General features: G+C 39.1%; 1 protein-coding gene and 1 pseudogene across 1 annotated transcript; both read left to right on the forward strand.

The window, feature by feature from the left end:
• Window positions 1–220,491: 220,491 nt before the first annotated feature.
• On the forward strand, window positions 220,492–745,293 carry Large1 (LARGE xylosyl- and glucuronyltransferase 1). Its single transcript, XM_057753624.1, has 15 exons — window positions 220,492–221,532; window positions 372,189–372,373; window positions 472,719–473,020; window positions 486,978–487,060; window positions 503,053–503,176; window positions 537,310–537,481; window positions 630,672–630,776; window positions 665,472–665,584; window positions 668,191–668,316; window positions 682,657–682,812; window positions 697,466–697,629; window positions 717,655–717,933; window positions 729,430–729,576; window positions 741,384–741,579; window positions 743,054–745,293. The coding sequence occupies exons 2-15, from the start codon at window positions 372,268–372,270 to the stop codon at window positions 743,249–743,251; spliced, it is 2,271 nt and encodes a 756-aa protein (XP_057609607.1). The 5' UTR covers window positions 220,492–221,532; window positions 372,189–372,267; the 3' UTR covers window positions 743,252–745,293.
• Window positions 658,441–658,831, forward strand: LOC130863921 (mitochondrial pyruvate carrier 2-like; annotated as a pseudogene).
• Window positions 745,294–1,153,433: the final 408,140 nt, after the last annotated feature.

The following is a 1,153,433-nucleotide window of genomic DNA, read 5'->3' on the forward strand; positions in this document are numbered from 1 at the left end:
ACTGATGAATATCTTAAATATCACCACAGAACCTTCATCTAGCAACTGATGGAAACAGAGGAAGAGACCCACAATGGAGCACTGGACTGAGCTCCCAAAGTCCAGTTAAAGAGTGAGAGGAATGAGCGTATGAGCAGAGAGGTCAAGACCATGATAGGTACACCCACTGAAACAGTCTACCTGGGTTAATGGGAGCTCACCAACACCAATCGGACTGGGAAGGAACAAGCATAGGACCAAACTAGTCTCTCTAAATGTGGTTGACAGTTGCAAGGCTGGGGCAGACTGAGCGGCCACTGGCAATGGCACCAGGATTTATCTCTACTGCTTGTACTGGATTTTTGGGAACCTATTTTCTTTGGATGGATACCTTGCTTAGCCTAGATATAGAAGGGAGGGCCTTAGACCTTCCTCAAAGCAATGTGCCTTACCCTCTCTGAGGAGTGGATAGGGGTGGGAGTTGGGTAAAGGGAATGAGAGGAGGGGAATAAGTGGGAAATGGGATTGGTATGTTAAATGAAAAGAGATAGTGTGTTTTCTTTTTTAAATAAAATAAAATAAAATAAATGTTTTTAAAAAGAAAGAAGATCTCTGAGCTGGAGAAGGGTTGGAAGCTCCACATAGAGTCATTGGTGACAGATAGAAAGTAGACATAAAAGGTGCTAATGTGGTGAAAACTACAATATATAATCTTGTGACTGGTTGGATGTAGAAAGAAGGAACTCAGGAAATAAAGGGAAAGATGAAGAGGTAGATGGATAGATACTTGAGTTTGAATAAATGGGTTTATGAATGGGTATATGGGTGGATGGACTGATGAATAGCTTGATATTTGAACGGGTAAATGCATGGATACAATGATGGATGGTAAAAACAATCTTAGATATAAAGCTCTTGTAGGCATGTACAATGCATGCTCTCTCCTCAGATTCCGTGATACAACAGCTTATCAATACTCTTCCTAGTTGATGATTCCAACTTTATATACAAAAGACTTTAGTAGTAAATATTTCAAAATAAATGAAACCTCATAAATATGTTTATATTATTGTCTTTCTGGTCTTTGGAAACCCTTGTAAGCTGCCACTGTTGTCTTTTGTTTTTGTTTTTAAATTTTTGAAATTGGATAATTTAGATAGATGCTCAGAGAATTTCTATATAACTCTACCCTTTTGTGGAATGTCTTCATGATATAGTTGAAAACAAAAGAAAGGATGCTGTGTTAATTTACAGTAAAAAATATGTTGACCATTAACAAATATTTTTTACTTATTTGAATAACTATCCTTCTAAGCGCAATGCCTGAATTAAATTATAAGGTTGCCTAGAATTGAGTCTAACCCTGCTATTAAAAGTTGTGGAGGTCTGGACCCATATAACATAGATTAATTTTATGATTCTATTATTTGATGATGAAACAGGGAAGCTATTGGGTTGACCTTCACTTTCAACGTTTTTTACGTTTCTATAAAGATAGCTGGCAAAATAAAAGGACTGCCCTCTCTTACCTAACAGTGTCTCTCCATCTGGGAACCTTGGATCACATAATTGCTCTCTCAACTGCATGTCACCCATGGCTGGATTGCAGTTAGAGCTATAACCTACCATAGCCTGCATGCCGTTTGTCATTGCTTGTTTTACAAACAGCCTAATTATGTCTCAAGTTTGAGTCACTATGATAACTTTCAGTCACTGCAGGTGGCAAAATTTTAATATTTTCTAAACAAGTTGACCAATTATAGTATCTTATTCCTGCTATACCATAAGTCTCCTGTAATCACCCATCCTAAGCCTTGCAGTGAAGTTAAATACAAAGTGTTTTGCTAGCTATTGCTCTATCACTTTCTGGGTTAGAAAGAATGGGCACAAAAGTGAACTTGAGTACAAATAGATCAAGTACAGGAAGAAAATTCAATGAAGAATTATTTCTCCTGTGCTACAGTTCCCCCTGGGTTCAGGTATGGCTTAGAAATCAGAAAATTATGTGCTTAGCCTTGAACATCTGTCTTGGAATTCTGCTCTTCAGAACTTATATGACTGTAGAAATACAATGTCAAATAGACACAACAATCAATGCATTCATAGAAGAATGTGACACCAACCATGTGAATAGAAGTCCTTTTTAGTGTGTTTCCTTAGAGTTTCCAATTACTGTGGCAATGTGGTTATCAAAATATCACCTCCAATATAGTGTGAAGCAGATATCAGATATTTACATTGGATGCAGAAAAAAAAGCAGTATCTAGAAATGTTTCTTCATCACCTCCTCCACCAAACTGAAGAAGAAAGAGAAATTTTTTATATAAACACAATGTGGACTGTGGCCTTCAGATTCTGAAAGATAAAGATAAACTCAACAGTCTTTCCATGCATGAGAAGGGTAAGCCAGCTAAACATCAGCTTGGCTAGAGATAATTCCGAACATTGTAAATAATATTTTTCTCCCAATGTGGAGCAAATTAAAATTGAAATGTGTTTGGGAACATTCTTTCTTCAAAAAGTCCCACATGTATACTTCCTTCACAAAGTAATATTCTGTCTCATGCCTTGAAGAACACTGAGGTTCATTTGAATAGTTAATTACTTTGGAGTTAGAAGGATAGAAAGAGTTTGGATATTACAAGATGCTTGTTGATTAGAATTTGATTCTGTCTGTGTGAGTTGGCAACAGACAAGATAATTTCTGAGTTTCTTCCCTGCTGCAGACACCTCCTCAGCTTCACACTTTCCTCCTACACCTGGGTTTATGAGAAACCCAAAAATAAATCCACTTGGAGCTGGTGCTAGCAAATGTGCTGCAAAAGTTTATTGTGGGAGGGAAAGCCATGTGGTCATTAAAAATTTCTGAGTTGAGAATCCCATGAACTTGACCAAATTATTTGACATTTCAGAGACTCGTTTTCCTCTCTTATGGAACAGAAAGCAGAGAACTGGTTCATACTGGCAAACAAATTTCCCCATGCCATGATGCTTCAAAAGCACTGACATGGGACCTGGCATATGTAAGGTAAAACATCAGGGCAAGAAATGAACACAAGCAAAGTGCAAGGCAAATAAACAGGATAAAGAAATACTTAGATAAAGGGGGTAGAGAGTGTTGCTCAGTGGCAGAGCATCTACCTAGTACGCCCATGTTCCTAAGCCCCATCACCAGAATGAGACACACATGAAAGACGGGGAGGGGAGAAGAAAAGAGGAAAGAAAAGAAGACAAAATTAACCTCTGGAATTCCTATGGTGGAAAGAGAGAAACAATGCCTGCACACTATTCTCCACATGTGCACTGTGAGATGCATTATGCCCCCTCTCACCACACACACATACACACACACACTAAATTCGAAACAATATTAAAGCAAAGAAAATAAATGGTGCCAGAAGTTTTGGGACTGGAGAGAATCCTCAAGGGTAACATAAGTAATTGTTGACAGAGAAATACTGGAATCCCCATCTCCACTTATGCTGCAAACAAAAAATGAAGTATGCTTCAGAAAGGCCCTCTAGTATATAAATGTTGGAGAGGTGGGTGCTATGCAAATAGCCCATAAAAGGTCAGGGCTGTCTGATCAGGTATCTTTTGGGCTTTCTTCCACTTAGCTTCCCTGTCCAATCCCATTCTTTCCCTTTCTTAATAAACTGTCTCTGTTTCTATTTCTAAATATGTGTCCCCCTGTCAGGGTTTTGACCTAGGACACAAGGGCCTAAAAACTACAAGTGATCACTGAAATCAGATCCATGTCAACAACAGAAGAGACCAAAGAGGAGGGGAGGGGAGGTGATGGGAGGAGAAAGGAGAGGAGAGAGATTGTGTACACCCTACCTAAAACATACACACACACACACACACACACAAACCAAAATATAAGGGAGCATTTGTATGCAGATGCACAACATATAGACATTAATAATGATAAATAAATAAATAAATAAATAAATAAATAAATAAATAAATAAAAAGATGAAAGACTTGATATTTTCTGAAGTAGTTCATATTGACCTGGAGGAAGCTATAATGTACATAATGTTCAATTTTGGATTTGCTTTTTTTTCTTTACTCATTTAAGGAAGTATTACCATGGCTTTCATACAAATTTATGATTACATAATTAACTCAGCTGTAAATCCATTTAAAGAGATCACTTAACAAAGAAGATAAAAATATTCATGTATTTCTTGCTATAATATGCTCAATCCAGAAACTGGGGTCTTTTCAGCTTGTTATCTTGGACATTGAAAGAGGTTTGCTCCTAGAATTTGAGATTAAAATTTGGCAAATGATATCTAACTTGTACCTACATCTGGGTTTTATATGCTCAAATGATGGAGGAAGGTCATTGGTTAATAAAGAAACTGCCTTGGCCCATTTGATAGGTCAGCCCTTAGGTGGATGGAGTAGACAGAACAGATGGGAAGAAAGGAAGTGAAGCAGATGCCATGCCTCTCCTCTACAAGTCAGACATGATGAAGCTCCAGCCCAAGATGGACGTACACTAGAATCCTTTTTGGTAAGCCACCACTTTGTGGTGCTACACAGATTATTATAAATGGGTTAGCCAAGATGTGAGAGTTAGCCAAGAAGAGGCTGAAACTAATGGACCAGGCAGTGTTTAAATGAATACACTTTGTGTGTTATTTCGGGGCATAAGCTAGTCAAGCAGCTGGATACAGCAGATAGTGACTGAACTGTCTTTGAAATTTCCTGTTTCATGGAAATGTCTCTGGATACTATGGGCCTGTAGGCTAAAGATGGATGCCCCAGTGGTACAAAAGAACTTTGGGTGACTGTCCAGGCAGCAAGATGTCTCTGTCATTTCTAGAATTTTGGACTTCTTGTTTGCTTAGGTAATATTATATCCTTCTGGAGTCTTTGATGGAGTTGAAGAATGGATAGATAGTTATAGTTTTCCTTAGTTATGATAAAAGATAAAGTAGATATAAATATTGTAACTGTAATTATTGCTTGATAACTGTTTTGTTATATGTAATTTTACTATGATAAAGTGAAAGCCTTTCTTTTTTATTTAAACAGAAAAAGGGGAAATGATGGAGGAAGGTCATGTGTCTATCTGTTGCTTTCATTGGTTAAATAATAAAAAAACTATCTGTTGAAGTTTTCTTTGTTACCAAGTATGTGGTCACCTTTTGAGACGGTTTCATGAGGTGCTGAGAAGAATGTATATTCTTTTATGTTTGGATGGAAAGTTCTATAGATGCCTGTTAAGTCCATTTGTGTTATAACATATCTGTTAGTTCCCTTATTTCTCTGTTAACTTTCTGTCTGACAGACCTGTCCAGTGGTGAGATTGGGGTGCTGAAGTCTCGTACTCTTAGTGTGTGGAGTTTAATGTATGATTAAGCTTTAGTAGTGTTTCTTTTATATGTGAGGGTATCCTTGTATTTGGGGCATAGATATTCAGTATTGAGATTTCTTCTTGATGGATTTTTCCTGTTACAAATATGAAATGTCCTTTTTTGTCTCTTTTGATTGATTTATTCTGAAGTCAATTTTGTTAGATATTAGGATGGCTACACCAGCTTATTTTTTAGGTCCATGTGATTGGAGAATTTTACCTTTATTTTGACCTATGTTTGTCTTTGAGTTTAAAGTGTGCTTCTTGTATGTAGCAAAAGGATGAATTCTGCTTTCATATCTAATCTGTTAACCTGTGTCTTTTTATAGGTGAGTTGAGCCCACTGATATTAAAGGATATTAATAACCAATGATTGCTAGCCCCTGTTATTTTAGTTTTCATTGTTGGTGATGTGTTTTGTTTTGCTTTGTTTTGCGGAGCATGGGAGGTTTGAGACAGGGTTTCTCTGTAGCTTTGGAGCCTGTCCTGGAACTAGCTCTTGTAGAGCAGGCTGGCCTCAAACTCACAGAGATCCGGCTGCTTCTGTCTCCCAAGGGCTGGGATTAAAGTTGTGTGCCACCACTGTCCAGCCTGGTGATGATATTTTGTCTGTTTTCCCCTTCTTTGTGATTTACTACTGTGAGATCATCTACTATCTGTGTTTTCATGGATGTAACTAATCTACTTAGGTTGGAGTTTTCCTTCTAGTACTTTGTGTAGGGCTGGGTTTGTGGCTAGGTATTGGTTCTGTCATGGAATATTTTCATGACAATGAGACACATCTCCTCATTGTCATTATTTGTCTGATGTGGGAGTGATTGTTTTTAGTCTGTTGCTTTTATTGGTTAATAAAGAAACTGCCTAGGCCCATTTGATAGGCCAACCCTTAGGTTGGTGGAGTAAACAGAGCAGAATGCTGGGAGAAGAAATCTGAGTGAGTCGCCATGATTCTCCCACTCCAGACAGATGCAGGTTAAGATCTTTCCTGATAAGCCAGCTCGTGGTGCTACACAGAATATTAGAAATGGGTTAGATCAATATGTAAGAGCTAGCCAATAAGAGGCTGGAGCTAATGGGCCAAGCAGTGTTTAAAAGAATACAGTTTCCATGTAATTATTTCAGGTAAAGCCATGTGGGCGGCCAGGTGCCAGGGACGCAGCCCCGCTGCTCCATATTACTACAGAGTGGCGCTCCAATGTGGTGGACTAAATCCACTTAAAAACCTGAGAGGGCTTTTAAAAAAAGGGAGAGAGAGTTTTAAAAAGCCGAGTGAGTGAGTCACCATGATTCTCCCACTCCAGACAGACACAGGTTAAGATCTTTCCTGGTAAGCCAGCTCGTGGTGCTACACAGAATATTAGAAATGGGTTAGATCAATATGTAAGAGCTAGCCAATAAGAGGCTGGAGCTAATGGGCCAAGCAGTGTTTAAAAGAATACAGTTTCCCTGTAATTACTTTGGGTAAAGCCATGCGGGCAGCCGGGTGTCGGGGACGCAGCCCTGCTGCTCCATATTACTACATTTGTCTTATTGATTCTTTGTATTGTTGTATTTGTATTGGTTTTAATTTTATGTGAAGACAACCATAAATTTGGTTCTGTCATGAAATATTTTGTTTTGTCCATCTATGGAGATTGAAAGTTTTGCTAGATATAGCTATCTGGACTGAAATCTTCAAGGTGTTTTTCCTGTATACAGAAGAAGAATGAATCCAATTTTCTCATCTTTTCTCTTAGCCTGTGTCCTTTTATTGGCAAATTGAGTCCATTGGTATTATAAAGATATTAATGACAGGTAATTGTTCATTCCTCTTATTTTTTTGTTTTGGTGGTGCTGGTGATAGTGTCTCTGTGTGTCTATGTGTCTTTGTTTGTCTCTGTCTGTGTGTGTTTCCCTTCTTTGGATTTTGATAATGTGAGAATGTCTATTATCTGTGTTTTTGTGGGTACAGCTAACTTTCTCAGGTTAGAGTTTTCCTACTACTACTTTCTGTAGGTCTGTGTGGTGGATTGGTATTGTTTCAATCTGTCTAGGCTATAGCTGTGAAGAGAAAGGTATCCTAACTGCTGCCAGCCAAGCTGTACCTACAGCTGTCTTCCCATGGGGCATGGTTTCCCAAAGGATTGTAGCAATCTTGCTCCTGTCCAAGAAAACTGTGGAGCAGCTCTTCTCCACTCTGCTAAGAGTTTCCCAGCAGTGAAGTTTGTTATTTCTCTGATACACCCCACTAATTGAGTTTCCCAACAGAGGTGCCCATTGCTTCTCCGCTCCACTGTGCAAAAAGAATTTCCTAGCAGAGATTCTGCTCTGCTCCACTCCAGTAAAAGGTCTTCATCAAAAACTTATTCAAGAGATTTATTTGGAGGGAGGAATCCAGGAGAGTGGCTGTCTCTGCCAAGGTGAAAAAAGGCAGCATCCAACTAAACAGGCACAGGGCCTATATGGGGCTTGGGGGGGTAGTTTTTACAGGATGGAGATTTTCAGATTGCGAATTGGTCCATTTTCAATTCCTAAGCTTGTATGAGCTCAGAGATTGCTCAGAGTTCTTGCTCAGGGATTTGTTGGTTTTCCTGTTTAGGGACTGGTTCGGTTTGTGCTGAGTTGGCCAAAGACAGAGTGGGTTTCTTTAGTTCTGGTGGCAGGGCCAATGCATGTTTCTTTCACTGGCCTTTTTTAATCTTTCAGCTCTTCTTTCAGAGCCAGAGTGTGCTTTTTTCATTGGTTCTGTTTTCAGGATCAGGGTGTGTTTCTTTAGCTGACTTTGGTTCTAGGTTCAGGGTACATTTCTTTGGCTAACTATTTTACCTTGCAATGATGATTAAAAGTATTGCTGGGTTGAGTAGTCTGGGCTGGCATCTGTGGTCTCTTACTGTCTGAAACATGTCTGTCCAAGAGCTTCTGGCTTTTAGAGTCTCCATTGAGAAGTCGGGTGTTATTCTGATCAGTCTGCCTTTATATGTTGCTTGTTTTCTTTTTCTTTTCAAGCCTTAATAGTCTTTATTTATTCTCGATGTTTGGTTTCTGATTATCATGTGGTGAGGGGTCTTTGTTTTTTGGTCCATTCTATTTGGTGTTCTGTAAACTTCTTGTGTCTTCATAGGTATGTTCTTCTTTAGGTTAGAAAGTTTTCTTCTATAATTTTGTTGAAAATATTTTCTGTGTTCTTGGGTTGAAAACCCTTATTCTTAACATCACTTAATCAAATAATATATGGGCCAAAAGAATGGCACCAAGTGGAACTGACTGATAGTGTCTCCTGGGTAATTTGACTTAAAGACCAATTCCCAAGGCTGTAGAGGTTAGCACATGCTTCTCTTGCAGTGAACACAAACTGGTTCCCAGCACCCATGTGGCAGTCTATGGCCATTTGTAACTCCAGTTCCAAGGGATCAGATGCCCATTTATGGCGTCTGCAGGAGGAAAACATGCATGTGGTGTACATTTATACATGAAAACAAACACTCATACACATAAAATAAAATAAGAAGATATAAAGCTATTTAAGTTTCTATGACTTATTCTGTCATGGATTTTTTTTTTTTTTTTTGGTTTTAGTGGTGGATAAATGCAATACTAAAAGGACAAAATTTAATGTGAAACTCCACAGCTTCCATTTTAAATGCCAAACTATATAAGTTCATTGTATGATTTTGGGTATGTTTAACTTTTGTGTGTGATGTTTTTAATTATTTGAAAGCTTTTAGAATAATGTTTCGGGGATTTGTTGTTGTTGTTCATTTGTTTTTCAAAGCAAAGTTTACCTGTGTTAACCCTGGTTATCTTAGAATTTTCTCTATAGATCAGACTGGCCTCAAACTCAGAAATCCACCTGCCTCTGTTTGCAAAGAACTGGAATTAAAATCATGTGCCACCACGGTGTGGCATAAAAATTCTTAAAATAAGTAAATATACCTTAAATACAAATTCCTGAACTTTCTCCAATACAGCTGGATTGAACTATCTGGGTTGAAAATACTATTTTTAAGGCTTTCCCTTTAGATGCTTTATAGACTTTTAGTAAGAATATATATTATTAAATATGCTATGGAAATCCATGGAGAACTTTCTTAAATGAAAAATATAACTAACATGGGATTCAGCTGTTCCACTTATGAACATATCTAAGGGAATCAAAGTCAGCTACAATATGGATACTTGCCTACCTGGTGTGAGAAGACCTTCTGTATATGTGTTGCTTTTATTGGTAAATGAATAAAGAAGTTGTTTTGGCCAGTGGCTTAGCACAATAGAGCTAGGCAGGGAAAACTAAACTGAATGCTGGGAGAAAGAAGGCAGAGTTAGGGAGAGGCCATGTAGCCTCCACCAGGGACAGATGAGCTGGAATCTTACAAGTAAGCCACAGCCACATGGCTATATATAAATTAATAAAAATGGGTTAAATTAAGATGTAAGAACTAGCTAATTAGAAGCTAGAGCTAATAGGCCAAGCAATGATTTAATTTATACAGTTTCTGTGTGGTTATTTCTAGACTGGGCAGCTGGGAATGAACAAGTTGCTTCCTCCAACACCTACCCATGTTAATTGCAAGACTATTCACAACATCAAAGTTATACAGTAAGCCTAGCTACCCTCCAAAATGTATAGATAAAGAAAGTATGGTACTTTATGTAAATGAATATCACTGAGATGAATAAAGATATCATTTGTAAAAAAAAATTGCATCGAGTCACAATTGTGTTAAACAAAACAAACCAGGAAAAAATATTGTGTATGTTTCTCATATTTGAAATCTAGAAGAAAAAAACACACAAAAGTAAAAGGGGACTAACATGATGAAGTGCGATGGAAAAGGGAGGGATGAAAAGAGATAGTAGGAAGAGTAATTTAATAAAACTATTTCAAATACTTGCATGAAAATGTCTCAGTAAGACTAACCCCACCCCACCCCAAAACTTGATTTGAGAAATGTCAGTATTATTTTGCCTTTGAAATTCTTGTAGAATTCTGACCTGAAACAATCTGGCCCTGGGTTATGGTTTTTTATTTGTTTTTGTCGTTGTTGGGAGATTTTTGATGACTACTTCAATTGTTTTTGGCTATAGGTCTATTTAATTTGCTTGTCTGGGTTTGATTTAATTTTGTTATGTGGTACTTATCCAGAAAACAGTTCATTTCCTTTACTTTTTCCAATTTTGTGGATACAGGTTTTTGCAATATGGTATGATGATTCTCTAGATTTCCTCCATGTTTGTTGTTATGATTCTCTTTTCATTTCTTATTTTGTTAATTTGCATATTCTCTCTCTGACTTTTGGTTGTTTAGATAAATATTTGTCTATCTTGTTTATTTTCTCAAAGAACCAATTATGTGTCTATTGATTCTTTGTATTGTATATTTGGTTTTAATTTTAAGTGAAGATAACCATAGTATGTTTGGAGTTTAATGGAGGAAGCTGATAGACAACCATAAGAAAGAAGAAAACACAGTCTTCTGAAGGGACGTTGAACACAAGACATGAGGGGTGGTTTGTTTTCTAATAGAGAAGAAACTGCTTCTTTCTCTCATGCAAAAAGGAAAATGTGGCCAAATGATCATATTCTTTTAAAAAAATACTAATTGAAATTCTCACTTCCTCCCCTCCTCCCACACCCTCCACATATCTTTCCTCTTACCCCCTCCAATCTTGAGAGAGGGCAAGGCACCCTGCCCTGTGGAAAGTCCAAAGCCCTCCTTACTACATTTAGGTTGAGCAAGGTATATATCCAAAAAGAATAGGATCCCAAAATGCCAGTACATGCAGTAGAGACAGATTCCAATGCTATTTGGCCCCTCAGTCTGCCCCAGCTGTCACCCACATTTAGCAAGAAAGACTAGTTTAATCCCAGTCCAGTTGGAGTTGGTGAGCTCCCATTAGCTCAGGTAAACTGTCTCAGTGGGTGAACTTCTCATGGTCTTGACTTCCTTGCTCATACTCTCCCTCCTTCCACTCTTCAACTAGACCTTGGGAGCTCAGTCCAATACTCTGATGTGGGTCTCTGTCTCTGTTTCCATCTGTTGTTGAATGAAGGTTCTATGGTGATATTTAAGATAATCACTAGTCTGACTACAAGGCAAGGCCACTTCAAGCACTCTCTTCTCTATTGCTTAGGGTCTTAGTTGGGGTCATCCTTGTGGATTCCTAAGAATTTTTCTAGAGCCATGTTTCTTGCTAACCCCCAAAATGTCTCCCTCAATCATGATATCTCTTTCCTTGCTCTCATCTCTGTCCTTCCTCCATCTTGACTATACTGTTCCCTTGAGCTCTCCCCAACCCTCCTCTTCTGCCCTCCTCTTCCCTTTCTCCCCTTCCTTCTACCCAAATGGTCACATTCTTAAAGCAAATATCTGAACACAAAGCAGTTGGTACCATGGGGTTTAAAAGTTCAGTGAGATTTGTTATATTAAAAGATACATTTCTAGGAATTTTTGCCTCTCTCTCTCTTCCTCTCTCTGTCTCTGTCTCTGTTTGTGTCTGTCTGTCTCTCTATATGTGTGTGTGTCTCTGTGTATATATTAATGTTCATGATGATGTGTAATAATAAAGTGTTGGAACAGTTTAACTGATTCATCATTTTTTCACTCTCTATCTTATCCCTTGAGACAGGGCTTCTGGCAGCCAGAAAGCCCCAATGATCCTCTAGTACCCATAGCAATAGAATTGGGGTTACAGGTGTACATAGCCATGCTGGAATTTTTGTGTTGGTACTAACAATTTAAATACAGATAGTCATGCTTGTACAGCAAATGTTCTCACCTATTGCTCGTCAACTCATCTCTTTCCAGAGAGTCCCAAGGAGAGTTATAGACATATCTACCGGCAACCTGGGACAGACTTATTAAGACTGGGAATTTCCAAAAGAATTTTGCCATGGCCTCATTTACTCATGGGGTCAGAAAAAAGATCTCTCTGAGACAAAGCAGGATTGGACAAGGGTAGAGCAGTAGGGAAAGAAGCAATGACTGGCAAAGGCACTAACCAGCAATCAGATTTCATATTATTCGGACCTACCACTGAGGGATGTCTTCAAAGGGAAATGCTTGAGAGGTCATGCTGGTTTATAGGAAGCTTAATTAGGAAAGTTAATTAGATACACAATTATTCCAATGAATTCCATACATTCCCAGACTGACATGTTACAATTGGAGGATTTCCTACTGCTGTGGGTTTGTGGGTTGCCAAGTCTTCTCTATTACCACAGATAACTATGTAGGATCCATAGAGTATCTCTATAAATAAATGTGCAGGATGTGTCATACTTTTTCAGGGTCCCACTTGTTTCTGGGCCAGGCTTTTAAAACAGTGATTGTTCTTGAGGTTGTACTGAAAAAGGACAGTTATATCAGACAGGAAGCCAACTTAATTTCTGACACTGAATGAATAACAAATTGTGCCACCCTCATTTCTGAAAGAAAAAAAGAGGTACTTTCCATCACCTGAATATCCACACTGAGTGAATCTTGTTAACATCCCCTCTTCCTTTTCTAGGAGTATAAATGGATAAGTTGTTAACTGAGAGAGTTGACACTTTCCTATTTTTCTTTCTTAAAAGTGAAATTTTAAATAACTGCACTGAAAAAGAATTGAGACCACATTTAATCATAGTCTTGTAGTTTTGTGAAAATTCAGGTCATACTTGGAAGTGAGACAGTTCTAGACATAGAAAATTAGAACTGTTATCTGGGGTCTAATAACTTCTCTGAGTTTTAGTTTGTCATTAACTGAGTTAATGACATGTGTGTGTGTGTGTGTGTGTGCGCGCACGCACGCGTGTGTGCGTGCATGTCAATGAAAAATACAAAGAGAAATGACTGATAAAGACATATTGCCAGAAAGATGAGTAATAAAAGTGATGATGACAATGATGAAGGTAGATGGATGTGTGCATGGAAATGAATGGATAAATACATAAAGTAGTAGAAAAGAAGAAAGGGCAAAGTAGAGGAAGGGGGAGGAGGGATATCAGAAAGAAATAAAAAAGCACATGTCATTCAACAACTACTAATTAAGACCATATACTCAAGAATGAGGTTATGTACATGACATCTAAGGTGTTTCCATCACTAGCTGTGTGAGTGGGCAAAACTTGACTCAAAAGATGGATGTGAAAATCAAGTTCAATAATATTATTAAAATCCCTGGCATGCAACTAATTTAACAGCCAATAGTTACTACATATCTGACTTATGTCAGCTACCAAACAAAGCAATTTATGTGTGTTACCTGATCTAACTCTCCTAGTATAGCCACAAGGAAGATACTGTCCTGTTTTTAAGAAGATAAAGCTGTAAGCAAGCATCTGCAGCAGGAGGTCCATGTGTTTCCTGGACAAAGCTGGGGCTTTATGAAAATTCACTTGCCTTAGATTGCACAGGAAGTAAAGAGCAAATAAATCTCTTAAATCCAGGTATGTCTGACACCTGACTGTGCTTTTAACTTTTAAACACATTTTACTGTGGTGCTTATTATTTTATTAGCCAAGTGAGGCTAACTGAAAACTCAGTTTACTTCTCAGATAGGTAAAGAAGTAAACAGATTACCTTGGCATGCTCCAATTTCATCTCTATCTCCTCTGTCTGGGGAGTTGTACAGGCTCCTTTAGCAAGCCTGCAAAGACAGCTTACACAGGATTTAAAATTCTTTTGCACTTAAACTCCAGATATCCCCTCATCCTGGGTGTGGTTTGTCCTTTACTAACACACCAGCAAATGACCCTTAGAACCTATTTGTTGTATTGCTGCTACCCTTAACCTTCTGACCATGACTGTTTGTTGAGAAAATAAATGTCAGTTTTAATATTAGCCCTAGGATCTGTTCATTTGGAAGCAATCATGCTGTTCTTTTCCTCTCTGCTCTGATGAATTTGACTGCTGAATGCATAGTCTCAGCACAGCAAAGCATCAAATTAGATAGTACTTTCCGGATGTGACACTGAGAACACAGGTGCTGGGTCAAACTCACCAGAAACTTTCAGCATCTCACCCAAGACTGCTCTCCCATCAATGACTTTACTCAGTTTCCCTATTTTCACACTGCTTATAGATTGGGCTCAAATCTAGCATTAACAGTTTCCAAAGGGCCACTGTGTCCATGGTTAGGAAAAGTTACAGTCTTTGATGCATCTTTCTTTCCTTAGCAAAAATGGTTCCTGCCTGGCCTTGCAGGGAATGCACCATCAAATGAAAACAGAAATGACTAGATAGAGGAAGGGAATGGCATAGATACAAAGAAACTGAGTGGCAGAGAAAGAAGTGATAAAAGGAACAAGATCACAGCACTAAAGATGAACTGTCTGGGGGAAAAAGACCACTCACATCATTTAAAAATAATTCTGTGTACTGGGTGGTTTTGTGTGTCAGCTTGATACAAGCTAGAGTCATCAGAACAAGATGCCTTTGCTAAGGAAATGACTCCTTGAGATCCAGCTAAGTGATCTAAGTCTTAGTGATCAATGGAGAAGGGCCCAGCCCATGGTGGGTGGTGACTTCCCTGGGCTGCTGGTACTGTATTCTACAAGGTAGGCTGAGAAAAACCATGTAAAGCAAGCCAGTGAGCTGCTTCACTCTATGGCTTTTTCATCAACTTCAGGAATCTGCCATGTTTTGAGTTCCTGTCCCGACTTTCTTCAGTGATAAACATCAATGCTGCAGTGTAAGCTGAAAAAAGCTTTCCTCCCCAACTGCTCTTTGCTCATGGTGTTTTGTTGCAACAGTAGAAACCCTAAGACATTTTGTTCATCAGGTATGGCTTCTAGCCTCAGAACATATGGTTTATAAATGCCCAACGTACAAGCACACAGAGACACAGTGTAAACCATCCTTCTCACTACAGTGAATGAGCAATGAGTCCTTTGTTACCAACTGAAGCTATCATAGGTTATAAATACTGCAGCTGGAATCTTAAAACAGCCTCCAAACAGCTCAAAGTCCAAGGATTAGCTTCAGCCATTTATTAGCACAGCCATAGCATGGGCCATGTCCTAAGTTTCTGTAATTGAGTTTCTTCTTTATTCTTTTCAAATCATCTAAACATATTATAAACTAAATATATCTGTGGCAGATAAATAAATGAAAATAAAATCTGGTAAATAAATTATTACAAAACAAAACAAAAAATGACCGCTTTAGTCGGTCTACAAGACAGAGTATCCTGGAGCCACAAGAACAATCTTCTTAGGAACCAATGGGGCAGTTGTAACCAACAAGGGCATGCTTAGGCAGATTTTTGAGGAGAGAGGAGGTTAGGGTGACTAAGGGTAGCAGGTACTCCTGGAGCAATGTGGAAAGGTATGGCTTTTGGGGAAAGATAAGCAGACAGAATACTGGTAAGGAGTTCATTTGAAGGAAAGAATCGGGGTCATATTGGCAGAAGCATCTCAAGGACTCTTATTCTCACACATGAATGCTTAAACGCTTGGCTATGTGGACATAGAACTCAGTAGTTCCAACCTAAAGACACAGACTTGAGATACAGGCCACGAGAGAGTTCATCAAAGGAAATTATATTTTAAGAATAGATTCCTCTGTATAAATCAAGGCATTCTTCAGGACTGCCTCATGTGATTCAGCTAATGGACATAATGTGGGAACTGTTTTGTATATGTGTTGCTTTTATTTGTTAAGGAATAAAGAAACTGCCTTGGCCTGTTGATAGAGCAGTAGAACTAGGCAGGGAAAACTAAACTGAATGCTGGGAGAAAGAAGGTGGTCTCAGTAAGAGATGCCACGTAGCTGCCAGAGGAGAAAGATGTGAGCTACCAGCTAGAACCTTACTGGTAGGCCATGAGCCTCATGGTAAAATATAAAAATTGGGTTAATTCTAGATGTAGGAGCTAGCTGGGAATATGCTTAAGTGATTAACTAAGCAGTGATTTAAATGATATAGTTTCTGTGTCATTATTTCAGTTCAGGGCAGCCTCCATACAATAAATTGGCATGCCAACTTGGTCAGTTAAACCCACATAAAACCTGAGAGGGCTAGAAAAGGAATTCTAGGCACTAAAACAAAGTTTAGCCACCGTTTTTTACAGATAGGCTCTGCTTGCTGGCTGCATGCTGCAACTCCTTTAACAGTGATCTTCCTAATTAAGCAGTAGCAAAACACACACACACACACACACACACGGTTTCAAAACGGTGGTTTGCTGGTTCACCAGCACAAATGGCTCTGACTCTTTTGGGAGGTCTGGCTATGAAGCATTTAAATGGGATTTGTGAGCAGAGTGCTGCAACTTATTTAATGGCAACATAAACTCACTGTGTGCCTGAAAATGGGGCTGTGAGCATGACTCATGCTAAACAGACCTCCATCCTGCCATGTTGGAATAGGCAGAGCCAAAAGGCAAAGCAGCCATAGTCTTAGTTAGGATGTTTAGCTGCTTACCATTTTAAAAGCTCTCTAGGACAGAAAAGGATTACAGATATAGCACAGGACAGATTCAGATAGAAAAGAACTCTAAATGAGTCACAGTATATTTAAAAAATGTACATAGGCTTGGGAGAGAGAAGGAAAAGAATAAATAGACAGTAAATGTAATATAAAAGTGTACAGGCAATCATAGATTAAAGAGTAAAGATAAGCCGGGTGGTGGTCACGCAAGCCTTTAATCCCAACACTTGGGAGGCAGAGGCAGGCAGATCTCTGTGAGTTTGAGACCAGCCTGGTCTACAAGAGCTAGTTCCAGGACAGGCTCCAAAACCACAGAGAAACCCTGTCTCGAAAAACCAAAAAAAAAAGTAAAGATAATAAAATAAATATTAAACTTGTAGAGAAAATAATAGAGTAAGAAAAATAAGTCACGTAAAAATGGAAAATACACAGAGAGTGTGGATTATGTATATTATTTGGTTTTCTTTGAAATCTTTGACTGAAGAGAGACATTTGATTCTGGGGACTGCTAAGATAAAACAAATCTGTTTTAAAGGTATCATGACTTTAGAATTTGGGTCTAAGGATATGTTGCTTTGGAAAAGAAGTTCTTCTTTTGTTTCAACAGAAGATGAAAACCTCTAGACTGCTTCCTGGCTAATGTGCTTTGATGGACAAAGACCCCCTAAAAGGTCACCATGAATGACCCCAAAAAATTACTTCACCCAGCAAAAAATAGAAAGCAGTTTGCAGAGAACAACACCCAAATTCTCTAAATGATTGTTTATAAATGTTTGTTTATATTTAAAGGGGGATATGATATAGATATTAATAATTTGCATTGGTATGGATCTTGGTCTATTGATGTATACTTTTGCTCTTGATAAAGGTATTGTGACTATAATTCTTACTAGATACCTGTTTTGTTATATGTAATTTTACTATGTTAAAGTTAAAGCCTTCCTTTTTATTTAAACAGAAAATGTGAAATATTGTGGGAAGTCCTTTGTATATGTCTTGCTTTTATTGGTTAGGAATAAAGAAATTGGCTTGGCCTGTTGATAGGGCAGAGTAGAACTAGATGAGAAAAACTAAACTGAATGCTGGAATGTAGTGGGAGTTGTAGGCTGTGTTCCTGCCACCCCAGCTCCTGGTCGCCTGGCTAGCTCATGCCCCAAAATAACAACACACAAACTGTATTCTTTTAAACACTGCTTGGCCCATTATGTCTAGCCTCTTCTCAGCTAACTCTCGCACCTGGTCTAGCCCATTTCTAATAATATGTGTAGCACCCCAAGGTGCGCTTACCAGGAAGATTCTAGCCTACGTCCATCCTGGGTCAGAGCTTCATCGCATCTGCCCTGCAGAGCAGCTGCATTGGCATCTCAGCTCACTTCCCTTCTTCCCAGCATTCTGTTCTGTCTACTCTACCCACCTAAGGGATGGCCTATCAAATGGGCCAAGGCAGTTTGTTTATTGACAAATGACCTTACTCCATCACTGGAACATTCCACATCAACAATGCATGCATTTTCAGTCTGTTAGATGCAGGAAATGCCAAATTTCATCTTCTTCTAAAATTTTATAATGCCATTCATACCTTCTGGATGAGCCATTTTGAAGGAAAATAAAGGGGAAATGTACAAAATATTTTAATGCTTTTATTTCAGAAGACCTCACATTTAGATAATAAGAATTAGCAATGAAATGACATATTCAACAACAACAAAGGCCTGATAAATCAAAGGGAAAGGTTAAAAGTACATCAAGACATCAAGACAAACTGGAAGGGAGCCACATCTAGCCCCATAATTTGAAAAAAAAACAGAGGGAAATTTATAGTAATAAACATCTACAGTAATGAAGACAGATCTCACACAGACTATCATTGCGCCTTGAGGAGTTAGAAAAAAGACAGATACAACCAATATTAGTAGAATGAAGAAAACAATAAGATTGGAAAGGAAAAGCATCAACTAGATAACAGAAAAACTATATTAAAAATCAACAAAGTGAAGTAAGTCAGTTTTTTGAAACTTGAAATAAAACAGCTTTAGTCAGACTAACACAGAGAAAGAAATATTCATGTAAATAAAATCTGAAATGAAACTGAATGTGTTATAACAGAGGCAGCAGAAGTCACTAGAGGATTATGAAGAACTGCAATGAACAACAATATGCCTTCACAGTGTATAAAACAGAAACATATATTTAAATCCTTAGAAATACACAACCTATGAATATTGAATCAAGAAGATTCAATAGTGCTGTACCAGAAGATCCATTGGAGAGTTGAGTGTGTTCCCGACCCGCTGATGGACGCTCTAGAAATGAAACACAGACACTCTGAAACCCCCTAAACTATATGGGTATTCAGCAGGGGCTTCTCTCCCCAGCTATTGCCTCTCTCTTCCTATCCCATCCCAGCTTGTTCCCAGGCACCCTTTCCCTTCTATGGGGTCATAGGATCCCCCAACGCAGCCTGCTTTGGAGCTGAGGGTCTGGGGGAAAAGTGGGGAGTGCAAGGGCACGGGAGTTCCTTTGTATCACTGAGCTTGCACACAGCAAGCCCACCCTTTTGTCTGCAAGGTTCCAAGCCAGTAAGTGACCCTGATCCTTTATGAGAAGATCCATTGGAGAGCATTTGAAGGAAGAGATGGGCAGGCACCAATGCAAGAATTCCTCCAACAATGTGAAAAACAACATGATAACATCAGAACACAGTGAACATACAACAGGAAGACTTGAACACCCTAATCCAGAAGAAGTAGGAGAAATAGACATTATAAAAGTGATAGAGTTCCTTAAACAGGATGTGAAAAATTCCGTTAAAGAAGTGGATGAGAAGAATAACAAAAACTTTGAAGAAATGAATAAATCCCTAAATGATACCCTAGAAAACCAAGAAAAAACAATCAAACAGATAATGGAAACAGTTCAAGATTTGAAAACTGAAATGGAGGCAATGAAAAAAACAATAACTGAGGGATAGTTGTATATGGAAAATCTGGATAAACAAACAGGGACTACAGAGACAGGCATAATCAACAGAATACAAGAGATAGAAGAAAGAATCTCAGATGCTGAAGATATCATAGAGAAAATGAATGCTCTGATCAAAGAAAACAGCAAATCCAACAAATTCTCATCACAAAACATCCAGGAAATCTGGGACACCATAAAAAGACCAAACCTAAGAATAATAGGGGTAGAACAAGGAGAAAAATTACAGCTCAAAGGCCCAGAAAATATAGTCAACAAAATTATAGAAGAAAACTTTCCCAACCTAAAGAAGGATATTCCTATGAAGGTACAAGAAGCATACAGAATACTGAATAGATTGGGTCAAAAAAAAAAAAAGACATCCCATTGCCATATAATAATCAAGACACAAAACATAGAGAATAAAGAAAGAATATTAAGAGCTGCAAAGGAAAAAGGGCAAGTAATTTATAAAGGTAAACCTGTTAGAATTACACCTGACTTCTCTATGGAAAACATGATAGCCGGAAAGACTAGGATAGATGTACTGCAGAAACTAAGAGACCATGGATGCAAGCCCAGACAACTATACCCAGCCAAGCTTTCATTCACCATTAATGGAGAAAACAAAATATTCCAGAATAAAAACAAATTTAAACAATACATAGCCACAAATCCAGCCTTACAGAAAGAAATAGAAGGAAAATCACAACCCAAGAATCCCAAAAATGCCCAACATGTAAGAACCCTTCACCAGCACAACTAAAAGAAGGGAAACACATAAACTCTACCACCAAATAAATAAATAAATAACCAGAGTTAACAACCAATGGTCATTAATATCACTTAATATCAATGGACTCAATTCACCTATAAAAAGGCACAGGTTAAGAGATTGGATGTGAAAACAGGATCCAACATTCTGCTGTTTACAAGAAACACACCTCAACCACAAAGACAGACATCTACTCAATCAAATGGACCTAAGAAACAAGCAGGTGTGGCTATACTAATATCTAACAAAATTGACTTCAAACTAAAATCAATCAGAAGAGATGGAGATGGACACTTTATACTCATAACAGGAACAATTCATCAGGATGAAGTCTCAATCCTGAATATCTATACCCCTAATATAAAAGCACCCACTTATGTAAAAGAAACATTGCTAAAACTCAAGGCAGTCATCAAACCACACACACTAATAGTAGGAGACTTCAACACTCCTCTCTCACCAGTGGACAGGTCAATCAGACAGAAACATAACAGAGAAATAAGAGAACTAACAGAGGTAATGAATCAAACAGACTTAACAGACATTTATAGAACATTCCACCCAAATAGGAAAGAATATACCTTCTTCTCTGCATCTCATGGGACCTTCTCGAAAATTGATCACATATTCTGTAACAAAGCAAATTTCCACAGATACAAAAAATATAAGTAACCACCTGTGTCTTATCGGATCACCATGAAATAAAGTTAGAATTTAACAATAATTTTACCCCCAGAAAGCCTACAAACTCATGAAAACTTAACAGTCAACTACTGAACCACCCATGGGTAAAGGAAGAAGTAAAGAAATTACAGTCTTCCTTGAATTCAATGAAAATAAAGGCACAACATACCCAAACCTATGGGACACTATGAAAGCAGTGCTAATAGGAAAGTTCATAGCTCTAAGCACCCACATTAAAAAAACGGAGAAAGCTCATGTTAGAGACTTAACAGCACAGCTGAAAGCTCCAGAAAAAAAAAAAAAAAAAAAAAAGAAGCAGACTCACCCAGGAGGAGGAGAAGACTGGAAATAATCAAACTGAGGGCTGAAATCAACAAAATAGGAACACAGAAAAATAAAATCAAAGAATCAATGAAACAAAGAGCTGGTTCTTGGAGAAAGTAAACAAGATTGACAAACGTTTATCCAAACTAATCAAAAGGCAGAGAGAGAACATGCAAATTAACAAGATAGGATATGAAAAGGGGGATATAACAACAGACACTGAGGAAATTCAGAGTATCATTAGGTCTTACTACAAAAGCTTATATGCCACAAAGTTGGAAAATGTAAAAGAAATGGACTTGTTTTTAGATAAGGACCATATACCAAAATTAAATCTAGACCAGATGAACAATTCAAATAAACCAGTAAGTCGTGAGGAAATAGAAGCTGTCATAAAAAAAACCTCCCAACCAAAAAAAGACCAAGACCAGATGGTTTTAATGCAGAATTTTATCAGAACTTTCAAGAAGAGCTGATACCTATACTCCTTAACGTGTTTCACATAAAAGAATAAGAAGAGTCATTGCCAAACTCTTTTTATGAAGCTACATTCACCCGGGTTCCAAAACCACACAAAGACCCAACCAAGAAAGAGAATTACAGACCAATCTCACTCATGAACATCAATGCAAAAATTCTCAATAAAATTCTGGCAAACAAAATCCAAGAACACATCAAAAAATTATCCATTACGATCAAGTAGGCTTCATCCCAAAGATTCAGGGCTGGTTCAACATAAGAAAATCCATCAATGTAATCCATCATATAAATAAACTGAAAGAAAAAAAACATATGATCATTTCATTAGGTGTTGAAAAAGCATTTGACAAAATTCAACATCCCTTTATGATAAAGGACTTGGAGAGGTTAGGGATACAAGGACCATACCTAAATATAATAAAAGCAATATATAGCAAGCCAACAGCTAATATCAAATAAAATGGAGTAAAACTCAAAGCCATCCCATAAGATGCCTCTTTGATGCCCATCTTCTTATTGGAGTAGATTGGTGCAGAGGGTCTTATTGTCATGAACAATCCTAAGTCATTAAAACTTTTAAAATGCCATATTTTATACTCATTGGAAGATATGAAGAATGCCTATCTAAAATATATCGATGTACATCTAGAAAATCTAACTAACATGAATACAAACTTGACTATTATTAATGATTATCTATTAACAAACTATATACATTACATTTTTAAACGAACACAATCACAATATCTTAATCAAGATTAGAAATACATAGACATATAACAAAATTGACCTTAAATCTCTATCAATAGAGCAAAATCTATACTAATGCAAATTACTCATACCTATATCATATCTCCCTTTAAATGTAAGAGAACATTTATAAACAATATTTGGGACTATGGGAGCAGTTATTTTATTCCAAACTGCTTTTTGTTGAATGGGGGCTCTGTTATTTAGGTCTTTTATGGTGTAACCTGTGTGTCAGGTTTATCTCAGTCAGCAGTTGAGTGAAGTAATTCTTTTTCTCTTTATTAACTTATTTATTAAAGATTTCTGCCTCCTCCCCACCACCTCCTCCCATTTCCCTCCCCCTCCCCCGATCAAGTCCCCCTCCCTCATCATCCCTAAGAGCAATCAGGGTTCCCTGCCCTGTGGGAAGTCCAAGGACCACCCACCTCCATCAAGGTCTACTAAGGTGAGCATCCAAACTGCCTAGGGTCCCACAAAGCCAATATGTGCAGTAGGATCAAAAACTCATTGCCATTGTTCTTGAGTTCTCAGTAGTCCTCATTGTCCACTATGTTCAGTGAGTCCAGTTTTATCCCATGCTTTTTCAGACCCAGGCCAGCTTGCCTTGGTGAGTTCCCAATAGAACATCCCCATTGTCTCAGTGTGTGGGTGCACCCCTTGCGGTCCTGAGTTCCTTGCTCGTGCTCTCTCTCCTTCTGCTCCTGATTTGGACCTTGAGATTTCAGTCCGGTGCTCCAATGTGGGTCTCTGTCTCTGTCTCCTTTCATCGCCTGATGAGGTTTAATATTCAGGAGGATGCCTATATGTTTTTCTTTGGGTTTATCTTCTTATTTAGCTTCTCTAGGATCACGAATTATAGGCTCAATGTCCTTTATTTATGGCTAGAAACCAAATATGAGTGAGTACATCCAATGTTCCTCCTTTTGGGTCTGGCTTACATCACTCAGGATAGTGTTTTCTATTTCCGTCCATTTGCATGCAAAATTCAAGAAGTCATTGTTTTTTACTGCTGAGTAGTACTCTAATATGTATATATTCCATACTTCCTTCATCCATTCTTCCATTGAAGGGTATCTAGGTTGTTTCCAGGTTCTGGCTATTACAAACAATGCTGCTATGAACATAGTTGAGCATATACTTTTGTTGTATGATAAGGCATCTCTTGGGTATATTCCCAAGAGTGGTATTGCTGGGTCCAGAGGTAGGTTGATCCCCAATTTCCTGAGAAATCAGTACACTGATTTCCAAAGTGGTTGCACAAGTTTGCATTCCCACCAGCAATAGATGAGTGTACCACTTTCTCCAAGCTCTCCAGCAGAGGTTATGGTTGGTGTTTTTTATTTTAGCCATTCTGACAGGTGTAAGATGGTATCTTAAAGTTGTCTTGATTTGCATTTCCCTGATAGCTAAGGAAGTTGAGCATGACCTTAAATGTCTTTTGTCCATTCGAACTTCTTCTGTTGAGAATTCTCTGTTCAGCTCAGTACCCCATTTTTTAATTGGGTTGATTAGCCCTTTACAGTCTAGTTTCTTGAGTTCTTTATATATTTTGGAGATCAGACCTTTGTCAGTTGCAGGGTTGGCAAAGATCTTCTCCCAGTCAGTGGGTTCCCTTTTTGTCTTAGTGACAGTGTCTTTTGCTTTACAGAAGCTTCTCAGTCTCAGGAGGTCCCATTTATTCAATGATGCCCTTAATGTCTGTGCTGCTGGGGTTATACGTAGGAAGTGTTCTCCTGTGCCCATGTGTTGTAGAGTACTTCCCACTTTCTCTTCTATCAGATTCAGTGTGTTTGGACTGATATTGAGGTCTTTAATCCATTTGGACTTGAGTTTCGAGCATGGTGATAAATATGGATCTATTTTCATTCTTCTACAGATTGACATCCAGTTATGCCAGCACCATTTGTTGAAGATGCTCTCTTTCTTCCATTGTATACTTTTAGCTCCTTTATCAAAAATCAGGTGTTCATAGGTTTGTGGGTTAAAGCCAGGGTCTTCTATTCGATTCCATTGGTCGACTTCTCTGTTTCTATGCCAATACCAAGCTGTTTTCAATACTGTAGCTCTGTAATAGAGTTTGAAGTCAGGGATGGTATTGCCTCCAGAAAATCCTTTATTGTATAAGATTGTTTTGGCTATCCTGGGTTTTTTGTTTTTCCATATAAAGTTGATTATTTTCTTTTCCAGATCTGTGAAGAATTTTGGTGGGATTTTGATGGGGATTGCATTGAATCTATAGATTGCTTTTGGTAAAATTGCCATTTTTACTATGTTGATCCTCCCAATCCAAGAGCAAGGGAGATCCCTCCATTTTCTGGTGTCCTCATTGATTTCTTTTTTCAAAGACTTAAAGTTCGTGTTAAATAGATCTTTCACTTTCTTGGTCAGAGTTACCCCAAGATATTTTATGCTATTTGCGGCTATCGTGAAAGGTGATGTTTCTCTGATTTCCCTCTCTGCTTCCTTATACTTAGTGTATAGGAAGGCAACTGATTTTTTGGAGTTGATCTTGTATCCTGCCACATTCCCAAAGGTGTTTATCAGCTGTAGGAGTTCTTTGGTAGAGTTTTGGGGGTTGCTTATGTATACTATCATATCATCAGCAAATAACGAAAGCTTAACTTCTTCCTTTCCAATACGAATACCCTTGATCCCCTTATGTTGTCTTATTGTTATTGTTAGAACTTCAAGCACTATATTGAAAAGGTATGGAGAGAGTGGACATCCTTGTTGTGTTCCTGATTTTAGTGGGATGGCTTTGAGTTTTTCTCCATTTAATTTAATGTTGGCTGTCAGCTTGCTGTAAATAGCTTTTATTATATTTAGGTATGATCCTTTTATCCCTAATCTCTCCAAGACCTTCATCATAAAGGGGTGTTGAATTTTGCCGAATGCTTTTTCAGCATCTAATGAAATGATCATAAGGTTTTTTTTTTCTTTCAGTTTATTTATACGGTGGGTTACATTGATAGATTTGCATATGTTGAATCAGCCCTGCATCTCTGGGATGAAGCCTACTTGGTCATAATGGATAATTTTTCTCATGTGTTCTTGGATTCGGTTTGCCAGTATTTTATTGAGGATTTTTGTGTCGATGTTCATGAGTGAGATAGGCCTGTAATTCTCTTTTTTGGGTTTTTGTGTGGTTTTGGTATCCGGGTAACTGTAGCTTCATAAAAGGAATTTGGCAATGAATCTTCTGTTTCTATATTGTGAAATACATTAAGAAGTATAGGTATTAGCTCTTCTTGGAAGTTCTGGTAGAATTCTGCATTGAAACCATCTGGTCCTGGGCTTTTCTCGGAAGGGAGATTTTTGATAACCATTTCTAATTCTTCACGACTAACCGATCTATTTAGATCATTCACCTAATCTTGATTTAGCTTTGGTATATGGTACTTATCCAAAAAAAAATGTCCATTTCTTTTGCATTTTCCAGTTTTGTGGTATACAGGCTTTTGTAGTAAGATCTAATGATTCTCTGAATTTTTTCTGTGTCTGTGGTTATGTACCCCTTTTCATTTCTGATCTTATTTATTTGCGTGTTCTCTCTCTGTCATTTAATTAGTTTGGATAGGGGTTTGTCGATCTTGTTGATTTTCTCTAAGAACCAACTTTTTGTTTCATTGATTCTTTGGACTGTTTTCTGTGTTTCTATTTTGTTGATTTCTGCCCTCAGTTTGATTATTTCCAGTCTTCTACTCCTCCTGGGTGCTTCTGCTTCTTTTTTTTTAGAGTTTTCAGGTGTGCTGCTAAGTCCCCAATGTATGCTTTCTCCGTTTTCTTTAAGTGGGCACTTAGTGTTATGAACTTTCCTCTCAGCACTGCTTTCATCGTGTCCCATAGGTTTTAGTATGTTTTCTCTTTATTTTCATTAAATTCAAGGAAGACTTTAATTTCTTTCTTAATTTCTTCCTTGACCCAGGTGTGGTTCAGTAGTTGACTGTTCAGTTTCCATGAGTTTGTCAGATTTCTGGGGGTAGCATTGTTGTTGCCTTCTAACTTTAATCCGTGGTAATCTGATAAGACACAGGTGGACACTGATATTTTTTTGTATCGGTGGAGGTTTCCTTTGTTTCCAAGTATGTGGTCAATTTTCGAGAAGGTTCCATGAGCTGCAGAGAAGAAGGTATAGTCTTTCTTATTTGGGTTGAGTGTTCTATAGATGTCTATTAAGTCCATTTGCTTCATTACCTCCAACAATTCTCTTAATTCTCTATTAGTTTTCTGTCTGATTGACCTGTCCATTGGTGAGAGAGGTGTGTTGAAGTCTCCAACTACTAGTGTGTGTGGTTTGATGTCTGCCTTGAGTTTTAGTAATATTTCCTTTACATAAGTGGGTGCTTTTATATTAGGGGCGTAGATATTCAGGATTGAGACTTCGAACTGGTGAATTGTTCCTGTTATGAGTATAAAGTGTCCATCTCGATCTCTTCTGATTGATTTTAGTTTGAAGTCCGTTTTGTTAGAAATTAGTATGGCCACACCTGCTTTTTTCTTAGGACCATTTGCTTGAAAAACCTTTTCCCAACCCTTTACTCTGAGTAGATGCCTGTCTTTGTGGTTGAGATGTGTTTCTTGCAAACAGCAGAATTTTGGATCCTGTTTTCATATCCAATCTTTTAGTCTGTGCCTTTTTATAGGTGAATTGAGACCATTAATATTAAGTGATATTAATGACCAGTGGTTGTTTACTCCAGTTATTCCTATTGTTTTTGGTAGTAGTGTTTGTGTGTCTCCATTCTTTGAGTCATGCTGGTGAAGGGTCACTACATTCCTGAGTTATTGTAGGCAGTGTTGGCTATGTTGGATTCCTTGGGTTGTGATTTTCCTTCTATTACTTTCTGTAGGGCTTGATTTCTGGCTACTTATTGTTTAAATTTGTTCTTATCCTGGAATGTTTTGTTTTCTCCATTGATAGTGAACGAGAGCTTGGCTGGGTATAGTAGTTTGGGTTTGCATCCGTGGTCTCTGAGTTTCTGCAGTACCTCTATCCAGGACCTTCTGGCTTTCATGTTTTCCATAGAGAAGTCAGGTGTAAGTCTGATCGGCTTACCTTTATAAGTTCCTTGCCCTTTTTCCTTTGCAGCTCTTAAAATTCTTTCTTTAATCTGTATATTTTGTGTTTTGATTATAATATGGTGAGGAGATTTTTTTTGATCCAGTCTGTTTGGCGTTCTGTATGCTTCTTGAATATTCAAAGGAATATCTTTCTTTAGGTTGGGAAAGTTTTCTTCTATAATTTTGTTAAAAATATTTTCTGGGCCTTTGAGTTGTGACTCTTCTCCTTCTTCTATCCCTACTATTCTTAGGTTTGGTCTTTTTATTGTGTCCCATATTTCCTGAATGTTTTATGATGAAAATTTGTTGGCTTTGCTGTTTTCTTTGATCAGTGCATTTATTTTCTCTATGTTGTCTTCAGAATCTGAGATTCTTTCTTCTATCTCTTGTAGTCTATTGATTATGCTTGTTTCTGTTGCCTCTGTTCATTGACCTAGATTTTCCATATCCAGCTGGTCTTCATTTTGTGTTTTCTTCCTTGCTTCGATTTCCATTTTCAATTCTTGAACTGTTTCTAACATGTTTGATCGTTTTTTCTTGGTTTCCCAGGGTATCATTACGTATTTACTCATTTCATCAAACTTTTTGTTATACTTCTCATCCATTTCTATAAGGGTGTTTTTTACATGTTGATTAAGGGACTCTATTGCTTTCATAAAGTCAAGTTTTTCCACTTCTTTTGTGTTAGGGTGTTCAAGTCCTTCTGTTGTAAGATCATTAGTTTCTGGTGTTTTCATGTTTTTTTCAGATTGTTGGGTGAATTTTTGCCTTGTTGCCTGCCCATCTCCTCCTATCAATGCTATCTAATGGGTCTTTTAAGTCAGGAACAGATTTCACTGCTGGCCAAGGGCCCCACTTACAAAGTGCCCTAGCTCCATTTCCTGGCTCCCACCATGGGCCAAGATCTCTCTCACCACTCAGAAGGATCTTTAGGACCAGGACCAGGCTCCCCGTTTGCCAGGGACCTCATCCACCAAAGGCCTACCTCTCTGTAGGCCAGCCACCAAAACAGAGAAACTCCCGCTGCCCTCTGCCACAAGCTCCCGACCCAGTGCCCAAACAGGCTATACTGGGTCATCCTGCGGCCCCGCAGAAGGGGGGGAGTGCAGGAGGGCCCTGGGCACAAGCTGGGATGTGCCAGAAAGAGAGAGGTCACAGCAGAGGAGGTGCAGCCCTAGCAGAGGGTATCAGCCCTCGCAGGCTAACCAGGGGGTGAAGGGGGTCTGAGAATGCTCCCGCTTCCTTTCCTGTGTCCCAGCGCAGGCCCAGAACACTCTCCCCTGTTGCGGGAGGTCCTTCCGCTCCTCCAGCCAATAGCCGCCAAGATACCAGCCCATTGGGGCGTGGTATCTTTCCCTTTAAAAAAAGCGGCCACTTCCCTCCTCTCTCTCTTTACTTCCTGCTCCGGTTCCGGCGACTAGACTTCTTCCCAATTGCGTGCGCAGAGGGCTGTTGTCTGGGACCGTGATCTGTAAGTTTATTCCCCTTTAAATAAATACCACCCTATTAATCACAATTCCAAACTGGTGTGGGATTGTTTATGACTTGCGCCTTCATCTGGCACCCAACGTTTGGTTTTAGGACCCCTTCTTCCCCCGCTCGGCTGCCGGCCGCCAGTTCGGCCGCGGCCTGTGCCTTGCGGCCTGTGCCTTGCGGCCTGTGCCTTGTGCGTGGAGCCAGCAGTTTAACATAAATCATCACGCAGTGGCTTTTCTTGTTGCAGTTCTTTATATTTTCCCTTTAGACACTTCAGATTGACTTCAAGTCCCCACGCAGCCTATCGTTTGCCTCGCTACGTGGATTTAAATTCCACAGGACCGCGTAGTCTCTGCCCACGTGGTTTGCTCTTTTCTGAATCGTTTTCAAATCTCCCTTGCAAGCACAGCTCTTAAGCGGAGCGAACCAGAGCACGCGGTTACCGGTTGCGGAAAGCTGCAACCCCTTGGGACGACTCTGTCACGTGGAGGCATACACAGCTTCCGGGTTACTCTTCTCTACCCCTGGATTCTGGGTTTATGGTTCCGTGTACGGAATTGATTTAATTACATTTACTTTGTTGAGCAACTTGCATTTCCCAGTTTTTAACAAATACTAGGCGGACACTGAAACAGGACCCCGTTTTCGTCGCGACTTGGGAACAGCGCCACCTGCTGGATAATAGGTAATATGGCAGTTTTTGTTTCCAACATGAATTTTACTATTTTAACTACCAAAACAATGGGTTTTTTCATGCAAGGTTTATACGACTATGGAGATAACTTAATTTACTGGTTACTAGGTTTCAGTATTCTTTTGAATATTCTATTATTTAGGAAAAATATGGTCCTAAGAACCATACAATCTTTACCAGAAACTAATACAGGTCAGGAGATTCAGGATTCAAAAGCTTTGAAATCACAGGTGCAGAATGGGGACCAAAAAATTGATACCTCAGTAAAATCACTAGAAACACATGTAGCTCAGGAGATTCAGGATTTAAGAGAGACAATGATAAAAAGACTTGAAATGATTGAAGAAATTATTGGAGCTGGTGAACAGAGTAAGAAGGCACAAGGACAGGATACAATGCCACCACCAGCTATTAGATCTGGCTTACCCAGGGTTTTAGCGACATACCCTGTAATTCATTCTGACAAAGCGTCAACTTCTAAAGGCTCAAAGGGAGTCAGAGAAGCTAGATGGATGCCAATAGCAATGAATGATCTAAAAGAAATTAAGCAAGCTATAGTTACCTTTGGCTTGCACTCTGCATATGTTAAGGAAATGATAAGGACTTGGGCTTCTAATGCTAGAGCTACCCCCCACGATTTCCATCAGTTAGTGTCTGCAGTTTTAGATAATGGACCTTCCTTGATGTTTGGAATCTATTTCAGAGAAGAATCCAAACATATGGAACAGCAAGGAAGAGCAAAAGGTGTGGAGGTTTCCCAAGATCAAATTCTTGGTGTAGGAGAATATGCTGACCCACAGGTCCAAGCTCTTTATGATGATGAAGTACTGTGTTTATGTCACCAAGCAGCTTTAAATGCTTGGAATAGGCTACAAGATCCAGCAAAAAGGGTTGAATCATATACCAGAATTAGGCAGGGACAGAGAGAACCCTTTATTGACTTTTTGCAAAGATTAATTAAGGCTCTGGACATAGGGGTAACAGACCCAGAAGCTAGACGACTACTTCTTGAATCTCTAGCTTTTGAGAATGCAAACATAGAATGCAAAAAGATAATTGGGCCTTTAAAGTTTAGATCAGCACCTATGGATGAATGGATTCAGCATACAATGAATGTCGAGACGTTTAGCTATAATGATGAATCTTGGGTAGGAGAAGCGATTTCCAAAGCAATGAGGAGACATCAAACTGCCAGGTGTTTTAATTGTGGTAAATTAGGACATCTGAAAAGGGATTGCAGGCAAAGGATTTCTAGGAATAATATCCCGTCTGGGAATGACAAAAATAGGAGACCTCGGCCTTCAGGTATATGTAGGAGATGCGGTAAAGGCCGACACTGGTCCAACGAATGCAGGTCAACAACAGACAGACAAGGCAACCCGATACAATCGGGAAACTCCTTGAGGGGCCTCTCGCAGGCCCCCAAGCCAACAGTGGCCCAGTCATTCCCAGTCACAGTAGAGAACGTGCCTCACCAAGAAAATTAAAAGCTCCAATTTCTGCTGTAAAAAATATTACTGGTCTAAATGATGAATTACGCATGGAGGATGAGTCAAAAAACCCAGTAGGACAGAGTAAACGTATATTTTGGCAGACTTCTATTAATGATCAAAGACCAAAGCTAAGAGTCTGTATAAATGGCACTTTTATTGAAGGCTTATTGGACACAGGTGCGGATGTAAGTATTATTACTCCAGAATCTTGGCATCCGAATTGGCCTCTTCAAGAGGTAGATGTTCAGTTCCTGGGAATTGGAACCCTATCTCGTGTAAAACAAAGCACAAGATGGGTTGAATGCATAGGGCCTGAAGGGCAAATAGGAAGACTAAGGCCATATATTGCCAATATCGCAATAAATTTATGGGGCCGCGACCTGCTACAGCAATGGAATACCCAGATTAACATTCCTGTAGTTCCAGGAACTCATAATTCTGGGAAGGACATGATGAGATATTATGGGAAAAGGTCACCAGCCATTCAGGCTGTACAAGAACATACAGCAAATACCAAACCTTTAGAGGTACCAACAGCCCTACCTTTAAAATGGCTAACTGAGAAGCCAATATGGATCAAACAGTGGCCTCTAGCTGAAGATAAATTACAGGCATTGGAACAGCTGGTGCAAGAGCAACTAGATGCTCACCATATTGAAGAATCAACCAGCCCTTGGAATTCTCCTGTGTTTGTTGTAAAAAAGAAATCCGGTAAATGGAGAATGGTGACAGATTTAAGAGCTGTCAACAAGGTAATTCAACCTATGGGCCCACTACAATCTGGAATTCCTTTGCCTTCTCTATTACCAAAAGGATGGCCTCTTATAGTTATTGATTTGAAAGATTGTTTTTTCACCATACCGTTACAAGAAAAGGATAGAGAAAAATTTGCCTTCACAGTGCCTACTTATAATAATTCTCAGCCTAATAGGAGATATCAATGGACTGTCCTCCCACAGGGTATGCTCAATAGTCCTACATTGTGCCAATATTTTGTAAGTAAGCCATTGGAAATAATTCGTAAACAATTCCCCAAGTCCATAATTTACCATTACATGGATGACATCTTGTTATCTGATTCAAATAAAGATACTTTAGAAAGGATGTTTGAAGAAGTAAAGAAAGTCTTGCCTAGGTGGGGATTACAAATTGCCCCTGAAAAGATTCAAAGAGGAAATTCTATTAATTACCTAGGTTACAGAATAGGGTTAGAGAAAATTAAAACGCAAAAGGCACAAATTAGGAGAGACCGGTTAAAGACTCTTAATGATTTCCAAAGATTGTTAGGAGACATTTCCAGTCTATGACCAGCTGTTGGGATAACACCTGATCTAATAGTTCATTTAAACAAAACCTTAGATGGTGATAAAGATTTGAATAGTCCAAGAAAACTGACAGCTGAAGCAGAAAAGGAACTGACAATGATTGAGGAAAAATTACAGGAGGCACATGTGGATAGGGTGAACCCAAATCTTAGCTGCATCCTAGTCATATTGCCTTCCAGAATTTCTCCTACAGGGATTCTAATGCAGAGGGAAGATATTATTTTAGAGTGGATATTTATACCTAATAAACCAAGTAAAAAATTAAAAACTTATGTGGAAAAAGTCTCTGAATTAATTATAAAGGGTAAACTGAGACTTCGTCAACTAGCAGGTATAGACCCAGCAGAAATTATAGTGCCTTTTACTACTGAAGAAATAAAAAAGTTATGGGAAGACAATGAACCATGGCAAAGAGCTTGTGCTAATTTTTTGGGAGAAATTAATAGCAACTATCCCAAAAGTGGTAGACTTAACCTCATAAAGAGAACTTCTTGGATTCTTCCTAGAATTGTACGTGATGCTCCAATAACTGGAGCCCGTACGTTCTATACTGATGCAAATAAATCAGGGAAAGCAGGTTATAAGTCAGATGAATTGAGTAAGGTGGAACAAAGCCCTTATAATTCTGTCCAGAAGGCAGAATTATATGCCATTCTTATGGTGCTAAGGGATTTTAAAGAACCTCTTAATATAGTTACAGATTCACAATATGCAGAAAGAGTTATCTTGCATATTGAAACCGCTGAATTTATACCAGATGACACAGAGTTGACTTCATTATTTATCCAGGTACAAGACATAATCAGGAACAGGCTTTGTCCGATGTACATAACACACATCCGGTCCCATACAGGTCTGCCTGGTCCCCTAGCACAAGGCAACGCTGAGATTGATCAATTATTGATTGGAAGCGTGTTGCAGGCCTCAGAATTTCATAAGAAGCATCATGTCAATAGTAAAGGCCTAAAGAAAGAATTTTCCATTACATGGCAACAAGCTAAGGACATCATAAAGAGATGTCCTACTTGTTCCTTCTATAATCAAACACCGTTGCCTGCAGGGAGTAACCCAAAGGGTACTAAGAGAAATGAAATCTGGCAGATGGATGTGTTCCACTTTATGGAATTTGGTAAATTAAAATATGTACACCACACCATAGACACGTATTCAGGTTTTCAATGGGCTACTGCCCTGAGCTCAGAAAAGGCTGATTCAGTAATCACACATCTATTGGAAGTTATGGCCATCATGGGAATACCTGCACAAATAAAGACAGACAATGGTCCAGCATATGTATCTAAGAAAATGAAACGCTTTTTTGCTTATTATAATATAAAACACATTACAGGTATACCACATAATCCCACAGGTCAGGCAGTTATAGAAAGATCAAATCGTACTATAAAGGATATGCTGAACAAACAGAAAGGGACCGAAAATACCCCCAGAAATAGATTACATAATGCTTTATTGACCCTGAATTTTCTTAACGCTAATGAGAAAGGAACGACAGCAGCAGAAAGACATTGGATAATGGAAAAGTCTGCTGAACTAAATCAACCAATTTATTTCAAAGATGTGCTGACCTCTCAATGGAAGCCAGGAGATGTGCTACGTTGGGGAAGGGGTTTTGCTCTTGTTTCCACAGGAGAAGAAAAATTGTGGATACCATCAAAATTAATAAAGGTTCGATTTGAAGAGGAGAAACCTCTTGGAAAGGAGAAATGACAACTCATCCACAATGATGATATTCCTACAGGTGGTAAGAAAAACATATAGAATGGGGGCAGGGTTCTGTTCTTATCTCCACAGGAAAACACTCATCTTTGAAAAATTCAAGGGATCCTGGAGGTTTGAATACTGACAGATGGAAAAATACCTGCCCAATAGGAACTATCAAGAAAACTGAATAAGTTGTGTAAGTAAAATATACTAAACCATATTTCTAAATTTATAGAGCTGGTTTTGAAGTTGGACTCTGGCTCAGTCCCTCTCCAATTCCAAGCCTGTTGGTAAGAGAAAAACCCAGAGTTTCTGGAGTTTCTGTCTCATGTCAAGAGCCATGATAGGGGACAGAAAGAAATATGAGTTTAGAAAACATCTTTGCTTTTCTTCATATCTATCATACCTTTCATTGAATATATCTATCATTCCTTTCATTGAATATACATATATGTGTGTGTGTGTGTATGTCTATATGATTAATGTTTAAGTTTTTCACAATGAACAATGAGTTTTTTCCTGAAGTGACATTTAAAGTTTCCAGGAAGAAGATGGGGCCCCATAACAACGACTCCACCTGGTTGATATGACGTCATGATACTGATAGCGCTACTACAAGACCTGTTTTGGGTACCAGCTGCACAAGACGATCCCAACTTGGTTAGCTGAAATGGTGCACCTCTTATACAACATTCTGGCCAGACCTGCACAAAATACTCAGAGACTATTTGCAATTTTAAAAGACATCGATCTTGAAATTTAACCATCATTTTACTTTCACAGGATCCCCCAGAAAGAACGTCGCCCCCATGACAGCTGGAAGTAACTCTAGAGGACGACGTCCCCTCTCCCAGTAAAGTTTGCCCTTGGGTTTAGGGACATCATTTAGGGGTTGATTATAAATTGGTATATGGTTGAGGGTTGGGGAAGGAATTTTATAATAAGCTCAGGGATCATTTGGAAAAAAAAAAAAGAGGGATAATAGATTGGTACTTGTTGGTACTTGTGAGTTATTGTTTTGAGACAAATGTATTGGTATCGATTCTTATATATTGATACAAAGTGAAATTATATTGACTATTGTATGCATGCATGTTTCTACCTCTGTTTAAAAACATTTTTATGTATTGACATATATTGTATTGATATATATTGTATATATTTACCATATTGCAGTGTACATTTCTACCTCTGATTAAGATACTTACATATTGCTTGTGTATTGATATACATTTACCATACTGCAATGTATATTTGTACATTGTTTATATTTGGAGGTCATTGTCCTCATTTGTTTCACAGTTGTTTATTGTCTTAGTCTTTAAGTTAGATAGGTATTGAGAATTATATAGATCAATAGTATTCTAAGTTTGTCATTTATAATTAGACTAATCAGGTTCTTTAGACACATAGAGATTATACTCAGTATAGATAGATAATCTTCAACCTCTTCAAAGAGCTGTAGAAAATGGCCTTTAATCTAACTCAGAGTTTTGTGGTAGTGAGACACAATTGCTCCTGGCAACACCGCTCTATTCCCGAGAGAATGTTGAGCACCAAAGACACTCCACCTGGAGCCTTTCTTCTTGGCTGAACTGGCCTTTGGGTAAAGAAATGCCCATACCTCAACCACTGACAGAAATACAGAGTATCTGTGAATGGAAAAAACAGGACTGTCATATCCTGCCAAGACAGGGTAAGATAGTTTTGACAAGTTTCTTGCCTTTGAAAATGGTGTGTCAGTTATGTTAGGCCTTAGCCAAAGTTGGTTGCTTCAACGCTGCAAACGTGACCTTGGGTGATTGCCCAGGTAGCTAGTTGTCTCTGTGATTTGTTGCATGTTTTAGAAGTTGTTTGATTGCACTTCCTAATTACTCAGGTAACATTATTTCCCTTCTCAGATCTTCGATGGGGTTGAAGACTATATAAATGTAGTTACTTTCGACTCATAACTTAGCCAAGCTATTTATTATATAAGACCTAAGCTAGTTAGAATAGGATATTTGTACTTATTGTATATAATTTCATAGTAGGTTTAGAACTCTCTTACTTAAATAAAAGGGGGAGGTGTTGCGGGAGGTCCTTCCGCTCCTCCAGCCAATAGCCGCCAAGATACCAGCCCATTGGGGCGTGGTATCTTTCCCTTTAAAAAAAGCGGCCACTTCCCTCCTCTCTCTCTTTACTTCCTGCTCCGGTTCCGGCGACTAGACTTCTTCCCAATTGCGTGCGCAGAGGGCTGTTGTCTGGGACCGTGATCTGTAAGTTTATTCCCCTTTAAATAAATACCACCCTATTAATCACAATTCCAAACTGGTGTGGGATTGTTTATGACTTGCGCCTTCACTCCCCCACTCAGGAGGGTCTTCAGGGACAGGACCAGGCTTCCCGTTCACCCGTGGACCTCACCAATAAAAGGCCTCCCTCTCTGCAGGCCAGGCGCCCGAAAACCTACTTGATTTAATCGTAGTGGGGCAATCTGCTCTCAGTGTGGGGTTCACTATTTCATGCCTGGACTATCCCCCATCTGCTGCTTCCGTCTGTGCGTGCCGAGGGTCCGCCAATTCCGTCTGCGTGGGCCCGGGGTCCGCTGCTTTCGTCTGCGTGGGCCGGGGGTCTGCTGCTTCCGTCTGCCTGAAGTAATTTTTTGAAGGTGTTTACAGCAACCTTTTAGGAGGGCGTGGTTTATTATACCATATTGGGATAGAAGCAATCCACAGTGTCTCATCGTCTGTGAAAACAAAAGAAGAATCTCTTTTTTAAAGTATGGTATCCTTAGATCCAAATTTTGAAGTCAAGGTATTTTTAAAATATCTATGTTGGATTAGTTTAGCAGCATTTATAAACAAGTATCTTTTAGCAGCTGATTTTTTTCAGCATTTAAACAATTTAAAGAAAGCATAATAGCATACAGTATCAAGATTTTCTGTGTATTTTTTATCTTTGTGTGGCTTTATTTTAACCTTTATTTCGTTTATTTTTATTTTTAACTTTTTGTTTTTTGAGACAAGTTCTCTGCATATCTTTGACCTGGAATAACTCTGTAGAAAAGGCTGTCCTTGAACTCTCAGAGATCTGTCTGTCTCTGCCTCCCAGGCATAGGGATTAAAGGTGTATGCTACCACACCTTGAAGTCACAGAGTTTAACTCCGAGGTCAATCTACCTCTGTCTCCCAAGTGTTGGGATTAAAGGTGTGTACTACCATACTCAACTACTTTCTTTTTTCCTTTTTTTTTTTTACTTTTAAGAACTTTAACTTAAGGTCCAAATGAGGAGCAGAAGGAGGGAGAACATGAGCAAAAAATCAGGACCACGAGGGATGCACCCACCCACTGTGACAGTGGAACTGATTTATTGGGAGCCCACCAAGGCCAGCTGGTCTGGGACTGAATAAGCATGGGTTGATTCCGGACTCTCTGAGCATGGCGGTCAATGAAGACTGATGAGAAGCCAAGGACAATGGCACTAGGTTTCGATCCTAATACATGAACTGGCTTTGTGGGAGCTTAGCCTGTTTGGACGCTCACCTTTCTGGACGTAGATAGAAGGACCTTGGTCTTCCCGCAGGGCAGGGAATTTGGACTGCTCTTCAGTAACGAGAGGGAGGGGGAATGGAGCGGGGGGAGGAGAAGAGGAGTGGGGATAGGGGGAGGGAAGTGGGGGGAGGGCAATATTTGGGAGGAGGGGAGGGAAATGGGAAATGGGGAGCAGGTGGAAATTTTAATTAAAAAAAAAAAAAGAACTTTAACTTTTAGCTTGTATATATTTTTAAACACATTGTAAATTATTTAGAAATTGTCTTTGTCTTTGAATCTCTCTTTATTGTATATCTCTCTTTTTTTGACCGTACGAGCCTTTAAATTACTGAGCAATATGGGTAGAATTAAAGCCGTGGCTTTGGCAGCTGGATTTAGCCCATTTTTTAGCTTTTCAGCCTCATGGCTGAGGTACTGTTGGAGCCATTTTTTTTGCCATAACTCTGTGGCATTTTAAGGTCCTTGCCGGCAAGCAAGCTGTAGCATTTTGCTCATTTAGACTGCCTGCCTGAGTCAGAGTTTGCCCTGGCAGGACGGCCCAGAAAGTCAGCATTTTAAAACAGCACAACTTTTTTTTCTGCTACAGCTGAAAACAAACAAGCATGCAGTCAGCTTTTTATCAACACCGTTCAAGTATTTATGGCAGGACCTCTTAAATGAGCTGCAAGGTTTTACAGCTGAAGCTGAGTCAGGAAGCCTCTCTTAGATGAGAGCACTTGCTTGCCTCTAGCAAGCAGAACAGACCCAAAAAATTGTTGCCACCACGTCGGGTGCCATTCTGTAGTGGGAGCTGCAGGCTGGCATTCCTGCCACGCAGCTCCCAGCTCCAGGCCACCAGGCTAGCTCATGCCCCAAAATAATGACACACAAACTGTATTCTTTTAAACACTGCCCGGCCCATTTCTATTCATGTATGTAGCACCTTGAGGTGCGCTTACCAGGAAGATTCTAGCCTATGTCCATCCTGGGTCAGAGATTCATCGTGTCTGCTCTGGAGCACAGTGGCATGGCATCTGCCCCAGAGAGGAGAGGAAATGGCATCTTATCTCACTTTCTCTTTCTCACAGCATTCTGTTCTGTTTGCTCCACCCACCTATGTTCTAACCTATGAGGGCCAAGCAGTTTCTTTATTTTTTAACCAATGACCTTCCTCCATCAATAGCCTTTGCTGGAGAGGATGTGAAGTAGGGGGAACACTCATCCATTGCTGGTGGGAATGCAAACTTGTGCATCTACTTTGGAAATCACTGTGGTGGTTTCTCAGGAAATTTGGAATCAGTCTACCTCAGGATCCAGCAATACCACTCTTGGGAATATACTTAAGAGATGCCCAATCATACTACAAAAGCATTTGTTCAACTATGTTCATAGCAGCATTATTTGTAATAGCCTGAACCTGGAAACAACCTAGATGCCCCTCAATGGAAGAATGGATAAAGAAAGTGTGGAATATATATGCATTAGAGTATTACTCAGTGGTAACAAACAATGACATCTTGAATTTTGCATGCAAATGGATGAAAATAGCAAACACTATCCTGAGTGAGATAACCCAGACCCAAAAAGATGAGTATGGTATGTACTCACTCATTTGTGGACTCTAGCCATAAACCAAGGTCATTAAGCCTATATAGTTCACAGGCTCAGAGAAGCCAAATAACAAGGTGATCCCAAAGAAAAACATTTATAGATCCTCCTGGAAATTGGAAGCAAACAAGATTGCAGGGCAAAAGTTGTGAGCATGGGGGTAGGGGCAGGGGTGGTGGTGAGGTTGGGGGAGAGGGGGAGAGGGAAGGGAAAAGGGAAGGACTGGCAACAGCTTGGGAGAGTGGGAGGGTGGAGATGGAGGAAGGGCGGATATAGGAGCAGGGAAGAAGATACCTACATTAAGGGATCCATTTTAGGGTTGGCAAGAGACTTGGCTTTAGAGGGGATCCCAGGTGTCCACGGGGATGTCCCCAGCTAGGTCCTTGGACAGCAGAGGAGAGGGTACCTGAACGGTCCTTGCCCCACTATAACGCAGATGCTTATCTTGAATATCACCATAGAGTCTTCGTTCAGCAGCGGATGGAGATAGAGACAGAGACCCTCATCAGAGGAATGGACTGAGCTCCCAAGGTCCAGTTGAAAGGCAGAAGGACCGCGAGGAGTTGATCCACCAACTGAGGCAGTGTGCCTTTTCTAATGGGAGCTCACCAAATCCAGCTGGACTGGGTCTGAATGAGCATGTGATCAAACAGGTCTCTCTGATTGGGGCTGAAAATGGGGACTGACTGAGAAGCCATAGATAAAGGTTGGCACTTGTTTGTATGGCATGTTCTGGCTTTTTGGGACCCTAGCCTATATGGATGCACAGCTCCCTAGGCCGGGATGTAGACTTCCCTCAGGGCAGACTCCTGGCCCTCTCTCAAGCAGGGCAGGAGAGGGAGGAGGAGGTGTGGGGGAGTGGGAGGGAATTGAGAGGAGGGAAGGAAGTGTAAATAATTGAATGGAAAGATAAACATTAAAAAAAAGAAGATTAAATAGCCTGAAGAGACCAATGGCCAATATAATAATTAAATAGTATGTCTCTTCTGTAAATACTCTCTATATAATAGCATGTTGTTTGTATCATTAGAGAAGATCCTTTCAGTTGAGATGACTTAAAAAAACACCATGACAAGTAAAATAAGACAATACAGAAAGTAAAATGCTCCATGAGTAAAGCATCTCAAACACATTAAAATCAAGAGTAAAATGGTAGTTATGAGAGACGGATACAAAAGATATGGAATAAGGCAATGCAGGTTAACAGAGAAACATTTTGCAGTAATGGAGACTGAATACATTTAGAGATAAATTACTCATCTGTAATAATCATCTTACTGTGTTGATGCATATCAAAGCAGCATGTGGTATTCTTTAGATAGTAAAAACTTAACGTTTTAAAATTACAGATATCTTCAAGGTCACACAAAGTCATGATTATATTACATGTTTCTCCATTTGGCAAACACTAAAAAATTTTCAAGTTCTTGGAACAAATGAACAAAGACAATTAATGGAAGACATAAAAATAAATCAAGATTATGCAAGTAGAGTCTCATTTGAAAATTTCAATAATACCAAAAGCAATGAACAAAAATGAACTGAAGCCAAGTAACATTCAGAACACTAAGGATGCAGACTTCTAACTCCTGAGATAAGGAAGGAAAGGGGGCATTCACACAGAAAGTAGTCAAAACTGTTCCAGATTTATTAATAGCAATATGAGAAGACAGCGAGAAGGGGATATCTTTGAAACAGAAAGAATTTCATTTCCAAACTACTGTTCTATGCCTAGCTAAAGAATCAATCAACAATCTATATATTTAATATTTTTCAGGGATGCAAAGACCTTTTAGAAATATTTTCTGACTTCTTTCTTAAGAAGAAATGAGAGACTATAGACAACAATCTGAAAATTATAACCAGTGAAAAAGAGATGGAACATTAGACATGGGAGCAACAGGTGCAAATAAACCCAGAATAACTGTTAAAGATTATGCTTCTAGCATAAAGGGGATTTTAATCCAAAATGGATCTCACCTAACAGTTCAGAGGATTTTTCAAACTATCAATTAAATAGAAAACACATGATCTGCTTAAAAATTAAACCAAAAAAAAAGATATTTAGAAAAATGGAAAAGGCTTTGGGTTGATTTTCTGATTAAAAAAAAACATAGCAATCTAAGCATAAGGAAAAATAAGTAATAGCCTCAGGGAGAACATAGTTGTACACAAAGGGAAAAGTAATTATAAAGTATAAATTATTATGTTGCTCAATCATGAATAACATTTGCATAGTCATGAAAATGTAGATACAGTTATTGATCAAATTAAAATTGTTATGGTTAGGAAAATTTGAAAAATGAGAAAATGGCACAGGTATGAACACTAACTAATTCTTAGATAATGTCTGAAGCTGAAAACAAAGCAAGTAGCAATGTATTCTGTTTATTTCAATATTGATAAGTAGATACTGAAATGGTCACTAAAAAGACATTAAAGGTTTATAAATGTAGCTTAATTGGCAGAGTAGTTGCCTAATATGCATGAGTCCCTGTGTTCAACTCCCCAACACAACATAAACCAGGTGTAATCATGCACAGTGAATTTCCAGCACTTGGGTGGTTGTGGAAGTAGGAGGATCAGAAGCTCAATGTCATCATTGGCTATCTGAAATGAAATATTTGAGATTCCATCACTCTTGTTGTCTGTGCATATTTTTATTGCCTATGCTCCTGCTGTTCAGAGCATTCACTTCTTGTCCACTCTGGGTTTTTAGCCCACTCCTACTTGAGCAAATCTGAAATAAAAAAAAAAGAAGGAGATTGGTTAAAATTATTGCTTTGGTATAAAAGTTGAGTAAAATGTGACTATTTCTTACTTTTCTGTCACTATGATCACAATGCCTGGCATGACTTCAAATGGTTTCAGTCAGTCATTGTGAGGATGGCATTGACAAAGTAACTCAGTTTATTGCAGAGGGGTTATGTACTGGAGACTATTCACATCAGAGTACCCAGTGAAGCAGAGTGAGGCAGAAACCAGTGATGGGGTATAACCTTCAGAGGCCTATCTCTAATGAATTTCTTCTTACCTTCTAAAAGTTCCCAGTATCCCAAGATAAAATCACCAGTTGAGGAATGAGCCTTCAAGACAAAAGCCCATGGAGAACTTCTAGTGACCACAGTGACTCTCTGAGCCCATGTCAACTTCTCTTGGTGATATTTTGCAAGTTTGAAGCAACACAATTAGATAAGTAAAGCTCACAATTCAGCTTCCAGTTCTCTCAGCTAGTACCCAACAGTCAACAGACAATTCGAGGAACTTTCCCCTTGAGACCTTTAGAAAATGCTGAAGTATTCAGATTGTTCTTTGGTTTTCTCTATCAAGATCAGAAACCTATAGCTATTCAGTACCAAATGGAAGAGAGGTATATTCTCTTCTAAAGGAAGACCTTAGTGATGGCAAAAAGTCCATGTCTGTTTTCATTATAAGAATTTCTCTCATATCTATGTCAACCATATTTAATACTTCTCTTTAAGAAAAACAATTAAAAATTCAATATGAGCAAGCCAAGATGCTGGGCTGAGAAAAATTACACAGGCAAGGAGGTTATTACTTATAGATAAGGAGGTTATAGTAATAACCTCTACAGATGAAAATATTAGACACCAGAGTTCATTTGCAAAATAAGTCTATTAGCTAATGGTCAGGAATGTAGCATTGTTTATTCTAACCTTCTCTGGTGCTCCAATGGCTCTTTACTGCCTACCAGCATGTTTAGGTGAATACTGAAGATGCTTGGGCCTAGCTTCCTCCTACTTTTCTAATGCAATATCTCAAAACTTCTCTTTGTATGGTCTGTGCTTTCACCAAATCAATGTACATATCACCATGCATTGCATTGTTTCAATCACACACCTGGCTTAGTTATTCAGATCCTATCATTCCATCAAAACCAAGATAAAATATCACTTCATTTTGTCTATTCAGCAGTATTGAAGGACTCCTCATTTTAAGATACTCTATACTGAGAGAGATTTTATTTAACTTTCACAGGAGTTCTTTGAAGCTCAAGTAGGAGTGGGCTAAAAACCAAGAGTGGACAAGAAGAGAATGTGCTGAGCAGTGGCAATAAAAATATATACAGACAAAAGGAATGATGGACTCCTATCCCACCCAGCTTGCATCCAGAACCCTTCTTCCTTCTGCCCCCTTCCTTCTTTGGGCACATAACACCACCTAGCTCAGCCTGTCTGGGCGCTGGGGGCGAATCCTCAGGGCAAACAGGCGGGCGGGAGTTCCTTTGTTTCACTGGCCTGCCTGCACCAAGCAAGGTAGGCGCTTTGTTTACAAACTACCCAACCAGCACGGAGATCTGAGCTCGGTACCAGGACAGACATCATTGGGGTGAGTTTGTGATGTGGCAGCAGCCCCGGACAGGGAACTCAGAAGTTCCTCACCCACCCCCATCCCTCCTGGGCTCCCTGCAGAGACTCTACTCCCTGCAGAATGCCTCTCTGTTCCTATCCCACCCAGCTTGCATCCAGAACCCTTCTTCCTTCTGCCCCCTTCCTTCTTTGGGCACATAACACCACCTAGCTCAGCCTGTCTGGGCGCTGGGGGTGAATCCTCAGGGCAAACAGGCATTCGGGAGTTCCTCTGTTTCACTGGCCTGTCTGGGCACTAAGGGCGAATCCTCAGGGCAAACAGGCATTCAGGAGTTCCTTTGTTTCACTAGCCTGCCTGCACCAAGCAAGGTAGGCGCTTTGTTTACAAACTACCCAACCAGCAAGGAGAGCGGATCTTGGCACCAGGAGAGCCATCATTGGGCACGGAGATCTGATATTGTCACCAGGAGAGACATCACTGGAGCACCAGGAGAACCATCACTGGGGAGTACCATCACTGGGAAGGTACAACAGTAGGCAAGGAGACCTGATCCTGTAAAAGAAGATCCATAGGAGAGCATTCGGAGGAAGAGATGGGCAGGCACCAATGCAAGAATTCACCCAACAATCTGAAAAATAATATGAAACCACCAGAACCCAGCGACCTCACATCAGGAGGACATGAACACCTTAATCATGAAGAAGTAGAAAAAATTGACTTTATGAAAGTGATTGATGCCCTTAAACAGCATGTAAAAAATGCCCGTATAGAAATGGATGAGAAGTATAACAGAAAGTTTGAAGAACTGAGTAAATCAGTGAATGATACCCTAGGAAACCAAGGAAAAACAATCAAACAGATAATGGAAACAGTTCAAGTCTTGAAAACTGAATTGGAGGCAAAGAAGAAAACACAAACAGAAGGCTGGCTGGATATGGAAAATCTAGGTAAACAAATAGAGTCTACAGAAACAAGCATAACCAACAGAATACAAGAGATAGAAGAAAGAATCTCAGATTCTGAAGATACCATAGAGAAAATAAACACGCTGATCAAAGAAAACAGCAAGGCCAACAAACTCTCATCACAAAACATTCAGGAAATATGGGACACAATAAAAAGACCAAACATAAGAATAATAGGAGTAGAAGAAGGGGAAGAAGCGCATCTCAACGGTCCAGAAAATATATTTAATAAAATTATAGAAGAAAACTTTCCCAACCTAAAGAAAGATATACCTACGAAGGTTCAAGAAGCATACAGAACACCGAATAGGCTGGATCAAAAAAAAAAAAAAATCCCCTCGCCATATAATAATCAAAACACAAAGCATACAGAATAAAGAAAGAATATTAAGAGCTGCAAAGGAAAAAGGCCAAGTTACTTATAAAGGTAAACCTATCAGACTTATACCTGACTTCTCTATGGAAACAATGAAAGCCAGAAGGTCCTGGATAGATGTACTGCAGAAACGAAGAGACTGTGGATGCAAGCCCAGACTACTATACCCAGCCAAACTTTCGTTCACTATAAATGGAAAAAACAAAATTTTCTAGGATAAAAACAAATTTAAACAATACGTAGCCACAAATACAGCCTTACAGAAAGTAATAGAAGGAAAATCACTAACCAAGGAGTCCAACAATGACCACAATATCTCAGACAACTAGAGACACTTCACCAGCACAACACAAAGAAGGGAAACACACAAAATTTACTACTAAAAAAATGACCGGAGTTAACAACCACTGGTCATTAATATCACTTAATGTCAATGGACTCAACTCACCTATAAAAAGGCACAGACTAAGAGATTGGATACGAAAACAGGATCCAACATTCTGCTGTTTACAAGAAACAAACCTCAACTACAAAGACAGACACCTACTCAGAGTAAAGGGTTGGGATAAGGCTTATCAAGTAAATGGACCTAAGAAACAAGCAGGTGTGGCCATACTAATTTCTAACAAAGTTGACTTCAAACTTAAATCAATCAGAAGAGATGGAGAGGGACATTTTCTACTCATAACAGGAACAATTCATTAGGATGAAGTCTCAATCCTGAATATCTATGCCCCTAATACAAAAGCACCCACGTACGTAAAGAAACATTGCTAAAACTCAAGGCAGCAATCAAACCACACACATTAATAGTAGGAGACTTTAACACTCCTCTCTCACCAATGGACAGGTCAATTAGACAGAAACCTAACAGAGAAATAAGAGAATTATTGGAGGTAATGAATCAAATGGACTTAACAGACATCTATAGAATATTCCACCCAAATAGGAAAGAATATACCTTCTTCTCTGCAGCTCATGGAACCTTCTCGAAAATTGACCACATACTCGGTAACAAAGCAAACATCCACAGTTACAAAAAAAATATCTGTAACCACCTGTATCTTATCAGATCACCATGGATTAAAGCTAGAATTCAACAACAGTGCTACCCCCAGAAAGCCTACAAACTCATGGAAACTGAACAGTCAACTACTGAACCATACCTGGATTAAGGACGAAATAAAGAAAGAAATTAAAGTCTTCCTTGAATTCAATGAAAATAAAGAAACAACATACTCAAACCTATGGGACACTATGAAAGCAGTCCTGAGAGGAAAGTTCATAGCACTAAGTGCCCACTTAAAGAAAACAGAGAAAGCACACATTGGAGACTTAACAGCCCACCTGAAAGCTCTAGAAAAAAAAGAAGCAGACTCACCTAGAAGGAGTAGAAGACTGGAAATAATCAAACTAAGGGCTGAAATCAACAAAATAGAAACACAGAAAACAATTGAAAGAATCAATGAAACAAAAAGCTGGTTCCTGGAGAAAATCAACAAGATTGATAAACCCCTGTCCAAACTAATCAAACGGCAGAGAGAGAATTTGCAAATTAATAAAATCAGAAATGAAAAGGGAGACATAACCACAGACACAAAGGAAATTCAGACAATCATTAGATCTTACTACAAAAGCCTGTATGCCACAAAACTGGAAAATGTTAAAGAAATGGACACTTTTTTAGATGAATACCATATACCAAAGTTAAACCAGGACCAGGTAAACAACCTAAATAGACCTGTGAGTCATGAAGAATTAGAAGCTGTTATCAAAAACCTCCCTTCCAAAAAAAGTTCAGGACCAGATGGTTTCAATGCGGAATTCTACCAGAACTTCCAAGAAGACCTAATACCTATACTCCTAAATGTATTTCACAATATAGAAACAGAAGAGTCATTGCCAAATTCCTTCTATGAAGCTACAGTAACTCTGATACCAAAACCACACAAAGACTCAACCAAGAAAGAGAATTACAGGCCAATCTCACTCATGAAGATCGACGCAAAAATCCTCAACAAAATACTGGCAAACCGAATCCAAGAACACATTAGAAAAATTATCCATTATGATCAAGTAGGCTTCATCCCAGAGATGCAGGGCTGGTTTAACATACGCAAATCTATCAATGTAATCCATCATATAAATAAATGGAAAGAAAAAAACCATATGATAGTTTCATTAGATGCTGAAAAAGCATTTGACAAAATTCAACATCCCTTTATGATAAAAGTCTTGGAGAGATTAGGGATACAAGGGCCATACCTAAATATAATCAAAGCTATTTACAGCAAGCCAACAGCTAACATCAAATTAAATGGAGAGAAACGTAAAGCCATCCCACTAAAATCAGGAACACGCCAAGGCTGTCCACTCTCCCCATACCTCTTCAATATAGTTCTTGAAGTCTTAGCAATAGCAATAAGACAACATAAGGGGATCAAGGGGATTCGAATTGGAAAGGAAGAAGTTAAACTTGCATTATTTACAGATGATATGATAGTGTACTTAAGCGACCCCAAAAACTCCACCAAAGAACTTCTACAGCTGATAAACGCCTTTAGTAATGTGGCAGGATACAAGATCAACTCCAAAAAATCAGTCGCCCTCTTATACACAAAGGATATGGAAGCAGAGAGGGAAATAAGAGAATCATCACCTTTCACGATAGCCACAAACAGCATAAAATATCTTGCGGTAACTCTAACCAAGGAAGTAAAAGATCTATTTGACAAGAACTTTAAGTCTTTGAAGACAGAAATTGAAGAGGATACCAGAAAATGGAAGGATCTCCCTTGCTCTTGGATTGGGAGATTCAACATAGTAAAAATGGCACTTCTACCAAAGGCAATCTATAGATTCAATGCAATCCCCATCAAGGTCCCATCAAAATTCTTCACAGATCTTGAGAGGACAATAATCAACTTTATATGGAAAAACAAAAAACCCAGGATAGCGAAAACAATTTTATACAATAAAGGAACTTCTGGAGGTATTACCATCCCTGACTTCAAACTCTATTACAGAGCTACAGTAATGAAAACAGCATGGTACTGGCATAAAAACAGAGAAGTCGACGAATGGAATCGTATAGAAGACCTGGATTTTAACCCACAAACCTATGAACACCTCATTTTCGATAAAGGAGCTAAAAGTGTACAATGGAAGAAAGAAAGCATCTTCAACAAATGGTGCTGGCACAACTGGATGTCAACCTGTAGAAGAATGAAAATAGACCTATATCTATCACCATGCACAAAACTCAAGTCCAAATGGATCAAAGACCTCAATATCAATCTGAACACACTCAACCTGATAGAGGAGAAAATGGGAAGTACCCTACAAGATATGGGCACAGGAGATCGCTTCCTATGTATAACCCCAGCAGCACAGACATTAAGGGCAACATTGAATAAATGGGACCTCCTGAAACTGAGAAGCTTCTGTAAAGCAAAGGACACTGTCACTAAAACAAAAAGGCAGCCTACTGACTGGGCGAAGATCTTCACCAACCCCACAACAGACAAAGGTCTGATCTCCAAAATATATAAAGAACTCAAGAAACTAGACGTTAAAATGATAATTAACCCAATTAAAAAATGGGGCACTGAACTGAACAGAGAATTCTCAACAGAAGAAGTTCAAATGGCCAAAAGATACTTAAGGTCATGCTCAACCTCCTTAGCGATCAGAGAAATGCAAATCAAAACAACTTTGAGATATCATCTTACACCTGTCAGAATGGCTAAAATCAAAAACACCAAAGATAGCCTTTGCTGGAGAGGTTGTGGAGAAAGGGGTACCCTCATCCATTGCTGGTGGGACTGCAAACTTGTGCAACCACTTTGGAAATCAGTGTGGCGGTTTCTCAGAAAACTTGGGATCAACCTACCCCTGGACCCAGCAATATCACTCCTGGGAATATACCCAAGAGATTCCTTATCATATGACAAAAGCATTTGTTCAACTATGTTCATAGCAGCATTATTTGTAATAGCCAGAACCTGGAAGCATCCTAGGTGTCCTTCAATGGATTAATGGATGAAGAAAGTGTGGAATATATACACATTAGAGTACTACTCTGCAGTAAAAAACAATGACTTCTCGAATTTTGCATGCAAATGGATGGAAATAGAAAATACTATCCTGAGTGAGGTAACCCAGACCCAAAAAGAAGATCATGGGATGTACTCACTCATAATTGGTTTCTAGCTATGGATAGGGGGCCTCTGAGTCTATAATATGTGGTCCTAAAGAAGCTAAACAAGAGGGCAAACCCAAGGAAAAACATATAGTTATCCTCCTTGCTGTGGGAAGTAGACAAGAGTGCCGGGCAAAAAAATGGAATCTTGGGGGTAGGGTGGGATAGGGGTAAGGGGAGATGGAGAAAGAAAAGTGTGAAGGAGAGGATGAGGGGAACTTGGGGAAACAGGATGATTGGGGATATAGGAAGGTTGGATAGGGGAGCAGGGAAACTCATATCTTAGTTAAGGGAACCACCTAAGGGTTGGCAAGAGACTTGAACTTGGTGTGGCTACCAGATGCCCCGGCAATGTCCCCAGTTAGTTCCTTGGGCACCTGAGGATAGGGAACCTGAAATGATCCTATCCTATAGCCATACTGATGAATATCTTGCATAGCACCATAGAACCTTCATTTAGCGATGGATGGAGATAGAGACAGAGACCCACACTGGAGCACCGGACTGAGCTCCCAAGGTCCTAATGAGGAGCAGAAGGAGGGAGAACGTGTACAACGAAGTCAGGACCACGAGGGGTGCACCCACCCACTGAGACAGTCGGACCGATCTATGGGGAGCTCACCAAGGCCAGCTGGACTGTGACTGAAAAAGCATGGGATAAAACCGGACTCTCTGAACATGGCGGACAATGAGAGCTGACAAGAGGCCAAGGACAATGGCACGGGGTGTTGATCCTACTTCAGGTTCTGGCTTTGTGGGAGCCTAGACAGTTTGGATGTTCAACTTCCTAGATCTGGATGGAGGGGGGAGGACCTTGGACTTTCCACAGGGCAGGGAACCCTGACTGCTCCTGGGACTGGAGAGGGAGGAGAAGAGGAGTGGGGGGAAGGGGAAGAGGGGCGGGAGGAGGGGGAGGGAAATGGGAGGCGGGGAGGAGGCGGAAAATTTTTTTTTCTCAATAAAAAAAAAGAAAAAAAAAAGGAATGATGGAATCTCAAAGAGTGCTCTTGGGACTGTGAGTTGTTCTGTGTCATCAGAGAGATGCACAGTTCCATCTTCTGACATCCTCATTATTGTTTCCTTCCTGTGTTTTTATTCACTCTATCCAACGGGAGATGAAGCAAGTTAGTTGCTTCTAAAATTTGGAAAGAATAAAACAGACTTCCTTTCATTTCCTTGGGAGAAAATCACACACAAGGAGTCAAGATTATATAAATGTACATTACACACTTGCTGATTTAAGATTCCTGGCCCAGGACTGACTGTGGCTGTTTAGGCATCTGGCCCAATTTAAGGGCTTCAGCTACTAGCCCCATGGTACTCAAAAAAACTTTGTTAACTAAACTGAACTTTTACATCCTGATCGTTTCATATTCTGATTGCATTGAGCTAGCTCCCTTAGGTTACAGAAAAAAAAGGAAAAGAAAAAAAGAAGGATAATACTATTTGGTCTTCTCAGAGATGGCAGATGGCAAATATGGATCTCACATAGAAAGTAGAAAACAAAGACAGATATAAAACTGGGATGGGAAATTGAGGAATTAGAATAGAAGTACTATGATCTCTGCTATATGGTGCTTTCTCCTGAAACAAGAGAAGCCACTTGAAGACTTTAAGAACGGAAGCAACATAGCTAGACTAGCATTATAGAAGAAGAGCTTTACATAGGAAGATGCACCAAAGTGTAAAGTGGGAAAGAAGGGCTGGACTAGGAAAGGGAAGTGTGTTAGATGTTAATAGATATATATTCTCAACTGTCTAGTAGCCAGGCAGAAAAAAAGGAGAAAGAAACATAATGTTATCAAAGGAAGCAGCCCAAAAGTAATGCAGATCCTGAAATTATGAATCCCAGTGCCCAATAAGGTGATATTATAAGATGGTGTCTTTGGAAGGTAGCTCAGTACTGACAGTCTTTAAAAACTATCATACTGGAGCGGGGCGGTGGTGGCCCACGTCTTTAATCCCAGCACTCGGGAGGCAGAGGCAGGCAGATCTCTGTGAGTTTGAGACCAGCCTGGTCTACAAGAGCTAGTTCCAGGACAGGCTTCAAAAAAACCACAGAGAAACCCTGTCTTGAAAAACCAAAAATTAAGGCCGGGCGATGGTGGCGCACGCCTTTAATCCCAGCACTCGGGAGGCCGAGGCAGGCGGATCTCTGTGAGTTCGAGACCAGCCTGGTCTACGGAGCTAGTTCCAGGACAGGCTCCAAAGCCACAGAGAAACCCTGTCTCAAAAAAAAAAAAAAAACAAAAAAAAAAAGAAAAACCAAAAATTATCATACTGGGAGTTTAGCTCTTATGTATCAGTTTAGAAAAACATAAAGACCACAGGATTTATGGAGTCTAGAAATACTAGAGGAGTTTCTTTAGGTGATTCTATCACCCCTCCTATATCCATCCCAACTCCAACATAGCAACCACATTTTCATCCCAGATTGCTATCTCCTCTTAAACCTTACTATCTCCCATAGTCTTTACCATATTTTGCAGTCTTGGATAACTATCTGCCACATTTCACCTACCCTGCTTCTTAGTTAATTAAGGAAATATTTTAATCAAGGTCATCTTATATGTAAGACAAAAAACAAAGCAAAACAAAACAAAAACACAAGCACACACACACACTGAAATGCTGGACAAGATGTCTTGAAATCCTGTTGCTGATAAAATTTTCTCAAAGTTTCCTTAATTTGCAGGGAACTGCCAAAAAAATCTTTTTTATCTTTTCTCCTTTTATTTTTATTCCCATTGAATCATCTGTCTCTTTTTATCCCTCTTAATTATCCCTTTCCCTGTGAAGTCAGTTTTTCAGATTTAGTCTGTATTGGTTTATAATAAGATACTTCCCCCCCCCCTTCTTTATAGAGACATGGAGAGGATTAACAGTTAATTTAATGTTTTCAAAATGCCTTAAGCACTTTGGAATTAAATAGGCTGTGTGCAAATAAATAAATAAAGGCTTTTGAGCACAGAAGCATCAGTCTTCTCTAAATCACATGCTCAGAGCATCTAAATGCATGCATACACACAGACAGTTGAAAATCTATGGATCCCATCAGGCAGTCACCAAGCAACCCTGGAATTTGCACTTTCATGCGTTATATTAGAAATAAAAGATGAAAGGCAAAATTCCATCACCCACCACATTTTCTATCTACGTGTATATACATATGCATGTATATATGAAATATATATATATATGAGATAATGCAATATAAATGCCTTCTTTATGAACAGCAAAATCTTCTCTATCCACAGCACACACACAAACACCCTTCCTGTACTTTCCTCATTGCAGAAGTCACAAATTAATGCTATACCAGTTCAGAATTATGAATAATAAAGGGTTATTCATTTAAGGGAAAACTTACAGATCACTGTCCTAGATAACAATCCACTGCACAAATAGGAACAGAGTCTAGCAGTTGGGAGTGGGAACCAGAACCAAGAGAGAGGGCACATGATTTACAGTTGCTTTTACAGTATAGGAGACCATGCACAAGTAGGCTGGTATCTTAAAAGTGCTCCCACAGCACATCCCCCTTTTGTTTAAATATGAGAGTTCCAAACACAATACAAACCTATATACACTAGTAATAGATATCAAATATAGTTAGAATTACAGCCAGCATAAAATATATTAAGCAAGGAACATATGCAAAATGTTTTAATAAACATCCTATCCTAAGGTGTCTAAGAAGTCTTGTATAGGAAATGACTTGGCTAGACCATAAGAGGACAGTTAACTATAACTATATAATCTTCAATCCCATTGAAGGCCTGAGAAGAAAAATAATATTACTTGAGCAGGCAGGAAGTACAATCAAGCAGCTTCCAAGGCCAGCAATATATGAGACAATTAGCTACCTGAGCAATCTCCCAAAGTCTCATTTGAAACATTGAAGCAAGCTATTCAAAGGCCTTGCATAACTGGCAGGCCATTTTCAGAAGCAGGGAATTTTTCAGAACCATCTTACCCTGTCTTGGCAAGATGTAACAGTCTTTTTCCTTGTGTCCTGCTTATCCATTTCTGGATACCATGTACTTTGCCAGTTGTTGAGGTATGGGCAGTTCCTTGCCCATAGGCCAAAGGTGCCAAGAAGAATACAAAATCCAAGTGGAGTGACTTCGGTGTTCAACATTCTTTTGGGAATAGATTGGTTCTGTCGAGAGCAATCATGTCAACATAATCTTAGCTATTTAAATGCCATGTTTTACAGATCCTTGAAGTGCCTGAAAACTACTTATCTAGACAGAATACAGTCTCTATGTACCTATAAAGAACCTAATTGATCTGACAGTATGTACAACAAACATGAACAACTATTGATCTATATTTAGTACCTCTATAATTTAAAGACTAAAACTTCATGTCAAAATATTAAATAATCTGTAAAAAAATGTACAACAAATGAGGACAATGACCTAAAAATGTAAACAGTCTATAAGTATCTTGATCAGAGTTAGGAGTAATATATAAGGCAATATGAAAATATATACTAAAAGTTGTATCAATATATAAAATGTCCTAAGCAGAGGTATAAACATGCATATATACAGTCTGACAGAATAAATTTGCATAGGTGTAACATAAATAACAAATATACTTTGAACTTGTATCAATATACAAAAAATATACCAATGTAAATTATCCATAAATAATAGCTCACAAGTATTCACTCTATTACCCACTATTATTACCCTATTTTTTCTTTAGAATGAACATAATTTTCACCCCAACCCTCTATCTAGTACAAGTAAAACTCAACAACTTCGAAACGATGTTCTCAACCCTAAGGACAAATTTTTTGGGGTCGGGGCATTGTCCTCTAGAATTACTCCCCACTGTCATAGGGGCAATGTTTTCTTAATGGGATCCTGCAAAAGTAAAGTGATGGTTATGTTTCAAAATTACTGTCTAGTATAGTTGAAAACAATTTCTGAGGAGTTGATAGGTTTTTTTTTCAAAGTTCTTTTTTGGAGTTCTGGAAAGAACATCATGAGAAGGTACACCATTTCAGCAGCTCGTACCCAAAAATCTGGTCTTATAGTAGCAATATCAGCATCACGATGTCATCTCAACCAGGTGGACTTGGTGCTGTGGGGCCCCAATTTCTTCCTGGAAAGTTCAAAGATTACTGCAGGAAAGGGATCTGTAGGAAAATCTATTGTTCATCATGGAAAATATAAACACCATTTATATAAACATACATTCAATGAAGAATACAATATAGACAAAATAGAGATGGAGAAAGTAAAATTTTTCCTAAAGTCGTCCTTCTGTCCCATACCAGATAGCTCCAAATATGAGAAAGAAACTCTGAATGTACTTTTGAACAACAAGTTTGGATTTAGAGGAGTACAGAGTCATTTTCCAACTCTAAAACCATCTGAATATATTAATAAATGTATATGTGTGTATGTGTGTAAATGTATGCATATCCAGTACCTGGCCTCACAATCCATATTCCGTTTTCTAGATGATCCTTAGTGGATAGTTATGTTTCCTTCTGTCAACATTCAAACATCCAGGACCTCTTGAATTTCTGAGGATGTGTATTTTCCTATAAAGACAAAAGCAGAACCCTGCCCCAGCCCTAAATGTTTTAATTACCACCTGTATGGTTGTCACCATTGCAAATGAGCTGTCATTTCTCTTTTTCAATTTATTAATTTTGATGGTATCCATAATTTTTCTTCTCCTCCACTTCCTACGTATAACCCCAGCAGCACAGAAATTAAGGGCATCATTGAATAAATGGGACCTCCTGAGACTGAGAAGCTTCTGTAAAGCAAAGGACACTGTCACTAAGACAAAAAGGGAACCCACTGACTGGGAAAAGATCTTCACCAACCCCGCAACAGACAAAGGTCTGATCTCCAAAATATATAAAGAACTCAAGAAACTAGATCGTAAAAGGCTAATCAACCCAATTATAAAATGGGGCACTGAGATGAACAGAGAATTCTCAATAGAAGAAGTTCAAATGGCCAAAAGACACTTAAGGGAAATGCAAATCAAGACAACTTTAAGATACCATCTTACACCTGTCAGAATGGCTAAAATAAAAAACACCAAAGATAGCCTTTGCTGGAGAGGTTGTGCAGAAAGGGGCACACTCATCCATTGCTGGTGGGAATGCAAACTTGTGCAACCACTTTGGAAAGCAGTGTGGCGGTTTCTCAGAAAATTCGGGATCAACCTACCTCTGGACCCAGCAATACCACTCTTGGGAATATACTCAAGAGACGCCTTATCATACAACAAAAGTATATGCTCAACTATGTTCATAGCAGCATTGTTTGTAATAGCCAGAACCTGGAAACAACCTAGATGCCCTTCAATGGAAGAATGGATGAATAAAGTATGGAATATATACATATTAGAGTACTACTCAGCAGTAAAAAACAATGACTTCTTGAATTTTGCATGCAAATGGACGGAAATAGAAAACACTATCCTGAGTGAGGTAAGCCAGACCCAAAAGGAGGAACATTGGATGTACTCACTCATATTTGGTTTCTAGCCATAAATAAAGGACATTGAGCCTATAATTCGTGATCCTAGAGAAACTAAATAAGAAGGTGAACCCAAAGAAAAACATATAGGCATCCTCCTGAACAGTAAGCTTCATCAGGTGATGAAAGGAGACAGAGACAGAGACCCACATTGGAGCACCGGACTGAAATCTCAAGGTCCAAATCAGGAGCAGAAGGAGAGAGAGCACGAGCAAGGAACTCAGGACCACAAGGGGTGCACCCACACACTGAGACAATGGGGATGTTCTATTGGGAACTCACCAAGGCAAGCTGGCCTGGGTCTGAAAAAGCATGGGATAAAACCGGACTCGCTGAACATAGTGGACAATGAGGACTACTGAGAACTCAAAAACAATGGCAATGGGTTTTTGATCCTACTGCACGTACTGGCTTTGTGGGAGCCTATGCAGTGTGGATGCTCACCTTACTTGACCTGGAAGGAGGTGGGTGGTCCTTGGACTTCCCACAGGGCAGGGAACCCTGATTGCTCTTCGGGCTGACGAGGGAGGGGAACTTGATTGGGGGAGGGAGAGGGAAATGGGAGGAGGTGGTGGGGAGGAGGCAGAAATCTTTAATAAATAAATAAAAAAAAATCTTCTCCTGTGGAAACAAGAGTGAAACCCCTTCCCCAACATAGTACATCTCCTGGTTTCCATTGTGAGGTCAACACATCTTTGAAATATACTTATTGATTCAATTCAGAAATTTTTTCTGTTATCCATTGTCTGTCTTTATTTTGCAGGAATGCCCATGATGGCTATAACTTCTAATAAATGTGTGATTACCGAATCAGCCTTTTTCTGAGCTCAAGGTAGTTGCCCATTGAAAGCCTAAGTATATGTCTATGGTGTGGTATAGATATTTTAATTTACCAAATTATGCAAAGTGGAACATATCTATCTGCCAGATTTTATTCCTTTGATTATCCTTAGGGTTATTCCCTGCAGGCAACAATGTTTGACTATAGACGAGCAGGTAGGACATCTCCTTAGTTTGTTGCCATTTAATAGAAAACTTTTTTTAGTCTTTGCTTTGACATGATGTTTCTTATGAAATTCTGAGGCTTTCATCAGACTTCCAATCAATAAGTGCTCAATTTTTGCATTACCTTGTGCTAGAGGACCTGACAAAACCACATGGGATTGGATATTTGTTATATATATATATAGGACAATGCCTATTCCTTATTATGTCTTGCAACTGGATGAAAAGTGAAGTCAATTCTGTATCATCAAGTTTAAATTCAGCAGTTTCAATAGCAAGACAACTCTTTTGCATATTGTGAATCAGTAACTATATTAAGAGGTTCTTTAAAATCCGTTAGTACCATAAGAATAGCATATAATTCTGGCTTCTGGACATAATTATAAGAGCTTTGTTCCACCTTACTCAATTCTTCTGATTTGTAACCTGCCCTCCCTGATTTGTTTGCAACAGTATAAAATATATGGGCTCCAGTTATTGGTGCATCACCTACAATTTGGGGAAGAATCCAAGAACTTCTCTTTATAAGATTAAGTCTATCACTATGGGGATAATTGATACTAATTTCTCCAAAAAAAAAAATTATCACAAGCCCTTTGCCAGGCTTCATTGTCTTCCCATAACTTTCTTCTTCAACAATAAAAGGCACTATAATCTCTTCTGGGCCTATACCTTTAGTTGACAAAGTCTCAATTTACCATTGGCAATTAATTCAGAGACCTTTTCCACATAAATTTTTATTTTTTTACTTGGTTTATGTGGTAAAAAAAAAACTCCATTCTAAGATAATATCATCCCTCAGCATTAAATTCCTATGGGAAAAATTCTGGAAGGCAATAAGACTAGAATATAATTAAGATTTGGATCCATCCTATCCACATATACCTCTTGTAATTTCTTCTCAACAATTGACAATTCCTTTTCTGCTTCAGCTGTTAATTCTCTGGGACTATTCAAAACTTTATCACCATCTAACATTATGTTTAAATGAATTACTAGATCAGGTGTTATGGGATCAGTTGGGACAGCTGGTCATAGACTGGAAATGTCTACTAATAATCTTTGGAAGTCATTAAGACTCCACGAACAGTCTCTCCTAATTTGTGCTTTTTGTGTTCTAATTTTCTGTAAAACTATTCTGTAACCTAGATAATAAACACAATTTCCTGTCTGAATCTTTTCATGAGCAATTTGTAATCCCTATTTAGGCAAAACTTTCTTTACTTCTTCAAACATCCTTTCTAAAGTATCTTTATTTGAATCAGATAACAAATGGCATCTGTGTAATGGTAGGAAATTGCTTACCAATTATTTCCAATGGCTAACTGACAAAGTATTGGCACAGGATGAGGCTACTGAGCATTCCCTGTGGGAGAATGGTCCATTGATATCTCCTAGTAGGCTGAGAATTATTATAAATAGGCACTGTGAAGGCAAACTTTTCTCTATCCTTTTCTTTTTTTAGTTTTTTTTATTTTTCCATTCAAAAAATGTATACTTCCTCCCCTCCTCCCACTCCCCTCCCACTCCCCTATTCACCCTCCTCTCTCCCCCTCCCTCCTTAAGAGAGGGCAGGGAACCCTGCCTTGTGGGAAGTCCAAGCCCTCCCCACATCCAGTCCTAGGAAGCTTTGTATCCAAATAGACAAATAGACTAGAATTCCAAAAAGCCAGTACATGCAGTAGAAACAATCTCCCAGGGCCTTTATCAATGGCTTCTCAGTCAGCCCCCATTTTCAGCCACATTCAGAGAGTCTAGTTTGATAGCATGCTCATTCAGTCCTGGTCCAGCTGGATTTGGTGAGCTCCCATTAGAACAGTCACACTGTCTCAATGGGTGGACCAACCCCTCGCAGTCCTGACTTCCTTGCTCATCTTCTCCCTCCTTCTGTTCTTCAACTGGACCTTGGGATCTCAGTCCTTTGCTCTGATGAGGGACTTTGTCTCTATCTCCATCCATTGCTGGATGAAGACTCTATGGTGATATTCGAGATATCATCAGTGTGATAGTGGGGCAAGGTCAGTTCAGGTACCCTCTACTCTGCTGCCCAAGCTGGGGATATCCCTGTGGACACCTGGGATCCCCTCTAGAGCCAAGACTCTTGCCAACCCTAAAATGGCTCCCTTAATGAGATATCTTCTTCCCTGCTCCCATATCTGTTCTTCCTCATCTCAACCCTCCCACTCCCCCAAGCACTCTCCAGTCTTTCCCTTTTCCCTTCTCTCTCCCCCTCTCCCCTTCCCCCAACCCCACTCCTACCCTCACCTTCATACTCCCAACTTTTGCCCAGCGATCTTGTTTGCTTCCAATTTCCAAGAGGATCTATATATGTTTTTCTTTGGGTTGACCTTCTTATTTGGCTTCTCTAGGCTTGTTAACTATAGGCTTAATGTTCTTGGTTTATGGCTAGAGTTCACTAATGAGTGAGTACATTTCATATTCATCTTTCTGGGTCTGAGTTACCTCACTCAGGATAGTGTTTGCTATTTCCGTCCATTTGCATGCAAAATTCAAGATTTCATTGTTTTTTACCACTGAGTAGTACTCTAATGCGAATACATTCTACACTTTCTTCATCCATTCTTCCATTGAGTGGCATCTAGGTTGTTTCCAGGTTCTGGCTATTACAAATAATGCTGCTATGAACATAGTTGAACAAATGCTTTTGTAGTATGATTGGGCATCTCTTGAGTATATTCCCAAGAGTGGTATTGATGGATCCTGAGGTAGATTGATTTCAAATTTTCTGAGAAACCGCCACACTGATTTCCAAAGTTGTTGTACAAGTTTGCATTCCTACCAGCAATGGATGAGTGTTCCCATTGCTCCACATCCTCTCCAGCAAAGGCTATCATTGGTGTTTTTGATTTTAGCCATTCTGACATGTGTAAGATGGTATCTCAAAGTTGTTTTGATTTGCTTTTCCCTGATCACTAAGGAGGTTGAACATGACCTTAAGTGTTTTATGGCCATTCGAACTTTGTCTGCTGAGAATTCTCTTTTCAGTTCTGTACCCCATTTTTTTAATTGGGTTAGTTAGAATTTTCATGTCCAGTTTCTTTATAGAAATCAGAGCTGGTTGAGATAGTATGGATGGAATGCAATTAGAGAAATAGATTTACATCAAGCAAAAGAACCAATAAATTAGCTTGAATGTGATCTTTTGAAGGCAACATTCTATTTGACTCCTGTTCTCTTGCTCTGAATTGTCACTCATTGATTGGTAGTTTGCTCTCTAGTCCAGCTGCCTGTTTCTGACACTGGGTAATGTATTATGAGATAATCTACTTTCTGTGACTCCACACAGTTTTCATGGCAACCATCAATTCCATTTCCCTGTAGAATGGCTGCTTCATTTATTCCAAACGTGTTACAGAAATGTAAATATCCTCGATAAAAATATCCAACAAAATGACAGTCCAAGCAGTGGATGACATTTATATAATTACAACAAGAAAGTGATCTATAATTACTTCAGCCTCTCTCCTGAGAATAAAATCGGAAAGGTGTAGGGGATTTTGTGTTTTGAGATTTTTTTTAACTTTTTTAGTTTAGGTAAATAAAATGAAGGAAAGGTTTTCTTAACAAGGCATAATTCAAGATACATAGCACTCCTTTGAAAAGATATCATTCATTGAAACTATAGTTCATTAGCATCAAAGCAACCACACTCCTGGAAGAGAACAACCATACTCATCAGTTCAGTAACCATATAGACACAAGGCAGGTGCTCCCTGTAACACCACCTCAGGTGATCAAGCCATCCTGACATTCAAAACTAAATTCAGGATTCTCTTAGTTGAGGGAAAGATTTTTTTTTCTTTTTCATCTTGTTGACTTTACTCTGTCCCCTCCAAGTGAGCTTCCAGGAGATTATTCATCTGATGGTGCAAGCTCCAAGTACAAGACATGGATCCTTTCTACAGCTTTATTGAGATATCATAAACACAAAACCCCTGAATATGCAAAGTGAGTTGTTGAGTTTAGGCAAAACATGTAGGTCTTGAAAGTGTTTATACCTCATTATTCCTTACTTCTTTGTACCATTTTTCCTTCTACATGCCACAGAATTCTCACGTTCTGTGTCAGTCCATTATACTTCTCCTTTGCAACCAAGTTTGAGTATCATACCCTTTATCCAACTGGCTAGGTAAAATTTTATAATGACCCCAAGGTTCCTGATACCTGGGGCTTAAGCCTTGCACAGTTTACACCTGTTACAGTTGTGATGAAATTGTGAGTGCAGTAGTCCTATCATGTACTGAAGACACTGTTTCTCTTAGGTCCTATCCAACCTTTGACTCTTACAATCTCTGCACCCCACTTTCCATGCACAGCATGCTATTTAATACAAAGGACATGTGTTTCTATTGATTCTGGAATCTGCAGCCTACTTCCCATGGATACGAAGGGACTGCCTTTCTCCTGTGATGTTGTTTTCATGGTTTTGTTTTTCCTTTTAGTCTAACCTCTAGAGTTCCCCATTTCCTTAGATCCCTGACTCATAAGGATTACTTTCTTTCCCTTCAATGAGACAGGTTGTAACCTATAACTATATGATCCACACAAGTAAACTGGGCTTGCTTGTTAGCATACAAGCATACAGAGGTTTATTTGCCCCTACTCCTACCATCTAAGTCAATACTGTTTTTCACCTTCATGAAAAAGAAAGATAACCCAATGACAATACAGAAAAGATGTGAGGGAAGGAAACAATCTACAGAATCACAATGAAAGATGATTCAAGTGTCAGACTTAACTGATGGAGTATTTAAAATATATTAAGTGATATGATGAAAGAAGTAGAAGACATTCATGTGGGAAATTTAAGCAAGAGTTCAAGACACGATCAAATAAAAGCTAAAACTGAAAACATCACCTCAAGGGTTCAGCAAACACAACAAACCTACAGAAAGTATCAGCAAGCTTGAACACATGTCAATAAAAATCCCCTAAAGTGAAGTTCAAAGAAAAAAAAGACAAATCAAAACAAAATTTCTCATTGAGAACCATGGGGCAACATCAAATGGTGCAACACATGGGTGAATGTGTTGGTACACACAAAAAAAAATCAGAAGAAACAGGTAAAATAAAGCTGATGAAAATTTCTAGATTTGATAACACAAAGCCACAGGCAAGTCTAAATGAAGCAAAACAAGACATCTAGAAATAATATATTTCAAGTATAAAAATGACAAGGGAAAATTTCTGTAGTCACTAAAAGAAAAATATACTTCATATATGGAAGAGCAATGGTGGGAAGTATTGAGGTGAGGAAAAATGTTGTTTATATCAGAAATCATGAACACAGAAGAGGGTGACTAGAAATGTATAAAAAGTAAAAAGAATAACATTTAAACAATATAGAAATTTATATCAAGAAACTGGAAATGACTGAGCAGCAAAGAGTACTTGTATAAACAAAGATTGGAATTCAAACTCCAGTACCCACATGATAAGTCACATGCTTCACGGGAACACCTCTGAGGAAGGATACAGACAGGAGGATTCCCAATGCTTTCTGGCTAATACCCTAGCCGAAAAGGCACAAGCTCTGGGTTCAGAAAGAGACAGTACCTCAAAGGAAGAAGCAAGAAAGACATAATAGAAGAGAAAACCTGGAATGCTCTTTCTGGCCTCTGTACTGTACACAAGCACATGCACTTACACACACACACACACACACAAGTGCATACATCACAAGATACATATAGTCCAGTGAGATAGCACAGTAGGTAGAACTTGCCACCAAGTCAAAATATTTAAGTTTTAACCTTGGGATACACATGATAGGAAAGAATCAACTATCACACACTGTTCTCTGACCTCCACATGTACTCACACATAATATATATGTATATAATTTAAAAATATTTAAAGACACATGTACAAATACATGTTTCTTATATTAGTTTGAATTTAACAAAAAATTCAGAAATTAATATCCAGCAGAAATATCCTTCCAAGTGAAGAACTAAACACTCTCAAACAAAACTAGAGGGGATTAGTCACCAAGAGACCTTCCCTATAATAAATGTTACAAGAACCTTCAGGCACAGGAAAAACTAAAAAGAAACATTGGATGCACAAAAAAGCAGAATTATATGGTAATTTGGTGGGTGACTAAGACATATAATGGGTAAGATGAAAAATAATATCAGATGGGCTAGGAGAAAGAACTTGGGAAGACAGCTCAGAGACATCTCAGAACCTATGAAGTGGTATATTTTGGAAGGAAATTACCTATAAATGCATATTTCAACTAATTCAGGTGACATTCTGTATAAGAAGCTGAAAGAGGTGAAGCTATTTTTAAAAAAAGAAAACACAATTTCCTTTTCATCAGAGATCAGAATTGTATATATAGAATTTAGATACTATTTTATTGATATTAGTTTATGATTGGGATTAATGCAGTACATTATGTTAGTTGGCGTTCTCTGGCTCTAACAAAATACCTGAGATAAACAACTTAGTAAAAGAATGATTAATTTTTTGACTTGTGGTTTCAGTTTATGGTCAGCTGGCTCCATTGTCTTCAAGCCTGTACTAGAGTAGAGAATCATGTCAGAAAGACATGGAAGTGGAAAGTTGCTCACTTCATTATTCATTGCAGCCAAAAACGACATGAAGGGAGAACAAAGTATATCCTTTTTACTCACAATGACCTACTTCTTTCAAGAATGACTCACCTCGAAGTAGTCCATTCAGCTTGGAATTCATCAATGGATCTATTAGTGGAGGTTATCACTCTCATAATACCCATAATGTTATTATCTCTTACTAGCACCACTATGTGGGAACTAAGTCTTCAAACACATGAGCCTGGGGGAGATGTTATATCCAAGCAAAAATGGACCAGTGTAAATGTGAATGTGAAGGAGAATGTGGAAAAACTTAAGTGGCAACACACACACATACAGGCATGCATGTGCATACACACACACACACACAGGAGACCCCTCTGTGTTGTTTCATAACTTTCTCATGAATTTAAAATTGCACTTAAAAATAAATAAATAATAAAATAAATTTAAAAATAAAAAATTAAAACATACTCAGAGATCATCTTTCCAGTCTCAATAGAAGAAGCCAATAGCCACATCTTGAGCTACCTGTTGAGATGAGCAGTCATTGGGTGATGAGAGTCACCTTCCACCATAGAAAACTGAATTCTTCCAAGAACCAAAATGAGCTTAGAAGTGAACTCCAAGCTCCAGAAGAACCATAACATGGCCAAATCCTCCACCATGCTTTCCTGCATCATGTTTCCACCATGATGATAATAAACTGAACTTCTGAACCTTTAAGCCAGCCCCAATTAAGTGGTTTCCTTTATGATAGTTGTCATGTTCATGATATCTCTTCACAGCAATAGAAACTCTACACACCACCACAAAATTGGTATGTGTTTAAGAAGACAGATATGTTAATTACCATGATTTGATTAATCACAACACTATGTTCTACCTCATAAATAGGTACAATTATGATGTGTCAATCAAAGCAAAAAAGGAAAAAAGAAAATTTATACGGAAAAAATTTCAGGGGGAAAGGGACCTACTATTATCCATCCACAGTGACAGACACCAAGCTTAGAATGAGTAGTAAAATCAAGTTCTTGCTTTCTTGGAGCTCAGAGTGCAGTGAGAGGCAGAAAATACAGATTTTAGTTTACAAAATATGACTAGTTCTATAAAGACAAAAATGGGGTGTATTAAGAGGAAAAAAATCTTTAAGTACTGAAAGATCAGGAAAACTCAATAGGGAAATAATAATAAAATGAGTAAATTGTGTGGATTGGCTAAACAGCATATCTGAGGTTTCTCAGAAGGGATGAGCAGCAAAGTATTTGGATCTTGACACATTGCATATGATGGAAGCCTGAACACAAAGAGAGCATCTAAGAAGAAGCCAGGAAAAACTACCAGCCAGGTTCTGAAAACCATGGCCCAGTGGTCGGAGATGATATGGAGAACTAGAGGGAGATGCTAAAGGGCTTAGTAGGAGAATCCTCATATTACTTGTATAGAAGTTAGCTCTGGGTGGTGAACATGGGTCAGAGAGAGGCAAGTAGGAATTAGAACAAGATACTTAAAATACAACTCAAAAATAGTATTACTGGTTCCAAGGGTCTAGTCAAGGTTTTCTTCAATAAACAGAAGAAAGGATGTACACATATTTAAAAAGGTATCAGGGACTCATTTAGAATAAAGTAAAAGCACATATCAGAGAGAAATATATTTTCAAGAGTAACAGCAAGTCGCATGAGTGACAGTACTCACATACTGCAGGCCTGGCCTGGAGCTACTGTTATGGAGTTTACAGAAGGAGGAGTTTGGTTACTTAGCTATGTAGTTTCAGTGGTTCTGTACTTTTTACATTAGCATATCCACTGAGATTTTAATATGAAGTATTTAAAATGTAACAATATATTTAATATTAAATACATTATTTATTTAAATTATTTTTTAAACAATCTTTTTGCTTTACATACCAATCCTGGTTCCCCTCCCTTCCCTCCTCCCACTTCCCCCACCTTCTCCCCACCCCCACTTCTCAAATGCCTCCCATGGGGAGTCAACAAAGTCTGTCACATCATATTGAGGCAGGACCAAGGCCCTCACCCTGTATCTAGGTAGAGCAAGATATTCCTCAATAGGAATGGGCTCTAAAAAGCCAGTTCACGCATTAGAGATAAATAGTAATCCAACTGCCAGTGATCCCACAAACTGCCAGAGCCACACAACTGTCATCCACATCCAGAGAGCCTAGTTTGGTCCTATGCAGGTTCCCCAGCTGTCATTCTGGAGTCACTGAGCTTCCACAAGCTCAGGTCAGCTGTTTCTGTTGGTGTCCCCATTGTCTAGATTCCTTTGCTCATGTTCTCATTCTTCCCTCACTTTGGCTGGACTCTAGGAGTGCGGCATCTGCTTCCATCAGTTACTAGATGAAGGTTCTATGATGACAATTAAGGTAAGTCATCAGTCTTATTACAGGGGAAGGCCAGTTCAGGCACCCTCTCTAATATTGCTTAGAGTCTTATCTAGGGTTATCCTTGTGAATTCCTGGGGATTTCCCTAGTGCCAGGTTTCTCTCTAACCCCATAATGCCTCCCTTTATCAAGATGCCTCTTTCCTTATTCTCCCTCTCTGTCCTTCCACCAACTCAACTACCATTTTCCCTCATGTTTTCCTCCCCTTCCCCTTCCACCCTTCCCCTACCCTCCACACTCTCAATTCACTCAGGAGATCTTGTCTAGTTTCCATACCCAGGAAGATTCACTTATGTCTGTCTAGAGTCTTCCTTGTTACCTAGCTTCTCTGGGAGTTGTAGACTATAGGTTGGAAAACTTTGCTTTATGTCTAATATCCACTTTTGAGTGAGTACATACTGTTTTTGTATTTCTGGGGCTAGATTAGCTCATTTAGGTTAGTTTTTTTTAGTTCCATCCATTTGGCTGAAAATTTCAAGATGTCATTGTCTTTTACCACTGAGTAGTACTCCATTGTGTAAATGTACCAGATTTTCTTTATGTATTCTTCAGTTGAAGGGCATCTAGGTTTTGGTTATTATGAATAATACTACCATGAACAGAGTTGAGCTGATGTCCCTGTGGTGTGAATGTGTATACTTTGTATATATGGCTAAGCGTGGTAATACTGAATCTTGAGGTAGATTGCTTTCCAGTTTTCAGAGAAACTGCCATACTGATTTTTAAAACAGCTGTACAAGTTTGTATTCCCACCAGCAATAAAGGGAGTGTTACCCTTACTCCACATCTTCTCCAGCATAATCTATCATCAGTGTTTTCAATCTTAGCCATTCTGGCTGGGGTAAGATTATATCTCATAGTTGTTTTGATTTGTATTTCCCTGATGGCTAAGGAATTTGAGCATTTCCTTAACTGTCTTTCGGCCATTTGATTTTCCTCTGTTGAGAATTCTCTACTTAGATCTGTATGTAACCCATTTTTATTAGGATTATTTGGTATTTTGATATCTAGTTTCTTGAGTTCTTTGTTTATTTGAAGATAAGCCCTCTGTCAGATGTGGGGTTGGTGAAAATCTTCTCCCATTCTTTAGGATGCTGTTTTGTCTTATTGACCATGTCCTTTGCTTTACAGAAGCTTTTCAGTTTCAGGAGGTCCCATTTATTAATTGTTGCTCTCAGTATTTGTCCTACTGGAGGTATATTTAGAAAGTGGTGTCCTGTGTCAGTGCATTCAAGGCTACTTCCCATTTTCTCATCTACAAACTTCATTGTGGTTGGATCTGTGATGAGGTCTTTGATCTATTTGAGCTTGAGTTTTGTGCATAGCAATAGATATGGATCTATTCTCATTATTCTACACATTGACATCCAGTTAGGCCAGCACCATTTGTTGAAGATGCTTTCTCTTTTACATTTTATAATTTTAACTTCTTTGTCAAAAAATCTGGTGTCCATAGGAGTGTGGGTTAATATGTGAGTTTTTAAATCAATTCCATTGGTTTTAAGGCCAAGAGCAAGCTGCTTTTATTACTATTGATCTATAGTAGAGTCAGGGATGGTGATGCCTCTAGGAGTTCCTTCATTGTACAGGATACTTTTGGCTATCTGGGTTTTTTGTTGTTGTTGTTTGTTTGTTTGTTTTTCCAAATGAAGTTGAGTACTTTTCTTTTGAGGTCTGTGAAAAAGTGTGCTGGGATTTTGATGAAGATTGCATTAAATCTGCAGATTATTTTGGTAAGATTGCAATTTTTAATTTGTTGATCCTTCCTATACAAACGCATGAGAGATCTTTCTATTTTCTGATATTTTCTTTCGTCTCTCTTGTCAAAGACTTAAAGTTCTTGTCATACAGGTACTTCACTTGTATGGTTAGAGTTACCCCAAGATATTTTATGTTGTTTATGGCTATAGTGAATGATGATATTTCTCTGATTTCTTTCTCAGCTCATGTATCATCTGTATATAGGAAGCTACTGATTTGGGGGGGGGGTCATATCCTGTCACATTACTGAAGGTGTTTCTCAGATGTAGGAGTTCCCTGGTAGAAATTTTAGGGTCACTTATGTATACTATCATACCATGTACAAATAGTGAAAGTTGACTTCTTCCTTTTAAAACTATATCCCCATGATCTCATTTTGTTGTCTTATTGCTCTAGCTAGAACTTCAAGCATTATATTGAGTAGATATGGAGAAAGTGAACAGTCTTGTTCTGCTCCTGATTTTAGTGGAATCACTTTGAGTTTCTCTCCATTTAGTTTGATGTTGGCTATTGGCTTGCTGTATATTGCCTTTATTATGAATAGCTTTATTCCTTGTATCCCTGATCACTCCAAGACCTTTCTCATGAAGGGGTCTTGGCTTATATCGAAGGTTCTTTCAGCATCTAATGAGATGATCGTGTGATTTCTTTCTTTCACTTTGTTTACATGGTGGATTACATGGACAGATTTTCATATGTTGAGCTATCCCTGCACCTCTGGGATGAAGGCTACTTGATCATAGTGGATGATTTTTTTCTGATGTGTTCTTGGATTAGGTTTACCAGTATTTTATTGAGTATTTTTTCATCAATATTTATGAGGGAGATTGGTCTGTAATTTCCTTTCTTAATTGCATTTTTATGTGATTTGAGTATCAGGGTAACTGCACTCTTGTAAAAAGAGTTTAGCAATGTTCATTCTGTTTTTCTTGTATGTTATCATTTGAGAAATATTGAAACCATCTGATCTTGGCTTTTTTGTTTGGGACACTTTTAATGACTGCTTTTATTTCCTTAGGCGTTATAGCTATTTTTAAATTGTTTATCTGATCTTGATTTAGTTTTGGTATGTGGTACCTATCTAGAAAATTGTCCATTTCCTTTACATTTTCTAATTTTTAAAGTACAGGTTTTTGAAGTATTACCTGATGATTCTCTGGATTTTCTCCATATCTGTTTGTATGCTCTCCTTTTTATTTCTAATTTTGTTAATTTGGACATTTTCTCTCTGCCTTTTGGTTAGTTTGGATAAAGGTTTGTTTATGTTGGTGATTTTCTCAAGGAACTAGCTATTTGTCTCATTGGTTCTTTCTATTGTTTTCTTTGTTTCTATTTTACTGATTTCAGCCCTCAATTTGATTATTTCCTGGCACCTACTCCTCCTCAGTGACTTTGTTTCTTTTTGTTCTAGAGCTTTCAGATGTGCTGTTAAGTCACTAGTGTGAGATTCTCCAGGTTCTTTGTGTAGGCACTTAGTGCTGCAAACTTTCCTCTTTGCACTACTTTCATAGTGTCCCATAAGTTAGATATGTTGTGCATTCATCTTCATTTAAATTCTAGGAAGTCTTTAATTTCTTTCTTGAGTTTTTTCTTGACTCAGTGGTCATTCATTTGAGTATTGTTTAATTTCCTTGAGTTTGTGGACTTTCTGCAATTAGTGTTGTTGAATTCTAACTTTAAGCCATGCTAGTTCAATAAGATACCATGGGTTATTTCAATTTTTTTTTTATCTGCTGAGCTTTGCTTTTTTACTGAGTATGTGGTTGATTTTAGAGATGGTTCCATGAGGTGCTGAGAAGAAGGTATATTTTTTGTGTTTGGGCAGAATGCTCTATAGATGTGTGTTAAGCCCATTTGAGTCATAGCATCTGTTAGTTCCTTTATTTCTCTTTTAAGTTTCTGTCTGACAATACTCTCTGTTGGTGAGAGTGTGGTGTTGAACTCTCTCACTATTAGTGTGTGGGGTTTGATGTGTGATTTAAGCTTTAGTAGTATTTCTTTTACATATGAGGGTGCCCTTGTATTTGGGCATAGAAGTTCAGTATTGAAATTTGATGGATTTTTTCCTGTGACTAATATGAGATATCCTTCTTTGTCGCTTTTGATTGATTTTAGTTTGAAGTCTATTTTGTTAGATATTAAGATAGCTACACCAGCTTGTTTCTTAAGCCCATTTGATTGGAAAATTTTTTCTCAACTCTTTACTCTGAGGTAATGTCTGTCTTTGAAGTTGAGGTGTGTTTCTTGTTGACAGCATAAGGATGGACCCTGTTTTGTAACCATTCTGTTAGCCTATGCGTTTTTATAGGTGAATTGAGACCATTGATATTAAGAGGTATTAATGACCAGTGATTGTTAGTTCCTGTTATTTTTCGGGTTTGGTGGTGGTGGTATTGTGTGTGTTTTCCTTCTTTGAGATTTGTGAATGTGGGATTATCTATTAACTGTATTTCCTGTATTTTTGTGGGTATAGCTAACTTCCTTGGGTGGGAGTTTTCTTTCTAGTACTTTCTGTAGGGCTAGATTTGTGGATAGGTATTGGTTAAATCTGGTTCTGTCATGGAATATCTAGTTTTGTTTGTCTATGGGTGATTGAAAGTTTTGCTGGGTATACTAGTCTGTGTTGGCAACTGTGGTCTCTTAGTGTCTGCAATACCTCTATACAGATCTTCTGGTTTTCAGAGTTTCCATTGAGAAGTCAGGTGTAATTCTCATAGGTCTGCCTTTATATCTTACTCGGTCACTTAGTCTTTCTTCTTTGCAGCTCTTAATATTCTTTTTTTATTCTGTATGCTCAGTGTTTTGATTATTATGTGCAAGAGGACTTTTTTGTTGCTCTTTAAGCTTCTTGTACTTTCATAGGCTTGTCCTTCTTTAGGTTGGGAAAATTTTCTTCTATAATTTTGTTGAATATATTTTCTGTGCTTTTGAGCCAGACTTTTTCTTCTATCCCTATTATTCTTAGGTTTGGTCTCCTCATGGTGCCCCAGATATCCTGAATATTTTGTGTTAAGAAGCTATTGGATTTAACATTTTCTTTGACAATTAATCTACTTTCTCTATCATATCTTCAATGCCTGAGATTTTCTCTTCCATCTCTTATATTCTGTTGGTTATGCTTACATCTGTAGTTCCTAATCATTTACCCAGATTTTCCATTTCCAGAATACCCTCTGTGTTTTCTTTATTGCCTATATTTCAGTTTTCAAGTCTTGAACTGTTTCCTTCACCTATTTGATTTTTTTCTGTGGTTTCTTGAAGAAATTTATTGATTTCTTCCAATTTTTGTTTGTCTTTTCCTCCACTTCTTTAAGGTAATTTTCCATTTTCTTTTTAAAGGCCTCTATCATCTTCATAAAGTTATTTTTAAAATCATTTTCCTCTGCTTAATCTGCATTGGTATGTTCAGGTCTTGTTGTAGAATCATTTGTTTCTAGTTGTGCCATATTGCTCTCTATGTTGTTCAATGTATTTTTACAATGTTGTCTACCCATCTCTTTCTCCAGTTGGTGCAGGGGGGGGGGTCCTGTGGCTTAGGTGGTCATTCTTTCTACAGGTACAGTTGGGATCTGTGACTCTGCTGATTATTCCTTTGTGGTTGCTCCTCCAGGTGCAAAAAAGGGTTATAGTGGATGCCCTTCCAGGTGCAGGCAGGGTCTTGAATTATCTTTCATAGGTGGGCATATTAATAAGTTTAAATAAACTTTTAGTTTAAAACAGCCATTTTTTCATCTTTTTATTCCTCCTGTTTCTTCTTCTTTTTTGTTCTTTGTGAATGCACTCCAATCCCAATCATCTCCTGTCCCTTTGTATCTGCCCTTTGTCCTTAAAACCCCCACAAAATAAAATAAAAAATTTAAAAAATCTCATCAAAGCTGTAGTGTGTCACAGTGAGTCCCATAGTATACCCTTTAGTGCATACATCTTGTAAATGTTCATTATTGCAAAGTGTCGTTGGTCTGATTCAAGGCGTCTGCTTTCTTCTATACTATCAATACTGGATTCTCACTGGGACTCCTCTTAAATATCCTGCTGTTGCCTTGTGTCATGGAGAATCTTTAGCTTTGGATCTGCTGGACCTGTTCCTTCACTTGTTCCAGCAGCTTATAGATGTGGTTGAGGTTGGGGTGGGCCATCTCATAGCCCTAGATCTGAACCTACATGGTAGCTGAGTTGGTTAGCTTGCCAATTCTCCAGCATCCTCACCACCAGAGCAATTTCTCCAGCACTGCCCCAGCTACCTCACCAAATGCAGCAGGCAGCAAGGGGAGGGACCAGTTCTCTAGCTCTCATGCCCTCCAGGCCAGCTCATCCATACTCACACTATGAAGGCCAACTCTGCTGTCTCCTGCCAGGTGAACTGCAGGACCACTCTCCCAAGTGCTGCAGCTAGTAAAGGGCAGAAACAACTCTCCCATTCTTGTGGGCCTGAGGTCGGCTCTCCCACCTGCTGCAGGTGGCAAGGGGCAAAGGGGGCAGCGAAAGCATCTCTCCCTCACTCATGCCAACACATCAGGCCAGATCCCACACTCGTGTTCTCACTGGCTCACATGCTCTCCCACCAACAGTGTCAGCTTTACTGTTCTGCCCAGGTGGTTCTGTAATTTTATTGACACATTAGGATTACTTGTAAAGAATAAAAAGTCAGCTCACTTCTGGGTTTTGAAAACACACCAAGCTCTGAGTCCCAAATCCCATCAATCCCTGAATTTGCCCCAAGATCAGGACTTGAAATGTCACTAGTCATTACCCTGGAAATCTCTACCCTGAAAAAATTCACCCCCAAGAATGTCCCTGCTCAGTTATTTGCTGTTTCTCTCCTGAGCAGAGGCAGTCACTCTCTTGTATCTTTCTCAATGAATCTCTTGTGTGAGGTTTGGTGTGCAGTGTGACTTTGTGTATTCATTGGGTCCCGACTGCCAGGATACCTTTCCCTTCAGAGCTGCACCACTTACATTGGGGAAACTTTTCTCCTCAGAGCTGTAACACTTAGAACATGAATTTACAGTATGTGTCTGTTCCCATCTAATTTAAATCATATTCATGCCTCATATTCAGGCTCATGGTAGTAAGTGAGGCATTCTCCCTAAAAGTTCATGTGAAGGGCACAGTTTGCCTTATCAGGCATGTTCCAGAACCAGTCCAAACTATACCAGCACACCCTACCCCCTGAAATCTGCCACCACTACCCTTGTACTCGGATACAACTGGAGTATGATTGAACAGAATCCATCTATACTTGGTGGTCATTACATGAGAAGGAACTTATTCTGCAGTTCATAGAGGTGCACTGAGCTGCATGCACACTCCTCTATGAATTTCTTAGAGAGTGGTATGATAAGCAAGTGCTGTGTGATAATTTTTCCCAATATTAAATCTTTTCATCTTGGAAGCAAACTGATTAAGACATAGATGTTGAAGGAAAAGTGACATGACATATTTTAAGACATCATGTCTCCAGGGAGGTGAAACAATAGGATATCCTAAGGCAGTGGTTCTCAGCCTTCCTAATGCTGTGACACATCAAAACAATTCCTCATGTTGTAGTGATTCCCAGCCATAAAATTATTTTGCTGTTATTTTATAACTGTAATTTTGCTTCTGCTATGAATCATAATGTAAATATCTGATATTCAGGCTATCTAATATGTGACCCCTATGAAATGGTTCTTTGACCCCAAAGGAGTTACCAACCCACAGATAGAGAACCACTGTTTTAAGGCGATATGTAACATTCCATCCTGCATGGAAACCCCTTAAGCTCAGGAAGTGAACAACTCAAAGTAGCTTTAGGAAGTACCTGAAACTGACAAGATTCTTTATGTCTTTTTTTCTCTGAAAATAGCAGTTATCAACTGCTAAGAGAAACTCTCAAACCTGCTGAGTTGCCTGAAAGAGGTTCGGACCAAATTAGCTACCTGGAAAGAGTACTTACTCATAAATCAGCTTAGCTGCCTGAAGGTTGCATAGGATGATTCAGATTCCCAGCTTCTTTGACCTTCTAGCATCCAAATAAATAATATACTATGTGTTAAGTTTATGAGTGACAACACATGCTAGAGTGGACTTTAGTGATGCAACTATCTTTAGCATAATTTCTGCTCCATTAAATAAAATCTGGCCCATATTTTTGAAAGTAGCCCCAATAAAACCCATTGGCTCACCAACTTTTATTTTAGTAGTACCCATATTTTGATCTGTTATGAGATTCCTTAACTGGGATTTTCTTCACATCTCTCAAGGAATAGTGTCCCACAACAGCATAGATAATATACAAATAATGGTCTCAGGCTGCCAAGAGCATTATTAGAAAAGTGTTTGTACAGTCTAAGACAAGTAGAGCCCCAGGTTATTAAACTATTCTTGTGCTTGCAGGAGAGCAGCTAGGTAAGAATTATTGCTGTAGATATGAAAGAGGGAAATCCTGAGAGCTTCTGGAGAGAGAGGATTAATGTAAAATGAGCTGAGAAAGATGATATAGGAAGCCTCAATACAAAGAAAGTGGGTAAGACTTAGGGAAGTGCCCACTGTCATCCTGCATGTGTACAACTTTGTGTTGATATTCCCTCAACAACTCGTATCCCTCCTGGCCATCTTATCCTGCCCAGTACATATGGTGCCTTCAGAACCTCACTCACATTTACTTAGACCATGAATCAGTCACTGACCACTCACATCTTCTATTGTTTCTGAGCATCTGATCCTTCTTCATGAAAGAACGCTCTGTAGGAGAATTGTTCTTGTACTGTCAGGCCCCACACAGTGAGAAGTTGCTACAAGAAAGCATTGCCCTTCAAAACTCCATTCTCAGCAAAAACATACTCATTATAAAACAAGGGTGTGTTTCATGATTAGTGTAACAATAGAAGAAATAACCCATTATGGGAACCCCTACCCCTCCTGTCAGCAAATGCCTCTAAGTGTGCTGGTACAGTTGGCAGTCTGTCCACGAAAACAAGCACAATGATTTCTAGTAAATATCACACACAAAAAAACTCTGACTTACCTAGTTTGCTAATCCATAATGGAGGAGAACCTTCTAACAGCAAAGGCTTCTTCCCAGACCCTGGATTAGGAACAAATCACACCTAAACATCTGTTTCCACAGAGAGATCCTTTATTAAGCTGGGAATATAAGTCAAAGTGACTTCTTTTCTAGCAGAAAATTGCAGCAAATGACCTTTCGGGCATAATTTTCAAGAGATGAAAAAGGGAGATCTGTGTTAGGATAGACTAGGATGCAGTGATAAAGGATGTAGGGGGTAGGGAGTAGAGGAAAAAGACAAAGAAACGGGAAGAGGTATTTATCCATGCAGAACAAAGGACTGCTTCTGGATTGAGAGGAGTGAGTGGCACACAGGCAAAAGGTAGTTTGTAAAGGAAAAAGGCTAAACCTCTTGTTAGGAGGAGGTGTTTAACTTTAATGGAGTATGTTAATTATGTGAACCAAAGGGAGTTTTAGTTGTTGGATTTTGATACTCATTCTCGGGAATGAGTCTGACATAGAAAAGTAAACAAATATGGGAAAAGACCTTGCTTTGGGAATGCAAACTAATGGATTTTTTTACCAAAGCAAAGAGAATGGGGGAGGGGAAAGAAGGTCAAGGCCTGCCAGAGTAGGTTGGGGTCCCTTCAATAACAAATTAGGTGAAATTTAAAGGACTCATCACCCTAACAATGAGACACAAAGCAGGAAAAGAGAATGCATTTGACTGGCAGCATTGGGGTGTATAGCCGGTAAAAAACAAAACAAACAAACAAAAAAGCAGCAAATGAGCTTAAGATCTACAGTCTGTAATGACATACTTATCTGCATACTTATTGCAAAAGGAAATTACAGTCGTGGCCATCTGCATGACCCTGTCCACATACAAGCTTCGTTCATCTTCTCAACTAATGTGTGAGAAAGTAGAGGAGTTAAGAAACTGACTTAAAAAGAATAAATCAAAATTTAGAAGACTGGCATAAGGAGAGTGAAGCATGAACTTCATGAAAAGTACACCTGATGTCTTTAGGTAAACTGGCTGCTGAAGGGATGGGGGAGGTAGTGCCCAGATCATTGTTCTTCCCACATCAAAACTATATTCTGTATATTCATTGTTATGTATGTCTGTATAATATTAAAATTTTGATTTTGTTATTTTGTTTTATATATATATATATATATACACATATACGTGTGTGTGTGTGTCTGTCTGTCTGTCTGTCTGTGTGTTATAGAAGTAAATCTGCTGACCTGGCCTATCACCTGGGTACCCTGTTCCTTTAAGAGACAAGCCCCATCCACTCTCAATCTCCCCCTTCTTGACTAAGCCAGAAGATCTCCTGCCTCCTCTCCCATCTGTCCATCCTTCTTCTAGAGAGGCAGCTTCTGTCTCTCTCACCCCCCATTAAATAAACCCTGTACCCAAGCCCTCTCTGCATGGTGCATTTGTTTGTCTCCCACCCACCAGGGCACCCAGGTGGCCTCAGGTCACCCTCTATCGCCCCTCATGGGACCAGCCTCAGGTCACCTGCTTCATGAATGATAGCATTGGTGCGTGACTCAGCCAGACTCTTTGCCTTCCCTCCTGCCTACAGGTGGAAAGCCTGAGGCATGCAGTGACTCTGGACTCTGACCACTTTCCAACAACCTGTGCCTGCTCCATCCATGGCTACACGACTAAATGGTAAGGTCCAAGTCAGTTTTCGCTGATATTCATCTCTGGTGACAACTGAGATCTCATTTCTCATCTGGGACTGTTGTCCTCATCTCGGGACACTCAGAGTGGTTCTGCCTGGTCCTCAATCACTGTGCCAACAGGCCTCAAATGGACCTGACAATTCTTTTTCTGTTTCAGAGACATCTACAGACAGCCTTTGTGTCTCACCTCTCTCACATTCTTGGCCATGGGGAATAAAGCTCCTAAAACTATCAGCCCAACCTCCTCCCCCCCCCGCCCCGGGATGCTTTTACAGACCCTAAAACATCTGAACTTAATGCCTTACTTACAAATTCCTACCCTTACTCAACTTTGCACTATCAAGTGGCCTACTGGCAGACCCCAACATGAGAGCTTTCTAATTTCTATCAGCAAACAGGCAGATTAAAATGTTCCTATCCAGCAAAGCTTAACTCTGTCCAGCCTGCATCTCATGCCTGTCTGATTTTCCATTCTTTGGGCAGTCCCGCCTCCCACCCCCTGTCTCTGCCACCACTATCACTGGTCCTGCAGGAACTGGAAAAACTGGCCAGGTCCACAAGGTTCTACTCCCAGCCCTTGCTCTCCACAGCAGCTGGCAGCATGGCACCTGGTGGCAAGGCAGCTGGCAGTGCAGCAGCTGATGGCACTGAGTAATTTTCCTGTCTATATATGAAAGAATGTGTGAATGTTGTGACCACACAGAGGTGAGTCTTTTAAATGTATATCTATGATCCGATGACCTCACCACTATCTTGACTAAGGGCAGGTCAGGTAACCAAGTTGCCATCTTTACTGAGGCACTTCTTGGCTGGTCTTGCTGCTTACTTACGTTTTTGTAAATTCCTCTTACTGACTCTGTTACCTGTGTGTTTTACACAGTGACATGCTTTCCATAGGGCTCACTAAAACATCTACTTCACCTAACTCCTGCTAAATATATGTGTGTATGCATGAATGTGACTTTTGAATTAACTTTATATATAAACATAAGTTAGCTTTAACTCTAAATATATGTATATATGTATAAAAATTGAATTCAACTATGTATGTCTGTACATGTACTTACACTTAAAAACCATTTTAAAAGCTAACCTACAGCCTTTCCTATAAGGTGTTCTCCACGATTGTCAATTCTACAATTAAGCTTCTATTGCAAATAGTTTTTTCTTCTTTGTCTTTCATAAGTACAAATCTTACCTTTTAAATTAAAAACTTGGACTCAGTTCTCCAGGCAGATCCTCTGCTGTAGTTACAACTTATCAATACCTGATAAAGATCCCTCAACTAATTAGAGATCTGGGGAATATGGAATTTAAGTGCTTAATTATTAAAAGACTTTTCATAACGGAGAGACAGATTGACTCCTAGCAACAACAACCCATTTTCTCCAAAAAAGACAGAGGACAGATGGGCACAAGCAATTTTCTTCAAGCACTAACACTGAAAAGAACTGCCTTTCATCCATACTGCTGAAGATCTCCAGACAGTGGACAAAGGAGAAGTGGAATCAACCATCTAGCTGAAGACAGGTAGGCTTGTCTTCCTACATATTTTCTGACCCTCAGGATCTTCTAAAACCTTAATAAGCCCTGCTTCAAACAGCAGAAGGCAAATACAGCCCTAAAAGCCTTGACAACCATGAAGGACCCTGAAAAATGATTCTAGGTAGCCAATCAAGTAAGTTCTCTGTCATTTTATAAAATCAATAACTCAAGTAAAATTTTATCCTTCTAAAAAATCTCTGATACAGTTGATAGCTGTATCAGTTTAAAAGGACAACCTCACCAAATTAAAGTACAACCTCTTAACATGTTCTAAATAGAAGGTGTTTTAAAATATACAAATGCAAGTTATTAAGGTGTGTAGCTGCAAAATGCAAATTATCAAATTTCTCTCACACTGTCTTTCACAGTCTTAACATTATCAATAAAATGCTGATAAGCTATGCATCGAAATCTGACAGAGGACTACCACTACCACTACTGCAAGATCAAGATTTTAAATTCTCTTTGGTCATTTGTTTAAAGATACTTTTTATTGTGCAAAAACATCTGTCATAGTCATTATGGTATAAATATGATGCTGTTTATACAATGCACGTCTCCAAAACTTATTGTTAGGGATATTTCCTAACATGAGCTCCCTACCGACACAAAATTCCCAATCAAGCCTAATCAAAACAAGCCAAATTAAAAAATATCCAGGTTTAATGGGAGTTTTGCCCTCTTGGGTTGCCCTGAGGGGGAACCCAGAAACCACACAAACACGACCCCCCAGGAGGAAGAAGAAGGAACCACGTGTTCGTCTTTGGGGGGCTCATTTAAAAACCCTGGGGAGTGGTCCTGACCGTGGGGTCAGGACCTGGCCTGCTGGGATTTGGAGTCCAGACCAGGCCTGGGGCTGGGATGGATTTGAGTGGCTGGGGCCTATGCTCCCACTTAAATTCCAGACTCTTTGGATATAGGGGTGACAGAAAATTGAAGTGGTAATTATGACAAACATTTAGTCTCTCTTTGGACAAAAAGGCATAGACTCAAATCTGGCTACTTCCTATGGTCACAGAGTGACATGGGGAAGGGGAGAGCTAGGTGTGCACATTCAGCGAGAGGTATGGCTGGAGAGGCATCCCATGAACTGTCATTCTGAAGATGGCAGGCATCTGTTTCTTGGGGGAGGTAAGAAGGCAGGTGTCTAGGGAAAAAAAAACTGTTATCGCCAAAGATGAGTGTTCCAGAATGAGGAGCAGGTAGGCCCTTCATTGTGGCATCCTGGAAAACTGGAGGGTGGAAGGTCCTGTCTGCTGGACAGATCAAGTATCTGGAGTAGGTGCCCACTTGAGCCTGGAGAGATGATACCAGCATGGGTGTCCCAAGAGTCAAGGGGGTGGTGAGGATTACCGTGTGAGGTCATGTCCACTGAGGTTTGAGAGACCTAGGAATTAACTGTTTGAGGAGTAGTCAATCCCCTGGGGAGAACAGGGCAGGTTAGGGGCATTAGGGTTCACTGGTGCCGTGGCAGGAAGACAACTGTCAGTGTGTGGATGGAGAAGGGACCTTAAAAGGGAGAGGTAGGGTAGGACCCCCAGTGGAGGAGTTTGAACTGGGAGGTGATGGTTAAGGAGAAAGGGCCTGCCATAAAGCAGCTCAAAAGAGCTCAGGCCTATGGGCGAACATGGGGTGGCCCTGAGGTGAGGGCCAAAATAACCTGAGTTCAATGGAGAGCTTGGTTAGTTGTTGTTTGATGAGTCCCATTGTCCAGGAGATATTGAGAGCTTCTGACACGAACTCCATAACCCTGAACCATCACATCCGCTGTTTCCCTGGAGACCGGAAACACTTGTATCCATCCTGTAAAAGTGTCCACAAGTGTTAAGAGATAATGGAGTTTTTTATGAGTAGGCATATGGGTGAAATTAACCTGCCAATCTTTGCCTGGTTGGTGTCCACAAAGCTGGTGTATGTGGAGAGCTCCTGTGGGTTGGCTTGGGCATACATCTGGTAGGAGGAGTGAATCTGTAAAATAGAATCTTGGAGATGGGTGGGGTTAAAAGGGGCTCCAAGAAGCGGAACAAAGCTTTGGGGAAGTGGCTAAGGATATCTTGACCCAGTGAAGGTGCTGGGCAAACAGGTATCACTAAGAAAGGATGAGAGAAAAATTGTCCTGTAAGAATGCAGGGCAGTGGCAAAGTTTTAAGTGCGGAGGAACTGGTCCTGTCTACCACCATAGCTGAAATTGGTGAGGGAAACTTAAGGCCCAAGTGAGAATACTTACCTGCTACCTGCAGCTTCACCTTAGGCTTGGATAGGGTTACGGGATAACCAAGTCTGGGCAGCATCAATCCTCTGCAAGGCTGAGATGTTTGAAGGCTGGCACAGTTTCACTTGCCGATGGTGATGGAGCTGGACCTCCGTGGCTTGGTTAGAGGACAAGCCCTCATGGGGGCATTGTGATTCCAGGTTGTTGGCAGATAGGGCACAACCTCGGATCAGGTATAGTGCAATATCATGCCATGTGACCATTTAAGCCACACTTGATGGAGCCCTATGGTTGGCTTTCTTTGTCCCCCTTCTTGTGACCTTAGGGCAGTTGCTAAGGCCTGGGCCTGTAGATCGTTGTAGCTTTGTCTGTTGGGAAGACTCAAGTGATTTCTCTTGGACACTAAAAACTTTAAAGGCCATCTTCACCAATTTTTGTATAGGAGTTTGGGGGCCCTCCTCAACCTTTCTTAACTCTTTCCTAATATCTGGTACTGACTAAGAGATAAAATGGGTAAGCAGAAAAATTAGTATAAAAGGAGCCTAGCTGCTTTTCTAACTGAGAGAGATTTGGAAGAGAAAAGGGAGCATGGGAGGGGCTAGCCCAGTGTGCAGAGGGGGTCCAAGAGTGGAGCAGTGAGGTAGGAGGGGGAGAGGAAGATGGAAATTGACTTTGAACCTCCAAATTGGGAAGGGAAAGAATGTTGCTCCACAGGAAGAGGTTGGGAAGTGTGGGCTTGAGGGAGTGGGGGAGGGGCCAGTGCCTCTGGCAGCATGGTGCTGTGAGAAACTGGCTACTGGAAGGGGGGCGGTAGCACAGAGACCAAAAATCATGGACATATGTAAGCTCTGTTCATTTGTATCAGACAGGCTCAATTTAAAAAGATTTTTGTAAGAGACATTACAGGGGCAACAGTGGACGTGGCTTTGAACTGTAACTGCCCATTTTAGAGTCTATGCTCAACCACATGGCCTAAGTCCACTTCAGAGTGTCCTCCAAAGTGGCTCTTAGATTCAAAAGGGGCCACGGAGATTGGATGCCCAGCGTCCCAGGACAAACAGATCTCCTCCTCAGCCAAGCCCAGTCCTGCAGATTTGACCACCACTGGGAATCGAATTCCTGGCGTGAACTCACAACTTCAGCAGGAATCTGAAAATGACAAAAATAAGTACAAATGGGTCCCCCCAAAACCCTATAGCATAGACAAGAAAAGGGACTCACAAAGATGCAGCCACTGTAGCCCAGAAGCTGGTTTTAAGCGTGGCATAAAGACCTCAAACTATAGACTGAGGGAGCTTTCAACATGCAGCCAGCCACGTGGAAAGGCCTTCCCTATCTCGGTGGGACCTCCAAAATGTTAGAAATATTTCCTAATGGGAGTTCCCTGCTGAAGCAAAATTCCCAATCAAGCCAAATTAAGAAATATCCGGGTTTAATGGGAGTTCTGCACTCTTGGGTGGCCCCAAGGGGGGAACTGGGAAGCCACGCAAATGCAGTCATGGGAAGATAGGAAAAGGAACCATGTGTTCCTCTTTTGGGGGCTCATTTAAATACCCTGAGGAGTGGTCCTGACCCCTCCGTGGGGTCAGGACCTGACCTGCTCGGATTTGGAGTCCAGACCAGGCCTGGGGGCTGGGATAGATGCAAGGGGCTGGGACTTATGCTCCCAACTTGACATTTATGTTTACACAAACTCAAAGAATTCTTGTGAGTTCCAGGGAGCCTAATTGAAGGATTCACCTTAAACAGGTCAGATACACCTCTATCAATCCCTGGTTCTGAAATTTTTTTTCTTCTTAAACTTTATTTTGTCCTCTGCTCTGCCAGTACTTTGACAGGTCCAAGAAACACCAAACAGTTCCCAAACACCAATCCTGGACAGTAGTAAAGCTAACTAGCTCCCACAGGATGTGGCCAGCACCCAGCTTTCTCAGGCCACCCAAGAAAGACTTCAATGCCCACAAATAAGCAGAAAGCAGTCTTTAGAACCCAAAATCCCAATCCCATCAACTATAAAATGTTTGTTATAAAAGTAAATCTGCTGGCTTGGCTGGTCACCTGGGTACCCTGTCCCTTTAAGAGACAAGACCTGCCCACTCCCAATCTCCCTCTTCCAGATGAGGCAAGTGGATCTCCTGCCTCTTACCCTGTCTACTCTCTCTGTGTCCATTCTTCTTCTAGCAAGGTAGCTTCTGCCTCTCTCTCTCTTCTCCCCTTCTTTCCTTCCCCTACCCTGACTAAATAAACTCTATCCCTAAGCTCTCTCTGCATGGTGTATCTATCTGTCCCATTCACCAAGGGACCGTCCCACCACAGGTCACCCTGTGCCATCCCTCGTGGGACTGGCCTCTGGTCACCCAGGATATGAATGATAACATTGTTTGCCTAGGATTACAAAATTAATTTGTGGGAGAGTTGTCTGGCACTTCAATTCAGATTTGGTAATTCTAAATCTAGTGTGCCTCTCACTGTTCTTTGTTGTCCTCATTGCAAAACAGAGTTATGTCATGATTCAGTCAAACTAGTATCTGTGTCTCACAGGGTGGCCAGCAGGAACACGAGTATCTTCACTGATCCATATTCCCAAGTTAAAAACTGATGACTCCATTTATTATTACTGTTGCTATAACAGCCCTTGTAATCTATCAATTGTACATAGTTATGTCTGAATTTTCATATATAAAATTGTTCAATCACATTGCAGATGTCTTGAAAGACAAGTTCTATTTTTTTACCATGCAGAAGGAAAGATTAAGATGTGGCAGCTCACCAACTATATGGGATCAAACTTATTTCTATCTGATTCCATGATTTCATTCTACTCACTAGCTTCTTCTTGTAGGAGTCCCATCTGTCAATCATGTGCTCTAATTATAAATATAAAAATGTGCAGGATTTTTGAAGTCCTGGCTAAGTGACTACCTCCACTGGTTACACAAGAAGAACAAATGCATAAGGTTGTCAAAGTTGCCTTGCATTTTAGTTTGCTTTCTTGTTGCTGTTACAGACATTGTGACCAAAAACAACTTGAGAAAGAAATGGTTTATTTTATCTTACACATCAGTTTATCGCTCAAGGAAGCCACAAATGAACTTGGAGACAGGAATTGAAGCAGAAACCATGGAGAACCACTGCTTAATGGCTGGTTCCCAGGCTTATATTCAACCACCTTTCTCATACAGCACTGGCCCTCCTGCCTAGGGATGGTACTACCCACAGTTGACTAAAGCCTCCTCTATCAATTAGTGTAATAAGGGGCAAGTAGGCCTGCTTTTCATCCTGCCCGGTTCCCTCATGGTTAGCTTTACACCCGAAATAACAACACATAAACTGTATTCTTTTAAACACTGCCTGGCCCATTAGTTCTAGCCTCTTATTGGCTAACTCTCACATCTTGATTAACCCTTTTCAAATAATCTGTGTAGCACCACAAGGTGGTGGCTTACCGGGAAAGATTCAGCATGTCTGACCTGGTGGCTGGCTGCGTAGCATCTGACCAACTATGCTTTCTTTCTCCCAGCTTTCTGTTCTGTCTACTCCACCTATCTAAATCCTGCCCTATCAAAAAAGCCAAGGCAGCTTCTTTATTAACCAATGAGAGTAACACATAGACAGATGACCCTTCTCCATCATTTAACAATCAAGAAAATGACCCACAGATATCCCCAAAAGGCAATCAATAATGACTATTATTCAACTGAAGTTCCTTTTTTCCAAGTGTGTCAATGATGACCAAATTCATAGCTTCATCAAATTCACACATCATCATATGTGCTGGATGTATCACACTGCAGAGTTCACAAGAGATGCAAAGCATGAGTGCCTATGTATTCTGTTGTCTTCTGATTATTATAATGGACATACTTGGACAAGAATGCAACAAAAATGATGAGCAGAATGGGAAAGGAAAATTCATCACAAAGGAACCTGGTCCTCACCAGTCCACATAGCCATCTGGATAGGGTAGGATGAGATTTTCCTCCAAAGGTCTACTGCTAAATGATTAATCATAAATGTGGAAGCATTGAGAAGCAGTGAAAACTTTCAACCTCTAAATTTTTGCCTAGCCTCAAATTTTTTATTATAGTAAAAATAAATAAGACCAAGATAGTGGGCATGTTAGGGTTTGTTCCCTTGTTGTCATAGTAGCTGGATGGCCTGAACCTCAAGCAATCAGATCAGTAATTCCATGCCACATTTCCTGAGGTGATGCAGGGGCTTAATCTCCCTGCTGGGAAAAGAGATGGTGCTTTTTGTTTGTAGATCCACCTACCTTTGCATCCTGATTGGTGGGATTAAAGGCATACACCATCAGGCCTGGCTGCGAGAGTGCTTGTTTATACAGGAACTAGTTGACCCTCCCTAGTGCATTAGGAATATTGTAGACTATTATTTACTTGAGTCTCACATCAAACTGTCCTCCTGTAACAGTTCTTGGGGAACTAAGAGTGCAGTTTCTGGCTGGCAAATACATTGAAGACACATATACACACACCACATGACATGGGACCACCATACTCATCTGCTCTCTGTGGCCCACAATGCTTCTCTTAGCCATATCATTAAATACAAAAGCTTAAAGTAATTTGTATCCTCAAAAGTGGAACTCATAAACGCAATTATGCAGAGTGCAGAAAAGCCCAAGAGCCCTAGCAAATTCTACACCGACTGCAACGTTTCTCCTTCCTTTTATGAACAATAATCTGGTTTTCAGTCTATAAAATGCCCCCTCTCATTCACTCCATGCCATGAACAAATTTTACAGTGTTTACTTCAGCATGAAATAGATGCTGACATTCATTCACAGCCGTGCTCTGCTTTTAACACATTCTGTCATCTACTAGTTAGTGTCGCTAAATCTCTTGCCTAACACCACTCTAATACATACTCTGTAAGACTTGCTTTTGTTTGTCATATAAATGCCATCTTTTATGTTTCAGGGACTCACATAATTAGTTCTTAGCAAACATTTGCTACTTGATGGGAGAAATGAATGTGCTGGGCAGTAGTAGTACACACTTTTAATCCCAGCACTCAGGAGGCAGACAGGCAGATATCTGTGAACTTGAGGCCAGCCTGGTCTACAGAGCAAGTTCCAGGACAGGCTCCAGTGCTACAGAGAAACTCTGTCTTGGAAAAAAAGAAGAAGGAAGGAAGGAAGGAAGGAAGGAAGGAAGGAAGGAAGGAAGGAAGGAAGGAAGGGAGAAAAAGAGAGAGAGAGCATCTTAAAAACAGTCAACTTACACATAATTCCTTATCAAATTCCCAGATGAGGTTGTTCTGTTTCCAAGGCTATTACTTCATCGTAGCTAAGTTTAGATACCATAATGAAGACATACCAGAAGCTAAATTACACCTGAATTTTCATTTTGGCCAAAGTTAGACAGAGTTCAGCTTTCATTATTTGTGACCAAGATTGATGACTCATATCACAGGGTTTTGAAGGTGGAGAGCCACTGATTTTATTTAATAAAATCCCCCTTGTGAAAGACTGTTTTTAAAGATGTTAAATAATCTCTATACCATTCTGTTATATTTCAATAGTGCTGTTCACAGGCCTTTCATACCTATGAATTGCACATCTGCAGAGTCTCCAGTCCAGATAAGAAATACTCAGAAAAACAATGTTTCTGTAACATTTATATGTTGTAAGTATTATTAAAAAAATCTATAGGTAATTTAAAATTTAAAGCATATAGGAAGATAGATACATATAATAGCATATAGATGTTAGGCCATTCTTTATAAGGAACTTGAGCATCTGTAAATTTTGGTACCTTAGAGAGTCTTGGAATCAATAGCACTGAAGATGGCTGTATATGAACTCACAAATTTTTACAATGACTTTGTAGGTAAAGACTATTGCTATGCTTGTTTCATAAATGAGGAAATCAAAGCAGAGAAAATTACTGAACCATATAAAGCACACAGCAGGTAAGTAGTAGAACTTAGAACCCCAAACACATCTGACTTCAGTAGCCATGTTATGCTTCTCTGTATTCAACCATGTAAAGTATTTGTGTAAAAATCAGAGTATTACAAGAAAAACGATGAAAAGATGCTGAATTTGCCATTTTCCATGCCCTATGGGATATCTGGAGATACAATAATGATACTGTATGTAACAGGCCAGTGGAAAATTACCCTGCTCTTGTCCTGCTACTTGGAAATCCCCACCTCCATGACTCAACATTATCAATGCTCCACAACAATAAAGCATACCAATGCTTCAAAGTTGGCTACAGGCAATACTTCCTGCTGTAATGTACTTTTCCACCAGCTCACAGGGCATGCTCTAAAGACCCCAATAAAAGCCTACTCCTTCACTGAGCCCTCTGCTGTCCCAGCCATCACTTTGTTCTCTCCAATAAATCTCTTGTAAGAGGTTTATTTCTTGGTGTGACATTGTAGGATTCTTTGACTTGAAAACTACAGATGTGATTTTATGAGTGCAGCATCTCAGTGTGTAGAGAAGACTGTTTCCATAGCAATCTTTCCCATCCTCACAATCTTAATTACCCATCTTCAGCAGGACTCAAGGAGTGTTGCTAAAGACTGGGTCTGAGCACTTCATAGAACTTTGACATGTTGTGAGTCTATATTAACCACTACATACTGCACAAAGAAGCTTTTATGATAAGGACTGGGAGCTTTCCAATTTTTGAATATGAAGATAAAAATTTAGAAGGTAGTTTAACTATGTCTATTTAGCAAAATAAAAGGTTCTTCCCTCGGGCCTATGAGCTTCTAGCCAAGGATTCTGGGATAGATTAGCAGTTCAGGTGAGAAGTTTCTTCTTATAGAGTGGGCTACCAGTCCAGTCTCCTGAAACCCCAACCCTTGTTTCTCTGCCTCAGCAATACTACCATGCAGCTCATCCAGAACAGTGTCTCTATGAGAGAAGCCCAGACCATCACTCACCTCCTTTGAAAAATGATAGTTCTGTCTGCTGCCCAATGTCTGCAAACACTTCATAGATATTATCTTGTTTTGTGACTTACACTTAAACAGGAACTACAACCTCCATTATTTATAACCATTTTGAAACTATTTTTAGCGCAAAATTCTTTTTTTGAATTAAATTTGTCACAGGGACACAATACACGAGAAGGACAAATATGAGAATTTCAGGATTTTGCTACATTTAAACTCATGATACTGGACACAATTCTTTCATTATTTGTGACATCTTTATGGCTCCTCTTCAGACATCAAGTTTAAAATCACTATCTGAATCATTCTCTACATCTCTATACCAGAAAAGGAGTAAAATATCCTTAGGGGTATTTTTTTAAAACTACTTGATTTGCATTTTTTTCTATTTACTTTGCAAGTTTCTATGTTGACAAATGGTTTAACATAGAAAAATATATTAGAACTTTAGTATGTTTAAATATTTGAGGGATCTGGAGAGAAGGTACAGCAGTCAAGAGCACTTGTCTCTTTTGAAGAAGACAAAAGTTCAATTTCTATAACCCATAAACAGGCTTACAACTATCTATAACTATAGTAACAGAGGACTGGTTAGCTATGGGCACAGCATGGACATGGTGTACAGACATACATAAAAGCAAAATGTCCATATATAAAATAAGAAAAATAAATCTTTAAAAATTAAACATTTGCAATTGAGTAAAACACATACATGTAGGTTAAAGTATGTGTTTTGTTATTATCTCCAACAAAAGAACATGCCATCATAGCTTGATGACCCCCACATTAGCAAACATATCCTTAAAAGTAACAACCCTTTCTCTCTCTCTCTCTCTCTCTCTCTCTCTCTCTCTCTCTCTCTCTCTTTCTCTCTCTCTTTACCAGTCACCATGAATGTAAACTTGCTCTGCTGTATGTTCCCTGCCATGATGATCTGTCTTGTCTTGGGCCCATAATCAATGGATGGCACAAAGTAAGGAGTGTCTGAAAGCTGTAACTGCTAAAAAGAAAATGTTTAATTTCCCACAGAGAATAAGAGGAAAATCTGTTGACAGTGAAGGGGGGATGTGGTGATTTGAATGTAATTGCCCCCCATAATTTCATAGGAAGTGGCACTATTAGGAGGTATGGCTTTGTTGGAATAGGTATAGCCTTGTGGAGGAAGTGTGTCATTGTGGGGGTGGGCTTTGAGTTTTCCTATGTTCAGTACACTACCTGATGTCTCAGTCAACTTCCTATTGCCTGCAAGATGTAGATCTCTCAGATACTTCTCCAGTACCATGTACTTCTACCTGGACTCTGTCATGCTCCCCACTCTGATGATAATGGACTGGACCTCTGAAACTGTAAGGGAGCCACCCCAATTAAATGGTTTCCTTACTAGAGTTGCAATTGTCACGGTGTCTCTTCACAGCAGTAAAAACTCAACTAAGACAGAGAACTTGTCAAAGATGTCTATATGCAGATCACCATGGAGGTTTTGAATTATTTAATACTAATAAATTAATTGTTCTTTAAGATATTAATGTGGAAAAAATATACAATGAACAGAAAACAGAACAATTCAAAAGAAATCATTCTTACTCTTCTACTTGATACAAAAACTAAAAATCTCATAGCAATGTTCAAAACTAAATTGATAAGAGATGTGTAAATTATGGTGGAGAAAAATCTATGAATGAAATGAGAAAGTCAATATAGTCAAATTTCAAGCCTTACTATGCTCAAGAGAAGTACTGAAAGAAAATATTATGGAATTCATGAATATAGAAAAGCCTTTGTGTTTCATTATTTCCTTAAGAATACATTAAACTACATATTGTAAGTAAACCATATCAATATAATGAATGTAGGAAACATTTCCACTTTCTGACCCTATGGAAAATCCCACTGAAGAGAAGCTCTATAAAGGCAGGCATGTTTCAAACCCTTCAGTGATTCTTTATTGGGGGGGCATATATGAATATTTACAATGGAAAAGCAAACTAGGAATGTTCTGCAATATGGTAAAGGCTTTGATAGTTCTTAATACCATGAGGAATATGAAGGCATAAAAATAGTAAAAATTAGATTTATGAAGTATGGAATGTGGGAAGGCCTTAACTTTCTTCCTATGACTTCAAAATAGATGAGCATTCACACTATAGAGGCACCATATGATTGTGTAACATGTGGGAAGGCCTTCATTGTACCCTTCAAACTCATTCTAATGTGTGTGAAAACATATTGACTGGAAATCCTATAAAGGTAAAGACTCCAGAAAAGCTATCAGTTGTCTGTCTTCCTTAAATATTTTTGAGAAAACACTGAAGAGACGCCCTATAAATGCTTGCTACATGTAAAAACTCTACAGCACCTTCCCTGAATATACATATGAAAAAATCAAAGTGTAGAGAAAAACTATGGTATAAGGAATTTGGGGAATACTGCATATGTCCCTAATCCTTTAATACACTGTGAAGGAGCATGCTGAAAAAATACTATGAATGCAGTATTGGAGGGTGGCTTCCAGCTCTTCAACACCTTTCATGGCAAAAATAGGAACTCATAGAGTAGGTATCTCAGAGATAGTATGCTTGTTTAGTATGTATGGGTTCCTAGGCTCAGTCCACAATACAAAAACACAACAAACAGTGGTGATATTTTTTGTGCTGTAACAAATAAAGCTTACCTGAAGATCAGAAGATCAAAGTGCAGAGCTAGCCACACTAGCTAGCCATAGAGGCGAGGTAGTGGTGGCATGCACCTTTAATCCGAGCACCTGGGAGACAGAGGCAGATGGATCTCTATAATTTCAAGGTTACCCTGGGCTAAAAGAGATTGAATCAGTCTAAAAGAAAAATAGAGCTCACACAAAGGTGGTCCCAGCACTGGGGGTCACACACCTTTAATCCTAGCACTAAGGTGGTAGAGATAAAATTGATATGGCTAGGCAGAGAGAGGAATATAAGGCAGGAAGAGAGGGGAGCTTGGAGCATTCAGTCTGGGGTTTTGAAGAGACAGGATTGCCTTTTTGGTCTGAGGTAAAGTTAAGAACTAGTAGTTGGCTTCTCTGCTTCTCTGATTTTTCAGCTTTTACCCCTGAAAGCTGACTCTGAGTTTTTATTATTAAAACCAATTAGAATTCATGCTATAGCAAACAAACAAGCAAAAGAAGGAAAAGGAGGAGGAAGAGGAGAAGAATCAATTCTAATAAGGGGGAAAAAACCCTATGACTGGAAGATATGTGGGCAACTTTTTATTATTCTTGAACCTCTGAATCCACATACCCTGTAATTGTGGTAGGGTAGGATATTGGCACTTACTCATTTAACGACATATGGAAACCTAATTGAAACTATGTGCATGTAAAGAAAGTCCATGATGGTGGACCATAACCTGAAATTAGAAGGCAAATAAACCTTTCCTCTCCTCAATTACTTTTTGTAAGGAAACTTTTATCACATTATCAGAAAGGAAACTAGGACAGGGTTCATATAATTTGTGCTTCTTAATTCTAATCTTCCTCCCGTACATATATATCTCTTATTTAATGGAAATCAAATACACAGTATAAATCAATAAATAAAGTGCCTATTTAAAACTTAGAGTGTTGAAAAATTCAAACACGGCAATAAAATAGTTACAAAACTTAATTTCACAGTGAAGAGGCAGAGTCTGTTTTATTATTTCTCGGATCCTCCATATCTATCAAGCAAAGACTCTAATAGCTATTTAGCTTCAAACTTGATGCATGGTGTGTGCTTTGTAAATATTGAATCATTATTAAAATCATCTCTCTGGACTCTTTTGTTTTTCAAAGCAAAAACTAAAAGAACAGGAAAAATAAAATAAAAATGTGACTGCGTAAATGAATGCAGACATATTATAAAAATATATACAGCTTTAATAAGGAAATAGACTTACAGGACCACAGGTTCCCGCGGAGAACAGGAAAAGCAGAGAAAAGGGCCTGCTGGGATCACGCCCGGCAGATTTATCAGTAAACATTAACCCGAGGCGAACACGCCCCCAATTGGTGGGGCTATATCCCTACATCTCCCCCTTTTGGCTAAATAAGATAGAACTAAACCAAATACAACTATATACAATAATAACAAATAATAAATATAACAGACAATATTGAGAACAAAAGTTTTGCTAAACATTCTATCTCAAGGAGTCTAAATAACATAGAGAGTAACTACAATTATATAATCTTCAACTCCGTCAAAGATCTGAGAAGGGAATAAACATTACTTAACAAACGAGAGATATCCAAAATGTGCAACAATTGACAGAGACAACTGACTACCTGGGCAATCACCCAAAGTCTCGTTTGCAATGTTGAGTCAACCAACTTTGGCTAAGGCCTAACATAACTGACATACCATTCTTAGAACTATCCTACCCTGTCCTGGCAGGATAAGACAATCCTGTTTCATCCACTTAGGGATATTCTGTATCTTTGTCAGAAGTTAAAGTCTGTGCTTTTCTTAACCCAAAGGCCAGTTCTGCCAAGAAGACAAGCTCCCAGTGGAGTGTCTTTGGTGCTCAACGTTCTCTCGGGAGTAGAGTGGCGTTGCCAGGAGTAATTGTGTCTCGTTGGCACAGAGATTTTAGGTTAGATTAAAGGCCATTTTCTACAGCTCTTCGAAGAGGCTGAAGATCATACTATCTATACTAAATATAATCTCTATGTAACTAAAAGACCTGATTAACTTAAAAATAAATATGACAAATATATAATTCTCAATACCTATCTAACTTGAAGACTAAAAGAATAAACAACTGAGCAATATATGAAGACAATGATCTCCAACTGTAAACAATGTCATAGTATCAGAGGTAGAAATGTACATTGTAATATGGTAGATGTATCAATACAATATAGACAAAGTTATAAGCATACTCATACAAAAATAGAGGTAGGAACACTCACATTCAATATTCAATATATCAATATACAAGAAACCGTACCAATAGAATTTTCTATAAACAGCAATTCACAAATACCAATCATCCCATAAAACCAGTTAATACCCCTTCTTCTTCCTCTTCTTCTTTTTTTGTTTATTTATTTATTTTTTTTAAATATACCCCTAAGTCCATAAAAATATCACTCCATCCCCTCAACCCTAAACCAACCACTAAAAGATGTCCCTAACCCTAAGGGCAAGCTCTGTTGGGAGAGGGGATGTCGTCCTCTAAGATTGCTTCTAGCTAACATGGGGGCGACATTCTTCTTAGGGGGTCCTGTGAAAGCAAATGATGGTAAAATTTCCAAATTAAACTTTGACCTAAGAAAATTGTAACTAGTCTCAGAGCGTTTTGAGAAGGTCCGGCCAGAGTGTTGTCAAAAATGTGCACTATTTGAAATTGTCTCATGTAGTTGGTACCAAAAAACAAGTCTAATATTAGCGCTTTAAAAAAACAAAAATTCATGACGTCATAAAAACCAAATTGACTTGATGTCGTGGGGCCCCATCTTCATCCTGGAAACTTCAAAGATTACTGTAGGAAAATTTGTTGCTTGTTATGGGAAATTTAAACATTAACAACAAGGACATATACTGACATATAAAGAAAGACACAGATATGAGGAAGGGCAAAGAAAGTTTAAGATATATAAACATATATATATATAATTTAATACTTACAGAACATGTCCCTCCATCAGTAATTAAATATTCAGGGTCCCTTAAATTCTTTGAAGATGAGTATTTTCCTGTGGAGATAAGAAGAGAACGCTGCCCCCAACCTATATGTATTATATACCATCAGTATGATTGCCATCCATGTGATTGAATTGTTATTTATCTTTCCCAACTGGCTTCTTTTCATCAAAACGAACCTTTATCAATTTTGACGGTATCCACAATTTTTCCTCACCTGTGGAGACAAGAGCAAATCCCCTTCCCCAATGCAGCACAACTCCTGGCTTTCATTGTGAGGTCAGCACATCCTTGAAATAAACTGGTTGATTTAGTTCAGTAGACTTTTCCATTATCCAATGTCTTTCTGCAGCCGATGTTCCCTTCTCATTAGCGTTGAGAAAATTCAAGGTTAACAAAGCATTATGTAACCTATTTCTGGGGGTGTTTTCTACCCCTTTCTGTTTGTTCAACATATCCTTTATAGTTCGGTTTGATCTTTCTATGACTGCTTGACCTGTAGGATTATATGGTGTACCTGTAACATGCTTGATATTGTAATAATCAAAAAACCGTTTCATTTTCCTAGAGACATAAGCAGGACCATTATCTGTCTTTATTTATGTATGTATACCCATGATAGCCATGACTTCTAATAAATGAGTGATTACTGAATCAGCTTTTTCTGAACTTAAAGCCGTTGCCCACTGAAAGTCTGAATACGTGTCAATGGTGTGATGAACATATTTTAATTTGCCAAATTCTACAAAGTGGAACACATCCATCTACCAGATTTCATTTCTTTGGGTGCCCTTTGGATTAGCCCCTGCAGGCAGTGGTGTTTGGTTATAGAAAGAGCAAGTAGGGCATTTCTTTACAATCTCCTTAGCTTGTTGCCATGTAATAGAAAACTCTTTCTTCAAACCTTTGCTATTAATATGATGTTTTTTATGAAATTCAGAGGCTTGTAGCACACTACCAATCAATAATTGATCAATTTCTGCATTACCTTGTGCTAGAGGACCTGGCAGACCCGTATGGGATCAGATGTGTGTTATATACATAGGGCAAAGCCTGTTCCTAATCAAATCTTGCACCTGGATAAACAAAGAGGTTAGTTCTGTATCATCAGGTATAAATTCAGCAGTTTCAATATGTAAAATAACTCTTTCTGCATACTGTGAATCAGTAACTATATTAATAGGTTCTTTAAAATCCCTTAGCACCATAAGAATGGCATATAATTCTGCCTTCTGGACAGAATCATAAGGACTTTGTTCCACCTTACCCAAGTCTTCTGATTTGTAACCTGCCTTCCCTGATTTATTGGCATCAGTATAGAATGTATGGGCTCCAGTTATTAGAGTATCACGGACGATTCGAGGAAGGATCCAAGAAGTTCTCTTTATGAAGTTAAGCCTCTTGCTTTTTGGATAGTTGTTATTAATGTCTCCCAAAAAATTAGCACAAGCTCTTTGCCATGATTCATTATCTTCCCATAATTTCTTTAGTTCATCAGCAGTGAAAGGCACTATAATTTCTGCTGGGTCTATGCCTGCTAGTTGACGAAGTCTCAACTTACCTTTTATAATTAACTCAGAGACTTTTTCCACATAAGTTTTCAGTTTCTTACTTGGTTTATGTGGTAAAAAGATCCATTCCAAGATAATATCATCTCTCTGCATTAAAATTCCTGTAAGGGGAAATTTTTGATGGTAGTATGACGAGAATACAATCGAGCTCTGGATTTACCCTGTCCACATGTGCCTGTTGTAATCTTTCCTCAATCATCATTAGTTTCTTTTCTGCTTCAGCTGTTAATTCTCTGGGACTGTTTAAATCTTTGTCAACTTCCAAGGTTTTGTTCAAATGAATTATTAGATCAGGTGTTATCCCAATAGCTGGCCGTAAACTGGAAATGTCCCCTAACAGTCTTTGAAAGTCATTAAGAGTTCGTAGGTGATCTCTCCGAATTTGTGCCTTTTGTGTCTTAATTTTTTGCAAACCTATTTTATAACCTAAATAATTAACAGAATCTCCCTTCTGAATCTTTTCAGGAGCAATTTGTAATCCCCATTTAGGTAAAAGTATTTTTATTTCTTCAAACAGTCTGTTCAAGGTATCCATGTTTGAATCGGATAACAAAATGTCGTACATATAATAATATACTATCGATTTTGGAAATTTCTTGCGTATTATTTGCAATGGTTGATTCACAAAATATTGGCACAGGGAGGGGCTATTTAACATACCCTGGGGGAGGACTGCCCAGTGGTACCTCCTCGAAGGTTGAGAATTATTATAAGTAGGCACTGTGAAGGCAAATTTTTCTCTATCTTCTTTTTGTAAAGGTATAGTGAAAAAACAATCCTTTAAATCAATAACTATGAGAGGCCATCCTTTTGGTAATAAAGAGGGAAAAGGAATTCCAGATTGCAGAGGGCCCATAGGTTGAATAACCTTGTTGATAGCCCTGAGATCTGTCACCATTCTCCATTTACCTGATTTTTTCTTAACCACAAATACAGGAGAATTCCAAGGGCTGGTAGATTCTTCTATATGTCTAGCATCTAATTGCTCTTGTACCAACTGTTCTAAAGCCTGTAACTTTTCCTCAGCTAAAGGCCATTGCTTTGTCCATATTGGTTTCTCAGGCAACCATTTTAAAGGCAAGGCTGTTGGTATCTCTAAAGGGACATCAATTGCTTGTTCTTGTACAGCCCGAATGGCCGGTTTTCTCCATTTGTAATATCTTTTAATATTATTCTCAGAAATATAGGCTCTAGAAGTAGCAGGAATATTAATTTGGGTATTCCATTGTTGTAATAAGTCATGACCCCATAAATTCATTGCAATATTGGCTACATATGGCCTTAATTTTCCTATTTGTCCCTCTGGTCTTATACATTCAACCCATCTCATGCTCTGCCTTACTCGAGATAGGGTTCCAATTCCCAGGAGCTGAACATTTACATTCTGAAGAGGCCAATACGGATGCCAAGATTCTGGGGTAATGATACTTACATCCGCACCTGTGTCCAGCAGGTCAGTAATAAAAATGCCATTTACACACACTCTCAGCTTTGGTCTTTGATCATTTATAGAAGTTTACCAAAACACACGGAACTCATCTTTCTGATCATTATTGCTTGTAACAGTAGGCATGGGGCTTCCTAATTGTCCTGACGAGTCACGTTCTCTGTAGTAACTGGAAATGACTGAACCATGTTTGCCATTGGGGCCTGTGAGGACCCCGTCTCACGTTTCCCATCTGTATCAGGTTGCCTTGTCTCTTGTAGACCTGCACTCATTCGTCCAATGTCTGCCCTTTCCACATCTTCTACATAAACCTGAAGGCTGAGTCCTCCTATTTCTGTTATTTCTAGAAGATGCATTATTAATATTCTGAAAATCCGTTGTCTACAATTCCTTTTCATATGACCCATTTTGCCACAATTAAAACATTTGGTATTCTGATGTCTCCTTTTACCATTGGAAATTGCTTCTTCTACCCATGCTTCAGTGCCATAGTCAAATGTATCAACATTCAGTGTATGCAAGACCCATTCTTCTAATGGCGCTGATCTGAGCTTTAAAGGTCCCCAAATCCTTTTGCATTCCACATTTGAATTTTCATAAGCCAAAGTCTCGATCATTATACGTCTTGCTTCTGGGTCAGATATCCCTATTTGTACAGCTTTAGTTATTCTTTGTAAAAAGTCAGTAAAGGGTTCTCTCTGACCCTGTTTAACTCTGACAAATGATTCCATCCTCTGTCCTGGGTCTTGCACCCTGTCCCAAGCCCTTAAGGCTGCTGTAGTACACATGGAGAGTGTGTTTTCATCCAAATTATCTTGTTCCTGAGGGTCAGAAAATAGCCCCTCTCCTAGAATTTGATCTAGGGAAATCTCAATTCCCTTTGCTCTTTCCTGCTGTTCTAAAAGTCTAGCCTCTTGCCTGAATAAGCATTTCCATTTCAATTGCGGTCCACTCTCAAGGACAGCAGAGCTCAGTTGAAACCAGTCAGAGGGCGTGACTTTATTTGTCGTGGCCCAAGATCAGTAAACATTAACCCGAGGTGAACATGCCCCCAATTGGTGGGGCTATATCCCTACATAAAAATAATAAAGAGGTTATGGAAAAAAGAGGGAGAAGTTGGAAGGAAAAGAATAAGAGAGAGGAGGATACAGTGTGTGTGTGTGTGTGTGTGTGTGTGTGTGTGTGTGTGTAGTAGAGCTGAGGACATGAAGCTGAAACAATGATAATATGATATTTAAGAACTACCTGCAGACATATTATCACCTGTGCCAGCTTGGAAGAAGGAAGATGTCACAATAGAAAGGCCATAAATTAACTTTTAGATAGGAGCATTGAGACAGGAACAGTTAGATTTCTTCTAAATATACTCTGCAAGTCAATGGAACTCACTGAAGACTTGAAAAGTATACATAGCCAGCCCCTATCCAACTTCTGCTTAAGGAGCTTGGTCCGTCTGGAATGAGAATTGCGTCAACATGCTACATCAAATTGCATGCAGTTTCCACAGTATAGATTGTGCCTTGCTTTGTTGTAGGAGTGGTAATAAAATGTACAATTGATGTGAGATTTACCTCTGGATCCTATATGGTGTCTTGTTAAACTTTTAATTTTTTAAATGCTAATGTACAATAAACAATAGCTGTTGAGAGATATTTGATTATGAAAATTGCTAAATTAAACCAACCTTTATAGATGTTTTAACTTAAAAATGGAAGTCAGACAATGTGTGGTGCTGAGGGAGAGATTAAGCTGTTGTTTCCAACCAAAAAAAAGGCTGTGGATTCCTTCCAGATAAATAGAGATCAGATTTGACTGGTGGAGACTTGATTAACTTGTGTACAATGTACATTCCATATTTATGTTAATGCAGATATGTATGTTTATATGTTTGAAAGTTTTTGTGTTTTCAGAGCAAGGGGACAAGACACCAATGAAAATGGATGACCCAGGTGATTCAGTTTTTCAGAATGCCTCTGTTACAGTTTCTTCAGAGTTCCACTTGCAGAACAACTTAAAGGCTGCTTAATGAGACAGTCTAGTCTCATAGACTACTCCAGCCAGGACGTCAGGTAAGCTTTGCCCTTTCCCATTGCACAGAGACTTAACAACAAATAATGCAGCTAACTATTCCAAGACTTGATTATTATCCCAATTTTCCCAGGTTCTCCTAAAGATGCCAGTGCCCCAAGACAACAGGAAGCAGTTTAGAGAACATGATGTACATATATCCAAGAAATAGGATAGAAGGTTTATGGTATTCTATAGGTTATAGATGTTTGTCATAGTTAAGTTTAGAGGGGTTGGTTACAGGTTGTTATTGTAAAATAGAAAAAAATAGCTAAAGAAAAGAGATTATATTCAGGGATCTTCTAAAAATAGGGGAATATAGAAATAATATGATATAAAGGTAGATTATTGAATTTACTTTTAAACTAAAAAGGCAACTATAAGTCTTAAATATTTTACATTGGTATGAATTTTGTATATTGATAGAAATTTAAGATTATCTTTGTTATTTAAAAAAGCAACTACAAGGACGCGCAGCGGCGCAGGGGGAAACGAGCGCAGACGCGCGGCAGGGCAGGGAGATGTGTGCAGATGCGATGGAGACTGGTGCAGATGCAGCAAATACGGGATGGTTCAAGCATGAAACACTGATTCCCACACTGAGAGCAGATCACCCACCTACAATTAAATCAAGTAGGTTATTTGGGGGCTGGCCTAAAGAGTGGTACGCCTTTTATTGGCGAGGTTCCCTGGTGAACGGGGAGTCTGGTCCTGTCCCTGAAGACCCTCCTGAGTGGGGAGAGTGTTCTTGGTATGTGGTGGGACCCAGGAAATGGAGTGGAGGGCATTCCCCGACCCCCTTGACTCCCCGGTCAGTCTGCGAGGGTTGCTACCCTATACTGGGGCTGCGCCTCCTCTGCTGCGACCTATCTGTCCCTGACCCATCCCAGCTTGTGCCCAGGGGCGTCCTTCCTTCTCCCTCCCCTCCGCGGGGCCCCGGGATCACCCAGGTCATCCTGTTTTAGTGCTGGGTCAGGTGTTCTGGGCAGAGGACAGCAGGAGTTTCTTTGTTTTGGTAGCTGGCCTGCAGAGTGGTAGGCCTTTTGTTAACAAGGTCCCTGGCAAACGGGGAGCCTGGTCCTGTTCCTGAAGACCCTTCTGAGTGGTGAAAGTGAACTTGACCCACGGTGGGAGCCAGGAAATGGACCGAGGGCATTTTGTAAGCGGGGTCCCTTGGCCAGCAGGGAAACCTGATCCTGTTTTAAAAGACCCATTAGATAGCATTGATAGGAGGAGATGGGCAGGCGCAAAGGCAATAATTCACCCAACAATCTGAAAAACAATATGAAAACACCAGAACCCAATGATCTTACAACAGAAGGACTTGAACACCCTAATACAGAAGGAGTGGAAAAAAATTGACTTTATGAAAGCAATAGAGTCCCTTAAACAACATGTAAAAAATGCCCTCATAGAAATGGATGAGAAGTATAACAAAAAGTTTGAAGAAATGAGTAAAAACAAAAATGATACCCTGGGAAACCAAGAAAAAATGATCAAACAGGTAATAGAAACAGTTCAAGAATTGAAAAATGAAATGGAAACAAGGAAGAAAACACAAACTGAGGAACAACTGGATATAAAAAATCTAGGACAACAAGCAGAGACTACAGAAACAAGCATAAACAATAGAATACAAGAGATAGAAGAAAGAATCTCAGATTCTGTTGACACCATAGAAAAAATAAACGCACTGATCAAAGAAAACACCAAAACCAACAAACTCTCATCACAATACATTCAGGAAATATGGGACACAATAAAAAGTCCAAACCTAAGGATAATAGGGATAGAAGAAGGAGAAGAGTCACAGCTCAAAGGCCCAGAAAATATTTTTAACAAAATTATAGAAGAAAACTTTCCCAACATAAAGAAAGATATTCCTTTGAATATTCAAGAAGCATACAGAACACCAAATGGACTGGATCAAAAAAAAATCCCCTTGCCATATAATAATCAAAACACAAAATATACAGATTAAAGAAAGAATATTAAGAGCTGAAAAGCAAAAAGGTCAAGTAACTTATAAAGGTAAACTGATCAGACTTACACCTGACTTCTCTGTGGAAACCATGAAAGCCAGGAGGTCCTGGATAGAGGTACTGCAGAAACTAAGAGACCATGGATGCAAGCCCAAACTTCTATACCCAGCCAAGCAATCATTCACTATCAATGGCGAAAACAAGACATTCCAGGATGAGAACAAATTTAAACAATACGTAGCCACAAATCCAGCCCTACAGAAAGTAATAGAAGGAAAATCACGACACAAGGAATGCAAAATAGCCAACACTGATTACATTAACACAGGCATCTAGCGACCCTTCACCAGCACAACTCAAAGAAGGGAGATACACAATTTCTACTACCAAAAACAAAGAATAACCAGAGTAAACAACCACTGGTCATTAATATCACTTAATATTAATGGTCTCAATTCACCTATAAAAAGGCACAGGCTAAGAGATTGGATACAAAAACAGATCCAACATTCTGCTGTGTACAAGAAACATATCTCAACCACAAAGACAGGCATCTACTCAGAGTAAAGGGTTGGGAAAAGGTTTTTCAAGCAAATGGTCCTAAGAAAAAAGCAGTTGTGGCCATACTAATTTCTAACAAAATTGACTTCAAACTAAAATCAATCAGAAGAGATCGAGAAGGACACTTTATACTCATAACAGGAACAATTCATCAGGATGAAGTCTCAATCCTGAATATCTATTCCCCTAATATAAAAGCACCCACTTACGTAAAAGAAATATTACTAGAACTTAAGGCAGACATCAAACCACACACACTAGTGGTAGGAGACTTCAACACACCTCTCTCACCAATGGACAGGTCGATCAGGTGGAAACCTAATAGAGAAATAAGAGAATTAATGGAGGTAATGAAGCAAATGGACTTAACAGACTTCTATAGGACATTCCACCCAAATAGTAAAGAATATACCTTCTTCTCTGCAGCTCATGGAACCTTTTTGAAAATTGACCACATACTCGGAAACAAAGGAAACCTCCAGAGATACAAAAAAAGATCAGTGTCCACCTGTGTCTTATCAGATCACCACGGATTAAAGTTAGAAGGCAACAACAATGCTACCCCCCAGAAAACCGACAAACTCATAGAAACTGAACAGTCAACTACTGAACCACACCTGGGTCAAGGAAGAAATGAAGAAAGAAATTAAAGTCTTCCCTGAATTTAATAAAAATAAAGAGAAAACATACTCAAACTTATGGGACACTATGAAAGCAGTGCTAAGAGGAAAGTTCATAGCATTAAGTGCCCACTTAAAAAAATGGAGAAAGCATACATTGGGGAATTAACCTGAAAGCTCTAGAAAAAAAAAGAATCAGACTCACCCAGGAGGAGTAGAAGACTGGAAATAATCAAAATAAGGATGGAAATCAACAAAATAGAAACACAGGAAACAGTAAAAAAAATCAATGAAACAAAAAGTTGGTTCTTAGAGAAAATCAACAAGATCGACAAACCCCTATCCAAACTAATTTAACTACAGAGAGAGAACACACAAATAAATAAGATCAGAAATGAAAAGGGGGACATAACCACAGACACAGAGGAAATTCAGAGAATCATTAGATCTTATGACAAAAGCCTGTATACCACAAAACTGGAAAATGCAAAGGAAATGGATATTTTTTAGATAAGTACCATATACCAAAGTCAAACCAAGATCAGATGAACGATGTAAATAGACCTGTTAGTTGCAAAGAATTAGAAACCATTATCAAAAACCTTCATTCCAAAAAAAGCCCAGGACCAGATGGTTTCAATGCAGAATTCTACCAGAACTTCCAAGAAGAGCTAATACCTATACTTCTTAATGTATTTCACAATATAGAAACAGAAGAGTCATTGCCAAATTCCTTTTATGAAGCTACAGTTACCCTGATACCAAAACCACACAAAGACCCAACCAAGAACAAGAATTACAGGGCCTATCTCACTCATGAACATTGACGCAAAAATTCTCAATAAAATACTGACAAACTGAATCCAAGAACACATAAGAAAAATTATCCGTTATGATCAAGTAGGCTTCATTCCACAGATGCAGGGTTGGTTCAACATACACAAATCTATCAATGTAATACACCATATAAATAAACTGAAAGAAAAAAACCATATGATCAGTTCATTAGATGCTGAAAAAGCATTCGACAAAATTCAACACCCCTTTATGATAAAGGTCTTGGAGAGATTAGGGATACAAGGGTCATACCTAAATATAATAAAAGCTACTTATAGCAAGCCGACAACTAACATTAAGTTAAACGAAGAAAAACTCAAAGGCATCCCAATAAAATCGGGAACACAAGGATGTCCACTCTCTCCATACCTCTTCAATATAGTTTTTGAAGTTCTATCAATAGCAATAAGACAACATAAGGGGATCAAGGGGATTCGTATTGGAAAGGAAGAAGTTAAGCTTTCGTTATTTGCAGATGATATGGTAGTATACATAAGCAACCCCAAAAACTCTACCAAAGAACTCCTACAGCTGATAAACACCTTTACTAAAGTGGCAGGATACAAGATCAACTCCAAAAAATCAGTTGCCTTCCTATACCCTAAGGATAAGGAAACAGAGAGGTAATTCAGAGAAGCATCACCTTTCACGACAGCCACAAATAGCATAAAATATCTTGGGGTAACTCTGACCAAGGAAGTGAAAGATCTGTTTGACAAGAACTTTAAGTCTTTGAAGAAAGAAATTGTAGAGGACACCAGAAAATGGAAGAATCTCCCTTACTCTTAGATTGGGAGGATCAACATAGTAAAAATGGCAATTCTACCAAAAGCAATCTATAGATTCAATGCAATCCCCATTAAAATCCCATCAAAATTCTTCACAGATATGGAGAAGACAATAATCAACATTATATAGAAAAACAAAAAACCTAGGATAGCCAAAACAATCTTATACAATAGAGGATCATCTGGAGGCATTACCATCCCTGACTTCAAACTCTATTACAGAGCTACAGTATTGAAAACAGCTTGGTATTGGCATAAAAACAGAGAAGTAGACCAATGGAATTGAATAGAAGACACGGATTTTAACCCTCAATCCTATGAACACCTGATTTTCGATAAAGGAGCTAAAAGTATACAATGGAAAAAAGAGAGCATCTTCAACAAATGGTGCTGGCATAACTGGATGTCAATCTGTAGAAGAATGAATAGATCCATATCTATCACCATGCACAAAACTCAAGTCCAAATGGATTAAAGACCTCAATATTAGTCTGAACACACTGAACCTGACAGAAGAGAAAGTGAGAAGTACTCTACAATACATGGGCACAGGAGAGTACTTCCTACCTATAACCCTAGCAGCACAGACATTAAGGGCAACATTGAATAAATGGAACCTCCTGAAACTGAGAAGCTTCTGTAAAGCAAAGAACACTATCACTAAGACAAAAAGGCAACCCATTGACTGGGAGAAGATCTTCACCAACCCAGCAACTGACAAAGGTGTGATCTCCAAAATATATAAAGAACTCAAGAAACTAGACTGTAAAAAAAAACTTATCAACCCAATTATAAAATGGGGCACTGAGCTGAACAGAGAATTCTCAACAGAAGAAGTTCAAATGGCCAAAAGACACTTAAGGTCATGCTCAACTTCCTTAGTGATCAGGGAAATGCAAATTAAGACAACTTTAAGATACCATCTTACACCTGTCAGAATGGCTAAAATCAAAAACAGCAATGATAGCGTTTGCTGGAGAGGTTGTGGAGTTAGGGGTACACTCATCCATTGCTGGTGGGAATGCAAACTTGTGAAACCACTTTGGAAAGCTGTGTGGTGGTTTCTCAGGAAATTCAGGATCATCCTACTCCTGGACCCAGCAATACCACTCTTGGGAATATACCCAAGAGATGCCCTATCATACAACAAAAGTATATGCTCAACTATGTTCATAGCAGCATTGTTTGTAAGAGCCAGAACCTGGAAACAACCTAGATGCCCTTCAATGGAAGAATGAATGAAGAAAGTATGGAATATATGCATATTAGAGTACTACTCAGCAGAAAAAAAAATGACTTCTTGAATTTTGCATGCAAATGGACAGAAATTGAAAACACTATCCTTAGTGAGGTAAGCCAGACCTAAAAAGAGGAACAGGGAATGTACTCACTCATATTTGGTTTCTAGCCATAAATAAAGGACATTGAGCTTATAATACATGATCCTAGAGAAGCTAAATAAGAAGGTGAACCCAAAGAAAAACATATAGTCATCCTCCTGGATATTAACCTTCATCAGGTGATGAAAGGAGACAGAGACAGAGACCCACATTGGAGCACCGTACTGAAATCCCAAGGTCCAAATCAGGAGAGAGAGCACGAGCAAGGAACCCAGGACCACGAGGGGTGCACGCACACACTGAGACAATGGGGATGTTCTATCGGGAACCTCCATATGGATTCTGATTTCTTTATGTCGAAAACAAACCATTTCGACAAGAAATTGCCCTTGCCCCAACTGCTGACAGTATGCTTTCTAAACTTGAGCAGCAGGACACAAAGAAAAGTGACTGCCAAACTTTTCCAAGACAGGGTAAGTCAGTCCTTCAAAAATTTCTACTTCCCAGAAAAATCTGTCAGATATTCTAGGCCTGTAGGCCAAAGATGGATGCCCCCATACTGCAAAGAAATCTTGTCTAATCAGCCAGCTGTTTCTGTTGTTTCTTTTAGTTTTGGAAGTTGCTTATTCTGTACTTTTAATTATTAAAGTAATATTATATCCTTCCAAGATCTTTGATAAATTTGAAGACTAGATAAAGTCATAGTTATAGTTTTCCTTAGTTATGATAAAAGATAAATTAGATACAGAACTTTGAACTTACTATGATAACATAAATAGTATCTTCTCCAAAATTGCCAAATGCAAATGGACTACACATTGCAAATGTAATTATTACCTGATAATTATTATTATATAAAGTTTTCCTGTGTTAGAATTCAACCCTTTCCTTTTTAGACAAAAATAAAGAAATGTAGAATAATCTTTTAGTAAACTGTGAAGATATGTTGTTCTGATTTGTTTAATAAAAAGCTGAATGCTCTAATAAAAAGCAAGGCAGGATTTTCAGGCACGCAGTAAACTGGAAAAAAAGGAGGGCTGTGAGCCAGACAGCGAGGGAGCAAGACTTGCAGAACATGGCAACTCATAGATAAATAGAAATTGGTTAATTTGAATTATAAGAGCTAGTAGGGCAAGCCTAAGCTATCTGTCAAGCTTTCATAATTAGCAATAAATCTTCAAGTCATGATTTAGGTGCTGGCTAGAAAAATCTGCCTACATGCTACTGTGTTCTAAACTGTTTATAATTAACATGTTATTATGTTTGGTATGAGAACTGACCTAGTTTTTTATTGCTTATTCTGCGTTTATTTACCACATGAATCCAAGTACACAATTACTTTTACCAATTGGTGAAATGGGTGTAACAATTATTGTCAAGGGGCGTGAAAACAGTCCCCATTAAGTATATGACACAATATAGTTACATAAACTGGTACCTAAAGTTTCCTTTCCTCACTTTTCTTCTCTGTCCATTGAAAAGATATCAGTAGTGTGTGTCACAAATCACTAAACCTGTAGTGCACACTAAAGTCTAGAGGTACTCTGCCTCAAGTAAGGTTTTGGATAACAGCACTAGCATCCTCTAGGAATTGGTGAAGTGCCTAACCTCCTCAAGATCCATGATAGGGGATTATGGGTAAGATCTGCTGGTGAATCTTACGAAGCTGGGAGCTGGAGAACAATCTGCAGAGCAGGGGTTACTAAGGGAAGGAAAACTGTGTTCTAACTGGAACAAGAAAACGTTAGACCTTTCACTTATATTTATGTTTAAGACTCATTTTGAATGTTTGATATTTATGCATGTTTTATTAGAGTTAATTGGTATCTAGTACACACATATGCACATGCACACACACACACACAGATACACACACAAAATCAAGCACAATTGTAAATAATACCCTGAATAAGAAACGGTATCAGAGTCACAAATATCCAGCTAGGAGTCCCTTTCTGCTCTGCAAGACGCTGAAAACAAACTTCCAAAGCTCTGATGGTGAAGTAAATGAATGTACCTTCCCTGGTACAGTATCCTCTGACAATTCTCCATGTTCATAGTGCATCTATCATTTGCCCTCTTTGGGAGAGAACAATGACTTCAGCAAGTAGGAAATTAGTAAACCAACCTTGTTTCATTCTGTATCTCACTGTGTACCCCTCTACCAGTGTGTTTCAACTCTTAAGAATTCCGAGTTGTTTCTTTGCATATTTTATCCCCTGGCCTACCTCTCCTCTCTTATTTTCACTCTATTCCTCTTACAAAACAGAAATCCTGGCCCACTGCAAATGAACTCATCCAGTGCCTACCTCAGGAAGTTGAATCCCACTGGAAAACACAAAAACAAGATGATGGTGGGAAGTAAGGGCAAAGATATTGTTCAGTGGTTAAGAGCATTTGTTGCTCTAGCAAAGGACCCAGGCTCAATTCCCAGTGCGTATACAATAACTCACAACTGTCTGTAACTCCAGGTCCAGGGAATCTGATGCCTGCGTGTGATACACTTAAATGCATGCTTGCCTATATGCAAAACATTCATACTCATAAAAATAAATAATTAACCAAAAATTTAAAGATGATATAAATGAATGCTCATTTACAAACCTCATTCAAATGGACCTGGATGTTTTATTATCATCTCTTCCAATCCTCCTCTTTATTCCTCAAACCTCCAAAGTGCCCCCTTTCTTCTCAGTTCTCAGTTCAAAAAATATTTTGGTTTCTGCAAAGATGTCTGATACTTCAGTACTTGGAATGGAATCAGATCATCTCTTATTCTAAGCTCCTTCCAGCACATAGGACTGCTGGTTTTCTGTCAATTTTAAATCCAAACACAGCCCTTATTAATCTTCAAAGCATTTGTGAGCTTTAAACATGTTTAGACATGTTTAAAATGTTGCTAGTGACATAGAACATGTGAGACTAGCTGTGGCTCCCATTTTTCAGACAGGGAAAATTGGGACACTCTCAAGTTCCTGGCCTACTGTCAGTCTAGTCAGAGATCAAAGGGTTACTCCCTCCCTAAAGTACACTGTGTCTTTGGAGCTGTATACTAGCAATATGGGGGAAACAAAAGGTGTAACACAAAGTCTTCTCCTTAGTTCCTGAATGATCTGAATACTGCAACTTGTGGTCTGCATGGCCTGTAATCCAGAATTGGAGCTGGGAATTTGGGTAGAAGTTAGTGGTTTTCCTTAGTAAGATGTTAAGAAAGTACAAAAATCCCCTAGATGTTGTCTTCCAGTATCTCAGAGGCTCTAGAACATCAGCCTTATGGATTCAGGGTGACTACAGTTACCAAAACATAGAGCACCCAAACCATTCAATCTTCAGCTACAGGGCTGGACACAAAATACATTCTAATGCTGCTTCTAAGCTTGGTCAGTCTTAGGAACCCTAGAATCCTTTTCATTATAAATTTATTAAAGTCCTCAAATGACAATTCTGACAGAAGTTTAGGGATAATTTAGTTCATTCTATCATTTTAACTTTTTCTTCTTTTCAGAGCTGAGAGCCAAACTCATGGCCGTGCACTTCCTAGGCAATCACTCTATGACTGTGCTACATCCCCAAACCCATCTCATCATGTAAAAATAGAAAGCAGATATCAACTGTCCGTGTTCTTGGACCCAAGAAGAGTTAACTGTGGTCCATATCAAGTGGAGTTACAGTTGCAAGTCTCTCAGGATCAAATATGCCCAGTTGAAATTCACTTATTAATTACTGAATATTAGAGCCAGGTTTCTCATTCAAATTTTTCTCTCCCATAAAATAAGTAATCTAAGTCCACCCTGCCCTAGGTGAGAAAGTGAAAGCCACACCACAACGTCTGTCACAGAGGCATCATTCATCTCATTTGACCCTACCTCTCCTTCAGGTCGGTGTCAGCCTTTCTCCCCTGTGTGAAGACAGCAAGCCTGACACAGGATAAATGGTCTGGTCATGCCAATGTATGATCAAGACAGAGCAACCATCTGGTTTTTCCAAAGCCCAGTCCTAACCCTTCCTTGCCTCTGACCCTAAACCCAGAAGGAAACCTCTGTCCTCAGAATTTCTTGTCAAGCATAAAACAAAGGATGAGTTACTAAGCTGGTATTTAAATTTTTCTACAACTTGCAGAGCTTTGCAGACCAACCTCTTTTCTTGACTTTTACTTTATTTGCTTTTGGGTAGATACTGTGTTGTAGATGCCTAATGGTATTTTCATTTTATACATCCTTATGCATGCAAGGGAAAGTTTCTTATCACCCCTGACCTCTGACCTGGAGCACCTCCTCCACTTCACCCATCATCCCCAATTCATCTCCCCATACCAGCTCTGAAGTTTCAAAAGCCTCTCAAACAAGGTGGAAGAATAGCTTCTTTCTACTTTTGGACAGGGTGAAATTCTATATTAAAAATAAGAGCAAATTAAACAAGTTAGTGTTGAACTCAAGTATGACATCTGTCACTTCTCGACTGACTTTTTCAATCTACTGAAGGATGTGGCCACTCCTACTTTACTATATATTCAGTGCTTTCTGTATAGAGCCCTGAAGCTGTCCTATGTTTATACCCTCAAAGACAGTCTCAATCTATGCTTATAGAGCTTAGGAAAAAATATGGGATTTAAAAAAGTCCTTAAACAAATACTTCATGTCATCCAAAGTCTAGTTTTCCATCCTAAAATGAAATAATGATGTCTACCTAGTAAGAATGAAGTCACTGAATGACATAAGCATGTGCCCAGCAGAAAGGATCTTGAAGAACTGTTATTTTCTTTGATGCTAAAGGAACAATGGAATTTTTTTTTTCGGGACATGGTTTCTCTGTGGCTTTGGAGCCTGTCCTGGAACTAGCTCTTGTAGACCAGGCTGGTCTCGAACTCACAGAGATCCGCCTGCCTCTGCCTCCACAATAGACAGTTTTAAAAATTAGTTCATTCATCTGATTTTTTTTCAGAAGGCATTTTATACTGGTTTTACTTTAATCTATAAGATTCTGTTTATGTAGCACAACCTATTGCTGGGAGTGGAGAAAGAGAAGGCTGCAGATAGAAAAGAAAGCTGTTAAAAAATGACTCATTCTGAGGCACTGTGGAGCACTGCATTCCTGGGTTTGATTCCTAACCCCCAACATCTCAGAATGTGACTGCATTTGGCAGTGGAGCATTTGTAGAGGTAATTAAAAAAAAAATCAGGTCAAGCAGGTAAGCCCTACTCCAATACAGCTTACAAGAAGAGGAGATTAGGAAGAATGCATCAACAGAGAGAAACCAGGCAAAGCCACTTGCAAACCAGGAAGAGAAGCCTTAACAACTGAGATCATGACCTTCAAGCTTCCAGAACAATGGGAGACAATTTTTTCATTGTTGTTTAGACCATTCAATCTGTGGTCTGTTGTTATGGCAGCCATCATCCTTGATGCTTTATATAATCATTGATTTATCAAATATTTTCAGTATGGCTACAGTGTGTCTGGTGACCCCCACCTTAATAGAAATTCCCACGGAATATATATATATATATATATATATATATATATATATATATATATATAAATATATATATGAGTGTGTGTGTATGTGTGTGTGTTTCACTTAGACTTCACAACAGCTTCATATGATATCATGGCTTGAATGTGAAATCTCCCCTGCAGATTCAGGTGTGGATCCCCAGATAGGAGCACTGCTTTAAAAGATAGTGTAAACTTTAAGATATTGGGCCTAGCAAGAAGTTGATCTTGGGGCCATGTCTTTTGTCTTTAAATATTTTATCTGGTTTCTGGCCCCATTCTTGCTCTCTGCTTTCTCTTCACTTCAAACAAAACAGCCCGCTGTGACTACATGCTCATAACATCATAATATCCTGTTGTATTGTGAGCTCAGAGTCAGTGGAACCAAGAACTGTAGACGGGAATCTCTGAAAGCATAAACCAACATAAGTCCTTTCTCTCAAAGGTGTTTCTATCAGGTATATATGTTCATAAAAGCAATAAAAATCACTCGTGAGATGTGGGATGTCGTTTTGTATGCTGCGAATATGTGTTGCTTATATTTCTTGATAAATAAAGCCATTTGACCTTTGGCAGGGCAAAATATAGCTACACAGGAAATCCAGGCAGAGATACAAAGAGAAAGAATGCCAAGTCAAGGAGATATCAGCAGTTGCCAGAGAAGTAAGATGCCAGAGCATCACCAGTAAACCATGGGACATGTTACAATACACAGATTATTAGAAAAGGGTTAATTTATATGTAAGAGTTAGACAATAATAGCCTGAGCCATCAGTCAAGCAATTATAACTACTATTAAGCCTCTGAATGATTATTTTATAAGCAGCTGCAGGGACTGGCAGGTTGGAGAGAAACCAGTCCAGGGACACAGAAAAGTTTTCAGGTATGTTCATATGACTGAAAGATACTTGATGAAACTCTCAACATCCTTAGTCATCAGAGAAATGCAAATCAAAACAACTCTGAGATTCCATCTTAAACCTGTAAGAATGGCCAAGATAAAAAACACTGATGACAACTTATACTGGAGAGGTTGTGGACTAAAGGGAACACTCCTGCATTGCTGGTGGGAATGGAAACTGGCACAGCTCCTTTGGATGCCAATGTGGCCACTTTTCAGAAAATTAGAAATCAACCTTTCTCAAGACCCAGTAATACCACTTTTGGGTATATATCTAAAGGATGCTCAATTGTGCCACAAGGACATGTGCTCAACTATGTTCATAGCAGTGTTTTTGTCATAGCCAGAACCTGGAAACAACCTAAATGCCCCTAAACCAAGAAATGGATAAGGAAAACGTGGTACATTTACACAATGGAGTACTACATAGCAGAAAAATATCAACATCTTGAATTTTGCAGACAAACTGATGGAGCTAGAAAACATCATTTTGAGTGAGGTATACTCAGACCCAGAAAAAAATTATTACATGTACTCACTTATAGGTGGTTTTTAAACATAAAGCAAATAAATCCATCCCACAAATCACAATCGCAGAGAACCTGGACAACAATGAGGACTCTAAAAGAGACATACATAGATCTAATCTACATGAGTAGGAGGAAAAGACAAGATCTCCTGAGTAAATTGGGAGCCTGGTAACCTTGGGAGAGGGTTGAAGAGGGATGGGAGAGGCAGGGAGGGGAGCAGATAAAAAATGTAGAGCTCAATAAAAATCAATTTAAAAAATCATCACCATCTTCATTGTACACATAGAGAAACAGAATCTAACAAGCCAGCTAGACAGTATGAAGCTGGAATGTTCCCAGGACATCAGTCTCAGTATTTGAAATGCTTCAGTCAGTGAGTAGAAGATGGCAGTGGGAATTCAGAACTAGTAAAATGACCAGCTTTTCAGGACTGAAAAATTATACCCACGATGTAATTTAATTTGCTATGGAAGCCAGTGAAGGGTCCACCTTCATAGAAGGGTTAAATCAAAGTCAGTCCCTTCAGCTGAAAGAGCAGCTAGTATTTGACTCATAAGATGCCTAGTTACAGTTTCCTTTGATCAAATACCCATGTGAGAAAGAGAGAACTGCGTGAATCATCTCATCTAACAGTTACAATATTCCAGGAGGCAAGAACTAGCATTCTCTTCATTTTGTTTAAGGAAATGTATGCAGGGTGAGTTTTTAAGGTGTTCAGAATTCTACAGTCAATACCAAGCAAGACATGATTAGAAATCGGCTGTGTACAGCTCAACATTCTTGTATTCAACTGCTATGCTCTAAAAGTTCCCAGATTAAGGGATCAGGCACATCCTGGAGAGGTGAGAGTTCAAAAAAAACTGAGTCTGACAAAGAATCTTTTGGGTTTTTTTTTTTATTTCCCATTACCCTTTCTTCCAACTCAGCAGATGACTTTCATTTTAGATAATGTTTTATAAAAATTGGAACAAGAGCAAAGATCAACTGCACAACCCTGTATACTCCTCTAACCCTCAGTCCTGTAACTGTGAAACAGAGGTGAAAGAGATTACATATGTAGCAAGAATAAAAATCAACAAATAACAACTGGATCAGAGGAATCTGAGACAAAGAAACAAATGGGAACAGAATGATCAATAAAAACATGGACTAAAAATAACTGCAGTATTTTAGAGTGTCTGGAAGTATCCAAGATTATAAGTGATATACATAAGACACCGGAAAGGGCTCTTAAACAAATATCAAGGTATCCTCAAAAAAAAACATCAAAGTGATTGGTTGGAAAATCCTATAATTTAAGTATCAAAAAAAAAAAAACAACTCTATCTAGTCTATATTCTCTTGGGTGTGTAGGGCAGGGGACATCCCTTCTCACCTCTACTTAAGCAAGAATTATGTGTCATTTGGTCAAACTTGTTTTGACTGAAGGCCCAGAATCAAGGTAATACCAAGGAAGAAAAACATCTCTGGACTAACCATTCCCTATTCCTCCCCAACTGCTAGAGACTAATGAAAACAAATAGAAAGTAAGGACATATTTTCCATATCTCCTTGATGATTTCAGTTCCTTTCCAGCTGAATATTAACATAAAACATCATGTGGTCCTAACTTCTGATATCTGTGACTGTGAACTTATTTGGAAATAGAGTCTTGGCAGACATGATCAAGATTAAATCAGATAGGAATAGGGTAGACCCAAGTGTATCACTGGGGTTCTAATATAAAGAGAAATATGAAATGTGGACACAGAGACATTGTCACTCATGGGGAAAAAGAATGCTTGGTGAGGTAATCAGGAATTAGGAGACATTCAAAGTCAAGCCAAAGAACTTCAACTACCACTAACAACTAGGAGAAGATAGAAAAAGTAAGAGTCTTTCTTGCATAAGCAATAGGAACATACTTAGCAAAGAAGTTAAAGATGAATACATTGCAAACTACAAAATATTGTTGAAGAAGTTAAAATACAAATGAGTACAATATAAGTATATATCATGTTTGAGATGATCTGAAAATACTCATTTTGTTCTCAGTGATTTCTGGACCTTCTGCTGCTCCCATCAAAATCTCAGGTACTTTTTCCACATAGGTGGGGGATCCAAAAATTTAGAACTATAAAAGGCCCCAAATAACCAATACTATCTTAAGAAAGAACAAAGTTGGAAACCCCATACTATCCAACTTCTTAGCATATTTCAAAGACAACATATACCTACTAGGTGAGAGAAAAATGTTTGCAAACAATTTGTCTCATAAAGAGTTAATATCCAAAATATATAAAGAAGTTCCTTGATAGCAAAATACATAAATAAATAACATGATTATTAATGGGTAAAGGATTGGAATAGACATTTCTTCAAAGAAGGTATGCAAATAACGGAATTGAATAGAGTTCTTCAAGGAAGATATGCAAATGGACATGAATTTAAAAGGATGCTCAACATCATTAATCATCAGGGAAAAAAATACCAAAGGCATAATGAGATACTATCTTACATCTACTAGGTTGGCAATTATTAGGTACAAAACAGACAACACTGAGTGATGGATATGTTCACTGGTGCACTTGTGTGATATCGGCAGGGAAGTAAAATGGTGTACCACTACAAAAATAATATGTGGTTTTTCTTAGAAAATTAAAGACTGAACCACAATCCCAATTCTGGGTATTTATTCTGGTTATTGATTTCAGATGTCAACGAGATAGTTACTCTTCCATGTTCACCAAGAGATGGAAAGAAACTTGGATGTCAATCAAAAGACGAGATAAAGTAAGTATGCTACAGGCATACCATGAAATCCTAGCGTTATAAAAGGAAACTCTGCCCTATATTGCAGTGCTGAAGAAATTTGAGAACTTTATGCTAAATGACATGAGCAGTCCACTGATAAAATTATTTCCCTGGAGGAGAAGTGAAGAGGTAGGTCTACTCATTTCTCCTAAGATTCTAACAACAAATAAAAATACAGTTCCATCACAATTCACCCTGAAGAAGCAATGAATTCATTGGGCTTATTTACACAACTTGAGTGAGGGGTTATTAATAGAAAAAGTATGGTGACCCAAGGCATCATGCTGGAAAGAATTCACTCAGAATGGATGATGGAGTTCCCAGAGCCACACAGACTGAGCTCCCCTCCTTTCAACTATATACCCGAGACCTCCCGGAGACCTGACCCAATGTGAAACTAGGGCATAACTACATATAAATGGCTGACCAGACAATCATGTGATGGTTCAATGACTGAGCACCGCCTCTTTCTAGGAGGAAATGTCAATAGTTAACAGACTCAGTTCTGATAGATTCCCATGAATGAACACAGTTGATATTATGACACTGGTAGCAGTTTGGCTTGGAGGATAACATCTACTACACAGTCACAAGAGGACAAATATTATATGCCTCTACTTATATTAAGTATAAGTAGTCAACATAATAGAAGCAACAAATAAAGTAATCATTTTCAGAATTAGGGAGTAGGGAAGGGGACATAAGAAGTTGATGGGTTTATACAGACTTTTAATTTCACAAGATGAAAAAGTTTGACAGGTGGTGGTGGTACACACCTTTAATTCCAGCACTTGGGAGACAGAGATAGGCATATCTCTATGAGTTGGAGGCCAGCCTGGTCTATAAAGTGAGTTCCAGGATGGCCAGGGGTATACAGAAAGACAGTCTCAAAACACATACACAAACAATAAGGAATAACCAAAATTCTTTCTTGCTGTCCAGCAACATTTATTTAGTTGGCCCTTAAAATATGGTATATTCCACATTCAGTGCTTTTTATTATATATAATACAAAAAAAAGGAAGAAAGGAAAATTTCCCTGGGGCTTTAAACAGGAACATAGCTCGATTGACACCTTGATTTCAGACATCCAGAGATGTAACAGAATAAATTTCTGCTGGTTTACAACTCAGGTTGTAATTATGTGTTACAACCTTCCTTCCATGGTTTTCCAACCTAGGAAAGCATGTATAAAGATATATACTAAGATTGACAAATGAGATAATAAGTCCCCAGAGAAGTACAAGGAAGAAAAACAAAATTCAAAAAGACTTTCAAATAAAGGAAAAAAGTATTTTCTTATGCCCAAACATGCCCATGATCTAACAAACTCCTAAGACAGAAGGGCAACAAGATTTGTGGAGAATGTAATCCTAAAATTCAAGACAGCAAGTGGTTTGAGGAACATAGAAAATAAAGTAAGAAACTGGTAGGGCCTAGGAATCCTCCTAAAATACTGTACAAAGATAAAAAAATATGGAATTTAAAAAAAGCCTAAGTTCTTTCAAATAGAAACTCTAGAAGAGAAAATATATGGAAAATAATAACTAAATGAGTAAGAAATTTGCCAGAACTAATGAAGGATGTGGGCTTCAGATTCAAAATACACATGCATGCTAAGCAATTGGGATAATGTGGGCAATATTTAGTTCTTATGAATTTGGGTACCTTATGTATGAGCTACTTGAGATAAACAGACTTTCATTTCTTACCTGAATGCTTGATATGAGATATATCACTATGTTGAGGGAACCTTCCATGAAACATAAAAGCATCAGTTCAGAATCCATCACTGTTTCATAGCTAATGTCTGTGGCATATGGACGTGGAAATGGCCATTTCAGAAGCATGTGGTATAATTGGAATTTATTAGTGACAATGGTGTGTGTTTCTGCAAAGTTCATCATAGTCTTAGCCTGGAACAAGCTAAAGTTGGATTTCCTGCCAAATTAGAGGGGAAATCCAATAAGAAAACATCTTGAAATCTTTATTTTTAATTGCACATGAAACGCATGAAATGCTTTTGAAAATATCATGTAGCAATCTGCTTGGATAAATATTATTAGAATTGTTGACATTTATGTGAGAAAGTTATTGTTTATAAAATGAAGTGGAACAAGGATTAGAAAAAAAATCTCTGACCAGATAGCAAAACAACTACAGAGAGCAGTCAGTTTCTAAAACTAAAACAGTATTAATCTGAGATGGGAAATATCAGTCTTGTAGGAGTGATTCAAGGCTGGCACTTGGTGATGTATAGTATCTCTTGGGAAGTAAGTATTTCCTAGGATTATTTTATTAATCAACGCTTAGGAGAGGGATTAGACAAAAGTCATTTTACTTAGTAAATGAAACATATTTAATTTTGTGTTCAATTGCATGCCAGTTTGTTGTTAGAGCAGCTCATATCAAGACTTAGAAAAACAGCGTTCCATCAATAATGGTTTGACAGTTACGATTCCACTGGGTATGCCTTTCAATTTTATAATTAGGGAAACTCGGCAGATGAGACATATGGATCAATAGCATAGTCAATTTTCTATTATGGAAATAAATTGATATTTCCATTATAAAAACATTTATTTTGATATTTCAGAACAACACTATTTCCAGAAAAAAAAGACAACTAAGAACAGGTTTAAACATTAGACAAATTACAGTAGTAAAAATTACAGTTTCTTCAGTTCTCTAGGTAAAGTGAGACTTGCTTAGCAGCTCTCTCAAAGGAGGTATTGTCTTAGACATCTGCATTGGTTTAGAAGTGGGTCCAATTCCTTTCATTTTTGCCACTAAGTTCAACACTGCTAACAATGGCATTAGGATAACACAAAAGAAAGAGCAGAGATTTAGAAACCAGACAGAAGTGTATATGAATCTTGATTTTGAAATTGTAGGCATTCTTAACTAATCCTGAACTTTAGTCCCCTCCCCTACAAGTTAGACTCATCTCAATATAGGGTCAAATTCTTGTACCTTGTAGTGGCTTGAATTAGAAATATCACCGATAGTCACAGGCATCAGAACACTTGCTCCCTACTGACTAGCACTATTTGAGCACTTTTGCATGATGCAGTCTCACTGCCGGAAGTATGATTCTAATGGTGGGCATTGTGTCATTTCTTCCACTCTGCTTTGTGCTTGCAGTTCAACATGTAAGCTCTCAGCCATCCTGGCACCATCAATACCATTTACTTCTATACCTCCATTCCCCCATCATGGATGTGTACACTAAAAAAATTCTTCCCTCAGCAAGTTGATTTTGTCAAGGTATTAATCACAGCAACAGAAAGGTAGCTAATACACCCTCCTACATACTTATTAGGTTTTCGTTGACCACTTCTCATTTCATAGCTGTTTTCTTCGGTGAGCTACCATTTGAGTACAAAGATTTGATGCATGCTTTGTGAGCTACCATGCAAGTGCAATTATTTGATGCATGTAAATTCTAGCATTAAAGACATGCTTAACAATTTTCAATTGTTTTCCTTTTCCTCTTACCTTCCCCATGATACATTTCACAGGGAATGTAGAAACAAACTGAAGAAAGTTACAATACAATTGTGAAATAATCAATTCTTTTTTATTTTGATCAATTTATAATAAGGTAATTGTAACACAATACCAGTTTCACATCATCCATGCTTATAGAATTTATGATTAAATCAATTTCATGTTTTTTGAAATGAGTTTTATCCAAATCATGAGAGTAAATGATAGTAGTTGTTTCAACTGCTTGCTTCCAGAAGTTTACATACAGTTGGGTTGTTTCTACTCAAGTCACAAATATAAGCCTGGTCATGACCTAGATGTTACTGTCTCCCAAAGAGCCCAAGCCTTCATGATCTCAGAAATTTTCTATTATTCCTAACCTCTACTGAAATATCCCAGAGAACACTGTATCTGAATAGGGTTTTAGCATGACAAAACCAGGGAGTGGTTCAGTCCTGTTTTGTTTATTGAAAGGCTTGCCATTTCCACATGAACATATTAACTTTAGATGTTGTCTGCTTCATTTAAAATAGCTATTTGATTTTTGAAAAGTACATAGAAGCACAGTAAAATTTGGCCATCTGCTTAGCACCAAGGCCTTGGGAACTATCTCAAGATAATGGAGACAAATGGTAAGACTGGATAACAGAAACAGTGATTGAAAGCTTGGGTAAAGTTGTAAACATTACCTACCTATGTGACTAGATCAAATTTAACAAAGATAATATATAAAAATTTCTGTTCCTTGTCTCCAGTGTAATATCAGCATTCCTCCACCTAGTCAAGCAACATTTTTATAGCCCATACTGACTTCAACATCATGATCTTCCTGCCTCACCCTCCAAGTGCTAAGATTTCCTGCATATGCTACAATACCAGGCTATAGGGTAGATCTAAATATCTTCCTTCAACAGGGTGCAACAAGATCAACTGTAACTTGCAACACTAGTTTATCAAAGGTCAAACATTCATACCTGCCTGGCCTGGAATGTTTATGTGGGGCACTTTCTTAAATGGGAATCATACTGTAAGGTCCTACCATAGGGAAGGTTGTTAGTATTTAGCATTATCTGACACAATTCCAGGTCCTATATTTTTTAGTCTTAGTAGTCTCTTTGAGTATCCTCAAGGAAAGTCCTAGATATTATAAAACAAAGACCCTCCTGATGTGGGATTCCCCTCTGTATACTGTGAATATGTTTTATTACCAATTGGTTAATAAAGAAACTGCTTCATTCTCCAGCAGAACAGAATATAGCAAGTCAGGAAATCCAGGCAGAGATAGAGGAGGAAAGAAGGTAGAGTCAGGGAGATGACAAAACCTTAGCAGTAAGCCACAGCCTCATGGTGATACACAGAATAATAGAAATAGGTTAGATTAAGATATAAGAACTAGCTAGGAATATGCAACAGTCATTGACCAAACAGTGTTACAGTTAGTATAGTTTCTGTGAGATTATTCAGGCCTGGGCAGTCCTGAAATGAATGTGTGGTCTCCATTTACACACACACACACACACACACACACACCAATTCCCTGCCTGAATTTTTGGCCCACACGCTGTAAGCTGTGAGCATAACAAAGGATTGTTTATTTTATACTACTCATTGTGGTGGAGTTTTAGATAGTGGTTGGGACATGTACTGCAGGTCTGACACATTAGCGTATTAATATACACAGGTACAACATTTACATTCATACACACACACACACGTGTGTGTGTGTGTGTTCAACCAACCTCACTTGTGGGAGAAAGTGAGGGAAAGATTGAAAAAGAAGGATAGATCTAATCTACATGGGAAGTAGAAAAAGACAAGATCTCCCAAGTAAATTGGGAGCATGGGGATCATGGGAGAGGGTATAAAGGGAGGAGGGAGGAAAGGAGGGGAGTGAAGAAAAATATATAGCTCAATAAAAACAATTAAAAAAGAAAAACCCTTAACTTTCAAAAAAAGAGAGAAAAAGGAAGGAACAAAGGAACGAAGGAAGGAAGGGGGAAGGGAGGGAGGGAGGGGAGGAGGGAGTAGGAGGGAAGTTTCCACTCCCTCCTCTCCTCCCATTCCCTCTACGTACCCATCCAATCCTCAGAGAGGATAAGGTACATTGCTTTGGGGAAGGTCCAAGGCCCTCCCCACTATATCTAGGCTAAGCAAGGTGAGAGAGAGAGAGAGAGAGAGAGAGAGAGAGAGAGAGAGAGAGAGAGAGAGAGCTCCTCACAGAATGATATATTACCAAAGGTTCCCCCAGCTCTGACATTCTGTTCTCCCTGTTCTCAAGGTAAAGTTGAGGCTGAGAGTTTTCATTTTCTCTGAGGTGATATTATATCACTGATGACTTCCCAATACTGCTTAGACATAAGCCAAGTTTAAAGAAAAGGGAACAAAGCTATGATGCAGAATTTCAGAGTCAATGAATTGCTTGTCTTTCTTTCTCTCTTCCTTCCTTCCTTTCTTTTTTCTTTTTTCTTTTTTCTTTCTTTCTTTCTTTCTTTCTTTCTTTCTCCCTTCTTCCTTTTTCTCAGGGAAGGGGAGAGAGTTGTTATCTTAAAAGTCTTGAAGTTATTTTTCTTATTTATTTTTATTTTTTTAAAGTAATGAAGTTAAAAGTTTCAGTATATCCTAATTATAAAAATGAATTCTGCTGCATACAGTAATAGTTGTTTTCATGGAACAAGGCTATTTAATGATGCTCAGTTTGAGCTAGGTAGTCTTCCAGGCATTTTTATACATTGTTCTGTTTGACCTTCACATAAAGAAATCTCCATCAATGCTGGGCGGTGGTGGCGCACACCTTTAATCCCAGGACTTGGGAGGCAGAGGCAGGCAGATCTCTGTGAGTTCGAGACCAGCCTGGTCTACAAGAGCTAGTTCCAGGACAGGCTCCAAAACCACAGAGAAACCCTGTCTCAAAAAACAAAAACAAACAAAAAAACTGAATATTATTTTATTTTTTTTAATTTTCAAGGAAACTATGTTAACACAGAGGATTTTCAGTTTTGTTCCAAAATTTGTCTTCAAAATTATTGATGTTTGTTACTGTGTGATGGCTAAGAAGGTCGGCATTGGAAAATTTCATACAATCATAGCTGGTACAAAGGTGAACAAAACAATTTGTCATTCACAGACCAGCGACCATGGGGGAGTCACCTAACTCTTCTAACCTGTCCTCTGAGATATGAAGAAAACTATGGATTTTCGTGGGTGGTTTCTTTAGCATTAAAAAGGTATTATATACTTGGCACAATTTACAAATGGGTAAATCATTGATAAAAGTTCTTTGCTTTTATCAATAATCTATTTTGATATAATTGTAGGCAAGCTCAAGACAGATTGCAGTTTTCCAAGTGGTCCTAATGTACTAGCAAAAGTTCTGGAAGAAAAGGAAAGTTGTTTGATCTCAGCACTCGGGAGGCAGAGGCAGGCAGATCTCTATGAGTTTGAGGTCAGTCTGGTCTACAAGAGTGAATTCCAGGACAGACTTCAAAGCCACAGAGAAACCCTTTCTTGAAAAACCAAAAGAAAAAAGAAAAGGAAAGTTGTGTGTCTGCATGTATAGATATCTGAGGTTTGCAGATAAGGTAATATATCACAATAACATTTCCAGATTAACTGTTAAACTTTTCCTTCCTTTCTTTCTTTTCTTTCTTTCTTTCTTTCTTTCTCTTGTTATTTATTTATTTATTTATTTATTTTAAAAAAGAAAACAAACTACCTTTTTTCATTATACATACCGATCCAAGTTTCCACTCCCTCCTCTCCTCCCATTCCCTCTACGTACCCATCTACCCCTCAGAGAGGGTAAGACACATTGCTTTGGGGAAGGTCCAAGCCCCCCCCCCACTAAATCTAGGTTAAGCATGGTATCCATCCAAAGAAAATAGGTTGCCAAACAGCCAGTACATGCAGTAGGGATAAATCCTGGTGCCACTGCCAGTGGCCCCTCAGTCTGCCCCAGTCATGCAACTGTCAACCACATTCAGAGAGCATAGTTTGGTCCTATGCTTGTTCCCTCCTAGTCCGGCTGGAGTTGGCAAGCTCCCATTAGCTCAGGTAAACTGTTTCAGTGGGTGTACCCACAATGATCTTCACCTCCTTGTTCACACTCTCTTTCTTCGCACTCTTCAACCAGACTTTGGGAGTTCAATCGAGTGCTCTGATGTGGGTCTCTGCCTCTGTTTCTATCAGTTGTTGGATGAAGGTTCTATGGTGTTATTTAGGATATTCATCAGTCTTAAATCAAGTCAAGATCTGGCCCCCTCTCCTCTCTTGCTTAGGGTCTTAGTTGGGTTCATCCTTGTGGATTCCTGGGAATTTCTCTAGAGCCAGGTTTCTTGATAACCCTATAATGGCTCCCACAATCAAAATATCTCTTTCCTTGCTCTCATTTTTGTCCTTCCTCCATCTCAACTATCCCATTCCCTCAAGTTCTCCTCACCCTTCCCCTTTTCCCTTCCTCTTCCCCTTCTACTCTCAATTATCCCCCACCCCCATGCTCCCAGTTTTGTGAGGCAATCTTGTCTGTTTCCACTTTCCAGGTGGATCTATAAATGTTTTTCTTAGGGTTCACCTTATTACTTAGCTTTTCAGGATCATGAACTATAGGCTCCCTATCCTTTGTTTATAGCTAGTATCCATGGTGATCCAATAAGACACAGGGGGTTATTCTAATTTTTTTGTATCTGTGGAGGCTTACTTTGTTACTGAATGTGTGATTAATTTTAGAGACGATTCCATGAGGTGCTGAGAAGAAGGTATATTCTTTTATGTTTGGGTGGAATGTTCTATAGATGTCTGTTAAGTCCATTTGATTCATAACATCTGTTAGTTCTCTTATTCCTCTGTTAAGATTCTATCTGGTTTACCTGTTCATTGGTGAGAGTGGAGTGTTGGAGTCTCCTACTATCAGTGTGTGGGGTTTGATGTGCGATTTAAGTTTTAGTAATGTTTCTTTTACATATATGGGTGCTCTTGTATTAGGGGCATAGATATTCAAGATTGAGACTACATCTTGATGGATTGTTCCTGTTATGAGTATAAAGTGTCCTTCTCCATCTCTTCTGATTGATTTTAGTTTTAAATCTATTTTTTCCGAGATATTAGGATAGCTACCGCTACTTGGTTCTTAGGTCCATTTTGATTGGAAAACCTTTTCCCAATCCTTTACTCTGAGGTAGTACCTGTCTTTGAGGTCAGGGTGTGTTCTTGTATACAGCAGAAGGCTGTATCCTATTTTCATATCCATTCTCTTAGCTTGGTCTTTTTATAGGTAAATTTAGTCCATTGATATTAAGATATATTAATGACCAGTGGTTGTTAGTTCCAGTTATTTTTGGGTAGTAGTGTTTGTGTGTTTCCCTTCTTTGGGTTATACTGGTGGAGGGTATCTGTTGCCTGTGTTTTTGTGGGTGCAATTCGCTTCCTTGGGTTGGAGTTTTCCTTTTAGTACTTTCTATAGGGCTGGCTTTGTGAATATTTATTGTTTAAATCTGTTTTTGTCATGGAATGTCTTGTTTTTTCCATTGATGGTGATTGAAAGCTTTGCTGGGTATTGTAATCTGGGCTTGCATCTGTGGTCTCTTAGTGACTGCAGCACATCTGCACAGGACCTTCTGGCTTTCATGGTTTCCATTGAAAAGTCAGGCATAATTCTGATAGGTTTACTTTTACCTTTATATGTAACTTGACCATTTTTTGTAGCTCAAATATTCTTTCTTTATTCTGTATGTGTTGCATTTTGATTATTATATGGTGAAGAGACTTTTTTTTGATCCAGTCTATTTGGTATTCTGTAAGCTTCTTGTACCTTCATAGGAATATTCTTCTTTAGGTTGAGAAAGTTTTCTTCTATGATTTTGTTAAATATATTTTCTGTGTCTTGAGCTGGAGTTCTTATCCTTCCTCAACACCTATTATTCTTAGGTTTGGTGTTTTCATCATGGTGTCCCAGATTTTCTGGATGTTTTGTGTTACAATTTTGTTCAATGTAATGTTTTCTTTGATCAATGAGTGTATTTCCTCTGTAGATTCTTTCTTCTATATTTTCTTCTTATATTCTGTTGGTTATACTTGTCTTTGTAGTTCCTGTTTGTTTATCCTGATTTTCCATGCCCAGAATTCCCTCAGTTTGCGTTTTCTTTATTGCCTCTATTTCAGTCTTCAAGTTTTGAATTGTTTGCTTCACCTGGTTCATTGCGTTTTCTTTGTTTTCTTGGGGGTTTTTGAGGGATTTATTAATTTCTTCAATTTTTTTGTCTTTTCCTCAATTTCTTTAAGGGAGTATTTCATTTCCTCTTTAAAGGTCTCTGTCATGAAAAGCATTCTTTATGATGAAAGTGAGAAATATACTTTCTTAACCTTTAACTTAAAAAGTAGCTAAATTTGCTTTTTTTTTGATCACATACACACATACATGTCCATACACACACATACACACATCACAAATACATATACCCAGACATGCATACAAAAATACACATACCTATACACCATACACTCACACACCACATACACAAACACAAAATGTATATACAGCAGCAATGAAGAGTTAAATGCTCCTAAACTGAATTGAGGGCACTAGCTCAGGTATATCAGTGTCAATGAGACACTGCAAGAGCAAGTTGGAAAGCTGGTAACAGTTTGGGAAGGCTCTAGAAGATAGAAAAAAACCTCAGAAAAGTGACAATGCAGCAATAGAGGTCATCAGTGATGCTACTATAAACATGACCTCCTGACTTCCAACTGGCTACCTTCTGAGCACAAGAGTCTTGTGTAGTTGGGCCACTAGTGTAGAGTCTGTTGTGCTTTCCTGTCCCTTTAAGGGACAAGCCACACCCACTCCCATTACCTCTGACCTGCCCGCCTCCATCTTGCCCCTTCCCTTTTTCTGCTTCTTGGCGTGTGCACGCGTTCTCTCTGTCTCTTTCTCTCTTCTCTCTCTATCTCTTCTCTCTCTCTCTCTCTCTCTCTCTCTCTCTCTCTCTCTCCCTCTCTCATTCAATAAAATGTTTTATGCCTATCTTTTGTGTTTATGTGTCTGTTACCCGCTGCCCCCGGCCGCGCGACACATGCCCTCCCGCTGGTGGGAAACTGTAGCCTCTTGTCGCTTGGCGGGCCCGCCAGTCTGCCTTGGGGAATGTTTTAAGAATAACAGAGTCAAAGTCCTTGAATGTGACTGTTATGTCTTTTGTGAGCAGCTGCTGGTTATAACAGGATTAAAAACAAAATAAGACCTCCAAGCCATGATCATGGATGTGCTGTGATTACCACATGCGTGAGTAACGGGACTGGGAATGTGTCAGAGAACAAACTTGGCTTTAGTAAGAACCTAGTACAACCTCCAATACTACATAATATAATAATAATAATAACAATAAAAATAATAATATTTTTTTCTCGACAGGATAATTGGATAACAACAGCTTGTTCTGACAGCAAAAATGAGAACAAAGAACAAAATTCCTCAAAATGTAAATTTCAATACCTAGCAAGTTGCTGGCACTCAAAACTAGAAGCTCTTAGTATGTGTTGTTCAAAATATTACTTCTGGAACCAAACAAACTTCCTTTGACCACTGTTCCATTCCTGGCCCTATGCTAAGCTGAGGAAAAACTAATGATGTTGTAGTCTAATGTGCTATTACATCTGCTCATAGCAATATTACAGTGTAATGGAGAAGGCAGAGAAGAGAAGAATGATAATAATTTGAAATAGCTGAAAAAAAGGATCTTATGGTCTTCCCCTCCTTAGACCTGGAGGGGAAGGAGCTATTTATTGCCTCTTAGGTGGCTGGGAGAAAGAAAAAGAAAGAGAATTCCTTAATGAAAGGGTAGCATCCTCTGTCTATTCTGATTCATTCATTCTTCAAGCTGCAGATTGCTTCCTGTTTTACAATGCAGATGATGGCATTTGAAGAGAAAAGAATGAAACCCTGCAGGTGGGCAAGAGGTTGCCAAGGAAAACAACTCTTGTTCATTTATTTATTCATGTTGCCTCCTCCCATTTCCATCCCTTTCTTGGGCACAAAAAAGTACTTTCTAGGCACAATTAATGATCTCCCACAAAGGAAAGTTATTGCTTTCACTTACAGACTTCTTGTTTCAATAGATGACCAGTGTTTATTGAGGAGGTAACTTGTATGGAACTTCTCAGGAGTTAAACAGATCAGAAGGATGTCTCACCGGGTTGGTCTCAGGGAACTCTTAAAAGCTGTTAAACCCCATGGGAACTAGGGATGAGCCTAGTAAGCATGACCACATGTTTCTTTCTGTGATTACTTCAAGCTAACATTGTTATCCAGGACATTGTTATCCAGGCCCAAGCAGGTTGAAAGGCTAAACAAAGGTGAGAGGGTACATTAGGCAATGGGGCACTCATCAAATTTTGTTGAAGAAACAGGGAGTGTTCATATCAGCTGGACTGGTCCATATCAGCTTTCAGGAAGTCCAGAGCTCACCACCATTTAGAGCAGGTTGTAGTTAACAACTGACACTTAGATGCATCTGCCAGCCAAGTGGGAGCCTATTGCAATCAGTTTAAACTAGAAACAGAAGTTAAAATTTATTTATTAAAAAAAAAGCCCACATTGTAGAAAAAGAGAAGATAGTGGGTATCTGTAAACATAACGAATAGACTCATACCTTTGAGGCCTAGCAAAAACTACAGATTTTGGTTAGAAGCATGTATATTTTTCTGCTGTCCAGAGAACCATGTATGGTTTGGACAGAGATGTCTTTGGCCCAATGAGAAACACTTTTAAGTTCATATTTAAATAGCAACCAGAAGAGATCTAAAATCTTGAGCTTATTAGACTACCATGGTAGGATGTGGGGAGTAATCAGAAAAACTTTTTATATCTTAAGTCATTTATTAGACCCTCAAAGCTTATAAAGTTTTATATCCTCAGACCTTAATATATTTTTTAATGAACTAACAAGCTGGCTATACCTTTGTGGAAGAATCTGAATACATTTTACTATTAAACTGACATTATAACTGCCCCAGTCATTAATACTATCAGAGATCTCAGAAGGATAAATAAAGTATACCTGAGTACAGACCAAATAGTTTTCAAACTTATTAAAAATGACAGGGGCCGGTAGTGGTGGCGCACGCCAGTAGGATTTGCTGAAGGAGGCAGAGGCAGGAGGATCACGAGTTCGAGGCCAGCCTGGGCTACACATTTTTTGCCGGGCGGTGGTGGCGCACGCCTTTAATCCCAGCACTCGGGAGGCAGAGGCAGGTGGATCTCTGTGAGTTCGAGGCCAACCTGGTCTAGAAGAGCTAGTTCCAGGACAGGAACCAAAAAAAGCTACGGAGAAACCCTGTCTCGAAAAATAAAAAAAAAAATAAATAAATAAAAAAATAAAATAAAAATGACAGGGACCAGAGTCCATATACAGTTAGTCATACCCAGGTCTCCATAGAATTGAAGGCAGAAATATGTAGAACAGCAGTCTTACTCTCTAAGCAGGCACATGAGGTGTTTTTTTTTTTTCTTTTTCTGTGGAATAGGGACAGGGAAAAGACTGATCTTATTTTGTCTAGGCAAATGTGGTGCAATAAATTCTCCAAGGTCCTGAAGTTTATCCACAATCTGGACCAGGTCCTGACAGCAGGTGTTGCACTGGGACATCTCGTCCAGTGGTCAGTGTCATTGTAATCCAGGTGGAGACATCATGGTGTCTCATAATCTTCGGAGACCTTGGGTTGCTGCTAGGATCTCGGAGTCTTTGTCTAAAATGATAGCTTTTTAACCATTATTTTAAATGCCATATTTTGCAGATCTCTGAAGTATGAAGGCTGCCTAGGTATGTTTATTAGACAAACTTAGTTTTTAATTATTTGTTTGAAATTTGACTTTGAAAACATATACAGGGAGTGAGACTAAATAAGAATTATTTCTGTAACTAATTATATCAGTACTCTAAAGATGACTAACTTGTACTTCCTAACAGTCTATAATAAGTTAGCAGCTTTCACAAGACTAGAACTCCATACTCTGAAATGATTTTGAATTAAAGCTAATAAAGATAATGAATTAGTCATTTTGAGGGTAAACACAGAACAAGTTTATGTCTAGCTGTTAATGCTGTCTCCTACAAAGACAAGGAACAGGTCCCAAGGTAAAATGGGAACAGGAGAGAGTTTAAGAGCTAGCATTGCCCTGGGGTAAACTGAGCTGATCTATAGAACCCATCTTGGCAGTTGTGTACTATGTTGACCTGGGAAAGCTGCCCTGGGCTCTACTTTTTTCCCCTTTACAAGTACCAATTGCAGGCCTCAATCATGGGTCCTAGATGTCCAGGGGCTCAAGACATTGATAATGGAACCATAATATCATCAGTTGAACAGTATTGACCCATCTCAAACAAAAGTCATTAATCTGTTGATAAAAAGCAAGATCCTCTTTTTGGGTCTGGCTTACCTCACTGAAGATAGTGTTTTCTATTTCCATCCATTTGCAAGCAAAATTCAAGAAGTCATTGTTTTTTACTGCTGAGTAGTACTCTAATATGTATATATTCCACACTTTCTTCATCCATTCTTCCATTGAAGGGCATCTAGGTTGTTTCCAGGTTCTGGCTATTACAAACAATGCTGCTATGAACATAGTTGAGCATATACTTTTGTTGTATGATAGGGCATCTCTTGGGTATATTCCCAAGAATGGTATTGCTGGGTCCAGAGGTAGGTGGATCCCGAAATTCCTGAGAAACCACCACACTGCTTTCCAAAGTGGTTGCACAAGTTTGCATTCCCACAGGCAATGGATGAGTGAACCTCTTTCTCCACAACCTCTCCAGCAAAGGCTATCATTGGTGTATTTTACTTTAGCCATTCTGACAGGTGTAAGATGGTATCTTAAAGTTGTCTTGATTTGCATTTCCCTGATCACTAAGGAAGTTGAGCATGACCTTAAGCGTCTTTTGGCCATTTGAACTTCTGCTGTTGAGAATTCTCTGTTCATCTCAGTGCCCCATTTTATAATTGGATTGATTAGCCTTTACGGTCTAGTTTCTTGAGTTCTTTATATATTTTGGAGATCAGACCTTTGTCTGTTTCGGGGTTGGTGAAGATCTTCTCCCAGTCAGTACTCACTCATATTTGGTTTCTAGCCATAAATAAAGGACATTGAGCCTATAATTCGTGATCCTAGAGAAGCTAAATAAGAAGTTGAACCCAAAGAAAAACACATAGGCATCCTCCTGAATATTAAACTTCATCAGGTGATGAAAGGAGACAGAGACAGAGACCCACATTGGAGCACTGTACTGAAATCTCAAGGTCCAAATCAGGAGCATAAGGAGAGAGAGCACGAGCAAGAAACTCAGGACCACGAGGGGTGCACCCACACACTGAGACAATGGGGATGCTCTATCGGGAACTCACCAAGGCCAGCTGGACTGGGTCTGAAAAAGCATGGGATAAAACTGCACTCACTTAAAAGCCGGGCGGTGGTGGCGCACCCCTTTAATCCCAGCACTCGGGAGGCAGAGGCAGGCGGATCTCTGTGAGTTCGAGACCAGCCTGGTCTACAAGAGCTAGTTCCAGGACAGGCTCCAAAACCGCAGAGAAACCCTGTCTCGAAAAACCAAAAAAAAAAAAAAAAAAAAAAACTGCACTCACCGAACATAATGCACAATGAGGACTACTGAGAACTCAAGAACAATGGCAATGGGTTTTTGATCCTACTGCACGTACTGGCTTTGTGGGAGCCTAGGCAGTTTGGATGCTCACCTTACTAGACCGGGATGGAGGTGGGTGGTCCTTGGACTTCCCACAGAGCAGGTAACCCTCATTGCCCTTCGGGCTGACAAGGGAGGGGGACTTGATTGGGGGAGGGGGAGGGAAATGGGAGGTGGTGGTGGGGAGGAGGCAGAAATCTTTAATAACTAAATTAATTAATTAAAAAAATGAAGAAGAAGCAAGATCGCCTGACAAAATTTGGGAGCATTTGGGCAGCGGGTAATCAGAAGAGGAGACGGGGAGGGTTGAGGACACCTTGAGGTAACGGGATAGTCGAGATTGAGTGTAACATGAGGGTCAGGCTTGTTGGGGTTTCTGCCCTGCCCTGTTCCCACAGCCAGCAAGGTCCCAAAGAAAATCACACAAAGGTCTATATTAATGATGAACTGATTGACCCATTAGCTCAGACTTCTTATTAGCTCTTATAACTTATGTTAACCCATTATTTTTATCTATGTTAGCCACACAACTTGATACTTTTTTTTCAGCAGATTTGGTCACATCTTGCTTCTTCCATGGTCTGCGCAGGACTGCCAGAAGAGCTTCTTTTTCCCAGAATACTCCTGTTCTCATTGCACCACCTCTACTTCCTGTCTGGTTGTCCCACCTATACTTCCTGCCTGGCTAACTGACCAATCAGCATTTATTTAAAACATAATTGACAGAATACAGAATTGTCCCACACCACTCCCCCCCCTTTTATTAAACAAAGGAAAATATCCATAGCCCATTGTTTGGAAATGTGGGCATGGTGTTCCAGGCTACTTCCTGCTGGTTGGGGGGGCTGATAATCTTATGGGGACATAAAGAAAATTTAGAATTATGATCAAGTCCTGAGTGGAGTATCCTGTGAGGCTTGATCATCTCAGGCAGCAGTCTTGAATCTGTTCTGGATGTAGATCTCCAGGTCATCTGTTCCTACTGGAGATTTTTCAGGTGGTCTTCATTGATCAAACCTGATTTTTTTTCTTAACTCAGAATGAATTCACAGCCTCTCATTTCCTGTGGAAACAAAAGCAAAAAACTCTTCTCCAAAGTAACATACCTTTTGACTTCAGTTTTGAAGTCAACGTATTTTCAAAATAACTATCTTGGAAAAGTTGAGCAGCACTTACAAGAAAATATCTTTTAGCAGCTGTTGCTCCTTCCTCAGTATTCAAACAATTCAAAGAGAACATAATGACATACAGTATCCAGATTTTCTGTGTGTTTTCCATCTTTATGCGGCTTTATTTTAAACTCATTTCTTTTATTTTAATTTTTGGCTTTTTGGAACAGGGTTTCTATATATCTTTGTCCTGGAACTCACCCTTTAGACAAGCCTGTCCTTGAACTCACAGGGATTTGTTTGTCTCTGCTTCCCCAGTGCTAAAAATAAAGGTGTGTGCCACCACACCTTGAACTCACAGAGATCTGTCTGCCTCTGCCTCCTAAGTGTTGGGATTAAAGGTGTGTACCACGACACCCAACTACTCTCTTTCTTTTTTTTTTATTTTAAGGAATTTAACCTTTTTCTTTTCTCTCCCAAGCCAGCATATATTTTTAATACACAGTAAACCATTTAGAGGTTTTTTTCTTTGAATCTCTCTTTACTGTATATCTCTCTTTTTTTGACTACATGAGTCTTTAATTTACCAAGCAATAGGGTAGGATTAAAGCTGTGGCTTGACAGCTGGATCCAGCCCATTTCTTAGCTTTCTGAAATTTCAGCCTCATAGCTGAGGTACCAGCTGGAGCCATGTTTATTGCCACAACGTTATGGCATTTCAAGGTCCCTGCCAGCAAGTAAGCTGCAGCAATGTGTTCACAAACCACACTCAAATGCTCCATCGTTGGACCGCCTGCCTGAAAGAACCAGAGTTTGCCCTAGCAGGACAGACCAGAAAGCCAGCATTTTAAAACAGTGTAGCTTTATTCCTGCTACAGATGAAAACCAAAATGCATGTGGTCAGCTTTTAATCAACACTATTTAAGTGTTTCTTGGCAGGACATCTTAAGGAGAAAACCCGAGAAATTGCTGCTACCAAGAAACCATGTTCAATGCTGTCATTTTGTTCTAGAATTACTTCCCAAGCTATCTCAGGCTTTATGTGGATGCAGTTGTCCACATGGGCACTATTTAATTGACAGAATACAGAATTGTCCCATACCAATGGAGGAAGGACAGATATGAGAGCAAGGAAAGAAGTATCTTGATTATGGGAGCCATTATGGGGTTAGCAAAAAACATGGCTCTAGAAAAATTCCCAGGAATCCACAAGGATGATCCCAACTAAGACCCTAAACAATAGAGGAGAGGGTGTCTGAACTAGCCTTGCCCTGTAGTCAGACTGATGATTATCTTAAATATCAACATAGAACTTTCATCCAACAACAGATGAAAACAGAGCTACAACCCACATCAGAGCACTGCACTGAGCTCCCAAGATCCAGTTGAAGAGTGGAAAGAGGGAGAGTATAAGCAAGGAAGTCAAGACCATGAGGGGTTCATCCACTAAGACAGTTTGCCTGAGATAATGGGAGTTCACCAACTCTAACTTGACTGGAAGTGAATGAGCATGGGATCAAACAAGTCCCTCTGAATATGGATGGCAGTTTGGGCAGACTAAGGAGCCACTGACAGTAGCACTGGGATTTGTTTATACTGCATATACTGGCTCTTCAGGATCCTATTCTCTTTAGATGTATACCTTGCTCAATCTAGATGTAGTAGGGAGGGCCTTGGACTTTCCCCAGGGTGGGGTGCATTGCCATCTCTTAGGATTGAAAGGGAATGGGGTGGTAGGGTGTATGGCATGAGTGGGAGGGGAGTGTAAGGAGGGGAAGGGATGCGAATTTGGATTGTTATTTTTTAAAGTAATAAAATAAAATAATAACAAAAATAAATAAACATAAAATGTATTAACTTGAAAAAAATAAGAAGCGAGATCATTCTGTCCTATAAGAGCTATAAGAGCTGAAAGTAAGGTTGTTAACCAAGGAGCAAGATTTTATCCAGCTTCCCTGTGACTGTTCTGTTCTCTACCATTTACAAGGCCATTGAATATATAATTACCCTGAAGTGATTAACATAGAAACAACATTCTTTCCCCAAAAGAAAAGGTCCAAACCTCTTAGTTTAATACAAAACTTTATGACTCAGTCTATCCAAATAGCTTAAGCCCAACAAAGTTGGCAAAGATAAGGAGGCTAAACATTTATTTTTAAGCTTGAATAGACCTTAAACAAGGAAATATATTTTTAAACCATTAGTTAATATTTTTTAATGATTTTGACTTTTAATATAGTTTTTTAGGTTATTGTGATCCTCCCATCACAGAATTTTTGCATTGTTATTTTACAACTGCAGTTTGACTATATTGTGAATCTCAATTCAAACATCACATGTCTCTAAGAACGTTACCCCTGTGTCTCTCCACAGAACTGAGAACGCTACCCGCAAGTCTTTGAGACCTTTACCAGCATTCTCAACAGAGGGAATCACCCTGTTGTAGAAGGGCCATGGGAACATCTCCTTCAGGTGTCTAGCCTGTGATCTTTTTGTATGTTCACAGATAATCTTCAGGCACTTAACGATTCCTGGGCCTGCTCACAGAAAGACATGAGACACAGACAGGAGACATGAAACAAAACACAGAAAACTTACCAGATGGTTGAAGGCTCAACAGTAGTAGTCCCATTGGGCTTGGGGGATCTCAAACAAGTCCCCAAATGTTATGCCCAAATCTGCAATGTCCCCCAAAAGCCAACAAGGAGACTGTGTCCTGTATGCAAAAGCAAAGAGCCTTTATTTTATGCAAGTTTGCAAACTCGGTCTCTCCATATGTCTAATGTATTGGAATAAACAGAGAGCCCCGAGCTCAGTTAGAATACAATTTTATAGTAGTAAAGGTGAGGGTGAGGAGTTTATATAGGTTAAAGACCCCTGATTAGCTGACATTTGTCTAGGGGTGTCCTGGTGAGTGTGTGCTGGCAGGTGGTCCTATCTACAGAGGTTAGAATGTTAGGCATTTCCTTTGGATGGTCTGTTTTTTGGATGGTTCTCAGGTAATCTCAGTTTGTAGTTCTTCCTGCAGCTAGGTATTGCTTCAGGGTGAACTACTGAAACTCAGGCCTCTTATTAAATTTGTCAATGGCTGAATCCTACTCTGTCAGATGATAATGGTTTGGAGTAATGAATTTCCTTTGAGTAATCTTTTCATATTTAGGTTACAATGGCTGACTCCTACAGAAGGGAGAAGGATCTGGAGTTCAAGGTCATCTGCAGCTACAAAGAAAGTTCAGACTATAGATCAAATGTATTTGATAGCTTGATTTTGCAAATGAAGTTTTATTGAAATATGGCTTCTTTCATCCCTTTATGCATTGTCTATGGCTATTTTTATACTACATCAGTGTACTGAGTAGCTACAACAAAGAGCTTATGACCTACAAAACCTGGAATATTCTAGCTTTATAGAAAAAGATTATTGTCTGTGGCCCACTTACCTATTACATATATTACATTCAATGTTTATGGCAGTGAAGACTTACTAATTTTCCCAAGTCTCTTCCCCATATTAAGATTTTATGTTCTTTGTAGTTGCACCCCCTTGTGTAGTAGTTTTTCTCTAATAATACTGTTTCATACTCTCTTCCTGCTTTCCAAAGAACTTTGATATTCCATCATTTCCTAGATTCCAGTGTAAGGTTGAACAAACAGAAGATACTCAAAGACAATTGATTCATTAATTGCATTTGTCTAATTTTCTTTAAGCTCTAAGCAACTGGGTTGTCATGGTCCCCCTCGGCCAGCAAGAAGGATGCAACACCGGAGCTCTTCTTGCTAAGCAGTTTATTTCAGGACTTTATTCACAGCAATATCTCTCTCTCTCTCTCTCTCTCTCTCTCTCTCTCTCTCTCTCTCCCTCTCTCCTCTCTCCTCGGGCAAAACCTCCCAGCCCTTAAGTAGGCATGGGCAACCAACCCCGGATTGCCAGGTGGGCACTGCCCATAGGTCCATGCATATGCAAGCAGTTGACAATCATTGAGTGATCACAGCATAAGTCAGGCCTAGTTGATATTAGGAGTTGATTTTCACAGAGAGCACTCGCTTTTGGGATCGCAGAGGGCGGGAGCCAGTACCATCAGGTGCGGCTCCATGCAGCTCTCCACACATAGCCATCAGGTGTGACTCCACGCGGCTCTCTACACTTGGTCAGTGGTTATTTTTGTAGCTAGGTGAGGGTCATGGAGACCATTACAAATCCTTGTATCAAATGGGAACAGAATGTTTCTTTTTTTTAATTTTGTTGATTTTAATTGAGCAATATATTTTTCTCCACTGTCCTCCCTGCCTCTCCCCTCCCCTTTAACTCTTTCCCAAGGTCCTCATGCTCCAAATTCACTCAGGAGATCTTGTCTTTTTCTACTTCCCATATCTATATATGTCTCTCTTAGGGACCTCATTGTTGTCTGGGTTCTCTGGGATTGTGATTTGTAGGCTGGTTTTCTTTGCTTTATGTTTAAAAACAACTTATGAATGAGTACATGTGATAATTGTCTTTCTGGGTCTGGGTTACTTCACTCAAAATGATTTTTTCTAGCTCCATCCATTGACCTGCAAAGTTCAAGATGTCATTATTTTTTTCTGCTGTGTAGTACTCCATTGTGTAAATGTACTATATTTTCCTTATCCATTCTTTGGGCAAGGGGAATTTAGGTTGTTTCCAAATTGTGGTTATGACAAACAATGTTTGAACATAGTTGAGTGCGTGTTTTTATGGCACAATTGAGCACCCTTTGGATATATAACCAAAAGTGGTATCACTGTGTCTTGAGAAAGGTTGTTTCCTTATTTTCTAAGAAATCACCACACTGACATCCAAAAAGGGCTCTAAGAGCTTTTATTCCCACCAGCAATGCAGGAGTGATCCCTTTACCCCTTAACCTCTCTAGCATAAGTTGTCATCAGTGTTTTTTAGCTTGGACTTTCTTACAGGTGTAAGATGGAATCTCAGAGTTGTTTTGATTTGCATTCCTCTGATGACTAAGGATGTTGAGCATTTCCTTAGGTGTCTTTCAGCCATTTTAGATTCCTCTGTTGAGAGTTCTCTGTTTAGGTCTGTACTCTATTTTTTTTAGTTGGATTATTTGTTCTTTTGATGACCAATTTTTTTAGTTCTTTGTATATTTTGAAGGTCAGACCTCTGTCTGATGTGGGGTTGGTGAAGATCTTTTCGCATCCTGTAGGCTGTTGTTTTGTCTTGTTGATTGTGTTGTTTGCTTTACAGATGTTGTTCAGTTTCAGGAGGTCCCATTTATTAATTATTTCTCTCTGTGTCTGTGCTACTGGGATTATATTTAGGAAGTGGTCTTCTGTACCAATTTTTTCTAGTGTACTTCCCACTTTCTCTTCTATGAGGTTCAGTGTGACTGGTTTTATGTTGAAATCTTTGATTAATTTGGACTTGAGTTTTGTGCATGGTGCTAAATATCTATTTTCATTCTTCTACATGTTGATATCCAGTTATGCCTGCACCATTTGTTAAATATGCTTTCTTTTTTCTATTTGATATTTTTTGTTCCTTTGTCAAAAATCAGGTATTCGAAGATGTGTGGATTAATATCCGTGTCTTCAATTTGGTTCCATTGGTCTTCCTGTCTGTTCTTATGCCAATACCAGGCTGTTTTAAGTACTGTAGCTCTGTAGTAGGGTTTGAAGTCAGGGCTTGTGAGGCCTCCAGAAGTTCTTCTATTATTATTTAGTACAGGATTGTTTTGGCTCTCCGGGGTTTTTTGCTTTTTCATATGAAGTTGAGTACTGTTTTTGCGAGGTCTGTGAAGAATCATGCTGGGATTTTGATGGGTATTCCATTCAATTTGCAGATTGCTTTTGGCAAGATTACCATTTTCACTATCTTAATTCTACCTACCCAAGAGCATGGGAGATCTTTCCACTTTCTGGTGTCTTCATCAATTTCTTTCTTCAAAGATTTAAATTTTTTCTCATACAACACTTCCACTTGTTTGATTAGAGTTACTCTGAGATATTTTATACTGTTTGTGGCTATTGTGAAGGGTGATGTTTCTCTGATTTCTTTCTTGGTTCATTTATCATCTGTGTACAGGAGTGCTACTGATTTGTATTTTAGGTAATCCTGTGTCCTGCTACATTACTGAAAGAGTTTATAATTTGTAGAAGTTCCTTGGTAGAATTTTTGGAATCGCCTATGTAAACTATCATATCATCAGAAAACAGTGAGAGTTTCACTTCTTCTTTTCCAAATTGTATCCTGTTGATCTCCTTCCGTTTTCTTATTTCTCTTGCTTAGAACCTCAAGAACTATATTATATAGATATGGAGAAAGAGATAGACAACTTTGTCTTGTTCCTGATTTCAGTGGGATAGCTGGGAGTTTCTCCCATTTAGTTTGGTGTTGGCTGTTGGCTTGTGTATATTGCCTTTATTTTGTTTAAGTATGTTCCTTGTATCCCTGCTCTCTCCAAGACCTTTATCATGAAGATATGTTGTATTCTGTCAAAAGCTTGTTCAGCACCTAATGAGATGATCATGTGGTTTTTATTTTCTAAGTTTGTTTATATGGTAGATTATGTTTTTATAATTAGATTTTCATATGTTGAACCATCTCTGCCTGTCTGGGAGGAAGTCAACGTGATCATGGTGGATGATGGATCTGATGTGTTCTTGAATTTGATTTTCCAGTATTTTAAAAATACTAAAGTATTTTTGCATCAATGTTCATGAGTGAGATTGATTTGTAATTCTCTTTCTTTTTTTCTTTTCTTTACTTTTTTTAATTAAAAATTTCAACCTCCTCTCGTTTCCCTCCCCCTCTCTCTTCCCCTCCCCCTCCCTCCCCAGTCCAAAGAGCAGTCAGGGTTCCCTGCACTGTAGGAAGTCCAAGGTCCTCCCCCACTCCATCCAGGTCTAGGAAGGTGAGCATCCAAACAGACTAGGCTCCCACAAAGCCAGTACATGCAGTAGAATCAAAATCCAGTGCCATTGTCCTTGGCTTCTCAGTCAACTCTCATTGTCAGCCATGTTCAGAGAGTCCAGTTTGATCACATGCTCCATCAGTCCCAGTCCAGCTGGCCTTGGTGAGCTCCCAATAGATCAGCCCTGCTGTCTCAGTGGGTGGGCGCACCCCTCACTGTCCTGACTTCCTTGCTCATGTTCTCCCTCCTTCTGCTCCTCATTTTGACCTTGGGAGCTCAGTCCATTGCTCCAATGTGGGTCTCTGTCTCTATCTCCATCTGTCACCAGACGAAGGTTCTATGGTGATATACAAGATATTCATCACTGTGGCTATAGGATAGGGCCAGTTCAGGCGCCCTCTCATCAGCTGCTCAAGGAACAAGCTAGGGACATCTCCTTGGACACCTGGGAACCCCTCTAGAGTCAAGTCTCTTGACAACCCTAACATGGCTCCCTTAATTAAGATATCTACTTTCCTGCTCCCATATCCACCCTTCCCAGCAGTCCCATTACCCCAAGCTCTCCCCATCCTCCCCTTCTCACTTCTCTCTCCCCATCTCCCCTTTCTTAGTAATATCTTCCTCTGGTTTAGGTTTCAGAGTAATTGTAGCCTCATAAAAAGAGTTTGACAATGTTCCTTCTGTTTCTATTATATGAAACAATTTGAGCTCTTCTTTCAAAGTCTGGTAGAATTCTGAGCTGAAACTTTCTGGTCCTGGGGTATTTTTGTTGGAAGACTTTTGATGACTGTTTCTCTTTCTTCACTAGTTATAAGTCTACTTAATTTGCTTATCTCATCTTGATTTAATTTTGGTAAGTGATATTTATTCAGAAAGTTGTTTGTTTCCTTTAAGTTTTCGAATTTTGTGGAGTACAGGCTTTATAAATATGACCTGATGATTCTCTGTATTTCCTCTGCATCTGTTGTTATGTCCTGTTTTTCTTTTTTTTTAATATTTATTTATTTATTTTTGGTTTTTTCAAGGCAAGGTTTCTCTGTAGCTTTGATACCTGTCCTGGAACTAGCTCTCTTGTAGACCAGGCTGGCCTTAGACTCTCAAAGATCTGTCTGCCTTTGCCTCCCGAGTGCTGAGATTAAATGTGTGCACCACCACTGCACAGTTTATGTCCCCCTTTTCATCTCTGACTTTGTTAATTTTGATATTCCCCCTCTGCTTTTTGGTTAGTTTGGATAAAGGTTTTTCTTTTCTTTCTTTCTTTTTTTTTTTTTGATTTTCTCAAAGAACCACTTCTTTGTCTCATTGATTCTTTTTATTGTTTTCTTTGTTTCTCTTTTATTGATTTCAGCTCTTAATTTGATTATTTCCTGTCATCTAGTTCTCTTGGTTGAGTTTGTTTCTTTTTGGGAACAGACTATTTCAAACCACAGTACAAAATGGCATTTTTTTTATTATTATTTCTGGTGATCACTGGTTTCCATCTAGATTCTTTATATGAGCATTATGTGAGTTTTCCCACAAGAAACAGTGTGATTGTTGAAAAGGACAATGTCTAGAGTCAGTTCTGAGTTAAAACCCAAGCTTGCCCACATCCTAGCTTTGAGGTTTGGTTACATGGTTGATATTCAGAATCCATTAGAAGCTAGACAAGTTGAAAATGTATTCTTTCCCTTAAATATATACCTAAATCTTACTTTTCTACCTATCAGCAGCATAGAAACAATTGCTTGTAGTGTATACATTCTTGAAAATGACATTGTGTGAATTTCCTCTTAGTGTGGTAGAAGAGCTTTGAGTCGCCTACAGCCAGGTAAGTTTGCTAAGAAAAACACAATTTCACAGAGGGAATGTTGAAGACAGAAGATTAGAACAACTGTGGAGACACATGGGAGTGATGTGCTATTTCTTGTCATTGATCTGACCTCCTTAGAGCTCTTACATGTAAAGAATAAATGACAATGTTCTCAATCCTGATAAGAAGGAAGGCTATGTTCAAGTTCACACAGTGGCTCATACTCAGCAACTCTTTCTTATACAACCAGGTCCACCATCCCAGGGATGGTGTTACCCACATGGACTGGTCCCTGCTTCATAAATCATCAATCAAGACAATATATAAACTTAATATAAGGTCAATCTGATCTGGGAAATCCCTCAATTGAGACTTGCTTAGATGACTCTGGGCTATGACAAGTTGACAGTTGAAGCTTACCAAGAAAAAGACATGCCTAGTTATAACATTTTTCTCTGTTCTCCTTTACTTACATATTAAAAAGTCTATCCAGATTCTGACTTTTCCCTTAGTATTAACTCCTAACTCAAATATGCCTTGGCCATATCTCCTAGCCTTTGGCAACCAATACAAAATTTAACTTTCTTCTTTGTCCTGGCTCCTTCATCAAGGCTTATATTTATGCCTATATAATTGTATGCCTAGACCCCAGCCAATTCCTCTATACCATTGGTAGATGCTGCTCATTCTAATAGTATATTTTCCCTGGAATCCAATCTATGCATTTTATTCGCTTAGTAAGCTTCTAGTTAGTTAGAGTAATCTTCTAGTTAGAGCCCAGCTAGAGTCTAGAGTTTTTACCTGAGGCATGGGACAGGAGAGAAAGTAAAGACTATAAAGAAGAATCTGTGTATCTAATTGGTTATGGGAATTAGTGTGAGTATCAATGACTAGAAGACTATGGAAACGAGAGTGATAAATTTATTTTTAAATCATCAGAAACATTTTGAGACAAAGAGAAATCAAAGTTTCTTTATTGCATGGCACAAACATTTATTCAGCAAACATATTAAATGAAAAATGACAGTGGCGAATACTGGTAATAGACATTGAAGAGTCATCAGTAAGTGAAACATAACAAATTCCTTACCCCAAACAGCTTACACTCAAGTGAGAGATGCACATGATAAATTATGCATAAATATAAAGATAGATAGATGATAGATAGATAGATAGATAGATAGATAGATAGATAGATAGATAATGTTCAACTAATGACCACCACTTGCTTGTAGTTTATATTTATACATAGCTGGTTATTTTATATTAGTAATGTTTTAAGAACTTCAGTGTACATACTTTGACTTTGATTAAATTTAGTGGTATTTTAAAAGATACTAATAAAATTTCTTTTTCCAACTATTTGCTAATATTTGCCATATTGACCTCAAACTTTGCACTCTTATTAAACTTATTGACTAGCTCTTTTATTCCTAATTTTTATTGAGCTCTACATTTTTCTCTGCTCCCCTCCCTGCCTCTCCCCTCCACTTCAACTGTCTTCCAAGGTCCCCATGCTCCCAATTTATTCAGGAAATCTTGTCTTTTTCTTCTATCCATATAGATTAGACCTATGTATGTCTCTCTTAGGGTCCTCATTGTTGTCTAAGTTCTCTAGAATTGTGATTCATGGGCTGTTTTTCTTTGCTTTTTGCTAAAAATAAAACACCTATGAGTGAGTACATGTGATAATTGTCTTTCTGGGTCTGGGTTACCTCACTCAAAATGATGTTTTCTAGCTTTATCCATTTGCCTGAAAAATTCAAGATGTTGTCTTTTTTTCTGCTGTGTAGTACTCCATTTTGTAAACGTGCTGTATTTTCCTTATCCATTCTTTTGTCGAGGGGCATTTAGGTTGTTTCCAGGTTCTGGTTATGACAAGCAATGCTGCTATGAACATAGTTGAACATATGTCCTTATGGCATGATTGAGCATCTTTTGTCATCAGAGAAATGCAAATCAAAACAGCTCTGAGATTCCATCTTACATCTGTAAGAATGGCCAAGATCAAAAACACTGATGACAACTTATGCTGGAGAGGTTGTGAGGTAAAGGGAACACTCCTGCATTGCTGGTTGGAATGCAAGCTGGTACAGCCCCTTTGGATGTCACTGTGGCAATTTCTCAGAAAATTAGGTAATATCCTTCCTTGAGACCCAATAATACCACTTTTGGGTATATATCCAAAGAATGCTCAATTGTAGTTTTGGTATCTTAATGACATATCTTTAATATGAGCCATACTTTCATACTGCTGGAAATGTATATGTGGACATAGAAGAAGAAATATTTTTGCCCTTTGCCTGCTTGCCTTCATCTTGCTAACACATTCATTCCCTCGCTGGCATTGAAACCTAATTTTTTGATGTTTCAAAATATTCAGAAAACCAGCAGAGACATTCAGCCATATGAGACTTAGCAACTACTAGATTCTTGGACTTTCTGGACACAGCTAGCTATTGTTGGGTTCACTACAGCATGTAGGTCATTTCAATAAATTTCCTTCAGATTAGATTAATGATAGATAGATAGATAGATAGATAGATAGATAGATAGATAGATAGATAAGACAGATAGATAGATAGATAGATAGATAGATAGATAGATAGATAGATAGATAGATAGATACGTGATAGATAGGTGATGGATGGATAGATAGATAGATAGATAGATAGATAGATAGATAGATAGATAGATACGTGATAGATAGGTGATGGATGGATAGATAGATAGATAGATAGATAGATAAGATAGATAGATAGATGATAGATAGGTGATAGATAGGTAGATATTCATTTCATAAGTTCTGTGATTCCAGAAAACCTTGACTAAGACAAGTACCCTTCTCTTATTTAAAATTTTGAGAAAAAGGCATTCAAATGTTACTATTAATTATAATGTGAAGAATAGATTCCTTTTAACAGTTTAAATGAGTGACTCTTCCTAGTTTTCAAAAAATTCATAAATAGGCAACAAAGTACGTTTTGTCTAGATATTTTGTCTATCAAAGAATCTATGCATTCTGTTTATTTCCCCAAATGTATTTAGTTAGCTTTGAAATGATCACGTACCCAGATTTATATTCCTGCAACCCCTGGAACTCATAATTCTGGGAAAGATATAATAAGGTACTACGAATAAAAGTCACCGGCCATTCAGGCTGTAGAAGAACATAAAACAACTAGCAAATGTTTAGAGGTACCAATAGTCCTAACTTAAAATGGTTAACTGAGAAGCAAATATGGGTTAAGCAGTAGCTTCTAGCTGAAGATAAGTTGCAGGCTTTAGAACAACTGGGACAAGAGCAACTAGATGCTCACCATATTGAACAATCAACCAGTCTTTGGAATTGTCTTGTATTTGTTGTTAAAAAGAAATCTGGTAAATGGAGAATGGTGACAGATCTAAGAGCTATCAATAAGGTTATTCAGCCTATGGGCCGACTACAATATGGAATTCCTCTGCCTTCCCTATTAGCAGAAGAATGGCCTCTTATAGTTATTAATTTGAATGATTGATTCTTCATTATATCTTTTTTTAAGATTTATTTATTATATATACACTGTTCTGCCTGCATGCCAGAGGAGAACACCAGATTTCATTACGAATGGTTGTGAGCCATCATGTGGTTGCTGGGAATTGAACTCGTGACCTCTGGAAGAGCAGCCAGTGCTCTTAAACTCTGAGCCATCTCACCAGCCCCTCTTCATTATATCTTTACAAGAAAAGGACAGAGAAAAATTTGCCTTCACAATTCCTACTTATAATAATTAACAGCCTACTAGGAGATATCAGTTGACTATCCTCCCACAAGAAATGCTCAATAACCCCACATTGTGCCAATCTTTTGTAAGTAAACCATTTAAAATAATACATAAGCAATTTCCTAAATTATAATTTACCATTATTTGGATGACATTTTGCTATCTGATTCAAACATGGGTACTTTAGAGAGAAAGGTTGAAGAAGTAAAGAAAGTTTTTCCAAAATGGGGATTACAAATCATTCCTGAAAAAGTAGAGAGAGGAGATTCTGTCAATTACCTAGGTTGTATAATAGGTATGCAGAAAATTAAGACACAAAAGTCACAAGTTAGGAAAGACCAGTTATAGACTCTTAATGACATTCAAAGGCTGTTAGGAGACATTTCCAGTCTACAACTGGCTGTTGTGGTAACACCTGATCTAATAATTCATTAAAACAAATCTTTAGATGGTGATAAAGATTTTGATACTCCCAGAGAATTAACAGCTGAAGCAGAAAAGGAATTGACAATTGTTGAGAAAAAATTACAGGAGGCACATGTGGATAGATAGGGTGAATCCAAATCTTAGTTGTATTCTAGTCATATTGCCTTCCAGAGTTTTTCCTATGGGAATTTTAATGCAGAAGGATGATATTATTTTAGAATCAATATTTTTACCACATAAACCAAATAAAAAAATTAAAAACTTATGTGGAAAAAGTCTCTGAATTAATTATAAAAGGTTAATTGAGACTTCATCAATTAGCAGGTATAGACCTGACAGAGATTATAGTGCCTTTCACTATTGATGAAATAAAAAAGTTTTGGGAAGACAATTAACCATGGCCAAGAGCTTCTGCTAATATTTTTGGAAGAAATTAATAGCAAATATCCCAAAAGTGATAGGCTTACCTTATGAAGAGAACTTCTTGGATTCTTCCCTGAATTGTACATGATACTCCAATAATTGGATCCTGTACATTTTATACTGATGCAAATAAATCAGGGAGGGCAGGTTACAAATCAAAAGAATTAGGTAAGGTGGAACAAAGCCCTAATAATTATGTCCAGAAGGCAGAATTACATGCTATTCTCATGGTGGTAAGGGATTTTAAAGAGCCTCTTATCGTTTCTGATTCACAATATGCACTAAGAATTATCTTGTATATTGAAACCACTGACTTTATACCAGATGATACAGAAATTACTTAATTACTTATCCAGCTACAAGATATAATCAGAAATAGGCTTTGTCCTATATACATAACACACATCAGATACAATAGGGGTATGCCAGGTACTCTAGCACAAGATAATGAAGAAATTGATGAATTATTGATTGGAAGCATGTTGCAGGCCACAGAATTTCATCAAAAACATTACATCAATAGCAAAGGTTTAAAGAAAGAGTTTTCAATTACATGGCAACAAGCTAAGGAGATTATAAAGAGATGCCCTACTTGCTCTTTCTATAACCAAACACCACTACCTACAGGGACTAACCCAAAGGGTACTTAAAGGAGTGAAATCTGTCAGATGGATGTGTTCCACTTTGCAGAATTTGGAAAATTAAAATATGTACACTACATCATTGACACTTATTCAGGCTTTCAGTGGGCAACTGTTTTAAGCTCAGAAAAGGCTGATTCAGAAATCACACATTTATTAGAAGTTATGGCCATCATGGGTATTTCTGCACAAATAAAGATAGATAATGGTCCAGCATATGTCTCTAGGAAAATGAAACAATTTTTTGCTTATTATAATATTAAGCATATTACAGGTATATTAAGTATACCACACAATCCTACAATTCAGGCAGTTATAGAAAGATCAACTTGACTTACAAGGATATGTTAAAAAAATCAGAAAGGGGTGGAAAATGCCTCCAGAAATAGATTACATAATGTTTTATTAACATTGAATTTTCTTAACACTAATGAGAAAGAGACAACAGCAGCAGAAAGACATTGGATAATAGATAGGTATTCTGAATTAAATCAACTGGTTTATTTCAATGATGTGCTGACTTCACAATAGAAGTCAGGAGATATGCCACATTGTGGGAAGGAGTTTTGCTGTTGTTTCCACAACAAAAAATAACAATGGATACTGTAGATGGAGCTGTGGGCCAGCCTGCTTTTCATCCCATCTGGCTCCCACATGGCTAGCTTAGCCCCAGAAATAACGACACACAAACTGTATTATTTTAAGTACTACTTGGCCCATTAGTTTCAGCCTCTTGTTGGGTAACTCTCACATCTTGATTAACCCATTTCTAATAATCTGTGTAGCACCAGATTATTACTGGGAAAGATTCAGAATGTCTGACTTGGCGGCTGACTCCATGGCGGCTGCCTGACTCTGTTTCTTTCTCCCAGCATTCTGTTCTGTCTACTCTACCCACATAAGGGCTGGCCTATCAAAAGGCCAAGGCAGTTTCTTTATTAACCAATGAAAGTAACATAGACAGATGATCCTCCTACATTATTTTCCCTTTTTCTGTTTAAACAAAAAAAAAAGGTTTTAACTTTAACATAGTAAAATTACCTATAACAAAATAGTTATTGGCGGCTAGATAGATGGCTCAGAGGTTAAGAGCATTGCCTGCTCTTTCAAACGTCCTGAGTTCAATTCCTAGCAACCACATGGTGGCTCACAACCATCTGTAATGGGGTCTGGTGCTCTCTTCTGGCCTGCAGGCATACACACAGACAGAATATTGTATACATATTAAATAAATAAATAAAAATATTTAGAAAACAGTTATCAAGCAAGAATTACAGTTACAATATCTATATCTACTTTATCTTTTATAATAACTAAGGAAAACTATAACTATCTATTCATTCTTCAACTCCATCAAAGACTCGAGAAGGATATAATATTACCTATTTAAACAAGAAATAAGGAACTTCTAAACTCTAGAAATGACAGGGACATCTCGCTGCCTGGACAGTCACCCAAAGTTCTTTTGTATCATTGGGGCATCCATCTTTGGCCTTCAGGCCAATAGTATCCAGCAGACATTTCCATGAAGCAGGAAAATTCCAAAGACAGTTCAGTCACTATCTGCTGTGTCATGCAGAATGTCTCGCAGACTCTTTCATGAATCAGGAACCCCAAAAGACCATCTCACCTTTAGGCAAGTTCAGCAGTCCTCTCTCTGTGGGTTCTCTGTGTCCAGTTTAAGCAACAGTCCAGGCAAGTGCAGTTTCTTGCCCAAATGGCTATCAAACTCCATAAGGAGCCTCTTCAATGCCCATCTTCCTCTTGAAGTAGCTGGTGCTGCCAGGAGCAAATGTGTCTCATTTTCATGAAAAGCCCTAAGTTATTAAAACATTTAAAGTGCCATGTTCTGTATTCTTTGAAAGACATAAAGAATGCCTATCTAACTGAAATATATCTCTATATATCTAGAAAATCTAACTAACATGACTACAAGCTTTACTATTATCGATGATTATCCATTAGCAATCTATATTTCGTAATTATACATTACATTTTTAAAGGAACTACACAATCAAAATACCTTAATCAAGATCAGAAGTACATATACATATTAACAAAATTTAACTTAAATTTATATCAACAAAGCAAAATTTATATCAATGTAAATTATTCACATCTATATCATATCCCCCTTTAAATGTAAAAGAACATTTATAAACAATATTTGGGAATATGAGCTCAGCTTTTTCTTTCCAAACTGCTTCATGCTGAATGGGGGCTTTGTTATTCAGGTCTTTCATGGTGTAACCTGTGTGCTAGATTCATCTCAGTCAACAGTTGAGTGAAGTAATTTTTTTGAAGTTGTTTACAGCAACCTTTCAGAAGGGCATGGTCTATCATACCATATTGGGATAGAAGCAATCCACAGGGTCTCATCCTCTGTGAAAACAAAAGAACTTTTCCAAAGCATCATAACCTTAGATCCAAATTTTAAAGTCAAGGTATTTTCAAAATATTGATGTTGGATTAGTTCAGCAGCATTATAAACAAATATCTTTTAGCAGCTGTTGCTCCTTCCTCAGCATTCACACAATTCAAAGAGAGCATAATAGTATACAGTATCAAGATTCTCTGTGTATTTTCCATCTTTGTGCAGCTTTGTTTTAACCTCTATTTTGTTTATTTTTACTTTTATTTTTTGAGACAGGTTCTCTGTATATCTTGGTCCTGGAATAACTCTGAAGACCAGGCTGTCCTTGAACTCACAGAGACCCAGCTGTCTCCAACTCCCAGACATTGGGATCAAAGATATATCCTGCCACACCTTGAAGTCACAGAGGTCAATCTACCTCTGCCCCTTGAAGTCTCAGAGGGCAATCTACCTCTGCCTCCCAAGTGTTGGGAATAAAGTTGTGTACCACCACACCCAAATACTCTCTTTCTTTCTTTTTTATTTTTAAGAACTTTAACCTTTAGCCTGCATATATTTTTAACACACTGTAAATCATTTAGAGGTTTTATTTGGTTTTGAATCTCTCTTTACTGTATCGCTATCTCTTTTTCTGACCACATGAGCCTTTAAATTACTGAGCAATATGGGTAGGATTAAAGCCGTGGTTTTGATGGCTGGATCCAGCCAATTGCTTAGCTTTCCAGCCTCATGGTGGAGGTACCAGCTGTAGCCATTTTTATTGCGACAACTCTATGGCATTTCAAGGTCCCTGACAGTAAGCAAGCTGCAGCATTTTGCTCACAGACCACAGTCAGTCAGACCGCCTGCCTGAAAGAGTCAGAGTTTGCCCTGGCAGGACAGCACAGAAAGTCAGCATTTTACAGCAGTGCAGCTTTTTTCCTGCTACAAATGAAAACTGAGAAGCATGCATTCAGGTTTTCATCAATACTGTTTAAGTGTTTCGTGGCAGGACCTTTTAAAAGAGCTGCAGGGTTTTGCAGCTAAAGCTGACTCAGGAAGCTTCTCTTAGATGAGAGCCCTTGCTTGCCTCTAGCAAGCAGAGTAGACCAGAGAAATTGCTGCTACCAAGAAAACATGCTTTATTCTTTCCCAAGCTTTTTCAGGCTTTCTGAGGACTCAGTTGTCTGCATCTAGGCACCATTTATAGATGGAGCTAAGGAATGGCTTGCTTTTCATCTGATCTGGCTCCCACACAGCTAGCTTAGCCCCAGAAATAACAACACACAAACTGTATTCATTTAAACACTGCCTGACTCATTAGTTTCAGCCTATTGTTGGCTAACTCTCACATCTTGATTAACTCATTTCTAATGATCTGTGTAACACCACAAGGTGGTGGCTTACCAGGAAAGATTTAGCATATCTGACCTGGTGGCTGGCTTTATGGCGGCTGCCTGACTCTGTTTCTTTCTCCCAGCATTCTGATCTGTCTATTCCACCCACCTAAGGGCTGGCCTATCAAAAGGCCAAGGCAGTTTCTTTATTAACCAATGAAAGTAACATAGACAGATGGCCCTCCTACATCAGGATACCATAGAAATTAATAAAGGTTTGGTTTGAAAAGGAGAAACCTCTTGAAAAAGAGAAATGGCAGCTCCTCCACAATGGTGACAACCATACAGATGGTAAGGAAACCATCTTAGGTTGGGGCAGGGTTCTGTTCTTGTCTTTGTAGGAAAATACTCATCTTCAAAAATTCAAGAGACCCTGAATGTTTGAATACTGACAGATGGGAAAACAACTACCCTATAGGGATCATCAAGAAAATTGAATGTGATTTGTAAGCACAATTGTTAAAAAATACACATTTATATATATGAATATATAGAGCTGGTTTTGGAGTTGGATGACAGCTCTCTCCTTTAAAAACAAGAATGTTGTTAAAAGAAAAATCCAAAGTTTCTCTCTCATGTCAAGAGCCATCTGATATGGGACAGAAAAAAAAAGAATTTACATTTCTTCATATCTATTTTTGTCTTTAGCATACCTTTCATGGAATATATGTCTGTATGTGTCTATATAAATAATTTTTAAGTTTTGCAAATGAGTAATGAATTTTCCTGCAGTAATCTTTGAAGTTTCCAGGAAGAAGATGGGGCAACACAACAACAACCCCACCTGGTTTATATGATATCATGATGCTGATAGAGCTACTACAAGACCTGTTTGGGGGTACAAGGTATGCTAGATGGTTCCAGTTTCATTAAATGAAATGGTGCCAGACCCTCACCAAATACTCAGAGACTATTTGCAATTATACCAGACACGAATCTTGGAACTTAGCCATCATTTTGCTTTCAAAGGATCCCGTAGAAAGAACGTCACCCCCATAACAGCTAGAAGTAATTCTAGAAGACGACTTCCCCTCTCCCAACAAAGTGTGTCCTCAAGGCTAGGGATATCACATAGGGATTGGTTATAATTGGTATAAGATTGGGGGCTGGGGAGAATTTTATAGGCTCAGGGATCTTTTTGGGAAAAAGGGGGGGAATTGAATGGGATAATAGATTGGTATGAGCTTACTCAAACTAATAATAATAGTGAGTAATACAGTGAATACTTGTGAGTTATTATTTATAGGCAACTACATTGGTATAGATTCTTGGATATTGATACAAAATTAAGCTATATTGAATATTGTATGCATGCTTGCTTCTACCTCTGTTTAAAATATTTTTATATATTGATATATATTTATTATATTGAAACGCACATTTCTACCTCTGATCAAGATACTTATACATTTATTTTTTACATTTGGAGGTCATTGTCTTCATTTATTGCACAGTTGTTTATTGTTTTAGTCTTTAAGTTAAATAGGTATTAAGAATTATAGATCAGATGGACATTCCTCGACTCCCTTCACTCCCCGGTCATTCGACAGGGGCTGCTTCCCTCTGTTGGAAACTCTCTCTCCCTAACCCATCCCAGTTTGCACCCAGGAACCTACTCCCTTCTTTCTCCCTTCTGCGGGGCCATGGGATCTGCCAGCTCAGCCTGTTTGGGTACTGGGTGAGGGTGCTGAGGGCAACGGGGTGGGCAGGAATTGCTTTCCTTCAATAGCCTGCCTGCAGCAAGGTAGGCCCTTGGTCAGCAAGGTCCCTGGCCTGCAAGGGAACCTGATCCTGTTCCATAAGATCTATCGGATAGCATTTGAAGGAAGAGATGGGCAGGCGCTAAGGCCACAATTCCACCACCAATCTGAAAAACAACATGAAAACACCAGAACCCAGTGATCTTACAACAGAAGGTCTTGAGTATCCTAATCCAGAAGAAGGGGAAAAATTGACATTATGAAAGTGATAGAGTCCCTTAAACAGCATTTAAAAACGCGCTTATAGAAATAGATGAGACGTATAACAAAAAGTTTGAAGAAATGAATAAATACATAAATGATCCCTGAGAAACCAAGAAAAAACAATCAAACTGGTAATGGAAACAGTTCAATATTTGAAAAATGAAATGGAGGCAAGGAAGAAAACAAAAATCGAGGACCGACTGGATATGGAAAATCTAGGTCAATGAACAGAGAATACAGAAGCAAGCATAACTAATAGAATATAAGAGATAGGAGAAAGAATCTCAGACTCTAAAGACACCATAGAGAAAATAAAAGCACTGATCAAAGAAAACAGCAAATCCAAGAAAGTCTCATCACACAGCATTCAGGAAATATGAGACACAATAAAAAGACCAAACCTAAGAATAATAGGGATAGAAGAAAGAGAAGAATTACAGCTCAAAGGCCGAGAAAATATATTTAGCAAAATTATGGAAGAAAAGTTTCCCAATATAAAGAAAGATATTCCTATGAATATTCAAGAAGCATAGAGAACACCAAATGGACTGGATCAAAAAAAAAACCCTCGCCATATAATAATTAAAACACAAAACAGACAGATTAAAGAAAGAATATTAAGAGCTGAAAAGGAAAAAGGCCAAGTAACTTATAAAGGTAAACCTATCAGACTTACACCGGAATTCTCTATGGAAACCATGAAAGACAGAAGGTCCTGGATAGAGATACTACAGAAACTAAGAGACCATGGATGCAAGCCCAGACTACTATACCCAGCCAACCTATCATTCACTATCAATAGCAAAAACAAAATATTCAGGATAAGAAAAAATTTAAACAATATGTAGCCACAAATCCAGCCTTACAGAAAGTAATAGAAGGAATCACAACGCAAGGAATCCAACATTGCCAACACTGCATATAATAACTCAGACAACTAGCGACCCTTTACCAGCACAACCCAAAGAAGGGAAACACAAAAACTCTACTACCAAAAAAATAATAACAACCACTGGTCATTAATATCAATTAATATCAGTGGACTCAGTTCACATATAAAAAGGCACAGGCTAAGAGATTGGATACGAAAACAGGATCCAACACTCTGGTGTTTACAGGAAACACAACTCAACCACAAAGACAGACATCTACTCAGAGTAAAGGGTTGGGAAAAGGTTTTTCAAGCAAATGGTCCTAAGAAAAAAGTGGGTGTGGCCATACTAATTTCTAACAAATCTGACTTCAAACTAAAATCAATGAGAAGAGATAGAGATGGTCATTTTATACTCATAACAGGAACAACTCATCAAGATGAAGTCTCAATCCTGAATATCTATGCCCCTAATATAAAAGCACCCCCTTATGTAAAAGAAACATTACTAGAACTCAAGGCAGACATCAAACCACACACACTAATAGTAGGAGACTTCAACACTCCTCTCTCACCAATGGACAGGTCAATCAGACAGAAACCTAACAGAGAAATAAGAGAATTAATGGAGGTAATGAAGCAAATGGACTTAACAGACATCTATAGGACATTCCACCCAAATAAGAAAGAATATACCTTCTTTTCTGCAGCTCATGGAACCTTCTCAAAAACTGACCACATACTCAGTAACAAAGCAAACCTCCACAGATTCAAAAAAATTTGAGTGATCACCTGTGTCTTATCAGAACACCAAGGATTAAAGTTAGAATTCAACAATGAGACTACCCCCAGAAAGCCGACAAACTCATAGAAACTGAACAGTTAACACCTGGATCAAGGAAGAAATTAAGAAGAAATTAAAGTCTTCCTTGAATTTAATGAAAATAAAGACACAACATACCCAAACCTATGGGACACTATGAAATCAGTGCTAAGAGGAAAGTTCATAGCACTAAGTGCCCACATAAAGAAAACAGAGAAAGCATACATTGGAGACTTAACAGCCCACCTGAAAACTCTAGAAAAAAAGAAGCAGACTCACCCAGAAGGAGTGGAAGACTGGAAATAATCAAACTGAGGGCTGGAATCAACAAAATAGAAACACAGAAACAAACCAAAGAATCAATAAAACAAAAAGTTGGTTCTTGGAGAAAATCAACCAGATCGACCTACCCCTATCCAAATTAATCAAATGACAGAGAGAGAACACGCAAATTAATAAGATCAGAAATGAAAAGGGGGACATAACCACAGACACAGAGGAAATTCAGAGAATCATTAGATCTTACTACAAAAGCTTGTATGCCACAAAACTGAAAAATGCAAAAGAAATGGATGATTTTTAGATAAGTACCACATACCAAAGTTAAACCAAGACCAGGTGAACGATCTAAATAGACCTGTTAGTCGCGAAGAATTAGAAACTGATATCAAAAACCTCCCTTTCAAAAAAAAGCCCAGGACCAGATGATTTCAATGTAGAATTCTATCAGAACTTCCAAGAAGACCTGATACCTATACTCCTTAATGTATTTCACACTATAGAAACAGAAGAGTCATTTCCAAATCCATTTTATGAAGCTACAGTTACCCTGATACCAAAACCACACAAAGACCCAACCAAGAAAGAGAATTACAGGCCTATCTCACTCATAAACATCGACGCAAAAATTCTCAATAAAATACTGGCAAACAGAATCCAAGAACACATTAGAAAAATTATCCTTTATGATCAAGTAGGCTTCATCCCACAGAAGCAGGGCTGGTTCAACATATGCAAATCTATCAATGTAATCCATCATATAAATAAACTAAAAGAAAAAAACATTTAATCATTTCATTAGATGCGGAAAAAGCATTTGACAAAATTCAGCATCCCTTTATGATAAAAGTCATGGAGAGATTAGGGATACAAGGACCATACCTAAATATAGTAAAAGCTATTTACAGCAAGCTGACAGCTATCATCACATTAAATGGAGAGAAACTCAAAGCCATTCCACTAAAATCAGGAACATGACAACGCTGTCCACTCTCTCCATACCTCTTCAATATAGTGCTTAAAGTTCTAGCAATAGCAATAAGACAACATAAGGGGATCAAGGGGATTCAAATTTGAAAGGAAGACATTAAACTTTTCATTATTTGAAGATGATATGATAATATACATGAGTGACCCCAAAATCTCTACCAAAGAACTCCTACAGTTGAAAAACACCTTTAGTAATCTGGCAGGATACAAGATCGACAACAAAAAATCAGTTGCCCTCCTATACACCAAGCATAAGGATGCAGAGAGGAAAATCAGAGAAGCATCACCTTTCACGATAGCCACAAATAGCATAAAATATCTTGGGGTAACTCTGACCAAGGAAGTGAAAGATCTATTTGACAAGAACATTAAGACATTGAAGAAAGAAATTGAAGAGGATACCAGAAAATGGAAGGATCTTTCTTGCTTTTGGATTGGGAGGATGAACATAGTAAACAATCTTATACAATAAAGGAATGTCTGGAGGCATTACCATCCCTGACTTCAAACTCTATAACAGAGCTACAGTATTGAAAACAGCTTGGTATTAGCATAAAAACAGAGACGTTGATCAATGGAATCAAGTAGAAGACCCGAATTTTAACCCACAAACCTATGAACACCTGATTTTTGATAAAGGAGTTAAAAGTATACAATGGAAGAAAGAGAGCATCTTCAACAAATGATGCTGGCAGAACTGGTTGTCAACCTGTAGAAGAATGAAAATAGATCCATATCTATCGCCATGCACAAAACTCAAGTCCAAATGGATTAAAGACCTCAATATCAGTCTGAACACACTGAACCTGATAGAAAGGAAAGTGGGAAGTACTCTACAACAAATGGGCACAGGAGACCACTTCCTACATATAACCCCAGCAGTACAGACATTAAGGGCAACACTGAATGAATGAGACCTCCTGAAACTGAGAAGCTTCTTAAAGCAAAGGACACTGTCACTAAGACAAAAAGGCAACCTACTGACTGGGAGAAGATCTTCACCAACCCCGCAACAGACAAAGGTCTGATCTCCAAAATACATAAAGAACTCAAGAAACTAGACTTTAAAATGCTAATTAACCCTATTAAAAAATGGGCAACCAAACTGAACAGAGAATTCTCAACAGAAGAAGTTCAAATGGCCAAAAGACACTTAAGGTCATGCTCAACCTCCTTAGCGATCAGGGAAATGCAAATCAAAACAACTTTGAGATATCATCTTACACCTGTCAGAATGGCTAAAATAAAAAACACCAATGATAGCCTTTGCTGGAGAGGATGTGGAGAAAGGGGTACACTCATTCATTGCTGTTGGAAATTCAAACTTGTGCAACCACTTTGGAAAGCAGTGTGGCTGTTTCTCAGGAAATTTGGGATCAACCTACCCCAGGACCCAGCAATACCACTCTTGGGAATATACCCAGAGATGCCCTATCATACTACAAAAGTATTTGTTCAACTATGTTCATAGTAGCATTATTTGTAATAGCCAGAACCTGGAAACAACTTAGATCCCCTTCAATGGAAGAATGGATGAAGAAAGTATGGAATATATACATATTAGAGTACTACTCAGCGGTAAAAAACAATGACATCTTGAATTTTGCATGCAAAAGGATGGAAATAGAAAACACTATCCTGAGTGTGGTAACCCAAACCCAAAAAGGTGAACATGGTATGTCCTCACTCATAATTGGTTTTTAGCCATAAATATAGGACATTGAGTCTATAATTCGCGATCCTAGAGAAACTAAATAAGAAGGTGACCCCAAAGAAAAACATATAGTTATCCTGCTGGATATTGGAAGTAGACACTGGGCAAAAATTGGGAACTGGGGGGTAGGGTGGGATGGGGGAAAGGGGAGATGAGGAGAGACAAGTGAGAAGGGGAGGATGGGGAGAGCTTGGGGGAATGGGATGGGTGGGATAATGAAAGGATGGATATGGGAGCAGGAAAGTATATATCTTAATTAAGGGAGCCATTTTAAGATTGGCAAGAGACTTGATTTTAGAGGGGTTCCCAGGGGTCCAGAGAGATGTCCCCAACTAGGTCCTTGGGCAGCTGAGGAGAGAGAGCCTGAAATGGCCCAATCCTATAGCCATACTAATGAATATCTTGAATATCACCATAGAACCTTCATCTGGCAATGGATGGAGATAGAGACAGAGACCCCCATTGGATCAATGAACTGAGCTCCCAAGGTCCAAATGAGGAACAGAAGGAGGGAGAACATGAGCAAGGAAGTCAAGACCACGAGGGGAGCACCCACCCACTGAGACGGTGGGGCTGATCTATTGGGAGTTCTCCAAGGCCAGCTGGACTGGGACTGAAAAAGCAGGTGATAAAACCGGACTCTCTGAATAAGATGGACAATGAGGGCTGCTGAGAAGCCAAGGACAATGGCACTGGGTTTTGATCCTACTGCATGTACTGGCTTTGTGGGAGCCTAGCCGGTTTGGATGCTCACCTTCCTAGACCTGGATGGAGTGGGGAGGACCTTGGACTGCCCACAGGGCAGGGAACCCTGATTGCTCTTTGGACTGGAGAGGGAGGGGGAGGGGAGTGGGGCGTGGGGAGCGGGGGCAGGGGGAGGAAAAAAGGAGGCAGAGAGGAGGCGGAAATTTTTAATAAAAAAAATTAAATTAAATTTAAAAAATTTTAAAAAGAATTATAGATCAATAGTCATCTATGTTTGTCATATTTAATCAGGTTCTTTAGATACATAGAGATTATATTCTGCATAATAGATAATCTTCAACCACTTCAAAGAGCTATGGAAAATGGCATTTAAATAACTTTGGATTCTGTTAAAGTAAGACACAATTGCTCCTGTCAGCACCAATTTATTCCCAAGAGAATGTTGAGCACGGAAGACACTCAACTTGGAGCTTCTTTTCTTCTTGGAAAACTAACCTTTGGGCAAAGCAATACCCATGCCTCAACCACTGACAACACGCCTTTAATCCCAGCACTCGGGAGGCAGAGGCAGGCGGATCTCTGTGAGTTCGAGCCCAGCCTGGTCTACAAGAGCTAGTTCCAGAACAGGCTCCAAAGCTACAGAGAAACCCTGTCTCGAAAAACCAAAAAAAAAAAAAAAAAGATACATAGTATCCAGAAATGGATAAGCAGGACTGTCAAATCTTGCCAAAAAGAGCAAAATGGTTTTCAAAAATTTCCGGCCTTTGAAAATGGTCTGTCAGTTATTCTAGGCCTTAGCCAAAGCTGATTGCTCCAATGTTGCATATTAGACTTTGGGTGATTGCCCAGGTAGCCAGTTGTCTCTGTCATTTATTGCACATTTTGGAAGTTATTTCTTTGTACTTCCTGCTTACTCAAGTAATTATTTCCCTTCTCAGATCTTCGATGCGGTTGAAGACTAGATAATTGTAGTTACTTTCCTCTCATGACCTGTATTTATTATACAAGACTTAAACTAGTTAGGATAGGATATTTGTTCTTATTGTATATAATTTTGTATTAGAGTTAGAACTCTCTTATTTAAACAAAACGGGGTGCTATAAGAAGTATTATAGCTTATAGTTACCAGTCTACTAGGGCCTGGCCTCTTAGACAATATATGCTGATGCAGAGCCTGCATCCACTCCTTCTTTCTTTTCCCTGGCTGCTCTTTCTGATAGCTGGATTGCTGGATTCGATCTCTGTTCACTGTTCAAGCAGAGAATTTTGATTTGTGAGTTTACCCCTAAATAAATAACCATCTATTTCTCAATTCTGAGCTAGTGTGGGATTTCTTTTAAACATCCATTCCACAGAAGAAGCATAAAAGCATGAAGAAATTGCTGTCTGAACAACACATGGGAAAAGATAGATTGGAAGACATGACTATGGGATGGTCACATAAGCTACTGGGAGCCTTGTTTAGGGGGTTATGAGTTTAGAACTGTAGAAGTTCATCAGCAGATTTTAAGAGAAAGCACACCATATACTGATTCATGACTTTAAAAGATCACTCTGCTGTTGTAGAGAGTTGAATGCAAGTGATAAGAATTGAATGAAAAGACTAGTTGATTGTGCCACAGGAATGCTGGAAGAGAATGATAATAGATGATGTGGTTAAAAACATGACCCACTTAGAGTTAGTTTTGAAAGTTTGATTACTATCAGTTTAAGGAGAAGTTAGGATACAGAAAGTAGCCCTGAATTTTATACCCTGAGCAACTCTGTACTTGAGGGTACTGAGGATGCTGAAAAGAAGCAGAAGAGAGAACAAAACTTTACCACTTTAGATAGGCCTAGTAATGTTGTTCTAAAAGAGATGATTGGATATACAATTCTGAATCTGTGGAAAGAGATGAGATTAAAGACAAAAATGGGGCTTACAAATTTAATCTTACATGTCTAGGTAAGTTCACAGAGGAAATAAGGATAAATAGAAGTGCTTACTGGATATGCTGGCTAGTTTGTCAAGTACCAACTTGACACAAACTCGGGCCAACTTGAAAGAAGAAACCTTAATTGAGAAAATGCCTCTACCAGATTGTTCTGTAGTCAACTCTGTGGGGGGATTTTCTTGATTAATCACTGATGTGAGGGTTCCCAGCTCGAGGGTGAGGTCACTACTGGGTAGGTGTCCTGGCATTTATGCAAAAGTAAACTGAACACACCAGAGGAGCAAGCCAGTAAGCAGCATTCCTCCATGGCTTCTTCTGTTCCTGGACTGATATCTCTCCATGATGGACTATAAACTCTAAAAGGAAATAATTCCTTTCCTTTTTCTTTAGGTCATTGTCTTTGTCACAGCAATAGAAAGACTAACGCACTGGAAAATTCCAACACATGTGGCATCAGGATGAGAAAATAAAGCTAGAAGACAACAAAAGTATAGAAGCTTGGAAGCCACATGACACAATGGTTTGGAAAAGGAGTCATTTTGTCCAATGTTTCTGAGAGGCCAAGGGAGAAGAAGGTGAAAGTTGAACACACAGCCAATGCAGTCGTGATCTCAGAGCAACTGTCTGCTTGCAGTGGGCCTAGAGCAGACTAAATAATGGAAGACTCAACTTTTCCCTGCTGAACTCTTGGCTAACTGAAGGATTCTTGGGGAGGGGTGGATGTTTTCAGTTGCATAACCACTGAGGAGTCTACCAGAGGACAGATAGTTTACAGTGGTATATTATTTGTGCTTTAATAAATAAACTTTGCCTGTATATCAGAAGGCAAAGAAGTCACACTATTCAGTCTTACAGGCCAGGCAGTGGTAGCATATGCTTTTAATCATAGCACTAAGGAGGAAGAGGCAATCAGCTCTCTGCAGCTACTGTAAAACCCTATCTGGAAAAACAAAACAAAAAAAGACTGTTTCATCACATGACAACAAGCCAAGAAAATTATAAGGAAGTGTCCTACTTCTTCTTTAAACAAGACTCTACTACCTGCACGAAGTAACCTAAAGGGTATTCAAAGGAATAATATCTGGTAAGTGGATTTGTTTCATTTTTCATTATTTAGAAAAGTAAAATATGTACAGGACACCATTGATACCTGTATACTTTAGCTTCCTGGCCACCCAGACCAGAATAATCACACAAAAAGTATATAAATTACAACATTGATTGGTCAACAGCTCAGGCATATTCCTAGCTAGTACTTACATCTTAAATTAACCTTTTTCTATTATTTTATATTTTATCACAAGGCTCATGGTTTATTGCTTCACATCTTCCTTCTTAGGGGGTTTCATTTCTCTCTTCATTCAGGAGTTTAGTTTTCCTGTCTAGCTATATTCTACCCTGTCATATGACAAAGCAGCTTCTTTATTAACCCATGGGAATAAAACATATTCACAGCATACATAGGGGAATACCACATCATCTCCCCTTTTCTGTCTAAATAAAAGAGTAGGCTTTAGCTTTAACATAGCAAAATTACATATAACAAAACAGGTATCAAGCAAGAATTACAGTTATAATATTTAGTCTCTCTGTATCTGACAAAAAGAAAATATTCCATCATCTCTTTTATCTTTTTAATCTAAATTTTATATCTAATTTATATTTTATCATAATTAAGGAAAACTATAACTATCTGTCTTCAACTCCATCAAAAATCCCAGAAGGATATAATATTAACTAAGTAAACAGGAAGTACATTGTAGACAACTTCCAAAACTCTAGAATTGGCAAAGACATCTCACTGTCTGTACAGTCACCTAAAGTTCTTCTGTAAAATTGAGGCATCTTCAACATACAGGCCAGTAGGGATAAGTCCCACCCTTTAGGGGGCGTGTTCACCTCGGGCTAATGTTTACCTATAAATCTGGTGACTGTGCTCGCCCGGACTTGCTTCTGCTTTCCTGGTCTCTGCGGGAACGATCATTCTGTAAGTCTATTTCCCCATTAAAGCTGTATATATTTTTACAATCTGTCTGCATTCATTTACGTCAATACATTTTGGCGTCGCTTATGTACACTATCATATCATCTCCAAATAACGAAAGTTTAACTTCTTCCTTTCCAATTCGCATCCCCTTGATTCATTTATGTTGTCTTATTGCTATTGCTAGAAATTCAAGCACTATATTGAAGAGGTATTGAGAGAGTGGACAGCCTTGTCATGTACCTGATTTTAGTGGGATGGCTTTGAGTTTTTCTCCATTTAATTTAATGCTAGTTGTCGGCTTGCTGTAAATAGCTTTTATTATATTTAGGTATGATCCTTTTATCCCTAATCTCTCCATGACTTTTATCATAAAGCGATGCTGAATTTTGTCAAATACTTTTTCAGTATCTAATAAAATGATCATATGGTTTTTTTTCTTTCAGTTTATTTATATGATGGATTACATTGATAGATTTGCATATGCTGAACCAGCCCTGCATCTCTGGGATGATGCCTACTTGATCATAATGGATAATTTTTCTAATGTGTTCTTGGATTCTGTTTGCCAGTATTTTATTGAGGATTTTTGCGTCGATGTTCATGAGTGAGATAGGCCTGTAATTCTCTTTCTTGGTTGAGTCTTTGTGTCGTTTTGGTATCAGAGTAACTGTAGCTTCATAAAAGGAATTTGGCAATGACTCTTCTGTTTCTATACTGTGAAATACATTAAAGAGTATAGGTATTAGGTCTTCTTGGAAGTTCTGGTAGAATTCCACATTGAAACCATCTGGTCCTGAGCTTTTTTTGGAAGGGAGGTTTTTTATAACAGCTTCTAATTCTTTGCGACTAACAGGTCTATTTAGATTGTTCACCCGTCCTGGTTTAACTTTGGTATATGGTATTTATCTAAAAAAGTGTCCATTTCTTTTACATTTTCCAGTTTTGTGGCATACAGGCTTTTGTAGTAAGATCTAATGATTGTCTGAATTTCCTCTGAGTCTGTGGTTATGTCCCCCTTTTCATTTCTGATCTTACTAATTTGCATATTCTCTCGCTGTCTGTTTGATTACTTTGGATAGGGGTTTATCAATCTTGTTGATTTTCTCCAGGAACCAGCTTTTTCTTTTATTGATTCTTTGGATAGTTTTCTGTGTTTCTATTTTGTTAATTCCAGCCCTCAGTTTGATTATTTCCAGTCTTCTACTCCTCCTAGGTGAGTCTGCTTCTTTTTTTTCTAGAGCTTTCAGGTGGTCTGTTAAGACTCCAACGTGTGCTTTCTCTGTTTCCTTTAAGTGGGCACTTAGTACTATGAATTTTCATCTTAGGACTGCTCTCATAGTGTCCCATGAGTTTGAGTATGTTGTTTCTTCATTTTCATTGTCTTCAAGGAAGACTTTAATTTCTTTCTTTATTTCTTCCTTGATCCAGGTGTAGTTCAGTAGTTGACTGTTCAGTTTCCATGAGTTTGTTGGCTTTCTGGGGGTAGCATTGTTGTTGAATTCTAACTTTATTCCATGATGATACGATAAGACACAGGTGGTTACTAATATTTTTTTGTAACTGTGAAAGTTTGCTTTGTTACCGAGTATGTGGTCAATTTTCGAGAAGGTTCCATGAGCTGCAGAAAAGAAGGTATATTCTTTCCTATTTGGGTGGAATGTTCTATAGATGTCTGTTAAGTCCGTTTGATTCATTACCTCCCTTAATCCTCTTATTTCTCTGTTATGTTTCTGTCTGATTGACCTGTCCATTGGTGAGAGAGGAGTGTTGAAGTCTCCTACTATTAGTGTGTGCGGTTTGATGTCTGGTTTGAGTTTTAGTAATGTTTCTTTTAAGTAAGTGTGTGCTTTTATATTAGGGGCATAGATATTCAAGATTGAGACGTCATCCTAATGAATTGTTCCTGTTATGAGCTTAAAATGTCCCTCTTCATCTCTTCTGTTTAAGTTTGAAGTCAACTTTGTTAGAAATTAGTATGGCCACACCTGCTTGTTTCTTAGGTCCATTTGCTTGATAAGCCTTTTCCCAGCTTTTACTCTGAGTAGGTGCCTGTCTTTGTGGTTGAGGTATGTTTCTTGTAAACAGCAGAATGTTGAATCCTGTTTTTGTATCCAATATCTTATCCTGTGCCTTTTTATAGGTAAGTTGAGTCCATTGACATTAAGTGATATTAATGACCAGTGGTTGTTAACTCCGGTCACTTTCTTGGTAGTAGAGTTTGTGTGTTTCCCTTCTTTGGGTTGTGCTGGTGAAGGGTCTCTAGATGTCTGAGTTATTGTGGGCATTGTTGGACTCCTTGGTTTGTGATTTTCCTTCTATTACTTTCTGTAAGGCTGGATTTGTGGCTATGTATTGTTTAAATTTGTTTTTATCCTAGAAAATTTTGTTTTCTCCATTTATAGTGAACGAAATCTTGGCTGGGTATAGTAGTCTGGGCTTGCATCCATGGTCTCTTAGTTTCTGCAGTACCTCTATCCAGGACCTTCTGGCTTTCATGGTTTCCATAGAGAAGTCAGGTATAAGTCTGATAGGTTTACCTTTATAAGTAACTTGGCCTTTTTCCTTTGCAGCTCTTAATGTTCTTTCTTTATTCTGTATGCTTTGTGTTTTGATTATTATATGGCGAGGGGATTTTTTTTTTTGATCCAGTCCATTTGGTGTTCTGTATGCTTCTTGAACCTTCATAGGTATATCTTTCTTTAGGTTGGGAAAGTTTTCTTCTATAATTTTATTAAATATATTTTCTGGACCCTTCTTCTACTCCTATTATTCTTATGTTTGGTCTTTTTATTGTGTCCCAGATTTCCTGAATGTTTTGTGATGAGAGTTTGTTGGATTTGTTGTTTTCTTTGATAAGTGCGTTTATTTTCTCTATGGTATCTTCAGAATCTGAGACTCTTTCTTCTATCTCTTGTATTCGGTTGGTTATGCTTGTTTCTGTATTCTCTATTCATTTACCTAGATTTTCCATGTCCAGCCAGCCCTCTGTTTGTGTTTTCTTCCTTCCCTTCATTTCAGTTTTCAAGTCTTGAACTCTTTCCATTATCTATTTGATTGTTTTTCCTTGGTTTCCTAGGGTATCATTCACTGATTTACCCAATTCTTCAAACTTTCTGTTATACTTCTAATCCATTTCTATAAGGGCGTTTTTTACATGCTGTTTAAGGGCCTCTATCACTTTCATAAAGTCAATTTTTTCTACTTCTTCTTGATTAATGTGTTCATGTCCTCCTGTTGTAAGATCGCTGGGTTCTGGTGGTTTCATGTTGTTTTTCAGCTTGTTGGGTGAATTCTTGCATTGGCGCCTGCCCATCTCTTCTTCTGAATGCTCCCCTATGGATCTTCTTTTACAAGATCAGGTTTCCTTGCCCATTGATGTACCTTCCCAGTGATGGCACTCCCCAGTGATGGCTCTCCTGGTGCCAAGATCAGATCTCCATGCTGGTTGGGTAGCTCGTAAACAAAGGGCCTACCTTGCTTATTGCAGGCAGGCTATTGAGACAAAAGAACTACTGCCCACCCACTTGCCCTCACGATTTGGTCCCAACACCCAAACAGGCTGAGCTGGGTGATGTCATGTGCCCGAAGAGGGAAGGGAGGCAGAAGGGGGGTTCTGTCCTCTCAGGTTTTTAAGTGGATTTAGTCCATCATGTTGGAGCACCACTCTGTAGTAATAGGAGTGGCGGGCTGTGTTCCTGCTGCCCCAGCACCCGGCCGCCCACATGGCTAGCTTATGCCCCGAAATAATTACATGGAAATTGTATTCTTTTAAACAATGCCTGGCCCATTAGTTCTAGCCTCTTATTGGCTAATTCTCACATCTTTGATTAACTCATTTTGAATATTTTGTGTAGCACCACAAGCTGGCTTACCGGGAAAGATCTTAACCTGCATCTGTCTGGAGTGAGAGAATCATGGCGACTGCCTGACTCAGTTTCTTTCTCCCAGCATTCTGTTCTGTCTACTCCGCCTACCTAATTTTTTGTCCTATCAAAGGCCAAGCAGTTTCTTTATTAATTAACCAATGAAAGCAACAGATAGATACAAGACTTACCTCCATCATATATTATATATAATTATTGTACTTATATAGTTTTTCTTATATCATTTATAGCTTTCTTTCTTATTTTAGACATAAGGGGGATTGTAGTTGGTATATTATTTGTGTTTTAATAAATAAAGCTTGCCTGAAGATCAGAAAGCAAAGAAGTCACACTAGTCAGTTATACAGGCCAGGCAGTGATGGCACACACCTTTAATCCCAGTAGCCACACTAGTTAGTCATAGAGGGTGGGTGATGGTGATGTATGCTTCTAATTCCAGCACTGGAGAGGAATATAGGATGGGAGGAGTCTTACAACCAATCTCTGTTTGAAGATTCATGAAGGAGGGATTGCCCATTTTGGTCTGAGGTAAAAGTAAGAGCTAGTGGCTGGCTGCTTTGCTGTTCTGATCTTCAGTTTGAACCACAATATTTGTCACTAGGCTTTTATTATTCATGCAACAGTAGTTCTAAACACAGGTCATATAAATGATCCTGGTTAAACTCAATGATTCTCAAAATAAGATTAATTGATAGAATAAAATTTAATGTAACAATAACTAAGATATGTTAAAATATGCCTTCATGAAAATTATATAAAATTTCAATATACTTCTTACATATGTACATGACAAATACATATCCACATGCATAATATTTTTATAAGTACCTATATTGTTCTGTATCAAAATAAATTGGTTTATGAATTTGTTATATCAATAAAAGTATTTGTAGGAGGGAAATGTTAGCTATAATGTTCTTTTATGTCATCTGGAATTCATTTTGCCAGTCTATCAAGAATTTTAGCATCTGTGTTCATCAGGGAGATCAGTCTATAATTTAGTGTTCTTTTTGTTGTGTCCGTACCATGTTTGAGTATCAGAATAAGACTTGTTTTATGAAAAGAGTTTAGAAGCATTTTTTCTTTCACATTTCATGCAATAATTTGAGAAGTATTGGTTTTAGTTCTTCTTTGATGATTTGGTATAGAATTCTGCCATGAATCCATCTGGTCCTGGACTTCTTTAGGGAAGTGATTTTTTTTAATTGTGTTTCAATCTCATTCCGGGTTATAGATCTGTTAAAATTATGTATTCTATTTTTTTTAATTTTAGTAGCTCATATACATCTAGACATTCATCCATTTCTTTTAGATTCTTTTCAGTTTAGTGGGAGACGGGTTTTTAAGGTATATCCTCAGGAATTTCTGCTTTTTTGTTATTGTTTCAAAGGTAGTGAAGAAATCACATAGACCTGGGATAAGAAATAAAGTCTAACTACAATTGATTTAATTTTGTGTCACTATCACAGTGAAATATGTAGACAGGTAGAAATGACTCATTAAAAGAGTGACTAATGAAGACATAGACATGGTAAATGAAGGAACAGCAATCTTCCCTGTGGGGCAGAAAGAGATGCAGGGCCCAGCAACTGAATATTTAGCTGGCCCAGCATTCCATTGTCTCAGCACAGGAGTCGAGAAAGACTTAAAGGTTGACAGAAAGATCAGACAAAAGCAAGATGAGGCTGTCCCTTTTTACCATGACTTTGGAGGGATCTGGAGTTGTAGCTCAGTTGGTAAAGTGCTTGCCTAGCATGCATGAAACTCTGGGTTCAATTACCAGAACCAAATTATCCAAGCATGGTGGTATATGTATGTAATCACAGGGACGAGATCAGAGCAAAAAGTCATTTTTAGCTACGTAGGGAGGCCAGCTTAAGTGATGTGACACCCTATCTCAAACAACAACAATAACAAAATAACAGAAGGTAGTAGTGTTGGTTCTCTAAGAGTCAATGAGAAGCTGTGAGAAAACACATTTGTTTTCTTAATAGATAACTATTTGGGGGAAGACTTACAAGGAGGAGTTCTAGTAGGGGACTATATTAGTGAAGAAAGAGGAATACAAAAAAAAGTGTTACAGATGTAGGATCTGGATGGGAGACAGAAGATGGTGTAGGAGGTCCTTCTGTATTTGTGTTGCTTTCATTGGTTGAATAAAGAAACTGCCTTGGCCTTTGATAGGGCAGAAATCAGGTAGGCAGGGAAGACAGAACAGAATGCTGGGAGAAAGAAGCAGGGGGAGAGCTGCCATGGAGCCTCAAGGTCAGACATGCTGAAACTTTCCTGGTAAGCCACGACCTCATGGTGAGCACAGCTTAATAGAAATGGGTTAGATCAAGATGTGAGAGTTGGCTAAGAAGAGGCTAGATATAATGGCCCAGGCAGTAATTTAATTAATACAATTTCTATGTAGTTATTTTGAGGGTTAAGCTAGCCAGGTGGCAGAACATGGCCCGCTTATTCCTACTACAAGAAGGCAAAATGAAAAGGACTCAGGTAAGACATAATATTGTGAAATAATAATTTAAGATGTTTTACATTAATTTATACTATGGGATAATTATTTAATAAAGTAAAGATATGTTGTGTTCTTTTATGTTACATCTGTAAAGCTTTGCTACTTTGTTTACCTAAAACACCTGATAGGTCTAATAAAGAGTTGAATGGGCAGTAGCTAGGCAGGAGAAAGGAGAGGTGGTATTGGCTTGCAGAGACAATAAATAGAAGAAATCTAGAGAAGAGGGAGGAGTGAAAAAAGAAGGAGAGGAGATCACCTGGGGCAAGCCACACAGCCACAAAGCTACAGAGTAAGAAGGAAATAAAGATATATAGAATAAAGAGTAAAAGTCCAGATCAAAACCTAGTTAAGTTAGAAAACCTGGCTAGAAACAAGTCAAGCTAAGGCTGGGCATTCATAATTTAGAATAAGTCTCTGTGTATTGGTTTGGGAACTAAGTTGCAATTCCCCAAAGAGTTAAAAAAAAATAAGAATCAACTACAGCAATATAAAACTTTACCAAGTTAGAGGATACATGTGATCATTTTGGGATGGGTCAAGGAGCCATAGCTGTTCAGAGGGCTTGAGAATATGTTAGTGATTAACATACCAGAGGTGGGAGGCATTTTGGAATCAACTTTAGAATCTTGTCAGGAAAGTTGATTTTGAGGTTTTCATTGTGGCCTTTTTTCAGGAAGTCAGTTGGTAAATAGTCTACAGTTGTGAGTTGGATTCAAGAGTTTTACTGGAAGCTCAACTTTTTCTCAGACCTCCTTAAATATGGTTGTAGGTTTATCAAGGAGTATCCCCACATTTGATAAGAATCCCTCCCCCAAGAAACAGTCAGTTTGTAATGGCTAGGTAATTGAATCCCCCCATGAGTCTAGTCATTAAGGTTAGAGCATTGAGCGATGCTGAGTCCCTTTTAGCAGATTCCAAGTGATTAAGAATATGAAGAAAGCAGAGGCAGAAGAAATAATATCCCTTTATGGATCTACCCTAAGTTTACCTAATTCCTGCATGAAAAGATGGATATGAAGAATCTATCATTTGAGCTTGGGTCACAAGTACAAAGTGATCCCCTCCTATTATTGGAGAATAAGGCCAGAAGGATTAGAAGATACAGGCAACAACTGGAACAAAATCTCTCTATACAACAATTGTCTCTACAAATCTCTTCTATCTCCCTCTCCTGAGGGCACTGAGATGCCAAAGGCTATTTCAATTTACAGAATTGTTCTGAGCTGAGATATCACCAAGCCAAGTTAGAAACTGAGGAGATTTGGGCTTTCCCAAGGAGTTGTGCAAAGCCAATGACATACCAACCAAGGGTGATTGTCCTTTATGAATCTGAGAGAATATCATGTGTACCATGTCCATCTTATGTCAAGTTTGAAAGTAAAATCAGAACAACTGTTTAAGAAGCACCAAAGTTTCCCACCATTATTATGAAGTGGGAAGATATGCAGCTCATTTGTGAGATAAGAGATGCAGATTCAATAAGGAAAAAGAGATCCATTATCTGATTCTAAAGGGGTCTTAGGGAACAGCCTTTTCAGGATGTCTTTCAAAGAAATACAATTGGGATGTTTTCTTTTCAGTCTTGCCTGGGGTAAGTAGAGGATCTCTCAGCTTCTTCTAGTCTGGCTATTATATTGACTTGTGACTTCCTTCCTGTTCAAGAGTCAGAATCATAGTCTTACAGACCATGACTTGCCCAAGAGTGGATACTTTGAAAATGTCCATGGGACTAAATTCTACTAAATACTTCCTTCAATTAGCTCTAAGACAGTTTTGACTTTACAATTTTACTACTGCAAAGTCATAAAAGGTACCAAATATAAAGAATCATTATGGAGAATTGTATGAAGTATATTATTTTGTATAAAATATATTTTTAAATTCTTATGGATTACTTCATGAAGTAGATACTGGTGTTACCTTCTTATACAAATACCAACAATAGTAACATATAGTGTTTGGTATATTCTGTAGGTGAGCTAAACAGTTCTAGTCATATTAATTAATTTAATATCCTAACAACCTTTTGTTGTATATACTTGTGTTTATGTCCCATGGACCTGATAGTAAAAATAGAGTTATAACTAGCACATTAATTAAGAACTAAAGGTTATAATTTGGCTGGCTTCAGCACCCATAGGCTTAACCAATAAATATTATTGCCTGCCCAAATTCTCTGGACAAAACAATGAACATATCCATGTATAAAATGGTCTATATTGATCTTGCCTAAAGATCAATCATTGATTTTAGTACATGTTGTTCTGAACTTTCAACTCAAAAGATATTCCACTATGAATAGAGGGTAGAGTGAAAATAAATAGGAAAGTGAGCCTATTAATGAATTGGATACAAATGAAAACTTGATAGGAAAAAAATCCCTCAAGAGTTTCAACGTATTATTTCAAGGCCTGGCTGCATTCCTGTGGGATCCAATTCCCCAGGCTCCCCTCCCAGCAAGTGGCTCAAGTATAGATTTCCCATTTGGTAATTAACATGCATCATCTCATTCCCCCTCCAAGACCAGCCAAATTTACTTTTAGCTGCAGGGAGACAAGGGGTGACAGGACAATGAGTCTCAACAATAATTATTGTAAGTGAGAACAGATAAACTACACCTGTCAAAATAAATAATCCATGTCCTAAATTGCTGATCACACTATTTACTGTTTTGTAAACTTGAGTTATTCAGCCTTCTTACTAATTTCTCCCACTGCTGTTCCCAGAGACATTTGTATTTTTATTCCTCTATTCTCCCTCCCTGCTACTCCTCTCCACCCTAACTGTGCTCCTATAATTAACTCAGAAGGTACCTGTCTCCTCCAAATTCTTCAGAGAATAAAAGGAAAAGCTAGAAGCAAAATTATACCCACAGGAAATGGATTACTAAATCAGCAGGCATTCCTGAAAGATGTCAGACATAGGCTGGCTCATTGTGGCTCAGTCTATCAATGTTCAGCCTTTCTATAATATCTCCCTCCCCTTTTTTTGTTCTTTTGTCAGCTAGCACCAGCTGACAAAGAGACAATGGCATCACAGCATAGAAGTCAAACTAATTAGGAATATAACTGAGTCTAAGGAGTGTTCAGCTGACAGTATTTTAGATGCAGGAATACTATGTCCGTAGTCTCTGAAGTTTAGGTCCAACAAACCATGCTTCTGAGTCTGTATCCAAGTAAAGGTATGGTATGTGGGATTTTTAACAATGGCACATGGTTTAAAAAATATTTCTTATAGCCATAACATGACCATTCCATTTTTAAATCAGAGAAACTGTGATTATCAATATGAGACACAGCACTGGGTCCATTAGAGGGAAATGAGCCTTCTTCCCTTCCTGATAACATATAAAACATTAGCATCTTCTATAAGAGAAACTCTCTTCTTCAGTGTTATTCCCAGCTACAAATTGACCACACTCCTGTAAATAATCCTAATCAAACCAATTGATTCACTAAGCTCACCTTGGCTGAGTTATTTCTTTGGTCTGTTGTCAGAAATCTATATTGATTGAATATATGTTTGTTGGTGTCTTTCCAAGATAAGTTAATAAAACTCTTATTGCCCAAATAAGACTGTGGAAAAACAGAAGATGAGTTTGGGAGGAACAATTTTATTGTTCCCACTGTGAATGGTAAGACATCCATCCAAGGTTACTGTGTCTGAAGATGGAGAATCCTTTTGCTACTGAGGAAAGTGAGGTTCCTTTTTGGAGTCCTGGTTTTACTAATAAGAAAATATAGATATCATGGCAAAAATCAGTTCAAAGACAACTTCATTAGAGTTAAATAGCAAAAAGTATAGAGGTTAGGTGAAAATCCCAGTAACTACTAGGAAGAAATAGTGAAAAATGCTATGCCTTCAAAGTTAGGCATGGAATTAAGCAGACACATATTAAGAAGGGAAAAAATAGCCCTTCTGAGATATGACTCAGTGCTTAAAAGTGTGTATATTGATCTTGCAGGGGACCAGAGTTTAGTTACTAGGATATATGTTATAGGAAAGGGGCTCACAACCACCTGTAATTCTAGCTCCAGTTGATCCAATACCCTCTTTTGGCCTCCAGGCACCTGTACTCAAATGTGTGTGTGTGTGTGTGTGTGTGTGTGTGTGTGTGTGTGTGTGTGTGTTAAAAGAAAATACAGAAACTAAACCAATGTGGAGACCCAAAGAGGCCAAAGGTCAGAGAGTTTAGGACTTGTTTCCAGTTCATTCAAGATTTTTGTGCTTTTAACAAAGGTCCCACCTAGTTGTAACTCAAAGTTGTAAATCAACAGGTGTGACTAGTTGTCAGGCCTCCTGCTCCTATAATAGGGAAGTAGTTAGTTCCTACCTAAAAAAAAGAGTCTAAGGACCCAACTAAGTTCCAGTTTCCTTTATGGAAATAACTTGGGATTCTACCTAGGGAGTGGCTTGCCTACAGAGTGTTTGGTCTAGGGCGTGAATCAAGGACATTAGAAATGAATGTACCCCATGACTTTCAATTTGTATGTTAATGCAGTCTTTTGTTTTGCTTCCACATTTTGAGGTCAGGGGTATATTAACCAGTTGAGTGAATTTTCAGAACTCACTGAACAATTCCTTCCCAGCAATGTCCTATATGTTTCTGTGTTTTATTATTTTCATTTGTGTCTTTGTATTCTTTTCTATATTTCTAAATTCCTATGCCACCACACTGAAGAAAGGTATTTTTGTCGAGGTTGGTCCCCAACAAACCAAAAAAGACAAAACATCAGCTCATGTCTTTTCTGGCCTCCAGATTCTATTATCAATTTTCTACTTGAAGTTTTTTAGTGAGGTATCAAATTTGTCTATGGCCATACCACTCTAAGTTAAGCAGGGTCTGTCCTTATTAGTACTTGCATAGGAAGAAAGGAAAAAAATCTTTGGCCTAGTGAGCATCTGTCCACATAGTAGACAATCTTTTATAGCTCCCCTCTTGCATGGGTTTCTTAGGCTTTATTTCATAATGTTCTGTTTCTTAGATGATGCAAGGAAAGGAAGGGCTTCCAGAACTCTGTAAACAGACTTCTTTCCATTGTTTTAAAGGACTTATCTTTAGTTTATATTTCCCTATTATACCAGGGAGGCTGCCTTCTTTGGTATGCATGGTGTAATGGAAAAATTAAAAATGTTGCAGATCTCTGGTGGTGGCAGGCAGCAGAAATGCTCCAGGTCCCCAAGCGGTGGCAGTGGGCCATGTGGCTGTAGACAGTGGGCCCTCAGAGCAGCCAGTGCAAGGCAGGAATAGCTGTAGGGCCCTGAGTGGTGGCTGGTCCCAGGCAAAGAGACATGCAGCAGCAGGAAAGAGACAGAGACATGGATAGGCATGCCATGCACAGTAAGGTTGGATATTTATTCAGTGGGTTATGGAGGAGGAAGAAAGAAGGTGAGAAGAGGAGGGCAGAGAGATGGGAGAGACAAAGGGGGGAAAGGGAGAAGTGGGGAGAGGCTCAAGAGGGAGATGAAAAAGAGAGAGAATGCAGGAGGACTCTGAAAACCAGCCTGTCACAGTGAGTGGGCGTAGCTTATCTCTTAAAGAAACAGAACAGATTATTACATTCCCATCTCATTTATTATAATAAAAAGGCAAGAGGATAGACATAACAGGTTAAAGAAGTTGGGGCAGTGGATTCTTAAGACTACTTCCTGCTTATGTGTGGGTGTCATCTTTGGGGGCAACCTGAGAAGGCTGGGTGCTGGTCACATCCTGGAATAGCTGGTGTCTTTGCTCCTGACCAGTGTTTGTGGTATGGAAATGTCTAGTGTCTCTTACACATGTTTAAGGTATTGGCAGAACGGAGGACAAAGTTAAAGTAAGGGAAAAAATTAGGACCAGAGAATTGAAGGGAATGTATCTGACCTGTTTAAGGTGAATCCTTCAATTTGAATCCCTGGAACTCACAAGAATTATTTGGGTTAGTGAAAACGGAAGTTTTAGACATATATATTGTATAAATAGTAGCATATTTTTGTCAGAATTACTGTGACAGATATCTTTGCACAATGAAAAGTATTTTTAAGACTATGTAAGGCAACATGAAAGTGAAATTTGATAACTTATATTTATAATTTGCTGAAATTTGTTTGATGAAGTTGTTCTTTTAAACTGACAAAAACCTCTCAGCTGTTAAACTGCATTCAGAGATCTTTGAGAATGATAAAATTTTACTTGAGCTACTGATTAAAAAATGACAGACAACATACTTTGTTGGCACCTAGAGCTACTCTTCAGGGTCCTCCATGGTTGCTCAAGGTTGTATTTGCCTTCTGTTGTTTAGCACAGGGCCTGCCAGGCTCCAGAAGATCCTGGGGGCTAAGAAATCTGTAGGAAGAGAAGCCTACCTTGACCTGAGCAACTAGGCTGTCAATTCCAGTGATTCTATCCATGTCAGGTGATCCTCAGTTTATATGAAAGGCAGTTTTTCCCAGTGGTCAATGTTTGGCAGTTGAAGTGAATTGCAGATGGATGTTGTTCTGTGCCTATTTGTCTTCTGTCTTCTTTGGAGGAAATAAAGTGCTGCTGTTAGGAGTCAACCTGTCTCTTTTTGTTATGAAAAGTTTTCTTAATAATCAAATATTTAAATTCTATATTCTCCAGATCTCTAAGCAGTTGAGGACTTTTTATCAGGTGTAACTACAGTACAGAATTTGCCTGAAGAGCTGGGTCTGAGCTTGACTGTACTGGCTCTCAAATTAACAGGTAAGATTTACACTCATAAAAAGATAGAAAAAAAAACTGCTTGCAATCGAAGGTTAACAGCAGAACTGACAATAGTAGAGAACAGCTTAATATATTTTAAATGAGGGTTGGATTAAATATGAAGTATTTTTGTAAGAGACTTAAAAGTACATACCAGTTTAAAACATGAGACTTATTTTTTTGTAGTCTGAAATAAGATGCAATGAACAGACAATTATAACATTAAGCATAGGTGCATTTAAGTTACATGTATAAACACAAATACAGAGAGTGAACAAAAATTGGGTGAAGTGGATGCTCTTGGTGGGCCCTACCAAAGGCATACCACTGTGAAAAGCACACATGCGACAGAGTTAGCAAAAGGAATTTAGAGAAAAAAAAAACATAAGTAAACCAGGGGAGACAAGGCAGGGTATACTTCAGTAAAGATGGGAGAAGTTGGTCACCTGACCTGGCTCTCAGTTAAGATGGTGGTAAGGTCACCCATGAAACAGAGTTAACATTGGGGAACCAGGCAGAAAGTACCTCAGTAAGGATGGCAGATCCTGGTCACCTGACCTGGCTCTCAGCCAAGATGGTGATAAAGTCACCTGACCCCACTCAAAATGACATCAATCATATGCTATATGGAAAAGCCACTCATTTAAGATAGCGGTGAAGTCATCTGACCTTAGCCAAAATAGCAGCAGTCACATGTTGTATGGAAAAGCCACAATTTTTGAGCTGCAGGGATTTTTTTAAATATTTATTTATTATGTACACAGTGTTAGTTTCCATGTCTGTCTACATGCCAGAAGAGGACATCAGACCTCATTATAGATGGCTGTAAGCTACCATGTGGTTGCTGGGAATTGAACTCAGTACTTCTGGAAGAACAGTTGGTGTTCTTAACCTCTGAGCCATATCTCCAGACAAAGCTGCAGGGATTTTAAGCTTAATAAGAGAGACCTAGCGGTGTGATCTTCCCTGTGGCTGAGCCACCATGCCACAAGCCACAGAGAAGAGCAAAGGGCTAGAATTTAAAAAAAAAAAAAAAAAACACCTCATTGATTCAACCAATCTTGTTGGCAGTAGTGGCAGGGACAGTTTGAGAAAACTCCTTCCATGTGCCTGTGCACTGACAGTAGTTTAAAAGCTCCCACTGACAGTAGTTAGAAAGCTCCCATAAAAGTGGATCTGGCGGGACACCAGCAAGGGGAGGATAAGAGCTGAAGAAGTAGGGCATTAAGGCTTGTGGTTTTAGGACTGCTAAATGCATCCATCCCAGGGGGAGGAGGGATGGACATGGATGACTTGCTACCCACAGTTGAAACCATGAAAAACCCTGAAACAGCAACAACATAAGGCACACAGTAAGATGCCTCTTGACTATGGGCAGGGTGTAAATCAGCATATGATCTTCACAAGACCCGTGGGAAGGCATCTCCCCCAGGCCACGAGTGGGAAGGTAAGGCCTGGCTAGATCTGATCGGGGTGACTCGGAACCCAGAGAGGCCAGAGGCCACTATAAGCAGCCTTTCATGGTGAGGGAAAAAAAAGAAAAGGAAAGGAAAGAAAAAAAGAAAAAGAATAATCTGAGGGACCTGGCCCCCCCCAGTTACGGATGGAATGACACCAGGCCTTTCCAAACACAACTTCAACTAAGGGAAGCAATCCAGAGATGAATGCCAGTGAAAGGCACAACTGTAGCCTTGAAGACCATGGTTGGGGGAAGGCCCCCATTTCTAGGAACACCAGAGGACTTCTAGAGCTCAATGATCAATTTCTCAGGTTCAGAGAAATGGTTAAGCTGACCAGAATGGGGAAAAATCACCAATTGAAGCCGGTGGTGTGAGTAGAAATCACACTGTAGAATCTTGCTCAGGCATATGGAACATGTGGTTGTTGTGGACAAAAGTCTGGTTCAGGATCCCAGGAGAGGAGCTCAGGGTGGGAGAGCCTTCTGAGTCATGGCAACAGTGTAATGAAAAAATTAAAAATGCTGTGGATCCCCAGCAGTGGCAGGCAGAAGAAATGCTTCAGGTCCCGCAGAGGTAGCAGCGGGCCATGTGACTACAGCCAGTGGGCCCTCAGAGCAGCCAGTCCCAGGCAGGGATGGCTGCAGGTCCCCAAGCGGTGGCTGGTCCCGGGCACGGAGACACGTGGCAGCGGACAAGAGACAGAGACATGGATAGGCACACCATGTAGAGTAAGGTTAGATGTTTATTCAGTGGCTTATGGGGGGAAGGGAGAAGAGGAAAAGGGCAGAGAGAGAGGGGGAGAAAGAGAGAAGGGGGAGAGAGTAGAGACAGAAGGGGGAAGGGGAAAAGTGAGGAGATATAGAAGCTGCCTCTTTGAGAGGCAGATGGAAAAGAGAGAGAACTCGGGCTGGAAGCTGAAGATCAACCTATCTCAGCAGATGGGGGAGGGAGTGGGCGTGGCTTGTCCCTTAAAGAGATAGAACAGATCATTACATAGGAGTGGTATGCCTACTTAATGAATGGAATCCATTATATGAATATATGACAAATTAGAAAATAGGGTTTCAAACCCTAAAACAAGATTGTAAACAGGATCTGTTGTGTGACCCCTGCTCTCAGTCATTAGACCCACAATGGAAACTCAGTTCTTTGCCTAGAAAGAACATGCCCACAAAAGAGGGAAATTATAGGGAAAAAAAGATAAGTGGATGTTAACCTCTACCCTAGGCTCTGGACTGGCCAAGGAAAAATGAAGAAGAATTAGATAGAAACATCAGATTGTCATTTTTCTGTAAAGGGTTAGTGAGTAAGGTAAAGAATACAAATTAGGTCTGTGCCTAATAGCCCATCTGTGTCCAAAAAACACAGAACCTAGAGGAACCAGACACCAAAGAAGAGGGAGGAAGCAAGGTAGAAGTGAAAGAACTATTTCCCAGGCCCAGCTTCTAATATAGAGGAAGGGGAAATCTGTGATTTGGTATGCAGACAGGAGCCTTTGTGGTAGATCACTATGAGACATGATGTTTACTAGAGAATACTTAGCATCTGAATGCTTGAATGGAGACTTTTAAACAAGTCATGAAAAAGTACCCAACACACTGGCATGTGGTGTTGTGGGATGTGAAGGCAGATCAGTCAGAGTATGGAGAAAGCAGAGAAACTTAATAATAAAACTACCCATCTCTCTTAGAGACAAAGACTGTGTATGTAATCTGAGGGCAATTAGTCTTGATGGACAGGGTCATATGAGCCATTAGTGACACTTGGTTATCACTGTTTGAGGTCCCCATGAATATCAGGGATTGGAAGATAGAAGAGGGACAGATGCTATGGAAGGAACTGTGCATGTATGTGGCAGTGTTTAATAGCTCTTTGACTGGGCTCATGAGGAATTAACGGGAAATTGAAGGAAAAATTAATTCAGCAGTGACCTTGGGACTGTTAAAGCCCTTCAATGGCTTTGCTGAACCCCATGGTAAGACATAGTAGGAAGATATTTAGGAAGTAGGAAAAACATTGGTAGAATTTAGACAACTGACACCAGCATGTAAGGCAGATTTAAAAATAATGCTAAATAAGTCAAGAATGGGTGATAGAGAAAGAAAGGAAAGCAGTTTATCCAGGTCACTCTAGCAGCTATGGCAAAGGGTATTTAAACAGAGGTCCTAAGGAAAAGGAATTGGCTGGAAGCTAAAGTCAATGCTTTTGAGAATCTGAAAATTTTAAAATCTGAACAACAGTTTAATAAAGGTAGAAATAATAGTGCAAAGGGACTGAGAAAGATTAGGCCTACCTAAGGGATAGGCAGATATTGTCCACCCAGGTGACATGGTGTGCATTTCTCTTCTGCAAGAAAGTTTTCTAAGGATGGAGATTTCACAGCACAATAGTCTTTCAGCAACTAGGTGTGACTAATGGAAGGGCAACAGATGTCTACATTGCTGTCTTTAGGCCTCATGAGACTGAAGTACCTGCCTATTGCAGAAGAACATGGCTGAGCTATTACAGCTCCATTCTTGCTTGGCCTCAGGTTAAGCAAAACAAAGCAGTATAAGCTAGCCCTACCTAGCCCCTCAAAGGATGTGTACAGCATCCCTGCATTAGCACCCCTAATGAGAAAGAAATGATAGTGTATTACAGGGTGCTAAAGCATATTCTTCTATCCACACTACCACCCAGCATCACTTTTCTGAGGAAACAACAGGGACAGGTAAGAGATTGTAGGAGATCTTTCCATATGTTATAGAAACCTTACTAATGTGTGTGGAGGAGTGTGTGGTAATTACCTATTACTGAACTCTGAGACCAATTCATCTGGAACGGACAACAGTTCACTTGCAGAGTACCCTCTCAAGGTTACCTTTACCATCCCACTCTTAGTCATGGAAGAGTAGCCCAGGACTTTGTTATGTTATCCTTCCCACCTTCTGTGAAAAGCTTTCATTACATAGATGATATAACGCTAACCTCTAAGTGTCTTATGGACTCAAAAAAGCACCTGAAAGGGCAACCAAAAGAGTGCATGTGTAACAAGGAACATGAACAGCAGCTGTAAAATACTTTGATGTGTTATGGTTTGGGAAGAGCCATATGATACTAGACAACATTATTAAGCAAAGCCTATAATTGTCTGTATACATATGAAAATAAACTTAAAGAAAGAAAGAAGTAAGGAAGAACGAAAGAAAGGGAAAGAATCCACATAGGATTGGTACCAAGCAGAATCCAGAAGCAAATGCAGTCCTGGAAGTCAACCAAGTTTCAGGACACTGGCTAACCAGGTCTGAACCAGTGAACTGACCCAAAGTCAGCAATCTCCACTAGAACTGGAGTGGGACTGAACCAGCTACCTAGAACAGAGAGGGAACAAGTTTCACCAGGAACAGAAGCCAGGAGCAAATCCAGTCCCAGGAGCCAACTGAATCCCAGGATACTGGTGGATCAGGATTGAGCCAGTGACCAGATCCAGAGTCAGCAATCTCCACCAAAACAGGTACAGGGGAGTAAGTGCTAGGCGAGAAAGCCAGACCCAGAGACCACTGAGTGTCCAGACATGAATCTGGGGCCTTCAAGGGGGGCAGACCTAAGCCAGGACACCGATGAGTCTGGCATGAGTTTAGGGCCTCCAAGGAAATAGGCCTAAAACAGGACCTCTGCCAGTCTGAGCATGAGTGAACCTGAGACTTCTGAGGGAATAGACAGGAACCAGAGATCTTGGTGGGGCCAGGCATGAGTCTGGGTCCTCAGAGGAAATAGGCCTGAACCAGGACCTCTATGGATCCGAGAATTAGTCTGGGACATCAAAGGGAATAGGCAGAAACCTAGAACCTCTGCAGTTCCAAGCATGAGTCTGGGACCTCTGAGGGTGTAAGCAGGTCCTCTGCAGGTTCTGGCCCACCTGAGCCTGGGAAATTTGAGGTGGTAGACCAGAGCCAGAAACCTTTCCAGGTCCAATTCCAAACCAGGGACTTGTGAAGGATGGGTTCCAAACCAAGATTTACAGAAATAGGGCAAAGCCAGCAATTTAGGCCAAAGTAGGCCTGAAACAGCAAACTCCAAGGGAGCAGAGCAAAACACAGGGACACTGAGCTATCTCCAGAAACACAGAGAAACCAATGGGTTAACGAGAATTGTGAAACCTACTGTACCACAGGGAACAACCTCTGAGCTTTGGATTTACTAGCACCTGGAAGATAATTCAGCAGAACCTCAGAAAAACCGAACCACACCTATTAGAGGAAAAGACGAATAGGAAAGGTAAGAACACATGCAACATCGCAAAGAGCAGCAAAATACCAGTAAAACCTAAAGACCCTACAGCAGCAAGACCTGAACAAGCAAATATGTGATGGAGGAAGGTCATTGGTTAAAAAATAAAGAAACTGCTTGGCCCTCATAGGTTAGAACATAGGTGGGTGGAGTAAACAGAACAGAATGCTGGGAGGAAGAGGAAGTGAGCTCAGACTCGATAGCTCTCCTCTCTGGGGCAGATGCGATGAAGCTCCGACCCAGGATGGACATAGGCTAGAATCTTCCCGGTAAGCGCATCTTTGGGTGCTACACACATTATTAGAAATGGGCTAGTCCGGGTGCTAGAGTTAGCTGAGAAGAGGCTAGATATAATGGGCCAAGCAGCGTTTAAAAGAATACAGTTTGTATGTTGTTATTTCGGAGCATAAGCTAGCCAGGCAACCAGGAGCTGGGGTGGCAGGAACACAGCCCACAGCTCCTACTACAAATATGAATGAAGCAGAAGAAAATGACCTAAAAAATAACTTCAAGAGAATGTTTGAAACTTTAAAAGAGAAAATGAGAAATTCCCTAAAAAAATGGAGGAAAAAACAAAAAAAAATGGAAGACATCAGCAAATCACTTAAAGAAAACCAACAAATTGAGCCTATAATCCGTGATCCTAGAGAAGCTAAATAAGAAGGTGAACCCAAAGAAAAACATATGGTTATCATCCTGGATATTGGAAGGAGACAAGATTGCCAGGCAAAAATTGGAAACTTGGGGGTGGGGTGGGGGTAAGGGGAAATGGGGAAAAAAAGTGAGAAGGGGGGATGGGGAAGCTTGGGGGAATGGGACGGTTGGGATGGAGGAAGGGTGAATGTGGGATCAGGGAAGTATATATCTTAATTAAGGGAGCCATTTTAGGTTTGGCAAGAGACTTGACTCTAGAGGGGTTCCCCAGTGTCCAAGAAGATGTCCCCAGCTAGATTCTTGGGCAGCTGAGGAGAGGGAGCCTTAAATGTCCCTATCCTATAACCATACTGTTGAATATCTTGCATATCACCATAGAGCCTTCATCTGGCGATGGATGAAACTAGAGACAGAGACCCACATTGGAACACTGGACTGAGCTCCCAAGGTCCAAATGAGGAGCAGAAGGAGGGAGAACATGAGCGAGGAAGTCAGGACCATGAGGGGTGTGCCCACCCACTGAGACGGTGGGGCTGATCTAATGGGAGCTCACCAAAGCAAGCTGGACTGGGACTGATGCAGCATGTGATCAAACCGGAGAATCTCAAGCACTGAAGATACTATAGAGGAAATAGACTTATCAGTTAAAGAAAATATTAAATCTTACAAAAGCTTAACCCAAAATATCCAAGAAATATGGGACACCATAAAGAGGCCAAATCTAATAATAGGAACAGAAGAAAGAGAAGTTCAACTCAAAAGCACAGAAAATATATTTAACAAAATCATAGAAGAAAACTTTCCAAACCTAGTGAAAGATATGCCTATGAAGATAAAAGAAGCTTACAGAACACCAAATAAATTGGATCCAAATAAAAAGTCCTCTCACCACATAATAATCAAAACACTAAACATACAGAATAAAGAAAGAATATTAAGAGCTACAAAAGAAAAAGGCCAAGTAACATGTAAAGGTAGAGCTATCAGAATTACACCTTACTTCTCATTGGAGACAATGAAAGCCATAAGGTCATGGTCAAGCACTATGCAGATATTAAGAAAACATGGATGCCAGTCCAGACTACTATACCCAGCAAAACTGTCAATCACCATAGAAAGACAAAACAAAATATTCCATGACAAATCAGGATTCTACCAACCTAGCCTCAAACCCAACCCTACACAAAATACTAGGAGGCAAACTCCAACCCAAGGAATTTGGCTACACCAACAAAAACACAAACAATTGATGGTCTCATAGCAGCAAATCCCAAAGAAGAGGAAAACGCACAAATTAAAATCAATAACAATGAAAACTAAATTAAGAAGAGATAGCAATCACTAGTCATTAATATCCCTTAATGTAAATGGATTCAACTCACCTATAAAAAGGCAAAGACCGGATACAAAAACTGAATCCATCCTTCTGCATACAAAAAACACATCTCAACCTCAAAAACAGACATTGTCTCACAGTAAAGGGTTAGGAAAAAAAACATACCAATTGAATGAACTTAATAAACAAGCAAGTGTAGCTATCCTAATAGCTAACAAAATAAACTTCAAGCTAAAATCAGTCAAAAGAAACAAGGTCATTTCATATTAGTCACAGGAAAAATCCATCAAAAATTATCAATAGTGAATATCTATGTACCAAATACAAGGGTGCCCTCATATGTGAAACAAACACTTCTAAAGCTTAAATCATATATTAAAACCAACATACTAATAGTGGGAGACTTCAACACTCCCCTTTCATCACTGGACAGGGAAATCAAACAAAAAATGAATGGATAAATAAGAGAACTAACAGTTATGACTCAAATGGTCTTAACAGACATCTATTGAATGTTCCATCCAAATATAAAAGAAGATACCTTCTCTTAGCACCTCTTATAACCTTTGCAAAAATTGACCATATACTGGGTAACAAAATAAACCTCAACAAATACAATAAAATTGGAATAACCCAATGTAGCTTATCAGATCAGCATGGTATAAACCTAGAAGTCAATATCAATACTAATTCCAGAAAACCCACAAACACATGGAAATTAAACAATGCTCACCTGAATCATCAATGGGTCAAGGAAGAAATTAAAGACTTCCTAAAATTCAATAAAAATGACCACACAACATATCCAAATTTATAGGACATAATGAAAGCAGTGTTAAGAGGAAAGTTCATAGCACTAAATGCCTACATAAATAAACTGGAAAAATCCCACACTAATGAATTAACAGAACATTTGAAAACTTTAGAACAAAAAGAATCAAACTCACCTAAAGAGAACTAGATGGCAGGAAATAATAAAACTGAGAGCTGAAATCAACAAAATAGAAACAAAGAAAACAATACAAAGAATCAATGAGGCAAAGAGTTGGTTCTTCAAGAAAATCAACAAAATAAACAAAGCTTTGTACAAACTAACCAAAAGGCAAAAAGTAAATACCCAAATCAACAAAATCAGAAATGAGAAAGGGACAGAACAGACATGGAGGAAATACAGAGAATCATCAGGTCATATTTTGAAGACCTGTATTCCAAAAAATTTAAAAACTTAAAGGAAATGGATAGATTTCTGAATAAATCTCACTTACCAAAATTAAATCAAGATGAGATAAGCAAATTAAACAGACCTATAACTGCTAAAGAAATAGAAACAGTCATAGAAAGTCTCCCAACCAAAAACATCCTGGGACCAGAAGTTTTCAGCTCAGAATTCTACAAGACTTTCAAAGAAGAACTAATACGAATATTCCTCAAATTGCTCCACACAATAGAAACAGAAGGAACTCTGTTTATGAGGCTACAATTACCCTGATACCTAAACCAGATAAAGAAATTACTAACAAAGAGGATTACAAACCAATCTCACTCATGAACATTGATGCAAAAATACTAAATAAAATACTGGAAAATCAAATTCAAGAACACATCAGAACCATCGTCCACCATTGACTTCAACCTAGACAGGTAGCGATGGTTCAACATATGAAAATCTAATTATGAACATGTAATCCACCATATAAACAAACTAAAAAGTAAAAACCACATATCATCTCTTTAGGTGCTGAGAAAGGTTTTGACAAAATATAACGTACCTCCATGATAAAGGTCTTGGAAAGAGCAGGGATACAAGGAACATACTTAAATGAAATAAAGGCAATATACACAAGCCAACAGCCAACATCAAACTACATGGAGAGAAACTCCCAGCAATCCCACTGTAATCAGGAACAAGACAAACTTGTCTAACCACTCTTTCCATATCTACTCAATTTTCACTGTTGATGATATGATAGTTTACATAAGCGATCCCAAAAATTCTACCAAGGAACTTCTACAACTCGTAAACACTTTCAGTAATGTAGCAAGATACAAGATTAACTCAAAAAAAAAATCAGTAGCACTCCTGTACACAGATGATAAAAGGGCTGGGGAAAAAAATCAAAGAATCAACACACTTCACAATAGCCACAAATAGCATAAAATATCTCGGAGTAACTCTAACCGAACAAGTGGAAGAGTTGTATGAGAAGAACTTTAAATCTTTGAAGAAAGAAATTGAAGAAGACACCAAAAAGTGGAAAGATCGCCCATGCTCTTGGGTAGGTAGAATTAATATAGTAAAAATGGCAATCTTACCAAAAGCAATCTACAGATTCAACGCAATGCCCATCAAAATCCCAGAAAATTTCTTCAAAGGTCCTGAAAGAACTCAACTTCATATGAAAAAGCAAAAAACCCAGAATAGCCAAAACAATCCTGTACAATGAAAGAACTTCTGGAGGCATCACAATCCCTGTCTTCAAACTCTACCACAAAGCCATAGTACTGAAAACAGCCTGATATTGGCATAAGAATAGACAGGAGGACCAATGGACCTGAATAGAAGACCCGAATATCAATTCACACATCTTCGAACACCTGATTTTTGATGAATGAGCAAAAAATATCAAATGGAAAAAAGAAAGCATATTTAACAAGTGTTGCTGGCATAACTGGATATCAACATGCAGAAGAATGAAAATAGACCCATATCTATCACCATGCACAAAACTCAAATCCAAATGGACCAAAGACCTCAACATAAAGCCGGCCACACTGAACCTCATAGAAGAGAAAGTGGGAAATACACTTGAATGCATTGGCACTGAAGAACACTTCCTAAATATAACCACAGCAGCACAAACACTGAGAAAAACCAATTAATAAATCAGACCTCCTGAAACTGCAAAGCAAAGGACACAGTCAACATGACAAAACAATAGCCTACAGATTGGGAAAAGATCTTCACTAACCCCACATCAGACAGAGGTCTGATCTCCAAAATATACAAAGAACTCAAGAAATTGAGTTCAAAAGAACAGGAAAGTCTCAACAGAGAAATCTAAAATGGCTGAAAGACACTTAAGGAAATGTTCAACATCCTTAGTCATCAGAGAAATGCAAATCAAAACAATTTTCTCTACCATTCACTCATGGATCTTTTCATAATCACTTCACGAGGATTCTTAAAATGAATCTCACACAATCCCTAACCTTGGAAAACTAAAATCCTTCTACTTGCAGCCCATCTTGTTTCAGGGGTAATAACATGCTAATGATCCTTTTTCAAAGCAATATTCTGTTTGTATATATAGGTGTTGCTGTGTACAAAGTTCTTGAAAGTACAGGGAACATCAGAAAAGAGAGAGCAGAAAGATTATAGAAGCCAAATATCAAGGAGGAGTGCTGTACAATGCTGACTTATGGAAAGGATGGGGCTGTTGCACTCATGAGCTCACTGCGACTGGGGCGTCCTGCACAAGACCTACACAAGATTAAGCCAGTAAATGTTCTAGCAAGAATAGAAAAGTGACTCTTGTCCCATTAGGCAAACAGCTGAGAATTACTGACCATTGATGGCTTTGGGGGAGGGAGATTTAGTTTTATTCAGGGATGTAGCCTTCCTTAGGTTGCCCATGTTCAGGTGGACAGCCCCATACTCATGCATATATAGGATGTTCTACTTGGATAAGTGCCTCATAAAATAAAATTTTAAAAAAAAGAAATGGAATTGGGAAGGAGATATAGGAGATGACTGGGAGAAACTGATAAATTAGGCAGGTGGGTAGATATGATCAAAATATATTTTATACATATAAGAAATTATCAAAAAATATATAAATAAAAATCTTAATGAAAAACTCCTGGAGTTGACTTTAACCTGTTTGCTGGAGAATCTGAGTCGTGGGGTTGTCAGAGTCGAACATGTGAATGTTTCCCTGTCATACTGAACTATGCTTCATTCCTCCAAATAGGATTATTCTAACCCTCACATTCACCCCCACTTTCCCTGTTCTTGCTAAATAACCAGGTCCATCTTCCAGGTCTTCACCACAGCATTCTTACTCTCCTCCTAAATTCCTGGTCCATCATCATCATGGGGTCCCTGGGTGTTCTCCTTTCTTTGGGAATGTCAAAGCAAAGGAATATATAACTGTATTCAGTATAAATATTCAACTTCTCCGCAAGGTCTCTGTTCTAAAGAAAACTTAAGACACTTGCTTTAAAAAGTCACCACAAATATACCCTCACCAAAAAGAGTTTACTCATGGATGCAAGGCTTGATTTTGAGGTGTGTTACTTTGTCTATGTTTAGTTACTATGTAACTACCACAGCGTTTTCTTTCTGAACTATAGGAAATTAATGAATTGGTAAAAACACACTTGAGAGTAACTTAGCATTAAAAGAGAAAAATGACCTCCTACACAGGTCCATTCAGCATATTTCATTACAACCTGATCCCTGTTCCTCTAGCTTGCAACTCCATCATCTTTTTCCCAGTTAGTGATTTTGATTCATTCTAAAGATATCTTCCTCCTAATTCAATCCCTTCTTTGTAGTTTGATGTGAAATGTCCCCTGTGCTGGCTAGTTTTATGTCAATTTGGCACAACTTAAAATCATTTGGGAAAAGAGAACCTCAATTGAGAATATGTCCTCTCCTCACCATCCTGTCCTGTCCTGTGGGAGTATCCAGGTTACTGTGAGTGATTTTGTTCTTAGGTTGGTCATCCTGGGGTTTATAAGAAGCAAGCTGAGCAAGCTGTAAGAAACAATCCAGTAAGCAGAGTTATTCCGTGGCTTCTGGTTCCAGATTCCTGCCTTGAGTCCCTGCTCTGTCTTCCTTGATCTTACAACTGTGGTATGAAATAAACTCTTTCCTCTTCAGGTTGCTTTTGGTCGTTGTGTTTATTAAAGCAATAGAAACCCTAAAACATGTTATAATCTCACGTGTTTTAACCAGTGGTCCCCAGCTGGCAGCGCTGTTTGGGAAGATTGTGGAAGATTCAGGAAGCAAAGCCTCACTGGAGGAAGTAAATAACTGGAGGTGGGCTTTAAGGTTTTATAGCTCTGTGAACTTTCTATTTACATTCTCTACTTCCTAAGCACTGATGCCATGTGACAAAAACCAGCTCACCTTTCTGGACTGTGATGGTCTGCATTTCCTTGAACTGTAAGCCCAAATTTTCCTCCCTTAAGTTGCTTTTTGTTAGATATCTAAATACATCAATAAAATACATTCTCTTCACAAGTTATGACATTGACTGACATTCAGAAGCCCTCTCTTTGGCTGCTTTTGGTAAATAGCTTTTCCAGTTACATATGAAAACATGATACTAGAATGATGCACCCATACAGTAAAAGATAAAACAGATAGTCAAACATTAAATGTCCTAAATAAGCTAACATTTATTTTTCTCTAAAGGTTAGCAATGACAATGATCAGTGTGGTCTACTGACTTCGCTTCTACCTGGGATCTTATGGAATTTACCAAAAGGGGAAAAAAAGAACCAGAGAAAGAGAAATAGGATTTTCTGCCTAAGTGATTAATTTGGAAGCTACATGGACTTTGTGACTTCTCTTTAGTTTGAACAGCAGGACCTCCCAGCTGACTCTTCTTGGCCCAGCTCTCAGTTGTTGTTGTTTCTGCAAAGGACATAACTTTTGGCTACTTGCTATGATGTAATAATTACCTGACAATTAATGTAATAGATACATAAGCTTTGAAAGACATTCATTTTCCTCACTCTCTCTCTTGTTAAATATTTCAGTCTCAACTACTCTTTTAGTAAATGAAGGGAGTGATGAAGGAGGGTAAAGAAATCAAGGAAAGGTAAGGTCAATGGAAAGATTTAATGAAAAAGGTTGCACTGTGTACCTGATATTGGACAAGGAAATGTGTTGAGAATGTTGTTTTAAAAGAGGCGACTCTGAAGTAGGCTCGGCAACAACATTGGTGTTTAAAACAAAAGCATTTTTGTTGTTGATTTGTTTGTTAGAAAATGTAACAATATATAATTTAGTCTTACTGTACAAATTATGATTTAATATATATTCATGCCTTTGAATTCTACACTTGATCGTATCCTAAAGATTCCATGTGATATAGACTACATATTCATTCATTTATTCATTCATAAATATTTTTGAGTATTGTATACATATTATTATATTCAAGGACCTAGATGTGGCACCAAGAATATGTAAGAAGGTAAATTAGACATTGCTCCTGCTGTTGAGAGGTCCTGTAAAATGAGAGTGCACCCAGCAAGATGGAGGTCATTGTTGACCTTAGCAAGAACTGTTTTCCAGGAAGCAATGACATCAGAAGGTTTACTCAAGTGGGTTGAAGAGTGACTAGCAGGAAAAAAATTTGAGATAACAAGGACCCATGAGTGTTGCTAAATTTCTCAGGAAAGGCAACAGATCTGGATTGCTCACTCAATGAAGTGCTAGATTTTCTGTCGAAGAGTTGAAGTGGTCTAAAGGACAAGCCTTCCTTCTCAGATACAATGAACAGATAGAGCTCCTTTTAATCAATTGAATAGTTGAAGGAGATTTCTCCCAGTGAAGTTTATATCCCACAGGTACATTGTACTACTGGGACAGAATGGTGGCCATCTTGGTAAGTCTTACTGAAGAATTTCTCTTCTGGTCTACAAGAGCTAGTTCCAGGACAGGCTCCAAAAACCACAGAGAAACCCTGTCTTGAAAAAAAAACCAAAAAAATAAATAAATAAATAAATAAAACTAATTAGGATAAACTCTGGAGCAGAAGGCCTTGCTAGTCAGACTGAAAAGAGAACAACTGCTGGTGCATACCTTGGCTATACACTGCATTCCTGGGGTGTAAAAAGCTGCAGACCAGTTGTTATGCTTTAGGGAACAGAGAGCAATCAGATTCTTGCATCTCTTTCAGTGGAAGGGTACATAGACCAGGGTAGGAGTGTTTTAAAAAATCACAAAAACCTGGTGTTCTTGACTAGGAGTGTAAGAAAATATTACTGAGGTTATTTCCTGTTGAGCACACTTTTATGGAAACTGATGAAAATCTTTCCATGCACTGCAGACTTTACTAATTCATCTTAAGACCTTTTTGCCAAAAGGGCCAATTGCATTGCAACTTCTTAAGGTATATTGAAAACATTCAAAAATAAACCACCAATAGATGAAATGACAACAGTAGGAATCCCTAAGAAATTGGCTAGGAAGAGGGTAAGTGGAAAAGGAGAGGGGAGAGATAGTTAAGACATTCATAATGCAAGAAAGGATAGAAAAAAAAAATTTATCAGTACAAGTCTTAGCTAAATATCTGGTGTAGGAGGTCCTTCAGTCTATGTGTTGTTTCATTAATGAATAAAGAAACTGCCTTGGCCTATTGATAGGGCAGAACTTAGGTAGGCAGGGAAGACGGAACTGAATTCTGGAAAGAAGAAAGCAGAGTCAGGAGACACCATGGAGCCGCCAGAGTCAGACATGCCGAATCTTTGCCAGTAAGCCACAGCCACATGGTGATATACAGATTAATAGAAATGGGTTAAATTAAGGTGTAAGAGTTAGCCAATAGGAAGCTAGAGCTGATGGACCAAGCAGTGATTTAATTAATACAGTTTCTGTGTGGTTATTTTTGGGCTAAGCTAGCTGAGTGGCCGGGATGCAGGCCCTCCTCCCACAAAAATCTGTACCTTGCCCTTTAAAACCCAAGAGAGAAAGCTTTCCCTCTTTATGAGACTTTTGGTGCTAGGCAATTATGGCATATCTTTGCAACGAAACTGTAGTGTTTTTAGGGGGGATCAGAGAAAAAGAGAAACTTCTGTAGGAGGCACCTGGCTTAGCAGAAGTGGTCATTTACCTTCCATTTTTACTGATGCTGTTTTTTTCTTTTCTTCCCTTCTAAACGACACATAATAATTTATTTATGAGTTACAGTATGGGAATCCAATACAATATACAATGTGTCACAATTAAAGCAGGATAATTAGCATTACATTTTCTTAAACATTTATCTTTTCTTTGTGTTTGGAGCCATTGAGTATCCCCTCCTCCAGATCTTTATAAAATGTATAATAAAATATTATAAATTTGAGTTACCCTATTGTGCTGTAGACAGTAGAATGTGCTTTTTCTACCTGACACTATCTTGGCACTCATCATCCAACCCCCTTCTGTTCCTACTACCCTCTAACTTTTCCTAAGCACTAATAATCATATTCTACTTCCTCTTTCTATGTGCTTGACAATTTGCACTTCCACAAATGAATTAAATGTGTGTTTTTTCTCTTCCACACTTTTTGTCACACAATGTCCTCCAGCTCTATCCAAGTAGCTCTAAATCCCAGAACTTAATTGTTTTTATGGCTGACTTATACACTATTTTGCCAGTTGTCCTTTTGACATTGTGATAAAATTCCCAACCCCCTCCCCTCCAAAAATTCAAGGGAGAAAGGATTTGTTCTGCTGTGCTTCAGAGGTTTCAGTTCTTTGTGGTTGAAAAAGTGTGGTGGAGATTGACCTTCCAAGTTGTGTCAGCCAAAATGCTGAGAAATGACAAAAAACAGGCCAAGATATTCCCTTTGTACATACCCATTCAATGATGGACATAACTCTTCTCCACAGACCTCACCTTCCACAACTCCACCATTTCCAAAGGGTCTATTCACCATTGCTCCATGGATGGAGATGGAGTAAACCATTAAATAGATCTGAGCACTCATAATTCTATCTGTCTATAAATGAAAGACACGTGTAGAGGTGTGGCTTACTAATTTTAAGTCAGATTTCAGATATTAAGTCAAGAGCCTATCATTTTATACCATCTAGTCAAGCAAAATATGAAAAAATTTCTAGTTATTTCTGGTTATTTTTAAAACCTCCAATTTTGTTAGCATCACAAACTGACAAAGAACAAGAGACCTGCTTTAGAGGGACATCTAGGATGATTAAGTAGTTAGAGTAGTTAGAGAAATCATTCCAGAACAGGTTAAAAACTACTATAGTTGATAGAACGGGACTTAGATTAATAAGCAATAAAAATTAGCACTCAGTACTGTAAATTTGTTGCAGACCAACAAAGCTTTCTGCTGACACAATAATCCAAATCAACAAATCAAATAGAATTAGAAAAAGCCAAGGTTTAATCAATGCCAGCACTCCCAGGTGGCCCGCCAGGGAACCATGGAGAGAGGAAATGAGAACTGGAAAGACCACATGTTTTTTCTCTGCAGGACAGTTTAAATAGCCTGTGGGAGTGGTCTTGACTCTCTATGGGGAGGGTTTACTGTTTGGTGGGCTTTCTTGGAGGTGGAGTCTAGACAGCAGCAACTCCCAGGGAGGGGGCTTGGGATGGATGCCAGGGGCTGGAATGACCCTTCCAACCAAACATCCCAGACTCTATGGATATAGGAGTGTCAAGGGGCTGGGGTCTCATTTCCAAGCAAACATCCCAGACTCCTTGGATACAGTGATTGCTGGCTCAAGTGTAACTACTTTCTATGGGCATAGGGTGATGTGGGAGAGGAGAGAGTTGGGAGCTGGTGGGCTCACACCATTTTCAAGTACATTTTACAGGTCACTCCTGCTGTCTGGGCCAAGACCAACTTACAAAGACTCTTGGCATAGGAGGTCCTTCTGTATTTGTGTTGTTTTCATTGGTTAATAAAGAAACTGCCTTGGCCTAGGGCAAAACTTAGATAGGCATGGAAAAGAGAACAGGATGCTGGAAAGAAGGACAGTGGAGAAGATGCCGTGATTCTCCTGGCCTGAGACTGACACTGGTTAGAATCTTTCCCGGTAAGCCACGACCTCGTGGTGAACACAAGTTATTAGAACTGGGTTAGATCAAGATGTAAGAGTTGGCCAATAAAAAATTAGAGCTAATGGCCAGACAGTAATTTAATTAATACAGTTTTCTGTGTGGTGATTTCAGGTATAAGCTAGCCGGGTGGCCAGGACGACAAGCAGCCCGCCGGTCTGGGTGTAAGCTGGGACTGGACGCAGCCCATTCCTTCCTACTACAGACTCTCTCCAGTTAATGCCAACACATGCACCAGCTCCTGGGACTTCACCATTAGTACCGATCCTCCTGGCTCAAAAGGACACCTACCAACTAAAATCTGGTTTTAAAGGCCATATCTGCTCTGGTGTCTCACTTATTCACCTGAGCCTCACCTGTATGACCAAAGAGGGCACCTCTTTGTCCCACTCTTTCTGGCAGTTAATGACCCTTCCCGTGGCTAGCCTCATTCATAGGGCCAATAATAACAATATATTTTTTCTCCTAGCCCCTGCCTTCTCATCTCCCTTAAGGAACAGATGCCTGAGGTCTCCAGGATGGCAGTAAACCAAATGTCTCTCCAGCCAGACTTGAGCTGGTGCCCCACTTTATACAAAGAGTCTGGAATATTTGATTGGAAGTGTAACCCCAGCCCCCTGGCATCTATATATACAAGGAGTCTGGAATGTTTGGTGGAAAGTTCCAAGTCCCCTTCCCTGAGAGTTGGTGCAGTTCAGACTCCACCTCCAAGAAAGCCAGGGAGGGTCAAGACCACTCCCACAGGCTATTTAAACTGACACCCCAGAAAACAAACACGTGGTCTTCACAGTTTTCCTTGCCCCTTTCAATGTTTTCCTGGAGGGCCACCCAGGAGCACTGGCATCTATTAAACCTGGGCTTTTTCTAATTTGGTTTGATTTGATCTAATTTTGCTTATTGCATTGGCAGAGAGGTTTGTTGGGCCAAAAAACTTAACATTATGGTGGAGAAGAAAGTTTATTGTAGATAAAAGGGAGAGCAAAGACAGTGACAGGGACATCTGGGAGAGTCTAGAGTGAACATGATTAATCTGGGCTATGTAGGGAGATAGATAGAAGCAGTGAGAGGAAAAAAGGGGGAACCAGGTGCAGCAGCCAGGAGGCCAAAGGTACAAAAATGGATGGGAAACCAAAACTTCTACATCATATAGGGAAAAGCCTCTGTGTATTGCCAGCTATACTCTGTAACAGGTAGAGACTGAATGATACTAGGGAAACCTGAAGGCCAGGACTGCCTTGATATGTTAAAGAGGTTCCTCAGCCATTTGTCCTGGGTTTGAAACTAAACGTTATTGTTTTCATGCCATTCTCTTCCTTGTGAGGTAGTGTTAATCCCATTGATTAAGTCAAAATCAAGTCAAAATCTTTGATTGGGACATTTGACTAACTTGGCCTAAGTCACATGATCATTCTCTATCAGTTATATATACATAGAGAGGGAATATCTACCCTGTAGTAGATACTTTTTATATTAGCCATGTATTCCTGGCTTTCCCTTTTGAACACCTTGCAATAACTAAGTAATCTGCTTCCCTGCCATGCAAGCACATCTTTCTAGACCCATTTTGCTCACAGCTAAGTGGCTTATGTCATATGGAATTGACTTATGGACTCTACCATAAACGTGAACTACTTTGGGAACAGCAAGTCTTCAACCTGGTGCCAATCAACTGAGGACTACATCTACTGCCCTTTTGGGAATATTTGGCCCTGGTTCCTAATCTCTTGAGTTTATTTCTTCAGCCATCCCAATGATTTTATAAATTAGTTCTCTTTTGCTTAGTGATCTACAGTCAATTTGTGCAGATCACAATCAAGACCCATGGGCTAATCATGTCTGTTTTCCTTCAATTTCCACATCAAAGGACGAAATTCTACCTCCCACTAAAATTGTAATCCCAATGATTCTCTTCCACCAGATAGGTATTTAAAAAACATGAATAAATGAATAAGACAATACTGAAATAGTACTTTCCCATACATTAGGTCCAACACTCACAGTGATCATTACATTTGCTGTTACTACCTCCATTTTAAAAGTTATAAAAAAAATCAAAGAGACAGAAAAATGTGTGAGGCCTGAGAAAGCATGTGTTAGAACTGGTTAATCCCCTTGAGGGCTGTTGCTCAGACAGCACTTCAAGCAAGATTTTCTAATTCTCAATTCCTGCCAATTGATCTTTACCATAACACATCTTCTCATTAACTGAAAGGAGAAAACATAACACAAACAAAATATCCAATAGTAACAAAAACGCTTACAGGAACATTTACAGGGCAACAAACAATGCCCTCACCAAGAATTGCTCAATGCCAGGCAATGTTGCATGATCTCAGAGCATGGAGTCTAAAGTCTCTGGCACTGAAGCTTATGAGGTCTAGGCAGAATCACTTGAACAGTCAGCACAATAATCAAGAGTTAAAAGATAAAGTACATAGAAGTCATGCAGAAGCCCAGTGTCTCAATTTATTAAATGCTGAAGAATGGGTGGTTATTATTATCCTTGGGTGACCTTGGGCAAAAGACTATATATTGGATAAAGATCAAATCAGCTCAGCATTCTAAGGGAGACTTATTCATGTGGGTGAAGTCTCACAAAGCTCTAGTAGGATCCCAAACCTTTATAGGATTAAATCAAGCCCAAGTTTTATTTTTTTCTCCTGATAAAATATAATATCCACCTTTCTTAATTTGGAGTCATTAAGTGAACAAAATGAGATGATGTATTTGCAAAAAAAAAACAGCAATGCAGAGAAATGCTAAGTGCTAAAATGTTGCAAGATATTACTGTCTTTGAGGATTTTAGTGTATTAAGAAAGATTTTACCCTGGTAAACAATAAGATTCACCCTTGCAATTTCTTTAAGTATATAGGACTGTAACACCCAATTCTGTGTTACCCCCTCGGTACAGTTTGCGCGCCACTGTACTGTACACGAGTCGGGCAAGGGCCTGGAGATTGAAAGAGCACACAAAGAGACTTGGGTCATTCAAAAGAAGATCAGCCAAATGCCATTTATTCAACCTTGTAGAAACCCTTATATACCTCACTGCTGCACAAGGTTTCCGTCCAGGCAGGTGGGAAATTACCACACCAAAGATGGAGTCAACAATGCCCTACAGCTAATCACCAGGAAGGGCAGAGGGAGCACAGGAACAAACAGAATGTTTTAGCTGGCTGACCAGAAACTGTCCTCAGGATGAACCCCAAGAACAAGGGTAGACCTGGGCCGTACAGGTCCCCCTTTTATATAAATTATATGACTAGGCCTGTCTTGGGTGGCATTGGATGTCAGGCAATACCCCTTACCCATCATGGGAAAGCATTCAGGTCAAAACACATTTCCTGTCTTAGGTTGGGGCAGCCCCCCCAAAACCTTTCCCGTCATTGGCTCACTAGTCACCCATCACCGAGTTCAGCCAGATTTGTGCTGAAAGATTCTCTGGGGCAATAGCTAAGAGGACTCACCACGTGGCAACATTGACCTGAGCTTGCCTTTGCCTCTGGCACCATGAAACCATGAAGATGATGCACCAGCACATGTAAGCACTCCTTAAGAAGACTGTGCCTGCTCAATCCTTAATAAGTCATAAGTCTGCCCAAATTGGAGCCCTTTAAGTAAGGTCTCAGCACTGGTGGGAGGAACCCTGGTATAGCTAACTAGAATAATCTCAAGAGCCAATTTGTAAATTGTGCACTCCAGGGTCCATGAATAACAGCAATAAGCCTTTTACTGTAACCTAGCAGTGGTTTTTAACCACAACCAATAGCAAAATTAACTGTGATATTCATTTGTAAATTTAGCTCAATTTGAATGGCCAAGGCATTTGCAACCTGTCCTGAGAGAGTATCCATTGTGCTAGCAGAAGCAACTGACTGACTAATGAGAAATCCAGCAGCTCTAGCCACTCTGGCAGCCACTGCAATGGCTGCAAATATCATGGGATGGGTAAATAGGTAGAGGAATCCTTAGCACTCGGACCACCACAGCCAGCTCCTCAGGAATCCAGCAACTCTTCAATTGTCAAGTCAGTGTCTATTTGATCTCTAGGCTCTGTCCTTTCTTCAGGCTTCTGGACAGGAAAATCCACAACATGCACCAGATGCTCAGGTACCCATATTGGATTGTCAGCATCCAAGGGGAAAACACAAACAACCCCTCTTCCCCATACCAGTACAGGATCTGGACCATACCAAGTGCCATCTGCTAGATTCTTCCATTTGACATGAGGCATCAACAGTCAAAAAATTTAAAATGTATAAAATAAAAGACAAATGGTCTCTGGGGGTGAAAACATATTCACTCTGTTTTGTTTTACGCAAATAGGCTTTGAGTGTATGATGTGGTAGCTCCACTATAGCTTGTCCTTGAGGATTATAGGATATTCCTGTTTTATGAGAAATAGAGAACTCAGAGCAAAATTTAGCAAAGCCAGTGCTGGTGTAGGCTGGCCCAATATCAGTTTTTACAGTTTTTGGAACTCTTGTGTAGGCAAAAGCCTGGAGACAGTGACTTCTAACATCCTGTAATTTTTCTCATGTATGAGCTGAGGCAAAACTAAGATGAGAATATGTATCCACGGTTACACATATTGCATGTGCCCAAAAGAAGGAACATGGGTGACATCCATTTGCCATAAATGATTAGGAGCAAGCCCATGAGGATGAACTCCCAAATGTGGAACAGTTAAAAGTTCTGTACACAGAGAGCATTTTTTAAGAATATCAGTGGCTTGTTCTCAAGATATCTTAAAATGAAATCTTAAAGATCCAGCATTGAGATAAAAACAATTATGAACTTCTCCTGCAGCTTCATAAGATTCTTGTCTAACTGCACAAATTTGAAGGGTAAGCTGATCAGCCAATGCATTCCCCTTGCTCAAGGGAACAGGAAGGTCAGTATGAGCCTACAAATGCCCTATGTAAATGGGAACAGATCAGGCCCAAAGCAAAGCTTGAATAGCCAATAACTGCACCTGGACTTGTGATACAGAAGCAATATAAGCTGCAGTTTCCAAAGGTGTAAGAATTTTGCTTATATATTGACTGTCAGTAAAAAGGTTAAATGGAATATCAGCATATTTCTCTAAGGCCATTTGTATAGCAATCAATTCCGCCACCTGAGCAGATTTAGTATTAACAGGCTGAATATCAAAATCAGGAGGGGAGGCTACCACAGCTCTCCCAGTGGAAGACCCTTCAGTAAGCATACCGGATGATTTTTTGAAAAAGATGACCAACTTATCAGAAGGATAATGATTATCAAACCTGTAGGAATTAGTGCATAAAAAAGGTCCAATCTTTAGCAAATTTTTTCAGCCAAGTTATTTCTGCCTGGATATATGGTGTAATAACCTTATCAGGAAACATTCCAAAGGTTTGTAATGAATATGAGCAGAGGCGAGCTTTTCTTACAGCAACCTCCATATATCAGATGTAGGGATGTAGCCCCACCCATTGGGGGCGAGTTCGCCTTGGGCTAATGTTTACTGATAAATCTGCTGGGGTGATCCCAGCAGCCCCTTTTTTTGCTCTGCCTTTCCTGTTCTCCGCGGGAACCTGTGGTCCTGTAAGTCTATTTCCTTATTAAAGCTGTATATATTTTTATAATCTTTCTGCATTCATTTACACGCCACATTTTGGCATCCAACGTCGGGCTATTTTGCCCCCGCCCCGGCACAGGGGGTCGCAAGCTCCATCTTTCCCAGCCTTTGTGAGCAAGTTAGTTACCAGAGCTCAGGAAGTGTAAAAGCCTGTTAGCTTTTACAGCGCGCTCCCTGCTAGTTTTCCCTTACCCCACTCCAGGCCATGATACAGTCGCAGAGCAGCGACCCCCACGGAGCAGTTAATAGCTCCCTGCCCATCTTCCACTTGTCTTCCAAAGCCTCACTGCTGGATTTAACGGAAGCACTTGCGGTTTGAAGCAAAAGCCGCCAACCCCTTCCCATATCAGGCAGTACAATAATTTTTGTTTTGAGTTAATTGTTTCAGACCAGCTCTGGTTTAGACCACGTGGACTCAGGTGGATTTCTTTCACCACCACTGGCAGGAAAACGTCATTGCAGGTACATAATTTTCTTTTATAAATAAGAAAAATGTCTGAAAACATTACCATTCAAGACTTTAACAGCCTTTTCAGTTGTACCATGTGGGAGATTTTACAAGAAGTGTCTGTCAGCCCACAGATATGGATCTTTGTGGGATTCGTAGTTTTCCTTGGTACTGTATGGTTTGATAATAGAAATATGATAAAGTCTTTATGAGACGAGGTTGAACGCTTAAAAACAATTGAGAATGACAACATTCTTCTCAAAAATCAGTTTGAAGTTCTCCAGGCAGAGAACAGATCTTTGTTTAACACAACTCGACAAACTGAACAAAATTTAGAAGAGGTACAGGCTGATGTTAAGGAGAAATTCATTACTATGGAAGAGGGAACAGCTGATTTGGATCGTAAGCTTCAGTCCCTTTCAGTAGGAACTGAAACATTAACTGAGAGAATCAAAACTGCTGAATGTGACAATCGGATTTTGTCTAAAGCTTATGACAGATTGGTGGAAAGATTGTCAATACAAGAAGGCACGGTTTATGCTATAAAAATTATGTCCAAAGATGAGATGTTATCTCTAATGGACAAACTTCATAATTTAGAATCCTCAATGAAGGCTTTAGAACATAATTCTGGACAGGAGATTCAGACATTAAAGAAGGCAATGGTGAATAGAATTGAAAAGATTGAGGAATTTCTAAATTCTGAGGAAGAAGAGCAAGAGGTAGAAAGGCAAATTTTAACTAAATCCATGGGTAAGTCTCTCCGGGACAATTCCCACAAAGCTCTACCTACAGTTCTATCTGCCTTTCCAGTTGTAACAACAGAAAAAGTAGTTGGTTCCAGAAACCCTAGGGTCATCAAGGAAGATACATGGGAACCTGTCCGTATGAATGATCTCAAAGAAATTAAACAGGCTGTAATGACTTTTGGAATGAATGCCTCTTTTGTTAAAGAGATGCTAAGATCTTGGGCCACGACAAATAAAGTCACGCCCTCTGACTGGTTTCAACTGAGCTCTGCTGTCCTTGAGAGTGGACCGCAAATGAAATGGAAATGCTTATTCAGGCAAGAGGCTAGACTTTTAGAACAGCAGGAAAGAGCAAAGGGAATTGAGATTTCCCTAGATCAAATTCTAGGAGAGGGGCTATTTTCTGACCCTCAGGAATAAGATAATTTGGATGAAAACACACTCTCCATGTGTACTACAGCAGCCTTAAGGGCTTGGGACAGGGTGCAAGACCCAGGACAGAGGATGGAATCATTTGTCAGAGTTAAACAGGGTCAGAGAGAACCCTTTACTGACTTTTTACAAAGAATAACTAAAGCTGTACAAATAGGGATATCTGACCCAGAAGCAAGACGTATAATGATCGAGACTTTGGCTTATGAAAATTCAAATGTGGAATGCAAAAGGATTTGGGGACCTTTAAAGCTCAGATCAGCGCCATTAGAAGAATGGATCTTGCATACACTGAATGTTGATACATTTGACTATGGCACTGAAGCATGGGTAGAAGAAGCAATTTCCAATGGTAAAAGGAGACATCAGAATACCAAATGTTTTAATTGTGGCAAAATGGGTCCTATGAAAAGGAATTCTAGACAACGGATTTTCAGAAATAATAATCATGCATCTTCTAGAAATAACAGAAATAGGAGGACTCAGCCTTCAGGTTCATGTAGAAGATGTGGAAAGGGCAGACATTGGACGAATGAGTGCAGGTCTACAAGAGATAGACAAGGCAACCTGATACAGACGGGAAACGTGAGGGGGGGCCTCATAGGCCCCCATGGCAAACATGGTTCAGTCATTTCCAGTTACTACAGAGAACGTGACTCGTCAGGACAATTAGGAAGCCCCATGCCTACTGTTACAAGCAATAATGATCAGAAAGATGAGTTCCGTGTGCTTTGGCAAACTTCTATAAATGATCAAAGACCAAAGCTGAGAGTGTATGTAAATGGCATTTTTATTACTGGCCTGCTGGACACAGGTGTGGATGTAAGTATCATTACCCCAGAATCTTGGCATCCATATTGGCCTCTTCAGTATGTAAATGTTCAGCTCCTGGGAATTGGAACCCTATCTCGGGTAAGGCAGAGCACGAGATGGTTGAATGTATAGGACAAATAGGAAAATTAAGGCCATATGTAGCCAATATTGCAATGAATTTATGGGGTTGTGACCTATTACAACAATGGAATACCCAAATTAATATTCGTGCTACTTCTAGAGCCTATATTTCTGGGGATAATATTAAAAGATATTCCAAACGGAGAAAACCGGCCATTCAAGCTGTACAAGAACAAGCAATTGATGTCCCTTTAGAGATACCAACAGCCTTGCCTTTAAAATGGTTGACTGAGAAACCAATATGGACAAAGCAATAGCCTTTAGCTGAGGAAAAGTTACAGGCATTAGAACAGTTGGTACAAGAGCAATTAGATGCTGGACATATAGAAGAATCTACCAGCCCTTGGAATTCTCCTGTATTTGTGGTTAAGAAAAAATCAGGTAAATGGAGAATGGTGACAGATCTCAGGGCTATCAACAAGGTTATTCAACCTATGGGCCCTCTGCAATCTGGAATTCCTTTGCCCTCTTTATTACCAAAAGGATGGCCTCTCATAGTTATTGATTTAAAGGATTGTTTTTTCACTATACCTTTACAAAAAGAAGATAGAGAAAAATTTGCCTTCACAGTGCCTACTTATAATAATTCTCAACCTTCGAGGAGGTACCACTGGGCTGTCCTCCCCCAGGGTATTTTAAATAGCCCCTCCCTGTGCCAATGTTTTGTGAACCAACCATTGCAAATAATATGCAAGAAATTTCCCTAATCGATAACATATCATTACATGGACGACATTTTGTTATCCTATTCAAACATGGATACCTTGAACAGACTGAATAAAAATACTTTTACCTAAATGGGGATTGCAAATTGCTCCTGAAAAGATTCAGAAGGGAGATTCTGTTAATTATTTCGGTTATAAAATAGGTTTGCAAAAAATTAAGACACAAAAGGCACAAATTCGGAGAGATCACCTACGGACTCTCGATGACTTTCAAAGACTATTAGGGGACATTTCCAGTCTACGGCCAGCTATTGGGATAACACCTGATCTAATAATTCATTTGAACAAAACCTTGGAAGGTGACAAAGATTTAAACAGTCCCAGAGAATTAACAGCTGAAGCAGAAAAGGAACTGACGATGATTGAGGAAAAATTACAACAGGCATATGTGGACAGGGTAAATCCAGAGCTCGATGGTATTCTCGTCATATCAAAAATTTCCCCTACAGGAATTTTAATGCAGAGAGGTGATATTATCTTGGAATACCTCATAAACCACATAAACCAAGTAAGAAACTGAAAACTTACGTGGAAAAAGTCTCTGAGTTAATTATAAAAGGCAAGTTGAGACTTCGTCAACTAGCAGGCATAGACCCAGCAGAAATTATAGTGCCTTTCACTGCTGATGAACTAAAGAAATTATGGGAAGATAATGAACCATGGCAAAGAGCTTGTGCTAATTTTTTGGGAGACATTAATAACAACTATCCAAAAAGCAAGAGGCTTAACTTCATAAAGAGAACTTCTTGGATCCTTCCTCAAATCGTCTGTGATGCTTCAATAACTGGAGCCCGTACTGTCGATATTGATGCCAATAAATCAGGGAAGGCAGGTTACAAATCAGAAGACTTGGGTAAGGTGGAACAAAGTCCTTATGATTCTGTCCAGAAGGCAGAATTATATGCCATTCTTATGGTGCTAAGGGATTTTAAAGAACCTATTAATATAGTTACTGATTCACAATATGCAGAAAGAGTTATTTTACATATTGAAACTGCTGAATTTATACCTGATGATACAGAACTAACCTCTTTGTTTATCCAGGTGCAAGATTTGATTAGGAACAGGCTTTGCCCTATGTACATAACACACATCCGATCCCATACAGGTCTGCCAGGTCCTCTAGCACAAGGTAATGCAGAAATTGATCAATTATTGATTGGTAGTGTGCTACAAGCCTCTGAATTTCATAAAAAACATCATGTTAATAGCAAAGGTTTGAAGAAAGAGTTTTCTATTACATGGCAAGAAGCTAGGGAGATTGTAAAGAAAAGCCCTACTTGCCCTTTCTATAACCAAATGCCACTGGCTGCAGGAGCTAATCCAAAGGGCACCCAAAGGAATGAAATCTGGCAGATGGATGTGTTCCACTTTGCAGAATTTGACAAATTAAAATATGTTCATCACACCATTGACACGTATTCAGGCTTTCAGTGGGCAATGGCTTTAAGTTCAGAAAAAGCTGATTCATTTATCATTCATTTATTAGAAGTCATGGCTATCATGGGTATACCTACACAAATAAAGACAGATAATGGTCCTGCTTATGTCTCTAGGAAAATGAAACGGTTTCTTGATTATTACAATATCAAGCATATTACAGGTATACCATACAATCCTACAGGTCAAGCAGTCACAGAAAGATCAAACCGAACTATAAAGGATATGTTGAACAAGAAGAAAGGGGTGGAAAACACCCCCAGAAATAGGTTACATAATGCTTTGTTAACCTTGAATTTTCTCAATGCTAATGAGAAGGGAACATAAGCTGCAGAAAGACATTGGATAATGGAAAAGAAGTCTACTGAACTAAATCAACCAGTTTATTTCAAGGATGTGCTGACCTCACAATGGAAGCCAGGAGATGTGCTGCGTTGGGGAAGGGGATTTGCTCTTGTCTCCACAGGTGAGGAAAAATTGTGGATACCGTCAAAATTGATAAAGGTGCATTTTGATGAAGAGAAGCCAGTTGGGAAAGATAAATAACAATTCAGTCACATGGATGGCAATCATACTGATGGTAAGTAATACAGATAGGTTGGGGGCAGGGTTCGCTTCTTATCTCCACAGGAAAATACCCATCTTCAAAGAATTTAAGGGACCCCAAATATTTAATTACTGATGGAGGGACATGTTCTGTAATGTAAGTATTAAATTTTATATGTCTTAAACTTTCTTTGCTTTTCCTCATATCTGTATCTTTCTTTATATGTCAGTATATGTCCTTGTTGTTAATGTTTAAATTTCCCATAACAAGCAACAAATTTTCCTACAGTAATCTTTGAAGTTTCCAGGATGAAGATGGGGCCCCACGACATCAACTCAATCTGGTTTTTATGACGTCATGAATTTTTTTTTAAAGCGCTAATATTAGACCTATTTTTTTGGTACCAACTACATGAGACAATTTCGAATGGTGCACATTTTTCACAACACTCTGGCTTGACCTTCTCAAAATGCTTTGAGACTAGCTACAATTTTCTTAGGTCAAAGGTTAATTTGGGAATTTTACCATCATTTGCTTTCACAGGACCCCCCTAAGAAGAATGTCGCCCCCATGTCAGCTAGAAGCAATCTTAGAGGATGACATCCCCTCTCCCAATAGAGTTTGCCCTCAGGGTTAGGGACATCTTTTAGTGGTTGGTTTAGGGTTGAGGGGATGGGGTGATATTTTTATGGAAAAAAAAAAGAAGAAAAGGAGGAAGAAGGGGGATTAACTGGTTTTATGGGATGATTGGTTTTTGTGAATTACTGTTTATAGAAAATTGTATTGGTACTGTTTCTTGTATATTGATATATTGAATATTGAATGTGAGTGTTACCACCTCTATTTTTGTATGAGTATGCTTATAACTTTGTCTATATTGTATTGATACATCTACCATATTACAATGTACATTTCTACCTCTGATACTTTGACATTGTTTACAATTGAAGATCATTGTCTTCATATATTGCACAGTTGTTTATTCTTTTAGTCTTCAAGTTAGATAGGTATTGAGAATTATATGTTTGTCATATTTATTTTTAAGTTAATCAGGTCTTTTAGTTACATAGAGATTATATTTAGTATAGATAGTATGATCTTCAGCCTCTTCGAAGAGTTGTAGAAAATGGCCTTTAATCTAACCTAAAATCTCTGTGCCAAGGAGACACAATTACTCCTGGCAACGCCACTCTACTCCCTGCAGGGCAATTCCTTTTAATGTGTCCTGATCATTTGCATTGAAAACAATTCCTTGATCTCATTCCACCTTGACCCTCCCTAAGGGCAGAAACAATTACCTGACCCATCTTGTGAGTACCATCAATGTCTCTACATAACTGGATAAAGTCATTTAAATTCCCATTTCTGTGGAGGCATATAGCTTCTTGACAGTATGTTACCATTTTCCTAGGCCAATTACTTTAAGACCGGCATAGCTGAGTCCACCTCCCAAAAATGTGACTTCCCACCTGTAGCAGGCAGTCAAAAAACTCAGAATAAGGTTCTGAAGGTCCTTGAAGGGTCTTAGAAAGATGTTTGCCTGCTCCTTTGTTAGGTAAAGTTTTCCAAGCTTTAACAGCTGTGGCAGCTATCTGAGCATAAACCGCAGGATCATAAGCAATCTGTGCTGCTAAGCCAGCATACTGTCCTTCACCAGTTAACATGCCAAGGCCACTCTGGGGGAAATCCATTACAATCCTCCTGTATTTTACCTCTCCATAACAATCTCCTCCAAAAAGACAGGCTCTGCAAAGCTGCCTTCCTTTGTTTACTAACTTTTTTATCAGTGCAATCTCCTTTTCCAAAGTTTCTCCTTCCTCTTCTATATTCCTTTTAGTACTCTCAGATTTTACATCCTGAATCTCCTCGAAGGTTTTATTCAAATTCTCTAATTGCTCTTTTACTTTTGCATCATCACTGAGAAGGGTACCTCTGACTAAGTGCAATAGTAAAAATATCGCCATGGGAAATTCTTCTGGCTCTCATTCTTTCAGTGCTTTTACCTTTACCTGCTACCAATCAGTAATATTAAAGCCCCCTGCATGTAGAAACCACAGACTAAACTCTCTCAAAAATTTAGGCAATTTTAAAAAAATAAATAAATAAAAATAAATAAATAAATAAATTAGGCAATTAACTACCTTACACAAAAGAAAACTGTCTTAAGGAACAGTGCTGTCTACTTTTAATACCGGTGCCTTCCTTGCCTTGCTACTCTAAAAGCACTATCAACTGGCCTTTTATCGGCCATCAACAATGAAACAGAATTACTTGCACCCATTACCAATACACCCTCACCATTCAATTTCTTACGTGCTGGCCAGCCTTCTGAGGGTGACCTCTCAGGGATCCCTACTTCCCGATCTTTCAGATGGGTCTCCGACTGTAGTTGCTGAATATCCCAGCGGGGCCTCCAATTGTAACATGGATTCTGTGTTACTCCTCGGTATATTTCATACACCACTGTACTGTACGAGAGTTGGGCAAGGGCCTGGAGATTGAAAGAACACACAAAGAGACCTGGGTCATTTGAAAGAAGATCAGCCAAATGCCATTTATTCAACCTTGGGGAAATCCTTATATACCTTGCTGCTGCACAAGGATTTCCGCCCAGGCAGGTGGGAAATTACCACACCAAAAATGGAGTCAACAATGCCCTACAGCTAATCACCAGGAAGGGCAGAGGGAGCACAGGAGCAAACAGAATGTTTTAGCTGGCTGACCAGAAACTGTCCTCAGGATGAACCCCAAGAACAAGGGTAGACCCGGGTCCTACATAGGACTTAAATATGTGACCTACCAAAAAGAAGCGTTTTATGGGTTTAAATTAACCTGACTAAAGGAAGACTGAGCAGAATGATTTAATTTTTATATGCATGAGTGATATGAACATTGCCTCTGTGGGGAGGTTACGGTTTTGTTTTTTTTTTTGTTTGTTTGTTTGTTTTTTTGGTTTTTCGAGACAGGGTTTCTTTGTGGCTTTGGAGCCTGTCCTGGAACTAGCTCTGTAGACCAGGCTGGCCTCGAACTCACAGAGATTCACCTGCCTCTGCCTCCCAAGTGCTGGGATTAAAGGCATGTACCACCACCGCCTGGCTTGGCTTTTTTTTTTAAATCAAGATCTAAATCCAGGGAAATAAGAGATTACATGGATCCTATGAAATACCTCTAGTCACTCCACTGGTAGGATTAAAGTTGTCCTATATGGATCCTATCCATTCTGTAATTAATGACTTCCAGAATGAGAACATCTTATGGATGTTTTGGATAAAATAAGGGCACATGGTTTAGAAATTAGACTATGGATTTTATTCTAAATCAGTGGTACTTAACCTGTGAAGTCATGACCTCTTCAGGGGTCCCATATCAGATATCCAGCATAACAGATATATTTACATTATGATTCATAACAGTAGAAAAGCTATAGTTTCAAAGTAGTAACACAATAATTTTATGGTTGGGGTTCACCACAACATGAGGAACTGTATTAAAATGTTGAAATATTAGCAAGGATGAGAACTACTATTCTAAATGGAAGCTGGGATTTGCCATGGGTTCCCCAAGAGGAAGGTTATTTGGTTGGAAGTTGTTGCAGCAAGTTCATACTTATTGAAAGGACATTCCACACACACCCCACTGGGAGGGAGATGGGAAAGAGAAATAACATAGAATGACGATTTTCATATCACTCCCCTGTGTAAGGCAGAAGAACCAAGGCTATAGCTCAAGATCAGCAGCCTATTTGGGAGGTAAAGCAGCCTTCAGAACCTGGTTTTGAGAAGGGTAGAGTGAAGAGTACTAGCTGGACCATCATAAAAGGTTCAGTTGGGTTTCTTGAGGACCAACTGAAGACAAGCAGAATGTGCAAATGCTGCTGGAGGAAGTCCCAGAACTGTACTGCCTTGGGTCAGCATTAATTTGTGCTAAATTCAATGAGACCACACTGCTACTTGGCAATCCATTTGTTTATCTCTTGTTGATTTCCCTAAATATCCCAAACAGCTGTTCATATCCCATTCTTTTCTTCAAGAGTCTCCCTCCTAGTCAATAAGCTCCAGATACACTGGCCTTCATTCAGTCACTCAATCACGCTGCATTCTCCTGCTTCATTGCTTTGTACATGCTGTTCCCTCCATCTGGAATGCTCAGTTTTCACAAATTGCTTCTACAGAACTTAGGTAGGTGGGGAAAACTCAACTGAATGATGAATACTGAGAGAAAGGAGGCAGAAAAGAGAGAAGACATGTAGCCCCACTGGAGATAGACACAGGAAATTTTCCTGGTAAGTCACAGCCTTACCAGGCAATACACAGATGAAGAGAAATGGATTAAATTAATATATAAAAGTTAACCAATAAGAAGCTGGAGCTAATAGGCCAAGCAGTGATTTAATTAATACAGTATCTGTGTGATTATTTCAGGACTAAGTGGCTGAGAACCAACATGCAGCTCTCTCCTCCAACAAATTGGCACCCACATGGCCAACGAAAATCCACTTAAAAACCCGAGAATACAGCTTCTGGTTGTTAGCTGGTGGCATGCCACAGTTCCTTTAAAAGAGAGTTTTCTTACTCAGTGATAGCAAAAAAAAGCTGCACCATTTTGAATTTCCGGTTTTCTGGGCCGTGCTGCCAGTGTGACCTCTGGCTTTTTCAGGAAACCGAGCTTTTGAATGGCGTTTGTGAGCAACATTGCTTGGTGGCAGGCAACATGGACCAGATATGTACCTAGAAATGGGGCATTGTGCATGGCTCTCGAGCAGCTTCACCATGCTGGGCTGGGTAGGGCAAGCAGGCAGTGCTTTATTTCTTTCCCCTAGCAATGACACAACTTAAGTTCATAAGAAGGGCTTAGCATTTTAAGAAGCACTTCTGGTAAGAAAATAATTACTGATATGCGATAAAGACAAATTCAGATGGAAAAGACCTTTAAATGGTCACATTGTTGGACAAATATATGTAGGCTTGGGAGAGAGAAGAAAAAGAATATGGACAGTTATAAAAATAGTAAATGGTTTTAAAAAGTAAAGTCTTTAAAGAGACAGAATACAGATAGTCATAGACTAAAAAAGTAAAGAAAAGAAAATAAATATTAAAAAGTAATAGAGTAAAAGCAAATAAGCCATGTAAAGATAGAAAATACACAGAGAATCTGGATTATGTATATTATTGTGTTTGCTTTGAATTTTTTGACTGTGAAGGAGCTAATAAAGAGAGACATTTCATTGTATGGGCTGCTAAGCTAAACCAGCATGTATATTACAAAGTTATCTTGATTCTAAAATTTGGGTCTAAGGATATTTTGCTTTGGAAAAGAAGTTCTTTTGTTTCCACAGAGGATGGGACCCTGTGGATTCATTCCAGACTAATATGGTTTTATGCACCAAGATCCTCTGAAAGGTCACTATGAACATCCCCCCCAAATTACTTTACCCAACTGCTAACTGAGATTAACCTAGCACATAGGATACACCATGAAAGACTTGATTAACGGTGCCCAATCAGCAGGAAGTATTCTAGAGAACTATGCCCATATTCTCAAATATTGTTTATAAATGTTTGCTTACACTTAAATGAGAATATGCTATAGAGATTTTCATTGGTATGGATCTTGGTTTATTGATACAAATTTAAGGTCAGTTTTGTTATTTTGTTTTGTTTTGTTTTGGATTTTTTGAGACAGGGTTTCTCCGTAGCTTTTTGGTTCCTATCCTGGAACTAGCTCTTGTAGACCAGGCTGGCCTCGAACTCACAGAGATCCGCCTGCCTCTGCCTCCCGAGTGCTGGCATTAAAGGCATGCGCCACCGCCACCCAGCAGAGGTCAATTTTGCTATATGTATATCTCTACTCTTGATTAAGCTATTGTGTTTGTCCAGCTCATTTAAAATATAATGTATAATTAAGAAATAGAGGTTAATAGATAATCATCTATAATAGTCAAACTTCTAGTCATGTTAGTTAGGTTTTCTAGATATGTAGAGATATATTTCAATTAGATAGGTATTCTTCAAATCTTTTAGAGACCTTCAGAATATGGTATTTAAAATGTTTCAAGAATTTAGGACTTTTCATGACAGTGAGACACATCTGCTCCTGGCAGCACCAATCTACTTCAAGAGAAAGATGGGCATCGAAGAGACTCCATGTGGAGTTGGTTAGCGATTTGGGCAAGAAATTGCTCTTGCCTGAACTTCTTGATGAACTGGACATGCAGGATCCACAGAGAAAGGAAAGAGTCTGCCAGATATTCTGCATAATACAGAAAAAAAGTGAATGACAAACTACTAATATAGGTGGAACTGTCTTTGAATTTTCCTGCTTCATGGAAAAGTCTGTCAGATATTATGGACCTGTAGGCTGAAGATGGATGCCCCAATGTTACAGAAGAACTTTGGCTGACTTTCCATGCAATGAGATGTCTCTGTCAATTCTAGAGTTTTGGAAGTTTTTTACAATGTACTTCCAGTTTACTTAGGTAATATTATATCCTTCTGGAGTTTTTGATGGAGTTGAAGAATTTATAGTTATAGTTTTCCTTAGTTATGATAAAAGATAAAGTAGATATAAATATTGTAACTATAATTCTTCTTTGGTACCTGTTTGGTTATATGTAATTTTACCATGTTAAAGTTAAAACCTTCCTTTTTATTTAAACAGAAAAGGGGAGATAATGTGGGATTCATCTTTGTATACTATGAATACCAATGGTGAATAAAAAACCTGCCTTGCCCTGTTGATAGGGCAGAACTTAGGTAGGCATGGAAAACTAAACTTAATGCTGGGAGAACGGAGGCAGAGGAGAGAGAAGACATGTAGCCCCGCCAAAAACAGATGCTGGAATTTTCCTGGTAAGCCACAGCCTTGTGGCAATACACAGATTAATAGAAATGGGTTAAATTAGTATGTAAGAGTTAGCCAATATGAAGCTGGAGCTAATGAATAAAGTAGTGATTTAATTAATAAAGTATCTGTGTTATTATGTTGGGGCTAAGTGGCTGGGAACCAACAAGTGGCTCTCTCCTCCAACATACTCTTCATTATTGGCACAATGTTGTAAGAGTAGGCTTGATTCTAGTTTAAAGGAATAAGATTAGACTATGCTCCGGTGTCTCCATTAGAGATGTTTTCCATAAGTTTCCAGCATGGATGTAGTAGAAAGGAAGAATGGTTCAGTCATTACCACATTAGTCTCAGTGGGGGTATGAATCTGTAGCAATCATTCATTTGGGTTATCTACTGGCTTTGATGGTATCCCAAGTCTATATCTGTCTTCCTAAGGTCTCTTGAAGTTAGTAGTTTCTTCCAAGAGAAGAAACAATATTTGAATTCCCACATCCTGCCAAGCCTTAGCCTATTTGTACTGGGGAGATGGGAAGAGGCAGGGACTTTTCATTAAAACTAGATTGAGCATTGGACCGTTAGTCCATTACTTATTAAAAAAGATCCCAGAGCCATGGCACAAGAGGGAAATAGGATGGAACCTTCTCTTTCAAGTACATGAAACAGCTTTGTGCCAATTTCATGTAGTCTTTCATTGTTTCCTGCTAAAATACTCATGTGATCCCAAAAAAAGGAGCTATATAATACAACCCCACCAAGTAGACTTCACATTGAGTCATTATTTTTACCAAATATACAGCTGCTTGTGTGAAAGGGAAAACTCAGAGTCACAGGCCATTCATACTGGCCAGTAGAAGTCACCTGTCGACCGCCTCGACGGGTTACTCTGTCTAGGGTTTGTAACCCACCTGGCTGGTCAGTTATTCCAGGGTCATGGAGAGGTACCACCTGAAAGACATAGGCTGATTAAGAGGAAGGAGGCCAAGCATATTTGTCGAAGCCTCCGTTTATTAGAGTCATGGTTACAGCTTACATAGCCCCTGGATGAGGAGCTTGGGGGGCTGGGGCACGGGACCTTGCCACATGGTCCATGCCGGTCACGTAGTCCAAGAGGTTACGATCGGTCAGGTTACGATTCCTTGGTCAGGAAGTCACAAGTTGACCCACCTAGTTCTCTAGATAGTCTAAAATGTGAGGCAGGTTCCGCTAACAGATAGCTCTCTATTAACAGTTAATTTGGGTGTGGGATAGGCTTTGTCAATAAGACTATTCTCAATACAATTGGGAAGTGAAGCCCTCTGCAAAAACTCCTCACGGCGGTGTTTCCTGTAATAATTTGGGGGGGGACATGGCTCCTGACAGTCACCTACTTTCTGTTTGAGATACTCAATGTCTTGACCTAGCAGAACCTTCATGGTTCATTGCTCAGCAGCAAAGCAGAAGAGAAGAACACAGAAAGAGGAAGAAGAGCAAGCTATAATCTCACATACCTTATGTGTTCTGAATAGCAGAAACCCAGGTGATTAGGAAAGTGAAGTTTGATATTAATTCAGAAAGCCACACAGAGAGCAAGTTACCTAGGCAGGGAGTTTTGGGTCAGGAGCTATTTGTACATATCAACCTTCTGGCCAGCTGTCAATCTGAAATACAGTTGCCATTTTGAGAAATGGGATAAGGGAAAGCCATCAACATAGAAAACTGATAAAACCTAGACATAGATGACATGTTCTTTTTGTGAGAATACATGAGAAGGAAACAATAACTATACAAAGCTAGGAGAAACTACTACAGAATAAGAGAAAGGAAAGAATATTGTAAAGAATCAATGATAGGAATTGAGGAATTAAGGAATTCCTTCTAAGTGATTTGCTGTGGGAAATAAAGTAATATTTTACATTCTGCTTGATAGCAATAAACTGAAATTAAAAGGCCAGGCTGTCAAGACAAAGAAAATGAGATTTAGAGGGAGCAGATGGCATAAATAAGGACTAAGAGAAAGAGAAGAAAAACTGAACTGGAAATCGAAAAATGAATGTGTACAATGAGCCAGTGAGGGGTAGAAGTGAGCATATGGAAAGTTGGGTCAGTGGCATGAGGAGAAATAAGAAGAGGCTTCTAAAAAGGCATACCCTCATCAGTAGTGGTTAAATGATGTGTTGGAGTTGAGGATGTTGCTAATATAAAGAGTAATTGCCTCCCATTCACAAGGCCTCTAGTTTGATCTCCAGCATCAAATAAACTATTCATGGGGGAAGGTTGATACAGGGGGATGAGAAGTGTAAGGTCATCCTTGCCTATGTGGATGCAAGTTCAAGGTCATAGTAAACTACATGAGACTCTCAAAAAATATAAGCTGGTGACCAAAATTTTATTAATATTAGATACACAGAAACCAAAATGTAAGGGATAATCTTGAATCTTTATCCAGCCACTGGTGTGACTCTGTGTAAAGGTTATGTGGTACGGCAGTGAAGAGGTCATTCCAGTTACACCATGACTTTAATCCTAGCACTCGGGAGACAGAGGCAGGTGGATCTCTGTGAGTTCCAGCCTGGTGTCTAAAAAAGCTAGTTTCAGGGCAGGCTCCAAAGTTACAGAGAAACCTTGTCTCAAAGAAAAAAAAAACAGAATAAGAAAAAAAAAAGAAAGGAAAGAAGAGGGTATCTAAAAAAGCTATGGATGATGGTTTACTATATTCCTGAGTGAGAGTGAAGGGTCCAAGAATAAGAATATTAAAGTGTAGATTTTAGAAATAAGAATGTAGAAATAAAGAAATATAAAGTTGTAAGCCCAGGAGAATGAGAGCAGGCTGTCAGCAGCTTTCTCAGCAGCTTAAGGACCAACTACTAATAGTGGATTATTCTGCTTTACAACCCATAGCTTTGTTTGCAAGGCCGCAACATCTCTCTGCAAACTGAGAGCTAGTATAAGAAAACACCCTGGCCACCTGTGATTAGCAATGACTATGAGCTGAGTTAACTTTTGGGTTGTGCATTATCCCTGCTACATAAAACTAGCAGCATCAAAGGGGAGAGCACAGAGCTGTGGTCAACACTGCCTAAAAGTACCAGGGAAGACCATAGATTAATTACAAGCACTAGTTTAACTAAAAAACTCTGTTAATAAAGATTGTAAAGTAAAGCCATCTATATCTGAGTTTTACCTTAATATTGTAAAAATTCCTTTGTGCAGACCTAATGCTTGTTTGTCCAGAAACCAACCTTTGCCACAGCTTTACAAATCCATCTCTGGCTGTGGTCTCAGCTAGTCAATAAGCTTTTTGTGCCCCGTGAAGATTTTTTTTTAATTTTGATTTTTTTCTGTTTCTGGTACTTTTCCTCTGCATTAAAGTTTGCTTCTGGTTTACGAGACTTTGGTGGTCTGTCCCTGTCTTTGCACGACTCCTATAGACCCAACAGAGAGATGAGGGTTTGAACTAAGATGAGGCTTTTGTACAAACAAAAGCAATGAATTTGTGAGTATTTTGATAACAATGGAATACTTGGAGCAGTCTTCCATCAGAGACAAGAACCCTGGGCCACCTCAACTGCACCATCCTCAGTCCTGACCAATGCTGAACCTTCAAACTAAAACCATGATTTTATTATCAATTGCTTTTATCATTTTAATGCACTGTCTTATGCATTCTTGTGAAAGACCCAGATAAATCCAGACCCCTCAAGTAGAAAGAATAGAGACAAAAATCTAGCAGGAAAAATAGAGCCAAAAATCTAGCAGGGAGAGAAGAACCAAAAATCTAGGTTAGCCAGTTCAGTGAGTCTGTTCCAGGAACTAACTGACCATAAAGTTAGATTATAATCTTGAGAAACGGGGAGTTATCCCCTTGTGATTACCACTGGCATTTTCAGAATTTTCCAATGATCACTGGTATTTTCAGAATTTTCCAGTGATGCCCTCCCTACCCCCTTTGGGTTGTGGTTTCTTCCCCTAAATACCCCCTTTCCCAGCTACTCAGGGTCAAACTACTCTACCCCTGATTGGGAAATGAGATTTGGCTCCAGCATGCTGGTTCCTGTCCTGTCAATAAACCTCATGTGATTGCAGCAAGGATGGTCTCTCATGAGTTCCTGGGGTGTCGTGTTATCCTGAGACTTGAGTGAGAGTCTCCCCACTCCGGGGTCTTTCATTTGGGGGCTCGTCTGGAATTGGCAACCACTCTCATCTGTGGAGACCCACTTGGAGGTGAGACATTGTCTGTGTCTTTGTTCTGTTTCTTTGTGTTTTCATGCTGGCTAACTTCAGGTTCTATACAGGTTCTGTACTTTCAGTTTCGGTTTTTCAGTCACTCGTGTCTCAGGAAGAGACGGAGGGAGTGATCAGCAGACATGCTAGGAGATCACCGACTGCCACCCTGGGAGATGTCCCAGGAGGAGAGGAGGGAACCCAGGAATGCCTGAGGGATTCCCATCTGGGTGCTGGTGAGAATATGGATGTTCTCCTGAATTGGAGGAAGTATATGCCCTCCCGGCCATCTGTATTTCTGGAGTGGTTTTGTCTGTCTACATTTTGTTAGCATTTGTTTGTGTGTCTTCTGTCTTTGTTTTGTCTTACTTGTGACCTTGATGATGGGGAGACTGTGGCGACCCTTCTGAGTTTGACTCTGGATCTGGGAGCAACTGAAAGAAGTAAATAAGGCTGAAGATTCATGCATGCTACATCAGTTCCAAGTAGGGGATGCCATTTTTGTCTGGCGGCATCTAGCTGGGAATACACTTGACGAATTGAAGTATTCAGGGCTTTTAACAACATCACCAGTCAGGAGGCTTGTGTTTGAGGGACTAATCATAGGCTGACTCTGAGGTTACATGCCTGGGAAATCCACATGCTGCCTACAAACATTTATGAGACCCTTAAGAGCCCTAAGACTCCTGACACTAGATACTTGGTTCCCAGTTTAGATAAATGGTGGGCTTGTAGTACAGGCCTGACACCTTGCATGTCAACATTGGTTATTTAATGACACCAAAGATTACTGTGGGATTGTACAACTGGTACCTAGGGGGCTTTTATCATCCAGCGAGCACGCTTGAAGATGAGTTTGACAAGCACCCAACTTGCTTTCGACAAGAACCTATTTCTCTGACACTAGCAGTAATCCTGTGCCTTGGGGTAGCTGCCAGTGTTGGAACAGGTACTGCTGCCCTAATACAGGCCCCTCAGTACGTTAATGAATTAAGAATAGCCATGGATGAAGATTTGAGGGCTCTAGAACAATCTATTTCCAAATTTGAAGAGTCATTGACTTCTCTTTCAGAAGTGGTCTTACAGAATAGAAGGGGCTTAGATTTGTTATTCTTAAAAGATGGAGGATTATGCGCTGCTCTCAGAGAAGAATGTTGTTTCTATGTGCACCATTCAGGAGTAAAGACTCCATGATTAAATTCAGAGAAAGGTTAGACAAAAGACAAAGAGAAAGAGAAGGATATCAGGGATAGTTTGAGAGCTGGTTTAATAAATCTCCTTGGATGACTACTCTGATATCTTCCCTTATGGACCATTCCTAATTTTGATTCTGCTACTGATTATAGGTCCATGTATATTAAATAAACTAATCACCTTCATTAGAGAAAGAATAAGTGCTGTTCAGATTTTTATGTTATGCCACCAATTTAGCACTTTATAAGGTCAAGAAGATATTGAAATCTAGTTCTATGACTAGAACTAGGTACTAGAAGAAGTAGGGAGATGAAAGGCCCAGATAAATCCAAACCCCTCTAGCAGAAAGAATAGAGACAAAATCTAGCAGGAAAAATAGAGCCAAAAATCTAGCAGCGAGAGAAGAACCAAAAATCTAGGTTAGCCAGTTCAGTGACTCTGTTCCAGGAACTGATTCCTAAAAAAGTTAGATTATAACCTTGAGAAATAGGGAGTTACCCCCTTGTGATTATCATTGGTATTTTCAGAATTTTCCAATGATCATTGGTATTTTCAGAATTTTCCAATGATGCCCTCTCTACCCCCTTTGGGTTGTGGTTTCTTCCCCTAAATACCCCCTCTCCCAGCTTCTCAGGGTCGAACTCCTCTACCCCTGAGTGGGAAATGAGTTTCGGCCCCAGCGTGCTGGTTCCTGTCCTTCAATAAACCTTGTGTGATTGCAGAAAGGATGGTCTCTTGTGAGTTTCTGGGAGGTTGTGTTATACCAAGACTTGAGGGGGAGTCTCCCCACTCAGGGGTCTTTCATTTGGTGAACCTGAATCTGGCTGAGGCCTAGCATGAGCTTTAAGTCCTGTTTTTCCAACTTCTAGTTCTGGAGTGGCTGGAATGGCAGGATTGTGTGCCTCCCTTACATAGGTTGGCCCTCTTCTAAGTTACATCCATAGCACTTCTTATGGCAAATGATGTCATTGTCTTTTGCACTCCCTGAGGTTCACCTTGGTGATCACGTCTAACCATGGTGGGCAGTTTTCATATACCCTGAAACATTCTCACCTTAAGCACTGGGAACTCTTCTGAGGTGATTCTCTGGCTCTAAGAACACAGGAGAAAAGCTGTGAGTTAGTCAGTTGCCAGGGCAACCATTAACCCATGAAAGGACTTGATGGATAAATTGCTGCTCTAGCTTTTCAGATTAGTGGGATACTTCTGAGCTGTGTTCCATGTCTGCAGTGTCCAGCACAGTAGCCACTAAATCTTGTATAACTTCTTTAATTTAAATCAATTAACTGAATAAAAGATCACAGGAGCTTCTTTTCAAATATTCAATAGTCACATAGGTTAGTGACTACCATGTTAAAGAGTGCAGGTATATACCATTCCCTTTGCATCGAAATTTCTGCATGCCACTCTTCTGTACCATCTCTTTCAGCATCCTCTCAGGGCTGACTCAGGCTGAGCACTTCTTCACTCATCCCTTATTAGTCTTTTTTCCTTCTCTATTTCACTTCCTTACACCCTTCCTCCATGCCTTGGTTCACTAACACTGTTATAACCAAATATCTGAGATGGGGTACTTTATAAACAATACAAATGTATTTCTTATATTTCTGGAGGCTGGGAACTCCAAGTTCAAGGCAGTATCCATTTCTCTCTCTGCTGAGGGTCTTCTTTATAGAGTTAGGAGTTGTGTCTTTTCATAGGGTGGAGGTGGAAGGGAAAAGAAAGGGTCGCTGGGAACAGTGAGGGCCAGCCATAATAAGCTTAAATATGGACAGGTCAACCAAGTAAGTTCTTTGCCAGAGTAGAACTTGGCCATTGATAAATTTGATAAGAGGCTGGAGTCTCAGTAGTTTGCCCTGAGGCAATGCCTGGCTGCAGGAGGAACCACAAACTGAGATTACCCCCACCCTAGAACAGGCCTTTCATGCCCGGCGGTGGTGGCGCACGCCTTTAATCCCAGCACTTGGGAGGCAGAGGCAGGCGGATCTCTGTGAGTTCAAGACCAGCCTGGAGCTAGTTCCAGGACAGGCTCCAAAACCACAGAGAAACCCTGTCTCAAAAAACCAAAAAAAAAAAAAAACAAACAAACAAAAAAAAAAAAACAAAAAAAAACAGGCCTTTCAAAGGAATGCCTGGCATTCCAACCATTGTACATAGGATCACCTACCAGCTCACATTCACCAGGAAACCCCTAGACAGAGGTCAGTCAATCAGAGGTCCTGAACCTCAGAAACCCCTTACCCCCACCTTTACTACTATAAAAACCCAATTCTAATTGAGCTCAAGGCTCTCCAGATATTCCAATATGTTGGACATGCGGGGAGACCGAGTTTGCAAACTTGATTAAAATAAGGGCTCTTTGCTTTTGCATATGGGACTCCATCTCCGTTGTTGGCTTTTGTGGGAACCCCACGAATTTGGGCATAACAGGAACTATTTGCGGCTCTACCCCTCCAGAGCTGCCCTTTTGAGGCTCTCCCCATCCAGAGCGCCTATGCAACTTCACAGCTATAACACATTCCCCTACATTTTGGTGTCTTCACATGACAGAAGGGCAGAGGAGAGTGAATTCATGCATTCCTATAAAACTGCCAATTACCCCATATGTGAGGGCAGCTTTTCCATGATTTACTTTGCTCCTAAAGGCTCATCTATGTATACTATCACATTGGGCATCCAACACATGGCCGCTGTGGACACCGAAACCACCCCATTATTTTATATTTTTTCTTTTTTTGGTGTTACTTTCCAATTTCATATCCTTTCCTCTGGGTTTACCTTTTGAGGTATCCTAACCCAGCAAAACAGGAAAAGGAGGATAGATACTGTTAATGGATGGTGTGGTCTGTGGACAGCTCTGCTTATTAAGCAGCACCCCAGGCTCCAGCACATGCCTACTAAACCAGCAGGTGTTCTCACTCTGTAGGTTTTTGTTTCTTTTGAAACAAATAGAGGCGGGCAGGTAGCAGGGACTGTAAACATGCCCACCCAGTCATTTCTACCCTTTTAACTCATTTACTAATTCCAAAAACTATGCATCCCTATCTATTATTTCCAGAACATGTTTATAATTTATATTTCTGTTTAAGGGCCTTATGCCACACAAGCTTGACGTCCCACTTTGCTAGGACCTGAGAAGAGAATTTTGCTTTGCCTTTTCTTTTGACCTCTCTAGCACCAATGTATCCTTTCAGACAGGGCTTTGACATTCCTGTTTTTCTTTTTCTTTTTCTTAAGGTGTCCAGGGAGCTATCTACCTGACAAGGTTGGACTCTGATGGCCTCTCACAGCCAATGAGTGAATACACCCTCACCCCTACAGACAATTGCATCTTCCATCTAGAGCCAAATCCATTCTAATTATAAGGCTCTGAAGTTTGAGGTAGGAAGTCTCCCAGAAGTTAATAATGCTATTTTGGGATCACCTGTATTCAACCTACTTAATGAACATGATGCAGAGAACATAAAATATTTTTTTCATTTCACACAGAAAGACTTTATTCTCATTTTCTGTTTCACGTCTCCCTTTTGGACTTCCTTGGTTTTCAGTTAAATTATGTTCAAATTACACTTCCATTAGTGTTAACTTGATGACTTATATTAACATTCTTTAATTCTTTACCAAGTAAGTGGCTTCTTCCCTGTGTCTTCCTGATGGCTGCATTTTGCTTTGCCTAGGAATGTCTTTTTATTATTGGCCAGAATGACAGGAATATTTCATGCCTGGTGAGTAAATTTTCATTGGAAACATTTCTACACAGAATATTGTTTACAGATATTTTATTTCTCTAGCACTGGTTGGAGCTTCTCTAACCTGAGCTACATGGGTACTCTTCGATTCTCAACTCTCATAAAGGACATCTTAACCTTACTGAGTGGTAAGGATGGGGGACAGAGATTATGTGATTGCTAAGGTTACCTGATATTTGTTTTTGGCAAATGCAACATTATTAAGATATTGCAACCTTTCCCTCTTGACTGGTCAGTGTCCTCTGCTGCAGTATCCAACTTGAATCATTCCCACTGTACTCAAGTATCAGTTGTCTTCGTTCTTCCTATAGCACCAACACCCCACTAATGCCATCATTAACTCACTGGCACCCAGTCTTCAAGGTGGGGCTGGAGAAATGGCTCATTGTGGTAAATGGCTTGCTCTGCAAATATGAGGACTGGAGTTAGGATTCCTAGAACCCACATAAAAAGTTGGCATGGTAGTGTGTGTCTGTCATCCTAAGGTTGAGAAGGTAGAGAGAGGAAGCTCTCTGTGGCTTTCTGGCCAGTTTAACATGGACATCTGCTCTCTACACACCACACACACACACACACACAGACACACACACCACACACAGTTTGAAGTTGGCTTAACTTCTATAGGTTGCTACATTGGTATTCAAGTTGTTAGGTATTCTCTCTGCAAAGATTCAGTCTCACTACTCAGCTTTTGAGGAATAATCAGATAGTCAGAAAAATGTACCAAATCAGAGACTGAGTCTAGTCTGGAAAGGTAGACATTGTTGCTTTGACTTTGACATGCTGCCATCAATGGATGCAAAATTCCTTTTGTGGAATAATGAGGGCTTTAGATATCAGAAAATGCAGAAACAAAATTCTTGACTCCTAAGTCAAAGGCCTAATTTGTCTCCACACCATGCTCATTCTTTACTTCTCTTTAGATCCCAGTTGCAATAAGTACTCAGGAAAGCAGGTCAGAAACCAGGGAGATGAGAGATGTCTTTAGGGGCCCCTAGTGGCTGTTTTAAGACCTCCAGTTTCTTAAGATGAGTTCTGTATGACCCTATTGAAGAGGAGAAAAGATAACCAAGAGAGAGATTTGCGGGTTATGTTGGGGGGTTCAGACTTTTCAGTAACAGGTGCAATGCTGGTGCAAGGATAGATAGCAGTTGGTTTAGAGGGTACTGTACTTTCCATTTCTCAGTTGAACCTAGGCTGATTTTTTAGAAATAACAGATATATTTCCTTACATATTTTATCCTGCATTTTTCGTACTATATTATTTCAAAGTCAAAATCATTTTTTGACATTTATATCTTGGTTTTGTGTCTAAGACCTATAACTTCTAGGCAATCACTTCCAACTTCAGGACACACACACACACATACAAACACACACACACTTAGACTGGGAGGTATAAGAGCTTAACAGTTTTCCAAAAAGGAAAAACTACAATGTGGAGTTTCCTATGACAGGAATTAACCATTGCTGTCTGTGGGATATAACAGTCTCAACACATTCCCCCTTTAGCCTATTACATACACTGCTGCTGTACAACTGGAACCTTGAGTTGATAGAAGCTTTTCAGCAACTAAGGAGTTTAATGGCCCATGATAGCCAACTTCATGAAACCCCTAGTAACTATGGTACCTCACTGATCCCAGTGACTAATGCTCCTTCCCAGCACCCTATTCATATCTTTCAAAGATCTTGACAAGGTACCACTCTTGTGTTATTACAATGAAGATGTTTCGTGTTATTACAGTGGAGAGGTTTCTTTCCACATTATCTTTTTTTTTTTTTTTTTTTTTTTTTTTGGTTTTTCGAGACAGGGTTTCTCTGTGGCTTTGGAGCCTGTCCTGGAACTAGCTCTGTAGACCAGGCTGGTCTCGAACTCACAGAGATCCACCTGCCTCTGCCTCCCAAGTGCTGGGATTAAAGGCGTGCGCCACCACCGCCCGGCACTCCACATTATCTTTTGAGTTTCTGATGTGAATTAGATTTTCTCCTTTGCTTGTAAATTCCAAGACTCTCTTCCCTTCCCCTTATTAACATGCTAATGTATTGTAATAATGCACTTTTACACCATTAATATGAAATGAAGCGAGGCGATAAATAAAAAGTTTATCTTTTATTTAACTCTATCAAGTTCCAGGGCGAGAGCTGGTGTGTGGGTGGAGGAACAAAGTAGGAAAGTCTTTCTCTCCCCATAATAAATAAATAAATAAACAAACAAACAAATAAATAAATAATCTTGTTTACTGGGCGTTCTAGAACAAAGCTGTACGTCAGAGGAAGTACTGAGGTGCCTCTGAGCTCAAGGCAGCTAAAGGCTTGACATTAAACTTTGACACTTTAATGGCTTCTAGGATAATAGATAATAATTTATCATATAATGTTCTTCTCCGGCACAATAATGGCATCAACACCAGATACGATCTGCTTTCTTTCACGTTGAAAGTCATCCCGGCAGAGTTAAGATATCAGGACCCCAGCATCGCGGTTAACTATCCCGAAGCTCGGAAGCAAACGTTTTTTAATTCTTTGCCAGGGACTTTGCTGTGCAATCGCTACCTTCCTTTCGCCTTCTCCTCCACTGGGGCTACCACTGATTAGGTAAATATTACCGGGAACTAGGGGAGAGACCCTGATGGTGGTGGAAGGGGTCTTGGTTTCTAGAGGCTGGAGGGCAACTTGGATTGAGCAGAAGAGTGTTGGACTAGTCAAAAAACCGCCCAAGGGGTTTAAGTACCAAGGCCAGAGCTAGCGGTGTGTGTGTGTGTGTGTGTGTGTGTGTGTGTGTGTGTGTGTGAGAGAGAGAGAGAGAGAGAGAGGGAGAGAGAGAGAGAGAGAGAGGAGCCGACTCCCATGGAAGAGTGGAAGAGGGGTTCCCCACCTCTGGAGGAAACGCTAGGAGGCCTTTTTTGCTCACCCCTCCACTCTCCATCCTTCCCAGCCTTTAAAAGAAAGCGAGTGGGTTCCCTGTAGAGAGAGGTACGGGGAAAGCAGAGACTCAACGGCTTGTAGTGAGGTGGAGAGGTGAAGACTCAGGGGTGGGGGGTGGGGTAAAGAAGGGGTAAAGAAGGGGACCCCAGAAACACTGGGACCGAGTTGAGGAAAAAACCTGGGAGCTGGATTACGCTCTCGGAGCACGGTTTTCCAGTCGGAGTTGTCCATCCGCCGGTATCTTCTTTCTCTTCTTTCTCTTCCCAGACTCTGCTTCAGCCTCAGGTCCGCCCCCCCCCCCCCCCCCCACGGAGGGACAGTTCGTCCCCTTTACCGTGACAAAATTCCTGCGCTCCTCCGCTGCATGGGCGGACTCTCGGCATCTCCTCAACCACACCATTAACACCAGGAGGCTGGAAGTCCCTCCAGTGGGATGTTGCACGCGGGGATTTGATCAAGAATAAAATTAGAAAGGGGCCCATCTGTGTGTATTGGGGAGGGCACAAAAATGTAAATACCCATGAAAAAAATTGTCTTGCAGAGGATTCTTGGATCCAGAATCCTAACAGATGCAGTCAAAACCTTCTGGAGGTACTTTTTACAGCTCCAGCTGCCCCATACCCTGTCCCCAGCAGAAGAAAGGGCAGGAGAAACTTCCTACTTCCTAAAGACCGCTATTATGTAAAATCGTGGGTGGCACGGTGACCCCCCACGGCAGGCAGTCCTACAGCAGCAGCTGCGTATCCCGTCTGCCTCCCTTCCCCCTCTTTCCTCCAATCCCGGAGCGGACGGGAGCGGCCCAAGTGGGGGAAGAAGGGTGGGGAGCTCCTGCCAGCTCTCTTTCCCCACGACCCGGCCCGGGATCCCTACTCCGGGTGTTGCTTCTTCCTGCTATCCGGAGAGTCAAGGAGTGGAGGGAGGCGCCTGGCCGTGGGCGGAGCCTAGGTAGGGCGGGCACTTGAGACGCTCATTCCTGGCTCTGTCCATTGGTCGTCCGTGAGGTCACGGGGGTGGGGGCGGGGCCTGAGGCAGGCTCCGGTCCCTCCCCAGCTCGGAACCCAGTCCCGATTGCTTCCCCCACCCCCAGCTGCACAGACGTGATACTGACACACAGTCACTGCAGCTGCTGAGCGAGCCGGACGCTTTAAGCACGCGGCGGCCGCCGGACTAGCCCGGAGCTTGAATCCCAGCGCCCGCCAGCGCGCTCCCACGCGGGTCCCCGTACAGAGGTTCCCGCTCGGCCGCGCGCGGGAAGCGGGGATCGCGCGCCCTCCGCTCGCGGCTCAAGGCTGCCCACGGCGGCTGCAGCCGACGCGCGGTTCCAAACCCGAGCGCTCCGGGAAGCCGGCGCGTCTCGGAGGCGTCGGCGGCGGTGGGGGCCTCCCGTCCGGGTTCCCCGCACCCACAGTGCTGCGTCCCGCTTGCCGCGCCCCGGCGACTCTGACCTTCCAAGGGTCGCCTACCTCGGCCCCAAGTCCCCGGTCCCGCGCCCCACTCCAGGGCGAGGCCCGCTCCAGCTCCCGCTTCTCGTGCACTCGCGGGCGGGCGCGCAGGCCCGGGTGGGGGGAGGGTCACTGGGACCAGCTACCGCCGGTCCCTGTGCACGCTCGCTGCTCTCGCCACCAGGGCCCGCTGAGCAGCTCCCGGCCTGGTCGCTGTTCCCGAGCCCGGGCGCTGGTGCCGGGGCGCGGCCGCACTCACTCGCCTCGCCGGAGGGTTGTGGGCAGGCCCTGCCCTGAAGGGGCTAAGCGGCTAGGTGGAGCCGGTAGGGTGTCCACTCCGCGTTTCTTCCTGGCGCTGGGTCCCGCGGGACCCAACCCTGGGCCGCCCCAGGCCCCTGCCCACGCGAGACGCTCCCGGCTTGGAAGAGTCTTTTTGGCGAGATACAGCTCCCGGCAGCAGCCCAGGAGGAGGAGAAAGAAGGGACAGTGCTCTGTCGCGGCTACCCGGACCTTTCCTGTGGTATTTGGAGCATAAGGCTGTCCCGAAGTCTACACTTGGCACCGACCGCCGGTTAAAACAGCACCTGCTGGGATACCGACCCGGACCCCCTACATTTCTTAGGCGTCAGTGTCACCACGCTTTCCAGTGTCAGCTCTTCCGGAGTGTTCTTTTTCCTGGGTAGTCAAGGCCAAGGTAAGAGCCCTAGGTTGCGAGAGAACCTCTTTGTGAGGCGATTTGGTGAGAAGTGCCCTAAGAAACTACCCAAAACCTGTGGCTGATACCCGGTGTGCTTAGGTTACAGTGGAAGACGGAGGACACACCGTTTTTGACTTGGCTTTGAGTTCTGGAAAAGCAGGAGGTTGAAGACCCTAAATCTCTGGTGTTCTCAGGACCTGTCTCAGGGTATGACAGGCTCATAGGCGGACAGATGTAGGTAGACAATGGTGGGGTGGGATGTGTATGTGTGGGAGTTCTCTAACATCTGGAGGTGCTGTATTCCCACTACCCTGGGACCCTTCCCGCCATTCTGCCCTGCTCACCTACCCGCCTTTCATGATGGGTTGCCCCTAGAACTTGCTTTGCAATTAATTGAAGAGAGGACGGTTTGGGGGTGTGCATCCACATTTTGCAAGAAGCTTTTTAGGTTAGAGTGGATGGTTTGCGTCAATACCCACGAGAGGAAAAACAGCCAACACACCTGATCCTTCCTTTTAGACTAAACTTCTTGTAGTGATCAAGTTTATTCTTGATCCATTCTGTTCTAGACAGAATTTCTTGTGAATGCCATTGCTTCTGGACGTTGGGATGGTGACTAAAGTTTGAGCATCATGAAGTTATGCTGTTCATCGCTTTGAAACGCTCCCACTATGTAACCACAGTTCTTTCTACAAGCCATGTCTTTGCCAGAGTGAGATTTTTTTTTTCAACTTATGAGCTTCCTCGAAACAATCTGCTTTTAAATGGGTCACGCCAAAGGGAACAGATTGTCTTTTGCACATTCAGTCCATCCCCTGGGTGACCCTGTTTAATAGGGATGCGTTTTTTTCCTGTTCCTGTGCTGATGCACCTGGGTTGAGTAGGTTTCTGCTCAATTCTGAATCTGTGAATTTTGTCACTCAGTCCTTTAAAATGATTTCCCGAGGGAGCAAAATAGCAGCTTACATTTTCTGTGAATGTCACAGGAAGTTTTACAGGGTCTTATGTAAGTCTCCCAAGAAAGAACTCAGACTCTCCCTTCAAGGGGACAAGAGGAGTAGAGAGGGGTGGGGGTGCACATCACCTAAATGCAGATGCCTGTATTGACATAGGTGGGGACCCAAAGTGCTTATTCTGTGGTGGATTCAGTAACCTGAGACTAATGTTCCTCCTTGCCTCTCCTGCCTTCCCACCTCAGGAACCCTTTGATAGACTCGAGATAGGGCAAGGTTCTAAATTCGGAAAAGGACAAATGATGGTTTCTTTTCTCATCTCATCATTACAAATGGATGACATGAATGAATTACTCACCTAGACTGGGGCCTCACTAGGAGAGAAAAAAGACTAAAGGAAAACTTGCGTGACCATGTCACACATCTCTTGTGTACCTTTACTTTTGAAGTGTGCCTTTTACCTTAGTGAAAATTGCTTGAGGAGAGCACTCATTTTGTCTAGCTGGGGCCTGTTAATTCCATTCAGAGGGGCAGTAGCTATCAGAATTTGCCCGTGTCAAAGAAAGTCAGCAAACTCCTTTAGTAGGACAGAGAGGCTTCTAAAGCAGAGATTCCCTCTGACCTGGGTCAGCACAGACAGCCTGTGAGTGGTCTGATTGTGGACTGATATTTTTGATGTGAAAGGATATGGATTCCTTTGACTTTTAAGTTGAAACTGGAAGAACCTTAGAAATAAAATCAAAGGTTTAATCCTCTAATAGGTCATGAGAATTCTTCTCTAGGTTTCCAACGTTTTCCAAGATTCTCCTGTTTTTTAGTCAATGCTTGACGGAGGAGGCTGCTTTTCACAATGTCTCAGCCCTCTAGCCACCTACAGGACACTAGGGCGGACTGGTTTTCTGTTCCACCACCAAAGCACAAAGACCAAGAACAGATGCTAGAAACAGCCATGGCTTTTTGTTAAAGCTCATAATTGTAACTTTTTGGTACCCAACTTGTGCTTGCACTAGTGAATGGATTCCAATATTTGTGTGGTGGGCCTGGTTTTATCTACAGTGTCATGTGGATAACTTGGTTGTTAACTACAAAGCTGGTCAGATTCAGTTATAGTATTTTAAGCATATAAAGACTATACATTTTGGGAAGATAGTCTCCTGTAAACTCCTGCCTTTTTCCATGGGGTCATGCTAATTTTAAATTACCTAATATTACTTGTAACTATCCCTCCATCCCCTTTGTAGTTCTGAAGTTCAAACTCATGGCTTGATACTACTACTGAGTGACATACCCAGCCCCTCCTTCTTGGGAGATGAGGGGGACTTTTGGACTATATAACCCAGATTTCAAAAATAACACTTCTTCAAAACATATCTGAGATTAATTCCATCAAGTTTTTTGCTGTCATCTTCTTAAAACTACATTCCTTACACAGATGGTAACATATCATTTGACAGCATGGTTGGGCTTAGATGCTCTCTGAAATTTTAACAGTGTTAAATCATTAGTGTCTGGGATTCTTTTAACAGAATTAGAAGATAATTGTATTTCCCTGAAGAACAAAGGCCTTTGGCCCAAGTCTGTGCATAGCAGCTAATTCTTATGAAAGACACACAAGGTAAAAAGGAAGAGTCTTAAGAGATTGCTCATTCCAAAATATTGGCACTCAAAGGACAAATTACATCAAGATCTAGGTACTACTGGAGTCTTAAGAAGCCTGATTCAGCATGTGGAATTAAATTTTGTTTGGAACTTGCAAAATTCTACAAGTCATTTCATTGCCTGGGACTCTGGGGTCTGTTAGATTGCATCTGCGACCTTTTACTCAAAAGTATAATGCATATGTAGGTAGTTTAAGGAGTACTGCTATTGTGGTCTAGGAAAAAATGATAAACATAGAGTCTTACCTTCTATTAAGGCTTTACAGATTGATTCTCATAGGTGTACTATAACCAAGAGGTAAGAGATTGGAAAAGGGGAATGCGGTTAGACTTGTCATTGAGTAACAGCCTGTGAAAGCCTGGGAGCATCTGGTCTGTGGTTCTAAGCCATGACGGGAGTCTTACGAATTTGAGGGAAGCCCTTTGGCCGAGGTTGAGGAGGTACCTGAGGCAGAATAACGGCCTTCTGTAGGGTTGGTGAACAAGGTGGATGTGTCTTGTGGCTAGAGATTCTCAGAGAGGTGGCTTGGGTTATGTGGCTTCACTGCTGTATACTTACTTCTCTATTGGAAAGTAGTGATTTTGTACTTCTGTATTAGAAAGTAGTGATTGCTTCTGAATGTTGGTACAAGTGCCTTACCCTGTGTGCAGGTCCTGGAGGATCTTCATTTGGCTCATAGTTGGTCATGGGTAGCAGACAGACATCCACTCCTGCAAGCTGAGTACTACTGTGCAGGTGTGTTCAAAGGACGACTTTTAGTTTCCCAGGTTAGTGGGAATAAGGGAGACAGCAGCATGTACCTCATTGTCCATCAATCATGTGAAATGACAGCTGGAAAAGGAGAATTTCTAGGAAAGGAAAACTTGGAGTTTGGAGGTTAGTAACTTAACAGGGCCCCATGCTAGAGATTGTATCTTATCCTCATTCTCTGTATAATCAAAAGAGGGCAAAAATGGTTGTCAGGCAAGTTCCAAGAATATTAGTTGATTACCCCATATTGTTATTAAACATAGACAAATATTTTGGTGTCTGTTGTTCTCCATGTAGAATTTTTCATGTCCTTTCAAAAGCTGTTAGCATGCAAATAAAGGGTCCCTTTTCAAACCTATATCTGCCTTCTGTGTACATGAATGACATCTGGGGTTTGATTGTGTTTTTACACAGCAGTGTGATAAAGAACTCAGTTACTTAACACATAATACAGTATGGTGAGGACAAAACTGCCTCCTATTAGACTAAATTCATTTTGTTAGCTTTAGATCCAGATAGAGTTATGGCTGTGTTTCACACCTTAACAGCGTTTCAGTATCATAATCATTTCCATTCTAGTCTCAACTTTCTTTGTTGTTAGAAGAGTTTTATACTGTTGAGAATGGGAGTATGCATGTACATGTCTGTCAACCTTTGTGTGTTGCAGTGGTAAACTTTAGTTTTTTCCTTGGTCTTGGTTTCTGTAGGTGATTGATTCTTAGGTTCCTCTCCCTTAATACCAATTTTCACAGATGTTTAAGCTCCTTTTCTAAGATGGTCTAGTGTTTGCACATAAACTCTGTACACCTCCTATGTAGTTTTATAACATCTATATTGCTTATAATACCTACCCCAATGTAAATGATACATGAATTACAGTGTGATGTTTAGAAAGTAAATGACAGAGCAAAAATGTCTACATGTTTAATATAGTCACAATTTTTATTTTTAATTTTATTTAAAGATTTATTTTTACTTTACGTGTATGAGTGTCTTGCCTGGTTGTAAAATACTGTATACATGCCTGTGCCCCCAGGTTCCAGAAGAGGACTGTAAATAGAGACTGTACTTTAATTTCAGACCAGAATAATCACACAGAAACTATATCAATTACAACATTGTTTTGCTGACAGTTTAGTTATATTCCTAGCTAGCTCTTACATCTTAAATTAACCTATTCCTATTAATCTGTATATCGCCACGAGGCTGTAGCTTACTTGGTAAGGTTCTGTTGTCTTTCTCCTTCGGCAGCTACATGGTGTCTCTGTGACTCTGCCTTCTTTCCTTCTCTATCTCTGCTTGGATATTCTGCCTTGCTATGTTCTGCCCTGCCATAGGCCAAAGGAGCTTCTTTATTAACTGATGCTAATAAAATGTACTCACAGCATACAGAGGACACTGAATTCCCTGGAGTTAGAGTTATAGACTTATAAGCTGTCTCTGGATATTGGAAACTGAACCTAGGTCCTCTGCAAGGACAGCAGGTACTCCTAACTGCCATGCTATCTCTCCAGCTCTGGACACAATTTTAATGCTTTCTCTCTGCTGCTGGTTGCATACGTAATGGCAAATCCTCTTAGTCTAGACTCTCTAGGACTGCCTGCATGTGGTAAGGAAGAGAATCAATAGTGGAGCTATGCTCTCTGAGGGGTATTAGAAAGAACAGAAACTCAAAGTTGCAATTGTAATTTCCAGGACCATGTATATTTAATTAAGATCAGGAGCCAGGACAGAGGTAATAAAAGGTGTATGTGTATGCGTGTCTACATGTATTTTTAGTACTTGCTCCTTTGCTTTGCGTCTTCTATGCCTGTATGGGATGGGTTGCTTTAAGTCAACCCAATATCTTCTAGATTCTGGGTGGCATCTGTCCAAAAGGCATTGCTTACTTTATATCTAGCAGTTTAGACTCCTGAATAGGGAGAGACCCAACCTAAGCTAGTTAACAGCGAGATTTAGATCAACAAGTAGGGCTTTAGTTCTCTGCTCTGAATTGGAAGAGACCTGACCAGTACAAAGGTGTGTTTAAGAAGAATGCCAACCTTTGCTCTTTGTTGCAAACTTCATAGAACCCCTTGTACATGAGGCCATGAACATATGAAAAAGCTTGCTTGCTTGCAGATAGATTGACCCTGGAATGTTACACTAGTCCTTAGGTGTAGTAAGGAGGATCGGGCTGTGTCCTGCCACTCGGCCAGCTTAACCCCGGCTTGAGTCTAAACAGTGTCCTTTTTGGGCAGGAGAACCATGGTGTCTGATACAGAAGGACCTCCTATACCACTTAGGTACTACTTGAGAAAGAAGAGCTTTGTGATCAAAAGAAAACAAAGCTAAAACAATGATCATTTTAACTGTTTCAAAATGAAGTAGATAAAAACAAGAATTGACCCTTCTATAGTCTTCTGCCGGATACCTTCAGAAGGAAGTCCTTCCATTTGACCTTGTAGGGGAGAGGTTGGATAAAGATGAAAGTGTGGAAGTCAAGTCAGGAAGAGTGCACCACAACTTGTTTTTGAGTTGGTTCTGGTCTCCGTTGGGCAGAGTGCACTGCTTATTGGAAAGTAGAAATTTCAAGTGCAATGTGAATCTGTGCTATTATGTTAATATTGAAGCTAAATTGGGGAGTCCTGTATTTGAGAACTTGGCGTATAAAATCTTTTGTCAAGACCAAGTAATTTAATATAATTAATTGTTTGAGCTATGAAAGGATTTTTATTTTACAGAAGTGATTTATTGTGGGCCTCCATTTAATAGCTGCTTTTTTATTGTATTTGAAATTATTTTATGAATACAGTCCTAATGGACACTTTGAGGAGATTCACCTATTAGGTAATATCAAGACTTTTGAATCTTAAACTAGAATGTTTTACTGGATAGCCAACTTGGCTTACCTGTCATGAAGCCCAATATCAGATGTGTTACAGAACAGGAGTTATTTAAATGGTCAAGCTCACTAACTGGCCACCCGAGCAAGTAACTAAGTTAGCTAAGTATTCCCAGGATTCTGACTTTCATAGTTCCAGTTTTGACTCTTCTTTTTGTCTTTTTCTTAAATCGGGTGTGTATTCATTTGTACTTGTGCCAGGGCACATTTGTTGAAGTTAGAAAACAACTCCTGGGAATTTTCTTGCAGTGTTTGGGTCCCAGGGATGTAACTCAGTCATCAGGCTTGACAGCGTACTCTTAGCCACTGAGCCATTTTCTTTGTTCACTTCTCACAGTTTAAAAAAAAAAAATGAAAGTGTGTATATGTGTGTTGTCACTTCTGTCATTGCTACAGTCCTATAGGGGGTTTTGTGGTTGTATTGTCTCTGACCCCCAAGTAGCTATATCTTTTATCAAATCCTCAGAAGAGAGTTTGTTCTAGGGATGAAGTGAAATAGAGGTAATTTTGGAGTTGCAGGTAATCACAGGCTGAGGTAGAATGGAAAGTACAGTCTCATCCATAATTGGAGCTGCTCTTATCACATTATGGGGCTTTGCTTTGGACAGGTAGCAGATGCCAAAGGAAACGGAGCCCTGACTACTGGGAGAGCTTTGCTTTTAACTGGGTCCTTTTCTGAATTACCAAGGCAAATTGGAAAGAAATAGCTTGGCTGATCTCTCCAGCCCTCCATGGTAGTAGCATTAGCATTAGGAAGATTTGCTGAAGCATAAGGCCTTGTCTGCATTTCTTAGGTTTTTAAAATTATTTATAAAGGTATTGAGTCTTGAGTGTTATTTTATTGTTAGTGATGACTACTGCTTCAGACATATAGATGCATATTTTTTCTTTTGAATAAGGTTGACATGTGTGACCCCCTACATTAGTTTCCAGAACAGTTGTATGGATCCTTAATAAGCCAACAGTGTGTTCCAGCTTTGCTGACAGATACTGGCTCTTATCTGGGAGAGGCATTTACTATTCTCCTTGGAAGACACAGCAGAAGGATGGGGTGGGTTTTTTCCTACCTCTAGTACGATGACTGGTGCTTTACTAAGCACTGAAGTAAGTAGTTACAGTATCAGCCCCACATGGTCAATTTAGGGAATGAAAAGGTAGCCCTGTTTTCACTGTTGAGGTGCAGTGATCAGGGAGGGGGACATTTCAGCAGATCCCAGTGTACTTGGGATGAACTTGGACTACCTGTAGCCACTTTACAGAGCTTTTCTTTTCAATTTGTCATTGGCATTTCAGATCAACAAAATAAATTCTCTGAAGGCTTATCTCTGTGTTGTAAGTGCCATAATGGAATGGGCCCTATGCTCTTTCCTCTGGATATTTAGGGATTTTAACTTATTTGGAATGAGAAGAATAGGTGTACTCTCAAGCTGGTTCACATTCAGATACAAGATGTGTTGAACATGTCTTAAAGCATTTTCAATACAAGCCTTAGAGTGATTGGGGATGTTGGCATCTCTAGTGCTAATGACAGTGGCTATGGCACGACTGTGAATGGGGCCATGGCTTTTGTGTTAGGAGGGTGAAGTGGATTTCCAGGATTGAAGGGAGAGACACTGCCTCAGGGAGAAAAGGTCAGGGAAGAGGCCTCTGCCCAGTAGATCTCTTTGCCCATCTGTGTTAACTTGAGTTGCTTCATCTGAACTCCTCATGATCATGACTTAGCATGGACAGCTTCTCCCTGTGATCAGAGCAGCTGTGCTGGGACACTGTTCAGTCTGAAGGAGCTAGCTGAGTCCCCAGGTCAGTTCCTTCATTCATTCAGCCTGAGGGAGGCAGTTGAAGCCTGAGATCAGCTCCTTCCTTGGCCTTGGGTACTGAGGCCAATGAGGTAAGGAGGATTCTTCACTGGGAAGGTGGGACTAGAGTCCAGGCTTCCTGTCCTCCATCTCTATCAGCCTTTGGTTCCAGTCTCATACACCCTATTTCTAGGCTCTGTCCTCTGTTCCCTTCCTGTCTTTCCATACTCTCTACTTCAGTGTGTTTCATATCTACTCAGTGTACCTTAGTTCAGACAAGCCTCCATTAGAGCCCTTTTAGTGACTTTATTTTCACAGCCTGCATAAAATGTGGGGGGTCATTCTTGACTAGGTCCCCAGGACTCAGCTCTTAGTGGCTATGTTTCTTCAGTCTGGTTATCTGATGGCTGACCTTGCTCTGGCTTTCCTGCATTCAGCCTGTGTGACTCCCAAGTTCTACTTGCCCTCTTAGATGACTTTGATACACTTACTTCCTTTGCTAATTAGACCCTTACTGTTCTGCTGTCTGGTTACAGTCTTTCTTTCCTGACTGCAGACTCTGTGACACTTCATGTCTTTATGGTGTTCCCTTGGCTCATGGAGCCAACATCCACCGGATTCTTCCATGTGCAGGAATAGAGGTGCAGTGATCATTCACTCATGTCCTTGATCAGGGTAGGGAAGTAAATGCTAAAAAGGTAGGAACAAAAAGAGATGCACACTGGCACACTCCTTGGTAGCCTGAAGGGATCAAAGAAGATGATGATATTCCATTTGAATCCTTGCTGAGATGAGATGATAGAGTGACAGGGGCCATGCCAAATCCAGAGTTGTCATCCCTTACTGTTCTCTTACTCTGTGCTGAGGCCACACCCATCTTAAAATTCATGGGAGCATTCCATAAATTTCTAGCACTTAGAGATCCTTTACAGACACGTGTTGAATTAAGACTAGAGACTTCTGTTATTGATGTTAAGAAACAGAGTTGGAGAGTTTGGGGAAAATGTGTCTGAGTGAAGCACAACATAAGATACAGATGAGTTGCGGGGCCCGAATAGAAAGCAGGGGATGATGTTGGGGAGTGTTTAGCTGAAGGTGTTCATGGGAACCAGAACTTGAGGTTTGAGAAGAAACCAGCTAGAGTCTTTTAGCAAAATCATTGCAGACACAATGAAGAAAGTAATTAATACACGCTGCTTAACCCAAATACCTCACAGGAGGTAGGCTCCATTGTCTGACAAAGGCACATTGGGAAATTCTGGAGGACCCTCTCAAGTGTAGCAGTATGCATTGTCTAAAAATCCCTGGATGGAATTGTTGCTACAGGACAGAGGCCAACAGATGTTTCTGAAAACTTTTCCAGTCTTCATCATTGGCTCAACTTAAGCTTGACATTGATGTTGGAGATGATTATCATTACTCATCCTAAAGGCAGCCTCATTGGAATAAAGTCAACTCATGACCCAGCCATAATCTAAAAATAGTTTCTCCTTAGGCTGTGATGGGGATGGGACTTTGGTGATGTCGTCTTGAGCCTCTCTCATTAGAGGTTTGTTTAAACGAGCCCAGAGTCATAGAACAATCTTTTTCTGGGTTTTGTCTGATACTCAAGGGACATAATAGAGAAATTTCTTTTCTTCACAAGTTCCTTCTATGGTACCTGCAGGGGCTGAGAGCAGATGCTAAGAATTCTTCCATCTGGATTGTGCTTCACATTAGAAGCCTGGTCAGGGCTCTGCCCTCTACCCTCATGTCTGCTATGTTGTTTTCTGCTGGACTGTGGGGACATTCTTTGTATAATGGTAGAATAAGCCGTTCTAGACAGCCACTTTTTTTTTTTTTTTTTTTTTTTTTTTTTTTTTTTTTAAGTAGGGCATTCTACTTACCTTTGGGGAGTAAGAACTTTTCTGGAGTAGGCTGTGGATTTGCCCTCACAGCCAGTGACTAGAAAGCATCTACCTTTCTAATGGGACACACAAAGCTTGTTGTGAACCATCTCCAGCACAGCTGCTTCATCTCCTTCCCTCCACTCCCCACTTAGGGACCTCCAATCCTTAACTTCATAGTTTCCCTATTTATTAGTTATTTTGCCCAAACTTGACAAGGTCTGTACTTACTTTCTTTGCCTCTTCAACTTTTTCCTTCTTTTATGCATGGAACATTTCTAGTTCCTACTTGAAACTAGCCTAAGAAGCCCTTCCTAGCTTTCCTGGTTCTGGGTGCTGAATGACATTGGTACTGTCTATTCTGCTGAGTGCTGCCCCTGCCTCTCTCACTAGCCTGCGGTTTACCTGTCTTCAGCTCCCACTGTACCTAAGGCTCTTTATCTTTAGGGCTTTATCCTAAACCCAGAAATACTGTTTGACCAATAAATGATGATACTGCTATTTTAGTGTGGTGTGGACTGGGCTGGTGTAAGTAATGTGGTATTTTCCTACTAGACCTGGAGAGCCTTCCTTTCCTGCAGGGGTAGCTAGCATGATGTGAATTTGTTTCTTAAAGCATTCTCAACTGCACTGACTGCATGTCCTTAGCAATAAATAGAAGGGGTATACTGATGCCCCGAGGTCATGGTGGAGGGTGAATGAAAAAAGAAATAAAAGGAGGACATGACTTTTCCTAGGTGTGGGAGAGGAGAAGATTTATTGTAGATATGAAGGAGAGTGTAGCTAGAGGCAGAGACATCTGAAGAATCCACAGTGAACATAACCCTAAGCCAGGCCATGTGAGGACAACAGGGAGGTGAGAGCCAGGAGACCAAGAGGCTAGGAGGGTGAAGGGTGAAAAAGGATAAAAGAGGACAGGTGTAGCCAAAATGGCAGGGTTATATAGGGAGGGCAGAAGGGGGAAGGGAAGGGCAGTCCTGTCCCTGGACTGGTGAGTTCAGGGTAGGTGGCAGGGTATGCCAGCCAGGTTCTTAAGTGTCCTTGTACACCAGCTGATCCTTTCTTCTGCTTTCTCCTCATGTTGTCTTCATTCTCAGGAAAGTTCTCCCTATTGGGTGACTGTGAGGGTTCCTGGAGCCTGTGTTCCATCTTACCCAACTCACCATCTCAGCTGAAGGGGAGTGTCTTTTTCCAGTCTTATCTGGTAAAGTAATAGTCCTATTCTGGTTAGAATAGTCACATCTCAGGAGCAGCTTGGGAGAGGGCATGAGTCATGTTTGCATGACTTTCCATAGTTCTGTAGCAGACCTGAAGTTTAGATGCCACTATTCTTATTCTCTTGTGTGTGCTTCCTCTACTGCCCCAGCTACCAGCTTCTCCTCTTGGAATGTCCACGTAGCCACTGACAGGATGGCCTGGGAGTTGCCTTCCGTTCCCTACATTTGTCATGTCAAAACCTTAGTCGAAAGGACAAGGAATCCTCAACACAGTACATTTTGTGACTTTTTCCCCCCTTAACATGGTTTTATTCTTCAAACATCTTAAAAAGGTAACTTAAAAATAGTAGGCCCCATGTAGATTAGTTTGCCAGGAATGACATCACAATACTGTATGTGGGTGTGTGGGAAGACCTCAACAACTGTTGTAGAAACTGGTGATTATCCTTTGAATCCAAGCAGTGTGATGTTCAATGAGACCCTCACAAAACTGGGCCTGTGAACATTGCTTCTGTGATTCTAGTCTCTCCCTCCCACCCAATTCCTTCTCTAGTTGTACATGGTCTTGGGAGATGCTCCAGCATATAGTAGCAGGTTATTAGGATGGGAATTCCAGTGACACAGTTTTCCTGAGGTCATTACCTATCTTGGGTGGGACGTTTTTGGTGGCGCTCTGGTTTTTACTGTTGTAAACAACTTCACCCATGCTCCTATTATAAGTGAGCCAAATAAACTTGGGTTTATGAAACTAAGCTGGGATGGGGTAATTTCTTTGGTCTGTTATTAGTATCCTATCTGGGTGAATAGACCTCTCTCCAGGAAAAGTGTTATCACCACTGCAGAAATTTATTTTCTAGTAGTTTTGAGGCAACACTATGGCGGGACTGTGTCTTCCAAGGCCTGCCTCCTTTGTTAGTCTTTACTTGATCTTTATTTATTTTTGTCTATGGATCTCTAATCTGCCCTTCTTTTATGGATGAAACCACACTGGGTGAGGATAATGACTGTATTTTACCCTTGTAGCCTCCATGAGACCCCCCTCTCTCCAAACACAATCACATCCTGATTTGCTGACTTCATTTACAGACGTCATTCAGTATTTGAGCTTGGCGAGGAGCCATAATCCTACCCTTAGCAGGGGTGTGTTTTAATGCTGTTCAGTGGGTAGTATTTGACCAGTTTTGTGCAAACTTTGAAACACAAATTTGTAGCACATTCTAGTCTGTAAATGTAGATAAAGCAATCCAGGGATGGTGTCTTTGCAGGCTGCTGTTTGGGGACTCTTTTTCCTTTTGAGGGAATAGAGGGGACAGGTGTACAGAAGGACAACTGGCTTGCTTAAAATGCTTGGAATGAGGTGGTAAGGATCAAGACAATTATCTGCTTAGGCTCAGTGCTGTCTCGTTGGACTTGTAGCATTGCCATTATCATTAAAAAACAAATCCCAAGGGTTGTTTTTGTTTGTAAAATGAGCTTACAGAGGCCCTAAAGTACAACTTTGTAGTAGCGAGAACTGTCCTTTCTACTCTTTGCATAGGGTAGCAGATTCTCTGTGGTCAAAAACTTTACTGAAGTCTTCAGGTGTTAGAGCTAGTGTGTCTACGTGTGACAGTTCTGTTATCTTGTTTTCTGTGTCTTAGGGATCACATTTTGCAAAGGTAGGGCTTCCTAAATGAGTTGACCAAATCACAAAAGGGCTACTTTTGTTTTGATGTTCATGTATTTCTGAGCTCATCATCTTTAACATTAAACAGATGACAGACCTGCCCGTTTATCTGCTTTGTCAAGACATTGTCACTCTTCTTGGTAGTGTGTTAACTGTTGTTTTAAATTGCCGTGTACTCATTGTCTGGGTTGATAATGGATCATCAGATGAGAGATGTGGCGGTCATCTAAAAAAAAATTCTAAGCTTAATGCTCTAGAAAGATCATTGCTACAAGATCACCTCTTGCTTACAGGCTATCTGGGTGGAAAGCAATTCAGTCCCTGAGAGAATCAGACTGAGTATCAAGGGGCATATGTGTGTTCAAGCACATGTGTGCATGTAGGTTCAGAGGTTGTTGTGCAGTGTCTTTCTCTATTGCTCTCCACATTGTATATAATGTGGAACCCAGAGCTCATGGGCTGGCTAACCAGCTTGCTCTGGTAATTCCTTGCTTCCACAGTGCTTTGATTACAAGTGGGGCTACCACACCTGCCTACATTTATGTTGGTACTGGGGCTCTGAATTCTGCTCCTTATGCTTGTGAACCATCTCTCAGCCTCAAAATTCTTCTTTCTGTGCTGGTACCAGCTGTTTGGTTAGGGCTTACACTAATACTCATCTTAATGTGATCACTTCCATGAAAACCTTACTCTTAAGAATTCTTCATGAGATATTGGGGGTTATCTTTTGGAAGCAGAAAGTGTGACAATAAAACCCGTGTCCTCTCAGCTTCATAGTCTCTTATCTGTGAAACAGGGACCATCATCCTTTCCCACCTTCAGCTCAGAGACCAAGCACAATCTTGTGAGAAGGTATCCTAGAACACAGATGGCTTCTGACTTGCTATAAGGTTTAGTTTAGAATCTTTTGACTTTGATATGATGTGGATGTGATATACCTTTGGGTTTTAAACTGTGATCTTTTCCTGGGTTATACAGAGTCGAGTCTCCTCAGGATGGTGTAAAGCAGCATGGAGCTGTAGCTGTCTGTCACCCAGTATACCAGAGTGGTAAACTACCTGTGCTCTGAAGTGTAGCACACTGCTGAGTTTGTTAGGTTAGGTGTATGGCATACATCATTTTCCTTTTACAATAGCTTTATTGCGACATAAGCCTAGTGTGGGTAATAATCATCTGTATGTATTCGCAGGGTGATGGCACAGGGCCCCATATGAAGTCTATGATATCAAACCAGGTTCTGGGTCTTACCCATGATAGGCTCTGTGAGTTTTTTAAATGAAAAGTTCTTTGAGAAGTAAAATATGAATTTTGACTGAAGTTGCGTGCTAGGTGGGACTCAGAGAATTCTGGTCCTGGGTTGAGAGGGACACATCACTGTGGTGGGGTCTACACCCTTAGTCTTATGGATTGGTTGCCTTCTCTGACTGAATTGATGGGCACTGACTGCTGCCATTGGTGTAAATTGGTATGGATCCTTGGGTATGCATTCCAGCTTTTGAATCTTTTTTGGGGAGCATAACATGTGGGTACATTCTGCATTTATTAATTTATTTTTGTGATTTAGGTTTTGGAATTCAAAAGAGCTTCATTGAGGACAGAGGCTAAGAAAAAAGTTTCTTTCTTGAATCTTCTGATCACTTGCAATGGTGAGGGACGAAAGCCATAAACAAACCTTGGAAACCCTGGAAACCTTCACACTGACAGTTCAAGGAGTGGGGGGTATGTTCCTTTGACTTCTTTTAGCTTCAGTTGTAACACAAATGTCAAAGGTAGGCATGTCTTGAATTTGTGTTTTGTTTGTTTTGTAGTTTTTTTTTTTTTTTTGAGACAGTGTCTTGTGTAGCCCAGGCTAGCCTTGAACTCGTTGTCTTTTTACTTCTCCAACCAAATGCCTGTATTTCAGGCATGTGCTATTACATCTAGCTCTTCATTTTTTAAAAAGATGCTTAAACTGCTGCAGAAATCTCACTTCTTTGTTAAATATATGCTAGCCTAATTTTCATCATCAGATTAGCATTTCTGAAGGCCACAGTAGTTAATGTCACTTTGCCCAGACTCCTTCAGTGGCCTGCAATTGCTGACCATCTGCAATGTGCCAGCATTGTACACCAACCCCCCTGGGGTGAGGAGGATGATAAAATAAAGTCTCTACATGGAACACTTTTACTCAGCGAGGCAGGGTTCATCATGACCAGGTTAGGCTGTTCCTAACCCTTTTGTTTCTAGGCAAAGCCACTTCTTTTTTTACTTGTCACCTACAGTTCTGGGCTAAAAACTACCATATATCTAACTCCACTTGGTATTTATTGGGCTGTTACATCAAATTTTGCAAAACCAGAGGCATCGCTTGGCTAGACAGAATCTTTATTCCTCTCTCAAGAGGCTGCTCAACAAGCTTTGATGATCCGTAAAACCCAGCTCTATTTCTAACACAGGAAAGCTTGTAACTTTTTTCTTTCCTTTTCTGAATTTGAGTCCTTTATGGAGTATTTTGATAGTTGGGTACTGTCAGCTGGCAGATTTTATGTCACTGCCTCTCAGATGGGTGATGAAGTTCTCGGATCAATTTGGTTATATGCTGGCCTCATACAGAGCCACACTTGGAAGTGTTACATTGCAAGAAGTGTTCTTTTTCGTGGGGAGATTTAGATACAGTAATTGAAATGGGGATACCTGGAAGGAATATTGATGTCTCTTCACTACATGCAGTAGTTGGCAGGCATCTTGCAGAAGAGTTGAAGGAATTTGCTGTGTTGTTCACTTCCAGTGGGGAAAGAATCTAATGGCCTCCGCTGTGGTGATCTGACCCAGTACAGCCTCTCCTTAAGCACTTGTCCTTCTGCTTACTTCCTGATGGATAATATCAGAAGAGGACTTGATATGCAGTGAGGTGTCCTAAAAAATATGCAGATTGAGAAGGCAGGGAGAAGAAGGAACCAGTGGCACAAGATTTGGGCCATTACATAATTTTTCTCTTCAGAGGTATTCTTTGGTGGGGAGAAAGGAGGAAATAGAAGTGTTGTTATCAAAGTGTTTCATACGTTCTCTGTGTCTCATTGAAAGAAGTTTCTAGGGTTTTAAAGAGGCATGTGGATTAGCTGGATCATTGTATAGACAATAAGATGAACCATAAAATTTATGGTTTCATACCTTTTAGTTATAGGTCCAGAAAAATCAAGGGACTTGTCCAAGGTCACACCAATGGAGTAGTAAAACCTCCATTCTGGCATTCCAGCTGCTTGCTGGCTCTCCCCAGCCCAGGCTACCTTTGTCATGATTCAGTAACTCTTTGAAACAAGACTTACATTTTTTCAGATGATGCCCCCCCCCCAAAGAAATTACAGAGTCCTCCTATTGGGTGCCTTTGAGCTGCTACAGCTGTGATCATATCACTGGACCGCAATGGGAGGAATGGCACGATCAGGTCTTGTTTTTTAAATCAGGGTCTTGTTCCCATGATTATTGAATGCATCCTTTAAAGATGAGGGGGGAAAAAAACCCAGCCACCCTCCTCAGCAAATCATAAAACAAATTATGCCCTTGCTACCCAGAAGTGCAGAGAAACAGCAGGCTCTTCATGGTGCAGAGAGTAATGGATGCAATATTAAAACAATGAGGAATAAACCAGGATCCAATAGCTGAAAGCCCAGAGGAAAACAGCCTAGTAATGCCCCAGGGATAATAGGTCTCAACGACAGGTCCCTGTGATTTATTGTGCTTAATGTACTTATTTTTATTTGTCCCCTTCCACATGGAGCTTTGTCACCAGAGAGATTTGATAATGGCCTGTTTGCAGTCACTTAGGCTCCGTAATAAAGCACCACCATTCATCTATCTGTTCATTGGTTGGCATTCACCCTGAGCTTTCACCTTCTCTGGCAAGGAGAGAATGGAGCCAGAAAGGGGCTTCTCTGCCTCCTTGCATGTTTTCATCATGCCTCTCTGTTCTGACTCACTGTGGTTTCCAACTTTGTGCTCCTTTGGAACAGCAGCAGAAGACAGAGTTTCAGCGGGTGGATATCAAGTTGTGAGATGGATGGTTATGTAAGAGCAGAGTACACTCAGTCTTACTAAGATGCATCCATTAATGGCGAAAGAAGAGCCCCATCCCACATGGCATGACAGGTCTGTGGGATTTCATCCTCATATATCACCAGTGAGAGTTTTTACTAATTTCAGCTTTTGAGGGTAGGCAAAATAAAGCAGAGAAGTGGGCATGTAAAGCTTCCCAGAAGAATGGGCTTGATCTAACGGCTGTAACATGTTCGCTTCCTGGCAGCAGATGCTTTGCCAGTATGGGTGTGTCCAGTCAAAATTTCTTTGCTCTTATTTCTGTACTTTTGGTGAAGAGGTAGCGGCCTTTCAGGCGGGTCCTGCCTTTAACCTGTGTAGGTCCTGATGGAGACTTAGGGTGAAGACTGGGAAAGCACAGCACTAAATCCAGATTTCTTCTCTTTGGGGAACTCTGCCTAGTCTATCATCAGGGCTGGCTGGCAGGAAGGCATTTTGGCTCTGTTGCTTCTCATACTTAAGCTCCTTTGCTCAATTTTCATTCGAAAACCAAGAGAATAAATATCTAATTGCAGAAATTTCAAACAGTGCAGCAGAGCCAGATTGTAATAGCAGGAGATGGATACTCTGGGGGCCTTCTAGATAAACCCACCTGTGTACAAGAGACTTGGCCTATTTATAATCAGTAGTCAGTGGCTGAGGGACTGGAAGGGCACTTTTGGGATTCCATTCTGTTACTCTTGCATGAGACTATTGTTGCCTTGATGAAGTTGCCACACATTGGAATACACACAGCAAGGAACTTCAGTTGGTTCAGGGCCTGAAAGTGACCCTAGGTATCAGTCAGCAAGCAGAAAGGTCCCTCAGGTATAAGGAAATGACGGACATTCAAATGAGCTTTTGGATAGATTTTTACCAGGGCTCCATGCACAAGAATACTACCTGGTGACACTGACTGCAGCCTTGCAAGTTGATGCCCTGAGTATCTATTATGGCATGGTCAGATTCATGCCAGAGCTGCAAAAGCTGAGCTCACACAGGTCTGCTGCTCTGGGCTGCTGGTTGATGATAGCTTGCTGTACAGCAGCAGCTCACCAGAGCCTGACTTCACTCCATCTTGGCTTTTTTCACTGGTTACCTCAGCCTGCATCTTCTCTTGTTCAGATGCTGGCAACAGAGGAAACATATGAATCTTCTGCTTTTCCATTTTCTTTGTAGACTTAGATACCTTCATGGTTAGAGTAAATCTTTCCTCCTACTTCCTTCCTGTCCTCTTCTCCTTTCTGACTTGTGTGCCCCACCCAGAGATACAGATACTCAGTTTTGCCTGCTCACCTCTGGCAGGTGAACTTACTTCCCTATTCTTCCTTTGTTGACGGGCATAACCCCATGTCTTACATTTCTCTTGTGTTATAACACAAAATAAGAGTGATCATATTTGCTGGGGTAACTTTAATTTAAAATATTGTCCTATTTGCTGATAATTATCAACTGCTGAAGCCTCCTACAAAATCAAGCTCAGTGTATAAGTTTTCATTGAACTGACTCCCATGCAGTGAATTAAAAAGACGCTATTATTTTTGGAGCACTGGCAATATGTCAACCACTTGATTAATGATTCTCATTGTGTCTTCGCTGCAACCTGATGAGTGGGTGTCACACTACCTGATACACAGAGGAGCACACCGAGATATACTGGGGTTTGTTTTCTTGTCACACAGTGCATTTATGTGGCTGGGATTGGAACTCCCAGCCATGTTCTCACTTGGCTGGGCTTAGGCCAAAAGGAGTAGAGAGGTATTGCTTCCAAGTCTTCTGACTCAGCTTTATTTGGAAGGTGGAACTGTTGTTCTTGGAGGCTGCTTGGGGTTTCTAAAAATCCATTCCACAATGGAACCCCATGGGCTGTAAAAATCCAACACTGAATAATGCAAGGGGACCAGGGAATTAGGAGAAGCGGCTTCCCTGGTGCTGAATTTTAAGGATTACAGTGACTTTTGTCCTGGCTGTGTGCTGGAAAAGTCAGGAAGCTAGAATGTCTGCTGTTCCTTGTTCTGTCCTACCAGTCAAGGTTTATTTGGACCGTGTGTATGTATCTTAGCTACTGGGGTCCCACACACCCTAGGTATGGAGGTGTGTAGCTTAATTCAGAATACTGGGAAGACGGGCTTCTATATATGGGAGGTTGAGGATAAAACAAAGAAGATATAGCTTTGGTTGAGGGTGTGGTCTGACAATCACAGCTCCTTTAGTCTTAGAGTGGCATAGTCCAGGCCCACAGTGATAGCTTCCTGGGTTTGGATCTGGAAACAGAGATGGGTAGGCTTTTACTTTCCCTATGAACTCAGTAGACCCTTGAACCTTTACTGTGGTCACTCCACTTCCTGCTCAACACACCTGTGAAGGGGACAGAGGTATTTGTGGGGCAGAGATGTGTATCCAACATGCCTTCACAGGAAAGTTTGATGCTTGAGTTGCACAAAATGCCTTTAGCCATTGCTTCTAGTTCATGGTTAATCTGTGACTTTTGGGCTTTTTAGAGAAGATACCAAACTATAGATGCCTCATGTTGTATAGATGTATCATTTTGTGTCTACTAGAGTGTGTCGTGTGTTTGGTGCTCTGTATATTTTAATTTAGTGATCTACTAGAGCATTCTTTGAAAGTGGAAAGCGCAGAGAATCCAAAGTGCCTTGGGCATGTGAAGCCTTCGGCGATTATTACCTGTTTAAAAGGATACTTGTCTTAGCTGCACTCTCGCCACTTTTAGCTTACATATTTTTTTTTTCCCTGCTTGTGGCAACACTTTTAATGTGCTGTGTCATTTCTGTGAAGATAAGCTGATGATGGCAGGCTTCTGTTTCCCTCTGTCTTGTGTCTCAGTACATATTTGAGGTGGCATGTCTCTGGCTTCAGCAGAATTCAGAGTGGGAAATGGAATAAGTTAAGATTCAACTTTGGTTGAGTTCCAGAAAGAACTGCAAGCATTCTTAGGGTCTGCAGTATGGCATAATGTGATTTTACTGCCCTTTCATTTGGAGCAGGTGTCTTCATATTTAATTACAATGCATTCCTTTCTCCTTTCTTTCTTCTTCTTCTTTTTTTTTTTAAGCCTTTACCTTGTAATGAAAAATGATGCTTTTCTGCAGACTTTAGTTTTTGTGTGTTCTAAACTGAGCCCTTTTCCCTGTTGGGGCTTCAATAATGCATCATCTCATAAGTTCATGGACTTTAATGTGCTGCTGCTGATACCTCTAGTCTCTGCTAGGTAGTTAAAGGGAAATTAACCACTGTAGATTGGATGCAAATTCACTTCTTTACCTTTCCCCCCTCTGATCCTTTCCCTTCCCCTCTCCCTCTTATGCAAATCACTGCCCCATTTTTTTTTTTTTTTGGTGACAGAGGTGATGGTATGTGTGTAAAGAGCTCCTAGCATGAATGAGAATATTGATTTATTTCATAATCAGATTCATGAAAAAATAACGATATGAGTGTACAAGGGTTTGAATGGCCTCCTCTCCAGTTAAAGTACCATGGAACCCAGGGACTTAGCAAACTAATATTTAACAAGAGTGCTTCTGGCATACTGCACCTAGGATTCACAGTGGCTGCTGGTGAAATTGGCATGTGTCCTGACATGGCTCTGAAGAGTACTCAGTCTTCATTCTTTCCTTTATTTGTTCATTTATCCAAGACCTAATGATCATTTTGTATGTATGAGGCACTCAGGAGGTACATGGCATAAACAGTTAGCATGAATGGCCTCAATCCTCTATGCTCTGAATTCCTGCCCAGGTTCCTTGACGTTTGAATTTGGCCTTTACTGTGGTCCTCGGTTTTGACCCATAGGTGGGAGTGGAGGTTCTAGGTCTAAGTTTGTGTTTTGCAAGATCCGAATGTTTCTATTTTCTAGTAAGTATTTGTGTTTACTATTAAAAGAATGTGCTCTGCTAGCCTTCTGGTCTGAGGAATGAGAGGCATAGAGCCACCTTAGGCTGCACCACTTGGAAGTCAGATCTGCCCATCAGCTGAGTTCTGTTCCAGCCATGATTGTGTGTGAGTGAAGAGATGTTTAGTCAACATTTGCTGCAGTGGGTATTAATAGGATATATGTGATAAGATGGGCCTGCTTGGAGCAAGTCTTGGAGTTTAGTGGTGTTGAGTCAAGACCAAAGGGAACTCCTGCACAGCAGGGGCTTTCTCCTGGACCCTGGATTAGGCACAGACCACACCCAAATATCTGTTTTCACAGAGAAATCTTTTATTAAGTAGGGAAGAAAAGTTAAAGAGACTGCTTTCTGACTCAGGCTAATTGATCTTGCAGGTGTAATTTTTAAGAGGAGGGCAAGGGGAGGTCTGTGTTAGAATAGATTAGGATGCGGTTATAAAGGAGATGGGGGTGAGAACGGGAAGGGGACAAGGCAAAGGGGCAGGGCTATTTGTCCTAGAGGGATGAAGGTCTGTCTCTGGATAGAGAGGAGACAGACATGGAGCACATAGGCAAATGGCAGTTTATAAAGGTAAAGGAGGAAACCCCACGTTATGATGTGTGTTTAATTTTAATTTGGAATGTTAATTAGGTAAACCAAAGGGTGCTTTTGATTGTGCAACTTTGGTAGTAGCCTCAGGAGGAGGAAGTGGCCAAATAGGGAATAGAACTTGGTGGCTAGCTCTAGGCATGTAATCTTTTGCTTTTTAGCAAGGCATTAGGAATGGGGGAGAGGGACGAGGCCTGCCAGAGCCACAAGCTCCAGAGGGCTAGTGTCCCTTCAAGGATGATATCATTAACTGTCATATAGTGTAGAGAAGGTGCTGAGTACCCTCTAAAATGACTCAGTAAAGAGTTTTAGGAGGGAAGCTGCAGGGAATGAACAGAGAAGACTTCATGGTCCAGATGGCCTTTGGAGAAGCTGCATTCAGATTGTGCTATCAAAGTCCAGAACAGGTGAGTATTGATGAGGATTCCCAGTAAAATGAACCATTTCAAGGTAGATTTTGCATCAAAGCCAGAGCATCAGTGCCAATTTCCCATTAAGTATCTAAAGACTTTTCTTTCACCGGACCAAAGAAAGACTCTTAGTTAGCAAATTAAAACTGGTGTTAGAGAGCAACAACCCCCGCCCCCCAACAGCTTCTCACAAAGAAGAACCTGATGTATATTTTTGCAAGATATATGTTTGCTGTGCATTTTATAGGTATGATCTCATAAAAGCCTCATCATGGTATGAGCTGCCAGTACTAATGTTGATTGTGTTTTGCAGAAATTAAGTAATCTAGAGCGGGCCAGCTACTTGCTAAAGTTATTTATTATAGTTATAAAAGTTTCATTCTTTTCCCTACACTTTCCCTTCTTGTTGTTGACATCCTCACAATTTGTTCTCATGATGCTGGCATAGAATATGGTACCTAGCACACAATTAGATACTCAAAGAATGGAAAAGAAGAACACATCTATTAAGCGGGGGGATTCTATCAGCTGGGTTTGGCAGAGCTCCAGCTTGGTGAAAAATCTGGGTCCTCTATATTAGTATTGATGTGGCTAGTCATGTACATTCGCATTTCTGTTTCTCATCCCTCTGTACTGAAGGTATGCAGTTCATAGGGACAAGGAGCCTTCAGCCTTCCTGAACCACACTGCATTTACTGGGCCAAGCTTTGAAGCATCAAGGAAACAACAAATAAATGTCCTGCCAGGCCCCCTACCCCCCCACTGTCATTTTCTTTCAAGTCCTCATCCAAAAGCCCCATCCCTTTGTAGCAAACATAGTTGATTGCATCTGCCTGTAGCAATGCTATAAGATAAAAGCAAAATTGAGGCCGGAGAGATTGCTTAGTAGGTAAGGGTGCTTGGTCTACAAATATGAAGACCCAAGTTGAAATCCCCAGCACCCGTTTGACAGATGGTCATTGTTGTATGTACCTATAACCCCAATATTGAGGGACATAGTCATGTCAATCTCCAGAGCTAACTGTCTAGCCAGCCTACTGCTACTGGTAAGCTTCTAGTTCAGCAAGAGAATCTTTTCCAAGACAGTAAAGTGCAGAGTGATAGAGGAAGACACCAAACTTCTTCCTCTGGACTCTTCATGTATGCACTTCGGTATGTATACCTGCACATCTACATACAACCCACCATACACAAGCATACACAACTACATTCAGGTCTCCTTTCCTCCTGGTCCATGAGCACTGTAAGATCCCTTGGTGACTCCAGATTCATGGCTTGCCTCCCATGTTCTCTGCTCTTATTTAGTGGTCTGAATGTTAGTGGACTGAATGAGGACCCCTCCGAGAAGCCTGATTTACCCTGTGTTGGAGCTTCAGAAGGCAAGAAAAAAGAAAAAGAGTGGGGTTGTTTAAGGACACCATCATGCATGGTTTTACAGCACAAGTTAAGCCAGCTCCCCATCTCAAACTTATGAATGAGTGGACTGAAGAAGATGTGCTTTTTCTCTCAGTGAAAAAGATGTCACAAGTGGAGCTGAGGAATGCTGTTGGTGCAAGAAGTCTGCCTAACCCAGGAGGGAGCTGGATTCCTGGAACTTTGCCACAAAAATTGTCAAGACAGCTGCACTTGCCAGTGTGACAATAAAATCTAAGACAAAACAGCTGAATGTGAACGCTTTTCTTTATATTGAATGAGGGGGCTTGGGAGCAGCTCTTGTAATTAAAAGCAGAGCAGTGGTGCTTCTGAAGGGAGCGTGTTGAGAATTTGCAAAGTAGGTGTCACCTGTTGATTATCATGGTTCTCAGTATATGTTCATTGTGTGATGTTTCCTTGGGGGTGATCGAGGGTAACAGCAGACCACAGAAACCTTTTTACCAATATCTAGTCTGGTGAGCTGTGAGTCTCACTGGAGTTGGGGATACCTTCTGAGGCACAGTCAGCTTATGGGTAGCTGTACCACCAACAGAGAATCCCTTTCAGCAGTCTTTAGTGGATTGTGAATATACTGGGAGGGAAGAGGCCTTGTGTACCTTGTGAGTACTAGCTTCCTATTCCATAAGGAAATGCTGCTGGGCCCAATCTTGTGAGGGTCTTATTACAAGAAATCACAGCTGTGGAGATTTAAACAAGGCAATGGTGCTGTCATGCAGGACAGATCTGCAACAAAGTTTCCTTGTGGGTAAGTAAGGTGTAGGACCAAGCAGATCTGGTCAGGCACTTGTGACTTTGGGAACAACCTTAAGCTACTGGACAGATGATAGGCATCTCCTTATCTGTAAAGTAGATGATGTTATTTTAGACTCTGGGGAGTACTGTGTGAGGATTCATTTGAAGGTTGTTTGTAGGTGTTTAGGGCTCTAAATACTAACGTATCCTCACCACTGTCTGTGATGTGGACACTGCATGTGATCACAAGCTTGTTAAGCACTTACCCACCATGCACATGCCATCGCTTACAATGGAAGAGAAATGGAGGCAGTTGGTAAAGCCACAGGGAGGGATTTTTGAAGATGTTGAATATTTTGACTCAAAACATTGTTTATTTTTGGGATTTTACATGTTCTCTAATACTTTTAGATTATGTTTTCATTTAACTTTTAAAAGCTGTCATTTGGATCTTATCTAAAATTAATGCAATTTCTTAGGCATTCGTGTGAATGGTAATACTGGGTGCACCAGTGAGTCATTGCCTTGGTGTCTAATGTTCCTTCTTGGACTGAAGGATATTCATGATAGAGGGCAGAGGATGACTGTAGCAAGGGGCCACAGGTGCTAGTATACTGGGTCTGTTGATGGATGATCTTAGGACCCAGGCTGGGGACTCAGTACAGAAGAACCTGGTTGGCTTGAATAATTGCATCAGACTCCCTTTGGGAGGTAGGGTAGGCTTGAGAGGAATAGAACCAAGCATCAGCCACTGAAACAGTCTAGGTGCTGGTGATTTGATATCTCATTAGGGCTGCTTCTTGGTTCACAGGTGCTGGCCCCTCTCAGCATCCTATTTTTGTAGAAGGAACAAGGGAGCTCTCTGTGACTTATTTATTAATTTGTGTACTTTTTTATTTTAAATAAAGTTTTGGCTAGCATACAAGGAAATACCAGCTGACAGTTTCATACATTTATATCATTATTCTTTATTCTTATTGCTCCTCACATCCTTCATCTCTGTGCAACCCTGACCCCATGGGCTTTGAAAAGAGAGGCCTAGCTCTCAAGGGGGAGCTTGCTACTTTGGACTAACCTTCTAGGTTTTAATTTCTTTACGTTGTTAGGAGGCCAGAGAGCCCTGCAGTACAATGCAGGAGTTACTAGGGTGCTAGTATTGACCTTCTGGAGGCAGCTGAGCTACTCCTAATCCTCCTTAGCCTCCACGAGAACCTGACTTTTCTCCTGACTTTTTTCATATCCAGCTTTTTCTAGGTTGCAAAGTATATCAGTGAACCTGGTGTCTCTTTGTTAAGGTTGCAAAGTCTGTATGGCAACCTGCGATGCCTCTGTGGAATAAACATTTTTACAGATGGACAGACTCAGTTTTTTTCGACCTCACTTTGTCATCTGGCTGACTTAAGCAAGGTTGTCCACTATGCTCCTGTGCTGAAGTCTGACAGCCTGGTGTGGCCTGTGAAAGACCCTTTGAGCCAGGCAACCCTGAGTTTGAAAGCATGTGTGACTTACTTCCTGGGACTTGAGTGGGTTACATTGATGGAGGAATTACTTTCATTTAATAAAGAAACTGCCTTGGCCCATTTATAGGCCAGCCCTTAGGTGGGTGGAGTAAACAGAGAGAATGCTGGGAGAAAGAAGCCGAGTCAGGAGTCGCCATGATTCTCTCTCTCCAGACAGACGCAGGTTAAGATCTTTCCTGGTAAGGCAGCTCGTGGGCTACACAGAATATTAGAAATGGGTTAGATCAATATGTAAGAGCTAGCCAATAAGAGACTGGAACTAAGGGGCCAGGCAGTGATTAAAAGAATACAGTTTCCGTGTAATTATTTCGGGGCATAAGCTAAGCCATGCGGGCGGCCGGGTGCCGGGGACGCAACCCCGCCGCTCTTATTTCAACATTACATATCATCTCAGCCTTAGTATCTCCGTGGAGTATTAGAATAACATGAACTGTGAGTTAAACAATTGCCCTGGGGTCCTTTCTTGCTTTCTTTGTAGAAGAAGGGAAAGCCCAACAGCTACATGGTATCCCTCTCTGTCTTCTTCCTTTTTGCCTTTACATGTATAGAGTGAGCACAGGAAGCCCGGGTGAAGTTTCCTGCTCTCCCCAAGTGTCCTCCTAGTTTCTTATAGGTGGATGACAATCTGCTTCCCTTTTCTTCCTACAATATTTTATAGGGTGATCAAGCAATGAATTATATATAGCACAGGGCTTCAAACTCAGAGTGATGAAGACCCTATGGGGGAGAAGTTGGAAGAAAGCATAGTGCTTAAACACCCACTAGGTCACTTTGGAATTTAGTTTCCTTGTAAAATTGGGAATATTATTAGTATGATCTTGAGAGGGTTTTATAGGTATGGAGTGGAAATTTGTGGGAAGATCTTAGAAAGGGATGAGAACTATTGTCACTCTAAGTGACCCTTAGAAAGGAAATTATAGAGCTCAGTGGTAGGGAGAGTGATTGTTTGACTTGTGCATGACCCCGGGTTTGATCCTTCACACTGCCTACAGCAGCACCAACAAGAACAAAACCCAAACCCAAACCAAACCTGCTGAGTTCAGGGCTCATACATCACAGCTCTCATTTGTATTCCTCAAAAGGTGTTACCTGTGCTTTTATTTTTTGAAAAAAAAAATGTTTTTCCCCATGCAGAAAACTTCACAGTCCATGTACTACTTGTGCTATGGAGGTTCAGGTGACACCCCCTTTGTGCTTGGGAAGAGGGCAATTCGAACATTGTAAGCCTTCATTACAATTGTTCTAGGAAAGTTGACTTTGGAGTCAGTGAAGACAGTGATTTGAAGGAGGTGTGGACCTCTCTTCTTGGGCTAGTAGATGAAAGGCTATGTTGTCAGCCTGCAGTGTAAGCCATGACCCTGAGACTCTGCTAGCTCTGCATGATGGTGGTATGTAACCTTCATGGTCTCCCAGTCTGAATTTACCTGGTATCCTACTGATTTCCTGCATAGTTCTGACGTTCTAGCCAAATGCACAGGGCTTGGTGGTGGTACAGGCCTCCTCCTGGGTAGCCCTTTGCTAGAGTTGGCATGATGCATGGCCCTCAGAAGTCATGTGGAGCTTGATAAGTGGGCAGCTCCTTTAGGCTGACTCATTCCTAGGGTTAGCCCTGTGCAAAGTGCACTTTCTTTAATGCTACCAGGGAAAAATTGTGACATACAGCAATTCAAGGAAACCTTTGAAATACACAATTACTTCCAAATCTTGTGTTTCTAGCAACCTGGAGAGAAAGAGGGTACAGTTCAGCTATGAAGAATTAGTGGGGGAGTTCACTGAATGGCATTGGATGACACTTTGATGTTGTATGACCATCTGACACCAACCTGTGGTAGACTTAGATCTTCTTTTCCTTTTCATTCTTTTGTTTAATTATTTTCCAGCTATTTGTTGAGCACCAGTTGATGTGAGACTTGTCCTAAGCACTGTGGGTTCATTAGTGGATGAAGTTATTGTTGGCTTTGTCCTTGTGAAGCTCACAATCAATTTGCACAAAAACAAGGAGAACATGCCTTCTTTGGAGTGAAATACCACAAAGAAAGGTAATGTATTAACATATAAATAGATGATAGGGAAATCTGCGTATGCAGGGGGTAGAACATACATTTAAAACTAGCTTTTAAAATTGTGTGTGTGTATGTGTGTGTGGTGTGTATGTGCGCATATGCATATGTGCGTGGAGGTCAGAGAACAACCTTTGAGAGTCTATTTTCTTCTTCCACCGTGTTGAGTCTGAGGCCCTCTTGTTTCTGCCATGCCTTGTATTCCAGGATAGCTGATCCATGAGCTCTTGTGTCTGCCTCCCACCTTGCCGTAGGAGTGCTGGGATTACAGATGTGTGCCACCTCATCTGACTTGAATGCATGGGTTCTGGGTATCTAAGTCTGCCAGTCTTAGGCAGCAAGCGTTTTTACCTGCTGAGCTTGCTTTTTGAAGCAGGAGTTTGTGGAGATGACTTTGAACACTTGAAGAAGGTGGAAGAATGAGTCATAAGGAAAAAGCAGAGGCCCCTAAGCTCTTCTTCAGTTGTTGAGTGAGAGACTATGTGGGGGTCCTGTGTCTGGAAGGAATGCCTAGAAAAGTAGTGAGAGGTATTAGAGGCCCATTCACTCTAGGTCTCATGGGCACTGGGAAACTGGTATGAGTCACCTCATCTCTATCAGGATTGTGCAGGCTAACTCCTATGCTGTTGACTGTCTCAAAGACAGACCACATAACTGGCGGTAGTGGGACATGTCTGTTATCTCAGTACTAGGGACAGTGAGGTAGGAGGGGGTTGAGAACAACCTGAATTATTGGGCAACATAGCAAGATCTTGCTACATCAAAATAGAAATGAAAAGCAAAAAAGGAGGCGCTTAACTCTAACTACAGTTGGAGACAGTATGTCAGGGTGTGTTGGAATACTTCAACCTGTCTCTCTTGCTTTAATTCCCTCCAGTCCTGTGATGGTTTACTCACTTAATTCTTATTAAGTGAGTAAATTTCTCAGCTCTCAGATGAAGTGAAATTTCCCAGGATGGTGGCAGAGTGGCAGCCACTGAATGGCACTTGTCTCATCTTTGCATGTTGAAAATGTGTGTGCTGTCCCACTGTCACACCCTTGAAGGGTCTGCATTTAAGCAGACTGAGACATAAAGATCTAGTTGCTGATTTTTGCTAGCCAGGCAACTCCAGTGCTGGGGCCAGGCAGATTTGTAGGAATGTTCTAACTCAATCCTAATGAAATCTGCATCCCAATATGACTAGTTTTCTCATTTCCAATATATTTCATCTAGCTGTGTGTTGTGTCTCACAGCCCTCTTGGATCTGAGGAGCATTGGGGAGATTTGAGGTTCTGTGTGAGGAAAATTGGGTTACGGAGGGATAAGTTATAAGAGTACCCAATTCATCTACTAAAATGCCAATATTTTGAAGTTTTCAGAGTTCAAGGTGGTCACAGAATGTCAGGGGCAGGTGCAAAGACTTACCCTGTTATTTTAGCAACTGATGCCCGGTGTGCAGCAGTAGTTTCAGTCCTGAAACTAGCCGTGTGTTGTATGAGGCCACTTGTTTGTTCCTGGCTGCTCAGCCTGAAAAGAATCACACAGATACTATATCACTTAAATCATTGCTTGGCATGTTAGCTCTAGTTTCTTACTTGCTAACTCTTACATCTTAATTCAGCCTATTTCTATTAATCTGTGTATTGCTACATGGCTGTGGCTTACTGGCCAAGTTCTGTCTCATGTCTCTCTCGTGGGGCTACATGGCTTCTCTTGACTCCCCCTTCTTTCTCCTAGCATTCAGTTTAGTTTCTCCACCTGCCTCTGTTCTGCTCTGCTATAGGCTCAAACCAGCCTTTACTCGTTAATGGTAATCACAGTTTACAGAGGGGAATCCCACATCAGCCATGTCTGCTGCTCCATGGAAGTGTGACACTTTCATAACAATGGATTTTAGCCTTAGCCATCGTCATCCTAGTTGTGAAGGCCAATGCTGCTGTTTTGGTTTACTGATATAAAACAGCTTTTAGTTTTAGGCCCGAAGTTCATCTTGGTGGTTTTCCTAGGCCAAGTTCCCTGGATGCCTGGGCTGTCTTTTACCCATTCCTTTGAGACTGCAAGAGGCAGAAGTGGGAGCCATTTGGAAGAATTTGGATCTAGCCTAGACTGACTTTCAGCATGGACAGAATTGATGGGAAACCCTTGTTTTGGTGAAGAAGCTGTTTGGTACCTGCTTTTCTCATGCACTGGATGTCATGCATGTGAATACCATACCATTTATACATCCTGGGTACAGCACTGCCCTTGAGTTCTTTGCTGTCAGCCTATTTTCTGGACGTCAAACCCAGAGTGCCATCTTTGGCATGTTCATACCATGGAAGTGTCACCTCTTCTTAGGACTCCTGTTTCATTAACTGTTGCTTTAACCTCTTGTCATTGTTTATTACCGCTTGCTTGCCTAACTCGCTCACATGGTTGAAATGTATACTGTATGTGGGTCTTTTTTCAAAGCATAGTCTCTATCAAAGTGGGTGTCTTTATTCAGCATTTCTAGGGAAAAGGGTCAATTCAAGAGAACCATACAAACTTGGTGCTTATATTTTGATAGCACTTAACAAACCAAATCGCCATGATTCCGTACAGTTATCACTTGGAATTAAACTGTATTTTTGTAAACTAACACTCAGACTTTTTAATCAGTTTTTGATCAGTTTTTAATCATGCATGATAAAATTTGTTATGAATCTAATTCTTTGACCTCTGTTTCTCAGAATTCCTTGATAGTGAGGTTTAGACCAGCCTTCTGTATATATGTTCATTCCCCCTTTGAGTTCTCCACCTGCTCACTCAGAGCTGTATGTGACTTGACCTGGCTGCTTAACACAAGACCTCAGGGGTACAGAGCCTGCTGCAGGCTTGGAGCAGTTTACTCGTTAAGCTGGACAGAAAGCCATGCAACTTGTCTTGTGCTGGTCCTGGGTTCTATATGAAGGTGGGTTTTGCAAGTCAGTAACAGCTCCCCTTCATGGCCTCTGCATCATCTGGTGCCTCTGGGATCTTGGCCTGTTTGAGTTTCTGTCTTGACTTCCTTTAGTGATGAACAGCAATGCTGAAGTGTAAGCCAAATAAACACTTTCCTCCCCATCTTGCTTTTTGGTTATGGTGTTTTGTTACAGAAAATAGAAAACCTAACTAAGACATTGCCTTTATTTAATACCGTGTTTTGGACTCCTGGTGTGTTTTAATTTGTGACACAGCTTGGTTCACTCTGGTTACACTCTGAACATATTTGTGGTTCATGGTGCAGTGTTAACAGTGTGGTTGGTAGGAACCAAGGCAAAGATGGAGTGATTCTCTAGGGAATTGAGTTTTCTTCCTTCTGCCTCCCCATCTTTCCAGTCTCCTCTCTTTTCTTGTATTGCTTTGATACTTTTCTTATCACTCTGAGCAAATTCCCCAGAATGAGCATTTTAAGTGAGAAGTTCATTTTGGCTCACAGTTTAAGGGATACAATCTACTGAAGATGGAGACCTTGGTGACTGGGTTTTCATCCATGGTAACAAAAGGTTGTAGCATGGCTTGTTCACATCTCACTGGGTGAAAAAGAATGTTCAGACTGGAAGCAGAGCTGTCCAGTATCCCTCAAGGCACATCCCGCGCGCAACTATCTGCTTCCTGTTTCTAGTCCTCATTGCCATGGGGCCATAGCGGTTCCATGAATAACACCACCAGCTGGATACTCAGTGATCAAACACTTGAACTTGTAAGGGATGTTTCATATTCAAACCATAGCATCACCTGTCTCTTCATCTGCTTCTCTTCTTGAGAGGGATGTGGCATTGAAGGACCCATGCGACCACTATGAATACTTTTTGTCATTGAATTTGGGTGGTGCGTGAAGCCTAGGGAATCTTTCATGGGAGGACATTGAGAGAGACAGCCCACTAGGAATTCATAGAAATTGTGAAAACAGTACTAGCTAGCATGTAAGAAGTGTTATATGTAATAACTGTTATTAATTGTTTGATGTTTCCAGAACACTACTAATAATTATTTCGTCTACTTTGAAGATGTAAATCCTGGTGTACAAGGAGGTTTAGAAACTTACCCAGGGACACACAGTGGAGGCTTGAACCTGAACAATCTTATCTCCAAGAGCCTTTTGTAGTGATGGCCTCAAAAAACAACAACATAAAAAGAAAACTTGGAAAAGACTTTGAGCTTCCATTTGGTCTGTATTACAGGGTTTAGAGTGGGAAGGCTCAGGGATTATCTGCAGTAGGCAGATCCTTGCTGCATTCTTCCCTGTCTCTCTGTTTTCTGCGATAGGGTTTCTCTGTCTATCCCTGGCTGTCCTGGAACTTGATTTTTATACCTGTTTGAGTTGCACTCTAACTGCCTCTGCTTCCCAAGTGGTGGGGTTCCAGGTGTGTGCTATCACTGCCTGTAGCATTCTTAGGGTTCATTTTGCTACAGCTCCACCTTCTGGGTACCTGTCACACAAAACAGGGCCTCATGGTTCATAGCCCTGTCTGTTTGGGACCATAAAATAAACTTTTTAAAAGAAATGACTTTTTTGATTGTTGTCCATCTTGAGATCTGTGCCTGGCACATAATGGGTACTCAGAATGTCTTTGTAGAATTAGTGAACATACTCTGAGTCCCCAAATTTAGGCACCAGTAGGATGTCTACAGGTGCTGTTGTACCAGTGGATGGAAGCCTTATGGATATAACTTTGGGTAAACAAGAATAATACTGGGCATGTTCATATCTACAGTGGTTTTTTGTTTTGATTGCTCAATTTTTTTTTTTTTTTAGATTGGATTTCACTGTGTAACTGAGGCTGACCTTGACTTCTGATCCTCTGCCTGTATTTCCTTTGTGCTGGGATTATGTATCACCTTGCCCAGCTTAAACTTAGAATTCTTCCTCCAAATTGTGAACTGTCACAAAGGCTGGTTCATGTGAGTGTCATTTGAACTTTCTGTAGTGATGACAGGTACCTGAGAGAAACAGTTTAAAGTGGCAAGCATGTATTTTGAACTAGAGTTTCAGAGGTCTCAGTATACAGTGAGATGGCTCTATTGCTTTTAATTTGTGACAAGACACTATGGAGGAAGAGCATGCATGGCTCAGGGAAGCTAGGCACACTGCATGACAGCCAGGAAGCAGAAAAACGAGCAGGAAGAGATCAGGGCCAAAATTACCCTTCAGAGGCACTCCACTCCGCAACAGTCCACTTCTTTCTGCCAGGCCCCACCACTGAGCTTTCTACCACCTCCTGACAGTCTAGGGGGAATTTGAGCCTGCCAGTGGATGTCGTCATTGCCTGGATCAGAGCCCTTGTGATCTATCTCGGGAAATTCCTCCACAAATGCAGCCAGAGGTGTACTTCACTAATCTCTGAGGCACTTCTCAACCAATTGAGTTGATAATTAAGCTTATCAGCTGTGCAGCTTGGTGCACTTTCCCAAAAGCCGTGTTCCTGCGTGATCATCTCTGCGACCAAGAAATAGAACATTACCGAAACCACAGGCAGCCCTGGCCTCCACCACTGCTCCACGTTCCTCCCAGGGGTGTGTGCTTCTTGATTTTAGATTGACATTATTGTTGAATGATGTTTGGGAGAGACTGCTGTACATCTGTAAGGACCCAACCATTGCTTCTGCAACTCGGGCAGGCATGTTCCTGGCCCAGAACTGATGGCTACATTCCACCTGCCAGAGTTTCCTGTAGAGCCTGTCTTGGGTAAGGGGCCACAGGAGGCTTCAGATCAGGAGGTAGAATGGTCCTTCATTGCAGGGATTTTCCTTCTGATTGCTGATGGCAAATGCTGTGAGCCACTGGCAAGGGATGTCTTCATTTTTTTTTAATTTAAATTTTTATTCTTTATATACATTACATCCCAGCCAGTTTCTCTTCTCTCCACTCTTCCCAGTCCTCCTTCTCTTTTCCTCTCCACCCCCAGATCTACTAGTCCTCTGCTTCCCTTCAAAGAAAAAAAGAGCAGTCCTCCCAAAGATATCAACTTAACATGACATAACAAATTACAATAAGATGTCTTCAATTTGGCCAGCTCAACATCTCCCTCCCATCAAAGTGCTGTGTTCACTGTGCGAGCTTCAGTCCCTGGTCGCCTGCCTGCTGCAGGTCAGACTGAGACTGAGTCTGTTGCTGCAGCATTTGAGTTTAATGCTCAGGGGATGGATCAGGCATGGTCACTAAGGAGGCAGCCTCCCTCACCTCTGGAGTCCCCTTGGATGGTTGAGGTGACACATGTATTCAGGCTGAGGAGCTTTGCTCTCTGTGATGTGGCTCTCTGCCCCATAATTCCCCAGTCAAGGACAGGTGGCTGTCACTCAGCTTTGGCTACAGGCCACAGAGTGCTTTGCCAACAGTTTTGGGATGGAGATCTTCCTGGCCTCTTTGGCCCAGAGACTGCAGTTTGTCTCACAGAGCTTGGAGCAGCTCCCTCAGCCCTGCTCTTTCATCACAGTGGTGGGGGTGGGAAGTGGGCAGAAGCACAAGCATACAGAAGGCTTCATGCTCCTGGAGCTGGAATTTAACTACCCAAATGCCAAATAAGATCTCCTGTCTAAAGTCAAGGTGTAGTGGGAGCTGCGGGCTGTGTTCCTGCCACCCCAGCTCCTGGTCTCCTGGCTAGCTTATGCCCTGAAATAACAACACACAAACTGTATTCTTTTAAACACTGCTTGGCCCATTATATCTAGCCTCTTCTCGGCTAACTCTCACAACCGGACTAGCCCATTTCTAATAATGTGTGTAGCACCCCAAGGTGCGCTTATCGGGAAGATTCTAGCCTACGTCCATCCTGGGTCGCAACTTCATTGCATCTGCCCTGGCCATGAGCTGCACTGCGTCTGTCTCTGAGAGGAGCTGCCCTGCATCTGAGCTCACTTCCTCTTCCTCCCAGCATTCTGTTCTGTTTACTCCACCCACCTATGTTCTAACCTATGAGGGCCAAGCAGTTTCTTTTTTAATTAACCAATGACCTTCCTCCATCATTTCCCCTTTTTCTGTTTAAACAAAAAAAAGGATGCTTTAACTTCAACATAGCAAAATTACATATAACAAAACAGTTATCAAGTAAGAATTACAGTTACAATATTTACATCTATTTTATCTTTATCATAACTAAGGAGAACTATAACTATCTATCTACAACTCCATCAATGAATCCAGAAGGATATAATATTACCTAAGTAAATGAGAAGTAAGCAACTTACAAAACTCTAGAAATCACAGAGACATCTCACTGCCTGGACAGTCACCCAAAGTTCCTCTGTACCATTGGGGCATCCATCTTTGGCCTACCGGTCCATAGTATCCAAAGACATTTCCATGAAGCAGGAAATTTCAAAGGCAGTCAGTCACTATCTGCTGTGTCCTGCAGAATGTCTCGCAGACTCTTTCATGAATCAGGAACCCTGAAAGATCATCTCACCTTTAGGCAAGTTCAGTAGTCCTCTCTCTGTGGGTTCTCTGTGTCCATTTTATACAGTAGTCCAGGCAAGAGCAGTTTCTTGCCCAAATGGCTATCAAACTCCATAAGGTGCCTCTTCGATGCCCTTCTTCTTTCTTCTTGAAGTAGATTGGTGCTGCCAGGAGCAGATGTGTCTCATTGTCAGAAAAACCCTAAGTTATTAAAACACTTAAAATGCCATATTCTCTAGCCTTTGAAAGATATGAAGAATGTCTATCTAAAATATATCTATGTGCATCTAGAAAATCTTAACTATCATGACTACAAACTTGACTATTATGATTATCCATTAACAACCTATATACATTACATTTTCACATGAACTACACAATCACAATACCTTAATCAATATCAGAAATACATATACATATAACAAAACTGACCTTAAATTAATATCAGTAAACCAAGATTCATATCAATGCAAATTATTCACATCTATATCATCTCCCCCTTTAAATGTAAAAGAACATTTATAAACAATATATGGAAACATGGGCGCAGTTATTGCTCTCCAAACTGCTTCCTGCTGAATGGGGGCGCTGTTAATCAGGTCTTTCATGGTATAACCTGTGTGCTAGGTTCCTCTCAGTCAGCAGTTGAGCAAAGTAATTTTTTGAAGGTGTTCACTGCAACCTTTCAAGAGGGCATGGTCTATCATACCACATTGGGATGGAAGCAATACATAGGGTCTCATCGTCTGTGAAAACAAAAGAAGAAACTCTTTTCCAAAGTATCATATCCTTAGATCCAAATTATGAAGTCAAGGTATTTTCAAAATATCTATGTTGGATTAGTTCAGCAGCATTTATAAACAAATATCTTTTAGCATCTGTTGCTCCTTCCTCAGCATTCAAACAATTCAAACAGAGCATAATAGCATATAGTATCAAGATTCTCATTGTATTTTCCATCTTTGTGTGGCTTTATTTTAATCTGTATTTTGTTTATTTTTACTTTAATTTTATATTCTCTGTGTATCTTTGTCCTGGAATAACTCTGTAGATCAGGCGTCCTTGAACTCTCAGAGATCCGTCTGTCTGGGATTAAAGGTGTGTACTGCCACACCTTGAAGTCACAGAGGTCAATCTCCCTCTGCCTCCCAAGTGTTGGGATTAAAGGTGTGTACTACCACATCCAAGTACTTCCTTAATTTTGTTTTTTTTTACTTTTAAGAACTTTAACTTTTAGCCTGCATATATTTTTAAACACACTGTAAATCATTTAAAGTTTTCTTTGTCTTTGAATCTCTCTTTACTGTATATCTCTCTTTTTCTGACCACATGAGTCTTTAATTTACCAAACAATATCACTAGGATGAAAGCCGTGGCTTTGACGGCTGGATCCAACCCATTCCTTAGCTTTCCAGCCTCATGGCTGAGGTACTACTGGAGCCATTTTTATTGCCACAACTCTGTGGCATTTCAAAGTCCCTGCCAGCAAGTAAGCTGCAGTATTCTGCTCACAGACCACATTCGTTCAGACTGCCTGCCTGAGTCAGAGTTTGCCCTGGCAGGACGGCCCAGAAAGCCAGCATTTTAAAACAGCACAACTTTTTTCCTGCTAGGGCTGAAAACCGAAAAGCATGCCTTCAGCTTTTCACCAACACCGTTTAAGTGTTTTGTGGCAGGACCTCTTAAGAGAGCTGCAAGTTTTTGCAGCTAAAGTTGAGTCAGGAAGCCTCTCTTAGATGAGAGTGCTTGCTTGCCTCTAGCAAGCAGAGCAGACCCAAGAAATTGCTGCTACCACATCGGGCGCCATTCTGTAGTGGGAGCTGCGGGCTGTGTTCCTGCCACCCCAGCTCCTGGTCTCCTGGCTAGCTTATGCCCCGAAATAACAACACACAAACTGTATTCTTTTAAACACTGCTTCGCCCATTATATCTAGCCTCTTCTCGGCTAACTCTCACAACCGGACTAGCCCATTTCTAATAATGTGTGTAGCACCCCAAGGTGCGCTTATCGGGAAGATTCTAGCCTACGTCCATCCTGGGTCGCAACTTCATTGCATCTGCCCTGGCCATGAGCTGCACTGCGTCTGTCTCTGAGAGGAGCTGCCCTGCATCTGAGCTCACTTCCTCTTCCTCCCAGCATTCTGTTCTGTTTACTCCACCCACCTATGTTCTAACCTATGAGGGCCAAGCAGTTTCTTTTTTAATTAACCAATGACCTTCCTCCATCATCAAAGATTCTTAGAAATGAAGCCAGTGTGGTTTATAGCTATGATCCCAGTTACAGAATGAACAACTTATGCCTTGCTGTCCTCAGGGAATGGCATCTTAGCATTGTAGCAGAGACTGCTTGGCATCACTCTGGAACTGCAGGGGAAGAAAGTCCTGCACCCTCTACCTAGCTGTGTGAGTTTGGGTAAGTTTCTTGACTTCTCTAATCCTGAACAGAATGGGGATCACTATAGCCTGAATCTGTTCGGGTTGTGCTCACTATTCAGAGTAAAGCACTTAGAATAGCCCATTGAAGGGTTTATACACGTTAAGCATTCCTAAAACTGCAACATAGCTGCCTGTAGATTCTGGATCATTCAGGTGCAGAAGGTAGTTTATTATTCATGGTTTTCAGACAGGGAGATTGAGGCACAGACTGGCCAAGTTCCTGCTCCAGACTTCACAGCCGAGGTAGGGTTTGAACCAGAGGCTTCCCATTTTCCTGTGAATAGTTCCAGAAACGTTTGTGCTTTGCCCATTATTATCAACTGAAGAGCATGTTTCTTTGAGGAAAACTCCACATGGTAGTTAGTATTGATTGTCAGCTTGGTGGGATTTTGAATTACCCAGGAGACAAAGCCCTGAGCATGCCTGTAAGGAGTTATTTTTGTTAGCGTCATTGCACTGGAAAGACCCACCTGAATACAGGCAGCATCACTCCATGAGTTGTCATACTAGACTAAAAGGTGGAATGTTTATCTCACTGTGCTTTCTGACTATATGTGGTGTACCCACCTCCACCTCATGTTCTTGCCACCACATTTTGTTTATCATGATGCACAATACCCCTCTATTCCAGAAGTGTTTTTTGTCAGTTATTTTGTCAGAGCAATGAGAAGTGTAACCAACATATTCCCCTCACCCCTAAATAATTCTGGGGAAAACGGGGCCAATGCCATTCACTTTATGGTCCACTCAAAATACTAAGCATAGCTAGAACATGAAGATAGGAAGTTTCTTTTGTCACATTTGCTTGACCTGTTTATTTGGATCAGATTCTGTAGATACAGGTTTCTGTCCTGCCTTGTCCCAAAACCTTTCAGTCCCAAAGAAATACCCAGAGGCACCATTTGTAAACAGAGACTGCACTTTTGTTTCTCAGCTACCCAGACCTGAATAATTATACAAAAACTATAATAATTACAACAATGTTTGGCCAATGGCTCAGGCATATTTCTAGCTAGTTTTTACATCTTAAATTCACACATTTCAATTAATCTATGTATTGCCGCAGGCTGTGGCTTACTGGCATCTCTCTCCTACAAATACGTGGTGTCTCTATGACTTTGCCTACTCTTTCTATATATCTTTGCTTGGATTTCCTACCTGGCTTTACTCTGCTAAGCCACTGGCCAAAACAACTTCATTCATCAACCAATAAAAACAGCATATTTACAGAAGGACATCCCACATCACCTCTTCTTTTCCTTCTAAATAAAAAGGAAGGTTTTAACTTTAACATAGGAAAATTACATATACAAAACAGTTATCAAACAAGAATTATAGTTACAATACTTAGTTTGTTTACTTTTGGCAAATTAAGGAAAATATCTATCTTATCTTTGTGAGTCTAAAGTTTTATATCTAATTTATCTTTTATCATAACTAAGGAAAACTATAATTGTAACCATCTAATCTTCAATCCATCAAAGATCCAGAATGCTATAATATTACTTACATAAACAGGAAATGCATTCTAAGCAGCTTCCAAAGTTCTAGAAATGACAGAGACATCTCACTGCTTGGAAAGTCACCCAAAGTTCTTTTGTAACATTGGAATATCCATCTTCATCCTACAGGCCTATAATACCTGGCAGACTTTTCAGTAACACAGGAAATTTGAAGATCTGTTCTGCCTTGTACTGGCAAAGTTTGTCAGTTGCTTTCTTCTGTTTTCTGCAGAATGTCTGGCTGTTTCTTCTGTGAAGCAGGAACCCTGAAGGACCATCCTGACTTTTGGAAAGTTCAGCAGTCCCTTTTCTGGGGGTCCTGTATGTCCAGTTCTTACAGCATACCATCAAGCAGTCCAGGCAAGAGCAATTTCTTACCCATGTAACTAGCCTTGTCACATTGAAGGCAAATTTCATAATGAGTTTCTTTAATGCCCATCAATCCTCTTTGAAGTAATTGGTACTGCCAGAAGCAGACATGTCTCACTGTTGAAAAAAGTCTTAAGTTTTTAAAACATTTTAAATGCCATATTCTGTAGGTCTGCAGAAGGTTCGAAGAATACCTATCCATCTTAAATATCTCTATACATCTAGAAAAGCTAACTAACATGACTACAAGTTTGACTGTTATAGATGACTGTCTATTAATTCATAATTTTTAATTATATATTCCATTTTAAAATGATCTGTATAAACATTATGCCTTAAGCAGTAGAAATATACATATAACAAAATTGACTTGAAATTTGTATTAGTAAACCAAAGTCCATACCAATGTAGTATTCATTTCTATGTCATATCCTCCTATTTTTTTCTTTAGAAATCCTTGACTATGACCATTATCTATTAACCATTTATAATCAGCCCCTTTAAATGAAAACAAATATTTATAAACATTATTTGAGGGAAAAGTTATGAGGTCGGGTCATCCTACAAAGCATCTTTCCTCAACACAGGTACCCTGAATAGGAGAGGATTAAAGAAAGGAAAACTGTCTCCCTAGTCTGTTCAGACTAGGTCTCGGCTGACAGGCATGTCCTGATGAGTGCTATACTGTCTTAAACTCAGGGGTACAGGAGCTTAAGAATGCAACAGATCAGCCAAGAAAAACAAGGCCTGTGGGGAGCAAGGAAAACAGAGAACCAGAAGAGTGGTGGTGGAGGTGGGAAAGGAAGAGAAATGTCAGGGTCAAAGGTGAGATGGGAGAGGATGAATCCAGCCAGCAGAGGAGGAGAAACCAGTGATCTCGGGCCTGCTTGGCGAGTGTGATGGGAGGGCAGAGGGCAGGGTGCAGTGGGAATGTAGAGGAGGACTATCAAAGCTAGTTTCAGTTTCAGTGCCACAGTTCTGTGGAGACTGGATCCGAGGAACACAGAGAACTAACTCTGAGCCCAGCATACTAGCTCTGTATTCCCTGGAAGACTGTGTGGAAGACCCTTAGCCCAGACCTAGATTTTACTACTATCTGCATCCCAGCTTCCCAGCAAGGTCTCCATGAACGGATGTATCCGTGAGTTTGTTTCCAGCCCTGTGTTCCCTTTTACACTATTCAGAAAAGTTGACACAAATAAACTCTACCATGTGTCTCTCATCCAGGAAGAGCACATGCTTGCTTTTCTAGGCGTGCTTCTATGGAGTGTTGGAGGCACTAAAAAAAGAAGTACTCAGGCTGATCCAAGGGCTTTTTGTGGACAGGGCAGAATAACACCAAACATGTAGTCAGACCTGCAGGAGTGCTTCAATTGTGTGGATTCTCTCTGCTTAGGAGCTTGTCATCTTAGCTGAGAGAGGTGTCTAAGTCTCTGTCCTTAAGGATTGTCAGGACTCTATGAGGAGCTGGGGCAGAGGTGAGTTGACCAGCTTTTGTGTGTGGGTGTGTGTGGTAATATATATATATTGGCTTCAATGAAAGAGGCTTGTTTTCTTAGGTTATGTAAAGTTCTTGATGCTACCTCTCACTCTGCTCCGACTCTTCCTCCAGTTCCCAGCAGGAGGTGGGTGAGGCCTTTGGATGCCCTCTGTTGAACATCTAGTTTTTACTTTGTAGGGTGCTTTCATGTGGAAACTCAGGTTCAAGAACATAAGTAATACAGTTTGAGGTGGTGGCCATGGTGGTGCTGAAGGAGAAGGGCAACTGCCTTTAGTTTTTCCAGACTGTATGTTGAACTCTTATTTGGAGACTGAGTACATCAATCACATGTCTGCCCTGTGCTGGGCAAGACTCTAAGCCCTCTGCTCATATGTTCTAAGAGAGACTCTGTAGGGCATAGATGCTCAAATGCCTACTTAATGAGGTCACTGCCAAGTCTAAGGGTGTGTTGGTTATTTTTGCTGTGCCACATAGCTCTCATGATGGTCACACCAGCTCTCTGCATAGGTAATAATAATGGCTGTCTGATTTGATACTTTCTCTTCCAGATACTTCTAGATCTTCCCCACCTTTCCCTGTGCTATTTGCTTTGTATTGAAGAATTTAACTGCCACAGCACCATTGCTGGTGGGCTGTAAACTTACCTAGCTCTGCTCTTAAGTATTTTCTAAAGTTGATAAACTAAACTCTATGTCCTTCATTATATAGCAATAATCTCGAGTCTAATGTTGAGTTTCTTCACCTCTTTACTGTGATTCGTTCAGTGAAAAAAAAAAAAGCTCATTGTTTTGGGAAAAAGTTTCAGAGAGGGTGGAAGAGGGGAGATGCATTCTGTATGGGAATACCTGCATCATGGCAGTCTTGGAAAAGAAAAGTTGAGGTTCCCATGCCCTGCCCTGAAGCCCTTCCCTCTGTGCTGATCTCAGTTCAACCACACTGTGCTGCAACTGTACCTGGGTTCAAACATCAATTCTGACTCTTAACCAAAATTTCTGGTGAGTGAGCAGGGGCTGTCACTTGTGTACTTTCCTGACACAGGGCTGGCACATCACAGGTATACCTTAAATGTTAATTGAATTTCAGATACAGAAAAACATTGTGAGAGATGGGCTGTTTTCCTCTGCCTCTTTGGAGATGCTTAAGTTCTTTTCCTAATCCCTGTTGCCATATAGACTGGTGCTGAAATTATGGGATGTGTGGAAGCCACTGCAGTTTAATTCAGTTTTTTTTGTGTGTGTGTTTATGTGTGTGTGTGTGTGTGTGGTTACTAGTGCAAAGCATTCTGTGCAGGCAGAATAAATACAAAATAGAAAGAGTCCGACCACCAGTGTAAGTCTCCATCAATCACTTGCTTCTTGATTTAGGCAGTTATGGCTGGGTAAGAACATCCTGGGTCTGGACTTTAATTCAGAATTCATCACATGCAACCTTGTGATACTGAGTAAGGTACTTAACTTCTCTGTTATATAGAAGTTCCCTCTTCTATAACATGCCCCAGACGCAGCAGGTTGTTGAGTGTTAAATGAGTTACTATGTATAAAGCATTCAGGATCACTGCTGGTATTCACTGCTGGTGTTATTTGTTGTTAAAGGAAGCTTTACTGTCCTCATGGAAAACCCAGCTGGTCAGAGCCTAGGTCACATGACATTGTAACAAGGACAGAGAGTCTCCTGGAATTTGACTTAATAAAGTGCTTCAAAGTGGTGGCTCAGACTCATAGACATTTATTGTCTCACAAGCAAAGGGGCCAAAAGTCTTAAGTTCAGATAATTGTCAGGACCACCTAGGTCCTGTGTCTTGCTAGCCTCTTGTGACTTACTGCTGCCTTTTGTGCTCCTTGACTGGTGAAGGCATCAATGGCTTCACTAGGCCTTATCCCCATGTTTCCCTCTGTAACTGCTTATACCATCAGCCATGTGGTCTAAGGGTCTGTCCTATCCCTGTATCCCTCACCTAAATTTTATTTACAGTAACCTTGTTCCCAAATAAGGTCACATTCTGAAGTGCTAATGGTTTGGCTCTAACATACCTACTTTGGGGATACACATCTATATCCCTAGCTTGGGTGCAGATATGTGCTGAAACTGAGCACAGAGCCTAGAAGGAAGGAGGTGATCAGTGCTAGGTAGGTCTGGTGTCACTCCATCTTCATCTTTGGCTGCACAGTCCTGGGATGTTTCTCTGAACAAGTTGAAGAGTTTCTTAACTCTTGATTTTGAGTGATATGATGGCTTGCAGGGGAGTGGATTCTTTAGTCTCTGTTTTTCTGGAATGGGGTGGAAAGAAATTCCTTTCCTCTAGCATGAGGAAGGAAAACTTAGGTCCTGGTGGCACATGTTAGCCCAGGAATGTCCCAAGTTGCTGTATTCCTCCTTGCCTTACCTATGTGATGTTTTGTGTACCAACGGGTTTGGAATGCTCGGAAGTGCTGGCACACATGAAGTGGTTTGAGTTTCCCAGATCCCAGAGTTACTTTGCAGTCAGAATGGAAACCTGACTTTCATTCCACTTAAGAGCTAAACAACTTTGCTCCATAGAAGTGTAGATATCTATGGAAACAGCCCTAATTTTAGCCCTGCCATACTTAATACAGACGTAGAGAGTGCTGTTTTGGGTCAGTGCCCAGGGAATTGGGAACATAAACAGACTGAAGGGTCAGATCAAGCACAGAGCTGCCCAGGGACTGAGAAACTTGGGAGGGCACTGCAGGGATCTTTAGTGGATCTAAAAAAGGTCAGCTACAGCTGAGCATCATGCATCTCACAACTCAATAGAAAGAGGCAGGGGGATTGCTGTGGTTGAGTTCTAGTTCACAATGAGTTCCAGACCAGTCTGAACTACAAAGGAAGATATCTGAATAGATGGGCTGGACAGAGAAGCCCTGATCAGAAATATGGGATTCTTTGTAAGCCAGTTCTTGACCCTGTTTCTCTTGTCTCTATCTCCATAATTCTTACTCCTGTCCTGAATTACTGGCATTTTTCATAATCATGTTCATGTCCTATGGCAGCATCTTTAATTCTGAGATAGATTCACATGCCTTGAAGACCCAGAAATCATTTTTATACCTTGAAGAGTCAGCCAGGGTTATTATAGTCATGTCTGTATCTACTGAGCTGGCTATCTAGTAGACATGCAGAAAATACACAGCCCAAGGGATTTGAAAAGATTGTTGATTTCTGCTTTACCCAACCAAGGGCTTGGGGCAGCCAGAATATAATAAAATATATATTGTTTATTAAATGGAAAGACTTGGTTTATATGAGAGACAGAAATGACCTGTGGTTCTAGTAAGGACGATCTATGAAGGGTTACTACGGGTGGAGACCATAGCATGGAAGACGTTGGGTGTAAGGTGAGATCTGTGAGGAGATGATTTTAGGACACTTGGGAAATAACCCTGTCCTTCTAGCTTAGCAAGAAGCCCTGTAGACTATCAGAGAAAGAACTTTAAACATCATCTAATTTTGTGTCTTTGAAGCATAGTTAGCACTAATATTTTTACCTTAATCTTAAAATAAATAAATGGTTATTTATTTTGGTAAGATGGGTTCCCTGCTCAGTTTCTAGGACTACATGGTAATGTTTCTACCTGCTGTAAACGCTTGAAATCTGTGAATGACTGTCCTGTGTAACTGTTTGGAATCTAGATTTTGAGCATTAAAGATGTGACTGATTCTTGTACTGTCTTTTCATACACATGCTGGTGTCATGCTATTGAACTTGCCAAACTATGATCTAATAAGCTTATCTTCCTTATAAAGTACCCAGCCTCAAGTGGTTTTCTGTTGCAACAAAAATGGACTAGTAGGTCTCTTTTACTTGATGCCATTTAATCTTGCTGATAATATTGTGAAGTTAATGTGGCCTTTCCTTATCAAATGAAAGGAGACTCTAAGATTAGAGGACTAGTGATCATGTGGGGAAGCTATCCATCGGTAAGAACAGATCCAGAGTGTCAGCATGGACCCAGCCCTACTTTGTTATATCAGGCAGCTACAAATCAAATGATAGGAGCTATAGATTTTGGAAGGAAGGAATGTGACTGAGGCACTTGCTTCCTGGCAGAGAGCTTCCTAATCTACTGCTCAAGTCACAGGAGAACCCAGGTCTCGGTAGGATTTCCTGGGCTATGAGTAAAATCTGTTTGTCCAGGGCTAGTATAAGGGAGTTTTGTTCCTTAGCTTAGGGAGCAGCCCCAGCTGACAGGTTGAGTTAGAGAAGATCCCAGAATAAAAGCCAAAGGGCATGGGTATGAAGGGCATGTGTATCCCAGTCATTTGGATTGTAAGATTTCTGCTCTCAGTGAGGAAGCATTTATATGTGATACTGTTTGCAGACTGCTTTATTATTTATTAGTGTTGCTTGGCAAGAGTGACCCAGTTTATCCATATCCACTTACCAGTGGATACTTAGTCCTGGATCCCAGGAGTTTAGGTCACTGCTTCAGCTATTTTCAGCTCTACTCCCATCTTGTCTGTCTGTTCCTCTATACATTTGTCCACCCACCCACCCATTGCTGTGGGACAATGGTTTTCTACTCTGTAAACATTTGTCAGTTGTATTGCTTTAATAAAATGCTGATTGGCCAATAACCAGGCAGGGATTATACGTGGAGCAACCAGGAGAATTATGGGAAGAGGAAAGGCTCAGTCTGCAGTCATCACCCAGACACAGAGGAAGCAAGATGAGAATGCCTTGCTGATAAAAGGTACCAAGCCATGTGGTTAACACAGACAAGAATTATGGGTTAATGTAGGATGTAAGAGTTAATATGAAGCCTGAGCTAATAGGAAAAACAGTTTATAGTTAATATAGACCTCTGTGTATTTCTTTGGAACTGAACGGTTGCGGGACCAGGTTGGACAGAAACCTCTGTCAGCAACCCGTGATAGTGCCCTTTTGTCAGGTACTCCATCTTAGGTAACTTTATTTCTTATCTTCATGTTCTGTTGGTGGAGGCCTTAGTGGGTGGGAGAATGGGTGTGTTGCTGATATAGTTGTATAAGCAAGGGCAACATCTTTATTAAGACCACTAAGTTCACAACGACACAGTTCTTCTTTACATCCCCCTGCTGCCTAGAAGAGTGACCAGTGCATTGTTGATGCCCTGATCATGTGTTGAAGAGTTAACCAGCTGCAAGTTGCGTGCTTGACCCCATGGGAAGTACGTTCCATAATCTTCTTGTTTGTCTTTCTTGTACTTCTCTATATATCTGTCCCTGTTCTAGGGTACCATCTGCTGCATGTGTACAATACTTGTGCATCAGATATACTCAATAGCATCTAATAATTTGGTTACAATTATTCCTTTTTACAGATGAGGAAATTGGGATAGAAGTCACACAAATCTCTAGCTCATGCTATTTCTTTATTTCTGAACCATTGTTTCTGAGCAGAACATGTGTGTTCTAGAAAGGCTCTTTCTGTGCACTCTCTGCTGTAGCTAATTACTACATCTTTGCAAGGCAGCTTGTGTGAGGAGGAACTAAGTTTTACACTGCATTTAAATTAAATCTCAAAAGTCACACCTGAGTCGTGCTACCATATAGGACAGTACCAATCCCTACAAGGCTATCCTTAAATAGTAATAACTGCCAAAATTGAGTGTTTACTATGTATCAAGCTCTGGGTCCACCCAGAGACATGGATTAAATGTTTTAAATCTCAAAGCCCTGGGTGAATTCACAAGGGCCAGGCTACCTCATCCACTCTGTAGATTATCTATCCTATATTTTATACAACAAGGAAGTATTTTGACTCAGTTCTTGTCCAGAGTGAACTAATCTCAGAGGTTTTAACCAGTTCCTTGTTTCTCTTTGTTTTCTGTGTTTACAGCATTAGATCTTGCTGCAGAAATGAAGTTCTCATTCTTCTGTTTGTCAACTATCAACAGAATGGCTCTTTTTCCCCTTCTCCAGTTCTTCCTAAAGGGGTCAAATCATATCCGGATTTTCAAACTCACTGTCTCCACCACATGACTCATTTAGATTGAAGACATTTCTTTCCATTAGGTGAAGTTATGCCAATGTCACTTTGAAAAAAAAACCAATATTCTCCACAGCAAGGTCTATTATGTTTCCTGACAAATGAAACAAAATCTACTTTGCATGATGGTTAAAATATTTCAAGGTTAAGATGGGAAGAAGAGAAGGTTAAGTTGAGTTGGGCTGCAATTTCATTGGGTGGAAAAAACTTGGATCTTGTGAGTTTAATGACATTTACAGTTCCTTGCTGAGCCTTCCTTTCCAGAGGTAGGTTCGGAGGAGTTTCACACTAGGCCTGGTTACGAGTAGAGAGCAGAGAAATCGTGCTTCTGGATGGAAGTGAAAGCTACTGCAGTCTGTTTACACCAGATGTCAGTAGTACTTTAGCGTACAGACTTGCCTCAGTGTGTTCAGTATAGTGGTGAGAACTGTGAATGAAACATGGCTTATTTGGAAGCCATGAAGTGACATGAGGCAGGGCCAGGAATTCAGGTTAGGAGTATTATTGCATGAAAGTAATCAAGAGAAATACATGGAAGGAAAGCCAGAGAGATGAACCCAAAGGGTGAGACCACAGATAAGCACAGCCCTGTGGCTTGGCAAGTGTAGGGTAAGAATGTTTTAGCTTCTGAGAATAAATATGGGGGTGATGTGGCCAAGGACCTCTGGGAAAAGGCTTGATATGTGGACTTTGATTGACTAGTTAAGTCCAGATGTCTCTCTTCCCTCTGCTAATTCAAGGCAATTATTTAGCTTTCATCCATCCATCCATCCGTCCGTCCGTCCGTCCGTCCGTCCGTCCGTCCGTCCATCCATCCATCAGCTCACCTTCCTGCACACATCATCCACTTGCCTACCCATTCACTCACCGAATATCCACACATCTGTGAATATAGCATTTTAGTTTCTTATCTGTGTATGGCATAGGGGATATGGTGATGTACAGGCACTGGCCTTATTCTCAGGGAATTCCCAGGCCTGCATTTTTGAAATAGTCAAGGGGATTTTGGCATGTTCTGGACTTTAAGGCCAATGATATTGTACCCATGCTGCTAGTGAACTAGCAATATGCAGTCAGCGCTGACTTTTCCACTTCCACTCTTGTCTGTATCTATATTGTGCTTAGACTCATTGTAATCATTATACTCATTGAATCTTTATTTATCCTGATAATAGGGTTCTCCATGTCCTCCTTGAGACATTGTAGACATTTGACAGAGTTTAGGATACTGATCTAAAAGGGATCTGTTTACATGCAGGAAGCACAAAACTTGAAACGGTCATCATTGATCTGAAGGAACTCCCTGACCTTTCTAAGGTCCCACCTTTCTTCTCTCTGCATCTGTTACTCTGTGGGCTATTGTCACGCAGTGTAAGAATCAAGGGAACCTGCAGTCCTCACTGAAGCTGAGGCTCAACAGTGTCCATTACCTGTACACATACTGTATTACCTGGTGACAGGAGGTATTCATCTTGTTGGACTGGCTATCAGACAAGTCTTCAAGACAATCTGCTGTCAGGTATGAACGAGGTAGAGAATTTCTTGGTACCTCAGAACACCAGGGTGCTTTTGGTGTCTTCAATTTTAAGGCCTATGATTTTCAATGTTTTGAAAGCTGTTAATTCACTGGGTTCTCAGGTTTTTTAGAAAAGGATATTGCATCATCCAGGTATGACCAGGGTGCTGTTTGGAGGCAAATGCTGGTGGCTGGGCTCAGCAGGCACTGAAAGTGGAACACTAGCATAGCTTACTCTGCACCATGTTTCTTCCCATCATTCTCTTAGTTAACATAGGGAGGCTATGTTAATTTTACTTGAGAAAGGAGTGGGGAGAGGCTGACACTGGGGCTCAGCTTTAGATCAAACAGCATTTGGATGCAAGAGTGGTACTTGATCTCTAATATGTCTATGACAATGTTCTTGTTGCAGCTTTGCCTTATGGAGAGCCTGGGGCAATAAATTTACTACTGATGTATATATATATATATATATATATATATATATATATATATATATATATATATATATATGTATGTGTGTGTATATATATATACATATATATATAATATATATATGTATATATATATATAGTAGGGTACCTGCTTTTATGAAACATGCTTGGGCAAACTTATTTATTGACTGATATGTCTCACTTTTGTCTTTTATAAAATAACAATAATAATGAGATGATGGTGATGATGATTATATCTTGCTGAGTATGATGATGCTCATCTGTAATCTCAGAATGAGAGGGATAGGAAAGAGGATGATGAGTTCAAGGCCAACCTAGGCTACATCGCAAAAAAAAGATGGGAATGGAGCTCAGTGGGGGGCGCTTGACTAGTATACATAAGATCCTGTGTTCAGACTTTAACACACACACACACACACACACACACACACACACACCCTCTCCTCTCTCCCTCCCCTATCTCTTTCTCTTGTGTTAGAATAAGGATTAAAAAAAAAGTTCATTAGCAAATGCCTGGCACATTGACCAGTAATACATATTTTGCTGTAAGAGGAGCATTACTCATCATTAACATTGTGGGTATGTTTACTTCTGCTAATTTTGACCATGTGCTGGCCTTTATTTATTAATAGACTTACTACATTAATGAAAAAGAGCTTTTGCTTTGTAACATGAAGTATAGGCATAACACCATGTGGCCACTGAAAATGTAAAACAGAGCTGAAATTTGGCCTCTGACCTGACACCGCCTTTCCTGGGATTTAGCTTTGTCTCTCATGGCTCTGGTGGCAGTTGCTGTGTCAGGGAGGAGGATCCCCATTTCAATCCTAGAAAAGGAAGGAGAAAACATAAAACTGTATTGCTCAAGGCTAGAGCTGTCTCAGGCCACTGCTCAGGAGATATTGTAGACCCCTTCCCTGGGATGTCCTGTGGGTTGTGCTTGATGGGCTTAGAGGCTGTTTCCTCAGTGATGACGTGCATCTTCCCAGCATGCTTCTAGGGATAGTGGGGAGAGTCTTCCTTTGTTCTGTTTGATGTTACACATTCTCTTCTGTGGCCTTTCTGTGATGTTGTCTCAGGTGTGTGGCTCTTTGTCAACTCAAATTGAATTCACGGAAACCAGAAGACTTGACTGTGTGTGGAAATCCCCTAGATATTGTCTTCTCTGTCTTAGGGTTATTATAGGAATATATATATTTTATAGGAGATGTTTAGATTGACTGGGCATGCTGGTATGGCATTCTGCAGGTAAGAAGAGGTCTGAGGTTGTACAGATGATCCAAGTCCAGATTGGACTTATTTTGTAACAATATGTTCTCATTCATTTAGCTAATTACTTGTGCTTTTGCAGTTAAGTTGTAGGCTAAGTGTGTGTGTGTGTGTGTGTGTGTAGAGGTGTGAGTAGGGTAGGCATAGGAGAATGAGAACAACTTGCAGAGTTGCAGTCTTTGGTTCTTTTGGCAGTTAGGATGATGGGAAAGGTTGGCATCCTAAGCCCAGGTAGTGGCTTGGGGTAGAGTTGGCTGTTCTCTCATTGCATGTTTAAGCACCAATAATACCAAGAAGAGTCTGTGCTTCATGACCTTTTCTCAACTGTGCTGAGGGGAATGAGGGATGTGGGAGGAAAGGAAACAAAGTGTCTCACTCAGGTCATCACTACTGGGGAGATATTGGATATTGTTTGGAGACTTGGAAGCCTCATCTACGGCTTCTGAGATGAAGGCTCAAGAGAGCATCTGAAAGCATGGACCTTATACTCCAGAGTCCTTGCAGAGTGTGTGTGGGTGTGGACTGTGTCCATGGGTTCGATGCAGCAGACCTGGGAGAACTGTTCCAGCCATTTGAAGGCAGCTGGAGCAGTGAATTGGTTGGTTATCTAGATGTTCACTGATCTTCACTTGCATACCACTGTCTTGAGAATGTTGTCCCCTCTGATGTTTCTGCTTCTGCTGTCCACTGAGCAGCTCGGGACGCTGAACACCAGAGAAGTCAGTGGCCCTTACTGATTACTATATCAGCAGGTTTTGGATCAGGACTCCAGAGTTCATGGCTTACAGAATTGTGCCATCGGGGCAGCATGTATCTGGATGCCAGCATACCAACCTCCTCTTTCTCCTTTTTTTTTAACATTTAAATAATTTATTTCTTTTTATTTTATGTGTGTGTATTCTGTCTGCATATATGTGTACCACCTGTATTCCTGGTGCTAGTAGAGGCCAGAAGAGGGAGTCAGATCCCCTGGAACTGGACGTACACATAGCCATGGGCTACCATGTGGATGTAGGGGCAACCAGCGCTCTTCAACACTGAAACATTTCTCCAGCCCTCTCCCCAGCCTTACTTCTTATCTTGAAAATGGAGACAGTGAGAGAAGCAAGTTTTATCTGAGTCATGTACATTATCATAACAATCTTTTTTTAAACTCTGAGGTTACTTGTCATTTTGTTGGTTTAAAATGTTTTCTAGCCGGGCGGTGGTGGCGCACGCCTTTAATCCCAGCACTTGGGAGGCAGAGGCAGGCGGATCTCTGTGAGTTCGAGACCAGCCTGGTCTACAAGAGCTAGTTCCAGGAGAGGCTCCAAAACCACAGAGAAACCCTGTCTTGAAAAACCAAAAAAAAAAAAGAAAAAAAAATGTTTTCTAAAATTTATAAAAAATTTACACTTAATAAAGAATGTACCATCTTAACCATTCTTAATTGTACAATTAGAAGTGATAAGTAATTTACACTGCTGTGTACCCAGTTTCAAGAAATCTTTTGATAGTGTGGTATTGAAATGCCATGCCCATTAAACATTCTGCCCTTTCTCCAGCCTCTGGAAATTACCATTCCCTGTGATTTGACTACTGGAAGTGTCTCATATGAGTGAGGTCAGTTAATATGTGTCCTTTGGTAATTGCCTGATTTAATTTAGTATAATGTCCTGTATATTAATTCATATGGTATTGTATGACAGGATTTCCATCCTTTTAAACCTTGAATAAATTCTGTTATAAGCATAATACAGGTAGTATATTTACTTTCTATTCATTGATGTATCTTTGAGGATGCACCTTGCATGGTGGTTTCTCTCTTCTGTCTGTATTTTGTATATTTTGCAAATGAGTATAAACCAAGTCGCTGTGAAATACCAGTCTATTTGACATTTGACTTATTTTATTTTGAAAGTTCTTCTAGCTCTAAGAGTCAAGAACAAATTTGATATGCAAGGAATGTTACTTTTGTGTATGTGTGTGTGCCTAAGTGTATAAATGTGCATTACATACATGTAAGAGTCTGCAGAGACCAGAAGAGGCATCAGATCCCTTAGAGCTGGAGTTATAGGTGGTTGTGAGCAGTTTGTTGTGGGTGCTGAGAATTGAACCTGACTTCTCTGTAAAAGTAGCAGGAGCTCTTAACCGCTGAGCCAACTGTCCAGCCCCAGGGAGGAAACTTTGTAAAGAGTACACTGAAGAAACTTTTAGAAATGTTGGTTGAGGATCTTACAGAATCTTCTTGATATTTGACTCTCAGTATCTTTTCTCTTGGTTTCTCCTGGGCTTTGCTGTTGGGTCTGTGAGTCCCCTGGACTTGCCAGTGTGTGTGTATGTGTTAGGGCTTAAAGCACTTGATCTTCCTGATTCTTAGCTTTCCTTCACTGCAACAAAATATGTAAGACAATCACCTTATGGTGAAGAAAAACCCGTGGTTGTTTAACATGGTGCTTCTTGTCTCTGTGTTCATGTAGCACATTACAATAGGAATACAGGGTGGAATAACCGTTAACCTCATGACAACTAGAAATCAAAAGTGAGAGCTACAAGGGGCTGGGGCCAGGGCCAGAACCCGGGCCACTGTTTCAACACCCCAACTTCAGTGTTAACTTTATTATATTAGGTCATAATTCCTAAATGTTCCACTCTCTTTTGTCAGCACCCATAAACTGAAGGCCATAGCTTTAACACATGGGTCATTGGTTGATTCCATATCTAATCTATGGTATGAAATCCAGTACATTCCTTCACTGCCCTGAAGTCAGTTTGTCACCTGCAGAATAAAGGTCTGGACACCTTTTGGTTCCCAAACCCAGAGGTTTCCGATGTCTGGTCTTGCATGAGCTGTCCCGCGTTAAGGATACGAATGTGGCGCCTTTGAAGCCTGAAGTGGCTATGAACCTTTAAGCAAGGCAATTTCTTGGAGTCCCACTAACACAACTTCCAGATGTCTTCTGGGGATTCCCTTTGTACTACTTGAGGCCACAGTAGGAGGTGAAGGCTTTAGCTTATATTGTGATTTATGCCCACTGTTTTCTAGCCAAAGGCTCCCGAGGCACTGTTCTCAAAACAACAAGCACAATTATCCAGCATCAGTATTGTGGCCCCAATCTAGGTCTCTGGAGCCGGCATGCTTCATCAAGCCCAGGACCTGACAATAGATGCTGCCTTATGACCAAGGCAAGATCTGCTGTGTGATTGGCCAGGGTTCCCTTCCTACCCGATTGATCATCAATTTCTATTTAAAATAAGAGCTTTGTTTGTCTGGGAGAGCTCTAAGTCCTAATGGCTGACACTTCTAAATCACTCTGCGAAAGATTTAAGTAAGCATTTCTTTCACTTCTTTTCCCTGATGTGCATTCAACTTCCCATGCTTCTGACCACATGATTTCTTGCAACTGTGTATCCAGTGGGGATATTTATTGCTTGCATCTTTTGAATTCCAGTCTTTTGGGGTCTCCTTACTATCTGGGTATCAAAAGCTCATAATCGATTTTCTCCTGTCCTTGAGTAACATTGCTTCTTTTGGTAGCACAGCCAGATTGGAAAAAAGGACATATGTGACCCATGCAAGGAGCTTCCACTGGTCTCTGTACTCTTTTTGCCCTCTGAACCTGACTTTATGTGACTTTAACTTTTTTTTTTTTTCTGCATGCTTTTGGCAAAACAAAAATTGGAGGATGCAAACAAAACAGAAAGTGGCATATGGGCTTATTGGACAGCTGGTCTTAAAGGGACCTTGTCCCATTCTCCCCCCCCCCCCCCAATCTGCATTAAGGAAACACATTTAGGGGCTGTGGGGATGGCTCAGTCAGTACAGTACTTGCCCTTGTACAAGCTTGAGGATCAGGATCAGCAGCACTCACATAGAAGATGGGATGGTGATGTGTGTATATGACTGTTGTGCAGGGTGTGTGTGTGTGTGCAGAGACATGGCGATTTCTAGAGGTTCCTGGATAGCCAGTTAGTGATATCTGGACTCACTGAAAGATCTTTTCCCAAAATATATGTTGGAGAAAGATCGAAGATGACACTGAGCATCCAAATCTGGCCTCCACATTCATGTACCCACATAAAAGAAATGCAGCTCTGAAAAGAACACTTGGTTAGCATCCACAAGACCCTGGGTTTGATCCTTAACATTACAAAAGCAAGCAAAACACCAAAAGCAAATTGAAACACATAAGTACTTTGTGCAGCCTATATTGTGCCAGGTAAAGTGTGAAGTGTTTTCAAAACTATTTTCTAAAATCCACACAGAAACCTTTGCAAGTCACCATTGTTCAGCTATGTGAGAGCTTTCCTGCTTTCACTGGACTAAAAGTAGAAACACTAGCCTGCTCCAAGCTCACAGCTCTGTTCAGTTCCTTCCATGAGTGGCTTCTTTACAGAACCTGGAAATGGGTCCACTGTGCAGTTATGATGGGTTTTCTCTCTGTGCCTCGTATTGTTTGCTGACATCTAGTAGATTGATTATTCTATTAGTTACTTCTCAGAGCTGGGGAGATCACCAAGTTTCTTCTCATCCTCTCAATTTGAACCCACTAAGTCCCCGAGAGGGAAGTGACTCCTTAGATTTGTCTCCCAACTCATTCAATTGGAAACAGTTCTTTCTTTTTTTTCTGGAGGGATATGTAGCTATCTGAGATGTAAATATTTCCGGAAGTGCTTGTACCCCCGATAGGTGCATCCACTTCTACTCTTTAGTCAGTCTTGTGTTTGGAACCCTCTGAGATGTTTTCTATGTGAGCCTGGCTCTATTCTATTGCTAATGCCTTCACCCCTTCCTAAAGGTGGAGGCCATTCTTGATACATCCTTCTCCATTGGTGCTAGTACAGGCTGATGCCCTGCCTTGGCAAGCAGTGCTGATGTGATAGTGTGGGGCTACTTCTCAGCATGCTGATGCTCACCTCTGACTTGTTGTGTGTGTCTCTTAATCTTTTATGTACTGCAAGTTCCTGTCAGCAAGGAGAGAGGGCTATAATGCTTAATGGTATTAGTTATCACACAGACTCAATGAGTAAAAATATGCAGTGAGGTCATGTGTTTTTGCTTTATTCACAGTTGTATTCCAAGATGGGTCTGCAACAAATAGTCATTGTCTGACTAAGTAAGGAATCTCCTCTTGTCCCACTGTGAAAAGTGACATGCTCATGCAAATCTGGTTCTCAGGAACTGTCTATAATAGATGTCCTGGTTCTCAGGATCATGGTTCTCCAGAGAATGTAATTAGTGTAGTGTTTATCTGTAAGAGGGAACTTACTGGGCAGCTTGCTTTCATTCTCACAGAGGGTGCAAGATACCACAGTCGTTGTCTTGTGCAAACAATCAAGAGAGCCTGGGAAGCTGGTAGCTGACACAGTCCAGTAACTGGGAGACTCAGGGTTCCAGGTCAAGGTGTAAGTTCCAGAGTTTAGGGGTATCAAACCTGGAGCCTGATGTCCAAGGGCTACATCAAAATGTATCCAGAAAGATGGTTCAGAAGCCAATCACCCGGGTTTCCTCCACTTACTTGCTACATCTAGCTTGACATGACTGACCAGTGCTGTCCACCCTGAGGGTAGGTCTTCTCCTTTACTTTACTGACCCACATACTAGTCTTCTAGAATCATCAAAGGTAATACTTTGCTAGTTCCTTTGCCATTCTCCAGTGCAGTCAAGTTGACACCACCATTGATAACATAGAATTCTTCCCCACCCAAGACTGGATTTAATACTGACTCTTAGCTGGGTCTTAACACATGTGTTCTGAAATGGTGTGAACTTGGCAGTAGTCTGGGTGAAGAGCAATGGGCTCTCCAGACTTTAAAGTCTCTTGTCCAATAAGGGAACCAGAGAATGGTATGGCCAGGAAACAGGATTCTATCAGTGTACTGCTCTACCCACCCTCCCAGGCCAGTTTCAGTGCTTCCTTGTCTAGAAAGACCTCTGAGGCTCTTTGGCTAGAAATCATCCTCTTCCCAGAATGTCTCCTATATTCCAGCCGTTTAGCTTTTATAATCCCAGGACCAGTCAGGTCAGCCAGATCAGCTGGACCAGCATAAACTTGCAGAGGGGTAGAGTGCTACCTGATTCAATGTGGTGCCCCATAGTACCTTCTCCAGAGTCTTAGATCTAGTTGACTCATCATATTATTTTTAGATATATCACCAGTTAATTTATGAATGACTTTCTAAAGTCTTTGGTTTTATAAGTACCACTGTCTCTCCCAAGATACTTCTTTCCTATTCAGACTAGAACTATAGCTCATTTTTATTAGATTGCTTTTTTTAAAGTTTTTTTTTTTTTTTTTTTTTTTTTTTAAACCTACATGCTTGAGGGAGAAAAGCTCTTTACTTTTCCTTTGTAATTAGCCTTGATGATGAGACTATGTTTTTCATTATGTTTTATTTTTGCTTTCCTGGAATTTATCAAGTGACCTCTTTTCTGTAAAGGTTGTCCTTCAAGAGAGCAAGAGAATTTGATTAGAACACTGTGGGGATTTACTTTGCATTTTTTAAGGAATAGGGATCATGATGGAAGGGGCTGATGAGAGAGGATAGAGAAATTTCAGTCTGGAGCCATAACAAGGGCTGGGTAGTAGAAGCTCTCAGGACAAGATTTATTTATTTATCTTTTGCAATCAACCGCTAAAGTAATTAATAGTCACTTTTATTTTAGAGATTGTTTTATACTTAACAAGGCATCCTGACTTGTTAAGACACTGTGGCTGTGTCTTTTGTGTCCAGGGCAAGGTCTGTCTTTAAAAACCATATTAATAATTACATTCATTCACTGCTTTGTAGAATTTTTAGATGCTTAAATATGATATTTTATTTTACTTACTTAGTTTGATATAGATGGATGGTTTTGTTGTAATAAGAGCGGCAGGGCTGTGTCTCCGGCACCCGGCCGCCCGCAATGGCTAGCTTATGCCCCAAAATAATTACACGGAAACTGTATTCTTTTAATCACTGTCTGGCCCATTAGTTTCGGCCTCTTATTGGCTAGCTCTTACATATTGATCTAACCCATTTTTAATATTTTGTGTAGCCCCACAAGCTGGCTTACCAGGGAGATCTTAACCTGCGTCTGTCTGGAATGAGAGAATCATGGCGACTCCTGACTCGGCTTCTTTTTCCCAGCATTCTATCTGTTTACTCCACCCACCTAATTTTCTGTCCTATTAAAGGGGCCAAGGCAGTTTCTTTATTACTTAACCAATGAAACAACAGATAGAAAGATGACCCACCTCCATCATGGTTTTGGTAAATTCCAGAGTACCTTGGTAGTCTGCTGAATCCCCAAGAGTCTGCATTATGGTCTTGGGTCTCTTTTAGCATGTAAGAGAAGTATCCAGGTACAAAGTCAATCTGGGTCATGATGGTGGGGGTGGGGGCAGGGATGGGTATGGGTAGATGGGTCTTTGTTCTCTGTGGGGAGCTTGCTGGGATGGAACCTGTTAAGGCCAGTTCTACTTTCAAGCATTTCTTCATGTCCATGGCTGAATTGAGAGATTTTGTTGATGGTCCCAGAGTCTCTGGAACAAACAAAAGAAGGAAAGGCTCAAATTATTCATCCATCCATCCATCCATCCATCCATCCACCATCCATCCATCCATCTGTCAGTCCATCTACCATCCATCTCTCCATCTCCCCACCATTCTTCATCCATCTATCCGTCCATCCATCCTTCTACCCCCCATATATATACATACAGCCACATCCAGTCAATTTTTAATGCCGGCCACAAGGCTGATATTGAGGATACAAAGTCCCTGTCTATGTGTGTATACTTCAAATAATAAGTTCTTTCCAATTCAGCATGGTGGGAAAGGCACTAATTTTAATTGTTCTTGGGCATATGTAGGCATGCTTATTTCAGTTTCACAATTCTGTGATAAAAATGTTTTCAAAGTTTTTTTTTTGTTTGTTTGTTTTTCCCCACATACCCCTACACCTGTTGAGTATCATAGTGGTACATGGTGTTTTGTATAATAGTTAGAGATATGTAATTCTATCACCTGGGTTTGGAAATAACTTTACTCTGTGTGATATTTTATGAAGCTCTTAAATACCTAGAGCAGTGGTTCTCAACCTTCCTAATGTTACACCCCTTTAAAATAGTTCCTCCAACCATAAAATTACCTTTGTTCCTACTTCAAAACTGTTATTTTCTACTGTTATGAATTATAATGTAAATATTTGTGTTTTCTGATGGTCTTAGGTGACCCAAGTGAAAGCGTCTTTTGACTCCCAAAGGTGATGCAACCCATAGTTTGAGGACATCTGAATTAGAGCCTTATGCTCGTCTTTCACTCAGGGTAAAGGCTTAACCTCTTCATAACAGTCAGTTGAAATCAGGAATGCTTTGTGGATTTGACAATAAGGGAAAAGGAATGGAAAGCATAGAAGTCTTCAGTTTCAGAATGTATATTTCTAACCCTGAGACTGGGAGTTTCTCTGCATCGGTCCTGCCGAAGCTTGACCTTGAGTACTGTTCAAGGAAAAGCAGCTTGTGGCAGGAAATCTAGAGAGCCTGGGAGGGTCCCCCCACTGTTTCCATTGGATCATATGGTCAAGGTTTACTTTTCCAGGCCGCAGTTTTCTCTGTTTATATTGAGGTAGATACCTACTAATGGAATTCTGGATTCCTGACAGCATTCACTCAAGAGCATTGTACATTGAATATCCTCTCCCTGGTACATACCTTCAATTCTCTGGGGTGTGGAGTCTTCCTGTTTGCACTGAGACACTAAATCAAATTTTGATGGAGCATATATGTATTCCTAGTAGACCTTGAATTCTGGGGCACAGTCCTGTGGTGATAAAACATCCATTACTGTAGGCATGGGTAGTTTTCCACTCTGCACTGAATGATACTGATGAACTATGTTTGGACAAGGTGTAAGGGGTTGACCAGATTTTTCAGTAGATCTCATATTCAGCTTTTCCTGAAATTTTCTAGGTACTTCCTATGTGTTATACCTAGGGAGGGCTACAAGAGAAAATGAGGTATTATCTTTGAATTCCTTCTGACTAATGCTACAGTGCTTGTATTTGATTTGACATAAGTCTAAGATCCTGAACCTTGAGTTTAAGTTTTATTAACTGTGAAATTATAATGATGATGACTAATAATATTGATATATAATAATTAATGATGAAAATAACAGAGTTTCTAAGAGATGAGTGTTTTATCACTTAAGGTTTGATTAATTCCCTCTTTAGTCCTGTAAGTGCTGTTATTTCATTAAATACAGAAAGAAATGAAGACACAGAGGGTAAAGAACCTTATTAGAATCACACAGATAAGAAGTAACAAAACAGGGATTCAAGCCTATTTCTCTGTTTTTACAGCTTAAACTAATCTCTCTCTCTCTCCCCCTCCCCCCTCTGTTCTTGTCTTTCTTTCTTTCTCATATATGTGATATGTATGTTTGTACAGAGGTCAACTTGTGGGATATTCTTTTAAGATATGTTACATTTGTTTATGTGGTGTAGGAGGTCCTTCTGTATTTGTGTTGCTTTCATTGGTTATTAAAGAAACTGCCTTAGCCTAGTTGATAGGGTGGAACTTAGGTAGTTGGAGTAAACAGAACTGAATGCTGGGAAGAAGGGCAGCTTGGCAGATGCCGTGAAGCTTCTGCCTGAGACTGACGCTGGTTAGAATCTTTCCTGGTAAGCCATGATCTTGTGGTGACATACAGATTATTAGAAATGAGTTAAATCAAGATGTAAGAGTTAGCCAATAATGAGCCAGGCAATGATTTAATTAATATAATTTCTGTGTGATTATTTTGGGTGTAAGCTAGCCGGGCAGGACCAAAAACAGGCCCTCCTGTTATATTTATGCTGTGGAACATTTATTTTAATGATGCAATGATGTGTTGCATTCTTTTATATTACATTTGTTTAGTTCTGTTTCCTGTGTAAAACACCCAATGGTCTAATAAAGAGCTGAGTGGCCAATAACAAGGCAAGAGAAAGGATAGGTGGGGCTGGCAGGTAGAGAGAATAAATAGGAGAAGAAATCTGGGGAAAGATGATCTCGGAGCAAGAGAAAAGAAGGGGCCAGCCACCCAGCTAGCCATGGAGTAAAAGTGAAAGTAAGATTACAGAAGTGAGAAAAGGGAAAAAAATCTCAGAGGCAAAAGATAGATGGGGTAATTTAAGTTAAGAAAAGCTGACTAGAAACAAGCCTAGCTAAGGCTGGACATTCATAACTAAGAATAACTGTGTGTGTGATTTATTTGGAGCTGGGTGCCCCATTTCTCCAAAGGCCAAGAGTAAAATGAGTAAAATCAATAGTCTACTTCAGGTATCATTCCACAGATACTGTCTGTCTTGAGGCAGAGTGCTTCATGAGTTTGGAACTTGCTAATTGGAGTAGGCATGTTGACCACCAAGCAAGCCCTCGATCACATTCAGGACTAAGGTCAAAGCCCATGCCACCACAAATGGTTTATGACTTAGCTTGTGGGGATTGAACTGAGGAAGGCACTTTTCCAGCTGAACTGTCTCCCTAGTCTAAACTTCATATTCTAAATCTTATCACTTTAGTAAAGTAATATTATTATCACTTAGCAGGTGGCCCAAAGATTTACTAAAATCTCTACCCTGTTTTGTATTTTAAAGAGTGCACAGTTCAATTGGAGAGCCAAGTCAAACATTTAATGCTTGTTGAAACAAACCAAGATGTGTTAGAAGCTGAAAAGGTAAGAGTCAAGGTTGTATGTGCTTCAGTGTGAGCAAGAATAGGGAAAGAATAGGGAAAGAGGTAGATTGGAGTGACAGAGACTAGAAGCACTGTTGCAGGATGTGGTGGCAGTCTTGAAGAGACCAAATTTTATCCTGGTTGTTTGAATGTAAACTTTTAATGCCACTCACTGATTTTAAATTTGTTGAAAACAGAGTCAACAATCTCTCTCATAATATAATAATTGACTGGTATGTGAACATCCTAATGTGGGCATGCACTGTAGAAGGATTAGGACTTGCTGTAACAGTGAAAAGAAATAAATCATGTACAATTTCAAGACATTTTACCATTAGCCAGGTGTCTACTGATCCTTCTATGTCTTCAACCCAAATCCAGAATCCAGGGTTGCTGTAGGAACCTTGTCATTATCATTCATCAGAAGTAGACTTGCTCAGGTGTTGGAATTTTAAAAGCTCCTTTATAATTTGTGTAGTTTCTTGGAACTAGGAGTGTGGTGGCAAGGCACACCCAGGCAGGGGTGGGCTTGTCATGAGGATAGAGACTGCTAGATCCCCTACTCATCAGGAAAAGAGCTCAGGAGTCAACTTTTCACTGATGCTGCCTATTTTGGCTCTCTCACTTTGACACAGACTTAGGTATTCAAGGATCTAACAAAGAGTGTATTGACCATACTGTCCTTCCAAATAGAGTTCTGGAGGTTGCTTGCACTGTCAGAAAAGTCTTCCTGTGGGACTGTACAGTTTGATAACGAACATTTTGATGATGTACAGTGGTGTATTGTTGGAGGCTGTTTGTTCCTTCTCAGCCACTCAGACCTGAAATAACCACAGAGAAACTGTATTATTTGGCCAGGCAGTGATGATGCACACCTTTAATCCCAGCACTCAGGAGGCAGAGGCAGGCGGATCTGTGTGAGTTCGAGGCCAGCCTGGTCTACGAGAGCTAGTTCCAGGACAGGCTCCAAAGCTACAGAAAAACCCTGTCTTGAAAAACCAAAAAAAAAAAAAAAAAAAAAAAAAGAAACCAATAGCTTAAGTGTATTTCTAGGTAGCTCTTCTCTCCTAAACTAACCCATCTCCATTATTAATCTGTGCATCACCACAAGGTCGTGGCCTACCAGCAAAGATTTGGCGTTCTCTGCAGAGGTGTCTATCTCCTGTGGCAGCTACATGGCTTCTCCCTGACTCTGCCTATTTCTCTTCTATCTCTGCTTGGAATTCCCACATGGCTTTACTCTGTTATGCCATTTGCTTAAAGCAGCTTCTTTATAAACCAATGCCTCTGAAAATGGTCTGTTAGTTATTCTATGCCTTAGCCAAAGTTGTTTGCTCCAACATTGAAAATGAGCCTTTGGGTGATTGCCCAGGCAACCAGTTGACGCTATCATTTATTGCACATTTTGGAAGTTGCTTGATGGCACTTCCTATCTACTCAAGTAATATTATTTCCCTTTTCAGGTCTTCAATGGGTTTGTAGACTAGATAGTTGTAGGTACTTTCCTCTCATGACTTGGCCAAGCTATTTCTAATACAAGACTTAGACTCCTTAGGATAATTATTGAAACATTTAGCATATATTTCTTGTTTGGTATTGTTTATCATGGTTGTAATTCTAATTTTTATACTTGATATTTGTTCTTATTGTGTATAGTTTTGTATTAGACATAGAACTCTTTTATTTAAACAAAACGGGGAGGTGCTATGGAAGTCCTTCAGCTAGTAGCCTTTAAGATACCAGCCCACTTGAGCATGGCCTCTTATACTATAAAGGCCAGCGTAAAGTGTGTGTTTGCTCTCTCTCCCAGCTTCTGGATTTGGTCCCTGTTCCCGGTTTGAGAAGAGGGCTGTGATCTGTAAGTCTACTTCTAAATAAATAACCCTTTATTATACTCAATTCTGAGCTAGTGTGGGATTAATTTATAGTGTCCATTATCAGTGGTGATGATAGTAACAGTACAACCATACATTTGTTGGGCTCTTTCAAGTATCAGGCACTGTATTTGACTTTCATATGTAGTGTCTTTGGTAACTTTATCCTTATTTCCTTTACCGGGGGGCGCTGGGATACAGGTAGGATTTTGTACCCATCCTCTCCTCTGTCATAATCAGGAACTTTCCCAGAATAGATTGGTACAAGGTCTTCTTGCCTCAGAGGGGGTGGAGTAGGTGAGTATCCATAGACTATGGAAGGAAGAGTTAAGATGGGCAGGGTGTCAGAGAAAGGACTTTAATGTTTATTATTCAGTTAGTCTCTCACCTTTGAGAATTCTAGGAGGCAGTGGAAATGACCTTCCCATTTTGAGAATAGACCACATTCCCAGAAAATTCCTTGCTTAGTTAGGGGTTAACCATGGACTTGAATCCAGGTCCCCTGTTCTTCCGATACTCTGGGGTTTGTAACTTGAGTAATTAAGAACATACTAGTGTTTTCAGAATGAGGGACCCTTAGTTGGAAGATAGGCACACAGTGTAATTTATGTGCCCCTTGCACACTGAAAGTTGTCATTTTTAACATGTGACTCTAGGAATAGCTCCCCATTTTTCATTGGGATAGGCGGAGCCATGCCAGTTAGGGCTGACCTTGTGCTGAACAGGCTTAGGCGGGCCTCTTCCTGCTTCTCATTGATGGTAGAGAAAAATTACTTTATTCTTTCTTCTTCTTTAAGTAATTGTTTAGGAATGTGATGGGTGAAGTCACCATTCCCCACCCCATTTCCAATTTTGTTTTCTCCAGGGTGTACCTACAATCTAAATATGGTAAATGACTAGAAAAAAAAATGGTAAAGAAAAAAGTACCCAGGGTCTGTAATAAACTAGGTAGAGATTTCCAAATAGATGCTCCACTTAAATGCCTATGTGCTAATATTGTGAGCTCTCGGTGTAGAGGACCACATCATTCTATCAAAAGAGAGCCACAGATGAATTTGAATAACAAGTTGTTGCTTGAATTCATGTTGTCCACTTATGTTTCTGGCTTTTCTCACAGAAATGTTAATTGGCCAGATGACATCTTTGCTTTTCATGGAGTAAGTGCTTGGTCATGAAGCAGAACAGAGACTAAGATGCTTGTGTGTAGGAGTGAGAGGGGTGTGACAGAATGGTTTTCTGTGCTCTGGCTTCATTCAAGAATATTGTTGGTTGTAAATATTGGTTAGCATCTGCAGGGGTGGCAGGAGTGATTTGATGAAGACTTGAATATTGACCAAGGGTTATGACTTAAATAAGTGGTTTAGACAGAGGTGGGGAAGAAGCTGATGAGAGAATGAATTAAGATGAAAAAATGGTTCATGCTGGGTTTATGTGGGAGTGTCTTTATCTATCTGTTGTTTCATTGGTTGATTAATAAAGAAAACTGCTTGGCCTGATAGGTCAGAACATAGGTAGGCGGAGAAGACAGAATAGAATGCTGGGAAGAAGAAGGCAGTGAGACACACACCATAGCTCTCCTCTTCAAGATGGACGCAGGTTAAGATCCTTCCCGGTAAGCCACTACCTCGTGGTGCTACACTTATTAATAGAAATGGGTTAATCAAGATGTGAGAGTTAGCCAGTAATAGGGTAGAGCTAATGGGCCAAGCAGTGTTTAAAAGAATACAATTTGTGTGTTGTTATTTTGGGGCATAAGCTAGCCAGGTGGCTGGGAGCTGGGCAGCAGGAACGCAGCCCACAGCTCCTCTCTACACTGGATCTTTCAGCTTTTTTTTTCTTTTAAATAAAACATGGGGCTGAGAAGTTGGTTTAGTGTATATAAGTTCCTGCTTGTACAAGCCTGAGGACCTAAATTCAAATCCCAAGAACCCACGTAAAAGCTGGGCATGGATGGAGTATCTGTAACCCCAGCACTAGTTGGGGAGGTGGCAGAGATAAAATAGGTAGATCCCAAGACCTCTCACCAGCCAGCATAGTGTAAACAGTGAACTTTAGGTTCAGTGAGAGACCCTGTCTCAGGGGAGTGAGATACAGAATGATAGAGACTAGATTCTACAATGTATACACGCATCTGGAATCCTCCTGTATGTCACAAGGCATCTGGCTTAATCTTCCTGGTTGTTTAATTAGCAGTTACTTGTGTTCTCCACTCCACTGCTCCTGGCACATGTTTGCTAAGTTTTCTAACTCAAAGCTGATCAAAACACCTGCCCTGCCCCATTCTGGGGTTTAGGTAGTCCTAACCATTCTTTACTTGTACAGTAAGAGCTCTTACCCACTGAACTTTCTCCTCAGCTCCACATTTTGTTTAAAAAGCAACAGAGCCTAAAGGCCCAGCATGAATCGTTTTCCGCTTGATGTTGATTTGTGAAATCTGCTTTCTCTAGAATTACGGTTTCTTTAAATAGTAGACTTGCATTGTTAAACAAGTTTCTGAATGAGTTTGACTTAATGTGGCTAAAAATAGGAACATATAACTGTATAGATATGAGATACTTTGGAAGAGGGTAAGAATGTTAAAAATAGGCTAATAAAGACAGACTAATCGTTGGTTGCCAGATGCTATGTCTCTTGAGGAGACTTGAATCTGATAAAGATTTTAGATGTAGCTTCCAGATCACAGGAACCAGAGAGGTGGTGATTACATTTCACATGACAGCAATGCAGAGGGTAGGAAGCTCTAGAAGGTAAGTTTTATCACATCCATTGTAAGAGAGGGGAACTGATTGACTTGGTGCAGTGTCAGAGGGTGAGATTGATGCTTCTTTCTCTTTGTGAGCTTTTGAAAATGATGTTGAGCTTTTGACTGAAAGAAAAAGATTTTTAAGTACTCATTTCCAAGATTATAGTGCATTAGGGAACTGTTCCAAAATAATCTTGAGAAGGGTATAAGACTGAGTAGGGCAAAGATGGAATGAAATTGGTCTTTGTTTGCTCGCTGCTGTCTGACTAAGGATACATAGCAATTTTATTCTGAATACCTTTGACCTATTCCCCTTCCACGCTTTCCCTCCGGTTTTGCTGCCTTTTTCCTTTTCTTCTATTTTTATTTATTTTTCTAAACTTTGCGTATATGGATGATTTGCCTGCATATATGTGTGTGCGCCAAGGTGCATGTCTGGTATCTATGGAATGTGGAAGGTGGCATTGGATACCCTGGAACTGAAGCTACAGAAGGTTGCGAGCCACCATTTAGGTGTTGGGAATTGAACCTAGACCTCTGAAATAGCAGCAAGTGCTCTTAATTACTGAGCCATTGTTATTTCTCCAGTCCCTAATTGACACTTTTGTAATAAAATTTTCTAATGCAGTAGTGTAGCCCCATCGTGGCTAATCTTGGTTGTAAACTTGGCAGACCCAGGGAGACAGGAGGAAAGAACCACAGTTTAGCAATCATCTGGGAGCATGTCTATAGGGGCATTTTCTTGATAATGATTCTGGGAGAGCCTAACCCACTGTGAATAGTACGTCCCTTGGCAGGTGTTCTGGGTTGTATAAGACACAGCTGAACAGAAAAAGGAAAGCAAGTCAGTAAAGCAGCATTCCTCCTTTGGTCTCTGCCTTAGTACCTGCCTTGAAATCCTACCCTGGCTTCCCTTGATGATGGACTATATAAGATGAATAAACTTTTTCCTTCCCAAGTTGGTTTTGGCTATGACATTCGTCATGGCAACAGGGTATTTATTGTGGTAGAGCTGACCATGTAATTTTTGGTGAGAATTGTGACAGCATCTGCAACTCTGTCTGGAAAAGCCATTGAGTACTCAGAGCTTAATGAGCCTTTGTGGGAATTTGGAAGATAATGCTGAGGGAAAGACAATGAGGCCTGGCCTGTGAGGTTTCAAAGGGAAGCAAAGGCTCTATCAAGATTGTTTGTGTGATATTTTCAATTAAGAATCTGTGAATGTGAAATCTTTTGTGTTTTGCTGGGAAAATGGAAGCGGGTTAGTTGAAAAATGAGCTGTGATTAGTAAGGGACCTACATTATTGAGGTGAAATCTTCTGGGAAGTCTTTCCTTAGGATCACACAAGCTGTAGTCCAGTAGGGAGTGTGGCAGCTGGGCTTGGCATCTCCCATGTGGTACTGGTTTTGCAGGCATGATGAGCTCATGAAGAGCAGCTGAGTTGCACTGCATGCCAGGGTCGGCATCCACTGGAAGAGAGGCTTAGCAAACTGCAATAAGTTTATTTCTTGGCTACTGCTAGTGAACAAACAAGATGTGGTTTGTTACAGGTAACATTCTGAAATGTTTAAGGTTGATGTGATTGATATTAAGTAGATAATCTAACTCCTTAATGTTGTACCTTGCACCTCATGGATTCTGGGACTGGGGCCAGGGCTGAGGGTGAGGACTAAGATCAGTAGGACCCAGAATTTCCAAACTATGTTCTATTCTCAGCTCTTTACCTCTTGTGTTTTCTGCATTAGAACTTTCTCCTAGGATAGTGTTTAAGCAAAAAAGAAGTTTCTGCTTTTTTTTTTTTGAGTTTTTCTTTTTTCCTTTTTGCTTTTTCCATTCAATTATTTACACTTCCTTCCCTCCTCCCAGTCCACCCCCCCCCCGCTCCCCCACACCCCCTCCTCCCTCTCCCACCCTGCTTGAGAGAGGGCAGGGAATCCTGCCCTGTGGGAAGTCCAAGGGCCCACCCCCCTACATCCAGGCCTATGGAGCTGTGCATCCATATAGACTAGGGTTCCAAAAAGCCAGAACATGCTGTAAAAACCAGTCCCAGTGCCTTTATCAATGGCTTTTCAGTCAGCCCCCATTGTCAGCCTCAATCAGAGAGACCGGTTTGATCACATGCTCATTCAGACCCGGTCCTGCTGGATTTGGTGAGCTCCCATTAAAACAGGCACACTGCCTCAGTTGGTGGACCAACTCCTCGCAGTCCTGACTTCTTTGCTTCCCCTTCCTTCTGCCTTTCAACTGGACCTTGGGAGCTCAGTTTGTTCCTCTGATGAGGGTCTCTGTCTCCATCCGTCGCCGGACGAAGATTCTATGGTGATATTCGAGATAATCATCAGCGTGATAGTGGGGCAAGGACCATTCAGGTACTGTCTCCTCTGCTGTTCAAGGACCTAGCTGGGGACATCCCTGTGGACACCTGGGATCCCCTCTAGAGCCAAGTCTCTTGCCAACCCTAAAATGGATCCCTTAATGTAGGTATCTTCTTCCCTGCTCCTATATCCACCCTTCCTCCATCTCCACCCTCCCACTCTCCCAAGCTGTTGCCAGTCCTTCCCTTTTCCCTTCCCCCTCCCCCTCTCCCCTTTCCCCCAACCTCACCCTCACTCCTGCCCCACCCCCATGGTCACAACTTTTGCCCTGCAATCTTGTTTGCTTCCAATTTCCAGGAGGATCTATAAATGTTTTTCTTTGGGATCACCTTGTTATTTGGCTTCTCTGGGCTTGTGAACTATATAGGCTTAATGACCTTGGTTTATGGCTAGAGTCCACAAATGAGTGAGTACATACCATATTCATCTTTTTGGGTCTGGGTTACCTTACTCAGGATAGTGCTTTCTATTTCCATCCATTTGCATGCAAAATTCAAGATGTCATTGTTTTTTACCACTGAGTAGTACTCTAATGCGTATATATTCCACACTTTCTTTATCCATTCTTTCATTGAGGGGCATCTAGGTTGTTTCCAGGTTCTGGCTATTGCAAATAATGCTGCTATGAACATAGTTGAACAAATGCTTTTGTAGTATGATTGTGCATCTCTTGGGTATATTCCAAGAGTGGTATTGCTGGATCCTGCGGTAGGTTGATCACGAATTTTTTGAGGAACCGCCACACTGATTTCCAAAGTGGTTGCACAAGTTTGCATTTCCACCAGCAATGGATGAGTGTTCCCCTTACTCCACATCCTCTCCAGCAAAGGCTATCATTGGTGTTTTTGATTTTAGCCATTCTGACAGGTGTAAGATGGTATCTCAAAGTTGTTTTGATTTGCATTTCCCTGATTGCTAAGGAAGTTGAATATGACCTTAAGTGTCTCTAGGCCATTTGAACTTCTTCTGTTGAGAATTCTCTGTTCAGTTCAGTGCCCCATTTTTTAATTGGGTTAATTAGAATTTTAAAGTCTAGTTTCTTGAGTTCTTTATATATTTTGGAGATCAGACCTTTGTCTGATGCCGGGTTGGTGAAGATCTTCTCCTATTCAGTAGGATGCCTTTTTGTCTTAATGACAGTGTCCGTTGCTTTACAGAAGCTTCTTAGTTTTAGGAGATCTCATTTATTCAATGTTGCCCTTATTGTCTGTGCTGCTGGGGTTATATGTAGGAAGGGGTGTCCTGTGTTGCAGTCTACTTCCCACTTCCCACTTTCTCTTCTATCAGGTTCAATGGGGTCGCATTTATATTGAGGTCTTTAATCCATTTGGACTTGAGTTTTGTGCATGGTGATAGATGTGAATCTATTTTCATTCTTCTACAGGTTGACATCCAGTTATGCCAGCACTATTTGTTGAAGATGCTTTCTTTCTTCCATTGTATACTTTTAGCTACTTTGTCGAAAATCAGGTGTTGATAGGTTTGTGGGTTAATATCTGGGTCTTCTATTCGATTTCATTGGTTGACTTCTCTGTTTTTATGCCAATACCAAGCTGTTTTCATTACTGTAGCTCTGTAATAGAGTTTGAATGGTAATGCCTCCAGAAGTTTCTTTATTGTATAAGATTGTTTTGGCTATCCTGGGATTTTTTTAAAAAAAAAAAGAAAAAGAAAAAGCAATAGGCAGAAACTGCCATCTGCTTTTATAAAGGAGGAAATGGAAGCCCAGAGAGAGAAGAGAACCAGGAGGCAACTGTCTATCTCAGCCTTCTGGCTGCTGTTCCTGATCTGTTCTCAGTCATGCTCTCCACCAAATCTGTAGGCTTTTTAGCTTCCTGCATAGGCTCTCTGCACTATGTACTCCAGGGCTGCCTTCCCCCTTTATCCATAACTGCTGAACTACTTCTCTGCCTGAGCAGTGCTTGCTGTGTTCTCAGAGCCCCCACCTTGCTCCTTTCAGCTCCTGGCCCTTCAGCTATCACTTCCACCAGAAGACAGGCAAAGATGGAAAATTTGGAAAATGAACAGTCTCCTTGGGAGTCCTCATGGGCTCGAAGGCTCTATATTGAACACTGAATCACTTTTAGTGCTTGCTTCACCTGCTGCTTATTCATATTTGCTTTCAATAAAACCAAGCAGCCTAGAAGAGCCTGAGGAGAGCCCATCTTTCAGGACCAGGGACATCTACGGGGCACAGTTGGAATCCAGGGTTATAGGAATGTTCTAGTAAGTTAGAATGTTTCCCCCAGAACCAGTAGCTATCTGGGAAAGGATGGGATGGAGTAATCGCGAAGGATAAGGAAAGGTGTCTTTCCTTATGTTAGACTAGTGGTAGACCTTAAATTTACTTTATTGCATCCTAATCGGCATGATAAGGCTTGTTTCCAGTCATAACATTTTTTGCTACAAATTTGGCCTGTTTAGAGTGAGAGGGTCTGGGGTAGTGGTAGGAGAGGCAGTGAAGATGGCCAGCCACTTTGTGTGCAGATTGAATTAGTTGTGCATAAATTTTGTTGGCTTTGTGACCTCACCTCACCTACCCTGCCCACTTCTGATGAAAGCTGTATATAACTTTAGAGCACTACCTTCAGAATAAGGTTGCTCAACATTAGAATCCTTAGAACTGAGCTCAGGCCTGGCATCTATCTACTGGAGGCATTGTTAATAATTTTAATCTTTAATGAGTACTTGCTGTATGTTAGGAGTGTTGCGTTAGGTTCCAGGGATGGCAGAGATCTACGCCATACTTACACAGTCTAATAATGTAATGAAAAATAAGACTGAGTGATCAATTTTATTGAGTCTTTGCTCCTTGCCAGGCACTCTGCTAATGATTTGCCAATGTCTTGTCATTTCTGTACTCTTTAAACAGGCAGAAAGTAAAGTTTCCATTAATAGCCCATTTTCCAGATGGAGCATTAGGGTTTGTAAAGAGCATATAACTTAAATGATGTCAGAGATGATGGAGGAAGGTTATTGGTTAAATAATAAAGAAACTGCTTGGCCCTCATAGGTTAGAACATAGGTGGGTGGAGTAAACATAACGGAATGCTGGGAGGAAGAGGAAGTGAGCTCAGATGCAGGGCAGCTCCTCTCAGAGACAGACGCAATGCAGCTCATCGCCAGGGCAGACGCGATGGCAATGAAGCTCTGACCCAGGATGGACGTAGGCTAGAATCTTCCCGGTAAGCACACCTTGGGATGCTACACACATTATTAGAAATGGGCTAGTCCGGTTGTGAGAGTTAGCTGAGAAGAGGCTAGATATAATGGGCCAAGCAGTGTTTAAAAGAATACAGTTTGTGTGTTGTTATTTCGGGGCATAAGCTAGCCAGGCGACCAGGAGCTGGGGTGGCAGAAAGCAGCCCGCAGCGCCCACTACACAGAGAGATGATAGTGAGTTTATGCCAAAGACAGGATTTATGCTGGGCAACTGCCTGCAGAATACATGCATAATCACAATAGTCTACTGCCTTTCATGGTGAGAGGGACTTGCTGTGACCCATAAGGCAGTGGGGAAGGAGAGAAAAGTTGCCTTCTTGAGTGGAGAGTTTATAGGGAAAAAGTAGAGGAGGCTTCCCAGGAGAGGTGACTGCATGGGTTCAGAGCATGAGACCAGGAGTATGGCTGTAAGGGGCCAGCTAGAGTCCAGAGTAGCAAGCACAGGCCTATATGGAGAAATGTGTGTGGCAGTCTCTGCTGGGATAGAAAATAGGAAGCAAGAGATCCACCATGCTGTAGAACTCTCAAGGCCAGCCTCCAAACTGTCTTCCAATTCAGTAGTCACTAATCACATGTGACTGGCTACTTTAACTAAATTAAAATTAATTAATATTAAAAATATACTTCCTTGGTCTCTGTGGCCACATACAATGAATTGCTAATGCAGTGGAGGGCACATGTGTTGAATTTTGTATATCATTCCCAAAAGTTCTGTTGGACAGTACAGGGCTGACTCATTTCCATACTTGGCACATGTCTGGCGGCTTCAGCTGCTATTCCCTGGCTCTCAAGACTGCAGAATTCCAGGGGATTTGTTCTGGTAGAAGCCTGTGTGCTGACTGCCTATCCCTAAAGTGGGTGATTGGAGATGGGGTACTTGTGTGTGTGTGTGTGTGTGTGTAATGTGCAGTTGCTCTTGAAGTGAATATTGTGACATTTTAATACAGCACATCAAAGAAAATAATTCTCCCAAATATATTATTTTTCCTGTAAGCCAGGAGAACTGCTAGTTTCATTAAAAAGGCTGTGGCAAATCTATTTTTAATTTTATTTTTATTAAAAATGCCTTACTGCTCAAGATCATAATCTCTAACTGAATAATAGGTGTCATTTTAGAGTTGTGAATAGCCAGCAAAATAGCATGTACTGGAGGTTCTTAAGAAATAGGATTTGGTGCCTTACATTATTGTAGGGACAAAAATAGGTCAAAAAGCTTTTTCTTTCTGCTTCAAGTACAATGTTCTGATTTTCCAGATGGAGAGAAGCCATTAGTGTGAAAAGGATTTTTATTTAGATAATGGTAACCTTGTTTAATTTTATAAACGTCGTTTTGTAAAAAGAGCCTGGCTTTCTTTGAAGAGCTATAGACAGTTGTTAAATATTTCAGACTTTATTTGTGGCCAAGAAATTCTGTTGGTAAGACTTCTGACTCATTCCTGCATTTTCAAATGATTTGACACTAGTTTGGAATGTGTGGTTTGTGCTGGAGTCCTAATTCGTCCCTTAGTATCCATGGTGTAGGCAAGTCCCTCCTCTTCTTCTGGGTATCTCTTGGTTTTCTGCCTTAGCATTCATCCTGCTTTGGTTTGCTCTGGAGGAACCATAGTCACACCCATCCATGATGCCTTCAGGGAGGATGATACAGGGCTCTAGGTAAGAGATTGGGTAAAGATGATTGTTCTAGTGTTTGGTTAAAGGATAACCCATGACCTGGTCAGAATCATAAGATGGTAAGCCTTTGGCAGGAACTGTTGAACTACATTTTTAGAGGAGGAAGGTTTTCTTTTTGGCTCACACAGTCCAGCAGTGGGAAAGGCATGTGGGATGGACCAGTTGCTTTCCAGATTGGTGGGAGTATGTAGCCAGGCTTGTTCCTAACTCGACCAGGAAGAAGAGAGCTCCAGCAAGAATCAGGGCTGTGCTATAACCTTTATGGTCCACACCAGCAAACTGTTTCCCTTGTTCCCACCTCTCAAAGGTTACACAGCCTCTACAAACAGTGCCATCATCTGGGGAGGGGCCAGATATTTAACATATGATTTCTGAATCATAACAGACTGAAATGACCAAGAGCAAAAGTTGTAGACCATGTCATACCCTGTCTGACAGGGATAGACAGATCATAAGTCATTAGATGTATTTTTAAAGGCTAATTTAGTTGAATTTCTGTAGCTTTGAGGGAAAGAGCCCCTCTTAGAATTGCCTCAAAACGGATGTCTGTGTATCTGCCAGACAGAGGCATTAGGAGGGATAGGAACTTAGAGATGGGAACTCACCTATCGCTGCTGTAAGGATAGGAGGGCAAATATCCAAAAGCTATTAGAAACACTATATTGTTAGGTGCATTTAGAGAATATGCTGAAATCTCTTAGATCACATTTGACTTCCCTTGTCATAGAGGTCTTAACATTTTTTTGTTCATAGGTCAAAATTGATGTGAGAGACTGAATTACATCACTCAGTATTTGAGGAGATAGGCTTCAAAATCAGTTTTAAATTAATATATATATGAGATGGTCCTAAAGACTGTAAAACTATCATAGACTGTTAATTTTTAGGACCAGTTTTGCTTTCTGGAACTAAATACTATCTTGTGGGACTTCTCTTTATTTGTCTAGACTTTAAGGTGTTGGATGTCCACCTGGTAGATTTGGGTGCCAGTTTGGTGAAATTATTAAGTCGGGTAACTGTGAAGTTGGATAGAATGCTAAGGCCAGTCTTTATGAACACATGCTTTCCCTATTTTGTTTAACATTGTTTCTACCTTCTTCCCTGTGGAGTCTGTTTCTCTAATGATCTGACCTATGGATTGGTCCATAATAATTTCATAATACATGAGTTAGTGGAGTGAACAGGTTTTTATATTCTATGCAATAGTAAGTACTTGGATTTTGTATGAACACAGGCCTCCTGCCCACTTTGGCAGGTGATTACCATGGGTCACTGAGGGGCATGGTTCTTTACAGTGAGTGATGTATGTGACAGGGCTTCATACCTGGCAGCCAGGCAGTAATCACTTTTTTCTTTAAAAAAAAATCATGTAAATGGGTTATTTTAAGGCAAGCCATTCTGGCTGTAGGGAAATTAAGAATTTTATTAAGGAGTCAATGGACCCCTCCAGCATTCGTCTTTTAATTCTTGGGTGAGTAAGTCTTGTTTTCAATAGATTCTCTCCTTTTGTGATTTGTGAGAGTCTTAGTATGAGGGCAGTATTCTCTGCCAATATGCTAAGATGAAGGCATCTCTGAGCTCTTTAATTTTTCTGCTTAGCATGGGCAGTGTGGGAGAGAACCAACCCTCCCAGGTGCACAGATCACCCCTTTCCTCTGCCACAGTGTACTGCTTTCTTAGTAGGGCTGTTGTCAGGGCTATTTCTGAAGCTGCTGCTGAGGTACTGGATATCTGTGTTTTCTTTCCTGACCTGACATGGATTTTTCTATTCTGGTAGTAATTCATTCCTTTCATTTTCCCCTCTCCCTTGATGCAAATAGAAACCATGGGGAGCTGTCATGGGAGGATGAATGAAATTAATTCTGGAATACCATCAGTGACATCTAGAAGCCCTCAAGGGAGTGATAAGGGAAGAGACAGCAACTCAGAACTGGCAACTGGATCCCACCCCTAGTGGGATGGGCTATTTTAGAATGTTTCTGAGTTATGCTGCCAAAGGTGTTTGTTAAAAATCAGAAAGCAGTCTGTCTGCCTGCCTGCCTGCCTGTCTGTCTGTCTGTCTGTCTGAAAAAAGGGTCTTATGTAGCTCAGACTGACTAAAAAACTTATGTACCTGAGAAAGATCTTGAGCTCCTGAGCGTCTTTCCTCATCCTTTCTAGTCCTGGGACTTTTATGCAGGGCTGAGGGTCAAACCAAAGGCTTCTTGTGTGATACACAAGCATTCTACCAACTGAGCCACATCCCTAACTCAAGGAAACATCATCATCAGTTATTTTACCCCAGTGTTCTACAAGTGACTGCAAATTGAGTAGAGGAGAGAGTGTGTCAGCCACAGTAGCAGGATAGAATGTAAGGAAACCCTTACATTCAAACTAGGTGGTAAGATACTGGGTAGTGGTCAAGAGTAGGAGTCTGCCAACTGGGCCAGTCTGTCTTCATGAGGTAAGAATAGCTTTTATATTTTAAATGGTCTCTCAAGGCATTAAAATAATACTCTTTTCTGTCACAAGGAAATGACTCGATTTTAATTTCTCTGTCCACCAGTAAAGCCTTGCTGGCCCGTAACCACACATTTTCTATCTTTTTTTCCAACTTGCCTACTGTCACAGCCGACTCGCATAGCTGCAACTGGGATCCTGTGCCAGGCAGAGCTTTACGGATTTAAAATCTGACCTTTTCCATAAAAAAGTTTGCAGACTTCTGCATGACTATGCAATTTGTAGAAACTTCCTGCCCACAGGCAGTATGGAAAATGGTAGAGTTTATGCAGTGTCCCAGGGAGGTGGAAGGTGCCCTGCTGGTCAGGGAGGGTGTCCATGGTGCTCTTCAGTTCTCCTTACAGACACTGTGCTGCCACGCATGACTGCTGGAGGTGGCCACTCTCACCTGTGTCTAGTTTTCTGAGGTGGGAGTGGGGGTAGCTTCTTTTTTTTTGAGTTTTTAAATTTTTTTTTTGTTTTTTTTTGAGCTATATATTTTTCTCCACTCCCCTCCCTTTCTCTTTCCTCCCCGTCTACTCTTTCCCATGGTCCTCATGTTCTCAATTTACTCAGGAGATCTTGTCCTTTTCTGCTTCCCATGTAGATTAGATCCATGTATGTCTCTCTTAGGGTCCTCTTTGTTGTCTAGGTTCTCTGTGCTTATCAAATGTAGGCTGTTTTTTCTTTCCTTTATGGCTAAAAGCCACTTGTGAGTTAGTAATATGATATTTGTCTTTCTGGGTCTGGGTTATCTCACTCAATATGATGTTTTCTAGATCCATTCATTTGACCACAAATTTCAAGATGTCATTATTATTATTATCATTTTGTTCTGTAGTACTCCATTGTGTAAATGTACCACATTTTCCTGATCCATTCTTTGGTTGAGGGGCATTTAGGTTGTTTCCAGGTTCTGGCTATGATGAACATAGTTGATCACATGTCATTTGAGTACCCAAAAGTGGTATTGCTGGGTCTGGAGGTAAGTTGTTTCCTAATTTTCAGAGAAATCGCCATACTGATATTCAAAGGAGCTGTGCCAGTGTGCACTCCCAGCAGCAATGCAGAAGTGTTCCCTTTACTCCACAGCCTCTCCAGCATAAGTTGTCATCTGTGTTTTTGATCTTGGCCATTCTTACAGGTGTAAGATAGATTTTTTCCCCCACTTTGTTTGTTTTTGTATGTTGAACAATCCCTGTATCTGGGATGAAGCTGACTTGATCATGGTGGATGATTTTTCTGATGTGTTTTTGGATTTGGTTTGTGAGTGTTTTATTGAGTATTTTTGCATCAATGTTCATGAGTGAGATTAGTCTGTAATTTTAGCTTAGTAATGTTTGGATATCAGGGTAATTGTAGCCTCATAAAAAGTTTGGCAATGTTCCTTCCTTTTCTATTGTGTGGAACAATTTGAGGAATATTGGTATTAGCTCTTCTTTGCAAATCTTGCAGAATTCTGTGCTGAAACTGTCTGGCCCTGTTTTTTTTTTTTTTTTTTTTTTTTTTTTTTTAGTTTTTGTTTTTTTCTTTTTTGGTAGGGAGACTTTTGATAACTCTGTTTCTTTAGCAGTTATAGATCTGTTTGATTTGCTTATATGGTCTTTATTTAATTTTGGTAAGTGACATTTATTCAGAAAATTCTTCATTTCTTTTAAGTTTTCCAATTTTGTGGAATACAGGTCTTCAAAATTTGACCTAATGATTCTCTGAGTTTCTCTGAATTTCTGTGTCTGTTGTTATGTCCCCCTTTTTATTTCTGATTTTGTTAATTTGGATATTCTCTCTGTGTGTTTTGGTTAGTTTGGATAAAGTTAGATTGTCTATTTTGTAGATTTTTTTGGAGTAACTACCTCTATGTCTCATTGATTCTTTGTATTGTTTTCCTTGTTTCTGTTTTGTTGATTTCAGCTCTCTATTTGATTATTTCCTGCCATTTAGCCCTCCTGGGTGAGTTTGCTTCTTTTTATTCTAGAGTTTTCAGGTGTTCTGTTAACTCACTAGTGTATTTTTCCAGTTTCTTTATGTAGGCATTTAGTGCTATCAACTTTCCTCTTAACACTGCTTTCATTGTGTCCCATAAATTTGAGTATGTTGTGTGGTCATTTTCAGTGAATTTAGGAAGTGTTTAATTTCTTCCTTTATTTCTTCTGTGACCTATTGATGATTCAAGTGAGCATTGTTTAATTTCCATGTGTTTGTGGGTTTTCTAAAGTTAGTGTTGCTGTTGAATTCTAACTTTAAGCCATGGTGATCCAATAAGGTACATGGGCTTATTCCAGTTTTTTCTTATCTTTTTTGTTACATATGTTTTGTTAAATAGTATGTGGTCAGTTTTTGAGAATGTTCCATGAGGTTCTAAGAAAGTTCATAAGGTATATTCTTTTATGTTTGGATGCAATGTTCTCTAGATGTCTGTTAGGTCCGAGTAATAACATCTGTTAGTTCCCTTATTTCTCTTTTAATTTTCTGTCTGACCTGTCTAGTGGTGAGACTGGGATGTTGAAGTCTCCTACTATTATTGTGTGGTGTTTAATGTGTGATTTAAGCTTTAGTAGTATTTCTTTTACATATGAAAGTGCCCTTGTATTTGGGGCATAGATTCATAGTTCAGTATTGTGATTTCCTCTTGATGGATTTTTTCTTGTAACTGATATGAAATGTTCTTCTTTGTCTCTTTGGATTGATTTTAGTCTATTTTGTTAGATATTATAATAGCTACACCAGCTTGTTCCTTAGGTCCATTTAATTGGAAAATTTTATCCCAACCTTTTACTCTGAGGCAATGTCTGTCTTTGAGGTTGAGGTGAGTTTCTTGTATGCAGCAGAAGGATGGATTCTTTTTTTTTTTTGTATCTAGTCTGTTAGCCTGGATTTTTTTTTTAATAGGTGAGTTGAATCCATTTATATTAAGGGACATTAATGACCAATGATTGCTAGTTCCTTTTAATTTAGTTTTCGTTGTTGGTGATGTTATTGTGTATGTTTTCCCCTTCTTTGGGATTTGCTGATGTGAGATCATCTATTTTCTGTGTTTTTGTGGCTGTAGCTAACTTCCTTGGTTTGGAGGTTTCCTTCCAGTACTTTGTGCAGGGCTGGGTTTATGCTAGGTATTGGTTAAATCTAGTTCTGTTATGGAATATCTTGTTTTGTACGTCTTTGGTGATTGAAAGTTTTATTGGGTATAGTAGTCTGGGCTGGCATCGTGGTCTCTTAATGTCTGCATAACGCTTTACCAGGACCTTCTGGCTTTTATTGTTTCAGTTGAGAAGTCAGACATAATTCTGATAGGTCTGTCTTTATATGTTACTTGGCCTTTTTTCTTTATAGCTCTTAAATATTCTTTTTTTATTTGCATGTTTAGTGTTTTGATTATTATTTGGTGAGGGAACTTTTTTTTGGTTCAGTCTATTTAGTGTTCTGTGTTTTGTATTTTCATATGCATATCCTTCTTTAGGTCAAAAAATTTTCTTCTGTGATTTTGTTGGCTATGTTTTCTGTGCTTTTGAATTGGACTTCTTCCCTATTATTCTGAGGTTTGGTCTTTCTCGGTCCCATATTTCCTATATTTTGTGTTAAGCTTTTGTTAGATTTAATGTTTTCTTTGATTAATGAGTCTATTTCCTGTAATGTATCTTCTGCGTTTGAGATTCTCTCTTCCATCTCTTGTATTCTGCTCTTTATGCTTGCATTTGTGGTTCCTGATCTTTTTCTTATAATTTCCATTTCTATAGTTCCCTCAATTTGTATTTTCTTTATTGTCTCTGTTTTGGTTTTCAAGTCTTGAATCGTTTCTTTCATTTATTTGATTGCTTTTTTTCTTGATTTTCTTTAAGGGATTTATTGATTTCTTCCAATTTTTTGTTTGTCTTTTTCTCCATTTCTTTGAGGGAATTTTTTATTTCCTGTTTAGGAACCTCAAACTTTCTCCTAAAGTTATTTTTTAGGTCGTTTTCTTCTGATTTATCTATATTGGGGTGTTCAAGTCTTGCTATTATAGGGCCACTAGTTTTTGTGGTGTTGCATTGCTCTTTGTGATGTTGAGTGTGTTTATTACCTTGTCTACCTGTCTTTTCATCTGATTGGTTTTGTTGGTGCTGTGTCTCTCGTGATCAATCTTCCCGGTGCCAGTGCATCCAAGGCTCAGATGGTTTCTCCTCATGATGCAGTCAGGGCCAAGGTTCCAGTCACCCTGGAGTTCAGTCGGTGTTCCTGGAGGTTGTTCAGTGCTCCTAGAGGTCGCTCTGCAATCCTGGACGTTTTCTGGGCCTGCTCCCTTGAAGGTTTCTTGCTTGCGGCTACTCCTGCTGGGGTCGCTGTCTTGGGCCTGCTCAGGCAGAGGTCACTGGCTCAGGCCGGCTCTGGCAGAGGCCACTGGCTGGCGCTTGCTTCCTTGGAGGCTGACTAGTGCCTAGGTTATACAGGGTCTCTGGCTCCGGTTGGAGTTACTTCTTAATGTCTCAGCTGTTGTTAGTTGCCTTCACTTTCTCATGCCGCTAAAAGACTTTTCACGTCTGTGTCTGCCTTTGTTCACAGATTCACAGTCTTGTTTTCTCTCTGTGTCTCTGTCTCTCTCTCTCTCTCCCACTCTCCTCTGTGTGTGTTACAGAAGAGAAGACCCTGTGTTTTTGACATGACCACCAAAGGAATTGCACATATCAACCAGTGTTGATGGGGCCAGGGTAAGAATTTGTACTTTTTGGTTTAAGGGAGGAAAGCACCTGACATGTGTCCATTTTAGACTCTGGGAACTGTCCTTTGCAGTGGACTAACACAAGAGTTTGAATCCCACTGTTACTTTACTGAATCGTTAGGATATTGGCAAACAATATACAGATAGCTAGCCATTCAGCAGCTGGCAAAACTCAGACAATTAAGTTCATTCAGTTATCAAATACTTTTGTTCCCGTTATGGATGAGGCACTGTTTTAGAGAAATGGAATTCCTTGGATACTATATCTCAGAGTGAGAGTACACACACACACACACACACACACACACACACACACACACACTGAAGATCCAAGGCCTTGCATGTAATAGGCACTTACTCTATCTCTGAATCTTAGAAAAATGCATTTAAAAACAGATTAATGTATTGGTGCAAATATTCCAGATTGGTGTACTTTAGTAGGTGGGTATAGCAGGAACTGCTAGGTTATCTAGGAAGGTCTGTTAAGTGGAATTGGGGTTGGGAGGATACTCAGAGCCTCTGATGAAGCCATCATTGCCAAGGCAGGACAGGAAAGAATTTTAGGCAGCGTACACAGCAAATATAAAGGTCTTGAGGGTGGGAACTGACTTAAGCAGCAAGAAGGTATTGTGGCTGGGCTGTGAGATGTCACAGTGGGGCTTGCAGGTGAAGACAAGTGAAATCCAACTTAATAATGGAACAACCACCATTCAGTGGGGCAGAGCCCACACTCTTTGTCAAGACCCCTTGTACTGTCTGGATGTAAGTTTAGGCCTTATAGGCCCTAACTGGCTTGGTTCTTACTACCTCTAGTGTCCTGGGGTTAAGCATACTCACCCAAGACCTTTGTTTATTCACAGTAAACTGTGTACCCAAGCCAGGATCCCCAAGCCTCTCTTTCTGACCCTCAGTTCATAGTGACCAGCAGTGCTATTCTCAGGCCTCATCTTTACACTGCAGATAGATTAATTCTTTGTTATCCAGTGAGGTAGATATTTGTGATTGTCCCAAATTTGAACCATGTCCTCTGAGGTTTTAGACCATCTCTGCAGGGAGAGCTAACCTAGTTGGTGTACTCCAGTTGCTGACAGCCATGAATGGTTGTAGTTGCCTTTCGCAGGCTGTTGTTATGGCTTCTTTCCCACAAGAATTTTTTTTTTGCACACATGTATGAACATACAACAGTCTTGCCTGAAAAACTGCATATATGGGTCCAGAGCTTTGCTTTTGACCTTACGAACTCGTGCTCGGTCAGGACAGGTGGTGCTGCACAGAAGAGGAATGGAATGATTCTGCCTGCTACTCTCATCAGATCCTCATCACACAGAGGAGTGATTATTATCCAGAAGTGAACCTGAGTGTCTACTGTATATCAGCTGCAGGCCAGGTGGCCGGGTGGTGGCGGCGCACGCCTTTAATCCCAGCACTTGGGAGGCAGAGGCAGGCGGATCTCTGTGAGTTCGAGACCAGCCTGGTCTACAGAGCTAGTTCCAGGACAGGCTCCAAAACCACAGAGAAACCCTGTCTCGAAAAAAACTAACCCCCCCCCCCCCAAAAAAAAAAAACAAACAAACAGGTGCAGGCCAGGAGCTCATTCATCTCAGAACTCCTGTTTCCCTGGGCCAAGGATACTAGTGTATCTCTTCTTACTTGAAAGATAGCAGGCTGAAGTTTCTTCATGTTCAGTGCTCTGACAGCTGAGCTTCTAACTCAGCTCTTAGTTACCATGACTCTCGAAGCTATTGAGTTGTAGTAGTGCCAGCATGTTTTTTAATGTAAATAACACATATGGCAAATACTGCCAAGCCCTCAAATTTCATTTCTCATCTGCCTTTGTTAGGCAGCCCAGAACCCCAGGGCTGGGGACTGTAGACTTTCTGGTTTTATCCTGAATGCTGTCACGCACATCAATTACTGTGGCTGTGAATGCAACTTGAATTTGAGAGATTGTGAAATTGTGACATCTTCTCAGGCTCCATTATAGGTAAACAGTACAGTTGATCTCTGCTGAGATAGTGTTAATCCCAATGGTGGGGTGAGAAAGAACACAGACCCAAATCATGAAGGTCAAATTGACTAAAGCAAGCAATTAGTTAAAGCATTGCAAACTTTTCCTGTATAAGGGCTATTCCCCTCAAAGCAGGGCTTAAGAGGTCAGCACTGGATGTGAGGAAGACAAGACTTTTATAGCCCAGGGCTAGGGAATTTCTAAATGGGAGGTTTGGTGAATAAAATAGGCATTTTTATAAGTTAGTCCCTCCTGAAACAAAGACATGTTTTGCATTGATAAAACAGCGTAGTCATAACAACCAGTAGTCATATAACCTTTTGAAACAAAGGTAGGGTTTCAAGATGTTTATAAAACTTTTGAAACAAAGACATGATGCCGTTCCTGAAACAGGCAGCACAGAACCATTCGTAGTGAAAGCAGAGGTTTAATCATAAGCAGGAATGAAGGTAATGTTTGTCTTTACTTTAAGATAGTTTTTAAGCCTAAGATGGAGGCAGGTTGGTTATTCAGTTAGCTACACATGAGGGTAAAAATTATAGGTTTGTCAATGTTTACCTTCTATCATGGATCCCCCTAGCTACAAAGTACAATAGATTGCCAGAGAGAAGCCATGTAGCCACACCAGAGACCAGATGACAGAACTTTAGTGGGTAAGCCACAGCCATGTGGTGATACACAGATTAATAGAAATGGGTTAAATGTAAGTTAGCCAACAAGAAGCTAGAGCTAATGGGCCAAGCAGTAATTTGGTTAATACAGTTTCTATGTAATTATTTCGGTTCTGGGCAGCTGGGACGAACAAGTGGCTGCTTTTCCACAAAAGAAATATCACAGTCATATATAGCCTTAATAAACACATCATAATGACATGTGTAAACATCTGTTATGATATGAATGTCTGCTCCATCTGGTTCCATGAGAATTATCCTTTGTAGCTCACCTCATGTGTGTTCACCATGATGAAGAAAATACAATCCATGTTTCTGATGACTGTGACCCTAAGCATAACCCCAAACCTAACCCTGCCTAGGAATGCTAATAGCATTATTTCATTCATTTCTTTCTTGCTGAGGAATTTTGACATAGTAGAAATTCCTAGCAAAGATTATACTTTCCTGTGCTTGATTTTAGTGAAGAGGGAAATGAATGAGTGATGTTTTTCCACAATAGTTTTCTCTAATATGTTCACTTTTATGGTTTAACTGTATTATTGTTATTAATTTCTAAAGAAAGCATGGTTTGTACTCTATTTATAGTAGAAGCTGAATGAGGAAGTATGTCTCTCATAGTCCCAACCTTTTCCAGCTATTTCTGATGGTAAATTTCTTACTTGATGGTGGGGCTTTTCTTCCGCATTTGTCTTAAAGTTCTACTTTGAAGGAGACTTGTCTCTTAGGCCCTTGTTTTGTTCTTAGCACCTTGAAAGAATGTTGGCCTACAGTAGATATTGAGTACAAGCCAGGTGTTAGGGCTTAGTGAGAGATGTTTCATTTTCTGGGATCCATTCCTAGTAGTGCAGAAGCCTGGGAGAATCATCCAGCCTCTTGCAATCATAGTATTTTTGTAGTAAAATGACAGCAGTTAAACACCAGGACTTACTACACCTCTTATGGCTGGCTCTTTGCTAGACCCACTATGGCAAAGGATTACAAACCCAGTGGCTTAAACCACAGACATTAATTTTTTTTTTTTTTAATTCTGTGGCCAGAAGAACAAGATCAAGGTATCAACAGGTAGGATTAGTTTCTTCTGAGGCCTCACCCTTTGACTTGAAAAGAACACTTTCTCTCTCTTTATATTGCATCCCTGTGTACCTGTGTGCTGAATTCTTTTCACGGGATTCAATTAATTCCACTCTAACAATCCATTTCTACATCCCTCATCTCTTTAGAGACCCTGTCTCCAAATTCAGTGTCAGTTTTAGGGATTAGAGATTATACACTGACGCATGACGTCCAGAGTGTCACAAATGACTTCTGGGGAGGGGGGTGGTGTCACAGTTTGGCCCATAATACAGAGTTGCTGATTTGAATATATTCTGTAACTGATAAAATATATTCCCAATACTGAGATATTTAATCGATGGCAGTATATAATTAAAGGTTAACATTAAAGTCGGTTAGTTCTCCAGTTTGACCTGTTTCGCGGCTTTTTGAGCTAACCTCATCATTCCTCTAGAGTAGGGCACAGTAGGGCATATTGTCTGCAATGTTTTGTGGTTAGAGTAACATAGGCTGTGGAGCTTTCTAAATCAAGAACCCATGTCTACCTATCTCTAAACCAGGTCCATGTCTGGGGTATACCATAGTACTGGAAAAATGTCTGCTGAGATCAGCATAAACAGTCTATTAGTATGTAGCACTTACTGAGTTCTTTCTTAGCCAGGCATGGTTCCATAGGAACTTGTGATTGGAAGATCAGTTGGCCATCCCAAATTACCCAGGGAGCCTGTAGTTTTTGCCTATAGATCAGGACCTTTGCCTCAGGTTCTGCTCTTAACTCTGTAGTTACATTGGGTCCCAGAGAAGGTGTCATGTTGACTGCCAGAAGCCCCAGATATGAATAGGTGTGGAGTATAGCTTCCCTGGCTTTCCCTTATGACCCTTCCTGATTTATTCTGTTGAGTTCTGCAACTAAATTGCAGAGCCACCACTCCGAATCCAGGAGACTAATCCTATGTTGGTTAAGACTTGACCTTGTCATGGTCTCTGTATTTGAATTTATGACCTGGGTCTCCAGGCTCCCTCATGCCCATTTCTGACCAATCTTGTCCTATGGGTAGGATGTATCTGTCTCTTCAGGCTTGGAATTGCTGACTGTACTCTTTATTTTCCTTATACATGCAAGGAAAAGCTGCCTGGGTACTTTCTGATGATTCCAGAGCCACAGCTGAATGAGAAGCATGTGGAGAGGTAGCATAGAGTATTGTCAGTGTGGTGGTTGCTGGCATTAGTGGCACAAAAAACGCTCTATCAGGAAGAGCTGTGATCCAGAATACTGAAACCTGAATGGCAATTAGGTGAAAGCAAGAAAGCCACAAACAGTGGGAACTACAAGAATAGGGGAAAATTTGCGGAGGTGTGTGATGGGATTGAAACTAGTCACTCAGTACCCTGGGGCCTGATATTTCTAAATGACATGCTTGGCTGAGGATCAGGTCTGGGCCATGCAAGGATGAGCTCATGAGCAAAGCTGAGAAGCTCTTTTTGAGAGCTCAGACCTGTTGTATGCATGTGTCTTTTACAAGGGTCTTACCCCATACCACATACTGTCCCCTTGTTGTGTGCTTGTGCCTGGGGTTATGATGGCCTCACCACTAGGTGAAAAGCTTGGACGAGACCGAAACCATCTTATTTGCATGTTCATGGTGTTATTTTTACTTAAAATTTAAAACTAGTACTTTATCAGCTGGAGTAAAGAAGTTGCTGTCAACCTTGAGAGAACTTCTGTGGGCCCCATAAGCCTTCTGGGACTTGTGTCTTGGTGGACATTAGGTCCTAGCACAGCAAAGAAAAAAAAAAGCATCACCATGATGAGCTTGCTGTTCACCCTCCCAGTATCTCTCTGCTACTCTTCCACGATTTCTCCAGCTCTTCAAGCCTGTACTCCTCAGCTTTAGTATGTGGCTGGAGGACCAGAAAAAAGTGGACAGAGAGGTATAAACAGAGACCCAAAAGTAGAACTTTTCTCATGATGTCTTTGTCTCTTATTGACTGTGTACACTCATAATCTCTTCTAAATAGGAACATCAATGTAGTTATTGTCATCTTTATTGACATTAACATATCTTCCTGTGGCCGTATTGTATATCTTCAGATCATACATTGAAACCCTCATCCCAGTTGTGATGTTATAATGAGGTTTTGAAACAGGCTTGGTTCATGATTAGGAATGGGATTAACACCCTTAGAAAAGGCCCCAGAGACCTACCTTCCCCTTTCTGCATGCTTGAAGGTGCTAATCTGCTAGGCCAGTCTTGTTTTCCTCAGCCTAGAGAACTGTGGGGAGTAAGCTTCTCTTGTTTGCAGGGCACCCTGTTGCTCTGATGTGCTCCTCTGTCCTGCCACAGTTCCCCTTGGGTTGGGGGTGAGTAGGCGAGAGGTCAACCTCTCAGACTCCTGGAGACAAGCTGGATATAGCAACCTCAGGTTTTTTAAGGGTCAGATGGAGTATCCATCAAAGATGAAGTTGGCTGTGGGTTATTTCTTGGAAACTATAGTGCAGTCACACCCATCACTGTAATAAATGAGCCAAAAGTGCAATTAGTTCTTCTTATTTGGTTGACTGATATGCACACAGTATATTACATCTGCCACTCTTATGGACCATCTTCAGCACCTCCTCACACCATTATGTAGCCAAAGCATCTTTGCTGGGAGTTTCTCCACCTCTTCCTTCCCTTAGCCAAATCATCTGTAGTTCCTGAAACAGGGTCTTGCCCCTCTGAGGTCCCTCCACCCCACCACAGGGCAGGGTGGATATTTCTTCCTGCTGAATAAAGTCTTAAGTCCAGGCATCTCTCTGGATCCCTGTTGGTTTTAGTCTTCATTATCTTGAATGGCAAAGCTGTCAGCACCCAGGAGGGGTGCTCGAACAGCCAGATGGTGGCTGGAGTTTTCTGCCAGTCATCAGTTTCCATTTGATTGCTGAGCAGGTGTGAGAGGGAGAGACTCTGTGTTCTGGCTGGGAGAGTTGCAGAGACTTAAGATAATGCAGCCATTCACTCAGTAAACATGTAATACCTACTGGGTATCAGGAGCTGTAGCAGGCTCCAGGTATGCAGAAAACAGACAAGCAGCATCCCATTCTCAGTGAACTGCATATTCTAGAAAACAGACGAATAGGAAAGAGCACAGTGCATTACACAACATGATGAGAAAGGAAAAGGGCAGTAGAGGCTGACTGGGTGTATGTGCAGGGTAGAACTCATGATTTTATAAAGGGAATTTAAGTCTCTGTTGGTAGGGTGTGTAGATTACTGGTAGAGGACTTGCTTAGTGTGTCCAAAGCTCTGGGCCTATCCTCAGCGCTAGTTAGAAAACTCTCTTTGAGAAGGTCGTGTTTGATCTATGACTGAGTGAAGCCAGTCCCTTTAAATAAGTGCGGAAGAACATTGCAGAGAGAGAGAGAGAGAGAGGGGGAGAGAGAGAGAGAGAGAGAGAGAGAGAGAGAGAGAGAGAGAGAGAGAGTGTATATGCAAGGGTGATGAGTCAGGGGAGCCAAATGAGTGATAATCAGGTCATTGAGTGAAGGCAAGGAACCACACTGATTTTATGTCTTGTCATCCATCCATCCATCCATCCATCCATCCATCCATCCATCCATCCATCCATCCATCCATTAATGTATTTCAGTAGGGATGCCCTTGGCATCAAGAACTACTTTCAGGGCTTTTTGAGGAAAATGTGCTGGAACTTGGAGTAGCCCAGAGTTGTCTTCTGAACCCTACTTTTTTCTGCTTTATCCTCTACTACCAAGCTTCACAGAGGAGTTTCCAACAAGAACATTAGCTTTTTTTGGCACATGGTTTTGTTCCCCTGGTTGTTGTGTGCGTTCAGAGGGTAATTGTTATGCCCAAATCCACGAAGTCCCACAAAGCCAACAAGGAGACCGAGTCCCGTATGTAAAAGCAAACAGCCTTATTTTATGCAAGTTTGCAAACTCGGTCTCTTCGCATGTCCAACATATTGGAATAAATAGAGAGCCCTGAACTCAGTTAGAGTTGGGTTTTTATAGTAGTAAAGGTGGGGGTGAGGGGTTTCTGAAGTTTAGGAACTCTGATTGGCTGACATTTGTCTAGGGGTGTACTGGTGAGTGTGTGCTGGCAGGTGATCCTATCTACAGTGGTTGGAATGTTAGGCATTTCCTTTGGATGGTCTGTTTTTGGGTGGTGCTCAGGTAATCTCAGTTCTTCCTACAACCAGGTATTGCTTCAGGGTAAACTGCTGAGACTCAGGCCTCCATTTAAACTTATCTATGGCTGAGTCCTACTCTGGCAGGTGATAATGGTTGGAAGTAAAGATCTTCCTTTGGGAGCTCTGTTTCTATTTAGCTTCTCATGGCTGGCTCCTACAGTAACCTCAGTGTGGGTTTTAAAGGCCCTTTCCCATTTACTCTTCTCTGAACTCTGCTGTAGTCTTAACATGCTCTTGGCTATCTCTGTCCTCAGAGACTTCCCAGTTGAAATAAGAGGGGAAAACCTTTCCATCCAATCACAGTCACTGTCAGTGAGCACTTCAAGTAACTTCCAGGTTCTGTGGTTTACCATAGATGGAGATGCTGACTTGGTTATGAGTATCTTCTCCCACCTCTTTTGCTAGTACCCTCTAATTGACCTTGTCACAGCCAGAACTCACTACTCTCTGTCTTCTGATGTCCTCTTTACCTTCCATCTCTTTTGCATGTGTCTTCTTTTTCTGCCCCCCCCCCCCCCCCCCCCCCCCCGCTGTCTTTTTCTTTTTGCCCAAATTGCTTGAGTACTTCAGTGCTTATCTCTGATTCCTATCCTCTGTTCTATTCTCTGGTTCTCCCTGCAGGGCCCATCCAGAGCAGTGACTTTTTAGGTTTTGTTTTCAGAGCAGTAATGTTCCATCATTTGGGAACCATGTTCTCAGTGTCCTCTCATGAGCTGCATCCAGATTCACAGAACCAGAAGTTGGGGTGGGCTAGACAATCTGCCAGCACCTGCTCATGTGATTGCTTTGCTCTTATAGTGAGAACCTCTGAGCCTGGCAGTTCATCTAGCGTCATCTTAATTTGTCTGTAATGCTCTCTGCTCTGTGTCAGCTGCATATTTTAAAAGAATATTCTCTGCACAAGACTGTTTTCTTCCCACAACTGTGGCTCCTTCACAGGCTACGGTGCGACAGTCCTGAGTTCAAGCTGTATATTAGTGAATGAGTGCAATCTTGAGTTTCTCCTGCTCTACTAGGATAACTTAGACATTGTTGTTTTGTTTTTCTTCTTTGTTTTAAATCATATCCTTTTGTATAGATGTTCATTTTTACTGTCACTGCTAATAATTTGTATATGGTAGGTTTATTTTTGCCTGTTTTTTTGGTGGGGAGGGAACAGTATTCTTTAAAACAAACTCTCCACTGTCTGGGAGAAGTTGTGGTTTTCATTTTTTTTTTTTTTTTTTTTTTTTGGCTAGGGTGGCTCTTCTGGGTTATCCTGCTGGGCAAGTCTCTTGTCCCTGGCTAAATGAACTGATTTCCAAGGCTATTTCCAGCTTGCAATTCTAGATCTTCCATTTAACTGTGTGGAAAGGCTATTATTTTAGTAGCCCCAAAATACCAGGCCCTGGTTCCTAGTGTAATGGATTAAGTGAAATGCTACAGGTTCCCGAGTGTCTACTGTGGGCAATGGGCTAAGAGATCATGCCACAGGTCCCTGAGTCAGTGCAGGCAGTAGGCCGTGGTTCCTGAGTGCAGCCAGTCCCAGGCAGGGATGGTACAGTGTGCCATAAGGGGCAATGAGTCCCAGGCAGGGAGCCATGTGGTGGGTGAGAGACCTTGGTGGGGCAGCCAGTCCCATGAAGAGAGACAGATGGATGGGCATGACATGAGACCATGCTGCAGATCTCTGAAGTTGGCTGGTCCTGGGCAGGGAGCCACACAGCTGGCAAAAGACAGATACATAGATAGGCACGCCATGCAGAATAAGGTTGGATATTTGTTTAGTGGGTTATAGAAGGGAAGGGGAGAGGGGATAAGGAAAGAAGGGGGAAGAGCAGAGAGAAACAGAGATAGAGAGACAGAGAGGGGAGGAAGGGGAGAAGTGAGGGGAATGGAGCGAGGCAGAAGCTGCCTCTTTGGGGGAGAGACGGAAAAGAGAAGGAACTCAGACTGGAAGCTGAAGATCAGCTTACTTCGGCAGATTGGGGAGGGAGTGGGCATGGCTTGTTTCTTAAGGGACAGAGCAGACCATTACATTTCCATCTCATTTTTATAACAAAAAGGTAGGAGTTTAGGCATAGCAGGTTAAAGGAATTGGGGTGGCAGATTCTCAAGACTGCTTCCTGCTTATTTGTGGGCATCATCTTGGGGGGGGGACCTGAGAAAGCTGGGAGCTGGTCACATCCTAGTGTAGCTGGTCTCTTTGTTCCTGTTCGGTGTTTGTAGTATGGAGTATCTGGTCTCTCTTACATTTGTTTAAGATATTGGCAGAACAGAGGACAAAGTTAAGTTTAGGGAAAAAAATTTTAGGACTAGGGAATTGAGAAGGGTGTATCTGATCTGTTTAAGGTGGATCCTTCAATTTGGCTCCCTGGAACTCACAAGAATTCTTTGGATATGTGAAAACAGAAGTTTTAGATATATATTTTCTATAAACAGTAGCATATTTATGTCAGAATGACTGTGACAGATATTTTTGCATAATGAAAAATATCTTTAAGATGAAAGGCAGCATGAGAGAGAAAAAAATGATAGCTTGCATTTGTCCTCACACCTTTATAACTTGCAGGTCTTGTATTAGTATTTGTATTTTACTGAAATTTGTTTGGTGAGGTTGTCCTTTTAAACTTACAAAAACCTCTCAACTGTCAAACTGCATCATAGATATATGAGAAGGATGAAATTTTACTTGAGTTACTGATTAAAAAGGCAGAGAACTTATTTGGTTGGCACTAGAGTTACTCCTCAGGGTCCTCCATGGTCCCTGAAGGTCATAGTTGCCTTTTGCTGTTTAGTGCAGGGCCTGCCAGGCTCCACAAGATCCTGTTGGCTAAGAAATCTCTAGGAAGACAATCCTACCTTGATCTGAGCAGCTAGGCTGTCAATTTCATCAATTTTTTCCATAGTATGGTGCTCTTTAGTTAAGATGAAAGGCAGTTTTTCCCAATAGTCAGTGCTTGGCAGTTGAAGCGAATTGCGGGTGGATGTTTTTCTGTGCCCGTTTGTCTTCTGTCTTCTTTGGAGGAAGTATGTGCTGCTGCCTGTCTAGGAGCCAACCTGTCTCATTTTGTTATGAAAGCTCTTTTAATAATTAAATATTTAAATGCCATCTTCCCCAGATCTCTGAGCAGTTGAGGGCTGTTTATCAGGTATAACTTCAGTATAGAATCTGCCTGGAGAGCTGGGTCTGAGCTTGACTGTACTGACTCTTAACTTAATAGGTAAGATTTATACTCATAAAAAGACAGAATGGCAGAATTCACAATAGTGCGCTCTGGAGGCAGAGGCAGGTGAATCTTTGTGAGTTTGAGGCCAACCTGATCTACAAGAGCTAGTTCCAGGATGAGCTCCAAAGCTACAGAGAAACCCTGTCTTGAAAAACAAAAACAAAATATAGTAGAGAACGTTTGTGTAAGAGACTTAAAAGTACATACCAGTTTAAAATATGAGACTTATTGTTTTTGTAGTCTGAAATGGGATGCAATGAACAGACAGTTATAATATTTAACAGTAAACATAGGTGCATTTAAGTTACATGTATGAACACACACACACAGTGAATAGGAATTGGGTGAAGTGATTGCTCTTGGTGGGCCCTACCAAAGGCATGCCACTGCACATGCAACAGAGTCAACAAGAGGAGTTTAGAGACAAAAATGTAAGTAAACTGGGGACCAGGCAGGGTGTACTTTAGTAAGGATGTTGGGACTTGGTCACCTGACCTGGCTCAATTAAGATGGTGGCAAAGTCACCTGACCTCAGTTAAGATGGTGGTAAAGTCACCTGATCTGAGTTAAGATGGTGGTAAGGTCACCCATGTAACAGAATCAACACTGGAGAACCAGGCAGGGAATACCTCAGTAAAGATGGCGGAACTTGGCCACCTGACTTGACTCTAAGTTAAGTTAAGATGGCGGCGATGTCACCTGACCTCAGTTAAGATGGTGGTAAGGTCACTTGGCCTCAGTCAAAATGGTAGCAGTCTCATGTTGTATGGAAAAATCACGATTTTTGAGCTGCAGGGATTTTAACATTTTTTAAACAAAGATGGACAAATGTGGGAATCTGTAAGTAGGGCATGAAGGCTTGGGGTTTAGGGCCTCTAAAAGGCATCCCAGGGGAGAGCTTGAATTGATGGGCTTGGATGGCTTGCTACCCATAGCTGAAACTGTGAAAACCCATGAAACAGCGACACCACAAGGCCTATAATGGGACCTCTCCCCTTATATTCAGGGTGTAAATGGGCATCGAACTCTGCAGGATACAGATCTGCAGGAGAGCGTCCTTTGCCTATGGGTGGGGTTCTACAGCCTGATTGGATTCAGTTGGGGTGACTTGGAAGTCAGAGGGGCCAGAGGCCGCTCCGCGTGGCCTTTCATGGTGGTGGCGGGGAGGGGGGAGAAAAGAAAAAAAAAAGAAGAAAAGAGAAAGAAGAATCTGAAGGACCTTGGGCCTTCAGTCACGGGAGGACCAACCCCGTATCATCCACTTATCCACTCATGATTTTAGCTAAGGGAAGTAATTCAGAGATGAATGTCAGTGAAGGGCTCAACTGTAGCCATAAAGACCATGGTTGGGGGCTGTCCTTCCCATTTCTAGGAACACCAGAAGATTTCTTGGAGCTCAATGGTCTATTTCTTAGATTTGGAGAAGTGGTTAAGCTGACCAAAATGGGGGAAATTCACCAATTGGAGCCGGCATTGTGTGGAGAAATTGTGCTCAGGCATATGGAATACATGGTTGTTGTGGAAGAAATACCTGATTCTGGATCCTGACCCCAGGAGAGGGGCTCATGGCAGGAGAGCCTCCCAAGTCTCATGGCACCAATGAAATTACCTGGCATGAGTGAGAAGGAAACACGGAACACGCAACAGACCTGCTTAGGAGTTTATTAGAGTGGGATGTGTACAGGCCTGGGAAGTCAGTGTGCGGAGAGAGAGAGAGGGAGATGGTGCATCCAGCTTGATAAAAGCTGCCTAGTGCATGCGCACAGGGGTTTGATGTGGCTATGTCCTATGCAAATGACAGGGCTTATCATGCGTGCAAAGGCTTAACTGAGTCGTATGTGGATGATGCAATCACACATGTGCACAAGGGCTTAGCTGAATCATACGTGGATAATGTCATCCACACATGTGTGTGGATCACTTGGGTCCTTTAACATCTCTGGGGGCCATTAGGCACTTCTGCCTGAGGGCTTGTCTGCACCTGTATGATCCTTAGAACTGGGAAGTATCAGCGTTATGTGGCTGAAATCATTACATCTAGATCTTATAAATGTTACCTTATTTGGAAGTTTGCAAAGACCTTTGCATCAAGTTAATGATTTTTGAGATAAGGAAATAGTTGTTATGAACCAGGTCAGTCTTAAAGGTCTTCTCATGGACCTTCTAAGAGAAAAGTCACAGGAGATTGAACACTTAGGAGGAGAAAGGCCTTTATGACTCCTTGATAAGAAGGGATACTTCTGCATTCAGTATCCTAGGTGGTGTGTCTGTCTACCCTGGCACCGGAGTTCCTGAACTCCACCTCTCCCATCCAAGGCTCTAATCAGTCACTCAGTGTCCCCATCTTCTTCTTACCAAGGGGTAGCATTTCTGTTCACTGTTCCATCTGTTCTCCCATCATGATGCTTGCATGCTCACATTTTATTCTTGCCAATTGCAGCTGGGAATTTTAGTTGCTTCCAGTATGATGGAGTCTGGATTGATAGGTGATGAGTGGAAACATGGTGAGCTTTATGCCTCTATTTCTGTCACCACTTCATATTTGGGGATTTGACGGCCACTCACATCCTGAAATGAATAAAATGTTCTCTGTAATATGTCCTTTGGGAAGTTTGTTCTTCATGGTGGCATGGTCATTTGGGGTCTCTTTGTGGTTTTCTGTAGCAAAATCCACTATTCTCTGCAGGTAGACTTGAGGATTATCTGGGAGGCTTAGTCATAGTATTGCTCACTTAAATCATCAACCGCTAAAATCACAAATGGTAAAATTTGAAAACTCATTCCTGGAGATGACTGTATCTGTTTTCTTCCCTTTGTATATAGGAAAATAAAGGCCAAGCATGTTGTGTCTGGGATGATCTCTAGTAATATATGACATTAGTCTTTACCTTCAATGCCACTCACTTCGTTTCTCTGTCCTTCAAAACCCTGCCATGCTGTGTTGGTGGACCACAGCCATCATTCCAGTTTTATAAACAAACATTTATTGTGGTTATACTGTGTGCCCAGGTCCTGCTAGCAGCACATCTGCTAAATTCCACACTTGCTTCTTGTAACATCCTGGTGCTATTATTAGTAGACAGTGTTTAGATTTTGTAATTGGCTAGACATTTAAATTCTACAGCTTGTTAAATTAATCCCTATGTGTGAAATGGGAATAATGTCACCTTAGCACAAGTCCTCAGTGGATGCTTATCAGTGAAAGGAAGACAAAAATAAATGGATGGAGAAGTCAGGGACCTAAGGAAGTACATGTATTTAAAAAAATATCGGTCAATAAAATGTTAGATAAGCCCAAGGGCCTGACTGTATGTGGCTGATACCTTTTATTTGTTCATCTGCAAAATGAAGTTAGTTATAATTGCCTTCAAGTTCTGTTGTCAGGGTTAAATGGAATAATGATATAAGTGAGATTTATCTGTGATTCAGGTGGGATTTCTGACTGCCATGGGGATCATGGATTGACAACTTAATCCCCAATGCTATGCAGTGGTGGGATCTGTAAGAGGTGCGTTCTAGAGAGAGCTCTTTAGGTCACTGAGAGGGATTGTCCTTGGGAGGGTTTCATGTACCTTTGTGGGACTCCTGAGTTACATGCCCTCCTGTTTGACCCCATGATCTGTCTTCACTCTGTCGATGCCATTTATCTATAGGAAATCTGTTGCACCAGACCTGTAAATCTCTAGAACTGCAAATCAAGCAAACCTGTTTTTGTTTGTTTTGTTTTAAAACTTACCTGTCCCAGGTCTTCTGTTTCAGTGATGAAACTCTAAGTACCTGCCGTAGTATCCAGAACAATGTATTGATATTTATACTACAATAAATAGTAGTAGTTATTAGTAGCTGCTACCAAGACAAGTGGGGAACATATCATCACTGATTGTGTGGATCTCTGGAGTAACTGTAAAGGACTTACTATGAAAACATCAACACAGAGGCATAGAATGCATATGACTCAGAAGATAGAAGAGAGAACTCTGTCCACAGTCTGCCTGGAAAATTCCTTGCTATCTAAGGGGAGAGTCTAAGGGGCAGAAGGAGCAGAGGGCTGCATGTACATGGAATTATGCACAGTTACACCATGTATAGGTTGCATCATTCGTTCAGTCCTTAGAGGACAAAGACTAGGAACACATTATGTATGACATGGGGCATGTCTGATGGAATGGGTGAGCCTTTGTTTTGGGATGATAGATTGTTTAATTTCTAATCCCAGTTATGTGTACTGTTGTGAACTTTGGCCTGCTGTTGTAATTTTTTTCTTACTCTATGTAATGAGACTATTAACTTAGATGCATAATTATTTTAGCTTATTCTATGTACTTGGCATTGTATTCTGTTCTAGGCAGACACAAAGAAAACATGTGGTTTAGGTCTTTAGATTGCACACAGTTTCAGTAGACATAGGCATGGAAGCCAGTAGTAAAAGGTACTGTGAACATGTTTGTACATACATAAACTCATTCCCTTGTACACGCACATTTTTTTTGATAATCAAAGTGTATGATCTGGTCTGGGTGCAAGCTTTTGACCCTTTTTTAATTGGAAAGCCTCTTGGCAGAAGTCATAAATGTGCCTGTGCATTTGTATGTGCCTGTGTGTATATGACTACATGCATATGGGACTAGAAGCCAAGCATGTGCCATGAGTATTCTTTCCTGCTATTCTTTTTAGTACAACATTTTTATTTGTCAGGCAGGGTTGTAGGGACAACCCCATTATCTGTGTGTCTTAGACAGTAAAGGGACACTTCTTAGATATGCAAAACATTCACCTGCAAATGGTATGTCTGTCTCATTCCACACATACTTTGAGACATAGCAGGATCCTACTAAGTGTAGTGTTCTAGATCCCCGTGACCAGAGAATATTGAAAATTAAAATTTTTTCTTCTGTGTCTTACAGGCTCATTTAGTTCATTGATCAAAGCTTGTAACATGGCCACTGTTTCTTTCTAGTTGCTAAAGTCGACCAATTTTAACCTGTGACTGGAAAGCTAGGAGTGTGCAGATTCATATCTTACTGAATTTCACATCCTGGTGAGCTTTGTATTCAAATTCCTAAGTTGTAGATATAGATATATAAAATAATGTATTTTCAAGGAAGAACAGCTTCTAAACATGGCACGGTGTCTCATGCCTACAGTTCCAGCCATTGGGAGGCTGAAAGAGGTGGGTCACATAGTGAGTTCCATGGGCTTCAGTGTGACAGTGTGTCTCAAAACAAAACAAAAATAAAACCACTGCTGTAAATAATAAATCTGAAGCCACCTCCAAAGTTGGCAAGAAGCACAGAAGAGACATGCAGTGAGACTGGTAAGTATATGAAAGTCAAGTTTACCTGCAGGTGTAATTCCATAGACTGTGAAGATAAAGCACAGATACCTTTGTGCTTTCCAAGGACATGTGTAATCCTGTGGCAATGTAGTAGGCACCATGCCAGAATGGCAACATATAGTTACGTAGAATCATTAACAGAACATAGCCTATATTTATTATATTCAGTACTTGATCATGGGAGTTTCTTTTCACTTTGTTAAAAATAAATGTTTTAGTAAGCAAAACAGCAAGCTTTTTGTAACCTAAAAAGTGACTTAAATGCACTGTGGGTAATTGATGCCTTGCTGTTTATACTTTCCCTTTTCTTTCACAATGCCATTTTAAAGTACTTAGACTTACTGCAGGCTTTATAATTCAATTCCTCCTGTTTTCTTCTTTGTTTGCTCATTGTATTCATGGTTGTCTAGAATTTCCAGTACTGTGTTGAAAATTAAGCTCCTTTAATATAAGCATATATACATACACACCCATCCCATCTTTGTGTTGTGATTAACATGGCCCCCTGGAGCAGCAAACAGACCATGGGTATATGGATAGAACAAGGTGGCATTTGAAGTATCCTTGCCTGGCATCTCACTCTCCTTCTCCATAGGCTCTAAGGCGTGTTTTCTGCAGCTGCTTAGAAAGAAAAGTTTTAAAGTTCCTTTGTTTCTTTTCTTGGATCCTTTATTACTTTGTCACTTAAGCAAGTGTTCGTTAGTCATAGTTTTACTCACCCAGGCATTGTGGGTCAGAAAAAAAATGATGATATACGGCCCCCATGATACTGGAGGTTTAAGAAATTCTTTTGTGGTCAGAAGATGCTACTAGATAAACTGGGAAACCCTTTTGGGATTCTTAGTCTCATTAAGATAGATATGTGTATCTATGAATGTATGTATATATGCATGTGTATATATACACATATACACATATATCTTAAATTATTTTATTAATATACACTCAATATATAAAACATACATGATATGTAATATATACACTATATATGCTCAAATATAAGTTTAAGGAAATTTTTTAGCATTTAAAAGAAAATCACCCCAGGGCAGGAAAATTGTAAATCTTAGCAGCTGCTGAAAGAATAAGAATGAAGACAAGAAGGAAAATAAAATAAAAGCACAAACCAGCCGTGCTATTTAAGCTGACATGGAGTTGAGACATGGTGGATAAGCAGATATATGGTGAGTAGGAGAGCTTTATAGAAAAGGTAAGGAGACCTAAAATTTTTGGAAGTTCAGCATTACAGAAAACATGCTTAGAATATAGATTAAAAGAAGAAAAGAAAAAGTTTTCTTTCTTAGTATTTTAGAAAATTGGGCATTGATTGTACTCTGAAGGAGATTGCTCAGAGTAAGACTTCTGGGAAGGAAAAGTATTGTATTTCATTAAAGGGATAATCCGCTCATCTCTTTTGCATGAATTAAGATGAACCCACCTTCCTAGAGCCATCCATGGCTGCATGGTTGACCCAGTTGGAATACTAGGTCTCTCCCCAGAGATTCTACTCTCTTGACCAGAATGATTTTTCCTGAATAGGTCTTTCTTTATTGCTACTTTTTAGGTGTTCACAGTTTTGGTATTGGAAGACAGTATCACTGTTCCTCTGTATCTTTGCCTGGATTCCAAGCGCCTAGCATTTACCAACATCCCTGCACACCAGAGTCCTTTATATGAAGCAGCATAGTATTTTGTAGCTAGATGATCCTTTCTAGTTTACTTCATATACTTCATTCAATGTAACTGTTGTACAAATAGTAGCTTTATTATATTTAGGAAATAACGATAAGAAAATCTGCATGTACTCAGTGCAGATGCAATTTTCTTTCTTTGGGGGATATTTTAAACTTATTTTAGTTGAGTTCATAGATGCTGAATTCGGGCTGTCTGTAATTACCTTCTCAATGCCAAGCTCTGCTCTCATATTTACTTGTTAACTCAGCCCTATAGTAGCCCTCATATAGTAACTAGCATTTTTCTTCTGTTTTATAACGTCAATGAAAACTGGAAAAGATGGCCAACTTTATCACTCTTCCCTAATGAAAAGTAGCATTTGTGTAAGATGCCAGGGCTTTCTTAATTTGACCTCGTCTCTTACTATTGTTTAATAGGAAGAATTACATTAGTCAGCCTGAGTTGTCCCAAGAATGCATAGACTAGGGTAGTTTATTTACTTTACAGTTGCACAGTTGGTGTGTTGGGAACATGCATACTTGTCTCTGCTTTGCAGTGTCCTAGTGACCCAGACTGATGGAGACCTCCCTTATCACATTGGCCTTCAGTTATCCAAAGCCTGAGTAGGCAAGTGAGTGCACATTATTGTGGTTCACATGATAGTGGTTAGAGCATAGTCACATAGACAGCCCAACTTCAGAGTCTATGAAATATTTCATTTCCTACACAGAGGATGGGAACAGCTCTCTGTTCTCCATAGAAGGCCTTTTTTTTTTTTTTTTTTTTTTTTTTGGATTTAAGCTTTTATTTTTGTATCTCACTGTAGTGCCGTGACAACAAAACAATACCTGTGTACCAGAGCATACGCACATCAACAGTAAGATGTAACTTCACATTACACCACTGCTGGGGGATTAGCATTTTATATGAGACATAAGCATGTAAGATGGCCACACCAAATAATTTTATGTTTTTTTCATTAGATAATCTTATTTTTTAAATCAGTAATACTTTATCAATCTCACTGTTTATAGACCTATAAATGATCAGGATGATAGGATGTGTGGGATCATTCAACTGTGTTACACTGTAAGAGCTGTTAAGAGTAATTGCACACACATTAATAAGGAACTGTCACCATAATTAAGGGCTAGTTATTGTTAGTTGCACAATGATAAAGTTCTTTTGGAAACAATAACCCACTTATATGTGAAAAATGCCCTTTCCACTTGTACAGAAGAAAAAGTACTCAGAAAGTTATTTTTGGCCTTGCTATGTCAAAAAGTCAACTGTACAAAGACCTACGTGTTAAACCTAAAATTATAATTTTAAAAATATATCAAAAACAAAAATGTCATGCATTTTATTATCAATTATGCAGAGGCTTTAAATCTGTTGCAAGACAATAGGCTTCTTAGATCACAGAAATTATCAATAATGAGATTTGCATTTGGATTGTTTTTCTAGCCCCAAGGAAACTGTGGAAGAGTGGTAATGGAGGTGTGGATTTAAAACAAGTAGATTTAGTGGGATGAACTAATAGAGGTAATTAGTAATGACAGGGAATTTGAAAGCAAGATAATTGACTCTAAGTCCTAGGTGATATCAAGGACTGGCACTAGTCCTCAGGAGGACTGGAGGTGATGGTCATTGGTACCATCAAAATCAAGGGTTTGAAACAGCATCAGTGTGGATGGAAGCCCCAGATTATATTCAACTGGAAGAGAGGGAATTCTGTAATGCATGTTAGGGACAACAAAGGATAAAGAACTTATAGCTAAGGTCTGAACTTATGTTCAGAACATTTACAGCTTCCTTTACAATCTGCCTTAAGCTTTGTAGAGTGCTTGCCATAGAAAAGAAAGTGAGGTGTGATACAGCTGGCTGGCAGAAATTGACTGTTGTGACCAATACCTTCGGATACAAAGATCATGGAATCATTGTAAAGTCTGATGTTTAATGTCTGAAATCCTGCCGCTGGTGAAATTACTCAGCCCATTATCCCCAGTCTTCCATGTTGTTTTGGAGTGTGGGGACAATCATCCAATGAAAGTATTGGTTAAGCATCACATCCCAGAGAATCAGGGAAGCCTTTATGTGTGTGTGTGTGTGTGTGTGTAGATATGAAACAGAAATAGTAATGAGGGACAGTCTGAAGCCTTAGTCACACTAGTTGTGGAGGCATTAAAATGCAGATCACGCATTCAGTTCTTAAAGGGTGGGACGTGACTGAGCCTGTCATTGCGCTGTGTCCTTGGGTACCTTGGACCAGTTTCTGGGCTTTCTGGTCCTAGACATCTTATCAGATTAAACATCAACACAAAGGATTAGGGAAGGCAGCTTTGCTTTCCTTATTCTGCATGCGTTTGCTATCTATCTGTTTGGGTCTGTGGGGCATAGGTTGGTAGGTACCAGTACTACTCTCCTTAAGTCACACAGGAATTTGATTAACACTGAAAGAAAATGAAAAGAGAAAGGAAAGCCAGCTTTCTTTCTTAGACTCCAGCAACTTTGATGACTGTTGTCATTCCTCTTGAATAAGGCAGGAGGTAGTCTGCAGTCCTCTCCCAAGCTACGAACCATCTAGTACACCTGACAGTATGTCCTTTTCCTTTATCCACTTATAAAAGACTTATGACCTGTTATGACCTGAAGCTGAATTATCACCTATCATTTGTGTTTTGGATGCTCAGTCCCTGGCTTGAGATATTATTTTGAGGCTTTGATGCCTTTAGAGGTGGAATATGGATGGTGGAAGTGGTTCACAAGGGGCAGACCTTTGAACTTTATAGCCTTCCGTGCTTCCAACTTGAACTCTGCTCCCATTTGTGGCACCATATGATGAGTGTCCACCACGTGCTCCCATTACCATGAGTAATGCAATGGCTTCCCACCTGATAGAGTAAAATCCCTCTGAAACCAGGAACCAAGCTTCTGTAAGTTGCTTCTCTCAGAGATTTTAGTCCTAAAGATGCAGAAATAACTGGTACTCTGTAGAAAAGGTGAGAAATGAGTTACAGAGTCCATTTATATTCCCCTTAGAACAACAGACTGTAAACAAATAAACAGATAAGTTGAGTTCAGGTCTTTATATGTACACTGAACAAATGCAGGAGAGTAGCTTCCCATGGTACCAGCAGTATAGGGAGCATCTAAGTCCTGTGGAGCGAACTGTAAGGAGAAGCACCTAATAACTCAGGGACAGTGACATGAGCAGTCTTGGCAGAGGCTTCCAGAACTAGAGCCTGACCTAAAGCCCTTTACTGGAAAGGTTCCTCTTCCGTGGAATGAAGCTGCCTTCACTGTCCTGTCATCCTCCCCCACTTCCCCAAGCTTCTCCAACTGTCATAAGTGGACAATGATCTTGTCCTACCTTTCTACTGACCCCCCCTTGATAATACTGACCTAGTGAGGAAGTGGTAAGGCATAACTAATAAAAATGACAATGAAGTATTTGCAACCAGAAGGCGAGCTGCTGCGTGCAAACACAGGGAGAATCCTTTTGCCATGAGAGGGCAGATTCATTAGGCAGCTGTTCAGCCAGCATGATTCTTCTGTCCCCAACTTGACAAGGCAGATGAATACAGTTCCAGCTGGACTTCTGCTCTGTTATCTTTCTTGGACTCTGCTTATGTGTTCCTGAGCCGATTTGAAAGTCCTGTTGCATTGTGAATTGTTCCATAGCCACAGAAATGGTGGGTCTGTACTCAGGGTCTTCTGGTTTAGAAAGGAGAGACAGATAGTGACTAAGTGCTGCTGGGGGTGATAACACCCAAGACAGATACCCAAACGTGAGGTTTGTAGGAGATCTTTAGCTCAGGTGGAAAAGAGAGGGAGACAGCTCAAGGAAGTGTCCATAGCAACACCAGACAGGGTTCTAAACAGTTCAGAGCAAGGCCTTGTACTCTGGGACCACTTTCTGGTTGGTGGATTTTGAACTGATCATTTCTTTTTTTTTTTTTTTTCTGTGATTTTACAGTGGAGGGGCTTCACTGCCTACTTTTGGGGGGCTGTTGAGACCATAAAATGAATTAATATATGCAAAGGCTTGGGACAGAATCAGCTTTATGAGTGTAGGTGTGAGTACATGCCTGTACCCAGCCTTTCAACAAGGCTGAGGGTAAGTGCCACTTTATGAAGAAACTTGTTTAACTAACAAAGGAGTCCATCTGAGAAGGCTACCGAGCTTCCAGTGTACATATTTGACTACATGGCCACACTTGCATGGGCATATATACATAAACATATGTATGCCTCTATATGTGTGAGCTCTATTTATTTATACACACAGACCGCCAGGGAAAGGTTATACTGAAGGGAGAGATCGGATTGAAGAGAAAATAGCTTGACTTTTTTTTTTTTTTTTTTTTTTGATATGGGTACATAGAGAGGTTTGACAGTCAGTTTAGAAGTTATTCAAGAATTTAAGCTAACTTATATGAAAGTAATTGGAGGCTATACATGTTTGGCTTAGAATCAATAACATGTTCATTGTCTCTTGTTGTCTATCTGTCCATATATCTCAGACTGTCTATTGACATTTCAAAATTTATTGCTCACCTACCTTCTCAGTTCTGAAACTCTAACCTCTAGTGTGACCATGGTGTTGAGAAATGGAGCCTTTTTGAGGCAGGTGTGAATAAGAGCTGTTAGAAGGCAGACACTGGAGAGCTCTTGCACTCCTTTAACTGTTTGAAGACACAGTGAAAAGATGCTGTCTGTAACCTGATAGACAGACCTTCATCAGATATTAGTACCTTGATCTTAGACTGTTCAGTCTTCACAACCGGGAGCAGTGGATACCCATTTTCTAGTGGCCCAGGCTATGATGCTTTGATACAGCAAGCAGCTTGAGTAGTCTAAGGCACTATCTGTGTCTTTGGTAAATCTGAGGTAACTGTTTAGGATGAAACTAATCATGAAAATCTAGACACTGCCCTGCATTACTCAAAGGTTGTTTTTCCCACCTCCTTCTCATTTCTTTTCTCACAGGCCACAGGGATGCTCACTCAGCCTCTCCATGAGCTTCCATTACTTGGGCATGTTCTGTTTGTGAAACAGTGCAGACAACTGAGCACCAGGCCACGTCTTTATGTGCTCCTTTAATGAGAAAATTGAATGCAAAAGAGGAAAAGTTTGAAGATAATTGGCCTCAGGAGAGGGTTGCCTGATTTTGGAGTTGATGTGCAGTTGATAGTCTCATAAGAAGTACTTAGTTGTTGAATCCCTGACTTCCCAAGTTCCTCTCAGAGGACTTCCCTGTTCAGCAAACATTCCTGGGTCTTTGCAGAAGCAAGAGGCTGAACATCCCCAGGATACTGCTTAGGCATCGCATGGCTGGAAGCACATGCAGCCCTTTCTTTGTTGTCTGTGAGATTTCACAAAAAACGGAGGGCTCAGGTCCTTGTTGCAGTCTGTGTGAAGATTCTCCCACCTGCCCTTTTGATTAGCCAATGTTTCCTGAAGTTGTGAGCTTGTGTCTGGGGACCAGAGATTCAGTGACAGTCAGGTGCCTACCTTTTAAACACCATGAAACTCCCAAGAATGGAGATTTGATAAAAGAATCTTTTTGCATTGTGGGAGCCATTGTCAAAAACAAGGCATGTACTCACTTGTCATAAAATGGACCAATGCAACATGGCACATTTCCACTGACAGCATTCTCCTGACACAAGGAAAGGAATATAATTGGAAAATGGGCAATATTCACAGAACAGTTACTAAGCCTGTTAATGAGGTTTACATGAAGGTTTCCAGGGAGTTAATGAAGAACAATGATTTTGGCATTTCTGTTGAACAGCTGGACAGTTTGATAAGGGTGTAGATGAGAGTGCCCTTGGCATAGACAAGGTGATGAGAAATATCCTAGCATCTCCTAGCCCATTCTTCAGTCTGTAAGTTTGCATCTTCTTTTGGTCTTATCTCAAAGTGTAGCTGGCAGCAAATTCTTTCCTCTTCTTCTCTGGTGTTCCCATTAGGGGTATAGTTTCTTTAGGCAGCAGTGAATACAGAGGTCAGAGTTTAAAATCACAGCCCAGACTTGATGTCTGTGTGCCTCTTGGATATGTAAGGGGGCCACCAGGATTGGCAGTTGCTTCTAGCCGTGAGCTCTTGTGAGGATCAAATAGAATAGTTTACATGAAATTTTATTATGTAAATATTAACTCTACCAGGCAGAGTCCTCCAGAAACACAGAACTAGTAAGATGTTGCACATTGCACAGGCACACATGCATGTTGTTAGAAGCTGTGCTGTAAAGAATTACCCTGTGAGTACAGTAGACTGACATGTATGAAGGCAGTGGATCGAGCTACAACTGAGAGAGGTTTTCAGAAATCTCCAGTTTTGCTCTTAAAGGCTTTAGTTGACTGGATGATACTCATTGGTATAGTTTTAGGGAACTTTTTTATAAAGCTAACTCTGTGTTAATGATACCCACAAAACAATCACTCTTGACTTGTGTTTAATCACTGAACACAAGCCACTGAAGTTTCTAGCTTAGACAGGTTGACCCATGAAACTAGATGCCATAGTCATCACAATAGATACCAATATATTAAGAGTTAAGACATGTTTAGCCTCAATGGGTGCCATTGGAAATATATTGCTAGTCTGAAAGGCACCCAGTGTCTTTGCTCTAGGGGCTGATTGTGTAGAGGAGTGTCAGAGTCCAGTCTTGGGTCAAATTCAAGCCCTGAGGCAGGGAAGAAGCATCAGTACAAAAAAAACCCCTTCTGTCTACCAAGTGGATTGCACTCAAGTGGTCCCACATAACTCAGGCCATCCTTATGTATACTTAGTTTTTCTTACCAGGGTTGCATGAATAGCTTTGTCATTGACTTCTAATTTTGACTTTAAGAAATGCATCATAATTTAAGGAATACATTGTGATCATTATGAAAGTCCCATTGTTCCCCTTTATGCGTCTTCAAATACACCTTTGTACCCCCCTATATCACCTTATTCTAGACATAGAGTTCAGCATTTTTGCAGATTTAACTAAATATAAAGTCAGACATACCCTGCTCTCGCAGTACTTATGTCAGTTGGCAGCTGCCTGAGGTTACAAAGTTAAAAAATAATATACATGGGTGTTGTAGGAGACCACTTGTGTGTATTCTGGCTGCCCAGACTCCTGAAATAGTCACACAGGAATTATATTATTTAAATCACTGTTCTGACTTACTCTTATATCTTAAATTAACCCTTTTCTAGTATTTTATATTTTACCACAAGGCTCATGGCCTACCAGCAAGATTCCAGCTGGCAGCTCACATCTTTCCCCTCTGGCAGCTACATGGTGTTCTTGACTCTGCCTTCTTTCTCCCAACATTCGGTTTGGTTTTGCCTGCCTAGCTCTACTCTGCCTTATTACAGGCTTAGCCAGCTTCTTTATTCAGTATAAAAAAAAGCAACACATATACAGTAGGACTTCCCACACCACATTGGCACAATGCTTTAAGGACAATAATATTCAAACCCAGACAATTCTTTCTGTATGCAAGATACACTTTTATACAGTTCCCTTTTCTACAAGAGAGTCCCATGCCTCAGTCTCTCTGGGAAAGGCAGACTTTGACAAAGTATACTTTTTCCATGTCATTATGCCATACTTCTTCCACCAATAGAAGTATGACAAAGATGGATCTATCTATATCCCACATTTTGCGTTGAGTTTTTTCCTCTTGGAGCATACCAGATTCTACCACTGATTCTATGATTGGTATCCAGAGAACTTACTCTCAACAGTTGACTCTATGTGTGTTCCTGATGCCTTTTCCCTATTCTGTGGATGCAGCCTTACTCTGCTTTCCAGAACCGTGAGACATGGTTAATGTTTCAAGTGTTTTTTTCTCATATGTACACAACTATTTCTGTTGAGTCAGAGAAGTTTTCAGGATTGGGAGTTATAGTTAATAATTCCAGATAAGAGATTTGAGAAGCATTAGCCTTCTATTGAATCTTGGGGGAAATATTTGAGAAAGGGCAGAATTTCCAGGGAAAATTACAGCGATTGCATGTGAGACTGACAAAGTAAAACTAAAATCCTCCCAAAGAATCACCAATGTAATGAGAGAGAAAAGAGCCTGCAAGCTGAACGAATTTTGCAAATTCCAATGCTGTCCCATGAACTACTGTCTTTGCCAAGTGATTGTCCATTTCCACATTTGTCTTGCTTTGAGGAAACCCATTGGACAGGTAGTCATATGCTGATCCAAGACTAGGCTACACAGCTCCCAACAGAGGAGGTCAGGTTGAGGGATGACTTAATTGTTAGAGGCTCTCTGAACAGTTGGAGAGGCCATCAGTCTAGCCTTCTTTGAATACAATACTGAACTTGAAATAGTAGCATGAGAGTCCTATGAAGATTATTGGTTTCAGAAGTCAGACCTAACTTGGAATGGTGGCCTTAGTTTATCTTATTCTTTACATTCCAGATTTAATCTTAATAGCTAGACATCAAGTTTGGAAAATAATGTACAGCTTTGGGGATTGTTACAAGAGTGGGTCATTTAAATAGTCAGTAATTGTTTCCACCACACTGTATATTGATTGCTTGTTCATTGGATTGTTAAATTGTGACATTTGTTTTAATGTAGAGGTTTTCCCATGAGGTAGAGGTAGGATATAATGCAAAATGCAAAAGTTTGGAAATGCTGGCATTATTAGTCAAGATGAAAAAGCATATAAGTTCTTGGGTATCTGAGACTCTGGTGTTCACACACATAAAGAATGCGTTTGTGCATTTATTGTGACCTTCACATAACACCTTGAAATGCTGCCATGGAGAACAGAGTTAGAGCAAATCTATTTGTTATTTCCCAGTCTTGTGTCTAGGTGGGTTTTTCAACATATCTCCATATTTTCAGGTTGGTTGCCAATGAAATTACTGGCACAAGTGAGAAGGAATCACAAAACATGCAACTAACCCACTTAGGAGTTTATTGAAGGGGTTGTGTATAGGCCTGGGGAATCGGTGTGCAGAGAGAGAGAGAGAGAGAGAGAGAGAGAGAGAGAGAGAGAGCACATCCAGCTTTTAAAACCTGTCTAGCACATGCACAAGGGGTTGACATGGCTATGTCATACACAGATGACACAGATGATGGGGTTCATGCATGCGCACAAGGACTAAGCTGAGTCATGCGCATGTGTGTTATGCAGCCCTTTAACATTCAAGCACTTCTGTCTGAGGACTTGTCTGCACGTACATGGCTCTAGAACCTGGAAGTGCAGCCTTATTTATGGCTGGATAATTACATTCCATCCTTTTGTTTATTATAAAAATTTGGGAGTTTGGGGGTCTCTAATGGGTGGGAATGGGGCAAAAGTTGGCAAAACTTTGGGAGTTTGGGGCTTTTAATGGGTGGGAATGGGGCATCATAAGGTTCCTCTTGACTGCTTCATGCTCATTTTGTGGACACCATCAGGCCTCTAGAGATTGCTTTTTGCAAATGCTTGACCATGTCCTGGGGTGGCTGATTATTGTTGTGTTTTTCTGGGCTCTATGGAACTGGCTGGCTGGCAGCTTGGACCTCGCAAGATGCTGGAAAGGCAGAAAATTATTCTGGAAAAAAATTTATATCCCAGTGATTAAGGGAAGAGAGTCCCAAGATGGAAGATAGAGGGTTTTTTTTGGGGGAGGGGGGGTGGAGGAGGAAATTTCCCAGGAGTTCCCGAGACCAGGAATGATAAGGGAAGAATTAAATGACACTTATTCTAGGCAAGTCTGGTCCGTTTAGATACTACCAATTGGCTTTCTGGATCTTATGAAAAAATGTTTGTAAAGAAATAAATTTTAGACATATTAAAAGCTTATGATTACGATGATATAGTGTTGGAATGGAAGACAGTGGGGAGGAGGGAGGAAAAAAAAGGGGAATTATTGAAAAGGGGATTACACCCCTTAATGTAAATCTTAAGGCACTTGTTTTCCTTTAGCATCATGGTATTACCTGAACATCCAGGAGACACTGCTGCAGTCAGTGATAAACCTGTTATGTTAAAGTCTGTTTTGTGAGTTTTTGGAGTTTGGGGCTGCAAACTCATTATTGTTTCTTACCACCTGGTATTTTGACAGTCCTTGTACCTCTGGCTCTATATTTAATAATGGTTCCTGTAATAACAGCTGGGTGGTTAAGTGGAAATTTAAGCATGACATTGGAGATATGGAGGAGTTGGTAAAGCATATAGGAGAAAGAGGAAGAGGGAGAGTATATGGAATTTTTGGCGTAGGAGAGATGAGTATGGTGATGAGACTTATTTTTCTGGAACTGGAGAAAGAGTGGCTGATCTTTGTGTCCTCTGGAACTTAAGAGAACAGAGCTCTGTTTTAGTTACCGTATATGAGGGAGTACCTTGAGCTGGAAGAGTAAAAGGAAGTCCCTCCATCTTGGCAGCGGTGGGAGTTACAAGAATTATTTTAAAGGGGCCGTGGCATTTAGGGGAAAGAGGTGAGAAGCTTTGGTCTGGGGGAGAGAATAGTACCTGATCCCCTCTTTTAATTGGCAGTGGGCATGATTTGGCACATGTTGAGAAGTCAGTAAAATCTCATAATAGGGAGTGAAGATGGGATACCAGCAGAGTAAGCAGGTGATCAGGAAGGGGAGAGGTTTTAGGTGAGAGGCCGGTGGTTAAAACCAGCTGCCCATACATGAGTTCAAAGGGCAAGATGAAAAGGGGGCTTTGGGGGAGAGCCCTAAGCCTAAGAAGGGCCAGAAGCAAAAGTCGAGGTGAAGCTCCTGTGATATCTTAACAAGAACATTTTTAAAGGAAAAGTTAGTTCGCTCTACCTTCCCTGAAGACTGAGGGTGTATGAGATATGAAAATGCCAGGGAATGTTAAGAGCCTTAGACAAACTTTGAGAAATCTGGGAAGTAAACTAGGTGTATTATCCGACTGAAGAGAGGTTGGGATTCCAAATCAGGGGATAATTTCTTGGAGAAATTGGGAACTGTTTGGGCCCTCTTGTTAGTGATGGGAAACACTTCAATCCACCCAGACATGGTGTCTACCAAAACCAGGAGATATTCAACTCTTCTAACTGTGGCCCTATGAGTAAAATCCAGGTGCCAGTCAGTTCCTGGAAGGGAGTCCTGGCCTGTGGGTGGGAAAAGGGAAGCTACGATATTTGGTCTTGGGATCTGACTTTCGACAGATTTTACAAGAGGGTTGGAGGTGAGCCTTGACAAAATGAAACAGAGCTTTGCTATTAGGATGAAAGAGCTGATGCAGGTAGGACAGAATTTGTTGGGTGTCAGGAGGTGACTGTGAGAATGTGGGCTGTACTGTATGAACTCCCTGAGGTGATTGAGGTAGCTTCGGGCTCTGGAATGCTGTTGTTTGAGCTCCTTGGTCAGCCTGGTTATTTCGCTTGGAAATAATGGAACTTTCCATCTAACCAGACTGGCAGTGAATAATTCCTATAGCTTTGGGGAGATAGGAGGCTTTTATCAGGTCCATAATGTAACCTGAGTTAGTTATGGATCCTCCTTTCATCGTAAGACGCCCACAATCCTTCCAGATAGCTGTGTGGGACAGGAGGGTATAAAAGGCATATTTAGAGTCTGTGTAAGCATTTAAAGATTGTCCTTTTGCTAATTGGAAGGCATGGGTTAGGGCTATTAGGTCAGCCTGCCCATTAGTGGTATGGGCAGGGAGTCCCTGTGCCTCCACTACCACAGTATCTGACACTATGGCTTAGCCTGCTCTATGGGTCCCTTCACATAAAAAGGAGCTGCCATCTGTGTAACAGTATAACTGGTCTGGGACAGTTTGCCTTCCTATATATGTGAGGGGTGAGGTAGTAGATCCTCTAAGGTTTTTATACAGGAATGATAGGGGAATAATTGTTAGGTTGAGAGGTAGGAGATTTGAGATATTAAGGGGTGGGCAGCATTGGAAAGTGACTGTGGCATCTATTACTAGTGCCACCTGGAGGGAAAGAACTCGGGAAGGGGGTCAGGTTTGTAAGCCTTTGTAAGTTAAGAGGTAGGACAGATTGTGGTGGGAGAAGACAGTGGTAAGTGACCCAAAGGTTAGTTTCTTTGACTCATGAATCAGAAGCTCCATATCCACTAAAGCATGTGTGCAGGGTGTCCAGCCCTGATTGGTGAGGTCCAGCTTCTTTGACAGGTACGCTACAGGTACAAAGGAAGGTTCCAGCTGATATCCTAGGACCCCAAGGGATTATCCCTTAGGATGAGTTAAATCTGGGTAATGAAGAACTGGCCCTGGATAAGGGCTTGTTGGAGTCTCTGAAAGAGTTTAGTAATTGGATGGAGAAGGGACTCATGCAGAGAGCCAAGAGCTGCCTCATATAATGGGCAGGGTAGGAGAGAAAGAGGGGATCCAGGAATGCAGGAAGCCAGCTATTCCTAGGAACAATAAAACCTCTTCTTTTGTAGAAGAAACTGCAAGGGACGGAATTAGGTTTTTTTTTTTTTTGTTTTTTTTTTTGTTTTTTTTGTTTTTGTTTTTTTTTTGTCTAGGGTAATAGCTTTTTGGGTTGGAGTAATAGTTAATCCTAAGTAAATGACTTGAGAGGTAGACAGTTGGGCCTTAGAAGGTGAAATTCTATAGCCCCTTTTTGGACAGGAAATTTAAAAGAGCAGAGGTATCAGTTTTGCTGATCTCCAGGGATGGAGTGCAAAGTAAAGTATTATATACATACTCTATGAGTTTAGATTTAGGGAGAGACAGTGAGAGAAGATCAGAAGCTAAAGCCTGACCAAACAGGTGTGGACTATCCCAGAATCCGTGGGGAAGGACGGTCCAGGTGGTGTGTGGAGAGGTGAGTGCCAGGGTCTGTCCAGGTGAAGGCAAAGATGTTTTGAGATTGAGAGCTGAGAAGAATAGAGAAAAAAGCACCTTGAGATCTAGAACTGAGAAGTGGGAGGTTCCTGGAGGAATGGTGGAGAGAAGTGTGTAAGGGTCAGGCACTACAGGATGAAGGGGAACCACTGAGGAGTTAATGAGCCACTGAGGAGTTAATGAGCCAGAAGTCTTGAACCAGGCAATAGGTTCCATTAGGTTTTTTAACAGCAAGAATAGGGGTGTTAAAGGGAGAAGAGGTGGAATGAAGTAGCTTTTTTCTCAAAAGGTGAGAGATAATAGGCTTAAGTCCCCTAAGGCTCTGGAGAGAGAGGGGTTACTGAGCTTGGGAAATGTACTTAGTAGGATCTTGTAATTGGATAACAATTGGGGAATGGTGTTTAGCAACAGAGGGGTTTAAGGTGTCCCAGACTTGGGGTTTTACCTGAGAGGCTTGTAGAGGAAAAGACACATTGGGGCTGGGAGGTTAGGAGGTTAGGAGAAGGAGGATTGGAGCTTCTGGAGAGTCTGGAGTAAGGTGAATGGAAGGAGCAAATGAAGTGGAAGCTCCTACTGTTCCTAAAAAAAAAACCTCTTCTCGTAAGAGGTACTGGGCAGGTTGGAATGACTAAAAATGAATGAGTGAAATAAATAACCCTAAAACCACAGTTAAGTGGTGGGGTCTGCTGAGATAGATAATGCTGTCTCCCTACCCCGACAAAAGGGAAACTAGAAGGAGAGGTAGACCCCCAGAATTCCCCAGTACCGAGTATGTGGCTCCAGTGTCCAAGAGAAAGGAGATTTGCCGTCCTGATACCGTGATGTTTATCCATGCCTCCCAGTTATAGATGACGGTTGTGGCTGGGTCGTAGGAGCCTGGGCAGCCTCACTCGGCCATAGCCAGACCTAGAAGGTCAACTTGGGAATTTTCTAGGTTTAATCTCTCCATGCCACTATGTGCACGAGGACAATTGACTGCTTAATGTCCTCCCCTATGACATCTCAGACAAAGTCTCACGGGACCAAGATGAGGATTAGGGCATGCTCATACCCAGTTACCAGTTCTACCTTGAAACACTAGCAGTTCTCGAGCCCCAGGGATCAAGGGAGCAGCATGGAGAGTATGAATCCAGCAGTCTGTCACCTCAGCTGTTTGGAGGGCCATGAATAGCACATGACAGTTATTGCAGGCCTTGTCATTCCTCTCATGGTACACCTAAAAAGCCAACTCTAAGACTTCTGCCTGAAGCATCAAGGGGCAGACTTTCTCCAGATGTCTAAGTTTAGCCTTTAATGTCAGGGTAGCACTGAGAAAAAAAAAATGAGTCATGAGTAACTGCCTTTTGTGGTTTCTGGATCTAAGTTGTAACAGAGCTTTAGTGAGGTGTTCCAAAAATATAGAAGGCTTTTTCTTCATATCTTGAATGGCCTCTGAGAACTTATTATAGTTTACTGACTTGAGGGCAGCCTTGTGGAGTCCTGCCAGAGGCAAGTCAAGAACAGTCCCTAGCTAAAATTCCCGCTACGACCGCCTGTGCCCCGGATGGTGTGTTGCATGATTTTGGTGAGTCTCATCTCCATGTAGTCTGGCCTGCTCCCAAATTCACCTTCACTCTTCAGGGAGTAGGTTATTAGATAGGATCATATAGCTATCATGAAGGTGAGATTATTGTTAGCAATTTTCCTAATGCAAGCTCTCTGCTGATGCAGAAATCCCAATCAAGCCAAATCACAACAAGCCAAATTAAAAATATTTAATGGGATTCCTCGGGTGTCCCTGAGGGGGAACCTGGAAGCTGCGAACGCGACCACTGGTGGCGAGGAAGGAGACCACGTGGAGACTTTTGGGAGGAGCAGTTTAAATAGACTGGGCACGTGGTCATGATTTTGGCGGGCTGTCTTGACCCTCCTCCGGGGCACAAAGATGGAGACCAGAGACCGGGACTTACAATTACAAGACTGGGTAATATATTGGGATTCTTTTATAAAAGTGGTAGAATTAGACATATAGGACCCCAGTTTTTGCTCTGTATGGGAGAGTTCTGAGACAGAGAAAGGAACGTGTACCCTAATCAACCTATCTACCTATGCCACCTCTCGCAATGGGAGAACTGCAGCCAGCTTGGCTTAGTCAGGGTTGGGTTCCATAGCAGCACGTGAGCATGTGAGAGGAGGGGTAAAGGTGGGTGCCAGAGCTGGGTGACTACTGTGGTCAGGGAGAGGAAGAATGACTCATTCGGGCTGATGGAGTAATTAGTTGGTGGGGAGGGGAGCTTAAGAGTGAGTGGAGGGAGGTGGCAAGGCAGCGGGAAGTAAAGGAGCAGAAGTATCTGTCTGTTGGGGTCGGGAAGGTGTGGATTTTTTAGTGGGGTTCAGAGCAGGAGTTGAAGGAACAGGGATGGGAGCTGAAGCTTTTACCTACTGGGGAAAAGTCAGAGCGTAAGCAGAACTAGTGAAATCAAACAGCTTTGCATTTTGTCTTTTTACATTTTTGTCCCTGAGGAAGCTGTGCCTTTTTGAAGGACAGATGGTTTCTTCTCATCTCTACTTCATTGCCCAGCACAGGGCAATGTGTTGGTGTGTTTTCGGGGTTCAATACTTGTTTGTTGGATAGTGAATAAACTGTGAAGAAATGTCTTGTTCCATGTTGTTCTCTGGCCTGAATGAACAGCTGTGGAGGCTTGACTCTGTTTATGGAATGGCATACTACTCACAAACAAGTAATGGGCCAGTATTCCTGGGGGTGTCCTCAAGGATCTGATAGATGGCCCAGTGACTCACAAGCTCTGTGCCATCTGTATCTACTAGTGCATAAGTTATGGAATGAGCCTTCTCCAGTGATAGTGCAGCCTGGATAGAGACTGCACATTAGGTATTGTTTAGAGATAGGGTTTCACTGGACATGTGAATGGAAGGAAAAGATGCCACTCTATACAGAGACAAAGGCATGGCTTCTATGTGGATCTGGGATATAATGAATAAAGATATGACATCCCGAAAGGAGCCTTGTCAAAACAAAACCAAAAGATCGTCATGAATTATGGGCAGGCGAAATGCCACATCAAAAGCACAAAGAAGCAGAGGAGACTTTGAAAGTGTGCTAGTGCTTAGCACAGGCTGTCCCCTCCAGTGAACCATCTGTGGCATGTGCCTAGGATTTAGGTATTAAGTGTTCTTGGATTGTAAGGAAAACTGAGCTTTAACTATCCACAAGCATATATTGTTAAAGGGTCTGTGTATTTGCCTGCCCGGATTAAATCTATCAGAATAGTTGACAAAAGTTATTTTAAATGATATATGTCCTTTTATACCTAGGTTAAAATCTCTAAGTCATCTTCTCTTTGTTCTTTTTCTACCTTGCCATTTAATTGGTGGGGCCTTTTCTATCTGACATCTCCTGTGACCTTTTCCTTCTCTGTCAGTCATCAGCTTTGGTATATGGGATATTGAATTAGCCTGTGACATGATCTCCTTTGTTTTCTCAACCATCATTCATTCATTGCTGTGCTTTTGTAAAGCTCAATGCAGCTGCTGGTATCATTATGTAAGCCTGATGGAACCCCCTTCCCTACTACAAAGGACCCAAATAACTTAACATGACACCCTGGCCCTACTTGCTACCACTATTGTCAAACCTTGGTTCTTTCCCTGTGTCACTCCTGTATATTCTTTCATGTTGTCAAGATGTAGTAGTCCTTTTATTCCATGTAAGGCCTAGGAACTTCTAATCATCAAATACCTATTAATCCTTCAAGATTCAGGCTTAGTTAAAACTAAATTACCTGGCAAGTGTCAGCCCCAGAGCTGTTGGGATGGGTGCACTCCACTGTAATCTTAGCTAGCACACGGCAGAGATTCTTTCCAGCTGGAGCCATGAGTCCCCACAAGGGAGCCTGTCCATGCATGTCTTTACTTGCTCTGCTAAATTGTGCTTTATTAATGTGTATGATTGATGCTTAGGTTACTGTGCTAATACTGATAATTGCCTTAATGAGCTATTTGTAAGAAATATAGTAATACTGGTCATAATGAAAGCAGACCTTGCCACAGCTCGTATGGTAATAGCCCTTTGACTGCTTTTAGGAAGCAGCATAGAGGATTCCTTCCACAAAGAGAATGGCTCAGAGGTATGCATGAACTTTTGGATTTAAGTTTACCCATCTTCCGTTTGCATGGGAACCATGTGTGGATCAGCATGAGGCTAGCTCATGGTGCAGTGACAGTTACGGCTACTATATAAGCCTTGTTCATGTCATCTCAGGTTACCTGTAGCTCTACTCCATGTTGCTTTTTTGGATGCAGCATAAGTTAGGCTCTTGCTATCAGGAACACTATGGCAGAGAGAGACACACTGGTTCACAGAACTTCTTATGTTATTGTGAATAAAGGGGAACCACCATTCTCTTGCTTGCTAGTGCAAGTTTCTGCCCTTAAAATCTGGTTCTTCACATTCCATAGGGAGATTTTATCTGAGGTTCAGAAAGTATTATTACATTGTCTTGTATTCACTATGTCCTGGTAAATTACCATCACATACCAGCTGTGTAACTTTGGTCAAGTTAAATTGTTCCCGCCCCAGTCTCTCAACTTGCAACATAAGAACAGCAATGCTGGGCTGGAGAGATGGCTCAGAGATTAAGAGCATTGCCTGCTCTTCCACAACCATCTGTAATGGGGTCTGGTGCCCTCTTCTGGCCTGCAGGCATACACACAGACAGAATATTGTATACATAATAAATAAATTTTTTTTTAAAAAAGAACAGCAATGCTTAGCATATAGAACTGGGGAGGAGTCAGTAACATACACACATTGAAAAGCATTGTGATTCTGTTGCAAACTGTGTTGGATTTTGATCTCTTTTTCCAGTGCAAATTTCATTTAGAATGAAAGGTCTTCTTTTGTTGTACAGTAGCCATACCATTATGAAACTAATTTTCATTACTTTTTTTTATTTTTTACTTTCTTCTATATACCTCTCCTTGCATTCTTTCAAAAGTTTTGGGCTCTTTTTACATTAATTATTATTGCATGCATATATGTATGTGTGTATACATGCATATGTATATTTGAAAATATAACCTGCTCAGTGCATATAATATTCATTGTATGTATTAAGGCTAATTTTTGGTATTGAATAATTGGTGTGCCTATTCTTCTCTGGTGAAGATTGTTTTCTTCATGAGACTACTGAGTGAAATGGAACAGAGTCACTTATCTTGGGATTTTATTTATTCTTTAATTTTCATGTGTTTTAGAAAATTTATTTTTTAGATTGACAGCTAAGTCATGTGTCCCCATTAGCATGTTTTGAGGTATATATGTATTATAGGTTGCTTCAGTGCAATCCTTAACAAATATATTACTGTACATTATTATCAATATTTATGGTGAGAATAAATAACATTCATTCTGTTGAAATCCTTTTAACAATACAGTGGTGTATCATCAACAATTGTTGTGCTTTGCAGAAAATCTTTTAAAATACATTTTTCTTCTTTCACTTGCCCTGCATTGCCCAATTCTTTTCATCCTAGCCTCCCTTAGCTGACCATCTTCTTGTTACTTTACTGGATGAACCTCATCAGATTCCACACTTGGGAAGAGCCACGATGTCCTTCAGAGGATGTGTGTACAAATAGCCTGACACATGTAGATAATAGAAGAAGTAAATAATCAGTCAGGCCATGTAATACAGGGAAGGGACATCCAGATCGATTACCAAGTGACAGATGCCAAACTCAGCTACTGAAAACTGCATCTTAACTGATACCCTGGGAAAGGCAAATGTGGCTACAATAAAAAGATATTGTTTGTCAGAGGTTAAAGAGGAGAAAAAGATGAATTAGCTGACAGGATTTTTAGGACAGTGAAACAGTTCTCTGGCATAATGGTAGCCACATTGCACTACGCATTTGTTAAAACTAAATCAAGGGTGAGCAAGTTCATGCACTGTGGACTTGGAAGTGGTGCTGTGAATTTGGATTTGCAATATATGACACATTGGGTGGGATATGTTAAAAATGGGACAAGCTGTTTTCAAAGACTGTATATATAGTTGGGAGATGTTGCAGTGCTGGCAATTTTGTTATAATATTCCAATCATATTCCTGGATTGTGTTCAAAGAGCTATTTGTCTTCTTGCTATAGATGACTGTTTGAAGAGGTTGCTGCTGAAGCTTCTGCAAGTGTAGCTTTTGAAATATGCAGGTTGTAAAATGCAGTCTACTCTGGTGACACTGGACTAGCATGGTTCTATAGTATAGCTTATCTTAGGCACTTCTGCTTTTGGTATTTCTGTCTGGTTATCTCAACTCCCCAAATGGACCTTATATAAGTCCTCTTTGGGCTCTCATTTTTCTTTTTTCCTTCTGAGTAATGTATTGCTTGTATACATTCATCAATTCATACAACAATCATTGTTCGTTCTACTCATTCATCTGTCCAAACATACATCCACCTGTTTATCCACCTATGTACCCACTCATACACCCATCCGTAACATGGAGGGCCTGCTTGTTGGCATTTCTGTCCTGCCCAGTTCCCACAGCTGGTAAATCCCCAAAGAATCACAACAGAAGTCTACATTAGTTATAAATTGATTGGTCCATTAGCTCAGGCTTCTTAATTCTTATAACTTATATTAACCCATTATTCTTATCTATGTTAGCCACATAGCTTGGTACCTTTTTCAGCGAGGCAGGTCACATCCTGCTTCTTCGGTGTCTGAACAGGACTGCAGAGAGAAGTTCCTTCTTCCAGAATACTTCTGTTCTCCTTGCCCCACCTCTACTTTCTCTCTGGTTGTCCTGCCTATACTTCCTGCCTGGCTACTGGCCAAACAGCCGTTTATTTAAAACATAATTGACAGAATGAAGAATTGTCCTATACCAGCCATCCACACAACCAGTGTTCATTTTGGTCAGCATTGTTCTTAGACACTGGATTTGCAGCGATGAGTGAAGACAGACTACTGTCATGATCTAAATCTAGGAAGGGACCGGGAAATAAAGCAGAAACAAAGGACTGTGTATTGTCTGATCTCATTTGTAAAATACAGAATAAGTGAATCTACAGAAGCTGATTTGTCTTTACTGGAGCCTGTATGTGAGAGAGAGAATGGATAGCATCAAATTGGGGGTTTTATTTGGGGGCAGTAGAAAAATTTGGAATTGAATGGTTGTGGCTTCCCAGCACTGTGAGTATACTATATATCTCTGTTCTGTTTTAAAGAGTTTATTTTCTGGGAATTTCACATTAATTTATTTTTAAAATAGCAAAACATCACAGAGAAGGGACATAGACAGGAGCTGAAGTTGACATTGACAGTGGTGCAGGGATTGCATCATGCTATGCACAATATTGGACTTTGGGTTTTTTTCCAGGTGCTTTTACATGCGAGGCAAGCTCTTTACCACTAAGCTGTATCTCCAAACCAATTGTTTTGCTGTTATTCTGAGATGGAGTTAATTGCCCTTACTAGCCTTGAACCTGCTCTGTCATCCAGGCAGATCTTGAAGATCTGATCCTCCTGCCTAAACTGAGGTTTCAATCCTGTATCATTAGGCAAAATGGTGGATTGTCATTTATATGAGAACACTTGAGACCCAAAAGTGGTGACTGTGTGAGTAGGGTGTGTCCTGTCAGTTTGCAGGTGAGTGGGGATAAAAGAGACATTGTTACTCCCAGCCCTAAGGTGCCTTTGTCTAAATACTGGAAAGAAACCTCAGCAAGGTACATTTGTTTGATTGCAGAGCTGTAGGAAAGGGTGTGGTCACTGGGTTTCAACTACTCCTACAGGAAAGAATGTACATCCCCCAAATAGTCTTGCTGCTAAGAACATAAGGAAGAGAAAATTCTGAATGAGATTACTAAATGACTTGGGAGAGCCATTGGAAGCTGTGTGGAGGACAAGCAGAGGAGAGGAATGTTGCCTGCTTTTCAAAACAATCTTTTTGGTTATTAATTTGAAAAGGCATTGTAGAATATGTGACTTCCATTAGGAATCAAAGATGAGAGATAGTAACTCAGACAGGATATGCTGGTGCTTTGGATCAAAAGAACACTGGCAAAATGAATGAATGGATGAAAGAAAACAATGGGAAGTCATCTGAGCACCAGCTTGTTTTCAGGTAAATTCAGCTGGGTTTCTTGATATTGGAATGTGGAGACTAGTGAGAAAGGAGTCAAAAAGGAAGGTTTGTTGTTTGAGATGCTAGAAGTAGGTGTGGGTGTGGTGTTTGGGGGACATCAACATCGCATTTATGCTAATATGGAAGATTGCTGATGTTCTTCTAATGTCTTTCTTTCAGAGTAAACGGCTTGCAAAAAGACATTAGGAGTTTAGTTTGACTCTTATTGAGTTGTTGGTGGTTTTGAGACATGTTCGAATACATGTATTGGGTGGGTTAGGAAGCTATACATAAGCCAGCAGCTTAGAGAAAGATGAGGCTGGAAGATATAGATTGTGGGGTAGCCAACATTTAAATGATACCAGTGATCATGATCCTGATGAAATCAGGTGAGGAAACTGTACAGGTGGAAGGGAATATTCTGAATTTTATTGGATTCTGTGTCTGGAGAAATGAAACCCAAGTGATGTGTAGAACAATGGGGTTAGTTTAATTACTTTTAAAAATTGTGTGTTCATGTATGTTTGTGTGTGTGTGCGCACGCGCGTGCACACATATACTTCAGTTCAGAGACTGACCTTAAGAATCTTTCTCCATTATTTTCTACCTTAACTTTTTGAGATGCAGTCTCTCCTTGAACCAGAACTTCCTGATTCAGTTAGACTTGATGGCTAGGAAATCCATGAGATCTACCTACCTCTGTCCTCCAGCCAGTACGAGAGTTACAGATATATGCTGCTGTGCCTATCTTTTACATGGTGCTTGGAATACAAATTCAAGTCCTTATGCTTGTGCAGCAGAGACTTAACTCTGAGTCAGTCCATTAAACTGAGATTTGAAAAATTTAAGCATAAATATTCAGTCTTGCACCTTAGTGAAAATAAAGGTAGTTTTTCTCAAATATTCATACATATGACTTGCTTCATGGGAGGTGTTACTTGGTGTGTGTGTGTGTGTGTGTGTGTGTTTGTGTTCTTGTAAAGTTTGTTTTTTATTTATTTTTATTTTTTTATTTTTTTGGATTTTTCGAGACAGGGTTTCTCCATAGCTTTTGGTTCCTGTCCTGGAACTACCTCTTGAAGACCAGGCTGACCTCGAACTCACAGAGATCCGCCTGCCTCTGCTTCCTGAGTGCTGGGATTAAAGGCGTGTGCCACCAACGCCCGGCTTTCTTGTTAAGTTTTTGCTATATAAAGCAGCAGTGAACTAGGCCCTGAGATCTGCTAGTTACACTCTTCTTATTTGTATCTCAAGTGCTATGGTTTGGATAAATGACAATCAGAGGTCCATGTGGCAAGTGACCTTTAGCCCATGACTGAGAGATGATGGAGACTTCAGGCGAAGGGACCTAGTGGAAATAAGTTGGGTTATTGGGCGTTTGCTCTTGAAGGGGACTTTTGGGACTCTGGCCCCTTTCTCTTTTGTTTTGAGGAATTCATGAGGTAAATAGCTTCTTCCTTGACATGCTTTCCAACATAAGCAGGAGAGCAACACATCATCTGGTATTCAGGAGATGACAAATGCACATTTGTGAAATGATAGGCTATATAGTCCTTACCCTCTGAGCCTGGAGACTAATGTGGAAAAAGGTGATTCATTATTTTATTATTAACTCATAGGTTGAACCAAAGATGCTTATATATTATATAGTTTGTTTGTAGAGATAGGCTCTGCCTTCAGAGTTACCACATTTAGATAGATAAGCATCCATGGCAGTTCACACAGAGAAACCTAAAACTGCTGTGAACCAAGACAACATTATTGTAATGGCAAAAGAATACCAACAGGAATGCTCTGTCCTAAATCCTGTTGGACCTGAGACATAGCATAATGTCCTAACTTCTGTCTTCAGGAAGAGGTGTGAACAAGATTGAGATCATCTTCTGGAAATTTGAACTGTTCTCCCAGCTCATATGACTGGTTTATTGTGCCTATGTTGTTCACTTCTGGAGTCTGCAAATCTGCCACTTGTCAGGTAAAGGAGGTCTACCTGTCCAGTCCTCTGTCTCCCCCATGAGTGTCAGTGATACACATGTCTTCACATGTGTCATCATTGACTTCTGGAGGAATTCAGTGCATCTTGTGTGACTCTGCTGGGGAGGGCTCTTGGCTGAACCCCCTTTCCTCTTTTTCTTCTTAACCTAACCTTACATTGTTTCCCTTTGCAGATACCACTCGTCATTTGTCATGTTTAGTCATTGCCATGAGTAGCTATATGCTATGTATCTTAGATTTTTTTGTGGTTAACAAGCCTGAGGCTGGTCTTGAAACTTCTGACATCTTCCCTCTATTTTAGCTGTTTACTTTGTTAAACAGTCAGTCATAGCACTTTGCAGACTTTTGAATTCCATTAACATTTACTGAATTTCAACAATGTACATTACACTGGTAAAGCAGCCAAAACTCTTAAGAGAGTTTGCTGCATATTCCATGTTACACCACCAGATGCTTCTAGGTGTAACTGGAAGACACTTCCAAATATGTGATGCTATGGAAACTTTGGAGATGATTGACACCTAGACTAATAAGAATCCTAATATGAAAGAGAAGATGTAAGGTGAAGACAGCAGATTTCCTAGAATGTTCAGAAGAGTGAAGTTCTGTAGTTCTGTGATATAGCAGTATTGTTGAGCAGGATGAATTTATGTTGCCTACTTGGATTTGTAGAAGTAGCTTTAAGGCATTAGTATATATTTCTCTTTCCTGGCATTGTTATTTTTAGTTTTCATCATGTTGTAAATCTCTCCCTATATTCCCGTCCACATAGCTGTTTACCAACTCACCCATCCAACTTCCCATTCATCCAACTGTCGGCCACTGTACTCATTTATCCACCCAAGTTCCCATCTATTTAGCTGCCAACCTGTCTACCTGTTTTGCTAACAATTTTCCATCCATTGATCTATCTGCTTAGACACCCAGCTTTTGATCCATCCGACTGTCTTTCTACTTACTTGTCATTTTCCCATTTGTTTAGTTGTTTTCTGTCTACCCACATCCCCACCCATGTTTTCAGTTACTACATTGTGAATTTATCTACATGCTCACTGATCCATCTTCATATCCTTCCATTTATCCATAGGTCTGCTTATCTCTCTCCTAGCTGTCTATCTATTCATCCCTAAATCATATCTTATCCCATTCACATTCGTTCATTTTTTCTTCTGTGAACCCACTTATCTACCCATCTTCCCTTCTGTTCAGTTATCCATCATTCCATAGTTTTACTCATCTTCATATTATTCCAGTTGTCCATCTGTCTTCTGATTCATTTTCCTATCTATCCAGTCACCCATCCATCAGTCTGCCCTTTCATCCATTCTTTCTCCAAGTCCAGTCATCTATCTACTTACTCACTCATCCTTCCATATTCTCATCTTTTCAATTGTCCATCTGTATATCCACTGTTAAATCGGGAGCATAGGCCCAGCCCCTGGCCTGGGAGTTGCATTGCTCTGGACTCCAAATCCCAGCATGCCAGGCCCTGAACCCTCTCTGTGGGGGGGTTAGGACCACAGGGTATTTAAGGCCCTACGCACTCCGTATGACAAGAATAGAGCAGCTCCGCTGGCACAAGAAATCCAATTAGGTCAAATCAAACCAAATCTAAATACCCATCATTTTATTAAGAATGACATTCTTGGGTGGCCGAGCTCATGGCGGAGAGACAGGATAGCAGGGAGACCGTACACACTTGAAAACCATGTGTTTCTTCTCTAGGAGGCCCTTTAAATACCCCGTGGGAGTGGTCCTGACCCCAGTTTAACACCCATCTTACTGTATACTCATTTTTCTATTTTCCAGTTGTCCAATAGTCTAGCTTTTTACCTGTCCATTCACTTAACTTTGCTAGAGAGTTGGTTAGATTGCTGAACTTTGATTATATTTAGGAAATTCTAGATGCCAGGGTTAATTTGCTAAGAGTTCCTCTTAAGTTCTGTAGAGAAGTAGATAGTCCAAAGAGATTATTCCCACAAACAGAACAGAGCAGGAGATGCCTCATGTCCATTTAAGTAAAGGATAGTACAGAGATCCTTTATTATAGTAGTTTTCCAGGGTTAACAAAATAATCCTTTTATTTGGCTTCAGGATAGCTCCTTCTATACAGTTAGATTCTAACCATGCTTAAGGCAAATGGCAATCGCTTTCATTCACATGCAAGTGCTAATGAGAAGAAGACAACTCCTGTGAGAGGTCAGGAATGTTCATTGGTTGCTAATCCATGCCTCTCCCCACATAGGATAATGGAACTTGAGTCTTCCCTGGAGCATAGCTTGCTGTCATGAGGCACTGACTTTGCAGTATGTGTAAGTGTGTATGATTGGGAGGTACAGAAATCAGATTAGTCCCTTCAGATTTGGCTTTAATGTAAGGTCAAAATGCCTTTTGCTGTTGACTTGTTTGAGAATATTGGCCTGACTCCTGTGTCTAGAGGATCCATTAATCATCCCCTCTACCAAGTCATTCATTATTTCCAAAGTTAATTAAATATCAGGGGTTTTCTCTTGGGATTCTCCTCAGGTAATTTGAGCAACAAAAGACATTACTTTCACAAGTGAGTAAAATGATAACAGCAGGGAACCGTGTATGTCCAAAATTGCTTTGAGTGTTGTACCCGGTATTTGGTTTAACTCTTAATTTTTCCAGTAGCACATAGGTAATGTTGTCATTCCCCCATTTAAAACTGTGAGAAATGGGGTATGTGTGAAGTTAGTTCCCCATGAATCTTTACTAATTCTTTATTTTTTAAAGAAGGGTAATGAAAGTACAATTTATAAACAAAACAAAAATGGACAGACTGAACTTAAAAATAGTTTATTACATTGCTTTGATTCTTTTAAGATGGGGAAAAAATAAACTACAACTAGCTAGATGTGATATAAGTCCAGGGCTCTGTCTTCCATCTCTTCTGATCTTTCTGGATCCATGCCCTTCAACCCTTTAGTCATCACTGAAGTGAATCTTAGTGAATCTCAGTGAATGGCAAATAGTTCATTCTTGTACATGTGTATACAAATGAATTCCTTTTTCAACTTGAACAGAATATATTCTCATAAATATGTATTAACTTACTAAATTCACAGAATCTTTTTGAGGAGTATATATAGTTATTGTCTTATTTTATACAGGAAGAAATCAAGGCCTAGCGATGACAACAGACTGACACAATCACACAGCCAGGAAAGAGCAGAAACACACACTTTCTGTTTTATAAAACTCATCCACATAAAAACACAGTTCTCTCTTCAGAGGGGATAAAAGAGGGTTTATTCTAGAGTCACTGGAACATAGCTTCGGTTAACTCTGTTATGCCCAGGTCCCAAAATCAACAAGGACCGAGTCCCATATGTAAAAGCAAAGAGCCTTTGTTTTTATGCACGTTTGCAAACTTGATCTCTCCGCATGTCCAAGGTATTGGAATCTCAGTTAGAATTTGTTTTTTTTTTTAGTAGTAAAGGTTGGGCTGAGGGGTTTCTAAGGTTCAGGACCTCTGATTGACTGACATTTGTCAAGGGATGTCCTGTTGACTTTGCTGGCAGGTGATTCTTTCCTCTGGATGGTCTGTTCTTGGGGGTTGCTCAGGTATTCTTTGTTGATCCTTCCTGCAACCAGGTATTGATTCAGGGTAAACTACTGAGACTCAGACCTCCATTAAATTTATGGATGGCTGAGTCCTACTCTGGCAGGTGATAATGTTTGGAAGTAAATAACTGCCTTTTTAGCTTATCATGGCTGGCTCCTACAAAATCCAAAACCTGTTTTCAGCATGCCCACAATTTTATTAATTTTTTTATTAATAAAAAAGCAAGTAATAAGTCAAGGCACTTTTAGTGCATTGACAGAAATATCAGGTAGGTAGGTTACAGCAATAGGGAATTCCCACTGTAGGCCTCAGATGTTGTCTGGTAGCATTGTTACCTTTTGCCAGAAGGAAACTGGTTGTCCATTACTACACCAAAAGGTTTTACCTGTTAGTACAAGGATGTTAGAGTAAAGACACAGAGGTGGGCAAGGACTGTCTGTTAAAAGATATAAAGATAGCCCAGATAATTGTAATTAGGCTCTGGATGTGCAACATCACAGTCATTGACATTCTTTTCACTTAATCAGCCTTGCAAAATGTTCCCTGTAAGGTGAGTTTTTTATTTCTTTTTTCCTTGAAACTGTTCTTCAAAAACTTCATATAGTCTTGTTTCAGCTACCTATGCTAGTCCATCCATAGCTATGTAGTCCATTCCCCCCCTAGGTAGATCCCTCCCTTCTAGTCTTTTAAACCAGGAGATGGAATTAAGAAGGGAGTGGGAGAGGAAATATGTAGGGAGGAACAGCTTAAATTAAGGGTCATTTTAGGGGTTGTGTAGAAACCTAATACAGGCAGGGTATCCAAGGGAAGCTTCAATGAGGGTCCAGTGCTGATGGTATGTCAGAGGCCTTGAACAAGACCAGTGGCTCATTGCAGTGAACATTTTGTGGATGGGGCTGATGGGAAAAAGGCTGTAATACTGTGTGACACCCCACAGCACCCAATGTCATTAGGATGAATGCAGTGGCGTTGGAAAGACAGAGGAGTGAGTTGATTTTTTTTTTTTTGTGCTGTTTTATTTTTACTGGAGTTTTTTTGAGGGGTGGATACTATAGGGGTCAGAGGGGGATATAGAGGGACTGAGAGGGCAGTGGAATTGGGGTACATGGTGTGAAATTACCAAGGATCAATAAAGAATTATGTTATACATATAAAAAGAAACCTATCACAGTAGAAGCTTCATAAAATATACATGTATGAAGGATATCTAAGTGGAATTGACAAATTACAGGGAAGAAGGAGACATCTCTCATCCCCAAATGAAGTTTCCAGTTCTAGGAATGAATTATATCAAATTGAGTTGTTGGCCAAAGGGACCTCATGGGAACCCTCAAAAGCCAAGGCTATTGGTTATTGTCCACAAACTGATGGTAAGGCCCTATTGCTGAAGCCAATACCTACTTAACTCAATGGACAAGAAGTTGAGTTGGTGCTTACCTAGTGCTTTCACCCCTATTGACTAGTGTTCATGGTGCTGTGTAGTATTCTACACAATACCAAAGGAGAAAGTGCAACTACAAATACTTTGAGCTACAAAGATGACGTATTTGCATAGTGCAATCATTACTCAAATCTTGTGAGAAGTAACCAACCAGTGTCTGACTGGGTTTAAGGACCACTTTATGATAGGGAATCCTACCCCAGCACTGCTCTGGTAGCCACGAACCTGAGATTAGATAGATCAGGGACCAAATACTGTTATACTAACGGAGCATCATAAATCAGTGCCTTGCTCAGCCTTCATCAAATAAACTTCCTCTTGCAGAAGATGGGAACACATACAGAGACTCACAGCCAGATGATGTGCAGACAATGAGATATCATGGTACATTCAACCTTAAATGAGCTATTTCCATCAAATTGTCCACTGTTTCCCAGAGTTCTGAGAACCTTGTAAAAAGGGAGGCAGGAAGAGAATACCTGAGGGGAGATGGAGAATACCAAGGACACAAAGACCTTCTAAATACAGTAGGTACTGATGCACATATGAACTCACCAAGAATGTGACCCAGATGGAGTTCCAGTGCTGAGAGGCGAAGTAGACATAAGCTGCATCCCTAACCCGGAAGCAATCTCCAATTGATAACTTACTGAAAATAAAAATTTAGCTTTTCCAATGGTGTCTCACTGGGCATATGAAACACTCTTAGGGTCTGGCCCCATGTCCATCAGTAGATGGCCAATGCTAAACAAACTCAGTGCCATTTTGGAGGTTCTTTGTCTCATAAATCTTTGTCAAGGCATTTATTTGTATTTATTTATGCATGCCTTATAGGTCCTTTGTGTATATGTTATATTTTCTGGTTTTGTGTTTTTATGGAATTTCTGTGTGTGTGAATGTAACTCTTTCTCCACTTGTGCTTTTTCTGTTCTTTTTCTTCTGTTTGTTTTGTCCTATTCTAGTTTTTTTTTTTTTTTTTTTATGTCTCATTGTTTTTTAGATGCCTCTCTTCTAAGGGGAGAGGAAGAAAGGGTGTAGATTTGGGTCAGAGGGGAGTTGGGGAAGGTATCAGGAGGAAATGGGAGAGGAAACCATAACCAGAGTATATTATATGAAAGAAAACCTGTTTCTAATAAAAGCAAAATGGAAAAAAAAACTCCATAAAAGTATGTCATTTAATGCATGTGTAGCTGTGGTTACTGTGGTGATCAAACTGGTTAACTCTGTGTCAAAGTAAATGTAGCATGTAGTCTTGATGGTTGTGACTGATGAGTAAGGGGGTGAAGTACTGATGGTACACCATTCACTGAATTCCATGCTAAGTGCTGAAGTCATTTTGTGGGGCTTGTTAGGATCTTCTCTGCTCCATAAGTCTCCCAGACATTGGGCTTCTCTGAAGACCATCTCATTACCTACCAAACCTGACTTTTCTAATTTAAAATCTTTTTATTTTTTAATTTTTTTTTTATGTTTGGTGACCCATTAGATTAAAAATTAAAAATAGTAAAGCAGATTTTAGACTTGGTTTTTAGGCACTGTATTATTGCCTGTAGCTTCAAAATGGGCATATTTTAAACAATTTGCAAAGTCTCTTCAGTGTTTAACTTCCTTCTTCACCTGGACTGGTTATGAGACTTTCGACACCTTGTCTTTAGCTATTTACTTTTTGTTTGCCTGGATCTAGCACACAAATTAGATTAACATTTATTATTTCCTTTTTTTTGACAACTGGCATTTTTTCTTTTAAAGTGCTTTGACAGGAGCTGCTAATGAACTTGGAAAATTGAGATGTCATCTGGCAGACAAACTCGCTTTGTTTGACAAAGGGCCTAAAAGTATTTGTAGACAGGGACAGATTGTCATCCCTCCCAGTTCCGTTGTCCCTGCCATCAGTGAACATGTTGTTGTAGATGTTCATTTCTGTTGCTTTGATTTACAGGAGCTTAAGGAGCTGGTTTCTTCAGATCCGAGCACCCATTGTCTAGGTTGTCAGCGTTCCTTCCAGGACATGATTTAGATGCTGGTAGAGAATTTAAAGTGCTGGCTTCATTGGAGACAAACTTAATCTTCATATAAAGAGCTACCAATCACAAAATTTCCCTTATCTGAAGGGCTTGGAACCAGATTTTAGAATGGAATGTTTGCATATAAATAATGAAGTCTCCCTTGTGAGGCTGGAGTCTAAGGACGAAGTGCATTTATGTTTGAGTTTTTTGAACATACTATATACACATAGCCTAAAGGCAACTTTTTATATTTCTCTTCATGAAACAAAGGTTTCATGGTGTGCTTTGCAAGTCCCTTTATAGTCTGATGCTGTGCGTACATCAGGTTTTTAATTCCTGAAAGAAATGGGTAAAGTGATTTGAATATATGTTATTTTTATGCAAACACATACTGTATATATTTTGTATAGTATATACTGTGTAATATATGGGTATATAAAGTATATTGCATACATGTAAATATTAATTCTGCATGCATATATCAAATGATCTAAAGAGTCATTTAGTGCTTATTAGTAACAATTATGTTTTGAAGCAGAAGAACAGATTTCCTAATGGGTAGACTGGCAGGCACCTGCAGTTTCGCCCTTCATTGAACTGTTGAGTCATGAACTGGGGTACCTAAACACTGAAGTGGATTTTAAAAAGCAGATTACTGTGTTGGAGATCTTTGTCTTCAACATTTACTCACTCAAACTAGAACAAGAATATGGCAGATCTTTAGCTGACTGCCACTTCTCACTATTAACTAACCTTTGTGTAATTAATGGTTCAGAAGTTGTATCCCAAATTTACATTCTTATTCCCTTTGTTCTAGTTTTATGGTTTCTTTTTATTTTCTCTACTTTATGTGTGTGTGTGTGTTTGTACATGTGTTTATGTGTGCAGGTGTTCATGTGTATGTGTTTGGAGGTCAGAAGTCAGTCTCACGTTATTCCTTGAGAGCCATCACTGTATTATTTCTCTGTTATTTATTTATTTATTTTAAAATATTTATTTATTATGTATACAATATTCTGTCTGTGTGCATGTCTGCAGGCCAGAAGAGGGCACCAGACCTCTTCACAGATGGTTGTGAGCCACCATGTGGTTGCTGGGAATTGAACTCAGGACCTTTGGAAGAGCAGGCAAGCTCTTAACCACTGAGCCATCTCTCCAGCCCCCTATTTGGGTTTCTCATTGGGTTCTGGGGCTTAGCAATCCAGCTATGGTGATTGTCTAATGATCCATAGGGATGTCTCTGCTTCCCCACCATTGGTATCTCAAAGATGCACTACTATGCTGGACATTTCTCCATGGTTCTTGGGAGCAAACTCAGGCCCTCATACTTGGCACGGCAAGCTCTCTTCTGACTGAGCCATGTCCCTAGTAAAGTCTGTGGTTTCTGAGTATGCTATTAAAAATTATACTCTTTATATAGTGTTCTTTAATATTCCATTAGCTTATATTGATTATTCAAAACAATGTGTTTCACTATGCTATTTTCTTTCGTATATATGGATATGCCTTAATCACACCCTCTTCAATCCTTCTCATCTTCTCTTTCCCTGGCTTCTTCCTTTTCTCCAAAATAGACTAACAGATTCTTGAAGGATTTTCTTCTTTTGATCTTGAATGAATGCTCTCAGATATAATGAATGAAATTCTCAAAGAATCAATAAAATATACATTAAAAAGATATATTCATTCCATTTTTTTTATAAATAGGAATTAATTTGCTGATGAAACAGAAATAGCAGCAGAAGTAAGCAAGTACTTAGATTCTAAGTTCATTCCACATTTGTGCCCTGGATAACCTACTGGTCAGAACATTTCTTTGTGAGTCTCTTTTCCTATCTACATAAGTGATTTAGATAGGAGGATGTACCCTAGCTCACTTCTAGACCTTGCACAGTGGTCTTGCAGTCTTTAGTCTGTTCATATGTCCAGTTGTTTTCAGTGGTTATTTACATTACTTGTTTGTTTGCTCTCATCTTCACAGCTGGCATTGCTTTCTATATTTAGTTTCAATGTTCTATATGATTATGCCAATAAATAATGACTATACTACATAGAATCACTTCTATGGGTGTGCTCTGTGTTTGTACAAAACAGTGGGACAGTTTCAGGCAGAAAACAGGTTTTGCAAATCTCTTTAATGCTAATCATTTGACCCAGTGTTTGGCACATGGGAAGGACTTGGATGCCTTTGGTCTGTTAGGCGAATTATGGCTCCTTGGCTGACTCCGACATTTGCTCATATAAATTTGTTCAGTGACTTGTCCCATGTGATGACAGCTAGAAACACCATTGATATTTGAACCTGTGTCTCTGATTCCTCATTGTCTTTCCTGATTTGCCTTTGCCAGTTTCTAGAACATACCAGTGTAAAATTATAGATTTGAAAAGTGAATGCTGCAAAAGAAACATTTTACCTTATCTTGCTCTTTTCAAGTGACCAGGGGACTGAAACAACATCTAGAGGAAGGCAGATTTATTAAAAAGTAAATCATGTATTGATTCTTAAAGCCAGACAGCAAGATTATAAATTGAGTAATAAGAGTGAAGAGTGTTTAACTGGACTTCTGATGGAAACAGCTTTGTGTCTTACCAAAGCTCTTGGGTTCTCCTGAAAGCCCTACAACCAATGAACTAGCAACTTTTAAATATTCTTTGGACTGTGCCTCATCTATCTGTGTCATGAGTGAGATATCACTGAACAATTTGATCTTTTTATGGAAACCAGGGTTATTGAAGCTTCATCTCTGATTTTGAAAGTAGTAGGAGAGTTTGGCAGCTAGCTCTTGCTTAGAGGTGAGAAAAGTCTGGAATTGCTCTAGATCCTGAATGGGTCTGCAGAGGAGTAGTTTATATCTCTGGATAATTCTGGCAGGGAAAACAGGTGCTCTGATTGAGGTGCTGGAGATGAGTTCTTTGAGTTCCCTGTTGAATTTGGAGGGCAAAGCCTAAAGAAGATGAGTACCTAGCTAGGTTATAGAATGATTTGGTGTTGAGTGCTCCAGAAGACTTTGTTTCTTCTTCCTTTGGAATATTAGAGGGAATTTGGGTAACCTTTCTGACCCTCCTGTGTACTTTCCAGCTGTCCATGTCAGTTGTGCCCTGTATCAGCAGATGACCCCATGGAATTTAAATCTTCATCTCCCTGTTTTCCTACCTCTAGCACCCCCTTCTCTCCTCTCTCCCATTGTGGTTTTCTTTTGTGTCATTTGCATGATGGTGCCAATAAAGGTCCCCCCTCCATATGACTAATAATGGTATTTTATTCAGAAATAGGACTGTATTTATTGGATTTAGTAATTCATATTATTTTTGATTTGTAATTGAATACAATCTTCTTATTGTATATATGAAGATATAATTATTTAAGATGAGGTGGTACTGGATTAGACTGAACTTTTGGCTTATTGTGGAAGAGATACAGACATATACACAACGTGAATGCCAGGAAAGTACTAGCAACTGGAGAGAGGCCTGGAGCCGGGCTTCCCCTAGCACGTGCAGAGGGGAATGCCTTACTTACACCATGATCTTGATCTTCTGTTGTTCAAGCTCCTCACTTTGTGGCACTTTTTAATAGCAATGCTGACTAACTAATACAACAATCCCCCAAATGTTTTGTGTTACAGATTCTCAGATGGAGGGTTGTGACTCCATATGTGACCCAGTGTGGAGGTTATGAAAAAATTGGAAACAGCGAAGTTTCTAAATGCTGAACAAACAAAAATGAATTCAGTTGTGTGACATACCTGAGGTATTTGTCAGTGTCCTTCCATGTCATGCTGCATGATTTCAGTGCAGACTCTGAACACAACATGCAGTTTTTACTGAGTATACTGTCACATCATGTGGCACTAGTGGATGCTGCCTGAAACACCACAGCACAGATTGACTGTAGACTGTTGTCTGCTATAAATTAGTGCTTTATTGTACACAAGTTTTCTGTTAAAAACACATGCAGACATAGAAATACAATGGGTTACTAATAGAAAACAAAGACTTGGGGTCTAGGGAGACAGCTCAGTTGGTCAAGTCCGTGCTGTACAAGTATGAGGACGTGAGTTTAGCACCCAGAATCTATGGAAAAATGCTGGTGTGGTCCACATATGTCTATAATCTTCACACTGAGGAGAAATGGATAGCAGTTCTCTAGGGCTTGGCCTACTCAGTGAGTTCCAGGCTACCGAGAAACCCTGTCTGAATAGTCAACATGGACAGCTTCTGAGAAATTTTTTTGAGGTTAACCTCAGATATGCACACACATGCGTCCCACAACACATACACACAGCAGATACATACACAGAAACAGAAAAAAAGAAACCCCAAAAAGGAAACAAAGACTTTAATATGTTCCTACTTTTATTTTCTCTGCATGTAAATATCAAATTATTTTATCTTTACATTACATTATATTATATTAGAATGTTTGATTTTTAAAATGGCTCTTTGAATTATGGACTGGAGTTTCATTAAAAGTCATTTAAGTGGGGTGGAGAGAGATGGCTCAGCAGTTAAGAGCATTTGCTTCTCTTGAAGTGGTCTCAGGTTCAGTACCTGAAGAAGAATGCTTAAAAGAAATTCCACAGTGGCTCAGAATTGAGAATAATAGAGGGTTATTTATTTAGGGATAGACTCACAAATCACAGTCCTCTGATGGAACGGAGAACAGCACAACCGAATCCTGTAGCCAGGTTAACCTCAAAAAAATTTCTCAGAAGCTGTCCACATTGGCTATTCAGAAAAGAGTGGATGTGTGATTTACATCGGCATAAATAGTAATAAGAGGCCACGTCCAAAGTGGGTGGGTAACTTAAGGGCTACTGGTGGTAGAAATTCCTACAGCACCTCCCCTTTGGTTTAAATAAGAGAATTCTAAGCATAATACAAAATTATATACAATAAAAACAAATATAGCAAGCAAGAAACATGTGATAAATGTTTCAATAATTATCCTATTCTAGTGAGTTTAAGTCTTGTATAATAAGTTGGCCAAGTCATGAGAGGAAAGTAACTACGACTATGTAGTCTTCAACCCCACCAGAGATCTGAGAAGGGAAATAGTATTACTTGAGTAGGCAGAAAGTGCAATCAAGCAACTTCCAAAAATGTGCAACAAATGACAGAAACAGCTGGCTACCTGGGCAATCACCCAAAGTCTCATTTGCAATATTGGAAGAACCAACTTTGGCTAAGGCCTAGAATAACTGACAGACCATTTTCAGAGGGAAGAAAATTTTCAAAACTGTCTTACCCTGTCTTGGCATGATTTGACAGTCTTTGTTGTATTCTGCATGTCCTGTCCAGACATTGTGCATTTTGTCAGTGGTTGATGAATGGGCAGTTCCTTGCCCAAAGGCCAGTGTTGCCAAGACTCCAAGTGGAGTGTCTTTGGTGTTCAACCTTCTTTCTGGCATAGACTGGTGCTGCCAGGAGCAGTAGTGTCTCAAGTCAACAGAACTATAAGCTATTTAAATTCTTTATTCTTCAGGTCTTTGAAGTGGTTGAAGATTACCTGCCTATGCAGAATACAATCTCTATGTATATAAAGAACCTGATTAGTTCTTAAGTCTAACTATAAGTATGACAAACATAGATGACTACTGATCTATAATTCTTAATACCTATATAACTTCATATTAGAAAATTAGACAATAAACAACTGTGCAATGAATGAGGACAATGACTTCAAAATGTAAACAGTGTATAAGTGTCTTGATCAGAGGTAGAAATGTACATTGCATTATGATAAATATATCCTAAAATTGTATCAATATATAAAAATGTTTAAAACAGAGGTAGAAGCATGCATGCATACAATATGACAAAATAACTTTGCCTAAACATACAAATACTATAGATGAAAATAGGAACATATTCAATATAGTTTAAGTATACATGAATTATATAGCTCACTCTTACTTATTATCCCACCCAATTCTCCCCTTTTTTCAAAGAGATACCTGAGCCTATATAACTTTCTCCCAACCCCCAACCCTATACCCATTATAATCAACCCCTAAATGATGTTCCTAACCATGGGGACAAACTTTGTTGGGAGAGGGCACGTCTTCTAGAATTACTTCCAGCTATCATGGGGGTGATGTTCTTTCTATGGGATCCTATAAAAGTAAAATGATGGTTAAGTTCCAAGATTACTGTCTGGTATAATTAATTGCATATAGTCTCTGAGTATGAAGTAGGGTTTTCCTGAGGTTTCTATTTGAGTTCTGGCAGAACATTGTAAAACACTGCACCATTTTAGCTAACCAAGTTGGAACCATCTTGAGCAGCTGGTACCAAAAACAGGTTTTATAGTAGTGCTATCAGCATAATGATGCCATATCAACCAGGTGGAATTGTTGTTATGGGGCCCCATCTTCCTCCTGGACTCTTCAAAGATTACTGGAGGAAAATTCATTGTTTATTGGGGTAAACTTAAGCATTATTTATATAGACATATACAGACATTACATTCAATGAACGGTATGATAGAGACAAAAATAGGTATGAAGAAAAATAAAATTTTGATGTGGGAGTCCCCTCTGTGTGCTGTGATTACCATTAATGAATAAAGAAACTACCTTGGCCTGTTGATAGGGCAGAACTTAGGTAGGTGGAAAAGACAGAACTGAATTCTGGGAGGACGAAGGCAGAGTCAGAGAGATGCCATGGATGCCATGGAGCCACTGCCACTGGAGAAAGATGTTCTGAAGCATTGCTGGTAGGCCAAGACCTCATGGTGATACACAGATTAATATAAATGGGTTAATTAAGATGTAAGAGTTAGCCAATAAGAAGCTAAAGCTAATGGACCAAGCAGTGATTTAATTAATACAGTTTCTGTGTGGTTATTTTGGGGCTAATATAGCTGGGTGACCGGGAAGAATATGCAGATCCTCCTTCAACATTTTTTCTAAATTCTTCTTTCTGTCCCATACCAGACAGCTCTTGACATGAGACAGGAACTCTGAAGTTTTCTTTTAACAATATGTTTGGATTTAGAGAAGGATAGAACCATTGTCCAACTTTAAAGCCAGCTCTATATATTCATATATGTGCATGTATATATACATATACATATATATATTTATTTAAATGTATATGGTTTGATCACCTGTCCTTGTAAGTCATATTCCTTTTGCTTGATGATCCCTGTTGGATAGTTATTTTTTCTTCTGTCAGCATCCAAATATCCAGGATCTCTTGAATTTTTAAGATGAGTTTTTTTCTGCAGAGATAAGAACAGAACCCTGCCCCAACCCTTATGAGGTTTTCTTACCACCTGTATGGTTGTCACCATTGTGTATGAGCTGTCATTTCTCTTTCTCAAGAGGTTTCTCCTTTAGAAAGTGAATCTTCATTAATTTCAATTGTATCCATAGTTTTTCTTCTCCTGTGAAAACAAGAGCAAAACCCCGTCCGCAACATAGCAAGTCTCCTGGTTTCCATTGTGAGGTCACCACATCCCTGAAATAAACCATCTGATTTAATTCTGAATAATTTTCTATTATCCAATGTCTCTCGGCTTCTGTTATCCCTTTCTCATTAGTGTTAAGACAATTCAAGGTTAATAAAGCATGTAATCTATTTCTGGAGATATTTTCCATCCCTTTCTGTTTGTTTAACATATCCTTTATAGTTCGAGTTGATCTTTCTATAATTGCCTGACCTGCAGGATTGTGTGGGATACTTGTAATATGCTTAATATTATAATAAGTAAAAAAACAAACTTTCATTTTGCTAGAGACATATGCTGGACCATTATCTGTCTTTATTTGTGCAGGTATTCCCGTAATGGGCATAACTTCTAATAAATATGTGATTACTGAGTCAGCCTTTTCTGAACTTTAAGCAGTTGCCCACCAAAAACCTGAGTAAGTGTCAATGGTGTGGTGTACATATTTTAATTTTCCAAATTCTGCAATGTGGAACACATCCATCTGCCAGATTTCATTCCTTTGAGTATCCTTTGGGTTAGTCCCTGCAGGTAGCAGTGTTTGGTTATAGAAAGAACAAGTAGACACCTCTTATAGTCTCCTTAGCTTGTTGCCATGTAATAAAAAATGCTTTCTTTAAACTTTTGCTATTGACATGATTTTTTTTTTGTGAAATTCTGAGGCCTGCAACATGCTTCCAATAAATAGTTGATCAATTTCTGCATTACCTTGTGCTAGAGGACCTGGCAGACCTGCATGGGATCATATGTGTGCCATCTATTTAGGAAAAAGCTCATTCCTGATTATGTCTTGCACCTGGATAAATAATGAAATCAATTCTATATTATCTGTTATAAATTCAGCAGTTTCAATATTCAAGACAACATATTGTGCATATTGTGAATCAGTAATGATATTAAGAGGCTCTTTAAAATCACTTTGCACCATGAGAATAGCATATAATTCTAACTTCTGGACAGAATTATAAGTGCTTTGCTTCAGCTGGGCGATGGTGGCGCACGCCTTTAATCCCAGCACTTGGGAGGCAGAGGGAGGCGGATCTCTGTGAGTTCGAGACCAGCCTGGTCTACAGAGCTAGTTCCCGGACAGGCTCCAAAACCACAGAGAAACCCTGTCTCGAAAAACCAAAAAAAAAAAAAAAAAAAAAAAAAAGTGCTTTGCTTCACCTTATTTAATTCTTCTGATTTGTAACCTGCCTTCCCTGATTTATTTGCATTAGTATAAAATGTACAAGCTCCAGTGATTGGAGCATTAAGTACAGTTTGTGGAAGAATCCAAGAAGTTCTCTTTATAAGGTTAAATCTATCACTTTTGGAATAGTTGCTATTAATTTCTCAACAAAAGTTAGCCACAAACTCTTTGCCATGGTTCATTGTCTTCCCATAACTTTTTTATTTCATCAGTAGTGAAAGGCACTATAATCTCTGCTGGGTCTATATCTGCTAATTGACAAAGTCTCAATTTACCTTTTATAAATAATTCAGAGACTTTGTCCACTAAGTTTTTAATTTTTTATTTGGTTTATGTGGTTTAAAAGATCTAAGATAATATCATTGTCTGCATTAAAATTCACGTAGGAGAAATTCTGGAAGGCAATATGACTAGAATACAACTAAGATTTGGATTCACCCTATCCACATGTGCCTCCTGTAATTTCTCCTCAACAATTGTCATTTTTTTTTCTGCTACAGTTGTTAATTCTCTGGGACTATTCAAGACTTTATCACCATCTAAGGTTTTGTTTAAATGAATTATTAGATCAGGTGTTATCCCAACAGCCAGTTGTAGACTGGAAATGTTTCCTAACAATCATTGAAGTAATTAAGAGTCCGCAATCAGTCTCTCCTAATTTGTGCATTTTGTGATTTAATTTTCTGTAAACCTATTTTATAACCTAGGTAATTGACAGAATCTCCTCTCTGTATTTTTTCAGGAGCAATTTGTAATCCCCATTTAGGCAAAACTTTCTTTACTACTTCAAACATTCTTTCTAAAGTATCAATGTTTGAATCAGCAAAATGCCATTCATGTAATGGTAAATTATAGACTTAGGAAATTGCTTATGTATTATTTCCAAAAGTTGACTTATAAAGTATTGCCACAGAGTAGGGCTATTGAACATTCCCTATGGGAGGATAGTTCATTGATATCTCCTAGTAGGCTGAGAATGATTTGTAAGTAGGCACTGTGAAGGCAGTTTTTTCCTCTATCCCTTTCTTGTAAAAGTATAGTGAAAAAACAGTCTTTCAAGTCAGTAACTGTAAGAGCTCATCCTTTTGGTAATAGAGAAGGCAGAGAAATTCCAGATTGTAGAGCACCCATAGGCTGAATTACCTTGTTGACAGCTTTTAGATCTGTCACCATTCTCCACTTACCAGATTTCATTTTAACAGTAAATACAGGAGAATTCCAAGGGCTTGTTGTTTCTTCAATATGGTGAGCATCTAGTTGCTCTTGTACTAGCTATTCTAAAGTCTGCAGCTTTTCTTCAGCTGGAGGACATTTTTTAACCCATATTGGTTTTTCAGTTAACCACCTTAAAGATAGGGCTCTTGGTTCCTCTAAAAATTTGCTTGTTACTTTGTGTTCTTGTATGGCCTGAATGGCTGGTGACCTTATAATAGCCTTCTCAGAATTATGTGTTCCTGGGACTGCAGGAATGGTAACGTGGGTATTCCATTGCTGTAATAGGTCAGACCCCATAAATTTACTTCAATATTAGTCACATATGGCCTCAGCTTCCCTCTCTGACCTTCTGGCTTTATGAAGTCAACCCGTCTCATGCTTTGTTTAGCTTCAGGATTCCAGTTTTTAGTACTTGAATATTCTCTTCTTGAAGAGGCCAATTTGGATGCCAAGATTCTGGAGTAAGGATACTCATATCTGCACCTTTGTTAATCAAACTAGCAATTACAATACTATTTATATGCACTCTCAACTTTGGTTTTTGATTAGTTATAAAAGTCTGTCAGAATATATGTTTCCCATTTCCTAACAGAATTTTTGATTTATCCTCCATGGTTTTTTTTTTCTACTATCCAGAACAGTATGGTCTTTTATAGAAGGCTCTGGATTTTTAAATTTCCTGGTGAGACATGTCCTCCACGGTGACTGGCAATAACTGGGCCACTTTTGTCTTGGGGGCCTGCGAGAGGATCCTCAATGAGTTTCCCAATGGTATCGGGTTACCTTGTCTGTCTTTTGTTGATCTGCATTCATTGATCCAATGTTGGCCTTTGCTACACCTTCTACATATACCTGAAGGCTGAGTCCTCCTATTTTTTCCATTCCTTGGAAATCCTTGTCTACAATCCCTTCTCAGATGTCCTATTCTACCACAATTAAAACATTTGGCATTTTGTTGTCTCCTCATTTTTTTAGAAATTGCTTCTCCTACCCAAGATTCAGTATTAAAGTCAAATGTCTCAATGTTCATTGTATGCAGGATGCATTCATCCATAGGTGCTGATCTAATCTTTAAAGGCCCAAGTATCTTTTTGCATTCTAAGTTTGTATTTTCAAAAGGTAGAGATTCAAGAAGTACTCATCTAGCATTTAGGTCTGTTACTCCTGTTTGTACAGCTTTAGTTAATCTTTGTAAAAAGTCACTAATGGTTTTCTCTGGCCCTGTTTAACCCTGGTATATGATTCATTTAGTATTCCTAGTTCTTGAATCCTGTCCCAAGTATTTAAGGCTGCTTTGTCATATAGGGAGAAGATTTGTTAATCCTAAAGAGCTTGAACCTGGGGTCAGCATAAGTGCCCTCACCAAGAATTTGATCTTGGCATTTCTCAAGCCCTTCTGCCTTTCCCTGTTGTTCTAAATTTTTGCCTCATCTCTGAAATAACATTTGAATATCAGCTGGTGAAAATAACTGAATCTAGTCATTTGATGTTGCCTTAATGCCAGAAAACCATGTCTTTATCATCTCCCTAAAAAATGTGTAATGCAAGCGATAATTAGGCTTGCTCAATTTCTTTTATATCATTCATTCCTATAGGTATCTATCTACCTTCTTTGTATCCTTTTGGACCTTTAGAACTTCATGCTTTGTCAGAGTAGATTACAGAGTAGGAAGCTAAAACCGTAGGTAAGCCATGTATGACAGCTACTAGCAATGTTGAATCCTGTCCTTGTGCCTTCTTTCCCTGTTCATCAGCTCCAATAATTTCCTCAATCTTTTCAAATCTGTTTACTATTGTGTTTTGTAAAGCCTGAATCTCCTGGCCTGTATATATTTCTAGTGATTTAATTGAGGCATCTAGTCTGTAGTCCTCATTCTGCACATGTGATTCTAAAGTCTGAAGTTTCTCCTTTTCAGATAACACCTCATGTTGGACATTATTTGGATAACGTGCAGATTGCCATCCTGGAGAGATACTCTGTCTGCTAACCTATCATAACTTTTTAACAAATTTTGATTATCAAGTTCAACAGTATGAATTATTTCAGAAGATTTATCAGTACCCTTATACATGGATTCAATTTTGTCTGTGAAATTAATGTCACCCTTTTCAATAGTATTAATTTTTTCAAGTAACTTTTGATTTTCGATGGTATTAATTCTGTCAACTAGCTGTTCATTATTAAAGATTGTATCATTTCTAAAAGTGCCACATTCTTTCTTATGGATATAATATGAAAAAAAATGAGCCCCAGTATCCAATAAATGGATGTATCACCATAACTATATAAGCCTTGCAGAATACAGTCCATAATATTAGCAAAAATGTTACTAATATTTCAATGTTAATGTAGTCTGCAATATTGATGTATTAATTACATGTTATGAGAGCTGGTAAATTGTTTTAGGTGTAGTAATCTTTATTGTCCAGCAGGTGTCGTGGTTGCAGCTTCACAACTATTAGGGATGCAACCAGTGGCGATAGGAATGGTCCTGAGCCACTTTAGTTTCCTGCCTTGGTACTGGTTAAATACTGAGAAATATGCTTTGCTTGACAAATTTACAGCAACTAAATCAATTCCATACACAAGCAAGAAGCCCAGAACTCACGGACAGAGAGCATAAACTGGAAGCTGTACCAGAGATGCCAAGTGGCAAGGATCCTGGCAGTAGGGGAGGGGATGTTTGCTAGCTTGGGAAATTTTCAAGTCAGGCAGTTAACTCCGCTGTGGTGGGGGCTTTACGAAAAACCACTTAGGTGAAAGCAAGCCAAGTGGGAAGGGTTGGGAGACATTTTTGGCTGTGGACCAGTTAGGCCCTCAGGCCATCCACCTGGTAGGTGTGGAGTCTCAATGTACGTGGGGCACCAGATGAAGAAAGATGCTTAAAAAAAATTCCACACTAGCTCAGAATTGAGAAGAATACAACATTATTTATTTAGGGGTAGACTCACAAGTCACAATCCTCTGCTGGACGAGAGAATAGCAACCGAATCCCACAGCCAGAAAAGTGGACGCATGCTTTACATCAGCATAAGTAGTATATGAGGCCTCACCTACGTGGGCGGGTAACCTAAAGGCTACTGGCAGTAGGAATTCCTACAGCAAGTTCCCAGTACCCACACACAGAACTCAGATCCTTTGTAACTCCAGTTCCAGGAGATCCTACACACTATTATAACCTCTGCAGGTACTGTACCCACACCATACACATGTATACCTGCAGGGAAAACAACTGTATACGTAAAAAGGTCATTTAAGGAATTTTGATTTGAGAGTATCATGGTTTGCATGACTGATGCTTTGAGACTTTTTCCCCAGCTGGTGGTACTCCTTTGGAAGTCTGTGTAATCTGTAGGAGATCAGGCTTGGCTGACTGAAGATCAGGAGAAGCCAGCCTTGGAAGATGATGTCTGATCCCAGATTCTGGCTCCTAGGTGCTTTCTGGTTCAGTGTAATGAGAAGAGCCTTTGCTTGATGCCCATAATGTTGTAAATTTTTTTCATGTCTGTGTTGGGGTCTACCATTTCAAACTCTGAGCCTAAATAAATTTTTCCTCCCTTCAGTTGTTTTTGTTACAGTGACACAGAAGTAACAGATATGTCACTGTTACTCAAGAGTTTTTTAGCTGCCCAGGGTCTGAAGAACTAAATTGAGTTTTTTCACGTTGCATCCAGAGTTCCTGTGGTTTCCCCCATCTGTCATGTTTGTTTTCTGAAGATCCTCTTTGCCCTTTATCTGGGACAGAGTGGCCCGATCCTGTCCTCAGATCCCAGCATTTCCTTATACCTTTCCTAGTAGTTTTCTTTACCATAAGGACTCCGTCAGTCAAACACCAGGAAGTCCTTCAGGAATGCTGAAGTGTCTCTAGGGCAACCCTTGTTCAAAGCTTCTAGGTGTTGCTTAGGAAGAATGAAAATGTAAAGCCTGCCTGTTTAAATCACATCTTTTCAGAATGAAAAAAAAAATCACAAGAATCAAGATCAAAACACTTCAAAGGTTGGTTTCCTGGGTCTGTGAATGTGGTTAAGGACTGATAAACATGGACATGGAGAAAAACCCGAAGCTCCACTTTTTTTTTTTTTTTTCTTTTTTGGATTTTTTGAGACAGGGTTTCTCCGTAGCTTTTGGTTCCTGTCCTGGAACTAGCTCTTGTAGACCAGGCTGACCTCGAACTCACAGAGATCCTCCTGCCTCTGCCTCCCGAGTGCTGGAATTAAAGGCGTGCGCCACCACCGCCCTGCTGAAGCTCCACTTTCTTGAAGTTGCAGTCTGATGTTTGGATAAGGGTCTCGGCTTAGAGGGTCTAATTACTTTAAGGTCTTTTTGGTGGTAGACTTTTGAGAGGTCAACATTTCTTCTACATTCTTTCTATGCTTTGGGCCTCTCTCACCTGTGTTGTCACAGTAAGAATTCTGTGTCAGGAATAATATTTATACTTTCTGCCTCTGACAGCTATTAAGCTAGAGTTCCTGCCTCTATGAAACAAAACCCAGACTGTACAAAGTGAGAAAGTTATGGAAATTGGTTGGCTGCCAATAGATGTATATTTTACCTCCCTACCCATGGGGAGACCACTTTAGAGGAAATTCACAAAGCTTCCTGTTCATGTGCTCGTCTGCAGCATCCTTTGACTCTGCCTACAAGGGAAGGGTCTTCCTGAAGGAGTGACACCTTGGGCTAGGCCTGTCCATCTCAGCCCTGTCTCCATTTTTATGAAATCTTTCCTTATAGGTCTGTCTCATCTGTGCCTTGTAATATGTTTATTAGCATCTCTGATCTCCAATCATTAGGTTCTCTTTCCAGGTGTGACCATCAAAATTGTCTCTGGATCATGCCTGATGCCTTTCAGGGGGCGGAATCAGAATCACCTCCCAGTTATTTGGATGAAATACAGCTTGGGGAAGCCTAGCAGGTAGAGCAGGCAGCAGATGGGAAGGCATGAAGAGGGAAGCAGTGCATCCTTCATATAACTCAGCATTAACCTCCTTGAGTCCCAGTGCCATCCTGTGTAAGTAGAGTCTCATAGGTGGGCCATAATGCCTCTGTGAATTAGGGCCTTGAGGAACTGTCAACAGCTATCTATATATTATAGTTGCCTAGTGATTTTTTTTCCTAAGCTCAGAGATAGCTGCTGCTGCTGCTGCTTCCTCTTCTTCTTCTTCTTCTTCTTCTTCTTCTTCTTCTTCTTCTTCTTCTTCTTCTTCTTCTTCTTCTTCTTCTTTCTCTCTCTCTCTCTCTCTCTCTCTCTCTCTCTCTCTCTCTCTCTCTCTCTCTCTCTTGGCTAATACTACTTATATTTATTCATCTAGATTACCGCACAGCCTTCTGGGTCCTCTGCTTCAACGGGATTCTGTGGTCTGTACTTATACTTATCTCCTGTAACACTCCACTGTGAAGGCTTAGGGCATCTTAAAAACTGTACTATGGAGCATTCTGACTGTGAACCTTGGCTACTGAACTATGGAAATGTGCCTCTGATGTAAGCGAAGAGCAGATATAAAGAAACGGATGTAAAACAATGTGTAAAATGATTCATATTTATTTTATATTAAAATGCTAAATTTTGACTATACCTGGTGAGGTAAAAATAATACAATTATAGTTTTCTCCTTTTCATTTTTACCCCTATGCTTTTAATGGGACTGTAGGAAAGAGAGTGGGTTTTACAAGAGAAGTTGTTGTTCTCAGGAAGAATCATTTCCTGGTCTTAAGTATTGAGATGTGGTTGTCCTTGTTCCCAGTTTTCCATAGACTTTATATTCTGAGACAGAAATACATGCCTTAGAGCATGAACAGTACTGAGTCCTACATTTATTATCCTTGTTACACATTTAACTATGATGATTTGTAATTTTTAAATGTATTCTAAAAGAATAACAATAATAACTGAGAATGATAAACATAATAATCTATTATAATAAAAGTGTTGTGGGTATGGCCTCTCTCATTTTTCCAGAATCTTTTGGTTCTGCATTCATCTGATGCATTCTTCTGATGTGAGATGATCAGTCCTTATGTAATGAGATGAAGTGAGGTGGGTGACAGCATTGTGACAGAGTAATAGGCTACCATTTAAGGATTGTTTGAACCAAGCACTATGTTGCCAGAGAAATTGGGGTTCTGTCTTTAAATTTTGTCTTCTTAATAAGAAAATTTAAAAATGGACTCAGTAGGAAGGTAGAGGACCGTTTTATTAGAATTTGCAAGAACACAACATGGCAGGCAAGCTGTAAATTTCAGCAGCCTGCAGGATGAGGTTATGGAGAGGAGGACGTGACAAGGTCATGTCTTTGGGGTTAAATAGAGGTCAGCATTTCAGCTGTGTGATGAAAGGCAGGCAGCTTCAAAGAGAGGGTGAAAAAGCCCAAATTGTTAGGGAAAACATGTTTAGTAAAGAGATACAAAAAAGGAAAATAAAAAGGAAAGGAGATTTTTCTGAGTTATAGTTCAGAAAGCAGGTTAACTTAACAGAGCTACATGGCCTACACCAAGGCTAAGATTTCTGGGAAGGAAAACCACATTCTCATTAAAGGGTGGTTATTACTCTCATTTCCTTAGTATCCCCATCTTTCTGAGGGATAATCCCTTGGCTAGATGATTAACAGCACATCTGGATTAACTTCTATAGAATATTTATTTCAAAACTTTTTATTTTGTGTTTGTGCCTGTGCACTAGCACATATGCATATAAGTTTGTGCAGGCATGCGTGTGTGTGTGTATGTGTGTGTTTGTGCATATGAGTGTAAGTCCCCATGGAATCCACAAAAGGTTGTTGGATTTCCTGGAGCTCAAGTTATAGCTGGATATTTGTATTGAATATGGATGCTTACAACTGAACGTAGGTTCTCTGTAAGAGTAGTACACAACAGTTTAGCCATTTGTCCAGCTTCTAACTGGACTGACAACTCTAGGGATTACATTGGTAGTGTGTATTATTCTAATCTTGGGGCAGATCTGAGAGTCATGGCTAAAACCAGAGGTAGATTGTATTCTTGGAAAAGCTCTTTTAAAATATAGCTTCTTCTTAATGAGCCTAAAGAGAGTCTTGATATTCCCGGTGGCTTTCAATAATAACGGTAATGTTATCAGATCAAAATTGGAGATGCAAACATCATTTAGGAGATGGGTTGACATTGGGAAATAGACACAATCCATTTCCGCCATGAATATCTAGATATCCAATTCCAAAGCTGTTTTTCAGAAGGAATTAATGTCTGGTACAGAATTTCATTATTTTTGTCACAAGTTCATTTTCCAGACAAGGACATTTCTGAGCCTGTTGCTTTGAGGTTTCCTGTCTAAGCTGCCTAACTAGTTTTCATCTGCTGCCCTCATTGCTAAGATTTTTCTCTTAGTTGATCTCATAACTGAGACAATTGTTAAATGATTAGCAGAGACATTTGGTAGTTGACTAACAGGCAGGTAGCATATACTGCTTGGATATTCAGGATACTATTATCATTCATATACATTCACACAGATATATCACGCTATGAACTAATTTGTAGAATTTTCTATTTGATATTTTAAGCCACGGTTTAGTCACTTGTGGGAAGTATGTGGGCCTAAGTACTACTGTTTAAGTTTTCTCACAGGGTCATCTCTTTTTAAACAATGAACGTGGTTGGTTTATAGGGAGTAGTAACATACTGAATGATGAGTTCAGAGTGTTTTCCACATCCCTTTATCCAGATAAAAGAACATTCTTTTCATTTCTGTAATTCTCCCTTTACAAAGAAGTGGCCTGGAGGCAACCACACAGCACAGGCGCACATTGTTAGTTCCTCCTTCCTTCCCGATTCACAGATAGAAATCAAGAAGTCATTTGTGTCTTCCCTAGCCCTAGAATTTGATTGGACAAGTGTTTTATAAATGCAATTTTAATTTTAATCAATTTTAATCTTAATTTCATAGCATCTTACATGGATCTCCCTTTGGTGTATTTTTTATTTTATTGTCTCTCTTTGGCTCCTTTCACCTGCATTTGATGTAGCCATGGATTGTCATATCAAAGTGCTGAAGGCACAGTTATGAAATGGCTTTTTAGGGTGACCAACAGGTGACAGTTGACAATTTAACCATGTTTCCAGATTCCTGTGTTTTGTGAATGACACATGTGGCTCTTGCCACATGCAGATCACATTTTCTTTTCATATGAAAGGGGCAGGATGAGTGGAATTCTCTGTTGACAGTAAATATGTCTGAGGGATAGAGCTGAAGGAAGTAGGTGAAAGGAAACTGAGTGGGAAGCTCTGGGTAGACCACTGCTGTTGATCTGTGACAGCACAGTGGTTCTGAAGCAAACAAAACAAAATAAAGCCTTATGCTTTTCTACAGTCAGAGAACTGGATCTCACGCGGGATCAGGACAAATTGGAATGGTGGGAAATGACCCTGAATGACCTTTACAATACAAGGAACAGCTGGGTTTCAGTGTTTATTCTAGGCATACTGTATGTGCTTTTAGTTTGAAGACTATCTTCAGCAGGAGATGCTATAGCTGTAATATGCAGAACATGTGCACATGATTTAAGACCTAGTGTGAAGTAGTCTTTCTTGCAGGCAGAGAAGGAGAGACAATTACCAAAACAAACTTGGCCGCTGACCTGCCCTGCACCCAACAGTGTCTGCAGGATATATCATTGCTGGAGGACTTGTTTCAGGAACTGTGTGCAGATTTTGTTTCCTATATTACAAACTGGCTGCCAGACTACTATTTAAAAACATACACATTTAAAGAATCCTAGACTAACTACAGAATATGTATCTAATAGCACATTTTGTTACGTGTTCAGCAAGCATTAGACATTGCTGCCTGAGTCCACGAGTGTTGTACTGATGATAACTTTTATGTCAGTTTGACAGAAGATAAAGTCATCTCAGGAGGAAACAACAACTGAGAAAATGCACTCATAGATTGTAGGTAAACCTGTATGGCATTTTCTTAGTATTTGATGCCGGAGGGCCACAATGGATTGGGCCACATCTTGGCTGGTGGTGCTGGGCTCTATAAGAAAGTAGGCTGATCAAACTATAACAGTTCTGTAAGCAGCAGTCTTTCATGGCTTCTGCATCTGCTCCTGCCTACAGATTCCCAGCCTGTTTGAGTTCCTGTCCTGACTGTCTTCAATGATGAACAGTGTAAACAGAATAAACCCTTTCCTCTTCAACTTGCTTTTGTTTGTGGTCTTTTATCACAGCAATAGAAACTCTTACCTAGGACAAGTATATACCAATGATGAAGCTGTTAGAATTTATGCTCAAGTGGAAATTAAAATTTACTGGGTATGATGGTGGATAGAAAAACAATTTTTCAGAGAATTTTGTCACTTTGGAATTTGATGAGAACTATGAAGGAAATGACCAGGGCATGGTGATAAACAAATTGGGGAGGGCTCCCTAGGTATAGAATTATTAGCAAAGAGTTCTCTGATCTCAGCATCCAAGCTCTAGATTGCATGGACGAGAGCAAGACAGTGGAGCAGAGGTCACAATGATTCAGATTTGTGGTATCAAGAACAGAGTGGCGGAATTGATGAGGTGAGGTCCAGAGGTGAAAAGGGAGACATGTGGAGCAGAAGAGAATAGAAATGTCAGAGGTTAGAGAAGTTTTTAGATGATCATGGACATGGCCAAGCATTTGGGATTCATTTTAAGAGCTGTTGAGAAACACTGAATAATTTTAGATGAAATTTGAATTAGGTGACTGATACAATAGGACTAAGTATATGGTGGCAGTGATCATACCTCATGTGGTGGCAGGAGAAAGTGGTAAAATCGGGATATATTTGAAGTATGTGTTGAAAGTGAAAATGACAGGACTTAAGGATTATAGGGATTGGACAAGATGAGAAAGGCGAACATAGAATTAAGAATGATCACTTAAGTAAATGGTGCTGACATTTGTGAGGAGGGGAAAGGTCCAGGCAGCAGCAGGTGATGGGAAAGGAAGGTTTGGGTCCTAGACACAGGTGTATCTATCCATTGTATATATGAATTTGAGGCTCAGTAGAGTGGCCAGGGCCAGAGAGACTGGTGTTCAGAAGTAGAAGGCAAAACCCTGCAGATCAGCCTTACTTAGTAGAATATTTTCACAGAGGCACCAAGGACTCAAAAGTCATTATCAGATTCTAGAAAGGATGAAAAACACTCCAGGACAGCATCTGATGCAGGGATTGCATGGTATAAGAGACAGGCAAGACTTAGCCAGTCATTAGGACATTGAACAGTGGTACTGATCCTCTAATCATGGCAGGCACTTAGAATATCAGTTGGGGTCCATATTCTTAAGGTTTGGGGCCATTTTTTTTCTCCTTAGATACTCTTTCTTTTTTTACTTTCAGAGATGTTACCATGTCTTCCTATTAAGCAATTCTATACAATCCACATATCTTGAACATATGATGCGTCATTTCTTCCATGCTTCTTATGAAAAGCTGACCTCTATTAGTGATGAGAGCTAACTGTAGTAGAGAATGTAGACTTTTAAATAGACTCCCTGTGATGGTCAATGATCATCATTTGTACCTTACAATCAGGGTACAACAAAAATCAACTTCCTGTATCTAGCCTATAAATACTAGCAGTGCTGTGGTATTTTGAATGACAAACAATATAATGTAACATTATAATAGATTTTTAAATATTTTTTAAACTATAAAAGGAATATGTGCTACTTGTATAGCATTTGGAAGAATACATAATGATATATAGTGAAATTATCATGTCCTGTGCCCAGCAATTACTTTTACTATGAAAATTATTTTTCATGTGTATAAAACATACATGTTTCATTATTTATTATAGATATCTTCATTATATATTTATTATACTCATAGAATATATTCTTGTACTTCAGATGGCTGCCTGGATAGATATTTGCCTTACTGTATCAAGTTTATTCCTTTGGAAGTATACACATGATTGTGTTATCCTTGAAATTTGAATCCAGTTTTGTGATGTAAAATACGATGACAATTACTTTCTTCTCAATCTTCATGTAAATGTAAATCTTAATTGAGTAAGATTCTCGACAGAAGTCCCATGGGATAGATGTATAGAGGAGTAACTGGCCATCTTGGCCAAGGAATTGGATGTTTGGAGTTGAGGTTGGAGCTTTTAATGATGACTCGGAGTTCTAGGTGGACAGATAGGGAGATTTCTCTTCACCAGTCAGCAGTGGAGGGGGAATTGGTTAGGGATGGATTTTCTATTTCATATATATACTGACATGTTTGGGAAGTAATTTTTCAGACCATTTTCTGGGTCTTCTGTTTTACTTGTGTTGACTTCCTACAGTATCTCCTAATAAAAATTGAAGTTTTTCCTTTAAAATTACGTTCTTTTGTACATCAACGTACCATTTAAACGTGAAACTCATGAAGGGATTTTCTACCAGCAGAGCTTAAATTCTGATGAAAGTGCTATATAAGGCCTGCCTTTATACAAAGCATGTATATTGAAATTACCTTTGCTAGATGGTGAGAAGAAAGGAGGAAAATAGGTGTTACTTTAAATGTTAATGTCAGTTGAGTTTGTGTCAAGTTTTCCTAACTCTTACTGATGTCTAAATCTACAATAATTGTATCAGTTTATAGAGGGATAAAGTTGAATGTATCATATAGATCTGAACTCATATTTGCCTGATAGCATAACCTCCCCATCAACTTTCTGTCTCCTTTGAGATGCTTGTGTTTTAGTGGTTCTCATTCCCATGGCTAGTAGAGTTTATGTTCAGCATCTGTCTCCCAGCTTTCAGCATGACAAAACCTCAGGGGAGCCCTTTGTCAAATCAACATTCATTGTTCAAAAGTATTGTACTTTTCAGTATTGTTTCAACAATACCCTCCATCCCCATGGTCTTACATCTTTTTCAAGTAGTCCCTTTAGAAAATTTCTGGACTGGTCGTACATACAAGTGGATGGACTCCGTTGGGTGGTGATCACTGGAAACAGGTCTGAAGCCTTACCAATTGTCTCAGTTAGACTCTGAGTCAGTTTTTTTCTTTAATAGACAGTTTTAGGTTTCTGTAAATATCTCGCAGAATTGTAAAGAAGGGAATTCCAGGAGGACATATTGGGATGGGGAAATCTGAGCTTGAATTATAGAGACACCACAACTGGTGGGAAAACAGGTTTAAATAGACCTCCATCACAGAAAATGAAGGGTGTAACAGACAGGCTGCATGGGAATGTACCAGGGGACACCCAGACTGGCCATTTCATGGACAGCTGTTCTTTGAGAATCTGAACCCTTTTATAGCTAACTAGTGTGGGTGGTTCTTCTACCTGGATTAACTTTTTCAATATGTTACCAGCTGACATTTATGCCAGATAACTCTAGTGCATGTGTCTTAGGGTTTTATTGCTAGGAAGAACCACCATGACTACAGCAGCTCTCATAAAGGAAAACATTCAATTAGGGCTGCTTTAGTCCATTATTGTCATGACGGGAAGCTTGAAAGCATGCAGACAGACGTGGTGCTGTAGAGGTAACTGAGAGTTCTATACCTGGATCCACAGACAACAGGATGTGTAAGCAATAATGGGCCCATTTTGAGCATTTGAAACCTCAAAGCCCACTCCCAATGACCTTATTCCTCCAACAAGGTCTCACCTACACCAACAAGGCCATACTTCCTAATAGCGTCATTTCCTATGGGGATCACGTTCTTTAGTTGGTCACTTTATTCTTTGATATCAGCTTAAGTCCTAGTTTTGATAGCATATCTGTTTAGTATTTTGTTTATAATATATGCTATCTAAATGCATGAGAGAGAGAGAAAGGGGAGGGAGAGAGGGATTCCTTGAAGACCTCATTATTTAGGTGTCTCTGTTTTGAAAGGCAATCTATAGCATCATTTATCATCTCTTGAGATAGAAAGGTGAGCAGGAAGCTATGGCCCTGGGAATCTATTTTTAGGATCTATGGGATATTTTTTTTTCTTTCATTTTGCCTGCGTCTGCTCATCATAATGGGATTCAGCTCTTCCTCTTCTATTTTTCCTTCCAGAAAGTATTAGGAATACTGAGGACTTCATGCTTTGGACAGAGACAAGGTGCTGAAATTAGAAATTGCCACTTCTGAGAGGATGCTGGGAATTTGCAGAGGGAGACGGAAATTTTTGGCTGCCTCTTTGACTCTGCTCTGCGTCCCAGCCATCACCTGGATTTACTTATTTGCTGGGAGCTTTGAAGGTAAGAACAAAAGCCAAGTGAAAGGGAAGGTGGGGCAGGGGGGAAACAGTCTGTTAGAGGCCTAGAAAGGTCCTGGAAGTCCTAGTGTTCTTTGGGTAAAATATTGAGTTAATATTGCCTGTCTTGAGAAATGACATCTGACATCCCACAGGTAGTTGGAGCAAATCAGTAAGGCAAGAAGTTAAAGAAAAAACTAGACTAAAACTAAAATATAAGTTTTTGTAGCGGCAGGAAGTGGGAAGACAGATGTCCAAAGCCTGTTTGGTCACATGGTCCCTGTGTAAACACAGGGGAGAAAGTTGAACCTTGGTGAATGGCTTGGCTTTCCTGAAACCAGATACTTCATTCATTTGTTTGTTTACACCTTCAACATTTTCTTGCTTGTTGACATCCTCAGTAAACCTAATGCTGAAAATACAAATATAATAGCTCTAGACTTACACTGTTTCATGGGAGAGACAGACAGGTGTGTGTGTGTTATGGTGGAAAAGGCAGGGTCCCGGGGGAGAGTCTTGTAGGAACTGTCAGGCTGAGGCTGGGGATGAAAGATGATCCTTCACACTGACAAGAGAGTTTGGGGATGAGGCAAAGGAATTGCCTTCCCTGAACAAATAAACATGAATGGCTATTGCTGCCACTCTCCAGAAATGAACAGGAAATACAAACCTCACCATTTCTCCAGCCAGCAACTTTGAATGTGTCTTGATTGTTGGTGATTGTGTCACTGCTTCAGGGAGGGAGGGAGGCAAGGGTGGTGTAGATGTGGAGACTTCCTTTTATAATTTGTCCCACACTTGAATTTGAAAAAGCATCTTACATGACAGACTGTCTCAACAAAATTATACTATGTGTATGAATATTTCCTTTGTATGTTATTTTATTGACAGCTTAAGGCTACCTTTTAATTAGGTACTCGGCTCCCACATTTGGAGTTTGAGTTAGCAAAGCTGAATATAAACATGACGGAGCTATACATTTGCTGAACAGAGGTGATTGTTTTTTATTTAAAGTTTTATTGTTATTGTTTTTAATTATGTGTAGTTGTGTGTATGTCTGCAAAAGTAGAGCAGAAATGTTAGATCTGATGGAGTTGGAGTTACAGTCTGAGCTGGCTGATATGGCTGCTGGGAACTGATCTTGGGTCCTCTGAAGAGGTATCATTTGTCTTTCACGGTGGAGCCGTATGTGTCCATCCCAGAAGGTGACAGGAACCCAGGGTCACACCCCTGTCATTGTTCCCTTCCTTTTAGTCACATCCCTTGCCTCGTGAGAGATTTTATGTCAACAGTTTAATAGATTAAATTGTGCTCTGGCAGCGAGGGACTCCTTTCTGCAGATGGGTCAGAGGGAAATTGGGGAGTTGATGGCAAAGCTAGCAGGAAAGTTTTTCAACTGAGTCAATGTGAGAGGTGCCCTGTGAAAGAGGCAGAGGCCCCCAGGGCTAACTCAGTTCCAGATGTGGAAATATGACTTGGCATGGTGACTGTGCCTAGAGCCTAAGGCAGAATGAGTTTTGCTTTTCAGCCTAGTGTTGCTTAACATAATTACACCTTTATAAAATCAGACCTTACCACAAACCACAGCAGAGCAGAACACAGCCCATCACAGTATACCACATAGTAAAGCATAGCATAGCAAACCAAATGGAAGAAAAATAATAATCAAAGGGAAAGGAGGCTTTTGGCGCTATAGGAAAACAGCTAGTAATATTAGCATAATAATCTAGAAGGAATGGAAGGGAGAGTTCGGATGCAGATGATCACGATAAGGTGTGTGTGTGTGTGTGTGTGTGTGTGTGTGCATATATACACATATGCATGAAATTTTCAAAAGAATTAGTAAAAGCATTTTTACAGTTAGCATAACAATTTAAGAAGGCAGTGGTGATATTGACAGTATAAACACCTGGCATTGTTACCATTTCTGTGTGTCAGACATTGCACAGAATCTTATTTTTTAAACGGTGATTATAGCACAGTGAATGGCCCTGTTGTAAAGATGGGAAGCACACAGGATAAAAGTTTTGTTCACCTGCCCTAGTCCTCTAAGCCAGTCAGGATAGAGACCAGCTTAGATTTAAAAGCTTAAGATTTTTTTCCTGATACCATGGGGGGGATATTGGATTTTGGCAAGGAATTATACTAAATGCCACATAATCTTTATTTAGTAATGTTGTAGAATTAATTTTGTTTCAATTTTTAAAAAATAATTTATTTTTGTTGGTTTTATACATTTATATTATTCATCATAGATACATTCATCCCTCCACCCTTCCTGACTGTCACTCATGCCCACCAACCCCCATATGCTCTTTCCAAGTCTCCATCCAACTTTAGTGTCTTTTGTTTTTGCTAAAATAATGTATTGAGTTTAACTAGGGCTATCTTGAATATGGGTGCATTGCTCTCCATTGAGCATGAGTAACTCAGTGGAGGGAGCATCAGTGCCAACAATGAGTTTTCTACTTCTCTAGTAGCTTTCATCTGCCGCTACTGGCAGTCTGTAATTACCCATGAACCCCTCCCTCATCTATGAATGAATTTACTGAGTCAGTCTTGTGTGGACTCTCTATAAGCAATTGTAGCTGTTATGAGTTCATAAGTGTCATGGGCATGTCATGCCTGTAAGACTGTTGTTCATGGCCCTTCTCTTTATTCTTTAGTTGTTATATTCTTTGCAATCCCTCCTCCATCACGTTCCCTGTGCCATGTGTATGTGTGGGTGGTGGGTGATAGTGGGGTGATGATATGTGTGTCCTATGTAATGCTGTCCACTCAATAGTCATTTTTTCTCAGTACCTTTTCTATTCATTAGTCTGGGCTTTAACTGCCATTCAGTTGTGTTCTTGTATCCCTTTCTGACCAAGTTGATACTGTGGCTTGCAAGGTCTAACACTGGGGAAACATTGTGATTCTTGTTCAGTAGTAAAAATTAGTCTGAACAGATTTGGGGGCATATTTATTAATTAAATGGTTTAATGCTTACCAAGTTGATCAGTTCAAGGGGAGAAACTTCTCCAAAAGCCTCTGGTCTGTAAGGAAGTTCCTACACTGGTTTAATTTTGGTTGGAAGACCCACTCTTAATGTGGGTGGCACCATTCTAAGACTTGGGATCCTGGAATGGATAAAAAGGAGAAAGCAAGCTGAGCATGAGTGTTCATATTTTTCTGCTTGCTGCTATGTAATGTGGTGGGCTGCCTTAAACTCCTGCCATCATGACTTTCCTGCTATAATGAATCTAGTAAACTGAGCCAAGTTAAGCTCTTCGTTCCTTAGGTTGTTTTTGTCAAGTGGCCACAGCAACAATAAAAGTAAGTAATACAAGTGTTTAATACAAGAAAGTTAAAGCCAGTCTAGGCTGAAGGAAGGGTTGGGTCAGGTTGCTCAGATGATGTTTGTGTTCTTAGATCTTCCTCCATTTCCTTGGTTGTCTTTTCTGTATTGGCTTCTCTCTAGATAGTGTTTCCTACATGAAAGGTATTTGCAGCTTGCATCTCATTCCTCTCTTCCTAATTCTAGAGCATTGCCTCTGAATAGATTATGTGTGGTTACTTGTTTGGAAATTGCAAAATAAGACACAGTCACTGTAGTCAGAGGCTAGGGAGTAATTTGGCACTTTATAGTTGTTGCCCTCGATCCCTGTTATCTATCTATCTATCTATCTATCTATCTATCTATCTATCTATCTATCTATCTATCTATCATCTATCTATCTATCTATCTATCTATCTATCTATCTAATCTCTATATCTATATCTATCTATCTATCTATCTATCTATCTATCTATCTATTTATCTATCTATATTTTTTTTTCTGGGTGCAATCTGGTAAGGAAAACATTTCCTAATGACAAAAAGGAGATCTAGTTTGTGGGGAGCTTGTAGCTGTGTTTATGATTTGGTATGAAGCATCAGAATACCTGGTTCAACCACACAGCTGAAGGAATGCCTGGAGTCATCAATGTAATGATCTTACCAAACTGTTGAGAAAATTATGAGAAATGTGAGAATAAAGGCAATATTTAAAACAACATCCCTAGATTGAAGTGTAAGTGCTATCCCTGTCAGCATAGTATGTAAGAATAAACTTAAGTCTCTGAGTCACAAACTGCATTGTTGACAAACTGCAAGGTGACATGAGCACAGGAACAAAAATGTGTAGGCAGAATGGCAAAGACTATGGATCCTCACTTCCCAAGCACTAGTTGGCCTATAGCATTTATTTATAGGCTGTATACTATAAGAATGATCTAGAGACGAGTCAGCATGCTTAGCAAGACATCGGTGAACATCATTGCCAGCTCAAGTTGGTTACATAAGAAGTAGTAGAAGGAATTGGGATATTTACCCTGGAGACACAGATGCTCAGCATGCACAAGATCAGCTTCAGCAGACAGTCAGGGGTGTCACTGGGACATGAAATAAAAACAGCTTCAGTGGCCCCTGGCTTTGGCCAGGGATATGGCCAGAAGTTAGATGTTGAGTCCCTCATAATGAAGGTTGCTCTATGCCTGGCTGAAATGAGCTGTCCAGAAAGGGTATGAAATGCCCCTAGGAGAGATGTGGAAGCAGAAGTTTATTGTCCTGAGATATAGTGGTAATCATCTAGGATGACCTGCATGCCCTGACTCCGAGATCTATAGACTGCAGAGGAGGCTGTGTGACCACCAGCAGTCAAAAGTCATCTCTTTGTCATGTACACTATACGTTGCTGCAGATATGGTCCTCTCTCAATTGTTAATCATCACAGTGCTCCATACACTCCACTGATTGACAGCTTTAAGGTTTTGACTTCGTCGTATGTGGTACCATAAATAACAGAGCATCGCTGCTTGAATTTGTGGAAGTAAGATTCATGTTTTCAGTGGACTTTCTTATTTTTTAGCTCTTGTTAATTTCAGTGGGTCTGCTGAGAGCAAACCCAGAATCTCCTGAGCTGCTGATACTCTGGATGCTAAGGTTTGGCAGTCTGATTAGTTAGTTGATTACCTGTAGTGCCAACTATGAGACAACTAGAGCAGTGAGCAGAATCAGGCATTCCAGACTGTGAAGTCAGCCTAGGCAGCCATAGCTGACTACTTGGAATGTGGTATTTCCCTTCTCTTAGCTTTAGTCTACTTAACATGAAATAAAATTGTTAAAAGGAAGCCCAGTGGTTGGCATACTAAACTTCTACATACAACATAATACAAGCATATGATATTGAAAATCTGACATAACTGAATTGGAAGCAACTAGAGTCTTCCCTAATTAGAAAGAGCTATAAATGGAAAGGGAGCTGCTTTTACAATCATATGCTTCTAAGGATGGAAACAGGATCAGTACATAAACTTTATGGAATCAAGATCTGACTCATAACAGTAAGAATGCCAGTTCTAAACATTAGGTCACCAGGCATGGATTTCTTCATTGCTAGAGCCCTTTGAAGAGGGCCAAGGGAGCTCATTAGGAAGATGGTACCTGGGGGCGTTTTCTTTGATTATTTAAACCTTGAGTTCTTAATTCAACTTATTATTTCACACTGCTAATCATCATTTCATTCTCTACCCTGTGAGGGAGCATCTCCAACCCTTGCCTGTTTTGTCTTGTTCTTTGGCCTAGTCACTCTTCCCTTCCCACTAATTCCCTTAGAAGATGTCACACCCTGACCTTGGCCCCTTGTTTTATGTTACCCCTTGTGTTTCTTTTTTCCTTCCCAAGAGTACTCAGAGCTACCCCAGCCCACCGCTCTACCCTTATCTCCCTGGACTGCCTCCTGGTATCTTCCCATCTCTGTATGGCCACCCTGGACTCTCTTAGAACCTGGCCTGTGGTGTCATCTGTGGGTTCTTCTCCTTCCTTAGAGACACTTTTGGTCCTGCCATCCTCTCTTTGCCTTCTCAGTCCAGCCGACTAAGATCCTTAGATCTCAGACTCAGTACTCATGACCATCCATTACTGACTCTGCTTCCCCTTCTTAGTCATAGCTCCTTGTTTTTTTGTTTTTTCTTTTTTTCTCATCATGTGTTGTTATTTCTGACTTCTAGCACCTGTGATGGTATCAGGAGAAGAATTGGTATTCTTGTTCAATATTGGTGTTCTAATGTCTGCTAAGTGAAGGCATGAATGGATACATGTGCCCCCTCTCCTTCCCCATTCCCTGAGTGTGGCAGATCTCACCACTATCTTTACTGTCTCCTGGGTGAACTTCTGAGCCCTCACTGTGATTATGGTGCTTCTGCTGTCCCTTCTCTTCCTCTGAAATGTACCATGTTTGTGTTCCCTTGGATTCACTTGGGAGGCCTCATTGACCTCCCTGGGAAAACTACTTTGTTTCTTTTCTCCTTTTTTTCCCAGTTTTTTTGAGACAGGGTTTCTCTTTGGAGCCTATCCTGGAATTCGCTTTTGTAGATCAGGCTGGCCTCCAAATCAGAGAACTCCGGAGTGCTGGGATTAAAGGTGTATACTACTACCGCCCGGCACTACTTTGTTTCTTAAATTTCACTTTGTTCTTTCTGCCTCGTATATAGTCCTTTGCCCATAGATTTCTTCTAATACACCACCTTTTGTGCCCGTGCTTGCTGCCATTTCTCCCTGATCCTATGTGGAGATGCTGTGACAAGCATATAGCAAGTGACATTTGCTGCCCTTATATCTCTGCAATTGTGTGCCTGAGTTTCTTGTAGGAAAGGCCAACCCAATGTTAACTCTTTGAGTCTTTAATAATTGTTTTTTAATGAGAAGGGTTCTTCCTTCCACACATTTAATACAGGGTTTTTGTTTGTTTGTTTGTTTGTTTGTTTGAGGCAAGGTCTCATGAGCCTGAGGCCAACTAACAGCTTGCCATGTAGTTAGTGATGCCACTGAACTCCCCACCTTCCTCCCTGAATTAGTATGGATTTTGTGCAGAGTTCTTTGCCTGATGAGAGGGATAGAAGCTCTCCTAGTTATTGGTGCTCTGAGCTTCTATGATGCTGAGACTCCCCGGCCACAACTCTACAACCTCTATTTCATTGTGGTGGTGATATTGACTCTTCGTCTTGAGCACTTGTGCATAGGTAACTTTCATTTGAATTTAGATCTGTTACTTCTGCCCAGACCCATGTTTTCTTGTTGACCTGGTTGATTTTATTTGCAGTTGTAGTTTTGGTTGTTGAGAGATTGGACGCTCAAAAAAGGAATCCCAAACTAGCTCAGAACTAAGAAATAGACAGTCATTTATTAAGGGGTAAAACTTACAAAATCAGGATTCTCTGCTTGAATGACGGATGAAAATGAGATCCAAAACAAACTGAACCAACAAAATGGGGAACAGGGGGAGGAGAGAAGGGCTGGATGCACTTCGTCCAGGCAAATAGTCTATGAGGCCACTACCCAGTAGGCAGATAATTACTAGCTGTAAACCTTCCTGCAGCATAGTTTTTCTTTTCTGCACCCCAGGGGCAGGTATTCAGCTCTTGGTGAGTTGCCAAGATGTGGAGGAAATATACTTTAAGTCATTTATCATGATGTTCACATCTGCTGCCTATGATAACCTGTAACCAGCTCAGTGCATATGCTTCCCTTGGCCATAGACGCAAGACAAGGGAGGATTGTGGGTATTGCTTGAAGGCGTATGTCTCTATGTAACATGAGGGCCTGCTTGTCGGGGTTTCTGTCCTGTCTAGTTCCCACAGCCTGTAAGTCCCAAAGAAAATCACACAGAGGACTATATTAATGATAAACTGATTGGCCCATTCTCTCAGGCTTCTTATTAGCTCTTGTAGCTCATTTTAACCCATTATTCATATCTATGTTAGTCACATGGCTCAGTACCTTTTTCAGTGGGGCAGGTCACATCCTGCTTCTTTGGTGGTTTGGGCAGGACTGGAGGAATGGGCTTCCTCCTTTCTCGAATTCTCCTGTTCTCATTGCCCCACCTCTACTTCCTGTCTGGTTGACCCACCTATACTTCCTGCTTGGCCAATCAGCGTTTATTTAAAACATGATTGACAGAATACAGACAATTCTCCCACACCATCTTTAGAGCATGTAAAGTTCAGGTCTTTTATTACCAGTATCATGAGCAAGTAGGGGATATTAATCTGAGCTGATTTCAACCTGCACTCATACTTTGCATTCCTCAAGCCTCTGTTGGGTGCTTCTTTTATTCCTATTGAAGCAAATATCTCCCAACTGATTGTGTTTGACAGCCATCTCATTGAATCTCAACAGAAAGGCAAAGGGTCCTGACATCTGATCATGTTGAAGAGTTAGAATGAGAACTAGAGTTTTTAAGTTACAAAACATAGGCTGTGGGGCAGGGCAGTGTAGATGAGAGCTTGCTAAAATGTGACTGATTACCCAGACAGGTTGAGTTAAGATGGTGTCTGTCCTGACACTTGCTCTTGTAGACCAGACTGGTCTCAAACTCACAGAGATCTGCCTACATCTGCCTCCCAAGTGCTGAGATTAAAGTGTGTGCCACCATCGCCTGACTTACTCTATATAATTCTTCTTCTTCTTCTTTTTTTTTTTTAACTATGTATATTCTGTCTGTGTGTATGCCTGCAGACCAGAAGAGGGCCCAGACCCCATTACAGATGGTTGTGAGCTACCATGTGGTTTCCGGGAATTGAACTCAGGACCTTTGGTAGAGGAGGCAATGTCCTTAACCTCTGAGCCATCTCTCCAGCCCACTCTATATAATTCTTAAGGGCTCTCTTCAGAGCCCTTGAAAGACTCAGTTGACATGTTTTACTTAGTTTGAGTCATGACTGTTACTTACTCTTGAGTCCATATATTCAGGCCGTGACCACCACTGTGAGGGGATTGCTGAGTTAAGATGAAAAACATCACCAAATTAGTATATGCATGTATAGGAAAAACATTATAACTTCAAGATTTACTGTGTACAGTTCCAGGCATGCCTGGGAGGTCTTAGGACATATCTCCACTTGTGAGAAGGGAGCCACCAGTTTGGTTCTTATGGCTGCCATAACAAATCACCACGGTCTTGGTGGAATAATAAAATCACCTTTCTAGATGTCTAAAAGCATTCTTAATAGACTGAAGGCAAGGTGTGGGCATGGCTTGTTCCCAGTGTAGGCCCCAGGAAGAACCCTCTCCTAAGGTGTTTAGCTTTAAGGAGCTACATACTGTCATTGTTTTAGCTCCTTTCACATCTCCCAGTCATAAAATTTATGTCTTCAGGCCACCCTCCCTCATCTCTCAGAACTCTGCTCTGTCTACCTCTTTTCTGTGCCTGTGACCCACCCCTCCACACACACCCGGCTTTTCTTGTTCTGAGGATCGTTACCTCTGCACTTGACCACCCAAGCAGCCCATGATAATTAGCTCATCTCAACATCCACTGGCCCTGCAATGGATGCACGGGTTGTGGTTGTTAGATATTAGGTACGGTTGGGAGGAGGTAGCTCTGTTCTTTCCATTCCTTATCTTCTTTTAAGACAATGTGAAGGAATGTTCTGTCATCTAGTTCCTTATAAAGATATCTTAGTGTCCCTGAATAGTTTGATTAAAAAGTATATGCATACATACCTATATACATACATACATATACACAAGCATACATACACATATACATGTATGTATGTATGTACACACATATGTGTGTGTATATATATATATATATATATGGACATACAGACACACACACACATAAACATGTATATAAGTTCAGTTAATCTGAATTGTCCAGCATGTCACCATAAAATTTGACCTGAGATGCATCAAGGTTTTTCTGGCAAGAAAGATCAAGAAATTCTGAAATTTGTTGCTACTGGTTTTACAGGCATTTTAACTTATTTAATAATTTCAGATCCCAATTTGTCAAAAAGAGTTGATGGTTTTAGCAAGAAACCTACTGATGGTTGAATAGCTCTGATAATTATAAGCAAAATGCAGCCATTGATGTAATTACTTTGGAACAGTTGCTTTTGTCAATCAAAGCCAAGCATACCCATAACCCATCATATCTATCTCTTCATTCCCTTTAGTATTCTCAATATTCATGTATGCATAAACCTTATCTGAGATGCTGATATGAGTGTTGTTCATGGAAGTACCAAGTAGGAAATTGTAAGATGTCTGTAAATAGGCATTTATGGCAATGCAGTAGTAAAATGGACAAATAGCAACATGTTTATATATGGAAGCCCATAAAGCAATGGAAGACTATTGGTGTTGACTAGAAGAAGGCCATTGCTTGCTGTGAATATTGTGTAATTCCAACGGTGCAGAGTTTAAATCCAAACAAGGCTTAATCTGTACCCTTGCCAACCAGTTGTGGTGGTTAAGTGTTGTGGGGACAGGTTAGCCTAACATTGGGGCATGGAACAAAGAAGATGTCGGATTTTTCACTCGTGTAACAATTATACAGGTGCATCTATTTATGATAATTTATTAAGTATTTGCACTTAATGTAGTCACTTTGCCATGTATATAATTTGTTTATTTTAAAAACCTATGCAAATCAAGCACTCATTAAAGCACTTGTCTGGCAAGTGTGTGAGGATCTGACTTTGGATCTCCAGAATTTAAAAAAACTGTTGGCAGTGCAAACTTTTAATCCCAGAGATGCTGAGAAGGGAGTCAGACTGGCAGCGCTCCCTAGACAGGGACTTGACTAAGTTCCTGACCAGTGAAATACCTGTCTCAAAAGGTGGAAGAAAAATGAAGAAAGAACAAGGAGGTTGCTTTCTGACTTCCACACAGATAGGTGCATACCTCCAACCCCTTCTCTCTCTCTCTCTCTCTCTCTCTCTCTCTCTCTCTCTCTCTCTCTCTTTTTCTCTCATTGTCTCTGTCTCTGTCTCTCTCTGTCTCTCTCTCTCCCTCTCTCACATACACACACACCACAGACCCTCATATAAATCTAGATAGTTAATTACATAGTTGAATTTAAAGTGCTTTTATACGATTTTTATCCTTCAAGTTGAGAGAGATTTTATTAACCTTTGGGATTTATGAATCTGTGTCACTGTTTAACTTTGAAATTCAAAAGCTTTGTAAGTGGGGAACTTTTCTGTGAGGACTGATGTTTAACACTACTGCTTTAACCATGCACACTCTGAGGATTTGATCACAGGGTTGACTTCCAGATCTGAAATTTGTTCCTAAAATTTTGCTACTGAATGAGTGCTCTCATCAATTTGAAATGAGACCAGTTTTCCTACCAGCATTGAGATTCCTTCCGTTACTATTAGAGCAATACTATGAAACTGTATTTGTTAATGTATGCTACCATCTGCAAAAGTCAGTAAACATGTATCTGCCTGGGAAAGAAAGAAAATTCTTACTGAGGAAGATATGAAAACTAGAGAAGAAAGTGCACTGTGCTGCAACATTATCAGAATGACAGCACCCTTTTCCATCTCTGGTTCGTGAAACATAGTATGCCTGAATGTGGTCAATAGTAGTTTGACCTGTCCACTGTTTTTTATCATTTTTTAAAAAAACCCTTGCTAATGGTTAATTGTTGATAAATTGCTAATAAAACCATGATGTGTGGCATTCCTTTTATCCCAACAGGAACAACAACAAAAATGGAAATAGCTAGCAAACCTGTACCCTGATGATGTGATTGCAGCCGTCAGCTGGGGTTGAGTGGTACCTGTCTATTGGAGGGTGTTTGAAAGTTCTCGCTTGTGAACATCTCTTTCCTTCTCATTTTCTGTATTACCCCTAACTCTTATTTTATGTAAGACATAATGGGGGTAAAAGAGCTTTTGGTATCTGGTTATGCCTCTTGTTGACTTTGCCTGCCCCAGTTAGGTTCTGACTTTTGACTTACTCTGTATCTGGTACTAGATGATAGGCATTCCATGAAATATCTTATTTATTCTGCAACCATCTTCATACTTTGTAGAGGAAGATAATGAGGCCCAGGACTGGTTGAACTGTTGTCCAAGGCTACTCCCAAGTGTGTAGAGAGTACTTTGACCTTGTCTGAAAAGATTCTCTATGCTCCAGTTTCTCAAGAACTTAAAACATAGAAGCAACCGGGAGATGTCATTTCAAAGTCATCATTGTTGAGTTTTAGACAAAGACCAGACAGACAGAACATACGATAAAGGGCTGTTTATGTAAAAGGCAAACTTAATTCTGTGACTAGCAGGATTATTATAAGGCAACAGAAGCAGAAAATTCAATTATTCCTTTAATGAACTTTGTATTTTATTTCTTCCATGGATTCATACAATTAAAAGCAGAGAAAGATATCAGGAACCACCCAGGCTGGCCTGCACCCTGAACAGATGAGACCTTTGAAAACCATACAAGAACTTTTACATGGTTGAGGTAAATGTGCCCCAGTTGGGCAACCATATCTGAGTTTGGATTAGTGATACTTTTTCCAGGGTGACAATGCACAAAGTGCTCATATTTTTAGGTGGGTTCTTCTCCACTGAAAGAAAATAAACTCTGTGGCCATACTGTTGTTATAAAACCTACATAACCAATCAGCCATGCACCAGTGGGTGTTTGACAAGCCTGTGTTTGGTTTTTGCTTCTTGGGCTTTTGTGGAAGGTAAGAAAGTCTTCAGGGAAGAATGCAAAGTTTAGTACCATGGAGTCTACTGTCATGGTATTGGGGAAGAGATTGACAGATTGGGAATGAGTTTACTTTGTATACTAGAATAGGAAAAATAGCTTGAGTACACTGCAAAGAATAGCAAGGTGGACGGTAACTAGAGATGGGCTGCAAGGAAGGCTGCCTCTGTGTTTGTGTGTGTGTAGTATTTTTCAATTAGAGTGAATTTCTATGTGTGCAATTTCCTGTATGTAATTTGTTTTGTATTCAGGAATGCAGACCAGATTGGCCAGTGCACAGTTCAGGGAGGTTACCATAAATTATACCGTTTCCAGTATGCCAATATGGTCTGTGCAAATCAGGATCATGTAAATCAGTTTAGGTCATTAGGTACTATGCTATCAGTTTCCAGCATTCCAGTGCCAAGAGTTAGGGATGATTTCTGGGCTATGCTTGTTAGGATTCTCTAGTTGGTACCAGCTTCCTTTTCTGTTTAATAATGGTGTTCTCACCACACAATGTTTAACTCACTGTGAGTAAATAGAACCCTCTGTGCTGCGTCCTCATCACCGTTCTTGTGACCTAATTACAGCCACCTCCAAGGCAGCCTGTGTCATCATTTTTTCACCATATTTCTGCCAGCACCTTATGCTTTAATAATAACAGAGGCAGAACTACACTGGCTTTCTCTTTCATTCACTCCTGTTCATGTATAGTTTTAGACCCTGTTAGCACAATGTTGGAGAGGGTTAGGGAGGCCTGAGACACTGTAACTGCAGTTGTCACTGTCCCTTCAGCAGTTGTATGTAGCCATGTTTGGAGAAAATTAAATTACTGCACTTAAAGGACCAACTGTGTGAGAAATTTAGAGATGACAAAAAGTTTGATGTTGCTGTGACTGGGTTGACATACTTGGTTATAGTCCCTATGTTTCACTTGAAATAGTATACATCCTCAGCTGATGCTTCACCTATCTTAGATATAATTTCGACCTACAGAATCAGGAGTGCTGATCACTGCTTGATGGGAAACAAGAGCCCCCCTTCATGCTTCACAGAGAGTTGGCCCAGCATCATTTCAGGTTCAGTGGGTCCTTTGGATATTCTGTCCATGCTCTCAAGCAACACTGCCTCAAGAAATCAATGGAATATAAGGAAAGCCACTCTGGAGGTAAGAATCCTAGGGATGCCCAATGCCTCTTTTCAGACTTTTCAGTCATGCCTTTAGAGCATGACTGCTTTCTGTTTGGTTCCAGCAGAGGGCACTGAAAGCCTCATTTCACAAGAATCTGGATTACCTGAGTGGAGCACAGCCAGTAGAACTTGAGATGATGTCCTGCTTGGAAGCTTCCTGTTGGCTCTGTTGATACCATAGTGTTCATATAGTGATGCACCATTGAGTATGGGCTTCCCTGTCCATAAGAAAGGACACTCCTTGCCACCCATTAGTGATGGAGCATATCCATTTCTAATGTAGCCACTAAGTTTCAGAGCTAGGAGTTGGATCTTCTAAGATTCTTCATTTGTTTAACAAGAACAACCAGACATTACTGTAGGACTGGAGCTCTCATACCCAAGAATGTCCCCATTTCTCATGAAATTTAACTCCCAACAGATAGGAGAGAAGTCATGAACATATCCATACTGTGCTGAGTGGTGACAACAATGATAACTAAAGCATGGTATCAAGATGGTGGGCTACGTGACAGGATGAAAGACCTAGTTAGGTGAGGGAGTGGGAAATACTGCTTTAATGAGATGGACTGAGCATGCCTTTCTGGTGGCATGTCAGAAGATCCAGATAGAAATGGAAGGCCAGCCATTCAGGTGGAAGGAAGAGTAGAGTGTTTGGTCTCCTGTAGGAAGGCTGGTAGTTAAAAAGAAGAGATTAAGTAGTTGTGTGAGCTCAGGCAGCTGGACAGACCATATGCAAGCTGGTCTGAGATCTTGTGTCTGGCTTTTTTTCTCCTTTCCCTTACTCTTCTATTCAAGGCTTCTTCCTTTGTACCCTGCTTTTGGCTTTTGCTGCTGTGCATGGGTAAGAGGAGCCTGAGCCAGCATTTCCTCCCCTATTGTGTAGAGGTCATTTAGATCTTTGCCTCCTGAATTTGCTAGATGAGAATGTCCTGGGACATTTGCATAGTGTATTGACTCCCATTCATCCTGGGCACTGGGGAGAAATATTGATATAGGGCCCTGTATGTCCCAGACCAAGTGCCTCACTTTAAGAATTCCCTGTTTTCTGAACAATTGATGAAGTTTGACTTGGGTAAAGATTCTGAATGGCTTATTGTGGTTCCCCTCCCTATCCAGCCTCCTGGTTTTACATGTCATTCTGCTTATCCCAGAGATATCAGCACTGATAAAGTACCTGTTTGCCTCAGCCTTTTTACCTCACTGCTGCCTGTAAAACTGTGATCTTTACATAGACTTCTCAGCCTATAAATTGGTTGTACTTTTCTATTAATGGCTTACTCTATATAATTCCTTTTTTTCTCTTTCTTTTCTTTTCTTTTCTTTTCTTTTCTTTTCTTTTCTTTTCTTTTCTTTTCTTTCTTGACAAGGTTTCCCCATGTTGCTTTGGTGCCTGTCCTGGAACTCACTCTTGTAAACCATACTGGCCTCAAATTCATAGAGATCCAACTACCTCTTCCTCCCAAGTGCTGAGATTAAAGGTGTGTGCCACTATCGCCTGGCTTACTCCATATAATTCTTAAGGGCTTTCTCCAGAGCCCTTGAAAAACTCAGTTGACATGTTTTACTTAGTGTGAGTCATGGCTGTTACTTACTCTTGAGTAGGCCGTGACCACCACTGTCAGTTCTCAGGGGATTGATTCCACAGTGGCTCTTCCTCTTGTGCTGATGTTCCATTTCTTATGTGAAATGACATAGTACCTGTCCAAGTGATTTATAATAAATAGTATCTAATATAAGGTAAATGCTATGTTAATGATTTTTAGGGAAGAATGATGAGAAAATCAAGTGCGTATTTTGGTACATAGCAATTTTCAGTATTTTTTTTTTAATCTTTGATTAAATTTGTAGACAAGGAAGTCACAGCTGTGCAAGACCAACTCTACTTACTTTCCTCAGTCATTTTGGGGTCCTTTTTCTGGACTAGTGTTCAGAATTGAAACTCAGTAGCTATCAAAGTGCCAGAAATTAAAATGGGAGTTGGGTGGTAGTGACACATGCCTTTAATCCTGGCACTTGGGAGGCAGAGGCAGGCAGATCTCTGTGAGTTCAAGGCCAGTGTGGCCTATAAGAACTAATTCCAGGACAGCTAGCATTGTTACACAGAGAAACTCTGTCTCGAAAAACCAAAGAAAGAGAGAGAGAAGGAGAGAGAGAGAGAGAGAGAGAGAGAGAGAGAGAGAGAGAGAGAGAGAGAGAGAGAGAGAAAAGAAAAAAAGAAAGAAAGAAAAGAAAAAAGAGGTGCCTTAGTTGGTACAGAACTTGCTATGGGGACATGAGGACCCATGTTTGAATCTGCAGCATCCAACCCATGTAAAAGGCCAGGTTCACTCTTCCTCCATTTCCTTTAAAAAATAAAGTAGGTCTCCAATGGAAATCAACTAAGCATGGCATAATGCATTATAATAAGACTAGGTACAAACCCTCATTATCAAGGCAGGACAAGGCAACCCAGTAGGAAGAATAGGGTCCCAAGTGCAGGCAAGAGTCACCCGCTGTTACCACTGTTAGGAGTCTCACAAGGAGACCAAGCTATACAAGCATGATGTATATCCAGAGAACCTAGCCTAGACCCATACAGGGTCCATGATTGTCAGTTCAGTCTCTGTGAGCCCTTATAAGCCCTGCTTAGTTGATTCTGTGGCTCATGTGTTCTCACGATATTCTGACCCACCTGGCTCCTAGAATTTTTCCTCCCCTTCCTCTTTGGGCATTCTTGCTTTACCTAGTGTTTAATTGTGACTCTGCATCTGATTCTGTCAGTTGCTGGACATTGACTCTCTGATGACAATTGGGTTAGACATAGATCTGTGAGTATAACAGAATATCATTTCACTGACTTTTTTTCTTTCAGTCATACTTGATACTATTCTGTGTCTCTGGGCTGACCAGATTCTGATTTCTGGCTATCCAAGTAGTGTTAGGCATGGCCTCCCTCTCCATGGTATTGGCCTAAAGTTGAACCACATATTGGTTGGCCACTCCCACAAGTTCTGCACCAGTATTACCCTAGCACATCTTGCAGGCCGGACATAGTGTAGGTGAAAGGTTTTGTGACTGGGATGATGTCCAAGTTTCACTGCTGGGAATCCTTAATTGACTATAGAAGATTGATTCAGACTCAGTATCTTTCCTTACTAGAGGACTTCACTAGGGTCACTCATGTAGATTCTACTGTTTTAGGTTTCTACTGTTTTAATTTTCTACATTGCCTGCTGCCCCAGATGCCCACCAATTTCAGTTGTCTCTCCTAGTACTCTATTCTTCTATCTTCCCCACCCATTGCCTGAACTTTCTTGCTCCCATTCCCACCTGCCTCCACTTCACCTGCCAAAATCTATTTTGTTTTCTGTTCCCAGGGAGCTCCATTCTAGTATAAGATCTCTCTAATTTTTTTTAGGTGCTTAGTGCTATAAATTTCTCTTAGTAATGCTTTCATTGTTTCTTATAAGCTCAGGTATGTTGTGCATTCATTTTTATTGAATTTGGGGAAGTCTTTCCTTCCTTCTCTCCCTCCTTCTTCTCTCCTTCCCTCTCTCTCTCCCTCCTTTCCCTTCCCCTTCCTTCCCTCCCTCCCTCCCTCCCTCCCTCCCTCCCTCCCTCCCTCCCTCCCTCCCTCCCTCCCTCCTTCCTTCCTTCCTTCCTTTCTTCCTTCCTTTCTTCCTTCCATTTTCTTCTATTTATTGAGACTATCTCTGTGACTGAATATGTGTTCAATTTTGGAGGATGTTCTGTGCTGTGCTGAGAAGATTCTTCTGTGTTTGGGTGAAATGTTTTGTAGATATCTTTTAGGTCCATTTTGTCTATAATCTCTGTTAACTCCTGTATTTCTCTGTTTAGTTTTTATCTGGATTACCTGTACATTGGTGAGAGTGATGTATTAAAGTCTCCTACTATCAATGTATGAGGTTTGATACATGATTTAAAATTCAGTAGTGTTTTCTTTGCAAACGTGGATGCCCTTGTTCTTGGAGCATAGATGTTAAAATTGGGAAATCATCTTGGTAGATATTTTCCTTTGATGAATATGAAGTGTCCATCCTTATCTCTTTTGATTAACTTTGGTTTTTAGTCTATTTTGATAGATATGGCTATACCAGCTTGTTTCTTAGATTCATCTGCTTAGAAAATCTGTTCCCACCCCTTACTCTGAGGTAATGTGTCTCCTTGATGGTGAGGTGTGTTTCTTGTATGCTATAGAAGGATGGATCCGGTTTTCATATCCTGTTAGCCTGTGTCTTTTTATTGGGGCATTAAGTTCATTAATATTGAGAGATATTGGTGACCAATGATTGTTTATTCCTGTTATTTTGTTGTTGTTGTTGTTGTGTGTGCTATGTGTGTGTATATTGTGTGTGTTTCCCTTCTTTTGGTTTTGCTGATATGATATGAGATGATTTATTGTCTTTCTTTTTGTGTGTGTAGTTAACCTTGGGTTGAAATTTTCCTCCTACTATGTTCTATAGGTCTATGTCTGTAGATAGATTTTGTTTAAATTTGACTTTATCATGGAATGTCTTCTTTTCTCCTTGTATAGTGTTTGAAAGTTTTGCTGGGTTTGAAAGTAGCCTGGGTTGGAAACTTAGAATTTGCTGGGTTGGTATCCTAGAAGTTTGTAGGCCATCTCTCCAGGCTCTTTTGACTTTTAGGGTCTCCATTGAGAAGTTGAGTATCATTCTGATAGGTATGCCTTTATGTGTTACTTACTTTTTTTTTCTTGCAGCTTTTAGTATTTTTGTATTATTATGTGAAAAGGGGACTCTTTTATGGTTCAATCTATTTGGTGTTCTATAACATGAAGGCCTGCTTGTTAGGTGTTTCTGTCCTTGGACCAGGTCCCACGGCTGTTTAGCCCCAAAGAAAATCACACAGAGGTCTCCATATACATTATAAACTGATTGGCACATTAGCTCAGGCTTCATATCAGCTCTTATAATTTATATTAACCCATTATTCTTATCTATTTTAGCCACATGGCTCAGTACCTTCTTCAGTGGGGCAGGACACATCCTGCTTCTTAGGTGTCTGGACAGGACTGTGGAGGAATGGCTTCCTCCTTCCCAGAATTCTCCTGTTCTCATTGCCCCACCTCTACTTCCTGTCTGGTTGCCCCACTTATATTTCCTGCCTGGCTGCTGGCCAATCAACATTTATTTAAAACATGATTGACTAAATATAAACAATTGTCTTGCACTATTTCCCCCTCTTTGAAAAAAAAGGAAAATATCCATAGTCCATTTTCGGGGAATGTGGGCGTAGTATTCCAGGCTACTTCCAGCTGGTTGGGGGTGCTAATAATCTTATGTGGACCTAAAGAAAATTTAGAATTATAATCAAGTCCTGGCTGGAGTATCCTGTGAGTCTTGATCATCTTAGGCAGCAGTCTTGACTCTGTTCTGGATGTAGAACTCAGACATCTGGGCCATCTGTTCCTACCGGAGATTTTTCAGGTGGTCTCCCTAGATCAAACCTGGTTTTTCTTAACTCAGAATGAATTCACAGCCTCGCATTTCCTGTGGAAACAAAAGCAAAATCTCTTCTCTAAAGTAACATACCTTTTGACTTCAATTTTGAAGTCAAGGTATTTTCAAAATACCTATCTTGGATTAATTTACCAGCATTTGTAGACTAATATACTTTAGCAGCTGTTGCTCCTTTCTTAGCATTCAAGCAATTCAAAGAGAGCATAATAACATACAGTATCAAGATTCTCTGTGTGTTTTCCTCCTTTATGTGGCTTTATTTTTAAACTCTATTTCTTTTATTTTTAATTTTTGGCTTTTTGAGGCAGGATTTCTGTACATCTTTGTCCTGGAACTGACTCTGTTGACCAGGCTGTCCTTGAACTCACAGAGATCCACCTGCTTCTGCCTCCCCAGTACTGGTATTAAAGATGTGTGCTACCACACCTTGACCTCACAGAGATCTGTCTGCCTCTGCCTCACAAGCATTGGGATTAAAGGTGTGTACCACCACACCCAACTACTCTCTTTCTTTTTTATTTTAAGGACTTTAACCTTTTTTTTTCAAGCCTACATATATTTTTAACACACTGTAAACCTTTAAATGGTTTCCTTTGTCTTTGTATATCTCTTTTTCTAACCGCATGAGTATTTAATTTGCTAAACAATATTGGTAGGAATATAGCCATGGCTTTGACAGCTAGATCTAGCCCATTTCTTAGCTTTCTGAAATTTTAGGCTCATGGTGGAGGTACCTGCTGTAGCCACGTTTATTGCCACAACTCTATGGCATTTTGAGGTCCTTGCCAACAACCAAGCTGCAGCAGTGTGCTCACAAACCATACTCAAATGCTCCATAGTCAGACCACCTGCCGGAAAGAGTCAGAGTTTGCACTGACAGGATGACCCAGAAAGCTGGCATTTTAAAATGGGGCAGCTTTTTTCCTGCTACAGCTGAAAACAGAAAAGCATGTGGTCAGCTTTTTATCGACACTATTTAAGTGTTTCTTGCCAGGACCTCTTAAGGAGTTGCAGGGTTTTGCAGCTAAAGCTGAGTCAGGAAGCCTCTCTTAAATGAGAGTGCTTGCTTGCCCCTAGCAATTAGAGCCCATCTGAGAAAATGCTGCTATCAATAAGCCATGCTTAACGCTATTTTTTTTTCTGTCTAGAATTAATTGCCAAGATTTCTCAGGTTTTGTGTGGATGCAGTTGTCCATGTGGGTGCCATCCTGTAACATGAGGGCCACACCAGTATTCTGTAAACTTCTTGTATTTTATAGACTAGGAAATTTTCCACTATGATTTTGTTGAAAATATTTTCTGGGCCTTTGATCTGGGAATCTTCGCTTTCTGTTTCTATTATTCTTAGATTTGGTCTTTACATAGTGTTCTAGATTTTTTAGATGTATGGTGTCAGGAACTTTTTAGATTTGATATTTTTTTTTGACTGATGTATTCATTTCTTCTAGCCTATCTTCAATGCCTGACATGCTCTCTTTTGTCTCTAGTATTCTGTTGGTGATGTAATGCTTGTGCCCATGGTTCCTGTTCCTTTACCTAGATTTTTCATTCCCAGAATCCCCTTAGTTTGTGTTTTTTTAATTGCTTTTATTTCCATTTTCATCCCTTAAACAGTTTTATTTGTTTCCTTCAATTGCTTGTTTTCCTTTGCATTTTCAATAAAGTTATTAATTTTTACCTATTATTTATTTGTGTTTTTCTGAATTTCTTTAAGGAATTTCTTATTTCCACTTTAAAGACCTCAATCGGGGCTGGAGAGATGGCTCAGTGGTTAAGAGCACTGACTGCTCTTCCAGAGGTCCTGAGTTCAATTCCCAGCAACCACATGGTGGCTCATAACCATCTGTAAGATCTGGTGCCCTCTTCTGGCATGCGGGTGAACATGGAGGCAGAATGTTGTATACATAATAAATAAATCTTTAAAAAAAAAAAAAGACCTCAATCATCTTCATAAAGTTGTTTTTAAGGTCTTTTATTTTTGTTATTTCTGCTGTGTTGGAATATTCATGGGTTGCTGTGGTAGGATAGCTAAATTCTGGTAGTGATACATTGCCCTTGGCTGTTGTTGGTTGTTTTGATTGTGCCTAGGCATCTAGGTTTAGGGTGATTATCGGTCTAGGTGCCGATTTCTCAGTTTGTCTTTGTTGGATGGGTGTTTTGTTCCTTGGTTTCTGTTTTCATCTCTCGTCTTCTGGTAGGTGTGACTTGGACTTCTAACAGTCTGTGTGGTCTCTGATACGGTGATAATCTGCACCCAATTGAAGGCTGGAACAAGGCAACTAGGAGGTCATGGAACTGGGGATAGGGTGGGAGGATGCAGAATTAGAGAGAGAGTGGGGCAGTTTGCCTGGCAGGTAGCCTACCAGGACTTTCCCTAGTTTGTGTGGTCTCTGGCAGACTGAAGAGTCTGCTTTGGCATTTTTGAACTGCAGATTTTTGTGCTTACATCTTGGAATTGTATGCCATTTGACATTCTTCTCTTGATGACTAGGTTCAGTCCTTGGAGAGAAACAGGGGCTTTGAACAATGGAGATGACCTTTCATTTTCTCTACCTTCCTAGGAGTCAGGCTGTGATGGATGTTTCCTAGAAGACTGTGTGTGACCTACACAAAGCATTGTGGGGCAGTTGGATTCCTGAATTGTTTAGATTTTCCAGTTCAGAAATGACTGTGTGCATGTGTGGACAGTGTGATTTTTCAGCATGCACATGGGATCCCATTCAGAGGAAGCTGATAGCGATCAGTCTCAAGACACAGCATCTCACTCAGCTTAATTTCACATATTTGATAAATACTCAGAGGTGAATGGCATGAAGAGGAGGATAAGTAAGTGTCTCAGGGAGTATTTCCATGCTGTGCTTCACTTCCTGGACTCTCCTCATAGATACCTGCTCCAAGGACTCTGATGAATAAGAAGGAATCTTTTTCTTTCTTTTTCCCTCTTGTCCAGCCTTTGCCCTAGACAGTCCATATTCTTATCTGTGTGCTTCTCTGGTAGGTGAGAATCAGAAGGAGATGCTTACATTGTGTAGTTGCCTTTTTTTTTTTTTTTTTTTTTTTTTTTTAAATGTGATTCCTTAGAGGTGAAATGTCTGGGGGCCGGTAGGTTTTGGGGCTGTGCTTTCTTCCTGTCCTTAGTGTAAGTTCACAAAAGTTGACACATTGTGATTCTTCATCACGTGTACCTTTCTGAGTGCTTGGATTGTGTTTCATTAGACATTGTTTAGGCAGGCACTAGCATCACTCTCCCTAAACTCCTACTCCTATTGTAAATGACATACTGGGTATTGGTTGTGCTTGACCTAGGTTGAAGCAAGTGGGCATCTAGCTCAGAGTCTGAACTCTTCCTCATCATGGGGTCTGCTTCTTCCTGCCCTGCCTGTGTACTGCTCTTGTGCCCCTTCCCATAAAACGAGTAGCCTGTGTGTGGTCATTCCCATGTGTTGAGCATTGTGTGTGTCAGCAGTTAGATGAACAAGATATGGTTCTAGGACTGCATATGGTGGCATTGAGATCCAGTAGTGACAGTGAACTGCTTCTGCCATGAAAACACAAGATGGAGTGGTAGAATTTTGCTGGCTGGAAGATAGAAAGGGGCTACACAAAGAAGTTAATTATCTTCCTTAGTCTTTTTTTAAAAATATTTATTTATTTATTTATTTATTTATCTATTTATTTATTATGTATACAGTATTCTGTCTGTGTGTCTGCCTGCAGGCCAGAAGAGGGCACCAGACCCCATTATAGATGGTTGTGAGCCACCATGTGGTTGCTGGGAATTGAACTCAGGACCTTTGGAAGAGCAGGCAATGCTCTTAACCTCTGAGCCATCTCTCCAGCCCTCTTGCTTAGTCTTAAAAGGCCAGTTGGAGTGTCAGGGGAAGCAATGGTTACTTTAGATGACAAGAGCAAAGCATCCCTTGCAGGATTAAAAAGTGATGTGTGGACAAAGGGAATGGAAACATACATAAGGATGTTTATCCACGCCACTGTGATGATGGCTATTTTCTTGTATGAACCCCAAACGGCTTGATCATCTTAATCTTTAAACTTTTCCTACATGTTCATTCTATGTAACAAGGGAGCAACCTAAAACCAGGTGTTAGGGGGGTGGCATCTGGGGAGTTAGAACCCTGAGTATATTCCAGATGAAGATTTATACAGAAATTGAATCAATGAGAATATTGGTATGATATGGGAGGCAAACATAAATTTTTTATAAATTATTTTATGTGTATGAATGTATTACCATCATGTGATACAAATGTGTATATGGTGCTCCCAGACATAACAAAAGGGGTCAGGTTTCTTGGAACTGGAATGACAGACACTTATAAATCATTATGTGGGCACTGTGAATTGAACCTAAGTCCTCTGGAAAAGCAGCAAGTGCTCTTTACCTTGAACTATTGCTTTAACTCTGAGCTCACGCTAGCTTTGATATCACTAACACCTATCAGTTGGGCCTAAAAAGTTTGTGCATTCTTTAATGATGTGCTTCCCTTTGGGTGTCTCTAACCCCATTTTAAACCCCTCCATTATCATAATTGTGAATTAAGCACAATATATGCTTGATAGAGTATGAGAAGTAGGGTAAGATTAAATCTTGGTTCTTGACCTCAAATAAACTCTTGTCTTTAGAATTGTGAGTGGTAATAGCTGCCCTCCACTTGATCATTCTGAGTGTAGTGGGTCTGTGCAGGAACCCAGATGAGGATCTGAAGGCTGACAAATGCTAACGGAATCAAGGGATGGCAGAATTAAGGCTGAGAGCAGCAGTCTCCACAAGAGACTCAGAATTGCAATCTAAAATTCCTCCTTTGATGAATGTGTGTATGCTTGTATTTGGGGACCAGGAAGAAGAACACATAACCATCTGGAGACATCAAAGGAAGGGGGAGGAAGTTATGTCATGGGTAGAGTCTTCACATGTGGTAAAGAATAATGTAGGCAGAGGAGTCATCCCTGAACCTTCGCCATTGGTACTTAAGAGGAAGGGGTGGCAGGAGGGCTCTGTTTGCTGAGGTCATTGAGTTACAGCAGGTTGGTCTTAGAGACCAGCATGCTTCATTAACCAAGCTGAGATGATCTTGCTGGAAAGTAGGTTCAGCTTAGGGCTTCAACAAGCAGGCTCCTGCATTGACTTCTGAGCCTGCCAGAAATCTATGTCTTCAGTATTTCTTTGGTGTATCTTTCTGTTTTTGTAGACTTTGGAGGTCTCTCCCCATCCCCTGCCTCTGTGCAAGTCTCCATCTTTGGCTTTCAGTGATTCTGTATTAATTGCAGTAATTAAGCCACCTCAAGTCACTGGGGAGGATACGTTCCACTTCATCAGGCTCAGAGAGGAGCTAATTAGTTTCTGCTCACCCCTCCCCCTGCTGCCTTTGTGGAGTTTGGCACTGTCCCTTGCACCCATGTTTGTGGGAAGGTTAGGAATCTGTTTCTGTGGATAACTTTACGTCTCTGCCTTCCTGAGAATGTTTCCTTCTGTCATTCAAGACCAGAGAGAGTCAAGAGGGGCAAGGGAGAGGACAAAGCTCTTTAACAAAAATTTCTGCTTTCTTTGTCTTGTCACCATGTGTTTTAGACAGGGCAGGACTATGGGTGGAGACAGAAGCCATCTTGCTGCATGAAATCCTGCTTAGCCTTTGGAGAAGCCCACAGACTCTTGGGGCCCTTTGCACACACTGTTCACAACTGTCAGCACACTGAGCATGTTGGATGCAGGGCAGCAGGAGGCAGGGAGGCTTGGAGGTTAGTTAGAAAATTAGAATAGAAAGAGATAGCCTAGAGCATGCTCTATATTCCTCGCTAGTCCTGCTTGTTTGAATCAACTGTCAGCAGCAGTTTATCATCAGTAGAGTTTGGACAGATGTTAGACTTGATCCTGCACAGCACATTAGACATGCTGTTCTATTTCATTCTCACAGAAAGTTGCCAGAGACATTCCCCTGTCCCATTTGTTTGATGCAAAAGCTGGAGTCTGAGGTGTCTAAGAATTTCTGCTGAGGTTACATAGCTTTCTAGGTTAGGAACCTCAATTCTTTCTTCACTTTCCTGACCTGTTTGTTACATTCCACTCTTGGTACCTAGGATGTCTTGGATAATTTGTTAGTAAAACTGGATTCTTTTCAGATTGCAAGATGATCTAGATGAGTGTGTCCCATGTCGCAGCAGGAGTAAGTCAGATGTACACCAGGACAGGATAGTATTGCCAAGTACCTCCTTCAAGGTGAACCTGCTCCTCTACCTTCCATCCCGCCTTTCAGCTTCTGAACACACCTGGCTTGGAGAAAAGACTCTTTCTCTCTAAATTGGCTCAGTTTGCATTCCACTAGCAATTTCCTTACTCTAGAGATCCATGGGACATTAAATTAGTAGAAAATGACATTAGTGCTAAGAACCCAATTCTATTATCTGAAATACAAGTTTTATTGTAAGGAACCACACAGCCTCTTCTTAGTTTGGAGGCACTTTATGTTTATGGCAAACACCCTTACATTATAATTCTCTGTGTTGTAGCAAGGCACATTTGTATGTGGTTTTCTCCTTTGTCATTGGCTAGCTTTTCTAGCTGTGGGGTATAGATGTGAGTTCTTACAGAGACTGGAAGATGAATTCAGCCAGTTCCTTGTTTACCTTTGTCCTTAACTCTGCAACTCTGCAGATATTCTTTTTTTTTTTTTTTTTTGGTTTTTCGAGACAGGGTTTCTCTGTGGTTTTGGAGCCTGTCCTGGAACTAGCTCTGTAGACCAGGCTGGTCTCGAACTCACAGAGATCCACCTGCCTCTGCCTCCCAAGTGCTGGGATTAAAGGCGTGCACCACCACCGCCCGGCTACTCTGCAGATATTCTATGCCCTTAATGCTGTCTAGCTCTTTGCTTTATTCCCTGAGGAATAGACTGTCAGGAATGCTCTATCCTTGAACTTGAACCTTTTCTCTCTGTGTCCCAGCTGGTGTTCAGTATGTTCCAAATAATGGGACAGTAATCTCTCTGTCGTATACAGCTGGGCTGGGCATGGGTAATATCCTTTTAGAATAAACACCGAGCAAGGCGTGTGTCAATCCCTATTTGCAGTTCCTTTTCTTATTGCTCTATCTTGGAAAGGTGGTATAATGCCAGTGTTTGGTTTGTGTCTTCCCTGTTCAGCCCTGCTCCTCTCTGCAGGCTTGTGTGATTTCATTCAGTTCTCTATCACCACAGTAAAACTCAAAGAACTTGGTAAGTGTTGACTGAATTTAACTGAGTGAACTAGATAACATGAAAACCCACTTGGAGAAGAGAGGTTTGAGCAAGACTCTGGACTCCTCCAGATGCCTGGGTGCTTTTGAGGTAAAATGTTAGGTCCTAATGTTAACTAGTAACAAATCTAGGCAGCTGGCATGTGACATTGCAAACTGCTGCCTATCTCAATATGTTTATTTACTCTGGGTATAATATGTAAGGAGGGAGGAAAGAGGAAGAGCCTCTCTGACCTATGCATATTCAGCTGGATTACTTCTGGGGAGTTTGGACACACAATTATGGACTAATCTGCAAACTAAGGTAGGTTGGAGCAGTTGAACCAATTCTATATGGATTGTTATCCACTATGAAAAATGAAATGAAAAGCAACTTGCAGTAGATCAGAAGTCTAAATATCAAAGCTAAAACTGTAAGACTTATGAAAAGACAAGCAAGCTGGACAATGGTGATCTCAGCACTGGGGAGGCAGAGGCAGGAAGATCTCTGTGAGTTCGATGCCAGACTGGTCTACAGAGCTACTGCCAGGACAGACTCCAAAGCTACACAGAGAAACCCTGTCTTGAAAAACCAAATGAAACCAAAACAACAACAACAAAATAAAAAAATGAAGAAGAAAAGTCCTTGAGACTAAAGATTTGGTTATAATTTCATAGACATGATACTGTAATCTTCTTTTTCTTTTGTAACAAGACATTCACTTCTTCATGTGTGGCCAGTACACCTTTATCATTTGTTTACCATAGTGAATATATTACAATGTGTTAACTTCTGTTTTTCTCTGTTAATATAGTCTGAGATGGTAAAACTTACTAATATATAGTTCTAAGGTTTAATGATGGGTCTGCCATTTAGGAAAAAAGAAGTAAAGAAGATGCAGGGAGGAAGGTAAGAAAGCATGGAAGAAAGGAGATAGATAGATAGCTTGGATGGATAGGTAGTTAAATGGGTGAATGAGTGGATGTATGAATGTGATGAATAGTTAAATAAAAATAGATGCATGCTGTATGAATGAGTGAATGAGTAGGTACATGAGTGGATAGATTATGGACAAGTGGATAAGTGATTAGATGATGAGATGAACAGTAGATAAAGGGATAGATTAAACAGTAGATAAAGGTGGATAGATAGATGGATAGATACTTGGGCATATGAATAGATGGATGGATGATCAAAAACAAGTCAGTCTCTCTTGTTTTCTCAATTCTCAGAGAGAAAAAGCAATTTCCACCAAAGCTCAAAGTTTGAAAAGCAAACTAACATTTGAAAGATATGTGTCATCTCTGTTTGAGTCCATCTTTGGCAAGCAACCACAGGCATGCGTTTCCCTGTGTAAATAACTGTGAACATGTAAAAAGTTCACCAGTGTTTAAATTCATTAAATTAACATTGTCATTTTGAGCTGCTGAGTATAATTTGGGTTGCAAGCTACTCATCCCATCTTTAATTCCATAGTAGTATTTTGTTCAGAAATGTGAGGTATATTAAAAATAGAAGTCTTCCTTTATAATCAAAGAGTCTGGGACCAGGAATTAAATTACTGTAGTCTTCCACCTACTGCTGTGTGACTTTTATTGATTTATCCCTGCAGGCAGTTAAGTAAGATCTGAGTGCCAGCAATGTTCTTTGACTGGTGAGAATAAGGGGTGCACAAGCAAAAGCAATCAGTTCTGCCCTTAAGGAGCTACAAATCTTGAGGAATGGTGGGAGAACTATGAGTAAGACAAAATTCAGGCGTCGAATTGTCAGCGGTGTGATGGAGACTGGCAAAGAGTGCCATGCACAGACTAGGATATGCATGCTCCAAAGATAGTTATCAGAAATGATGTAGAGAGGAGTTGGTATCAGCACAAGAAGCAAGTTTGATTCTTCAGTGGTAAGGGTGTGGATGGTATTCCACACACAGAAAAGTGTGTGCAAAGGCTCTGAGGTATATACAAGGCTTGTCAGAAAGCTCAATGAGCGGCAAGGCTGAGATTGATGGCAGCAGGGGCAGCTAAGAGAGAGCAGGTGAGTGACCCGCTCTGATGGTGGGAGATTTACAAGTGGCTACAGTTATCTGAATACAGAGGTTCTAGGATATTTCTTGAAAATGTTTCTCCCTTCCCCTTTCACATTCCCATTTTATCTTCCTCTTTCTCTTTCCTTCCCTCCCTCCCTTCCTCCTGCTCTCTTTAAAACTCTCTCTCTCCTTTGTGAAAGGCTGTCTAAGTCTCGTCTGACTCTGCTTTGCATGTGCCTGTGTCTCGCACCAGGCTGAGCACAGTTATGGGACAGCTGCATTGGGGGATTCAGATAATCCCGAGGCTTTGGTAAGGTGAAGACACTTCATATTCTTTGCCAGTGGAGCAAATCCCTCACTTTACTACCCGTGCAGCATATGCCTGCCCTGGGGCCTTTACACCTGATTTGTTCTTTTCCTTTCAAGATTTAAATACCATTCTCCACCCTGTTCTATGCCCTCAGCCTGACATGAATGGAGGATGTCCACCAGCTGCCTGGTCCCCAGCTTCCTGTTGGTAGGATCCTGGCAGGAGATGAATGAGAGGGAAGGGAGGCTGGGCATTTCTTCCATTGTTCTTGACTGTGGGCAGAAGGAATGGAGCATGAAGAACGCAGGGCCTGCAGGTGGCACTGTCTGATCTTCCTAAACAATCTCAGGACTCCAGGGAGCATCATTCAGTTTCTCCAAACTCCACTTTATTGTTAATGAATTTATTGGTAGATAGATAAGGTAATTTCAGAAGGCACAGTGTAATGGGGCAGAAGCCAAGTATTTGACTGCTTTGTCATTTTCACGTAGGCAGATATATCACCCTTACACAAAACATTAAGTAGATTAATTATTGATTTCCTAACTATAGTCGATGATGCCTCATTTCTTTGTTTTTCTAAATACTTTATTGAGTTATGATTGGGATAGAAAAAAGTGATTTGCAGATACATATAACCATGAAATGAAATCATTATTATAATCTGTGATTCATCACCTAAAATGGTTTTCTTTTGCCTTCCTTGTTTATAATCATTATTGTTTTGAGATAAATGCAGTTAGCACAAACCCACAGTTCTGCTTGTGGGACAAAGTGTTGCTGACTTTAGTCAGTGTGCTGTGCTGCAGCTTTCCATGCTCCTTGGTGCTTAGCTGCAACCCTGCATGGTGCTGACTGCCTCCCTGATTCAAAGCTCCCAGCCTCTGGCTACTCCATTCCACTGGACACTCTCTTCAGGCTCCTCAATCGTAGTATGCTGTTTTCCTGTCAGAATTCCTGCAGGTACCCCCTAGGCATTCTCATTCTCTTGTTTTGTCTCTTAGTTCTCCAAATTTTGCTTAATATTATTGTTTCCCCCAGTCTCCTCCAATCACTGTGTCTAAAAATTCAAAGCCATCCCTAGTTTTTATCACTCTCCCTACTTTGTGATGATTTAGCTTGTTGAAACAGAGTGGCATGTGACCTTGAACTGCTGATTACCCTGTTTTTTCCTCCCAAGTGCTGGATTTATGGGCACGAGCTCACACATCCAGCTCCGCAGTTGTCTATTTGTATTTTTGTTCTTACTTATTTCTACTTTTTGATTTTGTCATTGTTCCTTTTTAATTTTTTTTGGGGGGGGCAGTGTCTTATGTTTAGCTCGTGCTAGCCTAGAACCTTTCTTTCTTTCTTTCTTTCTTTCTTTCTTTCTTTCTTTCTTTCTTTCTTTCTTTCTTTCTTTCTTTCCTTCCTTCCTTCCTTCCTTCCTTCCTTCCTTCCTTCCTTCCTTCCTTCCTTTTTTCTTTCTTTCTTTCTTTCAGATTTCAGCCTCCTCCCCGCCACTGCCTCCCATTTTCCTCCCCCTCCCCCAATCACGTCCCCCTCCTTAATCAGCTTGATGAGCAGTTAGGGTTCCCTGCCCTGTGGGAAGTCCAAGGACCTCTCACCTACTTCCAGGTCTAGTAAGGTGAGCATCCAAACTGCCTAGGCTCCCACAACGCCAGTACGTGCAATAGGATCAAAAACCCATTGCCATTGTTCATGAGTTCTCAGTAGTCCTCATTGTCCGCTATGTTCTGTGAGTCCGGTTTTATCCCATGCTTTTTCAGACCCCGGCCAGCTGGCCTTGGTGAGTTCCCGATAGAACATCCCCTTTGTCTCAATGTGTGGGTGCACCCCTTGTGGTCCTGAGTTCCTTGCTCGTGCTCTCTCTCCTTCTGCTCCTCATTTGGACCTTGGGATTTCAGTCTGGTGCTCCAATGTAGGTCTTTTTATGTAACCAAGGTTTGCCTCAAACTCACTGTTTTCCTTCCTGAGTGCTAGGCACTATCATGCCTGGCTCTTGATACTTTTAAATATGTTGTGTTATGGTTGCCTGGATCTCTCATCTCTCCTTTCTCTCTGTCTCTTTCTCGCTCCATCCATAGATAGATTGATAGATAGATGGATGGATGGATGGATGGATGGATGGATAGACAGACAGACAGACAGACAGACAGACAGATGTAGTCTCAATGTCTGTCTGTTAGTCTCTCTCTGTCTCACATACATTTATGTCTATCTTACACACACACACATCTCTGACTGTCTCTCACATGTACACATATATACAGGCACACATATTCTTTTTAATATCAAGGAACTTGCTCATGACGTCACCCACCACAAGAGTGTTATCTCCATGAATACTCTTTAAACCGGTACCAGAGTGATATTTAAACTTCCACATTCCTTTAGGGACCTGTATACCACAGCTTGTTTGCTTCCTGTGACATTCCTACTTAGTGGACAGAGATAGTGGGATTTATAAACTTAGAGGAACCTAGGATCATAGTAAGGGAGCGTTTTGTGCCCACCGTATCCTGAGTTCCTGTTGTGGATTATCCTAGTTTTCGTCATCCTCTGTTGCTTGGGGATGGGCTTTGAAGGATACAGAATACTTCCTCTTTGGAGTATCAGAGGCATTTTGAGTTAGACTCAATGCAAACCACCTGTGCAACTGTGCAGGCACGTATTACTATGTTGAGACAGGCTGGAGAGATCCACTCCACTTCATCATCTGAGCAGTCCATTTCTCTCATAGGATAATGCACCTGAAAACGTATTGTGTGGGTTGTGTTGGTGATACTTTACATCCCCAGAAAGGCTAGTGCTTACTCCAGTTGTTCATGGCATTGTTCCATGTCCCCTCTGTCACAGAGAGTGACCATATTCTGTTTATCTCTCCTCTTTGATGCTGGAGAAGCCTGTGTGCTCTGATTGTAGTCAGTATTCTCTGCCAAACCTCTGTTAATCATTTCCTTCATCGCCCCACTGCACTGCAAATTGTTGCTTGCTTACTCTGCATTTTGGTATTGCATACACATACATTTTAATTGTAATTCACATCACTTTTGGGAAAGCAGGAATTAAAGTGTATTATGAACGAAGTGTGCATTCTTTCTACTGTGCTATACTCAGTTTGCCATTGTTATGTGCCCTTTTATAGCAACACTATTTAGGATCCTTTTCTGAAATAAACACTCACTCCAAATATTACTTTTCCTCCTATGATAATACTCTTGATCTTGCTGGATCTTGTTGCTTTTATTTTTATGAGTATGACCAAACATGAAACATGGGTAGTATCCTTTAGGCCAGTAGTTCTCAACCTTCCTAATGTTGCAATCTTCCTTTCTTTCTTAATTTTTAATTAATTTTATTGAGCTCTACATTTTTCTCTGCTCCCCTCCTTTTCTCTCCCCTCCCCTTCAACCTTTTCCCATGGCCCCTATGCTCCCAATTTACTCAGGAGATCTTGTCTTTCTCTACTTCCCATGTAGATTAGATCCATGTATGTCTCTCTTAGGGTACTCATTGTTGTCTAGGTTCTCAGGGATTGTGAATTGTAGGCTAGTTTTCTTTGCTCTATGTCTAAAAGCCACTTATGAGTGAGTACATATGGGTTTGGGTTACCTCACTTAGTATAATATAGTTTCTCGTCTTGTGGTGACCCCGAACAACAAAATAATTTCTTTTTTTAAATCCTATATATAAAATTGATTTTTATTGAGCTCTACATTTTTCTCTGCTCTTTTCCCTGCCTCTCCCCTCCCCTTTTAACCCTCCCCCAAGGTCCCCATGCTCCCAGTTTACTCAGGAGATCTTGTCTTTTTCTACTTCCCATGTAGATTAGATCTATGTAAGTCTCTCTTAGTGTCCTCATTGTCTGAGTTCTCTGGGATTGTGGTTTGTTGACTGGTTTTCTTTGTTTTATGTTTAAAAACCACCTATGAATGAGTACATGTGATAATTGTCTTTCTGTGTCTGGGTTACCTCACTCAAAATAGTGTTTTCTAGCTCCATCCATTTTCCTGCAAAATTCAAGATGTTGTTCTTCTTTTTCTGCTATGTAGTACTCCACTGTGTAAATGGACCACATTTTCCTTCTCCAGTCTTCGGTGGAGGGGCATTTAGGTTGTTTCCAGGTTCTGGTTTATGACAAACAATGCTGCTATGAACACAGTTGAACACATGTCCTTGTGGCACGATTGAGCATCCTTTGGATATATACCCAAATGTAGTATAACTGGGTCTTGAGGAAGGTTGTTTCCTAATTTTCTGAGAAATCACATTGACACCCAAAGGGTTTGTACCAGCTTGCATTCCTACCAGCAATGGAGGAGTGTTCCCTTTTCCCCACAACCTCTCCAGCATAAGTTGTCATCAGTGTTTTTGATCTTGGCCATTCTTACAGGTGTAAGATGGAATCTCAGAGTTGCATTTCTCTGATGACTAAGGATGTTGAATATTTCCTTAACTGTCTTTCATCCATTTTAGATTCCTCTACAACAAAATTATTTCAGCCGGGCGATGGTGGCGCACGCCTTTAATCCCAGCACTCGGGAGGCAGAGGCAGGCGGATCTCTGTGAGTTCGAGATCAACCTGGTCTACAGAGCTAGTTCCAGGACAGGCTCCAAAGCCACAGAGAAACCCTGTCTCAAAAAAAAAAAAAAAAAAAAAAAAAAAAAACCCAAAATTATTTCATTGCTAATACATAACTGTGTACATAATACATAATACATTGCTAATACATACATATGCTATGAATCATAATGTAAACATATGCTATGTGACTCCCCCAAAGGGTCATGGCCCACATGTTGAGAACTCTGCTTTAGGCGAAGTTTAGGAAGCAGGGCAACTTACACAAGGAAATCGTCACATTAAGGGTCTGTTTACCAGTGTCCTTATTGCTGATTCTTTTTGGAGACCAGTGGTACATTGTGAACCTAAATGTGTACATCTGTGGATCATGCTCTGGAGTTCCAGAAGAGGAAGTTGTAGAGCAGGCAAGGCTAGTAGAGTGTCCCACCTGTTCAGGTGGAGCGAGGCCCACCAGCATGTGGTACTTACATCTCAAAACTAACCTCCTTCCCTCACCCATATTACCTTATTTTCTCATTTCTTCGCCATTAAGGAGACATTGATATGTATCTATTAAGATGAACTTCAGGTGTGGCGGTTTCTCAGGAAAGTCGGGATCAACCTACCCCTGGACCCAGCAATACCGCTCTTAGGAATATACCCAAGAGATGCCCTATCATACAACAAAAGTATATGCTCAACTATGTTCATAGCAGCATTGTTTGTAATAGCCAGAACCTGGAAACAACCTAGATGCCCTTCAATGGAAGAATGGATGAAGAAAGTATGGAATATATACATATTAGAGTACTACTCAGCAGTAAAAAACAATGACTTCTTGAATTTTGCATACAAATGGACGGAAATTGAAAACACTATTCTGAGTGAGTTAAGCCAGACCCAAAAAGAGGAACATGGGATGTACTCACTCATATTTGGATTCTAGCCATAAATAAAGGACATTGAGACTATAATTCATGATCCTAAAGAAGCTAAATAAGAAGGTGAACCCAAAGAAAAACATATAAGCATCCTCCTGAATATTAACCTTCATCAGGCGATGAAAGAAGACAGAGATAGAGACCCACATTGGAGCACCAGACTGAAGTCTCACGATCCAAAGGCGTTGTGGGAGCCTAGGTAGTTTGGATGCTCACCTTACTAGACCTGGATAGAGGTGGGTGGTCCTTGGACCTCCCACAGGGCAGGGAACCTTGATTGCTCTTTGGGCTGATGAGGGAGGAAGACTTGATTGGGGGAGGGGAAGGGAAATGGGAGGCGGTGGCAGGGAAGAGGCAGAAATCTTTAAGAAATAAATAAATTAATTAATTAATTAAAAAAAAAAAAAGATGAACATCAGAGTTTTACCAGAGAGGTGAATATTGATGGAGGCAAGGTGGCATGACCTGAATGGAAAGGAACTTCTGTTTGCTTGCTGCCCCTTTACTCTGTTGCTTAACAGAGTTGAGGGGGAGGAGTGTCCCAGTGTGAGCAGGAGGGAACCAGTTACCCTGGTTCTGGGTAAGTAGTTTAACCTCACAAATGCCTGGGTGAGAGGCCCATGAAACTTGCTATCAGAATATTAGCAGTATTTGCCAGGAGGCGAGTCCCAGCATCTTTTCAGAAGGAAGGAAAGCAAGGAGGGGACAAATTATAGTAAAGCATCTGACACTTGCTCAGCCTCCTGAGTGAGGCAGAGAAAACTGAGTAACATAGTGCAATGCCTCAAGCTCAATAGCAGTTACATGAAGCTGATGTTTCATTTGTAGTAAAAAGCTAGCTCTAAAAATGGTGTGCCTGTGATCCAGTGATTTTCTATACCCTTGACCTTTTATAGTTGGAGGCACTGAGGTAGAGTTGGGAGAGATAGCCCAGAGACTTCTGTCAGCTTTTCGTGGGCTTTGCTTGTTTGACTTTAGTCTAATTCCTGTTTAATTGCATATTTTTAGTTTTCCTATTTTTGACTTAGCCTGTCTGCCTTTCTGCTACCCCTGTTTAATTGTTGACCTTTCTGTACCTGCCTACTTGTCTGTCAACTATCTACCCATTTGTCTACTTGCTTTGTTTGTATAACTGTCTTCATGCCTATCCATCTATTGTTTTCCATCAGTCTATGTGTCTGTTTGCCTGCCTGCCTACCTATTTGCCCCCTCACTTACCTACCTATTTAGCCGTTTATATACATATCTGTCTACCATATATGAGCAGGTATTTACCTACCTTAAAACTTGTCTATCTACCTGTCTCATCTCTCCACTCAACTGCCTAGGTTGTTACTATGAACACTCCACTAAGTTAATATCATAGGGACTATTTCTCTCATCCTGGAAAGGTAGTATATTATAATGACCACACAAGTTGGATTCCTATGCTTAGCATTGGATATTTAGGTCTTTGCAATTCTTTGGAGGACGGTGGTGTCCTGTGCATTGCATGCTGTTTAACTGCTTCTGTGACCTACTGGAGTCCACCTTTCTCCCCCCTTCCAAGTTGAGACACTAAAAATGTCTCTCGACATTGTCAGATTGTCATGACTGAGATTGCTGGCACATAGCAAGCAGGTACTAGGTATTACTAAACACAGTATTGTCATCCTGTAGTTTTTAACCTACAGGCAGTTCTTCATACTTCCTTGCACAGTACTATCGTGAGAGATAGTGGAGCTCTGGGATTACTTGGCTGATTCTCATGAGCCTAGGCAGTCATCCACCTCTGTCTGGGCTTCTGACGCAGCCCTAGATGTTTTATTCTGTTCTAAATATAGTGAAGTGACAAAACTAGACAGACTTGTGAGGGGTGTTTACTCCCAGACCTTGTTCCTAGGTTGACAGTCCCATCCTTGCGTTATTTAAAATCAGCAGGGGAGAGAGGTCACATTGTGAATTGGACTTTGTTTCTGATAAACCCTTGCCTGGGAAAGGCAGACCCAGGGTAACAGTAGCAGGCTCCTTGAGTCGGCACTGTCACACTCTTGCTGCTGCTGTCCTGAGCCTTCTGAATCTCTCTAAGAATCCATCAACCAGATCATCAGCCTTTCCTATACTTGTGCCTTCAGAACCACAATCCTGCTTCTCAACACATGCTGGGCTATGTCATATGTACCTGTCAGATGTGAACTTGGCCTGCTAGGAGTCTTCAGACCTCCACTCTTCTTTTCCATCCCTTGGTCCAATAACTGTCATTCTTCTTCTTGTAATCATTATTTAATCTCCTTCTAGGAATGACCTGGGGGGTATAGTTTTGTGGAGGAGGTTCTCGGTGATACCATCCTTTCCCTCCTGCCTTGTGCGAGATCTATCAATGACCATAAGCCCATCTGAGGATAGTACAAGGGCCTAAGGGTTGACCCACTTAACATTCTTTGGTGGAAAGCCAGTAATTCATGCTTCTACCTCTGACTACATAGTGTTAACAATCTTGCCTAAAAAGATATATCAGTGTCTTTATGTTCTAGGCATTTGATAATGGAGTTTTCCACACTTCTGTGCTTACTTCCCTCCCAGCCTCTCTGTTCTTTCCATTTTCATCCTAGGAACTCTTAATTGTTAGAAAGGGAGACATAATTAGGCTACATTATTGGTGACCCTGCGACTGGTGGTTGTCTTTGTTTCATTCTCCATATTCATTTGTTTTTGGGAAACCATTGGCTGGGAGAGAGAGACTCTGAAGGAGTCTGGGACTTGAGGAAGATTTTTTTCCTAATTTTCTGAGAAATCGCCATACTGATATGCAAAGGGACTGTACCAATTTTCACTCTCACCAGCAATGCAGAACTGTTCCCATTTTTCCACAACCTCTCCAGCATAAGTTGTCATCAGTGTTTTTGATCTTGGCCATTTCTTACAGGTGTAAGATAGAATTCAGAGTTGTTTTGACTTGCATTTCTCATGGGTAAGGATGTTGAGCATTTCCTTATATGTTTTTCAGGCATTTTAGATTCCCCTGTTGAGAGTTCTCTGTTTAGGTCTGTACTGCACTTTTTTATTGTATTATTTGTTCTTTTGATGATCAATTACTTGAATTCTTTGTATATTATGGAGATCAGCCCTCTGTTTGATATGGGGTTGATGAAGATCGTTTTCCATTCTGTGGCTGCCATTTTGTCTTATTGACTGTGTTCTTTGCTTTACAGGAGCTTTTCAGTTTCAGGAGGTCCCATTTATTAATTGTTTCTCTCAGTGTCTGTACTACTGAGTTCCTATTTAGGAAGTGGTCTCCTGTGCCAATGTGTTCAAGTGTACTTCCCACTTTCTCTTCTGTGAGGTTCAATGTGGCTGGCTTTATGTTGAAGTCTTTGATCCATTTGGACTTGAGTTTTGTGCATGGTGATCTCCAGTTATGCCAGTACTATTTGTTAAATATACTTTCTTTATTCCATTTGATATTTTTTCCTTCTTTGACAAAAAATAGGTATTCATGTGATTTAATATCTGGGTATTCCTTTTGGTTCCATTGGTCTTCCTGTCTGTTTTTATGCCAATATCAGGCTGTTTTTAGTACTGTAGCTCTGTAGTAGAGTTTGAAGTTAGGGATTGTGATACTTCCCAAAGTTCCTTTCTTGTACAGGATTGTTTTGGCTATCCTCGGTTTTGTGCTTTTCCACATGGAGTTGAGTACCATTCTTTTGAGGTCTGTGAAGAATTTTGCAGGGCATTGCATTGAATTTGTAGATTACTTTTGGTAAAATTGACATTTTTACTATATTAATTCTCCCTACCCAAGCGCATAGGAGATCTTTCCACTTTCTGGTGTCTTCTTCAATTTTTTTTCTTCAAAGATTTAAAGTTCTTGTCATACAGGTTAGAGTTTGGTTAGAGTTACTTTGTGATATTTTATGCTATTGTGTTTCTCTGATTTCTTTCTTAACCAATTTATTATCTGTGTAAAGGAGGGCTACTGATTTATTTTTCTGAGTGAATCTTGTATCCTGCTATATTACTAAAAGTGGTTATGAGTTGTAGAAATTCCTTATAGAACTTTTGGGGTGACTTATTTAAACTATCATATCAGCAAATAGTCAGAGTTTGATTTCTTCTTTTTTCGATTTGTATTCCCTTGATCTCCTTTTGGTGTCTTGTTGATGTAGCTTGGATCTCAAGAACTGCATTGAATATATATGGAGAGAGTGCACAACCTTGTCTTGTTCCTGATTTCAGTTTGATCGCTGTGAGATTCTCTTCATTTAGTTTGATGTTGGCGGTTGACTTGCTGTATATTGCCTTTCTTTTTTTTTTTCTCTTTTTCTTTTTTTTTTTATTGAAAAAAAAATTTCCGCCTCCTCCCCGCCTCCCATTTCCCTCCCCATCCTCCCGCTCCTCTCCCCCTCTCCCGATTCCTCTTCTCCTCCCTCTCCAGTCCCAGGAGCAGTCAGAGTTCTCTGCCCTGTGGAAAGTCCAAGGTCCTCCCCCCTCCATCCAGATCTAGGAAGGTGAACATCCAAACTGTCTAGGCTCCCACAAAGCCAGAACCTGAAGTAGCCTTTATTATGTTTAGGTATGTTTCTTGTATCCCTGCTCTCTCTGAGACCTTTATCATGAAGGGATGATGTATTTTCTCAAATGCTTTTTCATCATCTAATGGGATGATTTTTCAGTTTGTTTCTATGGTGGATTACATTGACAGATTTTCATTTGTTGTATCATCCCTGCATTTCTGGGATGAAGCCAACTTGATCATAGAGGATGATGGTTCTGATGTGTTCTTGCATTCAATTTGCCAGTATTTTATTGATTATTTTTGCATTAATGTTTATGAATGAGATAGATATGTAATTCTCTTTCTTAGTAATGTCTTTCTGTTGTTTGGGTATCAGGGTAATTGTAGCCTCATAAAAAGAGTTTTGCAATGTTCCTTCTGTTTCTATTGTGTGGAACAATTTAAGAAGTATTTGTTCTTCTTTGAAAATCTTGTAGAATTCTGAGCTGAAACCATCTGCTCTTGGGCATTTTTTTTTTTTTTTTGGTTGGGAGACTTTTGGTGACTTTCTATTTCTTCAGCAGTTATAGGTCTATTTAATTTGTTTATCTGGTTTTGATTTAATTTTGGTAAGTGATATTGATTCAGAAAGTTGTCCTTTTCCTTTAAGTTTTCCAATTTTGTGGAGTACAGGGTTTCAAAATATGATTTCCTCCATGTCTGTTGTTATGCCCCCTTTTTCATTTCTGATTCTGTTAATTTTGATATTTTGTCTCTGCCTTTTGGTTAGTTTGGATAACAGTTTGTCTATTTTGTTGATTTTCTTGAAGAACAAATTCTTTGTCTCATTGATTCTTTGTATTGTTTTCTTTGTTTCTGTTTTGTTGATTTCAGCTCTTAATTTGATTATTTCCTGCAGTGAAGTTCTCTTGTGTGAGTTTGCTTCTTTTTGTTCTAAAGTTTTCTAATGTTCTCTTAATTCACTAGTGTCTGATTTTTCCAGCTTCTTTATGTAGGTGTTTAGTGCTACGAACTTTCTTCTTAATACTGCTTTCATTGTGTCCCATAAATTTGTGTATGTTGTGTGATCATTTTCATTGTATTTTAGTGTTTAATTTCTTCCTTCATTTTTTCTTTGGCCCATTGATATTTCAGGTGAGCATTGTTTAATTTACATGTGTTTTGGGGCTTTCTGGAGTTAGTTATGCTGTTGAATTCTAATTTTAAACCATGGTGATCTGATAAGATAAATGGGGTTATTCTATTTTTTTTTTTTTTTTTTTTTTTTTGCATCTGAAGTTTGTTTTGTTACCTAGTACGTGGTCAGTTTTTGAGAAGGTTCCATGAGGTGCTAAGAAGAAGGTACATTCTTTTATGTTTTGATGGAATATTCCATAGATGCCTGTTAAGTCCATTTGAGTCATACATCTGTTAGTTCCCTTATTACTCTGTTAATTTTTTGTCTAACAGACCTGTCTATTGGTCTGAGTGGAGTGTTGAAGTCTCCCACTACTAGTGTGTGGTATTTAATGTGTAATTTAAGCTTTAGAAGTGTTTCTTTTACATCTGAGGTACCCTTGTTTTCAGGGCGTATATGATCAGTATTGAGCTCTCCTCTTGATGCATTTTTTGTGACTAATATGAAATGTCCTTCTTTGTCTCCTGATTGATTTTAGTTTGAAGTCTATTTTGTTAGATATTAGGATAGCTACACTAGCTTGTTTCTTAGGTTCATTTGATTGGAAAAGTTTTTTTCCCATCCCTTTACTCTGAGGTGATGTCTGTTTTTGAGGTGGAGGTGTGTTTTTTTTGTATGCAGCAGAAGGATAGATTCTGTTTTTACATCCAATCTGTTAGCCTGTGTCTTATTTTAGGTGAGTTGAGTCCATCTATATTAAGGACTATTAATGACTAGTGATTGCTCTTTTCTGTTTGCTTGAGTTAAAATTATGTCTCCATGGAGCTAGAGTTCATAGGTTTCTTCCCACTTTATAGAGCCAGGGCTATGTGTTTTGATAATGTGTAAGCATGTGAGTGAGTACACATTTCAATATGGATTGTGAAAAAAACTGGAATAATTTATTTAGCAGGGAATATGAAATTGAACTTAGTAGTTAGTAATGGAGAATCAAATTAAATAAACTTGCAATGGTTTGTAGGTTGCTTGGAGATTTCTTAGTGTTGGTTTCAGAACAATAACAGGAAATCCCATTCTAAAGTTAGGGAGGATCCAAACATGTTAGCATGGGGTGTTGTCCAATGACATTTGAAACTTATCTGCATGAGTGACAACTTTAACTTAGTGTTAAGGGGGTGACAGTGTGCTAAGTGGGAACCTGTTTGGAATTCTATACTCCAGCCCCCTTTATAACTACTTAGGCAGATACTCTGGGACAGTGGCCCTACTATGATGCTGGTACTCACTAGGGTCTGGGAACCACTGCTGTATATACTGGGGGAAATCCGGAAGTGTGATATGTGTGTGTATGTATATGTATGTGTGTATATGTAGTATATATGTACATATATACATATACACATTTGTATTTATTTTGTGAATGCATGTCCATATATGTGTATATAAAGGTACTGATGTATGTATATGTAAGCATATAAAGACCCAAAACTGATATCACTTGTCTTTCTCACTCTCTTTCTACCCTGTATAATTAAGAAATGGTCTCTAGCTAAACTTCGAGCTCACTGAATCTTGTCTAGTCAGGTTAGCCAGCTTGTTCCAGGGATTCCTTGTCTCTGTTTCTCATGTGCTGAGGTCGTAGGTGGGACACAGTGCCCACTTAGCTTTTACATGGGTGTTGGGAATCTGAACTGCGGTCCTTGTGCTTGCATGGCAAACCCTGTACTTACCTGACTATCTTCCCAGCTACTATAACACATTTTCCTTATGCAGTCTTCTCTCACCAGGCATCCATTCCACATGTTGGCTTCTGTGAGTAATACTATAATAGTTCTACATCTGACAACCTGAGTTTCATCACCAGCACCAAGATGGGGAAACCAGCTCTCCCAAATTGTTCTCTGGCCTCTGCCATTGCACACACATACCCACATGCATATTTACACAGACACACACACACAGACACACACACACACACAGAGTTTCTGCATGGTAGCACATGCCTTTAATGTGAGCATTGCACTTATTCCTCTGACATACTGATTTCAGTTCAGGTCATATGGCAGTTTTGTTCCTAGTATTTTAAAAGGTTTTTATACTGGTTTCCATAGTGTGTAGGCCACTTTGTATTCCCAGCAACAGTAGAAAGGAGGTGAATTTTCAGCTCTATATACCAATGAGAAAGAGCAAGCAAATATGTGGATTTACTCTTTCTGGGTAAGAAATGATAACTAGGAAGACAAAACAAATTCCTGAACTCAAATCTTCAAGTAGAGAATTCAGGGTATCCATCCGATTTGCATTTTTCATCAGTGTGTGCTGATTTTACAGTTTTCATAATTAACCACCAGTAATTGTGGGATGAGTGAATCCCAGAGTATAATTGAGGTTCTTCTTAGGAGCAAAAAAATGAACCTGCATTTGTCTTCTGAATAAATTGCATAGCGTAGGGCATTGCTGGCCAAAGGTTCATGTGGTTCCAGGCTGGAGTAGAAATAACCTCATTGCTTTTCTCTATCCAGTTTAGGGTAAACTGCAACTATTTCTTGAAACACGATACATCCATTTCTTTTATGAGCATCTAAACTGTCAAACCTTCTGGGACTGTTTTGTGTAACCATTCCCTGAGATCTCTATTTTCTATCTTCTCTAGCTATATAAGTCCCCACACTCCTTTTATAATAAAACTGTTTAGTTATAAGAAACTAGTTATGAAATGAAACGTGGAGCTTCATTGGGAATTCAGCCTTCCAATGGTATGATTTGCTTACATGATTCAGGGGTTCCACAAAGGGAAGATTTGGAGGCTAAACAATTTAGTCACAGGGAAAGACAGTTGTGCTGCATTTAAATGCTTTGCTGCCATTGTAACTGTTCAGAAATGTTTATTAGACTGCTTTCTTCAAGAACAGCAGTGGCACATTCTTAGAGACAGTAGATTGTGTGCCATAGAAAACTCTATTAAATGTCATTTCATTTGAGACCACAGAAAGGTGCAGGGGCCAAGTGAGATCATTGGCCCCTCTTCTTTCTACGTTCTAATGCCTTTGTTGATGTTTGTTTGTCCCAGTGCCGGAGACTGAACCCAGTACCTTAGGCTTTCTAGGTAAGCTGTCTGTACTGAGCAACACCTCAAGCCTCTGCCCTTTCTGAGAGACTGGCCTTTGCTTGTTGGCCTTGATAGGGTGTTTCCCATCCCCATATCCCTATGCACATATCTACTCTCATCTTCCTTTCTTGCCCTCTGCCTCTCTCAGTTGCTGTGTCTGTAACTACTGTTGTTGTCCTCTGTGTATCCACCTGTTTCTTTCTGGTTTGGACCTTGTTTGGAGTTAAATTAGGGTTTGCTGATGATGCACCATGGCTTATAGATGGAGGGTGTCACTCCTCTAGTTGCTTAGTAGCAGACTGCCATTCTGCCCTTCCTTACTGCCAGTGGGACTGCCACACCCGTGTATACTGTCCTCTTGGGTGCTTCTCTTGCAGGGCATTACTCCTGTAATGGGTCTGTTTCCACTTGCTTGGGGTTCTTAGAGAGGGCCGTTGTTTCAGCTGAAGCTGACTTTTTGACCAATTCAAGGGCATCATCAAGGGAGCCACCAGGTTATATAATCTTTCCAGATGCAATTTCCTAACATTGAATCTTGAAGCAGTCTCTTCTGGTTTGGTGATGATGCCACTTCAATCCCTGGGCTTCACTTTCCTTAAGTATAAAGTGTTCACCATTCAATTTGAAACAGACGTTAGCCCCAAATTTTATTTTCAGACAGCTGGAGCTTCTATTCAAAACCCATATTTCGAGCTGGTGAGTAAAGTGCTTTTGGAGAAGCATAAAGATCATGAGCTACAGCCCAAATGAAGCCAGCAGAACAGGACCCAGCACTTACACCACTGTGTCTTCACCTAACTTGGGAGGATAGGACAGAAAGTGAGCAGCTTCTCAAAAGTCAAAACGCTGCCTTTTAGAAGAGCTGAACCCCAAATCCTTGAAAAAACATTCTTCCATTCCATGCAGCCACCCTGGACCTGTAAAGTAGGTAGTCTCAGGGCCTGTTCTGTGGACAAGGGAGCCAAACTCAGGGAGTTAAGTGACCAGAGGGTTTCAGAACTAAACAAGGTGAAGCTCAGACTCACATGCAAGGTGAATCTAGGTAGTAATTTGAGTCTAGATCTGAGTGTGTGTGCATGTGTGTGTTATGCCAAGGTCACCCTCATGTATCAACAACTCTCTGTAAAGACAGACACAACTTAATACTGGACTTGATCCTGCTTTGTCCAGATGCCACTGCTATCTAAAGCTCTCTGTCTCTCTCTCTCTAATTATTACATGCTTTTTAAACTCTGTTTCTTAGAGTCACTTAATTTTAGAAAGGTATTAAAAGCTATTGTTGTTGGAACTGGAGAGGTAGCTCAGCTGTTAAGAACACCACTGACTGCTCTTTAAGAGGACCTCTAGTACAAAGGGATTTGATACCCTCTTCTGACCTCCATGATTACTGAGTGCACATGGTGCACAAACCTACAAGCAGACAATAACACACATAAAATAAAAATAAAACTTAATTTTTAATAAAGCCTGCCATTCTTGTGTTTTATCGGGCATTCAGCCATGAACTCACCACCTTCAGTGAAACATGATTTGATCGATGACTGTTCTCTACATTATATTTCAAACTGCTTTAGTGCTTCTTGGGGTGCTCAGTATACAAACATTACTTCCTGGTAAATTATTGCTGAATGCCTAAATACGTGAGTGGATAAATAGAAAGGCAGGTGAATGCGTAAAGAGGTGGATGAAGGGATGGGTGAATGGATAGGTGAGTGGAAAGGCTAGAAGGTTGGATGGATACATAGTTGATATGTGGGTAGGTTAAAAGATGAATCAATTAGCCTTGCTAACCTCTAAACATCTTTCCCAGCTTTAAGTTGCTGTAAGAGGTGACAAGACCACTTACTGCTCCATGGTTGAGCACAGCATCAGTCCTGAGCCAGGACCTTCTATCCATCTATCTTCCTCCTATCCAGACTGTATCAGAGAAGTATCACCAACAGATAAAATGCAATAAGAAGCTGCTTGTGAGTTTGGCTTTCTGGCCATTACAGAATAAGGCAAAGTCCCTGAAGTCTATTAAACCCTCCCCTTACTTAAAAAGAATGCAAGACAGTTGTTATGTATGCTCTCCTACTGTCAAACCTTTGGAAGGTGTGGGGAAATCCTTTACACCTTATATTTACATTTCCACTTGCAAAATAACATTTCCATTCGACAAACCAGTTATTTAAAAAGCTGTATAAATAAAGCACTATTGGGCATTTTCCAAAGGCTCCAAAGACAATAGCTCATGAGAGCCAAGTGTTTCCAAGCAATTCAAGAAGATTAAAAAAATTATATAATAATGGAGAATAATGTGGTACAAATTTTATTAGTGATTGTTGAGCCTTTAAGGAATAGTCAGCAATCAGTCTAGGCATGGGATCTAAAAGGTGGGCTTTGATCGAACATGACTATCCATGTAAGAAGAGGAGATCAGGATACTCACAGGTTCAGAAGGAAGGCAGTGTGAGACAAGAGGGAGAAAGCAGCCATCTACAAACCATGGGCAGAGACCTCAAAGTAAACTAGCTCCTTGAAAACCTTATCTAGGACTCCCAGTCTCTGGAACTATGAGTCAATGCTGTTCTGTCTGCATTAGTTATTTTTGTTATGTTGCTGCTGTTATTAAGAGGTATCTTCAGGAAGAAAGCATTTATTTTTGGCTCCCAGTTGGAGGGTTCAGTATGTTTTGGTGGCGAAGTCAAAGAGGCAAGAGATTAAGGCAACTGGTCATTTTGCATCCACAATCAATAAGCACAAATGAATGCTAGTACTCAGCTCAGTTTCTCCTTTTTATTAAGTCCATGACCCCAGCCCAGAAGATGGCGCTGTCCACAATTAGTGCGGGTCTTCCAACTCTGATAACATAATCTAGATAAGTTCTTGGACATGTGTAGCGTTTTATTTCCTCAGTGATTCTAAATCCCATCAAGTTGTCTTTCATAATTAACCTTCATCATACCTTATATTCTTTAGACTTGGGTATTTCTTTGAAGATTCACTTACTTTTATGTATATGAGTATTTTGCCTGCGTGAATATATGTGCACCATGGTGTACAGAGCCTGGGGAGATAAGAAGTGAGTGTTGAATCTCCCAGAACTGGAGTTGCAGGTTGTGAGTTGCCATGTAGGTGCTGGGAATTGAACTCTAGTCCTCTGCTAGATCAGCAAGTGCTTTGTAAAAAGTGAAAATAGATTTTTTTTTTAGAATGTATTCTGATAGTACTCCCCCCGAAACTTCTCCCAGATCATCCTCAGTTCCCCTCCAACCCAAATCCACACTTTTCTTTCATTAAGATACAGGCATCTAAAAAATTAGTAAAAATAAAATAAAATAAAACAAAACATACCAGAATAGTATAAAACGGAGAAAGAGAAGGAAAAGAGCCAAAGAAATACATATAGACAGAGACACACATATTTGCATATACAGATATCCTATAAAAACATAAAATCAGAAGCCATAATATATATGCAAAGAATCTATAAGGAATAAAGAAGCCCCAACAAATCACTGTGAGAGAAAGAACATCCATAAATAATTTTATTTTGTTTGTGGATTTTTTTTTCTTGATGTGCTCACGTGTGCATCTATACCTGTATATGTGGTGTGTGTGTGTGTGCGCGCGCGCGCGCCATCTGCTTCTGGACATGGATCTTGGCCTTAAAAGCAGTCTGTATACCCAGTACTTTAAACCTGAGCTCTTTTTCCAGTCAGCCCGGACTGGGATATTTTGGAGTCACTACCTTTGACACCTTGTATGTCACTTTTTCTCCAAAAGCCACCATGCCTGATACACTATCATAATTACTCTGCCTTGTTCTTATCCTTTCTCTCCCTCTCATCTCTCTCTTTTGTTTTCCCTTTCTTTTCTTTTCCAGTTTCTCTTCCTTCTCTTCCTCATCTACTGGCTTCCTTGTTCTCTCTTCACTGTCAGTAGGTTCTGTTCTATCCTGAGTGACAAGATCATCACAGTGGAAAACGTAGGATTGTGTTTCATTCCTTCATTGCATAAGACAGTGAGGGGAATTTTTCCTAAAGGTCCTACTAGTTGCTCTTTGGAGCTGCATCATTCCCTGTACTTCAGACTTCAGCAGCTTACTCAAGTATCACTGTCTCACTATAAGCCTGGTTCTATCAAAGTGGCACAAAAAACCACTTGAAGGGCCCCTGCCTGGTGACTCTTCTTGAGATATTTCCTGAGTTAAATGTACTGTGATTCCCTAGTTTCTTTCTCCCCAACTTTCTCAGCTGTGTTCATTGTTTTGATCTCTATGGGGATACTCACCCCCACACCCACACAGTACTACTAAAATCCCAGTAGTGACATCAGTTCTTGGGTATGTGGGTTGCCTGTGGGAGGCAGCTCCATCTGGAAGCTAAATGGAGCAACATAATCATGTTCTTTTCCTTCCCCCAAACCTGTCTGTATTCCTTCAGATTGAGACTGCCAATCAGGATACTTCCAAATTGACACTTTTCTAAACTATCTTGATATTTTAAAAGATTCTTATGATTTCAAAGAGCTGGGAGCTGGGTGTGAAATTGGCTAGGAACTGGAGGCAGGAAGCAGGAGAAAACATATGTGCCCGAATTCCTGTGTCTGAAAAGTCCTACAGATGTAGTTTTGGGCTCTCCAGCTGTTAACACTTGGAGCCATTCTCAGTCCCAAAGACCATACATGGCAAGATTGATTTTTTACAAATTTGATTATATGGCACCTGAGTGCTTCTCTTACCCACCTCATATTCTTTGGGTTTTCCCATTGAATGACACAGTATGGTAATCGGGGCCACAGGACAAATGTGGTCCTGAGAGACATCCCTGAGAGGCAGTGCAGGATGGATGCCCAGGTGCTTTTGCCTCTTCTCCCCCTTTTTCTCTGCCGGCCATGGCATCATTCAGCCATCATTGCTCTTGTGTATCTGTGTTGGATCAACTGTAGGTGATAGACTTTATACTGGGTGGTGGGGGGTACTCATGGTGATTTGGATTGCTTTCATTTTGCAGTGAGTCCAGAATGTGTGTCAGAATCAGGAAGAATCAGTGCTGGTGACTGCTCTTGAGTAGAAAAAGGTACATTTTTAGGGTCTTGCTCATGTGTTTTGAGAAATATAACCTTTCTGTAGACCACTTAGACCCCTGTATATCTCCACCCCTGAAGAGCTAGATCATTCTCCCAAAGTCATAGGCTGTGTTTGCTAGAGTCCACTTAGTGCTAGCAAAGGAATTTTGCAAAGATGTGAAGTCACTTACTTAGGAATGTTCTTAGTTTACATAAGGCCAAGGCTAACTTGCTCTGAGTCACACAGTAGTGGGGAAGAGTGGACACTTGAACCTGTGGCCTCTTTTCCTTGCCTAGGATGCTTTCCTTGCAAAGATTCACTTTTCCCAGTCATCACCTTGGGGCTGCCTACCCCACATCTCAGGTGGTGCCCTTCTAGGGAGCTCCCTACTCCTCAGGCTGGTGAGAAGGCTCCATTTAGCCATGAAGGCAGTGTTCTTATGGCTTGTCCTAGGTGAGAGTCTGAGCTTTATGAACCATGCTGGCTATAATAGGAAAAGCTCCCAGAGGAGAACTGCAGGCATTTGTATGCAGCCGGTATGATGGGATTAAATAAACACAGTCCCGATCAAACTGCACACAGCCATCATGTGTCTGGGAAGACAGAGCTAAGCAGAATGCTGATCTTTGGAAAGCTGCTTTCTTACTGTTGCCCACAAGGTGGTGTTAACTGTGAGGGGCAGCCCTGTGTTTCAGTCTATTTATTGATGGAAGCAGTTTTCAGTAATAATCTATGGGACTCTTGGAACATGCTCCTTTTCTGAGCTCTAGTTATTTCATCTATAAACGGAGCCTATTGATATGTGCATATAGATTTTTAGAGTTAAAATAAAGGAATATAAAATATATCTCACAGAATCCTGCATCTGTCAAGCCTACATCATTGGGCAGACACCCTGCTTATCCAGCTGCGGTGCTTTGATGATTGTTGTCTCTTCGTCATGGATGGCAATGATAGTGTGTATAATGAAGTATAAGGTCTAGAACCTGGCCTGTGACTGTTTGCAATGATTGAAAGACACTCTAATCATAATAGAATGACAAGAAATTCTGAGGAATTGAGCAGAAAAATATGTTACCCTGGTAAGTCATTGTATTCTTTGGGGACTAAGTCACATAAGGCTTAGGGGATGTTGTAGGATAGTGAAGAAAGGTATCAGAAGACAAATAGCAGGGCATTCATTGGAGATATAAAGTAGGGGTATAGCAGGTGGCTACTAGGTTGTAATTTACTAGTGGTATTTTGTCACCTGCTTGTTCATCACAGTCTTCATGAACTGCATAACTCTTTATACCTACTGAATTGGAGGTGTTTTTCTGATGCTGGGTCTTAATGTCTTTCTGCGGGGGGGGGGGTGTGAAAAGGCACATCATCAACAAACACAGATGCTAGGAGTCAGGTAGAAGGCTTACAGCAGACTCGGTTATTTAACAGCATGGGGGCTTATATAATATCCTCCCAGCACCCAGGTGGTTTGATCCATTGACAGTTGATATGCTCTTATCTCGTTGGCTAGGCACATTCAGGACCTCTGACAGCGCCTGTTGCTAGGCACTCAGGAAACACCACTTGGTAGCTAGGCACAGATAAGACCTTTGACAGCTCCAGGCAGACCCCAGGTTGGCTCCTTTTGTTCTTGTAGGCCTTATCTTCCTATATTTATCTTCAAAAATAAGTCTTGCCACCATTACAGCTTCTAAAATGAGAAATGGACAGAATAGACCCGTGGGCATGGTCAAATACAATATTCTTTAAACAGCTCAGACTGAGCACTGAGCCTTGCAGTGCACTCTTAGCTGTGCTTGATGTTTTACCAACACACAGTCCTTTGTGGTTGGGAAGTCTGATGCTCAGAAAGCGTCCTCACTTTTCAGTTGTGTCAGATATTATTGTTCCAAAACTCTAAAAGCAGTGATCCATCTTTTGTTTGAGATCAAGTGACTGCCCAATGTCAAGACATTGGATCAGAGCTCAACTCGGATCTCCCTTTGGTCGGGAAATCCACTGCCTTCAGGCGCTTTCTCTTGGTGACAGAAAGGCACTGGCTTGGAACCTCTGTGTGTCTAGCCTGTTCTCTCAGTGCCAGAGCAGATGCAGTTTCATCACATCCAGGGTTGTTTGGTACTTCCTTAGTGATTATTTAGCTGCAAGCAACATTCATACTAAGAAGCAGCAGACAGTAGTAGACTGCAGAGGTGTGTACATGGGAAGGGTGCTGGAAAACCTTTTGTGAATGTAGACTAGGACTGGGTTGGAGGTTGGAGTGTGTGTGAGCTACTGGAATATCTCTGGTCTCTCTGATGGGTATTGTGTCTCATACTATATGTGCTCAAGGAATCAGACTCAGTCATATAAAGCTTAGATTTCTTGATAGCTGAGAGAACTTTGAGAAAGAATGACCATCAAAAAGTCTATAGGAGAATGACCATGGAAGTCTAGGTGCAAGGTGAGTACTTAGTAAGTGTTGTTTACCATTACCCTTCCTGGAGTCAGAGCTGAGTGAGATTCTGGGGTCTTTTTCTCATCCAACAGTGCTCTGGCTAGTGTTTCGGGGGGGGGGGGGTGATTTTTCTGGTATAGTTCCGAGTGTGCACACACATGCTCACCCAGATCACATCTCTGCCATGCATGACTGCATCTTTGGAAACATTAGGATAGAATTGGGAGGGATGAGATCATCACCTATTACACCAACTTTTCCCTCTTTCCATAAAATTTATTATAGTCTACAATAAAAGAAAGGAAAGTCAGTAAAATGAAGAATTAGACACATTGTGATTCCTAAGATTTAAGAAGTTCAAATGAATAGATACAGTACTTTCCATGGGCAATCTTGTTATGGTATCTCTCAGCTGATGCTTTTCCTGTCCCTGCTCAGGATCCATGAATATAGCCCAATGCACAAACCTTTCCATCATGGATTTGGTTTGCTTGATCATTTTCATTATCTCTCAGTAGTTCTGAAGATATACTCCTTTGCAGCTATCACACATTACCAAATGCTTCCTTGCTGAAAATAATCCATGTTTGATGACCATTTTGGAGGTTTGAAGTTTAAAAATCATTCTTAGAGGCAGTGTGTCAGGTCCAGGATATAGGGATAGTCCTTATCCTTACTGCTCTCAGCTTCTATAACCTACATTACCTGCTTTGTGATCCTTTCTTCTTTTCTTCTTTCTACAAAGCACATCTCTCCGATCTCCTATCTTCTGTCACAATGCTGTGTACTCTGACTTGAACCTTCTCCATATACTTCTCTTACATGGACATTTGCAGTGACATGAAGTCTATTTAGGGATAATATCCCCATCTTGGGCACTCATCGTATTTTCACAGCTCCTTTTACCATGGAATATAGCATTCACATTGTAGGAATTATCATGCAGATCTCCTTTGCTGGAAGGCATATTACTAGCAAAACATAATGTGTACATCAGTCTTTATGCCCATTATTCTTACTGCTTGTCTGCAATTTAGCATCCTCTCTGTGAGGTTCTGTTTCCCTGATCTAGCGCTGTCCTGCACCATTAACCCAGTGATACCTTAAAATATACTTTAAAAAATTATTTATTTATTCATTCATTTATTTAGAGACAGTTTTTTTTTTTTGTTTTGTTTTTTTTTTTTTTTTTTTTTTTGAGTAGCCCTGGTTGTCCTGGAACTCACTCTGTAGAATTGTCTGGACCTGAATTTAGAAATCCACCAGTCTCTATCTCCCAAGTTCTGAGATGAAGAGTGTGTTCTAACACTACCAGGCAGTGATGATCTTTTCTTCCTTGTTCATGTAACATCTGGAGTCTGCCCCTTAGGAATATGTACCACATACTGTCTTGTCAATACTGGTTTATTTATCTGCCTGTCTGGACAGAAGCTCATGGAAACTACTTCTTATCTTTGCCACACATCATAACAAAACATGGCAGGCACTATTTCATGCCTTCCCAGAGCAAGAACACTGCCTTCCTTCATGGAAAAGCCCCAAGAAGCTCCGTGTTCTGTTTTCCATGGAAGCTCGTTAACCTGAAAATCGGATATCCTCCCGAATCTCCCCAGTCCTCTGAGATTCTGCATTTTTGGGTCCCCATTTTCCTGACCCTTCAGCTGTCTAATTCCTTCTTTGTTGAGCTTCAGTAGATTAGGCTAAGTAAAAGTGAGTAGACAAGTTCCTATTAACATTTATATTGCTATTTCTTGGCAAGGTTCTGCAAACTATGACTGCAGAAAATGTTCTTTCATCTAAATAATGTCCCTGTTGGTGGCTGGAATCTGGCTTTTTGCTGGGCTTTCGGAAAGAAGAGGTGTAGGGATTTCCCAAACCCAGAATGGAAAAGAGGTATGAAGGTGAGACCAGAAACTGCATGTCAGATGCATTCCACTCATGAAGAGTACACACTGAATTGTCTTCTCTGTGCTAGGCTGTGGTGTCGAGAATTAACATCCAGTACTTAGTGAGTGGATATGAAGGTCCTCATTTTCCATTGACTACAGTGTTTCTTCTCTCTCTATCTCTCTTCTTTGTTTTTGAGACAAGGTCTTATGTAGTTCAGGCTTACCTTGAACTTTCCTGCCCCGTACTTACCGGCTGCCTCCATCTCTAGAGTTCTAGGATTACAGACTTGCATCAGTAAGCCTGGTTTATGCAGTATTGGGGACCAAACCCAGGGTCTCGTGCATGCTAGACAAGCATACTATCAATTAGACTACTTTCTCAGCCTATATTTCTTTCATTTCATAAAATAATCCTTTTTATATGCATATCAGTTCATTTATATTTTTGTAAGTTTATTTTTTAAAAAATTATATATTTGGTCCTGTTATTTCTCCATCCCTAGTGCCCCCCAGATTTCTGTCCCTATAGACCCCATTTCCCAGTCTTTCTCTCCTTTCAAAGCCACCAAAATCAAAAAAAAGTGCACACACATGCACATGTGCACACACAGAAGATAAGGAAAAACAATTTCTTTTAAAAAAAATGGAGTCTGTGTTGGCCAACTTTTGGAAGAGGGGGTCGAGAGAGTTGATCTAACATGTTTTTCAGGAAGTAGCAGATAAATAATTTGAAGACCTGCAGGTGAACTGAGGACAGACAGTAAGGATTCCCAGGGCAGAAAGGATAATGAAAACAAAATCAGGGAACTCTAAAGGTAATTACCTCGTTCAAGGCAGATACTTTAAAATTATAAGCTGGTATAGATCTCCCATAAAGTACTAGGAGAAGCTGACAAGGAGTATGATGCGTGGAAGGACAGAAGGTTATAGCTTGAGAATGCATTTCTGCCTTAGTCTAGAGCTAAGCATATGGAGTCTGGGAGGAAGACTTGAATGATCATCAGGGTTTCCTAAGTTAGGAAGTGCATTGATATAGACTTGGCTATTAAAATACAGAATGATTACTAAGAGATCTCTTTTTCTGGCTAGTTCTGAGTATACTGATGCTCTTGATGTATGAGTCATACCTGGTATCATGAGGGAGTAGATGGAGGGCAGGTGCTGTGCAAAAATGGTACACTCATCTTGCTATATGGTTAAATTGTTCGGTGGGTATGCAGTCGCATTATGGAGAACGGCATAAGTGGAAGACAGAAAGCAAAATTGGTGTAAAATCTGTTTGGGGAAATGGAAGAAAAACTTGATTCTTTATGTGGAAAGAGTTGGACATATAGTAGTCTCTCTACAGCAAGATACATTAGCATATAACAATGATTATCCAAAAGCCCTGAACTATAGGAGTATTTATCTCCTGTTTATCAGGAGGTTGACCATGTAGGTGGTGTGCTGGTTTAATGGTGTCAGAGGTTCCCAGAATCTCGTCTTTGTTTCATAACGCTTGGTAGTGTCCAATGTGGTCCTCATGTTCCAAACACACTATACCTCTTCTTCATGTGTTTGATCCCTGAAGTGCCTGGTACTATATGTAGTACCAGCACATGCTATACTAGTTGAACCTCAGTGTATATTCTATAAAGTTTGCTGGCAGGGTAGAGCATGGTTTAGGGGTTTATACTAGAGTAGTACTCCCCAGCCTCTGATCACTGGCCCATCTATGACAATAGCATCTTTATCCACAGCGTTTCAATTATCTGGTCTTGGATAAACCTAAGAGTGTGCATGTATCATAAGCTTCAGGAATTTCTAGTTTCCCAAGACAACCCTTAGTGATGATGATCTTCTATCCCTCAGGGGACCATGTGCTGTGATGGAAATAGACCTGGGAATTAAATACAGAGGGATAAATTAAAAATTGAACAACAGAGAAATATTTGTGGTCAAAGTGATTGAAGTCTTATTTTAAGTTTCTTTTTTTTACAAAACAATCCCTATTTCTCTTCATTTTCGATGCCACTGACTGTATGATACACTGTCATTCATATTTAGCTAAGACAAAAAAAAAGGTTTTTCAGAACCTGGAAACAACCTAGATGCCCTTCAATGGAAGAATGGATGAAAAAAGTATGGAGTATATACATATTAGAGTATTACTCAGCAGTAAAAAACAATGACTTCTTGAATTTTGCATACAAATGGACGGAAATAGAAAACACTATTCTGAGTGAGGTAAGCCAGACCCAAAAAGAGGAACATGGGATGTACTTACTCATATTTGGTTTCTCGCCATAAATAAAGGACATTGAACCTATGATTCGTGATCCTAGAGAAGCTAAATAAAAAGGTGAAGCCAAAGAAAAACATATAAGCATCCTTCTGAATATTAACCTTCATCATGCGATGAAAGGAGACAGAGACCCACATTGGAGCACCAGACTGAAATCTCAAGGTCCAGATCAGGAGCAGAAGGAGAGAGAGCACGAGCAAGAAACTCAGGACCGCGAGGGGGGCACCCACACACTGAGACAATGGGGATGTTCTATCGGGAACTCACCAAGGCCAGCTGGCCTGGGTATGAAAAAGCATGGGATAAAACCGGACTCGCAGAACATAACGGACAATGAGGACTACTGAGAACTCAAGAACAATGGCAATGGGTTTTTGATCCTACTGCACGTACTGTCTTTGTGGGAGCCTAGGCAGTTTGGATGCTCACCTTACTAGACCTGGATGGAGGTGGGTGGTCCTTGGACCTCCCACAGGGCAGGGAACCCTGATTGCTCTTTGGGCTAACGAGGGAGGGGGACTTGATTGGGGGAGGGGGAGGGAAAAGGGAGGCAGTGGTGGGGAGGAGGCAGAAATCTTTAATAAATAAATAAATTTAAAAAAAGGCTTTTCAATAAACTATGTAACAGTGTTATCTCATCCCCTCAAATCTTTCTTTTTGCTTGTAAAAGAGTCTCTTCAAAGTTATATAGTTGCCTTTTTTTAGAATCATGTTCACATGAAAGGGGAAATAAAAGCAAATGTGCAGATTTGCAAATTCCTAAAACTTCTCTCCTCACTTAGTCTCACTCTTTGACATTCATTGATGAGTGTTGACTTGTCTGTGCTTCTTTGTTTCCACTGTGTGTGGATATCTGTGTCAGCAGAATGGCACCATAGCATTTGGAAATGGAGAAGTTTGATGCAGGCTAAATGTAACGCCACCTTCTTCAGAAAGATGACCTGAGCCTTCTGTGCTTTCACAGCCGTGGTCAATGTGGAATTGGGCTCTACTACCTGATGTTGACATTTGTATTGGGATCGTGGCAACTAAGTATAACATAGGAGCCCAATACATAAAGGAGTTTGGAATGGCATATGGCTTTCTCAAGTATGTGCAGAATTGTTTGAGGTAGTCCTATTTAAAGGAGAAAGTGTTGTCGTGTTGTGGAAGTTTCACATACAGTGATGTTTGTGAAATTGTTCATTTGTGATAAAAAGATTAAGAGCAATGACTCAGAAAGGTGTACAGTGAAATGCAGTAAACAACAAAAGACAAGATTAGTGGAGGTGGAATTCTAAAAACCATGTTCAGATGTACCAACAGAAATCAGGAAATATGATAAGATGCCACTACAAAGCCACCAAAATATGTACATTAATGAAAAATATCAAGCAAACAAATGTCAGCAAATATGTAGAGTGCCTGAGAGGTTACTGTATAATTGGTGGTTTCTCTGGCAGTAGACATGGAGTGTTCTGGGCCATCTTCTTCAAGGGGTTCCTGGGGATGTGGATCCTGACTAGACTTGGTAGGTAGACTACGCCGTGATGGTGACTGATATCTTCGTTGCCCTCAGCATCTCTAAACTTACTGATAAATTTTCAGTCTGTGAGCTGGGGCTCCAGCATACTTGTTGTTTCCTTGACACCTTTCCAGGGTGACTCGCAGACAGACACATCCAGCATGTTGTGAATTATTTTCCCCAGTATTTACTGAGCATCATGTGTGAAAGTTCTGAAATGTGCAATGCAATGGATATACATTGTAAGGGCTTAAAACTCCAAACATTCTTTCATTTATCTGCCATCTCATTATTCTTCTCTGGTGGTTTGAATGAGAATTGCCCCCAAATGCTCATATGTTTGAATTCTTGGTCCCAGTTGAGTGGTACTATATTAGAATGATTAGGAGATGTGATCTTATTGGAGGAGGTGTGTTATTGGGGTGGGGATTGGGCTTTCAAAGACTGGTACCATTCTCACTCTTTTCTCTGCCTCCTGCTCTTTGCTTTCTCAGCAACTTTCATCTCTTACTCATCTCGGCCACTTGATGCCATGCCTTTGTTTTGCTATTATAGACTCTCATTCTCTGGAACCATAAGCTTGAGTAAATTCTTCTAAGTTTCCTGGATCATTGTTCCTTATTACAACAATAAAAACCCTAAGACAATTTCTATTCATTCCTCCTTTGGAAGATTTCACACAGTTCCCATTCTTTTCCCTTTTTTGCCTTTCTCTATTTTTTTTGTCCCCAATATATTAAGATATCTCCTCTCTTTGGGATCTAATTCCTTTTTTTTATCTTACTTTTTCATCCCTAACAAATCTCCCTTTACTCTGTGCCCTACCTGGTACCTCCTTTTCTCTTTTTCCTCCTCTGCCTTTCCTTTCCTTCATTTTTTTCTTTTTCCTCATTCCTAACACATCTCCCTTCATCTGTGCCATACCTGGTACCTCCTTTTCTCTTTCTCCTCCTCTGCGTCTCCTCTTCTTTCATTTTTTCTTTTTATTCTTTTTTTTTTTTTTTTTTTTCGAGACAGGGTTTCTCTGTAGCTTTGGTTCCTGTCCTGGAACTAGCTCTTGTAGACCAGGCTGGCCTCGAACTCACAGAGATCCACCTGCCTCTGCCTCCCGAGTGCTGGGATTAAAGGCGTGCGCCACCACCACCCGGCTCTTTTTATTCTTATGCTTCTCTCTTGTCCTCCACTTCTTCCTCCTCCCTTCGCTCTTTGTCTCATTTCTCTTTGATTTGTCTTTGTACTCTGTAAAGTCTATTGATCTCTCTCTGTGAGGAACACAACCTTCATCCATTGTCAGAGGGCCTCCAGTACCCTGTTTGAACAGAGCCAGTGAGCTGCATTCCTCTGCACCCCTTAGTGTGTGATCTGAAGTTCTGCCTCCTGCAGCACATGCGCCCTCAATGGATAAAACAAGTGGCACATGTCTAGTGCTGAGAGCGTAGCCATTTCAAATTCTGGAAAGTTCCAAAGCTACATTTCTGCACCCTGAATAACTTATCTGGACATGTACATGCAGTCACATGTGCTCTCTCACACTGAGCAATGGAGACACATTAGGTCAGTGAAACTGCTAGCCCATAGTATGATATACAGTTCTAAATATGGGCTTGTTTAGAAAAGAGACTATCCCTTCACTGTGGAAGCCATAATTTTTAATTTACTGGCTCAAAACTCTAAACTAGGCTTTGTGTTTAATTTAGTGTTCTTTTTGTTTGATATAACTTTTCATGCTTAGACAGGAAGTTTAGGGGAAGTCAACAAAGGGGCGACAGTAGATGGTTAATGGATTAATTAATTGATTGTTAATTAGTGTACCAAACAATATTTACCATGAAGAGGAGGACTCGTTTAAAAGAAGGAAAATAGTATTATTAGAATAATTTTACTTTTTTAGTGGATGGAACTCATTAATGAGACCTAGGGGTCCCAGCCAATCTACTCTTTATATCAGAAGTAGAAAAATTGGACTGGTGCTGGCCAGGATGATGGGACTTGCCAGGAAGTTAGATGGTAGTTCGGGTGCATTGGAATCCCTTTGGTCTTTGCAGAGCTGAGGTGATAATAATGATGGACACTCTGCCCCAGTGCTGAACACAGTTTGCTACAGACAGGTGCTCTCCTATTCATATTGCAACTCCAAGAGACAGACGGGCACTAAGATACACTACACAGGGTCTTAAGACCTAGATGTTTTCCCTAATAGGCTAGCTCTGGATTTAAAGCTATGTGTCAGTGTTTGTGTGTTTGTGTATTTGAGTGTGTGTGCATGCATGCTTGCTTGTTTGCTGTTTCAGGGATAGAACCCTAGGCCTTTCGCACGCTAGGTAGATGATTCACCCCAGTCCTGACTTAGCAATGTTGTGTTAGGTAATTTCTTAACTCTTGTGAGTTTCAACTTCCTCCTCAGAAAGATGAGAAGAGGTAATGCTCCTGGTTGTGAGGGATCTTGGGTGAGAATAAGCATATGGTATTTCTCAGTGTGTATGCCATACAATGTTTACCATGAAGAGAAAGAAGGACTCTTTTAAGAGAAGGAAAATAAATTAGTATTAGAATAATTTTACTTTTTTACTGGGTGGAACTCAGTGTTGGCGGTGGTCCTACCTGACAAATGACAGATTCTCTTCCTCCCCCTCCTCTGTCATTCACAAGAGAGGGCACATTGATTTTTTAGTTTTCTCTCCTCATCTCAGCACACCACACTTTGCCCAGCACAAGATGTAACTGTGAAGTCAACAACACCTGCTGGGTGTGTTGTGCTGGCATAGCTTCTGTCATGACTCTGTTGAGAGGAAAGGAGCATAGTTTTTCCATGAGCATCCATCCTTTCTTTAGGGAATTTCCCCCTTATACTTTCTGTGTGCTACCCAGTGTTCTCAGCTCATGGGAATTCATCGATCGCTTCAACACAGAGTTTGGACTTTACAGGATTTCCTTTTCAGTGAGGGAAGTAGATAATAAATCAATTCTATCTACCAGTGAGAAAGGTCTTTAAAAATAATAAGGGAGAAAGCCAACTAGTTATAATAGGGCATAACTTTAATCTCAGAACTCACGTGGCAGAGGCAGGCAGATCACTGTGAATTTGAGGTCAGCCTGGTCTACATAGTGAGTTGCAGTCCAGCCAGAGTTAGATAATGAGACCCTGACTAAAACAAAGCAAACAAATAATAAATAGGTAGGGGCTAAGGAGTTAGCTTGAGTGATAAAAGTGTTAAATGAGTTAAGTTTCTAAAACCCACATATTGAAAATTTGGGTGTGGCGAATGTGAGAGACCCGGCATCAAAGGAAAAAAAATAAGCAAAATCTGAGGAATGACAGGTAAGGTTGTCTTCTAGCGTATGCATGTTCTCTCTCTCTCTCTCTCTCTCTCTCTCTCTCTCTCTCTCTCTCTCTCACACACACACACACACACACACACAAAAGGGACAGTGGATGGGTACAATGTAGAGCTTTTGCAGAGGAGGGAAGATTTCCTTGAAGAAGTCATTTGGAAAAAGGAATGTCCATGAAGCCGGAAGAGAGGCAAAACAATGACCTAAATGAAGACATTCCAGAGTAGTCAATACCAAATGCTGATATCCTAAGATCAGACATGGCCTTGCTTAAAGGGCAGCTTTGATAAGAAGAGAGGCGTACAGGGAGGGTTAGGCTGTTGCTAGTGATTTAGATCTTCACTCATAAAGAAACAGTTTTGTTCCAGGTGGCCAATAGCAAGCCACTGGGTGGCAATGGAAAGCCATCAACATAGGGTTGCCACACAAAGTCCAAGATAGCAAGTTGAACTTGAATTGTAGATAACAATGAATAGTTGCTTAGGTTCTATGCAACTTGGAATCTTATCTTATGTTTCTTATTAATTCTGGCAATATGTATTCATAAGCTCAGGAGTAAGTGTCTGGTGGGGAAAGTGAAAGGGACAGAGAAAGAAGAAGAGAACATTCTAAGTAATGAGGCAGGAAAGCTTTTTGTTCCCCAGAACAGAGATCCAGACCAAATCAACCCCATGGTAGTCCCAGCAGAGGTGGGAGAAGTGTTTGTATTTGGGATATATTGTGATGCCTCTTGGTGCTAATGGCTTTGCCATGGCAGAGAAGGGGGCGGGGGTTAGGGCTGAGCTTAAGCTCTAGTTTACTGGTAGTAAGCAGTCAGTCTAGAGTCTGGAGGCTACTCAGTGTGTTAGCAATTGGGTATGTGAGTGCCTCTGATAGTTAAAGATTTGGATACCCCCAGACAGACAAAATGAGCTGATTTAATTTGTCATGTTTTATCACATTCTTTTGCTCTCAGTAGATTTATATGCTCCCCATGTGACTAGATGAGGCAATAAGTATCATCATTGGCATATCCACCATCTTTTGAGGACTAACTTGTGCCAGGTCCCCTGCTGATTGCATTACATGTCTGTGGCTCACCTAAACTGATGGGGTCATGCTGTAATCAGCTTCTTGTTAGAACTGAGAAGATCGAGACTCACATAGAAGGCAGTACACATACTGTTCTCTTTTGTGAAATTGATTATTTTATTGTTGTTTCCTGGAGAGATGATTCAGTGGTAAAGAACACTTAGTGATCTTATAGAAGAACAGGATCCACCCGTATAATGGCTTCCAACCATCCGTAATTCCAATTCCAGGGGGTCCAGCACCCACTTATGGCATCCATGGATGCTAGGCATGCCCAGGCACTTGAGTATACTCAGCCCTTAACAGGGGCACTGTTTAGTTGAGATTATGACCTATAAAGGTGCTTGTATTCTAAATACCACAAGAACCCTCAGCTCTGTCTGATTCCTGGGTTTTATATACAGCATCATTCTCAGATGATAGTGGGAATAGCCAGCCAAGGGAGTTTCTTCACAATGAATAATCTTGAACTGCTGTGGGACTTAGCTTAGTGGCAAAATAATTGATCTGTATGTATGAGGTTGTAACTTCAATTTCCTGTAGTAATAGCAGCAAAATCAAACAAACACTGAGAAATCCTTGGCTACATGACAAAAATTCTGCTTTGTTTAGATGTGGATGAAGCACACGGTGGTATGGTCTCGATATGCTTTATCCAAACAGGTTGAAGAACTGGAAGTTGGGTCTCTACTGCCATGTAGTAAAAGGTGGCCAGACTGTTAAGAGATGTCATGACTGCTCTAACAAAAGGATTCACACTGGTCTTGCATTGAATTGAGTAGCTCACAAAAGAACATAGTTATAAAAGAGGAACCTGATCCCGACCCCCCTTTTCTCTATTACTCTCTTTCTTATGTATCACTGTGTTGTCATAGCATGCTGTGGGACTGCCTGAAGACCCACAACAGAGGCTAATGAATAGGGTTTCATTGACCTTCTAAGTAGTAATGCTAGTTTAAAAGAGGATAACCCATTCAGTGGGTGCCAGCTCACCAGGATCTCTGTGGAATAATGTTGGTTCCTCAGTACTGGATCTGAGGAGGAATCTCTTGACCTTTTAGCTTCCCCAAGCTGTGACTACGAAGACCTCCTGTCTAGAAAAGGTGCCGTCCTCAGATATTTGGGTATAGCAATGGCAGAACAGACCAAAGCATTCAAAACATCTCAGTTTAATCAAACTCATAGTTGATCTAGGTGTCATTATTCTACCTTGTGCTTTGGGAAATGCTTCCTGACTTTACATTATTATATAGAAATCCCTTGAGTTCCTCACATCCCTAGTGTACATGCCTGGATTCCATAACAGAGATGACAGGGATGGGAGTTTCAATGCAGTCTGATAATATGTGATACTCAGATTTGGGTTTCAGGGAATTTCTACAGGCTTATTAGATGTCTCTAAAAGCAGCTTTCTGGCAAAACCACCTTGGAATTCTTTTACATATTAATACCCGGTACCCAGGTTTCATGTCCCTTTCATGGCTCTCATTACTGGAAGCTGTGATGATTGCCACTGCTGCTGCTTTAACCACTTTCTGTGTGTAAAGTTCAGGATGGTTTCTGATTAGCTGGGCTTCCCTCCCACCTCTCCCTAAGCACAGTTCAGGATGGGTTCTGAATGGTTAGGCTTCTCTTCTTGATCTGTACTTGGCTAGATGCTAGGCAGTCCTCAAAATAAGGATGCCATGAGCATCAACAGGTATCACCCAGAACCTTGAAGAAGTGAAGCAAGAAGTTCAGGGCCTTTTATGGGAAAGTGTGTATTTAGGACATTGCTTTGCAAGGCACATGGGATTAGGGTTGCGTTCTTGGTGCAGAAGTAAGGGGTCCTGAAAAAGGGCGTTACACACTGCAGTGTTGTTCCTTGCTTCTTACTTTTATCTGACTCAGCCATGCTTTTCTTCCTCCTCAGATCCAGTACTGAGGAAGCAACATTATTTACACAGAAATCGCTGGTGAGCTTGTGCCTGAACCTCAAAAGTTCCTCCTGGAGTTGTAGACGCCCACTGAGTGGGTTATCTTCTTGTAAACCAGCACTACGACTTAGAAGGTCAATGAAACCCTAGCTTCATTCTTATAGAAGAGGTCCACAGGATGTCTCTGTAGAATTTTGTAAGGAGTCTTTTTCTTTCCTGCCAGTAAGCTCTAAAATAATGATGTGGAGACTTCCTATTAATTATGAAAGCTAGGACTTAGCTTAGGATTGTCCCATTAACTCTTTTTTTTTTTGTTTTGTTTTGTTTTTTGTTTTTTGTTTTTTTGTTTTTCGAGACAGGGTTTCTCTGTGGCTTTGGAGCCTGTCCTGGAACTAGCTCTGTAGACCAGGCTGGTCTCGAACTCACAGAGATCCGCCTGCCTCTGCCTCCCGAGTTCTGGGATTAAAGGCGTGCGCCACCATCGCCCGGCCCCCATTAACTCTTTTTTTTTTTTTTATTCTTTTTTACTTAAAATTTCCAACTGCTCCCCGTTTCCCATTTCCCTCCCCCTCCTCCCACATATTGCCCCCTCCCCCCGCTCCCCTCCCCCTATCCCCACTCCACTTCTCCTCCCCCTAGTCCACTCCCCCTCCCTCTCGATACTGAAGAGCAGTCCAAATTCCCTGCTCTACAGGAAGACCAAGGTCCTCCCACTTCTATCTAGGTCCAGGAAGGTGAGCATCCAAACAGGCTACGCTCCCACAAAGGCAGTTCATGTAATAGGATCGAAACCTAGTGCCATTGTCCTTGGCTTCTCATCAGCCTTCATTGTCCGCCTTGTTCAGAGAGTCCAGTTTCAACCCATGCTTATTCAGTCCCAGTCCAGCTGGCCTTGGAGAGCTCCCAATAAATCAGTTCCACTGTCACAGTGGGTGGGTGCACGCCTCGTGGTCCTGATTTCCTTGCTCATGTTCTCCCTCCTTCTGCTCCTCATTTGGACCTTAAGAGCTCAGACGGATGATCCAAATTGGGTCTCTGTCTCTCTCTCGATCCATCGCCAGATGAAAGTTCCTGTGCCATTCTCCTTGGCTTCTCGTCAGCTCTCATTGTCCACCACATTCAGAGAGTCCGGTTTTATCCCATGTTTTTTCAGTAGCAGTCCAGCTGGCCTTGGTGAGCTCCCAATAGATCGGCCCCCCTGTCTCAGTGGTTGGGTGCACCCCTCATGGTCCTGACTTCCTTGTTCATGTTCTCTCTCCTTCTGCTCCTCATTATAACCTTGGGAGCTCAGTCCGGTGCTCCAGTGTGGGTCTCTGTCTCTATCTCCATCCATCGCTAGATGAAGGTTCTATGGCGATATGCAAGATATTCATCAGTATGATTATAGGATAGGTTCATTTCAGGTTCCCTATCCTCAGGTGCCCCAATGAACTAACTGGGGACATTGCCCTGGGCTTCTGGTAGCCATTCCAGGTTCAAGTCTCTTGCCAACCCTTAGGTGGCTCCCTTAACTAAGGTATGAGTTTCCCTGCTCCCCCATCCAACCTTCCTTTACCCCCAATCACCCCGATTCCCCCAGTTCCCCTCATCCTTTCCTTCACACTTTTCTCTCCCCATCTCCCCTCATCCCCATCCCACCCCACCCCCCAAGATTCCCATTTTTTGCCCATCAATCTTGTCTATTTCCCATAGCTGGGAGGATATCTATATGTTTTTCCTTGGGTTTACCCTCTTGTTTAGCTTCTTTAGGATCACAAATTATAGACTCAGTGGCCCCTATCCATGGCTAGAAACCAATTATGAGTGAGTACATCCCATGATCTTCTTTTTGGGTCTGGGTTACCTCACTCAGGATCGTATTTTCTATTTCCATCCATTTGCATGCAAAATTCGAGAAGTCATTGTTTTTTACCGCAGAGTAGTACACTAATGTATATATATTCCACACTTTCTTCATCCATTCTTCTATTGAAGGGCATCTAGTTTGCTTCCAGGTTCTGGCTATTACAAATAATGCTGCTATGAACATAGTTGGACAAATGCTTTTGTCATATGATCGGGCATCTCTTGGGTATATTCCCAAGAGTGCTATTGCTGGGTCCAGGGGTAGGTTGATCCCAATTTTTCTGAGAAACTGCCACACTGATTTCCAAAGTGGTTGCACAAGTTTGCAGTCCCACCAGCAATGGATGAGGGTACCCCTTTCTCCACAACCTCTCCAGCAAAGGCTATCCTTGGTGTTTTTGATTTTAGCCATTCTGACAGGTGTAAGATGATATCTCAAAGTTGTTTTGATTTGCATTTCTCTGATCGCTAAGGAGGTTGAGCATGACCTTAAGTATCTTTTGGCCATTTTAACTTCTTCTCATGAGAATTCTCTGTTCAGTTCAGTGCCCCGTTTTTTAATTGGGTTAATTATCCTTTTAAAGTCTAGTTTCTTGAGTTCTTTATATATTTTGGAGATCAGACCTTTGTCTGTAGCGGGGTTGGTGAAGATCTTCTCCCAGTCAGTAGGCTGCCTTTTTGTCTTAATGACAGTGTCCTTTGCTTTACAGAAGCTTCTCAGTTTCAGGAGGTCCCATTTATTCAATGTTGCCCTTAATGTCTGTGCTGCTGGGGTTATACATCCTGTGCCCATATGTTGTAGGGTACTTCCCATTTTCTCTTCTATCAGGTTCAGTGTGTTCAGATTGATATTGAGGTCTTTGATCCATTTGGACTTGAGTTTTGTGCATGGTGATAGATATGGGTCTATTTTCATTCTTCTACAGGTTGACATCCAATTGTGCCAGCACCATTTGTTGAAGATGCTTTCTTTCTTCCATTGTATACTTTTAGCTCCTTTATCGAAAATTAGTTGTTCATAGGTTTGTGGGTTAAAATCCGGGTCTTCTATACGATTCCATTGGTCGACTCCCCATTAACTCTTATAACATAAATTAATCCTTATATATTAATTTATATTTTGCCTCATGACTATTTCCTTTCTTTGATCTTGCACCTCCTGTTTCCTCTCTGTCTGGTGATAACTTCCCCCTTCTCCCCAGAGTTTTCTCTCTCTCTTCCTGTGCCTCCTGTACCTCCTACATAACTATTGACTCTTTAGCTTTTAATTATACAAATCATGGCAATACATTTTCACACAATTTACAAATATCCCACATTTCCCCATTTGTCTAAATAAAAAGAAAAGGTTTTAACTTTAATGTAGTAAAACTATATACAGTAAGGACAATTATCAAGTAAGAAATACATTCATAATATCCAGTCCATTAGGATTGGCAAATTCAAAGAAAGTATTCCACTATCTATTCTATCCTGGTGAGTCTAAAGTTTTTTTTTTTTAATTTTGCTCATTTTCTTAATATTTATGTTTTTATTGAAAAGAATTTCCACCTCTTCCCCTCCTCCTTTTTCTCCCCCTCACCTCCCATTTCCCTCCCCCTCGCCCAATCAGGTCCCCCTCCCTCATCAGCCCAAAGAGCAGTCCGGATTCCCTGCCCTTTGGGAAGTCCAAGGTCCTCCCCCCTCCATCCAGGTCCAGGAAGGTGAGCATCCAAACAGGCTAAGCTCCCACAAAGCCAGTTCATAAAGTTTTATACCTAAACCACCGTCTATCAAATCTTGTATTACCATTATTAACAATATATTTTTAGACATTAAAAGATCTTCTTTTTTCTCTTTTTCTAGTATATTAAACAAACATTTAAATATACACCTTTTATAGTTTTGAAAGATGGCATCTTTGATTCAGGCAAACTTCATATTGACCTTACATGTCTTTCCCATGAAATCCCAGCTGGTAACCACTATTCAATATTTAGGTAAAAAATTTTTTTCTGGAATTTTCCAATGTGTTATGATCGGCATTTTTTTTTTTTGAGTCTAAATGTTTTCATTCTAATTTCCAGCAATTTAACAACTTTAAAGGGGAAGAAAAACTATACTGAAACACTACCACATGAACATAATCATACATGAAGACTGCCAAATTTCAGTCATTAAAACGTTTTAAGTGTTTGTCATGTATTTACATGAGCTAAACCGTCTAATTCATATTCTTCCATGTGCACTACAGTTTCAAAGACAGAATTAAGCAACACAGCACACATACTCAGGCCTCATGCTTTAGGGATGTTTCCAGGCACAGCCCTTGTCAGAGGCCTCTAGACACCAAGAATCTCATTTTGTGGAGATATTTTTTTCTAGAATTTTGCTTGGTTTCCTGTGGTGCTGGGGGCTGAGTCCAATGCCTTGTTACTGAGAAGCAAATACTCCCTCTCAGATCCATATCCTCAGCAAACAAGAAAATTAACTGAAGCCTTTCTATTAGAATATTCTGTTTTATGCTTTCCACAATCACTAACATCTTTCATAAGACTCACTTGATGGTTCTCCAGGCTTTTCAACCCAAAAGAAGTATATAATTTTAGTTGACAGTTCCACCAATTTCACATAAAAGATCTTAGATTAACAACTTAAACTTTTATGTTTTTCTCCCTTTTAAACTTAATCTCTTATGTAAATTTCTTTCCTGAATTTGGTAATAAGGAAAACTATATCAGTCTCATCTTCAACTCCATCAGAGTCCTGAGGATGATATAAGCTTACCTGAGTAAGCAGGAATTGTAGAATAAACATCTTCTAAAACTATAGAAATAACAGAAGCAGTTGGCCGCATGAAATGTCATCCAAAGTTCCTCTATAACATTGGGACATCCGTCTTCAGCCTCCAGGCCTAGAATATCTAACAGACTTTGTGAAGCAGGAATTTTTGAAGGACTCGAATACCTTATTTTGGCAATGTTTAGCAGTCACCTCTTTTGTGTGTGTCCTCCTCATCCAGTTTGGACAGAATAGTGTCAGCAGTTGAGGCAAGAACAGTTTCTTGCCCAATGACAAAAAAGCAAATCTCCATATGAAGGGTCTCTGGTGCCCATTATCTTTTTTTTTTTTATTGAAAAAAAAATTTTCCCACTTCCTCCTTGCCTCCCATTTCCCTCCCCCTCCTCCTGCCCCTCTCCCCCTCCTCCCTCTCCAGTTCCAAAAGCAGTCAGGGTTCCCTGCCCTGTGGAAAGTCCAAGGTCCACCCCCCTCCATCCAGGTCTAGGAAGGTGACCATCCAAACTGTCTAGGCTCCCACAAAGCCAGAACATGAAGTAGGATCAAAACCCTGTGCCATTCTCCTTGGCCTCTTGTCAGCTCTCATTGTCCGCCATGTTCAGAGAGTCCGGTTTTATCCCATGCTTTTCAGTCGCAGTCCAGCTGGCCTTGGTGAGCTCCCAATAGATCGGCCCCACTGTCTCAGTGGGTGGGTGCACCCCTCATGGTCCTGACTTCCTTGTTCATGTTCTCCCTCCTTCTGCTCCTCATTAGAACCTTGGGAGCTCAGTCCAGTGCTCCAGTGTGGGTCTCTGTCTCTATCTCCATCCATCGCTAGATGAAGGTTCTATGGTGATATGCAAGATATTCATCAGTATGGTTATGGGATAGGTTCATTTCAGGTTCCCTATCCTCAGGTGCCCCAAGGAACTAACTGGGGACATTGCCCTGGGCACCTGGTAGCCATTGCCAAAATAAGGTATGCTGAATCAAAACAAGCTGAATTACAGGATATCCAGGTTTAATAGGACTCCTGCTCTCTCTGGTGGCTCTAAGGGGAACCAGGATGCTGCCAAGGTGACAGTGGGGGGGGGTGGATAGACAATGACCACGTGTTGACTTTCTGGGGAGCTGTTTAAATAGACTGGGGGAGTGGTCCTGACCTCCTCTGGGGAGGGGGTCAAGGTGCAGGGGGCACAGGATTTACAAGAGATATTTGTCTAAATGGAAGGTCAGCAGACCCCGTCAGGCACATAGGTATTCTTTGCATGTAGAGGTCAGGGAGACTTCACAGCAAAGAAGAGTTTATTGTGGGAACTTAAGAGCTGAGCAAGAAAGCCTGGGTGGTAGGCAGGAACACACATTATTAGAGAGAAAAGGGGAACAGACCACAGGCAGTTCAGTAATTTCCTTTTTCAAAGTACATAATTATCATGAAATCTGTGATGACTGAAGTAGTTGCACTGTAGTATTGTTTAAACATGCAGTTTGATGCAGCCTCTTGAATAAGCTGTAAGAGTAAATGATACAAAAGAGATACCCATATCCTCCTGTTTATGATGGCACTGTTTAATGTGGCTTGGATATAGACTCAGTCAAGGTAGCTATTAGAAGAAGGGTGGATAAAAAATACAGAATTATGTTGTTTTATGTATATAATGCATCATTATTGATCTGTCAAGGAAGATGAGCTCTTGTTATCTGCAGGAAAATGGGTGGAACCAGAGTCAACATGTTAAGTGAAATAAGGCAGACAACAGAAAAATGAGTATGGTTGCATTCATATGAAGAAAATAAATTATGACATTAGTAAATAAATAAGAAATTTCTGAAGTAGAGTGGTATTGTTAGGGATTGGGTGGGAAATGAAGGGAAGGTAGAATAAGGGTAAATTGTTTTTATTAACACATGGACTACGCATATAGAACACGCACTGTGAATATCGTTGGTTCAGTTATGTGGTAATAATGATAAAATGTTTAAAAATAAAATTTACAGCGAATATAACTGGTTCAGTATATGAATTTTAACAAAGACCTCACAAATTTGAAATCATGACTATTTTACGAGGTCTAGTAATGATATATAAGCCTCCCAGCATGGGCATAAGATGCATCAGTGTGCCCTAGGGTTTAGACTGCTCACCCACTGTGGTATAGTTTACCTTCCCTACTTCCTCACATCTAAGAAGGCAGTACCCAGTCTCTCCGTAGTTACTTCCAGATGCTTAGCCTTGGCCTGGTTCTACAGAGTTATATACTAATTTAGCCTTGCTCTGATCTCTTTTTATTAGCCTGAGATACTTAAGGTCATGGGCAGCATGTCGATCAAAATAGGTTCAAAATAGATTATGTGGCATTGGACTGCACTAAAAGACCGTGGTGCAGAGTACCTGAATATGTTTGAGAGATGGGAGCAAAATGACATGTACATATCAATGAAAATGTCACAGTGAAATCCCACTATACAATTAATATACACTAAATAAAAGTGCACTGGAAAATATTAATGCTAAAGTGGAAACTTCAAATTAGCAAGCACAGGAACCCCAAAGGCATTTACATTGGAGAGGTTACAATGTCAAACAAATTTGGGGTGATTTGGTTAGCTAAATTATGCTATTACAGAATAAAGTACAGATAGTTGTTATTGTACAAATAGTGGTAATTATTATCAATGTTGGAAATTCTTATATAATTAAACAAGTGTTTAATTATTCAGACAGTATTCTAGAAGCTTTTTACATGCTGTCTGGATTCGTTATTGCCATCACTCCTATAAAAATGTATCGTTTTTATTCCCATTTATCAGGAGGGTGGTAAACCTAAAATGTTTGTCAAGACTGGAAACACAAGGCTGACAAACAGCAGCTGTAGCATTCAGAATCTCCTAATGTGGCCTTGGACCTCTGACTCCTGAGAACTGAGAGTGTGAATTAAAATTTCAACTTCTGCTCTAATGGCTTCCCACAGAAATAACTGAAAACCCATTCACTTTATTCCTTACAAGGATATATTTTGGGGTGGGGTGTGGTGCGGTGTTGACAGCTTGTTAAAGTTAATATTCAAAGAGGAGCTGCTTACCACAGCTCTTTGACAGTTTTAGATACAAATATACCTTAAAGGTATATGAGAACAAATTATGCCATTTGAGTTTTAAGTACATTTTCAGCAATATTAATAATGAAGTGTGTTGGATCTAGCAAGTATACTATATTAAATTGAGTATAATTAAAACCTTGTGATATTTTTAAATTAGGCAGGAAAAAAGTGGCAAAATTAAGAAATCTTCATGTATCTTCACACCTTCCTCCAGCTCATAACTGGATGGGTGGTTGCTGAGGGTATTGGTAACATTTATGCTTTGTTTTAAGTGGCATGATTGTCACACATACCAAGACTGCTTTGATGTCATTTCTGCAAAACAGACAGATGACATTTCTAACAACTAAGCCCCAATCCCTGTTTCTCAGATGACAGACGGTATTTTGAGACATCATCTGAGTTGAAATAATGACTCACCTACTGAGTAGTGTGTCAAAGAGATGGTGAGAGTCAGGAATCCTGTTAACCCAGGGACAAGCTGTGTTCTTTTACACTCACAGACACAGTTCACTCTTTTCAAAAGCCAGCAATCTCTTAGTGGGAATCCCAGAGTTCATTACTATGGTTAAAATCATTTTTCAAAACGTGTCTAAAAGCTTTATATGGATGGAGTTGATGTCTTATCCAGTCCCTGAAAGTGAAGATAAGGACTGATGTAGTAGGGAGCTGCGGGGGTTTTATGTGGAGTTCATTAGCACGTTGGGTGCCACTCTGTTGTAATAAGAGTGGCGGGACTGCATCCCCGGCACCCGGCCGCCCGCATGGCTAGCTTATGCCCCGAAATAATTACACGGAAACTATTCTTTTGATCACTGCCTGGCCCATTAGTTCCAGCCTCTTATTGGCTAGCTCTTACATATTGATCTAACCCATTTCTAATATTCTGCGTAGTACCACGAGCTGGCTTACCAGGAAAGATCTTAACCTGCGTCTGTCTGGAGTGGGAGAATCATGGCTTCTTTCTCCCAGCATTCTGTTCTGTCTACTCCGCCTACCAAATTTTCTGTCCTATTAAAGGGCTAAGGCAGTTTCTTTTTTTAACCAATGAAATTAACTCTTCCATCAGACTGAGATATATAGATCTGTACACCAAAGGTCTCCTTGAGTGACTATGTAGACTTGCGTTGGAAGTGTCAACGTAAGTTTGGTTCCTAGCACCCATGTAAAACAGCTCATAGCCATCTGTAACTCTAGCTCCAGCAGATCCAATTTTCTTTTCTGGCCTCTATGGATACCTACACTCATGTATACAGTTCCCACATAGAGACACAGATACATACTTACACCTGATTAAAAATAATTTTTTAAAAAAAATCTCAAAAGTATGTGTGTGTGTGTGTGCGTGCGCGCGCGCGTGCGAGTGCACTAAAACCCTATCCTGGTTGAAGACCCAAAGAAAATGTTCCTGATTAGTTTTTATAAGTACACCTGCTTTTACATTTTTATCCAAATGATAACCCTGGAACTCAGTCATCTCACTTACCTGTCTACTCACCCTTTTATTTTTTTCATCTTCATAGATTATGAACTCACTGGAAATACAAGACATATATGGTAGTTATTTTGAGAATTTTGTATGTTTTGATCATATTCATCCCTCAACTCTCTGCAGACCCACACATCCATTTCCTGCACACTCAACTTTTAAAAAGAATATCTGTGAAGACCAATCTGTGTTTCCCAAATACTCTCAAATGTATTACGTCACACTGGAGCATGGCTGGCTTACCAGGGGACAATGGTAAGGGGTCAGTTTTCTTAGGTAACCTATAACTCTGCAGATAGGGGTGAGATTTTGTGCCTGGATCTTCCCTCTTCAAGCTAGGATTGGTCTGACTTGGGCTTACAGAGATCTTGTGCATGTTATCACAACTTTGGTGAATTCATATGTGCTACTGCCCTGCTGTGTCCAGAAGACACAGTTTCCCTGTCATCCTCTGCTTTGGTTCCTATACTCTTTCTAGTCCATCTTTGTAATGATCCTAATCCTTTGGGGGAAGGAACTCCTACCATGTGATTACCTCAGTTTGAACCTCCTGTATGTTGGTTTGCTGCCACAACCAAGGACCAAAAACTGAGTGGTGTAAACGATACTACCTTACTGTCTTCTGCTGCTGGAGTCCAGAAGTCTGGAAGTCTAGGTTTTGAACAAGCTGTGGTGCCTATTTAGGCTTTAGCAAAGGGCTACTACTCTAAGTATCTCTTCTGACCTCCCCTAGTTCCTCCTGTTCCAAATGTCTGCCTTTTAAAAGTATTGTATTATATCAAACATTTATAAAATGTATATTGATCATATGCATCTACCACTACCTTCCTTCAACTTTCCCTAGTGCCTCCACCAAGTCTGCTTGCCAACTTTATTGCTCCTTTTGATGCCACTATTGTTAATAACCCTTGAGTCCAATTAATGCTGTTCATGTGTACACACATAGGTGGCTGACTATGCGAGAGGGAAGGGTACAGATTTCTTGTTATGAAAATATCAGATTTATTAGATTTTTGAGTCCTTTTTACTGGGCACTTTATAGACAGTAGAGACAAAGCAGTGATGCAAACATTGAGATCTCAGGTATCTTGTATTTTTAATGTCAAGTACTGGATTATGCTCTGGAGAAAAATGGGTAGTCATGTGGGGATGTTGATTGGTGCCAAGTGGTTCAGGATGTGTCCACTTTCTATCCACACAAAATGTGAGTGAGTGTTTCAGACAGCTGGATGGTTTCATACTAGTTAAATAATGTGTGAATGCAGGTTAAGTTTTAGTAAGAATGTTAATTAGAGCAGCGTCGGATTTTAAATGCCTTGGGAGTATCTGGGGAGTGAATACTGATAACTAAGAAAGGGGGGAGGTAGCTCAGGCCTATTCTTTTGGGTCATTTGCATAACAGAACTTTTGGAAGGTTCTGTCACTTTCAAAGTGAACATTGGCCTAAAAGTCCCTTCTGAAAAGGTTTAAAGGGGTTCACCATTTAGAACCCCATACCTTTCTATCCGTGTTTCTGTTTTAGAGTCCTGAAGTGCCATGCCTCTCCTCTGAAATTCAGCTCCTTCTGGACCCTTTGTGGGGCTATGAGTCTGCTATCCTGTATCCAGGAGCCCAAATCATTACTATACATGTGGTTTAAACTATGCTCCTGGCCCACGGAGAGTGCTGCTGTTCTTACATAGGTGCTACATATCTGTGTTAGGAGCCAAGTCCTAAACTACTTGTTCTGGGTGCTGATTATGCAAAGAGCCATATGGAAAGTTCTGCAGATGGCAGATATGGGGATCACAATCTGAATCTGCTGAATCAGAATTTGGGGGATAGTGGACTGGCATATATTTATAGCATACTTTAAACATGATGCTGCTATACACTCAGGGGTAAAATTTCCTGCCCTAACACACTGGTGTAGTTCTCCTTAGATTCAGTTCTGTCAAAAGAATGAGAGGAAGGAAAAAAATCGGGGTAGATGGTGTCACCTGTGCCCCCACAAGGACACCTTGACCATGTGGTGCTGCTGCCAAAGGTGTTCCTCTTGCCCAATGCAATTTGGAAGGATTTTGTTCAGATTTGGGAGCCTGTCATCGATAACTATAGCACCCTTGATTGTGGTATGTCATTAAGAAACTCAGGGAGATTTGGATCAGCCAAAAGCAGCAGCAGAGGGAGAATTAGCCGGCTCGACCACAACTGCTAAAAATAGAACTGAAGCTTAGAATTTTCTTCTTAACTCTCATGGATCATTTGGTCATCTCCATTTGTAACATGTCTTTCATGTACACACTAGGGACATAATGCTTTCTGTGTCCAGTGTACCCATGAACAGCTGCTTTCAGAATTGGTGATCCCCTTCTTCAGATCACAGGTTCTTTGCCATTGTTCTTTGCCATTGTTCTTTGCCACGCTGTCTTTAGGGGAAATACAAAGCAGTTTTTGACAGCTGTCAAAATAGTATCTCCTCACAGAGTGTCCCACTGTATATTTATAGTTTTGCAAATTGGATTCCTTATCTGTGTGGTTATTTTTATCATGCTCCTTTCGGCTGTCTCTTGGTCCTTCTGATTCTTGCTGAGCTGCACAAATATATCTTCCTTAGGTGCCTTTTTGGTCAATGCATTCTGTATTCAATTTGACCTCCTGCACGTTGGATTTGCCTACCCTTTTCCCCAGAGTTACAGATCTGGGCATGTGTTTGTCTTTGCTTGAATATCCTAAGTTGTATGTACATCACTCAGTGTACTGGCCAATATTCATAGTCCTGCAATCTTATATATATTTGTTACCCTAGGGCTGCTCCATTCTTGCTTATGATTAGATGGACAGTATACCTAAGACCTGTGCCTGGCAGTTATCCAAGGTGGCTGAGGATTGGTGGCCTCCTCATCTCAGAAATTTGGAGAAGCAACATAGAGCTGAGCTGCGTTCAGGGCAGTGGTCCTGCTGTGACAGGTGTCATCTGGAGATGTGATGCTGTAGGTAGTATTTGTGATTAAGGAGGCAGTAAAGGGAAGCTGATAAGAGAGAAACTTAGATTTTTTTTTTTTTTTTGGTTTTTCGAGACAGGGTTTCTCTGTGGTTTTGGAGCCTGTCCTGGAACTAGCTCTTGTAGACCAGGCTGGTCTCGAACTCACAGAGATCCGCCTGCCTCTGCCTCCCAAGTGCTGGGATTAAAGGCGTGCGCCACCACCGCCCGGCTTAGGCTGGAGAGATGGCTCAGCCGTTAAAGGCTAGGCTCACAACCAAAAATATAAAGAGAAACTTATATCTTTGAGGTGAGAGGACAGAGAAGGGAATGGGAGTTGTATTGCCTTTGACTAATAGTCCCTTTATTTACCTTGGCCTTATCTTCTATTATTATATAATTTGCTAGTGCTCATGGTCAACTTCCCTTTTGCCTTGAGCTGGTTTCTGTTCTTATACCTATAGATATAGACCAATGCATATTTCAAGCTTTTCAACTCAAATATCATTTATCTTGACTCTTTGTTCAAATTACAAAACGATTGTTTCTCCATCCTTCACTACTGACCCCCACATATGGGAAAAATCATCCAAGCAGGAATATTCTGTTTTTCTCTGGATTCATATTCTATTGCTGACACAGCTTGACACCCCTGTGTGATTGTATAAAATCTTAGTGTTGCAGTTTCTTTTGTTAAATGAGAATAAGTGAGATTCATTTGATAGAATAAGAATTTGTAAAAATTAAGTCCAGACTATTTAGTATTTGATCCTTTATAGGAAAGAAAATCTGATGATTGTACTCTGAATGGGTAAAAATATCATTCTTAAATGCACTACATAATAATATGTACATAATCTGTTATTATAGACTACATTTTATTATTTTGAGCATTTTCTTGGTCTTTGTTATATATATATGATTTCTCCTATAACCTTCTGATATGTTTTGTGAATTCTCAGCACAAATACAGCATTTCAAAGGAAAAAAATACTTATATATAAATGGATCTAAGATTCTTTTTTCAATTTATTATTAAATATCACAGATGTAGACAGTGTTATTACATTTTTAAGTGACATTGTAGATTTGAGGCCCCGGGGCCTCATATCAGAGATGCTGCATATCAGATATTTACATTACAATTCAAAATGGTAGCAAAATTACAGATATGAAGTAGTAATGAAGTAATTTTATGGTTGGGGAATCACCAAAATATGAGGAACTGTGTTAATGGATTGAAGCAGTAAGAGGAATGAGAACCAGTGCTTTAAGAAAAGACAGCATTGTTTGCAGGCTGAACAAGCCATGACAGTATGAAATGGCACAGCTTGGACTTCACCATCTATTTTTTTTTCTTCTCAGACACTAAAGTCAGTTTAGCAATTAGAGAATGATGGCGTCTGACTATCCTGAATCTAGACATTGGATTTTACATAGTATCAAGAAAATAGACCCAATAGTCTAGCACAAAAGGAGTTAGATCAGGGGTTAACTTCTGGCAATTTTACCTAAATTTTGGAATCCAGATTGCTTATGTATAAATGTGGGATCATAATAGCTTCATAAAACATGTTGAAGTTTACATAGAGTTTTTAATTCAGTTGAGTGGTTTAGGTACAGTTGAAGGCCATTACCTGGAAACTGCACTGCATTTTTACTCCATGTTAATGTGTGTATCTTAGTTAGGGCTTCAATTGCTGTGAGAAAACACCATGACCCAAAGAGAGGAAAGAGGAACCTAGGGACAGAAAATGAAGCAGAGGTCATAGAGGAAGTGCTTACTGTCTAGCTCCTCATGACTTTCTCAGCCTGCTTTCTTATATAACGCAAGATGACCTGCCCATGGGTGACACCCACACTGTGCTGGGCCCTTTCACATCTATCACTAACCAAGAAAAATATCCAGCAGGGTATTGTATAGGCCAGTCTTATGGATAGTCTCTTCCAAATGAATTTAGCATCTGTCAAGTTGTCAAAAAAATCAATAAGGACAACATAACACATGTCACTGTGACAAGTTAAGAGATGCAGCCACTTTTAAAGGAAAGTCTAGCAAATCTCAGGTGATATTATATTTCTTGTAACAAGGCAGTCTAGACCCTCCTGTGGCTCCTTCTGACCTCAAGATGAAGGTTATTTTTGTTCATTCCTTTGTAGACCCTCTGTGATCTTTCTTACTTCTATATCTGTACTTCAGTCATGTCAGTGTGTGTTCCATGGAAACTCTACCTCCTGGTTTTCAGTCATTGAGTTGCATGTTTTGTTCTTGTTGTGTTCTAGATACATTTGGTATCCTAGCAATTATTTTTCATAGTAGTCCAAATAAATGTTCAACTTCTCCTTTCATCAAATGTTTATGTCATAACAGCTACTGGAAAGGAAGAGTATGAAACAATTGAAGGGAGATGCTGTTACTTCTCTCTTACAGGACCATGGTTATTTGATGAATGATGGATATGGCTGTTGCGAACTGCACAGTTTTTTGAAGCTGGGTCATATGGGACAGTGATTTCCATGCAGCTACCGAGTTTTCTGCTAGCAAGCGCTGCAAGTCCAGCTTCATAAAAATGTGGCCTTGGAAGCAATCAGTGCAGTAACATATTGTAACCACGGTTATCCTTGGGCTAATTTTTGGGACAGTGTTCAACTGATCCTGAGGTTTTCTGAATGTGCTTGAAATTTTTTATTTCTGGAAATTGAAGATGATCCTGTGATACCCCTGTGGGTTCTCTTTGGCATCCTGGGGCAACTTCATCCCATCTCAGCATTTGGATTCTTCTAATGCAATACCTCTCTCCAGTTTCTGATCTTAGTAAGAACATTATGTGCCCTAGATTTTTGCCTTTCCTTCACCTTTAAGACCAAACTGACTGGATGCTTCGGCATGATTTGTTAGCATATGGTTTTCTGTTCTGTTACTTTATCTCATTGTACATTGTGACTCTCCTTTCTCCCACTGAGTTTTAAGTTCTTTTAGGGAAAGGTACAGAATACTGACTATATTGTATGCCTCAAGAATTTATGGAATGAATGAATGTACTGGGTCCTGGATATTTAGATTGAGATTAACTGAGAAAATCAAAATAATAGTACTTGACAGACAGGTAGCAATCAGTAGACATCTCTGGTTATATTCATACAGCCTCACAAATTATCAAACTATTAACATAGTTTTTTAATAATAGCTCATTTTGCCTCTTGCATTTATTCATGATATAAGTTTCTGACCCATGTACATAATGTTTTGAGTCAGAAACCATGGGTGTCCTTTGTTTAAAATGTGTTTGTTCTTTCCTTTAGAGGAAAACATATTCAGTTTCCTAATGGCTCAGATTTCCAGTATACCGAAGCATGTAGGAAATATTGTTATGCTATAGTCATTTAATCTAGAGGTGACGGAGGCCCAGGGATGTGGTGTGGTTTTTATCAGAGGGTCTAGCTTGGATTTTATACACAAAAATGAAAAGCGTCTCTCTAGAACTTGGTGAGTAGGTGGTGGTCCTACAGAGGCCCCCGTATTAGTTCTCTGTATCTCTTGTTTTGCCGCCCAGATCTGGTACAGCATCACAAGCTTTCTGGTATAATAAATACAAGGAGAGGTTATTTCCTCAACCAGGCTACAATAACTCAAATGGCTTTTCTGAGTTCTGTAAACATTGCTGTGCTTTGGGATTACTTTGTCTTTATAATCTGAAAATGTTAATGCTGTAATCTAGCCCAGATGGCTGTTTCTATTGCTATAATAAATAACTAGATACATGATCTTTGACTAATAATAACAGTAATAGCAATAGAATCTCAACAAAATCCTGTCTCTTCATTTAAGAATATTGCAGCTATTCCCATAAGATTTCCTTTTTACCTTGGCAGGAATTTACTCTAAAGAGCATTTTCAAAAAAGCTTTCTAAAATCCTTCTAAGGATTGAGATTCTCAGGTTGAGACTCACAAGTATTGAATAAGTTTCCAAATGTTGGTTCAGCTGATCACCTTGCTCTGGCCTCCTCTGTTTTGGTCCTGTTTTCTCCAGCACTAGACCTATCTAGCCTTGTTTCCATCAGAATAGTCTGTGACTCAGCAGCACTCAAGGTCAGCGAAAATCTCTAGTGGCAAAACAGAGGTCTGCTGAAGGATTTTCACGTGGACTTAAAACCATTTAGAGAAATGTGAGCCTATGATTCTTTAATGCCATTAAATACTTGGGCTACTCTGGTTTTCAATATTATAAGATATATACAGGGAACAATTTTAGGGTTTAGAAACTAGCACAGTCTAGGATTTGATTGTTCCAGGTTCTATTCCCTATATTCCTAGAGACATTCTGCAATAACCTGTGGTCCTCTAGGTCTCTATTACATCATGTAGAGTGTAGGCACAGTAGCAATCCCCCATGTTTCCATCATCTTAAGTAAGAGACAGATTTATGGACATAAGATGCTGTGAGCTTGGTCTCGTGGTTTTCTGTCATGTAGAGTATCAAAACCCCTTTTCTGTTGCTGTGATAAAATACCCTGACAAATGCAGCATAAGGAAGTAAGAGTTTATCTGGGCCCATCAAAGAGAGAAAAATAATTATGGCATGCTGTAGTCAGCCCACTTTTTCTGCTTTGTACAGTCCATGATGCTCTATCTAGAGAATCAGAATTTCACATCAGTTAACGTAATCAAGACAATTCCTCACAAGCAAGACCAGAGACCTGTCCTCCACGTGATTATAGATTCTGTCGAGCAGACGTGAGCCATCACATGAGACAGTTATTCTATCAGAAGCACATAGGTGGCTATTTCTGATCCAACATCTGCAGTTTACAGGAAACAGTACCTTGACTAGTGTAGCAGAGAACTGTGAACCCCTTTGCTCTTACTGAGTACCCAGTCTGGGAAGCAAAAGACATCAAGCTGTGTGCCCCCATGTTCACTTTCCCCTACAGGACCTCTGGGAAATTCTCAGCAGGAGATTCTTAAGACATCTTCACGTAAAAACAAATACAGTAGCAGTTTTTCTGTCCGAATACCCTCCAGTGTCCAATATGAATGGAATATCTCTGCCAGAAGCCCCCTTTCCAAAGCCATCAACATAGCTAATGATACCAGCTAAATTGTGTAAGGAGCAAGAGTCATGTTAATACATTATCATACCTGTATGGTAGTTCTTTATTATATTATTAAATAATAGGATTTCATTATTACTTCTAGCCTTGGCATATAAGTATAGGAAGTGTCTATAGAAACACTAAGTTACTGGTCTGTGGTGGCGCACGCCTTCAATCCCAGCACTCGGGAGGCAGAGGCAGGCAGATCTTTGTGAGTTCAAGGCCAGCCTGGTCCACAAGAGCTAGTTCCAGGACAGGCTCCAAAGCTACAGAGAAACCCTGTCTCAAAAACAAACAAACAAAAAAAAACCATGACAACAAAACAAGAACAGCAACAATAAAAACCCCACTAAGTTGTGTACTTTAAAACCATGGCCAATTGTATTTTTAAAAAGAAAATCCAAACTGGATGTGTTTGGTAGTGTGTTCTATATATATATATATATATATATATATATATATATATATATAAAGGACAATGTGGGATTTTGGACTTCTGTTCCATAGCAGAAGATTATTGGATTGATCAATCATTATATGTTTAAATGCTATAAATTGAAGTCATGCTGCATAGATAAGGACTTCTAAAGAATTCTTTCCTTCATTTTTCCCAGAAAGGGTGGCAGGGCACCAGGAGGGTCACAAGCTCAATCATGAATAAAGAAAACCATAGTTAATACTTTTGCTATTACTTTGTCCTACTTTTCTGTTTCTTTAGAATATTATAAGTATGATTTTAGGCACCTGTTCTTGGTTCCTTTGGCTTTCTTATTACTCCCAGGCACTAGACCTTTCAACAGCCACTGGTATTTTGAAATCCCTGATTTTTCAGTGCATGTTAAGGACAGTGTTCTCTTTATCCTTCTGGGCATGTTGACATCCTCTGCTATAGCATACTTAACTAGAGAAAGAGAGGCATGCTCTTTAGAGACGTTCCCTCTCATAAGCCAAGATAAATATAACAGAATTAAGTCATCAGATGAGGTGAAAGGGACATTGCTGGCATTTCCATCTCTCTTGTTCCTCAGTGCTGAAGCATCTCCATGGGTAGGTGCAGCGATTCAGAGCTTTGGGAGTTGGTGACAGTGATGGAAGCTTTCTAGGAAGTCAGCCCTGTTCCTTGATGCAGTGAGTCAGCCCAGGTGTGTGAGTGGGCAGAGTGTGCACCCAGCCTGGAGCTATACTCTTTGTGAAATGCATCCTCCTCAAATTTCCAGAGAGAACTCTCTTATGTGAGCTCTGGATTTTGACAAGTGGAATACTTTAGGATATGGGATTTATTTCTGCTGAATATCTGACTTGATTAGCATGGAGCAACACATGGAGAACAGGCTAGGTCCCCACCCTACCTCATCCTTCTCATGCTGTACAATCAGGAAGCACATTCTCCCTCCCATTGTGGCTTCCGAAGGAAGTGTGCTTTACATATGCAAATGTAAGCCTCAAGTTTCACTTAATAATTATCAGCTGGAGATTCTATTGATGAGCAGCTGAAGCTACTCATCAGGGAAGAATCTGTAAGTTAACCATTTGTGGGTTCCCCTGGAGCCTGCTGCCTCAAATCGGCATCTGAATACTCTGGTGATTGCAGATCCTAGATGCTGATTTTCCCTATTCACTTATCCTGCCTGGCCTGAGTCTGGCAGCTCTTTAGTATCCTACCCCTGACCATCTTCCTTCTGCCTTAGAGGCTCAAGGGGCAGTGGAGATTCAGGTCTATTTGCAGGAGCAGCATTGCTTACAGCTCTAGAAGTAATGGCCTCCTCCTCACCCTGCAGCTGCTTTGCCCCGACTCCCACAGCTTTCTATTAAAAGTTCACAGGGTGCCCTGGATGGTGTGTTCAGGATGTCAGGCCCATGCATCCTTTTGCCTTCATTTTCCAGTCTTCTGCAGCTATGCTATCCATCTGGAGTATCTCATAGCATAGTGGGCTATCTCTGTCCACTATGTTGCTGTTGATGAACCTGGGTGGAGTTCAGTGGACTTTAGAAAGGTGCTCATTTAAAGCTCTTAGTGTTCATTATTTTATAGGAATTTCTTCACTTTTCTGATTCTTAGTGAAACTATCCTTTTTCAAATCTTTCTTGTATGTGTAGTGAGATGTTCCCACCTTGTTACTGGAAAATGCAACTTTTATTTTCTGCTAAATGCTGTTTAGAGGCAGAATGTGAAATGAACTATAGAAAGAGCTTACACATGGCAAGTTACTCAAGTTCAGAAGGCTTCTGTTTCTTTCTCTTTAATATATGGACACTAAAACCTGCCTCAGAACTGCAATGAGTTGGGCTATGTTAGATTCATCCAGGCAAAGTGGATGGGAGGTAAGAGAAGTGGAACACCCATCCTCACTTCAGCCTGGTTCTAGTAAGTGTCAGGTTCAGTAATTACTTCTATACATTCCTGATTGTGATATTCGGGTCTATCTGGTTGTCTCTAAGCCCTGGCGATAGCATAATGGATTAATCAGGTCTACAGAAACCCTATCGCTGTTGAATTTGTGCTTGAGAGGTAGAGACAGACTAAGAGAAAGGGAACATAAATGTTTGTAGTGCAATCCTAATTAGTCTGTTATTAAAAACCTGAAGTCAGATATTAAGGGATGAAAGCTGAAAGATCAGAGAAGCAGAGCAGCCAGCCACTAGAGCTCTTACCGCCACGAAATCCTCAGACCAAATGGTGTTTCCTGTTTCTACAAGTTCCCAGACTTAATAATATGAGCTCGTATCTCCTCCTGCCTTATATTCCTGTATCCACCTCCCTACTTCTGTTATTAAAGGTCTCTACCTCCTGGTTTTGTTTTTTCTTTTAGACTGATTCAATCTGGTGTAGGCCAGGGTTGCATCAAACTCCTGATCTTTTGGCTTCATCCTCCCAAATGTTGGGATTATAGGTGTGTACCACCCCTGCCTGGTCTCTATGGTTAACTGGTGGGTAGGTCCACCCTCTGATCTCCAGGCATGCTTTATTTGTCAGAAACAAACAAAATATCACCACAAGCATTAATTTTGGAGAGAGCCTTGTGATGTTTTGCAGTAGAAGATGTGCCAGAGTTGGAGGGAGAGACCCAAGACTTCAGAGTGCTTCTCTAAGGAGTGACATTGAAACAGATTCTTTTCGAAAGGATCAGAGCCATCACTCTCAGGGAAATACTGCTAGGAAACACCCAGAAAGCCAGTGTGGCAGGCAGAGAGGCCACAATGGACAGCATTGAAGTTGGATAGATAGCTTAGGACAGGTAACTGTTTGTGAGACACTGTAAAGTCCTTGGGTCTGGCTTTATATTTGATGGGAACTGTGGGAAAACGATTGAGTTAGGTAGGTGAGTGGTTTGGTGGCCATTGCAAACATCTAGGCAAGAGTGATGTGGTCAGAACTGAAGTTATAGCAGCAATTTAGGTGTCATCTAGAGAATTTAGGTGTAATCTAGAGAAAGAACTAATATTTTAATATATTCCTGATAGGTATGAAGAGAGGAAATCAGTGCAGTGTTGCAACAAGTATCATAGTGATGTCATCATCAGAAAATACTTTTTACCAGTACAGTGAACACCCTAACAGGAATTCAGCTGACCTTTATTGAGTCACAATGTGAAGAAGGTTGCACATACAGCCTTGGTGTGTAAAAGAAGAGAGTCATTTCTAGGCAAAGGGCTGACCAGGCAGGCATTTCCCCCTTCCATTGCCTGTATAGCACAAGGCAGTGGACATCTAGGGACATGAGAGGAATGTAAGACCAGCTCTACTTAGGCAGGTTAAGTGTCTTAGGCAGGATTCTTGAGCTGGTGTTGAAAGGTCACTGTTAATTCACCAAGTTAAAAGGAAAAAAAAAAAGCTTGTAAATGGCATAGATCTATTTCCCCACATCCATTCCATTTTCCGGAACGTAACTCACACCTTGCATATATGGGGACCCCCAAAACAATGTCTTTCTGAAGATGGGATTTTTGGTGTGCAGCGGATTCCGTAGCAATTCCTGAAGGTCCAGAAACTCTTGAGCCATAACCTATCCTGCTGTGTATACCTTTATGATCCTGGCACAGGTTCTGAGCCATTGGGCACCTGCTCTGCCATGACTCTTCTTTTTGGGTCCGTGAATTAGGATCTAGCATTGCAGGCTCTACTACCAAAGGCTTCACTTTGGTCCTGGGTATCTTTCAAGGTTTCTACTTCCCCCCAAAACAATCCTAGTTTTGCTTCACAGTGAAGTCAAACCAAGAGTTTTAGGGGTGGGTGGTGCTTCAGTGGTTAGCATCCACTGCTCTTGCATGGATCACAACCAACTGTAACGTCAGCACCATGGGATCTAGAACTATCTTGTGAACTGCAATAATGTATACATACAACCGCACAGACACACATAACTAACAATAATAAAATAATAGAACCTTTTTTAAAAACAATTTCTTAGTGAAATTACCTGGCATGAGTGAAAAGGAAACACAGAACACAAAACAAATCCACTTAGGAGTTTATTAGAGGGGGCATTACAGGCCTGGGGAATCGGTGTGCAGAGAGAGAGAGGAAGATGGCGCATCCAGCTTTTTAAAAGCTGCCTAGTGCATGTACACAGAGCGTTTGCGTGACTACATCATATGCAGTTGACAGGCTCACGCATGCCAGCAAGGGTTTAGCTGAATCATACGTGGATGGAACCATGCATGCACTGAGGTGAGTCACACGGGGCTCTTTTAACATTCATGCACCTCCACGCCCCAGGGCCTTCTGCACAACATGGCTCTAGACCCGGAAGTGCAGCCTTATTTGTGGCTGAATAATTACATTCCACCCTTTTGTTTATTATAAAAATTTGGGGGTTTATGGGTCTTAATGGTTGGGAATGGGGCGTCATAAGGTCTGTCATGACTGCTTCACGCTTGCTTTGTGGGCATAGTTGCTGATTTTTTGGGCGTTGGGGAGTTGCGATGCTTGACCACGTCTTGGGGTAGCTGATTATTGTTGTTATTCTCAGCTCTGTGGAACTGACTAGCTGGCAGCTTGTACCTGACAAGGTGCTGGAAAGGCTGGAAAAAAAATTAGATCCTGGTGATTAAGGGAGGAGAGTACCAAGATGGAAGATAGAGGGGGTTCTTTGGGAGGGAGGGAGGAAGGAATTTCCCAGGGGTTCCTGAGACCAGGAATGATAAAGGAAGAATTAAATGATACTTATTCTGGGTGGGTCTGGTCCGTTTAGGTAGGTCCAATTGTGGTGTGGGAGAATTGTCTCTATTCTGTCAATCATGTTTTAAATAAATGCTGATTGGCCAAGCAGGAAGTATATGCGGGAAAACCAAACAGGAAGTAGAAATGATGCAAGGAGAACAGGAGAATTCTGGGAAGGAAGACGCTGATTCCTCCCACTCCTGCCCAGATCACTGAAGCAGCAGGATGTGATCTGCCCCACTGAAAAAGGTACTGAGCCACATGGCTATCATAGATCAGAATAATGGATTAATATAAGCCACAAGAGCTAATAAGTAGCCTGACCTAATAGGCCAATCAGTTTTATAACTCATAGAGATCTCCATGTGATTTTCTTTGGGTCTAAACAGCTGGGGGTACCAGGCAGAACAGAAACCCCCAACAAGCAGGCCCCCTTCATGTTACACAATTGACTCCCTGGAACTTAGGAAAAAGTGTTTGAAAATAATTAAATTTTAGACATATAAAAAGCTTATGATTACGATGATATAGTGTTGGAATGGAAGATGGGTGGAAGAAGGGGGAAATTATTGAAAAGGATAATTATTAGACCCTTTAATGTTTTATCTGAAGTCAATCTTGAGGCACTTGTTTTCCTTTAGCATCATGGTATTATCTTAACATCCAGGAGATACTGCTGCAGTCAGTGATAAACTTGTTATGTTAAAGTCTATTTTGTGAGTTTTTTGGAATTTGGGGCTGCAAATTTGTTATTGTTTTTTTTTTTTTCCCACCTTGGCTTTTCACAGTCCTTTTACCTCTGGTTCTTTGTTTAATGATGGTCCCTGTAATAACAGCTGAGTGGTTAACTGGAAATTTAGTCATGACATTGGAGATATGGAGAAGTTGGTAAAGCATATAGGAGAAAAAGGAAGAGGGGAGAGTATATGGAGTTTAGAGTTGAGTAAGGATGAGACTTTTATTTTTCTGGATCTGGAGAAAGAGTGGCTGATCTTGGTGCCCTCTAGAATTTAAGGGAACAGGGTCCTGTTTGAGTTACCGTATATGAGGGAGTACCTTGAGCTAGAAAAGTAAAAGGTTTAAGATGGGACAGGTGACTCCAATTGAGCTTGGTAGCTGTGGGAGTTACAAGAATTACTTTAAAGGGCCCTTGCCATTTAGGGGAAAAGGGTGAGGGTGTTGGTCTGGGGAAGAGAAGAATACCTGATCCCGTATTTTAATCGGCGGTGGGCTTGAATTAGCACCTGGTTGAGGTAATGAGTAGTCGGTAAAATCCCATAATAGGGAGTGAAGATGGGATATCAGCAGAGTAAGCAGATGATCAGGAAGGGGAGAGGATTTAGGTGAGAGGCCAAGGGTTAAAACTGGCTGCCCATACATGAGTTCTAAGGGCGAGATGAAATGGGGGCTTTGGAGAGAGCCCTAAGCCTTAGAAGGGCCAGAGGCAAAGTTTTACCCAGTTAGGTGAAGCTCCTGTGACATCTTAACAAGAACATTTTTAAAGGAACAGTTGGTTTGTTCTTTCTTCCCTGAAGACTGAGGGTGGTATGGGATATGAAAATGCCAAGGAATGTTAAGAGTCTTAGACAAAGTTTGAGAAATCTGGGAAGTAAACTCTGGGCCATTATCTAACTGAAGAAAGATTGGGATTCCAAACCGGGGTATGATTTCTCAGAGAAGAACATCGGAAACTGTCTGGGCCCTCTTATTACTGGTGGGAAACACTTCAATTCACCCAGACATGGTGTCCACCAAAACCAGGAGATATTTAACTCTTCTGACCATGGGCATATGAGTAATATCCAGCTGCCAGTCAGTTCCTGGAAGGGAGCCCCTGGCCTGGTGGGTGGGAAAAAAGAAGCTACAGTATTTGGTCTTGGGATCTGACTTTTGACAGATTTTACAAGAGGCAGTAATAGCTTTTAAGAACTCTAAGTCCTCAGGGCTGGGTTGGAGGTGAGCCTTGACAAAATGAAACAGAGCTTTGCTATTAGGATGAAAGAGCTGATGTAGGTAGCACAGAATTTATTGGGTGTCAGGAGGTGTCTGTGAGAATGTAGGCTGTACTGTATGAATCCCCTGAGGTGACTGAGGTAGGTTTGGGCTCTGGAATGCTGCTGTTCTAGCTGCTTGGTCAACTCGGTTATTTTCCTGGGAAATAATGGAGCTGTCAGTCTGATGAGACCAACCGTGAATAATTCCTATAGCTTAGAGGAGATGGGAGGATTTTTAACAGGTGCATAATGTAACCTGATTTAGTTATGGGTTCTCCTTTCATCGTAAAAAGCCCACACTCCTTCCAGATAGCTGCATTGGACAGGAGGATATGAAAGGCATATTTGGAATCTATGTAAACATTTAAAGATTGTCCATTTGCTAACTGTAAGGCATGGGTAAGGGCTGTTAACTCAGCCTGCTTATTAGTGATATGGGCAGGGAGTGCCTATGCTTCCACTATGCCAGTATCTGATACTATGGCTTAGCCTGTTCTATGGGTTCGTTCCTTCACATGAAGGGAGCTGCCATCTGTGTACTAGGTATAATTTGGCCTGGGACAGTTTGCCCTACTGTATATGTAAGTGGTAGGGCAATAGATCCTCTAAGTTCTCTATGTAGGAGTGAGATGGGGAATAATTAATGTTAGTTTGAGTGGTAGGAGATTTGAGATACTAAGGGGTGGGCAGCATTGGAAAGTGACTGTGGCATCTTCTACTCATGCCACCTGGAGGGAAAGAACTTGGGAAGGGGTCAGGTTTGTAAGCCTTTGTAAGTTAAGAGGTGGGACAGATTGTGGTGAGAGAAGACATTGGTGGGTAACCCAAAAGTTAGTTTCTTTGACTCACAAATCAGAAGCTCAGCACCACTAAAGCATGTATGCAGGGCGCCCAGCCCTGAGTGGTGAGGTCCATCTTCTTTGACAGGTAAACTACAGGTGCACAAGAAGGTCCCAGCTGATGTCCTAGGACCCCAAGGGCATATCTCTCCTCTGTTACATAGAGGGAGAAAGGACGAGTTAAATCTGGGAAATGAAGAACTGGGGCCTGGATAAGGGCTTGTTGGAGTCTCTGGAAGGGTTTAGTAATGGGATGAAGCAGGGGGCTCATGTAGAGAGCCTAGAGCTGCCTCGTATAAGGGGCGGGCAAGGAGACAAAAAGAGGGGATCCAGGAATGCAAGAAGCCAGCTATTCCTAAGAACAATGAAACCTCTTCTTTTGTGGATGGAACTGCAAGGGACTGAATTAGCTTTTTTTCTGTCTAGGGTACTTTTTTGGGGGGGTAATAGTTAATCCTGAGTAAATGACCTGAGAGGTAGACATTTAGGCCTTAGAATGTGAGATTCTATAGCCCCTTTTGGATAGGAAATTTAAAAGAGCGGAGCTATCAGTTTTGATGATATCCAATGATGGACTGCAAGGTAAAATATCATTCACATACTGTATGAATTTAGACTTATGGAGAGAGAGTGAGAGAAGATCAGAAGTTAAAGCCTGACCAAACAGGTGTGGGCTGTCCTGGAATCCCTGGGAAGGACAGTGTAGGTGAGCTGTGTGGAGAGGTGAGTGTCAGGATTAGTCCAGGTAAAGGCAAAGATGTTTTGAGATGGAGAGCTGAGAGGAACGGAGAGAAAAGCACCTTGAGCCCCTGTGCAATATGTTGGAGTGCTCTTCTGAAACAATAATGTTTTGTTAAGCTGCACTCCTGATAAATATCTCCTGCTGCCTTCTTTCCTAGTCTACCCTAGTAAAAACCTATCCTTCATTTCTGATTTCCTTGAAATTACTCATGTGGATTTGTGGAGAAAGTAACTGATAGAGGTCCCCTTCCTGTATTTCTCTAACAATGTAACTTTCACTAATTGCATTCTAGCACTGATGTTAGTTAAGGTGACTGACAGTGGGGAAAGAGGGCACAAGAAAAGTGAGCTGTTATTTCTAGGCAAGGGCTGTCCAGGCAAGCTTTATTTTGTTTTTAATTTATAACGAAACTGAGCATGATAACATTCTTTTACGTCATATGGCAATTTATAGCAGCTGGATAGTATGAAAAAAATTGTCTACATTCACAAAAAAGAATTACTTCGGTTTTTGTTTGAAATGTAGAAAAGCACCGTGTGTGTGGCAGTCTCCCACGGTGCCTTGGGGTAACTCTGCAGTCGTCACTAACATTAATCAAATACAAATGGATCCCTATCTGTCTTTGATATCAAGGTCTTCCTGATAATCCAAGCCCTTCTTTTCAGTGGCTTTACTGAGTTTAGCTCCCTGATGAACACTGAATGGTGAAGGTGGCCTACATGCAAGTTGATATCCTCAGATTAAGTGAAGTACTTGTTGTGATCTGTGTCAAAATCAGTTGAGTGGAGAAGAGGTAAGAACTATCAGAGGGCCTTGAGAATATGGTTCAAGTCATCCCTCAGCAATACTATAAGGTTTGCTGATGGGGTCTGATCACCCATGTGATTGCTCATTTACAGGAAGTAAGTGGAAATAGGTTAGGGAGATGGCTCAGTGCAGGAAACTCTTACAGCACAAGTGTGAGTACTTGAGGTTAGATCCCCAGCATCCACATAACTAAATACAGCTTAAATATGGCAGCCTGCTTGTAATCCCAGCTTTGTGGGGGAGCATGGAATCCTTGAACATGTTGGCTAGCTACGTTAGCTCACCAGTGAGCTTTGGGTTCAGCAAAAAGATGCTGCCTCTGTATATATGACAGAGCACAATCGGTGTAGATGCTCAGAGTAAACTCACATTTGCACACTCAAATGTACATAGGTGCTTATGCATGCACATACCATACAAACATACATGAATACACAAAGGAGAAGAAAAGAAAACTTCCTGTGCATAATTTCTAATGATCAGTATGGAAACTGACTCTCACTGACATAAATTGGAATGAACACTAATGCCTCTTGATCCTTTCTTTCTTCAGATTGAGTCTTTCAGTCCCAAGCCATCCATGGCATTTGTGATCTTCATCTGAGAGAAGGATACCAAAGTCTGAGTGGGCTGTTTTCTCATTCCCATCACATGGAGAGAAAACATAGTAGTTTAGTCCTCATATGGCACCACTGAATAGCAACTGAAATCTTCCCAAATCTCACTGGATAGCCAGGGATGGCATGTCTTTACCACCAAAGTGGTAGAATTAAAAGTGTGTACCACAAAACCCAGATTGTATGGTACTGAGAATAGAACCCAGGCTTCTGGCATTCGTCAATCCATCTATCAACTGAGCTATATCCTTAGCCTACCATTGAACCCTTTTAAAATATAAATCTTATTTAAATTATATGTATGTGACTGTATCTGTATGTACAAGTGAGTACAGGAGCTCAAAAGGTCAGAAGGGAGTATTAGGTCATCTGCAGCTAGAATTATAGGTGTTTATGGGCCCCCGGACATGAGTACTGGGAATCAAGCTTGTCATCTGCAAGAGCAGTGAGTGCCCTTAGTCTATAGTTATAACCCTTTTGGACTCTTCTTTGTAGTAGTTCTTATCTCTTCACTGAAAGTCTGAATTTGGACAGTCACACTTTAGAAATAGGGGTGGATGGTGTCAGAGCTTTGTCTGTCTGTTACTTGCCATTCAGTTCTTTATCTATGATGTGAATTGGATGTTGCTGCCCACACTCTCCCTTAAAAGAAATCATTCCAATAATTTTTGAGTACTGAATATATCCACCAAGGATGGCAATTTAAAGTTCATGTCAAGCAGAGCTTCATAAACTGGATACAGCATATTGTTCCACACCCTGAGTTTAATTATTGAAAGAAAAATTTAAAACCTTGTTCAAGAATCATCCCATGTGGCCAACTGAATTGGTTTTATATTTAAGCTACAAAGAAACGTGTACACACAAACATAGATACACTCATAATACCACCTCATCAGAACATTTTACATAACATTTTACTGTAAAATATTATGCTTCTAGCACATGTGACTTGTGACTCTTAGAAACAGTATTAGATTATATAAGGACTGAATATTTCATAGAAAATTATACATTTATCGCATAGATTTTTTTAAAAGTTAGATCAATGGGGAAACACTTATAAAGCCTTTCACCTTGAATATTTCTCAACAAAAAGGGCAGCAACAGTTTGGGGGGTGGAGAAACTAGAAACCCTAGAATATTTTTGCATGTCTTTTTATGATCAAGAGTCACAGTGATGACTTGGTGAGCCTTGGATCTCACTTTGCAGAGATAGCAAAGCATGTTGTGTTTCTCATGATCTAACAACACAGAAGACTGTGTCCAGTTGCTACACTAGTATAGACGATGACCCAATAAACTGGGCATAATGAAAAGCTGCTTCCTTACCTGCAATTAGTATATCCTCTGCTAAGATAAGTGATGTCCTTGAAGCTGTGCTAAAAGGAATTGGTATTAATTAATGAGTAAGTAGAATCAGAGAGAAAACAAAAGGAGTGGAGTATTAATTTGTTGTGGGTTTTACTGGTCAGTTCTCAGAATTTCAGGTGAATGTGTAGTTGTGGTTTCTGGAATACCATCTTCTCTTTCCCCACCAATGCTATTTGCTAAACTGTCTTGTGGTTACATTGGAGACAAGACTCAACTGCCAAGGAGATGAATTGACTGTAGACAGAGGTCTTTTGCCTTGTTTGGTAGCAATTTGATTGCCCCTCATACATCTCTTCGGTTAATTCTTATTTTCTTAGCCATCAAAAGAATTGTCTGTAGTTAGAAGCAGGTTTATCTGCCCTGCTATAAACACAGTAGATGGAAGAACAACTGCTTCCACCATACTGAGCTTTGGGATATTTGGCCAAAAAATTACAAGGTTTTATATCACTAAATTAGAAAGAGAAACAAAACATAACAACAACAACAAAAAAAAAAACCCTGTTATCATTGATCATAAGGACATAGTTCAAGCCAAAACCCTAGGTATAGATCTAGCAGATTGCTACTAAAAATGTCTATTATCTCCCTTTAATGAAGTCCTTTAAGAGAAAGGTCTTGAGAATAGTTCCACGGCGGAGAGAATAGAGATCATGCTGTAGACCAAGGAGAGTGGAGTCCAGACCTCCTTCCCTCTGGCATAGTGGTGGTGGATTCTTTTTCAAAGCTTACAAAGTCTTTTCTTATAGCCATTCTTCCTTTGCCAGAAGATCACGGAGGCCTTTGTTGGAACTCATGCTTGTTTTTTTTTTTTTTTTTCCCCTCCCTTCCCTTTGCCAAAGATACAAAATTCCAGAAAATCACTTCAGGAAAATCTTTGGGTGAAGCATTCTCTGTTTACCCACAACAGTCAAGCAGACCTTGCCTGCTTTTGTTTCCCTTTGCTTTCTCAGTGCAAATGTGGTGCTGTGCTTCTGGAAGCTTCTATGATTTCAGACCATGGTGTAGCTAAAAGTGTACCTGTAACTCGCACTGGTGCACACACTGCCTACAAGTACAAAAACTGATGACATATTAATATACTCAGCTTTCATAGAGTGTTTGGGGAGCATGCTGCTTTTTAAGTGAAGCTTTCAAGATCAGCTTCAGCTTTTTAAACTTTTCTAAAATGATTTTGTCTTCAACGTTTTGTCTGTTTTGCATTTTGAAGTGATAATGAAGGAGTGTGTGAAATTTCTATATTTCAAGGAGGGCATTTTGTGTGTGTGTGTGTGTGTGTGTGTTTTAATGACAAGATGCTTCATGAACATTGCCTGTGTTATGTGGAAGTAGAAACATGCAGAAATTCAGTGTAACTTAGGCCAGTGAACATCACAGAGGGAAGGGGAGCAGCCTGGCCACTGGACCTACTTCATAGACAACCCTATTTGAGATAGGAGGAACATTAGGGAAACCAAATGGCCCATAAACTTTGAGGAGCTAAAACAGTATTATCTTAGCTACTCTTCTGTTGCTATGATAAAACACCATGACCAAAGCATCCTGTATAGGAAAGAGTTTATTTGGGTTTGTGATTCCAGGGTTATTGATGGTGTAGGGAAGGCCTGGTTGCAGGTACAAGAAGCTGGTGCTCAACACAAACCACAAGCAGAGAATGAAAACTGAGAATGCCATGACTTTAAAACTGTTGTGCCCAGATTATGACCCCTCTGAGAGAGACCACCAGAGAGGTCCAGACTGTAATAAGCAAGGTTTAATCAGCATAATACAAACATGTTTGGAACTCATCTCCATCCCCATTGTAGTGAGGTAGAGAGGAGTTGTTGTACATCCTCTGTGGGGTAAGCTTTTAAAGGCTATAAAGAGACTCTTTGAAGCTGCTTTAGTACAGGTGCAAGGACTTTTGCTCCTTCCCATCCTTCTAAGTCAACTTTCTCCTTGTTCTTAGAGCAAGGCCACTGTTCCTGAGTTAGGTCATCTTTATCAGCCTGTTCCAGGTGGCTGGCTGGCTAAGCTAAGCGACCTTGTGCTCGGAATCTCCTGGGTGGGAGAGGGGAAGGCCACTATCTTCTGGGAAAACATTCTGCTAGGAAATTTCTTCTCGACCCTTTGAGAATAAGAGGTGAGGATCCTACAAAAACCTCAAAGATTGCCCCCAGTGATATACTTCTTCCACCAAGGCTATGCTACCTAAAGAGTGCCATCAACTGGAAACCAAGTATTCAAACACCTGAGCCTGTGGAGGGCATTCTCATTCAATACCGCAATCCGGAAGTGGGCATTGCTGCTCATGTGACACAAGTTGCTTTAAGAGGGTAGTAGAAGTGAAGGCAGGGGACAGGACCCTGGTGAGAGCCACACTGCTCTGAAGGGGATAACGCTTTCTTTGTACCTGAGCCAGAGGGTCTGGCATGATGCACAGGACAGTCTTTCTCCTCTTTGGTTACATGTGAGAATCTCATGCAGGGCTGCTTTCTGTGCTGAGAACTAGAGGCCTTGACTCAAGAGGCTTTTAGCTTACTCATCTGATTAAGGCCTGTGTATACACCAGGTAGTTGGGTAGCTACACTTTGTGATATATGAATGTGTATAATATGTATATTTGTGTGTCTGTGTGTGCATATGAGTAAGCCAGAAGAGGATATTAGGCATCCTGCTTTATCATTCTTTACCTATTCCTTTCAGATAGAATCTCTTTTCGTTCAACCTGGAACTCACCATTTTTCTGCTATGCCGATTGTCCAGCAAGCCGCAGTGGTCTTCCTGTCTGGCTATAGGTGACTTCTGTGTGGCTATTGAGGAGCCTCATGCTTGCAGGAGAATCATTCTTGACTTTGACGTAATGGACTTCTGCACATTTTCTAACTACCAATATGATAGAAATGAGGTTGAAGGACATTAATTCATAAAATCTATATGGGAAGTTGTGAGAATAATGAGAATGAGAATATGCTGGAGGCAGGGAATTAACCAAGAAGCCCAGTGATGTTTTAGTACAAAGACTTAAGGGACCTTGCACACAAAAGATCTCCAAATCTGAATTCCTTCTTATTGTTTCTAAATCAGATTCTCCTAGGACATAGCCACATCCATTTGACATCTTGACTTATGAAGGTTAGAGCCATGCCAGGAGTGCAGCTTCCTTTAAGTATGGCTCTGAGTGCAGGATTTTGGACCTATATTTAAGGTCTGACTAGAAGAGCCAAAGGCACAACCAAGTCTGGCTCAATCTGGAAACGAATATTGCAGCTGTATCCATTTATAAGTGAGTGACTGATCCTATACCAAGTGACATGAAAGCCATCTATCGAGATTGCAGGATAGTCAACACATACAAATTGATTATCATATAGGACATTATGGACAACAGGTTTCTAATCCTTGTCATAACACCACACAAAGATTGCTTTGTTCTGAATCTTAGATGTTTTACTTCTTTATTCAGAGCATTCATCTCGAGTGGATTCAAAGATTCAAATCCAGTAATGAAGTTCTTGCTTGTTTAGAATTTATGGAGGGAGGAGAAAGCAGTTATCAACTGAGGTTTTGAATAATGTCTTGGTTGACATTTCTATCTCAAAGTGGGCTGAACTAGATTAACACATGTGCATATACTTTATCATAGAAAGAAGCACTGGGTTCATAAATAGACTGTAACAGAGAACAAAGTTAGAGTTAGGGATGGGGCTGGAGGAAGAATGAAGAAAAACATTACATAATCTCAGCCGAGTCTCAGTGCTGGTTAATAAGTACATATAACCACAGTTCTGTCTCAGCATTTACATATGGACACATTGAGTTACAGAAAAATGCAGTACTTTGCTTAAGTCTGTTCAGTAGTAAATAGAAGGTCATAGTTTAAGCTTAGTTATTCTTAATTCCCATTGTTCTCTACTTCCTTTGATTTTTTTCTAGTGGCCTTGGTTCTCTCTCCCTCTTTAACATGAACTATTATAGTCTCTCATTAAGTAATTGGTTGTTTGAGATTTATTAGGTTTGTATTTTTCATAGCTTTTTAAATATTTTATCTCTAGTGGTTACAAACTCTTCCCTTTATCTCTTCTTTACATCCCTGTTAAGTGCAGCTAAGGAAACTGGTATCAGACAGTGTCCTCCATGGTTGGACTGTAGATCATTATGGTCGTTTTATCAGTCAAGGGCCTCCAGAGGAGCATAACCATGTATGGGTATTTTCACTGACACACTTACGTGAGAGTGCCTACATGCGCATGCGCGCACACACACACACACACAGAGAGAGAGAGAGAGAGAGAGAGAGAGAGAGAGAGAGAGAGAATAAGAGAATGAGTTTTTGATTGACTAGACTGAATAAACCCCTTGCAGATCAGCAGGTAAGGCAGCAAACTGGAAGCTCAAGGTGAGCCAGCACATAGCGGCCATTGCAGTCTGGAGGCCTGTGGTCAAGTAGAGGCAGCGATCAGTCTAGCCCACATGCCAGCAGCCTAGAGACCTGACAGTGCAAGTGCTTTAGTTCCTTCTGTTGAGTGTGTAAGCAGGAGAAATCTGAAGTCCAGGTACAATAGTGGTCAGGCAAGAAGGACTTCTGTTCCTCAGAGAAATAGTTGACTTTTCTGCTCCATCCAGTCTCCACACTCTTTTACTGTTAGGTGCTCATGCACCCTAGAGAAGGAGTTCTTCTTTACTCATTAGACTGATACAAATGCACATGCCATCTTAAAAAAAAATGCAACCATTGAAACACCAAATGTCTAGGAACCTCATGACCCAGTTAATTTGACATGTAAAACTGACCATCATAGTACACAGGCAGGTATTAGTTTACTACAAATATATGTGAACAAACTTGAGACTAAGAAATTAGAAACTTGCAAAAAAAAAAAAGTTAGACTTCATGGCCACAGCAAGTCTGTGATCTGTAGACTCATCCTGTCGAGCATGGTGTACACTGACTTCTTTAGGTAGAGAAGGAGTTGCTTATGTGGCAGCTGTATACCAGCCAAAGGTGTTAGGGACAAATCATTGTACTTGTGGGATGGCAGGGGTAATTGCTGGGTCTTTACAACTGATAGCTTAAGAAAACATGGAGTGGTCGCAGTTGTTTAGTTAGACCATGGAATCTAATCTTGGGAGGGTTAATTATAGAATCTGACCCATACATAAGACATACTGCAAGAGGCTATGACTACAAGGCTACAACTTGCTCTTTACTCTTATTACCTCCCACTAAAGGTTTTTGGTGAAGCCCACTGAACAAAGTTAGGAACCAGCACATCAGGAACAAATAAAATAATCCAAATAAAAGGGAACAGACTGCCAACATGGCAAAGCAATGGTGCCTCCTAGCCCTCACATCTAGTTGCTCAGTGATGGGATTACACAGCCAGGTTACTGCACAGGAAGCCAGAGCTTAGAGGGAGTCTGCATTTCCCTCCTTTGTCTTTTCCTCCTTTTCCTCCCTCCCTCCCTCCCTCCCTCCCTCCCTCCCTCCCTCCCTCCCTCCCTCCCTCCCTCCCTCCCTCCTTCCCTCCCTCCCTCCCTCCCTCCCTCCTCCCTCCCTCCCTCCTTCCCTCCCTCCCTCCCTCCTTCCCTCCCTCCCTCCCTCCCTCCCTCCCTCCCTCCCTCCCTCCTTCCCTCCCTCCCTCCTTGTCTCCCTTACTTTTTTGTTGTTTTTTGCTTGTTTCTTAGTATGTATCTTTGGCCATTCTATAACTCACTATGTAGACCAGGCTGGTCTCAAACTATTGGAGATCTGCCATATATGTGCTGGAATTAAAGGTGTGAGACCCCACACCCTGCTTCCCCCTTTTTCAAAAGAAGAAACTTGTTGGAAATGTCAGGGTCTTGGGCAATGTGACGTGGCTTCAAAACAGACTAGAAAGGACACTTAGCCCACTGTTGGCACATTTCTGTTCCAGGCTCTGGCACAGTGTGATTTTTGTCCTTTTCGGTGTCATTTCTTCTCACAAAGGATTGCATTTTTTTCTATGTATTTATAGGTGACAAATTTGTAGAGTCCTGAAAAGCAAGAAAACTTCTGCAAATGCTTGAGAACTAATTAAAACCAAATATGGCCCAGAACAGACTGGAAACGGATTCAACAGGAATGTGATTTTCTATAAGCATGTCATTAAAGCTTGCAATTTTCATAAACAGGCTTGTGGGCTGTGAGGAAAGGAACAAGAGGATAGGAAAGGAACCTGGTACTGGACCTGCCTTCTGCGTTTTCCTATGAGTGAACCTTGGCATAGTAAAGGCCAGGTGCAAAATGATGGGAGATGTCCTGTGTGAAAATCATGTCAGAGGAAGCCAAAGCTTGTGGCCACCTGCTTATACATTGCAGTCCTGTGCTCAGAACATCTGATGTTATTAACAGGTCAAACTCTGTCTGCAGCTCTATATTACCCTCTTTGAGATGGGGGTTATAGGAATCCCTATAGGTGGGAGGAGGCACAGCCCTTTTTTGTTGTTGTTTAGACCTCAAGCCTCCAACCTTGTTGCTATGTCACCATTTATGTTTCTGTTTCACAGAAGGGATTAGAAGATAGAGCACTGAAGTAAACTGCTAGGTCCTGTTGCTAAGTTTCTAGAGTTCCTCAGGATCTTGGGTCCTCAAAGCTTCCTGCGTTCTTAATTCTTTCATGAAAGAAATAGTCCTTTCATTTCCAGAGACCTTTAACTCAGCCCCTTATGTGGGGTCATAGCCAGGTGTGGCATCAAGGAGAGTTCATTTCCTTCCTGCTATGAAGTTTAATAGTGTCAGTCTCCATGTGTATACAGGCATAGTGACTACCTTGTCCTTTGATAATTAAGGCACTGTGTGTGTAGGATAGAGTGTGCAAGAAACCCCTGTTATTATTTTCTGCATACCTTGGGAGTCTGCCTTCTCTTACCAACAAGATGTTCATCTTTATCTACCCTTCTCCAAGGTCCACATTCACTTCTACCTACCCCCCCCCTTTAAAGATGGGAGCTCAAACTCTGTGTATCTGAGGATGACCTTGAACTTTTGATCCTCCTAAGTGCTGGGAATACAGGTATTCACCAAGGTCATGTGCATCTAAGGAGGCTAAGTCCTCACACTTGTCAGGCAAGCATTCTCTTCATTGAGCATAGTCCTGTCCTGTCCTGTTTAATTCTCTTGGTGCAACCAAACATGGAGGCTGATTTCAAAAGCTGGGGAGGGGCCTTGTAATTAACTAGCCCAGTTACAGTGCACTCCTCATCCATCTGTGATTTTATGTCCTCTGCAGATTCTGCCTCAACCTTTGATTTGTATTTCATGGCAGTGGAATTCTGTTTTTTTTTTTTGTTTGTTTTTTTTTTTCGAGACAGGGTTTCTCTGTGGTTTTTGGAGCCTGTCCTGGAACTAGCATTTGTAGACCAGGCTGGTCTCGAACTCACAGAGATCCGCCTGCCTCTGCCTCCCAAGTGCTGGGATTAAAGGCGTGCGCCACCACCGCCTGGCTGGCAGTGGAATTCTGTAAGCCTTACTTCTTGCACTGATAGGCTCAGGAACGTATACAGCTAACCCTAAAGTGACTTTGGGTTAAATAAAATAGCAGTTATCTGTAAGGACATCAAATGTCCTTGGCAGAGACAGATGCCCATGGGGCATGGGCAGCTCAGGTGAAACACATAGTGTGTGTGATTCATACTTTGATGGTACAGTTTGGAATCTCAGCCTGGACTGGGCTGCAAGCAAGACAACTTGGGTTGTGGACAAACAGAAGTGCATTTTAGCCAGTTAGGGAGATGGAAGCCTCCGAGACACCTGCACTCAGGCTGGATCAAACAAAAAGGAGTGGCAGCCTTGTGTCTTTGGAATTCTTAATAGTCAGCATGCATTGGGTACTGATATATATATATATATATATATATATATATATATATATATATATATATATATATATATTTGTGTGTGTATAATATATGTATATGTATATATGTATATCAGTATATATGTATATCAGTATATATATATATATATCAGTACACACACATATATATATATACCAGTACACACACACACATATATGGATATATGCTAATTGCCTTTTCAATGTGGTGTTTTTTTTTTAATTTTAAAAATTAAAAAAGAAACCCAATTAGTCATCCTTGAGATCATATGCTTATAAGTAGCATTATACAGGCAGAGGAGGCTTTCCTTGGGAAGTAATGCTTTCAAAACAGGGTTTGGAAGATGACTTTAGGTGTTCACTTAAGAACTTCACTTTATTCCCCCTTTTTCCTTTTGAGCTCTTCTACATTCTCAAGCTCCCACATCTCAGATTTTCCATTTCTCCTTATTCATACATGTTGTGTGACTTCTTGTTAAGAATGTTCATTTTCAAATATGTGATATGGAGAAGAAGGCATTGTGTTTAATTAGGAACAGTATTAAGAGTGTCTTCCTCTAAACAGTCTTATTTATTTATTAAAGATTTCTGCCTCCTCCCCGCCATTGCCTCCCATTACCCTCCCCCTCTCCCAATCAGGTCCCCCTCCCTCATCAGCCCGAAGAGCAGTCAGGGTTCCCTGCCCTGTGGGAAGTCCAAGGACCTCCCACCTCCTTCCAGGTCTAGTAAGGTGAGCATCCAAACTGCCTAGGCTCCCACAAAGCCAGGATGTGCAGTAGGATCAAAACCCAGTGCCATTGTTCTTGAGTTCTCAGTAGTCCTCATTGTCCGCTATGTTCAGCAAGTCCGGTTTTATCCGATGCTTTTTCAGACCCAGTCCAGCTGGCCTTGGTGAGTTCCCAATAGATCATCCCCATTGTCTCAGTATGTGGGTGCTTGCTCGTGCTCTCTCTCCTTCTGCTCCTGATTTGGACCTTGGGATTTCAGTCGGTGCCCCAATGTGGGTCTCTGTCTCTGTCTCCTTTCATCGCCTGATGAAGGTTAATATCCAGGAGGATGAACAGTCTTATTTTTATTACCACAATAAACCATCCTGTTCTCACTTTTTTCCCATTTTAATATGTATATTCTGAATTATCATTCACAGTCCATCCGCTTTCCTGCTAAGCAGTGGAATTGTGTCAAGAGCCTGGGGAGGTAATGCTGGGGTTCCTGGAGGTAAGTTTGCTAAGCTGATGCTTCCTTGGTCTCTACTCCTCTAGATGGGAAGCCCGTGTCTCTGTCTCCCCTGGAGTCTCAAGCCCACAGTCCCAGGTACACTGCCTCAAGCCAGCGGGAGCGTGAGAGCCTGGAGGTTCGTGTCCGAGAGGTGGAGGAGGAAAACCGTTCACTGCGCAGGCAGCTCAGCCTGGCCCAGGGTCAGGGCCCTGCTCAACGCCGTGGGAACCACTCCAAGACCTACTCCATGGAAGAGGGAACAGGTGACAGTGAGAACCTGCGGGCTGGCATCGTGGCAGGCAACAGCTCTGAGTGTGGACAGCAGCCAGTTGTGGAGAAGTGTGAGGTGAGAAGCACAGGCGTTGGGAGAAGTGGCTACTCAGAGCCTCTGTTACTGCTTATCCCTGCAAATGCCTCCTGGACACATTACCAGGGCCCTGCAAAGAGGTGGATTTCTTAATTCAGAGCAAAACCAGATTGATCATAAAACTTTACTGAATGGTCACAAAGACTCTTAATCTCATTGTGTCTCAGTTTCTCCATCTGGTAAACAGGGATAAGAAGGCCTACTCCACAGAAGCCTAATGGATGCAACCTGTCTCTGGTTTCTTTGTGTCTCAGAAGGAAATGCTCAGGTTTTCACACCCTGTCTTCATCCTGGAAACACAGTTCTTTAGAGTGTAGAATGGCTCACCCGGAGATATAGTTGCATTATGTAGTTAGTTACTTTGGCCCCATTCTCTTTTCTGTGTATGAACAATCTCTGCAATTCAGAACTAGAGTGCTATTGCCTATCAAAAGCCACTCTTTGAGGTTTCATATTTCCGTACTGTTTTCTTCCTGGAATGTACTTCCTTTCTTAGTTAACCTATGGAATCTTGCAATTCTTATCCATCTTTCTGTAATGTGCCTGTCAAACTCAGCCTCCCTTTTACCATGTGTATATTTGCATGCGCACACGCACACACACACACACACACACACACACACACACACATTTCCTGCTTCTTCTGGTTCTTACTGTTTAGGTGAGTTAGACAAGTGCTTGCTAACAGCAAGGGTGAATAAGAACTCAGCCGTGGTAGTTTCTGCTTTGAGTACTTGAGCACTTTGCCTAACTTCTTGGAACTCATGGGTGCCTCAGCAGTGAACATCTAAGGCTGATTTTTATGGAATTTTGGAGGCTATTAAAGTGATGGCTAATGCCAAAGACACTTAGTATGCTTTTAGTTAAAGTAATTAGTATTCTTTTTAGCTAAGTACAGATGATACTGGCTGAGTTTTCTTTTGCTGTTTCCTAGAATAAATAACATTAAGCTTTATCCACACTGACGTCATAGCTCTTCATTTTAAGTTTAAGCTATAGCATCTGCCCCATGAATGGATTTATTAATGATATTGGCAGTACCATCTGTATGTCACATGGAAGGAGGGCTTATTAAGTGATGAAGATGAAGATGGACTTGTATAGAAATCTAATATCAAGAGAGGAGAACTTAAACAAGAAATGAAAATGAGAGGATTACAAGTCTAATTGAAGCATGCCCTCATGGAAGGTATTTAGAAGTTGGCTATTCTGTTTTGTTTCTGTTGCTGTGATTTAAAAAAAAAAAAATTACCCTGACAAAAGCAACTATAAGAGAGAGTATTTCTTTGGCTCACAGATCACAGTCTATAAATGGAGAAAACAAGGTGCCAGGAACTTGATACAGTTAGATATATCCACATTCAAAAGCAGAGGGAATGTATGGTTCTTGTGTTCTTTCTCCTTTTCACCCAGTACATGAAATAGGGTCTCCTGCATTCAAGATGGGTCTTTCCATCTCAATTAAGAAAACCCCTTAGGAATTCATATAGGCCAATATAATCCAGACAGTTCTTCATTGAGACACCTCAATTCCTTTTAGATCTTTTTGACAGAACTTAGCCTCAAGGCTTCCTTAGCTATAAACTGCAAGGGAGCCCGAAATACAAGGGAAATGAATTAACACTCTGAAGCTATGTTACTGCTGTTACTTAAGAACATTCTCTCTGCCCTGTGTATTATTCACAAATTTGATTGGGCATAAGATTACTGTATACCAAAATGCCTATCCAGACACCTTATCCAGTGTGTGAGGAGTTTGTGGGAATAAACCCATGAATGTGGGTATTTAAAAAAAAAATATGCAAAATTCGAGAAATCATTGTTTTTTACCGCTGACTAGTACTCTAATATGTATATATTCCACACTTTCTTCATCCATTCCTCCATTGAAGGGCATCTAGGTTGTTTCCAGGTTTTGGCTATTACAAACAATGCTGCTATGAACATAGTTGAACAGATACTTTTGTCATTTGATGGGGCATCTCTTGGGTATATTCCCAATAGTGGTATTACTGGATCTTGGGGTAGGTCGATCCCAAATTTCCTGAGAAATCGCCACACTGATTTCCAAAGTGGTTGCACAAGTTTGCATTCCCACCAGCAATGAATGAGTGTGCCCCTTTCTCCACAACCTCTCCAGCAAAGGCTATCATTGGTGTTTTTGATTTTAGCCATTCTGACAGGTGTAAGATGGTATCTCAAAGTTGTTTTAATTTGCATTTCCCTTATCGCTAAGAAGGTTGAGCATGACCTTAAGTGTCTTTTGGCCATTGTCTGGGACTGAATAAGCATGGGTTGAAACTGGACTCTCTGAGCATGGCGGACAATGAAGCTGATGAGAAGCCAAGGACAATGGCACTAGGTTTCGATCCTAATACATGAACTGGCTTTGTGGGTGCTTAGCCTGTTTAGACGCTCACCTTCCTGAACATAGATAGAAGACCTTCGTCTTCCCGCAGGCAGAGAATTTGGACTGCTCTCCAGTATCGAGAGGGAGGGGGAATGGTGTGGGGGGAGGAGAAGAGGAGTGGGGATAGGGGGAGGGGAGTGGGGGGAGGGGGCAATATTTGGGAGGAGGGGAGGGAAATGGGAAACGGGGAGCAGGTGGAAATTTTAATTAAAAAAGAATAAAAAATAAATAAAATTAAATTAAAAAAAATATGTCCAGGTGATTGCGAGAAATGAGGAACTATTTGGAAATCATTTCTGAAGACATGCCATCACTGTTTGGAACACAAAGTAGTATACTGATTTCTCTCTTTAGTATGCTGACCCTTACTTTCCAGTATTTTGATTTGCTCCTGAGAAGTAGTTTGATTCATTTGCTTTTCTAATAGGTAGATTAATGAAATGGAATCAAAGATCCAGACTTAAATCCACACACCTGTGGACACCCGATTTTCAACAAAGAAGTCAAAATTAGACAATGCAAAAAAGAAAGAATCATTAACAAATGGTGGTGGTATAATGGGCTGTTGGCATGTAGAATCATGCAAATAGATATTAATCTATCATCTTGCACAAAACTCGAGTCCAAGTGGTTCATAGACTTGAATATAAATCCAGAGACACTGAACCTGATAGAAGAGAAGGTGGGGAATAGCCTTGAACACACATTAGAACAGGAGGTAATGTTTGAATAGGGAAGACATTAAGATCAACAATAAATGGGAGTGACCTGATAAAACTGGAAAGTTTCTATAAGGCAAAGCATACTCACTGTCAGTAGATCAAAATGGCAACCCGTAGAATAGGAAAAGATCTTCACCATCTCTTCATCCCAATGAAGGCTATTTTCCAGAATATATAAAGAACTCAGGAAACTAGACATCAACAAAGCCAAATAATCCAATAAAAATGGGGTATAGATCTGAACAAAGATTTCTCAACAGAAGAAGCTCAAATGGCTGAGAAACAAGGAAACATTCAACATCTTTAGCCATCAGGTTAATGCAAATCAAAAGGACTCTGAGATTCCACCTTACATATTTCAGAATGCTGAGATCAAAAACACAAGTGACAGCTCATGCTGGAGAGGATGTGAAGCAAGGGGAATATTCTTCATTGCTGGTAAAAGTACAAACTTGTACATCTGCTTTGGAAATCAATATGGCACTTCTCAGAAAATTGGGGATTGATCTACCACAGTGTCCAGTTGTGCTATTCTTGGGCATATACCCCAGTGATCCTCAATCATGCCATAAGAGCACTGGCTCAACTATGTTCATAGTGGTTTTATTTGTAGTACCCTGAACCTGGAAAAAAACCTAGATTTCCCTCAACTGAAAAATGGGTAAAGAAAATGTGGTACATTTCCACAATGGAGTATTACTCATGTTAAAAACAATGACATCATGAAATTTGAAGACAGATGGCTGAAACTAGAATAAATCATCCTGAATGTGGTGATCCAGAAAGACAAATATGGTATGTAGTCACTTTTAAGTGTATATTAGCTGTAAAGTAAAGAATAACCATGTCACAACCTACAGAGAGACTAGGTAACAAGGGATGCTCAAGGGAATACCTGGATCTCCCTAGGAAGAGGAAATAGAAGAGATTTTGTAGGTGGACAGGGGGTATGGGTGGGGATGGGAACATGAGAGAATAGGTATAATGAGGTGGGGACTGGAAATCCAGTCATTTCAGGGTCAGGTAGAAACTTCATTCAAGTGAAACTCCCAGGAATCTACAAAACATAGCCTGAACTGGCCATCTCCTGTGATCATAGTTTACACCAGTGGACGGATTGGGACACCCAACCACATAACCTTCCACTTACACTCTGTCTGAACTATGGGATGTTTTTGGGTAAAGGTGACACAGAAATTTCGGGAGTGGCTGACTATTGACTGGTCCAGCCAGAGACATATGCCAGAAGAATGAGCCCACTCCTTGACCTCAGTGCTTGGCCAATCACTTGAGCGTATTGCTAGCTAGCTTTTATATCTTAAATTAATTTATCTCTATTAATCTGTGCATCAACACGAGGTTGTGGTCTACCAGCAAGGTTCCAGCATCTGTCTCCTCCAGTGGCAGCTACATGGTGTCTTGGACTTTTCCTTTCCTCCTCTGTGTACTTGGATTTCCCACACTGTTCTATTCTGCTAAGCCACTGGCCGAAACAGCTTTCTTCATTAACCAATAGAAGCAACACATATACAGAAGGACTTCCCACACCATTACCCCTTTTCTATTTAAATAAAAAGGAAGGTTTTAACTTTAACATAGTAAAATTACATATAACAAAACAGTTATCAAGCAGGAATTATAGTTACAATATTTATATCTATCTTTATTATAACTAAGGACAACTATAATTATTCTTCAACCCCATCAAAGACTTCAGAAGCTTATACTATTGTAGAAGGGAGCAGGCTGTGTCCCACTACCCAGCTAGCTTATATCCAAAATAAATACACAGAAATTGTATTAATTAAATTGCTGCCTGGCCCATTGTATCTAGCCTCTTCTTGGCCAACTCTCACATCCTGATCTAATCCATTTCTATCAATCTGTGTAACACCACGAGGTCATGGCTTACCAGGGAAGATTCTAACCAGCATCAGTATCAGGCAGGAGTTTCATGGCATCTGCCACACTGCCTTCTTCTCCCAGAATTTGGTTCTGTCCTCCCCGCCTATCTACATTCTGCCTTATCAAAAGGTCAAGGCAGTTTCTTTATTTTACCAATGAAATCAACACAAATACAGAAGGACCTCCTACACCATACTATTACCTAAGTAAACAGGAAGTGCATTGTAAGCAACTTAAGAAACTCTAGAATTGACAGACAGTGATGTATGTCACAGGTGACATATAGCTTTGGTCTGACGATTGTAGTCTTCTCCCTCTAGATACTTCTCCCTGCATATTTCTTAGGTGTGGGTTGTCCTGGAATGTAGACACTAGCTGCTGCTATCAGAGCTCCCTGGCCAACCTGGTCTTTTTTTTTTCCTTTTATATTCATTGAGCTCATCACAGTTTTGGCATATCAGGAAAGGCAATAGCTTTCTAGTTCTGAATCCATCTTACCGATTCTATACTGAAGGTCACCCATTCACTGCTTACTTGTCAGGAATGAACCCCCATTCACATCTCTGATATTAGATTACCTGTAGATCCAGGCTGCAGAGATTGAAGATGTACTAAGCAATGTATTTTGTATGAAAGATGGAGGTACAAGGTTTCTTTAGAAAGTATTTTCCTAATGCTTATAAATATCAACATTCTTGACTTTTTTCCTTTAATGTCCTTTCCTTTCCTTTGAAGATCAAATACTTATATAGACTGAAAAGTATGCCATACTTTTTAGTTGCCATACTAATGCAGTGCTCAAGAAGGGTCCCTGTGAGGTTATGTATTCACAGATATACTACATGGTATACTAAAGAGTGGCAAGAGCTTAAGGAGAACCAAAGCAGAAGATAGAATTAGGGAAATTGTGCAGAGGAGGTTACAGGCCCATTGAATGGGTGCTGCAGTACCAGCACATGAAGGAAGCAATCACACTCTAAGCCATAGCAGGGATACTGGTTCTGAGATCCTATTGGTGCTTCTTATTTTGCACACTTAACCAGAAGTGGAAAGCAAAGAAACCGGGTTCATTTGCTCTAGGAGGTCAGGTCTTAAGGGCACATAACAAGTTGAGGCTGGGTAGTCAATGAGTGCAGAGGGGCAAAGAGGAACACCATCCTACCCTCCTGCCAGACTTAGTGACAAAAAAAGTCTTAAAACACCAGTAACCACACAAACACAGGTTTAGGGTGAGGACCTGTGGCTACAGAACCTGATATTCTGTCACAGTCTTTGACATTGGTTTCTCTTAGTCATCGAGGGGGTGTTTAATCCACCATATTGAGAAACTTGAAAAACTGTTACTTCTCACCATGAAAACCTAGTTATGATGTTAGTAATCCTGGTTCCTGTCCCCTCCTCTCTCTATTCTACTGCGGCCCCTGAGCCCTTTGTTTTTTCTGGGGCTAAAAAATGTGGAGCATGCAGAACCCTTTCAAGAGCATATATTATGATGCAGATTTTCTCCTTATGTAGCTGCTCCCTCCTGCTCTGGCTCCAGATGATAAATTTATTCATAGTAGGAGGTGTATTGGCTAAAACTGAAGAGATTGGAAAATTATGCAAAATATTTGATACTGTGTGTGCTTTGCTTATATTTAATGGGTCCATTTAGAAAAGTCTCTGAACCTTGAAGGCAAGGCAAAGTTTGTTATTTCAAAGCCACATGTTCAATTATTTGAGATTTAGAAGAGCCCAGTTCTAGTGTTTTCTGCCTCCTTTTCCCCTTCTGGGATACATGTCCCCACATGCCAAGTGTTTTCTTTTCATAAATAAAATGGTCGCTATCACATACACCCTGGCATCTTTCATTCTGAATCTTTTGGGCAAAATATTACAAAGAGGTAAGAGATGATGCTTTCCTTTTACAGGTGCAGAAATTAAGAAATGTATAAAATACTGAGCCAGAGTAGCTGAAAGATGTGGAAGGACCTAAACACATCTATTTCCACCCCACCCCAATTCCTACACACACACACACACACACACACACACACACACTCACAGACCTTTCTTATAGATGAAATTTTCTAACAGAAGTATCTTTTCTTTTTTTTTATGAAAAAAAATCTCTCTTTCTTTCTCTTTCTCTCCCCCCCTCTCTCCCTCTCTCTCTGAGTGTGTGTTAGTGTGTGTGTGTGTGTGTGTCTTTGTGTCTTTCTGTTGCTTTCATAAAACACCATGACTGAAATCAACCTGGGAAGGAAAGGATTTATTTTATCCTTCAGTTTTACATCACAGTCCATCAGGGAAGCAGCCAGGGTTGGAACCCAAGCAGGGCAGGGAACCTGGAGACAGAAAAGAAGATGCTGTGGAGGAGTTGTCTTACTGGCTTACTAGCCCGTGGCTTACTCAACTTGTGTTATTATTATACTGTCTAAGACCACAGGCCTGGGGATAGCACCACACTGACATTAATCATTAATCAGGAAAACGGCTCAAGGTTTGCTTGCAGATGAATCTGATGGGAACATTTTCTTATTTGATGTTCCCTCTTCCAAGGATTCCAGCTTGTGTTAAGTTGACATATCTGTGTGTGTGTGTGTGTGTGTGTGTGTGGTGTATATGCTTATACACATGTTGTGCTATCAAACACCAGGAGCTAAAACAGATTTGCATTGAAAAATTTGTTAATGACTGGGCCATATTTTCAGTCTCTTCTAGTAGAATGCAACAGAAATCAACCAAGTAAAGGAACCTCAAAGCAATCAAGCAAGTGATTGAAAGTGGAATTTTGCAGTTGTTGTTTCTTCCAGCCTGACAAACCTCTCTGCCAATTCAGTAATCCAAATCAGACCAAATCAAACCGAATTAGAAAAAGCCCAGATTTAATGGTGTCAGAGCTCCTGGGTGGCCCTCCAGAAAACATGGAGAGGGAAAAGGCAAAGCAGGGAAACCATGCCATGTGTTCATTCTCTGGAGGGGAGAGTTTAAATAATCTATGGGAGTGATCTTGACCCTCCCTGGGGAGGGTTCGGTGTTTGGCAAGCTTTCTTGGAGGTGGATTCTTGACTGCAGCAACTCCCAGGGAAGGGGGTTTGGAACTTTGCCACCAAACATTCCAGACTCTTTGTATATATGGATGCCAGGGGGCTGGGATAACTCTTCCAACCAATCAGTTATTTTTATGACCATGGCACAGGTACATGTTATGGGGTTATGGTGAGACAGTTAATATACTGGGAATTGACGAAGATTCTGAGATCTTTATAATGCCTAGCAAGTGCTTTAACTACTGAGCTGTTTCCTAGCCCCTTAGCAAAAGTATGGTTTACCCTGGAGTAAGAACAATCCTTAATTCGTAGGCAGGGTGAAGATTTGTGTGTGTGTGTGAGTGTGTGTACTTTGCAATGTTTGTCTGCATTCCTAGCTCTACCTACTGGATATCAGTAACATTCCTATCCCAAATAATTACATTTTATATCTCTTGAATCTTGGAATTGGGTTAAGTGCTCCGCGTAGAGAGCATGACCTTCTTACAGAATGTTTGAAGATCCTGGGCATCAGAGACTATATTTTAATTCATTAAGAGATATTGCTAAGGCACGCTGTATATATTTTTAGAAGCTCTTCCACAATTTAAATGCTAACTTATATATTATTTACTTCTACAAAAGCCATTTGAGAGAAGAAAGCTTTATTTTATTTCAGGTCACTTGGGGATATAGTCCATCATGTTAGGGGACACATATTTGTGAGAAAGGCTCATAACTGGGCTAATGGGAATATGAGGCAATTCCCCACACCTTATAGGTATCCAGGAAACAGAACCCAGGTCATAACTGTCAACCTTCCACCCTTCTGCTTACTTCTGTTGGGTCCTGGAGGTTCATGCAAATGGTGAAGGGACAGTCCACCAAGTCAATTAAACCAGAAACAAACTTTATTTCAGAAAAAAAAGAAAGAAAAAGCAATCTCCATGGGCACACAAAGCTTATTAGCTATTGCTGTGACTACAGCCAGAGACTGAACTTCTGTAGCTGTGGCAGTGGGTGCTGGTTTTGGGCCTCTTTTTATAGTAAAATCAACACCAGGTTCAAAGAGCTTTTGCAACCTTGAGGTCAGGCTTAACATCACAATACATCTTAAATTTTACAACTTTTGGTTATAAGATATCAACTTAAGATGTTTGTCAAAGTCTGAGGCTAAGATAGCCACTTTTCATTGTCCCTGAAAGAATGCAAGACAGAGAAGAGTCAAATAGGAGGGCAGTTAAAAATTAAGGGAATACAATCAGAGGGTCCCATAGAGGCAATAGTTAGAAGCTAACCTTTGTCCTTAATGCCTGCATAGCTGGGAAGCTGAGAGGCAGGGGACAAAAGTTTACCTCTATACACAGTGGCTTCCAGAATGTCTGTTCTAAAGGCAGAAAGTGTTTGTTAAAGGTTAACAGTTACTACCAGCTTTATTTATTTATTTTTCCCAAAATATGTTTGGGCTCACAACTTTATGTATTTATATTTCTATATTCCTTTTTCTAGAATCTACATTTCTATATTCTTATTCTTGTACTCTTTATTTCCTCGATTTGAACTCTGCTCTCTGAAGCTTACAGAGCCTTCTTTAACAGTGCCGCCATCTTGGAATCAGCTACTCAAACAATGGAACTTGGTGCAGGATAGGGACGAGTCAGTTCACATTCAAACCATAATATTCTCCAGGCCCACGTTTCCTATCTGTGATAGAAAAATGAAATACTGTACTTGATTCACACAGCTGTGAGGTTTAAATGTACTGAAGCTCATATGGTGTGAAGCATAAAACCTGGGTTGTAGTCATTTTTGGATAGATGCCACCTCTCATTGTGCTTGCTATTAATGTCTTGTCTTTTCCTTCATCTTTCTTGGCACTTAGGTACAAGAGCAGAACATGAGACTTGCAACAGATACCTGGAATTAGTGACTTGTGTCTTTGGTAGAAATCATGTTGAGAAAGAGCTTGGGAACAGAATGAGAGGGCAGTTTAGATGAGCAACAATGGAGGCCAGATGTGGCAGGGCTGGGTAGCTTATATTAGGGTGTTTGGAAAGTAGGGCATCCATAGCAGAGGAATCTGCTATAGTGGCTCTCAGAATCCTATAGATTCCCCCCTCTGCCTCTATTGCCTCCAGCTGGCTATGGAGTTGACCCTCCCCTTTATAAGCTGCAACATTCAGGAAAGAAGGCCGTGTACCTCATCTGGGCAATGTAGTGGAGCTGACCATGTTGATGGAGACTGCAGGTGTGCCACCCTCAGAATGTGAGCATGAGAGATCTGGCTTCACCCCTCATCTACCACATGGTGGCCTGGGCGGGAGAGATATGCCTTCCCCTCTCCCCCTCACAGCTGAGGTGAGTAGGAGAGCTGGCCCTGAGTTCATAAGACCTGGAAAGCTGCCCCTGCCCCTCATCTGCTGAAGCACCCAGGAGAGCAGGCCCTGCACCTTATCCGGGCAATACAGTAGAGTGGACCCTGATGGTGCATGAAAGCAGGAGGATTAACCCCGGCACTTGCTCATGCTGCAAGTGGTGAACTAATTGGGGCAATGCGGGAGACCTCACCCTGTTAATGAAAACAAGGGAGAGATGGTGGATTGACCAACCCTGCAACTACCCACGCCCAGAACCGGAGTTATGAGTTGACCCACCCCAACATCCACACCATCTGATCTGTTGAAGCATGAGAAAGGGGCTGGTCCTGCAGGCTTAAAGATGCAGGCTCTTTATGACACAGGGCCATAACATGATATCCAAGAAGAGTCCCAGTGAGTGCCCACCATCCACAGCATAGCAGAAACCAAAGACCTTGAGCCAGACCAATTGAAAGACCCCCGGAGTGGGGAGACTCTCACTCAAGTCTCAGGATAACACAACCCCCCCACCCCCCCACCCCCCGCCAAAACTCATGAGAGACTGTCCTTGCTGCAATCACACAAGGTTTATTGACAGGAACCAGTGTGCTGGGGCTGAGACTCATATCCCACTCAGGGGTAGAGGAGTTCGACCCCAAGTAGCTGGGAGAAGGAGTATTTAAGAGAAGAAACCATAACCCAAGGGGGGTAGGGAGGGCATCATTGGAAAATTCCAAAATTACTAGTGATAACCACAAGGGGGTACCTCCCCGTTTCTCAAGATTGTTCTCAAGATTATAATCTAACTTTATGGTCAGCTAGTTCCTGGAACAGAGTCACTGAACCAGCTAACCTAGATTTTTGGCTCTACTCTTCCTGGTCCTTCACAATAACTCCTTACAATGAACAAGATAATATGAGTAAAAAGGTTTACCGCCAGACTCACTGTCACACTACAGCTTCTATGAAAAGATTTTGTTTTGTTTTTCTTTTTCCTCTTTAATTTTATTTTGGTGGGGAGGTGGCAAGGGCAGAGGGTGGATATAAAGGGATGAGGAAATGAATGGGATCTAGATGCTTGATGTGAAATACACAAAGAATAAATAAAATAAAGTTAAAAAAAGAATCCTGTAGATGTGGCAACCACATAACATAGTGATGTTCTGGTGAAGTGAAGTCCTCCTAGGACTGGGGTGATGGGAGTGGTCAGAGTAAGTGAAAGTAATTGGCATCAGAGAGGTTATGGGGGTAGATTGAGGTTGATGAACAGTTTATGGTTTCTGTCTGATGTCATGTGGTTCCCAAGGTATACTAAATGTGGTGAAGAATTCCTGTAGCCAGAAGTCATTGCACAAAGCATCTAGTGGTGTGATCAGCATAGAAGAAGGACATCTAGAAGGGGCTTCCCAGGAGAGTGGGAAGTCAGGAGTTGTGATGTGACTGCATGGGCAGTCAGAAGACCCATTGTTATGGTTGGTTTTAATCCTGAGAAAAGTCTCTATGTACATCTGTGAGGGATTGTATTGAATGTTGTGGTTGGTGTAAGGAGGCCTGCCTACTGTTGGCAGCACCATTTCCTTCACTTGCTATTCTGGGCATTATGAATATACACAGGGTCAAGGAACTAGAATACATGTATTAATACATTCCTCTGTGCTCTCGAATTTAGATAAATTGTGACTAGTTATATTGAGCTCCTGCAGTCTTGACTTCCCTATGGTGATGAATTTTAACCTCGAATTTTGAGCCAAATAAACTCATTCTTCTTTAATTGTATTTATTAGGTTATGTAATCATAGCAGCAGTGAAAGAGACTAATACTTCATCTGTCAAGCACCCATTCTTCAATTTATTTATTAGGTGTTAGAAGGATCATCCTTCTGCAAGGCTTGTAGTACAGAATATCTTGATATGTTTTGACTCCAAGAATGTTGTGCTTCAAGAAGAGGGACTGTGCATTCTTTGACAGATCATAACATTTTAATAAATTCATCCTAAACTAGAGAATTTATTCCCAGTCTTGGTTAAAATGTGCCAGAAATAGAAGATAATGTTTGAAGAGTGCAGTGTATAAAAAGAAAGTTAATGACAAGGTGGATACATGGGAATCAGTCAAAAGCAGGGTTCTAGCTAGAATGAATTCTCAAGTGTTCAGCTTCATCTTTCCGTTTCTTCTTTTCTCTCTTCCCCTCCTCTCTCCTCATACCCACCCCCATTTAAAATTAATTTAGAAAACAAAACAAAACTTATAAACTGTAGGGAAGAGCCAACCTAAATGTGCCAGCCTGACTGGCAACTTTAGAGTATGAAGAGAGAGAGGCTGGAGAGATGGCTCAGTGGTTAAGAGCATTGCCTGGTCTTCCAAAGGTCCTGAGTTCAATTCCTGGCAACCACATGGTGGCTCACAACCATCTGTAATGAGGTCTGGTGCCCTCCTCTGGCCTGCAGACATACATGCAGACAGAATATTGTATACATAATAAATAAATAAATAAATATTTTTTTTAAAAAAAAGAGTATGAAGAGATATTTCTATCACTTGTAATTCAATTACAGAACACCACTGTACCTGCAAAATTCAAGAATGAGTCATAAGGACTTGAATAAATGCTCTACAAACCACTTCTTTGAGGTAATGTGGTCCTGAGTTAGATTTTTATGTGGTCCGCCCATACCCATATGTGGAATGGGTATGAATCTGTGAAGTTCAAACTGTTTTGCTGCACAGACCCTAGCAATGCTATCAACCAGAGATATACCCCCAAGAAAAACTACAGGTATGAAATAGAAGTAGTTTAAAGGGGAAACCACAGTTGCCACAAGGAATTCTAATGGAAGGATGTGTCCTTCTGAACATATTGTACCTAAGTAGTGTCATCATGAGGCATAGTTGCTGGACAAGTAGCTTTAGCCGTTATTGTTTGCCCCGCTTGGTTTCATTCTTGCTGATGTCTAGTTTGCCCTTTGATTTCTTTCATTACTCCATTTTCAAATGAGAGTATTTATTTATATTAGAAATGTCTGATTCATTTTCTGATTTCATAAATACAGTTATGAAATTGGCTTGCTTCTCAAAAGAGGCTTTGCTCTGAACTTTTGAACAATGGTGAAGATGTTAAGAATTACACGTGTATTTTGTAAGTTTGCACTTTGAATAATAACTTCTCAGTTTGAAAGCTCTGACTTTTGGTCCATCAGGGCACATTTCTTCTCTTTTGCCCATTGCCATTATCTCCCAGCTTGAGGGTTAGGGAATCACTCATTTGAGCCAATAACTATTGCAACCATCTCCAAAATGTAATTGAAAAGAGTCTTGATGTCCTCTCAATGATGATAGCTCCATAAACCGATTAAAAAGACTTTAATAAAACTGTCTCAAGTTATTCTCCATAGCTGCTTGCGGTGCCCTTTGTTTCCTATGATCCCCAAAAGAAATTAGGACGATTTTTCTCTCCTGTGGTCCTACAAGGCAGGAAGGCCTGCTTCTATCTGTATGATGATAGTTCATCTTCTCTTTTCCTTTCCTTTCAGACTATCCATGTGGCTATTGTCTGTGCAGGATACAACGCGAGCAGGGATGTTGTCACCCTGGTCAAGTCTGTTCTCTTTCACAGGTAAGAATAGTCTTTGCTTGTTCTCCTGTGGATTTGTGTATCCATGACCACCTGCATGATGCCTTGGAGAATGTTATAGAAGAGTGTGCTTTTTGACCTTTTTATATTGCCCTGAAAATGTATTTTTTCTCCAAAATATGAGGAAGGATGTTGCATTAAGAATGCTTAAAGCCGGGCGGTGGTGGCTCACGCCTTTAATCCCAGCACTTGGGAGGCAGAGGCAGGCGGATCTCTGTGAGTTCGAGACCAGCCTGGTCTACAAGAGCTAGTTCCAGGACAGGCTCCAAAGCCACAGAGAAACCCTGTCTCGAAAAACCAAAAAAAAAAAAAAAAAAAAAAAAGAATGCTTAATAGACGTTATGTGGTTGCCAGGAATCGAACTTCTAACCTTTGGAAGGGCAGCCAATGCTCTTAACCACTGAGTTATCTCTGAGACCTCAATATCAGTCCGAACACACTGAACCTGATAGAAGAGAAAGTGGGAAGTACTCTACAACACATGGACACAGGAGACCACTTCCTACGTATAACCCCAGCAGCACAAACACTAAGGACATCATTGAATAAATGGGACCTCATGAGACTGAGAAGCTTCTGTAAAGCAAAGGACACTGTCACTAAGATAGAAAGGCAACCCATTGACTGGGAGAAGATCTTCACCAACCCTGCAACTGACAAAGGTCTGATCTCCAAAATATATAAAGAACTCAAGAAACTAGACCATAAAAGGTTAATCAATCCAATTATAAAATGGGGCACTGAGCTGAACAGAATTCTCAACAGAAGAAGTTCAAATGGTCAAAAGACACTTAAGATCATGCTCAACTTCCTTAGCGATCAGGGAAATGCAAATCAAGACAACATTAAGATACCATCTTACACCTGTCAGAATGGCTAAAATCAAAAACACCAATGATAGCCTCTGCTGGAGAGGTTGTGGAGAAAGGGGCACACTCATTCATTGCTGGTGGGAATGCAAACTTGTGCAACCACTTTGGAAAGTAGTGTGGCGGTTTCTCAGGAAATTCGGGATCAACCTACCCCTGGACCCAGCAATACCACTCTTGGGAATATACCCAAGAGATGCCCTAACATACAACAAAAGTATATGCTCAACTATGTTCATAGCAGCATTGTTTGTAATAGCCAGAACCTGGAAACAACCTAGATGCTCTTCAATGGAAGAATGGATGAAGAAAGTATGGATTATATACATATTAGAGTACTACTCAGCAGTAAAAAACAATGACTTCTTGAATTTTGCATACAAATGGACGGAAATTGAAAACACTATCCTGAGTGAGGTGAGCCAGACCCAAAAAGAGGAACATGGGATGTACTCACTCATATTTGGTTTCTAGCCATAAATAAAGGACATTGAGACTATAATTTGTGATCCTAGAGAAGCTAAATAAGAAGGTGAACCCAAAGAAAAACATATAAGCATCCTCCTGAATATTAACCTTCATCAGGCGATGAAAGAAGACAGAGATGGAGACCCACATTGGAGCACCGGACTGAACTCTCACCATCCAAAGGAGGAGCAGAAGGAGAGCACAAGCAAGGAACTCAGGACCGCGAGGGGTGCACCCCCACACTGAGACAATGGGGATGTTCTATCGGGAACTCACCAAGGCCAGCTGGCCGGGGTGTGAAAAAGCATGGGACTAAACCGGACTCGCTGAACATAGCGGACAATGAAGACTACTGAGAACTCATGTACAATGGCAATGGGTTTTTGATCCTATTGCACGTACTGGCGTTGTGGGAGCCTAGGTAGTTTGGATGCTCACCTTACTAGACCTGGATGGAGGTGGGTGGTTCTTGGACCTCCCACAGGGCAGGGAACCCTGATTGCTCTTTGGGCTGAGGAGGGAGGAAGACTTGATTGGGGGAGGGGGAGGGAAATGGGAGGCTGTGGCGGGGAAGAGGCAGAAATCTTTAAGAAATAAATAAATAAATAAATAAATAAACAAACAAACAAATAAATAAATAAAAAGTACGCTTAATAGCAGGCGTTTAGTGTTGCCCAGCCATGCTTAGATTTGTAATTTTCAGAACTTCGGGAGCCTCCAAGGACATCCCAACTTAGATGCTTCAGTTTCTGCTACATCACGGTTATTTTTCTATATTCCTGTTGGCGGATTATGTTATGATCTGCACCACGTCCCATCTAAAATTCATATTAAAGTTTTAACCTTTAGTACTTTGAAGTAAAAATGTTTGTAGATAATTTTTTTTTTAAAGATGGGATTAAATTAAAGTAGGCACACTATGGTGGACCCTAATCGAATATGACTAGTGTTCAAAATATAAGATTAGTACAGACACATTCAGAAGGAAGACTGTGAAAGTACCTAGGCAAGGAACTTGACTTCACAGGCTTCAGGCTTCCATCTCCTAGAACTGTAGCAAAATGAGTTTCTGTTTCCAGCTAGTCAGTTGTTTTAATTTGCTATTGTACTTGGTTATTATGAAATAATAACCAAGGTTGACTTGCCCATTTTTCTGGGTACTTCTGGCTGTCAGAAGTCCTTCTTTATGTTAGGTTAGAGGTAATATCTGGTAGACCTTTTGGATCTCCATTAGACAAGTTAGAAGTTTGATTTTCTTTTTCCACTTGGAAGTAGAGATACCTCCGAGGTGTCATCTTTTCTCTATGCTTCTGCTTTTTTTATGGACCTTTCTTCCTCCCCTTTGATATTCAGATTTATTACCTGGAAATACTTGAGGTCACATCTAGAACTGAGTCTGCAGTTCCAGGCAATGCCCTGTTCTGACTTCTCATCAGGGATTTGGATAAAGTTCATCTGTAGTTACAACCTATAATATAGACAGATACCTATGAGATGATTAAGTCAGGATCCTGAACATTCTATGTAGAAGGAACCTGTTAAGAATAATTCTCAGTTCACCTGAGTAAATAACATAGCATAGCCAGTCAAATTCACCACCTAGATCTATCAACACTGCAAGAATGTGGGTTTATCTTTTTTCCCACCTTCCATCTCAGTTTCCCAACCATTCCTTCTTTCTGTGGTACGATGCAGCGCTCCCTCTTGGAGATATGTCAGGTTCTGTCTCTGCTCTCCATTAAGCTCTGGCCCACTAGTTGGTAACCTGCATATACCATTCCTGGTTCCCAGCTTTCTGTTCTTTATATCCATCCTCTCTTACTCAAGAATGGTGTTTCAGAAAGGAATGTCTGATCTTGCTGGATCTATTCATGACATTCAATGTTAAAGAGGCTAGAACTTTATTATCCCAGTAGTCAGACAGTCAGGCACCAATACATTCTTCATAGTGTTTTCTTGCTTGTGTCTGTGGTGCTATTATGCTTTGCCACTCTGGCCTGGTTTTAGCTCCCTACTTTCTCTGTCATATGTCCTGTCAACCCATTCCTTCCCGAATCCCAAGCCATCACTTGTCTTCTTACCTTATAAGATTTCACACAGGCACTAACTAGAACACAATGCCTCCTTGCAACTCAGTGTGTGTTTAATCACCTAGTTTATAGCCCACAATACCCTGCCTACATTTTTTATCATACTTATTATGGTAATCTCTATGTATCTATCCATAATTCCTTCTGTAGCAGAATACAAGACATTTGGAGACAGAAACCATGACTTATTTCTATTTCTCTCAGATACTTAGAAAACTGCTAACTAGTAAGTGTTCATTTGTTTAGCAAGTGCTTTTGGGGAAGTCCTTTAATAAGAAATCTGAAGATACATATTTTTACCTAAGATACAAATCTACATTCAGTTCACATTCATGCCACTGTTGCACCAAGAGGCCTTCAGCAAATTACTTTAACCCATTGTTAGTCTGTTAACTTTTGCTGTAGATCAGGTTACTCCCAAGCTGACTTTTACTGTATTGATGTTTATTCATTACTGAACTCGGTGGCATGTCTCTTGTACTGGTAACATTGTGCAGCTGGAATCAACTGGCTTGTTGACAAAAGATCACATTTCTTACCTTCCAGCATCGAGTATAGGGTGGAAAAATGTAGTAACAAAGCAAAATATAACAGTTAACAACAGTGGCTGGCAACTCTTCCTGACACTGCTGACACTCTGAAGCTATGATTTCTGTTGTATAGTATAAGAGTTCATAGGAATGTCAGGGGCAAATTGACTGAGTCTTCCCATGTGAAGCCAAGTGTGTGAAGAACATGACTGTATTCACTGTGCAGATTCTCACATTTGTGATTCCCATACCCTCATTGCTGAATACAATCAGGCACTATGAGGACTGATCATGAGTCAGATGGGAGATTCTTAGCCATGATGCCATTATTCCTTGTCTGTGGTACAATAGAATGTCCCTCTCTGATGAAATCCAAAAGCCTGTTCTTTATGGAACGAGTGTGTGTATGATTAAAGATATTTATTTTTTCTATGTCTCAATCATGATAAAATTTTAAATCTGTGGTATTGTTTTTCAGCAAAAGTTTCCTTCCTGTTGTTTTAGTTACACATCACATAAGCTGGTAGTTGTTGAAACTGTAAGAATTCGATCAAGAATAAACTTTTACTTCAACAATCTATGCAGCACAAAGATGTTTAATTTTAGAATAGCAGTTTTATTGGCAGCTGTGAAGGCATATCATTTTTACCATCCTTCCATGGAGCTGTGCATATCCAAGAAGAGATCTTGTTATTCGTGTGTGTAATGAACATGAAGACTGCACCATGGCAATGAGTGCTTGGCTGTTCTGTGCCAGGTGACCCCTGGAGTTCCTCCCTCACATTGAAGTGATACAAATAAGAATAATTGTGATTTGATTTGCTGCTGGTCATGATTTGAATATTAAAGCTGAGACTCTCCAGCTATAAATAGCTTTATTGCCATGAAGCACGTTATGGGGATTAACTAAGTCATGATTATAAAATATTTTGACAATTGAATTATCTTCCTAATGTTAATAATAATAGAATAATAGTGGTATAGAATGTTCCTTTTGGTTGTCACTGTTAATTACAGTAATTAGATTTATTTTCCAGACAAGATTTTTATTTAGGTCTTCCTTTGTTATGTCAAATCAATTTTACTTCTATAAGATGCTTGGTGACAGTACAGTGGACCTGCTCTATTTTAAAAGATAGTAAGAGACTGACATGAATAGTTACATACCAGTGTGACACTGAGCATTTTCCAACCTTCTAGAAAGAAATTTCAGATTATCTGCCAAGGACCTTAATCCCACATGACTAATGAAGGGTCTGTGTCTTTAAAGGATATCCTAAAGTTCTTTTATTCTTTTATTTTTGTGATTATAATATAATCTTCCTTTCTACCCTATAATCCCTTCCATATACTCCTTCTTTCTGTCTTTGAAATTGATGACCTCTTTTTTAATAAAGTGTTTATATGTATATGTCCATCTGTGTAACCATGTAGTTGGACTTTTCATTAGACTACCAACTCACAAATAATGACAACCCCTTCCCAACCATAGTGCCCTGTTTAGAACATACAGAGATACTCTTCTGTTTACCTATTCAACAAACACTGCTGTCATTATCTCCCTACACTAATTTCTGTTCTAAATGTTGTCAGGATACTGATGTGCCCAGTTCTGTGCCTGCTGAAGGAAGGTACTGTTGCAAATCCCTCTTTTACAGACAAGGACCAAGATGGTTAAGCCATTCCTCAAGATCACATGTCCAGAAAATAGACAGAGACAAGTTTAATGTCAATCTTTTGGCCCACCACAAGTAGCAAGGAGTTTCCTGCTTTTAATATCATTACCATTATTTTACTTTTCATCATCATTTTTGTTAGAGGTGTAGATATCATTGTTGAAATGTCTTCATTATCTTTCTCGTCATAAGATTTGTACTTGTGAGGTGCCAAACGTTGCATACACAAAGAATTTAAAAGCCTGGGCATCCAAGTTTCTAGTAAAATTTAAGGCAGTATGGACAGATGATGCCTTCGAGTATATAGGAGCCAGTAGGGTAACTAGGAGAAGTAATTATTTTCCTCAAATGTTAACTTCAAGTGATATCTTGTATATGAATTCTGTTCCTGCTCAATAGACTTTACCATCCCTGTAACTCTCTAGAAAAACTCAAGCTTAAAGAGGTTAAGTAGCTCATTTAGTGTCACCATTGAGTAGATGTTTGTCCATCAGTTCTAGTCTTGGCTCTGCCAGTATCTAGAATCCATGATGTTTTTGCTATTCCATGTGGTCTTTTGATTTTTCTAGAGAGTTCTTCTTTTATCCTTTATCTAGTAAAGTGCTTTATTAAACTATCTATGAATCTCCCCATATTATTGAAGCCAATTTGCCTCCTCCAATTAAAGAATGCTCTGACCCCATATCCCAACTTCTGGAATTCTCTGAAATAGTTATGTGTCAATGATTCACAAAGGACTGCCAGTGCCATCACTGGCTCTTTTCTTTGCCTAAAGTTGATGCTGTGTTGTAAACCTAATAAATAAAGATTATCTCTGCTCCAGGGGCATTTTGTGTTTTTAATGAAAACAATCTTTTGATTGATTGCCTTGTGGGATTTTTGGCACTTTCCTTGCAAGATAAGGAAGTGAGGCAGGAGGGAAAGCAATGGTTTACTTATCTGTAATTTCTACAATGCTGTATTTATTATACCCCGACCTTGAACACGGGAACAGTTAGGAAACAAGAGGCAACAGAAGTGCTGCTCAGTAAAAGTGTAGTCTGCAGGATCTTCTGGAGAAAGGTGCATTTCCTTGCCTACATGAGAATACTCATTCTCACACACATGAGGCTACTGGGTATTAGGATATGGACCAAACCATCTATCAAGGAAGAGATCTTTTTCTATGGGCCTAAGACTGTACTTTTGAAAACATATTTATAGTGATTGGTATAAAAAAAAAACAAAAAAAAAAACAGAAACCATCTAACTTAGATATGATGCCATCATAAAACTAAAGAGCCTTACTTTATATATTGGTTATTCTTCATGAGTTTTTATTAACTTCAGTTTGTGAATTTTCCTTTGCTATAAATGTGTTCTTAACATCTATCTAAATGACGCTCACATTCCCTTTACACAAAAGAGAAAACAGAATCTACAGTCTCTTGTAGATTGTGGTATTTGCAAGATTCTATCATTAAAGTCAATTCTTCCTGAATTAAAGTCAAAGGTAAAAGGAGACTCAGAAACCACCTGTGTAGAAGATAAAAACATTCCCTTTATTAGTTATTCTTGAGTTATAGATATTCACTAACCATGGGTGTCATCAGGCTGTTTTCTGTAACCTCCAGAACTGGATATACCTTCTGGTCACAGCCCAGCCTGGAAATATGCAGGCTCTCCCACCTAGTCATCTGTGTGCCATGCGGGCCAGGGTTTCTAGAATGAAGTGTAATGAAGGATCTAGAGCAGCCGAGCAAAGCAGACTAACCCATTCACACACTCAGAGACTAGACTGTCATTCCATTCTCAGACAACAAACCATTTGTATAAGAATATTCCTATAATGCAACTGTACATTGAAAGAGAAACATTCAGTATTCCCAATAAATTTATCATTATTCAACTATCATAACCCTTGACTCTTAGACCCTTTTCATTGACAAGATCAAAAAAGATGCCCCATATCTATATAATTACTCAAATCACCACCCCTTTGTCTCCTCTCTGTCTGTAAACTTTCCTAGTCTGGACATTTTATTGCCATGTACATCATTTAGTATTTAGTCTTTCTTCAATGGCTTCTCTCCCTTCAAATGAGATTTCATGATTCTCCCATGACATGAAACTTAGAAATTATGCCCTGGGAATGCTGAAGCATGCATGCTTAGCCCATATATGGCAGTTCTGTTGAACTTGTCCATATTGGGTTTCATGGTCTAATTTGATGAGAATGACTGACCAGATCTCTTCAAGAGGGCACCAGATCTTTTACATATATATATATAGCGCATGTGCTAATACTTCATTCTATTTTCTTGTGCACTAATGTCCTTTTGTATGATTATATTATTCTGAGGTGATCATCAGTTGGCAGCTACGTTGATATTTACTTGTTGGCTAGTAGGAATGTCTCTGCTACAAGTAATTGTGTATAAACTTTTTGATATAGACCTGTTTTCATTTTATTTATAGTTTGTTCTGTGCTAAGGGGGAAACCCCTGCAGAAATGTAGCAATCTGCTCTGGTTCGAGAGAAAAGTTGTCACTTCTGTTCTCTCCCAAGGGAGTTTCCTAGTAGAGGGATCAGTTGCTTCCTCTGTTCTGCTCCCCTAAGGGAGATACTGCTCTATGCCAGTGAAAGAACGTCTTCACCCAAAACTCTTTCAAGAGATGTATTTGGGAAAGAGGAATTCAGGAGAGAAGCTGCCTCTGCCAGTTTGGAGAAGGGCAGCAGCCATCTGAACAGGCAGAGTGGCTTATCTTCTTAGGGGCTCAGTTTTTGCAGGGATATTTTCAGGGCGGGAATTGTTCAGATTTTGATCCCCTTGACCTTGACCCAGCTCAGATTGGCTAGATTAGGTGCTCAGGGATTGGTTGGTTTTCTGCTCAGGAGTGCCTGATTTTCCTGTTGATTGGTTTTGTATTCAGTTGGTCATGGGGAGTTTTGACTCTGGTTCTAGGGCCAAAGTGTTTCTTTGGCTCTGGTTTCAGGATCAGGATGTGTTTCTTTGGTTCTGGTTTCAGAGCCAAAGTGTTTCTGGCTCAGGGTTCAGGTCCAGGATGGGTTTCTTTCACTGGTTCTGGTTTCAGGGTCAGGGTGGGTTTCTTTCACTGGTTCTGGTTTCAGGGTCAGGGTGGGTTTCTTTCACTGTCCCTGGTTTCAGGGCCAGGGTGGGTTTCTTTCACTGGTTCTGGTTTCAGGGTCAGGGTGGGTTTCTTTCACTGGTTCTGGTTTCAGGGTCAGGGTGGGTTTCTTTCACTGGTTCTGGTTTCAGGGTCAGGGTGGGTTTCTTTCACTGTCCCTGGTTTCAGGGTCAGGGTGGGTTTCTTTCACTGGTTCTGGTTTCAGGGTCAGGATGGGTTTCTTTCACTGGTTCTGGTTTCAGGGTCAGGGTGGGTTTCTTTCACTGGCTCTGGTTTCAGGGTCAGGGTGGGTTTCTTTCACTGGTTCTGGTTTCAGGACCAGGGTTGATTTCTTTTACTGGCTCTGGTTCATGTTTTCTTTGGCTGACTCTTTTACTCTATACTAGTAGTGCAGGCATCAGGGTCATTTTCTCTGCTGATTAGAGAAGCAAAATGTCAGGAAAAATAGTATCTTAGAAATAGTAGAGAGTCCCAGCAAAGCCATCATGTGATACATGGAAAATTGGAGTCCTCTTTTCACAGTGAGATTTTTCTTTTGGGCTGCCAGTTCATATATGACAACACGGAGACTTATTAGTTGTGAAAGCTTGGCCATTAGGTTAGAATTGTCCTACTGACTCTTATAACTTAAATTTACCCATATTTTTATTAATCTACATTCTACCATGTGGCTTTTACCTCTCTCATTCTGTGTGTCTGACTTGTTCTACGCCTCAATGATTTCTGTGTGCCTCAATTATCTCCTCTTTCTGTGCCCCATGTCGCACCTATCTCTCTTGTCTAGTTATGGGCCACTCAGTTTTTTATTACCTAACTACACCACGTCTTCAGGCAGTATACCAATATTCTGCAACACCTCTTGGTGTTCTTAGTCTCATTTATAAGAGGATTTAAGAAAAGAATAAATGGAAACTCAAGGACAAACCCTGAACTAAAGTGGAAACTTAAAGACAATTTATTAGTGTTTAAAGGAAAACCCCAGGGCATATAAGCTGTAAGTCTTGCAGCTGCCTGAAGTAGAAAGCTGGTTAAGATAAACTGGCTTCAGGAATCCAGGTGGCAGTAGTGGAGCTTTAGAAAAAGCACAAGGAAGTTCAAAGCATTAGAGAGTTTAAAAGCACAGCTTGCACCAGCACTAGCTAGCCATCCCCTGAAAGAAAATGACAGGAAAAAAAAAAAAAGGAAAAGAAATCAGGATTCAGACAGGAAGATAGACCAGCCAAATTGAACCTTATGGCCAATCTTAGGGACTACACGTGGAGGCATGAATTCTGGGAAGGAAAATAGCATTACCTTAAGGTGAACCCACCCTCATGGGCCAGCTACCCTTGTCAGGTTTCAGACTTCTTTAACCGGATTAAATATTGAGGAAAGAGATAAGGGCATGCGTCCATCTACGGGTGGGGTCTGTTCATTACCCTAGTGCCCTGAATTCATCTCAACAAGATTTGGAAAAGCTCCATTGCTTAAAAACAAAAAATACCAGCAGCGAAAACAAAATCCAAACTCATCATTTCTCCCTACCCCTCAACCCACTGAGTTTAATTAGGGTTGCTTGCTTGCTTATCAGTGGAGAGTTATTTTCTAGAGCAAGGCAACTACATTTTCATATGCATTTATATGATATATATATATACATTTTTTAAATATTTATTTATTATGTATACAATATTCTGTCTGTGTGTATGCCTGCAGGCCAGAAGAGGGCACCAGACCCCATTACAGGTGGTTGTGAGCCACCATGTTGTTGCTGGGAATTGAACTCAGGACCTTTGGAAGAGCAGGCAATGCTCTTAACCTCTGAGCCATCTCTCCAGCCCCATATGTACACACATTTTTGTATGTAACTAGTAGAGAAAATTGATGAGTGCCTCGGAAATGGTATGTCTGTGCTAATTTTCATTTTATTTTCTATTTTTGAGAAATTTTCCAACTCCTCCCCCAAATAAACTACCTTTTGGCAATTCTGTCAGTAATGATTATTGGCTCAGAGTCCTCCCCAGCCACATTATTGTCATGTTTTTATTTTAAGCATATTAGTGGTGTGCAGAGCCATCTTCTTGTGGTTTTACACATCCCTGGGGATTAATGAGATTGAATCTTTTCATATGCTTATTGACAGTTTGTAAATCTGTCTTGAGAAATAGCTATTTAGATAGAACCTTTAGACCTTTTCAGGATTTTAATTGGCTTGATTGTCTTTTTTTTTCTTTCTTGGAGTTGTAGAAGATCTTTGTCACCCTAAAGATCCCTCATCAGTTACTCACTTGCAGATATTTCTTTCCTACTCTGAGTAATATTTTTCACTTTATTGATGTTCTTCCAACCATAAAAGTTCTATTTCTTTTCCTTTCTTTTTTTGGCTTCAGCAATTATTACATGTGGTCTTCTCTTTGGGGTGCTGAGTAGAGGGTGCTGGAGTCATTAAACTCCTGACAGAATCTCCTCTGGATCTGCAAGTAGCCATACCGCTGTACCTTACATGTTATGGTGAGCAGGAAGAGATAATGCAGTGAAGTAGAGTTCACCCCCCCTTCTCTCTCTCTGCTCTAGTGATGCGTCTTTTTTAAGTGACATGTCAATTTTAAGAACAGCATAGTCTTTCTTCACTGTTAGAACGTTTACCCTGGTGAACTAAGATGTCTAAAGATTAGTCAGTGGCCAGCAAAGTTACCTCAAACCAATGTTGTTAGAGTCTATTGTCTCATGCCTAAGAAAAACAATGAAATATAAGAAGCAAGGACAAGGCTGAGCAGAAAAAATAAAGGCTTGTAAAAGAAAAGTAAGAAATCCTGAGATGTAGGGGACCAAAACCTTGCTGCTACCTTGTCCCATGGATATACTGTAGGAACTAGATGAAGATTGAAGTAATCTTTATTGAGGCTGGACATTTTTAACACATGAAGGCCTCAGTCCGTAAGGATTTCACATATCCTATACAAATTCTGTCCATGGAAGCAGAGCTGCTCTTTCTTGTGTAAGAAATAAGTTTGGAGTAAGAGCGAAAGAGAACACCACTCCAGCTGAAGTATCTGGACAGGGCGAAATATCATACTGTTGATCCAGAGGGTGCTCCAAGGAGGAAAAACATCAACAAGAAGTACAGCTTCTATTTAACTCTTTTTTCCCCATTGGCTGGCGTTGTACCTTACAGTCTTATTTACCTGTCCAGTCTTAAAGAATTGCTACACAGAAAATGAAGGAGGAAAGGGAAGGAGTCATTGCTTCAGGGGAAAGGGTCACTCTTCCAGGCTATGAAATTCCTAGAATATAAACCTGGACATTGGTGTAAGCAAAGATTGTGCTTTTTTGTTTGTTTGTTTGTTGTTGTTGTTGTTTGTTTTTTTGGTGGGGGTGTTAAAATATTTGAAAAAACAAATTATTATAAGTTGTGATATTTAAAATGATTCTAATTCCTTGTCTTAAGTACAAGTTTCAAGTATTTTTAATATTTCTTATAAATGCAGGGGAAGCTTGAATGTGTTCTGTGATTAACATGTGATCCACCATGGTGCTTGCCCTTTGACTGCCTAAACAGAGCAATTCAACTTTAGTTTCATAAAGTAGTTACACAACCCAGTGCTGAAGAAGTTCCTCCTCTCTTTTCTTCAACATGCTTCTCAATAGTGAAGTTCCTGTTAACTCTGTCAAACTGTGATGGAATTTGGATCATCTTGGTCTTTGTTGATTCACTTATTTTTTCATTAAACAAGACAAAAGGAATTATTTCTGTAAGGGGGAAAGTATGAACAATTCTGGAGGTTATTAACAAAATGGAGTTTTCAAAGTCCAGTCTCAATTCAGTATGGTATAGGGGGTTTCCTGTATTTATGAGTAGTTAACTTTGGAGCAGAGGTCAGAAGGTAGTGATTCCGAGGTGCCAGCAGGCTCACAAACTTGCAGAAGTGCATGATGCGTTTCTTGAACTGCAGTAGGCCATGTACTTTGCAAGTCCCATTATGCCAATGAAAGTAAATAAAGACAGTTACTTATGAAATCGTAAGAACCTTGCCACAGACAGCTCACATTATTCCAGAGGGAGAATGTCATCTGCATTGCTGACTAGTGTGAGGTTGAAACCAAGTAGGGACCTGTGGCAGAGCATGAAGAGAAGAGGTGGGCTGCTATGGGTAGGATCGCTGAAGAGAGTTGCCCTGAGTTTAGGACTCTGGAGCTCATTTTATAGAAAGAACAGGAGAGGGTCACAAGTGGATATGGAACAGAAAATATCCAGAGGAGGAGGAGGAAGGACTTCAAAGACCTGAGAATGAAGTGGAGGACGAGGTGAAATCTTCAAAATCCCTGTTAGTGAGACCCACATCAGAAGCACTGGTCCAGTTGAAGAGCAGAAGGAGGAAGAATATGAGCAAGGAAGTCAGGACCACGAGGGCTTGGTCCAACCACTGAGACAGTGTGCCTGAGCTAATGGGAGCTCACCAACTCCAGCTAGACTGGGATTGAACAAGCATGGGATCAAACTGAACCCGCTGAATGTGGCTGACAATTGGGGCAGACTGAGAAGCCAATGATAATGGCACTGGGATTTGTCTCTACTGCATGTACTGGCTTTTTGGGATCCTATTTTATTTGACTGCATACCTTCCTAAGCCTGGATGTAGGGGGAGAGCCTTGGACTTCCCACAGGGCAGGGTATCTTGCCCTCTCTCAGGACTGGAGGGGGAGTGGGAGGGGTGTATAGGGGAGCGGGAGGGAAGTGAGAGGAGGGGAGGAAGTGGGAATTTTGAGTGGTATTATTTATAAAGTAATAAAAATTAAAAATAAAAATAATCCCTGTTAGCTCAGCGTGGGAGGGTATATTAAAATATCACACAGTAGAGAATTATGGGATTGTTTTAGAGAGAACAGGATTTATAGAGTGAAATATATGTTGGAGGAAGCAATAGTCATGAAGAAAGAAAGAAAATATTCGTGAGATGTCAGTGAAGGTTGGGTGTAATAGTGACAGCCATCATCAGCCAAGTCCTTGTCCTTCTGATCTCTATTTTATTTGCTTCATGTTACTTAAGACCAGTTCATGTAGATAGATAGATAGATAGATAGATAGATAGATAGATAGATAGATAGATAGATAGATACATACATAGATACATACATAGATACATAGATACATAGATACGTAGATAGATGCATAGATAGATACATAGATACATAGATAGATGCATAGATAGATGCATAGATACATAGATACATAGATGATAAATGATAGATAGATAGATGCATGCATATATATGTTCATATATACATACATAGAGCTATTATTGATCAAGCCCATTTTTACAGATTTTAAAGCTGAATTTTAGAGATGAAACCATTCATTTTTACAGAACCTTGATAAATGAAAGCTAGTAGATTTATCTCCTGAGATTCAACATGGAACCCTATGTGGAGTGGCCTCTAAAGTTTTATCATTGATTAGGTATTGAAATCATGGGTTGTATGAGATGGATGAGACTCTGTTGCTAGAGAGGGTAAGTGCTATTTATTGTTAATTCCAGAGATGCAAGGAAAAGACCACTGACCTTAGTCATCATGGCCAAATTAATTAAAGCAAATGATTGATTAATGCAAGCATTTTTATTTATGTACACAGGCTGTCTCTTCCTATAAACGAGATTCAAGAGGTAAGCATTAGACATGAGGAAGACATAGTTTTATAGCTTAGGGGTGGGAGGTTTTTAAATGGGAGACTTGACAGGCAAAATAAGCTAGGTTAGCTAGGCAGTGGTGGCACACACGTTTAATTCCAGCACTCAGGAGACAGAGGCAGGCAGATTTCTGTGAGTTTTAGGCCAGCCTCAAATAGGTCTACAGAGTGAGTTCCAGGACAGGCTCCAAAGCAACAGAGAAACCCTGTCTTGAAAGACCCCCTCCCCCAAAAAAGGGCAGGTTATAGTAGCAGAACATAATCATAACAAGTTAATTATAACAACATCCTGAAACAATGATGTAGTTGCAAGGTGGTTATAACAAGGTAGTAATAGCAACAAGAAGTCATAGCAAGGTAGTCATTGATAGTCTAGTAATTTTTTTTTTAAACAAAAGCATGGTTGATGTTTCCTGGAATAGGCTTACAAAACCATTTGTAGTTAAGGTTGCTGGTGGGTCATAGCCTAATCCTTGAGAAATAGAGGTTTAATTATAAACAGGAATGAACCTATTTTGTTTTTTATTATAGGATGGCTTTTAAGCCTAAGATGGAGGCAGGGTGGTTCACCATTTATCAGACTCAAGAAAGAAATGCTGTAGGAAGATTTAGGACTCATTTCCACTTTTCCTTGTGTTGATACTTTTCATATTACAACAAAAGACTTGAAATAGATCAGTTTAACGAAGGAAGGATTTATTCTGTATTATTTTCAAAAGCATACTCTTCTTCTCATACCGGTTTCTGGCACTTTTTACTCATCTCATTGTTGCAAGAAAATACCCTAACAACATCTGCCTAAGAAATGAATAGTTTATTATGGCTTGAAGTTGCCGAAAAAATCCTAGGTGATCTCTTTCATCATGAAGGGGAAGGCAGGAGCACAAAGCCAGCTGTTCATCCCTGCAGTCAGGAAGCAAAACATGAACAGCAAGTGAGCTTAGTTATAAAAACTTGTATTTACGTGTAGTCACTTACTTCAGCAAAACGCTATCCCTAAAGGTCCCATTACCTACCACAACAGTGCCTCCAATTGGGGCCCAAATATGTAAGCACATAGGGGACATTTTGTATTCAAGCCACTGAAGCCCCCAGAATCTTTGCCTTTGTGTCATACTTGTGTCTTTGGTTACTGGGGAAGTATGTTGACAGCCATCCACACCTGTTTAAGACATAGCCTGATGTCATTGTATTTCTGCATTAATGCTGGTATGTCAAGTTGGCAGATGCACTGATTGATGCAATTATTAAATATGTCCTACTTTAGATTCTTAGAATCCAGTTTTCCTCATAACGGATGTGAGAATTGGGTCTTGCCTTCTGTGGTGCTTGGTTGTTTACACTCTGAAATGCAGAGATTGAGAGAGATGTCTTCTCTCTCTTGCATCTCTAAAATCCTCATCAAAAAGCACTATGGAGCTATATGCCTGATTTATTTCCAAAGTGGCTTTTGACACTGCCCCACATCATCAGCTTGGAAAGGGGTGATTTTGCAACAAGATTCAAATCCCTTAATGCTTTTTTGGAATTCTCCTTTTTACTCCACAGGCGGAACCCTTTGCACTTCCACCTCATTGCTGACTCCATTGCGGAGCAGATCCTGGCCACACTTTTCCAAACCTGGATGGTACCTGCAGTGCGTGTGGACTTCTATAATGCTGATGAGCTCAAGGTATGGAAAAGAAGAAGGGAGAAAGGGAAAAGAGTTCTCTTATCTGCTGCAACTGGGAACCTCGGATGTGCATAATTAATTGACTATAATAAGAACAGGGACCTCACCTCCTAGTAGGACATGTTCAGGTTATAACTGTTCTTATCTAAATTTATCATTAAGCAACATATTAGCAAAACTGACCTTCTAACAGATAATCTACTTTGGTCTGGTCAATTCTAGATACCAAGGAACTCCATAGAAGCTGAAGTCTACTGACCTTCGTTTGTATCTAAACATGATCTGTGGTACAATAGTAGATAATCATTTGGTTGTTCACTGAGGTGAACATTGACCTTAGAGTGACAGATCTTACCTTAACTCTATGTACTGTAACCTACTGATCACAAGATACACATCAACCACCTGCCCATGGTGGCCTGGTTCTTTAGGGACAGAAAGGTTATAATCCTAAATTTTGGGGTGGGAGTTTCTGATGAAAGAATATATGCTGATGCCTCAAGATGAATTGCTGAATAAAAACTGCATTAGGAACTTTTTAACTAATAAAATTCATGTGGACATCTAATTCCTTTGCTTCCGATTCTTCTATAGTGCCACCTTGCTTGCATGATATTTGGGATTGTGGTCTAAAGACTTGGGTTCCCAAGTCCACTTCTTATCTGTCTCTACTTGAAGCCACAAAACAATCCCACATCAGTTAAGAATTAGGGATAATATTTGGCCACAAAACAATCCCACACCAGTTAAGAATTAGGGTTATTTATTTGAGGGGAAAAACTTACAGATCACCGTCCCAAACAACAGTCCTCTCATTGCAAATAAGAAACAGAGAGTCTGGTTGCCAGAAAGGGAGCCAGAACCAAGATAGAGATTGCCGGGTTCCCACTGCTTTTTAAAGTAAAAGAGACCACGCCCAAGTGGGCTGGTATCTTAAAGGCTATTGGCTGAAGGAGCAGAAGGAGCGCTAGTGGCATCTACTCATTGCAATAAACTCCCTACACTTAACCATAACTACTAGAAGATACCTAATATGTAGCTTCTCTCCAATGTTGCACTCCTTTGCTTATTCTGTTCCCTCTATCAAACTTTCTCTCCTAATATCTTGTCACAATCTCACCCATCCTTTTATACTCAGTGGCACTGTTTTCCTTTCCCTTTTCCAAGAAAGCAAGAAACTTTCTATCCACTTGTCTGTCAGCGTTTTATCTAGTCTGTGTTTCTTAGACCTCATGCAGCCAAAGGTAGCTAGCTATGAATGCATCATGACACAAAATGTAAACTTACTTAGAACATGGTAAGTTGTGTTTGTGTGTGTTCCCATTTTTTTAAATTTTCTTATTTTTTTATAAAACACTTGCATAAATCTTGAGCATGTAATATGCAAATGACCATATTATGTCACAGTGTTAAAATGATGAGCTGGCATTGGAGTCTCGTAGTACCTCTTTAATGAAGTAAGAAGATAAAAACATCCCTTCTTTTTTTATTTTTCTGATGCTTAGTAGGTGGGGCATGGTAGGTTTCCCAGATACTAGGAGGTTTAGCCTACTGCTATTGTTAGAGGAACTAGTAGCTTTGAAGGAAAAAACTGACTTTCTGTACTAAGCACTTTGGGAAGAAACAGATAGATACCTAGGTATGGGACTGATTCTGGCAAATAGATTCTTTTCAGAGCCACAAAGTCATTATAATTTTATTTCAGAGTAATAATATTTAAAATAGATTGAGCATGTTGATGCAGGCTAGAATTTCTGATTTTCACATATTTTAGGCTCCGAGGTTGATCGAGATGTTCAGAATTTTGCATTTGGGGATTCTCGTAATTTGTGTGCCATTCCAATCTATTCTGAGATAAAATTGATTAACACTCTTATAAAGGCAAAAACAAAATTTAGCAAATTGCTGTACTAATTAAGGTGAAAAGCACATCACTCTGTCTCCCAGGTTCTAGTAGAAGCACCAAGGACAAATAAAAAGAGAGAGGAGATACAAAGCCTCTGCCTCCACAATTATTACTCCATTTTCCCCTGCCCTGTCTCAGTTATGAAGCCACCCACGGTTTGTTTAAAACATAAAAGAAGTCAGGTTGGGTGGCATGGGCCTGTGGTCCCAGAAAATGAGGAAGCTGGGACAGAAGAATAATTATCTCCAAGCCTATCTGAATGATTTAGTGAAAGTCTATCTCAAAAATTATAATAAAAAATGGGACAGCAATTTCTAAGTTTTAATTTCGAATATTTGTTTTCTACAGAAAAACTACATGCTTGGATCTGAGCCATGGCTAACTTACTTGTCAAATGGGCTTAGATAATGCCAGACACTGAAGGAGGATATAGTATCTGTAGCATATCAGTTTCTTAAAAATGATTGGTCTTTTCAGACATAGTAGCTGGAACCTATAGTCCCACACTAGGAGGAATGAAGAGGGAGGATTGTTACAACCCAGAAATTAGAGACCAGCAGGCAATATAGTGAGACCCTGTTGTTGTTTTTAAAGAATATTTTAAAACTTGAAGTATCCTACTCCCTTTTGAATCTCAAGGTCATGTGGTTCCTAAGTTGTTGTGGATCCTATTGATAACATAGCTTGCCATGTAAACCATAATGGTGATCCATGATTGGAATGTAGCCCCAGGGCTTCCTGCCCCAGCCTTAGAAGAGAGGAGAGAATATTCATGGTAATCCAGATAAACTATTATTTTACATACTGATTTTGTTATGGTTACTTTCTTGTCAACTTGACACAAGTTATGGGTATGTGGGAAGGGGAACCTCAACTGGGAAAATATGTCTGTTGATTGGTCTGTAGGACATATTCTTGATTAAGAGTTGATGTGGGAGGGCCCACTACACTGGGGTCGTGTCCTCTCTAAATAGGTGGTCCTGGGTTGTTTAAGAACATAGAGTAAGCAAGTCATGGAAAGCAAGTCAGGAAGCAGTGTTTCTCCATGGCCTCTTGTTTAGTTTTTGCCTTAAATTTCTTTCATGTTTTTCTTTAATGGTGGATTATGATCAGAATATATCATCAGAAATGAACTCTTTTCTCCTAAGTTACCTTTGGTCTTGGTCTTTACCATAGCAATAAAAACCATACTAGTACGATTATTAACTGAGTTAAAGCTTTAATTGTTTAAAAAGTGTAATCATTTTAAAAATTTGATCTGGCATATTAAAATGTGTACTATCTTCTAGAATCTTGTCCTCCAGAGAAGATTCCTAACATCTCTATATCTCTATGTACCATCTCCCTCCTGTATCTAAGGATTTCTTTTCCCAGAACTTTGTAGAATATGAATATTGATACATTATTATATAGAACGTACTGTCACAAAGGAAGATATTAATTTGGTCATTCCAGCTAACATTCCTGACTCATGGCACTGTCATCTGCATAGCAGCTCATTATTCCTTTGTCCTTCCTCCCCCTATGTGTTATCCCACATCCTAGCTGAGTCCTATATTCCTAGCCAGTATTCTCAACCAAGCTTCACAATCTTTCCCAACACACTGGCATCTCTTGCCTTCTATTCTGCTCACATTTTCTCTCCTAGGTCTATTCTTGCACAAAGCAAGGATCAGTTTTTATAAAAAAGCAAGCCCATGCATGGTATCCCATCCTCTTTTAAAAATCATCTGTGGCCAACTATTGCTTTTTTTTTTTTTTTTTTTTTTCCATTTTGGTTTTCTGAGACAGGACTTCTCTGTGTAGCAATGGCTATTGTAGAATTTGCTTTGAAGACCAAGATGGCTTCAAACTCACTGAGATCTGTCTACCTCTGCCTCCCAAGTGCTGGGATTAAAGACATGTGCCACCACCACCTTTAATTCCATTTGATATTACAAATGAGTTCTTTGATTTAACAAATTTAGATTTTGATACAGCTAAAAACTATTAAAAAAAAACACCCTAGACAAATTCAAGAGGGTATTCACACCCCTGATGATCCTCCAATCTTTAATTAGAAGATACTGTAGCCATAGGAGCATATACTGCAAGCATTATCTGCTTGCACGTGATTATTTTGTTGTTGGTAAAGTCTTTTGACAAAAAGTTGGCTCAAAGTTGCAGAGTGACTAGAGAGGCTTTCTCCCTTAACCCTTTGCTAACAGAGGTCAGCAGTCAGAGATGGGTATGATTCTTTTCCACCCAGGTACCTAAGACATGGACATATATGGTTAGAATGTATGTACCAAAGACGGGAAAATCTAAGAAACAAAGAAATGTTCACCTAAGGTAGACACGATCATCTGTTTTTAGCAGAAGCTAAGGCTTTGTTAAAATGAATAAAAAGGGAGGAATTTGTGAAGCCCATTTCTACCTTGTCTGAAGGTCAGAGGGTTTAAGGTTGCTCAAAATTGTTGACAACAACTAGGGCCACACATCCTGACCCACAGTGTGGTTGCTTGGTCCCTTTGATGTTAAGATGGCCAAAGCTCAGAAAATTCAAGCATACTTATGCTTCTTCTTTTGAATTATGAGTTTGACCTAGGAATTGACTGCCTTCAGGACACTTGGTCTAGTGTGGGTTCACTGCCTAAACAATAAAACGGTTTTCTCATAGATTCATGGCTTGATGGCTCAAAGTATTGAAACAAGTAACTGTTCTAGTTGTCCTTTGTATCATGTTAAAGCAGTCTTTTGTCTTCTTCCCCCTGTTGTATTGGGGTATAAAAGTGTATGGAAAATTAAACACAGGTGAAATTCAGTATTCACTGAAACTCCCTTCCAGTACTATCTTACGTTTTTTCTTTTTATTATTTTTACTTGTATTTCATACTTTTTTTTTTTTTTTTTTTCTTTTTCGAGACAGGGTTTCTCTGTGGTTTTGGAGCCTGTCCTGGAACTAGCTCCTGTAGACCAGGCTGGTCTCGAACTCACAGAAATCCGCCTGCCTCTGCCTCCCAAGTGCTGGGATTAAAGGCGTGCACCACCACCGCCCGGCTTTTACTTACTTTTTCTAATGCGCATGTCCCTAACCTTGTAAGTGGTATACTTGTCAAAGCTGGTTTCTTTTGCTGAGGCTATGCTATTGGGGGAAACTGCCTGCGTCATCCTTACCTTGGAGATTCTTTGTTCTGTGCATTTGTTGGATTACATGTTTTTCCATGAAACTTGCCACAGACCATATTTTCATGCCATCCTCCGATAAGTTGCTTGTTTTAGTTTGAGAATGATTCCCATAGACTCATTTGTCTGAATATTTGGCCAACAGTTGGTGGAACTGTTTGGGGTGAATTTGGCTGTATGTCCTTGTTGGAGGAGATGTGCTACTGAAGAATGCTTTTGTTGTGCCCAAGTTACTGATCCCCCCAAAAAGAAAATCCATGGAATGGGATTCTGATGTGAAACACGAGTGTTTCTAATATATAAATTCTAGTTTGAACAATACCTGCAGCACACCAACCCAGTGGATGAGAGAAGTGCATTGCCGAGCCTGGGGAAGGGAGAACTTTTAAAGGGGAAATGCCATAATCAGGAGAGCTCTTGTCCTGTCATCTTGGGACTGGGTAAGGAGGGCACAGGATAAGGTAGTTTCTGAAACCATTGGTCAGGTTTTGGGCACAAAAAAACTCTAGCAAAGAGCCATTAATAACCGACAAGGTATCTTCAAGGGCAGGATGCCTCCTAGGAGTATCTGGACCTCGTTAAATTTTATGACCCTGCTCTTAGGTCCTTAATTGTTAATTTTCAGGATATTCGTTCAAATTTGTACAAGTTGCAGAACATTTCTGGAACCGAGATCTCCCCTCCCCCCACTCATTATATGGCTTAAAACGAATTCCCTAATAGAGTTTACAAAGTCAGGGTTTCACACTCTGAAGTTTCAAATGCCCACAGCTTTAACTCCCTATACCTTGTAAGTTTTTTCTTAAGATTTGAGCTCTCAGTTACTGCTCCAGTGCCAGGAATACCTGTCTGTGGCCCTCCTCCCTGACATGATCTCAAGAAATGCTAACACTCTGAAACTGTAAACTTCAAATAAACTTTTGGTCATGATGTTTTATCACAATATTTGAAATGTAGCTAAAAAACATTTAATATCTGTTTGTTCCCTGGATTTTGTCCCTGTTGTGTGCCTAATTGGGTACCTGGTTAAGAAAATATTTGCTATATAACGGATACATAGTACATTCAGTGCTCTTGTGTTATTTTGGTTTTAGTCTGGGGATTTAACATAGGGCCCTCCCAAATGCTAGACATGCGTGTACTACTGAGCTACATTCCCTCTCCTTCATTTACATTTTGTTTTCAGAGTACCTCACTAAGTTTCTCGGGCTAGTCTGGAACCTCTGATTATCTTGCCCCTGCCTCCTAGGAATTGTGATTATGGGTCTGGGTCACCATGTACAGCTCTAACACTGGGTTATTTAAAACAAAAAGGCAATATTTATCTTTGATCTCAAAAGAGGGTCACTACATTTCTGAATATGATTTGGGGTCTGTGTGGGCAGTCAGATGTCTGCCTGCCTGTGACTTTGTAATAGTGATTCTGTGTGTACCAGCCTATCTACCAGCCCATATTCCAGTAGTAGCCCTGAGACATATACCTATAAGTAAGGATTTATTTCTTTCTTCTCTCTCTCTCTCTCTCTCTCTCTCTCTCTCTCTCTCTCTCTCTCTCTCTCTCCCTCCCTCCCTCCCTCCCTCCCTCCTTCCCTCCCTCTCTCTCTCCTCCCCCCTCTCCCTTTCCCTCTCCTCCTTATACCTTTCCTCCCTCCCTCCTTTCCTCCCTTCCTCCTTTCCTCCCTTCCTTTTTCCTTTCTTTTTTCATTTTTTTTTGTTGAGACAGGGTTTCTCTGTGGCTTTGGAGTTTGTCCTGGAACTACCTCTTGTAGATCAAACTGGCCTTGAACTCACAGAGATGTGCCTGCCTCTGCCTCCTGCATGCTGAGATTAAAGGCGTGTGCCCCTACCACCTGGTGTTTTCTCTCTTGACTATTCCACTTTTCTTTTTCAGACAGTGTCTCATATGTAGTCAGCATTGGCCTTCGAACTTATCATGTAAGCCCATGCTAGTTTCAAACTCATTATGAAACCAGGATATTTATTTTTCTATGACAAGTACCAGGAACCAACACATTCATATGTTACACTTTAGATGCTATCTGGGAAGGAGGAAGAACAGGAGGGAAGCAGATATGAGATGTGCTTTGTAGTTTTGTTCAACAAGTATGTCATTATGGCACATCTGTAGACACAAGGAAGCATCTTCTTTTATAGCTGGCTCTTAAGAAATTACTTTGTACAGCTCTTGGAAGTGGCATTTCCCAGAAACACTCCTGTGGGTCCCTCATTATGTCTGTTAGTGTGGAAGACAGAATATGAGGGAATAGGAAATTGAGGGGTGGGTACATGATTAAAAACAAACTGTAGGAAACCCAGCATGGACTGGTATCGTTCTTTCCATAATTTGTGTGGATTTGCAAGTAGGACGGACTCTCAGGTTTACCTATCTCTGAGACCTGTAGAATGCTCTCTCTCTTCTTGGTACTTGATTGATCCATTTACTTGTGTTCTCCACATCCCTGTTTTAATAGGCTACCAGGACTGTACTTTCTGTGCCCTGAGCTATGCTCAAAGCTTATAGCTCTGAGCCTCTGGAGAATGGGATTTATTTTGATATAGAGCTTTGTAGATGACTGCACACTGTCACTCACTTCTCATGACAACCCTCTGGGCTTCAGAGTGAAGTTTGATTACTTCCATCTCACAAATAATTCATAAACCTACAACCCCACCCTGAAGATTATTTGCCTAAGATCAGGCAACTAATAAATGCAAAAGCTGATATTTGACTTTTACCTTTTGAATGAGATAATATGAAATAGGAAGTTGCATAATTTACTAGACACAGACTGAGTGAGTTTTAATCTGAAGGAAAAGTCTGTAGCCATTAGAAAATGAGGGTACCCTTGCTCATTGCACTTGAATTGCTCTCATTTGGGGTCCCTGGCCTCATGAACTGCATCTATGGTCTATTCCCTTTATAGTGAATGTGTTGTTTCTAGTGTTCTCCCTACTTCTCCTCTGCTCCCACAATTCTATAGGCTCAGTTCTAGTATCCCTCTTATATGGATAAACACTGATGACAACTTATGCTGGAAAGGTTGTGGACTAAAGGGAACACTCCTGCATTGCTGATGGGAATGGAAACTGGCACAACCTCTTTGGATGCCAGTGTGGCAACTACTCAGAAAATTAGGAAACAACCTTCCTCATGACCCAGTAATGCCACTTTGGGGTATATATCCAAAGGATGCTCAATCGTGCCACAAGGACATGTGCTAAACTATGTTCATAGCAGCATTGTCTGTCATAGCCAGAACCTGGAAACAACGTAAATGCTCCTCCACCAAAGAATGGATAAGGAAAATGTGGTACATTTACACAATGAAGTACTACTACACAGCAGAAAAAATAACAACATCTTGATTTTTCAGGAAACTGGATGGAGCTAGAAAACATTATTTTGAGTGAGGTAACCCAGACACAGAAAGACAATTATCACATGTACTCACTCATAGGTGGTTTTTAAACATAAAGCAAGAAAACCAGCCTACAAACCACAATCCCAGAGAATTTAGACAATTAGCACACTAAGAGAGATTTACATAGATCTAATCTACATGGGAAGTAGAAAAAGACAAGATCTCCTGAGTAAATTGGGTGCTTGGGGACCTTGGGGGTAGGGTTGAAAGGGGGAGGGGAGAGGCAGCGAGGGTAACAGAGAAAAATGTAGAGCTCAATAAAAATAATTAAAAAAAAAAAAACTCCAAATCTTAGCTGAACACTTTGGAGTCATGTAATAGTGGTTCTAATCCCAAAACTGTATTAACTACACTTCGTTGAATCAGTTTGTGTTCTTCTCATTTCTTGTGTAGCCTAAGATATAAGTCTGCTTAGACAAAGGTCCCCAAAACTTTTGAAGCTGTTCCTATTCAGACTATCCCTAAAGAACAAATGAATTAAGCATGAAGCCTCCATTTAAAGGCCTGCTGAGAACAGACCTTCCTGCTAGGGATAAAAGTGACCTACTCCAGTGATGCTGCTGAGGTTTGCGATGGCCCAGGGCTCTCATCTAAGGAAACTAAATGATCATCACAGTAGACAGTTTGCTTTGAACAAAACAGTTCTTGCTAGCTTTCAGACAAGGCCCTGTGTGTCTGCTAGCCTTTTTTCTTGGCCCATCTGGCACAGAAAGTCACTCTCTTGCCACCTCTTAGGTACCTCTGATGCTGAGTTCATAAAGGGAAGTGGCCGAGGCAATGGCTGTTTCATGACTCACCTGTTTGGTGGGGAGTCTTAATTTATCTCCTTTTCTCTTAGCGGTGATGCCTGCTCATTACCCATGTTACAAAGGTTATGAAGTCCGATTCCAGACAGTGGCTACAGAAAATGTTGACAGTTGACTCTGCAGATTGAGACTCCACTCATCTCTAATTGTCTTTGTGCTGCTTTCTGTGTAAGGAGAGGAAGTTCTCCTTAGATAGCTATAATCTCTCAGACCCCTGTGGGTCTTCAGGAAGAACACTTCTATTGTTCCTCTCCATGGAACCATTAAGTGAAAGTCTGCCTACCCTCTCTATCCTATGAAGATAAACTTCCAAGTATTGAACTTTCAATTGCAATGAAAGAAGCAAACATAGATTTTATATGTTGACGGAGGCCTGATACTTATACCTTTTATAAAAAATGAGGCCTAGAAAGGCAAGCAAGGTATCCAAGATCTCCTCAATGATTATATCTAACATAGACCTTTTTCCCCCCAAATTGGATATAATATAGAGGTTCCACACTGGCAGTGATTTGCTTTAGTTAATGTGACTAGATATCCCTGATTGCCTGGGCAGTTCCATATCCTTTGGAGGCTCTGATCTGTGAGATGCCCAACAGAGGTCCCAGAGGAGAAATATGACTTGTGGTTTCTTGATACATGCTAAAGTAATCAGAGTGATACACAACACTTAAGTCTTTCCAGATACAGCTGTAGCTCCCTTTTGGGGTAATGACTCAGTGCATTTAAATCATACCATATACTAGGCAGCAGTGCTTGGAACACAGTGGGCACTTACCTTTTCCTCACATGGCTGTCGTTCACATGCAGATAGACCCTCATCAGGACAGTTCAGCTTATAATATTTCACCTTTACAGTAATGCAAAAGCATTGTGCATAAATTAAAGTGTACCTAAGATTTAGAATTGGTCTTTCACTGACTAATGTCATGTAACAGATTCCTCCTATAATGCTGGATAGCAACAGAGAGCTGCAGTACTCAGTTAGCCCTGTTCTAGTAGAAGGAACAGCCACAGCTCTATGTTAAGATATATTGCTCTATGCTAAGTTATATTGCTCAGCTGTAATTTCTGGGTCCAATGCATTAAATCATTTTCTGTTTTGCAACATTTTTGATTTAAAATAGCATAATCAAGACAAAACCTCACTGAAAGCCAATAAACATCTGTTTTTGAATATAGTTATTATTTTTTCATCACTTCTACTTCCAGGGTGATTTCTGACCTCTCAAAAGAGGCTTGGTTTTCAGAATAGTTCATAGGATTTAATTTCTTCCGCTCCTTCTTTGTCTTATTCTTTCCAGAAGGGTTAAATTCTTTCAGGACTAGGAAAGGTGCCATTAACTCATGCTCAGTAATATGTTTCTGGTTCCTGGATTAATGGTCCAGTTTTTGAAAAAACAGTCTGATTCCCATACCAACAGTATGTCTCTGACCTTTGTCAAGGAGACATAGGGCAAGGTCACAGGCTATACAGGCTATACAAGAGCCATACTCAAAAGCATATGTACTTTATGTGTAGAAGATCAGTCACTGGATGCTGTATTCTTCATGTGTATAATTATGTAGCTAGACAGCATAAATGTCATCTGCCTTAAAAAGCAATCTTTTTTTGTCAGGACTTCCCTTCAATCTAGACTTGGGAAATTTTATTCTTCTATTTCACACTTTTTTTCTTTCCTTTGTTTTGTTTTGTTTTTTTTATTCTTTTTTAATTAAAATTTCCAACTGCTCCCCGTTTCCCATTTCCCTCCCCCTCCTCCCACATATTGCCCCCTCCCCCCACTCCCCTCCCCCATCCCCACTCCTCTTCTCCTCCCCCCAGTCCATTCCCCCTCCCTCTCGATACTGAAGAGCAGTCCAAATTCCCTGCCCTACAGGAAGACCAAGGTCCTCCCACTTCCATCCAGGCCCAGGAAGGTAAGCATCCAATCAGGCTAAGCTCCCACAAAGCCAGTTCATGTATTAGGATCGAAACCTAGTGCCATTGTCCTTGGCTTCTCATCAGCCTTCATTGTCCGCCATGTTCAGAGAGTCCAGTTTCAACCCATGCTTATTCAGTCCCAGTCCAGCTGGCCTTGGAGAGCTCCCAATAGATCAGTTCCACTGTCACAGTGGGTGGGTGCACACCTCGTGGTCCTGATTTCCTTGCTCATGTTCTCCCTCCTTCTGCTCCTCATTTGGACCTTAAGAGCTCAGACCGTTGCTCCAAATTGGGTCTCTGTCTCTCTCTCGATCTATCGCCAGATGAAAATTCCTGTGCCATTCTCCTTGGCCTCTCGTCAGCTCTCATTGTCCGCCACATTCAGAGAGTCCGGTTTTATCCCATGTTTTTTCAGTAGCAGTCCAGCTGGCCTTGGTGAGCTCCCAATAGATCGGCCCCACTGTCTCAGTGGTTGGGTGCACCCCTCATGGTCCTGACTTCCTTGTTCATGTTCTCTCTCCTTCTGCTCCTCATTATAACCTTGGGAGCTCAGTCCGGTGCTCCAGTGTGGGTCTCTGTCTCTATCTCTATCCATCGCTAGATGCATCTTCAACAAATGGTGCTGGCACAATTGGATGTCAACCTGTAGAAGAATGAAAATAGACCCATATCTGTCACCATGCAAAAAACTCAAGTCCAAATGGATCAAAGACCTCAATATCAATCTGAATACACTCAACCTGATAGAAGAGAAAATGGGAAGTACCCTACAACATATGGGCACAGGAGATCGCTTCCTATGTATAACCCCAGCAGCACAGACATTAAGGGCAACATTGAATAAATGGGACCTCCTGAAACTGAGAAGCTTCTGTAAAGCAAAGGACACTGTCATTAAGACAAAAAGGCAGCCTACTGACTGGGAGAAGATCTTCACCAACCCCGCAACAGACAAAGGTCTGATCTCCAAAATATATAAAGAACTCAAGAAACTAGACTTTAAAAGGATAATTAACCCAATTAAAAAATGGGGCACTGAACTGAACAGAGAATTCTCAACAGAAGAAGTTAAAATGGCCAAAAGATACTTAAGGTCATGCTCAACCTCCTTAGCGATCAGAGAAATGCAAATCAAAACAACTTTGAGATATCATCTTATACCTGTCAGAATGGCTAAAATCAAAAACACCAAGGATAGCCTTTGCTGGAGAGGTTGTGGAGAAAGGGGTACCCTCATCCATTGCTGGTGGGACTGCAAACTTGTGCAACCACTTTGGAAATCAGTGTGGCGGTTTCTCAAAAAAATTGGGATCAACCTACCCCTGGACCCAGCAATACCACTCTTGGGAATATACCCAAGAGATGCCCTATCATATGACAAAAGCATTTGTCCAACTATGTTCATAGCAGCATTATTTGTAATAGCCAGAACCTGGAAGCAACCTAGATGCCCTTCAATGGAAGAATGGATGAAGAAAGTGTGGAATATATACACATTAGAGTACTACTCTGCGGTAAAAAACAATGACTTCTCGAATTTTGCATGCAAATGGATGGAAATAGAAAATATGATCCTGAGTGAGGTAACCCAGACCCAAAAAGAAGATCATGGGATGTAGTCACTCATAATTGGTTTCTAGCCATGGATAGGGGCCACTGAGTCTATAATTTGTGATCCTAAAGAAGCTAAACAAGAGGGTAAACCCAAGGAAAAACATATAGATATCCTCCCAGCTATGGGAAATAGACATGATTGATGGGCAAAAAATTGGAATCTTGGGGGTGGGGTGGGATGGGGATGAGGGGTGATGGGGAGAGAAAAGTGTGAAGGAGATGAGGGGAACTGGGGGAATCGGGGTGATTGGGGATAAAGGAAGGTTGGATAGGGGAGCAGGGAAACTCATACCTTAGGTAAGGGAGCCACCTAAGGGTTGGCAAGAGACTTGAACTTGGAATGGCTACCAGATGCCCAGGGCAATGTCCCCAGTTAGTTCATTGGGGCACCTGAGGATAGGGAACCTGAAATGAACCTATCCTATAATCATACTGATGAATATCTTGCATATCGCCATAGAACTTTCCTTTGTTTTGAAACAGTGTCTTGCTTTTAGCCCTGCCTGGCCTTAAACTGCCTATGCAAACCAATTGGGCATCAAACACACAGACATCCACCTGCCTCTGTGCTTCTGAACCCCAAGTGCTACAATTGAGGGCATATTCCACTAAATTCAGATATATCAAACCATCTTAATGAGTGGGTCTTAATGAATCATAGACTCTTCATTAGGGTCCTGTTATAGCCTCATATTTTCAAATATTTCATCTTTGATTAGCTCATCTTTGAATGCTTCGAGAAATTTGAGATAATTCTCTTCCAAAGTATCTTTGTCATATTTAGAAATTCTCACAGACTTGTTTGCCTTGGGCTTCATCGTTCTGATTGTGTGTTTTCCTGAATGAGGTTACACAGACTCAGAAAGCTGAGCATGGGTGTACTCACTTATAAGCCTAGGACCAAACTAGACCATCTGAATGTGGGTAACAGTTTTATGGCTAGAATAGACTGTGGGGCCACTGACAGTGCTACCAGTATATCTCCCTGCTGCTTGTACTGATTTTTGGAACCCGTTGTCTTTGGATGGATACCTTGCTCAGTCTGGATATAGTGGGGAGGGCCTTGGTCCTTCCTTGGAGTAATGTGCCTTGCCTTCTCCGGGGAGTGGATGAGAGGTGGGGTGGGGTGAGGGGGTATAAGCAGTGGGAAGAGGCAAGGAAGTGAGAACTTGGATTGGTAAGTATAATTTAAAAAGATAGTTTGTTTTCTTTTTTTAAAAAAATAAAATAAAAAATGAAAATAGAAAATAAAAAGGAAACTGAAAAAATTAGATATGTACATGAAAATCCATAGCTAAATATTGTACTTGTCCTTATGTCTTAGCTTCTATATTAAGCACAGGTTCATGGAAGCACAGCTTATGTGGTGGCAGTTTTCACCACCAATATGGTTATAGCAAAGAACTAAAACCAAGGAGAGGTTTAAAAATATAATCAAGGTCAGCAGCTATCAATCTCCATATCCACTATGCAGAGGATGAATGGATTTTCAAATGTTTATGACGAATTTATATTGCTGATATGTCCCAGGACACACAAAAAGCCTCATTAAATTTCTGGCCAACAGTTCTGCTAGTGTCCTGGACCTGACTCTAGTGAAGGAAAATGACCCAATCGAAACTTATTTTTGAGCGAGAAAGTTCAGGATACTTGAAAGTCAGCGAAAGTAACAGTATTTTCATAAACTTTTATTTAATTCAGAAGGAAAAAAATGAAAATAGTGGCTATGTTGCAACCAGTACGTGGTTTAAGTTTCTAGAATTCGCCAAGAACTACCAATGGAGATGTGTTAACAACCTTTGATGCTCATTATTCAGAACCAAAGATAATGATCAATGAAACTAGCTTTCAAGTCAGTAATTGAAACATGAGAGCAATGGTGTGACCCAAGGAAAGTAGGAGGGAAATAAAGTCAACAGCAAATGTCTATGAAGTAAGAAAAATAAAGGCATAACAAGTAAAGGAATTAATTTAAAAGCAGGTTCAATGGATGGGAAATGCCCAATCTTGTTGTAATTGAATAATAATGGAGAAAGTGCTAATAAAGAAAACAAGTTCTGAGATGGAGGATGTCTCTCTCTCCATACATACACACACACACACACCACAGACATATGCACAAATAAGATTAATTAATAGTTGGCATTTATTAGTCAGTCACGTACTTCATTATGTAGCACTAAGTAGACTAACTTGTTTATCTTGGCAGTGAGTTTTGGGAATGAGTACCATTAGGATTCTATTTTTCAAATGAAAATCCTGGGCCCAGAGTTTTCTTGATCAAGGCTTCATAACCATGAAGTGCTGGAAAGGGACCTCATTCTTCCCTGTAAAGTCTGTGCTGATTTGTGAAAGTAAAATTGTATTTGCCTAAAAGAATGTTTGCATCCTCTCAGTCCTTATCAAGAAAGCTGGTCCATTTTCTCAATGGACAGTATTCAGCAGAGAACTTCACTACTGGTCACAGTATAGAGAGTACATGATGGCTGAGAGCTCAATCTTACTGCAGTGTGACACCTATAGCACACCATCTGAGAATCTTGCAAAAAAGAGCATGGAAGGAAAAAAAGCCAAAGGTTGGAAAGGAGTCCTGCAAAAGTGTCTTCTAGACATGACATGGTCATTGTATATGAACTCACACAGCAGTGATTGCTTGGTTAAGACCTGCACATGATCAAGCCAGCCAATATTCCAGTTAGGGACAAGGGAGGAAATCACAAGGGCCACTCCTCCTTGAGAGCTATTGGTAGATAATGACTGCTGTGAGATGGTCAGCTCTAGGCATCCAGTGAAGGGGTGGGTCTTAGTGGATAAGCCAAGAGTGAAAGAACTGATTTTCTTCACGTTCTCTAAACTTACTGTTTTGTTCTAAATGGTTCCTTAAGAGAAGGTACTGAACCACCTCAGTTAGAAGCTCCCTCTGGAGATGTCTCTCTTGTCAGGAGACACCTGATAGGTGATAGGCTAACAGCTGCCGTGACAGGGTATGAACCCAATAAGCAGAAAACAGATATGGGATGTAAGAGCGGGATCAGATCTCACTCCCTCACTGTGAGTTCTAGTACAAGCAGGTGGGCACACTGGTAGAAAAGTAGGGGAAACTGAGACAGAAAAAGTTTTCTTAGGAAGACAATAGTTAATGTTTGTTTACATTTCCACTCAGAGGTGTTTAGTAGTATAAGTGTGAGTAACATACTACCCAATGTAGAGTAAAATGCTCATGTGTTATGTATTTTGTTACCCCTGAAGTAATGGTGTATACCTAATGAACAGAGATACAGTGCCCCAGAGGAACAGGTGAGGGAGACTTGGGGAAGGGTAGTCAATGAAATGCTTGTCTTGAGAGCCTGACTTGGGTTACTGGGATGAATAATGCATGCAGTAAACCAGGTCTGGTGTCACATACTTATAATCCCAGCACTAGGAAGACAGAAATCGGAATATCCCTGTGACAACCATCTATGTATGTGCGCTTGTGCGTGCACACAATCACACACACACACACACAAATTGTGACAACGGAGAACATTTCTATGTTTTGCCAACAGTACCTAGTCATTCCCAAATTGGAATCATAAAACATTGAGGTGACCCTGTTGCCCACCAAATGCTCACTACTGTGACTTCAGAGCAGACGGAATGACAAACTCAAAACACTGAACTCAGAAAGCAGAAAGCAGAAAGCAGATTATGTCCTTTGATAAACCCAGTTACATGAAACACAGTGTTGCTTGCAATTGGGTGCATCCCCACTGTACTCCAGAATGATTTCTGTTCATGCCCTTTAGCCCAGCTGGCTACCCCAGGGCCAGATTCCCTTTGTTTTCTAATTGAAGTGTGGGAAGTAAGCCAAGAGTTCCCAAAGACAGCTTTAGATAGGAGACTTGGGAAACACTCCAGGCTTTTTAGCCCTTATTCCATGTCACCAGTTTGATTCTGGAAGACCTGCCTGGGTGTCAAAATGTACTTCTTTGATGAAAAACAAAAGGCAGTGCCTCAAAGCCAATTTATTCTGTTTCCCTCATTTCCCCCAGAGTTTTCAGGGACAGTGTTATCAGAAAAGTTCTCCACCTTTATAACAGTGATTTTATGGAAGATCAGAAGAGTTTTATTCTGCCACTTACTGGCTGTGCAAATTGGTTCTATAGTGTTTTAAAACACATTGTCCTCCATGACAGAGGGAGATGTGAACACCTTGCTTGCCCTTTCCTCACAATTATTTTAAGAAGAATTTGCCAACCCCAATTATGACACATGTGTTATGAGTATTTATTATTTTTAAAGATGGACACCTTCACAATCTGACCTGTTAAATCTGCAGTACTTCCTTGGCTAAAAACTCATTTGAGATATTTTCATTGGATTTAACCACTCACCAAAGTTGAATTCAAGAACCCCAGTGGATTTTAAATCTGTTCACTACTGGATAAATAATGTGTTTGAAGAGAAAATAGCAAGCAATGATTAACATCTTATTCTCAGGCATAATAGCCCTGCCGAAACTCCCCTTTTTCATCCCCTATTATTATTAATACAGTGTTATTACTTAATGTGTTCCAGAGGGTACTCATTGCATTTACATTACATATGCATAATACATAAGCCCTACCCTTAAAAACCAGCCATTATAACCAAGGACAGGAAATCACAGTAGCTAACAGATACTGCAAGTGACATACATTCTGTGCTTGTTCATTGTAATCAGGCCTTTTATTCCACTTGTCACCTACTGAAATAGCCGTTCTTGATGCAGAATTAATTATCAATGACTGTGTGTGTGTGTGTGTGTGTGTGTGTGTGTGTGTGTGTACGTGTGTACGTGTGTACACACTGTTTTTGGCACTCTGCTCAATACTTCCCTACATAGCATCCTAGTTGTAGATCTCATGGAACAAACTGGTGACTTTGTTTATCTCAGATGTAGTAACTGAGAGTCACTGCTCCAGAAATATGTTTTCAAACTCTGAAGTCAGAGTTTGAAACTCTCATTTCATTATTCCATGTGCTTCCACATAAAGATTGCTTGAATATTCCAGAGAATTTAAAAATACAAACTATATAGCAACTTGACAATATTTGTGAGAAAATAAAACAGCAGCAAAGCCCAACCATCTACAGTTTATAAAGCTACATCATTAATTTGTTCTTTCTTTCCCAAGTTGGAAGTTAGGACTGATCTGTCTATTCGTTTACCCAGTTATGACCTTCAAGCATGGTTGAATAGAAGAAGAATCACTTAGTAAGTTTTAATAGCTCAAAACAGTGCACCTCAAGGTGCTTCTGGGAGCTGCCTCTAATTTGCTAATTTGCTCTTCCCTCTGTTTTTTGTTTTTTGTTTTTTTTTTTTTTGTTTGTTTGTTTTTTGTTTTTTGTTTTTTGAGACAGGGTTTCTCTGTAGCGTTGGAGCCTGTCCTGGAACCCCCTTTGTAGACCAGGCTGGCCTTGAACTCACAGAGATCCACCTGCCTCTGCCTCCTGAGTGCTGGGATTAAAGGCGTGCGCCACCACAGCCCGGCTTGAAGTTACAATACCAGACACCACTTCTAGATACTCAAATTCAGTTTTTTTCTTTGGCTCACATGGTTCCAGGGCAGAGCTGGCTAGTGCTGGGTTTTGGTTCTAACTAATTTTCAACCTTACCTACAGAAGAATCTTCAAACTTCATTTCCCATGTGCTCCAGGCCATCAGTGACACTGTTCAAATGCATAAACTGGGTAAGTCTACGTAGCAAAGGTCACCTTGGCATACTGGCTAGGTAGTGAAGAACAGACTTTAGAACCATTTATAATTTGGATTTGGTTGCTTTCTTGATGCTTTGGTTTTTATAGTTTCCTTAATAGAATTTTACTAGCTGCTTTATAATCCTATATTTTGAAGACATGACTGTATTTAGAAAAAAATAGTGACTATTAGTAATATTTGCTATTACCTTGAGAACAGTGTTCATTTATGCCAAAATACAAGCTCTGTTGAGTTTCACATTTACTGATTTGACTTTCCATCTCCAATCTCATGCTCCATCCCAAGAATTGGAATTGTACTAATAACTTATTTATTGCGTTTACTTCTCAGTGCTCTTTTGAACATGTTATTTGAATCAGTTTCCTCAAGAATTAAGAGCTTCACAGTATTACACACATGACTTTTCCAACCCAGCTCCAATAATTCTTTATAATTCTGTAATTTCCTTGGCATATGCTTCAGGATTATCAGGTAGAAGGGAAGATAATATGTGTAAATTGCTTCATAATAGCATAGCGTACATGGCATTATACAAATGTGAGCTTACTGTTCACATAAATACCTTCTTGTTGTTAGTTGGTTTCCTGAAATCTAGGAATACTCTACCTTTACTAATCTTCCTTGTCATACAAGATTGGGCAGCACAATGAATAGATAGATAGATAGATAGATAGATAGATAGATAGATAGATAGATAGATAGGCAGGCAGGCAGGCAGGCAGGCAGGCAGGCAGGCAGGCAGGCAGGCAGGCAGGCAGGCAGGCAGGCAGGCAGGCAGGCAGTAAGTGAACTCTTTTTACATCTTTATTTATTTATTTGTCTGCCAGTGTCTGTGTGGACAGGTACACCCTTGTCATGGTACAGATATGGAAGTCAGAGGACAAACTGGGAATTGAATTGGTTCTCTCCTTTTAATTATGTAAGTGTAGAGAATGAATTTAGGTCTTCAGCCTTGGCAGCAAGCACCTTTATCCATAAGGCCATCTCCTGGCCCAAAGAACTAGGTCATTAGGAATTCAATTTCATTATTTGTATTTGATCAAATATACGAGCTAAGTGAAGGAACAATGAATGGAATTATTTTATTCTATGTATTATGTCTATTCTTTTTCCCCCTTTTATTGTGCTAGGTATGGGATTGAGAACTTATGTTTTAGCTAAGTGCTCCAGCCCCTAGCTATACCCCTAGCTATGTTTTATTATTGTGTTCTCTAAGGATGTTATTATTTACCTGTCTGCACTCTCATGGATGGTAAATTCTCCACCTAGGCAGCTAGCTATCCTCAATTTCTAGTTTCTTTGACAACCATCATATAAATGGTAAGGACCTTTTAAGGAGGGTGAGTGTCAATATCATAACAGTAGCCTGGAGCAAAATTTCAATGAAATTGTAAACTAATTGAAATTATAATAAGTTTTTTTGGTAAATGTTAGTTGGGTGTCTTACATAAGCAAAGTGAAGATATCTTCTTTCCATGAGTGACCAGTGAAGAGGATCATTTCCACAGTTAGCCAGAAGAAATTCAGCCTGTCCAATCTTTTTACCATATGAGAGAAGTTTGTTTTCCATGTCTTTAGGAAGAAAACAATATTAAAACAACCATAAATTATCCAAGTTGCTCTTTGGGTTCTTATCCCTTAATCTTCTCACGTGTCTGGAATTCACCTACCTGACTGCCCTTTAGATAGGATTCTTGTGAAGTGAGCTGAGGGACAACAAAGGAGGAGTCCAGAGAGAGTCCTAGCCAGCCTCCTCTGATGAAGCTCAGGACAGAGAAAGGTGCTTTCTTATGAACCTACTTGGTGATTAAATCCAGAATGGCAAGCCTCAATGTGTAGTCTTGTGCTGTGACTTTGATGTGTTTACTTCCCCTCCTCTTCCTGTCTGAGGCTAAGGCTGGTGTGTCATCTAACACACATCAGCCCTCAGCTTCTTTTTGACTTGATTTATCCTCTCATAAAGAGTTAGTTTTCCCATTAATTCAATCACTGCTTTCTGCCATAAGATTTTAATATCAAACCATGGGAACGACTGATCTTTTTTCTACCTCCATACAAAACATAGTGTGCTCTTGTTAAGAATGTGTGTGATAGGGTACATTGATAGTAACAGAAAGACAGGCCTTATATTCCTTTCTTGTTGTAATATGAGCGGTGGGGCTGCGTCCCAGGCACCCTGCCACCGGCATGGCTTTACCCGGAATAATTACACGGAAACTGTATTCTTTTGAACACTGCCTAGCCCATTAGTTCCAGCCTCTTATTGGCTAGCTCATACATATTGATCTAACCCATTTCTAATATTCTGTGTAGCACCATGAGCTGGCTTACCAGGAAAGATCTTAACCTGCGTCTGTCTGGAGTGGGAGAATCATGGCGACTCACTGACTTGGCTTCTTTCTCCCAGCATTCTGTTCTGTTTACTCCATCCACCTAAGGGTTGGCCTATCAAATGGGCCTAGGCAGTTTCTTTATTAATTAACCAATGAAAACAACAGATTAATACAAGACCCACCTCCATCACTTTCTCATTACATTTAATACAGGTTAATTGTCTTCGTTCATTTTAAGAGTTAAATATAATTTTAAAAGTGTGTGTATGCATGTGTACCATAATCACACACATATTAATACACAACCTATTTGTTCAGTAGGTAACTATCTCTCAGAAAATTAAATATGAGTACAAGATAAAGTTCACAATTGGGCAGGCAATTTGATCTGTATGTTTTCTTTGTTGGCTACACTCTTATCACCTGATCACATGTCTGGTCTTTCCTCGCAGGCTTATACATACTCATGATTAAACTTAGCTCTGCTGTAGACTAGTCAAAGTCTGTGTGACTGTCTTAGAACTAGAACCATCTCTTAGAAGTTATATATCACTCCAGGCAAGACGACATTCCCAGTGTTAAAGGCCTTACAAAATACTTGTAGGTCTCCTGAAACTATCAGTTTTCTCTTAAAGTAGAATCCCAGAACCTCAGACTTAAAAGTCACTTGATGAAAACAAGTCATTAGTTGAAAACATGAGTGTATCTAGTTTGACGATTCATAACTCATGGTAGGAAAGTTACTCAGTAAATGGTGGATTTATTTCTTTGGACATTATTTTGTTTTTGAGGCAAGATCTCTTGTAGCCCGTGTTGGCCTCAAGCTCATTGTATAACTGAGGATTTCCTCAAATTTTCGGTTTTCTGTCTCCAATTCTCCAATACTGGGATTGCAGGAATGCTTCTGGTATAGGTATGGTGCTGTGTAGAAAGAGTGGTGGTGGGCTGTGTTCCTGCTGTCTGGCTCCTGGCCGCCTGGCTAGCTTACACCTGAAATAATTACACAAAAACTGTATTCTTTTAAACACTGCCTGGCCCATTAGTTTCATCCTCTTACTGGCTAACTCTCACATCTTGATTAACCCATTTCTATTAATATGTGTAGCACCATGAGGTGTGGCTTACTGGGAAGATTCTAGCCTACATGTGTTGTAAGAGCGGCGGGGCTGCTTCCCGCCATCTGGCTAGCTTTACCTGAAATAATTACATGGAAACTGTATTCATTCACTTAAACACTGCTTGGCCCATTAGTCTAGCCTCTTATTAGCTAATTCTTACATATTGATCTAACCCATTTCTAATATTCTGTGTAGCACCACGAGCTGGCTTGCCAGGAAAGATCTTAACCTGCATCTGTCTGGAGTGGGAGAATCATGGCGACTGCCTGACTCGGCTTCTTTCTCCAGCATTCTGTTCTGTCTACTCTGTCTACCTAAATTTCTGTCCTATCAGGACCAAGCAGTTTTCTTTATTAATTAACCAATGAAAGCAACAGATAAATACAAGACCCACCTCCATCATACGTCCATCTTGAGCTGGAACTTCATCATGTCTGACCTCACTTTCTTCCACCCAGCATTCTGTTCTGTCTACTCCACCCACCTAATTTTCTGCCCTATCAAAAGCCAAAGCAGTTTCTTTATTAACCAATGAAATTAACACATAGACCAAAGACCCACCTACATCATTTCTCCTTTTTCTGTTTAAACATCAAGTCTAGAGCTTCCTACATGCTAGGCAGCTACTCTGCCAACTGAACTGAGTCCTTGTCATTTTAGCCAGCACTGTTTGTGTAGTTGCATTTTTTTTAAATTTTTAATTTAATTTTTTTCCATTCAAAAATTTACACTTCCTCTCCTCCTCCCACTCCCCTTCTGCTCTCTCACTCCCCCTCTTCTCTCCCCCTCCCTCCTTAAGAGAGGGTAGGGAACCCTGCCCTGTGGGAAGTCCAAGCCCCTCTCCCCTACATCTAGGCCTAGGAAGCTTTGCATCCAAATAGACTAGGGTCCCAAAAAGCCAGTAAATGCAGTAGAAAGAAGTCCCAGTGCCTTTATCAGTGGCCCCCATTGTCAACCACATTCAGAGGGTCCAGTTTGATCACATGTTCATTCAGTCCCGGTCCACCTGGATTTGATGAGCTCCTGTTAGAACAGACACACTGTCTCAGTGGGTGGATCAACCCCTTGTAGTCCAGACTTCCTTGCTCATCTTCTCCCTCCTTCTGCTCTTCAACTGGACCTTGGGGGCTCAGTCCGTTGCTTTGATGAGGGTCTCTGTCTCTATCTCCATCCATCGCCAGACTTTGAGATACCATATTACACCTGTCAGAATGGCTAAAATCAAAAACACCAATGATAGCCTGTGCTGGAGAGGATGTGGAGTAATGGGAACACTCATCCATTGCTGGTGGGAATGCAAACTTGTGCAACCACTTTGGAAATCAGTGTGGCAGTTTCTCAGGAAATTGGGAATCAGTCTACCTCTGGTTCCAGCAATACCACTCTTGGGAATAAACCCAAGAGAGGCCCAATCATACTACAAAAGCATTTGTTCAACTATGTTCATAGCAGCATTATTTGTAATAGCCAGAACCTGGAAACAACCTAGATACCCCTCAATGGAAGAATGGATAAAGAAAGTTATATTATATATATTCCACACTTTCTTATATATACATTAGAATACTACTCAGTAGTAAAAAATAATGACATTTTGAATTTTGCATGCAAATGGATGGAAATAGAAAACACTATCCTGAGTGAGATAACCCAGACCCAAAAAGATGAATATGGTATGTACTCACTCATAAGTGAACTCTAGCCATAAACAAAGGATATTACGCTTGTAGTTGCATTGTTTCACTTTGAAACTATTTGCAGAGTGCTCACCCTGTACACAGCCCTGTTTTAAGTATACACATATAAATGGATACTTCTAAAAAAAATTAGGTTAACATGATGCAGGAGCTAATGGAATTTTTTTTCTCAGTGCAATGAGAAAACTTCTCTACTAGTTGAGAAGGCAGCAATATTTTAAGAAATTAAATGGCTGTAACAGTCCAATTCACAAATCAGAACTCCAGGTGCTGAGCTGAGCTGCATTTTAGAATGTGAAGTGCTGAAGAGTGTGCAAGCAGTCAATGAATGCCCCAGTGTCCAGTCCCCCTCAAACTCCCCAGATCTAAACATAAGATGCTTCTGACACTGTGATGAAAGGAAGGGACTCCACGCAGAAAGGAGGGGGTCTCCCCCTTATAGGTATGTCTGGGATCCTGTTCCTCTATGCTTACTGGGCCTCACTCCATCCAGGCTGACTTGTATTCACAGGAGGTGGTTTCCGAGTTAGTAGGTTTCTATGACTTTTTAAGTGGAATCCAGAAAATCTGATGTTAGGCTTCGATCACACATTAAATAAGTTTCCCATGATGCTTTATTACCTATAAAGACCAGCTTTGAGGTTCTGCAAAGTTTCTTTCAAACAGTCTGATGGTGGAACATTCAATTCAATTCAACTTTGCAGTTGATGTTGGTTTTTAAGAACCTCACCAAAACTTTGGCTACTTAACAGGATTTCTAAATTTCAAATCACAGAGATGTGGAAGCAACTCCCAAGCTTGTCTCAACACAGTCTTTTACTAATCTCTAGAAAGATCTTCTCACCCTAAAAAATGTGGAGCTACTGAGTACCAGCCTCAGCTCTCTCCCAGGGCTCACAGCAGGACTTCTACAGCAAAGGAAAACTGGCTGGGGAAAGGGATCTGGAGGAATAGAATAATCTGACTGACTCAAGCATGTTCCTCCTGCAAGTTTCTTTATTCCTTGGGTGAAGAAGAAGAAAAGGGCCATTCTCCACAAAGCTTTCAGTTTATACAGGCATACAAACAAGTTAGCAATTTCATAGGCGGCAATATAGTATCAAACATGCATTTTGTAGAATCACAAATCCAGTGGATCTGTGATGTCTTATGTCTCAGATGGGGTGTCTCTTTGAAGTTCCCTGGCAGACATCGGGAGGATTAATTAACAATGGGACTTTAAATCAATCACTGCAGCAGAATTCTAAGAAGTTTTCATGCACTAACAACATTTCTTAAGTGTAACTAGAAGTTTATGATTAACAGCAGCACTGTTGTGTTCGCGGAGCAATTCAGCTTTCTTACCTGGTGTCTGGGCTTGGGAGGAATGCAAAGTGCTTGATTTGCATTACTGTCTAACTGCCTGAATTAAAAAGGAGCCTCTTTGGAGGCTTTGCTTTTGACTCCAGGAGGATGTCCAAATGAGAATTTTTCTCTCTGAGGCTGGTTTTAGCAACTTAGGCCCTCTTCCTGTATAAACATTTAATTTCTGAGCTACCATCTTATGTTAATTGAAACCAATGTGAAGGGTAAATACAGAATATTAGCAGTTTGTTAGGTTAGAACAGAAGACCAGACACCTTCCTGAGTCTGCTGTTAGAGCAGACATTCTGTCCCTCTATTCAATGCCTCCTGTTTGGGGCTCCTTTCTTCTCAATGAGTCCTGTCAAGGCTGGACAAGGTAACCCAACAGGAGGAAAAGGGTCCCATGAGCAGGCAAAAGAGTCAGAGACACCCCCACCCCCACTGTCCAATAAAAACCCCAAGCTAAACAACAACAGCATGTATTCAGAGGGCCTAGTACAGACCCACACAGGCTCTGTGGTTACTTCAGTCTCTGCTGTGAGCCCCTATGAGCCTTACTAGTTGATTCTATAGGTTGTGTTTTCTTGGTGTCCTTGACGCTTCTGTCTTCTACAATCCTTCCTCCCACTCCTCTGCTGGTTGGGGGGCATGTTTCCGTGCTCTGGCTGATATTTGGCTGTAGGTGTCTATATCTGCTCCCATCAGGCACTGGAGGAAGCCACTCTGGTGGTGATTCAGCTAGGCACTGATCTATGAGTATAACAGAATATTGTTAGGAATCATTTCATTGACTTTTTTTTCTTTTTCTTTTCTTTCTCTTTTTTCTTTTTCTTTTTCTTTTTGTCAGTTATGTTTGGTACTACCCTAGGTCTCTCAACCATCTATTTTCTTGAGTTGGCCATCAGGGAGTGTAGAGCATCTGTTCTGTCTAGTGGCTTAGGCTTCAAGTTAGGCCAGTCATTGATTAGCCACTCCCACAAGCTCTGAACCACCCATTGTCTCAGTGCATCCTGCAGACAGGACAGGTTATGAGTATAAGTTTCTTTTTGGTCAGGTTGGTGTCCCAGTCCCACCACTGGAGACAGCCTGGCTACAGAAGATGGCCAGTACCAGGAGTCTACACTAGGCTCACCCTCATAGGTCAGAAAGTGTCTGCTACACTGGCTTTTCACATTCTCTCTGAAATATCCACCTATTCCAGTGTCTCTCACTGTACTGTTTTCCCTCCTGTTCCCATCCCCACCACTCTCAAACCATCTACAAAATCTATATTTCTCCTTCCCAGAGATATCCATGTGTCCACCCCACACACCCCTCCTCTTTATCTCACCTCTCTGGTTCTGTGGATTGTATCATGGTTATGGTTATCTGTTACTCAACAGCTAATAGTCAGTTATATGTGACTACATATCATGTTTGTCTCTTTGGGGACTGGGTTGCCTTGCTTGGGATTTTTTGTTTGTTTGTTTGTTTCTAGTTTCATCTACTTGCCTGAAAATTTCATGATGTCATTTTTTTTTCCTAATAAGTGAGTAATACTCCATTGTGTAAATTTACCCCATTTTTAATTCTTTTTTGGAGGTCAGTGTGGTGCAAAAAGCTTACAGACTATAAATAAATAGTTATTCGCTATGAATAAGGAAGTAATTTTATATTATAGATGAGAAAATTAAGAACCAGAGAGATTTAAAAACCAGCAATGATTAACTTTACAGCCTTGGTACCTAATTGCCCTTAAAAAAATAAAGAAATAGTAAAAAGCAAAATAGAGAGGTTTCCTGGGCCAACTAAAGTCTCAGCAGGTTAAAGCATTTGCCACATAATCCTAATGGCTTTAGTTTGATCCCTGAGATCGACATTGTAGAATGAGAGAAAAGATTCCCACAAGTATCCTCTCATTTCCACATGTATACTATTGTATAGATACATATATACACACACTAAATAAATTAATGTAATTGTGAAAATGAATGTCTTCCTGGCTTGGGAGAATGGTTCTGTATATGAAGTACTTGGCTTTTAAGTAGAAGGATCTGATTTGATTTTCACAACTATTATAGAAACACCGGGCATGTTGATATGTTGAAAAGAGAATTAGTCTGACCTTATAGGAACCCAGAAATGTAGGAGGATTGCAGAGACAAGGAATAAGAAAGATCTTAATTCTGACTTTGTGTACTGTGGTTAATTTCAACCAGATGAAAGGCTTCTAGGAGGGGTTTAATAAATTAACAAGCTCTCCTCTAATGCCTGACTCTCAGTGAATGATAATACATTTTTTCCTATAGTCATTACTGCAGTATTGTATGGACTACTGAGATTCATCATTTCCAGATGAAAAGTGGGCACCTTTTCCTGACCAAACCAGCCTCCTCACCTGCCTCTGTACTGTCTAGCAAAGTTCAGAACCTTGGCATCATGTCTCGCACACCACTCCCCTGCATTTCTTAGGTTGGAATTAGTGTCTTTTGGAGATCAGTCAGCACTGTCCCCATGCTCACATCATTGCACTGGTCAAATTTTCTAGGTAGCTTTTACAGGGTTACTGAATGTTCAGTATTCTCAAGAGTCACCTATAGAGCTTTGTGAAAACTCTCATTTAGTTCCCAATGAATAATATAATGTCAGAGCTTTAGCAAGTTGAGTTTTAAACTGCCAGTATCCTCCATCCCCCACTTGAGAAGGAACTTGTAAGCTTTGGTCATTTCTACTCCCTTATGCATGTACAGCATATTGTAATCTTGGGTGCAATTGCATTATTGCTAATTTAAGCCTCAGCCATGCTGCTTAGAATTGTTAACAGTCACCACAGGCCTACTATCCTGTCCCTTACAATGAGGCTAATTTCATCTTTACTATATTTTTAATTATGTGGACCCTTTGGCATATGAGCTGCTGTGGGGATAACTCCAAGGGGTGCTCTGTTTCTGTTGGATGTTTTGGGACGAGTGGTTATCCAGAATGCTCTTTTTGCCATGGACTCCATGACTTAATGGCCTTTGTTATATTGGAGCTTGTTGCTGGGTAGGAGGAAAACCAACCTTTGGGAATGTCTGAAGACACCGCCCAGAAAAGTCAAATGGGTGACCCTTACACATAATCTCCTCCACCTAGTAGTGCCATTGTATTTGGCACTCTACCCTAGAGGACTTGTATTTTCCAGTTATTGACATCTCTGCTTAAAGTGAAACAGGGTGTTGAAGGTAGGGTTCAATCCCAGACACAAGCAAAACTAAGGTTTTGTACATTCGTCAATTTATCTTGAGCATTGACAATGTGGATTACTACCAGAATGAAAAGTACATTTCCCAAGCCTCAAGGAGTTTCAGTCAAATGCAAGAGACAGGCATGACGTGGGAGTCTTCTGTTTTGTGTTGATTTCATTGGTTAAGTAAAGAAACTTCCTTAGCCCTTTAATAGGACAGAAAATTAGGTAGGTGGAGTAAACAGAACAGAATGCTGGGAGAAAGAAGCTAAGTCAGGCAGTCGCCATGATTCCCCTCTCCAAGGCAGACACAGGTTAGGATCTTACCGGTGAGCTACCACCTTGTGGTGGTACACAGAATATTAGAAATGGGTTAATCTAGATGTGAGAGCTAGCCAGTAAGAGGCTAGAGTTATTTAAAAGAATACAGTTTCTGTGTAATTATTTTGGGGCATAAGCTAGCTGGCGGCCAGGAGCCGGGCAGCAGGAACGTGGCCCGCAGCTCCTTCAACAGGGTGGCGCCCAGACATGGTAACTAACTCCACGTAAAACCTGAGAAAGCTTAATTTTAAACACAGAAAAAAGAGTTTACCACAGCTTTTTGTTGTTTGCTAGAATGTGCTACAGAGAAATTTTCCTGACTCAGCCTCAGCAGGTAAAAAGCTGCGTGATTTTAAAACGCGGCTTCCTGGGACTGTGCTGCCAGTACAAACTCTGGCTTTAAAGCATTTCAATGGCTTTTATGGGACTGGATGTTTGTGTTCCCGCTTGGGATTGGAAAGAGAGTGCTCTGAGACCGTGCTGATGGCTCAGCGCTCCCCACCTGCACCTGGGCGGACTGCAGAATCAGGCTTAGGCAGGCAGAAGAGCATGGCGGATTCCTGCCGCCATACAGAGACCTGTTTTCAGGCTGCGCAATGCTCTGCTTGTCAGATTTGGCTGTAACTTGGATGAAAAGAGTTTCTGTGCCGCACACTCAGTCTCAGAGTTAAACTGCTGAGTGTGGCTCCTACCTGGCGGCCCCAGAGCTAGTAGAAAATGGTACATCCTCCATTTTGATATTGGAAGAGGTGGAGCTGACATTCAGAGCAGCCGCCGCTCTGCAGCTCAGAGGTAACTGATTCAGTCACAAGTGGCTCAGGCTCTGCTCCGCTGTGCTGAACTGTGCTGACCTCAGGTGGAAACTATCGTAATTACCATAATAACAGCACAGTTAAGGTTTAGACTGGGTAGTAAACAGGTGGTACGTATTACCCTACATGGTGCAACTTAAGTTTTTAAGAAATGCTTAGCATTTTAAGAACTGCTCCTGGATAGTAAAAAAAAATTACAGATTCACAATGGGACAGATTCAGACCACTAAATGGATCACAATGTTGGATGAGTGTACGTAGGCTTGAGAGAGAGTCTGGATTATATACATTGTGTTTCCTTTAAAATTTTTGACTGTGAAGGAGCTAAGTACAGAGAGACATTTCATTATATAGGCTGCCAAATGGAACCAAAATGGATATAAGGGTATTATGACTTCAGAATTTGGGTCTAAGGATATGATGCTTTGGAGAGGGTCTTCTTTTGTTTTCACAGAGGATGAGACCCTGTGGATTGCTTCTATCCCAATATGGTATGATAGACCACGCCCTCCCGAAAGGTTGCTATGAACACCCTCAAAAAATTACTTTGCTTAACTGCCAACTGAGATGAACCTGGCACGCAGGTTACACCATGAAAAATCTGATTAGCAGCTCCCCCATTCAGCAGGAAGCAGTTTGGAGAGAGATAACTACATCCATATTCCCAAATATTGTTTATAAATGTTCTTTTACATTTAAAGGGGGATATAATATAGATTTGAATAATTTGCATTGGTATGAATCTTGGTTTATTGATACAAGTTTAAGGTTAATTTTGTTATATGTATACATATTTCTGATTCTGATAAAGGTATTGTGATTGTGTAGTGCATTTTAAAAATGTAATGTATAATTAGGAAATATAGGTTGTTGATGGATAATCATCAATAATAGTCAAGCTTGTAGTCATGTTAGTTAGATATTCTAGATATGCATAGATATATTTCTAAGGCTACAGAATATGGCATTTAAAATATTTTAAAAACTTAGAATTTTTCATGACAATGAGACACGTCTGCTCCTGGCAGCACCAATCTACTTCAAGAGGAAGATGGGCATCGAAGAGGCTCCTTATGGAGTTTGATAGTCATTTGGACAAGAAACTGCACTTGCCTGGACTGTTGCATAAACTGGACACAGAGAACCCACAGAGAGAGGACTACTGAACTTGCCTAAAGATGAGATGGTTTTTTGGGGTTCCTGACTCAATGAAAGAGTCTGCGAGACATTCTGCAGGACACAGCAGAAAGTGACTGAACTGTCTTTGGAATTTTCTGCTTGATGAAAATGTCTGCTGAATACTATGAGCCTGAAGTCTGAAGATGGATGCCCCAACAGTACAAAAGAACTGTGGGTGACTGTTCAGGCAGTGAGATGTCTCTGTCATTTCTAGAGTTTGAAGTTTCTTATTTCTTGTTTACTTAGGTAATATTATATCCTTCTGGAGTCTTTGATGGAGTTGAAGAATGGATAGATAATTATAGTTTTCCTTAGTTATGATAAAAGAAAAAATAGATATAAATACTGTAACTGTAATTCATGCTTGATAACTGTTTTGTTATATGTAATTTTACTATGTTAAAGTTAAAGCCTTCTCTTTTTTATTTAAACATAAAAAGGGGAAATGATGTGGGAGTCTTCTGTTTTGTGTTGATTTCATTGGTTAAATAAAGAAACTGCCTTAGCCCTTTAATAGGACAGAAAATTAGGTAGGCAGAGTAAACAAAATAGAATGCTGGGAGGAAGAAGCCGAGTCAGGCAGTCGCCATGATTCTCCTCTCCAAGGCAGATGCAGGTTAGGATCTTACCGGTAAGCTACCACCTTGTGGTGGTACACAGAATATTAGAAATGGGTTAATCTAGATGTGAGAGCTAGCCAGTAAGAGGCTAGAGCTAATGGGCCAAGCAGTATTTAAAAGAGTACAGTTTCCGTGTAATTATTTTGGGGCATAAGCTAGCTGGCGGCCAGGAGCCAGGTGGCAGGAACGTGGCCTACAGCTCCTTCAACACAGGCATGGAAAATTAAAAGTAGTGCATTACTGTGTTCTGCATGAGTGAATGAGATAGCTCACTTCAGGAGTTCCAGTCTAGCTTGAGGCAGAGAGGAGGTGCCTCCTTATGTGACAGTGGCTTTCAAGGGAGGAGAAGTACAAAGAAAGGGAGCATGAGGTGAGCAGTAGAAGTCATGCAGATCCTGGGATGAGCTGATGATAATACATGTATTTCCTTCCCATTCTTTACATTCTTTACCTCTAATGTTCCTTCATTTTCTATCCTTTTTGTAAATTCAAACTCATTCACATGCCTTTTTTACAATTAATTGAAGATTTGAACTTAATTGATTATGAATTAAGTTGGGGACTTGGGGTGGCATTCAGGACTGAGCCCCTGTGGAGATTAATTTATTCCTGTAGTTTCATTGTTTTGCAGTGCATCCAAGTGTCTCACATCTGTGTTAAAAATAAAACTCAGAGTCAGGGCAATCTAATTAGATGGCTTAACCCAACACTGTGGCTCTCAGTGTTCACCAAGCTCTGCTGCTTTGATGGTTATCAAAATAGATGGATAAGTTAATCAAAGGTCTGATTAAATAGCACAGCTCTGCGGCATGAAGTTGTGATTTCCAGGCTTCAGTCCAGGCAGAATCTCTGGGGAAGAAAGAAATGGAGCTGAGTTCCAAAGGCCAGGCCTTATGTGAGGAAGAGTTTTATAAAGCACTTTGGAAGGAATTGCTTGCTGAGGTCTTAAATCTTAAGGTGATGGCTACCAGGGAAGCTAACTCGCAGAGAAGGGTGGGGTAGGTTATGATGACCCAGACTCACATCCAAATTCAGAAAAAGAACTAGAACCTTTCTTAGGCAGATTCTTGGTTTGGCTGTGTGGTGGTGTGCATGTATGTGCATGCATTTGGAAGCCAGAAGTTGATGTGAGGTGTCTTCCTCATTTGTTCTCCACCTTACTTTTTGAAGAATGTTCTATTTGAACTGGGAACTCACCAATTCAGTTAGACTAACTGGTCAGTGAGGTCTACTGATCCATTTATCTCTGTGCTTCCTTCTTTTCAGCACTGGAATTACAGAGGTATGCCTTCTCTGTGGGTTATTAGGATCCAAATTCAGGTCCTCCTGACATCTTCCCAGCTCCTCCTTCAGCAGGTTCTAACTATAGGTTTACATCATGCCTGCTGTAGAGTGGGTTGGGGGTTGGATGGTTACTCTACTCCTTTATTGCCCTCCATTCATCTATCCTAACTTTGCATTTTGCCCCTATGATCTTTAAATTATTATGTTTTACTCTGACCAGGTTTTAATTTCTTTTCTCGCTCAACACTATGGCTATGCCTTGGTACTCCCCTCTCTTGCTTTCCACACACTTGGCCCTTTTTACTTAACCTGGTTTCTGTAGTTGCTTCAGGTTATATAGTCACCTCTGAAGTCCTGCAACTAGGAACCTCAGATGTCAAAAACCTTGCGGTATTTTTTTTTCTTAGTTTGGGTTACTTGCTTAGTATATATTTTCCTAGTTCCATACATTTTCCTTCAAATTTTGTAATTTTATTTTCTTTATTTTTACCACATTTTCAATGTCAGCTGAAAGGCATTTAGGTTGTTTCAGTTCCTCAGCTATTGTGAATAGAGCAGCAGTAAGATTGGGCTCTCACTTTGTAGCTCAGACTAGCTTTGATCTGTCACCAGTCCTCAGGCCTTTGCCTCATAGGTTCTATGAATATAGGTGAGAGTCACGCACACCCAACTCCTACTTATTTCCTTAAAGTGTCTTGTAAAGGCAGTTACTAGGATAAAAGAGGTGGGTGTTGTTTGGAATTCTGAGGTGGATCATTTGAAAGTGTATGTTAATCTGTTAAATTAAAATGTGGGCCTTGAGTTCCATGGAATTCCTCCACATACATGCCCCATGCCAGTCTTCCCAAAATGGTTTTCACATAAATAAGGATTTTTCCCCCCACTGAATGGACCTCAGCGTTTTTTATAGCAAGTATCATGAAAGTGTGTGCGTATAGCTGACACCACTTACTTTGGGGACAGTGGTTGTTCCTGTCATATGAGCCCTGCATTCTTGAGGTTTTTCATCTAATTCTACCCTCCCTTACTATCAAATGACCAGCATTATACAGATTCTGACTGGGTCCTTATTTCAATGAGAATGAAGAGGAGGCCCAGGTACCAACTGAACCCATTATAACTTTAAAGTAGACATAAGTATAGGCATTAAAAATGCAACAATCTCTAATGGCACATAAGTTTAATGAATTAAGAAGATAATTCTACCTATGAACAATGAGGTGCTATTTTTGGGGGGTGGTTGGTTTTCTGTTTTTGTTTTGTTTCTGCATATTTTTCTTCAATGGAACCATGTAATATCTCTAACAATTAAAAAGTCTATTTTCAAAATCTCAGCATAGAATTTAAATTTAAAAAGTACTTTACAGCTATTATTTTATCCCTGTCTTGAGTCAAATACATTACCAGATAAACGATGTGGCAAAATGAAATAGACAAATCTTTAAAGAAAAGTCATTTATTTATTTAACAAGTTTGTAAATTTGGATTTTATTTCTGTCTCTGCATGGTTTATAATGTTTAAGCAAAGAATTCATGTGGTGATTTTTTTTTCTTTTTCTTATTTTACCAATTCTTTCTCTCTCTTTTCTTCTCTCTCTCCCCCTCCCTCTCTCTTTTTCCCTCTATTTTGTCCTGTCCAGTCTGAAGTGTCCTGGATCCCCAACAAACATTACTCTGGGATTTATGGCCTGATGAAGCTGGTTCTGACCAAGACTCTACCTGCCAACCTGGAGAGAGTCATTGTCCTAGACACTGACATTACCTTTGCAACTGACATTGCAGAGCTATGGGCCGTGTTCCATAAGTTCAAAGGTAGGAGTTAAACAAGACAACCATGCTGATGTTTTTAAAGATATTTTATTATTTTGTGTGTGTGTGTGTGTGTGTGTGTGTGTGTGTGTGTGTACACGTCCACAGTTGCATATGCCATCTGGAGGTCAATACAAATTTTGAGAGTCAGTTCTCTCCTTCCTCTCTTAATGGCAGGGTTTGAATTCAGGTGGCCAGACTTGCAAATCTAGCAGTTTAACTCGTGGAGCTATCTTCTGAGGCAGTGTTTGTTTGTTTGTTTTTAATGTGGTCCTGGGGATTGAATTTCGGGCCTTATATGTAGCAGGGAAGCATGCTACCACTGAGCCATAGCCTGGATATGAGCTTAACAATAGCATCAATAAGAAATCACACACATAAAAGTCAACTCTACTCTAATTTCAAACTACTTAAAGTAACACTGAATTTTGCATTTATTCGGGGATTGAAGAGATTGGATGCATTTTCATTGAAAATCACAGTTTAGGAGATTTCGTAGTCAACAAATAATTAGCTAGGGATATTTTTATGCACGTGATCAAATGTTGATATACCTTTTTGTAAGTGTGTTTTTAAATTTTTTCCTTTTATTGAAAAAATATTGTTAATTTTTAATTTTTTCTTATATAATATATTCATATTACACTTTCCTTTATGTCTACTCCTACCAATTCCTTCCCATGTTTCATCCAGATTTACCCCCCTTTTCCATCTCTATTAGAAAGCAAATAGGCTTCAAAGAGATAACAATATAATAAAATCTAATACAGTAAGATCAAACAAAAACTAAGACATTTGAGTAGGACAATACAAACATGCAGAAAGAAAAGGCTCAAAAAATGCAGAGACCCAATTGATCATACACTCAGGAATTCTATAAAAACAAAAAGCTAGAAGGGATGATAAATAAAATTAAAAATAAAAATATAAAAACAAGCAAAAATAACAGTTTTGATGCAGCATTATAAGAAAAGAAACATCCTTTGAGTTTGTTTTCTGTTGGCCATCTAGTACTTGGCATATCGCCTACCTTTAAATGTAGTTTGCTTCCCCAGTGAGACTCCTTTAGATAAAACAAAATTTTGATTTTCAAGTGGTTATCAACTGGGGATGGAGACTGGGTTAGGCCTGGGATGGGGCAGGTGTCCACTTCACCTTTCAGCTTGAAGACTCCGTTGCAGACACTGCGGTCTGTTTACATGCTGCTTCAATCTCTGAGTTCATATGCAAGTTCATCCAGTTGATTTAGAGAACCTTCTTTTTTTTCTTGCTTTCCTCTTTCCCTCTTCTTTGGCTCTTACATTCTTTCCCCCACCTCTTCCACAGAATTCTCTGAGCCCTAAGGGGAAGGATTTGATAGTGATATTCTATTTAGGACTGAGTGTTCCAAGGTCTCTATTTTTTCCCCATCTGCTGCAGGAGGAAGTTTCTTTGATGATAGCTGAGCTCACTGATCTGTGAGTATAGCAAAATGTCTTCAGGACTCATTTTGTTATTTTGTTCTTTTGGTATAACAATAATATTTGATTTTACTCTCAGTCGCTGTGCTTATCTAATGTTAGGTTCTTGGTCACCAAAACAGCATCCGATATGGATTCCATCTCGTGGAGTGAACCCAAGTCAAATAAGATACAGATTAGATTTATTCCCACAAGATTTGTTCTTTCAAGTCACTAGCATTTGAAGGCAGGACACTAGGATGAAAGGGTTTGAAAGTGGATAGGTATTTACATTTGTCATTGGGTAGTGTGCCTTCCTGCACCAAAGACACTAGCCCATTGGGGTGAAGGTTCTGTGTGACACTTGCTCTGTTTCTCCATGTCCATGTTCAGTGAGTTCAGTGGGTTCTAGGTGTCAGTTTGAGAAGAATACCTATAGTCTTGACCACAGTCTGGGTTGTCTGGGGGTTCCCATGGGGCCCCTTTTGCCAACAGCACAGTTAGATTTAACCCATTTCTGGTGCTGGATGCTTCATTTGGTGAGAAAATATGGCCAGTTGTAGCTCTATCTTCCCCATTCCTTGGCTTCAGGTATTTCAGGAAGCTTTTTTTGTTTTGGATTTCCATTCTAACCTTGAAATGACCTTTGAATATTTTTTTACTGTGTCTTTCTATATTCTCTCCCTCATCCCCTTTTCCCTTCCCACTTGATCCTCCCATTCCGATTCTGATATATGCATTTAATATTCTTCCTCTTTGTTTCTTTATTTCCTTCTTTTTCCTCATTTCTCTCTCTCTCTCTCCAAATAAATAAATAAATAATGCCTTTTTGCTGAGAAAACCTGGGAGGCTATAGTAAAGGCTATTAATTTTGTGGTGTTTGAAATGTTATAGAACAGCTTTTGCTGTCTCTAGTACTGTGGACTATTATTTTAAGAGTGTATGCAAGGCTGGATTTGTAGCATTTCTCTTCTGGCCAGGTTATTTTCTTATTGCTTTCATAAATGTGTGAGGTACATACACATGAGTGTTCAGATAGACACACCTGTACTTGCACATGGGGAGTTCACAGTAGGACATCAGGTGTTTTCTATCATTTTCCACTTTATTACCATGAGGAAGGGTCCTTTTTAAATATGAAACGTGCTTTTCTGTTAGGATATCTGACCAGTGAGTTTTCAGCATCTGTCTCTACCCCTGAATTTTTTTTTCTTTTTTTTTTTTTGGTTTTTCGAGACAGGGTTTCTCTGTGGTTTTGGAGCCTTTCCTGGAACTAGCTCTTGTAGACCAGGCTGGTCTTGAACTCACAGAGATCCGCCTGCCTCTGCCTCCCAAGTGCTGGGATTAAAGGCGTGCGCCACCACCGCCCGGCTTATGCCTAGTTTTTAAGTGGGTGCTGAGGATTCAAATTTAAGTCCTCTTCTGTAGAGAACATGTGCTCTTACCCACTTTGCCATTTTCCCAGACCCTTTTCTTAAATGTTTGAGCTGTCATTATTACTTCAGAGAATATCAGATGGTCTAAAGTCGAGTCATGAGCCTGATATGTGTATCTGAGTTTGCACACATGAGAGAAATATCACATTAGCACTATTCTAATAGCATCTGCCCAAGGGTCTTCCTTACTGTTATCTAGTTTTTAACGTTCTTTTACACCATGGCCAAATTCAGTGGGAGAGAAGCTTGGTAGTGAGGCTGATATACTTTACTTCTTTGTTATATTTCTTTTTTGAGTTACACTTTGTTTAACATCTCTCTGCCTCTTCTCTTGGCTGTTTGGAGGGTGAAATAACTTTCAATCACAGTATTCTCATTAATTATGGGGTATTCCTATTGGTTTCTCCTTCTTCTCATGACAGAGAGTAAATTCCTTCTCTACTCTGTTTATTGCCTACTCTTTCTGGGGCTTCGTAGTTCTCTGTTATTTGAACTAAGTACTTGGCAAAACATTCAGATGACATAGTGACCCCTGGGTTCTCCAAGATATATTTATCAAGATGAAAATATATTTATATGGGTCAATAGGACAGCCCATAGGAAGAGATCATTTGACAGAACTAGGAAAGCAGAAAACAAGTGTGTCTTTTCCTTCTACTTCCCAAATAAGCTTGTATGGGTACAGGGTTTTACTCAAGAGCAAAATCAGAAAAGGAATGCACCTTGGCTCCTGCCTGCTATTCTTTTCAAATTCCAGTCATTTTTGTTTGTTCCTTCTTTCAAAGCCACATTGAGCTCATCTGGGGACAGTTTCTTTTTAATTGTGTGGGATTTGATCTGTGCTTTTATGCTAATGTTCTGTGTTTAATGGTACTTTATTCTGAAGGCATTATTGCATCTTTACTGGGTGCCAAGCAGTGTGCCCAACTCTAGAAATAAAATAGTGAATAATAAAGGGACAATGAGAGTTGTCTTCTATCCTGTTGGAAAGAAAAGAAGTCGGCTAGCGAGTCTTGCAGAGATGATAGCTGTGCTGCACTATTGGATAGGGGGATGCTTGTGGGCTGCACTAGCCCACCACTCCTCTTTTGGAAAACTTAGGGCTTCTACATGTTTGTCTCTGTCTATATAGAGAGCCAGGCATCAGCTATCTCTGAGGACAGCCTGAAATGAAGAGACTCATGTTGCCTATGACCAAATGCCATTGCTGGGTTGTACTTGTCCTAAATTAACCGATTAAAATCATATAGTCATCCGCATGGAGAGGGGAAGTAGACAAGATTGCAGGGCAAAAATTAACCGATTAAAAGTGGGATCCATTGGAGTACTCCTTGGAGACTGCCTCAGGCCTGGTCTTCAGTCTTACTTTTTGTGCCTCTCTTTCACTTGCCTCACTGACAAACCCCTGCTGTGCTAACTTCCTTATCATCCTCTCAACAACATAATGCACCCACATCAGGAGCTCTGAGTTTCCTTTAGAGAAGTGAAACTCAGCAGATACAGTGGAGCAGGAGTCCTCCAACGGCCAAGCTATAGCTGAGGGCTCACAATTACTGTGTTCCAGGTACTGTGTTGCTTACTCAAAGCACTGAAACCAAGAATGCTAAAAGGGAAGAAAGGTAGTGGGACTCTGTACCTCACAGTAATAGATGGAGATCTTAGAACTGGAGAGTACTGGGCCTGAACACAGAGTACTTAGTCAAGCTCAGGACAGAGACAGGGACTGAGGAATACCCTTGAATCTAGCTGAGTTAGTGGGCTGTGTTTATTTATTCTTTTATTAGTTTATTTCCAGTATTACTTGGCCCTCTGTTGTATAAAGGAGTAATTAGATCCAACTGTTCCCTAAAAGAGTGCTTCTATAACCCTTTAGTACAGTCCTTCATGTTATAGTGACTCCCAATATAAAATTATTTTCTTCGCTACTTCACAACTGTAGTTTTACTACTGTTATGAATCACAAGCATCAGACATGCGGGATATCTGGTATATGACCCTGTGAAAGGGTCGTATGACTTAGAGGGGCCTTGGCCACAGGTTGAGAACCACTATCCTAAGCAACCCAAAACAAGGCGCCTGCCTTCAGAGAGTTCACAGATAGGCCAGATTGTACTACATCTATGCCTATCAATTGCTAGGAGTATAAAATGTGAGATTTTCCCCACAACCCCATCCCATTTTCTTCTGAGGAAATAAAGAGGTTAAAAATAAAATTGATAAGATCCTCTTCTCTTCATATATCAATGTTTTTAATATATCTTTTGTCTTCTAAGCTAGAACAAAGGAAGGTTCTAAGTGTGAAGAAGAAATCTTCATAGGGCACACCTAAGAATATAGAATGTTCTGGTTCAAAGTGGAGAATTTCCATCTCATTAAGGCAATGGTGTTGATTTCATTCACTGTTAAAATTTTGAGTGGCCTTGTTCATCCTTGTCTTCTGAAGAACTCCAGGTACTAGTGACTCTTAATGCCCATCAATGTTGCTGATACTATAGAATCTCCCTCTATTTAACTTTATTCCGTGGAAAATCAACTATAGACTCAAGTCTCTCTTCGGCTTCTGCCTTTGGGATATGCTCCATATCCCTTGGCATCGGATTCTCCTCAGCATCAGGTCCTTCCTGATACGCAGGCTGCACTTTACCCAGACCTGTGCTGGCCATTGAAGGGTTTCAGGAGCTATTAATGCTTAGCAACAGAAATGACATTTTCCTAAGTCTATATTGTCTCCCACAGGCATATGTCTTGAAGTCCTCCTCAGCTGTAGTACTGTTTGGGGAGGTGCTGGAGTTATTGGGAGCAGGGTTTGAAATATTCACCCCTTCCCATTCTCCTTCCTAGCTGCCTACTTCTGGCCATCATGAAATGCGTTCTGCCTTGCTCTGCCCTCTGTACCATGGTTTTCTGCCTTACCCTAGCGTAACAGAAAGAGGACTAAATGATCACAAACCAAAGCCTTTGAGAATAAACCAGTGTAAATCTTTACTTCTTTAAGTTATATATGTCAAATATTTGTAATGCAAAACTAAGTAGCAAACAGATGATGAATAAAATCTTGAGCTTCGCATTCAATAATACATTCTTCTAGTTGTCAAATAGACTTTTGACAGTTGCGAATGTTGTGAGAGTTTAAGGACCATAGGTGCAAAGTTAGGCAATAAATAAGTCAAACATGTTGTGTATTAAATGGTGGTTAGTGCTATAGGCACTAAAGAGAAAAGGGGAAGTGATTCCAATGTGATTGGATGATTAATATGCAGGCAGAGTGGTAATGAGGGTTCTCACAGAAAAGCTGATGTTTAAGCAAATACCTGAAGAAGTAGGCAGAGTTAGTGAGCAAGTAAGTGTGTGTGAGAAGAGTAGGCTGCTGTCCTGAGCACAAGGAACATCAGGCACAAACTGCTATGAGTAGATAAGGAACAGGGCAGACCGCAAAATGAATGAATGAGCCCAGGAAAGGGCTAGAGGCTTTGCAATGTCACACCATGGGACCTTTGTAGAACAATGAGATGTTGCCTTTGCTTTTAGTACTTTGGGGATCTGTCAGCACACTGGCAGAGATGTGACTTAATCTGCATTCTATTTGTAATGGAACATCCTTGTTGTCCTTAGGTGAATAGAAGGAAGCAAGAAAAACATTTAGGAGACTTCTGGTCTCTATACTGATTTATGATGTGAGCTTCTACCAGGTATAGCTTATGAAAAGTTAGAAGTTTACACTTTAGGGTACATTTGGGGCATATTCTGGAATCATCGGTAAATTTCAGGGAGCCAGAAAATAAGGTCGAAGATGGTCCAAGGTGTCTGAGCCAGTGCTGTGGCGTTGGTCATACTGGGGTGTGTCAGAGGTCAAAGAGAAAGCCAGGACTTGGTTGTAAGTCCTAATAAACTTGAGTGGCCAACTGGACATCAGCATGGAGAGGTAAGGAGGTGGGCAGAGAGATGAGTGTTTATAAAAGCAAAGAGAAGCCGGGTGGTGGTGGCGCGGCTTTAATCCCAGCACTCGAGAGGCAGAGGCAGGCGGATCTCTGTGAGTTCGAGGCCATCTTGGTCTACAAGAGCTAGTTCCAGGACAGGCTCCAAAGCTACAGAAAAACCCTGTCTCGAAAAACCAAAAAAACAAACAAATAAATAAATAAATAAAATAAAAAATATAAAAGCAAAGAGAAGTTGGCTATTGTTTATTAAGTACTTCTGTTCTAGAAACCAAGCTAGAAGCTTTATGCATTTCAAAGTTCAGTAAACTGGGCCTGAAAGCAATTAAATTACTGTTCTTGTTCAGAAAGTCATTACAGATTCCAGTCTCTTCAGCTTTAGAGCCTGGGTTCTGTTACTTTGTATCACATCTCTGGGATTGCCCGTGGGGTACAGAATGGGGCACCTACCAATTTGTGGGTGGGGTCTATACTTAGATCAAGTACACCTGGCAATCTGAGTTCCTGGGATAATTGCATGTAGAGATTTATGCATTTTATGTAGGATCTGACCGCAGCAGTTACAGGAAGGTTTCTGAGGGCTTAAATAATAGCTAAGTGCTCATAATTTGAAGTTTTTAGAAGAAAGCCTTGCTGAATAATCAATATGGTATTCAGACCCACAAGGACAATTCCTCTTCTTGTAGATGAGCATGTTGCCACAGAGTACAAAGTGACCTTTAAACAAATATGTACAGTCTCAAGCATATATTGTTACTACTCGGTCTATCGTTCTGGGATACTTGTTTTTCAGGTCACTGGTGTCTTTTCAGTGGCCTTACTGACTTACTGGAGTGGATCATTCCTAAATTCCCGTATTTGCTTTGTATAAGCACTCAGGCAAGCACTCCATGGATAAGCTCATTTCTCACAGTCTAGCATGAAGCGCTTACTGATATAGTTCCTGTCTCAACTATTTGGGAGAGGGTACTCACTAAGGTACAATGTCTAACCCAGGGACTGAGTTTTCAAGGGGTAGAACTGAGATTCTAACTCATACAGTCTACCTTAATTCCTCTGCACACCTGAGATGAAGAGTATGAAACAACATTGTGAAGCTGTCTCTGGAGATGCCGAAGAACAGAACTCCAATGAACATGTAAGCCAGTTTGTTCAGGTCAGAGCCATGACAATGCAGGCATCCTGATCCTGCATAAAGAGGTGCAGAACAGACCCCAAGGCACAGACTACATGAACAGTTTCACCAGAATTCAAGTAGAACCTGGGACTGTAAACCCTGTCTGTCATCTGAGTGCTGGAAGTAGCTCTGGACCCAAGAGCTCTATGCTTGTACTTATCATGGAAAGATAAGTTAAGCCTGTGTTGAGATATACCAGTAACTTGCCTTTTTTTTTTTTTTAAATATTTACATGTTGAATTTTAGTCCCCCTTGCCTTACTAGTAAGAGGCAAAAGAGAACAGTAACAAGGTTACTAGCATGAGCTTAGTGCCCTTGTGGAAGGGGCCTGTGTGAGTTTGTCCACCTCTTTTATTACACAAGGACACAATTAGAAGGCAGTAACCTTAAAGCAGAGAGCTAGTCTTCCCTAGATATTGTATCTGATGAGGTCTTAGTCTTGGGACTTTTCAAGCTTTGGGAAGAATACTAAACCTGTTGTCTATAAATGATGCGACCTAAGGTGCTTTGTTACAGGGGAGACTACCTTACTTCTGAGCCTAAGTGAAGTAGGAAGGATGCTAATGGGGTCCTTGTGAGACCTGCACAAGATGATGTGTGTTATTTTCTTTGGATCCTCAACTCATTTTCTAGCCACATGTCCCAGATATCAGTGCAGTTTCACCCTAATTGCATATGGCCTCTGTGTGTTGGTTTGAATGAAAATGTCCCCACTAGGTTCATAGGGAATGAAACTTTGAGGAGGTATTTCCTTGTTGGAGTAGGTGTGACCATGTCAGAGAAAGTGTGTCCAAAGAAATGTGCTTTGAGGTATTAAATGCTCAAACCATGCCCAGTGTCTCTTCCTGCTGCCTGTTGATCCTGATTTAGAACTCTTGGCTCTGCTAGCACCATGTCTCCCTATGTGCCACTGTGCCTCTGACCATGTTTAATCCTCTGAAACATAAGCCAAACCAAATTAAATGCTTTTCTTTATAAAAGTTGCTGTGCCCATGGCATATCTTCCCAGCAACAGTACATTGACTAAGATGGGAAACTAAATTAGGGAGGATTTAGCTCTGCTCATGTGGAGAGGTTGTCATCCATGCTGGGTGAAGATGTTCCCATGTGGCTATTGGAAGCCTCTGCAGTACTGGCCAAGGAATAAGGTTAACTCCTGCCCCAGTGCCCACTAAGGAAGGAACAGGTAATAAAATCTTGAACCAAGAGTAGAGAACCTGGTTATGGCCTTTCTAATGGTCTTTTAGGGGAGAACTTAAGGCCTCACAGAAAAACTATCATCCAAGGGCATGCTCCTAATGACCTAAAGCCAGGTTCAACATCTTAAAGATTCCAATACCTCCTAATATTGCCTCTCTAGAACTAACATTTTATGAATGGCAAACACAGTGCATCCATGTCATAACAAGCTTTAACTGAGTGGATCTGCTTCATTTTCTTAGTGGGACGTACTTGGAGTAGAGTTGGCACCTGCCAGAGTTAGCTACTATTGTCACCAGATTAGAGTCACTTTGTGGTCATCACAGGAATACAGTCAGTTTACAAAGATTTCAGAATAGCACAGTCCCTTTGGTACTAGAGGAGGCGTTCCCTGCCCTCCTTGAGTAAAGAAAAGTCCCGACTTACCCCAACTGAGATGGAGGAGAAAAGCTTGGGAACATGGGTACATAGGAAGAAGAGCTGGTAATTTTTTTTTCCCTTTGGAAATAGCTAAGAGCTGCCTTAGAAGCCTGGCTCTTCTTGCATGTAATACTTCAGCTTCTCATTCTCGATGGGAATAGTACTTCAATGAGCAAAATATGTAATTCTCCTAGTACTTTGCAGGCATTTGTGATATTATCTCAGTTCAATGATGCTGGGTTTTCACCTCTTAAGGTTTCAAGATTGAGATGTGGATCACAAAAGAAGGTGACAAATAGTCAGCTTCTCCTGGAAAATGTTCTGATAGCTTCTACAATCAGTGGCCTCTTAGAATCCTGAAGAAAAGAAAAAGTATTATTATCTTTATCAGTATATTTCTCTAGCTTCTTCTTTAAGTCTTGAATGATAGTGGAGAAGGGAAAGTGGGAAGATGTTTAATCATTTAATTATTTATTTAATTAATTAAAAAATAAATTATTAATTTAATTATTGGTTTAATAATGCCCCCAAGCTCATATTTTTGCAATCTTAGTTCCCTGTTGGTGAATTGTTTAGGAAGTATTAGGAGATATATATTTGTTGGAGGGGATATGTCTGGGGGACAGTATGCTTTAAGGTTTCAAAAGCCCACACCAGGCCCAGTGTCTGTCTGTGTTTCTGTCTCTATCTCTTTCTCTCCCTCTCTGTCTCTGCCTGTGTAATTCAGGATGTAAGTGCTTAGCACTATGCCTACCTGCCTTCATTCCCCCTTCCATGATGCTAATGATCTAACCTTCTAAATCTGTAAGCAAGCCCTAATTAAATGCTTTCTTTTATAAGAATTGCCTTTGTCATGGTATCTCCTCATAGCAGTAGAACACTAAGACTGATAGTCTTTGAACTCCTCCTCCTCTTCCCCCTCCTCCTCCTCCTTCATTATTATTATTATTTTATTTCATATGTTACATCCTGACTACAATCTCCCCTCTACCGCTTCCCATCTACCCCAGATCTCCTCCTCCGTCATTTCACTAAAAAAAAAAGAAAGAAAGAAAGAAAGCCTGCATCCCAGGGGTATCACCCAAACATGGCATAAGTTATAAGCTAGGCACAAAACCTTATATCAAGGCTGGACCAGGCTACCCAGTAGAAGGAGAAGGGTTCGAGAGAAGTGTGAAGAATCAGAGTTACCCCCGACTCCCACTGTTAAGACTTCCATAAGAGCACCCAGCTGCACAACCATAGGACCTAGCTCAGAACAGAACAGGGTCCATGATTGTCGCTTCAGTCTCTTCAATTTTCTATTAACCCTGCTTACCTGATTCTATAGGCTGTGCTCTCCACTCCTCTGGCTCCTACAATCCTTCCTACTCCTCTTTTGCATGGTTCCCCTGAATCCGTCTAGTGTTTGTCTCTGGGTCTCTGCATCTGCTCCTACCGATCATTAGATGATGCCTCTCTGATGACAATTGGGGTAGTTACGAATCTGTGAGTATTAGTAATCATTTCATTGATTTTTTTTCAATCATACAGTCCTCTTGAGTTTTATCCTGGAATGTTCAGCTTCTGGTCACAGGACATCCAGGCAGTGTCATCGTGGGCTTCCTCTTATGAAATGGGCCTCATGTTGCACCATTTGTTGGTTGGCCACTTCCATGAGTTCTGGGTCACCATTACCCCATCACATCTTTAGGCAAGACAGATTGTAGGTCATAGAGATTGTAGATCATAGAGTTTGTCACATCTCAACTACTGGAAGCCTTGCCTGATTATAGAACATGGCCAGTTCAGGCCCTGTATCTCTTATTACTAGGAGTCTTTTTTAGGTTCTACTATCGTAGATTCCAGGAAGTTTTCACTGCAGTAACTTCCACATAACCCCCCATAAAGAAGTGTTTGGAGTCTTGGCAGGATATCCCTTGATTAACTGTTATTGTTTGATCATGGGTATGGGATAACCAGTTCCATTACAATTTGGGGGAAAGGCTTCACTTATATCTCATCAGTTGGAATGGTTACCTCTGATATCTCAAATTGTGGAGACTGCCTGCTTGTCTCCTGGAAACAACTGTGCACAAAGTTATGGACTGTAAGAGCAGAAATGGGCATGAAGTCCCAGGAAAGAAACTTTGGAGCAGCAGTAAGAGATTTTGAAAAGCTGGACAGCATTAACTCAGAAACTCAGGGAGATTATTCCACCCAGAAGTTTCCTCTCACTTTCTTTTTTTTTTTGGACTTGGAACTATCTCTGTAGGAGATTCTCCTGCCTCTGCCTCCCAAGTGCTGGCATTAAAGGTGCCTGTTACCACTGCCTGGCCCTTTTTACACATTTAGTAAATATTTATTGAACACCTACTTGGTGCCAAATGCACAAGTTATGCTCAAAAACTCATCTTCCTTCAACAACATCTGTTGCTTCTGGGAATACTATAGGATTAGGTACCATACCTGTGAATTATTCTGCTGGCTGGCTGGCTGACTTGTCTGACATTCTGCTGAAATCTGATGCTTTGATTTAAGGATCTACTGTTGGTACATAGAGATTCCCCCATTGAGATATCCTCGGTCTTGGTGGAGGAAAGTCATGCGAGGGAAATCAGACCCTTTAATAAAATTATTAAACAAGAAGCAAATACATGGAGGGAAGAAACAAATCCTTGCAGAATGAACTCATAGAAACAAAGCACAAGTCTGCATTTAGGATCCTGAAAGAGGACAATTTTTTTTCTTTTTCTTTCTTTTTTGTTTTTTGCTGCAAGTATCTTGGCCTAAGGGACATTACATGAAGGTTCATTCTGTATTAGCCCTGTACCAGATTGACTTACTATCCATAGGAAATGGACAGGAAAGCTGAGTAGTGAGCAGTCGGTACCGAATGATCATTACAGTTTTGTCCATTGAACACTTGGTCTGAGCTACAAGGTGGAAGGTGATGTTGATGTTAGAATTACCTGTATGGTTACTGCCTACTGCCAGGTTCCACAATGACCTAACTGCACTGGTAACTTGAGAATCATTTCTCTGGTATGGTGACTGCCCACCTTGACTCAGTTGACCTGTGCGAGGTGTTTATGTATGCATGGTAGGGTATTGTGCAGTGTCCTTGGTGTCTACCCATGAGGTAGCAGAAACATCCTCATTGCAGCACAGGTTAGGCTCTCATGTTGAAAACTTGGTCTCCAGCTGGTGGCACCATTTGAGAGGTTGTAGAAACTTAAAATGTTAGAGTTCAGTTGGAGAATGGGGAGCAGGCATTGTCTAGCCTAGTCCCTTGTCTCTTGTATTTTTGCTTTCCAGTTCATGAGGCAAAGACTCTTTTGAGTTCTGTACAAGTACATGGGCCAAGGCCTAAGTCCTCGGAATCTGTAAGCCAAGATACTCCCTTCGTTCCTTAAGTTGTTTTGTCCAGTATTTGCACATATATACATAAGTAAAATGCGCAGACACTCTCCCAGATCCCTTCTGTCATCTGTGGCAGCCAGAAGTATCTGTAAGCACCACCAAAAATTTGGCAGTTTTTCTTGCTGGGAACTACTTCTTGGTGAACTGGTGTGGCTGATGGATATGTATAGAATTCAATTAGGAGGTTACAGTGGTGGTCATGGTGGTATGCAGTGTGAATAAGGCCAAATAGAGGAAAGTAATTTTCTCTACATCCTTTTACAGCTCAATTAGCTGTTTCCAATTATCCACAATGCATGAACGTTCAGTTAACTTTCTGAATAAGCTCTATGGTACAAACTCCTATTGAATACTCTTCATACTTTCATCTCTATGTTCGTATTCAACACTAGCCTTTAAAAAGCAAATCAATTTTAACTCTGAATTTTCTCATAGTCTATAAATGAGAGACAGTTGTATTAACTAGACACACCAAAGGCCACAAATTTGGCAAGAGTTTCTGATCTGCCTTGGAAATGGCAAGAGGGAACAGCTTGCTCCTCATCTGTATACTCACGAAAAGAAAAACTCAGTGCATGTCACATTTTTTTAGTGTTAAGTGTCATACATAATTAGCAAAAGCTATTATTTGACAAGGATAGACGTGTGCTATATCAAAGAAGACAAATGCTTTTAGCTATTCTTTGCAGAGCATGCAGGCTTGCTCATCTGGAAGAATAAAGTGACCCAGAGCACTGAGATGGATGGAGGGCCTTTTCCAGGAACATGAACATCCTTGCCAGACCACAGTGTTCCCCTAGATGAAAGGGAGATAAAGATACATATGCACACAAAACATACATGCACAAAGTATATAACACATGTATGCATATATGTGTATTACATTACTCAAAAAGAAAACAATATTTTGTTATTGTTTATTTGATGTTTTTTTCCCCCTTTTTTGTCTTGTTGATCAAGTTTTGCCTATTTTCTTTTAACAGCCCCAAGGACCATAAAATAATGGCACTTTAGGGATTTGCTTGTTTACTGCTTAAAAGTTTAAAAAAAATAGGTATTTGTGAAAGCAAAATTCCTATAAAAAGCAGAGAATAAGTGTACCTAGCCAATAATCCTATTTAGAAATATTTTTAAATACTTTGAGAGTTTTAAATTTTTCCTGTGTATAAGTATTTTTTGCATGTATGTATGTATGCCCCATGCATACAGTTTCTTTGGAAACCAGAAAAGCATGTCAGATCCATTGGAACTGGAGTTAAAGATGGATTACCATTTGGGGGCCAGGAGTCAAACTTGGGTCCTCTATAAGAATAGTAGCTTTGTAAACCTCTGAGCCATCTGTCCTGAACTTTGAGTATTATTTTGAGGTGAAGCCCTACTGGGATATAAAAAAAAAGCCAGCCCTGTAGTATGCATGCGAATGGCAGAAGGGAGGATTGTTCCTCAGTGTAGGAATTTTAATTTTTAAATAGAATTTATTTTGAAACAATTTTAGATTTATGGGAAATGTGTGAACAGAATATAGAGTTTCAGTATACCGTGTTCTAACTTCTGTCTTATCCTGCTTTAATCTAGCAATTCTGTAGGATACTGCATAAACTATGACATAGTTGAGACTGTGATATATAACTTAGAGTTTGAAATATATATTAACTCCTTCCATCATTTCACCAATTATAACACACATATATCCAAGTCTCCATTTTAGAAAAGGGAAAGCCCTGTGCTTACTGAGATTAAGGATTACATTCAAACTTTTCAGCTGGTCAGTAGCAGAGCCAAGAGTGTGCATGCTTGTGTATGTGTCTACTGTCCTTCACTAATTCATTCCATAGGTTGTAGACAGGCCTCCATGATGGTCTGCATCAGGAGCAGTTTCACAGGTGGGATAAGAGATCTCCCTACCTTAGTGTGGATCCAGTTCTAACGTAGGATCTAGAAGCTCAAGTGATTGGTGACAGATGGGGAGCAAACCAAGCGTGGTGAGCTATGATGGGGGGAGCATATTAGTGACTTTGCAGACAAGGAACAATGCTAACCACAAACCAGCTGGAGGTCTCTAGTGGCCAAAGAAAACTCATAGCTATTCCACGAGGAGGACAGAGACAAAAGTATGGAAACATGAAATAGCATGAGTTGATGCTTCCTGGATATCTGGGATTCTCTGTGGTAGAAATGTGGAGGACAAAGAAACAGGTAATGTTAGGAGGGTAATTGGAAGGGTGGTGGAGGATTTAAGCATAAACAGGAGCCCGATCCTGGAAGAGATGGCATTTCTGGTTGCCTTGATAGTTTCAGCGAAAATATGGACCTCGTCAAATTTTAGCCCTCAGTACTAAAAGGCAATGTTACTGCTGTCATGAAAGGCATGGGCAGTTTCCATATACTGAAAAGTATAGAACAAAAAGCAGAGTCCTGGTTGGGAGCCCCTTAAGACAAAGCTAAACTCAGGTGGAGAGCTCTACACAAACTTTAGGCTATTTAAAGATTAGCCTTGAATGTCTCGGTAAGGCATGATACAAATGAGAACACACTTGTAATTGACTTTAGTTTCTCAGGTTAACAGCAGGTGGATAATATAATAAAGCAACATAGGTGTAAAGCCATTCTCAGTGACAAGTCTCACATTTGAATGGCATCCTTCAGGCTGCACTTCATGTTCAGGCCCTTCCTTTCTGTTCTCAGAATAAGACAACAGCTGTAACTCTCTTTAGATGGTTGCTTTACTGCTGTTCATTTGATCTGATTTGTTTTTCCAAACAGAATGGCCCAAATTATTTTGGTTTTCCATATATTGATCAGAGAACAGCTTTATGATAGCAGACAATTTAACTTACACATTATTTTTAAGTGATCCATACATCATTTTTGTTTCATTTGAATTATAAAACATGGCATCTGGAATACATGGCTTATCTCTGAACCTGCTCTAATCCCAGCAGTATTGCAGGTAGGGAATAGAAGAAGATACATGTCAAACAGTTTAGAGAGAATGAGAACAAAAGAAGCAACCACAGCAGTCAGGAGAAAAAAAGCAGATCTGGGGAACATGAGTATAGATGGGGGAAAAGCGGGAGGACCACAAACCAGTGCCCTATTAGCACTCAAGGCATGATCTGGACTACCTAGCTTTGCTGAAGTCAGACATGGTTCAACAGTGAGGTGCTGCAGACACCATTACATGTGATAGGCATCCCTATGAGGGGTTAATACCTCTCCCCCTGCTCATGAATCCTGGCCGAAGATTCTCTTCATGCATGCTATTTGAAGCTTTCTATGATCACACGATTTGCAGGTCCTACAGTGTAAAGGGGCCACCTTTAATGACCAACATGAAAGCTGCACCCCCAGGCAGCAGAAGACCTTCCTTGGTGCAGAAGTCAGAAGGTTCCAGTGCAGTTTTTCCTTTGAAAACTGAGGGACCAATGGAGTCCAAGATTTTGAGGTTGATCCTCAGGGTGTAATATACCTCCACCCCACCCCACCCCACCCACCTAAGGGCAGGTTGAATCCCATTCTTCCAGCTTCTGCTCTGAGCTACTAAATCTGAGAACACAGCTTTCTTAGCAGTTCATGTGAGTTTCTCTAAGATCAGCACTATGCAGAGATTGAGGCTGCAGACAGAAGGGATGTGCTCCTGGTGGCTATTGCCTGCCTCTGTCAACTTCATTCCAGCCCAGTCTCCTTGCTGAGCATTGTGGAGCTATAGTGGACCTGACTTCCTACAAGCTTAGTGCATGTCTTAGTGAGCCATTCCCTCAGAGGTGTAGGGTGAAGCTTTGTGTGGTGCTCTTTCTTGACTCCTGAGTTAGCATGTTGACTCCATCCCTTTGTTGTGTAAACTCTGAAAGTACCAATGGTTCCTTATAATCATTGTGAAGGTAAGGCTTTAGAATCTGCATACCTGCAAGCTCTTTCAGAAGAATCCTGATTTGTGGCTGATTGAGGGACCAGTGAAGATTCAGCATTTACTTCATCAGCATATAGTGGCAGCTACTGATCACAAGCCACCTGCTCTAGTGCTACATATGTGTATTGTGAAGAGTCAATAGGCGGTATAGGAAAAGTCTGATTCACTAACAGGGAGTCAGAAGCTCTCCGTTGTACAAAGAAGCAGTTAAGAAAGAACTGCTTTCTTAATCTAATCATCTTGATTTTAATAATCCTGGAGCTGAAACAAAAAATTCATTCATAAAACAGAAGCTTTAGCATTAAAAAACAAGAAATAAAAAAGCACTTGAAAAATGAGCAAGAATTTTTGGACCTCAATTTTTTTTTGTCTATGGTGTGTGTGTGTGTACATGCACAGTTGTATGCACGTGTGTGTACATTTGCACATGCATAAGGTATATGTGCACACACGAGGAGATCAGATGATAACGTCAAGTATCACTTTTCATCTTGGCCTAAAATTTGCCAAATAGGCAAGGCTGGCTAGCCAACAAGTCCCAGAGATTTGCCTGTCTCTCCCTCCTCCATGCTGAGATTACCAGTGAGCCCATTCCACACAGTTTTCTAAATGTAGGTTAAGTATATACATCATATTTTCCTGCTTTAGAAGCAAACACTCTCCTGGCTGAGCCATCTTCCCAACTACAACGTTAAGAAATTAAACATGAAATTTGGCACTTAAAATGGCCCAAACCCAGAGTTAGATAGCTTACTATCTAGTTTCTTGAAAATAAGCATAGGCTCATGATAAATAAACACAGCTAAACATAAAGCCAGAGCATCAGGTTAGTAAGATGGTTCTGGGGAAAAGGCTCTTGCCACTCAGCCTGATAGCCTAAGTTTGATCTTCAGGACCCACATGATAGAAGGAGAGAACTAACTCTTGCAAATTGTCCTCTGTTCTCTACATATGTGCAAATACCCACACACCCCTCACTATCATACACATACACACAAAAATACATGTAAAATATTTAAAATTTTAAAGGAGCATTTGCAGCTATTGCATTGATCTCTGGGCTCAAAAGAGCTGCTAATTTCAAAGCCTCTATGGGCCTCCACCTCTGAGAAAGGGACCCACACATGTGGTAAGGTGGCTAACCACTGGCTTCTATGGAACTGATGGGAGGCAACCTCCTACATGACCTGTTTATTGAAAAAAGGATGGTGTCACATATAGAACTCATTGTTATAAAGAAAATCATTTTTTCAGGCATGAACCGGGCCACCCAACAGATAACAATGTGCTAATAAGAATATTGTCAGGCAGATATTAGAATAACAGAATTATCTAAATTTGTATAGGTACCTACAAAGGCTGAATAACTCTTGTCTTTACTCATCAAATGAACATCTGTTCAATGCTGGAAGTCCAGTACTGTTGTTAATGGTTGGCTGACCCCCACCATCACCGGTGTCTTTCCATTTCTTATTATGACCTAGCCATTTTACTTTTTCGTGTGTGCATACATGCATGCGAGATCATGCCTGAAGTTGTCAGATCTTTCCCACTATTGCACTCACTTTCTCTCATGAGACAGATTCTCTACTGAACTGAGTTCATAGATTGGCTAGAATAACTAATCAGTTCTCTAGGGATCTAGCTGAATCCACCTTTCCAGCACTGGAGTTACTGACATGTATGACTGCACTAACTTTCTTAAGTAGGTGCAGGGATCTGTATTCAGCAGCTTCGTGTTATCTCCTTGACTCTGCCTACTCTCTCTATATATCTCTGTTCAGATTTCCTGCCTGGCTTTACTCTGCTAAGCCATTGACCAAAACAGCTTTATTCATCAACCAATAAAAGCAGCACATATACAGAAGGACATCCCACATCAACTCTTCATTCCCAACATTCCCCTTGGTGTGTATGCCACGGTTTTAACTTGATGATAGATTGGTGGAATCATTGCATAATTGATTAATTTGTGTACAAAAAGAAGAGAGTAAAGGAAATCAGAATAAATCAGTGTTACTCTGAAAGATCTAGATGGCTTTTGCAGTTTATCAACTCCTGCTCTGCTGTCTTCCAGATCTCCCCAAGACTCACCTAGCACAGGGTTCCGTGAAGTCAGTCAAGATTATGTTCTAGATGCTGCACAGCGGTGGGATTTTTATCTTTGTTGGAGACCCTGATATGTGAACCAATGAGATCCTAGGTATACCCATCAGATAAACTCTAAAAATCCCATGTCTATAGTGAGTTCTACCTTTTCTGTAGATTTAATTCTCCCTTCTAAAAGCCTAGCAGCATCCAGCTCTTCCTTACCTGTCAGCTGTTGCTAAAATAGGCCTCTTAATTATTTCATAAAATGAGCCTCTTTATTATTTCATTTTTGAGATAATGCCTTGTTTTGTTGCCCACTGTGGCCAAACTTGTAATCGTCCTTCCTCAGCCTCCCACTTGCTGAGAAAACAGGAAGAAGCCACTAGACTACACTGCCCTAATATTTCTTGCTCTGTTATTTGAATTCTTCCGTGTTTCAGGATAAATGCATGAAGGAAAAGGGATGTACTCAGCACACAGTGGGTCAGCAAGAACTCTTTATGGAATACATTACTCATATAATGATTGTACTGATGTTTTTCTCTTGTTCCTAGAATCTATTTCATTTAATCTTCTTTTATTTGATTTTCTGGAATATCAGAAAAAGAAATGATTAAGCAGGAGAACCTGGTGTGACTCAGAAATGCTTAACAGAGGATGCGTGATGATGGTACATGTGTTTCAGACCAGCACTCCTGAGGCAGAGGCAGGTGGATCTCTGTGACTTCAAGGCCACAGAGAAACCCTGTCTTGAAAAGCAAACATTTAACAGAGGCACAGAGGAAGATACTGTCTACGGTGTAAAGCTATTAAAAATTAGTTAACGTTGTTTTGACTCTACCCTCATTCTAGTTAATTTTTCAAATGATGTACATTTTACTAAATCTTCAAGTGTTTTTTTTTAAAGATTTATTTTATGTATATAACTGCTCTATCTGCATGCACGACAGCACACCAGAAGAGGGCATTGCATACAACTATAGATTGAGTTATATTTCAATGAATTTTTTAGTGTGTTCAGATACCCACTTGTGCAAGTGACAATATCACCAAAGGTAGAACATTTTAATCATCCCCAAATAGACACCCCATACATGTTAGCAGACTTCTCTTTCTTTCTCTCTCCCCCTCTCTCCCCTCTCCTGTAGACCACCTTGGCGGGTTACTTAATCTAGGGGTGTAACCCGCCTGGCAGGTCCAATAATTCCAGGGTCCCGGAGAGGCGCTACCTGAAAAGACATGGGCAGGAGAGAGGAAGGAGGCCAAACAGGGTTCTTGTCAAAGCCTCCATTTATTAGAGTCATTGTTACAGCTTATATATCCTCTGAATGAGGAATTTGGGGGGCTGGGGCACTGGATCTTGCCGCGTGGTCCACGTCGGTCACGTAGGCCAAGAGGTTACGGTCAGTCAGGTGACGATTCCTCTGCCAGGAGTTCACGAGTTGACACACCTAGTTCTCTATATAGTTTGGAATGTGAGGCAGGTTCTGCTAACAGATAGCTCTCTATTGACAGTTAATTGGGTGTGGGATAGGCTTTGTCAATAAAACAATTCTCAATACAATTGGGAAGTGGAGCCCTCTGCAAATTCCTCAGGGCGATGATCCCTATAATAATTTTTTGGGGGGGGAAATGGCTCCTGACACTCTCCCTCCTTCCCTCCCTTCCTCCACATGTGTAGACACAAACACACACACATACACACACCTTGTCTGTATGATTTTGAGGTACAAGATATTTCGTATAAAAAGATCTCCTTGCTTTGTGATCTTTAGTGACTGCTTGTACCCAGCCTAATATTCTCAGTGTTCATGTGTATAGCATCAGTTTGTGCTTCATTCTTTTCATGGTCAACTGGTATTCTACTTTGTGCACAAGGCACCATTTTTAATGCTTTTATCAACCAGTTGGGCAATTTGCAGGCCCTGGCCATTGTGAATAATGTTGCATGAATATGTACATAGCTATTGTGTGGGCATACATTTCAATTCTCAAAGAGTTAAATTACTGCGTCATATGAAGACTCTAAGTTTCTGAATGTCTACCACACTTGTAGTTCTGTATCTGAGGCATCTCTGTTCATGCACAAGGAATAACAATACGTAAGATACCAGTACTTACTGAATCTTCACCTATAGGGGCTACCGGACAGATGGGCACAGGGAGGAATGAAGAGAATGCTCTAATGCTCTTTCCTTCTTTGTAGCCACTCTGAACAACAATTATTCATAATTAACTAGGGGGCCAGTGTGCTAGGGATTCAGGTTGTAGGAGTCTGCTACAAACAGATAGTGTTAGTTAGTCATTAACTAAGGCAGTAGGGACATTCAAGGATTCTTACATGTTCTAATCACACATTAGTAGCCCTCACTTTAATTTGTTTAGCATTGCAGGGCAGCATTATTAGGTAGATGTTTCCCACAGCTTCTTGGTTGTTTCTGTCTCTTTCTATCTTGCACTGCTGCAAGAGTTTTGATCCTTCTCATTTCCTGTTGGACTTCTGTCGTCAGTTTTCCTGAGACCATATCCCAGTGGCATGTGAACCCTTATGGGATCAATCAGCGTACAGAGAATATGGTTGGAAAGTCAAGGGACTCCTTCCTATTTTCCCTACTTATACTGTTCTCTACTGACAGAGGAATTCCATCCTGATAATACCAACATGTGGCATAACAGAAGAATTCCAAACAAAATATTAACATCTAAACCTTGCTAAGCAAGAAAACCTGTGCACCAAATTAATAAGTGTCAAAGTCTCAGTTGTTGAATCCCCAGTGGCATTTTAGAAAGAACTTCCCAGGGTCCCTCTTGTCTGATTTGTTCTACAACAAAGTCTTCACCAACAAGAGATGCATTTTGTAGGAAACATGGTAGGCCCTTTTGCAGAGCCTCCAGGGCCTGAACTTGGCTTTTGCTTTCTTTAAGCTTTTCTAGATGTGTGATACCAACAAGTAGGAGAACAAAACAGCTTCCTTAGTCCTCCCAGAAGTTGGGGGTGTTCTACTTCTCCCCAGTGTTGCAATGAAATGAGAAACCTTCAGGCTGCAAGCCCCCTGGGCTAGAAGATTGTCCTAGAGAGAGGCAGAATGGTAGAGTGAGTGAAGTAGCCTTCCTGTAACCTGAAGATTGACAAAGAGCTGCTTCTACTCCAGAAAAGGGAGTTTTGTAGCTGGCCCAATACTGTGAAAGCGGTGAGATTTCATATGATGATTGAGCTGGGAAAATGCCTCTCTAAATAAGGTGCATGCTGCATAATCATCAGGGATTGAGTTCAAATTGGCTGCATACCCATAAACAGCTGAGCGCAGTGGCTCAGGTAGGTCAGGACAGGTGGATCCCTGAAGCTTTTCAGCCAACAAGGCTAGCCAAGTTTGTGAGCTCCATGTTCTATGAAAGAACTTGTCCAAAAAGTAAGGTGGAGAGCAGCCACATATCAGTCAAAGAAGACAGGGAAACAGACATACACACACACATAACACATACACACTTGCGCACATGCACACATATGTTCACTGTGAACTCATATACATGTGCATACACGTACAGGCACAAACACATGCACATACAAAAGTAAATTGCATTTATTTCATTCTTGATCTTCACTTTTAAAATATGAAATATATATTGTTTGGTTAAAGGACTATAGTGAATTAGTAGCAGATGTAAAAATAACAGTAAGTTAGAATAAATCTGGAAGAGAATCAACTTATTTGCTGTTTTTATTTTATTTATTTATTTATTTATTTATTTTATTATTATTATTTTTTTTTTTTTTTTTTGGTTTTTCGAGACAGGGTTTCTCTGTGGTTTTGGAGCCTGTCCTGAAACTAGCTCTTGTAGACCAGGCTGGTCTCGAACTCACAGAGATCCGCCTGCCTTTGCCTCCCGAGTGCTGGGATTAAAGGCGTGTGCCACCACCACCTGGCTATGTGCTGTTTTTAATATTAGAAGTGAACACATACAAGTATGGGTGCTGTAGCCTGGAGTTTCTGGGGAACCCAGGCCTGTGTGGGAGGCAGGACAGGGGCATGTGTTTTGTTGGGTTATTTTATTTTTTATTTATTTTTTTCATTTTAATGGCACTTATTTAAAACTTCAGACAAGTCAAAATATAGATTAAATAATGAATGCTTGTTTGCACTTAGACTGTATCCCTGAACTGCGGCAGAAATGTCAGGATTTGCACAGTAATAACAATAATATCATGGCAAAGGGGTTTTAAAAAAAAGCAGAACAAATTAGCAGAGGAAATTATGTAGGATTATGGAGTTCAAAATCCATTCATGCTTTTATGGCTAAGAAAGCAAATATGAAGAACCAAGTTCTTCCCTTCTCTTGATCACTAAGATGGCTTTAGTATCTCTGATGCCCTCGGTATTCTGACAAACAGACACGTCAACACAGTAAAGCCTGGCAGGAACCAGGACCAAGTCTAAGCATCCTCACCTCGTCATTATGAATATTACTGTGAAACTGTTGAATGACTTTTTTTTCAAATTCCTCTTGTTATTCCACATCATCAATTACACATTTACTTTAACGACATGGGTATAGCTTGTAAATCTCAATGAGGAAGAATGTTCATCCTTCTCCAACATTTGTACACAGATTCCAAGCGGCATCGTTGGTGATTTTATATAAAGAAGAGCTGTGGACACATCCTGAATACTTCTCTCTCTGAACAGGCCTCTTGTTGATGGGAGACATTTTATTCATTCTTGCTTCCCTATATCCTGTTTGAATTCTTGTAATGGGAAAATAAGAACTCACTGAGAGATCACACTAACTTTAATATTGAGATACCCCAATGCCATGATCTTGAAGATTTAATATGAAAATTTCCTCTCTAAGGAAGAGTTGGTGACACAACCTCAGATGTAAGATAAGTATATAGAAGGCTATAGAATTTGTTGGGTTATTTTAGATAACTGGCTCTTGATTGTGGCTTGAGTTTTAAGGGTGACATTGCCCCCTTCTGGTACAAATGAGTAAAAAAAGTGAATGAGTAAAAAAAAAAAAGGAAAAAAAAGCCTGAGGACCTCTCTCCAAAACAGAACTTGGAATATCTCTGAAACAAAAACCTTACCTATTGGGCCCTTTTTTCCAGTGTGATCTTGAGCTTCCTATATGGGCTCAGCTCAGGGACCTCCACATTGGCCAGAACCCGGATTTCTCAGTTTTGACCTAGATTCATATTTTATTAATCTGCATGCAGCCAGCATATCTATAAGAGGCATGCTCAAATTATTTGTCTTAGTCACAGATGACTGAACTTTTTTGCGGATCAGTTGACTCAGGTAAAATGGAGGAGCTTGTTCCCTTTGAACTTGATGTCTGTCTGGGACATAGCTCAGCAGGAAGCACATCACACTAACACCAACAAAGTGCCAGCTGTTATTCCTGTGTCTTAGCTGAAAGCTGAAAGTTGTCCTTAGATTGTCTTCCCCAGTGAATGTCCCCAGATCACATCTTGAGCCTCACTGATTTGGGAATAAAGATCCTTATAGAGGCTCAAGAACTCATTCTGCATGGAAGCAGTGTAAATACAGCAAGGAAGCTGAACTTTCACCCTATTTAGTTCTGATTTTGGTCTGTAGCCATGATGCTGGGTTCCAGTTTGGAAGCCTCATGTACCCAGTCAAGCAACTTCAGAATGAATGTAGCTTTTATTTCTTGGAGTGTTATGGGGGCCTTGAGTACCAGCCTCAATACCCCCTCGGGGCCCAGAATTGGTTGTCTATGGCAGGCGAGGATCTGAGGGTAAAAAAATTAACTTAAGCACTTTACCTCTGCATATTCTTTATTTTTCATGTGTGGAGAGAATGTAAAAGAAGAAGAGAAGGAGGAGGAGGAGTAAGGGGAAGAATAAGGAGAAGAAAGAAGGGGAGTAAGGGGAAGAAGTAGCAAGGAGAAAGAGTAAGAGTAAGGGGTGTTCTCTATGAGGTTTCTAGTTTTTACAGACTAGTTGGAAAACTCCATAGCAAGGACAGTGATACTTGACATATCAAAATCACAAAAAAGGGCAGGTAGAATCTGACAAAGCTGTACTCCAGAACAGGTGACACCACCCAGGAAAGAGCCAGCATTCAAGGGGAAATACCTGACATCCCAAACCATTAGATAAAGTTACTAATCAGCCGTGGGTTCATCCAGTCTCCTCACATAATCTCTGTGGTGATAACCAGCTCTGGGGATGCTTAGCTTTGTTTATTTGTAAAAGTAGGGCTTGCTGCCTTCCTGTTCAGTGCCTATCTACTATAGAAATTTATATGTAGTCTGTTAGCAGGTAATTTTGTGGGATTAACTCTATGTAAATTTGATTGTTAGAACAAAGAGTGAATGTCCTTGCTCCAAGGCCTCATTGTGTGTGTGTGTGTGGGGGGGGGGGGATGAAGCAAGGTCATTCCATTGCCTGTGCAGAGGTTATACTGCTGAGGTGTTCTGAGAATGAATCCCATTTTGAAGGGAAGAATCATAGCTTTATAAGGTTTCCTCAGATGTGGCAGTGACTTTTCTAAAAGACAAGTGTTCATGCAGCTCTGCAAAATGGGTTATTCTATGTGGATCTGCCTATTGATCTGTCAGCTGTGCATTCACTGTATAGCCTTGTGGGCTCCAATAGAGTATGTAGTATTGGGTTACACACACTGAAAGCCCAGCTAGGTCCCTCGCCTTATACTCTGGTTCAGTGTATGCTTTTAAAGCATATACTTCTTTTGCAGAGGACCTGAATCATAGCCAACATCCAGAGGATCCAACTCCATCTTCTGGACATACATATGAAAGACCTGGGTAAATCCAGACCCCCCCTAGCAGGAAAAAAATAGAGCCAAAAATCTAAGCAGGGCTGGGCGGTGGTGGCGCACGCCTTTAATCCCAGCACTTTGGAGGCAGAGGCAGGTGGATCTCTGTGAGTTCGAGACCAGCCTGGTCTACAAGAGCTAGTTCCAGGACAGGCTCCAAAACCACAGAGAAACCCTGTCTCGAAAAACTTAAAAAAAAAAAAAAAAAAAAAATCTAAGCAGGGAGAAAAGAATCAGAAATCTAGGATTAGCCAGTTCAGTGATTGTGTTTCAGGAACTAGGTGAAGATAAAGTTAGACTGTAACCTTAAGAATAATCTTGAGAAACAGGAAGTTTCCCCCTTGTGATCATCACTGGTATTTTCGGAATTTTCTGTGACATCCTCCCTGCCCCTTTCGGATTACTGGGTTTCTTCCTATAAAAACTCCTTCTCCCAGTCACTAGGGGTCCAACTCCTCCCATGCTTGGGTTATGAATCTCGGCCCCAGTGCACTGGTTCCTGTCTTGTCCTTGTCGAATAAACTTCGTGTGATTGCAGCAAGGACAGTCTCGTGAGTTACTGGGGGGGTTATGTTATCCCGAGACTTGAGTGAGAGTCTCCCCACATCTGGGGTCTTTCACATATACACATAACTTTAAAATAAATTTTTAAATATTAAAAGAGAAATTATTTGAATTTCAGGCCAGAGACATAGCTTGTAGGTAGAGCTCTTGCCTAACATGTGGAAGGCCCTCAGTTTGATCTTCAGCAGAACAAATAATTGTTTTTATTAACTTATTATATTACACTTAAAAAATACTAATCCAATTTTCTACTCCCTCCCCTCCTCCCTCCTCCCACTCCCCTCCCTCTCCCTCCACAGACCCTCCCACTCCACAGCCTCCAATGCTAAGAGAGGGTCATGTACTACACCCTGTATAAAGTCCAAGGCACTCCCTACTATATCCAAGTTGAATAAGGTTTACATCCAAAGGGAATAGGATCCCAAGAAGCCGGTTCATGCAGTAGAGACAAATCCCAGTGTCACTATCAGTGGCCCCTCAGTCTGCCCCAACTGTCAAGCCCCTTCCAAGTGGCTTGGTTGTTCCCTTGCTGTTTCATTCCCAGTCCAGTTGGAGTTGGTGAGCTACCTTTTGTTCAAGCAAACTGTCTCAGTGGATGAACCCCTCATGGTCTTGAATTCCTTGCTAATACTCTCAGTCCTTCCACTCTTCAACTGGATGTTGGGAGCTCAGTCCAGTGCTCCAATGTGTGTCATTGCCTCTGTTCCCATCTGTTGTTGGATGAAGGTTCTATGGTGATATTTAAGATAATCACCAGTCTGACTAAAGGGCAAGACCAGTTCAGACACCCTCTCCTCTATTGCTTAGGGTCTCAGCTGGGGTCATCCCTGTGGGTTCTTGGGCTTTTCTCTACAACCAGGATTCTTGCTAACTCCATAATGGCTTCTTCAATCAAGGTATCTCTTTCCTTGCTCTCATATCTGTCCTTCCTCCATCTCAACTACCCCAGTCCTTCAAGATCTCCTCAACCCTCCTTTCTCCCATTCTTTCCACTCCCCTGCCCTCCTGCTCCCAAATTTTTATCTGATTTCCATGTTTTTCTTTGAGTTCACCTTATTACTTAGTTTCTCTAGGATCATGAATTATAGACTCGATAGGCCAGCCAGCCCTACAAGAGCTAGTTCCAGGACAGCCTCGAAGGCTACAGAGAAACTGCCTCGAAAAAACAAAAACATAATAGTCAAAACACAAAACATACAGAACATAGAAAGAATATTAAGAGCTGCAAAGGAAAAAGGTCAAGTAACATATAAAGGTAAACCTGTCAGAATTAACCTGCTGCCCTCTGCTGCTGCTTGAGGACCTGCGGCATTTCTGCTCCTGAAGCCACTCAGGGATCCATAGCATTTTACTTAATCCATTACAGACACCATCAGGAGTTTTGCAGAGTATGTCAATACATACCCTTCTGTGAGTGTAGGAGGGTGCTGAGGGCCAGTGTGCTAAAGGGAAGTTGGGTTAAGTTCATAGAGACATATGGGTCCAGGGGGTTCATGCAATGATGGAGACAGATCACCAAAGTCTAATAAACCAGAAGCAAACTTTATTCTAGAAACCAGAATCCAGGGATAAAAATTAAAAAATAAAATAAAAATTCTTCATGGGGCACACAAAGCTTATCAGCTAGCTGAGACCACACCCAGAGATGGATTTTAAGACTGTGGCCAAGTCTGGTTTCTGAACCAATCTTTTTATAGTAAGGGTACCAAGCATTAGGACTGAACAAAGAAATTTGTACAATCTCAAGGTAAAACTCAGATATAGATTGCCTTACTTTATAATCTCTATTAACAGAGTTTTTCAGTTAAACTAATGTTGGTACCTAATCTGTAGTCTTTCTTGGTACTTCCAGGTGGTGTTTACTGAAGCCCTTTGATGCTGCCAGTTATAGCAGGGATAATATGTAACCCAGAGGTCATATATTTATTTCCTAAAAGTTGACTTGGCTCATATACATAGGCTAGCTCTCAGTTTGCAGAGAGATGCTTTGGCCTCGAGAATAGAGCTATGGGTTGTAATGTGGAGTAACCCACTGTTAATAGTTAATTCTCGGGTTGTTGAGAAAGCTGCTGACAGTCTGTTCTCATTCTCCTAGACTTATAACTTTATATTTCTTTGTTTCTGCATTTTTATTTTGCAATCTACAATTTTATTTTATTTATTTATTTATTTTTTATTTTTTATTTTTTTTTTTGGTTTTTCGAGACAAGGTTTCTCTGTAGCTTTGGTGCCTGTCCCAGAACTAGCTCTTGTAGACCAGGCTGGCCTCCAACTCCCAGAGATCCGCCTCTGCTTCCCAAGTGCTGGGATTAAAGGCGTGCCCCACCACCGCCCGGCTCAATTTTATATTCTTATTCTCAGACCTTTTAATATGTGTTCACTTTTATAGAACAAATTTCTAAAGTCTATTATAATGGAATTGTATGGTAGGTTTGCTTGGACATTATAAGAAATGACAAAACTTACCGATCAATTATATCATTTTCAATTTCCTCCAATATTGTATGGCAGTTTTTTGCCATTACTTAAAATGACAGTCTTTTTGTATTTAACTGTATTAAGCTGTAGTACTTCTGATTTATATTTAAATGCCCAAACACCTAATGAGGTCATGTGAGAATCTCTTCATGTAGTTACTTCTTACCTGTGTACCTAATACAATAGGATGTCTATTAAAAGATTCTGACCCCTAAGAATATGTTGCTTAGCCAGACATAAGTGGCTTATTCCTGCAGTCACAGTACTTGACACATACAGACAAGAAGTTCACAAGTTCAAGGCTAGCCTCAACTATATAGCAATTGGACATTATTTTCAGCTGTAGAAGACCCTGTTGCAAAATTTTTTAAAAAAAGTCTTTGTCTTTATTATTGAGTTGTAAGAATTCTTTATGTATTTTCGCCACTGTCAAATAAATGTGTTACAATATTTCCCAAAAGACAATCAGTTTCCTGATTTTTTTTAATAGCTCTTTCTGGGCTAGTACTCAGTGAATGTCAACTCAGTGAATGTCACCTTGAATGTCAGCAAGGCACCAAGTCTTTGCTTGCCTAGCATACTCCTCTGTGGAATTCTTATCATTCATGGAATTGTGAAAAAGGCCAAGCTCTGCCCGAAGGGTCAACATTACCTTTGGAGGAAATGCACTGTGGACCTCCAACTGATTCTTCTTTTTTTTCTTTGTTTATTTTTTAATTTTTTCCCATGATATTTATTGAGCTCTACATTTTTCTCTGCTCCCCTCCCTGCCTCTTCCCTCCCGCAAGGTCCTCATGTTCCCAATTTACTCAGGAGATCTTGTCTTTTTATACTTTCTACTCCCCATGTAGATTATATCTATGTAAGTATCTCCGTATTGTTGTCTAAGTTCTCTGGCATTGTGGTTTGTAGGCTGGCTTTCTTTGCTTTATGTTTAAAACCACCTATGTGTGAGTACATGTGATAATTGTCTTTTTGTGTGTGGGTTACCTCACTCAAAATAATGTTTTCTAGTTCCATCCTTTTTCCTTCAAAATTCAAGCTGTCATTATTTTTTTTCTGCTGTGTATTACTCCATTGTGTAAATGTACCACATTTTTTTTATACATTCTTAGATCAAGGGGCATTTAGGTTGTTTCCAGGTTCTGGCTATGACAAACAAAGCTGCTATGAGCATAGTTGAGCATCTGTCCTTGTGGCACGATTGAGCATCCTTTGGATATGTACCCAAAAGTGGTATTATTCGGTCTTGAGGAAGGTTGTTTCCTAATTTTCTGAGAAATCGCCACACTGACATCCAAAGGGGTTGTACCAGCTTGCATTCCCACCAGCAATGGAGGAGTGCTCCCTTTTCCCCACAACCTCTCCAGCCTAAGTTGTCAACAGTGTTTTTGATCTTGGCCATTCTTACAGGTGTAAGATGGAATCTCAGAGTTGTTTTGATTTGCATTTCTCTGATGACTAAGGATCCAACTGAATCTTCTGTAGACCATAAAGGGGGCAGTTTCTCACCTGTCACCATTTGTCATTGACTGTGGTCAGAATAAGCCCAGAGCTACTATTACATGCTGAAAATGACTCCCACTACCACCGCCAGTTTTCTGTTTCCTTACAGTATTAATCTACTAAATAAACATGTATGGAGTTTCCATCATATACCAAGTATTTGTCTAAAATGCAGGATTCACTGAATCTAATAGCATACCACCTGGCCCTCTACCTTTCCAGGATTGGCCTTCGCTAGGAGGTATGGGAGGATGAACCTAGTGTGTAAGGACTTGTGATCTATCTATGATGATCTTTGCAATTATAATGATGAAAAATCAGCATATGGAATAAAAGTCTAGAGTTCTTAAAAGCCAGACCCAGCTACCTTTGGAGCCAGGAGCTTGTGATCTGAAGTCACAGTCTGGAGTCCCATCTTGGCTCAGATACTGAATCTAGCCTGGTTCAAGTCTAAACTCTACCCAGGGATCACCTCACAGAAGTATACTTTCCTGTAAGGACATAGCACCTAAAGCACTCAGAGCAGTTGGTATGTGCATTGTCACTGTTATAGAACTTAGCAAACCACTTTTCCTGGCCGTTCACTGCCCTCCTCTATAAGTAATCTACTGGTATCGGATCTTCCTAGTTCTGTGTTTCTGATTCAGTTAGTGTTGTAGCTAGGCTTATTATGTTTCCTCTTTGTATAGTTTGCCCCCTGAAACAAGGCTATGTATGCTTAAGTATGTGTGTCTATGCATGTATATTACTATTAGAAAGCACAAATCACAGAAATTGAAACGAGGTCATCATCAGCTTTTAAGTCTCTTGATCTTCTTCATGTGTCACTGTCATCTCTCAACCAGAGTTCCAGCCCCAAGTCATCCTACATTTTCACATATGTGAAAGTCTTCCCTACTAAGAAAATTTAGTTCCTGTCCTTCGAGCTCCCAGCTTCTGCTGGTCCTGTTATTACCTGGGAGGCGGCACACAATTTCTTGTTCTGGGTGTGTCATGCTCTTGCTTGTTCTCCTTTCATTTCAGTGATAATAAAATACCCTGAAAATAGTACCTTTGGGGAGAACTGGTTCATTTTATCTCACAGTTATGGGTTACAGGCCCATCATGTACAGGAGTTCAAGGAAACAGGAGCTTAAAACAGCTAGTTACACCATGTCCACACTCAGGAGAAGAGAGACATAAGCATGCATGCTTAGTGCTCAGCTTCCTATTTCTGCTCTTGTTTGTACAGGTCCCCCAAACCAGGGGATGTTGCTGTCCACCTTCAAGCTGTCTTCTTCTGCCTGTTAAGGCACTTCAGGCACTGCCCCACAGATGTGCCTACAGGCCAACATGTTCTAGACAGCCCCCAATAAGATGAAACTTTCTCTTCTTCTAGTGTACCATATTCATGGTTTGATCATCATACTGTTAGTTCAGGAGGAAGGAAGGCATCTCTCTTCTTCCTGCATCACTTACCCACTGGATCATCGCTGCTTTTGGTGCATATGAGTTGAGCTGTTTCTACAGCTATTTTTCAGCCTCCTGGTAAGGTTCATGTCATTAAGAAGGTTCAAGAACCCATACAGTGAACCGGAGTGAGTTTCTGCATTCGGTCCTGCACTAGTTTCTCAAGGTTCAGCCCATTTCATGCACAATGGAATCTAAACCGAAATTTAGACATGGTAGCTTTTTTTATTACCTTGAAATTAGTCTTGAGTACCCTTAAATTACTTGAAAATTGACCACCATTCAAAGTGGTTTTCCCTTGCATTAATCTCACTAACTGGCTGTATTTGTTATAAATCTTTTCTCCTAGCCAGTACAAGATATTTTTTTTCCTTGTAAGAAGGCCTCTCCTAAGTCACCCTCTCTCATATGCCTATGTCCAATGAATGGCCACACTGGAAAACATCCCCAAGGCCATGCTTTCTCTTGTGTTTCCCAAGCAAAGCAGGGACCCGTGGCATTAGGCTCCTCCTTTTGAAAAGCATTAGTCAAGGTGACACAGCATATGAGTCACCATAAAATAACACCAGATTTTTTCCTCTTAAGAAAAGTCATGTGTGTCATAGAATGTTAGGGATTGGAGAAAATTAAGGGAAATGTGAAATAAAGCAAGCATTCTTCACTCTTCGGGGGTTAGTGCTCACTTCCAGTCTTCCTTCTGTGTATTTCTAGCGACATTTTTTTCTTCTGTGTGTAGCTCTGGTTCCTCACTCTTCATTTCCATTTAGCATTATTGATTTTTCTAATGGCCACTGGCTGGGGACGTTTCTGTCTACCACTAAATCATTATCCTTCAAAGACCTCTTGTTTCTGTCCACCGAAAATGTCTGATTTTTCTTTCTTTCTTTCTTTATTTGAAAATGTTATCAAAACTTTATACCTGAGAGTGGTGATTCCTGCCTGTAAGCCCATTGCTGAAGATGCTATGAATTGAAGGCCAGGCTGGGTTATCTAGCAGATTCTAGACCACTTTGTGCTATACAGTGATCTGAGGGCCAGCCTGAAGTTCTGCAAAGTGAGACCCTCTGACCTCAAAAGGAAAAAAAGAAATTCTTGGGCTTTTGCTGTAGCTTATCAAATCAGATCTCTCTCTCTCTCTCTCTCTCTCTCTCTCTCTCTCTCTCTCTCTCTCTCTCTCTCTTCTTCTTCTGCTTCTGCTTTTGCTGCTGCTTCTGTTGCTTCTGCTTCTTCTCCTCCTCCTCCTATTCCTCTTCTGTTTTTCTAGACAGATTTTTTCTGTGTTGCCATGACTGTCCTTGGTTTTCCTAGAACTCCCTCTTTAGACCAGGCTGTCCTCAAACTCACAGAGATCTGCCTGCCTTTTGCCTCCCCAGTGATGGGATTAAAGTGATACATCACCACAGCTAGGGTTAGTTTTGTTTGTTTCTTTGTTTTTGTTTTTAACAGTTTATAATGAACTATCAGTATGCCTAAGAAAAGCTGTGGCTGCATGTAAAGGACCAAAGGCTTGAGTGGGAGCTCAGACTTCTCTGTGTTTGACATCATTATGAAGTTCTGCACATAACTTTGATTTTCTTAAGGTACTTTTTTCACTAACTAATAATAATAATGGTTCTGGAAGGTCATTTGTATTACTAATTCACAGGGACATCATTTGCTTTCCTAAACTTCAGTCTTCCCGTGTGTAAAATCAGGAGTCCCGAGGGGCTTTTCTAGTTACATTGTGGAATGGCTATGGTTTCAAAAACAGTTTGACAAATACCTGCACGTGTGTGTGTGTGTGTGTGTGTGTGTGTGCGCGTGCGCGCGCCCTCCTATGGGCAATACACATACATGTGTAAGAGCCAGAGGTCCATACTGAATATCTACTTTAATTCCAAATACTTTATTACCTTATGTTTTGAACGTAGATCTCACTGATTGGCTAGACTGACTGATGTGGAATTCCCCTCTGTATGCTGTGATTACCATTGATTAATAAAGAACTGCTTTGAACCTATGGCAGGCCAGAACAGAACTATTCAGGGAAAGCTAGACTGTATGCTGGAAGAAAGAGGGCAGAGTCAGAGAGAAGCATGGAGCTGCCAATGGAGACAGACATGCCACAACCTTGGTGGTAGATCACGAGCCTTATGGTAAAATATAAAATAATAAAAATGGGTTAAATTAAGATGTAAAAACTAGCCAATAAGAAGTAAGAGATAATAGACCAAACAGTGATTTAATTAATACAATTTTTGTGAGGTGATTTTGGGAGTCTGGGTGGCCGGGAAATGAACAAACAAACTCCTACTACAACTGACTGTCCAGGAAATCCCAGCAATCCTCCTGTCTCAGCATTCCCTTTGTATTCTGAAAAATGTTATACATTCACACCCCTTCCCCAACTTTTTCATGGGTGCTAGAGATCTGACTTCAGGTTGGCCCTCTGCTGGTGCAGCCAACACTTTATCCATAGCACCAAAGCCTACTCCTTATTGTTTTAAGACTTTTATTATTTGTTAAAGTTGTGTGTGTGTGTGTATGTGTGTGTATCCACCTCCCCATAAATAAACTCTGTCCACCATCTGCTTCCGGTGGGGCACTTTCTGTTCTTGCCGTGACTGCTGTGCATATCCCTGCTTTGGGGGCTTTCATTCTCTGAACCTTAGTCATCCTGTCTTTATGGGATTAATGGTAGCTGTGGCAATGCTTAGGACACCTAAATCCTCGGAATGTTTGGGAGTTGTGATAACAATCTGAAGTGCTCTGGTGTTTACCATGCAAAGCCGAGCCATACTGTGCACTCCACAGTAGCAACATGGATAACATGGAGAAAACCTAAGTGGTAAGAAAATAACTCCTGAGTGCGTCAGGTCTCCCCTTTCCTTCAGTGTTTAAATAAGACCCCTTCACATCCTAGCAATGCACACACATGTACAGCTTATATGTATGGCATTACAATATGGAGAAATAACAGCCATGAAAGCTTTACGTGAAAGTGTCTGAGTACAGGTGCCACATGTGGAAACATCTGTTCAAATAGGATAAAATATGGTTGTCACAGCTTGTTCACAATAGTTATTTAATAGCTGATTCAGAAAACAGAGAGAGTTGCTGTGTGTGTGTGTGTGTGTGTGTGTGTATGTGTGTGTGTGTGTGTCAGATTGCCTGACATCTTAACACTGTCCTAGCACCCTGTGTCATGCATCTCTCATCCAAAGGTCATGGAGCAATTAGAGGAGATTGGCAAGTACCACCGACTTCAGTTTCAATGGAAAGTCAGTTTTTAACCTCTGAAGGCTTGGATTTTCTTCTCCAACCCTTAAAAACAACCTAAGTAAAACAAACAAAAATCCCCAAAATGGTACCTGGGTTAAATGCCATTTACTAGCTGATGCAGTAGAATCTAGCATAATTGCTTACACATCTTAAAGAATGGAGCAGAAGTTTTAACTTCACCTTTTAATGGAAAATGATATTGACCAAGTTTTAACCAGTCTTCCTTATCTGTGAAGTCCTGATAGAGTTGCGGTAAGCAATAGAAGTTGCACAAATGCCCATCCCCCTGACATTCTACCACCCTTGTACAAAGTGGCTGTGGGTATTAGGGTGCCTTTATATTACATTGAGCATGAATGGTTTGTGGATTTTTTGTTTTTTTGGTTTTTTTTTGTTGTTGTTGTTTTGTTTTTTTGAGACAAGAGTTTCTCTGTAGCTTTGGAGCCTATCCTAGAACTAACTTTCGTAGACCAGGCTGGCCTCAAATTCACAGAGATGATTGGGGCTTAAGAGAGGGAAGTACTGTGATTCACTGTCACTGCAGATACACTAACTGCCTAGGGTAGTTTGTTACTTAGGCTTATTCTCTAATCAATCAGGTATGCTCTGACTTATTTTGTTACTTTGTTCAAGCATTCTAGATCTTTATATCTCAAATATGGATCAAATGCAAGGTCACAGATGATGTCCAGAGTATAGCCTGGGGCTCTGTTCTAATTATCTAGACATCTTAGCTAAGTGAAGCCCAGGTAAATATGCATTATTGACTTTTTTATTATTATTAATTAATTATAATTAATTTCTGGTCAGTTGAGAAAGAGATTAAAGAGACTGCAGAATACTTGGGTTTGGGGAAAACATGCACTCTTCTAAAACCCGTCTTTGACCATATACTACTGTCTTCAACATGGAACCCTGTAATCTTCAGTGTGGTACATGCATGCAGGTGCAGCCACTGAAGTGGTAAAAGGCACCTTGTCGTGGCTCAGTCCTGATTGGGAGAGTGGCTCTCACCAAGTGCCTCTGGGTTGGCAGCATGAGTTCCTCTCAGGGACGTATTAAATTAAATTAAAGTTAGGGCAGGTAAGAATGCAGTCTGCACCTCTGTGAACCTTATGAGTGATTATGATGCCCAAGCAATTTGAAATATGTACCATCAACTCACCCTGGGTTAGGCTGAACACTTCCAGCAGGTGTATGTTTTCTAAGGACAGTCTTAAACCATATCTGCCTGCACACCCCCATCCCTTCTCAAGCAAATACGTGCCTGTAACCAAACAATCAGAGGAGTAAATTGAAGCCAATTAGCAGCTAGTCACTGCCAACTCTTGTCACTAGGTTGGTTGTTAGTAATTAGCGCTCATCACTGTGGAGAGAAAAATAGTCGTGGTTCAAAGACATCACTACCATCTGAACCCACTGTGCGTTTTTCTGTTTCATTCAGAGTTTTTCTTTTTTTTTTTCTTTTAAATTTATCTATTTATTTATTTAGTAAAGATTTCTGCCTCCTCCCTGCCACCGCCTCCCATTTCCCTCACCCTCCTCCAATCAAGTCCCCTTCCCTAGCCCTAAGAGCAATCAGGGTCCCCTGCCCTGTGGGAAGTCCAAGGACCACCCACCTCCATCCAGGTCTAGTAAGGTGAGCATCCAAACTGCCTAGGCTCCCACAAAGCCAGTATGTGCAGTAGGATCAAAAAACCATTGTCATTGTTCTTGAGTTCTCAGTAGTCCTCGGTGTCTGCTATGTTCAGCGAGTCCAGTTTTATCCCATGCTCTTTTAGACCCAGGCCAGGTAGCCTTGGTTGATTTCCCATAGAACATCCCCGTTGTCTCAGTGTGTGGGTGCACCCCTCCCAGTCCTGAGTTCCTTGCTCATGCTCTTTCTCCTGCTTTTGATTTGGACCTTGAGATTTCAGTCGGTGCTCCAATGTGGGTCTCTGTCTCTGTCTCCTTTCATCGCCTGATGAAGGTTAATATTCAGGAGGATGCCTATATGTTTTTCTTTGAGTTCATCTTCTTATTTAGCTTCTCTAGGATCACGAATTATAGGCTCAATGTCCTTTATTTTTGGCTAGAAACCAAATATGAGTGAGTACATCCCATGTTCCTCTTTTTGGGTCTGGCTTACCTCACTCAGGATAGTGTTTTCTATTTCCGCCCATTTGCATGCAAAATTCAAGATGTCATTGTTTTTTATTGCTGAGTAGTACTCTAATATGTATATATTCCATACTTTCTTCATCCATTCTTCCATTGAAGGGCATCTAGGTTGTTTCCAGGTTCTGGCTATTACAAACAATGCTGCTATGAACATAGCTGAGCATATACTTTTGTTGTATGATAGGGCCATCTCTTGGGTATATTCCCAAGAGTGGTATTGCTGGGTCCAGGGGTAGGTTGATCCCGAATTTCCTGAGAAACCACCACACTGCTTTCCAAAGTGGTTGCACAAGTTTGCAATCCCACTAGCAATGGATGAGTGTACCCCTTTCTCCATAACCTCTCCAGCAAAGGCTATCATTCGTGTTTTTTTTTTTTAATTTTAGCCATTCTGACAGGTATAAGATGGTATCTTAAAGTTGTCTTGATTTGCATTTCCCTGATCGCTAAGGAAGTTGAGCATGATCTTAAGTGTCTTTTGGCCATTTGAACTTCTTCTATTGAGAATTATCTTCTAATTGGGTTGATTAGCCTTTTACGGTCTAGTTTCTTGAGTTCTTTATATATTTTGGAGATCAGACCTTTGTCAGTTGCGGGGTTGGTGAAGATCTTCTCCCAGTCAGTGGGTTGCCTTTTTGTCTTAGTGACAGTGTCCTTTGCTTTACAGAAGCTTCTCAGTCTCAGGAGGTCCCATTTATTCAATGATGCCCTTAATGTCTGTGCTGCTGGGGTTATACGTAGGAAGTGGTCTCCTGTGCCCATGTGTTGTAGAGTACTTCCCACTTTCTCTTCTATTAGGTTCAGTGTGTTCGAACTGATATTGAGGTCTTTAATCCATTTGGACTTGAGTTTTGTGCATGGTGATAGATATGGATCTATTTTCATTCTTCTACAGATTGACATCCAGTTTTGCCAGCACCATTTGTTGAAGATGCTCTCTTTTTTCCATTGTATACTTTTAGCTCCTTTATCGAAAATCAGGTGTTCATAGGTTTGTGGGTTAGAGTCTGGGTCTTCTATTCGTTTCCATTGGTCGACTTCTCTGTTTTTATGCCAATACCAAGCTGTTTTCAATACTGTAGCTTTGTAATAGAGTTTGAAGTCAGGGATGGTAATGCCTCCAGATGATCCTTTATTGTATAAGATTGTTTTGGCTATCCTGGGTTTTTTTGTTTTTCCATATAAAGTTGATTATTGTCTTCTCCCGATCTGTGAAAAATTTTGATGGGATTTTGATGGGGATTGTATTGAATCTATAACAGATCTATGAAAAATTTTGATGGGATTTTAATGGGGATTGTATTGAATCTATAAATTACCTTTGGTAGAATTGCCATTTTTACTATATTGACCCTCCCACTCCATGAGCAAGGGAGATCCTTCCATTTTCTGTTGTTCTCTTCAGTTTCTTTCTTCAAAGACTTAAAGTTTGTCAAATAGATCTTTCACTTCTTTGGTCAGAATTACCCCAAGATATTTTATGCTATTTGTGGCTATCGTGAAAGGTGATGCTTCTCTGATTTCCCTCTCTGCTTCCTTATCCTTAGTGTATAGCAGGGCAACTGATTTTTTGGAGTTGATCTTGTATCCTGTCCCATTACTAAAGGTGTTTATCAGCTGTAGGAGTTCTTTGGTAGAGTTTTTGGGGTCGCTTATGTATACTATCATATCATCTACAAATAATGAAAGCTTAACTTCTTCCTTTCCAATATGAATCTAGCTATTGCTAGAACTTCAAACACTATATTGAAGAGGTATGGAGAGAGTGGACAGCCTTGTCGTGTTCCTGATCTAGTGGGATGGCTAATTTCTTTCTTAATTTTTTTCTTTGACCCAAGTGTGGTTCCGTAGTTGACTGTTCAGTTTCCATGAGTTTTTCAGCTTTCTGGGGGTAGCATTGTTGTTGCCTTCTAACTTTAATCCATGGTGATCTGATAAGACACAGGTGGACACTGATTTTTTTTGTATCTGTGGAGGTTTCCTTTGTTTCCGAGTATGTGGTCAATTTTCGAGAAGGTTCCATGAGCTGCAGAGAAGAAGGTATATTCTTTCCTATTTGGGTGGAGTGTTCTATAGATGTCTGTAAAGTCTTTTTGCTTTATTACCTCCAACTATTCTCTTAATTCTCTATTAGGTTTCTGTCTGATTGACCTGTCCATTGGTGAGAGAGGTGTGTTGAAGTCTCCTACTACTAGTGTGTGTGGTTTGATGTCTACCTTGAGTTCTAGTAATATTTCTTTTACATAAGTGGGTGCTTTTATATTAGGGCCGTACATATTCAGGATTGAGACTTCATCCTGATGAATTGTTCCTGTTATGAGTATAAAGTGTCCATCTCGATCTCTTCTGATTGATTTTAGTTTGAAGTCAGTTTTTTTAGAAATTAGCATGGCCACACCTGCTTTTTTCTTAGGACCATTTGCTTGAAAAACCTTTTCCCAACCCTTTACTCTGAGTAGATGCCTGTCTTTGTGGTTTAGATATGTTTCTTCAAAGAGCAGAATGTTGGATCCTGTTTTTGTATCTAATCTCTTAGCCTGTGCCTTTATATAGGTGAATTGAGACCATTAATATTAAGTGATATTAATGACCAGTGGTTGTTCACTCCAGTTATTCTTATTGTTTTTGGTCGTAGAGTTTGTGTGTCTCCCTTCTTTGAGTTGTGCTGGTGAAGGGTCGCTAGTTGCCTGAGTTATTGTAGGCAGTTTTGGCAATGTTGGATTCCTTGGGTTGTGATTTTCCTTCTATTACTTTCTGTAGGGCTAGATTTGTGGCTACGTATTGTTTAAATTTGTTCTTATCCTGGAATGTCTTGTTTTCTCCATTGATAGTGAACGATAGCTTGGCTGGGTATATAGTTTGGACTTGCATCCATGGTCTCTTAGTTTCTGCAGTACCTCTATCCAAGACCTTCTGGCTTTCATGGTTTCCATAGAGAAGTCAGGTGTAAGTCTGATCAGTTTACCTTTATAAGTTACTTGCCCTTTTTCCTTTGCAGCTCTTAATATTCTTTCTTTAATCTGTATTTTTTGTGTTTTGATTATTATATGGTGAGGGGATGTTTTTTTTTTTTTTCTTTTTTGATCCAGTCTGTTTGGTGTTCTGTATGCTTCTTGAATATTCAAAGGAATATCTTTCTTTATGTTGGGAAAGTTTTCTTCCATAATTTTGTTAAAAATATTTTCTGGGCCTTTGAGCTGTGACTCTTCTCCTTCTTCTATCCCTATTATTCTTAGGTTTGGTCTTTTTATTGTGTCCCTTATTTCCTGAATGTTTTGTGGTGAGAATTTGTTGGCTTTGCTGCTTTCTTTGATCAGTGCATTTATTTTCTCTATTTTCTGAGATTCTTTCTTCTCTCTCTTGTATTCTATTGATTATGCTTGTTTCTGTAGTCTCTACTCGTTGACCTAGATTTTCCATATCCAGCTGGTCCTCAGTTTGTGTTTTCTCCCTTGCTTCCATTTCAGTTTTCAATTCTTGAACTGTTTGATCGTTTTTTCTTGGTTTCCCAGGGTATCATTTACGTATTTACTCATTTCTTCAAACTTCTTGTTATACTTCTCATCCATTTCTATAAGGGCATTTTTTACATGTTGTTTAAGGGACTCTATTGCTTTCATAAAGACAATTTTTTTCCACTTCTTCTGTGTTAGGGTGTTCAAGTCCTTCTGTTGTAAGATCATTGGGTTCTGGTGTTTTCATGTTGTTTTTCAGATTGTTGGGTAAATTCTTGCCTTGCTGCCTGCCCATTTCCTCCTATCAATGCTATCTAATGGGTCTTTTAAAACAGGATCAGGTTTCCCTGCTGGCCTGTGGCCCCACTTACAAAATGCCCTCGCTCCGTTTCCTGGCTCCTGCCGCTGGCCAAGATCCTTCTAACCACTCAGAAGGGTCTTCAGGAAAAGTACCAGGCTCCCCCTTTGCCAGGGACCTCGCCAACAAAAGGCCTACCACTCTGCAGGCCAGCCACCAAAACAGAGAAACTCCCGCTGCCCTCTGCCCCGAGCTCCCGACCTAGAGCCCTATCAGGCTAAATTGGGTGATCCCGCGGCCCCGCATAAGGGAGGAGGTTCCTGGGCGCAAGCTGGGATGGGCCAGGGAGAGAGAGGTCGCAGCAGAGGAGGTGCAGCCCCAGCAGAGGGGACCAGCTCTCGCAGACTATCAAGGGTGTCAAGGGGTCGGGGAATGCCCCTGCTCCGTTTCCTGTGTCCCGCAGTGGGCCAGGAACACTCTTCCTACCCAGGAGGCTCTTCAGGGACAGGACCAGGCTCCCTGTTCGCCAGTGGACCTCATCAATAAAAGGCCCACCATTCTGCAGGCCAGGCCCCTAAAAAACCTACTCGATTTAATTATAGTGGGGCAATTCAGTGTGGTCTTCACTGTTTCATGCTTGGACTAGCCCGTCTCCACTGCGTCTGCGCGCCGGCCCCCGCCGCGTCTACGCACCCTCCTTCAGCGTTTTTCTGCCATAGTTTTCTTTTACATGCAAACATTGTCACAATTGGATAGAAACATTGCATGGAGACATAATTTGAGGTCATGTTTTTCATGTTTGCCAGGAAGAACTTCTCCCACTAGAGAACCTGAAAGTCATGATTCATCCCCTTCTCAGTGCACCTGAATCTTTCCTGTAGCAATATCAAGATAGGTGTTTTCAATTTCTCCAGGAAGCTTAAAGTGATTTATAGGCAGGGCTAAAATTGTTGGATGAAGTAATCATGATTGTTCTCTCTGCATTCAATGAGAAAGGAAACAGAGAAAAGGAATGGAAATTTACGAGAATATTTTCAAAAAGAAAATAAAATTTATTAACTTCAGTGTTCATTTGCCAAATGGAAATCCTTACTAAAAAAATGTCTTTGGATAGCAGGGTCAGACATCTGACTCTGATCACTTGTGAATATATTGTTCATTGGAAGGAGAGAAAGGCTGGCTGGTGATCCATGAGTGTCCCACTTGCTCACTGATGTCTATAGTTGCTCCACGTCATGCCCAGAGTAACACTCTCCTAGAATACTAGGTTGAGAGGTATACCACTGGATCTATGACTGTCTAATTTAGGCTGCATAAAGTTGTTTTCATTCTGGACACTGCAGTATACAGTGATCAAAGCTCCCTTCTACAGAAGCATTTGAAGCTGGAAACTGTTTAGTAGTGCGGGGTCCTGTTAATTAAGAGAAGGATTGAGTAGGTTATCAAAGGAAAATGTGGCTATCTTTATTCTCCCCCTTTCTGCCCTCTGCTCAGAGGCATAAAAATAAGACATTTGTAAGAAATTGGAAGAAAAGGTAGAAATCATGAATTAAAAGTCCCCTCATTCTGGAAGTGACAGCCTTTTTGGTTTGCTGTATCATTTGTATGGAGTGTGTTCATTAGTTCCCATCGTAGAGTGCTGGCAGTACAGAGCAGCCTGTAGTTCCTCAACTGAATGATTGGAGAACATACCTTCCCAAGATGTACCTTCAGGCTGAACCATCAGTCTATGTTTTCCTTTCTACACCTCTTCTAGGCCAGCCTTCTGTTTTGTTTCTACATGCTTTTCTCTCTTAGGCCCATATAAATGGAATTTCAGGGTGTTTCTTATTTCCCTGTATTATATCTCTTAGCCAAGTATTTTCAGTAGATCCACATTGTAGCAGACATCAGATTTCAGTCTGTTGAGCATATTCTAGAACTGTCAGCATCTTTAGCCATGAGCTCAGAGCCCCTTGCAGGGTTCACATCCATCATCACGTGCTGTGCGGAGAACTTTGTTTTATTTGCAACTTTCTGAACCAAGCAGCTCACTTACCCTGAGTTTTTTGCTAATCCTGATTCTAGATAGAAATTTGGCCCTCCCTGTTCCCACAGCCATTCCCAAAGAAATACATAGAGATTTATAAAAATTATAAACTGTTTGACCTATTAGCATAGGCTTATTATTAACTAGCTCTTACAATTTACATTAACCAATAATTCTTGTCTATGTTTAGCCATGTGGTTTGGTACCTTTTATCAGTAAGGCATTCTCATCTTGGTTCCTCTACATCTGGGTAGCAAATGCAAACTGATCCCTTCCATTTCCCAGAATTCTCTTAGTCTGATCACCCCACCTACACTTCCTACCTGACTACTGGCCAGTCAGCATTTTATTAAGCCAATATGAGTGGCAAATCTTTACAGGATACAAAAGCATTATCCCACACCATGTCCCCTTTTTCTTTTCAAAACAAGGATTCTGAATCTAATCTCTTTTGTTTAGCTTTTTTTTTCCTGAGCAGTATCTATATCAGCTTGTAAACAACAAAGACAAACATTCATAATCCATTTTGGGTGGAACAAGAATGTAGTTTTCCAGGCTACTTCCTGCTGATTGGGGTCACTGATAATCTTATAGGGACACAAAGACAATTTAGAATTATGGTTAAGTCCTGACTGGAGTATTCTGTGAGCCTGGATCATCTCCGCCAGCAATCTTCACATTGTTCTGAATGTAGAACTCAGAGGAAACTGCAACAGAGGTTCTCAGAAACATTGCGTCATCTGGGCCATGTGTTCCATTGGAGATTTTTTAGGGGGTCTTCCTCAATCAAACCTTATTTTTCTTTTTTTTAACATTTATTTATTATGTATACAATATTCTGTCTGTGTATATGTCTGCAGGCCAGAAAAGGGCACCAGATCTCATTACAGGTGGTTGTGAGCCATCATGTGGTTGCTGGGAATTGAACTCAGGACCTTTGGAAGAGCAGGCAATCCTCTTATCACTGAACCATCTCTCCAGCCCCCAAACCTTATTTTTCTTAACACGGAATGGATCCACAGCCTCTGATTCCTATGGGAACAAAAGCAAAACCTCTCTCTAAAGTAACATATCTTTTGATTTAAATTTTGAAGTCAAGGCATTATCAAAATATATGTTAGTTTAATCCAGCTGCATTTATAGTCAAATGTCTTTTAGCAGATGTTGCTCCTTCAGCAGTTAAACAATTCAAAGACAACACAATAACATACAGTATCCTGATTCTCTGTATTTTCCATCTTTACGTGGCTTTTTTTTTTTTTTACTCTATTTCTTTTATTTTTATTTTTAAGTTTTGGTTTATTGAGACAGGGTTTCTCTGTATCTTTGGCTGTCTTGAATCTCACTCTGTAGACCAGGCTGGCCTGAAACTCACAGAGATCCACCTGCCTCTGCCTCCCAAGTGCTGGGATTAAAGGTGTGTGCCACCACACCAGACTATATTTCTTTTTCTAAAAGACTTTTTTCTATCCTTTTTCTTTTCTCTCCCAAACCTACTTATATTTTTTGAACACAGTACAAACTGTTTATAGGGATTTGTTTCATCTGAATCTTTCTTTATTGTATATCTTTTTCTGATCATATGAGTTTTCAATATACTAAGTGATGTAGCTAAGATTATAGCTGCAGCTTTGTTGTCTGGATCCATTCTACTCCTTGACATTCTGAGAGATTAACTCCATAGTGGAGGTACTGGTGGGAACTATGGTTTTTATCACAACTCTGTGGAGTTTCTAGGTCCATGCTGCCACCAAGAAGTATGCAACCGGCTGCTCATAAACAACATTTAGGTATTTTGTGGCAGGGCCTCTTAAAAGAGCTGTAAGGTTTTTGCTCCTGATTCTGAGTCAAGAAGCCTCTATTAAAGGAGCTGTAGGCATGTGAGGGGCGGGATATGTCATAGGACCACAGGAGTCACAGGAAGCTGGTGGGGCATGGGAAGCCCAGTGGGTACCCTGCTTGGTACCATGGTAGCAAGGACAGTCATGGTAGGAAAGGAAGCTAAGCCTGGACAAATAGGAGCAGGGAAAACTAGTGCTTCTTCCAAACTCAGGTGACTAAGTTTGTATTCTAATTCCTGGAGTTGGAATTCCATTCCCAGCTCTGGACTGGGCTGATGGCTTAAAAGTCTCAGGCAAATGGCTTTTTTTTTTTCTTTTGTAAATACATGCCCCAAAAGTTGGGTGCCAAATTAAGCATGGTTAATAAAAACTCAGAGAAATTGGGGTTTAAACTGAAGATCTGTAAAACAAAGCAGCCAGCCACTGGCTCTTACCTCAAGCTCAGTCTTAAATGGCGATCCTGCCTCCAGGAATCTCAGAATGAGACGGTGTTTGAGAGCCATCTCCTCCCATTTTATAATTCTCCCTAGGAGTGGAATTAAAACCATGTACTGGTTTCTATGGTAACTAGTGTGACTACTGGAATTAAAGGTGTGTATTACCGCTGCCTAATGTATAAGACTGACCAGTGGGGCTGTTTTACTCTCTGATCTTCAGCCAAACTTTATTTATTAAAACACAAATGAAATGTCACTACACCTGATCCTTTTTTTGGGCAGCAGCTCATCAACCGGCTCAGCTGCATCTCATTTCAACTGTTAACCTTGATAGAGAGACACATTTATTTAGATCATGACATGTGCCTCTATCATGATTCTTTCATCTCTGTGCATGACTACCCATCCCATGTTCCAGCTGTGTCTGTAAACAGCTTCTTTCTTACTTCTGAGTCTCCTCACTGCTTAAGACTCTTTCCTGTCCAAGTAATTCTCATAGTTTGTAAGGCGAAATAGTCAACTTTCTAAATAGCGGTCAGACGGAGAAAGGACATCATAAGGATTTTATCTAAAGGAATTAAAAGTGTTTGCACCATATACATTCTTCATCTAGCTCCCATCTCCTCCTCAAATTTAACAACTTACTTCCAATTTAGACATAGAAGTAAGGTCCTTTGTAGGTTACAGCAGCAGACAGATATCCCTAATGCCCTAATTTCTGGGCCACACTGTCTCTGATTCCAGGGTATATGTAATTTCTGGACCTTTCCCAGAGTTGTCCTTTATTGCCAGGCGTAAGTGGAAAAATTGTTCCAGAGCACCAGGTAAAAATGTAGGCCAAGTAAGAATGTAGCTTTTTTTATTCAGAAAAATACACACACACACACACACACCCTCGTGCTCACACTCACACTCGCTCATGGTTACACTCACACTTGCACACTTTTAACACACATTTAGTAGGGAAGGTTTGAAATAAGACTCTGTTCTTTCAGTCAAGGAAGACCTCATTTCAAAGGTGAGCCTCTGGATGAGTGTCAAGAGGAATTTGTCTCTAATCTTTTGGCAACTGGAATGCTGGGATGCTGCCACCTTGCTTGGCAAGTTTAGCATCTGCTATGATTCTGGGATCTTGAACATAATCTTAATTATATTTGAAAATCAATTTGAGTGTGAAACAGGGTGTTGTGATAAGGAATTTTCCACTTTGGACTCCAAAAGTTTAAGATTATAGTCCATTTTTTATTCTGGCATTGATTTTTTTGAATCTGGAATGTTCAGCCTTTGATTACATTCAACATAGCCCACCCTGAGTTTAATGGAGTAGTGCCCGCCCAGGACACTTTGAGCAGTGTTACTGTCAGTTCTGTCATTCATTAAGCATCAGTAAATAAGGGGTGAGAAAGAAAATTGATTCCAAATGACAGGAGCCAAAACATGACTTCTGAAAGGACTCAGTCTCAGATGACAAGGAGTTCCCAAAGCCTGGCTGACCTCACTCAAGTCATCGAGCAGCCAGTGATGGACCCACAGTAGTACTGCAGAACCTCCATCTCTCAGGACAGCCTGCTGTGCGGCCAAAGAGTTCTATCTATCTTTTGAACATTCTCTGTATTCAACCTCCAACTTCCTCCTGTCATGCCCCTTTTTGTTCCAGTTTTTACTCCTCACCATGCTATACAAATCCTACTCTCCAGCATTACCATTCAGATGCTGGAAGCATCTCTAATGAACCTTTTCTTCTTTGGAAGCTACAGCAGTGCCTTGAAGGGTGGAGATGGCATGCAGGCTACACAGGAGCCTGTTTAGGCTTTCTCATCTCTGTTGTGATAATGGCAGATCAACTGTTCAAGGCAGATGTCTGTCTGCCTGTGCACACCTAGCTGTCCAAAGCCTCCATTCAGCTCAGCTCCATGTCCAGATGACCCACAGGGAGGATGCACTGCTCCAGCAGGGCCTTTGTTCCAGCGATTGGACAGAAAAGACGGGGATGGAATGGGCAGGCTGGTTAAGTTGCATGATCATTCAGTCCCAATGAGGTTGACAAATGCCGTCTCTTTAAAACAAAACAACAACAACAAAAAAAAAATATGTGTCTCTTTCTCTTTGTGTGTACCTGTATGTGGAAGCCAGAGATTAATGGCTGCCGTCTTCCTCAGTTACTCTCCAGTTTATAATACAATCCAGATTTCTCGCTTGAATCTAGAGGTTACCATTTCAACTAACTTAGCTAACCAGCTTGCTGTAGGGATCCTCCGTCTCTGCCTCCCGAGTACTGGGATCACAGGAGGCTGTCATGCCCACACAACATTTAGGTGAGTGATGGGGATCTAAATGCATCCTCATGTTTACATGGCAGTCAGTTCATGCACTGAGTCAACCCCAAATGCAGGCTTTTTAGTTATTGTTCTATGTTTTATTTTCTTTTCAGTATGAGCAGCTGAAAAAGCAATTGCTTCCTGTAGCTAACACCATTGACCATGGGCTGCCTTCTTCAGGGATTTCTGCCTTTGCTATGTCTTATGCAGGAGCTCTAAAGGTGTGAGCTCTGCAGGTCTCCTGTCAGTGTGCCAATGTGATTCATTGTGCGTTTGCTGCCATTTGCTGAGTCAGAAATCACTATGTCTACTTAAGGTATTATATTTGGCTCTATGTCTTTTTAAAAATGTCAGCAGCTTGCAGCAAATGTGATGCTAATACTTCATGTGAAATACTACATTGTAGTCATAGCAGCCTAGGAGCTGGTGTTAAGTATCCTGCACAGATGTGGAAATTCAAACTCATGAGATAGTGGGAGGACACCTGATCTATTTCATATGACATTGCAATCATAAGAGCTAGAAACCAAAGCCTCATCTGTAAAATTCTAATGTGTAAATTTTAATACCACTTTTAGGATGTATTTCTTAAGCCATAAAATTCACTGGTTTGCAATGTACATTTCAAGGGTTTGTAGTTGCCTTACAGAGTTCTTATGACCACACAACATTAAAATATTTAATATTTTATTCAAAATACCTGTGCCCATTAGTATTTATCCTCTACCCTCACCTCCTAAACCCTGGATAACCCCTAATCTACCTCTATGGAATTTTTTTTATTCTAGATGTATCATATGACTAGCATTATTTGATACACAGTGTTTCCTGTTTGGCCACCTTAACTCAGCATTGTATTTCTACACTTCATCCTCATTGTGCTATATGTTACTGTGGTGTTCATTTTATGACTGAACAATATTCTGTAGCATAGCTGTATCTAATTTCTTTATCCACATGTCACTTGAGCAGTGAAGTCATCCTCAGTTTCTGATTACTTTACTTGTCCTGGTTTGAATCTAAACCATCCCTCACAGTTTGAACACTTGAGGCCTGGCTGATGGCATTCTTTTTGAAGGTTATGAAACTTTTGGATGAAGGAACTGTCTAGCAGACATAGGTGAATAGAGAGTAAGTGTTATACCCCGACCCTGCCTCCTGCCTTGTTCCATGTAACAGTTCCTATACTTTGCACCTACCACGACAGATGCACTCCAGCTGCCATACTTTCCCTCCATGTTAACTAACATAGATCCATCTTCCCTTACGTTGCTCTGGCAGGTATTTCTCACGGAGAACACACTGACTAATATAGAATGTGAACATTCTTCGCAATCTTTAATTCCTTTGTCTATTTTACACATTTTTCTTGTGGTATATCTGTGTACCACATGTGTGCCTGAGGAGGTCAAAAGAGGGTATTGGACCCCCTTTAACTGGAGTTACAGATAGTGCAAGCCACCATATGGGTGTTGGGAATTGACTCTAAGTCCTTCAGAAAAGTACTGAGCTATTTCTCCAGCCCTTCATTACACAGTTTTGAATGGACATATGTTCCTGTTTGTCAGTGGAATGGGTGTGTCATTTATGCAGTACTGTTGTTTGAATTTGAAGGCCTGCCAAACCATTTTCCAGAAGTACTTCAACATGTATTAATGATTGTCTTGACTGATTTCAATACAGTAACCATGTTGTTGGGGTTCTGGGTAACCCTTTGATTTCTAAATTGTCCTTCTGCAGCAACCCAGGTGGTACTTTGGGATGCTACTGCACCATCGGAGGCCTTGCAGCAAGCACTTGATAGCATTTCAGTCCATTAGCTCTCTACCACCTTACCCTTGAGCTTGTCAGCTGCTCTCTATCAGAAAAAGAAATGGATAGAAAAGGTGAAAAGATCCTAGAAACCCATACAAAGCACAGAGCATAGTGGCTTGCCTTTTGCTCACTCTGTACTTGGACTTGAATTCCTACTGTAATGTGCTGTATAAAAGCACATAGTGAGAGATGAAAATGTGGATGATACCTACTAAAGCTTGTCTACAGAGGACAAACAATATTTTTCTTGTCTTATTTCCTGTTCTGCTTAATGTTTCTGGCTCACTGTGTAAGACCTTGATACTCCAAGTTCCTGGAATGAACTACTCTTTCTCCACCTCAGGGCCTTGACCTCTACTCTTCCCTCAGACTGGCACTTTCTTTCTTGTATTCCTCAGTCAGGCAACAGAATTTAGTTGACAGAGGTGTTCTATGTGTTCTTTCAATTTCACCTCTTTTATCATTATCTCAGGAGAGCTACCTACTAAAGTAACTTCCTTCATAGCACATTCATGAGTGTCATCTCCATGGTTGACATCCACATTTACCACTGTACTGTACACCACAAAAATCAATTTCTTTGTTGTCACAAGACCTTCTTCTTGAGTTACAAAAGAGTCCTACTCCAAGGCCTGCCAAGGCCTTTGGACTACCAGGCCTGGTGATTGAGTCAGAATGTAGACTCTGGGGAAACAAAGCGTTGAGTAGGTTGAAACAAAAAATGCTTGGGCCACTCTCTACCAGTTTCAGGAAATAAACCATGAGAGTGTGAGTGCCCTGAATTTTGCTGCCAGCAATGATGACAAAGTTCCAGCCCAGGTGCTTTCTATCAGTGTTGATTAGTCCCCCATCACCTCCCTTCTGCTCCTACCCTATGATCCCCACCAGCCACAGTAATCATATGTAGGCATTCAAGAGAATGTCTCAAGCATTTGGCCATTTCTCAGCAGGGCTGGGTGTCTTCTAGTCCCTGCTCTCTCTTATGAGGAATAGCACCTCCCATTAGCCCTTCCCTGCTCTCTGCCTTTGAAGTATCAGTAATAAACTTTTACTGATGGTGAAAAGAAAAGCCTCATTAGCTTCGACCCTCACTCAGAGAGTAGAGCTAATCCACTTGCCTTTTGAATTCCACCTTTAAATATATCATTTTCAATACTGAACCTCTCCAATAACACTGGAACTGCTTTGAAGTGTCACAGCCTCCCTTCTCCTTCCCCTTTGTGTTCTAGGTTCACCCATAAAGGATTCTGGGCTAGGTCAGGAGGTGTTCCCCCACCGCCCGAAGCTTTCTTAAATGTCTTATCTTGTTCAGTAATGAGGTGTGTCTTTGTTCCTGTGCTTTCACCTGTGCTGCAAACAGACCTGTTGGTCTTGGGAGGTGTCATTCAATCTTAGTTAATGTTCTGTTGCTGTGAAGAGATGCCATGACCACAACATCTTTTTATCTCTTATAAAGGAAAGCACTTAATTTGGGGCTTGCTTTCCTTCAGAGGTTTAGTCCTTTATTAGTGTGGCTGGAAGCATGGTGGCATGCAGGCAGACATAAGTCTGGAGAGGTAACTAAGAGTTCTGTATCCAGATCAGCAAGCAACAGCAAGAGAGCCACATTGATCCTGGCTTGAGCATTGAAACCCCAAAGCCTTTCCCCAGTGAGATACTTCCTCCAACAAGGACACCAAAACAATGACACACCTCTAAAGAGTGCCTCTTCCTAATGACAGTTGCATTCCAATATAAGGGGGCTATTCCTACTCAAACCACGGCATAATTCTTCTGACTTTCAGCTGTGAAGTTTTATTAAGCCACACTTGACTTGCATGTCAGCCAGGGTTAAAGTCATAACAACATGAACTGGCAGCTCCACTCATTAGGTAAATGGTATCATAGATATTGCTTTCATAATCTACTAACAGTCGTGCAAACAAAGGCATTTTGATCATCCTCATTTCCTTATGTGTGTGTGTGTGTATGTGTGTGTTTCCATATGTGAGGGCAGGTGCATCTTCCACAGAGGTAAGAGGATAACCTCAGGTATCTATCTTCATTCCCCATCTTGTCTGAAACAGGGTCTCACTGTTTACCACTAGGTAACAAAGCAAATTGGCTATCAAAGATTAAACCAAATCTTTTCCCATGCGAGAATATGCACTTTAATGATGCTTCTCCCTTGCTCTCCTTGACATCATCATGGCCCCTAAGGAGTGATTCCACCTGTAATTGGACAGGGAAGATAAGGGGTTTGGGAAGACTGAGATGAAATAAATAAGTGCTTTGCTCATTTCCCTGCTTTCTAAAGATATTCCAGAGATATGTTTTATAGTACATATCACTTAGTTAACATTTCTTATTGGTAAAATGGCAAACCAGGCAAGGCAGTATCCAGTGTGAATGGGACCAAAGCTGTGTCTAGTCTAGTGTGAGTGTGGATGGGACCAAGGCAGTGTCCAGTGTGATCACATCCCATTTCTACTTCCAGAATTCTCTGTGTAGGAGAGAGAAATGACTAAGCAAAATTGTGTACTGCCTGAATATGTATGGTACATGGTGTAATACAGTTTATAAATGTTTACATTTATTGTATAAAATTAAATATTGTATGCCTGATAGCTGTTATAGCACATTTCATAACATATATTCATAACTTCTCATATTTATAAGTAAAAAACATTACTAACAAACTGGTCTGGATATTAAGGCGGTAGATTGCTTCAGGTGACTTAGAAGGCAGAAGCAAAGAAACATTTCAGGTGGCCACTGGCTCATATCTTCAAGTTGACTCAGAAGACAGAAAGACAAAGGGGAAATAGGTGTGAAAGGTTTTGGGTTGTTTTGGGAGATGCAGTGGTTATTTATTAGCTTTGTAGGACTCAAATGTGGATCAAGGGCTGTCTGGGATCATTGTGGAGATCTTGGGGTTATTAGGTCCAATTTTATGGATAGGAACTTTAGCCTCAAAGACTCAACTGTGATAGGTGCTGAGAAGTCCCATCTGGATGGGTGAGTGTGTGCTATCCTGGGGCGCACTGTCCCGGTAGAGAGCACAAACGCCCCCCCCCCCCCCCCAGCTCCTGCTGCAAGGCTTTCTTTCCTACACACCCGCCCCCCACCCCCACCCCCAAGCCTGCCTTGTCTGCAAGGTCCTTAGCTGTGGAACAGTTTCCTGCCCTTTCACTAAGGCTACCAACCCAGAGCAGTGAGGGCCTGACTAGAGGGCAGGCCTCAAGGTCCCCGCCAGGGAAAGCGGGCCCCCGCTGCTGGGGCTGCAGTCTCTGCTGTGATCTCCTGGACCTGCTCTGCCTGCGCCCTACTTCCCTTTGTCCCTGGCTCATTGGGGCATCCAGGAGTTCCTGTGTAGGTGCCGAGAAGTTTCATCAGGACGGGTGAGTGTGTGCTATCCTGGGGTGGACGGTCCCGGTAGAGAGCACAAACGCCCCTCCCCCAGCTCCTGCTGCAGGGCTTTCTCTCCTACACACCCGCCCCCACCCCCACCCCCAAGCCTGCCTTGTCTGCAAGGTCCTTAGCTGTGGAACAGTTTCCTGCCCTTTCACTAAGGCTACCAGCCCAGACCAGTGAGTGCCTGACTAGAGGGCAGGCCTCAAGGTCCCCACCAGGGGAAGCAGGCCCCTGCTGCTGGGGTTGCAGTCTCTGCTTGTGATCTCCTGGACCTGCTCTCCCTGCCCCCTATTTCCCTTGGTCCCGGGCTCATTGGGGCCACCAGGAATCCCTGCATAGGTGCTGAGAAGTCCCATCTGGATGGGTGAGTGTGTGCTATCCTGGGGCGCACTGTCCCGGTAGAGAGCACAAACGCCCCCCCCCCCAGCTCCTGCTGCAAGGCTTTCTTTCCTACACACCCGCCCCCCACCCCCACCCCCAAGCCTGCCTTGTCTGCAAGGTCCTTAGCTGTGGAACAGTTTCCTGCCCTTTCACTAAGGCTACCAGCCCAGAGCAGTGAGTGCCTGACTAGAGGGCAGGCCTCAAGGTCCCCGCCAGGGAAAGCGGGCCCCTGCTGCTGGGGCTGCAGTCTCTGCTGTGATCTCCTGGACCTGCTCTGCCTGCACCCTACTTCCCTTTGTCCCTGGCTCATTGTGGCATCCAGGAGTTCCTGTGTAGGTGCCGAGAAGTTTCATCGGGACGGGTGAGTGTGTACTATCCTGGGGCGGACGGTCCCGGTAGAGAGCACAAACGCCCCTACACTAAGGCTACCCAACCAGAGCAGTGAGTGCCTGCCTAGCGGGCAGGCCTCAGCAACCCCCGAAAGGGAGTGCAGGCACCTCCAGCTTGTACTGCAGTGTCGCCTGTGTTCTACTCGACCCCGCCCGACCCCTTGCATTCGGCCTTCTTTACGCGGGTCATTGGAATACCACGCATCCATGTTTTGGTGTTGAGGAGTTCATCTGGAAGGGAACGGTTCCTGCCCCTACACTGAGGAGATACACCTAGAGAGTTAGTCACAGCAAAGACTGGTCCAAGACATCAGGCCTCTCCTGGCTCCATTTGAAGGAAAAGATGGGCAGGCGCCAATGCAAGAATTCCCCCAACAACTTGAAAGGCAACGTGACATCACCAGGATCCAGGAATACCGAAATGAGAAGTGTACACCCTAATCCAGAAGAATTAGAAGAATTCGACTCAAAAGTGAATTTTATGAAAATAATAGAGGACCTTAAACAGGAGGTGAAAAACTGCCACAACCAATTAGAGATTACAAACAAAAAGGTAGAGGAAATGAATAAATCTCTCAAAGATACCCAAGAAAACCAAGAGAAACAAGAAAAAGTAATCAAACAGGTAAGGGAAACGGTTCAAGACTTGAAGAATGAAGTGGAAGTAATAAAGAAAACACAAACCGAGGGAAGGATGGAGATGGAAAATTTGAATAAACGAACAGGAACTACAGAGACAAGTACCACCAACAGATTACAAGAGATAGAAGAAAGAATCTCAGACACTGAAGATACCATAGAGAAAATAAACACTCTCATCAAAGAAAACAGCATAACCAACAAATTCTCATCACAAAACATTCAGGAAATCTGGGACACAATAAAAAGACCAAACCTAAGAATAATAGGGATAGAAGAAGGAGAAGAAGTACAGCTCAATGGTCCAGAAAATATATTTAATAAAATTATAGAAGAAAACTTTCCCAACCTTAAGAAAGATATTCCTTTGAAGGTCCAAGAAGCATACAGAACACCAAATCGACTGGATCAAAAAAAAACATCTCCTCGTCATATAATAATCAAAACACAAAACATACAGAATAAAGAAAGAATATTAAGAGCTGCAAAGGAAAAAGGTCAAGTTACCTATAAAGGTAAACCTATCAGACTTACACCTGATTTCTCTATGGAAACCATGAAAGCCAGAAGGTCCTGGATAGATATACTGCAGAAACTACGAGACCATGGATGCAAGCCCAGACTACTATACCCAGCCAAGCTTTCATTCACTATAAATGGAGAAAACAAAATTTTCCAGGATAAAAACAAATTTAAACAATACGTAGCCACAAATCCAGCCCTTCAGAAAGTAATTGAAGGAAAATCACAAACCAAGGAGTCCAACAATGCCCACAATAACTCAGACATCTAATGACCCTTCACCAGCACAACTTGAAGAAGGGAAACACACAAACTCTACTACCAAAAGAAGGAAAGAAAGAAAGAAAGGAAAAATGACCGGAGTTAACAACCACTGGTCATTAATATCACTTAATATCAATGGACTCAACTCACCTATAAAGAGGCACAGGCTAAGAGATTGGATACGAAAACAGGATCCAACATTCTGTTGCTTACAAGAAACACACCTCAACCACAAAGACAGACATCTACTCAAAGTAAAGGGCTGGGAAAAGGTTTATCAAGCAAATGGACCTAAGAAACAAGCAGGTGTGGCCATACTAATTTCTAAGAAAGTTGACTTCAAACTAAAATCAATCAAAAGAGATGGAGATGGACATTTTTTACTCATAACAGGAACAATTCACCAGGATGAAGTCTCAATCCTGAATATCTATGCCCCTAATATAAAAGCACCCACTTATGTAAAAGAAACGTTACTAAAACTCAAGGCAGTCATCAAACCACACACACTAATAGTAGGAGATTTCAACACTCCTCTCTCACCAATGGACAGGTCAATCAGACAGAAACCTAACAGAGAAATAAGAGGATTAAGGGAGGTAATGAATCAAATGGACTTAACAGACATCTATAGAACATTCCACTCAAATAAGAAAGAATATACCTTCTTCTCTGCAGCTCATGGAACCTTCTCGAAAATAGACCACATACTCGGTAACAAAGCAAACTTACACAGTTACAAAAAAATATCGGTAACCACCTGTGTCTTATCAGATCACCATGGATTAAAGTTAGAATTCAACAACAATGCTATCCCCAGAAAGCCTATGAACTCATGGAAATTGGACAGTCAACTACTGAACCACACCTGGATCAAGGAAGAAATAAAGAAAGAAATTAAAGTCTTTCTTGAATTCAATGAAAACGAAGACTCAACATACTCAAACCTATGGGACACTATGAAAGCAGTGCTAAGAGGAAAGTTCATAGCATTAAGTGCCCACATAAAGAAAACGGAGAAAGCACACATTGGAGACCTAATAGCCCACCTTAAAGCTTTAGAAAGAAAAGAAGCAGACTCACCTAGGAGAAGTAGAAGACTGGAAATAATCAAATTGAGGGCTGAAATCAACAAAATAGAAACACAGAAAACAATCCAAAGAATCAATGAAACAAAAAGCTGGTTCTTGGAGAAAATCAATAAGATTGATAAACCCCTATCCAAACTAATCAAACGGCGGAGAGAGAATACGCAAATTAACAAAATCAGAAACGAAAAGGGAGACATAACCACAGACACAGACGAAATTCAGAGAATCATTAGATCTTACTACAAAAACCTGTATGCCACAAAATTGGAAAATGTAAAAGAAATGGACACTTTTTTAGATAAATACCATATACCAAAGTTAAACCAGGACCAGGTGAACAATCTAAATAGACCTGTTAGTCGCGAAGAATTAGAAGTTGTTATAAAAAACCTTCCCACCAAAAAAAGCCCAGGTCCAGACGGCTTTAATGCAGAATTCTACCAGAACTTCCAAGAAGACCTAATACCTATACTCCTTAATGTATTTCACAATATTGAAACAGAGAAGTCATTGCCAAATTCCTTTTATGAAGCTGAAGTTACTCTGATACCAAAACCACACAAAGACACAACCAAGAAAGAGAACTACAGGCCAATCTCACTCATGAACATCGACGCAAAAATACTCAATAAAATACTGGCAAACCGAATCCAAGAACACATTAGAAAAATTATCCATTATGATCAAGTAGGCTTCATCCCAGAGATGCAGGGCTGGTTCAACATACGAAAATCTATCAATGTAATCCATCATATAAATAATCTGAAAGAAAAAAACCATATGATCATTTCATTAGATGCGGAAAAAGCATTTGACAAAATTCAACATCCCTTTATGATAAAGGTCTTAGAGAGATTAGGAATACAAGGGTCGTTCCTAAATATAATAAAAGCAATTTATAGCAAGCCGTCAGCTAACATCAAATTAAATGGAGAGAAACTCAAAGCTACTCCACTAAAATCAGGAACACGACAAGGTTGTCCACTCTCTCCATACCTCTTTAATATAGTGCTTGAAATTCTAGCAATAGCAATAAGACAACATAAGAGGATCAAAGGGATTCAAATCGGAAAGGAAGAAGTTAAACTTTCATTATTTGCAGACGATATGATAGTGTACATAAGCGACCCCAAAAACTCCAGCAAAGAACTCCTTCAGCTGATAAACACCTTTAGTAGCGTTGCAGGATACAAGATCAATTCCAAAAAATCAGTTGCCCTCCTATACACAAAGGATAAGGAAGCAGAGATGGAAATCAGAGAAGCATCACCCTTCACGATAGCCACAAATAGCATAAAATATCTTGGGGTAACCCTAACCAAGGAAGTAAAGGATCTATTTGACAAGAACTTTAAGCCAATGAAGAAAGAAATTGAGGAGGATACCAGAAAATGGAAGGATCTCCCTTGCTCTTGGATAGGGAGGATCAACATAGTAAAAATGGCAATTCTACCAAGGGCAATTTATAGATTCAATGCAATCCCCATTAAAATCCCATCAAAATTCTTCACAGATCTTGAGAGGACAATAATCAACTTTATATGGAGAAACAAAAAACCCAGGATAGCCAAAACAATCTTATATAATAAAGGATCGTCTGGAGGCATTACCATCCCTGACCTCAAACTCTATTACAGAGCCTCAGTATTGAAAACAGCTTGGTATTGGTATAAAAACAGAGAAGTTGATCAATGGAACCGAGTAGAAGACCCTGATTTCAACCCACAAACTTATGAACACCTAATTTTTGATAAAGGAGCTAAAAGTATTCAATGGAAAAAAGAGAGCATCTTCAACAAATGGTGCTGGCAGAACTGGTTGTCAACGTGTAGAAGAATGAAAATAGATCCATATCTATCACCATGCACAAAACTCAAGTCCAAATGGATTAAAGACCTCAATATTAGTCTGAACACACTGAACCTGATAGAAGAAAAAGTTGGAAGTACTCTACAACATATGGGTACAGGAGATCACTTCCTACGTTTATCCCCAGCAGCACAGACATTAAGGGCAACATTGAATAAATGGGACCTCCTGAAACTGAGTAGCTTCTGTAAAGCAAAGGACACTGTCACTAAGACAAAAAGGCAACCCACTGACTGGGAGAAGATCTTCACCAACCCTGCAACAGACAAAGGTCTGATCACCAAAATATATAAAGAACTCAAGAAACTAAACTTTAAAATGCTAATGAACCCAATAAAAAAATGGGGCACTGATCTGAACAGAGAATTCTCAACAGAAGAAATTCAAATGGCCAAAAGACACCTAAGGTCATGCTCAACCTCCTTAGCGATAAGGGAAATGCAAATTAAAACAACTTTGAGATACCATCTTACACCTGTCAGAATGGCTAAAATCAAGAACACCAATGATAGCCTTTGCTGGAGAGGTTGTGGAGAACGAGGCACACTCATTCATTGCTGGTGGGAATGCAAACTTGTGCAACCACTTTGGAAATCAGTGTGGCGATTTCTCAGGAAATTTGGGATCAACCTACCCCAAGATCCAGTAATACCACTATTGGGAATATACCCAAGAGATGCCACATCAAATGACAAAAGTATCTGTTCAACTATGTTCATAGCAGCATTGTTTGTAATAGCCAAAACCTGGAAACAACCTAGATGCCCTTCAATGGAGGAATGGATAAAGAAAGTGTGGAATATATACATATTAGAGTACTACTCAGCAGTAAAAAACAATGACTTCTCGAATTTTGCGTGCAAATGGATGGAAATAGAAAACACTATCCTGAGTGAGGTATCCCAGACCCAAAAAGAGGAACATGGGATGTACTCACTCATAATCGGTTTCTAGCCATAAATAAAAGACATTAAGCATATAATGTGTGATCCTATAGAAGTTAAATAAGAAAGTGAACCCAAAGAAAATCATATAGTCATCCGCATGGAGAGGGGGAAGTAGACAAGATTGCAGGGCAAAAACTGGGAACTTGCGGGTGAGGTGGCATGGGGCAAAGGGGAAATGGGATGAGAAATATGAGAAGGGGAGGATGGGAGGAGCTCGGGGGATTGGGATGGTTGGGATATAGGAAGGATGGATACGGGAGCAGCGAAGTATATATCCTATCTAAGGGAGCCATCTTAGGGCTGGCAAGAGACTTGACTCTAGAGGGGTTTGCAGGTGTCCAGGAATATGTCCCCAGCTGGTACCTTGGGCAACTAAGGAGAGGGAACCTGTAATGACCCTATCCTATACTGATGAATTTCTTGCATATCACCTTAGAACCTTCATCTGGCGATGGATCGAGGTAGAGACAGATTCTCAATTTGGAGCAACGGTCTGAGCTCTTAAGGTCCAAATGAGGAGCAGAAGGAGGGAGAACAAGAGCAAAAAATCAGGACCACGAGGGATGCACCCACCCACTGTGACAGTGGAACTGATTTATTAGGAGCCCACCAAGGCCAGCTGGTCTGGGACTGAATAAGCATGGGTTGATTCCGGACTCTCTGAGCATGGCGGTCAATGAAGACTGATGAGAAGCCAAGGACAATGGCACTAGGTTTCAATCCTAATACATGAACTGGCTTTGTGGGAGCTTAGCCTGTTTAGAAGCTCACCTTCCTGGACGTAGATAGAAGACCTTCGTCTTCCCGCAGGGCAGAGAATTTGGACTGCTCTTCAGTATCGAGAGGGAGGGGGAATGGTGTGGGGGGAGGAGAAGAGGAGTGGGGATAGGGGGAGGGGAGTGGGGGGAGGGGGCAATATTTGGGAGGAGGGGAGGGAAATGGGAAACGGGGAGCAGGTGGAAATTTTAATTAAAAAAGAATAAAAAAATAAATAAAAGAAAAAAAAAAAAAATAAAAAAAAAAAAAAAAATATGCAATAAATAAAGGAAAATTAAAAAAAAAAAAAAAAAAAAAGACTCAACTGTGCCATCTACAACAAGTGATTCAGATTTTCTATCTTCCATTTCTTTCTTTGAAAAGGGAATGATAATACTACCCCTGAGGTACTTGAGAATGGCCAGTGGGATGATCCATATGAATCAACTCTGGGCCAAATTATCTTGTCACCTCCACAGAGGACATTGATGAGCTTACAAAAATTATCCAGTTCAAAGTGTTCTTTAGGCATGAATCTGTTTTTGCTGGAAAGTGGCACCAATATATTCCTTCTTGGTTGAAGAAAATACACTTAAGTTATGTTTAAAATGTTAATCCTCTCCTCTCTTTACCCAGCCATTAAGCAAATTTCTGCCTTTATGGGGGTACTCTCATCATTTCCTCCTTGTCCTGAAAAGGGCTAGAGAATGCAACATAGTAGGCAATGATGGCTTTTATGACACTGGCCTCCTCCCCCCATCAAATCGCATTATGTCAGTCGCTCCGTAAAGCCCCTGAACAGAGTCTCCTTAGGTAATATAAAACATTGTTTTTCCTTAAAACACAATACTTACATTACGATGCAAAATATATAAAAATGATTACAGTCAAAATTGATGTTTCCAAGAACTTACAGTCTGAGTTGGTAATTTGGAGTTTTTGAGGCTTCTGAATGTAACCTACAAAATGGCAAGAACTGGCTGAGTAACAGACTGGACTCAGCTGCATGGGAACACTACCACTTTAACCTCCCAAATCCTGGGATTACACAAATACACCACCATGCTCAGCTGTTTATTTCTTCTTGCGGGTTCTTAGACATACTGTTAGTGAAAGAATTTACAGTGTTCTGAATGTGCAGCTTGTGCCTTTAGAAAGAACAGCCTGACCCTCTTGTTTCCAGTCTCCTAAGTGCAGTTCTTGCTTTGAAGCTGTTTCTACTTCAGAGAGATTGGGGAACAGCTAATGCAAGTAGCATATGAAAAAGGAAAAGTCATAGCCCAACAAATATTTTTGACCTAGTGTGATATTCCTTCTTCTTGAAATCACTTGACCTGAGAGAACTCGGGAGGAAGAGTGTTCTATATCCTTAGTCCTATACCCAGAACCCTAGCTCCTGACCCTGGTTCTCTGGCTGTTGGGGGTTATCTGAGAGCTTGGAGCATCCAAATACCTCCCGGACACCCTCCTTAGATAAGTATTGGATCATCTGTCATCTTCTGATGACTGGCCAGGCCTCATCAGTCTTGTTATTACCTGTATATCCACACATTCTTTCTCTTTTCCTCCATTCAGCACTTCTTGAACTCTTTGCAGAATGCAGTCAGGGACAATTTTGTATCTTTTCTGGGGTTGAGCTATTCCATGAAACAACTCTGAACACTTATTTATAGAGCCCCATCGGTGAGTCAGCCTCCATGTTTGCAGAAACATTGCCTAATCACTGGCTCAGGGAGGCTCTTTTCTCACCTTAACCTTGTTTGTGTTTCACAGTAATTTAGCTATGTCTGGAATCCCTGTTCTTTTCTATCATAGTTTGACAGTTTGGCTTAGTTTCATCTGTGTATCCCCCAGCTCTTGGGGGAGGCTGTGTGTTTGTTCCCGGCTGCCTTGGCCCAAGATAATCACACAGAAGCTATAATATTTGCAATACCATTTGGCCAATAGCTTAAAAGTATTTATGGCTTAATCTTATATCTTAAATTAACCCATTTCTATTAATCTATGTATTGCCATGAGGTTGTGGCCTACTGGCAAAGTTTTTGTGGGTTCTAGCACAGGCATCCATCACTGCAACAGCTACATGTCTTCTCTCCTACTCCACCTGTTTTCTCCCAGCATTCAGTTTAATTTTCCCACCTAACTATACTCTGTCCTATCACAGGCCAAAGCAGTTTTTTCATTCATTAACCAATAAAAGCAATACCCATACAGAACAACTTCCCACATCATCTCCCCTTTTCTTTTTAAATAAAAAGGAATACTTGAATTTTAACATAGCAAAATTACATATACCAAAACAGGTATCAAGAAAGAATTAGTTATAGTATTTATATCTACTCTATTTTTATTATAGCTCAGGATAACTGTAATTATACGTATCTAGTCTTCATTTCCACCAAGACTCCAGAAGGATAAAATATTACCTGAGTTAACATGAAGTGCATTTAAGCAACTTCTAAAACTCTGGAAGTGACAGAGACATCTTGCTGCCTGGATAGTCACCCAAAATTCTTCTGTAGTATTGGAGCATTTATCTTCGGCCTATACACCTATAGTATCTGGCAGGAATTTTCTTTTTTTTTTTTTCTTTTTTTTTATTCTTTTTTAATTAAAATTTCCACCTGCTCCCCCTTTCCCATTTCCCTCCCCTCCTCCCAAATATTGCCCCCTCCCCCCACTCCCCTCCCCCTATCCCCACTCCTCTTCTCCTCCCCCCACACCATTCCCCCTCCCTCTCGATACTGAAGAGCAGTCCAAATTCTCTGCCCTGCGGGAAGACGAAGGTCTTCTATCTACGTCCAGGAAGGTGAGCATCTAAACAGGCTAAGCTCCCACAAAGCCAGTTCATGTATTAGGATCGAAACCTAGTGCCATTGTCCTTGGCTTCTCATCAGCCTTCATTGTCCGCCATGCTCAGAGAGTCCAGTTTCAACCCATGCTTATTCAGTCCCAGACCAGCTGGCCTTGGTGGGCTCCCAATAAATCAGTTCCACTGTCACAGTGGGTGGGTGCATCCCTCGTGGTCCTGATTTCCTTGCTCATGTTCTCCCTCCTTCTGCTCCTCATTTGGGCCTTAAGAGCTCAGACCGTTGCTCCAAATTTGCTGGAGAGGTTGTGGAGAAAGGGGCACACTCATTCATTGCTGGTGGGAATGCAAACTTGTGCAACCACTTTGGAAATCAGTGTGGCGATTTCTCAGGAAATTTGGGATCAACCTACCCCAAGATCCAGTATTACCACTATTGGGAATATACCCAAGAGATGCCCCATCAAATGACAAAAGTATCTGTTCAACTATGTTCATAGCAGCATTGTTTGTAATAGCCAAAACCTGGAAACAACCTAGATGCCCTTCAATGGAGGAATGGATGAAGAAAGTGTGGAATATATACATATTAGAGTACTACTCAGCGGTAAAAAACAATGACTTCTCGAATTTTGCATGCAAATGGATGGAAATAGAAAACACTATATGAGTGAGGTATCCCAGACCAAAAAAGAGGAACATGGGATGTACTCAATCATAATCGGTTTCTAGCCATAAATAAAGGACATTGAGCATATAATTTGTGATCCTAGAGAAGCTAAATAAGAAAGTGAACCCAAAGAAAATCGTATAGTCATCCGCCTGGAGAGGGGAAGTAGACAAGATTGCAGGGCAAAAACTGGGAACTTGCGGGTGAGGTGGCATGGGGCAAAGGGGAAATGGGATGAGAAACATGAGTAGGGGAGGATGGGAGGAGCTTGGGGGATTGGGATGGTTGGGATATAGGAAGGGTGGATACGGGAGCAGCGAAGTATATATCCTAACTAAGGGAGCCATCTTAGGGTTGGCAAGAGACTTGACTCTAGAGGGGTTCGCAGGTGTCCAGGGAGATGTCCCCAGCTGGTACCTTGGGCAACTGAGGAGAGGGAACCTGAAATGACCCTATCCTATACTGATGAATATCTTACATATCACCTTAGAACCTTCATCTGGCGATGGATCGAACTAGCAGGAATTTTCAAAGCAGGAATTTTCCCATGAAGCAAGGAATTCAAAGACAGTTCCGTCTATATTGGCAGTTTGTCAGTCACTTTTTTCTGTGGCCTGCAGAATGTCTTGCAGAATCTTCCACAAAGCAGGAACCCCAAAGGACTCTCATTTTCTTTAGGCAACTTCAGCAGTCATTTTTCTTTGGGTCCTGCAAATCCAGTCAGGCAGCTCAGGCAAGAGCAGTTTCTTGCCCAAATGGCTAACTACTTCGTGAGGAGCCTCTTCAATGTCTATCATCCTCTAAGTAGATTGGTGTTGCCAGGAGCAGATATGTCTCATTATCATGAAAAATCCTGAGTTCTTAAAACACTTTAAATGACTTATTCTGAAGGTCTCTGAAAGATTTGAAGAATTCCTATCTAACTGAAATATATCTAATATATCTCTGTATAACTAGAAAACCTTATTAACATGTCTACAGGCTTGACTACTATAGATGATTATCTATTAACCTATATTTCTTTACATTACATTTTTAATAAGGTGCACAAACACAGTGCCTTAATCAAGAGCAGAAAAAATATATATATACAAAATTGACCTTAAATTTGTATCAATAAACAAGATCCATAAGTCTCTATAGCATATCCCCCTTTAAATATAAACAAATTTATGAACAATTTTTGGGAACTTAGGCATCGTTCTCTCCAAACTGTTTCCTGCTTTTTGTTGGGCAGAGTAATTTTGGGGGTGTTCACAGTGACCCTTCGGGGCAGTCGTGGTTCATTAAATCACATTAGTCTGGAAGAAATCCACAAATTCTCATCCTCTGTGGAAACAAATGAAGAACCTCTTTTCCAAAGTAACATATCCTTAGACTCAAATTTAAAACATATGTTAATTTAACTTAGCAGTTCCCGGAAACAAATGTCTCTCTGCAATCAAAAAAAAAAAAAAAAAGTTAAAGAAAACACAATAGTACACATAATCCAGACTCTCTGCGTATACTCCATCTTTACGTGGCTTATTTTATTTTTTACTTCTTTTAATCTCTGACTATACTCTGTCTCTTTAAAGACTTTGTTTTATTTTTCTTAAAATGATTTTCTTCTTTTTATAACTCTCTGTACTCTTTTTCTTCTCTCTTCCAAGCCTACGTACATTTATCCAACACTATGACCCATTTAGAGGTCTTTTTTTAAAATCTGAATCTGTCTTTATTGTGTATATGTAATTATTTTTTTATCAGGACCACTTCTTAAAATGCAAAGCAGCATGACTAGGACTAAGGCTACTTTGCCTTTTGGCTCTGCTCAGTCCAACATGGCAGAGGTCCATTCACTGCCTCTGTGACTGTCAGGTGGGAGCCACGCTCACCACCTCAACTCTGGTAACCAGTTGGCCCTTGCTACCACCAAGTAACTTGAAGTACGCTGCCTTCAAACCCCATTCAAGTGCTTAAGTTCTGAAAGCACTGGAGTTTGTATTGGCAGCACAGTCCAGGAAACTGCTTTTCTAAAACTGCATGGTATTTTTTTCCCTGCTACTGCTGAATTGGGAAGACCTATTTTAAGGAAGCTGTGGCATGCCACCAGCTGGAAAAAAAAAAAAAAGATGGTAAACTTTGTTTTTTTATGTGTCTAGAATTTTGTTCCATGCTTTCTCAGGTTTTACATGGATATGGTCAGCCCCACCTTTGCACGCAAATTTGTTGACAAAAGCTGCTAGTTTGTTTCCAGCTACCCAGACCCAAAATAATTAAACAGAAAAGGGGAAATGGTGTGGGAAGTCCTTCTGTATATGCATTGCTTTTATTGGTTAATAAAGAAGCTACTTTCGGTCAGTGACTTAACAGAATTTAGCCAGGCTGGAAAATTATATATATACCATAGAGCTGCCAGAGGAGAAAGATGTGGGTTGCCAGCTGGAATCTAGTTGGTAGGCCACAAGACTCGTGGTAAAATATAAAATAATAGAAATGGGTTAATTTAAGATATGAGTAAGCCAAAATACACTTAAGCTCTTGGCTAAACAGTACTGCAAATAATATAGTTTTCTGAGTGATTATTTCATGGTCTGGGCAGCCAGGAATAAACAAGCGGCCTCTGCCTACACTCTGCCAACAAGATGGATGAATTCATGCTATTCAAAATCCTCCAGCACCTACCCGATGCCAGGCACTAAAGAGACTGTAAAGTTTGATAGAGTTCCAATTTCAAATAAAGTAGCTTATTGTATAGGCAAAGCTCCCCAACCCCCATGAGTTCCCTTTGGTAGACAAAGCACTAAGTCTACTTTAATTAAAAGGAAGTTTCCAGAACATTCTTTTATTTTCAGACTTTTCCCTCAATTTCATATCAGCATGAACTCTGAGCATTGTCTTTTAAATGGCTGAGTTCTGGCTTGCTGGGATAGCTCAGGTGAGAATGATAATATAGACCCATCTTTGTGTGTCTGTGTGTGTGTACCCACACAGAGAGAATGTGTCTATATGTGTATGTGCACACATGTGTGAAGGCCAGAGGTCTACATCATCTGTCTATTTTAATTCCTCTCCATTTTTTTTTATTATTTTCTTTCAATGAACCTGTAACTCCCTGATTTTATAGCGTAGCTGGCCAAGGAGTCCCAGATACCCTCCCGTCACAGTGTCACAGTACTGGGATTACAGGTGTGCGTAGATACAACTAGCTTTTCATGTGGATGTTGGGGATCCAAACTCGAGTCCATGCTTACATAGGAAGCACTTTATCCACTCAATTATTTTCCCAGTCCCTTAAACTGTCTTAATCAGAGGTTCTGTGTGGCTCTCTATGAATGAAGATACAGTGACCACAAACTCTTCCTGCCCACATGCAGCCATATTAAAAAACAAAGCTTCATTTTTTTTTGTTCTTAAATAATATATTTTAAATAAATGCATGTCACACATGGACAACCATCTAGACAATATAACCTTAGTTCCCTCAGCCTTTCATAATCTTCCTAAACTTGAAAATAAGGTAGAGCAACAGTAGTAATAATGTGTTTACAGCATGTCATCATAAGAAAATGCTCTGTGTGCTGCTTTGCAGATGGGGCCTGTCGTCTCTGCTTTTCAAAAAGAGTTTATGGCGTTCAAATTACACTCTGTCCAAGGAGGATTGTACCAGGCTTTTTCTTTTGAATCACCAACCACCTCCCAAATCATGATACAGAAACTTATTAGTTTTGAGTGCTCAGGCTTAGCTTATGCTCATTTCTGGTTAGCTTTTTTTATTTAACTTAAATTAACCTGTTTCTCCTCATCTACTTTTTTGCCTCAGGGATTTTTACCTTTTTTTTTTTTTTTCTGTATGTCCTTCTCTATGTAGCTGACTGGGCACTGCCTGGCTGCCTGGCCCTGGGTGTTTCCCTTTCTTTTTCTCTTGTTATCTCTTTCTCTTCTCCTCTCCCCTTCAAGAATTCTCCTATTTATTTTCTCTGGTTTCCAGCTGCACCTGTTCTTTCTCTGCCTAGTTATTGGCCATTCAGCTTTTATTAGACCAATCAGATGCTTTTGGAAGACAAGAGAAAACAAATGCAACACATCTTTACAAAAATTAAACAAATGTACCACAAAGAAAACTAATATGAGCCGGGCGATGGTGGTGCACGCCTTTAATCCCAGCACTCGGGAGGCAGAGGCAGGCGGATCTCTGTGAGTTCAAGACCAGCCTGGTCTACAGAGCTAGTTCCAGGACAGGCTCCAAAGCCACAGAGAAACCCTGTCTCAAAAAAAAAAAAAAAAAGGAAAGAAAACTAATATGCCTTTATACAGTTAAAGTAATATTTCTAATCATAAACAAATGTAATACATCTTTATTTAGTTAAAATAATATACCACAGAGGACTTAAGGGGCTCAGGTGGGACTTCTAGTGTACACTAAGTTTTGCCTGGATGATACTCTGTCTTTTTTAAGTCTCTTGGGAAATATGTAGGTAACATAAAAGAGAAGAGAGAAATGGAGATAAGAATTAAACACATCTGGCTATAGACAACAAAAGAGCCCTAAATGGAATAGTACTCCTGTTCAAGGAAGCATATCTGGAGACAGAGAGATCATCTGGGAATTGCCTCTGAGATGGCAGGCCTTTGGGCTCTCAAGTCAAAGAGTATCTTCATCATATTCTCAGAGAGTGATGGAGATAATAGGAAGGACAAGTAACCATCTCTTAATTCAGCAGTGTCTTCAAATGAGATCTGCCCTTTGGGTAAGCAGATACATTGTGCAGGAACCCACATACTTCAGTACCCAGTCTCTTGATTCTTAGCTAAGGGAGTGGTTCATCATGCTGTGGTCAGGTGAAAAGCAGAAGCGTTTCAGAAGTGCACTAGGAAATCTGCAAAATCATATAATTAAGAATACATAAAATTGATTTTGACAGTAATAGTCACCTACTGACAGCAATATCCACATTCTTGGTGTTGTTCTGAACAGATACAAAGCATGATGAGATCTAAATGGCACATTTGGCCTATAGAGAAATAGCAACTCTTTGTAAAGTTAGTACAGAATGACAGGGTCATTTGTTGATACTCTATGTTGGGGAAGCTGGGGGGAGATTTGTGAGTGGTAGCTCCTGCATCTTCTAGAATATATAAATAGAGATGAATGCAGTATTATTTATATAATTGCTGTGACTAAATACCCGAGAGGAAGCAAATTAATGCTGGAAGGGTTTCTTTGGGCTCACAATTGGGAGTGTATAGTCCATGGTTGCAGGAAGGGTGTGGCAGCAGGAACGTGAGACAGTTGATCCTATTGCGTCTACTGTCAGGAAACAGAGAGAGGTGAATGCTATTGTTTAGCTTGCTTTTTGCCTTATATTTAGGCCAGTACCAGAATCCATGGGTTGGAGTTATGATGTTCAGGTTATGCCTACCCTGTCCACTTAACCCTTTTTGGAGACAGTCTTACAGAAATAAAGTTACATTTCCATGTGCTTCCAAGTGAAGATTAATCATCTCTATGGAAAAGAAGCACTACTGACCAATTAAAAGAGTTGACCCGTAGGACTATCATACCTGGCATCTTAGTTAGGGTTTTTATTGCTGTGAAGAGACACCCTGACCAACAAGCAGTTAATTGTGGTAGTTGCTTTCAGTTTCAGAGGTTCAGTCTGTTATCATCATGATGGGGAGCTGCAGGCAGACATGCTATTGGAGTAGTAGCTGAGAGTCCTATATCTTTCAGGCAACAGGAATTAGACTTAGATATTTGGCTGTATCCTGAGCATAGGAAATTTCAAAGCGTGCCCCCACAGTGACACACTTCCTCCAACAAGGCCATACCCACCCCAACAAAGCACACCTCCTAATAGTGCCAAGCCTATGAAATTATAGGGTCCAATTTCATTCAGACTACCACAGCCAGATACATAATTGCAAGGCTTTATGTCATGATACAGAATTAGCTGAGATATTTGCAATGCACAGAGAGGACTCTAGTTGAGGGAGCAACTAAATTTGCCCGAGAGGACCAGTTTAAGTTATGGAAAGGAGAAACTATGATACTTAGGGCACAGAAGAGGAAAACAAGAAAGGATACTGAGTGTCAGGGTGTGCAGGGTGAGGACAATGAGCTGGCCAGTCCAAAGATATTCACATAAACTCACTCGATAGCACTGACTGTGACACCTGCTTTCTGTTCAGGAGGAGCAGTCCTTCCCTGTACTGGAGTCACCCCTATTTTCCTTGGAGTGGTCTAGCACCTTGTTGGCTGTTGTTTCTCTGGTACTAGAATATAAGTTGGCTTGATGTGTTTCTACTCTGATTATTGCCCGCTAGCTCTTTGTATACTGTCCATATAAATGTTCAATAAAACACATTTAACTGAATATTTTCAAAGACAAATAATACAGGAATTGGAATGCTGGCTCAGCAGTCAAGAGTGAGTACTGTTCTTGAAAAGGACCCAGGTTCAGTTCCCAGCACCTATAACGCCGGTTCCAGGACATCTGGTAACCTCTTCTGCCCTATGAGGCTTCTGCACACATGTTGTACACAAAAATCCACACAGGTCATACGTGTGCAAATAATAAAAAATATCTTTTTTTAAAAGATAACCAATATAATAATATTTAGATAGAAAGAAAGTCATGCTGTTCCCCGATTACATTCCAGGTTTTGATTTCTGTATCCACATTCATCATTTGATACTCGGTATATCAAAAACACTTTTGTTTTCTGTCTTTCCTTATGACAGTGTAACCCATGAGGATAGAGATTGGACCTTACTTTCTTTTGTTCTTTCTACTTTACTACCATCACCTAGTGTGACGTTTGACACCTATAAGTGTGCCATAAAAATTTAGTGAATGAGGGCTGGATGGTTTAATCCTAACTTTAATCCTAACACTCAGGAGGCAGAGGCAGGCAGATCTCTGTGAGTTCAAAACCAGCCTGTTCTACAGAACAAGTTCCAGAACAGGCTCCAAAGCTACCAGGAAACTCTGTCTCAAAATAACCCCCAAAAATTATTGAATGAATGAGAGTAGTATCTGCAGGGAGATCAGTTAGGGCTGCAAGGTTCTGTCCCAATCCAAGAATGTTGATAGACACCACAGAGGGTAGTTAAGCATGCTGTGAAGACTTTTTAGTCCAATATCATGACGATATCTGCACCTTATAAGGATATGGGCACCTTATGAAGACATGTAATACAGTCCAGTGGAGTTAAGAGCAGGCAAAAACTTTAACAGGTAAGTTCTACCTGCACAGATGTTACCAAGCACCTCAGAATATTGAAGAGAAACTTCCCAGGTTCTGATGTAAAGAACTCAGTTGAGTTTGTGTAAAGTTACTTTAGTGCTATGTTCAGAGTTACCTTTAAAAGACAAACAACAGAGAACAATTTGGGTTATAGGAACAGATACTTCATGATATTTTGTAAATGTGTTTTTATTCAATTAGTAAATGCTATAAGCAGTCAACACTTTAAGCTGTTACTAGACAATTAATGACTGTACGTGTCACAACCATCCCATTAAGCCATCCATAGAACCTGATAGGTGCCTGCTCAGTATAGCCCCAGAATGAGAATAGCCCCACTCCCTTAGCTCTGAGGGGTGTGTGTGTGTGTGTGTGTGTGTGTGTGTGCTTTAGCAGCTTGTTTCAGTTTCATGAACCTCCATGGAATTAATACTCCTTCCTGTTGATTATTCTCATTTCTTCCTTCATGCCCTGTCTACTTGAACTTTCTGTGATCTAGCAGTTATTTTTTATATGGGAACTTTTAGCCTTATGTGGCCATTGATCACTTGAAAAGTTGCTAAAATGACTAAAGGAATAAAATTTATTTTATTCTAATTTTGATTTGTTTACGGTTAAATGTCCATATCATGACTCAAACACGCAGGCTAGCTTTATCTAAAATGTCAGTGATCCCTTTGTGCCCCCAACGAAGCCTAATTGGTCAAGAAACCCACGTAAATAGCAAACAGAGATTACAGAATCCTTTACTAGTGCCCTATTCTGAGTCTCACACTTGAATTAACTATGATTCAGTGTCACATTCAAGGACTTCACATACTACCTGACTTGTAGTAAATGCTAAGTGAAAGGTTAACTTCAGCTTTGGCCCTCATGCCAAATCTCAGAGCTAGATAGAATCTCCAGCTTACAGACTGAGACCCTGAAAGTCAAAGTTTTCACTTTTAATCAGTTGCCTCAGATCTCCCTAAAACCAGTGTAGCAGAACCTGGGTTCTGTAGTCTATCAGGTCTGCTTCCTGGGATACCAGACCAAGAATTATACTTACTTTCCAGACTGCAGCAAGTTCTGTCCTTTCAGATGAAATAAGCTGTCAGTAGTAGCCAACACCCCCATTCTTTACAACTTTGCTTGAGTTTTCCATGCTTCCTACACATAGGCACTCTCTGTGATAACCAAGATTGGTGGCTGGAGGAAAAGGCAATGAAAACCAAAATGCTCTCCACATTCCTGAGCTGAGTAACTCATAGACCATAAAAAAAGTCGGGTGTATGTGTGCTCATGAGGAAAAGCCCATGCTATAGAACAGAAACCCAACAAGCTGACAGGGGTTTGAGTGAGAGGAATTGGAAGTCTACAGTGGCAGTAGGGGCCAAGGACTGCTGCAGACCTGTGCTAAGGATGGAGGTAGCTTCCTCTTCCTTTTCAATGAAATTGCTTTTACCCCCTTTGCTTCAATAAGTGTCTTGTTGGAAGGACAGCCTCTGCAATTGTACTCAGATGGGTAAGCAGGTGAGTAAGTGAAGAATTTGATAAGCACAAGTTCGCAGTTGCCCTCAAGCACTCCTCCTTTAAAAGAGAGAGGAAAAAAATAAATGACAGTATTTGTTCCTGCAAGCTGTAGTAATCTGTAATGTGTGAACAATATACTCAGGCTACAACCATTCAACCAGAGAGAATGTGAAAAGGCAATATTTGTGTCTGTAATTCAGATGTAGCCTTTTGATAAAAGTCATGGAATTACAATCAGAGGATGGTTATAAAACTGAGGAAACACATTAGATAGGATACTGTAGGTATCCTTCTGAAGAAACCCTGAAGTTTCAGTTCCTTTCTGCTGAAGATTTTGCATATTGACTCCAGCAAATTTGGGGATGAGGATCTGGAAAAACTGATTTCTCTTTGGTTCACTGTGCGCATCAGAACTATAAAGTTGAAATACCAAGAGTAAATAAGGATGCATAATTGCCCCAGGTGTGCAATCCTCTCTGCATCCATGGCATGTGATCAGTCATGGCTGAGGGATGGTTAAATAAAATGTGGGTATCTTAGCTGAGTGGTGGTGGTGCATACCTTTAATCCCAGCACTTGGGAAGCAGAGGCAGGTGGATTTCTGTGAGTTTGAGGCCAGCCTGGTCTACAAGAGCTAGTTTCAGGACAGGCTCCAAAGCCACAGAGAAACCCTGTCTTGAGAAACAACAACAAAAAAAAAGTAGATAGCATGCGTAGAAATAAACCCCTATGTTTGATATTCTTTCTTACCCTATTTTAAAAGTTTTATTGATTGGATTTGACCCAATTTCCAGTGTTTCTCTGGCCATCTTTCCCTGTTTCCTCTGTTTAATCAGGCTGGCTCTGTCCCTTGTGTCTAAATTTTAGGAGTACTGTGTGTTTAATTTTGATGTTGTGCTTCAGATTCTCAGGCTGATTAGCCAGTAAATAAAATTAACATAATCCAATGGAAATTACCTTATAAACTACCAAAAGTAGTGACTGGGGAAGTGGGAAAGGGTAGGGGATAAGTGGCCAGCTTTTTTCTTCTGCTGCATAAGATCCCTAGAAACTCTTTCTGTATTCTGATGCCATAGAGCAAATGGATGGGAGAACTTTTCAAATATATAGATATAGATACGTCTAGTTTTACAGATGAGAAAGCTGATCTGAGGCTCAGAGTACAAAAGTAGACATCCGAAGATCAATAATCTGGCCACAGTGACAAACCAGTTTCATTTTCTCATCCTGCCTACCTTCTCTTTGTTGACAGAAATGCAGTGTAACTGGTATGGAAGACATCATTCCCAATCATGGTCCTGTTTCTAGTATGGATTGAGTATCCCTTATCTGAAATGCTTGGTGCAAAATATATTGCAGAGTTTTGAATTATTGATACCTGAAGCATTTTTCAACTAAAAGAAAATGTTTGTTCTTTTTATGACAAAGAGTATTCATTTCTCTAGTGGTTCTTTATCTGTGGACACAGCAGGCAGAAAGTCCAGGCCTTGTGGAACTTTCAGTCTCCTCTGAGGAAACACAGAGAAGTGTAAGTGTGTGTAGGAGGTGTGAGTTTGTTCATACACAGGCACACGTTTGTGCATGTGTAGAATATATACTAGATTATGGCATATGCTTGTAGGAAAAATAAGACAAGAAGGAAAGTTGAAGGTGTTAGGGTTCCAGAAGGTGTTAGGGCATGCTCTGTAAAGTGGGAGTATGGGTCCAAGAGCCCTTGCTGATAATGGATTTGAATCTGAGTGGTGATCTGAGTTAAAACCCAGTGCAATGTCTTAATGGGTAAACAACAGAACATCTAACCACAGTGCTATTGACTACCTGTGAAATTAATGCTTCTAATATCTAATTAACAGATTCACAATTTTCTTTAGTTCTTATGCTTTTATTTCCTGAAAAGTTATACAAAGCATATATATTAATTTTATACTGAAACAAGAACAGACAGTAGGTTCCTTTAGATGGCAGAACTTCAGTATTAAGGTGTGATAAGAAGTCATGGTGGACGAATGTGAAGTGAGAGGGAGTGTAGGGGAGGAAAATGTTTGAAGCAGGATAACAGAGAGTAATGACTTCGGTCCTGGCAACTTAGCTACTGTCAGAATGAGATGAAGAACTTGGAGGAAAGAGCTAAGAAGGGATGGATATTTGACTCATAGTCTAAAAGGACCAGGGTGTTTTATCAAGCAATAGAAAACCTAACTAAGGGTAGTTCAGTCCACTGAGCATAGCTCTACCAACAACCAAGAGATATAGAAACTGAGAAAAGAGGAAAGCCATCATCCTTCAATAATTGTCTTCTAGAAGCATTATTTTTTTGCATATATAATGATTAGTTGAATAAATCCTCCATCTGCATTTAAATCAAACTGACATTGGCTGTAGAAAAGGATTCTTAGGTAATTATTAAGTGGAAACTCTTCAAGGTGAGGAACCATAGCTCATTTTTCTCTGCATCACCCATAGCAATGAGCTCTGTGAATATTTGTTGTATTATCAGTGAAATTTATGTAGTGAAGTTTGACCAGTATCAGAAAAGTAGCTCGCTAATTTCTTAAGAGAGACATCAGAATGTTCCCAGGATGCTCCTAATTCTGACTTCTTTGTGTACTTGACACGGAGCATTTTTTGAAAAAAGTCACTTAGACAGTTAAGAGAAATGCAAGGATGAGGCCACCAGTCCATACCATGATGTTCTCTGTTTCTAATCTACATGCTCATCCCAACCCAGCTACATTTGAAGTCCCCGCAAAGACCACCTCTTTTTGTAAGCTGTGCCAAACAGGAGACTGAATTACCCAGGAACAGGTACATACGATGGCCAATTTTCTCCCCTAGCATGCCCCCCTTTCCACATCTGCAGCTCTTCTATGTGTCATCCCCCTCTGACGATGACTTCAAAAATCAGTGGTCCACAATACCACCTCCATCAGTTTAATAGAGTGAAGATAATTCAATTACCCTTTAACAAGGTGGTATCTTGAATACCCAGCAGTTATAATTAAGAGAATGCTTGTGATCATTATCAGAATCCATTCTCACTGCCTGGCAGCTCCTCTTTATTTACCCTTGGCTACTTTTCTAGCTGCTGTCACCTGTTCCGGGCTTTCATTGAATATCTGGGGATACTGTCCCACATTTCCTAGCCTCCCTTTTCATGTCCCTCAACTTCCATCATTCCTTTACCTCCCACTTTCCTGGTCCCCATCTATTCCCAGCTTACTTCATCCTCTATACATGGTAACTCAGTGTCCAGCTTTGCCTGGGACTCCAGGACCTGGGTATCATTAGATATTCCAACTCTAGACCCTGGGTTATGATTGAATCATCTCCAATTATATAATGCAATCTTTGGTCTCCATGGTGCAACTTGGTATAAATACACTTTTTTTTCCTCTGAGGAGAAAGAACTGTATAAAAGGCCTGGCACGTATGTGTTTGACTTTCCCCTCTGAGGATTTCTCTTTGTCCCCTATTGCTTGCCTTCCTGCTATCCTTGAAATGTTACCACTGAACCCTAAATGTTCTGGATCTAGTGAGTTGTGAAGTAAGCATACCAAGACCTCCAGATAGATTGAATGGTGACTAGCAGAGAGAGACAAGGAAGAAAACACTATCAACAAATTGACCTCACTGAATGTTGTGGTACCATGAAGGACTTTTATGATGGACTTTTCTAGAATTGCTTACTTGAAGGTCTTATGAGTTATGGCCTGTCTTGCACGAAGGCTATGATATCCTGTCTTCCCAGCACTGTGTGAACAGGCAGTGTGTCCCCTCCACTATCAGAACTGCCCCAGTACTCAGTTCCCTGGCATAATCATTGCCACCATCAAGGCAGTCAGTGCTCCACTTGACTTTCCCACCAGTCCATTAATAATACTGCAATTTCTAATTAATGAAGTATAGGTCCTAGGACATGGTATTGGTGGAAAATTTATCACGTAGTAGTCCAAGTTGGAGAAAGAATGTAAGGCAGAGTCAGGCACTTAAGGAGACCCATGCATCACCTGTGAAAGAGAATTTCTGAGACTTTTTAAGGGACATAGAAGTGGGGCAGGGGAGAGAAGGGAACCAACTACATAAGTGAAAGCTTGGTTTAAGTCCCAGCTCTGCTTTTTTGTAGCTACATGCCCTTGGACCAGCATCTTATGCTTTTAACTTCAATTTCCTCAGCTGTACAGTGGAGGCTAAGCTACAAATCTCAGACTTGTTTTGAAAAAAATAACAAAATTATGCATCCTTTTCCAGGAAACAATCAATTAACATGATGGCTTTAGAGCTTTTGCTTTTTCTGTTGTAGAATATTAGTTTACGATGTGGTACCTTCATTTAGGCTGTAGAATATTTGTCTAATCATGCAAAATTGTGTGGCATTCTTTTTGTTGCGTTTTGTTTAACTTTGTAAAACTCTGCTACGTTGCCTAACACACCAGTCAGTCTAATAAAGAACTGAATGACCAATTACTAGGCAAGAGAGAGAAATAGGCAGGGCTGCCAGGGCGTAGAGAATAAATAGAAAAACATGAAGAGGAGGAAAGGAAGACAACAGCCACACAGACAACCACAGGAAAAGAAGGAGAGCAAGATATATAGAAAACAGGTAAAAGGTCCAGAGATGAAAGGTTGACAAGATAAATTTACGTTAGAAAAGCTGGATAGAAGCAAAACAAGCTAAGTCCTGGCATTAATAAGTAAGAATAAGTTTCTTTGTATTTATTTGAGAGCTGGGTGGCCAGCCCCTCAAAGAGTTTTTTTTTTTTTTTTAATAAGCTACACTTTTCCAAAATAAGTATTGATTAGGTTTTAACTCTGTGGAATTCAAGGCTAGAGAATATACTACCTGAAAATGTCGTGCTTGTTAAGAAACTGTGGTGTTTGTTGTTTTGACTTTTTGAGTTTCACTGACAGCCTGGTTGAAATTTTGGACATATAGGAGGTGAAAGGGGACTGAAGTTCAGATATGGTTTCCTTGGAATTAATGGGACTGGAGACATTGATTCTGGAGTCTTCAATACAGATGTATACATTTGATAAAACGTAAAAAAGATTTTTTTTTTTTTTTAAAAAGTAGAGATTGGAATTTTGATGTTAGGGCACAAACATCACATTTCATGAAAGTATCCATTCAATAGTATTGCTTCAAACATTGCCTCCAAGATACATGCCTTTTTTAGGTTTCTTCTAAAATATCTAGCAAGACTACCTATCCATGTAGGTTCACATGTGGATGACCCTTCAAAAACTCTTGATAACAAGAAAAATTAGAATTAGGTGACTCTTTCTTATCCAAAGAAGTTTTAGCTGTGCCAATATTCATAGAAAGGTGGATTTGAAGAGTAAGCCTCTATTAACTTTAATATTAAATGCATACATATCTTGCAGATGTTAGAACCAAGCGTACCCTGCACCCCTCTACCCTTCTACCCATATAGCATTAAAATTAGCCAGAGAGCAAATGCCAAGTAATGAAGTCTGGGTTACTCACCATCTGTCTCACTAAATGCCACTTGGAACCAGCAACTTTTAATTTGACAATAAAATCAATGAATGAAATATTGCAAGGTTGAATGCAGTGCTGTGCAGAATTCATTAAAGGTGATGGTATGTTCCAAAGGACACAAAGACCTGGCCCTTTGTACTTTACTTTCCCATAATATCAGTACATCTACTTAATGAAACTTGAACTTCACCTATTTGCTTTTAAACTGGACTCTCTTGAACAAAACCAGGAAGCCATCTCTTTGGATCCTGCTTCTTTCAAAAAGAGCTGTAATAAAATTCTGAGACTATAGAGCAAATGAAGGTGAAGAAGAGGTGTCTTGAGGCTTTGGTTTCTTTTTGGGAGTCAATACCTACCCCACGGCTGGTGTAAAATATATTTGAAGCAACAATAGCACTATTTACAAATTATGAAAAGAGCTTAGGAAAGGGCTCTTTTAGTAAAGTACATGGCATGCAAGGGTGTCTGAATTTAATGACCTGAATCCACAAGCTTGGAATCTCAGCACTCGGGGACATAGAGACAGGCAGGTCCACGAAGCTTGCTTGATTGGCTAGCTAGCCTGGACTACTTGGAAAACTCCAGGCCATTAAGAGACCTTGTCTCAAAAGTATGGTGGACAACTCATGTAGAACTACACCAGGCATTGCCTTCTGGCCTGCATATATACATACACGTATGTGCATGTGGATGTGGACGTGCACATGCACCTACATACCCACAAGTAATCAAGTAATGGGAAGAAATGCTTTTAATAAGTAGTATAAGTAGGAAAGAACTAAGTCTTCGGTAGGGGCAGGTAGAGGAAATAAGAGTAAAATGAGCTGGGACTGGAAAAACTGAATCTGTTTCTGTTAGAAGCTGTTCTTTCCTAGAGAGCGGGTTATTTGTTGCATGTCAAGCAAGCAGTCAGAAAAAGAAAGACCTGGGATTACAGGTTAACTTTGTAGTCCATCTAAATGTCTGCTGACAACCAAGTTCCCCCAGCAGATATTTGCAGTGCAATTCTGTATTCTAGGCATTACTCATCTGAGGAAACACAGTAATCATTGACTCACAGGCCTCCATCAGGAACTTGTGTTCTATTATGAAAAAAAAAAGCAAGAAAACAGGATTACAAATATATACACATGCACACACACATACAAAAATACATATGTGACTAACATTGTAAATGTAGAGGATTAGGGAATGAGGCATGGCAAGGGGTGCTATATGCTTTTCATTATTGTAATCAAATATTTGAATCAAGTCACTTCTAAAAAAGAGACCTATTTTGCTTTGGAGGCTCATGAGCATGATGTCTGTGTGAACTTAGCTCTGTGAGGGCTCTTACAGCTGAATCCATCATTGTGCGAAACATGGCAGGAATGTGTCTGAGTGCAGGGATCCATAACTCAGTAGAGGCCAGTGAACTGTCTCTAGCCAGACTGTGGCTTTTGTAAAACCTAACGCATTCATTGGCATTAACTAGTTGGTAATTAAAATTAACAATCACAGCCATTGTTTTCTTTATTGATTTTGAGCCGTTCTTTATTTGTTCTAAATACTAGGCTTTTATAACTGTCTCTGTTGCAATTTATCCATTTATGTTTACCCCATGCCTTTCCCATGCACTGAAATTCAAACAGTTATACTTCAAGTTATCAATTGTTTTTTCATGCCTTGTATGTTTTCATATTTGATATTAGAAAACAACCATGGTGTGCAAATAAAATGCTTGCCATAATTCATTCTAAACATTAATAGCCTCTGGCTTTTTTATTTAACTCTTCCTTAATACTTAATGGACTCACTGGTTTGTTGTGAATAATATATATATTTGCTTCTTATATGGTAATTAGTTTTCACAACATAATCTTTCAAATCCCGTTCTCTCCAACTGTTTGTCAAACAGTAAGTAGAGAAAGAAGTTCCCTCAATTAGTTTTTGCATTCCTATGTGAGAACTACTATACCTTTGGCTTAGTAGACTTTATAGCAGGTATGGGTGCCTAGCAGTGTTGTTCTCTCTCTCTCTCTCTCTCTCTCTCTCTCTCTCTCTCTCTCTCTCTCTGTTTTTGATCTCCTTTGTTTAAAATTTAAAAGTTGAAGTATAAAAAGCTATAAAAGCTCAATTATCACAATTTTATTTTTTCTATGCTTTATCTTGGCCCAGTTTCATCTTGTGCATGTACATACACTATGATCTTGACATTTTATTGCCTGCCTATGGGCAGTTTGACAAGATCTGTGATCATTATAGTAGTCTATCTATGATTTGCTCTTTTCATTTGTTCCTCGGTACTATCTTCCAGTAGATTTTACCATACTGTCTCTCAAATGTTAACATAGGTGCATTCCTGGGTAACTAATGCATTTTGATGTCACTGCAGATGTTTTTGTTTGTACTTGAAACAAAGTCTCACTCTACAGTCCTGGCTGCCTTGAAACTCTCTGTGTAAACCAGGCTGACCTTTAGCTTATACAGATCACCCTACCTCTGTTTCCAGAGTACTGGAATTGAAGATGTGTGCCACCACCTGAAGCTAGTATATTTAACCTGTATGTAATTCTAATAACGTATATATAGATTTCAGTTTCTAGCATGGCTAAACTGTTTCTAGTGATGTGCTTTATCATGAAGTCTCATGTCTGTGACCAGTTCAGCACTCATTCTTTTGATATATATTTGCCTTTTCTGTCTTCCCCCCATCTTTTTTGTTCAACATATTTTAAGTTAATCATTGGTAACTTTTAATTTTTTTCTTATGAAAAAGTCTGTGTTTTCTTCCTGAAAGTATAGTCATAGTCAGTCTCTAAGATTGTTGTGGCCAGTGTGGTTGGGGTTATTTCTCCCCTCTGGTAGGTCACCTCCTATTTATACTACTTGAGGATATATATATATATATATATATATATATATATATATATATATATATATATATCTTCTATTACCATCTTTGGATTGATTACAGTGTTTTCTTTCTCATTCATTTCAATTTTAACCCCTCATTGATTAGATGTTTTATATAATCACTCTTAATAAGTAATCTCCCCTGAGTTATTTGCTCACTATTTAAAGTTTGCTTTTCTTGAATTTGATGAATTATCATTATTTATTTTCATGTCTGTCTTTTAAATTTTATATCTGAATTTGCTGTATTCTGTTCTCTTTTGTCTTTCTCACCCCCAGACACTCTGTTTGAGGTCCTTTCCCTACTTCCTGAAGAAGTGTTTAAGTGTTCGCTACTGGTGAAAATCCGCTTTGATTCTCTGACCAATGACTTTGTTTTGCCTTCTGGTGGTACATGTTCAGTGGACCCACAATTGTGAGTGACGTCCTTTTCTCCCAGAATGCTGTTGGTGTTATTCTACTCTCTGAAAGGCTTGCATTGTTTCTGTTAATAAGTCGCCTGATCATCATTCTTTATTTGTGCAGCTTTCCTATTTGAGTTTTTCTCTAATGTATCTAGTCATTTTTGACAATCTTCTTTTGGGAGGCTTTCATATACTCTCTCAAGCTACTATTCATGCACAGTAAATTACAGTGAAGCCTAATGGTTTAAAACAAGTCATTTATGATGTCTCCTGGTTTCTATAGACAGAAATTCCAAAGGTACTCAGCCAGACAACTCTCATTCAGATTCTTCTGCGCCTTCAGTCATGTTTTGGCTTGGGGATGCAGAATTAAACTGGCAAGGTACCTAGCCAGCTTGACTAGATATTTTTTGATCTGCTACACCTTCACTTCTCCCCAATGAGGCTCTGTATATACTGGCTTGATGCATCCTTACAGTACAGAAACTAGCTTTACTAAACGTGAACAAACATGAAAAGAGAAAGAAAAGGGAGAGCCAGGCTGATGTTATATATCCTTTTAATCACTTGAATTCAGATGTTATCTGATATAAATCCTGTTCTATTCTATTGATTAGAAATGAGTCACTCAAAGAAGTTGTTCAGTGTAAGAGGAACTGTGCCTTTTAAAGGGATCAGAGTGAGAAAAGCTAGAGATTTATTTTAAAATCATCCCTACTTAATACTTTCTAAAAATTTTTTCATGTGTATGTATATATTTCTCTGTGTAGTTTATGTGTACCACATATGTGTGGGAATACACAGAGACTATAAGAGGTTGTCAGGTCTCCTGAACCTGTTGTCATAAATTATGAGCATCACATGTTAGGAATCAAATCCATGTCCTCTGCAAGTGCAGGAAGAGCTCCTATCCACCAAACCATCTCCCCAGCCCCACTTTTAAAAACACATTGAATAAATATAGGTTCTGCATATGCTGATTCCTGTTCACAGACTTTTGGAGACTAGGTTATTGTTAGTTTTGCAAATATATTTTCTGATAGGTTTGAGGGGGTAAAGGTGGTAGCAAACCCATATTCCTTGGAAACTTGAGAGAATTCTGTAAGGGTCGGTTTCAAAATACAGTTCTCTAGATATGATCTAGAGATGAGAGAATTCTGTAAGGGTCGGTTTCCAAATACACTTCTCTAGATAGGCTCTAGAGATGAGAGAATTCTGTAAGGGTCGGTTTCCAAATACACTTCTCTAGATAGGATCTAGAGATGAGAGAATTCTGTAAGGGTCGGTTTCCAAATACACTTCTCTAGATAGGATCTAGAGATGCAGGGTTTATGGTAGACTTCAGACTAACAGTGTAGCTCTGAACTCCAACCCCCATGCTGTATGGGTGGATAAAACTGTTTTTCTTATATGTAACAACAAGACAGATTAGGTTCCCAGATTCTTCTGTAGAATTCTCCCCCACCACCACCCCAAGTAAGGAAATGACCTTGTTGGGTAGAAGAGGGAGTTTGTCTTTATTTTTGCTCTCCATGATAGTCTTGCACAACCTACTCTGGTCTTCTTACATTTGCACCATTAAAAGTAATACTAATGCTATTTATAAACTGTTGGCTCTGCAACCAAGGTACTTGAGTGGCTTCTACTCCTTCCCTTTCAGAATGTACCTTCTCACAAATTTTCTTTATTGATTATTTTTCCACACTTACCAGTTTTTTCCCTACACACACACACACAGTGTGTGTATACATATATTTCCTGAGCCAATATTATTTGGTTATTCCTGGCAGAATTTTGTGTTTCAAGATTTGTTTCCCACATTCCATGATACTGATGTATTCAGGGAACTCTTTAAAAAGACAAATGCCCTAGTCTAAAGTAAACGTTAAAAATTAGTAAATTAAAAAAATTAGTAAATTAAAGCCCTGTTATGCTGGACCAGGTACATGTATATCTTTTAAGCTTTCCTAGATATTCCCCAATGCCCACCACTGCTAAAAGTTCATTATTGTAGTGAAGACATTTTCAGAAGCAATGAAAACCTAGCAGGAGTGTTAAATGTGTCTGCCATAGTTGGGGAAGGCTGGCTAGAGGAGGAAATTGAATTTTGTTACTTTTAAACACTCCCCTCATTCTCTGACTGCTGTACTTATCTTTGTGTGGTGAAAGCGCTTCACTATCATCCTTGCACCCTACATGTGAAGGCCCCTGAGGGATGTTCATAAGCACCTTTCTCACTGACAGAGTGCCGAGTTCCTGGCTTAGATTGCTTTGCATGTATGGTTCTAGAGTCCTCTGCTTTGCCCATTGCAGAGGCACAAACCTCTTATGCCATAGTTTTGTTTTCTGATACTATTGTGGTGTGTGGAGGTTGTTGTCTGCATTAGTAGGTTGTCAGAGAAATCTTGCATGGAATTTCTTGCTAGACACAATCCAGACTATAGAACTCTATCCTTGTAACATTCTAAGCTTCACTAGATGCTATGATGTAATAGAAACTTTGACTTCAGTCGTCACTTGCTCAGAGGACTTTCACTGCAGATCGCACACATCTGTAGACTCATAAAAGGAAGCTTGGTGTGAATGTTCAAAGTCAAGTGGGCCTAGCTTTATACTGTATTTTAAGTTCTCTTCCCAGTACCCAGCATCTACTGACATCTCTACTCATTATTTTCTTTGTTCCTGCTATAGTTCTTAAAGACACTAAGGTATAAATGAATGGGGCTGGATGTTTTGTGGTTTTCTCCTATCTGGTGAATTTGTTACCCCCTCCCACACCTTTACTAGCAAATCAAGAAGAGATTTTTGTATCTAAATGTTGAGCCTTTCAGGTTAAATCCTAATAATAACAATAATAATTTACAGTTCACTTATTGGACAATTCTCAAGTGTCAGACGGCAAGCTAGGTATTTCACAGATACATCCATCTTCCTTACAAGTTTGTAACTAGGTTTTAAGAGTTTAGTTTGAACCCCTCAAGAGTCAAGTCTCTTGCCAACCCTAAGATGGCTCCTTTAGATAGGATATATACTTCGCTGCTCCCGTATCCTCCCTTCCTATATCCCAACCTTCCCAATCCCCCGAGCTCCTCCCATCCTCCCCTTCTCATGTTTCTCATCCCATTTCCCCTTTGCCCCATGCCACCTCACCCGCAAGTTCCCAGTTTTTGCCCTGCAATCTTGTCTACTTCCCCTCTCCATGCAGATGACTATATGATTTTCTTTGGGTTCACTTTCTTATTTAACTTCTCTAGGATCACAAATTATATGCTTAATGTCTTTTATTTATGGCTAGAAACCGATTATGAGTGAGTACATCCCATGTTCCTCTTTTTGGGTCTGGGATACCTCACTCAGGATAGTGTTTTCTATTTCCATCCATTTGCACGTAAAATTCGAGAAGTCATTGTTTTTTACTGCTGAGTAGTACTCTAATATGTATATATTCCACATTTTCTTCATCCATTCCTCCATTGAAGGGCATCTAGGTTGTTTCCAGGTTTTGGCTATTACAAACAATGCTGCTATGAACATAGTTGAACAGATACTTTTGTCATTTGATGGGGCATCTCTTGGATATATTCCCAATAGTGGTAATACTGGATCTTGGGGTAGGTTGATCCCAAATTTCCTGAGAAATCGCCACACTGATTTCCAAAGTGGTTGCACAAGTTTGCATTCCCACCAGCAATGAATGAGTGTGCCTCTTTCTCCACAACCTCGCCAGCAAAGGCTATCATTGGTGTTTTTGATTTTAGCCATTCTGACAGGTGTAAGATGGTATCTCAAAGTTGTTTTAATTTGCATTGGTGCTGGTACCTTGGGCAACTAAGGAGAGGGAACCTGAAATGACCCTATCCTATACTGAGGAATATCTTGCATATCACCTTAGAACCTTCATCTGGCGATGGATCGAGGTAGAGACAGAGTCTCAATTTGGAGCAACAGTCTGAGCTCTTAAAGTCCAAATGAGGAGCAGAAGGAGGGAGAACATGAGCAAGGAAATCAGGACCACGAGGGATGCACCCACCCACTGTGACAGTGGAACTGATTTATTGGGAGCCCACCAAGGCCAGCTGGTCTGGGACTGAATAAGCATGGGTTGATTCTGGACTCTCTGAACATGGCGGACAATGAAGGCAGATGAGAAGCCAAGGACAATGGCACTAGGTTTCGATCCTAATACATGAACTGGCTTTGTGGGAGCTTAGCATGTTTAGACGCTCACCTTCCTGGACGTAGATAGAGGACCTTCGTCTTCCCGCAGGGCAGAGAATTTGGACTGCTCTTCAGTATCGAGAGGGAGGGGGAATGGTGTGGGGGGAGGAGAAGAGGAGTGGGGATAGGGGGAGGGGAGTGGGGGGAGGGGGCAATATTTGGGAGGAGGGGAGGGAAATGGGAAACGGGGAGCAGGTGGAAATTTTAATTAAAAAAGAATAAAAAATAAAAAAAAAACAAAAAAAAAGAGTTTAGTTTGACAAACAGCAGACCAAAGCTCAGAGAGTAGAGGACCATATTTTATTTTTTCATCCGTGTCTTGATGATTATACCAGCTGGTATAGTAATACAGTTATTGTGAATAGTGCTGAAAACATGGATTTGCAGGTATTTCTTTGGTCTGCTGACCGTCTTCCTTAAATGTGGAATCTTGGATGAATTGATGGATAGAATAGAAGGAAAGATAGATGATAGATTAGATATACAGATGATAGACAAATCATAGATAGATAGATAGATAGATAGATAGATAGATAGATAGATAGATAGTATGAATGAGATAGATACTGAAAATAGAAGTCCTTTGGAAAGAAGAAATGAACTAACAGATTAACTGGGGCAGGAAAGGGCAATTGAAGGTGAATATGGTTAACAAACATCATATACTTTAATGAAAATATTTTTATGAAATCTTTTACACTCTACAATAAATATATTCTAATAACATTAATTAGTACATATGTCCCTTCATCTTTGTTGTGGTCATGTTTGCTTCCTTACTTACAGCAATGAACAATTGTTTATCCTCACATTCCCATGTGTTTAAGTAGCAGAATACCTCTCCAATTCTCCCTCCTTGTTCCCCTCCTACCCTCTAGCCTAGTAGCTGAAACCTTGCCTGGAGCCAGCAGGTTCAGAAAGAAGGAGATTGGGAGTTCAGAGCCTGGAACCATTCATCTGATGGCTGGTGACACCAGCAGCAGAGGCCCAACATATAGTTTGCTCGTTTGTTCTTGTCTGGTTGTTACTGTTGATATATGACAGCTTCATTTTCATAAGTTAGCATGTGCCTAGAGTAGGGAAGACTGAGAACAGCACAGTTAATTCATAACCACAGGGCCAAAAACAATGACAAAGCATTTGCTTTCAGTCAGTGTTTTCTTATGTTTCGATCCTAATACATGAACTGGCTTTGTGGGAGCTTAGCCTGTTTGGATGCTCACCTTCCTGGGCCTGGATGGAAGTGGGAGGACCTTGGTCTTCCTGTAGGGCAGGGAATTTGGACTGCTCTTCAGTATCGAGAGGGAGGGGGAATGGACTGGGGGGAGGAGAAGAGGAGTGGGGATGGGGGAGGGGAATGGGGGGAGGGGGCAATGTGTGGGAGGAGGGGGAGGGAAATGGGAAACGGGGAGCAGTTGGAAATTTTAATTAAAAAAGAATAAAAAAAAGAATAAAAAAAATAAAAAATAAATAAAAAAAATAACTCCTTTGGAGATGAGGGAGGCATTGCAGAATGCTGTCTTAGGATCCTGTGGAAGCCTGTGTCATTCCCCACAGGATTTGCCAGGGAATTCACTTCTTAATGGTATGGTAGGCCATTAAGTTGTTTGTATAATCAAGGTTAAGTGTTTAGACTGAAGCCTCTGGAGACAAGGATGTTGTTGCCTTGAGTTGGCAACAACCCCCACCTGACATCAGGCAGCAGAAGGAACTTCTGTCCTAGATGGATAATGCTGAACAGTAAGTAGCAAGAGAGCTGGGAAGGAAGCTGGGCACCCTGAGGTCTGCTTGTGGGAGTGTGGGGGGGACTGCCTGCTGTGCAAGACAGGACATTGATAGACAGAGCCAGGGCAGACATCAAGTGTCGGGCAAACTTCCCTCGCATTCTACACAGAATCAATTATTCTCTGCTTGCTTATCAGATCTCCAACCTACCAGATCTTCTGTCACCCAGGTATCATGGTGCTTCAAAACTGTTTCTTTCTCCTCATCTAACTGCCTTTGGGTCAGGACTACATTTTATTTGTATTTAATTCCTTCATATTTTGTTTAGTGTCTGACCAAGCAAATCCTCAGTAGAACGCAGGATGTACCAAAGTGTCAACAAAGCAAGGGCAACAGCAGCTGTGAAGGGAGCAAATGGAGGAAGTATGCAGTCTGGACACACAGGGCAGCACACGCTAGCAGGGAACTTCTTTAATGGTACCAGCAGATGTCAAAGGGACATTATGCTATATTTATGTGTATGAATGGTTGCTTTTATGTATGTTTATGCACTGTAAGCAGGCAATGCTTACAGAGTCAAGAAACAAGCATTAGAACCCCTGTAACTGGGATTATAGATGGTTGTGATCCACCATGTGGGTGCTGGAAATCAGATTGCATCCTTTGTAAGAACAGCAAGATCTATTTACCACCAACCATCTCCCTGGCCTCTCTTTTGAGATATTTCTCAGTGGTGTGATTTGAGTAAACATGAATTACCTTAGGCCTACAGGGGAGTAAAATCTAGTTCTCATATATCTACTTCTTGATATATGTTCCTCGAAGATGTCTGAATTATATTACCTGGGGCTAGAGAGATGATTCGGTGACTAAGAGCACTGACTATTCTTCTAGATGACCTGTATTTGATTCCCAGCACTCACACAGTAGCTCACAACCATCTAACTCCAGTTTCAGGAAATCTAACACTGTCTTACGGCCTCCATGGCACCAGGCATGCATTTAGAACAGACATGCATGTAGACAAAACCATATGCATTAAAATAAAGTGAAGTAAATGTAGCACTGGACAATTCTGGTTTGTGTGTTGAATGTAGATACCACCACATAAGCTAATTATATGTCAGACCCTGCAGAAGAACCTCACACTTAACTAAGGCTGAAAGTAATCTTTCAGACACATCAATAGTTTGTTTCAGTGCATATATGAAGTATTGATAATTCAGATTTCAAGGCACTAGGGTCAGAATTGATGCTCCAGTGTGTTGATATCTAATAGAGTAACAGCATTCAAGAGATTAACCACACATCTACACACTAACTTCCTCAGATGTAAAGGAGTAAAAAAAAAAAGTGTCACCTTGTGTTGTTGATAAAAGTGGTGCTAAGTAGTATCTATGTTATGTCTCCTTAACATTTGAGAACATAGTTATAATTCCCAACCTGTTGTGCTTTCTGAATAGTGATGTCCTTATCAGGATGGGGCTGCCCTAGGAAACCTAGAGCATGGAAGAGCACATTGAGTGCACATATTGACATGCATAGGAAGAAGGAATAGATAATAAGGAATAAAGAGAAAGAAGGGATAGAAGGAAGCTAAAGTGGTAAACGTAGTTTTCTCAAACTCACCAGTTAGTTAATTCCCACTGTAGTAGGAGACCGCTTGTTTGTTCCTGGCCACCCAAGAACCAAAATAATCCTATAGAAACTATATTATTTATATCACTACTTGGCGTATTGCTAGCTAGCTCATATTTTTGGTTAATCCATTTTTATTACTGTGGTATAACCCTTTTACCACCAGGCCTGTGGCCTACTGGCAAAGTTCTAGCTGACAGCTTGTGTTCTTCCCCCCTGGTGCTTCATAGCATCTCACAGACTCTGCCTCCTCTCTCTATGTATATCTCTTCCAGCCCGGCAATATTCTGTTAAGCCACTGGCCAAAAATGACTTCTTTTTTAACCAATAAAAGCAACACATATACAGTAGGACTTCCCACACCACCCTCCCATTGGAGAGAAAACATTACCCAAAACAAGGCAGGAAGTTTCTTCTCTTGGGACTGGAACAGCAGAATGACATAACCTTCTACTAGCTCTTGACTTTTATTTTGTAGCTCAAGGGTCTATTCACAGGTGTGGTGGGGGCATGATGTGTCTGAAATGATGACCCCTTGATCATACCCAGAAAAGAAAACTTATAAAATACCCTAAGCATTGTGCAAGGAGACATCCAATTTGTACAATTTGACGCATATAACATGATTTTAATGTATGTATTCATACGAAACAAGAGAGATGCCAAGGGAATGAGAAGTTGAAAAGTTTTCTAGAAGCTTCACAGCAAGAACACAGCAGGGCAAGAGTCCACATTTTATACCCCTGCCTCCAACAGTGTTAATGCTTACAGCTCCCTGTCCCTAGCTGCAGACCTCAGTGGGCTTGGGAGACACACCAAGCAGACAACTCAGGAAATTCACAAGCCTACAGGCAGAACCCAAGGCTGCTGAACAACCAATAAGGAAAAATCACTTCTGCTCACTACTGTTTCAATAAATGATATAACTGCTACTGAATCCACTTAAAGCAAAATGAAATCATCTGTTGATTATTTTGCTCTTTTCAGCCAATGGATATGAACATTACAATCATGCTGATAGTTATTTTTTGTACAACATCGAGTGAAGCTGACAGCACAAAATATATCAAAAAGATATCCCAGGCTTGAGAGAAAAAGAATTTGAATGTTATCTCCAGAGACAACTTAAAGTTATTCCTGAAGGTTCTTAAGTTTAAGCTTTTTATGAGCAATTTGCTGCTGCTGTTTTCTATCTTTGCAGTTCTCCGTGTGAGGGACACTGACACCTGAGCTCAACAACTTTATAAATGTTGCATTGATATTGGGAATAGGAGAGAGTGAGATGACATGCATTTTCAAAATTACAGGGACAAGGGCTGGGGCTGTTGACACCACCAACTGGTAACATAGTATTCCAATTCCTAGGCTTATGTGAGGATATTTGACATTGGTAGAATACTTGCCTACCATACATCGAACCCTATGTCCAATCCCTAGTACAGCCAAAAATAAAGGAAAGTAAAAGAAAGCATTGACTTGAGGAGGATATATTGGTTGCATTGACAGTACTTTATTGGGACAAGTCAGTCAGTAAAGTAATAAGGTCAATCATGGGAATCTGACTCAAAAGCCTAAGACTGGCAGAACACATCTGCAGCATGTCAAAAAGACAGGGATAGGAATGTCCCTTGGGCTTGTGAGCCTGCCCAGCTGGAGCAGCAAACTCTAGATACATTGAGAGACTTAATTTGAAAGTTTAAGGTAGAAAACAATACAGGAATACATCTGATGTCAACCTCGACCATACACACACTTACACATGCATACCTGTTTATACACATGCATACACCACCCACAAACACACACACACACACACACAAAGACATGAAAGAACACTAATATTTATGTGTGTGTATGCCAAAAAAGTCATTTATATAGCCATCATTTGTTAAAAACTTACTGTATGTGAAACATTGAAATATTACCCAGATCTTGCCCATTTGCTGATGTAGGAATATGGGGCACGTACACATGAGGGGCATGTATGCTTACTACTACTCAGTTGGTAATTTAAGGGATGTAAATCAGCTGAAGGCACAAATACTGATAGAAACTACCAAATAAAAAAATATATGCCATGATGCCATAAATACAAAATATATCTCAGACTTGGAGTTATATGTTAAGTGTCAAGCTCAATATAGGCTTTGAGAGGACTGTGGGTAAGGACTAGCAAGGGCAAGTATGATCCCTGCTGAGGGAGTGCTTGGTGAACGAGAAAGGCAAGAACACAAGTAACACCCTACAATTTTGTTGGGTAGGAAGGAAGCATTAGCTAGGAGAATAATTGTTTGAAGCAATAGGTTGAGACAAATAAAATGTGGATGGTGCCAAAATACAGAATTTGGATTTCAAATACTGAAAGTCCATATTTCCTGAGATGCATTAAAACTTCATTATTCCCTGCTTGTCAGCTCTGAGTATATGGTACGTGTAATAGTTATTCTTCTGTTGCTGTGATAAAATACCATGATCAAAAAATCATTTACAGAACAGATTATTTTTGTTTATGGTTCCAGGGGGCTAAGAGTAAATCATGGCAGGAAGGTGTGATAGCAAGCAACAGGGATGGGATCAGGGATGGGATGAACTATGAGATTTCACCTTCAACCACAAACATAAAGCAGAGAGAGAAGCAGAAGTAGGGCAAGTCTTAAATTTCTCAAAACCCACCCTTGGTGATACATTTCCCTCAGCAAGGCTGCACCACCTCTCCAAACAGCATTACCAACTCTTCACCAAAATTTCAAGTGCCTGAGCCTATGGTAGGGCATTCCTCATTCAAACTACCACATCTTTGCCAGGTCTGAGTTTGTGATGTCCTTTATCAATTCAAAAGCATTGGTGATACTAACTCAGACTCCTTAATTAGTGTATGCTGTTACCCCCAAGGACTATTTTAGCTTTGTCCAATCCTCTATGTAGAAATATCAAATTGTTCTATAGTGCAAGGATTCTGATTAGAGCTTCTCAGCTAAGGGGCCAAGTCTTTTTGAGCTGGTTGTTTTGCAGTAAACCTCAAGGTTATTGCATGAGGCATTTATTGGCTCTTCCACTCACTAAATTGAACATACACTTTATGAAGGGATTCTACAAGTTTGGGTTGCAATCACCTACATTGACAAAGTGGGCGGTAGTATTTTTCCTGTGCCTTTAATTTATATGTTTGTGCAGGGATGATGATTTAGATAGCAGCTTAATAAATTGATCAAATAAATTGCAGCAAACTTTTGCACCATCATTTCAGAGAGCTGTCATCAAACCAAGGTCCTATATCACCCAGCGTGATGTTCCAACAGTACTGCTGTGTTTTCTTAGCATGCAGCTGGGTTTTCATTTGGTTAGAAAGTTCTTTATTTCTAAGATTGGTCAACAGCATGAGAAGTTTCACTTCAGAAGGTTAGCTGTGAATGCCATCAGTGGCTAGTTGTATGACTGTTAGCAAATCATTTAAAGTTCCTAAACCTCAGTTTCTCATTCTGTGAAATGTGGATCACTAATGCTCTTAAGAAAAGAATGTGGGTGTCAGACAAATGCAGATTCACATACTAGCTTCATCAGTAATTGTTTGTAATTGTATTAATCACTGGTTGTATGAAAGTCTCATTCCCCAGTCAATAAAATGTCAGGAGTAATTCTAAGATAACTTTTTCTGATTACTTATATTAGAATGTCTAAATGAAACTAGGAAGGTTTGATAACATGCCTGAAAGACTCAGAGATTCAGTCCTACCTACATTCCAGACACACAGCCCTTAGTGATGGACTACACTCACTAGACACAGCCAAATACCCTAGAAACACAGCCCTAAATGATAGACTACAAGCCTAACCCATCTGAAATGTTATGGTTCATTAGAGACAAGGCTGACTATGGTGGCAGAAAGGTACTTATCCATCCAGATGACATCATTGCATTGACATGATATTGACATGGTGCTTAGTAACATAGATGATGTGGGATTCCCCTCTATATGGCTATGTTTTACTGCCATTGGTTAATAAAAAAGTTGCTTTCGGCCAATGGCTTAACAGAATATAAATAGGCTGGAAAAGATATATAGAGAGGGTAAGTAGAGGCAGGGAGACGCCATATAGCCACCACAGGAGAAAGATGCTGGACACCAGACGGAAACTTACCAGTAGACCACAACCAGATGGCAATACAAAGATTAATAGAAATGGGTTAATTTAAGATATAAGAGCTAACAAATAAGAAATGTGAGCTAATAGGCCAAGCAATGTTGTAATAATACAGTTTTTGTGTAATTATTTGGGTCTAGGCAGCTAGGAAACAAACAAACAGCCTCTGACAGCACATAGATGGATGTATTTTGGAAGTAGTAACAACAGAAGCACTGTGACAAGCTGGCTCTTGACTATGGACTCTCCTCTCATGAAACAAGAATAATTCCTTATTTAATTTAAAAAAAACATGCAGAAATCCAATAAATTAATATATAAAAGAAAACATCATATTGGAATGCTTGAAGATTAGTATGTCAGGTCATAAAGATGTAACTCATGTCCCATGATTTAGGGAATGAAACACATCTTTGCATGCATGGATAGATGGACAGATGTTTGGGTGGATGGATGGATGGATGGATGGTTGGAGACTATGGTATTATCAAAAACAGATGACCTTGGACAAGATAATTAACCATTTTGGAAGCTGTGTCTTCTCTGTAAAATGGAGATAATAAAAGCAGCTGCCTAATATTAAGAATGAAATATGTTTATGCAAGTTAAACACTTGGGTCAGGACCTAGCTCTTAATGAAAGCCCCCAGTGAATGTGAGCTGTTATTATGAAAATGTGGGTCTGCATAATTATTCATTGTGTTTGGTACTCTCCAGACCTAGATGCCTGTGCTGCTGCTTCTAACACATCTGTATTCTCTGTGTTTTACAGGCCAACAGGTCCTGGGCTTGGTAGAGAACCAGAGTGACTGGTATCTTGGAAATCTCTGGAAAAATCACCGTCCATGGCCAGCCCTTGGAAGGGGCTACAACACAGGTAAATCATAAGGGCAATGTAAACGGGGGACAACAGAGAGTGATGTTTAGACTCATTGTCCCTTCCTAAAAGAGAGGGGATGTGTAGCAATGTGGAGGAGGACATGCAGTTTCCTGTTTCATCAGAGCATAGGACATGCACAGGTGACAGCTTCAGTTGTTACTCTATGTCATGCTGCAAGCAATAAGCAATTGAGCTGTGGAAGTATGGTGCGGTCTTTCTAGAAAGCCTCTCTGCTGGCTTTAATGCTGATCTCTCATTGAATTCTTTATCAGTTTGACATGTAATGTCTTTAACTATTGATATAAATTAGAGATCAGTCTCTAGCAATAAATTCAATATTTAGTTTCTTAATTGAACAGATATTGTCTTGTATATTATATGTGCAGCTTGGATATTCAGGAGTCTGCACTTGCAATATGTATCAATATTTATCTTACTGCAGTCTTCCATGTATAGGCTAGGAAAACAGCAGGGGCTCATATTTTCTCTGATTATTCTTATCTCTAAAAGGTGCATATATAGCCTAGCGAGTGTCAGAAGAAAAGGCAGACATATTTGAAAATTGTTAGTTCTGGGTACTGCATTGCTCAAATATCATGTCTAAAGTCACATATTTTTTTTTAATTTTGTTACTACCACCAGTCTTGGAATTTCTTTTTGTTTCTTGTTTCTCTGTTATTAATAGTTACTTGTGCAGCCATTCTTTATTCAACATATATCTGAATTATAAGTACCATAGATGCAGTCCATGGCTTCAGGGAATGGATAAATATACTGCTACATAGTAGAGGAATCTGAGGACTCTCTGAGAAGGTCTGGAATGGGAAACTGAAGATATGATGACCAGAATAGTATGAATGGAAGTACTTCTGAATTCCAATAATGGCAAGACAGGACTTCTTCCTACCGGGTAGTTGTTAGTCTGACATTGAAGTAGATGCTAGCTTGGATTAGCATCATAGGATCCTGATGCTATATTTTTCTGTACTAGAGAAAATTGATGCTTAGAGATTTCAAGAGTGCAACCCTAATTAAGGAAGCCTGCAAGGTTAGCTACTGACCTTGCTAGCTCAAACTTGAAACACTTTATGATCAAATACTTTTTGTTTGTATTTGGTTTTAAATTTTGTGACAGAGCCCAGGCCAGCATAGAATTTACTATGTATCCCAGACTGTCCTTAATGTCCTGACATTGCATACATATGTGATACCAATACTCTTAAGTAAAGTATACTGGGCTCTGTTCTTAAGGAGTCTAGTGGGTCTGTGAAGGGGTCAATATTGCACTGTAAGGAGCCTTTGGGATGTTTCTGAAGCAGAATATCCAAAACCCTTCTATAATGAAATAGGATATATTGTTTCTCTTCCAGCAAGAACAATGAGACACCTCCCTGTATGTGTGTGTGTGTGCGTGCACATACATGCTCCCAGATTCATATGTATAGAGGCCAAAAAGCAATCTCCTGTGCCTTTCACCTTGTTTTTTGAGGCAGGGTTTCTTATCATGACCTAGGACTCAATGATTAGGTTTGACTGCCTGGTCTGCAAGCCCTAAGAATCTGCCTGTCTGCCTCCACAGAGTTTAGAATACAAGTATGTGCACGCACGTGCAAATACACACATACAAACACCCACACACATGGCTTTTTTACATAAATACAGTGTGCCTAACTCAGATCCTCAAAGTTGCATGGCAAGCACTTTGTTGATTGAGCCATGTCCCCCGGATCCATGAACACTGTTTTCTTAACGCATTTGAGATTGGACTGTGTATGATTTCACAGTAGGCCAATGAGAAGGCATCATGTATCTAGATGAAGCAAAAACAGCCATCTTTTCATTAATGTCTAGGCTTTCAAAGAGACATAGATACCTCTGTATTTTTGAATGAAAAAGGGAGGTTTCAGGTGATGCCTGTCATGCAGACTTCCTGTTCCTCAAGACCTATGCTAATAAAAATTCTTATGTAGAGATAAACTACAGCACATTGAGGATGCAGTATCAAGTCATGGTTATCTTCATTAAACTAAAGCACTTATCACCAATCTAGGTTTGCAAGGAGAAGAAAAGTCTAGAACCATGGAAAATTGCTATGGCAAGGATGGCAAGTTCCTCCTTCTCTTATATATATATATATATATATATATATATATATATATATATATATATATATTTCCTCATAGCATGATAATAGACAAGTGTCTTAACCACCTTCAATTTGTATTAGTATGTTGAGACAGTGAGTTTTCCCTTGAAAGGTCATGAAAGGATATGGCATGTAGGGAAAAGCCCTGTGATATGTGACAAGTCTCTTTCAATAAGCAAATGACACCAAGTAATCATTATAAAAGAATTTATTTATCATCAACATGACATGACTTTCCCAATGAGGGCTTTTTTTTATGACCAGTGAGTGTGCCACACATCAGCAGATGAGTTATCCAACTCTTAGGGAATTTGAAAACTCTACTGGAGGTAACTAATCACTCTAAATCCCAGCCATCTCCAGTCTCTCATGAAGCTCCTCTAGTAAAGTATCCTGTGGATGCTATTGGTAAGCTCCAACACATTTGGGTTGGAACCACAGCTTGACCACTGAGTCTTAACTATAGGCGTGGTCACTCAACTTGATCAGCTTAGTTTTCTGCCTTGTCAGGTCAGTACCCTCATCTTGTGAAGATCACTTGCTTTGGAAGAAACTTGAATTAAGAACCCAGCCTGATGTCAGTCATAGAGTAGGTACTCAGTTCATTCTAGTCTCCGTCCTGTTGTGCATTTCATCACTTATTAAATCAGGAAATTGTGGGTACATAACTAATAAGCTGTTTATCAAAGTCTCATAAGCACCAAAGTCAGGGAAAAATAATTAGTCATTCTATTTTTATACAAGTATGCCCCTTTTCTCACTGTCTGGTAAAACTTAGCATTTAGTGCTATAATTAAAAGGAAATAACACCTATTTTAGTAACTATACCAATTTCCCAAGTTTATTTGACTCTTTTTTTTTGACATTTTATTTTATTTTTTTATCACTTTTTTTTATTTATTTATTAAAGATTTCTGCCTTCTCCTAAAATCCCCAAAAACAGAGCATGACATGTTTGAGCTGCAAGATCTGCCTCTTAGGCCTGACTTGTATTTTTAAACTCTGAATTTTACAAAGCATACTCAACATTGTGAGCTCATAGTCTTTAGACCCAGAAGCTTGATAATCTTTGGTCAGAATCTGGGCAACTTTGTGAGGGTGTCACTGTAAGTACCTGTAAGCCAAAACATCTTGGGGGCTTGCTTTGGCTCCATTTCTCTGTCAGAACCAGTCTAACTAACTGTCAAGGTAGTACTTGTAATGGTAAAATGAAATACTGCAGGATCCCAAGTGGCTACAGTGGGAAGCAGACCATGAGACCATGCTGCAGGTCCCCGAGTCAGAGCAGGCAGCAGGCAGGATTCCTGAGAGCAGCCAGTCCTAGGCAGGGATGACACACAAGACCATGCTGCAGGTCTCCGAAGTTGGCTGATCCTGGGCAGGGAGCCACGTGGCAGGTAAGAGACAAAGACTTGGATAGGCATGCCATGCAAGGTGGGGTTGGATATTTATTTATTTAGTGGGTTATGGAGGGGAAAGGGAGAAGGGGAGAAGAGCAGAGAGGTAGAGAGAGGAGGGAGGCAGGGAGGAAGGGAAAGGGTAGAAGTAGGGAGAGAATGGAGCGAGGCAGAAGCTGCCTCTTTGGGGAACTGAAGATCAGCTTGCCTCGGTGGACTGGGGAGGGAGTGGGCATGGCTTGTCTCTTAAAAAGACAGGACACATCATTACAGTACTATTTAGCTACACTCCTCAGATGCCCCTGCTTCCCACCAGACCCATTCCCATGCAGCTCAGCTGTGTTTTCTCAATTGTTGGTTGATTCCTAGGGTTATCTTCTAATGGAAACCTTCCCCTTGAAAGGTCCAGCTAGGCTTCCACTTCATCTCTGTTTGTGTTTCTTTCCAGTCAACTTTCACAAGGCACAGAGGTCCTTAAGAGATTTAGGGAAATATCCCTTCCACCTCCTCTTTCTTCATCTTGAAGATGTTTGAGGCAGAGTCTCAGCACGGTAGCCTGACTGGCCCAGAACTCCCTGTGTAGCTGAGGATGACCTCAAACTTGGCAGCAATGCCCTTGCCTCAGCATGACTGTCCCGAGTGCTATAGTATCTGGTGTCGGCACCACACCTGACTCTTAGTGGCGATTGTTATAACTCATTCTCCTGCTCATGTATCATGGAGCTGGAACAACTGTAGATGAGATGACTAGGCAATCCCAGAACAGAACTTTTGCCAGTGAGTGTTCAGGTGGATTTAAGGACACCTTCCATATCCTTGGCACAGAAAAAGAACATTCTCAACAACTCTGTCCATGTATCACCTCCTGGGTTCAAGAAGATGCCATTCACTCAGCATTCATAAAACAGGTTTGACAGGCTCATTAAAATTCATCTCACTTCTGTTCATATGGTGATGGATGGCTGACTCTATTAAAAAGCAAACAACAGCAAAGGAGGGGGATGCAAACACTTGGATGAGAATTTGGGAAAGGCAAGGCAGACTGAGAGGACATTAAGGAGCATATTCAAGCTCAACAGAGATTTATTTGTGCAACGTCACAAAGGATCCAAGGGGAAGTTTTGTTGTCCCTAGATGAAGGACATGTTAGCTGGAGAATGTCTGAGATTTGCAGGCAAATGGATGGATCTAGAAAACATCATATTGAGTGAGGTAACTCAGACCCAGAAAGATAAATATCATATGTACTCACTCATAAGTGGCTTTTAGACATAAAACAAAGAAAACCAGTCTACAATTCACAGGGCGGGAGAGAAACCTCTGTCAATACTGACCTTCAGTGCAACCCACCCTCAGCCCTAATTCTTATCTCCTGAACTATTTTTACTTATGCATGTGGTACAGGAGAATTGTCTGTATTCTGTCAGTCATATTTTAAATAAATGCTGATTGGCCAGGCAGCAAATGTAGGTGGGAAAACCAGACAGGAAGTAGAAATGATGTAATGAGAACAGGAAAATTCTGGGAAGAAGGAAGTTGATTTCTCCCACTCCTGCCCAGACCACCCAAGCAGCAGGATGTGATCTGCCCCACTGAAAAAAAGGTACTGAGCCACATGGCTAACATAGATCAGAAAAATGAGTTAATCAAGATGTGAGAGTTAGCCACTGAGAGGCTAGAGCTAATGGGCTAATCAGCTTATAATTTATGGAGACCTATGTGTGATTTTCTTTGGGGCTAAACAGTTGTGGGGTATCAGGCGGGAGAGAAACCCCAACAAACAGGAACTGTTCATGTTACATGCATGATCTCATATTCTGAAAAATTTTGGTCTCAGAGTCTGATGTTTTCCTCATTTGGCTAAGTAGATCACAAGAATACTGTAATCAGAAACCTGTTTCTTTCCCCAGTCACCCAGACCTGAACAATCACACAAAAACTATATTGATTACAACACTGGCCAATGGTTCAAGCATATTAGCTAGTTCTTGTGTCATAAATTAATCCATTTCTATTAGTCTGTGTATTATCATGAGGCAGTGGCTTGCCAGTAAGGTTCTGGCATCTTTCTCCTTTGGCAGCTACATGGTGTCTGCCTTGCTCCACCTTTTTTCTCCTTGCATTCAGTTTACTTTTCCTGCTTACCTATATTCTATCCTGCCATAGGCCTGACAGCTTTTTTATTAACCAATGGTAATAAAACATAGTATACAGAGAGGAATCCCACATCAGGCTGCCACCTGCTGAACAGAAAGTTGAAGCCAGAAGAAACAAAATGCAAAAGAAAGATTCCTCCATCTGAGCTGGGCCTCCTGTCTCAGGTACAGCGGCATGATAGCATTTGTGGGCCTACAGTACACAGGTACTATCCCATCCTCCAGGCTTCTTCTGCCTTTATCGTTGTACAACCTGACAGAAAGTAACCAGACCACTTCTTTATACCCTGTTCTCCACTGTGAGTTAAGAATACTAATGTTGCCCTGGTGCATTCACACTGTTGTAGTAATACCATGAACAATAAGGATGTATTTCACTTCATTCAGAGACCAGGATGTCACATTCAGGCAGATTCAATGCCTAGCCAGGGGCTGCTGTCTGATTCTTGTCTTGGCATCTTCTGGCTGTTTCCTTCCTTTTTTTTTTAAGTGGGGGGGTGAAGGAATTTTTCTATATCTTGTTTACACCCTGACCACCTCCCAAAGACCTCAATGACCATTTTGGTGATTAGAATTTCAATTTTCGAGTTTGGAGATAAACACATTCAGACTGTAGTCAGTACCTCCCTGATAGAGAAACAATATTCCTCTTGAAAATGCTGAGGAACAAAAGTGAGAGGATAAAGTTGCCATGAAGCTGCATGACATAAGCAGCACCCTGTTTTCTTTTTCTTTTTTTTAAAGCCAGCTTAATTTTCACTTAGACCAATGGTTCTTAACCTTCTTTTATTTTTTTTAAATTTATTTATTTATTAAAGATTTCTGCTTCCTCCCCACCACCACCTCCCATTTTCCTCCCCCTCCCCCAACCAAGTCCCCCTCCCTCGTCAGCCCAAAGAGCAATCAGGGTTCCCTGCCCTGTGGGAAGTCCAAGGACCACCCACCTCCATCCTAGTCTAGTAAGGTGAGCATCCAAACTGCCTAGGCTCCCACAAAGTCAGTACGTGCAGTAGGATCAAAAACCCATTGCCATTGTTCTTGAGTTCTCAGTAGTCCTCATTGTCCACTATGTTCAGCGAGTCCGGTTTTATCCCATGCTTTTTCAGACCCAGGCCAGCTGGCCTTGGTGAGTTCCCAATAGAACATCCCCATTGTCTCAGTGTGTGGGTGCCCCCCTCGCGGTCCTGAGTTTCTTGCTCGTGCTCTCTCTCCTTCTGCTCCTGATTTGGACCTTGAGATTTCAGTCCAGTGCTCCAATGTGGGTCTCTGTCTCTGTCTCCTTTCATCACCTGATGAAGTTTAATATTCAGGAAGCACCCTGTTTTCTATATCTGCAAGAGAGTCATGAGTCCTCAAATCCTTGATTAGCAACAGGTTACCCATATACTTGCAATTGCATAGCAGCAGCATTCCCGAGCTACATTTTATTACAACCAAATGGCACACTTTGTTTTGTGCTGGTGGGTTATTAACCACAAGCAGTATGTTGTAGAGCAGACTCCTAGAATGTATTCATCTTTGGTCACATTGTATTGGTATCTCAGAATCTATGGAGGTGGGAATAGTCACACCATGGGAATCAATTAACACCACAAGTCATACTTTGTCCCTTTCTGGAATCCTGTTGGTAAACACTGAACTGTGGAATCCTTCTGGCCCTCACATGCCTCACAAAACTCCTACAGTTTCTGGTCATTCGACTTTTGATTTTCCCATGTAGGGAATCGTCTCCTCCATCAGTGTCTGTGTCTTCTTCTAATATGCTCTATTTATTTAAAAATAAAATAGTATATATCTTTCTACATTTATTTAGATAACATGAAGCATTATCTTTCTAATATTGCATTGTTTTTCCATTTGATGACGATAATTTATTTTTTCCCTAGCTGGTATTAATTGAGAAGTGGTATAAAATTTTATCAAATATAATGAAAAAATTTAATTCTATACCACTTCTCAATTAAATGGATATATTATATGTAAATATAATATTTTTGTTTGCTGTCTATGTTGGGCATATGGTCTCTTTATTGAAGAAGAAGAAGTATTTTTTTTTTTTGCAGAGAAACTATTAATAGAAAGACAGCTTCAACTTCTTTAGCTCAGAGAGATGTTCTCTGACAATAAAGTCTAAGCCTCTGAAGTTAAGGGTCATGAATCTAAGGCCAGGGAAAACAGAACCTATGCTAGCCATGAGTAGCTATATCTGGCTCAGCATTTCAATTGACCTACAGGAGCAGAAACAAGAGCATGACCTTTCCTGAAAACATTGCTGCCTTACCCTACTGACCCATGCAAAGTCAGGAAAGCTCCTTGATGCCAGCATTATCAAGAACAAGAGCTGTGACTGAGCACCCAGACACAGGGCAATGGGCATAAGAAAAAATGATGTGATCCAGAGGCTCCCTTCCATGAAGAATATCTGTCAGCATTCATTTGATGTCTGTTTTTCATAGATCAGAGAGATGAATTTATGATGGGATGAGGCATCTGATTTCTTTGGGGCCTTCCAAGTTCATGGCACTAATCTCAGACTTGATGCGTGTTTTCATGTGCATTAGCTTACTCAATCCCCATTTTACAGAGTAATTTATGAAGGCTCCATGAGGTTAATTGGTTTCACAGGTTAGCAGAGCAGGTAAATGATGGGACCAAGGGCTTAAGCTTTCCTTATAAGCTCTTAGGCTGTCAGTTCATAGCAATAGTTGGTAGAGCGATTATGTAGCTCTGGGAATTTGTCCAACCCCATTCCTTAGTAAACTGGGTTAGATAACTATGGATTCTTTTGTTGTTGATGTTGTTGTTTGAGACAGGGTTTCTCTGTGTCGTAACCCTTGGCTATCCTGGAACTTGCCCACCATAGGCTTTGGTGTTTGAATATTTGGTCCCCTGCTAGTGGTGCTGTTTGAGCAGGTTTAAGAGGTGTGGCCTTGCTGTAGGAAGTGTGTCACTAAGGGACCAGCTTTGGGCTGGTGGAGGAGGTTTGGAGGAGGGCTGTGGGGGAGAACTGTGGATGGAATGTAAAATGAAATTTAAAAAATTAAATTAATATTTAAAAAAACTTGAGCCATCCCTAGTTCTTTCTTTCTGTTTTAGGATTGTGGGTCAAGATTTGAGCTCAGCATATAGTTACTGCCTCCATGCCTGTGGCTTCCTGCCATGTTTCCCTACCTGGACAGACTCTTAACCCCTCTGAAACCCTAAGCCAAATAAACCTCTTCATCTATAAGTTTCCTTGGTCAGTTGCATTTTAACACAGTGGTAGAAAGTAACTAACACAGCTCTCTTTTGCTGTAACTGGGCTCTTGGGCTACATAGCTGCTTGAATTTGTGAATACTCATTCATCAGAGATGTATTGATAATTAGCAGTACACAGTATCCTCACCTTGCAGTGCTCAGGGGACACTTAAGTGAAAAGAAAAACTATGCCACAGATTGCCAAGACTGTCAAGAAAGATGTGGAATTACAAGCAGTTATAATTTCTAAGTGGGAAAACCCTATAGATTATATAGGAAGGAACCAGCAGAAGGCATTTCTGTCTATGCTGTTGTACTCAGGCCATTTTTCTGTGCTTTGTATGGCTCACAGAACCCAACTTAAAATACCTGTGACTTCATAAAGTGAGGAAGATCTTGTTCTATCAGTCACACTCTGAGCTATTCCCTGTCATCTACCATTATACTTAAATAGTAGTCCTTGTCGCCCTGATCCCTCCCTCCACGTCTGCATCTCACCACAGTGGGTCAGATATATTTGAATCAAAATGGGTTGGCAGACACTGAGTTGGTTTTTGGGGTCCTGAGAGATTGCTTCAAGTAAAGGGAATCTCAGCAAAGACTGAGAGGAATATTCAAGAGGAATATTCCATCATTTATCCCGCATGACTGTTCTACCAAGGAAGGCTGTGCTTATTGAACCCGTGTTTATTAAACCCAACTGGTTGAGATTGACTCTACTATTTCCTGGTCCTGATGCAAAAGAAATAGGAAACAGAACCCATCTTTATGAATCCCAGAATTAAGCTGAGATGTTCAGGAAAGCACACCGTAAAAACATGTACCACTATGCTCCAAGTCAATTTCCAATTTCCTGTCTCTGCCTGCCTGCAACAGGGGTTGGCCAAAATTGCACAGTTTTGTGTCCTAAAACCTAGACAGGCTTTGCATTTTTAGAATGCTATGTGTGACACATGGATGTTGTACGAAACTCAGATGTCAGTGTCCATTAATACAACTTCTGCCACATCATTGATTTGATTATTTCCTGTCTTCAACTCCTCCTGGGTGAGTCTGCTGCTTTTTGCGCTAGAGCTTTCAGGTGTGCTGTTAAGTCTCTAATATGAGCTTTCTCCATTTTATTTATGTGGGTACTTATTGCTGTGAACTTTCCTCTTAGCACTGCTTTCATAGGTTTGGATATGTTGTGCCATCATTTTTGTTGAATTCAGGGAAGTCTTTAATTTCTTTCTTTATTTCTTCCTTGACTCAGGGGTGGTTCAGTAGTTCAATGTTCAGTTTCCATGAATTTGTAGCCTTTCTGAGAGTAGTATTGTTATTAAATTTTAACCTTAATCCATAGTGATCTGATAACATGCAGGGGGTTACGCCAATTTTTTTGTATTTGTAGAGGTTTGCTTTGTTGCCGAGAATGTGATCAATTTTAGAGAAGGTTCCATGAGGTGCTGAGAAGAAGGTATATTTTTTGTGTCTGGGTGGTTGTTTTGTCTGTTAAGTCCGTTTGATTCATGACATGTATTATTTCTCTATTAAATTTCTGTCTGGTTGACCTGCCCATTGGTGAGACTGGAGTGTTGAAGTCTCCTACTATCAGTGTTGTGGGCTTTGATGTGCGATTTAAGTTTTAGTAATGTTTCTTTTACATGTATGGGTGCTCTTGTATTAGGGGCATGGATGTTCAGAATTGAGACTATATCTTTTTTTTTCATTTTTTTATTCTTTTTTAATTAAAATTTCCAACTGCTCCCCGTTTCCCATTTCCCTCCCCCTCCTCCCACACATTGCCCCCTCCCCCCGCTCCCCTCCCCCTATACCCACTCCTCTTCTCCTCCCCCCGGTCCATTCCCCCTCCCTCTTGATACTGAAGAGCAGTCCAAATTCCCTGCCCTACAGGAAGACCAAGGTCCTCCCACTTCTATCTAGGTCCAGGAAGGTGAGCATCCAAACAGGCTAAGCTCCCACAAAGCCAGTTCATGTATTAGGATCGAAACCTAGTGCCATTGTCCTTGGCTTCTCATCAGCTTTCATTGTCCGCCATGTTCAGAGAGTCCAGTTTCAACCCATGCTTATTCAGTCCCAGTCCAGCTGGCCTTGGAGAGCTCCCAATAGATCGGTTCCACTGTCACAGTGGGTGGGTGCACGCCTCGTGGTCCTGATTTCCTTGCTCATGTTCTCCCTCCTTCTGCTCCTCATTTGGACCTTAAGAGCTCAAACCATTGAGACTATATCTTGATGGATTATTCCTGTTATGAGAATAAAGTGTCCTCTATCTCTTCTGAATGATTTAGTTTGAAATTTTGTTAGATATTAGGATAGCTACACCCACTTGTTTCTTAGATCCTTTTGATTAGAAAACCTTTTCCTAATCCTTTACTCTAAGGTAGTGTCTGTCTTGAGGTTGAGGTGTATTTCTTGTATACATCAGAAGGCTGGATCTTGTTTTCATATCCATTCTCTTAGCCTGTGTCTTTTTATAGGTGAACTGAGTCCATTGATATTAAGTGATATTAATGACCAGTGGTTGTTAACTCCGGTTATTTTTCAATAGTAGTGTTTGTGTGTTTCCTTCTTTGGATTATGCTGGTGTGTGTGTGGGGGGGTGTAATCAGATGCCTGTGTTTTTGTGTGTGCAGTTAGCTTCCTTGGGTTGGGGTTTTCCTTCTGGTACTTTCTGTAAGACTGATTTTGTGGATATGTATTGTTTAAATCTGTTTTTGTCATGGAATATCCTGTTTTCTTTATCAATGGTGAATGAAAGCTTTGCTGGATATAGTAGTCTTGGCTTGCATCCATTGTCTCTTAGTGTCTGCAGCACATCTATCCAGAACCTTCTGGCTTTCATGGTTTCCATTTTTAATTTGAGTGTAATTCTGATAGGTTTAATATGTTACTTGACCTTTTCTCTTTATAGCTCTTAATATTCTTTCTTTATTCTGTATGTTTTGTGTTTTGATTATTATATGTTGAGGGAATTTTTCCCCTCAGGCAGCAGCAATTTATTGAAGCATTTCTGGGAAAATGATTGATGTAATTTTAAGGAATAGTTATGGAAAATATGCATACAATGCAAAGACTATTTTCTGCTAATGTCTAAATCTCTAATACATGTCTGTCAAAAGTAAAAGCAAAATTTTAGGTTATATAAATACAGTCCCTTCTAATTAACCTATATCTAGGTGTTGAATACTGATGATTTGCTGAGCCTGAACACAAACCCACCCATACACACTGAGTGGATGTATTATGAAATATAATTGTACTATATATATATATATATAACAATTTCAGAAGTATTTTGTCAGTTAATGTTTAGACTTAATATAGAATAGATTTAAACTTTATCATGCATTTTTGTTCTAACAACATATAGATTTATCCTCCCCCTACACTGTATGGTTATGTATATACAATAGAAATGTGAACATTATAAATAAAATTTTTCATTTTTCCAATGAAACATTAAATTTCTAGAAACATTGTCAAAATAAGTGTCCATTTAACAGTCAAGGATGGGCGACAGCTCTGCTGGTAGAGCAGTGTAACGGTTATCAGGACCTGTGTCTGGATCCCCAGAATCCTTAAAAGTATGTGCCAGGTGTGGCAGCCTTCCTGTGATCCCAGCGCATAGAAGGCAGAGATAGCCAGTACAAGATAACAAGCTAGACTATACAGAACAGTGTGCTCAGATTCAAGTGAGAGAGCCTGCTTCAATATGCAAGATGAAGACTTATCAAAAAGGTCCTTAGATGTGAACCTTGGTTCTTGATGTGCATTGCACACATGTAAGCATGCATCTGCACACATGTATATATGGATGCAAGAAGAATTTTAAAAGAAGTATAGGAGATAAAACACTTAGAAGTACAACAGAGAAAATTCTACATGTACAAACACACAAATAACTTTTACATCAATGTAAAATTAAGTTTTTGAGATCATAAGATAAATTTTGATGTGGTGCATGGATTGAGGGATTCCATATAGTAATGGGATGTGATTTCAGTTGTTATTTTGAGATGCTATATATTTGGTGTTAATAGTGGGCTGAGAAAGCTCTAGGCAACTGCGGTGAACTCCCTGACCAGCAGGAAAAGACGACCACCAGACGAGGATTCTTCCCAAATCACGCTTTATTGGAGCCTCTTGGTTGAAGGGAGAGCGGAAGCGAGGGTCCCCGAGTGCCAAGCGGCGGCTGCTTATATAGGGGGTAAGGGAACGAGTCGTGCCTGGATTGGCCGATGCTCCTGGCCACGGGATTGGCCCTAAGCACATCATCGTCACTGCACATGCGAGAGGCACGGTTCCACTGCATTGCCTAATATGGAGTTGTTCACAAGCGAGGCTGGGACCAAGCGCCATCTTGTAATGGCGGCCACTCGAATCGGCTCCCAGCAGCTCCCCCTTTTTGTTTTTCTCTGTAGGCCAGTGAGGTCTTACTCCCGTTCAGGTCCTCACCTCATGATGCGAGGACCGATCAAAGGAGGCCCAAAACTCCTGGTACTCCTTCTCCCGTGCAATGGAATAAACTCCTGGGAGGTGCAAAGGCAGTACTCAGAGTAAAAATGCATACCTTCCTCAGTGCAATGGAGAATTTCTCCCTGAGAGTGCAAAGGCTATGCAAGAAACAAACCTACTGGCCTTTTAACCATACTTGGGGTGAATCGCCATTCTCCAAAGCGGCTAAGGCTTGTAGAACCGCAACCTTATCTCGAGATGTTTGAGCTCGGAGGCGGCATATTAGCCAAAGGCAGACTATACATTCTCCTATGCAGCATGCAAAAAACATTCCTGATATCTGAAAATCTTTTGTTGCAGCCTCTAGTGAAATTAGCGGGGGCCCATTGAGGCCCAGAATAGCCTGTACCATTACTCACTTTGCACTTATTAGTGGTATTGGTAGCACAACTAAAGTTGCTCTGTCCAGCCTGCCCTCCCTGAAGTAACACAAAAAGGGGAGAGATCAGAGCAACTGCCATTAACCCTGCAGAGGAGCCATTTATTATAGGGTGTTAGCAGATTTTAAGAAGGTTCCATTGAACCAAAAAGCCTGTAACATGGGGAGGCCCAAATCCTTGTTGGTAATAAAAAAGCAGGGGAAAACCACGGCATTGTGGCGAACAGGAATCAGCTTAGGGAAGGCAGACAGTATTCCCCATCTCTGCTCCGCCCGAATCCGGATTGTCATCGCCACCATCATCAGGAACAGCAGCGGCGTCATCTTTCACCAGATCATGGCCTTCCTCCATTGGCTGGGGAGCAATTGAATCATCCTTAATGGTTCTTGTCAATCGGCACGGAACCCAGTGAGGCACCTCTTGACCCTGCGGGAAAACACAAATAGCTCCCCTGGATCTTCTGATGACAGGATCCGGGCCATACCATTTGTTATCCAACACATCCTTCCACATGACGGCCTCCCCTTTATCTTCAAGGGTCATTGCAGCATGCCGATCAGCAGCTGTCCTGCCCCCGGCCGTCAGCTATCAAAAAGTTAAAAGTAAAGAGTGCCAGTGCAACTCTGTTCCTGGGGGAAGCTATCTCCGCTATTCCCCCTTTCTGTTTCTGTAGGAGTTCTTTAAGGCTTCTATTTGCCCTCTCCACAATCCCCTAACCTTGGGGATTGTAGGGTATGCCAGTGGAATGTTCCACCTGAAGCTGTGCACAGAAGGCGTGGAAACCTTTTGAGGAATAAGCAGGGCCATTATCAGTTTTAAGGCGGGTGGGTTTGCCCCAAGCCGCCCAGGCCTCTAGGCAGTGGGTCTTGACATGGGTGATCTTTTCTCCTGCCAATGGAGTGGCAAATATGATACCCGAATAGGTAGCAACAGAAACATGAAGATATTTAAGTTTTCCAAACTCAGGAACATGGGTTACATCCATTTGCCACAACGCATTTGGACGCAAGCCTCGGGGATTAACTCCTATGTGAGGAGGATGAAAGAAGGTGACACAAGAGGAACAGGCTTTTACAATGTTTCTTGCATTACTCCGAGACAGGGAAAATTTTCTGCAAAGGGTATCAGCAGGTACATGATAAAGATTATGAATCTCCTGAGCGAGCTGCAATGGGTCAGCTGCAACCAGAGCCATGGCTCTAGTAGCTTGATCAGCTTTGGCATTATTCTCTGACATAAAGCCAGGTAATAAGGTATGTGCCCTAATATGACCAATATAAAACGGATCATTCCTCTGTAAGATGTAATGTTGAATTTGCAGCAAAATATTAGATACTGGGCTCGCTTGGCGAACCGAGGCAACTATCTCAAGCAAAGAGACAGCATTAACCACATATTGAGAATCTGAGAACAAATTAAAAGGCTCCTGGAATCTCTTAAAAACTTCTAACACCACCAGACATTCTGTGGCCTGGGGGGTGCTGGGCTGGTAGCTGAAAACCTCCGGTGGTCGATTACCCACCACCATAGCACATTTCCCTGATTTGGACCCATCAGTAAATATAGTCAAGGCTCCCGCTATTGGTCTTAGGGAGGTCACTCGGGGGAAATAGATCAAGTTATTTTCTACAAAACTTAGGATGGGATGTTTAGGGAGATGATTATCTATGATATTTGGAAAAGTGCAGACCAAAAGGGCCCAATCGTCCACGGTGGCAGCCAAAGTCTCCACCTGATCCTTGGTATAGGGTATAATTAATTTGTCAGGCATTTTTGCAAAGGAGGACAAGCAAAACCTTATGCCACTTAGAGCCTGAACAGCCACCAAGTTGGGGTAATACCTAAGTGTTTTTGTCCCAATGGAATTGCCATGCAACCACCATAAGGGCCCCGTTTGCCACAGGACCCCTGTGGGTGAATGTCTCGTCTTTAAGATGCACAAGAGAATAGGCAAAGAGGGATCATATCGATGTAATTGAGCCTGGGATAGGGCTTTCTCAACCTCTTGCAAGGAGTGCATGGCTGCAGGTGTCAAGGTGCGAGGGGAAGTTACTTCAGGATTACCCTGCAGGATGGAAAACAAAGGCAACAGCTCGGACCGAGGTATGTGAAGATACCCCCGGATCCAGTTAATATCCCCAAGCAATTGCTGAAAATCATTAAGAGTTTTTAAATGCTGAGTCCGTATAAGAACTTTCTGGGGACGAATGGCATCCGGAGAAATAATAGATCCCAAGAATTTCGCTGTCGTAGAACTTTGTACCTTGTCAGGGGCTATGGTTAACCCATATGCCTCCAAGGTTTGAACTGTCTTTTGAAAAGCATTTTCAAGCGTCCGTTGGGACGCTGCTGCCAATAAGATATCATCCATGTAATGAATAATTCTAACAGAAGGGTATTGTTGCCTCACAGCCATCAAGGCAGAATCCACAAATAGCTGACACATAGTGGGACTATTGGCCATTCCCTGTGGGAGAACTCGCCATTGAAAACGGGCATCTGGTTGCTCATGATTGACAGAAGGTACAGTGAAAGCAAATCTCTCCCTATCTCGTGGGCATAGAGGAATGGAGAAAAAACAATCTTTAATATCCAGGACCATGATAGGCCAACCCCTTGGCAATGCTGATAGCAACGGGAGGCCTCTCTGGGTTGAGCCCATAACTTGCATCTGACTGTTAACAGCCCTCAAATCATGAAGTAATCTCCATTTTCCCGATGTCTTTTTTACAACAAAAATCGGGGTGTTCCATGGAGACACGGATGGTTCAATATGACCTAGTAATAACTGTTCTTGAATCAATTGTCTAGCGGCTTCCAGTTTTTCCTGGGAAAGGGGCCACTGGGGTACCCATACTGCCTTGTTTGTTACCCATGGTATGGGCAAGGATCTTATAATAGAAGCCGACATGTCAGTGGCCCCTAGGAAAAACCCAGTCCCCTTCGATCGGTTTTGCTGGCTGGCGGAGTCAGTTGGGGTATACCTTGAAGGCACCTCCCCAAACCTTGTGAGGGAACAAACCCCTGCTGCCGCATCATATCCTTGCTTTTTTCTGAAAACTCATTGGTTAATCTGAGCTTGAGCTGCTGTTGGATGTCCCTCCCCCATAAGCTGATCGGGAGATCTACCACAAAAGGCTGGACCTTTCCTTGTTGGTCCTCCATCCTCCAGGTTAGTTCTCTGGAGCTTATGCATGGAGTCCATGCATATCCCAGCCCCTGTAAGGACTGGGAGGATTGTTGCAAGGGCCATTATTTCGGCCAGTCCTGGTTTCTGATAATGTTTCGGTCTGCCCCTGTATCCACCAGGCCTGAGAAAGTCCTTCCTTCAATTATCAACTGTAAAACAGGCCTATTGTCCAAGGCCATTGATAAACAGGCTAGATCAACTCCAGTAGAGCCTAGACCAGCACTCACCCTTGATGCACCCGTGAAGGGAAACTTCTCATGCTGAGAAGGCAAAATAAACAGTTATGCAAGCCGATCGCCCAGGGGTGATAGAGATGACACCATTGAGAGAATAACAAGGGAGCTTGATCTGCCCCGTATAATCAGGGTCAATAACTCCTGGAAGGACAATCAAACCTTTCATTGTGGATGAGGAACGCCCCAGGACAATCCCCACATGGCCCCGTGGCAAGGGGCCGGACATGTCAGTCCCCAGTATCTGGATGCCTACCTCCGGGGTCATTACCATTCCGGAGGTGGCACAGAGGTCCATCTCTGCGGAACCAATGGTTGCCCTCCGGACTGGTGGGTTGATCCTACTGGGTTCTGGGCTGGAACTGAAGTCTGAAATGCCCCAAATATTTTTGGGCCCCGGGGTTGAGGGCCCCTCATCCCATTTTTTGACTCAAGATTAGAAGTTTGTGGGATGGGATGGCCGTTAATGTCCTTAACTGAACGACATTCATTAGCCCAATGCTTTCCCTTTTTACAGCAGGGACAAGTACCAGGCATACGTGGGCCCAGTTTCACGGCTGTTCCTGGTGGCCCACTGCCATTGGGGCAGTTTCATTTAAGGTGCCCCAACTGGCCACAGCGAAAACACCCTTTTCCTTTATTATCACGGGCTGACTTTGTGGCTGAAAGCATAGCGGCTGCAAGTCCTGCATTAGTCAAGGGACCCCCGATCTCTCTACAAGCCTTTATCCAGGCATCCAGTCCCTTGTGCCTGACCGGTGCTATGGCTCTCTGACATTCCTTGATACTTTGTTCAAAAATAATCTGCTGCACAAAGGGCAAGGTGTATTCAGAGCTGCCAAACGTTTTATCTGCAACCTCCATCATCCTAGCCACAAAGTCTGAAAATGGCTCCACAGGCCCCTGAATAACTTTGGTTAGATTTCCATCTACCTCCCCCTTATTGGGGAGCGCCTTCCAGGCCTTGTAGTGAATATCACTTATCTGCTGATAGACCTCTAGAGGGAATTCAACCTGGTTGCCAGCGAACTGTCCTTGTCCTAGAAGCATATCAGCTGTCCAATCATGATGACCATTTTGAGCATTAACTCTAGCCTGGGTATGGGCTCTATCGGCAACCAGAGACTTGAAATCCAGAAACTGTCCCTGAGTCAAGCAGGCCCTAGCCATCTCTGTCCAATCTGTAGGCGTCAGCACTGAGGTGCAAAGTCTGCACAGGAGGGCGATTGGATAATCTGCAGTAGCCCCCAAATCCTTAACTGCTGTTACCAGATCTTTTAGTTGTTCATATGGCGCTGGCTCATACCACCTATGATGGGTGACGGGATCCTCCATCACCGGGTATGCTGAGGCTAAGCGTGCCCAAGTGCTCTGACTAATATAATGGCAAACCCTTCCTGGTTCAGCCGCTTGTGCACCTAATGGCGGTGCCGAGGGGCGAGACACACCCTCCATTGGTGCGCGAGCACCGGGTGGGTTATAGGCTGGGGGACGGTGATAGTCCCGCTCATACCTTTCTTCCTCATACTTAGCAGCCTCCTCCTCTAGCTCCCCCTCTTCCTGTGAGCTGAGTTCATCGTCCGACAAATCTAAGTCAGTGAACTCTGTGAGGAGTAGGTAAATCCGGTTTTTCTGCTTTTCATCCCCTTCCTCCCGTTGAGGGTCCTCTTGAGTTTCTTCTCTAGGTATACCCTTTATCTTGTTATCCTTTTCCTTTTTACTATCCTTTTTTATCTTTATTCTTTTCTGTCTAGACCTGCCTAAGTCCCCCCCTTTTGAATCCGACTCTAATAGGCTGTCCTGGTGTGCTTGCAGTGCCCTCCTCCCTTCCCTGTGCAACCAAAAGCAGCACAGAAAAACAACAATCATAAGGGCCACAAAGATCAAGCAAAACACCTCAGGTGCAACCCCAGCAATCATCATACCTGGGAGACTCACTCACCGATGTCGCCGCTCCGCGTGTCGAGTTCTGAATCCTCTTTGGCCCCTCACTCGGTACCAAAGCTTGTCCCAGCGTCCCGGGTTTCTGGCATCAGTTGCGGCGAACTCCCTGACCAGCAGGAAAAGACAACCACCAGACGAGGATTCTTCCCAAATCACACTTTATTGGAGCCTCTTGGTTGAAGGGAGAGCGGAAGCGAGGGGCCCCGAGTGCCAAGCAGCAGCTGCTTATATAGGGGGTAAGGGAATGAGTCGTGCCTGGATTGGCCGATGCGTGCCTGCCGATGCTCCTGGCCACGGGATTGGCCCTAAGCACATCATCGTCACTGCACATGCGAGAGGCACGGTTCCACTGCATTGCCTAATATGGAGTTGTTCACAAGCGAGGCCGGGGCCAAGTGCCATCTTGTAATGGCGGCCTCTCGAATCGGGTCCCAGCAGGCAACCATTCCCAGAGATCAAGGAATGGAATGATCACATCCCATGCTGTTAAAGCAACTGAGCGTCATTCTCTCTCTCTCTCTCTCTCTCTCTCTCTCTCTCTCTCTCTCTCTCTCTCTCTCTCTCTCTCTATCTCTCTCCTTCTTTCCTTGTTTGTTTCTCTTTTTTTCTTTCTTACCCTCACTGGCTACTTCCCTTCTTCCTTTTTCTTCTACTTGTGTTATATCAAATAATTTTATCTTACAGTTTTTTTCCTATAGAAAAGTATGGAAAGTTGCTTTGTACCTGTGGTAGTTTGAATGTGATTGTCCCCCAAATCTCATAGGGAATGGCACTGTTAGGAGGTACGGCCTTATTATTGGAGAAAATGTGTCACTGTGGTGGGGGGAGGCAGACTATGCTCAGGATACCACCTACTGTCTGAGACCACTTCCTGTTGCCTGCAAGATGTAGGATCTCAGTTACTACCCCAGCACTACATCTGCCTGCATGATGCTGTATCTCCTGTCAAAATGATAATGGCCTAAATCTCTGAAACTCTATGTTAGCCACCCAAATTTAGTGTTTTCTCTATAAGAATTTCTGTTATTGTGTCTCTTCACAGAAAGAAAACCTCTAAGAGGGAACTGTTTTTGACCCAGTCTATTTGGTGTTCTGTAAGCTTTTTGTACCTTCTTTTAGGGATATCCTTCTTTAGGTTGGGAAAGTTTTCTTCTATGATTTTGTTGAATATATTTTCTGTGCCTTTGAGCTAGCGTTATTCTCCCCCTTCTACACCTATTATTCTTAGGTTTAGTCTGTTCATGGTGTCCCAGATTTCCTGCATGTTTTGTGTGAAGAATTTGTTGGATTTAATATTTTCTTTGACCAATGAGTCTATTTTCTCTATAGTATCTTCAACTTCTGAGATTCTTTCTTCTATCTCTTGTATTCTGTTGGTTAACTTGTCTCTATAGTTCCTGTTCATTTACCCAGATTTTCCATACCCAGAATTCCCTCAGGTTGTGCTTTTTTATTATATCTATTTCAGTCTTCAAGTCTTGAACTGTTTCCTTCACCTGTTTGTTTTTTCCTTGGGTCTCTTGTGTTTCATTGAGGGACTTAATAATTTCATGAATTTTTTTTCTTTTTTTTGTTGTTTTGTTGTTGTTTTTGTTTTTTTCGAGACAGGGTTTCTCTGTGGTTTTGGAGCCTGTCCTGGAACTAGCTCTTGTAGACCAGGCTGGTCTCGAATTCACAGAGATCCGCCTGCCTCTGCCTCCCAAGTGCTGGGATTAAAGGCATGCGCCACCACCGCCCGGCTCCTCCATTTCTTTTAAGGGAGTTTTTTATTTCCTCTTTAAAGGTCTCCATCATTTTCATTAAGTTACATTTAAAGTCCCTTTCTTCTGCTTCTTATGGGTTAGGATGATCAAGTCTTTCTGTTGTGTGACCGCTTAGTTCCTGTGTTACCATGTTGCTTTTTAGGTTGTTGGAGAAATTCTTGCATTGGCAATTACCCATCTCTTTCTTCAGATGAGGTCATCATTGTCTTTGCATCTTGGTCTAATCCTTGCAGTGGCTGTCTTGAGTGTTTGGGGGTTTTTCTTGGTCTGCTCTGTACTGTCAATGTCTGTCTCAGAAAGCCTCTCAGAAAGTCTGCTCTCTTGGTCTTCTCTCCTGGTTTGCTCTTACAGTGCTCTCTTTTAATCTTCTCAGTGTTGTAGCAAGCTCTTGGTCCCCTCAGTATTATTGCAAGCTCCCAGCTTTTAGGTGGGGTGTGGCTAGTAGCTTGGGTGGTCCAGTGGATGGGTGTGGGTCTTGGAGGAGCCTAGCTGCAGGAAACTCCCTGCTGGCTGGCTTGAAAAGCCAAGGGAGTTGGGGGAAGTGCCCATAGTTTTTTCCCACTATGGAGGTCCTAGAGAGTGGGGGGTCTCACCATGTAGCTGTTCATTCGCCCCATAAGTCTCCTCAATATTGGAGCAAGCGGTGTTTCAGGGTTCCACCAAGGTTGCAGGAGCAACTGTAGAACTTCTTAAAGCTATACTCAGTGTTCTCTAAATATATTTTCTTCTTTCATAAAATGTTGGTTGAGCAAAATAAAAAAAGTAAAAGTAGTTTGCAGATCTTAATGCTTTATATTTGTAGCCCTGTCATAGTCTTTCTTTTTTTAGATTTATTTATTTTATGTGTATGAGGCACATGTGTGCCTGGTGCCCACAGATGTCAGAAGAAGGAATTGAATCCCTTTGAACTTGGATTGCGTATGGTTGTGGACTATCATGTGGGTGCTAGGAACTGAAATTATGGAGTCAAGATCACAAAACACCCTTTAATACTGTACCCCCAGTAACATTAATGACTTCCTAATAGGCCCTTCCTCATCTACCTCATTTACTGTCTATGATTAGTGCCAAGATCAAGACTATTATTGAATCTGGGCCTTTGAGGGACGTTCAGACCCAGCCCTTGCTTAGTGCTCTCTATCTGAGTACTCTTTATCTCTGAATACCCAATAGCTGATGTGTATAAGCCACCCAGTGAGCTTTTATTGAATGGATAAATAAGTAAGTGGAGACAATCAGCTTTTTTTTCTCTATTGTGTTTTTCTTTTTTTTTTTTATTGAAAGAAAAATTCCGCCTCCTCCCAGCCTCCCATTTCCCTCCCCCTCCTCTCTCTCTCCCCCCAACCCTCTCCCCCTCCCTCTCCAGTCCAAAGAGCAGTCAGGGTACCCTGCCCTGTGGAAAGTCCAAGGTCCTCCCCCCTCCATCCAGGTCTAGGAAGGTGAGCATCCAAACTGTCTAGGCTCCCACAAAGCCAGAACATGAAGTAGGATCAAAACCCAGTGCCATTGTCCTTGGCTTCTCATCAGCCCTCATTGTCCGCCGTGTTCAGAGAGTCCAGTTTCATCCCATTCTTTTTAGTCACAATCCAGCTGGTCTTGGTGAGCTCCCAATAGATCAGTTCCAGTGTCTCGTTGGGTGGGTGCGCCCCTCACTGTCCTGACTTCCTTGCTCATGGTCTCCTTCCTTCTTCTCCTCATTGGGACCTTGGGAGCTCATTCTGGTGCTGTGGTGCTCCATCCATCGCCAGATGAAGGTTCTATGGTGATATGCAAGATATTCATCAGTATGGCTATAAGATAGGGCCATTTCAGGTTCCCTATCCTCAGCTGCCCAAGGAACTAACTGGGGACAATGCCCTGGGCACCTGGGAGCCTCTCTAGGTTCAAGTCTCTTGCCAACCCTAAGATGGCTCCCTTAATTAAGATATGTGCTTCCCTGCTCCCTTATCCACCCTTCCTTTATGCTAATCATCCCATTTCCCCAAGTTCCCCCATCCTCCACTTCTCACTTTTCACTCCCCATCTCCCCCTACCCCCATCCCACCCCACCCCCAAGATCCCAATGTTTTGCCCGGCAATCTTGTCTACTTACCATATCCAGGAGGATAACTAAATGTTTTTCTTTGGGTTCACCTTCTCATTTAGCTTCTTTAGGATCACAAATTATAGACTCAATGACCTTTATTTATGGCTAGAAACCAATTATGACTGAATACATCCCATGTTCCTCTTTTTGGGTCTGGGTTACGTCACTCAGGATAGTGTTTTCTATTTCCATCCATTTGCATGCAAAATTCAAGAAGTCATTGTTTTTTACCGCTGAGTAGTACTCTAATGTGTATATATTCCACACTTTCTTCATCCATTCTTCCATTACAGGACATCTAGGTTGTTTCCAGGTTCCGGCTATTACAAATAACGCTGCTATGAACATAGTTGAACAAATGCTTTTGTAATATGATAGGGCATCTCTTGGGTATATTCCCAAGAGTGGTATTGCTGGGTCCTGGGGTAGGTGGATCCTGAATTTCCTGAGAAACCACAACACTGATTTCCAAAGTGGTTGTACAAGTTTGCATTCCCACCAGCAATGGATGAGGGTACCCCTTCCTCCACAACCTCTCCAGCAAAGACTATCATTGGTGTTTTTGATTTTAGCCATTCTGACAGATGTAAGGTGATATCTCAAGTTGTTTTGATTTGCATTTCCCTGATTGCTAAGGAGGTTGAGCATGACCTTAAGTGTCTTTTGGCCATTTGAACTTCTTCTGTTGAGAATTCTCTGTTCAGTTTAGAGCCCCATTTTTTAATTGGGTTAATTAGCATTTTAGAGTCTAGTCTTTTGAGTTCTTTATATATTTTGGTGATCAGACCTTTGTCTGTTGCAGGGTTGGTGAAGATCTTCTCCCAGTCAGTAGTTTGCCTTTTTGTCTTAGTGACAGTGTCCTTTGCTTTACAGAAGCTTCTCAGTTTCAGTAGGTCCCATTTATTCAATGTTGCCCTTAATATCTGTGCTGCTGGGGTTATACATAGGAAGCGATCTCCTGTGCCCATATGTTGTAGGGTACTTCCCACTTTCTCTTCTATCAGGTTCAGTGTGTTCAGATTGATATTGAGGTCTTTGATCCATTTGGACTTGAGTTCTGTGCATGGTGATAGATATGGGTCTATTTTCATTCTTCTACATGTTGACATCCAGTTTTGCCAGCACCATTTGTTGAAGATGCTTTCTTTCTTCCATTGTATAGTTTTAGCTCCTTTATAGAAAATGAGGTGTTCATAGGTTTGTGGGTTAAAATCTGGGTCTTCTATACAATTCCATTGGTCGACTTCTCTGTTTTTATGCCAATACCACGCTGTTTTCATTACTGTAGCTCTGTAGTAGAGTTTGAAGTCAGGGATGGTAATGCCTCCAGAAGTTCCTTTATTGTATAAGATTGTTTTGGCTATCCTGGGTTTTTTGTTTTTCCATATAAAGTTGATTATTGTCCTCTCAAGATCTGTGAAGAATTTTGATGGGACCTTGATGGGGATTGCATTGAATCTATAAATTGCCTTTGGTAGAATTGCCATTTTTACTATGTTGATCCTTCCAATCCAAGAGCAAGGGAGATCCTTCCATTTTCTGGTATCCCCTTCAATTTCTTTCTTCAATGCCTTAAAATCTTGTCAAATAGATCTTTCACTTCCTTGGTTAGAGTTACCCCAAGATATTTTATGCTGTTTCTGGCTATCGTGAATGGTGATGCTTCTCTGATTTCCCTCTCTGCTTCCATATCCTTTGTGTATAGGAGGGCAACTGATTTTTTGGAGTTGATCTTATATCCTGCCACATTACTAAAGGTGTTTATCAGCTGTAGGAGTTCTTTGGTGGAGTTTTTGGGGTCGCTTATGTACACTATCATATCATCTGCAAATAATGAAAGTTTAACTTCTTCCTTTCCAATTCGAATCCCCTTGATCCCCTTATGTTGTCTTATTGTTATTGCTAGAACTTCAAGCACTATATGGAAGAGGTATGGAGAGAGTGGACAGCCTCACCGTGTTCCTGATTTTAGTGGGATGGCATTGAGTTTCTCTCCATTTAATTTGTTGTTAGCTGTCGGCTTGCTGTAAATAGCTTTTATTATATTTAGGTATGACCCTTGTATCCCTAATCTCTCCAAGACTTTTATCATAAAGGGATGTTGAATTTTGTCAAATGCTTTTTCAGCATCTAATGAAATGATCATATGGTTTTTTTCTTTCAGTTTATTTGTATAATGGATTACATTGATAAATTTGCGAATGTTGAACCATCCCTGCATCTCTGGGATGAAGTCTACTTGATCATAATGGATAATTTTTCTCATGTGTTCTTGGATTCGGTTTGCCAGTATTTTATTGAGGATTTTTGCATCGATGTTCATGAGTGAGATTGGCCTGTATTTCTCTTTCTTGGTTGAGTCTCTGTGTGTTCTTTTTGTTCTGCTGTTTACAAGAAACACACCTCAACCACAAAGACAGGCACCTACTCAGAGTAAAGGGCTGGCAAAAGGCTTATCAAGCACATGGACCTAAGAAACAAGCAGGAGTGGCCATACTAATTTCCAACAAAGTTGATTTCAAACTTAAATCAATCAGAAGAGATGGAGAGGGACATTTTATACTTATAACAGGAACAATTCATCAGGATGAAGTCTCAGTCTTGAATATCTATGCCCCTAATATAAAAGCACCAACGTACATAAAAGAAACATTACTAAAACTCAAGGCAGCCATCAAACCGCACACACTAATAGTAGGAGACTTCAACACTCCTCTCTCACCAATGGACAGTTCAGTCAGACAGAAACCTAACAGAAAAATAAGAGAATTAATGGAGGTAATGAATCAAATGGACTTAACAGACATCTATAGAACATTCCACCCAAATAGGAAAGAATATACCTTCTATGCAGCTCAGAACCTTCTTGAAAATTGACCACATACTCGGTAACAAAGCAAATTTTCACAGTTACAAAAAAATATTAGTAACCACCTGTGTCTTATCAGATCACCATGGACTAAAATTAGAATTCAACAACAATGCTACCCCCAGAAAGCCTACAAACTCATGGAAACTGAACAGTCAACTACTGAACCACACCTGGGTCAAGGAAGAAATAAAGAAAGAAATTAAAGTCTTCCTTGAATTCAATGAAAATAAAGAAACAACATATTCAAACTTATGGGACACTATGAAAGCAGTCCTAAGAGGATTTTGAGCTGTGACTCTTCTCCTTCTTCTATCCCTATTATTCTTAGGTTTGGTCTTTTTATTGTGTGCCATATTTCCTGAATGTTATGTGATGAGAGTTTGTTGGCTTTGCTGTTTTCTTTGGTCAGTGTGTTTATTTTCTATGGTGTCCTCAGAATCTGAGATTCTTTCTTCTATCTCTTGTATTCTATTGATTATGCTTGTTTCTGTAGTTTGCTCGGTGACCCAGATTTTCCATATCCAGCGGGTCCTCAGTTTGTGTTTTCTTCCTTGCTTCCATTTCAGTTTTCAATTCTTGAATTGTTTCCATTACCTGTTTAATCGTTTCTTCTTGGTTTCCCAGGGTATTATTTACTTATTTACTCATTTCTTCAAAGTTTTTGTTATACTTCTCATCCATTTTTATAAGGGCATTTTTTACATGTTGTTTAAGGGACTCTATTGCTTTCATAAAGTCAATTTTTTTTCCATTTCTGCTGTGTTAGGGTGTTCAAGTCCTTCTGTTGTAAGATCATTGGGTTCTGGTGTTTACATGTTGTTTTTCAGATTGTTGGGTGAATTCTTGCCTTGGTGCCTGCCCATCTCCTCCTATCGATGCTATCTAATGGGTCTTGTAAAACAGGATCAGGTTTCCCTGCTGGCCAGGGGCCCTACTTACAAAATGCCCTCTCTCCGCTCCGTCTCCTGGTTCCCGCTGCGGGTCAAGATCCCTCTCACCACTCAGAAGGGTCTTTAGGAACAGGACCAGGCTCCCCATTCGCCAGGGACCTCACCAATAAAAGGCCTACCATTCTGCAGGGCAGCCACCAAAACACAGAAACTCCCGCTGCCCACTGCCCCAGGCACCCGACCCAAATAGGCTGAACTGGGTGAAGGTGGAAAGGAGGGAGAAGGAAGGAGGCCCTTGGGCGCAAGCTGGGATGGGCCAGGGAGAGAGGTCGTAGCAGAAGAGGAGCAGCCCCAGCAGAGGAGAGCAGCCCTCGCAGACTGACCGGAGAGTCAAGGTGATCGGGGAATGCCCCCGCTCGGTTTCCTGGGTTCCGCCGAGGGCCAAGAACACTCTCCCCACTCAGGAGGGTCTTCAGGAACAGGACCAGGCTCCCCGTTTGCCAGGGTACCTCGCCAATAAAAGGCCTACCACTCTGCAGACCAGCCCCCCAAAAACCTACTTGATTTAATTGTAGTGGGGCGATCTGCTCTCATTTTGGGCTTCACTATTTCATGCTTGGACCATCCCACATCCGCCGCATCTTCCGACCATCAGCTTTTTGTAAGGTTTGAGCATCATTATAACTTATCCCACCAATACTTAAAAAAGAAACCAACTCCTTCACTTTCTCTCCACAGTACTAAGCGTGCTCCTCTGCCCTAAGGCACCTTTCCCCAAGTGCCCTTCCTTGTCAGCCAGGAATGAGGACACAGTGGCTCTCCCACATAACTACTCTTGATCCCTATGCCACTGTGCCCAAGGCCTGCAGGTCTTCTACCACCAGTTCATGGATAAAGTATAATTGTTGATGCCAGAGAAATTGAGGCCACTATACAACCACATGGCAGGGCCCTAAACAGTTTATGTTTTTCTGGGCTCCAAGAATGAAATGGGGATTGGTGTGTGCAGGTTAGCTGACAATGGCCAGAAACTCAGAGAAACTGCAGAGAAACTCAGCACAGCTCAGTTCCCTGTGTTGATAGTTATAGGGCTTATTTAGTCAAGTTACTCACTTTAATTATACTAAAAATTGGAGCGTTTTGCTGTTAATTTCTTTGTGGGGGTCAGCAGGAGCCTATCAGTTGTTTTGTATTTGGAGATATAGTCAAGAACTCAAAGGTAAAGGAATCAAGAGTTCCTGATCAACTGAACAATCCAGATGTGGATAGAAACATAGGAGCCTAGTTTATTTAATTATTGATAAGGTTATTCTAACTGTTCTGAAAGCATTTGAAAAAAATGGAAAAGAAATTTGTCATTAATAGCTAGCACTTGGCTCCCCAGAAAAATAAAGCAAACTTTTAATAAAAAAAAGAAAAAAGAAACTAGCAAATATAAGTGGAAGTTGTTAGATAAGATTCTGTCTCTCACACTTTCAAGCATCCTTTCTTACAAATGTTCCCTCTCTCTGATTCTCTCTCTGCTGCCCCTCCCCCCACTTTCAGGAAAGAAAAAAAAAACTCAAAGAAACAAAAAGTAGTCTGCAGAATTCTTTAGTTTTTATAATCAAAGGTGATGCCAAGGAAAAATCAGCACAGTTCTTAAATTGAATAACTTTTAATAAACTCACCTTCATTATTGGTTCAAACTTGTAATGAAACAAGTGCTTCAAAGCAGAGGGAGGAAAGCCATGACTGTGAGGGTCACATTCATAAATGGTTCAAGTAAGAGAGCCCATGTGCCCTCAGAGCTTTCCATGAAGCATCTGCTTGGTGTCCACCAGAACTTTCATTGGTCTGATCAGCAAAGCCACAAGAACCACCAGAGGACTAAGGAACAAGTCATCTTCAAATGGTGAGGGGGAGCTGAAGAAGTGTAGACAGAACCTAGGCAGGACTAAGCAAAGGGAGACACAATAAATTATACCCAAAATTCTGGTAAATAAACACCTTTACAACTCACTATGCATAAGTTATGTTAAATACTTTGTTTCTTCTACCACCTTCTCAACTTGTTTAACTATTTCCTGCACATCTTTCACTGAATTAAGGAATAGGTTTTTCCACAGTCTGCTGTGAACTGGTCTTGTCTATTGGAATTATGTAGCCACTTGGGAACTCCTATTTCCCCCCTGAATAGAGGAAGTTTGTGGTCTGAATTAACCAAGCCTGTCCTAAGCTGATTCTTTCATTTAGCTCAATCATTGATGCTGAGATGCAAAGAAAGAAACTAAGAGGAGAAGGGAGGGAAGGGAGAGCTTCCCTTAAGAAAGGTCTTGGTCACGCAGACCTCAGGTGTTTGCCTGATTTGGTGGTTGGTTTTGATTGTCAATGTGACTGGATTAAGAAACACTTGGGCATTAGTTGGGCATGCCTTTGGATGTGCCTTTGAGGGCATTTCCAAGGAAGAGTAGCAGTAACATCCCCATAAGCTAGGATTCCATTTTGAATTGGGGGGGAGTGAAAAACACCTGCATATCAGCATTCTCATTTTTCTGCTTCCCAGTATTCTGAAATGTGAGCAGGCAGCCTCACACCCCTATTGCCATGGAGGTTCAGGGGCCACAACTTCTCACCATTATGACCTAACCATGTCCCCTCAAACTATGAGCTAAAATACTTCTTCCCTTAAGTCACCTTCATCATGTATTTGGTCATAGCAACAAGGAAACAACTACTGTACTGAGGAAGTTTTCTTTTAGCTCCCCTTGCTAGTAAGAGCTAGTCCTATACTTGCTGAGAGATCTGTTGGGTGTGCTCACATGCAGGAAGAAGACAGTTGCTCTGGCTTTCAGCAAGTCCTGATACCAGTCTTTCTGGTCTCCAGCCAGTAACCATGATCACTTACACAGGATCATGCCTGCCATCATCATCACACAGGACAGTCTTCAGGAAGCTCTGATGTTTCTGTCCTGCCAGATCTGTACAGTGGCTACCTGCAGATGCCCTAAGGTCTCCTTCCTTCTCCTTCCAGGAGGAACTACTTTGTATTGGATTGAGAACTCTGGTAGAACTGGGCCTCCCCTGTTTACATATGAGCAAGTTTGAACACGCACACACACACACACACACACACATACATGGAGCAACATGACATCCAATATGATTAATTTTGCAACTGATAGTCATATGTGAGCCTTAGTCTTCATCTCTAAAATGAGGAGCATTTCATCTCCCTCGTAAGAATCATAGGTCACATAAATAAAGAATCCAAACTCTTGTGAACAGTTACCAGGTAGATGCTAGCTAAGCGTCGCTGTCTTCAGCTTTATCTCCCTTTAATAGTGCAACAAAACCCAATATTTAACCCAAAACAAAGCAGTGTTTTAAAGGGTACTTCTCTTTCTCTTCTCTCATAGATACTGTCTTGTTCTCCTTGCCATTTCGGGTGTGAGCTTCGCTCCATCCTCAGTTGGTACAGAGGATAACAGCCCTGCCTTCTAATCCATAGATAAAATATAGTCTACCACTAGACCACATGTACACAGGAGAAGCACTTGATTATTTGTTTATTTATATCATGTTGGTCTCTTATGCTTCTGGCATGACAGCTGTCAATAAAACCCTGCTTGGCCCCACACATCCCAGCCAATTGCAGTGGAAGGTCCTGCCAAATTTAAGGCCGCAACCTCTGTGCATAACACCCTAAGGCAAAGGGCAGGCTCCACACTCCTGAACACCAACAGCAATTCTGGAAATGGGCAGATAAAACAGCAGCAAATGCAAACAAAGGCCAAAGTCAAGGTTTTTGGCACCACCTTCTGCCCGACTGCCAAAGAATAAGCACAGCATTTATTTAAGTATGATGTTGTAAAGGTTCTATTTCCTATGGTACCAATTCTGTAATTTGAATCAGAGTTCACTTTAAAGGCTTGTCCCAATTTTGCAGTTATGTGCATTAATTTTTATAAATTCCAGCGGGAATTATGCACATTCAACAAGTTATAATTAGACACCTTAATGAGGAAATGTATATTTTTCAGAACTTAGTTATCAAGTGGTTATGTGCCATTCATGATTTGGAGGACTGTTGTGGTCAATTAGTGTGTCTCCCTATAGCGTGGGGCTAATGACAATAAATAGCAGAGGTTTCTCTCATTCTTAGAAACAAGTATGTTGACTATTTTTTTTAGTTGTTTGGAATTCTGTTCTTGAATATGCCACTCTCAATTCTCCTACCTACTTATCACAAACTCCTAGCCCTGGAAGAAAGTAGTATCTGTTAGACGCTTTTGTCATTGTGATTCTGTTTGACATCTTAAGCTGGCTGTTTTTACTGCTCAATACATTAATTTATGCACGTAATTTTCGATGTGGTGGATCTTCTTTCCTTTACTATTTTGCTTTTTCTTGATTGTGCCCTTTAACTATCACTTTCAATAACCCCGAGGGGTTTTCTAATAACCACAGATTGCTTTTACACCCTAAGTTGAATATTGCCAAAAGAGTAGAGAGATATGGCCCTGAAAATATGTCAGTATTTCAAGTGTCCAGTTCATTACACAGAGAGAGGATGTTTTTGAAGATATTTAGGGTGGTATGTGAATACAGGCTAGAAAATGAATTCCTAGCTATAGACATCAATTATCATATTATATTTTCCATGAGTATCATGCCTATTCAATCTTGCCTCTGTTGTGAGATAGTCTCTAGGTTACAAATAAGAAACTGGGGTTCAGACACCCAGTGACTTTTTCAGGGGTCCTTAGCAGTGTGTAATGTTCTCAGACCAAGTTGCTGCAATGTTCTGTCCTTGCATTAAGCATCCCCATTGGTGGCAGTTCCATGTTCCAGAAGGCTCCTTCTGGGCATCAGTCTGAGTGTGTGAAGATATGTATTATATAAATAATTTGTGACTAATTATAGATTTGTGAGCAAAGACAAATGTTCTTTTCAGCATCTTTTTAATCTTTCTATTAAGCTCTGCTCTTGAGATATGGTAGGAAATACTTATAACCTGATAGATGTTGCATGTCCTTCTCTAGAGACATGCCCTTCAGGGAAGAGCATCTGCCTTGACATGCCACGCTTCCTTCCCCTGCCTAAATATTATTCCTATTCTTTTTTATCTAGATAGCTTTTGTTTAGAAATTTCAACTAACTTCTTCTCCCAGCCCAGTTTCAAAAAATAAATAAGTAAATAATTAAACAAGTTAGACAGTACCCAGTAAGAAAAAATACCTTAGATTATCTTCTGACATCCTTATACATACAAACACATGTACACATGTACTTGCCCACATGCCTACACCCAAACACACGTGAACATGCTCACTCACATAAAATATTTTAAATATTTTTAAGTAAACAGTAAATATACAGGCAAGTTAGAATAGAACATGTGTGATATGAAACACATACACCAGAAAACCCACCAAGTATTGTTTATTATCATATGGATAGAGATAAAAAATGTGAGGACATACAAAGACATAAAACAACCACCTCAGGAGATTGATTGTGTCTAAAGAAAGGAGCAGGTACAAGGACATGATGGATCTTTTGGTTCATCGATCATGTTTTATTTTGGGCATTTATGGTGCCTGGGTATAGGGTAATTCATACATTAATTTCCATGGGTTTTGTTGACTTGAAATATAATCATTATAGAATTAAGTTACATCTCATAATACTCTGAAACTGGGATAGAAGTCTTGAGTTTCTGCAGTTGGTTCTCAATTCTTGACTTCACATCCTCTCCAAAGAGCCTAGCTGTTGGTGCTGAACCAAGTCTGTCACCCTATCCACCAAGACATAGTACCATTTAAAAGTGCTGATGCTAAGCTCAGACTCCATAGTTTCACATAGACCTCGACTTTTAAGAATGTTCCTTAAAATTTTTTATCACTACCTACAGCTTGCCCAGCCTCTCTTTATATATTAAAGCATTGACTTTATCTAGTTTAAATTAGCTTTTTCAATAAGAGTTGATGAAGTCTCTCACACACTTAAGACTGGGTTCTGCTTTTGTCTTCCTTGTCTTATATCACTATATTTTTCTATTTTGTATCTCCCCCAAAATTACTTTATTGTCCTCCCAAAATAAATAAGACTCTTTAACTAAGCATTTTTAGCATGGAAGTAAGAGATTTTGTTGTGACATTTTCATACATCTGTATCATTGGCTTTGGAGTAAGGCACACCCATATTGGTGTGCCTGTTTTTCAACTCTAAATTAGACATGTGCCTAAGTTAGCCTCTCAGTTTCCCCTCCAGCAAAATAAGGATGACAGTTGTTTTCAAAGGATCTTGGAACATTAAAGAAGATGGAATTCAAGAAAAGCCAATATGCATGAAGGAGATAGGCAGTCAGTGTACTGCACCTTGTGACTCATAAATACACATCTCTGTATTACTCTACTCTTCCAAATGTGTCAAACTTTCTCTGCCTAAAGCCTTCTGTAAATGATGAATATACTTTTCCTACAAACATGTACCACTAGAATAAGTAAAAAATGTCTGACTGGAAGGAGGAAGTCAGTTATATCTAGGTGTCAACTAATTTTTTACCTGCCTAGACAGTGGCCCATCTGCTCAATTGATCATAATGAATTGGATTGCTTTGAGGACCCAAATGTGTAGCAAGTCCCTTCACTACCTTGGCCATGTGGCCTCTTCTGATTATGGCTTTTTCTGCCCACGTGGACTGAGTTGTTAGTAGGTAGCTGTCTCCAATTCACTCAGCTAAGCCAAATTACATGTTCTTTGTTAGAACTATTTTGAATTTTTGGCCTTAGTACTATATTTAATTTTTTTCCCTTTTTCCAAACGTAAGAATGGATTCAATGGAAAACTACCCTACATCCTGCCCCACTTGCTCACATTCATCCCTATAAAATCACACCATGAAAAAAAGATGAGAAGGAAGTAATAGGCTCTTGTTAATAGTTTCTTATGAACACAAAACTTTGACATTTGCATTAAAAACCCAACATGAGCACTGCCTTTCCAATAATTGACACGCATATTAATTATCATTGACCCAAGGAAAGCAGTTCTTAAGTCAGGAACACTAAGGCAAGGAGGTGTGACTGGTCAGTTCTGTCAAATAATGTACTTAGAAGGGGTTAAAATGACGGCTCATAGGTTAATAGCACTTGCTCTTGAACATTACTTGAGTTCTATTCCCAGCACCCACACAGCAGCTCACAGCCTTCTGTAATTCAAATTGCAGAAAATCAGGGACCCTTTTCTGGTCTCTGTGAATACCAAATGCACATATGCATACATGAAGGCAAACTCTCAAACAAAAAGAAATGTTTAGTAAGTGAAACAAAAACATGTAATTGGAGTAAAGTAAAGTTGTAGAAAAGTTGTTGTATTTTTCCTGAAAAAAGCAAATGGTGTGTGTTGTGCAAGTGCCACTTATCAGCCATACTAAGGGTGCCTTGTCTCCAGGAAAAACATAGAAAAGAAGCTACTATTTGTGAGAAATGTAATGCACATCAAGTTGACAGCAGGATCTCTTATTATTACTGTGATATAATCTGTAAATAGTGAATAAATAATAGAAACTTATTATTTTAATTCAATAGTGCAACTATCATCACAAAATATCTCCAGAAAGTACTAAGCATTACTTATTCACCTTAATACTCTTTCCTATGTAGTGGGGATGTTTCAGAGATGTGATTTTGTTTTACACTTGATCAGTATCTGGCAGAGCCTGGTGCTGAGGCCAAGACTCATCTTCAAGCCATACACCCTGTATGGTGAAGGCTCATTGCCTGAGATCTGGAGGGAAAGCTTGTCCTTTTAGGTGATCAGGCTGTCCCAGAGTGGCTAGTGTCTCTAGTTACATCTCATTGCTGCTCTTGTTCTTCTATCCTATACTGTTGCCCAGGAGTCATACTATTGCTTCTGGATAAGCTGCGCAAGATGAAATGGGAACAGATGTGGAGGCTGACAGCAGAGAGGGAACTCATGGGCATGCTGTCTACCTCTTTGGCTGACCAGGTGAGTGGCTAGTGACAGGAATCCTTACACCTGAGTACCTTCCTCTTAGTGCTTGTTGTATTGTTACTACAGTAAACACTGAGAAAGGGTTTTTTGTTACCGTTTTGTTTAGTTCATTGTTTTCTTTCTCAAACAGATTCCCAGGGTATACTTCTTGCTATTTTGAACTAGCAATTCTTCTGCCTCTGTTTACCAAGCTCTAAGATGGGCGTGTATATGCCACTATGCCTAGATTATGCGGTTCATTTTGGATCACAGTTAAGTAAGTTTAACCCATAGTTGGTTGACCATATTGCTCTTGGTCTAAAACCATAACACTGGTGAGCACATGGAGGATCTTATCTATCTGCTCCCCTTACAATAAGGACATCAAAGAAGACACTAAGGTTCCACAGTCCCCCTCACATGTGTTCTCCCAGTGGCCTTAAAACTTTCCACTATATCCTACCTATCAAAGGTTTAAGCACCTCCAGTGGTAATTCAGCATTTAGGACTAGTAGTTTAGCATGTGGATCTTTGATACAATATTCCAGATGCCAAAGCACAGCAGAACTGGTCTGTTTCTCAAAGACTTCTGGTTTTTTGTTTGTTTGTTTTTTATTATGTACACAATATTCTGTCTGTATGTATGCCTGCAGACCAGAAGAGGGCACCAGACCTCATTACAGATGGTTGTGAGCCACCATATGGTTGCTGGGAATTGAACTGAGGACCTTTGGAAGAGCAGGGAATGCTCTTAACCGTTGAGCCATCTCTCCAGCCCCCCAAAGACTTCTGTTAATAATTGAATGGTCTCAATTCATTGTTTCTTTCATACACTCCGTCAAAAGACATTCAGTGAACATTGTATACTAAGACGTGTAGGAAGATAACAGTAAAGGACCCAATATTTTTTCTTTATTTACTTTATGTGTAAACTTATTTTGCCCACATGTATGTCTCTGGACTTCATTTGTACCTGGTGTCCATGGAGGCCAGAAGAGGTTGTCAGATCCTCTACAACTGAAGTTTACATATGCCTGTAAACCTCCATGTGGGTGCTGGGAATCAAACCTGGCTCTTCTGGAAGAGCAGCCAGTGCTTTAAACCACTAGCCCGTGTTTCAGTGTTAAAGTCCAGGCTCTTTACTCAGAAACTTCATTGTTTATGGAATCAGAGTCACAAGTGGATGATAGTCTGTTATGTGAAAAGGCATCAATACCATCTTTACCACCAGTGTGGAATGCACATGCTGCCTATGACCAGAAAATGCCATGGTGTATTTTCCAGATATTTCACATGCATCTGAAAAGCAGCATGTAATGTGTAGGATAAAACCATTATTGTGATCCTCATCCTGGTAGCCCTAAACTCAAGGGAATATCATTTAAGCAGGGAAAAAAGAGAAATTAAGCAGACAGTCTGAGAATGTCCTTCAACTCCAACAAATGATTAACTAATTTTATAAAAACACGTGTCTCATTTTGATTGGGAAAGGCATGAATCTATTTGACCTCAGAACTCAAGACCTCTCACTTATATTTTACCTTCTTGTGATGTTTCTGATCATCTTAAGATGTGAAGATGCTCTCTCTGGGTTTTCATTTCTTCCTTTCTGAAATTAGTTCATGCCTCAGGACTCCTTTGTCAGAGTCCCACAAAGTTTCCAAATACAAAGAGGAAACAAGAAAATATGCAAGGTTATATAACTTTTTATTTCTTTTTTTAAAAGCATTATTATTCAGTATTTCCCTAGGAGACAAAAACTGACCTCCTTTCCCAAGCAATGAGATACAGCATGAGTGAGTGAAAAACTAAAATAACTCAGATGCTGTCTAGGACCTGAGGCAAAAGTTGTGCGCTGTCCTTATATTTCAAATTAGGTAGCAGTGACCTGAGTGTATGCCCCCAAAGTTAGCAATTGTGTGTGTGTGTAAAATATGTCCAATGAGGATAGTTTCTTTACCTATCTTGTGCCATGAAGGCCCGTAATTCACCTCCCAGAACCACCTGTCAAGTAGCTGGTTAATAAGTGGGGTTACATATTAGGCTTTAAGGGAGCTCAAAAATGCTTTAAAACATTTCTTTCTAGAAAACTTGGAATAGGAGTTTGAAATAGGGAGTTGCATTCTAGGTACTGTGGCCATCAGAAATTCAAGGAGCATCCATCACTAAGCCAACCAAAAGCCCTGAGAAAGAGCTACTTGAAATAAGCATTTATCATTTGTCTCAACCCTCGGGATGAGTTGAGCCACTTGGCATCACACTGTTTCCTCTCATGAAGGCTCAGGATATGACAGGGCTCCTACCTATAGTAGGATAAGGGGAAGATAAGAGACTTGATTTATTTCATGATAGTCAACACGGGAAAGTCACTACCTATCGGCCCAGTGTGACCTCACTGGATTATGACCATCTGGACCCCCAAGCATCAAGTGAGCTTGTTTGGCCTATGACATTCCTCTGCTCCTACCCAGACGTTAACCATTGGTTCCTGAAGAAAGCAGTAGGGAAAACTGTCCACAATGGGAGCAATCCTATTTCCAGAGCATGGTGTTTGAGAGATGTCCTCCTGTAAGTTAAACCTGCCCACTCACTTGACTGTGTCCTTGGCTTTTATTCCACAGGATATTTTCAATGCTGTCATCAAACAAAACCCCTTCCTGGTGTATCAGCTCCCCTGCTTCTGGAATGTACAGCTGTCAGACCACACTCGCTCTGAGCAGTGCTACAGAGATGTGTCTGATCTAAAGGTGGGTCAAGAAGTGTCATGGTGGGACGTGGTTCATATCTTCAGTTTACTGTAGTGATATTTCATTTGTATTTCAATAAATGAAGGTTACCTGCAGATAAGAGACTAAAACAACCCCACTGGTCAGCCTTATAGATCAGGCAGTAATAACACATACCTTTAAACACAGTAACCACACTAGTTTGTCATAGTAAGTAGAGAGTAGTGAGTGGTGCATGCCTTTGAGCCCAGCTCTAGAGAGGAATATAAAATGAGAAGAGACAGCTTTCAGTCTCATTCTGAGATTCCTGGAGGTAGAATCACCATTTCAGACTGAGGTAGAGGTAAGAGTCAGTGACTGACTGTTTTGCTTTTTACACCTTCAGACTAAATCCCAATATTTGTCTCTGGGTTTTTATTAATTGTGCTACATACTCCTGTGCTGAGCATAGAGAAGCTGGGTATGGGGACTGGCAGGGAACAGTTTTCTGTAAGCCTGTGGACATGTGGTGGAAGATGTATGGTCCCGGGAGAACAGAAAGAAAATGATTTTCCTCTCTGCTGGTTCTTTTCTTACACACTCTTATTTGGGATTCCTGGAAAGTATAAAGCCCCTTGAATAAAGAACCAGCTTGTGTGGACTTCTCTTCCCATATGCTGCCAGCTCTTCTGGTTCATTCCACATTCCCAAATCCATTGATTTAACTCAAGTGAAAACATTTGTGGAGAGGTCCACTATGTGCCAAGAGCTATATGTGTGATGTTAATTACTTCCTGCTTCCAAGTCACATTTTTAGAAGGGCAGAGAATCGTGGAAGGAAATAAATAATGCAGGAGCTGTGACAGATCTAGAAGGGTCGGGGTGAAGAAAGCAAGCACAAATGTCTCATTCTCCTGGAGGAGATGAGACTGGTTAGAGAAGCTCAGTACCAACTACTAAAGAAGGCCCAACTTTAAGATGACAGCAGGGCAGGGCATATTGGCTAGTGCTGTACATAATGTCACAAGACAAAAAATTCTAACTGTGACTGTACTCAGCACCTATGTATTTAGCCTATGAGTTTATACGTTGAATGGAGGTTCACTCATTTTCCCTGACTGAACTAAGTACTGTGATTGCCTTCAGTTCAGAAAGTGATACCTAGGATACCTCAGATGTCCTCGAGTGTATGATATCATCAAGTAAAACTGTTTTTAGAGCAAGGTGGAGGTAGAAGGAGAAGCCTTAGTGTACAGATGGAAACCCTGACTTGTTCCTAATGACTCACTGCCCCACTGCCAAAAGAAAAAGAATCTTAAACCTTGTTTTCCTTGATCATTTTCTACCTTCGTTGTTGAGGCAGGGCACATGCTGAACCTGTAACTCTCATTAATTGCCAGGATGATTGGCCAGTGAGTTCCCAGGAATGTTTTTGTCCTCCCTGTACTGGAATTATAGACATATATCACCATGCCTGTGTTCTTTTTCATATAAATGCGTGTACACACACACACACACACACACACATACACACACAATAACCAAGTAATTTGAATTCTTTAAGGATAGGGCAGGCTCAATAATATCTAGTTGCCTATATTATTAAATTATTATATTCTGACCCCTTTTAGATTAACCAATGCCACCATTGTTTTAATTTTTTTAAAAAAATCTTTAAATTTTATACTAAGTATTAGAAATCATTATGGTATTTTCAAACTTATGTTTATTGGCTTCCCTTCCCCCCAACCGTACCCACCCTCTGCTGCCTTCAATTCCTTATTCCCTTTTGTAAGCTCCTTTCCCGGTCTGTTTTTCTTTTTTATAGCCCATTTGTCTGCTTGCCTACCCCAGTACCTATTTTACCCTTTCTTTGTCTCCTTTCTACTTTTGAGATTTTACCCATGATTACACACACAGACACACATACATGTATGCCATGCATATGTTCATATCTATAAGTTGAAGGCTAGGAAGTTTGTATGAAAGAGAATGTGAAGTTTATGCCTTCCTAGGTTTGAGCCACTTAACTTAATATACTTTCCAAATCCATCCATTAGAACTTCTTTTGAGATACTGTCTCACCCAATCAGAGCAGTATCATCAAGAAATGTCACAACAGATGCTGCTGAGGACACGGGGAGGAGAAGCCCTAATTCAGTACTGAAATTTGCAGGAAAGTGGATGAGCTTACAAAGGATAATATTAAACGGAATAGTTTCTTTTGTATCTATCTTTATGCTCTTTTTTGCCAAGACAGGAAAATCAAGTGTTTTCCTTGCTGAATTCCATCATCATTCATTTTGGTAAAGGTATCTTCAAAGAGACTTCTAAGATCTTTCCATGGAGTTCAGAGAAACTTTATTAAGCCTTGCTATCACAAGGGTTTGAACAACAATAAAAATAAATACCCCATTTTGGGGCACTGTATCCATGTCCCAAGTGAATTGTTTTGAAATGACTTGGTAATTCCTAGTACCTAACAGTTAGTACTACTCAAAGCATAAAGCCTGGGCAGTATGAACTTCTTATTTCTCTGCAGTGGTAGTTATTTCATTTTTAAACATAACAAGAATTCATTTTTTTGTGAATGCTCAGTTATAGTAAATCACCTATTTCCAGGTTTTCTAATGGAGTAGACGATGATCTCATATTGGGAGCAGAAATGTAGCTCAGCTGTGTTTCTATCCATTTGAGCTTGTCTTCATAGGTGTCCTCAGCTATTTTTCTTTATAGATTTTTTTTTTAAATATAAACTTTCTGAAAGAATCTAAGACTGTAGACGTAGTGCAGAGCCCCACTCTCCCATCTGGTTCCATCCTGCCTCCTGCGACAACTTTCCTTCAGTGGCACACTGGTCAAAACTAGTCAACCAGTCTTCATACACTTCTGGGAACTAACTAATCCTTGGGCTAGAAAGAGCCTGGGATTTGTGCAGTTGCCTAATGTCTGTATATATTCCGTCCATTTTTCCCTAGGCACCTTTTTTCCTTGGTCGCATTGGCTCTCAGTGGCCCAGTCTTACCTGGTTTCTTGTTACTGACACAGTGGTTTTGTGGAGTGCTGCTTAAGGCTTTACTGTCTCAGGAGGAGACATTGAAGTAAAGTGCCCTCCTCAGCTCATCCCATCAGAAGGAATTTGACTTCCATTGAGGATATGGCTAGGGACACTAACTATTCTTACACAGTGAAGGCCAGTACTATGAAACTGCTGTTTTTCTCTTCTATACTTTATTATAACTGAGTGACTAATCCACCCTACATCAGAATTGGGGGATGAAAAAGAAAGGGTATTGTCTATTTATATTAATTAAGATTGCTCTACAAAAAAGATTCATCAGTCATTTATTTGCATTCACATGGACTAGGGCATATTCATTTTATACTTTGGACTGTAATATAAAACCTTTTAAGGTATGCACTTTTGAGAATTATCTTAATTTGATATTATCAAATAATATAATTTGATATATTAAAAATATATATAGCAGTATGAGTAGGTGAATACTTCCCTGGCACATCAAACTCCACTATACTTCACTAAGTTAAAGGCACCATTCACTACTGTCTACATGGACAAGATTAAATTTGAGGGTTCAAATACCGTAGGCAATAAGATTCTCTCTCCCTTCTCTACTTCCTTCTGTCCTTCTTTCCTTCTCCCTTTCTTCACTTCCTTTGTGTTCTCTGTTATGGATGGCAAAGTGGCTTCAGGGAGCCTCTAGCCAGCATGCTATTCAACAAATATTCACTGCATCTTGTTAACCATTGGTTGTGCAGTGGTTAAGGAATAATGCAGACTTTTCCTCTCCATGAATTTATGTTCTCAGGAATACAGTCCCCCAAGAAGAAAACAAATTGTGGCTTTGGTCACTGTAAGTAGTACAATGGATTATGCAGAAATCAAAGCAGCGTAGAACCAATGGTTCTGAATGGCAGAGAGAAACCATTTTTCTTTTGATGACTGTACAGAAAGACCCTGTTAACCTTTCATGAGATGTGAGTGGCAATATGACCATTTCAGTGTTTTTATGAATGGTTAGGACTGGCTGGTTGGTCAGTGAATCATATATCATGAATATGATAAGTTGAGTGTGACCACAGGACCCAGTTCTAAAATGAATGCCATGCTGGGCAAGCAGGAGAGCAGTGGGGAACCATTGCAGAAGATGCCTACTGAGAGCAGCTGCTGCTCATAGACTCCAAGCAGTGAATCATATGTTGTGTACAGTAAAATTGACAGCATTCCTCTGGACTCTTGTCCCAGATGTCTTTCAACCAACCTAGTGAATCCCTCTGCTGGAACTTCCATGCCTTGCTCTAGTGGTGTCTGGGCCTCGCTCTTTCCTGTCCACATCAGCATACAATACTGAGAAACACACTGGGGATTCTGCAAATGTGACTACAGTTTTAATAATTAATTCCACAGAGACAGGAAGAGCACAAAGCTGATTTGCACTCACAGATCTTGCGATGGTAGTTGGCAAAGAAGCAATGTGAAGGAATTAGTACAGCTCATGTTTCTTTTCTGCCATCTGTGTTCCAACAGGAATTCTTCACACATAACAAGTCCAGTTCAGATTGACTTTTATCTCAGAAGAAAAATAAAAGTAACAGGAAGAAAGTGGGGGAAGTGAGAGGAAGGGAAACATTGACCATATGAACACTGTGGAATCTATCTGGATCTGAGGACTCCTCATGTCTCCAACCCTGAATCTTAGCAAAGCTATCCATTTTCTTAGTCTTAGTTTTTTTTTCCTTCTGTCCAAACTCTACCTCCTTAAACAGGATAGCAGCATGAGCTACAGAATAAAGAGCACCTGGGATTTATGCACCATCCTAACATCTAGGTTTTTCAGACAAGTTGGCTAAATAACTGGAGATCTGGATTGCTCTATCCTCCTCATGGGTTATGGTTTATTTTTTTTTCTGGGAAGTACTTTTTTAACCCCCCCCCCTTTTTTTTTTGGACTGGGACTTGAAAAAAATAAGAAGGAGCAGGTGGATCTCTGAGTTTGAGGCCAGCCTGGTCTATAAGACCTATTTTTTAGGACAGGCTCCAAAGTTACAGAGAAATCCTGTCTCAAAAAAAAAACAAGAGAAGAAGAAGAAGAAGAAGAAGAAGAAGAAGAAGAAGAAGAAGAAGAAGAAGAAGAAGAAGAAGAAGAAGAAGAAGAAGAAGAAGGAAAGAAAAATCTAAGAGTCAAAAACATTATATTTATTTCATAGCAATATCCCAAGTAATAATTACTTGTCTATTATCTTTTCTATTATCATAATAAAACACCATGGCTAAGGCAACTTAAAAAGGAAAGCATTTAATTTGTCTTATAGTTTCAGAGGGCTGGAGTCCATGATGATAAAACAAAGGTATGGCCACAGGAAAAGCTAAACATTCACATCTTTATCTGCAAGTAGGAAGCAGAGAGAGGAGAGAGGGAGAGAGAGAGGGGAAAACTGAGAGAGAGACTGAGAGTACCTCTCCCAGTGACATACCTTTTCCAGAAAGGCTACACCTCCTAATCCTTCCCAAACAGTTCCATCGGGTGGGGACAAAGTTTTTAAATATATAAGCCTGTGGGGCCATCTCATTTAAACCATCATACCTAGTGATTGTTAAGATTGAAAAGAAAAAAAAAAAGAGTGATGAAGAGATTAAAGCACTGGAACAAACTCACAAATGTTGACCAGGCCTCGTTTTGTGCTTAATGTTGGACTCAATGCGAGTCTTGTATTCAAAGATTCAAAAGTCCAGGCTGTCTCACAGTATCATTTTAGCTCATATAGAATTTCCCTTATAGAAACAGCATTGTGGAGTATACAGCCAATGTAAGCAAGAAACATCTCCCCCTTGTTCCATGATGGAGACCAATAAATACAGGTATGGACTGAAAATATCAGATGAAAAATCTCAGAAATAAGTTTTATGTTTTATGTTATAAACAGTTCCAAGTAGCATAATGTGATCTCAGGCTTTGCCACATGGTCTCCCACTAAGGCCTTCTTTGTCTGAGTAGCCACACTTTATATACTACCTGCGTAGTGGTTCTTTAGACTCAACCCAGTCATCAGCTCTATTTTTTGTATTTGTATCCACATGACCCTTGTTTTGCTTTACTATATCCCTAAACCATGAGAGCAATGAGTGTTTCAGAGATGAGTTTAATGCATAAAACACAGAATAATAGATTTTGGGTGTAGCTGAGTTGAGAGAGTGCTTGCCTAGCATGCAAAAAGCTCCGGGTTCAATTCATAGCACCACATTACAAGAAAAAAGCAAACAAAAGTTGTGATGTTGCATGCATGTATATATTACCAGCATTCAGGCAGTAGAAGTAGAAGAATAAAAAAGTTAAAGCCATCTTTGGCTACTTAGGTAGTTCAAGGCAAGACTGTGCTGCAATGAGATCCTCTCTCAGAATAGAAAATTAAATGTATAAAGACAAACTAAGTACCATGTTACAATATTACAAAGCATTTAAGAAAAGATAAGATGTTTGTGTGTAATATCTTTACATAATAAGGGCAAATTCTCTAGAAAAACAAAGCCAGTAGATATGTCTTTACTTATCTTTACTACTTTACTTTATCTACCTCAGCCTTTTCTTACAGAGAATCAGTCTCTGTGATTACAGAAGCTCTGAAGACCCAGATTCCATAAGTTGGAGAGACAGGGAGGCTGCTGAGGAATTTCAGCCCAAATCCCAAGGCTCAGTACCAAGGAAGATGATTGCATAACCCTCGGTCTGCAAGCAGAAGGGTGCACCAGTCTAAGCAAGCAGAAAAAGAGAGGCAAAATTTTCCTGCCTCTCTGCCTTCTGTTCTGTCCATGCCCTCAGTGGATTAGAAGATGGTACTCATATAGGAGAGGGACATCCATTGATGAGGTCCACTGACTCAGATGAAGAGGTCGTCCGGAAACATTCACATATCCACAAGTAATACTTAGTTAAATACCTGGGAACCCTGTGACCCAATCATGAAATCATTAAATTGCTGTTAACACCTTTTGTCTAATCCATTACCTGCAGCCAATATCCTTCCTTTCAATATATTTGTAAATAAAAGTTTAAGTATATTGAGTCAAAAAGAAGTAGAGAAAAATCTGAACCCACACCTTCCTTACTCAAGGACTCAGTCTTCTGCTTATTAGTGCTCTTGCTCAGTGCCCCCACCACACACATACTTTTTCTGTCGATTGAAAGCTACTTTTTAATTTTTTTTGCTATACTACAAAATAATGGGTTTTGTTGTAACATTTTAACATAGATAGATAGATAAATAGGTAGATAGATAGATAGATAGATAGATAGATAGATAGATAGATAGATAGATAGATAGATAGATCTCAACACAAAGGAAATTTGTTCCATTCAGAGAAACAAGAGGAGGGGACAAAGACAGGAAATAATGACAAGTGAGTACAGAAGGGAACAAAGGAGAGGGGAAAGGAGTATTTGTTTGGAGGTGGGGGTGGACCAGAAGACTGCATCTAGATAGAGAGGAAACAGATGTAGCCCCTATGAAAGTGGCAGTTTATAAAGGTAAAAGGGGAAATGGCTTATGAGGGCGAGGTGTTTAATTTTAATTGTGCATGTTAACTAGGTGAGGCAAAGTGGTTTATGATTGCTGGTCTTCAATATTTCAACAGCTGAACCTTGGCAGTCAGCCTCAGGAAGAAGTGGCCACATAAGGGAATATACTAGGTGGGTGTGCTTTAGCAAGTCACAGGGAATGAGAGAGAAGGGCAAGGACTTCCAAAGCCATGTATGGGCTGGCTAGAGTCCTTTCATATGTCAATGTGCTTTGCTCATATTATCTACCCATTACCCTCTCTTATCCTTTATCAAGTCTGTCCAAAGGCATACATACTCTTTTTTCTAAATACAAATATAGATTCTGCATTTTAGAAAAAACAGTGGTATTTTTCAAAGTTTGGCTTATTTCATTTATTATGTTAATCTTCAGCTTCACGCATTTTTCTGAAAGTGACATAATTTCATTCTTCATTATAGCAGATTAATACTCGTGTGTGTGTGTGCGTGTGCGTGTGTGTGTGTCTTATTTTCATTTCCCTTTCATCTGCTGATGAGCATCTGGGCTCTTGCCCATTATTTTAGTCTTTATCAGACATGTCTGTCATCCTGAGCATGGCTCATGGTAGCCCTGGCTTGGCTTCATTGCGCTGTATGGTCTTTACCTGCCCTTCCTGTGTTCTGTGACCACTGGATTCCTCCTTCCCCCATAGAGTCTGTTCTCAGTAGGCCATCATAACTTGGAAGTCTCCACCAGATTTATTTTGTAACTTGCACGCATGTGGTGTGTCTTTGTGTGAGTCCTTCAAAAACACAAAACCAAAAGGAAGAAAGAATTGGGGAATTGGCTTACAAGCATTATGGTGGCTGAGAATGACAATAGACTACTTGTAAACTTGTCTACCTGGGATGCTGGTGGCATGACTCAGGTCAAGTTTGATGTCCTCAGCACAAATAAGCTGATATTGTAGCTCTCAGAGACCAGTGATCCAAGAACATCGGTTCCCTGGCAAAAGTCCTAGCATCTCAAGGTCAAGGAGTCTGGAGTTCTGAAGGTGAAGAGAAAGAAAAGGAAACTGTATCACAATACCAGGAGAGGGGTGGTTCTCTTTGTTATTCACCTAGGCCCAGTGCTCACTGGATGGTGTCATCCATACTGAGGGTGTCTTTTAACCACCCAGTCTGCCAGCTCATATGCCATTCTCCTCTAGAAACACACTGGAAATAAACACTTGCATATCTCCAGGTAATTCTTCATATTATCGTGTTATCATCTAAAATATATCATCACCATATCCATCATTGCAGCACTCCTGACCTGTACTACAGATCTGCAAGGGAGTTTAAATTAGTCCCAGTTGCAGATGAATGACATTTGACATGTTGGTGCAGATGAGGGTGAATTGTGTCTGGTTTGTAGGCCAATTCACTCCTGCTTTTCTGCCATGAATCTTAATTCTGAAGGTGACAAGGAGAAAAGACTTGTGAAAATATTGCCCTTCTCTTTCAAATGCCAGCAAGTAGATAACAGGGAATTTAAACTCTTTTACAGAAAAAAAAAAAAAAAAAAGATGACAAGCTATTTGGCCCTCAGACAATGAAAGGAGGGCTGTGTTTCTGTATTACAAAGCCCATGATGATGGGGCTTTTATAACTGATTTACTGTAGACATACGGCATGTGAAGATTATTGAGAATGTCACCACTGTGATTTCCATCCTCAAACCAAAGGCCAGCTATTGAATACTAACTATCCCAGGGTCTGTGTCACTTGGGAAGAATAATAAGTCATGTTTCCTGCCAGCCTAGATATCCACTTTTCATTACTGCCAGGGGCAGGCATGTAAATAAATAATTATAGGAATGTGCAAAATTTTCTCGAATTAAGTAAACCACAAATCTATGGAACACTAAGAAAGGGCTAGTATCCTTCTCCCCTGTTGCTTAGGAAGGCTTACAATAATAATCAGAAAACCCAATTTGCAGTGGCTTAAAATGAAGAATTTGAGTTTTTTTCCCTTTATAGGGCATGAGGTTGTAGACACTGTTCAAAGGTCAGTCTTACGTTGACCTGTGCATCATGGTTCCATGATAACTACCATAGTCCAAGTTATTATATTTGTGATTCTGACAGAAAGGTGGGTAGAGTGGGAAGATAGCACCACTTTAATCATAACCTTTAGGGGAAGAAATGCTTCTACTTATAACATTGTAGGGGAATGGTGGGTCTTATAGACATGCACTGCTGCAAGACTGTCTGGGATCGTTCATGGTATCTTGAATCGTAAATGGCTCAGGATCTTTTCACAGCATTTAGAGCATTGCATACTATAAAGAACAGAGAATGGAGTAGAGAGGGAGTCATGCTATGCAGCAACCCTCTGCCAGGAATGCTCACATAAAGTCATACAGAAGAGGTGCATCTAGGTTAATGCTTGAAAAATAACAGACAGGCAGATAATACAGAAAAATTAGGATATTCTTGGGAGAGGCAATTATTTGAAAATTCACAAAGTCATGAAAATAAGGCGAAAAAACACCAGGAATGTTTATCAGTTGAAGACCAGGTGAGAATTTTAAGTGTGAGCTAGTGGCAACAAGCTTAACTGACTGGTAAGGAGTATAGCTGTTACTCCATGAGCCACACAAAAGCTCTAGGAGTCTTCATTCAGACACCCATTTTCCAGCACTGCTTGTCTCTGTAGCTTGAAGCTGATGTTCTTCTTCATCTGCTGTCTGTACACAGTCTCCGATTTCCCAGCTCTTGTGCAGCAGGAATGAACTTATGAGCCCTCTTATGTATAAGAACTTCAGAGGCCAAAATGTGGGCTTGATTCTTTCCATAGACTCACCCTCACACTGAGGTCTTTTTATACCTTTGAACTTCTTTTTTTGTACCCTTGATGGTTGTGGAGTTCTCATCTCCCCTTTGATCACCTTAACTTTTCTCTTCCCAAATGCTGTTGAAGTTTTCTGAATGGTAATTAGTTGCAACCAGTTCTTCTGGCTCACTAGAGTCTGACTACAAATCTGCACACATCCTTAGCCTTTATAAGTTTCAGATCCAGTGATATCACATGCCCAAACCCCCATGCTGACAGCCTCAGCAGCCTATATGATAATCCCCTTCTCCCTTTCTGATGAATACTGCACAGAAGACTCACCTAGTAAGTGTATCCAGAAGTCCTCAGTTATCTGTAAGTTCAGGTCTATCCCAAGGTAGGAAAGGAAAGTTTCACCTCTAGTTCTCCAATCTTCTGTAAATATTATGTTCATTTCTAGGAAGAGAATCATTTCATAGTTTCAGGTAAAGGAGAATAATGAATAGGCATTTCTATTTCTAGTTTCTCTCTCTACTTGAATCCTATCTTATCTATCCTGATTTCTAACCAGATAGGGAAGAACAAATATCTAAATTTCTATACCTGAATGGGGTCTATGTTAGTTACTTTGCTCGTTACTGTGACAAAAATATCTAACAAGTTACTTGAAGGAGGGATTTATTTTGGTATGGCAGACAAGGCATGGTAGCAGGAGTGAATTGAGGTTGGCCGCTCAATTCTCCATTTTGTTCAGTCCTGGACTCCGAACTCATGGAGTGATGCTGCCCACCTTTAGGGTGGGTCTTCCCACTTCAGTTTATTCTCACTGATATGTACAGAGAAACTTTTCTCCTATATTGATTCTAGACCCTCACAGAGCATAATGAGAATGTCAGTTGTCTTTTCCAGGTATGGTAAGAACAAATGAGTTGTGGCAAGTAAAGTATTCAGAGCAGTGTTTGGCATACAGCAAGTATCAAACCATTGTTTGTGAAGAGCAAACTATTATAATCACCACCATTATCAATATTATTCTTTTGGCTGCAGTGCTAATGGACACTGAAGTATGTGCCCGTCTCAGGTGCTGCTGCCTTCAAGCCAGCAGTGATTACTGGTTCTGTCCTTCAAGAGGCCAAGAAATGGCATTCCTCACCAAGCACAGAGCAATGAGTCAGTGTTTCAGAATCATGAATGTGGCTTAGTACAGGAATACGATCTGTTTTGTACACCCTACCCCCTGCTGTGTGACACTGGGCAGCTTACTGTGTCACTCTGGACCCTAGTTTCTTGTAAAAGTGTCTCTGCTGGGGGAGGGATCATGACTAGTTACCCCTCTCTGACTCTTATTTATAGGAGTTTAGAGAGTCAATTGTCCTATTTGTTTAATGCTAATATAACAGTGTACCGGAGACTGGGGGCTTTATTGGAGATCCATTTCCTACTATGCAAATACCTTGGTAGCTCAGGGCAGAGGCAGGAATGTATTAGGGGGAAAGAGGGAGGAAGGAAGCAAGCTCCTTCTATCAGATGCCCACCCCCTCCAAAAAGGCATTTGCTCTCCTATTTAAATTCCCTCTTGGAGAGCTTAAGCTGTTAATGCATAAATTTAGGGGAATGCTTTCAAATGCAGCAAATGCAGACTTCTTGGTGAGCCCTTGAGAGACAACTCCTGTTCAGGGACACGTGGTACCCTCCTCCCCTCCTTAGAGGTATCCCACAGAGGCTTCTGTGGGTCTAGTTATTCTTACTCCATGCTGAGGTTTGGTCTTGCTTGACTTCTTCTGTAGACACTGGGAATGTGACCAGTTATGAGGACTACCATCATGGAGCAGCCTCCTTGGAGCCAGCCCTTCCCTGGTTCTACTGTCTTTTAGCTTTATTAATTCATCCCATGCCCATCTTCCCTATCTGCTTCAGCCCCACTGTTGATATCTGCTAATACCTTCGTCCATCCGTAACTCCATCTTCATAGGAACTCTACAGCCATTCCTGACTTTGCTGGGCTCCACATCCAGCTCAGAGAAAGTGCAGTGGTTAGCCAAGTAGCCTCTGAGGTGCGTAACAAGGTGCCAAGCACAATTTTGTGAGACCATGGGAAAACAGAATCCTCTGGAGCCTCCCTTCCCTTCCAAGACACAGTACTATTCACAGTGATACCCCATGGATTTTCTTCATTAAAATTTAATTCAAATTATTCATTGTTAATAGTCATGATATAATAGTAAGAACTACTTGTAAGAATAAGTACCAATAAATATTAATAATGTGGCACTTAGAATAATTTTGGTGCTTATTATACTCTAAATATTCACTTACTTTTTTCAATTTTTCTCTTTCATATTTTCTCTTTACAATCAAGTCAAAAAAATGTGTACCCAATGCCTCATTTTCTTACCAGGGCATCACAACAGTGTCCCCAGCTTTTATTTTGGTCTGTTTACCTTACCAGGTACATCTTTACACACAGTGAAGGCCTGAAAACCTAGTCTGTCATTTTGCTCTCTCTCTCTCTCTCTCTCTCTCTCTCTCTCTCTCTCTCTCGAATCTATAGTGGTCAGGTCTATCTGAGTTCCAGATGTTGACTCCTCAGGTATAGGAGGTCAGCCCAGCTATGGTGTTGGAAGTCCTTCTATCCATGTGTTGCTTTTATTGGTTAATGAATAAACAAAACTGTCTTGGCCTATAGCAAGGCAGAACTTAGATGGGCAGGGAAAACTAAACTGAATGCTGGGAAAAAGGAGGCAGAGTCAGGGAGAAGCCATGTAGCCCTGCCAGAGACACATGCTGGAACTTTACCCAGTAAGTCACAGCTTCATGGCGATATACAGATTAATGGAGATGGATTAATTTGAGTTAAGAGTTAACCAGAAATACACTTAAGCTTTTGGCCAAACAGTATTGCAAATAATATGGTTTCTGTGTGTTTATTGCGGGACCAGGTGGGACAGAAACCTCCTACTACAAAACTGGATCTTCTATGCCCCACACTATGCTTCAGTGTGATCTTCCTCACATGTCTCACTTTAGCTCATGTCTCCTGGGAACCATGTTTCTCTCCTCTGAGCTCCAAAACAGGCATCTTCTATCATGCTTCTATGGAGTATTTCAGAGCTATCTCCAATGCTTTTTCCTGCACTGTGCCTTCTACCTACCTATTGGGGGGCTATGCATAGTCTATGGACAGCTCCCAGGGTCATGTTCCTTAGGACATCTCTCAATCTGCAGACTACAGATGCTAAGGGAACCAACATCTTTGTGAGTGCTTACCCAATGCCAGATTTGCATGCTAATGTGTTTACTTTTCATGGTAGTTCTATGAGGTTGTCACTCAGTCTTGGCTGAAGACTGAGATCTCAACAATTATTTAAACAGGGAATTCAATGTTTAGAACTAGTAAGCAGACATAAAGTTTAGACTTGGCCCCGAAGTGAAACATAAATCAGAAATTGTAGGGGGCAATTAACAGTGTGGTGCTTAAAGAACAGAGAGAGAAAAGATATGGAGAGAATTCAAACTCACACTCTTGAGGTCAACAATATCAGGCAGCTGTTCTGGACAGAGAAGCAGGGAACATGGAACTTATTCTAAGTGCTTGGAAATATGTGACTTGGATTTCTGAAAGGAAGAAAATACCAATGGTGATGGAAGAGCTACATGATGTTCTCAGTACCAGGAACCTCCAGGGAAGAGCTATGCCTTCCCCTCCTCAGGTATCAGGTGTCCTGAACTGTCTACATCACCCAACAGTTTTTGGTTGAAGAGTCTCAGTCTCTACACACAGGAACCGTGTATGCTCCTGTGATACAGAAAATAAGGGAACTTTCCCATGATTAAACAACAGCTTAGAACACAGGCAAGATTTGATCCTTCACCAGCACTGGTTCCCTACCACTCCTCTCAACATTTAGAACCAATAGGCGAGTGAATGACCTGCAGATCTACAGATCACAGCTCTTCTAGTCCAAAGCCATAGAGAGCTGTGTTGTGTGGTCCTCTCAATCTGACAGCCTCTTTGCTGCCCTTCAGGTCATCCACTGGAACTCCCCCAAGAAGCTCCGTGTGAAGAACAAACATGTGGAATTCTTCCGCAACCTCTACCTGACCTTTCTTGAGTATGATGGCAACCTGCTACGGAGGGAACTGTTTGGCTGCCCCAGCGAAACTGATGTCAACAGTGAAAATGTGAGTATTCAACAGATAATGGGAGAGATTGACCACATTCTCCATTGTCTGTTTTGGGTCCTTATTTAGTTTTGGATCAGCTCAGGACTATACACTGAGGAGCAAGACCCTTTACCTGCCATAGAATCCATGGCTCAATGGAGCAATGGTCAGATCATCTGGTCACTTCCTGTGGATCAATTTGGACTTGGCAGGAGACATTAGCTCAGTTGAATGGGTCAGAATGAGTTTTCAGGCAGATCAAGCTATCAGATTTTCATTGTCTGCTTCATGGCCAGGAAAATTCCCAAGCTTGTGGTGGTGAAGGCACAGAATTCATTGGCTGGGGCCTAGGGTAACACAGAGGGAGACATCAACAGGTACTGACTTCTTTCCAGTTGGTTTGGGCAAGGAAAGTGTTGAGTGAAGAGTTACAGGAATAGCTGAAGATGTTGGGTGCTTTTGTTGTAATTGTTATTTCCTATTCTTTCAGATGTAGTAACTCATTTTTCTTCGTTGAGTTCTTCTTTTACTATTGAAAAAGTTCAAGTAGAGAAATTAAACAAATTGTCCATGGTAATAGCAAGCAATGATGCCAGCTGTGACTAACACTGAACTCTTAAGGATATAGAAAAAGAGCATGGTAGCCAAAGGCAACAGAAACATAGAATCAAGATGAATTGAATTCAACTCTAACCATTACCTTTGTTGACACAAAAAACACAGGTCTCATCTTAAAGAGAAAAAAAAGTTTCTTGAGCCAATTTTAGTTCCATAGTCACCCCAAATTCCGTGTTCCAATGTGGAAGCAGTTTTATGAAGTTTTATAAATTCACAAGACAAAAATAATCATAAATCAAGACAAGTTTAAAATACATCAGTGGGTACATCAGGGAAGCAGGTACAGCAAGATGGGGGAAGCTTTTCTATAGGAAGATGCTCTCTAATCTTTTGGGATAGTGGAAGCTAATAGACTGCTAAGTTAATAGATTGTAAAAGGTTTTAATCTATTAGTCACAAGATGTTAGTTCACAGAGGTAGACAAGGAATGGCTGTCCTGGAGAGTTAGAACTAGCCCAAAGTAATTATCCTCAAAGGCATACAACATTCCAGGCTCTCCAGAGTCCTAAAACTCTCCTGAGTCAATCGGTCTGCAAGTACAGCTTGTTCAGACTTTTCATTTCTACCTATGTGACCTCAAACAAGATACCCTGTGTCTCTGTATCTCTAATACTTCCGTTGCAAAATGGGCAAGAAATGACATATATGCTCATCATCTGCGGTGTCTTAGATTCTAACAAAATACACGGTACTTTTTCTCTCTTTCCCAAGATCCTCAGTATCAGACACAGAAGAAATTGTTTCAGTCATTCAGTATAGAAACACGTATAGAGGGTGTTCTTCTCATTCTGAGTACTGAGACAGATGAAAGGGGGACTAGGGATATGGCCCGTGGTAAAGTATAGTGACTGCACCAGGAAAGGATGCCATTCCAGCACTCACACGGCAGCTCATCATCATCTATAACTCCAATTTCAAGGGATCTGATGCTCCCTTATGGCTTCTATGCCACTATAGGCATGTGGCATACATACATATATGCAGGCAAATACTTAAAAACTTAAAATGAAAATAAATGAATGAATCTGTGAATACAGACAGTGGAAGGGAAGAAGGAAGGGACAGTAGTGCTTCCCTCAGAGTTTGTGTCTCATAGCAGGAAAACACAGCGAGCTCATTGATAACCAACCACACAACCACCCAAGCTGTGAGGAAAATTTATTAGCTAATAACCAATGCTACATAGCAATGACTAGTGAAAAGCCAGGCGGATTCTTTCTTTGGGGAGCAGCAAATTGGAGATGAGGAGGTAAAATTGACACTGAAACCTAACTGACAAGAAACTCAGCTGCAGTCAAATAAGGGAGATACAGATACATTCCAGGCAGATGATGTGTCTGGTGCCACAGACACGGGACTGGTTTGGAGAACAGGGTAGGGACTAGTGGGTGGGACAAAGAAGAAGACATAGCAGCTAATGACCAGATAGATGGACATGTGAGCTGACAAAGGTTTTTTTTAAATAATAATAATAAATTAAGTGAGAGTAACTCAAACTAGAATTTTCCTCTGAGACTGGCAAGGCTTTTATAGCTGCCTTAGGTGTCCTGGGAAGTCTTTTAGACTCCCTGTGGAAGGTAGAAAGACCTTCCTGGCCTTTTATGGAGTAAGTGATCACATGCTTATACTACCTTCTGAACCCCAGGGAAGTTGCTACTTACTCCTGCTTTTCCCTGTATCCTCCTAGACTCCTCAGTATCTACAGTTCTCTGCTGGCAACAGAGAAGGGAAGCCAGAAAGCACTCAAATCTCTTGGGCTCTGAGAAGCACTGTTTCTATTCACCCCATTTTCCTCAGCTTTTCCCTTTGCTCAAATCAGAGTTTATTCTCAGCAATGATGGTTGAGTGCCTGCTTGGAGTTTTCTCCCAAATGCCCAGTGTAAACTCTGTTTTCCATCATTTCCCCTCTGTGCCTGTCTACCCATCATCTGCACCCCTGTGTTCTCAGGCTTAAGCGTCGGTGCTTCAAAGACTGTCTGCCCTCTTTTCCTATATCCAGAGGATGAAGCAGTTACTTTCTGCCTTTCTCCAAATTTAGAACTGTGCTTGATTGTTCATTATGTATATGTAAATGCAAGACAGAGTCCAAGAGCTTAGCAGGGCCCATTAGACACTGAGCCATATGCAAGCTGCCATTTAACAAACCCTGGTAAAGCAGAGAATCCAGGCTTTCCAGGTCTAAGCACTCAGCACCCCAGTCTCTCCCAAGTACCATGTACCAGCCGCACTTTCCCATTGGTCCTCTATCTGTGTGCTTTCCCACCACCTAGAATACCTTGTCTCTGCCTGGCATGTGTAAATGTTCTCATTTAACGGTGTCCCAGAGTAACACCTTAAGTAAAATTCTGTGATCTATCTTAATTTCTTTCCATCATAGCATGTGTTACTATATTCAATTACATAGACTGTTTCTTTTCTGGTTTTTTTTTTCCTCCTCAAATATAGGCTTCTAGGTTGGAGACTTTGAACCATTCTCCTCTCAAATCCACTCCTATAACGGAACTAGGCACATGAAAGATACAGAATGAATGTAGTAAAGAATTATAGCGAGAATAAAGCATCAGGTAAAAGATGAGGCAGAAGCAGAGGCAGAAAGCAGTATGATGGTGGCCTCTGTTTGACAGTATTGCATGCTGTGAGCATAGCACAAAGGCTTTGGCTGGGTTGGGAGTTTGGGCTAAAGCCTGTTGATTTTATAGGCATTCTCATATTTACATTTGAGAGAAGTCAATGCAGAGAACAGAATAAAAAAGAAAAGACTGACACAGCAAAGTCACTCAGAGACTGTGTTCCAGTCCAGGTAAAGAAGTAATAATGGTATTGAACTTCATCAGGAGCAGCAGGAGTGGAGAGCTCAGGTGAGATGACAGGTGAGAAAGCACCCACAAAGGCAGCAGGTCCCTGTAAACTGTCTACCTAACTCTAAAGCCCCAGAGCAGAATGGTGATATCCCAGTGCAGCTGCAGGTTTAGACATGACATGACGATGATAAAAAGCCCCTCTTGTTTCTCATAATATTTCTTACTTTGCAAACCCTATAAGGTATTTGTTACTGGTTGCATTTTTAGAGAAGGAAATGGAGGCTTAGAGAATTAAAATCACAGAACAGGGTCACGGCAGACCGAGAGCTGATATCAAGCTCTCATTTGTATCAGTCACTATTCCTTCAACTGTTAAAAGTGCCCCTCAATCACCACTCTTCCTTAGCATGACCCCTCTTCCATTTCTTCATAGCACTTGTACTGATTGATATAATCATGACATCTGTGTGTGTGTCTATCTGTGTGTCTGTGTGTATTTGTGTATGTGCACAATGTTGACACCACGTGTCAACATTGGTGTGTCCTCCACTGTTACTCCCAATTTATCTTTTGAGACAGGCTGTCATTGAGCCTGGTGCTCACCAATTGATGTCAATGCCTGGCCAGTAAGCTTCAGGGATCCACCTGCCTCTACCTTCTTATACTAGAGTTAAAGACGTATGTAATCATGCCTGACCCTTTTTATGTAGAACTGAAGATTTGAATTTAGGTCCTCAGTCTTACATTGTGTGGGAAGAAATAATTTTAGGATACACAAAGAGAACACAAAGCAAAATAAATTTGGCAAGGCATTTTCTTTTGGCAATATGAGAGGTGCATCATGATCAAAACCACGCTAACAAGCACACCAAAGCAGGAAGTTCACCAAGTTTTAGTTATAGCAAAGGTAGTGTCTGGGTCTCATCGCATTAGTGGCTGCTCAGCCTTACAGTCTGACTCAGTTGTCTAATTGATGGGAAAGTGCATGAGAGAGTCAAATATCAGGAATATCTTTATGTTGAGCAAACAAATACAAGATAGAGCAAGATTATGGTGTACTGAGCCTTGGAGGGTGAGCTCCCTTTAGTAGAAAAAAAATGCTACTTTCTCAAAGTAGCAAGCACATTCCCAACTCCATTTTCCCAGCCTCAATTCATGATGTCAGCTTTCCTCTTTCTCTATCAGAATATCTGCATACACGAACAGACTGCCTGCCATCCGTTTCTTAATTGTTCTTATTAACTGTAAGAACTATAACAGTTGTTTGCCTAAAACGTACATTTGCTAGATGAAGAAATCTAACCCTGGACAAGACCTGTGACTTTGAGTGTAGTCCAGTTTTCCGTTTTCTCACCTATAAAACAGTCACCCAGTTTAATCCACGAAGGCCATGTTTAGAAAGTTAAAAGTTAAGGTGTCCAGTATACCAACCACTCTGGGAAGTTCTTATGTGTGTTGGGAAAGAAATGCTTATGTGAGACACCTTTCCTTCCAACCTCTCTGAGGTCTCACATCACATCAGCTCTGAAATGAAGAAGGCTTACAAGTTCAGGTCCCTTATGCCATGAAGGTGATAGACTGGCCATCTCTGAAGCTGTGTTCCCTGATACTAAGCTCACTAGGAGGAAGAGACAGTAGCATCACCACGGCTCACTTAGAAGTTAAAACTAAGACACATATAAAAAATTCTATAAAAACTTTATTACATTGTTCTGTTGAGCACTGCCAAGAGCAGATGGCTTGTGTGAAAGCATCTGTACTCCCAGAGAGACCTCAGAGGGAAATCAGAATGTATTACTTTACTCATGGGTCAGCAGCATGCCACCAGCTTTTCAGCACACAGCTACAACTAGCCCAACATGGACAGTTCTGGGGCCCAAGAGATTGCCTGAGCAAGGCCATCTGTGACCCTCTGTGAACATGTTAATCTCCAAATCCTTAAAAATCACTGTGTGGATAGGTAGATCAGGGGAGGAGATGAAAAGAAGAGGAGCCTAGGATCAGGAGTTTCTGTGTGCAGATACCTAGATACAGGATTGACCTTTGTAGCTGGCTTTTTAGTTCTGGGTCGGCTCCACCTTGTACAGAGTCTACTTCCCCTGACACTCTGACTTCTGTTGTCATGCCTATATACCCATGTAATTCTCTATCTTCTTATAAGATTACCTCATGAAAAATATGTGGGATTTAACATGACTTGTATAAATTTTCTGTAACTCCCTGTACAATTGAATCAAGGATATGAACTTGATAGACTTCAAAAGACCAAATAAGTCCAGGAAGTACAATGGTCAGTATTGTCAACTTGACAAAATCAAGAGTCACTTGGGAGATAGATGGACCTTTCAACATGCCAAGGGGGATTATCTTGCTCTGATATAAGAAAACTCACCCTCTCTGGGTGGTGCTATTCCCACGATAGAGGATCTTGAACTGTGTGCTTCATGGATTCATTGCTTTCTTTTGACTATGTACATATGAACAGCTGCTTCAAGCTCCTGGTAACTTGATTTCCTCACCATGATAAATTGTAACTTGGAAGTGTAAACTAAAGTCAACCTTTTATCCCTTAAGTGGCTTTTTATCAGAGCATTTTAGAATAAAACAGCAAAGAAACTAAGAGAGGCATTTTGGTAGCTTATAATAATGTTGCACCAGCAGCTGTTCCCCCAAATCAAGTTGTACTCATGATCACACTACTTTCAAGCTAGGAAGCAGAGTGACAGAATCCTTCCTATCACCTAGGAGATTCTGGATTCCAATCCTAGCACCACAACCAAAATAGAAATTGCTGGCTTGCTTTTTTGCGTCTCCTTCTAGACATGGTCCATTGAAATACAGAAACAAAGGCCTTAGGTTCATCTCCAGAGTAGATATTGATATGAAATAAGAGACTATTAATTGTGTGTGATAGAGAAGCTAATGCTAGTATCTGGGAAAGAGGAGACCATGTCTTTCTTTTTCTGTCTTCTCCAAGTCTAATCAGGGCCTGCAGATAGAACCCTTCTGAACCTTCACTGAACACACTTGAATGTGGCCTCTTCCATGGAAGACTGAAAGTGGTTTCCAGTTTGGTCTTCTGTGTAAAAATGTTCAGGGTACCTGAAACTTATTGACTAATACACACAGCAGATAATAGTGAGCTAGTGATATTTCTCTCCCTGTCTCTGTGGTCCAATAAAACTTGACTTCTTTTTAGAAGCCATAAGGAAGAAGAGCCTTGGATGAGATTTCAGGAGATGAGTATGGTACCCCAAGCCATATGAGAAAATCTCTGGGGCAACACCCCCCACTATGTGTGTGTGCGTGTGTTTGTGAGTGTGTGTGTGTCCTTGTGTAGGCCAGTTATACACTCTGGATATCTGGATATCCTTCTCTGTTATTTGCCACCTTCATTTTTTGGAACAGAACCTCTCACAGGGCCCGGAGTAGGAGGGAGCAACCTCTCTTGTCCCTCAGCACTGAGGTTACAGATGGGCACCATCATTTCTAGCTTTGATGGAGGACTCAGGCCCATGTGCTTGTGTGGGAAATAAATGCTTTACTCACTGAGCTATCCACTAAGCCCTCCTCATTTCCTCATCTTTAATCTGAGAGCATCAGGACATATCCTTACCACCTCATACAAGTATTAAGAGAAAACAAATAGTGGATATGAATTCCATTTAAAGACAAAGTAATTTGGAAGCATGAGTAATATTCTTGTTAGCTTACCCATCAACATTTTATCTGTTGTTCTAAGATATCAGAATGAAAGAATTCTCAAGTGGCCTCTGAGATTCCCTCTTTGTCCATTGAACTTTTTCTTGATTATTTTCTTGTTAGGCAGTGTGTGTCTTGTAAGGCAATACCAACTACTACAGCATGCTTCAACATCCTGCACTGAAAAATCCAAGTGAGTTTTCGTAATTGGCATGTGACTCTTCTCCAGGTTCAGGAGCAAACCACTTCCTGTCTTGTCTCTGCCTTCCATGAAGCCCTGGATTTCTCTGGGGAACTCTTTGATTCTGGATTTCAGCCAAGAAAAGAACATGATATTTGTGTCTAAGTGAGACTCAAAAGTGGTAGCCCTACAAGCCTATCTGCCCAAATGTCAGAAGCTGGAAATACAGCCCAGCTGTGTGCCCAGAAATAAACAATGTGGGGACTGGTGAGCAAAGAATGTCCCTGCTATTTTAAATAGTTTATGCACTAAGTCTTCCACAGCTGTCTACTAGATCTAAGTCCATCTGCTCACCACTTAAAAGCCAATACTCAGGAGATAGGAGTGGGTGGAGATGAAATCTAGTTATTTCAGGGCTGACCCTGGGAAAATAAAGGAAGATACCGCCTCAAAATTCTACCTGAGGAACTTTCCAACACATAAGGGCTTTTTATAGAGAGCAGATAGTCTTCATTCAGGGCATGTGTCTGTGTCCCTTGACCCTGACCTCCTAGAAGTAGTTACAAATATATTGCTTCTTCTAACTTATTCTGGGGTTTGTTGATATTGTATACATATAATCTTAAACAAGGGTACAGTATGTAAGTGTTACAGCTCTTAGGGAAAAGCTTCGCCGATGCAAATGTTACAGCTCTGCTCTGGTGGCAGGGTCAGCGCATTCTCCAGTGCAAGTGTTAAGCTCTAAAGTGCATGTGTCAGGATCCAAGTAATGCCACAAAGTCATACCACACGACAAACTTTACACAAGAGATTATTGGGAGGGAAAAACCCAGGAGGCTGGCTGCTTCTGCTTGGGTGAGAATCAGCAGAGAACTTAGCAGAAGACAGAGTATATATAGAGTTTCTTGAGGATTGAAGGATTATATATATCCTTATCTTGGGACAAGCTTGGGGATTGGTGGCATTTTGTGGCCTGATCTTGAAGCTTAGGGATTGGTGGTTTTACTTTTTTTTTTTTCCTTAGTTTCTTACTTGGGTTCAAGCTAGGGGCAGTGTGTTCTTCCCTGGGCCCTAGTCTTGCATCATGTCAGGGTCAGGGTGTTCTTTCCTTCGCCCTTTTACCCTACACAGTATAATTATCATTTCCATTCTTATTCCCCTCCTACTCCTCCCTTTCCCCTGTCCTTCTCATTCTCAGTTTCATGACCTCTTCTGTAATTTTAATAGTTTATGTGTGTGTTGTGTACACAACATTCTGAGTCCACATTTATTTTAGCGTTGCTCATGTGCGTGTATTTAGAGGAGATGGCCACATAGATATGCTGTCATTATGCAAATCTGTTTAGTCAACCATATTGTTGAGATTTCATTGTTACATACTTGCTGCAGTTTAAACACCATAACAATCCATATCTTTTGTATAAGATATTGCACAGAGTTAAAAAGTAAGGCTATTTTAGTGTTAGCTGAAAGCACCAGATCTTCTGATGTGTGAACTTAAGGAAAGCATTTCTTAGCAGTTAACAGCTTCATTATTTAAGCCTGCTTTTACTTTTTCCCCCTTGCAACATTGTCTCACTATATAGCCCAGGCTTGCCTCAAACTTGAAGTCCTCTCCCTTACCCATTGTACCTTCAAGCCCAGCCCTTGATGTGACTTCTCCTTAGAATTTAGAATGCTCGAAATAGGAAGCCAAATTAACTCTGCCGAGGCAGCTACCAGAACCATCTAAATGAATAATTAGAGCTAGAAAAAAACAAAAAAACCTCTTTACATGGTGACTACAAAAGCTCAGTGAAAAGTCCTTAGGTTCAGTACCTGCTGCTGTGTTCACTGATCATACAACCTTGAACGCTTGGCTGAACCTTCCAGATTGTAAAGCCTTCATCAAAAATGCAGGACTGAGAGGCACCCTAACATGTGGGACTGGTTTGAGGATTAAATGGGAGAACCTGCCAGACCTACTCCAAGTAACCTACTGATTTTCCAAAGATGCTTTGTGAATCCCAAACTCTTTGTTCTATTGTTGAAATGCAGCTTGTTTAAGATCACATAGAAAATGTCACTGTTTCTTCACCCTGCTCTAAACAAAAGTCCCTTTTTCCAGAGCTGGGAACACACTTCCGCTGAATCCTCAGGCATGTCCACCCATCATTTCAGGCAGCTCAAAGCCAGTCTAGACCATTGTCTTTCGGGATAGAAAGGCAGAACAGAAGTGCAAACTGCTTAAAGGACCATTTTCTTGAGTCAAATTTTGCCTGTGCCTCAGTTGGTTGCCCAAAGAAACAATTTAGGAAATGTATTTTATCTTAGAAGAAATACATCTTTTGTTTCTTTTACTCATTTGGTGGAAGTCCTATTTTCTTCTGTGGCTAGAAAACAGGGTGCAGTAGCCTTCAGGGCTGTTAATGAAAGCACTCCCTTCAGCCCAGTGTCTCCCTGGGGACATTGCCCAGTCACTGAGTGAAGAAAACAGTGCATTGAAGCAACTGGTATTTTCCTCTTAAGACAACATCAGCCACACATACAGCAATAAGCCACCCAACATTAGAATTTGAAAAAGTAAGTAATGCAATCACATTCATTGTTTAAGTCCATGCAACACTTTTCAACTTACAAAGCAGTCCTGCATGCATTAGCTCATTTGGGAGAATTGCAGAGAATTTGCTAACTACAGGAAGATATATAAAAGCAATAAAATTTATCTTTGAATCCATCACTCACAGAAAAATTCTTGTTAACCTTATAATGTTTTCCTCAACTGATTTTTAGTGGATTTCTTTTGTTTTTGCTGGGACCATATATATACATTTTTTTCTTTTTTTAATGGCATACTTTGTTCAAGGCATATTATGTTTTCTGCCATTCCATTTGAAGCTCTGTCCATTCTGTGGAAGAAGTAATTGTGTAATGTGAAGTGTTCCTGCTGGACGTTCGAAGGGGGAGGGCCTAGGTTTTCTCCTTTGAAAAAGAGATGTGTGCTAAGGGATTTAAAATGTGAGGTAGTGCACCCCGAAACATTAACTTGGCACCCAACACCCAGAACTGAGCAGGCACTCTATTCATAGCCGTGTTAGGTGCATCCCATGGTGGTGGTAGTAAAGGTTCTACGAACATGTAGCTGGCATCTGGGTACCCTGAAGTCTCACAGGCAGATCTGTCTTAGCATATCTGTGTGGTATCCAGACAATAACACCTCCTAGGTGACCATCACACTGATGGTCATATGTGAACTTGGGTTTGTATGAATCATACACCACTGATACCATGAATTTCATAAAAGAGAACATAGGTGCTCTAGAACTGCATCCCAGCCCTCTCAGCTAGAGCAAGCTACACCTTGGTAGTTCTGGAGTCATTTTCCTTGATGGTCACTCTTGTTCTTAGCATGAAGTAATTGATACCAACAAAGGCTTATATAGCTTTTAAGGTGCTTGGGGTATCCTGGGTTCAGGGGTTCTAATTTGAATGGGGTATAGCTCTTGCCTTTAGAATACATTCTATGGGTGATTTAGAAAGTATTTCCTAGAGCCATTAACTTGATAAGTTCTTTTCCATTGGTCCATGTAAAGAGAAGTAAACCTCCCATACATATCATTGTGTTGTCAGTAATAATCTTGCCACATAAATTAAGATATTTGATTGAAAACTCATCAGAGGAAGATATGACTCTCGAAAGCTCACATACAAACATCCATACATACTTTTCCCTTCCCTCCACAAAAGCAGAAACCATGTACCTTTTTCAGTATATTAAAGCCACAAAGCAAAACCAAGGGGAGACAAAGCCAAACATATTCCTTCAAGGAGTTTGCAAATGTTTCTTTTCTGAACTGGAAACTGTTCAACTACAGTGTGGAAGAGAGAGAGAATGTAGGAGATAATCAAGGCACAGAGAAGACACCATTGAGACATGGAGGAGCTGTACATATAGAATGGAATAAAGGTAAAAAGCCACATGGTACAACATAGATTAATAAAAGCAGGTTAATTTAAATTATAAGAGCTAGACGGACAAGCCTAAGCTAAGTCCACACTTTCATAATTAATAATTAGTCTCTGTCATTATTTGGGAGCAGGTGGGACAGAAAGAGCTGTTACATTATTTAGCCCTTAGGGTGCTTGCAATACAAGCATGATGAGTTTGACTCAGTAGCCATGTAAAAAGCCAGGTATGTGACATACACTTTTAGTGCCGGTGCTAAAGAGTCAGAAACAGGCCAATAGCTTACTTGTGACCTGCCTAGCAAAATCAGCAAACATCACATCCCAATGAGAGACCCGACCTCAAGAATCCAGGTTAATTGCTCCTGAGGATGTCTTCCACATGTGCACACACACACGCACACACACACACACACACATAAAATCAGGAGGGCAGACACACTGGCTCATCTAACCCCTGAACCTTCTCCCTAACCTAAGCTCTTGCCCAAAGTTGTCTCCAGGGGCTTACCTTCTTTCCTAATGGTGTTAACAGGTGATGTTGAATGAATCACCCCTCACTCCAAGCCCTCACTCCAAGGGCTTGATGCATGTGCAGCATCTCTCATCACCCCTTGTGTGGATGTAGGGATCTATACTGTTTCCCCTTATACTTGAGGAAATCAGACTTCAGAAAAGTTAAAAAGAAGCCACCCACTCACCTGAGGGGTAGGGGAGGAGGGATCCAACCTGCGACCTTAGACTCTGCACTCTATCAGAATCTTTACCTGAGACCAAATTAGCATCTTCCCTAGAGAGTGATGGGTACAAATGGACCCAGGTGTGACCTGTCTAAGGGCCCTTCGGAATTTGAAGCTACTTTCTCAGCTATTAGGTGAGGTTTACAAGGATCTCCCTCAGAGTGTTCAGATAAGCACCTGTGCAGATAAACGCATGCTATGCATCTGCTTGCTCCCTAAAACTTTGTCTGCCATCAAAGACCCTTGAATGGAAATAGTGAAAATAATAGACTTAACTATTTATTGCTTTATATGAATAAAATTAGAGGAAGCAAAGGAAAATTGGAGGGCAGGCCAGCACAGTGATGGTGTTCATTTTGTGCTCACCAAATCTTTTTCATTCTTGCAACATATAGCTTTTGGGCATTCTGTTATGCACTAGGCATACAGTGGGGGACCATCTTGTAAGAGATGTCTTTAAATAATTGCAGTTCAAATTGACAAGTGCCTAATGGAGTTTACACTCTTCAAGTGTAAAGAAGAAATGGAAAAGCTGTCTTGGAAGGGCCTGTAGTGATCTCACAGAAAATGAATATCTAAGCCATCTTGAAAGTAAGATAGAGGGGCGTGGAAAAAGAGTACAGTGAGGGAGGGCTTTGCCAAAAATATGATGCCCAAGGAAGTCACAGAAAGGCAGAGAGAAAGCCAAGTCTGAGAAGCACTAATCGAGAGCCTGCAGAGAGGGTTGAAATGATGTGTAGGACAGGTTTCTTTGCTTGTGACCAGAGATCTTCAGGTCTAATTGTGTATATCAGAAGGGGTCCTGTGGTACACAGAATCATTGATGGAGTGAGGATTCTATTCTTCCTCCTGGTATTATATTAGTTAGGTGGCCAAAAGTGCCTCAGACCACTAGATCTCAGCTAATCATCTGAGCATTTGGAAAGGTGTGGCTACATCTGGGCTATATCAAACCATCTGGTGAACTATGAGCAATTACCAAACAGGGCTGAGGAGCTGAAACTTTCCTTAGATTTATCAGGCCCCATAATGAAACATGCCTCACATTAAGTGCTAATACCATATTATCTGTTACCTATTGTTCATAACCTGTAGCTCAGTGTTATACAAGAAGTGTTCGTTAGAACAACTTGCCAAATTTAGCTGGGTTTGCTCACATTTTCAGGGCAACTAAGGAAAGTATACTGGCCATAGGTGTCTGTCCTCTCCTATCAGGCTAGCCTGAGCATTGTCTCCTGGCTGTGGTAGAGAACCACACGTTGTTGCATCTTGGAGTCTAGCCTCAGCAGAGGAGGATATGACCTCCCCTGAATTCTAGCACCAAAAGACTATTACAAGTTCAGCCTAGATTTCAAGGACAGAGAAACAGACTCACAGCTTTATTACACTGTACAGAGTGAGGCCGTGATGCAGAGAGGAAGGAGCAGAGGAGTAATGATATCTTTTACTTTACAGGGGTATGTGTGCCACAGCTCCTCTCTTGAGAAATAATACAGAGGCACAGTGGTCTTCAGTGGTGGAGGGGAACTGAGAGAAGCAGGTTAATGTGCTTTCTTGTAAATTATGCGATCAATTTTGAGATTTAAAAAGGACACATTTTTTTGAAAACCAGTCTATTGCTTTCAGACAGGCTAGTAAGTCCAGCCATGTAAACTTTAATCTATATTCAAATATCTGATCTTATGTGATAGAGAAGGCTGAGGTAACAGGACAAAAATCAGAATCATTTGTGCGATCCTTGGGAAATTATTACTTTTTAAGTTTAATTTTATTGAAATACAAACTGCATGTACTGAGTCTTCTCTGCCCAAAGCTTGCAGAGCATCACAAATGTGTGCACTCAGGTAAACATCACACATCTCAGTGATATGTAGGTCTGCCAAGCCCACTTACCCCACTCTGCCCACATATCCTAATCCCTTTCTGTTGCCATAGTTAGTGTGTTGCCAGGACATAAATACTTTTTGTCAGGTACTCTGAGATTTCAGCTGTTCAATCTGTTAAGCAGACATCATCATTTGCATGGTAGTGGTACTGTGGGGTTTACCAGAAAGGGGATATAGTAGGTTGGGCATCTGTAGCCATGCAAAGTCTGAGTTCCTTGTTAGCGTGTTAGGTGAGCTAGGAGAAAGGAGTAGAACTAAAGATAATATTCTACTAATAAAGACAGACTTTCATTAGAAAAAGTAAAAGAGAAAGAGGTTGTCCTGATTAAATTAAATTTAAAATAATAAATGGACAGAGTTTTGTGTCATTAATGCATTTGCTTGATTGTTCTCTCATATACCTGACCCAAAGATTGAAGTATGTAGTTCCAGGAAGACAAAAGCATCAGGTCACTCAGAAACTTTCACATTTGGGATTTCCTCATCTAGAAGTATCTTCTTTGGGTTAGTTGAAACTAGATCACTGTTTGACTGACTTGCCCCAGAAAATCCTCTGTTTTTTTTGTATGGGCTCTATTTGTCAGTGAGCATCACTGTCTCTCTTGGCCACAAGGGGGCTCATTTCTCATATGGAAAAGGTGCCTGCCTTTCTGATCACCCTTTGAAGATAAAATAGGAGATAAAATAGGAGTCCTTTCTGTTAAACTACCAACACAGGAAGGACAGACAACTGCAGGCAGGCTCCTGGGTCACTTGGTGCCTTTCCTTCTTTCTCCAAACCTTTTTCTTCCTTTGCAGCTTCAGAAGCAGCTGTCAGAGCTGGATGAGGATGACTTGTGTTATGAATTCCGGCGAGAACGCTTCACTGTTCACCGAACCCACCTGTACTTCCTGCACTATGAGTTCGAGCCTGCTGCTGACAACACAGACGTTACCCTGGTTGCTCAGCTCTCCATGGACAGGTACGATCAATGATGTCACCCACCACACAGTCCCCATAACTGATGTTCTTTACCCCATGGAACAATGGAAGATGAGCGATGGTCTCCTAGGCTTGGAATATCAAGTTGTGTTAAATCTAAATCATCTTCCTCGTGCTGCACAACAGGGGTTTCCTCTTTTTGTTATCAGTATTGCTTGAGGATAATAATAAGAATTCGTTCATTAGGAGTAAAGACCTGCTGAAGAGGCTACACACTAGAGCTTAGTTACTGCTCTATTGCTGCTGTGAAGAGACACCATTATTTAAAAAACTACTTCAAAAGAAGTATTTAATTGAGGGCTTACTTACAGTTTCAGACGATTAATCTATGAATATCACGGTGGCAGGAATGTAGGCATGGGACTGAGAACTTGCATCCTGATCTGCTGGAAAGAAGACAGAGTGAGAGAAATAATGGGCTTGGCATGAACTTTTTAAACCTCAAAGCCCTTACCCAGCAACACACTTCCTTCACCAAGGACATACCTCCTAGTCTTTCCAACACAAGTGCCACTCCCTGGTGACTAATCATTAAAATATATGAGAATGTGGGCACTTATTCAAAATGTCAATGTGGACCCAGCAAAGCATGGCTCATTTCTCTTCCTCACTTGTGTCCTGATGTAACAGTCCTTCACTGGGCATTTCCCAGTGGCACTGCTGTTATGGTGGCCCTTTCTCAATTACAGTCTGATAGGCAAGTTCTTAACCATGACAAGGGATAACTGAGTCATAATGAGAGCTTTTGAGACAAATTCATACCCAGGATCCATAGCAAACCAATTAAGACAGAATCTTTGTTGTCGTGTTGTTTTAAGTTTGGAATGTGTGAACCAGGATCAGGAGTATAGATATCCATAAATAATTTAGTAATATTATAGTGGCAATAAGGTCTCTGAAGGGACTGGGATAGATAGTGTCAGTCTGTTTGGGGATCTTCTTTAGATTATGCCATTAGGCAAAATCTTCCTAAGAGACATATCTGTAGAGATGTAGAAGGTAATGAGGAAAGCTAGACACACGAGTTTCCCTGAAAAGTTTTCCAGACAGATGAACTAGCAAGTCCAAAGGGCCTATGGTTAGAAGGGTGATTGTTTGCACAACAATTGGACAGAAGAAAAGCATAGCTATACAAATAATTTTAGCTGTGTACAGTGTTCATGGAGTCCAGGGAGGGTGTTGTATCACCTTTAGCTGAGTTACAGATGGTTGTGAACTGCCTGATGTGGCCAATGGGAAACAAACTCAGGTCCTTGCAAAAGTAATTCATACTCTTAATTGCTAAGTCATTAATCTCTGCAGGCAGCTGTTATTTATATTTTTACAAACCTCACTGACTATAGGAGATGAATGGATTTTAAGCCCTGAGGTCACTGTCCTAGAAATAAGCAGATTTCCTCTCCAAGCCATTTGACATAGCTGACTCTCATACTGGCTGAGCAGCTTCCTCTTTAAGTCACACATGCCTCAGTGGCTGTCCTTATCTGGTACACTTTGTGCCAAACTGAGATGTTAATATAATTAATGTTAATCAATACAAAATCAGGAGTCAAATATTGGGGTAAGAACCTGAAAGATCAGAGAATCAGTAGCAGCTACCAGTAGCTTCCTACCTCTTTGTTCCTCTGTCCAAAAAGGACAAGGGCTCCTCTCTCAGCCTTGCCTTGCCATGTCCTGTCTTCTCTCTCTCAGTCCTCCAAACCTAGCTAGCTCTGCCCTCTGACTCCAAGCAAACTTTATTTGCTAGCACACAATCAAATTATCACTCATTTCCCCCTTTTTATATAAATAAAAAACAAACGTTTTAACTAATGGAAAAACAATATACAATATGTACAATAACTATATACAAATATATATAGGCAATAATTACATTAACAGTGTCTAATCCAAAGTATGTGACAAATTCAGAGAAAATACTCCATTTTATCTTGGTGAGGCCAAACTGTTGCACTTAATTCACTTTCTATTCTAACTTGTAGTACCAACCCAAAAGTATCTTTTTATGTCTCTCAACCTTTTTTTTACACTTTACGCTTTTTTTGTGAGTTTCTTTTCTGAACTGACAAGGAAAATAACCATAGCTATCTGTTCTTAACTCCATCAGAGACCTGAGAAGGATATGATATTACCTGGGTAAACAGGAAGTGCAAAGCAAACTAAGAAAGGGCAGAAACAGCTGACTGCCTGGACATTCACCGAAGGTTCTTCTGCAACCTTGGGGCATCCATACCTGGCCTACAGGTATATGACAGAAATTTCTGTGAAGCAGAATTTTTGAAGGACTTTCCCACCTTTTCTTGGCAGAGTTCGGCAGTCACTTTCTTTTGTTCCCTGATTGTCCAATTTGGACAGCATACTGTCAGCAGTTGAGGCAAGGGCAGTTTCTTGCCCAGTGGCTAACTTTTACCACATAGAAAGCAAACTCCATTTGGATTTTCTTTGATGCCTATCATCTTCTCTGAAGTAGATTGGTGCTCCCAGGAACAGACATGTCTTATTGTCTTAAAAAAAAAAAACCTTGTTATTAAAATATGTTAAGTGTCATATTTTGTATATTTCCAAGGTTTGGAAGACCACCTGTTTATATAAAATATCTCTATTTGACATCAAAAATATACCTAACCTGAGTACAAGCTTGATCATAATAGGTGACTAACTACTAACCTGCATTTCTTTATTATCCTAAATACTTTGTAATAATAAATTTTGAGGATCAGAAATTTAATTGCATAGTTTGATGAGCTGTATAGGTACAATACACTGAACAAGAGTAGAAATCTATGTACAATATTTTCTAAACAAGACAACCTTAAGTTTCTATCAATATATAAACATGTCTTTAATAAGAGTATAAACTTATATATCGTATAACAAAGATAGCTTCAGATTTGTATTATTGTACAAAAACCTATCCTATACCATTGTAAAATATGTAAGAGTAGTGTGTTTTTTTGGATTTTAGATTCAATAATCTGTATTTTATTTTATAATATCTATAGCCCTCCTTTTCTTTTTTAGAATGAGATCCATGAATCTAATATCTTTTGTTCAACTTTTTCCTGATAGTTACCAATAAAAACTTGTAACCAAACCACCTAATTGATGGCAAATATTCATAACCCACCAAATGACCAAAACCTGCCCACCCCACCTATGGGGGATGTGAGTGTCGTGTTCTTAAAATTACTTCCTGCTGTCTGGAAATGGCAGCATCTTTATGGAACTTGAAAAATAGTAGAATAATTGTCAAGTCCTGGGAGAGCTAGCTGTATAATTTGTTTTCCAGTCTCCTGCGTAATGGGAAAGTGCAGGGCTTCTCTCAAGTCCTGGCTAAAGTAGTCTGTGAGGCTGAACCATCTCAGCTAGCCACCTTGAAATTATCCTGAGCATTTTGTAGTCCAAAGCTGATCTTTGGGTGGTGTTTGTCAGCTTAGTGGTGTTACCACAATCCAGGTGGAATCATCATTGGAAGGCCTCATACTCCTTTGGAGACTTCAAAGGTCTGTATTAGGTAAACATGGTCATCGCTCACTTAAAGATTATATGCAGCATATCTGAAAGAGATTAAATGACTAAAATTTGTTATGTACATCCGGAGTGAAAAACTTAATTCCTAGTTTCCTGGTAGAGATTTAAATCAGAAATTATGAGCAGGATGCTAGATGAAGCCTTTTTCTAAAATCAGGTTGTACTCTATATGACCATTAATATCATGACAAAAAGTTTAAAATATAAATAAAACAAAAGTACTATGAAATTAGTGACAATAGAATGCTTGCTTAATTTCGGTTTTTCTTCTGTCCCATATCTGGTGGCTTTTCTGACATGAGACAGATTTTAGATTTTCCTTTTAACAAACATGCTAGGGTTTAGAGGAGAGAGCCGTGCTCCAACTCCAAAATCAGTTTTAATTTTTAATTGATCTGTGACTTCAAAATGATCATTTGCATTATATGTATGTAGAGCGCACCAGAAACAAACATTTGGGAAGATTTATGAAATTCTATTCTATTGGAATTATGATACACCAAAAGGCCAATTTTCTCTGGATGATCCGTCCTTTTTCTCCAGATGTCTCATTTATCCAGTGGTCTTCAGGTTCCTTCATTCTCCTAGAAAGGCAAAAACAAAACCCTGCCCCAACCTTACCTTTGGGGAGTTTCCCTTTTGGCAAATTATATCTGATAAAATGAAAAACATTTGTTAGTGTTATAAGTTACTTTAGATTGAATGGTCATGCTGTTTAATAAACTATCACCTCTTCTAACCAAGAGGCCTTTCTTCTAATCTAATCTTTATCAGTGTTGATGGTATCCATAGCTTTTTTTTTTTAACTTACAATGTCATTTATTTGTATTTTTATCTTTAGTCTTTGATAATTTATAGAACTTTGCCAAAACATTTCCTTTATGGTATCTCTGGAAATTTTTGATTTATCTTCAAAACTTGTTCTTTTATCCAGAGCAATATGTTTTTGTTTTGTTTTGTTTTGTTTTTACAATAGTCATTAGGTCCTTTAAGTAATCTGGAGAGGAGTTTCCCCTATGATGACAGGGAATGACTGAACTAAGTTTGACATGGGGGCCTGAGAGAGGCCCTCTAAGTCATTTCCTGATGACAAAAGGTTACCTTGCCTGTCCCTTGTTGATCTGCATTCATTGATCCAATATTGGCCTTTGTTGTACCTTCTGCATACTCCAGAAGGCACAGGCCTTCTGTTTGGATTATTCTTAGAAAAAATATTGTTTCTGGGAACACCCTGCCTACAATCCCTTTTTAAGTAACTTGGTTTACCACAATGAAAACATATGACATTTTGATTTTTCTTCAAGCCTCAGGAAATCACCTCTCCTATCCAAGTATCATCATGGTTATGAGATTCCATATGAGATTCTTGAATCCATTCATCTATGGTTGTTGATCTTGCCTTTAAAGGTCTAATTACCCCTTTTCGTTGTGAATTAGCATTTCAAAAGATGAAGATTCAATTATTATTTGTCTGGATTCTAGATTTGGTATCATTGGTATCATTCTATTTGCAACTGAAGTCAATCTTTGTAAAAAAAATCAACGAAGGTTTCTTTTGGATACTGTATAATTTTAGAAAATGGCTCAATTCTCTTTCCGACCTCTTTAACTCTGTCCCAAGCATTTAAAGTTGCTGCATGGCTTAGAGCCAAGGTGTGATAATCATATATAGACTGTCTTTGAACATCAGAATAATTGCCCTCTCCATGAAATTGGCCAGGGGAAATTTTCATACCTCTAGCCCTACTTCATTATTCAATGGTTTCATCTTTCTACCTGGTCCTCCACTGTAATTGAGGACCATGTTCCAATACTGCTCTAATCATGTCTTTCCAGATGGACAATTCTGTTATTAGTTGACCATAAATTTGACATCTTCATCACAAAAAGTGAATGCATACCTTACAAACCTATTGCCTCCTTAAATCTCCTCAAATCTAACATTTCCACAGGAATCCAATCAGCTCTTACATAGCCTTGGGGATACCTGTTACTTGGCAGTTGTTCCTGTAGGGTGACTAGATAAATTAAAGTTGGTTTTTTGATAATTTTGGGCTGTTTCCAATATCATGGTGAGGTTGGTTCTCCTTTCAATTCTTCTGCCTTTGTCTCAATATCTCTATCTGTTTGAGGAAGTTTTTCTAAAGCTTGTAATGTATCAGTCAAAATTGCATTATTTTCCTCAGTAATTTTTCTAAGGCCTGTTCCTTGGTGCTCATATAAACCAACTTTTTTATGGATAAAACAAGAATTATCAAACAGATAATGTTTATAATTGACATTATGTAGATTCCAGCAAAGTTAATTATCCCCTGATTCGGTTCCATTTTTTAAACCATTTATTGTGCAATCCTACAGAGACCTAACTTCCTCCAATATAATAGTGTTTCCCATTTTTTAATGGTGGAAAAACTCTTATCTTTTTAAAACTAATTTTCCCTTTTAAGAATTCCAAATTGTTTAACCAAATTTGCTTATGATGACAGTGAAGTGTAAGGCTCTCTATTGCTGCATAGTACGTCTAGGTGGAGAACACAAATAGTGCACAGCCTGGCTGAGAACAGCTGCACTGATCATGTATCAACAGCCTGAGACGGGCGTCCAGGGAAAGTCCACAATACGAAGGGAAGGGGCCAAAGATCTAGCCATCTGAATGGTGGACATGGAGGGAATGTGTGAAAGCATGTGTGACTGGGAGGAAGTGAAAGCAAAGTGCTGTTCGAAGGCAAAGCTGCCCAGTGGTGAGGGCCTAACCATAGTAACATTTGAATGCCAAGGACTGTGGAGTTTGGGGCTTGTGGAGGTTGCTCTAGAGAGGCTGCAATAGGAAAATTCCATACTCAGAGGGCCTGAGGGGTGGGAAGGAGCATGGTGACTCCAGCACGTGGAGCTCCTATGTGCAGCTGCAGTGGGTGCTGGTGGCTTCAAAGCCATGGGCAACTATTTTGTGAATTTGTGCTCCAAAAGTTGGGCAACAAATGATGTGTTTATCTAAATATTCTTAATCAGTAAAAACTAAGGAATCAAATATTGTGATAAGAACCTGAAAGATTAGGGAACTAGGAGCTTCCTACCTTTTCTGTTCTTCCATCCAAAAGGGCCAAGCTCTTCTTTCAGCACTGCCTTACCACTTCCTGTATCCTCTACTACAGTCCTCCAAACCTCTATGTTCAACTAGTGGCTAGCTCCACCCTCTGACCCCAAACAAGCTTTATTTGTCAGAACACAATCAAAATATCACACAACACCTTAACTGCCTCATTTCAAAAGCACTGTCTGTTGGGCTACCTGACTTTCCCATCTGGAAATGAAGATGCCTTGGGATTGATCAGGAATGATGTGAGTCACTGTTCCAGGCATGCAATGAATGTTCCTTAAAGACTGTTATTAATCATGAGTGGATGCAAAATGTGCAAACATGAAGGAGCAGGAAACTCGACATGCAGAGGCCCACAGAACACCATCTGGGAAGCATGGAATGAGTGGAAACGTCCATGTCATGGCTGTCTGGGAATGACACTGAGTGTAATTAATGGAAATGGGCACCTTTCTCAAAAAATGAGGTGAGAGAAATGTGGAGGAAGACGCTAAACAATGACCTCTGGCTTACACACACATTTGTGGTGTAGCTATGCACAACACCTGGTCCTAGGAGGCAGACACTGCGTGTTATCAGTAGCTCAGACCTTCAACTTAACTTTCTGCAGAAGCCATCTTGCCTTTCTAAACCTCAGTTTCCTTATCTGTTACCTGGGAATGATGATATTATTAAGGTTATAATGCCCATGAGAATATGTAGGCCCAGTTCTTTGTACTGATGTATATTCAAAAGCTTTTGAACTAAATGCAGCATGAGTGATCAGAATTTATTAAAACATTAGTGTGTTCTGTGTAGAAGACACTAAGCTTCAGATCAAAGAGCTCTATCTCAAGTCTCATCTCCTCCCTCAATCCTCTGCTGATAGTTTTAGCATTTCACTCAATATCTTAGAATTCTGGGTTTTATTTTTTTCCTGTGAAATAGGGTTAAAGTTCTTCCCATGCAGAGTTCTGATTAGTGTTGAATGAATCCGTGGAAACCCTTGTAACATTTGTCAACCAGGAACCATTGTCTAGATCTGAATGCCCTCTGGAAAATTCTGTCTGTGTTTGATTTTCTGTTGCTGTGATATAATAGTCTTATCAGCAGTAACTTAGGAAGGGAAAAGATTTATTTGGTTTATGTTTCAAGTCACAGTTCATCATTAAGGTGGTCAGGGCAGGAACTTAAAAGCAGAAACCATGAATAAATGCTACTTGCTCCTTACTGTCACACTCATCTAGCTTTCTTATATAGCCCAGGATCGCCTGTGTAGATATGGTACCACCTACAGTCAGCTGGGCCATCCCTCATCAATCATCAACCAAGATAATACCTCATAGACATGAACACAGACCAATCTGATCTGGGCAATTCCTCAGTTGAGAATCCTGCCAATGACTCTACACATTCTCAAATTGATCACTGAATGCTAACTAGGACATGGTGGTAGGCATTTAGAGATAATAAAGGGGGAAAGAAAGACCTGCACTCAGCCCAGCTGTGTCACTTCTCAGACGTGTGAATTTGATTCAGGTACTTGGCCTCTTTCATCCTCCCAGTGTGAAGTGTGATAATACTTTCAAGCCATGTTCATTGATAGGATGTTGGTATAAGGAGCAAGAGAATTTCTAGGACCTTTACAAACCATAGTAGTTGCTTAATAAAGATATTTTAAAACAGATTTGTATATGAGGATTATAAGAAAGACAGATTCTTAGAAGGAATAATAAGTGCATGGGTGTGGGCTTTCCAAAGAAGAGTTACAAGAATTAAGTTACTAAATGATGTCCAAGTATGAGTGAGGGCTACTCAAGGGGGAGTTGTTTGGATTCTCTCTTACAATGGTATTAACCCTAGTCACAACAGATGCACCTTTATGACATAATTATTTCCCAAAACACCCTTAATCTCATGTTATCACTATGGGAGTTAGGATTTGTACATACAGGTTTTGCAGAAGCAGAATAGCTTTAGGTCATGAGTTTTACCACTTCAGAAGGGCCCTTCCTGGCCTGCACTGAGTATCTATTCCTTGAATCTTCTGTGTTCCTGTTCCTTACATCCCAAGTGCATTGTTCCATCTGAACTCATCTCCATTTGTTTTGTTTATTGTATTCTCCACTATTGGTACATGCACCCCTGAAGTGGAGGAGCCTTGTCTGTCTAGCAACCCAGGAACACTGATAAAAATGTTAGATAAGGCTTGCTTAAAAAAGCAGAAATGAGGAAATTATAGCTGTCAGGGACTGAGTACCTGCTGAATATACACCTTTATACCATGCACTTCCTACCATTATCTCAGCAAATCCAATCATATGTTTTTTCTACTTAATAAACTAGTCCAAATCGTAGCAGTTTCAGCTGACCATCATGATGAGCTCACTATTCCATGATCAGCCATTTGTACTCAGGGTCTATGGGTCCCTACAGGTGTCTGCTGCTATCTAAGAATGTCTGCTAAAGGTAGGTTTACCTGGGCCATGAGCTCATTATCAAGCCAGGTAATGTATTTTTAGTCACAAAATGAGGAAGTGGGGTGTCATAGGATTTCAAGAGTGTTGAAGCTCAAATCCAAGTGCCTTAACAAATTTTGATGCTTCTAACTTCAATTTGCTTAATGTCCCATGAACCAAAACAAGTCACACAACCAGGCCTGAGTCCTGTAAGAGAGTGCCAATATTAAGTATAGATAGAGTTAAGTAGCTTTTGTAATCAACCACAGGTGTTCTTATTCCCAATAAACATATATACACACTGACATCAAAACCATCAACATTTGACCACCTGTACTGCACCTATAACTCAGAGATCAAATCTGATACTATGACAAGTATCAGAGTATTCCAGTCCTGAGCCCTTTGTTTGTTCTCTCCAGCAGAAAGCATTTATGGGCACTGTGGTGAATTGGGGAAAACTTAGAACAGAAAGGCAGAGCTTCTTCGAGTGTCTAGAGCCATCTTCTCTAAAACTTGACTCTTTCATCATAAAAATGGCACAGTCACATCAGGAATGCACAAATGTTTACAACTTTAACACTTTCCCCAGACTGACAACGTTGTAGTTTTTATTTTTTTTTATTGATTTTATTGAGCTATAGATTTTTCTCTGCTCCCCTCCTTTTCTCTATCTTCCCCTTCTACCCTCTTCCATGGTCCCCATGCTCCCAATTTACTCAGGAGATCTTGTCTTTTTCTACTTCCCATGTAGATGAGATCCATGTTTGTCTCTCTTGGGGTCCTAGTTGTTGCCTACGTTCTCTAGGATTGTAAATTATAGCCTTTATTTTGCTTTATGTCTAAAAGCCACTTACGATATTTCTCTTTCAATATTTCTCTTTCAATATTTTCTAAATTCATCCATTTGCCCTCAAATTTCAAGGTGTCATTTTTTTTCTGCTGTGTAGTACTCCATTATGTAAATGTACCACATTTTCCTTATATATTCTACACTCAAGGGTCACTTAGGTTGTTTCCAGGTTCTAGCTATGACAGATAATGCTGCTATGAACATAGTTGAGCACATGTCCTTCTGGTACAATTGAGAATCCTTTGGGTATATACCCAAAAGTGGTATTGCTGAGTCTTGAGGATGGTTGTTTCCTAATTTTCTCAGAAATCACCATATTGATATCCAAACCAGTTTGCAAACCAGTTTGCACTCCCACCAGTAATGGCTGAGTGTTCTGTTTACCTCACATCTTCTTCAGCATAAGTTGTCATCAGTGTTTTTGATCTTGGCCATTCTTGCAGGTGTAAAATGGAATCTCAGAGTTGTTTTGATTTGCATTTCTCTGATAGCTGAGGATGTTGAGCATTTCCTTAAGTGTCTTTCATCTGTTTTAGGTTCTTCTGTTGAAAGTTCTCTGTTTAGGTCTGTAGCTCATTTTATGTTATTGGAAAATGTCTTCTTTTGATGACCAATTTCTTGATTTCTTTGTATATTTTGGAGATCAGTCCTCTGTCTGATGTGGAGTTGGAAAAGATCGTTTCCCATTCAGTAGACTGCCATTTTGTATTGTTAACTGAGTCCTTTGCTTTACAGAATCTTCTCAGTTTCAGGAGTTCCCAATATTAAGCTTTTCTCTAAGTGTCTGTGCTACTGGGGTTATATTAAGAAGTGTTCTCCTATGCCAATGCATTCAAGTGTACTTCCTACTTTCCCTTCTATGAGGTTCTGTGTGATTGGCTTTATATTGAGGTCTTTGATCCATTTAGACTCCAGTTTTGTACATGGTGATAGATATGGATCTATTTTCATTCTTGTACATATTAACATCCAGCATCAGTAGTTAAATATGCTTTCTTTTTTCCACTTTATATTTTTTCCTCCTTTGTAAAAAATCAGGTGTTCATAGGTGTGTGGATTAGTATCTGGGTCTTTGATTTGAATTCATTGGTTCTCCTGTCTGTTTTTATGCCAATACTAGGCTGTTTTCAGTACGGTAGCTCTGTAGTAGAGTTTAAAGTCAGGAATTGTGATGTCTTTATTGTGCAGGATTGTTTTGGCTATCCTGGGATTTTTGCTTTTCCATGTAAAGTTGTGTACTATTCTTTCAATGTCTTTGAAGAACTTTCCTAGAATTTGATAGGCATTGCTTTTGGTAAGATTGTCATTTTACTGTATTAATTCTACCTACCCAAGAGCATGGGAGAGCTTTCCATTTTCTGATGTCTTCTTCAATTTCTTTCTTCAAAGGCTTAAAGTTCTTTTTATACAGGTCTTCCACTTGTTTGGTTAGAGTTACTTTGTGATATTTTATGCTATTGTGAAGGGTGATATTTCTCTGGTTTCTCTCTTAGCCCATTTATCATCTGTGTAAAGGAGGGATACTGATTTTTTTAAGTTGTCTTGTATCTTTCTACATTACTGAAAGTGTATATGAGTTGTAGAAGTTCCTTGGTAGAATTTTTTAGAAATTTTCATAGCTTGTGTAAACTATCGTATCATCAGCAAATAGTGAGAATTTGGCTTCTTTTCCGATTTGCATACCCTTGACCTTTTGTTGTCTTATTCCTCTAGCTAGAACCTCAAGGCCTATATTGAATAGATATGGAGGGGGTGGACTACCTAGTCTTGTTCTTGATTTCAGTGGGATATCTTTGAGTTTCTCTGTATTTAGTTTGATGTTATTGTTCACTTGCTGTATATTGCCTTTATTATGTTTAGGTATGTTCCTTGTGGACAGGTCAGTCAGACAATAAATGAACAGAGAAATAAGAGAACAGATGTTATGACTCAAATGGATTTAATGGACATATATAGAACATTCCATCCAAACATAAAAGAATATGTGTTCTCAGCACCTCATGGAACCTTCTCAAAAATTGACCACATATTCGGTAACAAAACAAACCTCAACAATTAAAAAAAAATGGAATAACAAATGTACCTTGTCAGATCACCATGGTTTAAAACTAGAAGTCAACACCTATACTAATTCCAGAAAGCCCACAAACACATGGAAATTAAACAATGCTCAATGGGTCAAGGAAGAAATAAAGGGAGAAATTAAAGACTCCCTAAAATTCAATGAAAATGACCACACAACATACCCAAATTTATGGGTCACAATGAAAGCAGTGTTAAGAGGAATGTTCATAGCAGTAAATGCCTACACAAAGAAGCTGGAAAAATTCCACACTAGTGAGTTAACAGAACATTTGAAAACTTTAAAACCAAAAGAAGCAAACTCACCTAAGATAACTAGGCAGCAGGAAATAATCAAATTGAGAGCTGAAATCAACAAAATAGAAACAAAGATAACAATACAAAGAATCAATGAGACAAAGAGTTGGTTCCTCTAGAAAATCAACAAAATAGGCAAACCTTTATCTAAACTAACCAAAAGGCAGAAAGAGAATATCCAAATTAACAAAATCAGAAATGAAAACGGGAACATAACAACAGACATGGAGGAAATACAGAGAATCATCAAGTCATATTTGAAAAGCCTGTGCTCCACAAAATTGAAAAACTTATAGGAAATGGACAACTTTACTGATAAATATAACTTACTAAAATTAAATCAAGACCAGATAAGCAAATTAAATAGACCTATAACTGCTGAAGAAATAGAAACAGTTATCAAAAGTCTCCCAACCAAAAAAAGCCCAGGACCAGATGGTTTCAGCCCAGAATCCTACAAGACTTCCAAAGAAGAACTAATACCAATACTCCTCAAATTATTCCACAAAATAGAAACAGAAGGAACATTGCTAAACTTTTTTTTTTTTTTTTTTTTTTTTTTTTGGTGAGGCTACAATTACCCTGCTACCCAAACCACAGAAAGACATTACTATGAAAGAGAATTAAAGACCAATCTCACTCATGAACACGGATGAAAAAATACTAAATAAAATACTGGCAAATCGAATCCAAGAACACATCATAACCATCATCTACCACAATCAAGTCGGCTTCATCCCAGAGATGCAGAGATGGTTCAACATATAAAAATCTGTCAACATAATCCACCATATAAACATGTTGAAATATAAAAACCACATGATCATCTCATTAGATGCCAAAAACATTTTTGACGAAATACAACATCTGTTCGTGATAAAGGTCATGGAGAAAGCAGGTACACAAGGAACATACCTAAACATAATTAAGGCAATATACAGCAAGCCAACAGCCAACATCAAACTAAATGGAGAGAAGCTCCCAGAAATTCCACTGAAATCAGGAACAAGACAAGGTTGTACACTCTCTCCATATCTATTCAATATAGTTCTTAAGGTCCTAGCTAGAACAATAAGACACCAAAAGGAGATCGAGGGATACAAATCAGAAAAGTCAAACTCTCACTGTTTGCTGATGATATGATAGTTTATATAACTGATCCCAAAAATTCTACCAAGGAACTTCTACAACTCATAAACACTTTCATTAATGTAGCAGGATACAAGATTAACTCAAAAAAATCAGTAGCACTCCTGTACACGAATGATAAAAGGGCTGGGAAAGAAATGAAAGAAACAACACCTTTCACAATAGCCACAAATAGCTAAAATATTTCAGAGTAACTCTAAGCAAGCAAGTGGAAGACTTGTATGACAAGAACTTTTAAATCTTTGAAGAAAGAAATTGAAGAAGACACCATAAATTGGAAAGATCTCCCATCTCTTGGTAGGCAGAATTAACATAGTAAAAAAGGCAATCTTACCAAAAGCAATCTACAGATTCAATGCAATGCCCATCAAAATCCCAGCAAAGTTCATCATAGACCTGAAAAGAACAACACTCATCTTCATATGGAGAAGGAAAAAAAAAAAAAGGGTAGCCAAAACAGTCTTGTACAATAAAAGAACTTCTGAAAGCATCACAATCACTGACTTCAAACTCTAATACAGAGCTATAGTACTGAAAACAGCCTGGTATTGGCATAAGAACAGACCGGAGGACCAATGGAACTAAATAGAAGACCCAGATATTAATACACACATACAAACACCTGATTTTTAACAAGCAAAAAAATATCAAATGGAAAATGAAAGCATATTTAACAAATGGTGCTGGCATAACTGGATATCAACATGTAGAAGAATGAAAATAGACCCATATCTATCACCTTGTGCAAAACTCAAGTCCAGCCACATTGAACCTTATAGAAGAGAAACTGGGAAGTACACTTGAATGCACTGGCACAGGAACCCACTTTTTAAATATGACCCCAGCAGCACAGACACTGAGAGAAATAATTAATAAATGGGACCTCCTGAAACTGAAAAGCTTCTGTAAAGCAAAGAACATGGTCAACAAGACAAAACGACAGCGAATAAAATGTGAATAGATCTTCACTAACCCCACATCAGACAAAGAACTCAAAAAAAAAAATGGGCACCAAAAGAACACATAAATCAATTTAAAAAAAAAAAAGGAGTACAGATCTAAACAGAACTCTCAACAGAAGAATCTAAAATGGCTGAAAGACACTTAAGGAAATGTTCAACATTCTTAGTCACAAAACAACTCTGAGATTCCATCTTACACCTGTAAGAATGGCCAAGATCAAAAACACTGATGACAACTTATGCTGTAGAGGTTGTGGGGGAAAGGGTACACTCCTGCATTGCTGGTGGGAATGCAAGCTGGTACAACCACTTTGGATGTCAGTGTAGTGATTTCAGAAAATTAGGAAACAACCTTCCTCAAGACCCAGTAATCCCACTTTGGGGTATATATAGCCAAAGGATGCTCAACTATGTTCATAGCAGCTTTGTTTGTCATAGCCAGAACCTGGAAACAACCTAAATGCCCTTGGACCAAAGATTGAATAAGGAAAATATGGTACATTTACATAATGGAGTACTACACAGCAGAAAAAAAAAACGACATCTTTAATTTTGCAGGAAAATGATTGGCTCTAGAAAACATTTTTTTGAGTGAGGTAACCCAGACACAGAGAGACAGTTATCACATGTACTCACTCATAGGTGGTTTTTAAACATAAATCAAAGAAAGCCAGCCTACAAACCACAATCCCAGAGAACTTAGACAACAATGAGGACATTAGGAGAGACTTACATGGATCTAATCTACATGGGAAGTATGAAAAGACAAGATCTCCCAAATAAATTGTGATGTGGGGACCTTTGGGGAGGGGAAAGACAGGGAGGAGAGCAGAGAAAAATGTAGAGCTCAATAAAAAATCAATAAAAAAACAAAAAAAAAATGGGTTTGCCCAGATCTGCCTCTTCTGACTGTCTCATCTTTCCAGCTCAGGGATCAAAAAGATGCACAGAGCTTTGTGTAATTGATACTGTATAGGGGTGGATACTCTTTAAGGACCAGGCATGAATGAATAACAACAGCCATGAGAGAAACATAGACCTTTGTGGCAGAGTCAGAGAAAATAAAGGAAGGGAAAGGAATAGAGACTGAGAGCATGAAAAGAACACATTTATTGTGGTTTGAATGTAAAATGTTTCCCATAGGCTCAAATGGCTAAACACTTGGTCCCAGCTATTGGTGCTGTTTTGGAAGGTTATAGAAGCCTTGTGGAGAAAAGGATCACTGGGGACAGAAGTTTCTCTCTCCTCTCTGCTTCCTGCCTGCAGACATCATGTAATAGCAGCCTCACACTCCTGCCACTTTGGCTTTCCAACCGTGATGAACTATACCATTTCAAAAATTGTGAGCCAAAATAAACCCTAACTCCCTTAAAGTTTTGTTGTGTTTTTTTTTTTTTTTTTTTTTTTGTCAGCTATTATTCAAATCGGCAAGAAAAGAAACTAACACACATTCTTATTTGGGACGCAGGCAAGGTGAATGAAATACATGGCTTGTTAGTTATGATCCTAGAACCTATCCATTGGCTAGTTCCCTGGATTTTGGTCAAACTTTGCATTAAACAGACTTGAGTATAAAGTCCACGTTTGGGCACCACATGCCAGCGTCCCAAATAGGAGTTATGGAGTTAGTATGGAAAGAATGGAGACATGCACAGTGATATGTTGATTAAACACACTCTGTCTTTTTAAGAGAGGACCCCTTTTATTTGTCCTTCTAATAATGAAACCATTATGTACAACAAGGCATGTAAAACATGGATTTTTACATAAGTCTCAAGAACTTTCAAGATACATCAAAATGTGCCCCAATCCTTCTACCTAGTTTTTCCCTCCATGTCTGAGAAACAAAATTTAGTCACAGATCATGAATTCTACACTCAAAGAGCACCACCTGTCTTGGCAGGTCAGGCAAGAAACAGTTGGCCTCTGAGGTTACCAGGTGATTCTGTCTTTTTATTCTAGCTAAAATATTCTGTCCAGCTGTCTTTTCTGGTTACAAGGTACTAGACATTGAGTTTTAAGAAACAAACCTAAAACTTTAATTCTTCAAGAGGACTGGTGTAGTTTTTGCACCATGTAGCATAGTAAGCATTAAGTTTTTTAGGTATAATTATAAGTACACCTTCCCCATGTCCCTTTGATCTTATAGCAGGTATTTTAGGCCTAAATGTAGACTTTAAACCTTCTCTGGGTAATCAGATGTTCCCAATTTTCAATTGCCAGTGTGCAAAAGAGTTCCTAATATCATCTATCCAAAAATTATTTCCTGGAATCAATGCCTCTTATACAATCAACAGGACACATTAAATATTCCTTAGTGGGTTCAAATAAAGCAATTTCTTTTTACAGCAGTTGGGGTAGTCATAAAATTATGCTGAATAGGAATAAAGAAACATAGGAACTTTTATCTATTTCCACAGTATTCCCATTAGTTTCGTCTTTTCACACGTTCCCCAGAGGAATTGTTCTCCATCCTTTCATTATTTTCCTGTGTCCAAGCGACCAGGGAAATCCCTTTAGCAACATCAATAAGACCATGAAAGAAAAGACCCAGAACCAGACATCCTTCTGGGGAATCATGGACTATCAATAGAGCAGAATCTTCTTGCTGGATCTGTATTACAGCAAGCAGCTCAATAGTACTTGCCATATAATAAAAACTCTACACTCCTGTGTACTCCCAGGATACGCATGGGTCCTGCCAGCCACCCTTCTAATTTACAGCTACTTGACTCACAGAATCACTTCCCTTCTTTCACTTGATAGTCACTATGAATATTAAATATGATAACAGCTACCAATTGGCTGGCACCTTACTAGCAGCAGGTAGTAAGAAGTTCATTACAGTATCACCTTTTATACTATCATTGTCCTTGCTGGGAAGCTCAGTTTATCAGTTTGCATATCCTTGCTGAAAGGTCAGCTCTGGGGAAGAAGAGGCTAGATGAGGCAATTGTTCCTCACTGAGGTTCCTGAAAATATTTGGCACCATCTTCTTTAAAGTTTGGCTTATTTATGTGTCAACAGTACCTTTCTCCTGAGAACGATAAGTACTCTGACTATATTTTCATTCTAAAACCTTCATGGATCTTAGAGTAAGGTTGAGCCAGATGGGGCCTGCTGTTTGGCTTATAAAATGCAGATTCAAAACCAGACAGAGTTAAACCATCTTCTCTCAAATCAAACACACATCCTGCGTCCCATGCCTCCAGCAGCATTTCTGTCTACACAGGAGGATTTGCTTTCAAATCTTAAAGGCTTCGTAGCCATTGTTCTCTGTGGGTGCTCAGGGTCCCTCACCTCCACAGAAGCATCAAAGAAGATCCTCAGGGACCAGGCAAAAGCAGGAGCCTGCTTCAGAAATGGACCCACAAGTTCAGGGTCTATGCATCTAGCAGGCTTTAAATCGCATTTTATTGGCTGTGGTTAATGGGACAGAAAACACAAAGGTATTTTACCGTGGTGAGCATCTTAACCATTCCCAGTAAAAGAAGCAGCAGATCAGGGCAGTATCCACTGATAGAATCACTGAAAGAAAGTTTCGAAGTCCAGGGTGAATGACATTGAACAGAGGCAGGTATGTCTATTCCCTTTTTGTTTCCATGCATTTCTATGCACAAAATCGATTTCTTGGTAATTGCCTCAATAAAGCAGGCACTCTGACAGGGAGACCATTGATTACATGGGTACCTCTTGCTGAGCAGGAGAAAACGCACTGAAATAGGCTTTTGCTGTGTCTTTTGCACAGGCTTTATACACCAGACACTTCTGATGGTCTGATGCCTTTGAAATAGAATCTTCATGATTGATTGCCAAATCTGCTTGCTGCCTCATTCCTGTTGGAGACACCTTTGTTGTTGCTGTTCTTTCTCTGGACTTCGTGTGACTCCTCCATCCCCTTAGCTCTTCACAGTAGCCCTGCGAAGTTGTTTAATGTGTTTGTTTCTGTTTGGTCTGGATTTTGATTTACTTTTTGGTTTTTTTAGAGATGGCATCTCACTCTGGAGCCCAGGATGACTGGGCTATTACAGCCCATAGGCTAGCCTCGATCTTACAGCAGTTGCCTTTGCATGCTTAGCCACCAGGCCTAGCTGAGCTTTGCCAAGTAGCTCAGGGCTTCTAGGAGCAGGAAATTCTGAAAACTGAATATGGCACCACCCTAGGTACCCCACATACACTTGTGTCTCCATTGTCCCTGTGTTTTTTCTGTTACTTTCAGCAAACACTAATTTTATTCTTTTCTCATCCACTCCAAGACCCCATGAAGATAACTGTTTATACCTCTATCTATATCTATATATCAGGTCAATAAGTTCACAAGTAAAGTTGGAGTCTCATTGCTTTCAACAACAAGTTGTACAAGTGTGCTGGGAGAATGCTGGAAGGTGTTTAGCACACCGGAATATGTCAATAATTATAGTTATTTCTCATTTTGTTGCTTGTTTGAGTGTTGCTTTGAACCAAGTTTCTGGAGATGGTCAATGTTTTAGGAGACCCACAATCTTTTTTTTAATCCTTTGCTGAGAAAGAATAGGCATTTGGGGTAGAAGAGTTCAGACCTTATGCTACAATCCCACACATATACAGTCCATTTGTTTTGCAATATTTATTCTGTTTTGCCATGACAATATATCTGAGGCTAAATGCTTATAAAGAAATCTTTTTACTTTACAGTTTAGAAGCTGTAAATCCAAAATGTAGCAGCCTGCATAGACTCTAGTGAACTAGGTGTTTGACAAGGGGAACAGAAATACATGTGAATGTTAGAAACCATAGGGCCCCCTTTGCTGTCAAAACGTGACAAAGAAGCAAGAAGTAAAACAACTTCATCTAGAAAGAGAATCAAGAACCTGTGTGTGTGTGTGTGTGTGTGTGTGTGTGTGTGTGTGTGTGTGTGTGTCTTGTCTGTCTGTCTTCTGTATTCATGTTCATTTTTGAGGGATTAGTTTTTGAGATAAAGTATCCATCTGTTTTTTCTGGAACTCATTTTGTAGACCAAACAGACCTTGACCTCACAAAGATCCACCTGCTTCTGTCTCTCGAGTGCTGGAAGTAAAGATGCCCACCTTCACCTGTCTCTTAAATGAAAAACAGTGAACTTCCAAAAGAAGGCAAGATATTTGGTGAGAAAGGAAGCAAAGGGAGTCATTTTTTAATAACCCATGCTGGTGAGAATTAACTGAGATCCAATGAGAGCTACATTCATCCTTTGTAAGTGTAGCACCCCAAATGACTGAACTACCTTCCCTCAGACTCATCTCTTAAAAGTCTCAGTACCACCACACAAAGAATCTGACTTTCAATATATGAACCTTGGGTTGAAAACCCAGCCAAGTCACAGCATCTTGAGGATGAATCTGAAGCTTAGAGTGAGTGGAGATGAATATGAGGCTTAAAATGGGAAACGTGTCATGCAATCAGTTGCAAGTAGAAGAAGAGTAGGATCAACAAGGTGGGTGTTGTGTCTGCTTTACTGGTAAGAGACTTAGTCATATTTAGTCAAGAAATTTGGATTTGCATCTGATTGTCCAGGACATGCTAGAGGCAGAGACTCAGAGGTGGTATGCTGATGCTGCTTTCTTCCCTTCTTTTCCAGACTCCAGATGCTAGAGGCCATCTGTAAGCACTGGGAGGGGCCCATCAGCCTGGCCCTCTACCTGTCTGATGCTGAAGCCCAGCAGTTTCTCCGCTATGCCCAGGGATCCGAGGTGCTCATGAGCCGCCACAATGTGGGCTACCACATCGTGTATAAGGAGGGTCAGTTCTATCCTGTCAACCTCTTGCGCAATGTGGCTATGAAGCATATCAGCACACCCTACGTGTTCTTATCTGACATTGACTTCCTGCCCATGTATGGGCTCTATGAGTACCTCAGGTAAGGACCCCAGGGGACCTAACTGCTCTCTTCACTTTTTAGGCTGGCAGTCATATAGGATAATGAAGAACTAGACCAGAAGGTCCTCAGTCCTGGTCCATTGTCCAGTCTGCCACTCACCTTTTATAGGTAGGGCAACTGAAACCCAAAAAGGGAAAGGGGTCTGCCCAGAGATTGTTCCTGCCTTCAGTAGGACCCTGTTAAAGGGTCCCTACAGGTCTGGAAGATGCATATAAAGTTCTGTTATCCCATGCATAGACTGGATCTGAGTTTCCATAGTGACATGTTAATTTTTGTATAGAAAGATCCTTTTTGTTCAAAATGCCTGCCCCTCTTGCAGTTTTCCAGCAGACTTCCTATAACCATTCTCAAAAGACCACTGCCTGCTCTTTAAAGCAAACCTAAGTAATTATGATGCCTAGCATATGTTGAAGCACTTGTACCAGAAAGTGATTGACATATAAGATCTCATTCTGTTTCCTCCTCTCGTGGTCCATGCCAGAGATCATATTTTTGTCTTCATTTTACAAATGGGAAGCTGCTTAACAAGACTGGAAGATGCTGTTCTATGTTGCATAACTAGAGCAGAGGGAACTGGGGAGTCACAGCACAGGACACCTAATCTCAGAACCGTATGAATTTCCAGTGACCTTTTTTACCTATCCATACATAGCAGGGCAGAAAGGAGTACACTGGTATATGGCTGGGTGGCTCTATAGGGAATTACATTTACTGCAGCATCATAAACAATATGAATTGAAAGGGACTGTAGAGTTCATACAGTTCAAAATTGTACGTGAGAGAAAAGTAAAGTCACTGGGTATATGAGATTCAATAACATTGTTAAAGGGCCCTTTTCCAACTGTCATTTGTCAGCATGGATTTCCTCTGTGTCTAAGATAGTGCCTGCTGGACCCCACATATCCCTAGAGATGCTTTGTACATATTGTCTTTTTTTTTAAGATCAATTTTTTTTCTTTTTTTTTTTTTATTAAAAATTTCCGCCTCCTCCCCGCCTCCCTTTTCCCTCCCCCACGCCCCACTCCCCACTCCCCTCCCTCTCTAGTCCAAAGAGCAGTCAGGGTTCCCTGCCCTATGGGCAGTCCAAGGTCCTCCCCTCTCCATCCAGGTCTAGGAAGGTGAGCATCCAAACAGGCTAGGCTCCCACAAAGCCAGTACATGCAGTAGAATTAAAACCCAATGCCATTGTCCTTCGCTTCTCATCAGCCCTCATTGTCCACCATGTTCAGAGAGTCTGGTTTTATCCCATGCTTTTTCAGTCCCAGTCCAGCTGGCCTTGGTGAGCTCCCAATAGATCAGCCCCACTGTCTCAGTGGGTGGGTGCCCCCCTTGTGGTCTTGACTTCCTTGCTCATATTCTCCCTCCTTCTGCTCCTCATTTGGACCTTGGGAGCTCAGTCCAGTGCTCCAATGTGGGTCTCTGTCTTTATCTCCATCCATCGCCAGATGAAGGTTCTATGGTGATATGCAAGATATTCATTAGTTAGTATGGCTATAGGATCGGGCCATTTCAGGCTCTCTTTCCTCAGCTGCCCAACGACCTAGTTGGGGACATCTCTCTGGACCCCTGGGAACCCCGCTAGAGTCAAGGCTCTTGCCAACCCTAAAATGGCTCCCTTAATTAGGGAGAGAAAAGTGAGAAGGGGAGGATGGGGAGAGCTTGGGGGAATGGGATAGTTGGGATAAAGGAAGGATGGATATGGGAGCAGGGAAGTATATACATATTGTCTTTTTAAGATGTACATATAATCCTCGGAAGCATGTGGAGCTGCCCTGTGTTACATCATGGGCCTTTAAGGCTTGGAGAGGCAAAATAGCAGGTTTGAGTCTGGAGACCTTGCAGCCATAAGACTTGAAGCAGTGTTTGACAGGTCCCTCTCTCAGACCTTGCCTAACTACTCTGGGGTTTCTAGCTGCCCAGCATATGATGTCCAGAAATTGATACCCCTCTTTCTCCCATCTTCCCTCCATTTTTTCCTCCCTCTCCAGCAAGAGAAGGCATCCTTGTTAAGGTTGAATATGGATTAAACCTCTAGCACATTAGACTTTCATTGCAAGGTGTTGTTTGAGACATCAATCCCTTCCTGGTAATCATGGAAGAGCCCCCTCAGCTGTCAGGGAATGAAAGGGTGACTGACCCCAAGCAATTTAACCTTCCAGTACAGAAGTGGATGGAGTTTTGATTTAAAGCCTGTAAGTGAATTACTCCTGACTCTGCCAGAGTCCATTCATTGATTTTTCTTCTGGTCCAACTGCAACTGGTTGACAACATTCCAGTATGTAGGAGAAGGTGCCCCCTACCCCGTGTGATCAGAAGATACTCTCAACTCTGCCTTATCCCTGTCAGCTTGGGAATTTTGACAGTTAGCAAGATGCTAGGCTACGTAGTAGAGGAATAACTAGGTAATTAGGGCCATCCTTGGATTAGACTGAGAAGAGAGAGGTTAGAGGACTGTGCCCTGCCCATCCATAACCTGGAATTTTCCTGAGAAGTCTTTACCACAATGAATTGAGTGTTAACAGGCCTTCTCTCATCTCAGTGACCCATTTCCCAACTTTACCTCATGGGCAGCATGTTTTACAACACAGCACATAGGAATGGGTGTTTGTTTCTTCCCTATGTGTCTGTCATTGGACAAAGACTTAAAATTGCTGATGGCAATTCAGTTCTAGGCAATATGTGTTACCATTAACTGTTTTATTTAATTCAAGGATCACCATATGAATCTCATCAGAAGTTTTCAGATATTACAGATAGCCCTTCAAACCCTATCACTTTCTTACTATTTAGGGTTCACAGACTTATCTGAGCAAGAACCATCTGCCCAGGTATGGAATTACCTCTGTTGGAACAGGATTGGAGTTACTCACTCTATATGTTTTCTCAGAGGACCTGAGTTTTCATGTGTTCTAATGTTTTAATATTATAAAATAATAGGCAGCTGGAGAGATGGGTCAGCAGTTAAGAGCACTTGTTGCTCCTATAGAAGACACAGGTTCAGTTCCCGGTACCTTGCCAACTGAGGTAAACATTTTTACAGGTGGCTAAACTTGGGTCCCAGGAAAGTGAAGGAGTTCATAGCCATTCATTACTCCAGAGAACTGGCCCTCTCTTAAACCCAAGCACTCTTGTGACACACATGTATATGTATAGTCAAAACACTGATATACATAAAAAAATCTTTAAAATGTGCAAATAATTGAAAATGAGTTTTTAATGCTATGGAACCAAACTATATGGCCAGGCAACATTAGTCCTCTCTCACCTGCTTACCAGTGTGTAACCTCTGACCTAGATTGTTTCTAGACACCAGAATCTTGAGAGCCTGTAAAAATTCAGTCACAAGGCCAAAATAAATTTAGTCTCATCATTTTTTATGTAGGCAGATTATTGATTTGCTTTGCTTGGAGAAAAAAATTTTAGTGATTACCAGGTGTTTGCTTCTGATGTGTGAATTACTCATGGGCACATTTGAGAGCAGTGTGCTATTACTGGTTTAAGATGAGCTTAAGGGTGCTATTTGCTCTATTTGCTACAATATATGTAGTTTCCAAGAAGGCCAGTAGACCCTGGTAGAGACTCACTTTTTCACATGTAAATATAGCAAAAATGTTTTATTCAAACTCTGTTAACCTTCAAATAGTAATACCACAAATATGACACCCGGGAAGCCCTGCCAGCCGAGGTAAACATTTCTATAGGTGACTAAATATAGGGCCCAGGGAACTGAATGATTAGTGTCAGAAAGAAGAGAAAATGGCCTTCTACCTGTATAGCTTGCTTGCTGGACAGCAAACCACCAGTTCATTCTTGCATCCAAAACTCCTGCTTATGTTACATTTTTTAAGGTCTTTCTTAGTTTCTAAAAAAAAAGTTCAGCATTGCAGCACACTGGGCAGTTGCTTAGCAACCTGCTAATATTATAGCAAAACAAACAGCTCATTTGGAAAATAATGAAGTTTTTATTATTCTGCAGAGTATCACCAAATTCTCTTCCAGCCCAATCTGTGTCTAGTAAAGTATCTGTTAGAGACCCAGCTTTCATGCTTGATCACAGAACTGTTAGTAAGGTCAGGGGGCATGAAGAAACCACACAGACCTTCATTTGAACAGGTACATGACTTGGGGCAGCTTGCTCCATTTCCCAAAACTTCTTCCAAAAAAAAAAAAAACTTCTTTTGTTTCACCTAGAGAAGGGGCACTGACATTCCACTGGATTATAGTAGATGTTCCACAGGAATGAATTCCCTACCCCATGGCAGGCTCACAGTTGTCAGTTTGGGACTCATTTGCCAGTCCTCACTGCAGGACCTTCCCTTGCAAATGCCCCGCCACCTTCAGGACAGTTGGGTAATTGCATGGAACTATTTCATTTTTTCCTCTCATGGACATGAGAAACAGATAAATGGTATCTGGTCTACAATGGTTCATTTTTGATTTTTCACTTATATAATGATGTATCTACAGAACCCATACTTAACGATTTTGAATTTTGCTGTTTTTCCCAGCTAGCAGTTAGCATAAAATCTTGTCTTGATTCCAGACTGAACAGTGTCAAAAGCTCCAGTCAACTGTGTGGCAATGGGACAACTGATACCCCACACTGTGCTACAAGACTAAGCTATGGTGTTAACTAGATTAGGTGTAGTAAATGGATTTCCCATACACCATGCTTTCAGTGTATGATGAGTATATCAGGATGTGACCCCATTTTAAGTCAAGGGGATTCTATCCTCATATATGAGTTGCTTTTCTGTTGCATGATAAATTACCATGATCATTGGCAACTTTATTTGGGCTTATGATTCCAAAAGGATAGGCATCCATCCTGGCAAAGAGGCATGACAGCAAGTAGCAGGTATGATTGCTGGAGCAAGAGACTATGAGCTTACATCTTCTGCCACAAGCACAAAGCAGAGAAAGCATACTGAAAATAGGTGAGGCTTTTAATCTCAAAACCTATCCTCAATTTACATACATCTTCCAGGAAGGCTACCTACATAAATCTTCCCAAACAACACCACTAGTTGAGATCACTTCTAGAAATTGTAAGGCATATTTTGCATTCAAATCACCACACCTCCTTAGGGAACATTTACTTGGACTTGTCATCTAGGTACCTCCTAGATGTTCCTTGACTTTTACATGAGGATCATCCCATATCTTTCTCATGAGTCTTAGAAAGTGATAAGACAGTCTTCCTGTGACCACGCAGTGTATACCTAGTATAGAAGACTTGCGACAAAGCACAGGGGAAGCAACATTTTTCCATGCTTGGAGTTTTTAATCTGGTTGTATTGCTACTACCTCTGCTAATATTGTTTCCATTATAATTTTCATTATGAATGCAAAATAGAATTGCAGGAGCTGAGAGTATATCAGGAAGATGTGGGTGGTCATGCAACACCTCAAAAAGAGCTGATAGCTGAGGTTAGGTTTAAAGATCAGTGGGACTCAAATACAGCTGGTATCGCTGTTGGACTGAAGGGAAGAAGAGTTGAAGGGTGAGATATTCAACTGTTTCACAACCAGGACTATTCACACCATGGAATTGGACTGGTTTCCATCATTGGTCACCTGCAAAATTCTCATTGCTGATTATTACCTACAAGCCATGGCTATAACCATTGCCTTCCCTGTATTTATGTTCTAGGAGTAAAACATGGTACCCTGGCCAACAGTGTACTTTGTAGCATGTGGGAATAAGTAGTCAGTGTAGTTCCATTTATTCTAAGGGGATACATAAGTGCATTCCTTTACATTTTCTCTGGTGTATAGTGGGATGAGTGTAGCAATGTGAACAGGGTAAAAGAGGTGACAAGTGAGTCAGGCCAGGTGTCTATTGAGATACATTAACTAGGTGGCATTTCCTTGAGTCCACATAGCCTTCTAATTCTACCTATAACATTAGCATTTTTAGAGCACTTGCTATGTGCTAAGCACTGTTATAATCCTGCGTGTGTTTTAGCAAACGAGCACCTCCATTTATGTTGCTTATGAGGGTACTCAGACTGAGTCCCCCACCTCAGGGCTCAGCATTGCTACCTGAAAATCTAGTTCCCTGTGAGCTTTTCCGGAAGTGCTCTCTGTTTAGCCTGCTGATTGATCAAGATGCCCATGTCCAAATTCATCACTATGACCACAACCATCAACCCAGATTGTACATAGAGGTCTATGCATTGAGAGCTATCTTAACCTTTGCCTGAGGATACCCATTCAACCCTTACAAAACCCTACAGAGTACACACTAAGTGCACATCCTACCTACCAAACCATGGTAGTCTCAGGGCTTGCTCAAGAGTACCAGCTGGTGAATGTCTGGGTTGGATCTGAATTCAAGGCACCTGCAGTGGAACTACCCTTCTGGGAGACTCTGTTGTACATAACAAACAGGTTGAATGATTAAGCAGAATACTAGCTAACCACCAGGTTCTACAGCCTTGTCTTCACCATCAAGACCCTCAGGAGGTGATATTCTAAGAGGGCAGTGATAAGTTGTCCCTTGTTTCTATGAAGTACCCCTGCCCATAAATCTCATGCTACAACTTGGGCGGTTTTCCTGGTTACAGAAACATCTGTTTCTAAGGCAGAGAGTGTGGGGAAAAACTGGACAGAGAAAAATGCGTATGTGTTAGCATGAGATCAACTGCTAGGGTCTGGAAATTCTAAATACTGGAACATCCATATATTTAGCAGTTACCCTGTTCCACTGTCCCTGGAGCTTTCAGTAAGCCCCATGAGAGCTTAGAGTCTTTACCTCCTTGGGGCATAGGAAACTTTATTACTTACCCACATTTTCTTCTCCTTCTCTGCTTACCACTTATTCTAGGTAGGATAATTCTGGGATAGGGACTATCCCAAAATTTACTTGTTCCAGTGAGTTGAGAGGAAGGACTGAGGGGAAAATGAGACCCAACAATAGAGCCAGGAGAAGTTGGGAAAGCAGATAAGTTGACTGTCATGGATGCCCAAGTTGTTTTTGATATAGAGAAAGGGTGCCAAAGGCTTGCTGGAAACTGAAAGGTTAATACTTTTTATTTCCATAAAAAAGCCAGAAATCTGCCCTTGATCTAACAGTATGCCTCTCTTTTGAATGGTCCATGCTCTCCTTTTCTCCTACCTCAAGTCCATTGTAAGTTGAGACTTGGAAGGAGAGGGGACTCACTACTACAAGACAAACCCTCCATTGGTCTCTAAAACTCTGAGAGCAAAGAAATAGTGTCACCCTCTGTTTTCACATAGGGACTCAATGAGTGAAACAGGTAGTAAAATGTATCTAGGTCAGAAGAGAGGCAGACAAGCTTTGAAGACAGCACCTATTCTGCAGTGTTCTCCATTTTATCAGTAGTACCCTCCACCATTTAGGTAGATACCAAAATGTTCCCCAACCCAAACTATTGCAGGAAGTTTATAAATACTTTGAAAATGTTTTGAACAAGAAGCAATGCATGTCACTCAGTGCTCTACATGAAAAAGAGATGCAGCGATATGGATGGATGGGTGGATATGGAAATATAGAAAAGCAGACTTTAAGGGTTGGCAAGATTTTGAAATTGGCAAGCTTGAATGTGGTACAGCAGGCTTCCATGTGGAATCACAGTTAGTGTCTGTTACAGCCCTGAGGCATCAGTCTTTTTTTTTTTTTAAGAAAACTTGGCTTTTGCATTCTTCAACTAATTGACTATGTTATTAAGGGTTAGCTGCTTTCCTTAAGATCAAGTGATGAAGATGTTAATCACATATACCAAATACCTTCATCTAATGTTACTTGTTCAAGAAGACAGTTGTGATCCAGTGAAATTTTTCAACAAGAAAATACAAAACCTTCAATTCTAACAGTCTAGATTCAGTAGTAGAAAGGAGATGTATGGAGTGATCCAAAGTCACTCAGTTTGGGGGGCCCATTTGTATAACTCAAGTCAGCCAACCCAGGTGCACCATCATCACACCCTTGCTTCTGGAAAATTCTGTAGTCATTGCATGACTTACCTTACAGGCAAATGATGGTGGCAGATTATTTGCCCCTGAGCTAGCATGTCCCAGCCAAGATAGAATGTATCAACAGGGCACATTGCAGCAGGGCCCAGGCCATAGTTACTATCCCACTCAACTGAAATGTTCAGAATGTAGACGCTACAACCACTATACTGCAGAGACAACTTCCTTAATGAGATCTTTTCAGAACCTCAAAATTGAAACCTTCTGAACTGAGTCCAAAATGAACTTATCTGGGAACAGAACTATCCTTGTGGCAGTTTGTGTTTCGGTGAGATCAAAGAAATTTGCAGAAATCACTGCAGAACCAGATACTCTCTGTGGAGGGAAAGGAACTAACCAGAGCCTATTTATAAGGTATGCTGCGCATTGGTTCTGTTTGTTGCAATATAGGCTTCGCAATATATCTGTTAGTGTTTGATTATAAGTAACAGATTCTGTTATAAGAATATAATTATAGTAAAAATAAATCACAGGGTGAATATCTTCTAATGGAATCAAAGTAGAATTGGAAAGCCAGTGCAGTGAGACCAAAGTTAAGATGAGCAACTGTGGGCATCTTTGCAACAGAAGTTCAAAAACCTGCAGAGCCCCAACAAAGTCATCTGTGTGGTCTCCCAGGCTCTGTTTCTATATAAATCACCAAGAGTGAGAAATGTGTTATTTCCCTTAGGCTGAGTGTATATCCCTAGACAGAGCAGGCAAGCTCTGAGGGCTGCTGCTATAAATAGCCCTTTAGAAAGAAGAATTAGTTTTGAGCATGACATTAAAACAAATGGTTTTTAGGGTAGTTGCAAGTGGGGACCAAAATCTCAGTCAGAAAAGAGGCTTCCTGGGCAAGCTTGAGGACCTGAGTTTGATCTGAAAATTAAACAAGAAAAAGCTGAATGTAGTAGTGTATGCCTATAATCCCAGCACTGGGGATACAGAAGCAGGTGAACCCTGGAGCTTGCCGACCTAACCTAATTGGCAAGCTCTGGTTCCCAATGAGAGACAGTGTCTCCAAACACAAGATGAGATGAGGAATGATAGATATTCCAAGACTGACCTCTGACTTACACACAATGCACCCATACATATGTAAGCACACAATAATAACTGGGGCTTATATAGAGAACCTCATGTTTATATATGCATATAAATGAATGTCCTGTTCCCGTCATAATTTTGCCCTCCCAACCTCCTACTCTACTTTCATGCAATTTATAACTTAAGTTTCCACAGATGCAGCCTTGCTTCAAATTTAGAGATCTTTGTCCTCAGACTTTTAGCATATAGAGCCATTTATGTAAGTACTATCTGGGCAGTGTGTGGTGGCTGTATTTCTATGTAGCTGGCACGTGATGGTGGATGTACAGTGACCACTGACTGTTGAAATAAGAGGAGCGGGGCTGCATCCCCGGCACCCGGCCGCCCGCATGGCTTGCTTATACCCCGAAATAATTACACGGAAACTGTATTCTTTTAATCACTGCCTGGCCCATTAGCTACAGCCTCTTATTTGTTAGCTCTTACATATTGATCTAACCCATTTCTAATATTTTGTGTAGCACCATGAGCTGGCTTACCAGGGAAGATCTTAACCTGCGTCTGTCTGGAGTGGGAGAATCATGGCGACTCCTGACTCAGCTTCTTTCTCCCAGCATTTTCTTCTGTTTACTCCACCCACCTAAGGTTTGGCCTATCAAATGGGCTAAGGCAGTTTTCTTTATTAGTTAACCAATGAAAGCAACAGATAAGATACAAGAACCACCTCCATCATTTCCCCTTTTTCTGTTTAAACCAAAAAGAAAGGCTTTCACTTTAACATAGTAAGATTACATATAGCAAAACAGTTATCAAGCAAGAATTACAGTTACAATATTTATATCTATTTTATCTCTTATCAGAACTAAGGAAAACTATAACTATCTATCCATTCTTTAACTCCATCAAAGACTCCAGAAGGATATAATATTACCTAAGTAAACAAGAACTAAGAAACTTCAAACTCTAGAAATGACAGAGACATCTCGCTGTCTGGACAGTCACTCAAAGTTCCTCTGTACTGTTGGGGCATCCATCTTTAGCCTACAGGCCCATAGTATCCAGCAGACATTTCCATGAAGCAGGAAAATTCAAAGACAGTTTAGTCACTTTGTGCTGTGTCCTGCAGAATGTCTCATAGATTCTTTTATGAATCAGGAACCCTGAAAGATCATCTCACCTTTAGGCAAGTTTAGCAGTCCTTTCTGCGGGTTCTTTGTGTAACAGTCCAGGCAAGAGCAGTTTCTTGCCCAAATGGCTATCAAACTCCATAAGGAGCCTTTTCGATGCCCATCTTCCTCTTGAGGTAGCTGGTGCTGCCAGGAGCAGACGTGTCTCATTGTCATGAAAAACCCTAAGTTACTAAAATATTTTAAATGCCATATTTTGCAGTCTTTGAAAGATATGAAGAATACCTATGTAACCAATAAAAGCAACAGATAAGATACAAGAACCACCTCCATCAACTGACTGTGTAACAACATCTCGTGTCTTAGGGTTTCTTTTGCTGTGAAGAGATACTATGACCACAGCAACTTTTATAAGTGAAAACGTTTAATTGGGTGGCTTATAGTTTCAGAGGTTTAGTCCATTATCATGGCAGGATATGGATGCATGCAGGTAGACGTGGTGCTGAAGAAGGAGCTGAGAGTTAATACATCTTCATCTGCAGGTAACGGAAAGTGAACTGAGACACTGGACATATCTTGGGCGTAGCAGACCTCAAACCCTGCTCCAGCAGTGACACACTTCCTCCAACATGGCCATACCTGCTCCAACCAAGCTACACTTCCTAATAGTGCCGCTCTCAGTGAGCTTATTGGGGTCAATTACATTCAAGCTACTCTATTCCCCCAACATTTTTATGGCCTAGAGTCCCAGGGACTCAAGAATAGATTCTTATTTCACATCTAAAATAGATAAGTAGGTCCATACCTTTTTTAGACTCAACTGTATACTGGTAGCCAACAGTCCAACGTGGGGGCAGGAGCCAGGTTCTGAGGAGCAGAAGACTGGGTGGGAGTCAATGAAGTTGGAGAACTGTTCTGACTTACCTTGACTGGTGCTGACCATATACTTTGCAGGTTCAGGATCAGGGTCATCCCAGAGTCGAGGGGTCATGGGTGGTCTTTCCTCTCATTGGCTTTGTATCCCTGGTCTTCTATGACTTGCAGTGTTGTAGAAGAGGTAGACATAGGTCCTTTGAGATTTCCCCCTTCTATTCCTGGCTGTGATAGTAGTGCACACTGCAATTTTGTGGGCAGTAGACCCTACCTCTACCGTTTAGTCTGCTCTTGGTTAGCAATGATAATCTGTCAGTTCCTCTCTGTGTTTTGTATGAGGCATTTGAACAGTTGCTTAATCTTCCTGGACTGACCATCAGCTTATCCTCACAAGGAAGAGGTTTGACCTGACATCAAAGGCACCTTTTATCTCTCTTTGCATCTCTTTCAGGAAGTCTGTCATCCAGCTTGACCTTGCCAACACGAAGAAAGCAATGATTGTCCCCGCATTCGAGACACTGCGATACCGACTCTCTTTCCCCAAGTCAAAAGCAGAGCTTCTGTCAATGTTAGACATGGGGACCCTATTTACATTCAGGTGAGTGACCCTCACAGCAGACATCTGCAGTTCCCAAAGCATCTCTCTCCCAGGACACCCAGATGTTAAAGATGTTGGCAAAGAGGACAGTATGTTGCATTAGTCCACTATAAAACCAAAGAGAGATACTAATCCCAGTATCCTTGGGACTCTGCTATTTCTCCCTGACATGTTATTTACTTTCCTTTATACATGGATGGTAGGGACTGCATCCAGATGGAAAGAGGCTTGCTGGGGCAAGAAGCCACACATTTATGTTCATACTTTAAAAGGCATGACAAATTCCATTTAGCACCTTGTCACTATCCCTTAGCTCAGAATTCTGCCTTTGGTGTACATGGTAATGTTCTCTAGAAGAACAAAATTGATAGAATGAATATATATATATATATATATATATATATATATATATTACCATATGCAATACAATCAGAATGGTCCAAAAATGGCTGTCTCTATTGGAGAAGCCAAGAATATAGTAGTTCCCCAATCCAGGTGCCTAAGTACTACAACAATACAATCTTATGCCAAGGATCTGGTAGATCCTTTCTCTTCAGTACACATTGAATGGCTGAAGAAGCTTGTTCTAATACCACAGAAGGAGCTAGCAATGGTAGGAGCAATTGGATAGATGAATTTGTCAGCCAGAGTGAAAACCAAGTAAACAAAAAGCTTTCCTTCTTCCAGGTCTGGCTACTACTAGTAGGTAACACCCACATTTAGGGAAGGTCTTCCATATTAAGGCAATCAAGACAATGCCTACACAGACTTTCCAGGGCAACCCAATATGTACAATCCCTCATTAAGACCCTCCCCTTCTCCCTACTCTCTCCCCTTCCCCCCACCCCACCCTACCCCTACCCCCATGCTTCCAACTTTTGCCTTGTGATCTTGTTTGCTTCCAATTTCCAGAAGGATCTATATATATATATATATATTTTTTGGTTCATCTTATTACTTAGCTTTTCTAGGATCACTAACTATAGGCTCAATGTCCTTTGTTTATGGCTAGAATCCACTAATGAATAAGTACATACCATATTCGTATTTTTGGGTCTGGGTTAACTCACTCAGGATAGTGTTTTCTATTTCCATCCATTTGCATGCAAAATTAAAGATGTCATTGTTTTTTACTGCTGAATAGTAGATGTGCCACACTTTCTTTACCCATTCTTTCATTGAGGGACATCTAGATTGTTTCCAACTTCTGGCTATTACAAATAATGATGCTATGAACATAGTTGAACAAATGCTTTTGTAGAATGATTGAATGGTATTGCTGGATCCTGAGGTAGGTTGACTCCCATTTTCTGAGAAACCGCCACACTGATTTCCAAAGTAGTTGCATGAGTTTGTATTCCCACCAGCAATGGATGAGTGTTCCCCTTACTCCACATCTTCTGCAGCATAGTTTATCATTGGTGTTTTTGATTTTAGCCATTCTGACAGGTATAAGATAGTATCTCAAAGTTGTTTTGATTTGTGTTTCCCTGATAGCTAAGGAAGTTGAACATGTCCTTAAGTATCTTTTGGCCATTTGAAATTCTCCTGTTGAGAATTCTCTGTTCAGTTCAGTACCCCATTTTTAATTGGTCATTAAGAATTTTAATGTCTAGCTTCTTGAGTTCTTTATGTATTTGGGAGATCAGACCTTTGTCTGATGTGGGGTTGGTGAAGATCTTCTCCCATTTAGAAGGTTGCCTTTTGTCTTAATGACTGTGTTCTTTGCTTTACAGAAGCTTCTCAGTTTTAGGAGGTCCCATTTATTCATTGTTGCTCTTATTGTCTGTGCTACTGAGGTTATACATAGGAAGTGGTCTCCTGTATTGCAGGCTACTTCCCACTTTCTCTTCTATCAGGTTCAGTGTGGTGGTCACATTTATATTGAGGTTTTTAATCCATTTGGACTTGAGTTTTGTGAATGGTGATAGATATGGACCTATTTTCATTCTTCTACAGGTTGATGCCCAGTTATGCCAGCACCATTTGTTAAAGATGCTTTCTTTCTTCCATTGTATAATTTTAGCTTCTTTGTCAAAAATCAGGTGTTTATAGGTGTGTGGATTAATATCTGAGTCTTCAATTCGATTCCATTGGCCAACATCTCTGTTTTTATGCCAATACCAAGCTGTTTTCATTACTGTAGCTCTGTAATAGAGTTTGAAGTCAGGGATGGTAATGCCTCCAGAAGTTCCTTTATTGTATAGGATTGTTTTGGCTATCCTGGGTTTTTTGCTTTTCCATATAAAGTTGATTATTGTTCTCTCAAGGTCTGTGAAGAATTTTGTTGAGATTTTGATGGGGATTGCAATGGGGATTGCATTGAATCTATAGATTGCCTTTGGTAGAATTGCCATTTTTACTATGTTGATCCTACCAATCCAAGAGCATGGGAGATCATTCCATTTTCTGGTATCCTCTTCAATTTCTTTATTCAAAGACTTAAAGTTTGTTGTAATAAGAGCGGCGGGGCTGTGTCCCCGGCACCCGGCTGCCCGTATGGCTTACTTATGCCCCGAAATAATTACACGGAAACTGTATTCTTTTAATCACTGCCTGGCCCATTAGCTCCAGCCTCTTATTGGCTAGCTCTTACATATTGATCTAACCCATTTCTAATATTCTGTGTAGTCCCACGAGCTGGCTTACCAGGAAAGATCTTAACCTGCGTCTGTCTGGAGTGGGAGAATCATGGCGACTCCCTGACTCAGCTTCTTTCTCCCAGCATACTGTCTGTTTACTCCGCCTACCTAATTTTCTGTCCTATTAAAGGGGCCAAGGCAGTTTCTTTATTACTTAACCAATGAAACAACAGATAGAAAGATGACCCACCTCCATCATTTCCCCTTTTTCTGTTTAAACAAAAAAGAAAGGCTTTCACTTTAACATAGTAAGATTACATATAGCAAAACAGTTATCAAGCAAGAATTACAGTTACAATATTTATATCTATTTTATCTTTTATCATAACTAAGGAAAACTATAACTATAACTAACCATTCTTCAATTCCATTAAAGACTCCAGAAGGATATAATATTATCTAAGTAAACAAGAAATAAGAAAACTCTAGAAATGACAGAGACATCTTGCTGCCTGGACAGTCACGCAAAGTTCCTCTGTACCGTTGGGGCATCCATCTTTGGCCTACAGGCCCATAGAATCCAGCAGACATTTCCATGAAGCAGGAAAATTCCAAAGACAGTTCAGTCATTTTTTGCTGTGTCCTGTAGAATGTCTCACAGACTCTTTCATGAGTCAGGAACCCCGAAAGACCATCTCACCTTTAGGCAAGTTCAGTAGTCCTCTCTCTGAGGGTTCTCTGTGTCCAGTTTATGCAACAGTCCAGGCAAGAACAGTTTCTTGCCCAAATGGCTATCAAACTCCATAAGGAGCCTCTTCGATGCCCATCATCCTCTTGAAGTAGATTGGTGCTGCCAGGAGCAGACGTGTCTCATTGTCATGAAAAGCCCTAAGTTATTAAAACATTAAATGCCATATTCTGTAGTCTTTGAAAGATATGAAGAATGCCTATCCAACTGAAATATATATCCCTAGCTGAAATATATCTATGCACATCTAGAAAATCTAACTAACATGACTAAAAGTTTGACAATTATTGATGATTATCCATTAACAACCTATATACATTACATTTTTAAATGAACTATACAATCACAATACCTTAATCAAGATTAGAAATATGCATATACATATAACAAAATTGACCTTAAAATCTATACCAATGCGTGGAGTTCATTAGCACGTTGGGTGCCACTCTGTTGTAATAAGAGCGGCAGGGCTGAGTCTCCGGCACCCGGCCGCCCACATGGCTTAGCTTATGCCCCGAAATAATTACACCGGAAACTGTATTCTTTTGATCACTGCCTGGCCCATTAGTTCCAGCCTCTTATTGGCTAGCTCTTACATATTGATCTAACCCATTTCTAATATTCTGTGTAGTCCCACGAGCTGGCTTACCAGGGAGGATCTTAACCTGTGTCTGTCTGGAGTGGGAGAATCATGGCAACTCCCTGACTCTGCTTCTTTCTCCCAGCATCCTGTCTGTTTACTCCGCCTACCTAATTTTCTGTCCTATTAAAGGGGCCAAGGCAGTTTCTTTATTACTTAACCAATGAAACAACAGATAGAAAGATGACCCACCTCCATCAAAAGTTCTTGTCAAATAGATCTTTCACTTCCTTGGTTAGTGTTACCCCAAGATACTTTATGCTATTTGTGGCTATCGTGAAAGGTGATGTTTCTCCATTTTCCCTCTCCATCTCTTAATCCTTTGTGTATAGGAGGGCTACTGATTTTATGAGCGGATATTATATCCTGCCACATCACTGAAGGTATTTAGCATCTGTAGGAGTTCTTTGGTAGAGTTTTTGGGGTCACTTATGTACACTATCATATCATCTGCAAATAATGAAAGTTTGACTTCTTCCTTTCCAATTCGAATCCCCTTTATCTTCTTATGTTGTCTTATTGCTATTACTAGAACTTCATGCCCTATGTTGAAGGGATATGGAGAGAGTGGACAGCCTTGTCTTATTCCTGATTTTAGTGGAATTGTTTTGAGGTTTTCTCCATTTAATTTGATGTTAGCTGTCGGCTTGCTGTAAATAGCTTTTATTATATTTAGATATTACCCTTGTATCCCTAATCTCTTCAAGACCTTTATAATAAAGGGGTGTTGAATTTTGTCAAATGCTTTTTCAGCATCTAATGAAATGATCATATTTTTTTTCATTCAGTCTATTATATGATGGATTATATTGATAGATTTTTGTATTTTGAATCAGGCTTCTCTGGGATGAAGCCTATTTGATCATAATGGATGTTTTTTTTTATGTGTTCTTGGATTCAATTTGCCAGTATTTTATTGAGAATTTTTGCATCAATTTTCATGAGTGAGTTTGGTCTGTAATTCTCTTTCTTTGTTGAGTCTTTGTGTGGTTTTGGTATCAGGGTAACTGTAGCCTCATAAAAAGAGCTTAGCAAGGACTCCTTTGTTTCTATTATGTGAAACACATTAAGCAGTATAGGTATTAGCTCTTCTTCGAAGTTCTGGTAGAATTCTGCACTAAAACCATCTGGTCCAGGGCTTTTTTGGTTGGGAGGGTTTTGATGACAGTTTCTATTTTCTCACAACTTATAGGTCTACTTAAATTGTTCACCTGGTCTTGCTTTAATTTTGGTATATGGTATTTATCTAAAAAATATCTATTTCTTTTACATTTTCCAATTTTGTGGCATACAGGCTTTTTTTGTAAGACCTAATGATTCTCTGAATTTCTTCAGTGTCACTTTTATATCCCATTTTATTTCTGATCTTATTAATTTGAGTGTTCTCTCTCTGCCTTTTGATTAGTTTGAGTAGGGGTTTGTCGATCTTGTTGATTTTCTCAAAGAACCAGCTCTTTGTTTCATTGATTCTTTGGATTGTTTTCTGTGTTTCTATTTTGTTGATTTCAGCCCTCAATTTGATTATTTCCAGTCTTCTACTCCTCCTGGGTGAGTCTCCTTTTTTTTTTCTAGAGCTTTCAGGTGTGCTGTTAAGTCTCTAATGTGAGATTTCTCTGTTTTTGTTTTCTTTATGTGGGCACTTGGTGCTATGAACTTTCCTCTTTGCACTGCTTTCATAGTGTTCCATAGGTTTGGATATGTTGTGTCCTTATTTTCATTGGATTCAAGGAAGACTTTAATTTCTTTCTTTATTTCTTCCTTGACCCAGGTGTGGTTCAGTAGTTGACTGTTCAGTTTCCATGAGTTTGTAGGCTTTCAGGGGGTGAACTTTACTTCATGGTGATCTGCTAAGATTCAGGTAGTTATTCCATTTTTTTTTGTATCTGTGCATGATTGCTTTGTTACTGAGTATGTGATCAATTTTTGAGAAGGTTCCATGAGATGCTGAGAAGAAGGTATATTCTTTCCTGTTTGGGTGAAATGTTCTATAGATGTCTGTTAAGTCCATTTGATTCATATGTTAGTTTTCTTATTCTCTATTAAGTTTCTGTCTGATTGACCTGTCCATTGGTCAGAGAGGAATGTTGAAATCTAGTATTAGTGTGTGTGATTTGATGTGTTTTGAATTCTATTAATGTTTCTTTTACATATATGGGTGCTTTTATATTAGGGGCACAGATATTCAGGATTGGGACTTCATTTTGATGAATTGTTCCTATTATGAGTATAAAGTGTCCTTCTCCATCCCTTCTGATTCATTTTACTTTGAAATCAATTTTATTAGATAGTAGGATAGCAACACCCGCTTGTTTCTTAGGTCCGTTTGATTGGAAAACCTTTTCTCAACCCTCTACTCTGTCTGAGGTAGTGTCTGTCTTTGAGGTTGAGGTGTGTTTCTTGTAAACAGCAGAATATTGGATCCTGTTTTCATATCCATTCTCTTAACTGGTGCCTTTTTATAGGTGAATTGAATCCATTGATATTAAGTGGTACTAATGACCAGTGGTTGTTAACTCTGGTTATTATTACTGGTTTTTTTTTTTTTGGTGGTAGTGTTTCCCTTCTTTGAGATGTGCTGGTGGAGGGTTGTCAGATGTCTGTGCTATTGTGGTATTGTTGGTTCCTTGGGTTGAGGTTTTCCTTCTAGTACTTTCTGTAAGGCTGGGTTTGAGGCTACATATTGTTTAAATCTGTTTTTGTCCTGGAATTCTTGTTTTCTCCATTGATGGTGAAAGAAAGCTTTGCTTGTATAGTAGTCTGGGCTTGCATTCATGGTCTCTTAGTGTCCTCAGCACAGCTATCCTTGGCCTTATGGCTTTCATGGTTTTCATAGAAAAGTCAGGTGTAATTCTGATAAGTTTACCTTTATATATAAAGTTTTCTTCTAAAATTTTGTTGAATATATTTTCTGGGCCGTTGATCTGGAATTCTTCTCCTTCTTCTACCCCTATTATTCTTAGGTGTGGTCTTTTCATCCAGATTTCTTGGATGTTTTGTGTTAAGAATTTGTTGGATTTTCTGTTTTCTTTCATCAATGAGTCTATTACTTCTAGACTATCTTCAGTGCCTGAGATTCTTTCTTCTATCTTCTGTATTCTGTTGGTTATGCCTGTCTCTGTAGTTTCTGTCCTTTTACCCAGATTTTCCATATCCAGTCATCCCTCAGTTGGTGTTTTATTACCTCTATTTTAATCTTCAAGTCTTGAACTGTTTCCTTTACCTCTTTGCGTTTTCTTGGGTATCTTTGGGGGATTTATTAATTTCTTCTAACTTTTTGTTTGTCTTCTCTTCCATTTCTTTAAGGGAGTTTTTCACTTCCTGTTTAAGGGTCTCCATTATTTTTATAAGGTTATGTTTAAAGTCAATTTCTTCTACTTCTTCTGGGTTAGGGTGTTTAAGTCTTCCTGTTGCATGTTCACTGGATTCTGGTGTTATCGTGTTGCTTTTCGGGTTGTTGGAGGAATTCTTGCATTGGCGCCTGCCCATCTCTTCCTTCAAATGAAGCCAAGGGAGTCTTGGCTTCTTGTTCCAATCTTTGCTGTGGCTGTTTACTTGGTAGTTTTTCTTGGTCTGCCCTCTCTTAGGTCCCCTCAGTACTGGAGCTGGCTCTCAGATCCCCTCTGTCCTGAAGCAGGCTGTGCTATGGGATCTAAGGACCCCGCAGATTAAAAGTGCTTGTGGGCAAGGTGGAATGGGGTAAAGAAAGCCAGTAGCCAGGAACACGCCCAGCTGGATGGCCAGAAAAGTTTAGGGAATTGGAGGAGGCCTAGACTCCATTCCCGTAACCGGCCGACCCGGCGGCCAGTCACTCACCACTCCTGATCTCCACAGCACAGGACCTCTCGCTGGGCTCCTAGTAACTCGTAGACAATAAGGCAGGCCCCAAAGCCCTGTTAAGGTTTTTCATTGTTCAAGGTCCTCTCTTTCTACATGGCAGAACAGGGATTTGTTTTTTTGTTTTTTTTTTTTTAATTAATTATTTATTTATTAAAGATTTCTGCCTCCTCCCCACCACCACTTCCCATTTCTCTCCCCCTCCCCCAATCAAGTCCCCCTCCCTCATCAGCCCCAAGAGCAATCAGGGTTCCCTGCCCTGTGGGAAGTCCAAGAACCACCCACCTCCATCCCGGTCTAGTAAGGTGAGCATCCAAACTGCCTAGGCTCCCACAAAGCCAGTACGTGCAGTAGGATCAAAAACCCATTGCCATTGTTCTTAAGTTCTCAGTAGTCCTTATTGTCCGCTATGTTCAGTGAGTCCAGTTTTATCCCATGCTTTTTCAGACCCAGGCCAGCTGGCCTTGGCGAGTTCCTGATAGAACATCCCCAATACCCCTCATGGTCCTGAGTTTCTTGCTCGTGCTCTCTCTCCTTCTGCTTTTGATTTGGACCTTGATATTCAGTCCGGTGCTCCAATGTGGGTCTCTGTCTCCTTTCATCACCTGATGAAGGTTAATATTCAGGAGGATGCCTATATGTTTTTCTTTGGGTTCATCTTCTTATTTAGCTTCTCTAGGATCACGAATTATATGCTCAATGTCCTTTATTTATGGCTAGAAACCAAATATGAGTGAGTACATCCCATGTTCCTCTTTTTGGGTCTGGCTTACCTCACTCAGGATAGTGTTTCCTATTTCCGTCCATTTGCATGCAAAATTCAAGAAGTCATTGTTTTTTACTGCTGAGTAGTACTCTAATATGTATATATTCCATACTTTCTTGATCCATTCTTCCATTGACGGGCATCTAGGTTGTTTTCAGCAGAACAGGGATTTGAACCCTAGTCCAGAGCACCTACTGTACTTTGCTTGGAACCTCATATAAATTCCCAGTCATCACTTATGCTGTTCATTTTCTGCTAAGGCACCAGGTATCAAAGCTGCCTGTTCATCAAATTCTCAGAAAATCAACTGCTCATAGCCTAATTTTTAGATTAGACCTGTGATTGACATCTCACAAAATTTTTTCCATGCTCCATTAAAGTACCAGTTCCTCTGTCTTTCTCTTCCTTCCCCCCTCTCTTTATCTCTATCTCTCATATCTGACTTTAGTAAAAATTGCTGCATTGGTGAAACTGAAGCTTAAGTCCTTTCCTTTTCCTAGCCTGTTTATCCTTCCCAGCAACACATTGAATTTGCTGTATGGTTTAATGAGGGTTTAGCAAAAGTCCATCCTCTTTGATGAAACAAAGATTTAGGAAAGAGTTTCAGTCCTGTCACTTGTTAACAGGGACTGACTGCCCTTTTGCTTTTCGACCCCCTGGGCCCAAATAATCACAAAGAAACTGTATTAATTACAACATTGTTTGACCAGTGGCTTAGGCATATTCCTACCTAGCTTTTATATCTTAAATTAACCTATTTCTATTAATCTGTATAGCACCACGAGACTATGGCTTACTTGTAAGGTTTTGGCATCTTTCTCCTTTGGTAGCTACATGGTGTCTCCTTGATTCCACCTACCCTCTATATATCTCCATTCATATTTCCTGGCTGATTTCACTCTGCTAAACCTTTGGCCAAAACAGGTTTATTCATCAACCAATAAAAGCAACACATATACAGAAGGACATCCCACATCAGCCACTGCAATGCCACCTGCCTTGGGGCATTTACTCTCTCAGCCATGCTAGCTTTACAGAGATGTTTCTAGACTAGAGACATGAATTATCTGTATTCCTCTCTCCTACAACTCAGCTATTGGATCTCACCCTTACTTTTATTTCACAAAGCTTTTCCATAAATCCCTAGTGTTTTAGTTAGGTTTTCTATTGCTGTGACAAAACATCATCACAAAAGGCAAGTTGAGAAGGAACAGGCTTATTTGGCTTACACTTCAACATTGCTATTCATCACTGAAGGAAGTCAGGACAGGAACTCAAACAAGGCAGCATCCTGGAGGCAGAAGCTGCTGCGGAGGTCATAGAGGGGTACTTCTTAATGGCTTACTTATCATGACTTGCTCAGCCTACTTTCTTATAGAACCCAGCCTCAGCAGCCCAGGGATGGCACTACTCTCAAAGGGTTGGGCCCTCCCCCATTGATCACTAATTGAGAAAATTCCTTACATCTGGATCTTAGAGAGGCATTTCCTCAACTGAGGATCCTTCCTCTCTGATCTAGGTCTAGCTTGTGTCACCTGACACACAAAACTAACCAATACACCGGGATTACCATGTTTTCTAACCCCTTTCTGATTTTGTTGCCCCTACTGTAACTTTATTTTACTCCCTGCATCTTCCTTCCCCACAACTTACAGTGAAAATATCCCCCACTCACTGGTACACCTCTCAGACACTTCTCAAGTTTTAGATTACCCATCCACTCTTTCACAGTGCACTTTCTCACATCATGAAACTGGACACACAAGTAAGAACAGAGCATCAATATAGTGATATGAAAGGAGAGAGCCTTGGATCTTAGAGCTGAAATGAAATTTTTTGAGATGAGTTGGGAACCTAAGAAGGGATGTGGTAAATTCAGGGACATACAGTGCAAACAGAGTCCTAATCAGCCTCAAACCCCTGATTTTTCTCCTCTTGTATGAGTGTTGAGGACAGTGGCACAGAAGCTGGCTGGGCTACCTGGGCCTTGTTACTGTTTGCAACCCAACATTGGATACATTTTTAGAATTTAAAACAATATGTGTCTAGAGCATTTAAAATAATCCCCAAACAGTAAATTTGTAACTAATACAATTTTCTGATTGTCATGTGGTCATTTCTCATCACCAGATAGCAAATATCATAAACACAACACTGTAAAGCAGTAAAGACTCAACCTCACTGTCTGTCGGCTTGCACTGAGTAGCCAACTCTCTGCCCAGAGTATCACTGGATGGAAAGCAGATGTCTGAAGAATACAGGTCTCCTCCAGTGCCACATGTTCCTCTTTCTGTTCGTTAGATACTAATAGGGTTTCTTCCCTTGTTACCACAGGGTAAGGTCTCATCTTTACTAGCTTTTGGATGTATACCCTCATTAGCTCCTAGTTCCTTGCTCTTTGCACCCTGACTTCATAAAGAGCTCACAACATGTTTCTTTCTTTCCTTTCATATCTGAAGGCTCATGAGTCATATCAGACCTACCTAGGAAATCTCAAATTTTGTTAGTACAGAGGCACCTGCTTAATAAGCTTTATATCTATAAAAATCCACTCTTGCCACAGAATATAACCAGAGGGTATCCTACTCATAGGTTCTTCCCTATCATTAAGGATTAAGCAGGATCACCAGATCACCAGTGGTCCCTGGTGGGAATTATCAGATATAGATTCCATGGTGCCAAGTGCGTGGAAGTTCACTGACATTTCTATGAAGTCTTCTCTTTAGTGGCAGATAACTCTGATAATCTGCATTTATTTCCTGGGGCTCCTATAACAAAACACTACAGAATAGGTGGTTTAACACAGCAGTTGATTATTTTTTAACAATTTTGTGAGTCAGAAGTTGTTTTCCAAAGCTCTAGGAAAGACACTTTCATTGTTCCTTTCTGTCTTTTTGCTGGTGATTGCCAGCAATCCTTGATACCCCCTTTTGTCTTGATGGATCTGTCATTCTAAGCTCTGTTTGATCTGCGCGTTAGTCTCACTGTATCTGTGTGTCCAAATGTCCCTCTCATAAAGGGACATAAGATCAAGTCCCACCCTAATTTTAACTTAATTGTGCTTGTAAAGGTCCTGTTTCCTTTTAAAGGTTTGAACTTGAATAAGGGTTTTGCAGGGACATGGTGCATCCCACTAGGAAAAACATATCAAAATGCATTTCTTCTTCCTCCACACCAGGGTTGGGAAAAGCTCAGCTTCCATCCTTTCATTCATTAGCCAATCTCCATATTTCCCAGGTATCACGTCTGGACTAAGGGCCATGCACCCACAAACTTTGCCAAGTGGCGGACTGCCACCATGCCTTACCGGGTTGAGTGGGAGGCTGATTTTGAGCCGTATGTTGTTGTGAGACGAGACTGCCCTGAGTACGATCGAAGATTTGTGGGCTTTGGCTGGAACAAAGTGGCTCACATCATGGAACTGGATGCACAGGTAGGAACAGAGCACCTTACTGCTATTATTCAGGGAAGGAGACAGGTACAGATATTAGAACTGAAAGAGAACCTTGGAGATAAGAAGATTAAAAACAAACTTCAGAGGAACAGGATGTGTTCAGGGACTAAAAATGAGAACATGAATCTGATTTTCTAGGCTTTAAACCTCAAACTTTTGTTCTTGCACAAGAGAATTGGGTTCCTGGCCAGAATTAAGCAAATGTGAGTCTCCTGTAATGTATCATCTTACCCCTCCATCCAGTAAGGAAGGCAAGCATAGGATGACTAGTCATGACTTGACTTTCAAGTTGTATAATTGTGTCACTGTAAATAGCACAAAACATGCCACTAAAATGTGGTTAATTATTCCACCCTTCAATTAAAACAGCAGTGACTTCTAGACTGTGTTTAATCTTGAAAGTCTTCATTCATTTATACAATTCTTAACAAACATATACTTCAGAAGAAGTCTGCATAATTTAAATAAGTGAAGCCTAGGTACCACACACTTTCTGCAGAAGACCAGATAGTGTGAGGAGATTGTGTGACCTGCAAATCTACCTTTCACCTGCTCAGATCAAGAATTGTTTTTCCTCCATAGATGGCCTCTAAATAAATGTCCATGGCTGGATTTCAGTACAGCTTCAGACAGCTACCGGAAAGGCTGTAGTTTATCATCCTCTGTGTTGAACACAGAGGCACAAAACTGCTCTGGTTAAGTTAGGGGATACTTGGATCCCTTGAACCCCACTATTCATATTCTTCTTCAGGCTTCTCCTTTTTGCCACAGTGTTAATATTTCTCCGCAAGAGTACTCCAAAATCTGGGAACACTAATTAGGTTAGTAATGGCTATCCATGAAACACTTGTTCCATTGAGTCTGAGCTATGCTAGGTGACTGAAAACCATTGGTGTTGGGAGAAGGTTGTTGAAAAGTGTCCTCATTAAACAAAACAAAACCTGATATCCATTCATTGATACCCATGTCATGACCAACATAACTGTTTACAGACCATGAGCCTTGGCCTGCTTTTTCTGTTCCTAGATAGAACAGTGGTATTTCTGGGACTAGAAATGTTATGTGGAGAAGGTTTAAAGAAAAGTTCATTTTTCCCATCACCAAGGCCTTCCTTGCCTTTGTTTTAGACTCTTTCACAGCACTTTGGAAGCAAACCATATGCTTTCCTCTATTTGCCTGTGGGATTCATAAAACACAATTTTACCCATTCCAGGGAATTAAGAAAGTGAAACACTCATCATCATCCCTCAAGATAGATTTTCTCACTCTCACTTTGTAGATAAGCAAACCAAAGTTTAGATGACCTCTATATTTTGTACAAGTTCATGGGCATGGTCCTGAAGCAAGTTACTCTGTAGCTAGTATGCCCCCTTTCTAGTGTTATTCTCCTGTCCCTTGATTCAAAGTCATATATGATCCAAGATCTCTCATTACCTTGTCTCCCTCCTTCCAGGAGTATGAGTTCATCGTGTTGCCCAATGCCTACATGATCCACATGCCCCATGCCCCCAGTTTCGACATCACTAAGTTCCGTTCCAACAAGCAATACCGCATATGTCTCAAAACCCTGAAGGAAGAGTTTCAACAAGACATGTCCCGACGCTATGGCTTCGCTGCCCTGAAATATCTCACGGCGGAGAACAACAGCTAGCACTATGAAGACCACCGCTAGGGAGAGACATACCACAGAGGAAGAGCCACTTGCTGGCTGGGGCCCAGCCATTGAAGACAAACTCTACCACTGTTTTCTTTGGTTTGTTTTCCTTTGTCTCTTTGGCCCCTCAAAGCTGCTCTTTTCTGAGATCTTGGACAGCAACCCAGTCCACCACCATGAGGTGCTTCCAGAATGGGACATGGAAAGGTGGAAGCAAACAAAGAGTAAACAACTTACCACAAAATCACAGACCAAGCCAGGATTTCTGGATGCTCTAATTGCTTTTTAATAATTATGGTTCAAATCCTAGCTGTGGAGAAAGAAGTGGCTATTCTACGGGATAATCATGCCAAGAAATAAGAGCAAGCTACTTCTTCCTAGGAAGGGATCTTTATTTCCCCTGCCACCTAGCCAGTTACTCAAGTGGAGAGCAAGTCAAGGATCCCAACTACCATCTGGAGACCTGCATAGGGACATTATATATGCAGGGACCTGGAAGTAGGATGAATTGATTCTTTATTCTCAAAGTCTCTCTTGTTTTGAGTTGTTTGAATTTGGGAGATACTATTCATTTTGATTTAGGATTCCAAGCTAAAACAATTATCTAATCATTAAAGCTCTAAAAGAAAAATCAGCTCCCTCAGTCAGCAGTGGCCCAGCAAAGATGAGCCTCCTCAGAGAATGTTCACACATGGACAGCTTCCTTCAGAATTAACACTGAGATCTCTGATGACCCACTCTCAAGACCCAGGGTTATGACAGGAACTACAGAAAAATGAAGCCAACACTATATGCAAGTCACATTCTTCTATGGACAGTAACTAAGGCACAAGGAAAGGGCTTCAAGGAACTACTTCAGTACTCACAGAAGGTATGATTCCTCTCTCAGGCCTTTAGAAGAACTTAATAGTTCACAGTAACCCAGTCCGAAGACTTGTGTGACCACATGGAAGCCACTGGAAGAAAGAGATCAGGCACTTCCAGAAAAGGGTCAGGAACTTCCCTTTTGGAAGCACAGGAGTTAGTGACCTTAGTTTCCCTCAGGACTTGTCCTGGGGTTGGTAAGCACCTCTTCGCTTCACAGATGGAGGAAACACTGAACTTTTTACTCATTTCCTTTACTCTTCACTATTAATGTTGTGTTTCCATTGATGAGAACAAGAGTTAATGGCCTACCCATTGCTGGGCTGTTTGTATTGAGTTGCCATGTGACTAGTGAAAGCTGCATTCAATAAACAAAAGTATGGACTGTTTCTTCCTCACCTCCCTCCAACTCTTGAAAGAAGCCACATGACATACTTGGTCTAGAGGGCAAAGTCAGTTCCATGCACAGCACCTCACATTCTGTTATCCCATCTCATCTTTCTCATTGTTTGAAATGTTACATTTTTTTTCTGTTCAGAGTTAGAGCTTACTTTCTCCTCTAACCCTCAACTCATTTCAAAATTTCCATTTTGCATCTGTCTCACTACTGTAGTGGTGATGTTTTATTCTAAGTATGCAAATCGTGGAGATCAGAAGCAAATTGAATAGCCAACTCTTAGGTCTCTCTTGTCCCCTGGAACCCCAACAGTCCAATCAGTGAGACCACTACATTCAGTGTGTTCAATGGCGTTTCCCCTATATTTGTACAAAATGAAGAAAATTGTAATTAGGATTGTCACATAGACACAGATAAGTTTGTTTCTTTGTTAGTTACTTATCTTGTTACTGTGATAAAATATTTGACAGTAGGGTTTATTTTGGTTCAGAGTTTGAGAATGCAGCCCAGCATGATAGGGAAGACATGGCAGCAGGAGCTTGAAGCCATGATCACATTGTGCCTGTAGTCAGGAAGCAAAGAGAGATTAGCATCAGCACTCAGCTTGCTTTCTCCTTTTTCTTCAGTCAGGGACCCCATCCAATAGGATGATGCTACCCACACTTTTGGGATTTCTCACTTTTGTTAACCTAGATAATCTCACTCAGACATGTTTAGAGGTTTGTTTCTTGGGTGATTCCCCTAGTTGATTCTAGATCCTAGCAAGTTGACAATATTATCTATCACATTATACATACATATATTACATATATATAAAATACACATATATTTATATATAAAGGAAGCATCTGTGTGTATAGCATATATGCAAAATTTATTCTTACCAAAGTAATGAATGAACACTATAAAAGGAAAACATGACAAAAAGGTGTTCAAAGCCATGCTAAGTTCAGTTTCTTCACTAATGATGCTGCAGCCAACTACCACAGAATTGACTGTGCGTCTCTCTCCAGTTGTCATATTCAGTGACTTCCCCAAAACATTGGCTATTAAATATTTACCTTTAGCACTCACAGCCTTTTCCCCCCACCACATGCATGTATACACATACCCAAAGGTACACATAAATTCTGCTGCTTTCCGCTAGATTAGCCACTGCTAGTTGTAGGTTGATTTGAACTAATCATTCCCAGCTACTTGAGCCAAGTTTATCATTAATTGGCAGCACTGATTCTCAGCATTAAACATCAAAGTTTAATTCCCTAAGGCTTTTCTTTAAACATTTATTCTGGCACATGAATCAGGCCCAGACACCTTTTCATTTGTATGTTTATAGGGAAAACTAGGGCCCATATAATTTATTAGCCAAGCAAGGTCACTCCCAAGAATGAAAAGAGATGCTAACTACTTTGATATAATACCCATAAACTGGTAGATGATGAAATTGCATGTACATAGAATCTATTAAAGCCAGAATCTGACACTCCATACCATCATGAGAAACATCCTATTTCCTCTGACACTGTCATCTAGTTCAACTTAAAAATAGAGCTCAAAAGTTATCTAATTCAACCAATTCAACCCAAAATTTGGCAAGTAGTGAAGTTGAAGTATGTGGAGCCAACACCATGAGTCTCCAGCAGGTACCTCAGTAGGTACACAAGCCTGCATGTGGTAAGTACCCATTTGGGCCAAGGTAATTGCCAAGGATGGTGGTTCCTTTGTATCAGTTTCCCAGAATCAGACTTTGGAATGGATTGTTCAGGTGTCATGCCAATAGGCTTGGCTTTTAGTTGACAGGAAGGGCAGGTTCTCTCATTGACTCCAAAATGTTCAGTATCTGGGAGAATTGCTGTTAAATAAAAACCAACTGTGTGCAAGAGCCTTTAGTAGCATATATTAGCTCACTGAGTAGTTGGAGCAAGGCTTCATGCTGGGCCTTGCTGATTATCAGTGAGGACACAGTGTGTACTCAAATTAAAACTTCCCCTTAATTCCTATGATGCAATATCACAAAACCAGGTTTGAAACTCAATCCTAGCTATTTAATCCAAAACCACATAACCTACAATTCTGCTGTTGCCTCCCTCAATAAGAAACAGCTAAATAAATATGGACTGGGAAAGGGGGTGGTGGTGATTTGAACCTGCCAGTGAAGACTATTACCCTTCCTCCTTCAGTATCCTTTCAGTAACACAAAACCTGAACATCAGACGCTCCACCATTTTTCAAAGCTAGCTACACTAATGGACCTCATGAAACTCATGTGAACTAGACCTGGTCTGTCTGTACTTATATGCAAAGAGTGGTTCAACTTAAGGGAACAGAAATTGACTCCCTAAATGCTAAATGACCCAGGTAAAAGTATAGAATTTTAAGTTCCCCCCTTGAGCCACAGCCTAGCAAACTACTTCAAAGTAATGCCAGTAAATATGTTGCAATGACTTATAAAACACATATTGACTGAGTTAAAAAATAGATTCTTAGAGCTCTATTGTGAAATGACAGATACTGTGTTAATACTGTTCCTCTCAAAAAACATTTCTGTCTGAGTTAAGGCTATGCTTTTTGTTAACCAGATCTTTAGGGAGTTCTGTGTTGGTAGAGAGACATGAAGAAAACTTCCTCCTAGATGGAATCTCTGCACACTACTAATGAAGATGATAAGAGCCATGTTATGGAGTCCAAACGTCAGTTGTAGTTGGCACTCTTGGGTCATGACAGCCATGCTATATTATGTCCCTTCTTACTTAGCTGGTAGAGATATGTCTTAGAAAATGTACATGTTCTTCCCAGGGTCCCATAGATAGTAATCAATGCTTTGGAATGAGAACAAAATCTAACTGGTTTCAAAACCCATATCTTGGCACTAATACATGCTATGACCTTACCATGTAATGTTGCAGATAGCCTTTGGGATTCCAAAGTCATATCTGCATGTAGTTTTTGGTGACATGCTTTGATCTTGTTTTCTTGTAATCTTAAGAAAAATTGTAGTTTAATGTCACTAGTATTCATGAAATTTCACAATTATCTTGAGAATCTCAAAGGTTCCAGACTTACAAGTCCTACAAGATCTGATATTAAAGATATCATGTTCTTTGTTTTTAGTCACTAAACAAGAAACATTCTCAATAAGCAACTTTTTGCTTCTAAGTATGATTGATGGTATCTGAAAGGAGGTAATAGACTTTTTTTTTTTTTTTTTTTTTTTTTGGTTTTTTTGAGACAGAGTTTCTCCGTGGTTTTGGAACCTGTCCTGGAACTAGTTCTTGTAGACCAGGCTGATCTCGAACTCACAGAGATCTGTCTGCCTCTGCCTCCCGAGTGCTGGGATTAAAGGCATGCGCCACCACCACCTGGCTACGGTAATAGACTTCTAATTGGGAATTTGGTCATTGATTTGTTCTGACATATTTAGGTGGTCTTGATAAGCACCATAATTTACAAGATAAAAGAATGCCATCAGTTCGGGGAAAGAATTTCCCCATAGGATGCATTATTAATTTAGTTGCTTCACTACTGGACAATGAAAATGGTTGTTGAAGTGCTTCATGTGTGGGGATGAATGTTTATTGAATTGAAAGTCTTCATGGGGTGGTTTCACATGGCTATGAACCACACTGAATACCATAGGCAATTCAGGGGCTGTGAAGCAGGGGAGAACAAATAAACTGAGTAATAGGAATGTTTTCTTTTTAATTTTTTTCATTATTTTATTTTTTTAAAAAATATATCTTTTTTATTATACATATAAATCCAAGTTCCCACTGCCTTCCCTCCACTTGTGCCCCATCTACTTCACACCACCCCCCCAATCCACTCCACAGAGAGGGTAAGTCACATTGCTTTGGAGAAGGTCCAAGGCCCTCCCAACTATATCTGGTCTGAGCACGATATTCATCCAAAGAGAATAAGTTCCACAAAATACAGTACAAACAATAGGGATAATCCTGGTGCCACTGCCAGTGGCCACTCAGTCTGCCCAGCCATGCAACTGTCAGTCACATTCAGAGGGACTAGTTTGGACCTATGCTTATTCCTTCCCTGTCTGGCTGGAGTTGGTGAGCTGTTTCCGTGGGTTTACCTATCAGTTTGCTCATATTCTCATTCCTCCCACTCTTCAACTGGACTTTGGAGGCTCAGTTCAGGCACTCTCTCCTCTATTGCTTAGGATCTTAGCTGGGGTCATCCTTGTGGATTCCTGGGAATTTCGCTAGAGCCAGGTTTCTTGTTAGCCCCAAAATGGCTCCCTCAATCAAGATATCTCTTTCCTTGCTCTCATCTCTGTCCTTCCTCCGTCTCAATTACTCCATTCCCTCAAGTTCTCCTCCCACTTTCTTCCCTCCTCTTTCCCTTCTACCCTCCCTTCTACCCCCATCCCCACGTGATCTTGTCTATTTTGACTTTCAAGTTGGATCTGTTTTTCTAAGGGTTCACCTTGTTACTTAGCTTCCCTAGGATCATGAACTATAGGCTCAATGAGTGAGTACATATCATATTCATCTTTTTGGGTCTGGGGTACCTCACGCAGGATGGTGTTTTTGAATTCCATCCATTTTCATTCAAGTTTTAAGATGTCATTATTTTTTACTGCTGAGTAGTATTCTAATGTGTAAATGTGCCACATTTTCTTTATCCATTCTTTGATTGAGGGGCATCTAAGTTGTATGCAGGTTCTGGCTATTACAAATGATGCTGCTATGAACATAGTTGAAAAATGTCCTTGTAGTATGATTGAGAAGCTTTTGGGTATATGGCCAAGAGTGGTATTGCTGGATCTTGAGGTAGGTTGATTCCCTATTTTCTGAGAAACTAAAATACTGATTTCCAGGGTGTTTGTACAAGTTTGCATTCCCACCAGCAATGGATGAGTGTTTCCCTCACTCCACATCCTTTCCAGCATAAGCTATCATTGGTGTTTTTGATCTTAGCCATTCTGACAAGTGTAAGATGGTATCTCAGAGTTGTTTTGATTTGCATTTTCCTGATGGCTAAGGATGTTGAATATTTCCTTAAGTGTCTTTTGGCCATTTAAGGTTCTTCTGTTGAGAATTCTCTGTTTAGTTCTGTACCCCATTTTTAATAGGGTTATTTGGAATTTTGATCTCTAATTTCTTGAGTTCTTTTTACATGTTGGAAATCCGTCTTTTGTCTGATATGGGGTTGGTGAAGATCTTTTCCCATTCAGTAGGCTGCCTTTTTGTCTTATTGACTGTGTCCTTTGCTTTACAGAACCTTCTCAGTTTCAGAAGGTTCTATTTATTTATTGTTGCTCTCAGTGTCTCTGCTACTGTCTCAGAGTTATATTTAGGAAATGGTCCTCTGTGTCCATGCATTGAAGGCTACTTCCCACTTTTTCTTTGCCAGGTTCAGTGTGGTCAGATTTATATTGAGGTCTTTAATCCATTTGGATTTGAGTTTTGTGCATGGGGATAAAAATAGATCTATTTTCATTCGTCTACATGTTCACATCCAGTTATGCCAGCACCATTTGTTGAAGATGCACTCTTTTTCCATTGTATAGTTTTAGCTTCTTTGTCAAAAATCAGGTGTTCATAAGCATGTGGATTAATATTCAGGTCTTTAATTCAATTCCATTGTTCAACCTTTGTTATGTCAGCACCCAGCTGTTTTCACACTATAGCTCTGTAATAGAGCTTGATGTCAGGGATGGTGATTCGTCCAGAAGTTCCTTTATTGTGTAGGATTGTTTTGGCTTTCTTGGGTTTTTTGTTTTTACATATGACGTTGTTTATTGTTCTTTCATGGTCTGTGAAGAATTGTGTTGGGATTTTGATGGGGATTGCATTGAATCTATAGATTGCTTTTGGTAGGATTGCCATTTTTATTATGTTGATCCTGCATATCCAAGAACATGGGAGATCTTTCCATTTTCTGGTATCTTCTACAATTTCTTTCTTCAAAGACTTAAAGTTCTTGTCAAATAGTTCTTTCACTTCTTTGGTTAGTGTTACCCCCAAGATATTTTATGTTATCTGTGGCTGTTGTGAAAGGTGATGCTCTCTGATTATTTCTCAGCTTCTTTATCATTTGTATATAAGAGGACTACTTTTTTTAAAATTGATCATGTATCCTGCCACATTACTGAAGTTATTTGTCAGCTGTAAAAGTTCCCTGGTAGAATTTTTTGGGTCACTTATATATACTATTATATCATCTGTAAATAATGAAAGTTGACTTCTTTTTTTTTTTCCAATTTGAACCCTCTTGTTCTCCTTTTGTTGTCTTATTGCTCTAACCAAAACTTCAAGAACTATGTTGAATAGATATGGAGAGAGTAGACAGCCCAGTCTTAGTCCCGATTTTAGTGGAATCACTTTGATTTTTCTCTCCATTTAATTTGATTTTAGTTGTCAGCTTTCTGTATATTGCTTTTGTTATGTTTAGATATGTTCCTTGTATCCATGATCTCTCCAAGTCTTTTATCATGAAGGGGTGTTGGATTTTGTTGAATGATTTTTCAACATCTATGTAGATGATCATATATTTTTTTCTCATATTATTTATATGATGGATTACATTATTGGATTTTTGTATGTTAAACCATCCCTGCATCACTGGGATGAAGCTAATGTAATGATGGTGGATGATTTTTTGATGTGTTCTTGGAATTGGTTTGCCAGTATTTTATTGAGTATTTTTGTATCCATGTTCATTAGTAAAATTTGCATGTAATTCCCTTTCTTGGTTGAGTCTCTGTGTGGTTTTGGTATCAGGGTAACTTAGCCTTATAAAAAGAGTTTGGCAATGTTCCTTCGCTTTCTATTACATGGAACAATTTGAGGATTATAGAACTTCTTGTAAGTTCTAGTAGAATTTTGTACAAAAACCCTCCAGCCCTGGCTTTTTTTTTTTTTTTTTTTTTGGTTGGAAGGCTTTTGATGATGACTGCTTCTTGCAATTTACGGGTTTTATTTAAATTGTTCACTTAGTCTTGATTTAATTTTGGTATATGGTATCTATCCAGAAAATTGTCTATTTCTTTTACATTTTCCAATTTTGTGGAGTATAGGTTTTTGTAGTATGACCTAAAGATTCTCTGAATTTCATCAGCATCTCTTATTTCCCACTTTTTATTTCTGATTTTGTTAATTTGGATGTTCTCTCTCTGCCTTTTGATTAGTTGGGATAAGGGTTTGTCTATCTTGTTGATTTTCTTGAAGAGCCAGCTGTTTGTTTCATTGATTCTTTGTATTATTTTCTTTGTTTCTGTTTTATTGATTGCAGCCCTCTATTTGATTACTTCCCGTCTTCTACTCCTTCTGGGTGAGTCTGCTTCTTTTTCTTGTAGAGCTTTTAAGTGTGCTGTAAAGTCACTGATATGAGCTTTCTCCACTTTCTTTATGTGGGCTCTTAGTGCTATGAACTTTCCTCTTAGCACTGCTTTCATAGTGTCCTATAGGTTTGGGTACATTGTGGCTTCATTTTATGTAATTCTAGGAAGACTTTAATTTCTTTATTTCTCCCTTGACCCAGGTGTGGTTTCATAGTTTTCTGTTCAATTTCCATGAGTTTGTAGGCTTTCTGAGTATAGTGTTGTTAAATTTTAACTTTAAACCATAGTGATCTGATAAGATACAGGGGGTTACTCCAATTTTTTTGTATTGTTGAGGTTTGCTTTGTTACCTAGTATGTGGTCAATTTTAGAGACGGTTCCATGAGGTGCACAGAGGAAGGCATATTCTTTTATGCTTGGGTGGAATTTCTATAGGTGTCTGTTAAGTCCATTTGAGTCATGGCATCTGTTAGTTCTCTTATTTTCTGTTAAGTTTCTGTCTCATTGACCTGCCCATTGGTGAGAGTGGAGTGTTGAAGTCTCCTACTATTAGTGTTTGGGGTTTGATGTGTGGTTTAAGCTTAATAATGTTTCTGTATTAGGGGCATAGATGTTCAGGACTGAAACTTCATCTTGATAAATTGTTCCTGTTATGAGTATAAAGTGTACTTCTTCATCTCTTCTGGTTGATTTTTGTTAGATATTCAAATAGCTTTATCTGCTTATTTCTTAGGTTCATTTGATTGGAAAATCTTATCCCAATCCTTCTCTAAGGTAATGTCTGTCTTTGAGGTTGAGGTGTATCTTTTTATTTATTTATTTATTTACTTATTTATTTATTTAAGATTTCTGCCTTCTCCCCGCCACCACCTCCCATTTCCCTCCCCCTCCCCCACCAAATCCCCCTCCCTCATCATCCCTAAGAGTAATCCAGGTTCCCTGCCCTGTGGGAAGTCCAAGGACCACCCACCTCCATCCAGGTCTAGTAAGGTGAGCATCCAAACTGCCTAGGCTCCCACAAAGCCAGTATGTGCAGTAGGATCAAAAACCCATTGCCATTGTTCTTGAGTTCTCAGTAGTCCTCATTGTCCATTATGTTCAGTAAGTCCGGTTTTGTCCCATGCTTTTTCAGACCCCCGGCCAGCTGGCCTTGGTGAGTTCCCGATAGAACATCCCCATTGTCTCAGTGTGTGGGTGCACCCCTCGCGGTCCTGAGTTCCTTGCTCGTGCTCTGTCTCCTGCTCTTGATTTGGACCTTGAGATTTCAGTCCGGTGCTCCAATGTGGGTCTTTGTCTCTGTCTCCTTTCATCGCCTAAATTTTTTCTTTGGGTTCACCTTCTTAATTAGCTTCTCTAGGATCATGCATAATAGGCTCAACGTCCCCTATTCATGGCTAGAAACCAAATATGAGTGAGTACATCCCATGTTCCTCTTTTTGGGTCTGGCTCACCTCACTCAGGATAGTGTTTTCTATTTCCGACCATTTGCCTGCAAAATTCAGGAGGTGTTATTTCTTGTGTAAAGCAGAAGGCTGGATCCTGTTTTCGTATTCATTTCTAATACGGAGAGCCTGTGTCTTTTTAGAAGTGAATTGAGTCCATTGATATTAAGAGACATTAATGACCAGTGATTGTTAATTTCTGTTATTTTTCAGTGGTAGTGTGTGTGTTTTCCTTCTTTAGGATTTGCTAGTGTGAGGTTATTTGTTGCCTGTGTTTTGTGGTTCCAGTTAGCTTCCTTGGGTTGGGGTTTTCCTTCTCGTATTTTCCATAGGGCTCAATTTGTGATACATATTGTTTAAATCTCTTTTTGTTATGGAATATCTTGTTTTCTCCATCAATGGTGATTGAAAGCTTTGCTGGGTATAGTAGTCCGTGCTTGCATCTGTGGCCTCATAATGTCTGGAGCACATCTGCCTGGGACCTTCTGGATTTTATGATTTCCATTAAGAATTCTGATATAATTTTTATAGGTCTTCCTATATAGGTTACTTGAGCTTTTTCCTTTGCAGCTCTTAATAGTCTTTCTTTAGCCTGTATGTTTTATGTTTTGATTATTATATGGCCTGTGGTCTTTTGTTTGATCCAGTCTATTTGGTGCTCTGTAAACTTTTTGTACCTTCATAGGGATATCCTTCTTTAGGTTGGAAAAGTTCTATTCTGTGATTTTGTTTAATATATTTTCTGTGCCTTTGAGCTAGAGTTCTCCTTCTTCTATCCCTATTTTTCTTAGGTTTGGTCTTTTTATGGTGCCCCAGATTTTCTGTATGTTTTGTGTTAAGAATTTGTTGGTTTTAATGTTTTCTTTGACCAATGAGTCTATTTTCTGTTGAATGACCTCTGGGTTATGCTGTTACCAGGTTGCTTTTTAGGTTGTTGGACGAATTTTTGCATTGGTGCCTACCAATCTCTTCTTTCAATTGATGTGTCTTGGTCCAATCCTTGCAGTGGCTGTCTTCATCTTTGGGAACTGTTCTTGTTTTGCTCTCTACTGTCAATACCTGTGTCTCAGGGAGGCACTGAGGTCTCTCTTAGCCTGCTCTTTTGATCTGTTCTCCTGGTTTGCTCTCTTGGTCCACTCTATGTAGTCAGAATTTGTTTTAGTGTTCCTCTCTTGGTCCTCTCTGTGTAGTTGCAGCTTGTGTTTCAGCATTCCTCTGAGGTTGTGGGGCGGGGGTGGCATGGAAGGTTAGGAGGCAGAGTGGTACTTGTAGCTTTCATGGTCCGATGTATGGGATGGAGGTGTTAGAGCAGCCTACCCGCAGAACACTCTCCTGCTGGCTGGCTAGAGAAGCTGAGGCAAGTGTGGGAGGTACCTGGAGGTTTGCCCCACTATCTAGGGCCTGGAGAGTGGGGTGTCCTGCCATGTGGCTGGTCACTCACCTCTTGGTCCTCTGTGTACTGTAGCAAGCTGTGTTTCAGAGTTCCACCAAGGTTGCAGGAGGATAGGCTAGTTTGGGGGTGGGGTGGAGCTTGTATCTTGCAGAGTCTAATGGATGGGGGTATTGGGGCAGCCTACCTGCAGGAAACTCTCCTGTTGGCTCAATAGACATGATTTTTTTTATCACATTTACATTGAAAGCATAAGGCAAGAATTATCTCCATTGTAAATATAAGAAAACAAATGCTTTTAATTCCATCACTCAGGAGGGAGAGGCAGGTGCATCTCTGTGAGTTCGAGGCCAACCTGGTCTACAAAAGCTAGTTCCAGGACAAGCTCCAAAGCTGCAGGGAAACCCTGTCCTAAAAAAACAAAACATAAAACAAACCAAACAAAACAAAACAAACAAAAGACTAAAAACAGAAAGAAAACAAATGCTCAGAGAGGTTAATTAAGGGCCCTGACAATCCTAGACCTCTATGTCTGTCAGGTCCATTCCTTTGATTATTCAGTTTTCTGGGGATTCAGATAAACACAAGATGATAAAATCTTAATGAGCAAAATAGACCTAGCCATTGGGAATTAATTTTGTCTTTCAGCCCCACTTATATTTTTTTAATCTTCTTGTATGTAAGATAACATTGAGGATTTCATCAATATCACATTTACTCACTAGACAACAGGAGCCTATATTTTCAACAACCCCATATGGTGCTGAGGCTACTGGTACATGGGCTTTCTTCAGGTCTCTGATAATAAACTTCCTTCCAAGCATTTGTGGAACTCTGATAGCAGGACTGGTATTCAACAGATACTATAGCAAACTTCCATATAAGTAAGTTATCTTAGTGTTCTGTTGCTGTGAAGAGACACCATAACCTTGCTTACAGTTTCAGAGATTTAGTCCATTGTCATCATGATGGGAAGTATGGTGGTATACAGGCAGACATGGTGATGGAGAAGTATATGAGAGTTCTACCTCTGACTCCACAAGTTGCAGGAAGTAAGAGAGACTCTGGACCTGGCTTGATCTTCTGAAAATTCAAATTCCACTCCTCAGTGATACACTTCTTACAACACAACCACGCCTCTTAATTTTTTCAAATGTGCCACTTCCTATGAGCCTATGGGAGCCATTTTTTTTTTTTTTTTTTTTATTTTTTATTCTTTTTTAATTAAAATTTCCACCTGCTCCCCGTTTCCCATTTCCCTCCCCCCACTCCCCTCCCCCTATCCCCACTCCTCTTCTCCTCCCCCCACACCATTCCCCCTCCCTCTCGATACTGAAGAGCAGTCCAAATTCTCTGCCCTGCGGGAAGACGAAGGTCTTCTATCTACGTCCAGGAAGGTGAGCTTCTAAACAGGCTAAGCTCCCACAAAGCCAGTTCATGTATTAGGATTGAAACCTAGTGCCATTGTCCTTGGCTTCTCATCAGTCTTCGTTGACCGCCATGCTCAGAGAGTCCGGAATCAACCCATGCTTATTCAGTCCCAGACCAGCTGGCCTTGGTGGGCTCCTAATAAATCAGTTCCACTGTCACAGTGGGTGGGTGCATCCCTCGTGGTCCTGATTTTTTGCTCTTGTTCTCCCTCCTTCTGCTCCTCATTTGGACCTTAAGAGCTCAGACCGTTGCTCCAAATTGAGACTCTGTCTCTACCTTGATCCATCGAACCACCACACAAGTGATAGGTCATTTTTTTTAAAGATATGTACTGGGATTCAGCAACTGCGCTATCTGGTAAAAGTTCCAATATGCAAAAAGAAGTATGAGTAGTACATAATCCCTACTGTCAAGGGGCCTCAGTACCACAGGGAAGACAGAAGGGAAGGTAAATAGCAAATATGTGTGATACGGGGAAGCCTGGGGAAGAGGCGCTTACTCCTACTGGAGATCACAGAAGGCTTCCAAGACAAGTGATGCCTGTCTTAAAGAAAATATGTCTTAGTACTTGATAAGATGATATAGAACACTTTATTTAAAACTGCTTTAATGAAAGGCAATTTCATTAAAGAACAGTGGGTCTCCAATTCAAACATAGCAAATGCCTGGATACTTTTAGTCAATAAGCAGAATGAGGAGTCAGCTGAGAGAGAACACCAAGGGTAAGAGATTCTTTCTAAACCAACTTCTTTTCCAAATTAATTTTATGTACTTATTTTATGTATCGCTTGTAGCAATATTTTGATACAAATACACAAAGTGTATAAAGAATGGTTAAGCCCCCAAATTACCATAAGTATGACCATACAGGGCATCATTATTATGGAAGAACAAGTACTTAGCATCCATTCTCAGCATTTTTCAGGAGTCCAGTATGTCATCAACTAGCAACACCGTGCTTGCTATACAGTAGTACTCTCCAACAGGGTTCTTGTTGAAAACAGACCAAGGACTTCAACTTTAAAGGCAAAGACTGAAAAACTTAATCTGATACAAAGGTAAAGATTCTCCTAAACTCATTTAGACAACTTCTTGTCAAAACTGGACTCCACAGTCAGAATGAAGACAGGATGCAAAGTAAACTTAGAAAAAAAAAAAAAAAAAAAAAGAAGAAGGCAGAGTTACTGTTCCCCTGAAAGAGGCCAGGCATAAGACTGAAGAACCTGACTGATGAGGGAGCCTCAGTACAAAAGTGCTGCAATTACCTTGTTTCTCTTAGTAAATTTCCTATGAGTGTGTTTACAATTAGACTTTTGTCCAATGGGTTCCAAGAGTCTTCACCTTCAGATGAATTTCACTTTGTAAATTTATTCCCTTGGCTTTGAATAAGATTCCTGTCTGCTAACTAGTTTTCATACCCACATATACCAGTACTTGATCCTTAGTATTTGTAAATACAGATTCTATTCTATTTTTGATTCATGATTATGATAAGAACATCTTAAGTAGGGCTTGCTATGACTGTCATAGGAATTTTCTTCAGTAAATACACACAAGGCACTGCTGGGATACGAACAGGAATTTTCTTATAGTGAGTTCAATAGTAATTTCAAGTAGCAATCTAAGATAGGTCCACTATTAATCAATCTGTTTACAAAGGAAAAATAGAGAGAGTAAATAACTTGCCTAAATTCCAAATCTGAGGAGAGTTAGAAACTGAACTAGGGAATCTGACTGAATAATTCACATTATATTTTTTAAAATTATTTTTATTTTATTTTATTTTTATGTCAATGGGTATTTTGTTTGCATGTTTCTCTGTGACCTTATCCGTGTGGTACCCATGGTAGCTATAAGAGGGTATTAGATCCCCTAGAACTGGTTGTAAGCTTCCTTGTAGATGCTGGTAATCAAACTCCTCCTTTGGAAGAGCAGCCCATGCTCCTAACTGCTGAGCCATCTCTCCAGTCCCTCATTCACATTCTTAACTAATAATTCCCTGGAAATGAATGAAATGGTGTAATATACCCCACATGATGTGTTTAATTTCTTTGAGAGTGTATTTGTGCAACTGATTAGCACAAACAAAGTGGCTTAAAAATCTGTCACAGTTTCTATGGGTCCAGGTAGCAATGATTTGGCTACCATCTTGTAAGACTAGAGTCAAATTGTCAGTCATGTGTTTTAAGGTGCGGCGTGGTGCTTCCCGCAGTCCACCTGCTAGCTTTACCCAAAATAATTACACGGAAACTGTATTCTTTTAAACACTGCCTGGCCCATTAGTTCTAGCCTTTTATTGGCTAATTCTCACATCTTGCTTTAACCTATATTTAGTGTAGCACCACGAGGTGGCTTACCAGGAAAGATCTTAACCTGCGTCCATCTTGGAGAGGAGAGCCATGGCAACTGACCCCATTGCCTTCTTCCCAGCATTATGTTCTGTCTACTCTGCCTACCTAATTTTCTGGCCTATCAGGCCAAGCAGTTTCTTTATTAATTAACCACTGAAAGCAACAGATAGATAGATGACACTCCCACATCAGTCATGTAATAGTTCTTATCTAGGCCTTGAGGACCTCTCATAAGTTCACTTGTTATTAGAAGATCCAGTTCCTTTTTTCTTGTGATTGAAGGACTGAGAACTATTGTTGTTGGATGTTTGCCCAGGACTAATTTCAGCTACTGGAGGTCACTGGCCACTCTGACAAGTGTTCTGTCCAGTATGGGGAATATTGGTATCTTCAAAGCCAGAAGATACAGTGTTTTAACATGGTCATGGTGTGATGTCCTATTGCATACCAAGACCCTGCCCATTCACAAAGGAAGAACATTATAAAGAATATGTAAACCAGGGCATGGGAATCTAAAGGGCGCCTCCCAAAATTCCAAATGCCACACGGGAGAATTCAGATATGAAATTGTGGTAAAAGAATAGGCTTATACAGAGTGCCCATTGCCACTGAGGAGGAACGGGACAACGGGTCATCATGTTGATTGACAGGCTTGAGACACCAGGGGATAGTGAAGAACAGAGGCCATCCAACATAGGTTAGGCATCAATTGAGGATGTATTTACTATTGATGGGCTTAGTACTACAGGAACTGCAACAGAAAGAGAATCATCCATTGAGGAGCAGAGGGCAGCAGCACTGGGAATGATCCGGAAAAGCAATGGCCTTGAGGCCTCTCTAAAATAGTTGAAATCATCTCCAATAAATCAGAGGTGGCATTAGCAATCATAGCAATGACTGATGGTATGGTGTAAACAGAGACTATGTATTCATTTCCCAGACACCCAGACCCAAATAATCACACAGAAACTATATTAATGGAGCACTCTTTGGCCAATGGTTCATATATTCCTAGCTAGCTCTTACATTTTAAAGTAACTCATTTCTATTAATCTATGTATCACCACAAGTCTGTGGTTTACCAGTAAATTTCCGTCATCTTTCTCCTTCTGCAGCTACATGGTGCCTGACTCCACCTTCTTTCTCCCTCCATTCAGTTTAGTTTTTCTTCCTATCTATATTTTGCCCTGCCATAGGTCAAAGTGACTTCTTTACTAACCAATGGCAATAAAACTTATTTCATAACATCCAAAAGGAAATCTCACATCAATGTGGCCTTCAACCACAAACAATATGATATTTCTAAGCCTAGCCAAAGCCCTTGGGACAGTTGGGAGTTCTTTGCCTGTTCCTTGACATATAGAATAGTAGGTGTTCAATTGACAGGCAGGTAAGCCTATTAGCATCTCTATGTTATCCATAAACCTCTTCATAGGGCCTGTGTGTAAGAATTATACCTCTTCAGCCTGATATGTCTAGTAAGTTCTCTTGGGCCCATTTTTTAAAATATGATTTTAATATGTCCATCTGACTATCAGTTGTAATTTACCCTGATTAATTTATAGGATGGCATCTTTCCTACTCCCAGGAAAGTCATTATCAGACATTGCTACATGGGTAACATCAGAAATATGGTACCATTCACATGTCCACCCAAGTCCAGAGTCATTCTTTATCCCCAACTGTATTTAAAAAACTGCTCGTAAAATGGAGTCATTCATGGCAAGGTGCAGTCTAAAAAAAAAACAAAAAAAAAACCACAGGATGAAGCAATCTAGGATAGGCACAGCCTGACCTTAACAGCTTCCATCTATGCATATAATATAATGATCATAATCTCTTTCTGTTCTGCTTTCTTTTTTCCACCCTCTTTTCACTTGCACATGCCTAGTGGTTCCTTTTGACTTTCATGTCTTTTGCCCTGTCCATTCCATGTACAAGAGAAAATATATACATTTGTTTTATAAATCTAGTTTGATCCATTCAACAGGATGACCCCAGTGACCATGATTGTCCCACACTCTAGCTTCCTGGTATTAAAATTTAGCAGGAGCCAAGAAAGGCCCCATGACTCTCAAAGAACCTATGCCATTGTGATTCTATGACTGACTTTCTCCAAACCTCACCACACTGACATAAGTCATTCCCCAAACAGTCAGAGTCTTAGTTATAGCTGCTGTTTTCTTTTAATGTTTTAGTTCTCTCTCTCTCTCTCTCTCTCTCTCTCTCTCTCTCTCTCTCTCTCTCTCTCCATCATCCACTCTCATAAAACAAGTAAAGCAAGATTTTCACATGCCTTGCTTCTGAGAGATACTGGGAAAGAAAAATATCCCCAAGTGCTTTTGCTAGCAGTGTTTCAATTTTCTTTAAACTACAAGAGATTCTATTAAAAAAAGGTACTGGGTTGTGACAAATAGAGCAGTGTAATTGAGATTATACATGCCATAGTTAACTATGGGAATTTTCAAAAAGATTAAGACAAGGGAGAACTGTTAAAGACAGAAATAACGTCAAATCAATAAAATTAATGCTTAAAAAGTCTTTAAGTACTAAGTATTCTTTTAGAGATAGGGCCTCCTGTAGCCCAGGCTGGCCTTAAACTCATTATCTATCTGAGGATGACCTTGAACTTCTGATCTATCTGCCTCAGCCTCTTGAGTGCTAGGATTATAGACATCCACCATCATGCCTGATTTCATATAATGCTGGAGATTGAACCCAGGATCTCATGAATATGAGGCAAGTGTTCTACCAGCTAAGCCATATCTCTAACCTAAGTTTTGAGAAAAACAGTGCAGCTTTCTAATACTAATGCCTGCTGCTTTGTCCATTTCTTTGTCTTCCATTGGTGTTCTCTACTTCTAATGTGATTTGAATTTGGGATGGATTCGATACCTTTACATTGTGTGCCAAGCTCAGCTTAATGGCTCTTTCTACTAATAGAGCATAACAGGATTCATTTATGCAGCTATGTCATGTTTGCACCAATGAATTTAGCCGTTTTTGGAAATAAGCCACAGGTCTGGGTGAGTATCCGTAGTCCCATTCTGTCTTTGTGCTATAAAAAGTCTTCTCCATTCTAAAGGTGTAAGTCACAAAACAATCCCACACCAGTTTGGAATTATGATTAATAAAAGGATTATTTATGTAAAGGGAAAAACTTACAGATCACTGTCCTGGACATCAGCCCTCTGCATGACCAGGAAAAGAGTCTGGTAGCCAAAAGCAGAGTCTGAAGAAAGAGGGGGAGTGCACGCCCAAGGGGGCTGATATCTTAAAGGCTATTGGCTGAAGGAGCTGAAGGAGCTCCTGCAGCATCATGCAGTCAGCCCAAGGACTGGAACATAACTTCAGGCACTCTTTACCTTACAAATTGTTCCCTATTGATTTATTTCCAACTCAGAAATCCCCGATCCTCTCCCTGAGACCCATTTCTTATAGAATGTAGTTATTCCCAAGAACATTCTTGGCTGCTTTCCATGTGTAGAGAGTGGAACTTAAAGATATTCAGATCAAACCTTGGGAGAGAGTACTTGCCCCTGATGTTAAGCCCGCAAGTAGTACTAAATTGCCTCAGATAGCCAGGAAGTTTTGAAGTCTGGTTGCCTGTGAAGTTTGCTTTAAGGAACTTAATGTATTGAAGTATGTCTCCTTTACAGCAGAGCTCCCTGACTTCTATTCACAAGACTTTGCCAAAGAGCTTAAGGCTGTCTCTGGACCCTGAGTAAGGACTATCCAAATATATTGTTACATAGTATATTTGAAAGAAAGCTAAAATCAGGACTGAAGGATTGAAACCCTATCCTTGCTCTGGCTTTGTAGAGTATTGCTTTTTATGTGGGGAAAAGAATCCTGCTTCCACAAATGGCTGTCTTTTTCTAGTGCTGTCGTCTTCCTCACATAGTTTTTTAAAAAACGTTTTAACAGCTTTATTAAATGATAGATAATTCAAATGCTATAAAATTAAAGTGTGCATTACAGAGGTACACACTGTAGTATGGTATAGCAGTTGCTATAGTGGTAGAGAATTGACTTAGTAAGCATGAGACTATGAATTCCATCTACAGTATGACAGAAATTAAAAGCAAAAACATAAAGTATATGTGCTGTTTCATGGTTTTCAGTATATTTACAGAGTTGTACATCTGTAATTAAGATCTAACTTTTAGACCTTCTGCAAAGACCCAGTTACCATTTGTACTTATTCCCCAGTTCTAACTCTTCAGTCCTAGCACTCTGTAATGTATTTTTTCATTTATTTATTTATTTATTTATTTATTTATTTATTTATATTTTTGTTTATTCTTTGCATCTTTCACATCATGCCTCCAAATTCCACACATTCTGCCCTGCAAAATAGAACAAGTTATTTACAGGAACATGAATGACTCAAAAGCAAATTCATCACTGAAGAAAACACCCAGATATGGGTGACCACTCATGAAAACCTCATCCTTGCAGCTCTTATTATGACTTACGGGCTGTTTGGTTGGTGGGAGAGTTCCTTTCCATAGCAATTACTAATTATTTTATAAATTTGAATCAGGGCTTTGTGAATTCTCCAAATCTCAGGAACTTCTTGAGAGTTGTGAGTTCTTTACTTCTTAAGCCTTATAGTTTCACTTACTCCCTGAGCCACTCTCCAGGGTGGAATACAAATTCAGAAGACATTGCTATCCAACATGTATCATATACTGCCCACATCTTTATTCTACTTGATCTCAGTTGTTAGAGACTGAGGAGACTACACCTAACTGTTGATATAGGCAGATTGGAGCCCAGTGCCAGCTTCTGAAGCCTTCCTTTTATTGATGGTGGCAGCTGTTCAATAAAGTGAGCACCCACTATAATAAATTTTTCTTGCCTAACAGTGTCAATTACTAATACAATTTTTGAAGGCCCCTATTATTTCTCCATGGAAAAGAGTGGGCTTCTAATCTAGGCATTGAATCACCTCATTGACTTTATCCCTTACCCTTTTATTAACTTTATGTTGTTATTTCATTTTATCCCTTCCATAGGCAATATACCATCCATTCTATTCTGAACCTTGCCCAGTGGCACCTGCTTCTGAGCCTGAGAAGGAGCTCTGTCTTGGATAAGTGGATTTAAGGTGGTTCTATGCTTTCTGTAAACAGGATTTGAAACTGGGAAAGTGGAGCACGTTGTAGTCATAGGGTTAAAAAATTCTGCAGACCAATGGAAATATAGGATAGATTTGTATTATAAAGCAATAAATATCTGGACACATGATACTTCATGAGTCTTGATCCTAACCAAAGAAATAAACCTGGGAGACAATACTTCAATGTAAGATCCAAACTTTGGGCCAGATTTCTCTGTCCTTACTCTTTGTACTGGGAACAAATTGCATTATAGAAATGAATTAGGGTCTCCTTCTTGAGACAGTCTGTAGAGAGAATATTGTGTGTTGTTTATTTGAGAATCCATCCCAGAGGGGGGTAGGTAGGAAGTGATTGAGACACCCCCAGAACTAAAGAAATATAAAGAAAGGTGACAATGTACATGTAAAGAAATGGCTCCATGGTTAAGGACCCACAGTACTCTTGGAAAGGATCTGACTTCTGTTACCAGCATCCAAGAGAATGATGTCTTAACTTGGAAGATGAGGGAAGGGTTCAGTATCCTAATGCCACACTGTAGGTTCTTGGATACTGAGAAGGGAGTACAACTCTCCCAACCTGATATCCCACCAGTGACAGTGTCTTGGGATCTGTGTTGCAACCTGGAATTTACTGTCCCAAGGATCAGAACCTTTCTGAATCTTCCAGATTCTAACAACAATGAAGTGTTAAGTCTCTCAGATGCTGCATGCCTGATTTTTACATATCCCCTTCTACCCAACCGATGCTTGTATTAGCTAAATGACTGCACACCAGTGCTCTCAGAAATGGGACTTGGTAATCCTGCTTTTAATCACCTACTAGTCCTAGACTTCCTGAAGTTTGTCAGCAATCTAAGTTAGGCTAACCCAGTCCTCTCAAACTTGTTGCACTTTCTTAATGGATGAGGAGATAGTAAATAATACACAAGGCAAATTTGGTTCCATGCTTATTAAAATATGAACACCAAGAAGAAATTCACTCTGCTTTATAGAAGCTGAACACAGCCAAATTTGAGAACAGAATGAGGGCAGGAGCAATCCCAGAAAGGTGTCTATTGTCTTCTGATGGCCCAAAGGGACTCATTGTTATAATGGAGTTAGAGAGTGAGCCTTTGAAAGTTGTTTTCTTTTATCAGAAATTATTTCTAGGACCTGGCATTTTCCCTAGCATCTAGTAGATCCTCATTAAATAGCTTGGCCTGGAGGCAACATATTATAATAACTAAAGAGTCAGATTCAAGAAAAGTCATTTAGAATCAAGAATGGTCCACTTCTAGCTATTGTATCTCTCTGATTCTTATCTGCACAACGATGACACTAAGAATTTATACTGCCCACAGCTAAAAGTCTATATGACAGATCCTGACAATGAGCAGGTGCACACACACGCAATAGACATTACACAGAAAAACACACACACACAGAGTTTATTTTTTCTGTTCCATTTTATTGTCACTGGTTTTCTGTATGAATCCCTGAGAGAAGGTCTTTGAAGTTGAGCTCTGAGGACAACTATTCAAGAAAAGGATAAAAGGAAGAATGGAGCTGGGAGAGGAAAAGTTGAGTTCCAGACATAGAGACATTAGGAAGTGCAAGGTACACTAATGTAGCTGGAGAGATGGCTCCATGGTCAAGAGCACATACTACTCTTGCAGAGGATCTGAGTTCTGTTTCCAGTACCCATCCATTTAAGGCAGCTTGTCACTCAAGTTACAGGGAATCAGATTTCCTCTTCTATCCTCTGTGGGTATATGGATTTTTGTGTTTACTCACACACACACACACACAAACAATTTAAACACACACACACACACACACACACACACACACACACACATATATATATATATATATATATATATATGTATATATGGCAATACCAGCTGCCTTCTGTGTATTCATTACAGCTCTTCCCAAGGTTGGATTCCTCTATACTTTGAGCTCTTCACTTGCATCATTCTATCTGCTTCACAAAAGAGGGTTGTGGTTAATGTAAGTTGTCACAGCTCAGGTGGAAAGAGATCCTGGCAGTTTGGAGCTAAGGAGTACTGAGTGTTAACAGTTTTGGAGGAAGAGTATTCTGGCAGTTGGGAACCAGAGAACACTGAGTGGGTGGAAGAGCGTTCTGGCAATCAGGAGCCAGAGAATAAGGAGTGTTACATCCAGGGTGGAATAGTGCTTTAGCAGTCAGGAGCCAGGGAACAGCACAGGCACAGTAACCAGAGCAGATTAAAGCCCTGCTCTATGGAAAGGTTTCCCAATATAACAGCTCTGCTCTGGCAGAAGAGGACTTCCCAGGGAAGTTGTGAAAACTCAGCACTGCTAAGGTAAGGCTCTCCTCAGTGAAAGTGTTACGGTCCCACTCTGCTCTGCTCCAGTGAAAGAAGGTCTTCACCCAAACTTTGTTCAAGAGACTTATTGGGAGGAAACAATCCTAGAGCGTGTCTGCCTCTGCCAGGGTGGAAGAAGAGCAGCTGTAAACTGAATATGTGCAGGGCTTATATAGGGCTTCTTAGGGGTGGAGTTTCTCCAGGGAGAAGAAAGATTCGTTAGTTCAGTTGGTCAGGGACAGAGATGGCTAATCTCAGAGCTACACTGTTTCTTTCACCAGTTTTTTTTTAAGCTTTATGCCTCTAGTTTTGGGGCCAGAGTCTATTTCTTTCACTGACTCTGATTCTAGAGATAAGTTTTTTGTTTTTGTTTTTGTTTTGTTTTTTTGTTTTTTCACTTGTATCAGAATCAGGGCATGTTTCTTTGGTTCTGCATTCAGGGCTAAAGTATTTCTTTCACTGGCTTTGATTTCAGGGCCAGAGAGGAATTTTTTGGCTGGCCCTTTCCCCCTACATTTAATACAGGCTTTCTGCAGTGTCATGCTGATTTTATAGCACTTAGCTACATCTTTGGTCTTCATATTGGTATTGCAAAAATTAGAACCTCAAAACTCAGCAAGACTGACTCATATACTTCAGGTCACACATAGGAGCTGGAACTCGGGCTCTGCTGCAGTTTCTGTGCTATTAGAAACACTCAGATGAGACCTAGGTAAGAGAAAGGAGTCAGTTTCAGTGAAAGAGTCAGTCTAAGTGTCTCATCAAATTTTACTCTCTAAGCCTGGCAGGGTCTGCAAGGCACTTTTGAAGGAGAAAATAGAAGGCTTCAGTTGTCTGGAGGTTGAAAACTCCAGGAAGCAAAGGCTCTAGAGGTCTCAGTCAATCATCCACAGATTTTCTCCAAGAGTTCAGGGTGACACACTCATGGTTTACTGAGGAGCTTGTGTTTCAGGTCCAGTCCTAGATGAGTGACCTGAATCCCCACATTTAGTCATCAGTCATCACTATTGAACCAGATATTGTAGTCCTAATCAGCAGAGATAGATGAGGAGGGGTCAGGAAGGGAAGGCGAGGTCCCAGTGTCCTTTTGGCCCATAATGACACAACAGGATTATTAGCTTGGATGAGCCAGGTTCCAAAGGAAGTACCTTTCTTTCCTCTCACACATGTTAGCGATATAAGAAGGATTACAGGCAAAATTTCTAATGAGAGTCAAAGAAGAGGAGTAGTGGAAGAAGCTTGTGGTTGCTATTTTGAGACTGGCCACATGATGAAGCCCTGCCAGTCCTAGAATTCAGGTTAGAGCAGACTGGCCTCAATCACAGAGATCTGCTTTCTTCTGCCTTCTTTCTGCTAGGATTAAAGGTGTGTGCCAGTCCAGCTGACAGGAAGAAACTTTTACATGTAAGTTTTGTCATTTAGATTCCATGAGGCCAATGGTTATGACTGCTTGAGAAGAAAGAATTTGTTTCAGTTCCCCAAAGGAAAATCACATGTCCTAAAGGACTGCATGTGGTAGAAGGAGGAAGAAATTGAAGTCATGGAGTTTTTCTGCGCAATGAAATAGGAGCAAGGTAGGCAGGTATGGAATTGCTGACTTTGGATAATTTCAATCTTTCATTATCATTGCTGTTTTCTTTCTCTGATTTGAGTCCTAGTTTTGCTATGAAGCCTAGGGGTAACCTTTAGATCTTGATCTTCTTGTCTTTAGCTTCCCAATACCAAAATTAAGCAGTGCTTAGGTCAGGCTTCAATAAGTGATTCTAGCTGTCTGGAACAAGGCCCCAGGATGATTAGAACAATAAACAAACTTTGTTCTACAGTGTCAGTCCTGAGCAAGTGATTTGTGCTTTGTTTTGACAAACCACATTTGAAAGGGTAATTAATTCTGATGTGGGGAACCTCTTAGTCAAAGTTCTACTGGTGTGAAGAGATTAGCAGACACTTTAACAAGACCACACCTTCCAATCCCTGTCAAGTGGTTCTATTCCTTAATTACCAAATATTCAAATATATGAGTCTATGGGGGGGGGGCAACCCTACTTAGACCAGCACAGGGAGCATCCCTCCAAGGTCAACAAGGCCCTAGATGGATGTCAGAACATCAAAAACCTGATGAGTAGAAATGAGATATGTTCAACAACACCAATAGGTTGTGCCACAGCCTTAAAAAGTACAAATAACAATGCTATTGGGTAGCCTTTGTATTCTGGAGCATGAGGTAGAATTCAACACCAGGGGAGACTACTTTTTGGGATTATCATCATTTGGAGATGTCAGAGTAGGTCTTGTTTTCAGCATTCTGACAGCGTGTAATTGCAAATCAAATAAGGCAAGTGGATAAGTAATTGAAATTAATCAGAATACATGCTGTTATTATTGAATCAGGACTGTCAGACTATCATTTGCTAAGATGAAGTGTGTGTAAAGGGTTCAGATGCATGACCATATACATATCACAGAGTCATGCAATATACGCACGAGAGAGAGAGAGAGAGAGAGAGAGAGAGAGAGAGAGAGAGAGAGAGAGAGAGAGAGAGATTTTACCATGGCAATCATGTTCTTGAAGAAATAAGAAGCATTTGACTGGCAGGTTATCAGGAAAGAATGCTATAGCAAAGGATTGGCTTTCGATGTCTCACAGATTTGTAGAGAAATGGAATCTACCTACGCTATTCCTTATCTTTAATATCAGTTGTCCTGCAACTAATTAAAGAGAAATAATTGATTCTCTTATATATGCGTCTGGTTCTAGACTCTCCCTGCTCTTAATTCTTTTTCCTCACCATCCTCTACCCCAAACACCTAAAATGAATGCCCACCTGCTTTCACAAACACTCCTTGCCTTGGTATCAACTCAAAGCTGCATCCTCTGCTCTGACAGCATCAAGTGTGTCTTCTTCAGAACATCCCTTACAGATAAGCTTCATATTTACCTAGGAACTTAGTGAGAATATGAACTGATTACTGATTTTCTTCAGGTATCTTCTGATCTCAACATGTAGTAGTTACTACATAGATGTTGGTTAAGTTCATACACGATGGGCGGAGAAATCAGGCGCTTAAAAGAAACCACATTGGCTGAGAATTGAGATAGACCATTATTTATTTGGGGGGAAAACTTACAAAACCAGGATTCTCTGCTTGAACGGTGGATGGGATGAGAACCAAAAACAATCCAACTAGCCAAGCAGAAACCAGGGGGAGCAGAGAGAGGGGCCTAATGCACTTCTGCATCCAGGTAAATAGTCTATGAGGCCACTCCCCAGTAGGCGGGTAGTTACTAGCTGTAAACCTTCCCTCAGCACATACATAAATGAACAGTCTCAGGCTCCCTCCCCAGACCATCTCTGCATGACTGCTCATTCTAGAACAAATTGTCCTCTTTGTCCCTTCTTTCAAATCCGTATATAATACAGGGAATTGATTAAAATGTTTTTCGAACCCCGTGTGTTTCTTTGACATTAAAGGAGATTTTAAAGCTTTCTGTGTCATACAAAAAGAAGTGGTATTGCCGGCATTTCTTCTGGCAAAGAGAAAAAGGCTTAAGATTTACCCTGACATTTAAGAGGCTGAGACAGGAAGATTACTGTATAATCTAAGTCAAGTCAGACCAACCTTAAAACATGGGGAGTTATTTAGTCTTATTGAAACTTGATGCTTGATATGCTATATTTTGTTGATATCTATGTGAGGCCTACCCTTTCCTGAACAGAAGAAAAGAAGTGAATGGAGGGTTAGGGAAGGGACAGAAAGGAGAGGAGGGAGGCGAAACTGTGGCCAGGATGCAAAATAAAATAAAATATTCAAAAGCAAGGGAACTATTCCCATTTTAGAGAAAGGAAGAGTGATTTATAAGATTTATAAATGTTTATAAGATGATTTATGAAGGTTTATAAGATGATTTAGTGGTAGAACAAGAAGTTTGAGTTCTGGAATTTTACTGTGCATGTGTGTGTGTGTCTGTTTATCTGTCTTCCCATTCTTTTTATCACTCATTTCTAACAATTTTAACAGTCAATCAGTTTAAAAGAGTTGAAATTATGGGCGGTTTATATATCAATGAAATCCATATAGATTCCTTTCATAACCTGCCTAGGCATCTCTTCTACCCTCCTCCAAGTGCCTCATGTAAAAGATTTAAGGAGCTGCAAACACAGCTCTAGGAGACTAATTCACTTGGAAGAATCCCAGCTGATAAACAACCTATCTTGATTTGCTAATCGTTCCCTGCTCAGCTGCTGGAAGAACAAGTGAGAGCTGCTATTCTTTACTTGGTTTTGATAAATAAAGAACAACTGGTTGGTTGTCTTCAGATGACAAGAAAATGAAAGAGGTCACTAAAGGACCAGTGAGAGATGGTGTGGGGAGGGTCAGGTGAAAAAAGTCAAGCATAAAGGAAAAAAATGGAGTTAATGTAGATGCTAACTCTGAAACCCAAAACAAAACAAAAACAAACAAAAAACAATAACTACTCAAGGGAAGTGGTCAGAATTCTAATAATGAAAGCTGACAGTACATTTAGATAGTCCTAATCAGAGATAAGAGAGACACTCTCAGAAGTCAGTGTGGCTGTACAAGTACAAAGCACTTATTAAATAAAGTTCTTTTGAATACAAGTACTGAATTCACTTTGCATAAGTTTAAAAACATCACATAAAGAGGAAAGCATGTGAAAGATTTTTTAAAAATAAACAGCAATGATAGCTCTATATCCAGAAGTAATAAACACTGACAATGAAAAATAATGACAAATTTCTTCTTTAAACTGGCACACATCCAGTTTTGGTTTTTGCATTTTTCCAATGTGGAGGCAAAATCTTTGTGTTCCAGGGATATAGTCACCATGGCCCAGCAATGCATACTTAGGTTAACCCAAATTTCATATTTCCATGAGGAAGTAGTTTCATGAAATTTTTAAAGTAACAGAACAAAGGAAGTCATAAATCAAAATACCATTTAAATGCATTAAAAATAATGTCAGTACATGCAGTAGAAACAAGTCCCAGTGCCTTTATCAATGGCTTCTCAGTCAGCCCCCATTGTCAGCCACAATCAGAGAGTTCATTCAGTCCTGTTACAGCTGAATTTGGTGAGCTCCCGTTAGAACAGGCACACTGTCTCAGTGGGTGGACCAACCCCTTGCAGTCCAGACTTCCTTGCTCATCTTCTCCTTCCTTCTGCTCTTCAACTGGACCTTGGGAGCTCAGTCTGTTGCTCTGATGAGGGTGTCTGTCTCTATCTCCATCTGTAGCCGGATGAAGATTCTATGGTGATATTCGAGACAAACATGAGTGTGATAGTGGGGCAAGGCCAGTTCAGGCACCCTCTGCTCTGCTGCCCAAGGACCTAGCTGGGGACATCCCCATGGATACCTGGGATCCCCTCAAGAGCCAAGTCTCGTGTCAACCCTAAAATGGCTCCCTTAATGTACATATCTTCTTCCCTGCTCCTATATCTGCCCTTTCTCCATTTCCACCCTCCCACTCCCCCAAGCTCTCTCCAGCCTTTCCTTTCTCCCTTCTCTTTCCCCCTCTCCCCTTTCCCCAAGCCCACCCCTACCCCTACCCCCATGCTCCCAACTTGTGCCCAGCAATCTTGTTTCCTTTCAATTTCTAGGAGGATTTATATATGTTTTCCTTTGGGTTCACCTTGTTATTTGACTTCTCTAGGCTTGCAAACTGTAGACTTAATGTCCCCTGTTATGGCTAGAGTCCACTAATGAGTGAGTACATACCATATTCATCTTTTTGGGTCTAGGTTATCTCACTCTGGATAGTATTTTCTATTTCCATCCATTTACATGCAAAATCATGTACTGGCTTTTTGGGACCCTATTTTATTTGGATGTGAAGCTTCCTAGACCTGGATATATGTGGGGGGCCTTGGACTTCCCACAGGACAGGGTTCCCTGCCCTCTCTTAAGGAGGGAGAGGGAGGGAGGAGGGTGAGTGGGGGAGCAGGAGGAGAATGGGAGGAGGGGAGGAAGTGTAAATTTTTGGATGGAAAAAATAAAAAAAATAAAAATAAACTCATTCTGACACCTGTCAAAAAAAAAATAACGTCAGAAAGGTGGTTCTAACTAAGTCGCTAAATCTCAGCTATATTCCTCAGCCTTTTATTGGTGGAATCTAGGGTTTGTTAATATAACTTTAAAAGGTTTCATCTGTTAGTCGTGGAATGTTAGGTACAATACAGAGCTGAGTAAGGAATGGTTATTTAGGGAGCTATAAATAGTCCAAGTTGTGTTGTCTGAGGTTTCTGTCCTGCTCGTTTTTCACAGTCGTTAAGTCCCAAAGAAATCACACAGAGATCTACATTAATCATAAACTGATTGGCCCATCAGCTCAGGCTTCTTATTAACTCTCATAACTTACACTAGCCCATTATTCTTAACTGTGTTAGCCACATGGCTCAGTACCTTTTTCAACAGCGTAGTCACATCTTACTTCTGTGTCTGGACAAGACTGCAGAGGGAGCTTCCCTCTTCCCAGAATTCTCCTTGACCCACCTCTACTTCCTGTCTGGCTAGTGGCATTTATTTAAAACATAATTGTCAGAATATAGACAATTGTCCCACACCAAAGTTAAGGACAGTAAACAAGCAGAGATTACACTGCAGGTCAGGATACTGAGTATGAAGACTACAGATGTGTCAGGACAGCGAACAAGCACATTACACACTGCAATCCAGAACAGTGAAAAAGTACAGAACTCACTGAACAGCAGTGCTTACATAGTTAAGGACATTGAATAAGCACAATTCATACTGCAGTTCATGAGCGTGAACAAGTACAGTGCACACTGCAGTTCAGGACAGTAAAAAATCACAATGCACACTGAAGTCCAGGACAGTGAGGAAGTGCCGTGCACACTGCAGTTCAGGACAGCAGACTAGCACAATGCACACTGCAGTCAAGGGCAGTGTAATGCACTGTACATACAAAATAAAGGACAGTGAGATTCACAGTGCACAGTGTTCATTACATCGAAGAAACAGAGTGCACACTGTACTTCAAGACAGTGAATAAGCAGAGTGCACACTGTAGTCTAGGGCAGTGAAGAATCTCAGTGCAGACTGAAATCCTGGACAGTTAATAATCACAGTGCATACTACAATCCAGGGCAGTGAAAAAGCACAGTGCACTCTGCAGTCCAGTACAGAGAACAAGCACAGTGCATACTGAAGTTCAGGGGAGTTAAGAGCAGAGCGCATGCCAATTTAAGGACAGTGAATAAGTACAGGGCTCACTGCAGTTCAGTACAATGAACAAGAAGAATGCAGGTGCAGTTCAGGACAGTAAGCAAGCAGAGTAAACTTACAATTCAGGAGAATATACAAGCACATTGCACACTTCAGTTCTGTACAGTGAAAAAGCACAGTTACACTGTAGTCCAGTACAGTGAAGAAACACAGTGAGCACTGTGCTTCAGCACACTGAACAAGCACCTTACACAGACATTTCACAACAGTGAAATATCACAGGGCACATGGAGTTCAGGACAGCAGAAATGAGAAATGGGCAGTAAAAAAGTAGATTGTCCACTGCACTTCAGGAAAGTGAACAATCAGAAATAACTGACAGTGAACAAAGAGAATGTGCACATGGTTCACGATAGTGAACAATTACAGTATACTGCAGATAAGGACACTGAGCACCACAGTGCATGCGGCAGTTCAAGACAGTGAACAAGCAAAGGTCATGTGCAGTTGAGGACAGTGAGCAAGCAAAATGCACACGTCATGGAAGAGGGGTCACAGCTTCTTTGTCCTGGCACCTAAATGTCATTTCAGCAAAAAGAAAGTCAACTATGCAAGAAGATGCATAGCTACCCCAGCCAGACATGCCAGGGCCTAGCCAGTCTGTAGCTAGCTAGCTGTGGAAGAAATGTGCACAACTTCTGCGGCTGTGTCACCAGGGCTTGGTCGTTCCTGGGAAGGCCAACCATGGTAAAGGGGGCACAATGCTGTTCTGGCCCTGGGGAAGCCAGCGTGGATGAGGAAGCTTAGCTTTCTTGGGATGGCTGGCACCCCAGGGGATGGCTGGGGACACTGAAAGTAGAAGAGAGGGTGTAGCTTCCCCAACCTAGTATCCAAGGGCCAGTCCGTCAAAGAGGAAGTCATGGAAGAGAGGGCATATTTTCCCTGTCTGTTGTGAGAGTATGGGCATAACTTCCCTGCCTGGCACTCCAGGGCCTCAACAGTCCCGATGAAGCTAGATTGAAAAATGTGGCACAGTTCCCATTCCAGCAGGTGAGGAAGTGAGGGTGTGGCTTTCCCAACCTGTCACCCAATGGCCTGGCTAGTACACAGAGGTCACCTGTGGAAGAGGGGGCACAACTACCCAGCCAGCCAGCTCAGAGACCTGATGGCCCTGAGGAGGCCACCTATTGAAGAGGGGACTAAGCTTCCTTGGTCGGTCTCACCAGGGGGCTCAGTTATCCTGCCTCAAGTTGTGGAAGAGTGGGGCATCTTGCCCATGCTGGCACCCAAGGGCCTTGTTAGCCCTGAGGAGGCCAACTGTGGAGGAGGGGGTGCAGTTCCACTGCCTATCAGCCATCAACCTGTGAGCACGATTTCCCCAGTCTGACACCCCAGGGTCTGGTCCAACTAGAAATCTTTCCTGTATGGCACCCCAGGTCCTGGCAGGCCTTGGGGAGGCCATTTTGGAGGAGGGAGCACAACTTCTCTGAACTGGCACCACAGGTCCTGACTGGGCCTCAGGAGACCTGCCAATGAAGAGGTGGTATAGCTTGCTTGGCCTGACATCCAAGAGTGTGGCCAGTACTGGGAAGACCAGCTTTGGCAGAGAAATGGCAGATGCCCTGGCCTGGCCACAAAGGACATGGCTGGCACTGGGAAGGCCAACTGTGGAAGAGCAGACATAGCTTCCCTGGCCTGGGAGTTGTGGAACTGTGGGCACAGCTTACCCAGCTTGGCACCTCAGGGCCTGGCCTGGGATGGACAGCTGTGTAAGAGGGGCAAGTCTTCCCAGTACTCACACCACAGGCCCTGACAAGGCATGGGGAGGCCAACTTTGAAAGAGGGAATGCATCTTGCCTGGTCAGGCACCCCAGGGCCTCGCTGGCCCTGGAAAAGTCAGCTGTGGAAGTGGAAAAGCAGACATAGTTTCCCTGGCCTGGAACCCCAGGACCTGGCCAGCCTGGGGAAGGTCAGCCAAGGAAGAGGGTGTGCAGCTTCACCTACCTAGCACTCCAGGTCCTGGCTGGCTCTAGGGGGTTCAGTTTCACTAGCCTGGTACCTTTGGGACTAGTTGGCCCTGGGTTGTCCATCTGTGAAAGAGTGCAAACAGCATCTCTGGACTGGCACTACAGAACTTCATCAGCCCTGGTAGACCAGCCATGGAAGATACCCAGTTTGCCACCCCAGAGACTTGCTAACACTAGAGAGTCTAGCCATCAAAGAGGGGTTGCAGCTTGTCGACCTGGCAGCAAAACCCAGCAAGACCTAGCGAGGCCTGCCATGAAAGAGGGGTCATAGTTTCCCTTCCATGGTACCATAGGCCCTCGGCCTTGGGAATACAGCCATGGAAGATGGGGTGGAGATTCCCTGGTGGTTTCCCAGAGCAAGATCACATGAGTGTGTGGCTGGCACTGGGGGCACCAGCAGTGGAAGTGGGGGCTCAGTTTCCCTGGCCTGGAACCCCAGGTTCAGGCTGGTCCACGGAAAGTCATCTGTGGAAGGGGGGGCAGTTCCCCTGCCTGGATGTCATGGTAGAGTGGGTGCATCTTCTCCAACATTGCACCCCAGGGTTTGGCCATCCCAGGGGAGGCAGGCCATGAAAGAAGAGGCACGATTATTGTGCCTGGCATCCATGGAACTCAGTGTGCAGCTTCCCCAGCCTTGCACCCCATGGCTTGGTCAGCCTGCAGAGGCCTGTTATGGAAGAGGGGGCATAACCTTCCTAACGATGTGCCCCAGTTCCTTGTCGGCCCTGAGGAGGCCAGCCATGGAAAAGGGGATGCATTTTCTTCTGTCTGACTCCTCAGTCCCTGGGTGGAAAATGGGGAATAGATTCCCTGGTGGCACCCCAGGGACTGGACATCCCTGGGGACATCAGACATGGGATTTTAGGCTCAGCTTCACCTCTCTGGCACCCCAGTTTGTGGTCAGCACTGAGGAAGCCAGAAGTAGAATAGGGGATGCAGTTTCCTTGGTCTGCCACCTTAGGAACTGGTGGGCACAGGGGAATTCAGCCCTGGAAGAGGGGGCATAGTTCCCTTGCCTGACAGTTGTGGAAGATTGGGCACATCTTCCCAGGCCCGGCACACCATAGCCTGACCAGCCATTGAGAGGCCAGTTGTGGAAGAGGGTGCACATTTCCCTGCCTGGCAGTTTTGGAAGAGTGCCACATCTTTCACGGCCTGGCACACTAGGGTCTGTCCAGCCCTTAGGAGGCTAGTCATTGAAGAAGGGTTGCAGCTTAATCTGTCTGGCATCCCAGGACCCGGTCAGCACTGGGGAGGTCACCCATTCAAGAGGGGATGTATTTTCCATGAGCTGGCCTCCACACTGCCAGCCAGGCCTTCGGGGACTGGTTGGCCCTGAGGATGCCAGCTGCTTAAGAGAGGGCTCAGCTTCCCCAACCTGGCACTCTATGGGGTGTTCAATACTGTGGAACCCAGCAGTGAAAGAGGGGGAGCAGTTTCCTTGGCATGACACCCAAAGGCCAATCTGCCAAAGGAGAAGTTAGTCATGCAAGAGGGTAGACAGTTTCTCTACCCTGGTACACCAGGATGTGACTGGCTGTGGGGTTGACCGCCATGGAAGAAAGGGGCACAACTTACCTGGCCTTGGACACCAGGGCCTGGCCATCCTTGGGTAGGTGAACCATGGAAGGAGGTGCAATGTCTCTGCCCTGGCACCCCAGAGATTGGTTGGCCCAAGGGAAGTCAGCCATGGAAGAGAGGGCTCAGCCTCCCTGGCATATCCCAACAGGTGGCTGACACAGGGGAGGTCATCAGTGGAAGATGGGCAACAGCTTTTCTTGACCTAGGGCCTGGTCAAGTCTGGTGAGGCCAGCCTTAGTACATGGGGCACAGTTTCCATACTGGCAGTCATGAAATTGAGGGTTCAGTTTCCCTAGCCTTGCCAACACTTAGAGGCCAGCAGTGGAAGAGGGGACATTGCTAACCAGGTCTGTCTCTCCAGAGTCCTGCCGGGCCTGGTGCAGCTTCCATGGTCTGACACACAAGGATCTGGACAGCCCTCAGGAGGTCAGCCATCGAAGAGAGAGGAAACTCCCCTGGACCTTCACCCCAGGAACTTACTGGCCCTGAGGAAGGCAGCAGTGGAAGTGGGGATTTTCCCCTGCCTGGCAGCTGTGGAAGAGTAAGCACATCTTGCCTGTCCTGGTATCCGAGGGCCTTGTCAGCCCTGGGGAGACCAGCTGTGGAAGAGGGAGTGTACTACCCCTGCCTTTCAGCCATGGACCTGTGGGCAGAGTTTCCCCAGCTTGGTGCACAGGGCCTGGGCTGTCAAGGAAGGCCAACTATGCAACAGAGGGCAAATCTTCCCAGAACTAGCATGCCAGGCCCTGGTGGACTGTTGGGATCCAGCTTTGGAAGAGGAAGAGCAGCTTCCCTGACCTGGCACCATAGTGCCTGGCCAGGCCTTGGAAGGCCTGCCAATAGAGAGGGTCACCCTAGGGTGTGGCCATCCCTGGGAAGACCAACTGTGTCAGAGGGGCTGCTGCTTCACCAGCGTGGTCTCAAGGGTCTGGGTGGCAAAGGGGAGGCCATGCATAGAAGAGGGGAAGCAGTTTCATCATCCTGGGTGCCATGGATTTGTGGGCACAGCTTCCCCAGAATGGCACCACAGATCTGGCCATTCCTGGAGAGGCCAGCTGAAAAAGAGGGGCTCTTCTTCATTACCTTGGCACCCCAGCAGCTTGCTGGGCTTAGGAGACCAGCTGTGGTAGAAATAGCACAGCTTACCCAGTCTGACACATCAGGACCTAGACAGACCTGGAGAGGCCAGCCATGGAAGAGGGGGTGCAGATCCCTTGGCCTGGAACCCAAGGGCAAGGCCAGCCCTGGGGAGACAAGCCATGAGAGAAGGGACTCAAATACATGGCCTGTCACCCCAGAGTATGGCTGGCACTGGGGAATCCAACCGTTAAAGAGAAAGTATATCTTCCCATCCCGGCAGCACAGAGCCTGTCTGGGCCTAGGGAGGCCTGCCATGGAAGATGGGGAATCTGAGGAGGCCAGCCATGGAAGAGGGGGTACAGCTTCCTGAACCTGGCACCCCAGGGCCAGTCTGGCAAAAGGGTGAGTCCATGGTTGAAGTGGAGGTTCATTTTCTCTGCTTAGAAGTAAAGAACTGGCAACTATGGAACTAAGGGTGCAACTTCACCAAACTGGCACCAAATTGCCTGACCAGCATGTAGAATCCAGTTGTGGCGAGGGGTTGATGTTACCCAACCTGACACTCCAGATCCGTTCTGGCCTTGAAAAGGCCCACAGTTGAATAGTGGGCACAGCTTCCCCAGCCTTGTACCCCAGGGCCTTTCTAACTCCAGGGAGGACATCTGAGAAAGAGGGGACCATTTACCTTGCCCTGGCACCCCAAAGTCTGGTTGGCTTTGGGAAGGACAGTTGTGGAAGAGGAGGCGTAACTTCCCCCCAGCCTGACAGCTCAGGGCCTGGCCACCCCTGAAGAGGTCAACCGTTAAGAGGTGGTTCAACTCTCTGGCCTGGCACCCCCAGGGCCTGGACAGACATGGGGAGGCCAGCTGTAGAAGAGGGGGACAGAGCTTCCCTGGCCTAGCACTCAGGGTCTGAACTTACTGGGGAGGCCAGCCAAGAAAGAGGTGGCACAGCTCCTGGTCAGGTACCCCAGCCCCTGTTCAGCTGCAGGGAAGCCCATCGGGGTGTAGCTTCCCTGGCCTGGCACCCTAAACCTTGGCTGACACTCAAAAGACTGGCACAGAAGAGGGGGCACAGCTTTCATGGCCAGGGGCCTGGTCAGTCCTATGTAGGACAGCCATAAAAGAGGGGATGGAGCATGCCCAGCCTAGTACCCTATGGCCAGGCTAACCCTGAAGAGGCTAAGCATGGAAGAGGGGATGGACATTCCCTGACCCGCGGTCCCAGGGCCTGGTCGACCCTGGGGAGGCCAGCTCTGGAAGAGGGGGCATATCTTCCCTGATTGGACACCCCAGGGCTTGGTTAGTCCTCTGGAGTCCATGCGTGGAAGAGGAAGAGCTCTTTTCTCACCCTGGCACTCCAGGGCTTGCCCAGCCACGGGGAAGCCAGTTGTGGAAGAGGGTGTGCAGAATGGAACCCCAAGGACTGACTGGCCCTGACAAGCAAGGTATGGAAGTGGGAACACAGCTTCCCCAGCATGGCACCTCAGGTCCTGGCCAGCACTGGGGAGGCCAGCCGTAGAAGAAGTGGCACTGCTTTCCTGGTCTGGCACACTGTGGCCTTCTTGGCCCAGGGGAATCCAGTCATCAAAGAGGGAATACTGATACCCAGCTTGGAACCCCAAGACCCGGTTGGCCCTGAGGAAGTCAACCTTGAAAGAGGTTCACAGGTTACTTGACTCGCTGTGGGAACTCCATCAGTCAATAGCCTTTAAGATATGAGGCCACTTCAGGTGTGTTCTCATGTACTATATTCAGATTAAAAGTGTGCAGGACCTCTTAGCTGCTGGATTCAGTCCCAGTTCCCAGCACATGCAGAGGAATGAGTATTGCTACTTTTTCTCCGAATTCATCCCTGTATAAATAAACCTTTGCTTTACTCCATTTTAAGCTATTGTGGAATTCTTTTGTATGCCAACAAATTGGCATCCAACATGGCCAGAGTACTTGCCATTGCTGGGCTTTGCCCAGAACCCCATCTGTGGCCTTCTCCCATCCCATGCAGCGGAACTACCCCTCCACAGCTGAACTACTCCTCTGGTGCATAGCTGTGTATCACTTGACTGGACTGTTGTATGTCGATTTAGCAATTTCCTGCTGCCAGCACCTGCATGACTTGGTCCTACCTACTAAGCAGCTGACTTAATGCTGCCTGCAGCTTTTTGCTGAAACTCTTCCGAGGCTTCTCTGGCTTTTGTCAGGCCTGCTTGGGAGCAGTGGCTGCTCTGACTTGCATTTCCAGGTCAGACCTGCGAATGTCTTGCCGAAGCTCCAGCCAGTAACCTTGCAGCTCACGATTTCCTGAAAGCTCTGGGTTCCTTGATATTTTGCCAAACTCAAACCTTCTTCATATATGAATGTGCTGCCCATAAGTAATTAACTAAATTTATTAGTAATTAAGTCTCCGGTAATTCAGGTACCGATCTAGGAACTGCCTTACTGCACAACTGCAACATCTGTTGGTCAAGCAAGGTTATTGCACCTACAACAATTTTCTGAAAATTATAATTTGATTAATAAGTAAATAAATTTGAAAATTTTAAGTCAACCTCAAAATATGGCAAATCATATCACCACCCAGGAATTTAACAAACTTTTGTTTCTACTATGGATAGAAAGAGCTATATGAGCTATCTTGTATATATATTTTTGTGATCATGGTAACTACTAGCTTTGTTATTCATACTATATCCTTAAATAAAGGTTTCGATAACAGAGTCAAGAAGGAGAAACTTTTAGGAAGGATACAGTCTTTAACTGAAAGGATGCATACAATTGAAAATGATAACCTCAATTTGACAGACATAAGTCCATCCATGTCAATGGATTATGAAACCTTAAAAAAGAGTACTGAGAGATTATCTGAAAGGATTTATGCTGTTGAAATTGACAATCAAAATCTGTTAAAAAGTTATTATAAGCTAATAGGTAGAACATCCCTCCAGGAAGGCAATCTACATGTCATCTAAATAATATCTAAGGAGGATATTAATAAAAAAATTTAAAACCTCAGAATCACATGTGAGGAATGAAAGCCAGAAATTATTTGATTTGATGAAACCATTAGAAATATTCGCAGGTCAAGAGGTTCAAGCTTTGCAAAAGACAATGATCAAAAGATTTGCATTGATTGAGGAACTTGTCAGAACATATAAGCAAAGAGAGGAGGTACAGGCTAAGTACTTAGCATCACTAGTACCTCTCAAAGTCAGAAATTATTTACCAAGAGTTTTAGCTACTTATCCTGTCATTACCTACAAAAAGTCAACAAATACTCAATAGTCAAATAGAATCAAAGTATGTAAATGGAAATCTATATGTATGAAAGATATAACAGAAATTAAGCAAGCAGTAGCAAGCATTCACCATTTGTTAGGAAAATGGTAGACGAGGACTTCAGTAATAAGGCTACTCCACATGATTGGCTTCACTCAGTGGTTCTAGAAGATGGGCCACAGTTATAGTGGAAGTGCTATTGGAGAGAAGAGCCTAAAGCCCTAGAACAGCAAGATAGAGTGAAAGGATTTGAGGCATCCTAAGATCAAGTTCTTGGTAAGGGTAGTTATGTTGATCCACAGAGTAAAGCTATTTACAATGAACACATCTTGTCCCTATATCATACAGCACCCTTGAATGCTTGGGACAGGATTCAAGAATAAGAAAAAGAATTGAGTCAAATACTATGGTCATATAAGGTCCAAGAAATTTTAAAAAGATTAACTATACAAATAGGGGTAACAGACCCAGAAGCTAGATGAGTACTTATTGAATCTCTGGCTTTTGGCAATGCCAACTTAGAATGCAAAAGGTACTTTGGCCTTTAAAGGTCAGATCAGCACCAATGGATGAATGGATGTTGAGTCATTCAAATATAATACTGAGGTTTGGGTAGAGGAAGAAAAACTTAAAGGTATGAAGAGACATCAAAATAACATATGATTTAATTGTTGTAGAATAGGACATCTGAGAAGGGCTTGTAGACAACAGATTTCTAGAAATAATGTTTTTTTTCCAGAATGACAAAAGTAGATGTTCTCAATCTTCTTGATTATGTAGAAAATATGGCAAAGGGCGAAATTGTACCAATGAGTGTAGATCAACAAGAGACAAACAAGGCAACTTGTTATGAACAGAAAAATTCTTTGGGGACCTCTTGTAGTCCACCAGGTCAGATGTGGTGTAATCATTTCCAGTCACTGTGGAGGACATGTTGGCCAAGGAAATTTTTAAAAATTCAGTGCCTGATGTAAAAAGTCATACTATTCTGGAATGAACATGGAGGGATATTAAAAAATTCCAGTAGAAACAGGAAACATATATTTTGGCAGGCTTCCATAAATGATAAAAGACCAAAACTGAGAGTGTGAATAAATAACGTTGTAATTGAAGGATTAAGGGACATAGGTGCAGATGTGATTGTTATGTGACTCCAGAATCTTGGCATCAAAATTGTCCTCTTCAGGAGGCATATGTTCAATTCATAGGAATTGGAATCCCATCTCAAGTAAAAACAAAGCACTTGATGGGTTGAATGCATAGGGCTAGAAGGACAAATAGGAAGGCTAGGGCCATATGTGGCTAATATTGCAGTGAATCTATGGGGTTGTGATTTTTTTTTGCAGCAGTGGAATACTCAAATTAACATTCTTGCAGTTTTAGAAATGGAACTTAAACCAACTCATGTTTTTAGTAAGGTTATTATAAGATGTCATGAAAAACAGTCACAAACCATTCAGGTTGTACAAAAACACAAAACAATTAGCAAATCTTCAGAGGTACCGATGACCCTTCCTTTAAAATGCTTAGCTGAGGGACCAATATTGATTACACAATGATCTTTATCAAAAGAGAAACTGCAGGCCTTAGAACAGCTGGTATAGGAGCAACTAGTTCATCACCACATTGAAGAATCAGCAAGCCCTTGGAATTCTGTGTTTGTTGTTAAAGAGAAAATTTAAAAATGGAGACTGGTGACAGATCTAAGAGCTGTTAATAAGGTGATTCAGTCTATGGGCCCTGTACAATCTGGAATTTCCTTGCCTTCTGTATTGCCTAAAGGATGGCCACTCACAGTTATTGATTTAAAAGATTCTTTCCTCATTGTACCTTTACAGGAAAAAGACAGAGAAAAATTTGTCTTCACAGTCTGGTGTGGGAAAATGGTCTGTATTCTGTCAATCATATTTTAAGTAAATGCTGATTGGCTAATAACCAGGCAGCAAGTATAGGTGGGACAACCAGACAGGAAGTAGAGGTGGGTCAAGTAGGACAGGAGAATTCTGCGAAGAAGGAAGCCCATTCCTCTGCAGTCTTTTACCCAGCCACAGAAGAAGCAAAATGTGACTGGCTCACTGAATAAGGTACTGAGCCATGTGGCTAACATAGATAAGAAAAATGAGTTAATATAAGAGTTAATAAGAAGCCTGAGCTAATGGGCCAATCAGTTTATAACTAATGTAGACTCCTGTGTGATTTCTTTGGGACTAAAAATTGTGGGAACCAGGCAGGACAGAAACCCCAACAACAACAGTTCTACTAATAATTATTCTCAGCCTGATAAGAGATATCAGTGGACCATCTTCCCACAGGGAATATTAAAGAGCCCCACCCTGTGCCAATATTTTGTGGGTCAACCATTGGAAATAATATGTAAGCAATTTCCTAAATCTATAGTTTACCATTACTTGGATGACATTTTGTTCTCTTTAACAACAAACACAGAATTCCAAGGGCTTGCTGATTCTTCAATGTGGTGATGAACTAGTTGCTCCTATACCAGCTGTTCTAAGGCCTGCAGTTTCTCTTTTGATAAAGATCATTGTGTAATCAATATTGGTCCCTCAGCTAAGCATTTTAAAGGAAGGGTCATCGGTACCTCTGAAGATTTGCTAATTGTTTTGTGTTTTTGTACAACCTGAATGGTTTGTGACTGTTTTTTATGACATCTTATAATAACCTTACTAAAAACATGAGTTGGTTTAAGTATCAAATGTAGATACTTTGGGAAAAGTGTTTGAAGAAATAAAGAAAGTTTGCTTAGTTGGGGATTACAAATTGCTCTTGCAAAATTGCAAAGAGGATATTCTATCAATGATCTAAGTTATGAAATAGGTTTACAGAAAATTAGAACTCAAAAGCACAAATTAGGAGAGATTGGTTGCAGATTCTTAATGACTTTCAAAGATTTCTAGGAGATATTTCTCATCTATGGCCCACTTCTGGGATTCCACCTGATCTAATAATTCATTTAAATAAAACCTTAGATGGTGTAAAAGACTTAAATCATCCCACGAAATTAACAGCTGAAGGTTAGAAAGAATTTACTTTGATTGAAGAGAAATTACAGGAGGCACATGTAGATTGTGTGGATCCAGCATTCTGGTCATATTACATTAAGTTTTTTTCCTACCAGAATTTTAATGCAGAGAGAAGACACTATCTTAGAATGGATCTTTTTACCACATAAATAGAGTAAAAAATTAAAATCTTATGTGAAACAGCTCTCTGAATTAATTATAAAAGGAAAAGTTGAGACTTTGTCAATTAGCAGGAATAGACCCAACAGAAATTATAGTACCTTTTACTAATGATGAAATTAATAATTTGTGGGAGGATAATGAACCCTGGAAAAAAACTTGTGCTAATTTTTAGAAGAGATTAATAGCAATTATCCTAAAAGTGATAGAATTGACTTTATAAAAAGAACTACTTGGATCCTTTTGGCATTGTAGATGACACACCAATAACTGAAGCCCATACATTCTATATTGATGCAAATAAATCAGGAAAAACAGGTTACAAATCAGAAGATTTCAGTAAGGTGGAACAAAGCCCTTATAATTCTCTTCAAAAGGCAGAATTATATGCTAGTCTCATGGTGCTAAGGAATTTTAAAGGACCTCTCAATGTAGTTGCTGATTCACAATATGCAGAAAGGGGTAATTTGCATATTGAAACTGCTGAACTTACACCAAATGATAAAGAATTGACTTCATTATTTATTCAGTTTCAACATATAATCAGGAATAGGCTTTGCCCCATATACATAGCACACATCTGATCCCATATGGGTCTGTCAGGTTCTCTAGCACAAGGTAATCTGGAAATTGATAGATTATTTATTGGAAATGTGTTGAAGGCCTCAGAATTTCAGAAAAAACTTCATATCTTCCCCACCATTGCACCCCAGGGTCTGGCTGGCATTGGGGAAAGCAGTCATAAAAGAGGAGGATCAGCTTCCAGAGCCAGGCACCACAAGGCCTGGCCAGCATGGGTAGGCCAGCTATGGAACATGAGATACACCTACCCTGGCCTGGCAAACCTGGGCCTGGCTGGTCCTAAAGAGACTATCTGTGGAAGAAGTGGTACAGTTGTCCTGGCCCAGCACCTTAGAGACAGGCTAGCCCTTGTGAGTCCAGTTGTAGAAAAGATAGACCAGTGGTGTTGGACAACTGTCTATATTCTGTCAACTGTAGCTTGCTTTCTGGAAGGGACCTTGAAACACCATAGAGTTGTGGCAATAAACATGGCTACAGCTGGTATCTCCACCATGAGGTTGGAATCTCAGAAAGCTAAAGAATGGACTGGATTCAGCCATCAATGCCATGGCTTTAATCCTCTCCATATTGCTTAGCAAATTAAAGACTCATGGTTAAAAAAGAGAGATAGAGTAAAGATAGATTCAAAGGTGGAAAAACCTCTAAATGGCTTACTGTGTTTAAAAATAAATGGCTTGGAGAAAAAATAAAAAAGGGAGTTGTTGGGTGTGGTGGCACATACATTTAAACCCAACATTTGTGAGGCAGAGGTAGACAGACCTCTGCAAGTTCAAGGTGTGGTGGCACACACCTTTAATCCCAACATTTGGGAGACAAAGGGCAGGCAGACCTCTGTGAATTCAAGTGTGGCTGCACACACCTTTAATCCCAACACTTGGGAGGCAGAGGCAGTTGGATCTCTGTGAGTTCAAAGACAGCCTGGTCTACAGAGGTGGTAGTTCCAGGACAGCCAAAAATATACAGAGAACCTGTCTCAAAAAGTAAAAGTAAAAATAAAAAAAGAGGTTAAAATAAAGCCATGTAAAGATGAAAAATACACAGAGAAGCTTCATACTGTATGTTATTATATTCTCTTTGAATTGTTTGAATGCTGAGGAAGAAGTAAGAGCTGCTGAAAGATATTTACTTATAAGTGTTGCTGAATTAATCCAAGATAGGTATTTTGAAAATACCTTGACTTCACAATTGAAGTCAAAAGGTATTTTACTTTGGAGAGGAGATTTTGCTTTTGTTTCCACAAGAAACGAGAGGCTGTGGATTCATTCTGAGTTAAGAAAAATCAGGTTTTATTAAGGATGACCACCTGAGAAATCTCCATTAGGAACAGATGGCCCAGATGTCTGAGATCTACATCCAGAACAGATTCAAGACTGCTGCCAGAGATGATCAAGACTCACAGGACTTGATCATAATTCTAAATTTTCTTTAGGTTATTTAAGATTATTGGTGCCCACAGCCAGCAGGAAGTAGCCTGGAAAACTATGCCCACATTCCTTCTTGTTTTTTTTTTTTTTTTTTTTGAGGGGGAAGTGGTATAGGACAATTGTCTATATATTGTCAATTATGTTTTAAATAAACACTGATTGGCCAGTAACCAGGAAGGAAGTATAAATGGGACAACTAGACAGGAAGTAGAGTTGGGCCAATGAGAACATGAGATTTCTGGGAAGAAGGAAGCCCACTCCTCTGCAGTCCTGTCCAGACACAGAAGCAAGATGTGACTATGCTGCTGAAAAAGGTACTGAGCCATGTGGCTAATACAGATAAGAATAATGGACTAATGTAAGTTTTAAGAGTTAATAAGAAGCCTGAGCAAATGGGTCAATCAGTTTATAGTTAATGTAGAACTCTGTGTGATTTCTTTGGAACTTAATTGCGGGAACTGGGCAGGACAGAAACCTTCACCAACAGACCAGGTTCCCTGACCTGGCATATCAGGGCCTGGCCAGACCTGGGGAGTCCAGTCATGGAATAGGGATTGCAGCTTCCCCAGGCTGACACCCAAGGCCTTGAATGATACTGGGGAGAACAGCCCTACAATGGGGAACACAGATTTTCTGTGTTGTGATCCCAGTGCCTGGCCATCCATGGGGAGGCTGGCCTTGGAAGAGGGGGCACAACTTTCTTTGCTTGGCACTGCAGGCTCTGGGGAGGCCAACTTTTGTCAAGAGGACTGATCTCCCCAGGATTGGAACTCCAGGGGCTGGGTATCCCTGGGGAGGCCAGCCTTGGAAGAGGGAGCACAAATCCCCACTTGGAAGCCATGGAACTGATAGTGAGTTTTCCTAGCCTGGCACCCAATGGCCTGTTCAGCACACAAAGGCCAGCTGTAAAAGAGGGGGCACAGTTCCCCTTCCTGACTGGTTTGAAACTGTGCATACAGCTTCCCCACCTTGGAAACCCTGGGTATGGCCATACCCTAGGAAGCCAGTCAAGGAAGAGAGGTTGCTGTTTCCCCAGCCTCAAACCCCAGGAATTGGGGGAGCAGCTTCCATGACCAGGCACCCCAGGGCTTGGCCAATCCTGGGTAGGTCAACTGTGGAAGAGGGAGAGCAGCTTCCTTGACCTGGAAACCTAGAGCCTAGCTGGCCTCAAAGTGGCCAGTCATGGACAAACAACCCAGAGACTGTTCGTCCCTGTGGAGGTCAACAAGGGAAGTGGGTTGCAGCTTCTAGGCCTACCACCTCAAGCCCTGTCCAGCACTGGAAAGTCAGTTGTGGAAGAGAGGTTGCAATTTCCACATCCTGTAATCCCAGGTCCTGGATGGTCCTGGGGAGTCCAGCCAAGGAAGAGGGTTACAGCTTCCCAAACCTGGCAACCCAGTACCTATATGGTTATGGGGAGGCCATCTATGGAAAAAGGTGGCCATCTATGGAAGAGATGGTCCAGCTTCTTCAGCCTGGCACCCCAAGTCCTGGTTGGTGCTCAAGAGGCCATCCATGGAAGAAGGAGCACAGTACCTCTGTATGGCAGGCATAGAACTGTGGGCACAGCTTCCTCAGTCTGGCTGTTTCCTGGGAGACAAGCCAAGGAAGAGGGCTACATTTCCCCTGCCATGGGACCCAAGGGGCTGGCTGGCCTTGGAGAGGCCAGCCATGGAAGAGAGTTGCAGCTCCTCAGTCTGGTACCACAGGCCCTCTCTGACCCTGGGAAGTCCAGTTTTGAAAGATAAGTTGCAGTTTCCCTGGCCTGGCAAACCAGGACCTGGCTAGCAGCACTCAGAGGGCAGCTGTGGAACTCGGGACATAGCTTCCACATCCAGGTACCTCAGGACCTGACCATCCCTGGTTTGGGCAGCCTTGGAAAAGAGGGCATAGTTTCCCCAGCCTGGAAGCACAATACCTTCTCAGCCCTATGGTAACCAGCCATGTAATAGGGGGCACAGCTTCACCAGCCTAGTACTGGTCAGTCCTGGGGATGCTAGCTGTAGAAGAGAGGGCATATCTTTCTTGGGCTTGAACTCAAGGCTCTGGAGAGGCCAGCCATAGAAGAAGGGGTGCTTCTTCCCCAGTCTTGCACAAGGCCTGGCTGGCACTGAAGAGGCCAGTCATCGTAGAGGGAGCACAGCTGAAATACCTGACACACCAGACCCTGCCAGGTCATGGGGGAAGCCAGCCATTGAAGAGGGCCTCAGCTTCCTTGGCCTTGACCCCTAGGGCTTGGCCAGCACTAGGGAAGCCAGCTGTGAAAGAGGGGGTAAAGCTTAACCTGCCTGTTACCAGTGGCCCTGAGGAGGTCAGCCATAAAAGAAGAAGCTGAGATTCCCTTGTTTGACACCCTAGGACCTGGCTGACACTAGGGAAGCTGATTATGCAGCTTTCTCAGGCTGGCACACCAGGCTAGTCTTTCAAAGGGAGGACAGTCATGGAAGAAGGGATGGAGGTATCATGGCCAATCACCCCAGGGCTTGGCCAGCACTGGGTAAGAAAGCTGTGGAAAAGGGCACTGAGCTTCCACAGCCAGGCACTCCAGGATCACATGGCCAGTCTGGGTAGGCCATGTGTGGTAGCAGGGTATCAGCCTCCTAGCCTGGTACCCCAGGTCTTGCCCTGCCATGGGGAGACTAGCCAAGGAAAAGGGGATGCAGCTTCCATGGCCAGACACCCCAGGACCTGATCAGCCCTGGGAAGTCGAGCTGTGAAAGAGGGAATGCAGCTTACTCAGCCTGGCACACCAGGGCCTGGAGGCCCTGAAGAAGCTAAGCATGAAAGAGGAGGAACAGTTTCCCCAACCTGGAACACCAGGGGCTGGCTGGTCCTAGGGAGGTCAGCTGTGGAAGAGAAGGCTTCCACAGCCTGGCACCACAGTGCCTGATGGGCCCTTGGACCGCCAAGTATAAAAGATGGGGTGAATATTCACTGGCCTGGCACCCCAGGTCCTGGTTGACACTGGGAAGGCCAGCTGTGGAAGAGGGGTAGAGGTTAGCTGGCCTGGTACTTTTGGAACTAGTTGGCCCTTGAGTGTCCATGTATGAAAGATTGGGCATAGCTTCCACAGCCTGGCATCCCAGGTCTGGCCGCCACTAAGGCCTGGAAACCATGGCAGTGCAGGGCCTGACCTTTCCTGGGGAAGTCAGTCATTGAAGAGGAGGCATAGCTACCCAACTGGCACCACAGCGCCTGCCTGGCCATGGAGAGGCCATCTGTGGGAGAGTGGGCTCAGCTTCTCCAACCTTATCCCCCAGGGCCTGGCCAGCACTGGGACACACAGTACAGTTTTCCTGGCCTGTTACCAGCAGCCCTGGGGACGCCAGCCTTACCTGATTTGAAACCCAAGGGCCTGGCCAGCACTAGGGAAGCCAGCCATCAAACAGGGTGTACAGCTTCCCTGGCCTGTCACTCCAAGCCCAGGCTGGCCCTTGAAAGGCCAGCTATGAAAGAAGGGTGGAGGTTTCATGGCCAGGCATCCCAGTGGAAGAAGGGGATGAACTTCTATGGCCAGGCACCCCAGAGCCTGTCCAATTCTGGATAGTTCAGCTGTGGAAGAGGGACAGATTCCTCTGCCAGAGTCTAGTGAACCCTGAAGAGGCTAACCTTTGAATAGGGGCTTCAGTTTCCCCAGCCTAGAACCAGAGGGCCTGACTGGCCCTGGGGAGGCTAGCCATGAAAGAGGGGGTACAGCTTCAATTGCCTGCCACTGAGGGCCTGACTGGCTTTTGGGAAGCAAGTTGTGGAAGAGGGTACCCAACTTTCCTGGTCTGGCTGCCCAGAGCCTGGCTGCCATTCCAGAGGCCAGGCATAGAATAGCAGGCCAGCTTCACTGGCCTGGCCCCTTAAGAACTATACATCCCTAGGGAATCTAGCTGTTGAAGAACTGGTGTAGTTTCCCCAACCTGGATATCCAGGGTCTGGCTGGCTATTCATGGAAGAGGGATCACAGTTTACATGGTTTGTCACTGCCAGCCATGGGGAGGCCAGCCATGGAAGAGGGTACTGAGCTTCCATAGCCAGGCAACCTAGTGCCATGGAAGAGAAGGCAGTTTTTCTGGCTTATCACATTAAGTACTGGCTGTCCATGGGCATACTGGCTGTAAAAGAATGGGTGCATCTTCCCTAGTCTGGCACTATGGGACCAGGCTGACTTTGGGTAGAGCAGTCATGGAAGAGGGAATGCATCTTCCCTTGCCTTGCACCCCAGGTACTGTCTGGCCCTTGGGAGGCCAGCATTAGAAGAGGGAGCGAAGCAACCCTGGCCAAACACACCAGAACATGGCTTGACTAGGGGAGGCCAGGTGTAGATGAAGGGGTACAGCTTACCCATCCTTTTGCCTGAAGGCTTACCCATGGAATAGGGGATGCAATAGGGTGTGCCATCCCTGGGGACACCTTCTGTGGAAGAGGAGGCATACTTTCCCTGGCCTGGGAGCTATGGAGATGTGGGTGCAGTTTCCTCAGCCTGAGATCCCAGGGCCTGGTCATCCCTGGGGAGTACAGCTTTGGAAGAGGTGGTGAATCTTCTTCAGTCTGGAAATCAAGGGTCTGATTGACCTGTTGGAAGCCTGCTGTGGATGAAAGTGGGTGCAACTTACATGGCCTAGAAATGCAGGGCCTTTCCAACCCCAGGGATGCCTGCAGTAGAAAATGGGATGCAGTTCCCCTGTCTGACTTCCATGGAACTCTTGGCACAGTGTCAACAGTCTGGTACTCCAGGGCCTTTTTGGCCCTTTAGAAGCCCACCATGGAAGAGGGGACACATCTTTCCCAGTCTGGTATCCCAAGGGCTGGTCATTCCTTAGGAAGATAGCTGTAGAAGAGGGGAATCAGTTCTCCTGCCTTGTAGCCATGGAACTGTGTGCAAAGTTTACCAACCTGGTACCCCAGGGCTTGGCTCTCCCTGGGGAGGCCATCCAAGGAAGAGGAACCCATCTATCCCACACTGGCACCTCAAGTGCTGGCTGGCCCTTAGAAGACCTGTCATGGAAGAGGGATTGCAGTTTCCCCAGCCTGATATCCCAGACCTTGGCTGGTCCTGAGGAGGCCAACTGTGGAAGAGGGGGCACACAGGTCTACTGGCCTGGCACCCCTGAGCCTGGACAGACTGGGTAGGCTAGCCATGGAAGAGGGTGTTCAGTATCACCATCCTGGCAAGCCAAGGCCTGGATAGCCCTGAAGAAAATAGCTGTGGAAGAAGGCAGTTTCACCAATCTGGCATCTTAGGAATTTAATGACTTTAATGAGGCCAGCTGTAAAAGAATGGGCATAGCTTCCCAGGTCTGATAGCCCAGGAACTGGACAGTACTGGGTAGACCAACCATGGAAGATGGGGCACATCTTTCAGGACCTGGATTCCCAGGGACTGGCTGACCCTAAGGAGGCCAGCCAAGGAAGAGAGGGTGCAACTTCCCCATACTGGCAGACCAGGATCTGGCCAGACCTGGGGAGGCCAACTGTGGCAGAGTCTATGCAGCTTCCGAACCAGACAAACCAGGGTCTGGCCAGATCTGGGGAGACCAGAGGAGAAAGAGGGTATGCAGCCTTCTTGGCCTGGCACAATAGGACCTGGGTAAGGCCAACCATGTAAGACGGTACAGTTTCCCTGGCCAGGCTTCACAGGACCTGGCCAGCTCATGATCAGCTGTGGAAGAGGGGACCCAGGTTTCTTGGTCTGGCTTCCCAGGGTCTGGCCGGTCCTCTGGTTGACAGCCATGGAGAAGGGGGAATTGCCTCCCTGGCATGGCACCCTAGGACCTGACTGGCCCTGAAGAGGCCCGGCACAGAAGGGGAGATTCATCTTCCAAGGCCTGGTGCTTAGCAGAGGCCTGCTGTGGGAACTCCTTCAGCCAATATCTTTTATGATACCAGCCCACTTGGGCATGTGTTGTCTGAGATTTCTGTCCTGCCCAGTTTCCACTATCATTAAGTCCCCCCCCCCAACAAATCACACAGAGGTCTACATTAATCATAAACTGATTGGCCCATTAGCTCAGGATTTTTATTAACTCTTATAACTTACATTAGTCCATTATTCTTATCTGTGTTAGCCACATGGCTCAGTACCCTTTTCAACAGCATAGTCATATCTTGTTTCTTCTGTGTCTGGACAGGACTGTGGAGGAGTGACTTCCTTCTTCCCAGAATTCTCATGTTCTCATTGGCCCACCTATACTTCCTGTCTGGTTGTCCCATTTATACTTCCTGCCTGGCTACTGGTCAATCAGTCTTTATTTAAAACATAATTGACAGAATATAGACAATTGTCGGGCATCAGGCATGGTCTCTTATATGATAACTGCAGCTGTAAAGATTGCACACTCTCTCTTGGCTGCTAGATTAGGTCCCTGTTCCATGTTCATGCAGAGGACTGTGATCTGTGAGTCTACCCCTGAATAAAGAACTCTTTAATATCCCTAAATATGAGCTACCAGGGGATTACTTTATAGCTTCCATCTTCGTCTGGGATCTATGTGAATCCTAACTCCATGCCTACCAAAATAAGCCCAAAAGTCCCCAAACGTCTGTGGCCCAGAAGGTCTCCCACCCCTACCTACCTGGGTTGATTTCATCCTCTAAATCCCCACCACCGTAGAGTTACTGCATGGGGACTTGGCAATTCACCAGGCTTGTGCTTGCCTCCTCACCTGTCACTTTCTCTGCCACTATGCAATTTGCCTTTATAGTATGGCCCCCAAAATATTCACTCCATGCATGTCATTGATTTAATTGCTCTTAATTGTCAAGCAAAGCATATTTGTCAGTATGTAAGCAGGTGCCAAAATGAAACAGAGTGGGACTGTTCATGCTACCACTGGTCATGTCTCCACTGCTGGCTGCATCTATCCACCATGTGGCTCCAATGACAACAGTTGCTTTCCAATAAAGATTTTACACCTATGAATCTCATAATGGAGGTAACTAATTGATTAACAAATAAATCAATGAATTTGAAAGTTATACAATAGAAGGTAATATTATCATCTAGGAATTTTATAAGCTTTTAGTTATACTATGGGTGGTATTCTGCAAGGATTATATGGATTTTCTGATATATCTATTTATTGAACATAATATGGGACTTAGTTTTGTTTGTAATATTATATCCTTAAGAAAATGGTTTGAGCTTCCTCCCTTCTGCGGGGCCACGGGATCCACCAGTTCAGCCTGTTTGGGCACTGGGAAGGGGTGCTCAGGGAAACGGGACAGGCAGGAATTGCTTTGCTTCAATAGCCTACCTGCAGCAAGGTAGGCGCTTTGTCACCGAAGTCCCTGGCCAGCAAGGGAACCTGATCCTGTTCCATAAGATCCATCGGATAGCATTTGAAGGAAGAGATGGGCAGGCACCAAGGAAAGAATTCCTCCCCCAATCTGAAAAACAACATGAAAATACCAGAACCCAGTGATCTGACAACAGAAGGTCTTGAACAGCCTAATCCAGAAGAAGGGGAGAAATTGACATTATGAAAGTGATAGAGTCCCTTAAACAGCATGTAAAAAATGCCCTTATAGAAATGGATGAGAAGTATAAAAAAAAGTTTGAAGAAATGAATAAATACATAAAGGATACCCTGGGAAACCAAGAAAAAACAATCAAACAGGTAATGGAAGCAGTTCAAGAATTGAAAACTGAAATGGAGGCAAGGAAGAAAACACAAAGCGAGGGCTGACTTGATATGGAAAATCTAGGGCAACAAACAGAGACTACAGAAACAAGTATAACTAACAGAATACAAGAGATAGAAGAAAGAATCTCGGACTCTGAAGACACCATTGAGAAAATAAATGCACTGATCAAAGAAAACAGCAAATCCAACAAATTCTAATCACAAAACATTCAGGAAATATGGGACACAATAAAAAGACCAAACCTAAGAATAATAGGGATAGAAAAAGGAGAAGAATTACAGCTCAAAGGCACAGAAAATTTATTTAACAAAATTATGGAAGAAAACTTTCCAAACATAAAGAAAGATATTCCTATGAATATTCAAGAAGCAGAGATGCAGCAGAGACTGGCGCGCAGACGCGGTGGAGACCCGCGGATGTGGGATAGTCCAAGCATGAAACAGTGAAGCCCACACTGAGAGCAGATCGCCCCACTACAATTAAATCAAGTAGGTTTCTTGGGGCCTAACCTGCAGATTGGGAGGCCTTTTATTGGCGAGATCCACTGGCTTATCCCTGAAGACACTCCTGGGTGGGGAGAGTGTTCTTGGCCCACGGCGGGCCACAGGAAACGGAGCAGGGGCATTCCCAGACCTCCTTGACCCCTCGGTTAGTCTGTGAGGGCTGGTCCCCTCTGCTGGTGCTGCTCCTCCTCTGCTGTGACCTCTCTCTCCCTGGCCCATCCCAGCTTGGGGCCAGGGGTCCCCCTTCACTCTCCCTCCCTTACACAGGGCTGCAGGATCAGCCAGTTTAGCCTGTTTGGGCTCTGGGTCAGGAGCTCGGGACAGAGGGCAGCGGGAGTTTCTCTGTATTGGTGGCTGGCCCACAGAGTGGTAGGCCTTTTGTTGGTGAAATCCCTGGCAAATGGGGAGCCTGGCCCTGTTCCTGGAGACCATTCTGAGTGGTGAGAAGGATCTTGGTGGGAGACAGGAAATGGAGCGAGGGCATCTTGTAAGTGGGGCCCCTGGCCCAGCAGGGAAACCTGATCCTGCTTTAAAAGACCCATTAGATAGCATCAATAGGAGTAGATGGGCAGGCACCAAGGCAAGAATTTACCCAACAATCTGAAAAACAACATGAAAACACCAGAACCCAATGATCTTACATCAGAAGGACTTGAACACCCTAACACAGAAGAAGTGGAAAAAATTGACTTTATGAAAGCAATAGAGTCCCTTAAACAACATGTAAAAAACGCCCTTATAAAAATGGATGACAAGTATAACAAAAAGTTTGAAGAAATGAGTAAATATGTGAATGATACCCTGGGAAACCATGAAAAAACGATCAAACAAGTAACGGAAACAGTTCAAGAATTGAAAACTGAAATGGAAGCAAGGAAGAAAACACAAACTGACGACCAGTTGGATATGGAAAATCTAGGTCAACGAGCAGAGACTACCAAATCAAGCATAATCAATAGAATACAAGAGATAGAAGAAAGAATCTCAGTTTCTGAGGACACCATAGAGAAAATAAATGCACTGATCAAAGAAAACAGCAAAGTCAACAAATTCTCATCACAAAACATTCAGGAATTATGGGACACAATAAAAAGACCAAACCTAAGAATAATAGGGATACAAGAAGGAGAAGAGTCACAACTCAAAGGCACAGAAAATATTTTTTAACAAAATTATGGAAGAAAACTTTCCCAACCTAAAGAATGAAATTCCTTTGAATATTCAAGAAGCATACAGAACACCAAACAGACTGGACCAAAGAAAAACATCCCCTCGCCATATAATAATCAAAACACAAAATATACAGTTTAAAGAAAGAATATTAAGAGCTGCAAAGGAAAAAGGGCAAGTAAGTTAAAAAGGTAAACCGATCAGACTTACACCTGACTTCTCTATGGAAACCATGAAAGCCAGAAGGTCTTGGATAGAGGTACTGCAGAAAGTAAAAGACAATGGATGCAAACCCAAACTACTATACCCAGCCAAGCTATCGTTCACTATCAATGGGGAAAACAAGACATTCCAGGATAAGAACAAATTTAAACAATACGTAGCCACAAATTCAGCCCTGCAGAAAGTAATAGAAGGAAAATCACAACCCAAGGAATCCAACTTTGCTAACACTGCCTACAATGACTCAGGCATCTAGCGACCCTTCACTAGCACAACTCAAAGAAGGGAGACACACAAACTCTACTACCAAAAACAATAAGAATAACTGGAGCAAACAACCACTGGTCATTAATATCACTTAATATTAATGGTCTCAATTCACCTATAAAAAGGCACAGGCTAAGAGATTGGATACGAAAACAGGATCCAACATTCTGCTGTGTACAAGAAACACATCTCAACCACAAAGACAGGCATCTACTTAGAGTAAAGGGTTGGGAAAAGGTTTTTCAAGCAAATGGTCCTAAAAACAAGCAGGTGTGGCCATACTAATTTCTAACAAAATGGACTTCAAACTAATATCAATCAGAAGAGATCGAGATGGACACTTTATACTCATAACAGGAACAATTCATCAAGAAGAAGTCTCAATCCTGAATATCTACGCTCCTAATATAAAAGCACCCACGTATGTAAAAGAAATATCACTAGAACTTAAGGCAGACATTAAACCACACACACACTAGTAGTAGGAGACTTCAACACACCTCTCTCACCAAGGGACAGGTCAATCAGACAGAAACCTAATAGAGAATTAAGAGAATTGTTGGAGGTAATGAAGCAAATGAACTTAACAGACATCTATAGAACACTCCACCCAAATAGGAAAGAATATACCTTCTCTGCAGCTCATGGATGTAGGGACATAGCCCCACCCATTGGGGGCGTGTTCGCATCGGGCTAATGTTTACGGATAAACCTGCCGGGCGTGAGCCCAGCAGCCCTTTTCTTTTGCTCCGCTTTTCCAGTGCTCCGCGGGAACCTGTGGTCCTGTAAGTCTATTTCCTTATTAAAGCTGTATATATCTATATAATCTGTCTGCATTCATTTGCGCCACCACATTTGGCATCCCAACGTCGGGCTATTTTGCCCCCGACCCGGCACAGGGGGGGGGCGCAAGCTCCACCTTTCCCGGCTAGTTGCCTGAGCTCAGGAAGGCGATTTACAGCACGCTCCCTGCTCGCTTTCCCTTCCCCCACTCCAGGCCACTACAGTCGCAGAGCAGCGACCCCCCACAGAGCAGTTAATAGCTCCCTGCTTCTTCCAAACCCTCACTGCCTGATTTAAGGGAAGCACCTGCGGTTTTGAAGCAAAAGCCGCCAACCCCTTCCCTTAACAGGCAGTACAATAATTTTTGTTTTGAGTTAATTGTTTCAGACCAGCTCTGGCTTAGACCACGTGGACTCAGGTGCATTTCTTTAGCCACCACTGGCAGGAAAACTTCATTACAGGTACATAATTTTCTTTTATAAATAAGAAAAATGTCTGAAAACATTACCATTCAAGACTTTAACAGCCTTTTCAGTTGTACCATGTGGGAGATTTTACAAGAAGTGTCTGTCAGCCCACAGATATGGATCTTTCTGGGATTCGTAGTTTTCCTTGGTACTGTATGGTTTGATAATAGAAATATGATAAAGTCTTTACGAGACAAGGTTGAATGCTTAAAAACAATTGAGAATGACAACAATCTTCTCAAAAATCAGTTTGAAGTTCTCCAGGCAGAGAACAGATCTTTGTTTAACACAACTCGACAAACTGAAAAAAATTTAGAAGAGGTACAGGCTGATGTTAAGGAGAAATTCATTACTATGGAAGAGGGAACAGCTGATTTGGATCGTGAGCTTCAGTCCCTTTCAGTAGGAACTGAAACCTTAACGGCTGATATTAAGGAGAAATTCATTACTATGGAAGAAGGAACAGCTGATTTGGATCGTAAGCTTCAGTCCCTTTCAGTAGGAACAGAAACATTAACTGAGAGAATCAAAACTGCTGAATGTGACAATCGGATTTTGTCTAAAGCTTATGACAGATTGACAGAAAGATTATCTATACAAGAAGGCACGGTATATGCTATAAAAATTATGTCCAAAAATGAGACGTTATCTCTAATGGACAAACTTCATACTTTAGAATCCTCAATGAAGGCTTTAGAACATAATTCTGGACAGGAGATTCAGACATTAAAGAAGGCAATGGTGAATAGAATTGAAAAGATTGAGGAATTTCTAAATTCTGAGGAAGAAGAGCAAGAGGTAGAAAGGCATATATTAACTAAATCTGTGGGTAAATCCCTCCGGGACAATTCCCGCAAAGCTCTACCTACAGTTCTACCTGCCTTTCCATTTGTAACAACAGAGAAAGTAATTGGTTCCAGAAACCCTAGGGTCATCAAGGAAGATACATGGGAACCTGTCCGTATGAATGATCTCAAAGAAATTAAACAGGCAGTAATAACTTTTGGAATGAATGCCTCTTTTGTTAAAGAGATGCTAAGATCTTGGGCCACGACAAATAAAGTCACGCCCTCTGACTGGTTTCAACTGAGCTCTGCTGTCCTTAAGAGTGGAACGCAATTGAAATGGAAATGCTTATTCAGGCAAGAGGCTAGACTTTTAGAACAGCAGGAAAGAGCAAAGGGAATTGAGATTTCCATAGATCAAATTTTGGGAGAGGGGCTATTTTCTGAGACTCAGGAACAAGCTAATTTGGATGAAAACATACTCTCTGTGTGTACTACAGCAGCCTTAAGGGCTTGAGACAGGGTGCAAGACCCAGGACAGAGGATGGAATAATTTGTCAGAGTTAAACAGGGTCAGAGAGAACCCTTTACTGACTTTTTACAAAGAATAACTAAAGCTGTACAAATAGGGATATCTGACTCAGAAGCAAGACATATAATGATCGAGACTTTGGCTTATGAAAATGCAAATGTGGAATGCAAAAGGATTTTGGGACCTTTAAAGCTCAGATCAGCGCCATTAGAAGAATGGGTCTTGCATACACTAGATGTTGATACATTTGACTATGGCACTGAAGCATGGGTAGAAGAAGCAATTTCCAATGGTAAAAGGAGACATCAGAATACCAAATGTTTTAATTGTGGCAAAATGGGTCATATGAAAAGGAATTGTAGACAACAAATTTTCAGAAATAATAATAATGCATCTTCTAGAAATAACAGAAATAGGAGGACTCAGCCTTCAGGTTTATGTAGAAGATGTGGAAAGGGCAGACACTGGACGAATGAGTGCAGGTCTACAAGAGATAGACAAGGCAACCTGATACAGACGGGAAACGTGAGAGGGGGGGCCTCACAGGCCCCCATGGCAAACATGGTTCAGTCATTTCCAGTTACTACAGAGAACGTGACTCGTCAGGACAATTAGAAAGCCCCATGCCTACTGTTACAAGCAATAATGATCAGAAAGATGAGTTCTGTGTGTTTTGGCAAACTTCTATAAATGACCAAAGACCAAAGCTGAGAGTGTGTGTAAATGGCATTTTTATTACTGGCCTGCTGGACACAGGTGCGAATGTAAGTATCATTACCCCAGAATCTTGGCATCCATATTGGCCTCTTCAGAATGTAAATGTTCAGCTCCTGGGAATTGGAACCCTATCTCGAGTAAGGCAGAGCACGAGATGGGTTGAATGTATAGGACCAGAGGGACAAATAGGAAAATTAAGGCCATATGTAGCCAATATTGCAATGAATTTATGGGGTCGTGACCTATTACAACAATGGAATACCCAAATTAACATTCCTGCTACTTCTAGAGCCTATATTTCTGGGGATAATATTAAAAGATATTACAAACGGAGAAAACCGGCCATTCGGGCTGTACAAGAACAAGCAATTGATGTCCCTTCAGAGATACCAACAGCCTTGCCTTTAAAATGGTTGACTGAGAAACCAATATGGACAAAGCAATGGCCTTTAGCTGAGGAAAAGTTACAGGCTTTAGAACAGTTGGTACAAGAGCAATTAGATGCTGGACATATAGAAGAATCTACCAGCCCTTGGAATTCTCCTGTATTTGTGGTTAAGAAAAAATCAGGTAAATGGAGAATGGTGACAGATCTCAGGGCTATCAACAAGGTTATTCAACCTATGGGCCCTCTGCAATCTGGAATTCCTTTGCCCTCTTTATTGCCAAAAGGATGGCCTCTCATAGTTATTGATTTAAAGGATTGTTTTTTCACTATACCTTTACAAAAAGAAGATAGAGAAAAATTTGCCTTCACAGTGCCTACTTATAATAATTCTCACCCTTCTAGGAGGTACCACTGGGCCATCCTCCCCCAGGGTATGTTAAATAGCCCCTCCCTGTGCCAATATTTTGTGAATCAACCATTGCAAATAATACGCAAGAAATTTCCCAAATCGATAGTATATCATTACATGGACGACATTTTGTTATCCGATTCAAACATGGATACCTTGAACAGACTGTTTGAAGAAATAAAAATACTTTTACCAAAATGGGGATTGCAAATTGCTCCTGAAAAGATTCAGAAGGGAGATTCTGTTAATTATTTAGGTTATAAAATAGGTTTACAAAAAATTAAGACACAAAAGGCACAAATTCGGAGAGATCGCCTACGGACTCTTAATGACTTTCAAAGACTATTAGGGGACATTTCCAGTCTACGGCCAGCTATTGGGATAACACCTGATCTAATAATTCATTTGAACAAAACCTTGGATGGTGACAAAGATTTAAACAGTCCCAGAGAATTAACAGCTGAAGCAGAAAAGGAACTGACGATGATTGAGGAAAAATTACAACAGGCACATGTGGATAGGGTAAATCCAGAGCTCGACTGTATTCTCGTCATACTACCATCAAAAATTTCCCCTACAGGAATTTTAATGCAGAGAGATGATATTATCTTGGAATGGATCTTTTTACCACATAAACCAAGTAAGAAACTGAAAACTTATGTAGAAAAAGTCTCTGAGTTAATTATAAAAGGCAAGTTGAGACTTCGTCAACTAGCAGGCATAGACCCAGCAGAAATTACAGTGCCTTTCACTGCTGATGAACTAAAGAAATTATGGGAAGATAATGAATCATGGCAAAGAGCTTGTGCTAATTTCTTGGGAGACATTAATAACAACTATCCAAAAAGCAAGAGGCTTAACTTCATAAAGAGAACTTCTTGGATCCTTCCTCGAATCGTCCGTGATACTCCAATAACTGGAGCCCGTATGTTCTATACTGATGCCAATAAATCAGGGAAGGCAGGTTACAAATCAGAAGACTTGGGTAAGGTGGAACAAAGTCCTTATGATTCTGTCCAGAAGGCAGAATTATATGCCATTCTTATGGTGCTAAGGGATTTTAAAGAACCTATTAATATAGTTACTGATTCACAATATGCAGAAAGAGTTATTTTACATATTGAAACTGCTGAATTTATACCTGATGATACAGAACTAACCTCTTTGTTTATCCAGGTGCAAGATTTGATTAGGAACAGGCTTTGCCCTATGTACATAACACACATCCGATCCCATACGGGTCTGCCAGGTCCTCTAGCACAAGGTAATGCAGAAATTGATCAATTATTGATTGGTAGTGTGCTACAAGCCTCTGAATTTCATAAAAAACATCATGTTAATAGCAAAGGTTTGAAGAAAGAGTTTTCTATTACATGGCAACAAGCTAGGGAGATTGTAAAGAAATGCCCTACTTGCTCTTTCTATAACCAAACGCCACTGCCTGCAGGGGCTAATCCAAAGGGCACCCAAAGGAATGAAATCTGGCAGATGGATGTGTTCCACTTTGCAGAATTTGGCAAATTAAAATATGTTCATCACACCATTGACACATATTCAGGCTTTCAGTGGGCAACGGCTTTAAGTTCAGAAAAAGCTGACTCAGTTATCACTCATTTATTAGAAGTCATGGCTATCATGGGTATACCTACACAAATAAAGACAGATAATGGTCCTGCTTATGTCTCTAGGAAAATGAAATGTTTTTTTGATTATTACAATATCAAGCATGTTACAGGTATACCATACAATCCTACAGGTCAAGCAGTCATAGAAAGATCAAATCGAACTATAAACGATATGTTGAAAGGGGTGGAAAACACCCCCAGAAATAGGTTACATAATGCTTTGTTAACCTTGAATTTCCTCAACGCTAATGAGAAGGGAACATCGGCTGCAGAAAGACATTGGATAATGGAAAAGTCTACTGAACTAAATCAACCAGTTTATTTCAAGGATGTGCTGACCTCACAATGGAAGCCAGGAGATGTGCTGCGTTGGGGAAGGGGATTTGCTCTTGTCTCCACAGGTGAGGAAAAATTGTGGATTCCATCAAAATTGATAAAGGTTCGTTTTGATGAAGAGAAGCCAGTTGGGAAAGATAAATAACAATTCAATCACATGGATGGCAATCATACTGATGGTAAGTAATACAGATAGGTTGGGGGCAGGGTTCTCTTCTTATCTCCACAGGAAAATATCCATCTTCAAAAAATTTAAGGTACCCCTAATATTTAATTACTGATGGAGGGACTTGTTCTGTAAGTATTAATTTATATATATATATGTCTTAAACTTTCTTTGCTTTTCCTCATATCTGTGTCTTTCTTTATATGTCAGTATATGTCCTTGTTGTTAATGTTTAAATTTCCCATAACAAGCAACAAATTTTCCTACAGTAATCTTTGAAGTTTCCAGGATGAAGATGGGGCCGCACAACAACTCCATCTGGTTTTTATGACGTCATGAATTTTTTTTTTAAAGCGCTAATATTAGTCCTGTTTTTTGGTACCAACTACAAGAGACAATTTCGAATGGTGCACATTTTTGACAACACTCTGGTCGGACCTTCTCAAAACGCTCTGAGACTAGTTACAATTTTCTTAGGTCAAAGGTTAATTTGGGAATTTTACCATCATTTGCTTTCACAGGACCCCCTAAGAAGAACGTCGCCCCCATGTCAGCTAGAAGCAATCTTAGAGGACGACATCCCCTCTCCCAAGAGTTTGCCCTCAGGGTTGGGGACATCTTTTAATGGTTGGTTTAGGGTTGAGGGGATGGGGTGATATATTTTTTTTTGAAAAAAAAAAGAAGAAGAAGAAGAGGAAGAAGAAGGGGGTAACTCGTTTTTTGGGATGATTGGTATTTGTGAATTACTGTTTATAGAAAATTGTACTGGTACTGTTTTTTATATATTGATATGTTGAATATTGAATGTGAGTGTTCCTACCTCTATTTTTGTATGAGTGTGCTTATAACTTTGTCTATATTGTATTGATACATCTACCATATTACATTGTACATTTCTACCTCTGATACTATGACATTGTTTACAGTTGAAGATCATTGTCTTCATATATTGCACAGTTGTTTATTCTTTTAGTCTTCAAAGTTAGATAGGTATTGAGAATTATATGTTTGTCATATTTATTTTTAAGTTAATCAGGTCTTTTAGTTACATAGAGATTATATTTAGTATAGATAGTATGATCTTCAGCCTCTTCGAAGAGCTGTAGAAAATGGCCTTTAATCTAACCTGAAATTTCTGTGCCAAAGAGACACAATTACTCCTGGCAACACCACTCTACTCCCGAGAGAACGTTGAGCACCAAAGACACTCCACTGGGAGCTTGTCTTCTTGGCAGAACTGGCCTTTGGGATAAGAAAAGCCCATACCTCAACTTCTGACAAAGATACAGAATATCCCTAAGTGGATGAAACAGGATTGTCTTATCTTGCCAAGACAGGGTAGGATAGTCCTAAGAAAGTTCCTTGCCTTTAATAATGGCATGCCAGTTATGTTAGGCCTTAGCCAAAGTTGGTTGACTCAACATTGCAAACGAGACTTTGGGTGATTGCCCAGGTAGTCAGTTGTCTCTGTCAATTGTTGCACATTTTGGATATCTCTCGATTGTTAAGTAATATTTATTCCCTTCTCAGATCTTTGACGGAGTTGAAGATTATATAATTGTAGTTACTCTCTATGTTATTTAGACTCCTTGAGATAGAATGTTTAGCAAAAGTTTTGTTCTTAATATTGTTTGTTATATTTATTATTTGTTATTATTGTATATAGTTGTATTTGGTTTCATTATTTGCAGATGATATGATAGTATATATAAGCGACCACAAAAACTCTACCAAAGAACTCCTACAGCTGATAAACACCTTTAGTATTGGGACAGGATACAAGATCAACTCCAAAAAATCAGTTGCCCTGCTATACACTAAGGATAAGGAAGCAGAGAGGGAAATCAGAGAAGCATCACCTTTCACGATAGCCACAAATAGCATAAAATATCTTGGGGTAATTCTGACCAAAGAAGTGAAAGATCTATTTGACAAGAACTTTAAGTCTTTGAAGAAAGAAACTGAAGAGAACAACAGAAAATGGAAGGATCTCCCTTGCTCATGGAGTGGGAGGATCAATATAGTAAAAATGGCAATTCTACCAAAGGTAATTTATAGATTCAATACAATTCCCATCAAAATCCCATCAAAATTTTTCACAGATCTGTTATAGATTCAATACAATCTCCATCAAAATCCCATCAAAATTTTTCACAGATCTGGAGAACACAATAATCAACTTTATATGGAAAAACAAAAAAACCCAGGATAGCCAAAACAATCTTATACAATAAAGGATTGTCTGGAGGCATTACCATCCCTGACTTCAAACTCTATTACAGAGCTACAGTACTGAAAACAGCTTGGTATTGGCATAAAAACAGAGAAGTCGACCAATGGAATCGAATAGAAGACCCAGACTCTAACCCACAAACCTATGAACACCTGATTTTCAATAAAGGAGCTAAAAGTATACAATGGAAAAAAGAGAGCATGTTCAACAAGTTGTTCTGGCAAAACTGGATGTCAATCTGTAGAAGAATGAAAATAGATCCATATCTATCACCATGCACAAAACTCAAGTCCAAATGGATTAAAGACCTCAATATCAGTTCGAACACACTGAACCTAATAGAAGAGAAAGTGGGAAGTACTCTACAACATATGGGCACAGGAGACCACTTCCTACGTATAACCCCAGAGGCACAGACATTAACGGCATCATTGAATAAATGGGACCTCCTGAGACTGAGAAGCTTCTGTAAGGCAAAGGACACTGTCACTAAGACAAAAAGGGAACCCACTGACTGGGAGAAGATCTTCACCAACCCTGCAACTGACAAATGTCTGATCTCCAAAATATATAAAGAACTCAAGAAACTAGACCGTAAAAGGCTAATCAACCCAATTAGAAGATAATTCTCAATAGAAGAAGTTCAAATGGCCAAAAGACACTTAAGATCATGCTCAACTTCCTTAGCGATCAGGGAAATGCAAATCAAGACAACTTTAAGGTACCATCTTATACCTGTCAGAATGGCTAAAATAAAAAAAACACGAATGATAGCCTTTGCTGGAGAGGTTATGGAGAAAGGGGTACACTCATCCATTGCTGGTGGGATTGCAAACTTGTGCAACCACTTTGGAAAGCAGTGTGGTGGTTTCTCAGGAAATTCGGGATCAACCTACCCCTGGACCCAGCAATACTACTCTTGGGAATATACCCAAGAGATGGCCCTATCATACAACAAAAGATTATGCTCAGCTATGTTCATAGCAGCATTGTTTGTAATAGCCAGAACCTGGAAACAACCTAGATGCCCTTCAATGGAAGAATGGATGAAGAAAGTATGGAATATATACATATTAGAGTACTACTCAGCAATAAAAAACAATGACATCTTGAATTTTGCATGCAAATGGGCGGAAATAGAAAACACTATCCTGAGTGAGGTAAGCCAGACCCAAAAAGAGGAACATGGGATGTACTCACTCATATTTGGTTTCTAGCCAAAAATAAAGGACATTGAGCCTATAATTCGTGATCCTAGAGAAGCTAAATAAGAAGATGAACTCAAAGAAAAACATACAGACATCCTCCTGAATATTAACCTTCATCAGGCGATGAAAGGAGACAGAGACAGAGACCCACATTGGAGCACCGACTGAAATCTCAAAGTCCAAATCAAAAGCAGGAAAAAGAGCATGAGCAAGGAACTCAGGACTGGGAGGGGTGCACCCACACACTGAGACAACGGGGATGTTCTATGGGAAATCAACCAAGGCTACCTGGCCTGGGTCTAAAAGAGCATGGGATAAAACTGGACTCGCTAAACATAGCAGACAACGAGGACTACTGAGAACTCAAGAACAATGGCAATGGTTTTTTGATCCTACTGCACATACTGGCTTTGTGGGAGCCTAGGCAGTTTGGATGCTCACCTTACTAGACCTGGATGGAGGTGGGTGGTCCTTGGACTTCCCACAGGGCAGGGAACCCTGATTGCTCTTAGGGCTAGGGAAGGGGACTTGATTGGAGGAGGGTGAGGGAAATGGGAGGCGGTGGCAGGGAGGAGGCAGAAATCTTTACTAAATAAATAAGTAGATAAATTTAAAAGAAAAAAAAGAAAAACTCTGAATGAAACAGCAAAATGCACAGTGGGTTCAGATGGTAGTGATGTCTTTGAACCATGACTATTTTCCTCTCCACAGTGATGAGTGCTAATTACTAACAACCAACCTCGTGACAAGAGTTGGCAGTGACTAGCTGCTAATTGGTTTCAATTTACTCCTCTGATTGTTTGGTTACAGGCATGTATTTGCTTGAGAAGGGATGGGGGTGTGCAGGCAGATATGGTTTAAGACCGTCCTTAGAAAACATACACCTGCTGGAAGTGTTCAGCCTAACCCAGGGTGAGTTGATGGTACATATTTCAAATTGCTTGGGCATCATAATCACTCATAAGGTTCACAGAGGTGTAGACTGCATTCTTACCTGCCCTAACTTTAATTTAATTTAATACGTCCCTGAGAGGAACTCATGCTGCCAACCCAGAGGCACTTGGTGAGAGCCACTATCCCAATCAGGACTGAGCCACCACAAGGTGCCTTTCACCACTTCAGTGGCTGCACCTGCATGCATGTACCACACTGAAGATTACAGGGTTCCATGTTGAAGACAGTAGTATATGGTCAAAGACGAGTTTTAGAATAGTGCATGTTTTCCCCAAACCCAAGTATTCTGCAGTCTCTTTAATCTCTTTCTCAACTGACCAGAATTAATTATAATTAATTAATAATAATAAAAAAGTCAATAATGCATATTTACCTGGGCTTCACTTAGCTAAGATGTCTAGATAATTAGAACAGAGCCCCAGGCTATACTCTGGACATCATCTGTGACCTTGAATTTGATCCATATTTGAGATTTAAAGATCTAGAATGCTTGAACAAAGTAACAAAATAAGTCAGAGCATACCTGATTGATTAGAGAATAAGCCTAAGTAACAAACTACCCTAGGATTAAAGTTAGAAGGCAACAACAATGCTACCTCCAGAAAGCCAACAAACTCATGGAAACTGAACAGTCAACTACTGAACCACACCTGGGTCAAGGAAGAAATTAAGAAAGAAATTAAAGTCTTCCTTGAATTTAATGAAAATAAAGAGACAACATACTCAAACCTATGGGACACTATGAAAGCAGTGCTAAGAGGAAAGTTCATAGCACTAAGTGCCCAGTTAAAGAAAACGGAGAAAGCATATATTGGGGACTTAACGGCACACCTGAAAGCTCTAAAAAAAAAAATAAGCAGACGTGCCCAGGAGGAGTAGAAGACTGGAAATAATCAAACTGAGGGCAAAAATCAACAAAATAGAAACACAGAAAACAGTCCAAAGAAACAATGAAACAAAAAGTTGCTTCTTGGAGAAAATCAGCAAGATCGACAAACCCCTATCCAAACTAATTAAACGACAGAGAGAGAACACGCAAATAAATAAGATCAGAAATGAAAAGGGGGACATAACCACAGACACAGAGGAAATTCAGAGAATCATTAGATCTTACTACAAAAGCCTGTATGCCACAAAACTGGAAAATGCAAAAGAAATGGACATTTTTTTAGATAAGTACCATATACCAAAGCTAAACCAAGAACAGGTGAACGATCTAAATAGTCCTGTTAGTTGTGAAGAATTAGAAATTGTTATAAAAAATCTCCCTTCCAAAAAAAGCCCAGGCTTCAATGCAGAATTCTACCAGAACTTCCAAGAAGAGCTAATACCTATACTCCTAGACATATTTCACAATGTAGAAACAGAAGAATCATTGCCTAATTCCTTTTATGAAGCTACAGTTACCCTGATACCAAAACCACACAAAGACCCAACCAAGAAAGAGAATTACAGACCTATCTCATTCATGAACATCAACGCAAAAATTCTCAATAAAATACTGGCAAACTGAATCCAAGAACACATTAGAAAAATTATCCATTATGATCAAGTAGGCTTCATCCCAGAGATGCAGGGCTGGTTCAACATACACAAATCTATCAATGTAATCCACCATATAAATAAACTGAAAGAAAAAAACCATATGATCATTTCATTAGATGCAGAAAAAGCATTTGACAAAATTCAACACCCCTTTATGATAAAGGACTTGGAGAGATTAGGGATACAAGGGTCATACCTAAATATAACAAAAGCTATTTACAGCAAGCCAACAGCTAACATTAAATTAAATGGAGAAAAACTGAAAGCCATCTCACTAAGATCAGGAACACGACAAGGCTGTCCACTCTCTCCATATCTCTTCAATATAGTGCTGGAAGTTCTAGCAATAGCAATAAGACAACATAAGGGGATCAAGGGGATTTGTATTAGAAAGGAAGAAGTTAAACTTTCGTTATTTGCTGATGACATGATAGTATACATAAGGGATGCCAAAATTCTACCAAAGAACTCCTACAGCTGATAAATACCTTTAGTAATGTGGCAGGATACAAGATCAACTCCAAAATATCAGTTGCCTTCCTATACACTAAGGATAAGGAAGCAGAGAGGGAAATCAGAGAAGCATCACCTTTCACGATAGCCATAAATAACATAAAATATCTTGGGGTAACTCTGACCAAGGAAGTGAAAGATCGATTTGACAAGAACTTTAAGTCTTTGAAGAAAGAAATTGAAGAGAACACTAGAAAATGGAAGGATCTCTCTTGCTCTTGGATTGGGAGGATCAAAATAGTAAAAATGGCAATTCTACCAAAAGCAATCTATAGATTCAATGCAATCCCCATCAAAATCCCATCAAAATTCTTCACAGACCTGGAGAAGACAATAATCAACTTTATATGGAAAAACAAAAAACCCAGGATAGCCAAAACAATCTCATACAATAAAGGATCGTCTGGAGGCATTACCATCCCTGACTTCAAACTCTATTACAGAGCTACAGTATTGAAAACAGCTTGGTACTGGCATAAAAACAGAGAAGTCGACCAATGGAATCGAATAGAAGATCCTGACTTTAACCCACAAACCTATGAACACCTGATTTTCGACAAAGGAGATAAAAGTATACAATGGAAAAAAGAGAGCATCTTCAACAAACTGTCCTGGCAAAACTGGATGTCAATCTGTAATAGAATGAAAATAGATCCATATATATCACCATGCACAAAATTCAAGTCCAAATGGATTAAAGTCCTTAATATCAGTCCGAACACACTGAACCTGATAGAAGAGAAAATGGAAGTACTCTACAACACATGGGCACAGGAGACCACTTCCTACGTATAACCACAGCAGCACAGACATTAAGAGCATCATTGAATAAATGGGACCTCCTGAGACTGAGAAGCTTCTGTAAAGCAAAGGACACTGTCACTAAGACAAAAAGGGAACCCACTGACTGGGAGAAGATCTTCACCAACCCTGCAACTGACAAAGGTCTGATCTCCAAAATATATAAAGGACTCAAGAAGTTAGACCGTAAAAGACTAATCAACCCAATTACAAAATGGGGCACTGAGCTGAACAGAGAATTCTCAACAGAAGAATTTCAAATGGCCAAAAAACACTTAATATCATGCTCAACTTCCTTAGCGATCAGGTTAATGCAAATTAAGACAACATTAAGAAACCATCTTTCACCTGTCAGAATGGCTAAAATAAAAAGCACCAATGATAGCCTTTGCTGGAGAGGTTGTGGAGAAAGGGGTACACTCATCCATTGCTGGTGGGAATGCAAACTTGTGCAACCACTTTGGACAGCAGTGTGGCGGTTCCTCAGGAAATTCGGGATCAACCTACTTCTGGACCCAGCAATACCACTCTTGGGAATATACCCAAGAGATGCCTTATCATACAACAAAAGTATATGCTCAACTATGTTCATAGCAGCATTGTTTGTAATAGCCAGGACCTGGAAACAACCTAGATGCCCTTCAATGGAAGAATGGATCAAGAAAGTATGGAATACCTCACTCAGGATAGTGTTTTCTATTTCCATCCATTTGCACGCAAAATTCGAGAAGTCATTGTTTTTTACCGCTGAGTCATACTCTAATATGTATATATTCCACACTTTCTTCATCCATTCCTCCATTGAAGGGCATCTAGGTTGTTTCCAGGTTTTGGCTATTACAAACAATGCTGCTATGACCATAGTTGAACAGATACTTTTGTCATTTGATGGGACATCTCTTGGGTATATTCCCAATAGTGGTATTACTGGATCTTGGGGTAGGTTGATCCCGAATTTCCTGAGAAATCGCCACACTGATTTCCAAAGTGGTTGCACAAGTTTGCATTCCCACCAGCAATGAATGAGTGTGCCCCTTTCTCCACAACCTCTCCAGCAAAGGCTATCATTGGTGTTTTTGATTTTAGCAATTCTGACAGGTGTAAGATGGTACCTCAAAGTTGTTTTAAAAAGAGGAACATGGGATGTACTCACTCATAATCGGTTTCTAGCCATAAATAAAGGACATTGAGCATATAATTTGTGATCCTAGAGAAGCTAAATAAGAAAGTGAACCCCCAAAAAATCGTATAGTCATCCGCCTGGAGAGGGGAAGTAGACAAGATTGCAGGGCAAAAACTGGGAACTTGCGGGTGAGGTGGCATGGGGCAAAGGGGAAATGGGATGAGAAACATGAGAAGGGGAGGATGGGAGGAGCTCGGGGTATTGGGATGGTTGGGATATAGGAAGGGTGGATACAAGAGCAGCGAAGTATATATCCTAACTAAGGGAGCCATCTTAGGGTTGGCAAGAGACTTGACTCTAGAGGGGTTCGCAGGTGTCCAGGGAGATGTCCCCAGCTGGTACCTTGGGCAACTGAGGAGAGGGAACCTGAAATGACCCTATCCTATATGATGAATGTCTTACATATCACCTTAGAACCTTCATCTGGCGATGGATCGAGGTAGAGACAGAGACTCAATTTGGAGCAACGGTCTGAGCTCTTAAGGTCCAAATGAGGAGCAGAAGGAGGGAGAACATGAGCAAGGAAATCAGGACCACGAGGGATGCACCCACCCACTGTGACAGTGGATCTGATTTATTGGGAGCCCACCAAGGCCAGCTGGTCTGGGACTGAATAAGCATGGGTTGAAACTGGACTCTCTGAGCATGGCCGACAATCAAGGCTGATGAGAAGCCAAGGACAATGGCACTAGGTTTTGATCCTAATACATGAACTGGCTTTGTGGGAGCTTAGCCTGTTTAGACGCTCACCTTCCTTGACGTAGATAGAAGACCTTCGTCTTCCCGCAGGGCAGATAATTTGGACTGCTCTTTAGTATCGAAAGGGAGGGGGAATGGTGTAGGGGGTGGAGAAGAGGAGTGAGAATAGGGGGAGGGGACTGGGGGGAGGGGGCCATATTTGGGAAGAGGGGAGGGAAATGGGAAACGGGGAGCAGGTGGAAATATTAATTAAAAAAGAATAAAAAAAAGAAAATATGGAATATATACATATTAGAGTACTACTCAGCAGTAAAAAACAATGACTTCTTGAATTTTCATGCAAATGGACGGAAATAGAAAACACTATCCTGAGTGAGGTAAACCAGATTCAAAAATAGGAACATGGGATGTACTCACTCATATTTGTTTTCTAGCTGTAAATAAAGGACATTGAGCCTAGAATTCTTGAGAAGCTAAATAAGAAGGTGAACCCAAAGAAAAACATATAGGCATCCTCCTGAACAGTAACCTTCATCCGGAGATGAAAGGAGACAGATACAAAGACCCACATTGGAGCACCGGACTGAAGTCTCAAGGTCCAAATCAGGAGCAGAAGGAGGGAGAGCACGAGCAAGGAACTCAGGTCCGCCAGGGGGGCACCCACACACTGAGACAATGGGATGTTCTATTGGAAACTCACCATGCCAGCTGGCCTGGATCAGAAAAAGCATGGGATAAAACCGGACTCGCTGAACATAGCAGACAATGAGGACTACTGAGAATTCAAGAAAAATGGCAATGGGTTTTTGATGCTACTGCACATACTGGCTTTGTGGGAGCCTAGGCATTTTGGATACTCCTCTTAATAGACCGGGATGGAGGTGGTTGGTCTTTGGACTTCCCACAGGGCAGGGAACCCTGATTGCTCTTAGGGCAGACGAGGGAGGGGGACTTGATTGGGGGAGGGGGAGGGAAATGGGAGGTGGTGGTGGGGAGGAAGCAGAAATCTTTAATAAATAAATAAATAAAAAGGAAAAAATATTCAAGAAGCATACAGAACACCAAATACACTGGATCAAAAAAACATCCCCTCACCATATAATAATCAAAACACAAAACATACAGATTAAAGAAAGAATATTAAGAGCTGCAAAGGAAAAATGGTCAAGTAACATATAAAGGTAAACCTATCAGACTTACACCTGACTTCTCTATGGAAACCATGAAAGCCAGAAGGTCCTGGATAAAGGTACTGCAGAAACTAAGAGACCATGGATGCAAGCCCAGACTACTATACCCAGCCAAGCTGTCATTCACTATCAACGGAGAAAACAAAATATTCCAGGATAAGAACAAATTTAAACAATATGTAGCCACAAACCCAGCCCTACAGAAAGTAATATAAGGAAAATCACAACCCAAGGAATCCAACATTGCCAACACTGCCTATAATAACTCAGACAACTAGCGACCTTTCACCAGCACAACTCAAAGAAGGGAAACACACAAACTCTACTACCAAATAAATAATAAAACCAGAGTCAACAACTACTGGTCATTAATATCACTTAATATCAATGGACTCAATTCATCTATAAAAAGGCACAGGCTAAGAGACTGGATACGAAAACAGGATCCAACATTCTGCTGTTTACAAGAAACACACCTCAACCATAAAGATAGACATAACTCAGAGTAAAGGGTTGGGAAAAGGATTTTCAAGCAAATGGACCTAAGAAACAAGTGGGTGTGGCCATACTAATTTCTAACAAATCTGACTTCAAACTAAAATGAATTAGAAGAGATAGAAATGATCATTTTATACTCATAACAGGAACAATTCATCAAGATGAAGTCTCAATCCTGAATATCTATGCCCCTAATATAAAAGCACCCACTTATGTAAAAGAAACATTACTAGAACTCAAGGCAGACATCAAATCACACACACTAATAGTAGGAGACTTCAACACACCTTTCTCACCAATGGACAGGTCAATCAGAAAGAAACCTAACAGAGAAATAAGAGAATTAATGCAGGTAATGAAGCAAATGGACTTAACAGACATCTATAGGACATTTCACCCAAATAGGAAAGAATATACCTTCTTCTCTGCAGCTCATAGAACCTTCTCGAAAATTGACCACATACTCAGTAACAAAGCAAACCTCCACAGATACAAAAAAAATTTTAGTGACCACCTGTGTTTTATTGGATCACCATGGATTAAAGTTAGAATTCGACAATGAGGCTACCACCAGACAGCTGACAAACTCATAGAAACTGAACAGTCAACTACTGAAACACACCTTGGTCAAGGAAGAAATAAAGAAAGAAATTAAAGTCTTCCTTGAATTTAATGAAAATAAAGAAACAACATACTCAAACCTATGCGACACTATGAAAGCAGTGCTAAAACAAAGTTCATAGTACTAAGTACCCACATTAAAAAAAAACAGAGAAAGCACACATTGGAGAATTAACAGCACACCTGAAAGCTCTGGAAAAAAAAAGAAGCAGACTCACCCAGAAGGAGTAGAAGACTGGAAATAATCCAACTGGGGGCTGAAATCAACAAAATAGAAACATAGAAAATAATCCAAAGAATCAATGAAACAAAAAGTTGGTTCTTGGAGAAAATCAACAAGATTGACAAAACCCTATCCAAACTAATCAAATGACAGAGGGAGAACACGCAAATAAATAAGATCAGAAATGAAAAGGGGGACATAACCACAAACACAGAGGAAATTCAGAGAATCATAGATCTAACTACAAAAGCCTGTATACCATAAAACTGAAAAATACAAAAGAAATGGACATTTTTTTTAGATAAGTACCATATACCAAAGTTAAACCAAGACCAGGTAAACAATCTAAATGTACCTGTTAGTCGCAAAGAATTAGAAACTGTTATCAAAAGCCTTCCTTTCAAAAAAAAACCCAGGACCAGATGGTTTCAATGCAGAATTCTACCAGAACTTCCAAGAAGAGCCAATACCTATACTCCTTAATGTATTTCACAATATAGAAACAGAAGAGTCATTGTGAAATTCCTTTTATGAAGCTACAGTTACCCTGATACCAAAACCACACAAAGACCCAACCAAGAAAGGGAATTACAGGCCTACCTCACTCATGAACATAGATGCAAAGATCCTCAATAAAATACTGGCAAACTGAATCCAAGAACACATGAGAAAAATTATCCATTATGATCAAGTAGGCTTCATCCCAGAGATGCAGGGCTGGTTCAACATATGAAAATCTATCAATGTAATCCATCATATAAATAAACTGAAAGAAAAATACCATATGATCGTTTCATTAGATGCTGAAAAAGCATTTGACAAAATTCAACATCCCTTTATTATAAAGGTCTTGGAGAGATTAGGGATGCAAGGGTAATATCTAAATATAATAAAAGCTATTTACAGCAAGCCAACAGATAACATCAAATTAAATGGAGAGATACTCAAAGCCATCCCACTAAAATCAGGAACATGACAAGGCTGTCCACTCTCTCCATACCACTTCAATATAGTGCTTGAAGTTCTAGCAATAACAATAAGAAAACATAAGGGGATTAAGGGGATTCGTATTGGAAAGGAAGAAGTTAAACTTTCGTTATTTGCAGATGGATAGTATACATAAGTGACCCCAAAAACTCTACCAAAGAACTCCTACAGCTGATAAATACCTTTAGTGATGTGGCAGGAAACAAGATCAACTCCAAAAAATCAGTTGCCCTCCTTTACACTAAGGATAAGGAAGCAGAGAGGGAAATCAGAGAAGCATCACCTTTCACAATAGCCACAAATAGCATAAAATATCTTGGGTAACTCTGACCAAGGAAGTCAATCATCTGTTTGACAAGAACGTTAAGTCTTTGAAGAAAGAAATTGAAGAGGATACCAGAAAATGGAAGGATCTGCCTTGCTCTTAGATTGGGAGGATCAACATAGTAAAAATGGCAATCCCCCCAAAAGCAATCTATAGATTCAATGCAATCCCCATTAAGGTCCCATCAAAATTCTTCACAGACCTTGAGAGGACAATAATCAACTTTATATGGAAAAACAAAACAAACAAACAAAAAAACAGGATAGCCAAAACAATCTTATAAATAAAGGATCATCTGGAGGCATTACCATCCCTGACTTCAAACTCTATTAAAGAGTTTCATATTGAAAACAGTGTGGTATTGGCATAAAAACAGAGAAGTCAAACAATGGAATCAAGTAGAAGACCCGGATTTTAACCCAGAAACCTATGAACACCTGATTTTTGATAAAGGAGCTATATGTATACAATGGAAGAAAGAGAGCATTTTCAACAAATGGTGCAGACAGAACTGGTTGTCAACCTATAGAAGAATGAAAATAGATCCATATCTATCACCATGCTAAAAACTCAAATCCAAATGGATTAAAGACCTCAATATCTGTCTGAACACACTGAACCTGACAGAAGAGAAAGTGGAAAGTACTCTACAACATGTGGGCACAGGAGGCCACTTCCTATGTATATCCCCAGCAGCACAGACATTAAGGGTATCCTTGAATAAATGGGACCTTCTGAAACTGAGAAGCTTCTGTAAAGCAAAGGACACTGTCAGTAAGACAAAAAGCCAACCCACTGAGTGGGAGAAGATCTTCACCCCCTAATCTTTCTTAGTACATCAACTGATGACAGAGCCTCTGGGGATCATTGTCACACAGCGAACATGTGTATCTGGGTGTGCACTACACATGGTCCAGTGTCCTCAGAGGCCAGAAGAGGGTGTTGGATCCCTTGTTTCAGGTGGTTATGAAACAAGTCTTCTAACATGGGTCCCCTGGAAGAGGAAATGCTCACACCTGCTGAGCCATCTTGTATTTTCTATCCTTATGTGCCCAGAGTTGCATAAAAATGTCATGGTCCAAAGGAAGTTGCAAGTGGAAAATGTTTAAGAAATTGTGATATATACTACTGTTTTTATATATTGATTTTTTATTCTGTAACCTTACTGAAATAATTTACCAGTTCTAATAGTGTTCTGTTCTTGTTTTTGGTTTTGGGAAGGGGGAACCAAGGGAGCCCTGCCTGTGTAAAAAAGAGATAAAGCCTTGAGTGCATGTATATTGTAGTCATAGGCACCACCATGTCAAAGGACCCAATGCCTCAGTTCCATGGGAATAGACAAACTTCCGTCCACCCCACTAGCCTAGGGAACTTCAGTGTAGTGATATTTTGTTTGTGTTTTAACAAATAAAGCTTGCCTGAAGTTCATCTGGCAGAGATAAACCACTAGAGTCCAGGTTGTGGTGTCTCACACCTCTAAACCGACTACTTGGGAGTGCTAGGGCTTTAATCCCAGCACTAGGGAGGTGGAGACAGGAAGGGGTATGACTGGGTGGAGAGAGGACTATAAGGTGTGAGGAGACAAGAGCTCAGATGCAGTCTGATGAAGCAGTCTGAGGACAGGATTGCCCTGTTGGTCTGAGCATTGGTAGAGGTAAAAGGTCTCTCTAGTTTTTGGCCACTGTGCTTCTTTGATTCTTCAGTTTTCACTCCAGATAACTGACTTCAGCTTATTCTTATTAAGAACAATTAGAAGCCAGGTGATAGTGATGCATGCCTTTAATCCCAGTACTTGGGAGGAAGAAGCAGGCAGATATCCGCTACAGCCAGGCAGTGGTGGCACAGTCCTTTAAGCACAGCACTCGGGAGGTAGAGGCAGGTGGATCTCTGTGAGTTTGCGGCCAGCCAGAGAGAGAGAGAGAGAGAGAGAGAGAGAGAGAGAGAGAGAGAGAGAGAAAGAGAGGTATAGGTCTGAACCGGTTTAAACAAGTCTAATCTTGTTTGAACCAGTTTCATACTGTTTGAACCAGTCTAAACCGGTTTGATCCGGTTTGAACCGGTCTAAACCGATTTGATCCAGCCTGAGCCAGTTTGACCTGGTTTGAACCTGTCTAAGCTAGTGTGATCTGGCTTAAACTGGTCTAATCCGGTTTGAACCAGTCCAATCTGGTTTGAGCCAGTCTAATCAGGATTGAACCAATTTAAACCAGTCTAATCTGGTTTGAACTGGTCTAAAACGATTTGATCCAGTTTGAGCCAGTCTAAACCGGTTTGAAGCAGTCTACACCTGTCTAATTTGTTTTGAACCGGTCTATTCAGGTTCAAACCAGTTCTACCAGTAGATGTAGAGGTAGAGGTAGATCCAGTTTAAACAAGTCTAATCGGCTTTGAACCAGTTTGATCTGGTTTGAACCAGTCTAAACCGGTTTGATCCCATCTAATCTGGTTTGATCCGGTCAGAACCAGTTTGATCCATTCTGAGCTTTGGTGGACTGCTGTCACATGGATCTTGAGTGTGTGCCAAAGACACCTATGTGTAGGCTTGATGTCAATAGGAGCTGGTGGAATATTTAAGAGGTAGGTGTGAGAAACTCTACACTGACTTCACAAGTAACCCCCTTTCCTCACAGTGTCCCCAAAGATAGAGAGTAGTGAGGCTAGAAATTCTGAAAACTTCAGAAAAATTATAAGGCATTTTCTTTTCCTAAAAAGGTAAAAAATGATTGGACTTATAAGAGATGGGGAGGAATGCTTCAGGTGTTGTAGTCTTGCATTGTGAAGAAGTAAAACTAAGTGTGTGCGGATGGTAGTGCACCTTGGGTTAGTTCACCTGTAGTATAGGAAATATACCACTGTTTCAATAAGCTGAAGGAGTCTTCATGTTTCTCCCTGGCCTAATCCTCCTTTCTCATTTCTTATGTGGGTTCTATCTACATTACTCAATTGTGGCTGAAAGTTTGGGTGTAATGACAAAGTTCTTTATTGATCACTAAACATCACATTTTCGGCTTCCTTCACTGTTTGGGTTTCTGTCTTCCCTTAGTCTTGCAGCTTTGTTTAAACTCAGGTCTTCCATAGGAATCATTTCATTTGAACTCCATTTTACATTGTTTTTCTTCTGGGTTGCTGTCACATGTAGCTGGTTGTGTTATTTCTCTCTTTGAGATGTGACAATGACAGGATCTAGTAGAAGATGAAACTACTCACTGTAAATGGAAGTTTCTGTCCTGCCAGTTCCCACAACCATTCAGTACTAACAAAACACAGAAGCTTATATTAATTATAAACTGGTTGATCTTTTGGCACGGGCTTATTTTTAACTAGATCTTCAACTTAAATTAACCCATAATTCTTATCTATGTTTAGCTACATGACTTGGTACCTTACTCAGCGAGGCATTCTCTTCTTGCTTCTTCTGCATCTGGGCTGGTGACTACAGATTGAGCCTTTCCTCTTCTCAGACTTTTCCAAGTCTGGTCACCCCGCCTAAAATTCCTTCCTGGCTACTGGAAAATCAGCATTTTATTAAATCTGTATGAGTGGCAAATCTTTACAGTGTACAAAAGCATCATCCCACAGCAAGTCATTAATACATATTAGTCAGCGTTCTTCTTACTTTTACTAACCAATGACATCCCTATGTCTTCTTTCAGCTTTTCCAATCCAAAGTCTACTGTCATTAGGATTAGACACACTCAGTGAGACTACTTTGCGTATAATTTTACATTAGATGTTCTCTATCTTTATACTAATTATATCACACTATTCAGCTCATATACACCCATTTTTCTTGCAACATTTTATTTTCATTTAACATTATCCTGTTTTGTACTGAAGTTTCATTAGTCTTCTATTTGCATATGTTTGTATTGATTTTCTATTTCTGTTGTTATGTAGAGCATCATGACCAAATCACCTTATACGATGGAGAGTTTATTTGGGCTTATAGTTCTGGATGGATAAGAGTCCATCCTGGTAGGGAAGCATGGAAGAAAGTGGCAGAAATGACCACAGGAGTAGGAAGCTGAGAGCTTACATCTTTAAATAAAAATCTGAAGTAGAGAGAGTAAACTGGATAAGAGAAAATTTAAAATACCCCCAAATAAAAACATGACATATTTCCTCCAGTATTTTAAATTTTCTAACCTCACTCCTCCCCCCACAAAATAGCACCAACTGGAGACAAAGTGTTCACAATCTAGCCTATGGGGACAATCTTAATAAACCACTAAAGATCTACATCTACTTCACACTATGTTCTTATTTTATTCTGTCTCCGGTACCTGGCATCACATATAAAGCTTCAAAAATGAGTGGTACATGCTCAGTTCTCTTCAGGAAAAACACATTGTTCTCAGACTTTCATCCACCACAGCAAACAATTATTTTTTTTCTTTTTCTTTTCTTTTATTTCTTTTTTATTTTATTTTTTTATTATTCTTTTTTAAATTAAATTTTCACCTGCTCACCGTTTCCCATTTCCCTCCCCTCCTCCCAAATATTGCCCCCTTCCCCCAGTCCCCTCCCCCTATCCCCACGCCTCTTCTCCTCCCCCCACACCATTCCCCCTCCCTCTGGATAGTGAAGAGCAGTCCAAATTCTCTGCCCTGCGGGAAGACGAAGGTCTTCTATCTACGTCAAGGAAGGTGAGAGTCTAAACAGGCTAAGCTCCCCCAAAGCCAGTTCATGTATTAGGCTTGAAACCTAGTGCCATTGTCCTTGGCTTCTCATCAGCCTTGATTGTCGGCCATGCTCAGAGAGTCCAGTTTCAACCCATGCTTATTCAGTCCCAAACCAGCTGGCCTTGGTGGGCTCCCAATAAATCAGATCCACTGTCACAGTGGGTGGGTGCATCCCTCGTGGTCCTGATTTCCTTGCTCATGTTCTCCCTCCTTCTGCTCCTCATTTGGACCTTAAGAGCTCAGACCGTTGCTCCAAATTGAGTCTCTGTCTCTACCTCGATCCATCGCCAGATGAAGGTTCTAAGGTGATATGTAAGACATTCATCAGTATAGGATAGGGCCATTTCAGGTTCCCTCTCCTCAGTTGCCCAAGGTACCAGCTGGGGACATCTCCCTGGACACCTGCGAACCCCTCTAGAGTCAAGTCTCTTGCCAACCCTAAGATGGCTCCCTTAGTTAGGATATATACTTCGCTGCTCTCGTATCCACCCTTCCTATATCCCAACCATCCCAATACCCCGAGCTCCTCCCATCCTCCCCTTCTCACGTTTCTCATCCCATTTCCCCTTTGCCCCATGCCACCTCACCCGCAAGTTCCCAGTTTTTGCCCTGTAATCTTGTCTACTTCCCCTCTCCAGGCGGATGACTATACCATTTTCTTTGGGTTCACTTTCTTATTTAGCTTCTCTAGGATCACAAATTATATGCTCAATGTCCTTTATTTATGGCTAGAAACCGATTATGAGTGAGTACATCCCATGTTCCTCTTTTTGGGTCTGGGATACCTCACTCAGGATAGTGTTTTCTATTTCCATCCATTTGCACGCAAAATTCGAGAAGTCATTGTTTTTTACCGCTGAGTAGTACTCTAATATGTATATATTTCACACTTTCTTCATCCATTCCTCCATTGAAGGGCATCTAGGTTGTTTCCAGGTTTTGGCTATTACAAATAATGCTGCTATGAACATAGTTGAACAGATACTTTTGTCATTTGATGGGGCATCTCTTGGGTATATTCCTAATAGTGGTATTACTGAATCTTGGGGAAGGTTGATCCCAAATTTCCTGAGGAATCGCCACACTGATTTCCAAAGTGGTTGCACAAGTTTGCATTCCCACCAGCAATGAATGAGTGTGCCCCTTTCTCCACAACCTCTCCAGCAAAGGCTATCATTGGTGTTTTTGATTTTAGCCATTCTGACAGGTGTAAGATGGTATCTTAAAGTTGTTTAAATTTGCATTTCCCTTATTGCTTATTAAAAAAAATTTCAGCCTCCTCCCAGTGTCCCATTTCCCTCCCCCTTTTCTCACGCTGCTCCCCCTCCCCCCACTCCTCTCCCCTTCCCTCTCCATTCCAAAGAACAGTCAGGGTTCCCTGCACTGTGGAAAGTCCAAGGTCCTCTCCCCCTCCATCTAGGTCTAGGGAGGTGAGCATCCAAACTGTCTAGGCTCCCACAAAGCCAGAACATGAAGTAGAATTAAAACTCCGTGCCATTGTCCTTGGCTTCTCATCAGCCCTCATTGTCCGCCATGTTCAGAGAGTCCGGTTTCATCCCATTCTTTTTCAGTTACAATCCAGATGGTCTTGGTGAGCTCCCAATAGATCAGTCCCTCTGTCTCAGTGAGTAGGTGCACCCCTCACAGTCCTGACTTCCTTGCTCATGTTCTCCCTCCTTCTGCTCCTCATTGGGACCTTGGGAGCTCATTCCAGTGCTCCAATATGGGTCTCTGTCTCTATCTCAATCCATCGCCAGATGAAGGTTCTATGGTGATATGTAAGATATTCATCAGTATGGCTATAGGATAGGGCCATTTCAGTTTCCCTATCCTCAGCTGCCCAAGGAACTAATTGGGGGTGTCCCCCTGGGCACCTGGGAGCCCCTCTACTTTCAAGTCTCTTGCCAACCTTAAGATGGCTCCCTTAATTAAGATATATGCTTGCCTGCTCCCATATCCATCTTTCCTTTATCCCAACCATCTCAATTCCCCAAGTTCCCCCATCCTCCTCTTCTCACTTTTCTGTCCCCATCTCCCCTTACCGCTATCCCACCCCACCCCCCAGATCCTAATTTTTTTTCTTGGCAATCTTGTCTATTTCCCATATCCAGGAGGATAACTATATGTTTTTCTTTGGGTTCACCTTCTTTTTTAGCTTCTTTAGGATCACAAATAATAGACTCAATGTCGGTTATTTATGGCTGGAAACCAATTATGAGTGAGTCATTTTTTGGGGTCATTTTTTTGGGTCTGGGACACTTCACTCAGGATAGTGTTTTCTATTTCCATCCATTCGCATGCAAAATTCAAGAAGTGATTGTTTTTTTACCGCTGAGTAGTACTCTAATGTGTATATATTCCACACTTTCTTCATCCATACCTCCATTGAAGGACATCTAGGTTGTTTCCAGGTTCTGGCTATTACAAATAATGCTGCTATGAACATAGCTGAACAAATGGTTTTGTAATATGATAGGATATCTCCTGGGTATATTCCCAAGAGTGGTATTGCTGGGTCCTGGAGTAGGTTTATAAAAAACACATGTTCGTTTCTTACTTAAGCTTTCGTTAAATTAATAAACTTTCAAAAGAACCTGATTATCTTTCAAAGTAAAGCTTGTACTGAGGAGGGAAGCACTGATCTCAGGACAAACAATGCTTTGACACCTAGCAAACAACTGCTAGTCTTTACAAAGAAACAAATATGCGTTTCTTAATAAAGCTTTTGATTAATTAATAAACTTTCAACAGAACGTGATTATCTTTCAAAGATAAGCTTGTTCTGAGAAAAGGAACACTGATTTCATTTCTAACAATGTTTTGACACGTAGCAAACCACTGCTCGTCTTTACAAAGAAACACATGTGCGTTTCTTACTAATGGTTTAGTTAAATTAATAAAGTTTCCATAGAACGTGATTATCTTTCAAAGTAAAGCTTGTACTGAGAAAAGGAACACTGATCTCAGTACAAACAATGCTTTGACACCTAGCAAACAACGGCTTGTCTTTTTACTAAAGCTTTCATTAAATTAATAAACTTTCAAAAGAATGTGATTATCTTTCAAAGTAAAGCTTCTACTGAGAAAAGGAACATGATCTCAGTACATAAAATGCTTTGACACGTAGCAAACAACTGTTTGTCTATACAAAGGGACACATGTAAATTTCTTACTAAGCTTTCTTTAAATTAATAAACTTTCAAAAGAACCTGTTTATCTTTCAAATTAGAGCTTGTACTGAGAAAAAGAACACTGATCTCAGTTCTAACAATGCGTTGACATCTAGCAAACAACTGCTAGTCTTTACAAATAAACACATGTGCATTTCCTACTAAAGCTTTCGTTAAATTAATGAACTTTCAAAAGAACGTGATTATCTTTCAAAGTAAAGCTTGTTCTGAGAAAAGGAACACTGATCTCAGATCTAACAATGCTTTGACATGCACTATAACTGCTTGTTTTTATCAAGAAACACATGAGCGTTTCTTGCTAAAGCTTTTGTAAATTAATAAACTTTCATAAGAACATGATTATCTCTCAAAGTAAAGCTTGAACTGAGAAAAGGAACACTGATATCAGTTCTAACAATGCTTTGACATGTAGCAAACAAATGCTAGAATTTACAAAGAAACACATATGCGTTTCTTAGTAAAGGTTTCGTTAAATTAATAAAGTTTCAATAGAACGTGATTATCTTTCAAATTAAAGCTTGTACTGAGAAAAGGAACACTGATCTCAATTCTAACAATGCTTTGACATGTGTTGTAAAACTGCTTGTCATTACAAAGGAATATATGTACGATTCTTACTAAAGCATTCGTTAAATTAATAAACTTTCAAAAGAACATGATTATCTTCTAAAGTAAATCTTGTACTGAAAAAAGCAATACTGATCTCAGTAAAAAAAATGCTTTAACACCTAACAAAAACTGTTTGTCTTTACAAAGAAACACATGTGCGTTTCTTACCTAAGCTTTCGTTAAATTAATAAACTTTCAAAAGAACGTCATTATCTTTCAAAGTAAAGCTTGTACTGAGAAAAGGAACACTGATCTCAGTTCTAACAATGCTTTGACACGTAGCAAACAACTGCTTGTGTTTACAAAGAAACACATGTGAATTTCTTACTAAACCTTTCATTAAATTTATAAACTTTCAAAAGAACAATATTACCTTTCAAAGTAAAGCTTGTACTGAGAAAAGGAACATGATCTTATTACAAACAATGCTTTGAAACCTAATAAACAACTGCTTTTCTTTACAAAGAAACACATGTGTGTTTGTTTCTATAGCTTTGGTAATTTAATAAACTTTCGAAAGAACATGATTATCGTTCAAAGTAAAGCTTGTACTGAGAAAAGGAAAACTTATCTCTCTTCAAACAATGCTTTGACGCCTAGCAAACAACTGATTGTCTTTAGAAAGAAAAACATGTGCGTTTCTTACTAAAGATTTCGTTAAATTAATAAACTTTCTAAAGAACATGATTATCTTTCAAAGTAAACTTGTACTGAGAAAAGGAACACTGATCTCAGTACAAAAAATGCTTTGACACCTAGCAAAAAACTCCTTTCTTTACAAAGAAACACATGTGATTTTCCTCCTAAAGCGTTCTTTAAATGAATGAACTTTCAAAAGAACGTGATTACCTTTCAAAGTAAATCTTGTACTGACAAAAGTATCACTGATCTCAGTTCTAACAATGCTTTGACACCTAGTAAACACCTGATTGTCTTTACATAGAAACACATGTGCGTTTCTTCGTAAAGCATTCGTTAAATTAATAAACTTTCAAAAGAATGTGATTATCTTTCAAAGTAAAGCTTGTATTGAGAAAAGGAACACTGATCTCAGTACAAACAATGCTTTGACACATAGCACACAACTGCTTGTGTTTAAAAAGAAACACATGTATATTTTTTACTAAAACTTTCAGAAATTAATAAACTTTCAAAAGAACGTGATTATCTTTCAAAGTAAAGCTTGTACTAAGAAAAGGAACACTAATCTCAGTTTTAACAATCCTTTGACACATACTGTAAAACTACTTGTCTTTACAAAGATAAACATGTACGTTTCTTACTAAAGCTTTCGTTAAATTAATAAACTTTCAAAAGAATGTGATTATCTTTCAAAGTATAGCTTCTACTGAGAAAAAGAACACTGATCTCAGTACAAACAATGTTTGGCACCTAGCAAAAAACTGCTAATCTTTATATAGAAACACACGTGCTTTTCTTACCTAAGCTTTCGATAAATTAATAAACTTTAAAGAACGTGATTGTATTTCAAAGCAAAGATTGCACTGAGGAAAGGAACACTGAGCTCAGTTCTCACAATGTTTTAACACGTAGCAAACAACTGCTTGTCTTTAAAAAGAAACACATCTGTGTTTCTTACTAAAGCTTTCGTGAAAGTATTAAACTTTCAAAAGAATGTGATTATCTTTCAAATTAAAGCTTCTACTGAGAAAAGAACACTGATCTCAGTACAAACAATGCTTTGACATGTAGCAATCAACTTCTTGTCTTTACAATGTAATACAAGTGCGATTCCTACTAAACCTTTTGTTAAATTAATAAACTTTCAAAAGAATGTGATTATCTTTCAAAGTAAAGCTTGTACTGAGAAAAGGAACACTTATCTCAGTACAAAAAATGCTTTGATAACTAGCAAACAACTGCTTGTCTTTACAAAGAAACACATGTGCTTTTCCTAATAAAGCTTTCTTTAAATGAATGAACTTTCAAAGAACGTGATTATCTTTCAAAGTAAAGCTTGTACCGAGAAAAGGAACATGATCTTAGTACAAACGATGCATTGACACATAGCAAACAAGTGCTTGTCTTTACAAAGAAACACATGTTCGTTTCTTACTAAAGCTTTTTTTAAATTAATAAACTTCAAAGGAACGTTATTATCTTTCAAAGTAAAGCTTGTACTGATAAAAGTAACACTGATCTCAGTTCTTTTTTTTTTTTGAATATTAAATTTATTTATTTATTTATTTATTTTACTTATTTATTTTTATTCTTTTTTAATTAAAATTTCCACCTGCTCCCCATTTCCCATTTCCCTCCCCTCCTCCCAAATATTGGCCTCCCCCCACTTCCCTCCCCCTATCCCCACTCCTCTTCTCCTCCCCCCACTCCATTCCCCCTCCCTCTCGATACTGAAGAGCAGTCCAAACTCCCTGCCCTGCGGGAAGACCAAGGTCCTTCTATCTACGTCCAGAAAGGTGAGCGTCCAAACAGGCTAAGCTCCCACAGAGCCAGTTCATGTATTAGGATCGAAACCTAGTGCCATTGTCCTTGGCTTCTCATCAGTCTTCATTGACCGCCATGCTCAGAGAGTCCGGAATCAACCCATGCTTATTCAGTCCCAGACCAGCTGGCCTTGGTGGGCTCCCAATAAATCAGTTCCACTGTCACAGTGGGTGGGTGCATCCCTCGTGGTCCTGATTTTTTGCTCATGTTCTCCCTCCTTCTGCTCCTCATTTGGACCTTAAGAGCTCAGACCGTTGCTCCCAATTGAGACTCTGTCTCTACCTCGATCCATCGCCAGATGAAGGTTCTAAGGTGATATGCAAGATATTCATCAGTATAGGATAGGGTCATTTCAGGTTCCCTCTCCTTAGTTGCCCAAGGTACCAGCTGGGGACATATTCCTGGACACCTGCGAACCCCTCAAGAGTCAAGTCTCTTGCCAACCCTAAGATGGCTCCCTTAGATAGGATATATACTTCGCTGCTCCCGTATCCATCCTTCCTATATCCCAACCATCCCAATCCTCCGAGATCCTCCCATCCTCCCCTTCTCATATTTCTCATCCCATTTCCCTTTTGCCCCATGCCACCTCACCCGCAAGTTCCCAGTTTTTGCCCTGGAATCTTGTCTACTTCCCCCTCTCCATGCGGATGACTATATGATTTTCTTTGGGTTCACTTTCTTATTTAGCTTCTATAGGATCACACATTATATGCTTAATGTCTTTTATTTTATTGCTAGAAACCGATTATGAGGGAGTACATCCCATGTTCCTCTTTTTGAGTCTGGGATACCTCACTCAGGATAGTGTTTTCTATTTCCATCCATTTGCATGCAAAATTCGAGAAGTCATTGTTTTTTACTGCTGAGTAGTACTCTAATATGTATATATTCCACACTTTCTTCATCCATTCCTCCATTGAAGGGCATCTAGGTTGTTTCCAGGTTTTGGCTATTACAAACAATGCTGCTATGAACATAGTTGAACAGATACTTTTGTCATTTGATGTGGCATCTCTTGGGTATATTCCCAATAGTGGTATTACTGGATCTTGGGGTAGGTTGATCCCAAATTTCCTGAGAAATCGCCACACTGATTTCCAAAGTGGTTGCACAAGTTTGCATTCCCACCAGCAATGAATGAGTGTGCCTCTTTCTCCACAACCTCTCCAGCAAAGGCTATCATTGGTGTTCTTGATTTTAGCCATTCTGACAGGTGTAAGATGGTATCTCAAAGTTGTTTTAATTTGCATTTCCCTTATCGCTAAGGAGGTTGAGCATGACCTTAGGTGTCTTTTGGCCATTTGAATTTCTTCTGTTGAGAATTCTCTGTTCAGATCAGTGCCCCATTTTTTTATTGGGTTCATTAGCATTTTAAAGTTTAGTTTCTTGAGTTCTTTATATATTTTGGTGATCAGACCTTTGTCTGTTGCAGGGTTGGTGAAGATCTTCTCCCAGTCAGTGGGTTGCCTTTTTGTCTTAGTGACAGTGTCCTTTGCTTTACAGAAGCTACTCAGTTTCAGGAGGTCCCATTTATTCAATGTTGCCCTTAATGTCTGTGCTGATGGGGATAAACGTAGGAAGTGATCTCCTGTACCCATATGTTGTAGAGTACTTCCAACTTTTTCTTCTATCAGGTTCAGTGTGTTCAGACTAATATTGAGGTCTTTAATCCATTTGGACTTGAGTTTTGTGCATGGTGATAGATATGGATCTATTTTCATTCTTCTACACGTTGACAACCAGTTCTGCCAGCACCATTTGTTGAAGATGCTCTCTTTTTTCCATTGAATACTTTTAGCTCCTTTATCAAAAATTAGGTGTTCATAAGTTTGTGGGTTAAAATCAGGGTCTTCTACTCGGTTCCATTGGTCGACTTCTCTGTTTTTATGCCAATACCAAACTGTTTTCAATACTGAAGCTCTGTAATAGAGTTTGAGGTCAGGGATGGTAATGCCTCCAGACGATCCTTTATTATATAAGATTGTTTTGGCTATCCTGGGTTTTTTGTTTCTCCATATAAAGTTGATTATTGTCCTCTCAAGATCTGTGAAGAATTTTGATGGGATTTTAATGGGGATTGCATTGAATCTATAAATTGCCCTTGGTAGAATTGCCATTTTTACTATGTTGATCCTCCTATCCAAGAGCAAGGGAGATCCTTCCATTTTCTGGTATCCTCCTCAATTTCTTTCTTCATTGACTTAAAGTTCTTGTCAAATAGATCCTTTACTTCCTTGGTTAGGGTTACCCCAAGATATTTTATGCTATTTGTGGCTATCGTGAAGGGTGATGCTTCTCTGATTTCCATCTCTGCTTCCTTATCCTTTGTGTATAGGAGGGCAACTGATTTTTTGGAATTGATCTTGTATCCTGCAACGCTACTAAAGGTGTTTATTAGCTGAAGGAGTTCTTTGCTGGAGTTTTTGGGGTCGCTTATGTACACTATCATATCGTCTGCAAATAATGAAAGTTTAACTTCTTCCTTTCCGATTTGAATCCCTTTGATCCCCTTATGTTGTCTTATTGCTATTGCTAGAATTTCAAGCACTATATTAAAGAGGTATGGAGAGAGTGGACAACCTTGTCGTGTTCCTGATTTTAGTGGAATAGCTTTGAGTTTCTCTCCATTTAATTTGATGTTAGCTGACGGCTTGCTATAAATAGCTTTTATTATAGTTAGGAACGACCCTTGTATTCCTAATCTCTCTAAGACCTTTATCATAAAGGGATGTTGAATTTTGTCAAATGCTTTTTCAGCATCTAATGAAATGATCATATGGTTTTTTTCTTTCAGTTTATTTATATGATGGATTACATTGATAGATTTTCGTATGTTGAACCAGCCCTGCATCTCTGGGATGAAGCCTACTTGATCATAATGGATAATTTTTCTGATGTGTTCTTGGATTCGGTTTGCCAGTATTTTATTGAGTATTTTTGCGTCGATGTTCATGAGTGAGATTGGCCTGTAGTTCTCTTTCTTGGTTGTGTCTTTGTGTGGTTTTGGTATCAGAGTAACTTCAGCTTCATAAAAGGAATTTGGCAATGACTTCTCTGTTTCAATATTGTGAAATACATTAAGGAGTATAGGTATTAGGTCTTCTTGGAAGTTCTGGTAGAATTCTGCATTGAAGCCATCTGGACCTGGGCTTTTTTTGGTGGGGAGGTTTTTTATAACAACTTCTAATTCTTCGCGACTAACAGGTCTATTTAGATTGTTCACCTGGTCCTGGTTTAACTTTGGTATATGGTACTTATCTAAAAAAGTGTCCATTTCTATAACATTTTCCAATTTTGTGGCATACAGATTTTTGTAGTAAGATCTAATGATTCTCTGAATTTCCTCTGAGTCTGTGGTTATGTCTCCCTTTTCGTTTCTGATTTTGTTAATTTGCGTATTCTCTCTCCGCCGTTTGATTAGTTTGGATAGGGGTTTATCAATCTTATTGATTTTCTCCATGAACCAGCTTTTTGTTTCATTGATTCTTTGGATTGTTTTCTGTGTTTCTATTTTGTTGATTTCAGCCCTCAATTTGATTATTTCCAGTCTTCTACTTCTCCTAGGTGAGTCTGCTTCTTTTTTTTCTAAAGCTTTCAGGTGGGCTATTAAGTCTCCAATGTGTGCTTTCTCCGTTTTCTTTAAGTGGGCACTTAATGCTATGAATTTTCCTCTTAGCACTGCTTTCATAGTGTCCCATAGGTTTGAGTATGTTGAGTCTTCGTTTTCATTGAATTCAAGAAAGACTTTAATTTCTTTCTTTATTTCTTCCTTGATCCAGGTGAGGTTCAGTAGTTGACTGTCCAGTTTCCATGAGTTCATAGGCTTTCTGGGGATAGCATTGTTGTTGAATTCTAACTTTAATCCATGGTGATCTGATAAGACACAGGTGGTTACCGATATTTTTTTGTAACTGTGTAAGTTTGCTTTGTTACCGAGTATGTGGTCTATTTTCGAGAAGGTTCCATGAGCTGCAGAGAAGAAGGTATATTCTTTCCTATTTGGGTGGAATGTTCTATAGATGTCTGTTAAGTCCATTTGATTCATTACCTCCCTTAATCCTCTTATTTCTCTGTTAGGTTTCTGTTTGATTGACCTGTCCATTGGTGAGAGAGGAGTGTTGAAATCTCCTACTATTAGTGTGTGTGGTTTGATGACTGCCTTGAGTTTTAGTAACGTTTCTTTTACATAAGTGGGTGCTTTTATATTAGGGGCATATATATTCAGGATTGAGATTTCATCCTCGTGAATTGTTCCTGTTATGAGTAAAAAATATCCATCTCCATCTCTTTCGATTGATTTTAGTTTGAAGTCAACTTTCTTAGAAATTAGTATGGCCACACCTGCTTGTTTCTTAGGTCCGTTTGCTTGATAAACCTTTTCCCAGCCCTTTACTCTGAGTAGATGTCTGTCTTTGTGGTTGAGGTGTGTTTCTTGTAAGCAGCAGAATGTTGGATCCTGTTTTCGTATCCAATCTCTTAGCCTGTGCCTCTTTATAGGTGAGTTGAGTCCATTGATATTAAGTGATATTAATGACCAGTGGTTGTTAACTCCGGTCATTTTTCCTTTCTTTCTTTCTTTCTTTCTTTCTTTCCTTTGGTAGTAGAGTTTGTGTGTTTCCCTTCTTCAAGTTGTGCTGGTGAAGGGTCTTTAGATGTCTGAGTTATTGTGGGCATTGTTGGACTCCTTGGTTTGTGATTTTCCTTCAATTACTTTCTGAAGGGCTGGATTTGTGGCTACGTATTGTTTAAATTTGTTTTTATCCTGGAAAACTTTGTTTTCTCCATTTATAGTGAACGAAAGCTTGGCTGGGTATAGTAGTCTGGGCTTGCATCCATGGTCTCGTAGTTTCTGCAGTATATCTATCCAGGACCTTCTGGCTTTCATGGTTTCCATAGAGAAATCAGGTGTAAGTCTGATAGGTTTACCTTTATAGGTAACTTGACCTTTTTCCTTTGCAGCTCTTAATATTCTTTCTTTATTCTGTATGTTTTGTGTTTTGATTATTATATGACGAGGAGATGTTTTTTTTTGATCCAGTCGATTTGGTGTTCTGTATGCTTCTTGGACCTTCAAAGGAATATCTTTCTTAAGGTTGGGAAAGTTTTCTTCTATAATTTTATTAAATATATTTTCTGGACCATTGAGCTGTACTTCTTCTCCTTCTTCTATCCCTATTATTCTTAGGTTTGGTCTTTTTATTGTGTCCCAGATTTCCTGAATGTTTTGTGATGAGAATTTGTTGGTTATGCTGTTTTCTTTGATGAGAGTGTTTATTTTCTCTATGGTATCTTCAGTGTCTGAGATTCTTTCTTCTATCTCTTGTAATCTGTTGGTGGTACTTGTCTCTGTAGTTCCTGTTCGTTTATTCAAATTTTCCATCTCCATCCTTCCCTCGGTTTGTGTTTTCTTTATTACTTCCACTTCGTTCTTCAAGTCTTGAACCGTTTCCCTTACCTGTTTGATTACTTTTTCTTGTTTCTCTTGGTTTTCTTGGGTATCTTTGAGATATTTATTCATTTCCTCTACCTTTTTGTTTGTAATCTCTAATTGGTTGTGGCAGTTTTTCACCTCCTGTTTAAGGTCCTCTATTATTTTCATAAAATTCACTTTTGAGTCGAATTCTTCTAATTCTTCTGTATTAGGGTTTAGACTTCTCATTTCGGGATTCCTGGATCCTGGTGATGTCACGTTGCCTTTCAAGTTGTTGGGGGAATTCTTGCATTGGTGCCTGCCCATCTTTTCCTTCAAATGGAGCCAGGAGAGGCCTGATGTCTTGGACCAGTCTTTGCTGTGACTAACTCTCTAGGTGTATCTCCTCAGTGTAGGGGCAGGAACGGTTCCCTTCCAGGTGAACTCCTCAACACCAAAACATGGATGCGTGGTATTCCAATGACCCGCGTAAAGAAGGCCGAATGCAAGGGGTCGGGCGGGGTCCAGTAGAACACAGGCGACACTGCAGTACAAGCTGGAGGTGTCTGCGCTCCCTTTCGGGGGTTGCTGAGGCCTGCCCGCTGCTCTGGTTGGGTAGCCTTAGTGTAGGGGCGTTTGTGCTCTCTACCGGGACCGTCCGCCCCAGGATAGTACACACTCACCCATCCCGATGAAACTTCTTGGCACCTACACAGGAACTCCTGGATGCCCCAATGAGCCAGGGACTAATGGAAGTAGGGCGCAGGCAGAGCAGGTCCAGCAGATCACAGCAGAGACTGCAGCCCTAGCAGCAGGGGCCCGCTTTCCCTGGCGGGGACCTTGAGGCCTGCCCTCTAGTCAGGGACTCACTGCTCTGGGTTGGTAGCCTTAGTGAAATGGCAGGAAACTGTTCCACAGCTAAGGACCTTGCAGACAAGGCAGGTTTGGGGGTGGGGGTGGGGGCGGGTGTGTAGGAGAGCAAGCCCTGCAGCAGGAGCTGGGGAAGGGGTGTTTGTGCTCTCTACCGGGACAGTCCGCCCCAGGATAGCACACACTCACCCGTCCCGATGAAACTTCTAGGCACCTACACAGGAACTCCTGGATGCCCCAATGAGCCAGGGACTAAGGGAAGTAGGGCGCAGGCAGAGCAGGTCCAGCAGATCACAGCAGAGACTGCAGCCCCAGCAGCAGGGGCCCCGCTTTCCCTGGCGGGGACCTTGAGGCCTGCCCTCTGGTCAGGGACTCACTGCTCTGGGTTGGTAGCCTTAGTGAAATGGCAGGAAACTGTTCCACAGCTAAGGACCTTGCAGACAAGGCAGGTTTGGGGGTGGAGGTGGGGGCGGGTGTGTAGGAGAGCAAGCCCTGCAGCAGGAGCAGGGGGAGGGGTGTTTGTGCTCTCTACCGGGACAGTCCGCCCCAGGATAGCACACACTCACCCGTCCCGATGAAACTTCTAGGCACCTACACAGGAACTCCACTGATCTCAGTTCTAACAATGCTTTGACTCCTAGCAAACAACTGTTGTCTTTACAAATAAACACATGGGCATTTCTTACTAAAGATTTCGTGAAATTAATAAACATTCGAAAGAACGTGATTATATTTCAAAGTAAAGCTTGTTCTGAGAAAAGGAACACTGATCTCAGATAATGCTTTGACACGTACTATAAAACTGCTTGTCTTTATCATGAAACACATGAGCGTTTCTTGTTAAAGCTTTTGTTAAATTAATAAACTTTCATAAGAACATGATTATCTGTCAAAGTAAAGCTTGAACTGAGAAAAGGAACACTGATATCAGTTCTAACAATGCTTTGACATGTAGCAAACAAATGCTAGTCTTTACAAAGAAACACATGTGCGTTTCTTACCAATGCTTTCTTTAAATACATAAACGTTCAAAGAATGAGATTATCTTTCAAAGTAATGCTTGTACTGAGAAAAGGAACACTGACCTCATTTCTAGCAATGCTTTCACACGTAGCAAACAACATCTTGCCTTTACAGAGAAACACATGTGTATTTCTTACTAAAGCTTTCATGAAATTGATAATCTTAGAAAAGAACGCGATTATCTTTCAAAGTAAAGCTTGTACTGAGAAAAGGAACACTGATCTCGTTCTAACAATGCTTTCTCATGGAGCAACCAACTGCTTGTCGTTACAAAGAAACACATGTGCGTTTCTTACTAAAGCTTTTGTGAAATTAATAAACTTTCAAAAGAACGCGGTTATCTTTCAAAGTGAAGCTTGTACTGAGAAAAGGAACACTGATCTCAGTTCTAACAATGCTTTCACACATAGCCAACAACTGCTTGTATTTACAAAGAAACACATGTGCGTTTCTTACTAAAGCTTTCGTGAAATTAATAAACTTTCAAAAGAATGCGATTATCTTTCAAAGTAAAGCTTGTACTGAGAAAAGGAACACTGATCTCTGTTCTAACAATTCTTTCACACGTACCAAACAAGTCCTTGTGTTTACAAAGAAACACATGTGCGTTTCTTAATAAAGCTTTCGTGAAATTAATAAATTTTCAAAAGAACGCGATTATCTTTCAAAGTAAAGCTTGAATGAGAAAAGGAACACTGATCGCAGTTCTAAAAATGCTTTCACACATAGCAAACAACTGCTTGTCTTTACAAAGAAATACATGTGCGTTTCTTACTAAAGCTTTCTTGAAATTAGTAAAGTTTCAAAAGAACGCGATTATCTTTAAAAAGTAAAGCTTTTCTTAGAAAAGGAACAATGATCTCAGTTCTCACATTTCTTTCATACATAGCAAACAACTGCTTGTCTTTACAAAGAAACACATGTGCGTTTCTTACTAAAGCTTTGGTGAAATTAATAATCTTTCAAAGAACGAGATTATCTTTCAAAGTAAAGCTTGTACTGAGAAAAGGAACACTGATCTCAGTTCTAACAATGCTTTCACACGTAGCAAACAACTGCTTGTCTTGACAAAGAAAAATATGTGCGTTTCATACTAAAGCTATTGTGAAATTAATAAACTATCAAATAACGCGATTATCTTTCAAAGTAAAGCTTTTACTGAGAAAAGGAACACTGATCTCAGTTCTAACAATGCATTCTCACGTAGCAAGCAACTGCTTGCTTTACAAAGGAACACGTGAGTTTCTTACTAAAGCTTTCGTGAAATTAAAAAACTTTCAAAAGAACGCGATTATCTTTCAAAGAAAAGCTTGTACTGAGAAAAGGAACATGATCTTAGTACAAACAATGCATTGATACATAGCAAAGAAGTCTTGTCTTTACAAAGAAACACATGTTCGTTTCTACTAAAGCTTTTTTTTAATTAATAAACTTCAAAGGAACGTTATTATCTTTCAAAGTAAAGCTTGTACTGATAAAAGGAACACTGATCTCAGTTCTAACAATGCTTTCACACATAGCAAACAAATGCTTGTCTTTACAAAGAAACACATGTGCGTTTCTTACTAAAGCTTTCGTGAAATTAATAAACTTTCAAAAGAATGCGATTATCTTTCAAAGTAAAGCTTGTACTGAGAAAAGGAACACTGATCTCAGTTCTAACAATGCTTTCACACTTAGCAAACAACTGCTTGTCTTTACAAAAAACCACATGTGCGTTTCTTACTAAAGCTTTCGTGAAATTAATAAACATTCAAAGAACACGATTATCTTTCAAAGTAAAGCTTGTACTGAAAAAGGCAGACTGATCTCAGTTCTAACAATGCTTTCACACATAGCAAACAACTGCTTGTCTTTACAATGAAACACACGTGCGTTTCTTACTAAAGCTTTCTTGAAATTAATAAAGTTTCAAAGAACGCGATTATCCTTAAAAAGTAAAGCTTTTCTAAGAAAAGGAACACTGATCTAAGTTCTCACAATTCTTTCACACATAGCAAACAACTGCTTGTCTTTACAAAGAAACACATGTGCGTTTCTTACTAAAGCTTTCGTGAAATTAATAAACTTCCGAAAGAACGCGATTATCTTTCAAAGTAAAGCTTGTACTGAGAAAAGGCAGACTTATCTCAGTTCTAACAATGCTTTCTCATGTAGCAAACAACTGCTTGCTTTACAAAGAAACACATGTGAGTTTCTTACTGAAGCGTTCATGAAATTAATAAACTTTCAAAGAACGAGATTATCTTTCAAAGTAAAGCTTGTACTGAGAAAAAGAAAACTGATCTCAGTTCTAACAATGCTTTCAGACATAGCAAACGTCTGCTTGTCTTTACACAGAAACACATGTGCGTTTCTTACGAAAGTTTACGTGTAATTAATAAACTTTCAAAAGAATGCCATTATCTTTCAAAGTAATGCTTGTATTGAGAAAAGAACCACTGATCTCTGTTCTAACAATTCTTTCACACGTACCAAACAAGTCCTTGTCTTTACAAAGAAAAACATGTGCGTTTCTTAATAAAGCTTTCGTGAAATTAATAAACTTTCAAAAGAACGCAATTATCTTTCAAAGTAAAGCTTGAATGAGAAAAGGAATACTGATCTCAGTTCTAACAATGCTTTCACACATAGCAAACAACTGCTTGTCTTTACACAGAAACACATGTACGTTTCTTACTAAAGATTTCATGAAATTAATAAACTTTCAAAAGAATGCCATTATCTTTCTAAGTAAAGCTTGTACTGAGAAAAGGCACACTGATCTCAGTTCTAACAATGCTTTCACACATAGCAAACAACTGCTTGTCTTTACAAAGAAACACATGAGCGTTTCTTACTATAGCTTTCGTGAAATTTATAAACTTTCAAAGAACGCGATTATCTTTCAAAGTAAAGCTTGTACTGAGAAAAGGCAGACTGATCTCAGTTCTAACAATGCTTTCTCACGTAGCAAACAACTGCTTGCTTTACAAAGAAACACATGTGAGTTTCTTACTAAAGCTTTCTTGAAATTAGTAAAGTTTCAATAGAACGCGATTATCTTTAAAAAGTAACGCTTTTCTTAGAAAAGGAACACTGATCTCAGTTTTCACAATTCTTTCACACATAGCAAACAACTGCTTGTCTTACAAAAAAATACATGTGTGTTTCATAATAAAGCTTTCTTGAAATTAGTAAAGTTTCAAAAGAACGCGATTATCTTTAAAAAGTAACGCTATTCTTAGAAAAGGAACACTGATCTCAGTTCTCACATTTCTTTCATACATAGCAAACAACTGCTTGTCTTTACAAAGAAACACATGTGCGTTTCTTACTAAAGCTTTCTGGAAATTAATAAACTTTCAAATAACGCGATTATCTTTCAAAGTAAAGCTTTTACTGAGAAAAGGCACACTGATCTCAGATCTAACAATACATTCTCACGTAGCAAACAACTGCTTGCTTTACAAAGAAACACATGTGAGTTTCTTACTAAAGCTTTCTTGAAATTAAAAAACTTTCAAACGAACGCGATTATCTTTCAAAAAAATGCTTGTACTGAGAAAAGGAACATGATCTTAGTACAAACAATGCATTGACACATAGCAAAGAAGTGCTTGTCTTTACAAAGAAACACATGTTCGTTTCTTACTAAAGCTTTTTTTAAATTAATAAACTTTAAAGGAACGTTATTATCTTTCAAAGTAAAGCTTTTACTGATAAAAGGAACACTGATCTCAGTTCTATCAATGCTTTGAGTCCTAGCAAACAACTGTTGTCTTTACAAATAAACACATGGGCGTTTCTTACTAAAGATTTTGTGAAATTAATAAACATTCTAAAGAACGTGATTATATTTCAAAGTAAAGCTTGTACTGAGAAAAGGCAGACTGATCTCAGTTCTAACAATGCTTTCTCACGTAGCAAACAACTGCTTGCTTTACAAAGAAACACATGTGAGTTTCTTACAAAAGCTTTCGGGAAATTAATAAACTTTCAAAAGAACGCCATTATCTTCAAAGTAAAGCTTGTACTGAGAAAAGGAACACTGATCTCTGTTCTACCAATTCTTTCACACGTACCAAACAAGTCCTTGTCTTTACAAAGAAACACATGTGCGTTTCTTAATAATGCTTTCGTGAAATTAATAAACTTTCAAAAGAACGCGATTATCTTTCAAAGTAAAGTTTGAATGAGAAAAGGAACACTGATCTCAGTTCTAACAATGCTTTCACACATAGCAAACAACTGCTTGTCTTAGAAAGAAATACATGTGCGTTTTTTACTAAAGCTTTCTTGAAATTAGTAAAGTTTCAAAAGAACGCGATTATCCTTAACAAGCAAAGCTTTTTCGAAAAGGAACACTGATCTCAGTTCTCACGATTCTTTCACACATAGCAAACAACTGCTTGTCTTCACAAAGAAACACATGTGCGTATCTTACTAAAGCTTTAGTGAAATTAATAAACTTTCAAAGAACGAGATTATCTTTCAAAGAAAAGCTTGTACTGAGAAAAGGAACACTGATCTCAGTTCTAACAATGCTTTCACACGTAGCGAACAACTGTTTGTCTTGACAAAGAAACAAATGTGCGTTTCTTACTAAAGCTTTCATGAAATAAATAAACTTTAAATAAAGCGATTATCTTTCAAAGTAAAGCTTGTACTGAGAAAAGGCACACTGATCTCAGTTCTAACAATGCTTTCACACATAGCAAACAACTGCTTGTCTTTACAAAGAAACACATGTGCGTTTCTTACTATAGCTTTCATGAAATTAATAAACTTTCAAAGAACGCGATTATCTTTCGAAGTAAAGCTTGTACTGAGAAAAGGCAGACTGATCTCGGTTCTGACAATGCTTTCTCACGTAGCAAACAACTGCTTGCTTTACAAAGAAACACATGTGAGTTTCTTACTGAAGCTTTCGTGAAATTAATAAACTTTCAAAAGAACGCCATGATCTTCAAGTAAAGCTTGTACTGAGAAAAAGAAAACTGATCTCAGCTCTAACAATGCTTTCAGACATAAGAAACGACTGCTTGTTTTACACAGAAACACATGAGCGTTTCTTACTAAAGCTTTAGTGAAATTAATAAACTTTCAAAGAATGAGATTATCTTTCAAAGTAAAGCTTGTACTGAGAAAAGGAACACTGATCTCAGTTCTAACAATGCTTTCACACGTAGTGATCAACTGTTTGTCTTGACAAAGAAACAAATGTGCATTTCTTACTAAAGCTTTCATGAAATAAATAAACTTTCAAATAACGTGATTATCTTTCAAAGTAAAGCTTGTACTGAGAAAAGGCACACTGATCTCAGTTCTAACAATGCTTTCACACAGCAAACAACTGCTTGCTTTACAAAAAAACACATGTGAGTTTCTTACTAAAGCTTTCGGGAAATTAATAAACTTTCAAAAGAACGCCATTATCTTCAAAGTAAAAATTGTACTGAGAAAAGGAACACTGATCTCAGTTCTAACAATGCTTTCATACATAGCATACAACTGCTTGTCTTTACACAGAAACACATGTGTGTTTCTTACTAAAGTTTTCGTGAAATTAATAAACTTTCAAAAGAATGCCATTATCTTTCAAAGTAATGCTTGTACTGAGAAAAGAAACACTGATCTCTGTTCTAACAATTCTTTCACACATACCAAACAAGTCCTTGTCTTTACAAAGAAACACATGTGCGTTTCTTAATAATGCTTTCGTGAAATTAATAAACCCTCAAAAGAACGCGATTATCTTTCAATAAAGCTTGAATGAGAAAAGGAACACTGATCTCATTTCTAACGATGCTTTCAGACGTAGCAAACAACTGCTTGCCTTTACAGTGAAACACATGTTTATTTCCTACTAAAGCTTTCATGAAATTAATAATCTTTGAAAAGAACGTGATTATCTTTCAAAGTAAAGCTTGTACTGACAAAAGGAACACTGATCTTCGTTCCAACAATGCTTTCACATGGAGCAACCAACTGCTTGTCTGTACAAAGAAACACATGTGCGTTTCTTACTAAAGTTTCGTGAAATTAATAAACTTTCAAAAGAACGCGATTATCTTTCAAAGTAAAGCTTGTACTGGAAAAGGAACACTGATCTCAGTTCCAACAATGCTTTCACACATAGCAAACAACTGCTTGTCTTTACAATGAAACACACGTGCGTTTCTTACTAAAGCTTTCTTGAAATTAATAAAGTTTCAAAGAACGCGATTATCCTTAAAAAGTAAAGCTTTTCTAAGAAAAGGAACACTGATCTAAGTTCTCACAATTCTTTCACACATAGCAAACAACTGCTTGTCTTTACAAAGAAACACATGTGCGTTTCTTACTAAAGCTTTCGTGAAATTAATAAACTTCCGAAGGAACGCGATTATCTTTCAAAGTAAAGCTTGTACTGAGAAAAGGCAGACTTATCTCAGTTCTAACAATGCTTTCTCATGTAGCAAACAACTGCTTGCTTTACAAAGAAACACATGTGAGTTTCTTACTGAAGCGTTCATGAAATTAATAAACTTTCAAAGAACGAGATTATCTTTCAAAGTAAAGCTTGTACTGAGAAAAAGAAAACTGATCTCAGTTCTAACAATGCTTTCAGACATAGCAAACGTCTGCTTGTCTTTACACAGAAACACATGTGCGTTTCTCACTAAAGTTTACGTGTAATTAATAAACTTTCAAAAGAATGCCATTATCTTTCAAAGTAATGCTTGTATTGAGAAAAGAACCACTGATCTCTGTTCTAACAATTCTTTCACACGTACCAAACAAGTCCTTGTCTTTACAAAGAAAAACATGTGCGTTTCTTAATAAAGCTTTCGTGAAATTAATAAACTTTCAAAAGAACGCAATTATCTTTCAAAGTAAAGCTTGAATGAGAAAAGGAATACTGATCTCAGTTCTAACAATGCTTTCATACATAGCAAACAACTGCTTGTCTTTACACAGAAACACATGTACGTTTCTTACTAAAGATTTCATGAAATTAATAAACTTTCAAAAGAATGCCATTATCTTTCTAAGTAAAGCTTGTACTGAGAAAAGGCACACTGATCTCAGTTCTAACAATGCTTTCACACATAGCAAACAACTGCTTGTCTTTACAAAGAAACACATGTGCGTTTCTTACTATAGCTTTCGTGAAATTTATAAACTTTCAAAGAACGCGATTATCTTTCAAAGTAAAGTTTGTACTGAGAAAAGGCAGACTGATCTCAGTTCTAACAATGCTTTCTCACGTAGCAAACAACTGCTTGCTTTACAAAGAAACACATGTGAGTTTCTTACTAAAGCTTTCTTGAAATTAGTAAAGTTTCAATAGAACGCGATTATCTTTAAAAAGTAACGCTTTTCTTAGAAAAGGAACACTGATCTCAGTTTTCACAATTCTTTCACACATAGCAAACAACTGCTTGTCTTACAAAAAAAGACATGTGTGTTTCATAATAAAGCTTTCTTGAAATTAGTAAAGTTTCAAAAGAACGCGATTATCTTTAAAAAGTAACGCTATTCTTAGAAAAGGAACACTGATCTCAGTTCTCACATTTCTTTCATACATAGCAAACAACTGCTTGTCTTTACAAAGAAACACATGTGCGTTTCTTACTAAAGCTTTCTGGAAATTAATAAACTTTCAAATAACGCGATTATCTTTCAAAGTAAAGCTTTTACTGAGAAAAGGCACACTGATCTCAGTTCTAACAATACATTCTCACGTAGCAAACAACTGCTTGCTTTACAAAGAAACACATGTGAGTTTCTTACTAAAGCTTTCTTGAAATTAAAAAACTTTCAAACGAACGCGATTATCTTTCAAAAAAATGCTTGTACTGAGAAAAGGAACATGATCTTAGTACAAACAATGCATTGACACATAGCAAAGAAGTGCTTGTCTTTACAAAGAAACACATGTTCGTTTCTTACTAAAGCTTTTTTTAAATTAATAAACTTCAAAGGAACGTTATTATCTTTCAAAGTAAAGCTTGTACTGATAAAAGGAACACTGATCTCAGTTCTATCAATGCTTTGAGTCCTAGCAAACAACTGTTGTCTTTACAAATAAACACATGGGTGTTTCTTACTAAAGATTTTGTGAAATTAATAAACATTCTAAAGAACGTGATTATATTTCAAAGTAAAGCTTGTTCTGAGAAAAGGAACACTGATATCAGATAATGCTTTGACACGTACTATAAAACTGCTTGTCTTTACAAAGAAACACATGAGCGTTTCTTGCTAAAGCTTTTGTTAAATTAATAAACTTTCATAAGAACATGATTATCTGTCAAAGTAAAGCTTGAACTGAGAAAAGGAACACTGACATCAGTTCTAACAATGCTTTGACAGGTAGGAAACAAATGCTAGTCTTTACAAAGAAACACATGTGCGTTTCTTACCAATGCTTTCTTTAAATACATAAACGTTCAAAGAATGAGATTATCTTTCAAAGTAATGCTTGTACTGAGAAAAGGAACACTGATCTCATTTATAACAATGCTTTCACACGTAAGAAACAACATCTTGCCTTACAGAGAAACACATGTGTATTTCTTACTAAAGCTTTCATGAAATTAATAATCTTAGAAAAGAACGCGATTATCTTTCAAAGAAAAGCTTGTACTGAGAAAAGGAACACTGATCTTCGTTCTAACAATGCTTTCACATGGAGCAACCAACTGCTTGTCTTTACACAGAAACACATGTGCGTTTCTTACTAAAGCTTTCTTGAAATTAGTAAAGTTTCAAAAGAACGCGATTATCTTTAAAAAGCAAAGCTTTTTAGAAAAGGAACACTGATCTCAGTTCTCACAATTCTTTCACCCATAGCAAACAACTGCTTGTCTTTACAAAGAAACACATGTGTGTTTCTTACTATAGCTTTTTTGAAATTAATAAACTTTCAAAAGAACGCCATTATTTTCAAAGTAAAAATTGTACTGAGAAAAGGAACACTGATCTCAGTCTAACAATGCTTTCATACATAGCAAACAACTGCTTGTCTTTACACAGAAACACATGTGCGTTTCTTACTAAAGTTTTCGTGAAATTAATAAACTTTCAAAAGAATGCCATGATCTTTCAAAGTAATGCTTGTACTAAGAAAAGAATCACTGATCTCTGTTCTAACAATTCTTTCAAACGTACCAAACAAGTCCTTGTCTTTACAAAGAAACACATGTGCGTTTCTTAATAAAGCTTTCGTGAAACTAATAAACTTTCAAAGAACGAGATTATCTTTCAAAGTAAAGCTTTTACTGAGAAAAGGAACATGATCTTAGTACAAACAATGCATTGACACATAGCAAAGAAGTGCTTGTCTTTACAAAGAAACACATGTTCGTTTCTTACTAAAGCTTTTTTTAAATTAATAAACTTCAAAGGATCGTTATTATCTTTCAAAGTAAAGCTTGTACTGATAAAAGGAACACTGATCTCAGTTCTAACAATGCTTTGACTCCTAGCAAACAACTGTTGTCTTTACAAATAAACACATGGGCGTTTCTTACTAAAGATTTCGTGAAATAATAAACATTCGAAAGAACGTGATTATATTTCAAAGTAAAGCTTGTTCTTAGAAAATGAACACTGATATCAGATAATGCTTTGACACGTACTATAAAACTGCTTGTCTTTATCAAGGAACATATGAGCGTTTCTTGCTAAAGCTTTGGTTAAATTAATAAACTTTCATAAGAACATGGTTATCTGTCAAAGTAAAGCTTGAACTGAGAAAAGGAACACTTATATCAGTACTAATAATGCTTTGACATGTAGCAAACAAATGCTAGTCTTTACAAAGAAACACATGAGCGTTTCTTACCAATTCTTTCTTTAAACACATAAACATTCAAAGAATGAGATTATCTTTCAAAGTAATGCTTGTACTGAGAAAAGGAACACTGATCTCATTTATAACAATGCTTTCACACGTAAGAAACAACATCTTGCCTTACAGAGAAACACATGTGTATTTCTTACTAAAGCTTTCATGAAATTAATAATCTTAGAAAAGAACGCGAATATCTTTCAAAGTAAAGCTTGTACTGAGAAAAGGAACACTGATCTTCATTCTAACAATGCTTTCACATGGAGCAACCAACTGCTTGTCTTTACAAAGAAACACATGTGCGTTTCTTAATAAAGCTTTTGTGAAATTAATAAACGTTCAAAAGAATGCGATTATCTTTCAAAGTAAAGCTTGTACTGAGAATAGGAACACTGATCTCAGTTCTAACAATGCTTTCACACATAGCAAACAACTGCTTGTCTTTACAAAGAAATACATGTGCGTTTCTTACTAAAGCTTTCTTGAAATTAGTAAAGTTTCAAAAGAACGCGATTATCTTTAAAAAGCAAAGCTTTTTAGAAAAGGAACACTGATCTCAGTTCTCACAATTCTTTCACCCATAGCAAACAACTGCTTGTCTTTACAAAGAAACACATGTGTGTTTCTTACTATAGCTCTCGTTAAATTAATAAACTTTCAAAAGAACGCCATTATCTTCAAAGTAAAAATTGTACTGAGAAAAGGAACACTGATCTCAGTTCTAACAATGCTTTCATACATAGCAAACAACTGCTTGTCTTTACACAGAAACACATGTGCGTTTCTTACTAAAGTTTTCGTGAAATTAATAAACTTTCAAAAGAATGCCATGATCTTTCAAAGTAATGCTTGTACTGAGAAAAGAATCACTGATCTCTGTTGTAACAATTCTTTCAAACGTACCAAACAAGTCCTTGTCTTTACAAAGAAACACATGTGAGTTTCTTAATAAAGCTTTCGTGAAACTAATAAACTTTCAAAGAACGAGATTATCTTTCAAAGTAAAGCTTTTACTGAGAAAATGAACATGATCTTAGTACAAACAATGCATTGACACATAGCAAAGAAGTGCTTGTCTTTACAAAGAAACACATGTTCGTTTCTTACTAAAGCTATTGTGAAATTAATAAAATTTCAAAAAACGCGATTATCTTTCAAAGTAAAGCTTGTACTGAGAAAAGCAACACTGATCTCAGTTCTAACAATGCTTTCACACATAGCAAACAACTGCTTGTATTTACCAAGAAACACATGTGTGTTTCTTATTAAAGCTTCCGTGAAATTAATAAACTTTCAAAAGAATGCGATTATCTTTCAAAGTGAAGCTTGTACTGAGAAAAGGAACACTGATCTTAGTTCTAACAATGCTTTCACACCTAGAAAACAACTGCTTATCTTTACAAAGAAACACACGTGTGTTTCTTACTAAGCTTTCTTGAAATTAAAAAGTTTCAAGGAACGCGATTATCTTTAAATATAAAGCTTTTCTTAGAAAAGGAACACTGATCTCAGTTCTCACAATTCTTTCACACCTAGTAAACAAATGCTTGTATTTACAGAGAAACACATGTGTATTTCTTACTAAAGCTTTCGTGAAATTAATAATCTTTGAAAAGAACGCGATTATCTTTCAAAGTAAAGCTTGTACTGAGATAAGGAAAACTGATCTTCGTTTTAACAATGATTTCACATGGAGCAACCAACTGCTTGTCTTTACAAAGAAACAAATGTGTGTTTCTTACTAAAGCTTTTGTAAAATTAATAAACTTTCAAAAGAACGCGATTATCTTTCAAAGTAGAGCTTGAATGAGAAAAGGAACACTGATCTCAGTTCTAACAATGCTTTCACACATAGCAAACAACTGCTTGTCTTTACAAAGAAATACATGTGCGTTTCTTAATAAAGCTTTCTTGAAATTAGTAAAGTTTCAAAAGAACGCGATTATCGTTAAAAAGTAAAGCTTTTCTTAGAAAAGGAACACTGATCTCAGTTCTCACATTTCTTTCATACATGGCAAACAACTGCTTGTCTTTGCAAAGAAACACATGTGTGTTTCTTACTATAGCTTTTGGGAAATTAATAAACTTTCAAAGAACGAGATTATCTTTCAAAGTAAAGCTTTTACTGAGAAAAGGCACACTGATCTGAGTTCTAACAATGCATTCTCACATAGCAAACAACTGCTTGCTTTACAAAGAAACACATGTGAGTTTCTTACTAAAGCTTTCGTGAAATTAAAAAACTTTCAAAAGAACGTGATTATCTTTCAAAGAAAAGCTTGTACTGAGAAAAGGAACATGATCTTAGTACAAACAATGCATTGACACATAGCAAAGAAGTGCTTGTCTTTACAAAGAAACACATGTTCGTTTCTTACTAAAGCTTTTTTTAAATTAATAAACTTCAAAGGAACGTTATTATCTTTCAAAGTAAAGCTTGTACTGATAAAAGGAACACTGATCTCAGTTCTAACAATGCTTTGACTCCTAGCAAACAACTGTTGTCTTTACAAATAAACACATGGGCGTTTCTTACTAAAGATTTCGTGAAATTAATAAACATTCTAAAGAACGTGATTATATTTCGAAGTAAAGCTTGTTCTGAGAAAAGGAACACTGATCTCAGATAATGCTTTGACACGTACTATAAAATTGCTTGTCTTTATTAAGAAACACATGAGCGTTTCTTGCTAAAGCTTTTGTTAAATTAATAAACTTTCATATGACCATGATTATCTGTCAAAGTAAAGCTTGAACTGAGAAAAGGAACACTGATATCAGTTCTAACAATGCTTTGACATGTAGCAAACAAATGCTAATCTTTACAAAGAAACACATGTGCGTTTCTTACCAATGCTTTCTTTAAATACATAAACGTTCAAAGAATGAGATTATCTTCCAAAGTAATGCTTGTACTGAGAAAAGGAACACTGATCTCATTTATAACAATGCTTTCACACGTAGCAAACAACATCTTGCCTTACAGAGAAACACATGTGTATTTCTTACTAAAGCTTTCGTGAAATTAATAAACTTTCAAAAGAATGCGATTATCTTTCAAAGTAAAGCTTGTACTGAGAAAAGGAACACTGATCTCAGTTCTAACAATGCTTTGACACATAGCAAACAACTGCTTGTCTTTACACAGAAACACATGTGTGTTTCTTAGTAAAGCTTCCATGAAATTAATAAACTTTGAAAAGAATGCGATTATCTTTGAAAGTAAACTTGTACTGAGAAAAGCAACACTGATCTCAGCTCTAACAATGCTTTCACACATAGCAAAAAACTGTTGTCTTTACAAAGAAACACATGGGCGTTTCTTACTAAAGATTTCGTGAAATTAATAAACATTCTAAAGAACGTGATTATTTTTCAAAGTAAAGCTTGTTCTGAGAAAAGGAACACTGATCTCAGTTCTAACAGTGCTTTCTCACGTAGCAAACCACTGCGTGTCTTTACACAGAAACATATGTGCATTTCTTACTAAAGATTTTGTGAAATTAATAAACTTTCAAAAGAATGCCATTATATTTCAAAGTAAAGCTTGTACTGAGAAAAGGCACACTGATCTCAGTTCTAACAATGCATTCTCACGTAGCAAACGACTGCTTGCTTTACAAAGAAACACATGTGAGTTTCTTACTAAAGCTTTCGTGAAATTAATAAACTTTCAAAAGAATGCGATTATCTTTCAAAGAAATGCTTCTACTGAGAAAAGGAACACTGATCTCATTTCTAACAATGCATTCTCACATAGCAAACGACTGCTTGCTTTACAAAGAAACACATGTGAGTTTCTTACTAAAGCTTTCGTGAAATTAATAAACTTTCAAAAGAACGCGATTATCTTTCAAAGAAATGCTTGTACTGAGAAAAGGAACACTGATCTCAGTTCTAACATTGCATTCTCACGTAGCAAACAACTGCTTGATTTTACAAAGAAACAAGTGTCCGTTTCTTATTAAAGCTTTTTGAAATTAATAAACATTCAGAAGAACAGAATTATCTTTCAAAGAAAAGCTTGTACTAAGAAAAGGAACCCTGATCTCTGTTCTAACAATGCCTTCACACCTAAGAAACCACTGCTTGTCTTTACAAAGACATACATGTGCATTTCTTACTAAAGCTTTAATATAATTATTAAACTTTCAAAAGAACGCGATTATCTTTCTAAGTATAGCTTGTACTGAGAAAAGGAACACTGATCTCAGTTCTAACAATGCTTTCACACGTAGCAAACAACTGCTGGTCTTTACAAGGAAACACATGTGCGTTTCTTATTAAAGCTTTCGTGAAATTAATAAACTTTCAAAAGAATGCGGTTATCTTTCAAAGTAAAGCTTGTACTGAGAAAAGGATCACTGATCTCAGTTCTAACAATGATTTCACATGTAGCAAACAACTGCTTGTCTTTACAAAGAAAAACATGTGCGTTTCTTACCAAAGCTTTCGTGAAATTAATAAACTTACAAAAGAATGCAATTATCTTTCAAATAAAGTTTGTAATGAGAAGAGAAAAACTGATCTCAGTTCTAACAATGCTTCCAGACGTAGCAAAAACTGCTTGTCTTTACAAAGAAAAACGTGCGTTTCTTTCTAAAGATTTCATGAAATTAATAAACTTTCAAAATAACGCTATTATCTTTCAAAGTAAAGCTTGTACTAAGAAATGTAACGCTGATCTCCATTCTCAAATTGCTTTCTCACTTAGCAAAAACTCCTGGTCTTTACAAAGAAACACATGTGCGTTTCTTACTAAAGCTTTCGTGAAATCAATAAACTTTCAAAAGAAGGCTATTATCTTTCAAAGTAAAACTTGTTCTGAGAAAAGGAACACTAATCTCTGTTTTAACAATGCTTTCACACGTAGAAAACAACTGCTTGTCTTTACAAAAAAAACACGTGTGTTTCTTCCTAAAGCTTTCCTGAAATTAATAAACTTTCAAAAGAATGCGATTATCTTTCAAAGTAAAGCTTGTACTGAGAAAAGGAACACTGATCTCAGTTCTAACAATGCTTCCAGACGTAGCAAAAACTGCTTGTCTTACAAAGAAACACATGTGTGTTTTTTTCTAAAGCTTTTGTGAAATTAATAAACTTTCAAATGAACACCACTATCTTTCAAAGTAAAGCTTGTACTGAGAAAAGGAACACTGATCTCCGTTCTAACAATTCTTTCACATGTACCAAACAACTACTTGTCTTTACAAAGAAACACATGTGCGTTTCTTACTAAAGCTTTCGTGAAATCAATAAACTTTCAAAAGAACGCGATTATATTTTAAAGTAAAGCATGTACTGAGAAAAGGAACACTGATCTCAGTTCTAACACTGGTTTCACACATAGCAAACAACTGCTTGTCTTTCCAAAGAAACACGTGCGTTTCGTACTAAAGCTTTCGTGAAATTAATAAACTTTCAAAAGAACGCGATTATCTTTAAAGTAAAGCTTGTACTGAGAAACGGAACATTGATCTCAGTTCTAACAATGCTTTCACATGTACCAAAGAAGTCCTTGTCTTTACAAAGAAACACATGTGCGTTTCTTAATAAAGCTTCGTGAAATTAATAAACTTTGAAAAGAACGCGTTTATCTTCCAAAGAAAAGCTTGTACTGAGAAAAGGAGCACTGATATCAGTTCTAACAGTGCTTTCACACATAGCAAATAACTGCTTGTCTTTACATAGAAACACATGTGCGTTCCTTACTAAAGCTTTCGTGAAATTAATAAACTTTCAAAAGAACGCAATTATCTTTCAAAGTAAAGCTTGTACTGAGAAAAGGCACACTGATCTCAGTTCTAACAATGCATTGTCACGTAGCAAATGACTGCCTGCTTTACAAAGAAACACATGTGAGTTTCTTACTAAAGCTTTCGTGAAATTAATAAACTTTCAAAAGAACGCGATTATCTTTCAAAGAAATGCTTGTACTGAGAAAAGGAACACTGATCTCAGTTCTAACATTGCATTCTCACGTAGCAAACAACTGCTTGATTTTACAAAGAAACAAGTGTCCGTTTCTTATTAAAGCTTTTTGAAATTAATAAACATTCAGAAGAACAGAATTATCTTTCAAAGAAAAGCTTGTACTAAGAAAAGGAACCCTGATCTCTGTTCTAACAATGCCTTCACACCTAAGAAACCACTGCTTGTCTTTACAAAGACATACATGTGCATTTCTTACTAAAGCTTTAATATAATTATTAAACTTTCAAAAGAACGCGATTATCTTTCTAAGTATAGCTTGTACTGAGAAAAGGAACACTGATCTCAGTTCTAACAATGCTTTCACACGTAGCAAACAACTGCTGGTCTTTACAAGGAAACACATGTGCGTTTCTTATTAAAGCTTTCGTGAAATTAATAAACTTTCAAAAGAATGCGGTTATCTTTCAAAGTAAAGCTTGTACTGAGAAAAGGATCACTGATCTCAGTTCTAACAATGCTTTCACACGTAGCAAACAACTGCTTGTCTTTACAAAGAAAAACATGTGCGTTTCTTACCAAAGCTTTCGTGAAATTAATAAACTTTCAAAAGAATGCAATTATCTTTCAAATAAAGTTTGTAATGAGAAAAGAAAAACTGATCTCAGTTCTAACAATGCTTCCAGACGTAGCAAAAACTGCTTGTCTTTACAAAGAAACACATGCGTTTCTTTCTAAAGATTTCATGAAATTAATAAACTTTCAAAATAACGCTATTATCTTTCAAAGTAAAGCTTGTACTAAGAAATGTAACGCTGATCTCCATTCTAAAATTGCTTTCTCACTTAGCAAAAACTCCTGGTTTTTACAAAGAAACACATGTGCGTTTCTTTTTAAAGCTTTCGTGAAATCAATAAACTTTCAAAAGAAGGCTATTATCTTTCAAAGTAAAACTTGTTCTGAGAAAAGGAACACTAATCTCTGTTTTAACAATGCTTTCACACGTAGAAAACAACTGCTTGTCTTTACAAAAAAAACACGTGTGTTTCTTCCTAAAGCTTTCCTGAAATTAATAAACTTTCAAAAGAATGCGATTATCTTTCAAAGTAAAGCTTGTACTGAGAAAAGGAACACTGATCTCAGTTCTAACAATGCTTCCAGACGTAGCAAAAACTGCTTGTCTTACAAAGAAACACATGTGTGTTTTTTTCTAAAGCTTTTGTGAAATTAATAAACTTTCAAATGAACACCACTATCTTTCAAAGTAAAGCTTGTACTGAGAAAAGGAACACTGATCTCCGTTCTAACAATTCTTTCACATGTACCAAACAACTACTTGTCTTTACAAAGAAACACATGTGCGTTTCTTACTAAAGCTTTCGTGAAATCAATAAACTTTCAAAAGAACGCGATTATCTTTCAAAGTAAAGCTTGTACTGAGAAAAGGAACACAGATCTCAGTTCTAACAATCGTTTCACACATAGCAAACAACTGCTTGTCTTTCCAAAGAAACACATGTGCGTTTCTTACTAAAGCTTTCTTGATATTAATAAAGTTTCAAAAGAACGTGATATTCTTTAAAAAGTAAAGCTTTTCTTTGAAAAGGAAAGATGATATCAGTTATCACAATTCTTTCACAATAGCAAACAACTGCTTGTCTTTACAAAGAAGCACATGTGCGTTTCTTACTAAAGCTTTCGTGAAATTAATAAACTTTCAAAAGAACGCGATTATCTTTCAAAACAAAGCTAGTCCTTAGAAATGGAACAATGATCTCTGTTCTAACAATGCTTTCACACGTAGCAATCAACTGCTTGTCTTTACACAGAAACACATGTGCGTCACTTACTAAAGCTTTGGGGAAATTAATAAACTTTCAAAAGAACATGATTATCTTTCTAAGTAAAGCTTGTACTGGGAAAAGGAATACTGATCTCAGTTCTAACAATGCTTTCACACGTAGCAAACAACTGCTGGTCTTTACAAGGAAACACATGTGCGTTTCTTATTAAAGCTATTGTGAAATTAATAAACACTCAAAAGAACGCGGTTATCTTTCAAAGTAAAGCTTGTACTGAGAAAAGGATCACTGATCTCAGTTCTAACAATGCTTTCACACGTAGCAAACAACTGCTTGTCTTTACAAAGAAAAACATGTGCGTTTCTTACCAAAGCTTTCGTGAAATTAATAAACTTTCAAAAGAATGCAATTATCTTTCAAATAAAGTTTGTAATGAGGAAAGGAAAACTGATTTCAGTTCTAACAATGCTTCCAGACATAGCAAAAACTGCTTGTCTTTACAAAGAAACACGTGCGTTTCTTTCTGAAGCTTTCATGAAATTAATAAACTTTCAAAATAATGCTATTATCTTTCAAAGTAAAGCTTGTACTAAGAAATGTAACACTGATCTCCGTTCTAAAATCGCTTTCTCACTTAGCAAACAACTCCTGGTCTTTACAAAGAAACACATGTGCGTTTCTTACTAAAGCTTTCGTGAAATCAATAAACTTTCAAAAGAAGGCTATTATCTTTCAAAGTAAAACTTGTTCTGAGAAAAGGAACACTAATCTCTGTTCTAACAATGCTTTCACACGTAGAAAACAACTGCTTGTCTTTACAAAAAAAACACGTGTGTTTCTTCCTAAAGCTTTCCTGAAATTAATAAACTTTCAAAAGAATGCGATTATCTTTCAAAGTAAAGCTTGTACTGAGAAAAGGAACACTGATCTCAGTTCTAACAATGATTTCACACATATCAAACAACTGCTTGTCTTTACACAGAAACACATGTGTGTTTCTTACTAAAGCTTCCGTGAAATTAATAAACTTTGAAAAGAAAGCGATTATCTTTGATAGTAAAGCTTGTACTGAGAAAAGGAACACTGATCTCACTTCTAACAATGCTTTCACACATAGCAAACAACTGCTTGTCTTTACACAGAAACATATGTGCGTTTCTTACTAAAGCTATCGTGAAATTAATAAACTTTGAAAAGAACGTGATTATCTTTCAAAGTAAAGCTTGTACTGAGAAAAGGAACACTGATCTCAGTTCTAACAATGCTTTCACATGTACCAAACAAGTCCTTGTCTTTACAAAGAAACACATGTGCGTTTCTTAATAAAGCTTCTTGAAATTAATAAACTTTGAAAAGAACGCGATTATCTTCCAAAGTATAGCTTGTACTGAGAAAAGGATCACTGATCTCAGTTCTAACAGTGCTTTCACACTTTACAAACAACTGCTTGTCTTTACAAAAAACACATGTGCGTTTCTGACTAAAGCATTCGTGAAATTAATAAACTTTCAAAAGAACGCGATTATCTTTCAAAGTAAAGCTTGTATAGAGAAAAGGAACACTGATCTCTGTTCAAAAAATGCTGTCACACGTAGCAAACACATGTGCATTTCTTTCTAAAGTTTTCGTGAAATTAATAAACTTTCACAAGATCTTGATTATTTTTCAAAGTAAAGCTTGTACTCAGACAAGGAACACTGATCTTATTTCTAACAATGCTTTCAGACGTAGCAAACAACTGCTTGCCTTTACAGTGAAACACATGTTTATTTCCTACTAAAGCTTTCGTGAAATTAATAATCTTTGAAAAAAAAATGTTATCTTTCAAAGTAAAGCTTGTACTGAGAAAACGAACACTGATCTTCATTCTAACAATGCTTTACATGGAGCAACCAACTGCTTGTCTTTACAAAGAAACAGATGTGCGTTTCTTACTAAAGCTTTCGTGAAATTAATAAACTTTCAAAAGAACGCGATTATCGTTCAAAGTAAAGCTTGAATGAGAAAAGGAACACTGATCTCAGTTCTACCAATGCTTTCACACATAGCAAACAACTGCTTGTTTTACAAAGAAATACATGTGCGTTTCTTACTAAAGCTTTCTTGAAATTAGTAAAGTTTCAAAAGAACGCGATTATCTTTAAAAAGTAAAGCTTTTCTTAGAAAAGGAACACTGATCTCAGTTCTCACAATTCTTTCACACATAGCAAACAACTGCTTGTCTTTACAAAGAAACACATGTGCGTATCTTACTAAAGCTTTCGTGAAATTAATAAACTTTCAAAGAACGATATTATCTTTCAAAGTAAAGCTTGTACTGAGAAATGGAACACTGATCTCAGTTCTAACAATGCTTTCACATGTAGCGAACAACTGCTTGTCCTGACAAAGAAACAAATGTGCGTTTCTTACTAAAGCTTTCATGAAATTAATAAACTTTCAAATAACGCGATTATCTTTCAAAGAAAAGCTTGTACTGAGAAAAGGAACACTGATCTCAGTTCTAACAATGCAATCTCACGTAGCAAACAACTGCTTGCTTTACAAAGAAACACATGTGAGTTTCTTACTAAAGCTTTCGTGAAATTAAAGAACTTTCAAAAGAACGCGATTATCTTTCAAAGAAATGCTTGTACTGAGAAAAGGAACACTGATATCAGTTCTAACAGTGCTTTCACACGTAGCAAACAACTGCTTGATTTTACAAAGAAACACATGTGCGTTTCTTTTATAGCTTTTTGAAATTAATAAACTTCCAAAAGAACAGGATTATCTTTCAAAGTAAAGCTTGTACTAAGAAAAATAACCCTGATCTCTGTTCTAACAATGCCTTCACACCTAAGAAAACACTGCTTGTCTTTACAAAGACACACATGTGATGTCTTACTAAAGCTTTAGTATAATTATTAAACTTTCAAAAGAATGCGATTATCTTTCAAAGTATAGCTTGTACTGAGAAAAGGAACACTGATCTCAGTTCTAACAATGCTTTCACACGTAGCAAACAACTGCTGGTCTTTACAAGGAAACAAATGTGCGTTTCTTATTAAAGCTTTCGTGAAATTAATAAACTTTCAAAAGAACGCCATTATCTTTAAAGTAAAGCTTGTACTGAGAAAAGGAACACTGATCTCAGTTTTAACAATGCTTTCACACATAGCAAACAACTGCTTGTCTTTACACAGAAACACATGTGCGTTTCTTACTAAAGCTTTCGTGAAATTAATAAACTTTCAAAAGAATGCCATTATCTTTCAAAGTAATGCTTGTACTGAGAAAAGAATCACTGATCTCTGTCTAACAAATCTTTAACACGTACCAAACAAGTCCTTGTCTTTACAAAGAAACACATATGCGTTTCTTAATAAAGCTTTCGTGAAATTATTAAACTTTCAAAAGAACGCGATTATCTTTCAAAGTAAAGCTTGAATGAGAAAAGGAACACTGATCTCAGTTCTAACAGTGCTTTCACACATAGCAAACAACTCCTTGTCTTTACAAAGAAACACATGTGCGTTTCTTACTAAAGCTTTCTTGAAATTAGTAAAGTTTCAAAAGAACGCGATTATCTTTAAAAAGTAAAGCTTTTCTTAGAAAAGGAACACTGATCTCAGTTCTCACAATTTTTTCACACATATCAAACAACTGCTTGTCTTTACAAAGAAACACATGTGCGTATCTTACTAAAGGTTTCGTGAAATTAATAAACTTTCAAAGAACGTCAGCCAGTTGGTAGTCATTCTCATATTCTTAGTTTTGTATTGAGACAGTGTTGATAGTTTGGGAGCCACAAGGCTTTATGCTGACCAGTCAGAAATAATATTGACTTAAGTTTTATTTTTCACTTCTGTCCTGATTCTCTATATGTCTCCAAGTTTATATTCTCACAGTATTGACAGAAGACATGTTTGCATTGAAAAATTTAACCCTTACAAAAGGGTTTTGATAGGAGGAAGTAGACCTCCAAGTACCATTGTAACTAAGTTAGTCCAGTCATTATAAATATTTATCTGTCTGTTTTGACTGATTGGGGCCAGCTTGATGTTTTAACATGAGCCAAGTATGAAAACTTAAAGGCTTACTCAATTTTTTACCATTTTACTAAAAAAATTTGAAATCTGTTTTTACAGTTTTTTTGGTAATCTGTGCCATAAGATTGGAAAACCACCAAAATTATAAGAACTTTTATATCCAATTACTCTTCTGGGGTAATGTTAAGTTGTATAGATTATTATGCATGTTTGCTGGATATAACCCTTGTTTTGTGATGTAATTGCTTAGATTTTGTTGTTAACATTAGATTAGTGGTTGTATTAAATAAATTCTCAATGTGGTTATTATTTGAAAAAAAAAGAACGAGATTATCTTTCAAAGGAAAGCTTGTACTGAGAAAAGGAACACTGATATCAGTTCTAACAGTGCTTTCACACATAGTAAATAACTGCTTGTCTTTACATAGAAACACATGTGCGTTCCTTACTAAGCTTTCGTGAAATTAATAAACTTTCAAAAGAACGCGATTATCTTTCAAAGTAAAGCTTGTACTGAGAAAAGGCACACTGATCTCAGTTCTAACAATGCATTGTCATGTAGCACACGACTGCCTGCTTTACAAAGAAACACATGTGAGTTTCTTACTAAAGCTTTCGTGAAATTAAAAAACTTTCAAAAGAACGCGATTATCTTTCAAAGAAATGCTTGTACTGAGAAAAGGAACACTGATCTCAGTTCTAACAGTGCGTTCACACGTAGCAAACAACTGGTTGATTTTACAAAGAAACACATGTGCGTTTCTTTTATAGCTTTTTGAAATTAATAAACTTCCAAAAGAACAGGATTATCTTTTAAAGTAAAGCTTGTACTAAGAAAAAGAACCCTGATCTCTGTTCTAACAATGCCTTCACACCTAAGAAACCACTGCTTGTCTTTACAAAGACACACAAGTGAATTTCTTACTAAGCTTTAATATAATTATTAAACTTTCAAAAGAACGCGATTATCTTTCAAAGTATAGCTTGTACTAAGAAAAGGAACACTGATCTCAGTTCTAACAATGCTTTCACACGTAGCAAACAACTGCTGGTCTTTACAAAGAAACACATGTGCATTTCTTACTAAAGCTTTCGTGAAATTAATAAACGTTCAAAAAAATGCGATTATCTTTCAAAGTAAAGATTGTACTGAGAAAGGAACACTGATCTCAGTTCTAACAATGCTTTCACACATAGCAAATAACTGCTTGTCTTTACAAAGAAACACATGTGTGTTTCTTACTAAAGCTTTCGTGAAATTAATATACTTTGAAAAGAACTCGATCATCTTTCAAAGTAAAGCTTGTACTGAGAAAAGCAACACTGATCTTAGTTCTAACAACGCTTTCACACATACCAAACAACTCCTTGTCTTTACAAAGAAACACATGTGCGTTTCGTACTAAAGATTTTGTGAAATTAATAAACTTTCAAAAGAATGCCATTAACTTTCAAAGTAAAGCTTGTACTGAGAAAAGGAACACTGATCTCAGTTCTAACAATGCTTTCACACGTAGCAATCAACTGCTTGTCTTTACACAGAAACACATGTGCGTCCCTTACTAAAGCTTTGGGGAAATTAATAAACTTTCAAAAGAACATGATTATGTATCTAAGTAAAGCTTGTACTGAGAAAAGGAACACTGAACTCTGTTCTAACAATGCTTTCTCACGTAGCAAACCACTGCGTGTCTTTACACAGAAACATATGTGCGTTTCTTACTAAAGATTTTGTGAAATTAATAAACTTTCAAAAGAATGCCATTATATTTCAAAGTAAAGCTTGTACTGAGAAAAGGCACACTGATCTCAGTTCTAACAATGCATTCTCACGTAGCAAACGACTGCTTGCTTTACAAAGAAACACATGTGAGTTTCTTACTAAAGCTTTCGTGAAATTAATAAACTTTCAAAAGAATGCGATTATCTTTCAAAGAAATGCTTCTACTGAGAAAAGGAACACTGATCTCATTTCTAACAATGCATTCTCACATAGCAAACGACTGCTTGCTTTACAAAGAAACACATGTGAGTTTCTTACTAAAGCTTTCGTGAAATTAATAAACTTTCAAAAGAATGCGATTATCTTTCAAAGAAATGCTTGTACTGAGAAAAGGAACACTGATCTCAGTTCTAACATTGCATTCTCACGTAGCAAACAACTGCTTGATTTTACAAAGAAACAAGTGTCCGTTTCTTATTAAAGCTTTTTGAAATTAATAAACATTCAGAAGAACAGAATTATCTTTCAAAGAAAAGCTTGTACTAAGAAAAGGAACCCTGATCTCTGTTCTAACAATGCTTTCACACCTAAGAAACCACTGCTTGTCTTTACAAAGACATACATTTCTTACTAAAGCTTTAATATAATTATTAAACTTTCAAAAGAACGCGATTATCTTTCTAAGTATAGCTTGTACTGAGAAAAGGAACACTGATCTCAGTTCTAACAATGCTTTCACACGTAGCAAACAACTGCTGGACTTTACAAGGAAACACATGTGCGTTTCTTATTAAAGCTTTCGTGAAATTAATAAACTTTCAAAAGAACGCGGTTATCTTTCAAAGTAAAGCTTGTACTGAGAAAAGGATCACTGATCTCAGTTCTAACAATGCTTTCACACGTAGCAAACAACTGCTTGTCTTTACAAAGAAAAACATGTGCGTTTCTTACCAAAGCTTTCGTGAAATTAATAAACTTTCAAAAGAATGCAATTATCTTTCAAATAAAGTTTGTAATGAGAAAAGAAAAACTGATCTCAGTTCTAACAATGCTTCCAGACGTAGCAAAAACTGCTTGTCTTTACAAAGAAACACGTGCGTTTCTTTCTAAAGATTTCATGAAATAATAAACTTTCAAAATAACGCTATTATCTTTCAAAGTAAAGCTTGTACTAAGAAATGTAACGCTGATCTCCGTTCTAAAATTGCTTTCTCACATAGCAAACAACTCCTGGTCTTTACAAAGAAACACATGTGCGTTTCTTACTAAAGCTTTCGTGAAATCAATCAATTTTCAAAAGAAGGCTATTATCTTTCAAAGTAAAACTTGTTCTGAGAAAAGGAACACTAATCTCTGTTCTAACAATGCTTTCACACGTAGAAAACAACTGCTTGTCTTTACAAAAAAAACACGTGTGTTTTTTCCTAAAGCTTTCCTGAAATTAATAAACTTTCAAAAGAATGCGATTATCTTTCAAAGTAAAGCTTGTACTGAGAAAAAGAACACTGATCTCAGTTCTAACAATGCTTCCAGACGTAGCAAAAACTGCTTGTCTTACAAAGAAACACATGTGCGTTTTTTTCTAAAGCTTTTGTGAAATTAATAAACTTTCAAATGAACACCACTATCTTTCAAAGTAAAGCTTGTACTGAGAAAAGGAACACTGATCTCCATTCTAACAATTCTTTCACATGTACCAAACAACTACTCGTCTTTACAAAGAAACACATGTGCGTTTCTTACTAAAGCTTTCGTGAAATCAATAAACTTTCAAAAGAACGCGATTATATTTTAAAGTAAAGCTTGTACTGAGAAAAGGCACACTGATCTCAGTTCTAACACTGGTTTCACACATAGCAAACAACTGCTTGTCTTTCCAAAGAAACACGTGCGTTTCGTACTAAAGCTTTCGTGAAATTAATAAACTTTCAAAAGAACGCGATTATCTTTCAAAGTAAAGCTTGTACTGAGAAAAGGAACACAGATCTCTGTTCTAACAATCGTTTCACACATAGCAAACAACTGCTTGTCTTTACAAAGAAACACATGTGCGTTTCTTACTAAAGCTTTCTTGATATTAATAAAGTTTCAAAAGAACGTGATATTCTTTAAAAAGTAAAGCTTTTCTTTGAAAAGGAAAGATGATATCAGTTATCACAATTCTTTCACACATAGCAAACAACTGCTTGTCTTTACAAAGAAGCACATGTGCGTTTCTTACTAAAGCTTTCGTGAAATTAATAAACTTTCAAAAGAACGCGATTATCTTTCAAAACAAAGCTAGTCCTTAGAAATGGAACACTGATCTCTGTTCTAACAATGCTTTCACACATAGCAATCAACTGCTTGTCTTTACACAGAAACACATGTGCGTCACTTACTAAAGCTTTGGGGAAATTAATAAACTTTCAAAAGAACATGATTATCTTTCTAAGTAAAGCTTGTACTGGGAAAAGGAATACTGAACTCCGTTCTAACAATGCTTTCTCACGTAGCAAACAACTGCTTGTCTTTACAAGAAAATAATGTGTGTTTCTTACTAAAGCTTTTGTGAAATTAATAAACTTTCAAAAAAATGCAATTATCTTTCAAAGAAAAGATTGCAATGAGAAAAGTAACACTGATCTCAGTTCTAACAATGCTTTCACACGTAGCAAACAACTTCTTGTCTTTACAAAGAATCACAGGTGCTTTTCTTACTAAAGCTTTCCTGTAATTAATGAACTTTTAAAAGAACGCGATTATCTTTCAAAGTAAAGCTTGTACTGAGAAATGAAATACTGATCTCAGTTCTAACAATGCTTTCACACGTAGCAAACAACTGCTTGTCTTTACAAAGAAACACATGTGCGTTTCTTACTAAAGAAATCTTGAAATTATTAAACTTTCAAAAGAACGCGATTATCTTTGAGAGTAAAGCTTGTACTGAGACAAGAAACACTGAACCTAGTTCTAGCAATGCTTTCACACATAGCAAACAACTGCTTCGCTTTAAAAGAAACACAAGTGCGTTTCATACTATAGCTTTCGTGAAATTAATAAACTTTCAAAAGAATGCGATTATCTTTCAAAGTAAAGCTTGTACTGAGAAAAGGAACACTGATCTCAGTTCTAACAATGCGTTCACACATAGCAAACCACTGCTTTTACAAAGAAACACTTGTGCATTTCTTACAAAAGCTTTAATATAATTATTAAATTTTCAACAGAATGTGATTACCTTTCAAAGAAAAGCTTGTACTGAGATAAGGAACACTGATCTCAGTTCAAAAATTGCTTTCACACGTAGCAAACATATGTGCATTTCTTTCTAAAGCTTTCGTGAAATTAACAAACTTTCACAAAATCGTGATTATCCTTCAAAGTAAATCTTGTACTCAGACAAAGGACACTGATCTCGTTTCTAACAATGCTTTCACAGGTAGCAAACAACGGCTTGCCTTTACAGAGAAACACATGTGTTTCTTACTAAAGCTTTCTTGAAATTAATAATCTTGCAAAAGAACGTGATTATCTTTGAAAGTAAAGCTTGTACTGAGTAAAGGAAATCTGATCTCAGTTCTAACAATGCTTTCCCATGGAACAACCAACTGCTTGTCTTTACAAAGAAACACATGTGCGTTTCTTACTAGAGCATTCATGAAATTAATAAACTTTGAAAAGAACGCGATTATCTTTCAAAGTAAAGCCTGTACTGAGAAAAGGAACACTGACCTCAGTTCTAACAATGCTTTCACATATAGCAAACAACTGCTTGGCTTTACACAGAAACACATGTGCGTTTCTTACTAAAGCTTTCGTGAAATTAATAAACTTTGAAAACAACGCGATTATCTTTTAAAGTAAAGCTTGTACTGTGAAAAGGAACACAGATCTCAGTTCTAACAATGCTTTCACACATACCAAACAACTCCTTGTCTTTACAAAGAAACACATGTGCGTTTTTTACTAAAGCTTTCGTGAAATATATAAACTTTCAAAAGAACGCCAATATCTTTCAAAGTAAAGCTTGTACTGAGAAGAGGAACACTGATCTCAGTTCTAACAATGCTTTCACACGTAGAAAACAACTGCTTCTCTGTACAAAGAAACACATGTGCGTTTCTTACTAAAGCCTACGTGAAATTAATTAACTTTCAAAAAATGATATTATCTTTCAAATTAAAGCTTGTACTGAGAAAAGGAACACTGATCTAAGTTCTAACATAGCTTTCACACGTAGCAAACTACTGCTTGTCTTTACAAAAAACCATGTGTGTTTCTTACTAAAGCTTTCTTGAAATTAATAATCTTTCAAAAGAACGCGATTATCTTTAAAAAGTAAAGCTTTACTTAGAAAAGGAACACTGATCTCAGTTCTCACGATTCTTTCACATGTAGCAAAAAACTGCATGTCTTTACAACGAAACACATGTGCATTTCATACTAAAGCTTTCGTGAAATCAATAAATTTTCAAAGAACACGATTATCATTCAAAGTAAATTTGTACTGAGAAAAGGAACACTGATCTCATTTCTAACAATGCTTTGACACGTAGCAAGCAAATGCTTGTCTTTACAAAGAAACATATGTGCGGTTCTTAATAAAGCTTTCGTGAAATTAATAAACTTTCAAAGAACACGATTATCTTTCAAAGTAAAGCTTGTACTGAGAAAAGGAACACTGATCTCAGTTCTAACAATGTTTTCACATGTAGCAAACAACTGCTTGTCTTGACAAAGAAAGACATGTGCGTTTCTTACTAAAGGAATCGTTAAATTAATAAACTTTCAAAAGAGAGCTATTATCTTTCAAAGCAAAGCCTGACTGAAAAAGGCACACTGATCTCAGTTCTAACAATGCTTTCTCACGTAGCAAATGACTGTTTGCTTTACAAAGAAACACATGTGACTTTCTTAGTAAAGCTTACGTGAAATTAAAAAACTTTCAAAAGAACGCCATTATCTTTCAAAGTAAAGCTTGTACTTAGAAAATAAACACTGATCTCAATTCTAACAATGCGTTCACACCTAGCAAACCACTGTTGTCTTTACAAAGTAACACATGTGCATTTCTTACTAATCTTTAGTATAATTATTAAACTTTCAAAGAACGCGATTATCTTTCAAAATAAAGCTTGTACTGAGAAAAGGTACACTGATCTCTGTTCTAACAATGCTTTCACACGTAGCAAAGAACTGCTTGTATTTCCAAAAAACACATGTGCGTCTCTTACTAAAGCTTTCGGGAAATTAATAAACTTTCAAAAGAACACGATTATCTTTCAAAGTAAAGTTTGTACTGAGAAAAGAAACACTGAACTCAGTTCTATCAATGCTTTCACACGTTGCAAACAACTACTGGTCTTTACAAGGAAACACATGTGCGTTTCTTATTAAAGCTTTCGTGAAATTAAGGCTTTCAAAAGAACGCGGTTATCTTTCAAAGTAAAGCTTGTACTGAGAAAAGGATCACTGATTTCAGTTCTAACAATGCTTTCACACATAGCAAACAATTACTTGTCTTTACAAAGAATCACATGTGCGTTTCTTACTAAAGCTTTCGTGAAATTAATAAACTTTCAAAAGAATGCAATTATCTTTCAAATAATGTTTGTAATGAGAAAAGGAAAACTGATCTCAGTCTAACAATGCTTTCACACGTAGCAAAAAACTGCTTGTCTTTACACACAAACACATGTGTGTTTCTTACTAAAGCTTACGAGAAATTAATAAACTTTGAATAGAACGCGATTATCTTTCCAAGAAAGGCTTGTACCGAGAAAAGGAACACTGATCTCAGTTCTAACAATGCTTCCAGACATAGCAAAAACTGCTTGTCTTAGAAAGAAACACATGTGCGTTTCTTTCTAAAGCTTTCGTGAAATTAATAAACTTTCAACGAACGCGATTATCTTTCTAAGTAAAGCTTGTACTGAGAAAAGGAACACTGATCTGTGTTCTAAAATTGCTTTCTCACTTAGCAAACAACTCCTGGTCTTTACAAAAAACACATGTGTGTTTCTTATTAAAGCTTTCGTGAAATCAATAAACTTTCAAAAGAAGGCTATTATCTTTCAAAGTAAGTTTGTTCTGAGAAAAGGAACACTAATCTCTGTTTTAACAATGCTTTCACATGTAGAAAATAACTGCTTGTCTTTACAAAAAACACATGTGTGTTTCTTCCTAAAGCTTTCCTGAAATTAATAAACTTTCAAAAGAACGCGGTTATCTTTCAAAGTAAAGTTGTACTGAGAAAAGGAACACTGAACTCAATTCTAACAATGCTTCCAGACGTAGCAAAAACTGCTTGTCTTTACAAAGATACACATGTGCTTTTCTTTCTAAAGAGTTCGTGAAATTAATAAACTTTCAAAAGAACGTGATTATCTTTGAAAGTAAAGCTTGTACTGAGAAAAGGAAATCTGATCTCAGTTCTAACAATGCTTTCCCATGGAGCAACCAACTGCTTGTCTTTACAAAGAAACACATGTGTGTTTCTTACTAAAGCATTCATGAAATTAATAAACTTTCAAAAGAATGTGATTATCTTTCAAAGTAAAGCTTGTGCTGAGAAAAAGAACACTGATCTCAGTTCTAACAATGCTTTCACACGTAGCAAACAACTGCTTGTCTTTACACAGAAACACATGTGTGTTTCTTACTAAAGCTTCCGTGAAATTAATAAACTTTGAAAAGAACGCGATTATCTTTCAAAGTAAAGCTTGTACTGAGAAAAGGAACACTGACCTCAGTTCTAACAATGCTTTCACATATAGCAAACAACTGCTTGGCTTTACACAGAAACACATGTGCGTTTCTTACTAAAGCTTTCGTGAAATTAATAAACTTTGAAAACAACGCGATTATCTTTCAAATTAAAGCTTGTACTGTGAAAAGGAACACAGATCTCAGTTCTAACAATGCTTTCACACATACCAAACAACTCCTTGTCTTTACAAAGAAACATATGTGCGTTTTTTACTAAAGCTTTCGTGAAATATATAAACTTTCAAAAGAACGCCATTATCTTTCAAAGTAAAGCTTGTACTGAGAAAAGGAACACTGATCTCAGTTCTAACAATGCTTTCACACGTAGAAAACAACTGCTTGTCTGTACAAAGAAACATATGTGCGTTTCTTACTAAAGCCTACTTGAAATTAATCAGCTTTCAAAAAAACGATATTATCTTTCAAATTAAAGCTTGTACTGAGAAAAGGAACACTGATCTAAGTTCTAACATAGCTTTCACACGTAGCAAACTACTGCTTGTCTTTACAAAAAACCATGTGTGTTTCTTACTAAAGCTTTCTTGAAATTAATAATCTTTCAAAAGAACGCGATTATCTTTAAAAAGTAAATCTTTTCTTTGAAAAGGAACACTGATTTCAGTTCTCACGATTCTTTTACATGTAGCAAAAAACTGCATGTCTTTACAACGAAACACATGTGCATTTCTTACTAAAGCTTTCGTGAAATTAATAAATTTTCAAAGAACACGATTATCATTCAAAGTAAATTTGTACTGAGAAAAGGAACACTGATCTCATTTCTTTTTTTTTAATGACATCATTTATTTTGTGGAAATTACGGCTCCATGGGGGATGTCATTTTGAGAAAAATTTGGGGCATGACTGCCAAAAGAATATTTTCATGTTAATGCCTTTAAAAATGATGTCAGTGGCTTTTGTTAGATGATCCACATTGAGACAGGAAGGACACAAAAAGTTAAAATTCCTAGTTGCACACTGGGAATTCTTTCACAAAATCCCTGTCAGGGAACAACAGTCCCATGGTTAGAGAAATTGAGTTTCACACAGTTTGCACAGTGGGCTAATACTACAGGACTGACAGTAACAGAATATCTATCCAAATACTGTGCTTCCGTTGTCATGAGAACAAATAATCGACTGCAATTCTAAATTTTTCTGAATCCTGCTGTTCTACAATCATCCAAATCCCCATAGAATCACTTACATTTATATCATTATAAAATGTTTTTGGCTATTCAACAATATCACTACAGATTCTGTGTTCTACATTTCAAACACTCATTAATATCTTTTTTTTCTTTTTTTATTCTTTTTTAATTAAAATTTCCAACTGCTCCCCGTTTCCCTTTTCCCTCCCCCTCCTCCCACATATTGCCCCCTCCCCCCGCTCCCCTCCCCCTATCCCCACTCCACTTCTCCTCCCCCTAGTCCACTCCCCCTCCCTCTCGATACTGAAGAGCAGTCCAAATTCCCTGCTCTACAGGAAGACCAAGGTCCTCCCACTTCTATCTAGGTCCAGGAAGGTGAGCATCCAAACAGGCTACGCTCCCACAAAGCCAGTTCATGTATTAGGATCGAAACCTAGTGCCATTGTCCTTGGCTTCTCATCAGCCTTCATTGTCCTCCTTGTTCAGAGAGTCCAGTTTCAACCCATGCTTATTCAGTCCCAGTCCAGCTGGCCTTGGAGAGCTCCCAATAGATCAGTTCCACTGTCACTGTGGGTGGGTGCACGCCTCGTGGTCCTGATTTCCTTGCTCATGTTCTCCCTCCTTCTGCTCCTCATTTGGACCTTAAGTGCTCAGACGGTTGATCCAAATTGGGTCTCTGTCTCTCTCTCGATCCATCGCCAGATGAAAGTTCCTGTGCCATTCTCCTTGGCCTCTCGTCAGCTCTCATTGTCCACCACATTCAGAGAGTCCGGTTTTGTCCCATGTTTTTTTCAGTAGCAGTCCAGCTGGCCTTGGTGAGCTCCCAATAGATTGGCCCCCCTGTCTCAGTGGTTGGGTGCACCCCTCATGGTCCTGACTTCCTTGTCCATGTTCTCTCTCCTTCTGCTCCTCATTATAACCTTGGGAGCTCAGTCCGGTGCTCCAGTGTGGGTCTCTGTCTCTATCTCCATCCATCGCTAGATGAAGGTTCTATGGCGATATGCAAGATATTCATCAGTATGATTATAGGATAGGTTTATTTCAGGTTCCCTATCCTCAGGTGCCCCAATGAACTAACCGGGGACATTGCCCTGGGCATCTGGTAGCCATTCCAGGTTCAAGTCTCTTGCCAACCCTTAGGTGGTTCCCTTAACTAAGGTATGAGTTTCCCTGCTCCCCAATCCAACCTTCCTTTAACCCCAATCACCCCGATTCCCCCAGTTCCCCTCATCCTCTCCTTCACACTTTTCTCTCCCCATCACCCCTCATCCCCATCCCACCACACCCCCCAAGATTCCAATTTTTTGCCCATCAATCTTGTCTATTTCCCAGAGCTGGGAGGATATCTATATGTTTTTCCTTGGGTTTACCCTCTTGTTTAGCTTCTTTAGGATCACAAATTATAGACTCAGTGGCCCCTATCCATGGCTAGAAACCAATTATGAGTGAGTACATCCCATGATCTTCTTTTTGGGTCTGGGTTACCTCACTCAGGATAGTATTTTCTATTTCCATCCATTTGCATGTAAAATTCGAGAAGTCATTGTTTTTTACCGCAGAGTAGTACTCTAATGTATATATATATTCCACACTTTCTTCATCCATTCTTCTATTGAAGGGCATCTAGGTTGCTTCCAGGTTCTGGCTATTACAAATAATGCTGCTATGAACATAGTTGGACAGATGCTTTTGTCATATGATAGGGCATCTCTTGGGTATATTCCCAAGAGTGCTATTGCTGGGTCCAGGGGTAGGTTGATCCCAATTTTTCTGAGAAACCGCCACACTGATTTCCAAAGTGGTTGCACAAGTTTGCAGTCCCACCAGCAATGGATGAGGGTACCCCTTTCTCCACAACCTCTCCAGCAAAGGCTATCCTTGGTGTTTTTGATTTTAGCCATTCTGACAGGTGTAAGATGATATCTCAGAGTTGTTTTGATTTGCATTTCTCTGATCACTAAGGAGGTTGAGCATGACCTTAAGTATCTTTTGGCCATTTTAACTTCTTCTGGTGAGAATTCTCTGTTCAGTTCAGTGCCCCATTTTTTAATTGGGTTAATTATCCTTTTAAAGTCTAGTTTCTTGAGTTCTTTATAAATTTTGGAGATCAGACCTTTGTCTGTAGCGGGGTTGCTGAAGATCTTCTCCCAGTCAGTAGGCTGCCTTTTTGTCTTAATGACAGTGTCCTTTGCTTTACAGAAGCTTCTCAGTTTCAGGAGGTCCCATTTATTCAATGTTGCTCTTAATGTCTGTGCTGCTGGGGTTATACATAGGAAGCGATCTCCTGTGCCCATATGTTGTAGGGTACTTCCCATTTTCTCTTCTATCAGGTTCAGTGTGTTCAGATTGATATTGAGGTCTTTGATCCATTTGGACTTGAGTTTTGTGCATGGTGATAGATATGGGTCTATTTTCATTCTTCTACAGGTTGACATCCAATTGTACCAGCACCATTTGTTGAAGATGCTTTCTTTCTTCCATTGTATACTTTTAGCTCCTTTATCGAAAATTAGTTGTTCATAGGTTTGTGGGTTAAAATCCGGATCTTCTATACGATTCCATTGGTTGACTGCTCTGTTTTTATGCCAGTACCACGCTGTTTTCATTACTGTAGCTCTGTAATAGAGTTTGAAGTCAGGGATGGTAATGCCTCCAGAAGTTCCTTTATTGTATAAGATTGTTTTGGCTATCCTGGGTTTTTTGTTTCTCCATATAAAGTTGATTATTGTCCTTTCAAGATCTGTGAAAAATTTTGATGGGATTTTAATGGGGATTGCATTGAATCTATAAATTGCCCTTGGTAGAATTGCCATTTTTACTATGTTGATCCTCCCAATCCAGGAGCACGGGATATCCTTCCATTTTCTGGTATCCTCTTCAATTTCTTTCTTCAATGCCTTAAAGTTCTTGTCAAATAGATCTTTCACTTCCTTGGTTAGCGTTACCCCAAGATATTTTATGCTTTTTGTGGCTATCGGAAAGGTGATGATTCTCTTATTTCCCCCTCTACTTCCATATCCTTTGTGTATAAGAGGGCGACTGATTTTTTGGAGTTGATCTTGTATCCTGCCACATTACTAAAGGCGTTTATCAGCTGTAGGAGTTCTTTGGTGGAGTTTTTGGGGTCGCTCATGTACACTATCATATCATCTGCAAATAATGCAAGTTTAACTTCTTCCTTTCCAATTTGAATCCCCTTTATCCCCTTATGTTGTCTTATTGCTATTGCTAAAACTTCGAGAACTATATTGAAGAGGTATGGAGAGAGTGGACAGCCTTGGCGTGTTCCTGATTTTAGTGGGATGGCTTTAAGTTTCTCTCCATTTAATTTGATATTAGCTGTCGGCTTGCTGTATATAGCTTTAATTAAATTTAGGTATGACCCTTGTATCCCTAATCTCTCCAAGACTTTTATCATAAAGGGATGTTGAATTTTGTCAAATGCTTTTTCAGCGTCTAATGAAACGATCATATGGTTTTTTTCTTTCAGTTTATTTATATGATGGATTACATTGATAGATTTGCGTATGTTAAACCAGCCCTGCATCTCTGGTATGAAGCCTACTTGATCATAATGGATAATTTTTCTAATGTGTTCTTGGATTCGGTTTGCCAGAATTTTGTTGAGGATTTCTGCGTCGATGTTCATGAGTGAGATTGGCCTGTAATTCTCTTTCTTGGTTGGGTCTTTGTGTGGTTTTGGTATCAGAGTTACTGTAGCTTCATAAAAGGAATTTGGCAATGACTCTTCTGTTTCTATATTGTGAAATACCTTAAGGAGTATAGGTATTAGGTCTTCTTGGAAGTTCTGGTAGAATTCCGCATTGAAACCATCTGGTCCTGGACTTTTTTTGGAAGGGAGTTTTTTGATAACTGCTTCTAATTCTTCATGACTAACAGGTCTATTTAGGTTGTTCACCTGGTCCTGGTTTAACTTTGGTATATGGTACTTATCTAAAAAAGTGTCCATTTCTTTTACATTTTCCAGTTTTGTGGCATACAGGCTTTTGTAGTAAGATCTAATGATTCTCTGAATTTCCTCTGTGTCTGTGGTTATGTCTCCCTTTTCATTTCTGATCTTATTAATTTGCAGATTCTCTCTCTGCCGTTTGATTAGTTTGGATAGGGGTTTATCAATCTTGTTGATTTTCTCCAGGAACCAGCTTTTTGATTTATTGATTCTTTCAATTGTTTTCTGTGTTTCTATTTTGTTGATTACAGCCCTCAGTTTGATTATTTCCAGTCTTCTACCCCTTCTAGGTGAGTCTGCTTCTTTTTTTTTCTAGAGCTTTCAGGTGGGCTGTTAAGTCTCCAATGTGTGCTTTCTCTGTTTTCTTTAAGTGGGCAGTTAGTGCTATGATCTTTCCTCTCAGGACTGCTTTCATAGTGTCCCATAGGTTTGAGTATGTTGTTTCTTTATTTTCATTGTCTTCAAGGAAGATTTTAATTTCTTTCTTTATTTCTTCCTTAATCCAGGTATGGTTCAGTAGTTGACTATTCAGTTTCCATGAGTTTGTAGGCTTTCTGGGGCTAGCATTGTTGCTGAATTCTAGCTTTAATCCATGGTGATCTGATAAGATACAGGTGGTTATTAATATTTTTTTGTAACTGTGAATGTTTGCTTTGTTACCGAGTATGTGGTCGATTTTTGAGAAGGTTCCATGAGCTGCAGAGAAGAAGGTATATTCTTTCCTATTTGGGTGGAATATTCTATAGATGTCTGTTAAGTCCATTTGATTCATTACCTCCATTAATTCTCTTATTTCTCTGTTAGGTTTCTGTCTACTTGACCTGTCCATTGGTGAGAGAGGAGTATTAAAGTCTCCTACTATTAATGTGTGCGGTTTGATGGCTGCCTTGAGTTTTAACAATGTTTCTTTTACGTACGTGGGTGCTTTTATATTAGGGGCATAGATATTCAGGATTGACATTTCATCCTGATGAATTGTTCCTGTTATGAGTAGAAAATGTCCCTCTCCATCTCTTCTGATTGATTTAAGTTTGAAGTCAACTTTGTTAGAAATTAGTATGGCCACACCTGCTTGTTTCCTAGGTCCATTTACTTGATAAGCCTTATCCCAAACCTTTACTCTGAGTAGGTGCCTGTCTTTGTGGTTGAGGTGTGTTTCTTGTAAACAGCAGAATGTTGGATCCTGTTTTCGTATCCAATCTCTTAGTCTGTGCCTTTTTATAGGTGAATTGAGTCCATTGACATTAAGTGATACTAATGACCAATGGTTGTTAACTCCGGTCATTTTTTTTAGTGGTAGATTTTGTGTGTTTCCCTTCTTTGAGATGTGCTGGTAAAGGGTCTCTAGATGTCTGAGTTACTGTGGTCATTGTTGGACTCCTTGATTAATGATTTTCCTTCTATTACTTTCTGTAAGGCTGGATTTGTGGCTACGTATTGTTTAAATTTGTTTTTATCCTGGAAAATTTTGTTTTCTCCATTTATAGTGAACGAGAGCTTGGCTGGGTGTAGTAGTCTGGGCTTGCATCCATGGTCTTGTAGTTTCTGCAGTACATCTATCCAGGACCTTCTGGCTTTCATGGTTTCCATAGAGAAGTCAGGTGTAAGTCTGATAGGTTTACCTTTATAAGTAACTTGGCCTTTTTCCTTTGCTGCTCTTAGTATTCTTTCTTTATTCTGTATGCTTTGTGTTTTGATTATTATATGGCGAGAGTATGTTTTTATTTGATCCAGCCTATTCGGATTTCTGTATGCTTCTTGAACCTTCATAGGTATATCTTTCTTTAGGTTGGGAAAGTTTTCTTGTATAATTTTATTAAATACATTTTCTGGACCGTTGAGCTGCGCTTCTTCTCCTTCTTCAATTCCTATTATTCTTAGGTTTGGTCTTTTTATTGTGTCCCATATTTCCTGAATGTTTTGTTATGAGAATTTGTTGGCCTTGCTGTTTTCTTTGATCAGCGTGTTTATTTTCTCTATGGTATCTTCAGAATCTGAGATTCTTTCTTCTATCTCTTGTATTCTGTTGGTTATGCTTGCTTCTGTAGTCTCTATTCGTTTACCTAGATTTTCCCTGTCCAGCTGGCCTTCTGTTTGTGTTTTCTTCTTTGCCTCCATTTCAGTTTTTAAGTCTTGAACTGTTTCCATTATCTGTTTGATTGTTTTTCCTTGGTTTCCTAGGGTATCATTCACTGATTTACTCAGTTCTTCAAACTTTCTGTTATACTTCTCATCCATTTCTATAAGGGCATTTTTTACATGCTGTTTAAGGGCGTCAATCACTTTCATAAAGTCAATTTTATCTACTTCTTCATGATTAAGGTGTTAATGTCCTCCTGTTGTGAGGTCGCTGGGTTCTGTTGGTTTCATATAGTTTTTCAGATTGTTGGGTGAATTCTTGCATTGGCGCCTGCCCATCTCTTTCTCCGAATGCTCCCCTATGGATCTTCTTTTACCGGATCAGGTCTCCTTGCCTACTGATGTACCTTCCCAGTGATGGCACCCTGCAGTGATAGCTCTCCTGATGCTCCAGTGATGTCTCTCCTGGTACCAATATCAGATCTCCGTGCCCCAAGACGGCTCTCCTGGTACCCAGATTAGCTCTCCCACTGATGGCTCTCCTGGTGGCAAGATCAGATCTCTGTGCAGGTTGGGTAGTTCATAAACAAAGCTCCTACCTTGCTTGGTGCAGGCAGGCCAGTGAACCAAAGGAGGTCTCGGCTGCCTACTTGCCCTGAGGATTTGCCCCCAGTGCCAGACAGACTGAGCTGGATGGTGTTATGTGCCCAAAGAGGAAAGGGGGCAGAAGGAAGAAGGGTTCTGGATGCAAGCTGGGTGGGACAAGAAGAGAGAGGCAGTATGCAGGGTGTAGAGCCCCTGCAGGTAGCCCAGGGAGTATAGGGTGGGGGATGAGGAACTTCAGAGTTCCCTGTCCAGGGCTGCTTCCGCCGCCGCTGGTCACAAACTCACCGGGCTGCTGTCTCTCCTGGTGCCTAGATCAGATCTCCCTGCAGGTTGGGTAGTTTGTAAACAAAGCCCTTACCTTCTTGTTGCAGGCAGGCCAGTGAGACAAAGGAAGTCTCACCTGCCTACTTGCCCTGAGGATTTGCCCCCAGCGCCAGACAGACTGAGCTGGATGGTGTTATGTGCCCAAAGAGGAAAGGGGGCAAAAGGAAGAAGGGTTCTGGATGCAAGCTGGGTGGGACAAGAAGAGAGAGGCAGTATGCAGGGTGTAGAGCCCCTGCAGGGAGCCCAGGGAGTATAGGGTGGGGGATGAGGAACTTCAGAGATCCCTGTCCAGGGCTGCTTCCGCCGCCGCTGGTCACAAACTCACCGGGCTGCTGTCTCTCCTGGTGCCTAGATCAGAACTCCCTGCAGGTTGAGTAGTTTGTAAACAAAGCCCTTACCTTCTTGTTGCAGGCAGGCCAGTGAGACAAAGGAAGTCTCGCCTGCCTACTTGCCCTGAGGATTTGCCCCCAGTGCCAGACAGACTGAGCTGGATGGTTTTATGTGCCCAAAGAGGAAAGGGGGCAGAAGGAAGAAGGGTTCTGGATGTAAGCTGGGTGGGACCCACTGATCTCATTTCTAACAATGCTTTGACACGTAGCAAACAAATGCTTGTCTTTACAAAGAAACATATGTGCGGTTCTTAATAAAGCTTTCGTGAAATTAATAAACTTTCAAAGAATGCGATTATCTTTCAAAGTAAAGCTTGTACTGAGAAAAGGAACACTGATCTCAGTTCTAACAATGCGTTCACAACTAGCAAACCACTGTTGTCTTTACAAAAAAACACATGTGCATTTCTTGCTAAAATTTAGTATAATTATTAAACTTTCAAAGAACGCGATTATCTTTCAAAATAAAGCTTGTACTGAGAAAAGGTACACTGATCTCTGTTCTAACAATGCTTACACACGTAGCAAAGAACTGCTAGTATTTACAAAAAACACATGTGCGTCTCTTACTAAAGCTTTCGTGAAATTAATAAACTTTCAAAAGAACACGATTATCTTTCAAAGTAAAGTTTGTACTGAGAAAAGGCACACTGATCTCAGTTCTAACAATGCTTTGACACGTAGCAAACAACTGCTTGTCTTTATAAAGAAAAATATGTGTGTTTCTTACCAAAGCTTTCGTGAAATTAATAAACTTTCAAAAGAATGCAATTATCTTTCAAATAAAGTTTGTACTGAGAAAAGGAAAACTGATCTCAGTTCTAACAATGCTTTCACACGTAGCAAAAAACTGCTTGTCTTTACACACAAACACATGTGTGTTTCTTACTAAAGCTTCCGAGAAATTAATAAACTTTGAATAGAACGCGATTATCTTTCCAAGAAAAGCTTGTACTGAGAAAAGGAACACTGATCTCAGTTCTAACAACAAACACATGTGTTTCTTACTAAAGCTTCCGAGAAATTAATAAACTTTGAATAGAACGCGATTATCTTTCCAAGAAAAGCTTGTACTGAGAAAAGGAACACTGATCTCAGTTCTAACAATGCTTCAAGACATAGCAAAAATTGCTTGTCTTTACAAATAAACACATGTGCGTTTCTTTCTAAAGCTTTCGTGAAATTAATAAACTTTCAAAAGAACGCGATTATCTTTCAAAGTAAAGCTTGTACTGAGAAAAGGAACAATGATCTCTGTTCTAAAATTGCTTTCTCACTTAGCAAACAACTCCTGGTCTTTACAAAAAACACATGTGCGTTTCTTACTAAAGCTTTCGTGAAATCAATAAACTTTCAAAAGAAGGCTATTATCTTTCAAATTAAGCTTGTTCTGAGAAAAGGAACACTAATCTCTGTTCTAACAATACTTTCACACGTAGAAAACAACTGCTTGTCTTTCCAAAGAAACACGTGCGTTTCGTACTAAAGCTTTCGTGAAATTAATAAACTTTCAATAGAACGCGATTGTCTTTCAAAGTAAAGCTTGTACTGAGAAAAAGAACACTGACCTCAGTTCTAACAATGCTTTCACATATAGCAACCAACTGCTTGGCTCTACAAAGAAACACATGTGCGTTTCTTACTACAGCTTTCTTGAAATTAATAAAGTTTCAAAAGAACGTGATATTCTTTAAAAAGTAAAGTTTTCTTTAAAAAGGAACACTGATATCAGTTATCACAATTCTTTCACACATAGCAAACAACTGCTTGTCTTTACAAAGAAGCACATGTGTGTTTCTTACTAAAGCTTTCGTGAAATCAATAAACTTTCAAAAGAACGCGATTATCTTTCACAACAAAGCTTGTCCTTAAAAAAGGAACACTGATCTCTGTTCTAACAATGCTTTCACACGTAGCAATCAACTGCTTGTCTTTACACAGAAACACATGTGCATCACTTACTAAAGCTTTCCGGAAATTAATAAACTTTCAAAAGAACGCGATTATCTTTCTAAGTAAAGCTTGTACTGAGAAAATGAACACTGATCGCAGTTCTAACAATGCTTTCACACAGAGCAAACAACTGCTGGTCTTTACAAGAAAACACATGTGCGTTTCTTACTAAGCTTTCGTGAAATTAATAAACTTTCAAAAGAACGCGGTTATCTTTCAAAGTAAAGCTTGTACTGAGAAAAGGACACTGATCTCAGTTCTAACAGTGATTTCACACGTAGGAAACAGCTGCTTGTCTTTACAAAGAAACACATGTGCGTTTCTTACTAAAGCTTTCGTGAAATTAATAAACTTTCCAAAGAACGTGATTATCTTTCAGAGTAAAGCTTGTCCTGTGAAAAGGAACACTGACCTCAGTTCTAACAATGCTTTCACACGTAAAAAACTGCTTGATTTTACAAATAAACACATGTGCGTTTCTTATTAAAGATTTCGTGTAATTAATAAACTTTCAAAGAATGCGAATACCTTTAAAAGTAAATTATACTGAAAAAGGGAACACTGATCTCATTTCTAACAATGCTTTGGCACGTAGCAAACAACTGCTTGTCTTTACCTAGATCCACATGTGAGTTTTTTACTAAAGCTTTCGTGAAATTAATTAACTTTCAAAAGATCGCGATTATCTTTCAAAGTAAATCTTGTACTGAGAAAAGGAACACTGATCTCAGTTCTACCAATGCTTTCACATGTAGCAAACAACTGCTTGATTTTACAAAGAAACACATGTGCGTTTCTTATTAAAGCTTTCGTGAAAGTAATCAACTTTCAAAAGAACACGATTATCTTTCAAAATAAAGCTTTTACTGAGAAAAGGAACACTGATCTCAGTTCTACCAATGCTTTCACATGTAGCAAACAACTGCTTGATTTTACAAAGAAACACATGTGCGTTTCTTATTAAAGCTTTCGTGAAATTAATAAACTTTCAAAAGAACGCGATTATCTTTCAAAATAAAGCTTGTACTGAGAAAGGAATACTGTTTTCCGTTCTAACAATGCTTTCTCACGTAGCAAACAACTGCTTGTCTTTACAAGAAAATAATGTGTGTTTCTTACTAAAGCTTTTGTGAAATTAATAAACTTTAAAAAAAACGTGATTATCTTTCAAAGAAAAGCTTGTCCTGAGAAAAGGAACACTGATCTCATTTCTAACAATGCTTTCACACGTAGCAAACAACTTCTTGTCTTTACAAAGAATCACAGGTGCGTTTCTTACTAAACCTTTCCTGTAATTAATAAACTTTTAAGAGAACGCGATTATCTTTCAAAGTAAAGCTTGTACTGAGAAATGGAACACTGATCTCAGTTCTGACAATGCTTTCACACGTAGCAAACAACTGCTTGTCTTTACAAAGAAACACATGTGCGTTTCTTACTAAAGCTTTCGTGAAATTAATAAACGTCCGAAAGAACGCGATTGTCTTTCAAAGTAAAGCTTGTGTTGGGAAAAGGAACACTGATCTCAGTTCTAACAATGCTTTCACACGTAGCAAACAACTGCTTGTCTTGACAAAGAAACACATGTGCGTTTCTTACTAAAGCTTTCATGAAATTAATACACTTTCAAAAAATCACGATTATCTTTCAAAGAAAAGCTTGTACAGTGAAAAGGAACACTGATCTCAGTTCTAAAAATGTTTTCACACTAAAAAAACTGATTGATTTTACTAATAAACACATGTGCGTTTCTTATTAAAGCTTTCGTGTAATTTATAAATTTTCAAAGAATGCGATTACCTTTAAAAGTAAATTATAATGAAAAAGGGAACACTGATCTCATTTCTAACAATGCTTTGACAAGTAGCAAACAACTGCTTGTCTTTACATAGACACACATGTGAGTTTTTTACTAAAGCTTTCGTGAAATTAATAAACTTTCAAAAGATCGCGATTATCTTTCAAAGTAAATGTTGTACTGAGAAAAGGAACACTGATCTCAGTTCTAACAAAGCTTTCACACGTAGCAAACAACTGCTTGATTTTACAAAGAAACACATGTGCATTTCTTATTAAAGCTTTCGTGAAAGTAATAAACTTTCAAAAGAACACGATTATCTTTCAAAGTAAAGCTTGTACTGAGAAAAGGAACACTGATCTCAGTTCTAACAATGCTTTCACATGTAGCAAACAACTGCTTGTCTTTACAAAGAAACACATGTGCCTTTCTTACTAAAGCTTTCGTGTAATTAATAAACTTTTAAAAGAACGCGATTACCTTTCAAAATAAAGCTAGTACTGAGAAATGGAACACTGATCTCAGTTCTAACAATGCTTTCACACGTAGCAAACACCTGCTTGTCTTTACTAAGAAACACATGTGCGTTTCTTACTAAAGCTTTCGTAGAAGAACGCGATTGTCTTTCAAAGTAAAGCTTGTACTGGGAAAATGAACACTGATCTCAGTTCTAACAATGCTTTCCCACGTAGCAAACAACTCCTTGTCTTTACAAAGAAACGCATGTGCGTTTCTTACTAAAGCTTACGTAAAATTAATATACTTTCAAAAGAAGATTATCTTTTAAAGTAAAACTTGTACTGAGAAAAGGAACACTGAAATCAGTTCTAACAAAGCTTTCACACGTAGCAAACAACTGCTTGTCTTTACAAAAAAACACATATGCGTTTCTTACTAAAGCTTTCTTGAAATTAATAATCTTTCAAAAGAAGGCGAGTAACTTTAAAAAGTAAAGCTTTTCTTAGAAAAGGAACACTGATCTCTGTTCTCCAATTCTTTCACACGTAGCAAAAAACTGCTTGTTTTTACAAAGAAACACATGTGTTTCTTACTAAAGCTTTTGTGAAATTAATAAACTTTCAAAGAACGCGATTATCTTTCAAAGTAAAGCTTGTACTGAGAAAACGAACACTGATCTCAGTTCTAACAATGCTTTCACATGTAGCAAACAACTGCTTGTCTTGACAAAGAAACACATGTGAGTTTCTTACTAAAACTTTCGTGAATTAATAAACTTTCAACAGAACGTGATTATCTTTCCAAGTAAAGCTTTTATTGAGAAAAGGAACACTGATCTCCGTTCTAACATGCTTTCTCACGTAGCAAACAACTGCTTGTCTTTACAAAGAAACACATGTGTTTTTCTTACTAAAGCTTTCGTGAAATCAATAAACTTTCAAAAGAATGCAATTAACTTTCAAAATAAAGCTTGCCCTAGAAAAGGAACACTGTTTTCTGTTCTAACAATGCTTTCACACGTAGCAATCAACGGCTTGTATTTACAAAGAAACACATGTGTGTCACTTACTAAAGCTTTCGGGAAATTAATAAACTTTCAAAAGGACACGATTATCGTTCTAATTAAAGCTTGTCCTGAGAAAAGGAACACTGATCGCAGTTCTAACAATGCTTTCACACGTAGCGAACAACTGCTGGTTTTTACAAGGAAGCACATGTGCGTTTCTTACTAAAGTTTTCGTGAAATTAATAAACTTTCAAAAGCACGTGGTTATCTTTCAAAGTAAAGCTTGTACTGAGATAAGGACACTGATCTCAGTACTAACAATGCTTTCACACGTAGAAAACAACTGATTGTGTTTAGACAGAAACGCATGTGCGTTTCTTACTAAAGCTTTTCTGTAATTAATAAACTTTTAAAAGAACGCGATTATCTTTCAAAGTAAAGCTTGAACTGAGAAATGAAATACTGATCTCAGTTCTAACAATGCTTTGACACGTAGCAAACAACTGCTTGTCTTTACAAAGAAACACATGTGCGTTTCTTACTAAAGATATCTTTAAATTAATAAACTTTCAAAATAACGCGATTGTCCTTCAAACTAAAGCTTGTACTGGGAAAAAGAACACTGATCTCAGTTCTAACAGTGCTTTCATATGTAGTAAACAACTGCTTGTCTTTACAAAGAAACACATGTGCGTTTCTTACTAAAGCTTACGTGAAATTAATATACTGTCAAAAGAAGATTATCTTTTAAAGTAAAACTTGTACTGAGAAAATGAAGTTCTAACAAAGCTTTCACACGTAGCAAACAACTGCTTGTCTTTACAAAATACACATGTGCGTTTCTTACTATAGCTTTCTTGAAATTAATAAACTTTGAAAAGAACGCGATTATCTTTTAAAAGTAAACATTTTCTTAGAAAAGGAACACTGATCTCAGTTCTCACACTTCTTTCACATGTAGCAAACAACTGCTTGTCCTTACAAAAAACACATGTGCGTTTCTTACTAAAGCTTTTGTGAAATTAATAAATTTTCAAAAGAAGGTGATTATCTTTCAAAGTAAAGCTTGTACTGAGAAAAGGAACACTGATCTCAGTTCTAACAGTGCTTTTACACCTTGCAAACAACTGCTTGTCTTTACAAAGAATCGCATGTGCGTTTCTCACTAAAGCTATCGTGAAATTAATAAACTTTCAAAGGAACGCGATTATCTTTCAAAGTATAGCTTGTACTGAGAAAAGGAACACTGATCTCAGTTGTAACAGTGCGTTTTCACCTCGCAAACAACTGATTGTCCTTAAAAAGAAACACATGTGCATTTCTTACTAAAGCTTTCGTGAAATTAGTAAACTTTAAAAGAACGCGATTATCTTTCAAAGTAAAGCTTATACTGAGAAAAGGAACACTGATCTCAGTTCTAACAATGCTTTCTCACGTAGCAAACAACTGCTTGTCTTTACCGAAAAAAATGTGCATTTTTTAATAAAGCTTTCGTGAAATTAGTAAACTTTCAAAAGAACACGATTATCTTTCAAAGCAAAGCTTGTACTGAGAAAATGAACACTGATCTCATTTCTAACAGTGCTTTCACATGTAGCAAACATCTGCTTGTGTTTACAAAGAAACACATGTGCCTTTCTTACTAAATCTTTCGTGACTTAATAACTTTCAAAAGAACACGATTATCTTTCAATTTAAAGCTTGTAATGAGAAAAGGAACAACGATCTCAGTTCTAACAATGCTTTCACACATAGCAAACAACTGCTTGTTTTTACAAAGAAACACATGTGCGTTACTTACTAAAGATTTCTTGAAATTAATAAACTTTCAAAAGAAGGCGATTATCTTTCAAAGTAAAGCTTGTACTTAGAAAAGGAACATTGATCTTAGTTCTAACAATGCTTTCACACGTAGCAAACAACTCCTTGTCTTTACAAAGAAACACATGTGCGTTTCTTACTAAAGCTTTCGTGAAATTAATATACTTTAAAAAGAACACTATTATCTTTCAAAGTAAACCTTGTTGAGAAAAGGAACACTGATCCCAGTTCTAACAATGCTTTCACATGTAGCAAAAAACTGCTTGTCTTTTCAAGAAACACATGTGCGTTTCTTACTAAAGCTTACATGAAATTAAGAAACTTTCAAAAGAATGCAATTATCTTTCAAAGTAAATTTGTACTGAGAAAAGGAACACTGTTCTCATTTCTAACAATGCTTTGACACGTATCAAACAACTTCCTGTCTTTACATAGACATACATGTGAGTTTTTTACTAAAGCTTTCTTGAAATTAATAAACTTTCAAAAGAACGTGATTATCTTTCAAAGTAAAGCTTGTAATGAGAACAGGAACACTGATCAGTTCTAACAATGTATTCACACGTAGTAAACAACTCTTTGTCTTTACAAAGAAACACATGTGCGTTTCTTACTAAAGCTTTCGTGAAATTAATAAACTTCCAAAAGAATGCGATTATCTTTTCAAAGTAAAGCTTTTCTTACAAAAGGAACACTGATCTCAGTTCTCACATTTCTCTCACAAGTAGCAAACAACTGCTTATCTTTACAAAGCAACACATGTTCATTTCTTACTAAAGCTTTCATGAAATTAATAAACTTTCAAAAGAACGCGATTATCTTTCAAAGTAAAGCTTGTACTGAGAAAAGGAACACTGATCTCAGTTCTAACAATGCTTTCTCACGTAGCAAACAACTGCTTGTCTTTACAAAAAAAAAACATTTGCGTTTTTTAATAAAGCTCTCGTGAAATTAGTAAACTTTCAAAAGAACACAATTGTCGTTCAAAGAAAAGCTTGTACTGAGCAAAGGAACACTGATCTAAGTTCTAACAATGCTTTCAAACGTAGCAAACAACTGCTTGTCGTTACAAAGAAACGCATGTGCGTTTCTTAGTAAATTTTTCGTGAAATTAATAAACTTTCACAAGAAAGCGATTATCTTTCAAAGTTAAGCTAGTAATTAGAAAAGGAACACTGATCTCAATCTTACAATGCTTTCTCACGTAACAAACAACTGCTTGTCTTTACAAAGTAACGCATGTGGATTTCACACTAAATATTTCGTGAAATTAATAAATTTTCATAGAACGCGATTATCTTTCAGGTTAAAGCTTGTACTGAGAAAAGGAAAACTGACCTCAGTTCTAACAGTGCTTTCACACGTAACAAACAACTGCTTGTATTTAAAAAGAAACACATGTGCGTTTCTTACGAAAGCTTTCACGAAATTAACAATCTTTCAAAAGGACGTGATTATTTTTCAAAGTATAGCTTGTACTAAATAAAGGAACACTGACCACAGTTCTAACAGTGCTTTCACATGTAGCAAACAACTGCTTGTCTTTACAAAGAAACGCATATGCGTTTCTTCCAAACTTGCATGAAATTAATAACCTTTCAAAACAACGTGATTATCTTTCAAAGTAAAGCTTGTACTGAGAAAAGGAACACTGATCTCAGGTCTAACAGTGCTTTTACACGTAGCAATCAACTGCTTGCCTTTACAAAGTAATGCATGTGCATTTCACACTAAAGCTTTCGTGAAATTGATAAACTTTCAAAAGAACGCGATTATCTCTCAAAATAAAGCTTGTACTGAGAAAAGGAACACTGATCTCAGTTCTAACAGTGCTTTCACACGTAGCAAGGAACTGCTAGTCTTTACAAAGAAACACTTATGCGTTTCTTACTAAAGCTTTCCTGAAATTAATAAACTTTGAAAAGAACGTGATTTTCTTTCATAGTAAAGCTTGTACTGAGAAAAGGAACACTGATCTCAGTTCTAACAGTGCTCTCACACGTAACAAACAACTGTTTGTCTTTACAAGAAACACAAGTGCGTTTCACACTAAAGCCTTCGTGAAATTAATAAACTTTAAAAAGAACGCTATTATCTTTCAAAGTAAAGCTTGTACTGAGAAAAGGAACACTGATCTCAGTTCTAACAGTGCTTTCACACGTAGCAATCAACTGCTTGTTTTTACAAAGTAATGTATGTGCATTTCACACTAAACCTTTCGTGAAATTAATAAACTTTCAAAAGAACGCGATTATCTTACAAAGTAAAGCTTGTACTGAGAAAAGGAACACTGATCTCAGTTCTAACAGTGCTTTCACATGTAGCAAACAACTGCTAGTCTTTACAAAGAAACACTTATGCGTTTCTTACTAAAGCTTTCCTGAAATTAATAAACTTTGAAAAGAACTTGATTATCTACCATAGTAAAGCTTGTACTGAGAAAAGGAACACTGATCTCAGTTCTAACAGTGCTTTCACATGTAGCAAACAACTGTTTGTCTTTACAAGAAAGACAAGTGCGTTTCACACTAAAGCCTTCGTGAAATTAATAAACTTTAAAAAGAACGATATTATCTTTCAAAGTAAAGCTTGTACTGAGAAAAGGAACACTGACCACAGTTCTAACAGTGCTTTCACATGTAGCAAACAACTGCTTGGCTTTTCAAAGAAACGGATGTGCATTTCACATTAAGCTTTCGTGAAATTAATAAACTTTCAAAAGAAGGCGATTATCTTTCAAAGTAAAGCTTGTATTGAGAAAAGGTACACTGATCTCAGTTCTAACAGTGCTTTTACACCTTGCAAACAACTGCTTGTCCTTACAAAGAATCGCATGTGCGTTTCTTAATAAAGCTTTCGTGAAATTAATAAACTCTCAAAGGAACGCGATTATCTTTTAAAGTAACGATTGTACTGAGAAAAGGAACACTGATCTCAGTTCTAACAATGCTTTCTCACGTAGCAAACAACTGCTTGTCTTTACAAAGTAACGCATGTGCATTTCACACTAAAGCTTTCGTGAAATTAATAAACTTTCAAAGAACGTGATTATCTTTCAAAGTAAAGCTTGTACTGAGAAAAGGAACACTGACCTCAGTTCTAACAGTGCTTTCACACGTAACAAACAACTGCTTGTCTTTAAAAAGAAACACATGTGCATTTCTTACGAAAGCTTTCATGAAATTAATAATCTTTCAAAAGGACGTGATTATCTTTCAAATTATAGCTTGTACTGAAAAAAGGAACACTGATCTCCATTCTTACAGGGCTTTCACATGTTGCAAACAACTGCTTGTCTTTACAAAGTAACGGATGTGCATTTCACAATAAAGCTTTCGTGAAATTAATAAACTTTCAAAAGAACGTGATTATCTGTCAAATTACAGCTTGTACTGAGAAAAGGAACACTGATCTCAGTTCTAACACTGCTTTCACATGTAGCAAAAAACTTCTTGTCTTTATAAAGAAACACATGTGTGTTTATTACTAAAGGTTTCTTGAAATTAATAAGTATTCAATATAACCCAAATATCTTTCAAATTAATGCTTGTACTGAGAAAAGGAACACTGACCTCTGTTCTAACATGCTTTCACACGTAACAAACAACTGCTTGTCTTTAAAAAGAAACACATGTGCGTTTCTTACGAAAGCTTTCATGAAATTAAGAATCTTTCAAAAGGACGCGGTTATCTTTCAAAGTATAGCTTGTACTGAAAAAAGGAACACTGATCTCCATTCTAACAGTGCTTTCACATGTAGCAAACAAATGCTTGTCTTTACAAAGTAATGGATGTGCATTTCACACTAAAGCTTTCGTGAAATTAATAAACTTTCAAAAGAACGCGATTATCTTTCAAAGTACAGCTTGTTCTGAGAAAAGGAACAGTGATCTCAGTTCTGACAATGCTTTCAGACGTAGCAACCAACTGCTTGTCTAAACAAAGAAACACACGGGCGTTTCAAACTAAAGTTATCCTGAAATTAATAAACTTTCAAAAGAACACGATTATCTTTCAAAGTTAAGCTTGTACTGAGAAAAGGAACACTGATATCAGTTCTAACAGTGCTTTAACATGTAGCAAACAACTGCTTGTCTTTACAAAGAAACGCATGTGCGTTCCTTCAAAAGCTTGCATGAAATCAATAACCTTTCAAAACAACGTGATTATCTTTCAAAGTGAAGCTTGTACTGAGAAAAGGAACACTGATCTCAGGTCTAACAGTGCTTTTACACGTAGCAATCAACTGATTGTCTTTACAAGGTAATGCATGTGCATTTCACACTAAAGCTTTCATGAAATTAATGAACTTTCAAAAGAACGCGATTATCTTAGAAAGTAAAGCTTGTACTGAGAAAAGGAACACTGATCACAGTTCTAGCTGTGCTTTCACACGTAGCATAGAACTTCTTATCTTTACAAAGAAACACTAATGCGTTTCTTACTAAAGCTTTCCTGAATATAATAATCTTGGAAAAGAACGTGATTATATTTCATAGTAAAGCTTGTACTGAGAAAAGGAACAACGATCTCAGTTCTAACAGTGCTTTCACACGTACGAAACAACTGCTTGTCTTTACAAAGAAACACCAGTGCGTTTCACACTGAAGCTCTCGTGAAATTAACAAACTTTTAAAGAACGCTTTTATCTTTCAAAGTAAAGCTTTTACTGAGAAAAGAAACACTGATCTCAGTTCTAACAGTGCTTTTACACGTAGCAAACAACTGCTTGTCTTTACAAAGTAACGGATGTGCATTTCACACAAAAGCTTTCGTGAAATTAATAAACTTTCAAAACAATGCGATTATCTTTCAAAGTAAAGCTTGTACTGAGAAAAGGAACACTGATCTCAGTTCTAACAATGCTTTCACACGTATCAACCATCTGCTTATCTAAACAAAGAAACACATGTGTGTTTAACACTAAAGCGATAGTGAAATTAGTAAACTTTCAAAGGACCGTGATTATCTTTCAATGTAAAGCTTGTACTGAGAAAAGGAACACTGATCTCAGTTCTAACAGTGCTTTCACACGTAGCAAACAACTGCTTGTCTTGAAAAAGAAACGCATGTACGTTTCTTACTAAAGCATTCTTGAAATTAATAAACTTTCAAAAGAACCTGATTATCTTTGAAAATAAAGCTTGTACTGTGAAATGGAACACTGATCTCAGTTCTAACAGTGCTTTCACATGTACCAAACAACTGTTTGTCTTTACAAAGAATCGCATTTGGCTTTCACCCTAAAGCTTTCGTGAAATTAAAAATTTTCAAAAGAACGCGATTAATTTTCAAAGTAATGCTTGTACTGAGAAAGGGAACACTGATAGCAGTTCTAACAGTGCTTTCACACCTAGCAAACAACTGCTTTTCTTTACAAAGAAACACATATGCGTTTCTTACTAAAGCTTTCCTGAAATTAAAATACTTTGCAAAGAACGTGATTATCTTTCATAGTAAAGCTTGTACTGAGAAAAGGAACACTGATCTCAGTTCTAACAGTGCTTTCACACGTAGCAAACAACTGCTTTTCTTTACAAAGAAATGCATGTGCGTTTCTCATTAAGCTTGCATGAAATTAATAACCTTTCTAATCAACGTGATTATCATTCAAAGTAAAGCTTGTACTGAGAAAAGTAACACTGATCTCAGGTCTAACACTGCTTTTACACGTAGCAATCAACTGCTTGTCTTTACAAAGTAATGCATGTGCTTTAAACACTAAAGCATTAGTGAAATTAATAAACTTTCAAAAGAACGCGATTATCTTTCAAATTAAAGCTTGTACTGAGAAAAGGAACACTGATTTAAGTTCTAACAATGCTTTCACACGTAGCAAACAACTGCTTGTCTTTACAAAGAAACACTTATGCGTTTCTTACTAAAGCTTTCCTGAAATTAATAAACTTTGAAAAGAACGTGATTATCTTTTATAGTCAAGCTTGTAATAAGACAAGGAACATTGATCCCAGTTCTAACAATGCTTTCTCACATAGCAAACAACTGCTTGTCTTTACAAAGTAACGTATGTGCATTTCACACTAAAGCTTTCGTGAAATTAATAAACTTACAAAAGAACGCGATTATCTTTCATATTAAAGCTTGTACTGAGAAAAGGAACAGTGATCTCAGTTCTAACAGTGCTTTTACACCTTGCAAACAACTGCTTGTCCTTACAAAGACTCGCATGTTCGTTTCTTAACAATGCTTTCGTGAAATTAATAAACTTCCGAAAGAACGCGATTATCTTTCAAAGTAAAGCTTGTACTGAGAAAAGGAACACTGATCTCAGTTCTAAAAGTGCTTTCACACGTAGCAAACAACTGCTTGTCTTTACAAAGAAACACATGTGTGTTTCTTACTAAAGCTTTCGTGAAATTAAGTAACTTTCAAAAGAACACGATTATCTTTCAAAGTAAACTTGTACTGAGAAAAGGAACACTGATCTCAGTTCTAACAGTGCTTTCACAGGTAGCAAACAACTGCTTGTCTTGAAAAAGAAACGCATGAACGTTTCTTACTAAAGCATTCTTGAAATTAATAAACTTTCAAAAGAACCTGATTATCTTTGAAAATAAAGCTTGTACTGTGAAATGGAACACTGATCTCAGTTCTAACAGTGCTTTCACACGTACCAAACAACTGTTTGTCTTTACAAAGAATCGCATGTGGGTTTCACCCTAAAGCTTTCGTGAAATTAAAAATTTTCAAAAGAATGCGATAAATTTTCAAAATAAAGCTTGTACTGAGAAAGGGAACACTGATAGCAGTTCTAACAGTGCTTTCACATGTAGCAAAAACTGCTTGTCTTTACAAAGAAACACATATGCGTTTCTTACTAAAGCTTTCCTGAAATTAAAAAACTTTGCAAAGAACGTGATTATCTTTCATAGTAAAGCTTGTACTGAGAAAAGGAACACTGATCTCAGTTCTAACAGTGCTTTCACACGTAGCAAACAACTGCTTTTCTTTACAAAGAAATGCATGTGCGTTTCTCATTAAGCTTGCCTGAAATTAATAACCTTTCAAAACAACGTGATTATCATTCAAAGTAAAGCTTGTACTGAGAAAAGGAACACTGATTTCAGGTGTAACAGTGCTTTTACACGGAGCAATCAACTGCTTGCCTTTACAAAGTAATGCATGTGCATGTCACACTAAAGCATTCGTGAAATTAATAAACTTTCAAAAGAACGCGATTATCTTTCATAGTCAAGCTTGTAATAAGAAAAGGAACATTGATCTCAGTTCTAACAATGCTTTCTCACGTAGCAAACAACTGCTTGTCTTTACAAAGTAACGTATGTGCATTTCACACTAAAGCTTTCGTGAAATTAATAAACTTTCAAAAGAACGCGATTATGTTTCAAATTAAAGCTTGTACTGAGAAAAGGAACACTGATCTCAGTTCTAACAGTGCTTTCACACGTAGCAAACAACTGCTTGTCTTTACAAAGAAACACATGTGTGTTTCTTACTAAAGCTTTAGTGAATTAAGTAACTTTCAAAAGAACTCGATTATCTTTCAAAGTAAAGCTTGTACTGAGAAAAGGAACACTGATCTCAGTTCTAACAGTGCTTTCACACTTAGCAAACAACTGCTTGTCTTTACAAAGAAACACATGTGAGTTTCACACTAATGCTTTTGTGAAATTAATAAACTTTCTAAAGAACCTGATTATCTTTCTAAGTAAAGCTTGTACTGAGAAAAAGAACACCGATCTCAGTTGTAACAGTGCTTTCACAGGTACCAAACAACTGTTTTTCTTTACAAAGAATCGCATGTGGGTTTCACCCTAAAGCTTTCGTGAAATTAAAAATTTTCAAAAGAACGCGATTAATTTCCAAAGTAAAGCTTGTACTGAGAAAGGGAACACTGATAGCAGTTCTAACAGTGCTTTACACGTAGCAAACAACTGCTTGTCTTTACAAAGAAATGCATGTGCGTTTCTCATTAAGCTTGCATGAAATTAATAACCTTTCAAATCAACGTGATTATCAATCAAAGTAAAGCTTGTACTGAGAAAAGGAACACTGATCTCAGGTCTAAGAGTGCTTTTACACGTAGCAATCAACTGCTTTTCCTTACAAAGTAATGCATGTGCATTTCACACTAAAGCATTCGTGAAATTAATAAACTTTCAAAAGAACGCGATTATCTTTCAAAGTAAAGCTTGTACTGAGAAAAGGAACACTGATTTAAGTTCTAACAGTGCTTTCACAAGTAGCAAACAACTGCTGGTCTTTACAAAGTAACGTATGTGCATTTCACACTAAAGCTTTCGTGAAATTAATAAACTTTCAAAGAACGCGATTATCTTTCAAATTAAAGCTTGTACTGAGAAAAGGAACACTGATCTCAGTTCTAACAGTGCTTTTACACCTTGCAAACATCTGCTTGTCCTTACAAATAATCGCATGTGCGTTTCTTACTAAAGCTTTTGTGAAATTAAGTAACTTTCAAAAGAACGCGATTATCTTTCAAAGTAAAGCTTGTACTGAGAAAAGGAACACTGATCTCAGTTCTAGCAGTGCTTTAACACGTAGCAAACAACTGCTTGTTTTTACAAGGAAACGCATGTGCGTTTCTTAGTAAATCTTTCATGAATTTAATAAACTTTGAAAAGAACGTGATTATCATTCAAAGTTAAGCTAGTAATTAGAAAAGGAACACTGATCTCAATCTAACAATGCTTTCTCACGTAGCAAACAACTGTCTGTCTTTACAAAGTAAAGCATGTGCATTTTACACTAAAGCTTTCGTGAAATTAGTAAACTTTCAAAGAACGCGATTATCTTTCAGGGTAAAGCTTGAACTGAGAAAAAGAACACTGATCTCAGTTCTAAAAGTGCTGTCACACGTAGCAAACAACTGCTTGTTTTTACCAGGAAACGCATGTGCGTTTCTTACTAAATCTTTCGTGAAATTAATAAACTTTCAAAAGAACGTGATTATCTTTCAAAGTAAAGTTTGTACTTTGAAAAGGAACACTGATCTCAGTTCTAACAATGCTTTCACATGTAGCAAACAACTGCTTGTCTTTACAAAGAAACACATGTGATTTGGTACTGGAGCATTATTGAAATTTATAAACTTTTATAAGAACGCGATTATCTTTCAAAGTAAAGCTTGTACTGTGAAATGGAACACTGATCTCAGTTCTAACAATGCTTTCACCAGTAGCAAACAACTGCTTGTCTTTAGGAAGAAACACATGTGCATTTCACACCAAAGCTTTGTGAAATTAATAAACTTTCAAAAGAACGTGATTATCTTTCAAAGTAAATTTTGTACTGAGAAAATGAACAGTGATCTCAGTTCTAAGAATGCTTTCACATGTAGCAAACAACTGCTTGTCTTTACAAAGAAACACATGTGTGTTTGGTACTGGAGCATACTTGATATTAATAAACGTTCAAAAGAACGCGATGATCTTTCAAAGTAAAGCTTGTCCTGAGAAAAGGAACACTGATCTCAGTTCTAACAATGCTTTCACAATAGCAAAAAACTGCTTGTATTTACAGAGAAACACATTTGTGTTTCTTAATAAAGCATTCGTTAAATTAACAATCTTTCAAATTAACGTGATTATCTTTCAAAGTAAAGCTTGTACTGAGAAAAGGAACACTGATTTCAGTTCATACAATGCTTTCACATGTAGCAAACAACTGCTTGTCTTTACAAAGAAACACATGTGCGTTTGGTACTGGAGCATTCTTGATATTAATAAACGTTCAAAAGAACACGATTATCTTTCAAAGTAAAGCTTGTCCTGAGAAAAGGAACACTGATCTCAGTTCTAACAATGCTTTCACACATAGCAAACAACTGCTTGTCTTTACAAAGAAACACATGTGCGTTTGGTTCAAAAGCTTTCGTGAAATGAATAAACTTTCAAAAGAACGTGATTATCTTTCAAAGTAAAGCTGTACTAAGAAAAGGAACACTGATCTCAGTTCTAACAATGATTTCAAATGTAGCAAACATCTGTTTGACTTTACAAAGAAACACATGTGCGTTTCTTACTAAAGCTATCGAAAAATTAGTAAACTTTCAAAAGAACGCCATTATCAATCAAAGTAAAGTTTGTACTGAGAAAAGGAACACTGATCTCAGTTCTAACAATTCTTTCACACTTAGCAAAAAACTGCTTGTCTTTACAAAGAAACAAATGTGCGTTTGATACTGGAGCACTCTTGAAAGTAATAAACTTTCAAAAGAATGCATTTATCTTTCAAATTAATGCTTGTACTGAGAAAAGGAACACTGATCTCATTACTAATAATGCTTTCACACGTAGCAAACAACTGCTTGTCTTTACAAAGAAACACATGTGCGTTTCTTAATAAAGCTTTTGTGAAATTAATAAGCTTTCAAAAAACGCGATAATTTTCAAAGTAAAGCTTGTAGTGAGAAAAGGAACAGTGATCACAGTTCTAAAAATGCTTTCACATGTAGCAAAAAACTGCTTGTCTTTACAAAGACAATCATGTGCGTTTGGTAGTAAAGCTTTCGTGAAATTAATAAACGTTCAAAAGAACGCGATTATCTTTAAAGTAAAGCTTGTACTGAGAAACGAAACACTGATCTCAGTTCTAACAATGCTTTCACACATAGCAAACAACTGCTTGTCTTTACAAAGAAACACATGTGCGTTCCTTTTTTTTTTAATATTTATTTATTTTATTATGTATGCAATATTCTGTCTGTATCTATGCCTGCAGGCCAGAAGAGGGCACTAGACCCCATTACAGATGGTTGTGAGCCACCATGTGGTTGCTGGGAATTGAACTCAGGACCTTTGGTAGAGCAGGCAATGCTCTTAACCTCTGAGCCATCTCTCCAGCCCCACATGTGCGTTTCTTAATAAAGTTTTGTGATATTAATAATCTTTCAAAGTCGTGATTATCTTTCAAAGTAAAGCTTGTACCGAGAAAAGGAACACTGACCTCAGTTCTAACAATGCTTTCACACGTAGCAAACAACTGCTTGTCTTTACAAAGAAACACATGTGCGTTTGGTACAAAAGATTTCGTGAAATTAATAAACTTTCAAAGAACGTGATTATCTTTCAAAGTAAAGCTTGTATTGAAAAAAGGAACACTGATCTCAGTTCTAACAATGCTTTCAAAAGTAGCAAACATCTGTTTGTCTTTACAAAGAAACACATGTGCGTTTGGTACTGGAGCATTCTTGAAATTAATAAACATTCAAAAGAACACGATTATCTTTTAAAGTAAAGCTTGTCCTGAAAAAGGAACACTGATCTCAGTTCTAAAAATGCTTTCACACGTAGCAAACAACTGCTTGCCTTTACAAAGAAACACATGTCCGTTTGGTACTAAAGCTTTCATGAAATTAATAAACTTTCAAAAGAATGCGATTATCATTCATAGTAAACTTGTACTGAGAAAAGGAACACTGATCTCAGTTATAATAATGCTTTCACACGTAGCGAACAACTGCTTGTCTTTACAAAGAAACACATGTGCATTTCTTACTAAAGCTTTCCAGAAACTAATAAACTTTCAAAAAAATTCGATTATCTTTCAAAGTAAAGCTTGTAAAGAGAAAAGGAACAATGATCTCAGTTGTAACAACGCTTTCACACGTAGCAAAAAACTGCTTGCCTTTACAAAGAAACACATGTGGGTTTGGTACTAAAACTTTGGTGAAATTAATAAACTTTCAAAAGAACATGATTATCTTTCAAAGTAAAGCTTGTACTGAGAAAAGGAACAATGATCTCTGTTCTAACAACGCTTTCACACTTAGCAAACATTTGCTTGTCTTTTCAAAGAAACACATGTGCGTTTCTTACTAAAGCTTTCTTGAAATTAATAAACTTTCAAAGAACGCAATTATCTTTCAAAGTAAAGCTTGTACTGAGAAAAGGAACTCTGATCTCAGTTCTAACAATGGTTTCACGCTTAACAAACAACTGCTTGCCTTTACAAAGAAACACATGTCCGTTTCTTAATAAAGCTTTCGTGAAATTAATAAACTTTCAAAGAACGTGATTATCTTTCAAAGTAAAGCTTGTTCTGAGAAACGGAACACTGATTGCAGTTCTAATAATGGTTTCACACGTAACAAACAACTGCCTGCCTTTACCAAGAAACACATGTGCGTTTCTTACTAAAGCTTTCGAGAAATAAGTAAACTTTCAAAAGAACGCAATTATCTTTCAAAGTAAAACTTGTACTGAGAAACACAACTCTGATCTCAGTTCTAACAATCCTTATACACGTAGCAAACAACAGCTTGCCTTTACAAAGAAACACATGTGCGTTTCTTACTAAAGTTTTCTAGAAATTAATAAACTTTCAAAAGAACGCCATTATCTTTCAAAGTAAAGCTGGTACTGAGAAAAGGAACACAGATCTCAGTTCTAACAATGCTTTCAAACTTAGCAAACAACTCTTGCCTTTACAAAGAAACACATGTGCGTTTGATACTGGAGCATTCTTGAAAGTAATAAGCTTTCAAAAGAATTCATTTACTTTCAAATTAATGCTTGTAATGAGAAAAGGAACACTGATCTCATATCAAACAATGCTTTCAAATGTAGCAAACAACTGCTTGTCTTTACAAAGAAACACATCTGCGTTTGGTACTAAAGCTTTCGTGAAATTAATAAACTTTCAAAATAACGAGATTATCTTTTAAAGTAAAGCTTGTAATGAGAATGGAACACTAATCTCAGTTCTAACAATGCTTTCACACGTAGCAAATATCTGCTTGTCTTTACAAAGAAACACATGTGCGTTCCTTTTTTTTTAAATATTTATTTATTTTATTATGTATGAAAATATTCTGTCTGTATCTATGCCTGCAGGCCAGAAGAGTGCACTAGACCCCATTACAGATGGTTGTGAGCCACCATGTGGTTGCTGGGAATTGAACTCAGGACATTTGTTCGAGCAGGCAATGCTCTTAACCTCTGAGCCATCTCTCCAGCCCCACATGTGCGTTTCTTAATAAAGTTTTGTGATCTTAATAATCTTTCAAAGTCGTGATTATCTTTCAAAGTAAAGCTTGTACCGAGAAAAGGAACACTGACCTCAGTTTAACAATGCTTTCACACGTAGCAAACAACTGCTTGTCTTTACAAAGAAACACATGTGCGTTTGGTACAAAACATTTCGTGAAATTAATAAACTTTCAAAAGAACGTGATTATCTTTCAAAGTAAAGCTTGTCCTGAGAAAAGGAACACTGATCTCAGTTCTAACAATGCTTTCAAAAGTAGCAAACATCTGCTTGACTTTACAAAGAAACACATGTGCGTTTCTTACTAAAGCTATCATAAAATTAGTAAACTTTCAAAAGAACGCCATTATCAATCAAAGTAAAGTTTGTACTGAGAAAAGGAACACTGATCTCAGTTCTAACAATTCTTTCACACTTAGCAAACAACTGCTTGTCTTTACAAAGAAACAAATGTGCGTTTGATACGGGAGCACTCTTGAAAGTAATAAACTTTCAAAAGAATGCATTTATCTTTCAAATTAATGCTTGTACTGAGAAAAGGAACAATGATCTCATTTCTAATAATGCTTTCCCACGTAGCAAACAACTGCTTGTCTTTACAAAGAAACACATGTGCGTTTCTAATTAAGCTTTTGTGAAATTAATAAGCTTTCAAAGAACGCGATTATTTTCAAAGTAAAGCTTGTAGTGAGAAAAGGAACAGTGATCACAGTTCTAAAAATGCTTTGACATGTAGCAAAAACCTGCTTGTCTTTACAAAGAAAATCATGTGCGTTTGGTAGTAAAGCTTTCGTGAAATTAATAAACTTTCATAGCAAACATAATAAAGCTTTCGTGAAATTAATAAACTTTCAAAGAACGTGATTATCTTTCAAAGTAAAGCTTGTTCTGAGAAACGGAACACTGATCGCAGTTCTAATAATGGTTTCACATGTAACAAACAACTGCCTGCCTTTACCAAGAAACACATGTGCGTTTCTTACTAAAGCTTTCGAGAAATAAATAAACTTTCAAAAGAACGCAATTATCTTTCAAAGTAAAACTTGTACTGAAAAACACAACACTGATCTCAGTTCTAACAATCCTTACACACGTAGCAAACAACAGCTTGCCTTTACAAAGAAACACATGTGCGTTTCTTACTAAAGTTTTCTAGAAATTAATAAAGTTTCAAAAGAACGCCATTATCTTTCAAAGTAAAGCTGGTACTGAGAAAAGGAACACAGATCTCAGTTCTAACAATGCTTTCAAACTTAGCAAACAACTCTTGCCTTTACAAAGAAACACATGTGCGTTTGATACTGGAGCATTCTTGAAAGTAATAAACTTTCAAAAGAATTCAGTTACTTTCAAATTAATGCTTGTAATGAGAAAAGGAACACTGATCTCATATCAAACAATGCTTTCAAATGTAGCAAACAACTGCTTGTCTTTACAAAGAAACACATCTGCGTTTGGTACTAAAGCTTTCGTGAAATTAATAAACTTTCAAAATAACGAGATTATCTTTTAAAGTAAAGCTTGTAATGAGAATGGAACACTAATCTCAGTTCTAACAATGCTTTCACATGTAGCAAATATCTGCTTGTCTTTACAAAGAAACACATGTGCGTTCCTTTTTTTTTAAGTATTTATTTATTTTATTATGTATGCAATATTCTGTCTGTATCTATGCCTGCAGGCCAGAAGAGGGCACTAGACCCCATTACAGATGGTTGTGAGCCACCATGTGGTTGCTGGGAATTGAACTCAGGACCTTTGGTAGAGCAGGCAATGTTCTTAACCTCTGAGCCATCTCTCCATCCCCACATGTGCGTTTCTTAATAAAGTTTTGTGATATTAATAATCTTTCAAAGTCGTGATTATCTTTCAAAGTAAAGCTTGTACCGAGAAAAGGAACACTGACCTCAGTTCTAACAATGCTTTCACACTTAGCGAACAACTGCTTGTCTTTACAGAGAAACACATGTGCATTTCTTACTAAAGCTTTCCAGAACTTAATAAACGTTCAAAAGAATTCGATTATCTTTCAAAGTAAAGCTTGTAAAGAGAAAAGGAACAATGATCTCAGTTGTAACAATGCTTTCACACGTAGCAAAAAACTGCTTGCCTTTACAAAGAAACACATGTGGGATTGGTACTAAAACTTTGGTGAAATTAATAAACTTTCAAAAGAACATGATTATCTTTCAAAGTAAAGCTTGTACTGAGAAAAGGAACAATGATCTCAGTTCTAAAAATGCTTTCACACTTAGCAAACATTTGCTTGTCATTTCAAAGAAACACATGTGCGTTTCTTACTAAAGCTTTCTTGAAATTAATAAACTTTCAAAGAACGCAATTATCTTTCAAAGTAAAGCTTGTACTGAGAAAAGGAACTCTGATCTCAGTTCTAACAATGGTTTCACGCTTAACAAACAACTGCTTGCCGTTACAAAGAAACACATGTCCGTTTCTTAATAAAGCTTTCGTGAAATTAATAAACTTTCAAAGAACGTGATTATCTTTCAAAGTAAAGCTTGTTCTGAGAAACGGAACACTGATCGCAGTTCTAATAATGGTTTCACACGTAACAAACAACTGCCTGCCTTTACCAAGAAACACATGTGCGTTTCTTACTAAAGCTTTCGAGAAATAAGTAAACTTTCAAAAGGATACAATTATCTTTCAAAGTAAAACTTGTACTGAGAAACACAACACTGATCTCAGTTCTAACAATCCTTACACACGTAGCAAACAACAGCTTGCCTTTACAAAGAAACATATGTGCGTTTCTTACTAAAGTTTCCTAGAAATTAATAAACTTTCCAAAGAACGCCATTATCTTTCAAAGTAAAGCTGGTACTGAGAAAAGGAACACAGATCTCAGTTCTAACAATGCTTTCAAACTTAGCAAACAACTCTTGCCTTTACAAAGAAACACATGTGCGTTTGATACTGGAGCATTCTTGAAAGTAATAAACTTTCAAAAGAATTCATTTACTTTCAAATTAGTGCTTGTAATGAGAAAAGGAACACTGATCTCATATCAAACAATGCTTTCAAATGTAGCAAACAACTGCTTGTCTTTACAAAGAAACACATCTGCGTTTGGTACTAAAGCTTTCGTGAAATTAATAAACTTTCAAAATAACGAGATTATCTTTTAAAGTAAAGCTTGTAATGAGAATGGAACACTAATCTCAGTTCTAACAATGCTTTCACACGTAGCAAATATCTGCTTGTCTTTACAAAGAAACACATGTGCGTTCCTTTTTTTTTTAAATATTTATTTATTTTATTATGTATGCAATATTCTGTCTGTATCTATGCCTGCAGGCCAGAAGAGAGCACTAGACCCCATTACAGATGGTTGTGAGCCACCATGTGGTTGCTGGGAATTGAACTCAGGACCTTTGGTAGAGCAGGGAATGTTCTTAACCTCTGAGCCATCTCTCCATCCCCACATGTGCGTTTCTTAATAAAGTTTTGTGATATTAATAATCTTTCAAAGTCGTGATTATCTTTCAAAGTAAAGCTTGTACCGAGAAAAGGAACACTGACCTCAGTTCTAACAATGCTTTCACACTTAGCGAACAACTGCTTGTCTTTACAGAGAAACACATGTGCATTTCTTACTAAAGCTTTCCAGAACTTAATAAACGTTCAAAAGAATTCGATTATCTTTCAAAGTAAAGCTTGTAAAGAGAAAAGGAACAATGATCTCAGTTGTAACAATGCTTTCACACGTAGCAAAAAACTGCTTGCCTTTACAAAGAAACACATGTGGGATTGGTACTAAAACTTTGGTGAAATTAATAAACTTTCAAAAGAACATGATTATCTTTCAAAGTAAAGCTTGTACTGAGAAAAGGAACAATGATCTCAGTTCTAAAAATGCTTTCACACTTAGCAAACATTTGCTTGTCTTTTCAAAGAAACACATGTGCGTTTCTTACTAAAGCTTTCTTGAAATTAATAAACTTTCAAAGAACGCAATTATCTTTCAAAGTAAAGCTTGTACTGAGAAAAGGAACTCTGATCTCAGTTCTAACAATGGTTTCACGCTTAACAAACAACTGCTTGCCGTTACAAAGAAACACATGTCCGTTTCTTAATAAAGCTTTCGTGAAATTAATAAACTTTCAAAGAACGTGATTATCTTTCAAAGTAAAGCTTGTTCTGAGAAACGGAACACTGATCGCAGTTCTAATAATGGTTTCACACGTAACAAACAACTGCCTGCCTTTACCAAGAAACACATGTGCGTTTCTTACTAAAGCTTTCGAGAAATAAGTAAACTTTCAAAAGGATGCAATTATCTTTCAAAGTAAAACTTGTACTGAGAAACACAACACTGATCTCAGTTCTAACAATCCTTACACACGTAGCAAACAACAGCTTGCCTTTACAAAGAAACATATGTGCGTTTCTTACTAAAGTTTTCTAGAAATTAATAAAGTTTCAAAAGAACGCCATTATCTTTCAAAGTAAAGCTGGTACTGAGAAAAGGAACACAGATCTCAGTTCTAACAATGCTTTCAAACTTAGCAAACAACTCTTGCCTTTACAAAGAAACACATGTGCGTTTGATACTGGAGCATTCTTGAAAGTAATAAACTTTCAAAAGAATTCATTTACTTTCAAATTAATGCTTGTAATGAGAAAAGGAACACTGATCTCATATCAAACAATGCTTTCAAATGTAGCAAACAACTGCTTGTCTTTACAAAGAAACACATCTGCGTTTGGTACTAAAGCTTTCGTGATATTAATAAACTTTCAAAATAACGAGATTATCTTTTAAAGTAAAGCTTGTAATGAGAATGGAACACTAATCTCAGTTCTAACAATGCTTTCACACGTAGCAAATATCTGCTTGTCTTTACAAAGAAACACATGTGCGTTCCTTTTTTTTTAAGTATTTATTTATTTTATTATGTATGCAATATTCTGTCTGTATCTATGCCTGCAGGCCAGAAGAGGGCACTAGACCCCATTACAGATGGTTGTGAGCCACCATGTGGTTGCTGGGAATTGAACTCAGGACCTTTGGTAGAGCAGGCAATGTTCTAAACCTCTGAGCCATCTCTCCATCCCCACATGTGCGTTTCTTAATAAAGTTTTGTGATATTAATAATCTTTCAAAGTCGTGATTATCTTTCAAAGTAAAGCTTGTACCGAGAAAAGGAACACTGACCTCAGTTCTAACAATGCTTTCACACTTAGCGAACAACTGCTTGTCTTTACAGAGAAACACATGTGCATTTCTTACTAAAGCTTTCCAGAACTTAATAAACGTTCAAAAGAATTCGATTATCTTTCAAAGTAAAGCTTGTAAAGAGAAAAGGAACAATGATCTCAGTTGTAACAATGCTTTCACACGTAGCAAAAAACTGCTTGCCTTTACAAAGAAACACATGTGGGATTGGTACTAAAACTTTGGTGAAATTAATAAACTTTCAAAAGAACATGATTATCTTTCAAAGTAAAGCTTGTACTGAGAAAAGGAACAATGATCTCAGTTCTAAAAATGCTTTCACTCTTAGCAAACATTTGCTTGTCTTTTCAAAGAAACACATGTGCGTTTCTTACTAAAGCTTTCTTGAAATTAATAAACTTTCAAAGAACGCAATTATCTTTCAAAGTAAAGCTTGTACTGAGAAAAGGAACTCTGATCTCAGTTCTAACAATGGTTTCACGCTTAACAAACAACTGCTTGCCGTTACAAAGAAACACATGTCCGTTTCTTAATAAAGCTTTCGTGAAATTAATAAACTTTCAAAGAACGTGATTATCTTTCAAAGTAAAGCTTGTTCTGAGAAACGGAACACTGATCGCAGTTCTAATAATGGTTTCACACGTAACAAACAACTGCCTGCCTTTACCAAGAAACACATGTGCGTTTCTTACTAAAGCTTTCGAGAAATAAGTAAACTTTCAAAAGGATACAATTATCTTTCAAAGTAAAACTTGTACTGAGAAACACAATACTGATCTCAGTTCTAACAATCCTTACACACGTAGCAAACAACAGCTTGCCTTTACAAAGAAACATATGTGCGTTTCTTACTAAAGTTTCCTAGAAATTAATAAACTTTCAAAAGAACGCCATTATCTTTCAAAGTAAAGCTGGTACTGAGAAAAGGAACACAGATCTCAGTTCTAACAATGCTTTCAAACTTAGCAAACAACTCTTGCCTTTACAAAGAAACACATGTGCGTTTGATACTGGAGCATTCTTGAAAGTAATAAACTTTCAAAAGAATTCATTTACTTTCAAATTAATGCTTGTAATGAGAAAAGGAACACTGATCTCATATCAAACAATGCTTTCAAATGTAGCAAACAACTGCTTGTCTTTACAAAGAAACACATCTGCGTTTGGTACTAAAGCTTTCGTGAAATTAATAAACTTTCAAAATAACGAGATTATCTTTTAAAGTAAAGCTTGTAATGAGAATGGAACACTAATCTCAGTTCTAACAATGCTTTCACACGTAGCAAATATCTGCTTGTCTTTACAAAGAAACACATGTGCGTTCCTTTTTTTTAAGTATTTATTTATTTTATTATGTATGCAATATTCTGTCTGTATCTATGCCTGCAGGCCAGAAGAGGGCACTAGACCCCATTACAGATGGTTGTGAGCCACCATGTGGTTGCTGGGAATTGAACTCAGGACCTTTGGTAGAGCAGGCAATGTTCTTAACCTCTGAGCCATTTCTCCATCCCCACATGTGCGTTTCTTAATAAAGTTTTGTGATATTAATAATCTTTCAAAGTCGTGATTATCTTTCAAAGTAAAGCTTGTACCGAGAAAAGGAACACTGACCTCAGTTCTAACAATGCTTTCACACTTAGCGAACAACTGCTTGTCTTTACAGAGAAACACATGTGCATTTCTTACTAAAGCTTTCCAGAACTTAATAAACGTTCAAAAGAATTCGATTATCTTTCAAAGTAAAGCTTGTAAAGAGAAAAGGAACAATGATCTCAGTTGTAACAATGCTTTCACACGTAGCAAAAAACTGCTTGCCTTTACAAAGAAACACATGTGGGATTGGTACTAAAACTTTGGTGAAATTAATAAACTTTCAAAAGAACATGATTATCTTTCAAAGTAAAGCTTGTACTGAGAAAAGGAACAATGATCTCAGTTCTAAAAATGCTTTCACACTTAGCAAACATTTGCTTGTCTTTTCAAAGAAACACATGTGCGTTTCTTACTAAAGCTTTCTTGAAATTAATAAACTTTCAAAGAACGCAATTATCTCTCAAAGTAAAGCTTGTACTGAGAAAAGGAACTCTGATCTCAGTTCTAACAATGGTTTCACGCTTAACAAACAACTGCTTGCCGTTACAAAGAAACACATGTCCGTTTCTTAATAAAGCTTTCGTGAAATTAATAAACTTTCAAAGAACGTGATTATCTTTCAAAGTAAAGCTTGTTCTGAGAAACGGAACACTGATCGCAGTTCTAATAATGGTTTCACACGTAACAAACAACTGCCTGCCTTTACCAAGAAACACATGTGCGTTTCTTACTAAAGCTTTCGAGAAATAAGTAAACTTTCAAAAGGATACAATTATCTTTCAAAGTAAAACTTGTACTGAGAAACACAACACTGATCTCAGTTCTAACAATCCTTACACACGTAGCAAACAACAGCTTGCCTTTACAAAGAAACATATGTGCGTTTCTTACTAAAGTTTCCTAGAAATTAATAAACTTTCAAAAGAACGCCATTATCTTTCAAAGTAAAGCTGGTACTGAGAAAAGGAACACAGATCTCAGTTCTAACAATGCTTTCAAACTTAGCAAACAACTCTTGCCTTTACAAAGAAACACATGTGCGTTTGATACTGGAGCATTCTTGAAAGTAATAAACTTTCAAAAGAATTCATTTACTTTCAAATTAATGCTTGTAATGAGAAAAGGAACACTGATCTCATATCAAACAATGCTTTCAAATGTAGCAAACAACTGCTTGTCTTTACAAAGAAACACATCTGCGTTTGGTACTAAAGCTTTCGTGAAATTAATAAACTTTCAAAATAACGAGATTATCTTTTAAAGTAAAGCTTGTAATGAGAATGGAACACTAATCTCAGTTCTAACAATGCTTTCACACGTAGCAAATATCTGCTTGTCTTTACAAAGAAACACATGTGCGTTCCTTTTTTTTTAAGTATTTATTTATTTTATTATGTATGCAATATTCTGTCTGTATCTATGCCTGCAGGCCAGAAGAGGGCACTAGACCCCATTACAGATGGTTGTGAGCCACCATGTGGTTGCTGGGAATTGAACTCAGGACCTTTGGTAGAGCAGGCAATGTTCTTAACCTCTGAGCCATCTCTCCATCCCCACATGTGCGTTTCTTAATAAAGTTTTGTGATATTAATAATCTTTCAAAGTCGTGATTATCTTTCAAAGTAAAGCTTGTACCGAGAAAAGGAACACTGACCTCAGTTCTAACAATGCTTTCACACTTAGCGAACAACTGCTTGTCTTTACAGAGAAACACATGTGCATTTCTTACTAAAGCTTTCCAGAACTTAATAAACGTTCAAAAGAATTCGATTATCTTTCAAAGTAAAGCTTGTAAAGAGAAAAGGAACAATGATCTCAGTTGTAACAATGCTTTCACACGTAGCAAAAAACTGCTTGCCTTTACAAAGAAACACATGTGGGATTGGTACTAAAACTTTGGTGAAATTAATAAACTTTCAAAAGAACATGATTATCTTTCAAAATAAAGCTTGTACTGAGAAAAGGAACAATGATCTCAGTTCTAAAAATGCTTTCACACTTAGCAAACATTTGCTTGTCTTTTCAAAGAAACACATGTGCGTTTCTTACTAAAGCTTTCTTGAAATTAATAAACTTTCAAAGAACGCAATTATCTTTCAAAGTAAAGCTTGTACTGAGAAAAGGAACTCTGATCTCAGTTCTAACAATGGTTTCACGCTTAACAAACAACTGCTTGCCGTTACAAAGAAACACATGTCCGTTTCTTAATAAAGCTTTCGTGAAATTAATAAACTTTCAAAGAACGTGATTATCTTTCAAAGTAAAGCTTGTTCTGAGAAACGGAACACTGATCGCAGTTCTAATAATGGTTTCACACGTAACAAACAACTGCCTGCCTTTACCAAGAAACACATGTGCGTTTCTTACTAAAGCTTTCGAGAAATAAGTAAACTTTCAAAAGGATGCAATTATCTTTCAAAGTAAAACTTGTACTGAGAAACACAACACTGATCTCAGTTCTAACAATCCTTACACACGTAGCAAACAACAGCTTGCCTTTACAAAGAAACATATGTGCGTTTCTTACTAAAGTTTTCTAGAAATTAATAAACTTTCAAAAGAACGCCATTATCTTTCAAAGTAAAGCTGGTACTGAGAAAAGGAACACAGATCTCAGTTCTAACAATGCTTTCAAACTTAGCAAACAACTCTTGCCTTTACAAAGAAACACATGTGCGTTTGATACTGGAGCATTCTTGAAAGTAATAAACTTTCAAAAGAATTCATTTACTTTCAAATTAATGCTTGTAATGAGAAAAGGAACACTGATCTCATATCAAACAATGCTTTCAAATGTAGCAAACAACTGCTTGTCTTTACAAAGAAACACATCTGCGTTTGGTACTAAAGCTTTCGTGAAATTAATAAACTTTCAAAATAACGAGATTATCTTTTAAAGTAAAGCTTGTAATGAGAATGGAACACTAATCTCAGTTCTAACAATGCTTTCACACGTAGCAAATATCTGCTTGTCTTTACAAAGAAACACATGTGCGTTCCTTTTTTTTTAAATATTTATTTATTTTATTATGTATGCAATATTCTGTCTGTATCTATGCCTGCAGGCCAGAAGAGTTCACTAGACCCCATTACAGATGGTTGTGAGCCACCATGTGGTTGCTGGGAATTGAACTCAGGACCTTTGGTAGAGCAGGCAATGTTCTTAACCTCTGAGCCATCTCTCCATCCCCACATGTGCGTTTCTTAATAAAGTTTTGTGATATTAATAATCTTTCAAAGTCGTGATTATCTTTCAAAGTAAAGCTTGTACCGAGAAAAGGAACACTGACCTCAGTTCTCACAATGCTTTCACACGTAGCAAACAACTGCTTGTCTTTACAGAGAAACACATGTGCATTTCTTACTAAAGCTTTCCAGAACTTAATAAACGTTCAAAAGAATTCGATTATCTTTCAAAGTAAAGCTTGTAAAGAGAAAAGGAACAATGATCTCAGTTGTAACAATGCTTTCACACGTAGCAAAAAACTGCTTGCCTTTACAAAGAAACACATGTGGGATTGGTACTAAAACTTTGGTGAAATTAATAAACTTTCAAAAGAACATGATTATCTTTCAAAATAAAGCTTGTACTGAGAAAAGGAACAATGATCTCAGTTCTAAAAATGCTTTCACACTTAGCAAACATTTGCTTGTCTTTTCAAAGAAACACATGTGCGTTTCTTACTAAAGCTTTCTTGAAATTAATAAACTTTCAAAGAACGCAATTATCTTTCAAAGTAAAGCTTGTACTGAGAAAAGGAACTCTGATCTCAGTTCTAACAATGGTTTCACGCTTAACAAACAACTGCTTGCCGTTACAAAGAAACACATGTCCGTTTCTTAATAAAGCTTTCGTGAAATTAATAAACTTTCAAAGAACGTGATTATCTTTCAAAGTAAAGCTTGTTCTGAGAAACGGAACACTGATCGCAGTTCTAATAATGGTTTCACACGTAACAAACAACTGCCTGCCTTTACCAAGAAACACATGTGCGTTTCTTACTAAAGCTTTCGAGAAATAAGTAAACTTTCAAAAGGATGCAATTATCTTTCAAAGTAAAACTTGTACTGAGAAACACAACACTGATCTCAGTTCTAACAATCCTTACACACGTAGCAAACAACAGCTTGCCTTTACAAAGAAACATATGTGCGTTTCTTACTAAAGTTTTCTAGAAATTAATAAACTTTCAAAAGAACGCCATTATCTTTCAAAGTAAAGCTGGTACTGAGAAAAGGAACACAGATCTCAGTTCTAACAATGCTTTCAAACTTAGCAAACAACTCTTGCCTTTACAAAGAAACACATGTGCGTTTGATACTGGAGCATTCTTGAAAGTAATAAACTTTCAAAAGAATTCATTTACTTTCAAATTAATGCTTGTAATGAGAAAAGGAACACTGATCTCATATCAAACAATGCTTTCAAATGTAGCAAACAACTGCTTGTCTTTACAAAGAAACACATCTGCGTTTGGTACTAAAGCTTTCGTGAAATTAATAAACTTTCAAAATAACGAGATTATCTTTTAAAGTAAAGCTTGTAATGAGAATGGAACACTAATCTCAGTTCTAACAATGCTTTCACACGTAGCAAATATCTGCTTGTCTTTACAAAGAAACACATGTGCGTTCCTTTTTTTTTAAATATTTATTTATTTTATTATGTATGCAATATTCTGTCTGTATCTATGCCTGCAGGCCAGAAGAGTTCACTAGACCCCATTACAGATGGTTGTGAGCCACCATGTGGTTGCTGGGAATTGAACTCAGGACCTTTGGTAGAGCAGGCAATGTTCTTAACCTCTGAGCCATCTCTCCATCCCCACATGTGCGTTTCTTAATAAAGTTTTGTGATATTAATAATCTTTCAAAGTCGTGATTATCTTTCAAAGTAAAGCTTGTACCGAGAAAAGGAACACTGACCTCAGTTCTCACAATGCTTTCACACGTAGCAAACAACTGCTTGTCTTTACAGAGAAACACATGTGCATTTCTTACTAAAGCTTTCCAGAACTTAATAAACGTTCAAAAGATTTCGATTATCTTTCAAAGTAAAGCTTGTAAAGAGAAAAGGAACAATGATCTCAGTTGTAACAATGCTTTCACACGTAGCAAAAAACTGCTTGCCTTTACAAAGAAACACATGTGGGTTTGGTACTAAAACTTTGGTGAAATTAATAAACTTTCAAAAGAACATGATTATCTTTCAAAGTAAAGCTTGTACTGAGAAAAGGAACAATGATCTCAGTTCTAAAAATGCTTTCACACTTAGCACTCATTTGCTTGTCTTTTCAAAGAAACACATGTGCGTTTCTTACTAAAGCTTTCTTGAAATTAATAAACTTTCAAGGAACGCAATTATCTTTCAAAGTAAAGCTTGTACTGAGAAAAGGAACTCTGATCTCAGTTCTAACAATGGTTTCACGCTTAACAAACAACTGCTTGCCGTTACAAAGAAACACATGTCCGTTTCTTAATAAAGCTTTCGTGAAATTAATAAACTTTCAAAGAACGTGATTATTTTTCAAAGTAAAGCTTGTTCTGAGAAACGGAACACTGATCACAGTTCTAATAATGGTTTCACACGTAACAAACAACTGCCTGCCTTTACCAAGAAACACATGTGCGTTTCTTACTAAAGCTTTCGAGAAATAAGTAAACTTTCAAAAGAATGCAATTATCTTTCAAAGTAAAACTTGTACTGAGAAACACAACACTGATCTCAGTTCTAACAATCCTTACACACGTAGCAAACAACAGCTTGCCTTTACAAAGAAACATATGTGCGTTTCTTACTAAAGTTTTCTAGAAATTAATAAACTTTCAAAAGAACGCCATTATCTTTCAAAGTAAAGCTGGTACTGAGAAAAGGAACACAGATCTCAGTTCTAACAATGCTTTCAAACTTAGCAAACAACTCTTGCCTTTACAAAGAAACACATGTGCGTTTGATACTGGAGCATTCTTGAAAGTAATAAACTTTCAAAAGAATTCATTTACTTTCAAATTAATGCTTGTAATGAGAAAAGGAACACTGATCTCATATCAAACAATGCTTTCAAATGTAAGAAACAACTGCTTGTCTTTACGAAGAAACACATCTGCGTTTGGTACTAAAGCTTTCGTGAAATTAATAAACTTTCAAAATAACGAGATTATCTTTTAAAGTAAAGCTTGTAATGAGAATGGAACACTAATCTCAGTTCTAACAATGCTTTCACACGTAGCAAATATCTGCTTGTCTTTACAAAGAAACACATGTGCGTTCCTTTTTTTTTTAAATATTTATTTATTTTATTATGTATGCAATATTCTGTCTGTATCTATGCCTGCAGGTCAGAAGAGAGCACTAGACCCCATTACAGATGGTTGTGAGCCACCATGTGGTTGCTGGGAATTGAACTCAGGACCTTTGGTAGAGCAGGCAATGCTCTTAACCTCTGAGCCATCTCTCCAGCCCCACATGTGCGTTTCTTAATAAAGTTTTGTGATATTAATAATCTTTCAAAGTCGTGATTATCTTTCAAAGTAAAGCTTGTACCGAGAAAAGGAACACTGACCTCAGTTTAACAATGCTTTCACACGTAGCAAACAACTGCTTGTCTTTACAAAGAAACACATGTGCGTTTGGTACAAAACATTTCGTGAAATTAATAAACTTTCAAAAGAACGTGATTATCTTTCAAAGTAAAGCTTGTACTGAGAAAAGGAACACTGATCTCAGTTCTAACAATTCTTTCACAATTAGCAAACAACTGCTTGTCTTTACAAAGAAACAAATGTGCGTTTGATACTGGAGCATTCTTCAAAGTAATAAACTTTCAAAAGAATGCATTTATCTTTCAAATTAATGCTTGTACTGAGAAAAAAACAATGATCTCATTTCTAATAATGCTTTGACATGTAGCAAACAACTGCTTGTCTTTACAAAGAAACACATGTGCGTTTCTTAATAAAGCTTTTGTGAAATTAATAAGCTTTCAAAGAACGCGATTATTTTCAAAGTAAAGCGTGTAGTGAGAAAAGGAACAGTGATCACAGTTCTAACAATGCTTTCACATGTAGCAAAAAACTGCTTGTCTTTACAAAGAAAATCATGGGCGTTTGGTAGGAAAGCTTTCGTGAAATTAATAAACTTTCTAAAGAATGCGATTATCTTTAAAGTAAAGCTTGTACTGAAAAACGTAACACTGATCCCAGTCCTAACAATGCTTTCACAAATAGCAAACAACTGCTTGTCTTTACAAAGAAATACATGTGCATTTCTTACTAAAGCTTTCGTGAAAATAATAAACTTTCAAAAGAACGTGATTATCTTTCAAAGTAAAGCTTGTACTGAGAAAAGAATCACTGATCTCAGTTCTAATAATGCTTTCACAGGTAGCAAACAACTGCTTGCCTTTAAAAAGAAACACATGTGCGTTTGGTACTGGAGCATTCTTAAAATTAATAAACATTCAAAAGAACACGATTATCTTTTAAAGTAAAGCTTGTCCTGAAAATGGAACACTGATCTCAGTTCTAACAGTGTTTTAGCACGTAGCAAACAACTGCTTGCGTTTACAAAGAAACACATGTGTATTTCTTACTAAAGCTATCGTGAAATTAATAAACTTTCAAAAGAATGCGATTATCTTTCAAAGTAAGGCTTGTACTGTGAAAAGGAATACTGATCTCAGTTCTAACCATGCTTTCACACATAGCAAACAACTGCTTGCCTTTACAAAGAAACACATGTGCGTTTGGTACTAAAGCTTTCATGAAATTAATAAACTTTCAAAAGAACGCGATTATCATTCATAGTAAAGCTTGTTCTGAGAAAAGGAACACTGATCTCTGTTCTAACAATGCTTTCACACTTAGCAAACATTTGCTTGTCTGTTCAAAGAAACACATGTGAGTTTCTTACTAAAGCTTTCTTGAAATTAGTAAACTTTCAAAGAACACAATTATCTTTCAAAGTAAAACTTGTACTGAGAAAAGGAACTCTGATCTCAGTTCTAACAATGGTTTCACGCTTAGCAAACAATTGCTTGCCTTTACAAAGAAACACATGTCCGTTTCTTAATAAAGCTTTCGTGAAATTAATAAACTTTCAAAGAACGTGATTATCTTTCAAAGTAAAGCTTGTACTGAGAAATGGATCACTGATCGCAGTTCTAACAATGCTTTCACACGTAACAAACAACTGCCTGCCTTTACAAAGAAACACATGTGCGTTTCTTATTAAAGCTTTCGAGAAATAAGTAAACTTTCAAAAGAACGTGATTATCTTTCAAAGTAAAACTTGTACTGAGAAACGGAACACTGATCTCAGTTCTAACAATCCCAACACACGTAGCAAACAACAGCTTGCCTTTACAAAGAAACACATGTGCGTTTCTTACTAAAGTTTTCTAGAAATTAATAAAGTTTCAAAAGAACGCCATTATCTTTCAAAGTAAAGCTTGTACTGAGAAAAGGAACACTGATCTCAGTTCTAACAATGCTTTCAAACTTAGCAAACAACTGCTTGCGTTTTCAAAGAAACACATGTGCGTTTGATCCTGGAGCATTCTTGAAAGTAATAAACTTTCAAAAAATTCATTTATCTTTCAAATTAATGCTTGTAATGAGAAAAGGAACACTGATCTCATTTCAAACAATGCTTTCAAACGTAGCAAACAACTGCTTGTCTTTACAAAGAAACACATCTACGTTTGGTACTAAAGCTTTCGTGAAATTAATAAACATTCAAAATAACGAGATTATCTTTTAAAGTAAAGCTTGTAATGAGAATGGAACACTAATCACAGTTCTAACAATGCTTTCACACGTAGCAAATATCTGCTTGTCCTTACAAAGAAACACTTGTGCGTTTCTTTTTTTTTAAAATATTTATTTATTTTATTATGTATGCAACATTCTGTCTGTATCTATGCCTGCAGGCCAGAAGAGGGCACTAGACCCCATTACAGATTGTTGTGAGCCACCATGTGGTTGCTGGGAATTGAACTCAGGACCTTTGGTAGAGCAGGCAATGTTCTTAACCTCTTAGCCATCTCTCCAGCCCAACATGTGCGTTTCTTAATAAAGCTTTTGTGATATTAATAATCTTTAAAAGTCGTGATTATCTTTCAAAGTAATGCTTGTACCGAGAAAAGGAACACTGACCTCAGTTCTAAAAATGCTTTCACACGTAGCAAACACCTGCTTGTATTAACAAAGAAACACGTGTGCGTTTGGTACTAAAGCTTTCATGAAATTAATAAACTTTCAAAAGAACGCCATTATCTATCAAAGTAAAGCTTATACTGAGAAAAGAAACACTGATCTCAGTTCTAACAATGCTTTCACACTTAGCAAACAACTGCTTGTCTTTAGAAAGAAACAAATGTGCGCTTGATAATGGATTATCCTTGAAAGTAATAAACTTTCAAAAGAATGGATTTATCTTTCAAATTAATGCTTGTACTGAGAAAAGGAACACTGATCTCATTTCTAATAATGCTTTCACACGTAGCAAACAACTGCTTGTCTTTACAAAGGAACACAAGTGCGTTTCTTAATAAAGCTTTTGTGAAATTAATAAACTTTCAAAGAACGCGATTATCTTTCAAAGTAAAGCTTGTAGTGAGAAAAGGAACACTGATCGCAGTTCTAACAATGCTTTCACATGTAGCAAAAAACTGCTTGTATTTACATAGAAAATCATTTGCGTTTGGTACTAAAGCTTTTGTTAAATTAATAAACTTTCAAAAGAACGCGATTTTCTTTAATGTAAAGCTTGTACTGAGAAACGGAACACTTATCTCAGTTTTAACAATGCTTTCACACTTAGCAAACATTTGCTTGTCTTTTCAAAGAAACACATGTGTGTTTCTTACTAAAGCTTTCTTGAAATTAACAAACTTTCAAAGAACGCAATTATCTTTCAAAGTAAAGCTTGTTCTGAGAAAAGGAACTCTGATCTCAGTTCTAACAATGGTTTCAAGCTTAGCAAACAACTGCTTGCCTTTACAAAGAAACACATGTCCGTTTCTTAATAAAGCTTTCGTGAAATTAATAAACTTTCAAAAGAATTCGATTATCTTTCAAAGTAAAGCTTGTAAAAAGAAAAGGAACAATGATCTCAGTTGTAACAATGCTTTCACACGTAGCAAAAAAACTGCTTGCCTTTACAAAGAAACACATGTGGGTTTGGTACTAAAACTTTGGTGAAATTAATAAACTTTCAAAAGAACATGATTATCTTTCAAAGTAAAGCTTGTACTGAGAAAAGGAACAATGATCTCAGTTCTAAAAATGCTTTCACACTTAGCAAACATTTGCTTGTCTTTTCAAAGAAACACATGTGCGTTTCTTACTAAAGCTTTCTTGAAATTAATAACCTTTCAAAGAACGCAATTATCTTTCAAAGTAAAGCTTGTACTGAGAAAAGGAACTCTGATCTCAGTTCTAACAATGGTTTCACGCTTAACAAACAACTGCTTGCCGTTACAAAGAAACACATGTCCGTTTCTTAATAAAGCTTTCGTGAAATTAATAAACTTTCAAAGAACGTGATTATTTTTCAAAGTAAAGCTTGTTCTGAGAAACGGAACACTGATCGCAGTTCTAATAATGGTTTCACATGTAACAAACAACTGCCTGCCTTTACCAAGAAACACATGTGCGTTTCTTACTAAAGCTTTCGAGAAATAAGTAAACTTTCAAAAGAATGCAATTATCTTTCAAAGTAAAACTTGTACTGAGAAACACAACACTGATCTCAGTTCTAACAATCCTTACACACGTAGCAAACAACAGCTTGCCTTTACAAAGAAACATATGTGCGTTTCTTACTAAAGTTTACTAGAAATTAATAAACTTTCAAAAGAACGCCATTATCTTTCAAATTAAAGCTGGTACTGAGAAAAGGAACACAGATCTCAGTTCTAACAATGCTTTCAAACTTAGCAAACAACTCTTGCCTTTACAAAGAAACACATGTGCGTTTGATACTGGAGCATTCTTGAAAGCAATAAACTTTCAAAAGAATTCATTTACTTTCAAATTAATGCTTGTAATGAGAAAAGGAACACTTATCTCATATCAAACAATGCTTTCAAATGTAGCAAACAACTGCTTGTCTTTACAAAGAAACACATCTGCGTTTGGTACTAAAGCTTTCGTGAAATTAATAAACTTTCAAAATAACGAGATTATCTTTTAACGTAAAGCTTGTAATGAGAATGGAACACTAATCTCAGTTCTAACAATGCTTTCACACGTAGCAAATATCTGCTTGTCTTTACAAAGAAACACATGTGCGTTCCTTTTTTTTAAAATATTTATTTATTTTATTATGTATGCAATATTCTGTCTGTATCTATGCCTGCAGGCCAGAAGAGGGCACTAGACCCCATTACAGATGGTTGTGAGCCACCATGTGGTTGCTGGGAATTGAACTCAGGACCTTTGGTAGAGCAGGCAATGTTCTTAACCTCTGAGCCATCTCTCCATCCCCACATGTGCGTTTCTTAATAAAGTTTTGTGATATTAATAATCTTTCAAAGTCGTGATTATCTTTCAAAGTAAAGCTTGTACCGAGAAAAGGAACACTGACCTCAGTTCTAACAATGCTTTCACACGTAGCAAACAACTGCTTGTCTTTACAAAGAAACACATGTGCGTTTGGAACAAAAGATTTCGTGAAATTAATAAACTTTCAAAAGAACGTGATTATCTTTCAAAGTAAAGCTTGTACTGAGAAAAGGAACACTGATCTCAGTTCTAACAATGCTTTCAAAAGTAGCAAACATCTACTTGTCTTTACAAAGAAACACATGTGCGTTTCTTACTAAAGCTATCGTAAAATTAGTAAACTTTCAAAAGAACGCCATTATCAATCAAAGTAAAGCTTGTACTGAGAAAAGGAACACTGATCTCAGTTCTAACAATTCTTTCACAATTAGCAAACAACTGCTTGTCTTTACAAAGAAACAAATGTGCGTTTGATACTGGAGCATTCTTGAAAGTAATAAACTTTCAAAAGAATGCATTTATCTTTAAAATTAATGCTTGTACTGAGAAAAGGAACAATGATCTCACTTCTAATAATGCTTTCACACGTAGCAAACAACTGCTTGTCTTTACAAAGAAACACATGTGCGTTTCTTAATAAAGCTTTTGTGAAATTAATAAGCTTTCAAAGAACGCGATTATTTTCAAAGTAAAGCGTGTAGTGAGAAAAGGAACAGTGATCACAGTTCTAACAATGCTTTCACATGTAGCAAAAAACTGCTTGTCTTTACAAAGAAAATCATGGGCATTTGGTAGTAAAGCTTTCGTGAAATTAATAAACTTTCTAAAGAACGCGATTATCTTTAAAGTAAAGCTTGTACTGAACAACGGAACACTGATCCCTGTCCTAACAATGCTTTCACACATAGCAAACAACTGCTTGTCTTTACAAAGAAATACATGTGCATTTCTTACTAAAGCTTTCGTGAAAATAATAAACTTTCAAAAGAACGTGATTATCTTTCAAAGTAAAGCTTGTACTGAGAAAAGAATCACTGATCTCAGTTCTAATAATGCTTTCACAGGTAGCAAACAACTGCTTGCCTTTAAAAAGAAACACATGTGCGTTTGGTACTGGAGCATTCTTAAAATTAATAAACATTCAAAAGAACACGATTATCTTTTAAAGTAAAGCTTGTCCTGAAAATGGAACACTGATCTCAGTTCTAACAGTGTTTTCACACGTAGCAAACAACTGCTTGCCTTTACAAAGAAACACATGTGCATTTCTTACTAAAGCTATCGTGAAATTAATAAACTTTCAAAAGAATGCGATTATCTTTCAAAGTAAGGCTTGTACTGTGAAAAGGAATACTGATCTCAGTTCTAACAATGCTTTCACATGTAGCAAACAACTGCTTGCCTTTACTTAGAAACACATGTGCGTTTGGTACTAAAGCTTTCATGAAATTAATAAACTTTCAAAAGAACACGATTATCATTCATAGTAAAGCTTGTACTGAGAAAAGGAACACTGATCTCTGTTCTAACAATGCTTTCACACTTAGCAAACATTTGCTTGTCTGTTCAATGAAACACATGTGAGTTTCTTACTAAAGCTTTCTTGAAATTAGTAAACTTTCAAAGAACACAATTATCTTTCAATGTTGTAATATGAGTGGCGGGGCTGCGTCCCCGGCACCCGGCCGCCCGCACGACTAGCTTATGTCCCGAAATAATTACATGGAAACTGTATTCTTTTAAACACTGCTTGGCCCATTAGTTCCGGCCTCTTATTGGCTAGCTCTTACATATTGATCTAACCCATTTCTAATATTCTCTGTAGTACCACGAGCTGGCTTACCAGGGAGGATCTTAACCTGCGTCTGTCTGGAGTGGGAGAATCATGGCGACTCCTGACTCGGCTTCTTTCTCCCAGCATTCTTTTCTGTTTACTCCACCCACCTAAGGGCTGGCCTATAAATGGGCCAAGGCAGTTTCTTTATTAAATGAAAGTAACTCTCCATCATTTCCCCTTTTTTTGTTTAAACAAAACAGAAAGGCTTTAACTTTAACATAGTAAAATTACATATAACAAAATGGTTATCAAGCAAGAATTACAGTTACAATATTTATATTTATTTTATCTTTTATCATTACTAAGGAAAACTATAACTATAACTAACCATTCTTTAACTCCATCAAAGACTCCAGAAGGATATAATATTACCTAAGTAAACAAGAAATCCAAAACTCTAGAAATGACAGAGACATCTCGCTGCCTGGACAGTCACTCAAAGTTCCTCTGTACCATTGGGGCATCCATCTTCAGCCTTCAGGCCCATAGTATCCAGCAGACATTTTTATCAAGCAGGAAATTCCAAAGACAGTTCAGTCACTTTTTGTTGTGTCCTGTAGAATGTCTCTTTGACTCTTTTATGAGTCAGGAACCCTGAAAGACCGTCTCACCTTTAGGCGAGTTCAGTAGTCCTCTCTCTGAGGGTTCTCTGTGTCCAGTTTATGCAACAGTCCAGGCAAGAGCAGTTTCTTGTCCAAATGGCTATCATACTCCATAAGGAGCCTCTTCGATGCCCATTTTCCTCTTGAAGTAGATTGGTGCTGCCAGGAGCAGATGTGTCTCATTGTCATAAAAAGCCCTAAATTATTAAAACACTTAAATGCCATATTTTGTAGCCTTTGAAAGATATGAAGAATGCCTATCTGAAATATATCTATGCATATCTAGAAAATCTAACTAACATGACTATAAGCTTTACTATTATCGATGATTATCCATTAACAACCTATATTTACATTACATTTTTAAATGAACTACATAATCACAATACCTTAAGAGCAGAAATACATATACATATAACAAAATTAACCTTAAAATCCATAGCAATGCAAATTATTCATATCTATATCATTTCCCCCTTTAAATGTAAAAGAACATTTATAAACAATATTTGGGAACATGGGCGCAGGTTTTTTGGGATGATTGGTATTTGTAAATTACTGTCTATAGAAAATTGTACTGGTACTGTTTCTCCACTGGGAGCTTGTCTTCTTGGCAGAACTGGCCTTTGGGTTAATAAAAGCCCATACCTCAACTTCTGACAAAGATACAGAATATCCCTAAGTGGATGAAACAGGATTGTCTTATCTTGCCAAGACAGGGTAGGATAGTCCTAATAAAGTTCCTTGCCTTTAATAATGGTATGCCAGTTATGTTAGGCCTCAGCCAAAGTTGGTTGACTCAACATTGAAAACGAGACTTTGGGTGATTGCCCAGGTAGTCAGTTGTCTCTGTCAATTGTTGCACATTTTGGATATCTCTCGATTGTTAAGTAATCTTTATTCCCTTCTCAGATCTTTGACGGAGTTGAAGATTATATAATTGTAGTTACTCTCTATGTTATTTAGACTCCTTGAGATAGAATGTTTAGCAAAAGTTTTCTTCTCAATATTGTTTGTTATATTTATTATTTGTTATTATTGTATATAGTTGTATTTGGTTTGGTTTTATCTTATTTAGACAAAAGGGGGAGATGTAGGGACATAGCCCCACCCATTGGGGGCGTGTTCGCCTCGGGCTAATGTTTACGGATAAATCTGCCGGGCGTGAGCCCAGCAGCCCTTTTTCTTTTGCTCCGCTTTTCCGGTACACCGCGGGAACCTTTGGTCCTGTAAGTTTATTTCCTTATTAAAGTTGTATATATCTATATAATCTGTCTACATTCATTTGCCCCACCACATTTCAAAGTAAAGCTTGTACTGAGAAAAGGAACTCTGATCTCAGTTCTAACAATGGTTTCACGCTTAGCAAACAAATGCTTGCCTTTACAAAGAAACACATGTCCGTTTCTTAATAAAGCTTTCATGAAATTAATAACTTTCAAAGAACGTGATTATCTTTCAAAGTAAAGCTCGTACTGAGAAACGAAACACTGATCGTAGTTCTAACAATGCTTTCACACGTAACAAACAACTGCCTGCCTTTACCAAGAAATACATGTGCGTTTCTTACTAAGGCTTTCGAGAAATAAGTAAACTTTCAAAAGAACGCGATTATCTTTCAAAGTAAAACTTGTACTGAGAAACGGAACACTGGTCTCAGTTCTAACAATCCTTACACACGTAGCAAACAACAACTTGCCTTTACAAAGGAACACATGTGCGTTTCTTACTAAAGCTTTCGTAAAATTAATAAACTTTCAAAGAACGCCATTATCTATCAAAGTCAAGCTTGTACTGAGAAAAGGAACACTGATCTCAGTTCTCCCAATGCTTTCACACTTAGGAAACAACTGCTTGTCTTTACAAAGAAACACATGTGCGTTTGATACTGGAGCAATCTTGAAAGTAATAAACTTTCAAAAGAATGCATTTATCTTTCAAATTAATGCTTGTACTGAGAAAAGGAACACTGATCTCATTTCTAACAATGCTTTCACACGTAGCAAACATTTGTTTGTCTTTTCAAAGAAACACATGTGCGTTTCTTACTAAAGCTTTCGCGAAAATAATAAACTTTCAAAAGAACGCGATTATCTTCCAAAGTAAAGCTTGTCCTGAGAAAAGGAACACTGATCTCAGTTCTAACAATGCTTTCAAACCTAGCAAACAACTGCTTGTCTTTACAAAGAAACACAAAATCATTTATTACTAAAGCTTTCGTGAAAATAAGAAACTTTCAAAAGAACGTGATTATCTTTCAAAGTAAAGCTTGTACTGAGAAAAGAAACACTGATCTCAGTTCTAACAATGCTTTCACACGTAGCAAACAACTGCTTGCTCTTACAAAGAAACACATGTGTGTTTGGTACTAAATCTTTCGTGAAATAAAAAAACTTTCAAAAGAACGTGATTATCTTTCAAATTAAAGATTGTACTGTGATAAGGAACACTGATCTCAGTTCTAACAATGCTTTCAAATGTAGCAAACATCTGCATGACTTTATAAAGAAACACATGTGCGTTTCTTACTAAAGCTATCATAAAATTAACAAACTTTCAAAAGAACGCCATTATCAATCAAAGTAAAGCTTGTACTGAGAAAAGGAACACTGATCTCAGTTCTAACAATTCTTTCACACTTAGCAAACAACTGCTTGTCTTTACAAAGAAACAAATGTGCGTTTGATACTGGAGCAATCTTGAAAGTAATAAACTTTCAAAAGAATGCATTTATCTTTCAAATTAATGCTTGTACTGAGAAAAGGAACACTGATCTCATTTCTAATAATGATTTCACACGTAGCAAACAACTGCTTGTCTTTACAAAGAAACACATGAGCGTTTCTTAATAAAGCTTTAGTGAAATTAATAAGCTTTCAAAGAACGCGATTATCTTTCAAAGTAAAGCTTGTACTGTGAAAAGGAACACTGATCTCAGTTCTAACAATGCTTTCACATGTAGCAAACAACTGCTTGCCTTTACAAAGAAACACATGTGTGTTTGGTACTGGAGCATTCTTGAAATTACTAAACATTCAAAAGAACACGATTATCTTTTAAAGCAAAGCTTGTCCTGAAAATGGAACACTGATCTCAGTTCTAACAGTGTTTTCACACGTAGCAAACAACTGCTTGCCTTTACAAAGAAACACATGTGCGTTTCTTACTAAAGCTATCGTGAAATTCATAAACTTTCAAAAGAATGCGATTATCTTTCTAAGTAAAGCTTGTACTGAGAAAAGGAACACTGATCTCAGTTCTAACAATGCTTTCACACATAGCAAACAACTGCTTGCCTTTACAAAGAAACACATGTGCGTTTCTTACTAAAGCTTTCTTGAAATTAATAAACTTTCAAAGAACACTATTATCTTTCAAAGTAAAGCTTGTAGTGAGAAAAGGAACTCTGATCTCAGTTCTAACATTGGTTTCACGCTTAGCAAACAATTGCTTGCCTTTACAAAGAAACACATGTCCGTTTCTTAATAAAGCTTTCGTGAAATTAATAAACTTTCAAAGAACGTGATTATCTTTCAAAGTAAAGCTTGTACTGAGAAACGGAACACTGATCGCAGTTCTAACAATGCTTTCACACGTAAGAAACAACAGCCTGCCTTTACAAAGAAACACATGTGCGTCTCTTATTAAAGCTTTCGAGAAATAAGTAAACTTTCAAAAGAACGCGATTATCTTTCAAAGTAAAACTTGTACTGAGAAACGGAACACTGATCTCAGTTCTAACAATCCCCACACACGTAGCAAACAACAGCTTGCCTTTACCAAGAAACACATGTGCGTTTCTTACTAAAGTTTTCTAGAAATTAATAAACTTTCAAAAGAACGCCAATATCTTTCAAAGTAAAGCTTGTACTGAGAAAAGGAACACTGATCTCAATTCTAACAATGTTTTCAAACTTAGCAAACAACTGCTTGACTTTTCAAAGAAACACATGTGCGTTTGATCCTGGAGCATTCTTGAAAGTAATAAACTTTCAAAAGAATTCATTTATCTTTCAAATTAATGCTTGTAATGAGAAAAGGAACACTGATCTCATATCAAACAATGCTTTCAAATGTAGCAAACAACTGCTTGTCTTTACAAAGAAACACATCTGCTTTTGGTACAAAAGCTTTCGTGAAATTAATAAACTTTCAAAATAACGAGATTATCTTTTAAAGTAAAGCTTGTTATGAGAATGGAACACTAATCTCAGTTCTAACAATGCTTTCACACGTAGCAAATATCTGCTTGTCCTTACAAAGAAACACATGTGCGTTTTTTTTTAAATATTTATTTATTTTATTATGTATGCAACATTCTGTCTGTATCTATGCCTGCAGGCCAGAAGAGGGCACTAGACCCCATTACAGATGGTTGTCAGCCACCATGTGGTTGCTGGGAATTGAACTCAGGACGTTTGCTAGAGCAGGTAATGCTCTTAACCTCTGAGCCATCTCTCCAGCCCCACATGTGCGGTTCTTAATAAAGCTTTTGTGATATTAATAATCATTCAAGGTCGTGATTATCTTTCAAAGTAAAGCTTGTACAGAGAAAAGGAACACTGGTCTCAGTTCTAACAATCCTTACACACGTAGCACACAACAGCATGCCTTTACAAAGGAACACATGTGTGTTTCTTACTAAAGCTTTTGAGAAATAATTAATCTTTCGAAAGAACGCGATTAACTTTCAAAGTAAAACTTGTACTGAGAAACGGAACACTGATCTCAGTTCTAACAATCCTCACACACGTAGCAAACAACAGCTTGCCTTTACAAAGAAACACATGTGCGTTTCTTACTAAAGCTTTCGTAAAATTAATAAACTTTCAAAGAACGCCATTATCTATCAAAGTAAAGCTTGACTGAGAAAAGGAACACTAATCTCAGTTCTACCAATGCTTTCACACGTAGCAAACAACTGCTTGTCTTTAAAAAGAAACACATGTGCATTTTATACTGGAGCATTCTTGAAAGTAATAAACTTAGAAAAGAATGCATTTATCTTTCAAATTAATGCTTGTACTGAGAAAAGGAACACTGATCTCATTTCTAACAATGCTTTCACACGTAGCAAACAGCTGCTTGTCTTTACAAAAAAACACATGTGCGTTTCTTAATAAAGCTTTTGTGAAATTAATAAACTTTCAAATAACGCGATTATCTATAAAAGTAAAGCTTGTACTTAGAAAAGGAACACTGATCTCATTTCTAACAATGCTTTCACATGTAGCAAACAACTGCTTATCTTTACAAAGAAACACATGTGCATTTCTTAATAAAGCTTTTGTGAACTTAATAAGCTTTCAAAGAATGCGATTATCTTTCAAAGTAAAGCTTGTAGTGAGAAAAGGAACACTGATCGCAGTTCTAACAATGCTTTCATATGTAGCAAAAAACTGCTTGTCTTTTCAAAGAAAATCATGTGCGTTTGGTACTAAAGCTTTTGTTAAATTAATAAACTTTAAAAAGAACACGATTATCTTTAAAGTAATGCTTGTATTGAGAAATGGAACAGTGATCTCAGTTCTAACAATGCTTTCACACATAGCAAACAACTGCTTGTCTTTACAAAGAAACACATGTGCATTTCTTCCTATAGCTTTTGTGAAAATAATAAACTTTCAAAAGAACGTGATTATCTTTCAAAGTAAAGCTTGTACTGAGAAAAGAAACACTGATCTCAGTTCTAACAATGCTTTCAAGCATAGCAAACAACTGCTTGCCTTTACACAGAAACACATGTGCATTTCTTACTAAAGCTTTCCAGAAATTAATAAACTTTCAAAAGAATTCGATTATCTTCCAAAGTAAAGCTTGTAAAGAGAAAAGGAACAGTGATCACAGTTCTAACAATGCTTTCACATGTAGCAAAAAACTGCTTGTCTTTACAAAGAAAATCATGTGCGTTTGGTAGTAAAGCTTTCGTGAAATTAATAAACTTTCAAAAGATCGCGATTATCTTTAAAGTAAAGCTTGTACTGAGAAACGGAACATTGATCTCAGTTCTAACAATGCTTTCACACATAGCAAACAACTGCTTGTCTTTACAAAGAAACACATGTGCATTTCTTACTAAAGCTTTCGTGAAAATAATAAACTTTCAAAAGAACATGATTATCTTTCAAAGTAAAGCTTCTACTGAGAAAAGGAACACTGATCTCAGTTCTAACAATGCTTTCACACTTAGCAAACATTTGCTTGTCTTTTCAAAGAAACACATGTGCGTTTCTTACTAAAGCTTTTTTGAAATTAATAAACTTTCAAAGAAACAATTATTTTTCAAAGTAAAGCTTGTACTGAGAAAAGGAACTCAGATATCAGTTCTAACAATGGTTTCACATTTAGCAAACAATTGCTTGCCTTTACAAAGAAACACATGTCCGTTTCTTAATAAAGCTTTCGTGAAATTAATAAACTTTCAAAGAACGTGATTATCTTTCAAAGTAAAGCTTGTACTGAGAAACAGAACACTGATCGCAGCTCTAACAATGCTTTCACACGTAACAAACAACTGCTTGCCTTAACAAAGAAACAAATGTGCGTTTATAATTAAAGCTTTTGAGAAATAAGTAAACTTTCAAAAGACGTGATTATCTTTCAAAGTAAAACTTGTACTGAGAAACGGAACACTGATCTCAGTTCTAACAATCCTTACACACGTAGCAAACAACAGCTTGCCTTTAAAAGAAACACATGTGTGTTTCTTACTAAAGTTTTCTAGAAATTAATAAACTTTCAATAGAACGCCATTATCTTTCAAAGTAAAGCTTGTACTGAGAAAAGGAACACTGATCTCAGTTCTAACAATGCTTTCACACGTAGCAAACAACTGCTTGCGTTTTCAAAGAAACACATGTGCGTTTGATACTGGAGCATTCTTGAAAGTAATAAACTTTCAAAAGAATTCATTTACTTTCAAATTAATGCTTGTAATGAAAAAAGGAACACTGATCTCATTTCAAACAATGCTTTCAAATGTAGCAAACAACTGCTTGTCTTTACAAACAAACACATCTGCGTTTGGTACTAAAGCTTTCGTGAAATTAATAAACTTTCAAAATAACGAGATTATCTTTTAAAGTAAAGCTTGTAATGAGAATGGAACACTAATCTCAGTTCTAACAATGCTTTACACGTAGCAAATATCTGCTTGTCTTTACAAAGAAACACATGTGCTTTCCTTTTTTTTAAATATTTATTTATTTTATTATGTATGCAATATTCTGTCTGTATCTATGCCTTCAGGGCAGAAGAGGGCACTAGACCCCATTACAGATGGTTGTCAGCCACCATGTGGTTGCTGGGAATTGAACTCAGGACCTCTGGTAGAGCAGGCAATGCTCTTAACTTCTGAGCCATCTCTCCAGCCCCACATGTGCGTTTCTTAATAACGCTTTTGTGATATTAATAATCGTTCAAAGTCGGGGTTATCTTTCAAAGTAAAGCTTGTACCGAGAAAAGGAACACTGGTCTCAGTTCCAACAATGCTATCACACGTAGCAAACAACTGCTTGTCTTTACAAAGAAACACATGTGCGTTTCTTAATAAAGCTTTTGTGAAATTAATAAGCATTCAAAGAACGCGATTATTTTCAAAATTAAGCTTGAGTGAGAAAAGGAACAGTGATCACAGTTCTAACAATGCTTTCACATGTAGCAAAAAACTGCCTGTCTTCACAAAGAAACACATGTGCGATTGGTACAAAAGCTTTCGTGAAATTAATAAACTTTCAAAAGAACGTGATTATCTTTCAAAGTAAAGCTTGTACTGAGAAAAGGAACACTGATCTCAGTTCTAACAATGTTTTCAAATGTAGCAAACATCTGCTTGACTTTACAAAGAAACACATGTGCGTTTCTTAATAAACCTATCATAAAATTAATAAACTTTCAAAAGAATGCCATTATCAATCAAAGTAAAGCTTGTACTGAGAAAAGGAACACTGATCTCAGTTCTAACAATTCTTTCACACTTAGCAAACAACTGCTTGTCTTTACAAAGAAACAAATGTGCGTTTGATACTGGAGCATTCTTGAAAGTAATAAACTTTCAAAAGAATGCATTTATCTTTCAAATTAATGCTTGTACTGAGAAAAGGAACACTGATCTCATTTCTAATAATGCTTTCACACGTAGCAAACAACTGCTTGTCTTTACAAAGAAACACATGTGCGTTTCTTAATAAAGCTTTTGTGAAATTAATAAGCTTTCAAAGAACGCGATTATTTTCAAAGTAAAGCTTGTAGTGAGAAAAGGAACAGTGATCACAGTTCTAACAATGCTTTCACATGTAGCAAAAAACTGCCTGTCTTCACAAAGAAAATCATGTGCGTTTGGTAGTAAAGCTTTCGTGAAATTAATAAACTTTCTAAAGAACGCGATTATCTTTAAAGTAAAGCTTGTACTGAACAACGGAACACTGATCTCAGTCCTAACAATGCATTCACACATAGCAAACAACTGCTTGTCTTTACAAAGAAACACATGTGCATTTCTTAATAAAGCTTTCGTGAAAATAATAAACTTTCAAAAGAACGTGATTATCTTTCAAAGTAAAGCTTGTACTGAGAAAAGGAACACTGATCTCAGTTCTAACAATGCTTTTACACTTAGCAAACATTTGCTTGTCTTTTCAAAGAAACACATGTGCGTTTCTTACTAAGGCCTTCTTGAAATTAATAAACTTTCAAAGAACACAATTATCTTTCAAAGTAAAGCTTGTACTGAGAAAAGGAACTCTGATCTCAGTTCTAACAATGGTTTCACGCTTAGCAAACAATTGCTTGCCTTTACAAAGAAACACATGTCCGTTTCTTAATAAAGCTTTCGTGAAATTAATAAACTTTCAAAGAACGTGATTATCTTTCAAAGTAAAGCTTGTATTGAGAAACGGAACACTGATCGCTGTTCTAACAATGCTTTCACACGTAACAAACAACTGCCTGCCTTTACAAAGAAACAAATGTGCGTTTCTTATTAAAGCTTTTGAGAAATAAGTAAACTTTCAAAAGACGTGATTATCTTTCAAAATAAAACTTGTACTGAGAAATGGAACACTGATCTCAGTTCTATCAATCCTTACACACGTAGCAAACAACAGCTTGCCTTTACAAAGAAACACATGTGAGTTTCTTACTAAAGTTTTCTAGAAATTAATAAACTTTCAAGGGAACGCCATTATCTTTCAAAGTAAAGCTTGTACTGAGAAAAGGAACACTGATCTCAGTTCTAACAATGCTTTCAAACTTAGCAAACAACTGCATGCCTTTTCAAAGAAACACATGTGCGTTTGATACTGGAGCATTCTTGAAAGTAATAAAGTTTCAAAAGAATTCATTTATCTTTCAAATTAATGCTTGTAATGAGAAAAGGAACACTGATCTCATTTCAAACAATGCTTTCAAACGTAGCAAACAACTGCTTGTCTTTACAAAGAAACACATGTGCATTTGGTTCTAAAGCTTTCGTGAAATTAATAAACTTTCAAAAGAACGTGATTATCTTTCAAAGTATAGCTTGTACTGAGAAAAGGAACACTGATCTCAGTTCTAACAATGCTTTCAAATGTAGCAAACATCTGCTTGACTTTACAAAGAAACACATGTGCGTTTCTTACTAAAGCTTTCGTAAAATTAATAAATTATCAAAAGAATGCCATTATCTATAAAGGAAAGCTTGTACTGAGAAAAGGAACACTGATCTCAGTTCTAACAATGCTTTCAAATGTAGCAAACAACTGCTTTTCTTTACAAAGAAACACATGTGCATTTCTCACTAAAGCTTTTGTGAAAATAATAAACTTTCAAAAGAACGTGATTATCCTTCAAAGTAAAGCTTGTACTGAGAAAAAAAAACACTGATCTCGGTTCTAACAATGCTTTCACACTTAGCAAACATTAGCTTGTCTTTTCAAAGAAACACATGTGCGTTTCTTACTAAAGCTTTCTTGAAATTAATAAACTTTCAAAGAACGCAATTATCTTTCAAAGTAAAGCTTGTCCTGAGAAAAGGAACTCTGATCTCAGTTCTAAAAATGGTGTCATGCTTAGCAAACAACTGCTTGCCTTTACAAAGAAACACATATCCGTTTCTTAATAAAGCTTTCGTGAAATTAATAAACTTTCAAAGAACGTGATTATCTTTCAAAGTAAAGCTTGTACTGAGAAACGGAACACTGATCGCAGTTCTAACAATGCTTTCACACGTAACAAACAACTGCCTGCCTTTACCAATAAATACACGTGTGTTTCTTACTAAAGCTTTTGAGAAATAATTAATCTTTCAAAAGAACGCGATTATCTTTCAAAGTAAAACTTGTACTGAGAAACGGAACACTGTTCTCAGGTCTAACAATCCTTACACACGTAGCAAACAACAGCTTGCCTTTACAAAGAAACATATGTGCGTTTCTTACTAAAGCTTTCGTAAAATTAATAAACTTTCAAAGAACGCCATTATCTATCAAAGTAAAGCTTGGAATGAGAAAAGGAACACTGATCGCAGTTCTACCTATGCTTTCACACTTAGCAAACCACTGCTTGTCTTTAAAAAGAAACACATGTGCATTTTATACTGGAGCATTCTTGAAAGTAATAAACTTAGAAAAGAATGCATTTATCTTTCAAATTAATGCTTGTACTGAGAAAAGGAACACTGATCTCATTTCTAACAATGCTTTCACACGTAGCAAACAGCTGCTTGTCTTTACAAAAAAACACATGTGCATTTCTTAATAAAGCTTTTGTGAAATTAATATACTTTCAAAGACCGCGATTATCTATAAAAGTAAAGCTTGTACTGAGAAAAGGAACACTGATCTCATCTAACAATTCTTTCACATGTAGCAAACAACTGCTTATCTTTACAAAGAAACACATGTGCGTTTCAAAATAAAGCTTTTGTGAAATTAATAAGCTTTCAAAGAATGCGATTATCTTCAAAGTAAAGCTTGTAGTGAGAAAAGGAACACTGATCGCAGTTCTAACAATGCTTTCACATGTAGCAAAAAACTGCTTGTCTTTACAAAGAAAATCATGTGCGTTTGGTACTAAAGCTTTTGTTAAATTATTAACTTTAAAAAGAACGCGATTATATTTAAAGTAATGCTTGTACTGAGAAACGGAACACTGATCTCAGTTCTAACAATGCTTTCACACATAGCAAACAACTGCTTGTCTTTACAAAAAATCACATGTGCATTTCTTCCTGTAGCTTTTGTGAAAATAATAAACTTTCAAAAGAACGTGATTATCTTTCAAAGTAAAGCTTGTACTGAGAAAAGAAACACTGATCTCAGTTCTAACAATGCTTTCACATGTAGCAAACAACTGCTTCCCTTTACAAAGAAACATATGTGCGTTTGGGACTGGAGCATTCTTGAAATTAATAAACATTCAAAAGAACACGATTATCTTTCAAAGTAAAGCTTGTACTGAGAAAAGGAACACTATCTCAGTTCTAACAATGCTTTCAAATGTAGCAAACAACTGCTTGCCTTTTCAAAGAAACACATGTGCGTTTGATACTGGAGCATACTTGAAAGTAATAAACTTTCAAAAGAATTCATTTACTTTCAAATTAAAGCTTGTAATGAAAAAAGGAACACTGATCTCATTTCAAACAATGCTTTCAAATGTAGCAAAAAACTGCTTGGCTTTACAAACAAACACATCTGCGTTTGGTACTAAAGCTTTCGTGAAATTAATAAGCTTTCAAAGAACGCGATTATTTTCAAAGTAAAGCTTCTAGTGAGAAAAGGAACAGTGATCACAGTTCTAACAATGCTTTCACACGTAGCAAAAAACTGCTTGTCTTTACAAAGAAAATCATGTGCGTTTGGTAGTAAAGCTTTCGTGAAATTAATAAACTTTCAAAAGAACGCGATTATCTTGAAAGTAAAGCTTGTACTGAACTACGGAACACTGATCTCAGTTCTAACAATGCTTTCACACATAGCAAACAACTGCTTGTCTTTACAAAGAAACACATGTGCATTTCTTACTAAAGCTTTCGTGAAAATAATAAACTTTCAAAAGAACGTGATTATCTTTCAAAGTAAAGCTTGTACTGAGAAAAGGAACACTGATCTCAGTTCTAACAATGCTTTTACACTTAGCAAACATTTGCTTGTCTTTTCAAAGAAACACATGTGCATTTCTTACTAAGGCTTTCTTGAAATTAATAAACTTTCAAAGATCACAATTATCTTTCAAAGTAAAGCTTGTACTGAGAAAAGCAACACTGATCTCAGTTCTAACAATCCTTACACACGTAGCAAACCACAGCTTGCCTTTACAAAGAAACACATGTGCGTTTCTTACTAAAGCTTTCGTAAAATTAATAAACTTTCAAAGAACGCCATTATCTATCAAAGTAAAGCTTGGACTGAGAAAAGGAACACTGATCTCAGTTCTACCAATGCTTTCACACTTAGCAAACAACTGCTTGTCTTTAAAAAGAAACACATGTGCATTTTATACTGGAGCATTCTTGAAAGTAATAAACTTAGAAAAGAATGCATTTATCTTTCAAATTAATGCTTGTACTGAGAAAAGGAACACTGATCTCAATTCTAACAATGCTTTTACACTTAGCAAACATTTGCTTGTCTTTTCAAAGAAACACATGTGCATTTCTTACTAAGGCTTTCTTGAAATTAATAAACTTTCAAAGATCACAATTATCTTTCAAAGTAAAGCTTGTACTGAGAAAAGGAACTCTGATCTCAGTTCTAACAATGGTTTCACGTTTAGCAAACAACTGCTTGCCTTTACAAAGAAACACATGTCCGTTTCTTAATAAAGCTTTCGTGAAATTAATAAACTTTCAAAGAACGTGATTATCTTTCAAAGTAAAGCTTGTATTGAGAAATGGAACACTGATCGCTGTTCTAACAATGCTTTCACATGTAACAAACAACTGCCTGCCTTTACAAAGAAGGAAATGTGCGTTTCTTATTAAAGCTTTTGAGAAATAAGTAAACTTTCAAAAGACGTGATTATCTTTCAAAGTAAAACTTGTACTGAGAATCGGAACACTGATCTCAGTTCTAACAATCCTTACACACGTAGCAAACAACAGCTTGCCTTTACAAAGAAACACATGTGCGTTTCTTTCTAAAGTTTTATAGAAATTAATAAACTTTCAAAAGAACGCCATTATCTTTCAAAGTAAAGCTTGTACTGAGAAAAGGAACACTGATCTCAATTCTAACAATGTTTTCAAACTTAGCAAACAACTGCTTGACTTTTCAAAGAAACACATGTGCGTTTGAAACTGGAGCATTCTTGAAAGTAATAAACTTTCAAAAGAATTCATTTATCTTTCAAATTAATGCTTGTAATGAGAAAAGGAACACTGATCTCATTTCAAACAATGCTTTCAAACGTAGCAAACAACTGCTTGTCTTTACAAAGAAACACATGTGCATTTGGTACTAAAGCTTTCGTGAAATTAATAAACTTTCAAAAGAACGTGATTATCTTTCAAAGTATAGCTTGTACTGAGAAAAGAAACACTGATCTCAGCTCTAACAATGCTTTCAAATGTAGCAAAATATCTGCATGACTTTACAAAGAAACACATGTGCGTTTCTTACTAAAGCTTTCGTAAAATTAATAAACTTTCAAAAGAACGCCATTATCTAAAAAGGAAAGCTTGTACTGAGAAAAGGAACACTGATCTCAGTTCTAACAATGCTTTCAAATGTAGCAAACAACTGCTTTTCCTTACAAAGAAATACATGTGCATTTTCACTAAAGCTTTTGTGAAAATAATAAACTTTCAAAAGAACGTGATTATCTTTCAAAGTAAAGCTTGTACTGAGAAAAGGAACTCTGATCTCAGTTTTAACAATGGTTTCACGCTTAGCAAACAACTGCTTGCCTTTACAAAGAAACACATGTCCGTTTCTTAATAAAGCTTTCGTGAAATTAATAAACTTTCAAAGAACGTGATTATCTTTCAAAGTAAAGCTTGTACTGAGAAACGGAACACTGATCGCAGTTCTAACAATGCTTTCACACGTAACAAACAACTGCCTGCCTTTACCAAGAAATACACGTGTGTTTCTTACTAAAGCTTTTGAGAAATAATTAATCTTTCAAAAGAACGCGATTATCTTTCAAAGTAAAACTTGTACTGAGAAACGGAACACTGATCTCAGTTCTAACAATCCTTACACACGTAGCAAACCACAGCTTGCCTTTACAAAGAAACACATGTGCGTTTCTTACTAAAGCTTTCGTAAAATTAATAAACTTTCAAAGAACGCCATTATCTATCAAAGTAAAGCTTGGACTGAGAAAAGGAACACTGATCTCAGTTCTACCAATGCTTTCACACTTAGCAAACAACTGCTTGTCTTTAAAAAGAAACACATGTGCATTTTATACTGGAGCATTCTTGAAAGCAATAAACTTAGAAAAGAATGCATTTATCTTTCAAATTAATGCTTGTACTGAGAAAAGGAACACTGATCTCATTTCTAACAATGCTTTCACACGTAGCAAACAGCTGCTTGTCTTTACAAATAACACATGTGCGTTACTTAATAAAGCTTTTGTGAAATTAATACACTCTTAAAGAACGCGATTATCTATAAAAGTAAAGCTTGTACTGAGAAAAGGAACACTGATCTCATTTCTAACAATGCGTTCACATGTAGCAAACAACTGCTTATCTTTACAAAGAAACACATGTGCGTTTCTTAATAAAGCTTTTGTGAAATTAATAAGCTTTCAAAGAATGCGATTATCTTTCAAAGTAAAGCTTGTAGTGAGGAACGGAACACTGATCGCAGTTCTAACAATGCTTTCACATGTAGCAAAAAACTGCTTGTCTTTACAAAGAAAATCATGTGCGTTTGGTACTAAAGCTTTTGTTAAATTAATAAACTTTAAAAAGAACGCGATTATCTTTAAAGTAATGCTTGTACTGAGAAACGGAACACTGATCTCAGTTCTAACAATGCTTTCACACATAGCAAACAACTGCTTGTCTTTACAAAGAAACACATGTGCATTTCTTCCTGTGGCTTTTGTGAAAATAATAAACTTTCAAAAGAACGTGATTATCTTTCAAATAAAGCTTGTACTGAGAAAAGAAACACTGATCTCAGTTCTAACAATGCTTTCACATGTAGCAAACAACTGCTTGCCTTTACAAAGAAACACATGTGCGTTTGCACTGGAGCATTCTTGAAATTAATAAACATTCAAAAGAACACGATTATCTTTTAAAGTAAAGCTTGTCCTGAAAATGGAACCCTGATCTCAGTCCTAACAGTGCTTTCACATGTAGCAAACAATTGCTTGCCTTTACAAAGAAACAAATGTGCATTTCTTACTAAAGCTTTCGTGAAATTAATAAACTTTCAAAAGAACGCGATTATCATTCATAGTAATCTTGTACTGAGAAAAGGAACACTGATCTCAGTTCTAATAATGCTTTCACACGTAGCAAACAACTGCTTGTCTTTACAAAAAACACATGTTCATTTGGTACTGGAGCATACTTGAAATTAATAAACTTTCAAAAGAATGCGATTATCTTTCAAAGTAAAGCTTTTTTTGAGAAATGGAAGACTGATCTCAGTTCTAACAATGCTTTCACACTTAGCAAACATTTGCATGTCTTTTCAAAGAAACACGTGTGTTTCTTACTAGAGCTGTCTTGAAATTAATAAACTTTCAAAGAACGCAATTATCTTTCAAAGTAAAGTTTATACTGAGAAAAGGACCTCTGATCTCAGTTCTAACAATGGTTTCACGCTTAGCACACAACTGTTTGCCTTTACAAAGAAACACATATCCGTTTCTTAATAAAGCTTTCGTGAAATTAATAAACTTTCAAAGAACGTGATTATCTTTCAAAGTAAAGCTTGTACTGAGAAACGGAACACTGATCGCAGTTCTAATAATGCTTTCACATGTAACACACAACTGCCTGCCTTTACCAAGAAACTCATGTGCGTTTCTTACTAAAGCTTTTCAGAAATAAGTAAACTTTCAAAAGAACGCGATTATCTTTCAAAGTAAAACTTGTACTGAGAAACACAACACTGACCTCAGTTCTAATAATCCTTACACACGTAGCAAACAACAGCTTGCCTTTACAAAGAAACACATGTGCGTTTGGTACTAATGCTTTCATGAAATTAATGAACTTTCAAAAGAACGCGATTATCATTCATAGTAAACTTGTACTGAGAAAAGGAATACTGATCTCAGTTCTAATAATGCTTTCACACGTAGCAAACAACTGCTTGTCCTTACAAAGGAACACATGTGCATTTCTTACTAAAGCGTTCCAGAAATTAATAAACTTTCAAAAGAATTCGATTATCTTTCGAAGTAAAGCTTGTAAAGAGAAAAGGAACAATGATCTCAGTTGTAACAATGCTTTCAAACGTAGCAAACAACTGCTTGCCTTTACAAAGAAACACATGTGCGTTTGGTACTAAAACTTTGGTGAAATTAATAAACTTTCAAGAGAACATGATTATCTTTCAAAGTAAAGCTTGTACTGAGAAAAGAAACAATGATCTCAGTTCTAACAATGCTTTCACACTTAGCAAACATTTGCTTGTCTTTTCAAAGAAACACATGTGCGTTTATTACTAAAGCTTTCTTAAAATTAATAAACTTTCAAAAGAACGCCATTATCTATCAAAGTAAAACTTGTACTGAGAAACGGAACACTGATCTCAGTTCTAACAATCCTTACACACGTAGCAAACAACAGCTTGCCTCTACAAAGAAACACATGTGTGTTTCTTACTAAAGTTTTCTAGAAATTAATAAACTTCCAAAGAACGCCGTTATCTTTCAAAGTAGAGCTTGTACTGAGAAAAGGAACACTGATCTCAGTTCAAACAATGCTTTCAAACTTAGCAAACAACTGCTTGCCTTTTCAAAGAAACACATGTGGGTTTGATCCTGGAGCATTCTTGAAAGTAATAAACTTTCAAAAGAATTCATTTATCTTTCAAATTAATGCTTGTAATGAGAAAAGGAACACTGATCTTATTTCAAACAATGCTTTCAAACATAGCAAACAACTGCTTGTCTTTACAAAGTATACATCTGCGTTTGGTACTAAAGCTTTCGTGAAATTAATAAACTTTCAAAGAACGTGATTATCTTTCAAAGTAAAGCCTGAACTGAGAAACGGAACACTGATCACAGTTCTTACAATGCTTTCATACATAGCAAAAAACTGCCTGCCTTTACAAATAAACAGATGTGCTTTTCTTACTAAAGCTTTCGAGAAAAAAGTAAACTTTTAAAAGAATGCCATTATCTTTCAAATTTAAGCTTGTACTGAGAAAAGGAACACTGATCTCAGTTCTAACCATGCTTTCACACGTAGCAAACAACTGCTTGCCTTAAGAAAGAAACACATGTGCGTTTGGTACTAAAGCTTTCGTGAAATTAATAATGTTTCAAAAGAACGCGATTTTCTTTCAAAGTAAAGCTTGTACTGAGAAAAGGAACACTGATCTCAGTTCTAACAATGCTTTCAAAAGTAGCAAACAACTGCTTGCATTTACAAAGAAACACATGTGCGTTTGCTACTGGAGCATTCTTAAAATTAATAAATATTCAATAGAACGCGATTATCTTTCAAAGTAAAGCTTGTCCTGAAAATGGAACACTGATCTCAGTTCTAACAATGCTTTCACACGTAGCAAACAAGTGCTTGCCTTTACAAAGAAACACAAGTGCGTTTCTTAATAAAGCTTTCGTGAAATTAATAAACTATCAAAGAACATGATTATCTTTCAAAGTAAAGCTTGTACTGAAAAAGGAACACTGATGGCAGTTCTAACAATGCTTTCAAACGTAGCAAAAAACTGCCTGTCTTTACCAAGAAACAGATGTGCATTTCTTACTAAAGCTTTCGAGAAATAAGTAAACTTTCAAAAAATGTGATTATCTTTCAAATTAAAGCTTGTACTGAGAAAAGGAACACTGATCTCAGTTCTAACAATGCTTTCACATGTAGCAAACAACTGCTTGTCTTTACAAAGAAACATGTGTGTTTTGTACTGGAGCATTCTGGAAATTAATAAACTTTCAAAAGAACGCGATTATCTTTCAAAGTAAAGCTTGTACTGAGAAAAGGAACACTGATCACAGTTCTAACAATGCTTTTACAGGTAGCAAACAACTGCCTGCCTTGACAAAGAAATACATGTGCATTTCTTAATAAAGCTTTCGAGAAATAAGTCAACTTTCAGAAGAACGCGATTATCTCTCAAAGTAAAGCTTGTACTGAGAAAAGGAACACTGATCTCCTTTCTAACAATGCTGTCAAATTTAGCAAACAAATGCTTGCCTATACAAAGAAACAGATGTGCGTTTGATACTGGAGCATTCTCGAAATTAATAAACTTTCAAGAGAACGCGATTATCTTTCAAATAATGCTGGTACTGAGAAAAGGAACACTGATCTCAGTTCTAACCATGCTTTCACTCATAGCAAACAACTGCTTGCCTTTACAAAGAAACACATGTGCGTTTGGTACTAAAGCTTTCGTGAAATTAATAATCTTTCAAAAGAACGCGATTATCTTTCAAAGTAAAGCTTGTACTGAGAAAAGGAACACTGATCTCAGTTCTAACAATGCTTTCACAAGTAGCAAACAAATGCTTGCCTTTACAAAGAAACACATGTGCGTTTGGTACTGGAGCATTCTTGAAACTAATAAATATTCAAAAGAACGTGATTAACTTTCAAAGTAAAGCTTGTACTGAGAAACTGAACACTGATCGCAGTTCTAACAATGCTTTCAAAAGTAGCAAACAACTGCCTGCCTTTACCAAGAAACAGATCTGCGTTTCTTACTAAAGCTTTCGAGAAATAAGTAAACTTTCAAAAGAATGGGATTATCTTTCAAATAAAAGCGTGTACTGAGAAAAGGATCACTGATATCAGTTCTAATAATGCTTTCGAACGTAGCAAAAAATTGTATGCCTTTACTAAGAAACAGATGTGCGTTTCTTACTGAAGCTTTCGAGAAATAAATAAATTTCAAAAGAATGCAATTATCTTTCAAATTAAAGCGTGGACTGAGAAAATGAACACTGATCTCAGTTCTAACAATGATTTCACACGTAGCAAACAACTGCTTGTCTTGACAAAGAAACACATGTGCGTTTCTTAATAAAGCTTTCGTGAAATTAATAAACTTTCAAAAGAACGCGAATACCTTTCAGATTTAAGATTGTACTGAGAATGGAACACTGATCTCAGTTCTAACAGTGCTTTCATAATTAGCAAACAACTGCTTGTCTTTACAAAGAAACACTAGTGCGTTTGGTACTAAAGCTTTCGTGAAATTAATAAACTTTCAAAAGAACGCGATTATCTTTCGAAATAAAGCTTGTACTGAGAAAAGGAACACTGATCTCAGTTCTAACAATGCTTTCACACGTACCAAACAACTGCTTGTCTTTATAAAGAAACACATGTGCATTTGGTACTTGAGCATACTTGAAATTAATAAACTTTCAAAAGAATGCGATTATCTTTCAAAGTAAAGCTTTTTTTGAGAAATGGAAGACTGATCTCAGTTCTAACAATGCTTTCACACGTATCAAACAACTGCTTATCTTTACAAAGAAACACAAGTGCGTTTCTTACTAAAGATTTTGTGAAATTAATAAACTTTCAAAAGAACGTGATTATCTTTCAAAGTAAAGCTTGTACTGAGAAAATGACACTGATCTCAGTTCTAACAATGCTTTCACACGTAGCAAACAACTGCTTGTCTTTACAAAGAAACACATGTGATTTGGTACTGGAGCAATCTTGAAATTTATAAACTTTTAAAAAACGCAATTACCTCTCAAAGTAAAGCTTGTACTGTGAAAAGGACCACTGATCTCAGTTCTAACAATGCTTTCACACGTAGCAAACAACTGCTTGTCTTTACAAAGAAACACATGTGTGATTCGTACTGGAGCATACTTGATATTAATAACCGTTCAAAATACCACGATTATCTTTCAAAGTAAAGCTTGAACTGAGAAAAGGAACACTGATCTCAGTTCTAACAACGCTTTTACACATAGCAAAAAACTGCTTGTATTTACAAAGCAACACATGTGCGTTTCTTACTAAAGCATTCGTGAAATTAATAATCTTTCAAAAGAACGCGATTATCTTTCAAAGTAAAGCTTGTACTGAGAAAAGGAACACTGATCTCAGTTCTAACAATGCTTTCACAAGTAGCAAACAAATGCTTGCCTTTACAAAGAAACACATGTGCGTTTGGTACTGGAGCATTCTTGAAACTAATAAATATTCAAAAGAACGTGATTAACTTTCAAAGTAAAGCTTGTACTGAGAAACTGAACACTGATCGCAGTTCTAACAATGCTTTCAAAAGTAGCAAACAACTGCCTGCCTTTACCAAGAAACAGATCTGCGTTTCTTACTAAAGCTTTCGAGAAATAAGTAAACTTTCAAAAGAATGGGATTATCTTTCAAATAAAAGCGTGTACTGAGAAAAGGATCACTGATATCAGTTCTAATAATGCTTTCGAACGTAGCAAAAAATTGTATGCCTTTACTAAGAAACAGATGTGCGTTTCTTACTGAAGCTTTCGAGAAATAAATAAATTTCAAAAGAATGCAATTATCTTTCAAATTAAAGCGTGGACTGAGAAAATGAACACTGATCTCAGTTCTAACAATGATTTCACACGTAGCAAACAACTGCTTGTCTTGACAAAGAAACACATGTGCGTTTCTTAATAAAGCTTTCATGAAATTAATAAACTTTCAAAAGAACGCGAATACCTTTCAGATTTAAGATTGTACTGAGAATGGAACACTGATCTCAGTTCTAACAGTGCTTTCATAATTAGCAAACAACTGCTTGTCTTTACAAAGAAACACTAGTGCGTTTGGTACTAAAGCTTTCGTGAAATTAATAAACTTTCAAAAGAACGCGATTATCTTTCGAAATAAAGCTTGTACTGAGAAAAGGAACACTGATCTCAGTTCTAACAATGCTTTCACACGTACCAAACAACTGCTTGTCTTTATAAAGAAACACATGTGCATTTGGTACTTGAGCATACTTGAAATTAATAAACTTTCAAAAGAATGCGATTATCTTTCAAAGTAAAGCTTTTTTTGAGAAATGGAAGACTGATCTCAGTTCTAACAATGCTTTCACACGTATCAAACAACTGCTTATCTTTACAAAGAAACACAAGTGCGTTTCTTACTAAAGATTTTGTGAAATTAATAAACTTTCAAAAGAACGTGATTATCTTTCAAAGTAAAGCTTGTACTGAGAAAATGACACTGATCTCAGTTCTAACAATGCTTTCACACGTAGCAAACAACTGCTTGTCTTTACAAAGAAACACATGTGATTTGGTACTGGAGCAATCTTGAAATTTATAAACTTTTAAAAAACGCAATTACCTCTCAAAGTAAAGCTTGTACTGTGAAAAGGAACACTGATCTCAGTTCTAACAATGCTTTCACACGTAGCAAACAACTGCTTGTCTTTACAAAGAAACACATGTGTGATTCGTACTGGAGCATACTTGATATTAATAACCGTTCAAAATACCACGATTATCTTTCAAAGTAAAGCTTGAACTGAGAAAAGGAACACTGATCTCAGTTCTAACAACGCTTTTACACATAGCAAAAAACTGCTTGTATTTACAAAGCAACACATGTGCGTTTCTTACTAAAGCATTCGTGAAATTAATAATCTTTCAAATGAACGTGATTATCTTTCAAAGTAAAGCTTGTACTGAGAAAAGGAGCACTGATCTCAGTTCTAACAATGCTTTCACAGGTAGCAAACAATTGCTTTTCTTTATAAAGAAACACATGTGTGATTGGTACTGTAGCTTACTTGAAAAAAGTAAACTTTCAAAAGAACGTGATTATCTTTTAAAGTAAAGCTTGTATTGAGAAAAGGAACACTGATCTCAGTTCTAACTATGCTTTCACACGTAGCAAACAACTGCTTGTCTTTCAAAGAAACACATGTGCGTTTGGTATTGAAGCTTTTTGAAATAAGAAAACTTTCAAAAGAACGCGATTATCTTTCAAAGTAAAGCTTGTCCTGAGAAAAGGATCACTGATATCAGTTCTAACAATGCTTTCACACGTAGCAAACAACTGCTTGCCTTCACAAAGACAAACATGTGCATTTGGTACTGGAGTATTTTTGAAATAAATAAACTTTCAAAAGAACTCAATTATCTTTCAAAGTAAAGCTTGTACTGAGAATTGGAACACTGTTCTAAGTTTTAACAATGCTTTCACACGTAGCAAACAACTGATTGTCTTTACAAAGAAACACATGTGCATTTGGTACTGGAGCATACTTGAAATTAATAAACTTTCAAAAGAATGCGATTATCTTTCAAAGTAAAGCTTTTTTGAGAAATGGAAGACTGATCTCAGTTCTAACAATGCTTTCACACATATCAAACAACTGCTTATCTTTACAAAGAAACACAAGTGCGTTTCTTACTAAAGATTTTGTGATTAATAAACTTTCAAAAGAACGTGATTATCTTTCAAAGTAAAGCTTGTACTGAGAAAATGACACTGATCTCAGTTCTAACAATGCTTTCACACGTAGCAAACAACTGCTTGTCTTTACAAAGAAACACATGTGATTTGGTACTGGAGCATTCTTGAAATTTATAAACTTTTATAAGAACGCGATTATCTTTCAAAGTAAAGCTTCTACTGTGAAATGGAACACTGATCTCACTTCTAAAAATGCTTTCACAAGTAGCAAACAACTGCTTGTCTTTAGGAAGAAACACATGTGCATTTCATACCAAAGCTTTGTGAAATTAATAAACTTTCAAAAGAACGTGATTATCTTTCAAAGTAAATTTAGTACTGAGAAAAGGAACAGTGATCTCATCTAAGAATGCTTTCACATGTAGCAAACAACTGCTTGTCTTTACAAAGAAACACTGATGGAGGAAGGTCATTGGCTAGGGGGATATGATATAGATATGAATAATTTGCATTGGTGTGGATTTGAAGGTCAAAATTGTTATATGTATATACATATTTCTAATCTTGATTAAGGTATTGTGATTATATAGTTCATTAAAAAATGTAATGTATATAGGTTGTTAATGGATAATCATCGATAATTGTCAAGCTTTTAGTCATGTTAGTTAGATTTTCTAGATGTGCATAGATATATTTCAGCTAGATAGGCATTCTTCATATCTTTCAAAGACTGCAGAATATGGCATTTAAATGTTTTAATAACTTAGGGCTTTTCATGACAATGAGACACGTCTGCTCCTGGCAACACCAATCTACTTCAATAGGAAGATGGGCATCGAAGAGGCTCCTTATGGAGTTTGATAGCCATTTGGGCATGAAACTGCTCATGCCTGGAGTGTTGCATAAACTGGACACAGAGAACCCACAGAAAAAGGACTACTAAACTTGCCTAAAGGTGAGATGGTCTTTCGGGGTTCCTGACTCATAAAAGAGTCTGCGAAACATTCTACAGGACACAGCAAAAAGTGACTAAACTGTCTTTAAAATTTCCTGTTTCATGGAAAAGTCTGCTAAAGGCCTGAAGGCTAAAGATGGATGCCCCAACAGTACAAAAAAACTTTGGGTGACTGTCCAGGCAGCGAGATGTCTCTGTCATTTCTAGAGTTTTGGATCTCTTGTTTACTTAGGTAATATTATATCCTTCTGGAGTCTTTGATGGAGTTAAAGATTGGTTAGTTATAGTTTTCCTTAGTTATGATAAAAGATAAAATAGATATAAATATTATAACTGTAATTCTTGCTTGATAACTGTTTTGCTATATGTAATCTTACTATGTTAAAATGAAAGCCTTTCTTTTTTGTTTAAACAGAAAAAGGGGAAATGATGGAGGTGGGTCATCTTTCTATCTGTTGTTTCATTGGTTAAGTAATAAAGAAACTGTCTTGGCCCCTTTAATAGGACAGAAAATTAGGTAGGCGGAGTAGACAAAATAAAATGCTGGGAGAAAGAAGCCGAGTCAGGAGTCGCCATGATTCTCCCACTCCAGACAGACGCAGGTTAAGATCTCCCTGGTAAGCCAGCTCATGGTACTACACAGAATATTAGAAATGGGTTAGATCAATATGTAAGAGCTAGCCAATAAGAGGCCGAAACTAATGGGCCAGGCAGTGTTTAAAAGAATACAGTTTCCATGTAATTATTCGGGGCATAAGCTAGCCATGCGGGCGGCTGGGTGCCGGGGACGCAGCCCTGCCGCTCTTATTACAACAAAACACATGTGTGTTTGGTACTGGAGCATACTTGATATTAATAAACGTTCAAAAGAACGTGGTGATCTTTCAAAGTAAAGCTTGTCCTGAGAAAAGGAACACTGATCTCAGTTCTAACAATGCTTTCACACATAGCAAAAAACTGCTTGTATTTACAAAGCAACACATGTGTGTTTCTTACTAAAGCATTCGTGAAATTAATAATCTTTCAAATTAACGTGATTAACTTTCAAAGTAAAGCTTGTACTGAGAAAAGGAACACTGATCTCAGTTCTAACAATGCTTTCACACATGGCAAAATACCGCTTGTTTTTACAAAGGATCACATATGCGTTTCTTACTAAAGCTTTCGTGAAATTAATAAACTTTCAAAAGAACGCGATTATCTTTCAAAGTAAAGCTTGTACTGAGAAAAGGAACACAGATCTCAGTTCTGACAATGCTTTCACACGTAGCAAACAACTGCTTGTCTCTACAAAAAAACACTTCTGTGTTGGGTACTGGAGCATCCTTAAAATTAATAAACTTTTAAAGAACGCAATTAGCTCTCAAAGTAAAGCTTGTACTGTGAAAAGGAACACTGATCTCAGTTCTAACAATGCTTTCATAAGGAGCAAACAGCTGCTTGTCTTTACGAAGAAACACATGTGCATTTCTTACTAAAGATTTGTGAAATTAATAAACTTTCAAAAGAACGTGATTATCTTTCAAAGTAAATTTTGTACTGAGAAAAGGAACAGTGATCTCAGTTCTAACAATGCTTTCACAGGTAGCAAACAATTGCTATTCTTTATAAAGAAACACATGAGTGATTGGTACTGTAGCTTACTTGAAAAAAGTAAACTTTCAAAAGAACGCGAGTATCTTTTAAAGAAAAGCTTGTATAGAGAAAAGGAACACTGATCTCAGTTCTAACTATGCTTTCACACGTAGCAAACAACTGCTTGTCTTACGAAGAAACACGTGTGCGTTTGGTACTAAAGCTTTCGTGAAATTAATAAACTTTCAAAAGAATGCGATTATCGTTCAAAGTAAACTTTGTACTGAGAAAAGGAACACTGATCTCAGTTCTAACAATGCTTTCACATGTAGCAAACACTGCTTGTCTTTATAAAGAAACACATGTGTGTTTGGTACTGGAGCATTCTTGAAATTAATAAACGTTCAAAAGAACGCGATTATCTTTCAAATTAAAGCTTGTACTGTGAAAAGGAACACTGATCTCAGTTCTAACAATGCATTCACAAGTAACAACCAACTGCTTGTCTTTACAAAGAAACACTTGTGCGTTTGGTACTAAAGCTTTCGTGAAATTAATAAACTTTAAAAAGAACGTGATTATCTTTCATAATAAAGCTTGTACTGAGAAAAGGAACACTGATCTCAGTTCAAACAATGCTTTCACATGTAGCAAACAAGTGCTTGCCTTTACAAAGAAACACATGTGCATTTAGTACTGGAGCATTCTTGAAATTAATAAACTTTCAAAAGAACGCGATTATATTTCAAAGTAAAGCTTTTACTGAGAATTGGAACACTGATCTCAGTTCTGACAATGCTTTCACACGTAGTAAACAACTATTTGTCTTTACAAAGAAACATATGTGTGTTTCTTACTAATGCTTTTGTGAAATCAATAAACTTTCAAAAGAACGTGATTATCTTTCCAAATATAGCTTGTTCTGATAAAGGAATAGTGATCTCAGTTCTAACAATGCTTTCACATGTAGCAAACAACTGCTTGTCTTTATAAAGAAACACATGTGTGTTTGGTACTGGAGCATTCTTGAAATTAATAAACGTTCAAAAGAACGCGATTATCTTTCAAAGTAAAGCTTGTACTGTGAAAAGGAACACTGATCTCAGTTCTAACAATGCACTCACAAGTAACAACCAACTGCTTGTCTTTACAAAGAAACACTTGTGCGTTTGGTACTAAAGCTTTCGTGAAATTAATAAACTTTCAAAAGAACGCGATTATCTTTCATAATAATGCTTGTACTGAGAAAAGGAACACTGATCTCAGTTCTAACAATGCTTTCACACGTAGCAAACAACTCCTTGTCATTACAAAGAAACACGTGTGGGTTTCTTAATAAAGCTTTCGTGAAATTAATAGACTTTCAAAAAACGTGATTATCTTTCAAAGTAAGGCTTGTACTGAGGAAAGACACTGATCTCAGTTCTAACAATTCTTTCACATGTAGCAAACAACTGCTTGTCTTTACAAATAAACACATGTGCGTTTCTTAATAAAGCTTTCGTGAAATTAATAAACTTTCAAAGAACATGATTATCTTTTAAAATAAAGCTTTTCTGAGAAAAGGAACACTGATCTCAGTTCTAACAATGCTTTCACACGTAGCAAACAACTGCTTGTCTTTAAAAAAAACACTTGTGTGTTTGGTACTGGAGCATTCTTAAAATTAATAAACTTTTAAAAAACGCAATTACCTCTCAAAGTAAAGCTTGTACTGTGAAAAGGAACACTGATCTCACTTCTAACAATGCTTTCACACTTAGCAAACAACTGCTTGTCTTTACAAAGAAACACATGTGTGTTTCGTACTGGAGCATACTTGATATTAATAACCGTTCAAAATACCACGATTATCTTTCAAAGTAAAGCTTGAACTGAGAAAAGGAACACTGATCTCAGTTCTAACAATGCTTTTACACATAGCAAAAAACTGCTTGTATTTACAAAGCAACACATGTGCGTTTCTTACTAAAGCATTCGTGAAATTAATAATCTTTCAAATGAACGTGATTATCTTTCAAAGTAAAGCTTGTACTGAGAAAAGGAGCACTGATCTCAGTTCTAACAATGCTTTCACAGGTAGCAAACAATTGCTTTTCTTTATAAAGAAACACATGTGTGATTGGTACTGTAGCTTACTTGAAAAAAGTAAACTTTCAAAAGAACGTGATTATCTTTTAAAGTAAAGCTTGTATTGAGAAAAGGATCACTGATCTCAGTTCTAACAATGCTTTCACACGTAGCAAACAACTGCTTGCCTTCACAAAGACAAACATGTGCATTTGGTACTGGAGTATTCTTGAAATAAATAAACTTTCAAAATAACTCAATTATCTTTCAAAGTAAAGCTTGTACTGAGAAATTGAACACTGATCTCAGTTTTAACAATGCTTTCACACGTAGCAAACAACTGCTTGTCTTTACAAAGAAACACATGTTCATTTGGTACTGGAGCATACTTGAAATTAATAAACTTTCAAAAGAATGCGATTATCTTTCAAAGTAAAGCTTTTTTTGAGAAATGGAAGACTGATCTCAGTTCTAACAATGCTTTCACACCTATCAAACAACTGCTTATCTTTACAAAGAAACACAAGAGCGTTTCTTACTAAAGATTTTGTGAAATTAATAAACTTTCAAAAGAACGTGATTATCTTTCAAAGTAAAGCTTGTACTGAGAAAATGACACTGATCTCAGTTCTAACAATGCTTTCACACGTAGCAAACAACTGCTTGTCTTTATAAAGAAACACATGTGATTTGGTACTGGAGCATTCTTGAAATTCATAAACGTTTATAAGAACGCGATTATCTTTCAAAGTAAAGCTTGTACTGTGAAATGGAACACTGATCTCAGTTCTAAAAATGCTTTCACAAGTAGCAAACAACTGCTTGTCTTTAGGAAGAAACACATGTGCATTTCATACCAAAGCTTTGTGAAATTAATAAACTTTCAAAAGAACGTGATTATCTTTCAAATTAAATTTAGTACTGAGAAAAGGAACAGTGATCTCATCTAAGAATGCTTTCACATGTAGCAAACAACTGCTTGTCTTTAAAAAGAAACACATGTATGTTTGGTACTGGAGCATACTTGATATTAATAAACGTTCAAAAGAACGCGATGATCTTTCAAAGTAAAGCTTGTCCTGAGAAAAGGAACACTGATCTCAGTTCTAACAATGCTTTCACACATAGCAAAAAACTGCTTGTATTTACAAAGCAACACATGTGTGTTTCTTACTAAAGCATTCGTGAAATTAATAATCTTTCAAATTAACGTGATTATCTTTCAAAGTAAAGCTTGTACTGAGAAAAGGAACACTGATCTCAGTTCTAACAATGCTTTCACACGTTGCAAAATACCGCTTGTTTTTACAAAGGATCACATATGCGTTTCTTACTAAAGCTTTCGTGAAATTAATAAACTTTCAAAAGAACGCGATTATCTTTCAAAGTAAAGCTTGTACTGAGAAAAGGAACACAGATCTCAGTTCTGACAATGCTTTCACACTTAGCAAACAACTGCTTGTCTCTACAAAAAAATCCTTGTGTGTTGGGTACTGGATCATCCTTAAAATTAATAAACTTTTAAAGAACGCAATTAGCTCTCAAAGTAAAACTTGTACTGTGAAAAGGAACACTGATCTCAGTTCTAACAATGCTTTCATAAGGAGCAAACATCTGCTTGTCTTTACGAAGAAACACATGTGCATTTCTTACTAAAGATTTGTGAAATTAATAAACTTTCAAAAGAACGTGATTATCTTTCACAGTAAATTTTGTACTGAGAAAAAGAACAGTGATCTCAGTTCTAACAATGCTTTCACAGGTAGCAAACAATTGCTTTTCTTTATAAAGAAAAACATGTGTGATTGGTACTGTAGCTTACTTGAAAAAAGTAAACTTTCAAAAGAACGCGAGTATCTTTTAAAGAAAAGCTTGTATAGAGAAAAGGAACACTGATCTCAGTTCTAACTATGTTTTCACACATAGGAAACAACTGCTTGTTTTACGAAGAAACACGTGTGCGTTTGGTAATAAAGCTTTCGTGAAATTAATAAACTTTCAATAGAACGCGATTATCTTTCAAAGTAAAGGTTGTACTCTGAACAGGAACACTGATCTCAGTTCTAACAATGCTTTCACACGTAGCAAACAACTGCTTGTCTTTACAAAGAAACACATGTGCGTTTCTTACTAAAGCTTTTGTGAAATTAATAAACTTTCAAAAGAACGTGATTATCTTTCAAAGTAAAGTTTGTACTGAGAAAAGGAACACTGATCTCAGTTCTAACAATGCTTTCACAGGTAGCAAACAACTGCTTGTCTTTACAAAGAAACACATGTGCGTTTCTTACTAAAGCTTACATAAAATTAATAAACTTTCAAAAGAACGAGATTATCTTTCAAAGTAAAGCGTGTCTGAGAAAAGGAACACTGATCTCAGTTCTAATAATTCTTTCACATGTAGCAAAAAAGTGCTTGCCTTTACAAAGAAACACATGTGCATTTGGTACTGGAGCATTCTTGAAATTAATAAACTTTCAAAAGAATGCGATTATCTTTCAAAGTAAAGCTTTTTTTGAGAAATGGAACACTGATCTCAGTTATAACAATGCTCACAGGTAGCAAACAACTGCTTATCTTTACAAAGAAACACAAGTGCGTTTCTTACTAAAGCTTTTGTGAAATTAATAAACTTTCAAAAGAACGTGATTATCTTTCTAAGTAAAGCTTGTACTGAGAAAAGGAACACTCATCTCAGTTCTAACAATGTATTCACAAGTAACAACCAACTGCTTGTCTTTACAAAGAAACACTTGTGCGTTTGGTACTAAAGCTTTCGTGAAATTAATAAACTTTCAAAAGAACGCGATTATCTTTCATAATAAAGCTTGTACTGAGAAAAGGAACACTGATCTCAGTTCTAACAATGCATTCACAAGTAACAACCAACTGCTTGTCTTTACAAACAAACACTTGTGCGTTTGGTACTAAAGCTTTCGTGAAATTAATAAACTTTCAAAAGAACGCGATTATCATTCATAATAAAGCTTGTACTGAGAAAAGGAACACTGATCTCAGTTCTAACAATGCTTTCACACGTAGCAAACAACTGCTTGCCTTTACAAAGAAACACATGTGCATTTAGTCCTCGAGCATTCTTGAAATTAATAAACTTTCAAAAGAACGCGATTATATTTCAAAGTAAAGCTTTTACTGAGAATTGGAACACTGATCTCAGTTCTGACAATGCTTTCACACGTAGTAAACAACTGTTTGTCTTTACAAAGAAACATATGTGTGTTTCTTACTAATGCTTTTGTGAAATCAATAAACTTTCAAAAGAACGTGATTATCTTTCAAAATATAGCTTGTTCTGATAAAGGAATACTGATCTCAGTTTTAACAATGCTTTCACACGTAGCAAACAACTGCTTGTCTTTACAAAAAAAACACTTGTGTGTTTGGTACTGGAGAATTCTTAAAATTAATAAACTTTTAAAGAATGCAATTACCTCTCAAAGTAAAGCTTGTACTGTGAAAAGGAACACTGATCTCAGTTCTAACAATGCTTTCACAAGTAGCCAACAACTGCTTGTCTTTACCAAGAAAAACATGTGCATTTCTTACTAAAACTTTTGTAAAATTAATAAACTTTCAAAAGAACGTGATTATCTTTCAAAGTAAATTTTGTACTGCGAAAAGGAACAGTGATCTCAGTTCTAAAAATGCTTTCACATGTAGCAAACAACTGCTTGTCTTTACAAAGAAACAGATGTGCGTTTTTTAATAAAGCTTTCGTGACATTAATAAACTTTCAAAGAACGTTATTATCTTTTAAAGTAAAGCTTGTACTGAGAAACGGAACACTGATCACAATGCTAACAATGCTTTCAAACGTAGCAAACAACTGCATGCCTTTACTAAGAAACAGATGTGCATTTCTGACTAAAGCTTTCGAGAAATAAGTAAATTTCAAAAGAATGCGATTATCTTACAAATTAATGCGTGGACTGAGAAAAGGAACACTGATCTCAGTTCTAACAATGCTTTCACATGTAGCAAACAACTGCTTGCCTTTACAAAGAAACACATGTGATTTGGTACTGGAGCATTCTTGAAATTATTAAACTTTTAAAAAACGCTATTACCTCTCAAAGTAAAGCTTGTACTGAGAAAAGGAACACTGATCTCAGTTCTAACAATGCTTTCACAAGTAGCAAACAACTGCTTGCCTTTACAAAGTAACACATGTGTGTTTGGTACTGGAGCATTCTTGAAATTAATAAATATTCAAAAGAACTTGATTAACTTTCAAAGTAAAGCTTGTACTGATAAACTGAACACTGATCGCAGTTCTAACAATGCTTTCAAAAGTAGCAAACTACTGCCTGCCTTTACCTAGAAACAGATCTGCGTTTCTTACTAAAGCTTTCGAGAAATAAGTAAACTTTCAAAAGAATGGGATTATCTTTCAAATAAAAGCGTGTACTGAGAAAAGGAACACTGATATCAGTTCTAACAATGCTTTCGAACGTAGCAAACAATTGCATGCCTTTACTAAGAAACAGATGTGCGTTTCTTACTAAAGCTTTCGAGAAATAAATAAATTTCAAAAGAATGCAATTATCATTCAAATTAAAGCGTGGACTGAGAAAATGAACACTGATCTCAGTTCTAACAATGATTTCACACGTAGCAAAAAACTGCTTGTCTTTACAAAGAAACACATGTGCGTTTCTTAATAAAGCTTTCGTGAAATTAATAAACTTTCAAAAGAACGCGATTACCTTTCAGATTTAAGTTTGTACTGAGAATGGAACACTGATCTCAGTTCTAACAATGCTTTCATAACTAGCAAACAACTTCTTGTCTTTACAAAGAAACACTTGTGCGTTTGGTACTAAAGCTTTCGTGAAATTAATAAACTTTCAAAAGAACGCGATTATCTTTGAAAATAAAGCTTGTACTGAGAAAAGGAACACTGATCTCAGTTCTAACAATGCTTTCACACGTAGCAAACAACTGCTTGCCTTTACAAAGAAACACATGTGCATTTAGTACTGGAGTATTCTTGAAATTAATAAACTTTCAAAAGAACGCGATTATATTTCAAAGTAAAGCTTTTACTGAGAATTGGAACACTGATCTCAGTTCTGACAATGCTTTCACACGTAGTAAACAACTGTTTGTCTTTACAAAGAAACATATGTGTGTTTCTTACTAATGCTTTTGTGAAATCAATAAACTTTCAAAAGAACGTGATTATCTTTCAAAATATAGCTTGTTGTGATAAAGGAATACTGATCTCAGTTTTAACAATGCTTTCACATGTAGCAAACCACTGCTTGTCTTTACAAAAAAAACACTTGTGTGTTTGATACTGGAGCATTCTTGAAATTAATAAACTTTCAAGAGAACGCGATTATCTTTCAAAGTAAAGCTTGTACTGAGAAAAGGAGCACTGATCTCATTTCTAACAATGCTTTCACACGTATCAAACAACTGCTTGCCTTTACAAAGAAACACACGTGCGGTTGATACTGGAGCATTCTTGAAATTAATAAACTTTCAAGAGAACGCGAGTATCTTTCAAAGCAAAGCTTGTACTGAGAAAAGGAACACTGATCTCATTTCTAACAATGCTTTCACACGTAGCAAACAACTGCTTGTCTTTACAAAGAAACACATGTGCGTTTCATATTAAAGCTTTCGTGAAATTAATAAACTTTCAAAGAACGTGATTATCTTTCAAAGTAAAGCTTGTACTGGAAACGGAACACTGATCACAGTTCTAACAATGCTTTCACACGTGGCAAAAAACTGCCTGCCTTTACAAAGAAATACATGTGCATTTCTTTTTTTTTTTTTGGTTTTTTTAGAGACAGGGTTTCTCTGTGTCTTTGGAGCCTGTCCTGGAACTAGCTCCTTTAACCAGGGTGGTCTCGAACTCACAGAGATCCGCCTGCCTCGGCCTCCTGAGTGCTGGGATTAAAGGCGTACGCCACCATCGCCCGGCCCACATGTGCATTTCTTAATAAAGCTTTCGAGAAATAAGTAAACTTTCAAAAGAATGCGATTATCTTTCAAATTAATGCGTGTACTGAGTAAAGGACCACTGATCTCAGTTCTAATAATTCTTTCACATGTAGCAAAGAACTGCTTGTCTTTACAAAGAAACACATGTGCGTTCCTTAATAAAGCTTTCGTGAAATTAATAAACTTTCAAAGAACATGATTATCTTTTAAAATAAAGCTTTTCTGAGAAAAGGAACTCTGATCTCAGTTCTAACAATGCTTTCACACGTAGCAAACAACTGCTTGTCTTTACAAAAAAACACTTGTGTGTTTGGTACTGGAGCATTCTTAAAATTAATAAACTTTTAAAAAACGCAATTACCTCTCAGAGTAAAGCTTGTACTGTGAAAAGGAACACTGATCTCAGTTCTAACAATGCTTTCACACGTAGCAAACAACTGCTTGTCTTTACAAAGAAACACATGTGTGTTTCGTACTGGAGCATACTTGATATTAATAACCGTTCAAAATACCACGATTATCTTTCAAAGTAAAGCTTGAACTGAGAAAAGGAACACTGATCTCAGTTCTAACAATGCTTTTACACATAGGAAAAAAACTGCTTTTATTTACAAAGCAACACATGTGCGTTTCTTACTAAAGCATTCGTGAAATTAATAATCTTTCAAATGAACGTGATTATCTTTCAAAGTAAAGCTTGTACTGAGAAAAGGAGCACTGATCTCAGTTCTAACAATGCTTTCACAGGTAGCAAACAATTGCTTTTCTTTATAAAGAAACACATGTGTGATTGGTACTGTAGCGTACTTGAAAAAAGTAAACTTTCAAAAGAACGTGATTATCTTTTAAAGTAAAGCTTGTATTGAGAAAAGGAACACTGATCTCAGTTCTAACTATGCTTTCACATGTAGAAAACTACTGCTTGTCTTTCAAAGAAAAACATGTGCGTTTGGTACTGAAGCTTTTTTGAAATAAGAAAACTTTCAAAAGAACGCGATTATCTTTCAAAGTAAAGCTTGTCCTGAGAAAAGGATCACTGATCTCAGTTCTAACAATGCTTTCACACTTAGAAAACAACTGCTTGCCTTCAAAAAGACAAACATGTGCATTTGGTACTGGAGTATTCTTGAAATATATAAACTTTCAAAAGAACTCAATTATCTTTCAAAGTAAAGCTTGTACTGAGAAATGGAACACAGATCTCAGTTTTAACAATGCTTTCACACGTAGCAAACAACTCCTTGTCCTTAAAAAGAAACACATGTGCATTTGGCACTGGAGCATACTTGAAATTAATAAACTTTCAAAAGAATGCGATGATCTTTCAAAGTAAAGCTTTTTTTGAGAAATGGAAGACTGATCTCAGTTCTAACAATGCTTTCACACGTATCAAACAACTGCTTATCTTTACAAAGAAACACAAGTGCGTTTCTTACTAAAGATTTTGTGAAATTAATAAACTTTCAAAAGAACGTGATTATCTTTCAAAGTAAAGCTTGTACTGAGAAAATGACACTGATCTCAGTTCTAACAATGCTTTCACACGTACCAAACAACTGCTTGTCTTTACAAAGAAACACATGTGATTTGGTACTGGAGCATTCTTGAAATTTATAAACTTTTAAAAAACGCAATTACCTCTCAAAGTAAAGCTTGTACTGTGAAAAGGAACACTGATCTCAGTTCTAACAATGCTTTCACACGTAGCAAACAACTGCTTGTCTTTACAAAGAAAGACATGTGTGTTTCGTACTGGAGCATACTTGATATTAATAACCGTTCAAAATACCACGATTATCTTTCAAAGTAAAGCTTGAACTGAGAAAAGGAACACTGATCTCAGTTCTAACAATGCTTTTACACATAGCAAAAAACTGCTTGTATTTACAATGCAACACATGTACGTTTCTTACTAAAGCATTCGTGAAATTAATAATCTTTCAAATGAACGTGATTATCTTTCAAAGTAAAGCTTGTACTGAGAAAAGGAGCACTGATCTCAGTTCTAACAATGCTTTCACAGGTAGCAAACAATTGCTTTTCTTTATAAAGAAACACATGTGTGATTGGTACTGTAGCTTACTTGAAAAAAGTAAACTTTCAAAAGAACGTGATTATCTTTTAAAGTAAAGCTTGTATTGAGAAAAGGAACACTGATCTCAGTTCTAATTATGCTTTCACACGTAGCAAACAACTGCTTGTCTTTCAAAGAAACACATGTGCGTTTGGTATTGAAGCTTTTTTGAAATAAGAAAACTTTCAAAAGAACGCGATTATCTTTCAAAGTAAAGCTTGTCCTGAGAAAAGGATCACTGATCTCAGTTCTAACAATGCTTTCACACGTAGCAAACAACTGCTTGCCTTCACAAAGACAAACATGTGCATTTGGTACTGGAGTATTTTTGAAATAAATAAACTTTCAAAAGAACTCAATTATCTTTCAAAGTAAAGCTTGTACTGAGAAATGGAACACTGATCTCAGTTTTAACAATGCTTTCACACATGGCAAAATACCGCTTGTTTTTACAAAGGATCACATATGCGTTTCTTACTAAAGCTTTCGTGAAATTAATAAACTTTCAAAAGAACGCGATTATCTTTCAAAGTAAAGCTTGTACTGAGAAAAGGAACACAGATCTCAGTTCTGACAATGCTTTCACACGTAGCAAACAACTGCTTGTCTCTACAAAAAAACACTTCTGTGTTGGGTACTGGAGCATCCTTAAAATTAATAAACTTTTAAAGAACGCAATTAGCTCTCAAAGTAAAGCTTGTACTGTGAAAAGGAACACTGATCTCAGTTCTAACAATGCTTTCATAAGGAGCAAACAGCTGCTTGTCTTTACGAAGAAACACATGTGCATTTCTTACTAAAGATTTGTGAAATTAATAAACTTTCAAAAGAACGTGATTATCTTTCAAAGTAAATTTTGTACTGAGAAAAGGAACAGTGATCTCAGTTCTAACAATGCTTTCACAGGTAGCAAACAATTGCTATTCTTTATAAAGAAACACATGAGTGATTGGTACTGTAGCTTACTTGAAAAAAGTAAACTTTCAAAAGAACGCGAGTATCTTTTAAAGAAAAGCTTGTATAGAGAAAAGGAACACTGATCTCAGTTCTAACTATGCTTTCACACGTAGCAAACAACTGCTTGTCTTACGAAGAAACACGTGTGCGTTTGGTACTAAAGCTTTCGTGAAATTAATAAACTTTCAAAAGAATGCGATTATCGTTCAAAGTAAACTTTGTACTGAGAAAAGGAACACTGATCTCAGTTCTAACAATGCTTTCACATGTAGCAAACACTGCTTGTCTTTATAAAGAAACACATGTGTGTTTGGTACTGGAGCATTCTTGAAATTAATAAACGTTCAAAAGAACGCGATTATCTTTCAAATTAAAGCTTGTACTGTGAAAAGGAACACTGATCTCAGTTCTAACAATGCATTCACAAGTAACAACCAACTGCTTGTCTTTACAAAGAAACACTTGTGCGTTTGGTACTAAAGCTTTCGTGAAATTAATAAACTTTAAAAAGAACGTGATTATCTTTCATAATAAAGCTTGTACTGAGAAAAGGAACACTGATCTCAGTTCAAACAATGCTTTCACATGTAGCAAACAAGTGCTTGCCTTTACAAAGAAACACATGTGCATTTAGTACTGGAGCATTCTTGAAATTAATAAACTTTCAAAAGAACGCGATTATATTTCAAAGTAAAGCTTTTACTGAGAATTGGAACACTGATCTCAGTTCTGACAATGCTTTCACACGTAGTAAACAACTGTTTGTCTTTACAAAGAAACATATGTGTGTTTCTTACTAATGCTTTTGTGAAATCAATAAACTTTCAAAAGAACGTGATTATCTTTCCAAATATAGCTTGTTCTGATAAAGGAATAGTGATCTCAGTTCTAACAATGCTTTCACATGTAGCAAACAACTGCTTGTCTTTATAAAGAAACACATGTGTGTTTGGTACTGGAGCATTCTTGAAATTAATAAACGTTCAAAAGAACGCGATTATCTTTCAAAGTAAAGCTTGTACTGTGAAAAGGAACACTGATCTCAGTTCTAACAATATACTCACAAGTAACAACCAACTGCTTGTCTTTACAAAGAAACACTTGTGCGTTTGGTCCTAAAGCTTTCGTGAAATTAATAAACTTTCAAAAGAACGCGATTATCTTTCATAATAATGCTTGTACTGAGAAAAGGAACACTGATCTCAGTTCTAACAATGCTTTCACACGTAGCAAACAACTCCTTGTCATTACAAAGAAACACGTGTGCGTTTCTTAATAAAGCTTTCGTGAAATTAATAGACTTTCAAAAAACGTGATTATCTTTCAAAGTAAGGCTTGTACTGAGGAAAGACACTGATCTCAATTCTAACAATTCTTTCACATGTAGCAAACAACTGCTTGTCTTTACAAATAAACACATGTGCGTTTGATACTGGAGCATTCTTGAAAGTAATAAACTTTCAAAAGAATGCATTTATCTTTAAAATTAATGCTTGTACTGAGAAAAGGAACAATGATCTCACTTCTAATAATGCTTTCACACGTAGCAAACAACTGCTTGTCTTTACAAAGAAACACATGTGCGTTTCTTAATAAAGCTTTTGTGAAATTAATAAGCTTTCAAAGAACTCGATTATTTTCAAAGTAAAGCGTGTAGTGAGAAAAGGAACAGTGATCACAGTTCTAACAATGCTTTCACATGTAGCAAAAAACTGCTTGTCTTTACAAAGAAAATCATGGGCATTTGGTAGTAAAGCTTTCGTGAAATTAATAAACTTTCTAAAGAACGCGATTATCTTTAAAGTAAAGCTTGTACTGAACAACGGAACACTGATCCCTGTCCTAACAATGCTTTCACACATAGCAAACAACTGCTTGTCTTTACAAAGAAATACATGTGCATTTCTTACTAAAGCTTTCGTGAAAATAATAAACTTTCAAAAGAACGTGATTATCTTTCAAAGTAAAGCTTGTACTGAGAAAAGAATCACTGATCTCAGTTCTAATAATGCTTTCACAGGTAGCAAACAACTGCTTGCCTTTAAAAAGAAACACATGTGCGTTTGGTACTGGAGCATTCTTAAAATTAATAAACATTCAAAAGAACACGATTATCTTTTAAAGTAAAGCTTGTCCTGAAAATGGAACACTGATCTCAGTTCTAACAGTGTTTTCACACGTAGCAAACAACTGCTTGCCTTTACAAAGAAACACATGTGCATTTCTTACTAAAGCTATCGTGAAATTAATAAACTTTCAAAAGAATGCGATTATCTTTCAAAGTAAGGCTTGTACTGTGAAAAGGAATACTGATCTCAGTTCTAACAATGCTTTCACATGTAGCAAACAACTGCTTGCCTTTACTTAGAAACACATGTGCGTTTGGTACTAAAGCTTTCATGAAATTAATAAACTTTCAAAAGAACACGATTATCATTCATAGTAAAGCTTGTACTGAGAAAAGGAACACTGATCTCTGTTCTAACAATGCTTTCACACTTAGCAAACATTTGCTTGTCTGTTCAATGAAACACATGTGAGTTTCTTACTAAAGCTTTCTTGAAATTAGTAAACTTTCAAAGAACACAATTATCTTTCAATGTTGTAATATGAGTGGCGGGGCTGCGTCCCCGGCACCCGGCCGCCCGCACGACTAGCTTATGTCCCGAAATAATTACATGGAAACTGTATTCTTTTAAACACTGCTTGGCCCATTAGTTCCGGCCTCTTATTGGCTAGCTCTTACATATTGATCTAACCCATTTCTAATATTCTCTGTAGTACCACGAGCTGGCTTACCAGGGAGGATCTTAACCTGCGTCTGTCTGGAGTGGGAGAATCATGGCGACTCCTGACTCGGCTTCTTTCTCCCAGCATTCTTTTCTGTTTACTCCACCCACCTAAGGGCTGGCCTATAAATGGGCCAAGGCAGTTTCTTTATTAAATGAAAGTAACTCTCCATCATTTCCCCTTTTTTTGTTTAAACAAAACAGAAAGGCTTTAACTTTAACATAGTAAAATTACATATAACAAAATGGTTATCAAGCAAGAATTACAGTTACAATATTTATATTTATTTTATCTTTTATCATTACTAAGGAAAACTATAACTATAACTAACCATTCTTTAACTCCATCAAAGACTCCAGAAGGATATAATATTACCTAAGTAAACAAGAAATCCAAAACTCTAGAAATGACAGAGACATCTCGCTGCCTGGACAGTCACTCAAAGTTCCTCTGTACCATTGGGGCATCCATCTTCAGCCTTCAGGCCCATAGTATCCAGCAGACATTTTTATCAAGCAGGAAATTCCAAAGACAGTTCAGTCACTTTTTGTTGTGTCCTGTAGAATGTCTCTTTGACTCTTTTATGAGTCAGGAACCCTGAAAGACCGTCTCACCTTTAGGCGAGTTCAGTAGTCCTCTCTCTGAGGGTTCTCTGTGTCCAGTTTATGCAACAGTCCAGGCAAGAGCAGTTTCTTGTCCAAATGGCTATCATACTCCATAAGGAGCCTCTTCGATGCCCATTTTCCTCTTGAAGTAGATTGGTGCTGCCAGGAGCAGATGTGTCTCATTGTCATAAAAAGCCCTAAATTATTAAAACACTTAAATGCCATATTTTGTAGCCTTTGAAAGATATGAAGAATGCCTATCTGAAATATATCTATGCATATCTAGAAAATCTAACTAACATGACTATAAGCTTTACTATTATCGATGATTATCCATTAACAACCTATATTTACATTACATTTTTAAATGAACTACATAATCACAATACCTTAAGAGCAGAAATACATATACATATAACAAAATTAACCTTAAAATCCATAGCAATGCAAATTATTCATATCTATATCATTTCCCCCTTTAAATGTAAAAGAACATTTATAAACAATATTTGGGAACATGGGCGCAGGTTTTTTGGGATGATTGGTATTTGTAAATTACTGTCTATAGAAAATTGTACTGGTACTGTTTCTCCACTGGGAGCTTGTCTTCTTGGCAGAACTGGCCTTTGGGTTAATAAAAGCCCATACCTCAACTTCTGACAAAGATACAGAATATCCCTAAGTGGATGAAACAGGATTGTCTTATCTTGCCAAGACAGGGTAGGATAGTCCTAATAAAGTTCCTTGCCTTTAATAATGGTATGCCAGTTATGTTAGGCCTCAGCCAAAGTTGGTTGACTCAACATTGAAAACGAGACTTTGGGTGATTGCCCAGGTAGTCAGTTGTCTCTGTCAATTGTTGCACATTTTGGATATCTCTCGATTGTTAAGTAATCTTTATTCCCTTCTCAGATCTTTGACGGAGTTGAAGATTATATAATTGTAGTTACTCTCTATGTTATTTAGACTCCTTGAGATAGAATGTTTAGCAAAAGTTTTCTTCTCAATATTGTTTGTTATATTTATTATTTGTTATTATTGTATATAGTTGTATTTGGTTTGGTTTTATCTTATTTAGACAAAAGGGGGAGATGTAGGGACATAGCCCCACCCATTGGGGGCGTGTTCGCCTCGGGCTAATGTTTACGGATAAATCTGCCGGGCGTGAGCCCAGCAGCCCTTTTTCTTTTGCTCCGCTTTTCCGGTACACCGCGGGAACCTTTGGTCCTGTAAGTTTATTTCCTTATTAAAGTTGTATATATCTATATAATCTGTCTACATTCATTTGCCCCACCACATTTCAAAGTAAAGCTTGTACTGAGAAAAGGAACTCTGATCTCAGTTCTAACAATGGTTTCACGCTTAGCAAACAAATGCTTGCCTTTACAAAGAAACACATGTCCGTTTCTTAATAAAGCTTTCATGAAATTAATAACTTTCAAAGAACGTGATTATCTTTCAAAGTAAAGCTCGTACTGAGAAACGAAACACTGATCGTAGTTCTAACAATGCTTTCACACGTAACAAACAACTGCCTGCCTTTACCAAGAAATACATGTGCGTTTCTTACTAAGGCTTTCGAGAAATAAGTAAACTTTCAAAAGAACGCGATTATCTTTCAAAGTAAAACTTGTACTGAGAAACGGAACACTGGTCTCAGTTCTAACAATCCTTACACACGTAGCAAACAACAACTTGCCTTTACAAAGGAACACATGTGCGTTTCTTACTAAAGCTTTCGTAAAATTAATAAACTTTCAAAGAACGCCATTATCTATCAAAGTCAAGCTTGTACTGAGAAAAGGAACACTGATCTCAGTTCTCCCAATGCTTTCACACTTAGGAAACAACTGCTTGTCTTTACAAAGAAACACATGTGCGTTTGATACTGGAGCAATCTTGAAAGTAATAAACTTTCAAAAGAATGCATTTATCTTTCAAATTAATGCTTGTACTGAGAAAAGGAACACTGATCTCATTTCTAACAATGCTTTCACACGTAGCAAACATTTGTTTGTCTTTTCAAAGAAACACATGTGCGTTTCTTACTAAAGCTTTCGCGAAAATAATAAACTTTCAAAAGAACGCGATTATCTTCCAAAGTAAAGCTTGTCCTGAGAAAAGGAACACTGATCTCAGTTCTAACAATGCTTTCAAACCTAGCAAACAACTGCTTGTCTTTACAAAGAAACACAAAATCATTTATTACTAAAGCTTTCGTGAAAATAAGAAACTTTCAAAAGAACGTGATTATCTTTCAAAGTAAAGCTTGTACTGAGAAAAGAAACACTGATCTCAGTTCTAACAATGCTTTCACACGTAGCAAACAACTGCTTGCTCTTACAAAGAAACACATGTGTGTTTGGTACTAAATCTTTCGTGAAATAAAAAAACTTTCAAAAGAACGTGATTATCTTTCAAATTAAAGATTGTACTGTGATAAGGAACACTGATCTCAGTTCTAACAATGCTTTCAAATGTAGCAAACATCTGCATGACTTTATAAAGAAACACATGTGCGTTTCTTACTAAAGCTATCATAAAATTAACAAACTTTCAAAAGAACGCCATTATCAATCAAAGTAAAGCTTGTACTGAGAAAAGGAACACTGATCTCAGTTCTAACAATTCTTTCACACTTAGCAAACAACTGCTTGTCTTTACAAAGAAACAAATGTGCATTTGATACTGGAGCAATCTTGAAAGTAATAAACTTTCAAAAGAATGCATTTATCTTTCAAATTAATGCTTGTACTGAGAAAAGGAACACTGATCTCATTTCTAATAATGATTTCACACGTAGCAAACAACTGCTTGTCTTTACAAAGAAACACATGAGCGTTTCTTAATAAAGCTTTAGTGAAATTAATAAGCTTTCAAAGAACGCGATTATCTTTCAAAGTAAAGCTTGTACTGGGAAAAGGAACACTGATCTCAGTTCTAACAATGCTTTCACATGTAGCAAACAACTGCTTGCCTTTACAAAGAAACACATGTGTGTTTGGTACTGGAGCATTCTTGAAATTACTAAACATTCAAAAGAACACGATTATCTTTTAAAGCAAAGCTTGTCCTGAAAATGGAACACTGATCTCAGTTCTAACAGTGTTTTCACACGTAGCAAACAACTGCTTGCCTTTACAAAGAAACACATGTGCGTTTCTTACTAAAGCTATCGTGAAATTCATAAACTTTCAAAAGAATGCGATTATCTTTCTAAGTAAAGCTTGTACTGTGAAAAGGAACACTGATCTCAGTTCTAACAATGCTTTCACACATAGCAAACAACTGCTTGCCTTTACAAAGAAACACATGTGCGTTTCTTACTAAAGCTTTCTTGAAATTAATAAACTTTCAAAGAACACTATTATCTTTCAAAGTAAAGCTTGTAGTGAGAAAAGGAACTCTGATCTCAGTTCTAACATTGGTTTCACGCTTAGCAAACAATTGCTTGCCTTTACAAAGAAACACATGTCCGTTTCTTAATAAAGCTTTTGTGAAATTAATAAACTTTCAAAGAACGTGATTATCTTTCAAAGTAAAGCTTGTACTGAGAAACGGAACACTGATCGCAGTTCTAACAATGCTTTCACACGTAAGAAACAACTGCCTGCCTTTACAAAGAAACACATGTGCGTCTCTTATTAAAGCTTTCGAGAAATAAGTAAACTTTCAAAAGAACGCGATTATCTTTCAAAGTAAAACTTGTACTGAGAAACGGAACACTGATCTCAGTTCTAACAATCCCAACACACGTAGCAAACAACAGCTTGCCTTTACCAAGAAACACATGTGCGTTTCTTACTAAAGTTTTCTAGAAATTAATAAACTTTCAAAAGAACGCCAATATCTTTCAAAGTAAAGCTTGTACTGAGAAAAGGAACACTGATCTCAATTCTAACAATGTTTTCAAACTTAGCAAACAACTGCTTGACTTTTCAAAGAAACACATGTGCGTTTGATCCTGGAGCATTCTTGAAAGTAATAAACTTTCAAAAGAATTCATTTATCTTTCAAATTAATGCTTGTAATGAGAAAAGGAACACTTATCTCAGTTCAAACAATGCTTTCAAACTTAGCAAACAACTGCTTGTCTTTACAAAGAAACACATCTGCTTTTGGTACAAAAGCTTTCGTGAAATTAATAAACTTTCAAAATAACGAGATTATCTTTTAAAGTAAAGCTTGTTATGAGAATGGAACACTAATCTCAGTTCTAACAATGCTTTCACACGTAGCAAATATCTGCTTGTCCTTACAAAGAAACACATGTGCGTTTTTTTTTAAATATTTATTTATTTTATTATGTATGCAACATTCTGTCTGTATCTATGCCTGCAGGCCAGAAGAGGGCACTAGACCCCATTACAGATGGTTGTCAGCCACCATGTGGTTGCTGGGAATTGAACTCAGGACGTTTGCTAGAGCAGGTAATGCTCTTAACCTCTGAGCCATCTCTCCAGCCCCACATGTGCGGTTCTTAATAAAGCTTTTGTGATATTAATAATCATTCAAGGTCGTGATTATCTTTCAAAGTAAAGCTTGTACAGAGAAAAGGAACACTGGTCTCAGTTCTAACAATCCTTACACACGTAGCACACAACAGCATGCCTTTACAAAGGAACACATGTGTGTTTCTTACTAAAGCTTTTGAGAAATAATTAATCTTTCGAAAGAACGCGATTAACTTTCAAAGTAAAACTTGTACTGAGAAACGGAACACTGATCTCAGTTCTAACAATCCTCACACACGTAGCAAACAACAGCTTGCCTTTACAAAGAAACACATGTGCGTTTCTTACTAAAGCTTTCGTAAAATTAATAAACTTTCAAAGAACGCCATTATCTATCAAAGTAAAGCTTGACTGAGAAAAGGAACACTAATCTCAGTTCTACCAATGCTTTCACACGTAGCAAACAACTGCTTGTCTTTAAAAAGAAACACATGTGCATTTTATACTGGAGCATTCTTGAAAGTAATAAACTTAGAAAAGAATGCATTTATCTTTCAAATTAATGCTTGTACTGAGAAAAGGAACACTGATCTCATTTCTAACAATGCTTTCACACGTAGCAAACAGCTGCTTGTCTTTACAAAAAAACACATGTGCGTTTCTTAATAAAGCTTTTGTGAAATTAATAAACTTTCAAATAACGCGATTATCTATAAAAGTAAAGCTTGTACTTAGAAAAGGAACACTGATCTCATTTCTAACAATGCTTTCACATGTAGCAAACAACTGCTTATCTTTACAAAGAAACACATGTGCATTTCTTAATAAAGCTTTTGTGAACTTAATAAGCTTTCAAAGAATGCGATTATCTTTCAAAGTAAAGCTTGTAGTGAGAAAAGGAACACTGATCGCAGTTCTAACAATGCTTTCATATGTAGCAAAAAACTGCTTGTCTTTTCAAAGAAAATCATGTGCGTTTGGTACTAAAGCTTTTGTTAAATTAATAAACTTTAAAAAGAACACGATTATCTTTAAAGTAATGCTTGTATTGAGAAATGGAACAGTGATCTCAGTTCTAACAATGCTTTCACACATAGCAAACAACTGCTTGTCTTTACAAAGAAACACATGTGCATTTCTTCCTATAGCTTTTGTGAAAATAATAAACTTTCAAAAGAACGTGATTATCTTTCAAAGTAAAGCTTGTACTGAGAAAAGAAACACTGATCTCAGTTCTAACAATGCTTTCAAGCATAGCAAACAACTGCTTGCCTTTACACAGAAACACATGTGCATTTCTTACTAAAGCTTTCCAGAAATTAATAAACTTTCAAAAGAATTCGATTATCTTCCAAAGTAAAGCTTGTAAAGAGAAAAGGAACAGTGATCACAGTTCTAACAATGCTTTCACATGTAGCAAAAAACTGCTTGTCTTTACAAAGAAAATCATGTGCGTTTGGTAGTAAAGCTTTCGTGAAATTAATAAACTTTCAAAAGATCGCGATTATCTTTAAAGTAAAGCTTGTACTGAGAAACGGAACATTGATCTCAGTTCTAACAATGCTTTCACACATAGCAAACAACTGCTTGTCTTTACAAAGAAACACATGTGCATTTCTTACTAAAGCTTTCGTGAAAATAATAAACTTTCAAAAGAACATGATTATCTTTCAAAGTAAAGCTTCTACTGAGAAAAGGAACACTGATCTCAGTTCTAACAATGCTTTCACACTTAGCAAACATTTGCTTGTCTTTTCAAAGAAACACATGTGCGTTTCTTACTAAAGCTTTTTTGAAATTAATAAACTTTCAAAGAAACAATTATTTTTCAAAGTAAAGCTTGTACTGAGAAAAGGAACTCAGATATCAGTTCTAACAATGGTTTCACATTTAGCAAACAATTGCTTGCCTTTACAAAGAAACACATGTCCGTTTCTTAATAAAGCTTTCGTGAAATTAATAAACTTTCAAAGAACGTGATTATCTTTCAAAGTAAAGCTTGTACTGAGAAACGGAACACTGATCGCAGCTCTAACAATGCTTTCACACGTAACAAACAACTGCTTGCCTTAACAAAGAAACAAATGTGCGTTTATAATTAAAGCTTTTGAGAAATAAGTAAACTTTCAAAAGACGTGATTATCTTTCAAAGTAAAACTTGTACTGAGAAACGGAACACTGATCTCAGTTCTAACAATCCTTACACACGTAGCAAACAACAGCTTGCCTTTAAAAGAAACACATGTGTGTTTCTTACTAAAGTTTTCTAGAAATTAATAAACTTTGAATAGAACGCCATTATCTTTCAAAGTAAAGCTTGTACTGAGAAAAGGAACACTGATCTCAGTTCTAACAATGCTTTCACACGTAGCAAACAACTGCTTGCGTTTTCAAAGAAACACATGTGCGTTTGATACTGGAGCATTCTTGAAAGTAATAAACTTTCAAAAGAATTCATTTACTTTCAAATTAATGCTTGTAATGAAAAAAGGAACACTGATCTCATTTCAAACAATGCTTTCAAATGTAGCAAACAACTGCTTGTCTTTACAAACCAACACATCTGCGTTTGGTACTAAAGCTTTCGTGAAATTAATAAACTTTCAAAATAACGAGATTATCTTTTAAAGTAAAGCTTGTAATGAGAATGGAACACTAATCTCAGTTCTAACAATGCTTTCACACGTAGCAAATATCTGCTTGTCTTTACAAAGAAACACATGTGCTTTCCTTTTTTTTAAATATTTATTTATTTTATTATGTATGCAATATTCTGTCTGTATCTATGCCTTCAGGGCAGAAGAGGGCACTAGACCCCATTACAGATGGTTGTGAGCCACCATGTGGTTGCTGGGAATTGAACTCAGGACCTCTGGTAGAGCAGGCAATGCTCTTAACTTCTGAGCCATCTCTCCAGCCCCACATGTGCGTTTCTTAATAACGCTTTTGTGATATTAATAATCGTTCAAAGTCGGGGTTATCTTTCAAAGTAAAGCTTGTACCGAGAAAAGGAACACTGGTCTCAGTTCCAACAATGCTATCACACGTAGCAAACAACTGCTTGTCTTTACAAAGAAACACATGTGCGTTTCTTAATAAAGCTTTTGAGAAATTAATAAGCATTCAAAGAACGCGATTATTTTCAAAATTAAGCTTGAGTGAGAAAAGGAACAGTGATCACAGTTCTAACAATGCTTTCACATGTAGCAAAAAACTGCCTGTCTTCACAAAGAAACACATGTGCGATTGGTACAAAAGCTTTCGTGAAATTAATAAACTTTCAAAAGAACGTGATTATCTTTCAAAGTAAAGCTTGTACTGAGAAAAGGAACACTGATCTCAGTTCTAACAATGTTTTCAAATGTAGCAAACATCTGCTTGACTTTACAAAGAAACACATGTGCGTTTCTTAATAAACCTATCGTAAAATTAATAAACTTTCAAAAGAATGCCATTATCAATCAAAGTAAAGCTTGTACTGAGAAAAGGAACACTGATCTCAGTTCTAACAATTCTTTCACACTTAGCAAACAACTGCTTGTCTTTACAAAGAAACAAATGTGCGTTTGATACTGGAGCATTCTTGAAAGTAATAAACTTTCAAAAGAATGCATTTATCTTTCAAATTAATGCTTGTACTGAGAAAAGGAACACTGATCTCATTTCTAATAATGCTTTCACACGTAGCAAACAACTGCTTGTCTTTACAAAGAAACACATGTGCGTTTCTTAATAAAGCTTTTGTGAAATTAATAAGCTTTCAAAGAACGCGATTATTTTCAAAGTAAAGCTTGTAGTGAGAAAAGGAACAGTGATCACAGTTCTAACAATGCTTTCACATGTAGCAAAAAACTGCCTGTCTTCACAAAGAAAATCATGTGCGTTTGGTAGTAAAGCTTTCGTGAAATTAATAAACTTTCTAAAGAACGCGATTATCTTTAAAGTAAAGCTTGTACTGAACAACGGAACACTGATCTCAGTCCTAACAATGCTTTCACACATAGCAAACAACTGCTTGTCTTTACAAAGAAACACATGTGCATTTCTTAATAAAGCTTTCGTGAAAATAATAAACTTTCAAAAGAACGTGATTATCTTTCAAAGTAAAGCTTGTACTGAGAAAAGGAACACTGATCTCAGTTCTAACAATGCTTTTACACTTAGCAAACATTTGCTTGTCTTTTCAAAGAAACACATGTGCGTTTCTTACTAAGGCCTTCTTGAAATTAATAAACTTTCAAAGAACACAATTATCTTTCAAAGTAAAGCTTGTACTGAGAAAAGGAACTCTGATCTCAGTTCTAACAATGGTTTCACGCTTAGCAAACAATTGCTTGCCTTTACAAAGAAACACATGTCCGTTTCTTAATAAAGCTTTCGTGAAATTAATAAACTTTCAAAGAACGTGATTATCTTTCAAAGTAAAGCTTGTATTGAGAAACGGAACACTGATCGCTGTTCTAACAATGCTTTCACACGTAACAAACAACTGCCTGCCTTTACAAAGAAACAAATGTGCGTTTCTTATTAAAGCTTTTGAGAAATAAGTAAACTTTCAAAAGACGTGATTATCTTTCAAAGTAAAACTTGTAATGAGAAATGGAACACTGATCTCAGTTCTATCAATCCTTACACACGTAGCAAACAACAGCTTGCCTTTACAAAGAAACACATGTGAGTTTCTTACTAAAGTTTTCTAGAAATTAATAAACTTTCAAGGGAACGCCATTATCTTTCAAAGTAAAGCTTGTACTGAGAAAAGGAACACTGATCTCAGTTCTAACAATGCTTTCAAACTTAGCAAACAACTGCATGCCTTTTCAAAGAAACACATGTGCGTTTGATACTGGAGCATTCTTGAAAGTAATAAAGTTTCAAAAGAATTCATTTATCTTTCAAATTAATGCTTGTAATGAGAAAAGGAACACTGATCTCATTTCAAACAATGCTTTCAAACGTAGCAAACAACTGCTTGTCTTTACAAAGAAACACATGTGCATTTGGTTCTAAAGCTTTCGTGAAATTAATAAACTTTCAAAAGAACGTGATTATCTTTCAAAGTATAGCTTGTACTGAGAAAAGGAACACTGATCTCAGTTCTAACAATGCTTTCAAATGTAGCAAACATCTGCTTGACTTTACAAAGAAACACATGTGCGTTTCTTACTAAAGCTTTCGTAAAATTAATAAATTTTCAAAAGAATGCCATTATCTATAAAGGAAAGCTTGTACTGAGAAAAGGAACACTGATCTCAGTTCTAACAATGCTTTCAAATGTAGCAAACAACTGCTTTTCTTTACAAAGAAACACATGTGCATTTCTCACTAAAGCTTTTGTGAAAATAATAAACTTTCAAAAGAACGTGATTATCCTTCAAAGTAAAGCTTGTACTGAGAAAAAAAAACACTGATCTCGGTTCTAACAATGCTTTCACACTTAGCAAACATTAGCTTGTCTTTTCAAAGAAACACATGTGCGTTTCTTACTAAAGCTTTCTTGAAATTAATAAACTTTCAAAGAACGCAATTATCTTTCAAAGTAAAGCTTGTCCTGAGAAAAGGAACTCTGATCTCAGTTCTAAAAATGGTGTCATGCTTAGCAAACAACTGCTTGCCTTTACAAAGAAACACATATCCGTTTCTTAATAAAGCTTTCGTGAAATTAATAAACTTTCAAAGAACGTGATTATCTTTCAAAGTAAAGCTTGTACTGAGAAACGGAACACTGATCGCAGTTCTAACAATGCTTTCACACGTAACAAACAACTGCCTGCCTTTACCAATAAATACACGTGTGTTTCTTACTAAAGCTTTTGAGAAATAATTAATCTTTCAAAAGAACGCGATTATCTTTCAAAGTAAAACTTGTACTGAGAAACGGAACACTGTTCTCAGGTCTAACAATCCTTACACACGTAGCAAACAACAGCTTGCCTTTACAAAGAAACATATGTGCGTTTCTTACTAAAGCTTTCGTAAAATTAATAAACTTTCAAAGAACGCCATTATCTATCAAAGTAAAGCTTGGAATGAGAAAAGGAACACTGATCGCAATTCTACCTATGCTTTCACACTTAGCAAACCACTGCTTGTCTTTAAAAAGAAACACATGTGCATTTTATACTGGAGCATTCTTGAAAGTAATAAACTTAGACAAGAATGCATTTATCTTTCAAATTAATGCTTGTACTGAGAAAAGGAACACTGATCTCATTTCTAACAATGCTTTCACACGTAGCAAACAGCTGCTTGTCTTTACAAAAAAACACATGTGCGTTTCTTAATAAAGCTTTTGTGAAATTAATATACTTTCAAAGACCGCGATTATCTATAAAAGTAAAGCTTGTACTGAGAAAAGGAACACTGATCTCATCTAACAATTCTTTCACATGTAGCAAACAACTGCTTATCTTTACAAAGAAACACATGTGCGTTTCAAAATAAAGCTTTTGTGAAATTAATAAGCTTTCAAAGAATGCGATTATCTTCAAAGTAAAGCTTGTAGTGAGAAAAGGAACACTGATCGCAGTTCTAACAATGCTTTCACATGTAGCAAAAAACTGCTTGTCTTTACAAAGAAAATCATGTGCGTTTGGTACTAAAGCTTTTGTTAAATTATTAACTTTAAAAAGAACGCGATTATATTTAAAGTAATGCTTGTACTGGAAACGGAACACTGATCTCAGTTCTAACAATGCTTTCACACATAGCAAACAACTGCTTGTCTTTACAAAAAATCACATGTGCATTTCTTCCTGTAGCTTTTGTGAAAATAATAAACTTTCAAAAGAACGTGATTATCTTTCAAAGTAAAGCTTGTACTGAGAAAAGAAACACTGATCTCAGTTCTAACAATGCTTTCACATGTAGCAAACAACTGCTTCCCTTTACAAAGAAACATATGTGCGTTTGGGACTGGAGCATTCTTGAAATTAATAAACATTCAAAAGAACACGATTATCTTTCAAAGTAAAGCTTGTACTGAGAAAAGGAACACTATCTCAGTTCTAACAATGCTTTCAAATGTAGCAAACAACTGCTTGCCTTTTCAAAGAAACACATGTGCGTTTGATACTGGAGCATACTTGAAAGTAATAAACTTTCAAAAGAATTCATTTACTTTCAAATTAAAGCTTGTAATGAAAAAAGGAACACTGATCTCATTTCAAACAATGCTTTCAAATGTAGCAAAAAACTGCTTGGCTTTACAAACAAACACATCTGCGTTTGGTACTAAAGCTTTCGTGAAATTAATAAGCTTTCAAAGAACGCGATTATTTTCAAAGTAAAGCTTCTAGTGAGAAAAGGAACAGTGATCACAGTTCTAACAATGCTTTCACACGTAGCAAAAAACTGCTTGTCTTTACAAAGAAAATCATGTGCGTTTGGTAGTAAAGCTTTCGTGAAATTAATAAACTTTCAAAAGAACGCGATTATCTTGAAAGTAAAGCTTGTACTGAACTACGGAACACTGATCTCAGTTCTAACAATGCTTTCACACATAGCAAACAACTGCTTGTCTTTACAAAGAAACACATGTGCATTTCTTACTAAAGCTTTCGTGAAAATAATAAACTTTCAAAAGAACGTGATTATCTTTCAAAGTAAAGCTTGTACTGAGAAAAGGAACACTGATCTCAGTTCTAACAATGCTTTTACACTTAGCAAACATTTGCTTGTCTTTTCAAAGAAACACATGTGCATTTCTTACTAAGGCTTTCTTGAAATTAATAAACTTTCAAAGATCACAATTATCTTTCCAAGTAAAGCTTGTACTGAGAAAAGGAACTCTGATCTCAGTTCTAACAATGGTTTCACGTTTAGCAAACAACTGCTTGCCTTTACAAAGAAACACATGTCCGTTTCTTAATAAAGCTTTCGTGAAATTAATAAACTTTCAAAGAACGTGATTATCTTTCAAAGTAAAGCTTGTATTGAGAAATGGAACACTGATCGCTGTTCTAACAATGCTTTCACATGTAACAAACAACTGCCTGCCTTTACAAAGAAGGAAATGTGCGTTTCTTATTAAAGCTTTTGAGAAATAAGTAAACTTTCAAAAGACGTGATTATCTTTCAAAGTAAAACTTGTACTGAGAATCGGAACACTGATCTCAGTTCTAACAATCCTTACACACGTAGCAAACAACAGCTTGCCTTTACAAAGAAACACATGTGCGTTTCTTTCTAAAGTTTTATAGAAATTAATAAACTTTCAAAAGAACGCCATTATCTTTCAAAGTAAAGCTTGTACTGAGAAAAGGAACACTGATCTCAATTCTAACAATGTTTTCAAACTTAGCAAACAACTGCTTGACTTTTCAAAGAAACACATGTGCGTTTGAAACTGGAGCATTCTTGAAAGTAATAACCTTTCAAAAGAATTCATTTATCTTTCAAATTAATGCTTGTAATGAGAAAAGGAACACTGATCTCATTTCAAACAATGCTTTCAAACGTAGCAAACAACTGCTTGTCTTTACAAAGAAACACATGTGCATTTGGTACTAAAGCTTTCGTGAAATTAATAAACTTTCAAAAGAACGTGATTATCTTTCAAAGTATAGCTTGTACTGAGAAAAGAAACACTGATCTCAGCTCTAACAATGCTTTCAAATGTAGCAAAATATCTGCATGACTTTACAAAGAAACACATGTGCGTTTCTTACTAAAGCTTTCGTAAAATTAATAAACTTTCAAAAGAACGCCATTATCTATAAAGGAAAGCTTGTACTGAGAAAAGGAACACTGATCTCAGTTCTAACAATGCTTTCAAATGTAGCAAACAACTGCTTTTCTTTACAAAGAAATACATGTGCATTTTCACTAAAGCTTTTGTGAAAATAATAAACTTTCAAAAGAACGTGATTATCTTTCAAAGTAAAGCTTGTACTGAGAAAAGGAACTCTGATCTCAGTTTTAACAATGGTTTCACGCTTAGCAAACAACTGCTTGCCTTTACAAAGAAACACATGTCCGTTTCTTAATAAAGCTTTCGTGAAATTAATAAACTTTCAAAGAACGTGATTATCTTTCAAAGTAAAGCTTGTACTGAGAAACGGAACACTGATCGCAGTTCTAACAATGCTTTCACACGTAACAAACAACTGCCTGCCTTTACCAAGAAATACACGTGTGTTTCTTACTAAAGCTTTTGAGAAATAATTAATCTTTCAAAAGAACGCAATTATCTTTCAAAGTAAAGCTTGTACTGAGAAAAGCAACACTGATCTCAGTTCTAACAATCCTTACACACGTAGCAAACCACAGCTTGCCTTTACAAAGAAACACATGTGCGTTTCTTACTAAAGCTTTCGTAAAATTAATAAACTTTCAAAGAACGCCATTATCTATCAAAGTAAAGCTTGGACTGAGAAAAGGAACACTGATCTCAGTTCTACCAATGCTTTCACACTTAGCAAACAACTGCTTGTCTTTAAAAAGAAACACATGTGCATTTTATACTGGAGCATTCTTGAAAGTAATAAACTTAGAAAAGAATGCATTTATCTTTCAAATTAATGCTTGTACTGAGAAAAGGAACACTGATCTCAATTCTAACAATGCTTTTACACTTAGCAAACATTTGCTTGTCTTTTCAAAGAAACACATGTGCATTTCTTACTAAGGCTTTCTTGAAATTAATAAACTTTCAAAGATCACAATTATCTTTCAAAGTAAAGCTTGTACTGAGAAAAGGAACTCTGATCTCAGTTCTAACAATGGTTTCACGTTTAGCAAACAACTGCTTGCCTTTACAAAGAAACACATGTCCGTTTCTTAATAAAGCTTTCGTGAAATTAATAAACTTTCAAAGAACGTGATTATCTTTCAAAGTAAAGCTTGTATTGAGAAATGGAACACTGATCGCTGTTCTAACAATGCTTTCACATGTAACAAACAACTGCCTGCCTTTACAAAGAAGGAAATGTGCGTTTCTTATTAAAGCTTTTGAGAAATAAGTAAACTTTCAAAAGACGTGATTATCTTTCAAAGTAAAACTTGTACTGAGAATCGGAACACTGATCTCAGTTCTAACAATCCTTACACACGTAGCAAACAACAGCTTGCCTTTACAAAGAAACACATGTGCGTTTCTTTCTAAAGTTTTATAGAAATTAATAAACTTTCAAAAGAACGCCATTATCTTTCAAAGTAAAGCTTGTACTGAGAAAAGGAACACTGATCTCAATTCTAACAATGTTTTCAAACTTAGCAAACAACTGCTTGACTTTTCAAAGAAACACATGTGCGTTTGAAACTGGAGCATTCTTGAAAGTAATAAACTTTCAAAAGAATTCATTTATCTTTCAAATTAATGCTTGTAATGAGAAAAGGAACACTGATCTCATTTCAAACAATGCTTTCAAACGTAGCAAACAACTGCTTGTCTTTACAAAGAAACACATGTGCATTTGGTACTAAAGCTTTCGTGAAATTAATAAACTTTCAAAAGAACGTGATTATCTTTCAAAGTATAGCTTGTACTGAGAAAAGAAACACTGATCTCAGCTCTAACAATGCTTTCAAATGTAGCAAAATATCTGCATGACTTTACAAAGAAACACATGTGCGTTTCTTACTAAAGCTTTCGTAAAATTAATAAACTTTCAAAAGAACGCCATTATCTATAAAGGAAAGCTTGTACTGAGAAAAGGAACACTGATCTCAGTTCTAACAATGCTTTCAAATGTAGCAAACAACTGCTTTTCCTTACAAAGAAATACATGTGCATTTTCACTAAAGCTTTTGTGAAAATAATAAACTTTCAAAAGAACGTGATTATCTTTCAAAGTAAAGCTTGTACTGAGAAAAGGAACTCTGATCTCAGTTTTAACAATGGTTTCACGCTTAGCAAACAACTGCTTGCCTTTACAAAGAAACACATGTCCGTTTCTTAATAAAGCTTTCGTGAAATTAATAAACTTTCAAAGAACGTGATTATCTTTCAAAGTAAAGCTTGTACTGAGAAACGGAACACTGATCGCAGTTCTAACAATGCTTTCACACGTAACAAACAACTGCCTGCCTTTACCAAGAAATACACGTGTGTTTCTTACTAAAGCTTTTGAGAAATAATTAATCTTTCAAAAGAACGCGATTATCTTTCAAAGTAAAACTTGTACTGAGAAACGGAACACTGATCTCAGTTCTAACAATCCTTACACACGTAGCAAACCACAGCTTGCCTTTACAAAGAAACACATGTGCGTTTCTTACTAAAGCTTTCGTAAAATTAATAAACTTTCAAAGAACGCCATTATCTATCAAAGTAAAGCTTGGACTGAGAAAAGGAACACTGATCTCAGTTCTACCAATGCTTTCACACTTAGCAAACAACTGCTTGTCTTTAAAAAGAAACACATGTGCATTTTATACTGGAGCATTCTTGAAAGCAATAAACTTAGAAAAGAATGCATTTATCTTTCAAATTAATGCTTGTACTGAGAAAAGGAACACTGATCTCATTTCTAACAATGCTTTCACACGTAGCAAACAGCTGCTTGTCTTTACAAATAACACATGTGCGTTTCTTAATAAAGCTTTTGTGAAATTAATACACTCTCAAAGAACGCGATTATCTATAAAAGTAAAGCTTGTACTGAGAAAAGGAACACTGATCTCATTTCTAACAATGCGTTCACATGTAGCAAACAACTGCTTATCTTTACAAAGAAACACATGTGCGTTTCTTAATAAAGCTTTTGTGAAATTAATAAGCTTGCAAAGAATGCGATTATCTTTCAAAGTAAAGCTTGTAGTGAGGAACGGAACACTGATCGCAGTTCTAACAATGCTTTCACATGTAGCAAAAAACTGCTTGTCTTTACAAAGAAAATCATGTGCGTTTGGTACTAAAGCTTTTGTTAAATTAATAAACTTTAAAAAGAACGCGATTATCTTTAAAGTAATGCTTGTACTGAGAAACGGAACACTGATCTCAGTTCTAACAATGCTTTCACACATAGCAAACAACTGCTTGTCTTTACAAAGAAACACATGTGCATTTCTTCCTGTGGCTTTTGTGAAAATAATAAACTTTCAAAAGAACGTGATTATCTTTCAAATAAAGCTTGTACTGAGAAAAGAAACACTGATCTCAGTTCTAACAATGCTTTCACATGTAGCAAACAACTGCTTGCCTTTACAAAGAAACACATGTGCGTTTGCACTGGAGCATTCTTGAAATTAATAAACATTCAAAAGAACACGATTATCTTTTAAAGTAAAGCTTGTCCTGAAAATGGAACCCTGATCTCAGTCCTAACAGTGCTTTCACATGTAGCAAACAATTGCTTGCCTTTACAAAGAAACAAATGTGCATTTCTTACTAAAGCTTTCGTGAAATTAATAAACTTTCAAAAGAACGCGATTATCATTCATAGTAATCTTGTACTGAGAAAAGGAACACTGATCTCAGTTCTAATAATGCTTTCACACGTAGCAAACAACTGCTTGTCTTTACAAAAAACACATGTTCATTTGGTACTGGAGCATACTTGAAATTAATAAACTTTCAAAAGAATGCGATTATCTTTCAAAGTAAAGCTTTTTTTGAGAAATGGAAGACTGATCTCAGTTCTAACAATGCTTTCACACTTAGCAAACATTTGCATGTCTTTTCAAAGAAACACGTGTGTTTCTTACTAGAGCTGTCTTGAAATTAATAAACTTTCAAAGAACGCAATTATCTTTCAAAGTAAAGTTTATACTGAGAAAAGGACCTCTGATCTCAGTTCTAACAATGGTTTCACGCTTAGCACACAACTGTTTGCCTTTACAAAGAAACACATATCCGTTTCTTAATAAAGCTTTCGTGAAATTAATAAACTTTCAAAGAACGTGATTATCTTTCAAAGTAAAGCTTGTACTGAGAAACGGAACACTGATCGCAGTTCTAATAATGCTTTCACATGTAACACACAACTGCCTGCCTTTACCAAGAAACTCATGTGCGTTTCTTACTAAAGCTTTTCAGAAATAAGTAAACTTTCAAAAGAACGCGATTATCTTTCAAAGTAAAACTTGTACTGAGAAACACAACACTGACCTCAGTTCTAATAATCCTTACACACGTAGCAAACAACAGCTTGCCTTTACAAAGAAACACATGTGCGTTTGGTACTAATGCTTTCATGAAATTAATGAACTTTCAAAAGAACGCGATTATCATTCATAGTAAACTTGTACTGAGAAAAGGAATACTGATCTCAGTTCTAATAATGCTTTCACACGTAGCAAACAACTGCTTGTCCTTACAAAGGAACACATGTGCATTTCTTACTAAAGCATTCCAGAAATTAATAAACTTTCAAAAGAATTCGATTATCTTTCGAAGTAAAGCTTGTAAAGAGAAAAGGAACAATGATCTCAGTTGTAACAATGCTTTCAAACGTAGCAAACAACTGCTTGCCTTTACAAAGAAACACATGTGCGTTTGGTACTAAAACTTTGGTGAAATTAATAAACTTTCAAGAGAACATGATTATCTTTCAAAGTAAAGCTTGTACTGAGAAAAGAAACAATGATCTCAGTTCTAACAATGCTTTCACACTTAGCAAACATTTGCTTGTCTTTTCAAAGAAACACATGTGCGTTTATTACTAAAGCTTTCTTAAAATTAATAAACTTTCAAAAGAACGCCATTATCTATCAAAGTAAAACTTGTACTGAGAAACGGAACACTGATCTCAGTTCTAACAATCCTTACACACGTAGCAAACAACAGCTTGCCTCTACAAAGAAACACATGTGTGTTTCTTACTAAAGTTTTCTAGAAATTAATAAACTTCCAAAGAACGCCATTATCTTTCAAAGTAGAGCTTGTACTGAGAAAAGGAACACTGATCTCAGTTCAAACAATGCTTTCAAACTTAGCAAACAACTGCTTGCCTTTTCAAAGAAACACATGTGGGTTTGATCCTGGAGCATTCTTGAAAGTAATAAACTTTCAAAAGAATTCATTTATCTTTCAAATTAATGCTTGTAATGAGAAAAGGAACACTGATCTTATTTCAAACAATGCTTTCAAACATAGCAAACAACTGCTTGTCTTTACAAAGTATACATCTGCGTTTGGTACTAAAGCTTTCGTGAAATTAATAAACTTTCAAAGAACGTGATTATCTTTCAAAGTAAAGCCTGAACTGAGAAACGGAACACTGATCACAGTTCTTACAATGCTTTCATACATAGCAAAAAACTGCCTGCCTTTACAAATAAACAGATGTGCTTTTCTTACTAAAGCTTTCGAGAAAAACGTAAACTTTTAAAAGAATGCCATTATCTTTCAAATTTAAGCTTGTACTGAGAAAAGGAACACTGATCTCAGTTCTAACCATGATTTCACACGTAGCAAACAACTGCTTGCCTTAAGAAAGAAACACATGTGCGTTTGGTACTAAAGCTTTCGTGAAATTAATAATGTTTCAAAAGAACGCGATTTTCTTTCAAAGTAAAGCTTGTACTGAGAAAAGGAACACTGATCTCAGTTCTAACAATGCTTTCAAAAGTAGCAAACAACTGCTTGCATTTACAAAGAAACACATGTGCGTTTGCTACTGGAGCATTCTTAAAATTAATAAATATTCAATAGAACGCGATTATCTTTCAAAGTAAAGCTTGTCCTGAAAATGGAACACTGATCTCAGTTCTAACAATGCTTTCACACGTAGCAAACAACTGCTTGTCTTTACAAAGAAACACAAGTGCGTTTCTTAATAAAGCTTTCGTGAAATTAATAAACTATCAAAGAACATGATTATCTTTCAAAGTAAAGCTTGTACTGAGAAAGGAACACTGATGGCAGTTCTAACAATGCTTTCAAACGTAGCAAAAAACTGCCTGCCTTTACCAAGAAACAGATGTGCATTTCTTACTAAAGCTTTCGAGAAATAAGTAAACTTTCAAAAAATGTGATTATCTTTCAAATTAAAGCTTGTACTGAGAAAAGGAACACTGATCTCAGTTCTAACAATGCTTTCACATGTAGCAAACAACTGCTTGTCTTTACAAAGAAACATGTGTGTTTTGTACTGGAGCATTCTGGAAATTAATAAACTTTCAAAAGAACGCGATTATCTTTCAAAGTAAAGCTTGTACTGAGAAAAGGAACACTGATCACAGTTCTAACAATGCTTTTACACGTAGCAAACAACTGCCTGCCTTGACAAAGAAATACATGTGCATTTCTTAATAAAGCTTTCGAGAAATAAGTCAACTTTCAGAAGAACGCGATTATCTCTCAAAGTAAAGCTTGTACTGAGAAAAGGAACACTGATCTCCTTTCTAACAATGCTGTCAAATTTAGCAAACAAATGCTTGCCTATACAAAGAAACAGATGTGCGTTTGATACTGGAGCATTCTCGAAATTAATAAACTTTCAAGAGAACGCGATTATCTTTCAAATAATGCTGGTACTGAGAAAAGGAACACTGATCTCAGTTCTAACCATGCTTTCACTCATAGCAAACAACTGCTTGCCTTTACAAAGAAACACATGTGCGTTTGGTACTAAAGCTTTCGTGAAATTAATAATCTTTCAAAAGAACGCGATTATCTTTCAAAGTAAAGCTTGTACTGAGAAAAGGAACACTGATCTCAGTTCTAACAATGCTTTCACAAGTAGCAAACAAATGCTTGCCTTTACAAAGAAACACATGTGCGTTTGGTACTGGAGCATTCTTGAAACTAATAAATATTCAAAAGAACGTGATTAACTTTCAAAGTAAAGCTTGTACTGAGAAACTGAACACTGATCGCAGTTCTAACAATGCTTTCAAAAGTAGCAAACAACTGCCTGCCTTTACCAAGAAACAGATCTGCGTTTCTTACTAAAGCTTTCGAGAAATAAGTAAACTTTCAAAAGAATGGGATTATCTTTCAAATAAAAGCGTGTACTGAGAAAAGGATCACTGATATCAGTTCTAATAATGCTTTCGAACGTAGCAAAAAATTGTATGCCTTTACTAAGAAACAGATGTGCGTTTCTTACTGAAGCTTTCGAGAAATAAATAAATTTCAAAAGAATGCAATTATCTTTCAAATTAAAGCGTGGACTGAGAAAATGAACACTGATCTCAGTTCTAACAATGATTTCACACGTAGCAAACAACTGCTTGTCTTGACAAAGAAACACATGTGCGTTTCTTAATAAAGCTTTCGTGAAATTAATAAACTTTCAAAAGAACGCGAATACCTTTCAGATTTAAGATTGTACTGAGAATGGAACACTGATCTCAGTTCTAACAGTGCTTTCATAATTAGCAAACAACTGCTTGTCTTTACAAAGAAACACTAGTGCGTTTGGTACTAAAGCTTTCGTGAAATTAATAAACTTTCAAAAGAACGCGATTATCTTTCGAAATAAAGCTTGTACTGAGAAAAGGAACACTGATCTCAGTTCTAACAATGCTTTCACACGTACCAAACAACTGCTTGTCTTTATAAAGAAACACATGTGCATTTGGTACTTGAGCATACTTGAAATTAATAAACTTTCAAAAGAATGCGATTATCTTTCAAAGTAAAGCTTTTTTTGAGAAATGGAAGACTGATCTCAGTTCTAACAATGCTTTCACACGTATCAAACAACTGCTTATCTTTACAAAGAAACACAAGTGCGTTTCTTACTAAAGATTTTGTGAAATTAATAAACTTTCAAAAGAACGTGATTATCTTTCAAAGTAAAGCTTGTACTGAGAAAATGACACTGATCTCAGTTCTAACAATGCTTTCACACGTAGCAAACAACTGCTTGTCTTTACAAAGAAACACATGTGATTTGGTACTGGAGCAATCTTGAAATTTATAAACTTTTAAAAAACACAATTACCTCTCAAAGTAAAGCTTGTACTGTGAAAAGGAACACTGATCTCAGTTCTAACAATGCTTTCACACGTAGCAAACAACTGCTTGTCTTTACAAAGAAACACATGTGTGATTCGTACTGGAGCATACTTGATATTAATAACCGTTCAAAATACCACGATTATCTTTCAAAGTAAAGCTTGAACTGAGAAAAGGAACACTGATCTCAGTTCTAACAACGCTTTTACACATAGCAAAAAACTGCTTGTATTTACAAAGCAACACATGTGCGTTTCTTACTAAAGCATTCGTGAAATTAATAATCTTTCAAATGAACGTGATTATCTTTCAAAGTAACGCTTGTACTGAGAAAAGGAGCACTGATCTCAGTTCTAACAATGCTTTCACAGGTAGCAAACAATTGCTTTTCTTTATAAAGAAACACATGTGTGATTGGTACTGTAGCTTACTTGAAAAAAGTAAACTTTCAAAAGAACGTGATTATCTTTTAAAGTAAAGCTTGTATTGAGAAAAGGAACACTGATCTCAGTTCTAACTATGCTTTCACACGTAGCAAACAACTGCTTGTCTTTCAAAGAAACACATGTGCGTTTGGTATTGAAGCTTTTTGAAATAAGAAAACTTTCAAAAGAACGCGATTATCTTTCAAAGTAAAGCTTGTCCTGAGAATTGGAACACTGTTCTAAGTTTTAACAATTCTTTCACACGTAGCAAACAACTGATTGTCTTTACAAAGAAACACATGTGCATTTGGTACTGGAGCATACTTGAAATTAATAAACTTTCAAAAGAATGCGATTATCTTTCAAAGTAAAGCTTTTTTGAGAAATGGAAGACTGATCTCAGTTCTAACAATGCTTTCACACGTATCAAACAACTGCTTATCTTTACAAAGAAACACAAGTGCGTTTCTTACTAAAGATTTTGTGATTAATAAACTTTCAAAAGAACGTGATTATCTTTCAAAGTAAAGCTTGTACTGAGAAAATGACACTGATCTCAGTTCTAACAATGCTTTCACACGTAGCAAACAACTGCTTGTCTTTACAAAGAAACACATGTGATTTGGTACTGGAGCATTCTTGAAATTTATAAACTTTTATAAGAACGCGATTATCTTTCAAAGTAAAGCTTCTACTGTGAAATGGAACACTGATCTCACTTCTAAAAATGCTTTCACAAGTAGCAAACAACTGCTTGTCTTTAGGAAGAAACACATGTGCATTTCATACCAAAGCTTTGTGAAATTAATAAACTTTCAAAAGAACGTGATTATCTTTCAAAGTAAATTTAGTACTGAGAAAAGGAACAGTGATCTCATCTAAGAATGCTTTCACATGTAGCAAACAACTGCTTGTCTTTACAAAGAAACACTGATGGAGGAAGGTCATTGGCTAGGGGGATATGATATAGATATGAATAATTTGCATTGGTGTGGATTTGAAGGTCAAAATTGTTATATGTATATACATATTTCTAATCTTGATTAAGGTATTGTGATTATATAGTTCATTAAAAAATGTAATGTATATAGGTTGTTAATGGATAATCATCGATAATTGTCAAGCTTTTAGTCATGTTAGTTAGATTTTCTAGATGTGCATAGATATATTTCAGCTAGATAGGCATTCTTCATATCTTTCAAAGACTGCAGAATATGGCATTTAAATGTTTTAATAACTTAGGGCTTTTCATGACAATGAGACACGTCTGCTCCTGGCAACACCAATCTACTTCAATAGGAAGATGGGCATCGAAGAGGCTCCTTATGGAGTTTGATAGCCATTTGGGCATGAAACTGCTCATGCCTGGAGTGTTGCATAAACTGGACACAGAGAACCCACAGAAAAAGGACTACTAAACTTGCCTAAAGGTGAGATGGTCTTTCGGGGTTCCTGACTCATAAAAGAGTCTGCGAAACATTCTACAGGACACAGCAAAAAGTGACTAAACTGTCTTTAAAATTTCCTGTTTCATGGAAAAGTCTGCTAAAGGCCTGAAGGCTAAAGATGGATGCCCCAACAGTACAAAAAAACTTTGGGTGACTGTCCAGGCAGCGAGATGTCTCTGTCATTTCTAGAGTTTTGGATCTCTTGTTTACTTAGGTAATATTATATCCTTCTGGAGTCTTTGATGGAGTTAAAGATTGGTTAGTTATAGTTTTCCTTAGTTATGATAAAAGATAAAATAGATATAAATATTATAACTGTAATTCTTGCTTGATAACTGTTTTGCTATATGTAATCTTACTATGTTAAAATGAAAGCCTTTCTTTTTTGTTTAAACAGAAAAAGGGGAAATGATGGAGGTGGGTCATCTTTCTATCTGTTGTTTCATTGGTTAAGTAATAAAGAAACTGTCTTGGCCCCTTTAATAGGACAGAAAATTAGGTAGGCGGAGTAGACAAAATAAAATGCTGGGAGAAAGAAGCCGAGTCAGGAGTCGCCATGATTCTCCCACTCCAGACAGACGCAGGTTAAGATCTCCCTGGTAAGCCAGCTCATGGTACTACACAGAATATTAGAAATGGGTTAGATCAATATGTAAGAGCTAGCCAATAAGAGGCCGAAACTAATGGGCCAGGCAGTGTTTAAAAGAATACAGTTTCCATGTAATTATTCGGGGCATAAGCTAGCCATGCGGGCGGCTGGGTGCCGGGGACGCAGCCCTGCCGCTCTTATTACAACAAAACACATGTGTGTTTGGTACTGGAGCATACTTGATATTAATAAACGTTCAAAAGAACGTGGTGATCTTTCAAAGTAAAGCTTGTCCTGAGAAAAGGAACACTGATCTCAGTTCTAACAATGCTTTCACACATAGCAAAAAACTGCTTGTATTTACAAAGCAACACATGTGTGTTTCTTACTAAAGCATTCGTGAAATTAATAATCTTTCAAATTAACGTGATTAACTTTCAAAGTAAAGCTTGTACTGAGAAAAGGAACACTGATCTCAGTTCTAACAATGCTTTCACACATGGCAAAATACCGCTTGTTTTTACAAAGGATCACATATGCGTTTCTTACTAAAGCTTTCGTGAAATTAATAAACTTTCAAAAGAACGCGATTATCTTTCAAAGTAAAGCTTGTACTGAGAAAAGGAACACAGATCTCAGTTCTGACAATGCTTTCACACGTAGCAAACAACTGCTTGTCTCTACAAAAAAACACTTCTGTGTTGGGTACTGGAGCATCCTTAAAATTAATAAACTTTTAAAGAACGCAATTAGCTATCAAAGTAAAGCTTGTACTGTGAAAAGGAACACTGATCTCAGTTCTAACAATGCTTTCATAAGGAGCAAACAGCTGCTTGTCTTTACGAAGAAACACATGTGCATTTCTTACTAAAGATTTGTGAAATTAATAAACTTTCAAAAGAACGTGATTATCTTTCAAAGTAAATTTTGTACTGAGAAAAGGAACAGTGATCTCAGTTCTAACAATGCTTTCACAGGTAGCAAACAATTGCTATTCTTTATAAAGAAACACATGAGTGATTGGTACTGTAGCTTACTTGAAAAAAGTAAACTTTCAAAAGAACGCGAGTATCTTTTAAAGAAAAGCTTGTATAGAGAAAAGGAACACTGATCTCAGTTCTAACTATGCTTTCACACGTAGCAAACAACTGCTTGTCTTACGAAGAAACACGTGTGCGTTTGGTACTAAAGCTTTCGTGAAATTAATAAACTTTCAAAAGAATGCGATTATCGTTCAAAGTAAACTTTGTACTGAGAAAAGGAACACTGATCTCAGTTCTAACAATGCTTTCACATGTAGCAAACACTGCTTGTCTTTATAAAGAAACACATGTGTGTTTGGTACTGGAGCATTCTTGAAATTAATAAACGTTCAAAAGAACGCGATTATCTTTCAAATTAAAGCTTGTACTGTGAAAAGGAACACTGATCTCAGTTCTAACAATGCATTCACAAGTAACAACCAACTGCTTGTCTTTACAAAGAAACACTTGATCGTTTGGTACTAAAGCTTTCGTGAAATTAATAAACTTTAAAAAGAACGTGATTATCTTTCATAATAAAGCTTGTACTGAGAAAAGGAACACTGATCTCAGTTCAAACAATGCTTTCACATGTAGCAAACAAGTGCTTGCCTTTACAAAGAAACACATGTGCATTTAGTACTGGAGCATTCTTGAAATTAATAAACTTTCAAAAGAACGCGATTATATTTCAAAGTAAAGCTTTTACTGAGAATTGGAACACTGATCTCAGTTCTGACAATGCTTTCACACGTAGTAAACAACTATTTGTCTTTACAAAGAAACATATGTGTGTTTCTTACTAATGCTTTTGTGAAATCAATAAACTTTCAAAAGAACGTGATTATCTTTCCAAATATAGCTTGTTCTGATAAAGGAATAGTGATCTCAGTTCTAACAATGCTTTCACATGTAGCAAACAACTGCTTGTCTTTATAAAGAAACACATGTGTGTTTGGTACTGGAGCATTCTTGAAATTAATAAACGTTCAAAAGAACGCGATTATCTTTCAAAGTAAAGCTTGTACTGTGAAAAGGAACACTGATCTCAGTTCTAACAATGCACTCACAAGTAACAACCAACTGCTTGTCTTTACAAAGAAACACTTGTGCGTTTGGTACTAAAGCTTTCGTGAAATTAATAAACTTTCAAAAGAACGCGATTATCTTTCATAATAATGCTTGTACTGAGAAAAGGAACACTGATCTCAGTTCTAACAATGCTTTCACACGTAGCAAACAACTCCTTGTCATTACAAAGAAACACGTGTGGGTTTCTTAATAAAGCTTTCGTGAAATTAATAGACTTTCAAAAAACGTGATTATCTTTCAAAGTAAGGCTTGTACTGAGGAAAGACACTGATCTCAGTTCTAACAATTCTTTCACATGTAGCAAACAACTGCTTGTCTTTACAAATAAACACATGTGCGTTTCTTAATAAAGCTTTCGTGAAATTAATAAACTTTCAAAGAACATGATTATCTTTTAAAATAAAGCTTTTCTGAGAAAAGGAACACTGATCTCAGTTCTAACAATGCTTTCACACGTAGCAAACAACTGCTTGTCTTTAAAAAAAACACTTGTGTGTTTGGTACTGGAGCATTCTTAAAATTAATAAACTTTTAAAAAACGCAATTACCTCTCAAAGTAAAGCTTGTACTGTGAAAAGGAACACTGATCTCACTTCTAACAATGCTTTCACACTTAGCAAACAACTGCTTGTCTTTACAAAGAAACACATGTGTGTTTCGTACTGGAGCATACTTGATATTAATAACCGTTCAAAATACCACGATTATCTTTCAAAGTAAAGCTTGAACTGAGAAAAGGAACACTGATCTCAGTTCTAACAATGCTTTTACACATAGCAAAAAACTGCTTGTATTTACAAAGCAACACATGTGCGTTTCTTACTAAAGCATTCGTGAAATTAATAATCTTTCAAATGAACGTGATTATCTTTCAAAGTAAAGCTTGTACTGAGAAAAGGAGCACTGATCTCAGTTCTAACAATGCTTTCACAGGTAGCAAACAATTGCTTTTCTTTATAAAGAAACACATGTGTGATTGGTACTGTAGCTTACTTGAAAAAAGTAAACTTTCAAAAGAACGTGATTATCTTTTAAAGTAAAGCTTGTATTGAGAAAAGGATCACTGATCTCAGTTCTAACAATGCTTTCACACGTAGCAAACAACTGCTTGCCTTCACAAAGACAAACATGTGCATTTGGTACTGGAGTATTCTTGAAATAAATAAACTTTCAAAATAACTCAATTATCTTTCAAAGTAAAGCTTGTACTGAGAAATTGAACACTGATCTCAGTTTTAACAATGCTTTCACACGTAGCAAACAACTGCTTGTCTTTACAAAGAAACACATGTTCATTTGGTACTGGAGCATACTTGAAATTAATAAACTTTCAAAAGAATGCGATTATCTTTCAAAGTAAAGCTTTTTTTGAGAAATGGAAGACTGATCTCAGTTCTAACAATGCTTTCACACCTATCAAACAACTGCTTATCTTTACAAAGAAACACAAGAGCGTTTCTTACTAAAGATTTTGTGAAATTAATAAACTTTCAAAAGAACGTGATTATCTTTCAAAGTAAAGCTTGTACTGAGAAAATGACACTGATCTCAGTTCTAACAATGCTTTCACACGTAGCAAACAACTGCTTGTCTTTATAAAGAAACACATGTGATTTGGTACTGGAGCATTCTTGAAATTCATAAACGTTTATAAGAACGCGATTATCTTTCAAAGTAAAGCTTGTACTGTGAAATGGAACACTGATCTCAGTTCTAAAAATGCTTTCACAAGTAGCAAACAACTGCTTGTCTTTAGGAAGAAACACATGTGCATTTCATACCAAAGCTTTGTGAAATTAATAAACTTTCAAAAGAACGTGATTATCTTTCAAATTAAATTTAGTACTGAGAAAAGGAACAGTGATCTCATCTAAGAATGCTTTCACATGTAGCAAACAACTGCTTGTCTTTAAAAAGAAACACATGTATGTTTGGTACTGGAGCATACTTGATATTAATAAACGTTCAAAAGAACGCGATGATCTTTCAAAGTAAAGCTTGTCCTGAGAAAAGGAACACTGATCTCAGTTCTAACAATGCTTTCACACATAGCAAAAAACTGCTTGTATTTACAAAGCAACACATGTGTGTTTCTTACTAAAGCATTCGTGAAATTAATAATCTTTCAAATTAACGTGATTATCTTTCAAAGTAAAGCTTGTACTGAGAAAAGGAACACTGATCTCAGTTCTAACAATGCTTTCACACGTTGCAAAATACCGCTTGTTTTTACAAAGGATCACATATGCGTTTCTTACTAAAGCTTTCGTGAAATTAATAAACTTTCAAAAGAACGCGATTATCTTTCAAAGTAAAGCTTGTACTGAGAAAAGGAACACAGATCTCAGTTCTGACAATGCTTTCACACTTAGCAAACAACTGCTTGTCTCTACAAAAAAATCCTTGTGTGTTGGGTACTGGATCATCCTTAAAATTAATAAACTTTTAAAGAACGCAATTAGCTCTCAAAGTAAAACTTGTACTGTGAAAAGGAACACTGATCTCAGTTCTAACAATGCTTTCATAAGGAGCAAACATCTGCTTGTCTTTACGAAGAAACACATGTGCATTTCTTACTAAAGATTTGTGAAATTAATAAACTTTCAAAAGAACGTGATTATCTTTCACAGTAAATTTTGTACTGAGAAAAAGAACAGTGATCTCAGTTCTAACAATGCTTTCACAGGTAGCAAACAATTGCTTTTCTTTATAAAGAAAAACATGTGTGATTGGTACTGTAGCTTACTTGAAAAAAGTAAACTTTCAAAAGAACGCGAGTATCTTTTAAAGAAAAGCTTGTATAGAGAAAAGGAACACTGATCTCAGTTCTAACTATGTTTTCACACATAGGAAACAACTGCTTGTTTTACGAAGAAACACGTGTGCGTTTGGTAATAAAGCTTTCGTGAAATTAATAAACTTTCAATAGAACGCGATTATCTTTCAAAGTAAAGGTTGTACTCTGAACAGGAACACTGATCTCAGTTCTAACAATGCTTTCACACGTAGCAAACAACTGCTTGTCTTTACAAAGAAACACATGTGCGTTTCTTACTAAAGCTTTTGTGAAATTAATAAACTTTCAAAAGAACGTGATTATCTTTCAAAGTAAAGTTTGTACTGAGAAAAGGAACACTGATCTCAGTTCTAACAATGCTTTCACAGGTAGCAAACAACTGCTTGTCTTTACAAAGAAACACATGTGCGTTTCTTACTAAAGCTTACATAAAATTAATAAACTTTCAAAAGAACGAGATTATCTTTCAAAGTAAAGCGTGTCTGAGAAAAGGAACACTGATCTCAGTTCTAATAATTCTTTCACATGTAGCAAAAAAGTGCTTGCCTTTACAAAGAAACACATGTGCATTTGGTACTGGAGCATTCTTGAAATTAATAAACTTTCAAAAGAATGCGATTATCTTTCAAAGTAAAGCTTTTTTTGAGAAATGGAACACTGATCTCAGTTATAACAATGCTCACAGGTAGCAAACAACTGCTTATCTTTACAAAGAAACACAAGTGCGTTTCTTACTAAAGCTTTTGTGAAATTAATAAACTTTCAAAAGAACGTGATTATCTTTCTAAGTAAAGCTTGTACTGAGAAAAGGAACACTCATCTCAGTTCTAACAATGTATTCACAAGTAACAACCAACTGCTTGTCTTTACAAAGAAACACTTGTGCGTTTGGTACTAAAGCTTTCGTGAAATTAATAAACTTTCAAAAGAACGCGATTATCTTTCATAATAAAGCTTGTACTGAGAAAAGGAACACTGATCTCAGTTCTAACAATGCATTCACAAGTAACAACCAACTGCTTGTCTTTACAAACAAACACTTGTGCGTTTGGTACTAAAGCTTTCGTGAAATTAATAAACTTTCAAAAGAACGCGATTATCTTTCATAATAAAGCTTGTACTGAGAAAAGGAACACTGATCTCAGTTCTAACAATGCTTTCACACGTAGCAAACAACTGCTTGCCTTTACAAAGAAACACATGTGCATTTAGTCCTCGAGCATTCTTGAAATTAATAAACTTTCAAAAGAACGCGATTATATTTCAAAGTAAAGCTTTTACTGAGAATTGGAACACTGATCTCAGTTCTGACAATGCTTTCACACGTAGTAAACAACTGTTTGTCTTTACAAAGAAACATATGTGTGTTTCTTACTAATGCTTTTGTGAAATCAATAAACTTTCAAAAGAACGTGATTATCTTTCAAAATATAGCTTGTTCTGATAAAGGAATACTGATCTCAGTTTTAACAATGCTTTCACACGTAGCAAACAACTGCTTGTCTTTACAAAAAAAACACTTGTGTGTTTGGTACTGGAGAATTCTTAAAATTAATAAACTTTTAAAGAATGCAATTACCTCTCAAAGTAAAGCTTGTACTGTGAAAAGGAACACTGATCTCAGTTCTAACAATGCTTTCACAAGTAGCCAACAACTGCTTGTCTTTACCAAGAAAAACATGTGCATTTCTTACTAAAACTTTTGTAAAATTAATAAACTTTCAAAAGAACGTGATTATCTTTCAAAGTAAATTTTGTACTGCGAAAAGGAACAGTGATCTCAGTTCTAAAAATGCTTTCACATGTAGCAAACAACTGCTTGTCTTTACAAAGAAACAGATGTGCGTTTTTTAATAAAGCTTTCGTGACATTAATAAACTTTCAAAGAACGTTATTATCTTTTAAAGTAAAGCTTGTACTGAGAAACGGAACACTGATCACAATGCTAACAATGCTTTCAAACGTAGCAAACAACTGCATGCCTTTACTAAGAAACAGATGTGCATTTCTGACTAAAGCTTTCGAGAAATAAGTAAATTTCAAAAGAATGCGATTATCTTACAAATTAATGCGTGGACTGAGAAAAGGAACACTGATCTCAGTTCTAACAATGCTTTCACATGTAGCAAACAACTGCTTGCCTTTACAAAGAAACACATGTGATTTGGTACTGGAGCATTCTTGAAATTATTAAACTTTTAAAAAACGCTATTACCTCTCAAAGTAAAGCTTGTACTGAGAAAAGGAACACTGATCTCAGTTCTAACAATGCTTTCACAAGTAGCAAACAACTGCTTGCCTTTACAAAGTAACACATGTGTGTTTGGTACTGGAGCATTCTTGAAATTAATAAATATTCAAAAGAACTTGATTAACTTTCAAAGTAAAGCTTGTACTGATAAACTGAACACTGATCGCAGTTCTAACAATGCTTTCAAAAGTAGCAAACTACTGCCTGCCTTTACCTAGAAACAGATCTGCGTTTCTTACTAAAGCTTTCGAGAAATAAGTAAACTTTCAAAAGAATGGGATTATCTTTCAAATAAAAGCGTGTACTGAGAAAAGGAACACTGATATCAGTTCTAACAATGCTTTCGAACGTAGCAAACAATTGCATGCCTTTACTAAGAAACAGATGTGCGTTTCTTACTAAAGCTTTCGAGAAATAAATAAATTTCAAAAGAATGCAATTATCATTCAAATTAAAGCGTGGACTGAGAAAATGAACACTGATCTCAGTTCTAACAATGATTTCACACGTAGCAAAAAACTGCTTGTCTTTACAAAGAAACACATGTGCGTTTCTTAATAAAGCTTTCGTGAAATTAATAAACTTTCAAAAGAACGCGATTACCTTTCAGATTTAAGTTTGTACTGAGAATGGAACACTGATCTCAGTTCTAACAATGCTTTCATAACTAGCAAACAACTTCTTGTCTTTACAAAGAAACACTTGTGCGTTTGGTACTAAAGCTTTCGTGAAATTAATAAACTTTCAAAAGAACGCGATTATCTTTGAAAATAAAGCTTGTACTGAGAAAAGGAACACTGATCTCAGTTCTAACAATGCTTTCACACGTAGCAAACAACTGCTTGCCTTTACAAAGAAACACATGTGCATTTAGTACTGGAGTATTCTTGAAATTAATAAACTTTCAAAAGAACGCGATTATATTTCAAAGTAAAGCATTTACTGAGAATTGGAACACTGATCTCAGTTCTGACAATGCTTTCACACGTAGTAAACAACTGTTTGTCTTTACAAAGAAACATATGTGTGTTTCTTACTAATGCTTTTGTGAAATCAATAAACTTTCAAAAGAACGTGATTATCTTTCAAAATATAGCTTGTTGTGATAAAGGAATACTGATCTCAGTTTTAACAATGCTTTCACATGTAGCAAACCACTGCTTGTCTTTACAAAAAAAACACTTGTGTGTTTGATACTGGAGCATTCTTGAAATTAATAAACTTTCAAGAGAACGCGATTATCTTTCAAAGTAAAGCTTGTACTGAGAAAAGGAGCACTGATCTCATTTCTAACAATGCTTTCACACGTATCAAACAACTGCTTGCCTTTACAAAGAAACACACGTGCGGTTGATACTGGAGCATTCTTGAAATTAATAAACTTTCAAGAGAACGCGAGTATCTTTCAAAGCAAAGCTTGTACTGAGAAAAGGAACACTGATCTCATTTCTAACAATGCTTTCACACGTAGCAAACAACTGCTTGTCTTTACAAAGAAACACATGTGCGTTTCATATTAAAGCTTTCGTGAAATTAATAAACTTTCAAAGAACGTGATTATCTTTCAAAGTAAAGCTTGTACTGGAAACGGAACACTGATCACAGTTCTAACAATGCTTTCACACGTGGCAAAAAACTGCCTGCCTTTACAAAGAAATACATGTGCATTTCTTTTTTTTTTTTTGGTTTTTTTAGAGACAGGGTTTCTCTGTGTCTTTGGAGCCTGTCCTGGAACTAGCTCCTTTAACCAGGGTGGTCTCGAACTCACAGAGATCCGCCTGCCTCGGCCTCCTGAGTGCTGGGATTAAAGGCGTACGCCACCATCGCCCGGCCCACATGTGCATTTCTTAATAAAGCTTTCGAGAAATAAGTAAACTTTCAAAAGAATGCGATTATCTTTCAAATTAATGCGTGTACTGAGTAAAGGACCACTGATCTCAGTTCTAATAATTCTTTCACATGTAGCAAAGAACTGCTTGTCTTTACAAAGAAACACATGTGCGTTCCTTAATAAAGCTTTCGTGAAATTAATAAACTTTCAAAGAACATGATTATCTTTTAAAATAAAGCTTTTCTGAGAAAAGGAACTCTGATCTCAGTTCTAACAATGCTTTCACACGTAGCAAACAACTGCTTGTCTTTACAAAAAAACACTTGTGTGTTTGGTACTGGAGCATTCTTAAAATTAATAAACTTTTAAAAAACGCAATTACCTCTCAGAGTAAAGCTTGTACTGTGAAAAGGAACACTGATCTCAGTTCTAACAATGCTTTCACACGTAGCAAACAACTGCTTGTCTTTACAAAGAAACACATGTGTGTTTCGTACTGGAGCATACTTGATATTAATAACCGTTCAAAATACCACGATTATCTTTCAAAGTAAAGCTTGAACTGAGAAAAGGAACACTGATCTCAGTTCTAACAATGCTTTTACACATAGGAAAAAAACTGCTTTTATTTACAAAGCAACACATGTGCGTTTCTTACTAAAGCATTCGTGAAATTAATAATCTTTCAAATGAACGTGATTATCTTTCAAAGTAAAGCTTGTACTGAGAAAAGGAGCACTGATCTCAGTTCTAACAATGCTTTCACAGGTAGCAAACAATTGCTTTTCTTTATAAAGAAACACATGTGTGATTGGTACTGTAGCGTACTTGAAAAAAGTAAACTTTCAAAAGAACGTGATTATCTTTTAAAGTAAAGCTTGTATTGAGAAAAGGAACACTGATCTCAGTTCTAACTATGCTTTCACATGTAGAAAACTACTGCTTGTCTTTCAAAGAAAAACATGTGCGTTTGGTACTGAAGCTTTTTTGAAATAAGAAAACTTTCAAAAGAACGCGATTATCTTTCAAAGTAAAGCTTGTCCTGAGAAAAGGATCACTGATCTCAGTTCTAACAATGCTTTCACACTTAGAAAACAACTGCTTGCCTTCAAAAAGACAAACATGTGCATTTGGTACTGGAGTATTCTTGAAATATATAAACTTTCAAAAGAACTCAATTATCTTTCAAAGTAAAGCTTGTACTGAGAAATGGAACACAGATCTCAGTTTTAACAATGCTTTCACACGTAGCAAACAACTCCTTGTCCTTAAAAAGAAACACATGTGCATTTGGCACTGGAGCATACTTGAAATTAATAAACTTTCAAAAGAATGCGATGATCTTTCAAAGTAAAGCTTTTTTTGAGAAATGGAAGACTGATCTCAGTTCTAACAATGCTTTCACACGTATCAAACAACTGCTTATCTTTACAAAGAAACACAAGTGCGTTTCTTACTAAAGATTTTGTGAAATTAATAAACTTTCAAAAGAACGTGATTATCTTTCAAAGTAAAGCTTGTACTGAGAAAATGACACTGATCTCAGTTCTAACAATGCTTTCACACGTACCAAACAACTGCTTGTCTTTACAAAGAAACACATGTGATTTGGTACTGGAGCATTCTTGAAATTTATAAACTTTTAAAAAACGCAATTACCTCTCAAAGTAAAGCTTGTACTGTGAAAAGGAACACTGATCTCAGTTCTAACAATGCTTTCACACGTAGCAAACAACTGCTTGTCTTTACAAAGAAAGACATGTGTGTTTCGTACTGGAGCATACTTGATATTAATAACCGTTCAAAATACCACGATTATCTTTCAAAGTAAAGCTTGAACTGAGAAAAGGAACACTGATCTCAGTTCTAACAATGCTTTTACACATAGCAAAAAACTGCTTGTATTTACAATGCAACACATGTACGTTTCTTACTAAAGCATTCGTGAAATTAATAATCTTTCAAATGAACGTGATTATCTTTCAAAGTAAAGCTTGTACTGAGAAAAGGAGCACTGATCTCAGTTCTAACAATGCTTTCACAGGTAGCAAACAATTGCTTTTCTTTATAAAGAAACACATGTGTGATTGGTACTGTAGCTTACTTGAAAAAAGTAAACTTTCAAAAGAACGTGATTATCTTTTAAAGTAAAGCTTGTATTGAGAAAAGGAACACTGATCTCAGTTCTAATTATGCTTTCACACGTAGCAAACAACTGCTTGTCTTTCAAAGAAACACATGTGCGTTTGGTATTGAAGCTTTTTTGAAATAAGAAAACTTTCAAAAGAACGCGATTATCTTTCAAAGTAAAGCTTGTCCTGAGAAAAGGATCACTGATCTCAGTTCTAACAATGCTTTCACACGTAGCAAACAACTGCTTGCCTTCACAAAGACAAACATGTGCATTTGGTACTGGAGTATTTTTGAAATAAATAAACTTTCAAAAGAACTCAATTATCTTTCAAAGTAAAGCTTGTACTGAGAAATGGAACACTGATCTCAGTTTTAACAATGCTTTCACACGTATCAAAAAACTGCTTATCTTTACAAAGAAACACAAGTGCGTTTCTTACTAAAGATTTTGTGATTAATAAACTTTCAAAAGAACGTGATTATCTTTCAAAGTAAAGCTTGTACTGAGAAAATGACACTGATCTCAGTTCTAACAATGCTTTCACACGTAGCAAACAACTGCTTGTCTTTACAAAGAAACACATGTGATTTGGTACTGGAGCATTCTTGAAATTTATAAACTTTTATAAGAACGCGATTATCTTTCAAAGTAAAGCTTGTACTGTGAAATGGAACACTGATCTCAGTTCTAAAAATGCTTTCACAAGTAGCAAACAACTGCTTGTCTTTAGGAAGAAACACATGTGCATTTCATACCAAAGCTTTATGAAATTAATAAACTTTCAAAAGAACGTGATTATCTTTCAAAGTAAATTTAGTACTGAGAAAAGGAACAGTGATCTCATCTAAGAATGCTTTCACATGTAGCAAACAACTGCTTGTCTTTACAAAGAAACACATGTGTGTTTGGTACTGGAGCATACTTGATATTAATAAACTTTCAAAAGAACGTGGTGATCTTTCAAAGTAAAGCTTGTCCTGAGTAAAGGAACACTGATCTCAGTTCTAACAATGCTTTCACACATAGCAAAAAACTGCTTGTATTTACAAAGCAACACATGTGTGTTTCTTACTAAAGCATTCGTGAAATTAATAATCTTTCAAATTAACGTGATTATCTTTCAAAGTAAAGCTTGTACTGAGAAAAGGAACACTGATCTCAGTTCTAACAATGCTTTCACACGTGGCAAAATACCGCTTGTTTTTACAAAGGATCACATATGCGTTTCTTACTAAAGCTTTCGTGAAATTAATAAACTTTCAAAAGAACGCGATTATCTTTCAAAGTAAAGCTTGTACTGAGAAAAGGAACACAGATCTCAGTTCTGACAATGCTTTCACACGTAGCAAACAACTGCTTGTCTCTACAAAAAAACACTTGTGTGTTGGGTACTGGAGCATCCTTAAAATTAATAAACTTTTAAAGAATGCAATTAGCTCTCAAAGTAAAGCTTGTACTGTGAAAAGGAACACTGATCTCAGTTCTAACAATGCTTTCATAAGGAGCAAACAGCTGCTTGTCTTTACGAAGAAACACATGTGCATTTCTTACTAAAGATTTGTGAAATTAATAAACTTTCAAAAGAACGTGATTATCTTTCAAAGTAAATTTTGTACTGAGAAAAGGAACAGTGATCTCAGTTCTAACAATGCTTTCACAAGTAGCAAACAATTGCTATTCTTTATAAAGAAACACATGAGTGAGTGGTACTGTAGCTTACTTGAAAAAAGTAAACTTTCAAAAGAACGCGAGTATCTTTTAAAGAAAAGCTTGTATAGAGAAAAGGAACACTGATCTCAGTTCTAACTATGCTTTCACACGTAGCAAACAACTGCTTGTCTTATGAAGAAACACGTGTGCGTTTGGTACTGAAGCTTTCGTGAAATTAATAAACTTTCAAAAGAATGCGATTATCGTTCAAAGTAAACTTTGTAATGAGAAAAGGAACACTGATCTCAGTTCTAACAATGCTTTCACATGTAGCAAACACTGCTTGTGTTTATAAAGAAACACATGTGTGTTTGGTACTGGAGCATTCTTGAAATTAATAAACGTTCAAAAGAACGCGATTATCTTTCAAATTAAAGCTTGTACTGTGAAAAGGAACACTGATCTCAGTTCTAACAATGCATTCACAAGTAACAACCAACTGCTTGTCTTTACAAAGAAACACTTGTGCGTTTGGAACTAAAGCTTTCGTGAAATTAATAAACTTTCAAAAGAACGCGATTATCTTTCATAATAAAGCTTGTACTGAGAAAAGGAACACTGATCTCAGTTCTAACAATGCTTTCACACATAGCAAACAACTGCTTGCCTTTACAAAGAAACACATGTGCATTTAGTACTGGAGCATTCTTGAAATTAATAAACTTTCAAAAGAACGAGATTATATTTCAAAGTAAAGCTTTTACTGAGAATTGGAACACTGATCTCAGTTCTGACAATGCTTTCACACGTAGGAAACAACTGTTTGACTTTACAAAGAAACATATGTGTGTTTCTTACTAATGCTTTTGTGAAATCAATAAACTTTCAAAAGAACGTGATTATCTTTCAAAATATAGCTTGTTCTGATAAAGGAATAGTGATCTCAGTTCTAACAATGCTTTCACATGTAGCAAACAACTGCTTGTCTTTAAAAAGAAACACATGTGTGTTTGGTACTGGAGCATTCTTGAAATTAATAAACGTTCAAAAGAACGCGATTATCTTTCAAAGTAAAGCTTGTACTGTGAAAAGGAACACTGATCTCAGTTCTAACAATGCACTCACAAGTAACAACCAACTGCTTGTCTTTACAAAGAAACACTTGTGCGTTTGGTACTAAAGCTTTCGTGAAATTAATAAACTTTCAAATGAACGCGATTATCTTTCATAATAAAGCTTGTACTGAGAAAAGGAACACTGATCTCAGTTCTAACAATGCTTTCACACGTAGTAAACAACTGCTTGTCTTTACAAAGAAACACGTGTGCGTTTCTTAATAAAGCTTTCGTGAAATTAATAGACTTTCAAAGAACGTGATTATCTTTCAAAGTAAGGCTTGTACTGAGGAAAGACACTGATCTCAGTTCTAACAATTCTTTCACATGTAGCAAACAACTGCTTGTCTTTACAAAGAAACACATGTGCGTTTCTTAATAAAGCTTTCGTGAAATTAATAAACTTTCAAAGAACATGATTATCTTTTAAAATAAAGCTTTTCTGAGAAAAGGAACACTGATCTCAGTTCTAACAATGCTTTCAAACGTAGCAAACAACTGCTTGTCTTTAAAAAAAACACTTGTGTGTTTGGTACTGCAGCATTCTTAAAATTAACAAACTTTTAAAAAATGCAATTACCTCTCAAAGTAAAGCTTGTACTGTGAAAAGGAACACTGATATCACTTCTAACAATGCTTTCACACGTAGCAAACAACTGCTTGTCTTTACAAAGAAACACATGTGTGTTTCGTGTTGGAGCATACTTGATATTAATAACCGTTCAAAATACCACGATTATCTTTCAAAGTAAAGCTTGAACTGAAAAAAGGAACACTGATCTCAGTTCTAACAATGCTTTTACACATAGCAAAAAACTGCTTGTATTTACAAAGCAACACATGTGCGTTTCTTACTAAAGCATTCGTGAAATTAATAATCTTTCAAATGAACGTGATTATCTTTCAAAGTAAAGCTTGTACTGAGAAAAGGAGCACTGATCTCAGTTCTAACAATGCTTTCACAGGTAGCAAACAATTGCTTTTCTTTATAAAGAAACACATGTGTGATTGGTACTGTAGCTTACTTGAAAAAAGTAAACTTTCAAAAGAACGTGATTATCTTTTAAAGTAAAGCTTGTATTGAGAAAAGGATCACTGATCTCAGTTCTAACAATGCATTCACACGTAGCAAACAACTGCTTGCCTTCACAAAGACAAACATGTGCATTTGGTACTGGAGTATTCTTGAAATAAATAAACTTTCAAAAGAACTCAATTATCTTTCAAAGTAAAGCTTGTACTGAGAAATGGAACACTGATCTCAGTTTTAACAATGCTTTCACACGTAGCAAACAACTGCTTGTCTTTACGAAGAAACACATGTTCATTTGGTACTGGAGCATACTTGAAATTAATAAACTTTCAAAAGAATGCGATTATCTTTCAAAGTAAAGCTTTTTTTGAGAAATGGAAGACTGATCTCAGTTCTAACAATTCTGTCACACGTATCAAACAACTGCTTATCTTTACAAAGAAACACAAGTGCGTTTCTTATTAAAGATTTTGTGAAATTAATAAACTTTCAAAAGAACGTGATTATCTTTCAAAGTAAAGCTTGTACTGAGAAAATGACCCTGATCTCAGTTCTAACAATGCTTTCACACGTAGCAAACAACTGCTTGTCTTTACAAAGAAACACTTGTGATTTGGTACTGGAGCATCCTTGAAATTTATAAACGTTTATAAGAACGCGATTATCTTTCAAAGTAAAGCTTGTACTGTGAAATGGAACACTGATCTCAGTTCTAAAAATGCTTTCACAAGTAGCAAACAATTGCTTGTCTTTAGGAAGTAACACATGTGCATTTCATACCAAAGCTTTGTGAAATTAATAAACTTTCAAAAGAACGTGATTATCTTTCAAAGTAAATTTAGTACTGAGAAAAGGAACAGTGATCTCATCTAAGAAATCTTTCACATGTAGCAAACAACTGCTTGTCTTTAAAAAGAAACACATGTGTGTTTGGTACTGGAGCATACTTGATATTAATAAACGTTCAAAAGAACGCGATGATCTTTCAAAGTAAAGCTTGTCCTGAGAAAAGGAACACTGATCTCAGTTCTAACAATGCTTTCACACATAGCAAAAAACTGCTTGTATTTACAAAGCAACATGTGTGTTTCTTACTAAAGCATTCGTGAAATTAATAATCTTTCAAATTAACGTGATTATCTTTCAAAGTAAAGCTTGTACTGAGAAAAGGAACACTGATCTCAGTTCTAACAATGCTTTCACACGTGGCAAAATACCGCTTGTTTTTACAAAGGATCACATATGCGTTTCTTACTAAAGCTTTCGTGAAATTAATAAACTTTCAAAAGAACGCGATTATCTTTCAAAGTAAAGCTTGTACTGAGAAAAGGAACACAGATCTCAGTTCTGACAATGCTTTCACACTTAGCAAACAACTGCTTGTCTCTACAAAAAAACACTTGTGTGTTGGATACTGGAGCATCCTTAAAATTAATAAACTTTTAAAGAACGCAATTAGCTCTCAAAGTAAAGCTTGTACTGTGAAAAGGAACACTGATCTCAGTTCTAACAATGCTTTCATAAGGAGCAAACATCTGCTTGTCTTTACGAAGAAACACATGTGCATTTCTTACTAAAGATTTGTGAAATTAATAAACTTTCAAAAGAACGTGATTATCTTTCACAGTAAATTTTGTACTGAGAAAAGGAACAGTGATCTCAGTTCTAACAATGCTTTCACAGGTAGCAAACAATTGCTTTTCTTTATAAAGAAACACATGTGTGATTGGTACTGTAGCTTACTTGAAAAAAGTAAACTTTCAAAAGAACGCGAGTATCTTTTAAAGAAAAGCTTGTATAGAGAAAAGGAAAACTGATCTCAGTTCTAACTATGCTTTCACACATAGCAAACAACTGCTTGTTTTACGAAGAAACACGTGTGCGTTTGGTAATAAAGCTTTCGTGAAATTAATAAACTTTCAATAGAACGCGATTATCTTTCAAAGTAAAGGTTGTACTCTGAACAGGAACACTGATCTCAGTTCTAACAATGCTTTCACACGTAGCAAGCAACTGCTTGTCTTTACAAAGAAACACATGTGCGTTTCTTACTAAAGCTTTTGTGAAATTAATAAACTTTCAAAAGAACGTGATTATCTTTCAAAGTAAAGTTTGTACTGAGAAAAGGAACACTGATCTCAGTTCTAACAATGCTTTCACAGGTAGCAAACAACTGCTTGTCTTTACAAAGAAACACTTGTGCGTTTGGTACTAAAGCTTTCGTGAAATTAATAAACTTTCAAATGAACGCGATTATCTTTCATAATAAAGCTTGTACTGAGAAAAGGAACACTGATCTCAGTTCTAACAATGCTTTCACACGTAGTAAACAACTGCTTGTCTTTACAAAGAAACACGTGTGCGTTTCTTAATAAAGCTTTCGTGAAATTAATAGACTTTCAAAGAACGTGATTATCTTTCAAAGTAAGGCTTGTACTGAGGAAAGACACTGATCTCAGTTCTAACAATTCTTTCACATGTAGCAAACAACTGCTTGTCTTTACAAAGAAACACATGTGCGTTTCTTAATAAAGCTTTCGTGAAATTAATAAACTTTCAAAGAACATGATTATCTTTTAAAATAAAGCTTTTCTGAGAAAAGGAACACTGATCTCAGTTCTGTCAATGCATTCACAAGTAAAAACCAACTGCTTGTCTTTACAAAGAAACACTTCTGCGTTTGGTACTAAAGCTTTCGTGAAATTAATAAACTTTCAAAAGAACGCGATTATCTTTCAAAGTAAAGCTTGTCCTGAGAAAAAGAACACTGATCTCAGTTCTAACAATGCTTTCACACATAGCAAAAAACTGCTTGTATTTACAAAGCAACACATGTCCATTTCTTACTAAAACATTAGTGAAATTAATAGTCTTTCAAATGAACGTGATTATCTTTCAAAGTAAAGTTTGTACTGAGAAAAGGAACACTAATCACAGTTCCAACAATGCTTTCACACTTAGCAAACAACTGCTTGCATTCGCAAAGAAACACATGTGCATTTGGTACTGGAACATTCTTGAAATTAATAAACTTCCAAAAGAACGTGATTATCTTTCAAAGTAATTCTTGCACTGAGAAAAGGAACACTGATCTCAGTTCTAACAATGCTTTCACACGTAGCAAACAACTGCTTGTCTTTTCGAAGAAACACATGTGCATTTGGTACTAAAGGTTTCGTGAAATTAATAAACTTTCAAAAGAATGCGATTATCTTTCAAAGTAAAGCTTTTTTTGAGAAATGGAACACTGATCTCAGTTCTAACAATGCTTTCACACGTAGCAAACAAAAGGAACACTGATGTCAATTCTAACAATGCTTTCACAGGTAGCAAACAATTGCTTTTCTTTATAAAGAAACACATGTGTGTTTGTTACTGTAGCTTACTTGCAAAAAGTAAACTTTCAAAAGAACACGATTATCTTTCAAAGTAAAGCTTGTACTGAGAAAAGGAACACTGATCTCAGTTCTAGCAATGCTTTCATATGTAGCAAAAAACTGCTTGTATTTACAAAGCAACACATGTTTGTTTCTTACTAAAGCTTTCGTGAAATTAATAATCTTTCAAATTAACGTGATTATCTCTCAAAGTAAAGCTTGTACTGAGAAAAGGAACACTGATCTAAGTTCTAACAATGCTTTCACACGTGGCAAAATATTGCTTGCTTTTACAAAGAATCAAATATGGGTTTCTTACTAAAGCTTTCGTGAAATTAATAAACTTTCAAAAGAAAGCGATTTTCTTTCAAAATAAAGCTTGTACTGAGAAAAGGAACACAGATCTCAGTTCTTACAATGCTTTCACATTAGCAAACAACTGCTAGTCTTTACAAAAAAACACTTGTGTGTTTGGTACTGGAGCATCCTTAAAATTAATAAACTTTTAAAGAACACAATTACCTCTCAAAGTAAAGCTTGTACTGTGAAAAGGAACACTGATCTCAGTTCTAACAATGCTTTCACAAGGAGCAAACAACTGCTTGTCTTTACGAAGAAACACATGTACATTTCTTACTAAAGATTTGTGAAATTAATAAACATTCAAAAGAACGTGATTATCTTTCAAAGTAAATTTTGTCCTGAGAAAAGGAACAGTGATCTCAGTTCTAAAAATGCTTTCACATGTAGCAAACAACTGCTTGTCTTTGCAAAGAAACACATGTGTGTTTGGTACTGGAGCATACTTGATATTAATAAACGTTCAAAGAACACGATTATCTTTCAAAGTAAAGCTTGTCCTGAGAAAAGGAACACTGATCTCAGTTCTAACAATGCTTTCACACATAGCAAAAAACTGCTTGTATTTACAAAGCAAAACATGTGCATTTCTTACTAAAGCATTAGTGAAATTAATAATCTTTCAAATGAACGTGATTATCTTTCAAAGTAAAGCTTGTACTGAGAAAAGAAACACTGATCTCAGTTCTAACAATGCTTTCACATGTACCAAACAACTGCTTGTCTTTACAAAGAGAAACATGTGTGTTTGGTACTGGAGCATTCTTGAAATTAATAACCGTTCAAATGAACGCGATTATCTTTCAAAGTAAAACTTGTACTGTGAAAAGGAACACTGATCTCAGTTCTAAAAATGCATTCACAAGTAGCAACCAAGTGCTTGTCTTTACAAAGAAACACTTGTGCGTTTGGTACTAAAGCTTTCGTGAAATTAATAAACTTTGAAAAGAAGGCGAGTATCTTTCAATATAAAGCTTGTACTGAGAAAAGGAACACTGATCTCAGTTCTAACAATGCTTTAAAACGAGGTAAACAACTGATTGTCTTTAAAAGAAACACATGTGCTTTTAGTACTGGAGCATTCTTGAAATTAATAAACTTTCAAAAGAACGCGACTATATTTCAAAGTAAAGCTTTTACTGAGAAATGGAACACTGATCTCAATTCTAACAATGCTTTCACACGTAGGAAACAACTGTTTGTCTTTACAAAGAAACATATGTGCGTTTTTTACTAAAGCTATTGTGAAATTAATAAACTTTCAAAAGAACATGATTATCTTTCAAAATAAAGCTTGTTCTGAGAAAGGAACACTGATCTCAGTTTTAACAATGCTTTCACACGTATCAAACAACTGCTTGTCTTTACAAAAATCACTTGTGTGTTTGGTACTGGAGCATTCTTAAAAAAAGAAACTTTTAAAAGAATGCGATTACCTCTCAAAGTAAAGCTTGTACTGTGAAAAGGAACACTGATCTGCGTTCTACCAATGCTTACACACATATAAAACAACTGCTTTTCTTTACAAAGAAACACATGTGCGTTTAGTACTAAAGCTTTCATGAAATTAATAAACTTTCAAAAGAACACGATTATCTTTCAAAGTAAAGCTTGTACTGAGAAAAGGAACACTGAACTCAGTTCTAACAATGCTTTCACAGGAAGCAAACAACTCCTTTTCTTTCCAAAAAAACACATGTGCATTTGGTACTAAAGCTTCCGTGAAATTAATGAACTTTCAAAAGAACGTGATTATCTTTCAAAGTAATGCTTGTACTGAGAAAAGGAACACTGATCTCAGTTCTAACTATGCTTTCACACTTATCAAACAACTACTTATCTTTACAAAGAAACACATGTGCGTTTCTTACTAAAGCTTTCGTGAAATTAATAAACTTTCAAAAGAACGCGATTATCTTTCAAAGTAAAGCTTTTACTGAGAAAAGGAACACTTATCACAGTTCTAACAATGCTTTCACAAATAGCAAACACCTTCTTGCCTCCACAAAGAAACACATGTGCTCTTGGTACTGGAGTATTCTTGAAATAAATAAACTTTCTAAAGAACTCAATTATCTTTCAAAGTAAAACTTGTCCTGAGAAAAGGAACACTGATCTCAGTTCTAACAATGCTTTCACACATAGCAAAAAACTGCTTGTATTTACAAAGCAACACGTGTGTTTCTTACTAAAGCATTCGTGAAATTAATAATCTTTCAAATTAACGTGATTATCTTTCAAAGTAAAGCTTGTACTGAGAAAAGGAACACTGATCTCAGTTCTAACAATGCTTTCACACGTGGCAAAATACCGCTTGTTTTTACAAAAAATCACATATGCGTTTCTTAATAAAGCTTTCGTGAAATTAATAAACTTTCAAAAGAACGCGATTATCTGTCGAAGTAAAGCTTGTACTGAGAAAAGGAACACAGATCTCAGTTCTGACAATGCTTTCACACGTAGCAAACAATTGCTTGTCTCTACAAAAAAACACTTGTGTGTTGGGTACTGGAGCATCCTAAAATTAATAAACTTTTAAAGAATGCAATTACCTCTCAAAGTAATCTTGTACTGTGAAAAGGAACACTGATCTCAGTTCTAACAATGCTTTCACAAGGAGCAAACAACTGCTTGTCTTTACGAAGAAACACGTGCATTTCTTACTAAAGATTTGTGAAATTCATAAACTTTCAAAAGAACGTGATTATCTTTCAAAGTAAATTTTGTACTGAGAAAAGGATCAGTGATCTCAGTTCTAAAAATGCTTTCACATGTATCAAACAACTGCTTGTCTTTACAAAGAAACACATGTGTGTTTGGTACTGGAGCATACTTGATATTAATAAACGTTCAAAAGAACACGATTATCTTTCAAAGTAAAGCTTGTCCTGAGAAAAGGAACACTGATCTCAGTTCTAACAATGCTTTCACAGGGAGCAAACAATTGCTTTTCTTTATAAAGAAACACATGTTTGTTTGGTACTGTAGCTTACTTGAAAAAAATAAACTTTCAAAAGAATGCGATTATCTTTCAGAGTAAAGCCCTCATTGAGAAAAGGAACACTGATCTCAGTTTTAACTATGCTTTCACACGTAGCAAACAACTGCTTGTCTTTCAAAGAAACACATGTGCGTTTGGTACTGGAGATTTTTTGAAATAAGAAAACTTTCAAAAGAACGCGATAATCATTCAAAGTAAAGCTTGTCCTGAGAAAAGGAACACTGATCTCAGTTGCAACAATGCTTTCACACGTAGCCAACAACTGCTTGCATTCACAAAGAAACACATGTGCATTTGGAACTGGAGCATTTTTGAAATTAATAAACTTTCAAAAGAACGTGATTATCTTTCAAAGTAATTCTTGCACTGAAAAAAGGAACACTGATCTCAGTTCTAACGATGCTTTCACAAGTAGCAAACAACTGCTTGTCTTTACAAACAAACACATGTGCGTTTCTTAATAAAGCTTTCGTAAAATTAATAGACTTTCAAAGAACGTGATTATCTTTCAAAGTAAAGCTTGTACTGAGGAAAGACACTGATCTCAGTTCTAACAATTCTTCACATGTAGCAAACAACTGCTTGTCTTTACAAAGAAACACATGCGCGTTTCTTAATAAGGCTTTCGTGAAATTAATAAACTTTCAAAGAACGTGATTATCTTTTAAAATAAAGCTTGTACTGAGAAAAGGAACACTGATCTTAGTTCTATCAATGCTTTCACACATAGCAAACAACTGCTTGTCTTTACAAAAAAACACTTGTGTGTTTGGTACTGGAGAATTCTTAAAATTAATAAACGTTTAAAAAACGCAATTACCTCTCAAAGTAAAGCTTGTACTGTGAAAAGGAACACTGATCTCAGTTCTAACAATGCTTTCACAAGTAGCAAACAACTGCTTTTCTTTACGAAGAAACACATGTGCATTTCTTTTGTGAAATTGATAAACTTTCAAAAGAACGTGATTATCTTTCAAAGTAAATTTTGTACTGAGAAAAAAACAGTGATCTCAGTTCTAAAAATGCTTTCACATGTCGGAAACAACTGCTTGTCTTTACGAAGAAACGCATGTGCGTTTCTAACTAAAGCTTTCGTGAAATTAATAAACTTCCTAATGAACGCGATTATCTTTCAAAGTAAAGCTTGTACTGTAAAAAGCAACACTGATCTCAGTTTAAACAGTGCTTTCACTCGTAGCAAACAACTGCTTGTCTTTACAAAGAAACGCATGTGCGTTTCTTACTAAAGCTTTCGTGAAATTAAACTTTCGAAAGAACGCGATTCTTTTTCTAAGTAAAGCTTGTACTGAGAAAAGCAACACTGATCTCAGTTCTAACAGTGCTTTCACATGTAGCAAACAAGTGCTTGTCTTGACAAAGAAGCGCATGTGCGTTTCTTCCTAAAGCTTTCGTGAAATTAATTAACTTTCGAAAGAACGCAATTATCTTTCAAAGTAAAGCTTGTACTGAGAAAAGCAACACTGATGTCAGTTCTAACTGTGCGTTCACACGTAGCAAACAAGTGCTTGTCTTTACAAAGAAACGTATATGTGTTTCTTACTAAAGCTTTCGTGAAATTAATAAACTTCTAAAAGAACGCGATTATCTTTCAAAGGAAAGCTTGTACTGAGAAAAGCAACACTGATCTCAGTCCTAACATTGCTTTCACATGTAGCAAACAACTGCTTGTCTTTACAAAGAAACGCATGTGAGTTTCTTACTAATGCTTAGGAGAAATTAATAAACTTTTGAAAGTATGCGATTATCTTTCAAAGTAAAGCTTGTACTGAGAAAAGCAACACTGATCTCAGTTCTAACAGTGCTTTCACACGTAACAAACAACTGCTTGTCTTCACAAAGAAACGCATGTGCGTTTCTTACTAAAGCTTTCGTGAAATTAAACTTTCGAAAGAACGCGATTATCTTTCAAATAAAGCTTGTACTGAGAAAAGCAACACTGATCTCAGTTCTAACAGTGCTTTCACACGTAGCAAACACGTGCTTGTCTTTACGAAGAAACGCATGTGCGTTTCTAACTAAAGCTTTCGTGAAATTAATAAACTTTCAAAGAACGTGATTATCTTTCAAAGTAAAGCTTGTACTGAGAAAAGCAACACTGATCTCAGTTCTAACAGTGCTTTCACACGTAGCAAACAACTGCTTGTCTTTACAAAGAAACGCATGTGTGTTTCTTACTAAAGCTTTCATGAAATTAATAAACTCCTGAAAGAACGCGATTATCTTTCGAAGTAAAGCTTGTACTGTAAAAAGCAACACTGATCTCAGTTCTAACAGTGCTTTCACTCGTAGCAAACAAGTGCTTGTCTTTACATAGAAACGCATGTGCGTTTCTTTCTAAAGCTTTCGTGAAATTAATAAACTTTCGAAAGAACACGATTATCTTTCAAAGTAATGCTTGTACTGAGAAAAGCAACACTGATCTCAGTTCTAACAGTGCTTTCACACGTAGCAAACAAGTGCTTGTCTTTACATAGAAACGCATGTGCGTTTCTTTCTAAAGCTTTCGTGAAATTAATAAACTATCGAAAGAACACGATTATCTTTCAAGTAAAGCTTGTACTGCGAAAAGCAACACTGATCTCAGTTCTAACAGTGCTTTCACACGTAGCAAACAAGTGCTTGTCTTTACGAAGTAACGCATGTGCGTTTCTTACTAAAGCTTTCGTGAAATTAATAAACTTCCGACAGAACGCGATTATCTTTCAAAGTAAACTTCTACTGAGAAAAGCAACACTGATCTCAGTTCTAACAGTGCTTTCACACGTAGCAAACAACTGCTTGTCTTTACAAAGAAACGCAGGTGCGTTTCTTACTAAAGCTTTCGTGAAATTAATAAATTTCTGAAAGAACGCGATTATCTTTCAAAGGAAAGCTTGTACTGAGAAAAGCATCACTGATCTCAGTTCTAACTCTGCATTCACACGTCGCAAACAAGTGCTTGTCTTTACAAAGAAACGTATATGCGTTTCTTACTAAAGCTTTCATGAAATTAATAAACTTCTGAAAGAACACGATTATCTTTCAAAGTAAAGCTTGTACTGAGAAAAGCAACACTGATCTCAGTTCTAACAGTGCTTTAACACGTAGCAAACAACTGCTTGTCTTGACAAAGAAACGCATGTGCGTTTCTTACTAAAGATTTCGTGAAATTAATAGACTTCTGAAAGAACGCGATTATCTTTCAAAGTAAAGCTTGTACTGAGAAAAGCAACACTGATCACAGTCCTAACAGTGCTTTCACACGTAGCAAACAACTGCTTGTCTTTACGAAGAAATGCATGTGCGTTTCTTACTAAAGCTTTCGTGAAATTAATAAATTTCAGAAAGAACGCGATTATCTCTCAAAGTAAACTTGTACTGAGAAAAGCAACACTGATCTCAGTTCTAACAGTGCTTTCACACGTAGCAAACAACTGCTTGTCTTTACAAAGAAACGCATGTGCGTTTCTTACTAAAGCTTTCGTGAAATTAAACTTTCGAAAGAATGCGATTATCTTACAAATAAAGCTTGTACTGAGAAAAGCAACACTGATCTCAGTTCTAACAGTGCTTTCACTCGTAGCAAATAACTGCTTGTCTTGACAAAGAAACACATGTGCGTTTCTTACTAATGCTTTCGAGAAATTAATAAATTTCCGAAAGAACGCGATTATCTTTCAAAGGAAAGCTTGTACTGAGAAAAGCAACACTGATCTCTGTTCTAACCTTGCTTTCACACGTAGCAAACAAGTGTTTGTCTAACGAAGAAACGCATGTGCGTTTCTAACTAAAGCTTTCGTGAAATTAATAAACTTCCGAAAGAACGCGATTATCTTTCAAAGTAAAGCTTGTATTGAGAAAAGCAACACTGATCTCAGTTCTAACAGTGATTTTACATGTAGCAAACAACTGCTTGTCTTGACAAAGAAACGCATGTGCGTTTCTTACTAAAGCTTTCGTGAAATTAATAAACTTTCCACAGAACGCGATTATCTTTCAAAGTAAAGCTTGTACTGAGAAAAGCAACACTGATCTCAGTCCTAACAGTGCTTTCACACGAAGCAAATAAATGCTTGTCTTTACAAAGAAACGCACGTGCGTTTCTTAGTAAAGCTTTGGAGAAATTCATAAACTTTCGAAAGAACGCGATTATCTTTCAAAGTAAAGCTTGTACTGAGAAAAGCAACACTGATCTCAGTTCTAACAGTGCTTTCTCATGTAGCAAACAAGTGCTTGTTTTGACATAGACACGCATGTGCGTTTCTTACTAAAGCATTCGTGAAATTAATAAATTTTCGAAAGAACGCGATTATCATTCAAAGTAAACTTGTACTGAGAAAAGCAACACTGATCTCAGTTCTAACAGTGCTTTCACACGTAGCAAACAACTGCTTGTCTTGACAAAGAAACGAATGTGCGTTTCTTACTAAAGCTTTCGTGAAATTTATAAACTTCCGAAAGAACGCGATTATCTTTCAAAGGAAAGCTTGTACTGAGAAAAGCAACACTGATCTCAGTTCTAACAGTGCTTTCACATGTAGCAAACAACTGCTTGTCTTGACAAAGAAACGCATGTGCGTTTCTTACTAAAGCTTTCGTGAAATTAATAAACTTTCCAAAGAATGCGATTATCTTTCAAAGTAAAGCTTGTACTGAGAAAAGCAACACTGATCTCAGTCCTAACAGTGCTTTCACACGTAGCAAACAAATGCTTGTCTTTACAAAGAAACGCACGTGCGTTTCTTACTAATGCTTTGGAGAAATTAATAAACTTTCGAAAGAACGCGATTATATATCAAAGTAAAGCTTGTACTGAGAAAAGCAACACTGATCTCAGTTCTAACAGTGCTTTCTCATGTAGCAAACAAGTGCTTGTATTGACATAGAAACGCATGTGCGTTTCTTACTAAAGCTTTCGTGAAATTAATAAACTTTCGAAAGAACGCGATTATCTTTCAAAATAAAGCTTGTACTAAGAAAACCAACACTGATCTCAGTTCTAACAGTGCTTTCACAGGTAGCAAACAACTGCTTGTCTTGACAAAGAAACGCATGTGCGTTTCTTACTAAAGCTTTCGTGAAATTAATAAACTTCCAAAAGAACGCGAATATCTTTCAAAGGAAAGCTTGTACTGAGAAAAGCAACACTGATCTCAGTTCTAAGAGTGCTTTCACACGTAGCAAACAAGTGTTTGTCTAACGAAGAAACGCATGTGCGTTTCTAACTAAAGCTTTCCTGAAATTAATAAACTTCCGAACGAACGCGAATATCTTTCAAAGAAAGCTTGTACTGAGAAAAGCAACACTGATCTCAGTTCTAACAGTGCTTTCACACGTAGCAAACAAGTGCTTGTCATTACAAAGAAACGCATGTGCGTTTCTTACTAAAGCTTTCTTGATATTAATAAACTTTTGAAAGAACGCGATTATCTTTCAAAGTAAAGCTTGTACTGAGAAAAGCAACACTGATCTCAGTTCTAACAGTGCTTTCACACGTAGCAAACAACTGCTTGTCTTTACGAAGAAATGCATGTGCGTTTCTTACTAATGCTTTCGTGAAATTAATAAACTTCTGAAAGAACGCGATTATCTTTCAAAGTAAAGCTTGTACTGAGAAAAGCAACACTGATCTCAGTTCTAACAGTGCTTTCACACGTAGCAAACAAGTGTTTGTCTAACAAAGAAACGCATGTGCGTTTCTAACTAAAGCTTTCGTGAAATTAATAAACTTCCAAAAGAACGCGATTATCTTTCAAAGTAAAGCTTGTACTGAGAAAAGCAACACTGATCTCAGTTCTAATAGTGCTTTCACATGAAGCAAACAACTGCTTGTCTTGACAAAGAAGCGAATGTGCGTTTCTTACTAAAGCTTTCGTGAAATTAATAAACTTCCGAAAGAGAGCGATTATCTTTCAAAGTAAAGCTTGTATTGAGAAAAGCAACACTGATCTCAGTTCTAACAGTGATTTCACATGTAGCAAACAACTGCTTGTCTTGCCAAGAAACGCATGTGTGTTTCTTACTAAAGCTTTCGTGAAATTAATAAACTTTCCACAGAACGCGATTATCTTTCAATGTAAAGCTTGTACTGAGAAAAGCAACACTGATCTCAGTCCTAACAGAGCTTTCACACGTAGCAAATAAATGCTTGTCTTTACAAAGAAACGCACATGCGTTTCTTAGTAATGCTTTGGAGAAATTCATAAACTTTCGAAAGAATGCGATTATCTCTGAAAGTAAAGCTTGTACTGAGAAAAGCAACACTGATCTCAGTTCTAAGACTGCTTTCACACGTAGCAAACAAGTGTTTGTCTAACGAAGAAACGCATGTGCGTTTCTAACTAAAGCTTTCCTGAAATTAATAAACTTCCGAACGAACGCGAATATCTTTCAAAGGAATGCTTGTAGTGAGAAAAGCAACACTGATCTCAGTCCTAACAGTGCTTTCACACGTAGCAAACAAGTGTTTGTCTAACGAAGAAACGCATGTGCGTTTCTAACTAAAGCTTTCCTGAAATTAATAAACTTCCGAAAGAACGCGAATATCTTTCAAAGAAAGCTTGTACTGAGAAAAGCAACACTGATCTCAGTTCTAACAGTGCTTTCACACGTAGCAAACAAGTGTTTGTCTAACGAAGAAACGCATGTGCGTTTCTAACTAAAGCTTTCATGAAATTAATAAACTTCCGAAAGAACGCGATTATCTTTCAAAGTAAAGCTTGTACTGAGAAAAGCAACACTGATCTCAGTTCTAATACTGCTTTCACATGAAGCAAACAACTGCTTGTCTTGACAAAGAAACGAATGTGCGTTTCTTAATAAAGCTTTCGTGAAATTAATAAACTTTCGAAAGAACGCGATTATCTTTCAAAGTAAAGCTTGTACTGAGAAAAGCAACACTGATCTCAGTCTAACAGTGCCTTCTCATGTAGCAAACAAGTGCTTGTCTTGACATAGAAATGCATGTGCGTTTCTTACTAAAGCTTTCGTGAAATTAATAAACTTTTGAAAGAACGCGATTATCTTTCAAAGTAAAGCTTGTACTGTGAAAAGCAACACTGATCTCAGTTCTAACAGTGCTTTCACACGTAGCAAACAACTGCTTGTCTTTACGAAGAAATGCATGTGCGTTTCTTACTAATGCTTTCGTGAAATTAATAAACTTCTGAAAGAACGCGATTATCTTTCAAAGTAAAGCTTGTACTGAGAAAAGCAACACTGATCTCAGTTCTAACAGTGCTTTCACACGTAGCAAACAAGTGTTTGTCTAACGAAGAAACGCATGTGCGTTTCTAACTAAAGCTTTCGTGAAATTAATAAACTTCCGAAAGAACGCGATTATCTTTCAAAGTAAAGCTTGTATTGAGAAAAGCAACACTGATCTCAGTTCTAACAGTGACTTCACATGTAGCAAACAACTGCTTGTCTTGACAAAGAAACGCATGTGCGTTTCTTACTAAAGCTTTCGTGAAATTAATAAACTTTCCACAGAATGCGATTATCTTACAAAGTAAAGCTTGTACTGAGAAAAGCAACACTGATCTCAGTCCTAACAGTGCTTTCACAAGTAGCAAATAAATGCTTGTCTTTACAAAGAAACGCACGTGCGTTTCTTAGTAATGCTTTGGAGAAATTCATAAACTTTCGAAAGAACGCGATTATCTTTCAAAGTAAAGCTTGTACTGAGAAAAGCAACACTGATCTCAGTTCTAACAGATCTTTCTCATGTAGCAAACAAGTGCTTGTCTTGACATAGAAACGCATGTGCGTTTCTTACTAAAGCTTTCGTGAAATTAATAAACTTTCGAAAGAATGCGATTATCTTTCAAAATAAAGCTTGTACTAAGAAAAGCAATACTGATCTCAGTTCTAACAGTGCTTTCACAGGTAGCAAACAACTGCTTGTCTTGACAAAGTAACGCATGTGCGTTTCTTACTAAAGCTTTCGTGAAATTAATAAACTTCCATAAGAACGCGAATATCTTTCAAAGGAAAGCTTGTACTGAGAAAAGCAACACTGATCTCAGTTCTAAGAGTGCTTTCACACGTAGCAAACAAGTGTTTGTCTAACGAAGAAACGCATGTGCGTTTCTAACTAAAGATTTCCTGAAATTAATAAACTTCCGAACGAACGCGAATATCTTTCAAAGGAAAGCTTGTACTGAGAAAAGCAACACTGATCTCAGTTCTAACAGTGCTTTCACACGTAGCAAACAAGTGTTTGTCTAATGAAGAAACGCATGTGCGTTTCTAACTAAAGCTTTCGTGAAATTAATAAACTTCCGAAAGAACGCGATTATCTTTCAAAGTAAAGCTTGTACTGAGAAAAGCAACACTGATCTCAGTTCTAATAGTGCTTTCACATGAAGCAAACAACTGCTTGTCTTGACAAAGAAGCGAATGTGCGTTTCTTACTAAAGCTTTCGTGAAATTAATAAACTTTTGAAAGAACGCGATTATCTTTCAAAGTAAAGCTTGTACTGAGAAAAGCAACACTGATCTCAGTCCTAACAGTGCTTTCTCATGTAGCAAACCAGTGCTTGTCTTGACATAGAAACGGAAGTGCGTTTCTTACTAAAGCTTTCGTGAAATTAATAAAATTCCGAAAGAGAGCGATTATCTTTCAAAGTAAAGCTTGTACTGAGAAAAGCAACACTGATCTCAGTCCTAACAGTGCTTTCACACGTAGCAAATAAATGCTTGCCTTTACAAAGAAACGCACATGCGTTTCTTAGTAATGCTTTGGAGAAATTCATAAACTTTCGAAAGAATGCGATTATCTTTCAAAGTAAAGCTTGTACTGAGAAAAGCAACACTGATCTCAGTTCTAAGAGTGCTTTCACACGTAGCAAACAAGTGTTTGTCTAACGAAGAAACGCATGTGCGTTTCTAACTAAAGCTTTCCTGAAATTAATAAACTTCCGAACGAACGCGAATATCTTTCAAAGAAAAGCTTGTAGTGAGAAAAGCAACACTGATCTCAGTTCTAACAGTGCTTTCACACGTAGCAAACAAGTGTTTGTCTAACGAAGAAACGCATGTGCGTTTCTAACTAAAGCTTTCGTGAAATTAATAAACTTCCGAAAGAACGCGATTATCTTTCAAAGTAAAGCGTGTACTGAGAAAAGCAACACTGATCTCAGTTCTAATAGTGCTTTCACATGAAGCAAACAACTGCTTGTCTTGACAAAGAAACGAATGTGCGTTTCTTACTAAAGCTTTCGTGAAATTAATAAACTTTCGAAAGAACGCGATTATCTTTCAAAGTAAAGCTTGTACTGACAAAAGCAACACTGATCTCAGTCCTAACAGTGCTTTCTCATGTAGCAAACAAGTGCTTGTCTTGACATAGAAACGCATGTGCGTTTCTTACTAAAGCTTTCGTGAAATGAATAAACTTTTGAAAGAACGCGATTATCTTTCAAAGTAAAGCTTGTACTGAGCAAAGCAACACTGATCTCAGTTCTAAGAGTGCTTTCACACTTAGCAAACAAGTGTTTGTCTAACGAAGAAACGCATGTGCGTTTCTAACTAAAGCTTTCGTGAAATTAATAAACTTCCGAAAGAACGCGATTATCTTTCAAAGTAAAGCTTGTATTGAGAAAAGCAACACTGATCTCAGTTCTAACAGTGATTTCACATGTAGCAAACAACTGCTTGTCTTGACAAAGAAACGCATGTGCGTTTCTTACTAAAGCTTTCGTGAAATTAATAAACTTTCCACAGAATGCGATTATCTTACAAAGTAAAGCTTGTACTGAGAAAAGCAACACTGATCTCAGTCCTAACAGTGCTTTCACAAGTAGCAAATAAATGCTTGTCTTTACAAAGAAACGCACGTGCGTTTCTTAGTAATGCTTTGGAGAAATTCATAAACTTTCGAAAGAACGCGATTATCTTTCAAAGTAAAGCTTGTACTGAGAAAAGCAACACTGATCTCAGTTCTAACAGATCTTTTTCATGTAGCAAACAAGTGCTTGTCTTGACATAGAAACGCATGTGCGTTTCTTACTAAAGCTTTCGTGAAATTAATAAACTTTCGAAAGAATGCGATTATCTTTCAAAATAAAGCTTGTACTAAGAAAAGCAACACTGATCTCAGTTCTAACAGTGCTTTCACAGGTAGCAAACAACTGCTTGTCTTGACAAAGTAACGCATGTGCGTTTCTTACTAAAGCTTTCGTGAAATTAATAAACTTCCAAAAGAACGCGAATATCTTTCAAAGGAAAGCTTGTACTGAGAAAAGCAACACTGATCTCAGTTCTAACAGTGCTTTCACACGTAGCAAACAAGTGTTTGTCTAACGAAGAAACGCATGTGCGTTTCTAACTAAAGATTTCCTGAAATTAATAAACTTCCGAACGAACGCGAATATCTTTCAAAGGAAAGCTTGTACTGAGAAAAGCAACACTGATCTCAGTTCTAACAGTGCTTTCACACGTAGCAAACAAGTGTTTGTCTAATGAAGAAACGCATGTGCGTTTCTAACTAAAGCTTTCGTGAAATTAATAAACTTCCGAAAGAACGCGATTATCTTTCAAAGTAAAGCTTGTACTGAGAAAAGCAACACTGATCTCAGTTCTAATAGTGCTTTCACATGAAGCAAACAACTGCTTGTCTTGACAAAGAAGCGAATGTGCGTTTCTTACTAAAGCTTTCGTGAAATTAATAAACTTTTGAAAGATCGCGATTATCTTTCAAAGTAAAGCTTGTACTGAGAAAAGCAACACTGATCTCAGTCCTAACAGTGCTTTCTCATGTAGCAAACCAGTGCTTGTCTTGACATAGAAACGGAAGTGCGTTTCTTACTAAAGCTTTCGTGAAATTAATAAAATTCCGAAAGAGAGCGATTATCTTTCAAAGTAAAGCTTGTACTGAGAAAAGCAACACTGATCTCAGTCCTAACAGTGCTTTCACACGTAGCAAATAAATGCTTGCCTTTACAAAGAAACGCACATGCGTTTCTTAGTAATGCTTTGGAGAAATTCATAAACTTTCGAAAGAATGCGATTATCTTTCAAAGTAAAGCTTGTACTGAGAAAAGCAACACTGATCTCAGTTCTAAGAGTGCTTTCACACGTAGCAAACAAGTGTTTGTCTAACGAAGAAACGCATGTGCGTTTCTCACTAAAGCTTTCTTGAAATTAATAAACTTTCGAAAGAACGCGATTATCTTTCAAAGTAAAGCTTGTACTGAGAAAAGCAACACTGATCTCAGTTCTAACAGTGCTTTCACACGTAGCAAACAAGTGCTTGTCTTTACATAGAAACGCATGTGCGTTTCTTTCTAAAGCTTTCGTGAAATTAATAAACTTTCGAAAGAACACGATTATATTTCAAAGTAAAGCTTGTACTGCGAAAAGCAACACTGATCTCAGTTCTAACAGTGCTTTCACACATAGCAAACAAGTGCTTGTCTTTACGAAGAAACGCATGTACGTTTCTTACTAAAGCTTTCGTGAAATTAATAAACTTCCGAAAGAACGTGATGATCTTTCAGAGTAAACTTGTACTGAGAAAAGCAACACTGATCTCAGTTCTAACAGTGCTTTCACACGTAGCAAACAACTGCTTGTCTTCACAAAGAAACGCATTTGCATTTCTAACTAAAGCTTTCGTGAAATTAAACTTTCGAAAGAACGTGATTATCTTTCAAAGTAAAGCTTGTAATGAGAAAAGCAAAACTGATCTCAGTTCTAACAGTGCGTTCACAAGTAGCAAAAAACTTCTTGTCTTGACAAAGAAAGGCATGTGCTTTTCTTACTAAAGCTTTCGTGAAATTAATAAACTTCCGAAAGAACATGATTATCTTTCAAAGGAAAGCTTGTACTGAGAAAAGCAACACTGATATCAGTTCTAACAGTGCTTTCACATGTAGCAAACAACTGCTTGTCTTGACAAAGAAACGCATGTGCGTTTCTTACTAAAGCTTTCGTGAAATTAATAAACTTTCCAAAGAACGCGATTACCTTTCAAAGTAAAGCTTGTACTGAGAAAAGCAACACTGAACTCAGTCATAACAGTGCTTTCACACGTAGCAAACAAATGCTTGTCTTTACAAAGAAACGCACGTGCGTTTCTTACTAATGCTTTGGAGAAATTGATAAACTTTCGAAAGAACGCGATTATCTTTCAAAGTAAAGCTTGTACTGAGAAAAGCAACACTGATCTCAGTTCTAACAGTGCTTTCTCATATAGCAAACAAGTGCTTGTAATGACATAGAAACGCATGTGCGTTTCTTACTAAAGCTTTCGTGAAATTAATAAACTTTCGAAAGAACGCGATTATCTTTCAAAATAAAGCTTGTACTGAGAAAAACAACACTGATATCAGTTCTAACAGTGCTTTCACAGGTAGCAAACAACTGCTTGTCTTGACAAAGAAACGCATGTGCGTTTCTTACTAAAGCTTTCGTGAAATTAATAAACTTCCGAACGAACGCGAATATCTTTCAAAGGAAAGCTTGTACTGAGAAAAGCAACACTGATCTCAGTTCTAAGAGTGCTTTCACACGTAGCAAACAAGTGTTTGTCTAACGAAGAAACGCATGTGTGTTTCTAACTTAAGCTTTCCTGAAATTAATAAACTTCCGAAAGAACGCGAATATCTTTCAAAGTAAAGCTTGTACTGAGAAAAGCAACACTGATCTCAGTTCTAACAGTGCTTTCACCCGTAGCAAACAAGTGTTTGTCTAACGAAGAAACGCATGTGCGTTTCTAACTAAAGCTTTCGTGAAATTAATAATCTTCCGAAAGAACGCGATTATCTTTCAAAGTAAAGCTTGTACTGAGAAAAGCAACACTGATCTCAGTTCTAATACTGCTTTCACATGAAGCAAACAACTGCTTGTCTTGACAAAGAAACGAATGTGCGTTTCTTACTAAAGCTTTCGTGAAATTAATAAACTTCCGAAAGAACGCGATTATCCTTCAAAGTAAACTTGTCCTGAGAAAAGCAACACTGATCTCAGTTCTAACAGTGCTTTCACACGTAGCAAACAACTGCTTGTCTTTCCAAAGAAACGCATATGCATTTCTAACTAAAGCTTTCGTGAAATTAAACTTTCGAAAGAACGCGATTATCTTTCAAATAAAGCTTGTACTGAGAAAAGCAACACTGATCTCAGTTCTAACAGTGCTTTCACACGTAGCAAACAAGTGCTTGTCTTGACGAAGAAACGCATGGCCGTTTCTTAATAAAGCATTCGTGAAATTAATGAACTTCTGAAAGAACGCGATTATCTTTCAAAGGAAAGCTTGTACTGTAAAAAGCAACAGTGATCTCAGTTCTAATAGTGCTTTCACACGTAGCAAATAACTGCTTGTCTTGACAAAGAAACGCATGTGCATTTCTTACTAAAGCTTTCGTGAAATTAATAAACTTTCGAAAGAACACGATTATCTTTCAAAGTAAAGCTTGTACTGAGAAAAGCAACACTGATCTCAGTTCTAACAGTGCTTTCACACGTAGCAAACAAGTGCTTGTCTTTACATAAAAACGCATGTGCGTTTCTTACTACAGCTTTCGTGAAATTAATAAACTTTCGAAAGAACGCGATTATCTTTCAAAGTAAAGCTTGTAATGAGAAAAGCAACACTGATCTCAGTTCTAACAGTGCGTTCACAAGTAGCAAACAACTGCTTGTTTTGACAAAGAAAGGCATGTGCTTTTCTTACTAAAGCTTTCGTGAAATTAATAAACTTCCGAAAGAACATGATTATCTTTCAAAGGAAAGCTTGTACTGAGAAAAGCAACACTGATATCAGTTCTAACAGTGCTTTCACATGTAGCAAACAACTGCTTGTCTTGACAAAGAAACGCATGTGCGTTTCTTACTAAAGCTTTCGTGAAATTAATAAACTTTCCAAAGAACGCGATTATCTTTCAAAGTAAAGCTTGTACTGAGAAAAGCAACACTGATCTCAGTCATAACAGTGCTTTCACACGTAGCAAACAAATGCTTGTCTTTACAAAGAAACGCACGTGCGTTTCTTACTAATGCTTTGGAGAAATTAATAAACTTTCGAAAGAACGCGATTATCTTTCAAAGTAAAGCTTGTACTGAGAAAAGCAACACTGATCTCAGTTCTAACAGTGCTTTCACACGTAGCAAACAAGTGCTTTTCTTTCCGAAGAAACGCATGTGTGTTTCTTACTAAAGCTTTCGTGAAATTAATAAACTTCTAAAAGAACACGATTATCTCTCAAAGTAAAACTTGTTCTGAGAAAAGCAACACTGATCTCAGTTCTAACAGTGCTTTCACATGTAGCAAACAACTGCTTGTCTTGACAAAGAAAAGCATGTGCGTTTCTTACTAAAGCTTTTTTGAAATTAATAAACTTTCGAAAGAACGTGATTATCTTTCAAAGTAAAGCTTGTACTGAGAAAAGCAACACTGATCTCAGTTCTAACAGTGCTTTCACACATAGCAAACAAGTGCTTGTCTTTACATAAAAACGCATGTGCGTTTCTTACTACAGCTTTCGTGAAATTAATAAACTTTCGAAAGAACGCGATTATCTTTCAAAATTAAGCTTGTACTGAGAAAAGCAACACTGATCTCAGTTCTAACAGTGCTTTCACAGGTAGCAAACAACTGCTTTTCTTGACAAAGAAACGCATGTGCGTTTCTTACTAAAGCTTTCGTGAAATTAATAAACTTCCGAACGAACGTGAATATCTTTCAAAGGAAAGCTTGTACTGAGAAAAGCAACACTGATCTCAGTTCTAACAGTGCTTTCACCCGTAGCAAACAAGTGTTTGTCTAACGAAGAAACGCATGTGCGTTTCTAACTAAAGCTTTCGTGAAATTAATAAACTTCCGAAAGAACGCGATTATCTTTCAAAGTAAAGCTTGTACTGAGAAAAGCAACACTGATCTCAGTTCTAATACTGCTTTCACATGAAGCAAACAACTGCTTGTCTTGACAAAGAAACGAATGTGCGTTTCTTACTAAAGCTTTCGTGAAATTAATAAACTTTCGAAAGAACGCAATTATCTTTCAAAGTAAAGCTTGTACTGAGAAAAGCAACACTGATCTCAGTCCTAACAGTGCTTTCTCATGTAGCAACAAGTGCTTGTCTTGACATAGAAACGCATGTGCGTTTCTTACTAAAGCTTTCCTGAAATTAATAAACTTTAGAAAGAACGCGATTATCTTTCAAAGGAAAGCTTGTACTGAGAAAAGCAACACTGATCTCAGTTCTAACAGTGCTTTCACACGTAGCAAACAAGTGCTTTTCTTTCCGAAGAAACGCATGTGTGTTTCTTACTAAAGCTTTCGTGAAATTAATAAACTTCTAAAAGAACACGATTATCTCTCAAAGTAAAACTTGTTCTGAGAAAAGCAACACTGATCTCAGTTCTAACAGTGCTTTCACATGTAGCAAACAACTGCTTGTCTTGACAAAGAAAAGCATGTGCGTTTCTTACTAAAGCTTTTTTGAAATTAATAAACTTTCGAAAGAACGTGATTATCTTTCAAAGTAAAGCTTGTACTGAGAAAAGCAACACTGATCTCAGTTCTAACAGTGCTTTCACACATAGCAAACAAGTGCTTGTCTTTACATAAAAACGCATGTGCGTTTCTTACTACAGCTTTCGTGAAATTAATAAACTTTCGAAAGAACGCGATTATCTTTCAAAGTAAAGCTTGTAATGAGAAAAGCAACACTGATCTCAGTTCTAACAGTGCGTTCACAAGTAGCAAACAACTGCTTGTTTTGACAAAGAAAGGCATGTGCTTTTCTTACTAAAGCTTTCGTGAAATTAATAAACTTCCGAAAGAACATGATTATCTTTCAAAGAAAGCTTGTACTGAGAAAAGCAACACTGATATCAGTTCTAACAGTGCTTTCACATGTAGCAAACAACTGCTTGTCTTGACAAAGAAACGCATGTGCGTTTCTTACTAAAGCTTTCGTGAAATTAATAAACTTTCCAAAGAACGCGATTATCTTTCAAAGTAAAGCTTGTACTGAGAAAAGTAACACGGATCTCAGTCATAACAGTGCTTTCACACGTAGCAAACAAATGCTTGTCTTTACAAAGAAACGCACGTGCGTTTCTTACTAATGCTTTGGAGAAATTAATAAACTTTCGAAAGAACACGATTATCTTTCAAAGTAAAGCTTGTACTGAGAAAAGCAACACTGATCTCAGTTCTAACAGTGCTTTCACAGGTAGCAAACAACTGCTTGTCTTGACAAAGAAACGCATGTGCGTTTCTTACTAAAGCTTTCGTGAAATTAATAAACTTCCGAACGAACGTGAATATCTTTCAAAGGAAAGCTTGTACTGAGAAAAGCAACACTGATCTCAGTTCTAACAGTGCTTTCACACGTAGCAAACAAGTGTTTGTCTAACGAAGAAACGCATGTGCGTTTCTAACTAAAGCTTTCGTGAAATTAATAAACTTCCGAAAAAACGCGATTATCTTTCAAAGTAAAGCTTGTACTGAGAAAAGCAACACTGATCTCAGTTCTAATACTGCTTTCACATGAAGCAAACAACTGCTTGTCTTGACAAAGAAACGAATGTGCGTTTCTTACTAAAGCTTTCGTGAAATTAATAAACTTTCGAAAGAACGCAATTATCTTTCAAAGTAAAGCTTGTACTGAGAAAAGCAACACTGATCTCAGTCCTAACAGTGCTTTCTCATGTAGCAACAAGTGCTTGTCTTGACATAGAAACGCATGTGCGTTTCTTACTAAAGCTTTTGTGAAATTAATAAACTTTCGAAAGAACGCGATTATCTTTCAAAGTAAAGCTTGTACTGAGAAAAACAACACTGATCTCAGTTCTAACAGTGCTTTCAAACGTAGCAAACAACTGCTTGTCTTTACGAAGAAATGCATGTGCGTTTCTTACTAATGCTTTCGAGAAATTAATAAACTTCCGAAAGAACGGGATTATCTTTCAAAGGAAAGCTTGTACTGAGAAAAGCAACACTGATCTCAGTTCTAACAGTGCTTTCACACGTAGCAAACAAGTGATTGTCTAACGAAGAAACGCATGTGCGTTTCTAACTAAAGCTTTCTTGAATTTAATAAACTTCCGAAAGAACTCGATTATCTTTCAAAGTAAAGCTTGTATTGAGAAAAGCAACACTGATCTCAGTTCTAACAGTGCTTTCACATGTAGCAAACAACTGCTTGTCTTGACAAAGAAACGCATGTGCGTTTCTTACTAAAGCTTTCGTGAAATTAATAAACTTTCCACAGAACGCGATTATCTTTCAAAGTAAAGCTTGTACTGAGAAAAGCAACACTGATCTCAGTCCTAACAGTGCTTTCACATGTAGCAAATAAATGCTTGTCTTTACAAAGAAACGCACGTGCGTTTCTTAGTAATGCTTTGGAGAAATTCATAAACTTTCGAAAGAACGCGATTATCTTTCAAAGTAAAGCTTGTACTGAGAAAAGCAACACTGATCTCAGTTCTAACAGTGCTTTCTCATGTAGCAAACAAGTGCTTGTCTTGACATAGAAACGCAAGTGCGTTTCTTACTAAAGCTTTCGTGAAATTAATAAACTTTCGAAAGAACGTGATTATCTTTCAAAGTAAACTTGTACTGAGAAAAGCAACACTGATCTCAGTTCTAACAGTGCTTTCACACGTAGCAAACAACTGCTTGTGTTGACAAAGAAACGAATGTGCGTTTCTTACTAAAGCTTTCGTGAAATTAATAATCTTCCGAAAGAACGGGATTATCTTTCAAAGGAAAGCTTGTACTGAGAAAAGCAACACTGATCTCAGTTCTAACAGTGCTTTCACACGTAGCAAACAACTGCTTGTCTTTACGAAGAAACGCATGTGCGTTTCTTACTAATGCTTTCGAGAAATTAATAAAATTCCGAAAGAACGCGATTATCTTTCAAAGGAAAGCTTGTACTGAGAAAGGCAACAGTGATCTCAGTTCTAACAGTGCTTTCACACGTACCAAACAACTGCTTGTCTTGACAAAGAAACGCATGTGCGTTTCTTACTAAAGCATTCGTGAAATTAATAAACTTCTGAAAGAACGCGATTATCTTTCAAAAGAAAGCTTGTACTGAGAAAAGCAACACTGATCTCAGTTCTAACAGTGCTTTAACACGTAGTAAACAAGTGTTTGTCTAACGAAGAAACGCACGTGCGTTTCTAACTAAAGCTTTCGTGAAATTAATAAACTTCCGAAAGAACACGATTATCTTTCAAAGGAAAGCTTGTACTGAGAAAAGCAACACTGATCTCAGTTCTAACAGTGGTTTCACACGTAGCAAACAATTGCTTGACTTTACATAGAAACGCATTTGCGTTTCTTACTAAAGCTTTCGTGAAATTAATAAACTTTCGAAAGAACGCGATTATCTTTCAAAGTAAAGCTTGTACTGAGAAAAGCAACACTGATCTCAGTTCTAACAGTGCTTTCACACTTACCAAACAACTGCTTGTCTTGACAAAGAAACGCATGTGCGTTTCTTACTAAAGCTTTCTTGAAATAATAAACTTCCGAAAGAACGCGATTATATTTCAAAGGAAAGCTTGTACTGAGAAAAGCAACACTGATCTCAGTTCTAACTGTGCTTTCACACGTAGCAAACCACGGCTTGTCTTTCAAAGAAACGCCTACGCGTTTCTAACTAAAGCTTTCGTGAAATTAATAAACTTCCGAAAGAACACGATTATCTTTCAAAGAAAAGCTTGTACTGAGAAAAGCAACACTGATCTCAGTTCTAACCTTGCTTACACACATAGCAAACAACTTCTTGTCTTGACAAAGAAACGCATGTGCGTTTCTTACTAAAGCTTTCGTGAAATTAATAAACTCTCGAAAGAACGCGATTATCTTTCAAAGTAAAGCTTGTACTGAGAAAAGCAACTCTGATCTCAGTTCTAACAGTGCTTTCACACGTAGCAAACAACTGATTGTCTTGACAAAGAAACGCATGTGCGTTTCTTCCTAAAGCTTTCGTGAAATTAATCAACTCTCGAATGAACGCGATTATCCTTCAAAGTATAGCTTGTACTGAGAAAAGAAACACTGATCTCAATTCTAACGGTGCTTTCACACGTAGCAAACACCTGCTTCTCTTGACAAAGGAACGCATGTGCGTTTCTTACTAAAGCTTTCGTGAAATTAATAAACTTCCGAAACAACGCGATTATCTTTCAAGGTAAAGCTTGTACCGAGAAAAGCAACTCTGATCTCAGTTCTAACAGTGCTTTCACACGTAGCAAACAACTGATTGTCTTGACAAAGAAACACATGTGCGTTTCTTCTTAAAGCTTTCGTTAAATTAAAAAACTTCCAAAAGAACGCGATTATCTTTCAAAGTAAAGCTTGTACTGAGAAAAGCAACACTGATATCAGTTCTAACAGTGCTTTCACACGTAGCAAACACCTGCTTGTCTTGACAAAGAAACGCATGTGCGTTTCTTACTAAAGCTTTCATGAAATTAATAAAGTTCCGAAAGAACGCGATTATCTTTCAAAGTAAATCTTGTACTGAGAAAAGCAACACTGATCTCAGTTCTAACAGTGCTTTCACACATAGCAAACAACTGCTCCTCTTGATAAAGAAAGGCATGTGCGTTTCTTACTAAAGCTTTCGTGAAATTAATAAACTTTCAAAAGAATGCGATTATCTTTCAAAGTAAAGCTTGTACTGAGAAAAGCAACACTGATCTCAGTTCTAACAGTGCTTTCACACGTAGCAAACAATTGCTTGACTTTACATAGAAATGCATTTGCGTTTCCTACTAAAGCATTCGTGATATTAATAAACTTTCGAAAGAACGCGATTATCTTTCAAAGTAAAGCTTGTACTGAGAAAAGCAACACTGATCTCAATTCTAACAGTGCTTTCACACGTAGCAAACACCTGCTTGTCTTGACAAAGAAACGCATGTGCGTTTCTTACTAAAGCTTTCATGAAATTAATAAAGTTCCGAAAGAACGCGATTATCTTTCAAAGTAAAGCTTGTACTGAGAAAGGCAACAGTGATCTCAGTTCTAACAGTGCTTTCACACGTAGCAAACAAGTGTTTGTCTAACGAAGAAACGCATGTGCGTTTCTAACTAAAGCTTTCGTGAAATTAATAAACTTCCGAAAGAACGCGATTATCTTTCAAAGGAAAGCTTGTACTGAGAAAAGCAACACTGATCTCAGTTCTAACAGTGCTTTCACATGTAGCAAACCACTGCTTGTCTTGACAAAGAAACGCATGTGCGTTTCTTACTAAAGCTTTCGTGAAATTAATAAACTTCCGAAAGAACGCGATTATCTTTCAAAGTAAAGCTTGTACTGAGAAAAGCAACACTGATCTCAGTCCTAACAGTGCTTTCACACGTACCAAACAACTGCTTGTCTTGACATAGAAACGCATGTGCGTTTCTTACTAAAGCATTCGTGAAATTAATAAACTTCTGAAAGAACGCGATTATCTTTCAAAAGAAAGCTTGTACTGAGAAAAGCAACACTGATCTCAGTTCTAACAGTGCTTTAACACGTAGTAAACAAGTGTTTGTCTAACGAAGAAACGCACGTGCGTTTCTAACTAAAGCTTTCGTGAAATTAATAAACTTCCGAAAGAACGCGATTATCTTTCAAAGGAAAGCTTGTACTGAGAAAAGCAACACTGATCTCAGTTCTAACAGTGGTTTCACACGTAGCACACAATTGCTTGACTTTACATAGAAACGCATTTGCGTTTCTTACTAAAGCTTTCGTGAAATTAATAAACTTTCGAAAGAACGCGATTATCTTTCAAAGTAAAGCTTGTACTGAGAAAAGCAACACTGATCTCAGTTCTAACTGTGCTTTCACACGTAGCAAACCACGGCTTGTCTTTCAAAGAAACGCCTGCGCGTTTCTAACTAAAGCTTTCGTGAAATTAATAAACTTCCGAAAGAACACGATTATCTTTCAAAGAAAAGCTTGTACTGAGAAAAGCAACACTGATCTCAGTTCTAACCTTGCTTACACACGTAGCAAACAACTTCTTGTCTTGACAAAGAAACGCATGTGCGTTTCTTACTAAAGCTTTCGTGAAATTAATAAACTCTCGAAAGAACGCGATTATCTTTCAAAGTAAAGCTTGTACTGAGAAAAGCAACAGTGATCTCAGTTCTAACAGTGCTTTCACACGTAGCAAACAACAGCTTGTCTTGACAAAGAAACAAAAGTGCATTTCTTACTAAAGCTTTCGTAAATAGATAAACTTTCGAAAGAACGCGATTATCTTTCAAAGTAAAGCTTGTACTGACAAAAGCAACAGTGATCTCAGTTCTAACAGTGCTTTCACACGTAGCAAACAAGTGCTTGTCTTTACAAAGAAACGCATGTGCGTTACTTACTAAAGCTTTCGTGAAATTAATAAACTTCCGAAAGAACGCGATTATCTTTCAAAGTAAAGCTTGTACTGAGAAAAGCAACACCGATCTCAGTTCTAACAGTGCTTTCACACGTAGCAAACAACTGCTTGTCTTTACAAAGAAACGTATGTGCGTTTCTTACTAAAGCTTTCTTGAAATTAATAAACTTCCAAAAGAACGCGATTATCTTTCAAAGTAAAGCTTGTACTGAGAAAAGCAACACTGATCTCAGTTCTAACAGTGCTTTCACACGTAGCAAACACCTGCTTGTCTTGACAAAGAAACGCATATGCGTTTCTTACTAAAGCTTTCGTGAAATTAATAAACTTCCGAAAGAACGCGATTATCTTTCAAAGTAAAGCTTGTACTGAGAAAAGCAACTCTGATCTCAGTTCTAACAGTGCTTTCACACGTAGCAAACAACTGATTGTCTTGACAAAGAAACGCATGTGCGTTTCTTCCTAAAGCTTTCGTGAAATTAATCAACTCTCGAATGAACGCGATTATCCTTCAAAGTATAGCTTGTACTGAGAAAAGCAACACTGATCTCAATTCTAACGGTGCTTTCACACGTAGCAAACACCTGCTTCTCTTGACAAAGGAACGCATGTGCGTTTCTTACTAAAGCTTTCGTGAAATTAATAAACTTCCGAAACAACGCGATTATCTTTCAAGGTAAAGCTTGTACCGAGAAAAGCAACTCTGATCTCAGTTCTAACAGTGCTTTCACACGTAGCAAACAACTGATTGTCTTGACAAAGAAACACATGTGCGTTTCTTCTTAAAGATTTCGTTAAATTAATAAACTTCCAAAAGAACGCGATTATCTTTCAAAGTAAAGCTTGTACTGAGAAAAGCAACACTGATATCAGTTCTAACAGTGCTTTCACACGTAGCAAACACCTGCTCGTCTTGACAAAGAAACGCATGTGCGTTTCTTACTAAAGCTTTCGTGAAATTAATAAAGTCCCGAAAGAACGCGATTATCTTTCAAAGTAAATCTTGTACTGAGAAAAGCAACACTGATCTCAGTTCTAACAGTGCTTTCACACGTAGCAAACAATTGCTTGACTTTACAAAGAAATGCATTTGCGTTTCCTACTAAAGCATTCGTGAAATTAATAAACTTTCGAAAGAACGCGATTATCTTTCAAAGTAAAGCTTGTACTGAGAAAAGCAACACTGATCTCAGTTCTAAGAGTGCTTTCACATGAAGCAAACAACTGCTTGTCTTGACAAAGAAACGCATGTGCGTTTCTTACTAAAGCTTTCGTGAAATTAATAAACTTTCGAAAGAACGCGATTATCTTCCAAAGTAAAGCTGTACTGAGAAAAGCAACACTGATCTCAGTTCTAACAGTGCTTTCACACGTAGCAAACAACTGCTTGTCTTTAAGAAGAAACGCATGTGCGTTTCTTACTAATGCTTTCGAGAAATTAATAAAATTCCGAAAGAACGCGATTATCTTTCAAAGGAAAGTTTGTACTGAGAAAGGCAACACTGATCTCAGTTCTAACAGTGCTTTCCCACGTAGCAAACAAGTGTTTGTCTAACGAAGAAACGCATGTGCGTTTCTAACTAAAGCTTTCGTGAAATTAATAAACTTCCGAAAGAACGCGATTATCTTTCAAAGTAAAGCTTGTACTGAGAAAAGCAACACTGATCTCAGTTCTAACAGTGCTTTCACATGTAGCAAACCACTGCTTGTCATGACAAAGAAACGCATGTGCGTTTCTTACTAAAGCTTTCGTGAAATTAATAAACTTCCGAAAGAACGCGATTATCTTTCAAAGTAAAGCTTGTACTGAGAAAGCAACACTGATCTCAGTCCTAACAGTGCTTTCACACGTACCAAACAACTGCTTGTCTTGACAAAGAAACGCATGTGCGTTTCTTACTAAAGCTTTCGTGAAATTAATAAACTTCCGAAAGAACACGATTATCTATCAAAGGAAAGCTTGTACTGAGAAAAGCAACACTGATCTCAGTTCTAACAGTGCTTTAACACGTAGTAAACAAGTGTTTGTCTAACGAAGAAACGCATGTGCGTTTCTAACTAAAGCTTTCGTGAAATTAATAAACTTCCGAAAGAACGCGATTATCTTTCAAAGTAAAGATTGTACTGAGAAAAGCAACACTGATCCCATTCTAACAGTTTTTTCACACATAGCAAACAACTGCTTGTCTTGACAAAGAAACGCATGTGCGTATCTTACTAAAGCTTTCGTGAAATTAATAAACTTTCGAAAGAATGCGATTATCTTTCAAAGTAAAGCTTGTACTGAGAAAAGCAACACTGATCTCAGTTCTAACAGTGCTTTCACACGTAGCAAACAATTGCTTGACTTTACATAGAAATGCATTTGCGTTTCCTACTAAAGCATTCGTGAAATTAATAAACTTTCGAAAGAACGCGATTATCTTTCAAAGTAAAGCTTGTACTGAGAAAAGCAACACTGATCTCAGTTCTAACAGTGCTTTCACATGAAGCAAACAACTGCTTGTCTTGACAAAGAAACGCATGTGCGTTTCTTACTAAAGCTTTCGTGAAATTAATAAACTTTCGAAAGAACGCGATTATCTTCCAAAGTAAAGCTGTACTGAGAAAAGCAACACTGATCTCAGTTCTAACAGTGCTTTCACACGTAGCAAACAACTGCTTGTCTTTAAGAAGAAACGCATGTGCGTTTCTTACTAATGCTTTCGAGAAATTAATAAAATTCCGAAAGAACGCGATTATCTTTCAAAGGAAAGTTTGTACTGAGAAAGGCAACACTGATCTCAGTTCTAACAGTGCTTTCCCACGTAGCAAACAAGTGTTTGTCTAACGAAGAAACGCATGTGCGTTTCTAACTAAAGCTTTCGTGAAATTAATAAACTTCCGAAAGAACGCGATTATCTTTCAAAGTAAAGCTTGTACTGAGAAAAGCAACACTGATCTCAGTTCTAACAGTGCTTTCACATGTAGCAAACCACTGCTTGTCATGACAAAGAAACGCATGTGCGTTTCTTACTAAAGCTTTCGTGAAATTAATAAACTTCCGAAAGAACGCGATTATCTTTCAAAGTAAAGCTTGTACTGAGAAAGCAACACTGATCTCAGTCCTAACAGTGCTTTCACACGTACCAAACAACTGCTTGTCTTGACAAAGAAACGCATGTGCGTTTCTTACTAAAGCTTTCGTGAAATTAATAAACTTCCGAAAGAACACGATTATCTATCAAAGGAAAGCTTGTACTGAGAAAAGCAACACTGATCTCAGTTCTAACAGTGCTTTAACACGTAGTAAACAAGTGTTTGTCTAACGAAGAAACGCATGTGCGTTTCTAACTAAAGCTTTCGTGAAATTAATAAACTTCCGAAAGAACGCGATTATCTTTCAAAGTAAAGATTGTACTGAGAAAAGCAACACTGATCCCATTCTAACAGTTTTTTCACACATAGCAAACAACTGCTTGTCTTGACAAAGAAACGCATGTGCGTATCTTACTAAAGCTTTCGTGAAATTAATAAACTTTCGAAAGAATGCGATTATCTTTCAAAGTAAAGCTTGTACTGAGAAAAGCAACACTGATCTCAGTTCTAACAGTGCTTTCACACGTAGCAAACAATTGCTTGACTTTACATAGAAACGCGTTTGCGTTTCTTACTAAAGCTTTCGTGAAATTAATAAACTTTCGAAAGAACGCCATTATCTTTCAAAGTAAAGCTTGTACTGAGAAAAGCAACACTGACCTCAGTTCTAACAGTGCTTTCACACTTACCAAACAACTGCTTGTCTTGACAAAGAAACGCATGTGCGTTTCTTACTAAAGCTTTCGTGAAATTAATAAACTTCCGAAAGAACGCGATTATCTTTCAAAGGAAAGCTTGTACTGAGAAAAGCAACACTGATCTCAGTTCTAACAGTGCTTCCACACGTAGCAAACAATTGCTTGTCTTTACATAGAAACGCATGTGTGTTTCTTACTAAAGCTTTCGTGAAATTAATAAACTTTCGAAAGAACGCGATTATCTTTCAAAGTAAAGCTTGTACTGTGAAAATCAACACTGATCTCAGTTCTAACAGTGCTTTCACACGTAGCAAAGGAGTGCTTGTCTTTACGAAGAAACGCATGTGCGTTTCTTACTAAAGCTTTCATGAAATTAATAAACTTCTGAAAGAACGCGATTATATTACAAAGTAAAGCTTGTACTGAGAAAAGCAACACTGATCTCAGTTCTAACAGTGCTTTCACACGTAGCAAACCACTGCTTGTCTTTCAAAGAAACGCATCTGCGTTTCTAACTAAAGCTTTCATGAAATTAATAAACTTCCGAAAGAACGCGATTATCTTTCAAAGAAAAGCTTGTACTGAGAAAAGCAACACTGATCTCAGTTCTAACCTTGCTTACACACGTAGCAAACATCTTCTTGTCTTGACAAAGAAACGCATGTGCGTTTCTTACTAAAGCTTTCGTGAAATTAATAAACTCTCGAAAGAACGCGATTATCTTTCAAAGTAAAGCTTGTACTGAGAAAAGCAACACTGATCTCAGTTCTAACAGTGCTTTCACACGTAGCAAACAACAGCTTGTCTTGACAAGGAAACAAATGTGCGTTTCTTACTAAAGCTTTCGTGAAATAGATAAACTTTCGAAAGAACGCGATTATCTTTCAAAGTAAAGCTTGTACTGACAAAAGCAACACTGATCTCAGTTCTAACAGTGCTTTCACACGTAGCAAACAAGTGCTTGTCTTTACAAAGAAACGCATGTGCGTTTCTTACTAAAGCTTTCGTGAAATTTATAAACTTCCGAAAGAACGTGATCATCTTTCAAAGTAAAGCTTGTACTGAGAAAAGCAACACTGATCTCAGTTCTAACAGTGCTATCACACGTCCAAAAAAGTGCTTGTATTGACAAAGAACCGCATGTGCGTTTCTTACTAAAGCTTTCGTGAAATTAATAAACTTCCGAAAGAACGCGATTATCTTTCAAAGTAAAGCTTGTACTGAGAAAGCAACACTGATCTCAGTTCTAACTGTGCTTTAACACGTAGTAAACAAGTGTTTGTCTAACGAAGAAACGCATGTGCGTTTCTAACTAAAGATTTCGTAAATTAATAAACTTTCAAAAGAACGCGATTATCTTTCAAAGTAAAGCTTGTACTGAGAAAAGCAACACTGATCTCAGTTCTAACAGTGCTTTCACATGTAGCAAACAACTGCTTGTCTTGACAAAGAAACGCATGTGCGTTTCTTACTAAAGCTTTCGTGAAATTAATAAACTTTCCACAGAATGCGATTATCTTTCAAAGTAAAGCTTGTACTGAGAAAAGCAACACTGATCTCAGTTTGAACAGTGCTTTCATAAGTAGCAAACAACTGCTTGTCTTGACAAAGAAGCGCATGTGCGTTTCTTCCTAAAACTTTCGTGAAATTAATTAACTTTCGAAAGAACGCAATTATCTTTCAAAGTAAAGCTTGTACTGAGAAAAGCAACACTGATCTCAGTTCTAACAGTGCTTTCACACGTAGCAAACAACTGCTTGTCTTTACAAAGAAACGCATGTGCGTTTCTTACTAATGCTATCGTGGAATTAATAAATTTTCGAAAGAACGCGATTATCTTTCAAAGGAAAGCTTGTACTGAGAAAAGCAACACTGATCTCAGTTCTAACAGTGCTTTCACACGTAGCAAACACCTGCTTGTCTTGAAGAAGAAACGCATGTGCGTTTCTTACTAAAGCTTTCGTGAAATTAATAAACTTTCGAAAGAACGCGATTATCTTTCAAAGTAAAGCTTGTACCAAGAAAAGCAACTCTGATCTCAGTTCTAACAGTGCTTTCACACGTAGCCAACAACTTATTGTCTTGACAAAGATATGCATGTGCGTTTCTTCCTAAAGCTTTCGTGAAATTAATCAACTCTCGAGTGAACGCGATTATCCTTCAAAGTATAGCTTGTACCGAGAAAAGCAACTCTGATCTCAGTTCTAACAGTGCTTTCACACGTAGCAAACAAGCGCTTGTCTTGACAAAAAAACGCATGTGCGTTTCTTACTAAAGCTTTTATTGAAATTAATAAACTTTCGAAAGAACGCGATTATCTTTCAAAGTAAAGCTTGTACTGAAAAAGGAAACACTTATCTCAGTTCTAACAGTGCTTTCACACGTAGCAAAAAACTGCTTGTCTTGACAAAGAAACGCATGTGCGTTTTTTACTAAAGCTTTCATGAAATTAATAAACTTTCGAAAGAAAGCGATTATCTTTCAAAGTAAAGCTTGTTCTGAGAAAAGCAACACTGATCTCAGTTTTAACAGTGCTTTCAAACATAGCAAACAATTGCTTGTCTTTACATAGAAAGGCATGTGCGTTTCTTACTAAAGCTTTCGTGAAATTAATAAACTTTAAAAAGAACGCGATTCTCTTTCTAAGTAAAGCTTGTACTGAGAAAAGAAACACTGATCTCAGTTCTAACAGTGCTTTCACACGTAGCAAACAACTGCTTGTCTTGACAAAGAAACGCATGTGCGTTTCTCACTAAAGCTTTCTTGAAATTAATAAACTTTCGAAAGAACGCGATTATCTTTCAAAGTAAAGCTTGTACTGAGAAAAGCAACACTGATCTCAGTTCTAACAGTGCTTTCACACGTAGCAAACAAGTGCTTGTCTTGACAAAGAAACGCATGTGCATTTCTTACTAAAGCTTTCGTGAAATTAATAAACTTCCGAAAGAACGCGATTATCTTTCAAAGTAAAGCTTGTACTAAGAAAAGCAACACTGATCTCAGTTCTAACAGTGCTTTCACATGAAGCAAACAACTGCTTGTCTTGACAAAGAAACGCATGTGCGTTTCTCACTAAAGCTTTCGTGAAATTAATAAACTTTCGAAAGAACGCGATTATCTTTCAAAGGAAAGCTTGTACTGAGAAAAGCAACACTGATCTCAGTTCTAACAGTGCTTTCACACGTAGCAAACAACTGCTTGTCTTTACAAAGAAACACATGTGCGTTTCTTACTAATGCTTTCGAGAAATTAATAAAATTCCGAAAGAACGCGATTATCTTTCAAAGGAAAGCTTGTACTGAGAAAGGCAACACAGATCTCATTTCTAACAGTGCTTTCACATGTAGAAAACCACTGCTTGTCCCGACAAAGAAACGCATGTGCGTTTCTTACTAAAGCTTTCGTGAAATTAATAAACTTCCGAAAGAACGCGATTATCTTTCAAAGTAAAGCTTGTACTGAGAAAAGCAACACTGATCTCAGTTCTAACAGTGCTTTAACACGTAGTGAACAAGTGTTTGTCTAACGAAGAAACGCATGTGCGTTTCTAACAAAAGCTTTCGTGAAATTAATAAACTTCCGAAAGAACGCGATTATCTTTCAAAGGAAAGCTTGTACTGAGAAAAGCAACACTGATCTCAGTTCTAACAGTGCTTTCACATGTAGCAAATGAGTGGTGTCTTTACGAAGAAACGCATGTGCGTTTCTTACTAAAGCATTCATGAAATTAATAAACTTCCGAAAGAACACGATTATATTTCAAAGGAAAGCTTGTACTGAGAAAAGCAACACTGATCTCAGTTCTAACAGTGCTTTCACACGTAGCAAACCACTGCTTGTCTTTCAAAGAAACGCATGTGCGTTTCTAACTAAAGCTTTCGTGAAATTAATAAACTTCCGAAAGAACGCGATTATCTTTCAAAGAAAAGCTTGTACTGAGAAAAGCAACACTGATCTCAGTTCTAACAGTGCTTTCACACTTGGCAAACAACTGGTTGTCTTTACAAAGAAACGCATGTGCGTTTCTTACTAAAGCTTTCGTGAAATTTATAAACTTCCGAAAGAACGTGATCATCTTTCAAAGTAAAGCTTGTACTGAGAAAAGCAACACTGATCTCAGTTCTAACAGTGCTATCACACGTCCAAACAAGTGCTTGTCTTGACAAAGAACCGCATGTGCGTTTCTTACTAAAGCTTTCGTGAAATTAATAAACTTCCGAAAGAATGCGATTATCTTTCAAAGTAAAGCTTGTACTGAGAAAAGCAACACTGATCTCAGTTCTAACAGTGCTATCACACGTCCAAACAAGTGCTTGTCTTTACAAAGAAACGCATGTGCGTTTCTTACTAAAGCTTTCGTGAAATTAATAAACTTCCGAAAGAACGCGATTATCTTTCTAAGTAAAGCTTGTACTGACAAAAGCAACACTGATCTCAGTTCTAACAGTGCTATCACACGTCCAAACAAGTGCTTGTCTTGACAAAGAAACGCATGTGCGTTTCTTACTAAAGCTTTCGTGAAATTAATAAACTTCCGAAAGAACGCGATTATCTTTCAAAGTAAAGCTTGTACTGACAAAAGCAACACTGATCTCATTTCTAACAGTGCTTTCACATGAAGCAAACAACTGCTTGTCTTTACGAAGAAACGCATGTGCGTTTCTTACTAATGCTTTCGAGAAATTAATAAAATTCCGAAAGAACGCGATTATCTTTCAAAGGAAAGCTTGTACTGAGAAAGGCAACACTGATCTCAGTTCTAACAGTGCTTTGGCACGTAGCAAACAAGTGTTTGTCTAACGAAGAAACGCATGTGCGTTTCTAACTAAAGCTTTCGTGAAATTAATAAACTTCCGAAAGAACGCGATTATCTTTCAAAGTAAAGCTTGTACTGAGAAAAGCAACACTGATCTCAGTCCTAACAGTGCTATCACACGTCCAAACAAGTGCTTGTCTTGACAAAGAAACGCATGTGCGTTTCTTACTAAAGCTTTCGTGAAATTAATAAACTTCCGAAAGAACGCGATTATCTTTCAAAGTAAAGCTTGTACTGACAAAAGCAACACTGATCTCAGTTCTAACAGTGCTTTCACATGAAGCAAACAACTGCTTGTCTTTACGTAGAAACGCATGTGCGTTTCTTACTAATGCTTTCGAGAAATTAATAAAATTCCGAAAGAACGCGATTATCTTTCAAAGGAAAGCTTGTACTGAGAAAGGCAACACTGATCTCAGTTCTAACAGTGCTTTGCCACGTAGCAAACAAGTGTTTGTCTAACGAAGAAATGCATGTGCGTTTCTAACTAAAGCTTTCGTGAAATTAATAAACTTCCGAAAGAACGCGATTATCTTTCAAAGTAAAGCTTGTACTGAGAAAAGCAACACTGATCTCAGTCCTAACAGTGCTTTCACACGTACCAAACAACTGCTTGTCTTGACAAAGAAACGCATGTGCGTTTCTTACTAAAGCTTTCGTGAAATTAATAAACTTCCGAAAGAACGCTATTACCTTTCAAAGGAAAGCTTGTACTGAGAAAAGCAACACTGATCTCAGTTATAACAGTGCTTTAACACGTAGTTAACAAGTGTTTGTCTAACGAAGAAACGCATGTGTTTTTCTAACAAAAGCTTTCGTGAAATTAATAAACTTCCGAAAGAACGCGATTATCTTTCAAAGGAAAGCTTGTACTGAGAAAAGCAACACTGATCTCAGTTCTAACAGTGCTTTCACACGTAGCAAACAACTGCTTGTCTTGACAAAGAAACGCATGTGCGTTTCTCACTAAAGCTTTCTTGAAATTAATAAACTTTCCAAAGAACGAGATTATCTTTCAAAGTAAAGCTTGTACTGAGAAAAGCAACACTGATCTCAGTTCTAACAGTGCTTTCACACGTAGCAAACAAGTGCTTGTCTTGACAAAGAAACGCATGTGCGTTTCTTACTAAAGCTTTCGTGAAATTAATAAACTTCCGAAAGAACGCGATTATCTTTCAAAGTAAAGCTTGTACTGACAAAAGCAACACTGATCTCATTTCTAACAGTGCTTTCACATGAAGCAAACAACTGCTTGTCTTTACGAAGAAACGCATGTGCGTTTCTTACTAATGCTTTCGAGAAATTAATAAAATTCCGAAAGAACGCGATTATCTTTCAAAGGAAAGCTTGTACTGAGAAAAGCAACACTGATCTCAGTTCTAACAGTGCTTTCACACGTAGCAAACAACTGCTTGTCTTTACGAAGAAACACATGTGCGTTTCTTACTAATGCTTTCGAGAAATTAATAAAATTCCGAAAGAACGCGATTATCTTTCAAAGGAAAGCTTGTACTGAGAAAGGCAACACTGATCTCATTTCTAACAGTGCTTTCACATGTAGAAAACCACTGCTTGTCCCGACAAAGAAACGCATGTGCGTTTCTTACTAAAGCTTTCGTGAAATTAATAAACTTTCCAAAGAACGCGATTATCTTTCAAAGTAAAGCTTGTACTGAGAAAAGCAACACTGATCTCAGTCCTAACAGTGCTTTCACACGTAACAAACAACTGCTTGTCTTGGCAAAGAAACGCATGTGCGTTTCTTACTAAAGCTTTCGTGAAATTAATAAACTTCCGAAAGAACGCGATTATCTTTCAAAGTAAAGCTTGTACTGAGAAAAGCAACACTGATCTCAGTTCTAACAGTGCTTTCACACGTACAAAACAACTGCTTGTCTTGGCAAAGAAACGCATGTGCGTTTCTTACTAAAGCTTTCGTGAAATTAATAAACTTCCGAAAGAACGTGATTATCTTTCAAAGTAAAGCTTGTACTGAGAAAAGCAACACTGATCTCAGTCCTAACAGTGCTTTCACACGTAGCAAACAACTGCTTGTCTTGACAAAGAAACACATGTGCGTTTCTTACTAAAGCTTTCGTGAAATTAATAAACTTCCGAAAGAACGCGATTATCTTTCAAAGTAAAGCTTGTACTGAGAAAAGCAACACTGATCTCAGTTCTAACAGTGCTTTAACACGTAGTAAACAAGTGTTTGTCTAACGAAGAAACGCATGTGCGTTTCTAACAAAAGCTTTCGTGAAATTAATAAACTTCTGAAAGAACGCGATTATCTTTCAAAGGAAAGCTTGTACTGAGAAAAGCAACACTGATCTCAGTTCTAACAGTGCTTTCACATGTAGCAAAGGAGTGCTTGTCTTTACGAAGAAACGCATGTGCGTTTCTTACTAAAGCATTCATGAAATTAATAAACTTCCGAAAGAACACGATTATATTTCAAAGGAAAGCTTGTACTGAGAAAAGCAACACTGATCTCAGTTCTAACAGTGCTTTCACACGTAGCAAACAACAGCTTGTCTTGACAAAGAAACAAATGTGCGTTTCTTACTAAAGCTTTCGTGAAATAGATAAACTTTCTAAAGAACGCGATTATCTTTCAAAGTAAAGCTTGTACTGACAAAAGCAACACTGATCTCAGTTCTAACAGTGCTTTCACACGTAGCAAACAACTGCTTGTATTTACAAAGAAACGCATGTGCGTTACTTACTAAAGCTTTCGTGAAATTAATAAACTTCCGAAAGAACGCCATTATCTTTCAAAGTAAAGCTTGTACTGAGAAAAGCAACACTGATCTCAGTTCTAACAGTGCTTTCACACGTAGCAAACAACTGCTTGTCTTTACAAAGAAACACATGTGCGTTTCTTACTAAAGCTTTCGTGAAATTTATAAACTTCCGAAAGAACGTGATCATCTTTCAAAGTAAAGCTTGTACTGAGAAAAGCAACACTGATCTCAGTTCTAACAGTGCTATCACACGTCCAAACAAGTGCTTGTCTTGACAAAGAACCGCATGTGCGTTTCTTACTAAAGCTTTCGTGAAATTAATAAACTTCCGAAAGAACGCGATTACCTTTCAAAGGAAAGCTTGTACTGAGAAAAGCAACACTGATCTCAGTTCTAACAGTGCTTTAACACGTAGCTAACAAGTGTTTGTCTAACGAAGAAACGCATGTGTGTTTCTAACTAAAGCTTTCGTGAAATTAATAAACTTCCGAAAGAACGCGATTATCTTTCAAAGAGAAGCTTGTACTGAGAAAAGCAACACTGATCTCAGTTCTAACAGTGCTTTCACATGTAGCAAAGGAGTGCTTGTCTTTACGAAGAAACGCATGTGCGTTTCTTACTAAAGCATTCATGAAATTAATAAACTTCCGAAAGAACACGATTATATTTCAAAGGAAAGCTTGTACTGAGAAAAGCAACACTGATCTCAGTTCTAACAGTGCTTTCACACGTAGCAAACCACTGCTTGTCTTTCAAAGAAACGCATGTGCGTTTCTAACTAAATCTTTCGTGAAATTAATAAACTTCCGAAAGAACGCGATTATCTCTCAAAGTAAAGCTTGTACTGAGAAAAGCAACACTGATCTCAGTTCTAACAGTGCTTTCACACGTAGCAAACAATTGCTTGTCTTTACATAGAAACGCATGTGCGTTTCTTACTAAAGCTTTCGTGAAATTAATAAACTTTCAAAAGAACGCGATTCTCTTTCTAAGTAAAGCTTGTACTGAGAAAAGCAACACTGATCTCAGTCCTAACAGTGCTTTCACACGTAGCAAACAACTGCTTGTCTTGACAAAGAAACGCATGTGCGTTTCTCACTAAAGCTTTCTTGAAATTAATAAACTTCCGAAAGAACGCGATTATCTTTCAAAGTAAAGCTTGTACTGAGAAAAGCAACACTGATCTCAGTTCTAACAGTGCTTTCACACGTAGCAAACAACTGCTTGTCTTTACGAAGAAACGCATGTGTGTTTCTTACTAATGCTTTCGAGAAATTAATAAAATTCCGAAAGAACGCGATTATCTTTCAAAGGAAAGCTTGTACTGAGAAAGGCAACACTGATCTCAGTTCTACCAGTGCTTTCCCACATAGCAAACAAGTGTTTGTCTAACGAAGAAACGCATGTGCGTTTCTAACTAAAGCTTTCGTGAAATTAATAAACTTCCGAAAGAAAGCGATTATCTTTCAAAGTAAAGCATGTACTGAGAAAAGCAACACTGATCTCAGTTCTAACAGTGCTTTCACATGTAGCAAACCACTGCTTGTCTTGACAATGAAACGCATGTGCGTTTCTTACTAAAGCTTTCGTGAAATTAATAAACTTCCGAAAGAACGCGATTATCTTTCAAAGTAAAGCTCGTACTGAGAAAAGCAACACTGATCTCAGTTCTAACAGTGCTTTCACATGTAGCAAACCACTGCTTGTCTTGACAAAGAAACGCATGTGCGTTTCTTACTAAAGCATTCGTGAAATTAATAAACTTTCGAAAGAAAGCGATTATCTTTCAAAGTAAAGCTTGTACTGAGAAAAGCAACACTGATCTCAGTCGTAACAGTGCTTTCACACGTACCAAACAACTGCTTGTCTTGACAAAGAAACGCATGTGCGTTTCTTACTAAAGCTTTCGTGAAATTAATAAACTTCCGAAAGAACGCGATTATATTTCAAAGGAAAGCTTGTACTGAGAAAAGCAACACTGATCTCAGTTCTAACAGTGCTTTCACATGAAGCAAACAACTGCTTGTCTTGACAAAGAAACGCATGTGCGTTTCTTACTAAAGCTTTCGTGAAATTAGTAAACTTTCGAAAGAACGCGATTATCTTTCAAAGTAAAGCTTGTACTGAGAAAAGCAACACTGATCTCAGTTCTAACAGTGCTTTCACACGTAGCAAACAACGGCTTGTCTTTACGAAGAAACGCATGTGCCTTTTTACTAATGCTTTCGAGAAATTAATAAAATTCCGAAAGAACGCGATTATCTTTCAAAGGAAAGCTTGTACTGAGAAAGGCAACACTGATCTCAGTTCTAACAGTGCTTTCCCACGTAGCAAACAAGTGTTTGTCTAACGAAGAAACGCATGTGCGTTTCTAACTAAAGCTTTCGTGAAATTAATAAACTTCCGAAAGAACGCGATTATCTTTCAAAGTAAAGCTTGTACTGAGAAAAGCAACACTGATCTCAGTTCTAACAGTGCTTTCACATGTAGCAAACCACTGCTTGTCTTGACAAAGAAACGCATGTGCGTTTCTTACTAAAGCTTTCGTGAAATTAATAAACTTCCGAAAGAACGCGATTATCTTTCAAAGTAAAGCTTGTACTGAGAAAAGCAACACTGATCTCAGTCCTAACAGTGCTTTCACACGTACCAAACAACTGCTTGTCTTGACAAAGAAACGCATGTGCGTTTCTTACTAAAGCTTTCGTGAAATTAATAAACTTCCGAAGAAAGCGATTATCTTTCAAAGGAAAGCTTGTACTGAGAAAAGCAACACTGATCTCAGTTCTATCAGTGCTTTAACACGTAGTAAACAAGTGTTTGTCTAACGAAGAAACGCATGTGCATTTCTAACTAAAGCTTTCGTGAAATTAATAAACTTCCGAAAGAACGCGATTATCTTTCAAAGTAAAGCTTGTACTGAGAAAAGCAACACTGATCTCATTCTAACAGTGCTTTCACACATAGCAAACAACTGCTTGTCTTGACAAAGAAACACATGTGCGTTTCTTACTAAAGCCTTCGTGAAATTAATAAACTTTCGAAAGAATGCGATTATCTTTCAAAGTAAAGCTTGTACTGAGAAAAGCAACACTGATCTCAGTTCTAACAGTGCTTTCACACGTAGCAAACAATTGCTTGACTTTACATAGAAACGCATTTGCGTTTCTTACTAAAGCTTTCGTGAAATTAATAAACTTTCGAAAGAACGCGATTATCTTTCAAAGTAAAGCTTGTACTGAGAAAAGCAACACTGATCTCAGTTCTAACAGTGCTTTCACACTTACCAAACAACTGCTTGTCTTGACAAAAACGCATGTGCGTTTATTACTAAAGCTTTCTTGAAATTAATAAACTTCCGAAAGAACGCGATTATCTTTCAAAGTAAAGCTTGTACTGAGAAAAGCAACACTGATCTCAGTTCTAACAGTGCTTCCACACGTAGCAAACAATTGCTTGTCTTTACATAGAAACGCATGTGTGTTTCTTACTAAAGCTTTCGTGAAATTAATAAACTTTCGAAAGAACGCGATTATCTTTCAAAGAAAAGCTTGTACTGAGAAAGGAAACACTGATCTCAGTTCTAACCTTGCTTACACACGTAGCAAACAACTTCTTGTCTTGACAAAGAAACGCATGTGCGTTTCTTACTAAAGGTTTCGTGAAATTAATAAACTCTCGAAAGAACGCGATTATCTTTCAAAGTAAAGCTTGTACTGAGAAAAGCAACACTGATCTCAGTTCTAACAGTGCTTTCACACGTAGCAAACAACAGCTTGTCTCGACAAAGAAACAAATGTGTGTTTCTTACTAAAGCTTTTGTGAAATAGATAAACTTTCGAAAGAACGCGATTATCTTTCACAGTAAAGCTTGTACTGAGAAAAGCAACACTGATCTCAGTTCTAACAGTGCTTTCACACGTAGCAAACAAGTGCTTGTCTTTACAAAGAAACGCATGTGCGTTACTTACTAAAGCTTTCGTGAAATTAATAAACATCCGAAAGAACGCGATTATCTTTCAAAGTAAAGCTTGTACTGAGAAAAGCACCACTGATCTCAGTTCTAACAGTGCTTTAACACGTAGTAAACAAGTGTTTGTCTAATGAAGAAACGCCTGTGCGTTTCTTATTAAAGCTTTCGTGAAATTAATAAACTTCCGAAAGAACGCGATTATCTTTCAAAGTAAAGCTTGTACTGAGAAAAGCAACACTGATCTCATTCTAACAGTGCTTTCACACATAGCAAACAACTGCTTGTCTTGACAAAGAAACGCATGTGCGTTTCTTACTAAAGCTTTCGTGAAATTAATAAACTTTCGAAAGAATGCGATTATCTTTCAAAGTAAAGCTTGTACTGAGAAAAGCAACACTGATCTCAGTTCTAACAGTGCTTTCACACGTAGCAAACAATTGCTTGACTTTCCATTAAACGCATGTGTGTTTCTTACTAAAGCTTTCGTGAAATTTATAAACTTCCGAAAGAACGTGATCATCTTTCAAACTAAAGCTTGTACTGAGAAAAGCAACACTGATCTCAGTTCTAACAGTGCTATCACACGTCCAAACAAGTGCTTGTCTTGACAAAGAACCGCATATGCGTTTCTTACTAAAGCTTTCGTGAAATTAATAAACTTCCGAAAGAACGCGATTATCTTTCAAAGTAAAGCTTGTACTGAGAAAAGCAACACTGATCTCAGTTCTAACAGTGCTATCACACGTCCAAACAAGTGCTTGTCTTGACAAAGAAACGCATGTGCGTTTCTTACTAAAGCTTTCGTGAAATTAATAAACTTCCGAAAGAACGCGATTATCTTTCAAAGTAAAGCTTGTACTGAGAAAAGCAACACTGATCTCAGTTCTAACAGTGCTTTCACACGTAGCAAACAACTGCTTGTCTTTACGAAGAAACGCATGTGCGTTTCTTACTAATGCTTTCGCGAAATTAGTAAAATTCCGAAAGAACGCGATTATCTTTCAAAGGAAAGCTTGTACTGAGAAAGGCAACACTGATCTCAGTTCTAACAGAGCTTTCCCACGTAGCAAACAAGTGTTTGTCTAACGAAGAAACGCATTTGCGTTTCTAACTAAAGCTTTCGTGAAATTAATAAACTTCCGAAAGAACGCGATTATCTTTCAAAGTAAAGCTTGTACTGAGAAAAGCAACACTGATCTCAGTTCTAACAGTGCTTTCACATGAAGCAAACCACTGCTTGTCTTGACAAAGAAACGCATGTGCGTTTCTTACTAAAGCTTTCGTGAAATTAATAAACTTCCGAAAGAACGCGATTATCTTTCAAAGTAAAGCTTGTACTGAGAAAAGCAACACTGATCTCAGTCCTAACAGTGCTTTCACACGTACCAAACAACTGCTTGTCTTTACAAAGATACGCATGTGCGTTTCTTACTAAAGCTTTCGTGAAATTAATAAACTTCTGAAACAACGCGATTATCTTTCAAAGGAAAGCTTGTACTGAGAAAAGCAACACTGATCTCAGTTCTAACAGTGCTTTAACACGTAGTAAACAAGTGTTTGTCTAACGAAGAAACGCATGTGCGTTTCTAACTAAAGCTTTCGTGAAATTAATAAACTTCCGAAAGAACGCGATTATCTTTCAAAGTAAAGCTTGTACTGAGAAAAGCAACACTGATCTCATTCTAACAGTGCTTTCACACGTAGCAAACCACTGCTTGTCTTTCAAAGAAACGCATGTGCGTTTCTAACTAAAGCTTTCGTGAAATTAATAAACTTCCGAAAGAACGCGATTATCTTTCAAAGAAAAGCTTGTACTGAGAAAAGCAACACTGATCTCAGTTCTAACCTTCCTTACACACGTAGCAAACAACTTCTTGTCTTGACAAAGAAACGCATGTGCGTTTCTTACTAAAGCTTTCTTGAAATTAATAAACTCTCGAAAGAACGCGATTATCTTTCAAAGTAAAGCTTGTACTGAGAAAAGCAACACTGATCTCAGTTCTAACAGTGCTTTCACACGTAGCAAACAACAGCTTGTCTTGACAAAGAAACAAATGTGCGTTTCTTACTAAAGCTTTCGTGAAATAGATAAACTTTTGAAAGAACGGGATTATCTTTCAAAGTAAAGCTTGTACTGACAAAAGCAACACTGATCTCAGTTCTAACAGTGCTTTCACACGTAGCAAACAAGTGCTTGTCTTTACAAAGAAACGCATGTGCGTTTCTAACTAAAGCTTTCGTGAAATTAATAGACTTCCGAAAGAACGCGATTATCTTTCAAAGTAAAGCTTGTACTGAGAAAAGCAACACTGATCTCAGTTCTAACAGTGCTTTCACACGTAGCAAACAACTGCTTGTCTTTACAAAGAAACGCATGTGTGTTTCTTACTAAAGCTTTCGTGAAATTTATAAACTTCCGAAAGAACGTGATCATCTTTCAAAGTAAAGCTTGTACTGAGAAAAGCAACACTGATCTCAGTTCTAACAGTGCTATCACACGTCCAAACAAGTGCTTGTCTTGACAAAGAAAAGCATGTGCGTTTCTTACTAAAGCTTTCGTGAAATTAATAAACTTCCGAAAGAACGCGATTATCTTTCAAAGTAAAGCTTGTACTGAGAAAAGCAACACTGATCTCAGTTCTAACAGTGCTTTCACATGAAGCAAACAACTGCTTGTCTTGACAAAGAAACGCATGTGCGTTTCTTACTAAAGCTTTCGTGAAATTAATAAACTTTCGAAAGAACGCGATTATCTTTCAAAGTAAAGCTTGTACTGAGAAAAGCAACACTGATCTCAGTTCTAACAGTGCTTCCACACGTAGCAAACAATTGCTTGTCTTTACATAGAAACGCATGTGTGTTTCTTACTAAAGCTTTCGTGAAATTAATAAACTTTCGAAAGAACGCGATTATCTTTCAAAGTAAAGCTTGTACTGTGAAAAGCAACACTGATCTCAGTTCTAACAGTGCTTTCACACGTAGCAAAGGAGTGCTTGTCTTTACGAAGAAACGCATGTGCGTTTCTTACTAAAGCTTTCATGAAATTAATAAACTTCCGAAAGAACGCGATTATATTTCTAAGGAAAGCTTGTACTGAGAAAACCAACACTGATCTCAGTTCTAACAGTGCTTTCACACGTAGCAAACCACTGCTTGTCTTTCAAAGAAACGCATATGCGTTTCTAACTAAAGCTTTCGTGAAATTAATAAACTTCCGAAAGAACGCGATTATCTTTCAAAGAAAAGCTTGTACTGAGAAAAGCAACACTGATCTCAGTTCTAACCTTGCTTACACACGTAGCAAACAACTTCTTGTCTTGACATAGAAACGCATGTGCGTTTCTTACTAAAGCTTTCTTGAAATTAATAAACTCTCGAAAGAACGCGATTATCTTTCAAAGTAAAGCTTGTACTGAGAAAAGCAACACTGATCTCAGTTCTAACAGTGCTTTCACTCGTAGCAAACAACAGCTTGTCTTGACAAAGAAACAAATGTGCGTTTCTTACTAAAGCATTCGTGAAATAGATAAACTTTTGAAAGAACGTGATTATCTTTCAAAGTAAAGCTTGTACTGAGAAAAGCAACACTGATCTCAGTTCTAACAGTGCTTTCACACGTAGCAAACAACTGCTTGTCTTTACGAAGAAACGCATGTGCGTTTCTTACTAATGCTTTCGCGAAATTAATAAAATTCCGAAAGAACGCGATTATCTTTCAAAGGAACGCTAGTACTGAGAAAGGCAACACTGATCTCAGTCCTAACAGTGCTTTCCCACGTAGCAAACAAGTGTTTGTCTAACGAAGAAACGCAAGTGCGTTTCTAACTAAAGCTTTCGTGAAATTAATAAACTTCCGAAAGAACGCGATTATCTTTCAAAGTAAAGCTTGTACTGAGAAAAGCAACACTGATCTCAGTTCTAACAGTGCTTTCACACGTAGCAAACAATTGCTTGACTTTACATAGAAACGCATTTGCATTTCTTACTAAAGGTTTCGTGAAATTAATAAACTTTCGAAAGAACGCGATTATCTTTCAAAGTAAAGCTTGTACTGAGAAAAGCAACACTGATCTCAGTTCTAACAGTGCTTTCACATGTAGCAAACCACTCCTTGTCTTTACAAAGAAACGCATGTGCATTTCTTACTAAAGCTTTCGGGAAATTAATAAACTTCTGAAAGAACGCGATTATCTTTCAAAGTAAAGCTTGTACTGAGAAAAGCAACACTGATCTCAGTTCTAACAGTGCTTTCACACGTAGCAAACAACTGCTTGTCTTTACAAAGAAACGCATGTGTGTTTCTTACTAAAGCTTTCGTGAAATTTATAAACTTCCGAAAGAACGTGATCATCTTTCAAAGTAAAGCTTGTACTGAGAAAAGCAACACTGATCTCAGTTCTAACAGTGCTATCACACGTCCAAACAAGTGCTTGTCTTGACAAAGAACCGCATGTGCGTTTCTTACTAAAGCTTTCGTGAAATTAATAAACTTCCGAAAGAACGCGATTATCTTTCAAAGTAAAGCTTGTACTGAGAAAAGCAACACTGATCTCAGTTCTAACAGTGCTATCACACGTCCAAAAAAGTGCTTGTCTTGACAAAGATACGCATGTGCGTTTCTTACTAAAGCTTTCGTGAAATTAATAATCTTCAGAAAGAACGCGATTATCTTTCAAAGTAAAGCTTGTACTGAGAAAAGCAATACTGATCTCAGTTCTAACAGTGCTTTCACATGAAGCAAACAACTGCTTGTCTTGACAAAGAAACGCATGTGCGTTTCTTACTAAAGCTTTCGTGAAATTAATAAACTTTCGAAAGAACGCGATTATCTTTCAAAGTAAAGCTTGTACTGAGAAAAGCAACACTGATCTCAGTTCTAACAGTGCTTTCACACGTAGCAAACAACTGCTTGTCTTAACGAAGAAACGCATGTGCGTTTCTTACTAATGCTTTCGCGAAATTAATAAAATTCCGAAAGAACGCGATTATCTTTCAAAGGAAAGCTTGTACTGAGAAAGGCAACACTGATCTCAGTTCTAACAGTGCTTTCCCACGTAGCAAACAAGTGTTTGTCTAACGAAGAAACGCATGTGCGTTTCTTACTAAAGCTTTCGTGAAATTAATAAACTTCCGAAAGAACGCGATTATCTTTCAAAGTAAAGCTTGTACTGAGAAAAGCAACACTGATCTCAGTTCTAACAGTGCTTTCACATGTAGCAAACCACAGCTAGTCTTGACAAAGAAACGCATGTGCGTTTCTTACTAAAGCTTTCGTGAAATTAATCAACTTCCGAAAGAACGCGATTATCTTTCAAAGTAAAGCTTGTACTGAGAAAAGCAACACTGATCTCAGTCCTAACAGTGCTTTCACACGTACCAAACAACTGCTTGTCTTGACAAAGAAACGCATGTGCGTTTCTTACTAAAGCTTTCGTGAAATTAATAAACTTCCGAAACAACGCGATTATCTTTCAAAGGAAAGCTTGTACTGAGAAAACCAACACTGATCTCAGTTCTAACAGTGCTTTACCACGTAGTAAACAAGTGTTTGTCTAACGAAGAAACGCATGTGCGTTTCTAACTAAAGCTTTCGTGAAATTAATAAACTTCCGTAAGAACGCGATTATCTTTCAAAGTAAAGCTTGTACTGAGAAAAGCAACACTGATCTCATTCTAACAGTGCTTTCACACATAGCAAACAACTGCTTGTCTTGACAAAGAAACGCATGTGCGTTTCTTACTAAAGGTTTCGTGAAATTAATAAACTTTCGAAAGAATGCGATTATCTTTCAAAGTAAAGCTTGTACTGAGAAAAATAACACTGATCTCAGTTCTAACAGTGCTTTCACACGTAGCAAACAATTGCTTGACTTTACATAGAAACGCATTTGCGTTTCTTACTAAAGCTTTCGTGAAATTAATAAACTTTCGAAAGAACGCGATTATCTTTCAAAGTAAAGCTTGTACTGAGAAAAGCAACACTGATCTCAGTTCTAACAGTGCTTTCACACGTAGCAAACCACTGCTTGTCTTGACAAAGAAACGCATGTGCGTTTCTTACTAAAGCTTTCGTGAAATTAATAAACTTCCGAAAGAACGCGATTATCTTTCAAAGTAAAGCTTGTACTGAGAAAAGCAATACTGATCTCAGTTCTAACAGTGCTTTCACATGAAGCAAACAACTGCTTGTCTTGACAAAGAAACGCATGTGCGTTTCTTACTAAAGCTTTCGTGAAATTAATAAACTTTCGAAAGAACGCGATTATCTTTCAAAGTAAAGCTTGTACTGAGAAAAGCAACACTGATCTCAGTTCTAACAGTGCTTTCACACGTAGCAAACAACTGCTTGTCTTTACGAAGAAACGCATGTGCGTTTCTTACTAATGCTTTCGCGAAATTAATAAAATTCCGAAAGAACGCGATTATCTTTCAAAGGAAAGCTTGTACTGAGAAAGGCAACACTGATCTCAGTTCTAACAGTGCTTTCCCACATAGCAAACAAGTGTTTGTCTAACGAAGAAACGCATGTGCGTTTCTAACTAAAGCTTTCGTGAAATTAATAAACTTCCGAAAGAACGCGATTATCTTTCAAAGTAAAGCTTGTACTGAGAAAAGCAACACTGATCTCAGTTCTAACAGTGCTTTCACACGTAGCAAACAACTGCTTGTCTTTACGAAGAAACGCATGTGCGTTTCTTACTAATGCTTTCGCGAAATTAATAAAATTCCGAAAGAACGCGATTATCTTTCAAAGGAAAGCTTGTACTGAGAAAGGCAACACTGATCTCAGTTCTAACAGTGCTTTCCCACGTAGCAAACAAGTGTTTGTCTAACGAAGAAACGCATGTGCGTTTCTAACTAAAGCTTTCGTGAAATTAATAAACTTCCGAAAGAACGCGATTATCTTTCAAAGTAAAGCTTGTACTGAGAAAAGCAACACTGATCTCAGTTCTAACAGGGCTTTCACATGTAGCAAACCACTGCTAGTCTTGACAAAGAAACGCATGTGCGTTTCTTACTAAAGCTTTCGTGAAATTAATCAACTTCCGAAAGAACGCGATTATCTTTCAAAGTAAAGCTTGTACTGAGAAAAGCAACACTGATCTCAGTCCTAACAGTGCTTTCACACGTACCAAACAACTGCTTGTCTTGACAAAGAAACGCATGTGCGTTTCTTACTAAAGCTTTCGTGAAATTAATAAACTTCCGAAACAACGCGATTATCTTTCAAAGGAAAGCTTGTACTGAGAAAACCAACACTGATCTCAGTTCTAACAGTGCTTTAACACGTAGTAAACAAGTGTTTGTCTAACGAAGAAACGCATGTGCGTTTCTAACTAAAGCTTTCGTGAAATTAATAAACTTCCGAAAGAACGCGATTATCTTTCAAAGTAAAGCTTGTACTGAGAAAAGCAACACTGATCTCATTCTAACAGTGCTTTCACACATAGCAAACAACTGCTTGTCTTGACAAAGAAACGCATGTGCGTTTCTTACTAAAGCTTTCGTGAAATTAATAAACTTTTGAAAGAATGCGATTATCTTTCAAAGTAAAGATTGTACTGAGAAAAGCAACACTGATCTCAGTTCTAACCGTGCTTTCACAGGTAGCAAACAATTGCTTGACTTTACAAAGAACCGCATGTGCGTTTCTTACTAAAGCTTTCGTGAAATTAATAAACTTCCGAAAGAACGCGATTATCTTTCAAAGTAAAGCTTGTACTGAGAAAAGCAACACTGATCTCAGTTCTAACAGTGGTATCACACGTCCAAACAAGTGCTTGTCTTGACAAAGAAACGCATGTGCGTTTCTTACTAAAGCTTTCGTGAAATTAATAAACTTCCGAAAGAACGCGATTATCTTTCAAAGGAAAGCTTGTACTGAGAAAAGCAACACTGATCTCAGTTCTAACAGTGCTTTCCCACGTAGCAAACAAGTGTTTGTCTAACGAAGAAACGCATGTGCGTTTCTAACTAAAGCTTTCGTGAAATTAATAAACTTCCGAAAGAACGCGATTATCTTTCAAAGTAAAGCTTGTACTGAGAAAAGAAACACTGATCTCAGTTCTAACAGTGCTTTCACATGTAGCAAACCACTGCTTGTCTTGACAAAGAAACGCATGTGCGTTTCTTACTAAAGCTTTCGTGAAATTAATAAACTTCCGAAAGAACGCGATTATCTTTCAAAGGAAAGCTTGTACTGAGAAAAGCAACACTGATCTCAGTTCTAACAGTGCTTTAACACGTAGTAAACAAGTGTTTGTCTAACGAAGAAACGCATGTGCGTTTCTTACTAAAGCTTTCGTGAAATTAATAAACTTACGAAAGAACGCGATTATCTTTCAAAGTAAAGCTTGTACTGAGAAAAGCAACACTGATCTCATTCTAACAGTGCTTTCACACATAGCAAACAACTGCTTGTCTTGACAAAGAAACGCATGTGCGTTTCTTACTAAAGCTTTCGTGAAATTAATAAACTTTCGAAAGAACGCGATTATCTTTCAAAGTAAAGCTTGTACTGAGAAAAGCAACACTGATCTCAGTCCTAACAGTGCTTTCACACGTACCAAACAACTGCTTGTCTTGACAAAGAAACGCATGTGCGTTTCTTACTAAAGCTTTCGTGAAATTAATAAACTTCCAAAAGAACGCGATTATCTTCCAAAGGAAAGCTTGTACTGAGAAAAGCAACACTGATCTCAGTTCTAACAGTGCTTTAACACGTAGTAAACAAGTGTTTGTCTAACGAAGAAACGAATGTGCGTTTCTTACTAAAGCTTTCGTGAAATTAATAAACTTACGAAAGAACGCGATTATCTTTCAAAGTAAAGCTTGTACTGAGAAAAGCAACACTGATCTCATTCTAACACTGCTTTCACACATAGCAAACAACTGCTTGTCTTGACAAAGAAACAAATGTGCGTTTCTTACTAAAGCTTTCGTGAAATTAATAAACTTTCGAAAGAATGCAATTATCTTTCAAAGTAAAGCTTGTACTGAGAAAAGCAACACTGATCTCAGTTCTAACAGTGCTTTCACACGTAGCAAACAATTGCTTGACTTTACATAAAAACGCATTTGCGTTTCTTACTAAAGCTTTCGTGAAATTAATAAACTTTCGAAAGAACACGATTATCTTTCAAGGTAAAGCTTGTACTGAGAAAAGCAACACTGATCTCAGTTCTAACAGTGCTTTCACACTTACCAAACAACTGCTTGTCTTGACAAAGAAACGCATGTGCGTTTCTTACTAAAGCTTTCGTGAAATTAATAAACTTCCGAAAGAAAGCGATTATCTTTCAAAGTAAAGCTTGTACTGAGAAAAGCAACACTGATCTCAGTTCTAACAGTGCTTCCACACGTAGCAAAGAATTGCTTGTCTTTACATAGAAACGCATGTGTGTTTCTTACTAAAGCTTTCATGAAATTAATAAACTTTCGAAAGAACGCGATTATCTTTCAAAGGAAAGCTTGTACTGTGAAAAGCAACACTGATCTCAGTTCTAACAGTGCTTTCACACGTAGCAAAGGAGTGCTTGTCTTTACGAAGAAACGCATGTGCGTTTCTTACTAAAGCTTTCATGAAATTAATAAACTTCCGAAAGAACGCGATTATATTTCAAAGGAAAGCTTGTACTGAGAAAAGCAACACTGATCTCAGTTCTAACAGTGCTTTCACACGTAGCAAACCACTGCTTGTCTTTCAAAGAAACGCATGTGCGTTTCTAACTAAAGCTTTCGTGAAATTAATAAACTTCCGAAAGAACGCGATTATCTTTCAAAGAAAAGCTTGTACTGAGAAAAGCAACACTGATCTCAGTTCTAACGTTGCTTACACACGTAGAAAACAACTTCTTGTCTTGACAAAGAAACGCATGTGCGTTTCTTACTAAAGCTTTCGTGAAATTAATAAACTTCCGAAAGAACGCGATTATCTTTCAAAGTAAAGCTTGTACTGAGAAAAGCAACACTGATCTCAGTTCTAACAGTGCTTTCACACGTAGCAAACAACAGCTTGTCTTGACAAAGAAACAAATGTGAGTTTCTTACTAAAGCTTTCGTGAAATAGATAAACTTTCGAAAGAACGTGATTATCTTTCAAAGTAAAGCTTGTACTGACAAAAGCAACACTGATCTCAGTTCTAACAGTGCTTCCACACGTAGCAAACAATTCCTTGTCTTTACATAGAAACGCATGTGTGTTTCTTACTAAAGCTTTCGTGAAATTAATAAACTTTCGAAAGAACGCGATTATCTTTCAAAGTAAAGCTTGTACTGTGAAAAGCAACAGTGATCTCAGTTCTAACAGTGCTTTCACACGTAGCAAAGGAGTGCTTGTCTTTACGAAGAAACGCATGTGCGTTTCTTACTAAAGCTTTCATGAAATTAATAAACTTCCGAAAGAACGCGATTATATTTCAAAGGAAAGCTTGTACTGAGAAAAGCAACACTGATCTCAGTTCTAACAGTGCTTTCACACGTAGCAAACCACTGCTTGTCTTTCAAAGAAACGCATGTGCGTTTCTAACTAAAGCTTTCGTGAAATTAATTAACTTCCGAAAGAACGCGATTAGCTTTCAAAGAAAAGCTTGTACTGAGAAAAGCAACACTGATCTCAGTTCTAACCTTGCTTACACACGTAGCAAACAACTTCTTGTCTTGACAAAGAAACGCATGTGCGTTTCTTACTAAAGCTTTCTTGAAATTAATAAACTTCCGAAATAACGCGATTATCTTACAAAGGAAAGCTTGTACTGAGAAAAGCAACACTGATCTCAGTTCTAACAGTGCTTTCACACGTAGCAAACAACAGCTTGTCTTGACAAAGTAACAAATGTGCGTTTCTTACTAAAGCTTTCGTGAAATAGATAAACTTTCGAAAGAATGTGATTATCTTTCAAAGTAAAGCTTGTACTGACAAAAGCAACACTGATCTCAGTTCTAACAGTGCTTTCACACGTAGCAAACAAGTGCTTGTCTTTACAAAGAAACGCATGTGCGTTTCTTACTAAAGCTTTCGTGAAATTAATAAACTTCCGAAAGAACGCGATTATCTTTCAAAGTAAAGCTTGTACTGAGAAAAGCAACACTGATCTCAGTTCTAACAGTGCTTTCACACGTAGCAAACAACTGCTTGTCTTTACAAATAAACGCATGTGTGTTTCTTACTAAAGCTTTCGTGAAATTTATAAACTTCCGAATGAACGTGATCATCTTTCAAAGTAAAGCTTGTACTGAGAAAAGCAACACTGATCTCAGTTCTAACAGTGCTATCACACGTCCAAACAAGTGGTTGTCTTGACAAAGAACCGCATGTGCGTTTCTTACTAAAGCTTTCGTGAAATTAATAAACTTCCGAAAGAACGCGATTATCTTTCAAAGTAAAGCTTCTACTGAGAAAAGCAACACTGATCTCAGTTCTAACAGTGCTATCACACGTCCAAACAAGTGCTTGTCTTGACAAAGAAAAGCATGTGCGTTTCTTACTAAAGCTTTCGTGAAATTAATAAACTTTCGAAAGAACGCGATTATCTTTCAAAGTAAAGCTTGTACTGAGAAAAGCAACACTGATCTCAGTTCTAACAGTGCTTTCACACGTAGCAAACAACTGCTTGTCTTTACGAAGAAACGCATGTGCGTTTCTTACTAATGCTTTCGCGAAATTAATAAAATTCCGAAAGAACGCGATTATCTTTCAAAGGAAAGCTTGTACTGAGAAAGGCAACACTGATCTCAGTCCTAACAGTGCTTTCCCACGTAGCAAACAAGTGTTTGTCTAACGAAGAAACGCAAGTGCGTTTCTAACTAAAGCTTTCGTGAAATTAATAAACTTCCGAAAGAACGCGATTATCTTTCAAAGTAAAGCTTGTACTGAGAAAAGCAACACTGATCTCAGTTCTAACAGTGCTTTCACACGTAGCAAACAATTGCTTGACTTTACATAGAAACGCATTTGCGTTTCTTACTAAAGGTTTCGTGAAATTAATAAACTTTCGAAAGAACGCGATTATCTTTCAAAGTAAAGCTTGTACTGAGAAAAGCAACACTGATCTCAGTTCTAACAGTGCTTTCACACTTACCAAACAACTGCTTGTCTTGACAAAGAAACGCATGTGCGTTTCTTACTAAAGCTTTCGTGAAATTAATAAACTTCCGAAAGAAAGCGATTATCTTTCAAAGTAAAGCTTGTACTGAGAAAAGCAACAGTGATCTCAGTTCTAACAGTGCTTCCACACGTAGCAAAGAATTGCTTGTCTTTACATAGAAACGCATGTGTGTTTCTTACTAAAGCTTTCATGAAATTAATAAACTTTCGAAAGAACGCGATTATCTTTCAAAGTAAAGCTTGTACTGTGAAAAGCAACACTGATCTCAGTTCTAACAGTGCTTTCACACGTAGCAAAGGAGTGCTTGTCTTTACGAAGAAACGCATGTGCGTTTCTTACTAAAGCTTTCATGAAATTAATAAACTTCCGAAAGAACGCGATTATATTTCAAAGGAAAGCTTGTACTGAGAAAAGCAACACTGATCTCAGTTCTAACAGTGCTTTCACACGTAGCAAACCACTGCTTGTCTTTCAAAGAAACGCATGTGCGTTTCTAACTAAAACTTTCGTGAAATTAATAAACTTCCGAAAGAACGCGATTATCTTTCAAAGAAAAGCTTGTACTGAGAAAAGCAACACTGATCTCAGTTCTAACCTTGCTTACACACGTAGCAAACAACTTCTTGTCTTGACAAAGAAACGCATGTGCGTTTCTTACTAAGGCTTTCGTGAAATTAATAAACTTCCGAAAGAACGCGATTATCTTTCAAAGTAAAGCTTGTACTGAGAAAAGCAACACTGATCTCAGTTCTAACAGTGCTTTCACACGTAGCAAACAACAGCTTGTCTTGACAAAGAAACAAATGTGCGTTTCTTACTAAAGCTTTCGTGAAATAGATAAACTTTCGAAAGAACGTGATTATCTTTCAAAGTAAAGCTTGTACTGACAAAAGCAACACTGATCTCAGTTCTAACAGTGCTTCCACACGTAGCAAACAATTCCTTGTCTTTACATAGAAACGCATGTGTGTTTCTTACTAAAGCTTTCGTGAAATTAATAAACTTTCGAAAGAACGCGATTATCTTTCAAAGTAAAGCTTGTACTGTGAAAAGCAACAGTGATCTCAGTTCTAACAGTGCTTTCACACGTAGCAAAGGAGTGCTTGTCTTTACGAAGAAACGCATGTGCGTTTCTTACTAAAGCTTTCATGAAATTAATAAACTTCCGAAAGAACGCGATTATATTTCAAAGGAAAGCTTGTACTGAGAAAAGCAACACTGATCTCAGTTCTAACAGTGCTTTCACACGAAGCAAACAAGTGCTTGTCTTTACAAAGAAACGCATTTGCGTTTCTTACTAATGCTATCGAGAAATTAATAAACTTCCTAAAGTACGCGATTATCTTTCAAAGGATACCTTGTACTGAGAAAAGCAACACTGATCTCGGTTCTAACAGTGCTTTCACACGTAGCAAACAAGTGCTTGTCTTTACAATGAAACGCATGTGCGTTTCTTACTAAACCTTTCGTCCAATTAATAAACTTCCGAAAGAATGCGATTATCTTTCAAAGTAAAGCTTGTACTGAGAAAAGCAACACTGATCTTAGTTTTAACAGTGCTTTCACACGTAGCAAACAACTGCTTGTCTGCACAAAGAAATGCATGTGCGTTTCTTACTAAAGCTTTCGTGAAATTAATAAACTTCTGAAAGAACGCGATTATCTTTCAAAGTAAAGATTGTACTGAGAAAAGCAACACTGATCTCAGTTCTAACAATGCTTTCACACGTAGCAAACAAGTACTTGTCTTTACTAAGAATCGCATGTGCGTTTCTTACTAAAGCTTTCGTGAAATTAATAAACTTCCGAAAGACCGCGATTATCTTTCAAAGAAAAGCTTGTACTGAGAAAAGCAACACTGATCTCAGTTCTAACAGTGCTTTTACACGTAGCAAACAAGTGCTTGTCTTTACAAAGAAACGCATGTGCGTTTCTTACTAAAGCTTTCGTCAAATTAATAAACTTCTGAAAGAACGCGATTATCTTTCAAAGTAAAGCATGTACTGAGAAAAGCAACACTGATCTCAGTTCTAACAGTGCTTTCACACGTAGCAAACAACTGCTTGTCTTCACCAAGAAAGGCGTGTGCGTTTCTCACTAAAGCTTACGTGAAATTAATGAAATTTCAAATGAACGCGATTATCTTTCAAAGTAAAGCTTGTACTGAGAAAAGCAACACTGATCTCAGTTCTAACAGTGCTTTCACGTGTAGCAAACAACTGCTTGTCTTGACAAAGAAACGCATGTGCGTTTCTTACTAAAGCTTTCGTGAAATTAATAAACTATCCAAAGAACGCGATTATCTTTCAAAGTAAAGCTTGTACTGAGAAAAGCAACACTGATCTCAGTTCTACCAGTGCTTTCACACGTAGCAAACAAGTGCTTGTCTTTACTAAGAATCGCATGTGCGTTTCTTACTAAAGCTTTCGTGATATTAATAAACTTCCAAAGACCGCGATTATCTTTCAAAGAAAAGCTTGTACTGAGAAAAGCAACACTGATCTCAGTTCTAACAGTGCTTTCACACGAAGCAAACAAGTGCTTGTCTTTACAAAGAAATGCATTTGCATTTCTTACTAATGCTATCGAGAAATTAGTAAACTTCCGAAAGTACGCGATAATCTTTCAAAGGAAACCTTGTACTGAGAAAAGCAACACTGATCTCGGTTCTAACAGTGCTTTCACACGTAGCAAACAAGTGCTTGTCTTTACAATGAAACGCATGTGCGTTTCTTACTAAACATTTCGTCAAATTAATAAACTTCCGAAAGAATGCGATTATCTTTCAAAGTAAAGCTTGTACTGAGAAAAGCAACACTGATCTAAGTTCTAACAGTGCTTTCACACGTAGCAAACAAGTGCTTGTCTTTATGAAGAAAAGCATGTGCGTTTCTTACTAAAGCTTTCGGGAAATTAATAAACTTCCAAACGACCGCGATTATCTTTCAAAGAAAACTTGTACTGAGAAAAGCAACACTGATCTCAGTTCTAACAGTGCTTTCACACGTAGCAAACAACTGCTTGTCTTTACAAAGAAACGCATGTGCGTTTCTTACTAATGCTTTCGAGAAATTAATAAACTTCGGAAAGAACGCGATTATCTTTCAACGGAAAGCTTGTACTGAGAAAAGCAACACTGATCTCAGTTCTAACAGTGCTTTCACACGTAGCAAACAAATGCTTGTCTTTACAATGTAACTCATGTGCGTTTCTTACTAAAGCTTTCCTCAAATTAATAAACTTTTGAAAGAACGCGATTATCTTTCAAAGTAAAGCTTGTACTGAGAAAAGCAACACTGATCTCAGTTCTGACAGTGCTTTCACACGTATCAAACAAGTGCTTGTCTTTACAAAGAAACGCATGTGCGTTTCTTTTCTAAAGCTTTCGTCAAATTAATAAACTTCCGAAAGAACGCGATTATCTTTCAAAGTAAAGCTTGTACTGAGAAAAGCAACACTGATCTCAGTTCTAACAGTGCTTTAACGCATAGCAAAGAAGTGCTTGTCTTGACAAAGAAACGCCTGTGCGTTTCTTACTAATGCTTCGGAGAAATTAATAAACTTTCGAAAGAACGCGATTATCTTTCAAAGTAAAGCTTGTACTGAGAAAAGCAACACTGATCTCAGTTCTAACAGTGCTTTCACACGTAGCAAACAACTGCTTGTCTTCACCAAGAAACTCGTGTGCGTTTCTCACTAAAGCTTTCGTGAAATTAATAAACTTCCGAAAGAACGCGATTGTCTTTCAAAGGAAAGCTTGTACTGAGAAAAGCAACACTGATCTCAGTTCTAACAGTGCTTTCACACGTAGCAAACAACTGCTTGTCTTTATAAAGAAACGCATGTGCGTTTCTTACTAAAGCTTTCGTGAAATTAATAAACTTCTGAAAGAACGCGATTATCTTTCAAAGTAAAGCTTGTACTGAGAAAAGCAACACTGATTTCAGTTCTAACAGTGCTTTCACACGTAGCAAACAAGTACTTGTCTTTACTAAGAAACGCATGTGCGTTTCTTACTAAAGCTTTCGTGAAATTAATAAACTTCCGAAAGAACCTGATTATCTTTCAAAGGAAAGCTTGTACTGAGAAAAGCAACACTGATCTCAGTTCTAACAGTGCTTTCACACGTAGCAAACAAGTGCTTGTCTTTACAAAGAAACGCATGTGTGTTTCTTACTAAACCTTTCGTCCAATTAATAAACTTCCGAAAGAATGCGATTATCTTTCAAAGTAAAGCTTGTACTGAGAAAATCAACACTGATCTTAGTTTTAACAGTGCTTTCACACGTAGCAAACAACTGCTTGTCTGCACAAAGAAATGCATGTGCGTTTCTTACTAAAGCTTTCGTGAAATTAATAAACTTCTGAAAGAACGCGATTATCTTTCAAAGTAAAGATTGTACTGAGAAAAGCAACACTGATCTCAGTTCTAACAATACTTTCACACGTAGCAAACAAGTACTTGTCTTTACTAAGAATCGCATGTGCGTTTCTTACTAAAGCTTTCGTGAAATTAATAAACTTCCGAAAGACCGCGATTATCTTTCAAAGAAAAGCTTGTTCTGAGAAAAGCAACACTGATCTCAGTTCTAACAGTGCTTTCAGACGTAGCAAACAAGTGCTTGTCTTTACAAAGAAACACATGTGCGTTTCTTACTATACCTTTCGAGAAATTAATAAACTTCCGAAAGAACGCGATTATCTTTCAAAGTAAAGCTTGTACTGAGAAAAGCAACACTGATCTCAGTTCTAACAGTGCTTTCACACGTAGCAAACAAGTGCTTGTCTTTACAAAGAAACGCATGTGCGTTTCTTACTAAAGCTTTCGTCAAATTAATAAACTTCTGAAAGAACGCGATTATCTTTCAAAGTAAAGCATGTACTGAGAAAAGCAACACTGATCTCAGTTCTAACAGTGCTTTCACACGTAGCAAACAACTGCTTGTCTTCACCAAGAAAGGCGTGTGCGTTTCTCACTAAAGCTTACGTGAAATTAATGAAATTTCAAATGAACGCGATTATCTTTCAAAGTAAAGCTTGTACTGAGAAAAGCAACACTGATCTCAGTTCTAACAGTGCTTTCACGTGTAGCACAACTGCTTGTCTTGACAAAGAAACGCATGTGCGTTTTTTACTAAAGCTTTCGTGAAATTAATAAACTATCCAAAGAACGCGATTATCTTTCAAAGTAAAGCTTGTACTGAGAAAAGCAACACTGATCTCAGTTCTACCAGTGCTTTCACACGTAGCAAACAAGTGCTTGTCTTTACTAAGAATCGCATGTGCGTTTCTTACTAAAGCTTTCGTGATATTAATAAACTTCCAAAGACCGCGATTATCTTTCAAAGAAAAGCTTGTACTGAGAAAAGCAACACTGATCTCAGTTCTAACAGTGCTTTCACACGAAGCAAACAAGTGCTTGTCTTTACAAAGAAATGCATTTGCATTTCTTACTAATGCTATCGAGAAATTAGTAAACTTCCGAAAGTACGCGATTATCTTTCAAAGGAAACCTTGTACTGAGAAAAGCAACACTGATCTCGGTTCTAACAGTGCTTTCACACGTAGCAAACAAGTGCTTGTCTTTACAATGAAACGCATGTGCGTTTCTTACTAAACCTTTCGTCAAATTAATAAACTTCCGAAAGAATGCGATTATCTTTCAAAGTAAAGCTTGTACTGAGAAAAGAAACACTGATCTTAGTTTTAACAGTGCTTTCACACGTAGCAAACAACTGCTTGTCTGCACAAAGAAATGCATGTGCGTTTCTTACTAAAGCTTTCGTGAAATTAATAAACTTCTGAAAGAACGCGATTATCTTTCAAAGTAAAGATTGTACTGAGAAAAGCAACACTGATCTCAGTTCTAACAATGCTTTCACACGTAGCAAACAAGTACTTGTCTTTACTAAGAATCGCATGTGCGTTTCTTACTAAAGCTTTCGTGAAATTAATAAACTTCCGAAAGACCGCGATTATCTTTCAAAGAAAAGCTTGTCCTGAGAAAAGCAACACTGATCTCAGTTCTAACAGTGCTTTCAGACGTAGCAAACAAGTGCTTGTCTTTACAAAGAAACACATGTGCGTTTCTTACTATACCTTTCGAGAAATTAATAAACTTCCGAAAGAACGCGATTATCTTTCAAAGGAAAGCTTGTACTGAGAAAAGCAACACTGATCTCAGTTCTAACAGTGCTTTCACACGTAGCAAACAAGTGCTTGTCTTTACAAAGAAACGCATGTGCGTTTCTTACTAAAGCTTTCGTCAAATTAATAAACTTCTGAAAGAACGCGATTATCTTTCAAAGTAAAGCATGTACTGAGAAAAGCAACACTGATCTCAGTTCTAACAGTGCTTTCACACGTAGCAAACAACTGCTTGTCTTCACCAAAAAAGGCGTGTGTGTTTCTCACTAAAGCTTACGTGAAATTAATGAAATTTCAAATGAATGCGATTATCTTTCAAAGTAAAGCTTGTACTGAGAAAAGCAACACTGATCTCAGTTCTAACAGTGCTTTCACGTGTAGCAAACAAGTGCTTGTCTTGACAAAGAAACGCATGTGCGTTTCTTACTAAAGCTTTCGTGAAATTAATAAACTATCCAAAGAACGCGATTATCTTTCAAAGTAAAGCTTGTACGGAGAAAAGCAACACTGATCTCAGTTCTAACAGTGCTTTCACACGTAGCAAACAAGTACTTGTCTTTACTAAGAATCGCATGTGCGTTTCTTACTAAAGCTTTCGTGATATTAATAAACTTCCAAAGACCGCGATTATCTTTCAAAGAAAAGCTTGTACTAAGAAAAGCAACACTGATCTCAGTTCTAACAGTGCTTTCACACGTAGCAAACAAGTGTTTGTCTTTACAAAGAAACGCATGTGCGTTTCTTACTAAAGCTTTCGTCAAATTAATAAACTTCTGAAAGAACGCGATTATCTTTCAAAGTAAAGCTTGTACTGAGAAAAGCAACACTGATCTCAGTTCTAACAGTGCTTTCACACGTAGCAAACAACTGCTTGTCTTCACCAAGAAAGGCGTGTGCGTTTCCAACTAAAGCTTTCGTGAAATTAATAAACTTCAGAAAGAACGCGATTATCTTTCAAAGGAAAGCTTGTACTGAGAAAAGCAACACTGATCTCAGTTCTAACAGTGCTTTCACGCGTAGCAAACAAGTGCTTGTCTTGACAAAGAAACGCATGTGCGTTTCTTACTAAAGCTTTCGTGAAATTAATAAACTTCGTAACGAACGCGATTATCTTTCAAAGTAATGCTTGTACTGAGAAAAGCAACACTGATCTCAGTTCTAACAGTGCTTTCCCACGTAGCAAACAAGTGCTTGTCTTTACATAGAAACCCATGTGCGTTTCTTACTAAAGCTTTCGTGAAATTAATAAACTTTCTAAAGAATGCGATTATCTTTCAAAGGAAAGCTTGTACTGAGAAAAGCAACACTGATCTCAGTTCTAACAGTGCTTTCACACGTAGCAAACAAGTGCTTGTCTTTACATAGAAACACATGTGCGTTTCTTACTAAAGCTTTCGTGATATTAATAAACTTCCAAAGACCACGATTATCTTTCAAAGAAAAGCTTGTACTAAGAAAAGCAACACTGATCTCAGTTCTAACAGTGCTTTCACACGTAGCAAACAACTGCTTGTCTTACAGAGAAACGCATGTGCGTTTCTTACTAATGCTTTCGAGAAATTAATAAACTTCCAAAAGAACGCGATTATCTTTCAAAGTAAAGCTTGTACTGAGAAAAGCAACACTGATCTCAGTTCTACCAGTGCTTTCACACGTAGCAAACAAGTGCTTGTCTTTACAAAGAAACGCATGTGTGTTTCTTACTAAAGCTTTCTTGATATTAATAAACTTTCTAAAGAACGCGATTATCTTTCAAAGTAAAGCTTGTACTGAGAAAAGCAACACTGATCTCAGTTCTAACAGTGCTTTCACACGTAGCAAACAACTGCTTGTCTTTACAAAGAAACGCATGTGCATTTCTTACTAAAGCTTTCGTCAAAATAATAAACTTCTGAAAGAACGCGATTATCTTCAAAGTAAAGCTTGTACTGAGAAAAGCAACACTGATCTCAGTTCTAACGGTGCTTTCACATGTAGCAAACAACTGCTTGTCTTCACCAAGAAATGCGTGTGCGTTTCTCACTAAAGCATTCGTGAAATTAATAAACTTCCGAAAGAACGTGATTATCTTTCAAAGTAAAGCTTGTACTGAGAAAAGAAACAATGATCTCAGTTCTAACAGTGCTTTCACGCGTAGCAAACAAGTGCTTGTTTTGACAAAGAAACGCATGTGCGTTTCTTACTAAAGCTTTCGTGAAAACAATAAACTTCGGAATGAACGCGATTATCTTTCAAAGTAAAGCTTGTACTGAGAAAAGCAACACTGAACTCAGTTCTAACAGTGCTTTCTCACGTAGCAAAAAAGTGCTTGTCTTTACATAGAAACACATGTGCGTTTCTTACTAAAGATTTCGTGAAATTAATAAACTTTCTAAAGAACGCGATTATCTTTCAAAGTAAAGCTTGTACTGAGAAAAGCAACACTGATCTCAGTTCTAACAGTGCTTTCACACGTAGCAAACAAGTGCTTGTCTTTACGAAGAAACGCATGTGCGTTTCTTACTAAAGCTTTCGTGAAATTCATAAATTTCCGAAAGAACGCGATTATCTTTCAAAGGAAAGCTTGTACTGAGAAAAGCAACACTGATCTCAGTTCTAACAGTGCTTTCACACGTAGAAAAAGTGCTTGTCTTTACAAAGAAACGCATGTGCGTTTCTTACTAAAGCTTTCGTGAAATTAATAAACTTTCGAAAGAACGCGATTATCTTTCAAAGTAAAGCTTGTACCGAGAAAAGCAACTCTGATCTCAGTTCTAACAGTGCTTTCACACGTAGCAAACAACTGCTTTTCGTTACAAAGAAACGCAAGTGCGTTTCTTACTAATGCTTTCGAGAAATTCATAAACTTTCGAAAGAATGCGATTATCTTTCAAAGTAAAGCTTGTACTGAGAAAAGCAACACTGATCTTAGTTTTAACAGTGCTTTCACACGTAGCAAACAACTACTTGTCTGCACAAAGAAATGCATGTGCGTTTCTTACTAAAGCTTTCGTGAAATTAATAAACTTCTGAAAGAACGCGATTATCTTTCAAAGTAAAGATTGTACTGAGAAAAGCAACACTGATCTCAGTTCTAACAATGCTTTCACACGTAGCAAACAAGTACTTGTCTTTACTAAGAATCGCATGTGCGTTTCTTACTAAAGCTTTCGTGAAATTAATAAACTTCCGAAAGACCGCGATTATCTTTCAAAGAAAAGCTTGTACTGAGAAAAGCAACACTGATCTCAGTTCTAACAGTGCTTTCAGACGTAGCAAACAAGTGCTTGTCTTTACAAAGAAACACATGTGCGTTTCTTACTATACCTTTCGAGAAATTAATAAACTTCCGAAAGAACGCGATTATCTTTCAAAGTAAAGCTTGTACTGAGAAAAGCAACACTGATCTCAGTTCTAACAGTGCTTTCACACGTAGCAAACAAGTGCTTGTCTTTACAAAGAAACGCATGTGCGTTTCTTACTAAAGCTTTCGTCAAATTAATAAACTTCTGAAAGAACGCGATTATCTTTCAAAGTAAAGCATGTACTGAGAAAAGCAACACTGATCTCAGTTCTAACAGTGCTTTCACACGTAGCAAACAACTGCTTGTCTTCACCAAGAAAGGCGTGTGCGTTTCTCACTAAAGCTTACGTGAAATTAATGAAATTTCAAATGAACGCGATTATCTTTCAAAGTAAAGCTTGTACTGAGAAAAGCAACACTGATCTCAGTTCTAACAGTGCTGTCACGTGTAGCAAACAAGTGCTTGTCTTGACAAAGAAACGCATGTGCGTTTCTTACTAAAGCTTTCGTGAAATTAATAAACTATCCAAAGAACGCGATTACCTTTCAAAGTAAAGCTTGTACTGAGAAAAGCAACACTGATCTCAGTTCTACCAGTGCTTTCACACGTAGCAAACAAGTGCTTGTCTTTACTAAGAATCGCATGTGCGTTTCTTACTAAAGCTTTCGTGATATTAATAAACTTCCAAAGACCGCGATTATCTTTCAAAGAAAAGCTTGTACTGAGAAAAGCAACACTGATCTCAGTTCTAACAGTGCTTTCACACGTAGCAAACAAGTGTTTGTCTTTACAAAGAAACGCATGTGCGTTTCTTACTAAAGCTTTCGTCAAATTAATAAACTTCCGAAAGAATGCGATTATCTTTCAAAGTAAATCTTGTACTGAGAAAAGCAATACTGATCTCAGTTCTAACAGTGCTTTAACACGAAGCAAACAAGTGCTTGTCTTTACAAAGAAATGCATTTGCATTTCTTACTAATGCTATCGAGAAATTAGTAAACTTCTGAAAGTACGCGATTATCTTTCAAAGGAAACCTTGTACTGAGAAAAGCAACACTGATCTCGGTTCTAACAGTGCTTTCACACGTAGCAAACAAGTGCTTGTCTTTACAATGAAACACATGTGCGTTTCTTACTAAACCTTTCGTCAAATTAATAAACTTCCGGAAGATTGCGATTATCTTTCAAAGTAAAGCTTGTACTGAGAAAAGCAACACTGATCTCAGTTCTAACAATGCTTTCACACGTAGCAAACAAGTACATGTCTTTACTAAGAATCGCATGTGCGTTTCTTACTAAAGCTTTCGTGAAATTAATAAACTTCCGAAAGACCGCGATTATCTTTCAAAGAAAAGCTTGTCCTGAGAAAAGCAACACTGATCTCAGTTCTAACAGTGCTTTCAGACGTAACAAACAAGTGCTTGTCTTTACAAAGAAACACATGTGCGTTTCTTACTATACCTTTCGAGAAATTAATAAACTTCCGAAAGAACGCGATTATCTTTCAAAGGAAAGCTTGTACTGAGAAAAGCAACACAAATCTCAGTTCTAACAGTGCTTTCACACGTAGCAAACAAGTGCTTGTCTTTACAAAGAAACGCATGTGCGTTTCTTACTAAAGCTTTCGTCAAATTAATAAACTTCTGAAAGAACGCGATTATCTTTCAAAGTAAAGCATGTACTGAGAAAAGCAACACTGATCTCAGTTCTAACAGTGCTTTCACACGTAGCAAACAACTGCTTGTCTTCACCAAGAAAGGCGTGTGCGTTTCTCACTAAAGCTTACGTGAAATTAATGAAATTTCAAATGAACGCGATTATCTTTCAAAGTAAAGCTTGTACTGAGAAAAGCAACACTGATCTCAGTTCTAACAGTGCTTTCACGTGTAGCAAGCAAGTGCTTGTCTTGACAAAGAAACGCATGTGCGTTTCTTACTAAAGCTTTCGTGAAATTAATAAACTATCCAAAGAACGCGATTATCTTTCAAAGTAAAGCTTGTACGGAGAAAAGCAACACTGATCTCAGTTCTAACAGTGCTTTCACAAGTAGCAAACAAGTACTTGTCTTTACTAAGAATCGCATGTGCGTTTCTTACTAAAGCTTTCGTGATATTAATAAACTTCCAAAGACCGCGATTATCTTTCAAAGAAAAGCTTGTACTAAGAAAAGCAACACTGATCTCAGTTCTAACAGTGCTTTCACACGTAGCAAACAAGTGCTTGTCTTTACAAAGAAACGCATGTGCGTTTCTTACTAAAGCTTTCGTCAAATTAATAAACTTCTGAAAGAACGCGATTATCTTTCAAAGTAAAGCTTGTACTGAGAAAAGCAACACTGATCTCAGTTCTAACAGTGCTTTCACACGTAGCAAACAACTGCTTGTCTTCACCAAGAAAGGCGTGTGCGTTTCCAACTAAAGCTTTCGTGAAATTAATAAACTTCCGAAAGAACGCGATTATCTTTCAAAGGAAAGCTTGTACTGAGAAAAGCAACACTGATCTCAGTTCTAACAGTGCTTTCACACGTAGCAAACAAGTGCTTGTCTTGACAAAGAAACGCATGTGCGTTTCTTACTAAAGCTTTCATGAAATTAATAAACTTCGTAACGAACGCGATTATCTTTCAAAGTAAAGCTTGTACTGAGAAAAGCAACACTGATCTCAGTTCTAACAGTGCTTTCACACGTCCAAACAAGTGCTTGTCTTTACAAAGAAACGCATGTGCGTTTCTTACTAAAGCTTTCGTCAAATTAATAAACTTCTGAAAGAACGCGATTATCTTTCAAAGTAAAGCTTGTACTGAGAAAAGCAACACTGATCTCAGTTCTACCAGTGCTTTCACACGTAGCAAACAACTGCTTGTCTTTACAAAGAAACGCATGTGCGTTTCTTACTAAAGCTTTCGTCAAATTAATAAACTTCTGAAAGAACGCGATTATCTTCAAAGTAAAGCTTGTACTGAGAAAAGCAACACTGATCTCAGTTCTAATGGTGCTTTCACATGTACCAAACAACTGCTTGTCTTCACCAAGAAATGCGTGTGCGTTTCTCACTAAAGCATTCGTGAAATTAATAAACTTCCGAAAGAACGTGATTATCTTTCAAAGTAAAGCTAGTACTGAGAAAAGAAACACTGATCTCAGTTCTAACAGTGCTTTCACGCGTAGCAAACAAGTGCTTGTTTTGACAAATAAACGCATGTGCGTTTCTTACTAAAGCTTTCGTGAAAACAATAAACTTCGGAATGAACGCGATTATCTTTCAAAGTAAAGCTTGTACTGAGAAAAGCAACACTGAACTCAGTTCTAACAGTGCTTTCTCACGTACCAAAAAAGTGCTTGTCTTTACATAGAAACACATGAGCGTTTCTTACTAAAGATTTCGTGAAATTAATAAACTTTCTAAAGAACGCGATTATCTTTCAAATTAAAGCTTGTACTGAGAAAAGCAACACTGATCTCAGTTCTAACAGTGCTTTCACACGTAGCAAACAAGTGCTTGTCTTTACGAAGAAACGCATGTGCGTTTCTTACTAAAGCTTTCGTGAAATTAATAAACTTCGTAACGAACGCGATTTCTTTCAAAGGAAAGCTTGTACTGAGAAAAGCAACACTGATCTCAGTTCTAACAGTGCTTTCACACGTAGAAAAAGTGCTTGTCTTTACAAAGAAACGCATGTGCGTTTCTTACTAAAGCTTTCGTGAAATTAATATACTTCGAAAGAACGTGATTATCTTTAAAGTAAAGCTTCTACTGAGAAGAGCAACACGGATCTCAGTTCTAACAGTGCTTTCACACGTAGCAAACAACTGCTTTTCGTTACAAAGAAACGCAAGTGCGTTTCTTACTAATGCTTTCGAGAAATTCATAAACTTTCGAAAGAATGCGATTATCTTTCAAAGTAAAGCTTGTACTGAGAAAAGCAACACTGATCTCAGTTCTAACAGTGCTTTCACCCGTAGCAAACAAGTACTTGTCTTTACTAAGGAACGCATGTGCGTTTCTTACTAAAGCTTTCGTGAAATTAATAAACTTCCGAAAGACCGCGATTATCTTTCAAAGAAAAGCTTGTACTGAGAAAAGCAACACTGATCTCAGTTCTAACAGTGCTTTCACGCGTAGCAAACAAGTGCTTGTCTTGACAAAGAAACGCATGTGCGTTTCTTACTAAAGCTTTGGTGAAAATAATAAACTTCGGAATGAACGCGATTATCTTTCAAAGTAAAGCTTGTACTGAGAAAAGCAACACTGAAGTCAGTTCTAACAGTGCTTTCACACGTAGCAAAAAAGTGCTTGTCTTTACATAGAAGCACATGTGCGTTTCTTACTAAAGCTTTCGTGAAATTAATAAACTTTCTAAAGAACGCGATTATCTTTCAAAGGAAAGCTTGTACTGAGAAAAGCAACACTGATCTCAGTTCTAACAGTGCTTTCACACGTAGCAAACAACTGCTTGTCTTCAAAAAGAAACGCATGTGCGTTTCTTACTAAAGCTTTCGTGAAATTAATAAACATCCGAAGAAAGTGATTATGTTTCAAAGTAAAGCTTGTACTGAGAAAAGCAACACTGATCTCAGTTCTAACAGTGCTTTCACACGTAGCAAACAAGTGCTTGTCTTTACAAAGAAACGCATGTGCGTTTCTTACTAAAGCTTTCGTCAAATTAATAAACTTCCGAAAGAACGCGATTATCTTTCAAAGTAAAGCTTGTACTGAGAAAAGCAACACTGATCTCAGTTCTAACAGTGCTTTCACACTTAGCAAACAACTGCTTTTCTTTACAAAGAAACGCACGTGTGATTCTTACTAATGCTTTCGAGAATTTAATAAACTTCCAAAAGCACGCGATTATCTTTCAAAGTAAAGCTTGTACTGAGAAAGGCAACACTGATCTCAGTTCTAACAGTGCTTTCACACGTAGCAAACAACTGCTTGTCTTTACAAAGAAACGCATGTGCGTTTCTTACTAAAGCTTTCTTGATATTAATAAACTTCCGAAAGAACGCGATTATCTTTCAAAGTCAAGCTTGTACTGAGAAAAGCAACACTGATCTCAGTTCTAACAGTGCTTTCACGCGTAGCAAACAAGTGCTTGTCTTTTCAAAGAAACGCATGAGGGTTTCTTACTAAAGCTTTGGTGAAAATAATAAACTTCGGAATGAACGCGATTATCTTTCAAAGTAAAGCTCGTACTGAGAAAAGCAACACTGATCTCAGTTCTAACAGTGCTTTCACACGTAGCCAACAAGTGCTTGTCTTGACAAAGAAACGCATGTGCGTTTCTTACTAAAGCTTTGGTGAAAATAATAAACTTCGGAATGAACGCGATTATCTTTCAAAGTAAAGCTTGTACTGAGAAAAGCAACACTGAACTCAGTTCTAACAGTGCTTTTACACGTAGCAAAAAAGTGCTTGTCTTTACATAGAAACACATGTGCGTTTCTTACTAAAGCTTTCGTGAAATTAATAAACTTTCTAAAGAACGCGATTATCTTTCAAAGGAAAGCTTGTACTGAGAAAAGCAACACTGAACTCAGTTCTAACAGTGCTTTCTCACGTACCAAAAAAGTGCTTGTCTTTACATAGAAACACATGAGCGTTTCTTACTAAAGATTTCGTGAAATTAATAAACTTTCTAAAGAACGCGATTATCTTTCAAATTAAAGCTTGTACTGAGAAAAGCAACACTGATCTCAGTTCTAACAGTGCTTTCACACGTAGCAAACAAGTGCTTGTCTTTACGAAGAAACGCATGTGCGTTTCTTACTAAAGCTTTCGTGAAATTAATAAACTTCGTAACGAACGCGATTTCTTTCAAAGGAAAGCTTGTACTGAGAAAAGCAACACTGATCTCAGTTCTAACAGTGCTTTCACACGTAGAAAAAGTGCTTGTCTTTACAAAGAAACGCATGTGCGTTTCTTACTAAAGCTTTCGTGAAATTAATATACTTCGAAAGAACGTGATTATCTTTAAAGTAAAGCTTCTACTGAGAAGAGCAACACGGATCTCAGTTCTAACAGTGCTTTCACACGTAGCAAACAACTGCTTTTCGTTACAAAGAAACGCAAGTGCGTTTCTTACTAATGCTTTCGAGAAATTCATAAACTTTCGAAAGAATGCGATTATCTTTCAAAGTAAAGCTTGTACTGAGAAAAGCAACACTGATCTCAGTTCTAACAGTGCTTTCACCCGTAGCAAACAAGTACTTGTCTTTACTAAGGAACGCATGTGCGTTTCTTACTAAAGCTTTCGTGAAATTAATAAACTTCCGAAAGACCGCGATTATCTTTCAAAGAAAAGCTTGTACTGAGAAAAGCAACACTGATCTCAGTTCTAACAGTGCTTTCACGCGTAGCAAACAAGTGCTTGTCTTGACAAAGAAACGCATGTGCGTTTCTTACTAAAGCTTTGGTGAAAATAATAAACTTCGGAATGAACGCGATTATCTTTCAAAGTAAAGCTTGTACTGAGAAAAGCAACACTGAAGTCAGTTCTAACAGTGCTTTCACACGTAGCAAAAAAGTGCTTGTCTTTACATAGAAGCACATGTGCGTTTCTTACTAAAGCTTTCGTGAAATTAATAAACTTTCTAAAGAACGCGATTATCTTTCAAAGGAAAGCTTGTACTGAGAAAAGCAACACTGATCTCAGTTCTAACAGTGCTTTCACACGTAGCAAACAACTGCTTGTCTTCAAAAAGAAACGCATGTGCGTTTCTTACTAAAGCTTTCGTGAAATTAATAAACATCCGAAGAAAGTGATTATGTTTCAAAGTAAAGCTTGTACTGAGAAAAGCAACACTGATCTCAGTTCTAACAGTGCTTTCACACGTAGCAAACAAGTGCTTGTCTTTACAAAGAAACGCATGTGCGTTTCTTACTAAAGCTTTCGTCAAATTAATAAACTTCCGAAAGAACGCGATTATCTTTCAAAGTAAAGCTTGTACTGAGAAAAGCAACACTGATCTCAGTTCTAACAGTGCTTTCACACTTAGCAAACAACTGCTTGTCTTTACAAAGAAACGCACGTGTGATTCTTACTAATGCTTTCGAGAATTTAATAAACTTCCAAAAGCACGCGATTATCTTTCAAAGTAAAGCTTGTACTGAGAAAGGCAACACTGATCTCAGTTCTAACAGTGCTTTCACACGTAGCAAACAACTGCTTGTCTTTACAAAGAAACGCATGTGCGTTTCTTAGTAAAGCTTTCTTGATATTAATAAACTTCCGAAAGAACGCGATTATCTTTCAAAGTAAAGCTTGTACTGAGAAAAGCAACACTGATCTCAGTTCTAACAGTGCTTTCACCCGTAGCAAACAAGTACTTGTCTTTACTAAGGAACGCATGTGCGTTTCTTACTAAAGCTTTCGTGAAATTAATAAACTTCCGAAAGACCGCGATTATCTTTCAAAGAAAAGCTTGTACTGAGAAAAGCAACACTGATCTCAGTTCTAACAGTGCTTTCACGCGTAGCAAACAAGTGCTTGTCTTTTCAAAGAAACGCATGTGCGTTTCTTACTAAAGCTTTGGTGAAAATAATAAACTTCGGAATGAACGCGATTATCTTTCAAAGTAAAGCTCGTACTGAGAAAAGCAACACTGATCTCAGTTCTAACAGTGCTTTCACACGTAGCCAACAAGTGCTTGTCTTGACAAAGAAACGCATGTGCGTTTCTTACTAAAGCTTTGGTGAAAATAATAAACTTCGGAATGAACGCGATTATCTTTCAAAGTAAAGCTTGTACTGAGAAAAGCAACACTGAACTCAGTTCTAACAGTGCTTTTACACGTAGCAAAAAACTGCTTGTCTTTACATAGAAACACATGTGCGTTTCTTACTAAAGATTTCGTGAAATTAATAAACTTTCTAAAGAACGCGATTATCTTTCAAAGGAAAGCTTCTACTGAGAAAAGCAACACTGATATCAGTTCTAACAGTGCTTTTACACGTAGCAAACAGGTGCTTGTCTTTACGAAGAAACGCATGTGCGTTTCTTACTAAAGCTTTTGTGAAATTAATAAACATCCGAAGAATGTGATTATGTTTCAAAGTAAAGCTTGTACTGAGAAAAGCAACACTGATCTCAGTCCTAACAGTGCTTTCACACGTAGCAAACAACTGCTTGTCTTCACAAAGAAACGCATGTGCGTTTCTTACTAAAGCTTTCGTGAAATTAATAAACATCCGAAGAATGTGATTATGTTTCAAAGTAAAGCTTGTACTGAGAAAAGCAACACTGATCTCAGTCCTAACAGTGCTTTCACACGTAGCAAACAAGTGCTTGTCTTTACAAAGAAACGCATGTGCGTTTCTTACTAAAGCTTTCGTCAAATTAATAAACTTCCGAAAGAACGCGATTATCTTTCAAAGTAAAGCTTGTACTGAGAAAAGCAACACTTATCTCAGTCCTAACAGTGCTTTCACACGTAGCAACAAAGTGCTTGTCTTTACAAAGAAACGCACGTGCGATTCTTACTAATGCTTTCGAGAATTTAATAAACTTCCGAAAGAACGCGATTATCTTTCAAAGTAAAGCTTGTACTGAGAAAAGCAACACTGATCTCTGTTCTAACAGTGCTTTCACACGTAGCAAACAAGTGCTTGTCTTTACAAAGAAACGCATGTGCGTTTCTTACTAAAGCTTTCCTCAAATTAATAAACTTCCGAAAGAACGCGAATATCTTTCAAAGTAAATCTTGTACTGAGAAAAGCAACACTGATCTCAGTTCTAACAGTTCTTTCACACGTAGCAAACAACTGCTTGTCTTTACAGAGAAACGCATGTGCGTTTCTTACTAATGCTTTCGAGAAATTAATAAACTTCGGAAAGAACGCGATTATCTTTCAATGTAAAGCTTGTACTGAGAAAGGCAACACTGATCTCAGTTCTAACAGTGCTATCACACGTAGCAAACAACTGCTTGTCTTTACAAAGAAACGCATGTGCATTTCTTACTAATGCTTTCGAGAAATTAATAAACTTCTGAAAGAACGCGATTATCTTTCAAAGTAAAGCTTGTACTGAGAAAAGCAACACTGATCTCAGTTCTAACAGTGCTTTCACACGTAGCAAAAAAGTGCTTGTCTTGACAAAGAAACGCATGTGCGTTTCTTACTAAAGCTTTGGTGAAAATAATAAACTTCGGAATGAACGCGATTATCTTTCAAAGTAAAGCTTGTACTGAGAAAAGCAACACTGAACTCAGTTCTAACAGTGCGTTCACACGTAGCAAAAAAGTGCTTGTCTTTACATAGAAACACATGTGCGTTTCTTACTAAAGCTTTCGTGAAATTAATAAACTTCTGAAAGAACGTGATTATCTTTCAAAGTAAAGCTTGTACTGAGAAAAGCAACACTGATCTCAGTTCTAACAGTCCTTTCACACGTAGCAAACAAGTGCTTGTCTTTACAACGAAACGCATGTGCGTTTCTTACTAATGCTTTCGAGAAATTAATAAACTTCCGAAAGAACGCTATTATCTTTCAAAGGAAAGCTTGTACTGAGAAAAGCAACACTGATCTCAGTTCTAACAGTGCTTTCACACGTAGCAAACAAGTGTTTGTCTTTACAAAGAAACGCATGTGCGTTTCATACTAAATCTTTCGTCAAATTAATAAACTTCTGAAAGAACGCGATTATCTTTCAAAGTAAAGCTTGTACTGAGAAAACCAACACTGATCCTAGTTCTAACAGTGCTTTCACACGTAGCAAACAACTGCTTGTCTTCACCAAGAAAGACGTGTGCGTTTCCAACTAAAGCTTTCGTGAAATTAATAAACTTCCGAAAGAACGCGATTATCTTTCAAAGTAAAGCTTGTACTGAGAAAAGCAACACTGATCTCAGTTCTAACAGTGCTTTCACGCGTAGCAAACAAGTGCTTGTCTTGACAAAGAAACGCATGTGCGTTTCTTACTAAAGCTTTCGTGAAATTAATAAACTATCCAAAGAACGCGATTATCTTTCAAAGTAAAGCTTGTACTGAGAAAAGCAGCACTGATCTCAGTTCTAACAGTGCTTTCACACGTAGCAAACAACTGCTTGTCTTACAGAGAAACGCATGTGCGTTTCTTACTAATGCTTTCGAGAAATTAATAAACTTCCAAGAGAACGCGATTATCTTTCAAAGTAAAGCTTGTACTGAGAAAAGCAACACTGATCTCAGTTCTAACAGTGCTTTCACACGTAGCAAACAAGTGCTTGTCTTTACAAAGAAACGCATGTGCGTTTCTTACTAAAGCTTTCTTGATATTAATAAACTTTCTAAAGAACGCGATTATCTTTCAAAGTAAAGCTTGTACTGAGAAAAGCAACACTGATCTCAGTTCTAACGGTGCTTTCACACGTAGCAAACAACTGCTTGTCTTTACAAAAAACGCAAGAGCGTTTCTTACTAAAGCTTTCCTCAAATTAATAAACTTCCGAAAGAACGCGATTATCTTTCAAAGTAAATCTTGTACTGAGAAAAGCAACACTGATCTCAGTTCTAACAGTGCTTTCACACGTAGCAAACAACTGCTTGTCTTTACAGAGAAACGCATGTGCGTTTCTTACTAATGCTTTCGAGAAATTAATAAACTTCCGAAAGAAGGCGATTATCTTTCAAAGTAAAGCTTGTACTGAGAAAGGCAACACTGATCTCAGTTCTAACAGTGCTTTCACACGTAGCAAACAACTGCTTGTCTTTACAAAGAAACGCTTGTGCATTTCTTACTAATGCTTTCGAGAAATTAATAAACTTTCTAAAGAACGCGATTATCTTTCAAAGTAAAGCTTGTACTGAGAAAAGCAACACTGATCTCAGTTCTAACAGTGCTTTCACACGTAGCAAACACCTGTTTGTCTTCACAAAGAAACGCATGTGCGTTTCTTAGTAAGGTTTCGTTAAATTAATAAACTTTCTAAAGAACGCGATTATCTTTCAAAGGAAAGCTTGTACTGAGAAAAGCAACACTGATCTCAGTTCTACCAGTGCTTTCACATGTAGCAAACAAGTGCTTGTCTTTACAAAGAAACACATGTGCGTTTCTTACTAAAGCTTTCTTGATATTAATAAACTTCCGAAAGAACGCGATTATCTTTCAAAGTAAAGCTTGTACTGAGAAAAGCAACACTGATCTCAGTTCTAACAGTGCTTTCACACGTAGCCAACAAGTGCTTGTCTTGACAAAGAAACGCATGTGCGTTTCTTACTAAAGCTTTTGTGAAAATAATAAACTTCGGAATGAACGCGATTATCTTTCAAAGTAAAGCTTGTACTGAGAAAAGCAACACTGATCTCAGTTCTAACAGTGCTTTCACATGTAGCAAACAACTGCTTGTCTTCACCAAGAAAGGCGTGTGCGTTTCTCACTAAAGCTTTCGTGAAATTAATAAACTTCCGAAAGAACGCGATTATCTTTTAAAGTAAAGCTTGTACTGAGAAAAGCAACACTGATCTCAGTTCTAACAGTGCTTTCACACGTAGCAAACAAGTGCTTGTCTTTACAACGAAACGCATGTGCGTTTCTTACTAATGCTTTCGAGAAATTAATAAACTTCCGAAAGAACGCGTTATCTTTCAAAGGAAAGCTTGTACTGAGAAAAGCAACACTGATCTCAGTTCTAACAGTGATTTCACACGTAGCAAACAAGTGTTTGTCTTTACAAAGAAACGCATGTGCGTTTCTTACTAAAGCTTTCGTCAAATTAATAAACTTCTGAAAGAACGCGATTATCTTTCAAAGTAAAGCTTGTATTGAGAAAAGCAACACTGATCCTAGTTCTAACAGTGCTTTCACACGTAGCAAATAACTGCTTGTCTTCACCAAGAAAGGCGTGTGCGTTTCCAACTAAAGCTTTCGTGAAATTAATAAACTTCCGAAAGAACGCGATTATCTTTCAAAGTAAAGCTTGTACTGAGAAAAGCAACACTTATCTCAGTTCTAACTGTGCTTTCACACGTAGCAACAAAGTGCTTGTCTTTACAAAGAAACGCACGTGCGATTCTTACTAATGCTTTCGAGAATTTAATAAACTTCCGAAAGAACGCGATTATCTTTCAAAGTAAAGCTTGTACTGAGAAAAGCAACACTGATCTCAGTTCTACCAGTGCTTTCACACGTAGCAAACAAGTGCTTGTCTTTACAAAGAAACGCATGTGCGTTTCTTACTAAAGCTTTCTTGATATTAATAAACTTCCGAAAGAACGCGATTATCTTTCAAAGGAAAGCTGGTACTGAGAAAAGCAACACTGATCTCAGTTCTAACAGTGCTTTCACACGTAGCAAACAACTGCTTGTCTTTACAAAGAAACGCATGTGCGTTTCTTACTAAAGCTTTCGTCAAATTAATAAACTTCTAAAAGAACGCGATTATCTTTCAAAGTAAAGCTTGTACTGAGAAAAGCAACACTGATCTCAGTTCTAACGGTGCTTTCACACGTAGCAAACAACTGCTTGTCTTCACCAAGAAATGCGTGTGCGTTTCTCACTAAAGCATTCGTGAAATTAATAAACTTCCGAAAGAACGTGATTATCTTTCAAAGTAAAGCTTGTACTGAGAAAAGAAACACTGATCTCAGTTCTAACAGTGCTTTCACGCGTAGCAAACAAGTGCTTGTCTTGACAAAGAAACGCATGTGCGTTTCTTACTAAAGCTTTCGTCAAAACAATAAACTTCGGAATGAACGCGATTATCTTTCAAAGTAAAGCTTGTACTGAGAAAAGCAACACTGAACTCAGTTCTAACAGTGCTTTCACACGTAGCAAAAAAGTGCTTGTCTTTACATAGAAACACATGTGCGTTTCTTACTAAAGATTTCGTGAAATTAATAAACTTCGGAAAGAACGCGATTATCTTTCCAAGTAAAGCTTGTAATGAGAAAAGCAACACTGATCTCAGTTCTAACATTGCTTTCACACGTAGCAAACAAGTGCTTGTCTTTACGAAGAAACGCATGTGCGTTTCTTACTAAAGCTTTCGTGAAATTCATAAACTTCCGAAAGAACGCGATTATCTTTCAAAGGAAAGCTTGTACTGAGAAAAGCAACACTGATCTCAGTTCTAACAGTGCTTTCACACGGAGAAAAAAGTGCTTGTCTTTACACAGAAACGCATGTGCGTTTCTTACTAAAGCTTTCGTGAAATTAATATACTTCGAAAGAACGTGATTATCTTTAAAGTAAAGCTTCTACTGAGAAGAGCAACACGGATCTCAGTTCTAACAGTGCTTTTACACGTAGCAAACAACTGCTTTTCGTTACAAAGAAACGCAAGTGCGTTTCTTACTAATGCTTTCGAGAAATTCAAAAACTTTCGAAAGAATGCGATTATCTTTCAAAGTAAAGCTTGTACTGAGAAAAGCAACACTGATCTCAGTTCTAATAGTGCTTTCACCCGTAGCAAACAAGTACTTGTCTTTACTAAGGAACGCATGTGCGTTTCTTACTAAAGCTTTCGTGAAATTAATAAACTTCCAAAAGACCGCGATTATCTTTCAAAGAAAAGCTTGTACTGAGAAAAGCAACACTGATCTCAGTTCTAACAGTGCTTTCACACGTAGCAAAAAAGTGCTTGTCTTGACAAAGAAACGCATGTGCGTTTCTTACTAAAGCTTTGGTGAAAATAATAAACTTCGGAATGAACGCGATTATCTTTCAAAGTAAAGCTTGTACTGAGAAAAGCAACACTGAACTCAGTTCTAACAGTGCTTTCACACGTAGCAAAAAAGTGCTTGTCTTTACATAGAAGCACATGTGCGTTTCTTACTAAAGCTTTCGTGAAATTAATAAACTTTCTAAAGAACGCGATTATCTTTCAAAGGAAAGCTTGTACTGAGAAAAGCAACACTGATCTCAGTTCTAACAGTGCTTTCACACGTAGCAAACAGGTGCTTGTCTTTACGAAGAAACGCATGTGCGTTTCTTACTAAAGCTTTCGTGAAATTCATAAACTTCCGAAAGAACGCGATTATCTTTCAAAGGAAAGCTTGTACTGAGAAAAGCAACACTGATCTCAGTTCTAACAGTGCTTTCACACGTAGCAAACAACTGCTTGTCTTCACAAAGAAACGCATGTGCGTTTCTTACTAAAGCTTTCGTGAAATTAATAAACATCCGAAGAATGTGATTATGTTTCAAAGTAAAGCTTGTACTGAGAAAAGCAACGCTGATCTCAGTTCTAACAGTCCTTTCACAGATAGCAAACAAGTGCTTGTCTTTACAAAGAAACGCATGTGCGTTTCTTACTAAAGCTTTCGTCAAATTAATAAACTTCCGAAAGAATGCGATTATCTTTCAAAGTAAAGCTTGTACTGAGAAAAACAACACTTATCTCAGTCTAACAGTGCTTTCACACGTAGCAAAAAAGTGCTTGTCTTTACAAAGAAACGCACGTGCGATTCTTACTAATGCTTTCGAGAATTTAATAAACTTCCGAAAGCACGCGATTATCTTTCAAAGTAAAGCTTGTACTGAGAAAGGCAACACTGATCTCAGTTCTAACAGTGCTTTCACACGTAGCAAACAACTGTTTGTCTTTACAAAGAAACGCATGTGCGTTTCTTACTAAAGCTTTCTTGATATTAATAAACTTCCGAAAGAACGCGATTATCTTTCAAAGTAAAGCTTGTACTGAGAAAAGCAACACTGATCTCAGTTCTAACAGTGCTTTCACACGTAGCAAACAACTGCTTGTCTTCACCAATAAAGGCGTGTGCGTTTCTCACTAAAGCTTTCATGAAATTAATAAACTTCCGAAAGAACGCGATTATCTTTCAAAGTAAAGCTTGTACTGAGAAAAGCAACACTGATCTCAGTTCTAACAGTGCTTTCACGTGTAGCAAACAAGTGCTTGTCTTGACAAAGAAACGCATGTGCGTTTCTTACTAAAGCTTTGGTGAAAATAATAAACTTCAGAATGAACGCGATTATCTTTCAAAGTAAAGCTTGTACTGAGAAAAGCAACACTGAACTCAGTTCTAACAGTGCTTTTACACGTAGCAAAAAAGTGCTTGTCTTTACATAGAAACACATGTGCGTTTCTAACTAAAGCTTTTGTGAAATTAATAAACTTTCTAAAGAACGCGATTATCTTTCAAAGGAAAGCTTGTACTGAGAAAGGCAACACTGATCTCAGTTCTAACAGTGCTTTCACACGTAGCATACAACTGCTTGTCTTTACAAAGAAACGCATGTGCGTTTCTTATTAAAGCTTTCTTGATATTAATAAACTTCCGAAAGAACGCGATTATCTTTCAAAGTAAAGCTTGTACTGAGAAAGGCAACACTGATCTCACTTCTAACAGTGCTATCACACGTAGCAAACAACTGCTTGTCTTTACAAAGAAACGCATGTGCATTTCTTACTAATGCTTTCGAGAAATTAATAAACTTCCGAAAGAACGCGATTATCTTTCAAAGTAAAGCTTGTACTGAGAAAAGCAACACTGATCTCAGTTCTGACGGTGCTTTCACACGTAGCAAACAACTGCTTGTCTTCACCAAGAAATGCGTGTGCGTTTCTCACTAAAGCATTCGTGAAATTAATAAACTTCCGAAAGAACGTGATTATCTTTCAAAGTAAAGCTTGTACTGAGAAAAGAAACACTGATCTCAGTTCTAACAGTGCTTTCACGCGTAGCAAACAAGTGATTGTCTTGACAAAGAAACGCATGTGCGTTTCTTACTAAAGCTTTCGTGAAAACAATAAACTTCGGAATGAACGCGATTATCTTTCAAAGTAAAGCTTGTACTGAGAAAAGCAACACTGAACTCAGTTCTAACAGTGCTTTCACACGTAGCAAAAAAGTGCTTGTCTTTACATAGAAACACATGTGCGTTTCTTACTAAAGATTTCGTGAAATTAATAAACTTCGGAAAGAACGCGATTATCTTTCAAAGTAAAGCTTGTACTGAGAAAAGCAACACTGATCTCAGTTCTGACGGTGCTTTCACACGTAGCAAACAACTGCTTGTCTTCACCAAGAAATGCGTGTGCGTTTCTCACTAAAGCATTCGTGAAATTAATAAACTTCCGAAAGAACGTGATTATCTTTCAAAGTAAAGCTTGTACTGAGAAAAGAAACACTGATCTCAGTTCTAACAGTGCTTTCACGCGTAGCAAACAAGTGCTTGTCTTGACAAAGAAACGCATGTGCGTTTCTTACTAAAGCTTTCGTGAAAACAATAAACTTCGGAATGAACGCGATTATCTTTCAAAGTAAAGCTTGTACTGAGAAAAGCAACACTGATGTCAGTTCTAACAGTGCTTTCACACGTAGCAAAAAAGTGCTTGTCTTTACATAGAAACACATGTGCGTTTCTTACTAAAGATTTCGTGAAATTAATAAACTTCGGAAAGAACGCGATTATCTTTCCAAGTAAAGCTTGTACTGAGAAAAGCAACACTGATCTCAGTTCTAACATTGCTTTCACACGTAGCAAACAAGTGCTTGTCATTACGAAGAAACGCATGTGCGTTTCTTACTAAAGCTTTCGTGAAATTCATAAACTTCCGAAAGAACGCGATTATCTTTCAAAGGAAAGCTTGTACTGAGAAAAGCAACACTGATCTCAGTTCTAACAGTGCTTTCACACGGGGAAAAAAGTGCTTGTCTTTACACAGAAACGCATGTGCGTTTCTTACTAAAGCTTTCGTGAAATTAATATACTTCGAAAGAACGTGATTATCTTTAAAGTAAAGCTTCTACTGAGAAGAGCAACACGGATCTCAGTTCTAACAGTGCTTTCACACGTAGCAAACAACTGCTTTTCGTTACAAAGAAACGCAAGTGCGTTTCTTACTAATGCTTTCGAGAAATTCAATAACTTTCGAAAGAATGCGATTATCTTTCAAAGTAAAGCTTGTACTGAGAAAAGCAACACTGATCTCAGTTCTAATAGTGCTTTCACCCGTAGCAAACAAGTACTTGTCTTTACTAAGGAACGCATGTGCGTTTCTTACTAAAGCTTTCGTGAAATTAATAAACTTCCAAAAGACCGCGATTATCTTTCAAAGAAAAGCTTGTACTGAGAAAAGCAACACTGATCTCAGTTCTAACAGTGCTTTCACACGTAGCAAAAAAGTGCTTGTCTTGACAAAGAAACGCATGTGCGTTTCTTACTAAAGCTTTTGTGAAAATAATAAACTTCGGAATGAACGCGATTATCTTTCAAAGTAAAGCTTGTACTGAGAAAAGCAACACTGAACTCAGTTCTAAAAGTGCTTTCACACGTAGCAAAAAAGTGCTTGTCTTTACATAGAAGCACATGTGCGTTTCTTACTAAAGCTTTCGTGAAATTAATAAACTTTCTAAAGAACGCGATTATCGTTCAAAGGAAAGCTTGTACTGAGAAAAGCAACACTGATCTCAGTTCTAACAGTGCTTTCACACGTAGCAAACAGGTGCTTGTCTTTACGAAGAAACGCATGTGCGTTTCTTACTAAAGCTTTCGTGAAATTCATAAACTTCCGAAAGAACGCGATTATCTTTCAAAGGAAAGCTTGTACTGAGAAAAGCAACACTGATCTCAGTTCTAACAGTGCTTTCACACGTAGCAAACAACTGCTTGTCTTCACAAAGAAACGCATGTGCGTTTCTTACTAAAGCTTTCGTGAAATTAATAAACATCCGAAGAATGTGATTATGTTTCAAAGTAAAGCTTGTACTGAGAAAAGCAACACTGATCTCAGTTCTAACAGTGCTTTCACACGTAGCAAAAAAGTGCTTGTCTTTACAAAGAAACGCATGTGCGATTCTTTCTAATGCTTTCGAGAATTTAATAAACTTCCGAAAGCTCGCGATTATCTTTCAAAGTAAAGCTTGTACTGAGAAAGGCAACACTGATCTCAGTTCTAACAGTGCTTTCACACGTATCAAACAACTGCTTGTCTTTACAAAGAAACGCATGTGCGTTTCTTACTAACGCTTTCTTGATATTAATAAACTTCCGAAAGAACGCGATTATCTTTCAAAGTAAAGCTTGTACTGAGAAAAGCAACACTGATCTCAGTTCTAACAGTGCTTTCACACGTAGCAAACAACTGCTTGTCTTCACCAATAAAGGCGTGTGCGTTTCTCACTAAAGCTTTCATGAAATTAATAAACTTCCGAAAGAACGCGATTATCTTTCAAAGTAAAGCTTGTACTGAGAAAAGCAACACTGATCTCAGTTGTAACAGTGCTTTCACGTGTAGCAAACAAGTGCTTGTCTTGACAAAGAAACGCATGTGCGTTTCTTACTAAAGCTTTCGTGAAATTAATAAACTTCGGAAAGAACGTGATTATCTTTCAAAGTAAAGCTTGTACTGAGAAAAGCAACACTGATGTCAGTTCTAACAGTGCTTTCACACGTAGCAAACAAGTGCTTTTCGTTACAAAGAAATGCATGGGCGTTTCTTACTAATGCTTTCGAGAAATTCATAAACTTCCGAAAGAACGCGATTATCTTTCAAAGTAAAGCTTGTACTGAGAAAAGCAACACTGATCTCAGTTCTAACAGTGCTTTCACACGTAGCAAACAAGTGCTTGTCTTTACATAGAAACACATGTGCGTTTCTTACTAAAGCTTTCGTGAAATTAATAAACTTTCTAAAGAACGCGATTATCTTTCAAAGTAAAGCTTGTACTGAGAAAAGCAACACTGATCTCTGTTCTAACAGTGCTTTCACACGTAGCAAACAAGTGCTTGTCTTTACAAAGAAACGCATGAGCGTTTCTTACTAAAGCTTTCCTCAAATTAATAAACTTCCGAAAGAACGCGATTATCTTTCAAAGTAAATCTTGTACTGAGAAAAGCAACACTGATCTCAGTTCTAACATTGCTTTCACACGTAGCAAACAACTGCTTGTCTTTACAGAGAAACGCATGTGCGTTTCTTACTAATGCTTTGGAGAAATTAATAAACTTCCGAAAGAAGGCGATTATCTTTCAAAGTAAAGCTTGTACTGAGAAAGGCAACACTGATCTCAGTTCTAACAGTGCTTTCACACGTAGCAAACCACTGCTTGTCTTTACAAAGAAACGCATGTGCATTTCTTACTAATGCTTTCGAGAAATTAATAAACTTTCGAAAGAACGGGATTATCTTTCAAAGTAAAGCTTGTACTGAGAAAAGCAACACTGATCTCATTTCTAACAGTGCTTTCACACGTAGCAAACAACTGTTTGTCTTCACAAAGAAACGCATGTGCGTTTCTTACTAACGCTTTCTTGATATTAATAAACTTCCGAAAGAACGCGATTATCTTTCAAAGTAAAGCTTGTACTGAGAAAAACAACACTTATCTCAGTCTAACAGTGCTTTCACACGTAGCAAAAAAGTGCTTGTGTTTACAAAGAAACGCACGTGCGATTCTTACTAATGCTTTCGAGAATTTAATAAACTTCCGAAAGCACGCGATTATCTTTCAAAGTAAAGCTTGTACTGAGAAAGGCAACACTGATCTCAGTTCTAACAGTGCTTGCACACGTAGCAAACAACTGCTTGTCTTTACAAAGAAACGCATGTGCGTTTCTTACTAAAGCTTTCTTGATATTAATAAACTTCTGAAAGAACGCGATTATCTTTCAAAGTAAAGCTTGTACTGAGAAAAGCAACACTGATCTCAGTTCTAACAGTGCTTTCACACGTAGCAAACAACTGCTTGTCTTCACCAATAAAGGCGTGTGCGTTTATTACTAAAGCATTCATGAAATTAATAAACTTCCGAAAGAACGCGATTATCTTTCAAAGTAAAGCTTGTACTGAGAAAAGCAACACTGATCTCAGTTCTAACAGTGCTTTCACACGTAGCCAACAAGTGCTTGTCTTGACAAAGAAACGTATGTGCGTTTCTTACTAAAGCTTTGGTGAAAATAATAAACTTCGGAATGAACGTGATTATCTTTCAAAGTAAAGTTTGTACTGAGAAAAGCAACACTGAACTCAGTTCTAACAGTGCTTTCACACGTAGCAAAAAAGTGCTTGTCTTTACGTAGAAACACATGTGCGTTTCTTACTAAAGCTTTCGAGAATTTAATAAACTTCCAAAAGAACGCGATTATCTTTCAAAGTAAAGCTTGTACTGAGAAAGGCAACACTGATCTCAGTTCTAACAGTGCTTTCACACGTAGCAAACAAAGCTTGTCTTCACAAAGAAACGCATGTGCGTTTCTTACTAAAGCTTTCTTGATTTTAATAAACTTCCGAAAGAACGCGATTATCTTTCAAAGTAAAGCTTGTACTGAGAAAAGCAACACTGATCTCAGTTGTAACAGTGCTTTCACATGTAGCAAACAACTGCTTGTCTTCACCAAGAAAGGCGTGTGCGTTTCTCACTAAAGCTTTCGTGAAATTAATAAACTTCCGAAAGAACGCGATTATCTTTCAAAGTAAAGCTTGTACTGAGAAAAGCAACACTGATCTTAGTTCTAACAGTGCTTTCACGTGTAGCAAACAAGTGCTTGTCTTGACAAAGAAACGCATGTGCGTTTCTTACTAAAGCTTTCGTGAAATTAATAAACTTCGGAAAGAACGTGATTATCTTTCAAAGTAAAGCTTGTACTGAGAAAAGCAACACTGATGTCAGTTCTAACAGTGCTTTCACACGTAGCAAACAACTGCTTTTCGTTACAAAGAAACGCATGTGCGTTTCTTACTAATGCTTTCGAGAAATTAATAAACTTTCTAAAGAACGCGATTATCTTTCAAAGTAAAGCTTGTACTGAGAAAAGCAACACTGATCTCTGTTCTAACAATGCTTTCACACGTAGCAAACAAGTGCTTGTCTTTACAAAGAAACGCATGAGCGTTTCTTACTAAAGCTTTCCTCAAATTAATAAACTTCCGAAAGAACGCGATTATCTTTCAAAGTAAATCTTGTACTGAGAAAAGCAACACTGATCTCAGTTCTAACAGTGCTTTCACACGTAGCAAACAACTGCTTGTCTTTACAGAGAAACGCATGTGCGTTTCTTACTAATGCTATCGAGAAATTAATAAACTTCCGAAAGAAGGCGATTATCTTTCAAAGGAAAGCTTGTACTGAGAAAGGCAACACTGATCTCAGTTGTAACAGTGCTTTCACACGTAGCAAACAAGTGCTTGTCTTTACAAAGAAACGCATGTGCGTTTCTTACTAAAGCTTTCTTGATTTTAATAAACTTCCGAAAGAACGCGATTATCTTTCAAAGTAAAGCTTGTACTGAGAAAAGCAACACTGATCTCAGTTGTAACAGTTCTTTCACACATAGCAAACAACTGCTTGTCTTCACCAAGATAGGCGTTTGCGTTTCTTACTAAAGCTTTCGTGAAATTAATATACTTCGAAAGAACGTGATTATCTTTAAAGTAGAGCTTCTACTGAGAAGAGCAACACGGATCTCAGTTCTAACAGTGCTTTCACAAGTAGCAAACAACTGCTTTTCGTTACAAAGAAACGCAAGTACGTTTCTTACTAATGCTTTCGAGAAATTCATAAACTTTCGAAAGAATGCGATTATCTTTCAAAGTAAAGCTTGTACTGAGAAAAGCAACACTGATCTCAGTTCTAACAGTGCTTTCACCCGTAGCAAACAAGTACTTGTCTTTACTAAGTAACGCATGTGCGTTTCTTACTAAAGCTTTCGTGAAATTAATAAACTTCCAAAAGACCGCGATTATCTTTCAAAGAAAAGCTTGTACTGAGAAAAGCAAAACTGATCTCAGTTCTAACTGTGCTTTCACGCGTAGCAAACAAGTGCTTGTCTTGACAAAGAAACGCATGTGCGTTTCTTACTAAAGCTTTGGTGAAAATAATAAACTTCGGAATGAACGCGATTATCTTTCAAAGTAAAGCTTGTACTGAGAAAAGCAACACTGAACTCAGTTCTAACAGTGCTTTCACACGTAGCAAAAAAGTGATTGTCTTTACATAGAAGCACATGTGCGTTTTTTACTAAAGCTTTCGTGAAATTAATAAACTTTCTAAAGAACATGATTATCTTTCAAAGGAAAGCTTGTCCTGAGAAAAGCAACACTGATCTCAGTTCTAACAGTGCTTTCACACGTAGCAAACAGGTGCTTGTCTTTACGAAGAAACGCATGTGCGTTTCTTACTAAAGCTTTCGTGAAATTCATAAACTTCCGAAAGAACGCGATTATCTTTCAAAGGAAAGCTTGTACTGAGAAAAGCAACACTGATCTCAGTTCTAACAGTGCTTTCACACGTAGCAAACAACTGCTTGTCTTCACAAAGAAACGCATGTGCGTTTCTTACTAAAGCTTTCTTGAAATTAATAAACATCCGCAGAATGTGATTATGTTTCAAAGTAAAGCTTGTACTGAGAAAAGCAACACTGATCTCAGTTCTAACAGTGCTTTCACACGTAGCAAACAAGTGCTTGTCTTTACAAAGAAACGCATGTGCGATTCTTTCTAATGCTTTCGAGAATTTAATAAACTTCCGAAAGCTCGCGATTATCTTTCAAAGTAAAGCTTGTACTGAGAAAGGCAACACTGATCTCAGTTCTAACAGTGCTTTCACACGTAGCAAACAACTGCTTGTCTTTACAAAGAAACGCATGTGCGTTTCTTACTAAAGCTTTCTTGATATTAACAAACTTCCGAAAGAACGCGATTATCTTTCAAAGTAAAGCTTGTACTGAGAAAAGCAACACTGATCTCAGTTCTAACAGTGCTTTCACACGTAGCAAACAACTGCTTGTCTTCACCAATAAAGGCGTGTGCGTTTCTCACTAACGCTTTCATGAAATTAATAAACTTCCGAAAGAACGCGATTATCTTTCAAAGTAAAGCTTGTACTGAGAAAAGCAACACTGATCTCAGTTCTAACAGTGCTTTCACGTGTAGCAAACAAGTGCTTGTCTTGACAAAGAAACGCATGTGCGTTTCTTACTAAAGCTTTCGTGAAATTAATAAACTTCGGAAAGAACGTGATTATCTTACAAAGTAAAGCTTGTACTGAGAAAAGCAACACTGATGTCAGTTCTAACAGTGCTTTCACACGTAGCAAACAACTGCTTTTCGTTACAAAGAAACGCATGTGCGTTTCTTACTAATGCTTTCGAGAAATTAATAAACTTTCTAAAGAACGCGATTATCTTTCAAAGTAAAGCTTGTACTGAGAAAAGCAACACTGATCTCTGTTCTAACAATGCTTTCACACGTAGCAAACCAGTGCTTGTCTTTACAAAGAAACGCATGAGCGTTTCTTACTAAAGCTTTCCTCAAATTAATAAACTTCCGAAAGAACGCGATTATCTTTCAAAGTAAATCTTGTACTGAGAAAAGCAACACTGATCTCAGTTCTAACAGTGCTTTCACACGTAGCAAACAACTGCTTGTCTTTACAGAGAAACGCATGTGCGTTTCTTACTAATGCTATCGAGAAATTAATAAACTTCCGAAAGAAGGCGATTATCTTTCAAAGGAAAGCTTGTACTGAGAAAGGCAACACTGATCTCAGTTGTAACAGTGCTTTCACACGTAGCAAACAAGTGCTTGTCTTTACAAAGAAACGCATGTGCGTTTCTTACTAAAGCTTTCTTGATTTTAATAAACTTCCGAAAGAACGCGATTATCTTTCAAAGTAAAGCTTGTACTGAGAAAAGCAACACTGATCTCAGTTGTAACAGTGCTTTCACACATAGCAAACAACTGCTTGTCTTCACCAAGATAGGCGTTTGCGTTTCTTACTAAAGCTTTCGTGAAATTAATATACTTCGAAAGAACGTGATTATCTTTAAAGTAAAGCTTCTACTGAGAAGAGCAACACGGATCTCAGTTCTAACAGTGCTTTCACAAGTAGCAAACAACTGCTTTTCGTTACAAAGAAACGCAAGTACGTTTCTTACTAATGCTTTCGAGAAATTCATAAACTTTCGAAAGAATGCGATTATCTTTCAAAGTAAAGCTTGTACTGAGAAAAGCAACACTGATCTCAGTTCTAACAGTGCTTTCACCCGTAGCAAACAAGTACTTGTCTTTACTAAGTAACGCATGTGCGTTTCTTACTAAAGCTTTCGTGAAATTAATAAACTTCCAAAAGACCGCGATTATCTTTCAAAGAAAAGCTTGTACTGAGAAAAGCAAAACTGATCTCAGTTCTAACTGTGCTTTCACGCGTAGCAAACAAGTGCTTGTCTTGACAAAGAAACGCATGTGCGTTTCTTACTAAAGCTTTGGTGAAAATAATAAACTTCGGAATGAACGCGATTATCTTTCAAAGTAAAGCTTGTACTGAGAAAAGCAACACTGAACTCAGTTCTAACAGTGCTTTCACACGTAGCAAAAAAGTGATTGTCTTTACATAGAAGCACATGTGCGTTTTTTACTAAAGCTTTCGTGAAATTAATAAACTTTCTAAAGAACATGATTATCTTTCAAAGGAAAGCTTGTCCTGAGAAAAGCAACACTGATCTCAGTTCTAACAGTGCTTTCACACGTAGCAAACAGGTGCTTGTCTTTACGAAGAAACGCATGTGCGTTTCTTACTAAAGCTTTCGTGAAATTCATAAACTTCCGAAAGAACGCGATTATCTTTCAAAGGAAAGCTTGTACTGAGAAAAGCAACACTGATCTCAGTTCTAACAGTGCTTTCACACGTAGCAAACAACTGCTTGTCTTCACAAAGAAACGCATGTGCGTTTCTTACTAAAGCTTTCTTGAAATTAATAAACATCCGCAGAATGTGATTATGTTTCAAAGTAAAGCTTGTACTGAGAAAAGCAACACTGATCTCAGTTCTAACAGTGCTTTCACACGTAGCAAACAAGTGCTTGTCTTTACAAAGAAACGCATGTGCGATTCTTTCTAATGCTTTCGAGAATTTAATAAACTTCCGAAAGCTCGCGATTATCTTTCAAAGTAAAGCTTGTACTGAGAAAGGCAACACTGATCTCAGTTCTAACAGTGCTTTCACACGTAGCAAACAACTGCTTGTCTTTACAAAGAAACGCATGTGCGTTTCTTACTAAAGCTTTCTTGATATTAACAAACTTCCGAAAGAACGCGATTATCTTTCAAAGTAAAGCTTGTACTGAGAAAAGCAACACTGATCTCAGTTCTAACAGTGCTTTCACACGTAGCAAACAACTGCTTGTCTTCACCAATAAAGGCGTGTGCGTTTCTCACTAACGCTTTCATGAAATTAATAAACTTCCGAAAGAACGCGATTATCTTTCAAAGTAAAGCTTGTACTGAGAAAAGCAACACTGATCTCAGTTCTAACAGTGCTTTCACGTGTAGCAAACAAGTGCTTGTCTTGACAAAGAAACGCATGTGCGTTTCTTACTAAAGCTTTCGTGAAATTAATAAACTTCGGAAAGAACGTGATTATCTTTCAAAGTAAAGCTTGTACTGAGAAAAGCAACACTGATGTCAGTTCTAACAGTGCTTTCACACGTAGCAAACAAGTGCTTTTCGTTACAAAGAAATGCATGTGCGTTTCTTACTAATGCTTTCGAGAAATTAATAAACTTCCGAAAGAACGCGATTATCTTTCAAAGTAAAGCTTGTACTGAGAAAAGCAACACTGATCTCAGTTCTAACAGTGCTTTCACACGTAGCAAACAAGTGCTTGTCTTTACATAGAAACACATGTGCGTTTCTTACTAAAGCTTTCGTGAAATTAATAAACTTTCTAAAGAACGCGATTATCTTTCAAAGTAAAGCTTGTACTGAGAAAAGCAACACTGATCTCTGTTCTAACAGTGCTTTCACACGTAGCAAACAAGTGCTTGTCTTTACAAAGAAACGCATGAGCGTTTCTTACTAAAGCTTTCCTCAAATTAATAAACTTCCGAAAGAACGCGATTATCTTTCAAAGTAAATCTTGTACTGAGAAAAGCAACACTGATCTCAGTTCTAACAGTGCTTTCACACGTAGCAAACAACTGCTTGTCTTTACAGAGAAACGCATGTGCGTTTCTTACTAAAGCTTTCGAGAATTTAATAAACTTCCAAAAGAACGCGATTATCTTTCAAAGTAAAGCTTGTACTGAGAAAGGCAACACTGATCTCAGTTCTAACAGTGCTTTCACACGTAGCAAACAAAGCTTGTCTTTACAAAGAAACGCATGTGCGTTTCTTACTAAAGCTTTCTTGATTTTAATAAACTTCCGAAAGAACGCGATTATCTTTCAAAGTAAAGCTTGTACTGAGAAAAGCAACACTGATCTCAGTTGTAACAGTGCTTTCACATGTAGCAAACAACTGCTTGTCTTCACCAAGAAAGGCGTGTGCGTTTCTCACTAAAGCTTTCGTGAAATTAATAAACTTCCGAAAGAACGCGATTATCTTTCAAAGTAAAGCTTGTACTGAGAAAAGCAACACTGATCTTAGTTCTAAGAGTGCTTTCACGTGTAGCAAACAAGTGCTTGTCTTGACAAAGAAACGCATGTGCGTTTCTTACTAAAGCTTTCGTGAAATTAATAAACTTCGGAAAGAACGTGATTATCTTACAAAGTAAAGCTTGTACTGAGAAAAGCAACACTGATGTCAGTTCTAACAGTGCTTTCACACGTAGCAAACAACTGCTTTTCGTTACAAAGAAACGCATGTGCGTTTCTTACTAATGCTTTCGAGAAATTAATAAACTTTCTAAAGAACGCGATTATCTTTCAAAGTAAAGCTTGTACTGAGAAAAGCAACACTGATCTCTGTTCTAACAATGCTTTCACACGTAGCAAACCAGTGCTTGTCTTTACAAAGAAACGCATGAGCGTTTCTTACTAAAGCTTTCCTCAAATTAATAAACTTCCGAAAGAACGCGATTATCTTTCAAAGTAAATCTTGTACTGAGAAAAGCAACACTGATCTCAGTTCTAACAGTGCTTTCACACGTAGCAAACAACTGCTTGTCTTTACAGAGAAACGCATGTGCGTTTCTTACTAATGCTATCGAGAAATTAATAAACTTCCGAAAGAAGGCGATTATCTTTCAAAGGAAAGCTTGTACTGAGAAAGGCAACACTGATCTCAGTTGTAACAGTGCTTTCACACGTAGCAAACAAGTGCTTGTCTTTACAAAGAAACGCATGTGCGTTTCTTACTAAAGCTTTCTTGATTTTAATAAACTTCCGAAAGAACGCGATTATCTTTCAAAGTAAAGCTTGTACTGAGAAAAGCAACACTGATCTCAGTTGTAACAGTGCTTTCACACATAGCAAACAACTGCTTGTCTTCACCAAGATAGGCGTTTGCGTTTCTTACTAAAGCTTTCGTGAAATTAATATACTTCGAAAGAACGTGATTATCTTTAAAGTAAAGCTTCTACTGAGAAGAGCAACACGGATCTCAGTTCTAACAGTGCTTTCACAAGTAGCAAACAACTGCTTTTCGTTACAAAGAAACGCAAGTACGTTTCTTACTAATGCTTTCGAGAAATTCATAAACTTTCGAAAGAATGCGATTATCTTTCAAAGTAAAGCTTGTACTGAGAAAAGCAACACTGATCTCAGTTCTAACAGTGCTTTCACCCGTAGCAAACAAGTACTTGTCTTTACTAAGTAACGCATGTGCGTTTCTTACTAAAGCTTTCGTGAAATTAATAAACTTCCAAAAGACCGCGATTATCTTTCAAAGAAAAGCTTGTACTGAGAAAAGCAAAACTGATCTCAGTTCTAACTGTGCTTTCACGCGTAGCAAACAAGTGCTTGTCTTGACAAAGAAACGCATGTGCGTTTCTTACTAAAGCTTTGGTGAAAATAATAAACTTCGGAATGAACGCGATTATCTTTCAAAGTAAAGCTTGTACTGAGAAAAGCAACACTGAACTCAGTTCTAACAGTGCTTTCACACGTAGCAAAAAAGTGATTGTCTTTACATAGAAGCACATGTGCGTTTTTTACTAAAGCTTTCGTGAAATTAATAAACTTTCTAAAGAACATGATTATCTTTCAAAGGAAAGCTTGTCCTGAGAAAAGCAACACTGATCTCAGTTCTAACAGTGCTTTCACACGTAGCAAACAGGTGCTTGTCTTTACGAAGAAACGCATGTGCGTTTCTTACTAAAGCTTTCGTGAAATTCATAAACTTCCGAAAGAACGCGATTATCTTTCAAAGGAAAGCTTGTACTGAGAAAAGCAACACTGATCTCAGTTCTAACAGTGCTTTCACACGTAGCAAACAACTGCTTGTCTTCACAAAGAAACGCATGTGCGTTTCTTACTAAAGCTTTCTTGAAATTAATAAACATCCGCAGAATGTGATTATGTTTCAAAGTAAAGCTTGTACTGAGAAAAGCAACACTGATCTCAGTTCTAACAGTGCTTTCACACGTAGCAAACAAGTGCTTGTCTTTACAAAGAAACGCATGTGTGATTCTTTCTAATGCTTTCGAGAATTTAATAAACTTCCGAAAGCTCGCGATTATCTTTCAAAGTAAAGCTTGTACTGAGAAAGGCAACACTGATCTCAGTTCTAACAGTGCTTTCACACGTAGCAAACAACTGCTTGTCTTTACAAAGAAACGCATGTGCGTTTCTTACTAAAGCTTTCTTGATATTAATAAACTTCCGAAAGAACGCGATTATCTTTCAAAGTAAAGCTTGTACTGAGAAAAGCAACACTGATCTCAGTTCTAACAGTGCTTTCACACGTAGCAAACAACTGCTTGTCTTCACCAATAAAGGCGTGTGCGTTTCTCACTAACGCTTTCATGAAATTAATAAACTTCCGAAAGAACGCGATTATCTTTCAAAGTAAAGCTTGTACTGAGAAAAGCAACACTGATCTCAGTTCTAACAGTGCTTTCACGTGTAGCAAACAAGTGCTTGTCTTGACAAAGAAACGCATGTGCGTTTCTTACTAAAGCTTTCGTGAAATTAATAAACTTCGGAAAGAACGTGATTATCTTTCAAAGTAAAGCTTGTACTGAGAAAAGCAACACTGATGTCAGTTCTAACAGTGCTTTCACACGTAGCAAACAAGTGCTTTTCGTTACAAAGAAATGCATGTGCGTTTCTTACTAATGCTTTCGAGAAATTAATAAACTTCCGAAAGAACGCGATTATCTTTCAAAGTAAAGCTTGTACTGAGAAAAGCAACACTGATCTCAGTTCTAACAGTGCTTTCACACGTAGCAAACAAGTGCTTGTCTTTACATAGAAACACATGTGCGTTTCTTACTAAAGCTTTCGTGAAATTAATAAACTTTCTAAAGAACGCGATTATCTTTCAAAGTAAAGCTTGTACTGAGAAAAGCAACACTGATCTCTGTTCTAACAGTGCTTTCACACGTAGCAAACAAGTGCTTGTCTTTACAAAGAAACGCATGAGCGTTTCTTACTAAAGCTTTCCTCAAATTAATAAACTTCTGAAAGAACGCGATTATCTTTCAAAGTAAATCTTGTACTGAGAAAAGCAACACTGATCTCAGTTCTAACAGTGCTTTCACACGTAGCAAACAACTGCTTGTCTTTACAGAGAAACGCATGTGCGTTTCTTACTAATGCTTTGGAGAAATTAATAAACTTCCGAAAGAAGGCGATTATCTTTCAAAGTAAAGCTTGTACTGAGAAAGGCAACACTGATCTCAGTTCTAACAGTGCTTTCACACGTAGCAAACCACTGCTTGTCTTTACAAAGAAACGCATGTGCATTTCTTACTAATGCTTTCGAGAAATTAATAAACTTTCGAAAGAACGCGATTATCTTTCAAAGTAAAGCTTGTACTGAGAAAAGCAACACTGATCTCATTTCTAACAGTGCTTTCACACGTAGCAAACAACTGTTTGTCTTCACAAAGAAACGCATGTTCGTTTCTTACTAACGCTTTCTTGATATTAATAAACTTCCGAAAGAACGCGATTATCTTTCAAAGTAAAGCTTGTACTGAGAAAAACAACACTTATCTCAGTCTAACAGTGCTTTCACACGTAGCAAAAAAGTGCTTGTGTTTACAAAGAAACGCACGTGCGATTCTTACTAATGCTTTCGAGAATTTAATAAACTTCCGAAAGCACGCGATTATCTTTCAAAGTAAAGCTTGTACTGAGAAAGGCAACACTGATCTCAGTTCTAACAGTGCTTTCACACGTAGCAAACAACTGCTTGTCTTTACAAAGAAACGCATGTGCGTTTCTTACTAAAGCTTTCTTGATATTAATAAACTTCTGAAAGAACGCGATTATCTTTCAAAGTAAAGCTTGTACTGAGAAAAGCAACACTGATCTCAGTTCTAACAGTGCTTTCACACGTAGCAAACAACTGCTTGTCTTCACCAATAAAGGCGTGTGCGTTTATTACTAAAGCTTTCATGAAATTAATAAACTTCCGAAAGAACGCGATTATCTTTCAAAGTAAAGCTTGTACTGAGAAAAGCAACACTGATCTCAGTTCTAACAGTGCTTTCACACGTAGCCAACAAGTGCTTGTCTTGACAAAGAAACGCATGTGCGTTTCTTACTAAAGCTTTGGTGAAAATAATAAACTTCGAAATGAACGTGATTATCTTTCAAAGTAAAGTTTGTACTGAGAAAAGCAACACTGAACTCAGTTCTAACAGTGCTTTCACACGTAGCAAAAAAGTGCTTGTCTTTACGTAGAAACACATTTGCGTTTCTTACTAAAGCTTTCGAGAATTTAATAAACTTCCGAAAGAACGCGATTATCTTTCAAAGTAAAGCTTGTACTGAGAAAGGCAACACTGATCTCAGTTTTAACAGTGCTTTCACACGTAGCAAACAAAGCTTGTCTTTACAAAGAAACGCATGTGCGTTTCTTACTAAAGCTTTCTTGATTTTAATAAACTTCCGAAAGAACGCGATTATCTTTCAAAGTAAAGCTTGTACTGAGAAAAGCAACACTGATCTCAGTTGTAACAGTGCTTTCACATGTAGCAAACAACTGCTTGTCTTCACCAAGAAAGGCGTGTGCGTTTCTCACTAAAGCTTTCGTGAAATTAATAAACTTCCGAAAGAACGCGATTATCTTTCAAAGTAAAGCTTGTACTGAGAAAAGCAACACTGATCTTAGTTCTAACAGTGCTTTCACGTGTAGCAAACAAGTGCTTGTCTTGACAAAGAAATGCATGTGCGTTTCTTACTAAAGCTTTCGTGAAATTAATAAACTTCGGAAAGAACGTGATTATCTTACAAAGTAAAGCTTGTACTGAGAAAAGCAACACTGATGTCAGTTCTAACAGTGCTTTCACACGTAGCAAACAACTGCTTTTCGTTACAAAGAAACGCATGTGCGTTTCTTACTAATGCTTTCGAGAAATTAATAAACTTCCGAAAGAACGCGATTATCTTTCAAAGTAAAGCTTGTACTGAGAAAAGCAACACTGATCTCAGTTCTAACAGTGCTTTCACACGTAGCAAACAAGTGCTTGTCTTTACATAGAAACACATGTGCGTTTCTTACTAAAGCTTTCGTGAAATTAATAAACTTTCTAAAGAACGCGATTATCTTTCAAAGTAAAGCTTGTACTGAGAAAAGCAACACTGATCTCTGTTCTAACAATGCTTTCACACGTAGCAAACAAGTGCTTGTCTTTACAAAGAAACGCATGAGCGTTTCTTACTAAAGCTTTCCTCAAATTAATAAACTTCCGAAAGAACGCGATTATCTTTCAAAGTAAATCTTGTACTGAGAAACGCAACACTGATCTCAGTTCTAACAGTGCTTTCACACGTAGCAAACAACTGCTTGTCTTTACAGAGAAACGCATGTGCGTTTCTTACTAATGCTATCGAGAAATTAATAAACTTCCGAAAGAAGGCGATTATCTTTCAAAGGAAAGCTTGTACTGAGAAAGGCAACACTGATCTCAGTTCTAACAGTGCTATCACACGTAGCAAACAACTGCTTGTCTTTACAAAGAAACGCATGAGCATTTCTTACTAATGCTTTCGAGAAATTAATAAACTTCCGAAAGAACGCGATTATCTTTCAAAATAAAGCTTGTACTGAGAAAAGCAACACTGATCTCAGTTCTAACAGTGCTTTCACACGTAGCAAACAAGTGCTTGTCTTTACAAAGAAACGCATGTGCGTTTCTTACTAAAGCTTTCTTGATTTTAATAAACTTCCGAAAGAACGCGATTATCTTTCAAAGTAAAGCTTGTACTGAGAAAAGCAACACTGATCTCAGTTGTAACAGTGCTTTCACACGTAGCAAACAACTGCTTGTCTTCACCAAGATAGGCGTTTGCGTTTCTTACTAAAGCTTTCGTGAAATTAATATACTTCGAAAGAACGTGATTATCTTTAAAGTAAAGCTTCTACTGAGAAGAGCAACACGGATCTCAGTTCTAACAGTGCTTTCACAAGTAGCAAACAACTGCTTTTCGTTACAAAGAAACGCAAGTACGTTTCTTACTAATGCTTTCGAGAAATTCATAAACTTTCGAAAGAATGCGATTATCTTTCAAAGTAAAGCTTGTACTGAGAAAAGCAACACTGATCTCAGTTCTAACAGTGCTTTCACCCGTAGCAAACAAGTACTTGTCTTTACTAAGTAACGCATGTGCGTTTCTTACTAAAGCTTTCGTGAAATTAATAAACTTCCAAAAGACCGCGATTATCTTTCAAAGAAAAGCTTGTACTGAGAAAAGCAAAACTGATCTCAGTTCTAACTGTGCTTTCACGCGTAGCAAACAAGTGCTTGTCTTGACAAAGAAACGCATGTGCGTTTCTTACTAAAGCTTTGGTGAAAATAATAAACTTCGGAATGAACGCGATTATCTTTCAAAGTAAAGCTTGTACTGAGAAAAGCAACACTGAACTCAGTTCTAACAGTGCTTTCACACGTAGCAAAAAAGTGATTGTCTTTACATAGAAGCACATGTGCGTTTTTTACTAAAGATTTCGTGAAATTAATAAACTTTCTAAAGAACATGATTATCTTTCAAAGGAAAGCTTGTCCTGAGAAAAGCAACACTGATCTCAGTTCTAACAGTGCTTTCACACGTAGCAAACAAGTGCTTGTCTTTACGAAGAAACGCATGTGCGTTTCTTACTAAAGCTTTCGTGAAATTCATAAACTTCCGAAAGAACGCGATTATCTTTCAAAGGAAAGCTTGTACTGAGAAAAGCAACACTGATCTCAGTTCTAACAGTGCTTTCACACGTAGCAAACAACTGCTTGTCTTCACAAAGAAACGCATGTGCGTTTCTTACTAAAGCTTTCTTGAAATTAATAAACATCCGCAGAATGTGATTATGTTTCAAAGTAAAGCTTGTACTGAGAAAAGCAACACTGATCTCAGTTCTAACAGTGCTTTCACACGTAGCAAACAAGTGCTTGTCTTTACAAAGAAACGCATGTGCGATTCTTACTAATGCTTTCGAGAATTTAATAAACTTCCGAAAGCACGCGATTATCTTTCAAAGTAAAGCTTGTACTGAGAAAGGCAACACTGATCTCAGTTCTAACAGTGCTTTCACACGTAGCAAACAACTGCTTGTCTTTACAAAGAAACGCATGTGCGTTTCTTACTAACGCTTTCTTGATATTAATAAACTTCCGAAAGAACGCGATTATCTTTCAAAGTAAAGCTTGTACTGAGAAAAGCAACACTGATCTCAGTTCTAACAGTGCTTTCACACGTAGCAAACAACTGCTTGTCTTCACCAATAAAGGCGTGTGCGTTTCTCACTAAAGCTTTCAAGAAATTAATAAACTTCCGAAAGAACGCGATTATCTTTCAAAGTAAAGCTTGTACTGAGAAAAGCAACACTGATCTCAGTTCTAACAGTGCTTTCACGTGTAGCAAACAAGTGCTTGTCTTGACAAAGAAACGCATGTGCGTTTCTTACTAAAGCTTTCGTGAAATTAATAAACTTCAGAAAGAACGTGATTATCTTTCAAAGTAAAGCTTGTACTGAGAAAAGCAACACTGATGTCAGTTCTAACAGTGCTTTCACACGTAGCAAACAAGTGCTTTTCGTTACAAAGAAACGCATGTGCGTTTCTTACTAATGCTTTCGAGAAATTAATAAACTTCCGAAAGAACGCGATTATCTTTCAAAGTAAAGCTTGTACTGAGAAAAGCAACACTGATCTCAGTTCTAACAGTGCTTTCACACGTAGCAAACAAGTGCTTGTCTTTACATAGAAACACATGTGCGTTTCTTACTAAAGCTTTCGTGAAATTAATAAACTTTCTAAAGAACGCGATTATCTTTCAAAGTAAATCTTGTACTGAGAAAAGCAACACTGATCTCTGTTCTAACAGTGCTTTCACACGTAGCAAACAACTGCTTGTCTTTACAGAGAAACGCATGTGCGTTTCTTACTAATGCTTTGGAGAAATTAATAAACTTCCGAAGGAAGGCGATTATCTTTCAAAGTAAAGCTTGTACTGAGAAAGGCAACACTGATCTCAGTTCTAACAGTGCTTTCACACGTAGCAAACAACTGCTTGTCTTTACAAAGAAACGCATGTGCATTTCTTACTAATGCTTTCGAGAAATTAATAAACTTTCGAAAGAACGCGATTATCTTTCAAAGTAAAGCTTGTACTGAGAAAAGCAACACTGATCTCAGTTGTAACAGTGCTTTCACACGTAGCAAACAACTGCTTGTCTTCACCAAGATAGGCGTTTGCGTTTCTTACTAAAGCTTTCGTGAAATTAATATACTTCGAAAGAACGTGATTATCTTTAAAGTAAAGCTTCTACTGAGAAGAGCAACACGGATCTCAGTTCTAACAGTGCTTTCACAAGTAGCAAACAACTGCTTTTCGTTACAAAGAAACGCAAGTACGTTTCTTACTAATGCTTTCGAGAAATTCATAAACTTTCGAAAGAATGCGATTATCTTTCAAAGTAAAGCTTGTACTGAGAAAAGCAACACTGATCTCAGTTCTAACAGTGCTTTCACCCGTAGCAAACAAGTACTTGTCTTTACTAAGTAACGCATGTGCGTTTCTTACTAAAGCTTTCGTGAAATTAATAAACTTCCAAAAGACCGCGATTATCTTTCAAAGAAAAGCTTGTACTGAGAAAAGCAAAACTGATCTCAGTTCTAACTGTGCTTTCACGCGTAGCAAACAAGTGCTTGTCTTGACAAAGAAACGCATGTGCGTTTCTTACTAAAGCTTTGGTGAAAATAATAAACTTCGGAATGAACGCGATTATCTTTCAAAGTAAAGCTTGTACTGAGAAAAGCAACACTGAACTCAGTTCTAACAGTGCTTTCACACGTAGCAAAAAAGTGATTGTCTTTACATAGAAGCACATGTGCGTTTTTTACTAAAGCTTTCGTGAAATTAATAAACTTTCTAAAGAACATGATTATCTTTCAAAGGAAAGCTTGTCCTGAGAAAAGCAACACTGATCTCAGTTCTAACAGTGCTTTCACACGTAGCAAACAGGTGCTTGTCTTTACGAAGAAACGCATGTGCGTTTCTTACTAAAGCTTTCGTGAAATTCATAAACTTCCGAAAGAACGCGATTATCTTTCAAAGGAAAGCTTGTACTGAGAAAAGCAACACTGATCTCAGTTCTAACAGTGCTTTCACGTGTAGCAAACAAGTGCTTGTCTTGACAAAGAAACGCATGTGCGTTTCTTACTAAAGCTTTCGTGAAATTAATAAACTTCGGAAAGAACGTGATTATCTTTCAAAGTAAAGCTTGTACTGAGAAAAGCAACACTGATGTCAGTTCTAACAGTGCTTTCACACGTAGCAAACAAGTGCTTTTCGTTACAAAGAAATGCATGTGCGTTTCTTACTAATGCTTTTGAGAAATTAATAAACTTCCGAAAGAACGCGATTATCTTTCAAAGTAAAGCTTGTACTGAGAAAAGCAACACTGATCTCAGTTCTAACAGTGCTTTCACACGTAGCAAACAAGTGCTTGTCTTTACATAGAAACATGTGCGTTTCTTACTAAAGCTTTCGTGAAATTAATAAACTTTCTAAAGAACGCGATTATCTTTCAAAGTAAAGCTTGTACTGAGAAAAGCAACACTGATCTCTGTTCTAACAGTGCTTTCACACGTAGCAAACAAGTGCTTGTCTTTACAAAGAAACGCATGAGCGTTTCTTACTAAAGCTTTCCTCAAATTAATAAACTTCCGAAAGAACGCGATTATCTTTCAAAGTAAATCTTGTACTGAGAAAAGCAACACTGATCTCAGTTCTAACAGTGCTTTCACACGTAGCAAACAACTGCTTGTCTTTACAGAGAAACGCATGTGCGTTTCTTACTAATGCTTTGGAGAAATTAATAAACTTCCGAAAGAAGGCGATTATCTTTCAAAGTAAAGCTTGTACTGAGAAAGGCAACACTGATCTCAGTTCTAACAGTGCTTTCACTCGTAGCAAACAACTGCTTGTCTTTACAAAGAAACGCATGTGCATTTCTTACTAATGCTTTCGAGAAATTAATAAACTTTCGAAAGAACGCGATTATCTTTCAAAGTAAAGCTTGTACTGAGAAAAGCAACACTGATCTCATTTCTAACAGTGCTTTCACACGTAGCAAACAACTGTTTGTCTTCACAAAGAAACGCATGTGCGTTTCTTACTAACGCTTTCTTGATATTAATAAACTTCCGAAAGAACGCGATTATCTTTCAAAGTAAAGCTTGTACTGAGAAAAACAACACTTATCTCAGTCTAACAGTGCTTTCACACGTAGCAAAAAAGTGCTTGTCTTTACAAAGAAACGCACGTGCGATTCTTACTAATGCTTTCGAGAATTTAATAAACTTCTGAAAGCACGCGATTATCTTTCAAAGTAAAGCTTGTACTGAGAAAGGCAACACTGATCTCAGTTCTAACAGTGCTTTCACACGTAGCAAACAACTGCTTGTCTTTACAAAGAAACGCATGTGCGTTTCTTACTAAAGCTTTCTTGATATTAATAAACTTCTGAAAGAACGCGATTATCTTTCAAAATAAAGCTTGTACTGAGAAAAGCAACACTGATCTCAGTTCTAACAGTGCTTTCACACGTAGCAAACAACTGCATGTCTTGACAAAGAAACGCATGTGCGTTTCTTACTAAAGCTTTCGTGAAATTAATAAACTTCGGAAAGAACGTGATTATCTTACAAAGTAAAGCTTGTACTGAGAAAAGCAACACTGATGTCAGTTCTAACAGTGCTTTCACACGTAGCAAACAACTGCTTTTCGTTACAAAGAAACGCATGTGCGTTTCTTACTAATGCTTTGGAGAAATTAATAAACTTCCGAAAGAACGCGATTATCTTTCAAAGTAAAGCTTGTACTGAGAAAAGCAACACTGATCTCAGTTCTAACAGTGCTTTCACACGTAGCAAACAAGTGCTTGTCTTTACAAAGAAACGCATGTGCGTTTCTTACTAAAGCTTTCTTGATTTTAATAAACTTCCGAAAGAACGCGATTATCTTTCAAAGTAAAGCTTGTACTGAGAAAAGCAACACTGATCTCAGTTCTAACAGTGCTTTCACACGTAGCAAACAAGTGCTTGTCTTTACAAAGAAACGCATGTGCGTTTCTTACTAAAGCTTTCGTCAAATTAATAAACTTCTGAAAGAACGCGATTATCTTTCAAAGTAAAGCTTGTACTGAGAAAAGCAACACTGATCTCAGTTCTAACAGTGCTTTCACACGTAGCAAACAACTGCTTGTCTTCACCAAGAAAGGCGTGTGCGTTTCTCACTAAAGCTTTCGTGAAATTAATAAACTTCCGAAAGAACATGATTATCTTTCAAAGTAAAGCTTGTACTGAGAAAAGCAACACTGATCTCAGTTCTCACAGTGCTTTCACACGTAGCAAACAAGTGCTTGTCTTTACAAAGAAACGCATGTGCGTTTCTTACTAAAGCTTACTTGATATTAATAAACTTCCAAAAAAAACGCGATTATCTTTCAAAGGAAAGCTTGTACTGAGAAAAGCAACACTGATCTCAGTTCTAACACTGCTTTCACACGTAGCAAACAACTGCTTGTCTTCACAAAGAAACGCATGTGCGTTTCTTACTAAAGCTTTCGTGAAATTAATAAACATCCGAAGAATGTGATTATGTTTCAAATTAAAGCTTGTACTGAGAAAAGCAACACTGATCTCAGTTCTAACAGTGCTTTCACACGTAGCAAACAAGTGCTTGTCTTTACAAAGAAACGCATGTGCGTTTCTTACTAAAGCTTTCGTCAAATTAATAAACTTCCGAAAGAACGCGATTATCTTTCAAAGTAAAGCTTGTACTGAAAAAAGCAACACTTATCTCAGTTCTAACAGTGCTTTCACAAGTAGCAAAAAAGTGCTTGTCTTTAAAAAGAAACGCACGTGCGATTCTTACTAATGCTTTCGAGAATTTAATAAACTTCAGAAAGAACGCGATTATCTTTCAAAGTAAAGCTTGTACTGAGAAAGGCAACACTGATCTCAGTTCTAACAGTGCTTTCACACGTAGCAAACAACTGCTTGTCTTCACCAAGAAAGGCGTGTGCGTTTCTTACTAAAGCTTTCTTGATTTTAATAAACTTCCGAAAGAACGCGATTATCTTTCAAAGTAAAGCTTGTACTGAGAAAAGCAACACTGATCTCAGTTGTAACAGTGCTTTCACACGTAGCAAACAACTGCTTGTCTTCACCAAGAAAGGCGTGTGCGTTTCTTACTAAAGCTTTCGTGAAATTAATATACTTCGAAAGAACGTGATTATCTTTAAAGTAAAGCTTCTACTGAGAAGAGCAACACGGATCTCAGTTCTAACAGTGCTTTCACAAGTAGCAAACAACTGCTTTTCGTTACAAAGAAACGCAAGTACGTTTCTTACTAATGCTTTCGAGAAATTCATTATCTTTCGAAAGAATGCGATTATCTTTCAAAGTAAAGCTTGTACTGAGAAAAGCAACACTGATCTCAGTTCTAACAATGCTTTCACCCGTAGCAAACAAGTACTTGTCTTTACTAAGTAACGCATGTGCGTTTCTTACTAAACCTTTCGTGAAATTAATAAACTTCCAAAAGACCGCGATTATGTTTCAAAGAAAAGCTTGTACTGAGAAAAGCAACACTGATCTCAGTTCTAACTGTGCTTTCACGCGTAGCAAACAAGTGCTTGTCTTGACAAAGAAACGCATGTGCGTTTCTTACTAAAGCTTTGGTGAAAATAATAAACTTCGGAATGAACGCGATTATCTTTCAAAGTAAAGCTTGTACTGAGAAAAGCAACACTGAACTCAGTTCTAACAGTGCTTTCACACGTAGCAAAAAAGTGATTGTCTTTACATAGAAGCACATGTGCGTTTTTTACTAAAGCTTTCGTGAAATTAATAAACTTTCTAAAGAACGCGATTATCTTTCAAAGGAAAGCTTGTACTGAGAAAAGCAACACTGATCTCAGTTCTAACAGTGCTTTCACACGTAGCAAACAGGTGCTTGTCTTTACGAAGAAACGCTTGTGCGTTTCTTACTAAAGCTTTCGTGAAATTCATAAACTTCCGAAAGAACGCGATTATCTTTCAAAGGAAAGCTTGTACTGAGAAAAGCAACACTGATCTCAGTTCTAACAGTGCTTTCACACGTAGGAAACAACTGCTTGTCTTCACAAAGAAACGCATGTGCGTTTCTTACTAAAGCTTTCGTCAAATTAATAAACTTCTGAAAGAACGCGATTATCTTTCAAAGTAAAGCTTGTACTGAGAAAAGCAACACTGATCTCAGTTCTAACAGTGCTTTCACACGTAGCAAACAACTGCTTGTCTTCACCAAGAAAGGCGTGTGCGTTTCTCACTAAAGCTTTCGTGAAATTAATAAACTTCCGAAAGAACGTGATTATCTTTCAAAGTAAAGCTTGTACTGAGAAAAGCAACACTGATCTCAGTTCTAACAGTGCTTTCACACGTAGCAAACAAGTGCTTGTCTTTACAAAGAAACGCATGTGCGTTTCTTACTAAAGCTTACTTGATATTAATAAACTTCCAAAAAAACGCGATTATCTTTCAAAGGAAAGCTTGTACTGAGAAAAGCAACACTGATCTCAGTTCTAACACTGCTTTCACACGTAGCAAACAACTGCTTGTCTTCACAAAGAAACGCATGTGCGTTTCTTACTAAAGCTTTCGTGAAATTAATAAACTTCCGAAGAATGTGATTATGTTTCAAATTAAAGCTTGTACTGAAAAAGCAACACTGATCTCAGTTCTAACAGTTCTTTCACACGTAGCAAACAAGTGCTTGTCTTTACAAAGAAACGCACGTGCGATTCTTACTAATGCTTTCGAGAATTTAATAAACTTCAGAAAGAACGCGATTATCTTTCAAAGTAAAGCTTGTACTGAGAAAGGCAACACTGATCTCAGTTCTAACAGTGCTTTCACACGTAGCAAACAACTGCTTGTCTTTACAAAGAAACGCATGTGCGTTTCTTACTAAAGCTTTCTTGATTTTAATAAACTTCCGAAAGAACGCGATTATCTTTCAAAGTAAAGGTTGTACTGAGAAAAGCAACACTGATCTCAGTTGTAACAGTGCTTTCACACGTAGCAAACAACTGCTTGTCTTCACCAAGAAAGGCGTGTGCGTTTCTTACTAAATCTTTCGTGAAATTAATATACTTCGAAAGAACGTGATTATCTTTAAAGTAAAGCTTCTACTGAGAAGAGCAACACGGATCTCAGTTCTAACAGTGCTTTCACACGTAGCAAACAACTGCTTTTCGTTACAAAGAAACGCAAGTACGTTTCTTACTAATGCTTTCGAGAAATTCATAATCTTTCGAAAGAATGCGATTATCTTTCAAAGTAAAGCTTGTACTGAGAAAAGCAACACTGATCTCAGTTCTAACAGTGCTTTCACCCGTAGCAAACAAGTACTTGTCTTTACTAAGTAACGCATGTGCGTTTCTTACTAAAGCTTTCGTGAAATTAATAAACTTCCAAAAGACCGCGATTATGTTTCAAAGAAAAGCTTGTACTGAGAAAAGCAACACTGATCTCAGTTCTAACTGTGCTTTCACGCGTAGCAAACAAGTGCTTGTCTTGACAAAGAAACGCATGTGCGTTTCTTACTAAAGCTTTGGTGAAAATAATAAACTTCGGAATGAACGCGATTATCTTTCAAAGTAAAGCTTGTACTGAGAAAAGCAACACTGAACTCAGTTCTAACAGTGCTTTCACACGTAGCAAAAAAGTGATTGTCTTTACATAGAAGCACATGTGCGTTTTTTACTAAAGCTTTCGTGAAATTAATAAACTTTCTAAAGAACGCGATTATCTTTCAAAGGAAAGCTTGTACTGAGAAAAGCAACACTGATCTCAGTTCTAACAGTGCTTTCACACGTAGCAAACAGGTGCTTGTCTTTACGAAGAAACGCTTGTGCGTTTCTTACTAAAGCTTTCGTGAAATTCATAAACTTCCGAAAGAACGCGATTATCTTTCAAAGGAAAGCTTGTACTGAGAAAAGCAACACTGATCTCAGTTCTAACAGTGCTTTCACACGTAGCAAACAACTGCTTGTCTTCACAAAGAAACGCATGTGCGTTTCTTACTAAAGCTTTCTTGAAATTAATAAACATCCGAAGAATGTGATTATGTTTCAAAGTAAAGCTTGTACTGAGAAAAGCAACACTGATCTCAGTTCTAACAGTGCTTTCACACGTAGCAAACAACTGCTTGTCTTCACCAATAAAGGCGTGTGCGTTTCTCACTAAAGCTTTCATGAAATTAATAAACTTCCGAAAGAACGCGATTATCTTTCAAAGTAAAGCTTGTACTGAGAAAAGCAACACTGATCTCAGTTCTAACAGTGCTTTCACGTGTAGCAAACAAGTGCTTGTCTTGACAAAGAAACGCATGTGCGTTTCTTACTAAAGCTTTCGTGAAATTAATAAACTTCGGAAAGAACGTGATTATCTTTCAAAGTAAAGCTTCTACTGAGAAAAGCAACACTGATGTCAGTTCTAACAGTGCTTTCACACATAGCAAACAAGTGCTTTTCGTTACAAAGAAACGCATGTGCGTTTCTTACTAATGCTTTGGAGAAATTAATAAACTTCCGAAAGAACGCGATTATCTTTCAAAGTAAAGCTTGTACTTAGAAAAGCAACACTGATCTCAGTTCTAACAGTGCTTTCACACGTAGCAAACAAGTGCTTGTCTTTACATAGAAACACATGTGTGTTTCTTACTAAAGCTTTCGTGAAATTAATAAACTTTCTAAAGAACGCGATTATCTTTCAAAGTAAAGCTTGTACTGAGAAAAGCAACACTGATCTCTGTTCTAACAGTGCTTTCACACGTAGCAAACAAGTGCTTGTCTTTACAAAGAAACGCATGAGCGTTTCTTACTAAAGCTTTCCTCAAATTAATAAACTTCCGAAAGAACGCGATTATCTTTCAAAGTAAATATTGTACTGAGAAAAGCAACACTGATCTCAGTTCTAACAGTGCTTTCACACGTAGCAAACAACTGCTTGTCTTTACAGAGAAACGCATGTGCGTTTCTTACTAATGCTTTGGAGAAATTAATAAACTTCCGAAAGAAGGCGATTATCTTTCAAAGTAAAGCTTTTACTGAAAAAGGCAACACTGATCTCAGTTCTAACAGTGCTTTCACGTGTAGCAAACAAGTGCTTGTCTTTACAAAGAAACGCACGTGCGATTCTTACTAATGCTTTCGAGAATTTAATAAACTTCCGAAAGCACGCGATTATCTTTCAAAGTAAAGCTTGTACTGAGAGAGGCAACACTGATCTCAGTTCTAACAGTGATTTCACACGTAGCAAACAACTGCTTGTCTTTACAAAGAAACGCATGTGCGTTTCTTACTAAAGCTTTCTTGATATTAATAAACTTCCGAAAGAACACGATTATCTTTCAAAGTAAAGCTTGTACTGAGAAAAGCAACACTGATCTCAGTTCTAACAGTGCTTTCACACGTAGCAAACAACTGCTTGTCTTCACCAATAAAGGCGTGCGCGTTTCTTACTAAAGCTTTCATGAAATTAATAAACTTCCGAAAGAACGCGATTATCTTTCAAAGTAAAGCTTGTACTGAGAAAAGCAACACTGATCTCAGTTCTAACAGTGCTTTCACGTGTAGCAAACAAGTGCTTGTCTTGACAAAGAAACGCATGTGCGTTTCTTACTAAAGCTTTCGTGAAATTAATAAACTTCGGAGAGAACGTGATTATCTTTCAAAGTAAAGCTTGTACTGAGAAAAGCAACACTGATCTCAGTTCTAACAGTGCTTTCACGTGTAGCAAACAAGTGCTTGTCTTGACAAAGAAACGCATGTGCGTTTCTTACTAAAGCTTTCGTGAAATTAATAAACTTCCGAAACAACGCGATTATCTTTCAAAGTAAAGCTTGTACTGAGAAAAACAACACTGATCTCAGTTCTAACAGTGCTTTCACACGTAGCAAACAAGTGCTTGTCTTTACAAAGAAACGCATGAGCGTTTCTTACTAAAGCTTTCCTCAAATTAATAAACTTCCGAAAGAACGCGATTATCTTTCAAAGTAAATCTTGTACTGAGAAAAGCAACACTGATCTCAGTTCTAACAGTGCTTTCACACGTAGCAAACAACTGCTTGTCTTTACAGAGAAACGCATGTGCGTTTCTTACTAATGCTTTGGAGAAATTAATAAACTTCCGAAAGAAGGCGATTATCTTTCAAAGTAAATCTTGTACTGAGAAAGGCAACACTGATCTCAGTTCTAACAGTGCTTTCACACGTAGCAAACAACTGCTTGTCTTTACAAAGAAACGCATGTGCATTTCGTACAAATGCTTTCGAGAAATTAATAAACTTTCGAAAGAACGCGATTATCTTTCAAAGTAAAGCTTGTACTGAGAAAAGCAACACTGAACTCAGTTCTAACAGTGCTTTCACACGTAGCAAAAAAGTGATTGTCTTTACATAGAAGCACATGTGCGTTTTTTACTAAAGCTTTCGTGAAATTAATAAACTTTCTAACGAACGCGATTATCTTTCAAAGGAAAGCTTTTACTGAGAAAAGCAACACTGATCTCAGTTCTAACAGTGCTTTCACACGTAGCAAACAGGGGTTGTCTTTCCGAAGAAACGCATGTGCGTTTCTTACTAAAGCTTTCGTGAAATTCATAAACTTCCGAAAGAACGCGATTATCTTTCAAAGGAAAGCTTGTACTTAGAAAAGCAACACTGATCTCAGTTCTAACAGTGCTTTCACGTGTAGCAAACAAGTGCTTGTCTTGACAAAGAAACGCATGTGCGTTTCTTACTAAAGCTTTCGTGAAATTAATAAACTTCGGAAAGAACGTGATTATCTTTCAAAGTAAAGCTTGTACTGAGAAAAGCAACACTGATCTCAGTTCTAACAGTGCTTTCACACGTAGCAAACAACTGCTTTTCGTTACAAAGAAACGCATGTGCGTTTCTTACTAATGCTTTCGAGAAATTAATAAACTTCCGAAAGAACGCGATTATCTTTCAAAGTAAAGCTTGTACTGAGAAAAGCAACCCTGATCTCAGTTCTAACAGTGCTTTCACACGTAGCAAACAAGTGCTTGTCTTTACATAGAAACACATGTGCGTTTCTTACTAAAGCTTTCGTGAAATTAATAAACTTTCTAAAGAACGCGATTATCTTTCAAAGTAAAGCTTGTACTGAGAAAAGCAACACTGATCTCTGTTCTAACAATGCTTTCACACGTAGCAAACAAGTGCTTGTCTTTACAAAGAAACGCATGAGCGTTTCTTACTAAAGCTTTCCTCAAATTAATAAACTTCCGAAAGAACGCGATTATCTTTCAAAGTAAATCTTGTACTGAGAAAACAACACTGATCTCAGTTCTAACAGTGCTTTCACACGTAGCAAACAACTGCTTGTCTTTACAGAGAAACGCATGTGCGTTTCTTACTAATGCTATCGAGAAATTAATAAACTTCCGAAAGAAGGCGATTATCTTTCAAAGGAAAGCTTGTACTGAGAAAGGCAACACTGATCTCAGTTCTAACAGTGCTATCACACGTAGCAAACAACTGCTTGTCTTCACCAATAAAGGCGTGTGCGTTTCTCACTAAAGCTTTCATGAAATTAATAAACTTCCGAAAGAACGCGATTATCTTTCAAAGTAAAGCTTGTACTGAGAAAAGCAACACTGATCTCAGTTCTAACAGTGCTTTCACGTGTAGCAAACAAGTGCTTGTCTTGACAAAGAAACGCATGTGCGTTTCTTACTAAAGCTTTCGTGAAATTAATAAACTTCGGAAAGAACGTGATTATCTTTCAAAGTAAAGCTTCTACTGAGAAAAGCAACACTGATGTCAGTTCTAACAGTGCTTTCACACATAGCAAACAAGTGCTTTTCGTTACAAAGAAACGCATGTGCGTTTCTTACTAATGCTTTGGAGAAATTAATAAACTTCCGAAAGAACGCGATTATCTTTCAAAGTAAAGCTTGTACTTAGAAAAGCAACACTGATCTCAGTTCTAACAGTGCTTTCACACGTAGCAAACAAGTGCTTGTCTTTACATAGAAACACATGTGTGTTTCTTACTAAAGCTTTCGTGAAATTAATAAACTTTCTAAAGAACGCGATTATCTTTCAAAGTAAATATTGTACTGAGAAAAGCAACACTGATCTCAGTTCTAACAGTGCTTTCACACGTAGCAAACAACTGCTTGTCTTTACAGAGAAACGCATGTGCGTTTCTTACTAATGCTTTGGAGAAATTAATAAACTTCCGAAAGAAGGCGATTATCTTTCAAAGTAAAGCTTGTACTGAAAAAGGCAACACTGATCTCAGTTCTAACAGTGCTTTCACGTGTAGCAAACAAGTGCTTGTCTTTACAAAGAAACGCACGTGCGATTCTTACTAATGCTTTCGAGAATTTAATAAACTTCCGAAAGCACGCGATTATCTTTCAAAGTAAAGCTTGTACTGAGAGAGGCAACACTGATCTCAGTTCTAACAGTGATTTCACACGTAGCAAACAACTGCTTGTCTTTACAAAGAAACGCATGTGCGTTTCTTACTAAAGCTTTCTTGATATTAATAAACTTCCGAAAGAACGCGATTATCTTTCAAAGTAAAGCTTGTACTGAGAAAAGCAACACTGATCTCAGTTCTAACAGTGCTTTCACACGTAGCAAACAACTGCTTGTCTTTACCAATAAAGGCGTGCGCGTTTCTTACTAAAGCTTTCATGAAATTAATAAACTTCCGAAAGAACGCGATTATCTTTCAAAGTAAAGCTTGTACTGAGAAAAGCAACACTGATCTCAGTTCTAACAGTGCTTTCACGTGTAGCAAACAAGTGCTTGTCTTGACAAAGAAACGCATGTGCGTTTCTTACTAAAGCTTTCGTGAAATTAATAAACTTCGGAGAGAACGTGATTATCTTTCAAAGTAAAGCTTGTACTGAGAAAAGCAACACTGATCTCAGTTCTAACAGTGCTTTCACGTGTAGCAAACAAGTGCTTGTCTTGACAAAGAAACGCATGTGCGTTTCTTACTAAAGCTTTCGTGAAATTAATAAACTTCCGAAACAACGCGATTATCTTTCAAAGTAAAGCTTGTACTGAGAAAAGCAACACTGATCTCAGTTCTAACAGTGCTTTCACACGTAGCAAACAAGTGCTTGTCTTTACAAAGAAACGCATGAGCGTTTCTTACTAAAGCTTTCCTCAAATTAATAAACTTCCGAAAGAACGCGATTATCTTTCAAAGTAAATCTTGTACTGAGAAAAGCAACACTGATCTCAGTTCTAACAGTGCTTTCACACGTAGCAAACAACTGCTTGTCTTTACAGAGAAACGCATGTGCGTTTCTTACTAATGCTTTGGAGAAATTAATAAACTTCCGAAAGAAGGCGATTATCTTTCAAAGTAAAGCTTGTACTGAGAAAGGCAACACTGATCTCAGTTCTAACAGTGCTTTCACACGTAGCAAACAACTGCTTGTCTTTACAAAGAAACGCATGTGCATTTCTTACTAATGCTTTCGAGAAATTAATAAACTTTCGAAAGAACGCGATTATCTTTCAAAGTAAAGCTTGTACTGAGAAAAGCAACGCTGAACTCAGTTCTAACAGTGCTTTCACACGTAGCAAAAAAGTGATTGTCTTTACATAGAAGCACATGTGCGTTTTTTACTAAAGCTTTCGTGAAATTAATAAACTTTCTAACGAACGCGATTATCTTTCAAAGGAAAGCTTTTACTGAGAAAAGCAACACTGATCTCAGTTCTAACAGTGCTTTCACACGTAGCAAACAGGGGTTGTCTTTCCGAAGAAACGCATGTGCGTTTCTTACTAAAGCTTTCGTGAAATTCATAAACTTCCGAAAGAACGCGATTATCTTTCAAAGGAAAGCTTGTACTTAGAAAAGCAACACTGATCTCAGTTCTAACAGTGCTTTCACACGTAGCAAACAACTGCTTGTCTTCACAAAGAAACGCATGTGCGTTTCTTACTAAAGCTTTCTTGAAATTAATAAACATCCGAAGAATGTGATTATGTTTCAAAGTAAAGCTTGTACTGAGAAAAGCAACACTGATCTCAGTTCTAACAGTGCTTTCACACGTAGCAAACAACTGCTTTTCGTTACAAAGAAACGCATGTGCGTTTCTTACTAATGCTTTCGAGAAATTAATAAACTTCCGAAAGAACGCGATTATCTTTCAAAGTAAAGCTTGTACTGAGAAAAGCAACCCTGATCTCAGTTCTAACAGTGCTTTCACACGTAGCAAACAAGTGCTTGTCTTTACATAGAAACACATGTGCGTATCTTACTAAAGCTTTCGTGAAATTAATAAACTTTCTAAAGAACGCGATTATCTTTCAAAGTAAAGCTTGTACTGAGAAAAGCAACACTGATCTCTGTTCTAACAATGCTTTCACACGTAGCAAACAAGTGCTTGTCTTTACAAAGAAACGCATGAGCGTTTCTTACTAAAGCTTTCCTCAAATTAATAAACTTCCGAAAGAACGCGATTATCTTTCAAAGTAAATCTTGTACTGAGAAAACAACACTGATCTCAGTTCTAACAGTGCTTTCACACGTAGCAAACAACTGCTTGTCTTTACAGAGAAACGCATGTGCGTTTCTTACTAATGCTATCGAGAAATTAATAAACTTCCGAAAGAAGGCGATTATCTTTCAAAGTAAAGCTTGTACTGAGAAAGGCAACACTGATCTCAGTTCTAACAGTGCTTTCACACGTAGCAAACAACTGCTTGTCTTTACAAAGAAACGCATGTGCATTTCTTACTAATGCTTTCGAGAAATTAATAAACTTTCGAAAGAACGCGATTATCTTTCAAAGTAAAGCTTGTACTGAGAAAAGCAACGCTGAACTCAGTTCTAACAGTGCTTTCACACGTAGCAAAAAAGTGATTGTCTTTACATAGAAGCACATGTGCGTTTTTTACTAAAGCTTTCGTGAAATTAATAAACTTTCTAACGAACGCGATTATCTTTCAAAGGAAAGCTTTTACTGAGAAAAGCAACACTGATCTCAGTTCTAACAGTGCTTTCACACGTAGCAAACAGGGGTTGTCTTTCCGAAGAAACGCATGTGCGTTTCTTACTAAAGCTTTCGTGAAATTCATAAACTTCCGAAAGAACGCGATTATCTTTCAAAGGAAAGCTTGTACTTAGAAAAGCAACACTGATCTCAGTTCTAACAGTGCTTTCACACGTAGCAAACAACTGCTTGTCTTCACAAAGAAACGCATGTGCGTTTCTTACTAAAGCTTTCTTGAAATTAATAAACATCCGAAGAATGTGATTATGTTTCAAAGTAAAGCTTGTACTGAGAAAAGCAACACTGATCTCAGTTCTAACAGTGCTTTCACACGTAGCAAACAACTGCTTTTCGTTACAAAGAAACGCATGTGCGTTTCTTACTAATGCTTTCGAGAAATTAATAAACTTCCGAAAGAACGCGATTATCTTTCAAAGTAAAGCTTGTACTGAGAAAAGCAACCCTGATCTCAGTTCTAACAGTGCTTTCACACGTAGCAAACAAGTGCTTGTCTTTACATAGAAACACATGTGCGTATCTTACTAAAGCTTTCGTGAAATTAATAAACTTTCTAAAGAACGCGATTATCTTTCAAAGTAAAGCTTGTACTGAGAAAAGCAACACTGATCTCTGTTCTAACAATGCTTTCACACGTAGCAAACAAGTGCTTGTCTTTACAAAGAAACGCATGAGCGTTTCTTACTAAAGCTTTCCTCAAATTAATAAACTTCCGAAAGAACGCGATTATCTTTCAAAGTAAATCTTGTACTGAGAAAACAACACTGATCTCAGTTCTAACAGTGCTTTCACACGTAGCAAACAACTGCTTGTCTTTACAGAGAAACGCATGTGCGTTTCTTACTAATGCTATCGAGAAATTAATAAACTTCCGAAAGAAGGCGATTATCTTTCAAAGGAAAGCTTGTACTGAGAAAGGCAACACTGATCTCAGTTCTAACAGTGCTATCACACGTAGCAAACAACTGCTTGTCTTTACAGAGAAACGCATGAGCATTTCTTACTAATGCTTTCGAGAAATTAATAAACTTCCGAAAGAAGGCGATTATCTTTCAAAGGAAAGCTTGTACTGAGAAAGGCAACACTGATCTCAGTTCTAACAGTGCTATCACACGTAGCAAACAAGTGCTTGTCTTTACAAAGAAACGCATGTGCGTTTCTTACTAAAGCTTTCGTCAAATTAATAAACTTCCGAAAGAACGCGATTATCTTTCAAAGTAAAGCTTCTACTGAAAAAAGCAACACTTATCTCAGTTCTAACAGTGCTTTCACAAGTAGCAAAAAAGTGCTTGTCTTTACAAAGAAACGCACGTGCGATTCTTACTAATGCTTTCGAGAATTTAATAAACTTCCGAAAGAACGCGATTATCTTTCAAAGTAAAGCTTGTACTGAGAAAAGCAACACTGATCTCAGTTCTAACAGTGCTTTCACACGTAGCAAACAACTGTTTGTCTTCACCAAGAAAGGCATGTGCGTTTCTTACTAAAGCTTTCGTGAAATTAATATACTTCGAAAGAACGTGATTATCTTTAAAGTAAAGCTTCTACTGAGAAGAGCAACACGGATCTCAGTTCTAACAGTGCTTTCACAAGTAGCAAACAACTGCTTTTCGTTACAAAGAAACGCAAGTACGTTTCTTACTAATGCTTTCGAGAAATTCATAATCTTTCGAAAGAATGCGATTATCTTTCAAAGTAAAGCTTGTACTGAGAAAAGCAACACTGATCTCAGTTCTAACAATGCTTTCACCCGTAGCAAACAAGTACTTGTCTTTACTAAGTAACGCATGTGCGTTTCTTACTAAAGCTTTCGTGAAATTAATAAACTTCCAAAAGACCGCGATTATGTTTCAAAGAAAAGCTTGTACTGAGAAAAGCAACACTGATCTCAGTTCTAACTTTGCTTTCACGCGTAGCAAACAAGTGCTTGTCTTGACAAAGAAACGCATGTGCGTTTCTTACTAAAGCTTTGGTGAAAATAATAAACTTCGGAATGAACGCGATTATCTTTCAAAGTAAAGCTTGTACTGAGAAAAGCAACACTGAACTCAGTTCTAACAGTGCTTTCACACGTAGCAAAAAAGTGATTGTCTTTACATAGAAGCACATGTGCGTTTTTTACTAAAGCTTTCGTGAAATTAATAAACTTTCTAAAGAACGCGATTATCTTTCAAAGGAAAGCTTGTACTGAGAAAAGCAACACTGATCTCAGTTCTAACAGTGCTTTCACACGTAGCAAACAGGTGCTTGTCTTTACGAAGAAACGCTTGTGCGTTTCTTACTAAAGCTTTCGTGAAATTCATAAACTTCCGAAAGAACGCGATTATCTTTCAAAGGAAAGCTTGTACTGAGAAAAGCAACACTGATCTCAGTTCTAACAGTGCTTTCACACGTAGCAAACAACTGCTTGTCTTCACAAAGAAACGCATGTGCGTTTCTTACTAAAGCTTTCGTGAAATTAATAAACTTCCGAAAGAACGTGATTATCTTTCAAAGTAAAGCTTGTACTGAGAAAAGCAACACTGATCTCAGTTCTAACAGTGCTTTCACACGTAGCAAACAAGTGCTTGTCTTTACAAAGAAACGCATGTGCGTTTCTTACTAAAGCTTACTTGATATTAATAAACTTCCAAAAAAACGCGATTATCTTTCAAAGGAAAGCTTGTACTGAGAAAAGCAACACTGATCTCAGTTCTAACACTGCTTTCACACGTAGCAAACAACTGCTTGTCTTCACAAAGAAACGCATGTGCGTTTCTTACTAAAGCTTTCGTGAAATTAATAAACTTCCGAAGAATGTGATTATGTTTCAAATTAAAGCTTGTACTGAGAAAAGCAACACTGATCTCAGTTCTAACAGTGCTTTCACACGTAGCAAACAAGTGCTTGTCTTTACAAAGAAACGCACGTGCGATTCTTACTAATGCTTTCGAGAATTTAATAAACTTCAGAAAGAACGCGATTATCTTTCAAAGTAAATCTTGTACTGAGAAAGGCAACACTGATCTCAGTTCTAACAGTGCTTTCACACGTAGCAAACAACTGCTTGTCTTTACAAAGAAACGCATGTGCGTTTCTTACTAAAGCTTTCTTGATTTTAATAAACTTCTGAAAGAACGCGATTATCTTTCAAAGTAAAGCTTGTACTGAGAAAAGCAACACTGATCTCAGTTGTAACAGTGCTTTCACACGTAGCAAACAACTGCTTGTCTTCACCAAGAAAGGCGTGTGCGTTTCTTACTAAAGCTTTCGTGAAATTAATATACTTCGAAAGAACGTGATTATCTTTAAAGTAAAGCTTCTACTGAGAAGAGCAACACGGATCTCAGTTCTAACAGTGCTTTCACACGTAGCAAACAACTGCTTTTCGTTACAAAGAAACGCAAGTACGTTTCTTACTAATGCTTTGAGAAATTCATAATCTTTCGAAAGAATGCGATTATCTTTCAAAGTAAAGCTTGTACTGAGAAAAGCAACACTGATCTCAGTTCTAATAGTGCTTTCACCCGTAGCAAACAAGTACTTGTCTTTACTAAGTAACGCATGTGCGTTTCTTACTAAAGCTTTCGTGAAATTAATGAACTTCCAAAAGACCGCGATTATGTTTCAAAGAAAAGCTTGTACTGAGAAAAGCAACACTGATCTCAGTTCTAACTGTGCTTTCACGCGTAGCAAACAAGTGCTTGTCTTGACAAAGAAACGCATGTGCGTTTCTTACTAAAGCTTTGGTGAAAATAATAAACTTCGGAATGAACGCGATTATCTTTCAAAGTAAAGCTTGTACTGAGAAAAGCAACACTAAACTCAGTTCTAACAGTGCTTTCACACGTAGCAAAAAAGTGATTGTCTTTACATAGAAGCACATGTGCGTTTTTTACTAAAGCTTTCGTGAAATTAATAAACTTTCTAAAGAACGCGATTATATTTCAAAGGAAAGCTTGTACTGAGAAAAGCAACACTGATCTCAGTTCTAACAGTGCTTTCACACGTAGCAAACAGGTGCTTGTCTTTACGAAGAAACGCTTGTGCGTTTCTTACTAAAGCTTTCGTGAAATTCATAAACTTCCGAAAGAACGCGATTATCTTTCAAAGGAAAGCTTGTACTGAGAAAAGCAACACTGATCTCAGTTCTAACAGTGCTTTCACACGTAGCAAACAACTGCTTGTTTTCACAAAGAAACGCATGTGCGTTTCTTACTAAAGCTTTCTTGAAATTAATAAACATCCGAAGAATGTGATTATGTTTCAAAGTAAAGCTTGTACTGAGAAAAGCAACACTGATCTCAGTTCTAACAGTGCTTTCACACGTAGCAAACAAGTGCTTGTCTTTACAAAGAAACGCATGTGCGTTTCTTACTAAAGCTTTCGTCAAATTAATAAACTTCCGAAAGAACGCGATTATCTTTCAAAGTAAAGCTTGTACTGAGAAAAACAACACTTATCTCAGTCTAACAGTGCTTTCACACGTAGCAAAAAAGTGCTTGTCTTTACAAAGAAACGCACGTGCGATTCTTACTAATGCTTTCGAGAATTTAATAAACTTCCGAAAGCACGCGCTTATCTTTCAAAGTAAAGCTTGTACTGAGAAAGGCAACACTGATCTCAGTTCTAACAGTGCTTTCACACGTAGCAAACAACTGCTTGTCTTTACAAAGAAACGCATGTGCGTTTCTTACTAAAGCTTTCTTGATATTAATAAACTTCCGAAAGAACGCGATTATCTTTCAAAGAAAATCTTGTACTGAGAAAAGCAACACTGATCTCAGTTCTAACAGTGCTTTCACACGTAGCAAACAACTGCTTGTCTTTACAGAAAAACGCATGTGCGTTTCTTACTAATGCTTTGGAGAAATTAATAAACTTCCGAAAGAAGGCGATTATCTTTCAAAGTAAAGCTTGTACTGAGAAAGGCAACACTGATCTCAGTTCTAACAGTGCTTTAACACGTAGCAAAAAAGTGCTTGTCTTTACAAAGAAACGCACGTGCGATTCTTACTAATGCTTTCGAGAATTTAATAAACTTCCGAAAGCACGCGATTATCTTTCAAAGTAAAGCTTGTACTGAGAGAGGCAACACTGATCTCAGTTCTAACAGTGATTTCACACGTAGCAAACAACTGCTTGTCTTCACCAATAAAGGCGTGTGCGTTTCTTACTAAAGCTTTCATGAAATTAATAAACTTCCGAAAGAACGCGATTATCTTTCAAAGTAAAGCTTGTACTGAGAAAAGCAACACTGATCTCAGTTCTAACAGTGCTTTCACGTGTAGCAAACAAGTGCTTGTCTTGACAAAGAAACACATGTGCGTTTCTTACTAAAGCTTTCGTGAAATTAATAAACTTCGGAGAGAACGTGATTATCTTTCAAAGTAAAGCTTGTACTGAGAAAAGCAACACTGATCTCAGTTCTAACAGTGCTTTCACGTGTAGCAAACAAGTGCTTGTCTTGACAAAGAAACGCATGTGCGTTTCTTACTAAAGCTTTCGTGAAATTAATAAACTTCCGAAACAACGCGATTATCTTTCAAAGTAAAGCTTGTACTGAGAAAAGCAACACTGATCTCAGTTCTAACAGTGCTTTCACACGTAGCAAACATGTGCTTGTCTTTACATAGAAACACATGTGCGTTTCTTACTAAAGCTTTCGTGAAATTAATAAACTTTCTAAAGAACGCGATTATCTTTCAAAGTAAAGCTTGTACTGAGAAAAGCAACACTGATCTCTGTTCTAACAGTGCTTTCACACGTAGCAAACAAGTGCTTGTCTTTACAAAGAAACGCATGAGCGTTTCTTACTAAAGCTTTCCTCAAATTAATAAACTTCCGAAAGAACGCGATTATCTTTCAAAGTAAATCTTGTACTGAGAAAACAACACTGATCTCAGTTCTAACAGTGCTTTCACACGTAGCAAACAACTGCTTGTCTTTACAGAGAAACGCATGTGCGTTTCTTACTAATGCTATCGAGAAATTAATAAACTTCCGAAAGAAGGCGATTATCTTTCAAAGGAAAGCTTGTACTGAGAAAGGCAACACTGATCTCAGTTCTAACAGTGCTATCACACGTAGCAAACAACTGCTTGTCTTCACCAATAAAGGCGTGTGCGTTTCTCACTAAAGCTTTCATGAAATTAATAAACTTCCGAAAGAACGCGATTATCTTTCAAAGTAAAGCTTGTACTGAGAAAAGCAACACTGATCTCAGTTCTAACAGTGCTTTCACGTGTAGCAAACAAGTGCTTGTCTTGACAAAGAAACGCATGTGCGTTTCTCACTAAAGCTTTCGTGAAATTAATAAACTTCGGAAAGAACGTGATTATCTTTCAAAGTAAAGCTTCTACTGAGAAAAGCAACACTGATGTCAGTTCTAACAGTGCTTTCACACATAGCAAACAAGTGCTTTTCGTTACAAAGAAACGCATGTGCGTTTCTTACTAATGCTTTGGAGAAATTAATAAACTTCCGAAAGAACGCGATTATCTTTCAAAGTAAAGCTTGTACTTAGAAAAGCAACACTGATCTCAGTTCTAACAGTGCTTTCACACGTAGCAAACAAGTGCTTGTCTTTACATAGAAACACATGTGTGTTTCTTACTAAAGCTTTCGTGAAATTAATAAACTTTCTAAAGAACGCGATTATCTTTCAAAGTAAAGCTTGTACTGAGAAAAGCAACACTGATCTCTGTTCTAACAGTGCTTTCACACGTAGCAAACAAGTGCTTGTCTTTACAAAGAAACGCATGAGCGTTTGTTACTAAAGCTTTCCTCAAATTAATAAACTTCCGAAAGAACGCGATTATCTTTCAAAGTAAATATTGTACTGAGAAAAGCAACACTGATCTCAGTTCTAACAGTGCTTTCACACGTAGCAAACAACTGCTTGTCTTTACAGAGAAACGCATGTGCGTTTCTTACTAATGCTTTGGAGAAATTAATAAACTTCCGAAAGAAGGCGATTATCTTTCAAAGTAAAGCTTGTACTGAAAAAGGCAACACTGATCTCAGTTCTAACAGTGCTTTCACGTGTAGCAAACAAGTGCTTGTCTTTACAAAGAAACGCACGTGCGATTCTTACTAATGCTTTCGAGAATTTAATAAACTTCCGAAAGCACGCGATTATCTTTCAAAGTAAAGCTTGTACTGAGAGAGGCAACACTGATCTCAGTTCTAACAGTGATTTCACACGTAGCAAACAACTGCTTGTCTTTACAAAGAAACGCATGTGCGTTTCTTACTAAAGCTTTCTTGATATTAATAAACTTCCGAAAGAACGCGATTATCTTTCAAAGTAAATCTTGTACTGAGAAAAGCAACACTGATCTCAGTTCTAACAGTGCTTTCACACGTAGCAAACAACTGCTTGTCTTCACCAATAAAGGCGTGCGCGTTTCTTACTAAAGCTTTCGTGAAATTAATAAACTTCCGAAAGAACGCGATTATCTTTCAAAGTAAAGCTTGTACTGAGAAAAGCAACACTGATCTCAGTTCTAACAGTGCTTTCACGTGTAGCAAACAAGTGCTTGTCTTGACAAAGAAACGCATGTGCGTTTCTTACTAAAGCTTTCGTGAAATTAATAAACTTCGGAGAGAACGTGATTATCTTTCAAAGTAAAGCTTGTACTGAGAAAAGCAACACTGATCTCAGTTCTAACAGTGCTTTCACGTGTAGCAAACAAGTTCTTGTCTTGACAAAGAAACGCATGTGCGTTTCTTACTAAAGCTTTCGTGAAATTAATAAACTTCCGAAACAACGCGATTATCTTTCAAAGTAAAGCTTGTACTGAGAAAAGCAACACTGATCTCAGTTCTAACAGTGCTTTCACACGTAGCAAACAAGTGCTTGTCTTTACAAAGAAACGCATGAGCGTTTCTTACTAAAGCTTTCCTCAAATTAATAAACTTCCGAAAGAACGCGATTATCTTTCAAAGTAAATCTTGTACTGAGAAAAGCAACACTGATCTCAGTTCTAACAGTGCTTTCACACGTAGCAAACAACTGCTTGTCTTTACAGAGAAACGCATGTGCGTTTCTTACTAATGCTTTGGAGAAATTAATAAACTTCCGAAAGAAGGCGATTATCTTTCAAAGTAAAGCTTGTACTGAGAAAGGCAACACTGATCTCAGTTCTAACAGTGCTTTCACACGTAGCAAACAACTGCTTGTCTTTACAAAGAAACGCATGTGCATTTCTTACTAATGCTTTCGAGAAATTAATAAACTTTCGAAAGAACGCGATTATCTTTCAAAGTAAAGCTTGTACTGAGAAAAGCAACACTGAACTCAGTTCTAACAGTGCTTTCACACGTAGCAAAAAAGTGATTGTCTTTACATAGAAGCACATGTGCGTTTTTTACTAAAGCTTTCGTGAAATTAATAAACTTTCTAACGAACGCGATTATCTTTCAAAGGAAAGCTTTTACTGAGAAAAGCAACACTGATCTCAGTTCTAACAGTGCTTTCACACGTAGCAAACAGGGGTTGTCTTTCCGAAGAAACGCATGTGCGTTTCTTACTAAAGCTTTCGTGAAATTCATAAACTTCCGAAAGAACGCGATTATCTTTCAAAGGAAAGCTTGTACTTAGAAAAGCAACACTGATCTCAGTTCTAACAGTGCTTTCACACGTAGCAAACAACTGCTTGTCTTCACAAAGAAACGCATGTGCGTTTCTTACTAAAGCTTTCTTGAAATTAATAAACATCCGAAGAATGTGATTATGTTTCAAAGTAAAGCTTGTACTGAGAAAAGCAACACTGATCTCAGATCTAACAGTGCTTTCACACGTAGCAAACAACTGCTTTTCGTTACAAAGAAACGCATGTGCGTTTCTTACTAATGCTTTCGAGAAATTAATAAACTTCCGAAAGAACGCGATTATCTTTCAAAGTAAAGCTTCTACTGAGAAAAGCAACCCTGATCTCAGTTCTAACAGTGCTTTCACACGTAGCAAACAAGTGCTTGTCTTTACATAGAAACACATGTGCGTTTCTTACTACAGCTTTCGTGAAATTAATAAACTTTCTAAAGAACGCGATTATCTTTCAAAGTAAAGCTTGTACTGAGAAAAGCAACACTGATCTCTGTTCTAACAATGCTTTCACACGTAGCAAACAAGTGCTTGTCTTTACAAAGAAACGCATGAGCGTTTCTTACTAAAGCTTTCCTCAAATTAATAAACTTCCGAAAGAACGCGATTATCTTTCAAAGTAAATCTTGTACTGAGAAAACAACACTGATCTCAGTTCTAACAGTGCTTTCACACGTAGCAAACAACTGCTTGTCTTTACAGAGAAACGCATGTGCGTTTCTTACAAATGCTATCGAGAAATTAATAAACTTCCGAAAGAAGGCGATTATCTTTCAAAGGAAAGCTTGTACTGAGAAAGGCAACACTGATCTCAGTTCTAACAGTGCTATCACACGTAGCAAACAACTGCTTGTCTTTACAGAGAAACGCATGAGCATTTCTTACTAATGCTTTCGAGAAATTAATAAACTTCCGAAAGAAGGCGATTATCTTTCAAAGGAAAGCTTGTACTGAGAAAGGCAACACTGATCTCAGTTCTAACAGTGCTTTCACAAGTAGCAAAAAAGTGCTTGTCTTTACAAAGAAACGCACGTGCGATTCTTACTAATGCTTTCGAGAATTTAATAAACTTCAGAAAGAACGCGATTATCTTTCAAAGTAAAGCTTGTACTGAGAAAGGCAACACTGATCTCAGTTCTAACAGTGCTTTCACACGTAGCAAACAACTGTTTGTCTTTACAAAGAAACGCATGTCCGTTTCTTACTAAAGCTTTCTTGATTTTAATAAACTTCCGAAAGAACGCGATTATCTTTCAAAGTAAAGCTTGTACTGAGAAAAGCAACACTGATCTCAGTTGTAACAGTGAATTCACACGTAGCAAACAACTGCTTGTCTTCACCAAGAAAGGCGTGTGCGTTTCTTACTAAAGCTTTCGTGAAATTAATATACTTCGAAAGAACGTGATTATCTTTAAAGTAAAGCTTCTACTGAGAAGAGCAACACGGATCTCAGTTCTAACAGTGCTTTCACAAGTAGCAAACAACTGCTTTTCGTTACAAAGAAACGCAAGTACGTTTCTTACTAATGCTTTCGAGAAATTCATAATCTTTCGAAAGAATGCGATTATCTTTCAAAGTAAAGCTTGTACTGAGAAAAGCAACACTGATCTCAGTTCTAACAATGCTTTCACCCGTAGCAAACAATTACTTGTCTTTACTAAGTAACGCATGTGCGTTTCTTACTAAAGCTTTCGTGAAATTAATAAACTTCCAAAAGACCGCGATTATGTTTCAAAGAAAAGCTTGTACTGAGAAAAGCAACACTGATCTCAGTTCTAACTTTGCTTTCACGCGTAGCAAACAAGTGCTTGTCTTGACAAAGAAACGCATGTGCGTTTCTTACTAAAGCTTTGGTGAAAATAATAAACTTCGGAATGAACGCGATTATCTTTCAAAGTAAAGCTTGTACTGAGAAAAGCAACACTGAACTCAGTTCTAACAGTGCTTTCACACGTAGCAAAAAAGTGATTGTCTTTACATAGAAGCACATGTGCGTTTTTTACTAAAGCTTTCGTGAAATTAATAAACTTTCTAAAGAACGCGATTATCTTTCAAAGGAAAGCTTGTACTGAGAAAAGCAACACTGATCTCAGTTCTAACAGTGCTTTCACACGTAGCAAACAGGTGCTTGTCTTTACGAAGAAACGCTTGTGCGTTTCTTACTAAAGCTTTCGTGAAATTCATAAACTTCCGAAAGAACGCGATTATCTTTCAAAGTAAAGCTTGTACTGAGAAAAGCAACACTGATCTCAGTTCTAACAGTGCTTTCACACGTAGCAAACAACTGCTTGTCTTCACAAAGAAACGCATGTGCGTTTCTTACTAAAGCTTTCGTGAAATTAATAAACTTCCGAAAGAACGTGATTATCTTTCAAAGTAAAGCTTGTACTGAGAAAAGCAACACTGATCTCAGTTCTAACAGTGCTTTCACACGTAGCAAACAAGTGCTTGTCTTTACAAAGAAACGCATGTGCGTTTCTTGCTAAAGCTTACTTGATATTAATAAACTTCCAAAAAAACGCGATTATCTTTCAAAGGAAAGCTTGTACTGAGAAAAGCAACACTGATCTCAGTTCTAACACTGCTTTCACACGTAGCAAACAACTGCTTGTCTTCACAAAGAAACGCATGTGCGTTTCTTACTAAAGCTTTCGTGAAATTAATAAACTTCCGAAGAATGTGATTATGTTTCAAATTAAAGCTTGTACTGAGAAAAGCAACACTGATCTCAGTTCTAACAGTGCTTTCACACGTAGCAAACAAGTGCTTGTCTTTACAAAGAAACGCACGTGCGATTCTTACTAATGCTTTCGAGAATTTAATAAACTTCAGAAAGAACGCGATTATCTTTCAAAGTAAATCTTGTACTGAGAAAGGCAACACTGATCTCAGTTCTAACAGTGCTTTCACACGTAGCAAACAACTGCTTGTCTTTACAAAGAAACGCATGTGCGTTTCTTACTAAAGCTTTCTTGATTTTAATAAACTTCTGAAAGAACGCGATTATCTTTCAAAGTAAAGCTTGTACTGAGAAAAGCAACACTGATCTCAGTTGTAACAGTGCTTTCACACGTAGCAAACAACTGCTTGTCTTCACCAAGAAAGGCGTGTGCGTTTCTTACTAAAGCTTTCGTGAAATTAATATACTTCGAAAGAACGTGATTATCTTTAAAGTAAAGCTTCTACTGAGAAGAGCAACACGGATCTCAGTTCTAACAGTGCTTTCACACGTAGCAAACAACTGCTTTTCGTTACAAAGAAACGCAAGTACGTTTCTTACTAATGCTTTGAGAAATTCATAATCTTTCGAAAGAATGCGATTATCTTTCAAAGTAAAGCTTGTACTGAGAAAAGCAACACTGATCTCAGTTCTAATAGTGCTTTCACCCGTAGCAAACAAGTACTTGTCTTTACTAAGTAACGCATGTGCGTTTCTTACTAAAGCTTTCGTGAAATTAATGAACTTCCAAAAGACCGCGATTATGTTTCAAAGAAAAGCTTGTACTGAGAAAAGCAACACTGATCTCAGTTCTAACTGTGCTTTCACGCGTAGCAAACAAGTGCTTGTCTTGACAAAGAAACGCATGTGCGTTTCTTACTAAAGCTTTGGTGAAAATAATAAACTTCGGAATGAACGCGATTATCTTTCAAAGTAAAGCTTGTACTGAGAAAAGCAACACTAAACTCAGTTCTAACAGTGCTTTCACACGTAGCAAAAAAGTGATTGTCTTTACATAGAAGCACATGTGCGTTTTTTACTAAAGCTTTCGTGAAATTAATAAACTTTCTAAAGAACGCGATTATCTTTCAAAGGAAAGCTTGTACTGAGAAAAGCAACACTGATCTCAGTTCTAACAGTGCTTTCACACGTAGCAAACTGGTGCTTGTCTTTACGAAGAAACGCTTGTGCGTTTCTTACTAAAGCTTTCGTGAAATTCATAAACTTCCGAAAGAACGCGATTATCTTTCAAAGGAAAGCTTGTACTGAGAAAAGCAACACTGATCTCAGTTCTAACAGTGCTTTCACACGTAGCAAACAACTGCTTGTCTTCACAAAGAAACGCATGTGCGTTTCTTACTAAAGCTTTCGTGAAATTAATACACTTTCGAAAGAACGCGATTATCTTTCAAATTAAAGCTTGTACTGAGAAAAGCAACACTGATCTCAGTTCTAACAGTGCTTTCACACGTAGCAAAAAAGTGCTTGTCTTTACAAAGAAACGCACGTGCGATTCTTACTAATGCTTTCGAGAATTTAATAAACTTCCGAAAGCACGCGCTTATCTTTCAAAGTAAAGCTTGTACTGAGAAAGGCAACACTGATCTCAGTTCTAACAGTGCTTTCACACGTAGCAAACAACTGCTTGTCTTTACAAAGAAATGCATGTGCGTTTCTTACTAAAGCTTTCTTGATATTAATAAACTTCCGAAAGAACGCGATTATCTTTCAAAGAAAATCTTGTACTGAGAAAAGCAACACTGATCTCAGTTCTAACAGTGCTTTCACACGTAGCAAACAACTGCTTGTCTTTACAGAAAAACGCATGTGCGTTTCTTACTAATGCTTTGGAGAAATTAATAAACTTCCGAAAGAAGGCGATTATCTTTCAAAGTAAAGCTTGTACTGAGAAAGGCAACACTGATCTCAGTTCTAACAGTGCTTTAACACGTAGCAAAAAAGTGCTTGTCTTTACAAAGAAACGCACGTGCGATTCTTACTAATGCTTTCGAGAATTTAATAAACTTCCGAAAGCACGCGATTATCTTTCAAAGTAAAGCTTGTACTGAGAGAGGCAACACTGATCTCAGTTCTAACAGTGATTTCACACGTAGCAAACAACTGTTTGTCTTCACCAATAAAGGCGTGTGCGTTTCTTACTAAAGCTTTCATGAAATTAATAAACTTCCGAAAGAACGCGATTATCTTTCAAAGTAAAGCTTGTACTGAGAAAAGCAACACTGATCTCAGTTCTAACAGTGCTTTCACGTGTAGCAAGCAAGTGCTTGTCTTGACAAAGGAACGCATGTGCGTTTCTTACTAAAGCTTTCGTGAAATTAATAAACTTCGGAGAGAACGTGATTATCTTTCAAAGTAAAGCTTGTACTGAGAAAAGCAACACTGATCTCAGTTCTAACAGTGCTTTCACGTGTAGCAAACAAGTGCTTGTCTTGACAAAGAAACGCATGTGCGTTTCTTACTAAAGCTTTCGTGAAATTCATAAACTTCCGAAAGAACGCGATTATCTTTCAAAGGAAAGCTTGTACTGAGAAAAGCAACACTGATCTCAGTTCTAACAGTGCTTTCACACGTAGCAAACAACTGCTTGTCTTCACAAAGAAACGCATGTGCGTTTCTTACTAAAGCTTTCGTGAAATTAATAAACTTCCGAAAGAACGTGATTATCTTTCAAAGTAAAGCTTGTACTGAGAAAAGCAACACTGATCTCAGTTCTAACAGTGCTTTCACACGTAGCAAACAAGTGCTTGTCTTTACAAAGAAACGCATGTGCGTTTCTTACTAAAGCTTACTTGATATTAATAAACTTCCAAAAAAACGCGATTATCTTTCAAAGGAAAGCTTGTACTGAGAAAAGCAACACTGATCTCAGTTCTAACACTGCTTTCACACGTAGCAAACAACTGCTTGTCTTCACAAAGAAACGCATGTGCGTTTCTTACTAAAGCTTTCGTGAAATTAATAAACTTCCGAAGAATGTGATTATGTTTCAAATTAAAGCTTGTACTGAGAAAAGCAACACTGATCTCAGTTCTAACAGTGCTTTCACACGTAGCAAACAAGTGCTTGTCTTTACAAAGAAACGCACGTGCGATTCTTACTAATGCATTCGAGAATTTAATAAACTTCAGAAAGAACGCGATTATCTTTCAAAGTAAATCTTGTACTGAGAAAGGCAACACTGATCTCAGTTCTAACGGTGCTTTCACACGTAGCAAACATGTGCTTGTCTTTACATAGAAACACATGTGCGTTTCTTACTAAAGCTTTCGTGAAATTAATAAACTTTCTAAAGAACGCGATTATCTTTCAAAGTAAAGCTTGTACTGAGAAAAGCAACACTGATCTCTGTTCTAACAGTGCTTTCACACGTAGCAAACAAGTGCTTGTCTTTACAAAGAAACGCATGAGCGTTTCTTACTAAAGCTTTCCTCAAATTAATAAACTTCCGAAAGAATGCGATTATCTTTCAAAGTAAATCTTGTACTGAGAAAAGCAAAACTGATCTCAGTTCTAACAGTGCTTTCACACGTAGCAAACAACTGCTTGTCTTTACAGAGAAACGCATGTGCGTTTCTTACTAATGCTTTGGAGAAATTAATAAACTTCCGAAAGAAGGCGATTATCTTTCAAAGTAAAGCTTGTACTGAGAAAGGCAACACTGATCTCAGTTCTAACAGTGCTTTCACACGTAGCAAACAACTGCTTGTCTTTACAAAGAAACGCATGTGCATTTCTTACTAATGCTTTCGAGAAATTAATAAACTTTCAAAAGAACGCGATTATCTTTCAAAGTAAAGCTTGTACTGAGAAAAGCAACACTGAACTCAGTTCTAACAGTGCTTTCACACGTAGCAAAAAAGTGATTGTCTTTACATAGAAGCCCATGTGCGTTTTTTACTAAAGCTTTCGTGAAATTAATAAACTTTCTAACGAACGCGATTATCTTTCAAAGGAAAGCTTGTACTGAGAAAAGCAACACTGATCTCAGTTCTAACAGTGCTTTCACACGTAGCAAACAGGGGTTGTCTTTCCGAAGAAACGCATGTGCGTTTCTTACTAAAGCTTTCGTGAAATTCATAAACTTCCGAAAGAACGCGATTATCTTTCAAAGGAAAGCTTGTACTTAGAAAAGCAACACTGATCTCAGTTCTAACAGTGCTTTCACACGTAGCAAACAACTGCTTGTCTTCACAAAGAAACGCATGTGCGCTTCTTACTAAAGCTTTCTTGAAATTAATAAACATCCGAAGAATGTGATTATGTTTCAAAGTAAAGCTTGTACTGAGAAAAGCAACACTGATCTCAGTTCTAACAGTGCTTTCACGTGTAGCAAACAAGTGCTTGTCTTGACAAAGAAACGCACGTGCGTTTCTTACTAAAGCTTTCGTGAAATTAATAAACTTCGGAAAGAACGTGATTATCTTTCAAAGTAAAGCTTGTACTGAGAAAAGCAACACTGATCTCAGTTCTAACAGTGCTTTCATGTGTAGCAAACAAGTGCTTGTCTTGACAAAGAAACGCATGTGCGTTTCTTACTAAAGTTTTCGTCAAATTAATAAACTTCTGAAAGAACGCGATTATCTTTCAAAGTAAAGCTTGTACTGAGAAAAACAACACTTATCTCAGTCTAACAGTGCTTTCACACGTAGCAAAAAAGTGCTTGTCTTTAAAAAGAAACGCATGTGCGTTTCTTACTAAAGCTTTCTTGATATTAATAAACTTCCGAAAGAACGCGATTATCTTTCAAAGTAAAGCTTGTACTGAGAAAAGCAACACTGATCTCAGTTCTAACAGTGCTTTCACACGTAGCAAACAACTGCTTGTCTTCACCAATAAAGGCGTGTGCGTTTCTCACTAAAGCTTTCATGAAATTAATAAACTTCCGAAAGAACGCGATTATCTTTCAAAGTAAAGCTTGTACTGAGAAAAGCAACACTGATCTCAGTTCTAACAGTTCTTTCACGTGTAGCAAACAAGTGCTTGTCTTGACAAAGAAACGCATGTGCGTTTCTTACTAAAGCTTTCGTGAAATTAATAAACTTCGGGAAGAACGTGATTATCTTTCAAAGTAAAGCTTGTACTGAGAAAAGCAACACTGATGTCAGTTCTAACAGTGCTTTCACACGTAGCAAACAAGTGCTTTTCGTTACAAAGAAACGCATGTGCGTTTCTTACTAATGCTTTCGAGAAATTAATAAACTTCCGAAAGAACGCGATTATCTTTCAAAGTAAAGCTTGTACTGAGAAAAGCAACACTGATCTCAGTTCTAACAGTGCTTTCATGTGTAGCAAACAAGTGCTTGTCTTGACAAAGAAACGCATGTGCGTTTCTTACTAAAGTTTTCGTCAAATTAATAAACTTCTGAAAGAACGCGATTATCTTTCAAAGTAAAGCTTGTACTGAGAAAAACTACACTTATCTCAGTCTAACAGTGCTTTCACACGTAGCAAAAAAGTGCTTGTCTTTACAAAGAAACGCATGTGCGTTTCTTACTAAAGCTTTCTTGATATTAATAAACTTCCGAAAGAACGCGATTATCTTTCAAAGTAAAGCTTGTACTGAGAAAAGCAACACTGATCTCAGTTCTAACAGTGCTTTCACACGTAGCAAACAACTGCTTGTCTTCACCAATAAAGGCGTGTGCGTTTCTCACTAAAGCTTTCATGAAATTAATAAACTTCCGAAAGAACGCGATTATCTTTCAAAGTAAAGCTTGTACTGAGAAAAGCAACACTGATCTCAGTTCTAACAGTTCTTTCACGTGTAGCAAACAAGTGCTTGTCTTGACAAAGAAACGCATGTGCGTTTCTTACTAAAGCTTTCGTGAAATTAATAAACTTCGGGAAGAACGTGATTATCTTTCAAAGTAAAGCTTGTACTGAGAAAAGCAACACTGATGTCAGTTCTAACAGTGCTTTCACACGTAGCAAACAAGTGCTTTTCGTTACAAAGAAACGCATGTGCGTTTCTTACTAATGCTTTCGAGAAATTAATAAACTTCCGAAAGAACGCGATTATCTTTCAAAGTAAAGCTTGTACTGAGAAAAGCAACACTGATCTCAGTTCTAACAGTGCTTTCACACGTAGCAAACAAGTGCTTGTCTTTACAAAGAAACGCATGAGCGTTTCTTACTAAAGCTTTCCTCAAATTAATAAACTTCCGAAAGAACGCGATTATCTTTCAAAGAAAATCTTGTACTGAGAAAAGCAACACTGATCTCAGTTCTAACAGTGCTTTCACACGTAGCAAACAACTGCTTGTCTTTACAGAGAATCGCAAGTGCGTTTCTTACTAATGCTTTGGAGAAATTAATAAACTTCCGAAAGAAGGCGATTATCTTTCAAAGTAAAGCTTGTACTGAGAAAGGCAACACTGATCTCAGTTCTAACAGTGCTTTCACACGTAGCAAACAACTGCTTGTCTTTACAAAGAAACGCATGTGCATTTCTTAGTAATGCTTTCGAGAAATTAATAAACTTTCGAAAGAACGCGATTATCTTTCAAAGTAAAGCTTGTACTGAGAAAAGCAACACTGATCTCATTTCTAACAGTGCTTTCACACGTAGAAAACAACTGTTTGTCTTCACAAAGAAACGCATGTGCGTTTCTTACTAAAGCTTTCTTGATATTAATAAACTTCCGAAAGAACGCGATTATCTTTCAAAGTAAAGCTTGTACTGAGAAAAACAACACTTATCTCAGTCTAACAGTGCTTTCACACGTAGCAAAAAAGTGCTTGTCTTTACAAAGAAACGCACGTGCGATTCTTACTAATGCTTTCGAGAATTTAATAAACTTCCGAAAACACGCGATTATCTTTCAAAGTAAAGCTTGTACTGAGAAAAGCAACACTGATCTCAGTTCTAACAGTGCTTTCACACGTAGCAAACAACTGCTTGTCTTTACAAAGAAACGCATGTGCGTTTCTTACTAAAGCTTTCTTGATATTATTAAACTTCCGAAAGAACGCGATTATCTTTCAAAGTAAAGCTTGTACTGAGAAAAGCAACACTGATCTCAGTTCTAACAGTGCTTTCACACGTAGCAAACAACTGCTTGTCTTCACCAATAAAGGCGTGCGCGTTTCTTACTAAAGGTTTCATGAAATTAATAAACTTCCGAAAGAACGCGATTATCTTTCAAAGTAAAGCTTGTACTGAGAAAAGCAACACTGATCTCAGTTCTAACAGTGCTTTCACGTGTTGCAAACAAGTGCTTGTCTTGACAAAGAAACGCATGTGCGTTTCTTACTAAAGCTTTCGTGAAATTAATAAACTTCGGAAAGAACGTGATTATCTTTCAAAGTAAAGCTTGTACTGAGAAAAGCAACACTGATCTCAGTTCTAACAGTGCTTTCACGTGTAGCAAACAAGTGCTTGTCTTGACAAAGAAACGCATGTGCGTTTCTTACTAAAGCTTTCGTGAAATTAATAAACTTCCGAAAGAACGCGATTATCTTTCAAATTAAAGCTTGTACTGAGAAAAGCAACACTGATCTCAGTTCTTACAGTGCTTTCACATGTAGCAAACAAGTGCTTGTCTTTACATAGAAACACATGTGCGTTTCTTACTAAAGCTTTCGTGAAATTAATAAACTTTCTAAAGAACGCGATTATCTTTCAAAGTAAAGCTTGTACTGAGAAAAGCAACACTGAACTCTGTTCTAACAGTGCTTTCACACGTAGCAAACAAGTGCTTGTCTTTACAAAGAAACGCATGAGCGTTTCTTACTAAAGCTTTCCTCAAATTAATAAACTTCCGAAAGAACGCGATTATCTTTCAAAGTAAATCTTGTACTGAGAAAAGCAACACTGATCTCAGTTCTAACAGTGCTTTCACACGTAGCAAACAACTGCTTGTCTTTACGGAGAAACGCATGTGCGTTTCTTACTAATGCTTTGGAGAAATTAATAAACTTCCGAAAGAAGGCGATTATCTTTCAAAGTAAAGCTTGTACTGAGAAAGGCAACACTGATCTCAGTTCTAACAGTGCTTTCACACGTAGCAAACAACTGCTTGTCTTTACAAAGAAACGCATGTGCATTTCTTACTAATGCTTTCGAGAAATTAATAAACTTTCGAAAGAACGCGATTATCTTTCAAAGTAAAGCTTGTACTGAGAAAAGCAACACTGATCTCATTTCTAACAGTGCTTTCACACGTAGCAAACATCTGTTTGTCTTCACAAAGAAACGCATGTGCGTTTCTTACTAAATCTTTCTTGATATTAATAAACTTCCGAAAGAACGCGATTATCTTTCAAAGAAAAGCTTGTACTGAGAAAAGCAAAACTGATCTCAGTTCTAACAGTGCTTTCACACGTAGCCAACAAGTGCTTGTCTTGACAAAGAAACGCATGTGCGTTTCTTACTAAAGCTTTGGTGAAAATAATAAACTTCGGAATGAACGTGATTATCTTTCAAAGTAAAGTTTGTACTGAGAAAAGCAACACTGAACTCAGTTCTAACAGTGCTTTCACACGTAGCAAAAAAGTGCTTGTCTTTACATAGAAACACATGTGCGTTTCTTACTAAAGCTTTCGTGAAATTAATAAACTCTAAAGAACGCGATTATCTTTCAAAGGAAAGCTTGTACTGAGAAAAGCAACACTGATATCAGTTCTAACAGTGCTTTCACACGTAGCAAACAGGTGCTTTTCTTTACGAAGAAACGCATGTGCGTTTCTTACTAAAGCTTTCGTGAAATTCATAAACTTCGGAAAGAATGCGATTATCTTTCAAAGGAAAGCTTGTACTGAGAAAAGCAACACTGATCTCAGTTCTAACAGTGCTTTCACATGTAGCAAACAACTGCTTGTCTTCACAAAGAAACGCATGTGCGTTTCTTACTAAAGCTTTCGTGAAATTAATAAACATCCGAAGAATGTGATTATGTTTCAAAGCAAAGATTTTACTGAGAAAAGCAACACTGATCTCAGTTCTAACAGTGCTTTCACACGTAGCAAACAAGTGCTTGTCTTTACAAAGAAACGCATGTGCGTTTCTTACTAAAGCTTTCGTCAAATTAATAAACTTCCGAAAGAACGCGATTATCTTTCAAAGTAAAGCTTGTACTGAGAAAAGCAACACTTATCTCAGTTCTAACAGTGCTTTCACAAGTAGCAAAAAAGTGCTTGTCTTTACAAAGAAACGCACGTGCGATTCTTACTAATGCTTTCGAGAATTTAATAAACTTCCGAAAGAACGCGATTATCTTTCAAAGTAAAGCTTGTACTGAGAAAGGCAACACTGATCTCAGTTCTAACAGTGCTTTCACACGTAGCAAACAACTGCTTGTCTTTACAAAGAAACGCATGTGCGTTTCTTACTAAAGCTTTCGTGAAATTAATAAACTTCCGAAAGAACGCGATTATCTTTCAAAGGAAAGCTTGTACTGAGAAAAGCAACACTGATCTCAGTTCTAACAGTGCTTTCACATGTAGCAAACAACTGCTTGTCTTCACCAAGAAAGGCGTGTGCGTTTCTCACTAAAGCTTTCGTGAAATTAATAAACTTCCGAAAGAACGCGATTATCTTTCAAAGTAAAGCTTGTACTGAGAAAAGCAACACTGATCTCAGTTCTAACAGTGCTTTCACGTGTAGCAAACAAGTGCTTGTCTTGACAAAGAAACGCATGTGCGTTTCTTACTAAAGCTTTCGTGAAATTAATAAACTTCGGAAAGAACGTGATTATCTTTCAAAGTAAAGCTTGTACTGAGAAAAGCAACACTGATGTCAGTTCTAACAGTGCTTTCACACGTAGCAAACAACTGCTTTTCGTTACAAAGAAACGCATGTGCGTTTCTTACTAATGCTTTCGAGAAATTAATAAACTTCCAAAAAAACGCGTTTATCTTTCAAAGGAAAGCTTGTACTGAGAAAAGCAACACTGATCTCAGTTCTAACACTGCTTTCACACGTAGCAAACAACTGCTTGTCTTCACAAAGAAACGCATGTGCGTTTCTTACTAAAGCTTTCGTGAAATTAATAAACATCTGAAGAATGTGATTATGTTTCAAATTAAAGCTTGTACTGAGAAAAGCAACACTGATCTCAGTTCTAACAGTGCTTTCACACGTAGCAAACAAGTGCTTGTCTTTACAAAGAAACGCATGTGTGTTTCTTACTAATGCTTTCGAGAAATTAATAAACTTCCAAAAGAACGCGATTATCTTTCAAAGGAAAGCTTGTACTGAGAAAAGCAACACTGATCTCAGTTCTAACACTGCTTTCTCACGTAGCAAACAACTGCTTGTCTTCACAAAGAAACGCATGTGCGTTTCTTACAAAGCTTTCGTGAAATTAATAAACATCCGAAGAATGTGATTATGTTTCAAAGTAAAGCTTGTACTGAGAAAAGCAACACTGATCTCAGTTCTAACAGTGCTTTCACACGTAGCAAAAAAGTGCTTGTCTTTACAAAGAAACGCATGTGCGTTTCTTACTAAAGCTTTCGTCAAATTAAAAACTTCCGAAAGAACGCGATTATCTTTCAAAGTAAAGCTTGTACTGAGAAAAGCAACACTGATCTCAGTTCTAACAGTGCTTTCACACGTAGCAAACAACTGCTTGTCTTCACAAAGAAACGCATGTGCGTTTCTTACTAAAGCTTTTGTGAAATTAATAAACTTTCGAAAAACGCGATTGTCTTTCAAAGTAAAGCTTGTACTGAGAAAAGCAACACTGATCTCAGTTCTAACAGTGCTTTCACACGTAGCAAACAACTGCTTGTCTTTACTAAGGAATGCATGTGCGTTTCTTACTAAAGCTTTCGTGAAATTAATAAACTTCCGAAAACCCGCGATTATCTTTCAAAGTAAAGCTTGTACTGAGAAAAGCAACACTGATCTCAGTTCTAACAGTGCTTTCACACGTAGCAAACAACTGCTTGTCTTCACCAATAAAGGCGTGCGCGTTTCTTACTAAAGGTTTCATGAAATTAATAAACTTCCGAAAGAACGCGATTATCTTTCAAAGTAAAGCTTGTACTGAGAAAAGCAACACTGATCTCAGTTCTAACAGTGCTTTCACGTGTAGCAAACAAGTGCTTGTCTTGACAAAGAAACGCACGTGCGTTTCTTACTAAAGCTTTCGTGAAATTAATAAACTTCGGAAAGAACGTGATTATCTTTCAAAGTAAAGCTTGTACTGAGAAAAGCAACACTGATCTCAGTTCTAACAGTGCTTTCATGTGTAGCAAACAAGTGCTTGTCTTGACAAAGAAACGCATGTGCGTTTCTTACTAAAGCTTTCGTGAAATTAATAAACTTCCGAAAGAACGCGATTATCTTTCAAAGTAAAGCTTGTACTGAGAAAAGCAACACTGATCTCAGTTCTAACAGTGCTTTCACACGTAGCAAACAAGTGCTTGTCTTTACATAGAAAAACATGTGCGTTTCTTACTAAAGCTTTCGTGAAATTAATAAACTTTCTAAAGAACGCGATTATCTTTCAAAGTAAAGCTTGTACTGAGAAAAGCAACACTGAACTCTGTTCTAACAGTGCTTTCACACGTAGCAAACAAGTGCTTGTCTTTACAAAGAAACGCATGAGCGTTTCTTACTAAAGCTTTCCTCAAATTAATAAACTTCCGAAAGAACGCAATTATCTTTCAAAGTAAATCTTGTACTGAGAAAAGCAACACTGATCTCAGTTCTAACAGTGCTTTCACACGTAGCAAACAACTGCTTGTCTTTACGGAGAAACGCATGTGCGTTTCTTACTAATGCTTTGGAGAAATTAATAAACTTCCGAAAGAAGGCGATTATCTTTCAAAGTAAAGCTTGTACTGAGAAAGGCAACACTGATCTCAGTTCTAACAGTGCTTTCACACGTAGCAAACATCTGTTTGTCTTCACAAAGAAACGCATGTGCGTTTCTTACTAAATCTTTCTTGATATTAATAAACTTCCGAAAGAACGCGATTATCTTTCAAAGAAAAGCTTGTACTGAGAAAAGCAAAACTGATCTCAGTTCTAACAGTGCTTTCACACGTAGCCAACAAGTGCTTGTCTTGACAAAGAAACGCATGTGCGTTTCTTACTAAAGCTTTGGTGAAAATAATAAACTTCGGAATGAACGTGATTATCTTTCAAAGTAAAGTTTGTACTGAGAAAAGCAACACTGAACTCAGTTCTAACAGTGCTTTCACACGTAGCAAAAAAGTGCTTGTCTTTACATAGAAACACATGTGCGTTTCTTACTAAAGCTTTCGTGAAATTAATAAACTCTAAAGAACGCGATTATCTTTCAAAGGAAAGCTTGTACTGAGAAAAGCAACACTGATATCAGTTCTAACAGTGCTTTCACACGTAGCAAACAGGTGCTTTTCTTTACGAAGAAACGCATGTGCGTTTCTTACTAAAGCTTTCGTGAAATTCATAAACTTCGGAAAGAATGCGATTATCTTTCAAAGGAAAGCTTGTACTGAGAAAAGCAACACTGATCTCAGTTCTAACAGTGCTTTCACATGTAGCAAACAACTGCTTGTCTTCACAAAGAAACGCATGTGCGTTTCTTACTAAAGCTTTCGTGAAATTAATAAACATCCGAAGAATGTGATTATGTTTCAAAGCAAAGATTTTACTGAGAAAAGCAACACTGATCTCAGTTCTAACAGTGCTTTCACACGTAGCAAACAAGTGCTTGTCTTTACAAAGAAACGCATGTGCGTTTCTTACTAAAGCTTTCGTCAAATTAATAAACTTCCGAAAGAACGCGATTATCTTTCAAAGTAAAGCTTGTACTGAGAAAAGCAACACTTATCTCAGTTCTAACAGTGCTTTCACAAGTAGCAAAAAAGTGCTTGTCTTTACAAAGAAACGCACGTGCGATTCTTACTAATGCTTTCGAGAATTTAATAAACTTCCGAAAGAACGCGATTATCTTTCAAAGTAAAGCTTGTACTGAGAAAGGCAACACTGATCTCAGTTCTAACAGTGCTTTCACACGTAGCAAACAACTGCTTGTCTTTACAAAGAAACGCATGTGCGTTTCTTACTAAAGCTTTCGTGAAATTAATAAACTTCCGAAAGAACGCGATTATCTTTCAAAGGAAAGCTTGTACTGAGAAAAGCAACACTGATCTCAGTTCTAACAGTGCTTTCACATGTAGCAAACAACTGCTTGTCTTCACCAAGAAAGGCGTGTGCGTTTCTCACTAAAGCTTTCGTGAAATTAATAAACTTCCGAAAGAACGCGATTATCTTTCAAAGTAAAGCTTGTACTGAGAAAAGCAACACTGATCTCAGTTCTAACAGTGCTTTCACGTGTAGCAAACAAGTGCTTGTCTTGACAAAGAAACGCATGTGCGTTTCTTACTAAAGCTTTCGTGAAATTAATAAACTTCGGAAAGAACGTGATTATCTTTCAAAGTAAAGCTTGTACTGAGAAAAGCAACACTGATGTCAGTTCTAACAGTGCTTTCACACGTAGCAAACAACTGCTTTTCGTTACAAAGAAACGCATGTGCGTTTCTTACTAATGCTTTCGAGAAATTAATAAACTTCCAAAAAAACGCGTTTATCTTTCAAAGGAAAGCTTGTACTGAGAAAAGCAACACTGATCTCAGTTCTAACACTGCTTTCACACGTAGCAAACAACTGCTTGTCTTCACAAAGAAACGCATGTGCGTTTCTTACTAAAGCTTTCGTGAAATTAATAAACATCTGAAGAATGTGATTATGTTTCAAATTAAAGCTTGTACTGAGAAAAGCAACACTGATCTCAGTTCTAACAGTGCTTTCACACGTAGCAAACAAGTGCTTGTCTTTACAAAGAAACGCATGTGTGTTTCTTACTAATGCTTTCGAGAAATTAATAAACTTCCAAAAGAACGCGATTATCTTTCAAAGGAAAGCTTGTACTGAGAAAAGCAACACTGATCTCAGTTCTAACACTGCTTTCTCACGTAGCAAACAACTGCTTGTCTTCACAAAGAAACGCATGTGCGTTTCTTACAAAGCTTTCGTGAAATTAATAAACATCCGAAGAATGTGATTATGTTTCAAAGTAAAGCTTGTACTGAGAAAAGCAACACTGATCTCAGTTCTAACAGTGCTTTCACACGTAGCAAAAAAGTGCTTGTCTTTACAAAGAAACGCATGTGCGTTTCTTACTAAAGCTTTCGTCAAATTAAAAACTTCCGAAAGAACGCGATTATCTTTCAAAGTAAAGCTTGTACTGAGAAAAGCAACACTGATCTCAGTTCTAACAGTGCTTTCACACGTAGCAAACAACTGCTTGTCTTCACAAAGAAACGCATGTGCGTTTCTTACTAAAGCTTTTGTGAAATTAATAAACTTTCGAAAAACGCGATTGTCTTTCAAAGTAAAGCTTGTACTGAGAAAAGCAACACTGATCTCAGTTCTAACAGTGCTTTCACACGTAGCAAACAACTGCTTGTCTTTACTAAGGAATGCATGTGCGTTTCTTACTAAAGCTTTCGTGAAATTAATAAACTTCCGAAAACCCGCGATTATCTTTCAAAGTAAAGCTTGTACTGAGAAAAGCAACACTGATCTCAGTTCTAACAGTGCTTTCACACGTAGCAAACAACTGCTTGTCTTCACCAATAAAGGCGTGCGCGTTTCTTACTAAAGGTTTCATGAAATTAATAAACTTCCGAAAGAACGCGATTATCTTTCAAAGTAAAGCTTGTACTGAGAAAAGCAACACTGATCTCAGTTCTAACAGTGCTTTCACGTGTAGCAAACAAGTGCTTGTCTTGACAAAGAAACGCACGTGCGTTTCTTACTAAAGCTTTCGTGAAATTAATAAACTTCGGAAAGAACGTGATTATCTTTCAAAGTAAAGCTTGTACTGAGAAAAGCAACACTGATCTCAGTTCTAACAGTGCTTTCATGTGTAGCAAACAAGTGCTTGTCTTGACAAAGAAACGCATGTGCGTTTCTTACTAAAGCTTTCGTGAAATTAATAAACTTCCGAAAGAACGCGATTATCTTTCAAAGTAAAGCTTGTACTGAGAAAAGCAACACTGATCTCAGTTCTAACAGTGCTTTCACACGTAGCAAACAAGTGCTTGTCTTTACATAGAAAAACATGTGCGTTTCTTACTAAAGCTTTCGTGAAATTAATAAACTTTCTAAAGAACGCGATTATCTTTCAAAGTAAAGCTTGTACTGAGAAAAGCAACACTGAACTCTGTTCTAACAGTGCTTTCACACGTAGCAAACAAGTGCTTGTCTTTACAAAGAAACGCATGAGCGTTTCTTACTAAAGCTTTCCTCAAATTAATAAACTTCCGAAAGAACGCAATTATCTTTCAAAGTAAATCTTGTACTGAGAAAAGCAACACTGATCTCAGTTCTAACAGTGCTTTCACACGTAGCAAACAACTGCTTGTCTTTACGGAGAAACGCATGTGCGTTTCTTACTAATGCTTTGGAGAAATTAATAAACTTCCGAAAGAAGGCGATTATCTTTCAAAGTAAAGCTTGTACTGAGAAAGGCAACACTGATCTCAGTTCTAACAGTGCTTTCACACGTAGCAAACAACTGCTTGTCTTTACAAAGAAACGCATGTGCATTTCTTACTAATGCTTTCGAGAAATTAATAAACTTTCGAAAGAACGCGATTATCTTTCAAAGTAAAGCTTGTACTGAGAAAAGCAACACTGATCTCATTTCTAACAGTGCTTTCACACGTAGCAAACATCTGTTTGTCTTCACAAAGAAACGCATGTGCGTTTCTTACTAAAGCTTTCTTGATATTAATAAACTTCCGAAAGAACGCGATTATCTTTCAAAGAAAAGCTTGTACTGAGAAAAGCAACACTGATCTCAGTTCTAACAGTGCTTTCACACGTAGCCAACAAGTGCTTGTCTTGACAAAGAAACGCATGTGCGTTTCTTACTAAAGCTTTGGTGAAAATAATAAACTTCGGAATGAACGTGATTATCTTTCAAAGTAAAGTTTGTACTGAGAAAAGCAACACTGAACTCAGTTCTAACAGTGCTTTCACACGTAGCAAAAAAGTGCTTGTCTTTACATAGAAACACATGTGCGTTTCTTACTAAAGCTTTCGTGAAATTAATAAACTCTAAAGAACGCGATTATCTTTCAAAGGAAAGCTTGTACTGAGAAAAGCAACACTGATATCAGTTCTAACAGTGCTTTCACACGTAGCAAACAGGTGCTTTTCTTTACGAAGAAACGCATGTGCGTTTCTTACTAAAGCTTTCGTGAAATTCATAAACTTCGGAAAGAATGCGATTATCTTTCAAAGGAAAGCTTGTACTGAGAAAAGCAACACTGATCTCAGTTCTAACAGTGCTTTCACATGTAGCAAACAACTGCTTGTCTTCACAAAGAAACGCATGTGCGTTTCTTACTAAAGCTTTCGTGAAATTAATAAACATCCGAAGAATGTGATTATGTTTCAAAGCAAAGATTTTACTGAGAAAAGCAACACTGATCTCAGTTCTAACAGTGCTTTCACACGTAGCAAACAAGTGCTTGTCTTTACAAAGAAACGCATGTGCGTTTCTTACTAAAGCTTTCGTCAAATTAATAAACTTCCGAAAGAACGCGATTATCTTTCAAAGTAAAGCTTGTACTGAGAAAAGCAACACTTATCTCAGTTCTAACAGTGCTTTCACAAGTAGCAAAAAAGTGCTTGTCTTTACAAAGAAACGCACGTGCGATTCTTACTAATGCTTTCGAGAATTTAATAAACTTCCGAAAGAACGCGATTATCTTTCAAAGTAAAGCTTGTACTGAGAAAGGCAACACTGATCTCAGTTCTAACAGTGCTTTCACACGTAGCAAACAACTGCTTGTCTTTACAAAGAAACGCATGTGCGTTTCTTACTAAAGCTTTCGTGAAATTAATAAACTTCCGAAAGAACGCGATTATCTTTCAAAGGAAAGCTTGTACTGAGAAAAGCAACACTGATCTCAGTTCTAACAGTGCTTTCACATGTAGCAAACAACTGCTTGTCTTCACCAAGAAAGGCGTGTGCGTTTCTCACTAAAGCTTTCGTGAAATTAATAAACTTCCGAAAGAACGCGATTATCTTTCAAAGTAAAGCTTGTACTGAGAAAAGCAACACTGATCTCAGTTCTAACAGTGCTTTCACGTGTAGCAAACAAGTGCTTGTCTTGACAAAGAAACGCATGTGCGTTTCTTACTAAAGCTTTCGTGAAATTAATAAACTTCGGAAAGAACGTGATTATCTTTCAAAGTAAAGCTTGTACTGAGAAAAGCAACACTGATGTCAGTTCTAACAGTGCTTTCACACGTAGCAAACAACTGCTTTTCGTTACAAAGAAACGCATGTGCGTTTCTTACTAATGCTTTCGAGAAATTAATAAACTTCCAAAAAAACGCGTTTATCTTTCAAAGGAAAGCTTGTACTGAGAAAAGCAACACTGATCTCAGTTCTAACACTGCTTTCACACGTAGCAAACAACTGCTTGTCTTCACAAAGAAACGCATGTGCGTTTCTTACTAAAGCTTTCGTGAAATTAATAAACATCTGAAGAATGTGATTATGTTTCAAATTAAAGCTTGTACTGAGAAAAGCAACACTGATCTCAGTTCTAACAGTGCTTTCACACGTAGCAAACAAGTGCTTGTCTTTACAAAGAAACGCATGTGCGTTTCTTACTAATGCTTTCGAGAAATTAATAAACTTCCAAAAGAACGCGATTATCTTTCAAAGGAAAGCTTGTACTGAGAAAAGCAACACTGATCTCAGTTCTAACACTGCTTTCTCACGTAGCAAACAACTGCTTGTCTTCACAAAGAAACGCATGTGCGTTTCTTACAAAGCTTTCGTGAAATTAATAAACATCCGAAGAATGTGATTATGTTTCAAAGTAAAGCTTGTACTGAGAAAAGCAACACTGATCTCAGTTCTAACAGTGCTTTCACACGTAGCAAAAAAGTGCTTGTCTTTACAAAGAAACGCATGTGCGTTTCTTACTAAAGCTTTCGTCAAATTAAAAACTTCCGAAAGAACGCGATTATCTTTCAAAGTAAAGCTTGTACTGAGAAAAGCAACACTGATCTCAGTTCTAACAGTGCTTTCACACGTAGCAAACAACTGCTTGTCTTCACAAAGAAACGCATGTGCGTTTCTTACTAAAGCATTTGTGAAATTAATAAACTTTCGAAAAACGCGATTGTCTTTCAAAGTAAAGCTTGTACTGAGAAAAGCAACACTGATCTCAGTTCTAACAGTGCTTTCACACGTAGCAAACAACTGCTTGTCTTTACTAAGGAATGCATGTGCGTTTCTTACTAAAGCTTTCGTGAAATTAATAAACTTCCGAAAACCCGCGATTATCTTTCAAAGTAAAGCTTGTACTGAGAAAAGCAACACTGATCTCAGTTCTAACAGTGCTTTCACACGTAGCAAACAACTGCTTGTCTTCACCAATAAAGGCGTGCGCGTTTCTTACTAAAGGTTTCATGAAATTAATAAACTTCCGAAAGAACGCGATTATCTTTCAAAGTAAAGCTTGTACTGAGAAAAGCAACACTGATCTCAGTTCTAACAGTGCTTTCACGTGTAGCAAACAAGTGCTTGTCTTGACAAAGAAACGCACGTGCGTTTTTTACTAAAGCTTTCGTGAAATTAATAAACTTCGGAAAGAACGTGATTATCTTTCAAAGTAAAGCTTGTACTGAGAAAAGCAACACTGATCTCAGTTCTAACAGTGCTTTCATGTGTAGCAAACAAGTGCTTGTCTTGACAAAGAAACGCATGTGCGTTTCTTACTAAAGCTTTCGTGAAATTAATAAACTTCCGAAAGAACGCGATTATCTTTCAAAGTAAAGCTTGTACGGAGAAAAGCAACACTGATCTCAGTTCTAACAGTGCTTTCACACGTAGCAAACAAGTGCTTGTCTTTACATAGAAAAACATGTGCGTTTCTTACTAAAGCTTTCGTGAAATTAATAAACTTTCAAAGAACGCGATTATCTTTCAAAGTAAAGCTTGTACTGAGAAAAGCAACACTGAACTCTGTTCTAACAGTGCTTTCACACGTAGCAAACAAGTGCTTGTCTTTACAAAGAAACGCATGAGCGTTTCTTACTAAAGCTTTCCTCAAATTAATAAACTTCCGAAAGAACGCAATTATCTTTCAAAGTAAATCTTGTACTGAGAAAAGCAACACTGATCTCAGTTCTAACAGTGCTTTCACAAGTAGCAAACAACTGCTTGTCTTTACGGAGAAACGCATGTGCGTTTCTTACTAATGCTTTGGAGAAATTAATAAACTTCCGAAAGAAGGCGATTATCTTTCAAAGTAAAGCTTGTACTGAGAAAGGCAACACTGATCTCAGTTCTAACAGTGCTTTCACACGTAGCAAACAACTGCTTGTCTTTACAAAGAAACGCATGTGCATTTCTTACTAATGCTTTCGAGAAATTAATAAACTTTCGAAAGAACGCGATTATCTTTCAAAGTAAAGCTTGTACTGAGAAAAGCAACACTGATCTCATTTCTAACAGTGCTTTCACACGTAGCAAACATCTGTTTGTCTTCACAAAGAAACGCATGTGCGTTTCTTACTAAAGCTTTCTTGATATTAATAAACTTCCGAAAGAACGCGATTATCTTTCAAAGAAAAGCTTGTACTGAGAAAAGCAACACTGATCTCAGTTCTAACAGTGCTTTCACACGTAGCCAACAAGTGCTTGTCTTGACAAAGAAACGCATGTGCGTTTCTTACTAAAGCTTTGGTGAAAATAATAAACTTCGGAATGAACGTGATTATCTTTCAAAATAAAGTTTGTACTGAGAAAAGCAACACTGAACTCAGTTCTAACAGTGCTTTCACACGTAGCAAAAAAGTGCTTGTCTTTACATAGAAACACATGTGCGTTTCTTACTAAAGCTTTCGTGAAATTAATAAACTCTAAAGAACGCGATTATCTTTCAAAGGAAAGCTTGTACTGAGAAAAGCAACACTGATATCAGTTCTAACAGTGCTTTCACACGTAGCAAACAGGTGCTTTTCTTTACGAAGAAACGCATGTGCGTTTCTTACTAAAGCTTTCGTGAAATTCATAAACTTCGGAAAGAATGCGATTATCTTTCAAAGGAAAGGTTGTACTGAGAAAAGCAACACTGATCTCAGTTCTAACAGTGCTTTCACATGTAGCAAACAACTGCTTGTCTTCACAAAGAAACGCATGTGCGTTTCTTACTAAAGCTTTCGTGAAATTAATAAACATCCGAAGAATGTGATTATGTTTCAAAGCAAAGATTTTACTGAGAAAAGCAACACTGATCTCAGTTCTAACAGTGCTTTCACACGTAGCAAACAAGTGCTTGTCTTTACAAAGAAACGCATGTGCGTTTCTTACTAAAGCTTTCGTCAAATTAATAAACTTCCGAAAGAACGCGATTATCTTTCAAAGGAAAGATTGTACTGAGAAAAGCAACACTGATCTCAGTTCTAACAGTGCTTTCACATGTAGCAAACAACTGCTTGTCTTCACCAAGAAAGGCGTGTGCGTTTCTCACTAAAGCTTTCGTGAAATTAATAAACTTCCGAAAGAACGCGATTATCTTTCAAAGTAAAGCTTGTACTGAGAAAAGCAACACTGATCTAAGTTCTAACAGTGCTTTCACGTGTAGCAAACAAGTGCTTGTCTTGACAAAGAAACGCATGTGAGTTTCTTATTAATGCTTTCGTGAAATTAATAAACTTCGGAAAGAACGTGATTATCTTTCAAAGTAAAGCTTGTACTGAGAAAAGCAACACTGATGTCAGTTCTAACAGTGCTTTCACACGTAGCAAACAACTGCTTTTCGTTACAAAGAAACGCATGTGCGTTTCTTACTAATGCTTTCGAGAAATTAATAAACTTCCGAAAGAACGCGATTATCTTTCAAAGTAAAGCTTGTACTGAGAAAAGCAACACTGATCTCAGTCCTAACAGTGCTTTCACACGTAGCAAACAAGTGCTTGTCTTTACATAGAAACACAAGTGCGTTTCTTACTAAAGCTTTCGTGAAATTAATAAACTTTCTAAAGAACGCGATTATCTTTCAAAGTAAAGCTTGTACTGAGAAAAGCAACACTGATCTCTGTTCTAACAATGCTTTCACACGTAGCAAACAAGTGCTTGTCTTTACAAAGAAACGCATGAGCGTTTCTTACTAAAGCTTTCCTCAAATTATTAAACTTCCGAAATAACGCGATTATCTTCCAAGTAAATCTTGTACTGAGAAAAGCAACACTGATCTCAGTTCTAACAGTGCTTTCACACGTAGCAAACAACTGCTTGTCTTTACAGAGAAACGCATGTGCGTTTCTTACTAATGCTATCGAGAAATTAATAAACTTCCGAAAGAAGGCGATTATCTTTCAAAGTAAAGCTTGTACTGAGAAAGGCAACACTGATCTCAGTTCTAACGGTGCTATCACACGTAGCAAACAACTGCTTGTCTTTACAAAGAAACGCATGTGCATTTCTTACTAATGCTTTCGAGAAATTAATAAACTTCCGAAAGAACGCGATTATCTTTCAAAGTAAAGCTTGTACTGAGAAAAGCAACACTGATCTCAGTTCTAACAGTGCTTTCACACGTAGCAAACAAGTGCTTGTCTTTACAAAGAAACGCATGTGCGTTTCTTACTAAAGCTTTCGTCAAATTAATAAACTTCTGAAAGAACGCGATTATCTTTCAAAGTAATGCTTGTACTGAGAAAAGCAACACTGATCTCAGTTCTAACAGTGCTTTCACACGTAGCAAACAACTGCTTGTCTTCACCAAGAAAGGCGTGTGCGTTTCTCACTAAAGCTTTCGTGAAATTAATAAACTTCCGAAAGAACGTGATTATCTTTCAAAGTAATGCTTTTACTGAGAAAAGCAACACTGATCTCAGTTCTAACAGTGCTTTCACACGTAGCAAACAAGTGCTTGTCTTTACAAAGAAACGCATGTGCGTTTCTTACTAAAGCTTACTTGATATTAATAAACTTCCAAAAAAACGCGTTTATCTTTCAAAGGAAAGCTTGTACTGAGAAAAGCAACACTGATCTCAGTTCTAACACTGCTTTCACACGTAGCAAACAACTGCTTGTCTTCACAAAGAAACGCATGTGCGTTTCTTACTAAAGCTTTCGTGAAATTAATAAACATCTGAAGAATGTGATTATGTTTCAAATTAAAGCTTGTACTGAGAAAAGCAACACTGATCTCAGTTCTAACAGTGCTTTCACACGTAGCAAACAAGTGCTTGTCTTTACAAAGAAACGCATGTGCGTTTCTTACTAATGCTTTCGAGAAATTAATAAACTTCCAAAAGAACGCGATTATCTTTCAAAGGAAAGCTTGTACTGAGAAAAGCAACACTGATCTCAGTTCTAACACTGCTTTCTCACGTAGCAAACAACTGCTTGTCTTCACAAAGAAACGCATGTGCGTTTCTTACAAAGCTTTCGTGAAATTAATAAACATCCGAAGAATGTGATTATGTTTCAAAGTAAAGCTTGTACTGAGAAAAGCAACACTGATCTCAGTTCTAACAGTGCTTTCACACGTAGCAAAAAAGTGCTTGTCTTTACAAAGAAACGCATGTGCGTTTCTTACTAAAGCTTTCGTCAAATTAATAAACTTCCGAAAGAACGCGATTATCTTTCAAAGTAAAGCTTGTACTGAGAAAAGCAACACTGATCTCAGTTCTAACAGTGCTTTCACACGTAGCAAACAACTGCTTGTCTTCACAAAGAAACGCATGTGCGTTTCTTACTAAAGCTTTTGTGAAATTAATAAACTTTCGAAAAACGCGATTGTCTTTCAAAGTAAAGCTTGTACTGAGAAAAGCAACACTGATCTCAGTTCTAACAGTGCTTTCACACGTAGCAAACAACTGCTTGTCTTTACTAAGGAATGCATGTGCGTTTCTTACTAAAGCTTTCGTGAAATTAATAAACATCCGAAGAATGTGATTATGTTTCAAAGTAAAGCTTGTACTGAGAAAAGCAACACTGATCTCAGTTCTAACAGTGCTTTCACAGGTAGCAAACACCTGCTTGTCTTGCTAAAGAAACGCATGTGCGTTTCTTACTAAAGCTGTCGTGAAATTAAACTTTCGAAAGAACGCGATTATGTTTCAAAGTAAAGCTTGTACTGAGAAAAGGAATACTGATCTCAGTTCTAACAGTGCTTTCACACGTAGCAAACAACTGCTTGTCTTTACAAAGAAACGCATTTGCGTTTCTTACTAAAGCTTTTGTGAAATTAATAAACTTCCGAAAGAACGCGATATCTTTCAAAGTAAAGCTTGTACTGAGAAAAGCAACACTGATCTCAGTCCTAACAGTGCTTTCACACCTAGCAAACTAGTGCTTGTCTTTACATAGAAACGCATGTGCATTTCTTACTAAAGCTTTCGTGAAATTAATAAACTTTTGAAAGAACGCGATTATCTTTCAAAGTAAAGCTTGTACTGAGAAAGCAACACTGATCTCAGTTCTAACAGAGCTTTAACTCGTAGCAAACTAGTGCTTGTCTTTACACGGAAAGACATGTGCGTTTCTTACTAAAGCTTTCGTGAAATTAATAAACTTCTGAAAGAACGCGATTATCTTTCAAAGTAAAGCTTGTACTGACAAAAGCAACATTGATCTCAGTCCTAACAGTGCTTTCACACGTAGCAAACTAGTGCTTGTCTTTACATAGAAACACATGTGCGTTTCTTGCTAAAGCTTTCGTGAAATTAATAAACTTTTGAAAGAACGCGATTATCTTTCAAAGTAAAGCTTGTACTGAGAAAAGCAACACTGATCTCAGTTCTAACAGTGCTTTCACCCGTAGCAAACAAGTGCTTGTCTTGACAAATAAACGCATGTGCGTTTCTTAATAAGCTTTCGTGAAATTAATAAACTTCCGAAAAAACGCGATTATCTTTCAAAGTAAAGCTTTTACTGAGAAAAGCATCACTGATCTCAGTTCTAACGGTGCTTTCACACGTAGCACACAAGTGCTTGTCTTGACAAAGAAACACATGTGCGTTTCTTACTAAAGCTTTCACAAAATTAATAAACATCCGAAAGAACGCGATTATCTTTCAAAGTAAAGCTTGTACTGAGAAAGCAACACTGATCTCAGTTCTAACAGAGCTTTCACACGTAGCAAACTAGTGCTTGTCTTTACATAGAAACACATGTGCGTTTCTTACTAAAGCTTTCGTGAAATTAATGAACTTTTGAAAGAACGCGATTATCTTTCAAAGTAAAGCTTGTACTGAGAAAAGCAACACTGATCTCAGTTCTAACAGTGCTTTCACTCGTAGCAAACAAGTGCTTGTCTTGACAAATAAACGCATGTGCGTTTCTTAATAAGCTTTCGTGAAATTAATAAACTTCGGAAAAACGCAATTATCTTTCAAAGTAAAGCTTTTACTGAGAAAAGCATCACTGATCTCAGTTCTAACCGTGCTTTCACACGTCCAAACAAGTGCTTGTCTTGAGAAAGAAACGCATGTGCGTTTCTTACTAAAGGTTTCGTGAAATTAATAAATTTTCGAAAGAACGTGATTATCTTTCAAAGTAATGCTTGTAATGAGAAAAGCAACACTGATCTCAGTTCTAACAGTGCTTTCACACGTAGCAAAAAACTGCTTGTCTTTACTAAGAAATGCATGTGCGTTTCTTACTAAAGCTTTCGTGAAATTAATAAACTTCCGAAAGAACGCGATTATCTTTCAAAGTAAACTTGTACTGAGAAAAGCAACACTGATCTCAGTTCTAACAGTGCTTTCACACGTAGCAAACAACTGCTTGTCTTGACAAAGAAATGCATGTGCGTTTCTTACTAAAGCTTTCGTGAAATTAATAAACTTCCGAAAGAACGCGATTATCTTTCAAAGTAAAGCTTGTACTGAGAAAAGCAACACTGATCTCAGTTCTAACAGTGCTTTCACACGTAGCAAACAAATGCTTGCCTTTACGAAGAAACGCATGTGCGTTTCTTACTAAAGCTTTCTTGAAATTAATAAACTTTCGAAAGAACGCGATTATCTTTCAAAGTAAATCTTGTACTGAGAAAAGCAACACTGATCTCAGTTCTAACAGTGGTGTCACACGTACCAAACAACTGCTTGTCTTTTCAAAGAAACGCATGTGCATTTCTTACTAATGCTTTCGAGAAATTAATCAACTTCCGAAAGAACACGATTATCTTTCAAAGTAAAGCTTGTACTAAGAAAAGCAACACTGATCTCAGTTCTAAGAGTGCTTTCACACGTGGCAAACTATTGCTTGTCTTCACAAAGAAACGCATGTGCCTTTCTTACTAATGCTTTCGAGAAATTATTAAACTTCCGAAAGAACGCGATTATCTTTCAAAGTAAAGCTTGTACTGAGAAAAGCAACACTGATCTCAGTTCTTACAGTGCTTTCACACGTAGCAAACAAGTGCTTGTCTTGACAAAGAAACGCATGTGCGTTTCTTACTAAAGCTTTCGTGAAATTAATAAACTTTCGAAAGAACGCGATTATCTTTCAAAGTAAAGCTTGTACTGAGAAAAGCAACACTGATGTCAGTTCTAACAGTGCTTTCACACGTAGCAAACATTTGCTTGTTTTTACATAGTAACGCATGTGCGTTTCTTACTAAAGCTTTGGTGAAATTAATAAACTTGCGAAAGGACGCGATTATCTTTCAAAAGAAAACTTGTACTGAGAAAAGCAACACTGATCTCAGTTCTAACAGTGCTTTCACAGGTAGCAAACAAGTGCTTGTCTTGACAAAGAAACGCATGTGCGTTTCTTACTAAAGCTTTCGTGAAATTAATAAACTTCTGAAAGTTCGTGATTATCTTTCAAAGGAAAGCTTGTACTGAGAAAAGCAACACTGACCTCAGTTCTAACAGTGCTTTCACACATAGCAAACAACTGCATGTCTTGACAAAGAAAAGCATGTGGATTTCTTACTAAAGCTTTCGTGAAATTAATAAACTTACGAAGAACGCGATTATCTTTCAAAGGAAGCTTGTACTGAGAAAAGCAACACTGATCTCAGTTCTAACAGTGCTTTCACACATAGCAAACAACTGCTTGTCTTGACAAAGAAACTCATGTGTGTTTGTTACTAAAGCTTTCGTGAAGTTAATAAACTTTCGAAAGAACGCGATTATCTTTCAAAGTAAAGCTTGTACTGAGAAAAGCAACACTGATCTCAGTTCTAACAGTGCTTTCACACGTAGCAAACAACTGCTTGTCTTCACAAAGAAACGCATGTGTGTTTCTTACTAAAGCTTTCGTGAAATTAATAAACTTCCGAAAGAACGCGATTATCTTTCAAAGTAAAGCTTGTACTGAGAAAAGCAACACTGATCTCAGTTCTAACAGTGCTTTCACACGTAACAAACAATTGCTTTTCTTGACAAAGATACGCATGTGCGTTTCTTACTAAAGCTTTCGTGAAATTAATAAATTTTCGAAAGAACGTGATTATCTTTCAAAGTAATGCTTGTAATGAGAAAAGCAACACTGATCTCAGTTCTAACAGTGCTTTCACACGTAGCAAAAAACTGCTTGTCTTTACTAAGAAATGCATGTGCGTTTCTTACTAAAGCTTTCGTGAAATTAATAAACTTCCGAAAGAACGCGATTATCTTTCAAAGTAAACTTGTACTGAGAAAAGCAACACTGATCTCAGTTCTAACAGTGCTTTCACACGTAGCAAACAACTGCTTGTCTTGACAAAGAAATGCATGTGCGTTTCTTACTAAAGCTTTCGTGAAATTAATAAACTTTTGAAAGAACGCGATTATCTTTCAAAGTAAAGCTTGTACTGAGAAAAGCAACACTGATCTCAGTTCTAACAGTGCTTTCACCCGTAGCAAACAAGTGCTTGTCTTGACAAAAAAACGCATGTGCTTTCTTAATAAGCTTTCGTGAAATTAATAAACTTCCGAAAGAACGCGATTATCTTTCAAAGTAAAGCTTGTACTGAGAAAAGCAACACTGATCTCAGTTCTAACAGTGCTTTCACACGTAGCAAACAAATGCTTGCCTTTACGAAGAAACGCATGTGCGTTTCTTACTAAAGCTTTCTTGAAATTAATAAACTTTCGAAAGAACGCGATTATCTTTCAAAGTAAATCTTGTACTGAGAAAAGCAACACTGATCTCAGTTCTAACACTGCTTTAACACGTACCAAACAACTGCTTGTCTTTTCAAAGAAACGCATGTGCATTTCTTACTAATGCTTTCGAGAAATTAATAAACTTCCGAAAGAACACGATTATCTTTCAAAGTAAAGCTTGTACTAAGAAAAGCAACACTGATCTCAGTTAGAAGAGTGCTTTCACATGTGGCAAACAACTGCTTGTCTTCACAAAGAAACGCATGTGCCTTTCTTACTAATGCTTACGAGAAATTATTAAACTTCCGAAAGAATGCGATTATCTTTCAAAGTAAAGCTTGTACTGAGAAAAGCAACACTTATCTCAGTTCTTACAGTGCTTTCACACATAGCAAACAAGTGCTTGTCTTGACAAAGAAACGCATGTGCGTTTCTTACTAAAGCTTTCGTGAAATTAATAAACTTTCGAAAGAACGCGATTATCTTTCAAAGTAAAGCTTGTACTGAGAAAAGCAACACTGATGTCAGTTCTAACAGTGCTTTCACACGTAGCAAACATTTGCTTGTTTTTACATAGTAACGCATGTGCGTTTCTTACTAAAGCTTTGGTGAAATTAATAAACTTGCGAAAGGACGTGATTATCTTTCAAAAGAAAACTTGTACTGAGAAAAGCAACACTGATCTCAGTTCTAACAGCGCTTTCACAGGTAGCAAACAAGTGCTTGTCTTGACAAAGAAACGCATGTGCGTTTCTTACTAAAGCTTTCGTGAAATTAATAAACTTCTGAAAGTACGTGATTATCTTTCAAAGGAAAGCTTGTACTGAGAAAAGCAACACTGATCTCAGTTCTAACACTGCTTTCACTCGTAGCAAACAACTGCTTGTCTTCACAAAGAAACGCATGTGCGTTTCTTACTAAAGCTTTCGTGAAATTAATAAACATCCGAAGAATGTGATTATGTTTCAAATTAAAGCTTGTACTGAGAAAAGCAACACTGATCTCAGTTCTAACAGTGCTTTCACACGTAGCAAACAAGTGCTTGTCTTTACAAAGAAACGCATGTGCGTTTCTTACTAATGCTTTCGTGAAATTAATAAACATCCGAAGAATGTGATTATGTTTCAAAGTAAAGCTTGTACTGAGAAAAGCAACACTGATCGCAGTTCTAACAGTGCTTTCACACGTAGCAAAAAAGTGCTTGTCTTTACAAAGAAACGCATGTGCGTTTCTTACTAAAGCTTTCGTCAAATTAATAAACTTCCGAAAGAACGCGATTATCTTTCAAAGTAAAGCTTGTACTGAGAAAAGCAACACTGATCTCAGTTCTAACAGTGCTTTCACACGTAGCAAAAAAGTGCTTGTCTTTACAAAGAAACGCATGTGCGTTTCTTACTAAAGCTTTCGTCAAATTAAAAACTTCCGAAAGAACGCGATTATCTTTCAAAGTAAAGCTTGTACTGAGAAAAGCAACACTGATCTCAGTTCTAACAGTGCTTTCACACGTAGCAAACAACTGCTTGTCTTCACAAAGAAACGCATGTGCGTTTCTTACTAAAGCTTTTGTGAAATTAATAAACTTCCGAAAGAACGCGATTGTCTTTCAAAGTAAAGCTTGTACTGAGAAAAGCAACACTGATCTCAGTTCTAACAGTGCTTTCACACATAGCAAACAACTGCTTTTCTTTACTAAGGAATGCATGTGCGTTTCTTACTAAAGCTTTCGTGAAATTAATAAACTTCCGAAAACCCGCGATTATCTTTCAAAGTAAAGCTTGTACTGAGAAAAGCAACATTGATCTCAGCTCTAACATTGCTTTCACACGTAGCAAACAACTGCTTGTCTTCACCAAGAAAGGCGTGTGCGTTTCTCACTAAAGCTTTCGTGAAATTAATAATCTTCCGAAAGAACGCGATTATCTTTCAAAGTAAAGCTTATACTATGAAAAGCAACACTGATCTCAGTTCTAACAGTGCTTTCACGCATAGCAAACAAGTGCTTGTCTTGACAAATAAACGCATGTGCGTTTCTTCCTAAACCTTTCGTGAAATTAATAAACTTCTGAAAGAACGCGATTATCTTTCAAAGGAAAGCTTGTACTGAGAAAAGGAACACTGATATCAGTTCTAACAGTGCTTTCACACGTAGCAAACAACTGCTTGTCTTCACCAAGAAAGGCGTGTGCGTTTCTCACTAAAGCTTTCGTGAAATTAATAAATTTCCGAAAGAACGTGATTATCTTTCAAAGTAAAGCTTGTACTGAGAAAAACAACACTGGTCTCAGTTCTAACAGTGCTTTCACACGTAGCAAACAAGTGCTTGTCTTTACAAAGAAACGCATGTGCGTTTCTTACTAAAGCTTACTTGATATTAATAAACTTCCAAAAAAACGCGATTATCTTTCAAAGGAAAGCTTGTACTGAGAAAAGCAACACTGATCTCAATTCTAACAGTGCTTTCACACGTAGCAAAAAAGTGCTTGTCTTTACATAGAAACACACGTGCGTTTCTTACTAAAGCTTTCGTGAAATTAATAAACTTTCTAAAACGCGATTATCTTTCAAAGTAAAGCTTGTACTGAGAAAAGCAACACTGATCTCAGCTCTAACATTGCTTTCACACGTAGCAAACAACTGCCTCTCTTCACCATGAAAGGCGTGTGCGTTTCTCACTAAAGCTTTCGTGAAATTAATAAACTTCCGAAAGAACGCGATTATCTTTCAAAGTAAAGCTTATACTGAGAAAAGCAACACTGATCTCAGTTCTAACAGTGCTTTCAGGCATAGCAAACAAGTGCTTGTCTTGACAAATAAACGCATGTGCGTTTGTTCCTAAACCTTTCGTGAAATTAATAAACTTCGGAAAGAACGCGATTATCTTTCAAAGGAAAGCTTGTAATGAGAAAAGGAACACTGATCTCAGTTCTAACAGTGCTTTCACACGTAGCAAACAACTGCTTGTCTTTACAAAGAAACGCATGTGCGTTTCTTACTAATGCTTTCGAGAAATTAATAAAATTTCGAAAGAACGCGATTATCTTTCAAAGTAAAGCTTGTACTGAGAAAAGCAACACTGATCTCAGTTCTAACAGTGCTTTCAAACGTAGCAAACAACTGTTTGTCTTGACATAGAAACGCATGTGCGTTTCTTTAAAGCTTTCGTGAAATTAATAAACATCCGAAGAATGTGATTATGTTTCAAAGTAAAGCTTGTACTGAGAAAAGCAACACTGATCTCAGTTCTAACAGTGCTTTCACAGGTAGCAAACACCTGCTTGTCTTGCTAAAGAAACGCATGTGCGTTTCTTACTAAAGCTGTCGTGAAATTAAACTTTCGAAAGAACGCGATTATGTTTCAAAGTAAAGCTTGTACTGAGAAAAGGAATACTGATCTCAGTTCTAACAGTGCTTTCACACGTAGCAAACAACTGCTTGTCTTTACAAAGAAACGCATTTGCGTTTCTTACTAAAGCTTTTGTGAAATTAATAAACTTCCGAAAGAACGCGATATCTTTCAAGGTAAAGCTTGTACTGAGAAAAGCAACACTGATCTCAGTCCTAACAGTGCTTTCACACCTAGCAAACTAGTGCTTGTCTTTACATAGAAACGCATGTGCGTTTCTTACTAAAGCTTTCGTGAAATTAATAAACTTTTGAAAGAACGCGATTATCTTTCAAAGTAAAGCTTGTACTGAGAAAGCAACACTGATCTCAGTTCTAACAGAGCTTTAACTCGTAGCAAACTAGTGCTTGTCTTTACACGGAAAGACATGTGCGTTTCTTACTAAAGCTTTCGTGAAATTAATAAACTTCTGAAAGAACGCGATTATCTTTCAAAGTAAAGCTTGTACTGACAAAAGCAACATTGATCTCAGTCCTAACAGTGCTTTCACACGTAGCAAACTAGTGCTTGTCTTTACATAGAAACACATGTGCGTTTCTTGCTAAAGCTTTCGTGAAATTAATAAACTTTTGAAAGAACGCGATTATCTTTCAAAGTAAAGCTTGTACTGAGAAAAGCAACACTGATCTCAGTTCTAACAGTGCTTTCACCCGTAGCAAACAAGTGCTTGTCTTGACAAATAAACGCATGTGCGTTTCTTAATAAGCTTTCGTGAAATTAATAAACTTCCGAAAAAACGCGATTATCTTTCAAAGTAAAGCTTTTACTGAGAAAAGCATCACTGATCTCAGTTCTAACGGTGCTTTCACACGTAGCACACAAGTGCTTGTCTTGACAAAGAAACACATGTGCGTTTCTTACTAAAGCTTTCGTGAAATTAATAAACTTACGAAGAACGCGATTATCTTTCAAAGGAAGCTTGTACTGAGAAAAGCAACACTGATCTCAGTTCTAACAGTGCTTTCACACATAGCAAACAACTGCTTGTCTTGACAAAGAAACTCATGTGTGTTTGTTACTAAAGCTTTCGTGAAGTTAATAAACTTCGGAAAGAACGTGATTATCTTTCAAAGTAAAGCTTGTACTGAGAAAAGCAACACTGATCTCAGTTCTAACAGTGCTTTCACACGTAGCAAACAACTGCTTGTCTTCACAAAGAAACGCATGTGTGTTTCTTACTAAAGCTTTCGTGAAATTAATAAACTTCCGAAAGAACGCGATTATCTTTCAAAGTAAAGCTTGTACTGAGAAAAGCAACACTGATCTCAGTTCTAACAGTGCTTTCACACGTAACAAACAATTGCTTTTCATGACAAAGATACGCATGTGCGTTTCTTACTAAAGCTTTCGTGAAATTAATAAATTTTCGAAAGAACGTGATTATCTTTCAAAGTAATGCTTGTAATGAGAAAAGCAACACTGATCTCAGTTCTAACAGTGCTTTCACACGTAGCAAAAAACTGCTTGTCTTTACTAAGAAATGCATGTGCGTTTCTTACTAAAGCTTTCGTGAAATTAATAAACTTTTGAAAGAACGCGATTATCTTTCAAAGTAAAGCTTGTACTGAGAAAAGCAACACTGATCTCAGTTCTAACAGTGCTTTCACCCGTAGCAAACAAGTGCTTGTCTTGACAAAAAAACGCATGTGCTTTCTTAATAAGCTTTCGTGAAATTAATAAACTTCCGAAAGAACGCGATTATCTTTCAAAGTAAAGCTTGTACTGAGAAAAGCAACACTGATCTCAGTTCTTACAGTGCTTTCACACATAGCAAACAAGTGCTTGTCTTGACAAAGAAACGCATGTGCGTTTCTTACTAAAGCTTTCGTGAAATTAATAAACTTTCGAAAGAACGCGATTATCTTTCAAAGTAAAGCTTGTACTGAGAAAAGCAACACTGATGTCAGTTCTAACAGTGCTTGCACACGTAGCAAACATTTGCTTGTTTTTACATAGTAACGCATGTGCGTTTCTTACTAAAGCTTTGGTGAAATTAATAAACTTGCGAAAGGACGTGATTATCTTTCAAAAGAAAACTTGTACTGAGAAAAGCAACACTGATCTCAGTTCTAACAGCGCTTTCACAGGTAGCAAACAAGTGCTTGTCTTGACAAAGAAACGCATGTGCGTTTCTTACTAAAGCTTTCGTGAAATTAATAAACTTCTGAAAGTACGTGATTATCTTTCAAAGGAAAGCTTGTACTGAGAAAAGCAACTCTGATCTCAGTTCTAACACTGCTTTCACTCGTAGCAAACAACTGCTTGTCTTCACAAAGAAACGCATGTGCGTTTCTTACTAAAGCTTTCGTGAAATTAATAAACATCCGAAGAATGTGATTATGTTTCAAATTAAAGCTTGTACTGAGAAAAGCAACACTGATCTCAGTTCTAACAGTGCTTTCACACGTAGCAAACAAGTGCTTGTCTTTACAAAGAAACGCATGTGCGTTTCTTACTAATGCTTTCGTGAAATTAATAAACATCCGAAGAATGTGATTATGTTTCAAAGTAAAGCTTATACTGAGAAAAGCAACACTGATCTCAGTTCTAACAGTGCTTTCACACGTAGCAAAAAAGTGCTTGTCTTTACAAAGAAACGCATGTGCGTTTCTTACTAAAGCTTTCGTCAAATTAATAAACTTCCGAAAGAACGCGATTATCTTTCAAAGTAAAGCTTGTACTGAGAAAAGCAACACTGATCTCAGTTCTAACAGTGCTTTCACACGTAGCAAACAACTGCTTGTCTTCACAAAGAAACGCATGTGCGTTTCTTAATAAAGCTTTTGTGAAATTAATAAACTTTCGAAAAACGCGATTGTCTTTCAAAGTAAAGCTTGTACTGAGAAAAGCAACACTGATCTCAGTTCTAACAGTGCTTTCACACGTAGCAAACAACTGCTTGTCTTTACTAAGGAATGCATGTGCGTTTCTTACTAAAGCTTTCGTGAAATTAATAAACTTCCGAAAACCCGCGATTATCTTTCAAAGTAAAGCTTGTACTGAGAAAAGCAACTCTGATCTCAGTTCAAACAGTGCTTTCACACGTAGCAAACAACTGTTTGTCTTCACAAAGAAACGCATGTGCGTTTCTTACTAAAGCTTTTGTCAAATTAATAAACTTCCGAAAGAACGCGATTATCTTTCAAAAAAAAGCTTGTACTGAGAAAAGCAACACTGATCTCAATTCTAACAGTGCTTTCACACGTAGCAAAAAAGTGCTTGTCTTTACATAGAAACACACGTGCGTTTCTTACTAAAGCTTTCGTGAAATTAATAAACTTTCTAAAACGCGATTATCTTTCAAAGTAAAGCTTGTACTGAGAAAAGCAACACTGATCTCAGCTCTAACATTGCTTTCACACGTAGCAAACAACTGCTTGTCTTCACCAAGAAAGGCGTGTGCGTTTCTCACTAAAGCTTTCGTGAAATTAATAAACTTCCGAAAGAACGCGATTATCTTTCAAAGTAAAGCTTATACTGAGAAAAGCAACACTGATCTCAGTTCTAACAGTGCTTTCACGCATAGCAAACAAGTGCTTGTCTTGACAAATAAACGCATGTGCGTTTCTTCCTAAACCTTTCGTGAAATTAATAAACTTCGGAAAGAACGCGATTATCTTTCAAAGGAAAGCTTGTACTGAGAAAAGGAACACTGATCTCAGTTCTAACAGTGCTTTCACACGTAGCAAACAACTGCTTGTCTTTACAAAGAAACGCATGTGCGTTTCTTACTAATGCTTTCGAGAAATTAATAAAATTTCGAAAGAACGCGATTATCTTTCAAAGTAAAGCTTGTACTGAGAAAAGCAACACTGATCTCAGTTCTAACAGTGCTTTCAAACGTAGCAAACAACTGTTTGTCTTGACAAAGAAACGCATTTGCGTTTCTTTCTAAAGCTTTCGTGAAATTAATAAACATCCGAAGAATGTGATTATGTTTCAAAGTAAAGCTTGTACTGAGAAAAGCAACACTGATCTCAGTTCTAACAGTGCTTTCACAGGTAGCAAACACCTGCTTGTCTTGCTAAAGAAACGCATGTGCGTTTCTTACTAAAGCTTTCACAAAATTAATAAACATCCGAAAGAACGCGATTATCTTTCAAAGTAAAGCTTGTACTGAGAAAGCAACACTGATCTCAGTTCTAACAGAGCTTTCACACGTAGCAAACTAGTGCTTGTCTTTACATAGAAACACATGTGCGTTTCTTACTAAAGCTTTCGTGAAATTAATGAACTTTTGAAAGAACGCGATTATCTTTCAAAGTAAAGCTTGTACTGAGAAAAGCAACACTGATCTCAGTTCTAACAGTGCTTTCTCTCGTAGCAAAAAACTGCTTGTCTTTACTAAGAAATGCATGTGCGTTTCTTACTAAAGCTTTCGTGAAATTAATAAACTTCCGAAAGAACGCGATTATCTTTCAAAGTAAACTTGTACTGAGAAAAGCAACACTGATCTCAGTTCTAACAGTGCTTTCACACGTACCAAACAACTGCTTGTCTTTTCAAAGAAACGCATGTGCATTTCTTACTAATGCTTTCGAGAAATTAATAAACTTCCGAAAGAACACGATTATCTTTCAAAGTAAAGCTTGTACTAAGAAAAGCAACACTGATCTCAGTTCTAAGAGTGCTTTCACACGTGGCAAACAACTGCTTGTCTTCACAAAGAAACGCATGTGCCTTTCTTACTAATGCTTTCGAGAAATTATTAAACTTCCTAAAGAACGCGATTATCTTTCAAAGTAAAGCTTGTACTGAGAAAAGCAACACTGATCTCAGTTCTTACAGTGCTTTCACACGTAGGAAACAAGTGCTTGTCTTGACAAAGAAACGCATGTGCGTTTCTTACTAAAGCTTTCGTGAAATTAATAAACTTTCGAAAGAACGCGATTATCTTTCAAAGTAAAGCTTGTACTGAGAAAAGCAACACTGATGTCAGTTCTAACAGTGCTTTCACACGTAGCAAACATTTGCTTGTTTTTACATAGTAACGCATGTGCGTTTCTTACTAAAGCTTTGGTGAAATTAATAAACTTGCGAAAGGACGCGATTATCTTTCAAAAGAAAACTTGTACTGAGAAAAGCAACACTGATCTCAGTTCTAACAGTGCTTTCACAGGTAGCAAACAAGTGCTTGTCTTGACAAAGAAACGCATGTGCGTTTCTTACTAAAGCTTTAGTGAAATTAATAAACTTCTGAAAGTTCGTGATTATCTTTCAAAGGAAAGCTTGTACTGAGAAAAGCAACACTGACCTCAGTTCTAACAGTGCTTTCACACATAGCAAACAACTGCATGTCTTGACAAAGAAAAGCATGTGGATTTCTTACTAAAGCTTTCGTGAAATTAATAAACTTACGAAGAACGCGATTATCTTTCAAAGGAAGCTTGTACTGAGAAAAGCAACACTGATCTCAGTTCTAACAGTGCTTTCACACATAGAAAACAACTGCTTGTCTTGACAAAGAAACTCATGTGTGTTTGTTACTAAAGCTTTCGTGAAGTTAATAAACTTTCGAAAGAACGCGATTATCTTTCAAAGTAAAGCTTGTACTGAGAAAAGCAACACTGATCTCAGTTCTAACAGTGCTTTCACACGTAGCAAACAACTGCTTGTCTTCACAAAGAAACGCATGTGTGTTTCTTACTAAAGCTTTCGTGAAATTAATAAACTTCCGAAAGAACGCGATTATCTTTCAAAGTAAAGCTTGTACTGAGAAAAGCAACACTGATCTCAGTTCTAACAGTGCTTTCACACGTAACAAACAATTGCTTTTCTTGACAAAGATACGCATGTGCGTTTCTTACTAAAGCTTTCGTGAAATTAATAAATTTTCGAAAGAACGTGATTATCTTTCAAAGTAATGCTTGTAATGAGAAAAGCAACACTGATCTCAGTTCTAACAGTGCTTTCACACGTAGCAAAAAACTGCTTGTCTTTACTAAGAAATGCATGTGCGTTTCTTACTAAAGCTTTCGTGAAATTAATAAACTTCCGAAAGAACGCGATTATCTTTCAAAGTAAAGCTTGTACTGAGAAAAGCAACACTGATCTCAGTTCTAACAGTGCTTTCACACGTAGCAAACAACTGCTTGTCTTGACAAAGAAAAGCATGTGCGTTTCTTACTAAAGCTTTCGTGAAATTAATAAACTTTTGAAAGAACGCGATTATCTTTCAAAGTAAAGCTTGTACTGAGAAAAGCAACACTGATCTCAGTTCTAACAGTGCTTTCACCCGTAGCAAACAAGTGCTTGTCTTGACAAAAAAACGCATGTGCTTTCTTAATAAGCTTTCGTGAAATTAATAAACTTCCGAAAGAACGCGATTATCTTTCAAAGTAAAGCTTGTACTGAGAAAAGCAACACTGATCTCAGTTCTAACAGTGCTTTCACACGTAGCAAACAAATGCTTGCCTTTACGAAGAAACGCATGTGCGTTTCTTACTAAAGCTTTCTTGAAATTAATAAACTTTCGAAAGAACGCGATTATCTTTCAAAGTAAATCTTGTACTGAGAAAAGCAACACTGATCTCAGTTCTAACACTGCTTTCACACGTACCAAACAACTGCTTGTCTTTTCAAAGAAACGCATGTGCATTTCTTACTAATGCTTTCGAGAAATTAATAAACTTCTGTAAGAACACGATTATCTTTCAAAGTAAAGCTTGTACTAAGAAAAGCAACACTGATCTCAGTTCTAAGAGTGCTTTCACATGTGGCAAACAACTGCTTGTCTTCACAAAGAAACGCATGTGCCTTTCTTACTAATGCTTACGAGAAATTATTAAACTTCCGAAAGAATGCGATTATCTTTCAAAGTAAAGCTTGTACTGAGAAAAGCAACACTGATCTCAGTTCTTACAGTTCTTTCACACGTAGCAAACAAGTGCTTGTCTTGACAAAGAAACGCATGTGCGTTTCTTACTAAAGCTTTCGTGAAATTAATAAACTTTCGAAAGAACGCGATTATCTTTCAAAGTAAAGCTTCTACTGAGAAAAGCAACACTGATGTCAGTTCTAACAGTGCTTTCACACGTAGCAAACATTTGCTTGTTTTTACATAGTAACGCATGTGCGTTTCTTACTAAAGCTTTGGTGAAATTAATAAACTTGCGAAAGGACGTGATTATCTTTTAAAATAAAACTTGTACTGAGAAAAGCAACACTGATCTCAGTTCTAACAGTGCTTTCACAGGTAGCAAACAAGTGCTTGTCTTGACAAAGAAAC

This window comes from Chionomys nivalis, chromosome 21 (genome assembly GCF_950005125.1).
Source record: "Chionomys nivalis chromosome 21, mChiNiv1.1, whole genome shotgun sequence".
Classification (NCBI taxonomy): domain Eukaryota; kingdom Metazoa; phylum Chordata; class Mammalia; order Rodentia; family Cricetidae; genus Chionomys; species Chionomys nivalis.

What these genes read in the sequence shown, in the direction of transcription:
- Large1 (XM_057753624.1), top strand. Translation starts at nt 372,268, where the DNA reads ATGCTGGGAATTTGCAGAGGGAGACGGAAATTTTTGGCTGCCTCTTTG. An exon ending in CAGTTGTGGAGAAGTGTGAG is followed by an intron (nt 473,021 to 486,977) that starts GTGAGAAGCACA and finishes CTTTCCTTTCAG; the next exon opens with ACTATCCATGTGGCTATTGT. An exon ending in AAGTCTGTTCTCTTTCACAG is followed by an intron (nt 487,061 to 503,052) that starts GTAAGAATAGTC and finishes TTTACTCCACAG; the next exon opens with GCGGAACCCTTTGCACTTCC.